We start from the raw sequence: 1,137,266 nt of genomic DNA, 5'->3' as shown, positions 1-1,137,266 counted from the left end.
GCTTTCTTTCACTGTAAAATTTGTCAGAGTGCCCTGTATTTTCTTACTTTCTAACTTTGAACTCCATGTTTAATGTTTTGAGAAACTTTTTAAAATCTAGAAAAGTACATAGAATAATAAAAAACATATTCCTGCCATCTAGTCATAATAACTATTAACTTGTGACACTTGTGTAGACTTTCATTTATATATGTATGTATGTTTGTATGTACTTTAAAATATAAAATCATACAAATACTGAAGTCTCCTTTAATCAGCCCCATTACTCTCATTTTCTTATTTCTTCTCCCAAAGGCATGCACTGTCGTAAGACTGGTCGGCCTTGCAGTCCCCTTTACACTTTCCTGTGTGCGGGCAACTGTCTGAATAGTCAACGTGTGCTGTTCTGCATTGTACCTTCTTTCACTCAACATCTTTTGAGATCTACTTATGTTGGCAGATAAAGATTTAATTTTTCCAACTGAAATGCTATATAATATCCTAGCACATGAATAGGTCATATTTCACTAATCCAATCTGTTTTCGGTAGACTTTGAGGTTGTTTCCAAATGTTAGTTCTTAGAAATAGTTCAGCTATGAATATCCCAGTAATGTTACAGTTATGTGTGAATGAGGATCTCCAGAAGTAAAACTCTTGAATCTCAGGGGAACTATGTCTCTATTCTTACATTATTGTTTTCTTGAAGATGATGTGAAAATGTGGGAAATACAGACAACATAACTATGTAGTAGTATTCACATTTATCAGCTATATGATTATATATGTATATATAACTTAAATAAGATATAATAAAAGTAAAATGGGATCATACTATATACACTATTATAATTTGCACTCATGATTATATCATAACCATATTTTCTTTCTGAACTATTTTAAAGTGTCTGCATATCTGGGTGTCCCATTATTGAATCAATATCTACCATTCAACATTTTTAGAGTTTTCCACATTTTCTCTAATATATAATATAGTGGTGAATACTGTAGTGATGAGTATTTGTATGTGTGTGTCTGTGTACATATTTTATTATTTTCTTAGGGACACTCATAAAATTGCTGACTTTAAAAGTATGAACTTTTTAAGAGATGTCTGGTATATCTAATACATGGCTATTTTTAAAATCACTATTTATATGAAGAGAGGTTTTACAAACAATGTAAAGTAAAGCCATCCAGGTTGGTAGCTTTGTGAAGATGTAACTTGAAACAAGACACTTCACGTGTCCCTTTGCTTCCTCTTCTGGAGTATCAACAATTTTTGTTGACCTCTTAATAAAAACTAGAGAATATATACATTGATATCAAGAAAACTGCTAAGTGGCTGCTAAGTGTTAGGTGAAAGTCACTAGGTGTTTAATGGTCAATGTTGATGGCTTTCTGTGAAAATAAAAATGCTCGACTAATACATGTACATAGTTGTGGGATTAATTCGCCTCAGGACGCAGGTGGTCTAAACAATAGCATGAGCAGGGTCAACATGGTTCATCAGGAAGCAGCTTTGCATTTGCTCAAAAATTCAATCAAGCAAATGACATATGCCCTCATCAATACTATACTATAAATTATGTAAGAGATGGATGACCTTGACCTAAAATATTAATTTTTAATTTAAAAAGTAATTCTCTGTATTACAAAAATGGATTCTTCAGAAGATTGTATCCCAGGTAAATGAAAGAGTCTCTAGAGGAATGGAAGACTTTATTACTGTCCATTAATATGCCAAGCATCTAAGACAATATGAACAGTTTGGTTTTGGTGTGTTTGATTTTTGAACTGTTTCTAACAATAACTGGTTGAAAGATTTAGCTATCTCTTGAGGCTAATTATTCTACCTAGATTTGGATGATATAATCAGTATACAGAAGAATTCATATCTTACTTCCATCATCAGAAAGGATACCATTCAATTAATAGCTGTACCAAATAATTTAATCATAATATTAAATAGGGGAAAGCAGAGCTGTACACCAAATATAATTTTAATTACTTATTATATAGGCCTTGGTTTCATCATCAATATGTAACTCATAGAGCTCTCTCAAGGATTTAGTAAAGTAATGCACACATGGCATTTAAAGTAAAGCCTGGAATGCATTACCAACTTAGTAAGTACTAGTTACTACTGCCATTACTATTAAAAATCTTCTCCTGTCTCCTCTACTGTGGTTACTTTGATAAAAACAGAGAAGAGTTTTGCATCTATTCTGGAACACAAAGTTTACTCAGGGCCATCTATTCTGCCCAAATCCAGGGAATAGCATATGAATCATACTACCTGGGGCAGTATGAATGGCGCCCTCTGGAGTTTGTAACGTACTAGCCCTGAATTTTGTCTAGATACAGTTCCCATTTAGAGAGAACAACAAGTTGATAAGAAAAAACCTTAAATATAATTATTTTTGTAAACTGAGATGGGCTGACTTAGTATAACTTGCATATGTAGTATGGATGGCATTACATTTCTAGGATTTATACTAATTTCACAAATAAAGTCTGTATCATAGCAATAAATAATAACTTTTACTTATTGCCTCTGTTATATGTCATTTACCTTATAAACATTATCCAATAAGTAAATGATAGCCAAGTGGGGATTCGGGCCAAGACAAAAAGTTGTGTGTGCTTTTCAGCTGCCACTCACTGAATGATTAAGATACAAGGGGAATACACGAAGTATTCCAGTTATGTCCCTTGTCTTAGGACTCAGGATGTTTCTTTTTACTACCTTGCTTATTACGAACCAGATATTGCAGATGAGTGAGAACTGTGCAATGAATAGATCTGCATTAGAAAACAGCAAAAGCTCTCAGACTTTTGTTAGCCCCATCACTCTCTGCCTTTAGCACTTTCATGCCGGCTAATGCTTCCGTCTAGAGGTTCCTCCTCTGGGTGAGTGTTCACATGCCTCATTCTCTTGCTTCGTTCAGGTCTCTTCTGAACCATCTCATCTACCATGAATCCTCCCATGACACACACTCAAAAACATCACATGGACATACACACGTGCACCTACCTTCCCTATTCCTACCCTTCCTCTCACCTTGGTGGTGTTCTTCCAGCAAAAACCATTATCACCATTGTACTGTTATGTTTATTCGTTTATGACCTAATTTTTCCCACTAGAATGTAAGCTCTAAAAATTGGGAAGGGACTCAGTTTGGTGAACTGGTATGTCTCCAGTGTGATGAACAGTTATGTTATTATACAGTAGATACTGGATAAATATATGCTCGATCAATAACTATCAAAATTAAAATATCAAAATTGAATATCAATTATTTAAAATATATTTTTGCTACAGGCCTTTAAGAAATCTTTTATAAATCATTTAAAAATGCTGACTTTCAGGAAACAAACACATAATAGTCTACATCTGAAAAGCACCCATGACAAATGTGTTGTTCAAAGGTAATTTACTCCAAGTTCTGAAAGGATACCTTCAATTTGAGGAGTTATGAAATACGCATTTGAAAGAAAATGGAACATAGTCATCAAAATATAAGGCACATGAGTAAGAAGTTCCAATTTGATTATAGGTTTCCCAATAAAGCCAAATTTAAATAAGTCAAATCTTTACTTCTAACATTAAAATATTAATGACATGAGCACATTATAAAAGTAAGACATAACTGCAATTCTCACAGGCTGTCTGCTGCCATATTATGCTAAGGAGCACTAAGGGAAAACACGGGAACAAATTCTTGGGAAATTGGAATCACATAAATCTCTATAAAACACAAGACTAAAGTTTTCTAACAATATGTCAAATACACTATTTATAAACCTACCCTTATTAATGAAGCACATGTTAAATTATAGTCACAATCAAAATAACTTTTAAATAGAAGCCTAAAAGCAGCATATACAGCTGTGAACCACCACCCATAATGAGTATACGCAGTGTTGATACAATTAGTGTATAAAAACACACTGTAAATATGACAGAGTACATTGAAAATGTCATATTCATTTCAATTATCCTATATCTATCTGCTTAAGATTTTCAAGTGTCAATTTGCAAAAACTTCCCAAATTCTGTCAGGTACAGTAGTCAGAGTTAAAACCCTTAATTCTGTTATGCTTGCCAGGGTAGGTCATTGTAATGTCTTCTATTTTAGTATTATATATATTTAAATATATTTAAAACATTTGGAAATATCTAGAATACCACACTTGCTTTTTATCCCTTAAAGGTGCCTTAGTGCTTTAAGAATATTTTTTATTTATTTTACATTATACTTTATTGATTATTCTATTACAGTTGTCCCAATTTTTCCTCCAAGAATGTCTTCTCTTTTAAAGGACTAGATGTCAAACCATCTCTGATTTTCTCTTTTATTTAATCTAGGCCTTTAATAAAATTCAAGCCCTGGCTGGCATAGCTCAGTGGATTGAGCGTGGGCTACAAACCAAAGTGTCGCAGGTTCGATTCCCAGTCAGGATACATGCCTGGGTTGCACGCCATGACCCCCAGCAACCGCACATTGATGTTTCTCTCTCTCTCTTTTTCTCCCTCCCATCCCTCTCTAAAAATAAATAAATAAAATCTTAAAAAAAATAAAAAAAAATAAAATAAAATAAAATTCAATATATATTTGTTCCATGAGTATGTATTTGTTCCATTAGTGTCCTTGCAAAAGGAAAAAAAGGCTTTTGATTTAAAAATAACTCTCGGCCAGCACCTCTTGATGTGACCCCTTTGGCTCCCACTAACGTGCACATGCCGACAGGAGGAACAGAAGGAAAAGACAAGAACTCCACACCAAAAAAGCAGGGCTGGCAGGTAATATCTGATCGGGAGGAATTTCTTTTGATACCACAGCAACTGGGAGGAGATACAAAGGAGGAAGAAAGAGTACAGGGAAGAAAAAAATGCAAAGGCAAGCAGAGCACTGTATGGAAAAACACCATGAAGGAATATGACTTGGTTCCTATTAAGCAATCATTTTAAAATTAAAAGGGACTTTTTCAGAACCTAATACTTATTTCCTTGTTCTTTCACGTAGAACTTCTGTATCTAACTCAATGAAAGATGCATCCACACTAATGAATGCTTACAAATGCTTTACAACATTCCCTAACCAAGTGATTTATGAGTAATTACATAAAATTGTTAACAAGGCTAAAACAATCAGATCAAGAAACTGAAAATCACAGACCTGGCCCGTGACTGATGCACAGTAGTTACTCAGTGGACAGTGGCTATGATTCTTACCTGTATCATTGATGCTGAGAGCCCAATACTCATTATCTGCATTTCGTCTTTCTACTGTTCCTAAAGATTAACACTTTTATGAAGTAAACCCTAGACAAAACTTTAAAGTAAAATAAAAATGTATTTAGAGTGTTGCTTCCTTCCCTTTTAATGTCTCTATCTCACTTCTTCAATTCTTGGTTTACTTTATCATGGCCATACTACGTTCAAAATTATTGTATTTTGCCATGAATAATGCACACTTTCTTGCCCAAATTTTTGAGGGTAAAATAAGGATGTGCATTATATGTGGGTGGTCCTACCAATTCCATATCTAAATAAATTTTTAAAATTCTTTTATTTATGCTTATGCTTTAAAAGTGTAACTCTAGAAATAACGATATCCCTATGTGAAATAATACCGAGGAATACGATAATTGGTTTTCCTTACTAGGAACTTGCAAGGAAAGCAGTTTCAGCCAACAATTCAAAGAAATGAAATGAAAAGCAACGTACTATTAGCCACAGAGTAAGAACAGATGATGCCAATTGTTATTCACTTGATAAGACAGGTGATGCTGACTTTATTTCCATATGGTGAAAAGCACGGCATTTCTCTTTGTACACTTTAAGTGGGAGAAATTATTGGAAAATCCTTTGGAAAATTTCAAAATGGTTATCATACACTTCAAGCTTTAGGCTAAAAGTTATTAAATATGCTAAAAAGCATGGCAGCAGAGCTGCCGAGAGACACTCTGGACCTCCTCCCACAGAGAGTGCCATCAGATTGCGGGGAAACAGGAAGAAACGCTTCTTCAGAGGCCAAGACAGAAGAAGGCAATGTGAGGGAAACCTCCAAAGTGGCCGGAGGTGAAGCAGGAGGTGAAGACCTGGATTCTGGAGCAGTGTCAAACTGGGATCTCTGTTTCGATCAAGATGATGCAAGAAGAAGGTAAAAGGACTGCACAAGGAAAAAAAATCAACAATTTCTCAGTGACACCAAATTGGTGCTTTAACTCTATGAAGAGAGAAAGTTTGAGCGTGAGCACACTAACAAAACTTGCCCCCAAACTTCCAGCAGCCTATGAGAATCAACTTTTGGAATTTCATTTTTATGTTATCAGTCTTCAGAAGACTTTTGACTTCATACTGTCCCAAATCACCAATGTGGATGAGGTCCCACTCACATGTGATGTGCCGTCCAACAGAACTGTGGACATCAAAGGAGCAAAGACCGTGACGGTTAAAACTAGTGAAGAAAACACATTTCACTTTGTGCAGATGGGGCAAAGCTACCACCTACGATCATCTTTAAAAGAAAAACATTTCCAAAAGAAAAAATTCCAAGTGGAGTTATTGTCCACGTGCACGAAAAAGGATGGATGAATGAAGAAGACCTAACAATCTGGTTTAACAAAATCTGGTCACTATGGCCTGCAGAATTACTTAAAAAAAAACAACAACAAAAAAAACCCAACAACAACAACCCAAAACAGCTTTGCTTGTTTTTGATCACTTCAAAACCCATGTTACACACAGTGCGAAAGCAATAGCAGTGGACCTAGAAATCCAACTTGCTGTGATACCTGGTGGGCTAACCAGCCAACTACAACCTCTTGTGTCAGTAAACAAGCCCTTTAAGGCCCTAATGAAGGAAGAGTGGACATTGTGGATGCAGTCTGCTGGTAATGATGTAACACCTACAGGCAGGATCAAGAGTGCATCCATCGCCCAGGTTTGTGATTGGATCCTAAGATCGTGGAACAGTGTCAAGAAGGAAGTGGTTGTGAAATAGTTTAAAAAATGCGGCATCAGCAATGCTATGGATGGATCTGAGGATGATGAAATTTACTGGAGTGAGGAATGTGATTCCTCAGAGACACCGCTAATGTAGAAATTGAAGGAGACTATGCTTCTGATATTGACAGTGCTAAAGAGGTCTTGGCCTTCCATGATGTGTAAATATTGTAAATTTGGTACCGCTACATAAAATTTCTTGTACCTTGTATTTGTCCTTGTGTTTTGTAATTATGTGTTACATAAAATTCCTTCTACCATGTGTTCAAAAATAAATGTTAAGATTCCTTTATAATACAAAAAACAAGTATCTAAATATAAATAAGTAAAAAATCAAATTAAAAATTAAAACAAAAGATTTTTCCCCTGAAAGTATGGGCCAAAAATGTGGGTGCACATTATACACGTGAGCACATTACATGTGGCAAAATATGGTATTATTTTCCTAAGTGATTTAATTCTAAACAATCTGTGCTAATGTGCCTGGCATGCCAGTAGCTTAATGCATTAACCTTTCCAAGTTAAAACTGAATTTTACCGCCATCTTTTTTGAGATGAATCTTAACTGAAGTCATGAACGTAAGAGCAGAATTTTAGGTACCAAGGTGCAGGCCAGGGAGGGTGGGACTTCGGAACTTGCAGACCTTAGATCACGTCTGCAATCTCCAGCTTGCTGCACCCAAGCACAGCAGCGTTAGGGAGACTACCAGATGCACTTCAACCCCAGCCCCTGGTTTGACCTGTAATGTAATGGGTTGGCGAGGAGCAAAGGGGCAAAAAGCACTTTTCCACAGATTTTGCTTACGACATTAAATAGCTGGGTCTAAGGGTAACTACATATTCAGGTGAAAGTGGTTGCTTTCTTTCTTAAATTCTAAAAAGTCCACTGTTTTTTACACAACAAACTTTATATTGAAGTGTTAAAATCTCACTTGAAGCATTTCTGACAAAATTTCTCAGCAATTAAATGTGAAATATTTTGTACCAGAACAGAAGTTTATATGGGCATTCAAATCTGCAAAATGCAGTGCTCCTGTGAGGTACTTCATGAACTGCTTATTTAGGAGACAATTAGAGTGATGCAGATTCTTAGTATCATGTGATAACTTTTTACATCAAAGCACCTTATGAATCAAACTTAGCATACTACAACAAGAAATCTTGGTCGAAATTAAAATGGAATGTATTTTATCAATAATAAACCAAAAATAAATAAAAACATAGTGTATTATTCATTATATTCTAGAAGTTCCTATTTTAAGAAGAAATAATTTACAGCCATACTAAGAGCTTTGTATCTACAACACCATCCTCATTCCTTTAGAGCAAATACTCAGGGATACTAATTTAAGATGTTGCTCATTCCAATTAAGAGAAATGGATGAAATGCAGAGAAAACACACAATATACCCTGAGAGTGATAGGCCTACTCTCTTTTTTACTGTCCACTTTTTTTCTCTATCAAAACCAAACCTGCTGGCCTGAAAACCTGCCTGACCATTTGATTTCATGAAAAAGAATGCTGAGCTGTCTTTGCATCAGCAAAAGGTGGAGGAAGACAAGCATGAACAACAACAACAAAAACCCCAAAAGAAAACAAATCTATTTACTGAAACTAGGCTTAAATAACTGGAGTGATATGAGAATACAAACATTTTTAAAGATTTTATAATATAACATGGGTAAGATCAATTGGAAATAAAATTGCAAGGATATAAAACAGTTTTTGCAAAAATTTTTGCCAATGAATGTGCAGGGAGAGGGAACGCAGCTTGTCAGCTGTTTATCTCTGACACTAGCTGGGAAGGCAAAGGCTTTGGTGGTTGATAGACATGTCTCTATGTTACAGAGGCATAACAAAAGAAGAAGGGAGAGATGTGAGGGAGGAAGGAAGAAAGGAAATAACAAAGGAAGGAAGGAAGGGAGGAAGGGGAGAGAGAAAAAAGAAAGAGAAGAGAAAGAAAAGAGAAAGAATCTGCATTTAATTATAATGCCAATAATAGTCAACTGCTATGAACTGAAGTCTTGTGGCATCTTCCTGATGCCTCATTACATGAATACAGCTCCCCATGGCATATACTCATTCCTCCCTCCTTCTTATTCTTCCTAGAAAGGGGTGGCATCATCTGAAACAGAATAACTTCTGCTTCTAAGCAAGTGAAAACCATCTACAGTCCAGGGGCCATGTCCCTCAGAGGACTCAACAGGAGATGTCTGAAGAAATTACAGGGGCTCCCGCAGCACAAGTAAATCTTCCCTCTGTCTTCATCCTTTCATCCTTTCACTTTCATCCAACTCACTTTCATCCTTTTAGTGAACTGGCTTGTAGGTGTGGATGAAAGGAGAAGAAAACTAGTTAAACCTCAGTCTTGATTTTCCTATCCTGTGCTTTTACCCAAGTTCCAGCAACAGACCCACTAATATGAGGGGAAAATGGTGCAAGGTCAAAGAACAAATACTCATACCTACATTTCTGACACCTCTGCTTGGAGAAGCCCACTCCAGCTACTACCTTGTTCCTTGTGAACTAGTTCTATGAAATTACATATGGTGTAAAAATACATGCAGTAAAGTATCATTTTCAAATACTAAATCAGGAAAATCATTTTAAATAACACTGCTAATGTGAGTGTGAAGAAACTAATATTCTCATGTATTTCTAGTGGCATAGTGAGTGAGTTATGAACCTTTTCTAAAAAGTTATTTGGTGATGTCAGTTCAAGATGATGAACTGAGCTGATGAGAAAAAAAAATCTCTTCATTGGGCACAAACACCTAAAATTACTGAACAAAATAAAACATTTTCACCACCTAGTTAAGCTGGAAACCAAGAGAATGAAATCTCCAGGATCCGGAAGGAAAAGGGATCTAGAAGTAGGGGCCAGAAGCCAGCAATTGCTGAGGGCAACTCAAGAAAGGGGAAGGATCTAGCCACAGATCACGCACTGCGCAGAGTGCACAGAGCCATCCACGGAGGGCTGCTCCATTTGCAGGACTAACCAATGCCTCACCAGGGGCAAGAACCTTCCCATCAGCCTTCACTGGTGGTAGAAAGAGAGACATTCCAAGAAGTAGGAAACTGAGGCCTGGGTAGTGCTCACGGCTGGTTGTCCAGACCTGTAGTACCCCTGTGACTCACGGACCCCAAACAGAAAGCTGGGTATATGACTGATCTGGGAGTAGTTACCGTAATGCTTAACGTCTTTGTAAGTATGGTGCTCTAAACTGGAGCACAAGGGATGTCTTTGGAAAACAACCCAGTAAAATGCCTGTAACCCCAAGAAAGTGCAAGGTTAAGAACACAGAAGCACATATGTGAGAATCATTAGTCATTGCACACTAGAGATTTCTGCACCCCAAGCACTGGAGACAGCAGAACACATGGAAAAAGACTTTACTCAGGTTTTAAATGTTCAAACTGATAAAAGGAAGAATACAAAACTATTAGGCAAGAGTAAGACTGCTGCATGAAAAAATAAAAAGAGGTGAACAAGAAATAGAAACTCTTGAAAAGCAGAGCCTTTGAAAGAATTCAGCTGACAATTTCATCATAATAGTGACTGTGCTAGGGAAGTGAGCTTACATGTGTTTGTCTTTTCTGTGGCCCTGTAGTTAGGGAATGAGTATTACTAATCACCTGCATTAGATAATGCCTGTCACTGAAATTTCTCCCAGTTATAATGCAAATTTTGGAATCTTGAGAAGAAGGTTCGGGTCTTTTTTCTCTTCGTTAAATACAAATTAAACATGTCCAACATAAAGGGGCACTGTACTTCTATGTTCCCCTCTTTACTCACACTTTAACTGACACCATGATGGGCAAAAGCCCTCTCTGAGGCAGCAGGAGTTCCCTGGGAAGTATTCTCAGGCCCCTGGCGATTCGCAGGAACTGCCGAAGATGGCACCGACTTCAACAGCACTTTCCTGGGCGCAACAGAATGCCTCGAAAAATACGTACTGAATTAATAGCCCATTACTGGGTTCTTATAAATGAGCACCCTTTCTTCCTCCTTCTCAAGTCTGTAGGACAAACACAGTATGAATCATGTTTACCTGCATTTGAAATACTATTCCTAGAAAGCGTAATATAGATCAAGCCTGAATTTCCCCCATAAATAATAATTCCCATAATTCCTAATTACACTTGAATAGCTTATGTTTTATAGAAAACCATTATTTAGTTAATTAGCAATCGATACTTGAAAGTTTTGTACTGCATATAATTCAATCAAAGAAAATAACATACACTCATTTAGAATTCATGGTATATGAATTTCTAGCACTACATCTTAAAAATTCAAGATTAAGTTTCTTCAAGGTTTCAAAGGTTTTGACTTAAGAAAGACATTCCTTCAAAAGATTTTCAAAGGAAGCTTTGCAGATCTTTTAGAGAAAGCTGAAAGGATGACCACTTGATGACTAAAAACCCAATTCAGAGATCTGCTCTTATTACAAATTCTTTTTTCCTGCAGAAACTAAGTTTCTCACTCTACTGCCTGCAAAGCAGAAACTCTTTCTGCTTTCTCATCACCATTAAGGAGTTTTGCCCTGTACCCTTATGTTAGGTTAAGATATATCTGTCTTTAAATTGCACAGTCAACATCTTTCCATGGAAGTTTCTTATCCTTTGATGTCTCAATATGCTGATAGTTCAATGTCAAGAAGCTTCAGACACTTCCCAGAGTGACCAAGGCACCTTGTTTGAGGTTCAGTTTACAAAATTTACAAAATCAGTACTTTCCGATGCAACCATAAATCCTATATATAGTCCTTTAGAAAATTCATTTTTCCCCTTTTGTCAACTATTAAAAAAACCCTGCATACAAGGTGGGGCAAAAATAGGTTTACAGCTGCTCATATGGAAGGTAATACAATAATTAATAAATAATATTACTAGATTAAGCCCTGCTTCCCATGCTCACAGCTGTATACTTACTTTTGCCACACTCTATATTTGTGTGATATAAAGCAGTGAGACTAACTTTCTAAGAAACAAATCAGAATTAATACTTCAACCTGAGCTGTGGCCCTTGTCCTCTGTGTATATATTTACGCATTCACAGCGCTACCTCTCTCTTTGCACAGAAAGCTTGTAATGACCATAAAGGAAGATCATTAGAAGCTTCAGATCCTCACAGAACCTAACTAATAGCCTTGTTCTCCTTCCAACGATGTTATCATGGCTCCGAACACTTCTGTACCTGCCTTTGGGTGCAATTTCTTAGCCAGGCAAGGTCATCATTTTCATCTTGAATTCAGCTGGCATTTATTCTCCTTTGGGCTACGGCCTTCACTGCTCTGCTGATTTCCCCTCCACTCCCCACCCCCATCCCTCTCACCATGTGATTTACCAGGAAAACTACCTCGGTGGTGTGGTTTGAGGGTGAGGGCAGAGGAAGAGACACGTGGAGTTGGAAGGTGCAAAAGAGAGAGGGCTGTAATGCCAGCCCTCCCTGCATAGCTCCCCTGCTGGACTGTACCTTAGTAACAGAGTGACAATTGCATACAGGCCCTAAGTTAAAGACAAATAACATCACTGAATGTCTTGTTTCTTTTAATAACTGGTTTTGCATCCATTATTCACACATTTATCTAAAATTGTCCCAGTGGATTTTTCCAAAACTACCTCTGAAAAAGGTCACCGTATTTGACTGCAAAATTTTCAAGGAAAAAAAACTACTTTAACTCACCATTAAAGAAAAAAGAACAGAAGCAAAAATCTAATTAAAGGACATATATTTCAAGTGCAGAGTTTTATAGAAACTGAAATCTTTTGGCTGCAGGACAAGAGACTAAAGATGGATGTTGGGATCAGTTAATTCTGAGTTCCTATCACAGGCCTTCCCTAAATTTTCTGAACCTCTATTTCTTCTCCAAAAGCACTGACCTCACAAGCAGATGATGAGGACTAAAGGATGGACTAAATAAAAGGGCACAGTATGAGATCTAACAATAGCTACTTGTAGATACTCAAATATTTGGCTTTTCCTTTTTCACAATCACCTTTTGACAAGGATGCTGTTGTCTACCACTGCTGAGTGTTTACTATGTACTAGTCACTCTGTCGTCATTACAACACGAGGAGCGTGAGACTTCAGGCCGTTAATAACTTTTCCAAGGTCACAAGCCAACAAGCATATTCATCTGACTCCAGAACCAGTGCTGTTTTCCACAAAGAAATGCATATTCCCTTCTCTTATCAGTTATTATGGAAACATGTAGACACTCCATTCTGTTTCTTACTGACCTGAACTTGAATAAACCTATCACGTGTAACAATGTATTTTTAGACTGATAGTATAAATGCCAGGTTGCCAATCACAGCTATGTATGTCACATAATGGTGACAGATACAGAAAAGTATTCAAATTAGAGGAAAAGATGAAAAACAAGAATTCTGTTTTACTTTAATCAATGCATTATAGACTAAAGGCTACTGAAAATCACTAAATCATAGTGGGGGAAATCAAGACTTTAAACCTCATGTACTATACCCACATATCTTATTCTTAGCCACCTTTACATGGCTGGGCATGAGTGTGCATATTTATGTATGTGTTTATGTATGTGTTTATGTATGTGTGTGTGTGTGTGTGTGTACAAAAACTTAAAACTTTCAAGTATAGATTGCTAACTAGCTAAAATGATTTTTATAGAACATAAGGCATTTCAGTACAATTGGGAATTACGGGAAATTATTACTATGTGGCAAATTCAGCTTATACTTGTATATGTATGAATGACAGCAAGCTCACCACTTAATAACATAGGCCACTTTGTCTTCGGCCACCACCATTACTAAATTAACCTTTCCAACATACAACCAAATTTTCTTCACTTTATCCTTATCCTACAATGAGGCTTCCAGACTCTATACCATCTTGGTAGCTCTTACCTATCTGATATGCCTGCTTCATGGGGTGGATCCAGAATTATCACTACACAACAGGCAGCCTCCTCTGACTAACAAAGTTGGCAAACCTCTCTCTTTCATTTACATATGAGGGGGACCCCAAAATGGAATTTATTTAAAATTGTGTATATATTCTTACATATTTAACCTTTGAAGTACTCTCCATTTGATGCAATACACCTATGGAGACATTTTTTCCTCTGCTCAAAACAGTTTTTGAACTTTTCTATTCTGATGCCTTGTAGTGCTTCTGCCATTTTTTTTGTTTCATCTCTTTCACATCAGCAAAACAGTTCTCTTTGAGGACTTTTTTTCATCCTGAGAGACAAAAAAAGTTGCTTGGGGTGAGATCAGGGGTACAGAGAGGGTGGGGCACAGGGATCATGCCGTTTTTGATCAAAAACTGCTGAAAACTCAGCATTGCATAGGGAGGTGTGCTGACAAACCACCCATCATGAAATGGGCAAATGCATTGGAAGAGTCTTCAAAAAATTTTCACTGAAGCCAAATGCAGCCTCTCACAACAATGCCAGTTGGTGCACTGATACGGATAGGTTCCTAGAACACTCACTCACGTAACAGGGGAAGCCTGCGCTATTAAGGGCCTGCCCTCAGAAGATAATTCCAGGTTTTGGGGGGGTCCCCATCTCATATAACATAATCAAAGAGATTCCACAAAATACTTTAAGTACTTAGTTACAAAAATAACATCATAGGGAAGATTCCACTCTAATGAGGGATATGCAGTGTTACAAGCCAGCACACAAGTCCTGTAGGCACTGGCAGAAAGTAGAGGAGAGAGAGAAGGAGGAAGGGCTTAGAGACACTTCTGACGATGGGACAGCCCAGGGCCAGAGTTCAGCTGACAATGGAAAGCAACAAAGGAAAATAGGGCGGAAGCAGTAGAAGTAAATAATAGGGTCAAAGGAAATAATAACTTCTGGGGTGAAAGTCAGGGAAGGTATGTAGGTTGGAAGTTTGAGGAAATGAAGCCAAAGCAAAACCCAGAGCATGGAGATACTTGATGGCAGCAAAAGTAGGACAGGAATTCAAAGCGACCTGAGCCAGGTAGAGACCTCGAAGCTTGTGATGAGCAGGAGTAGAGGACCTGCACGTGGTTCCACCGCCTGGAAAATGGCAGTTACATTCCTCAGCAGCCAAACAGGTGACCTCACACTTGATAGCAACATACCAGACAGATACTTGTTTTGAAAGCTAACAACAAGACAAAGACTAGGATAAGCAAAGTAGGCCACTTTGGGGCTATTATTCTTTTCAGTATTTTACACTCCAGCAATACCAAAGTAATTTTAATGCCCATTGTCTACTAGGTTTCCAAAATTTATAAAAATTTCTGTAAATAAAGATCCTACTTCATACTCAGAATATGACAGCACTTAAGATCTAACTGCAGAAATTATTTTAGTGCATACACCCCACCTCCATGGAAACACAATTATTCTGCAGGTCGGCCTCAGGGTACCCCCTCATCTGTCAGGGATCACCGATGGGGCAACATTTCCTCTCCAGCAGCTGTGCACTTTTTGACTTATCATTGCTTTGAATCACACTACTCAGCATTAAAGATGATCATTTTGTTTTCCTCTCTCAGCACAAATAACACAAAATCCATGCAGTGATGCATGGAGGATTCTATTACCCTGTATTCCTATCGCACAGGGGGAAATCCTATACCTTGCTCATAATTGTAAACTTAAAAGGGAAAAACAAACAAGTTTCTGAATTTTAGATCAGTAAGCAATCATCTCTAATTTTAATGACTGTGATTCAAATTTTAACTTTATATTTTAATACTTTAAAGTGAGAGTATATTTACGAGAATTATCAAGGATTAACTAAATTATTCCAATTGATTTCTGTCATATTTTAATTACTAGTTGATAAAAATATATCATTACATCTTTATCTGTCATATTATAAGACACTAATAGATGGCAATATTACTGTGGGATTCTAGGTGCCCAGTCCTCACTAAATCCTTCATTCTACAGTTCTCAAATTAAGTCCAACAAGCCTAAAAGCACAATTCCATTTACCACCACCCTCAAAGGCATGGCCTCTAAAACTAAATGGTAGCAGGAGTGGAGCATGGGGGGAGAATAACACAGAGAAGACCTATAACAAGAAAAAAACACATTAAGAATACAAGACAATTTATAAAGAACTTCACATAAATATCGAATTCAGCATTCCCTAATAGAACCCTAATCCTCAGAATACTTTCGCCTTTTTCTATTTCCCTGATGCAAAAAAATCTCAAAAATCAAAGGTAGGTGAATGTTAATCACTAAAGATATCAAAAGACAATTTAAAAATTAATATTCTGCAAAATGCTAGATCAATAAATAAAAGGTAATCTCTGAGTTATGATGGAAAATTTGTGACTGTTTATTCCAGGGCTGTTTCGGGATTTTTAGATTATGTGCGATAGAAACATCTCATACATGACACTTCTATACTTTTGAAACACCTTACAGAATTAAAAAGAAAAGGGAGAACAAAAATGTCTGATATAAATGTGTTATTCTCCAAACCTAAGATTTAAGCTGACTCTATGTTTTAAAAATCTTTTTACTACAATAATCCATTCAGGACTGTCTCTTCCCATTAATGAAGCATGCTGCTGGACTACAAAGCATGATTTAAATTAAAACATGGAAAACTTCCTCAAAATGTACTGGGTCATGAAATTATTTCCACTCCTTTGAAAACATGCAGATAGTCCATATTCCAGTCAATATATTTAGATAAAATATATTCTAATGTGTCTATTTCTCTAACTGCACACAATCAGAAATGTGCCATGTTTTCCTAGAATACTTGATTAATGTAAGGACCAACCAACATTGCCTCTGTAAAGAAGTTTTCTTTACAGCATTTATATTCACATTAGAATGACAGTGGACAAATTCTAACTCTTATCTGACATCTCTAATGCTTCCTCTTTCATTATATATTGTGTGCTATACATAACACAGCATATATTATAACATCATAGTGTTTCTTAAACTGGAATCCAGTATACAGCAACCACCACTGTACTCACAGACGTTTTTTAAACCAGTTTTATTTTTTCCATTTAATATTTTTTATTTTTATTGTTATTCTGTTACAACTGTCCCGATTTTTCCTTCTTTGGCCCCCTCCACCAACCTCCCCTTCAAGTGACTGTGCCTTAAGCCACTTAAATAGGATATGTCTTTAAATTCTTAAATAAATTAAAACACTGATTAAAGACCAAGATAATGACACAACATGGCAAATTTCGTACTACTAATCGCCAAGGGCTAAAAGGAAAGAACAGACGTGTAAATGCAGAAAGTAAATACCAAATGATGAGGTGCTGTGATATAAACCAGGGTTGATCAGCCGTCTGAACGGAGACAGGCTGGGCAGAACTGAGTCATCAAGGACCAGTGGCGGGGTAATCAGGACAGTATTCATCTGCGCTGATTTGGTTTCAGAGGAAGAAAAGCTCATCACTCTAAAGTGTTCCTGTTAATTTGTAGTTGAGTTACGGGCTGTGGAGCTGTGTTGGGACCTGTACTGAAACTGTAGAACTGCGTGAGAGAACAAGTATGAAGCACGTGAGAAGCATGACTGGGTGTCTGTGTACATGACGAAGTTAACCGTGCAGCAGGGAGTCCGTGACAATTGATTTTTCCTCTAAAGCTTATCTGAATATTTCTCAGATTGTAAGAAATCCTGCTCCATACTTTCCAAAGGAGTCTATCACTTCATCTGCCCTGCACAGCAGCCCTCCAGGGCTCACCTCCCCTCTGAAGACAAGGCCAGCGTGGCACAGTCAGGTTACCTGCTTGCAGCTGCATTTTAGGCTCTAGCCAGATGCAGTGCTTTCGTCTGTAACACCACACTAACCATACTTGCGAGCTGTAACTATAATTTTAAACCTTGGGAGAAAAAAAAGGCCATGTGCATTTCCTATTTTTCTGAGAGAAATGGGAGGGATGAGAGAAGAAACCCACTGCTGGGTGTTCACAAGGCAGAAAGCACCCAGGGAAACTGGAGAAGAGAGCTGCTGGGCACGTCAGCCGAGGAAGCAGCGGAGCCCTGCCCGCACCAGCGTCAGCTGCCCCACGCACCTGCGGTGAGCCACTGATGTCACAGGCAGGCTAAAAATGGAATGGTGTTCCTACAAGAGGAAACTGAAACTGAAATATCCCACAACGAGCCACGCTCAGGACTCGACCAGGAGATTTAGAACCAGAGCTAACAAGAGCCAGCAGGCCCTGCTTGTCCTCACCACAGTGCACAGTATGTTTTTCCTCCTACATTCATCAGAGGATCTAAGTCACCTTGAGACGTGAAGTTGTGTGTTTAATAATAAATTTTGCCATAAACCAACTCTAAGGTCTTGACTATATATAAGGTATAAACAGCCCTGGCTGGCGTAGCTCAGTGGATTAAGCATGGGCTGCGAACTAAAGCATCGCAGGTTCGACTCCCAGTCAGGGCACATGCCTGGGTTACAGACCATGGCCCCCAGCAACCGCACATTGATGTTTCTCTCTCTCTCTCTTTTTCCCTCCCTTCCCTCTCTAAAAATAAATAAATAAAATCTTTTAAAAAAAGGTATAAACAGATATGTTTATTCTTGAAAACAAAAAAGTGGCAAGAAAAAGTACTTCTGAAGGACTCCACTCAACAAGTATTTATTCAGTTCCTATTATACATACGGCATTGTTCTCAACCAAAACGGGCATATAGACAGACAGCTTGCCAACTACAAGTTTCAAATCTTATAGTTGCTTATAATCTTATGTTGACAAATAATTATTATAATTTGATAAGGGCTATGACTAATGCAAAAATAATGTGTATGGGAAAATGGCATTTAGAGAATTCTGAATTTTAGGATGTTAGGCAAAGATCTAGAAAAGCTTATGAATTTACGTTAACCTTTAAAAAAACTTCAGTTGAATTACACTTCACTCCCTCTTGTCCATAATCATTGGCAGTTTCTCTCTGTTAGAGAGTCAGAAACAGGGTGAAGGAGCAGAGAAAAAATGGGTGTCATTAATGGAGGAGCAAAGTGGGGGAAATGAACTGTAGGAAAATGAGGTGATGTTAGAGAGTGCCCAGGCTGGGGGCTAAGCTCCCCGGGGAATGGAGAGACAGTCATTGAGAAAGGAACACAGAAAATGAAGTGGTCTACAGTTGGAGGAAATATACAAACTTCCCTTCTGGGCAAATTTAATTTGAGGAGATGCCCCAATCTTACAATCAGAAAAGGGATTCTGGAGCTTGCAAAATAGATCAGGGTAAACCCAGAAATTCTGGAGTCATCCAGGGTGGGAAGAAAAGATGAAAGCAGGTCACAGAGAAACACAGTAATGAGAAGTTGGTGTCAGGAGAAACCACTGAGGGGGAGACGACAATGAAGAGAAAAGTGAAGAGAATGTAAAGTGAGCAAGCGAGCCCAGCAGCGTGCAGGGATGCAGAGAGGGTGAGCAGAGAGGAGACGAGCAACTCTTTGGAACTAATGTCAGGGCCTCTCCTTGCACAGGCCCCCTTCAATGACCTAGGGAAGTATTCGCATGGTCATATGCTCTTGCAGCAGTAAGATACTTCACCTGCAATTGGTTGACATCCCTGTTACTTTGTACTCTGGCTTCCCTCCATCATTGTGTCTGCTGTTATAAGTATAAGGGAGTGTTTTTCAGATTTGCCTAAGGAGAATCTGAGTTAGGGATATAGTAAGTCTGAGTTTGGGGGATATGGCCACATGATTTTTAGTCACTTTTGAAAATAGTTAACTAATTGGTAAAGCCGCAGGATAGAAATGACTTCCTAAAATACCTCACTTCCTTCTGTACAGACTCACCTGGGGACATGGTACTAGGACTGCAGCCCGACCTGGTCGTGCCCTGCAAAGCCCAGGGCGGGAAAGCTTGTGTCGCAGAGGAAAACCAAGGTTTGAAATATGAGACATAAATTTATCTGCTTGAAAGTCCCCCTAATTATCAAACACAAGACATTTTAAACAGATTTTGTTCTCTATGCCTAAGTCCAACAGAAGTTCTCTTCAATTAATTTAACAAAAACATACCAGAATTTTTCTTCTGTTTTGGTAGAAATGATATAAAACAGCATTTGTCAGCATGTCTGTGTTTATAGGACACAATTTATATGAATTCTACAGACAAGTCCACATGAGTTGGTACGTGTTTTATACATTCCAACTACCAATTCTAAAAATATATTACAATTAACTACTTGAGGCAGATATGTATCATCTTTATATTCTATTTTTCAAAATTGTATTACAATTTTTGGGTCATGCAAACAAAGGTAATCAGAGTATGCAGTGAAAAAATAGATAAAGACTTATATGAACATGAATAAGTCAGGTAATACAAATGTATTTTAAAATTATATGACTTACATTATAGTATTTGTGAGCTTCTTAAAATTCTAATTTGTGTTGATTTATATTTTATTCTAAGTGTTTTTTGCATCTAATTTTATATTTACAACTTAGTATTCTTTGTCTTATAAAAGTACAGCCACCTTGTATAAGCTTCAAATGCCAAAAAACCTGAACCTATCTCTGATTAAAGATTTTTAACTTCAAAAGAAAATGTTAGTGGAACAGTGGGGGCAGAACTTAGACTGTGATGAATTAATGAGTATTAAAACTCTTTGTAAAAAGATCATTGAAAAGTACAGGGAAAAAACTACAAACTGGGAAAAAATATTTGCGGCACACATATCAAACAGAGGATTAGTATTCTGAGTATAAAAATAGGACTCCTATGAACCTGTAAGTAAGATACAAATAACCCAAGGGACAAATGGAAAATGTGCTAAAGATGTGAAAAATCCCTTTAAAAAAACATGAATGAAGCATAATCATCCAAAACATGATACCTCCAACAACAAATGTTAAACCTTCTCATAACCCTGGCTGGCGTAGCTCAGTGGATTGAGCTCAAGCTGCGAACCAAAGTATCGCAGGTTCGATTCCCAGTCAGGGCACATACCTGGGTTGTAGGCCACGTCCCCAATTCGGGCCATGTGAGAGGCAACCACACATTGATGTTTCTCTCCTTCTCTTTCTCCCTCCCTTCCCTTCTCTAAAAATAAATAAATAAAATCTTAAAAAAAAAACAGAACAAAAAAAACATCTCATAAAATGATGTGAATGAATACATCAAATCATGAGATTTTTTTCATACCCACCAGTCTGGCAAAAGACAAAGTTTGACACTACAAACTACTGTGGAGGTTATAAAGCAATGGGAGCTTTCATCAGTTATGAGAGCAAGTAGAACTTGGCACAACTACTTTGGAAAGCAATTTGGCAATACCAAGTTAGGCTAAAGATGCATCATTTCACCTTTCCCAGGTATAAACCATGGATGAATTCCTATACATGTGCCTTATCTGGAATAGAAATAGGAAACAGCAACAACAGAAGCAATGTAAATGTTCATCAGTAGTATAATGTCTAAGTAAATTGGGGTGTATTCATACAGTGAAGTACAAAATAGCAATAAGAATGAGCAAAATGCTATCACACACTTCCATACGGATGAACTTCAGAAATTCATCTAAATACCAAATAATCTCAGTTATGAGAGGAATCTAATGAACAAAATAAACTAATGAGCAAAACAGAACCAGAGACATGGAAACATGGAATATCCTGACAGCTGCCAGAAGGGAAGAGGGAGGGGGAATGGCAGGGAAGAGGGAGAGGCAATGGTGGGAAGAGGGAGGGGCAATAGTGGGAAGAGGGAGGGGCAATGGCGGAATGAAGGGGAAGGGACTAGTCAAAGAACATATATATATGAATGACCCATGGTCATGGACAATGGTGTGGGTTGACTGTGGAAATGGGGGTTGGGCTGGGGAGGAGGGCAAAGAGGGAAAAATGAAGTCAACTATAATAGAATAAATAAGAACAATAAAAAATAAATAAAACCGTGGAGTAGAAGAATATACCATATACATTTTCATTTATAGAAAGGTAAAATCAGGTAAAAATAAACAATACTGTTTGGGGATACATATACCTGTGGTGAAACTGTATTATTAATGATTCGATAAATTTGGGAATACCAATGATCTCCCAAGCGAGGAGCCCAGAATGTGTTTGGACAGGGGCCATAGGAACTGAACAGAAGAACAGGGGTACTTTTATGATTCTAGTTCTTATGTATAGCAGCGAGTATGTAAATGTTTGTGTTATTATTGTTTTTTAAAGTCTAATCATATCTTATATACATTCTTTTGCATCTATAGTATTTCACAAAATAAAGTTTGTAAAAGAGATTAGAGAAAGGCAATAAAGGTAAACTAACTTGAAAAATTATGAATCAAGGAGGTGAAGGTACAAATAACAAGCTACAAATATTTCCATATTCAAGGATATAAATACAATTAAGAACTAGCAATAATCTTGTTTCATTCTTTCTTAATGGAAATGTAAGTTTTCCTGAGGTGATATCTGAGTATGTAACATCCTTCTTTTGCATAATACTAGCAGCATGAACTTACAGATGATAGATATTATATAGATCATCAAAAATTCTTGTACTATATCCCTGACTGTCTCAAAGCTCTCTCTTTCGGGAATTGAGCTCCAAATCCCTCAGGCTGCCAATGGTCAGCCACAGAGCTATGGATTTCAGAGTCAAGTAACAGGTGCAAATTTTCAAGTGCAATTCTTACCCCAAACGCTTTAGATAAAAGCATAATCTAAAACATAATGCCATATAACTGCCTACGGTAGCACTATTAGCATTGAAGAAAACAATGAGTAATTTGTTTCAGGATACATTTAAAAGTACGTTGTAGAAATTTTTGTTACCTACCCCAAATCATGCAAGTAACTTTTTTCTCAACACTGTAAGCAGCAAATGCAACTGAGTGAGCACTAAAGATGTGGAGTCAGAAGGGAGGACAGTGCTGGTCATTTCATGTATAGGTTTGTGAGCCATGGCACGCAGGAGGCACCTGGGGCTTGACCACTACTGACTAGGCATATATGATATTAAGAAATTACTGTTAATCGTTTTGATGTAATAACATGTTATGGTTATGTTAAAAGACCTTACTTTACAGATACATACTGAAATATATGCAGATGAAATTATGTCAGGAATTTATTGCAAAATAATAAACAAAGGTAAAGTACAAAATTGGTCATAAGTCACTGCTGTATTTGCATGATGGGCACATGGGGATTAAATTAATCTGTCCATTTTTTACATGTTTAAAGTTTTAAAGAATAAAGTTTTAAAGTTTTAAAGAATAAAGTTTACATGTTTATACACACATTCATAGCACACACACCTTATTTTTTTCCTGCTAGGCTAACATTTTAAATTTACCACTTCTTTCAGGCTGGCAATTCCCTCCACTTCCCATCATGAACTCTTCCCTTTTCCCAATCCCTCTTCCACACTCCAGGAACATGATTTGTGTTCTGAAATACAAAACATTATTGTTTCAGGGACTTTCAACGGTGTCTCACTGCCTGCAGGACGGAACCCCAAGTTCCTTGCCCTGGGTTACAGGGCTCTTGGTGGCTGATTCTTCGTCACCTCTCCAGAGTAGCTCCTGCTTCTTCTGAGCCGGTTCAATTCAATGGAAGAGCTGTGCTCTTTCCGCTGTGGCTCCCAGGCCTGAACGCTCTTTATTCAGTCCCTGTTACACCCAGCTAACTTTGACTACTCTCCAGTCTCACCAAGGCCCCCCCTGTTCTTTACAAAATCCTCCCTGACAAACACCTACCTATTCTTCTCCCTGCCACCCCTGCACCTACTCCTAATGTAGCGCTGCTCCACTGCAAGACGAGTGCTTTTACTTACACGCCTACCTGTCTAGCCTGCAATTCCTTGACTTAAAAACATGGCACGTTCATTCACCTTTATGTGCATCTGGAAAGTACTCAGTGAATATCTGTTCAATTAGAGAATAATCTTAGTCTCTCATGTTTCCTCAGCCTTTTCATCAAAAAAAGGAAGAACTAACCACATGCTGGTGAATAGGCAGGCTGATGACAATAATGTTAATAATAATAGTATGGAGGGAGAGCAGAGAAAGTTAATATTTGTTAGTGCTTACCACTTGCCAGTTATTATTCAAAATACTCTATATTAATTCATTTCTGGGCCCCATCCCAGAACTATTAAATCACCATGTCTTGGGGAAGGGCCCAGAAATGCATTCTGATGTTGTCACCTTTAGGAATAGCTGGCCTTACAGTACAGAGAAAAAGAAAGTTCCTATGATATCGTGCACAGTTTTTATTTTGGAGTTCATTCTTTCCTACTATTTATTATTCCATGATATACATATTTGACAATCCTAGTGTAGGCAAGGCAATGATATTGGTTTCTCAGCATGTAGAATGGACATTCTGTTAAACTGCAGAATTCAGAAGGTTTCACAGCAATTTCTTTTTCTGATATCTAAGTATGACAACATCAAAGAAACTGTTTTAGGTAACAGAGGCTACTCAGCTTTATTAACAAATCAGAATACGTTTATTAAACTTTCAGTTACTTTGAAGTTAGAATTCAACAACAAAGTATATTATAACAAAGAAAAAATATCCTGCTGACTAATTATTCTTTAAAAAAATGTAAAATAGAAACCACCAATGTAATTTTATAATTCAAAAGTTAATCTTATACTTTTCAAAACCAAATCCAAATTTTGCACAACAAAGCCAATTTCAACAGGAAAAGCCTCCTCTTCCCACCATTCTAAACTTAACTTACATAAACTAGAATGAATGAACATAATCCGCTATTTCACTCTAGCCGAGCAGTCATTACATTACTTTACCTCTACACACCATTAGAGATGCAAAGCATCACAAAGCATCCTATGTCACGTACAGTCTTAAAATGAATGTCCTACAGCCTCTCAGCTTCTTGCTTTCTCCTGCTTGACTGTGTTATTTATGAAGCTTTCATCTGAGTATGGGGAACATGTTTGAATCTATGTAGCTGAATGTGAGACCAGTATTAAACACACCAGCTAGTTTTATTTAGAAAATATCATTCCAATCACAAAAGCACACTTCCGTAATAACAATGAATAAATACCCTACTAAAATAATAAGTGAGTGTTCCTCTGCACTGGTTGAAGGCTCTGCAGCCTTACTGTCCAAAGTGTGATGCCCACACCGGCAGCACTGCCATTACCTTGGGGCTTCACAGAAACGCTGAACTTGGGCCCCCTCCCAGACCTACTGAAAAAGAATCTGCAACATCAGTAAGATCCCATAGGGCCTACTTAGGAGAAGCACTGCTTTACACCTTTCATAAACATGTGGGTCCTCTGGGGTCAATTCCAATTCTGGACTAATGACCTGTATAACCTGGAGGAATCCACCTATATGAGCAGGGTCTCAGAGCAGCCCAGTCTAATGAGCTTTCTGTGATGATGGGAAGTTCTATACCTGGGCTGTCCAGCACAGTAGCCACTGGTTACACGAGTGCTTGAAATGTTGCTCTCAAGACTGAGACTGAGAAACTGAATTTTTAATTTTAATTTCAATTACTTTGATTTATATTTAAATAGCACCATGTGACTCTATGGCAGGTCTAGAGATTACTGATGATATAAAATCCCTTCCTGCTTAAAAATCTTATAATTCTAGATACAGAAAAATGGCTTACAAAATAATATTCAGGACTATATTTAAAACAACTATCTGTTGGAAGGCCTATTATGTTTAGAATAGTGAGGCTTTGTCAATGAAAAAAACAGACCAAAATTCTTGTTCTCATGGCTTACAGTCTCACAGGGAGAGAAAGACAATAAAAGTAAATACTGCAAATAAACAAACAGTAACATTATCGGGAGATAATAGGCTACAAAAAAACAGAGCAGATTAAGGATGAAGAATGCTGGTGTGGGGTTAGGGTTAGTAGCATTTATACATGGGGTGCTGAGAGGAGACCAGCAGGAAAATATGACATTTGAGCAAGGGCTGGAAGCAGACAGGAGTTAGCCATGTAAATATTAGAAGGAAGGCTGCACCCACAGAGAATAAATAGTTTTTCTAAAAGTCATTATGTGAGTAAGGACCTAATGTGAATGAGGAACAGCAAAGAGCCCTGGGAAGCTGTATGTGAGTGAGCCATGCATGGCAGGAGAAATGTGAGACAGAGTCACAGGGACCAAAAAAGAGCAGAGGTTTATGGATCATGTAGGGCTTTCTGGACACTGTGAATCTCTGTCCTTTATTCTGAGGATCCATTGTAAAGGAGACACATGTCAGATCTTGTATTTTTAAATGGTTCCTCTGCCTTCACTTGAGATCATTCCACAAAAGCACCAGGGCAGAAGTAGGAAGGACGGTTAGGACCTTATTGCTGGATCCCTGGTTGGAAATGACAGCGGCTGGGTTCATAACAGTAGCAGTGGAAATGGTGAGAAGTAGCTATATTCTAGAGATCCTGTAAAGGTAGAGCTAACAATAACATAGTGCATGAACTATAGGAAGGCAGTGTGAAGAAAGAGAAGAGTCAAAGCTGATGCCAAGGTTTTCATCTCAGTATCTGGAAAAATAGAATGACCATCCACCGAGATGGAGGGTAGAGCAGGTATAGGGGGGACTACAGAGAGCTGATTTTTTTTGCCACGTTTGAGATGTCTATTACACAACCAAGTGAAGTTTTAGCACACAGAAGGAACGGTCTAAGCTGGAGATAGAAATTATAGAAACAATGGCATATAGAGAATATTTGCATAAATTGTAAAAGACAACAAGACCAGTGAGAATAATATACAAAGAAGAAAAGAGGAGCAAGACTGTAGGAAGTTGGAGCAAAAATTAACAAGTAATTCATGCCCTGGCTGGAGTGGCTCAGTGGATTGAGTTCAGGCTGCGAACCAAAGCATCGCAGGTTCGATTGCCAGTCAGGGCACATGCCTGGGATGCAGGCCATGTCCCCAGTGGGGGCCATGTGAGAGGCAACCACACATTGATGTTTCTCTCTCTCTCTTTCTCCCTCCCTTCCCCTCTCCAAAAATAAATAAATAAAATGTTAAAAAAAAGAAAAAAAGTAATTCATAAGGGGAGAAATTAACAAGGAATCATAAAGAAATATCCAGTGTGGAAGGAAGGAAATCAGGAGTCTATGGTGTTTTTAAGCAAAGTGAAGAAAAGGTTTCAATGTGTAAGGAGTATCCAGTACTGTTAAGAAATCAAGTCAATTTAACAGCAAAAAACATGACCATGAGATTAAATGATGTGAAGTCAACTGCTGACTTTGACAAGAGCAGTTACAGAGGAGAAGTGCAGGCAACGCTTAAATGAAGTGTGTTCAAACAACAATGAAAAGAAGAAAAATGCAATAGGGAGTACAGACAACTTTGGCCAAAAAAATAGATTGTCATGTGAGCACAGAAAAATAATATTAGCTGCAAGGGAAAATAGGGCCCCACAGGGTTTTTATTTGTCTTAGTTTTGTAGCTTTTTTTTTTTTAAGAAAAGAGCAATAGTAGCCAATTCATGTGCTGATGAGAATGATCCAATGAAGGGAAAAATCAATTAATACAGGACAGAGTTCAGCAAACTATTTGGCCTGTTAACTGTCTTGTGTAGCTCATAAGCTAAGAGTGATCTCTACTCTTTGAAATAGTTAGAAAGAATAATCAAAAGAAGAATAAAATTTCACGGCATATGGAAATGATATCGAATTCAAATTTCAGTGTCCACAAATAAAGCTTTATTGGAGCAGAGCCAGGCTCATCACTGATGCGCTGTCTGTGGCTGCTCTTGCTCAACAACAGCAGAGATGAGTTTCCATGATAAGAGATCACAGGTGACACTGTATTAATTCCCACGGCTGCACAGTGCACTATGAATCACAATGATCGAGTTATAACCTGACAGCGTTTCAAGTGTCATGCATATTGTTATGCAGTGACACTTCGCTTTTTCATTATCAATGCGTATGTCAGAAGGAGATAAAATAGACTTCAAATGCCCAGCTTTGAAGGCCCAGCGGAATGTAGATTATTTTATTATCGAATTAGATGGCACAGCATTTTGTTTGTTATGTAGTAACATCAAAACTACACTAAAAGAATATAATACATGTCAGCATCACCAGCCTAAGCGCTCATCAAAATATTCCAATTCACAGAAAAGCAATGGTCAGAAAAAGTTGAAAATTTAGAACAGAATACCTATTACCGCAGAATTTCTTCACAAAATGCAAAAGCTAGAATGAGGCTGCAACCAAAGTTCAGTTTTTAAATGTCATGGTTTTTACACAAGCACAACAAAAAGCTGTTTACCAAGTCTAAGCTAATTAAATCATTTTATATTGCATCTGTCAAAGATATGTTTCTAAGAAAATAAACTTGGTAAGAGGATTAGCCTTTTGGTGAGAACACTACTTATGAACACTTGAGGAAATTGGAAGCAATATCAGTAGTCAATTTAAAAACAAGGCACATGATTTCAAATCATTTTCCTTGGCTTTATTATGTCTTAATAGATGTACAGATACTGCTTAATTGTTGGGGTTTTTTTTTTTTTTGAGGAGTCAGGGCTGAGTCTAAAATGACAGAAAAAAATGGCCTTTATGAACAGGCTATGTGGAATAAGTATAGGCAAAGGTTATCTTTTAAGAAGTTGAGAAAACAAATTCAGTACAACCTGAAGTGGAATCTGTTAAGATGTGTTTTAACAGATTGTGGTAAAAATATCTGTAGAATAGAAAAAGGCTTAGTTTGACAAATTTGTCAGAGCTAACAAAAATTTAAGGTATTTAAAGGCTATGATTCCTCACTGCATTATGCATCAACAGGTACTTTAAAAAAAAACAAACAGTGAAATCTACCATGTAGCATCACCAGTGAAACTGACTCACTTTCATGGACTTAACTACAATTATCACTGTGGATTTTGTTAGGAATAGAAGCTGAATATTCTGATTTGCCCTGTTATTAAGGAATTAACCTAAAATTACAGGAACTACAGAACTTTTATACAAAAGTTATACAGTAATAAAATTATTCTGACAACTACCATTGGAATCACAAGTAATGTAGGGCTGGTTGATAAACTTCCCACACTGTGAAAAATTAAAATGAGAAGCAAGATCTCCATTCTCACGCAAATCTGCAGCAGACATGTTTTCTGAGCTCCAACTCCAACAGCATTTTGTAGGCCCTGATGTAGTTTCAATGGAAATTCCATATTTCAAAATCCATTGAAGAGTTACAAGACCACATATTACATGACTCTATGATGTGAAATGTCCAGAAGAAGCAAATCTTACAAACAGAAAGTAGGTTAGTGGTTGGTTTCTTAGGATTGGAGGGTGGGGTGAAGAGGAGGAGGCAGGGAGTGACTGCTAATGGGTATGGGGTTCCTTTAAGAGGGAACTAAAGTATTCTAAAATGATATAATGATAATCATATCACAACCCTGTGAATATAGTTAATAATATGTAATTATACAGTTTAAATAGGTGGACTGTATATGTAAAATACATTTCAATAAAAATGTTTTTGAAAATATATTTAATTGTGCAGTTGAGGAACTTCCACCTAACCTTCAATTGGCAGTAATTAATCTGCAGTGTAATAACATTCTAAAAGGCAAATACCAAGAGAAAAATCTAATAAATACTACAAAGGAATTCTGAAAGATAAATATAAGTGCATGAAAGTTAGTTTTTATCAGTATCTGGCAATACATATCTATGTGAAAAGACATTTTAAAGATGAAATATATAAAATCTCAAAACAGATCAGTATTGACTGATGAATATTTTCAATTAACATTGATAATAGAAAACACTAACAGTTAAGTAAAATGTTAACACAAAATGAATAATGGAAAACATGATAATAGAAAACACAAAAAGTTAAAGAAAATATTATCACAAAATAAATAATTCTATTTTGTTAATAGATCTATACTGGAAATAAAATATACCCTATTGTTATCTTACTTTCCAGCTTGTCAATAAATATGTAGAAATTTGTTTTTTCTCTTATAAGCCCCTATATAATACTTCCAATTTTGCCTCTTGTCCTGCAAAACCTAAGATATTTATTATGTAGCCCTTTACTGAAAATGTTTGCCAGCCATGATAGAGGAAAAAGAAGATAGAAATGTTGAAAAATTGGGTAAGCAAGAAAAGGAAGCTGATGTACCAATGAGGAGATTGGTTTAATTCAGACTTTGAAAAAAATCTATTTGAAGTGATTAGGCACAATGGCTAACATAGAAATAGCACATAAAATAATCAAAACATTACAGCAAGTGCTCAAGACAACTAGGGGCTTAAGAGATCAATGATGGGAGTCATGAATACAGTATTTTTGTGAAAATCCAGAGAGTACTGGAGATCAGTAGATGAAAATCATCATAAAGGAAGTCTGCTGGCTGATGGTTATCCTCTCCTTCCTCTAACCACAAAGCTGCATCTTTAACAACGTGAGGGGGAAAAAAAGACTAACATGACAACAACCAAAAACAAGGTCAAGAAAGAGGGTAAGGTGTTTACAGAAATAGTGAGCTTTGGCTCTGTAAATAGAAATACCAGTTTACGACTGAGAATAAAAATGTCTTAGCAGCGACGACAGATGCTCGCTTACACCTGGAAGGGAGATTGAGAATTATGCTTATTTCATGGAGATGATTGTTTCTACCTTTGTAACGGTCTAGATTTCCTTTTTAAAAGGCAATGAAAAGAACTGAAGACAGAGAGAAATGATCGGTACAGCCTTCATTTCATATCCTGGAGAATAATTATGGACTTTCATACATAATTCCCCTCAGAGAGCTCTGGCGAGTACACAGGGTTGCACAGGTAGGGCAGCAGACCTGAGAGAGTGAGTTTAAGTCCAATCACCTTGACTGTGGTATGCTACCATGTACTTCGTAGAATATGTTTTCTATTTTTTTTTAAGTAGAATATTACAGATAAATCAATTCCTTACCATCTTTCTCTCCCCACCTCTAAAGTTAAATAGACACTCTTACAAATCTGGTTTATGTTGGTTTGCTTTTTCATAGTACACTAAAAACATATCTGAAAAATATATCATGACTATTTGTCCTTTAACCTTTCATTGCTTTGAACCTGCTTAAATTTTAAAACTTGGCTGATTTTACTTCCTATGGTATTTTCAGTATAGGTATGTTAATAGCTATATATTTATTTAGGTGTAAGTACATTTGACTGCTAGACTTTATGAACATGCTAGAACTCACTCATCCATTTTCTAATGATGGAAATTTGTTTACAGTTTTCCAACTATTATAAACAATATTACAATACACAGTCTTGCGCATACCCCTCACAGACATGCAGTTTTCCTAGGAATGAGCAGGGTCTGAAAACCCCTTTGCTCCCACAACCTAACCAGCACTTGTTTGCATCAGACTCCTTGAACTGCCACTTTTAAATGTAAAATACTATTGCATTTTGTTGTAAGTTTATGTTTTCTTCATTAGCATAAATCATAATGTACAATTTAACTTTTTTGTGTATCTTTTTTGGCCATTTATATCATTAAACTGCATTTTCCTAATAAGTATTTTTTTCTAATTGACTTGTAGGAGTATTTATATACTATGGATAATGATCCTTAATGACTTATATATATTATAAAACCACTTTCCCAGGGTGTTACTTGTCCCTTACCCTCATTTATAGTTTCATTTTCCTTCCTCAGAGATTTCTGACTTAGGTGGAATCAAACAGTCATTTTCCTTTAGAGTTTTGTTTCTCAGGTGCTACCTGAGAAATCTTCTCCTACACCAAGGTTAAATAGACATCTGAAAATTAGTTCTAATGGATTTCAAATTTGATTTATACATACAGGCCTTTAATATATCTGGGCCTCATTTTTCCACACAGAATCTTATTTAATTTTTACATGAAAAGCCAACCATCCTTGCACATTTATTTACAGAAACGTTCCCTCTATCCTCATAGTTTTATGGGGCAGTCTCCATTACATCCCGTCTTCATGGTTATGGGGCAGTCTCCATTACATCCCGTCTTCATGGTTATGGGGCAGTCTCCATTACATCCCGTCTTCATGTATAGCTAGGTCTCTTTCTTAGCTTTCTTCTCTGTTCCCCTGACTTATTTGTCTGTATCTATGAAAGTTCTGTACTATTTTAATTAACTTATCTTTAAAACATATGTTGATATTTAGTAGGGGCAATTTTCTCTCCCTACTTATCCAAATTTTCTTTGTTAACCTTGGACCTTTATCCTTCAACCCAAAAAAAAATAAATCTGCTGATGTACATTAAATTTACACATTAATTCAGAAAAACATCTTTATGACATTGCAACTTCCTATTCAATGGGGGATATCTGCATTAATTCAGGCATTCTTTTTTGTTTCTCAATGATAAATCTCTTTTTTCCTGTAAAGACTATGTCTGTCTTTAGATTTACTCTTAAGAATCTATTTGAATTTAATTTATTTTTTTCATTGGTTCTTGATGGTCAGTGGTACTAGACTGCTCCTGTATCAAGAAAATCTAAATCTCCTGTTGGTTCTAATAGTTTGTCTCTGGATTCTCATTGATATTCTATGGAGGTAATATTGTCCCCCCAAAACAATGAGCATTTGTTCTCTTTCCTTCCAAACTATATGTCTGTCTGTCTTTCTCATGTTGCATTGGCTTGGACCTTTATAATAAAGCTAAACAGTAACAGTGACAGCAAGAATCATGGTCTTTATGTAACTTAGTACAATTGCCTCTAAGATATCATCACTAAGTTTGACATTTACTACAAGCTTTTGCTACATCCTTAAAAGTCTAAAGAACTTCTCGTTTTGATTTATTGAATGTTGCTTCTTCATCTATGGAAATTAATACATGATGTTTCTCCTTCAATTTATTAATGTAATAAATAATATAAAATAGATTTGTCAATGTTAGACAAAGCATTTTGCATCCTGGAGATAAATTCTCCTTGATTGTGCTGTAATAGTGTCTTTTTAAACACTGCATTTACTAGATTTTATTGTCTAGCATTTTATTTAGGTTTTATAAAATTAATATTAACGATCTCTACAATATAGTTTTTCTTGTTATTTTTGTATTCTTCAAGTCTGCCTTTACTTCCAGGTTCATACTAGCTTCATAATATAAACATTTTACAATGTGTATAGGTTTTGTGTACACCAACCCATTAAATGACTTTTCCAAGAGTCACATGATTATTACACGGCAAAGAGTGAAATGCAAATGTTCTAACTCCAAGCCTACTTTTACTGGTCCAATAAGGAAGCACTACATTTACTGGTCCACAAAGCATGGTAGGAAATTAATTAATTTTACTAGGGATTAAAGGTCACTATTATGTACCAATCCCCTTTCAAAAGTGAGGGTAACCGTAGACAATAAAATCTAATGACCCATATTTTTTACCGGCTATCTCTCTTCACATAAGTGTATGACCACAAACAAGGTAGCTTTGATGCAAAGATATCTACCTTGAAACAGATGATCTCTCAGGTCCGCTCCACCAGTTAAAGGTTAGGACGTAAATCCACTAAACTACCACTCAGGCTCTAAAATTACACTCAGCTTGGCCATATTTCATTCACTACCTTAATCCTCTGATTTTTGTTCTTCCTCTCAGCAGTAATTAGAATGAATATTCAGAGGTGTAGCCCACACCCTGGTTATACTGAAAACCAAATAATCACCAGAACTGGATTGTCCTTAGCTCCCAAGACATGAAAACCTTTTCAAGTTAATGGCTCTAAACCTTTTATGGGTAATGGCCTGAAAACTCAATAATTGTTACAGACCAACTCACAAGGGAAAAACATATTTTACTAAGATATCAAGGCATTTATAACCCTTCTTAAGACAATCCATGAATTGCTAAGACTATAAAGTAAGAATTACTGGGGTTGGGGGATGAGGGTTGAAGTAGTAGCAAACAAGAAATACACAGAAAACTTTTCCTTTAAAACAGGGTGCTCTGTAAAGTGGCCCTTTTCCTATGACAATTCCATCTGTTTCCTTCCTGTTGTCACCTGATAGCAAACCAAGGAAAGATGAATGACTCTCCTTCATAATTCTTCAGTTTTTAAACTCAGAGAAAACATGTGAGTAAGGCAAACCCATTTCTATTCTTCTCACCATAAATTGAGTAAATTGCTTTCACATACCATAAAGTCATCTACTTCTGACATACTTTTCTTTATAAATGTATCAGCGATGTCCCCAAAGTGACATGGGAAACAAGTGTTTGCATGTCACGTAAAAGACTTTTTTAAGTCTTTAGAGGTTAGGTATGTAGGTAAAATAATTGTTAAATTTCTTTTTAGGTAAAATCTACCATGACATCATAAGTAAGTATATTATTAATGATACTAGACAGCAATAGTTATAAATTATTACATAAAATGTGTTATTTATACAAAATGCAATGGAATGCAGGAATACTTTCTTAATAGATGAGGATAGACTTTAGAGTATGGAATTTTTATGAGACATCAACCACATTTTTGCTATAGAAAATGTCAAATTATTTATAAAGTAAGAAACATCAAAAAATATCTTGTATTACCCTATGAACTAGCTTTTAATTTTCAATAAAATATGTTACTTCTGAGTAAAAATGTTAGTGTTGAGATCCAAAAATTAAATCCATCCATGCTTGTAGAGAAAAAACAATGAATTCACTTTGAAATGAGTTGTTTTGACAGGAAGATTAAAATAAGGGGGGAAAAGTTAGATTCCTTACAAGGAACTGAAATGAGCTATTAGAAACTTAATGGATGTTCTAAACATAAAATATGAAGCATAATTTTTAAATGACTTTACTGTTTCTCAAATTGTTTTATAAACATGAAAATACTCCTAGATATTACCCAACCCATCCCTGTGACTGCTCACACTCTCCAATTTTAAAATATTTTAAATTTAGTAAACACTACTGTTCTTCAAATTACTTATATCCAGTAGTGTTTTATGGTGAGAGAGCTCACACATGGAACAACACTGTTTTAAGGATAAATACTTGAGATTTTCTCATAATTAAAAAACATTTTATTACCTCCAACACAAATATTACTCGTTTTATGATCAATAGTAGAATGTAACTGGGAGAAACACTTCAGGGCTCCGAAACAAACAAACGAAAGTATGCAGGGGCAGGGAATTCAGCCACTCAGCTTAAAAATCCACAAAGTAAATCTCTGATGATGGAGTTACTTATCAGTCTACTACTCAAAACAAAGCAAAGGACAACCACAGTCAACACGAAACAGCTATTGTGCAGTGAAACCCGTGACCCTGGGGCCTTTCCCATTAAAGGTAGAGGAAGTGTAACTGACACCAAAGAGAACACTGTTACAAAAACAGGAATTAGGAGTAGGAGATAAATATATGTAAATACATAGGAATTAACCTAGGAAACAAATGACAGTTATTAAAAACAGTTTTAGAAAGTAAGGACAAAAACTAGGTAGAATTACCAAAGATTTCTAGGAACTTCCTCTCCGAAGGGAAGGCTGACCAGTAAGACCTTGTTATCTGCAGGAATGGAAGGGTGGGAGATCTTATTTGTTTTAAGTAATGATGAAAGCAAGACTGTTGAGCAGAAATTGAAGAAAGAACTAAAAAGCAAATCCCCCCCCCCAAAATTAGGTAGCAGAGAATTGTTCAACTTCTTGAATAAATTAATTCTGACAATGAGGAAAATAACAACTATGGATACCTATTCAAAAGAAGTTTTCATATTTTTTTTGTCAGTGACTTGTTACAAGGTGTCTCTGGAACCAAACAATCAAAACCAAACAAACAATATCACCCTAGACAGGTAAAAGATGAGCCAGAATCAAGTTGAATAAAGATTAACCTCATACTGCTTGAACCATAAGACTGCAGTTGAGGTTTTATAACTTTGGGGCCTTTGAACAGAAAAGGCTGTGAGAACTGGCATGATATCCTGCTGTACCGAAGGCAATGCAGTCCCAAGACATTTTTAAAACCCAAATCCTAGTAAGTGGTAGAATGGGAGAAATAACCATCTCCACTGCTTGCAGACTAGTGCAAACCACTGTCGTCTCGGTCAGGTCTACATATTTACCCAGCTATCCAAAAGGAAAAAGTTCCTATGAAAACTTTCAGAAGTTGAAATGGTGTAAAGTGAGATGCGATCGGCTTAGGGCACATCTTGCTAACGAATGCACAAAGTAAATCAAGATAAAGCCAAAGATGCTCACAGACACAGTTCAAAGCTACAGCAGCCTGATGCTGAGATGCTGACTGCAGTTTCCCAGGAAGGAGCTTGGCGGGCCACTCTCACTGCATCCTGGTGCACTCTGCCTTTGTAACAGCTCTCCACCAAAGAAACGCTAAATGATGTTTTCACTTTTAGCCTTCTCTTTTCTTAAAAGTGAAAATCATCTTTGATTTCCTTCCGTTAGCAAAAACAATACTAACATAGTTCTTATGTAAAGAGAAAGTGGCATAAAGCGAACTTTCGAATACGGAGGGCACCTGTACTGTAACTGCAGCCCTACCCATTTTCTTGCTTCTATTCTTGCCGTCCACCCCTCAGACAGCAGCTCATTCTCCACACCAAAGCCAAAATCTTTTTAAAGTATCAATTATCATTTCACAACTCCACGCACCTTGCCAATGACTTCTCATCACAGTTGGAATAAAGTAATAATTCTCTAGAGGGTCAGCCCAGTTCTAGACATCTGACCAAAATGTACCTCTGTGAGCCCCTCCGACCAGGCGTACCTTTCACTCCCTGTTCTTGAAACACACCGTACCTGTGGCCCCAGCTTTGCAGAAGGGCTCTGTCCCTCTGCCGGTAGTGCTCTGCTCTGTGTCGAAGTCTTCATTCCACCGACCGTTTATAGCTGTCGCCTCTCCACCTGTATTCACCATACTGTCTGTCCACCTGAGCCCGTCTCTATTCATGGTCACTCTCTCTTTCTTTCTACAAGTGTGTTTTTGAGTGTGTATATGAACTTGCTCACTCCATCTCACTTGGAGATACCCGACCACCCAGTTCCCTTCTTTTGCCTTTGCATCAGCAACAATTTTTTTAGACAATAACCAGTTCAAATTTTTCTGTTCCCATGAATACAACTTTCTCTTCTTACAACCACTTAAATCAACAGTCAGCAGCACATAATTCAGTCATAAACACTTCCTAATCTTTGCCTAGAGCTTACTTTTCACCTACTAAATTTCTAAACTTGCTAAGAGTTTAGAAATTGTCTCTTCTTCTCCCAGTGATTAGCATAATGCTAAACAAGTGTTCTGTGCTCCGTAAATGTTTATAGTAGAATCAGAACACTCTAGCTCCTCACTCCTTTCTCTTAAACAAACTGAACAGAGCAAGTCCTCAAATAACATCATTTTGTTATAACCTTGGTGAGATGCCATAACTTAACTTTTGTTTGTATCAATTAGCCTATATCAAAATTGGTTGCATTGTAAGTTGTTTTTCTTAAAGTTATAGAACCTATTAATGACTTTAAGTGCAGACTTAGTACTGTACTAGGGACAAATATTCTATGGCTTGACCAAAGTGAAAGAAAAGAAAGTCTTGGCCAATGGAAAAGATTTCTTTGTAGAAATCTCTGCAACTCAACTAATTATATATTGTACTGTGTATTTTGTTTTTCCTGAAATGTTGATTAGATTAATAATAATTCTTCCATCTTGTCTCAGCTACAGTCTTATGATCAGAAGCAGACACTTTAGCATATGACTGTGTAGTGTTAAGGAACACATCAGAATGTCATTAAACAGACTGTAGGAAGACTGACTGCTGACCTTGACCTCATTAGCAACAAAGCAACAGGGTTCTGTCCATTTAAACTACAACAAACCAAAAAAATATAACAAAATAATCCAAAAGTTCCAATAAAATTTGAGCATCTTAATTTTATTATTGATATAAAACATCTTATTGCTAATTAATAATCATGAAAGCAATGTATTATAAGTGGCTTCTTTATTTTTTAAAAAATCTTCTTTCAGTATTTAGTGATACTGGACATCTAAGGTTTATGTTCAATTTATTTTGATACATTGTTTAAATAAAAAACAACTCACACAGACCAGTTGCAAAAAGGGACATTGTTGCCTGTGTTTGCTAAATCATTATGCTTACTTTTGTTTCATCTACAAATTATTTAAATATTGTTAATGAAATTCAGCCAGTAAATTTACACGGTTAATTGACACTTCCCAAATGTCAATCAACTGTTCTTGCAGCTAATCAGAAAGTGCTAAATTTTTAAACAAATGGGTTAAAAACTGAAGCAATTCATTGGGGTGACTTTTAAGCATAAACAAAAAATAAAACTGTTTCCAAGTTTTTTTAATTTGTAGTGGTTTTTAAAGACAAAAGCATATCTGAACAAACAGTATTTTTCAGAAATCCTTAAAACTAAAAGAGAAGCCAAGTATTGGGGAAAATTATCATCATTTTAAGTATTTTCTTTCCAAGCATGCCTTCTAAGCTCTTCCTTTATTTTGAGGTTTATGAAGACTCAGTGGTTCACAAAGTGACATATTAACAATTAACAACAAAAGAGGTAAACCCAAGGAATATCTATTTTTGGTTGATTCAAACCATATCTGAAATCCATAGATTTACCTAGAAATGACTATACTTAGATTTTCAAAAATTGAGACAAGCAAATAATTTTCTTGTGATAATCAAACAAAAAACCTTGAGACCTTGATACACACACAAACACACACAATTTTGATACAAAGTACCAACATATTGAGCATACAAAGAATTCATGGATTTTTAGGAGCTTATTATTTTCAAAATGTTTTTTTTCATAAACAATCTTGAAGAAAAAAGGGTAACATAAAAAAAATCTTGTAGAACAAAAAAAACCCTACTTACTACAGACTTATTTTTAAAAATTCATTTTCCGCACCAAGGTCCTACATTCATATAAAAAGGGTGCAGTAAGATCAGGCCATATCAAAGTCAATTATGATTTGACCCCACCATTCTACTTAGATGTAAACTAACAGTAAACTCAACTGTAAACATTAGAAAAATGGCATTACCAAAGGAAACAAAACTCTAGTGAAATATAATGAACAACTGTTTTATTTTAACCGCTGTTTGAAATTGTTTAAGCAACCAGAAGAAAAAGCTGCAGTGATTTAACTTGCACTGTACATCTCAGGGCAGATGAGCTTCAGGAACACTGAGCACGGCCAATGAGCACGCGAGGAAACAAGGCAAGAATCAATACCACAAAAAAGGAAGTAATTTGCTAGGTAGCCTATAATTAGCCTCTGAACTTACTGTAGAGAATATTACTGAGGCAAATAGCTTAAGAAGCTTTAAAAAGGGATTAGTCATTCACATGAATGAGTAAGCCCAGAATTTAGTTACCTGAGCTGAGGAAGGAGGGGAACACATCATAAAAGCAATATACACCCCTCTGTTTCAGGGTGCACAGTCCTCAGCCAAGAAATTTTGATGGTTATGCTTCTAGACACTTAAATGGTTATCTGTGTGAGAGAACACTAAACAAATGATAAAATCATTCAATTAAACTAGAAAGACATAAACAATAAAAATACAATGGTGGGACAGTTTAACAAAGATTAACTAGGGTAGGTAATTCTAAAGTATTAGTAAATATATTATTTCTGTATAGAATGGGACTGGACTACAAATATGTTATATCAACTCTTTTGATTCAGAAAGATAATCAACTTTTTCAAATAATGCTTTAACCACTGTCAAAGCTAAAATTTTGATAATAGGAAGAAAATTAAGTGGTGCTGAAATTGATCTTCAGATATTCCAGTTGCAATAAAATTATCTAAAATATTTCATTTTAAAGGAGAATGAATTTTATGTAAGTTTTGCTTAAAATTAAGTGATGCTTTATTATTAAATTATTCAAGGATAAAGCACAAAAACATCAATGTATATTAATCCAAATTATGAAATGAGTTGAAAATATTTGATTAAATGACTGATAAGACATGAAATATTATTTTAAAAAACACATTAAAATTGAGGCTCAAAAGCATTTACTGCCTAAATTCACACCATTCCTGATTTTTGCCTGAAATAGCATGACAGTTTAAAAATATGGCTCCCGATTCTTTGACACCTTCACATAAAATGTTGGGGTCTAAGTCCCTTCCTCTTGAGTTTAGGCAGCCTTGTGACTGCTTTGCTCAGGTGACACTGAGTAACTTCCAAAGTTAGCGTAGAGAAGATCATGCAGCTTCTACTTGGGTCCCTTGAGAAGCTGGCCCTGGAGGCAGCCAGCCTTCCTGTAAGAAGTCCCCTGCCCTGAGACTACCACGCTGGCAACGCCGCAGGCAGCCACTTCTGAGACAGTGGCAGCTGAACACCCTCACAACAAACCGTCAAGTGAGTGAGCTGACATCCGACCACAACCCCATGAGAAAGCCCCAGTGTGAACTGGCCAGCTGAGCCCTTCCCAAATTCCTGACCCACATGTCATGTTCAAAATAAAATGGTTGTCAGATGCCCCTAGGTTCTGGAGGAATTTGTTAAGCAGGAGATACAGGAACCAGAATGGGTTTATAACTAAAGAAGTACCTCAGTTACAGATGGAGTGCCAGGACACAGATTCAGGACCTAGCATTCTGGGGGATTAAAACTTTAAATACGGTGGAATAAAACATCAAAAATTCAGGTTTGGATATTTACCTTACTTTTTTTTAACCAACCTAAACATATAATTCACTTTCAATTATTCACTTAGTCTCTTAAGAAATATCTGTTGAGCAACCTACTCTATCCCAGACCTCCGTGCTAAGTGCTGGTTCAAAAGCTGCTCAGAGAATAGTTGGGGGGTGGGGAAGAGATAATTAATCAAACATAAAATCATCATGCAAACATATAATGACAATACAATGTCAGCAGAGTAAAAAAGGACTCTAAAAGCCTAAACAGCAGGGACTGAAGGGGAGGCCAAGGTCAAACCTCATCAGCAGTGTTATGAACTAGAATCTCTACGGAGAGCAATAGGGAGGCCTTACAGATTTTTAAGCAAGACAATGAAATGTTGAGACTTTCACTTACTTGATTTTATTTCTATTAAATGTATTGGGTGACATTAGTTAATAGAATCATATAGGTTTCAAGTGTACATTTCTATGACACATGATCTGTATTTGCATTGTGTGTCCACCACACAAAGTCAAATCCTCCTCTGTCACCACATATTTGGCTCCCTTCACTCCCCTAACCCCCACCCTTTTCCCTCTGGTAACCACCACACTGTTGCCTATGTCTATGAGTTTCAGTTTTACATCCCACATAAGTGAAATCATATGGTCCTTTGGCATTTCTGACTTATTTCCCTTAGCATAATATTCTCAAGGTCCACCCATGTAGTCACAAATGGCAGTATTTCATCTTTTCTTATGACTCAGTAGTATTCCATTGTATATAAGTACCACATCTTCTTTATCCAGTTCCAATTCCAGTAACAGAAGGACACTTTGGTTATTTCCATGTCTTGGCTACCGTGAATAATGCTGCAGTGAACATAGAGGTGCATATATCTATCTTTGCAAATAAATGTTTTTGAGTTTCTCAGGCAGATATCCAGGAGAGGGACTGCTGGGTCATACAGTAACTGCATTCTTAATTTTCTGAGGAACTGCCAGACTGTTTTCCAGTGGTTGTACCCGTCTACAGTCTCACCAACAGTGACTGAGGCTCAGCAGATGTACGAAAGATGTTCAGCTTCACGAGCTACCAAGGAACTGCAAATCAAAACTACACTGAGATACCACCTCACACTTGTTAGAAGGGCTATAATCAACAAGACAAGTAATAACTTGTGTTGGGGAGGTTGTGGGGATAAGGGAATTTCATTTCAAATATGATTTTGGCTGTGTTAATAATTTATACATTGACAACACCAGCCTCTGGCTTATGGTCTAAATGAGTAAGTTTGGTAAAGAAACATTCATTTTATACCTACAACACACCAAGAGCTAAGAAATTAATCAGCAAAAAAAAAAAAAAGGAAGCACAGAGCAGAAAACAGGCAATTTAAATACAGTGAAAGAAGAAGAATCTTATAGTGAGTATAAAGAGTTGTCAAAGAGTACAAGAAGGATGCTTAATGCAGATATGGGGGTCAAGAATTCTCAAAGGAAGCTGAGACTGGAGGAGTGGGTAAGTGTAACAGAGGCGAATGAGAACTGGACTGTAAAAGAAAAAAGTGGATCCCCCATGACAAAACCTCCAGTCACTCACTAAATCGAAAGCTCATAATTAAGAGAGTCATAGAGTACTTAAGGAACAAAGAGAAGTTTAATATGGCTAAAGGTTTGGGGGGCACTTGCTGAGAAAATTAGGTGTGGTAAAGGGGAGTCAGGCTGCTCAAACACATGTAAACCAGGTTTAGATTCTATTCTGAAAGCAAGAGGCGCACATCAGAAGCTTAAGAAGGGGAGTGCCAAGACTAGTCTTGCATCTTAGGAAGAACCCTCTGGCTGGAATGCAGAGAATATATTGGAAATAGTCAAGACAAAAGCAGTGGGACCATGTAGGAAGCTGTGGTTGAAATCCAGGCGAGAAATGGTAGTGGCCTGGGCAAGGGCAATGCCAGCAGAGATGGAGGAAAGTAGAGAAGATAGAAATATTTTTAGAATTGAAAGACCGTGGTGACTGACCAGAAGGGGGAGGTGAGAAAGAACTCAATGATGAGGGCCAAGTTTCTGACCTGGGTATAACTGAGGGAAACAGGGAACAGCAAAGGAAAAGCAAGGCATTAGTGGTATGGGAGGGAAGAGGAGGAAAGGGAGTTTTGTTCTGAGAAGTTAAAGGTGTCTTCAGGTGGGAAATATCCAGGAGAGCTAGCTATATGGTACTGAAAATGAGGAGTGATCTGGGATAGTGATGAAGATGTGGAAGTCAAGAGCATATAGGTGTTACTAGAAACCATGGGAGAGGATGAGATATGAGAAGAGACAGGATTTCGGACCATGCAGACACCAACAGTAACAGGTGGTAAAATAAGAAATCTCACATGGAAGCAAAAGGAATGGCCAGAGAGTTAAGAACACGGGATCATACACTGCCATTAAAACTTAACAACAAGTCAAATCATAGCTTTTCTAAACTCAATTCTTCTTGATTTCCTTACATGAATATGAGGCAGAGTTTGGTAGAAATCTTTCTGTGGTTCTAAATTTGGGCAAGAGCCTTCTACTTCTTCAAAACATGTAACTAAGCTCCTCCTCCTCCTTCTTCTTCAACTGGAAGACTTGTTATTTTGTACAATGCATATAAACGTAAAGGAAAAAATAAAATATATTTAACTTATAAATGCAGGATATGACAAAACTAGGTTTATTGTTGTGAATATGCAAGACAGAGTTTATTCTTGTATCACTACTTATTATTGTATTATTTTCCATGTGGACAAATGTAAACCTACTTTTGTATGACAACGGATTTGAAGTCTGTAGAAAGGTCATGGGTTGTAAAGCCACGTGGGCCTGAGATGAAATCTTGCCTTTGCCACTTTCTACCTACATGGTGTGGGGCACGTTAGTTATTCTCTAGAACCCTGACTGTCCTCATACAATATTTCTACTGACTACTACAGTACATCAGTGAAGCTGTTCTTGTTTTCTTGAACCCACTCTTATCAGAAAGCCAACCCCGTTGCTGCCAATGAAAACAGCATTGATCATGGCCACAAACAATCCCCCTGTTGGGAAATCCAATGGTAAATTTCAATCCTTATCCTGTTGAAACTCTCAGAAGCGTTAGACAAAAATAATTGCACCTTCTTTTTTATTTTTTTTAATTTCTTTTAAGATTTTATTTATTTAGTTTGAGAGAGAGGGGAAGGGTGGGAGAAAGAGAGGGAGAGAAAGATCAATATGTGAGAGGAATATCGACTGGTTGCTTTTCCCATGCCCCCAGCCAGGGACCTGGCCAGCAACCCAGGCATGTGCCCTGACTGGGAATTGAACCAGTGGCTTTTCAGTTGGCAGGCCAGCACTCAAGCTACTGAGCTACACCAGGCAGGGCTACATCTTCCCTTTTGAAACAACGTCTTTGTTTGGCTTCTGGGTAACCACTATACCGTGATTCTCTTCATGCCTAACTGGCCCACTCCCTCTCAGACTTCTCGCTCATTCTCCAGTACATCCCCAGCTCCATGCAAATACACACTGGTATGCTCCAACTCAATCCTCATTCCCCTCTATCTATGATCACATCCCAGATGACCTCATCTAGTCTCATAGCTTTAAATATCATCTACAGGTCCAAAAAGTTTAAATTCACATCTTCTTTTCAGCTCTGTCTTCTGAATGCCAGATACCAAATGCCTACTCGACATCCCTTCATAAATGTTTGAACAGTTTTTCAAACTTGGTACAATTCTTCCTAAACTTAGTTCTCTTACTTACAGTATTCCTCATCTTATTAAAGGGCAATAGCTCAAAACTTTCTTACAGTTTAGCTTCCCATCTCAGAGAAAATGCAAATTTTCTATGGCCTCTTAAAAACCCTACCCAACCAGCTTTCCCAATTCCTCCTATTGTTTTCTTCATGTTGCTCCTACTCTCCTTCCCAGTGCTCTGGCCACGTGGATCTCTGACATCCCTGGAGTACCCCCAAGCATGTTCCTGTCTCTGGAACTTTATACTTACTTTTCCCTTGGAAGTCCTCATGGTGTGCTCCCTCACTGTGGCCACAAAGACCTATGTTCAAAAGTCACCTTGTAAGACAAGCCCTCCCTGACAACTCCCCTCAATATATTAAATATATAAAGAATTCCCCCAAATGTCTTATCACCTTTCCCTCACTCCTTTCTCTCTATAGCCCCTATTATCTCCCAATATACTTAAATACTTGTTTACTTATTTTATTGTCTGTCTCCCCCTCCCCCAACCTAGTATATAAACTCCATGAAGGCAGGAGCTTTATCTGTTTTTGTTCTCTGTATCCATAATACCTACAACACTGCCTGTATGTAACATGTATGTAGTATGTAAGTGAATTAAAGTTAAATAATAAAATGTGTTAAAATGTTTAGATAACAGACATTTATCAAAGGCTTGTTCTTATTGTTTGTGGAAACTTCAAAACTCAAGTATTAATTACCTCAAAATTGATGGGGCAAACAGTACTGGTCAAGTTGAAAAAGAATGCTATATTCTAAGAGATATTTTCCTATAAACACTGAATTCTTACTTTAGGACAGAACTTGATCTGAAAAGTTCATTTAGTTTATTACATGCAACTCTTCTGACAAAGTAATTTTAAACAAAATAAACAATTTTTAAAAAATATACTCTAACTTATAAAGAAATGTCATATTGTCATGAACAGTTCAAAATAAACTTAGCAAAGTTTGTTTTTTTAAAGATTTTGTTTGTTTATTCTTAGAGAAAGGGGAAAGGAGGGAGAAAGAGGAGGAGAGAAATGAACAGTAGTGTGAGAGAGAAGCATCAATCAGTTGTCTCTTGTATGCCCAGCCCAGGCATGGGCCCTCACCAGAAGTCAAACCGGTTACCTTTTGCTTTGCAGACTGATGCCTCACCAACTAAGCCACACTGATCAGGGCAAAATTACGTCTTCTTTTGAGTGAAGGTAATAAATAGTTTGAAAGGAGCAAGATGTTTACTAATATTCATTTCCAAAAATTAGAAAGAGCTCTAAGAAATAAGTGTATGGATAATTAAGTAATGTATGACTTTATTACTTTTGATTAAACATAAGAAGCATTGCAATGTGCTTACTAAAAGGTCAGTGGGTAGCCCGGAATTGGTTTGATAAAATCTTCCTAGAAAGGAAGCAGAAGAGAAAAAGAGACCTACAGATGCCTGGGAACTTAAAGGAAAATTTATTTATGCCACCAGATAAAGCTGAGAAGACATACTACCAACAGGGTCATGAGATGGCTGCCTGAAGGCACTAAGTACATCTTTAAAGCATCACATGGTAGCTGGCAGACAGGCACCCAATATGTGTTTGTTAAGTGCACACATGAGACACTAACACAACAAAGTGAATTACAAGAAATCACCACTCAGGTATGTCCACATTGCCCATCGCAAACTCTTCATAAAAAGCCGGGAGCTCAAGTTCTAATTTGTCCTTTTTCTGTCTCTCACAAAGGAAGGAAGAGCCTTTAAGTATAAAATCTGAGCTCTGCTCTACAAGAAACAAAATCACCACATGCGTTGCCACCTTAGGAAAGTGGTACTGGTTTCGTTATTTGAGATCTCTGAGGCAGCAGAGTGCAAGGCAGGCTTCCTCTGTATCACCCGTCTCCAGACAGCTGGGAGAGACGAGTGACACCCAGGCAGCCCCAGACCAGGTCCTGCCGGCCCAGAGCTCAATGTCCACGCGGGATTCCTCCACAGAAATCAAATGCCAGTTACAATCAGATTTGAACAGTAACAGAAAGAAAAGAAAGTGTTGAAGTTAAATAAGGACATTGTTAAACAGATATTATTAAAGAGACAAAAGAGGAAAATAAGGACATGCATCAGTAAGGTAGGAAAGCAGTTTGTTGCCTCGCCCTCCAGATACACACACAAACACACAAACACACAAATTTGAAACACAAAAGAAAAAGCTTACATATGCCTTAATTTTCACTTTTCAAATCTGTGGAGTGACTTAACAGATTTCAGTCTCATATTATTCTTCATATTTTCAGGATTACCAGAATCACACCTGACATGACAGGATCTGTAAATTCACCTGTGAGAAGACAACTGCATTCAAACTCCATAACCAAGGTGACAGTTTCTAAAAATATACAGGTTGCTTTAAGGTTTAAGGGGAAAAATGTAGGTTACACTTTCACCCATAAAATGTCTGGGTGACTCGGAGTTTAATAATAGGATACATAAGCCTCGCCCCTGGGTCACTGATTCGGGATGACTACAGTAGACTCTCATTTTAGGCCATTACCATCCAGCAGCTGTTTTGTTCAAAATCTGTAGGAGAAATGTGCTGCGTGTCTCTATTAATACTCATTCGACAGGTGTGTGCATTCCAACTCCTATGCATCTGCCAACTGCGACACTTTGATGCGGAGTGATGAAAGCCGCAACAGCTGTTACCTTTAGAAAGCATGCCCAATTCTCTCCTGTCTTTGTCTAAAGTATGAAATATTAATACTTCATTTTATAACAGATTTTGCTGTCGAAAAACAAAATCGGAAAGAGATCTGTGGAGGATTTCTGAAATTAAATCATATCATTTCATTATTTCATTGCATTTCATGAAACAAAGAAAGCAACTACCATTCCTCCTAGGAAAATGTGGTAAAGCCAGCTGAGAAGGTGAACAGTTCTAAATGCTCAGTGGCCTGTAGGAGATATCCCAGGGACTGTGCACTTGAGCCAGTCATGCATGCACACAGAGGCCACTGGGAAATGCACTTCTAAATGTTAGGTACCAAAACATAATGCAGGAACCAATATAACCCCGCCACCTCTGTCATGGTGCTTTAGAGACTCTACGTCAACACCTATGCAGAGTGAAAGATTATAACTTATCAGTTCAACTCCTCACCATGGCAACAGGAAACTACTAAATGGTGCCTACTGCGCTGTAAAGCCATCCATTCAGGAGGGCTCCCCACAGCCACAGTAACAGCAACAAAGGGAGGATCATGTTTTGAAAAATAAAGCCATTATGTTTAAACCACAGTGTGGAAGTATTTATGTCATTGACTAATGTGCTATGTCTGTGAGGACACAATGACGACAGCTATCCACTGACATTTACCAGGCATTCAGTCTACGGCTCACGTGGAAGTGAGCCTCGTCCTCGAATCCGCATTCCTATCTTCTACATCCACCTTCGTAACTTCTTTCAAAGAACGAACCATCGCCTTTTAGGAGAAATTTAAACAGGCAATAGGCCAACTCACATTTAGGATGCATTGTTTTTATGTTTGTACATAGTACCTAAGAGGGACTCTGCTTTATTTCCTCAAATTATGTTACATAATGCATTATTTGGCACAGACTCAAAAAATGGTGAAAAGTCACTAACAACTTTGTATTTGAAATACATCATTTTATTTCAAAAGGTCTTAAGAACCCTGCCAAGTTCGGGCTTGACAGATTTGCTTCTGTCACACCCAAGAAACCCCATAAAATAAGAAAAAAAGTACTCACTCTGCCCCTTTGATCTTGTTCAGCAGGACAACAAAACGACTCTGCAGTTCAATTTTGTTTTAATTAGAACTAGTGTGTCATTACAGACCACGGCCTGCAATTCCACTGCACTGATGAGGAAATTCACACACAAACAGGTTAAGTGACACAGAAACACCCTTGAAGAGAAGGGACCTTAGAATTAACCCCAATCAGAAATATTACAATCACAAGCCCATACTGTTATCCAACTGAAAAACAAAACATGCCATTTTTTGTATAAGCTAAAAGTCTGTGAAAAAACTCTTTAGTTCCAAGTGTACTAAATTTAGTTTCCAAGTGTACTAGCAAACTCAGCACACCCATCAGTTCTACCTTTGTCTTCTGTATCAGAACTACCACATCTGTGTTTTGTCTTAAACATCAACAAGCTCAGGGAGAATTTAGTGCTCACATGGAACACCCCTTCCCTGCCGTGGTTTCTGGGGGTTACCTCATCCTTTCTTTGTCACTCACCTCTTCATAAATTCAATAACTATTAGTTTAGCATCTGTGTATATATCAGACAATGTTCTAGGTGCTAAACATACAGTAGTGAATAAATTATGTGGAAGCTCCTGTCTTCATAGGAATTAATTATAGAAGTAGAAGATAGAGTTTGTTAGCATTATAGAGAAAATAAAAAGCAGGAAAAGAGATCAGGAATGTGGGGTCAGGCTCATCTTTACGAAGAGTGATTAGTGAAGGCTATAAGGGTGACATATGCATATAGACCTGGACTGGGGAAGTGGGAGGAGTAAACCAGCAAAGAGAATGGCCTCAGGGATATTCCAGGCACAAGCAGCAAGTGCAAAAACCCTGAAGTGGCACAGCTTGGCCTGCATGACTCATCTTTCTGTTGTGTATTATTTTAAGTAAAACACATTTTTCATTATTGAAAATTCTGTCACATACTTGGGAAGAAGATCAGGAACCCACACATGATCATAAACGCTGCAGACAACCTTTAGATACTATGACACTGCGGAGGAGTTTTTAGAGGTTGTGTATTGCGGTAATACTTCACCTTGCCACCCTCCCACTCCCATTTCTTCTCCACTAACAGATCGAAACACTGACTTCATAAAACTAACTCACAAAAGTAAAACAAAAACAAAAACAAAACCTGCTTTAGGGAAAGGACCACCTTTAGGAAATCAAACTGCAAGGCCAAGTATCCAACCCACAGTGATTACCTCTCTTGAACTTGTAACCCAATGTATTTGTATCTCGTGTTTAACATTAAGCACTACCTGGTATTGTTACTCTGTTTACATCTCACTACATGCTACTTTGTATTGTTGTGTATACATCTGCTCTCACAGTGACTTCACTGGAGCAGGGCTCATAACATTGGAAATGTCTGAAGGCCACCGCATGTCTTTGCACGTGGACGGTACCAATATCTGTTTGATGGTGATGTCAGAGAAGCAACCACAATGAGCAGCCAACATCCTCCTGTTTTAAGTATCTGTTTATGAATAAAGCCTGAAAGAAACATCATCGTCTCTTACAGGCATTTGGATAATCTCAACCATCTTTGGCAAGTTACTGTTTGTGTAACATTCCATTCTGTCTAAATTTCCCTTTGCATTTTCAGTTGGGTACACTGCACACTTTCTGTCTAGACACAAGCATAGATTAGCCCCAAAGCACAAAGGAACCATACTGTGCTGTGTGGGATCCTATGTACTTCGCTTCAGTCAATGTTATTGAAGGAAAGGGGCTCAACGTGAAACTACCAGATACAGAGACTGTAAGACACTGTCCATACAGTCTAGAGAGGCAAACAGACACGAAAAGAACATCAGTGAATGTGAAACACACACAAGTATCTTGAAAGTATATAAACAGTGGCCTGGAGGGTGAGGGAAGGCTTCACAGAAAAGTTGGCACCTACACAGCCAGAGTGAAAGATGAATAGGCCTAGGACAATCAGACACAGGATCGAAGGGCATTCGGGCTTCTGCAAAACCCTGGCAGAAACATAACAGACTGAGCACTGCCGGGAGAACACATTCACCGTCAGTGAAGGAAAGCAGGTCTGTTGCACTCTTAATCTTTCCAAGAAATAATAAAAAAAAAAACAACTTTCAAATAAGGAGCTGGGGAAGAAAGTTTCACCTCCACTAGTTTCGCTAAACCTCTTAGCTTTGCTTTTGCTCTCTCTGTTTTGTTACCTCTTAAATCAATTAAGCACTGTGCTGGCATACAAGTTCCGTGAGGAAAAGTACTTTAACTTTACTTTGGAAAAAAAAATAAAACTGAAAAATGGGCAGGAGCCAAAGAATAAATAAATTACACTTCTGGAATATATAAATGGAGCAATTTTTTTTTAAACAATCAGGTATCACTGACCAGAAACATTAATTCCAACCTTTCCGTTCACTAAGTGAAAACATATTTATTTTATGCCCACAATTTGTTAGTTTCTGGGATACCAGGCCTATGAGGCACTCTCACTGTCCTCCTTTCTGAGCAAGCTCTGGCTTGCAATCTTGTAAAAGAAATAAGCAGAGGGCAATTCACGGTGCCTTGTTTTTCTCCGCGCTTGCTCAGAGCAGAGTTAAATTCCAGTCAAGTTAACGAGTGAGGACAAAACATACTTAAATAATTACAGCAACTGAGAAGTAAGAAACTGATAGGGGTCCTCATAAGGGTGTCTAAGCACCTCTTCCTGTGAGTAGGGAGCTGGCGAGCTGGACTTCCTGGCCAGTGATTTGGAATGCTGAACGGGCCGCAGAGGAGGGGGCATAGGGGTGAAGTTACCTGGGAGCTCAGGTAGACTTTGAGGCACTCCTCGCACACGGCCTTCTTGCAGCAGGGCAAGGGCTTGATAGGCTTGTCTTCCAGGCACACCCGGCACATCAGCACCATGAGGGGCGCATAGGGATCCCCCACCCCACCCAGGCCAGAGTAGGGTGGAGCTCCCAACAGGCTGGGCACTGAGAACGGCTCGGGCGCCAGGTAGAACTCCAGCTCGATGCTGCCGCCATCGGGGGACAGGGGGTCCGTTGGGAGGGACAGCCGGGGGCTCGGAAAGGAGGCGGGGGCGCTGGGAGGGTCCATCACCGGCGGAGCCCGAGGTGGCGAGGCGGGCGGCGAGAGCTGCTCCGCGGTGGGGTCCTGGGGCAGGTCGTTCTCCACGCAGAACACCGAGCAGAAGACTTGCCTCTTGGCGGGGGGCGGGCGCCGCTGACCCAGCACGTCCAGGACCAGCGCGTCCGAGGACCCAACGCGGGTCCTCGGCTTCGGCCCCTCTCCGGGGGGCACCTCGGGCTGCTCATCCCCTCCCTCTTTTCGGTCCCCAGCTTCTTCCTCCTCCTCCCCTCGCAGCTGCTGTTGCAAAGTCTGGGGGTTGAGGGGCACGGTGAGTGCCAGTCCCGCGGGCTGCCTGGGTGCCTGGATCTCCGTCCAGCCCGGGGCCCGCCGGCTCGGTGCGGGCTCCGGGGCGCTCGAGTCCGCGCAGTCCGAGTCGCTTCCGCAGCCACCGCCGCTCGGGTCCGCGGAGGCGGTGCACGGCCCGGGCGCCCCGCCGCTGTCCCCCCGCGGCCTCGGGGACTCGGGGTGGCCCGCGGCGGCCCCAGCGGGGTCTCCCGCCTCCTGGGGCCCTCCGCCGCTCACCGTGCTCTGCTCCTCGCCCATCGCCGCCCGCGGCCCGCGCCGCCGCTGCCCATCCAGCCGCCGGGACCCCCACCCGGCGCCGGCGGGCAGCGGGGGCAGCGGCTCGGCTCGCCTGGCGGCTGCGCTTCTGCTTCCGGGTCCCTCCTCCGAGTCCGGGACGCCCCGAGCTCCCTCCCGGGAGCCCTCGCTCCCGGGCCGCCGAGCGCCGGGAGCCGGGCCCGGCCCGCTGCTCCTCCTCCTCGTCCTCCCGCGCGGCCCGGCACAGCCTCGGGGGCGCCGCGGGCCGCTCTCTGCGGGCGCGAGCGCGCCCGTCCCACATGCAGACCGGGGCGGCGCCGGGGCCCGGAGAGCCCCGGGCGGGGCAGGGGGGTCCGGAGGGAGGCGGCGTCAGTCCCGCGCCAGCGCGTGTCCCAGCTGCGGGCGGGCCGCGCGGGACCGGCGGCCGGAGGGCGGTGGTCCTCGCGTCTGGGGGGGGGGGCTGTGGCGCCGCCGCGGCGCACGGCCGGAGGTGCAGCCGGAACGCCGGCGAGCCGCGGGGACCCCGAGGGAGCGGCCGAGCGGGCGACCTCCCTTTTCTCCGGCTTCACCGAGCGCCCTGCTCGCTGCCCCTGACCCCACCCCTCTGGCGCACACCTCCCCACACGTACACACGCTCGCTGGCACACGCGCGCTCACCCACACGCACCCCCGAGTGGGTGTGATCTGACGAGCCGCGAGGCGCTCCCGCGCCCGGAATTCACACTCGGCCTCAACAAAACCCTTGCGAGCAGGCAGGCTGCCCTTCGGGTGAGGCATCGAGCAGAACTTCCTACAAAACTGCTCAATGCCAGAGCTGGAAGGAGAGGACCCTGGCTGCAGAGAATTTGGTTTCCCTCGTTTCTCTTGGATCCATCCCACTTTAAATCCCCTGGGGAGAGCGTTCGGAGAAATACTCTAGGAATTATTCATTCAGAATGTGGTATTTAAAGCTGTTTTCTGCCTAATGGGGTAAGAAGGATTTGAAATCCACACACAAGCGAAAAAGCACTTTTAAGCTGGACCAGAGGACCGAATGGAATCTTGATGAGCACTGATAACTAACGAATTTAAGATTTATCACTCTTGCCTCCTCTTCAGTGTTCTTTCATGAACTGTTTTTAACCCTTTAAATATTACAAAATGAGCAGCACAAGATCGTGAAATGGCCTGGCCTCCTTATGAAACTGAATCATTGGTGAGAATCATGAGGAGTTTCATTAGCATAACCATATTTATCTTCAAAACTGTTTCCAAGACAACAATTACATTTGAGCCAGAACTTAATTATGTGTTGATCTATCTTTATTTTACAGGAAGTATTAGTCACCCAGACTGGTGTGTTTTAGTTCCCTAAAGCCAATGAAAACAGTTTTGGGAAGCCAGCCCTTGTGTTTTCCATCTTGACAGAGAATTTAATTTACACGTTCATGTGATAGGAAGGAGCTGCGAAGGGTGTACAGTTTTTTTCTTTCTCTTGAACTTGTTACTGGGTTGTTCTAAAATATTCTCCAAATCAGATACAGATGCTAGAAAGGTAACCAGAAAAGGCAGGGTGACACCACAGACAATGTCTGTCAGTGTGTCTGATGCTCAGCTGCACCCCAAGGGGGTGAATAAAAGCTGTCAGTCTAAGTGCCATCTCATTTGTCAGTCTGACCCAAGAACCAAGATTTCTTATTTGCAAGATTAAATGCTATTCAGAGATTTTTTTTTTTTGCAAGTTGGCTAATTAATTTCCTGGTAACTGCTGTTTTCTTCACATGATGCCTCTAGTGTTTACTGCTGTAAAGGCAGAACAAGAGGCCCACGTGTGTGCCTTTTGTGTATGCCACCTGAAAACTATTCTTCAAAAGGGTTACAAAAATATTGTTTTCCAGGTGACTGCAGGCTGAGAGTAAGACCAGAGTAACCGTAATGGGTACAAAACTGAAAAAAAAAAAAAAAAGCGTATCTCCAGTATCTGTAGGAATGAAACCCCTCCAAGTCCTCCCATAGTTTGGGTCTCCTACTGCTGCACACATTTGTCATAGGTATTCCAAGAATTTCTTCTTGCAAAGCCCACGATTTTTTCCCTCATACCTCATGTTTCAGTTCATTGGTAGGGCTTTCCTAGACACGGAACCAACTCGAAGTTCCTGCTGGGATTCCTGAGCACAGCCCATGGCTCTCAGCCCTTCTTATTGCCGTGACTTCCTCCCTGCAGAATTCATCTGCCCTCTGGGAAAAGAGAAGCATGCATACCATATCTCCCCCCGCCCCCAGACAGTCTCCCACTCGTCTGAGTCACTGGCCCAGCATCCCCTGGTGTTCAATCTGGGGTCCATGGGACGCTGGCAACATGGAAATAAGTTAAAAGGCAAAGTTAAAACACTGGTTCTACCATCGATTTCCCCTGAAAAGAAATGCCTGAAGTACCTATGATGATTGTACTGATAGGGTTCACTTTTAAAAAGGATTGTTTGAAAATATACTCTAGCGTAAATTTTACTTATCTACCACAACCTTAATATTCTTGAAACTTACACCATCTGCTCATGGCAGACTATTTACAGTTGTTAGTACAACGAAAGCACAATCCGCCACCACCAGTTCCAGCTCCCAGTATTTCTTCCCCTGCAATAAGCTATGCACCTTCCCTAAGCCTAAGACTTTGAGTTGGAGAAGTGACACAGTCAACTGCTTTTAGTCAGTATTGAACATTATTTTTGCTATTTCCACTTTTCTTATCCCAGTCTTTAAATATGACCTGTTTTGGTTTTCTTGAAAATTTTTATTTGGACGTTAATTAGAAAATTAAAAAGCCTAGATTTATTAACTTATTAGAAAAATGTTATGCAGTGTCAAAAAAGTTGTAAATTATTAAACTTTACATATTAAAGGTAAAACTAATCTTTTAACTGTGGTGGAGAAGAAAGACATAATGTTTAAATACCATGACATAATTATACAACAAATACCTGATTTGTTTTTCTACCAGTTCTTTAATTATCAAATCAGGTAAAAAGAAATACAAATCATTTGTTTTTTTAAAATCATTTTCTGAAGAGGACTGAACAGGGTAGGATGGTTTTCTAGGTTGTCTGACAGGCACAAGGGCGTGTGTCCTATTTTTCTCCCCTCCTCAGCCATGGAGGAAGAGGCCTTAGCATTATTAGGGGAAAGGGCATCAAATACTACAGAGAGGAATGCAATTCTTTCACTTTCTTTTTGCACCTAAATTCCGTAAAAAAAATCCAAATAGCAGACTTTTATAAGATAATGTTAAAAATAAAACAAAATAGTATATTTCTTCAAATTGTAAAAGGAATGACCCATGGCTTGGAAAACAGAGAAAACCAAGAGTAAAAAGGAAGAGTGTAAAAAAGATAAGAAGGAAGGATGGAAGGACCAATACAACCACTAAAACTACTTTAACTTCTTGGTATATTTTATTCTAGTGTTTGCATCTGTGTGTACTAAATGTATATTAAATGATATATGCTCTTTTTTGTTTTTCTTTAATTTAGTGATATATTCTTAACATTTTTCATATTATTAAAACATCTATACATCAGGATTGTGACCATAAAGAATTTTACTATATAGATGTGTCATAATTTATTTAACCAATTTCATATTTAAAAATTATTTATGATTTTAAATATATAACACTTAATGTGTTAACATGTATTATATTAACATAGAAAATAAACTTTGTATACATTCCTAACATACCACAGCATAATGTCCTAAAAATTAAGTTGCTGCAGAAAAGGGTAGATATAATTTTGAGGTTTATCACAGAAACTTAGCACCAATTTATAGTCCTGTCAATAGTGAGAGTATGAGAGACACTACTTTAATTGTTATAAGGAGATTTTTGAAAATTAAAAATGGTGTAACTAATATCTCACTTTTTAATTAATGAGCGCATTCCTTTCAATAAAAAGGGGAAAAGCAAATGTCAACTGCCAGTGACTCTTGGGATATGTGTGACGCAGCACTGTGTGTTACGGCCCTTTATTCCTGAGGTTAGAGTTGCAACAGCTTCCCCTTCCTTATCTTTTTTAATTTCCTCTTTACCTCTTCTGTTGACAATAGGGCTCCAAAAATGTTCAGAGCTTGGCTCAGTCATAGTTAATACTTCTAAATCCGAGATGCCAATCCCTTATTTATAAAATACGGGTGTATTCATTTGATTCCCCCAAACTCACTCCCTAAGGAATGCTGTGCCAAGGAAATCCCATCTCAGCCCACGCTGAAGAAGCTGCTTGGATTAAGACAAGAGCTTCACTTAACAGAGCACCATCAACCCTTCCTCCCCTGAGAGGACCAGTCACCTCTTCTTTAAAGGAGTGCCCAAAACCTCACAGTTTCAAGGCAACTCAAAGTTTCCACTACTGTGGTTTTTGTTTACTAGAAACTGTCAGCCCCAGCTCTGCCTCTAGAAATCCCCAGTCTCTTCGTCCCTGAGGCACAGGGCCACATGAGAGAAGCAAGTTCTCTCTGTTCCTCAGCTTCCCTTTCTGAAAGGGGTGTCAGGCCACAGCCGCCTCCTGACAGGCTTTGTTTACAGCAGGAGTCAGAAAAATTTACAGCCTGGCTCCTCACAGACCCTGAGACTGGAATGCCTTCTTTGTTGGGTAAACAAGTGCAAGATAAATCTCTTCTTGTCCAGCCCCCAGACCATCCTTGCTGGCTCTTTCACAGTGAAGGATATCATTTTGTTCAAACTAAAGATTAATCCAGCATCAAAGCAGCGGAGACAAAGATGCACTTGTGCACAACAATGCTTTTGGATTTGCTTAGCAAAAGGGAAAGTAGATCTCTTCTAAATTAGGGAAGAAGAAAAAGGTAACTCGAAGAAAATTTGTTAAAACAAAGGAGAAGACAACTGTGTTAAGTGAAAAAGGCAAGAAAATGTAATGTATAACATGATTACAACAGTGTAGCATGTGCATGATACAATAAAGACAAAAGTGATAGTGGTTATACTGCTCAGTGCCCCTTCCCCCCGCAGTGGACGGGAATCTGGCTGTCATAGACCTCCCCAGAGAAAGGCCTAAGAGACCAGTGTGGGGCAGGAGAAGCAGAGCCTTGGGCTTAGAGCCATCAGGGACCCTCGGGGTACTAACAAGCCAAAGGACTCCACAGAGGCTCCCAGGGGTGCCCTCCGGTTCAGAAGCTTTGGACAGGGGCCAGCCATCTGCACCCGGGAAATGAAAAAGACCAGCCCATCCTTGAACATTACTTTGTGAAGTATACTTTCTACTATAAAACTGTTGTTCCTCATTGGAAAACACCTCCACAACAACCCAGACAGGAAACCTGTGCAGCCCTTCTGTACCAAATTTCGAACTGAGCTCTCTGGTCTTCTGGCCTTGCCTGTGAGTGGGCCAGGCTCACTGACTCAACTGCCCCCAATCCCTAATGATGTCACTTCTTTCTGAGGAAAAAGAAGTTAATAGGGATTATTGTGTAAGGGTGGTAACATGGTAATGAATTTCTTCTCACTTCCTAAAATTTCTAAACTATGATGTTGCTTTTATAACAACATATAAAAAACAGAAAAAGAAGATTTTTTCAAAAGAGTGAAACAGTTTCAATCTAATGAACAGGAACATAGGCTTAGTGTTCATAGGAGTTATTTGCATGCACAGTTGTGACAGTTAAGGTAAGCAAGTCATTTGCTTGTGTTACAATTCAACTCAACTAACATTTCCCGATGGTCCTTTAGATCCTGTGTCAGCTCTGGAAAACTCAGTTTACTTATTTGTTCAATGGAGAAAATGCTCTTTCCCCCAAATTTCATTTCTTTAATATTAACTTTATATCATCTACGAAACACTTTAAACTGTCCAGAGAATATCTTTCCTGTAAGTGAACGCCCAGTTCCTAGCCTTCTATGCACATTTAATTTGCAACAAAATATTTTTAAACGAGAAATGAAAGAATGATCATCTACGGTTACTTAATCTTTAGGTAGAACTATGGTTCTCAAATTGGGTGCCAAGTTACCCTGAGGTGCAGCAGCAAACTTTAGGGTCATTGTGGGATATTTACTGGGTTGGCCAAGAAGTTCATTTGTTTCTTTTCTGTAAATAGGAAGCCGTTCGGTTAGATTGCACTATGACAGCTGTCATATCAGCATGCATTTACAAAAATTATCAAAACTGGTGAATCTTTGTGTAGTTATTTTAATATTTAAGAAAATAAGCCACACTTTGGCATATTATGCTTTATTATTTAGAGAAAGGTACAGATGTAACTGAAATGCTAAGAAGATTTGGGCAGTGTGTGGAGAAGTTGCTATGATTGATTGAATGTCTCAAAAATGGTTTGCTAGATTTCGTGCTGGAGATTTCTCTGGAGTATGCTCCACAATAGGGTGGACTAATTGAAGTTGATAGCAATCAAATTGAGACATTAATTGAAACCAATCAATGTTTTTTTCCTAAAAGATTTTATTTACTTACTTTTAGAGAGATGGGAAGGGAAGGAGAAACATCAGTGTGTGAGGGATCACATGCCCCCATCTGGGGACCTGACCTGCAACCCAGGCATGTGCCTAACTGGGAATCGAACCAAAGACCTTTTGATTTGTAGGCCAGCACTCAATCCACTGAGCCACACCAACTAGGGCAGAGAACAACCAATGTTATATCACATGGGAGATAGCCGGCATACTCAAAATATCCAAATCTTAAAGTCTGGCTGAAAATGAAAAGTGTGTCTTTTACAGAAAAAACCTAAATGGGCTCTTTGGCCAACCCAGTGAAATTCTTCAGGGAATCACAGCATCACCTGTTGGGCACAATGTAAACTACTACTGTTAAGCTATTAGGAATTTCTTTTGGCCTAAAGGACTCCATGAAAAATTAGTGAGACACAGTGCTCCATAAATCAAGAAAGTTTGGAACCTTGGGTTGGAAACCCAGTGTATAAGGCAGAAACCATAGGATAAAGGCCCTAATCTCCTAGAAATTCATCTTTAAAACTTGCAAAAGTCATTTGTGTGTTAAAGGATTAATCTTGACTAAAGAAAGTTTTGGTGCTTGCCCTCAGCCTCTGGGAAGTAACCTCTAGTCTCTGACTGAAGGAATAGCCTAACCAGTGAGTCTCATTGAGTACCTGGGATCCTTAGCCCACACACTTAGTCTGTGCTAACAATGTGATTTATGTTGGGGTCTTGGGTCATGAGGTATCAGCTTGTCCCATGGAGGGGCTGGAACTAAGATCAGCCATGTCTGTCTCACTGACTTCTAATGCAAACCCTGGACACCAATGCGTGGTGAGCATCCATGGTTGGCAATATCCCATGCATGTTATCACACATCATTACTAGGAGAAATAAATGCCGGCCAGACATTGCACTGGGAGAAGACAGCTGGCAGCTTCATGCCTGATCTCTTTCGGACCTTGCACTGTGTATCTTTGCCCATTGTGAATTTTCATCTGCCTTCTTTCACTGTAATAAACCATCATTATAAGCTAACAGTTTGGTTGAGTTCTGAAAGTCATTCTGGAGAGGTATTGAACCTGAGGGTATTCTTGGCAGCTTCTTAAATGACAACAATTCAAAAACAAGAGTTCATGAACATTTTTGTTTTCCATTTTCTTGTTTTCCCTAGCAAAAAGATGCCATTGAAAAGGCATGATATTCACTAATGTAAGATAAGACTAGTTTAATATAAAATAAAAATAAGTGAAAATGTATTATCTTGTTCTGGTCATACAAGAAAGTTGATTTCCTCTGATAATAGAGATAAGTAACTGATCTTTTTTAACATACAGTTTGCTTGGGATTGGTTTTAACATTTTTCTTGATGAAATCCAGAAAGAGGGTTAAACGGTTCGGAAATTTTCTAGACTGACAGCTTAAGCCATTCAGTTGTATTTATTTTACAACCATAGAAATAATATTATCTATCTCTTAACACACTGTTACCAAGTTGGAATGGGAAAACCCAGCTGCCTTTGGGGGCTGTTAAATATCACAAGCTGCTTCTCAAACATTGTGGAGTCAATAAAGCTGAAAATATTTTCCCAAATACGTAAACAAATTTCTCAGCATGTCAGTGTCTTAAAAGTCTTTTTATATAAATATTCGTAACTCAGAGCTCCTGCCAAGATGGAGGGGTAGGTAGATATGTCTTGCTTGTTCCCACAACCACAAGAAGGATAACAGCCAATGTTTTTGTTTGTTTAAAAATAAAAAACAACCAGAACTGCCAGAAAATCAAACTGTATGGAAGTCTGACAACCAAGGAGTTAAAAAAGAAGCATTCATCCAGACAGGTACACCGAGACAAAGAAATATGACTCAAATAAAAGAACTGATCAAAACTCTAGAAAAACAACTAAATAACGAGGAGATAGCCAACCTATGAGATGCAGAGTTCAAAACACTGGTAATCAGGATGTTCACAGAAATGATTGAGTACGGTCGCAAAATAAAGGGAGAATGAAGGCTATACAAAGTGAAATAAAGGAAAATATATAGGGGACCAACAGTGAAGGGAAGGAAACTGGGACTCAAATCAATGACTTGAAACAAAAGGAAGAAATAAACATCCAACCACAATAGAATGAAGAAACAAGAATTAAAAAAAAAATTAGGAGAGTCTAAGGAACTCTGGGACAACTTTAAATGTTCCAACATCTGAATTATAGGGGTGCCAGAAGAAGGAAAGGGAGAGCAAGAAATTATAAACTTAGTTGAACAAATAATGAAGGAAAACTTCCCCAATCTGGCAAAGGAACTGGATATGCAAGCCCAGGAAGCTCAGAGAGTCCCAAAGAAGTTGGATCCAAGAAGAAACACACCAAGGCACATCATAATTACATCAGCCACGATTAGACAAGGAGAAAGTCTTAAGCCGCAAGAGAAAAGGAGACAATTACCTACAAAGGAGTTCCCATGAGACTATCAGCTGATTTCTCAAAATAGACCTTGCAGACAAGAAGGGGCTGAAAAGAAGTATTCAAAGTCATGAAAAGCAAGGACCTACATTCAAGATTACTCTATCCAGCAAAACTATCATTTAGAATGGAAGGGCAGATAAAATGCTTCCTAGATAAGGCCAAGTGAAAGAAGTTCATCATCATAACACCCTTATTATATGAAATGTTAAAGGGACTTATCTAAGAAAAAGAAGAAGATTAAAAACTATGAACAGTAAAATGACAACAAACTCACAACTATCAATAACTGAATCTAAAAAAAAACTAAGCAAACAACTAGAACAGGGACACCATAACAGAAATGGAGATTGCATGGAGGGTTATCAGTGAGGTAGGGGAGGGGGAGAATGAGGGGAAAAGGTACAGGGAATAAGAAGCATAAATAGTAGGCACAAAATAGACAGGGGGAGGTTAAGAATAGCATGGGAAATAGAAAAGTCAAAAAACATATATGTACAAACCATGGACATGAACTAAGGCGGTGCAGAGTGCTGAAGGGAGGGAGATGCATGGAGGTGGGGGATAAAGGGGAGAAAATACGGGACAATTGTAATAGCATAATCAATAAAATATACTTAAAAAACAAATATTACTAACTAATTTAAATGTTACTTTTTGTTCTCTTTAGAAGACTTTGGAGCTGTTATTATAAACTTTGTGGGAATGATACTGTATTTCATTAATTGTAAAAAGGAAAAAGGACAAGACTGAGCAAATTAATACCTGTATTTTAGTCATATTTTGTCATTGATTATTTATTTGCCTGAACTTTTCTGGACCTCAGGTTTTACTTCTGCAAATTGGGAAGATTGGACTAGATGACTCAGGTTCATCTCAGTACTAAAATCATTTTCCATTTAACCAGTAGGTCTTAATCTGAACTCTGCGCACATTGTTGTGAAAAGCATAGAGCTGATAAATAGTGAATATAGCTCAATCCATGCCCTGAGGAATCTTGTAATTAAACAGAGAAGACAGATGTCAAACTATAATATCAGAGGTTTTGATAGGTGCTATCATAGAACTATAAACTTGGGACTTTGGAAGTTGCAATGCAGGGAAGATCTCTGCCTAAGGGGATCATAGGAAGTTTCATGGAGGACCTGAAGATGTATTGGTTTTCTACGGGTGAAGATGGAGGTAAGGATAATAAATATTTCAGTAGGGGAATTATATGAGCAAACGCATGATGGCAGAACATGCGTGGTGCCTTGAGTGGAGCTAGTGGTCCTGGGTGTCTGATCATATGCAACATGTACAGAAAGGACAGAAGATGAGGCAGGAGAGATAAGCTGATCCAAAATTGTTCAGGGACTTTTTGCTGAATAGTTTTGTTTTCCCTTCTGAATCCCCTTTGCGCTTTTGTCTACCCTCTGTGTCCCTGGAGGCTGAGCCACAGGGGCACGTGTCAGCAGCATCAATTGCCCTCTGCTTTCCAAAGCAGTTCACCCAGGGAAGGCACTGGCAGGTGACCAGAGTTTTGGTCTTTATTTTTCTGTCCTTCAGTTGGCTGGTCCCTGTGCGTCATCTGTGCCCCACTATCAAAGGTCATGAGTGCTATCATCTCTGGGTTCTGAGAGTCTCTCCTGGCCGAAGGTAGGTATATTATTTTCCTAGGGCTGCTGTAGCAAACTGGATTGTCTAAGAAAACAAAAATGTATTGTCTTATGTTTCCAGAGGCTAGAAACATGAAAACAAAGTTTCAGCAGGGCCACGTTCCCTCTGAAATCTGTAGGGGAAAACGCTTCCTCGTCTCTTCTGGGTTTCTGTGTTTGCTGGCAATCCTGGGCATTTCTGGGCTTGTAGAAGCACCACCAGTCCAACAGTTGCCACTGTCATCATTTGGCCACCTTCTCTCTATGTGTCTGTTTCCATGTCCCTTCTTATATGGGCATCAGTCATAATGGATTAAGGGCCCACAGTGCTCCAGTATGACCCTATTTTAGCTAATTACATCTGCAATGATCCTAGATCCAAACAAGATAACATTCTGAAGTACTGGGGGGTTAGGACTTCACATATCTTTTGAGGGGACACAATTCAACTTATAACAGGAGGTAAGGTTCCCCAGAGTTGCTAATCCCAGGGTACCACACTTTGCCTTATGTAAATCCTAAACCCTGTCTACATCTTTGTAATCAGCCCATTACTAAGCTTTGTTAAGCCACCCAACTTGCTTCTACCATCTGTTTTCTTCGGAGATTCTGATTATGTAGAATGATTGCCTTGACAATGATTTGACCAGGTGTTTTGATTTATTTTGTTTTGTTTTAGACAGTGGGATATATTTAGCAGGAGAGTAATAATTAGTTCTGGGTGTAAGAACAATAGATAGTGTGGAAAAGTAAAATATGCATTACAAAAAGGAGACACAAGAGGCAAGGTATGAGATAGTAGCCTAAGTTATGTTATGTTCTCATGTTGAGATATGACAGAGTCTCAAGTGGGAAGGAATGCCCATGACTTCCTGTATCCCAGAGTAAAATCCAATGTCTCCTTTAAGGTCTTTCATTAGGTTTCCCCTTTTCTCACACCCCTGTTCCCTGCTCACTGACTACACAGGCTCTCACTGGCCCTTTACCATTCCACAAATGTCCCTATCACACTCTTACTGCAGGGCCTGGATCCCTGTTCCCTCTGCCTGGTGAGTTCTTGCACCTGGGCTCTGCTCAATATGTTCCTTTGTCTTAGAGGCCTTCCTTACCAACCTCAGTAAAATATCACCACCCTCATGTATCTCATCCCCGGTCGTCTCTAGCCCTTTACTCTCTTTCCCCCAAATATACACCAAGTAACATAGTATAGGTTTGTTTATTTTTTATTTGTTAATTGAGCCCCTCCCCCCTTAGATTTTGAGCTCCATGAGTTCAAGGGTATTTTTCATTAGGTTTGTTATTTTTGCCCGCAGTGGATAGAAATGTGCCTTGCCATAGTAGGTGCTCAATAAACACTTATTAAATAGTAGTCACCTTTAGAGATAGAATCTATGGGATATTGTAATAGATGTAATGTAGTGAAAAGGATGACATACAAGGAATTAAATATAGCTCCAATAGTTCCCCCTACCCTACCACTTAGGTAAACCTGATTTCACACAAGTGATTTTTTATGCCTTTCTAAAATGAGATTTTTCTAACCCTGTTTAGTTAGTTCTGCATTTACATTTCAACAATTTTTAAAATTTCATGTGTCTTTTATTTATCATTTATTTTTTATTTTTAGACAGAAGGGAAGGGAGAAAGAGAGGGACGGAAACATCAGTGTGTGGTTGCCTCTTGAGCACCCCCTACTGGGACCTGGCCTGCAACGTAGGCTTGAGCCCTGACTGAGAACCAAACCAGCGACCTTTTGCTTCTCAGGCCCCACACTCAGTCCACTGCGCCACACCAGCCAGGGCTCAAATGCCTTTTCAAAAATCCTAATGTTTGAGATAGAAATCAGTAATTCTTTTGAGATATGTGAGCAGGTTGTGACTCAAATACAGTTTTAAGATGGTGCTTCAGGTTTGTATTCTGTTACTAGAGTATACTAGCTGATGCTACCGATACTGTTCTCTGCGGGGGTTGTGGCTGGGAATTCTACACTTTATTCCCCTTTCCCTTAACTTCATGATGTAACAGTCCTGATTGCCTGTGCCTCATTAATTGATGCAGTGCTTCCTTCTTTATATGAAATAGTTAACTTAGAGAATTAGTCGATGTATTTAGCGTGATCATCCATCTTGTTCTGTGATGCATGATATTTGTTATTTCATTGCTTGCTTCCAGTTTTATGGATGACTAAGAGTTATTGTGAAATTACAACTCAACAAGGCCCTATGGTAAAGGCTTTCCCTCACCTAAGAAACATTTTTTTCTGTTTTACAAATACATTTCTTATTGTTTATTCTATTACAGTTGTCCCCATTTCCTTTTTTCTCTTTTGCTGCCCTCCACTCAGCCCACCCTTCTCACACAATCAATCTCCTCCCCATCGTCCAGGTCCTTGAGTCATTCACACGTGTTCTTTGACTAATCCCTTCCTCTTCTTTCCACCATTATCCCCCTCACACCTCTTCTCTGAATGCTGTCAGTCTCTTCCATGTTTCCATTATTCTGGCTCTATTTTTCTTATTAATTTATTCTGTTCATTAGCTTCTTCTTATAAGTGAGAACGTATGGTATTTGTCATTTTGCTGACTGGTATATTTTACTTAGCAAAATAGTCTCCAGTTCCATCCATGTTGTAGCAAGAGGTAAGACTTCCTTTTATCTTTCTGCTTTGTAGTATTCCATTGTGTAAATGTACCACAGGTTTTTAATCACTCATTTACCGACTTGGGCTGTTTCCAACACAACCACTGTAAATAGCACTGCTATGCACATAGGGGTGCATATGCTCTTTTGAATTGGTGTATTAGGATTCTTAGGGTATATTTTCAGCAATGGAATCACTGGGTTATAAGGCACTCCACTTTTAATTTGTGAAGGAAATTCCATACTATTTTCCTCAGTGGCTGCACCAGGCTGCATTCCCACCAGCAATTCACTAGGGTTCCCTTTTCTCCACATCTTCACCAGCACTTGTTTGTTTACTTATTAATGATGGCCACTCTGACAGGTGTGAGGTGATATCTCATTGTACTTTTAATTTGCATCTCACTGATGGATAGTGATGTTGAGCATTTTTTCTTATGTCTATGGGTATCTGTATATCCTTGGAGAAGTGTCTATCCAGGTCCTTTGAGTTATTTGTCTTCGTGTTGAGTCACATGAGTTCTTTCTATATTTTGGAGAGGGTTTATATTATAAGGGTTTATATTTAAACCCTTATATATCCGATGTATCATTGGCAAATATGTTCTCCCCTACAGTCAGTTCCCTTTTCATTTTGATGATGGTTTCTTTAGCCATGCAGAAACTTTTTTTAATTTGCAATACTCATTTGAAAGACTATTAAGTAAAAGTTAAATAGAAGCTTAGAGAAAAATTCAATTGTTTATTAAGAATTATAATCAAATTATTTTAAAAAGTCATATTATGACAACTTCCTGGCTAGGGAGAACTATGTTTGTTGGTTTTATGCCATTTTCCTCTAAATTCAAAGCAGCCAGATTTTTTCTGCTGAAGTTAGCACTGCAAAAATATTGTGAAATAAGCAATGCGGGTGTTGGTGTTTCCTCTACCTTATTGTGCTCATGGTGTAAGTGCTAGAATCTTTTAAATATATTTTACTGATTATGCTATTATAGTTGTCCCATTACCCCCCTTACCCTGCACACCCTCCCCCACCCACATTCCCCCCACTTTAGTTCATGTCCATGTGTCATAAGTTCTTTAGCTTCTACACTTCCCATACTATTCTTGCCCTCCCCCTGTCTATTTTCTACCTACCATCTATGCTACTTATTCTCCATACCTTTTCCCCCTCTCTCCTCCTCCCACTCCCCTGTTGCTAACCCTCCATGTGATCTTCATTTCTGTGGTTCTGTTCCTATTCTAGTTGTTTGCTTAGTTTCTTTTGGTTTTGCTTTAGGTGCGGTTGTTAATAATTATGAGTTTGCTGTCATTTTACTATACATGTTTTTTATCTTCTTTTTCTTAGATAAGTTCCTTTAACATTTCATAAAATAAGGACTTGGTGATGATGAACTCCTTTAACTTGACCTTATCTGAGAAGCACTTTATCTGCCTTCCCATTCTAAATGAAAGCTTTGCTGGATAGAGCAATCTTGGATGTAGGTCCTTGCCTTTCATCACTTGGAATACTTCTTTCCAGCTTCTTCTTGCCTGCAAGGTCTCTTTTGAGTAATCAGCTGACAGTCTGATGGGAACTCCTTTGTAGGTTACTGTCTCCTTATCTCCTGCTGCTTCTAGGATTCTCTCCTTCATTTTTATCTTGGCTAATGTAATTATGATGTTCCTTGGTGTATTCCTTCTTGGGTCCAACTTCTTTGGGACTCTCTGAGCCACTGGATTTCCTGGAAGTCTATTTCCTTTGCCAGAATGGGGAAGTTCTCCTTTATTATTTCTTCAAATAAGTTTTCTACTTGTTGCTCTTCCTCTTCTCCTTCTGGTACCCCTATAATTCAGATGTTGGAACGTTTAAAGGTGTCCTGGAGGTTCCTAAGCCTCCCCTCATTTTTTTTGAATTCTTATTTCTTCATTCTTTTCTGATTATATATAAGTGCTAGAATCTTGTGTTGCTACTTGGAAAATAGTGTTACCCATCCTATTAATCTGTCAAGACCCAGAATTTCCCTTAATCATTCCCTCCATCAAAACCTACTTTCCCCATGTCTGGTTCTTTCAGGCCTGTGTGCTGCCCTCCAAATGACCAGGGGTAAATATTATCCTTATTATAGGATCACACATATTATTATCACACATATCTGTAGCATGATTCAAAATGTGTTGTCACATGCATTATCTCATGTCATTATTTAACATTATGCCCCAGGAATGTTTACTATATAGAAGTCAGCAAACTATAGCTCACCACCTCCTTTTGTATAGCCCTCAAACTAAGAATAGTTTTTCTATTTTTAAGGAGCAATTAACAAAAATAAAGGAAAAGAATATGAAACAGAATATCTTCTAAAAAAAACCAGAACGTATTTACTATATGCCTCTTGAAGTGAAGTTTCCATTACTGAATTCTCTTTCTCTTGCTCTCAATTTCTTTTTCATAGACTGGAATGAGAATAATTACTCCCTTCTCACTAACTGTAGCCTGAGACCCTGCTGACCTTACCATCCTGACTCATCTGTCTCTTTAAAGATGCAGTAGGGAGAAAGCAATGGAATGGTAGGGATAAATAAGACAAAGGGAGAGGAAAGGATGGGGTTTTAAAGAGTTGCATTATGTTAGAAAAATGTGAATAAAAGATTCCAAAATAGGAGCTACTTTCCCTTATTTTTCCTAAATGGAAATGTATCCTCAGAGTATGAACAATTAATAATAAGAAGGATGAGAAGTAGGAAGAAGATGAAAATTGAGTACTTTTGGACACTTTGTACCAAGAACTCTAGGATATACGTTCACATATATTATCTTACTTAGTTCTCTATATATACATAGTGTCCTATATAAATCAATTACTCAACAATGATCTGTGATTCTTAGCAGCTCATAAAATAATGTGGCCCCAAAGACATCTAATAGAAAGATAGAATAGATAGAGGTTAGCAATATGTATTAAACTACAGGAGTAAAATACCTAGGACATGGTCCAAATTGCCGTTATTGGATATGCAACACCAGAAAGCTTTGGCTATTTCCCATCTATGTTAAATTTTAAATCACATAATTATTTGGTCTTCAATTTTTTCATCTGCAAAATTAGAGGGATTACATGGATCACTTGAATATATTCCATCTCTAAGGGCTATTGGCCTAAATGCCATCATTAGTTAAACTGTGAGTAATCACATTCTTCCAGGTCCAAAGCATATCAACAGTTAAGACAATAAAATTATATCATGACTTTGACTGTCCTGAAGGCTATGAAAGGGGGCTGGGATCAAGTTCAATAAAAAATACAAATTTTCAAAATACATATCTACTTATCTTGATATGCTAGATACTATAATAGAACATATTCTCCTAGAGATCTAACAGTTCTGCATGTTTTTCAAACTTTAAAAACTGATAATCAGGTTCTGCTCCAATGGCCATGTAAGTTTCTATTGAACTGACCCTCCCTAACATAATACCTCTGATATCCCTGCTCTCACACCGTATAGAACAGTTAATTGGAGAAGGGTGCTAAGCCTACCTGTAAAAGCCTTAATCACTGGGCTTGGAAGGAAATCATAGGAGAATATTTTTGTGACTTGAGCATGGGCACAGTTTTCTTTGACAGATGAGGAAAAGAATAACTTTAAAAAACAAATTGTAAATTATCAATCTATTAAACTTTAAAACTTGTCCTCAAAAGAAATGCAAAACCACCAAATTGAAGTCTGGGAGCAAATATTTTTAAAACACCTATCTGATAACAAACACTGGTATTTAAGTTGTATTAATACTTCTATAGGTTGATAGCAAGAAGGTCAAGCAATCCAAAAAACGGGCAAAGAATTTGAAGAGAAATTTTTTAAAAAGAAGATATATATGAAAAATAAGCACAAGAAAAAGTGTATACATCATTCATTGTCAGGAAAATACAAATTAAAACCTCAAGGGGATACCGCTACACAACCATCAGGATGACTAGACTTAAAAAAGACTCATAATATTAAATGCTAGTAAAGAAGCTGAGCAAGTTAAATTCTCATACATACTTCTTGGTAATGTAAAAGTGTATAACTACTTCATAAAAAGAGTTCTACATTGCTGTAAAACTAAACATATACCTATCCTATAACCCACTAATTCTGCACAATTGATTGGAGTTTAACTCATAAATGTTCCTTTATGCAAAGAAGAGGAAAGTACTAACAAGGTGATGCAGATTGAATATTTTTGTTTTCTCAAAATCCATATGTTGAAACCTACTCCCCATTTGGAAGTGAGGCCTGTGAGAGTCCTTATGAGTGGGATTAGTACACATAGAAAAGAGGTCCCAGAGAGCTGCCTTGCCCCTTCCAACGTGTCAGGTTACCGTTAGCTGTCTATGAACTGGAAAGTGGCCCTCATCAGACATGGAAGCTGCTGGCACATAATCTTGGACTTTTCAGCCTCCCGAAATGTGTGAAATTAATTTCTATTGTCTAAGCCACCCCATCTGTGGTATTCTGTTATGTAGCCTGAACAAACTGAGACACTATGCCTAATTGTTTTACATAAAAATTCAGATTTAATCTAGAGCAAAAACTTGAGGAGATGAACTCTGGGAGAAATGTGGCCAGATTCTCATGTGAAGAGAAAGCTGAGAGCCTCTGGAAGGCACTGCCCAGTAACAAATGCCTTCTTGCTCTGTTTGGCTGTCTATAGGACTTTGGGAACGAAAGCATGAAATCTATTCAGTGTTTTTTAAAGATATTAATGTTCTAATGATTGCATCTCTGCAGCTCTTTTGACCATTTTGAAAAGGAATTTTTCAGTTGTCACTAAACCATCTTATGATTGGCCTTGAACTAGAAAACAATAAATGATCTACTAAACAGATGGCGTCAACCTACAACATTTCTCTGCCTGAGCAATCACAGGATGTATATGGCCTTTCTCATGGGACATTTGCAGTGAAATATTTCAGGTACCTCAAACTTTTGCCACAATGCTCCTGATTTTAGATATTTTTTCTCCAAATATACATTTTCAATAAACATTTTAATTGCATTATATTACACTTTATTATTTACCAATAGAAGCATGTGTCTTTAACTATGAAGGACACCCTCATTTTTTCTGTCCTCTGTCTTGTTTGGAGTTCCTCTGTTGTACCAAAGTTCCCATTCACCATCCACTGCTTCCTTCCAACACAGCAGTTATTTCACAATCTTCCAATTATTGTTTGCTCACCTCTCTTTGCCATCAGACCATAAACTCCTTGAAGGTAGGGTTATCACTTACATATCTGATACTCCCATCACTTATATATCAAACAGATAGTCAAAAACTCAGAAATATCTGTTGATGAATAAATGAATACAGTTTGAAGATCCAATCAGATTTAACTAGGTTCTACATAATGAAATAAAGCTAAGGAAATTCAGAGTAGAGCTTCAAAAAAGGAAAACAAAGTAAATCGATATGAAGATAACATTCCAGGAGATTCTATCTCATGCATCAGTTTGCTGAAGTCCCTCTCTAGGTCACCTCCCTCCCTGGTAGCATGCTGCCTGGAAAGCTGAAGCTTCAATCAAATGATGGCTTAGGTATATATCTAATCCAGCCTCCACTGAAGCATCCCTAATCTGCAAAGAATACATTTTTCTAGTGCCTGTCTTCATGTCCCTTAAACTCATTGTCTCTGAGCCTTAAACTGTACTGGTTAAATATTGATAGATGTGAGCTTCTGATTGTGTGGTTTTTGCTATTTATTCCCTTTGTAATGGTATATTTGGTAAATGTGTTTATATTGTGGAATGAAGTGCCATTAATATATTGTTGTCATGAAAAATTAGAATAAATATTCACATATCTTATTCTGGCATACAAAGACCCATGTGGTCTGGCTCTCGTCCATTTTTTAACTTCATTTCATAACATTCTCATTTTTTCCACACCATGCTCCACCCCTATGGGTCTTATATTCTTTCAATATCCAGGCTTATTCCTACCTTGGGGCTTCTGCACTTGCTATTCCTTTGCTTAGTATGTATCCCCCTTTCTCAATGTCCACCTATGCATGGCTATTCATTCCTTCTCCATATTCAAGTCTCAGCCCAAATGTAACCTCCTCAGTTATTCTTTTATTCTCTTATAAGTGCTATGAAGAATCATTTATTACCAGAGAAATGGTCTCTTTTATTTATTCATTGACTTTTCCATTTGAATGTAAGTTCCATAAAAGCTAAGACCTGTATAATTTCTTCATTGCTATAAAACCAGCCCTGGTGTTTAGAAGAGTACCTGAAAAAAGTAGGCCTTGGAAAAATGTGTTAGTGACTAAAGGTGAAAGACAGCCTGCTTTTCCCCATCAGTTGTCAGTAGCTCACTGATTTCTGGAGTGCCTGGAACCACAAGTTTTAACATCTACTAACTTTGTCAATTACTTCTCAGTTTCTCTGCTAATCTACTCATTGTGATCTCTGGGTAATTACAATTACTTTGAAGATAAGGCTCTTTTATTCTTCTTCTTTGTAATTCTGCACTTTTGTCTCCTTGGGAGAAAATGGATGCTGATTATCTGATGGTTGTCCATGGAAGGTGAGATGCCCTCTGCACAGCTGGAAATATGAATTCACTCTGAAGGAAGAAACAGCTTTGAGATGGGCATCATTGTAGGGATGAATCTATGGGGCAAAAACTCTTGTGGATAGCTGAATTCAGAGGGTAAAGAGCAGAGAATCCTAGCTAGAAACTTTATAAAAATTGGAGGAGAAACAGAAGCATACCTATTTAGTAGAGTGGAGAGGATGAGGATGGGGAAGGAGGGTATAAAGAAGTGATTAACAGCAGTGAAGGATCGTCTAGAAGAAATAGTTTCCTAAAGCTGTGGGATCAAAACATGATTACGAAGTGTTCTGGAAGAAGATGATTGATTAGCCATATATTTGGCATTAGAATTCCATCTTTACTTCCTTAGCAAGCAAAATATTGAATGCATTATTGTGATTTAATGGTCTAAATTGTCTGGCCTGATTTTCCAGAAGGAACATCCATACAAATGTATTTCTTTTGCTTTAGATTTATTGATTCCAAATGTAATTGCATCTGGATTTACTCCATTTATCTGAGCTTTATTCATTTCCTTTCTCGATAAACTCATACTTTTTATTGCCTTCCCTTCTGCTATAGTCCTGCCTCTATACCATTTCCAAAGTCATTTTAAAATGCCCCATGGGGTTCATAGTCCCTTGGGTGACACTGAAGACATAGTAAATAACATGGACCCATTCTCACCTTCAGAAAGGAAGAAAGATGTGTCACTGAGATGCCCTTGAGAAAGTGGTTGGGAGGGGAGCAAAGCATTCCAAAAACATTATATCTTTGGAAGAATTGTGGAAAACACACATAGAATTATACCTCTTGTCAAAGCAATTAACTTGTCAATCCAATCAAGTTGGGTTATAAAGACCAATCAGGTTAGTGGGAAAACCAAGCTGTCCTAGTGCCATATCTCGCCATGAACTGGTTACATGATTTATACAAGTTGTTTAGGTTTCATGTCTTCAGTTCTCACATTTGTGTGAAAATGGGACACAACCACCTGGGTTGGACCAGGTGATTTCTAAGGTCTCATTGAGATCTATCGTTTTATGGTTTTTTAGAGAAGAAGGTTTGAATATGGCAAAATAAGTAATAAAAATAAATAAAAGGAAATATTAGCCTGTTAGCTTTCTTGTGCAGGTATAGAGTCCACTGAATTATCTTTCCTTTTCACTTTCTATATTTTTAGATTGGTTAATTATTTTTGAAATTTCTCAATTAGTTTAATTGAGAAATTTTATATTTCTTCTCTTTAGTGCCAGAGAAATAAAACATATAACACATTGAGAAGAATCCTTTAACACTAAGTGAGAACATAAGTGTCAAATTAAAAGTTCCCAGTTCACTTTATTTTTAAGTTATATTTATTGTTAAAGAACAATTCTTCACAGTCAAAACAAAAAGAAGAATCAATACAATAATTTTGATTCCTGTAAGGCTAGGAGGAAAAAGACTTCCACGAATAATGTAGCATGGTAGAGAAAGGCACAGGTTCCTTCTGTTTAGGCCTACAAACCATGAGAAAAGTTTCTGCTTTTTAAATTTACTAAACATCTCCTCTCCATCCCCACTAGCTTGCAATTCTTTGATTATTAGTAACATTGAGTATCTTAGCATATGTTTTTTCACTATTTGTAGTTCTTTTATCATAGTGACTATTTTTCTTTTTTTTTAAGATTTTATTTTATTTTATTTTTAGAGAGGGAAGGGAGGGAGACAGAGAGAGAGAGAGAGAGAGAGAGAGAGAGAGAAACATCAATGTGCGGTTGCTGGGGGTTATGGCCTGCAACCCAGGCATGTACCCTTGCTGGGAATCGAACCTGGGACACTTTGGTTCCCAGCCCGCGCTCAATCCACTGAGCTATGCCAGCCAGGGTTATTTTTCTATTAATTGATTTATATACTCAATTTATTAACCTGTTTTCTCTTACAGATATATTAACTTTCTTTATGGATTAGCAATGTTATAACAGCTAATCACATTTTATTTATTCAACAATTGTTTCTTATTGATACCCATGCTTTTATTGGTGTAACAAATCAGACATCAGCTCATAGGTTAGTAGTCACAGGAAATATCCCTAAAGGTCTCATATGCACCTTCTGATAACCTATTGTCTGCAAAGTATCCCATTACTAACTTGGACCAATGGGATTACAGTATGGAGCTTCACTGCTAACCCAGTGAACTGGCCTCTACTTCCTCTGTATGCTTGCTTCATGGCCTATTCCCAAATCATAATTTTTGATGTGTTATACTTACTCCACATATGCTTTCCAGCATACAGGACTTTATCTTTCAAGAATTTAGAAGTATTAAAAGTGCCAGTATTTCAACGGAGACCTGAAAAAAGCAAAGAACCATTTTGGGGGACAATAAAGGCAAAAAAAATTAATAGCTTGTCTTGACTTCATTTCACAAGTGAAATAGTTCAATAAAATGAAAGCATAGTGTTAGAAGTAGAATTATGGAATTGGAATTAATACTTTGCCTAATTTTATGTTCTTGGCAAAATCATTTGGAGAAATCTACAATGATCATCTAATTTACTGAGAGTTGCAATCATATGAGAAGTATCCACGTACTAAGAACAATTGTTTTGTTTTGTAAAAAAGGAAACACTGGACAATAGTTTTTATGTTACATTAAAGTTAAGAATTAAATATTTCCATAGTTTTACATGATGAACAATAGGCAGACAAAAATTATAACCAAGAAGCAAGTAAATTATAATAGAAATTATTGAATTAATCAGTTGCTCATTCTAATTTATAAGTGAATATTGGAATAAATTAAGACTAAGTCACTGTATTATCCAAATTAGATCATGTATGATTCACAACAGAATGGTTCATCATTTTTATCTATTTCTTCTTTTTCTTACTTGAAGAGTTATTAAGCACTGCACATTTGTAAAAAATTCATTTAGAGTAGTAATATTACAAAACCCCATTCTATCATTCATAATATGAGTTTTACAATATTAATAATTTAAAAGAATTCTGGAAAATAGTCTAATTAAGTAATTAACTATGATTGATCTCTACATGGGATGGACAAAATTTGCCACTTAATTACATTTCTCTTCTCCTTCAGGATAAAATTTTAGAATTAGATTTAAAAAAAAACACCCTTACACATATATGAGTAGATGACATAAAACTTACTTGATCATATCTGACTTCATATAATCTATTTCCTAAAGAAATTTACTCTATTATACAAAGCTTCCCTGTTAATCATAGTATAACCCTCAAATGATGCAACTAAATTTTAATAAATTTAAAGTTAATGCCTCATATGATAAAACTAAATTCAAAAATTAAATTATCTTTGAATAATAAGGAAAACATATAGTTGATGAACTCACTCTTATTTCTTATGACTAGCTTAATGCCCAGGACATATAGTCTATAGTTTCTTTACATTTCATTTTTGATAATTCAATGGTGTCTTAAAAAATTAGCCAGGTATTCATAGGTTAATCACAATGTTAGAAGTAGTTTTCAGCTTAGATTTTTTCACAAACTTTTTTTCTTTCTTGCTCCAATAGGTGTAAAACATTCTGGGGAAGGTCTTGGTGACCTAGTCATGGAGTGAGCTTTCAGAACCTGGGGCTCAGTGATGCTTATCTCTCCCACCCCAAATTAAATCCCTTTTCTCAGTCATTGCTTCACAAACTTTTAGTACTGAGATAACTTTTGCATACAAAAATGTTGATGAAAATTTAAAACTTTTAAAGGGCTCAAAATAAATTAGCAAAATTTACAGTAAAAACACTCTGCACATAATAAGATCTCACAGATTTTAGAAAAGCATCTAGACAGAAACAACCTTATTTACTTGATGGTTTTCTGAACTATGCCTTTGAGAAAAACTCACTGCTCCAGCTCTGTCATATCCTGACAAAGTAAATGTCGTGGCTATCCCCGTAAATACATTGTTTTCAATGCCAGTTCGACTTTACAACATACTTTCTGATCTTTTCTTTAGAGCCAGCTTTATCTCTCTCTCACTCTCTCTCTCTCTTTTTTTTTTTTGGCAAGCCTACTCATTTAAATGTTCGCCTTGTAATATTATTCATCTTCATTTCCAACAGACATAATTTTTCCACATGTAAAAATGCCCACGAACACTGAATTTCTCAGTAACACCGTGAAACACTGTGTCATTGTCGAGAAACATTCTCTTAAATCTAATCTGCTTATATGTCTATTTCCGTTTCTCCTGATTCATGCTTTTATAATCTACCTAAATTTCCTATTACTCTACATCATTTAATATTTTCCAGACATGTAGTGACTTTTGCTTCATTTCCTCTCTTTTGTTGCTGTTCAGCTGTCAGCCTTTTTAATTCATTTTTTCTAAATCCACTACCAATGATTGCTTTTCTTTGGACTCACTCCAACTTTTATAGTTGGTTTGTAATAAAGGTAGAAGGAAATTAAGAAGTCCTTGAACCTTGGCTCCTAGGATAGGGACAGAGAAACACTCAGTGTTTGGGGGTATGCTTTCTTGACATGGTCTAGAAACTAGACCATCCACACAGCTCTGGATGGAGTGCCATTTTGGGGCTGGGAGACTTGGCAGAAGTCCCAAACCACAGTGTTTAGGAGCCTCTCGAGTCATGCTAATGACTCATCATGACAATGCAACTGTTCCCCTGTGCAAATAGAAGTTTTCAGCAATATCTGAGCTTGAACCATTTCACTCAAGCAAGGGTAATATTGTACCTTGTCTGCGTGGCCTGTCTGGAATCACAGAGTGAACAGCTTGAGGTCTGGTCAATGGCCAATCTTCAACCTTTCTAAAACTGCTGAAGAGCTTACTGTTGTAACAGAATTGTGTCTGTGGACCCACATTTCCATCAGGCTGGAGGACCTCCAGGTGTTTGCTTAAGGAAGTCATTGAAATTCAATGCAAATCAAGGCCAGATTTCCAGGAGAATAAAATCAGCGGTAAGAGTTTTCCAGGCCCAAGATTTCAAGACATGTTATTTAGATGTTCAGTATGTGCTTATAATACAAGTAGTTAAAATAAGTTTTAACTGTTTAAAATTCAAGTCCTTTTGGAATTTGAAATTAAGAACACTTGGTTAGGATATATAATACAGCATATAAATAAATTTTTAAATTCAGGAAAAATTTGTTTTTTTAATGCTGATATAATGCCATTATATCATTTCCCAGAGACTTGTTTAAAGCATACTTGTCTGCTGAGAATTTAAACAAAACTGGTCAGAAGTTTGCTTGCTGTCACATAGCTGACATTATGGAAATGGTTCCCTGGCTCCTGATCTAATACTAAGTAAACCAGATAATAAAAAATTTATACATTAAAAACAAGTTCTTTAACCAATAATGTTAATAAGTAGTAATAAGTTTGCAGTATTTTGATTAGAGAACATAGTTTTGCCTATATGATTGTAGTAATTAGTTCCCAATAACATTCTAATCAATACATTCATATGACAATTTGAGCAAACTTGTAAAATTTGATAATAATATGAAGAAAATACATAAAAACTTTATTGGCATAACTAAAATAATCACTTTTATTTTTAAATGTTAATGTTGTGTATTCAATTGCAACCATGCCATTTCACCCCCAGATAAAGCTCAGACTATTTTCTCATCAGATATATGATTTATTTTCTCTTGAGTGTTCTGAGACAGAAAAGGTATCTTTCTGGGAAGAAAATAGGTGCTTAGGAAAAGGACTATAAAGGCATAAGGAAGTTAGAAAGAAAGAAAACAAAAAAACATATAGTTATCCTTGGTGATAGAGTAGGTGATAGTGAAAGGAAGCCACTGGAGTGATTTTTAAAAAACAAATTAGATCAAACCCTGATTGTACTCAAAACTGGTCATTGGCTTATGAAGCCAAGTAAAACAAAACATCCTTATCAGGGCCTGTACAGTCAGCCTGTTTCCTCTGAGGTGACTTTTCTCTCTTACTCCACCATGGACACCTTGGCTCTTTCACCCCAAAGCCATTTCCTCCTCGGGACCTATGTGCCTCTCTTCCTGTTGCCTTTTGCGCGTTAACCCCAGATTATCAGTGTGGCTGATGCCTGCATGCCTGTTTGATCTCTCCACAGATGTTGCCCTCACTAAGCCAAAATCTGTATTGAGAACATCCTTTCTACGTAACTGTCACTCTGACGTCTTTATCCTGTTTTATTTTACTGCCTAGCACTTATCACTACCTGAAATCCAGTTATCTACTGCCTGTCTCTCCCCTGAGACTATAACCTCCATAAGGGCAGAAACTTATACTTTACGATCAACATATATACTTTTGTTTATATCAGAATAGTAAGATTTCTTTTGCATTTACTTCAATCCCCGCACTGTAAGTGTGTTACATTCATTTTCTCATTTTATCTTCATAATAACCTTATTATAAAAATATTATTATTATCATCACTTATAGGGAGGGAAATTAAAATTTTGCCTAAAGTCACATAGATAGTAAATAATTGGAACAGGGTTCGAATTTAGATCTTTTTGGCTTTAAACCCTGAGATGAAAACAATAAGTGAAATGGGGTTCAAGGAAGGTAGGTGACATAGTCACTCATATGTAAAGTGATATCACAAAAGGAGAATGTAGATATAGTGATTCTCAGGCAATAAAATCATCAAGAGAATTTTTACACAGACCACTAAAAATGTATTACATTGACTAAGATAAGCAGAACTAAACATTTAGTAAGTGCTCAAAAATATTTGCTTACATAATGCAAAAGAAAGTTCATGCTATTATCAAGTGTATTATACCATCATGTTTGAATATGGAATTGTGGATTGTTAGAAGTGGACAATGTTTTAAGACCTCATGCCCTGGCTTTCTGTTTCATTGAGGCTAATATCTAAAAATATCAGATAAGGACTCTCTTGATATATTAAATATTCCTGGGGTAGATTTTTCTTTTCTTCCCTTTCATAAAACAAATGATTTCCCCTTTTAACCTGTGCTTAATTTTTCTGAATAAAGTTTCTTTCCGTGGTGAGTGTTTTTGCGGAGTTGAGAAAACAATAGACCTGTTTCTTCTTGTAACTCATCTTTGTTATAGATGTCCTTCTACCTAGTATAGCATTTATCCTGTTCTACTGGAAGGAAAGAGACCCTCTGCTTGGTCAGTAACCAATTTCTCCCTTTACATAAACCGTGAAACTTTCTAGCTGGCTGAAGGTGTCAAAGAATTTCTCTTATATCTGAAGCAGCTGGGAAATTCCTGTTTTCTGGAGCGAGCACGTTGTCTCGGTTATCCCTTTGAGATTCTCATGTGTCCTGGTGTTCATCTTCAGAAGATTAAGTCCTGGAAATACAAAGACTGTTGTATCAACTACCAAAGCCACCAAATTACAAAACTGGGATAGAAGTTGAATCCATTTTGTTTAAATAAGTCTGGTCAAAGCTGATCAAAGCTGGCTTAAGCCTTCCATTTAAATGCACAGATTACAAGCTAATTTTTCTACATGAAACACAACTGGTTTATTTGCCTTTTGGTACTTAAATAGAAAACCAAGTGTAGACAGGCTCAAATGAAGTTCAGTGAATCAGACTTCCTATGGAATTAATCAAACAGTTATATCTTGTGCTGGCCCAGACACGTTCTCAGGGGTTTTTGGATAGATGATGTGGTGATTAAGAGTGGGACCGACAGAGCCAGATCTATGCTAACCACAGATACTTCTTTTTGTAAGGCATAGAGCAATTCTTGTCTTTACAGATCTGTAATGAAATCCCTAAAAGCATGGAATGTAATTAAATTCAGAGGTTTTCCGGTGATTGAGGTTGTCTGTGTGTATAAACATGTGGTCAATTGGACCGGCTTAAAGATTCCTTGGTTGGCTTGTCTGTGTTTGCTCTTGCTGTTCACGGTGCTCTGAAATGGCCCAGTTGAGTCGGAACCTCGAAATGGCGAGGTTCTCTATTTGATTTACTCCTGCCACACAAACCCACGCAGACTGTTATGAATGCCACATTTGAGAAAATCTCTCATTGGTGAACACATACTAGGTCACATCAAAAAGGAGATTAAATGAACCCCTTTTTCAAAAAGTTTTTGGTTGGTGGAAAGGAATGCTGAGGTGACGCCTGTGAAATGGTAGAGCTACAGATGTCCCTTTCTGGTGGAAATATGTTTCACAGGCTGTGTTTCATCCATCAAGGTGAGGAGAACTGTAAGAAACATACTTTAAATTACCCTGAAATGGAAGGCTGGCACATTCAATCCTGATCTTCTGCAGGGATTTTAGGGAGCAGAGCACAAAGCAGCCCACACATTTTCAAGAGGAGCCCTACTGTGAGCTTTACTGTACCTCAGTATTGCCAGAAATGCTCTGCTTCCCTGCTCCACTTTGTAGCATGCAGTCAGTTAAGTGTGTGACCCATTTCTTTTTCCACAGCATTTACTGCGGGCACACTTTGTTTTAAAGGTCTCAAATCTGTTGCTTTTAAATGAAATTATAAAGCTAGTACATTTAAATGTATATTGAAGCATATTATACAGTATGTCCCAAGTCAGATAAGATGGGGTTTTATGGAGCCTGGGGTGTCTTCAGGAGTGGAGTGTGTGACCACATTTAGCAAGGTGCATGTGTGTGAAAGTGTAAAATGACTAATGCCTATTCCTGGGGATAAAGAAAGGGATGGGATGGTCAAGATTGAACCATGCCCTTTGATTTAGTGACCCTTCATGTGGGACCAGAATGAGGCCTGTAAGGAATGATTCTCAACACTATTAACATTGTTGTAAAATAAAATGATAGTTATTGGGGAAATATGTTTATGTCCCTTGGAGTAATAGCTTGTAATTCTAAAACTAAAGGATTTTATGTAGAAAGGTAACAAACAGAAAGCATTGTTTTGTGAAGTAGGTATGATTTAACTGTTTTATTTCTTTGAAAGCAGAAGGGTGAGAAAAATTGCCATGTGTTTTGGTTATAATTTTACTGCTTCAAGACAAATTTCACAAGCAATTAAAAGCTTGTGGAAGTGTCCAACCCGCAGTCCATGGGATGCAGGCAGCCTAACATAGCTATGAATGTGGCCCAACACAAAATTGTAAATTTACCTAAAATCTTTTTTTTTTTGGTTAGTGTTTGTGTATTTGATGTGTGTCCCAAGACACCTCTTCTTCTTCTAGTGTGGCCCAGAGATGCCAAAAGTTTGGACACCCCTGCAAAGCATGTGCCATTTATTAAAGTCACTTATTTGTACCCTTTAACATACTTTGCTTATTAAGTGAGCCTTATTGGATTTATGTCACAACTGCAGTTCTGAACAATTACCATAATTAACTGCATTATTGGAGATTAGTGGGATAAGACATGTTTGTGTTACTCTTCAGGTGCTCTTAATTTTGCTTCTAAGCCTTTAATATTAGAAAATCAAGCTTTTTTCGATCTGGTCTAATGTGTCCTTTAAGGCCAAGGTTTCCTCATTGATTTTCTGTCTGGATGATCTAGCCATTGATGTAAGTGGGGTACTAGAGTCCCATACTATCATTGTAATGCTATCTATTTCTCCCTCTAGGTCTGTTAATATTTGCCTTATATACAAATTTGGGGACAAGTAGTTTTACAGTTGTTCATTTGTAAAGTAATATAATAATTAATAAATAATAATACAAGGATAAACATTGTGTTTCATGTATTCACAACTATAAACCTATTTTTGCCCCATCTTATATTTAGATGGTCCTATGTTGGATATATAAATGTTTAAAAGGGTTATATCTTCTTGTTGTATTGATACATTTATCATTATGTAATGTCCTTCTTTTTCTCTTATTATGGCTTTTGTTTTAAAGTCTATTTTGTCTTTTATGAATATAGCTAGTCATACTTTTTAATTTTTGGTTTCCATTTGCATGGAATATCCTTTTCCATCCCCTCACTTTCAGCTGTGTGTGTCCTTCTAGCTGAAGTGAGTCTCTCGTGGCCAGCACATAGATAGGTTTTGTGTTTTTCATACATGCAGCAGCTCTGTCTTTTGATGCAAGAATTGACTCCATTTACATTTGACATAATTATTGATAGGTACGTACTTATTATCATTTTGTTAATAATTTTCTGGCTGTTTTGTGCTCCTTCTGTTTCTTTCTTCTCCTCTTGCCTTTTTCCTTTGTGGTTCGATGATTTTCTTTAGTGTTATACTTGGATTAACTTTCTCATTATCTTTTGTGTATGTACTATAGGTTTTGCTTTGTGATTACCATGAGACTTACACTAATGATTTACATTTATAACAGTCTTTTTTAAGCTGTAAAAACTTATATTTGAACACATTCTAAAGCTCTGCATTTTTACTCTCCCCTCCATGTTTTATGTTTTTTGATGCCACATTTTACAACTTTTATCTCCTGTATCCTTTAGCTAATTATTATAGTTAACAGTTGTTTTTACTGTTTTTGTCTTAACCTTTATACTAACTTTATAAGTGATTATTCTCTACCTTAACTTTTAATGGTGAGATTTAGAGTTTCATATGTTTTCTTGTTACTAATTAGAACCTTTTCTATTCAGGTTAAATAAATCCCTTTAATATTTCTTATAAGTCTGGTTTAGTGGTGACTAACTCCTTTAGTTTTTGCTTGTCTGGAAAACTTTTTATCTATTTCTGAATAACTTTTCCCTGCTGAATATTCCTGGTTGGAATTTTTTTTTTCCTTTCAGTACTTTGAATACATATATCCCTCTGGCCTGCAATGTTTTTGCTGATAAATCTGCTAACAATCTTATGGAAGTTCCCTTGTATAACAACTCTTACTGCTTTTGAAATTCTCCACCTGTCTTTAACTTTTGACATTTTAATTATAATGTGTTTTTGTGTGGGTTTCTTTGAGTTCATTTTACTTAGGATTCTCTGGGTTTAAAGGATCTGTATATCTGGTTTGTTCCCCAGGTTAGGGCAGTTTTCAGTCACTATTTTTTTCAAATAAAATTTCTGCCCCTTTCTCTCTTTCTTATCTTTCTAGGACTTCTGTATAGCTCATATTACTCTGCTTATTGTTGTCCCATAAGTCCTTTAAGTTATTTTTACTTATTTTCATTCTTTTCTCTTTATTGTTCTCTATGAATTAGTTCCTGTGCCCCATCAATGAGTGTACTGGTCATCTCTTCTAGTGGAACTTACCTAGAGTAATTTTCAGTTCAGTTATTGTATTCTTTAGCTCTGTGACTTTTGTTTGGTACTTGTTCATATTTTCTGTCTCTCTGTTGAAGTTCTTACTTTGTTCACTCATTCTTCTCCTGAGTTTGGTGAACACTTTTATGACCACTAATTTAAACTGTTTATCAGGTAAATTACATACCTCTGTTTTACTAAGGTATTTTTCTCGAGGTTTTATCTTGTTCTTTTGTTTGGAATATATTCCTTTTATTGCTTGACTCTCTGTGTTGGTTTCCATGTATTAAATGAAACAATCACCTTTTCCAGCCTTGAAGAGTTGGCCTCATGTAAGAGGGTAAACTTATCATTTGACCCTGGCCTAGCTCTTGGGTTTCTCTCGAACTTTTTTGATTGTCCAAACAACTTATTTTATTTTTAGTAGCTCCCAGTAGTTGAGGGTATACCAAGACCGGTCAGTGTAACAAAGATTTAGGCTACTTGGAAGCGAGATCCTCAGGCAGCAGCTTTTAAAGAATGCAAATCTATGTGTAGATAGCCCTGTGGGACCACAAGCTTAAACCTCACTTGCCACCAGAGCCATGCAGTCTGGAGGTGTCTCCTGGGCAGCAGTTGCAAAAGTTGGGGCTCCAGGCAAGGGTATTAGCTCCTTTCTGGGAGATTTTGGTGAGCTATAGTAAAGGAGAGAAAGAGTGCAAAGATAGTGTCTCCCAGTCCATGTTCCCTGAAAGCAGTTCTGTAAGCACAAGTGGGTCAAACCTCAAGCCTTCCCCAAAGGCCAAAGCTGTGGGACAAGCAGGTAGGCCTCTTTCACAGACAGGCTGGAGCATGTTTCAGTCTACTGCCTGCGCAGTGAGTACCCTGGGGATGGTGGCCTGTCAAGAACTATCTCTGTGATTGTTTAGTCTCATGGGACCCAGGAAGGTAAGAGCCCTGGGTTACCAGAGCTGGGTGATCAAGGGGTACCCCCTGGAAAGCAGATGCTATAAACAGGCACCATACATGAGAACTGGGGCACCAGACACATGTAAGAGCCCCCCTTCCAGAGATGCTGATGCTCTGGAGTGCAGCAGAGGGAGAAGTCCATGAGAGGCCCTACCTTCCAAGGTCCCAGGAGAGGTTTACTGTTAGATGTGGGCTTACGTGGAAGCCTATCACTCAGGCTGCAGCTCTAATGATGAGCTAAGAGGCCTCTTTCACAGAAAGACTAAACCCTGAGTCTGTTCCCTTTGAGTCTGTTGACTGGGAGGTGGTAGCTGCTAAAGAATTCTTTCTCTGTTGGTTAGTTGTAGTCCTGTAAAACCCATGCATATGAACTCTGGCAGGCCACCAGAGCCAAGCAGTGCCGATGTGTCCCCTTACAGCAGCTGCGTCAGTTTGGTTTCCCTTCTCATTTACCAAACAAAATGAGGTGACTCTGCCCACTTTTCTCCTCAGAGAAAATTGTTCATATATAGCTGGAGATTCACTGTGTCCATGGGAGGAGATGAATTGGGGATTTTCCTTTGTTGCCATCCTCATCCAGAACCATCAAGTTGTTTTCAAACCTAAATTATTAATGTCTGAGGCACTAATTTCATAGAGTAAAAAAGACCTAAGTAAAAAGAACAAGCAAAGATTGTTTATTGCTACAATTTTTTTCCTCTCAGACAGGAAATGGGAGACTCTAGAACTAGAAAGAAAAATGTTCTCCCTGATCCATGTATAAATTCTTCACACTATTAACTTGCTTTAGAGCTCAGATAAGTGGGGAATCAAATATTTATAAAGGTGCATTTCATTTGTCAAGTTTCTGGGTCTATGTTTGTAGTATTCTAAACATGTAAAAGAATATATGTAGGAGAGAGTGGACATAGTACATTGAAGATGTGTGTGGAGGGTGCCCAAGCAGCACACACATGGCTGGCCAGGAGCTGCTTTAACATTAGGGGCTGCTAGCCAGGTAGATTCCCTTAGCAAGGCCATAAACATGGCCAACAAAGAGTCTGTCCTGCACTCAGCACTGTATTTTGAAGAGACGTTAGGACCTTGTGATAACACTTATTTCTACAGAATAGACTGCGGTTTCACTCTGATCAATATTGGGCCTTATCCAAGAAAGTACTATGTAGATGTATCAAAAAGATTAATTTGGGCTATTAAGTGATTTCTCCCAAAAGGCAGACACTTTGCAAGGATTGAAAAGTTAGCATAATTATGAGCATATTGTTTTATTTTATTATTTGAGAATGTATAATTTAGCGCTATAACCAGTGGCCATAACACAATTTATTTAACATATTTGAGAAGGTAAGAGCCTTTTTACCAAGGGAAGATTTTGGTGTGTTTTGGCTTGTGAGGGCAGAAAAAGATAATAATTATCTTATTTTCAAATTCCAAGATTCTAGCCAGATTATTTTTCTCCAAATAGAGGGGACCTAATACCGACAAAGAATATCTTGGCATGGGAACACATAACAGAGGCAGTATTGACTAAATTATACTTCCTCATGATAGAACAACAATGACTTAAATATACTGAAGAATAAGTTTAGTAGAACAAATTTAAAAGTACCATATCAATTATAAGGGACATCCAAAAAATAATGGGGCAAATACTTCCTTTAGAGTTTACAATCATGACTCAAATGTTTATTTAAAATATCAGGATTTACAAACAATTTGGTAAAAATCATTCATATAACAATCAATCTTCCATCTACAGATAGAAAATTTGAAGATGTGCATAAATTGTCTAAAAAGTGGCAATGTTTCTACAAATGGATTTACAATAGCTATTGTTCTGTATGGTAATTAAAAAAACAAAATTAGTGCTCACTTCATCAGCACACATACTAAAATTGGAACGATACAGAGAAGATTAGCATGGCCCCAGAGCAAGGATGACATGCTAATTTGTGAAGCATTCCATATTAAAAAAATAAATACATAAAAATAAAAAAAAATTAGTAACCACTGTTTGAATGCATGGGCAAGGCTTGATAATACCTGAAAGGTCGATAATCCAATTTTTTCTTTTTAAGGAACTAACAATCCTTAATGATATGCAATATATACTACAGGGGTCAAGTAAATGGCAGATGTGAGAAATATTGCAGGGGATCAGCAGAGGGGAGGACTTAGTTTTGGGATGGTCAAAAAAAAAACTTCTGAAAAGGAATGTGGCTCCAGCTCAGTCTTGAGAGGGCTGAGGAGCCCTCACCATGAAAGAATTTAAGTGAAAAACATGGACAAGAGAGGACTTTGTGTAGAAGCTGCAGAAAGAAACGAAAGAAACAGAATATCTGCCCTCCTGAAATATATGAATATGTATAAATGAAAGACTCATGAAATATTTTTAAAAACCATGTTTTATGGATAATGCAAATTAGTATAATGGGTTATTCCTAGAACGCCGAGAAAGCATTAGAATGGCAGTGTTAGTTTGGGGTAAATTAGAAGAGAGTTGTGGAGGAAATGGGTTTAGAGTTATAGTTTAAAGAGATTCTTTGGTGTGAATTTTTTAGACTTAATTTGACATTCTCACTAAAATATGTGATTGCCCAGTAAATATATCTTGACTGCTCATTCTGAAGCAGGTTTTCAAAGCCTAATAAACGGAATTTGAAAGTTTTTCCCCTTTATCGTTCATTATAAATGTAACCTGTAATTGCTACAATGAGCCATAATTACTTAAAGCCAGATTAGATGAAATCTAAGTGCCATTACTATCTCCTTTAATTAGCGAAGGTAAGCTCCAGGGAAGGGGAAATGGATCCAGTGACGCTGGCCTTTACTTAAACAGAGCAAGGATGCTCAGGGGAAGTTTGACTGCACTATTCTAACTCACTGGAACGTTTAACATTTAAGAACTACGATTTCTGTTATTTTGGACTCACATCCCAATTCTTTGAAACCTCTAGTTTAGATTTTTCTGTTAAAAAGCCTTTTTTTTTATGTGTAGTCAATAAAAATCCCACTTGTGACCACTAAACATAGAAAGAGAATGACGTTATGGTTGAAACTAGTGAATGGGCTTCCCAAATTTACTACTCATTCATTCCCTTTTCTCTTTAATTACCTGCTGATTGTTATCTATTTCACCTAGTATTTCTATTTATAAGGGAAGATAATTCTTACCTAGCTTAGCTGGAGGAGACGAAAGAAATCGCCTTCTGATTTTGTACAGAAAACATAATTTTACAATTGTAAAGACTTTCCATATTCGCTTTTACATTTCTAGGTCTTTTTTATTACTGAAGTGGTAGTAAATAATTCCCAGAGAGCCATAGAGATAAACTGCTTCTAATTGTCAAGAAAATAAAACCAAACCAAACAAACAGCAAAAGGATGATGCAGGCCTTCTGCTTGTGCACTCTCAGAGCTTAATTTCCCACTGCGTCTGCCACGAGGCAAGATCTTCCCTTGCAACCCAGGGCTCCAGGGACTGTGAGGGCACCCTTCTTGGAAGGCTCAGTAGGAGCATTTGACATGATTAAATGCAGCTAGGAAATTTACTTTTCTTTCAATAAACAGTGTTTTATTATGGTCAAAGAGTGGCTCAAGGACTTTTTCTGATGAATTAGTCAAAAGGAGATTGGGGTAAAGACTTCTACATATTTTATACTAAAGCTGGGATCCACAATAATACAATGCCTGAGGGTACAATATTTGCAGTAAGAACTCAGGGTTTGAATTACTCTTCTATGACCTTAGAGAGCTTTTCTTTTTTTTTGAAAAGCAAAACATTTTTGCTGCAAAATAATGCATAGCCATTGTAATGAAAATATGCAAACCACAAGCCACATCTAACAGACATAGAATAAAAATTTATAATTTCTTTTTCTCTTTCAGTCTTACTGCCCAGAGGGAATCATATTTGTAGTATATCAATAAGGACCATTTTCTATACATACTTTTTTCTGTCATGTTGGTTCTATTTTTTTTAACAAAAAATAATTTCCTTTATCTGAAAGAAATATTTTTATTGAAAGTTATGTAATTATGTGGATAAATTACTTAACCTCTATAAGCCTTAGCAGCCTCAGCTTTAAAATGGGAATGTTAATTCCTATTTCAAAGAACTGTGTTGAGGATTATTGATCTAAGAAAAGCCAAATGCTTGGCAGAGATACTGAAATTTGGAAAGGGCTCAATCAATGCTGAATGTTATCCCAGATCTTGCTCACCTTCTCTTCTCTGGTTGCACTTCACTCCATGGTCCAGGTTCCATGTCACACGAGTGCACGTTGCTCATCTATATGATCCTGTATCTGAGAACCAGTCACAGCTCATGGAAGGTGTTCAATCAGGAATTACTGGGTGAATAATGAGTACACCACAAGCCTAATACGTACTAAGCTGTGTTGCAGAGTTTATGTCAAGTTCCTTTTAGGCTGAAAGTTTCTTGAAGACTGTGGCTTCCTTTTGCTATCCATTTTTGGCCCTTCATTATGCAAAATGGGTCTTAACAGACACTTGGTAGACATATAGGAATTCTGATGTAGCCAAGCCCAGAGCTAATCTTTGCCTCAGTGGGAAGGAACCTGAAGGAGGATGTTCAGAAGGCCCACTCTGGGATAGAAAGAAAGGCTCACTGACTCATTTCTCTGAAGCAGGCTGTCATCATTTTAAAACATCAAATATTTCTTTATTATTTCTTCTTATGAAACAGTGGATCTAGAATGTTGGGACTACTAAGGAAGGGGGAGCTGATGCCCAGGCTCATGACTCATCTTTTAGAGAAGCCAAAAGACAGACAGGATTCCTTACAGCTGAGGAAAGAGTAAGGTCTCCGGGTTCTTCTGTCGGGTTGATCCCCAGGCTTGGAGTGACCACTCTCTTCCACGTCTCTGGAGGGAAAAATCTTGCCGAGACACCAGGTGCTACCTCTTATTGTCATGTAAAACATTGCTCCAAGATTTTGCAGCCTATGTTTTCTTCGAGGATTTTTATGGTTCTGGGCCTAACAGTTAAGTCTTTGATTCATTTTGAATTTATTCTTGTGTATGGTACAAAAAGTAGTCAAGTTTCATTTTTCTACATGTATCTGTCCAATTTTCCCAACACCATTTATTGAGTGAATTATCTTTAGCTCATTTTATGTGCTTACTTCCTCTCTTGAATATTAATCGACTATAAAGTTGTGGGTTTACTTCTGGGCTCTCTATTCTGTTTCATTGATCTATGTGTCTATTTTTATGCCAGTACCAAGCTGTTTTGATTACTATGGCCTTGTAGTGTAGTTTGATATTAGGCAGCATGATTCCTCCAACTTGGTTCTTCTTTCTCAGAATTGTTGTTACTATGTGGGGCCTTTTGTAGTTCCATATAAATTTCTGAAATATTTGTTCTAGTTCTGGGAAATATGTCATTGGAACCTTGATAGGAATTGAGTTGAGTCTATAAATTGCTTTGGGTAGTATGGATATTTTAATGATGCTAATTTTTCCTATCCATGAACATGGTATGTGCTTCCACTTATTTGTACCTTCTTCAGTTTCTTTAGATCTTTTATATCCTTGGTTAGGTTTATTCCTTAGTATTTTATTCTATTTGAAGGACTTGAGAATAGGATTATGTTCTTAATTTCCCTTTTTGTTACTTCATTATTGGCATATAAAATGGAACTGATTTCTGAATATTAATTTTGTATCCTGCTACTTTGTTGAATTCATTTATTAGTTTGAGTAGTTTCTTGGTGGAATCTCTGGTGTTCTCTATGTACAGTATCTTGTCATCTGCAAATACAGTTTCACTTATTTCTTTCTAATTTGGATGCCTTTTATTTCTTCTTCTTGTCTGATGGCTATAGCTAGGACTTCCAGTGCTGTGTTGAATAAGAGAGGTGAAATTGGACATCCCTGTCTTGTTCCCCTTCTTAAGGAGAACTCTTATAGTTTTTGCCTGTTGAGTATGATGCTGGCAGTGGATTTGTCATATATGGTCTTTATTATGTTTAAGTATGTTCCCTCTATTCCCACTTTGCTAAGAGTTTTTTTTTATCATAAGTGGGTGCTGGATTTTATCAGAGGCCTTTTCTGCATCTATTGATATGATTGCATGGTTTTTTATCCTTCATTTTGTTTATGTGCTAAATCACATTTATTGATTTCTGAGTGTTGTACCAACCTTGCATTCCCAGAATAAATCCCACTGGATCATGTTGCATGATCTTTTTGATGCATTGCTACATTCAGTTTGCTAGTATTTTGTTGAGGATTTTAGCATCGATGTTCATCAGGTATATTGGCCTATAATTTTTTTTCTTTGTAGTGTCTTTATCTGGTTTTGGAATTAGGATAACGTGGCTTGTAAAATGAGTTTGGGAGCCTTCCCTCCTCTTGAATTTTATGAAATAGTTTGAGAAGGAGAGGTGTTCTTCTTGGAATGTTTGGTGAAATTCACCTGTGGAGCCATCTGATCCAGGGCTTTTGTTTGTTGGGAGTTTTTTTATTACTGCTTCAATTTCACTAGGTATAATCTGTCTATTCTGATTTTCTGATTCTTACTGATTTATTTTTGGAAGATTGTATGTTTCTAGGAATTTATCCATTTCATCCAGGATGTCCAGGTTGTTGGCATGTAATTGTTCATGATATTTTTTACAATCATTTTTATTTCTTTGATGTCTGTTGTTATTTCTCCTCTTTCATTTCTGATTTTGTTTATTTGGGTACTTTCTTTTTTTTCTTGATGAGTCTGATTAAAGGTTTGTCAATATTGTTTACCTTTTCAAAGAACCAGCTCTGGGATTCATTGATCTTTTGTATCATTTTTTTTTTACTTTCTATTTCATTTATTGCTGCTCTGATCTTAATTATATCCTTCTTTCTCCTCATTTTGGGCTTTGTTAGTTGTTCCTTTAAGTGCAAAGTTAGATTGTTTATTTGAGCTTTTTCTTTTTCTTTCTTATTTTTTTTTTGAGATAGTCCTGTAATGCTATGGATTTCCCCCTTAAGATTGCTTTCCCAGTGTCCCACAGATTTTGGATTGTTGTGTTCTCATTTTCATTTATTTCAAGGTATCTTTTGATTTCATCCTTGATCTAGTTGTTGACCCATTCATTGTTTAATAACCTGCTATTTAGCTTCTAGTTCTTTGTGTGTTTTTCAGTGTGCTTCTTGTGATTGATTTCTAGTTCCATGGCATTATGGTCAGGACATGGGCAACAATGTGGTGATTGTTAGGGGGAGGGGGGCATAAGGGGACTAAATGGTAATGGAAAAAATATAATAAAGATTAAATTAAAAAATTGCTCCATTAACTTGACTTTCCAGTTCATGTTTATATCCTCTAGGATTTATCTTGAGGAATTAGATAATCATCTTCCCCTTTAATTGCTTTTAAATAGGATATTCAAGTTAGAATTTTCTGGTTGACCTTCCAGAATCTTTTGGAAGCCTTTTTGTTTTTTCATATTGCCATGTCTCAGTTTACCTACCCTGGAGCATAGATCTACTTGTATAAGAAGCAATGATCAATACTTCTGGAACTTCTATTATAGCCTCCATATTTCCCACAGCCCCTCACTTACATGAATATTTGTTTTATTCTCAACAACATCTGTAGAAATTTTCATTTAGTAAAATTTAATTATGTTTGAAGAAATATATGGGCCTTTAAAATATAGTAAAATATACACAACAAAATTTGCCATTTTAACAATATTAAGTGTACAGTTCAGTGGCATTAAGTGCATTCATAATATTGTATAATCATCAATTTCTATTTGCAGAACTTTTTCATGATCTCAAACAGAAACTCAAAATAAGCCTCTTCCTTAAAAAATCTTTTTTTAGGGCAGTTTTAGGTTTATAGCAAACCAAGTGGAAAGTACAGAGATTTCCCATACCCCTCTGCCCCACCACATGCCCAGCCTCTTCCATTATCAACACCCACCACCAGGAAGGTACATTTGTTACAGCTGATGAACCTACATTGATACATTATTATCACAAGTACATAGTTTACATTTAAATTCATTCTTGGTGCTATACATTTAATGAGTTTGGAGTATTTTCACTGCACTAACTCCCCCCTTCCCCCATGCTCTGTCTATTCATCCTTTCCTCCCCTCAGCTCCATTGGCAACCATTGACCTTTTTGCTGTCTTTACAGGACTGCTTTTCTAGACTGTCACGTAGTTGGAATTATACAGTGTGTAGCCTTTTCAGATGGGCTTCTTTTACCTAGTAATATACATTTAAGATTGTTTTATGTCTTTTCATGACTTGACTGTTCATTTCTTTTTAGTGCTGAATAATATTCCATTGTCCGGATGTACCACAGTTTATTTATCTATTTATTTATGTAAGGACATCCTGATCACTTCCAAATTTTGGTACTTATGAATAAGATTTCCATAAACATCCATGCGCAGGTGTTTGTGTGGATATAAGTCTTCAGCTACTTTGTGTAAATACCAAGGAGCATGATTGCTGAATCACATGGTAGGAGTATGTTTAGTTGTGTAAAAAGTTGACAAACTATCTTCCAGAGTGGTCATACTATTTTGCATTCCTGTTGGCAATGAATGAGAATTTCTGCTTCATGCCCTCACCAGCATTTGGTGTTGTCAGTCTTTGGGATTTCGGCCATTCTAATAGGTGTGTAATGGGATCTTGCTATTTAAATTTGCATTTTCTTGATGACATATGATGAAGGGCACCTTTTCATATGCTTATATGCCATCTGTATATCTTCTTTGATGATGTTTTAAAACAGAATATCTTATTTATTTATTAAATTTTTTTTCAGGTGTGATTGACATACAAAATTATATTAGTTTCAGGTGTATAAGATAGTGATTAGCCATTTGTATAACTTACAAAATGATCACCCCAATAGGTTTAATACCAATTTAACAACACATATAGTTATTACAATATTATTGACTATATTCCCTAGCTCTACTTTACATCTCCATATCTATTTTTATAACCGGCAATTTGTACATCTTAACCCTTTTTCATTTGTCACCCAGAGAACAAACTGATGGTTTCCAGATGGGTGAGGGGTTTGGGTTATGGGTGAGAAAACAGACTTTTTAAAATATGACTTTTTTAAAAGTCAAAAAATTCTGAAAGTATGCTGAAAAAATTTACGTAGTTGTTCCTCAGAGTTGGGAAAGTACATGTTCAGACAAAAATAATAGAATATTATCCAAGCAGTTATTTTTGAGTTTTCTTTTTTTAACCAGAGTTTTTGAAATAATGTAAGAGCAGGTTGGAAATATCCTATGTTGCATATAGAACCAAACTAGAAGCAGAAGGCAAAATAATCAATTAATCAACAAATATGCCCTTCTTCATCTTCATCTCTTATTTTTTTTAAACCTAGTTCAATGATACTTTCTCAAAGAAACTTTTTTTGTGTACCTTCACTTGAAATAATTTCTTATGTCTCTGAAATCTGCTTAGTTATTAGTTTTTTCCTTGCAATTTTACAGTGTCTAATTTAGAACACACCTCCCCCACCACTGAACTAGCTCCTTGAGAACAAGATCCTAGTCATTAATAGAGTTTTTATTGCATGTCTATGACAAAATGCTTAACATTACTTTAAGTGCATTTATTTCTGCATTAAAAATTTAGTTTTCATGAATAGCCAAAATAATCTTTTTTAAAAAGAGCAAAGTTAGAAGTCTCAGTTTTTCATTTCAAAATTTACTGCAAAGCTACAGTAATCAAAACAGTATGGCACTGGTATAAAGACAGACATAAGACCAATGGAATACAGTTGAGAGCCCAGAAATAAGCCCTTGTGAACATAGTCAAAAATTTTCTACCAATTATCAATTGATCTACCAGATCAATTAATAAGAAAAGGACAATATTCTCAACAAATGATGTTAAGAAAACTGGATATATATATGCAAAAAAATGAAGTTGCACTCTTACCTTACAGCATACATACAAATTTAATCAAAGTGGATCAAAGACCTAAATATCACAGCTAAAATTATAAAACTCTTAACAGAAACTGGAGAAAGCATCCTGACAATGGATTTGGCAATAATGTCTTGGCTATGACACTGAAAGCAGAGGAAACAATAGATAGTCCCTCATCAGCATTAAAAGCGTGGTTGTCAAAGGACACCAGTGGCAGAGTGAAAACACAGCCCACAGAATGAAAGAACAAATTTCCAAACCCTGTCACTCATAAAGGACTGGCATCCAGAACATACAATATAAAGAACGCCTGTGACTCAACAGTAACATAAAACAAAGAACTTGGTTAAAAAATTGGACAAAAACTTGAACAGATATTTTTCCAAAAATATATGCAAATACCCAATAAGCCCATGAAAACATGCTCAACGCCTTCAGTAATCAGTGACACTGCAAAGCAGAACCACTACGGTACCACTTCATACCTGTTAGGATAGCCATAGTGAAAAAACAAACAAACAGAAAATAACAAGTGTTGGGGAGGATGTGGAGAAATTAGAACCTTTGTTTACTGCTGGTGGGAATACAAAATGATGCAATTTTGTTTTGTGTTGTTTTGTTGAAAACAGAACAGCAGTTCTTCAACAAATCAAATAGAATCTGTATGAGATCTAGCTAATGAGATTTCTGGGCATATACCCCAAAAGTAAAAACATGGACCCCAAATGATATTTGTATACTCATATTCATAGCACTATTATTCCCAATAGCTAAAATGTGAAAGCAATCTAAATGTTCATCAACAGAGGGATGGGTTAACGAAATGTGGTATGCACCTGCAATGTGATAGTGTTCCGTCTCAAAATGGAAGGAAATTCTGACACATTCTACAACATGGACGGACTTTGAAAACATGATAAATGATAAAGCCAATCACAAGTTGACAAATAGTGTATGACTTATATGAAGGTTCCTGGGATAATCAAATTCAGAAACAGAAATCTGAATGATGGTTGCCAGGGGCCATGGGGAGGGGAAATGAGGACTTAATGCCCACGGGTAAAGAGTTTCAGCTGGAGGAAAAGACAGAAAGATGGATGGTGGTGATGGTTGCACAACAATGTGAATGCACTTAATACAACAGAGCCCTATACATTTAAAAATGGTCAAAACATAAAAATGTAATGTTTTTCTGGTCAGCCTTTTGATTTCCCTAGCTATGGAAAAGTAGCTTTGATGGGGAAGAAAGAAAATCTTTTTCCTGCTTGTTTCTATATTCACTAGCATCATTCTGGATCTTATTCTTGAACAAAAGTGATCTCGTGAGATTTAATCAAGCATACTCTGGAGGCATCTGTGACGTCTATAATTTTTCCGAGAATGGAAAATCAACAATGGAATCCTTCGGCTCAAAGGTAATCAACCTGACTTCTGAGTTTTGCAAAGAGGCTGAGGCTGGGAGGACGTCGTGACTTGAGGAGCTGCCATAGCTGTTCTCTGATGCTGCGGGGTCCACGGGTGGTACCGCGGTGACGGGAGTCCAGAGGTTTACTGGCTGGGTGCTGCTTGTGGTGTAAGTCCTATCAGCGAGGAAGACAAAGAGCCAACAAATTCAGCAAACATGACAGTTATTAAAACAACAAGATTAGGAAAGGGCTCCAAGAAGCCTCAGGCAGTACCTTTTAACATGTTAGAACCTTAGATCCCCAGTCACAACAAGCAGGAGTTGCAAGACCAGGGACACTGGTCTGCTCAGTTTCTTCTGTTGTGGACTGAGTTTAACTGAAGGGCATTCATCACAGAGCCACTATGAGATTAAGTGGAACAGTGCATTTAGTGCCTGGTGTTAACTGTTACTATGTAAAATCCAAAGTTATCTATTCCATAAAAAAAGAATGAGCTTGCTGTTTTTCTTTTGCATGCTTTTCATAAATTTATCACAACATAAGCATGCAAAATATTTTCCCCTGGAAGGCCAAGCTGCGACACATTTAAAGGGAAATGCTCAGGAACATAGGGATGGGAACATTGGGTAAAGCCCTAGGGTCCCCTTTAAACTGATTCCTTATCTTTCTTTTGTTCTAGAGACTTCAGGGCAACCTTAGGCATCAGCAGCTTCCTGACCTTCACTCAGCAATGTCAAGAGCACCCTATGGCTCCTCTCTCCCCTTGGCCAGCCATCCACGCAAGAAGGCGTCATCTCTTAGATGCTTTTTTCTACTCATCACTAAACGAGTATGCAGGGCCTCTTCATTTGAAGGGCTTTTTCGTATTCTCTAGAAAAACAAAATACTATGTTTAGGAGGAGTAAAATTTCAGGAAATCTCAAAAGGCTCTCATGGTCGGCATTCTTTGGCTTAAGCGAAACTGCAAAAGGAATTAGATTTGCTTTCCTCAGAGCCAGTTTCTGTAGAATGATTCTCTTATTGTTTCTGATTCCTTTATTGTAAAAAATACAGCAACCTAAATTCATAGAATAGCTATGATATCACAACCTGAAAACTATAAAATTATTGTGCTATAGTCTTCATTTTTTCCTTCTAATTTATAGATTTTGTTCACCAAATATTACTATATCAAAAATGCCTGGAAAATTGAGCTACGAGATATTATTTTTAGATATTCTTTATGGTATTTAATACTTAAAACTTAAGTATTAAATATCTCTTATAAAATATATCTCTTATAAAATATATCTCTTATTAAATATATCTCTTATAAAAAACTTAAGTATTTAAATACTTAAAACTTAAGTATTAAATAGCAAACATTCATTTATACTTATTAGAAACTTATTAACTAAGGTTCCTTGAGGTTTGCAGGTATAACCAGACAGTAAGCTATAAGATCTTTGAGGGAAAGAACAGTCTCATCTATGCTTCTCCAACAGTAGTTGCATGCACATAATAGATGACTGTGAATGGTCAAATAACTAAAAGAATGAATAGAAAAATAACAGATTGCCTGTTCATTGCTCATTAATATTGATTCAGCCTTGATTATTTTTTATCGTATATTTCCCATTCATTTTTATGTATTATTATTTTAAATTCTTTTATTTAAAAAAATCATTCAAGGTACTAAAGTCACAATACTGGGCATGTTGTAACTCCAGGCTCAATACCTCTCTGTTCTATGGGAATGATTAATCCCAGCCACAACTCTGTATCCTGTGTTGATTAAGAACATTCTGAGTCATCCCAGGGATTGAAGTTTAGACAGGAGCAGCCTGGGGACATGGCAGAGTGGAAACGATGCATTTACTAAGAAATGCTGGACTAAATCACAGGCTGAAGGTGACATAAGTGAGTGTCAGCCTGCTGTCAGGACTTGCCTGAAAATGCTGCCAATTCACTTTTTCTTTGTACTATGAATTTGCTTCTTTTTTTCTTTAGCCATGTTAATTGATACACTCTTGCATTAATTTACATTTGATTATTGACATATTTTTTGCTCCTCACTTTCAGTTTTTGGTCATTTCCTTTATCATAATAAGCTAAAAATTACTTCTAGCATTGTTTTCTGTCCCTAAAACCCTATGAGAATATTAACAAAGTATAATTACTTTGTGAAAAAAAATGCTGCAGAAATCTGATAGGATTCGTAATCATTTTGGAACTGGACTAGTACCAATAGATAGTCATGTTGGTCATAGAAAAAAAATTTTTGTAACTGTCTGGGAAACAGCTACTATGTCTACTCTTCTTTATGTTTTTCTTACTACTTCCCCCTAAAAGGAATTATAATTACCACATAAATTAAATTTATGGTTATATATTACTTTTAGGAAAAATTATTATAGTCATTTGACAGGAGGATTTTAAATGTTCAGACAATGTAGAAGTATACTTAAATAGAAAATTTCTAAAACCCTAGTTGGGCAAACAATTTAACATTTAAACTTTAAGTTACTTTTAATATAAGAAGAGCTTAAAGAATTTGATTGATGTGAAGGAGAACGTAGAGGCCGCTGTGTCACAGCCGCTCTGTGACCCTGGTGACAAGTCTGACTCTAACATCACTTGTCAATAGACTCATGGCCCTCTCTTAATTCAGACACAGGTTAACGTACTAAAATTATTTCCTTGAAATATCAGTTCACATTTCTGTTTTCTAACTTTCCTATTATCTATTTTAGAACTGGCCCATGTGAAGAAGTTTGCTTTATATTCCAAAAATATTATTTGAGTTATTACTGAATTTCACATTACCTCACTTAAGTGTCCTTTTTAGTATATGTTGACAACTGATTTATGGGCAATATCCAGAGGCAAGGGCTGCTAATTCCTCAGCTGCTTTTTTCTGCTAAACTTTCATGAGCATTTAGTTAAGGTGATTCAGTGAAAATCATGGGCATTATCGTTTACTCAGTACTTAGAAGGTGAGTGCAGTTGACAATGTAGGACTCCAGAGAAGAGTGGAAAAATTCATCTAACAATACCGGAATTGTGATGTAAGGAAGCAGGTGTCAAAAGGCAACCAGCGACAGGGCACTATTTGATTATCCCTGATACAAATGGAGAATTTATAATGATGACATCTAAGTCTTAGTGATAGGACTGCATGTTCTAGGAACAAGAAGGAGGCCAGAGTAGCAGGAGGGGAATGAGCAAAGGGGAAGTATAACAGGAATTGACATCAGAGACAGGAAACAAGATAATTCTGGAGTCTGTGCTCTGAATGGACTATAGGCAAAAAAGTTCAATCAAGAGATAACAGGTGGTGCTAAGTGGTCAGGTACTGAGAAGATTTTGAAGGCAATACCAACAAGTTTGTGGATATATAGTATGTGGAAATCGAGAGAAAGAGGATCCATTTTATACTTATTGAGTCAGTGTAGATGTCAGACATTGTGCTAAGTATCTTAGAAAGATAAGAAAGCACAGTCCTTCTCTTAAGAAGCAGATAACCTAGTGCAGTTTTTTCAAATTTTTTTACTGCAACAGTAAAAAATAAATTTTGTCTTGTGACCCAGTTTGCATGTACATATACCTGCATAACTAAAACAAAGCTTTCATGAATCTGTATTTACTCATATCATGTAAAACATAAAATTAATGTAAAATGTGATTTTGGTAATAAAATATATTGTTTTATATTCTATTTTATTTAAAAATTCTCATAAAATACTATTAAGTCAGTGGTTCTTAAACCTTTTGGTCCCAGGAACTCTTTATACTATCAGAAATTATTAAAGACCCTAAAAATCTTTTGTGTATTTATGATTTAATAAATTTAAAAGGGTAACTAAAATATTTATCTACAAATGACAATAATAAATCCATTATATGTTAACATAAACTTAGTTTTGATGAAAAATATTCTTAAGAACACTCATGCAAAAATTAGTGAAAAAGACACATTTTACATTTTTGCAAATCCCCTTGTTGTATAAGATAGTTAGATTCTCTTACATTCTTCTAAGTTCAGTCTGTTGAGGTATATTGTTTTAATTGAAGAATATGAAAAGCTCCAGCCTTACACAGATATGTAGTAGAAAGGGAGAAGTATTTTAAGAGCCTTTTGAAAATAATGGTGGATATTCTGTTACTATACCAAACTTCAATGAGTCGTAGTTTCTCAAAGGTTACTTGTATCATTAAATCTGCAACTATGTCAATGAACTTTTCTAAAAGAGTTTGGTTTTTCATTTTATTATCTTTTATCTAAGTATAGTTAGTATATAATATTATTTAATTATATTAGTAAGGTACAAAAGTGATTAGATTTTTTTAACACCTTATAATGTGATTACCCCATTAATTTCAGAAATCATCTGTCACCATGCTTTATCATAATATTATTGTCTATATTCCCCTGCACCTTTTTTACCCATTCCTCCAACCCTTCCAACTCTGGCAACCATTCCTTTGGTTTCTATTTTTATGAGTTTTTTTTGGTCTTGTTTTGTTTGTTCATTTGTTTTGTTTTCTTTAGATTCTACATTTAAGTGAACTGATATGCTATTTGTTTTTCTCTCTCTGACTTATTTCATGTATGTACTATTCTTTAGGTTATACATGTTGTTGAAATGACAAGATTTCATTTTTTATTGTTGTGTAATATTCCATGGTACACACATATATACACACATACATAATAAAAGTATACAAAAAGTTTATTGATCCAGATTATATGATGTGTCAATAAACTTTTAGTACATTTTTATTAAAATCCATTGGCTTGTCTTGTACTTTGAATAGTTCTTGTATCTATGCATGATTTTGGGATATTATGCATTGATCTTTTGGAAAATAGTAGTTTACTGAGTTATAAAGATTTTTCAGATGTTTATGTATTGCATTATGTAATATCAAAATTGCTTTTACTAATATCACTATTCATCTTATCAGAAAAAGCATTAAGTATTGGGAAGTTATCAAACTCACATCAGTGGATACAGTTTTCAAAAATTCCAATTTTTGCTAGAAATCCTGAATTTTATAATGGCAATGATGATATGTACTTACTTTTCTCATATTCAAGGAAGTGTTGGTCACATACGTTAGCCTGAATGACAATAGTGTCAGAGTTGTTCTTTAAGGTAAAATTGGTATGTCATCTAAAAGGTATGTAGTTCACCTTGTACCTCAATTGCACAAGAATTTTCCTTGAGAAAACTATTCCCATGTTGTCACAGAGAATATTGAAAAGATGTATACTTAAGGTTGAGACTTAATAAAGTGAATTATTTTACTGTTTGATTGAGGACATTCCTAACTGAAGTGAGCATTTTTTGAAACCGAGTGTGTTACGGTGCAGAGTGTAGTGCTGCTGATCTGGCTTTGTGCTCCTGCCTTGATTTTTGCTCAGGGCCTGCAGTTACATCTACAACACCTGACATTTTGCATGTGGTCTGAAATATTACTCACTGTGTTACCAATGTCAGCACAGTGGCACAAGCACATCGCCTCCTGGTATTATTACAAAAGTAACTTTGACCTCATGAATCCCCTGAAAATATCTTGATACCACCCAGGTTTCCATGAACCACACTTTGGGAACTTCAGTGCTGAATTGTTTGGTAACTCACGGGTGCCTAACCATAATTTGGAAAATTTTAAAGAAGACAAAAATTTGGAGAAAATGAAAGACATCTTATTGAATAGATTTCAGTCGTATCCCCACCAAACAATGTATGGTTAATAACTGGGAGATAAGGAATTCAATTTAAGTTAACCAACATTCTTTCCAATATAAATGTCACTCTTTCATATGAAATTTCTGTGAAAAAAATTGTTTTTTTCAGCAGATATTAATCCAGATGTTATGTTATCATCAGGATTCCTGTTATTCCAGGTATCATAAAAGGAACAGGCTTCTTTTAATACAGTGATAGCAATAGTAAAACAAAACAAAACTAGACAGAAAACAAACGTAAGGATATTTCAGAGACTGTCAAATTCTACAAAGGAGTACAGGCCTCATATGTTAAAGGACTGCACTCCGCCCTTTGGCTGTACCTCCGTCCTCAAAGCAAGGAGTCTCTGGGACCAAGGGTCATGGCTATCCCAAATTAACAATTACAGAATTTTCTCCTCTTAATGTTGTTTGCATTAAAAGGAAAGGATGAGCCACAGGTGTGTACCTTCCTGCATTGATTTCTGCATGCAAGGAGCCTGGACTGAGATGCTCATAGCAGGTATGTGGATGAGCACTTTCTTGGGTGAAGTGGAATGGAAAGTTAGGTGGGTATGGGAGAGAAGGCTCTGTTTATACCCACCATTGTCCTATAAATGCTCAAGATGTCCTGGTAAAGGGAAAGAGAGACTGGGTGTGCAGTTTGGAACTTACTTTTAGGTAGGTAGACTAGTAGGTTACATCTGAACATGGATTATACAATGTTACAGAGGCTGTATCTCGTGTTATATAAAACATATCAAAAATGTACATGTTAGCCCTGGCTGGTATAGCTCAGTGGATTCAGCATGGACCTATGAACCAAAGGGTCATTGGTTCAATTCCCAGTCAGGTCACGTTCCTGGGTTGCTGTCCAGGTTCCCAGTAGGGGGTGCAAGAGAGACAACCACATATTGATGTATCTCTGCCTCCCTTTCTCCCTCCCTTTCCCTCTCTCTAAAAATAAATAAATAAAATCTTTTAAAAATGTCCATGTTAAATGTTAATTTTTGCTATGAATTTTTAAGGGGTTTTATATAATTTTTGGAGAGAATTTAGCCATGAGAAACTCATTTTATTTACAACTGGCTGTGATTCAATTTCTTACACTTATATATATTTGGAATTCTTGTGAAGAGGAAAAGTATACACAAGTTATTTGGAAACAATGTCAATTTTTGAGCTCAGGTAATTTTTTAAAGCTGGTAAATTTAAACATTTATTAATTTTAATTTTGAAGCTTGTTATTATTTTGTATTAATATTTTTCAGGTCTCATCTATTTCTCCATGTTCTTGAAAAGTGTATTGAGTTTTAATGGGTTGAACTCTTACAGTATCATTTTATACCCTAGGGCCTAGATTTAGACTGAGTGTTCAATAAAGTAGTCATTAACCACATGTGCCTATTTAAATGAAAAATAACTAAAATTTACATTTCAGTTCCACAAATGGACTAGATGCATTTCAGGCATCCAGTAGTCACTGTTTAATGGCTACCATTCAATAATGCAGGTACGGAAAGTTTTCATCATCAGTAGGTTTTATTGGACAGTACCGATCTAGGCCAATCTCATTCCTGGAAGTTCAGACATTGATACTATTTTTAGACTACAAATTAGTAATGAAGTTTTACAAGGTCTTATAATTGGATTGTAAAGAACAGGAGTATGAGGAAAAGAGATGATGTTTGTAGACTGCTTTAGATGACGTTCTTCAAACAAGTGACACAGAACTGATGCAAAGTAAAAACAGTCCAAAGGAAAATGTGAAGAATTAAGTGGGTGGGAAAGGTAGTACTAACTGTTAATTTTTCTAAAATTCAAAAATTTGAAACTGAGAACTGTGCTCCATAAGGTAAGGAGAGACAATTTAGTCAAAGACGTGAAAATCTGACTCAGGTATCAGTCTGCTTCATTGAGAGGAAGCAGATTCCTGTGATAACACAGAGGAAAAAGCAACAGAACTGGCAACTGAGTGATAGAGGGAAAAAGCTCCTAAAAGACTGGAGAGAATGCGGTGAAGTTTCTACAGAGTGAGGGCAGCTGAGAAGGTCCTCTCTGTGAGAACGGACGAGTCTTGGGAGGAAAAGGAGACTTCAGTGCTTGTCCTTTCCAACAGAGATGGTGGTGAGACGGTGTCACCACTAGAAAACAGGAAGAAATGTGGGACTTGATGGGGTCAGGGGTCAGTGGATAAATCATTTGCACACACACAAAAATGATGGCTAAAGACCTGAGACAGATGGACTTTTCAAGGAAGGAAGAAAATAAGCATCAAGTCTTGTTTGGAGAGTGCTCTGCTCAGTGAGAGGACGGAAAAGCAAGGCCAAAGGACATGGTCTGTAAAGGTGAGGAGTCCCGACGTGGACAGTCGTGAAAGCCAGTAGGAAGATTTTAGGAGAAAGAAGTGATGTGGACAATCACAGGGAAATAAAACTGAGATTAGAATAGAAAATTAATAGACCTCTAATGACACCTACATCACTGAAAACCTCTATCATTCATAGTACTTGAATATGAAGGCAAGAAAATTACTTGGTTCCAGGGCATGATGGACCACATGGAAAATTCTAGAGTCAGGACTTGTCATTGCAAGGAAGACACATACCCTGCTTCATGGGGCAACAGCAGAGGGGGTGTGGCGCTGCAAGTCAGTGTTGAACAGAGCTGAGACTATGTTTACAGTTATTCAGCAGGAAGGACTAAAATGTGTAAGACACTGTGCCGCTCCTAGAGTGCTTCGTTTGAGCAATGACCTCTTCCGGCTCCAGTGTGCACCCCCTGAAGAAGGCACTGCTCTCACTGCCATTTCTTGCACGGACAGTGAAGGAACTGAGATGAGGACGTGGTTCTTTATTTGGGATAATCAGTTCCATCTTCTGTGTCCCCCACCCCCTGCTTCATCTGTCCACATTCCTAAGGCTGCACTTCATGGTTTTGTAACATGTTTCCTTTCCAATAATGGCCAGGTTCCACTTGTCTGTCCTTTTGAATCTGCCATCAAATCTGGCTGTTTTAAATCTAATTGATCTAAGACTATGTAATGCTTAAAAGTCCACTCCTGACCAGACTTTTCAAAGGTACTTTCCTGAGTGCATTTCTGTGTCACAAAATCGGTTTATATATTGGCTGAACTCTATTAGGAGTACCTATGCTCAGTGCAGGTTTTGTGGCTTTCTGATCTCAGTGAGGCTGTTTTGTCATAGAAGGAGGGGGCGAGTTCAGACACCTACTGATAGCTACAGGCTTTGGAATCAAAAGAAAACTTGTGGGAAGGCAAAGCTGTACCTTACTGGTAGTTTCCACATAAAAACTGTTGAGAGAAGTATATTTCTTAAGAGAAAATTAGGGCAATGATTCTTATTTGAGAGCTTTAATCAAAAGGAGTTCACTCTTATTGAAGATGTGGATCAGAGACTTGTACTTTTTATTTGTTTCTGCTGTGTGCCTAAGAGCATGTCAGAGTCAGAGGCAGTAAGTCTGACTTAAGCTTTTTTAAAGACAAAGGGAAAACCTTTAATTACCTTTCATGAACTGTTTAAAGAAGAAGAATAGCACCTCATCATGTCACTTCTCTGGGTAAAGCTTTCCTGAGCCTGTCTCTTTTTCAGGGAAGAGGCTAGACCTCTTAGCTTGGCAGAGGGGTGTTCTCATGTACACCCCCACCTACCTTTCTAGTCGAGTGTCCTGTCAGTTTTAACCTCTGCTCTGCATCTCAACCACACAGACAATCCCGAAGACAGACTCATCCTTTATGCCTCTGTCTTCAAGATCTGCCTCACACTTCACCTCCTCTGTGCATCTTTCAGAGCCACCTGAGGCTGAGTCACTCCCCACTGTGCTCACACACGGCTTCCTGCACACCCTTACTGCGGGCATACCTGGTTTCACCGAGCTTCCCTCTATTGCGCTTCACAGATGTTGTGTGTTTTACAAATTGAAGGCAAGACCCTCCACCAGCAAAAAGACCACAGCTAACCTTATTGCCGTACTTGCTTTTTTGTGGTTGTCTAGAACTGAACCAGCAATATCTCTGAAGTATGTCTGTATGATATTTATTATTCTCTTTAGTCATTATTTGTTTATGCATTCTCTTCATCTCCAGGTTTGAGTTCATTGAGGCAAAGGATCCTGTCTTAAAAAATCTTCGTGGTTAAGTAACAGCCACAAAATATTTTAATACCATACATTATTTATTTTATAAACTAAGTTTCCATGGAAGAGAGTTATGGCTGTACGATAGGAGCTGGGTGAATTGGAAAGGGGCTAAGGTGTGAGTTGGGTTAAAGAATACTAAGTGAAGTAGCCATCTTGATGTCTGAAAAATTTACTCTACTGTTTCCACTTTAAAATAGCTCATGGATAGTGGATTTAATAAATAGTTTAGATTGACTGGGATATTAATTTGCATCTCATTCTTTGATAAAGCATAGGCCTTGAGGTTTGGATCACTTGAAGCACACATCTATGGCAGTGGTAAAATCATTCAGTCCCTTTGTGGAAGAACGTGTATGGAAGAAGAATAAAGTCCTTTGGGTTGAACTTGAAGTCATAATGTAAAGTAGTGACAAGTGTTGTAGTAATCAGAACACTGCAGTCTAATGCAGTGGCTAGTTGGGGGAAAATATACATAGTTTTTTACTTTGATAATTAATGCCAAATTCTTATAATTCTATTATAAATTTTTTTCTAGTGCAGTTTATAATTGTTCTGAATTTGTGAATTTTAAAGGGTGTTTTAAAGAACACAGACTCTGTAGTATGTTAAGTTTTTTTAAGTTTCATTGTGAACTTTGAGAAACATTGGGTTAAAAGGAATGAAAGTAGTTTCTTTACTACTGTTTTTAATACTTGATGATGCATTATAAATCTTTGAGACATGTATGTGGTGCACAGTAGTTTTAAGTTTCCTTCACAACAGACCTCTTTCTCTCTTGCTTTCTTTATGACTTGAAATCTTAGTCTATTTGGCTATTATAACAAAATACCACAGACTGGATGCTTTATCCACCACAGAAATTTATTTCTCACAGTTCTGGCAGCTGGGAGTCTAAGGTCAAGGTGCCAGCATGGTCGCATTCTGGTGAGCGCTCTTTTTCTGGCTTCCTAGCTGCATCTTCTTGCTGTGTCCTTACCTGGTGGAAGGGCCAGCAATTTCTCAGGAGCCTCTTTTATATAGCACTCATCCCATTCACAAGGGTTCAGCTTTTAGGACCATGCACCACCCATGTTCCCACCTCGTAATACCATCATCTTTGGGGGTTAGGATTTCAACATATTGTGTAAGTTTTGTTGGGGGTGCAGACATTAGATTATAGCACTTGAGTATCTGCAAAGCTCTTAGTTATGTTAGCACTCATCTGAATATGAATATTAGAAGCATTTACTCTTCTGTCTTCTGCTGATTTAAAAGAAAAACCAAAAATGTAACCAAGCTGACATTACATGATCCTGTGAGATACTTATTCTTGCCTTGCTAGCAAAAGTAAGATGCTAGAGCCAGGATACTTAGCATTAATACACATATTTTGCTTATAACAAAATGTTATAAGTGGTATAATATGTGGTATAGTTAAAGGGAACTATAAAGCTCTTATAAAGCTCTTAATTTAGAATAGCATTTCCCAAAGACTGTTTTCATTAAACAGTAGTACCACTTGGATATATTGAGAGAGAGAGAGAGAGAGAGAGAGAGAGAGAGAGAGAGACCATTTGCTTAGACAAGCAGTGAGCAACTGAACAATTGTAAGGAATTTGGAGCTAGAAAAATTCCAAGAACATTTCAAGTAGGCAGAGATGGCTGAAACCTTTAGGCTACTGCCCAAAGGATTCAAATAGCACTGGCGTGAAAGTGTTCAATGTAAGTTAGATACAGAGAGTAAGAGAGACAGAGCAAGAGTAAGGGGGCGGGGCGAGAGAGTTTCATTTAGATTAGAAGGCAAATGATTCATCAAGTTCCATGAATTTATTTATTTTTTCTGTTCCGGTATGAAAATATTTTAGAACTTTTTTGTTTCTTAAACTATACTAAAGATTTTCTTCTTTCACAAAACAAACAAACAAAAAAGGTACCTTGGGCTTGATAGAAGACCTACATCTTTAAAGAAGCAAGTTTACTTTGAGCAACAATTACAAAATGGAAATACCAGTGTATTTCATTTAAGTGTGTACTTAATCCAAAGAAGAATACAAAACAAAACAACAGGAACGAAGCATTGAGTGAATTGTAGAATAACACTTGTCTCTCTTTTAAAGGTTTCCTGACTGAATTTCATAGGATAGTGTGCACCTTTCCATTTTTGCCTGTTTGGGGGGCTCTTTTTTATCTTCCTTGAAAAGACCAGACAGGAAATGATTCTTGCCACTAAGTCAAAGGGGGGAGATTTAGAGAGTCCTCATGATGTGACCAGGAAATCCTGTGCAGAAAAAAGCTGCAGAAAAGGGAGGGAAAAATGTAGTCTGCTTAGGTTTCCTCAAACTTCCCCTACCCTCCATGGGTGGAGCCATTTCAAGTAAGTGCGCTCTCTCCCTCTCTCTCTCTCTCTCTCTCTCTCTCTCTCTCTCTCTCTCTCTCTCTCTCTCTCTCTCTCTCTCTCTCTTTCTCTCTCGTTTTAAACCTTAGGTGTCAGTAGGTGTCAGCACCAAAGCTCCTGTTTCTGGGTTTGCTTGTCTCCTATAAATGAAAACCTAAGGGGGTGGGTATTTCAATGCATTTTTCTCTCATTCTTGGGCCTCCCTGTCCCAACAGGGATGCTTGAATTTCCACGTGCAGCAGAAGGCATTCCTGCTTTGCAGGTTTCTCATATCTTGTCTGATTGATATGCCATCAGGTAAGCTGTCTGTAAGCTGCTTCTCAAAGACAGAAAGGCCATGGGCTCTGTGTTCTCTTTCTTGAATGACAGTAACACTGCCAGCCAGGAGAGGGCTGTCACTTCAGACTCCACAGCAAAGTGAGCAGCTGCAGCTGCCGCCCTAGGGAAAAACCAGATGCACCAATACTTTGAATGTACTTTCGGGTTTGCTAGGAATGTACAGACTTGTTGCAGTTGTTTTGTAGGATTCTGGTGTTTGAAATCTGTCACAAAGCCAGTTCCAATTTGGGTAATAATGTGATAATTCTGAGCATGAGGTGTCATGTTCTAAATTTTACTTGAGGATTCACACATCTTTACTAACGAGTTCTGTGAACTCCATGTTATAAATAAGGACACGACGCAGTGTGTCTAAGGGTACATGGTGAGTCAGGTCTATAAATGGTGATCCAGAGGCAGAGCTATCCTGTGATAACTTTCAACCATTTGCGTTCTACCTGTGACACATTCTGTCCTTGGGGTGGATGGGGGCTATGTATTACCGCCTTGGAAGGAATAATTAGGAAGTTGTATCAATTGCTGTAGGAAATTGTTACTATATTTGAAAGAAAGCACTATTATTATAATTCAGAGATGAAAAACATGCCTTTTGTATTATATATGTTTGTCCCTGCTGGTTATCAGCTATTTAAACAGAACTCTGGGAATGCTTCCATTCTTTTTCTTTGTGAAGAAGGCAGACTTCGAATTCCCCTGATCAGATTCTTTCTTTGCATAGATGTGCCCCATGTTGGCTGTTTTCGTCAATTTAGAAAATGTGAGCATGGTATTGTGAGATTATATCACAGCATTCAAGGTTCTAAAAGGACTTCTTTTTGGTTATGTTAACCAAGTATCTTTTTTTTTAAGATTTTATTTATTTTTTAGAGAGGGAAGGGAGGGAGAAAGAGAGACAGAGAGAAACATTAATGTGCAGTTGCTGGGGGGTCATGGCCTGCAACCTAGGCATGTACCCTGGCTGGGAATCGAATCTGCAACACTTTGGTTCGCAGCCCACGCTCAATCCATTGAGCTACGCCAGCCAGGCTTAACCAAGTATCTTAACCTTCTACCTCCAAGAGGCATTTGATACCATTGGAACTCAGTTAAATTCTTTTATCAGCTAGTAAGGATTTTCATTAAGCAAAATCAAAAGCAGGATAAACAAAAACCTTAACGTGATGAGCTATTACAGGAGATTCTACCGCTAAGGAACAGGACACAGGCAAGTTACATAAGCAGGGCTATAGTTTGCCTTGCTCTCCCAGCACCTCAGGCACCTGGGGCAGGGCCTGGCTTGCAGTGTGAACTGCATAATATTTATCGAAGGAAAGTACAAATGAATGAATAAGCAAATGAATAAACTGCAGACTTTTAGGAGGAGCTACTGATGTTATTCCAGGAAGATGAAAGAAGAATCCTGAGACAACTCTCCTAGCCATTTCTGTTACCTTACCTGTAATAACAAAATGTGTGTTGCATGGATTAGAGGGGCCACGATATGGTCTCTGCCCTCAAATCGTTTTCATAATAGTTACTGATCCTGACGGCTGGCTCAAGTCCTCAGGGCTTGTTGTGACAGAGATGTACCAAAATGCCCTGGTAAGTGCTCTCTTATGCTGTTTCCAAGATTCAAAGAACTTGAACTTTGTGGTTTGTGTCACTGTTTTTTATTGGGGGGTTTCCTTCAACTTTAATTCCTTATATGTACTTGGTGCTCTATTAGTATTTTTGTCAAACTGAATAATACAAATTTTCAGACACTTATGATAATATTTACACTTAGTATAAAAGCTCTTTGATTACTTTCTGTAGAGAGGGATACTTAGAGCATTTGCAAAAGTTCCTTGTCACTGAACATCTTTTACATGGACATTTAAAATTTTTCCTGTGTGTGTATTTATTTTGTGTGTAGAGCCTAAGGGTTTTGTGTCTTTTTCTGACCTTCAGTTTTCTTATGAGTAAAATGGGGATGATATTTACCTTTAGAAGGGTTAGTAATACTTAAGGGAGCACATATAGAACACTGAGATTGCTGCACATTGTAAGCACTCTGCTCAAAGTTGCCAGTTATCAGCATTGTGTGAAATCATTGTGCAGGATAAGTACCAGTGACACTAAGGGGGAAAGACAGTGACTTTACTCTCAAGCAGCAACACTCCCAGCATTGAAATAAAGAAAACATGATACAACTGTGTGATGACAAATAAATAAATGCATACATAAATACATAAATAAATCAAGTGCTTAGGAGTGAAGTGATTAACTTCATCAGAGATACTCCAGGAAGACTTCCTAATGGGAATTTTGCCTCCAGACTTGAAGGATGGGAGCCAGGCAAAGGAAATTGAAGGGCCACTTTAGTGAGTGGAAATGGATTTGCACAGCCTTGATACATGCGGTATTTGTGAACTAGAAGATCAGAGATGCTGAAATCCTCAGTGAGGGTTCAGGTAAAGTGGAGGTTGGGGAGTGGTAGTTGAAGAAGTAGGGGCAATTTGTCAAAGACAGATTGTGAAGGAATTTGCATAGGAAGCCAAGACACTTGATTTAATTTTCTGTAATTGGATCTGCCTTTTAGGAAATCAGCTTGGGAGGTAGTGTGAAGGATAACATAGTGGTTCAAAGGATGACATCTGGAGCTAGACCTTTGGGCTAAAATCTTGCTTCTGCTGTTCATTAGTTAATTACTAGTTGGGGACAAGTTCATGTACTCCTGGCTCTGTTTTCCCAGCTATAAAATGGGGATAGTGAAAATACTCCCCTCCTGAAGTTACTGTGAGGTTTAAACGGGTTAGGGTCTGATTAGAACTGTGCCCGGCACACATGGTGTGTTGTAAGTGGGTGTGGTGTGATCATAACGTAAAGCTAAGGTGGAGAGCGTGATGAGCCAGGGAGAGCTTTCCAACAGGGCAGGTGAGGATCAGGTCTGAGCCCAGGCTTTTCACTTTAGTGGACTTCAGTGATGCAGAAGGACATCCCTGGTCCAACACACAGAGACATCCGCATAAAACAATGTTTGTTAAAACATTGGTAGGTTTGAAACCATCAGTGAGTTGATGAGAGTTGATTGCGGGGAAGCAATTACTGCTCAACATACTTTTCAGTACCGTTCAACAAAATGGGTTAATTTTGCAAAGAATATCTGCAGAATTTTAACCAGTAATGAATACAGAGACTGTTGTCCTTACTCATTTATGCATAAAATACCCTGGTCATGCCCATACTTTCTAGCTTTACTTTGAATTTACTTGTTTATTAGATTTTCTGTTTTCTAGTACAAACTTTTCATGATGGTACAGAAACCTTTATCTGAAAAATTAGGGCTGGCCATTGTGATGTTTAGATTAATCAAATTAGTAGAGTCGGTACATATATAAAATCAATTTGTTAAACTGTTTTGAGAGCTGAAAGTCTACTGCAAATAATGAACAAGCAAATTTTGTGTTTCTGAATATACTTGAACAATAAAGGGCAACAGCTAAGAATTCTGGGGTTTGTGGTCAAACTGTTGATCACTAGTTGTGTGGTTTTGAGTCAATCAAGCAGCCTCTCCTGCCTTCAGGGGTAAAAGGGTGACAGTAAGGTGACCTCACTCAAAAGATTTCTGACGTGTGAATTAACTCCCACTTATGGTGTACAATACCCGGGAAACTGCTCAGAACAGTGTCGGTTTTTATTAGAATTTGACAGTGCTTTGCTGCTATTGTTATGTCATTAACTATTCTGTATATGATAAAGCTTTGATATGGGAATCTGATTAGTAGAGTTTTCTGTTTGTGGTTGGTATAAAAACTTTAATAATGGAGGACTTGTAAAATTAGAACGGAAGAAAGTCGTTTCCACCGACCTTCTGTGTTATAGACACCGCATGAGGAACTTCCACGTATATTATCTTAGTCCGCACAACAGCCTTGCAGGACAGGAATTATTCCTTTTATTTCAGAATTGAGAGGGGGAAATCTCATTTTAAGAGCCACACAGATAGTGGCAGAACCATACTTAAGTCTCCCAATCCCTTATTTTTACTTTCTTGTGGAAAATGTGATTAGGTCATAATATTGCTTGAATGGAATTTAACTTTTCTTCCTTTAGATACTTCAGCTAGTTCAACTGGTTGAAGCAGTTCATAACCTGATCTGCTTCTGCTGCTGTGTATGCAACTATGCTGAAAACAACTTGTGAAATAATTATGGTTTTCATAATTTCTGGTTGATCTCTGACAAATTGCCAATGTATAGTTACAAAGTTTGACTGATGAAATTGTAGTTGGATACCTAGATGGATAGGTAAGTGTAACTACCAGGAAAAATAAAAGCCAGTTAGGTTTGACTATAAATGGATAAATAAACAATTTTTCTGAGATTCACAAAACTGGAGCATTTGTAAAACCTTAGGAATGTGCTCTTAAAGTTGAACAACCAAGAGAAACTAAGCTAGAGGAAGATGTAACAAAGGAAAACAACCCACACTCCCTAACATTTTTAAACATAAAAAAAGATCCATCCTATTATACCGAGAAGCCTTTAAAATACTTGTACATATTCTCATATATGAGTTGACATGCTGTTCTGTAACATGCATTCAAAGAAAGCATTTCATCTTAAGAAAATGAGTTTATATTATTTTTAGAAAAATGATAAATTATTACATATTTAAATCTCTGGATTCAGACTCAATTTTTGCTGTCTTTCTGGATTTATTATGTAATTTAGGTAATTTTGGTTCAGAGTTTGCTTATTGAAAATTTGATAATTTTAGCTTTAAGAAGGCTGGAGTTTTAGTTTAATCTTGGAGCTCCCTCTTCTGGTTACTGGTAGGTATAAGAAATTTGAAATTATGAACTGATTCCAAGATTTGTGCCCGAATTTCTTTCCATATTTTCATAATTAAATTTCAGAAATATGACTGTAAACCACTAGTTTGTATAGTTTGGGACTGGCCAGTTTACCTGAAATGCAGCATGTGATGACCAGGAAAGATACTCCCTGGAAACACACAGTTTTTGTACATACCAGGAGCTCCTAAGGAGCTTATATCTGGGACCAAGATACTTTGCATGTTAGTGGTCAAACAGGAACACCATAAGGGAAGAAGAAAGAAGGAAGAAAACTGATGTAACTCAGCACTTATTATCTGCCAGGTGAGGTACTGGGTATTTGCCAGTCATCCTCTCAAAGATCCCAGTGCTTGCTGGTTAGCAAAAAGGAAATTGAGGTACAAAGAGTTTAAGTGACTTTCCCAAGATCATATAACTGGTAGGACCAAGTATCGAGATCTTTTCAGTTACAGATACTGTCTTCTCTCCACTAACACATGGTAAAAGGTAGAGACACGCAGAAAAAGAGTGATGTATGACTCATTTACTCAAGTACTCCTCAATAAGCGTGATTAGGCTTCTGCATTGTAGAGGGCATTTTAGTGAGCAGACAGAGTATAAATACTGTTGGATGTGAGACAATCTCTTCATTTCCTAGTAACGAGTACTAACAAATTGTGTCCTTCTGATCCCTTTTTTTAAAAGCACACAAAAAACTGTCTTTTTCTAATCCTTCAGAGGAGGAGGAAGGACAGAGAAGGAAAGGCTAGAAAGACACTGGTTTTTACCTAGTGTTTATTATAAGCTAGCTTGTTTTATGTGTTTTGTTTTTATTAGTTGTGTTACCAACCCTGTGGTGTTAAGCATTGATTTTTAATTATCCTGACAGAATAACCATACTTCCTGGCTTCCAGACAGTCTTTGCTAACTCCTGTTGTCCAGGGGTAATTATTAAGAGTGCCCCCTTTCACTCTTCAAAATACCCCAATTTGAACAACATATGTTTTTCTATGATAATTATCCATGCTTTATATTTGGGGAAACAAAGTCCCAGGAAGTTCAGAACCTTGCCCAAGGTGACCAGCCTATACGTTGCCAAGCAGGGACTGTGAGACCACCCTGCCTGACTCTGGAGCCCACACTGCTCTTGCTGGGCCGTGGTCACATCTGCCGCTACGTCTTCAGCATTTCTTCAGAGCCTTCTTGACTCTCCCTTGCCTATCCAGGCACAGGATGTGTTGCTTATCTTACAGGCTTTAGAGCCTAAGTCTTAACTGTGATTAAACTTTATGCATAAAATATAATTCCATTTTGAAAATGAAACACAGATCTTGCAGATGCGACTGCTCATGAATGCTAACAGCTTTTACTCACTGCTGTGTTTTTGTTGCTTTGTAGAGTGATCACCATACAGTGTTTTACTCAGTCATATCCAAAAGCTCTTACAAGACTGAAAGGCTGTATTTTCTTCATTTAATAGTCTTCCCTTTCAATAGTCCTCTATCAGATCCAGGTGTTAACCTTGTTGAACAATAAATTCACTAATGAGCTCCTGGTAAACCTGTGTCATTGTCAGAGTGGAGAGAATTCTTTGCATTAATACTTCCCACACTGGGATTTCAGATGCGTAGGTGCTTGAAATTCCTCCTCAGGACAGCTGTTCACGGGGGAGACTGGCCCAGCGCAGAGTCTTCTGTGGAGGCTGGAGAGTGGGCTGCGGTCTAAACACAAAATGCACAGCGAGGGCGTCCTTGGGGGACAAACTGACAGGCAGGCCGTCTCAGGGCACATTGGAGTGCGCACCTAAAGGAGAGCAGGTTCTCACCCTGCTTCAGTTTCTTGTCAGAAAACAGAGGTAGACATCTCTATCCTTCTAATATGTAAGGATTAAACTAGGTTGTTTACATGAAAGCATCTGTAAAGTATCATAGAGTATTATCATAAAATGTGTTTGGTTGGTTAATTTTTCAATCTGTATATTGGTTATTGAATTCCAATCTAGTTTTTGTCTCATTTCAGTTAAACAATTGGAGTGAAATACAAGAACAAAATTGGTTTTACATGTTTCTAGCAATTCCCTGATTCCTGCATAGGAATTATTTATAATAATGATAACATTATTTGAGTTTTAAGTATGTATACATATTATCTAATCTTATAATAACCTCTAGGGATCATTAATCAGTGGACCTTTATTTATGTATTTTTGCCTGCCTAGAATATCACTCAGCCCTTTTTCTAGAAAGCATTTCTTCCTAAACTTGAACCTAATGGCTTGCACGGGGGCTCCCATCTTCTAGGTCTGGTCCCCAGGCTATCAGTGATTCCTGTTGTCGTTGTTTTTAGCTTGAGAGTAGAGAGCTGAACAATCAGCTGCTTTCCGACAGTGGAGTTGGGTAACGTGAGCTTGGCTGTGTTCAGGGGCAACGTGGAGGGAGCCAGTCTGAGAGTAAAGTTGGCATAAAAGCAGGTGGAGACTAAATAAGGGGACAGAGAGAGAGTGAGAGGGTCCGATAACTTGACGTTTGAGACTAGTCATCCTGAGGCCCTGCTTTTTCAATTACTCGGTACGTAAGCCAATAAATTTCCCATTTTTACCAAATCAAAGAGGTTTTGGCTACTTGAAACTGATAGAATATTGGCTAAGGTACATTAGTGCCATTTGACAGATAGGAAATTTAAAGCTCAGAGAGGTTGACTGACATGCCCATTTTCTCCTAGCTCGTGAGTGATGGAGGATTGGAATCCAGTTTATTTTATGGCTTCAGAGCTTGTCTTCTGAACCACTGCAGGTCTTTTCCCGATAGCTTGCCTTTCCCACTTGGCAAGGAGGATGGAACTGGGGATAGAGGAGTTGGCAACTTGCACTTGCATGGACCACCATGGACCCTCTTTCCCTTTAAAAGGAATTACTGAGCAGCAGGAAGGTATTCAGGTGGTGAAAAGGGTGATGATGTTTTTAGAAGGTAAAGATGGGCTAGATGAAATTTAATGTTTCAGGTGAGAAGCTAAAACTTTGATTATACTTTTCAATTGTACCTACACAAATTCTCTTTAATCAGAGGGCATCCTAATGTTTTTCTCTTTCTGGACCATTCACTCCTGGATTAGCAGTTACTCTTTAATAAATGATTAATGCTAATTATTAACTGCTAATAAATGATTTTCATTAAATAAATGGTATACCAGTCCTTAATCTTTCTTTCTTATTTATTTATTTATTTATTTATTTATTTATTTATTTTTAAGTTTGTGTGGTTGGCACAAGATTTCCTGGACTTTGTCAGTGAAGTTTGGAAATGCATAGATACCACAAAATATTTAACAAGTCAAAATGCAAAAGGCGAAGTAGAGTATTTCTTTATGCCAAGCTTGGGGCATATTCCTTGGGTCCTTCCTTTCCATATACCTACAAAACACATCCTTAATTGTAAAGAGTGGTGGCAGATCCAGATATTCAATACCCTCTTCACCTCTAGTTTAGAATTTAGGAGGCAAGATACTATGATATAGTGATTTTTCAAAAAGCTTTAGGACAAAAAATAGATTGGTCAGGCAAAACAAAACAGAAAACCACCAAATGTAAAAAATTTATGACCTGCTCATTTCATGTGGGTTTTATAAAGGCAGAATGATTTAGGAAATAGGAAATCTTTGAAGTACTTCAACAATAAAGCAATACTTCTTTCAACTGTCCAGTTAAAGTCTGCGGGAGAGACTCTCCCCTTTGTTCTTGCTATCCGTGGTTGGAACTGGACACACGCTCATTTGGAGCAGAGGACCCGAGGGGTCTGCAGCACCGGGGGGAGCAGTGTGTGTGAGGGCCTGGCTGGGCAGCGGTGGGAGCAGTGCCGTACCCTGCAGTGTGGCTTGGGGAGTTTCAAATGCTCATGGAGAATGCCACTTGATGTTTGCAAGTTAGTTCTAGTTTATCAATAAGTACATAAAATACAGGCATTTGAAGCAAAGTTCTTAATGGAAATAAATCTGCAACAGTTAGGATTTTTGAGTAGCTATACTGTATATCTGCCCTAATTTCTTTTTTCCACCACAATATTTAAATATTTCTGGTGACCTATAATTGTCAAGTAATGCATCTTATTTTCTAAATGTAGACACCCTTTGAAAAACTATAGGCAAATGGGAATTTTGGAAATTGAATTACAATTTCACAAGGAGTTGGCAAAGGAATCAGTGAAGAATCCTGTAAAGTGATGGTTTGTTGTTATAATTGTGTGCCTAAGTTATTTCTCTTTAAAATTTGGACATGGCTTGCTCTAATATGGGAATACAAGTCTTAAGCTAAGATATTCACCATCACACCAGAAATAAAGATTATAAGCCAATTCAAACTACTGTTTAAAAAGTTTATTTTTGTATAGCATAGCTAAGAGGGAAATTACTATGTTTTATCCCAGCAATTTGAACTACGATTTTAAGACTGCTTCAAAGGTGTGGACCAGAGCTTGGCCATCTAATGAAGGGAGATCCTGTTGTCCATATATGGCTATTTAAATTCAAATTCATTAAATTAAGTAAAATTAAAAATTTAGCCCCTCAGTCACACCATTTCACGTGCTCAATAGCATTTTGGGAAGGGCGCAGCAGAAACAGAACATTTCCACCATCACAGAAAGGGGTGCTGAACAGCACAGGACTAGATTTACCCACATCTAGAAGATCTTAGGAAGATGACTTGATTTCTACTTGGGGAGGTTCAAGTCTACTTCAGAGCTGTTGTTCTCCGTTGTTATGTATCAGATGCTGATCTTTAGAACTTTGGAACAGAATCCAAACCTCATGATGGTTTTAGAAGTTTCTAGAACTTACACTAGTAGTGTCCAATGAGACAGATTATTTCTGGTTCAGACCCATTCATTCTGAAACAAATCCAAAGGCAAGGTGTGCCATAAGCTTCGGAAGGAGGGTGTCAGGTAGCATATCTGCTACTCATTGTAAATTATTTCTGAAAATTGGAGTCTCTCGAGGCCTCTTGGTCCCTAACTCTGGATAATGTCACATAGACATCTTTATCTTTTTGCAGTTATATTTGTTATCTGTACTAACAGAATCTATGGTAGTCTAGACTTTATGCTTTGAATGTGTTTGGCCATTAATTTCTTTGTTCCTTATTTAGTGAATACCACAAATTCCAAATATCACCTGTCATCTTCTGTGTTGTGTTTGACTGCAGGCCAGATAAAAGTAGATTGATCTGGACTTATGTTCAAATGAAGTAACACCTTATACTGTGTTTGCTACCCCCCAAGTTTCCTCTCACTCCCCAGTAAGAAACCTAGAGTTTTGTCTGCTTTATTTTAAGATTAAATACTGACTGGTAAATTCCTTTATGCCCTGGAGAGTCTATGTTTAACTCTCTCCATTACGTGCAGATACACACGCCTTTTACTTAAGAGAATGGGAATTAAATAAGAACTGTAGTGCTGTGAGCAGCAATGTTATAAGGTGGTACCCACCCAGGGACATCTCAGGAGTTTTTACCCTCAGGTCCATGGTTTTCAGGGAGTTTGGTGAACCCTTCATGGTGTGCACAAACTTGTTTATGAATGTGCATTTATCATATCCTCAGAATGTCCTTGGTCCTGAAAAAAATGTCAAGAGCAACTGGCTGAGTTGAAACGAAAGGTGGGGTAGGGGAGGATGGAGATGTCCGTTTTCGTCTGCCAGTAAAGTAATTCAGCTGCATCCCCCAGAGCCAGCTCGGCTGGATCCCGGCCCTCTCCCGGCTTGGGGTGGCCGCATTCCTGCCACCCCCGTTGTACTTCTCCTTGCCATCAACACAGTTCACTTCTCATTCAGGGAGACTAAGCGCATCATTTTTAGCACTGTTAACATTTTAAAATGGATGCTTTCATTGTATATTTTTCTTTATTAAGTGAGAGTCTGAGATGACTGGGAGTCTAAGAAAATTAAGAGGTCTTCCGCGCCCCGGCCCTGTCAGCTGATCAGTGGCTCCAATTTGTCTGTAAAGATTTTAGCTTATAAATCGGTAAGTGGTCGGTGCAATTTTTTTTAAAGACATGTTACCTGGCAGGCAAATATGCTAATGTGAGGAACTGACAGTTCCTGCGTGGGCTCTTCAGTCCCTTAATTACTGCTTCTCTCACTGCCCTCCCTGTTTGTATCAGATCGGTCTTTTAGGAGAAGGCATGCAAGAGAGGAAGTTTTATAAATTGTCTCTGATGGAGTTCGGTTCCCTCCTCTTTCTCTCTCTCCATTGATAATTACTTGTTAATCACGAGTTCCAAGCCTCTCTCTCTCATTTTTTTTTAAAGGAAAGAAAATGTTATGCATTAAGTTGTGTCGTTATAGTATCATAGCAAACATATAGGATATGCACCAGAGTTAAGAAGTTGGAGTTTTGAAAACTCAGTCACACATAATTCCATTATTAATCATCTGGTAGTCACAGTATCTATGAAGTACCAACAAGTGTTCACTTGCTACTATGAAATTACCTTTTGTAATACGTGTATGTTTGTACAGAATAGCATACTTTCAGAAATGAGTTACTTTAGCTAATTATTTGTTAATTTCAGTTTGCTTATGTGTCTCTGATCTATACCTCTACATGACCCTCTTTGCCTTTTAATTTAAATGTTAACAATAAATATACAAAACATTTCAACATACAAAGTATACAAAAACATGTTTTTATATAGATTTATGTATTCAATTTTTTTTTTGTTTATTCAGGGACTTAAATCCAAAACACTCTCCAAATCCATGAAGAAGAAGCTGCTGCTGTTGCTGCTTCTGCTTCTTCCTCTTCTCTTCCTCCTCCTCCTCCTTCTCTTTCTCCTTTTTCTTTTCCTTCTCCTTCTGTTTCTCCTTCACTTTCACCTTCTTCTTTTATTATGTATTAGTTTCAGGTTTGAAACTAATTATGTATTATGTAATAGTTTATTACATATTATGTAATAATATGTAATATTTATTATGTATTAGTTTTAGCTTAGACAATCATAGACAATCATATACATCATACCATATACAATCATATTGTATATGATCATATACAATCATATACTTTACAATGTGTTCGCCTTGATATTTCCAGTACTCCACTTGGCACCATACAATATTATGGACTGTATTTCCTATGCTTTACTTACTACCCCATGACTATTTTGTAACTACCAATTTGTGCTTCTTAGCCCCTTCACCTCTTCGACTCTGTGCCCCAATGCTGCATACTTATGAGAGAAAGGTCAGAGATTTTACTGCCTGTGTTTTCTTCTAGGATTTTTATGGGTTTGTGTCTTACATTTAAGTCGTTAATGTTAATCTATTTTGAGTTTATTCATGTGTAATGTGTAAGGATGTAGTCTAGTTTCATTTTTCTTCATGTATCCGTAAAATTTTCCCACTGCCATTTGTTGAACAGACTGTCTTTACCCCATTAAATCTTCTTGCCTCCTTTGTCAAATATTAATTGACCATATAGACATGGGTTTATTTCTGGGCTCTCTATTCTGTTCTGCTGATCTATATGTCTAGTTTTTATGCCAGTGCCATGCTGTTTTGATTACCATGGCCTTACAGTATAGTTTGATATGGTGATTGGCCTTACAGTATAGCTTGGTAGTGTGATTTTTCTAACTTCATTTTTCTTTTTCAAGATTGCTGAGGCTATTCAGGTTTGGATTTTTGTGTGTGTTTGTGTGTGTGATTCAATATAAATATTTGGATTATTTGTTCTAGTTCTATGAAATATGCTGTTGGTATTTTTACAAGAATTGTGCTGAATCTATAGATTGCTTTGAGTAGTATGGATATTTTTATGATGTTAATTCTTCCTCTCCGTGAATACAGTATATGTATCTATTTATTTCTATTTTCTTTTATTTCTTTCTTTAGTGCCTTATAGTTTTCTGAGTATAGGTCTTTTGCCTACTTGGCTAAATTTATTTCTAGGGTTTGTTGTTGTGATTATACATGAGCTTGTTTTCTTATTTGCCCTTTCTGATATTTCATTATTATTGTATAAAAATACAACTCACTTTTACATATTAATTTTGTATTCTGCTACTTTACTTCTATCAGTTCTACTAGGGTTTTTTGGTGGAGTCCTTAGGGTTCTCTCATTATTACATCATCTGCAGATAGTGAGGATTTTACTTATTCCTTTTTAATTTGGATGCTTTTTATTTCTTTCTCATGTATAATACTTGTGGCTAAGCCTTTCAGTACTATATTGAATTAGAGTGGTGGAAGGAGACATCCTTGTCTTGTTCCTGATCTCAAGAGAAATGTTTTTAGTTTTATCCCATGTAGTAAAATATTAGCTGTGGGTTTGTCATATATGGCCTTTATTATGCTGGGGTTTTGCAGGTACTTCTTTCTTTATGGTTCCATACAGGCCTAGAGAAGTGTTCCTCAGAATGGAGAATGGTCTCCTTCCATTCTTCTTCCTTGTCATTTTTTCCTTTCAAATTTTCTTATTGATTTCTGACTACTGATAGACTTCTTTCCCTTTCTTTATTGGAAAATTGTGATAACAAGATATTTGGCCTTTTTTAGTGGATGGTCTGAGGTTTTTATATTGAAAGCGTTTGAATATATGCAAATATTAATATTTGCAAATATTAATATTTATCTGTGGATTACCCTGGGGGAAAGATGAAATGTAGAATGAATTGTGAAATAATCTAAAATTTTTACAAGACAAGAACAAATGAAACAGTTCAGCCAGTTTAATTATTCTGGATGTTTTCTGTAAAGTAGGGAGTATATTAGATTTTCACCCCTTTTTAATTAGAATACTGGCTTTCTCTGTATTTATTTATTCACTTATTTGAAATAAGATCCTGCAGGAGAAAGTTAGAGAGTCTTGGACAGTTGTGGATGCAAGAACCCTAAAAAAGGAAGATGCACAAAAAGAAACTACTTATTCCTTGAATGAAGATGATGAAACGGAAGTTCTGAACTGAAAAAGATACTATTCAAGGTATGTCGGTAAGAGTTTCCATTTTTGCCTAAAAGAGATGTTCTTCCAGGTGATGTGAGGCAGGCTGGGGTTGTGTTATTATCATTTGTTGAGAGATACTTCTTTGAGTTCTGGAGACACAGCTCTTCAAAGGAGTCAGGAGACACCAGGCCCTTTTGCTTATCGGTTGGGTGTGAGACAGGGCGGCTCCTCAGAGTGCACATGGGTGTTCCCTCTCTCTGGGTTTTCAGTGTCTCATGTGCAGGACGTGACACTTGGCTCTGTTTTGAAGTTTGAAACTTACTAACTAGGAAAATGCTTAGATCAATGTGACCAAGACAAGTTTTTTAATTTATTCTACTTTATTTTTTACTTCTATGGTGATTATTTTTCTGAGTGCCAATTTTAGAGTATTTTTAAATGCCAGATATGCTCCCTGAAAGTATTTTAGGGGATAAGAAAATTGATTTGTGCTTGTTATATTACTTTATGTTCACTGAGCCCTTTAAAGCTGTCCTTTTTGTATTACATCCATTTGATCTGTATAGTGTGTTTAGAAGGTATCTCTATCCAGGATGCTTAGAAACTAGCTGAGAGTGTCAGAAGGTTCAAGAGCTAAAATTAGAAGGTAACAAATGATGGTTAAGTTAGAAACCAGGGTCTTTGTATAGATTTATTTCCAGACTGTGTGCTACCCTGCATAGTTTTAGTTTGCAAGTCTTGAAAAAAATGCTTTTCATCTGTGGCTCTGTATTGCATTATTTGTGGATGTTCGTCTGTGTTGTAGGGGCAATGGGGAAAATGGCTAAATGTGGTGGTGGTGGTTATGGTTTCTTTCTTTCTTCTGATGGATTATGTATGGAATGTAGTCAATACCATATCATCTCTAGTAATTCTCTAATTCAATTCAGTATAGTGTAGTTAATTTAAGCACATGAATTTTAGAGTCAGACCTGGGTTATAATTATGGCTCCATCATTTGAGAATCATTTGATCTTAGTATAATGGCCCACCCATAGTAGGAAGAATAGCGTGATGAAAGGTGTGAGACCAGGAAAGTAGGGGACCTTCTCATGATTTCAGATAGTTGGGTTGGTGTACTGGTCATATACAGATTAGTGCTAGAGGGCTGTATTTAATAAATAATCTGTGTTTTCTCTTTTAATCTTCACAACAGCCCAATGAAACAGGGACTCTTTTTATTTTAATAATATAGATAAGGGAATTGTGGCTGAAAGACTTTCATTAGTGTATTCAAAGTCACACAGCAGCCCTGACTGGTGTGACTCGGTTGGTGTTATCCTGCAAAGTGAAAAGTTGCTGGTTCAATTCCCATTCAGGGCACATGCCTAAGTTGTGGGTTTGGTCCCTAGTTGGGACACGTATGGGAGGCAACTGATCAATGTTTCTCTCTCTCATTGATGTTTCTCTCTCTCTCTTTCTCCCTCCCCTTCTCTTTAAAGAATAAATGTAAAAAAATACAAAATAAAACAAAGTCACACAGTTAGCAACTAGCAGAATTCGAACCTAGGACTGTCTTACTTCAGAGTCTGTGACTTTACATGCTATTCTAAATTAGAAAAGGCTTTGAATGATAAACTGAAGTGTTTATCCTTCATTTTGGAAGCAACATGAAGTCATTTATAGAATCATATAGAGCAGAGTGTCATTGGGCTGTGTTTTAGGAAGATTAATGTGTCAGCTGGCTGTAGGATAGATTGAGAGAAGAAAAGATTAGAATTGAGGTTGCCAATTCCTTTGGTTCCAAGCAGAAAAAAAAGCAGCTCTGGTTATCTTAGGCAAAAAATAAATTTATTGATGGAGCAATGGAGAAGGAAGAGTTAAAAATGGTTTACATTCAAAGGGCATAGATGTGCATATTTTCTCTTTTGAACTTTTTGCAGTTACTCACCTACTCCCTTTGCCTGTCCTCTACTGTCCACCCCCAAACATGCAGAGTTCTCTTTCTTAGACAGAGGAACTAGTGTGTGTGGGCAAAGGAATGTTGTCATGTGTTGTAGCCCATCCTACACTTTTTGCCATGTATAAAAGTGAGGGTGATTGATTTACCCTTTTAATAGATGAACAAAAAAACTAGGATAATTTCCATTAGAATTTTCACATTATTATTAAATGATTCAAGTAAGAAGGGTCTGAAGACAGAAAACTTAGAAAAAACCTTTGGTTTCTATACCACTCTTAATCATGTACCATACATTTCTCTGTTAGTTTCTTGTTGGAATTAGAAAAAGACATATATAAAAGTAGAATATTTTTAAAATTAAATCCATGACATCAACAGATTGACAGGAACAAATAAATACTGGATCACAGACTCTGTCTCTCACACACAAGCTTCTTCGTTTCTTGGAGCAAAGATGCATGTGCTTTTCCTGTTACCCAAAGCCAGACTGAGAGCTTGAGGTATATTCAACTGAGATTCCTGCCAGCTGGTAGGCATGTATGTCTGGGTCTTAGGAGAGTTTTAAAGCTGAATGTGCAGACTTTTGATTCCTCAACTCATGAGGCTGGGTAAATAATCCCCAAGTAGACTTTTAAGTAAGAGGAGGAGGGAAAGGTCGAGAGGAGAATTTCAAGGTTAGTTGGAAGAAAAGAAGAACCAGGGCAGAAGTGACTCACAAAGTATAACAATCCACAAGAGTGTTGTTTCTGAAGCCAAAGAAGGAGAAAGTGTCGAGAAAGCGATGATCAGATGCTGCTGGGAGGTCAAATCGAACGGGAAGCAAGGGTTCAGTAATTGGGAGGCTTTGGGTGACTGCAGAGGATGATTTCAGTAGGACCGTTGAGTCAGTAGCTAGATTGGATTGAAGAATAATTGTGTTCTAAGCAGGGAGCAGTGAGACAATTGACAATTATTTCATGGAATTTAGAAGTGAAAGGGAAAAAAGATACAGATAGTCATTTGTGGAGGGAAAGGCATAAAAAGACTTTGTTTAGGAAGGCTGAAACTTGCGTTCATTTAGAAGGTGCAGGTATGAATTCAGAGGAAAAATAAGACTGAAGTGATAAGAGAGAGGATTTAGACAATGAAGTAGAGTTCCAGAAGAGGTCCTGTAAATTTGATCCTGTGATCAAATGCAAAGGGGCACACTGTGGGTTGAGGGGAAGTTTTTAAAAAGTCTGAAACAGGAAGGAAGTGAAACACAGTCTTAGGAGTAAGACTGGTTCTGTTGCAAAAATTTTCCTGTGCTGGGTATGTGTTAACGCAGGCATCTTTCTCACTAGGCAGCCACAGCAGCCCTTTCCTCCCTGGTTCATGCTTTCGATGAATTAGACCTGGTGGCCATAGTTTGATGTGCTTATGACAAAAGAGCTAATCCTCAAGTTGGCGTGGCTCTTCCTTGTATCAAGGACATCTATAAGGTAAAACCCACAGATCTTTTGTTTATTTTTTCCTTCAGATTCCTTATCCTAAACAGTGTTTCTCAGCTCTTAATATATGTAGGAATCACTTGGGGGAGATTGTTAAGATGAAGATTCTGATTCTGAAACTCTGCGGTGGGGCATGGGCACGGATGCTGCATTTTTCACAAACTCCCAAGTAATGGAAGTTGCAATGAAAGAACATAAATTAATACGAGTATGTAAAGGAGCTTTTTATCAAATCAGTAAAGGTTAACTGTGTCTTCCTGTTTGCCCAGTCCAGTGACTCTCTTGGTCCCCATCCTCTTTGATGTCTCGGAACCTAATGGGAATAGAGATTACCTCTATTTTTTCAACAACCTTTATGTACTATGGATAAAGGTTAAGAATGCGATTTTGTGTGATCCTTGTGAAATTCATTTCATTTAGGGCTCTCCTGTTTAAAATACTGGTCTATATTCCTTTCCATTTCCTGTTTCTCAGAGAACTTCCTGTGGCAGGACTGGAGAAGAGACCACACACACCTTGTCTTGCACAGCAGCCTTCGGGTCGCACTGCCTCTTCCCATTTGATGCGCAGGCCATGTGTTTTGCGGGTTTTCTTCGACAGTCTTTCTCTGATGCATGCCTTATACGTGTCATAGTCTCTGTATTGTTTTGTAGTTGTTTATAGCCGATAGTGGAAATCAAAACACCTCACTTTCCATGTACCAGTGTTAAGCTGTCTGATTTTCAAAATACTTTTGTTGTGTCACATTCAGAGCATTCAGGGCCAGTTTTACAGTTCTCCACTAATCTGGTTGTTCTTTCTTTTACTGCCTTTCTTTCTCACTAGTGTTTAGTATATATGTGGCTGCCTTTCATAGAAGACTGGAGGCAATGCATGTTTTCATCCTTGAACAATAATAAGAAATACACTCCCATGGGCGAGTTTATTTCCATTTTGTTCACTAATTGGCTCTAAACATCCAAGTCACATCATACACAATAATGCTGATGGTGGTTTGCTGTGTGTTTTTCCCAGTAGTAGGGACAGGTTTTCCCTAAACCCTCCAAGCACTTTGTGGGTTCCCCCTTCTGCCTTAGGGCTTGTGTCTGGGGAGAAGCTTGCTAGAGGTGGATGTACATTCTCTAGTTGTGAGCAGGTGTGCCCTCTCCTGATGTGAGTTGGCCTACAGTATCAAACCTGGGACTTTGGTGTCCTACATAAAATACATTGTAACTTTGACTTGAAAAGTAATAGTGCTGGAAATTACCTTTTCTCTTTGCCCTTTCTTTGTAGTTTTCAATGACAGTTCAAGTTCCATTGTTCCTTATTTCCAGGAGTCACTTTGAGCTTGATGAGAAAAAGCCTTTATTAAGTGCCTGGCTACAAATGTCAGCGTGCTACCTACCAAGAATGATTCTCACAGACACAGGTCCTGTCTTCCAGAGAGCTCTCAGTTGAAGGCAGTTGTAACAAAATATGATAGCAGACCAAATGTAGAGAACATAAAAAGAACACAAAACAATGAGTAGATGTTTTGGTTTACAAGTTTATATCTGTGTCAGTTTAGGATTAGGGAATTGCAAAGTAAGTCTCAAAACTGGCTTCTCTCTGTATGTTTCTTTAGTTAGATCACTTGGGAGAAGCATGCAAGAGAAAAGCCAAGAAATAAACAGACTTCTAAAGTTTGTATCTTTATTTTTTTCTAGAAATGGGTCCTTCTGCATCATGATGGAGCCAGGGATGAACTTTAATGTACAGAAGCTGTCAGTGTGCTAGAATATTTTATCTCTACCTCTCCAAACTTGAAATGAGTAGAACATTTAAAAAAGAGAAATTTGTTAAGAAATTATGGACATACACCATTCACTCAGGACCTAAAACATTAAATATCTCTCTATCTGTTGATTTATTTTCTGTGAGTTAACATATTTTTGTTTGCATTGTCTCCATTGGAAAAAAATGTATTATTAAACATGTTTGGCATATTTCCCAAGTCGATGTTTATGTGGGGGTGTGTCGTACTAGGGTGTTTGGCCTGATACTAGCTCGTAACGGCAAGTGGAGATCACTAAGTCTTCACACACAAGTACCACCTGCTACTGTTGCCAGGTGGACCCTGCAGTCATCAGCATCAGATGGTGAGGGCTGTGCCAGTGCCTGAAGCCTCCCCTAGAAAGTTCAAAGATGGGATGGAAAGGTTCCGCGATGAATACCTGTATGCTCTTTCATTTTGTAGTGGCTGTTCAAAAGAAAAATTTGAAAAGGTGATGTACAGGAGCGTAATGGGTGTGTTAGGAACTGCTTATTCTTTTCTACCTTTTGCCAAGTGGTTGTGAATGGCCCAGAAATAGCACCTCAGCTTTTAGCAGCTGAACTGCTGTATGAATCAGCAGAATGAAAGTTACACATGGCAGTTAAAGCAGAAGCATTTTGGGGAGAATTGCCTTTCATCCACATTGCTTTGGGTCATGTCATTTGTGTTGTCTAGGGTAGATTTTTATTGAGGGACCCTTGTTTTCTTTTAGGTATTAGGAGAGACATAAAGAAGAGGAAGTCATGTTTTTGCTCTGAAGGCTTTTCAGACCCTTGACTGGTGTGGCTCAGCTGGTTGGATGTCGTCCTGCAAAGCAAAAGGTTACCAGTTCGATTCCCTGTCAGGGCACAAACCTAGGTTGTGAGTTTGGTCCCCGGTTGAGGGGTGTGGGGTGTGTACAGAAGGCAACTGATGGATGTTTCTCTAACACATCTGTATTTCTCTCCCTCTCTTCCTTTGTCCCTTCCTCTCTCTCTAAAAATGAATAAATAAAATCTTTTGAAAAAAAGGATCTTTAGACTTTGAGTGGGATGGGGTAAGACGTGCACACAGGTGTGCATACACGCCGACTGTCTTTAGTGACGTGAGGTTTGTGAGAGGAAAGAGCTCATTCTGACTCAGGGAGATAGGGAAGGAATCTGCTCACCTGGGTCTGTGGTGAGCAGACCCTTTACGTTGTTCCCTTTAAGTTGTAATACTCTGATACAAGTTATATTTAATCTTTATAAAGTTAATTCTTCATTACTAAAAGGGTTTTCTTTTTTAAAAAATGTTTCCCCCTTTAACTAATTACTAATTTCTTTTAAATATTAATTCAGTGAATTCTGAAAGTTTTGAATTGTCATATGCAAGTTGGGTTTTGTGTGACTGTGGTACATTCCTCTGGAACAATGTCTTTTGCTTTTGATATGATATTCCATTGTCAAAAGTTCACTGAGCCCTTTTGCTACTTCCTGACTCAGTGAATTGGGCATCATCCTGCAAAGTGAAATGTCACTGATTCAATTCTTGGTCAGGGCATATGACTGGATCGTGGGCCTTGTCACAGTTTGGTGGCGTACGAGAGGCAACCAGGATTGATGAATCTCTCCCCCTCTTTCTCCCTCCCTTCCTCTCTCTCTAAAAGTAAATAAATAAAATCTTTTTAAAAAGTTCACTGAATGGAAGGACCTAGGAGACCAGCTACTCTATATAACTCTTTTACAAATAAGGAAAGGAAGAATCAAGTAAAATGCTTTGCATAACTAGAGACTATTTTTTGGCAGAGTGGAGCTATATAACCTGCCAACATTACTATGAATAGCTGTGAATGGAAAGCATTTGTTTTAGTGGAAAATAATGCAGGTAGACATTTTTTCTTTCTGCTCTTTGTGTATCCCTGTTTTAAAAGCACAGTCGAGTACTGTGAATGCTTTGATTGACTCCGTGTGCTTGGTTAAGAAAGATCAAGAGGAGGATGCCATTCAAGACTTATTTCCAACCACCAAAACCCTAAATCCCCAATTTCAGAGATTATTTCAGGTGAGAAAGGAAAGATGAGCAAATTGTATTTTTTTTTAAATGAAAGAGAACCAAGCGAAAAATTAGGGTGATTGACCAGTCACAAACAAATGTTTTTATCCTCTAAGGGTGAGGTCCTACCTATTTAATGGATGAATGTGACCTGCTTTCTACTAAAAGACAAAAATATTCTGAGCTGTTAGGAAGAAAAAGGTCAAGTTAGGGTGCTTTCTAAATTTTCCCTGGAGAAAGGCTGTTATTTTTTCAGGAGGGCTTAATAAAAAACAGATTATTCTTTTATATGTTTTCTAGGCTTTTCTCCTCTATTTTATGTGAATGAGACTTTGTTTGTTTGTTTTTAATATCTACATAGTAGAGTCTTCCTGAACTCTATAGTAATCACTGCTAGGGAAGAAGTCTTCCAGTGCCACGTTTATCAATGATGTCATAATTAAAGGTAGCATGGAGGTCAGATAAAGAGGTTATAGTATGAAATTATTACAGGAAAACATAAAATGCAATTTCTGAATCCTGGGCCAGAGGAACTGGAAGGTGGAACTTGGATCAAGGGGGACTGGGGAAGCTGATGGAGCACTGACTTGTGCTGAGGAAGGGGAGGAGTAGACAAGGGTCAGCAGGGAGGAGTGTTCCAGTCCTGGATTCTCTGGGTGGTGGTAGATCACAGGCTGAGAAAAATCACAGGCAGCGCTTTCAGGCAGGCTCTTCCCTGCAGAGCAGTGGAGGGTCTGTTTCTGAGGGGCCTGTGTGGTGGAGAGACCATTGCCTGTGGTCCTGACTCACTTCTCAAAGCATCTTTAAGTAGCTCAGGTTATATTATGGCTTGTTTAGATTTTGAGAGATCCTCTGCACATGAGAAATTGCCTGATTTTTAAAAAATGTTTGATGCTTATAATTTCTTTAAGTAGTGGGGAAGAAAGTAACTTTTGTTGTAAAATTAGAAATAGAAAGCTTAACATACTTTAGTATTCTATGTGTAATCGAATATAAATTACTTGCACAAAAGTCTTTGGTGTTTTTGTCAACTGGACTTCAAGATGGCTTTTGCCATTTGTAGGGAAAGGAGATCAGACCAGTTGGTGTGGAAAACTTACAAACAGGTTACTATGGTGAGGAGTAGAAACTTTCCATACTTGGCAGATTTACCTTGGGTGGTTTCTGTTTAACTTCAGTGCTTGTTGGATTAATGAATAGATATAAAGTCATGAACACAGGCATTGTTATCTTTCAGAGCTATTAAGAACTGGCAACTTTGGCTTTTATAATTTATCAACTTTGTTTTCTTTTGTAGGGGTGAGTTTTTAACAGGGCTTATCTGTGTAAAGAAGTGTCATTACGGGGGCACTTGCATGTACTAGGGAAATTAAATTCACTTTTTATAAAGCTAATATTTATTGAGTACTAACAACATGCCATGTGCTAAAGGTACTAAAAGTTCACTACTTGAAAGGACCCCTCAAAAGAAGTGAGAGGGGTAAAGAGATATAAAAGCAATAGTTATAACAGTGTTGGGATAAAATTGCTATAGGAATAAGAGGAAAGAGACATTCCTGCACTTGGGTGACTTTAGGAAGGCTTCCCTGAGGGAAAAGGGGAGTTGTGAAGTGACAAGGGCATGCCAGAAAAAAGGACTAGCACAAACGCAAGCATGAAAACACAAAGAAGAGGAGAGTAGTATATTTGGGGATCCACAAATAGTTCCATTAGGTTGGAGAATTTGCTGTATGAGAAAATTATGGGAAAAGTGGCAGGGAAGATAAATAGCATTTGGACTTTATCTGTAGGTAGTGGGCAATCACAGAAGAATTTTGTCAGTAGGTGGGTGACCCGCTTTTTAGAAAATAGGTCTGGTGATGGCCTAGGAGATGGACTGGAAAACAGTGTGGAAACTGCAGTGGTCCACACAAAGGCTTGAATTAGAGCAGGGACAGAGAGTGGAGAGGAGACATTTTAGAAGGTAAAGTAGATAGGATATTTAAAATCTTTTTTAAAATTATATTTTATTGATTATGCTATTGTAGTTGTCCTGATTTTTCCCCTTTGTCCTCCTCCACTTTGCACCCCCCACTCCCTCAGGTAATCCCTCCATCCTTGTTCATATCCATGGATCATGTGTATAAGTTCTTTGGCTGCTACATTTCCTACACTGTATTTTATATCCCCATGGTGCTCTGTAACTGCCTATTTATACTTCTTAATCCCCTTGAGTCTTCACCCATTCCCCCATACTCCCTCCCACCTGGCAACCATCCAAATGCTCTCTCTATCCATGATTCTGTCTCTGTTCTTCTTATTTGCTTGTTTGTTTTGTAGACTCAAATGTTGATAGATATGTATTTATTGCTATTTTATTGTTCATAGTTTTGATCTTCTTTTTCTTAAGTAAGTTCTTTTAATATTTCGCATGATAATTGTTTAGTGATGATGAACTCCTTTAGTTTTTTCTTGCCTGGCAAGCTCCTTATCTGCCCTTCGATTCTAAATGATATCTTTACTGGGTAGAGCAATTTTGGCTGTAGGTCCCTGCTTTTCATGACTTTGAGTATTTCTTGCCAATCTCTTTTAGCCTGTAAAGTTTCTTTTGAGAAATCAGCTGATGGTCTTATGGGACCTCCCCTGTAGGTAACTAACTGCTTTTCTCTTGCAGCTTTTAAGATTCTCTATTTATCTTTATCTGTTGACATTTTAATTACCCTGTGTCTTAAAGTGAGCCTCTTTGCATGCATCTTGTTTGGGACTCTCTGTGCTTCCTGGACTTGCATGTCTATTTCCTTCACCAAATTAGGGAAGTTTTCTTTTATTATTTTTTCAAACAGATTTCCAATTTCTTGCTCTTTCTCTTCTCCTTCTGGCACCCCTATGATGTGAATGTTGGAATGCTTGAAGTTGTCCCAGAGGCTGCTTATACTATCCTCATTTTTTTTGAAATCTTTTTTCTTCTTGTTGTTCTGATTTGTTGTTGTTGTTGTTGTTGTTGTTGTTGTTGTTGTTTTTTGCTTCTTTATATTCCAAATCATTGATTTGGTTCTCAGCTTCACTCACTCTACTGTTGTTTTCCTGGAAATTGTTCTTTATTTCAATTAGTGTAAAGGATTAAATGGCAGTTAATAAGAAGTAAACAGGAATTGAGGATAACAGAATCCTAGCTTGGATGAGTGGAAGGATGGTGTTAGTCACCTTTAATTGTGATAAGATAATGATTTTCAACCAGTATGCCGGAAGGATATTTAAAACATGCAATACCTGACTATTTAGTCAGGGGTGCTGACCTCTTTTTTCTTAAATTGTCAAGTAAAAAAAAATAACAACAGCCACCACAACAGTAGCCATCTGGTGTGAATGAATTCAAATGATTTCTATTTTATTTGCCACATAGGCAAAAATATATATATATATTTTGTGTGTGCTGCAGAATTTTACTAATTAGTTTGTGTGCTATGAGATTAAAAAGATTGAAAATCACTGTGATAAAGCATATACAATAGAATAAACAGAAAAGGTAATTCATTTTCTGTTGCAAGTGCTAAATTTGTGATATCTGTATAGACACTCAGTGGGAAGTTGGGAATTGGGATGCAGAGCCTAGGAGAATATTCAGGACTAAATAGATTTGAGAGTCCTTCTTCTTCAGGTAGAAAAAGAAGTGAAATCACCTGGGAGAGTATGTGAAGTGAGAAGAAAACAAAGTCCTAAACATCAACATGTTAATGAAGAACTGTTAAGAAAATGTTCCCACTTCCCCTCTCCCCTCACCACATCCACCAAAAGGTCAGAGAAGTAGAAAGCATTAGGAGAAATTGATTCCCTAGGAGGTACATGAAAAGAAGGGTGTCCAGGAGGAAAGAATCACCTTGGATGCTATGTACATTGGTGAGTCCAGGGAGCATGGCAAAGGGCCTTGGGGGTCTGTAGTTAAGTGTTTGATGATTTTGAAGACTCAGTGTCAGCAAATGCGGAGGGAGCCAGGTTTCAGTGCTGGAGGAGAGAGCTTTACTGGTGAAAGAGGAGAGAGAGAAAGAGAGAGAAAGATAGAGAGAGAGAGAGAGAGAATGAATCTAGGAAGCTATAGGAAGATATGGGTCTCAGGAAGACTTTTTTTTCCTTTTTAAATGAAATATTTATAACCAGGGTAAATGAGCTGTGAGTAGTGGTCAGAAGGAGGGAGAGATTAATAATCAATTTGTTGGCAAGAGGTTAATTGAATTCTAATTTTAGAAAGAAATGATGAAAATACATCTTTTGTCAAGCATACAGTTAGAATTGCCTCTTAAGATTTTATTTTTATTTATTTTCAGAGAGGAAGAGGGAAGAGAGGGAGAAAGAGAGGGAGAGAAACATTGATGTGCAGGCTCCCAGTGGAGGATATACCCATAGCCCAGGCATGTGCCCTGACTGGGAAGAGAACTGGCGACTTTCCAGTTTGTGGGAGGACGCCCAACCCACTGAGCCACAGCAGTCAGGGAAAAACTGCCTTTACATAATTGATACAGTGTTGCTAAAATCAACATATTAGTGACTTCAGAGCTAACCATGTGGTCTGCTGTTTTTTCTATAGTCTTTTTCAAACTGTAACACTCACATTGAGGGATCACAGTTGCTTAAAAGAGAAATAAGTAGACTGAGGACTCATCTAAGCTTCAGCTACTAAAAAGTATCACTTTCCCATAACCTCATTTAAATTTATTTATTTATTTATTTTTAGAGAGAGGGTAAGGGAGAGGGAAAGAGAGGGAGAGAAACATCCATGTTACCTCCTGTGCACCTCTCAAATGGGGACCTGACCAGCAATCCAGGCATGTACCCTGACAAGGAATCAAACCAGCGACCCTTTGGTTTGCATTACAACGCTTAACTCACTGAGCCATGTTGGTCAAGGCCTTATAACCTCCTTTAAAAAAATGAATTGGGATTGTTTGATTGACTGAATTTTATAAGTATCCATTTTAGGTTTATCTAGGATGTAACCTTGAAGAATATGAGAGGTTGATGCTTTAGAACATCTCCTGTGGCTCTTTTATTCTTGACCTATGGATGATGACATTACTTGAAAGGAATGCCTAGAGTTCCTAATGAAAATCTGGAATGCTTTTCATTAGGGAGCCCGGCTAGGGTATTTATCCATTGTTTCTTCTAATTCTTGTCCAAAGTGTGGACAGACCAATCGAACATGAGGGATAGAATCTTCCAGAGCATGGAGGGTAGTCAGCTATGCTGGGTGTTAAATTATTGCTTACATCTTTAAGGGCTTTCCACACTGTTGTAGGTGCTTGACTGACCTGAGGGAGAGCACTGTGAGTTAAGAATTACGCACCAGAAGGTTGGCGGTAGATTCACAGGGTCTGGGATCATTCTGGTTTCCACTTTTGCTTCACACTAAATAGGCCCAAGGTTATCAATGCTCAAGGGAAAATCAAGTAATTAGGAAAGAGGAAAACACTAGTCAGACTCTGAAACAAATGGACATACTATGGAGAAGGAAGACTTGTGGCTGGTGTTTTAAAATAAGGGAGCAACCCTTAAGCTTTCTAGAGGGATTTGGTACTTAATTCCTACCTCAGGGTTTTCTGACTTTGCAGGACACCGAATTCTTGGGTGATATTTACTATCCAAGCCAATGTGTCTTTTATTTCTTAGAATGGAGACCTCTAGCTTCCATTTCTGCAGGTAGGGAGATAGTTCATGGGGTGGTATAGATCATATGCCTTGTGGGATATAGTATTTTGAAATTGCAGGAGCTATTCAGTGCTCTAGTATTTTTTTAAAATTACTAATGTCCAAGTTGTTGAAAGGGAGAAGTAGTAGGAGCCTTAGTGGCCAGGCTAATCTTTGAATTGATTCTCTAGCAATGAAAGGAGAACATCAATGGATTGATAGTTTAATTTTTTTCTCTTTCTTAATGGTATCCCGTCCTTTAGCTTACCTTTTTTTTTTTCTCCTTTTAGAGTATTCACTTTTCTGGGTGGATACCACTACTGCCAAGGCCTCGCTTAGTAAACTGAAAGCAGTGCAGACGGTTGAGTGGAAGAGGCTTGCTGTCCAGATTTCCACTCGTGTGAGCAATGGAGAACCTCCCTGGCCTTGATCTTGGCCCCATTCCTGTTATTCCTCCAACCAATATCTGTTAGGTGTTTGTTATATATCAGGCACTTTTTTCAATACTCGGGATTTAGTAATAAATGAGACAAACAGGATCTCTACCTTCAAGGGGAAAGGTAAGGTGATAAGTAAACTAAAAAATTGATAATATGAAAAGTTAATGGTAAATTCTATCAGAAAGAGAAAACAAGGTTAATGACAGAGAATGACTGAGTGGTAGGGTAGTGTCAGGGAAAGCCTCTCTGAGGAGGTGGTAATTGAGTAAAAAACAGAATGATAAAAAAAAGAGGGCCAACTCTGTTGAGATCCAGAGGAAGGCAGAAGAGGCAGAGGGAGCTTTAAGCACAAGGCCCAAAGTCTGTAATAGGCTCGGCATAAGAATGACACAGGAACAGCACAGTCTAGTGGGGTTGCTCTAAGGAGGAGGGTGGCAGGTGATGCGAAAAGGGAGGGTGTAGGGATGATGTTGTGTGTGTCTTCAGAAAGGTGAAGTGCTTGCTTTGTGATAGCTTTAGGGCCCTGGCTGTTGTGGCTCAGTGGATTGAATGCCGGCCTGTGAAACAAAAGTTGCCAGTTTGATTCCCAGACAGGGCACATACCTGGGTTGCAGGCCAGGTCCCTTGTAGGGGGCGTGCGAGAGGCAACCACAGTAGTGGAGATGGACAGAAGTGAAAAGACTGGTACAGGATAGTCCAAACTCAGAACTCTGGTGGGGGAGGGGAGGGGTTGGGACAGACCAGCATTCTCTTCTCTGCTACAAACTCTTCCTGGGACTCACTGAGCATGCGCAACTCCCCTTCAGCCATCTGCTTCATCTAGCACACAGCATTTTCTAAGATTAAGCAAGGGAGATAGCAAAGTGTGTGAAGGGAGGTGAAAGGATTATAATAAAAATCATAATTTCACATTGTTAGAAGTCTTCAGAATTATGTGTTTTAGGAGACCTTATATCACCAAGTAGTTAAAGTTTCAGCCTCTTTTTACAAGATGAGGTTCTTTTCCAGGAGGCCTTAGGCTGACAGTACTGCTAGGCTTGGGTCTGTTTTCCAGCTGGTTTCAGACATTATCCAGGTCCTGCTAACCAGGGTGGTGCTGGGCCCACTTTTTGTTCTCTTCTTTATACGATAAGAATGGCACAGCCCTCCAGAACTAAAGGTGGGGACGATCCCTGTTCAAAAAGGATAATGAAGCCATATCTGAAGTCTACATCTGCGTTTTAAAATTCTCACACTTTCTGCACAGTGTCTGCTGCTCAGAGCTTTACACCCCCAGGAGCATCTGCCCCCAATCCAGCAGTGCGTTTTGAATATGCTGGATCCCCCGACTAGGTGACAGCTAAATGTCAGATTCCTCTCTCTGAAATAAAGACACTGCTCCCTCTGTGTGAAGCCATCCAGAGAAAGGATGAATCGACTCAGGACATTTTTCAAGACAAGTAAGTCCTCCATGTGGTTGTATTTGACCCTGGCCTACATAAGACTGGTGCTAATCAAAGGCTGGGGGTCTGTGGCTAAGGGCTGCATGTGGGTCTGCAGAATCACAATGGTGGGAAAAAGAAACCTTTTCAATTTTGAGCCTTGCATTGAAAATACTGGTTTCTCATATCTGTCCATTGTAGGTCTATTTTATTCTTGCTGTTCATCCGGAATGTAGAGCTACTTTCTGGGCTGTTGACTTTCTGATAAGCATCAAATTCTTGGTGCCATATATATTCTCCCTATATATATATATATATAGGGAAGCTAAAAAGTTTTCAACTATCTAAGGCTAAATTTTACCATTTTTAAAAATCGGGTGCTGGGGATGAGAAAAGAGGGGCAAAGGTTATGCAGTTACGTGGTTGGGAGGTTAGGTGTCAGGAGAATGTCAGTGAGATGTCTGGAGGGAAATTGGGAAGGGGAATGGAAAGCCTGGCCAGTGTCAGCAATGTACTTGGTTATGCTGTCAGTGAGGTGTTTGTACCTCTAGGATAGCAACATGCTGGTCGCATAATTCTCAGATAAAATCAAGTTTTCAGGTAGCTATTCAGTTTTTCCCTCTCATCAAATTCTTTTCAGTATCTGCAGCAATTTCCATTCAAAACAAAACAAAAACAAATCATAAGAAATTGTTTTTGATTATCCAGAATCATTTGGGTGTATAACATTGATTTTTACCAGATTTAGATTTGTTTTTTTGGGTGGCTTTTCCCCTCAAATCAAAACCATCTATTCATTTCTTTAGGCTATATTCTGAGATCTAGGTTTAGATCACATTTTTTTCTTTGATTTCCTTCCCACAGCTCTATCTTCATTGATAAAATAAAGCTTTTTATTTATAAATATCCCATTGGAAAAGAATTGAGTAATTTCCAGAAACCTTCATAGGGTTCCACAAATTGTGAATTTAATGAATTATCTTCCAAGTTGAATAGAAAGCTTTATGCTTTCTGTGGCTTCTTAGAGGTTTTTACCCCCACCTTTGCTAGAATTGAAAAAGAAAAAAACATCTTGGGATTGATAGATTCTATCATATGCATTCCTCGCACATTCTGGAGAGTTTTTGTTTCTCTGTAGTTGGCTGTGCTCCTTCTACACAGGAAGCCTGTCACTAGAAACCTGCTTTCCCTCTGCTATCCTCATCTACCTACATCTCTCTGGATTCGTATTTTAGAAGAGTTTAATAAAATTTTGAGTTCTTTTTTTCTTCCCATGACAGCCCTCCTGTAGCCTCACTGAAGTCATCTGCTGTTTTCTGTCTGTGCATTAAAGCCCCAGTTCATGGTCTGTTACCTTCTGTTGCTGTGGGAAAGAAAGGGGTTATTTTCCCCTTCTTGTGCTGATTAAAATGTAAATTAACTGGTGAAAACAACACAGATGCTGTTGTTCTGTGATTTGGTCCCTACTGTGACTACACCTTCAGCTCTAATCCCACCACTCACTCTTCCTGGAAGCTTGAGCGTGCTGGCAGCTTCTTGCTTGGCACTCCCATCCTGGTCTGACAAAATCAAGTTGTCTGCCTGGGGCCTGGGAGTTACCACACACGCCTACTCACACTCTCATTGTCTACCCTTTCTTTAGAAATCAGAGTTTTTAAAGATTGCAGAAACGATGCATTGAACAAATATTTGTGGAGTACTTCCTGTATTTAAGAGGGATTCAGTCTCTTCTACAAGGTTCTTAAAACCCTTACTTTTTATGGTAAGTCACCCAGCAGCTTTAGAGGTGGTCTCCCTAAAGAGAAAACAAAACAACAAAAAACCCTGCTAACAATTAGTTGTAGTTTTGTGTCTATTCAGCATGCCTGTATCCAGGGTATTTCCAGGGCAGGGGTGAGGGACACAGACTGGGGAGTGAGCAAATGTCTGTCCAGTAAGTGTCAGAGGCTATGACATAGATCCCTGAGCGGGGAATCACTAGTTTTCATTCCAGCTTTGAACTCTTTATTTGATTTTGGTTAAATAATTTTACTTTATGAGAGTTTATCCATCTAAAAACAGGCTTATCTCAAGAGATCTTATAACAATAAAGTCACAGATATTAAAGCACTTTGAACTATTTGGAGGAAAGGCAATAGTCAAAACCCCAAGCAACAATAGTATCATTATTAATAAAAAAGACTGAACATTTGAGAAGATCTATTTTTGCTGATGAACCTGTTGGAACCTTAGTGTTAGAAGTGATATCTTCATTTTAAGAGGGTAAGAGCACTGTATAATATTGTAGTTCAAAAATATTGTAATGCTAAATATTACCCTTGTCATATAAAAACATTATTTCCCTTAATGTAGTTGAAATGAAAATGTCATCTTTTGGACAGGGAATGTGTGTAAGAATTAGTGTATCTGAGGTATAATTCTACTTGTGTAACTAACTGATATGTGAACTTGATTTCTTTTTGTCTCTGTGCAGATAGTCTAAAATTTTCTACTTTTTCAAGTTCCCTAAGACTCCCTGTCGCTTCCATTTAGCAGCTAACCTCACCTGGTTATTGGTTAAAAAGTCAGACTGCAGAGTCAGATGGTGCAAGCTGGTCCCCTTGCTCCATAGGGTTACCTTTGGTGCAAGTTGCTTATCCTTGATAAGCCTCAATTTACTCAGGAGTAAATAGAGATGATAGGAATATCTGTCTCAAAGGGTTGCCATGGGTGTTGATTGAGTGATACATCTATTCACGGTTGTATTTCTAGAACCGTACAATGCCTCACACCTAGAATGCACACAGTGTTTGTGAGGAAATGATTTACACAGTCCTAATCACGTGCATAGCACATCTGTGATGATGATAGTGTTATAGAGAAAATAGAGGCTGGCGGGTGGGAACTCCTCGGTTTTTTTGGCCCATCTTATGCAAAAACATATCTACGTTGTTTCTACCTTTATTTCCTTCTTTCCTGTCTTAGTGGAAGATGGTACATCATCCTGCCCCAAACAAATCCTTTCACCTATGTCCTAAGATGCCATCTTCTGTCTCCTCTGGTACCTTAGTCTATTACTAATTACTTCCCTCTTTTTGTATTTTCAGTTTCTCCCTCTGTATCAGCCCTTTCTCTTTACACATTAACACATCACTTCTTTCCTCAACAACAAAATAAAGCAATCCTCTCACTTCCTCCGTCTATTACTACCTATCATCTTTCCTTCCTTAAGCCAGGCTAATTGGAAGTCTGATCTACCTGCTTCTTTACCCATCACTCACTGTCTTGGGCTCTATCCCCACTGCTTCCCTGACTGGTCTTCCAAATGACACTGCCTGCTTAAATTTATTTCACCTTGGTAGAGCCCTATTCTTTCTTGACTTCTTTGTAGCACCTGACATTGTCAATTATTCTATGTCTCTTGAAACATATATATTCCTTAAATTCAGTCTCCGCAGGTTCTGTCTAAACGTTTGACAGCTCCCGTTCAGATTCCTCTGGGGCTGCTTTTCTTTTCTACTAACCTTAAATGCTGATATTCTTTAAGACTCTTCTTAGACAAAGCTGACCTTTATTGGACTCAGGTATGTGCTGAGTGCTTTGCTTTACATGTATTAGCTTTTTGGACCCTTTTGACCATCCTGTGAAATAGGACACCAAAGCTTAAGGAAGATAAGAAATTTGGCCTAGATCACAGCTGGTTACATGTTGGAGTAGGCAGTCTGATGCCAGAGCTAGTCCTCTCAACCATCACGCCCCATTGTGTTAGCAATGGGTGTTCTAAGACCTTTGATTATTTCACATGCAAGTCTTCAAAACCTACTATCTACCCATCCTAACATATAAGGTCTGTCCAGAAGGTATCCACCATGTAATATGAAAAATAGAGAAATTGGCCTTGGCTGATATGGCTCAATTGATTGAGCACTGGCCAGTGAAGCAAAGAGTTGCCTGTTCAATTCCCAATCAGTTCGATCCCTGGGTTGCAGGCCAGGCCAGGTCCCTAGTAGGGGGTGCCCAATAGGTAACCATACATTGATGTTTCTCTCCTCTTTCACTGTCCCCTCCCCTCTATCTAAAATAAATAAATAAAATCTATGAAAAATAAAAAAGAAGAAAAACAGAGCCATTGAGTGAAGAAGATACAAGATACAAGAAACATCATACATAGGATAATGATGCCTCATTCCCCTTCAAAGTAGGCACCTTGGGACCTCACACAGTTCTCCCAATCACCATCCGTCACCCTGTCATATTTTCTTGAATTTCATTGAAGGTCTAAAATCTCTTCCCTTTCAAAGGTGATTTTAGTTTTGGGAAAAGCCAGAAGTTTCAAGGCATCAAATCTGGGCTATAGAGGGGCTGAGTCACCTGGGTGATCTGATGTTTTGCCAAAAAAACTCTGTTTAAGATGAGATGTGTGAGCGAGCATATTATCTGATGAAGCTGCCAATCACCAGGTGCCCGTAGCTGGGGCCTTCTGAATCATCCAAATAGTTTCCCTGGAGGAATGTTCAAGCTTAATGCAAAACTTGATGCAGATTAGTTACTCTACTAGCTCAGTCATTTTGAATGTGATGGCCACACAGTACACATGCTCACTCAAAGCCATCTACTACCCACACTGACTAGTACAGTGAGGTCATCATTGTTTACCCATGTGCGTTCCAGTCCACTCTCCTTGGCTGCCAGGTTCTATTGATATTGTGCAAATTGTCCTTGTTGTATTAACAATGTCTGGACTTTTTCTGGACAGACCTGGTTTCTTCATCTTATCCACTGGATATCTTAAGTGTCTATTGTGACTTCAAGTTTAATATGTCCAGAAGTGACTTTGTCATCTTCTCTCTCCTTCCACACTCCTTTTAAACCCCTCTTCATGCTGTTATTCTCTATTTTAGTGAATGGTGCCTACTTTCCAGGGAGTCATCATTTCCCTATTTTCCATATCTAGTTGGTTTACCAAGATGTATTAGATTTACCTCAAATCCACTCCTTTCACTTCAGATTAGTATAGTGGCTAATAACATTGATTTTGGAATCAGATAAATTTGGATCAAATCCAAGCATTTCCCTTTAATGGTTGGTTAAGGTTGGCAAGCTGCTCCGTCAAGTTGTCATATCAAACAGCTGCCTTTCAGGAGGCTGTGTAGGAGTGTGGTTAATTAATAAGAGCTCAGGATCAGCTGTGGACTCCTACTAACCATGTTTTAGACAAGGTCAGGCCCTTTTGAAGCTCATTTTGCTCATTTGTAAAAGAACAATAATAACTCCTAGGATCGCTCTGAAGTTTAACTGAGATATTTTAAATACGGTTAGCATAGTGGCTAGCATATGGTAAGCATTTGAAAAAGGCAAACTTTTGTTATCCACACCCACTGCCATGGCTTTTATCCAGGCCTCAGGTTAGCCTCTGCTTTACTGAGACCACTCCTTAGGGATTTCCCTCATTCTGCCTGTATCCCTTCCAGTTCATTCTGCATTCTGCTACCTGAATTGTTTTTTAAGAAACAAATCTGATTGCATTACTCCCTTGCTAAAATGTTTTAATGTAATGATTCTTAATCTCTTTCCCCTCTGTTTCTCTCTCTATCCATATAGGTGTGTGTGTGAGATGGACACTTTTAATAATCTGATTTAAAAAAGAAACTATGAACTCTCTCCCCAGGAAAATATGCTAACATGCTAAGCTTTGCATATATTTTCAAAGGGTTCATGCATTCCTCACTGCCATCCTTGGACCCTTGATTAAAAAGACCTTTATTTAATGGCTTTCCATTACCTTCAGCTTAACAGCAAAACAACGGAGTTTTCTCTGTTACACAAATGAGAAAACTCTGATTGGCAGAAAGGAAGGAAACACTTATCCATAATACAACTGCTTAGAAAACCCGCTTTTCCCCTCACAGTTTCCATGTCTGTAATTTAGATATTTTCTACCCTCATCTCTCACTACTTTCCAAATGCACCTCACGCCCCAGCCCAAGACAGCTGCTTGCTATCCGCTCACAGGGCTATGCTGCCAGCCACAAAGTTTCATTAATTGGCCGTTGATGTATTTATCTTTTTTCATTTCTCTGACCTTTTTAAAGTTGTAGATTGTACCTTGATTTTTGTATATTTAGAGACTAGAGCTCAGCCTGGTAGCTGACACATAGTATTAGGTAAATGGTTGGCTAAATAAGTGTATTACAAAGAGAAAGATAAGGAGAAAGAACAACAAATTACCTACAGTCCTGACATCGACATGCAGCAGCTCTCAACCACTGTATGTCCACTGTGATGTTGCGTAGACAATTTCCAGGGCTCAGCTCCTTCACAGATGACTGGTGTTGGGAACCACCCTGCCTGGTATCAGAAGCTGAAACCCCCGCCTAGGCTAAGGCTAAGGGAACGCCCTTGGAACCGTAAGCCAGCAAGGAGACAAAAGCTTATCTCCCTGGCAGGAATGCTGCTTCTGCTGCTTTATTCATAACTGAACACCAAAAAGCTTGGTCGGTTAGCCAAAGATGGATAAGATTCCCCAAGGGGGGAACGACCTAAGACAGGCACGATCACTTTGGGAGGCCCCCCAAAAGAAGGACTTGGGGGGCTGCAGCAAAAGGGGGTGATGGACTCTCGCTCCTCAGCTTTGACATAGCCTGAGTTCTCATAGTTTGGGAGAAAAACTCCTTATCTCTTGGTTGCCTTAGTTCCCTTGTTCCACCTAAGCCCGAAACAATGACAGGGTGGTGCAGCTCTGTGCTGAAAAGGGCGGATTCCCCGGGTGATCAGGCCTAAGAAAGAACATGTAAATTACTGTGAAACCTTCTTTGTTTAGAATGCTCTCAGTTGAATGAGAAGGGTCCTAGGAGGAAGTTAGTTTGTTTTGTTCCTCAAAGTCTTACAGCTCTTTTACCCCGACTCAAAATAGACCTGCAGAGTTCCTTGTTTTCTATGGTTCCTTACTTCCCCCTAATGAGTACTGTACTTTGCCTGAATTATTATGCAAAATGAGCCCAATAAAAGCAGGTTTGGACGGTAAATTGGCGCGCTCCTCAGTAGAAGGGGTGGCCATTTCGTCCCTACTTCTCCACAGAAACTAGTCTGTCTCTGTGCATGTTTTTTCTTGCGTGTTTTCGACGAGCCATCCACAGCATTCCATGATCACTGCTGGCCGGTGACCCACGCATCAGACTGGGGTATGAGAACCCTTGCCCTTTCCTACTTCAAATAGACAGTATGAGTTTAATATATGCAGGATTCCTAATAATGCTATTACATGAGTTAATCTTGAGGATATTAATCATATTAAATTTTCACTACTTTGAGAGCTTATTCCTCGGCTTTTACATGCTCAGTGTTAGAGAATTGGTATATATATTCTATATATATTGATGTATACATATATAGGTGTGTGTGTGTGTATATATATATTCTTATCTTTCTTTCCCTAGAATCTTGGAAAGTTTAAGAAAGTCTCTATGTCATTCAACCATCTCACAGAACTTAGCATAGTGCTTTGCATGTTTAATGGTTCTTAACACTACTATATATATTAATTTGTATTTTTGGAAGAGAATAGATAAGTTGTTGATATACTCATACTTTTGTTTTAAAGATTTCATTTATTTATTTTTAGGCAGGGGGGAAGGGAGGGTGAAAGAGAGAGAAAGAGGAACATCAATGTGCAAAAGAAGATACTTCGATCGGTTGCCTCTTGCACTCCCCCAACTGGGACCTGGCCTGCAACCCAGGCAATTGACCTAACTGGGAATCGAACCAGCAACCTTTTGGTTTGCAGACTGGCACCCAATCCACTGAGCCACACCAGCCAGGGCAATATCATACCTTTTATCATAGTGTTTTCCTGAGGAGCAAACTGAAGATCAGAGAAGATAGTAACTTACTAGACTCTAAACTTTAGGTAAAATACAATTAATACAGAATCAATATTTTTTTAGAAGGTATAGGATTCCAAGGCCGAAGACATGGCATGACTGAGACCAGAAGCCAGCTCTTTTGTCTCCAAATCACCATCAGCACAATGTTGTCTGTCTTGTGAGAATAACTGGCAAAGTTTAACTGAAATGGTTGCATTTTTTTAATGGACTCAGATTCTGGTGGAATTTCATGTTTCCTTGGGTTTATGCATTTTTCCTACATATTTGTAGGAAAATAGCCTGATGGAAAATTGTAGGAAAATTTGCTATCAGGCTTTTTGTGTTTATTTTTTATTCTGTTTATTTGAAGGAAGGAGCTCAGGATGATTCAGCCTTTTAATGTTTCCTGGTCCTCATCCTTCTGTCTTCTACTTTTCTTTGCCTCTCAGAGGAAGAAAGGCAAGTGGTGAATAAGAAAGATGTCGAGTAATAAAACTTTTAATTCACGTTTTTGTAAGGCTCTGTGGTTATTTTGGTTCTTTATCTAGCTGTAAAAGGAGATTCATTATTGAAATATCATTGAATAAACCTGCTTATGCCTTATCATTCTTTGCTTTATTTTTAGGATATCTTCTTCTTCAGGCCTCATTGTCTGAAGGTTGGGCTTTGGAACAAAAATGCGTCACATTTAGAAACACTAGTTCTTAGTAATTTTCCTTCTCATTCAGCCATTTTGTGACAGCTGCTTTTGTCCCAGACTGATTATTTTGCTGGGAGAAAAACTTCATCTCTCTGTGTTCAGTACCTTAAGGGAGATTATGGGCAGAGCCTTTGGATTTGATTTTCTTCTCCTTTTGCAATTAACTTGACCTTCTCTTGACTTCAAGACAGGCTGCTAAAGCCAGAATGTTACTGAGAGCAAGATGTTTGGTACGCTTCCTCGGAGGCATCTTTCCCCCGACCAGTCCAGATGCTACTGGACTCTGTTAGCATGTTGCCCCAAACAGAATTAAATTGATAAAAGAACAAATAAAAAGTTTTTTGAAAGTGGTTCTTCTTAAATTTTTTTTTAAATAGTTTGACTTCTCTAAGAGCACTCTGTTGTATATTTAATCAAGGATTACCTAGTAAGTGGAAGCTTCAAAGGTCTCACATATGTGATGGAGCAGATGGGCTATTAGACACAACCGTCTTCTGTGTACGTGGAAACCTAACAGCTATCACCTTAATTCTGAGACTGAAACCAGCAAATAATTCCGGAAGGGTCATGGGTTTCTTACTGAGATGTTGTTTCCATGACCTGTGCTTGCAGTGTGGTCCTTGGAGAGTGCTTTGTGAGGCGGCTGCCACTGTGACCTCTGTGCTGCCAGACAGCAGGGCTGCTGTCCTTAGGAGGGCAGGAGCTTGGAGGCTGGATGAGACAGGCAGGCTCCTGTAAAGGGGTCCAAGTGCAGCTCTTTATTTCTGACACTTAAAAAATAAAGTTGTACTTTTCATATCAGTAATTCTGGGTTTTGTATTGTTTGTTCTGTTTTATGGGGAAAACCCTATGTATTTCTTTTCTAGGCATGAAGAGGGGCCCAACTCTAAAATATTCAAGACTGAGGAAGGGGGAGCCCATTTTATTCTCTCTGGCCTGGCTGAAGTCAGCATCACCCAGGTGAGTGGAACCTGTCCAGCGTGCTTTGCCCCTTGCAGGCAGGTCATGGCTGGGGGAGACGGTATGGATGCTAGTCCTCTCAAGATATAAACCATGCAAGAGCATCCCACCCTTCCCTCTGTCGGTAGTTATTGTCAGTCAGTTACCTATGGAATTGTCTTTATGATATGCAGTACATAGAGCACTATACAACACAGAGAATGGAACATTTCAGTGTAGTACTTTTTGCAGTGATTTTTTTTTGTTGGCTTCATTTTGCAGTTTTCAGTTTAGTCAAAGTAATAGAATAAGTGTGGTTAATGATATGAGTCTTAATCTCCAAGTACATAAAATTTTGAGTGTAACTTTTTTTCTGATACAGAACTTCAGAACAGGTTTCACAAGTTTAGGATTTCCCCAAACCAAGTATCCTTTGACCCTGGAGATGTTCTTTATTTAATGGCAATGTTTTTGGAACTTGCACAAAATGCCTTGTTTTACAGGGCATCATTTAGAACCAGTGGATCCTAATGATTGTCCCTTACTAGCCAGATACACTAAGGACTCTTAGCACTAGGGCATGCCACTTCCCAACCTCAGAAAGAAATGCTCTCAGAAAAACTGAAAGTCTGAAAACTGATTTGGGTTTTATTTCAGTGTTTTGTAGTGAAGCAAAAAAATACAACTTTATTTGTTTTGAGAGCTTTTCTGACTACTATACCAGAGCAGATGGGAAACTTTAGTACATTTTCTGCCAAAGTTTATCAGCCATAATAGAACCCCACTGTTTTCTCCCCTGTGAGCTGAATGATACTTAGGCCCTGTTTAGGATGGGACTGGAAGGTGAAGGACAATAGTATGATCAGAAAGTGCCATACAGTGTGATAGAGATTTTCATCTTTGAAACTAGCCCTGCAGTAAACCTTGAAACATGGTCTGCTTTTACTGTTGGCAGACATCTTCAGTGTGGGCACGTTTATATATTCTACCAAGACTTCAGTGCCAAAGGGTCAGCAGCAGTCCCCTCAAAAAGGGCAGTTCAGTGAACCAGGCTGTTCAGGCTGTTATTTCTCATGTCTTCTTAGTCGGACAGATGTATTTGGAACTGACCCCATGACGCAGACACCAGCCCGCAGTATCTGAAGCATTATGTATGAGACGCCAGACAAATTCACATGGACTACTGAGTCCTGTGGAAGAAAAGGGACGGCCTGGCCACTCGCTCGAGAGGAGAGTGCTCTGACCCTTGCTTTGACAGGCTTTTATTGGGTTTGTTTTTCACAAGAATACAGGTAAAGCTCATTAATCATTATCAGGTAGTAAGAATCAAATATACAAAGAACTCTGAGGGTCTATTTTGAGTCAGGGTCAGATAGCTAAAGAGCCATAAAACTTTGAGGAACAAACTCACTTCTCATTTGAATCCTTATCATTTAATTGAGAGTGTTCTAAACAAAGCAGGTTTCACAGGATTTTACATATTCTTTCTTAGGCCTGATCACCCGGGGAACCCGCCCTTTCCAGCACAGGGCAGCACCCACCACCATCATTGTTTCAGGCTTACATCAGACAGGGGAAGTAAGGAAGTCAAGAGATTAGGAGACAGACAGAATGAGGACTCAGGCTATGTCAAAGCCGAGGGGCAAGGCACCCCTTTTTGCTATAGCCCCCCAAGTCCTTCCCTGGGGCCTCCACATGATCGTGCCTGTCTTAGGTCGTCCCTCCCTTGAGGAATCTTACTCCTCATTGGCTAACCAATCAAGCATTGGGGGCCAGGCAGGGTGAAGTAAAAGGGGCAGAAGCAGCACCCCTGCCAGGGAGATAAGCTTTGTCTCCTTAGTGGCTTATGGTCTGAAGGTTGTTCACTCAGCCTTAGCCTTGGTGGGGGTGGGGGGTAGGTTACAGCTTCTGAAACCAGGCAGGGCAGTTCCCAACAACCCCACACAGCAGCATCCTCCTCTTCCTAATGGGTTGGGTATCAGAATGCTCAAGCAATCTGCCACAGACAGCCTTCAAGCAGGGCTGGCTGGTGGCTCATCAGGAATACTGCTGACCCCTCTGGAAAGAAGTCATTTCACATCAAGGGATGTAAGTGAAGTACAGACAGCAGCTACATCTGCTAGCATTTAACCAAACAGGAAATGAACATGAATAGAAAGGGCCTTCACTTTGTCTTGGGTTTTATTTTATAAGAGGACAGTTGCTGCACGAAACCCTCTTGCCTTGCCTGGGGTGTGGCTGTAAAGAGAAGTGATCTGCAGGCCTGTTGTCCGTGGGCATGTTCTGGGTTGGCAGTGTGAGTCCTGCTGAAGATTTCTGTGTTCTAATGAGGCAGAAGAATGCCAGCTTTGAGGAAGGTGAGTGCTAAGCCACTGGCTCTGCATTTAAAGGAAGGCCTTTAATTAGGTTAATGGATTTAAAAATCTAGATTTAGAAGTGTGGCCTTGTGTTTTGATGCTATATATAGCAGTTTTCTTGTGGATCTTTGTGTTGTCCCTTATTGGGGAGCTCAGTGAGACATTACAAGGATAAGCTCAGCACAGGTCTGCCCACACAAAGAACTAATTTGTGGAGAAAACTGTGGGCCAGAACCTTGCAGCTTTTAGTTCCCCTTCACTGAGATTCTGTGGGTTACTGTGAGTGAGCTTGGAATAAAGCGTTTCTGTGTCTATCTTCCTGTTTTTTGAGACATATAATTCTTGTTCTAAGCTTAAGGTTTTGAGGCCTTTACAACCCAGAAATATCTTGCTGCTGCCCCTTGATTCGATCCTTCTGAGATTGACTACAATCCTCATGTTTTTCTTATCAGATGTAACTTAGAATTTCACTTGGGTTTGGACTAATATTAAAACAGCTTCCAGGAATGGAAAGAGGGTCTTGGGCTGGCATAAATAAACATAAATTTTTCGTGTAATGGAGTGAGTTCTGACCTAGCTAGTGGAAGCTTCCTTTAGACAGGGAACTTTGAGTGAGATCCCTTTCAGTTATCTACTGCTGGAAAACAAATTGGCTCAATTTGGTTGCATAAAACAACCACTTATTATGCTCATAAATTTTGTGGGTCATGCATTTGGTCACGACATAGCAGACATTTTTTGTCTCTGATCCTTTATGTCTGGAGCTTCAAATGGAAGATTGCTGTGTGTCTTGGGGAAGGGCAGCGGAGGAAGGTGGGGTGGAGTTCTAAAGCTGGGAACCGGAATCAGCTGAGTGCTTAGTCGGTCGGGGGCTGTGGGCTGGGACTTCAGTTGGGACTCTTTGCCAAAGCAGTCAAAGGTGTCCTCTTACAAATGCCTGGGCTTCCTCATAGCACAATGACTGGGCTCTAGGTCTAAGTGTCCTGAGAGAGAAAGAGCCAGACAGAAGCTATAGCAGTTAACGAAGGTCAGCCCAAATGTAAGGGAAGGGGATGTGGAGTCTACCTTTTAATGGGAGAAGGGCAAGGCTCTGGGAAAGCTCATGACAGGAAGCACTGTTGTGGCCCTTTTTGTAAAAGACAACCCACCATAGACCTGAAGGATGAATAGAAATTAACTGAGCTATGAAAAAAGAGGTGATGGGGGATGGTTAAAAAAGGTGAAAGGATTAAGAAGTACACATTGGTAGATATAAAATAGTCTCAGAGATGTAAAATACAACACAGGGAATACAGTCAATAATATTGTAATAACTATGTATGGTGCCAAGGGGGTACTAGAATTATTGGGGCATAACTTGGTAAACTGTATAATTGTCTAATCACTATGATTACACCTAAAACTATATAAATGAATATTCAATATCAACTATAATTGCGAAATAAAATAAACAAAAAATAAATAAAATAAAAAAAGAAAGAAGGGGCGAGATGGAGTGAGGTGGAAGGGCATTGTAATAGAAACACAAAGCACCCAGGCTCTGTGAGAGATGGGTGAGGGCTGTAACGTGCAAAGTAGGTGAACAGAGTGGGAGGCAGTTGCTCCTCCTCTTACAGTGGCACTTGTTTATTTAACATTTAAATATTTTCCTTGCCTTTGCCTTCCTTTGTGCTTCATTCTAAAAACTACCTTCTAAAATGGTAAAATGCCTCAAGCTTTTTTTTTTATAATCAAAAAGGGATTTCAATATTAAATGAATAAACAAGCAAATAAATATTTAAGTAGATAAACTACTTTGCCTTAGAGGGTTTTCAGTGAAGACCTAGAAAAAAGAGACAATTTGTTACTACCTAGAGGCAAACTTCATGAGGCATCTTTCTGGGTGTTTTTCATGTACATGAAAGAGAATGATGCACTAATATTGATTTTCTTTGAACATAGGACCTTAGAAAATTATCTTGGGTATTAATTATGTATATTCAAGAACAGCAGAGTTATTTGTTAAAAAGAATTTTGGTACAGAGAACACTGTGAAATATTGAAGTGGATTAATGAATGTAGCTGTGGGTGGGAGCTTATAGACAATTTCTTAAAATAACTTTTTATTTGCCAGCAACTACTTAATTACAGTCCTATGTGAAAAAGAAGATAGAATAGATGGGCTAAATAAAAACAGCATTTAAAAATAAAAGATATACACGGGACATTCCTAGAAATCAGTTTTGGAAAAATAAAAAGATATATAATATGTGATTTGAAAGTGTTGCAGTGATAAAAGTTTTGCTTATATCATACCATTATGTCACATTTGAAGCAATTTTTAATGGAATGTTTAAAGCAAAACACAATAGCAAGTCAATTTTATAATTATTTTTCTTGTTGTCTCTATATTCAGCTCACTGAAGACTAGTGTTCTAACTGACTCTAAGTAAGAATTGCCAGCCAGAATAAATTTTAAGGTTAAAAATGAATAATTCAAGGAACATTTTGGGGGAGCTTTTTTAACATGGCTACTCTAATTAGCAGGTGGAATTTAATAGAGCCTATATTAAGCAGAAACTAATGAGGTAAAAGTTGCTTTTCTATACGCAAAAAGTTTTCTCATTTGCACTAACTCTTTTAAAGGGAGAAATCACTCCAAGTGTACTTACTAAGTATCTAGAAGGAATAGAAAATTGGAGAGAGAGAAAATATATGTTATGGATCAGAGATAAATTCACAGCACAATGTACCGTACTGGGCTCTCAGTCAGAGAGGCCCATCTCCATCACTTGTGAATATACACAGATTCTCACAAATGACCCAGCATACCTACTGCTACCGCTGCCATCTGGGGTTCTGTTTTAATCAGGGGAATTTCCAGCCAGCCACTGTTCACTGGGCTTCCTCTTGTCTTTCCCTGAGGTCGACTAGGGTTTAGAAGGCCACACCACTGATCGATAACTTCCTGAAATAACTTACTTATCGTTCCACGCCTTCCTGGCAGACGATAACAGTTTCTTCCTATAATGCCTAGTGTGGTAGCTCCTGGACTGTGCAGGCCTGGACCAGACGGAGCAGTCAGGCAAAATGCGAGAGGGTGGCTATGGGGCTGAACCTACTGAGGACTGAAGAGTAAGCATCCACCTCCACTTAGAAGGACCTGTGTCCAGTGAGGGTCCCTGCTGTGTGGCATAATCACATCCTCACAAACAACTTTGTGAAACAAAGGGAATAAACTTTTCTACTTAGAGTTTTATAAAATTAGGCAAGATTAAAAACAGGTACAAATATTATGGTATTTTACAGATTTTGTGGTATTTGTAGTATGCATTGCTTTTTTAAAACCTGCCATTTGATTTGACTTCTTTCTCAATCTACATCATCTGAATACAAGAGCAATATGACTTTAATAATATGTAACCTCAGCTCTTTTACATAGTCCGTGAATTCAGTCAGAGGGGGACAAAGAATGGGTCTGCTGCCTAAACTTTGTTATTTCTCATGTTAACTTTGCAGAAATTTTTTTACTTTTAGTTTTATATTTCACACATAGCAATAATATAATTTAAGTATACTTTTGTTAATCTAGTATTATTTGCTATAGGATAAAAGTATAAAAACCAAGAAAGCTTTGTTATTTTTATAATACTAAAGAGCTTAAACATTTGTTTTTGGTGATTGTGAAAAAAATCTATTAATTTGCTAAGTAATTTTATTTTGCTTTTAATATAGCTGTACAGTCAATAATAAAATAAAAACATTTAAAAATTATTACATACAACTTAAATTTAACATGGTTTGAATCATATCCTTCTAGGCATAAAAGTCCATGAAAACATTCTGATTTTTCATTTCAATGAGAACTAGTCTCTTTGTTTTATGGTGGCTGAGGTCCTGCCAGACATCTCCTGTAAGAATAGTGAAGGGATAATGTAATTAATTTTATTGCATAAGAATTAATTTAATTTAATTTAATTTTTGTAAGCCAATTTGGCTTTATAATTATCCATTTTATTGTTACTATTTAATATAAAATCTTAGATGGAATCACTGAGATGTGGAACCAAAGAATATATGTTGACCATAAAATTAAATCTAAATTATTTATTTGTCTATGAAGTCTTTTAAACACTAGATGGCACTAAAAACATATCATGATAAACTGTTATTCATCAGGGAAGAACATTAATGATTTTATGACCTTATGAGATAGTACACATTTTTGTTTATATTTTTTAAACATTTAAAACAGTTTAAGTGCCACTAGTACAATTGATCACTGAAATAGGTAATAAGATTACCGAACTGTAGAAATATGTAATTCATAATTCATATCGTTCAAAGTGCTATTTCAGTGACCCACAGATATGGCCTTACGGAAGGCTTCTTCACCATCTAAGGTTGCTGCCCTCCAAGTTCACTCAGAGAAAGGATTAGCTGCAAAAGAAAACAAAGACTAGGTTCTTGAACTGCTGGACAATTTCATTAATGAGGAGACATGATTCGGATGAACACACTGATAAAAGATTTAAATTCTTAACACACAATGCTTCCTCGTACCAAGAAAATATGAAACTAATGATATGCCAGTATACAAGGATGTCAGTGATTCACGACTGATTTGTTGTCAGTCCAAAGAACATTTGTAATCAGTCACTGCACAGAATACTTTGGTATGCTCTGATATTTCCTAATTTAAAGGGTTCTAAATTTGATAGCAGTTCTAAAAATTGACTCGTTATCAATAATATTTTGTGAAACTGAAAGAAATTTTTACATAACTATAGATAATAAACAAATTTCGATCAGTTATGCTAGAGGAAAAGCTATGTTTTCTTCCTTATTATATGGAGATGTGATTGGAGAGCGTAGCCGGTCAACAGGGAGCAGTGAGGGAGACGGTCATGGAATCCGAGGGTTCCCACAGCTTCTGCACTTTGTGATGTTTGTATTATTTGTCTGCTTTCAAAGTTTCTTATTTGTTGTGACTTCTTTTCTCATTCCCAATACATATTAATTTTATACATAAAATTATTATTATTTTTTTAATCGGGCTCAAACAACTGTGAGTTTTAGACTGCTCTGCATCCACTTTGCTCTGACCCCTTTTAATTCCTCCTAATGTCTTGTGTCTTACTTCAGAGACATCGTGAAAAGGCAGGGTTGGTGGCATTTTTTTTGAAAAGACAATCATGCTGGGAAAAATATAAGGCAGCAGGAGAAGAGGAAGACCAAAGATGAAATATACTGGCTCCGTAAAAGAAGCCGCAGGCAGGAGTCTGTGGTGCTGCGCAGAGGACATGGTGGGCGTTGCCCATTCACAGGACGGTCAGGAGTCGAAGCCAGCTCAGCAGTGGGTTAGACACCCAGTGCCGTGCTCCTGTGGAACTCCCTGGCTTTGTCTATGTTTAGCCTTTCGTCTCATCCAATAAAAAGTAATTATTCATTTTTCTTCCACATTGTTTATGCTTTATAGAAAACTGTTGTACTTTTGTTTATGCCATTCTCTTTGTTTTTTATGCCTCTCCTCTTGGTAGTGCCTTTCTAATTTCTGCTTGCCTAGATCCACAAGACCTGGTGTATAAATCATTTCCTCCACAAAAGGGACTCTGAACTCTCTCCCAAACCTCAATATTTTCTTAAGCCAGCCAAAAGTAATTTCTTCCTCATCTAAAGAAATGTATCTTTATTTTTTCTGTGACACGTTTCCTTGTTTACTTTGTGTTGTACATGTTTATGAATGTTATTTTCCCTACTGGGCTCTTAACTTACTCATGAAAGAGTCAAAGTCTTATCCATGCTTGCATCCCTTACAATATCTAGCACAGTGACTTATGCACCATAGGTGACCTACAAATAGATGTGGGATAAATTAATGAAGGAATAAATACTGTTTCATCTGACTGCCACAGCATATTTTTTATCTGCCTGTTTATTTGAACTTTTAATATTTTGTTCTTTGGTGTATGTTTATATTTAGAATAAAATACGCAACAATCAGAGACTCTTGAAGAAAATAAAGGAAGATATTTTCTTCTATGTTTATAAAAAATTATGACTCTATTGGTATAGACAACATTACAAGGTTTAGTCTAATCAGGAGTCAGCAAACTACATACAGCCCATGGGCTAAATCCAGCCAGCTGCCTGTTTTTATAATAAAGCATTATTGAAGTATTCCAAGTCATGAAAGGCAAGGACCTACATCCAAGATTGCTCTATCCAGCAAAGCTTTCATTTAGAATGGAAGGGCAGATAAAATGCTTCTCAGATAAGGTCAAGTTAAAGGAGTTCATCATCACCAAGCCCTTATTATATGAAATGTTAAAGGGACTTACCTAAGAAAAAGAAGATAAAAAATATGAACAGTAAAAAGACAGCAAACTCACAGTTATTAACAACCACACCTAAAACAAAAGCAAACTAATCAAACAACTAGAACAGGAACAGAACCACAGAAATGGAGATCACATGGAGGGTTAGCAACAGGGGAGTTGGAGGAGGAGAGGGGGGAAAGGTACAGAGAATAAGTGGCATAGACGGTAGGTAGAAAACAGATGGGGAGGGCAAGAATAGTATGGGAAATGTAGAAATTAAAGAACTTATGACACATGGACATGAACTAAAGGGGGGGATATGGGTGGGAGGGGGTGTGCAGGGTGGAGGGGAGTGAAGGGGGGAAAATGGGACAACTGTAATAGCATAATCAATAAAATATATTTTAAAAAATAAAGCATTATTGAAACACAGCTATACCCATTTATTTTTACCATGTCTCTGGTGGATTTCAAGTTGCAATTGCAAAGTTGAGTAGTTGTAATGGAGATTGTATAGTAAGCAAGTTTAAAATCTTTATTGTCTCTAGTCTTTAAAAAATGTTGTGATGACCCTTTGCTTAAATCTTGGTGGTAGCTAGGTAGCCAGATGATTGGAAAGGAGAGTCCAAAATCTTTTTCTTTTATAAATGAGTAGGGAATGAGAGAACTACTAAAATTTCTGTTTTGGAGCTATTGCCTTTCAGAGTGTTTGAAAGGTTAGTGTTTTCTTGGAGCAATGAACCTCATTGGATAGCAGGAGCCATTCCCTAAAGCACAGGTGGCAAACACAAGGCCTGAGGGCCGAATCCGGCCCTCCACCTTGTTTTATCAGCCTGATACCTTGTTTCTACCTGGCAGCAGCGCCGAGCTCTCGCTTAACTGTTAAGGAGTAGTTACATTTATACAGTCCTAAAGTTACATTTGGCCCTTTGTGAGGCTGATGTGGCCCCCGGTGAAAATGAGTTTGATACCCCTGCCAGAGAGAAGGGAAGAAGGAAGGGTACTTAGCAGTTGTGTTTCTTTTTGGTCACATTTGACTTGGAATTGGGGTTAATTTCTCCTAATGAAATTGATGTAAAGTCTGAAATAATTCAATGGGTTTTACTTTCTAAAGGAATAAAGTTTCATTATCTCCCCTAAAATGGGTGATGTATTAACAGCCAAATCATTAGTACATTAACGTAAAATATACCTCTCCCTGTAGTGTTAATGAAGTTGTGTGTTATAAATTTATGTGTATTAGTAATGCAATAGAAAACTGACACCTGATTATAACATATCATCTATCTATCAAAAGAATCCAATTTCTTTTATATATCTTAATACTTTAAAATTGACTCCTGAGCATTAAGTTGAAGATCCAACCAGCTGTCCTTTTCCTTATTTTTGGGGATCTCCCTAAGTCGTTCATCACTGTGGACCAACTCCCCCTTCTCAAAGCACTCTTGTCTTCTTTGATATTGTAGTTTCGCCATTTCTGTCTACCTCTTGGATGCTCCTTCTATGTCCCATTCTCTTCTTCCTTCCTCACAAGTATGTAAATATATCAGAAGACCCATGGCTGGTCTTATGTATTTCTCTTTGCCCTGATTTTTAGAGACCTTTTTTTTTTCATGATTTCTGCTAGTATCCCTAAGTAAACAATCTTCAACTTCTCATTTCTACTATGTATGTTTTTTTTTTTTTAGTTTCAGCTCCACAACTTTAAATATCTGCTTGCAACTTAACTTCTTTGCCACTCAGGAACCTCTTAAGCTGGCCATTTTCTTAGTAACTAAAACTCAGAGTGTTGTCTCATTCTCGACTCTGCCCTCCTTCTTCTGTCCCATCTCATCGTCTCCCACAGTGAAACCAAGTTTTCCCCATCTGTTCTAATCTCTTTGCCAGCTATCTTGGTTCTAATCAAAATGACCTCACATTGGAGCAATACTGAGTATTTTAATTAGTTTTCTTCACTCGGTATTTATTCATCCTATTCTTCAAATTACTTAATTTAGTATTTAATAATTCAATATTAAATTTGCTTATTAGTATTTGAAGGGAAATAAAGATTTCAGAACATGCATTCTCTTCATTAATATTATTATTATTATTTAAAGATTTAATTTATTTATTTTTAGAGAGGGAAGGGAGGGACAAAGAGAGAGAGACATCAATATGCAGTTGCTGGGGGCCATGGCCTGCAACCCAGGCATGTGCCCTGACTGGGAATCAAACCTGCAATGCCTTGGTTCGCAGCCCGCGTTCAATCTACTGAGCTGTGCCAGCCAGGGCCATTAATATTATTCATAATTAAATCAAGAGTAATAATTTAACAATAAAGGATTTGTTTATTCACTTAACAAATATTTAATTTAATACCAGTGATATTCCAGGCCACTGTTCTAGGCTCATGAGATAAAGTAATAAATGAAACAGATAAAGATCTCTGACCTAAAGAAGTTTACTTTCTAGTTGGGAGAATAGATGAGAAACAAGATAAAAAGTAGAAGTATAGTATGTTAATTACATATGATAAAAAGTAAATGAAAGGGTGGGAGATATGAAACATTGAAGGAAGATTCCACTCTTGAATAAAGACATAGAGAAGCATGGAAGAGAAACATGTGGATATATGGAAGAATAATATTTCAGGCAGAAAATACAATGATAAACCAAGAAAAGAATCCTCACATATTTAAGGAATAACAAAAAGCCAGTGTGACTGCAGCAGAGTGTACAAAAGTGAGAGGACTGAGGGATGAGTTCATGGAAAAGGAAAACCCTGTTCTCCTTCAGCTCTCAGGACATGCATTCCTGCTGCAGCAGGAAAGGACCCTGCATCCAGGCACCGCGTAGAAGCCATTATTTGTTGGTGTTTCTGGAAGCCAAGTGGTGAAAGCCCAGAATTTGTAAAGGTTAAGAATTTTAGCCCTTGTTTCATATATCCATCTACAGGCCATCAAAAGATGGGTACAAGAAGTATCCTTAAAATCTATTTTTACCAAATCACATTTTTTTTTTTACAAAAACATACACATACACCCTGTTGTGCATGGTAGCCAGGTCTATCATGCTCAACAGGGTGGAAGATGGATCCGGTGTATAGAGTGAGTGTTGTGCCCTGGTGTAACCAAACTCAGGTTCAGCTGCCTGCCGCCATGCCACCAAACTCGTGGGACAGGTGCTGGTGAGAAGGAAAGAAGTTTATTCAAGTGCCGGTCACCTGAGTAGATGGGGAACTCTCATTCCAAAGCCAATCTTAACATCTCAGTGCAAGCAGAGATTCTTATAAGGAGGGAGAGGGAAAGCAGAACAAAGAGATCTAAGGGAGGGGATAGAAAAGTTCTCTATGTGCAGACCAGCACAGTCCATTCTGATAAGAACCTCAAAATGGGTCAGGAGATGGTTTGGTGCACATCATCCTGGCTTTACATCAACCTGCTTTATGGTGGAAGGTCAGCAAATCTCCCAGAGCTGGCATGACTGAAGGTCGAAGTCTGTATGTTTTGAAGTTAGTTCCTAGGATTCTTATACAAACATGCTGTTTATCTACAAAGCTACATATTAGTCAGAGTCAGCATTTGCAGAAACAATATCAAAAGAATGGTGGGGTGGGTTACAATTCCCCACTGTTACACTGTGATTGGAGGTCTGGAACAGGAAACCTTCATCACTTGTTAGGCAACCCTCACCTAGTCTTGGCTTCCTCTCCGTGCCTTCATGCAGCCCAGCCTCTCCTAACCTTTCCACACCATTTTTCCTGCTCAGACCAGTTTGCAATATTCCCATAGAAGGAGATCAAACTTGCAGCAACACAGGTAATATCTAGTCTCCCCTGAAACTTTGAAGGTGAAGGGGTTTCAAGAGGACACTGCAGCAGAAAATCCAGTTCTCACTGGTAAAAATGAGATAGTTCAATAGTTTATGCACTCTGAATAGCTGTCCTCTGTGGTAATAAAACAACAACAAAACGTTTTCCTGCTGGAAAAACCTGGAGCTGCTTCTCACGTATCCCAAAGACTGTTCATGCATGTGAGAACACAGAGCAGAAATGAGGACCTTAGATTAAAATATAAAACATTACAAAACCAGAATACTTATATTGAGAAAAAAGTGAAAATGTACAAGATAGGCCATTTGCACACAGCCAGGGCCGTTGACATCCCGAGAAAGTGGGACCCAAGGTGTGGTTATCCAAGGGAGCAAACAAAATCACATTGGCTCAGAATGCATTTGGGTGGGAGTGAGCTTAGGAGCAGTGGGTCTGGAGTCGTTCTGTCAACCACCCCTTTTGCCAAGCATCCTAACCCATTTTGGGGCAGTTCCTAGCACCCCATCTGAAGAGTGGATTATGAGGAGACATAATGTACAAAAACCCTGCTTTACTCTTAAGAAATTCTCTCTTACAGAATGTAGTGGCTTGTGGGTTTTTTTTAACTCTGCCTTGGGAAATATTATTGTATTATTACATTTTTTTAAAAAGGAAAACAACTTACTTATCTCCTTCCCAAATCTGGAGATTCTGGTGATAGAGACTGATACCGCACTCGGGTTCTGAGAGGGATTTCCCCCTTGCCCTCCTGTGCATTTGCACAGAGTGTGGTTAGAGCTCTTTTGCCTCAGCCTACGCTACCCAGAGAGTGCAGGGCATGCTGGTGTGAGCCTGGCCTGAGATACATGGCCATGCCAGCTGCCCTTACCCACCTGACCCCACTTTCTCCACTCTGCTGATTGGTGCCTGCCCCTTGAAACTTTCTGATGGCAAAATGGTAGCTCCCACACACTGTGGCTCAATTCTGGGCCTCTGGCAGCAGGCAGAACTATGGAATTCTTCTTCCTCCTCTGAAAGTAGGCTGATTTTTCTGTGACCTGGGGGCCTTTGGAAACTTCAGTGAACATGAGACCATGATGTGTCTGATGCTCTGGCAGAAATGCACTTCTGGGGTTTGCATTCCATGGCCAGATGGTTTAGACCTGCCTCCCTTTGATCTGTGCTTCTGCATGTTCCTCTATTTTGTCTGCCTCTCACACACACTATAGAGCACCCATCAGATCTGGCGACACGACAAGTCCAGCCCATAGGAACACTTCTTAAAGGTGAACTGCACTGTCTCACCCACCTTCATGCCTGGGATTCCCTCCATCTGTCGTTTACTCTGAGGCACAAAGATATCCAACTTAGGGTCCAGTGCGACCTGTAGGTCATGACCAGGAAGCTGACCCCAAAGGGGTTGCTGAAGACAAGGCTGCTGCAACTTTCTCCAGCAGTTCAGGTGATGCTTCTGACCCCAATATTTGAAAACTGCAATACAGAGCAGGAGACAGATGAGCACATTTGGAGAAGGGTTTAAGGATACAGCAGAGTTTGCTTGTGATAGAGCTGCAATTTCCAAAGTGTACATTGGATAGGTTTAGGAAAGTGGAAGGGGAATGGGATTTGAGATTGAATTGGGTGATCAGCAGGACATCAGATATTTAGCATCTATCTGAACTCCATCTGGGTCGGCTGTGGGAAGGCGGACTTGGGCCCAATGTCCACTGGAAGAATTGGTAGCCACCATTTGGGGTCACATGTCTGAAATAATTCAAATGAGAATAAAACAGCACTTAGCGGTGAAAATGCGCTTTATTCATGATTCAGACATAACTAGATCTACTAGCTCCCACCCAGGTCTAACTGTACTACGGTAGTCTCCACTTCATCCACAGTGTCCTTCCCCTGGTTTCAGTTACCCATGATCAACAGTGGTACGCTGGGTCTGGGAACACTCAATGGAAGTTTCAGAAGTAAAAAGTTAGTAAGTTTACTCATTCTTCGGAGCAGCATGATCACATCTCATGCTGTCCTGCCCAGAGTGTGAATCATACCCTTTGTCCAGCATGTCCACACCGACTAGCTTCAGCCAATTAGCCACTCAGCAGCACTCTGGGCTGTTGGATCAGCTGTCACGGTGTCCACTGAGGGTCTTGGAACATATTCTGTCCCCTGACCCATAAGGGGCGACTACTGTAGCACTGAATTGAAGTTACTGCTTTCACTACCTAAAGAAAAACATGCAATTTAGCTTCTCAGAGTTTCATTTTTCCTATGTGTCTAACATACGAACTTTTCCTGACACTTAACGTAGGGAACATTTCCTTTTTAGTTTTAAGTCTCCGTGTTCTAAGCCCTCTAAGAATAGTTAGATCACATGCACTTGGGTCAAAGCCTTTGGCACCATACAGCCAGACCAGGATGATGGTTTCTGATTCTTCAACAAGGTTGGAAGTACAATACAAAGATAGAAAACCTTTGCATAACTGCACATTATTTTGGTGTCTCATTCTTTCTCTCTGTGATAGGCTTAGAGGAGAGAGGTAAGCAAGATGGGATAGAAGAAAAATGAGAGGAAAATCGATTTTATATTTTCTGCAGTTGGCCACTCTGTCCTTAACTATACCAGGTAATAAACAATTTGTAAGTTTTCCACAATATAAGTGCCTGTCATTGTCAGAGGTATTTCATTTTTCCTCACTGAAATCAGTTAGCCTTACTTACTTAGTGAAATCTCAATACCATGCATAAAAAATAAATCATTGAAATCTAGACCATATTTTAACCATAAGTGGTTCCAATCAGCATGTATGTCTATCGTACTCACTGCATATTTAACATATATTATTACTCCTTTATGTTCACTGAAGCAGATATCTTAGTCTTAAAACTACTTATTATTCCATCAAAACTTATAGTACATAGTAGCTCAACTCATATGACTTGATTTATACAGCTGTGAAAGATAGGTTAGGTTCAAGTTCATTAACAATCCCAGTTGGAAAATTTGAGATCTCTTCAACTACACTTGGGTAAGTTAATGAACACTTAGAAGTGAAATGTCTGGTGCATATGTGAGAATACTCTAGCAAAAAAATATTTCTGAAAAGTGGGTAGTTACTTATGCAATGAGAAATTCAAAGAGAATAGTGATATATTTCAAAGCTTGTCTTTATAATAATTGACTGAAGCATTTTCTAAAGTCTGAGAAAAAATGTTATAAATCCCTTTTGGAACCAATCCTTATCACAATTTGAATACATATACAATCTCCAGAGACCCTCCATGATCAATTTCCTGTGATTGATGAGGACAGAGCAACTCGTGTGCCCTTCAGGGACCACAGCTTGTCCCGTCCTGCGTGTCAGTAACTGCTTCCCTCTTCTGCGTGCTCTGCCCTGGAAAGAACCCATACCTCGTCTTCTTTGCCTTTTTTTCCTGGATGTAAATGTTTCTCTTTACAAATGTTGTGAAATGATCTATCAAAGTTTGGGGTTATTTTGAAATGTGAAGAGACAAGTGAAAACTGACATGGCAGATTTTTATCACCATTTTTGGCATGAGAAGCAGCAACTCTGTCTTCACTGAAGACAGAGCAATTGTCAATATGCTGAAATTGCTGGAGAGTGCTCTTAGCATAAACACAGGAAAAGTTTCTCTGCTGTGAGTTGTTGGGCCCCAGAATGGTGATATAGGTGGTAGGTTGGCCTTAGAATAGATTTTTATTAATAAATCTTGCCTGTCTTAATAAAATCTGAATGATCATAAACAAGTGTACATTGTTTATATTTTGAAGATATAAACCTTCCCCAAATTTCCATCTAAATTTCTTCTTTAAAAGGCTTCAGTTCTTCCCAGAGCTAATGATTAATTAAGGGATGTGAAACAGATTTCACTGAAGACTGTGAGTACCACTACAGAAAGATCTTCACGGTATTTTGTTGAGTAAAACAAAGCAAGGTGTACCCACAAATTGTATAACTACTACTGCCTTTAAAATAGAAATCTGGTGTCAAAAGACAAGGGTGTGAGAGAGAAGTTTTTGAACTAAATGCATACATTAACTATTCTGAAACAAATGGTGCATATATTACCTATTCTGACATCAATAAAAATAATACAATTTAAAGAGTCCTTTGTGACTGAAAAAATGCACACACAAAACTGTTGCATCCATCTAATTTGGCCAGCAGAGGAGTAGCTGATAAATTATGGTGCTCCATGTAATGGAAATAATGGAATACACTCTGCATCTCATCAGAAGAGCAAGGTAGAGAGACACAGAGAAACTAGAGAACAAAAGTGAGGTGCAGTATGTGCAGATGTTCATTTCTGGACATCTTTAAAGCTCACACAAAGAACATTATGTACAGGTGTCATTCTATGTGCCAGCATTCTTTTCTGGAAGGACACATAAAGTAGGAGAGGAAATAGGGTGAGTCTGTGGGTGGATGACTTTTGCTTGTCATTTTACACATTTTTGAGTATTGATATTTTTAATGTGTGTATGTATTATTTTTAGTTAATGAATTAAAAGTCAATTTATATTATACCCCTGTGAAAATGTTCAATATCATATTTCATAATTTCTTAAGTTGATTTGAATCCAGATGGATGTTATATATTATAGAAAACTCCTGTAAAAATTTCACAAGTAGATAGACCGCAGCTAATCCATTCTAGAGGCTTTTTTCCTTTTGCCACACTCAGTCTCCAAAAACGAGCTGAGATGAGCTAAAGATGAGCTGAGTTTTACAAATTATTGGCAACAATTGATGCAGTGGAAAGAGCAATGGCCAGAGTCTCACTGTGGCTCTTCCACTTTTGGGCACCTTCAGCCTAACACAGCAATTTCCTGTGTTAACAGGAGCTGACTAACTCATCTTTAAGATTCTGTCCTGCCTTAGAATGCCTGGATTCTCTTATTGCTACAAAGTAGAGGATTTGCTGTTAATTGAAGTAGTTCTCTGAACTCTAAAGACTTTTAAATATCCTACGTGATATTATATATCATCAGCCATTAGGAATGCTGACCCCCAGGGGGACTATCTGAGACCAGGGTGTGTGGGGGTGTATCTAGGTAGAGACTTAGGTGTTATGGTCTGTAAATAATGGCCTGCCAGATATGCTGTATCATAATTTCTGAAACCTAGGTAGATGTTATCTTACATGACAAAGGGGTTTCTATAGTCCCTGTTGCAAGTGTAATTAATTTAAGAATTTAAAAATGGGAAGAGTATGTAGATTATCCCATGTAATCACAAAGGTCATTATAAGAGGGAGGCAAGAGGGTCAATGTCAGAGAGGGAGATGTCAGGATGATGCAGGCCGCAGAGTCAGGGAGAGATTTGAAGGTGCCACACTTCTGACTTGGAAGATGGACAAAGGGGTCTCTGGCTGAGGAATGCAGGCAGCCTCCAGAATCCAGAAAAGGCAAAGAAATGGATTCTTCTCTGGAGCCTCCAGAAAGAACAAAATCCTGCTGACACCTTGATTTTAGCCTAGTGAAACCCATTTTGGACTCCTGATTTCCATAAGATTATCTTAATAAGTTTTTGTGATTTTTTAATCACCAAGCTGTGGTAATCTGTTACGGCAGCAATAGGAAACTAATACAGTGATTTTATTCCAGTAACAAAATGGGGGTGAGCTTGAAGTTGGGGTAGGGACAGAAGAGTGTTTTACTCCTGGCTTGTGTAGCAAGCAGGGCTGGCTTCACAACCATATGACGTGTGTTATCACACAATGGTCCCCATGCTCAGAGGAGCCCAGTGTTTGGCTTAATGCTCTACTATCGTCTTCATGAAATTCTTAATATGTCATTTTTGAGCATGTGGGAAGCAGAGGAGATGCCCTGGAGGGACAGCCCTTGTGAGTGTTTGTGATCCAGCATCAATACCAGCTGACAGTGGCTCAGCCCCCAGGTGCAGCAAGTAGCTTGCTGAGCAATTGGCCTGGTTTGCCTCAGGGCAGTCAGGGGAGCCACTGAGCTGGCAGAAAGGCCTGGGATCAGATTGGCAGTGGTGACAGTGGCAACAGCAATGGGAGGCAGAACTGGCAGCTGTGCCCTGGGGGAAAGCAAGGGCCCTGGGCAGCCCTGGAAACTGTGGGAGGCCAGTCTGTCCATTCACTCCCCAGAGGGCCAGTCCCTGAAGCTTCCATCTACCGATTAACTGTGGGATGGGACAAGAGCCACTGGTGCTTATGCAGTAACTTTGCCAGGAAGTTGTTACAAGATAAAAGCATACATGTGGACATTGCCACAGAGCATATCAAAGTTATTAGAATTGTTATTAAAATTATTCAGAGTTTAGAGTCTCTGGTTTTGAAAACAAATATCCATAGACTTACACATAGAAATAAAACTTAAAGATTGTAGCATTAGCAGTAATGCTGAAAAGAACCATTTTCACATGATACTTCAGATGAACAAATTATTAACGAGAAAGGCAATTTTAAAAGTATTTTTCTTGTAATTGAAGATACAGCAATAGACTTGTGTATACAAGTATTTTCAATTATATAGAAATCATGAAGCCACTTTGGCTTCTCAAACAACTTCTACAAGTTGTAGGAAATGGCACAGAAAATGCTAAATTGCTACTATATAATTTTTATTTAATATTAAATTCAGACTTTTATGAAACTTTTATGGAGATTTAAATCTTTTTAGAAAAATTATTCTGTGAACCATTAACTCAAATGACAAAAATTTGTATTTCAAAATAATTTATCAGACATTTATCCTAGTTCTGGGATCATTTATAAAATAAAAATATTCTTTATAGCCCTAGTAACAGTTGCATTAACAGGAAGATTCTTCTCAAAATTAAAAATTATTAAAAAATCAGTTTTGATATATTTGCCAGGAATGTCTGATACCATAGTCATTTATATTGACTGAAGATAAAATAGTTTTAAAGGAAAACCTTTGTATGTAGTGCTGTTAACAAAGGTAATGTTTGAACAGGGGCCCCACGTTGTCATTTTGCAGGGGGCCCACACCCCATGTAGTCAACCCTGATGGCAAGACTGACCTCTGAGGTGAGACAGACATCTTCCTCCTAAATCTGTGCTCTCAGCAACTCGAACTGACAGATGATCATGCACTAGAAATGGAAATATTTCTTGTTTAAGAATATTTACCTTCCATCACTCAAAAGAACACAATCCCCGACTATGTTTCATTTTTCCATGAATCCAAGCGCAGGCCCCTGGCCTGGCGGTCCTCTGCCTCTTCCCCACCTACCTGCTGCTAGAGAAGGGAAGGCCTCTTCCACAGCATGTGGAGCACAAGCTGTTATCTCTTTACCAATGGAGGATTTTTCATAGTCTTCACTCAGTGTGATACTTTCCCAGTGACTTATCATTTGTAACTCGGTTTCCATTCGCCTGACTGCACCCTGAGAGAGCCTTGCTCAGCCTCAGATAACAATGACAAGAGGCACAGGTGTTCTGGTGGCCTCCAGTTTGAGGCTTGGAAGATTTATGTCTAGACAGCTGTGTGCCAAACCTCTCTGCACATAGAGATCGACATATCCCCAAAGGATATAACGGATAAAACCAGAAGAATAATGAAGAAAAATGACAGGCACACGGGAGAGGAATAAACAGGGTATGCCTCTGGTAAATAACTCCCTGAAGGACTCTTAGAAAAGACTTACTGATTAATTGAATCAATCCATCATCCTTGGGGTGACAGCATCAATTTGCAATCTTTTGGGGAGTTGTTTTATTCCATTGCAGTTATAGCTTAAATTCATCTGAGGGTAGAATGAGAGGTTAAAAAAATATACTTGTTTTATTACTAAGATGCCACAATTCTGTGCTCTCATTACAGAGAAGGCTTACATTAGTTTTAGTAATGATTTAGACTGAGTCAGAGCATCCACATGGAGCTCCTCTCTGAATTTATCTTACAGAAATCAACTTCCATTGCCCGTCAACATTTTAAGCTCATTTGTTCCTAAACTCCTTAATGTTTAAGGATTTAAAAGTCCAACCTTTTCTAAAATTCGAAAGAATGTAAACAGATAGGCTTTTATCTCTTTTAGGAGGAACTCACCTTTGTTTCCTTTATTGTCACTGGCAGTCACATCGCATGACACTTGGGCAGGTTTCAGTGGTACGTGAGACCCTTGAATGTACCATCTCGTTCATATGTTGTCAATTTAAAAGCCATAGAGCGCATAAATGTCTTAGAGATTTTGCTCTCAGAGTGATTGTTTCAGGATACTGTATGTTTGAAATTGGACACAATATATCAATCACAGATTTTGTTCTTTCCTTTCTTCCCAGTAGGTGGAAGGCAGATGTGGTACAGTGAAAAGAGAATTGAACATGAATCCGAAGCAAAGATTTGCATGTGAGGGGAATAACTGAGGCTTATTTTTTTTTATGATGTAAGGATCTTCATATCAAAGCTTCCTGAGTAGAAGTGCTGAGTGTTGAAGATTTACCTTAGACAGGCAAAACGTCTGAGGGAAGATTCTCTTCAGAATCACAGGAAGTATTCAAGATGCGGATGTTGCAGTAATCTTAATGTGTCTAATATTAACTATTCAGAAATGTGATATGAAAGAAATGCTAGAAAATTTCTACCCATGAAAGCAAACATAATTAGTTGCCTAATGTGGAACATATATATGAGTATATTTACATATGGATATGCTATTACTTTTTTAAAAAACTATAACATAACAACACATATTTAATGTTGAGACTATGCTGAACCTAGTACACAATAATTCAGAAGCATTTTATGATCTTATACTATCTCAGAGTCTTCTTTATCAGGGTTCATTCTATTTTACACAGTCCAGGGTCAGTGGACAGTGTCTGGGATTTGTTTTACTCTATTCTGACCAGAGTAAACATATTGTAGGATTGTTGTAGAATAGTGAGCTACTTGCATTTTCAAGAAACGTGGTAACCTTGAGTAATTTCATAACATCTATGGGCCTTAGTTTATTGTCTCTATAATAAATCGGTTGGCTCTCAAAAGTTTGTTTTACGATATGTCTTATATAAAATGGATTTCTATTTCTGAGTTTAAGTGCTTCAGTTATTATAGTAGAGTGGAAATTGTATATTTGCCTCACTGTATCAGGGATCATGTTTTCTAATAATCCCACCAAATAAAGGTCTTGGTAGTGTTTACTTACCAAGTGCAAACACTAACTGAGAACTCCAGAAGAAGGAATCTTTCCTTTAGGGTGTATGTATATGTGTGTGTGTGTGTGTGTGTGTGTGTGTGTGTGTGTGTATAGTTGTTCTAATAACTTTTGTCTCTTTTTAGTCCACTGAGATGTTGTGTGTATTTGACCTCACAGCGTGAAGCAACAACCTGACAGTCACTCCTACTTCTACAAACATGCATCAGCATGCTTTTCACACAGGGAGCAAAAGTACAAACAGGCTTGGTCTTTACAAGGCTCTCACCATGTGGCTGATAAGTTAGGTACTACATGCAAGTTGATCTTCAGCTTCTTGAAATGCTGTCTCAAAGCTTTCCTTGCTTTCAGTCAATGTGGGCACTTGTGTGTCTGGGGTGTCTGTACAGTGAGAGAAAGAACACCCCCCATCCCCACCAGCAGCCCGAATCAGCTGCCTCTGTCCCTGTAGCCTAGACAGTGAACCTCAGCAAAAATTACTGTTAGACGATCACAAATGCCAGGGGTTAACCTTTCATTTTTCTTTTTAAAAATGTATTGTTATCTATTACAGTTGTCCCAATTTTCCCCTCTTTGCCCTTCCCCATCCAGCCCACCCCTACTCCCACAAGGGGTTAACCTTTTCTACTGTTTATCCTACCCCAACATGCTTCAGTAGAAGAGCTAGCTATCAAAGTCTATGTCACCAAATTGGCAATAAATAAACATTTTAAGCTATTTGAAATTATTTGTGTACAAAAACGTACATAAATTAAAAAAACCCCTACCTATGTTAACCAAAGGTTTTTAATATAGTGCCCTAACACCTCTGGCAGGTAATAGCCTGATGCTAACTCTAAATTCTAGATAGAAGTGGGGGGGAAGCTTTCCGCATGATGACAAGTCTATTCCAGGCAGTATTTTAAAAAAAAGTTAGTGACAGGTGATAATGAAAACACATGTTACCTATATGACTGAGCTAAAATGGTCTGTGACCTGGCATTTTCTTTTACTTCAGACACATCCCTGCAGGGCACATGACAGGTATCAGCACTGCCTTTATATGAAGTTCAAAGGTTTTTCCTGCCAATGACACAGTCAAGTTCAATGTGAGAAGGAGCAGCGGCTTTCAGGGACGGCTCTGAAACTTAATTGTTTTTCCATTTATTTTTAAAATGCAAATTACACTAGTAAGTCAAAAAAATCACTCTGTTAAAAATACATTCAGAATTAACAAACGCAAAAAAAGAAAGGAAAAAGACACATCAGGATTGTAACTCTTGCCTTCTGAATATTAGGTTTGTAACAAAAGCTCAGCCTAGAAAAATAGCATTCTTCACCAGATTTTGAGGACGATACAGCTGTACAACTGAGATGTTTTTCCAGATAGAATCACACTACTGTGCTCACTGCTCCCAAAAATGACCTGTCCACTGATTACTTCTTAGTAGTCAACAACTGTTTTTGAAAATTTTGGTGGTGATGATAGTGGTGATTAGGTGGTATAATGGCTGTAACTTAAAGCTGGAGTATGAGGGCGTATGCTCTGTGCATCTCAATTCCAATCCATTTACATGTCCTAGAAGGTGGGCTCTGATCACAGTATGAACGTACAGTGAAACCTCATTTTAAAATACATTAATAGTATTTTACATTACATTAGAGTAAGTTCTGCCATGTATAGTATTTCTATTTTACGAATCAAAGGACAATACATTGGTAAATATTTTTCTCATATATTAAACATGCATGTCACTATAAAATCATTAGATGAGGTTTCACTGACATGTCTGTAATTGTGTGTTTTATATATGTATGTATGGACAAATATACACAAGCCACTGAGAAAATTCAAGCACAAGAGTTGGAATCTTTCTTTGTAGCTCATGTTCCAATAGTAACCTTTGTTCCTGTATCATTTTCAAATGTATATGTGTGTATTTCATAAATATCCATGCAACACAGTAATAGGACTGGTTTATGTAGTTCTGGATGGGATAAGGACCAAAGTAGGTTAACCCGGTAACTGAAACTTCATGGAAACCAAGAGAAAAAGTTGCTCCTTGACAATGTATGACTTTTCAAGTCTGAATTTCACTGCATTTAAAGATGGCATATTCATTTAAAAAACTGATTTTAATGTCTCAGGTGACTCCAAGAAAAAAACATGTCTCATCTGAGTTCCTGACAAGCCTGAGCTAATTATGTTTTCCACTAATGAAAACCAAATAATGCTTGAATATATAGAACAAAATTTCCTAGAATTTCAGAATATTCCATAAACACATTGACCTACTATTAAGTTTTCAAAGGCATCTTGTTGCCAACTACGTTAACAGCACAGTTTTTCTGCCACAATAATACAGGAGGAGTAAAATACACTCTAACACACAACGGACCCCCCGACCATCACAGAGAGATCTCAAAGATTTCACCAAGGTAACTATTGGTCCCCCCGCCCGCCCCAAAAATAATCTCATACGCTGAAGTTAGGAAAAAAAGGTCACCTACATAGGGTCTCCCATTGGAATTAGATATAAAAGAGTAAACATAGCTAATACATATTCAGTTGGCCTCAGTTGATAGAAATCCACAGCTGTTTCTGTGTTAGTAAAAGACATTTGTAGTTACTTATAAAAGCACCTAGAGTGCGATAAATAAAATCAGTGTTATGCCGTTTCTGCTTTCTGCTTCCAGTAGATTGACTTTAGTAGATTGTTAAGTTTTCCTTTGTCCCACCCAACCCCATCCGAAGACGATATTTAAGAACTATAAAGATGACGATTATTGTTGTTGCTATTATTGTTACTTGTCTCTTTTTGGCCACCGTGGAGGCTCAATGGTAAAGCACTTTGCTGACAGCTGGCAGTTTTCATACACAGACACACGGGAGTTGCTGGGCTATTCGGTGTTGTTTCTTGACATAAAACACATGAGACTCGAACTCATTCGGAATTAACAGCAGTGTGTTAGCCTAAAGGAAGTGACTTGGGGATGTCTGCACTGAGATTCTTGGGCGCACAACTTAGGTGGGTTAAGGCAAGTATATACGGTACAGCCTTTAGGGCAAACAACCTGCCATTTCAGACTTGGGTTACAAGGTCATCACAGCAGGTTGTGTGTGTTTGTTTTTGCAATTTCATTGCCTACATAGCAGTGGCGCTATCAAGACGTATGGGGTGCAGGAGGCAGGACTCTGAAGCTACCGGGCCCTGGATGAGTTCCCAGCTTGCAGAGGCCCAGGGGCTGAGTTGCAGAGGAGTTAGTTAGTGATGGCCAGCAGATGGCACCAGCACGTCTCCTTTTGAACTTTCCAAAGGCCTGGGTGAAAGAAGCCTGCTTTCAGGAAATCCAGGATGGGCATGTCCTGCATGTTTGTCTGTTTTGGTTAGAAAGAGGAGACCAGGTGGAATCGGTGTGTGCCTCAGTGCGTGTTTGTGCATTGTGTCCTAGTGGATGTGAGACTTTGTGTTTGGTCTGTTTATATGTGTATATATTTAAACTCATTGCTTCTTGCTCTTCATAAAATGCAGGAGGCCACTGCGAAACAAGTTTTTTGTAAGGTCCAGGAGCTGACATTATGAAGCCATCTGTATTATTTCGACCTGAGAGAGGGAGGTGGGGTGGGAGGAGAGAGAGAAAGAGAGAGAGAGAATGTTTTTAATCAAGGGAGAAAGCTCAGCACCTTTTCTCACTTTTCTAAGCATAAGAACAAAGCCTACCCCCACCCCCTCCAAAAAGTCCAAGCCCAATTGTGCTTTAAATAGACAATTTTCCTCTCCTTTTTTCTCAGTGTAACCTTCTAGATAGAGGTTACTTATGGTAATTTACTGGATAGAGAGCTACTAAAGTAATTTGAAATCCATTTCTGGGGACAAATAAAACGAATACGTATTGCTGTACAATTAGGCGGCCAGAAAGAATGCAATGTTTTCAAATGCCGTCTAACGAACGGCCCTATGTAGGACTTTCTCACAGGCAGTGCAGGAGCCCCAGCGGATCTCTGCTTGTTACTGCACAGAGTCCGTAGGACTTTCTCACAGGCAGTGCAGGAGCCCCAGCGGATCTCTGCTTGTTACTGCACAGAGTCCGTGGTGGTCTAGCAGCTACTCTGTAAGAAAATGAGCTCGTGGCCATGGGACTGTTTCTGTGCCGCGACTTCACAGCTATTGTTGGTGTCAAAGAGGTTTACCAAATTATAAGAAAAAATAATAACTTTCCTTTTTCGATGGATTATAGGTAATCTGAAGAATTACAGGCCAAGAATGTAATAAAAGAAAAAAAAGAGGACTGTCTATTCATTGATGACAATGCGGGGTCGGGAGAGGAGGGCACAGGGCTGTGAGGGGAAGTCAGGCAGGCAGTGTTTCGGGGCTCCGTCCAGGCTCCCCGCCACCACGGAAGATTTGTTGGGCACAATGGAAGCCCCTCAGCTAAAACTGCGCATTGCTTTTAAGCGTTTGCTCCCCTTCCAAGGAACAGCTTTTACTTGCAGTGCTATATAATATTGTTAGGGTGAGTGAACTGGCCCATGATGTTAAATTGCTCTTACTTTACGAGACTTATTTATGGCAGGTCGAAGAAGAAGGTACACCCAGAAGGCTAAGATATAGGAGACGCTCGGCTCTCTGCTGCTCAGCGGGGGGTGAGGTTTATGTGTGAATCAGTGCTGTTTTTTTTCTCATAGGATTTGAATAGACAGTGGCTCTGCAGTGATTGATTTTGAGGTCTACAAAGTTGAAAAAGCCCTCCTTCATCAACACTGCATAATGTGAAATCAAAAGGGAAGAAAAGAAACAGAAAAAGGGAGGGTACAGGCACAAATGGAAGTATGGCAGCTAAGTTAGTGTGAAGAGGTAGAAATAAGTTAAATTAAGAATCAGGGAAGGTAATGCCTCAGCAAACCCACGGTCTGTCTATGAATTTGGAAAGAACACTAAACTAAGGGGGCTGGATAATTGGAGCTGCACAACTGACAAGTTGTGGGACCTTGTGTTCCTTCCACTTGACTCAGTTTCCTCATCTGTAAAATAATGTTAGTGTTCTAGTGTTTGAGGTCTCTAGGGGATGTTCTGTGGCAGGGATAGGAGTCATATTTCGATTGGTGTGCTGTTGTATATTCTATTTCTAACTTCCTAAATTGGAATTTCATTAAACATTTAACTTATTTTATGAACAGTGAGACTTGAAAGCTCGTATAATTTTATTATTCCCTGGAAGTAAGGAAGAAAACAATATTTTTATTACTTTTGGTTTAGCACTTAAAGTATTCTACTTAATAAAATCACAGGCACTTTTGTCCTCAAGCAATTTAATGCTGGGTAAAAAATTTCCCAAATTCACCCTTGAAAGATATTAACATTTATAAATGCTTGATTTGAACTAATACACTTGATTATACATAATTAGTATTCTTATGTTATTAGTATAGCAGATCCTTACATAAGTGGTTACATCTAATTTATTGCAGCTTGACGATTTTTATTGATCATTCCTATTGACCAACACAATAAAATGCTGTGTGTTAAAAATGCCATGTGCTATTGTCAGAAGTGAGCAACTGCAAGTTTTCTGGATGTCCTGGTTTGCTCTCGAACACAAACATATTTTTCCATGCTACAGGGGCTGGTTTATGAGTTATATTGTTTACAGAGGAAATCCTTTAGGGATGAAATATAGTATATATTAATTTTTGACTTGACAAAGTCTTTTTAAGAGTAATATTAGTTAACATGAGCATTATTCTTACTACTAATAAATTATGTTTATTAAGCAATTACTATTGACATGTTCTATGCTTTATATGCTTTACATGAGTTATTTTATATAAATTCAGAGTAGTTATATGACATATTTATCATCTCTATTTTTCAGGTGAGGAAACTTAAGCTTGGTGAGAATAAATAAAGTGGTTCAAATAAAGTTACATGTCCAAGGTCCTAAGGGATTTTATCTCAGCCCATCTATCTTCAGTAGGTCATCTTAACCACTATTCTTATTAATTTGTCTTTATTTTTTAATAGAATACTTTACATAAGGCTACAATATAATATTGAGAAGAATGGAAAAGTATTTAGAGAATTTATCATTTCATGTTTTTTTTGTTGTTGTTGTTTAAGCTATTGAGTCTATCTGGAAAGATAGGAAAGGTATGGTATAAATAGTATACAACTGTAGTATAGTGGAAAAATGGAATTAAGGAGGAAAAGAGAGTAATAAATGTTTCACAAAAGAACTATATTTTAAGGTATAATTTAGAAGTTAGTGGGGTCTCAAAGAGTGGAATTTGGAAAAAAAGATGCTTGTGTCAAGAGTACAGCATGGATAATCACGAAAAATTGGAAAAATACATGTTATATTTGCAGAAAGCAAAAATTCTAGTTTGGCTGTCAAAAAATAGTTAAGGGGAGATATCAGACCATTGATGTCCTCAACAGATTACAAGCTTCTGGAGGACAGGGGTCAATTCCTAGTTATTATTACATTTTATGAGTGTGTCCCAACATCATCTGCTTATGGTTGGGACTTAAAAAAATACTAAGGGTTGAGGAGAAGAGATAACATTTCAAAAAAACCTTGGGGCCTGATCACAAGCAGGCTTCCAGGTTATGGTAAGGAGTGTGGACTTTGTTCAGCAAGTAGCAGGAGTCATGGGCAGTTTGGGGCTGGGGAGCAAAATGGTCTGCACACCACTTAAGGAAGATTGATTTGGAGGCCACAGAAAAGATGGGATAGGGGTTCATAGACAGGGAAACAGAAAACTTCCAGTCATGAAAGCCAGAGGCAGGGCAACAGTTGTGGGATGTACAGAGGGGGTGGGTGATGGACTGTTTACAGAGGGAATGCTGTATGTGACATATGGCACTGCCTGGTGTCTGAACTGATAGAAGCTCGTCTGGGAGTGGTGTTGCCACATGCTTCCAGGGAACCGCCAGGAGCATGATGAAAAGTGGAGGCATCAGGCACAGATCATTCCCTTTTTAAAAACAAGCTGACAACATATGCATAAAGATTAATCCCTCTGGAGGAATACTCCAAATATCCACTTCTCATCCTGCACACTAACAATATTCAAAGGTAAAATGGTTCAATGGTGGAGGACAACGACAACAAACACATATCTTCAAAGAGAGAAGCTCACATTGCAAAATGAATTGGAATCTTACTTTCTATTTTGATCTTCGCTTGCAATTCAGCATATCACTTGATGCTGATATATAGAATTTGTTATCAGTTGTTATCCAAGGGAATTTGCCTAAACACAGATATAAAAATCAGGCTCTGATTGTATATCTGCTCTCTTGCGTGCTAGTTTAAGGGTCTGAGGAGTTTCAGTGTTAATATGCTTCTTTCATTGTCACTTTTCACATCAGAAAAATGATAAAGTATTGCTCAGTTTTTGATCATTTAACACTTTGTATAACTAGAGTGATAACCTGTCATTCATCATCCAAATGAAAACACTGTTGAGAGTAGTGGAGGGTGCTGGTAATACTGATACCAGGACAAGCATGGAATCTGAGACTATCCTGAGAAAACCAAAACATGTGGTTTATACAGTTACATATAACTACTTACAATGTTATATCATTTTAAATATATACAACTTTTGGATAATTCAAAAAATTAATATATTATATAGGGTGTTTTTTTTAGCCATGTGGTTGATACTTATATAAGACTAAAGGTAACTTTAGATATAGCATTTGTGAAAAATTAGGTTTTTAAATAATTATGAACAAAATGTTATTAGAATTTACCCTAGTCAAAACAACATGAGAAAAGACCAAAGTATATAACTGAAGGAAATTTGCATGCCATCTACTTTGTGCCACGAGACTGTTTAACCACTTTCAGTATCCCAGAAGGACGCCTCCCAACCAAGGTACTTACATGTACATAGGCTGTAGTTGTAAATGAGATGTCTTCTGAGGCCCTTGATAGCCATAAGAATCAAAGCCACCTATGAAATCAACTGAAAAGGGACAATTGACTTCATTAATTCACTTTCCAGAAGAGATAAAAACATTCACGGTGAAGGTCTCACACAGATTCATCATCTAAACCTTTTAATAATCTTGTAAACCAAAAGTGACTAATCGAGGAGGAAAACAAAATAGTTCCCTCAAGGTATTGATTTCCCCACCCCCTTACCTGTGAGATTCAATTGTTGTTTTTACAGGAATCTATTCACTTGGAAGAAGAACTCAAGATCTCCTCTCAAGCAACCAAGACCTCATTGTTGTAACAAAATTCACTTGCATATTACAGATCCTATATGTCTTTTTGGCTAGTGTAGAGATCTTCTGCAACACATTACACATGTAAAAGTAATGATGGCTTAGGTGCATGTACCTATCAGCAATTGCAGCACTAGTGATACTACTATATACTGTGATTGCTAAGTCAAGGAACTATGCTATAGCTCATAAAACTGAACCTAATGTGGCTGTCCCTTCCATCATGTGGTTGATAGTCTGAAATAGACAACCACAAATAAAGATGTGGAGCAATATCCAACAACCAAACATTTAAATGCAATACATAGCTAGATATTTATGATACAATAAAATATAACAAAAGTTGTTGAGGCATATTTCCCAAAATATGAAAAACAATATCTCTTATTCCATATGTACTTACGATGTAATCCTGACATACCTACTATCCAGTGGTTTAGGTCTATGTTCCTTCTCTTGAACCTGAATAGACCTCTGCGGCCACTTTGAACAACAGAGTATGCTATGAGCGACACTATGTGAGTTCCAAGGCTAGATCATAGAAATGTCACATACACCCCTCTTGTTCTTTTGGGTTGCTCTCTTTTGGAACACAGTCACCACGCCCAGACTAGTCCATGTGGAGAGACCAGGGGAGGACCCGTGAATATGTATATCAGCTGGTAGGTTAGCTGAAGTCCCAGCTGATGGCCAGCATCACCATCCAGACTTGTAAGGAAAAATGCCTCCAAATGGCTCTAGCCCCCAGCGGTTGAGTCAGCCCAGTCTTGAAGTCTTGCCAGTTGAGGCCCCTTACATTACCAATTGGAGACAAGCCATCCTCAGTGTGCCCTGTCAGAATTTTTAACCTTTGGAATGCATTTGCATAATAAATGGTTGTTTTACACACTAGCTTTACAGCAATAGTAACTGGAAGAGTAAATACTAGGAGTCCTGTGAAAAATTTTCATTTTTGTTTTCTTTTTTCCATTCCTGGATGTACAGGTTGTGTGGTGGAAATAAAAGAACAACAGAGAACATGACAAAATTGGTGACAAGAAGGAGAAAGAAAGGGAAGTACAGGCTGAATTAGGATGCCCTAGGGTATCTTTACTTTTCTAGTATTTTGGTTTTAACTAATTTTGGTTCTCTTTATACTGTCTTAAGTGTTACAGGTAGAGGTTGGACGAAACTGTGATGTAACATAAAGTCTATGATGTCTGTTTCTCTGTTTAGTGGGGAAACCTATTTTTTAAAAATGTGTGTTTTGTTTTGTAGAGCAGTTTTACAGCAAAGTTTGTGGCAAAGTTGAGCGGAAAGCACAGAGTTCTGGTGCACCTCCTGTCCCACATGCGCACTACCAACGTCCCCACCAGAGCGGTACACGTGGTACAACTGATGAACCTGAGCTGACCCACCGTTTCCACCCAGAGTCTAGAGTCACATCACAGTTCACTCTCAGTGTTTTACATTCCATGGGTTTTCACAAATGCATAATGATATACGTCACACAGAATAGTTTCACTGCCCTAGAAACCCTCCATGCTCTGCCTTTTCCCTGATCTCTCGCAACCACTGATCTTTACCTGTCTCCACAGTTTAGCCTTTTGTAGAGTGCCATCTAGTTGGACAATACAGTATGGACTCTTATCTGATTGACTTCTTTCACTTAGCAATATACATTTAAGGTGATTTCATGTCATTTCCTAGTTTAATATCTCATTTTTTAAAAAGATTTTATTCATCCATTTTTTTTAGGGAGGGAAGGGGGACGGGAGGGGGGAGAGAGAGAGAAAGAGAGAGAAACATCAATGTGCGGTTGCTGGGGGTTATGGCCTGCAACCCAGGAATGTGCCCTGGCTGGGAATCGAACCTGGGACACTTTAGTTCCCAGCCTGCGCTCAATCCACTGAGCTACGCCAGCCAGGGCTAATATCTCATTTCTTTATACCGTGAAAACTCTTTTTTTCTGAGGCAGAATTTCCTTCTCATCAAATTGAAATAGTATAATGAAAAAAAGAGAGCTGACTTTAAAAGGATCAGGGTTCAAATACTGCTTTGACCACTTGCCAGCTGTGTGACACTAGACAAGTCACCTAACAGCTCTTAACACAGGAATTATAATTCTTATTTCATGCAATTAGCATGAGGATGAAGTAAGATAAGGAATGCAAAGCCCGGGGTGAGACATATGGTGTAGAAAAAGAAAATTAAACCCCCCTGAAAAAAACTAGGACTCATTCTAAGCCTATGCAGTGCAGAAGAAAGAAAGACAGAAAATGTTTAATTTGGGACAACTAAGGAACTATACCAAGTATTTTACAGAAGATAAATGAAAAGAGAATAAACCTCATTTGTTTTCTGAATGGCCCACATTTGTACATTAGCTAATATAAACAATACCAGAAGAGCTGAATAATAATTGAATGACACCTATATTTAAAGTTTATATTTTGAGAAACTGTTGTCCATGACTGCGGATTTGATGTAAATAGTGCCTAAATTCTTTTATTCGGGTTTACCTTGTGAAACTGAGACTTACTTGAGAAATAGTTTGCTGAGAGGTTTTCACAGCATTAAAGTTTCCCTCTGAGGTTCCCTTTCAGTAGGATGCCCCCACCAACCCCTTGCCTTGGTGCTGGACAATAGAGTGGATTAGAGTAGCTCAAGGTCAGGGCAGATGTAAACAGTAAGGTCTTCTCCACTGATACTGAGATCCAAGTTAAACTCAGGTTGATGAGTTGTTATTGTTAATTTTCTTTTGCTTTTAAATACTCCCACAGCTTCCCCCGCCACAGGAATTTCAAATGAATGGCAGAAAAAAGCAGATGGTATTAATAAGCCAAAGATCATGGAGCGAACCTGAAGAAACCAAGATGAATCTTCCAGTCCAGTGGATAGAGTCAGAACCAGAAATGGGAACCAAAGCTTGAGTCTGGAGCAATGTACCTTCCTAAGACATCAGCAAAGGTCAGAAGGGACATGAATTATATCTTCAGCATGTCTTACAAATGGCACTTGAGTTGTCTGGGTCTTTCTCTTATTAGCCGTGATCTGTCTGGTGTGTGTGTGGTGGTAGAGCTGGTTTACAGCTACCCAGCTGCAGGGAATGGTGCTGAAGCTCTGATGGAAGGGTTGCGAATGTTCTGATCATTCAGATCAGCCAGGACCATGGAAGAGGTTCTAGTAGCGGGTGATTCAGAACCAAGAAGAGACAATAAGAGGATCTGAATGTAACCAGGATGGATTTTTACCATTTCACTCATGGCCGGGGGTGGGGTGATGTCAAATTTAATCCAGCATTAAAAGGCATATTTTCTATGCTTTATGTACATGCCTATGTTCACAGCTAGTGAAATGATGTGAGGCCATTTTCCACATGCATCCATTCTGAGTAATTGTTTGGCTGTCTTCCTGAGTATCTGAGGGAGACAAATAGGAAGAAATGGGCCAGCTGACCACTGAAGTTAATACTATGGTGGTCAGTGTTGTGGGCTCAGTACCTTGTACCTTTTAGAGAATGATACTTCAGTCATGTCTGGAACTCTGGGGTGCATATGGGTAGAGAACAGAGGTAGAAGAAAGAGGTAGAAGAAGAGGTATTTTTTTCTCAAAATAATTATTGGGGCTAGACTACAATTTTAGACTACCATTAATGCCACTTTGGTCTGCTTTCAGTTTCTTGAATATAATCACACTTGTTCAGGCTCTAAAGAGACCACTGGAAACTGTGCACCTTTTCTGAGCAGCAGGAGTCATAACATATCCGACAGGGTCTTTCCCCAAGTAGTTGTGATGGCATCTAGATGTTTGCCTTATAGCACAACTCTGCATTATTTAGGAAAAAAGTACCTTTTGTTAATGAGGAATCTCCTTAATTCCTAAAAATAAAAACAAAATAAACTTCTGACAACTGCAAAACGCTTAATAATTTCTAAAGCCATTTCAGGTGATATCATTTATATTTACAATAGCACTGTGAAGTAGGTAAGAATAATTACTTTTATTTTACAGGTAAATACAGACTTATTTTGACTGCCTGGAGCCACCCACGAGCTGAAAATGGGCCTAGAAGCCAGGTAATCACTTCCCTTACTGAGCATATTGGAAAATGATTTCTGTTTTTTCCTCATGCCACTCCAGGAAATTCCTAGAAGGTTATCAAAGGTTTTGCATCACCTTTGGGGTTAAATCTAAAATCTTTAGGTTTTCCCTTACTTATTCATTTAACAAAAGTTTAAAGTTCTTTTGAGTCTTCTCTGGTTCTAGATTCCTCCCTTTGTTATGTATTCTCCAGCATCTTTTCTCTGTTCTTTCTAGAAAATTTATTCCTTCATATTGTTCCCAACTATAATATTCTGATTATTCTGATGTGAACAGTAATCAAAGCAAAAACCACCTGTGCTATATTTGCCAATGAGAGTTACAAATGTGTTTTGATTTTCTGTAATGTATCCTTAAGAAGAGACATGGCAAACATCTTTCAAGCTTTAGTTCATTTCCTTTGTGTCTGATAACTTGTACAGACATCATATAAACATTTAAGCAGTCCTTCCTTCTGGAAATGATCTATATTCTTAGCCCCATCTTGTGTCACTCTGATTACAGCAATGTTATTCAAAGTAAGGAGATGTTTTTCTTATAGCCACTTGGCACATTGTCTCTAATTATTGCAGTGCTTATCATAAAATATGCAAGACAGAGGAATTATGGAAGGCCTGAATTAGAATTAGGAGAATGGAGAGAAAATAGGACAATGAGTGTAAGGTAAATGGAGAAAGGGGTAGGAACCTAGGACATACCACATTTTTGAATATGAGAGAAGGAAAGGGAAAGGCAAGATTCAAAGGTGACTCTTAGAAATCAGTTGGCTAGAAGAATGTTGCTGCCTTTACCATAGCAGAAAAGAATGTCAGGAATAAGTCAGTGTTCGGTTTCATTTGGGAATGTAGTATTTAATTTATAAGTGGAACATATAAATTGCAAGGATCAGGAAACACTTGGAAAAAGGGAAATGTAACTGTGGTACAAGGCAAATTGGAGACCTGCTGGTATTTAAAAAAAATTATATTAAAGTTGATGTTCAATATTACATTTGTTTCAGGTGTACAGCATAGTGGTTAGACATTCATAGGAGTTATGAGGTAATCCCTATCCCCATAAGTCATGAATTTCTTTCTCCTCACTTGGCTTTATTTTGTTTCATTGCAACATATCTTCACAGGATGTGTTGTAAATCAACTTGTTCATTTGTTGATTCCTTCACTACAGTGTAAATGCATGGGACGGACAGTTGACTATTGTGGACTACAGACCCAGAATCTAGAACGTAGTCTGGCTCGTGAAAGACCCTGCATGTTGCATTCACTGCATGGACTGTAAAGAAAAATAAGGCAGTCAATTCGGGTATGAGAGAGGCTGACAAAATTCTAAGTGGAACTTGACTGAGTGCTTTTACCCTTCCTTCCATAAGGCCTTGAACAGTAATAAGGAGATGACCTTTTATTGAAGATCTAGAGCATGAATTGTTGCAGGGTCCTGTAAAACTAAATAAACTTTTTAGATACCGACAGGGAGAAGCCACCACTGGAGTCTGTTTGGCCTATAGGAGTGGAAGGAAAGAGACAGGACACCTTTAGCATCAAGATAACTAGGGTGAGAGGGTCATTCACTAATGAATGCTATCAAGTGATACAAATGTTGAGCATGGGTAGAAAAAACATTGTTCTATTCCTGTCCAGTTTATAACAATCTAAACAGAGGTACACAACGGGATAGATGGTGAGAAAATAAAACATGTGCTTGTTTAATCTTTAGCTCATTGGAGGAATTTGCCTTGTGTCCTATGAAGACAATGCAGAACTGTTATCATTTTCTTTGCAATTGCTACAGCGTTTTCTCTTTGCCTTAGTTTTCCTATCTGCAACACGGAGGCACAAGGAGGTCCAATTATTTTATATTAGTAAAGTGCCATATCAGTTTAATAACTGTGATTTAGTAGCATTAACAAAAGTAGAATTTAGAAATTACCAAGTCAGAGAAAATGTTTTTGAATAAATATTCTTTGCTAAAATATATTCCCTGTTGTGAGCTTCCTTTTTATTTAAACTTTTTAATCATAAGCACTGAATTCAGCGAACCTGAAACTGCATTTTTAAATACACATTGGCAGTAAGGTATTGTAATCCGAAATTCTACCTTAGCTATTGATGACAAAGCCGCGAGTCAACATTCGCTCTTTTGGACACAGAGCCGGAAAAGCCCACGAAGGGAAATTTTAAAAGGCAGTTCACAGAAAGTGAAACCTAAATATTTAGAAGAACACATTGCAAGACATTAAAGAATTTGTGTGTGGGCCTGTGAAAACAGAGTGTATGTCTATTATCTCTGCAGGTAAGGATTTCAAGGGACCATACAAAAGGAATTTAGAACATTACCAACCACAGGCTAAATTCAAAAGACCCGCCTCTCTCCCAGGCAGACTTACTCTGTGGCACTAATTCAGCTTACTATGTGAGCCTGAGGTGTTTGGTCTGGGCTAACACCCCTGAGTGGAATCTGTGGAATATGAGCTTTGTTTCTGATTAGGAAATCACAGCACTCTATGGGGGCACTTTATCCCATTGTTGCCTGAAAGGTCACTCAAGTGTTTGTTATGCTACTGGCAGGCGAAGCACACATTGAATGAAATGAGACTTATCAGCAACATCAGAGCAGATGCTTCACTTCCTAACCCTGTTCAGAAAATATATTTTCTTAGGGTCTTAGGGTCCTAGTTTCCATGTTTCTCTCTTCGTTGTAGCAAAAGCAGATCTTCAGTATCTTAAATGTGGTAACACATTTACATATGCTAAAAATGCAAGTGAAAAGCAATCACTATAGTCGTGTCATACTGAATGAAACATTTCTTTCATTAGAAATAGTTTGAGTAATCACTTTAAGTTTTTCATTCTAAAAGCTTAATACGAAATGAAACATAAGTCCCACTTGATAAATAAACTGTTTTATCTTCTTCTCCTGCCTATTTCTGCCAGTTCTCAGGGAGGGCAACACCTTAGGTGAGACACATGCTGGTTTTCTGCTGAGACCAGGATCTTGCTGTGGGATTGTCTAATAGTGTAGCCTCTGCTGGACACATCACAGGGAAGCTGTGAAGCAGCATAAAGACTGAGGGCTTTGGAGTCAGAAGACCTGGGCTTGGCTTGTGCCTTCACTTCTCACCAGCATCTTCCCCATGAGCAGGTCATACTGCTCTGAGCCTCACTTTCTTCCTCCGTAAGGTAGGGGTGATAAACCAATCCCAGTTCCATAGGGTTATTGAGAGAATCATGTGCATGTAATATTTCTAGGCATGCATATTACAGATACATTATGGATAGATATGGGATCTCATCTTTTTTTTTATAAGAGATTTACACAAAGAAGAGGAGTACTTTCTATTAGAATTTACCAGAGTTTTGCATGGAATGGCATAAATATAGAAGTCATCAGCAGAAGGTAAGGGAAGCTGATGTTGGTCTACAGAAATCCTTTAAAAGCCCACTTGGTTAACTGTGACCTGACAAGCAACTGGTGTAGCCTGTGTGAGATGACGTAGAAAAAGGGGATATATTTTATGTTGAAAGATACATAGATCTAAATTTCCATATGTGGAATATGTTTGAAAATCACCTTGGATATTATTTTAAAGGACCCAGAGAGGCTTGGACCAGCCTGGTTCCTGGTCTGTGAAGCTCAGGCAGGTATGCAGGGAAAGGAGCTGTCCGATGGAATGAGCAAGAATAAAGATGCCGAGAGCTCAAACTTCTGGATTATGGTGGGGAGATGACGCCAATCCTTGGAAGATTTACTTTGGAGAGAAAAAAAACTGAACTGTTCCTCTCAGATTTGGGAAGGGCTACAAGGAGACAAAAGGATAATTGCTGGTATAGAGTGTGGTTGAGTTTCTGGGGGGAAGATGAGTATTTTATGTGTTGTAGCATTGATTTTCTCAGGTTTGAGTCCTAGGCTTGAGGAGCTTGGAAAGGTTTGGAACATCCTGTGGTACGTCAATGGGAGGGAATGAGGCACCGCCAGCAGCAGAGGAGCGAAACAACGAACAGCAACCCAGCATCAGAAGTGGAGCCTCATCAGGCACAGATGTTGGAAGGAAGGAAACCAAGGGTGCTACTGAGAGCATTACTGTTATTACTAATCCTGGAGCTAGATGATGACTAGAAAGATCCAAAGTATGAGAAAAACAAAGGTTCCAGTGGATGGAATCCCCTAAATATTCTCTAGGTGGGAAGCAGGAGGACAAGGTAGGGGAAAATATAGGCAGAAAATGTGCAAATTGGTGATTTGGAAGAATCCCTCATTCTCCGTAATGAAGGTGATGCAGCCCTGGCTGGTGTGGCTCAGTGGATTGAGCGGTAGCCTGTGAATCAAAGGGTCGCTGGTCGATTCCCGGTCAGAGCACATGCCTGGGTTGTGGGCCTGGTCTTGGGTCAAGGGCATGTGAAAGGCAACCACACCTGATGTTTCTCTCCCCCTCTTTTTCCCTTCCTTCCCATCTCTCTAAAAATAAAAGAAAAAAGGAGTTGATCCAAATCAGTGTCCCTGATGAAGGAAATCAAAGAAGTAGATGAAATGAGTGAGGATGAGGGTGGTAAAAGGTGAGAAGGTCAATAATATTTGTAAAGGTGGAGTCAGATGTCTTTAATGCTTTCGATACATGTGGAGAAGTGTGCAAAATACAATGAAATAACTAAGCATCTTAAAGGTGCCTGGGCTGGCCTTGTGCCATGTGTTTGGGGTGGATTAGATTCACCAGTGTTTTGTTCTTGCCTGTTTGAATTGCTTTCGATAATATATGACATGCCTTTCAGTTGAAATTGAGAGCAGTTATCACAAGCTATAGGTGAGCTAGTTAGACATGATTGGGTATGTCTTCTCAGCTGACATTCAGAATATATTTAGAATGCACAGCCCATCTATATGCAGTGGTTTTAATCGGGTGTGGGCACATTAATGTATGTACATCAGGGAAATAAAAAATAAAGGATGCATGCTATAATAATCCAATAGAGAAATACTTCTTGCCTTGAATTTTTTTTTGCTAACATAATTTCTGCATCCTTCTGCAGCCTCCAGAAAAGAAAATCACAAAACTCCTGAGCCTAAATTAACCATATTTTTAGAACGACAGTTGCAGTTTCAAGAAAGAGAATGTCCAGCAGTTGCTCATTCTGACATTTTTATTGATATTTGGGAAAGCTGAAACTAGATTTGCGATTTCGAGCTCATTAAAAACATTTCGGATTACTCCTGTGTGAATTTTGGTGTACACTTGGTCAATGTAGATCAAAAACATAGTCTTCTTTTAAAAAGGCACTTTTATTTTTGCTAAATTCTGCACAGGCCTCTGACTTATCTTTCAGGTTTCGGTTGACATGTTACTTCCCCAGGGAGGAATTTCTCATCTCCTTAACCAGACCAGGCACCTCTGGGCTGCACTCCCACTGCACTCCCTGCTCTCCTTGCCCAATCTCTCCTTACGTCCCAGGGTAATTCCTCCTGGGAACTGTCTGCCGGACCGTAAGCACCATGAAGGCAAAGACTGTTCGTTTGGTTTCCTGCTTTACCCCCAGCGACTATCCTGCAGCCTACCAGGGGGCAGTTCTCCAGAACTAGGTGTTGAAGAATCTATTTCAAGTACCACATTGACGTGATGTGGAAAATATACTTAGAATCAAGAAACTGAAATTCTGCTCCCAGTTCTGCCTCCAAATGACTGTTCGATATGGAACAAGTCAATGTGAGGATTCTGTTCCTCCACAGTAAGAATTAGGGGATTAAAGTAGGTGACTGCTACTGTCCACCCCTCTGGGATTCTGCACAATTCCCTATTGCTGGGACTGGTGTACATACCAATAGTGTCAACACAATATTTAAAAAGAGCAAATCGGCAAAAGGCCTAGTGCATGTGGAAATTAGTTCAAAAGAATTAATTCCCTCTGGCCATGACTACTATTATGCATTGATTTTCCTAGTCAAGTTTCCAAGGAGATGGTCTGCTGAATAGGGTATATACATATGCATGGCCTTTGGACCTGAAATGTGACAATTCCCATTTGGAAAACAGAGTGAAGGCAAAGGTGGGGCCTGGGAGAGGAGAAGATGATTGACAGGTTTGGAACCAACAGAAATAGTGTCGCCCCATTCAATTCATTTCGGTGATGCAGGTGTATAGATGTGTGACTATGAGCCTCCTTTCGTCTTTCTGCTCTTGGGAATTCCTTTAACATCAACTTCATTAGTTACAAAGGCAGCAATCCATATCCAATTTTCTTTTTGTGTCAGGGTTGTTCATGTATAAACCAGCCTCTTTTGTTGGAAACATTTGCAATTAATCCTATAAACCAACAGACCAAAAATGCAAATTTTGCACTGCTGGCCCCAGCCAACCCTGCTGACTCTGAGCCCTGGCCACCATCTATTATTACAGAGAAATGAATTGAAATTCCCACTTTGGGCCTAACCTAATTTCAAGTGATAACAGGCATGGATTCCCAGAAGCACATGATGCCTCTTGATAGTAACATCCTAATTTCCTTTCCTGGTAAATGTTTTAAATAAGATTTTAGCACCAAAGGAAATTAACCTTAAATTAATTGTAATTATAAAATGCCATCGCTGATTTTTGTCTTCAGCCTAATTACTTTCTATTATTTAAACAAACCTCACCTCCTGTGAGCTTCGTTTGTTTCTCTTTCACTCCTTGCCACGCAGTGCCAACCATTCCTAGCCAAGGCCTCCCCAAGTCTCCGCTGCTAGAACAGCCTCATTTAAATGTCACCCAGGGTTGAGGATTTGCCCTAAGCTCGCTAATTTACAAGGCACTCTTTTAGCGCTGCAAGGCTGCTGCGCTCACGTTTGCGTTCCGCATACCTGCTGGCCATCCTTAGAGATGCAGTGTTTTTCAGTCCACCCGCTGTTAGAAAGGAAATAGCTAAACCCAGCCTTCTGTTTTCATTAGCTGCCACTTCCAGAACGAAAGCATAACTGAGCCTAATGAAGTGGGCACCCCCGCCAGCATCATTTATCACAAGACGAACTTGAAAAGTGCGGTCTTCTTTCTCATCGCGTCTCAGCTTCCGGGCGGGGGGCGGGGGCGAGGGTGGGGGCCCCAGAGTTCAGTTTCCTGTGCCAGCACTTTGTCTTGCTCTCATTTGTTCTTTGAGAAGGGACTAAGGGACACAGCGACTTTATTTTGAGAGCACGTATATCCACGTCTGGTGCTAAAAGCATCCCTTTTTTTCTGCCACTCAGCTGCTTTCTTTCTCAGGTCATTATCCACGCACATGTAGAGAGAGGGTGCGAAAACAAGCACAGAGCCCTCTTACAGGAGGGCTGGGTATCGCAAAACGAAGCAGCAGCAGAATAATTAGAATGGAAGACTTTTCTTGTAGTCATTTCTGTAAACATCACCACTTCTTCCATTCACATGCTCTGGCTTTCTTTTCTATTGAGGCTGATTTAAAAAAAACTTGGATATTACTCATTTACTGATAACTTTAGTGCTCGAATAAAATATCTCCTTTATTACACCCCAGTTAAAGGTCCTCCTTTGCTAGTCTGAATATTGTCACCTCGACATTGATTCTTTAGAAACAAGGGCATTGTGCTGGCTTCCACAGTACATATACTAAAGTTAGAAACAAGGTTCTGATTGTTTTGACTCAACAGAAGATACAGATTGAATCAATCTATTTCCCTCATATTCTTGAATCGGGAACGTAATATTTATTTAAAGATGATCATAGTGCAAAAGTCTGTGTGAGAATGTGCATGTGTGTGCATATAGAAAGCAGTATTGTATAATGGAGGAGACATTATGAGAAGAGAGAGAAAGAAAGTAAGAAGAAATTACTGAAGAATTAGACTCAACTTTGACCTGAATATCCAAATTGAAAAATACAGCTCATATATTTTTTTCTTCAATGACCACAAGGGGGTGCAATTTAACAGTAGGCTGAAAAAGAGACCCGTACTAAAGAGACTTACTGTAAAAATCGCTGAGTCTCGCTGTTAGGGAATGCTGTTGTCACAGACAGAAACTTGCCTGTGATTGACAGGAGGCATATGTATATGTAGGCATGTGTTTCATTTCAGGTGGTGATCATTTATTTAGTCTTTTACCTATGACAGCATGTTTTTGTGTTTCCTTTTATTTGTTTAGAAAATGACTACAGGTACTTTATTATAATTTGTTATTCATTTAACTACAATAAAGTGGGGTCTAAGGAAATGTCACATTTCCTTAGCAGTTTCCATGTATTCCAGGAAATGTTTGTGGAGAGCTAAATGATTCATTCATTTATTTCTCAGATACTCATTGAGTCCTGCACTAGGTTGGGGATATGTTAGACACTGAGGATATAGTGGTAGTCAAGACAGGTGTGGTCCCCAGTGGCATTCCTGAATACTCTCTTATCCCGTAGGAGTCAATATGTGCCATACTGCTGTCAAAAGTTCACAAATACACTCAGTGACCTTGGGCACATCATGTAATTTTTATGGGTTTATAAAACTAAGGTGTCAACATAGAGCCATAGGCAATAGTTTGCCATCATTTAAAACCCTGCAGTATTTGTAGTCTAAAATAAATCTTAAACAACAAAGAGATATGAAATTAAATAAATACAGAGCTCCTGCGCTTTGGGGAGCTGGAGGAGCAAGGTGACGGTCCTACCTTGTCTTACGACTGCCGTTCTGAAGAGTATGGCTAGAGATTACTAGTGTTCAGAGTTTGGGGTTCTGGTCTCTGATGATATGTGATTCTGTTCAGAGTTGGGGAAAGTAATGGCAAGTTCTGTTTTGGGAGGGAAGCTGGTGGATAAGGCCAATATCATTTCACTTAGTTACCTTTAGAATTACAAAACATATGTTATAAACAGATGATAAAACAATAATGTATTATTCTTTCATTTAGTTGTTTGAATATAATACTTGAAAAGTAAAATAAACCATTGTAACTCTACCTGTCAACCTGACACCCAAGAAGTTTCCATCATTTTAAAACTGCTAATTGCCTGTCTCTTAGGTTATGTTTGTAGAGTGATTTATAAATAACAAGAAAGGAAGCTCAGGTTACCAAACACAGGTATAGTGTGGCCCTAACAACCAGGTGGATAGATAGGCAGATGATAAATAGCTAGATGGATAGATAGATAGATAGATGGATAGATAGAAGGTAGGAAAAAAGAAGGAAGATCAGAGGACATGTAATATGTTAAAATGTTAACTGAGAGCCAGAATTCAGAATTGTAGGGTTATTCTATTTTTTACAACTGTGTTTTCTATATATACTTCAGTCAACATACATTCCTTTATAAACAGGAATAAACAAATAACTTTCATGGGGAAGTACTCTTCCCTGCTTCCTCCTTTCAACTCCCCCACGGTGGGTGGGAAAGTGTATGGCTGTGCTCAGAGAATTGCATCCAAACTCAGTGATCTTGACAAATGGGAAAAATGATCAAAACATACAGAATGGAGTTCAATACATACATACACACAGGCCAGCAGGCTTTAGAGGAAAAATCAAACAAAAATAACAGAAAATTATTAGCCTCAGAGAAGTGAATAATTTCCTGTGGTTTGCTTTTCAAATGAAAGATTCTCTATATTGATTGTGCCTTTTATCCCAAGGCCAGTTGAGTCTGAAGAATTCAGAACAGACTTCCAAGAACTTGTGCTTGGTTGGTGGGTTCCTGCACATGCGCATCTACATGATTAAACATCTAGAATCCAGTTGTCAATATTTCCCCAAAATAAATCCCCTAGAGTATGTCTTCAAATGACATTTATAGCTTTCTACAGATTATTTGAATATTTAATAATACTTGCAAATACAGCAAATCTCTTTTAGAAATGATACTGTCTACTTAGGAAAATGGACTCCCTTTTCTTTTTAGAGGACTGATGTTTAGCTTTAGATTAAATATTAAGCAAAAGGTTTGTAAGAAAAGATAATAAAAAATGAGAGACCAAATGAAGATTTTTTTCTATATGGATTAGTGAGATTTTGCATCTAACAATGCTAATGAGGCAGAGACATAATTAGTTCTGTCACTGCAAGTCAACATCTGACTGTGGTGCAGAAGAACTGAGGATGAAGTGCAAGAATAGCTACATACAGAGGGGTTAGAGTAGGTTTACAGCTGTGAGTACATCAAATACAGAATTTATTCTTGTGTTATTATTTAGTAATCACTGTATGATTTTCCACAGAAACAACTGCAAACTTTGTTTTGCCCTACCCTGTAGATAATCAAAGGCACATCAGACCAGGAATCTCAGAACATTTTATTTCTTTCACACACTATTGTAAAAGAGAACAAGTGGAGGAAACAGAAAAGACTGGAGGTCGTAAGGAAAACTCAGCATGGCTGGCAACAGATGGTATTGTACAGTGAAGAGCCAGCCACAAAGACAGCTCAGCAAGGGATGTCTGCTCTCCTGGAGAAAGCCTTTTCTCCGAAGACACATTGCTGCCTTTTCATGAACAAATAGATGAAAGTACATTGTGGCGGTTGCCCCACTCTAACAGTGTTCAAGTATCAAGGCCCACCCTCTGGAGCAGGGTCCCAGCTGTTTTCTGGTGAGGAGCTACCCATCTGAAGGCAAATCACTCTGACCCACAGCAGAAGATGCTGACAGTATGCTCCCGCCTGGAGGCAGAGAGCGTGGAGCCCAGGAGGCTGGTAGCATTGTAGCCTGGACCCTCCTACCCACAGGTGGTTGGTGGGCCAGTGAGCCAAGCTAGCTCCACTGTGTGCCCCACAGGTATTTTCAAATACCCAGGAGCCGTGTGTGTGTGCATGTATGTGTTCGGATATGGGATGTTATGACTGAATTGTGTTCCAAATGTGTTCCAATTGTGTTCCCTCCAAATGTATACATTGAAATCCTAACCTCCTGCATTATTGTGTTTGGAGATGAAGCCTTTAAAAAGGTAAATAAGATTAAATGAAGCCATAAGGGTCAGGCCCACGTTCAATAGGTCTGGTGTCCTTATAAGAAGAAAAAGAGACATTAAGGTCATGTACAAACAGAGAAGAAAGTCAATCTGAGGACAAATCAAGAAGTTAGTCTGTCAGCCAAGGAAAGAAGCTTCAGGAGAAACCAAATTTGCCAGCCCCCTTGATCTTGGACCTCTAGCCTTATAAACTACGCAAAAATAAATTTCTATTGTTTAAGCCACTCAGTTTTTATATTTTGCTTTTATACCCCAGGTAACTAATACGTGGGGGTAGGAGTGTCCCATCCTCCTGTTTGCCGCATATGCTCACAGGGTGGCTGTTACCTCCTGGGAAGCACAGCAGATGGCAGTGGTGTCCTGTGAGTTTGTACAGCCAGCCTGTCACGCTGTGGCTCTAGCTCAGATAATGAAAGAGTCAGAGATGTGAACTTCAAGGGCCAGGGTTTTTCGTAGGAAAAATCAACAACTTTGCATTAAAATGTCCATATAAATATTAATCGAACTGGGGTCTAGAAAGCAAATGAGATACTGTTTAAAAGGAGAAATAAGGAACACAATTTTCAAGCATTCGATGTGCCTGCTGTCTAAGGCCCTGTAGTTCGATGATGATTTGCTGCTATTTTATGGTGTTTAAGTGTGAGTCTTTGCTCCTGGAGCCTGAACCCTCTCTCCATAGCTCCCAGGGGTCTCCGCTTCTGAGGCTCCCTGGCTACACTCATTGCAGAGGTCTGCCGTGGCAAAACTGAGCACATGGCTGGTCAGCTTCGTATTTACACCAAGAATACTTTAATCTCCCAGTTGCCGTAATTGGGCTATTATCTCAGCACAGTTCTAGAGCCCAAACTGCCCTCTGTTCCTCAGGAGGCTCTTAGGGATAGAAACTTAACTAATTTGTCAGGCAGGTAGCTATCACCTCCTCCTTCACGACACTCCTATCCAGATATCTCATCACAAATCCACAACAGTTAAGAGCAGACAGAGATTCTTCCTTCTCTGTTTACATAGACATTAAACTTTGCCCATACATCCAGGCTTACTTTCTGAGAGCATGCGTGCATGCGCCCGAGACTTTCATCTAGCCAGAACACTTTTAAAGGATCAAAATAATTACCTTTGTGACCCAAATGCCAAAAATTAGACAAAACCTTCAAACCTTCTTTACCCCTGAGCATTGGAAATCACGTGCTCTAGGCAGTGCCTGGAGACGAAATACAGACAAATGGCCAAGACTCTGGTAATACACAGGGAATGTCAACAGCAAATATTGCATTCAACACTTAAAATTGTCTATGTGTGAATGACCACAAGTCAATGCACCTGAATGGACAGAGAACTGGCCCAAACAAGCATCTCCTGCTTAGTCCTGTGAAACTCTAAGGTAAGCCTCAATCTACTTGGATATAAACATAAAACAGTCGTTCATATCTTGCCCACTGGAAGAAATGATAAACTTGCCTATGAGAAGTTGGATTAATAAAGGCAGATAAGGTATTATGATCAAAATACATATAAAGACATAGACATTGCTTTAGACAGTGTTTTGGAAAATAATTTGTTAGATGCTTTAAAGATAAACCTGATTTTCCAAAAGATATTTGGCTTTGGCCAAAACTTGATAGGACAGAATTCCTTAACATGAGTTTTCTGGAATTCTATTCTCTGGAATATTAATATTTCTTATGAAAAAAGCATTTTGTATTCAGATGTTTGGGATAGTACTATACTTTTAATTTTTTAAAAATTGATGGCTTAACATCTACAAAATGACCAGCTGACCCTAAGTAAGCCCTAGCTCACCGAAAACCATCTGGCAACTTTAGATAGCCCCAAACTACATCCTCTGATAGTCACCGTGAATAAGAGTTCCACTTTCCAGCTTAGCTAGCTGATACTGAACCTGCTCAGCCAGCCTCACCCATTTCTTTAGATGCAAGGAAACAACAATAAAGGTGATTGCTTGCCTACTGGTTTCTGTGTTCTTTCTCTGCCTTGTGACCTGCCCCGGTGCTATTTGTGTGCCCAGGGCACTACGAGTATAATGAAATTGGGAAACTGTTGGTGCTTTTTGTTTTTTATCTGCATTTGGCCTCACTGCACCTCATCCACTATAACATGGTTAAAATAAAGCTGTGGATTAAGAAAAATCGAATATACTTCTTTATTGCAGTAGTCACAAAGACATTAATATGGAAATGTGCACTTTAAATTTTCAATGTCCAACTTATTTGGCTAAGGGATCTTTTCTGAGCAGCATATCTTATGGAACCAGCATTTTGGGATTCCCCTCTGGGAGGTACTATTCTAGATAGATACTGATGATCTGTGTAGGTGCCTTGGTATGTCAGTATTTTCTGAAGATGAAAATGCACCAGCATCATTGTGAAATACAATCAATCATTGTAGTCCAAGGAACTCAACTCTGACATGACATTTAACCTGTAAATTTTCCCTTCATCAAAGATGTGGCACAAAAACACTGAATAGTAACATCTGAATGCACCTCCGAAGTTCGTGGAGTCTGTACAAAGTTCATGGGGTCCATAAATCTATTCCTAATTTGAATACATCCTTTGTGCATAAGACGAGTGCTTACTAGATGTCTTCTCTTGTATATTCATCAGGCACTTTAACCTTAACCTGTTCAAGTTGAACCAATTTTCACATTCCCATTCTGTTTTCAACTAACATTTCCATATACCCATCCACTTATGCCAGAAACCCAGGAACCTATCAGTTACTTCATTGTCCCTTACACAGCACCATCCACTGACAATTAATCACTTTGTTTTAGCATGTCTCATGTGATATCTATCCTCTTCATCTACAATATAGATCCCAGTCCAGACCCTCATCATCCTGGATCTCAGCCATCCTTATAGAGTCTAGCAGCCTCCCTTTCCCTGACCTGCCCCATTGTTCTCATAGGCTTTCCTTCACACTGATACCACTGTGACTTTTCTAAAGCCCACTGTTATGATATTATTCTGTTCTTATAAACTACCTGCCAATTGATTCACCATCATGCTTTGTAAAATAAAGCCCTAATTCCTTACTCTGTCACACCATTTTTCTACCATCCCGTCTATGCCCTCTTTTCTAATTTTCTCTGAATGCCCATCTCCAGCACTGGATACAAGCCTGTTATATTAATCTGGCTTCTCTGCTCCCAACACGACCAGTGGCGCTATGTCTTGGCACTTCCCCACTTTTTACCAGCAACCACCTTACTCCCACATTGACACCCTAATCATCTGTCCTTCACTCATCTTTCAAGACCAAGCTCAAGAATACCCTTGTCTATGAAGTATTTCCTGGCCCCTTTCCTATCTTCGCCCCACAATACACTCTAGAGCGTTTTATTATACTTTATCCACATGTTTGCTTTTTCCTGAAAGATGGTGCCTTCCTAGAGGTAGAAGATTGTGTGTTACTAATCTTAAAATCTCCAAAGCCTGAGAGAGAACTTGATCCATTGAAAAGCATTTTACAAATGCTTTTTCAGTAAAAGGAGCATCATTTCCTTTCACACACAAAATAATACAAACTATGCACTGTGTGTTTCTGCTTTTATGTCACATATTAGTATGACTGAAAAGTGGCTCCTCTAAATTAGCCACCTGATACTGCTTCTTCCTGTCTAATATGATTGGAAAGCAAAGAAGAAACACACATTTCTCTCCAGTTTTTTCCTCAAAGCATCCTGTAACAGAGCAGTGAATTTCATCACTTTTTGCCTCTGTCTCAAAACCCCAGTCATTACTATTTTTGGAAACCAAAAAAGAATGATTCCCGTTTTTGATTTTTCCTCAGAGTAAATATAGCTGCCTGGGCAAATATCCATGATGGTACTCAGACAGGCTGGAAGTACTTTTTCCTATCCTCCTATTTTCAGGACCTGAGGAGGCAAAGAAAGAGTGAAACCTTTTACCTGCCATTTTTACATTTTCAGAAGAGCAGAGGATGGTGAAGCCACTCAGAGGCTTGTAGGAAGGGAACATTGTCTCAACTCTGGATCAAGCAAGAGAACTTAATACCGAGACTCAGGCAGAGAGTTCTTGCCATTTGTATCAAAGTATAGGGGCAAAGAGGAAATATAAAAATTTGATTTCCTGGAGACAAATTTCTTGAATTAATCTGAAGCCAGTTCTTGTGAGAGTTTTAAGAGCTATTGCAAATTGTTGATCGTTAAGGTTTGTAGTCGTGGGTCAACCTGATTAGTTATTAGTTATCAACACCTAATAAATGGTTCATACAAAAAGAATGGTCAAGTTAACCACATTTAAAAATAATTTCCTCTCTAGTTTCCTCTCTATATTCCCTATTTGAATTGTTATATGAGAAATAGATTTTAAAAGTACCTTCCAAGAAAAAAATGTGTTTTCAAAATAAATCCTTCCTCGATTTTTCAATGTCCTGCATATTTTTATGAAAACACTTTATCCCCATGGATACACAAAGCTTATTGCCCATTCTAATGATGTGCTGGGGTATACTGCCTGAGAACTGGTAAGGCTAGGGAGGAGGTAGTCAAGACGATGCTTTGAACTTGAAAAAGACAGAATAGAGCTTTAATACTTACAGCTGTCCTCTTCTTCAGTTATACATTTCACAACATAACAGGCGTAGATGAACCCTGCCAGCTGAAACAAAACAAAGATGCTTTAGACACGAGGCAAAGACAGCAGAGCTGGATCTGGCTGGGGAATGACTTTTCAAGGGCCGGCAGTTCACGATTAGATTTAGTGTTCCAAAATGGTTCGTCAGACTGGGTCTCATTCCAGCGTGGATTCTTGACTCAAGTGATGTTTGTCTGCCTTAAAAGTAAATATTGTCCTCTGACCTGCAATTATGCGTAAGATTTGTTAATTGCCAGGCAATCTAAAACAAGTTATTGTAAGTGCAGGAAGAGAAAAAAAGAATTATGGCCTTTCATTAATACATTACCATTTGCATTTGTGCCAATCAACTTCTAATTTACTTACTTTAGTCACTGACTATCATAAAAATAGTTTTCAGGGGGAAATATCAAGGAGATCCCATGGTGTGTTGCATGAACACTTTGTTAGTAAAATGTTATTTAGACCTGACACAGCAACCGGGCATACCAAGTGTAATTAGGATGATATGTTACAGAGAAACCATGAGGCGGATGGCTGGATGTAATGGATATCCCAGAGCATTGGATTCAGGATTACACACGTCATGTTGTCCTTTCTGAAACATACTACAAAGAGGTCCCTATGGTCAGGCAAGTCTTCACTTCCTGTTGCCCATAAAGGAGCACACCAAAGTCCTTTGACAACTATCATCTATTTCCTTAGATTAATTGGTTTTGTATCTACTCATATCAGCATAATATTTATTTAGTCAAATTATGAACACTGGCGGGCAAAAGCAAACTAATATAATTTCCTGATAAGTAGAAAAACTATTACTCAAAATAATCCAGTTTGGGGGAATCTTTAAAAGTACGTTCTTGGAAGAGTGATGGAGATTAATGACAAGGCATCGATCTGGCTGGGCACTGATCCTCTATGCAGCATCTGCTGTGGGGAAAAGACTGTGAGGAAAGGCTGCTGTCTTCCATCAGGAAGCTAAAAAACTGGGACATAGTGATAAGCCTAATGAAGTTTTTTTATTAGCTGACAGTGATCCTTCTGGAAGATATGAGTGGAACATTTTAAGTCAGAGGGGACACTGATAGCTATTGAACGAGCACAGACTTATTTGGAGACAAAGGGGGGCCCTGTTAAAAGAAACTTCAGAAAATGTCTAATAAGAAAGCATGTTCCCTTCCAAAGAGTGGGCAGGGGAAGAAGCAGCAGCTATCCTGGCCCAGAAACACTGACTGCACTCAGGGGAGGAGTGGGTGGGAGAGAAGTGGGTGGGTGAGGAATATACCACATATTCCTCAAGGGCTTTTGTTTCCAGACCCTGGATGAGAGGGAATGTGTACCCTGCCCTCCAACCCCCAAATGTGGTATCCAAACTAGCTACACACTATAGACCATTAAATAAGGGTACTTCTGATGTTACATTAGCAGAGTTAGTTTTCTTCATAAAAAAATCTTCAAAAATAATCAAATCATCATTTTTCTCTTTGAATTATATGTTGCTATTGGCAATCAAATAGTGATAGTAAGAACTATTTTCTTATATAATGGAATTATCAGAATCATTGTTTTATTGGACTTACTTTTCGAGTACAGGGTACTATTAAAAACCAGTGTCTCCCATTTGGTTTTAAGACAGATTTTGATTTGGCTAAACAAAATCACATGGTGATTTGAGCATTTTTTTATGGGTACTGAAAAAAAACAGGTTATATTAACTCTTCGTCCTTCATCCACCAGGACCCATAAACATGCTCTAATCCTTGAGTGACCCAGTCCCATGGACACTCTGTCACTGATACTTGGATATGACTGCAGCTAGGTAAAGAGGGAATGGGTCTCATTGCAAGCTCTGGACATATCTGTAGTTCTTCTCCTTCTTCCACAAGAAGTTCTTACTATCCACAGCTAAATGCTACAGATTTATCCATAATTTATCTCTTCTTTTCAGTTTTAAATACTTGTTACTTGAATTCTCCATAAGCAATATATTTTTAAATAAAATCACAAACTTTTCTTTTGATTGTTACTCATCATTTCATTATTTTGGGAATAAAAATGTAGGTAAACACCACTGATAAATTCTGAGATTCAGGGCCAATAAGTTTACATTGTTCATTAAGGTGCCACTAGATCCTAGATTATTAACTGTATTACTCTCCCAGAATGCAGAGAAGGCACTGTATTCTGCTTACCAGTGATCTTTTAATTGTGTTGGGTTGCGTTCTTTAACTACCAGGGGAGGTCCTTTGATATAAAAGTAAATCATGCTGCATTTCATTACAAAAGCATGCTGATTAAGAGAACTATAGCTCTTAAATACAAATGAAAATTTGTTTCCTCAAATTAATTGAGATTTATAAACTCTATTACTTCTAATTTTCTTATACCATATACATTTAATTTTATCCCTATGGATACTAGGGATTATTTTGATTTTTTCTAATTTAATTTTTAATCCTATAGCAATTTATAAAACTTGCTCACAGAAAAGGGGTTTAAAATAACTTCCGACAGCTCTGATTGTCACCTGTAATGTGCTACTCTGCTAATTGCTACCTGGGCTCCACAGATGAACTAAGCCAGGGTTTCCAACCTCAGCATCAAGGGCATCGTGGCTCGAGCAACCTTTTTTGTGAGGCCTGTTGTGCATTATAGGATAGTTGACTAGCAATATCCTACCATCAAGACAGTTGACATTTGGGACAATCAAAAATGTCAGCAGACACTGTCACATGTTCCTTAAGGGGAACAAATTGCCCCTGGTTAGATACAATCCTATCCTAAAGGAATTTGCAATCTTGTAGTGAGGATATAAATGTAATAGTAATTTGAAGTAAATTAAGATAAGTGTCAGAAGAAAGGAAGGAAATTGAATGTCTCCTAAGTGACAAACAAAAACAAACTGCATGTCTACTAAGTGATTACTGAAAAAAAATATTTTTCATGGAATACAAATCCTTCCTAATGTGATAATTAGCTCCCTTTCTAACCTCATTTTCTACCACTCCTAGTCTCAAAGTTAATGCCAGTTAGTAAGCTGTTGGTACTTTGCTGAAATATATCAGGTGGTTTTGCTCCTCTGTTTTTTTAACCCATTAACCCATTCTGCCAACCAAGCATGTGAATGCCCCACACCTCCTCCTTTCTCTCCATGGTCAGCCTTGCAATTTTACAGGGTTGTCTCCTCCAGGAGCTGACAATTCATTATCAGGGTATGTGTATGTTGGCATTTTGGAGACAGTCTTCTAGAGATGGAAGAGCTTTGAGTGGAATAAATGAGGGAAAAGGAGAAGACATCTTCCAAGCAGAACTTGGAAAAGCTCTTGGAAGATGTAAATTATATTCAGGGAGGAGCAAGTGACCCCATTTCAGAGGAGTTTGGGCCATGTGAAGGGGGTGGCAATGCCCAAAGCAGCAGACAGTGACCTGTGTGGTCATAGTAAATCTGAGTATGTGGAATTCAAATATAATTATATTATATTTTAAAATATGGCTAGAAGAATAATGACAGGTACCAGTGATATACTAGACAAACATACAATTATGTTACCCTCTTACAAAAGCCCAAAACATTCCAGTTGTTTTAGTCTTTGGCATTCAAAGCTGAGCTAAGCCTAAATCTGTTTATGTTCATTCATCTTTTCACCCTGATGCGTCTAATATGATTTGTTCACTTCTAATCCACCTTACAGAGAATTACATATTATCTTGATATCATTATTGGCTGAGAGAAAATATTTTCTCTCTATAAGTAAATCAGATTAAACATTTTTTTTACCTGCAAACCAAATTATGATGGTACATCCCAGAAATTCACTTAGAAGCTAATAGATAAGAGGAAATCAATGCTTTTTGGTATTTAAAAAAATTTAATTGTAGAAATTGAAAGTGTAACAACCTTAGTATTTAAAATACTATCATTTGGACTTCTTTTTCCAGGAAGTTGTGATATACTTTTCTGTAACTACCCTCCTACATGCAACTGAAATCTCTGGGTGTTGTGTATGAAATAAACATAGGACGAATCTCAAAGGTAGAAAGAAGGTAGGGTGGCTGGGAATCTTGGGATGCAAGGAAGGACATGGGAATGCCTACTCGATATTTTTCTTTTATTTCATATATACCAGGCTTGGAGTAAAGAAGCCCACAACCCAGAAATGCCAATGAACACAGACAAAAACTGCCTTCTTTCTCCAGCCACAGAACCAGGAAGGGGATAGCCTAATGAGACAAAAAAACCCAAAAAACCAAAAAAAACATTTAGGACAATAACAGGTCTCCTTCAGTGAATACCTTGGAAAAAAAAAGTGTAACCCCACTCGCCAGCCATATCAGCAAACAGCGGAAAGCCAACACCTTCCTCCTGGCCAGGCTGTGGTGTATGAGAAGTCAGGTAGGGAGCTTGGACTTTCTTTTCTGCCAGGAGGGAGAAGGCCCTCCTCCCTAGTGGCAGTAGAGACCACTTAGGGAATTGTGACATCTAGCCTCACTCAGTACTAAGGACGCACCCTTCCCTTCCCACCCGGGGAGGTGTCAGAGGAGATCTAGTGGAGAATGAGAACTTTCACCAATGCCCCCCAGTAATGACACCAATCCCCTGCCCTTGTCGTGTCTGTTGAAGCCACCTGAAAGCAGAAACAAGTCACTTCTACCCCTCGTAGCCATGGAGGTAACAGTGAAGGCTGAGTAAAGAGCAGGACCCTCTGCAGTTTCCCAGCCCTAATGCGAAGGCCGGGTCCCTTGGGTTCCAGTAGTCTGAGTGGGAACATCAGACTTCTAGGCAGTAGTGAGTCAGTGTCCCGCCTCCTCCCCCTGCCAAAGAGGTATCAGAGGAAATCAGCTAAAATAGAAGGCTTATGAAAGATCTAGATTTTTATAACATAACACCCAAATGTTCATGTGTCAATTTAAATTACTCATCATCCCAATAAGGATGAGGTTCTTAATTTGAATGGAAAAAGAAACAATGGGAACTGACAGAGAGCTAGATGACAGAGACGTTAGAATTGTCTGACAAATATTTTAAAGTAGGTATCATAAAACTGCTTCAACAAACAATTACAAACATGTTTGAAATAAATAAAAATAGTGAAATCAAAGAAATAGAAGACATAAAGAAGAACCATTTTGAAAATTTAAAACTTAAAAAATACAACAACAACAAAAAAACGCTGCATAATGGAGGAGGCACAGGAATCAGTGGACTTGAAAACAGAACAATAGAAGTAATCCAGTATGGATGAGGGAAAAAAGTAGATTGAAAGTACACTGAAAGTTGAACACAGATCGTGAGGGATCCATGGCACTATAATAAAACACCTAACGTTTGTGACATTGTAGTCCTGGAAACAAAGAAAGAGCAGGACTGAAAAAGTACTTGAAGAAATGAGAATTTGCTAAATTTGTCAAAAGACGTAAACTTACATATTTAAAAAGTTGGGTGAAGCCCAGTTGACTGAAACCCAAACAGAATAATCTAAAAGAAATTCATACCAAGATACATGAAAGTCAAATTGTGGAAAAAAGAGACAAAAATTGTGAAAGCAGGAAGAAGAGTATATATATATATATTTTTTTTTCTGAAAAACAGTTTCAAGTCTCTTTCAAAACTAAACACACAACTACAAGGAGACTCAGCCATTGCACCCCTGGTCATTTATCCCACAGCCATGAAGACATGTTCATATAAAAGCATGTACATTAATGTTTATAGCAGCTTTGGCCAAAGACTCGATACAAACCAATGTCCTTCAATGGGTGCATGATTAAACAAACAGTGGCATCCCCATATCATGAAATACCACTCAGCAATAAAAGGAAGGGACTATTTATACATGCAATGGCCTACATGAATTTCCCTAGAGTTATGCTGAGTGGAAAAGGCAACCCCAAATGTTATATGCTAAATGGTTCTATTTATATAATATTCTCTGTGACAAAATTCTCTATGTGACAAAATTATAGAAGTGAGGCACAGATTGATGGTTGCTATGATTGGTGGGGGATCACAGCAAAGTGAATATAGCCATAAAAAAGCAACCTGAGGGACTCTTGTGGTGAGGGAACCATTTGGCACCTTCGCTGCACCAATGTCAGTATGCTGACACTAACACTGTACTGTAGTTTTGCAAGATGTTTCCATTGCAGGAAACTGGGTGAAGGGTACATGGGACCTCACTGTATTATTTTATACAATTGCTTCTGGTCTACAATGATCTCAGATAAAAGTTTGAATTTAAAAATAATACATTTTAAGATGCTATTATTAATGTTAATTTTTTGTATTATAATTTTAAATAAGGTGGATATACTTATGTTCTTAAGTACAAAGATATTTTAATTCTGATCCATTACACCAAGTTGAAGTCCATAATAGTTTTTGATGTTGATCCAATATCTAATCAGTATTCAAAACTTTTTTTGGACTGGGAGTGAAGATTAAGGTTGGCAAAACCTATTTTTTAATGTACAATTATCTGATTCTCAGATATATTAGTTCTATAATTCATTGAAACTAAATCATCTATTTTTGTTCTAAATTCATCATTCAGATTCTATAAACCCATGCTTTTTGTATTATGAATTTGAATAGAAAGATATTACACCCTCACTGAATATTCTTTTAAGTTGTAAATATCTTACCTGCTCTTTTGCATCTTTTCCCATTTATACAATTTGAGATTGCTTCAGCAAAGGATTCCAATATGATTATATCAGTGCTATTAATGAAGGTCTTTTATATACACTTTTTAATGTGGGCTGCTGTATCCTCTTTGCTGTCTGCCAGGTGATTTCGTCTCCTGTGCCGCGCCACTGGCTGGACTATCGGGGTGCATGCTGCAAGTTTTCTTCGCTACGAATAATCCAGGTGCAGGTATCACCTTCAATAACTCACGGAGGATTGCCTTTAGGGCTATTGTGAACGTTCACAGCCTACTGAGTCAGAAAAGCTTTTGAGAGGATCAGAGACATATCTTAATACGAGCCTTTAGGCATTGTGCTGCAGCATCAAGCATGACTGCATTAAACACTTTTTAAAAGATGAAATAAAAGTAGACATACGTGCAAACTTGTATTATCTACTTAAGGCTGGGAAATGGACTAAACCAAATGGCAACACTGGCTTAACCAATCATTTCCCATTATAAATTGGCCTCTGGAAAATGGTAGGTTTTTTTTTCAGGGAAAACTTACCAAATAGTTACCCAGGTTCAAATGAGTCTAATGTTTTAGTAAAATTGGTAAAGCTGAGGATATTCAGGCAGAGTGAAAGATGACCAATAAAAGACAAACGTCATCATGGCTAACATTTCTCTCAGAGTTTAAATATCAGATTAACTTTAAAAACTGTATTGACAGTAGTAGTTCAACCATGCTATACAAATGACAGTTGGGAGGTGATAAAAGAAATGGCTTCTTTAGTTCAAAAGAACTATCACGAGATGCCTTCTGTTTCTGAGGTGGGAGTCAGAATGGGAGTTCTCAACTAAAACTCTTCACTGAAAGTAGCTGGCATTATGTTGTACACCCAAAGCTAATACACTATTATATGTCAATTATATCACAATTAAAAAATGGAAATGTATTGTATAAAGCAACCTATCAACAATACCCCACTATTTTAGTAGTAAAACTAGGTAAGATTGTATAAATGTCACGTATCACAAAGACGTATCATAATGAAGCCTTTGAGAAAGTGCAATTTTAAAATGTTCTGTTGAACGTAAACAATCAATACTGCTGGGCAGAACTTTTCAACAAATAAGTATATAATTCCTCTGTGAGCAAATGGTACAAATAGTTTTTTTCTCAGAGCTAATAGGGAAACTAAAGCAAAATTAATTTTACTAGTAACACATACGCAAAAGAAATTAGCACGTTTTAGGTATGTCGACATTTATAGACAAGGCTGCTGTATTGATATGTGTGTTAAAAAACCTACACAGAAACAGATATTGAAAAATGTGCAAAGTAAAACACTAATGTTAAAAAATTATTTTATCTTGTTTACTTGTGGTGTGCAAAAAGTTTGAGAGCAATGATATTGAATATTTGCAATTTTTAAATAAACTTTTTATTTTGGAAGAAAAAATAGATAAGCCTAAAAATTTCAGTTATTTCATTGGAGAGAGTGTGTTGGTCCAATTATGATGTTACTGTATGTAGTTAACATATTATTAATAAGGAAAGGGAGCAAACGGAGTTGGACATTGAGCTTAATTAACTGGGGAGTACAAGCATGTTTACTTCATCAGGAAGCTACTTCACACCCAAAGGATCATAGCGTTGCTCCAAGGATATTAACACTCCTTGCTCTGATACTAGACTGTTGAGGGGTGCAGGGGTAGGTGCTTGATCTTAGAGGTCTGTCAGTCTAACTAGTTGGTTGACCCATCAAAGCCTGTGAAAGCTTGCCAAGTTGACTGGTTCTTTGAAAAAGCACCTGGTCTGTACCAAACCCAAGCTAATATAATCCCAGGAAATCAAAAAAGCGCTTGATCTCTCTCACTCACTTGCTCACTCTCGCTCTTGCTCTCTCTCTCTCTCTCTCTCTCTCTCTGTCTCTCTCGCTTGTGACCCACACGAGCCCCATGCACTCATGCATCCTCTCTCCATAGCCATGTGGCCTTAACAGCTGTGTGGCTGATGGCCGCTTGGAGTTCACATGCAGGCTCCAGGCAGCAGCCTGAATACTTCGGCACAGCAATGGATTGCAGCTGGGAACATAAGCTAAACTAGCTGGATGCTCCAAAAGACTAAGCTTTAATATGAGGCAGAAACCCTAGCCCTTAGCCTTTGTTTTGGCCAGGCTGAGGACATGGCTGAATTTCTTCCATGGTGAGATGGAGGGAGATGGGACATTGGAAACTCAGGGGGCAGCTTCTATTTCCACCTGAATAAACCATCTTGCCACACCACAGTCTCCCATGTGTGGGTCCTTGGAATGCTTTTTCTCGTGATTCCTTGGAAAAGCCTAATTTCCACTGACAATAAAGACAATGGGAATAAAAAGCCAGATTCTTCTGAAGACACTAGGAGAATTGTACTGGAACACTAGTTGCAAAAAGAACCAATTTTAGAAGAAGATATTAAAAGTATATTAACATTTCTTTCTTTTCCAGAAGTGCTAGATTAGAAAATAAGGAAAATGTAGAGAATATTTCATTTGAGTCTGCAGCACACATTGCCACACTGAATTTCAAGAACCACACATAAGATAACATCACCAGAATGTGTATATGTACATGTGTATGTATGTGTATATGTATAAAACATGCAGGGAGACTATGCACTAGGTCTTTATCTGATTAACAACCTAGACCCTGAAAAAAGCAATGATGAAGAGATCAGATCAGCTTAGAATTGGAGGTAAGTTCCAAGGGGCATGCTTTGGCTATCTCACCTTAAGTCATCTTCTGTATGACATTTTAAGCTTTTTGAGGAAGAACAACAAGGTCTAGTAATCAAATTTTGTCTTGTAAGTTGAAATGCTGACAGTGTCCAGGGCACTGCAGATAAAAGAAGACATCTAAACATACTTGTAATTACACAGAAGAGAGATGGAGAAATGAGATATGATGAGCAAATTTCCAGCTCATAGAAGGTTCTCGATAAACATTTTTATGATGATGATGATGACAACTATGGCAATGATGATGAAGGAGAATTCCCTATACAAACTGATGGTTAACTGCTTCCTGGGAATATCACCGACAACAAGATGACCTAGATCACTTTACCTCAGACATTTTAAATATAAGAAATGAATAAATTACCATTGCTTAGAAATAAAAAAAATATTGCCTAAAAATAAAAAAAGTCCATTCAGATGTTTTCTGTGTAAATAATCAGTTAAATTAGCCTTTGTCAAAGGACACACTGAATTCCTCAACCCATGGCAGATTAGCAAGTGTTCTGTATTATACCATGCTCAAGTAACTGAAACACAACCAGCTGCTTACTATTTGGAGGATGGTGAATAAGACTTTATCTTTGGCCTCCAAGATTCTGTATTGTCCACATCTGTAGGGGAACCAGGAACCATCTAGGATTTCTGTTTGAGCGGCAGTCATTCTTTCCAATCTCATTTGAGGATATTAATTAGACTAGTACCCATTAGAGACTCTTCTGGGATTGACCAGTTGTCATCTTCTCAATTAAAAGTTGATTTCAGGTTGTTTCTTTACGGAAGGACAGCTGAGAATCACAAATGTCATTAGGCAAACTACTTGTTCACTTCCAATGCTCTGCTGGCTTATGGATGTTTTGGCATGGTCAGAGCTTGGAAACACAGGCTATCCTCGCATAGTCCAGAACCTTTGGCCCAGGGTAACTGGTTGTGATTGGATACAAGAAAGAGTTAATGCCGCCCAACTTTGATGAATCTTAATAAGGCACTTTTTCTTTTAGCAGATGAGTGACAGAAGAGGGGATAAATAACAAGTTCAGCATTATCAGAAATAATTTACTGATTAGCATTATGTAAAAATGATATCAAGAATAGTGCTCTATCTGTACCAAAAAATAAAAAAAAAAACTAAATGAAAAGAAGATATCAGGACATACCAGCTAGAGAGAAAAGTTGCTTCAAAATGTTATAGTAAACTTAGATGTATTACTAAGGTTTTGAAAATATAAGTAAATAGAAACCTTAGAACAACTGGTTTCTTTACCATGACATCCTTGGGGATATGCTTTATGCTCTATGAAAATATATTGTATGTAGCATTCAATAAAGCTTGCATCTGAAACAAAGTACTAGATGTAATATGCAGCAGCAGAAGATGAATGGGAGTGTAGGCAGTAACAGAAAGAAAAACCCCAAGGGGAGTAAGATATGGATTGGGAAAGACACAAATTTGAAGACCAGTTTTTTTCAAAACAATTTTAAAAGGCATAAAACTAAATCAAAGTGGCATTTAAAGGGCTTGTCAACTCTATCTGTGTGTAATAACTTTGGAGTCAGAACGTGGCTGTGATTGGTGTTCTTCACAGATTCTTTTTCCTTTCTATCTGAGTGTCCTTATTTTCAACATAAATCTTAGATTACCTTCTTCTCATATAATTCATAGGAATATGAGGGCGAAAGACACAGTGTCAACTACCTCATAATGAAAGGATTTCAGTGATTACTGATAACACAATCATTATCATTTAGGAATGCATAAACTAGGAAAAACTGTTATTATATTTGTGTTTAACTCTTTTTTCAATGTTTAAACCTCAAAACAACTAATCACCTGAATCACATTTCCCATACTGGTAATGACTGGGAGGTAGAATAGAAAAGGCTAGTGATTAATGATGAATATTCAAGCTAGTAGCTAGTATTGTTGGACTGCCCACTATATTCTGAGCATATCCTAACATCATTATAACTATTGCTCTATCTTTTCTTTCTAAAACTAAAAAGAGTGTTTCTATCATTACCTATTATTTATAAATGAGATAACTGAGGCTTAGTGAAATTAAGTGATGTCCCAAGATTAACAGATAGTAAGGAGAGGACTTGCATCCATGTCTACAAACCTGAAATCCTATGTTTTCCCCTCTTAACACAGTATTGTTAACTTATCCAACAGTTAAAACTTACTATACTCTCAAATGAAGAGAATAAAAGATCAGAGCAAATTCAAATAAAAAAAAATTCCTAAAATAAAGTTCAACTAGTTTTCCAAGATGGAAATTGACATGGAGGATAGTAGTGAGTTTTGGATTAGCAGAGCTTGGAAATCAACAAGAGACAAAACTGGCTGAGCTATCAGACAAACCACAGAGGAGTCTAATGCCACTCGTGGGAAACCTGGAGTATCTAGGAGAACTGGAGTGTTCCTCCCACTCATTTAATTACCATTTCAGTTCTCTTTCAGCAGTTCCAGCTCATAATGATTTTATAGTCCTCCTCTGATTTGTTTACATGTGCTTCTACACACCACAGTGGGCTTCTAACGTAAGAAATGTATCGGCTAACCACTAATTACCTTCCCCTTACTGCTGGTGAGCAAGGTAAGCCTCACATTTGGTGGTATGGTTCTAAGGGTAGGAAAATCTCATCAATGGTTCTCCTTGCTCATAAGATAAGGAACGGATAGCAAAGCATTTAACAACATACATGATTCGTCTCAAGCCTATGCTTCTAGCTCCAACTCTTAATGACTCCTCTTTTCCATACAGAATCTCTGGGCAGTTCCCCCAATATGCACGCTATACTGTTTGATACCTTTGTGCTTTTGATTATGTCATTTCGCTATCTAACAAACACAATGGGACATCATGTAGTGAGCATATACATGTAACATGGGCTACTTCAAGACTACTTTTCATGGAAGCATTTCCTAAAAGCCAAAATGCACAGGTCTGCACTGCTTACTCTGTGCTCATACAGCACTCTATTCAATATTTAATTACACAACTTAATTAATTTTATTGTGATTCATATGAGCATCTTCAATACTCCCCAAGAATATTTTCATTACTCTAGAAAGTTCTCTCTTTTTTTAAAAAAAGATTTTATTTATTTACTTTTAGGGAAGGAAGGGAGGGAGATAGAGATAGAGAAAGAAACATCAATGTGCGGTTGCTGGGGGTTATGGCCTGCAACCCAGGAATGTATCTTGGCTGGGAATCAAACCTGGGACACTTTGGTTCCCAGCCCGCGCTCAATCCACTGAGCTATGCCAGCCAGGGCTAGAAAGTTCTCTCTTGACCCTTTCTTGTTATTCTTCCTCCTATTCTGTCCGCACACCACCTACCAGGCAACTGTTCTGATTTTAATCACCATAGAATAATTTTGCTGGTTCTTGAAACTGATACAAATAGAATCATACTGTTTTGTGTCTAGCTTCTTTCATCAAACATACTATTTTTGAGATTAATCCAAAATAGTGCATGCACGCTCAGAAATTTATTCTATTTTACTTTCAACTGGCATTCCATTGTATGGATATTCATTATCAGTTAATTTTTGCTACCCAACAAACCACCCCCAAAATTTAGGGTTTGAAACAACAATCATTCATTGTTTGCTCATTATTCTGTGGGTTGGCAATTTGGGCTGAGTTCAGATGGGCATTTCTTTTGCTAGACACAGTCGACTTCTCTCATGCATCTGTGGTTGCCTGTCAGTCATATAGGCAGGTCTTTCCCTCAGGTTTGGCTGATTGTTAGTTGAGGTGATGAGAACAAATGACCACATATTTGTGGTCTTATCTATTTAATCATTTATGAGGGCCATCTTGCTTATTCACATTGATCTGGCAGGTTCCAAGAGCAGTAATAGTAGGCTTAACTTTTTAAGCCTCTTTTTGTGTTATTTTTGCTATCATCCCACTGTCAAAATGCTCGGGTGTTCATTACAGCAAAAATCTCCCATAATACAGCAATTTATTTATCTATTCACCTGTTGAAGGACATTAGCATTGCTTCCAGGTTTGGGCTACTATGAATAAGACTGCCCTACACATTTCTTACAAACCTTTTTGTGAGCATATATTTTTATTTCTCTTAATGAAGTACCTACTCGAGGAATTGCTGGGTCATTGCAGGGTAGGAACTTGGCCGGATGAAAGTAGTTTTGGCCTCTATAAAAAATTAGCAGTGGATACTTCAAGAAAAATTGCTATTATCCAGATTTTATTATTATTTTTAATTTTTGGTATATTTGTACAATGTAATCATTTTCCCAACATATCATTATGTCCTAGACTTCAAAAAAAATTTGCTGGGCATTCTTATGTGAGTAGTAGTCTCAGAAACTGAAGGCATCAAGATAATGTACAAGATGAGATGTAAAGAGACAATATAGAATTCAGCTGAAAGAGTGGACACAAGCTTAAGAAAGGTCCTCAGCTTGTGTGGCTCAGTAGATTGCGCACCGGCCTGCAAACCAAAGGGTCACAGGTTCAATACCCAGTCAGGGCACATGCCTGGGTTGTGGGCCAGAGCCCCAGTTTGGGATGCATGAGAGGCAACCACACATTGATGTTTCTCTCCCTCTCTTTCTCCCTCCATTCTCCCTCTAAAAAATAAATAAATGAAATATCTTTAAAAAAAGAGTTTTAAGAAAAGCCCCAATTATTTCCCAGTGGTAGTGCAGAATACATTGTACAAGTGATGGGAGCTTTGACTATTTTTTAATCCTGAAAAACATATTGATCCCCATAGATTGAAGGTTTTTTTCCACTGGCAAAGGAATGGGCATAATGTTAAGCACTTAGTAGGCTTTCAAGGATGTACTGGTTCCTATTTTCAACTACTCTCAATCTTGTCTCTTTGGCTAATTCATTTAAATAATTATACTTTAAGATTTCATGATTAAATAGTGACACAGAAGTTATGTTTCATATTGTTTACAGGTCAAAGTAAAGATCAGTGAAATGCTAACTATGAATGCACTTTGAGTTCCTCAGAGAAACATTATGTCTTGTAATGATTCTCCTTCTCTCTAAAAGCTAACCAGTCTCAGACTATTCAGCCATCCCTCTAAGACAGAAGGTAGTTTTTATTTTTTTTTTGTCCCCAACATTTAATGAGTGGCTTAAGTGTTTTTTCTTTCTTTGTATTTTTTTTTTCCTGAAAGGGTGTAGAAGTTGAGAACTGTCAGCTGATGTAGATATTTTTATGGAAATATCTTTTAAAATTAAAGTTTAAAAATGTCATATAGAATTGTTTCCCTTATTCAAAATTTTAAAAATACTTAAAAAATATTTATGTATTCTTTATTAGTACATATTATTCATAGATATGTGCTCTCTATATATGCCAAACTAATTATACCCAGATTATCTATTTTTATTTTCTCCTTCTAATTAGTATATCATTAAATTCTTTTCATTATGGACTTGTCAAAAATGATCAAGGAGAGTGTAACATTGATTACTCCATTAAATAAACAAGAGGAGAGGAAAAAACAAAAGGATTTGATAAGTTGTTAAAGGTATTTTAAAAAAGAGAGAGCCCTGATCAGTGTGGCTTAGTTGGCTGGGTGTCCTTCTGCAAAGCGAAAAGTTGCTGGTTTGATTCTTGGTCAGGACACATGCCTGGGTTGCAGGTTTGGTCTCCAATTGGGGTGTGTGCAAGAGGCAGCTGACTGGTGTTTCTCTCTCACATTTGATGTTTCTCTCTCTATTTTCCTCCTTCCTGTCCCCTCTCTCTTAGAATAAATAAATAAGAGAGAGAGAGAGAGAGAGAGAGAGAGAGAGAGAGAGAGAGAGAGAAAGAGAGTTAGCTGAGAATGGCCTATGCAGAGATTAAAATTTTTTTTCACTATTTTTAAAATTATGATCCAGATACTGTAAGAACCAAGTTTTTATTTCCTTAACTTGGCATATTAATATTGAGACTGACTTGTAGTTTTTCTCCCCTAATTCTGTGGCAATACATTCTCCATTCAGTTATATATTTTTTATTACATTTGAAAGATAACAAAGGAGCATTTTTTTATAACCAGAGCATCAGAACTCTCAGGGAGAGAAGGCCATCTGCTTTGTTCTTGTCTTTAGAGATGCTGTCATTATCAGTTGTTCCCCCAGAAAAGTAAGGCTTGATGACAATCTATCTCCTTATTTTACCTTAATGACTTCAAAATTGTTGAAATCTCATTACCGAATGTCATTGCTGAGTGCCTGTGAGCATGCGTGTGAATATGTGTGCGTGTGCACTCAAATGTGGATTTTAAGGGAGTAAGAAATAATAAGAGATGACATTCTGTGATTTTCATGGTCTTTTATGAAAGTTGAGTGAGCTCTAAAATTAGCCCCGGTTTGCTTCTGCACATCAATTCTCTAAAATTAAGACAGATTAAGAGATTTTTTTCTACACTTAACTGCCCCCTCCACTTCGAAAGTTCTCACGCAGAATGTGTTTGTGACTAAGTCAATTCCTTCTAAACCCGTTTCTTCTGATTTCCAACTCTTTGAAACTTCACTATCCCTGTCACATGCCATATTCAATCTACACAGCTTCCTGAAAAGTAGGTAGACTTTGCTGTTCCTCACCTCCGATAAGCACAGTCAATCTGAGAGGATTAGTGAACAATAATTTACATCAATATAGCATTCATTCTGCACCAGGTACTGTTTGTGTATAAATTCTTTTATTCCTCAAAATCACCTTATGAGGTTGGTTTAATAATTATACCCTCTTTATAGATGAAGAATTTGGAGCATAGAGAAGTTAAGCGACTTATTTGAACTCATCTGCTGGTAAATAATAGATCCAAACCCAGGCTGGCTGGCTCCAGAATGCATGCTCTTAACCACTCCACTGTGCCATCAACCCAGGTCTGAGTTTTCACTTCTCTCCCCTGGACTCCTGCATACCTTCCTAACTCACTCCCCACTTCCCGCCACTCCCCTCCACTGATAGTCTGCCTGCATTCTCCCTGGCACTGTGGCTTTTTACAATATTTAACTGATGAACTGAAATTTTTATCTTGAAATGCAGTTGTTTAGGAAAGTAAACATAAATACCAAAAAGTATAATTTTTCTTCTGGGCTTTAACATTGTACTATTTACTAAATATTTGAATTATAGAGAATAACTTTTCTTATATTTAAATCTTTAGGCAATTTAAAAAAATCTGACCACATGACAACATACTTCTTTGATTACATTTCATTTTCAGAAGTAGAAGTTTCAAGCTCACATCAATCAACTACTTCTATTTATTAGTGACAATTAATAAAATACTCAAGTCATTAACCTAACTTGTATATCTACAAGGAAGATGAAATATAGTCACCCAGCAGTAGGAAAAAAGGAACTTTTAATTTTCCTAAGGGCAAGAGAACTGAGAAAAAAATCACTTGGCCCAAAAACACATGAAAAATTGTTATCATAAAGTGACTATAATTTGAAGCTTGGTACTTGAGCTATTGTTGGAGAAATAAAAAAAATGTTCTCTCTTAAGATATATAGTATAGTAAGTAGACAGATGTCATAAAAATTAAAATGCATAGTAACATATTTTAGTCTATATTAAAGCGGAAAGGCAGAGGACTACAAGGCTATCATAGAAATAAAATGTACAGTACCGCCTTCAAGAGCTTACACTATTTGAGAGACAAAAAAAGACACACACACATGTCTCATCACACTACTTGAATCAGAGGGACTAAAGAACTGGAATGGCTGCACCTTTTCACTAACTTTTTGTGGCTATGATTCCTTTTCCCACTGTCAGGGGGAGTATTGAGTGATTGGACGGCAGATGAATATGAAAGTGAAATAATCCACTTTCTATTCTCAGTTCCTCTAGCCTAGTAATTCTGCTCTTTTTCAAACTCACTAATGTCAGTCTCCAGAATGATGCCTTTAGGTCAAATCAAGTGTATAGTATAGTGTACAGTGCTGGCATTATCACAGAAAATCCAGCGCTGTTCTAGTGAGTGTAAATAGAATGTCCATAGTTAGGCAAAAATATCTGTAGAGGCTTAACGAACAACCTAGGCAAATTGGGTTTAATCATTTCTCACAGGCTGAACAGAAATCCTGCATTTTGTTTCAGAACAAAAGTTCCCCTAAACCAAACTGCAAATCAGATAAGGAGAGTGACGGACTTCTCTCTGCTAGAGACACCAGCCTCAGCCAAGAGCAGCAGAGTGTTGAAGCTGGCGCAGGTGGGGCACTGTCACACTCCTTAGTCCTCCCTGGTGGGACTGCCTCCAATTTCTGTTCCGGTCCCTTGGCCCTGACTCTCTGCTCATTACTGGTACCTCAGCAGCTTGACCTCACTAAGAGAACAAAAATGTTCAAAGTAGTAAATGGAAAAAAATCTGTATTGCAATTAAACCAGTGTCAAGGGGGTTGGGAGTGGTGTAATGGTCCTGACTGGTACAGTGTGGTTCCTTGCAGAGTTGTCATCGCTAAAATGGTGGGTGGGTCACTGCTCACGTTGGATGCAAGATCAGAGCTATAGGCATCTTACTTCAGGGATAACATTCTCTGTACATTCACATGGAAACATTTTTTTTTCATGATAGATTGTCAAGTTCTACCTATATACAACTACAGTCTATTCAAAGAGCTGTTGGTGAGAAACGAAATGGAATTGAACAAACAGAAATAATGTCATGTTTTCTGGGTGGTCATAGTTTCTTTTTTTTAAAGATTTTATTTATTTATTTTTACAGAGGGAAGGGAGGGAGAAAGAGAAAGAGAGAAACATCAATGTGCGGTTGCTGGGGGCTATGGCCTGCAACCCAGGCGTGTGCCCTGACTGGGAATCGAACCTGCAACACTAGTTTCTTAAATAATTTAGAACTTGAATATACTTGGAGATGATTTCAATTTATAATATAGGGTATTTTTTAAAATGTCCTGTATCAACTTCTTAGGTAAAACCATTAAGCCAACAGGTGAAAATAGAAATTCCTCTAAGAAGGTTAAAAGCTTGCTTCATCCCAACAAACTACAAAAGAAGGTTCAGAATGACTCTGCCCAATGAGTCTTCTGGGAAACTGGCAGATGCAGAACTCACTTATGAGTTCCATTTTTGCCAGTCTCAAAAATTGTCTGAATACCTGTTCTTTCCTTTACCACTCAATCCACTGAGTACCTAATATTCCAAAATCCCATAGCTAGAAAAGATGAAGCATTTTTCCTTCATGGAAGATCGTGCTCACATTATCTGCTTATCAAATATTGACTGAAACCTTTCCACATGCTCTGCCCTAGTGTAGTGGGTCTATGAACGAGTGAGGGGTCAGGAGATAAAAGCTTTCTTTCTTGTTCCTTTTAGAATTGGTAAATGTACCCTTTAAAATAGTCATCAAATTCCTTGATGCTATCTTCGGTGTTCCCTACTTGCATTTCCAACTGCCCACCAGGCATCTTCCCTTGAATATCTTGGACATCCCAATCTTACCATGCCCAAAACCAAACTCTTGCTCTTCTCCCTCACTGTAGCATAGCTTTTCTCTTTCAGGCTATGACAACGCCATCCTTCCAGATGTTAAATCCCAAAGCTCGCAAACTCATTCTAGATGACTTCATCAGATCACAGAACCAATCTGTCAGGATATCCAAAATCTGACCACTTTTAACCATTGCTATCTCCCAGGTCTGAGTTTTCATTTCTCTCACCTGGATAGCTGCATACCCTCCTAACTCATCTTCCCTCTTCCAGTCATTCTCCTTTATCCACAATTCACTTGCAACATAGCAGCTAGAGTGATCATTTAAGAATACTGTATAAGTCAGATCATGTCACCCCTTTGTTCAAAACCTTCTGGCTTTCCTGTTTAGGCTCTCAGAATAAAGGCCAAAGTTATTACAATGGCCCCCCAAAGAGACATAATCTTGCTGACCTGACCCTTTCCTCTTTTCCCCTTTGCTCACTCTTTTCCAATCACTGAAGATTTTTTGCTATTACTTGAACAAACAGGCCAATGGCAGCCTTTAGGCATTGGATTTTCTCTCTGTATCTCTTTTAGGTTTTGTTCAAATGGCACCTTCTTAATGAGGCTCATCTGGGCAGCCCTATTTTAAATTACACTTCCTTGCCACTCTCAATACCTTGAATCCTGCTATTATTTTTCCACAATAATTTCATCTGATTCATGTACAAGTCCTTTAATTCCATTTTAAAGTTAATTGTGTGGTTAATCTGGGTTATTTTGGCATGGATAATTTGGGCAGAAATTGCTAGGTCTGGTCCCTTTAAGGGAAACTGAAAAAGGTTGTACCTTGGTCCTGTTATCCTACTTAGAGAAAACCCCCTCAAATTTCTTCCATGTTCAAACTTACCTTCATCTCTAGCCATCCTGAAGGCCTATGATTCTATTGCCAAGGGTGGTGTCATCATCCTCTGGGCCATAGTTGATCCTTTCATTATGATTTAGATGCTTGTATCTTTTTCCTTCATCCACTGCCTTTTCACCCACCTCTACCCTTAAATATCCCCACATTACTGTATTTTCCCCTTAGCACAAGAACACTGGAGTGTTTAAAGAAGCCCTCCATTGCCACCAGCCTCTCCCTCTCCCTCTCCCCTCGCGTGCGCGCACACACACACACACACCCCTCTTCTTCTCCCCACTACCCATTTGCAACCGGCCATTTTGAAGGATTATTTTATACTGCTCTTCATATATCTTTCATTCCACAATCCAGAACAATCAAGTTTCCACTCTCTCCTCTACATTAAAACTGTTCTCTCTAAGATAATATCCAGTGACTTTAAGGATGCTAAGTCCGTGGACAACAATCATACCTTATTTTACTTAACTAGGTTTCACTTCCAACATCGTTAAAAAAAAACAAAAAACAGCATCTTGAACTTCTTATATCCCTTAGTCTTAGTGACAATAATCTCTTCTGGTCCTTCTAGCTATTGATAAATTTCAGACTTTTTCCTGAATTCTTTTTCTTTTAATAGAACATTAAGTAATGTACTTTTAAAGTTGTCTTCATTTCTCACTTTACATGCTTTGTATTCATTCTCACAACTTGCACTGTGTGTGGAGTCAGCATCCTGAAGACCATTGGATATAATGTTAATAAGAACATTGTTATACAGAGACGAAGATGGAATCCTCATTGCTCTGGATGGTGGAATAAAAGTAATATAAAGAGCAAGTATACACTAATCCTTCAAAAACCTGGTTGCAAATGAGAAAGAACTCCCAAATTCACATCTGCTACCCAGATGTCCTTCCAGTGCTACAGACTTTAATGTGCAGCTGCCCGTGGGCATCATCATTTGGATGAGCTGGGGGTATCTCAAATTCATTCTGTTCAGCCCTGAGTCCTCATTGCCCTCAACTCTGGCCCTCCTGTCTTGCTCCCTGTCTCAGTGAATAGCACTGTTACCTATTCCATGCATTAGCCTGAATCCCAGAGGCTATCACTGACACCAGCACCCTTGCCTCCAGCCTACTAGGTCCCGAGTTTCTACTTACTAAGGGTCTATGAATTCGGTTTTCTTTTTTCTAAATGCATTGCCACTGCTTATGTCTGGGATCTTAGTATTTCTTGCAGAGGTTACTGTAATAGGTTGCCAATTTATTTTCCACAGAGCTGCCAGAGTGATCTTTCTAAAAATGCAATCCTATCGTGTCAGCCTTCTTTTTAAAAAATTCCTTTCATTTCTTTCAGAACAAAATTCAAACTCACCTGGCACATGTGGTATTTCAAGATTTGCTTCCTGCCTGTCACATTAACTTTATTTCCATTGTATTGTACATTCTAGCCACACTGAACTACCTGCAGTTGTTCATGAATGCCATTCTCTCTAACAAGTCCCCAACATCTAACCTCCTTTGCCCTCCTGTTCCTTCTACCTAAAAGGGAACTATTGCATTCACCTTAAGCCCTTCTCCAGTTTCTTCCAAACTTATTTTAGATGTCACCTCATTCTTTTTTAGGGTCCTTCCTCCATGAGGCAAATCTACTTTTTAAAATTGAATTTAAATTTTTAAGTTCAAAATTAAGCTATGCTCATTGATAAAACAACAGGAAAGAAAAACATAGAAATTACTCATAGTTCTGTCACTTAATCTCTATTAATATACTCTTGTCTATCCTATCACTTGTATACCTAGTAAAAGGTATCTATAAAATACACATAAACCACAATTTTGCAACAATGTTCAATACCATCATATTATATATTCTCTTTGAAATCACCCTCTTCCCTCAGCAAAATATCATAATAATCTTTTAATGATGATAAACAGAACTTTCATTCACTTTTTGGTAATGGTTATGTGTTCCATGGCAGAAGCAGTATATGTCACTCAATCCCCTATTATTTTCAGGCAGTTTCAATTTTTTTTCTATTAAAGACATCTTTTAGATCATACATGTTGGTTAAATTATCAAATTATTTCTTTAGGGCATATTCATAATTGAATTGTTGGCTTGGTCACTTTAATAAATTTTACACATTTGCAAAATTTTGTTTAACCTATAAACAATTTGAAACTATTTTAAACATAGCTTAAGCTAGATAAAACATATCATAACAGTTTTCTTAAAGGCCTTATGGAGAAGAAACTTGTAGACAACACTCACTTTGCTTTTAGTCTTTGATTAAATTCAGAGCCGGAGCTGTTGGACTGGCCAAGGTGCTCACGGAGTCAGGATCTTCGGAGAGCTATGGAGGTGGTTCTCAGAAGTTTTAACAAGAGAAATTTGGAATAACCAACAGTTGTTAACTTATGGTGAGATGAGTCAGTTCTAGGCTTCCTCTTGTTCTTTTTTCCTTTACAACTTGATCTCTCCTTTCAAGTATTTTTTTAAAGATTTTATTTATTTATTTTTTAGAGAGGGAAGTGAGGGGGAGAGAGAGAGAGAAACATCAATGTGCGGTTGCTGGAGGCCGTGACCTGCAACCCAGGCATGTGGCCTAACTGGAAATCGAACCTGCGACACTTTGGTTCGCAGCCCGCGCTCAATCCACTGAGCTACGCCAGCCAGGGCTTCGCCTTTCAAGTATTAATAGCTAAAGGAACATAAACTGTGGATGTTTTGGGTATTATTTTAATAATAGGTATAATACTGTATATGCTTGGAAAGACAGCCTTAATGAGGGTATCAGGGGAAATAAAGCAAGTGAGAATAACTGAACTAATTCAAGAGTACTAATCAGTCCTCTGGAGGTTTAATAGTCTTTTAAGTAGCTTCTCGTGGACTTAGTCAGATAATAAAAGGTAAAATATGAGTCAGAGTAGTTAGCAAGAGAAGGGAGACTTTACACAGTAAAGAAAAAAGGGGAAAAAGAAAAAAGAAGGAAGAAAATTTAAATGTGTAAATTATGTAATGAAATTTTGAAATACATTAACTGACTCTGACATGCAGAGTCAGTTAAAATAAAAGATAGTTTTAACCTGAAAAATGAAAACCAAACCCCTTAATACACAGGTAGCAAACACAAGGCCAGCGGGCCGGATCCTGCCTTGTTTTAACCAGCCCGGCACCTTGTTTCTACCTGGCGGCAGCGTTGAGCTCTCGCTTTACTGTTAAGTAACAGTTACATTTATACAGTCCTAAAATTACATTCAGCCCTTTGAAGGCAACTTCAAGGCTGATGTGGTCCCTGGTGAAAATGAGTTTGACACTCCTGCCTTAATACCTCACTCCAGGAGGTTCAATTCTGTAGGAAAATGGGATGGGATTGTAAGGTGTTTATCAACACACTGTTTATGCATACACAGCTAGAATTTTGCTAAGACGTTAGTGAAGTTTTATCACTTCCTTTTTCAAAAAGACTAAAATGAGTTTGATGGTGTGAATGGAGAGCAATAAGCAGGAAACAGGAAATTCCCAAGGGGAAGACTGTCTGGCAGAATGGAAGCCGACCCCCCTGGCAGAGGGGCTGGGGTTGTGCCTAGATAAGGGTGAAAACCAACATCATATTGCAAGATTTAGTGGGGCATTTTTAACTTCCATATATTTAAAATAGCATGTTTAGTTTGTTAATGTTTTCCTCTTCTGTTGAAACAAATATGCCCTCTATTTTCTTTAGCTGCTATTGAATGTGACTGTTCTAATTTCAGGGAGCTATTGAAGTGCTGACAGGATGTCTCTAGAGAGGGCTCCTACCTGCCTTCAGCCAACATGAAGATAATAAAGGAAAGGAGTTAACTCCTGAATTTCCAGAAGATGTGGTATGAAACTAAATACACCACTCCTCTTTCTTCCCCACTCTTCTACCTACATCAAGAGTGTCAATATAGAGCACATACCAGGGACCTAAGAATTGTCTGTCCAAATTATGGATCTTCATGTTAGATTTAGGATGGAAGGTTTTGCTTTTAAAGATCAGATAGGTCTTGAGGTTGCCAGGTAAACCCATCAATCTCTTGTAATTAATCTAGTAATCTCAACTGGCTGGAATATATTTCAGTTCCTTTACTGTTTAATATCTGAATTAGAATAATAAATAAGTAGGATCAATAAAATGCAGGTGTGTGTCTTTAAGGTCTGCTGCTTCAAAGTATGAAAATCTTCCTCATCACGATATGTAGAACATTCTAAGCTCTTTAATAATTTTTTCCAAGTTAATCTAGTTGGTATTTCCACAAAACAGCTGAAGAATTCCCAGTAAAAAGACATGTAAAAAATGATCATTCCTCCCCTGCTGAATTCTTTATTAATAGGAGAAACTATAGAGGCAGAGGGCAGGGTTTGAAGGGACAAAGACACATACAGCATGTTTGAGTTTTGTTCTGGAGACTTCTTTTTAGTGTTCGTCATTTTAATATTTTTTTCCTGCTTTTTCTTTGGGGAATGCTACAGAATTGTTTAATCATCTGGCTTTGGTATCTGACTGCCATGGGCTTCTCTAGCCTTTCTTATCATTATGTCTCCCTGGGTGTCACCTCCCCAGACAGCTATAGGATCAGGAAAAGAAGAATTGTTTCTTTACGCTATAGATCTAACAAAACCACAGGCTGCTCACAGCCTGCCAAATGAATGCCTAGCATTTAAAATCGACCTGAATTAAATGAAGCAGTTGATTATAAATGCTAGACACTCAATTTAGAAACTGTGGCTAAAAGAAAGAAACAACATATGACTATAGATTGTTCGTTTTGCGTGAGGGGAAAAATGTGATGTGAAGAACAGAATGAAATATTTTTTGAAGGGTGAGTGAATTCCAATGATTGTGGTGACCCAAAACATCTTTGTAAATGTGTTGGTATAAAATGAGAATTTAGATGGCATTTGCCTTAATATTTCTCCTCTGGAAACAAGCAAAACCTAGTAAAAGACAAGGTATAAACTTTTATTTCATATACCATGCCAATTATTAAAATACTGGGAATAAGGCAGAGAAATATCAAATAGAATGGTTTTTTCCCTCTAGGTAGAAAAAATTTGCAGTAAGAGTAGTTAGACAATTCCTATATGTAGAAAATGATTGATGCGTATTTGGTGATTGACATCTGTTTACAGTGCCCTCAAAAGCCTTGTATATGAAGGTTTTCACCCTTGTCGTTGCTTTTTCAGCTTAAGAAGCACTGATGGGTCAGGACAGTCCAATTTGTTGTTTTTTGATAGTGAAGGTTAGGGATCTGGGCTCTCAAATGGCTAAGATGGAGTTTTGTTTCACAGAACGGCCAGTGAGTGCTACTGAGATGACAGATTAGATTGATGTCTTGATGGAGAGAAAAGAACTTAGCTGAGACGGCTGCTTAGCACTCTCGGAGGGAAAATTTGTTTCTTCACACTGACAGAAATGTAGAGCTTGTACATGCTTTCCTTTGCAATCAGGTTGGATATAGATCTTTAATAAAAAGTTAATTCAGTCCTGGTTGTTATATTCAATATGTTCACATATTATAGTAATATACCATCTAAAATAATATAAATGTCCATATTTAGTTTTTAAAGATATTTGCTTAAATCTAAATTATTATCATTTATATTTTAAATGTTTTGGACTGTTTTTCTATAAGTAGTATTGTTAGGTAGGCTGGATAGCAAACCGAGGCAGGGAGAAGGAGGGAGACACATCTCTGCCCACTGACTCAGCAGTCCTGAGCCTGGCCGGGTAAAGTTGTCAGGTGTTTCAACATCACAGGAAGCACCGTACCAACATGGGAGGAGACTAGTCTTTGAAATTCTATGCATCGTCTGTGGGAAACAAAGCCTTTGAAACTCTGCTTTCATCCCAAGGTCCAGAAGGCCAGAAAGGGCCCATAGTGACCAAAGGAAGAAGCCCATTAACACCTTTGGATATTCATGCCACGCATCCTACGCATCCTACCGAAAGCTGGCACTGCCTTTACCTGTCAACCAATATGTAACTTCTTCACCCCCATCCAGCCAACTATATAGGTCCTCAGAACAAAGGACTCCCGACTTGGTGCTCTTGGCTCTCTTGGCTCTCTAGCTGCCAGGCCTCTGGCTGTGCATGTGCGCTTGCCACCCCGGCCTTTGGTCCCTCTTACTTTCCCCACCCTCATGCTGCTTTGCCCTGAACATTTGCTTTTCACCCTCCCAGCCCCGCTGTAACTAGGCCATTTCTCCTCCATGAGAACAGATCTCCAATAAGCCCTGCTTGCACTCTAATGAACTCATTGATCTGTAATTCTTTGTTGCATTGAAGAGAAGCACCAAGTTTCTGGGCGTTTCTCCTGTGACAGTACGGGGACGCAAATGTTGTGCTCATTTTACTTTTAATGGTATTTCGAAGATTAATGTGCTTATCATTTTAGCCAACAAAAAACATTGTCATATCATATAATGTAAAATGTCAGGTAATTATTTCTTGAAAAAAATATATATTATAGGATTCCATATATATCAAGGTGTTAACATTGACAACTTAAAGTATACTGACATAAATTAGAACTGTAGTTGCTTGTGGTGGCAGGCTAATGATTTTTGCCTTTGTTATTTACAATTTTGGTGTCATCCAAAAAATCTACTAAGAGCAATGTCAAGCAGTTCTTTCCTGTGTTTTCTTCTAGAAGTTTTATAGTAGTGGGTCTTGTGTTTAAGTCTTTGATACATTTCAAGTTAATTTTTGTGAGTGATTAAGGTAAGGATCTTATTCATTGCTCTGCATGTGTCAATCAGTTGTCTTTTAAAGGATAAAATGTTTAATATTTACAGTGCTCTTTCTTGAATGCATACCCCAGTAGTATTTCTCTTCAACTGAAAGAACTCTTGCTAATATTTTTAATGGTGCATATCTGCTGGTAGATATTTAACTCAGATTTTATCACCATTTTTATAAAAAAGTTTCTTTGGATATAGAATTATAGGTCAATGAATTATTTATTTTATGTAAATTATCCCTCAATTAAAAATACATTGACTTTTCACCAGAAACAATGGATACTAGCGGACAATCGAATATCATTTTTAAATGAAATCCTCTACTCATATAGTTGATCTTTACCAGATCCCTCCTTGTATGAATGAGAAGAATTAGATTTGGGTTAGGTGTTATTAAAGACTTTCCTGAGAAGGGAGCATTTGAACTGAGATCTAATAAGGAATAAGTCATGTAAAGATGTGGTGACAAAGCTTGCTAGGTATAGGGGCCTAGTAAATGCAAATACCTGAAGGCAGGGAGTGCCTGGCATTCTTCAGACACCAGGAAGAAAACTAGTGGAGTTATAACTTCTTGAGCCAGTGTAAGTGTGGTGGGAGCTGAGGTTAAAAAAGGTGAGCAGGGACCATGAGGAATTTGAAAAAAAAGTAGACTTGTAAAAAATAGGAATTTCAAATGCTGTTTCAAATCTATAGAAGAACATTAGTACTTGGTTTTATCAGTATTGGCAATTTATTTTGTAAGTATCTGAAACAGCTAAGGTTTTACCTAGTTTTTTTTTCATAGTATAGTTAAAATTAACAAATATACTTACAAAACTTATATAAAGAGGTATTTTGTAAAGTTATTTAGTTGGCTAAAATGGCCAAATATAGAGAAATGATGGAGTAGGCAAGAAAATGGAGCATATGGCAGAAATATGGGACTTGAGAAGACCTGGGTGGTAAGAAAAACATTGCAAAATCCTTTATAAGAGGGATACATGCTTGTGAGAAAGAGACTAAGACTGTGTGTATGTGTGTGGAGTGGCAAGGGAAATAAGGGAACATTTCTGAGCACCTGAGGAGACTCTCAAGTACTGGAGGAAGAGGGAGCATACTCACTCCTCCTCCAGTATTTAAAAGCAAAACAAATTGTCAGATGGAATTTGAATACAACTATGTCTTCAACCGTGAAAGCAAGAGCAGATTCCATTGTGCTCTTGCCATGAGTATTTCCTTGGTGGATAAGAACTTACAGAATCACAAAGCAAAACCTATCTTACATGGAGATGTGTTTTGGAACAGCATTGTCAAAACACAAGAAAGTGACCCCGCCAAAAAAAAGGCACAAAGGCATTCACCATCACCATAGCAGTATTATAAGAAAGGTTGAAGGGGCATCTTTAAGAAGAAGAAAGTAAAAAGATTAAAAATGTGAATAATAAAAAAGTGGTGATTGTTATATAATTGTCAATAATTCTCTAAATGTAAATGAATTTAATGCTCAAATCAAAAGACGTAGGGTAGCCAAGTGGATAAGAAAACAAGACCCATACATATGCTGCCTATGAGAGACCTACTTTGGGTGGAAAGACACACACAGACTGAAAGTAAAGGAATGGAAGAAGATATTTCATGCAAATAGAAATTTTAAAGAAGCTGGAACAGCAATACTTATATCAGACAAAATAGACTTTAAAACAAAGGTTATAACAGAAGACAAAGAAGGACCTAGCAATTCCACTTCTGGGTATTTATCTGAAGAAACCTGAAATACTAATTTGAAAAGACGCACGTATCCTTATGTTCATTGCAGCATTATTTACCATAGCAAAGGTATGGAAGCAGCCTAAGTGTCCATCTGTAGATGAATGGATAAAGAATAAGTGATGCATATATACAATGCAATATTACTCAGCCATAAAAAAGAATAAAATCTTGCCATCTGAAACAACCTGGATGGACCTAGTTGATAGCATGCTAAGTGAAGTATGTCAGACAGAGCAAGCAAAATACCATATGATTTCACTTACATTTGGAATCTCTAAAACAAAACAAAAAAACAAACAAACAATACAGCAACAAACTCATAGATGCTGAGAACATTTTGATGATTGCTAGATGGGAGGGAAGTTGGGGGAAGGGTGAAAAGAGGATGAGATTAAGTAGTACAAATTGTCAGTTATAAAAACAGTCACGGATGTAAAGTACAGTATAGGGAATATAGTCAATAATATTGTAATAACTATGTTTGGTGTCAGATAAATATTAGACTTACTGGGGTGATCACCTTATAAGTTACACAAATGTCAAAGCACTGAAACGAAGTATGCCAACTCTAATTGAAAAATCAAAATAGCCTTGGCTGGTGTGGCTCAGTGGTTGAGCACTGGCCTGCAAACCAAAGGGTTGCCAGTTCCATTCCCAGTCAGGGCACACGCCTGGGTTACAGGCCAGGTCCTCAGGATAGGGAGCATGCGAGACAACCACACATTGGTGTTTCTCTCCCTCTCTTTCTCCCTCCCTTCACCTCTGTCTAAAAATAAATAAAAAAATATTTTAAAAAATGAAAAAGAAAAAAATTATTTTAAAAAACAGGAAAGTGAACCACGTTGCTTCTCTTTCTTTTCCTTCTTGCTCATTAGTACCTGAAGTAAAACAGGAAGCTGGCATGTGGCACGGTCCGAGACACATGAAACACAAAGTGTGTCCTGTACTTCAGATAAAAAAGACATCACAAAGGACAAGACTCAAAGATGAGGAGGGCTCCTCAAATCATGTCCATTTTCAATTTCTTTGCCTAAAGATTTTCTTTTAAAATTTTATTAATATTTAAATTTTTTAAACTTTATTTTGAAATTACAATTGACATAGAATATTATATCCATTTCATGTGTACAGCCTAGTGATTAGACATTTGTATGCCTTGTGAAATGATCACTCTGATAAATCTAGTTGCCTAAAAATTGTCAACCCTTTATTCTGTTAAATCTATTAAAATAATTCTTTGGATTGAGAACACCTAATACAGAGAGCCGGTTCTGGAAAACTTATGTTGTCTAGAGTCTATCTGCTTCTCCTGTTAATATTCTACCACCCCAGCAGTTGTGTAAGCAAACATTTAAGCAAGGGCTGCATATGCTTTTCCAGTCTCTGCAATATGGGCCATGTGTTCTTGGTGAAGCCACATGCGGGCATGTGGGAACCCTGGCACTAAGCATCTGAAGGAATATCAGCAGAAACAGAAAGTAGGGTAGGCACTTGGACAATGCAGGACAATGATTTGTTAATAGGCAGAAGAAGGGATGCCTGGGAGGGGCAAGTGGCCAAGAATAATTAGGTTTCAGAAGTTGGTATATTAGTGAGAGGAACTGGACACCACACCCAAAGGGACTTCTTGTCCTTGTGCCCATTTTTACAAAACAACCTGAGGTCCTTTTTGTCTCATTTTGGGCAACAAAAGAAACTTACCTTGACCACCTCAACGGTCCTAAGAGGCACTTTAAACAAGTATTTTAGAAAAGGCTCTCCTGCAAGTCCAGAGTTTGAGGTTGCAGCTGGCTCTTTGTGGAAAGCTAGTACCTGGGTGATAACATGAAACCCACTGAAAGCTCAATTTTATACATATGCTTTCTTTAAAATAAATATCATTATCTTAGTTGTGTCTTACAAAACAGTCTGATGGGGAAAGAAAAAGTTAAAGGGAAGTGCAGGGTGCAAAACATGCAAAAAACCCAAATATCTAGATAGCTCATAAAATTAATTTATTTTAGATGTGGAGCAGGGTAGAGATAGTTTTATAAAAACACAAGAAAGAAAAGACAGAACCTTTGTTTGGTCCCCAGAACTCCTTAAGGAGACTGACTTGAGAACCCCTTTCATCTTCTATAAATGCCTGATCTGTAATTCAATTGGCACAGTGATAGTCAAATCCCACACATTTCCCACAAGTTTTTGGTAGTGCTATAATTTAATTTAATATGATTAAAGAGGACTCTTCAGTTTGTGGAGAGTCAGGTGGTGGTACACAACAGGAGAAACTTCTGCAAGGAAATTCAGTTATCTTCCACAGAGTGGAAGACTAGGCATTAATGCTTGTGCATGCTCATACTCTCCATGAGGCCTTCCACACTATTTCAAAGAGCAACTTAAGAGGAGTGTGACCTAATCTCTGCTTGAACCTCTTTGGCAGGAATAAAGGCTGGAGAAGATAATTTAATTGGCGAGACATAAGAGGATCCAGTGTGGCTCTATGAAATGGTATTTAAGTCACACAGATGTCTTTCAGGACAGAAGTGCTGTGCAGCAGCTTGATAAAACCTGGCACTAATGTGAGCCAAGAAACAGCAGAACACACATTTCCTTCTTGATTGTGGAGGCCTCTCTGTAAACACAGTGAAATCGCTAAGGGAGGTTTTAAATATTGTTGGACAAAACTGGCTGGGGTCTCATTTGATAAAGTCAATGGAATTTCAGCAAGCTATTCACTGAAAGTCTATTACTTTTCACAGAAAGGAGGAGGAGCAGGTGTTTCCAGCGCAACATGCTTTGATTGCATTTTCCTATGCACAAGTCATTTGAAAAGAATGTTAAATGTTTCAGTGAGATCTGAATGTCTAAATAATTTATTTATAAAAATAATAAGGATTGTAGTTTGTACTTATATAGCAGCTTCCATCTGAGGAGCTCAGACGTTACTTCATTACCTTTAAAAATCTTATCTGGCAGTTGGTTAAGTGGAAACTGTTTATTTACATTTTATCCCTAGTAGAACTTGGTGAAAGAATGGCCCAAAAGTTGCAAGCATTTAGGCAACCTTGCGGTAAGTTCATTCAATATGCTGAATTTCACCCTAAAGTAATAGAAATCAAGAGAATAAGGGATTTTTTTTGCATTAACACTTAATGGATAGAATTTTCCTTAGTATGCTTTACTTCTTTCAACCTGATTTCTTCCGCCTGTTCTGACTCCAGGGAAAACTAAATAAAAGAATGCATTTATAGTCAACTTCCCAGTGATAAGAAGATGTCTAGGAACACTCAGAGGTATTGACTCAAAGAAGTCTAATAAATACAGAAATAGATGGTTTAGTAGTCAAAGCAAAACCTAAATACAGATTTCTCACAGCAAGGGGGAGCAATATACAAGGTAGTTCTTTACATATTTGAGTGATTTATAGACTCTTTCTGAAGCACTGATTCTTAACCACTTTTATCCTATAGACTACTTTGGCAGTCTGGTGTAGCTTATTGATTTTTTTTCAGAGTATTGTTTTTAAATGCCTAAAAATTAAACACAAAGGCTTAGAGTAAAAATCAATTATACACAATTATAGCAGTCAAAATACTTAAAAATCATAATATCTAATGTAGTTTCATCTTTATTAACACAATAAATAATAAAACCTTGCCGTGGGCTTGATAACTTCTATAATTTTGAATTAGATGAGCTTAAAATATTTTTAAAGTATTTAATTTATTTATTTTTAGACAGAGGGGAAAGGAGCAAGAAAGAGAGGGAGAGAAACATCAATGTGTGGTTGCCTTTCACTCACCCCCTGCTGGGGACCTGGCCCATGACCCAGGCATGTGCTCTGACTGGGAATCGAATCAGTGACCCTTTGGTTCATATGCCAGCATTTAATCCACTAGCCACACCAGCCAGGGTGAGCTTAAAAATATTAAAGATTTTCATGATAATTTTAATTTTCTATAAAAACATCTGTCTGTTTTGTCACCAATAGTCATGCCCAGCATAGCAACATTTTGGTCAACGATGAGCTGCATCTATTATATTGAGATTATAATGGATGAAAAATTCCTCTCATCTAATGATGGTGTGGCCATCATACCATCCTAGTGCAATGCATTACTCATGTGTTTGTGGTGATGTTGGGGTAAATAAAACTGTGCTGCCAGTCACATAAAAGTATAGGATATACAATTAAGTACATTACACAGTACCTAATAGTGGTAATATTTGACTATGTTACAGGTTCTTGTATTTACTACACTATATTTTTGTTATTTCAGAGTGTACCTTTTCTACTTATAAAAAAATTGGTTGTGATACAGTAGGCTGGGTTATGTGGACAGCAGCCTCATACATCTAGTGATTATTGTGTCTCGATTGAATAATTTTCTCTTGTGCATGATTTAATCTCATGTTGTTTTATACATTTAGAACAGCCTACATGTGCAGTTTTGATAACATCTACAGTAATGTCCTAGGCCTTCCATTTACTCAATCTTCATTCACTGACTCACCCAGAACAGCTTCCAGTCTTGCAAGGATTACTCATGGTAATACATGGTAAATACCCTCTACAGGTGTGCCATTTTTATCTTTATATTGTTTTTTTTTTACTGTTGATTTTCTATGTTTGGTTTAGATACACAAATGCTTACCATTGTGTTACAATTGCCTACAGTATTTCGAGTGGTAACATGCTCTACATGTTTGTAGCCTATGAGCAATAGGCTCTACCATATAGCTTAGGTGTGTATTAGGCTACGCCAGCTAGGTTTGTGTAAGTGCAAATCTATGATGTATTTGCAATAGCAAAATTGCCTAATGATACATTTCTCAGAACATATGATTGTCATTAAATGACACATGACTGAATTCATTTTAGAAAGAAGTGCTGTATTTCATTTAGAAGTCGGTGGAAATAAGATATGTAATTATTTTCTCATCTGTCTTCAAGAACTCCACATAAAGAACCTATAAGTAAAAAGCAAACTATTTCCTTTTCAGCATGTAGTAGGAATCTGGCTCAGTGGAAGCCAACAATTTCTAACAAGGCAATTCTCTGACCAGGGAATTCTCACTGTTAACAGACTCAACTAAGTCTTCCTGTTCCTTCCAGTAAAATGGCTCAAGGGCATCCAGTCCAAGTTCACTTACCTCTTAGTGGGTTAATGATAGATCATGTGTATTCTGTCAATTTATCTGCTTGTGAAATCTCTTTAATAAGAAGCACTATTTTACATTTACTGTGGTGCAGTATTTGTATAAATATGCATATAATCTTTAAATAAAACTGCTCTCATGGAATTTACATCCTAATGTGGGAAATAGACAATAAAAACAAATGTAAGTAAAATATTTCTGTGTTAAATAGTGATGAGTGCTAAGGAGGAAAATAAAGTGGGAAAGGGACGTAGTACACTGTGTGTGTGTGTGTGTGCACGTTGTAATATTAGATGGGTTGGCCAGAGCAGAGCACACTGAGAAAGTGTCACTTGGACGAAGACCTAAAGGAAGTGAACAGAGAACCAAGGGGATTTCTGTGAGAAGGATGAACATCCCAGGCATAGATCTACTTAACTATAAATTCATATTTTATATGATATACTTATAGAGTATATTTTTAAGTGAATTTTTAAAAATTAAAATAATTTTATAAACCCTTGGTAGGAATGGTGATGTAGAAAAATTTTTGTCCAAAGAATGTTAGGAGATTAGAGAATTTTTGGACCTTACTTAAGGAATTCTCTTGTAACACTAGAAGCATTGCATTTCCACATATTGATTACTTGATAAGGCTTTGTTGAATATGTAAATAAGTACATGATCAGCCACTGTGTGCCTGGCAGTCTTCTGGCTGCTACAGGAGATGTCTTCTATGAGTTAGATGCCACGGCTGCTCTCACAGAGTAGAAGGGCTAACACCAGTGACATGGAAAATAAAGTCCATGATAAAGGTGTGATACAGGAAGAGAACAAATGACCAGTGTGTTAAGGAAGTGGGTTATAATACATGACTGAAAAATTAGAAAAGCTGTTTTTACAGTAGATAATGTTTAAAATCATATTATGGACACTCTCTTGACACAGGAAAATAAAAACAGTGCCCAGGAGGAGAAAAATGGTAGAAAATATGAGAAAATACAAGATGTTCAATTTTACTGAAACACAGGGTTTGAGTCAGAGTGTAGAAAGTGATGAACTGAGGAGATAAGTTGGAACCATATTATATAAGGCTTTGAAATCTGGGTTGAGGAATTTGTAGTTAATTTATCAGAAATGGGAGCCATTCAACATTTTTGAAAATAGAGGAAAATAAGCTAGCTGAGTTGTAATTTAAGCAGAATTCTTTGGCAGATTGGCTACTACAGGGGACAGAGATTAATCAGTGACAGCTACTTAATGACTATGGCCGATTCAGGCTAAGTATACCAATTCTAGCTACCTATAATACATGATGAAGACCCTTCAGTCTTGTGAATACCTTCTGAAAAATCAAGACTTAAGCATTACTCTAGAAGAGAATATTTTACTTCTCAATCACTTTCAAGAAGTAGTGGTTTATCAAATAATATTTTCAAAACAGGGAGAAGCCTTGAGACATGTTGAATATGAGGTGGGGCAGCAGGAGGAAGGGGAAGATAAAATCTGTTAAGTGGCCACAAAACAAAACAAAAGAATAAAAACTTCTCAACTACACACACACATACACACATGGAAGTGAGACTCTTCCGTGGGGGTGAAGCAGGTACTGGGGCCTAATTTAGGGATAGCTTCTGAAATGACTTGGTTGGTAACAAGAAAGTCAGAAGGGAGGCCAGTGTGCAATGGTGGGAAGGAGGCATTGTTATGTGCAGCTACTGATAGACATTTGGAAACTTAGCAGTTAGAACTGCAGTGTGAAGCTCAGTTTTTTCCCAAAATATTAAAAAAAATTGAGTCCTGTATTACACATAAGTAACAAAACAAACAGAATTTTAGGATATTACCCTCCTGTTCCTCTACCAATTTAATTTACTGAATTGGAATGCCTCCAATAATTAGGAATTCAGAAGCTGTAGAGAACACTTTTTCCCCTTTTATATTTTTCTATCTTTCTATTACAAAGAGAATTTTATAAAGCAATGACATCTTATTTGCTAAAAACAATAAATATGTTTTGACACTGATATTGAAGTATTTGTTATTTTATGCATAATCTCAAAAGTATTTAAGTTTGAGCCCATTTTTAAAAACTACTTGGGTCTATTTCATTTAGTGTGCTGACATATTTTATATTTCTAAAATAGCAGTCATTCCTCATTAGATGAGCTCATTCCTGGATAAACCTAGATAAACTTGTATGCCTCAGGATGCTCCACCTACACAGGAATGATCACCTTTTAATGACTACACCCTGTCATGCTTTATTGCTGTGGAAAATGTAACACGCATCCCAGGGAAGCCTGTTTTAATTCTACAGACATGCATCAATATATAGGTTGGTCTAAACTTAGATGAAACACCCCATCACTGTCATACTTATTCTTGTCAGATAAACTACAGTTTTATAAGTGGATGTACCTGATTTGATTTCTAGTCATGTTTAGTTGAATAAAATGTAAATGGTATCTTGTGAGTCCTTTTTATGGTGCTTGCATCTCTGACATATGGGGAAAAAATGACAACAAAGATCCTGGCAGATAACAATACGAATCAATATAGGATAGTGACAGGAATTTGAGGTGTGCAAAGTTAAATTATGGCAAGGCAAATTACATCTCTAAATGACCAAACAAATCCATACTCTGTTTAGCAAAATGAAATGCAGGAAAAACAAATGTGGAAAATGAGAGGAATATCACTTTGGAAGCCAGATAAATACATTATGTTTCAAATACATATTTTAAAGATAGTAAGAAAGGAAATGACCTCTAATACAAAGTCACAGTTTGTTAGTAGAGTGGTTCATAAAAGGGGGAGGGCAGCAGGAATAGAAAAAAAACATGCTCATATATAGTTCTAAAATGTCAGTAAACTTTTCTTCATACTGCTTGTATACAAAATATAGGTGCAAAGAAGGAAAAATTAAGCAAATTATTTAGATTTTCTATAGATTTTTGAATCTATAGAAAAAAGTTTGAAAAGTATAAGAGAGCCACATTAAATAGTAAATAGTAAAATAGTAAAACAAGTAAAAAAACAATTATTTAAAAGCACTTAAGCACATTTTGCAACCAAAAATCAAAGAAATGAAAATAAGTAAGGTAACATAAAGGAAGACCAATGATATGAAAGGAATCAAAGATAATGAAAGAAAAGGAAAGAAAGTCTTTCAACAATCTGAAAATCACCAGAGCTCATTGTTAAGCTCCATTGGTAACCGATGCTACCTCTCTCATCTACTACAAATTCCATGCTTTACTCTACTTTGCCTTTTCTCCATTTACTCACTGGTATAGAGGACTGGTACTCCTGGGTTTGGTCATTTGCAGAAGCTGGTCACAGTGGCAGAACAAGAAAAGCCTTATGTAGCAATCTTTCTCCCCTCTCCCAAAGAAAACACAAATGGGTTTACTCCAGTTTCTTTTTGGGGGATGGGGGAGTGGACAGTGGAGAGAAGGGTTTTCAGGAACTACTATAAAGGACACATGGACAGAACCAAGGGAGAGGGTAGAAGTAAGAGAAGGAGGTGGGTTTGGAGGTAGAGGGGAGAAAATACAGACAACTGGAATTGAACAGCAATACAGTAATTTAAATTTTAAAAAGTGCCAGTGTTAAAAATAGGAGAAGGAACCTTTCCTCAAAGTATTGCCTCAGTCTCACACTTAAGAATGAGGGAGTGACCTCAGGCAAGCAACCTTGGTTTTTAGTTATTTTCATTTTTTTTATCCATAGCCTTTGGAATACAAGTTCTTGGGTAATACGCCTAAACCATCACTTCTTTTGCTTGCTTCTTATCAGTCAATTAGTCAGTTTTATTTTATTTAAGAATATATATCTTTTGTAATAAATACATTGAAGGAAAGTCATAGAATGAGCTTATGGAAAGAGATAATCTACCAAATGTGTTTGTCTTGAGTGTGGCCATTCATCCATTCATTTGTTCAATAAATATGTGTCAGATCACACATTGGCAGAGGTATCAAAGCACACAAGAGCAGAAACGACACAATTTTTAGCCAGCATACACTTCAAAGAGGATATAAAATCAGAACTTATTTAATATTTTTACTTTTTATCCCTAGCATTTACTCAGTGACCAAGAAATAGGAAATCCTGAATAAATTTTAATTTAATGAATAAAGAATGTGATGAGAAATCAAATAAGACAAGAAATTCAATGCAGCAATTAGTTCAGTTTGCTGGTAGCATTCTTCAGAACTTAGTTTATTATGCTGAGTTTTATAGTACCTACATTCACAACCACAAACATTGACTGAGATCATCCCAAATGACTTCACGGCTCCAAGGTTTTCAGGCAAACCTCTCAGTAGTTACAGGGCACAACTGCAAACTCCATTAATTGGAACCTGCTACTGATGCAGGTGTATGGTAGAAACGATTGAACAAGCATTTTGAAAATTAAGCCTTTGAGAAAGGTACTGAAAGAGTCATGGAAATTAGAGCTGAGAAATATATGATTGTATTATGTAATTCATCCCTTGAGGACTGGTATGAGATTGTCTTTTTGCAGCCTATTTTTCCATGTATTTTCCTACTTGAAGTTTGAATGACTCAAACAAAAGGGTTTCTAATACTTCCACTGGGACAATATTATAAAAGATCTCGTTATTAAGATATGTTTCCTGATATGCATGCTGAATTTTTCTTTGCTTAATTTCACCCCAATAACCCCAATTACACCTCCCTGGGGCAACAATAAACAATTTCATTTTCTTCTCTGAAGTGGCATTCTTCAGAGACAGCTCATTCCTTCCTGGCATGATATATGTGGTCCAGCTGTGCACCTCAGTTCCTGTACTCTGTTCATGAGCCAATTGTGGCCTTCTAATCACCTTTATTTCCTTTCTTTGCATGCCCTCTAATCTCTAGGAATTTTGACTCTTGATAAAAATCCTCATATGCTGTATACCCATTGTGGTCTATGCATATGAAGTCTGTTCATATAATAGAGCATTTTTTTCCAGGCTGAATTGGTACCAGGAGTGTGAAAAAATTCTTAGTGTAAATGGCATGCATGAAGAGCCAAACTGACAGAAATCACCACATTCTTGTTAGGATTTTCATCTTTCTGAATACAATTCTGTGCTAAAGAGATTATCTTAGGAAGTTGTGTCTGCAGTACTGTTATTGTATTGGTTGATTTATAATCAGAGTGTGCAGTTTAGCAAAGCTGCATCCTTCATTCGGGAGATTTTGCTTTACAGACAAGGTGACATGAAACACTTGCCCTTTTAAAAGAGGATTATAGACTTTTACATTCTAGAGCCTATTTTAGTTCATTCACTAACATGAAGCCAGTTTCCAATTTCATATAAGATCTCTTAGGAGATATCCAGCCTAATTAAGTGAGAAATGACAAGTATGACAGAATTCTATACATATTGAAGGTGAATTACAGAAAGACTCCAACCTGACTTGACCTCTTCAGTAAAAACTGGCTAAAAAGTTGTTTAAAAATTATGCCTGAACATGAGCATTAAGAGCCAAGAAGACAAGGAGGAAAAGGAGAATAATCCAAAACTATATTTTCTTGTTTATTTTGATTATGCATGATATATGAGATACTTAAACTATTTTTAGTATTTGTATTAAAATTCATTCCAAAAGTTTAATTTGATAAGTATAATTTATTTAATAAATAGAATTCATTCATTTCATAAGTAGAATTCATTTCTACCTTCACAGTATATGTGCTTAGATATACATTGTTCATTTAACCTATTTACCAGTAGTCTAAGAATGTGTATATGAGCTCCACTGACCTAACCAGAACTCTAACCAAGCTCAGCCAGATAATTGAGGGATAAAATTGATTGGTTATTATAAACCTTCAAACTCTCCAAAAATAAAAGCATATATACACATATACATATGCACATGAGTATCAGTATATCATTCTGATAACCAGAAAGTTTTACCATCTTTAGGATGGAGAAGATAACAAAGAGTAGATGGGTGTAAGAATGAAGAGAAAAATAGTCCTGGCTGGTGTGGCTCAGTGGATTGATTGAGCACCGGCCTGCAAACCAAAGGGTCACTTGTTCAATTCCCAGTCAGGGCACATGCCTGAGTTGCAGGCCAGGTCCCATGTAGGGGGTGTGTAAGAGGCAGCCACACATTGATGTTTCTCTCCTTCTCCTTCTTGCTCCTTTCCCCTCTTTCTAAAAATAAATAAAATTAAAAATAAAAAAAAATGAGAGAAAAATAAAAGAGAACCTGAAGAAAATAAAAGAAGATATACTGGGAAGAAGAGAAGTAAATAACTCTTTTCCCATCACTTCTTTCTTTTTCCATAATATCTAGAGTACATTTAGGGAATTGCAGGATCAAGAGCTTTAGATAAATGTGCAGAGTAAAAGGGGAAATATACCAAAACTATTAGGTTTTGAAAATACCTCTGAAAGTTGCCTGAGGTTAATCGCAAGCTCTCCCAAGAACAATATCTGAGTTTCCCCTTCTGTACCATCCCCTTCTGTAATTAGAAGGCTAGGAATGAAAAGAGGATGTGGGTTCTGTAGTGGGGTTGAGACACCTTCCATCTTTTAATTTAAAAAAATGGTAGTTAAAAAGCAAAGCTAAACAACATTTTTAAAGCAATACTTTTTCTGAAATAGGAACATTTCTACATATGTGTTCATATGAAGCTGAATTTAAATCTCTACCTTTTAACCCAAGTATGTTTTTACATCTCAGGATTTGGGTATATACTTAACTCTATGCAGTCAAGGGTTTTCTAGGTTCAACTTGCATGTCAGTAGACCTGCTGAGGTGCAGCATGATTGATAGATTCCATTAGGGAATTTATTCTCTCATGTGTACCCTGTTTTTTAAGGGACATTTCTGACTCATCCCTCCTGAAATACACAGGTAGCTTCTGAATGACCAGGAGGGCTCTAAGGTTCTCCCAGGGCTTGACTAAACTTTGGACACACTTCTTCCAGATTCTTTGCCCTGACCTTCCTTTTCTTAGAGCACTTCCTTTAGAAAAAAGTTATTTGTAAATTCTTTCTCTGCCCCTTTGGGATATAAATCTTTTAAAAAGCTTCTTGTCAGTTTTACAACCAAGGAATATCTTTCTTAGAGTCCTGGGAGCCTTCCTTTTGAAATCTAATAATCAAGAAGAAAAGTGCTCCTCCCTACATGGTTCTGTGCGAAGAGAGGAGCTTACCTCCACCGGGCATGCTCCTCCAAGTTGTACAACTCCTGCCATGTCGATACTAGAAAGTTAGCTTTTTCTTTGGGTAAGTCCAATTAGCAAGCAGGTGGCTCTGGCTCTAGACACTGGGGAGTCTCTAAATACTTATTGTAGTTAGGTCAGCTGTTGAAAATTTTCTTGTGTACACATTTGACTTTCTAAGAATCAGCTCCTGTCCATGTAAAAGCCTAAAATATTCGTGTTTTTTATTATGTATGAGTAGTTTTTTTGAGTAGTATGTTTTTGAACATTCTGTAAAACTGAACTGAACATTCACTGTGTACAGAACACAGAACCTTGCTTGAATTAAGGTAACCAGAAAATGGGAGACAGACACAGCCTTATAGGAATTTACTGCGGTTGCGGGGATAAAAATTCAAACACAAAGACATTGCCATTTAGTAAGCAAGAATGCTAAAGATATAACAAGATAAAAATCACATACAGAATGGTATACTTACAAGATAAGTATATTTAGTTTCAATTCAGCATATATTTATTAAGTATGTACTATGTGTTACTTACTGTGCTAAGTTCTCCATGAATTCTTCCATCCACCCATTCATCAGTCTATCTCTCCATCCTGGTTCAATTTCAGATTCAATTGTGTTTTAGATTCTGGTATCCATCCAAACATTTTATAAATGACTAATTTGTGCCTTTTAAGTGGTATAAATAAAATGATAACTAAGAAGTTTTGTACTCAAAGAGTTCATAATGTACTAGAGGGCAGAGAGAGGTGTATGCATTACTCCTAAAATGTAACACTACTAATTACTGGGTTGGCCAAAAAGTTTGTTTAATTTTTTTCAATAAGATGGCTCTAATAGCACTTAGTTGTCTTTTTTTTAAATTATATTTTATTGGTTATGCTATTAGAGTTGTCCCAAATTTCCCCCTTTGCCTCCCTCCACTTAGCAATTCCCACTTCCTCAGGTAATGCCCCCACCATTGTTCATGTCCATGGGTCAAGCATGTAAGTTTTTGTGGCTACTCCATTTCCTATACTGTACTTTACATCCCATGGCTAATCTGTAACTACCAATTTGTACCCAATCTTGATCCACTCATCTCTTCACCCAGTCCTCCAAAACCACCTACCATTAGGCAACTATCAAAATGATCTCCATATCCATGATTCTGTCTCTGTTCTTGTTTGCTTAGTTTGTGTTTTAGATTCAATTGTTAATAGATAGATATGCATTTATTGCCATTTTATTGTTCATACTTTTAATCTTCTTTTTCTTAAATAAGTTCCTTTAGCATTTCATATAGTAATGATTTGGTGATGATGAACTCCTTTAGTTTTTTCTTGTTTGGGAAGCTCTTTATCTGCCTTTTTATTCTAAATGATAGCTTTGCTGGGGAGAGCCATCTTGGCTGTAGATCCCTGCTTTTCATGACTTTGAATATTTCTTGCCAATCCCACTCTAGCCTGCAAAGTTTCCTTCGAGAAATCAGCTGACAGTCTTATGGGAATTCCTGTGTAGGTAACTGACCACTTTTCCCTTGCTGCTTTTAAGATTTTCTCCTTGTCTTTAACCTTTGGCATTTTACTTATGATGTATCTTGAGTGGATCTCTTATATTCATGTTGTTTGGGATTCTCTGTGCTCCCTGGACCTTCATGTCTATTTTCTTCACCAAATTGGGGAAGTTTTCTTTCATTATTTTTTTCAAACAGATTTCCAATTTCATGTTCTTTCTCTTCCCCTTCTGGCATCCCTATGATGCCAATTTTGGAACACTTGAAGTTGTCCCAGAGGATCCTTATACTATACTTGTTCCTTTTTTTTAATTCTTTTTTCTTCTTGTTGTTCTGATTGGTTGTTTTTCCTTCCTTCTGTTCCAAATCATCAATTTGGCTCCATATACTATATTGTTGTTTCCCTGTAAATGGTCCATTATTTTAACTAGTGTATCCTTTGTTCCTGACTGGATCTTTTTTATGCTGTTGACATCCTCATTAAGTTGCTTAAGCATCTTTATGACCAGTGTTTTGAACTCTGCATCTGATAGATTGCTTACCTCCATTTTGTTGAATTCTTTTTTCTGGACTTTTGGTTTATCCTGTCACTTGGGTCATGTTTCTTTGTCTCCTATTTGGGCATTCTTCCTGTACTTGTTTCTATGTATTAGGTAGAACTGCTATGACTCCCTGTTATGGTAGCATGGCCCAATGTAGTAGGTGTCCTGTAGGGTCCAGTGGCAAAGCCTCCCCTATCACCCAAGCTGGGTTCTTGAGGTACACCCTTCATGTGAGCTGAGTACACCCTCCTCTTATAGTTGAGCTTTGATTGATATTGGCAGGGATTAAGCATTGGAAGGGATTTACCCAGGCCAGTCAGTAGCAAGGACTGGCTTTGTCCACTGACCATCAACCTCCACCCTCCATGGAGGATCAGCTGTGCAGGGGCAGGGTGGTGGTGTTCTGACATGGTCTTTAGCTGTCCACCAGTTTTTCAGGCTCTGGGGTTTCCTATGTGGTACAGGCCAAGCTCAGTGCCCACCTGTGTTCTGCGTGGGGCCACCTGCATGAGCTATAAAGCAATCAGCAGGTGGTTGCTACTTGTGCTGGGCTTGTAGTTTTTCAGGGAAAGCCAAGATGTAAACCTGGCTGGCTATTGCTAGTGCTGGACTTGGGCCACTTAGGAAAGAGGTATAGGGACTGGGGGCTCACTAAGATCAACTGTTGTTTATTTGAGAAGATTTGGGAAGTGGTAAAGCATGAGCCAAGATCAACCATTCATATGGAAAAATCTCTGCTAACAGTTTGGGTGGGCCCATAATTTGGGTGGGATGGAGTCTTAGGAAATCTTCTGGGCATGGCAAACAATGTTAGCCAGGTTGATGGAGTCTCATATATGGCACTTACTTGCTGGCTCTGTGGCTCTTTGTGGGGAGGGTTCAGAAAAGGGACAATGGCCTCTGCCACCCTTTCTTTTTTGGAAGAAAGATGTACCCCAGCTCTCACCTTTATGCCAGACACTTCAGTTCCTCCCCATATGCCATTTGTGCTTCTCAAGCTGCTACCCCAGTGCAGGAGCTCAGAGGGTAAATCTGAGAATCTGAGTAAACCTGTGTGTGGGTTCTTTAAAAAGAACTGTTTGGGTCCCCAAAATATTCAGCCACCAACTGAATCCCCACTGCTTTTTGCAGCCAGAAGTCATGGGGACTTATTTTCCTAGCACTGGGACCCTGGGCTGGGGGGCATGGTGTGGGGCTGAGATTTCTTGCTTCTGAGAAATCCTGCTCAAATTTTTATCCACCATACATGGATGTGGGACCAGCCTGTTCTGATCTCTACCCCTCCCACCTGTCTGAATAGATGTAGTTTCTTTAATTCCATAGTTGTCAGACTGCCATTCAACTTGATTTCTGACAGCTTTGAGTGATGTTTGTTCTATAGTTTAGTTGTAATTTTGATGTGGTTGTGTGAAGAGCTGAGTGGTGTTTGCCTACGCCTTCATCTTACCGGAAATGCTTAGTTATCTTTGACTTCATTCAAAACATTTTTGTTAGATTGAATTGTGACAGCTGTCATACTTGCATGCATTAAAAAAAACTTTACCAAAATTGGTGAATTTTCATGTTGCTCTTTTAATATTGAAGATGGAAGAAAATATGCAACATTTTAAGCATATTATTCTTCATTATTTCAAGAAAGGTAAAAAATGCAACTAAAATGCAAAAAACAGTTTGTGCAATGCATAGAGGAGGTGCTATGACTGATCAAACATGTCAAAAGTGGTTTGCAAAGATTCATGCTGGAGATTTCTCACTGGATGATGCTTCATGGACTGGTAGACCAGTTGAAGTTGATAGCAATCAAATGGAGACATTGAGAACAACCGACATTATACCATGTAGCCGGCATGCTCAAAATATCAAAATCAATAAGGTTATTGGTGAAAATGAAAATCGTGTGTTTTATTTTATGAAAAAAACATACAGACTATTTGGCCAGCCCAATACTATGTCTTGAGCTTAACTATACCTGACAGGCTAGAAACAACTTGAAAGGAGAGGTGGTAAGCTTAGGCCTGAAGGAAAAATTAGGTTCTCTAGGGCAAAATAATAACATTTAGCTTAGGTCTATTATATGACATTGTGTTACATGCTTTTATGTATGTTATTTTAAAGCCTCAAAACATCCTTGAAAAGTAGGTTTTAATAATCCCATTTTACTCTCCAGTCCAAAAAGGCATCTGGAAGCTCCAGGTTTAGTAAGTAGCAGAGTAACCAGTTCAAATTCAAATCAAAGTGGCTTCCAAGCTTATTCTCTTTCTATTACAACATATGTTTACAAAGAGAAGGCAGAGGAAGTTCCATCCAGGCAGAAAAAGCAGGTTGCAGAGAGTGGCACAAAATGTCACAGAGTTGTGCAAGTATTTTGGTATGCTATAAGCAATGGGTAGGAAATTGGGAGAGATGGGGCTGTACGGTAGGGTGGGCCCAAATTGTGAAGATTCAGATTTGCTAGACAAAATACATTGGATTTCATTGTGTGGAATCTGGATCTACAACAGAAAATTTTAGGCAGTGGACAAGGAAGTGAATTAACTATTACAGCTATCTGGAGGTTGCACTAGAACTGGGAGAGTATTTGGGGAATCATTCAATAGACCAGGTGAACAAAGATGAACACAACATAGATCCCACCTTAAAGACCCTTGGAATCTTATCGAGAGTCCTCACGTAATGAGGACCTTATCCAAAGATATAAAGTTAATGACATATTTTTAATTTTATTTATCCTTCATAAACTCATGGATTTCTTTTTGTGGTAGGCAGAATAAGGCTCCTACATGTGCCACCGTCTATTCCCTGGAACCTGTGAACAAGTTACACTCCATGCCCAAAGGATCTTTGCAGATTTGATTAAGGTTACAGATCTTGAGATGGGGAGAATAGCTGGTATTATCCAGGTGGGCCCAGTTTAATCACATAAGTCCTTTAAAGCAGAGAATATTTCTAAGTAAGGGTCAGAAAGATGCAGCATGAGAAGGATGCCCCCCGACCCCGCCATTGCTGGATTTGAATATGGAGGAAGGAAGCTACAAGTCAACAGAACTGGTGGGTTTTATAAGCTGGGAACAAGGAAATGGGGACCTCAGTCATGTAACCTTAAAGAACTGAATTCTTCCAACGACCTGCAGGAGAAGAGACATAAATTTTCTCCTTGATCCTCTAGAAGTGATTGCAGCCCTGAGAATACTATGATTTCAGCTCAGTGAGACTATATTGGACTTCTGTCCTACAGAAATTGTGAGATAATACATTTCCGTTTTTTAAACCACTAATTTTACAGCAATTCCTTACAGCAGTAAAGACAAAATGAACAAACAAACAAACAAAAAACTAATACGTGTATGTCAGAGCTGAGGGAAGAAGCAAATGGCTCCAAAGAAAGATTCAATAAATTTTTTCACAAAGGCACAGTAAACCAAATGGGAAAGATAGAGAAAGCCCAAAACTGAAGGTACAGGATCCCAGTGTTTTTCTTATCTCCCAACAGCAGGAACCGAGAGGCCAAGTCTATGCTTTATTCTAGAATCTTTTCAAAGAAGTGAGGGAAGCATGGGTGCTATGCTAGGTATTAGAAGGATACCTATATATGTTAGCAGAAATGATATGTCCCTTTGGGCTTCATTCCTTTATTCACTCATTCATTTAATAAGTATTTGCTGAGCATCTCTGAGTGTTAGGTGCTGGTGGTCCTCTTACAGAATTCCCAGTTAAGTGGGGGTGTATAGAACCATAACTAGCAGCAGTGTGGAAATGGCTGAGGTAAGTGCTTACAGGGCAATTGTTGACCACAGTACTTTCCAAAGTACCTTTCTGGGAGTTGTGCATTATTGGTCTCTGATGAGAATGTGTAGAGTTAAATGTTAAGAAACTGTATAGCAAATGGACAGTGATTTTTTAATCTGCTGAATCTAATAAGAAAATGGGCTTATTTTATGTTTTAAATGTATTGTTTGTAATAATTTATTTTTTCCTATACTTTATTAAAACATTCACTGGATGGATTGGGGAAAACAGTTTAAGAAGTCTTGGTCTACAACTTAAAAGAGGTGTCAAGACTAGACTGGATAAAAATGGAGGGAAGGTAGACAAGTCAGAGGTATCCTGTTTCACTCTTGCTTTGGTTTAAATCTTTTAAACATTTTCATCAGGCCACATTATGGAAAATACAAAGAATATTTCTGCAGAAGGAATGCCTTTCCTCTGTTTGTATATAAGTCCCCTCCTCCATTTCTCCTGTTAGCCCAGGTATTTGGAGAAACTTTCAGAAAGCAAAAATTTGCACAACTATTCATCCCAACAATTAAAGACTTTGAAATAATTTCCAACTGTTTACATAACACCCACACAAGCTGTGAGTGCCTTTTCCTCTTCACGCTCTGCATTAGGAGTGTGTGCTAATTTTCCTGGCACTTTTACAGCTCTGACTGCAGCATGACTTCTCTCCTTCACACTAAGCTGTTTTCTGATAAGGTGCAGCTGGTGAAATCCATCACTCTCTGGACCAGTCCGATTTTCACATCAGTTAAGTTAATTGACAGGAGGCTTAACATATTTCTTAATTATGGCTGCAAAGTCATTACTGGAAGAATCCCCCAAATCATAGAGAAACAGTGTTTTGTGATTAACTGGTTATGAAAATGGTTCAATGAAAATTCAGCACAACCTGATAGGATTCTAAGAAGTGGGAAAGCTCTGATGGAGGTCAGGGACCAGGGAACATGCATGCCTGCAGCTCTGGCTTTAGGCAGTATGCCCCTGCTGTGGCTGCCTTTATGCCACTAATCTTATGGGACTGTTAAAAGTATTAAATATTATCTTTGAAATTGTTTTAAAAATTTGATATTACTATACATAGATCTGAAGAATTATTCATAGAGAAAAATAAGCATAAGTTTTGCTTTCCTACAAATGCCTATTAGGGTTAATGCATATGTGATAACTTTTGTTGCTACTAGCCCTTCAAATATTCTTTGTTTTCTTTCGATAGCAGAGAATTAGTAATACATTATAGCTTCATAGAATTATAGAAGTGAAAGTGACCTTAGGAGGTGATCTAGTTCAATTTTTTCATTATAAGGTGAGGAAATCTTATGGACAAGAAAGCTGAGACTCAATGAGATTAAAGAGTTCCCCTGTGTCACTTAGCTTATTAAAGTTAGAACCAAGTCTATAAGTTTTTCTGTTTTTTGGCCATGAAAATTTTCTTGGTGTGCTAACAAAAGTAATAAATACTCATTGTAGAAAATTTGAGACATACAAATCTTATAAAAATAAATTAAAGTCCTGCATAATTCCATAATCCAGAGATAAGGATGTTTAATCACTTGTCACTGAGTATAGATGGACATTTTTCTTTCAACATTGGGATTTAATAGCATCACTTGGTATCCTCTTTCATTCAGCATTAATATGTCAAAAACCTTTTTGTTATCATTAATAAATTCTGTGGGCTATGTTTTTAATAACTGAATTTATCAGCATGGACCAGTAAGTGTAACTATCTTTGGCTATTAGTGAAGAAGAGACTTTTAGCTCCTTGTACTTCTTTTTAAACCAGTGTGCTTTTTTTTTCTTTTGTCAGTTTTTCTTATTTTTGATCATATCATACTTTCTTGGTGATTTATAAATGTTCATTATCTATTAAGGACACTAATTCTCTTATCTCCTTTATTCATAAATAGACTATTAAAACATTTTAATTTTTATTATGATTCAGGATCATTCTTTTGAATTTCAGTTCTTACTGTAATGGTAGGGAGTTGTAACCCACCCCACCATTCTTGTGAGATTGTTTCTGCTGACTCTGACTGATTTGTAGCTTTTAGATGAACAGATGTTTGAATAACAATCCTAGGAGCTAACTTCAAAAGATACAGATTCCGATCATTAGGCAACCCAGGTCCAGGAGATTTGCTGACCTTCAACCATAAAACCAGGATGCCACAAACGAAACCATCACTTGACCAGTTTCAAGGTCCTTATGAAAAGAGACTGTGCTGGTGTACATGTAGTCTCCTCAGTGGAGAACCTCTCAATACCTGCCATTGATCTCTTTGTTCTGTTTTCCCTCCTGCTCCTCATAAAAACCTCTGCCTGCACTGAGATTACTGAGATATTAAGATGGGCTTAGGGACAAGACTCCCCTAACTTCTCAGGTGACTGGCACTTGAATAAATGCCTTTCCTTCTCACCAGCACCTGTCTCATGAGTTTGGCTTTTACTGTGGCAGACAGCAGCACCTGGGTTTGGTTTCATTACCATGGGCTGAATTAGGCACAAATTGCTAGACAGCTAATGAAAATTTTATAACACAACTTGCAAATTATTCTGACAAGGAATAACTAGCAAGCAATATCCTATATGCTTTACTTTTCATTTTTATTTTTTCTGACACTAGAAACTGGGAACATCTCCATACTATTGAATCTTGAGATTGATGTTCAGTTAACAACTCTTTTTTTTTTAATTTATGCCATTGGCTGTCTCAAAATTAATGAACAACTTAATGGCATACTTATTATTATTACTATTATTTTAATACTGAGGCAATCTTATAGAAAGAGGGTATTTACATGAACTTGTGCATAATGATCTGTTTTATTTTTGGAATGCAATAGTGTCTAGATTAAGAATGTACAGACATACAATCAAGAAATAACAGTACCATTCCTATCCTTTGTGGAGACATGAAATTTTTCTTATTTCAGCATCTATGGTCCTAAATCTGATATTTAGTCACAGATCTCCATAATGTTTTAAAAATAATATCTAAAAAATGAGGGTGGGGGGGGTTGGCTGGACAGGGAAAAGTGGTGGCAGGAAAATGGAGGCAACTGTACTTGAACAACAATAAAAAAATAAAAATACATACATAAATAAAAAAGGATGTGTAAAGTAAATAAAAATTTTGTAATGTTATCATCTGGGTTTATTTCATAATATCTTTTGAAAAATAAAGACAATTTAAAATTTATTACAGATTCATATTTCAAATTATAGGGAGATTTTTTGAGAAAATTCTTTTTTTAATATATTATATTGATTATGCTATTACAGTTGTCCCATTTTCCCCCTTCACTCCCCTCCACCCTGTACACCCTCTCCCACCCATATCCCCCCCTTTAGTCATGTCCATGTGTCATACTTACGAGTTCTTTAGCTTCTATGTTTCCCATACTATTCTTACCCTCCCCCCATGTATTTTCAACCTACATTCTATGCTACTTATTCTCTGTACCTTTTCCCCCTCTCTCCTCTCCCCTCCCCTGTTACTAACCCTCCATGTGATCTCCATTTCTGTAGTTCTCTTCCTATTCTAGTTGTTTGCTTAGTTTCTTTTGGTTTTGCTTTAGGTGTGGTTGTTAATAATTGTGAGTTTGCTGTCATTTTACTGTACATGTTTTTTCTTTGTTTTCTCTTCTTAGATAAGTCCCTTTAACATTTCATAAAATAAGGGCTTGGTGATGATGAACTCCTTTAACTAGACCTTATCTGAGAAGCACTTTATCTGCCCTTCCATTCTAAATGAGAGCTTTGCTGGATAGAGCAATCTGGGATATAGGTCCTTGTCTTTCATGACTTGGAATATTTCTTTCCAGCCCCTTCTTGCCTGTAAGGTCTCTTTTGAGAAATCAGCTGACAGTCTGATGGGAACTCCTTTGTAGGTGACTGTCCCCTTATGTCTTGCTGCTTCTAGGATTCTCTCCTTCATTTTGACCTTGGCTAATGTAATTATGATGTGCCTTGGTGTGTTTCTTCTTGGGTACAACTTCTTTGGGGCTCTCTGAGCTTTGGATTTCTTGGAAGTCTATTTCCTTTGCCAGAGTGGGGAAGTTCTCCTTTATTATTTGTTCAAATACGTTTTCCATCTGTTGCTTTTCCTCTTCCCCTTCTGGTACCCCTATAAGTCGGATGTTGGAACGTTTAAAGGTGTCCTGGAGGTTCCTAAGCTTCTCCTCATTTTTTTGAATTCTTATTTCTTCCTTCTTTCCTGCTTGGTTGTTTTTTTGTTCCTTCTGGTCCACTCTATTGTTTTGAGCCCCAGTTTCCTTCCCTTCACTATTGGCTCTCCATGCATCTTCCTTCATCTCTTTTATGGTAACCTGCATCCTTTCATCTAACAATTCTGCCGCATTCTGGGCAGGTGTGGCCCTGTGGTGTGGAGCCAATTATCTCCAAGCTGTTCTGGACTCTATTGCAAATCCTTATTTGGGGCTCCCCTCTTGGCTGCACCCTGTTACATTCTCTCATATTCATTTCTAAAGCCTTGTTTGTAAAATCATCTGTAACTTTAAGTATGTGTGAATATTTACATATTCTGTCATTCACTCTCCTGTTTTGATCTAGTTTCAATTAAATTCCTCCTTTGGGAACTGGCTATATCTTTTGCAGTAACTGGACATTTTACAGTATCCTACATTAGACTAATTTATCTTCTCCACTTGGGTATTAAGTGTCTGAAGAAAATTAATTAGGGAAAAAGACCATAAAGGCATCCAAAGAACCCCCAGCACTATGAAAGTGGTTGGTATTCATGCCAGGCAATTTACGGGCTGATGGCATCTTTGTTAATTGTGTGAGACATTTGCCCTTTACTGGGAAATGGAGTTAACATGTAACCAAAACTGACATCTCCCTGTGTGAACTTTACCATCTTAAGGATGCTTCTTGGAAAACATTTTACTTTTATGCTTCTAAATGGACAGCCTCTCTTTAGTGCTGATAGGAAAGTGCCGATAAAACGATGTGTTGGAAAACATCTCTGCTAAAGTCAGTATACTCTACAACTAGGACCATTGACAACTTAGTAGAAAGGGTTTGCATCACCATTTAATCAATCAGTGGGGTTCCTTTGTGACCCCAAATGCACAAAATAGAATAGATGTAATGTTATTTGCTTTCAAACTGTTTGGAAACTAATTTCTAAGCTAGAAGCTTTCTGGAAATGTCTGATGGTTACTATGTGGGTATCAAATAAGGCTCCGCCCCTGAAATTTGGGAGAAAGAAAAAATAAATGGATACAGACTTACTAATTTTTTAAAACAAAGTAGCAGAGGAAATTTGGGAAGTCACGAGTTCAATCAAAGGCATTTGGATGAAATGTGAGTAACTGGACATTTTACACATAATAACGTCATAGATGACTTAGATGGTCTTCTTGCAACACAGACCCTCTCCTGCCCCCACCAAATAAGAATAAAAGTCAGAGGGTGAAGATTTGTTGATGATCCTCTGTACACAAACCAGGTGAATGCATGTGCACTGGAACTAAAAATATTGTCCTTGTTTATCCTTATAGCAAAAAGGGATGTATCAGGCTACCTTGTTTTAATTCCATAAGACATTAATCAAAGTAACCATTGTACTGTGTTTCCAATCTACTCTTCAAAAAAGAAAAAAATGAAAAAAAAGAAACAAACATTTTCCTTGCTATTGCTTGCTTTTTAATGTAGATTTTTCTAATAAAATTGACTGATCACTATCTTGTCTGCTGCATAGTTTTACTTTTCACTATAAATAAATATATTGTTCATTATTAACATTTTCACAAATTAATATATTACTGTTGGTTCTACAGCTAACTCTTTGGCTATGGTTTATGTCAATGAATTTAATGAGTCTCCTGACCCTAATTTTTTCAGGCAAACTTGAATGTCTGGAAAACCTGAAGCTTGAGCTCAATAGTAGACTGTGTTGATAACAGATAATATTCCTTCATTTGGGTTGGAGGGTAGTGAACTTACCAGCAAAACTTGTAACTTTCACAATTTCTACACTGTCTCTAAGGGTCATGTGCTTCACTGAATGGGAGAGACAGGAAAGGGTACAGAGCAGCTGCCTAAATCTTTGCAAACATGCTCCATTTTAAAGGATGGAGTAAATGCTGAGGCATGGATTTTAACTCATCACACACGCAACATTCTCAATTCTTAAATAATTCATCATCGATATCGAAAATACACTCAGGGCTTGTTAAGTTCTAAGTTATATTTGTGTAGTGGTTTATTGAACCTCACACAAATCTGGGCGGGTACATCTGTTTTCATAGACCAGGATGTAGATGTTTAGAAAGGTCAGGTAATTTGCCAAGTTCACATGGCTAAGAAGGGGTAGAGCTATGGTCTGCCCCAGTGCACCTGACACCATAGTCTCTATTGTATCTTTAGCCACAATGCCCTGCCTCTATGATGACATGTGTTCATTTATAGATGGCCTACAGTTGTGAAGTATGAAGCAGTGAACAGAACTGATAAGATCTCTACTCCTGAGGGCTCAGGCTAACACATTTGAATTCTGAAGGGATTAATTTTTGAATCAATTGTAATTTTAATGTTTTGATTGTGTTGTGTTATAAAATTCTCATTGTGTTTTTTGAGAGTAATAGCCTTGTAATTTTAAAATCTGACCACTTTTCAGGGAGCACAACCCCAGGCACACACAAGCCAGGGACTGGGATGGTTTCCCAGCAAAAGGGGTGTGATGATGTGGGTGAAAAGGCACTCACTGCAGATCTTCTGTGAGTGCTGGTGGGTGGGGGGGTGTTGGGAACCGCCCTGACTGGTATCAGAAACTGAAACCCCCGCCTGGCTAGGCTAAGGGAACGCCCTTGGAACCGTGAGCCGGCAAGGAGACAAAAGCTTATCTCCCTGGCAGCAATGCTGTTTCTGCTGCCGAACCCCAAAAAGCTTGGTCGGTTAGCCAAAGACGGGTAAGATTCCCCACGGGGGAACAACCCAAGCCAGGCACGATCACTTTTGGGAGGCCCCCCCAAAAGAAGGACTTGGGGGGCTGCAGCAAAAGGGGGGTGATGGACCCTCACTCCTCGGCTTTGACAAAGTCTGAGTTCTCAGCGTCCGGAAGAAAATCTCCTTATCTCTCGGTGGCCTTAGTTCCCGCGCTCCACCTAAGCCTGAAACAATGACGGGAAGTACAGCTCGGTACTGGGAAGTGCGGATTTCCCGGGGTGATCAGGCCTAAGAAAGAACATGTAAATTACTGTGAAACCTTCTTTGTTCAAGAATGCTCTCAGTTGAATGAGGAGGGTCTTAGGAGGAAGCTAGTTTGTTCCTCAGCCTTACAGCTCTTTGACCCCCAACTCAATAGACTGGCAGAGCTCTTTGTTTTCTATATTCCTTACTTCCCCTAATGAGTATTGTACGTTACCTGAGTTATTATGCAAAATGAGCCTAATAAAAGCAGGTATGGACGGTGGATCAGCGCGCTCCCCCACTAGCGGGGGTGGCCATTCTGTCCCTACTTCCCCACAGAAACTGGTTTGTCTCTGTGCATGTGTGTTTTTTCTCGCGTATTGTCGAGCCATCCACAGTGTGCCGTGGTCACTGCTAGCCGGTGACCCACGCGCAACAGGGGGGGCGTGTTTCCTGAAGACAGTGTGTTTGTGATAGAAGGAGTCAAGTAAGGAGTCAAGGAGGCAATCTACCTAAGTGATAAATCAGAGTGAGAGGCACTTGTGATCCAGAAAGAGTACAGTGGGCTGCATTTCACAGGGTAGAGATGGCTTGGGGTATGAAATCTGTGGAGGCAGTGAGGGCAACATCCCAACCTTGGCATTGACCCTGTTGGAATATGAGCTCTCAGTTCTTATTGTTGACTTGCTGGATGACACAGGGCAAGTCAATGAATATCCCCTTGCCTCTGCTCCTCATTGATGAAATTGAACTTGTGCCACTTACCTATTAACTGACTCAATTTTCTAATTATAAAACATTTGTTTTTATGATTTGTGTTCTAAGGAAGATAAAAGTGGCTTACATATTAAAACGATAAAAAAGAAGAACAGGCACATGAACAGTAGGCTGTGATGGAGAGTAAATCAATTATAAAGCAGTTTGCCTTCAAAATTGCAAAATGAGGGTACAATACAGAATCATAATCACTAAAAATAATAACAATAGCAGTCTTCAGCTGCTTTTGTCCTGACGTTCAGTGGACATTGAGCTCCTCATTTTCTATTCTCACCTGACTTAGTGTTTCTAGTCAGAGTGAAGCAGACATTGCATTTCTATCCGAGGGACCTTGCATTCTGAGAACAGATTAGTCAGAGCTTGCATAGTGCTGTATTTGTGATTCACACTGAAATTATTTTCAGCATTCATCTTCAATACTTAAAAATCATTAGTTATAATTCCTGTAAAATCAGAACAATTTCTTCCAGATTCTACTTTCAAATGAATTTTAATGAAAAAAATTGAGTCATTATTTAATATTAAATCCCCTGGATCTAACTAACATCTAAACACTGATAAATCCCAAATTCCTACTTCCATACTGACTTCTCCACTAAACTCCAACTACTAGATCCACTTGCTTGCTCAGCATCTCTGCTTGGTTGTATAGTACATTTCTAGCTTGATATTTTCAGTACAGAATTATTCTTTTCATTCTACTCCTTTATATCTTTTTTAACTCAGTAAGTAGCAACAGTATTCAGCTGTTGTCCATTTAGGAGTTATTTGTGATTTCACTCCTCATGTGCATATTTTTGACTGCTTGAAGTGCACGCCCTTTGATTTCATTATTGACCTAGTTGAAAATATCATAAGCCCAACATGTCTTCAAGACGTGTATGATGCCTCTTTATTTCTTTTCATGCTCTCAAGAGAGTCAACTGAGCCACATGCCTCCTACTCCCTCCTATCACCCTCATAAACATGCTGTGATGACAATGAAAAGCATAGTCCTGAGCTGGCCCCAACAATTACCAGTCATGTCTCTCAATGATCCCAGTATGGAAGAACCACGCTAGTACATAAGTGACTACCTTAAGTGACTACTTTCTTAATTATTTGTGAAGAATGATAGACAGACACATGCACATATGGATGGGCACACACACATGGAAGAACATACAGTCATGAAAATGCCTGTGATTAAATTTTGCCTTTGCTGATCTTGGCTGCCATTGCCTCAAGAATCAAAATCTGGAGAGGCGATGATAATTCTTTATAAATTTTTTCAATAATAGTTTTTTTGGTAGGTATGAGTATTATGTAAAAATATAAATTTAAGGGAATGTATTAAATCAGCTATATAAACAAATGAGTTAATAAACATACCTTTGAGTTAAAACTCATTGGGAAGCATTGGGGAAAATAATCCATTAAAAATAAACAAAGAAATATAATAATCACTAAGGTGCATGATACATTGTGAGGCAAACAATTTTCTTATACAATTTATCTTTTAGCTCTTACTGCTATAAGAGAGATATTGAGCTCTATTTTATGATGAAGAAAATGAGATCAAAAGAGATTGAATGGCTTTTCCAAAATTACTTTCAGAACTAGGGCCTCAACAAAGGTCTTTTGGTAACTGCTTTTCATAGATGCACGGTCTAGGGGAAGAGAAGTTGCATGTGTACAATGTGTAAGATGGACAATAAAGAAGAGTACAGAATATTGCTAAATGGTTTACCAACAATTTCCATTGGTTTTTTTCCATACAAATATAAAACATTATGTTTACAAGGTAATAGTATAACTTGGCTTTGTGGAATAAAAATAAGGAATACATTTTTAAAAAAGACCTATAGATAATTGCACCACTCCTTGAACACTTAAAAGTTATTTTATTTTTACAGTTATTTTTATTGTTTTCCTTGTTGTATTTTATTACCCAAGGGAAAGAACTATGTTTATACTATATTTGTTTATTGAATTAGATTGTTTTGAGGACTTTTTAAAAAAAATAATTTGAGAGAGAGAAACATTGATTTGTTGTTCAACTTACTAATGTATTCATTGGTTGCTTCTCGTATGTGTCCTGACTGGGGACTGACTCCACAACTCTGGTCTATTGGGATGATGCTCTAACCAACTGAGCTACCTGGCCAAGGCCATGTGACAACTTTTTAAATGGCAGGTATTTTGCCAAATATAGCAAAACTATAAAAAATTGGTTGAACTCTCTGCTTCTTATAGCCCATATTATCACTAATTTTTAATATTCAAAGTTTGATATTAACTGATCTAATATCAAGTAGGCTGCGGATAGAAATAAATACGGAGCAAGGATTATCCTTCTACAGGATCCAAGCTCAGGATCAGACCACATATTTTTAACATTCATTAGACCTCAGAGACCATTTGAGCCTTAAATTATATTTTATTTTACTGTTACTATTTTCTCTTGAAGGATTTATAACTTCATGTATTTCCATCACCCCATGCTTCTATGCTTGTGCATATTCTTTCTTATTATGTTATAATAATGGCGTTGGAATTTGATCTGTGGAATGGCTTCTTTAGCTCAGTTAAATATATCTGACAAACTGTATGAAGCTCCAAATTCCAAGGGTTTATTTTTAACTGTGACAAGATGAGACATTAAAGTCGCTTTCTAACTAATCTAGATTGGAAGATACTATCTGACAGAGAAACCAGCACTGGCTGATGTGTGTGGATAAGTGTAACTGAGAATGTGTCATGCTGTTAAGCACAAACAATTGGCTGGCTGCTGTTATAAATGTGGGTTTTAGGTGAAAATAAGAATTCTTTTCTCAGGAGGACTCTTCTTACCTCCTCTTCCTTAAACATTTTCACAGAGTTCTTACAATGCTTGAATTTTTTGAGAAAAGACATTTGTGAAAGTGCAGGTATACAGTTTTGGAGGCTTCTCACCAAGGTTAATGATGTGTTTTGTTAGCTTTCACCAAGACTGGCAGGTAGCAGTTCCTCTAGGACTCAAAAATTAGAAGCATATGCTATGGAGTCCTTTTAGTATTGAATTTTTATAATTCTGCTTTCTTCAGAAGATTTCAATTTATTTCAATGCTTTACTATCCTTGTTTGCAAAGTACATTTAAGCCTAATGGAAGAAAAATGCTAAACAGCTTTACTGTCAATGGAAAAAATCATGCTAAATCTGTCTCCAGGCTCCTGGTCATGTAACCAGCACTTTCCTCTCTCCCTTGACCTGTATTTCCCGGCTTTGCGGAACCCACAATGTCCTCCTCAGCCAATCTCACCTCATCTGTTCTTCCCATTAATGAACCCTTGTAATTTTCTCTAAAAAGCCTTTGGCATGCAATTATCACCTGCCTTCCAGGGTTACTTAGCTGCTTCATGTTTAGATTATTCTTCTGAGGATCATGAGCCCTTTTTATATTTTTCATGTAATTATGTCACCACTTACACAATGCTTAGTAATTGCTCAGTTACCGCTGTTAAGTAAATGAAATTATAGTTTGCTCCTTATGTTTAAAAGAGTTAAGTAACAATGGAAAAGACAATGAGCATCTCATACTTCCAAAGAGAATTGGTTTAGAATTTGGATAAGAAAAGTGCCAGCATAGCATTAAGCAGAACATAATTCCCAGAAGGTGGGCGTTTGGCAAAGGGAAAGAGAACTATGGGGGCTGTGCCAGGAACTCTTTGTGATCTTGAGCAACTTTATCTGTGATTCATCTCTGTTCTTCTGGAACATGACAAAGTTGGTTCAGGTCCCTTTAAATTCTGCCTATGAGTCTGTATTTTAATAAAAAACATCATACTGAGTAACTCTTCTACTCCAAGAACTGGTAGAAATATTCACAGATATTATCTCAAGGTCAAGAACAATCCGGACAAAGGTGATAGAGTTGAAAAGCACATAGAATTATTCTGGCCACCTCAGTTCAAGTCCCCATGAAGCTTATGTGGAAATGCACAGAAAACAGTTAAAGAGCAATACCCAGATGGCAGGGCAGCCAGCGGGGATGTGCAATAGGGTGAGACAGGAAGCATCATTCAGTCAATGACTTCTGCACAGTAGGCTGTCTTTAGCTTGGAAGCAGCTCTATTCCTGCCAAAAGCCATAAAAGCACTCAAATCCTACCATTCACCCTCGCAAGCAGGGCTGGCTTCATGGGTACGAAATCTGTGCAGTCACACAGGGCCGCATGCTCAGAAGGGCTCAGTACTTGGCTTAATGTGCTACTGTCCCTATCTTCAATTATTAATCATTTTTGGACAAGGGGATTCATGTTTGCATTGTGCCCAGGCTTCACAAATTAGGTAGCTGGACCCCTTTGCAGGTCAGAGCGAAACTGAATAGAGATGAAAGCACATAGGATGCAGACACACAAGGCTGTCCAGATCAGAACAGGTGCCAGACACTTGCAGAGTACACTCTGCATAATCTAGCATCTGCGCAAGCCCCGGCAGGAGTTAGTGGGAAGCGACGACCAGAATTAGTGAAATGTCGTTGGGGATGAACCTGGACCTCATGCCTTCAACTCTCAGCCATGGCAAAAAACAGGGCAGATTTGCTGGGCAATTAAAATGAAATCTAAGTTTCACGAAAGTAATTATTTTAATGCAGGAAGATGCTATATGTACACAAATAGAACACAAAAGAATAAGTGAGAGAGAAGTACAATGGTTAAAAGAGATGAGTATTTAGACATAAATATATATAGCGTCACTATATTTTTCTGAGTAAAGCTTATAAGTTGCATGATACAATTGTATATTAACTCTACTTTGTGTTATTTACATTCATTATCTCATATACTTGTTTGTTCACTCTCTATCCATATACATACTTAAAGTAAAGGTAATCCAGTTCTTTCTCTCTTGTCCTATCTCTACCTCTATCTCTACCTCTACCTCTCTCTCTCTCTACCTCTATCTCTATCATCTCTAACTCTCTCTATGATCTCTGTCTCTATCTCTCTTATCTTTATCTCTATCTCTATCATCTTTATCTCCATCTCTATCTCCATCTCTATCTCTATCTCTATCATCTCTATCTCTATCTATCATTTCTGTCTTTATCTCTCTCATTTCCCAGAGTATATTCAGTCATCATATCCTCTTAGCTATGTGACTAATAGCCCTGTGATTTTAAGCAAGTCATCTGACTTTTCTTGGCTTTGGTTTTCTCAGCTTTATGCTAAGTAAATTAAATTAGATGTGTCAGGTTCTTTACATATATATATATATATATATAGTTTTGTGGGGGGTCTTTTTGGTCTCAGGAAGAGAAGAAATTAGTACCTGAGTCCCTTTTAAAATACGGGCAACATTTAAAACAAGAATTTCACTATAGGGGGCACAGAAAACTGTGGTTAAGGCCACCTGTCTAATGTGTGCCTGGTAGTAAAGGAATGCGAATATGACCTTGGCCCCTGGGCTCGTGTTCCTCACAGTGCTGGCCTGCGTGCTCCTTGACTTCAATGTACAGAGCCAAGGGTGGCTGGAAGGTTGCATGCTGCAGATCTAATTTCCTGTTTTGACTTTGTTATACAAGGATTTTTCTTTAATACGATGCAGTATAAAACCTCCACATTTATACAGTTGTTAAGTTTCTGTAGCAATGTATATTTTATGACCTGTGAATACTTCCCACACAGTACATTTGCACTTCCATAATTTTTTGTTCGCTTGTAATAACCTCTCTGCAGTTCTATCCTGAATTATGTACTCTAAAATTTGTTACTATTGTGCTTAAAGAGTTTTTCTAGGCCTACTACAAGGGAATCATATACTTTACTTTCATTCCCTGTGAATTTAGACCATTTTCATCATAAATGGGGTATTTTTCTCTGAAGTACAATAAAATGTTTGTGTATTTTTCCTTAAGAGGGGAACAAATAAAATATGAATCTCATGAGTTTATTCTCTTATAAATTGCAATACTACTCAACAGTGCAGCTTCTGATTTGATTCTTTGTAAAATTTTATTTGCCTGTATTTCTAAGAGTGCTATACAGCATTTGCATTGATTATATAAAGGAGGGAAATATACCTATTCTTTTTCTTTGAAAACAACAATAAAATTTCTCTTTCTCTTTGTGTATGTTTATGTGTAATACCTATACATGCATATCATATATACATGTACGTATAAACACATAAACACACATGTACACACATATAAACACATACATATACATACACATATATTTTGTATATGCATATGTAAACTCCTCTCTAACTGAGAGAAAGATGCAAGCAATATTCCTGTTATTTAATATAGTACCAGGAATATAGCGGGAAAAAGAAAGGTTTAGGGAAGGAATGGTGAATGATTGGCTTTGATTAGCTACGGAATCTTGCCTTTACAAAATAATTTACATCATGGCACTTCAGCAATACTCAAACTTGTCATTTTAAGTGAGCTATGGTGTGCCATAAAGTCACTGAACTTTTTGATCTTACTGTCACCTCCCTAATCTCCCCCTAACATCGTCTTTGACAAAATCTTGATACCAGAATTCATAAACATCTATGAAATGTTTACCAAGAACAAGGAAATATGCCATGGTAAAGGAACAAAGTCCTCACTTTAAAGCCCCTATAGTTTTGTGTGGGGAAAAGGAGAGTAAACAATAAAGTAAGTGAAGTTGTTGTTAAGTTACACGAGCCAAGTGAATGGATAGAAAAACAAGAGAGAACACAGCCCCACTGACTTTGCGATTTCAGATTTCTGGTCTCTGAAACTGTGAGGGGATAAACTTTTTGCTGTTGTTTTAAGCCGTTTCAGTTTTTGCACTAGATTACAGTAGCCCTAAGAAACTAATAAAGTAATACTGAGCCTGAGATGATAGCAGGATGATTTATATGAAAGTATTTACCAGGCTATTGGCAGCAATAATGGAGTTAAGAAGTGCAGCACAGGGAATAAAGTAGCCAAAGAACACATGCAGGACCCATGGGCATGGACAGCAGTGTGGGGATGGCCTGAGGGAGTGGGGGTGTGGGGTAGAGGGGGACAGATGGGGAAAATTTTGGAAAACTGTAAGAACATAAACAATTAAGATAAAATTACTGTGGCTAAAACTTCTAGTACTATATTGAATAGGAGTGGTGAAAGTGGACAGCCTTGTCTTGTTCCTGGTCTTAGTGGAAAAGATTTTAATTTTTACCCACTGAGTATGATGTTGGCTGTAGGACTTTCATATATGGCCTTTATTATGTTGAGGAATGCTCCCTCTATTCCCACTTTGCTGAGTGTTTTTATCATAAATGGGTGCTGTACCTTATCAAATGTTTTTTCTGCATCTATTGATATGATCATGTAATTTTTGTCTTTTCTTTTGTTTATGTGATGTATTATATTTACTGACTTGCGAATATTGTACCATCCTTGCATCCCTGGAATGAATCCCACTTGGTCATGGTGTGTGATCTTTTTAATATATTGTTGGATGTAGTTTGCCAGTATTTTGTTGAGAATTTTAGTGTCTACGTCCATCAGCAATATTGGCCTGAAGTTTTCTTTCTTTGTTGTGTCTTTATCTGGTTTTGGGATTAGGATGATATTGGCCTCATAAGAAGAGTTTGGGAGTCTTCCATCTTTTTGGATTTTTTGGAATAGTCTGTGAAGGATAGGGGTTAGCTCTTCCTTAAATGCTTTGTAGAGTTCTCCAGTGAAACCATCTGGTTGAGGGCTTTTGTGTGTTGCGAGTTTTCTGATTACTGCTTCAATTTCTTTTGCTGTTATTGGTCTGCTCAGGCTTTTTGCTTCTTTTTCATTGGGTTTTGGAAGATTATATTTTTCTAGAAATTTGTCCATTTCACCTAGGTTTTCAAATTTCTTTGCATACAGTTCTTTGTAATATTTTCTTACAGTCTTTGTATTTCCATGGTATCAGTTGTAATCTCTCCTCTTTCATTTCTGATTGTGTTTATTTGGGTTTTCTCTCTTTTTTTCTTGATGAGCCTGCTTAAAGGCTTATCGATTTTGTTTATCTTTTCAAAGAACCAGCTCCTGGATTCATTGATCTTTAGAATTGTGCTTTTAGCAACGTAGATGCCCATCAATAAATGAATGAATCAAAAAACTATGGTACATTTACACAATGGAATTCTATGCAGCAGAAAGAAAGGAGCTTCTACCCTTTGCAACAGCATGGATGGAACTAGAGAGCATTATGCTAAGTGAAATAAGCCAGGCAGTGAAAGACAAGTACCATGTGGTCTCACCTTTAACAGGAACCTAAAAACAAAACAAAAAAACAAGCAAAATATAGTCAAAGACACTGGAATGGAGGACAGGCTGACAGTGACCAGAGGGGAGAGAAGAGGGGATTTCAGGGGAGAATGGGTAGGGTTTACAGGAACAAATATGAAGGACACATGGACAAAAACTAGGGGAGGGGTGTAATGGGAGGGAGGTGGGGAAGGATGGGTGGGTGGGCTGGAATGGGAGTAAAAGGCAGAAAACTGTACTTGAACAATGATTAAAATAAGAAAAGAAAAAATACAATTACAATTAATAAAAATACAATTAAGGATAAATAGTAAAAGAAGAAGTGTGTTTAAGTCTACATTTTTTCTTAAACCACTATAGGATTGACACATGCCATCAAGGCCATAAATGTATCCATCACTTCCCAAACTTTTCTCCCACTTCTATTTATTATTATTATTATTATTATTATTAATTTTTTTTGTGTGTGTGTATGTGGTAAGAATACTCAACATAGGTCTACCATGTTAGACAATTTTAAGTGTACAATATATGTGTGCAAGCTATAGGCACTAAATTGTATATTTATCTTGTATAATTGAAACTTTGTGACATTTCATCTTCATCTTACAATTTTCCCCTCCCCTCCAGTCTTTGGTAACTATCATTCTAGTCTGGGATTCTTAGAGTTTCACAATCTTAGATTCCATGTATAAATGAGATCATACAGCATTTGTTTTTCTACATTTGGCTTACTTTACTAACATAATATCCTCCAGATCTGAATATGTTGTTGCAAACATCAGACTTTCCTTTTTTAAAGGATAAACAATATTCATATGCATATAGCACATGTTTTTTATTTTTCCTTTGATGGACATTTAGGGTATTTCACACTGTAGCTATTGTGAATAATGTTGGAGTGGGCATGGAAGTGAAGTTATCTCTTTGATATCCTAATTTCAATTCCTAAAGGTATATACCCAGAAGTGGGTTCACTGGATCATATGGTAGTTCTATTTTTAATTTTTAAAGGGGCCTCCATACTGTTTCCATAATGGCTATACCACCTAATATTTCCTCCAACAGTGTGCAAGAGTTCCCTTTACTCCACATCCTTGCCTTTTTTTTAAAAAAAATAAAAGCCATTTTAATGTGGGGTAATATCTCAATGTGGCTTCAGCTAGATTTCCCTGATAGTTACTGATGTTGAGCATGTGTTTTTATATACCTTTTGGCCATTTGTATGTCTTCTCTGAAGAAATGTTTATTGTTTATTCAGGTGCTTTGCTCATTTCTAATTGAATTATTTGGAGGAATTTTGTTTTCTTATTGCTTTTGAGTTGTATGAGCTCCTTACATATTTTGGATATTAACCACTTGTTAGATATGTGACTTGAAATATTTTCTCGCATTTTGTGGGTTGCCTTTTGTGGTGTTGTCTGTTTCCTTTGATGACAAGAAGGCTTTTAGCTTGAAATGTGGGAGAGGTCTAAGTTTAAGTGAGAGAATGAGAATCTATGGGTTTCTGAAGAAAGAAACTTACGCAGAACCAGAAGCAAGATTTGGATCCGGTGTGCTGATAAATGCTTAACAACACTTTTCAAGAAAAAAATTTAAAAAGCTCTAACTTGCAACATTTTCTGGTTTCCACAGTGCAAATATTTTTATCATGGCTGATTTCAAGTTAGCTACATAAGGTCACTGGCTTGCAAAATTAATAAGAATTTAACAACTGGTTCTTTGTGAGCTATTATAACCTGGTACCAGTACAACACTGCAGTGATATATTCATTTCTAGGGCATATGTGGAGGAAGTAGTACCCTCACATTGGATGAGGCAGTACCTGTGCAAGTATTAGAAACACAATGGTAAATTTTCATGAAGGAAATAATAGGACTACTTTTTCTTCATGAGAAAGGAGGGTGATTTAGGCTTTCTGTTCTTTATTCTTAATTTACATCTAATATTAATAGGAAAACCATGCTCCCAAGAAAAACTAATCTACTATTGTTTTCTCCCAGCATCTCATTACTTTTACTTTTTATTTTGTACCTTTGTTCATACTAACAAAACTGAAGGACAATGGCATTATTTTTAAATAATTAAAATTTGTAGGGTGATTATTATGTACTAAAATGCTTTGCAGCAATTATTTCACTTATTCTTCACAATAATCCTATTGTTGGGAGAGTATAGTTATACCAACTTAACAGCTGAGGATATTGAGGGTACAAAATATTTATATAATAGGTTTAGGTCCACCTTTTTGGTAACTGCCAGAACCAACACTCATAAAAATCTGTCTGTCTCAAACTCCAGAGGTTGTTGGGAACCATCCTTCTTGGTATCAGAGGCTGTAACCTCCACCAAGGCTAAGGCTGAGGGAATGACCTTGGACCATAAGCCAGCAAGGAGACAAAAGTTTATCTCCTTGGCAGGAGCGCCACTTCTGCTCCTTTTACTTCACCCTGCCTGGCTCCAATGCTTGGTCGGTTAGCCAATGATAGGTAAGATTGCCCAAGGGGGGAATGACTTAAGACAGGCACGATCACGTGGGAGGCCCCCAAGGAAGGACTTTGGGGGCTACAGCAGAAGGGGGTGATGGACCCTCGCCCCTCGGCTTTGAAATAGCCTGAGTCCTCATTATCTGTGAGAAAATCTCCTTATCTCTTGGCTGCCTTACTTCCTTGCTCCACCTAAGCCTGAAACAATGACAGGGTGGTGCCACCCTGTGCTGGAAAGGGCGGGTTCCCTGGGCGATCAGGCTTAAGAAAGAATATGTAAAATCCTGTGAAACCTGCTTTGTTTAGAATGTTCTCAGTTGAATGATAAGGGTTCAAGGAAGAAGTAAGTTTGTTCCTCAAAGTTTTACTGCTCTTTGACCCTGACTCAAAATAGGCCCTCAGACTTTCTTGTTATCTATTGTTTGATCCTTACTTCCTAGCAATGAGTAATGAGCTTTACCTGAATTCTTATGCAAACAAAACCAATAAAAAGCCTCTCCAACGGGGGAACGGGACTCTCCCCACTAGAGAGAGTGACCATTCCGTCCCTACTTCCCCACAGGACCTGGTTGTCTTTGTATATGTTTTTCTCTCATTTTGATGAGCCATCTGCAGTGTTCCGAGGTCACTGCTGGTTGGTGGTTGCATCAAGAGGTCACAGGGGTAAATGCTTGAGTGGATTTGTCCATCTGCAAGTGGCACTCTGTTCTCAATAAACTTTGCTGCATAGAAATGAAACTCAATCAGAGCTCTTATCATTTTTCAAGAGTAGCTGGAAGTCCAAATTTAAAGGTAATTTCCCTATTTAAAAATGTTGCTAAAATTTTTATTTCTTAATCATTGTGATGGTCAAAAACATGAGTGTCAGCCATTGGATTAAACTCTGCACTATACTAGCTATGCCATTCATCTTTCCCAGGATAGTAGAGAAGGCAAGAGAAATGAGGATGGAGGAAACATCACAGATATACTAAACCTATCATATGAAGTATTTTCTATAGTCTGAAAGAGAATTTCAACGCAAAATATATAAAGCACATGCCATGTGTAAAATACATAATTATATCTTTTTTCATGAATGGTGACATAAGCAGTCGTGAATTTATATTTGTTATCTGCCTTTTTTTGGACTGATTTCAGTCCTGCTCCATAAATGTTTATGGTACATTGCCCATTTTCTCTGTGTCCTGAACTAGGTGGTGTCTCTCATTTGCCTGCAACTAATTTTCTTCATATTCTACCAACTTTCTTCATTTCCTTACATTACCTACTCAGAGTGTCAGGTTCTATTAGAAGGGCCTTTCTGGAAGTTTTCTTCAGATATAATCTATTTATTATATGCCTGGACTCTGTTAGGGATAGTGGAAAACACTGGTAAAATAATCTGAGGCCAGATTATAAAGGGCCACACTAAGGACTTTGGGTAGCGAGCAACCATTTAAAGATTTTAAACAAAGGAGAAGCATGGTGAGAGCTACACTTAAAGACTTTGTAAAGTTTAGGCAAAAGACAAGGGAATGAGATTTATAATCCAATACTACTGTTATGAAGTGAAAGTTTGAAAGTTTGTGTCCCACTGCTACCTAAGTATCGTGTCACACCTCTACTGTGTATTGAAGCTCTAACTCCCAAGTGATTTGGAGATGGGGCTAGGGGAAGTAGAGCATTAGATGAGGTGATGAGGGTGTTGAGGATGAGAACCTGCTCTGATGGGATTAGCATCCTTGTGAAAGAGACCCCAGAGAGCTTTCTCTTCCTCATTGTGCACGCATGCACGGAGGAAGAGCAATGGGATAACATGGCAATGAGATAACAACACAGCTGGCTATCTGGAAGCCAGGAAAAGAGCTGTCATCAGACTCTGGGCATGCTGGAACCCAGCAGCCCCAAGGACTGTGAAAAGTAAATTTCTGTTGTTTAAGCCACGTTTGTCTATGGTATTTTGTTATGGCAGCAAGAGAAGACTAAAACAAATATTCTATTTTATTACACACATAGTTCTAAGTTTGGCATTGGTAGTTGACTATTGGAGGTTTTGCGGTACCCCAACATTGTGGGTTTAAACATATATATCAGTAAATTTAATTTCATAGCACTTTAAATTACATCCAGTAGTTTTCAGGACTTTTGTAAACTCAATTTACAACTTCTTTTTGTGATAAAAAAAAATTACCAACAATGTTAAAAGTTTATATCCAAAGGTTAATTAAACATATTTATATAGGGGATCAGTAACATAAATAATTCAAAGGTGGGTAATCTAAATATGAATTGTTTGTCTTTTGAATGCATTGTATAATCTGTTTTGTAACAGCAAATTTACTATTGTAATTAAGAGTCATAGCTATGTATTGCCAACACAGCTAGATAGGTAGGGATTCAATTTTGTATTATGAGTTTTTTAATCTATCCTAATTGATACTAACTAATCTATACTTAATCTATTGTAACTAATCTATACTAAATTTGCATGAATAATTTAATTCACTACTTATATCTTTAACTTTCTGATCTGGCATTGGGTAGCTTCAAGTTCAGGCAAAATTAAAATAGTTTTTTACATTATTTCTGTATATCCACTAATAGGAGGATACAGAATGATGGCTGTAGAAACTACCTTGGATTAATAGCTTTCAAAAACACTACACTATGCAAGAAGCAGTAATTGGTTACATTAGATTTCTTATGAAAATAAACTACATGGTAAAAAATTTCCTTCTGGGAAAACATATTGGTGACTTGTAGGAACTATCTTTGTTTATAATAAAGTAATTTTATGTTGTTCTGCTTTAATCATAGTTGAAGTTAGAAGTATTTTGACCACAGAAATTCATCAGTAACCTTGTATTTTTAAAATTTAGGATAATGAAAAGGTAAAGTTCTATTAAATATGATATAAATACATATTTTTAAAATAAAATAGTATTATTCCTGAAGTAAAGTATTACAAATATTATTTCATTGAATTTAGCATTACTAATTTGGAAAAGCAAATTAGATATTAAAGTTAGAAGAGCCCAGAGGATCTATTAGAAATTGAAATTGATTTTAACTTATGCTGCTATTTATGGTGTTTTATTTCTACTTCAGCTTAGTCCCTTATCTTTACCTGCTTTTCTTTTGGAGAGAGGTATGATTTAAATAATGGCAATATGCTAATAATATGTGAATTGCCTGGACCTATTGTCATAAGTAAATATTGTTCCACACATCTGAAAGTGGTGGTAAATAATATGAAATCTGCAAAAGAATGCTTTATATAGAGCAGCAATATGTACTATTGGCAATGTGTTTCTACATAGAGATCAGTAATTAGAATGGGAAGTAGCTACAAAACACTGACTGCGCATCCCAGGTGAGCCAAATGTTTCCTGGGTGTGCACAGGCTCTAGACACTGTGGTCTGCTTTGCTGTGACCATTACATTCTTCATAATACTGAGCAAAGCACTGAAAACAGCCACAAACAGTATAATCCATACTTATAGCGTAAAAATTTCTCAATAGTTTTAAAAAGGAGCCACTTGATAAACTATTTTGTCTGCATTAGAAATTCATGTGAGTTTAAACCACCATTCTAACAGTTCTGATAAAAATCCCCTGAGTCTAGGGAAGTGACACTTTTACTTTTCATTGGAAGTTTGTTCCTGATTACATTCTTCTGTGGAAGTACCGCAGGAGCAATAATCAAATGCCATTAGTTATCTGGTAGTTATCATGCAGAGAAAAAATGTGCAGAGATCAATGTGCTAAGAAAGCCTTTCATGACTAATGAGTAAAAAATGTCATCTTGAAATCTCTTTGCAGTTTTCCTAAGGGACCAGAGTTGCTCTATAGTCTGAGAATGGGTTTAGGTATCTAAACATAAGAAGTGAAACCATACAGGTATTGGAAAAAAACATGGGTAAATTGCTTTTTAACATTCATATAAGGAAAGGTTTTCTATATCTCAAATTTCATAAGTAAAAATAAAAACAAGTTAATACCTTTAGCTACACAAAATCAATTTTTTTCTTTAAAACAAAATTATAAGAAAAGAAAAAGCAAGTGAAAAATTAGATGAAAACATTCACAAAATATATGACAGATAAAGGGCCAATACCTGTGATATAAAGAATTCCTAAAAACTGAGGGTGTACTTTTTACAGTTTCTCCCAATGGTAACATCTTACAAACTATAGTAAACTATCACATTCCAGGATATTGACATCAATACCATCTTCTGATCCTATTCAGATTTTGACAGTTTTACTGGCACTTATTTATACCAGTATTGTTTTTTTTATCATCACCTGAGGACATGCTTATTAATTTTAGAGAGAGGGGGAGGGAAGGAGAGCAACACTGATGTGAGAGAGAAACATTGGTCAGTTGCTTCTGGTACTAAGCCACTAGGTACATACCCTGCCCATTAATGGAACCTGTGACCTTTTGGTTTAAGGGACAATGTGCCACCAACTGAGCCACATCAGTCAGGGCTGTGTCATTATTTTTTAATGGGGAACTACAGAAAAATGAAAAATTTGAGTCTCAGTCTTATCTACAAAATGGGACATAACGTGCACAAAGTTTTCTAGGCTCTTGTAAAGATTAAGTGAGCTAATCATGCAGAATGCTTACCACAGGCGCTCTGCACATAGTAAACACTCAAATCTTCCATTTCCTTCCATCACCTTGGCCCAACCCTCTGTTTTTATTATCCTCCTGGCCTTAGCTTTATGCTTACATATCCTCCCATTTTTCATTTTATGAAATTCTGCCCTATTCCTCATGTCCTTGAAAAAGGGTAAATAAATCTCCACTTCTTACTCTTTTTCCATGGTACCTAATATATTCACTGGTCCCTTCCTGTGTAGAACAGTCAGAGACGAACTATAATTGAGGGAGGCTATTCCCACGAAAAAGGCAAAGGGAGGACTGGGGAAGATGGACCCATATTGTACTAAAGTTGTAGCAGAGAAAAATGTGTTCTTTTTCCTATTTTGAAGTTCTATACAATTTTCATGAGAAATGCTTTAATAAACAGAGGTTAGATCATATGATCCTGTCCAATTAGAATGATAATTCATCCACATGTGGGCTAAGGAGGTTCTTAAAGTGTTGCCTGAGGTACATTTTTTATACTCATCTTAACACAAAATATTAACCTAGTACTTTATTTTTATTTTACATGAACTTTAGAGACACTGTTATATAGACACTATTCATAGTTATGTAGACAGTGTCTGTTGTTATGTTGATACTGTTATATAGGCATAGAATAAACTGAGAGATTCAAGATAGCTTTTTAAAAGAAAGGCAGGCAGATGATTAGTGATAGCTCAAGTAACATCAGTAAAAATCTACCTGCCCTTGTGGAGTTCCCACCTTAGCTTTGATTTGGAATAGTGTTCTGGGGTTTACACAACTCATTAGGGTCAAGATGACAGAGTAGGTCAACACTGTGCTCCCTTTCTCCCATTACAACTAAATCATAGAACAATTGCCACTGAGAAGATCCTGAAGTCAAGTTGAACAGAAATCCTCTAAGAATACATAGTAGAAGCCACGTCAAGATTGGCAGGAGGGGTGGAGATAGCGAAGGAGCTGGTCCCAAACCAGTTAAAAATCAGAAGGAACATTTCAGCTGTGGAGGTTCCTCCTGAGGAGCCAGAGGTCCTAGCCCCACACTGGGCTCCCCAGTCCAGGGTTCCAGTGCCAGTGTCAAGAACTTCCGGCTGTGAAAACCAGCAGACATTGCATTTGAGTGAAGAGAGGGCTGCTGGAGTCCCAGAAGTCCTTCTTAAATGCCCACACATGGATATACCTGCTAATGGACTCACTCACTCAGAACTCCAACACTGGAGCAGCTTGACATGCACAAGGGACACAGGGAGAAGAATTGAATTGTCTGGTTCATGAATATGGCTGGAGGGGCAGCTTTCTCCCAAACAGAAGTGCTGGTAGAAGGCACTGTTTCTTTTTTGTTTGTTTGTTTATTTGTTTGTTTCTTTTATGGAGCACTCCTCCTGAAGGCTCAGGCAGGTGTCATATCTGAGTCTCCATCAACCTGGCTAACACTGTTCACCCCACCCTGGTGCCCCACCCTGGTGATTCTGAGATGCCATCCCACCCAAACAATTTCTAGTGGCTTTTCTATTCAAATGACCTGTCTTGGCTGTGTCTAGTACTTTCCTCAAATTCCTCAAAGGAATTTGAGGAAAGGTTTAAAAATTCCAAACAAGCAGCATCTGGCCTTGTCATGCCATTCACCTCTTGTCCCAGCCTGGCACTAGTGGCAGCCAGCCTTAATTCTCAGCTTAGGCTCTCTTGGGCACCTCCAAGCCCAGCACAAGTGGCAACTTCTGCAGATTGTTTTGTTGCTTCCACTAGGTGGCCCCAGGCAGAGCACAGGCAGTGGCTGAACTTGGCCTACACAAGTGTCCCTCCTAGGAGGGACCAACACACCTGGTGGCCAGCTTCAGACCACACTAGAATACCACACAACCACTTCCACAAAGCATATACCCAAAGAGCTAACTAGGCGGGCACCAGAGCCCCATTAAAGGGAACATACTCTGTGGGGTCAACCACTGTACTATAGCTCTTTCACTGTAGTCATGGCCAGTCCTCACAGCCAATCAGCATGAAGGTCAATTCCCTCCCACTGACATGCCAACAGCAATCAGTGCTCAACTACAACCCACACAAGGGACATACCTAGAGCATATAGATCAGGTGACTAGGAAGAGTGCACCACTGTGCTGTACAGGCTACCTACCACTTAAGGCCACTCCATCAGGACTAGGAGATGTAAGAATTCCACCTGATAAATAGAAACAAACACAGGGAGGCAGCCAAAATGAGGAGACAGAAACATGTCCCAAATAAAAGAACAAGACAAAATTCTAGACAAAAAACTGAAACAAAACAGAGACAAGAAATCTACCAAATTCAGACTTTGAAACACTGATTATAAGGATTCTCAATGAACTCAGTTATAACTTTGAAAAAGAAATAGAAAACGTAAAAACGAGCCAGCCAGAAATGAAGGATAGAATAATTAAAATGAAGAAGACATTAGAGTGAATTAACAGTAGATTAGATGAAGCAGAGGGCTGAATCAGTGATTTAGAAGACAAGGTAACAGAGAACACCCAGACCAAATGGCAAAAAGAAAAAGAATAAAAAATATGAGGGTAGTATAAGGGGCCTCTGGGACAACATCAAGTTTACCAACATTTGCATCATGGGTACCAGAAGAAAAAGGGAGAAGGCAAGAAATTGAAAACCCACTGAAAGAAATAATGACAACTTTCTTAACCTAGCAAAAAAAATTAGACATGAAAGTCCAAGAAGTACAGAGAGTCCCAAATAAGATGAACTCAAAGAGGCCCACATCAAGATATATTATAATTAAAATGCAAAAGGTTAATGACAAAGAGAAAATCTTAAAAAATGCTAAGAATATAGCAGTTAGTTATCCACATGGGAGCCCCCATAAGACCCTTGGCTGATTTCTCAACAGAAAGTCTTCAGGCCAGAAGGGACTGACATGAAATATTCAAAATAATGAAAAGCGAGAACCTATAACCAAGATTACTCTGCCCAGTAAGGCTATCTTTAGGAACAGAAGGATAGATAAAGAGCTTCTCACACAAGAAAAAGCTAAAGGAGTTTGTTACCTTCAACCCACTATTATAAGAAATGTTAAAGGGACTTATTAAATAAGAAGAAAAAGTACATAAAATTATGAATAGTAAAGTGGCAATAACTACATACCTACCAGTGATTACTTTAAATATAAATAGATTAAATGCTTTACTCAAAAAACATAAGGTGGTTGAATGGATAAGAAAATAAGACTCATTCACATGCTGCCTATAAGAAACCCACTTCAGATCAGAAGAAACACAGAGATTGAAAGTAAAGAAATGGAAAAAGATATTTATTGAAAATGGAGTTTTTTTTTTAAAGCTAGGGTAGGTACACCTAAACCAGACAAAATAGACAATAAAACAAAGGCTCTAACAAGAGACAATGAAGACCTAGCTGTTCCAATTCTGGACGTTTATCCAAAGAAATTCAAAACTCCAATTTGAAGAGACATATGTATTCTTATGTTCATTGTAGCAATAGTTACAATAGCCAATATATGGAAGTGGCTCATGTGTCCATCTATAGACAACTGGATAAAGGAGATGTGGGGCATATATACAATGGAATATTACTCAGCAATAAAAAATTAAAATCTTATCATCTGCAACAACATAGGTAGACCTCCTGGAGAATAGTATGCTAAGTGAAATAAGTCAGAGGGAGAAAGACAAGTATCATATGATTTCACTTATGTGTGGAATCTAAAAAAAAAAACAAAATAATTGAATAAACAAGACAAAAACAAACATAGATACAGAGAACATTCCAGTGGCTGTCAAAGAGGAGAGGGTTGGTGAGTGGGTGTAAAAGGAGAAGGGATTAAGATATGCAAACTATCAATTATAGAAAGAGTCATGGGATGTAAAATACAGCATAGGAAATATAGTCAATAATATTGTAATAACTGAGTATGGTGTCAAGTGACTTGTGGTGACAATTTCTTATGTCGTATAAATGTCTAATCACTATGTTGTACACTTGAAACTGATATAATATTGTATGCCAATTGTAATTGAACAATACAAATAAATTATTAAAAAGAACAAATGAACAACTGATTAAACTTTCAGAATACAACCAAATTTAAACCCTTCGGAATACTCTTGCTTTAAAGGAAATGTAATAGCCAGGTTTGGGTAATACAGGGAAAACAATGTGGCCATATGATATCCATGGAAATATAGAAAAACTAGAAGTCCTTTCTTCAAAAGGGAACTAGAAATAGAAAAGGGAACAGAAATATTCTAGGATGATGATGTCCACATACATGGCCTAACACCAAAGACAAAAGCCAGTGTGCCAGTATCCAAATTGTGGCCTAAGAGTAGAGAATGCATTGTAGTGGGGATGGGAGGACATGCTGCATAATATAATGGCTCATTTGGAGGACAAATGCATATACCAGAAAGTAGATCTAATCAAAAGCTATAAAAAAGAGGAAAGGGAGAAGACAATTCCTAGTAGACTGCAAGCAAATTATGGTAGAGTTGGTGAGCTAGGTTCACAGAAAAATCACTGCAGTTTTATAAGAGGTACCACCCCATGTTCTAAGGGAATAAAATAGTTACTGAAAGGGAGTAACTGAACCAACCTGGGACTGAAGGGATTTGGGGTAGATTATCCAGACGAACAAAAAAAGCTAAGGGAATGTCTGTGGAAGAATTTAAGGACCAAATGGGATTATTTATACCCACACAAAACTAACCCAGCAAACTCTACCTAATTAATTTATCCATTTAGAGTTTGATTCTTTATTGCAGGCAACAAATATAAACATACAGATATAAATAAATATATAATATATGGTATGCATATAAATAAACATAATTCCTATCCTTAATGTCATTAATATACTACTCCTTATCTTTGTAATGATGTTATAATTTTTATGTAAATAATACCTATCACCATTATTTATTCTAGAATACAAGGTTGGGCAAAAGTAGGTTTACAGTTGTGAGTATGCAAAACACAGTTTATTCTTGTATTATTATTTATCCATCATTGTATTATTTTCCATATGAACAACTTTAAACCTACTTTTGCCCCACCCTGTGTGTATTTATACACATATAGGTAAATTTCTTTACACTACAGTAAAAAAATAAGTGAGTACACTACCTGCATAAGCTATACTTTTAACACGGTGGACTGAACTAAAGGGAAGAAGCAATGAAGAAGGCAGGTACACACAGAGTAATCAGTAGAAGGAGAAATAACTTTGATTTTACCCTTGGGTGGAGGCACTAAATAGTGAATGTCAAATATATTCTAGTGAAAATATAACCACTTGCAATATCTGTTCTTTAAATACCTCGGAGAGCAGAATTTCCAGCACTGAATTGGCAACTGCAATTGCTAAGCCACGACAGACAAGCTAGGGTGCCATCCAATGCCATGTTTTGGTTGAGCTCAGTGGTTGCCTTGGTCAGAAAACTCTTCATTAATTTTTAAAAGCCACATAGGGGCTTGGCATTTAAAACCTCTTAAAACAGCAGACTATTTAGCCAGAATGATATAAACTGGTACAAAATGCAGCCACTCTTCCTGACTGCCTTGGTATTGGCTCATTGGATTCCACGGTTCAGCGACTCATATCTGAACAGTATGAAAATTTATCACAAAGAGTTTTATTCTGCTTTAAACCTGCAGATGAAAAGTAATTTAGTTCATATGCTGCAGTGATGCACATCAAAACCTGTAATATTGTTATTAATTGCTGAAAGCAGACAGGATTTCAGAAGCACAAAACCACAAGTACAGAACTACATACAGAAAACATAATAAATCTAAAAACTCTGGAAAAATGCCCAGGATTTGGGAAGTGAAGGGTCTGCTTATACATAATTTTATAAATGTAATTTTCCTGGTGCAAAATCAGTACAAGTGGTTTAAATTTTTAAAAATTCTTTGGCATACACTAAAGTTTCTTAGTTCAAATCTTGACATTAAGCACCTTTTAACTTACTCTTCACTCAGAGTGAAAACTAATTTTATTCCTCTTCAGCTAATGTTCCTACCTACTGTCATTTTGGACACAATTTCATTTCAGTCCCTAAGGTCTTCTTGCATAATAAATAAACACCTCTCTAAATAGCTAAGATCTAGGGCACTATATACCCTGTTTGTAGAAAATAAATAGTACCTAGCACAGTAGTCAGTGTGAAGGACTCAAATAATCATAAAAGAACTGAAATGTCAATCCTGACTTTTAGTGCTCAAAAGAAGGAAAGTGGATCAAAATACAAATCTTTGTCTGGGTAACAGTCAGTCAGAAACCATTATATAAGTCACCCGTACACAAATCAACATAATGAAAGTGCTGATAGCTTTCCATCGATTCAGGGATGGTAACAGTAACATCCAGCAACACACTGTAAAGTGTCACTATGTGGCTGAAGGACTTAGTTATATTTGCAAAATTACACATCAAGAAGTGACAATTTGTTAGTTGTTTCTACATGATCTCAACTTATTTACCCAGATTAAACAAATGAGAGTTTTTACAGCAAGAATTCTATTTGACACAGTATTTACAGGGTTGGCTGGGTGTTTTCTTTCTGACTTGGAGGAAGTGATTCACATCACTTCCATCCAAAATGGTTAAGTGTGTGTTGAAAGTCCTCACAAGAGTCATTTGAGCAACTTGTTAAATTATTAATTAGGTCCAGTGCTTGGAGGTTTGATTCGGGTGTCTGGATGTTCCCAATATGTTAACCAAATGATTCTAATATAGGTCATTTGTTGTCCACATTTGAAACAGTCTAGGATTTTAGGTTTACAAGTGAGCCGCCACTTCATACCATTAGGATGTAAAAACAAAGAAAACAAGTGTGGTGAGGATGTGGAAAAACTGAAACCCTTGTACATTGTTGGTGAGAATGTAAACTGGTACAGCTGGTATAAAAAACAGTATGACGGTTCCTTTAAAAATTTAAATAGAATTACCAAATGGTCTAGCATTTACAATTTTAGGTATGTATTCATAAGAATTGACAGCAGAGTCTTGAAGAGATGTCTGAACACATGTGTTCATAGCAGCATGAGTCACAAAAGCCAAATTGTGAAAGCAACCTAGTGTCCATCGATGATGGAATGGATGAATGTATAAGCAAATCTTAAGAATATTATCTAGCCTAAAAAGAAAGAAGATCCTGGCACATGCTAAAACTTGCATGAAATGTGGAGACATTATGCTAAGTGAAACAGCCACACAAATAGGCAAATACTATGTAATTCCACTTCAATTATATATGGTACCTAGAATAGTCAAATTGATAGACACAGAAAGTAGAATGGCAGTTGCCAGGGGATGGTGGTTGGGAGGGGAATGGGGAGTTGTTTTTTATTGGGTATAGAGTTTCAGTTTTATAGATCAAAAGAGTTTTGGAGTTTGGTTGCACAATGGCCTGAATATACTTAACAATAATGAGCTGTACACTTAAAAGTGGTTAAGACAGTGAATTTTATATTACATTGGCTGTGAAGGAAAAGCAAGATGGACAGCAGGTTGAAGGAGAACTGAGATAAAAAAGATTTATGTCTTTGAATGGAAGAGTCTCAAAAAAGACTGCAAACTAAAAGAAAGAACTCAATGAAGAGAGAACTGTTGATGATGCAAGGGAATTAAGTATATGTGAAATATATTTGTAATTCACAAGTGAAATTTGACACCTGGTAGGCTTTTGATATCCTGGATCCTTCCATGTATACTTTGCACAAGAAGGTGAATCAGGTGAAATGTCTGAGGGACTCTCAGTTTCCATATTTCCAAGATGTAAGTGAAAGTGGGTAGGGTATCATGGTCAAAAGCCTTTCCTACTTAACCTATGAGTATTAGTTACTATACTATGAGTATTAGTATAAGGAGCTATGTTAGTATTAAAATGTTGACTATTTTATTGCGAGTTTCGAAACTGCCCAATGTAGGAGGAGGTTCAATTCATTGTTCTTGCATTGCACACTCCTATTTATAAAATGAGTAAATGATATTAATTCTGTGAACAAAATGTGACTAGTATTTAAAAATCTAATAATCTTGGCAACTGCTGATGAGGATAAAGAATATGAATTTCAATAATGGGACATACATTTAATTATATCTCCTTCAGAGTTTAGAAATATTTGCATATTGAAACTTTCAGATCCTGCCACTCGCTTTTGCCAAATGGAACAATCTAGCTCTGAGGCTCGTCTGGGCTTTGTAGAAGCAAGCTCACTTGGTGCTGAGGTGCTGCTCTGCTCACACAATGCAGGACCACAAATCCCTTTAGGAATCTGAGTGTCCAGCCTTCTAGCTTTTTAGAGAAAAATCTAAAGAGGTCCCTGCGTCTAGAGCATCACTGGCACACTGACAGTAGATGCTATCTTAAATGTGGCACATACTTTCACTAAAAATTTCAAAACATGCTTGGCACAGGGCTGAGGAGGATTTGAAAGGTAGCAATTCAGATATATAAAGATTACAAATACACCTATTTTTGCATGTACTTAAATCATTTAATCCATGCATATATCTTTTCCCCATTATAATTCACTTCACTTAATTTGTCATAGTTTATGAGTAACTGATCTATCCTCTTATACTTAATGAAACAAAAACAAAAACAAACCAACTTGTCAGTTGTTGGTTGAAGTGACATATCCCAATGACTCCATTGAATCACAAAGAGGACTAAAATTTCCTGACAGCTTTGTTGGTCTTTGCAAAAAGTCTAAACTCCCTCCTATCTGTTACTAGAGAAGAATCTGACATACGGTCCTTGTGCTGCTTAATTACACATTTCTTTTCCACTTCAGTTAACATATTTCATTTATTTGTCATTTCCCATATTTTAGCTAAAATTATGCCATTTTCTTCCTTTCAGTTTGACTGATAGCATGAATCTTGATTGCTAGGGGGGAAAAAAAAACGGTTCAGTCCTCTGAAGAAAGAATGAGGATCTAATCAACAAAAATCCTGAAAGAACCTGACATTCTCTTCAGGGGATGATTGGCTGCCCACGAACAGGAGCATGTGTGGGAAACTTCCTTAAGTCTCTGTTATTTGATTAACTTGTAAAGGCTAAGATCAAGTGACAAATTCAATTATACACTCAAATTATATTTCTAAATTGGCTTAATTTTTTAAAGTGATGAATGAACCTTAGGGGAAACATTTCATTACAGTATGAACAAGCAGAAATCAATCCAACCATTAATATGGTGCCTGTGCACACAAACTTCCCTATATTTTTGGATTAGCTGGATAAGCTTAATGAAGAGGAATATCTGGTTTCAGGTCAACTGTGCCGTTTAGGTGTTTGCTTTCTAGGAAGAGAAAGCTGTTCAGGATATAAAAGAGAAAAAAATGATCATGTCCTTGGAAAAGTAATAAAAAAGTCCTCCTGGGCTGATTTTACCCTTGTAAAACAAACCATAAATAAAGAAAACTACTTGTCTACAGATTGTCTCTAAAGGTACAGAATTTGCTTGTGACCACCTGGTAGGTGAAGTTCAGGAAAAGAGTCATTGCTGATTGCAAAAGACATTTCTGAGTTAGATTCTAATACAGTCACATAGTGATAAGTAATATATTGCTAAACATTTGCCCCCTCTGGAGATTTAATGTACTATAGTCAGAAAAAAAAGAGAGAAATGCTCTCCATGTATTTTCCTATAAAAGTTTGAACCATTGTTAACACTTGAATACAGTAAATCCCAGTTCTATGGAATAGGTTGAGACCAAGATTGTTACATTAAAATTGATTTTTACAGAAAATGAAAATTAGCAATTTATACTAAGATTGTTATTGAATGAAAAAATAGTCTAATGATAGATGATTAAAGCATACTACTATTTCTCCATTTTCCTTTTATATTGTTAAACTGGCACACATGAAAAGTCAATAAGAGTACTTTAACTCATAAGTATTATTTAAATCTTTACTAGTCAGTCACTTTTATTTATCAAAGACAGTGTATTAAATTAAGCTTTCACTCTATTACCAAATGTTATAGATTGCAGATTATTTTTTATTCCTCAAATTTTACCTGCAAAATGTAGATGATTTAAATTGACTCAGGGAGGGAGAACTTCCTAACCAGCTATCTTGTAAGCTAGTTACAAAAACAGACACAGATCCCACCATTAATACTACACCTGTGCACACAAACTTCCCTATTTTTTGGACTAGCTGGATAAGCTTAATGAAGAGAAACATCTGGTTTCAGGTTATTTGTGGTGTTTAGACATGTTTGGACATTTTTTGAGTTTTCTACATAAAAGTCATTTTTGAGTACTTACTTTCTGCCAGGACATGTTGCAAATTAGGAAACAGTAGTTCAGAGAAGTGAAACATACATGCAAAATCACACAGCATTTGGGGGTTTGAGAGCTAGACTGTGGAGTCACAGCATTTGTGAATTTCCGTGGGTTGTGGAGGGGGCCTAATATATGGAGGATGGTTTGACTTTGGGTGGTGGGCACACAGTGCAATAAACATACAGGTCTTGTATCACAGAAATGTATACTTGAAACCTATATAATGCTGTTAATCTATGTCACTTCAATAAATTTAACAAAAAAGACAATAAGCAAAATGTTGTATACAAATGTTTTATAGCTGCATTATTCACAGTAGCCAGAAATGGGAACATCTAAATATCTATCAGCTGATAATTGGATAAATAAATGTGACACATTCATACAGTAACACTTACTTGACAATAAAAATGAATGAAATACTGATGCATCCTACAAGATGGATGGACCTTGAAAACGTTATTCTAAGTAAATGAAGTTAGTAACAAAAGATTACATATTGTTAACACTGCACTTACATACAATTTTTAGAATAAGCAAGTCTATGGAGACAGAAAGTAGACTTAGGTTGCTAGGGGTTGGGAAAGGCAGGAACGAAGAGTGGCTGCTCATGGGTGCGGGGCTTCTTTTGGAGGGAAAAAATGTTCTAAATTTAGATGATAATGGTTGCACAACTCTGATTATGCTAAAAATCATTGAATTGTCTTCCTTACATGGATAAAATATATGGTATGTGAGTTATACCTCAATATGATGTTAAAAAAGCCAATTCAGTTATAAAATGTCACCACGGTCCCATGCTTCTTCATTTTACAATATGAAGTAGGGGGACCCTTAGAGATGGAATCATGTAACTCAGAGATCACTTGCTAATCTGCCTAAGAATCACACCTCTACTCTGAACAGAATTCTGAAAGACCAGCATTCCCCCTCATTCCTCTTTATTCTGTTGATATATAGGAAAGAAATCCAAGACTGACCTTCCTCCAGGAGAGGACACAGAGTGCCCCACCAAAGGCCAGAACAGAAGTACATTCAAATCTCACACTTACGAATTCCCAGAACACACTATGAATACATAGAAGCAGGCCTTTAGCTGTAGACATCTTGGTGGAAGAAGTGCACTTTTTAATAAAATGTGGCTGAGTAATGCTGTTTCTTTCAAAGGAATTCCCAAGGAAGGGTTATACATACTCTAAATATATGTCTATTGATTTAAATGCTTATTATTACTACATTGATCATCAATGTCACTCTGAAATTTTTTTTAGAAAGTTTTGATTCTTTCTCTCAAATAGTGGAAATAACTAATTCTTTAGTGATGAATTTTATTTTTGATATATGCCAAAAGTTATTTGAAATCATAGCAAATGAATATGACCAGTAATCACATTAAATAATATCACTGGGGTTCTAAAATCAATATCTATCTGGCTTCTACAAAAGAAGAATTTTAAATTATTTTGAGTAATTGCTGTGTAATTCATTTGACATTTTACATATATTCAGTGGATATCAATGATTGCCTTAGGCACTAGGAAAATGTATTACTATGTAAGATGACATTAATGAAGAGAAGAGTAATGGATATTTACTTCCACTACACATTACTAAATTATTTTACATAATTTATCTCAAAAAATCCTTAGAAAAACTTTGCAAGATTTTAAAAAATCTCATTTTAATAGAATGTAGTAAAATTATAGTGATAGTTAAAAATAATGATACCATCATTCTGAACAATTCTTTTTAATCAAAGTGTCATCTTACACTATAATTTTAAGACAACACAAATTTAGGTTCACCTATACATATATGATGGTATTCATTCATTTGTCATATTACAAATATATATTACAGGCCTATTATGAGCCAGGCACTGTTCTAGGCACTGGGAATACAGTGGAAAACAAAAGCATACAAAAGTCACTGACCTCATGGAGTTTATTCCCTAGTGGGGAAAATGACTGCAAATAAGACAAATTAGCAAACCATATTGTATGTGATATAGTGTAATGCTATGGAGTAAAGGAAAGCAAGAGGTGAGGAGAAAGCCATGTGGGATAATCAGGGAAGAGAGTTCTAGGCAGACAACACAGTCAGTGCCAAACTCTAAGAGTGGAGTATTCCAGAAGTAGTCAGGAATAGCCTTCCAGTAGCCTTCTGGGCACATTCCAGAAGTAGTCAGAGAGATACCAGGGACCAGATGAAGAAGAAGGCCTAGACATTATACTGAATTTGGCTTTAACTAAGTGAAATGGGAAGCCACTGCAGGCTTTTAAAAAGAGGACAGATGTGATAAAACTGTATAATTTGAAAGGATCACAGTGTGGCTGGGTTCAGACCGAGGTGTGACAGGCACACAATCCCTATCAATTTATCTCATTCCTTTATGACCATACAGATATTCTCAGACATGGCACTGTTAGTGTTCCTTATGACATGTCTTGGACCCAGGTATCTCTCACTTTGCCCATTCATAAAGCTCTCCCAAGCTTCTTTGGGTGCTGCTGGAGAGAGTATATACATGGTTATCTAGAAATGTAAGGAGCCGAAGGTGGAAATTACCCTGTAACTCTTACATCTGATAGGTGCAGTAGATATGGGTGAAGTGAGAGGAGTGCCCACTACCTAAAAATTATGTCCCGAATCTTGAACCCTGACCACAAAACAAGATGAGATCTTAATTACATAGGTCTCCTAATTCTTTTAGTATATTCTGTTATCTCTGTATGTGTGTTTTAGTAACTTTTATTTGCCAACAGACTTCAAATTCCTGGTTTCAGAGCCTGTTATCATGAACAGAAGCACCAAACAAACAAACAAACTTTGTCAAGCTGGTAGCAAAACAAGCAATAGCCCCTGAAAGAGCCTTACTTGTAGACATCACTCTTATTCTAGGAGTAGATGTGTGCTGGAAGTACTTCAGGGCACAGCTCCTCCAACAACCACGCTCCTTAACCCTCATCTAATATGCGGCACTAGAACAAAACCATCAACCAGAATATCACAGTTATATTTTCCCTTTAGTTGGTTTATGTTAATGAGGGGAGGAAGTGTGAGGAAGACTGAAGAGAGAGAGGAAAGGTAACCAGGTGTCAGGTTTGTGATGTTTGGTGTCAGCAGTGACAAAGGGCAAGGGTTGATTGGGATAATCTGTAGTCAGGATAGGTTACTAGGAATATACATGGTCACCTGATTCTCTGAACAGGGGTCTCCCAGTGACTCCTACCTGGTCATGCTGCTGGCTGCCTTGGGTGGGGCTGCCAATGGTATACAAACAGCCTGCTTTCAGAGGGGGAACAGTCAAAGCCCTAGGCCCAGGCCTTTTCTGGATTCTTTTTAGATCTGCCTACAGAGTAATTGATGGTGGTAGTGTGGTGGGGTGGGAGTTGGGGGCTCCTGGCAATAGCCCTGCAGCTCCGGCAGGACAGGGAGGGTTGAGGGGATGGGAACATGAAGCCTACAGGGCAGAATGAGAGAGGGCAACCAGGGTGGTGGAGAAACCTTTTCAAATTTCATCTTCCACCCCACCCCCTTCCTCAAAGAGGCGGGCAAGCATCCATCTTTGGGGTGGCAGCCATGTGACCCCACCCCCAAACCTTGTCACACCTTGTTCTGTAGTGTGGAGGGAGACTCAACAGCCAATTCTCATTCTCAGCAGCTACACACTGGGGAAAGTTAAGTGTGATCTGGCTGGGAGAAGAGAAAATGGAAAATGTCCATCCTCTTGAGGGTTTCAGGATCAAAAGCCACGAAGTGTAATAAAACAAAATCTACTTTTCCACAGAATTTCCAGGAAGTGGATGGCATTAATAGTGTTGAACTGCCTAATGAATTCTGCAGCCCGGTGCTCAGCATTCTGAATCGTTCCGTCTTCTCATTGTTCCTGGGATGGCTGGCAACGCTTCTCTGACACGCATAAACTCTGTCTGCCACCACTGGGCTCTGACTCCCCTGGCTTTAGTGAGGAGGCTCCTGTTACTCACTCAGGCATACCTGCTTCCTGCTTCAGAGCCTCCGTTTCTCGGAAATAGCCTGTCAGGTCCCACCTGCTTCATGAAGCTGCCAGTCCCCTGAGAGTGGGCCCCCACTCTGATCTCCTGTCAGTTGCTGGAAACCCAGAAGGGAAAAGTCTTTCCAATCTGCCAGAAATTGCTTTTGTGATATCAAGGCCTGCCTCAGGGAACCACAATATACTATAGTCAGATGAAAATTAGATTTGTAAGTACACCACTTCTCTGGGTGGCTTGCAAAACTTCTCATTTGTAGAGAGGGTTGCAAGGGCTTTAAATTTATAGCCATTAATAAGAAGGATTCTGCCTAACATAAATATTGTTTTCCTGTATCAGGCAGGTGTGGAGAAAGCCCCAGAACAGACAAAAGGCTTTTTACCAGTAAAAAATGAAAGTCAAACTTCCACGTCAGCTGCAAGCATGAAGTGGATTATAGCAGATGCAATTAATTGCCATTACATTTATTGGAACCTTGAAAACAATTAGCCAGTGTCCTAGTTGATATGACAGATTCATTAATCATTTAATATATTCCTGCAAATTGATTTATCAATCAAAGAGCTACCTCTGGTTGAATAACTCATGACTGTGCTTATGGCTCTATTCAGAACTCTGGGCTGATCTTTAAAGGAAAGCAAGAGGCTTTAACCTAATATAGATCCCCCAGTTTCAGTAGATATATAGATTACATCTCAATCTCTTGAAGTTAGAGTCAGTACAGCAATAGAAAAGGCTCATAAAGCAGCCACTTAAAAGGGCTGGGCACAATTTGTTAGGGTCAGGTATGCATTCTTCAGGGGAATGCGTAGGGTCAGGGGAAGAAATTACCTTGACAGCAAGGACATATTTGGAGAAATGTCCTGAGGACACTACAGCTGGGACTCAGGAAGAGCTAGTCCTGTCCAAGACAGTTTTAAAGTTACTAAATAAGCAAATAGAAATATAAACTACTCAGGGTCACTGACTCATTCTCCCTGCACCTTGGACAGATAACCAGACAACATCTTGAATCCTTATACCATCATGAGCAGCAGCATAATGATGTTTTGGGTGAGGATAGGCCACCAGTACCACGGTAGCCCCATAAGATCAATGTGGAGATGAAAAATTCCTATCACTTAGTGATGCCACTGTCATCACAAAGTCCTAGGGCAATGCATTACTCGTGTGTTTGTGGTGATGTTGGTGTGAACAAATTTACTGTGCTGCCAGCCATATGAAAATATAGCACATACAATTATGAATAGTGCATGTAATAATCCTTGTAATAATAATAAACAACTGTGTTATTGGTTTATGTTTTTACTATGCTTTTATTGTTATGGTATAGTGTTCTTTCTGCTTATTAAATTTTTTTTCTGTAAAACATATGCCATGTTACACCAGCAGGAGCCTCATACATTTCATGTTTACTGCTCTCTTGTTGCACCATTTCCTCTTGTGCTCTATTTGGCCTCACGTTGTTTTGTACAGTAACATGCCATACAGGCTCATAGCCTAGGAGCAGTAGTCTAGGTGTGCAACAGACTGTAACATCAAAGTTTGTGTAAGTGCACTCTAAGATGTTCACACAATGACAAAATTACCTAGTGACACATTTCACAGAATGTCCCTTGTCGAAAGCACTGCATAACTGTATGATGGAGTCCTCACTTCCATTATATTTTGGAATGGTTTTGATTATTAGAATTATTTCTTTTACAAAACCTTTATTGAATTTATTGGGGTAACATTGGTTAACACAATTATATAGGTTTTGGGTGTATAGTATGTCATCTGTATATTATATTGTGTGTTCACCACCCCAAGTCAAGTCATCTTCCTTCATCGTTTATACTTTTACCTTCACCTACCTCCTCTCACCCTCCTTTCCCTCTCGTGATCACCACACTGTTTTCTGTGTCTATGAGCTTTCTTTTTCTCTGCTTAATTCTTTCAACTTTCTCACCCAGCTCCCTCAAGCCCCTTTCCCTCTGACAGCTATCAATCTGTTCTCTGTGTCTATTCATCTGTTTCTATTTTATTTATTAGATTCCACATATGAGGGAAATCATATGGTACTTGTCTTTCTCTAACTGGCTTATTTCACTTGGCATAATGCTCTCTAGGTCCTACCATGCTGTTGCAAAAGGTAAGCTTTCCTTTTTTAAAAACACCTGAGTAGTATTCCATTGTGTAAACGTACCACAAAGGTGTAATGTTTATTCTGTGTAGTTTGAGAGGGGGGAGGCAAAATTCTTATTTATTGTCAATTTTTGCCACCCAGCCCTTTACACAAAGGAAACCTCATGACCCTTCCAGGTGACAGTTTTTTGAATATTCAAAAATGGCCATCCTAATACCCTCTCAAGGATATTAAGTTTTTTCCATAAACTCTATTCTAGCTTTTACTAATTTTGAGCCTCCATAATCACCATCTCCATTAGGTATTCAAAATTCTGGATTTAATGGCTCATGTTAAGATTTTACTCTGACTCTGAAAAGCTTATTTGTCTTTTCTTTTACCCGTCCAGAAAATCTTCTCTTTTTTAGCTTTTGAAAATCAGTGCATAATTTGCCTATTTCTGGACTCCCAATGCCTACAGTTTTGTAATTCCCCAAATGCTGCTAATAGTATCTCAGTAATCTTATTCACAAAGTTTTCCAGTACCCCAGGATACAATTTTTAGCAAGAGATTTGAATCTGTGTAGAGTTGCTGGGTACTCCTCTTTTTACATTTAGGATTAAGTTCTCTCTTAACCAATGTTCTCTCTGCTCACATCAATCCATGACAAAAAAGTAAAATAAAATAAGACCAAGAAAACAGCTGGGAATTTCTGCATTCACCACGTCATCTGATACTATTGTCAACTATCTTAAGAGCAGATTCATTCTCTCATGTTAGTACCTTGTTCTGAACATATCACAAAAAAATGTTTAATTAGTCTATTTTTCAAAGGCTTCAACTTGCTCCACTGAATAGTAACCGAAGGACTTTCTTTCACATGTATTTCTTTTCATATGAGAGCTCACAGAAAACTCTCTGCATCTAGCTTCATTCATCTACTTAGTTAATGCTTCTCAGTATTTATTGTTTGTCTTTGTATTATCAGGTTTTATTCTGGGGATCACCTAGTTTCTTTCTGAGCAATATTCCTCTGAAGGGCTTTTGGCCATTGGCTTATATTTATCTTTTAGTAGAATCTTCTTTAAGAGCAGAGAATGTATTTGTGACTAAATCAAGCATGTCTTCCCATGGCTATTATAAATATTAAGATAATATTATCATACTCACAGAGCTTTCATGTCACTTTTAATTGGTTCTTCTTGGGTGGTCAGAATTAAGTGCAGATAATACCCCTGATCCCACTTCCTCTTCCTTCCGCCTTGAACATTCCTCTGTAGAAACTAATTGGATGATTCAGAAGGCCACAGCTATGGGCAACCGGTGACTGGCAGCTTCATCATGACAACACGCCTGCTCATGCCTGTTCTCTGTCTTGTGCAGAGAGATGAAACATTTTTGGTGAAACTGAAATCACCCAGGTGACTCTGCACTCAAATAGCCCTGATTTGGTACCCTGCAACTTCTGTTTTTTTCCTGAAACTAAAATCACATTTGAAAGGGGAGAGATTTCGGACTGTCAGTGAGATTCAGGCAAATACAATGGGGTAGCTGATGGCGACTGGGAGAACTGTGTGAGGTCCTACTTTGAAGGGGACTGAGGCATCACTGTCCTATGTACAATGTTTCTGGTATCTTGTATCTTCTTTAATAAATGTCTCTATTTTTCACATTACATTGCTGGATACCTTCTGGACAGACCTCATATTTTTATGACATGCACTCTTTCTTACCACTCTGTTATAATTTTGGGGAGGACAGTTAGCCTTTCATTGCCATAAATTATAAGTCATTCTGGTCAGTCTTGGGAATGCCTAATGCTACCATGGGTGTTTAGTTAATTATTAATAAAAGAAAAGGAAGCAAAGGGACTTAGACATTGAGCTTAATAAAATGGGGAGCATGAGCTTGACTGGTTAGCTGGGAAGTGACAGGGGATTACTGCACTGCTCCCCCATGGGGATTAATGCTATTCTATTCCCCACTCTGGTACCAATCGTTGGGGGGGCACAGGGGAGGTGCTTGACCAAATAGGCCTGTCAATCTAACTGGGGGACAAGCCTATCAAAAGCCCATGAAAATGTCGGAAGTTAATTTGTTCTTGTGATAAAGCACCTGGTCCATCCCACACCCAATATAATCCTAGGGGAACATAGAAACTCTCTCTTTCTCATTTTATGATCCATACTTGCCTGTTCTCTCCATGGCCATGTGGGCCTTGCATCCGCATGGGCCATGGCTATGGGGACTCCACACACCAGCTCCAGGAGGGAGCCTGAATGCCACAGCACAGCAATGGACTGAAGCTTAAAATATGAACTAAGCAAGTCAGATGCTGGACTGGACTGTGTTTTAATATGGAGCAGAAACTCTGGGCAGTTGCCTTCATTCTAGCCTTATTGAAGACAAAGTTGGCCCTTTTCCAAGGTGATATATACAGAGATAGGACTTTGGAAAGTCAGGAGGGAAACTCCCTCAATTTTACATCATCAATAAAGTTTACCACAGAGTCCATCCTCTGTGAGAGTCTCGGGAAATTCTTTTTTTCATGACACTGCAAGAACTCCACTTCCACCAATAACACTGAGAGATTATATTTGTAACCTTGTATTTACATGTCAGTTTACACTGTTTATTTAATTTCCATAAATTGGAATACAGATACTGCACTTATGGCATTTATGACCAATGTTCTTTATTTCTTCTTTCTACAATTTTTTTACTAGAATTTGCTAGGAAGTTCCTAATATGGTGTCTGCTATATAGAATTATCAAAGGATTATTTTTATCCTTCAATAAAAATAGGATTATTTTTATAATGTTAGAGTGAATATATTATTAATTTTTATGATTCAATTTCTGACACAATTCTCACTGGTTTTACTTCAGGGAGGGGCTGTATATTTCTCTCTCAAATTCTTTTCAATGCTTTAGTGAGTCTTGTCTCACAACATTCTATTTGCAATTATAAATGGCTTTTGGGCCATGCTCATGATCTACACCAATGTTTTCTAGGAACACCCATTTTGGTATCTGCAGTCATGGTCTAGGAAAACAAATACTGCTCTCTAGCATCATATACATAGCCAGTTCTTTATATTTCCTTGTTTGTATTTATTTATTTATTATTTATTTCCAGAGAAAACGCTTTCAAGGGGTAGAGATAAAAATCACATGTTCGTCAAAGCTTTCAATTTCCTACATGACATTGGATTTACTAGGCATGCATCTAGATCTCTTCTGGCCTACTCCACATTCACCCACAGACTATCACACATAAATATTTGGTAGTGAATTTTATGCTGCTTGGCCCATTCTCAGTTGTGTCTCACATTTGTATTCTGGCAAGATAGCGTTTCTCCTGGAGGACATGGCGGAGCTGTAGGCTCACTTCCTCAGTCCTTAGTTAGAGCACTAATCCTCAGGCTTAGTCTCGTGCTGCTGGGACTAGCAACTGTTTCCACACACTTCTCAGGGCTGCCAGTTTCTACATCGTACCATCATCTTGTAGTTGTTTTTCCTCTTGCTTACAGTATCACAATATAAAATACAATTGAATGCATACATAATATAGTTATTAGAGCACCACATGAAAATTTAAAAAAATGTGAGGCTAAAGTAACCCAACACAATAGCAGGATTTTCTGCTACACAAAGTCATTATTGGCAAACACCTTTCAAAGTTCCCTAAGAAAGAAAAGAATAGCTAAGAAGTCATCAGTGCTGGTGGTTCAATGATTATGCTGATTTTTTGAGATCTGATTTATTAAGGTCTGGAAGAAATCTTCTCATATAGTATGTTTTTCCTTTCTTTTTTTCAGTGACTTTTACTTTGAAGAGTGTGTGTGTCTACCTTGGATGACTCCCACAGTAAACCCATCAGAGGCAGTCTTCAGGGATCGCTGGTTTTTTCCAGATAGCAGTTTTTGTCATTTGGAGACAATACATTTGTGAAAGGTTTATACTTTCCTGAAAGACACAGAACTGGCTGAATCTGAATTTAAATACACCCAATCAAATGACGGAAACAAGCAGTAATGTCCTTTTCTTGCATGCAACATTTACTCTAATCGGAACATGAGCTCAAGATGACTTCTAAGCCCACAGAGCTTATTTTTAATATGTTTTTAAATAAAAACGTTATGATGTGAGTAAAGCAGTGAGCCAAATTTAACTTTATGAAACCATACATTTAAGGAGTGTATTTGATTTGGAAAATTACCCACATAGCATTGAAATAATCTCACAGTATTTTCAATGCCACGTGTGCATTTTTAATGACTGAAGGGACTGTCACAGTTTTGGAGGCACAGAGATATAATGCTCAATGGCAGGGCATTTGTGCTGTCAGGTTGCCTTTTAAAATTTTACATGCTGCTGACCCCAAAGAGCTAGTAAGTGCTGTCAACGGGACAGGAAGAGGACAGTGCCAGCATTAAGGCAGGCGGCCCTGGAGTGTCATAGACACCAAGTTGGAAAGAAGCGTCAAGAGTCTCTGTCTTTCCCCCTCCTCCATGATTTTTTTTGCCACAAATTGCCTTTTTTCTGACACTTTACTTAAACTCTGTCATAAAGAAGCCCCATTATGAAAAAAATTAAAATGTTGGCAAGAATTTGCTGGCTGTTCATATTAGCCAGATTTGAGGTTCCTGAAGGCTTACGAATAATTGTTCAAGTCAACACAAATAATCTTTTGCGTGTCTTCAGTCTTTGAAGTGCCATGATGACACTCTCTGAAAGTTACCCTTCCATATCTATGATTTATAATTGGAGTTTGCATAAAACTCAAAACATGGTATACAGAAGATAAATATTTGGAAAGTATTCTAAAGCAGTTTAGAATGTTTGTGCATCTGATTTTGATATTTTATGCCATTTTCATTATGTAATTTAGTATATAGGCAAACCTGTATCTATAGCAGTACTTGCACTTACATATATCTGTCAGATAAATACAACTCAATTTTAAACTACTCTCTGAAGAGGAATGTTTTAAAAATACATAGAGATCACATTGTATGTCCAAGGTCTCTGAACCACCACAGATGTCCTATGTGGGCTCACTGTAGGTCCAGAAGTCAGTTTGGGATGGAAGACGGAGCTAATCCCCTCCCAATATCCTAAACCTCTGTGACATCTTAATTAAGATAAGTTCTATTGGGTTATGCAATAATTCTGATAAATATATAAAACTAAATGATTGGTCCTCTTGGCAGAACTGGTGATGGCCAAAAGCAGTTCCAAAAGCTTCTGGATTCTTAATGTGAAAAATATAAAAACTCAAATTTGGTGATAACACAAAGAAAAGCAACCTGTGTACATGTATGTTACTGTTATTCAGAATGAGGATATCTTGTTTACATTTACTGTCATGGGGTTTTTCTTTGCCCTGAGAAACTGTTGTTATTCAGTGTTATATAGGTGAGGGGTCCTAGTTAACTGATTACACATACTTACTTCTCTACTTCCTTTAATACATCGTTTTACTGTTTCTTTTAAAAATTTTATTATGTTATATTGTCTATCTTATAAAGCTGTCTCAAATTTTTAGTAGACAGAGAAAAGTCATAAATAAATATATGCATAACTTATCTTCTGACTCTTTGCCAATAATATAAATGAAACTCATATGGACAAATGTTTGAGGTTAAACAGCTTAAAGACAGAAAGTCGTGGTCAATAAATTGTTCCTAGGAAATACTTTATAAGATCACATAGCTTAATGTCCTTCTCACAGTTATATGATTGTGACAGAAATAAGCAAAGAAAAAAAATGATAAAACCTTATATTAAAAAAAAACACAAAATTTCAAACTTGTGGCCCATTTTTTTCAATTTGCATATAGTCTGATTTATATGTCTTTAGTTTTGTCAAGCGAAGTTTTTTTCTATGCTAAAAATTCTAGATGACAGTTCTCTATGAGTAAATAAAATAATTTACAGTAAGATTAGTTTAGTTTAAGCTTTATAAAACTTAGTCTCCATAGTCTCAAAATTCTAAAGCATTATTTTAAAATGTTCTAATTTTAGTACAGTCGAAGCTTGGTTCTCAAACATTTCCCATCTCAAACAGTTCAGTTCTCAAATAGCTTTCTGGAACAAATTAAGTTTGAGAACTGAGGTTTTGCTGTACTGTATTTCTAAATGAAGAAAGGGAGATTTCTACGGGAAGAGCGTGATGTATATTCCTTTTTGGGGGACTACAAGGAAAGTGCTCTCATATTCTGCTGTCTGAGGATGAGCAATGAGCTTTGTGTTAGGCACCCAGTATTCTTAGGTGCATTTCTCTCTTTGTTTCTGCCAGGTATTTATGTGTTGCTTGGTCTCAATACTGTAAGCCAGTTTCTAGGTGAATGTCACTGAGCTGACTTATAATTATTTTGGGGGATAACCTTTAAATTTTTGGTCAGTGATGGCTGCTATCATTTAGTTTAATTATCAGGTCATCTTTGAAGAAGACTGGTAAATATAAAATTATGCCATTCATTTGCAAATGAAGGCCCAAGTCAGTTGTGGGAATTCACAAGGGGCCACACTGTGGCTTTGACAAAAGTCTTCTACCTTGTGATTATAATTTCATCTCTCAGTAATGGAAAATCTCTTGCTTTTAGCAGACAGTCATTAATGTAACTCAATACCTTGGGTTTTTTAAAAAAAAATTTATTTTTGTTCAAGTACAGTTTTCTGTCCTTTTCCCCCACCTCTCCTTACAACCCCAGCCCTCCCTGACTCCCTCCCCCATTTCCATGACCCCCTCGTTGTTGTTCGTATGTTCTTTATAATTGTTCCTGTAAACCCTTAATGCTTTTCCCCCATTATCCCCTCCCCTTTCCCTTCTGATCACTGTCAGCCTGTTCTCAATTTCAATGTCTTTGGCTATGCTCTACTTGCTTGTTCGTGTTGTTGATTAGCAATACCTTGGGTTTTATTAGTGAGATTCTGAGTAAACAAAAGTAATACTAATAGATTTAGAGGGAAGTATATTTTGAAATGTTCTTTTCCACATCTTGGTGAGATCCTATCAAGATATTTAATGCATGGGTTATTTTCACCTGTGACTTTCATGATTTTGCCTGATTTTTCATCTAAATCCCATAATATTCGTCCATAGAACAATGACTAGAGCACTCTAATCTAAAGAGAGAAAATAAGTTGTTGTGAATATTAGTAATGAGATGTATTAGAAGTCACCAAAATGTGGAATTAAGAATATATAAATAAATCATGTTTATAAACATATATTTCTTTGAGTATCTGCTTTGAGCAAAGAATTCTGTTAGATTCCACAGCCTACTTAACTTGCACAGTGCCAGGAAAAGAAAATAATTTTCATTCCATTTGGTTTTAGATATCATACCAATAAAACTATACTTTATCAACATTGTTGATCTTTATTAATTTTTTGCAGCATTTTTGGTTGTGAGAATAAGATTTTTGCATATTAAATTGAGTTCTTTTTCTATCAATGTAAAGTCCAAGATGTCTTGCCCTGAGAACTGTTTTAATTTTCAAAACATGACCATTTTTCCGTCTCTATGTAAGATTTTATTTTTTAATACCACTGGACCTGACCCATTACAGACTGGAGGTTCTACGTGCCATAACCAGTCCCCACAGGCGGAGGCAACAGAGGAGTGGAGCAGGGGCACAGAGGGAGTATACTGGGGCTCTGCAACACGGAAAGCTGCTCCTTCAGAGGAAACATTCCACCGCCTGTCAACTATGAAGAATATTAACAGAGTGAATAATTACATAGTCATCCAAGCCTGAAAAATCAGCAAACATTTCCTCTTCCCTCTTTGTAAAAGCAGATACAGGTTGAAATGTTAATTTTGATATACTGAAAAAAAATTGATCACAGTTACAAATAGAGAAGACAAAAAGATATGAATACAGTGCAGAATATTCCAGGTTTGGGAGGACAATATTAATACCCAACACTTACTGAGAATTCAAAATAAGCCAGATACTGTTCTAAATATTTGCTTAGTGATGCTGACTCATATTATTCTCCCCCAAACTTATGAGGTAATACTATAATGTTAGTCTAGGGTAGATGCTGTACCCCAAGTATGTTTGCAATGACATCTACCACACCATGTGCTCTCCTACAACGTGATCTTGCCACTCCTTTCATCAGGATGTGGAGACGAAGTCTTTGCCCCATGAATATGAGATTTCCAAATCTAGGTCACAAAAACTTTAAAGCCTCCTCTTGGGTATCTAAGAAGGATCCCTCCTGGAATACTCTCACCCTCCAAAGTGAGCTGCTGTGTTATGAGAAGTCCAAGGTACATGGGGAGGCTATAGGTGGGCACTCTCATTCACCACCCAGCTGAGCTCCCACAGGCAGCTAGCAACAACTGCCACCCACCAACTGCCACCCATGTGGATGAGGCACCTTGAATATCCCTTCCAAATGACTCCAGCCCAGGGCCAGCCATCATAAGATTGAGCTCCCCAAGCCAGAACCATCTAGCTGAGCTCAGTCAACCCATAAAACCCTGAGAGGTAAGTTATCACATTAAGCCACTAATCTGTGGGATCGATACACAACTATAACTAACCAGTAACTAACTAGATCACATTCCTGTTTTACAGATAGGGATGTGGAAGTACCATAAGGATAAAAAAATTGCCTAATATCATCCAGCTAATAAGTGAAGTTGCTGGGACTGGAACATAGGTAATTTAGCTCTCAACTTAACCCCTACACTTCCTTACATTTTTCTAAAAAACACGCTGTGTTGTTACTGGCAGTGACAGAAGTGCATACTGCATGGGTGACTCTGACGATTTTCTGTGGCTCTTCAGTTCTTCTGTTGCTAAATAATTTACCTTCCCTCTTTTTTTTTCTATTAATGACACCTTTTTTTTCTGCTGAAACAGTGGAGTTGGACAGGAAAATTAAAATGGCACATCTGATACAGCTTTGAAAAATACAGTACATAAATTACGATCACATTAAGATGATTAGACCATAGGAATGACAGTCAGAAATAATGAGAAAAGGACCTCTTTCTAGGGAACAAAGCAATTATCCTGCATGATTGTAAGTTGGCTGTAAATCTAAGATGCACTGCCTGCCTGCTTCTCTCACAGCTCTGGTGTTGCTATGTCATTGTTATGTTACTTAATGATAGCAATTATTTGAAAATTAAGCACAGGGTACTCCATGGCATGGTATTTATTATAACAAAATGGAGATGATTTCAACTTTCCTTCAGGGTAGCACAGCCTTTCATAACCCTGTCCCATGCCTTTCATATTTTCCCTGGAGCTATACCTTTCATGCTAATACTTTTACTGGAAATTTCCGACATAAAAAATTAAAAAGGTCAATTTTATGATGAAACACAGTAGTTTAGATATTCTAAATGGCACCCTAGACTCAAGGAGCTAATTGCTTTTTCATAGCACAAATCTCCAAAGTGCCCGCATTGCGAACCAGCCTAGACAAAAACCAGATGCATCTCTTTCTTCTGTTTCAAGGTCCATTGGGACATCCTCAGATGATTGCAGCTATAAAAAAGCAGAAGTCACCTGGAGTTTGTGGAAATTATAATTGAGTAAAACTACGATTATGGCAGCCTTAGTCCATTTGCCTTTATGTGTTTGCTTCATGTTTCTTTATCTATTTGGTCACAGGTAGACTTTCGATCAAGTCACAGATGGCACAATGCCACCAAAGTAAGACACACATATCATTTCTGGCTCATTGAGACTGACCAGCTGCAGAGATAGGTTACAAGTCGATGCACTGCCAGTGTGTGAGAAACAGGAATTTTCAGTGTAGGACTAAACAAAGGCCTGGGTTCTTCCTAGAGGAAGTGCTTTTGGAAATATTTGTTTATCAATCTCTGTTAGTATAGAACAGAAACAGTACTATCTGTATGCTTTATAAGAAAATAAAGGTTAGCAATGTGGGTAGAAACAATATAGGTAGGCAAGGTTAACTTAATTAATATAAATAACAAATGCCTCTCAATTTACATGTATTGTGTGGGCCTGAAACCCTGCCTTGGTTCTGTGGGAGTTCATAAAAGCATCGCTTATGTAGAATAAGAATTGCAGTCATGTTTACCATTTAGGAGAGCTCTCATGTAATGAAGACACATAAGTGTACTTATACATTGCAATATAAAAATAATAAATATTTCATATGATGGAACAAATTATGAGTTAAAAACTCAGGATCTATGTTAAGTATTAGGTATTTAATGAGCCACTAGATTAAAAATCTATTGAGTAAGCAAGGATTAAGCCACAAACACTACCATCTAACTTATTTAAGTATATCTATCCACACAAAACACAGATTCCTTATTCTTCATCTGATTCTCACACCTCATTCTACCATTATTTTCGTCATAACCTGTTTTGCTTTTAACCAGTTACCTTTGCATTCTGAAAATCTAGTTAATTTGTTTTGGCCACCATAAGCCCTAGGGATTCTGCAGAAACTCAGGACATGAGCTCTGACCATTAGTCTTTTTGTGATTTTACTGTACTGCACTTTAAAAAGTTTTTAAAGTCATAAATAACCCTGGGAGAAAACTGATTAATATCACGATTTCTAGTTTATAACAGAAGTGACAGAGGTGATGTGAAAATAACTCACTGAAGGTCGTGCAGTGAGTCAATAGAAAAGATCCCCTCCCCCTTTTTTTAGCTTTCTTTGCTTACTGAGGTACTTACTTAGTAAGTCCCAAGTGAGCCCATTTGGAGCCCACATTCATAAATGTGACAAAAAAATAACAATGGCCTAAATTAGTCCTGGTTGTGCCAGCTGCTGAACGAGTTCCCTAAATTGTTTTATTTCAATCTTCTTGACCTATACTGCTACTGCTAGTTATTTTTCCTGTATAAAATAGATCCTTTTACCTTTTTGTACATATATACAAATGAGCCTATGAGACATGTTAGTTTCTTTGATTCTCAAGAAAAGACTAAAAGCGGTTTAGATTTGGCAATTTAACTTATTGGGGTGACACAGAGAGTTAAGTGTTTATTTCTGTTACTGGGGATTTATTTGGCTTCATGTGCTAATGGCATAAAAAAAAAGCCTGCTATACAGCACTTGCAGGCAGGAGAGAGGAACTCCCACTATCTACCTGAGAAGACAGCATATGTGGGGGCGTATGTTCAATTCCCCAGGTTTCAGGGCACTGGGGGTAGTGTGTGGCTAGGACAAAGGGCATGGAGAAAACTCTGAGGTGAGACCACTTTGCAATTGGCCCTCACTCTTTTTTTAAAAAAAGATTTTTATTTATTTTTAGAGTGAGAGGAAGGGAGGAGGAAAGAAAGGGAGTGAAACATCAATGTGCAAGAGATACATCAATCAGTTGCCTCTCGCACCCCCTACTGGGGATCTGGTCAGCAGACCATTCATGTGCCCTGACTGGGAATGGAACCCGTGACCTTTTGGTTCTCAAGCCAGTGCTCAGTCCTTTGAGCCACACACCAGCCAGGGTGCCCCTATTCTAATATGGACCTGTAAGTTCTATCAGCTTTCCCACTTGGGCAGAATTTGCCTTTAATTTTATTTTTATTTTAATGTGATTCTAAAATGGAGTATTTTAACGTATCATAGTCTTCAGGAAATAAATTTCCTCTCAAGTCTCAAGGCAGAATCCTTTGGGCTCTTGGTTTAGGAAGTGCATGAACTGAGATTTTGTTATTTGAGCCTGTGTTACCAAGATGAGACCACTGTACTTTTTGAATGCCCAGAGCTACATTTAACCCTCTTAAAGTCTCAAAAATCAAATGAATAAGTGGGAATACTTCAAAAGTATTTACAATAGAGTGATGGAATATTTATGTTTATTTGATGTTATTCCATTGTCCAGATAAGATCAACTTGCCCCAGGAAACCCCTCAGTCAGTTTAGGGAGCTGCGATTCTGAGCTATTCCATCTTTCTGACATATGTATGTAGCTAAATCTTCTGCAGAATAAATTAATTTCAGAAACAGGGACAGAGAGGGCAAATTATTAATTCCTGATAGACCACCAGGCTTGTCCATATTGACAATCTGCTTTTCCTGGGTGGGCTGTAGTAGCAGTACCTCCTATTAACCTAGTCAAAGTCAAATGAACACATTAAGAGAAACAGAGAACAGTCCTCCCACGCACACTTGAAAAAACAGTGTCTGAAAATGGGGGAAGGGAGAGGAGGTTAAATTGCGTATATTGAATATTATAAAAGTATTACTAGATTTAAAGCAAAACAAACAAAGAAAAAACCAACTCCACACACAGAAAAAAAACCAAAACTTCTCTATTCACCTATTCATATATTTCAGGTAAGACAAAATTGAAATATTTTTAATAAATCTATTGGCACACTTAGCTCACTGGGCAAATATAGTCTTCACTTTTGTCAATAAATATCCATGTTAATTTTCTGGATAAAAATCAATGTCATGCCAGGAGGAATGCTGTGGAAAGTGGCTAGATTAAACTGTGGCTCTTGTCTACACATTTCTAGCACCAGAAATAACCATATGGTGTTAAATGTGTGCAGGTCACTCTGGAGATTTACTGTAATTATGTCATGATGTGCTTATTGTTATAGCTTCAGCAGCTTTTCTTGCCTCTCTACCTGCTTTGTTCAAGAGCAGCTGCTGGCTTCAAGCTGTTGTCTGTTTCCGGCACTGAGGCTGAATGAAGAAATGCTTTCTAGGGAAGTCATGTTCCAAAGCAGGAATAGCAACAATAAGTGCATTCAATGGGGGAACATAAAGTTCACTGAGCAAAAGTCTAGTAATCAGACGGTGCTAATTTAACGCTGCCAGGTCCAATTGGTAAATGCTGTCTCTGCAATTTATGCAGAGTAGAAAGGGATGGGGGAGATATTTAATGGATGCAATAGAATACTTCCTTGTAGAGTTTGCCTGACAGTGATGGTTTCATTAAAAAGATGGCATGAGTGAGCCTGGACTACTATTCCTGCTCACCATAAGTGCCAGGACAGCAGAACTGCAGATGCCAAGGTGCAGAGCATCCCATTACTTTTTGCTAAAGATAATGCTCAATAAAGATATATATATACACACACACACACATAGAATATAGATATATACACACATATACTTGTTTAACTACATACTATATATTAAATGTTCATATGCACAAGCAGAGGTGCTTTTAGGCAAATTCCTAAAACACTTATTGGAATGCTGTGTATGGGATGTAGATTTATGGTAATTGCTTTGGGTACTGATTTTATGGTAATGGTACCTGCTTTCTCTTTTTTAAAAATTGTTTTAGAACAGTTTTGGAAATGCTTTATTTTTCTTACAGTTTATGAGTAAGTAGGTAGGGCTAAAACAGTTGCACCTGAGGGACTTTATTTCTCATACAAGGTCCTCTTGGATTCTTAGGGTCCTTTCCCCCCAGGTTCCTGGACAGGGCTGTCCAAGAACCTGGGGGGAATAATTAATTAATGTAGTTTATAAGGAACAATGGGCTCATGTGTCCACATCCAGTGTCTCTGAACCTCTCTGGCTACCCTGGTCGCACAAATGCCTGCCTTTTCTCTCTTCCCCTTCCCTGGCTGCTCCTGGATAACTTCTCATCCTTCAAGATTGAGCCCAGGATACCTCTTCTCCACCCCTGCTTTCCTAATCTCCCCACATGCTTAAGTGTCCCTTCCCTGAGCTCCCCCATTATCTGGGTTTTTTCTTATGTAACAGTATGTCTCACCTCCCCTTGCCCTGTATATTTGTCTTCAACTTGGAATATACTCTTGAGAGCAGGAAATTCGGATATGAAATTATACTGTCCTGACTTCGGAGATATCCAATGGATCCTTTTCTAGAATGTGACTTGAGAGATGTGAAGTGTACACTAGTGTAGAGTGCAGGCTAGATCACAGGTCCCTGTCACCAGCACTGTGACCTGGGCCACCCACTGCAATGAGTTCAAATGACACTGGCTGCTCCAACAAATAGATCGGGTATCCAAGGCCATATAACACAGCTCCCATGTCAAATCTGTGGTTCACCTTGTGTGAACCCTGCAGCCTGCAACACATAACTGACTGTTTCATGGAAGTGATCGTGGCACATGGGATCCCAAGAGTCTCCACATAATTATCTTAGTTTCTATGAGAAAATAACCACCTTAGTCTTAAAAAGTTACTTCAGTACTCACTTACCTGCTTAGCTTTATGTTTATTTTAAAGACTACGATATGGGGGAGGGGCCAGTAGCACCATATGAGAATAGGAGTATTTTAACTCCGTAATTATTGTCATCTACAAACCCTGAGGTAATTTATACAAATCTCTGAGAAAAACAGCAAAGATATTTTTGTTTATTTCCTCCACTCTACTTTTACGTTTCATGAAAATATTGAAAGGAAAACTATCTGGAACATTACTTCTCCTCTGCATTGGTGAATGATAACTTACTCATTACAAAATGAGTTTAAGGCCCTATTTCAAAGAAAAGCAAACTGTATTAGCAAACATAGTAGTACAATTTAAAATAGAGATGATTTTAGGTACCTTTAATGAATGATAGCTAAATACTCCAATTAATACAAATATCACATTCCAAATTTTTGTCCTGTACCATTAAATATCAAAATAAAACTACCTGCATTTTGATCATCTGACAACTTCAAGGCAATCATAGTAAGCCAGAAACAGGGAAGAGGTTAGAAGCATGATCTGAGTCCTTTAGGACCTGTATTCAAAAGAGAAACTACAAAGAATTTGTTACCATGTGCTTTTCTCCAGTGTGTTTCCTAGCTGAACTTGTTCTGTGTTATATGATGAGGTGACCTGAGAGAGGCCTCATTTGTTACCAATGAGGTAAATATTTTGGAGTTGAAAAACCAAACAGGTCCATCTTTTCTCTGGACAGTGCTGGGTGTATGACTTTTCCCCATCCTTGTTTGGTCAGGGTGAACTTCCTGAAGTGGTAGCCATGAAAAGAGAGCGTGGATAATGCAGAAGAGAGGAATGTCAACTTGTACATTGACCCGGGAACCGGTGCCTACATACACAACCTGAAAATAAGGGACAAAGGAGGGAGCCACATAAGAGGCCAGGGCTTCAGTTTGCCCGAAATCCAAGCAAAGACATGCATCTGAAGGGCCAGAAAAGTCAGTTGTAAAGGATTTGAATTTTACAGATGAGCGACGGTGAGCAAACCCAGAGTTTAGGGAACTGGCAGGCAATCACGCAGGTTTTGGCAGCAGTGTTTTGTGCTAATTGGAAAGGAGATAGATTGAGAGCAGCGAGGTTAAGTGGAAATAAAGCTGAAGTCTCCGGGAGTGTACTGATGAGAGCAGAGGACACCGTCTGGTCAAGGGGGATGCAGAGCTGATTTCTAGAGACCTCTGGTAGAAGTGACCCAGGACTTTTAGACAATCCGGATGCAGCACAAGAAAATATGGAAGTAAAGATAGGCTTAATTCCATGCTTGGAATGAAAGTAATGTTTTCCATAGTGAAATTTGGCAAGAGGAGGGTTTAAAGAGAAATGTAAAAAGTTACAGCTTAACTTGCTGTTTTTCTTGCATCCCTTTCCTCTCTCCCTCCCTCTTTTCGTTCTTTCCTTCAAATCATGTTAAAAACCTACTCCATGCACAGTGAGAAGTTAGGAGAGCAGGATGAGGGAATGGACGGGGGTCTTAAATATTTGATGACAGGCCAAAGGAAGTCATGTGACAATATGAACACAGTACTTAGAAAGAAAAGTAAATGTATAGAACAACATAGCAGAAGAGGGAGAAGGTGGAGTCGGTATGTTCAAGAAGGCTATGACCACCACCTGTGAGAGGTGTGAGGAGACAGCAGTGGCTGGCACTAGGGAGGAAGAAGGCTCAACCTGAGATACACTGTGGAAAAACAGTAAGTAAGAGGAACCCAGCTGGATAAAAGGGAACAGGAAAAATGTTCTCTTAAGGGTAAAAAGGTCTGAGAAAACGGTATGGCTCAAGCACATACACTCTAACTTAGAGAAGGGTACGACTGTAAAATCATGCATTTCTTTATCTCCTACACCAGCTTCTAGGGTTTTTATAGTCTAGTTTATTTTTTTCAAGTTTTTTAAATAGCATCTTGGTTTGGGGTTTGCTCTCCCTATTTTGGAATTTTTTTAAAGCATTCTTTTTGAAACCACCTCACTTACACAGTGGGTTGACCAGAAAGATCTCTAAAATCGCTTCCAGTTTCTGTGTTCTAGGTTTATGTCATGACTGGGATGGTTTGCTTTGCACAACTTCTTGCCAGCAATCTCATACACAATGTGGCTGGCAATCCTTTTGTATTCAGTTTAGAACAATGACAACTGAATCAAACTTTGAAAAATCACTGCATTAAACAGTCATATTTTATATTTAATATATCTTTTACTACTAATTATAATGATTCTCTAATAGGCAGAACTTAAATGTTGCTCAGGTCTCCACAGTAGCCTCTCACATGTTTACCTCAAGTCACTTTGGTGGCACATGCAAAATGTCCCAAGTACTTCAGTATTTATTTAATTTGCCAGTTTCTCTTCTTCAGAAACCCCCAAACTAGTGGATTTTAGAACTATAAACCTTAATTTCAATATTATATGGTAACCACAAAAATAAAATAAAATACATTTCTATAAGAGCTTAGAACAAGAAGTAACCAGAGAATAACCTTGACTGAGGAAGTTAGAAAGACTTGACCTATTTGGGCTGGCTCTTAGAGGAGGGATGGCTAAGAACATACTTGATGGAGAAGAAAGAGGGGAAGTGAAATAATGTTTTAGAATAAGAAAGAGCTTGTTTAAGTGTAAGAATCGTCAAAGACCAGGCAGTGGGACCCACGGAGCTGGATCTGATGTCCTTTGGGGTTATGGCAGTTGGATATCATGATTTGTCTTCTTCTACCTACTTACTCACATCCAAATCTAACAGCAACTCAGTAAACATTGGTTAAGTGACTGGCTGACTAATGAACGAGATTGGAGACAAAGATGAGAAATACCATGGAGAACCTTGTGTATTAGACTAAGAAACACATTTTCATCTTCTTGGCTGAAAGAAACCTATTGCAACGACCATATATGTCAGATTTTCATTTTGGACTCTCTTCAATGGGTTCTTTTTTTGTTTTATGGAATTTCTCTTTATTCACCCTCTCCCTAAATGTTTTAAAATGATGTTTGATGGGGTCTGTGATCAAAATTTTACTTTTGCTGATGAAGGCAGTAGTTACTGAACTTCAGTGTGCATCAGAACCAGATTGCTGGGACCCACCACACAGTTTCGAATTCAGTAGTCTGGCTGGGGCCTGAGAACCTGCATTTGTAACCAGTTCCCAGGTGCTGCTGATGCTGCTGGTCCAGAATTCACACTGTGAGGAACCCAGTGCTAAGGAAGCTCCACTACTACAAGTACTTAGGCTGTGGCCTGCTGTTTTAGATTTTAAAAAATGTAAAATATTTTCAACAGATTCATGCAAACACAAAATTTCAAGCAGAGATAGAGTTATTTTCTCTCCCCCTCTGATGATATCAGATTGCAGGTACAACCAATTTTATGGAATTACATTCCTGAAAGTTGATTCATATGTTGCACCACTTTACATCACTAAGGAAACAAACTTTTAGTTAAATTCTCAAGAGAGGAAAATATTTTTGGTGTAAATGCTCACTCTTAATTGGTTAAGCTTTACGTTTTTATTATTTTGAAACTTAATGGTGTCTAACATGGAGGCATCTGTAAAGAACCCATCCTCCTTTGGAAATTTGGTGATATTTACTGGATTACAGGGAGCGAGGACTTTCCACAATACCCTCAGAATCCCACGTGCACTAGCCGGAACTATGTGGGCTTTGCCATTTACTGCCAAGTCCTGGATTGGATCTTTCTGCATAGTGACTTTTCCCCACTTGCTGTGAATAAGAACAGCTGCCCTTTTCATGTCTGCATCTGAAGCAAGTGTGTGTGCTTGAGGGATTCAGCAGAGTCTGGTGGTGACTCTTCACATGCTGGAAGCAGGAGGGGGATCAATCTGGCACTGCACACTGGTCAGCCACCCACCCGCAATGCCCATGACGGCGTGTGACGTGCTGCTGCTCAGTGCCCCCAGACTGTTCTCTCTAGGGGGTCCTAACCTCTTTGAGCCTTTCACGTGGAATCTTCTTGGTGGATGCACTACCAAACCCCCTTCTTCCAGTAAACTGTACAAGAGAAGTCGTTTCTTTGAGTGGAGGAGATATTGATGTGTGGGCAGCACAGAAATGACAAATGGATTCAAGTCTTAATAAAGGGATAATTTAGTTAAGCACAGCCAATAGAAAGCACACGGAGATGTAAAAAAGTCTCATTAAAAAGTCCCCACTGGGCCCACACTGAAATATCTAGGCCTCTTCAATCACCCACAGGAACAGAAGTTCCTGTTTTCCGTGGCTACATTAAAAGGAATGGAAATATGTGAACCTTTTTTTCTGTTAATGGGAAGTGACTGCAGTAGTGAATTAACACTTTCAACTTACGGTTCGTTCTCTTTCAATAAATGGCACAGGTTATATTTCACCTGTCAAGTATTTACTTATGTTTGTTCGAAAATGTGTTTGAAGAAGAGGGTGGGTGGGAAATCAAGCCTAATCCTGATCAGAGAACAGTGTGCATTCTCTTTACTTAGAGAGTTGAAAATTTATCATGACATATGCTGGCTGCACAGTCAAAACTTATCACCGCCCACAACTTTCGGAGCTCAACAGGATGGTTCTGCAGGAGCCACTTCCTCCACAGGTGCGGTTTGACGTGCCAGGCACGGGACCCCGGTAGAGCAGAGGTAATCCTTTCAGCTGGGCCTTCTGCGGATACAGTGATAGGGGGGGCTGCATTAATTTTGCCTCATAAAATTTTTTTAAAGCATTGTTTTTATTCAGTTTATGGTTTGGGTGGTCATGATTTTAAGCTGGAAAATATGTATATTATAGAACATTGATTTATACTGTCCTTAAAATGTATATTGAGAAGAAAAATTATACCCAAGTCAGCACATTTTGTTTATATTTTATCACAAGTATCTCTCTGGGCCACAGTGACTTTACTATTTTGCTTACACAATTCTTTTTGAGGCTTAATACTGAGTTGACATAATAATATCCTATGGTTATGAGTTCTTACAAAGATATTGGCCTTTATTGTAAGAACTTCACATCACATAATCTAAAAGTTAACATTTTAGCTAATAAAAGATTTTTAATGTTTATGCCCCTAGTCAAATACCATGACCGTTTTATAAATCATAAACAAATTACTACTGTGACCACTTTCAAACATATGGTGTCAGCATGCCTTTCTAATAGCCTCTTTGAAGTCTTCTAACTTATGACTATAATGTTTTCTTTTCATCCTGCACATGATACTGGTCACTAAGTATCTGGCCCTTTAATGTACTAGTCATCACAGTCTTCGGGCACCTTAATGATGAGCCCTTTCATAATAATTTGTTCTCTGAATCTGTTCACCACTTTATTTAGGTGAGTCACTGATTATATATATGTGTGTGTGTGTGTATACATATATATATATATAATTGTCACTGATTATGTATTTAGAATTTGAAGTAAATCTTAGATTCTTTGAGGGACATGCATGCTACATTTTTTTAGAGTTGCTCTTCTGTTTACATTTCTCTGACATTTCCCTTGCCTTTCCTATGTCATTATTCTCCTGCCTCTGTTCCTTTCTCTCACTAGTTTGTCTTTCTTGCAAGTTTGTCTGCTTCACTGGTGCTCACAATACAAAGTATGAATTTAAATGATCTCTCAGACTTTATTTCTGTTTCTGGATTCTCACCTGTTTAAGGGGGAACGTGCTTAGAAGGATAGAATTACAAGAAACACAAAAGATTTTTCCCATATGTAAAGAAAACTAGAAAGATCCTAAATTACATTCAATTACAGATTTTCCAAGCATTCATTTTCTCTCTCTCCATACAGCTCAATCTCCACTCCATTCCTATCAATTGTAACAGAGCACATACACTATGCATTTACTTTGGCCAGATACAAAGTAACCAGAATGGAACAACAACAACAAAATTACTCTCTTTGAAAACTATATCATTCTATAGCATCATAAGTCAAAGGCCACAGACAAATTTATCTGAAAAATGTCAATACAATATACCAAAAGAGATGTTTTTAATAACATTTTTCCCCGAAGTGAGGTAGAAGACAGTTATATTGTATGACCCATATCAAAGATGATGTTCTTAAGTGTTTAAGTAGGAAGGATAAAAAGATACTAAATTAAAATAAATTTCTACTTCTTTATAGTTAGCCTTGAAAATAAACAATATATAAATAGAGCCTTAGGTCATATTTCTTACCATGTTACCAAAATGATATGTAACTGGAATCAACACAAAGATTTGGAAAGAATATGGGGCTGTAGAATAGGAATGGGTTCTAGCTCATTTTAAGCACAATGTAATTGATAGGCCAAGAAAATGAGAGTTTTTATAGATATGCAATAGGGAAATAGGTACTGTGGGGGTTTATTCTATCCATAAACACCTGATTTACTCTTAAATTGCTTCTTAACCAAAGTCAGTTGGTCACAGGTCAGAAGATGTGCAAAAACACCTGAGCATCTCAAATATTTCACCAATTCTATGGGGGATGCCCTCAGTTTGTGACTCAGAATGAATTATTTCTATTATTTTTATAATTCTATTAACCTTAGTTTTCCTGTCTACAGAAGACTGAAAAGAGGAAATATAGAAGCTGGAGAAGAGGAAAAAGACAGTTTTGGTGAAATGAGGCAGATATAACTCAAACGTCAAAAAGTGATTTATGATCAATTTCTTATAAAAGAACAGATGGAGCAGAGTTTTAAAAGAACTAGACAATTACAAAAAATATACTAACTAAAAATTTTTAAGTCTATCACAAAGAGGCAAAAAAAAATAAGAAATAAAAATTAAGAAGAAGCTCCAACACACAATATTTCAGGAGGTAACAATAAATTGATACTTAAAAAGAAACTGGTGGATCATTTTCCTCAATTAAAGAAAAACATATAAAAGTAAGTTCTGAGTGAAAAGCATTAAATAATATTTAAAAATCCATATCTAATTATGTCCTTCATTGGCATTTCAGAATATCAAAGATAAAAACAGAGTTTTTAAAGCTTCTAAAGTCAATAGGCACTTTACCAAAATGCATGACAAGCAGACTCAGAGACAGCTTCTTTCAAGGAACAACTAAAGCCAGAGACAACAGAATCATTTCGAAGTACTTAGGAAAAGAGCTATCAAACTTAAATTCTATACCAAATAAATTTTTAACAGATGAGAATAAACTAAATATTGGTTTTGATATATGAAGACAAAACTTGCATACCTGGAGAAGTTTATTAAAATGATATACTAGCAACAAGAAAGTTGATAATAGGAGGAAAAAATGGAATACTAAGAAGTAATAGAAGACAAAAGGTTCTTTGAAACATGGGGGAAATATAAGGAATCCATATATCTGTTAAGGGGTTAATTTCTAAAATATATAGGAAGACTGACAACTCAATAGCAAAAAAAAAAAAAAAAGGCTAATAACCCAATTAAAAAAAATGAGTAAAAGATCTGAATAGACATTTCTTCAAAGAAGACATACAAATGACTAATAGGGATGTGGAAAAAATGTTCAATGTCATTAATCATCAAGAAAATGTAAATTAAAACCAAAATATGCTATTGCCTCCTAACTGCCAGTATGGTTATTAACAATAAATAAATAAATACATTTTTAAAGATCAAGTGTTGGTAAAGATGTGGGTAAACTGGAACCCTTTTGTTCAGTCATTGAAAGTGTAAAATGGTACAGCCATAATGAAAAACAGTATGGAAGTTTCTTAAAACACTAAAAACAGAACTACCACATAACCCAGAAATCCCACTTCTGGTTATCCACTCCAAAGAATTTAAAACCAGATATCTCAAATATTATCCACCATTCTGTGTTCACAACAGTCAAGAGGTAGAAACAACAAAAATGCCCATCGACAGATCTATGGATTAAGAAAATGGGGTATATACATAGTCTGCTTTAAAACGGAAGAAAGTCCTGTTATATGTAACAAAAATAAACCTTAAGGACAGCAAACTAAGTGATATAAATAAGCCATCACAAAAAGACAAATGCTGATAGATTTTCCTTATTTGAGGTGTCTAAGTCAGTCAAACTTACAGAAGGGAAAAGAAGGAAGGTATTGTCAAGTGCGTGGGGGAGGGAGAAACCTGAAGTCACTGTTCAGTATGTAGAGACTTTTAGTTAAGCAAGATGAAAGAGTTCCAGAAATCTCTTGTATGACCAAGTACATATAGTTAAAAATATTGTGTTTTTAACAGTTAAAAGATTGTTAGAAGGTAGATTTTGTGTTATTTGTTTTCACCATACACAAAAATGAGGTAGATGTTATTGTTATGATTATTAAAGGTGAGAAAATTGAGGCTTAGAGAGGATGCCTGTGTTTCTCTGTGCCCTTTACACACAGTTTCGATAGTTGGAAATGGCAAATCCTCTCCTTTGCCACCCACTTTTTTTAACCTTACTCACCCTGTGACATCTTCCTCACTCAGTCCTCTCCCTGTTCCACACTCACTATGACTCATGGTCAAAGACTTACTCTCTCTTGTCTATTAATATTTCCCAGAGGACTCTTCTGGAAAAATATAAAGTATGCTATAATTAATGATTAAAGATTGATCTAATAGATTCATTTTTTGAGGAACATGATGCTCTGATTAAAGGTCCTCCTTTGTTCTTTGGAACTAAAGATATTCCCCTCCCTTTTTCCAAAGTTTCAGTGACATACAGTTAAAAGGCACTATCCCATAGTCATGAAGTAGACACTTGACTGATTGACAAGGAATAAGAAACAGACATAACTTAGAAATACCAAGTCTGGAAGCTTTTTCCAGAAAATTTCTTTTAAAATGTTAGAAAGATGAAAGAGACGAAAGCAATTCTCACATTCAGTACTCCTGGAGACTACTTTAGCAAGAATTTATTTTGTGCCCCATATTCTTAGAAACCGTCATCTTAATGATGAAAATGAAAATAAAGGAGGAAATTTGGTTTCCTAGCTCAAAGGATTTGATTTCCTGTATTTGCTGGAGGCACACATCATTGCAGATTTGTAATTCCTTCATCTCACCTCTCTGAGTCTGAGAGCAAAAGGCCCACCAGAAAATGTTGATGAGGTACAAAAAGATGGTCAAGGAACTTTTCTCCTTCAGACTAAAGATCTAGTCAGTGGACTAGATCTTTACATTAAGATCTAGACATTAAAGATCTTAATGTTTAGACAGACATTAAGAATGACATTCTAGAATATCTCTTAAACATTTAAAGCAGTTTTCTCTCTTTTTAAAGTGTTCATTGTCAAGAAAAAGCAAAATATTGTATCATCCTTGGTGGCCAATTGAATATTAAAGGTAAACTGTCCCTTTCTGTACTTAAAATGACCCCAATTTGTAACTACTTGAATCACCTCCAGAGTCATGTATAATTTAATTATATATATCCCAGCTCACACAGAAGACCTCAAAATGAAATGGTGCCTTTGGTTTGTGAGGTCAGAATCGATAGTCATTAAGAGAATGAGATTTTTAAATCTACAGGAAAAAGCAAGTACTTAAAATATGCCTTGCACTGGCCTCACAATTCTAGGTCCTCAGACAATGCAGATATTGTGGTATTTTGTCATGATGTAGTACACATCTTTAGCATCTGGAAAGATTGGAGTTAATGCAAGAACGGATGGCCAATCAGAAAGAGAGCTAAAATTAGTTCAGTTTTCAGTGTTGGACTTGTGTGGCATGTTTAGAAAGGCAGACAGAACATGCAGCGGACTGGAATGGACGGGAGCTATAAGATAAGAAGAAACTTCTATGTAAGCCAAGTGTATGAGTTTCCCCATGTCGTTGGCATCATGTAAATGCCAGACACCATTTTATATGCAGCTTAGATATAGCAGATGTTGGCATTTAAGTATAGGTTGCTATGAGGGAAAATTGCCCTTGAATGGAAAAGGAAGTTTATTGCAAGAGAAAAATGATTCTCTCAGTTAACAGTTATAACCCCAATGATAGAATTGTTTTCAATCAGAGGTTGTGGAGTGGGAAAGGAGGAAAGATATAATGATACCTCACTTCTAAGCTAAAAAAGAAAGAAAATCAGCTTTAGTTTCAATTGCGGATGTGTGGGTTGTATACACACAACTTTCTCCTCCCTCTCTTCTCGAACCTCAGGGCTTCATGTTAAATGGAACAAATCACATCCTTCGTGGTTCTGCTCTGTTTGGTACAGCTGCTTGCTGCAGGTGGTGCCCTAAAAATATATTGTTTGTTTATTTTGCCAATATAGCAGTCTGCAGAGTGGCACCTAAAAGCACAACAGCTCCCTTCTCTGTCTGTCAGGGAACTAAATGATGGAAGACTAAGACCTCCGCCAAACCTAGCAGGAAATGGCCCAAATAAAAGGCACAGGCAGTGCTTGAGGCTCAGCTCCTGATAAGTTCCATTTTCTTTGGATTCATGAGGCAAAGCTGACAAGCAAACTATCTGTCATCAGAGGCTCTGACTGGGGTTCAGCCACAGCCAAGCCAAGCCGTGCACTGCCTTTGTGGGGAAAGTCATTGTGCTTCTCTGGAGACTCACATCTGTGGGCATATAGGGTTTTAAGGGAAAAAGAATCCAAAGTGAATCACAAAAAGAAAATGAAAGTGAAGATTAATCTCAGGTAAATGTTGATGCAGGCATATTTAAATAGAGCTTCAATGATTTTTTTTTACATGTATAACTTAAATGATGAAATAATTTTCCAGACAACTTGGCAGGGCCCTCCATTAACTCTGCTTTTCTCACCAGTTGCTCCACAGGAAACAGTAATCTATGTATGTGAGAAAATGTTTTAAGCACTCTAGTTACAATAATGACATATCAAATTGTATTTTCATTATCATTATTCTAGACTTTCTTGTTGAATGTCCTTTAAGAAAACACTACTCCAAATTTCAAGGTTTATATGAACTAATTGGCACCGAGGGGCATCACTGATGATAATGAGTAATGTCAATCAATCTTTAGCAAGGCATTGATTACTGTAAAAAGCTTCCTGAACTTTGCTGGGACTGTGATAAATAGATTTTATAATCTAATATATGAATAAATAAAATGTAACACTTGGAGGAATTTTCTAGAAAAATCTTGAAAAATATTGGCTTCTAGCCAGCAAGTAACTAGTGTTTCTCTAAAATTTAGGGTCGTAGATATGCACTTGGATTCTTAACATGGGAAGGAGGAAAGAGGCATCAGAAGAGTGAAGATGATGTCACAATTTCAACCTTCACAAATGGAAACTGTGTTGTTTAGCATGACAGTGACAGAGAGAAGGACAGACAGCCGAAGTCTTGAGAAGGGGAGTAGCAAGCACCATCTGCTGTGACAGGCAGAGAGAAACAGAAAATGGGGGAAGGCAAAGTCAATTGAAGACAATTTAAAAATAAATTTAAGACTGATTCAAATGTGGGAAATGAAGAGTGGGAAAATGACCAGATTCTGGAGAAAAGTGTTCAGTGTTTTAAAGAAAGAGGAGAATTTAAATGGACTGAAGCAGAGAGAGGAAAGAACAAGAATACAGGCAAGCTGACTTACTTTCAAGAATGGTGACCTGCATTTACTGACTGCAGGTTCGTGACCATGTTACACACGTTGAGAGCTGCAGATACGCTCTCATGAGTAGAGCTCTCTGCCCTTACTTATCCAATACCTAGAATGTTCTTTTTCCCAAATATTTGCATGGGCCAACTCTCATTATACTTAGAACTTGGCTCAAAAGCTTCCTATCAGAGTTGCCTTCCCAGACCACCTCAGGGAACTCTTTCACCTTGTTTTCTTTTATTCTGCAGGAGAGCAGTTGTGTGCGGCACCATATCTATATCTATCTATCTATATAAAGATATGTACATACACATATATGTATATATACACATAAAGGTATATATGCATATGTGTATATATATAAAGATGTGTGTGTGTATCTTATAAGAATTTAAATTGCATGGGAATAAGAAGAGGCATTTAGCAAGTATTTGTTTAGTGACTGAGTGAGTACAAAGCTGTTTTTAGCTCCATGCAGTTAAACAGTACAGAGGAATAAAAGTGCTTTAAATTTGAATCTTTAGATTGAATTGATACAATCTTAAACTACCATTTAAAAACTACAAACTTTCACCCACTGGTAAGTGATGGTGTCTAGCAGATTTAACTGCATCACTGATTGTATTTTTTAATTGAATGATTAGTTTGCTTTGTCTCATTCCAATTTGGCCTCTTTCCCAGGAGCAGTAGGTCTGAGGAAAGCTCCTTGGCCTGCAATACAGAACACAACAGGTAATGAATTGAAAGAAGAAAAGGAAATTAACATTCTCTATGGGCATTAGTCTACATGTAAATTCCATATAAATGAAATGTCTGTGCAGAGTTAATAATGGAAGGAACAGTATATTCTGCATACAGCTCAGTTTCCATCTGCAAGGGAAGAAGGAGAATTTCAAGAATATGTAGGATGACTAGTCATCTGGGTTTGCTCAGGACTATTAGTCATCCTAAATCCAGTTTCTAATGAAGCTCCTGAATGCATTAGAAGACAGCAATTATGACCCATTCCTTCACATGCTATTTGGGCACTAAGTTATGGGGATACTATCATATAATCATGACATTTTGGCAGGAGGCAAATCCATTCCACTTTTGTGATATGGTTTCTTCAACTTAATTCCAGATAAAATATCAAAGACACCCTGAAACTTTTAAGATCATAAGTTTGTACCAAAGAAAGGGTGGGTACTATATAACTATGTCATTGGAATTCAGATCTGAGACTTATGATCAAGGGACAATAATTAAGGAGTGGCCATGGTATGATACTTTTCCATATCTTAGAGTGTAATTTCTCTTAAAATTGATTTTCATTGTAACATACATAGTATATTAGGACAAAATCAACCTAAACATGGCCTGTGACTAATAGGATGGCCATGATGACATGAAATTACAGCAAATGTTATTTTCAAAATTTAGAAATTAAAAAGAGAGAAAATCTACCCATAATTTTATGATGTACAATAGCATTAATAAACTATGGAGAAAGGGTAGGAAAAGGGAAGATAAATGACTAGCAGAGACCAGATATTGAGAGGTAAAAGGAATAAAGTTACTGAGAAGAAACAGATCAAACTTAAGAGGTGGAGAGATTGAGAATCAATATAGAGAAAAGAGAAATGCAGATATTCAGAATAAAAGAAGAGATAATGAAACCCAAAATATTCTTGAACCTATAACACTCTTCTAACTCAGTCCTTGACTTTGGAGCTATTATTTGCAATTAGCATTAACCAAAATAATTAGCTGACAAATAGCTGACTCATTAAATACAATACAATATAATACTGTGTTCAGAGAAGATTATAAGTGATAAACATATAAGGGTAAAATAATGTGGCCTTGACTCTCAGGGTTACTGCTTGAGAGGAATTTAACTATGTGTGGGAGTCAAGACAAAGGTCAGAAGAATAAATGGCAGAGTCCAGACAAATGCAGCCGTGATGCCACAAGGACAGGAATAGCAAGAGAATAATGAAGATTAGGAATCATATACTGGTTGTGGAGGAGAATGTGTGGGTGTGGAACAGTAGTTTAAAATCCTATTTATAGGGTTGGTACAAGCAAAAGGTACAGAAGGAATATTACAGATGGCTCTTCTTCTACTGTGTAAACACTATTAAGCTTAAGTATGTTTGCCCATGTTGTAATTCTTTTTCACTCAAGTATAACATGCTAAACAATAAATAAGCCCTCATATTGTAGCTGTCATTATAAATCATCTTTACATCCTTCCTTTTAGAATGCATTGCTATTATTTGAAAACATGGACACGTTCTGCCATTATTACAACTACCACTGTGTTACAGACCGACAGTGGCCAGAGGAAAGGGGAAAGGGGCACAATGGTAGAAAGAAGGGGAAGGAATCAGTCAAAGAACATGTATGAATGACCCATGGACATGGACAATGGTGTGGGGATTGACTGTGGGAGCAGGGAGGAGGCTGGATGGAGGAGGGCAAAGAGAGAAAAATCAGGACAACTGTAATAGAATAACAAAAAATAAAATAAAATAAAAACATTTTTATAAAATAAAATTGCCAACAAAGACTTATTTCTTTAAAAAATTATATCAAAATAATTAATCATAACTGAAAAGATATCCCAAAAGAAGATAATATATATGTAAATGGAAGATGGTAACATTTTGTTCAAAGACAAGAGCTCATGTTTTTCAAAAAATACTCTATTTCAGTGTGTGTGTGTGTATGTGTGTATATATATATACAATTATTTCTTCATGAAATAACTTATGATTTAATATACTTTATTGTTTTATTCCAAATCAAATTCATAATTATAAAATTAAATATAAGAAATAGAATTGTACATCGCCCACTGAATAATACTCTGTGCAGAGAATTTCAGTTTACATCTCATATTATTGAAGAAAACCTAATTATTGATGATTTTTTGCCTCCTATAATCCTCACTACCATTTTAAATGTATTGGTGGTTTTATCCCATATTTCCAGGCATTCTCATAGATCAAGAGATATTAAGCTGTGGGAATAAGAAAGCACTTTAAACATCACATATTGTTGGGAACCGTCTTGCCTAGTTTCAGAAGCTGTAACCCCCAATGGCTAAGGCTGAGTAAATGACCTTAGGACCATAAGCCACTAAAGAGACAAAGTTTATCTTCCTGGCAGGGGTGCTGGCCTCTGCCACCTTTTACTTCACCCTGCTTGGTCCAAGGTGGATGACTGGTTAGCCAATGCAGATAAGATTCCTTAAGGGAGGGACAACCTAAGGCAGGCATGGTCTCAAAGTAGCCCTAAGGGAAGGACTTGGGGGGCTATGGAAAAAGAGGGTGCTGGACCCTTGCCCCTCAGCTTTGACATAGCCTGAGTCTTCATTTTGTCTGTGAGAAGTGCCCTAATCTCTTGGCTGCCTTACTTCCCCTCCCTGACTTAAGTCTGAAACAATGCCAGAGGGCAGTGCAGTCCTGGGCAGGAACAGGAGGATCCCTGGGGCAATCAGGCCTAAGAAAGAATGCATAAGATCCTGTGAAAACTGCTTTGCTTAAGAACCTCCTCAATTTTCTGATAAGGGTCCAAGCATAAAATGAGTTTGTTTCCCAAAGTTTTATAGCCCTTTAGCTAACTGACCCTGACTCAGACAGAATAAGCCCTCATAGTTCTTTGAATGTTATCTATTGTTTGATCCTTACTGCCTGACAATGATTGATGAGTTTACCTGTATTCCTGTGCAAAATGAACCCAATAAAAGCCCATTGAGGAAAAGGCTCCAGGCCCTTTTCCTTTGACAGATTGGCTTTCCCCCCAAACTGTCAACCTTTCCTCCCCAAGCAGATTGTGTCTTGGTAGACTTATTCTCATCCATGGCAGAACCCCTCCCCCCCCACAACATATACATAAGCAGACATTGTACACTGATGGGTAATAGTTGATATGAGATCAACTTGCCCCTGTGTAGGCTAGTGTGTTGGTACACTAAAGAGTAACACACTGACTCTAGGAATTACAGTTCTATCTGGGGAGTAAGTAAAGTTAGTAGGATTTAGTTTATTTTTACACATCACTGTGTGTTAGCCTGAAATAATAGTAGTATTCTCAATGAGCAGTGGAGGAAATTGAGTTGAGAAGAAAATAAATAATACCATCTTTACTGTTTTCAAGGCAATTTCTTAAACATTGCCTCATTTAGTTCATAATTACAAAATAGTTTATTATACAGCTGAGTATAAGATTTAAAGATTGTGACTCCATGACTGTGAATATTTTGCCTTATATTTTAGAATTTGCATGTAGGGAGCACCAGAGAACATTAAAGACAAAAAAAAATCTTCTACTTAATTTTTCTTTAGAGACTATGTAAGTTCTTGCATTCTGATTGCTTGTTCATAAATTTGCAGAACTACTCACCAATTTATAAGGGCACTTTTCAGAAATAAAGCAAAATAAAATAAAAATATGATAATTATTCAGGGTTTATTTTTTTACTAAAATTTGATTGATATTTATAGATACAACATCAAGGTATTATGTTCTGAAATGACTGTGTCATTGTCTAGACCAGTAGGGGTGTCCAGCCCCACAGCCTGTGGGCCACATGAGGCCCAGGATGACTGTAAATGCAGCCCAGTACAAAATTGTAATTTACTTGAAAACTTGCTCATCAGTTTTCGTTAGTGTCTGTGTATTTAACGTGTGACCCAGGACAACTCTTCTTCCTCCCGTGAAGCCCAGAGACACCAAAAGGTTGGACACCCCTGGGAGGAACTGGGAATGGTTATAAAGTTAAACATGTGCTCATTTTAGAAGTACCAATGGGTCTTGATTATTTTTGACTATTCAAGGGTAAATCCAGTGGGGGTGTAAAATTAGTTTGTGGAGTATTGTTTATATGTTTTGCAGTACCAAATCGTGCCAAGAAATATCCTTTCCTGTTTCTGTTTGCCACCTTCACCTCCTATTTCAACAACTTTGTCGCTGGAAAAATCCCCTGTTCACAACAGTGGTTTGGTTTTTCTTCCTATATTTTTGTGACTATTTATGTAAACTGTTCTGATGTTACAGAAAGACAAGTCACATATATTTCATTTACTGGGTTACTACCTTTTGACAACTATGTCCATGTATCTCAGTGCCCGGGAAAACTAGAGTTGGTGCAGTGTGTGCAATATCTGACACCAAGCAGTAATATTGAACCAGTACAAGAGCTGGGAAAGAAGCAGAGTTTTTGTCACTCTATCCATTTCCATCACAGGCAGCACGTAGTTTTGTCCTAGGAAGAAAATGGTTGTACGGCCTGGATAGTGAACTAGGAGTCAGAAGACTCAATTTTCAGTCCCAGCTCTAAACCACCTCACTCTTTAGTGTGGACATACAGTAGACACAGTACCGAAGCACAGACTCAGTGTTTGATGACAGGTAGTTATGTGATTGGCTAGACCCTGCAGTACCAGAAGGCAAAGGTTTAAAAATTTCTTCACCCATGGTATTCTTAGGCAAGTCTTAGCAAGCCAAATGGCAAATATTAATCATAAACTGGGAATAGTTGGAAAGATGTGACTCTATCCAACTAAAAGTATATATTTTATCTTCAAACATTTTTACCACAGTCTGTTAAACCATGATTTCCATTGTTGCATACGCTCTAAAAGGTACATATTTTTCTGAATCGGGAATAGATATAACTGAAGGATGAACTAGGTAGTGAGCCTGTGGACAGCATCAGGTATTAGTATTTATCCTAAAGTCTTCTGTGACTTCCTTGCTAATCTGTTTCTGGTTTCTAAGCCAATTTTAGTATCTGTGGGAAATAGTGAGAATATTTACATTTTTATCAATATCCTCTGCTGGTCTCCTAAAAATATTAATAATCAATCTGATTAAAACAACAAGAACTTAGAAGAGCATCAGCAGTAAAAGAAATCAAGGAAATAAAGGGGAATGCTCCCAACAATTTCAGTTGGACAAGTTTACATTAAATTTACAGATATTGGTCCTGAGGAAGTAGCTAGAGAAAAGAGGGATTAAATATTTGTGTTTTTTTCCAATTAATTATTTGGAATCTTAATATATATTTTAAAATATAAAGTAACCTCAGGCATTGCAATAGCGTTTTTCTTGAAAGCTTCATTTATTTACATTCATGTGTAAAACAACCTCCTTTGTCATTGTGTTGGTTACAAGGAGTGAGGAGTAATGCACGCATAACGAATATGAAGCCTAGATTCCTCCATTCCCCTTACCCACAGCAGACACAGCCAATCCATCATGGTGGTTTGGGATTTGTTTTTGTTGCCACTAAACAAGTAGGAATTTAGGGGCCTCCGGAATCCGTTACCCATTAGCTAGTGCTGGCATGCAGGTTGGAACCTATTTCCTATCATTGGTGCCAGAGAAAAACTTAAATCAGCATGCCCATCCTCCCTATTTACTAGCTAAGAAATCTTAAGAAAGGCTTTTAACCTGTGCTGCTGCCCTCACAGGACTGTTACACAATTTAAAGGATTTAATTCCCGTGAACACATTTTGTAAACCATGCAGTTCAATCACACATTTGAAGAAATTGGGTCAATTTTTCTAGGGTGAACCACACCATCTCTCTAGCTGATTCCCTCCCTGGCTCTCCCCATACATATTTATTTGATCCATTTTATAGATGTGGGTTATTTTTAATTTCTGATTTTATTAAAATTGTGCACCTGCAATCCTTTTGAATGTGATGTCTGATACTAACTAGAAGAAAATGCGGCTGGAGCAGGAGAGCTCAAATTCTCCCACCTGGCTCATCATTATGGTGTTCTGGCAGTGCTTTCTGCTCGGCTGGAAGCTGTGTGATTAATAGCCCCTCTTCCCAATTATATGGATAACTCCTCTTCCTTTGGCTGTAGACAAGAAATATCTTATGTACGCACAATGCAAATGAGGGCTTTGTGAATGCTAATTTCAAAATCAGCTAGGAGTTGATTGGCAGAAAACCGAACAATGGGGTGACAGGCATGCCAGGGGTCAGGAATCTGTGAAAGAAAGGCTCAGTGAAGGTGTAGAAAAAGAACTAGAGAGATTTGGAGTTAATCAAGAGCAGTAGCTGGAAGAGCAGCCATTTATGAAAGCAGATCTAAGCCAGGTATCCTGGAAGAGAAGGCAGCTTCAAAGACCAGTGAAAACAATGAGAAGCGTGAGAATTCAGCTGACTTTACAAAAAGCAGGATGGAACGAACGAGCCAAGATTATGCCACAAGCTGCACAAACTGTATTTTCTGTCTGTCACATCCCTGAAAAGTGCCTATTTGCACTTGTTTTGAATCTTTAGGAACCTCACCTCATTTTTGACCGTGGCATCCTCAAGGTCAGGGATCTGTCATTTGTTTCTCTAGATGCCGGCAGAGGCCAAGCGCTCAGGTAGTGTTCACTGGACTGGACTTAAGTAAACATTAGATGGTCTTCGATCTCTGCTCCTCCAAAATGGGAGGAGCAGAGATCAAAGACACTATTTCAACTCTTAATCATCATAGCACAGTGATCAGAATGAGCACAGGAAAATGTAGTTGGAAGGCTTCCATCTAGGTAAAGCCAAATGTTCAAGATACATAAGCCCCATTTTGATTTGCATTGTAAAACTAGTTAAGATTTGCTGAGTTTCTACACAACAGGTACTTTCAGCCTAAGACTGATGAGACAAAAGCAAGCCAAAATACAGAAAGAATATTGATCTCTAAGCGACAGGCCTGGGTGCACGGTTACTAACTAAACGACTAAGGTGATCCACAGTGAGCAGGCATTGGGAAAGAAGAATGCCCCCTGGACAGAAAGGAAGGTGGAAACTGGAGATGTAAAAATAGTGCATCCTGTGTTATCTCGTTCAAACAATTTCTCCACTCAATCCTGGCAATGCAGACAGAATTGAGAGCCAGAAGCTTAAAACATCACTTATATCTGGCCTTATGGACACTCCACCTGTCTTCTTTGTACTGTAGCCACTTAGCCTATTCAGATGGTTTTTACTTAAGTAAAAATACTTTCTCTTTGGGCAATATGTCAGCCTCAACATGTTTCCCTGTCCAAATGTATTTTTTAGAAAATTACATGTGTGCCAAAATTTTATGTGGAGTTTAATAAATCTATGAATTATATATATATATATATACACATATACATATATACATACATTATTTTGACTAACAATCTAAAATAGTCACATATAACTATCCAGACATATACTTTATCTTTATAGCATCCTTGATACATAGATGGAAGCTTCCCAAAACGCTGGAGTACAGTACAAAAGGAATTTCCAAATGAAGAAACATTTATGTACAACTGCTCTCTAATACATATATGAAGGTGTTTTATCTGTCCCCTAAAACTGGAAATATTTTACTTATCCCAGGAGAGAATGAATACTTCATCTAAATGGGTTTCAAGTAATGAAATGACTACTTCCATCCCATTGAATCTAATTAATCTTTATTTCAAGATAATGAAAATTATAATTTTTAGAGGTTAAGTATAGCATAGTTTGTTTATTAAGAAGTGTCTCAGAACATTTTGAGGGAAACCACCCAACACCTTAGCTAAGAACATAATTCAAATATTCTGGAAATGATCTATGCTGACTTATAAATATTTACAGTCCCCCCCTCCTTCTGGCCATTTTGTGATTGGCTGGGACTGTGTGACTAGTTCTGAACAATGAACTGTGAACAATGATTGTCTCCTCCCATGGAGAAGCATTTCTCGCCACAGATTTATTTCGCTCTCTGGCGTGGCAACAACCCTTGATGACTCGGATGGTGGCTGCTCCACTGCCTTGTTTTCTTCATAACAGTCATGGTGGAACTTCCTGCTGACTCAGGAGAATAAACTACTGCAGTTTGCAGTCACAGAGATTTGGAAAGTGCTTCCTAGAACAGCATTCTTATCCTATTGTAATGTATATGCATATATAATATCATTCTCATAGTAATTAACTGAAGAAAAAGGTAAAAAGCATATCATACTTGCAATATTTGTTAACAATTTTAAGACTGTGCACATAAATTGCAGATCTACATGGAGTCTGAGGAAAATATATGGGGATTGGCACATATAGACCTGTAATAAATAAATGAAGAAATGTATAGTAAAGTTGCCTTAATTTTATAAATCCCACAAAATTATTTCTTTAGCTTCAGTAAAAATTTTTTCTGAGAAATAAGTATTGCTCTTATCTTTGTCCTAGTAATACAATATAAAATAGTGTTTTATATAACATAGGCATGTATTGTACAAATATGTTCTACAAATACACAAATAAAAAGGAGTTAGGAGAGTTTTTTATTAGTATAATTCTGTGAAAAATAAGGGCATGATTGTCCTAGAACTGAAATTTATAGAAAAAGGAATTGTTTTGAAAGAGAGGGAGGGATAAAGGTGATGGGTGACACTTTGGGAGAAACCCAGGAACAAGCAGATAGGGCACATGGAGGAGTTTCAGGACTGAAAGTATACACAGAAAGAGGCACAGTGTGAGAGGGAGAATATCCATTGAATCCTTATAAATTTGGGTATTACAGCATGTTAGATGTGAAAACTCTCTGAACTTCCCTTCAGAGTCTTTGGAAAAGTCTACCAAAAGCCAAATAATCAAACTTTAACTGGTTGGATTTCTTATATAAAATGCTGAAATTGCACAAATTCTATTTAGTAATTGCTGGAAATAATCAATACACTCAGTCCAGGGCAAGATTTAAGTTCATAATCTCTATTAAAATAAAAGTTGCATTAATTAGGAAAAAGCAAATAGCCACATGTTCCCTGAATATTCCATTTGTGGGCACTGAGACTGCGCAGAAATAAAACAATTCCAGAAGCACTAAAAAGAGGGGTTGGCTGTGCACACTTACTGCGAGGACAATCTGGAGGGAACTATGCGCCACTTCTATGTACTGGTACTCCAGAAGACACCCTGAGACCGTGATGTAGCGATGGTCTTCTGGGGCCCAGTCTGGGGCAGGTGTCACTGATGTCACCGTGCATCCTGGTCCATTCTCCATCCACCAAGATCGGTGCATTGAAATATTAAAAGTCAGGATAAGGTCTGTCTCCTGCAAGAAGGCAATTTATAAGGATGAGAATTACTTTATAAATGTTAGTTAGCTTATTTGGACTGACTTGCTCTGAATTTCCTGTTTGGAAATATGATTCCCTCCCTCTTCTTATTATATTTTATAGGAAGAAAAAAATCATCTAAAGTGAAACTCAGTTCTACCTGAAAATTATGTATCCATTGATTCTACTTATGAAGGTTTACAGACTACAACAACATAAATATATTTAATTGTAAAATTATCAGTGAGTTATATCGATTGTAAAACTAAAGAGCTCTTACTTCTTAGGACTTGTATATATTATAAAGGGTATAATTTATTTCCAAGTGAAGTTCATCTTACTTTAAATCTATTTTTCTTTCCCTAAGAATATTCACCTTTTGTACATTTAAATATTAAAGTACTGCTTCAATTCAGCAAAATTGAACATAATGTTGTGGCTAATACTAAAATTTGTAAGATCTTTACTGATTAAAACATAATGCTATTTTTTCCTTTCCTCTTCCTATTATTTTAGCAATTTTTTCAGGGTCTTTGCAATCTTGTCTACTTGTACTATAAATTAGCCATAGCATTTCTTAAGAAATATCACCAGCAAACTATTGCAGGGTAGAGAAAATAAATCAACAATTCTTTAGCTGAAGTGCAGCATATTCATGTGCAGCTATAAATGCAATAAAAGGCATAGGTTTTGCACTTAACTTATAATCACATATACAAACATGAAGCTATCGAGAACACATGGACAAATGTTTTCCAAGAAAAAAAATGGTGAAAAGAAATGCATCAAATTCATTCTATTAGTCAGCAAGTCATAAGGGAAGATGAATTCTAACAAAGAGGGTCAGTGGTAAGAAAAAGGAATTACCTGAGTCTCAGTGACAGAGCCACAAGATAGGAGATGCCAACCACTCTCACTCCAAAATGAAGTACTGGATTGACAAGGTAGATCTCACATAGAAAATAAGTGGTGATGGAAAGAGGCTTGACTTGGGACAGTGATCACTCAGTACAGTGTAAAGATGAAGTGTTTTGGAATTGTGCACCTGAAACTGTAACAGGGTGCAGCCAAGAGGGGGCCCCAAATAGGGATTTGAAATGGGGTCCAGATCTCAAGGGGTCCAGATCTCAAGGTGTCCAGGAAATATTAGAAAGATATATAGGATGTTCAATTGGGTGTGGTGTGTAACTCTTTTTGTACATTGTTGGATTCATTTTCCTAATATTTTTTTGAGGATATTTGCATCTCCATTCATCTGAGGTATTTATCTGTAGTTTTCTTTTCCTGCAATATCTTTCTCCAGTTTTGCTATTAGGTTAATGTTTGCCTCATAGAATGGGTTGGAAGTTTTCTAATTCTATCCCCTGGAAGAGATTGCAGAAAATTAATATAATTTATTTCTTAAATGTTTGGTAGAATTAACCAGTGAACCCATCTGGGCCTGATGCTTTTTGTTTGGGAAAGTTATTAATTCAATTTCTTTAATGGATACAGCCCTATGCAAATTGTTTCTTCTTGTGTAAGTTTTGGCAGATTGTATCTTAAGGAATCTGTCTATTTCTTCTAGCTTATCAATTTGTGAGTGTAGAGTTATTAATAATATTCCTTCATTATCCTTTTAATGCCCAAGAGATCTATAGTAATGATCCCTTTTTCATTTCTGATACCAGTAATTTGTTTTTTCTAATTTTTTCTTAGCCTGGTTAAAGGCTTATCAGTTTTATTAATATTTTCAAAGAACTATCTTTGGATTTATTGATAATTGATAACTGATTTTCTATTTTCAATTTTGTATTTTCACCTTCATTTTTATTATTTATTTTCTTTTGCTTACTTTAGATTTAAAATGCTCTTTCTTTCCTAGTATCTTCAGGTAGAAGGTTGGGTTATTGATTTTAGATTTTTGTTCTTTTTAAGTATATGCACTAAATTCTATAAATGTCCTTCTAAACACTGCTTTCACTGTATCCTACAAAGAATAGTATATTGTATTTTCATGTTTAATTTAGTTCAAAATAATTTTTAGTTGCTATTGAGATTTCTATTTTAACCCATGTGTTATTTAGAAATGTGTTGTTTAAACTCCAAGTGTTTTGGGATTTTCCCTTTATCTGTCTGTTATTGATTTCTTCACATATTTTGTGGCATATTTTTCACTGTCTATAGCATACCTATCCTTAATTCTTTTTAAAGAACTGTGAGAAGTCATTCAATATTAATTTCTACATGTTCTAACACTTCAGAACCACTCAATTCTTCTGTTTGCTTGCTTGTTCTTTTACTGGGACCTCTGACCTACAGGCTTCTGCTTCCATCAGGCTCCATGCAACTGGTGCATAAAATTGGAAGTGGGACTTCACCTAACATCATCATTTCTCTCTTAGGTTGGATCCTCAGCTTTCTGATTTGACTAAGATGACTTAACATTCCTCTTAGCTTAACTAAACATGTTTCCCCCCCACACCCCTGAGTATAGGCCTCTGACTCTTTTCCTTAGAACACTTTCTTTAGAAAACTTGCAGTTGAAAATTCTTCCCATGCTCCTTAGAGATGTAAATTTCTAAAATGTAGGAATGTCTTTTTCAAGGTCCTGGAAGCCACCCCTTTGAAATGTAATTATGAATGGACAGAAGCCTGATTTTGAGAAGAGATAATTAACAAACACAAATGGCCTAATCATATTGACTAACACTCTCTCACCCCTCAAATGTCCTCTGGTACTTTTCCATTAGCTAACCCAGGTATTAAAAATCTTCCCAACTTTTGCTTCAGTGGAGGGAAGTTTAATTTCACTCTCCTATTGCAATCGTCTTGAATAAAGTCTTGGATTAAGTTCTTGCTTTTTTAACTTGGAGTTGAGTTCATTTCTACACTGAACTCTCTTTCTAGTAAAGAGATCTTACTGTAGTAGCAGTAGTTAAAACTAAACCTGTCTTGACAATTCTAACAAGTGTTCAGTATAATTTTTTTCTTAACAGCTCTCATATCTTTCTCTTACATAATTTGCTTGCTTGCTTCACAGAGTGAAGCATAATTCACTAGTTTCTTAAGACTAGGTGAATAATTTTAAATCTCAAGTGTTTTCATTCTATGTTTATATTAATTGGCTGATATTTTACCTGTATATGTGCTCCTTGGTTAAATATTATTTCCAATGTAACTGAGAGGACATTTTTCAATTATCTTCTAGTTTCCATTAATACAATTAAGAAATATGTTATTTTGTTTCCTGCAACTTTTTGTGTAATCTATTGTCTTTTGTTTTCTTGTATCATTTTGTTTTAAATAGTGATATATCTCAAAAACATCAAAAGTGTGGAGCCATTATAACAATATCATTATACCCACTACTCAGCCTCATTAAATCTTATGCTATATTTGCTTGAAGTCATTTTTAAATAGAACTTTGTACACATAAATGATATCTTCTCTGTATTCCTAAATAGCATTTCCCTCTTCATGGATAATTACTATCATTATTTTGGTATTATTATTCTCATGAAAGTTTTTTTGTAATTTTACTAAATATGTACATATACATCAATAATATAAATTTTCTAGATTTTAAAATGTATATATACTTCACAATTTATTTTGCTTCCATATTATAGTTTTGAGAATTACCTATGCAGAAAAATCTTAATTTTAGCTGCAGTTTCTAAAATTCTGTAAGTACCTTGATGATTTTCCTTTTCATTGTGTTTGTGGAGCAGCTAGAGAGCTTTTCCATCCAGGAGCCCTTCCTTCCCATTTTAGAAAATATCTTACATCATACCTGTAATCATTCCCTCCCTTCTACTGTTATTATAGGAGTTCCTGTAAGTCAGACATTTGACTTCCAGACTTAATCTTTCACTTTGCTATCTTTTCTTCCCTGTTGTTTGTATTTTATATTTTTCTTTACTCTTTTGGAGATTTCCTTTACCAAGTCTTCCCAATCTTACATTAAATTAAATCTTTATTTTTTAGTATTTTGAAACCTTGAGAGTTAATTATTCTTTTCTAATTGTTGCTTTTATTCAGCTAACATTTTTGAATTGCTTCTTGGCCATAACTTTTCTTAGTTCTCTGAATTATAATTATTTTTAAATTTCATTTCCTACATTGTTTTGGAGTTACCAAAGTTATTTATTTTTACTATATAAAAATTAGACAAATGAATAATATTTGAAAAATTATCAAGGGTCTACTATGTTCCAAAGGAAATACTTGCATCCTTATGGGTGGTCATTTTAAAGTGGGGGAAATTGATAACATATATATAAGAATATAAAAATATCTATGTAGTAATTTATATATAAAGAAAATAAATTTGAGTAAAGGAATAGAATGACAAAACATTGGGTAGTGGCACAAGTGTGATTTTTAGATGTAATGGTAAGAAAAGATATCTTTTATTAATTTGTATTTGAATGACTCCAGAATAACGTGGTAGAAGCGAAGAGAGCAAACAAGGGAAAGAGCAACCCCACCAGAGGGAATAGAGAGTGCAACGCCCTGAAGTTTTTCTTTTATGTTTGTTTTTGTCTCTGACCTTATTGTTGGAGCCTTTCCTTAAAAGTCTGGTGATCATTGTTTGTCATATCAAAAAAAAGAGAAACTAAAACTTGACTGGCAGGGATTTTTTTTTATGCATTAGTGGGCTGGCTAGCTGGTATCCTTCACATATGATGACTATATGTCATAAAGGAGGGCCTCCTTTATGCTAGACCTGTGGGACTCTGTAGAACTCTGTTCTGGGTCTTCCAATTTACTTATAGGATACCCGACTGCAGGATCCTTAGGCTAAACTGAGGAGTTGGCGGTCTTGCTACTTGGTATGCAGATTTTTTTTTAAGTTTGCATTATTTTTAACTTAATCCTCATGTGATCAGAAACTTAGCCATGCCTGCTTGTACCATAAGAGTCTCACCGGTCCAGAGGAGAAGCCTGGGTATGTAAACTAAAGAGTGAGCCTAAGATAGCCCAACTGGTCTTGAACAGGTATTCAATCCATTCCCCTTTTCAGACCTCTATCTCAGTCCACTAATTCTTCCACTCTTAAATACTGGCTTTGCAAGGGTTTTGTAGGTCAAATCTGTACATTGGAACCATCCTCCACATGTTTACAGCTTTTAAGCTTTTCCCATATTGCTAAGTTACTTACCAATCCTCCATCTACTTTTTATCTTTCAATAACTGTTGACATCTCTCTTGTCCATCCCCCCCCTTTTCTTGTCTCCCTTTACTGTGAGTTTATCTGTTTTTTCTTCTTCTTATTATTATAATTTGGAATAAATTCAGAATGAAATGTAAGTGCTTATCTTCAACCAGCAATCACTAACTCCGTGATTCCTTGCATAATCTTATGTTCTCACTTACAAAAGTCTCTGTGTGTATGTGCATCTTGTGAACTCTGAGGACTAAGGCGGGCTCCTGGTGGCTATGTGGGTTCAAATATAAACAAAAAGAAGATCTTAGCAGCCACTTCTGGGGCTCTCACTCTTTACAGAGAAACCCTGTGCTGCTCAATTGCCTGTCTGCGCTGTTTCTGCCATCTGAGCTAGCTTTTATGAAGAAGTTCCTGGAGAACTTTTTCAACCAATAAGACCAAGGCTTTCCCTATCCAATCAGAGCTGCACATCTTTAACCAATTGGAGTGGCTCTGTTCTAACCAATAAGAGTGGCCCTATTCTGACCAAACAGGGATCAGGAACAGGCATTTCTATCTGTATAAACCAGCTACCTGCTGGCTACAACGGAAGACTGTACATTGTGTTTCCCTGACAGACTTCTAGCTGGAGCAAAGCAGAACAAACCCAGACAGGGTGGTGTGAACCAAGGCTGAGCGGCTAGGCTGCCTGAGTGGCTGGGCTGTCTCTTGATCAGCTGTGCATGGTGCTGCCCACCTTGTAGCACTAGCGAGCTATTCCACAGCAGTGATGTCTCACAGCCATGCTGTATCACAGTTGGGCTGTTCGCATTGAATGAAGTTTCCTTCTTCCTTGTATGCCAAATTAGATTGACACCAATGACCATTGACTGACAATGGCTGTATTATTTTAAACACAAAATATAAATTCTCTGTTGTAAAACAAACAGTATAAAGGTCTCCTTGAAGCCCCTTTTTAAATTCAGCAGACATTCCTGAGCATGATATACACCATGCATAATCAGTAAGTTAATTTCCATAGATTTATAATTTTAATTTCAAAATAATAAGGACTTTTGAAACAAAGAACTAGTTACCATAATACAAAATAAAGCAGAAAACCATAAACCAATCTTATGTATTCTGGGTGATTTATTTTGAAAAACACACAAAATGGGCTCAGAATTCTAAATTTTAAAATCTATTATATCAAGAACATTTTCATAATTATTTGTTCAGATTAGTATAGGGACAAAAAAATCACATGTATATATTTATTCATCTCTCTTAGTAAGTCTTTAAAAAGTTCAGATTAAAGGGCCCTGTTCTTGATGATGCCATTTTTCAAAATAACAGGGTTTGATGTGTCACATAAAAGCTGTTATTAGTACTAAAATGTGGTTTCTGACAGGGGTTATATGCATTCAGGTCAGCACAAGAAGCCTAATTGCTCAATAAATAATAAGCATTTGACTAAAAAAAAATAGTTGACAAGTAAATGGCAAAGTGATACTAATAACATCTCAGAATTTTAATGGAAAGCTAAAATTTACTTTCACAGGTTGTAGCATTTGAGGAGGAGCATACACGCATGTATCTGTTCTGAGAGTGAGCATTGGACTCTGTAGTGGAGAGTTCAGAAGGTGGAGGCCGCAAGTGAGAAGTTTTGAGTTGCAGTTTTAAACATCTGAAATAGTTTCTTAGATTCCTGGAGTATATCGAAAATTGATACATTCCCATTTCTAGACTGCTTAGTTACTATCTGAAAAGGTAGAAAATGCACTTCTGTATAAATGGCAATTAGGTTATAATTATCAGCATAGTTATTAACAAATATTAATTTTTCCTATACTATCTGCAAAGCACTCTACCAAGCCATAATGAAGTAAACAGATATAAAATATTATCCTTAATATTATGGGGATATTATTGTCTCTTTTGGGGGACAAAAGATAAAGGTAACATGTGGCTGACTATACAAGGAAGCATTGGGTAAGTATATAAGAGCAAGTGTGGACAGCCTATGCACAGGTCCTTGGAGAGTGCGATGCCTGTGGACTCTGGTGAGTCAGCCTCCAGAGATGGGAGCTCTAGCTGGGGCCTGAAAGAAGGGCTAGGCTTGGACAGGCCAACAGTCTGGGGAACAAAACATTTTAAGTAAAATAGAACAACTAATCAAAATTATAGAACTAAGTATATATATATATATATGGATCTGTACATAGGTTTTATTTTATGAGATCTGAATTTGTAAGGAGTAATATAAAATAGCTTTGGGAAGATAAATTGGGGGCTAGATTGGTGAGAGACCTAAATGCCAAATCAAACATCCTGGCTTATTGAAAGATTTTTGATCAGCAACAGGACATTGGCACTGTTAAACATGAACCAAGGGTATTCACAATAAACATAATCAAGTCTCCTGTAGCACTGGAGTGGACGATGCAGGAAACATATGAGTCTGGTACAGGTGCTGTATTAAACAATAATCATTAGGGAGGTGATGACATAATGTTATAAAACCCAAGTGCTTGACCTTAGTCACCCCAGGCTATTCTGCTGAGTTCTATAATGGTCCAAGGGAATTAGGGCCAGGGCCACCACTTTCAACACTTGCAGAGTAAGAATGGGAGAGCATCAGCATTCTTCTCACCTTAAAACATGCTTCTTCCGGTGATAACTTTGGAGGGATGCCAAGCAAACACATTTAATGGAAAGAAGCAGTTTTTAACCACAGCAAAATACTCTGGGGAAATCAAAATATTTATATTAATAAAACATGTATACTTAGTTATTAGGAATGGGTGAAGGAGTTAGAAAACGCTGATTGAATGATATTCTATAATCAGCTGAAGAGGCAGGAATTGGGATAGTGGGGAAGGCTTTATTTGACACCAGCAATCATTATTTTCCAATAAACTTATTTATTTACAACCAATATACACTGAGTTAAAGTTTAATATTTTATCATAAAGCATTGTGTTATATCACATGGCTAATATCTACATGTGGATACCAATTCATAGGAAACCCTGAAAAATTCTTTAAAATCATCATCATTCATGGCTTGGAGAACTTAATATTAAGTTATTATTTAATATGTATTTATTATTGATTAGTTATTATTATTTATTAGTTAATATTAATATTAACTTAATATTAAGTTCTCCTGGATGGAGAACTTAATATTCTAACCCTAAATGTAACTGTTTTTTCCTATTAATACACTCATAGATCTATGCAAATCTGCTTATACATATAAAAACTCCAATGCTAAATTTATCCTGGTAACATATGAATCAGTGAAAGCAATAATATTGTTCAAGATGCCAGAAAGAATGAGCTGAGAAAATGTGGTTTTAAAAAGATAAGCAGAATTACAAATGCACTTTAACAGGTTGGATGAATGTTTCATATATAGGAATGTAGGCCAGAACATAGAGAAGTACATATCTACCAGCTCTAAAATTCAAAGATGTGATTCATCCTACTATATGACAAACTTACAAGAAGTAGATGCAGTCTAAAATGTACACTTGTGGCCCTATTTTCTTCTAGAATATCCAACTATGGGTAACTATGACATTTGGCTGATTATGGATTATAAATTCAATATGACTCCATTGCTAATGCTAGTTTCTGTTGTTAGTTATTCAAGAAAAGATTTAAGAAAATATTTCTCTGACCATGGAAAACATTACAACCATAGGTCTAAAAACAAATGAGAAAAGTCTGATGGTATATAGAGTTCTAGCAGCTAGATTCTTTAAAACAAAGTTTGTTTCTTCACATTAGGCAGAGAGATGCACTAAAAATTTAGTATAAAATATTTCAAATTCATTGATAATCTGTTTTCATTGTTTCTGTTTCTAGCCTGAAGGTAGGCTTTTCCTTGTCTGCGTTCCAAAGAAGGTCAGTATTTCATTCTTCTGTTGTAAGTCTTATCCTGACTGCCTTCTTAGTTGAAATCAGTGTTTTATACTATTGCACATTTGGTCTGCATTCTCTGCATCCTGAGCATTGTTGCTAAAGTCTCATTTTGATCAAATTCCCCTCAATACCTCCTATAAGCATCTTGTATATGTCTCTGCATTATAATTAGTACTTTGGGCTATTCCTTCTAAGAAGCTTTTCCTGATTAATCATCAAAATGTTATTTTATATATATATATATATACTATATATAGCCACATATATATAGTTGCCCTAACCCTAAATGTAACTGTTATATTATCTTGGTTCAGTATATTATCTTGGACCAGTATATTATCTTGGTCAATTGCTCTCTTATGGGTAAAGGAATATGTTAAGCCTCAATGTAGTCACTGTTTCTGCTCAAGAAATGAATAGTAACTCTCAGCTGGAGAAAAAAGTCTACATCTGGAATATAATAAATTTTGTTTTAAGATGATACTTGCAATGTTCTAAAAGAAAAAAGAGAAGAAAGGAGGGAGGGAGGATAAATGAAAAGAAGGAAAGAAAAAAAGGAATTTAATAAAGAAGCTTGCATGCAATGTTAAAGTTAATTGAACCTTCAGGCTCAGAAGTCTTTTTTTTTTTTTACTTCTAATGAAAGGACCCATCATCTAAGAGTGGGCTCTAAGTTTGGCAAAATGAGTCTTTTCTCCTTTCTTTCAAACCCTTAGAAGCAGATGCTAGAGGCAGAATTTTCTCAGCTGGTTACAATAATGAAAGATCAACTCCTCACTGACTTTATAGTTTTCGATGTACTGAAACCTCTTCAGGCAGCTTTTCCTGCTGTTTTCTCACCTTCCGTGTGTTCCCTCCCTGCAGGTATCTTTTTCATTTTGCAAGTGTTCCTTTCCTGCCTAAGAGCTTTCAAAAGTGATCTGCATTCACTCTGGGGGCTTAGGGAGGCATAGAACACATTAGCTCTTTCAAGAGATGTTGTTTCCATTTTAGCACTCCATGAAAGACCACCATTTTATTTGTTTTAAAGCAGATTAATGTGGAGTTTTAATTGGCATGGAGGCACAAAGGTATAGATGATATTGAAGGCTTGGAGACACTGAAGGAACAATGAAATGTCCTCCTCAGTAGTTCCCCACCATTACTACCCAGTCATTATCCCACCTACATATGCAGCCCACTGCTGGCATTTCCCCAGAGTCAGAAATTCTGCTTTGGATTGCATCTGTGCTTGTCTCCAAGGATTTTAACTTGTCAACAGAATTGAATTGGGAGCCCAATCTCATTTGGATCCATAATTCAGAATGTATATTGGTTTGTTACCAGAGAGACTAATAAAGTTTTATGTCATTTCTTCATTCATTCTTTGGAAGAGAACAGTTTACTAAAGAATGACCAAAAAAAAATGGTAGCAAGACAGAAATGAGTCAAGTGTTAATGTTATTGATGGACTGCGTGGTCATTTTTCAGTTACTGAGAATGGCCACAGCTGAAGACGAAATAAAATACTAATTAACAGAAAATTTCTCTGTAAAATCTCTATAAATCTTTAATTTTAAAGATAAGCATATCTCTTGGTGCATATGAGTTTTGCAACTTATTGAGAAATTTGCAGCAATGTGTACTTCAAAAAAGAAAGGAAATAAAATTTATGTATTCATTACCTAATAATTGCTACAACAACATTTAGAAGTAGGGATTACTATGCTTATTTAACAGAAGAAAAAAATGAGGCTCAGTGTGGATGTATATATGAAGCAAGCTGTCTTTATTGAGGATGAAACTAGGTTTCAATTTTTTTTTCTGATTTTGTGCTTTCCTACTGGACCTTGTTGCCTTTTAAGGAAATTATGTTGGCCACCTAATCAATCATTGCCAAAATGTCATATTCAGTTTGGAGAATGTATTAAAGTTTTAAAAAATGGTGGACACATAATTCATACAGTGTATTTCAAAAATTTCCAGATGCTGTTCAGAAACCTACTCAGCATTATATGACCTGATATGTCCTGTTAGATGGTTTGCCACATTGAATCCAAAACTTATTGTACCCTAAATTTACAGTGGAATTATACTGGCCATGCATTTGGATGAAGAAGCTTTCATAGACATTTTAGTTGTATTTTATTTATGTGAGAGATTTTTTTTAAGTGGTAAGATTTGTTTCTTGTCTTTTTTTTTAAGATTTTATTTATTTATTTTTAGAGAAGGAAGGGAGGGAGAAAAAGAGAGAGAGAGAAATATCAGTGTGTGGTTGCTGGGGGCCGTGGCCTGCAACCCAGGCATGTGCCCTGACTGGGAATCGAACCTGTGATGCTTTGGTTTGCAGCCTGCGCTCAATCCACTGAGCTACACCAGCCAGGGCTTGTTTCTTGTCTTATTATATCCTAGCAAGTACAAAGATCAATACTGCTTAGAATTTTTGGAGACAAATATAAATAAATCCCTCAGTGTAAATACATCACCTTTAAGTACATGTACCTATTTCATTTGGATCATATCCTATGAGCACTTTGTAGCTGTTGTAACATACAAGGCCAAGAGGCTATTGGTGGAAAAGTCACTGTCTAGATGAAAATATTAAGAAACATAAAAATAGTCATCATCATTTTTATATCGATAAACACCTAGTTCCTTAGTGTCCTTTAGGAAGAGAGAACATTCTCCCCAGAAGTGGAAGTGAAGGAAGAAGGATAAGTTGAGGACACAAACGTGGAAAAGAAATAATAATTTAATCATATTGTTGCAATGATAGAAAGACAGAGGTGGAGTGGAGTGGTGAGCAAGATAGCAGTTCATTCTAGAGATGACTCTGATGTTGTAGCAGTGTCAGCCATAACTTAGTACTTCTTATTTAAAAGACGTGTTTCCTTCCAGTTCTTTTTTTTCTTAGAAAGGCATCATTATCTATCAAAATATTCCTTTTTTCATTGATTACTTTCTTTTTAAGAGTATGAGACATGAGAAGCCTTGTGAAAAGGAATAGCTTAATAATTCCCCATCCAAAGTGGTTGTTCATATCCATAAGCCAAGGGGCCACTGAATTTATACCATAGATGTTGGCACATCCAATATGAAATTGGAAATCACATAGAGAAAAATATAGTGGTGTGATTTTAGGGTATAGGTAGATTTTGTTAAGCTATTTCAGTAAAGGAATAATAAAGTAACCAGCTATTTTCTTACAATGAACATAGGAATTCTGTGACATGCAATTTTCTCACACACCTATGGGAATCTTACAGTCTTCTCTCAGAATGTTTTAGTGCTTGATGGGCACTGTTCAAATTTCATCCTGACTCTGTGTCCACGGGAGTTGTGGAATATAAAATCCACGCCACAGGAGGAACCTTGAGAGAATTTGGGCTGACCTGTCTGAAAAAGAAAGGAATCAGAAGGCTCCTCATAATTGCCTTCAAATATTTAAAGAAATTCAAAAATTCAGAAGGATCAGACTAATTATTTATAGTGAACTCCAGAGAGGCAGGCAAAGATTCAAGCTCATGACTTTATCTGGAAATTATGGCAAACCGAACGATTACAAGTACTCTCAAAGGGAATGGGTGGTATTCTGAATGACGAATCCCTGTAGCTAGTCGTATTCAAGCAAAGGTTAGATGGTCATTTAGGAGTGAAGGCTGTATTCAAAACTTGTACAGTTACCTTCCTCAGAATGATTCTATGATTATAGGAATAGAGATTAAATATTATATGTTAGGATTTTCTGTTGCCTAGGTTTATTCAGTACCACTTAAATACATAGGGTAATGTAAACTTCTGAGGATATCACTCTCTCTAGTTCAGATAAAATAACTTAGAAAAATACACTATAATTTAAAGTCTACAGATGGCTAGTTTATGCCCAAATGTTAATAACCTGCTTCCATTGACAACTACTAATTTTAGCTATTAAATACTGCACTATGCTGTATTTGACAATGATTATATATAAATTCTCAGCATCAGAGCACTTATCAAATCTCTTTAGGAGTATCAAAATCACTTAAACACTCTCGTGTAAAGGGGCAATTTTAATACATTTTCACCAATCACTGACTATTCACAGCTAGAGTCAAGGGAACAACTTGAATTTACACAATGAATCTGAAAAGTTCCTACAAAAATTCAAGCATTTTAAGAATTTAATCTTGTTAGAATATTAAAAAGGTCACTTACTTTCATAGAGTATGGCTACATGATTTTGAGTAACTTTTACCAGTTATGCACTGATTAATGATGAAGAGACATTTGAAAAGTGAATTCTTAAGCAAATTTCATCCTTGTGGGAACATCACAGAATGCACTTACACAAACCTCGATGGCATAGCCTACTACACAGGTAGGCTATATGGTACAGCCTACTGCTCCTAGGCTACAAGCCTGTGCAGCATGTTAATGCACAAAACAACACGAGATGAAATCAAGCACAAGAGGCATGGTAAACATGAGATGTATGAGGATGCTGCCAGCATAGCACTCATTATGTTTTACAAGAAACGTTTTTGTGAATAGAAAAGTACACTCTAAAATAAGGATAAAAAGTATAGCATAGAAAAGATAGAAACCTATAACATAGTCATTTATTATCATCATGAGACATAATGTACTTAATTGTATGCGCTATACTTTTGTATGACTGGTAGTGCAGTAGGTTTGTTCACACCAGCAGCAACATAAACATATAATACATTTTGCTATGATATTACAACAGCTATGATGTCACTAGGTGATAGGAAATTCTCATCTGTATTATAATCTTAGGGGGCCACTGTTGTATATTTGGCTGGTTGTTAACCAAAATACAGGTATGTGGCACCCGACTGTACTTTAAAATATTCAGTCACAAAAGAACGGAAAGTCATCATATATCCTAAGGCTAACTGAATTCACATCTGACATGTCCAACTCCTTCCACTCTAAGATGCAGTAATTAATTTTCCCTGGTGCTACATCATCGCTTAGCATGGCATGGAGCTTTAGTTTTTATTAACTGTATAATTGGATTTCTCCCAAGTTGAGTCCGTGTTAATCCTTCTCCATAAAGAGAGATGTATGTGCCAGGGATCACTGAGAGTAAGAAAAGAGTAAAAATATTTCCTGTTTAGGAAAATTTTGAAAGAGCTCATGCAATTTATTGCAACCATTTTTTCTGGTCTAAACTATCCAGGTAAATTGTACAATATATATGCTCTGTTTACCTGTGGAAACTAAGACAGTTGGGATGGTGGGAAAAGTAAAACACTGTGAAAGAGAAGACTCCAGTTCATGACCAGGGGTATCATTCTCTATATTGCTTTTTCATTCTGTAATACAGAGAAGATAATGACCATCCCTTTCCAGGTAATTGAGTACCAGAGAAATATAGTGGGAATTGTTACCTTGAATGAGGATGAATTTGGTTTTAGTGGTAAAGCTCTATAGGATACTGACATAAAGAGATTTCTGACCATTTGTAATAATTAACCATTTTCATCTGAAGAATCCTCCCTTTAACTGGAGTTTAGCACCTGAGAACCTTTTCATATCACTAGCAAAGGGCAGTCTTGACATGCTTTCACAGTGTTCATGCCCAGACCCCAAGCCCTGGCTACCCCACTGTGCCACTTTGTCCACAGTACTTCCTCCCACCCCCTATCCTAAACTGTACCTAAGTGTAGAAAGTCTACATTTGCCTGTGTATATTTCTAAACACAATACTGGCTTATCTAGCCTGCTCTAAACCTTCTCTCCACTCTAACCTAACACTTCAGACTCTATGTCTAGCTATGTGACACCTTCTTATGCTAGTGGTTTACCTGCCTGTAACTTCTTGTCAGCATGCTTTGAATTCAGAGCCTGGGCCTTGCAGTCCTTCTGTACCTGACTGCTTTCCAAGGCAAAAGGCACATCAGCATAGAACCTAGAGTCTAAATATACTCGCTAACTAATCACTGGCATCTGTATCCTTGAGTATGACAAGTGTTTCACATAGCTTTTGAATGGACATTTATTGAGTCAATAGGTTCTATGTACTTATAATGAATGTTGTGGTCACATGATGTATATCTCTTTATTGCTTTGTTTAACTCCCTTTTTCACTAAAGCAGGTTCCTGGAAAGCACATAATTTTTTTCAATATCTTAATGTTAAAAAAGGTTTTGATGTTTATCAGATTTAAACCATAAACAAAAGAGGCTAAAGGAAATAAATAAGAAACTTGTGTTCATTAGATAAATGATCACAGTAGGTATTGCTTTGCTTCTCTTAAGCTCCAGGGACCTTATTTTCTCCACAAAGTAAACAGAAAACCATATATTTCCTGTGCATATGGGTAAATTATTCCTTCCCATAGGCCAAAATAAGTAAGAAAAAAATCATGATACACTGGCTTTTGGAGGGCATAATTTGAAATAGTCAGCAGGATTGAGTATGAATTTTGGGGCTAGTCTGAGAGAAATCATTTCAGAGCCTTCTAGGGGCAAAAGATAAACTGTCTATCAGTGTCTGAGGAAAACACCTGAAATTTCAACAGTTTTAGAGGCAAAAGTCCTTAAAAGTGGGAGGACTGTTCTAGTTGACTTCTGATCCTCTCCCCTCTGCATATTTCTGGGGCTTGCTTCCTAGTCTCAGTACATGAAGAGAAAAAAAAAAACTTCCCACTCTTTAGGTTTTCGGAGATGAAAAATAATTTGTATTTCATGTCTCCTCAGGGAACAGGATTGAAGAAATGTGTCTCCTATGTCTCTTTTCTTTCTCTCAGCCCCACCACCACCACTTATTTGATGGATAAGTTGGGCAAAGGGAGTGAGCATGCTCAGCTCAGTCAGACCTCTCTTATTTGGAGACAGCTTATCTGAAGAAAGCAAACAGTCTTCATAACTCCACGGGCTGAAATCAGAGGCACATGCTCTGTCTTCTTTGTAGTGATATCCATATGACTATTCTATAAAGATATGTTCATACAGATATTGTATAAAGATACATTCATATTTTTTTATGGTTACCCTTCATAAAAATATGCAGCTCAGTGGAATGTATGCCTGGAAGCAGAACGATGTGGAACCGGAGAATGGGGCATGGAAACAGGAAGCCCGAGGAGAGTACTGGAGAGAAGTCTGGGACACTCAGAGGACCCGCATCCCAGAGTCCACTTGTGAGGAACACTAAATCGTGACAAAAATCTCTGTACACAGCTAATTGGATAATGAGTGTAGACTTTATGTGGACAAAGATCAACAGAGCCAGTTAGATTCTGTCTGTTGCCTAGGGTGAATATAATACATTCAGATAAAATTAGCTGTGTATCATCAAAATATTCATTCCTTAGTAATTTCAGGTACTCTAAATATGTCTCAATTTAAAACCTGAAATGGGAACCTGAAAGGGCCTACTTGATGAAAATTAACTAAGATTATTTTTCTTTGAGATGATGAAGGCCATCATTGTGAAGGATATAATATAAATACACCATGATTTAGCCTCCAAAGACTGCACAATCTGATAACCTGTCAAACACATGTAATTACATCATAAGGTCATATGGTAAAACATGGCTATAAACTTAAGAAAGGTAAAGAAATGCTTTTGAAATAAAATTCACATCTGGTTGAGTTATCATGAAAGGTTTAATAGTAAAGTGGATATTTTAACTAGGCCTTAAAGAACAAAGAATATTTAAGTAGGAAAAGATCTAAGAGGGTAATGTTCACAAAGTGAACAAAAGAATTTAGAAAGGAAACACTGAAGAAATGGTGAGTTGGTCTACGGGGCTATAGTAGTTCTCATTTGTACATGGTATATATATGTGAATGGGCCAGAGCATGTGAGTTGTGTCAGCACCAGTGTATAAATGTGTGTGTGAGCAAGCATGACTTTGTAAAGATGTGTGAGTGAGGGTGTGTCTGTAGGCGTAAGTGTTGAGTAAGTGTGTGTGTGTGCACATATCCTCTGGGACGTCACTGTGGGGTGGCGAGGCAGCAAGGGGCACATACTACAAGCAAGATGAGAATCATGGAGCACTGAAGCAAACGGTTATGATGAGCACCTTGGAACTAATGGAGCATCTTTGGGAGTATGCTACCCATAACTATGCAAACTTTCAATTCATACAATTTAAAGCTCATGGTTCCCCCCCTCACACAACACTACTGAGTTCCAAATTTTAATTATTTGCATAATCTTTCTTGGTTTGCCTTATTACCACTATATTAATTTGTTAGTATTGTTCTTATAATTAACTTACATTTATAATTTAATTTATTTTGAAATGGAAATTCATGTTACTATTTGATGTGCTGGTTATGCTTTTTGAATACAAATTAAGAATTCTTATATAACATGGCATCCTCTAGCTAGCACATTAGGTGTCATTTGTAACAAAAAAGATTCCCTCCCCACCAGTCCTCAAACCCTTCTTCCCAAGGAGTCTGGCCCAGCCTAGTTCTGACTTAAAAACACAGGGTTTGGTGAGCAAAACTATGATTGTATTTCAGTCTCCACTTACCCATTCAGGGAGGTGCCTGGGGACAGGACACAAGCTGCACAAAGTTTTGTGGTGGCCCTGTGTATACCTGCTAAATTGAAAAACAAAAACAAAAACAAAAAATCTGCCTGACTATGGACCTCCTTATATAGTCTAGCATGCTTTTGGAAATAGTGCGTTTCACGGAACAAGAAGACTGTCAGTTGTCTTGATATCTGTGAATTTGTCTTTTAGCCTACTACTTATGGATAGAAGGCATTTAATGAGGCATGAGTCACTTCCCATAATGGATTTCCTGGATGTTTAATGCATCTTTAAGTGCGTGTTAAATAGATGGATTTACACACTTGAATATGCAAATTCTACTTCTTTGGTTCATGAATCTCCATGAAGTTGATGATAACAGCTCAGGTATTCCAGGACTGCCTCTTGATACAATTATACTGTGACTCCATGATTCATTTACTGTATGGTTTTCAGAAGTTTCAAAATTTCATCAATTCAGAGCTGATCTCATGCTCCCACAAACTCTGGAGAGAGCTTTTTGAATAGGACTTTTGGAACCTGGCCTTTCACCTCTGCTTTCAACTTTTAATACCCCATTCAGATCTTGGCAATTACTTCCTCTTTAGGTATTCATGCAAGAAGCAAAGAGTATTCTTTTTTCCATTTTCAAGTGATAACACAAATTAAGTAAATCTAGTTACATTTTTTAAAAGAAGACAACGTGTTACAGCAGAATGAGTAGAGTTTGATGAAAAAAGACACACTTTGAATCTGACATTTGATAGTTTCTAACTGTGTAACCTTAGCCAAGTTAATTAACCTTCTGTCTTCCTCTTTAAAATGTGGATAATACTTTTAAGTTATTCTGTGAGACCGGAAAACACAAAGCATCTGCAGCACAAAGTAAGTGCTCAATGAAAATAATTTATTTTCCCTTTTTATAATAACTTGAAGTTGTAAAAAGGAAATTGAGAAAAGCTATTCAAGATTTTTGAAAAGTATTTTTGATATATCACTGGTTCATATGCAGCTATTTGGTCTTATTAAACTAAACATGCATTTCCTGCTCGCTATCACTTCAAGAAATGACCCTTCCTCAGATAGCAAAATAAAGCAAAGGACTATGGTTTCACAACCTGAGTCATAAGATCTAGCACTCTCCTTCCTAGGTCACCAGGATCACAGCCCCATGGAAGAGCATGTCTGCTTTGGGCACCAAGCCTCCCTGCCATGCCAAGTGAGGGAAACGCTACTTAAGAAGCGGACATGCAGTCAAGTCTCCCTTCTAACAGCTGCCTGTGTAATTTAAAAATCAGATTTTTAAGAGGAGAAATGTCCCAGGGAAAGAAAGAAATTATACTCAACTATGGCCTTGCAATTTATGTTTAGACTCTCTGATCGCTTCATGCAGTGCGTAAGTGGAATGAGGAAACTCTAGTGTCAGGAAGACAGAGGAGGCAAACGCAAATCAATATCGTGGAGGATGCTCAAGGAAATGACTTTTCTTCCTACTTGGTATTTTTGATATATAAATGATGCATCTCAGCGATGAAATTTTCTTAGTTTAGAACAAAATAAATATAGAAAAGATGGGTTGAGAAAGCTGTAAGTTAAAATGGAAAATTTTAGGAAACTAAGCATTACAAATGGAGCCAGCCACTTTAGTCTATTTAAGAAACCAATGAGACTATACTATGATGGATTTGGTTTTTTATTTAAATAACATAACCATTTGCTTGAATGATATTTTCAGATTCAAGCCTCTAATTTTAACAGGTATAAGCTGATTCAAGGCAAACACATTCCACAAATAGTCTCAAACTTCCTGAGGATGACATATTGCCAGTATTAAAGGTCTTATCTTAAAAAGTACAGTTCTGTTCCCTGCTTTTGGGAAAGTACAGAAAATAAATACTATTCTGGACATAATTTGTAAGGCTTCCTCAGAATTGGGATTCTGAAAAAAATGAAGTTGTACCTGTGAGAGGATATTTTACTAAACTCATATTCATTCACCCCAAACAATCCTACCATCTCATGAAAGGATCAGAAAAAAATGGAATTTGGGCATTAGAATGGAGCTCACTTAATTTCCATCTTCTCCGATGTGTGTAATCTTTGCAGTCTTACAGCTACACAGGGCCTCAGAAATCATATTATCTCCCTTTAAGTTGTAGGACCGGATGGAAGTCCCAAATCTCCTAAATCTTTTCCCAATGTTCTTTTTTACACTTTTTATTCCTCTAGAGTGGACACATTATGCACCCTTATCCTATGGACTTTACAGCCATCATCATTTAAGCAAAATGTTCTCCACTTTCTCTTTCCTCCACACCTGGAATTTGCCGTCTGTAAGGTATACTCCTTAATTACTTCTGTTGATCCCTTAGACTGACGTCTTCACTTAACCTAAGAGTCCAGGAAGTTTTCTCTTCTTAAGAGCATGTAACAACCACGGGTCATTATCACCTCTCTGACACCCTTTTTTCCTTCTTGTGATAACAGGAGCACCACTTTATTTTGGGAACTGTCTTTCCACATGATTTTAAGCTGACCAATCATAGTATTTCTGCCTCTTAAGTACACTGATTCATAGAAGGGAAAAGCCCTGTTTCAAGTAAGGACACTCAGCGTCCATTTGAGGACTAAAATGGACCTCAGAAGAAACTGTCTCTTTCTGAGAATGAATATGCTAAAGACTGAGAAAGCCTGTTGAGGTGTAGTGCCATCTTGCCTGCCACATTAGAATGCACGTCTGGGAGTGAAGCAATAACACAGAAGAAAACAAATAATAACAGTGAAACAATGAAAAGACACGTTTCTGAAAAATTCATATCTCTTATACCCTTGGATTCTGTGATCCCCAGTCTTTTCTGTTCATGAACCAATACACTTACTATTTTTCTCTTAAACCAGCTTGAGTTGGGGTCCTGTCTCTTAGGTTTAAACAATTTTAATACAATATCATTCTTTATTTGTATCCTCAAACTTTCCACAGTGAATTGTACTTGTTATTACACAGTGTTTATTTTTTACAACGTTAAGATGTAAAAGAACTATGCCTCTTATTTTGTGCTTCATTTTCTACTTATATTTTAAAGCTCAGTAATGTGTGTTGTTCCCTTACGAGTTACTTTTAGACTTCCACTGGTAAGTTGTACGTGCTTAGGGGGCTTCTTATTCTCACAATGGAGGGTTCCCTTTCTCTACAAATGACATGTCCTTCCTACCCCTTCTTTTGCAGCCCATTCATGCAAGTGACTAGCCACAAAAAACGTTCTAAAGTGAAACCTAAAACATGTTTTACTTCCCAGATAAAAATGGCAGTGAGCATTGTAGCTGTGCCTCCTTCCCTACTCCCCAAATGTATCCACATCTGGACTCCCAGAACCTGTGAATGGGCCCCTATTTGGAAAAGAGGATCTTTGCAGAGGTAATTAAAGATCTCAAGATGAGATCATCCTGGATTACTGGGGTCTACTCTAAATCCAATGTCAAATGTCCTCATAAGAATCAGAAGAGGAGAAAATACAAACACAGAGGAGAAGACCATGTGAAGACAGAGAGAGAAATTGAAATTTTGCCTTAAAGCCGAGGAAAACCTGGAGCCACTGGGGCTGGAAGAGGCAAGGGAGGATTCTTGCCTAGATCCGAGGAGGGAGAGTGGCTGTGGCCATACCTGGATTTCAGACTTCTGACCTCCAGAACTTGAAAGAATAAATTTTTGCTGTTTGTGGGTTGTTTTTTCTATAGCAGCCACAGGAAACAAATACAGGCATTACAAAAAAAATAAATGTGAAAATCAATTATTTCAGAACCAGTGACAGTACACATTGTTACTATCCCTAGAGCAAGAACAAGTGGATGCAAAGTAGAGAGGAGAGAGAGGGCTTCCAGCCACAGAACTGGGAGAAGTTTTCATGTATAAGCTGTCTTATTTGGGGATCCCTTTATTTCACAACTTATTTGTCAGGAGAGAAACAATGTCTTCTAACCAAACTGGTCACATTTTTCTTGAGGCAGGATATATATATATATATATATATATATATATATATATATATGTATGTAGTAAAAGGTGCATGAAGGTGTGGTAAAACAGGTCTGAGTGCAGATTACACCTTCAGTCTCAGCTTTGGCGTCTTGAATAGTCTCTGATCCAATCAGAGCAAATGAGACTTCCAATCAAGGCCGAGAAAGAAGCTCTTGTTCTCTCCTCTGATGGATTCAAATGTGAGAAGAATGTAGTGGTGAGAGTTGCTGATTTATCTTCTGACTCTGAAAGGACATCTAGTCTTAGAACGGAGCCAACCAGAAAAATCAAAGCCCAGAGTGGGAGACAAATGAGGCCTTGGTTATATGATTTAAGACTTCAAATTCAGCTCTGCTGTTTTCCCTAGACTTTTTAGTTATAATACCCAATAAGTTACATTTTGTCCAAGACACTTATCCCAAGGAGTACTGATATACTAGGTAAAGCCATTTACTGAAATTCTTGAAGTGTAGAATATACATTATAAGTACTAGTATCCCCTTAGCCTGGAATTCCATGAATGTATTCCCAATGAAATTGCCTTAGAGTAGTGGTATTTTAACCTTGGCCGCCCGTTAGGACTGCGTGAACAGCTTTTAACCCCCACCCACCCGAATGCCCAGAAGATGTCCATGACGATTTTGTCAGAGTCACAGGGTAACACTCAGGCTTCACTGTGTTCTTAGAGCTCCCTGGTGATTTTGCTGTGCAGCCAAAGCTGAGAACCACTGGTTTCATGGCTAACTCACAAACAGGATTTGTAGAAAAAAGGGAAAGAAAAGAAGGCTTTTACTTTAGCAACCCTAAGTATTGCCTATTTATTGTGTCAAGATTTTGAAGTTCACTACCTCTGTGGAGACAGCTTCTAATGTAGTTTGAGCTCCCTCTGGCAAACTGTTGCTAGTTTTATTTAACAGGAGTTAAGAGAATATCTTTTTAGCTTCAGTAGGCTATGCTCATTTATTTTTATTCTGTGAAAACCTCCCAAGTTTCTGAGCTTGTTATTTTATTAGGGAGCAATAAATTTGACTGTACACATTGCTAAAAAGCTTAGTGTTCCATATCAGACAGGCCGATAGACTGTATTATCTTAAAACCCTTCAGCTTAGCTTATGAAAGGTATTAGTGTTATAATTAATATTAACATTAAATTGTGTGCAAATTATGGATTTTTTTAGTTTCCACCTTTATGAGAATATAACACTGAACATCACTTATGATAAACCTTGTACACTTCTAGAACAGTAGGACTTCAAAGCTAGCACATGGTAAAAGAAGAGTGCTGGATTTTTAAGCCAGAAAACAAATCTTTTTACCACTGAGTAGCTGTGTGTGCCATTCTGAGTTTCAGTTGCTCTGATTTTTAAAATGATGTGAATAATATCTTACCTCTAAATCATAAAAGATAAAAAACTTTAGTTAGTTGCATGGATAATGTTTGTAAATCAAAAATAAGAATAAAATATGAATTAGAGTTTTTGGAAATGTAGGATTACTGTACATGTGACTTTTGCTTGTACTAATTGAAGAATAAAGATGCTTCAATAAATACTAATGTGATACTTATTCAAAAAAGTTGTTCCTCGTGGATCAGAGAAGAATCAGAACCCTACAAGAATCATCTGGATGTGGAAAGCCACTCTGCGTGGTGTGGGCTCAGCTCCCACTTGGAGATGCACAGGACCCACGCCCACAGATACGTTCTCCTGTGGAGAATCAGGCCTGCAATGTACCTAGGCCGCTATGAGTCTTACTTTTTGCTAAAACTCCCTCACTCTGAACTGAGGACATTTACTGCAAAGCAACTTCCTAAAATTCATGCTAAACCTTCCAAGAATGAAGGTAACTGGTCCAACTACTTTTTCCTTTTCATTTGCAAATATCCCTCTTCTGTAATGTGATTAGCAGCATTGGCTCCTTTGTTTTCTGTAAAAGGTAACCACCTACAGTGAACTTGTGCATAGTAAATGAGGACCATCATGTAATGGGCAGAGAAACCCAATAAAAGCCTGTCATGGCAGAGGCCGAGGCTTTTGCTCCCCTTAAGAGAAAAGCCATTCAGTCCCTTTTCCTCCACCGGACTCAGTAGTCCATGTGAATGTCTCATTTCATCCATAATGACGCAGACACTGCAATGCTGGTGTCTGCATCACTGGGTCTCTGGTATTGTGTCATTTGTTTCTGTTCACTGTCATTTACATCACAGGAAAAAAGACTCCAATATTTGTAGGCATCTATTATGAGTCAGACAGTTTTAAAACATCATTTATTAGTTCAGCATTGTTTAGTTGAGTACTTAATATGTGCCATGCACTGTCACATATCCTGACGGATGTAAGGTCCTGGCCCAGTGCTCAGTTGGTTAAAGTGTCATCCCAATACACCAAGGTTGCGGGTTTGATCCTCAGTCAGGGCACATAAAAGAAGCTACCAGTGAATGCATAAATAAGTAAAACAACAAATTAATGTTTCTCTCTCTCTCCAAAAAAAGAAACGCAATCATCAATCAATCAATCAATTAATCAATAAGGCAGCTGAGGAACCCAGGGTCCAGGGATGTTAAGAAATGTAAGTTTATGTAGCAAATAAATGGCAGAGCCAATTGTGTGCAATGATGTCACACTGATTTCCAATTCTAGCACAAAGACAGTTTTACATCTAAAAAGGAATAAGAAACACTGACAATTATCACACCCATTTTTGCCACCAATTATTTTTTATACTGCAAGTTTGAAAGGTACAGTTTAATGCAGGAAGTAGGCTGGTGCAATTGCCCATTTCCCTAGCAAACCATCTGTCAGATTTTAGTTTGTTTTATTAGCATCTTTTTGATGTTCTCAGCACCAAAGTGGCAGTATTTTCAGAGACACTGGCCTCTGTAAAAGGACAAACTTTTACAAAAGGTATGTATTCCAGTTTTTTAATATAAATGTTTCTTTTAGGAATTTGGGGTATATTTTTCCTCAAGAGAAGTGGAATTACCAAGTCAAAGAACTCAATTCTTTCTTTCAAGATCTATTAAATTTGTGTTAGAGATCATACTGTGAAAATGAAATATTATCTCAGTTTCACAAAAAATGATATTTTAGGCTTAGAAATTTGCAGAAATGGAAGAAACATATCTCAAGCAATTTCTTCAAAATCACCAAGTAGTCCTATTGACTTCCAAGGAGTATAGAAAAGTACTTAATTTGGCAAAAAACCTCCTCTTCCATGTTGATGGGAATAGAATTAATTATATGCTAATATGGCACAGGCTGAGAATCTTTGCAAACCTAAGGAAATGCCCCTCTCTTGCACCTCCCCCTGGCTTAGGTTCCTATTATGCCTATTTAATCCTCAGGTAATGAATCAAAATTGAAAATAGGTTAATTTTCATGTTCTAAGTATGCTATATATTCTCTATCCTTAATGTGATGATTATTGTGGAAACATTAGGAACTTCTGGGAAGAGAGGAAGTTTTTTCTATTTCAAACAATTATAGAAATATTAGCTATAGCCTTCTTATTTTAAATTCATTCAAAGGAAACTAGTTTTTTATATAAGAAACTCATTTACAGAGAAACACCTGGCCACAAGGATGATTAACATATCAACAATGTCACAACAAACTATTCAGAAGAAACAGTTTATGCATGTAATATATAAACCACTTCCATCTCTGCTCCCTTCACATTGAATGGACCTACAATCTTGACACACCACAGTCTCAAAACCATCTTCTCATTAGCTGTTTTTTGTCTTCACTCATGACAGCATTAAAAAAGAAATCAATGAACTGCTTTTCACATCACCATGTTTCTCCTTCTTCTAAAAACCTTTGTCTTTGAAAATTAGCATACATTATTCCTTTCAGAATTTAGATTCTCTATTAAGAGGGTTTCAGATTTATTAGCTCTTGTCTGCACAATATTTTGAATAAAGTATTGGCTTTTTCATTCATTTGTCCAATTGCAAATAGCAAGTCTTACCTTCCGCACTCCAGTATTGTTTTAATGAACTTTTTTTTAAGTCCGAGGATTGTTCAGAATTTTTCCATTTGAATGTCTAGGTTCAGTTGGCTATTTGAATCATCCATAGATAGTTATAAATATGAAGAAACACTAATCTTTTATGGCCTTATTTGTTAATATGTCTCTTCAATACAATTCTTCTAATAAATGGCATTCAAATAATAAATAGCATAATTCCCGCTTGTGTGACAACAATATGGTTTTAGAATTCATAATCCTAGTCGCAATTTTTATAAGCAGTATGTATCCTCTTTGTTTACTTATCTGGAATAAATACTTCACATGAGTGAGTCCTTGCACTGAATGAGCTGATGATTCAGCAAATAAATCAGCTAACATATGCTTATGAACTACTACAGTATGAGCTAGAACCTGATAGGAACATAAGACATATAAAATTATGCTGAAGAGATTTACAAGAAAGAAAGATCACGTGCACTGAATGCTTTTGATTAAAATAACAGAGATAGATTTTGGTTTCTGATATAGCAAAGTAAGCTCCTTTCAGACCAACACTCCTGCAAATAACAACTATACATGATAAGCTAAATACAAAGAGCCCAAAGGCAATGGAGAGTGAAACATTGCAGTCAAAAGTGAAGAAGAGCTGACACTTGGAAGAAGGGAATGGCATATTGCATGAAGTATATAAAATTCTAATGAAAACTCATAGAGTTTCTGGCCAGAAGAACCAGAGGAGAGCGTTCTGGGCAACCACAGATGCTTAGAAATAAGAAGAGAATACGAAAAAGTAGATAGCAGGAGAGGAATAGTCCCAAAGTATGTGTCTAAATCTGCCCAGCTTTCTGGCTGTGTCAGGAACCACATAGGCACATGGCAGACTCCAAGCATTATTAAGTTGAAGAACTGAAGAACCAAATGGAGATGTGAGCTATCACTCAAGGGACAGAATTTAATTCACAGTTTAAATCCAACCAAGTCAATTGCCTACTAAAATTAATAAACAAATGAAAATTTAACACTCTTCAGAGTAAGAAAACAGAATCCTGAGCTTACACAATGTAAAAATGACAATAGCTAGGGTAACACATATAACAAATTCATATGTGTAGATTCAAGAAAATATTACTCATTGTAAAGAGAAAAATAATAAATGAAAATCACTTCTGAGTAACTCAGATATTGGAACTAGCAGACAGGATTTTAGAGCAGCTGTTATAACCATGATTAATGATGGGAATGAAAATAATTGCATAATGAATGAAAAATAGGAAATCTCAGCAGAGAAGTAGAAACTGTGTAAGTAAAGAAAAGAATTTCCTTTTTGGAATTTCTAGAACCAAAATATACAATATGTGCAGGAAAATACCCACTGGACAGGCTTACTATAGCAGATTGAAGATGGCAGATGAATGAATCAGTGACTATGAAGACAGAGCAACAAAATGTATCTAATCTGAAGAACATAAGTAGTTAAAGTAGAAAAATAATCAGAATCTTATAAATTTGTGTTATAAAATCAAAAGGTAACATCTATGTAAGTATAATCCCAAAAGAAAAAGGAAAAAAAGAGTGTGTCAGGAAAAAAAAAACATTTGAAGGAATTATAATCGACAATTTCCCAAATCTAGGGAAAGACATACAAATTCAAGCAGGAAAAAATACTAGGGAAACCATATATAGGGACTTTTAGATAAGCTGCTGAAAAAAGCAAAGATAAAGAGAAGATTTCTCATGACATACTTTGCATCAGAGACCCTACAATTGAAATTACTTGTTAAAATTAGTACATCAACAAAGTTAAAAAATAGTGGTAATAAGTGTGAATAAGCCCCATTTATTTATTCCATATGCCTTTTATGGCATCTTCTATGTTTCAGGCACTCTACTAAGAAGTCCTTACATATTCTGGGTCAATATAGCTTAAAAGATACTCAATGTGCCGTTATATTTGGGCATCTTACTAAAATTGACTGGGCACTGACCTATATACAACATGATTATTTAGATTCTCTTGGTGGAATTTCTCTGCATTTAGAAATAGGTTGATGAATGGAGTGTTACTTAAGAACTCACTGGGTAGTGCCTTGATTAATTGCCTTGTCTGATAATCCTGAACATCCAGGCATTTCTCGACACTCAAGGTTTTTTATGCCCTGCATGCCAATTTATGTTAATTATATATCATCTAAGATTAGAGTACTTATTTATTCATTTCTAATGAGAAATATACTTGTATAGAAGAGAATAGTCACATTGGCGTGATCTCCCTGTGATCAAGTTCATGGGAAGCCAAATCATCATCAGAAACCCATCTGAATTTTCCATAAAAAGTCACTGTGATAGGGACCAGAAACATTTGAAATGTGTATTCTCAGTGTACTTTCTCCCTGTAGGCAGACTTCCACGAAATGCTAGATTATAATCAGAAGGTAGCTTGGTGAGCAGAAAGTCAGAACAAGGGGAGCCAGATGAATGAAAGTCCTAATAGCATCACAGTAAGATAACCTGGTGTCGTCTGCTCACAATGGTCTGGTTATTAACATGGCAATCTTAAAGCACTCATTGTCACTTCCTGCTGGATTATGCTTGTGTGGGCCCTGTCACCATTTGTGCACTAACTCTCCTTTCTCTATTCTTCCACAGCTGATTAGTTCCACTACCGCACATTCATGCTTTGGACATATCGAAACATTCAAAAAGGTACATTCCAGCCTTGCTGCTAATGGCAACCACCTGAGGTCTTTTAGGTGACTTTGTATTTCTCACCTCTTGAACACATTGATTTGATAGTATGATTCCCAAAAGATTATCCTGTTTCCTTCATTTTTGTAGTTGGTTCTCCAAAAGTCAGATGTTCTTTCACACTCTCCCATGCAAATGATAGATAAAAACCAAATCAGTAATCATCATCGCAGACACACAGTTGAAAACAATTTGAAGCTATATGCTCTTTAAGATGTCTACTTATTTGGGGGGAGGGCATTATGATTATATCTTTCCTGGAATTTTTTTCTTCTGATCCATATTTTCACAGAACTTGAAAGTGACCTTAGAGATCATCTCACTCCATAGCTTGTCTTTATAGGAGAGGAGAGTGCGCTGCAGAGATTTTTCAGCTGTAGAATATGTAAGTTGTACACAGTGGAAACTGAAGTCAGGGTCCACTGACTTTCAGCCTCCCCTATCCTCTGTTGCCAAAGGGACATTACTCTTTAAGAATGGGATTTCCACAGAGATTTCCCCTGTGTTCTTTATGATGGTAACTCCATCTTTTGAATATTTTTGCTCTTTAATCCCTCTCATAGGGCAAGCCCAGAACTGAAGACTCAGGTCAGCATCTTCACTCATCCTCCTGTCTCCTCAGGACAAATGTCCCAGATGTCTTTTTAAATCTCCCATATATCATGACTTCTAAGGGGCCAACAACTGAATGAATTGTAGCAATATTCTATTAAACAATTTGTAATATTTGGAGATTTTAAGATTTCTCTTTATCTTAGAATCTTTCAAAGCACCCTTTAGAACCATACTAGGGTGAATGATGAAAGAATAAAGTAAAAGTGACTTTAGCCTCGAGCATGGTAATGATTACTTTGGCTGTCATTCCTTTCTTTTAAAAAGTACTTTCCAAATATGGCCATGAGAGGATCTTTGCTTTTTCTTGGAGCAGTGAGAAACAGTGTTTATTTTCTTCATCAAATCATTTAAATTAAGGGGAAATGTTGGCCAGGTAACTGGGAGCTTTGTCCTCATTCCAGACAACTGAAATCAGAGGTGACATTCCAGTTTTCTGTCTCCCCCATCAATCTCCTCCCTGAACAATGCCAATGTTCACTAATGCTGAGGTTTCCGAGATCTTAAACCACAAATATTCCCAAACCTGGAATTCTACCAGATGAACCACAACAAATAAGACAGCTGATTTTCAGTCATTATGAGAATATACCAGAGATTGACAAATCTGTATGGACGTAGGTGAGTTTTCTCACTCAAATGTTGTTAACACTACTACCCTGTAGACAGGTGACAGTGAGGTAAAGAATTACAGTCTATGGGCACTTGCCGGTGGCCAGCAGCACTGCCTAATGAACACGTTGACCCCCTCAGTCAGCGTTTCCATTTCCCTAAGTGAGGTTGAAAACTGTCAGCCCAGGGCTGAATGTGAGCCACAGAAATCTTTTGTTTGTCAAAGGCAGAGTTTGTAAAAATGTTGCAAATTGCCAACATTTAAAAAACTAGAGGTTTCCATATAACTATGAAATGACTATCTTCTTTTGAAAACTGAAAAATTTGTGAACATGGGGTTGGGCAGGAAATCAGTGGGAACTGAGAGGCGACTTCTAGTCACAATGGCATTGTAGGTAAACATACCTCACCTCCTCACAAAACCACATCAAAATTACAACTAAAATAAAGAACAAACATCACTTAGAACCACCAGAAATCAAGTGCACTGGAAATCTGACAACTACAGAAATAAAGAGACCACATCCATCCAGACTGGTAGGAGGGGTGGAGACGTAGAATGGACTGGCCCTATGTTGACATGCGGTGAATAAAAGTTTGGGAGGGATATCTTGGGATTGAGGAGTCCCAAGCCCAGGCCCCCCAGTGCAGGGCTCCAGTGCCAAGAAGATAAGTCCCCATAACTTCTGGCTTTAAAAACCAGTGGAGATTGAGTTGGTGGAAGAAACTTCTGGAGCTGCAAGAAGTTCCTCTTAAAAACCCACACATGTACTTAATCAGACTCACTCCCTCTGAGCTCCAGCACCAGGGTAGCAGCTTTAAAGGCACCAGTGGCCTACAGGGAGAAAATGAAGTGTCTGGCATCAAGATGAGAGCTGAGGGACAGCTTTATCCAAGACAAAAAGGTGTGCAGAGGCCCTTGTCCCTTCTCTGAACCCACCCGTCCCACAGGGCCACAGACTGGCAAGCTAGTGCCACATCTGAGATTCCATCAGTTTGGCTAACACTATTTTCCCTGCCCTAGAAATTCCCATAGATTCCATGCCACCCAGCTTAAGGGCCCATCCATGCTTCTTTTCCATATGAATGTCTGTTCTTGGTTCATGCTTTACAACTTTCTAAATTCTCTCAAACAAGCAATAACCAGCCTCACTGAGCCCTAGTCCCCATACCTCTTGCTAGGGGGCTCCAAGTCTGGCACCAATAGCAACCAGCCTAGACTCACATCTTGGCTTCACCACAAGGAGCAGCCACCTCAGACTGCTTTATAGCTCAGGCAGGGGTCCCTAGGCAAAATACAAATGGGGGCTGACCTAAGCCTGTGTCACCTGGGAAACTCCAGAGCCTGTGAAACCAGTGGACAGCTACAGACCACATTGAAGCACCACCACCCAGCCCCCACAGAGTTGATCCTCACCTGAGGAAAGAGGTTGTTAATACATTTTATGAAGCTATTCAATACTTTAGTAGAAAATTCCCTTAATAGTTGTATTTTTGCCATAGCCTTGTAATATAGTTTGATATCAGGTATTTTGATCCTTCCTACCTTGTTCTTCTTTCTTTAAAACCACAATGAGATACCACTTCACACTGGTCAGAATGGCCATCACAAACTAATCAACAAATAACAAATGCTGGCAAGGTTGTTGAGAAAAGGGAACCCTTGTTCACAATTGGTGAGAATGCAGACTGGTGCAGCCATTGTGGAAAACAGTATGGAATTTCCTCAGAAAACTAAAACTAAAACTGCCTTTTGACCCAATAATTCCATTTCCTGGATTATACCCTAAGATCACTGAAACACCAATTCAAAAGAACTTATGCACGCAATGTTCATAGCAGTGCTATTTACAATAGCCAAGTGCTGGAAAAAGCCTAAATGCCCATCAGTAAATGAGGGGATTAAAACACTATGGTACATTTACACAATGTAACATGACTCAGCAGAAAGAAAGAAGGAGCTCCTACCCTTCGAGACAGCATGGATGGAACTGGAGAGCATTATGTTAAGTGAAATAAGTCAGGCAGTGAAAGACAAATACCTTATGATCTCACATATAAGTGGAACCTAATCAACAAAACAAAAAAGCAAGCAAAATAGAACCAGAGACTTGGAAATAAAGAACAAACTGACAGTAACCGGGGGGAGGGGTGGGGGAGATAATGGGGTAAAGAAGGGGATGGTCAAATTAAGGAACTTTCATAAAGGACCCATGGACAAAGACAACAGTGGGAGTTCAGGGAAGGATTGAATTTGTAAGGTGGCAGGTGGTTAGGGCAAGGGAGAGTAATGGGGGGAAATGGGGACAACTGTAATTGAACAACAATAAAAAATAAAAAAATACTATTAAAATAGTTGTATTTTTAAAAAATCTATAGTATTGAAGACTATAGCACTGAAATATTACTAACTAAATGCAAAGGGCAAATAGAGGTGTGATTTTGAACTTATTCCATCTTTTGCTTCTACTCTTTCCCTCTGCAAAAATAACTCTACTCTGGACAGAAAAGAAAGTTAGCATGAAAATTAAAAATAATTAAAAAGCAAAAGTTTTCTGAGGAAGTCAATCCCGGATGCTAACCTTTTTTCTTTGCTTTGAGATCAAGATATTTCCAAGAAATAGAATATTTGTGAATACAGAGTTGTGGAAGGTTAGGAGCCATACTATTATTACCTTGGCAGAATTTAAAATTGAGAACAAAAGGAATTTTAAATCTGTATAAAACCTAAATGATGAAATAAGCTATGCCATTTTAAAATAGTACCATGCAAACAGCACTGGCTCAGTAAATGCTTGTTAATCATGTCTCTGAAATCTCCCTAACTTTACACCAATGTTCTCACAGACTCAGGGAATAAAAGTGACAACACCGAGTCCATAAGCTTCCTAGGAATATTTCAAATTATTTATTCCTACAAAATACCCTCTTTTATCAAAGCCATAACCACCTACAAGACTGAATGTAGTTGTTAAAATATTCTTACAAAATCACAGAGAGCAGAGGTTACTATTCTCATTTATACCACCAAAGGGTCTCTTTATGTATTTGAGTCACACATGAGCCCAGTGTGTGACAAGTTAAAAGGAAGGCAGGTTTTTCTTTTCTTCTGTTCATTTATTTGAAAAATATTAATGGGTGTCTTCCCTGTACAAGACATTCTGCTAGGAGCTATTCTGGATACAACAATGAATCAGCAGAGATCTTGCCCTAAAGTCTTAGGATGCTTTGTCGTAAGGAATACTACCAAAGCCATGTGGTAAGGCCACTGAGCCTAGAGCCCTGAAATCTGTAACAGACAGATTTCCTACAGCATTACATGCAAATGAATAAAGTAACTGAGTGAGAAGATTTCATTTTTCAACTCAGATAAAATGCTTAAGGAGTACCTTTTAGCTGGGAAAGGAGTATACAGTCTTATTTTTCTGTTGTATATTTTCATTAAAATTTAATTAAATATTAACATTCATTAAAATATATTTTATATTTTTTCAGTAAATATATTGAGGAAAAATTATCAGACATGAAGATAAAGATATAGTGATGATTCATTTATTTTTTTATGAGAGGAGGAAGAAGACAGAAAAATAAATAAAAGGAGGACAGAAAAAAAGAGGGAGAGCCACAGATACTGGGAAAGAAGTTTAGAAACCCTGAAAATTCAACCCATATTTATGGATAAAGTGCAAATTGGTAGAGGGTTTTAACAGTTGTTAAGACAGCAAACAAGCCAAGGAAAGGGCTAAGAAGAACGTGGCAGTTTGGAATTACATCATTATTTTACTGTTTCCATCAATATTTAATTTAAATCAGTGATTCTCAAAATTTAGTGTAAATGTAAATCACTCATGGATTTGGTTAAAATTTCTTGTTCTTGAGTCTTGTCCTGAAGTTTGTGATTCAGTGGATGGGGGTATGGGGTAGTGTCTGGAAATCATCTAAGGTGCTCAGCTATGAGAACTATTACAAGAAAAAAAAACGCTGGCTACTTTGCTCTGGTCTAGCACTTGGGGTGAAAGCTAAAGTTATCATCCTGCTCCTCAAAGAAAAATGTGTCCTTTACACTCTTTATACCTTAGACCTACAGGGGTGATATTGCCACCCTCCAATAGCATTGCAACCCAAATAGCTGAGACTGTTCGAAAAGGTCCCTGAGCCTCCATAAAGTTCCCGTTTTGTGACTTTTCATTTCCTGGGACCAATAGTGCTGAAGTCTTGGATTGGTCCTTCTGAGTTTAGGTAAAGGAAAATGATCATATTCATTTGGTGTATTATGATTTCTCCCTAGGGGGATACACATCTTGATTATACCAGGACCGTCTGTTTAGCCCTGTTGTCTCAGTTTTCAGTTTCTTTTACTGTTAGAGTTACCAGTGGGGGCAACAAATTATCTGCTCACTTTACATAAATATAATAGAAATGAATGGGAAACTGAAACTATGAAAACCCTAATTTGCAGAACAATTCAATGGGGAATACTAAGTTTTGATGCAGCTTAATCAAATATTCTATCATTTTATAACTTTCATAATTTTGAGCTGACCTACAAACACAAAATAAGAGTTCAACTGATGAAACAATTTGTTAATTTTATACACACAAAGCAGTTGAAACAATTATTTCTTGATTTATACTCTGAAGAGAACGGAACATTGTTAACTGAAAATTATGTAATGAAAATGGTGATACAGAAATTAAGGAAAATTAGTACCAAAGTTAATGATGAACAACACAATTTCAAATGACAGTAGTAATATTAGTGTGTGTGTATATATACAGTTTGATAAGAGCACTCTTTGCTTGGAAGACAGACATGACATGACACATTACCATGCAGAATTATTTTCAGAAGCAGAGAAGGGGAAATCTATCAGGATACATGGAGTTATTAGATCCGTGGAATGAAAGTATGTGGCTTTTGTGGGTTTATGTTCATTTAATCTCTGTGACTGCTCTTTTCTTCTACTGTATAATGGGGATCATATCTCCTAACAGGGTCATTGTGATGATTAAATTATAAGGGTGAGCTAAAGTAGCATGTATTGTAAATGATTTATAAATTCTGGTTACAACGCATGAACCTATCTCATTTTCATGCTCTATTATACACATTGTTCATAGTTTTTGTCATTAGATGAGACCTTTCAATGAGATATGACAGTACTTGAAGTTTCTCTCTAGGTGTATTGATTTTAAATCAAATATAATTAGCAGCAAACAATTATTACATAATGAGGACACTGGAGAGAGACGGGATGCAAAGAAGCTTTCTTACAGAGCTCGTGGACAATGGGAGTTCTACATAGCAGCATGTGGGTGATGCACACAAAGAAGTATTTTAAAAATATGTATATTAGGAACAGAAATGTGGATCGACAATACCTGAGTTCCAAAGTAGGGAGTTAAAAGCAGAACAAGGAACAGAAGTGTAATTCTGAAGAAAATAAAGCAACAACAACAAAAAAATCCTTCACTATGATATATTAGTTTCTGGCCTTTTCCTTGTTTTTGTTTTTCTTTCTCTATCTCATATACTGTATTCCTTTCTCTTTATTTTTAAATGCAGAGCACTTTATGCCTTTATTTTAATTCTCAAAATTTATCTAAAAGTGGCTTATGGTGTGGTATCAAAAAAGTTATTTCTAAGAGAACCCTGTTATTAGCTATTAAGTAATTATCATTTATACCTGTTAGGAATAGAAAACTGCATAAGTGAACCAGAATAAAAAAGATGTTAAATATAAAATACAAACATAATTTTCATGCAAAGGAAACTTAAGACTATTTAACCTTCACACTCTCAAATAGGAATCTTTTTCTCTAATGTGGTTAGTATGAAACATGTATTGATATAAGCTCAGTTTTAAAATTATAAATATCTGAGACCACACAAAGCCTTATTAGAGCCATTCTATTTATTCATTCATTCACTATCTATCTAGTGTAGATGTAGACTTATTGAGTGCGAATCATGTGCTAGAGAAAAAACCAGGAGACCCTAAATGGCAACTTATTGGTAGATTTAGCTTTCAGGCATGGTTCAGGTGTCTACACAATGGTCCTATTACTTCAAAATAGACATATTCACATCAATATCCAAATGTATATTTGTTTTTAAATTGGGAGGTTTGGTAGCACAGGTTCTTAACACTTAATGGGAGCAAACAGATAAATCTGAGTTGCTGCTGTCCTCATCAGCTGGGCGCTTCCATTTACTATTTAGCCCACCCACCCACATTATCTGACTGTTAATGGCACACGTTTCACTCTTGATTTGAACCCCATGACAATTCTCCAACTTAATTATCACTGGTATTTCTTCATTTTCCCTGCATCTCCATTGCCCATGCCCTACTTCAGGCTGTCAGTATCTGCGGGCTGGATATCCTCAGCACCCTTCTAACTGGCACCTCTGCTTTCTGCATTCTCTCTTGCCCTGTCACCCACATTTCCTAATTAAATAGCTACTCTGAAAACACCCTGCACTTCCCACAGTCAAAATCTGACCACGTCACAATGGCTCTCCTCTACCTGGGCTGGGTCTTCTGTTTACTCAAATCCATGGTTGGCACCTCTATAACTAGTAGAAATAAGCTTGATATGTGGCATTTCTAAGAGTATTAGGATAAAAACATTGGTCTCAGATAGACAAGCTGATTAATTTGAAAAAGGAGCTTACTTGCTAATCCTGCACTTCAGTAGCACAGAATTCTGTAAGAACTATGCAGGGTAGTTGTCAATGGACACAGGCCTCAGAGCTTCAGTTCAAAAGATCAAAATCAATAGCATTAGAGGGCATTCTTTCCAAAGCATGGCAATGGTATAACTCCCATTGGTTTTAATGGAAGTCATGAAGCTAACATGCCATGTAACCTTTTTAAAATGGAAGGATTAGCATTCAACTGGGGCTGCCTCATGGTGTGCCTATTGACAAAGCATTATGCACAGAGCTTGAATTGATCAGAGGGACTTAAATTTCTTCTGTTTCTTCTTGTGTAAACTGAGTACCATGTTATCCTCCCTACCTATATGATAATGGTTTGGACTTTCAAAGGGGAACTAACTGGGGACTCAAAAAATGCCACTTACAGTAGGAGGTCAAAAAATGCCACTTACAGTAGGAGGTCAATGTATGATTTATATACTATTTGGGGGATTGTATTTAGAGCATCATTTTGTCTGATGGTTCTTCCCCATAAATTAATTTAAGAAAAATATAGAAAAGACCTATTAAGTGTAGGGTATTGTTATTTATTGAAAACATATTTTTGATCAAAATGGAGAGAATACTTCCTACTCTTCCACCTATAGAAATGTTTGTTTTATAAAAAGTGTAACTGATTATTAGCTACAGGAGGCTTACCTAAAATATTTTTTTCTGTGACAAATTAAAATAAAGAACTAAATAAATCAAAATATTCTGCAATCGTAAAAAAGTCAAATATCAAATATATACTAGATAAATTGAGCTCTTTGAATTCTATTTGCTGCTATTCATGCATTCCTCAAATACTAAAATAACTTCAAAATATATAAATTATCTTATTTTAAAGGACTAAAGATAAACATAAATAGGAAAGAGAATGAATTGTAAAGATGTATTCCTGAAAATAAGTATTTTAGTGGGGTTCTGGGGCAGTTCATAGTCACAGAAAATGTTTAATATGACATAGATCATGATCCAAAAATAAATTTCCTTTGTTAAAATAAAATTTAGCTTCAATCAGATTGACTGCTTTTATATTATATGAGCACATAAATATGTCATTGGTTTCAGATACTTTTATGGTTTGCAGTGAAAAATAGTGCTTCCACTTGAAAAAGCTATGTATGCAGATGGCATTGGGAATTTAGCCAAATGCTAACCTCTAAGTGTTCAATATACATGTGGGTGTCCATAAGCAGTCACTTCTTACATCCTCTTATAAACAACACCCATAACTGCAGTGATGATGTGCAATTACATCACAGCTGCTTGCTTTGTTGAAACGAATATTAACACTCTCCTTTATTCATTCTAACATGGTTCTCATTCAAATAGTGGACCAACACTTGTCTTTTCACATATATTCCCCCAGATAATGAAACCCTTTTGGAAACCCTGAAAACCTCAACCAGCACAAATTCGTGAAGCCATATCGTCAGACCCCTTAGCAATGATTTTGTACCTCTGCACCACTTTTTATTTAGACAAAGCCTTTGCCACAAATAGAGTGAGCCTCAAATATTCCAGAGACTTGTGTTCTATTTCATCATACCCCAAGGATGTCACTTCTCATCACTCCTGGTCATGCAGAGCTGAAAGAATAGGACAGGTGGGTGTACTCTGCCATTCACAGCTAGGCTTCCTTTGGCTGCAAAAGAAAGCTCCTTGACACAATGTGGACCATTTTTTAGCCATTCAGTGATATTCAAAGAAGCAAAGGGCACCTTTTTACAAAAATGACATTTCAACTACTCTGTCTTTTCTTATTTCTAGCCCTCAGTCAAGAAGCATCTACCATCTTTAGAGAGATGCTCAGTTTTGAAGGGTACTCAGGATACCAGTTTGTGGCTGTCTCTGCCCTCATGTGTGGATTAAAAGTGATTTCTGACTACAGGGAGCTGCGGTGCCATGCTTTTTTATTCAGCAGGCGATTTCTGTAGAATTTCATAGTGAAGCTAAGAGAAAAGACCAAATGGAACTCTGATATCTTGCTCCAATTAAAAGTGTTTTGCTAAAATCCACACTAACTTCAAGCTATAAACATATTTTTTCTACAAAGAATCTCCATGTTTCAAAATCAGTTATCTTTCATGTACCAGTTTGCTTTTTCTTACTCTTTATCACCTTTTTTTCTCAAGTTATTATTTTCAATATTATCTGCTTTAAGATAAAAAATATGTAAGATGAAACTTCCAAACCCGTAGGGTTTTGATGGGAGGCAAACATAGGAAGTAATTACTGGGTTTTCCAAGAAGAGATTGCTGGTTGGCAAGAAACTGTTTGCACTCCTTCTGCTGAGATTTTCAGGTCTTGAAAGATTTACTTTGGAATATCAAGTTATGAGAGAGAAAACAGATTTGTATAGCCCATTTCCCTTATTGGTCTATGAATCTGAATATGAGTCCCCTTAAAGTGATTCTAGAAATATTTGATTCTCTTTGTGGACATGGAGGGGGTAAAATCTCTCAGAAATGTACTTAAAAAGCTATTGTATTTAGGAGCATGTGTACATACATCTGTAACTGGGGGACCAAATACAAATGACCAAAAAATCTATAAACAGTTAAATAGGAGGCTGTGTTCCAATCCTGGATGTATTAACAAACAACTTGTGAACCTGGTTATGTGACTTAGTCTCTGAACTGCTTTGGGCTTTAGTTTCCTATGTTAAACAGTACTTTTGTTCCAAAATATTCACTGCACTTCTCAGCATTACAGGGCCCTCCTTGGTGCCCCTCCTTGTGGAAGGAGTATACTCCCACTGGACTGATGTCAGGTCCACGTATGAACTTGCTGTGGGCAATGGGATGCGAGTAAAAGTGGCATACATCACATCTAGGCAGAAACTTTAAGAGCCTTCACATGGTTTTGCCATTACTCCCTTTTCCTCTGCATCAACAACTGTATATCCCAGAAAGGGGATGTTGGCTATGAAGAGAAAAGATGTCAATGAAACCCATTTGTTTCATGACTTTTAAGCCCACTGGTAGTTTGGGCATGTATTAATTCATGAAGTGATGTAGAGCTGACATTTTTACGGACCATGATAAAACCAAAGAAGTTTTATGCTCTCAATTCTTTATGAAAGAGAAACTTGATCATAATTTGAAACATTCAATTATTTAGGGAGATATAACTAATCAACACTGAGGCATTCCAATCAGCAAGATTCACGACTAGTTTTTCCTGAAAATGTAATAATTGAAATGTTCAATTGTAGTTTCTCAGAAGTACTTTTTTAACAAAGAATTCACTCCAGGTAATTTTTCACAAAATGATTGTATGCTTTGAATTTTCTCAGAAAAGGTTAGACAGCTTCAAAGTTAGATGTTTTAAGAAGTGAGAACTAATGACTGTTTGACAGGTTTAAAAAGTCATACTTGACAGCAGGGTTAGAGCTGTTTGATTGTAAGACTTAGATGTTCTGCTTTATTGAATGTCAGGCAGCTGAGCTGAAAGATCATCCGAATAACTTCTCTTCCTTAAAACCAGAAATTTTTCATTTAAAAGCACAGGAGCAGTTTTAATCAAATGATGATCCCTAATATCCCTTATAGCTCTAAAATGCTATGATTTTATGAGCTCAAACCATTTTTTTTCAGGGTTACAGAAGCCAGAATTTGTGTTATTCCATTATTAACTGAAGTCTGAGTATCAAAAGCCCATTAAAATTCTGGAGGTGGCTCTGAGGTGGAAAATTGAATAAGCTTATAACTTCCTTTTCAATGTTAACACATTAACAACATGAATTATTTGTTGCTATTCCTAATGCATTTCCACTACAACAAACAAAACAAGTACAATTTATTTTTTATATAGACAGTGTCAAATGAATAAAATGAGCATGCCTGTCTGGCTTCCTAACTCAGATTATTACTCATTAGGTATAAGGGATGCTAGTGGGGTTGCCAGATAAAAGAGAGGATGTCTATTTAAATTTGATATTTAGATAAATAATAAATAATATTTTAATGTTAACTATGTCCCAAACACTTCATTGTTCCCTTAATATCTTAATATGATTAATATATGATTCTTAATCTAAATAAAAAGACAAATTCTGTTCATTTTTAAACTTTTGATATTGGGATGATGTGATGGCTAATTTTATATGTCACATTAACTGGGTCACAAAGGGCCCAGATGTTTAGTTAAACATCACTTCTAGGTTTCTCTGTGACAACGTTTCTGGAAGAGATTACCATTTGGATCAGTACCCTGGGTGAAGCAGGTTGCCTCCCCAGTGAGGGGAGAAGAGGGGCCCTCATGCAATGTGTCGAAAGCCTGAACGGAACCGAAAGGCTGAGGTCAGGAGAATTTTCTCTCTATACCTGACTACCTTTAAGCTGGGTCATCAATCTTAGACTTGAGCTAGAAGCTTACACCGTTGTTTTTCCTCATTTTCAGGCCTGTGGACTCAGACTAAAACTATAACATTGGTGGTTTCTCCTGGATCTGAACGTATCAGTCGCTGTATTCATGTGAGTCAATTCCTTATTATCTGTCTATCTATCTATCTATCTATCTATCTATCTACCTACCTACCTATCTATACATTCTATTGGTTCTGATTCTCTGGAGAACCCTAACCAATATCAATGGGAAGAAGACAGAAGAAATACCCACTCTGTATATAATTGGTTATAGAAAAGTTGCTGTGCCATCTGTTGGTCTGTTCTGCTGATCTGGCTTATTGTGTATGTGTAGGAGGGTGCAGCCAGGGAGCCCCCAAAAGAAGGATTTGTAATGGGGTCCAGAACTCAAGGTGTCCAGGAAATATTCGAGAGATATATAGGATGTCCTCACCCTCCACCACAGGTGTGAGTTGGGGGAAGGGACACATGGAGCAGGGCCATTGAGAGCTGTTTTTCATAGCAACAGCTTTGCAGCTAACCTCTAGCGTGGTCATTTAACATATGTATAACCTTTAACTGGTTGCATAGATATGTTAAATAGCTGTGGCCATGCTCTGAGCCAGGGGGATGGAAGGAACTTCCCCCCAAGATGTAACTGGGAGGCAACTCCCCCTAGTTATAGCGCCTGCGTGAGATCTTGGAGATGATTGGCTCCACGACATGGGGCCAGGCCTGCCCAGACTCATGATGGCAGCCCAGTAAAGCTGGAAGGATATTTAAACCCAGACTCTGCAGCCATTGAAGGGGGAGCCACACGGCTGTGGCAGTGGAGAGAGAAGCACGCGCCTGTAGCCATGTAAGGAGAAGGACCATGTGGCTGTGTCAGTGAGGAGAACCATGTGCTTTGGCCAGAGTGGAGGGACCACCACCACCACCCCAGCCATGAGAAGAATCACTGTGTGGCTTTAGCATAGGTCCACCACCCAGCTTTAGCTGGAGATCCCAGCAACACAGCTGATGGTGCTGAGAACCGAGGGAGGCCTACCAGCCGAGACGGATTACTGGGAAGAACCGGGAGCTGCCTGAGCCATGGACTTCTATTTCTTTCCCTGAGATACGGTACCCCAGACTGGGCAAAGCAGGGAAGGAAGGACTGTGTGTGTTTATGGGTGTTTTAAGGGACTTTGGGATTTTGATGAAGACATTATTAAGTCATTGCTCTTAAGTTTGTATAACTTGAATAAATAGCTCCTTTCCTTTTCACCAATCTCTAACATGGAGAGCTATAATTCTTTGGCAAAGGGTAAGGTGAACCTAGTACAGGGGGATCCCAGGAGAAACGGAAGTCAATTTGGTAGCATTGTGGGACCTGGTGATCAATCAGGGAAAATCATGGGAGACCACATGCGCAGTAGCTTTAAAGTAATACAACTGCTAGCACATGCACAATGAAAGCCCACCAAAACTAGCCAGGAAGAATCCGCCCTATAAGAATAGAGTCCCTCCAGCCCATGAGGTCAATCTCTGCTTGGAGTTGGAGTGCTCCCATGTTCTCTGCTATAAACTCTGGGTGTTTGGTTCAATTCTTTGTACTGATTACCAAGAACCTGGTTACCTGTGCCCACTTGTGAAATACGGACTTGCTGTGGGTGGGTGGAGACCTCACAATTCTCTGCTGCTGAGAGGACTCAGTTTCAAGCAACTTTCTCAGGCATAGGTTGTTGTAGGATACCATTCTGCATGGTGTGGGCCCAGCTCCCATTCAGAGATGCACAGGACCCACACCCATGGATAGGTTCTCCCATGGGGAATCAGGCCTGCAATGTGCCTAGGTTGCTTTCAGTCTTGCTTTTGCTAAAAACTCCCTCACCCTGAATTGAGGACATTTACTGCAAAGTAACTTCCTAAAATCCATGCTAAAACTCCCCAGTATGGAGTGTAACTGGTTCAACTACTTTTCCCTTTTCATTTGCAAATATCTTTCTTCTGTGATGTGATTAGCAGCATTGGCTCCTTTGTTTTCTGTAAAAGGTAAACCTGGGCATAGTAAATGAGGACCATCAGTAATGTTCTGAGAAAAGAAATAAAGGCCTGTCATGGCAGAGGCGGCAGCTTTTTGCTCCCCTTGAAAGCGAAGCCGCTTGCCCTTTTCCTCCATAGGTAGTCTGTGTGATGTCTCTCCCCCAACCACAATGTCGTGGACCCCACAAGCTGGGGTCTGCATCAGGTTGTCTCTTCTGATCCACAGTCACACTAGCAGCTGACTGCTCCCTGAAGTTCTCACACAGCATTCCCCTGATGTGTAAACTTCTCTCCACACCCTGCAAGTCTGCAACTCTCAATCTCATCCACCCTGTAAGACCCAATTCTAGGAGAAACAGGGCAATATTTACCTCACATACACTTTAGGCACTGGAGACTCTAGGGCATAACATTGATGTCCTCCACTTACCCTACCCATGTTCCTCTTCATGTTCAGATATTACCTGGGCAAGTCATCAGGGCCCAGGCTAAGTCATTAAATGGCAGAAGAAGGCATTGATCTCTCTTTCTTGCAGACATTCCACATGCTCAATAATTATGTTGGAGAGCCATTTCACTTTTTTTGTTTCTCTCCAAGGAGAACAACTAGTCCCACCTCTGGGAGGTCATGTGACAGGAGAGCCACTATTCATGGATAGTGTCCTCTTCCAACTGGAGAACTCTTCACACTTCTTTCCTCCCTCCCCCTTATCCTGCCTTAAATCTGTGTGATGAAGGCTGCCAAATAAGGTCAGTCTCTCTAGTTGTTGGGAACCCTGGTAGTTGGACATTAAAAAATAGCCCCTTGTAAAACTGGCCCCAGAAAACTCAGTAGCATCATCCTTAAAGCTTTGCCATAATCTTTGTACTATTCATTACTTACTTAGGTGGAAAAGATGTTAATAAGTAGTACACAACATCCTATTACCAAAAAGAGGCTATATTTTATAGGAAGTTGAATTCCATGTTAATATTTAATTTTTTAAAAATTTCCCTTCCTATTTCCCAAAGTATGCGAGGTCTGTCTGGAAAACGTCCAGCCATTGTTGATATAATGAGAATGGTTTGCATGACATTGATGTAACTTGGCAACCAAGAAGGCTGGACTGGAATATGCACACATGAACAATGATGACTTCTCTGTACTAGAGAGTGAGGGCAGCAGACGGTACTGAGTGAGCACATACACTGTGTGGCTATTATTCAAAATGACTGAGCAAGTAGAGCAACAAATCTGTATCATATTTTGCATTGAGCTTGAATGTCCCTCCTTGGAAACTATTCAGATTATTCAGAAGGCCACAGCTACGGGCAACTGGTGATTTGCAGCTTCATCACTACAATGCACCCATTCATGCATCACATCTCATGCAGAATTTTTTGGCAAATCATCCAATCACCCAGGTGACTCAGTCCCTCTACACCCCAAATTAGGTGCCTTGTGACTGGCTTTCCCCAAAACTACAATTGCCTTTGAAAGGGAAGAGATTGCGGACCATTGATGAGATTCGGGAAAATATGACAGGGCAGCTGATGGTGATTGGGAGAAATGTGTGAGGTCCCAAGGTGCCTACTATGAAGGGGACTGAGGTGTCATTGTCCTATGTACAATGTTTCTTGTATCTTGTATCTTCTCCAATAAATGTCTTTATTTTTCACATTACATGGTTGGATACCTTCTGGATCGACCTTGTATATGCTGAAGTGCATTTAACATTGTGTTGAGAAAAAACTAATTTTAAGAAGTTCCCTGAGATATCCAGAGATACCCTGGGGTTTCACTGAACCAGAGCTGGTGATTGATTGTTCATAATCAATCAAACAATCAAACAATCAAAATTATTGTTTTTTGATCCTCAAGAAGGGTTAGACTAGGGGGACTGGGTATTTCACTTTACATAGATTATTCTGCTTTCATTTTACAGGTGAGAATGCTAAAGCTGAGGAACATGCCTAAAATTACACAGCCACAAAGTGGCAACTCCAGGTGTAAACTTAAACAATTCATCATGCTAAGAGAACTGCTTTGTGAGGTAAGCATCTTGCTAATGTGGTTTGGGCCCAAGTATTGGTGAATAAATGTTTTCATTACCTCTGATACTTAACTCTAGATGAAAAAAGAAGGTGAATTAGATCTCTTCAAAATTCTATAAATAGGAGTTTCCAAAGCTTTATAGCTCAGGCCAACTTCAGCTTTCCTCAGAGTCACTCTATGCCCTTTCAACAGTTAAGTGTTAGGAATCAAAATAATTATGCAAAAGATTGTGCAAAATTAGTTTTTTGTGGTTTAAACGGTCACTTGCATATTTCCAGGTTAAGAGGTTCCCTGATTCTAGCATTTTGTGGACTCTATCCATGTATTAATGTAAACCTTCACTGAAACATTTTCCTGATGCAACAGATACCAGTAAAGAGAACATTGTATATATTAGAACATGATCATACAAAACAACAATCTAAAATTCTGAAAATGCCAAAAGCATTTTTGTTGTTTGTTTTGTTTTGTTTTGTTTTGAGCTCTAGGCTATCAGACTCCAAAGTTAGCTCCGACTCTCTAGTCAAGGACATTTTCATTACAGTGGCCTTTCTCCATCCTCATCAGAGTTGAGCAAACATAAAGTGTGGACTCTTTTGTGTATACTTACTACAGAAGAAAACGTTGGTACAGTGACAATTGAATGGATTTTTTTACTCATCAAAACTTAACCTTATCCTTATTCTTTATTAACTATGTAACCTTAGGAAGCTTACTGAAATTTGAAGCTGTGATCTGTGAAGTGGTTAGAACTTGACGTGAGACCACATCTTTGCTCAGTTCTTGGCCCTTCCCTCTCCTGCTGCGTTCCCTTTGTGACAGGTTTCTCTTGAAGTGCACTCCCCCAATAAATCCTATACATCAAGTCCTTGTCCCAGCTCTACTTCTAAGGAACTTGACCTAAGACACTTGTCTCATTCCTACCCTTATTTTGTTGTTTGTGTTGCTGATGGTGATGGTGATGATTTCTGTTTGCTTGTTTTGTTTTGGTTTTCATCTGTGAATTTCTTCTTCTGTGAACACTTGGCTGATTTCCTGTCCTTGACTAGTGCTCTTTCTTAGAGATTTCTGATGTACTTGAAACACACTTAATATTGTAACAGCTATGCATTTTCACTGTGATTCTGTGCACGTCTCTCCTCCAGACTGTACTCTCCAAGAGGACATTGCAATTACTTTTCTTTTTTGTAGCCTCAGAGTTGGCAGAGTTCCTTAGTCACAGAAAATATGAAATAGCAGTGATATATACAATGGTGGAGGAAAGGTAAAGAACAAGAAATATTTATTACCTATCTGGTTCACTATTATTTTTATAGATATCTTTAACACAACAGTATCAAAAACTATAAGAACAATCATACCTTCTCACATTGTTTTGCTAACAGAAAGGGGAGAGAAAAATGTATGTGCAATGGGCAGTAGCAGGTACTGAATATTAACAGGGAGAGGAAACATATAAACCGGCCTCAGTGGAAGAAAAGACAGAGTCCAGGTAGAAATGGCTCAGGGCGATGAAACATCCTCATGAGAACCATAAGAACATACTGGCTTCAAGGCTTACCTCTCAAAGTTCTTCATCCTTCATCTTACCTGTCCTCCCCATCTCAGTTTCAAACTTTCCAGAGTTTTCTTTTGCACCCCGGCAACCTGTCAGATTAGCTCTTTTCCTGTCATGTGGTCATTTCTGTCCTTCTCTCAAGAGTTTCTTACCCCAGGCAGGAAGAGTCTGGTGTTGTAAAAAATTGACTTATGAATAGACTTTTGGCTAAATTTGGTTTCTCCTTATAATGATAATGCTTTCCAATTTGTGACACCAACTTTGAAAACAATCATGCACTTGTCGTTTCTTGACTTCTCTAGAATTTTCCAAGTTTCCACAAGGGAAGGACACAAGTTCTATGACCTTCAGGCTCAAACTCACCAGGTCTCTAACAGAAAGCAAAACAGGGATCCTACACCTTCTTTCCCCACTGGCTGAGGTTGCACTTAGTTGCTAACATACCTGGTTCTCCCTTATAGACAGGGGAAATCCAAATATCATATACTTTTTGAGTAATTGTATTTTCTACTCTTATAGACACAATTGGAAAATCTGTGTCTTTTCAGAGTTTCCTTTCAGACACCCCCATTATCAGCTGAAACCTTGTCATGTAAGTAGAACTCAGCCTGCTTCTCTGGAGCTCAAAGACCTTGGCCAACTTTGTTATTTACTTCCTTTGGACTGATGGAAGTTGTTCCTTCCTTCCTTCCTTCATTAATTTTAATTAAATTTATTGGTGTGACATTGGTTAAATAGGCTTAATTAATTAACTGATTATATAGGCTTAAGTGTAGATTTCTATGATACATGATCTGTATATTGCATTGTGTTCCCTCCTTTCCTAAGGCTTCTGTGAAGTCACTAGCTGAAGTTCGGTTATGAAAAATCCATGCTGATATTTTCTTCACAACTTTGAGAGTCACCCAAGACTTGAATTTCTCCTCTGACTTAGTTTCTAACTCTCTCCATTCCCTGGAAATACCACCATAATGCTTGCCGCAGATATGTGTCACTGTGCCAGCAGCCTCAAGGCCACTGATACCGATAGCAAGGTGAAGTAGCATCCCACCTGCTCCCAAGTTCTTGTTTCCCATGAGTCCAGTCCCTGAGATCCCAGTGTACCTCCTGACAGTCAATTCTGAAATGAAGATATATAGTATCAACATTTCATTTTTTTTTCAAGAAATGAGAGCACAGGATTATGCAGGCTTCTACATAAATGCTTTACAAAATTCCTGATGCAGTTAATATGTCCTCCATTCAAAGTGCAAGTTCCTGGCAATTTTATTTATCAAAACACAGTCCTGACACTGAATATGATGCAAAACCTCTGAACACAGAAGCAATTGTGGCAAAACTTTGGCACCCTTAGGGTTTCAGGGAGAAAATTGACTGGTACAATTTAGCACATAATTATTTATTACTTTGCTGTCTGAGTGTCACAGCCAACAGCTAGAGGAGTAGCAACATAGAAAAGAATGAATACGAGTTTCTACTAAGGTAATACAGGTGAGAAATGACAACTGAGAAACTGGTTGGTAGTGAAGGGAGGACCAAAAGCGATAATATTTTGCTGCATATTGGGAAACATTTTAAGAATTAATACACAGTTTCTGCAATCAAAGACATACTTTTCCTCCACATATTTTAATGTTTTGAAATTGACACACATGCATCTTGTCAATGAGTATATTTAATGTTTACTTTTTTTCCCCTGGAAGATTTTGGTTTTTTTTGCAGCAATGGGACTTCCTAATACTGTATAAAGAAATCATAATGGAGGAATGTGGTAATACAGTGACCCTCAAACATTCAGAAGGGTTTACATTGTATTCAAAGTGTTTTTACTTGGAAAGATCTTACGGTATTTAATAAATATTAGAATATCTACCACAGGGGGGAAAAGGTTAAAAAGTAGTATAGAAAATTGTTGAAACCATAGTTCAATTATCTGAAAAATTCATTTGTTGAATTCTCTAGCAGCAGCAGAAAAAACATAAGACTTTATGTTGAAAAATACCCAGTGCTTCAGCATTTGTCCTCCTATAACAAGGGAACAAGAAAACATTCTGTAAAATGACCTAAATTCTCTTAAAGCGTTTATGCACAGATGATTCTGTCCCTTTCATACTGATTTATAAAACATTAGCATGCTGTATTTAACTACATAAATATAAGTTTCTCTGATTCACAAGTTTATCTTTAGCCTTTTTTACATGATTATATACTAGAGAGATATATCTATTTTATATACAGAAAAATAAGGAACACAGTATCCTTACAAGAAGACACTAAGAAGTAGAATATATTATTTCCCACAATAAGAAAATGCCCAAAATAGGTCACTAAAGTAGATTCTCCCAATTGCTAACTGTATTGTTTTTTTTTTTTTTTTTGTCAAGATAGGAAATATTTTCCAGAGGTTGCACAAACAGACTGAACCGCAGAAATAACATTATTTCAGATAAATGATCAATCTCTCCATGGTCCCCGTGGCTTATTTTAAAGGAGATTTCAGCTGGGGGTACACTAGAAACTCTGTGATGCTTGTAATAGAATCAAGAGCTTCATTACAATCCCACACTGGTAGCACCTCTGACTATCTCTGGGCTTACTTTCTTGAGAAAAATATATGGGTCAAAAATCCCAAATAACTTACCAAAGCTCACCCAAGGATCAGTATACATACTAGAAAGTGAATTTTGTTTATTGAGTTGAACCATCCTATAGTTTTATTTTAGATATATCAGTAAAATGGTGGCAAAGATTAAAAAAATTGAATCTAAAGAAAATATATGTTCAGTGAATGAATGTACATCATTATTATAACCATTATTAATACAGGTCATAGATTTTCAAATTCTAATGACCGATATTTCCAAGTTGTAATTGGCCATGAATATTTTTAAAATAAAAGATTTCCCTAAATCATTAGAATCTTGGTAAAGAATCTTTTCAAATTCTTGGAAGCAGATGGATGTGATGGGTAAAGAAAACCAAATAACACAAAATTCATACTTACAGTTCTAGTACACATCATCATTTGACTAGAAGTGATTTTTAATCAATTATCTCTCCATGTTCCTGTGCTAGGCACTGTTCATCAGTAATTAAACAGACATGACTCTTGGCTGCTATGATATTTGTACCTATGAGGAACCACTGAGCCTTAAAAGCTATGTAGTCAAATAGATGTTGCAATGGAACCCACGTAAGTGACTTGGGTTATGTATAAACAGAGCATGCCTGTTTAGTGATTCCTGGCAAGAAAAGGAGATTCCCAGATAGTGCTATTAGGAGGATTGGACACTTGCTGTTAACATGCTCTCTTTAAACATCTTGCTAGTTATGGTTTGTTAGGTTCTAATGTGTTTAATTTTTTTTCATGAAAGAAAAGTTGATTGGCTATATAAGCAGAGTAGCTTTCTTTCCCATTCCTGTTTTCTACAAGGGGAGATTTTTTTGTAAAGCAGTCCAGCCTTTTTCTCTACACCCTGCTGTTCCCATGGAGGTAGAATCAGTTGCCTGATGGAGGTCTAGGAGAGGACCAAGGCACCTGAAGCTCAGCTTCCACCCCACTCTTCTCTTTGGGGTCAACCTGAAGAGAGCATGTGTCTCGGCAGTTCAGTGAGCTTAGGCGTGGTGGCCTGGCCCTGGGTGTGAAGCTTGCTCATGCTGGCCACAGGCTGTGACTTCCATAACTCGCCCACAGATGAACAGTGCATTTTCTGGTATCAGCTTGAGCAGTGATAAAGGAGGAAGAAGGGCTGGGATCTTCCCTCTACCTTACCCCCACCCTTTTAAAACATTCTGTTCTCTTTTATGGTGATGATGGTAATGGCAACAATTTGATACATACGTACATACATACATAAAGGTTTGCCTTTTCAAAAGTTTACAATTCTGTGAGTTTTGATAAGTGCGTGCAATAGTCAAATCAATAGAGAGAAGAGTTCCATCAGCCCTGTCCCCCAAGTTCCCCTGTGCCCTTTGTGGTCCAGTCCTCCCACCCTAGGCACTGGAAACCATGGGTCTGTTTTCTGCCTCTGCTGCAGTGCCATTTCCATAACGTCCTATGAATGTAATAACATCAGTAACATTGTGCCATTTTTAGCGTGGCTTCTTTTACTCAGTAAAATGTATTTGAGAGTCGCTTATATTGTTGCATGTATCAGTACTTTGTCCCATCCTATTGCTGAGGAGTGTGACCATATTGCAATTTACCCATTCACCAAGTAAAGGAAATTAGGGTTTTTCCAGTTTTTAATAATTATGAATAAAACTACTAAAAACATCTACATATAGATTTTTGTGTAACCATAGTTTTTATTTCATTGAGGTAAATATCTAGGAGTGGGATTGTTGGGTCTTAGGGTAACTGTACACTGAACTTTGTTAGAAACCGCCAAACTGTGTTCCGAAATGGCTGTACTAATTTGAATTCTGACCAGCAATATGTGAGAGCTCCGTTCAGTTTCCATACTTGTGAATACTTAATATTACTGGTTTTCTTCCTTGTTGTAAGCATTTTAGCTATCTTAATAACAATTCAGTGATAACTTACTGTGCTTTTAATTAGTGTTTTCCCCAAAATCTGTCATTTTGGATACCTTTCATATGTTAATTTATCACATGTATATCTTCTGCGATATCTTGAAGATGTGTATCTTCAAGCTTCTGATAAAATATTTTGCTCCTTTTTTCAACTTGGTATTTGTTTTCTTATTTCTCAATTTTGAGAATTCTTGACATAGCCTGGCTATAAGTTCTTTATCAGATATATGATTTGAAAATATTTTTTCTTTTTATTTACCCACATTTGAGGAAGAGCAGAAGTTTAAATTTTGTCAAAGCTCAATTTATCATATACATAGTTATCTTTTATGGATTGGCTTTGGTGTCTTATCTAAGAAATCTTTGCCTAACCAAAGATCATCAAGGTTTTCACTTATATTTTCTTCTAGCAGTTTTATAATTTTAAGTTTTACATTTAGGTCTATGCTCCATTTTTACTTAATTTTTTTATAGGTTTGAGGAGTGACTCTTCTTTCACTCAATACTAAACTCAATAAATATTAGTTTCTTAAAGGTTATTTGAAATGTGCAAGTATGGCAACCCCGTCAATGAACTTTTCATTGCTTCTCACAGTAAAATTTGTTGATATATCTTACACTTTGCATGAAGCTTTCACCCATGCATAATTTTATGAAATCTTATATTGCTCATTTGGAAAATATTTGCTCACTGAGCTATGTAGATTTTCTAAATGTTGACACAATTCATTACAAAATATCAAAAGAACTTATGTATTTTAATATTACCAAGAATCTCATCAAAAATATCTTTATATATTTGCTAGCTGTTGAGCTCACTGTGGTTGATATAAATTTCAAAAATTCTAGTTTTTGCTTGGAAGTTCAAAGGAGCATTTGTTCATTTTCATGAAAATGTCTGCCAAATATCTAAGTTAATCATATCTTATCTGTCAGTTATTCTTTAAAGTAAATATCATATTCTATAAAAAAAGTGGCTAGCTCAGTTTGCAACTCAATCGCACAGTTTTTCTCTCCAGGCAACTGTCATACTTCGGAATGCAATAGAAGTGTTTTATGCATGCTTCCCATTTCATCACACAGAATATTAAAAGATAGTCGCATCAGGGGTTAAAATTTAATTAAATTATATAATTTTTACTACTTGATCAAGGAAATTACTGTGTGAAACTGACCTCCTTTTTTTTTCTTTGCATGCACATTGGTAAAGGACATAATTTGTGCTGGTACAGTTTAATGCTACTGTCTGTTTGTGTTGAGGTGCCAGCAATTTGATGTACCATTGCTTTTGCACCATCAACACACCTGTCTACACTGTGGAAAAAGTAAATAAAAACTCAGTATTGTGAAGAAAATGGGCTTTTTTTACCTCATGGGCTCCCTGAAAAGGTCCCAGGGACTCCCAGGAATTCATGGACCATACTTTGAGAACCACTACCCTAGGATATTGAAAAGGTGAGCAGACTAAGAGAGAAGAAGCACCTGCTTTAGAAACATCAACTGAAACTTCATTTCAGGCTTCTACTAAAACACATAGAAATGAAGAAAGATCCTTCCTTAGGAGGCAACTTCCACAGGTATGAGCAATTCCCTAGCAGGGCAAGGGAAGCAGGTCTGGGGGCACAAGACTGAAGATGCCTACTTCTAAGAGATAGCACAGCTGTGTCACTAGGCAGCTGGTGCACGTAGTGCAGAAGGACAGTGTCAGGAACTCTTGGCTGGAAAGGAAAATGGAAAGTCTGGAGGTTTCACAAAGCAGGACAAACGCCTTAGAAATGACCTAAGAGCTAGGGCTCCCACTGTTCCTGGTTTCTAATCATTGCAACTAGGCACCATTTTGCAAATGCTCCTCTGATAAAGAAGACAGTTTGCATGGATGAGTTAATTTTTTTATCCTAGGTTAGTAAGTGTACCCATCTAAAATAACATATATTGAAAATGGGATGAAATTTTCAGAGCCTAAGAAAACATGCAATGAAAGGGTTGGGGTTTGACCCTCCCAGGACTGCAAAGGACTCCAGGTCATGGAGGCCAGTGCTGACACCTTCCCTAAGGTTTAGGAGTCCAGTTTTAAAAAACAAGCTTACAAAAATAAGTTGTATGCCTTCATTCTTTTAAGAAAAAGAACTTTGCTGTTTACTCCAGATGAGTTAAACATGCAAATATTTTGGCATTTATATCATGTATGTCTGATACAGACCTATGGCATATTTTTATATGCTGATATTGAGGTACTCTCATACTGTGATGTTCACAGAAGAAAACCTAATTCTTTTGCCCTTGGGAGACATTCAAAATAAATTTGTAACTCAGTGTGTCTTACAATGGTGATAGTTTTGAGAAGCAGTGAAAACTAGCATTAATCTGCCCTTCATTATGTAGTAGGTATTTTTTGAAGATTTTATTTATTTATTTTTAGAGAGGGGAAGGGAGCAAGAAAGAGAGGGAGAGAGACATCAGTGTGTGGTTGCCTCTCACATGCCCCCTACTGGGGACCTGACCTGTAACCCAGGCATGTGCCCTGACTGGGAATTGAACCAGCAACCTTTTGGTTCAAAGGCCAGTACTCAATCCACTGAGCCACACCAGGCAGGGCCATTCTTTGTATTTTTTTTTTTTAAATCAGTAACTTCCAGAATCCTGTGAGATAAATGTTGAATTTTATAGGTGAGGAAAATCAAGTTTAGGGAGCATATGTAGCACAAGATGGCAATGGCCATTGGAACATGGAATAAACCCAGGTCTCTCAGACTCTAAAGCCCAGAGACTTTCCATTTCACCAGTGTTTTTCAATGGTGTTTATTTGTTTTAGAAAAAAAATTTAAAAAAAAATTTAAAAAAATTTTAAGAACACTAATGTGTTAAAACTCCTCATATAGCATCAACATCCATGAAATTTTAAAGAGTTATTTGAAGAACCTCAGAACACTTCCAAAGGGCTCCCCAGGTAGAAACAGCAGCCCTGCAGCTCTGCCTACACTGTGCACTGTCTTGAGTTCAATATCTGCTACTTGCTTTTTGTGCATCTCTTCTCTCTTTCTCTTTTTTTTTTTCTTAAATTGCCCTCAATTCCTAAGATTGTTCATGCCAATGGGTACAGCTTTTCCCATTAATACCCACGCTGAAGGGACTGCTCCTGGTTATATGCATCCTTTTAGCTCTAACTGCACATGAGTGGAAAAGCCTCTGTTAGCAGCACAGAGGAGCTTCTACTCCTTTGTTATCCAAACTGGATACACAAGTGGCTCTTCCACCCCACTGGCTGTGAATAAAATTAGTTGCATTGTCAGAAGGATTTGAGTGGAGCAATGTACCTAAAAGGAGAATTGAACCTGAGTGCACCACCTTCTACATATCGAGTACTGTGCTGCACATCATCCATCCATTTACTATATGTTATAGAATGCTGTATGCTCTACATATTATGCTAGCACTCAGCTTCACATTTGAGAGGGGGGTTGCACTGCCTTAAAATAAATCTTCAAACTTTTTTTGTGTGGAGCTATAGAATAAACACAGTATGGTTTAAAAGATTTAGAAGAAGAAGAAAAAATGAGTAGGTTTGCATTGTAGAAGTATCGCTTTGTTGAGAATTTAAAACAATAATTAGATGGACATGAGTCTAGTGGCCAGAAGACCTTCCCTTCAAGAGACCAGAAAAAGAGGTAAGATAAGAGGAGTCAGTTTCAACTGGTCTACAAGGAGGCAGAAGGGGGAAATGAAGGGTGAGAAAGTGAAGAGAGAGGGAGGCAAAAAGTTTGGGCACATGAAATACGGAAGAAATAATTGAGCAAGGTGTCCTGGTCTTGCAGCACTTTGATGTACCAACCCAAGAGGAAGCACTGAAGGAAGGACATGAGCTGGGGCTGGAACATTCCAGACAACCTCAAGTTATGTCACATGCAATGTATTGTTTCATCTTTGTGTCTGTGGTGTGTCATCGACTGGCTTTAAACAGACATGCTTTCTATTCATAGTTTAAAAAGAGCTATTTGAAGAAATGGGTATTAAATCTTAAATACTTTTGTAGAATTGATATAATTATCTAACTGAAGCTCATATAATATCCTGATATTGATCTAACTTTACGTTCCTGAGGTAACCTTCAAAATCATAATAAATGAGGACTTCTTTTACTATAATTAGATTACAGTTGGTAGAGTTTTGTAGACATTTTCAATGCAATTCTTCATAAGTGAGGCAGTTTCTGTTTGTGTGTGTGCGCCATTTTTAGCATTTTGGGTATTTAAGCTCTCTTTCTGTAAAAAAAAAAAAGATTAGTTGCACTTTGCAAATAAGAAATAACTTACCAGTAAGATTATCTGGGACTCAACATTTTCTGAGAAGTACCCTTAAGTTATCTTCTAGATTTCTTGTTTAATTGTTGTTCATTCTACTTGTATTAATTTGGTAAATTTATACCTCATAAAATACATCTCTGAACTAAAAATACCTAGTTCTGTGCTGGCCAATGGGACTCAGTTGGTCGGGCATTGTCCCACGAAGTGAAAGGTCACCAGTTAGATCCCTGGTCAGGGCACATGCCTGAATTGTGGGCCTGGTCCCCAGCTGGGGTGCATGTGAGAGGCAACTGACTGATGTTTCCCTCTTGCATGATGTTTCTCTCCCTCTCTTTCTCCCTATCTTTCCCTCTCTCTAAATAAATAAAATGTAAACAAATCTTAAAAATATCCAGCTCTTTTTTAAGTCTTAAAGTTTTCTTTATTTGAGAAAACTATCACTAGCATTTTTCCCTTATTGTCCCTATTTTTATTGCAATGGAACTCCCTAGGATGTTTATAACATTTGAATGAACTTCTATTAATTATATCTTTTATAAAGAACAGATTGGATTAACTACAAAAGATTTCTCACTCCTTGATAAGAGAGTTTAAAGTGCTTGTATTTACTGTCAAAGTATGAACCTTGATCTAACTTCTCTGTGTCTGTTTTATGCTTTGAATAACATTAAATATGTAAATGTTTAAATTATGTTACTTCCCCTTTGTTCTGCAATGATTTGAGAATTAGAAATGTTTTGAAAAATTACTGTTAACTTGTAATGTTAATAAATCTCATTAAGTCAACATTTATTTAATTCTAAAATTTGAAAACAAAACAATAACTGAAGCATTTCATTTATGGAAAATGAACAGTCTAACTATTTTGCCTTCCATTACCTTATTCTGGTCTTTATTTATTTTGAGACCAGAAACCCCATTTAAAAATTAAATTTTACATTCTAGATATCATTGACTACTTTGTTTTCATGGCCCAAGCAATCATTTAGTATCTGTTAGATCAAGAGTTGATTCCCTTATGTGAAATCTGATTCTAACATATTTCACCCCGATGAGGAGGATGGAAGAGTATGGGAAAGGTGAAAGTCTTGTCTACTCAGTGCAATTCTAGACTGGTGGAAGTCAAGATTCCCATTACCAGCAGTCGGAATGCCCCCTGAATCTATGAACTTGTAGCAGGGTAGGAAGGCAATCCAGAAAATGGAAGCTGAGTGTGCTGCCAAACCTAAATGCACATCCTGAGAGTTGGAAAGTTCAGGCAACAAAGATAAATAAGGAGGAGAACTTTACTAGGTAAGTTCATCAGCTGGGAATGCCTCTCTCTGGCACATATTTCAGAGAAGAATGACTAATTACCTTTCAATACTCTGCAATGAGGCAGAAAAATATAGTTATGTTTTAGAATCCATTTCTTCTACACAGTCACATTATTGAGTCTTACCTTTGTCTCATTCCTTATCACCTCCTAGGAAACTTTCTCTGGACATTCTTTACTTCCAACTGCTACCTTCTTATCCCTGCTACTCCTATCCCCTACATATTTCTTTGCACTTCCTCCATATTTTGTGGGTTACATATTCTTTTACAGCAGTTATCAAGTGGAATTCAGTAATTGTTTGTGTTTTGGTTCTTCCTGCCAGATTGTGCATTTGCCAGGGTTGGGATAATCTGTTCACCATTGTATCACCATTGTAGCACAGAGTAGGTCCTCAACAGATGATGCCATATTGAAAATCACTATGCATTACTGAGAGAAAGTATACAGAGAGAAGATGGGAGAAAATGCTTGCACATTGCAGGGAAGAAGAATAGCCATAGAGACAGAGCAAAGAGTCCTGAAAGGTAACAGAAGAACTAGCACCATGCAAAAAACAAGAGATGAAAAGGGTGTGAGTTGAAAACTCACAGAGAGATAATGAGGGTTGTAGATGGATGAGGACTAGGAAAATGTCACTGGACTTGGTAATGGGGTGGTCACTGACCACTTTAGCAGATCAAATAGAGTTATAGAGACAGGCTCCAAGTTGCAGGGGCAGAGTGAGTGGGAGACAAGGAGGAATAAAGAGTTGATAACTCTTTGACACATAAACAGGCTAGAAGAGAAATTGAGTCAGTCTGTGGGAATTATGAGGTTGGAAATTGTTCTATTCTAGATTAAGAATATATGTATATGTTTATGGACAAAAGAAAAGGAGCTAAAGTAGAAAGAATAAAACATGAGCAAAATAGGTAGTAGATAGAAAGTGGTTGATTGGGAGAGGAGGAGAAAAGAGTATACATAGAAAGATGGAAGGAGGACATATATCCTGATAGGAAGGAGGGAAAAAGTTTTTAAAAAGTCAAAATAAAGATAAATAGGGAAGTAGAAACTTTCTTCTGATTTTTATGTAGAAAGAAATCTATGAGAGTTGGCGTCACATGGCAATTATCACAATGAATTAGGAGTAAAGCCATCTCCTAATGTGGAGTTGTTAGAGAGAAATTGGGGGCTGAGGAATACAGGGTCTGAATCAGCAGGAAGGGAGTTTATAAAGAATCAATGAGAAAAGAAGTACAAGATGAAAACCAACAATGAAGGTCAATGTAACTAGTTTCTGTGAATTAACTGTGGTCTCAGATATGATTAATTGACATTCCCAACACCTTTTGTCATTCTGGGTGTATAGTATGAACTGATGAGGATGATCGAGTGACTGTGAGAATCAAGGCTGCAAGTGAGGGCAGTATGGACAGGGTTAAGCCTGGATTCCAGGTGATAGAGATGGGAGTAAGGCCAAAGTGGAAAATTGCCTAAATGTTAGGAAATGGAAGAGACAAAAGATTAAAAACATATGATCAAAAACATTGAGTGGTGGGTGTATATTCATCCTTTTAAAAGTACTTAAATATTTATGGGTTTATTTTAATAAGGACTTTCCATGTTATCCTTCCTTTTTTTTTTGCCACAATACATTTTTGTAAATAATAATAGAAAACAAAAGCTAAATAAAGATGGATCTTTTTTCCATCTTTTTGTTGGCTTCTTCTTTAGTAGATAGCCTACAGAATCTCTCTTTCACCACTAGATGACCACCCTGCATTTGTAATGGACCATGCAGATTGATTTCATGATGGAACCACCATGTATTGACATTGATAAATGCAGTATACTAATTTACTAATTACACCCAGTCTACAACTAATCAAAATAATACTAATGCTCACAAAATATCCAAGGGTTCAACTCTTTTTGGAAATCTCCACAGAGTCTAGTGCAGAGATCTCACAGTGCAATCTTAGGACCTTTTCTGAAAAACTATTTTCATAAAAATACTCAGACGTCATTTGAATTTTATTGTTCTCTCCTGAGAGCATAGTAGAGTCTTCTAGAAACTACCTGATATGTGATATTACAACAGAGTAAATGCAGCAGATATTAAAATCAACAATCTTCTATTAAGCCAGATGGTAATGACATATTTGCAAAATGCCCCTTGTTTTACAATTTTAGATACAATCTTAAAACATTTTTAGTTTTAATTGTTAATATGGTAATTAATACCTTAATAAATTAAAGCTCTATGATGTCCTTAATAATTTTAAGAGAGTAAAGACATCTTTAGATCAAAACACAGGGTCCAGCAAAATAAAGCCCCTTTTTATTACAAAATCTTTTATTACAAAATCATAAGCATGTAATTCTGTAACATAACACTACCACACTCTAGCACACCATAGGACATTTAGGTGAAATGTTCAAATTAAAACTATAAATCATTACACCCACATTATTGCCCTACCAACCATACTCAGGCAGCGTTAACTTCTGCCAGACCCTGCAGTTTGAGAAGCTCCAGTCCTGTCAAATACAGCTTTCAATATTCGACACTACCCATTTATTTTCTTCTGAAATAAACTAAACCATGAAAAAATTACTTTCGTGCATGTGCCTTAGCTAATGTGGGCTGAGACTGTTGATCCTAAGAGGGTCTGGAGGTACTGGTGAATTTGCGCTACGTTTTTTATTTGAATGACAGACATGGTGTCTCAATGGCACCAGGATGGAGGAAAAAACTTTTTTAGTCTTTCTACAGTGGCATCTTTTTGATGACTTAGCATATCCAGCATCCATTCCACAGTATTATGTGAATTTCTAAGTGCTGAAATTTAAAAGAATTTATGTTGATTTGTTACACTCTCAGAAGTAACTTGAAAAGTCACTACACATTTACATGACTATGAACTAAGCTTTCAGAAAATTCACAAAGGCACCAGATCCCGGAGACTTAAACCTTAATGGTAAATTTCTCCACAATGACAGACACTAAAACAGCACAGTGATAAAATATGAGATCTGCCCAGTTTGAAGTCAGTTCACTTGAATGTAAGGCACTGTGTGCATGCTTTGACTTATTATATGAAGAATTCATGGCCTTGCATTTGTTGACTGCTATCCAGAGAGTTGAGAGCTGAGGATAGATCCTTGCTGCTAGCAGTCCAGAGTGCAAAGGAGGCACCCACTGTATGTTAAAAACATGGGCTATTTCAGCAGAAAACAGCATAAGCGTTTTCTCCTTTCAGGATATATTTACCATGAACATAATGCAATGGAATTACACGAACATGCAAAAACTGTCTCCCACCTGGCCCAGCTTGTAAGGTAAATGTTACTCTTCTTTTTCCAGTCAGAGATTTAAAAACAAAACAAAACACAAAACAATACATTTTAACCACTGCGACCTGCCTTTTTCTCATTGTCTTGTTATATAAAGAATGGTACTCAGAGAAAGGGGTGGAAGGGGAGGGGAGAGAGAGAGCGTGTGCTCGAGCGCTGAGCAACAAAAACAAATTGAATGATTTTAAATAATTTTTTCCACAGACCAGATTGCAATTTACAGCCTTGCCATTCCATCAAAGACAATGACACTTCACAATACTACCTAAATGCAAAATTTGCTAGGTTTAACATAATAGTTGGTTGCATATAACATGAGATTGCAAATGCCACAGCAAAGATGATGAATGGCTATAGGATATTTATATACACAATATAGCTATGTTGGCTAAATTGCTTGAAGTGTACGTTAAAACCAATTATTTCTGTTACAGATTTGGACAAAAACGGCTTTTTGTGTTGTAGGCATCTGGAATCCTGAGGTTTCCTCGGGTAGCACGGTTTCTCTCACTCCAGACTTTTCTCCAGTAATCACTCTGTTTGTATCCGTTGCTCTGTGCCCTGAAGCAAGACAGTGACTCATATTGAGGCTGATGAGGGCACTGCTGAGAACTGAGCCTCTGCTTCTAGCTGACCTGCTCAGAAATTCTCGCTTTCCCATTACCTTTCAATCTGGAAGGTTACTGGGCCTGGTTAAAATGCCTGATGCCTTAGTCATCTGTCTACTTCTGAAGTGTTTTCCAACGGGCAGTCACATTCAGGATGTGGAAGTGTTCACATGATCTTGGTATTGAATGGCCAAGTTTTACTGTTAGCACTCACTGTTTGTTGTTTTTCAGTTCTTGATTTAAACAAAAAACAATATTCAGAAAATATTCCATTTTTATTCTGAAATAAAATGTAAGCAACAAAAATCACTACTACATTTTCCACTTACTATTTTTACTGTGTCAAATTTAGTGTTGTGATAATAGCAAGTCCTTATGCAGTGATACTGTGAGTCAGGCACTGTTTTTATTTAGTCCTTATAATATACATATGGGGTAGCCTCATTATTGTATACATTTTAAACACAAGGAAACTAAGATACAAAGGTATTAAATAACTTTACCAAAGCTGCATGGCTAGTAAATATGAGTGAGATTCAGGATTCAAACCCAGGCTGGCTTTTAATTGCAATGCTATTCTGCCTTGCCAAAAGACACTACAATGCTCAGAAACATAATGTCACATTTGCAATACAGTATATAGTGACTAATCTATTTTTCTGACCAAAACCTCTTTGAATGGGTGCTAACATTGAGAACTTGAGACTCACACACTGACGTTGGGCATATGTACCCGTTCGCACAGACTGGGTTATGCAGTGGTAACACACAGCCCATTTATCTTGGTGGCTTAAGGAAACAAAGATGTTTTGTTTCTTACTTATGTTCCATGTCCATCACAGGCTACCTGGGGGCTCTTCTCCACATTGCCATTGTCCTCACACCAAAACTCGAATTGACACAGGGCTTGGAATTCATTCCTGTGTAACATTTTGGGGGGAAGAATGCGACAAACCATTTGCTAATCATTAAAGCTTCTGCCTAGAGGTGATTTATGTCATTTTCCTCTCACATTTCATTGGCCTAAGAGAATCACCCTACCCCACCTCACTCCCTTAACTCTGAGGGGGAAGTATAATCCCCTTACGTGCCCAGAAGAGATAAAGTTGGGATCTGTGAAAATAGCCCTAAAGACTGTCACAGCAGTCACCATGTTGAGGAGCAGTAGGATGGGGTAGCAAGAGTTTGTCTCTCAATGAGGGCTGGGGACATTGACCCATGACACAGAGAGTCACCTCAGTCTCAGTTTGTCACTTTTTGGGGATAACTTTTAAGACCACTCAAAACTAGGTCAGAAGACCTGCTGTAAAAGATTTGTATGGGTCAGAAGACCTACATAAGTTTTTCTATAAGCTCCACAAAGGCAGAGAATGGATTTGTATTGCTCACTGCTGTATTCGACCATTCTCCAACCTACCCTGGTACTTCAAGATAAGATTCAAATCATCCCAATAAGTATCTATTAAGCCAATAATGTGTTAAGGCAGGAAGAGGAAAGAAGAAAGCGAATCTTGACTGTCACACAGTGACCTTCTGAGCCAGTTTCGCCGAAGTGCCTTACGTGATCAAACAGACCCATCCTCTCAGTAGCACAACTCCTGAGGCAAAGAGAAGGTTGTCTGCTCCCTTCTCACCAACCCTTAGGGGTCCGGAGTAAGAAACCAGATTTTTATTCCACAAAGAGAGCTAAAAATGCAAATATGTGGGACACTTACCTTATCAACATGAATTACAATCAAAGCGATCCTTTTCCCCGTTTGATAGAGATGGAGACTTAGAAAGCCAGAAGTCTATCCTTTTTAAGGGGAAAGGGAGGCTGACGGAAAAAAATCACAGACTAGAAGGGAGAGTCTGGTGGTGTGATGACTAATTTGGAACTTAAAAACACTGTCACAAGCCTCGGCTTATATTCGCCTGTTCAACCGAGAAGCTTCCATTAAGCCTTGATCATGTATTTCACATCCATCTTGGTCTGATACCTTGTGAGGACCATGAACTACACATAAATCAGGAACGAGTATAAACCCAATGCAAAAACCCCCCAAACACAAGCAGCCCCCGCAAAACGCATTATGTCTGGCCTTCTTCAAATGGCACCATTACATGTTGCTTTTATACCATCCAGTAACCATCACCGTCATAAACTGAACAAAGAAAGGTTCCAATTTAGGCTATGTTCTCCTGAGAGAGAAAAGTTAATGGATTTCAAAGCATAAAGACTAACACAATGTCTTTTTTGTTTGATCTGAAAAGCAACGGATTTTATGTCATGTAAATACCTAGGTTATCAGGTTATGTGCAAATTTGGGGGTAACGACTACTATTTAAACTCATATTACTATGACAATTTAAAATCACAGCACCTTCATTTTTCATCAGAATGAGTCACTTTAAAAATCTAATAGTATTAAGTCAAAGTGTTACACTGTTGATAACAGGGGGGAAAGCCTTTCTTATTAGAAAGGCTTTTCTTTAAGCCACTCGTACATAACAGAACAACGGAGGAAGCTTCTAGTTTTCTTAAAGCAGTCAGGCATCATAAATTATGCTTCAGGTTTGACCTCAAGTAGAGCAGAATTATCTCAGAGGAGAAGCAGAATAAACATTAATAAGCTCAGATTACACTGAATCCTGCAGGAAGTCCCCAGGTGGGAAAAAGCCACTGGTAGTGCTACTTAATTCCTCTTTGTTTTCCTATCAGGGTTTCTGTTGTCTATAGGGATGGTGCTAATTTGTAAGAAACTCAGTTACAGAAGTTTGGAGCTTTTGTTTTGCTCTGTTTTGTTTTCCTTAATCAGCACAGTTACTTGAATCAAAAGGGAGCTTTAGTCCACAAAAACAATTGGAAAAGTAGGATTATCTTGAAAAAAGAAAGTTGTGCCTTTTTAGTATGAAACTATAGAGCAAAATGTAACCCAAAGAGGTTTTTTTCTAAGGGAAAGCAAGACATATTTAGAAAAATCTCTACTTCTTTGTACTCTGAATATTAAATTCTCAAATATTAAAATCTATGTCCACAATGTTCTGGTTTGATGAATCAAGGTGGAGAGGCTTTTCCCCATAATGAACTTTTCTCACCATGATGTATTGGAGCGAATGTATAGTAGCATGAGAAAAGTCATCATCCACATTCGCCCATGTTAATGTTAAGGGCGAATCTTCTGCATCTCACTGTGCAATAACAAGCATGCGGTATCAATGTCTGAAGCAATGGGGGCCACATCTTGGTTCTGGTGTTTTTCCCAGAGTGAATTGTTAATTACTACGTTGGTTTAGACAGTGTTGCATCGTGTAAGATGCTTTGAAATTAAGGGTAAAGAAAAAAAATACAATTTTACAATCATATGTAAGCATTTATTCAAAACAATTTCTCAATCACATATTTTTATATGACAAATTGAACAGCGAAGTTTTGGGTCATTAAATAGGGAATTATGTTTCTTTTAAAATTAAAACATTCTTGGTGGAGCTCAAGGAGCACTTGATGTAGAGTCTAAAAGCTAGATTCATGACCCTATCCTTACAAATTATCAACTGTAGGACCTTGACAAATTATACAATATTTTAAATTTTAGTTTCCTCATCTGTAAAAGATAGAGCACCTAACTCGTGGCAGTTTGTAGATGATAATTTTATATTAATTATAATTTACCTATATTTCAAGGGTTTGCAGTGGCTAAGGGGGACACAGATGGAATAATGGTAAAAAGTCTTCCTAAGAAAAACACATGGACATGATGAAGTATCCCATTGGTTTTTCCGCTTTCTTCATGTTGGGAAAAATGTGGAAATAGGAAGAAATGCACAGACAAACAGAGTAAGAAGGAAATAAGATAAAAGTAGGTTAATTTCTCCAAAGATACAGACTTTGCCCCATTGTTAGAGTCTATATTTTTACACAGAAAAGTCAATATAATGACAAATAATTGATATAAAGTTGAAATTTTTATATGACTTTCCTATTGATAAAAGCCAAGAGCGGGCACCATTTAAACAACACCCAGAAAATCAAAATGAGTCACTCAACTTGCTAGCAATGCACCTTCACACGCAGAATAAAGGGTAGACGCACAGTGACCAGCACCTTCACTACACTCTGATAAAGAGTTCCTTTCTCTGATCTGGTGTTGACAAGATCTAAATAGAAGATAATTGTTATTTATTTCCTTTTTTTTAAATGACAACAGATTGGTCTATACAATTCATATAATTTGGAAACCAGGTAAGATAGGGTGGCCTGGATTACCTAGTGTAATATTTTTTTAACATCTTAATATTTTTTTGTTTTTTTGACTCATTTGCCTTCTATTCAAATGGATCACTCATCTGCCTTTGGGAATATCAGTATACTAGAAGCAGAAGTGCAAAGTAAAACAGAGAGACAGAAATATGAGTTTGATACAGAAAAGAGTCAAATTCTCAAGTCACAGGAATACATCATTTGAAATCCTTGACTCAGGAAATGAGGATATAATGTTTTATTTTTTAAGAAATCATCTGTTTCTAGGCCTTGCCAAGTACATCATAGAATTTCACATGGCAGAAGTAGAGACTACATCATAGAATTTCACTGCCTGTCAAAGTTAAGAGAATTTTGGTAAGTCCTTGTCACACAGTATAGGGGAGCAAGTCTATTTCCTCTGTGCTGGGGATTGGGAAACAGATGTGAGAGACAGGCTGTCATCACATCCAAAGTCTCAGAGGCTATAGGTGTTTGACAGGCTTCATAGGAAGCTAAATTCAGGACTTTTGCCACATTCTTTGTTTAGCATCCAGGGACCAAGGCCAGTCTACCTGGGGTGGCCCCGCACCAACAGTGCGTGTGCAACTTGAAAGGGATCTAGAGGTGGGGAATGTGCTGGAGGCCCCTAATAGAAGTAGGACTGGATCTGAAGGTTTTACTGTGCACGGTCCAAGGGCCCTAATCAGAATCAGATCCAGGGGCATCTAAAGTCAGTTGCCTCTGAAAGTCCATGAAGGCAGAGACCAGCCTCTGAGTTACACCTGAGGGATCCAGCAGCCTATGCCGGCCGGAGTCACGAACACAGAAAAACCACACCTCCCATTCAGATGAGACCAGCACACAGACCAGTGCAAAACCAGGCTCCCCACATGCTGCCTGCATGCCTGAGAAGCTTGTGCTGTCCTTGTGTAGGGCTCAGAAGCCATCTCGGGAAGAAGAAAGAAGAAAGAGGAGACCACACTCATCCTGAGTTGAACTGTGAACTGACAAAAACTGTACCAAATCTAAACTATTTTTAACCAAAAAGAGACATGTTAAATTAAATTACTTTCCTTCCCATTGTGGTGGGCTCATGTGGAAAAACCAACATCAGTTTTGGAAAGAATAAATTTATATTTGCTATAACATCTGGGCTGGTGGATGAAACATTGACTCAGAGAACTCAAGACAAGGAAACAGTGGTTCTGGACTGTGGTGTTCCTGTGCACGCAGCGCACAACCAGGGTCCTTTGCCAGGAGGAAGCTTAGGTCATTTTGGGCTCAGAGTAAGCATTTGACTGAAACCCCATGCTCACACCAGAGAATGCAGCAGAAATGGTTTTTGGCTTAAAACCGCTTCGCAGTGGGAGAGCAGGCCCCCACATTGGCAGTGGAAACACTGGTGTGGAGCAATAATATTGATTCTCAGTGTGCCTGCCAGGAGCAGTTAGCTGTGAAATGGACCCCCAGGAGAGGGAGTGAGTTCACTTGCTTGATAGAGTTATTTGGAACTGACCAATTAAATTTTGAAGAAAATTTAGCAAAGACAATAATTGTAGTTTTGATGGAATTAAAGTTGAGCTATCATTTCTGTCTGTAGCTATATACCAAAATTAACTGCCTCTGGAGTGTGCTCCTGGTTTAGGATAGTCAAATTTTGTCATTGTCATAAGGAGAAAACATTATCTTCTTATATTTCTGTTGTAAAAGGGCATACTCCAGTCTCCTTAAAAGATACCCATTTATCTGTTAACCATGTGATAAAAAGGAGATGGGTTTCTGATGATTTAGTGCAGTAATGTTTTGGAAAATAACTATCAAGACATGACCGCTCTGCACCCCAGGAGAACAAGATTTGCTAACTCTAAATACTCACTACCAGAAGCAGTAAAACCTTTGGAGTTGGACAGACTAAGGATTGAATGAAATCCTGTTGTATGGCATCGGTCAAGTTACTTCTCTGACATAAATGCAGCTGAAGAATGGGCCTAATGCTCCAAAAATATATACTTTCTGTGAAGATCCAAGGAGGCAAGTAAATAAGATACCTAAGTGTGTGGCACATAGTAGATGTTCAATAAGTGTTAGTTTTTGCCCCCTTGTAACCTAGGGATCATAACATAATCCTGACCAAAATTCTGACAGCAAATCTGACACTGTGGGAGGTTTTGCTCAATAAGGACTCATTGCTGAATTTCCAAACATTTTGCCAAAGGAGATTTCATTTTGAAATTTTCCTCCACTTGCTATTAAATATTTCTGAGCCCAAAGAAAGGACTAGAAACTATACAGACATGTCCATTTCCTAAGTAATTCCAAAGAGAAGTTTTTGCTTTTGTCATTCAATCAAATAGAAGAAAAGAATTGAATTTGTGAAAAGTCCTTCTGTTTGCCTTCTAAATACTCTTTAGTTGGGTAGTTTGAAGTAAATGACAATGAAATACAAAATTATTCAAATAATGGCACCAGAGCAGCATTTCTTTTAAATTTTTATAAATTTCTAGTTACATAAATACATTTAGGGACCAAGTATTATACCTAAACTTAAACCATTGAGATGTATAGGCTCTGAGCTAGGAAATAAATGGGAAATCATTGAGGAATGAGTGACTTTTTTTCAATAAGTGAAAGGCTTGACCTTAGACCCTGACTGATATCCTCTTTCTTTCTGTTGACCAAGTGAGCATCAGGAAGATTGTTTTCCCCCTAAATATTTACTTCAGTGGCTTCATTGTCTTGCTATACTAGCTGTGTTGTATTGGAGAATGCATTTAACCCTTTTGGATAAATTTTCATTCTTTTACATAAAAGAATATGGCAGATTATATGGTCTTCAATGTCTCCTTCACATCTAAAATACTATAAATCTTTGTATACCTATCTGTGTGTATAAAGAAGTGGGTGAGTTGGTGAGCTAGATTAAAAAGGAAATGAGCTAAAAGACTGATCCAGCTTCTCTAACTTTGGATATCAGAAAATTGCTTGCCTGACTCATTCTGACTGCAGTGCCTGCTATGCCTCCAGTATTTGCCAGACTCTGGGAGTTCAAGGTCAGCGCCCATGGATTTTGAAGTTTAGTTGAGAGAGGTGGATATAAAGCTAATACATGCCCTAAAGTACATATATAATTTAGTTAGAGCACAGAGAGAGTGTCAGACTTTACCAGTAGTATCACTAGTACATAATAGAAATTGGGATTTCTGCATGTCAAGAAGTATTTCTATTAGAAAATGTTCTCTTTTTCAGAGCTATTAATAGTGTTTTCAGGTCAAAACCAAGTCCAGTGAGCACAGGGTGGATACTCTGAGACTTTGCTCAGCATTCTGTTGTGCAATGGGTCACGCTCAATTTCTAATGATCATCAACTGGAAACCAACTTCATTAACCACTGAGTAATTACTAACACTCTCATGAATAATGGTCAAGGTAATTTTAGAAGCAGCCATTTAGCTGACACATCAAAGGTGACCAAACATGTCTCACAAAGTAATGACTCTGACCAGTGAAAAATTAAACCACATCCTCTCATCAATTTGTTTTCAGATCAGTTAATGGAGTCTCCTACAGAACAGGTTTTATTTTTACTTTTTGCCCTCATTTATATGACCTTGATTGGGATAGAGGAAATGTTTTCAGATAGAATATTGGCAATGATGCTGTCAGTGACTCTCAAACTTGTTATTCTAGTGACCTTGTGGAAGCTCACCATAATCCCCCAAGTGAAATATCACCTTTCTCTGACAAAAGCTTGGGTGAGATGCCTGTGACTTTGAAAGCAGCAGCATTTCCTCTTTTTTTGCTTGCTTTGACTGCTTAGGAAATAATTGTGTTCTCACCTGATAAATGAAATACTGAGATTTGGTAGAAATTGGTGCTGAAAGAGAAGAGTGTCAGAGACTAAGACATATAAGAGAGAGCAGGTCAACTAATAACGTCAAGGAATGAAAACTTAGGGACGTTGGTAGCATTGCTGGTGTGAACTCCAGGGAAAAACCTGGTAGAAATTCTCTACACTGTCAATTTTAGTTGTATAGTCCTCAACTAAATTATGTAAATTACTTTATAGCTACAAACAAAACAAAATGTTTTTCCTGTGACAACAGACCATTTTATCACTTTAATTCTTTTATCAATTCCATGGCTCACCATTACAACACTGAAAAGTTGATTTACAAATACCTCTACTACCCTTGTTTACTTCCTTTTTAAATATAGTCACCCAGAAAAATCTCAATTTTAGGTTAATCAGTTTACCTGCCTACTCCAAACCTATATCAGACAACCATGCTGTGACATTTTGTATTTACGACCACAAATTCCAAAATTACAAGCCATGATACTGTATAATGCTATCTTTGTTCCTTAATTTTTAGGTTTCATGCTCTGCAACAGCTTCTCTCCCTTCAAAATTCCATCACTTTTCTCTTTCATAGTTAGCTAACAATTTTTCCTTATATATTAGTAATGCCAGGAAAACAAATAGGAACTTTGTGATTTTCTGCCAAAATAGAAATCTGTTTGAATCTGAACGCATGTCCTCTCTTTTATTCTCTTATAATAAATAGGGCCCAGTTTTTATCAAAGGCCAAGTCCTCCACTTATAGCTCATTACTGTTTTCTTCTCAAGGAATTTGTTCCTAAAATTAGTACTACTCCTGCATAATCAATTTATTTTTTTTGATCAAAAAAATACATACAGAAGCTCTTTTATTATTCATGTTAAAAGTCACCCTTAAGGCTAGAAGTAATGACACTATGGTAATGTTGAGCATACTTCGGGACAGATGGAAGTTTCTAAATACTGTTCTCAAGTAAAAAGAATAAGGCTGAGTTAGGGAAAATTTGTGATAAGCATTTAGTGGTGCCAGAAAGCAAGGAAGTATATACAGATGTAAGTATAGAAAAGTACACAGAGAAAGTAAAAGAAATTTAAAATAAAAAGAAAAACAAAAGGATTGGAGCATACAAATAGGTCATAGGAGGTAATCTGAAAAAGTTCCCAGTAGCTAGATTTTTAAAAATCTGAGCAACAGAATAGATAATGGTAGTACTGAATAATAAGTAAAACAATGCAATAAATATCCAAGAGTTTATACTGATATAAATAAATAACTGAATAACTGACAAGCTACCTAAAGAAATGGGGAAGAAGTAACATTTCTCACTTAGAGAAGAATTCCAAGTAATAAATGTAGGGTAAACATGGAAAATAGAAATTACCATTAAAGCACCATGGTAACATTTGCCACAGGCAAGATCGACTGATGGAGTTAAAATTTATGAAAATGTAAGGAAAAAAACAGGATTTTGGGCTTGATCTCAAAATATCTCTCCCAAAACATTTAGCAATTACAAAGGAAAAGGTAGTAACTTAACAAAGAAAATCATGGAAGACACCCCTTTGGCCAAGTGACCATGGTCAATAAGACTGAAAATGCAGTTAGACACTACACTGTCCGTTTTGAAGCACTGAGAAGGGCACATGTCTTGGTGATACCCTTTGCAATTCTGCATACTCTCATGAGAAAACAGCTCGATCATGAAAAAAATAGGAAGCTGAAACTGAAGTACGTTTTACAAAATAACCAATTTGTCCTCTTCAAAAGTGTCAAGGTCATGAAAGACAAAGACTGAGGAACTGTCTGTCACAGATTGGAAGAGACTAAGGAGGCATGACAACTCAGTGCAATGTGGGGTCCTGAATTTTATCCTGGAGGAGTAAAATAAGACTTTAGTGGAAACACTCAAGTTCTGCAGTTTAGTTAATAGTATTGTACCAAGGATAATTGTTAGGTACTTTTTTAGTTTTAATACATGCTCTATAGTCTTATCAGACATTAACAAAAAAAAGAAGATGGGTAAAGGGTAAATGGGAACTCTCTTCCTCTGTATGTCTCAAATTATCTCAAAATAAAAATGAAAAAAAAGAGACATTTTTGACCTAGTGAAACCTTCTAGCTATCATTACAGCAAAGCTTCTTCAAAGAGTGGTCTGTGGCTCCTGATTCTGTCTCCTTGCCTTCCATACTCCACACTGCTTCACTCAGGCTTTCCAGGGACCCACTGACTAAAGCTTCACCAATAGTTCCATCTTGGCAAAACTGACGGTGCCTTCTCTTCCCTAACTACCCCCATCTCTTAGCTGGAGCAGTTTACAAAGTTGGCAACATCTTCCTCCTTGAAACATGTTCTCTCGGCTTTAATGTCACCACACATTCCTAGTTTTCTATGTGAGTGACTTACTATGTGTATCTTCTCCATCTTCTCAGATTCATTCTCTGTCTTTGTAAATGCAGGAGTCTCCAAAATTTAGTCCTTGGCTGTCTTCTCTTCTCTGTGCTCTCCCCCTCTATTATTTATCCACTCCTATTGTTTGAATGGTTATAAAGATGCTTCAGCCCTGACCTCCCCTCTCCATGTATGAAGGTGACAATCTTTGATTGCCTGAAGAATCTTGGCTGTCTTCTTCAGCAAAGAAGGCTGGATAAGGACAGAGGGGCAACTGAGTTTTGAGGCCCTATCTGTGGAATATTTGACAGGTTTCCCTTTCAGCAAAGGGGAAGGGGAGATCTGATCCTTTCAGTATTTTCTACGGGGAGTATCATATGGCATTGGAACAACTTAATTACATTCACTGCCCAATCCATTCCCATAATTGCTTCCTATTGCTTCATTTGTAATTCAAAGAAACAATTTCCTTCTAACACATTTAAAAGGCCACACATACTAAAAGCACAAGTTAATACAAATGAATTTCTATTTCATAGATTAGATTATTTACATTTTGTCCCCCAAGTGATGATTTACAGACATAATAAAGAGTGGACTGAATCAATTCCTTGGCATGTTTTGCTTGGGAAATGTGTCAACATGTTAATATTCTCTGCTCCTACAGAAAAAGGAAATATCAGGCGGGTAACATTATAAACATTTGAGAGTTTATTTTTGAGATTTCACTGCAAATTTCATATAACAATAATGCTAAATCCAAGAAATATTAGGAGTGTATTTGTATCATTGTCATAAAGGAATCGGTGCTTTTTCACTGAGTTGAACATGACTCACAGTTTGCTCATGTTGATGTACGCAGAGAAAAGGGGGAAGTAGGGTGGAAAGGAAGCAGAGCAATTAGTCAGTGCTGTAGTCAGGCAATAGTGCTAGACTAGTAGCACTGCAAATAAAAAGAAAGAGACAGATGCCCTAGATGTATTAGACCCTACTCCTACCACCCAACTGTACCTAAACTATATAATTAAAGAAAATTTTTGGACCATATTTTCAGGCAACAAAAACATGTAACAGGATAGTTAATATTAAAAGTAGCATGTTATGGGGGTTCTTTTAAGTGCAATCTATAAACTACTGTCTCTGTATTAACAAATGTCAGTTTTAGGTTCTAGCTGTTCCAACTTGGTTTGTTCTAAAAGTAAAAGTACTGGCTTAACAAATGTAAAATTAATTGTAATATTCTAGACTTTAACCCAATTTCTGTATGTATTTACAACTGAATGGTCAAATCTTGTAAATGTTATTACATATATAAAATGTTATAATAAAACATAGAGACCCTGAGCATTCAATTAGTTCCATCAAAAAGCTAGAAAATGCTCTATTCTTACTTTACTTGAATGACTAATAAATCAAGGATTTTACCAAAGGAAAAAAACTGGTCATATTTTAACAATTTATGGTATCCTTGTCCAACTTATTTTAGGCATTTAGTTTTCTCTAATATCATTTACAAAAAATAATCATTTCTTACTTTGTTTCTTTTTAAAATGTAAAAAATATTCTATTCTTTCCATATTTAATTCTAAAAAGAACCACGTAATCTGTGTCCAAAAGAAAATGTGAAACAAAATCTTGATGTGCATACATAATAGTTGCCAGACATTTGTTGATATTCAGAAATTCTGTGTGTTGAGTTACCTGACTTGTCTTAACAAAGGTTACTGTGCAGTTTATGTTCAGAAGCCTCAGTGTTCCACATATCAGAACTGCAATGCCAAGGACACACCTTTAGATGTTTTCATTTACCTTCTCTTTGCTCAGTTTTCTACCTGGAATGTTCTTCTACTCCCTGTTGCCATCCCAGTCTTCAGCCCCACTTTCCTGATCAAAATCATTACTTCTTCTTTAAAGCCCACTTTAAACACATTCTACTCACTAGTAATTTACTTGAAATCTCAAGCCACAGTGGGTTCCAACCCTTTGATCTTGAAATTTTCATCTTCCATAACTATGAGATATGAATGTTTGTTTTTTAAACAACCCAGTCTATGGTATATTTACTGTAGCAGCCAGAACTAAGATAGGGTGGGCTCATATATACAATTCTATTGCACTTTTGTAGTCTCCCCACAGTTCAATAAATAAAGACATACTCAGGTTTTATTAGGAGATGAGATGAATATATCTGAATATATACATAACCCCAGAAACACCTGAGTATTAACTTTGTTTGAGGACATGGCCTTGCTGGTGATATACTAAAATTAGTTATTCAACAAGTTCACAGCAGTTTCTTAACTCTATGTGGACAATGTCTACATGAACAGTATCACCAGTAACTGCTTGCCATGTTTGGGAAGTAAAGAACCATGTTGAGGCACTAAGGAAATATACTAAGGGAACAAAAGCCACACTGATATGTTTCTCTGTTCCTGCTCTGTTAACCTGGCTTTTATTAAGCTCCGCATTTTTGTCTCAACAAATCAAAAGCTTGATGCATGTGTGAGTTTAACTGTATCACTTGCCCCTTGATCCATACATTGTTCTTTATCTATACTATTCTACTATTCTTTCATTTGTAAACACAGCACCAGGACTTTGATCAAAAACGAGGATTAAAAAGAAATAAGGAAGCAACATATTGGTGTTTTTCTACACCGTGATTTTTTCCCTGGGAGAGCTTGTTTAAAATAGAACATTGAAAATAGTTGAAGAGGAGATAGCCATCATCGAATGCTGCTGTTTACTTAGAATGCATCATTAGAGTGTATAGTATCTGTCACTAACACGGAATCAACTCATCACATTTCATGGCAGGATTCCTGAGACTAATGTTTGTGTCATTTCATTTTGTAGTTGCTTTGTGGGTAAGTGAAAGCCAATTTTATCAATTACATTGCCATCATTTAGTACATTGCACACAAACAGCTATGTCATTGTCATCAGCCAAAGTAGTTAGCATTTGATGGGTGCACACAATGTAGAAAATCAGCTCTAATAATAAAGATAATTTTACATATATGTGTATATGAGGTGTATATGTGTGTGTGTATATATATTCCTAGAGTTATAATTTTCTGTATTATTTATTGTAAGCTTTGAAATGGAGAAACCAAAAGTTAAACACGTTGATTTAAAATTATATTTGTCAAATATTAAATGCTTATAAAGAACAAAATAGCTTGCACTACAAATTGTCTCAGTCATTTAAAGAATCTCACGGTAAGATTTTCTGATACAAAGTAGCTGCATTGCTGAAATATATTTGATACTGCCCCACCAATGATCTTTTCTTTTTATGGATTTAACCCATTGCTTGTCTTTATTGGAAAGGGTTAGAATTTTATCAGGGAGAAGAGAAGAGCATTCTCACATTATTTTTCATTGTTTCCAATGAAAGGAAGCTAGTTTTCCTTTCTAAACCTTTTAGATTATTTTCAAGATTAACAGCTTCCAGCTTCCATTTAAAAAACAAGTGACTCAAAGTTAGGCTATTTTCAGGGCAGGCCTTCATACAATTCTGCATACACAAGATGTGCCTTGTTAAATAGAATGCAGTCCCAAACCTCTGGTACCAATACAGTTGATGTGAAATCGGAATACTTTTGCTCTCCTTTTTAAATGAAGTGAGAAGGCCTTACCCTATTCTGATAGAAGAGTTTTAAGTCACTGCCCAGAGAAGGAGAATTATTGATTTTTCCATGCTTTGCATGACTTATCAGTTACAGATTTAAAGGAATCTACCCATGCAACTCTTTGTCCTCAAATTCTTTTCATCTTTATTTAGAGATACAAAAAAGAACTTTTGGAGGGTATTGGATTTAAACACTTAGAAATGTTAGTTCTATTACCTTAGAGTCCTTAAAACTAAGGCTCTTGAGCTTCAGGAAGTTTTGCACTTATCAGTAACCTATTTTTAAGTTAAATATAACAATTGTGACTGGTAGGTTGAACAAGCAGTGCTCACTGAATTTAATCAGATACCATGTAGTTTTTTTTCCTACTTCTGTCACTTCAAATTTATCAAGGTGAAGTAAACTCTCTACCCCTGAATCAGAATGCAACTCACTCTGTGGCATTTCTACTTTTTGGTGAGTTACTAAAAAGTTCACTCTAAGTGTTACAACACAAATGAAATTCTGCTATTAGAAGGCCTAATTCCATATAATTTTCAAAGGCTTCATATTTACCCCAAAGTGCTGCTGCTTATGCTTTCTACAGCCTGTACTTGGTAAGGGAGAGAACCTGGGGCTGTTAAGGGGGTGGAGGGAGGGTTGGTCATTCTCTATTTAATGACCTATTTAAAGATACTGCATCCTTATGTGGTTGGTATCTTGCATCACAGATTTCTGACTCATCTGAGGTTGCGTATTTCGTTGGGAGGTGAAGGGTGGGAAGATAAGAAGTAGGAAAAGCCACAATGTTCTTACTTGATGGCAGTGCCACTGGCTGGTTTCTGGCTTTCTCTGCTTGATAGCTATTCGTGGTTGAATGAGTCCCTGGGACTTCTGCAAGGCCCCCAACCCATGGTGGTTCTCTTACAATGCGGTTCATAAGACCAGGGCAAATGCGACTCTATTGCACCCCAGATTCTACTAGCCTACCTGCAGTTCCTTCTCTACTAAGAACTGTTAACTTCTAGAGAACTCATTTGTTTGACAGAATCTAATGTGACCTTCTGCTGGCTCTCCCTCCAAGGGGTGGCCTGTGTCTACTCCTGGGAAAACAAGCATGCATTTTTACTTGAACAAACACTGGGAACAAACTGATCCCAACGACACAGCAACTCTTCTCACTCTTTGTTCAGCACAAGCGGACCTGCCTTTATCTTACAGATTTCTAGGCAGGGGTCTGGTCCTAGTTCAACATGCCCACTAACTGCAGCGCTCATAGCTCATAGTCGTATTCCATGAGGGCCCTTCCTGTCTTCAGGAGTACTACACCCCTCCCCTTGTGGGAGTGGGACCTTCCCCCGACCTGTACCTCTCTTCTTAAAATCTCCTTCATTGTTTCCTTTTAATTCCCATAATTTCAACCTCTATCCACTTAAAGTGGACTGGAGATTTTGTATTACTTTTGTGAATTCTACAGATAGTCTTGTGCCATTTCAGACTCAGCGTCTTCTGGTGCGTAAGTCAAAATTTCTAATTTGACACTCTACTACACAGTATTTATTTAAAATCATCTAACACTAATCAATGGCAAGACTTTCCCTGGAAGAATTTTTATTAAACATCAAATTGGGTCACAGATTGGTAAAGTATGTTTTGTTTTGAAGTTACATCTAATAAAAATTAACATCAGTTTTCTTATTACAATGAAGAACTCGTTAAACCTGTAGGCAATTAGTATTGAAATTAAGTGCATAATGAGTTATTTACTAATCTATATTTTATGGTGTGCTTATAAAGGTATTAATTATTTGGTTAGGTAGTAAAAGGATTAGTTGTATAACAGCATGTAGTCTCCCAAGGTACATAGAATTCAAATTTTGATTAGGATGACAAAACATCAATCGCATTTCTTAATTTTCAGAACAGTTGGTATGCATGGTGCATAACATTTAAATTCTATTAAAGTTGCAAACATGGGGGGAATATCTAGTAAAAAGAAATATTGCTTTGACTTCACAGTGGTGTTTTGATTATTTTTACTATTATTTAATATTTACTAAGCAGCCATGCTGAGCAAAGTTCTAATTTAATGTTTATCAAGTGCTGTGAAATACTTAGAAAAGGAGAAAATCTAGTATTATGATATTTAAAATTCAGACCACCTGCTCATCAAAATGTATGGTGAACACATGTTTTCCTTTTTTATTAGTTCTTATTTCATTCATCTTTTAAAAGTTTGAAAATTATGAACATTATGATTTTACAGCCTGCTCTTCTTTAGTTTATTGATTGGTCAAGAAAATAATTTAAGTAACCATTGCATTAAATTAATGACCATGAACTTATGATAAACAAAGTTGAAGTTAAGGGGCTGCTCTATTTGATCCTGGGACTACAGAGACCCCTTTGAGGTTATCCAATTTTCTTTTTGTCACGTCAGATAAGCAATGCTGTTTTGCAATAAGAATTTAAGGCTGATAAGTGACTTTATGTCATCTAAACTCACAGTATGTATTTTATTTTTCATTATTGTTAGGCAGTTATGAAGTTCTTCCAATGGAACTTGAAATCAGAAGACATGAGTTTGTGCCTCTGCTCTACATTCCATCAGTTGGCCAGAACACGTATCTGAGCTTCTGTTTCTTCATTTGCATGATGTTGAAAGTATGAAACTTTCAGAGACATAAAAAAATTTATACAAAAACTGCAAAATTATATACCATGTGAAGTATTTTTATTTTTTCCACAAATACCACCATACCTTCTCTTCCTTGGACCTAAGAGACAAAAGGAGTTCCTACAGTATTTTGACTTATAAATTTCAGGTTTATTTAACCCAAAATTAACAGTGTAGCTACAACATACTATATATTTAAATTATAAAAATAAGGCTGCTTCTTAAAAACAGATAACATTTTTAAAGCACCCCATTTTCCTTTTACTTTAAATTTATATCACCATATTAATGTTTTCCTTAAAATTTAATTTGTTAATGAATTTCTTACACCCAGAATATAAATTGCTAAATATATAGTGGTCTACTTTCTAGATAATCAAAGTGCCCAGACCTTATGGTTCTATCACTTTTAAAGATGGGCATACATCTCATGAAGCCATTATTTATTATAACAAGCATAAAAATAAAATGAAAAGCAAATGTTGTATTGTCTGTCAATGAAACGTAACAAGAGTTTGATCACATATTGGTCCTATCCAGATGCAACTTGAAAGATGTTAACACAAGTCTTGTGGATGTCTCCAGGGAGATGGATACAGTGTTAGGAAAACAACTGCTAACTGGGGTCACTTTAATTTGCGTCACAGATGAAATTGGCAGAATATATTGGTGGGTGTTTTAAAAACATGACCTAATCTTTCCCTAATTGAGGAGGCTTCTAATTGTATAATAATTGGTTTTCACAGTTGAATGTCTCAGTGTTAAAGACATTTGCCAATGTATTAGCTCTAACACGAAGGCAAGCACATATTTTCTCACAAAGGCATCTTTCTATGTACATTTTCCAAGGTACATTTTATAATAATGGTTATAATTATAGAAGGTTATGTTAACTGAGTACTTAATATGCTCCACACACTGGGCTACCCTTTGGCATTCAGCAACTTATATAGCTCCATTATCTTTTCCTTGTGAGAATGAGGAAATTGGGGCTAAGAGAAGTTGTTAGTTGCTTATGCTGCCTTACTACCTTTATTTGTCTGGCTGAAATAATCAGGATGTTAACCTTTATAATACACTGCCTGTCATGCTAAATATTGTGTAGTTCTTCTCTAGCAAGGATTTTAATGAGTCAGTAAGATAAAGTATTTAAAATTATCATTAGTAATAGTATACATATTTTAGAAATAGAGGTTAATATAAGATGTCTTTGTGTGTATGTCTAAAATGGGAACAAGACTAGGAAGAGGGAAGATTTAACAAGTACTAAATACTTTATAATGCATAATCTCATTTTCTCTTCATAAAAACATACCAATCTCACACACCTGTAAACTGAGGCTTAACGGAGCAGTGTGACTTCATGCTTCTGGATAGCTGGTGCACTGATAAGCTAAGCTAGGATTGAAATCTAGGTTTGCTGACAAATAGTGGTGTTCTCAACCCCTCTAGTGAACTATATTTCCTTAAAAGAAAAGAAACATGGACCATTACAGATGTGCAAAAATTTTTCAGTGATAACAGGGAGAGAAAAAGACAGCTTTATTAAGTACTGGCATATTTAATTGAAGAAAACTGCTTTCAAATAAAAAAGCAAATTATAAATCAACTGATTTAAACCAATGAGTCTTAATTTCTTAATTTGAATTTTTTAATTGCCCATTTGTACATCAGTATAATTGGGTCTCTGTATGCACTGTGAGGAAATAGCCTAGTCATAGGAAATTCATCTGTAATTTAATCCATAAAACTTTTAAATATTTGCACAAATTACTAACTTGGTTTCTTTTTAGCTCACTATATCCTGCTATGTTACATCATTAATTTGCTTAGAAATCAAATGTAAAATCCACATTCTTTTTGCTACAGAAGACACTGAGCATATTTAATACATAAATATTTAAAATTTTGGTTTTTGAATAACAATTTAAGTTTGACTAGAATATGGCATGAAAATCCATAATGAATCTTGCCATTTTCTTTATTTAATAACTGTTTAAAAAATTATTCAGACAACTGAATAAATCAATTAAAACACAATTAAAAGTTTCTTGCTAAATTTTAACAGAATATTTATTTTAAAGTAATAAACACATCATCTAGATTTAAATCAAGTTATAAAATATAATCTTGTGTGGAAAATTTATTCTAGATAATTAATTTAATTAATTAGCATACTTGCAAAAGGAAAACCGTAAAAATGAACGAAAGCATCCATGCATGCATGAGTAAATGAATGACTCAAGGTACAAAGAGCATTGTGAGGCAGAATAAAGAGAGGCATTTGGAGAGACGTGTGCTGCTCTGACTCAGATTGTTTGTTTAGCAGAAAAGTGATGAGATGATGTTAAGTTTCTGTTCCTGCATCATTGAACAAGAATAGTGGTGAATTATGTATTCTCTTAGCGCTAGATAAATAAATATCTCTGGTTATACAAAAACAGAACATTGATATATTTATTAATTAAACATTTTTTCTGAATCTCAACTAAGTATCTAACATGTGCTATATATCAAAAACATAGAGCTATAAGATATGACACTTGCTTTATCATTAATTCCAAATGAAATTAACTTCATGAACAAGTTTGACAGAAATTATGTAAAATATGTTTAAAAAGCTCCATGTGATAAATGAAGGAATAAGTTTTATTTAAAAAGAATAATATAAAACAAAAACAAGTAGGCATAAAACAAGAAAAATTGACTATGAAATTAGCAATTAAATATTCAAAAGTAAAAATATAGTAATTGAATAAAAAGGACCTAAACATAAATAAGTCTAGTTTAACTGGAAATCAATCTAGTTTAATGGAAAGAAAAAAATATATTAAAGTATACCACCGTGGAATTGCTATATTACCACAGGTGCAGAACACAGCACAAAAATTATAATAATTAAGATTATACTAAAAAACAGTTAATGAGCACAATTAACAATCTGAGAGTTTTTTCAAAGGCAAAAAATGAGTTCCCAATGAATAGAATGGAGGCAATGGCAAAGAAACTGTATCTGAAGAATTATAACTGAGAATTTTGCAAATGGTTATGTTCTCAAATTCAAGAGTTTTTTAAACATTAGGTGGATTCCACATCTAAATATGTCATAATGATCTTCAGTATAAAAAACAAGGAGAGGCCTGGCTGGTGTAGCTTAGTGGGTTGAGCATTGGCCTGTGAACCAAGGAGTTGGGGTTGCTGGTTTCATTCTTAGTCAGAGCACAAGCCTGGGTTGTGGGCCAAATCCTCTGTGGGAAACATGTGAGAGGCAACCACACATTGATGTTTCTCTCCCTCTCTTTCTCCTTCCCTTCCCCTCTCTCTGAAAAAAAAATAAATAAAATCTTAAAAAATATAAGGAAAAACACACGAAGCAATAAGATAGAAAAGAAAGATAATTTGAAAAGAGACAATAATCAGACCAAAGCTCATTTTTTCCACATGAAACAATGGATGGTAGAAGAAAAGAGCAATATCTTTATACTATCGGGTAATCCTAGACATTTTTACCCAGCTAAACTATTATTGAAATGAAGGTAAAATAAAGTCACTCCCAGAAAATAATTAAGGTCGTCATCCCTATAGACCCTTCCCTTGCAAATAAAATTAAATAAAATTAAAATTAAAAGATGAACTTATCAAGAAGAAAAGTAGATACAAAGACTGTAAAAAAAAGAGATTACAAAATTAAACTGATATAACCTGCTAAATCAAGTTAACTGTGGTCTGTAAATTGTAAAAGAATGGGAAAATATGACATTAAATAAACCACTTGAAATAGTGAAAATATAGCTACAATGACAATATAAGATTTGTTTCATATTTAAAGTCATAGATTATAACAATGAATAAGTAAGCAAAGTATTATCTATTATTTGTCTTTCACTTCTTAAAATATATATCTAAAAACAAAATTACATAAAACTTTAAAAATACAGGAATGTAAAAAATTTACTAGGTAAATACTAGTAACAAGAACAACAGCTATCACTATGATATAGCAGTGTTTTCCTCAACCAATTCAGAATTTAACCAAAAAAAAAGCATCAGTAGAAATAAAAAGGTGCATTGCATGTGAATAAAAGGGCTAATTTACAAGGCAGATATAATAAAGAACCCAGCGGGATTTGACAAAGCAGTCAACAAAACCAAAATTATAGCATTATAAACTGAAAAATTTAGAACACACAAAAACAGTAAATTTATAGATTTGAACAACAAACTCACTTCATACACACACATACTCATGTATATAAAACTATTGTACCTGATAAACTGGAATTGTGTTATTTTAAAAAGTATAAATAAAAGATTTACTAAACCAAGCAAGATAGCTCGTGGAAGAAACAAAACCTGTGAGGCTGGAACTGGGGGCACTGATGCCAGATTTGACCAAGGAGAGGTCAGTCATGAGCTGTAGATGTTTATTACCTAAATCAATTTTATTACAAGTAGAACAACATAAATCAAGGTCAACAGATTAACACTCACTCCATCTACTTGGATTTGAAAATATTGAATCTGCTCTCGTACCAGCTCTCTCAGTTTAGGAAAACTTTCCAATGTTTCTCCCGAGAGACCGTGTGTTTGCAGGGGCAGGGCCACAGTGGGCCTGCTGAGTCCACGAGTCGGACAGGACAGGCAGTGTACAAAGGTACAATTGGTGGACACCTATCGGCTTTTGCCCTCATTTTAAAGGAACTGCTTCCCTCCTTCCACATGTCACAGAGGTGGCGGCTGCTTTTACATGAGTTGGGGCCGGGGCAGCCATTATGATGAGAACTTGGCCAAAGGGCAGTCTTTCCTCATAAAGCTGAAGTCTGAAATGAGGGAATGCCTCCCCAACCCCTGTTGCTACCTATGTAAATCACACTTTGCTCTGAGTCATGTTTATTTCCTTTTGTTTTGCTCTTGTTTTGACTTTTTGTCTGTTTGTTCATTTGCCATGTGGATCCCATATAGGAAAATATTTCATAGACATAGGGAAAAAAAATAAAACCGGTGAGAAGCAGCAAAGGAACCTGATAATCTGAAATTCCAGTCTGTGAAGTCCAGCAGCTTCCCAACCCTTGAAGTGCATGCAACACCCCTGCATCTGTATGATAAATTTTGCTTTTGGGTGAGCAGGCTCATGCATTTTTCTGCTAGTAGCAGCTGGGAGAGTTCTCACCAATGCAAGCAAGGTTCAAAAGGAAAGGGGCTGACTTGCTGCTTGTCAGGGGTCGGGAGGCAGGAAAGGTTCAGAGCATTGAGACACTGGCACACTTCTGGCGCATTCCCTGGCAGGACTTGGACATTCAATGGGCAGCAGAGATCACCAGGGAGACTTAAGATGAGCCCAGCTAGAGGACCTGGGAGAGGCGGGGGACAGTGGAAATGATGACTTTTGCCCAGGGCTACCCTGCTAAAGGTGTAAACAAGTAAATAAATCATACACAATAAAGAAAGATGCAGTTGCAAAGAGCTCCAGGGCAGGAGATATTTCAGAAACCTGGCTAAAGAGAAACCATTTCATGTCTGCTCTTGTTCCTTATGCATTTCTTGTGTGTGACAGTTATTACCAGGAGTCTGAATTTTTCATTGAGTGATTTCTAGTTGAATAGTTCTCTTCCACTTGCAAATTCTGATGTTCCCCCCACACCCCCGTGTGCCCTCGCTCCATGGAAGGGTAGTCTCCCTAGCGCGGCTCTCTGACTTGCCCCGAACCCGCCGACCCACTGCCCATCAGTATCCTAGGCCTTATCATGAAAATAAAATAATGATTCATTTCTTCCTTAAGCCAGACTATTGCTTCATGCCTGAGGGAAGCAGCAAGGAGGAAGGGAGGGAATTCACAGGCCCTTGCTGTGGAACTGCTCTTGCTCCTTTACTGGGGCAGGAAAGGAGGAGCTTGCAGACGGCTGGCTGTCAGTGCAGCAATTTGAGCTCCAGGCACCTTTCAAGTAAAAATTGAACTTTCATCAGAAGCAAACTTACATGGCAATTATTTCAGGTCACTGGTGTTATCACTGGATTCTTCACTGTAAACAGGCACATGGGAGTGACAGGAAGTCTAATGAAGTATTGGTTTTGGAGCATTTAAAGAGAAAAAAATCCAGTGTTCCCTAAGGGCAACTGGTGATTCATGCACTATAATTTCAAAGGCTTTATTTTTAATTAAGGGAACTGTTAGGTTTGTTTATTTTTTCATTCCAGTAAATGATTCAGAGATTCTGCACCTCAACTGACATTCTATAGCATAGCTGTCACACTTTAAAGGCCAGTGGTACAGCATTGCAAAAGATAACTTCTGACTTGAGTACTGGATAGTATTAAGTAGTAAACTGAAGTACAAATTTAGAAATTCAATGTGACTTAATTAGTATACCTACCAGTCTTTTCTCAGAGCATCTTGTGAACTCAGCAGTATGCTAACTACTGTCCTGTCCTAGGTAAAGAATGGATTGGGTGTGATTCTTGCCCTGAAACAGCTTAAAATCTAATTGGAAAGAAACAGATAGTTATACAGGAAAACTCTTAGAGAAAAAGATAAGAGCCAAATGTTATGTAAGATTTTCAAATTCGATAAGAGTTGAGAAATACCTATGTGGGTTGGGGAAAGAGAAAACTCCATGAAGGAGGTAACCACTAAAGGGTTGGTGAAACTCGACAAGTGAAGGAGAGGAGGTAGGGGATGTTGGGCAGAAGGGATAGTGTGGATAATGTGCAAGCATCTTTCTTACATATTCCCATGTTTGCTTCATTGGACAAAACACTGGGCTATCCTGAAAACAACTGCCTGTCATTCTCAGTAATAGCTATCTTTTGGTAGCACATGCATTTAGTAATCAGCTATGGACCTCCATGAAACACAGGGCTAATATCAAATTAATTAATTGGAGAAAACAAAAACATAGTTTTACCACAGAAGTACTGATGACCATAATTTAAGGGAAATTCTGATAGTCCATAAATGCTGGGTGGAGCATCTCTGCGCCAAACACTGGGCTAAATACTTCAGGAGCATTGTTTGTTCCTCACACTCTGAGTTAGGTGCTCTTATCAGGTTCACTTGCAGATAAAGAACCTGAGGCACTGTTGGGTGGTGTGCGGAGACTCAGTGATGGAAGAAGATACAAATCTGAGCCAGTAGTCCCCTCTCCCCCATCCATGGAAGTAACATCAACTAATCTGCATCAATTTGCCATTATCTGCAAAACACTGACTGAGGTGCTCTAGCAAATACAAAAATATATTGTGCCATAACATGAGTCAGGTCACTAATAATAAACAGGAGTTAAAATGACCATGTGAGAAAGCTATGGATCAATATACATTAGTAATGAGAGCAAGCAAGAGATTTTAAAGGCACTCTGAGAAAAGCAATCTTGGCTCCAAAAGGTGAGAAAAAACTTCTATGACTTAAGCTTTGAGGGATGTGGACAATTCAGAGAGTTGATGGAGACAGGAATTCAAGTGGTAAGACCACTGGAAGCAGAGGAGGGTATCAGCATATGTTTGTATGGTATTTTGTTAGAATAATCATGATTACTGGTGGACTACAAGTAACCAGTAACTATCCAGACTACATGTAACTAAACAAAGTGTAGGGCATTTGTTCACTTGGGACAAGTCACATATTTCAAGACCAGGGTCAAATTGTAAGCGCAAGGGATTGGGTGTTAACTAAGCTAGGGGGAAACTATAAAAAGGTAAGCAGCAAGATGAGGCAATAGGGCCAGAGGCAAGCCAGTCACTAAAGAGCTAAGTGTCCAGGCGCAGGGACATGTTGAAGCATAGTAGGCAATCTGCACTAGATCTTCATGCAAGTAAGGGGGAGCTTTGGAAAAAATACAAAAACCAGACAAACACACAGGCAGCAAGGCAGGCATACCAAATAACCCTTGTCTCCTTGTCTCCTCCTTACATCCCCTTGGCCTCATTTCTGACTTCAGCCCTGGCAGCAATAAAGAGTTCCAATAAGGCTTCAATTTATGCTGACATCATTTTGCCTCAAATATGCACCACTGTCTTTTGCTTTCTGTCTTGGAGTCTTTTGGGTGAGAAGAAATATCTGTGCCCCAAAGGAAAGCACTCTACAATGTTGAGGGGACCCATAGGGACATGCTTCTCCCTGTCATTCTCAGTCATTCTACAGATCCTCAGAAGGCCCTAGTGAAACCTAGCCCTAGTTGCCCTGTGAACTCAATGATACACCCTCTTACTAGCTTTTCTCCTTCTTTATTTCACTTTCCTGGTCCCTCATTCCTGCTCCCTGGGATCACTTTCCAAACAACTACCTGCATATGTCTTTGTTTATTTTTTGCATTTGAGGGGACCAGGTTGAGCACCAAGCAAGAAGAGACCACAGAAGGGAAAGTGAAGTATGAGAGAAGGGGTCAAGCCGTGGGTAAGGGATACTAACACCAAGGAAAAAACCTAATGTTACTCCAACTCTTCCATTACAGAAGCATACCTATCTTCTCTGTAGGAATCATGAAGCAGCAGAGCTGGAAGAGATATGGTACCATCAGACTCATTATCGAAAAGAGGAAATGTGTGGTGGTGAATGCCAGAACTAGCGTTCTGGTGTCTGGAATTTGAATCAGTGTGCTGCCCATTACCTAGAGATGCCTCTACGCTGTTCCGTGCTCTCTCTAAGAATCTCCAAATGTGACTAGCCAAGGATACGGGGATTGAGTGTGGAACAAAACAGGAACACCTATTTGGATTAGAACAAGATGGCTGTTTCCTGAAAAAGAATACGTTTTGATTAGAAAAAGGACCTAACCAACAAAAGCTTATTTTAAGGCTTAGTTCGATAAGAGTTGGCAGGGAGGTAAGAAAAGATTGTGATATGAGTAGTAAAGGTAAGGAAGAAAGAGAAGCACGAAACTGCAGTGCAGAGATCATCTGAGGTTTTCACTTGACCATTACCCATTGCTCCTTTTTCAACCACTGTGCTCCCTCAGGGACCCACCTTTTCATCAGTCTCAGCACATGTGGTGCAAATGTGCTGACCTGGAGTATGCCTGTCATCCGGGCCTGGCCAATCAGAGCTGTCCTTCCTCTAGACACAGCATTATTATGCAGGGAGGGTTGAATGGAGGACTGAAGGAAAACTCAGTCTGACTCTACTGGTTCCAGGTAGTTCAAAGATACCAGATTCTGAGTGATGTCTGTCACTACTGGGCAAAAGAAGCTGGCTTTTTATTTATTTTTATATGAGCTATTGAGCTCATTGACTAAATGAAAACCTGCCTAAGAGTGAAGCCAATGCAGAAAGATAAAGAGAAAAGAGGTGGAACTTGGTGACATTATTTTAGCTCCTAGATCCAGTTGGACCCTGGACTTTTTGGTAACATAAGCTTTCCCTCCATCCTCCTACACATATTTTTAGTTTGTCTTCTATGGCATCTCTTAATTGCAATATATATATATATACACACATACTGTTGACTTTTATTGCTAGGCTCTGCATATTGAAGAATAACTTACCTTTTTATATGATTAAGTAGCAGGTATAGTTGAAAAGATATTCTTTCTAATTTACTGTTTCCCTTTGAGGATTTTTACATGCTTGGTTTCTTTAAAGGATACAGAAAGTTATTAGTCCTCCAAAAATTAGATAGTTTCATATTCCCCTAGGCCCTGATTTTGAAGAAAATTACTACACCAAGGCTTGATAACATTTCTCTATATGTGGTAATATCAGTTATTGAAACTATTACAGAGTAGCAGATTTCTTAGAACAATGGGTGAAAATGATCCGATGACAGTTACATTTAAGAAACTGCCTTATGTAAGCAATACTTAACACATTTGTGCAAGGTGTTGAACCCCTTGTGAACGTTTACTTTGACAAAATGTCACACGACAGTATTTGACCCATTGTTTAATAAAAACAGAAAATGTGTCCATCAGCATATATGAAAGCATCTCATGTAAACAGAGGGCAAAACAAAGTGCTGAGGTAAAAGGAAGAACTTAATGCTTTCTATAGCAGAAACATTTAGACTCCCTTTGTTCCTCATTTCTTCACAGCTGTTTAACACATCTTTATGTCTCCGTCCAGGTCCATCGGTACTGGCTTGGTTCAGCTATCACCAGCTTTCTATGAGCTGCTTTAACAGCCTCTTCATGGATCTCGCTCCTCCAGCCTTTATTCCTTCCAAACGAATCTCACATTGCTGTTGATCTTTCCCAGCATGAAGCTAATCATGTCAATATCATACTCCTCCTTACCAAGTCTCCTTCAGGTGACGTTTAAACTCCTTGGCACAGGATGCAATGTGGTTAATAATCTGATGGCTGCTGAACTCTCCAACTTCACTATGTGCCTGTAAAGGCTTTCCAACTCCTTTCACTGGTGCAACCTCTACTCCTCCTGCATGACCCAGTTCAGGGGTGTGTTAGGCCTTTCCGGCCATATCCCTACCAACACTGGTACAGTATGACTGGGGGATCTGCATCTCTCTTAGTGTCCCAACAGCTCTCTATTGATCCCAATTATAATATGAATCCTGCTCTATAATGTTTGCTTTCCCCAAATGACCACATGACTGTGTATAGTATTATTGTATGTGCTCAACAACCAGGAGCTAAATTTCTGAGTCAATGAATAGTTTTATGTTGATGAGGTTGTTCATAGAACAGATGAGCGCAAAATCCATCATTTTGTCCCCCACCATAAAAAAGTGTATAGCATACTTTGTTTCTTTCCTGAAACAAAACTCAGGGACAAGTTTAGTTTTAGTGATACACCTTCAGAGATGTTTTCCACTTGGAGACGTGCAGGAGAGGCACGTCGGGTTGCTGGGGGCAGAGCCACTGACACTCGGTCACTTCAGTTATTTCAGAGCAGTTGTTTTGAACAGGCTTCCGAGTAAGAACACATGGTAAGGAGCAAATCATATTTTTTATGGTATTCTTAAGTGTTATGTGATGTTTTGCCACAGCAATCACAAAAGAATAATAAGTCAAGTTTTAATTTAAAAAAATCCAACTACAAAGTCATTATGGCCTGTTCTTATTCCACACAAAACCATATTGACTGTGCATCTAGTGATTTTGTAAATACAAGACCTTGTATTGATTTGGCTATTTGTTCTAATTGCATTAAAGTAGTAGGTTATATAATAGCTCTGGGTAGGGTGCTTATTTCCAGTTTTCTAAAGGAAGGAATGCTGTAGTATTAGTTTCTAGATTTCTCTTAACATGGTTGTTATGCGGTAGTTAATTCACGATGCAACATAAAAAACCTGTTCCTACAATACCTGAAGTTAATAAGAAAAAAAAATCAGACCAGAAGACTGGTCCTGGAGATGTATCATTGTGGGTAATATACTGAGAGTTTAGAATTACACATTAACATATGAACTTATCATACGTACAACCCTTCATCTGACTAAATAGCCATGCAAGAAAATGGGACACACTCTTACCTTTCTTTGACTCATGCATAATGATTAGAACTGTGTCCCTACAAGCTGATACTTAATAAAACCTGATTAGTTGAGAGTTATTTTCAGTTGCAGCTTCTTCCTGGTTCCCTGAGCTCAGAAATCATGGATTCATTTTTTTAGCAGTTCTTTTTTCTCTGACTCTATCATAGATAACCCATTATTATGTTCTATTATTTTTTTTCTGGGAATGTCTCTGAGATACATCTCTATTTCTTTTGAGGCCTCTTTTACCCCAGCAGCAATTATTATATAAAAGGCCTGCAGGCATTCACCGCTTCCATTTGGCAAAAGAAATAAGCTCTTGGTCCTCAGTTTCTCCAGCATTTTTTATTTCAACCTGTAAAATATATTTAACCCATGTAATTGTCAGGTTCAAGGCTTTTCTAGGGCTCCCTTTTGCCTACCACATTAACTGTAACTGCCTTACCTTAGCTGCAATACTATCTGCTGCTTTTCTGCTCATCCCCTGTCCTTCTAAATGCATTTGCTCTATGGATGTTTAAGCCCTTTCTCAGAACCACCCTCCTATCCCAGCTTCTCTTGATCTCATTCACATTCCTTACAGCATCCTGCTTTTGCACTTTAATACATATTTGCAGCTTTATACATATCATCATCTTTCTATCTAGAAGGCACCCACTCACATTCTCTTACACATGCACCACCTATCTCAAAATTTGAATTGACATTTACCTCTTCAGTAAGTCCGATCCACTTTATCAATCTTTTTTTTTTTTAATTGCTGTGTCTCTGGGTGCCCCGAGCACCCTGGAATTCATTTTGTGCTACATTGTCTTGCACTCAATGACACAAAACTTGGTAAGTTTTCTTAAGCCATTTCCTGTTTACTTTCTCTTTCCAGTATAACTGTTGCAAAAGCTCCTCAGTTCTGGAGCCACAGATTCCAGATCCTCAACATCTGTCACCCTCAAAGCACCTCCAATAACACAGTGTTTGCTCAAGTCCCCACTCTAAACCCTGTTTTCTGCATATGTAAATTCATACCTTAAAGCAAAACAACGACTGAAAACTCCGAGTTATCTTCCTTCTCTACCTCCACATTACAGTAGAGAAATTAAAGTTAAATGCAGTTATTCAATTTTAGGACAAAAATAACATCCTAGCCCACATTTTAAAAACTGTATTATGTGAAGGAGAACTGCCTGAGCCATGTGTAAGTCTCGTTCCATTGACTGTTCTTTCTGCTTCTCACCAAATTGTTACAGCTCACATTAAGTTGCTAGAATCGCTCAATTAAAAGTTGTACAATGGCTAATTTTACTGCCGGCTAGATTCTAGAATTATTTTGTTTACTATATTATATAAAAAAAACAACTGAAAAATGTTTTCTACCATGAATAATAGATAATAATTTTATCAGAAAATACCTCATTTGAAATTATTTTACCTCATATAAGAAAAAAGAAGTTAACCTTCCACTGCTTATATGAGATAGACAATTGTAATGAATGGAAAATTAAGTCTGAGTCCAGAGAGCTACTCGTACAGAGGATAAGGTCCTGTGGGGACCTTTCAGATATTCTTGTCACACTGCGCTTCCCTGTCGCCCTTTAAGCTGTTGTCGTTTTCTGTCAGTGGTTCACCTGGCCACAAAAGATATCCACAGAGCTTCACAGCAGCTCAGCCTTTGTCTTTAGAAACCACTTGTGTCATTAAATACAGTTCTCATCTTGCACGTTTAGAAAGCTTGCAGATGCCACTCCGAGGAATGTTGGCTGGCCGTGCTGGTGTCTACTAGAGCAGTCTGGCCTCCATGGGGATCTCACCATGTGTGGAATATGTGTGGGTGGGGGTGGGCATCCTACCTTTTTCAGTTCCTCCGAGCCTCAGAGTCCAGTTTTTCCATCTTACACTACCGACCACCAGCGACAATGTTAAAATTGCCTATAGTTGTCACTGCTCTGTGAAACAAATATGCTCATTCAATTAAGCACAGAGAACCAACTTGGGAAAAAGGGATAAGTTAAAAGCTGGTGAACCTGACAGCACATGTGAATTGAAGAAACTGAGTCAGAAGTCTACTTCTGTTGTGAACTGGCTCTGTCAGTTTGAGAACTTCTCTTGAATTTGTGTCACCCAAATGTGACTCATCACGTAAGATAAGTAAACATGCCATATTTTTTTCTTGAAAATGTGCTGGGGCATGCATGTTAAAAAATATTAGAAAAACATGTCTCCGTAGATAAAGACATGAATGTAGAGAACTTTCCCTAAAAAGGTAGTATTAACATGTTAATATTTTAATTATCTTTGTTTAAATGACAGTGAACGCTGGTATGTTAAATAGTGTCAAGTTACAACAAATGAATTATATAAAGTTGTCTTACATAGAACAGTAAAATTTTGCCAAGAAAATATATGATTTTAGCATTTGATAAATAAAGTTTACAACATTAGGAAAGAGGTATTTGTATTTGTAAAGAAACAATAAGAATGCAATAATGTATACACAAATTTGAGCATTTCCTATAAAATTTTTGCTTGTTAGTAATATATTCTAAATTTATTTTCTAATAACCTAGTCCCTGAGTAACTATAATAGCTATTGATCTTGTTTCATCCAGATCAATAGCACAGTTTCAAGACTTTCAGTTCTTCTACACACATCTGAAAAATATGGTAACTTCTAAGTGGAAAAAAATATTATTAAGCTCTTTTAAATAAGTAGCAATTATGTAATGTTCCAGACAAAGCATGCCATTCCCAGACTTTCAGTACATACAATTCTATTTGTTCTTCTTATTCTAGACAGTTTATTATGGAGCTTAAAATTAAACCACTAATAACTTGACTATTGCTTGCTATAACTTATAATATTAGAGATACACTACATTAGAAGTTTATTAAACACAAGTAATGAATGAATATTTATGTCTTTCCTGAAGACCTTCTAATAAGACTAATACTTCCATAGTCCATGCTAAAACCTTAGGCACACTGGTCTCCTCCTTTTACTTTCCTGTCCTTTTCAGGCCAGGGTTTGATAGTTGGCCAGGTTTTGTGTAGAGAGAACAGAAGTATAGTTACTCTTCACCACATATATCCCCATGGCAGTCTCTCTTTCATGCATCAGGACAATGTTTTATTGAAATGTTCTTAATTCTACCAAGTTCCAAATTGCTATAAGTCACTTGCATTGATAAGGTGATTCATTTGCAATGTATTTATTTCATTTCTATCCCAACATTATATTATGACTCTCATTACCAGTTATTCCTTGGGGGAAAGTATAGGAATAATATCTTTCACAGAAAAATCCCTGATAAGTATAGTCACATTCAATGTGGCTTTTCCTAAAGACAATGGTATTGCCAAAAAATCGTGGTTTAAGACACAAAGAAATGTAATGATAATCATCTTCATGCACCAGAAAATATAAGGGAAACTGTACCATTATTCAATTCTATGAGACAGGATAAGTATATGAACATAATCCTGAACTTGCTTTATGATACAGAAGCTGGTTATTCTTAATGAAAGAGAAGTTATGAAAATAAAAAAAAATGTTCACTTAAAAATAATTTCTGTGCCCTGGCTGGTGTGGCTCAGTGGATTGAGCCTTTGGCCTTTGAACCAAAGGGTCACTGGTTCAATTCCCAGTTGGAGCACATGCTGGGTTGCAGGCCAGGTCCCCAGTAGGGGGTGTGCAAAAGGCAACCACTCATTGATGTTCCTTTCCCTCTCTTTTCCCTCCCTTCCTCTCTCTCTAAAAATAAATAAATAAATAAAATCTTTAAAATATAATTTTTGCTAACCTACATAAAAACCTCATAAAACTATGTTCTTTTCCCCTGAGATAGCAGCAGCAAAAGTTTTATCAATTTAGATATTCCATCTTGATTCAAACAAAAGCATGCATATTAAACTAACTGGACTGAGAGGGAACTTGGCACATGGATGAACAACAGAGCTGGAAATTCACATACAGGACAAAATCTGTGGATAGTGTGTTTTCTAGGTTTCTATTTGTAGTGGAAAATAAGAGGAAACCACAGGTCTTTTTTGTCACTTATGCAGGTGATACTATAAGCTGACGAGAATATTATAGTACCCAATAGGAGAAAAAAGTCAATGGCAATGCTCCATTCACCGAAGAGTTTTATATTTTTTCCCATGCACTGCTTCATCCAAGCCATATCATTAATATATGTACCTCGGAGGAAGCTCAGCATTTGAGTATATATTTCTTCAAATTCTCCTATAAAGCCCTCACAACAACATTAAATGCCATGCTGTATATAATGAAGAGCATATATGTGATTGATTAAAAACATTTTATATTCTACATTATATGGAAACAGTTTTGTATTACTTTAGCATCATTCTTATGAAAGAATGAAACATAACTTTATAAATGCTCCATTACATATCGTAGTGACTTTATGCACTGAACTTTGGGTCACAAAAGTATCATTTAATGGTTTTCAGCAATTCTACAAAATGATCCATTATTCTTAGTATTTAAAAGCCACCGTAAGCAAGTGAGTTGTATGGGAGAAGGGAAAACAGAGAGAGTAGAAGACCAAGAAGCAGCTGAAATGTCTAGTGGGGTTAGTATTGAGAAAGGATCACTAAGTAGGATATATTTTCAGTTTCTACTAATGATTAGGAAATTAAACATAAGATGGCTTACTGAGGAGGATAAAATGATTTTAAGGATAGGAAAATGTATATATGTACATTGAGACATACATATACACATACTTGTACATAATTAACTTGCTAAAAAGAACATTATATCTCTATGCTTCTGTAGTTTTTAGTATTGTGACATACAATATCCATAATTCATCTTTAATAACTGAACATTTTCAGGAGACAATTGGGCCCATGTACAAAAAATTTTGCCTAGAGTTGGTTTCCAGGTTATAAGGAGAAAACCACACCACCAATTACTCACAAGTATAACTATTTTGTTTTTAGTTATTTGTAATCTAAAATGTATTGCAGGAAAAAAAGAATTCTACTTACAAAGAAAAGAAGCAAAGCATATGATGTAGAAAGTTCTGAGCACCTAGAACAGTGACAGCATTTATGTATTAGACAGCATTTATGAATAGATTTATTCATTATCTACTATATTCCAGGTACAGCACTAAACACTAGGGTAAATGACAGAGGAGTATAAGAGAGACAAATGTAAACCAATAATGTGATGACTAAAGAATAAAAACTGCATGATCATCCCAATAAATGCATAAAAAGGCATTTGACAAAATTCACATCCTTCATTAAGAACAATTCACTGCAAACTACAAATAGAAGAAAACTTCCTTAACCTAATAAGCATATCTAGTAAAAACCTACAGCCAACATCATATCTAAAGATAAAATACAAAGATAAAACACTAAATGCTTTTCTCTTAAGATGAGGAACAAGAGAAGGATGGGATCAGCAACAAGGCAAGGATGTCTGCTTGCACTGCTCCTGCTTGACAATGTAATAGTGTTCCTAGGCAGTGCAATAAGGCAAGAAAAAGAAATAAAAGTTGTAGAGATTGGAATGAAGTAAAACTCCATTTGTGGATTCCATTATTTGTCTGTATAAAACCCCTCAAGAACTCTACAAAAAAGGCTACTACAAATAAACACTTAGTTGAGCAAGATCCTAGAATACAAATTTAATATTAAAAAATCAACGGTTTTTCAATATTCTAGCAATAAAAAATTGGAAATTGAATATTTAAGAGTCTGGGTTTAAAGAATCCATGTATCACCTCCTGAGAACTTGAAGGGATTTTCATAAAATTAAATCAATAAAAGTGTATCTTCATTAACCAGACTATGTAATTTCCAGCTTCCTTTTTGTAGAACTATGATAAGCCACAGGTATTGGGGCAAGAAAGGATTTCCATTTATGGAAATAATGAATAAAAATTTAGAGAGGTAAAGTGACTTAGCAAACCCAAAAAACTAGTGCCAGAACTTAGACTATAATTTTATCTTTTTTGAGTCTCTGTTATTTGAAATGTTTCCCCTTATTATGGACCTTGTTAATGTTAGCCAATATTCTGATGTTCAAGTCAAGTGTAAAATATTTTAAATCTTCTTCTCCACTGTAATATTTTAAAAGTAATTATGAAAGTGGTTATTAGCATGATAAAGGTCTTGCAATTTTAAAATAAAACCTTCAGTGGTACAGATGTTGAACAACTTTATAATTACTAGCTATTATTAATAGTCTACTTATAATTCTTAAGAAAATTCTCTGTGCAGTATTTTTGGGGGCCTCACAAAAGTCAATGTGAGCAAATTTTTCTTTCATTGAACACAAACAACATGAGAAGAAACATTTTCGTCAAGTATGACATTAACAAGATCACAAGCATCACTGAAGAAAAACATAGACAAAAATAAGAAAGGGCTCACTCTTTTTCCATTCTTTCCTAGAAACTAAATTGTACATTTTGAGAATACATAGGGAAGCTTCTTTTTCTTGTTTGCCTTTCTGTTTTTTCTGTCTGGTTAAACAGGTTAACTAGTAATTAAATCCTAAACCCTGAAGCCCAGGCAGGCTTGCATCTGTGTCCTGACATTCACCTATGACCTTGCTTAAAATTCTAGCCTCAGTTTTCTCATCCCTAAAATGTGTAGCAATAGTTACTTCAATAGAGTGGTTGTATGGGTTAAATGAATTCATTTCCTTAAAGAGCTTGGTCTGGTATTCAGTATATGAGGCCTGTCAGGAAAAAGTCCAGCCATTGTTAATATAATAAGAATGGTTTGCCCAACATCGATGTAACCTGGCAGCCAAGGAGGGTGGACTGGAATGCACATGTGTGAACAATGACAACTTCATTGTACCAGTCAGTGGGGGCCGTAGACACCGCTGAGTGAGACTGCGTACTGTGTGGCTGTCACATTCAAAATGACTGAGGGAGCAAAGCAATGTATATGTAAGCTTAAACATTCCTCCACATGGAAACTAATCAGATGACTCAAAAGGCTGCAGCTATGGGCACCTGGTGATTGGCAGCTTTATCACAACAATGTGCCTATTCCTGCATCACGTCTTATGCAGAGTTTTTTGGCAAAATATCAAATTACCCAGGTGACTCAGCCCTCTAAAGCCCAGATTTGGTAGCCTATTACTTCTGGATTTTTCCAAAACTAAAACAACCTTTGAAAGGGCAAAGATTTCAGACTTTTAATGATATTCCGGAAAATATGACAGGGAAGCTGATGGTGAATGGAAGAACCGTGTGAGATCTGTAGGTGCCTACTTTGAGGGAAACTAAGGCATCGTTGTCTTATATACAACATTTCTCGTATCTTGTATCTTCAATAAATGTCTCCATTTTTCATATTATATGGCTGGATATCTTCTGGGCAGACCTTGTGAATTAAAAGCTCAAAATATTTTATATATTATTTCTCCTCTTTTGACAATCTACATATAAGTATTAAGATATATAAATATCAAGTTATAAATGTAGATCTGTTTTTATGTTATTTGTGAACTTAATTTTTCACTTTCAAATCTGCTACTGAACTTTCTTTAACATTCCCAAACACTGTGTTTGTGGGTATGGAATTCATCTTGTGTATAGGCATTTATTAATTCTTCAGCTATTGTAGTCATTCTTAATTTAAATCAGACTCTGGAAATTTGCATTAAGCTTCAAACTCTGCAGGGATGATTGTCTTCCTTGTTCATCCACCAAAAATCTTACCATTACTCTAACATTTACTTTGGTTCTTTTCCATACCTATTTTTTGGGTCTGGTTCTGCTTCTTCTGTATTCCTGTTTTTGTTTGCTTTCCTTTCTTTGCAGCGTTTACTTTGTCTATTTTTGATTATTGGTTTTTGCCCCATTTCTGGCTTGTCAAGAAACTGTATTAGTTTTTTTATTTTGTTTCACTGACCTCACAAGCTGTACCCTGATGGTATTTCCCAGTTCAATTTCAGCTTGTCCACATTTGTCTTGGTGGCCTCATCCACTCACCCCACAATTCTACCCTGATTCTTATATCTATTCTGGGTAAGAAAAGAATTCACTTTCTTTTAGGGTTTCCTATGTTAAATCAATGGTGTTCTACAAAGGACGTGTTCTAAAGTAACTAAGATCATAAAGATGTACATTTCATTATACCTATTAAGTCAAATGCTAATCTCTCAATGTCCCCTTAATCTTTTTTTTTCCACCTTCAAAGGAATCAATATGGTCAAGATGATCAGTGGCAGAGAGAAGCATATTATATAATCCACTGGAGATAACCTCAGTTTTATTTACATTAAAATTTAAAGTACTGAGCTTCTTTCTATCCTTTTTATCTTTCTTTTACAAGAGTCTGTATTGATTACTATAGTAATGATCTAGGCTTTATGATTCTTATATTGCCAATTATATGAATATGGTCAGCTCAACAAAACATGCACAGACAATTTTTGCCTACTTTTGGAGAGTAATAAATGTAATATCATAGTAAAATAAATGTTTGCTGAAATAAAATCTTTCATGACATAATAAAATTTTGTGAAGAAAAAATCTAAACTGTGTATTTTAGATCATATTCATTGAATATCTAAAATAAATTTTGTCTGAATATATTTGTCTCTATAGTCCTTCCTTAATATATTTAACAACATAAAAATGTGGTTGATTAAACAAGGAGATTTAAATTATTTGAACTCAAGGGTCATTTGCATCTCCTGGAAAGTTTTATGTAAAATAAGAAAATTTTAAATAGAAGATAGCAAATATTAGAATTATCTCGTAAATATAACAGAAAATAGTAAAGCAGAATGACTTTAACACTTATTGTTAAAATCCAGAATCAAATTCAATATGATTTTTTTTCTTCTGAATATTTGCTTTATAGAACTTCAGAATTACATAATCTCTTTGGGTAAATAACTGCAAAATAAGTTAAGGCGGTCTAAGATGCAAAGAACAGGATGGCCCCGGGGACAGGAGCCGAGCCTACGCCTTGCTCCTCCCATGCACTCTGCCACCAGCAAGTCTCCTAAGCTTGAATGACACAAATGATTAGCTCTGTTAAAAGGAAGTCATTGCTTGAAGTATTTGGGGAATAAATCTGGGAAACAAAAAATAAGTCAGTTCTGGGAATAAAGATTAAAATTCTTTGTACATGGGTTTGGGAGCTCATCATTTACTATATCCAAATTTAAAAATACCTATAAATTAAATTATTCTTCTTCCTTAAAGATGATTTCATATTATTACTCCCTCTTTAGTCATGTAGTGACTCCCTAAAGGACCACTTCTAATTATCAAAGCTGTAATGAGACTTACTTTGAGTGTTGCACATACACTCATGACCAATAATCTGGCTGCATTACCTGTGACTTCTGTGAATTTCAGTTGAACTTAAAGGCTTTAATATAATTACTAGAAAAATTTAATGTGAAAATCTAATTACAACAAGCCTCCCAATGATGCATGTAAAACCAAGTGGGAGCTGTTCTTAGAGTACATGGAAAGTAACTCTAATGCAGATTGAATCATCTGTGCTGGCAAAATCTAGCAAAATGTCCCTCACAAACTACAATCAATAGCTGTCTGATGTCTGTGGGATTAATTAATTAAATTTTGCTTGAAGATGTTTTTATGTACCCAACATTTATAAAAATTGGTTTAAGCCAAAGAGTAAAGCCTCATGCCACTGTGAGATTCTACTCAAAACTGCATTGACTTGTCATAAAGTGATTTGGTTTGAACTCTGTAATGAGCAGAGGAAAAGAGCATTCGGGGGCACAGTGCAGTTGTACTACAGGTATCGAATTGGTGGTGATGCAGGTCTCATTAGGATGCACAGCAGTGTGTGTGACCAAAACACACACACAGACACAAACACACACAACCTTGGGATGCTGAAAAATATAAATGTGTTTGGTGAAAGGCAAAGGTAAATGGCTGCCAGGATACTGCCACTGACAACACAATAATAACCATGTGCGCTTTGTGAAATCTGGTGCTCCATGGAAAATGAACAAAAATGAATATCCAAAGGCAGGAATTAATCAATAGCTTAAACCGTCTATTAGCATGGAACAGGTTGATGTCCACAGTGATTAGGGAAGAATTAGTTTTTTTCATTACTGTAAAAACAAAATCAAATCCCTTAAAAATTTGTTGTCTAATATTTCATAAATATATATATATATTTATATATATATATATATAGGCTGATATGTTCTTTTCTCATATAATTGTGCTTTCTTCAAGTCTTTTTTTTTAACAAAGTATGGTCAATATAAAATAGTATTATATTAGGTTTACTTATGAGACCTTCCATAACCACCCTGTTTAAAATTATTATCCCTCATGCCCACATTATCAATTTCCCTTACTCTATGCTTTCTCTTTTGATATCACTTAACATACTCCATACTTTGTAGTACACTATAAACTGTCAAGTATATGGTTTATTGTTTGCTGCTTGACCCACTAGAATTAATGTCTCCCAAAGTAAGATTTTTGATGATGGGCTCAAAGTACCTAGAACAGTACCTAGAATGTAGTAGGCGCACAATGAAAATTTTTGAAGCAATCTGAACTAATCACTGCATAACTATGAAAACTACCATGACTCCCAAAAGATTTGCTAAGTAAATAATTAACAGTGTCATAATTGAATACTGAGGACTCAAAGAAATAATTTTGTGATGGTTGAAGGTGAAGTAGGAAACAATTGGGGACTGGGAAATAGGAACAGATAAATAAGGGGAAAATGGAGAGAAGGAAAAGTAGAAATGTCTTAAAGAAAAGAGGACACTTTAATTAGAGGCTTTAAAGTTTTGGTAGACTTGAATATGATATAAATAATGGTCCTACATTGTGACCCTTCCTCAGCCTGAAATATCTATGCTACTCGGTCATGGTAGAGTAAGATTTTTTTAAAGTGTCTTTTTTTTCCTAGATGGAAGTCCCCAAAATGCTATGCAATCCAAGAATAAAGCTTGGTATATTTTAAAAAAATATATTTCTCTTTGGGTTTCTCTCTCTCTCTCCCCGCCCCCCTCCCTCTCTCTGTTATCGAAATTGCTCCCTTAGACTCTTAGTGGGAAAGTTTGGGAACCACTTTCTGATGCAGTAGTTTCAAGCTTGACTTGAGCTTCTAAAAGTGCCCAACCAGTTAAATGAGAAATATGGTGGTGAGATGATCCAGGCATAGGTGTTTTTTATAAGCACCCCAGGGGATTCCAGTATATAGTCAAATTTGGCAGCTACTGAAATATCCCTGTCTACTGACTTACTGCATAAAGGTTTGTCAATCTTCGAAACTCCATTGACTTCAAAATCTTTTGAACCTGGAGGCTAATCTGCCATCTTCCCCAAACTAAGGCTATAGGAGCAAACACTAGCAGTGTGTCTCTAACTTGAAGAGACCTTATTAAAATCACCTGGAAAACTTACTAAAATGTGGATTCATGTGCTTCACCCTCTGGAGATTCTGAATAAGTCTTGGGTAGACCCTGAAAATTTTATTTGTAATGAGCTTCCAGGTGGTTCATCTGCAAATGGGATACTACTCAGCCATAAAAAAGAAGGAAATTTTACCATTTGAAACAGTATGGATAGACCTGGAGAACATTATGCTAAGTGAAATAAGCAAGTCAGAGAAATTAAAAAAAACATATGATTCCACTCATATGTGGAATCTAACAAGCTGAACTAACAAGGGAAATAGAAACAGACTCATAGATGGAGGGCAGGATGACAGCTAAAGGGAAGGTTGAGGGTGGAGGGAAAAAGGAAGAAGGGCTCATGGCCATGGACAAGAGTGTGGTAATTGTGGTGGGGGTTATAAGGGACTAAACAGTAATGGAAAAAAATACAATAAAAATAAAAAAAATAAAGTTTGAAAGCCATTGCCCTATAAAAAGAACTATTTAAGATAGAATTCATCAAGCCTTCTGGAGGTTAGTATAATATTCCCCTGCCAAACTTCTTATTCTGGATTTCCAGTAAACCTCAACAACTGGGATCTCAAAATCCTGGGTGACTCTTATCTTCAGGGATGGCCCAGGTCCAAGATGAATTAAGATCAATGCTTTGAAAGAACCATAGGCTAGAACAGTCTGCAATTCCCTATGGGTAACCAATAGAGGCATTCCCCCATGCCAGTAACATACACATGCATGATGTGTTTCAAACTTTTTATGATATATCTCTGATTGCTCATCTTCTCTCTGTTTTGATAACATTTGGTTCATTAGGCATTTCATAAATACAGTAGAGTTACTTTCTCTTACCCTTGTTAGATTTCACACTGCTTGGAGCAGGGTCTGCCGCATCCGTCTTCAAAAAGCCCACCTAACAGAATAGCAAGCATACATTGTCTACAGAATTCCTTATGGCAACATCCCTGATTCCTACATTTTGTGTTATGATTCCATGTGGAAGCTGATAAGGTAAAAAAAATAAAGAACTAGCAGTGGTTTAAAAGAGAACTATTTCTATAATAAGTTCAATAGCTTACCAAGTCAAAATTGTTCTCAGCTTTCTGCACAACTCTCAGATTGGCCATTTGTGACTCTATTTCTATTAAATATTTATTTCATTGCTTTACTTAACCCACATGAAATGTCTGAGGGGGCACAAAGTGGTTTGGCCAAACATAGCATTGTTAAGCATGGTTCTAGGTCCCGTGGCCTGTATGGGATGACAGCTCTCCTTAACACTGGAATTGTCTTGAATGAAACCATTACTTCAAACAGAAAAATATGAAGAAATCTCTATCTTGGGCTAAACAGGTCTCAGTGACATTGTTACTGCAGGTAGTTAACTAGTTATTAATAAAAGAAAAGGAAGCAAAGGGAATTAGACATTGAGCTTAATACACTGGGGGGCTTAAGCTTGCTTACTTTACCAGGAAGCTACAGCTTCACAGTCCAGGTGATCAGAGCATTTTTCTGCCAAGAGGATTAACATCCTTCCTTTCCCCATCCAGCACCAGTTTTTGGGGGGGATACAGGTGAGACGCTGCACCATAGAGGCCAATCAGTCCAACTAGGGTGTATAAACCTATCAAAAGCCCATGAAAACATCAGAAGTTTATTGGTGGTTTTGAAAAAAGCACCGGATCCACCCCCAAACCCAGGCTAATATATCCCAGGGGAACAAAGAATCTCTCTCCCTCTCTTGCCTATCCAGTAACACACTTGCCCCATTCATTTGTGCACTCTCTCGTCTGGGAGCACGTGAATCTGAAGGTGGCACAGCAACTGGGGCCTATGGCAGACTGTGTGGACTCCAAAAGACTAAGCTTTAATATGAAGCAGAAACTCTGAACACTGACTTTTGTTTTGGCCTTGCTGAGGACATGATTGGACATGATTGGTGGTGGGATGGAGGGAAATGTGAAATTGGGAACCTAGAGGCAGCCTTCCACACAAATGAACCATTGTGCCACACCATAATCTCCTGTGAGTGGGTCCTTGGAATGTTTTCCTCATGATCCCACGGAAGTCCCTAATTTCTACCAACAACATTATCAATAAAATAGATCTTGATATAATATTGCTACTAAATGGCAGTGTGTGCAAGGGTGAGGCTTAGTTACTTGCTATATATTTTTGCATTTGCCAAATTAGTCACTTTCTTACATAGGCATGTTGAGAAAAAAAAATTCAGGAGAGGATTTTTGTCTGGTAAAAATTCCAAATTTTTCCAATACTGGGAAGTGCAAGTAACATTAACATGAGATCAATAACACTGCATCTCTATAAAAGTGAACCAATGTACATTTAGCCATATATTAAAAACTATTCAAGTAATTGCAGTTTAATATTTTTGATAAAACTTTGGCTATTGACAGAAAGTTTATGTGGCCCTAATCCACAAGAAAGAATCTCAGTTCTGTTCCACTAATTTATATTGCTCTTGTACCCTGGAGGAAGTTTCTGCATCCTCAGGTGATGAACCATGGTTGAAGGAACACGACATTTTGCCAATTTTCATAATAGACTCAGGATGCCGTAAGTGTTTTCTTTCTTTTAGGATGGCTTGACTTGTTTTAAACATCTTGTAGATTTGTAAGTCTGGAACTGCTGTTTATCTTGCCCTTCTAACTAACTGTCCCTCCTACCGGGAACAACAACATACAAACTGCAGTAAAATTCTTGAATTTTAAAAATATATAGCAAGTGGCCTACCAACTTCCATCTCTTTGTTGACAGTCCTCCCACAGATTTTCACCGTTCTCCCACGAAAATGAGACATGAGCCACATTTTCTTTGAGAGGTCAGATGCAGGTGGCTACGCACTGTGCAGCAGGGCTGCCAATCAGACAGGCCATGTGGCAGCAGGCTGACTGCTCGGTGTTGAGTGCTGCACCTGTTACTTGCTGGAAGGATGCTCTTCTACTGTTTATGTTCTTAGAGCTATTTAAATTTTCTTTGTGGCTGCTTCTCTGTGGCTCACTATGGCTTTGTGTTCTTTCTGACCACTTTCTAAAAGTCAGATAATTTAAGCAACTGAGAATCATTCCATATACGTTTATGTGGGCCTCACCTCTCATCCATTTGCATTTATTTTTAGTCTTAGTGGAACAGAAAGGACATGCATTCTTGTCTAAATTCTTCTCTGATCTGCCAGCAACAGACAGAGACTTTTGAAAAACTCTTGAAAGGGCGTGGAGCCTCTCGGAGGGATGAAATGGGAAGATCGTCACCCCAGATGTGTCTGGGGGCAACTCTGCCTCCTGCATAGCTGCAATATGTGGTGTAACTCGAGGATGTCATCAAATCTACATCCTTTCCGTTATTCTCCAAAGGATGACTACAGTAATGGATCTGTGTACAAAATGCTTTCATGTAGCTGTGTCAGGCAAGGGAGCACCTGGGGCACATTTAAATTAAAGGGGAACTTGGCATACATCATCTGTAGAGCAAATTCAAGAATAAAATCAGTGGGGGGGGATTATTTTTTAACTTCATGCTTTTTCATACATCAGAATGATTTGATAAAATATATTCAAAGAATTATTTCAGTCAGTGAGCCTTTTGAGTGTCAGCAAAGGTACACGTGTTAATATACTGCATTTGTCAAATGAGGAAATTACTTTTCACCTCTCCTTTAATTGAACTTGGCTGTTGGGGTATGAGGGACAGAAGCTTGGACAAAGAGTATGGCAAAGTAAGTTCTGGTGACCCAATTCCTTGCTGGTTGCACTTTTTGACAAGTAAATTAACTTAGCGGCCTCTCGGGAGTACAGGGATAAATCACTATCAACCCAAATATTTCCTCGACTGGAATGCTAATGCCTGAAATCTCTCAGGATTTACTCATATTTTAAAGTACCATCTAGAAAGGTGGTGACTCATTTATATATTACGTTGAAGTGTTTAGTTGTTGGTGTTATGATAGTCTTGAATTATTTTTGTCAGATATTTTCTGAAAACAGCTTTTACAAAGATAGTAGCTAAAGAAAATATAAATTCAGGTTTGACTGGGAAAGGTTTAGATCTTTGCAAAAAGGGAAAATTGAGTAAAATGTGAACAAACTGGATGAAGGAAATTATTTTTTCTATTTTTAATTGCCTTAGGCTCTCATGTATGAACAGTCTCTGTAAGAAGGTACAAAGTGAGCTATGATTTTCTGTCCTATTTGAAGAAAAACATTCTGAACTCAAGGCGCAGTCAGCTCCCAGAACTGCTCTAAAGTAGAACTCATCATGTTTTTAATAGACTTAAGGTTAAAAAATGGCTTTAGCCTGTTTTTATTTGATCCAAAGCAGTGTTTATAATCTCTGACCTAAGATACTCAACATGGGTAATGAATATAAATTTGCAGGTTTCTGAAACCTATCTCTGGCCTGAAATTACCCATAAGTCAACTACACCTTTCTTGCTGAGGACTCAGGATATGTATGTAATTGGTGTCTATTTTTTCAATCTTATCACTGCTGGTGTACTCACGTGAAAATGGTACTGTCAGCTCTGTCCTTGGCAGCACAGAGTACTCACAATATATATAGTGGTTTGCTCACAGGTCTTCCAAAACACTTACTATGTATTTTGAAATGAAGTTATTGCTTTATCGCCAACCAAAAAATGTGTATTTCTGAAACATATCTGATATATGTTTACTAATAGGTAATGCTAAAAAAATGTAGCTGGAATTTTTTCTCAATATTTTATGGGAAGGAATTGCCTGAAATATTTTGTAGATATAGATAAACTTAAAAATATTGTTCAGTAAAGTATATTTTTTGAGTAGTCAGAAAAATCATTATAAGCAGGGCTATTCATTATCATGCATGGCCTCTACACCCACTATTTAAATTTACAATTAGTTCAAAACAAGCTGAAAGAATTGAGAAACTCAATGTCCATACTTTATAAAATGCCAAGTTTAACACCTAACTGTGAACCAGATTGCTTAGGACACAGGCCTTTCAACTGTAAATATCAAATGCATAAAGGACAGCATGAATCTTTTAACTTTATAAAGATAACAGCAGGCAGACTCTAACATTAGGGAAAATTAAGTCACTTGCTAACATTTATGAGGAAGCATGCATTTAAGCATTATACTGGACCCCTTGTGATCAATTATATGGATGTCAAAATGTCACACGTCAGATTCTACCAACATGTTAAAGGTTTTGGTTAAGGAAAAGACTCAAATGACTTCTCAAAGGAATTTAAAATAGCATGGAAAATAAGATCCTTCTCAAATCCTCCAAGAAAACAAGTGAAATTCTATTTTTAAGATAAATTGAAGGGATCTGGTCCCACAGTTTTAAAGTGTCAGTGTTAGACTTGGTCATTTCTAAAGTCTGTGATACCCAAAATTTCATACAAGTATAAATATTATAATTATAAATATCATAATTTTACCAAATTTCAAAAACCGTAGTAATTATTCTTGTGAGGACATTGTCTTTCATTAGGGAACAACTGGAAAATGACAGAGATTAAATAAATTGTTCATATGTTAAAGAGGCTTTGGTTTGAATATGCTAGAATAACTTTCTCTTATGTATGTCTCAGTACTTGGGTAATGTTTCCTTTGACATTACTTCTAAAGAGCAATTTCAAATCCCAAATCTCCATGTACTTGGATCTTCGTTTCACAATGAGCATAAAACTTATGTCTATATTTGACTATATCCTCTCAAAGACCACTTTTTTTTTATGATGTAGACTGTCTAATATGCTACCTTTTAGAATTGTGATCAATCGCATGATGAAAACCAACAAAATAAGTAAGGGTAGACTTAGAAGACATCAGCCAAAGCACCTGGCTCTGCATCTTGCTCATTTTAAGGCTAATGTAAAAAAATCCATTACTTTAATCAAACACCATGGCTTCTTGCTCACAAATTACTGAATGGATTTACCCATAAATGCAGTCATTTCCTGAGTGAGTGACAGATGGTTAGACTAGTCATGGGCTCAGAAAACACTTCTGTTCAGAAATACATGTGTTGTACTGAAACAAAATAGAGTGTTAACTATCGAAATAAATGAGAGGAAAAATAATTAACAATAGCTTAACAATGACCTATAATAAGGCAGTCTGTTAATTATATTGATAAGAAAACAAAACAAAACATATATTCAGCAAAGTCCTGAATGAGTTTATTACTCATCCATGTAGTTGGCATTCTTTTCTTCCAATTTTCTAGGGTCATAAACTTTGCAGTCATTCATAAACTCTTTCCTTCCCCACCATGTCTAATTTACATTGTTAATAGCATATTCTCCTGAATCTTAATCACCCAAGGAACTGTCGCCAAACTGATCACCAAGTGAAAGATACCCTGTCATTAAGTTGAATGTGCACTTATTTGCTGGGTGGGGAAGTGTGTGAGAATTCTTGCACAGTTTTCACTGTGTTATTCACCACTAGCAAGGGTGTGTGATTTTTCTGTCAAGACATCTGACAGTGATTACCAACTTCAATCCTGTCTGAGCCATCCCTTTGCTTTAAAGAGCTCTGTTATGGGTTGAATTGTATCTCACGAAAAAAGATATGCTGTGAGTACAAACACCAAGTACCTGAGAATGTGACCTTACTTAGAATTATAGCCATTGCAGATGTCATTAGTGAAAATGAGGTTATACTTGAGTAGGCTGGTCCCTTAATCCAACAAGACTAGTGTCCTCATAAAAAGAGAAAGGACACCACCTGAGGACACAGACACACAGAGAAGACAGTCATGTGATGATGAAGGAAGGGACTTGGAGTTGTATAAACTGCAAGCCAAAGAACAGCAAGGGTTGCCTGTAACACTCAGAAGCTGAGAGAGAAAACAGGACTTTCTCAACACCTTGATTTCAGACTTCTAATTTCTAGAACTGTGCAATAACAATTTTCTGTTGTTTAAGTTTCTGATTCTTTGTTACCAAAGCCCTAGAACATTAATTCAAGTTCATTTAATTTTTTTTCTAATTGGGTACTTTTATAAATATCTGAGTCTGTGCTTAAACCTAACACATTCTCAGGTATTGCAATCTCCCTAATAGTGATGCCCATGAATTCTATTTTCTTAATTTTTCCTCATTTTGAGTTCCTTTTTACCATGCCACTAGGCTTGGTACCATGTTGAATGCAGAGATTTGATACATTTTTTGTCTTAATAAATCTCATATTATAAATGTAATAAAATCAGCATATGACAGAATGACAGAAAAATGCTGATACTTGAGTGTCAAGATCAAGTCCACTTTTATTACTATATAACTATAAAATAAGCATTATGAAAAGCTGAATCTCTTTAACATCTATAGTTATAAAAATATACATAGAATGCTATAGGGATTTATTCTCAACTATAATTAGTTGAGAATGTGATAGAAATGCTTAGACACAGTTCAAGAGGGAGAAGATAACTACCAAAAGCATGTATTTAAACCTAGCTTAGAATCTGTATCAAAAGCTCTGTATTAAAAATATAAAATAAAGGTAGCATTTCAATTCATAATATAAAGAGAGATTTATTCATTTACTAATTCTGGGAAAACTTTGATTATTTGAGAATTATGAAAGCTAGATACTTATTTCATATGATATCATATGGAATAAATATGCAAATTTCACAATTTAAATAATAATAATAATGCCCAAGAATGATAAGGCTATATTTGAACAGACCCATTCAGACTCTGCTGGTGCAGGTGAAAATAGACAAGACCTTCTTGAGGTACAGTGTAGAAATGTGTGTAAAGAACTTTTGGAATTCTTACTCTTTCTTCTTCAGTTATATCTTTGGAGCTATTAACCTTAGTCAATATTCTAGTGACAAAAGAGCATCATCACTTCAGCCATAGTTTTTCAGATGCTAATGTGCACAAGTCACCTGGAGATCTTATTAAGATTGCAGATTCTAATTCAGGAGCCTTGGGGTAGGGCCAGAGATGCTGCATTTCTATCTAGCTCCCAGGTGATGCCTATGAATTTGACAAAAAGTGAGTAGCAATGCATTTTAAATCATTGCCAAAAATACCCTGCAAAGGCTCAAGTGACATATTTAGATACACACACACACACACACATACAAACACACACATGTATTCTGAATGGTCAGTGAAGTACATTTATGTCTTACCCTTTTCCCTCTTTCTTCCTCCTACATGAAACTCTGATATCAGTAGTTTACAGAGAAAATAGTTCCACTAAAACAATGTCTCTTGGGCTTTAGACCTCATTATTTCTTTGCCCTGGGAAAGTTTCCACTTGCAATTGCCCTAAAAACATTCTTAAACCCGGCTCCCATCATTGAGTTAAACTCTACTGTCTGAGAGAGGAGAAAGATATGAAAAGCTCAACTGGGGCCATTCTGGCAAATTTAATAGCTCTTCAATTCACTGACCCTTTTGGGATAAGCCAAATTCGCTACCGCTCCTGTGGAGAGGCCACACATTAAGTTGCACTTGATCAGCCCTTACTGCTCTGCACGCTGAACAGCAAAGCTTCACAGAACACTTCCTCCGGCCACCTCCAAATTTGAACTTGAAAAGGATATAGTTCAGATATAAGGCAACATAAAAAAAGCAAAAATAACCTTTGAATACAACACTCTCCATGCTACAGGAATGAAAGGTTTTGACTGTTTCATCCCTAAACATGTATGAGAGTAACACCTCCACAGTGGCTCACTAAGGCTTTCCTTAGAGATGTTGAGTGTCAGGACTGGACAATTAAAGGAAAGGCCTGCAAAAATTCTGGAGGAAGGCCAAAATAGTTTTAAAAATACCTCAGTAGATTTGGACATGTGATCCAGCCATTTGCACCCACAATGCTTCTCTGTGGGTTCAAAGTCATTATTACAGAGAGCGACATCCAAAAAAAAAACTATATTTTGTATTAAAAGAACATTCAAATTTATGCCTCTTTTTTTATTTAAAGATATTTGACAGATTCAATATGGTGATAGAACTTAGTCACATACACACACACAAAAAACAGGTCATTTACCAACCTAGGCCTTGTCCAGGCCTGGCCTGGCCTTAGAACACATTGTCTAGCTTAGTGGGAGTTCCCAATTAAAGAGTTATCTCGTCTCACCATAAAATCATTTCAGCAAAAACTTTTTCTTTCTACATAGAACTAAAATTTGGTGCCACAATTATGAATGGCAATTTGATCAAATAAATTTTGATATTAAAGCATGGTTGATGTCTTTCTTCTGGTTGACTTTATATTTTCATTTAAATACATTGAATTTGTTAGACCTTCTACACAGAGTTCTTCATACTGAAGAAGGGCAAATGCCTCTTGAACTTCAAGGATCCATTAGGAAAATGAATTATGGCCAAGTACCCCACACTACACTCACTGAATATACCATATAGATAAACACAAGCAATTTTTAATTCTCAAACAAGAAGGCGTACTTCTTTTAATTTATATTGCTCTAATGATTATTTCGGGTCCTTTTGGCATAGGTTTCATTTTCAGTTCAGATCTAATTGTTATGTTACATGTGTTATAGTCTGACACCTAATGATATTATTTAGAGATGGATTTATAAGGCTTTCCTTCCATTTCCATAATCAATGCATCATAACTACCAGAGTTGGAAAGCTGAGTTGGTGGGAAAGTTCATCAGCAACGTGTTCATCCTGTCTTGAAATATATTGACATAAAAGAATATAAGGAGGTAGGCAAACGTACAGTTGCCTCAGCTGCTATTTCAGGTATCCATTTCCTGTAAATACTACGCATGATCATTTAGTCAATACTTTCTGGAGTCAACTCACATGCTTAAAGTCAATGATCCTACAGAAGCCTGGAACACAGGATGTTTAAACCAACCTGTAGATTTTCAGGCTCTTTTGATTGTAACCCCAGTATGAAAGATCTAATGCATACTGTAGATGTATATCCTTATTCTTGCTGTGAGCAATGCCTGCTGATATTTTTAGTTCAATTCACTTCAATTCTCTTTTTTCTATTCTAATATAATAAGGCAGAGTTGATTATTTAAAAAATGACTAGCTTGTGTTAAAAAGTGTTAAATGTTCTTGTTTGGAAATTGAGAATTCAGCATTGAGAAACAATAATAATATAAGTATGCTGTTGATGAGATATTTTTCTACTATTTGTATTCACAGGCAGTGAAAAAAGATTAAAGCAATTTATAATCATTATAAAGCAATAGTTAAAGTCATTTTTTTCAAATAAAGTGTCATCATTCTCTCACAATGGCACTGGAAGTGAGCCCAAGTATGAAAAGAAAAAATATATGAGGCTTTATTGATACTGTCAAAGTATAATTTTAATAAAGTTAAAAATGTCATTCCTGTGCAAAAATATAGTGAAAGCACATCACAGGTTACTCAGTTTATTAATGAGGGAAATAGTAGAATGATAAAACTGGCTCAGAGGCACAGTGGAGAAACTGATACTGCTTCATATACTGGTATATATTGTGTATATGTACATGTGTATATATTTATAAGTGACTATATATGGAAATATATTAGGTTTACATATATAATTGTATATATTCAGTGGAAATAAAGAATGCTGGATCAATGAGTTAAATATAAAATAAGGTAATGTTCTACAGACCAATGGCACCACCGCCTCTATAATTCATTTAGAAATCACTTAGTATTTATTGATCATCTCAAATTAGTGTGTAATTTATAGAGTCTGTGTTCTGATTAATCAGTAGTAAACCATGAATCAAACAAAATTATCTTCCTATTTAGATGTCAAATTTTCCTTAGCCAGAACACTCAACTGTGATGTTGAAAGGGCATACAGAAATCATTTAGCCTAACTTCCAAGACATAGACTACTATTATTAATAATATGAAATGTTCAAGAGCAATAACTAAAACAGGTTTATTTTTGTCTTTAGCACCTAGGACAGTGACTGGCATATAATAGGTATTTGATGAATTCTTCATTAGGGAAGAACTACTAATTCAGACAGAGATGAAAGAGACTCTGTTTGGCATAAAACTCTACAGGAGGTATCTAAATATTAGTGTATTCCTTCCTATTTAATATTATTTTTTATCTCTATAGACTGCTTCACATATCTTCACCTTATTTTGTGCAAATTCTTGCATGACTCAATATTGTGTAAGTAGAAATTATTTGGGGGGTACTTTAAACTATTTTCACTTCAGCACAGGCAACCTTATCTCCCTCTTATTTACATTATTACAAAAAAAATAAGAGTGTAGCAAACAGAAATTGTAGCCAGGAAGGTCTCTATGAATATATCTGAAGGAAATTTTTCCGAGGTACTTTCTGAAAATGGCAGTGTTGAACTGAATCCCTGTAATTTTTCTTTGGACTTTGCTTGATTGGTTGCTTTTGGAGCAGCGTTAGAGAATTTAATGTAAAGTACAAACACTAGTTAAAAGTTGTAATTGATTAAATGTCCCATTAAAATCAATAACAAAACACAATACCTAGGAATGTACAACATCTATATATGGAAAACTTTAAATGAACACTGAAAAGAGAGGATGTCATACTATTTTTTTAGGAAGACTCAGCATCATACAGGTGCTGACTGTTCCCATATTAATCCATGCCATTCCAATCGTGCCATTGGATTGCTTTGAGCCTAGGCAAGAAGATTTTAAAATTTATATAGAAAGATGAGAAGCAAAAAGTACCAGGAATATTCTGGAAGAAAGGGTTGGCAATAAGGGGATATTAAAACACTTTATAATGAGTGAACCATAAAAATGATGCACATAAAGAAACAGACTAATATAACAGCAAATAAAATCTATATAAGATTAAAGTTTGATATTCAGAGAGCATTTCAAATCAGTAGCAAAATAATGGATTATTAAAGAAATAATAGCTTCTAAAAATTAGGTTAGACCAATGTCTCATATGTTACGTACCAACTATTAAAAATGTAAGTATAAAAAAGCCCATAAATGTACTAGTTGAAGTCAAACTTTTCCCCCCATAACCCAGGAGTAGGTAAAGTCCCAACATGAAACAATGGAAAAAACATTGACAAAGTTTTATAGTGTCACAGTGTCACACGTTTCCCATTTCTGTAAGTGGGGTTTCTCATATAGTTCTCTCAAAATGCACAAAATATATCTGGAAGAATTAATAATAAACTGATAGTGGCTGCAGGACACTCAGCAGGTGGTAGAGAGACTTTTCACCATATGTCCATTTAGTCTTTCAATATACATTGCTTATTATTTGAGAAGAATGTAACATAAGGGAAAAATGCACACAAAACCATGAAACTGTCTGTAACGATTGCATTTTTAATGTGCCATGTAACCAAGACAACACAGGTCTGAAAAAATAAATTCCTTCTTGGCATGCTGCTATGCACCACCCTCTTTCAAGCTGCCTCTCCTTGCCTTCACACATGACTACAAAGGTTTCCACATCTCTAAATTTGCATTACATCTCTTATGCTAATATAGATGCGACAAAGAAGAGAAGGAGGATGGCTATTCCCGCATATGAGGTGTCTCAGATGTGGGAGCTCTTGACACTCTGAAGAATGCAGATTTTGGGGAAGGGACTGGTGGGAGAAAAAGTTAAGAGGCATTTCAGGACAGGTAGGGCCCAGCAACCCATGTCAGAGAGTTGGACTTGATCCTGGGGGTTGTAGAGAGCAACGGAAAGGGGACTGCATTCATCTGATTTGCATTTTAGAAAGAACAGTGGCTGCAGTGGGGAAAACTGATTGTATGGATGGGGTGGGGCAGAGGTGTCAGTGTCAGAGGCAGTGAGGGGCTGCTGGATGGCAGCTGGATTACTTCCCACACTACAATAGGTTACAGAGTCTCTTTAATTAACACCTTGAAACATTTTTCCTTTCTTTCCCTTCTATCACAGCTAATTAGAGCTAATGTATTTACTGCATACTAATTATGTGGCACACACTGTTCTGCCAGTTTCATGCATTTTACTTATAACCTGAAAGTCTCATGGCATAAACAACATCCCTAACTCCATCTGATGGATGGAAGACTGTCACTGGAGCTTGAGGAACATGCCCAAGTTCACACAATATGTGAAGGAAGTGGAGTGCGAACCAGCAGTGGGGCCCAGACCACTCCACTCCACCACTAAGCTGCAGTGATTCTCTGTGGGCCAGGACTTCTGTGATGCCAACTTGAAGGTCTTCTCTGGCTGCCATGACTTCCAATTTCATTCCAAATAGCCCCACTCCTTCCCAAGTTATCTCCATAAAGCATGCCTTCACCAGCCTGCAGCTTCTGTGCTTTGTGTTGCAGAGTGGCTCTCTGCTGCCCATCACTGAAGTTTTCTTTAGTTATTTAACATCTTCCCTCTGTCCATATTTTTATTTGTACTGGGTCTCCCAGTCCTTTAGACATACTCAAAATCAACCCCTCAATCCAGTCCCCCTTTTTTCATGAAATCATGAAAGTTAGACATTGAGTCTAAAATTCTTTCTTCCGATTCCCATCAACTGCATTTACTATGAATCACTCCAGCATATGATTATATGTATCTTGACTTATTTTGTATGCATTCATCCTATTTCCCTATTTTACATTTAAAAAAATGAGCATCTCTGTCTCATTTCTTTGTATTCACTGAATTCCTTAGTGCAATATGGACTCTGGGTATGCATTAGGAGGTCAGTACATACACAGTTAACTGAAATGTCATTACTCATAAATGATGGTCAGAACGATATTTCCCAAATTTGATTCTCAACTCATTCCATGGAAGAAGGTCTGTTTACATTTGGGGAAAAAATTAGTTAAATTTATAAAGTTTTTCCAGAAACTTTTATACACTAACAGAGAAGTGAGGGATAGATTAAATTGTGTTTGGCTTCCCTTGCCTTCTTAAAAGCACAGTAGAAAAATAGCAATAAAAATGAGTAACATTCATTGCACATAGACTATATTCCTGATACCATATTACGCCTTTGCCATGCATCATCTTATTCAGTACTGCTTATACCTCTTGGAATACTGCTACTTTCAGAAAGATAGCTTAGAAAAGTTCTTCCAGATACATTTGCATCTGAAGATTGTGAAATCATAGAGTTTGAAGACTCTTTGATTGTGATTTCTATTTGTATACTCTTTTTTTTGTCCAAGTCCAAAGTAAGTGGAGAATCATTAATGCCCCCAAACTTGGAAACAGATTATATTGTTCAAGACACAAAGTATTGAACATTTTTTTTTAAGATTTTATTTTTTTAATTTATTTTTAGCGATGGAAGGGACGGAGAAAGAGAGAGAGAGAGAGAAACATCAATGTGCGGTTGCTGGGGGCCATGGCCTGCAACCCAGGCATGTGCTCTGACTGGGAATCAAACCTGCGATGCTTTGGTTTGCAGCCCGTGCTCAATCCACTGAGCTACGCCAACCAGGGCACATATTGAACATTTTTGGCTTAGAGAGTCTTACCTTCTTCCATATATGTAATGCTATATAAACCCTTTCCCAGGTTTTGGATGTGATTACAAACACTCTTAAGTCTAACTACTATTTTTAACCTTCTTTATCCTCTATGATCTCAAAGCCTTGTGAAGGGGCTCACGGTTTTTTTCAGGCTTTAGCTGAGTTGTCTGCCTCTCACTGACAGACAAAACTACAGCTTCTAACAAGTGTGAATTGGCCTATGTTTCTTAGATGAGTTGTTCAGAAGGTAATGTGGTCTTCAGCCAGAAACAAGAGAAATCATAGTTGGGATAATAATAAGGGAAATAAATTTCAACAACTTGGTAACTTAATAATTTGTCAACTTTTGACTTTTGTAAAGCCCAGAAAGGCACTTTAGAATATGGAACTCCCTAAACCTGTGAATTTTTAAATTTCTATTTTATCTTTACCTGGGTTACAAGATCTGCAGTGTCCAATAATTCCTGTCGACAAGCTTGAGGGGCATATATCCACCTGCATAAGTGGGAAGCCAAAAATTCTAAAGGGGTGGAGGACTTGAGTGTATATATCAATGACTAGGATTACAAAAATGGTACATCTAGAAGGACTTGTAGCAATCATCAATCCAGTCTCTTTTTATGTGAAGATTTTACTTGATGACATGGTATAAATCTTGTTTTCCATGCTGTTTATAAAACATCATTTTAATAACAATGTTTTGGCAGTACTTTAACTATTGAAGAAATAATTTTAAAATACATGTTAATTACCAAAAAGTTCCCAAGTCCTTATCCCCCACATGTAAAATACCCAGTTCTCTGTCCATGTGTACCAACAACATGCAGTGAAAAGAGAGGAATAAGAATTGATGATAGAAAAATACTTTCCTAAGAAGACATTCAAATTTTCTTCTTAATGAGAAATTCCTGTATTCAGTATCACAGCTCTAATATAACAGCGATCTATATTTCCCATTGTATACATATCTCGTTCAATGCACTTTTGAAGGCTCTATCATATTCCAGACAATGTAATTATTCCTTTTTCTGAGTCATTATGTTCAGATGTTTAAAAGTTCTATTATTTCAAGCACCCTACTCCTGCTCTCCTAGAAGAAATATGTTTTTAAGAATTTTTGTTGTGTGGCTCTTATGGATATAGTAGTAGACTTCCTACTTGCTTGCTTCTTTTAAAAGCTTTGCCTGTTTTTGTTTTAATCAATACAATTCAGTAGTTATTTAGTAACACTCATTTATAGTTGGTATTAATCACCATTGAATGTTGCACAAAGTATGCTTATCAGGGAATTCAAAAAGGTTTTATAAAAAGTTTGTAAAAAGCTTCAGAATGATTATTAGCCAATTATGAAGTTGAGAGTTGGGATGGTCAGTAAGGAGTGCCTACTGAATGCCAGATATCACATGCTTCCCTGGGAATGGGCAACAGGATATTAAGCAGACACAGCCTCTACCCTGTGAAACTCACCATCTTTCTACAGGTCAACAATTAGTATGCTATGCACTCACTGAGCCTTGTGCTTAAGTTTTGCTAGTTTTTCTGGCATGTCCAAGATCACATCTGCCCATCTTTTCCTACCAGGTCCTTTCCTTCACAAATAGTCATGGCATTTCTGTTCTCTGAATGTTCCAGGTTGAGGACACAGTTTAGATGGCTTGCTTGGCTACAAGACCCTTCATGCATGGCACCTACCAGTCTTTTCCTCTCATCCTCTTGCTAAGCATTATGTGATACACAGTATTGATGATTGTTACACAGTCCATCAATATTACAGGAAGGAATACATTACTCTTTTTGTAACTTTCCCCTACTTCAAACATTCTTGCTTTTCTTTCTTGTTTAGACTTTTTAAAAATGAAAAGGTACATTACTCATCCTGTCCTTCTCAACTATATATATTTTTTCTGATGAGTTGATAATGACCACTTTGTTGGGTTGGAAGAAAAGAATATGGAAATATATACATTGAGAATTTTTTATATGTAAATTTAAAGATGCTCAGGTTTCCCTTAGTGTGGGACAAACTGCTTTAGAACAAAACAGTTGAGACTTTAAATCTTTTTTCTATGTTTTCTCCTTTTCTAGAAACAAATACATGAAATTTGAAAAAGTAGAAATATATGCAGTGAAATTTGCCAGAGTCGACTCCTTTCTTTCTTTCTCTCTTTCCCTTTGTCTTTCCCTCCCACCAATCCTTCCTTCCTCCATCCTTCCTTTTCTTGCTAGTGATAAGAAAAGAACTTAGAAAATATGGTATATAATATGCAGTAAGTGTTGAGAGTTTACATATACTATATTCCTATCTCAACACAATTATTTTCCAGCTCGTTAGCACTACATTTCAAAACAAACTCCTTCCACCTTTTTGTTACTGAATTCTAGAAAAAAGTGCTAGATATTAATATCTCAGCTGGAACAACCAAGACCACATACTATTGAGGTTTCTTATTAAAAGTGGCATTTTCATTAAAATCCCCTTCTTCTCTGTGAAAAGCCACGATGATGTATTATCTATTTTGAACAAATGTGCTTCAGAACGTGCCTAGGAGGTAATAACACAGTTTAAGAAAAAAATTAAATATGATGGCTGGCCAAATGCAATTTACTCATTTTTGTTTTTTGGTGGTAAGTCATAGATCTTGTAAAAAGGGATGCACCTGAAGCATGAGCAGAGAAAACAAAAGTTTACAGTTTTGCAAAAATAAAAATACATCAAGGTTGCATAATATCCAACTATTTTAATAAAAAAAAATCCTAAAGCAAAAACAATGAGTGTTAAATTACACCTTTCATCTCTTTTTCAGATAAAACATCTTGCCATTCACATTCTTGTCCCTCGGGCAGGAAGTGGTTCTTCCTCCCTTCCTCTGAGCCCTGAATTGGGGCTAAGGGACTTCCAGCTGCAGTGAAGAGGTGGGGCTGGGACTATAACAGGTCACTAGCCTTGAGGGTAGAAATGGGAGCCCAGAAAGGAAGTTGAAAACACAGTACTGCCATTTCCTAGCTTTCTCACTCTACATCAGTCATGTCCTCATTCTGTACCTCATTTTATTCAGCTGTAAAAAAGACTTTTAGGGATGTGAGGACCAGTCTATCCAAAAGAAATCTTCCATATTCTATTGTCAATCTACTTTCTTCATACTTTAAGGACAATGGCCACAAGCCAAAGCAAAATGATGATACACTACCAATCCCAAGCAGCATCCCTAGTTTCCCAATTCTGTAATGTGTTGTTACAGCTCCTGCCCTCCTCCCCACCACAACATTCTACTCAGTTGTAAAGTCCAGCTACAAAGCTGTGGTGCCGTGGTGCCATCCGCAGCCCCCCCTCCCCCTGCTCTGGGCTGGAAATCATAGCATGCTTTGATAACTTCTCCTAGTATGTGATCTATAACTCACTGAAGCACTTATCCCTTTCTTCCTCACAATTCATGCTCATGTTTTTATGTCCCTGCTACATTATAAGTTCTCTGAGGGCAGTGTCATGACTCATTAATCTTTATATCTTCCTTGGTACCTACTTATCCTTGCCTGTAGCAGGAATTTAATTAATGTTTATTGTGTCAATGAACGTTGAAAAAAAAGTTTCCATACTATTTTATTCAGTAGGAAGATAAGATGATATAAGACCAGAGATGTGAAAGCTGCGGGAAACTGAAAGTTTTATTGAAATGCAAGGCCGGATGGTGGGAAACTGTGCAGGCACATTTGACAAGAGAATGAAAATCCTTGCGGGTTATTCACATCTGACAACTCTGAGGTGTGACTTGGCTACTAAAGAAATTCCCGGGCTATGAGTGTAGTTTTACAAGAAACCAAGATCATACTTGGAGAACGCTGAAGTAAAATGCCAAAGAGAACAGCTTTCTCAGAGCTGTCAGTGCATCCCAATTTGTTTCCTTGCAGAGAGACTTGTCAAACTGCCACTATCTGGCCTTCTGGTCATAGCAAAGTTTCTATATGTTGTGCCAACTCCACTTTCTTGGTAGCCAGAAAGTGTCAGCAAAGTTTGATAAAGCCCCTGCTGTGTGCCAATGTGTTAGAGTGTCACTGCTGAAGTTGTCTACGGTTTGAGCATCATCCCTGGTGGAAAGTGAAATGGCTCACAGATGAATTCTAAAATGCTGATGCTGACCATCTTGTACAAAGGCCCAAGCTAGCAACACTGCAGAAGCAACATCTCTGGGAATCATTCAGCATTTCCTTTATTTGGCAAGAATTAAAATAAAGACTAAGTCTGAGACTTGATCAGCAGCCTTGGGATTACCCTGGGCTACGTGGAAATGCAGCTCTCAGGCCGCCATTCACATTTACTCAATAAGAGTCTTAAATTCAACAAGATCCCAGGTGATTTCTATACCCACTAGGCTTCGAGGGGCATGGCTGTCAAGCAGGAGGTGGCCAAGAAAAAATCCAATAATTTTTGTATCTCATTGTGATTAGAAAAGTTTTAAAAATATAGAAGCAAAATTTCAAATTCAATTTATCTGATATTTTTAATTTAAAAATACCTTTTAAAACTAAGGAAATAAACCCCCTTCCCTAGGATACTGTTGGTGATAATGAATGTACTGTATTTCCTTTCCTCAAAAATTGTCATCTGGATTGAGAATTACTAAAAATATATAAGTGCTTGCTCAGAACACATGACATGCTGGTGCCTGCTCTTTTCTAACCAATCATTGTCAGGAGGCATTTTCATAACATTATCATAAAGCATAACTGACCAATAATTACAGATGATTAATTTCATTGCATTTTAAAGAAATATTTACAATCCTATATGTAGTGTCTTTCATAATATCAGTAAAAACAAAATGGCTTTGGAAAATATTCAGATGATAAGTTTCCTGAATTCTTATATTAGTAACACTAATGCATGTTTTTATTTTTTCTGATAAAAGTTTAAATATAGATTGAAAAATCAGGCTTTTCCTCTGTCAAGCAACACTTATAAAAATAAATATGCACCCACATAAAGTATTCAAAAGAGGCAATCAAATGACTTTCGAATACTAACATTGTGTTGTTTGGAGTTCAAATCAAAGTAAATATATTTTGGTTTATTTGTTATATTTGGACCTAGGTGGAATTCATAATTCATTTCCTTATGATTTATCTGACATTATTTTAGATATATTTACAGAGCTTTACATGTTGTAGTTTATCAAATTGTGTATGTGGTATTTCCCTCATTAGAAACCATACTAATTTCAGGCCCTGGCTGGCGTAGCTCAGTGGATTGAGCTCGGGCTGCGAACCAAAGCATCGCAGGTTCTATTCCCAGTCAGGGCACATGCCTTGGTTGCAGGCCATGGCCCCCAGCAACCGCACATTGATGTTTCTCTCTCTCTCTTTCTCCCTCCTCCCTTCCCTCTCTAAAAATAAATAAATAAAATCTTTAGAAAAAAACTTTTTAAAAAAAGAAAATTAAAATGTTATTATACTGAAAATAGTGGTGCTTTTATTAAAGAAACTTTTTTGGTGAATCTTGTGCATTTGAATGAGTCCATTAAAAATATTCAATCTTAACACTAATTTAAAGGAGCATATTCTGAGTTATTTATTCAATATATTTATTTAGCAACTTATACATAGCAGGCCCTATGCAAGGTTTTAAGAATCCAAAGACAGTAAGGCAATTATTTCTGCTCTCAAAACAGAACTTGTAGGGAAGAACGGCAGCTAAACTAAGGCAATACCATCATGCATCCCGGATCACAGTACAGGTAACAGAATAGGCACCTTCATGAGGGAAGCTGGTGTCTGATGACTGGTCTGGAGAAATCAAGAAAGTTGTCATGGTTTAGATTTTCTCAAAGCAGAGCATGAGGCAGAGATTCTTAAGAAAGTGGTTTCTAGAGAGAGTGTTCTCTAGGGGCATGCGGAAAGCAGAGTGGGAGGGTTAAAGCTCAGTGTGGATATAGTCTTAGATAAAGAAAAATTTCAGCCTGGTCTCAGAGAAGGCACTTGTGTTGGTTCCCCCCAAAGCAAGGGGCTGGTCAACCAAGCATTGTTTGCGGCCTAGTGGTTTGGGGGTGGAGGTAGCAAGGTTGTCTCCAGGAATATGCACAGGATTGGTAATGTTAGAGTTTGTGGGGGAGAAGAGGCATGAAGAAGACACGTCTAGCATCGGTGATCGTATAAGGTGGGGAGATGTAGAGATATGAAATGTTAATCACTATATGTAATGGTCAAGGGATTTCTAAGAATTATAAAGAAAAGATTGTTGCAGGTGATAATTAGCTATTAATTATAGAAACTAGTCCAGGTAATGTTAGCAGGCTAAACACAGAAGACATACTTCTTGATCATTATCAGTCAATTATATGATAGCATGTCTAATGTGGTTTGGGTGGTCATGACAAAATTTATTTCAATTTATATTACTTCAAATCCATAGCAGTATTTCCCTACTGAGATAGTACTCAGTGTATTTCTTCTTATTATATTTCTATAATGCAGATATAAGTCTATGACATTTCTATTGGCCAAAGTTGTCATATTCACTGACATATTTAATTCATCTGAAAGCTTAATATGTGTCAAGCATTATATTTAGGCTAAATAATTTTTATGTATTTCTGATTTAGCTCATTATGCTTTAACAAACCCCCACTGTAATGAAATGATATGTGATTGATTCAATTTTCCCAGGAATATTCTCAATAATAATACTTATTAACATGAGTATTCTCACTGTGTGCTAGGCAGAGTGCTAAATCCTTTGCATTTATTTTCTAATTTAATCATCATATAAGCCTACAAATAGGTACATACTTAAATCTATTTTGTGTAGAAGAAATAAACGTACAAAGGCTAGTATCTTGTCTGAACTATATACCTGGTGTGCAGGCCTGCCTTTGGCCACTAATGGTGTATTTTTTCTAATAAACCAAGGAAACTAAATTTCAGGAATTAACCAGAGGCAAAATTCTCAATGTTGGGTTTTATTCAAGTTATCTGTTTAAAAGTTTCAAGTTACATTTGATGTATGTATGTGTATCTTTCTGTGTTAAAATATTTCTTAAGTTATTTTGATCTAGCATCTGTGAAATAAGATTACATTAAATATCACATAGGTTATAAGGACAACCCATTGTAAGGATTAAAGGAATTATATACAATAAATTCATTTACAATATATAGCAAGACATATGAACTAACATATTATTTACTAATTAAATTTATCCAGTTCTTAAAAATCTGACTTCTCTCCCAATGGCTCTAATGAAACCATTCTCTTAGAGGTAATATGTACAGCACCACATTGTGTGAAAGTCATAAAAACATTTTGAAATATTCTGTACACTATAAATGTCAGTAACAGGTTAGCTATTGCAATCAAATTCTTCACCTTTATCCTTGTATCTTTTAATGATTTGAATCTAATCTGTTCTTAAATACATCTTTACTATTGGTTTCTATGGACCCCAGATACCATGACCCTGGGCTGTTACCTCTCTATTGTAAATTTAGTCTAATTTTCCAATATTTTCTCAGGCAAATGTGAGCATGTCCTTATACAGATGCTGCTTATTTCTTTTTGTTCTTTAAAGTAACATCTCATGTTTCCTGGATACAACCAATCAAAATGTTCAGTGCTTTTTGACTTTTATATGGTCACTAACCTCAATTACAGACTCTATTACTTTCATGTTTGGAGTTGAGAACAGTCTCTGTTATGTTAACTTATCTGGTAAGTTGCAAATTTTAAATTTATAAGTATTGTTCAACACTTTATTCAAAGATGGTTACAGGAGAGACATAAAGCACTATTTTCATCTCTGAGTATTCCTTTTGCATAAATTATTAGAAATGAAAATTCAAGGTAGAAAAGTGTACAAAAACTTTTAAGGCTCTTGATTCCTATTTCCAAACTGCTCCCTAGAAAGAAAGGGCACAGGGAATAAGAAACATGGATTGTAAGTGCAAAATAAACAGGGGGACGTTAAGAATAGTATAGGAAACGTAGAAGTCAAAGAACGTATATGTACGACATATGGACAGGAACTAAGGGCATGGGAGGCGGGTAGGAGGGGGGTGCAAGGTGGAGGGGAATAAAGGGATGAAAATGGGACAACTGTAATAGCATAAACAACAAAATATATTTTAAAAAGTTAAAAAAAAAGATTGTCCTCCTTTAGCATTCCAAATGCAGCAGTGCATCATAGTACTTTTTTCATAGTATTCTCAAGAATACTTAATAGCATTTATGTAGTGAAGTGGTAAGAGTCAAAATATGTATCTGTCTTATCAATCAGACAATTGAACATCATAAAGATTAAAAATTGCTCAGAGAACAAGTTGGAAGAATATTTGGTAACAAAACAAATACTCAGGAATAAATTACACTATAACAGAGCACAGCTCAAGTTCTTGAGTCATAGTAAGTTTTTCCCTTCCCTACCATTCACTGGCATGTGACTCAGATCTCATCTGTAAAATGGGCATAATGGGAACTACTTATATGTTATTTTAAAAAATGAAAAATTAATACATATATAGCATTTATCAAGTGCTTGACTCAATAACGAGGGTTCATCATTTTCTAAAAATTGATATTTATTTTCTCTAGAGATACTAATTTGAAAGAATTTTAATCTAAACATTGCTATCAGAAATTTCTAAATATAGAAAATTATGTTTAGAAAATTATAGAAAATTATGCCACTTGCCATATAACCAATGGATAACAATAGAAAAATAAGTAAATTGTTTCTGATGTGCATTCTTCCTAGAAAATATCTTCCAGCTTAGGGCTTCAGCTAAACACCATATATGATCTTCAGGACTTAGAAAACATTGATTTGGAATAATACAACAATTAGAAAAAATGAACTGTAGTTCTCTGCTCTTATTTATAGGGAGATAATGATAAGAACATATTTTTAAAAAATTGTTTGCAATTTTTGTCCCTTTTACTAAATAGTGGTTCCCAAACTCAGAGATTGTATAGCAGAAGATATTCTAAATGAGATTTTCAAACTAATCAGCCTCCTGCCTAACATACCCAGTGACAAGATAAACAAATAGTCCATCATGATTCATTTAAACTCATGTGACTGAAATTAATGGTATTACTACTTGATCTTTTACCACATTGGAGGATAATTAGTGCACAGAGCAACATAACTCCACTACTGCACACTTGGTTGTTTGTGTTTCAATGCACTGTTTCACATTTTAAACCATTAATTGTTAAAAACAAGGAAACAGTGAACCAATGACAAATTTGCCCCACCTAGTGTCTCTCAGACAGGAAGAGTGTCAGGAACACAGTGTGGTAAACACAGTTGTATTCTATGATAAACAAATGAAATATGTTATGATTATGTTTGGTGAGCCCTCCGTTCACATTTTAAAAAATATTTTGAGTCTATGAGTAAATTAGAGAAGGCAACAGTGATGAAGTCAGAAACCAGAGCTTGAAAGTGATCATTTTAAGTCCAAATTTCTTAACACTAAAAGGAACTGTGGAAACTGCAGATAATATAACATGTCTCATGACTGCTCAGTCCCCAGCCCCTAAAGCCTTTTAACCCGTACAAGGGAGTTTTCAGGGAACTTAAAAGTGAAAGAAAAGTTTAGATTTCGTAAACCATAATATGTGAACAAAACACATCTTATTCCTTTAACTAATTTTTTGTTCTTTCAATAAATATTTTTGAGCACTTAGTTTGTACCATTCATTATGCTAGGCACTTCATACAGCTTGAAATAAATCATAGTTCTTACTTCAGAGAATTTATTGTCTACTGGGAAGTTGGGCCTAAAAACAATATTGGTTAAAATATATCACAAGTTCTATCAAACATTACAAAAGATTGAAGGAAAGGAGAAGACCAAACAATTAACTCCCCTTCCCATTTTATTAACAAGCATCTCCTAATTTTAGCTACCATGCCCAGGGGAAATGAGTACATATCTAATAAAAGAATACACACAAAATAGTCCCAGAATGATACAAGTTTTTATGAAAAGTGTAATAGTATAATACCCCCCCCCCCAAGCTAATTTTATTATATTGCTTCCAGGATTCCTGGTTGTCTCTATTAGGATTTCTACCATCTTATGAAATCAAATTAGTAATCTCTGTCCATCTTCCTGTCATCTTAAAACAAAACTGGAAACAAACCTAAAGGCAGGTAGATATGCTTATTTGAGGCAAACTTTTCTTATTCTACACTGTACTTTGCTTTTAAATTTACCGACCAGTTAACAAAGATGTGTTAAATGGTCATTACTTAAATCAAGGGATTTGTGATAGGCATGCCTGGAAAATGGGTAGATAATCCCAAGTAGCCTTGTTTTCCATTTGCAAACTCACAAATGACGTGATTGATTGTGTTGTTTGATTTTTTTCCCACTGTGGTTTCTGTTCTGAGCAGATAATATGATTGCAGAAACAAAGTACAAATACCTCATATTGCCTGGATAAGGTTATGGCTTAATTTAATTATAGTAATTTACAGCCCCATTGCACAAGGTTGTTAAAAAAAATGTGCTGCTTACACTGGGCAGTAGGTTGACACAAGCTAACAATGTACATTTAAACTAAACTACCTCGTTAAATTTTAGGATGCCATTATTCCTTGTCTTGCTATTCTAAATACAGTATTGTGGCTTCAATGACTCACACAGAGTAGTTTGCAACAGAACAAATTGTGATGCATGCTGCATTAGTCATGCATATCTCTCAATTTAAGTGATGCATAATGTCACGTATATGGCTGCCATGTTACTAAAAGAAATTCCCAGTGTATTAGCTGACATTGTTATTAACACCAAGAATATAAACAAACATCATTCTGCGTAACTCTTGGGAAAGAGAAACACAAAACCACTTGGCTTTCCATTTTTATGCAATAAAACATGAAAGGTGTCATGTTTGTAAATGACAACTGGACATAGTGAGATGTCTTAATGCTGGCACAGGCTTCATTTCCTCTCTAACCTTGAGCAAGTACACTTTCTAGGATTTAATAGTCTTGAAACAGGTATTCTGAGAACTCTCTCTTAGTCTTATTACTGCAAACACTGTAAAGGCATCCCCTTATAGAAGGAATCTCTCACAAGCATAAAGGTGAGAAGAGTATGTTCTCTGATATATGAGTACTGCTATCTTTCTTTTATAAAGAGGTATATTATGCTAAGTGAAATAAGCCAGTGAAATAAGCTAAGTGAAATAAGTCAGAGAAAGACAAATACCATATGATCTCACTTATATGTGGAATCTAATGAACAACATAAACTGACAAATTAAAAACAGGCATGGATACATGGAACAGACCGACAGCTGTCAGAGGGGAGGGGAGAAGAGGAACTGGATGAAAGAAGGTGAAGGGATTAGCCAAAGAACATACATACATAACAAATAGACACAGACAACAGTGTGGTGATGGCCAGAGGGAAGGGGGATCTGGGGCTGGGTGGAGGTGGGTAAAAAGGCAAAATGGGAACATCTGTAATAATGTCAACAATAAAAATAAATTAATTTTTTCTAACAATTAATGCTGTGAGTGTTGGAAACTGAGCACCTATTCAAACAGATATCCCTTATGGATTTGGCACAGGGTCTTCAATTCTTGTATTAGTCACTCCTTTCAAATTCCTTGTTAAAAGGTCATGCTGTTTGCAAATATTTATATATTAATATACTTAGTAAATTAAACTGATGGAATTTTAAGTATGTCAATATTTGAATGGTCCATAAGTTTTTCTAGAGGAAAATTTTTCTTGGACAAATTGCTGGTCTTCATATCAAATAAAGACTATACTAATAAGGCTGGAATATCATCTTCTTGCACTATATCACAGTGTTCATGCATCAAAGGGACATTGGTAAACAAGAAGACTATCAGCAACTACAGTAGAGACCCTGAGTGAACAGAATCATTGGAATCAGAGCATCAATACATATCAAGAATTTAAATAAGGAATTTAGATACCTCTGGGTACATTGATCAATAATACTGCTTATTAATGGGAGGGAACATTATTTTTTTTCTTTGATGATTTATTTTATCAAATAATTTAGCATCATCAACTCCAACTTCCAAGTTGTAAGACAAGTAACTGCTTGGAAGTTACTTGGAGAAGCCTTGTAAACCTGTTTATGCTTATATTGACCCCAGTCTTGAGCTGATTTAACAATTAATCCACAAGAGACTTACCACCTTTGGAAAACTGATACATTTAAACCACTATCTTAGCTTAAATTATATTATCATAATAGTCACATAGGATACACACAGGATAAGCAAATGGTAGCTTTAGAGAATGGGTAAAGCAAGGGTTGGACTTGAAGACCATATCCAGTGAGTTAGCCCAACTGGTCCTCTGAGGATCCAAGGAAGAGCATGAGGGGATGGTACATAGGACAATAGTAAAGGTGATGAAAGAAACAATACAATTTGCTTTTTCACATTCTATAAGAACAGGTCTTTAAATACTTTCAAAGGGGAGTTTATTGAGTATAGCAATGAAAAGCATCAGAGATTTCTAGAATGTTAGACCATATTTAGAATGGACCATACTTAATGTATAGATTTGTAGCTCATATCATTGTATCACCTGGCTTTAAAAAATGCTATTTTTATGTAAAGCAGTAGAAAGAATTGGTAATGCCATGATTGATAGTCAAAGATATAGAAGAGGAGCTAATATATGTGAAAGAAATCTTACTAAGAACAAATAAAACAAAAAATAAATAAATAAATGAAAACAAATAAAACCAGGTACATTGCACACATTCAAAATACAAAGAAGTTTTTTTTTCATTATTTCCCTATTGGAGATATTTATCTACTTCTCATTTCTATTTCTATTTTATAAACTATCTCTTTTCTATTATACAGACTATTTCCTAAATGAGTTCTTATGAAATTCTATTGTTGTAACATTCGGATGTTGAGACAAGTTTTATATTTGTTTCAGCTGACTAGCAAAAGAGTTTTAGGAAATACTCAGCACACTCCATGTGTTTCAATCATTTCATTTTGCATTATTGAAGTCTACCCTCTTATTATTCTGTATTCCTTGTAAAGTATAAGGGATGAGTGAGAAGAATCCTGGGTTAAGCATTAACATCAAGAAAGAAAATGGAAATTCAGCAGTCTTTAGAGTTGGCTTGTTAAGGACAAAGGTGAGTCAGAGTCAAAAACTGAGGCAGCAACAGTTGTTTGACTTTTCCCTGAGTAAACTTGAACCTGTTTGTATTCCATAAATGTAATTAAGTGAAAAGATTCTGTTTGATTTCTGCTTCAAAATATAAGTTCAGACAACCCAAGGTCTTAGAATGAATTGGTTTAAAGATGCAGACCATAAACATAGATAAAACTAATCTTTAAAATGATCTCATTTCAAGGTTTCTGATCTCAGAGTTCATGAAATCAATGGGTCCTGAGAGTGCCTCAGAGTAGCTTCAAGGACATAAGGATCTTCCTGAAATGGAACTATTTTGGAACAACAGGATTATTCTGAGGAACTGTTCCATGGCTTTTATTTTTTTCTCAAAGTTGACCATGATCTAAAAATTTTGAAACAGGTGTTTTGCCCATTTTTTAATTGGGTTGTTTGTTTTTTTTTGTTGGTATTGAGTTTTGTAAGTTCTTTATAAATTTTGGATATTAAAGCCTTATCAGATGTATTAGCAAATATGTTCTTCCATTCTGTGGGTTGTCTTTTGGTTGATGGTTTCCTTTGCTGTGCAAAAACTTTTTAGATTGATATAGTTCCATCCATTTACTTTTTCCTTTGCATGGGGAGATATACATATGATAAATTTTGCCACAGTGTTAAAGATTTGCTGTCTATGTTTTCTTCTATGATTTTTATAGTTTCAGTTCAAACATTTAAGTCTTTAATCCATTTTGAATTTATTCTTGTGTGTGGTATAAGTAGGTGGTTTAGTTTCTTTTTTTTTGGCATATATCTGTCCAATTTTCCCAACACCATTTATTGAATACACTATCTTTAGTCCATTGTATGTGCTTGCTTCATCTGTCAAATAGTAATTAACTATAAAGGTGTGGGTTTATTTCAGGGATCTCTATTCTGTTCCATGGATCTGTGTGTCTGTTTTTATGCAAGTACCATGCTGTCTTGATTACTGTGACCTTATAATATAGTTTCACATTAGGTAGCATGATTCCTCCAACTTTGCTCTTATTTCTCAGGATTGCTGTTGCTATGTAAGGCCTTTTGTGGTTCCCTACAAATTTTTGAAATCTGTTTGAGTTCTGTGAAATATGTCATTGGAATCTTTATAGGAATTGTGTTAAACCTATAGATTATTTTGGGTATTATGGACATTTAAATGATGTTAATTCTTTCTATCCATGAACATAGTATATGCTTCCACTTATTTGTGTCTTCTTCAATTTTTCTTTTGGTGTCTTATAATTTTCCACATCTTTTACATAAGAAGACATACACCCTGGCTGGTATAGCTCAGTGGACTGAGCATGAGCTTGCAAACTACAGGGTTGCTGGTTTGATTCTCAGTCAGGGCATATTCCTGGGTTGTGGGCCAGGTGCCCAGTGGGGGGCACTCAAGAGGCAACCACACATTGATATTTCTCTCTCTCTCTTTCTCTTTCTCCTTCCCTTCCCCTCTAAGAGTTAATAAATACAATAGTTTTTTAAAAAAACAGGACATACAGATGGTCAATAGACATATGAAAAGATGCTCAACATCACTAATCATCAGAGAAATGCATATTAAAACCACAATAAGAAATCACCTCATACCTGTCAGAATGGCTATCATCAGTACATCAACAAACAACAAGTGCTAGTGAGGATGTGGAGAAAGGGGAACCTGTCTGAGCTCTTCATAGGAATGCAGATTGGTGTAGCCATTGTGGGAAGCAGTATGGAGATACATCAAAAAATTCAAAACAAATATGCTTTTTGACCTAATAATCCCACTTCTGGGAATATATATGAAGGAACACAAGATACTAATTTGAAAGAACATAAACACCTCTATGTTTGATGCAGTGTTATTTATAATTGCCAATGTAGGGGAGCAGCCCAAGAGCAATCACTCAATGAGTGTATGTAATAACGATGGGATATTTACACAATGGAATACTACTTGGCCATAAAAAAGAATAAAATTTACCCTTTGCAACAGTATGGGTGAACCTCAAAACATTATGCTAAGTGAAATAAGCCAGTCAGAGAAAGAAATACCGTATTATTTCACTCATATGTGGGATCTAATGAACAAACTGAACTAACATGCAAAATAGATACAGACTCATAGATAGAGAGCAGGATGACAGCTGAAGGGGTAGGGCAGTTAGGGTGATTTGCAGAGATTAAGCAAAAAGGAGAAAGGACTCATGGACATGGGCTGCAGTGTGGTGACTGCAGTGGGATGGGAGCATAAGGGGACAAAAAGGTAGTGGAAAAAATACAATAAAATTTTTTTAAAAATCAGAAACATGTACCTAGTTCACCTACCTCCTTAAAAACAAAACAAAACAAAATGTGCCCAGAGATATTACTGAGGTAGCTAACAAGTGCCCTTATCCCCAGCAACTCCCGTCTGGGACTCCTAACATGCCTCATGTTGACTTCTCACCTAAAATTGCTATTACTTATGATTAAGCTGTTGTGCTACTGAAGGTTTCATAGCAAATTGTTAGTGAATTAATGCAGTCTAGATCATTATTTTGGTTTTTAAATCATGGGTATTTGTTAAAATAGTAAAGAGCTACCCTATCTAATTTTAAATTATATAAAATGCTACTTATAATGCTTTATAAAATAATTTATTTGTAATATTGTTGTAATATTTTTTGCTACTGTGTACAATTGCTATTTCCTTGGAGGGTCTAAGGAATCAAGATTCTCATGTGGTTTCTAGCTCTGACCTTACATAGATTTAAAATCTAATTTTATAACCTGAGAAAATACAGTGTCTATATTCTCTTTTTTTCCTTTTAATGGCTGAGTATTTTTTTTAAATTTTCATTGTTTTTCAAGCATAGTTGCCTCTACTTTCCTTCCCTCAACTCCCTCCCACCCCATCCATCCTAGCCTCCTACCCTCTATCCTACCCCTTTTGGCTTTGTCCATGTGTCTCTTATACATGTCATTTGATGACCCTTCTCCTATTTTCCCCATTATCCCTCTTCCCCCACCCCTCTGTTACTGTCAGCCTGTTCTTTATTTCAATGTCTTTGTATATATTTTGCTTGCTTGTTTGTTTGTTTAGGTGAGATCATATGATATCTGTCTTTCACCACTTGGCTTATTTCGCTTAGCATAATGCTCTCCAAATCCATCCATGTTGACGTGAAGGGTAGGAGTTCCTTCTTTCTTTCTGCTGCATAGTATTCTGTTGTGTAAATGTACCATAGTTTTTTGATCCATTTGTTTACTGATGGGCACTTAGGTTGCTTCCAATGCTTAGCTATTGTAAATTGGGCTAAAAAAGGAAACTCAACCACCAACAATAGACAAAAATAAACTCAAGGTGGATAAAAAAGATTTAAATATAAGTCATGACACCATAAAAGTCCCAGAGGAGAACATAGGCAGGAAAATATCAGATATTCCACACAGCAATATTTTCACTGATATGTCCCCTAGAATAAGGGATATACAGGAAAGAATAAACAAATGAGACTTCATCAAAATAAAAAAAACTTCTGCATGGCTAAAGAAAATATCAGCAAAATGAAAAGGAATCCAACCATATGGAAAACTATACTTACAAATGATACCTCGGACAAGGGTTTGATGTCCAAAACATATGAAGAACTCACACGACTCCACTCCAGGAAGACAACTCAATTAAGAAATGGGCAAGGGACCTGAACAGACACTTCTCTAAGGAGGACATACAGAGGGCCTAAGGACATATGAAAGGATGATCAGCATCCCTAGCCATCAGAGAGATGCAAATTAAAACCACAATGAGATACCACTTCACACTGGCCAGAATGGCCATCATAACCAAATCACCAAACAAGTTCTGGTGAGATTGTGGAGAAAAGGGAACCTTAGTGCACTGTTGGTAGGAATGTAGATGAGTGCATTCACTCTGGAAAACAGTATGGAATTTCCTCAGAAAACTGAAAATAGTGTCTATATTCTTAACATAGTTTATCTAATTATTCACATTTATTTGTTTATTTTCCTACATGCCTTTTTTTTGTACTTATTATGAACACAGACTAAATAGGTTCCCCTTTTGTCAAGGTCTGAATTAAGAGGTCAAAAGATTAAATTATATTTACCTCTACTTAAATCAGTAATGTAAGAGTGTTAAAATATATTTTAATGCTTAGAGTTGAAAAGATAAACTGCAATACTATTTTCCCAATTTTTTGTTTTGATTTGCTCTGCTACCTTCACTTACTGTTTTGTGACTCTATTTCCATATTCCTTGGAAGTGATAATCTGTTACTGCAATGCATGACACATAGGTGCAAAACATATTTTTCTTTCCTTTTATACTTTCATGATTATGGCATAAGAAGTGAGGTTGGCAAAAAAATTACAGGAACAAAACTTGACAGATTTACTACAGTGAAATCATTTTACAATTATGCAGTTATAATTTATACTTTGTTAGTATGATGATATTATAATTTGCATTCTGCATTTCTTATGTATGGTGTGATTACCCTTGTTTTTAGCAAAATTTAAAATAACATAAAGGTAAACTGCTGACATCTGAAACTATTTGATCATACATCTCACACATGTATTTTCAACAAAATCAAATATTATAACAGAGGCATGCCTCTTCCTGGGTAATTGTGATTCTCAGAAGCCACTTTTTACTTATAGGAAATTCTTAATTTTCTTGAACAGACTTACAAAATGAAATCAGTTCTGAGGATGGCAAGTGGTACTTTCCTGTAGATTTTGCTTAAAAATATAGTTTCAAAGATTTGGCTTGTCAGAAAGAAAATCCCCCTAGACTTCTCTAGTCCACACCAGCAGCACAAAGTAAATGTGAAGAAGCAGGACTAGACTGTCCTGAAGTTTGATTTGGTTCATGCTTGTGTTTTAAAAGGCAGTTGGACATATTTTTAGAAAGTCAACATTTTAGATGCTACTGTCTTTATTAAATTATAAAGGAATTTCATTGTATATTTTAGAAACACATGGACCAAAAATGATTTTGGAGCCAAAATATCATTTAAATTGAAGTGTATTATGAGGTGCCAGCTATAATCAGTTTCAATTAGACTCATGAAGAATGTTGGTGTAGTTTAGTCCTTGAAGAAAATGCTGCAGTTAAAAATCTGTCGGCATGCTCATTGTAACTCTAATTTTTGAAAAGGTTATAACTCAGCCAGTTTAATTTGCTTTGGGAAGAGACTTGGTACTTTGCTTTCTAACCCAGATAAGTTTTGGGGAGTTTAAAAACATATGATTTAAACTGCTTTGACTTTCCAGTTATTTGATCTTTTCTTTATTTTTGCCCCTAAAGAAAACGGTTTCAGATATTTTTCCTAATCATTCTCCATAGAATTTTAATACCACTGATATTCTTATATGTACAAAGGCTCTTTAGAAGAAAACAAATCATTGTAATAGCTATTTTTTTAATCTTTGCTCCTGAGACAATTGTTTCTCCTTTGGGAGAAAATATCATTCCAATTGAACATGCATGATATAGTACATGTTCAGTAACCTGAACATTACAGGTTACTTTGAATCCACAGATTTCAAGATTCTCTTTTCACTAGTGAAGATGTAAAAACATTTCTTAAAGTGAGACTACATTATATAAAAATGCAAGTTCAGTTATGACTTGCTTTGATATAAAAATGGTAAGAGAACATTTAAAAATATTTCATTAAGTCTTTGGAGCAGAAAATACTTTGTACCTGATAAAAGTCTGTATAAAAGATTTTGAAAATAGAATTAAGAACAACTGATTAATTATCAGGCTGATTGTGGTAAAGAATTACCATAGATTGTCACAGATTAAGGAAATTACAATTTTCTATTTGATAAAGGCAAATGGTGATTGAACTACTCCTTGACAGATTTCTACAAAATGATATATAGTACTGGTTATTTTGTAGAGAATAAGACTATCTGTGCTTGTAGAATAATATAATTTTAGAGCTGGTAGAGATTTTGTAGCCCATTCTCGCCTCATTCTTTTAAAATGATGTAGAATCTGAGACCCAAGGGTATTACCAGAGTCATTTAATGCTAGCTCAAATCTGAGAATAGGATTTTCTCCATTGTGGCCTGGAGTATTTGTCACACATCTTAAAATAGTTTCTTTCTGTTGCAGATAGTTTCTTTTGTACAGTGGTCCACTGTACAAAAAAACAGTAACTCAAAACTGCCAGGAAATAAACCACTAGTAAGAGTTGCCCCTTACTTCTTGAAAAATGGTTTCCCAATATAACATGCAATAGAATGTAGCAGGTAATTCAGAAATCTTGATCCATGTTTTCAGGATGAAGACACCATCTTCTAAGCATCCAGTGTCAATTCTAAAGAGAGTTTGCAAGCATCTGTCAACCCTCTTTGGGTTGCTTAGTATCTTCTTTGACATGTATAACCCTTATTTCAATTGATGATTTATATGGGAACATAAAGTTTTATTCTTTGAAGTTACTGGGTTTCAGAAATTAGTTCATGATAACTATTTCACACACTACAAGGCAATTTCAGAAATTACTTTTCTATTAACATGGCAACAATGATAACTAAAAAAAATGCCAAATAAATCTTAAGAATAAAAATATTGCCCTGGCTGGTGTAGCTCAGTGGATTGAGCATGGGCTGCAAAACAGGCATCGCAGGTTCGATTCCCAGTCAGGGCATAAGCCTAGGTTGCAGGCCATGGCCCCCAGCAACTGCACATTGATGTTTCTCTCTCTCTCTCTTTCTCTTTCCCTTCCCTCTCTAAAAATAAATAAAATCTTTTAAAAAACTATGGTAATTTAACATTAAAATAATATCTCTGGAGTTCATTTTTCAAAGCATGTTCAAATGGAGGACATAAATGTCTTATTCCTACTAAGACTTATGATTAAAATATTAATAATAATAATACCTCAATATCTTGGAAGTAAAGCCAGTCTAGACTTGCTTTTGTAGTTAGAAAATAATGTAAATTTTAACAATAGTCAATAAAAGTAAATTTATAAGCATATATCTTTAAAATTTCTGCTCTTTGGTGTCTCACATGCTCTTTTGTTTTCACTAACTGTAGGCTTTCCCTAATGTACTTGCAAACCTACCAACCTTGACCTGAAGGGGATGGATAGTAACTGATGGTGAACTCTTTATAGTTTATTTTTTCTCTTTGTAGCTGATAAGTGGTAAATCGTAGCTGGCAGTCAGCAACCTGCTCACTAAATATTAAATCCCTGATGAAAAGCCTCTCAGTGTGCTGTGCAGACATGCAAAAAAGAAAAAAAAAGAACTTCATTACTTCACTTACACTCATACACCAAATCTGAATTTAACAAGGTATGAGCAACATCTACTCAGTGTAATGAAAGAAAATGCAAGTGACCCCAGAAACTGGGAGACGATGCCATAATCTGAATTGCCTCTAAAATAAGAATGTCTTTTCCTACGCAATCTGTTTCATGCAGAATGCATTAGTGTCTCAGTGTTGCACAGCTGTGATTCCATGTAAGGAGAGTAATTCTCTTAATTTTTCCTGTTTTTTTTTGTTGTTGTTGTTTTCAAATGTTCTTTGTAATTGGGTTTAGTACCTTTACCTAAATTTAATCTGCTATTGACTTTTTTTCTATTTGTTGTTTTTCCAAAATAACTACATACCAGTATCTCTTTACACATCTGAATTGAAAAAAAAACACATTAACTGTACTTAGAATTTCTCTATAAGCTCTCAAACTGTATTCTACTACAGACTCTCAATCCAAAACAAATTAAGAAGCAAAATTACAATTTAAGAAAATATGCTGCTTCCAGATTTTTTTTTAAATTTCTTCCTATACATTGTTTAGAGCACATAAATGATTCAATAAGAAACTTGAATGCTTGAAGTTTGCAACTCTTAACCCCCTCTTATGTCATGATTCTGGCTGTTGACGGAAGTCTTTTTGTCACTCTGCTGTGCAAAGGGGTCCTGCCTTTGCTGAGACAACATGGCAGAGACGCAATGAAAGGACTCATTCCATTCCTTGTATCGGTTACCATTTGAATTCTTCACATAAACTTGTTCTGTAAGAACTACTTTAGATTTACAGAAAGGTTATGAAGATAGTACAGAGTTTCTGTACACCCCACAACCAGTTCCCTTATTGTTGACACTTTACATTAGTATGGTGCATGACAATGACCAGAACAGTTAACGGCTTCATGGCAAATGGAACCACCCTTCTCCCAGAGAATATATATGTATGAGCTTCTTTTTGTTCTTAGAATAGTGAATGTCACAACAAATGAATGGATATTGACTGGAAATGAATGGAAATTGAATGGAAATGAATGGTAATATCTATACTGTATTCAGATATTCTTACCTTGTGCTCAATAGCCCTTTTCTGTTCCAGGACCCCCTCCAGGGGACCACATTATTTTTAGTCTAGACACTAAATTGTGACAGTTTCTCAGACTTCCCATGCCTTTGGTGGTTTTGGCAGTTTTGAGGGTTACTGGTCCAGCATTCTGCAGAATGTGTTTGTGCATTTCCCTTATGGTTATGCTGGAGTAATGTTTTTGACAGAAAGATCACAGAGGAAAAGTGCCATTTTCATCACATCATTTGAGGGGTACATGTTATCAACATGAGAGATCACTGTTGATATTAGTCATGATCACCAGACTGAGATGATGTTTGTCAGGTTTTTCCACTGTAAAGTTACCTTCCCTGTCATCTCCATACTGCATGCTCTGGTGGAAAGTACCTGTGGGCAGCCTACACCTACAGAACGGATCATTATGCTCCACCTCCCTTAGGACAGAGTACCCACAAATCATATTTTGAATTCTTCTGCATAGCTTTGTCCATTCTCTCCAATCTATTTAATCATTTATTTCTATCAGTATAAAATCATAGATATTTATTTACTTCATATGTTGGGTTATCAGTAACAAATAATATGTTATCTTGTTCAAATTGTTCCAGATTTTACCATTTGGAGCTTTTTCTGTTGAATCCTATGTCCGCTGACATGCCACCATTGTCGTGCGTGTTTTATTACTTTCTTACTTTCTGGTGCTATCAGGTGCACCAGGCTCATTTTGTATGTTGCCTACTATAGCCCTGGAATCAGTCAATTCTCCAAAAAATGCTGGTTTCTTTTATTTGGCAATGGCATTAAAAAAGGGTAGATCTGCATGATGAATGTACCAGGTAATTTTTACTTGAAAAATGCAGCTGTTTTTAAGAGTATTTTCTAATTTAACAGTACAACTAATATTAAGATAAATATTCTTCCTTTAAGAACCCTTTCCTTATACCTGTTAACACAGAATCCATTCAACTTAATGTCTGAAAGGGCAATCATTCTGAGCTGAGCTTTTTGTTCATGTGTCTGGGTTGGGATTTTCCTTTTTACCTGTCACCCATGCTAGCAGATAACTGGCTTTCTGTTCCTTGTCTAAGGGAGAAATGTGGCAGAGCAAACTCCCGAAATGACCTGCCAGTCTCCCTGGGTTTGTGTTGAAAGCACTGATGTTCACTGTACAAGCATATTTATTGGAATTTACTGGGAGTTTTGACCAAATCATGGTAGAGAACCCTGTGATTCTCTCCTAAACATCGAGAGAGAGAAAGAATTTTGGAGGATTAGAGAGGGATAGCATTATTGTAGAAGCTCTAGACTTGCAAAAGATCGTTGGCTCTCACAGAAAGCTGACAGGATCTGAAGAGGCCTTCAGGACTGGAAACACAGTCATCTCATTGGTAACCCATGTGTGCCACTGACTAGAGCAGATGGGCCATCCGTCCCCTCCTCTCCAATATCCTGACACTGCAGAAGATAGGGGTAGGGCAGAAACCTAGTGCAAAGCCATAAAGGGAAGTTCAGGGTTACAAACTAGGTTGGGTTATAGAGCACTAATGCATATTTCTAGCTTATTTGCATTTGTGGACTAAGACTCATATCCACCATGCCTTTTGTATTCTCCTTACTCTGGTGAACAATTAGAGCAAATTTACCACCTCCTGTAAGGGCATTATAGGAAATTTTTTTTAAGTACTTGGGATATCTGACAGACAAAAATTAAACCACAGTGGTATAGCTTTCTCTTTTCTTCTTCAAGATTATCTAATTATGGTTGGAAGTTCAAGACCAAGTACTTATAAAGTACTTTCAGTTCAAAGGGTGACACTCTGATCAAGGCTGTTGAGTATGCTCACTGAAGCACACAGATTCTAGCTCAGAGTATTGTTAAGGGGACCAAGTGAGTTCACATTTGCAAAGAGGTAGAACATAGTACGCATGATATTAGTGATTGTTAAGTAACAGTAAATTATTTGTGCTATAATGATTTGGTGCTCTCTTCAGATATACTTCCTTTGTTATCACAATGAGCACAGCAATGCTTTAGAGAAGGAAACTCTTGTCTAAACAATTTGAAGTCTCAACACTGACCACATTTAATTGGTTTTTAAACTTGCTATGTGAGAATTTTGTTTACATCTTTTGTTTGTGATCGCTTTACTAAATGAGACTATTTCTTAAATATGCCTGCCAAAAATCAGAATAATACATATTTTTTCTTATGTTCTCAACACACACACACCTCTAAATTCAGTAAAAGGAACAAGTTTGACTAATTTAAAACTTCAAGCCTTTTGATGAGATCCAAATGCATCAGAATTTAACCAAAAGGCAAATTCTAGTCAAAGTTAGCTTACTTAGGAAAAAAAAATTGCTTTTCAGATATGAACACCAAAGAGATATACGCATTTCCTTCTTGGTTGAAATGTTTTTCATATCTGCCAATTAGGAGGAGCTGTGTTTATCGTCCAAGGATGAGAAATGCTTTTTCTGTATATTCTTTATGCACAAACTTCAACATTGGGAAGCTCTGTGAACAGGCATCTTCATATTCAGGAATGAGAAAAAGCTATCAGCATCTAAATGTCTGAGAGGTCCTTTAAAGAAATCAGCGCTTTAAGTCTTTCAGAAATGTATGTATGTGTTTATTTATTTTCTGAAAAAAAAGCAGGCACTTCATCAGTTCTCTCAGAAAACATCTTCAAATGCTTTTAGGAAAGAAGTAAATTTTCAAGTGTGTTCAGTCATACTCTATTTGAGCAAAGCAGTGAAAAAAGTCTTTGAGTCAGAACTACAGCTTGCCATAATCTGGTTAAAATTATCTCCGGCACCACCTGTCATTATTAATATGCAAGGAAAGGAACACCACCTTCAGCCTAGCTGCAGCGGCGTGAATGTGGCCCATCAGCGCGTCAGTACTCTGTCTTATCGTAAAGGGAGCTAAATTTTCAGTCTCTCTCTTGAACCTTCACGTACTCACAGGAGGAGGCTCATGGTTTAATTTAAATGTGTTTTAAGGAACATTTTATTAACATTTACATGTATTCCTGGAAGAAAACCCACAGGTCTTTTACATGTTCTATCTTTAGGTTTTGTTAGATTTTCAAGCTAAATCATTTTGCTTGGCTGAAAAAAAAAGTTATGTTGTTGTAGAACGTGATAATATGCCATAGCACAAGTACCAGTGTTAACTATTAAACTGATGCTAGCAGAAACCGGAGATATGCTCTGAATGCCTAGGTCTGAAAACAACTCATCATTAAGACAGATAAAGTGAGGACACCTTGCTCAGGCCCACAAAGAGAAGTGCATATGTTAACTGAAATCCATCTTCCAATTTTGGTGATTTCTGGTCACATCAAAGTCAGCTGAGTTGCATGTTGAATACCTATTTATTAAGGCTTGAGATCACAGATTTTTTGAAAATTCATACCGGCATAGCTCTAGAATGGTCTGGACTAGACCGATATATAGCTGATGTCCATTTGGGTGAAAAGAGCCATGGAAGTAATATTCAGCAAAGTATGCATTTGTTCAGGGATAAGAAAATCTTCCAGAGAGGTATAGGAAACACATATTACACAGAGGTCCCAAACTAGTTCTAGTACCTGCAGGCATAGTACCATGTGCTATTCAGAGTATCCTTTTTGCCTTCCTCAACATATTTAGTTACTTTTTTCCTTTTTAACTAAAAGTATATATGTCTATTTAAAGAGTGTTTACATGCAGATACACTTACACATACTCACACACACTGTTAGAACATTCTGAGCACAATCATCAGAGGCTTTTTTGAAGAATTACTTTTTTAAAAAATGGGACAAGAGAAGCATTAACGAAGTGTGTGTGGCATGCTCATGGAGACCATGTCTAAATCCCAGCTGATGCAAGCTCAGAGGATATTTGTTTTAATATAGACTGTGCTGATTTTGCTCAATTTCTGTTTATTTGTTTTTCCTTCTGTGTGGTAAAAAACTTAAAATAGCTTACAAAGGGGAAAGGACACATTTAAAATAATGAATAGGTAGCATTTTTGAAATATAAATACAATTCTAAGAAAGTCTAAAACATGGATATTTGTTGATATTACAATTATACTGTGGCTCCCACTGATATGCAACAGTGATTTGTATTAAAAGATGATAATGCTGACTTTAATGTTTTCTCACATTTATGGAAATAGTTGAAAAGAACTATTATCGGTTAGTATCTGAAGATTGTCATTTTTACTTGTGGCTACAATGGCTGCTTTTAATGGCTCTATTTGCACACTGGGTCTTGAGGAGTGTTTGTTTTATTTTATTTTTCCCCAGGTTTTGACACCTGGCTTAGCCGAACTGACATGGAATCAGTATACCCAGTGAACTCCAGATGAGTGGTTAGTTGTGAGTGGTTAAGCAAGTCACACAGCCTGAGATATAAGGTCTGCCTATAGAGTCTTTTTCTTTTTTTTTAGAAGAGCCATTTAATTCTTCAGCAGTGGAGCAAAAGAAGATCACCAGACATTTCCAGTAGTCTTTCATGGGTTTTATTGAGTCTAGTGTATTTGTAGAGCTTTTACATAGGGGATGATCTTACACTAAATATGTTCCAACAAATATAAGAATTTACTCTTATAGGACTTTGCCTGCATAAATCTTAACAACAACCAAAAAAAGGGGAAAAAACCAACAACCTAAAACCTTGATTACTACAATGAATGATATGAATCCCAAAGCCATAAATGTTCTCAAATTTAAGACTGTAATCTGTATATCTTATTGGTGCTTTTCAAATTTAAAGTAAAGGACTACTTTATTTCAGAGTCAGCCTTACGAAGAAGCTTACTTGACTGTTCTACCTGGGGAAACTGCTCTAGAGCAGGGGTGTCAAACTCATTTTCACCAGGGGCCACATCAGCTCTGAGGTTGCCTTCAAAGGCACAAATTAAAGGGACAAATTAATTTTAGGACTGTATAACTGTACTACTTAACAATTAAGAGAGAGCTCAGTGCTGCCACCAGGAAGAAACAAGGTGCCAGCCTGGATAAAACAAGGTGGAGGGCAGGATTTGGCCCGCAGGCCTTGTGTTTGCCACTTGTGCTCTAGAGGGAACCTGGCCACCTCATCCTTTTCATCCTCCTGGTCCACTCTCATCACCTTATTAAACCCAAGAGTTCTAATGAGCACCACCAATACACAGTGTTAGTGTTCTAGAATGATAACCTGCAAAAATAAACCTGAACTGTCATTAATTCACCAGTAATCCCTGGCCCTTTATTACAAATTACTTTAGCACAAATCATCCTGTGCTAACAGAAATTAGTTATTTGAATAGCATAATTTTATAATTGGGTATTTCAATTGGTCGGTTCTCTAACAGAGGATTTCCACCTGTTTTTAGAACCTAAGTCTTATTGTTGGGTGGATAGAGAAGCATCACTGGTGGGTGTGGAATCCCAAGCCCAGCTCATTCAATTCACCACACAGCTTTACATTAAAAAGTCTTACTTGTGCATCCAGGTAAGATATTCATATTTATTCTTCCTCTCTCTCTCTCCCCCCTTATGTATGTGCATGTATGTGTGTGTATGTATGTATGTATATACATATATATGTATATATAATGTATATGTATTATTTATTAGACTCAATAGACCTAACAATTAAAATAATCTAAAAATATATATCCTTTAAAAATAGTAAAAGGTGTTTGATTATCTAGTATTTTTACTTACCCATCCTCTTCCCCTTCCTCTCCTACAATAACTGTAATAATTTAGATGCTATTTTCTAAGCCCTCTCATGTTTGCTCAGACCTGTATCATTGATTATGTTGCTCCCTGCTCTTGATCCCAACCAACCCTTACTTGCATGGAAATTTTCCTCTAACCCTCCAAGTCTCAGCTCCCCAAATGCTTGCCTGGTTTATGCTCCTTGTCTCTGCTTCCAAGGCAATGTGTCTACTGGAAGCAGATAATTTGTAGCATTCTTTATATTATAATGCAATTGTTTGAATTCACCCTACAATTATTTCTTAGGCCTAAGTTATTTGCTCAGTTATTATACTGTGTGTTCATTGAGGACAAGATTATATCTTCTATTTTAATATACTGGATACCATTACTATGCCTTATTCAAATTAGGTGCTACACAAATCATTTGTGGATAAATACATTTTTCAGATCCTTTTTTGACCTAGATTGGTTTAATGCAGCAGTTCCCAGGGACCAGTTTTGTGGAAGATGGTGGGGGGTCGGGGAGTGGGGTAGGGGACGAACGAAGTGGAGCGGGGGAGGCACACAGGAGGGTGGAGCTCAGGTGAGCTTTGCTTGTGGCCCAGTTCCAAACAGCCCATTGGCCTGGAGTTGGGGGCCCCTGGTTTAATGCATCTTCTCAGGAAAGCTTTTTTTTAGATCTTAAGCAAGTCTTGGTTATTTGTCATGGACATTTTGGCATGTTATTAGTAAATCATGTGTACTATAACTTAATAAAATATGGCAATGATAGGATATTGTCTTTGTAGAGGATTTATATAAGGAAATGCTCTTCTAATTTCCTACTCATTGGGTGCTTTAAATATATCAAAATGATGAAAAGAAGTAATCTTTGTTATTGACTATAAAGCATTCTACATAGTATAATTTACTCTATGAAGTATTTGGTCATTAGTAAAATTCTAGGTAAGGAGAAGAATTTAAAAATAACAACTAAACTTGTCAGGTAAAAATTCTAAAAAATGTAAAATGATAATTCATTTTGACTGCTTTCCCATAGTAAGTCACCACTGACTTATAAAAGTAATTGTGTGAAAAATATAACATACACACACAAAAAAACAAAATAGAAAACATACATATGACTTTACCTATATATAAATAATTATACTTAAATTATTAAGTAGAAGTTCTCATTGGGTTCCTTAAATCCATAGACTATCGGATTACTTTGTATAAGTTATAGGCTCTCAACAGTATGCTTTATCACCTTTGAGATGAAACCTTTCATATATTCCTCAGTGAAGCATTTAGACTCAGCACACATTTTGTGTATGAAATTTTCCAAATATTTTAATAAAGCAGTTGATGCATTGATATAGTATGTACACAATAAAATTTGAAAGTTATAATTGTCATGGGGCTATGACTGCCTTTGAATATACCAGAGATTGACTAATGAGGTATACAGTAGAAAAAGTGATAAAACAGAGAAAGTATAATTTAAGAATGATGGACTAGAATAATATTTATTCTAGGGCCCAAAAAATACATATAAAATTATTTTTGTTCTTAAGATATAAGAAATTCATATAAGTAGAAGATACAGGTTTTCTTTTTTTTATTTTATTTAAATCATTTTTCAAAAATGCTTTGCTATTTATATATTTAGAATTTAGTGTTTTGAGGTCCTCTGTAAAAGGTCAAATAATTTAGACTTTGTGGGTCTTCTAGTTTACTGTTTCATTCTGTTTCTGCTACTGTTCCATTCTACCTTCATAGCCTAGAAGAAGCTATAGACAAGAGGTAAATGAATGGGTGTGGCTGTGTTCCAATAAAATTTTATTTATAAAAACAGGTTGAGGATCAGATTTGACCTTTGGGCTATAATTCATCAACCTCTGTTTTAAATAAAAAATATAAATAAAGGATAAGACAAATATTAGTTTAGTAAAGGTAAATGAGTGAGCTTAAATTGAATTGAGGGATAGGGTTTTACAATGACAAAATTGCCTATTTCTCTCTTCAACTAACATCCTAAGCATTTAAAATGATCACAGTACTTGCTATGTAGTGTGGAAAATATCTTCACTTTCTTTAAACGTTGGGACTTCCCAAGCTCCTCATTACAAATGTAGTGCTCATCCAGATGACCATTTTCTAACCAGAGAAAAGACTTCCTCTTTCCCTGTGTGTATGTGTGCTCAATATATTGACCCAATTATCTCCCCTAATTGCAATTACAATAAAACCTGGAAGTTATTCTTGATACCTCCCTCTCCCTTTCGATGCAGTCCAGTCCTCTGGTTGATTTCCTTCCTAAAGACCTTGTACTTTTTTCACCTCCAGCATCTCTTGTCTGAACTCCCACCAAGTCCTCAGTTTGGAATCCAGCAGCATTTTTTCCTGGACACTGCAGGTCTAGTATTACTTTCAAAAGGCAGACCTACTCTGCTTATTTTTTTTTTACCTTAAATTAATATAGAAAGTAACATTCTTCATGAGGCTCCCACGGCTCTTCCTGGCCAAGTTCCTGCAATCTTTCTTGTCTGGTCTCTCACCTGTGCATTTTCACGCTCCAGACCCGAGTCACAGTTGCTTGCTCTTGGCTCTTCACACTAGTCATAGTCAGTGCCATCAAAGGACATTTGTTCATGCTATCCTACCTGGAACAACAGTCTTCTGTATTCCCTTTATCTAGTTCCTTTCTAATCATTCTTCAGTGCTTATCTAAGCTTCATTTTTCTAAATCCTTCCCTCACTTTACTGACTAGCTCAAACCTCTGATAATGGGATTTTCTTTGCATCATTAAGACTGGACTACAGTGAGGCACCCAAGGCACTAAAGATACACTCACTCTCAAAACCACGCAAGTATGGAACTATCTTCAGAGAGATGAGAAAAGGTGACAGAGAACAGGGCATCTAATCATGAAGTAATTCTAGGTAAGTTCAGAGTCCACAATAAGGAAATAAGAACTGGGGACCATTCCTGTTTCTCATTGTAAGCCCATACTTTATCTCCTATTGTGGGTCTCTAGGGTTCCTATTTATAGGGACAGAAACAAAACAAAACAAAAGAAAATCAGAGCATCATGGCAGGGTGGAAAACCTCTTAGTGTCTCCCCATGTGGTTATAAGTTGGACAAGTATAATTCAACAAAGCATTCCCTACCCCACACACAAACACATCAGAGAGATCCACATATTGAGACTTCTGAGGGTGGGCATATCAGAATGAGCCAAGAAGGCAAGAGGTGGAGAAAGCTGGAGACAGGAGACACAGATACAACGTGGCACTCTCTGCAGCCCCAGCAGGGTTGTGGCAGCAGTGGAGCTTCTCTCTGCAATCGCCACTCGGCAGTCTGGTGAGGTCTAGATATGTGGAGGCAGCATTCTGGCCTAAGTAACCTGTACCCATTAAGGCTGGCCCAGTAACAAGTGAAGACATGGTGCAAAGGGTAGTGGTTGCTGTCGAGCAGTCACCATCTCCAGCAAAAAGCAAAGCTGCAGATACCCAAACCCTTCCACTCCGACCTTCCATAGCCTTCCCAGTTCCAGCACATGCATAGTAGTAGAAGTGGCTAGTTACAACCCTCCCTGGGAAAGCAGTGAAGGGGCAGATGCAACATTCCAGCCTGAGTGGCCTGTACTCATTGTGGCTAAACCAAGTAGAAAAACAAATATGCAAAGGTATGAACTCACCTCCCCCCTGCCCTTCTCCTCATCACGGTGGAACCCAGTAAGGGTAATCTGGGACAACTCAGATAGTACAGCATGGCTGGCAACCTCTGGTTTCAGAGTAGCAGGACCAAAAACTTAGAGGCCCAGAGCCCAGCAAACGAGATTGCTAGATGATACTGTATACAAAAATTAACTCAAAATGAATTAAAAGCTTAAATATAAGAAATGAAACAATAAAATACATAGAAGAAAATAATGATACTAAACTTAGGACTTTGGTATTAGAGAGTATTTGTGAAGTGGACTCAAGAGAAAAGGGAAGTAAAAGCAAAAATAAATAAAAAGGACTATATTGAACTTAAAAAAGACTTCTGCACAAGAAAGGAAACCATCAACAAAACAAAAAGGCAACCATCAAAACGGGAGATTTTTGCAAATGATACCTCTGATAAGGGGTTAATATCCAAAATATACAAAGAAATCATATAACTCAACAACAACAAAAGTAAACAATCCAATTAAAAAATGGGCAGAGGACCTGCAGAGATTCTTTCTACAAGAAGACATACAGGGCCCTGGCTGGCGTAGCTCAGTGGATTGAGCGCGGGCTGCGAACCAAAGTGTCGCAGGTTCGATTCCCAGTCAGGGTACATGCCTGGGTTGCAGGCCATGACCCCCAGCAACCACACATTAATGTTTCTCTCTCTCTCTCTATCTCCCTCCCTTCCCTCTCTAAAAGTAAATAAATAAAATCTTTAAAAAAAAAAGAAGACATACAAATGGCCAACACATATATGAAAATGTGATCAATTTTACTAGTTATAAGGGAAACACATATCGAAACCACAATGAGATACCACCTTAGAATGGCTATTATCAATAAGAGGAGAAATTAGGGTTGGAAAAGACATGGAGGAAAAAAACCCTTGTACACTGCTATTGACAATGTAAATTGGTACAGCCACTATAACAAACAATATAGAGGTTCCTCAGAAAATTAAGAAACTACCATGTGATCCAGCATATCTACCCAAAATTTGGAAACATTCATTTGTATAGCTATATGCACCCCTGTGTTTGCTGCAGCACTAATTGTGGTAGCCAAAATGTAGAAACAACCTAAGTGTTCTTCAACAGATGACTAGAGAAAGATGTGGTACATGTACACAGTGGAACACAGTGTACTCAGTGAGTACACAGTGTACTCAGCCACAAGAAAGGATGAAGCACTGCCATTTGCGACAACATGGATGGACCTTGAGAGTATCATGCCAGGTAAAACAAGTCAGATGGGAAAAATGAGAACCACATGATTTCATTCACATGTGGGATATAAAACAGGAGGCAACAAAGAGAAAAGGCAAAACACACAAATTCATAGATGTAGACGACAGTGGTTACCAGAGGGGAATGGAGTTGGGGGAGAACAAAGAGAGTAAAAGGGTCCAATATATGGTAATGTAAGGAAACCAGACTTTGGGTGGAAAGTACACAATGCAGTACACAGATGATGTATAATAGAATTGTACACCTGAACCTTATATAATGTTATTTAGCAATGTTATGTTGATACATTTAATTATAGAAGCTGACTCAATAAAATCTGTATGGAAGTTTCTGTAGGAAAATTGAATTACGTGTGATTTTTTCTGTTTTTTTTTAAATAAAACATGTTCAATTTTAAACACACATATAAGTGGTATATAACATTATATTACCATTGTTTACATTAGCCAAAACATAAAAAGGAACAATAATAGGCCTTTGTTATGCACAGTGATTATCAAGATAACAATGGATAAAAGTGATATGAATTATAATCAAAGAGGTTATTTCTCATGGCCTGAATATTTACAGATTGGATATATGCACCCTTGCACACACACACACAAACACACATTCATCTTATATTTTGGCAGCAGTTGCAAAGTTCACCATCTGGTCTTTGAGTAAAGTGTCCAAACATGCAAGAAGAAAAATGTATGAATCAATTAAAATGAACGATTTGGAAGAGATAACTTGGTTTCTTTAATGAGTCTCATAATTATATCAACCATGGTCTATTAATATATCCATTCCATGAAGATCGATCCTGGATATCTACAAAAAGAAAACCTTGCTGAGAAGAATTATCTCTTATAGGTTAGTTGAGTTTTATGTTATTTTATCTTTTTGTCCTTAAAATTTATTGCCTAAATGTTACAACTTTGTAACACTATAACTGCACACTGTTCCAACCAAAAATAATAGAAAAATTCACCTAAGGGAATGCTTTGTAAGCAGTGGTCACTCTGAGAAATGACTAAGACCGCACTAGATGGAAGCGATGCAGTCAAGTACTGGGAGCACTGAGATGCCAACAGGACTGTCACACTGAGGAATTCCAGGGGCACTTTCTCAAGGTATAATCTGGGAATATTGGTCATGATGTGGGTGGCCCTAAAGGGCGGGCAGAATTATTATTTTTTTCATGCTTTTACTAAATTTCTCAGAGTGGCATTGGTCAATAGGGTGACATAGGTCTCAAGTGTGCATTTATGTGATGCATGATCTATATATTGCATGAGTGCCCATCACCCAATGAAATTTTTTTTTAAAATTTCATTTATTATTTTTAGACAGAGCAGAAGGGATGGAGAAAGAGAGGGAGAGAGACATCAATGTGTGGTTGCCTCTCACACGCCCCCTACTGGGAACTTGGTCTGCAACCCAGGCATGTGTCCTGACTGGGAATAGAACCGTTACACTTTGGTTTGCAGGCCAGTGCTCAATTCACTAACCACACCAGCCAGGGCCTGATGAATTTTTATTAATAGGTTAGATCAATGTTGTGAAATAAGACATAGCTTTCTCCTGAGCTTTTACATAATTACAAGGTACATATTAAATTACTGAAAAAAAATAAGCTACCTTTCACAGGAACTTCACTAAGAGTATTGCTCCTATGACATAGTACTTTCTGGTCTCATTTTTAGTTTGGTTCAAAAGGCAAGCATGCTTGTTTGCTACAGTGTAATTGCTCTGCCTCAAGATACAAGCTCCACTGTCCATCAACTTTGCCCACACGTGTTTCATTGACCAGTGTTTCTCACAGTTGTTTTTTTCCAGCATCTGATAGAAGTAAATACAGAATGTAAATAATTAATAGAACTATCATGTTTTTTTATTTCTTCCAACTTATGAAGTCAGTGAAGCAAAAGCCTAAATATAAGTGCATCTTTAAACATAATACAGATAAAGAAGGTTGAGTTATATGTGTGTATAATGGAAACTTTATGCAATAGAGCTAAAACTTTGAGTGAAAACATTGTTTTCCTATCATATTTCTTCATGGATGTAGAGAAGTAACCCTGTAGACAAAAAGGTCAGGAGACTTTAAATTGCAAACATTAGCTAAGGCAAACAATAATATTACAGACTTCATTATTGAGGGCTGGGCAGTTAGTGCCATGTGGATCAACACTGACATGAACTCGTTCTAACACCTAATGTCTGTGAGACACTAGGCTCTTGATAAATGCATGTTAAATTAATCAGCATGAGAATTCTCCTCAAATTGTTTCCATATCTTGGCTATTTTGAATAATGTTGCACTAACTATGGGGAAGCACATGTGTCTTTGATGTCCCATTTTCATTTCCTTTGGGTGTATACCTAAAGGTAAATCATATAGTAGATCTATTTGTAATTTTTTGAGGAACCTCCATGTTGTTTTGAAGTATGGTTGAACCAATTTACATCGCCATTAACAGGGTCCAAGGGCCCTGGCCCTTGGCCCTTTTCTCTACATCCTTGCCAACACTTGTGGTCTCTTATTTTCTTGATAATAGTTATTCTAACAGGTATGAGGTGATATCTCATTGTGATTTAGATTTTTATTTCCCTGGTGATGAGTGATGTTCAGCATCTTTTCAGCTACCTGTTTTTCATCTGGATACCTTCTTTGGAAAAATGTTTATATAGTTCCTTTGTCCATGTAAAATTATTGTATGAGTTCTTTATATATTTTAGATACTAATCCCTTATCTGATACATGATTTAAAAAATTTTCTCCCATGTTGTTGGCTGTCTTTTCCTTTTGTAAATTGTTTCTTTGGCTTTACAGAAGGTTTTATACAATGGAGTATTATTCAGCCATAAAGACATCCTGCCATTTTTAATAACATGGATGGACCTTGAACACACTATGCTCAGTGAGATAAGTCAGATAAAGACAAGCACTATATGATATCACTTATATGTGTAAACTTAAAAAGCCAAACTTATAAAAATGGAGGGTAAAATATTGGTTACCTAGTGATAGCAAGTAAAAGGATAAGACAGATGTTGAGTTTAAGGGTACAAACTTGCAATAAATAGTAAATGACCCTTAGGAATCTAATGCACAGTACTGAGATTATACACAATAAACCTACTAGGAGACTAAAATATAATTATTCCAATCACTAAAATAATATAACTATGTAAAGTGATAAAAATGCTAATCTTTACCACAATGGCACTTGTAGCACCTAATACAAATGTGTCAAATGAACATGCTGTGTACCTTAAGTTTATACAATATTATATGTCAAATATACTTCAATTAATACAAACAATTCCCCTGTAGAAGTACAATCTAAACACCTAAAGTTATTTTCTTCTGAAATATAAGCAGTATTATTGGAAGGATTAAATGAGACAATACGTGTAAGGCACTTAGCCCAATTAGTGAAGAATAGTATAACTGCTCAATAAATTTAGTTATTTAGATTTTTGTTGTCATTTCCTCTATTCTGGTTATAATATTTATCATTGCCCTACTGTGCCCCCTTTTCTTTCACTGTCATAATAATCTCAAGTAGTTGGAAGATGTTTTATTTATTTAATAAATTTTTGTTTTTCAATTACAGTTGACACACAATATTATATTAGTTTTAGGCATATAGCCCAGTGATTGGACATTATGTAACTTACTAAGTGATCACTCTGATACATCTAGTACCCATCTAACAACAGACTTAGTTATTACAATATTATTGACTATACTTCCTATGCTGTAGTTTACATCCCCATGATTACTCTGTATCTAACAATTTGTACTTCTTTAGGGTTGTGGGTTTGATCCCTGGTCAGGGCACATACAAGCATCAACTAACCAATGAATGCATAAATAAGTGAACAACAAATCAATCTCTTTCTCTCTCTCCTTTTCCTGTCTCTCTCAAAATCAGTAAACAATTTTTTTAAAAAGAAAAAAAAATTGTACTTCTTAATCCCTCCACCTTTTCACCCATTCTTCCAACTCCCCTCCCTTCTTTCACCCAAACTTCCAACACCCCATCCTTCTGGCAACCACTAGTTCTCTCTCTGTGTCTATGAGTGTGTTTCAATTTTCTTTGTTTATTTATTTTGTTGTTTAGATTCCACATATCAGTGAGATCACTGGTATTTGTCTTTCTCTGACTGACTTATTTCACTGAGCTTAATACTCTGTAGGTCCATGTATGCTGTCACAAATAGTAGATTTCACTCTTTTTATGGCCAAGTAATATTCCCTCGTATGTATGTGTCACAGCTTTTTATTTACTTACCCGCTGATGAGCACTTGGGTTCTTTCTATAGCTGGGCTATCATAAATAATTCTGCAAAAAACACAGGGGTGTATATATTCTTTTGAATGAGTGTGTTGAGTTTCTTCAGAAAAAAATCCACAGAAGTAAAATCACTGGATAATGAGGCAGATCCATTTTTAACTTTTTGGAGAAGCTCCACACTGTTTTCTATAGTGACTGTGCCAAGCTACATGCCCACCAACTAAGCAAAAGGGGTTCCTTTTCTTCACATCCTTGCCAACACTTGCCATTTGTGGATTAACTGATGATAGTCATTCTGACACTGGAAGATCTTTTGAATCAAGATTTCAAAATTTTGCTATCTTCACATTTCCTTGGGTCAACGTTTACAACATTTAATTGGCCAGTACAACTATATCATCCTGCTCAATTGTACTGAGGCTTTAAGTAATACAAAATAGGTGCTGTTTTCATCAATACTGAACAACATATGACCTGTATATTTAAGTTATAAGACATACTCATGCTAATCCATACAGGTGTCAAAATAAAATTGAACAATTTTATATTATATTTATTGAGCATTTATTATGTATTACCAGGAATAAACTGACCAAACCTGAGCTTTGATCACTAAATTTTCAATAACCTTTTCAAAGTAGACATTTTCTTTTAAAATGAATACAACATGAAATGTTACAAGTACTATTCTTTTAATGTTTTATTTGTATCAGATTTTAAAAGTATAGTTGTTTTTCACAGGCAATTTTATAGTTAGTAATAAGTTAGTGTGTATAACATTGGTGATCCTAATATTAATATAAAATTTTTTTTTGCAGTGGGTGACCATTAAATACCCCTGGACATTGAGTCATTATTAAACAACATTATCTGTTATTTTTTCTTCTTGAAAATGGAGCAACTTGTACATAGTCAACAGCACTGAATTTAGAGATCTGGGCACCCTGATGCATAGCTTTCATTATAGGAGATGTCGAAAACACATAGCAGTAGTGGACTCTTATTTATAGATAATGTTCTTGTATAAAGTTGGTATTAAATAAGACTACACTAATATAGAGAATGCTTTTGATTGAATTGGACTAAAATCTGTGCAGTCCTGAAGTATGTCATCGTGTACTCTAATACAGGTTACTTACTGTGAAGTGAAAAGGAAGCATTATACCAGATACTTTCATAAACTTCTAAGAGCGGTCTGGGGTCATGAGACTTCTCCTCCATACACTGAAAACAGTGAAGTAATATTGACTCGGATAATGAATATCGCTGCTGTAGCAGTGTTCATCATATACTCATCTTAATTTTGCATTTATCACAACAGAAGTCTACCCTATGTTTATTTAAAAATGTCTTGTCACTTTTTTAAATAAAAAGATTATTTTTATAATAATGGAAAATTACATTGTTGTCCACACCTTCTGCAATTATTACTGTTTTTCTTTTGGGGGATTCTTTCTAAAGATTCACACTTAAACATGACTCATATTTTGAAGTGTAGAGCTTTTCATTAGCACTGCATGGAAACAAATTATAAAATTGTTGACTCCCATTAAAAATTTTCACAGATGAATTTTAGAAAATTTAACATCTTTTACTAATTTCTTTTTTTACAATTCTGAGCTTAAGTGAATTCTCTTTTTGACTCCATATGTTACTTAGAGAACTATTACAGAATGCCTGCAGTGATAGGATCTTTTTTTACATGTCTTATTACATGTTGCTGTGGGTCTCCACTGAGAAGACCTATTTTAATTCTCATTTTCAGACTCTCTCCTGAGAAGGAGAGCTGCCGTCTCCTTTCAAGGTCGCAGGATTTGATGGATGAGGAGTTCTAATGGAGAAACCGGTTTCATTCCAAATTGAAAGGAAAACAGCAAAGAAGATTAACCTGTCCCAATTAAGTAAAAATGAGGCCAAGGGCAGGTGACCTTTTAATGACTGAACACTATGATCTTAAAGCTGAATTACTGAATTATTTTTCAAGTTCCCTGTGACTGCTTACTAAGAGTAGCTTACATTTTATATAAAACTCTGCAGCATCAACCCTTTGTCACACAGACCAGCTCATTCTCTCATTGAAAATGGTGCTATGAGTATTACAATCTCATGATTAGTTTATAAGCGGCCCTCTTCTATAAAACCTGAGAAGGTTTCATTTGCATTAGACCACAGATCAGGGTGTCCTGTTGCCATCCAAGAGTTTGTGCTTGAATTCGGATTCTTAATCCAGTTGCCACACACTGCCCACCAAGCATTGTGTAAAACATTACACTGATCCCATCACTAAAGATCCCAGAATTATTACAGAACTATGAGTTATGATTTAAAAATAAAAACAATGTATAAGAATAGTGCTGTGTCTTTATCTGTGAGTTTATTTTCATAGAAGTCTTTGTTGAACTAAAGGGCAGATGAAATATTTTTCAGCAAATCCTCACATTTTTAGAATTTCATTGGCTCATCTGTACAAAATTATAAAGACTATTTTTATGAAAATTTTTGTAAGTGTAAAATAATCTGTTAAAGCAATGCATTGTTCTTTTGGACATAACTCTTTCATAGTTAAGCAAATGTCCTCTTAATGCTACAGAGTTTATTGCATAATAGCATTATAGCAACTTGGAAAAATGGATGTAACTATGTAGTTTCTGTAGCACAATTTTGTATAACAAGGAAACTGAGAATCATTAATGTCAAATAAATTTCCTGAGGATAAGTGCTTTTTACAATATACAAACTGTTCTTATTAGGTAATAAATTAATAATCTAAAAGAGACGAAATATATACAATGGACATTAAACCAATTTGGGGATAATTATACCTTAGTGGGAAGAGAGAAGTAATAAATTAAGGGTCATTATTTGCACTTTCGCTAAGTAACAGTTGAGGTTTTTAAAAAGCTTATAGCTCATTGCTATTGTGCAATAAAAAATAAAGAATGGTGATACAAATTCTTAACATCGTTCTGGATATGTAATAAAGAATGTGAGACTGTTGTTAAGGTCTCTGAGATTGTCCAGTTAAAGGCCATTGAAAGTTTCCTTTGCCAACCTTACTATCTTTAGAGGTTACAAATGGCTAAATAGATATTTTATACATTTATAAATATTGCATTTTTAATTGAAACTTTTCAGGATTGAAGCACAATAAAAATAACTACAATGTTTAAATGACAGAGATGCCATAACATTTTGAGCAGTTACTGAATCACAAAGCAGCTCTTAAATAATGCATTTAATAATAGCTCTTAAACCAGGGTGGACAAATTAGGTTTACAATTATATTGTTTTCCATATGATCAACTGTAAACCTACTTTTGTCCCCACACTGTATGCATGTAGAATTTCATAGCTAATTGCTATGGGAATTTGTAAAAAGGGGTGTTAATTTGGGCAGAACAGGTTAAGGAAGGCATCACAGCAGACATTTAACACAAAGTTCTCTTCACAGAACTGAAAAGACTCAGATAAATGCTGAAGAAGGGGAATGGCTTTGCCAGAGGTAATAGGGGGATGGGTGCAGGGATACCTAAGCACATGGAGATAGAAGATGGTAGAACATGATGGTAGAAGACAATAGCGACAGAATGGGAAAAAATTGTGGCTGGCACAGGTTTTAGGTGGTAGGGAATAACTGGGAGACATGGTGGAAGCAACGGAATAGGACCCAAAGGAAAATAGGACCAATAGGACAAGGTTATTGTCAGGTTAGATGGTTGAGAACCTAGGAGCATTAGAGAAGCCAACATAAACAAACAAACAATCCCCCCAAAACAACAAACCAACCAACCCAGACCTTGCCTGTTACAACAAAATGTGTATATGTATTAGGCTATCAGGTAAGTCAATGGAACATATGTACAAACACACAAATATTTTTAATTTATTGATTTACATCTCAGCTTTATCCCAAAATTCCATCTTTTCGAATGGTAACTGATTCAGCTTCAATCCAGTCTACACACATGATTCAACTCTCTTTGTGGGGCATCTTCAGTCCACTGGCTGACTGTCTTTGTGAACAGGCCTCAGCCACTTATTTCCCACATTTCTGGCACAGAGGTTCGGTGAGAAACTGTTTTGCAGAGGTGTGGAATAAATGCTCCAGATTCTCTTCCTAAGGCTCACTTCTGTTAGGCAGATATAAAGCATTCTCAGTCATAAGTCAGAGTACTTTATGATCCATGAAAGTTATAATATTTGTATTGCATATTTTCCTTGGTGAACTACTCAGTAAAGACATCCATAGGTGTATATGTAAAGGTACATATTTAAATTTGACAAATATTTCTTAAGAAGTGGTGTGTAAATAAAGTCCTTTTCTCTGGAGTCCTAAATAAGCACACAGTATTACAAAGTCAAAAATATTTCAAAAATTTGGTATGAAAGGAAGATTATAATGTTAAACTGTCAAGTTGCTTATTCTAAATACTGGACCCAGTCACCTGAGTTATATAAAGCTGGTTTTTCCTGTTGTCTCTTTGTAACTGTTTTTAGTTTTGGAAGCACTACCACAAAGGTGTGAACAAGAAATGTGAATTACGGGCCTTATATGGGGAATGCAGTGCATTTTGTGACATGGAAAAGGTTGAGAGATTTATACCTTGAAGTAAATAGGTTGAGCCTGTGAAACATTTCTTTTTTTTCTAAGTACTAATATTTAAATTAGTAAATCTACTGGTTAAAAAAACTCAAATTCTCCACAGACTAAGACTATACTCCATAGTTAAGCTTACATGATTAAAAGACAGAGTGTATTGGAATTATGTGCTTTTAGTCTCTTTGAACACCATATTGTTTTCTCTTATCATAGACATGGGGTGGGGTAAATTTGTTTGTATGGAAATAATACAATAATTAATAAACAATAATACAAGAATAAACTGTTTCACGTGTTCACAACTGTAAGCCTACTTTTACCCCACTCTGTATTCGCTCTCTTTCCCTTTTCTCTTGCATCTTTCTTTCAATTTTTCAAGTTCCAAACTCTAAAAGTGAATTTTTTAGAAGTCAGAATGTTCTATCTTCTCAAGGAACTAAGATTATAAGGGACAGATTTTTCCTGAAGAGCATATTGAAAGACTTTAAAATTTACAATGTAGCTTGTTTGATATAATTTAATATTTGTGTAATATCAGCAGCTAGACAAAACAAAGTAGAAAACAATATCAAAAAGTCCTGGATTCAAACTACTGAAGGTAACGAGGGGTGAAGAAACAAGACTTTGTAAAACCAAAGGTGTCTTGAGAGCATTTTCTAAGTGAGTAAATGTTGATAATATCTATGTATTTTTTCTCTTATTTTCATTTCTTTTATTTTTAATGTTCTTTTCCTATTAGCTTGGAATTAGTTTGGAATTAGTTAGGAAATCCTAAATGTCAGGTAGCATTTCAAATTTTGTCTTTACTTCTCCCACAGCTCCTGATAAAATACTTTAGTGAAAATAGTCACTCTTTTAGTAAATGCATTGGCCAATTAGCTATTGTCAATATTCCAAATGGAATTTCAATGCATTCTCAGGGGTTTGGTAATAATAGCATTTTTATGATTCTAATTAAAAAGTGATAGTTTTAAAATGCATATATAATTTTAACTACAAAAAGCCATAATTTAGGAAAATTACTTTTTATAACTTGAATGAAAGGGGCAAAACAGGGAGTGAAGATATTCTCTAAAAATAATTCAGAAGAGATAAAACATAAAATAAATTAAAAAGAAGATTAACTGCTTAGAATCTAAAGTTAAGGGAAAGTAAAATGTGCATAAGTAGCAAGATAGAGCAGCATAATATGCATTTCCTCTACTGACTAGAATTTGGAAGGAAATGAAGCTTTCCAAACACATGCATGTTTCTGCACACACACATACATACATACGAATACAACTCAATTAAGCACACTAAAGAGAAAATTCTGTACGTGTCCAGTAATTTCATAGTGTCATCTTACACTTTCAGCATTTTTCTAAGTCAGGTTGATTTTGATGGACCAAGGAATCAGAAGTGTTCTTGCTGTTTCTCAGAATCTTTGGACATGGTCTCAGCATGACATGAGGTCATATTTTGTATGAATACTTAACATAGAAAATTCAACTAAATCTAGCATCATAGCAGACTGAGCTGATACAAATGGCCCTCTTCTCTTCAGTAACCGGTACCAAATGTAATTTACTTGGAAAGATTTAAAAGACACAGTGCTGAGAAAGAATGGAAAAGTTCCAAGCACTACAAACCGGAGGAGACCACCCAGAATGCATCAAGGGAAATTAAAGGGGGAGAAAATAAGTAAGCATGGTAAAGTGAAAAAGAAGTATAAAAACTGAACCAATATACATCTAGTAGGAATTTCAGACTGTGAGAACAGATAGAAAAAGAGGAGACAACAATTATACAGACAATGCAGTTATTATCCAAAGTGTAAGAGAGACATATGTCTCAAGCAGAATGCCAAGTTTCAAGCAATATAACAAAATAAATCACTTTTAGAGAGAATTATGGTGAAATTTTAGAACATAGAAAAAATCTTAAAGCAAAAGTATATTATCTATAAAGAACTAAACAACAATAAAAATAAATGAAGAACATATTAATAGCAGGTTTCTCATCAGCAATTACAGTGCAATGAAATAATGTCTTAATAGTGTCAAGCGAAAGAGTTTTTAATCTATCACTTCTGACTTCCATACCCTACACAATTAGCACTGGAAAGATGAAGGCTAACTAAAGACATTTTCAAAGACAAAAATATGTTGCCATAACCATATAGACACATGTTTAAGAAACTTCTAAAGATGTACTTTAGAAAGAAGAAAAGGTGTGGCTCAATGGATTGAGCATGGGCCTGCAAACCAAAGGGTCACTGGTTCGATTCCCAGGCAGAGCAAATGCCTGGGTTGCAGGCCAGGTCCCTATTTGGGGCACATGAGAGGCAACCACATACTGATGTTTCCCTCTCTTTCTCCTTCCCTCCCCCCCTCTCTAGAAATAAATAAATAAAATATTAAAATAAAATAAAATAAAACTCAGAATGAAAAGAGAGAATGCACAAAGCAAGTGTGAGCGATTACATCATTCAATTTACTTACTAAGGTCATTAAAATTCATTGCGAAACGAACACTGTCTAATATGAAAGAGGTTTTAAAAAGGAAGCTAGACAACTAAAGAATAACACAAGATAATATAATAACATGATAATAACATGAGAAAGTTAAGGTTAGAAAACTCCATGTTTCTCATATTATTTAGTAGGAACATAGTGATGCTTATCTACCACAGTTCTATTACATCAACACATTAGTAGTAAACCTGGAAGGACCAGATAGAATATATAGCTCCTAAACTTACCTCCTAAAAGATGGAGATTCTTTAAAATAATACAAAATTCAACTATATACTATTTATAGAAGATATACTTCAGCAAAATGACCTAGAGAATTTTACATTAAACAGATGAAAATGTTATACCAATTATGTAAAAGCTGATGAAGCAATATTAACATCGAGGTAAAAAAGTGTCAAGGAACATAAAGTTCAACTTGAATATCATTTCATAATAAAAACACGGATCATAAAAACACAGAACAATTCCTGTTTCAAGTAAAATTACTCAGAATATAGATAATGACATCATCACTTAAGTGTCAAGATATTTTTTTACTATCCTCTTTAATTTGTCATTTGCAATTACTACTCTACGTTTAACCATGACAGAACAAGACTTTTAACATGACACTTATCGTTTTTTTCTCAGATAGTATGCCAAAGATTTGCAATCTCATATCTTTTGATATCATGTCACATTTTAATGTAAATGTGCTAATGCAATTCCCTGACAATGCATCAGCAAGTTGCTTGTTCAAGGACATGTGTAAGCCACGCAACCAGGCGCTGGCTGTTTTGTGACTTTGTTCACACCACTGAAGTCACTCTATGAGCCAATCAGTCCACCAAGGTCTAGGCTGATCTATTCTTTACTTGTCTCTGAGAACTCCTTCTCCTGTCATTTCAGTGGCCTAGAAAGAAGTTCAGAATAACTTTTAAAACATATGTTAGCAAGAAAATATTAATTTTCCATAATATACTTGCTTTAGGTGATCAAAAACTAGAAAGTTAGTCAAAATTGACTGTGGATCATTAAATTGCAGAGACCTCAGAGGTCTGAGTCGGAAGTCACAGGGCCTCATAGAAAGAACTCGTTCAGTCCCTGCAGTGGTGAGAAACTCGGGGCAAGGAGGGAGGCTCTGCCTGGCCCTTTATCAGCATTTGATCACTTGGGACTGTGCTCAGAATTTCAAAATATGTTCCTGATAGGCCACTGTGAGGGTCAAGTTCACACATTTGTTTCTAGTCCTCAGTTTTGAGGTTGGAATGACCAAATCCCATTCAAATCTGCAGCTTTAAATACCTTATTGTGATTTCTAGATATTGTATTAAAAGAAGATCACTTTAAAACATTACAGTTCTACAGTTTTTTCTCATGCTACCTGGCATTATCAGCACTCTAAATTGCATGTATTTGTTTCTATTTATTTCTACGTTTCTTCCTGCAGAGTAGGTTACTTTCAATGTAAACACATTTAAATCCCCTTATTGATAATGGGTATGGTGCAGATATGTATGAATTCCCTCAATGGCTCATGTGGTTTGCAATGAATGATACACAGAGCCTACAGCAGATTAAGAGCTGAAGGCCTACAGCTACTCCTTCCATCTGAACCCCTGCTTCAGCTTCTCTGGAGCATGCACAAACTGTGAGTGGTACACTTTCCAACTCCTACAGCAGTTAAACAGCCTGCTAGAGTTTCAACAACAACAAAAATGGTATACTTGCTGCACCCATTTATTTAGATTTTCTTTGGTTACTTTATATTGCATCTTAAAATACTTTAGTCACAGAACAGCTCTGCAGAATGGTTCTTTGATCATATAGCTTACTTAATTTTTAAATGACTCTAATATTTCAATAAATTGCATGCTTTAGTTTTCCAATAAATTACCTTAGGAATGTATGCAATAGATCTACATAAGCCATAGCAAATACAGAGCTCTGAATATAGAATTATTTTAAGCAAATATGACACGGAAGCAACTTAATGTCACAATTTAAAGGCTATCAAAAGCATAAATACTTCTTATACTGCAAAAGGAGTGATTTTCTAAAAAGCAACAGAGGTGATATCTTTAACACCTTGCAATAACAAAAAATTATGCAACTTTCATGCACACACATTATTGAATAACTGATTCAACAAAGTAGATTTGGTTCTGAAATGAACGAATGAATTGTGCTTTTCATATATTGCAGGCTTTCTAGGGGCTTAAAAAAAGGCACAAGGTCTTATGTATGTACATGCTCATCACCTTGCTTGTCATTTGATAAGGGATGTAATTAACACTTCATTAATATATGAGTATGTAGGGACATATCAAGAAACAAGGTAATTGTTCAGACTGGGTGTTGATAGTGTATAACTTGAGAATTCAAGATTTCATGTCATAGCACAGCTTAGTCTCAGCATACCTGACATTTCTGGAACAAAGAGAAGGAAGGGGACTCGGGAATCTAACGGGGCATGCGGTGTCGATTCAGAACACACAACGTCATAATGGGTCTGGGGGGCCTCTGTTAAAACTCTCTTACACACAGCCACTTGTTTACCTGTCTTTAACCCAGCATTTCTTTAACTTATTTCACTTATTCTTAAAATAAATAAACCCCTCATATTACTGGCATTTGCAAAAAGACAATTTGAAAAATGACATGGAGATTGATTCTTGGTTTTTCAGGCAGGGCACTGAGAATAACCAGTTACTTTAGCAGGGTTACTAATTAAACAGCAAGGGGCTGAGAAAGATCTAGAATCTAGATGCTTATTTCCAGTCAATGTTCATTCTAATATACAGCCCTATGCCCAGTGGAGGCAATATACACAGAGTGGGTATTACAAGGAGTTCAAACTTAACCTAATCCAACAGGTAAATGAAATGGATGAAAATACCATGAGGGCTTCCAATATCCCAGGTAATTTCCTGAGTGCTTTATATGTATAGACCCAAAAAGCCCTATTTATTCCACAGACCACAATAAATAAAAGAGATTAAGGACCTAAGAACTAACTGATAAACCAATTAAGTACAACTAAGAACAGAGAAGAAACATTTCTATACATTTAAGCAGAGAGAACATGTCTAAATGTAAATATATAATGTATCATAAAATTGATGTGAAATATTGAGGTTAAAGTAAAACAACACAATTTAGAATCAAGCGTCTAATATGAACAATGTATAAAATAGTTCACAACTCAATGAAAGAGATGACCCATTTGTCTACAGGAAAAATGGGCAAAAATACCAGCAGGCAAATAAATGGTCATTTACCATATGCAAAGTTATTCATTAAGAATCCTGAAGTAACACTGGAATATCCATATATTCAAACAACCAAATTGATAAAATTCTGTGTTGACAAGTGCATACAGAAATGAAACTCTTCATATCTAAAAATATTTAAATTATGCATATTCCATGACAGCCAAATTCTACAGAGATAGAATAATGAATTGGTGAAGAGTTGTACTCAATAACAAAAACCCAAGAATAATGGAATGATCACCGAAAAGAAAAAAGAAAAATCAGTTTTGGTACCTTGAGGCAAATTGGACATTACAAATAGGTGAGAGAGAAAAAGCTTGACAAGTATTCACATTAAAATGATCCAAAATGCATCAAGGGCATTAACCAAAACACAGGAATAGAAAAGCAATATGTTTTTAAAACTATGTATATGTGTATGGGTACACTTGAAAAAACAGCAGCAAACCCTTGTCACTAAAATAACCCCTAAGGCTGCTTCTGTTACAGTGTCTCCACCCATTCACCACCCTCTGCTACATTACTATGTTTCACCTCACATAAAAAAATGTGGTTACGAGTCTGTCCAGACTTCACTATGGGAAATGGAACTTTCATTTTATTTTTAGAGTATTAAGGCAATCTCAGAAGGCTTTTGGCCAACAGGCCTGTTAGGCTGAAGGGATGTCTGTTATGCTATATGCTTGTTTATATGTTTGTGCATATATTTATACCAACAACCATCTGTCCAGGAAAAAGTCCAGTAATTGTTAGTGTAGTGAGAATGGCTGGTGTGACATCAATGTAACCTGTCAGCCAAGGACTGGAATGTGCATGCGTGAACAATGACAACTTCACTGTAGTAGTCAGTGTGGGTGGTGGATGCTGCTGAGTGAGCATGTGTACTGTGTGGCCATCGCATGACCGAGCAAGTAGAACAACTGCATCAAATTTTGCGTTAAGCTTGAACATTCCTCCACAGACACTATTTGGATGATTCAGAAGGCTGTAGCTATGGGCAACTGGCGATTGGCAGCTTCATCATGACAATGCGCCCACTCATGTATCACGTCTCGTGCAGAGTTTTTTGGCAAAACATCAAATCACGCAGGTGACTCAACTCCCTTACAACCCAGATTTAATACCCTGTGACTTCTGGATTTTCCCAAAGCTAAAATCACCTTTGAAAGGGAAGAGATTTCAAACCTTCAATGAGATTCAGGAAAATACGACAGGACAGATGATTGTGATTGGGAGAACTGTGTGAGGTCCCAAGGTACCTACTTTGAAGGGGACTGAGGTGTCATCATTGTCCTGTGTACAGTGTTTCTTGTATCTAGTATCTTCTTCAAAAAAGTCTCTATTTTGCATACTCCCTGGCTGCATACCTTCTGAACACACCTCATAGACATCTACAAATGTCTGCAAGAATACTAACCAACTTAACATGCTTAACATGATTAGTTCTGAAGATTGGGATCAGCAGTTACCTTATTTTTACTCTTTTTTTATAGACAGCTTTGCTTTTCTAAATAACAGAAATATTGCTAATTTCTAAAAGAATAAAACAAAAAATACTAAAAGGGAACTCTAGAACTTTAATGTTATCATAGTGCTGTTTTACTGATGTGCTTTTTTAAATGACCATTTTATAATTGTCAGGGCTTCTCTGAAGTGTAAATGAGGTTAGTATAAACTATTCATTTTCCACTTACTTATTTTCTCTAAGTATTCAACATCATTTTCAAATCTAGAACAACACTATTTGTATTGTGAACGTGTTTACATTTCAGCCAGTAGTACCTCTGTTTCAAGTGTTTCATCTAAAATTCTCTTTTTAACTGAAGAGAATACGGCAGCTCATATTGAAAAATCAACCCTATTTGCAGGCACTCAACGTGTTTATAGTGGTTATTTCTAGACAGCAAGGACATTCATGCTTATTAAAATTAAATATTCATTGTTTCTCAATGTGACCAACATGAATATCGGATGTACATGTTTCAGGATGTGACTGAGTCACCTGCACAGCTCAAGTTCAAAACTTTATAAACTTCCTTTCGAGACACATGATAGTGCTAGATGACTATGTATGTTTGGTTTGAAGATTAAAAACAATCTATCATGAATAGTTACAGGTTGGTAGACAGAGGTAGATGGATACATCCTGATAATTTGTGGGTTGTCAAGTGAGATGATTATATTTATAGATACTTAAGTGCCATAGCTGATAATTTCAGAGAATACCATTTGTTTCCATGTTATTAGGTAGTCCTGAAACACAATGATTTGCAAGAACTTCTGTCTCACTCATACATTCCAATTCATGACAAGACACACCCCCTCTCTCCACTCATGTACTCAGTAGTCCTTCTAGAAGAATAACACAGTAACAATAATTCAATAATTCTCTAAACATGTTTTCATAAAATAAGATCCTCACTACGTGGATTTTTACCTGATGGAAAAAAATGTACTACCATTCCCAAGACTTTTAGTTTTAAAAAGGAGACCATTCATTTTAACCTACATCAAGTAGATTTTCAGCTTTACAGCTCTAACAAAAAATCATGGTTTTTGTTTATCCACATAAAGTCATTCACCTTAAGTAATGTAAAAATTATCACATATATTAAATCAAGACTCTTACATGCTTATATTTTCTAGCACAGCCACAGGAAAACTTAGTATTTGCAATAATACTTTCTGTATATGACATTGCATTTGCCAATTCATTTCATGCTCTGTAATCTTATTTATATTATTGTCATTTTTATAGTCAGAGAACTGAAGTCTAAATTAAGACCACAAGTGAATAAAACTTATTTTCTGATAAAAACTAGATACAAATAGCCTTTGAATATAATCACCATCCTCACTCCACACAGATCTTAATGTAATCTAGTTCTTTGTCACAGTCTAGTCTACATGTACCCACAAAAGTCACACACAAACAAGTAAAAAGAAACATATTAAACAGCTTAGTATTTTAACATATTTCTTCTGGTTTAGCAAGAATTTCTGTCATAGCCACTGGATAACATTTATTCAATGGTGTTGATTCTGATTTTCTGGCTTTTAAGTTATTTTGCCATTTTTCCCCTCAGCTTATTTCCAATAAATTTACTTTTATATACTTAATGTTAGTATTTTGTTTCATGTAGCCTGAAGGAGAAAATAATTTTTTCATCCATGATGGTGGTAGATCTATTAATCAATGATGACTTTATAAAAATCACTTTTCCTGTGGATAAGGAAAATCCATTGCTCTCTGGCAATAATTTGTTTTTTTTGTTTACTCTTAAGTTTCTCTAGAACACTTGGTAATCATAAATACAATAAAAATTTCAGGATCATTGTCACTACAGATCACAGTACTTTTTCTTCCCCCCGCTGTTTTTCTCCCTCATCCTTCTCCAGTACCATTCTCTCCCTTGCCTCCTTCTTTTCCCCTCTGTCCCTTCTCCTCCCTCTCCTCTCTCTCTCTCCCTCTCTCTCTCTCTCACACACACAAACACAGACCCATAGTTTCGATGTCAGTAAGGAGACTCCAAACAAGCAATGCATATGCAAAATGGAACATGACTGTAGCAGTGTGATCCACAGTTTATGTAAATAAACATCACTCCTGGCTTTATATTGGATACTGAGTTTGTATATGATAAAGATAAAAAAGTAATGAACATTTTAGCTAATTATTTCCAAAATATCCTTTCTAATATTTAACATCTTCACCTAGAGACTATGAAAAGAGGAAGAAACTATTATTTTTATGTTTTAATATTGAGTGCTCTTGACACAGTTGTTAGAGATAGAAATACCTCTCAATAAGACAAAATAAAGTATGGCATTGTATGGTATGCATGCCCTTTGTATGAGTCCTGAGAATGAAACTAAATTGCACCCATCACAGAAAAAAACTGTCATTTTTGGGTATTGAGATGAGAATTGTTGTCCACGCTGTCTCTGTTCTTGGCATCTACTGAACAAAGACTAAGATAGCCAATTAAGTCTAATTGTGATAAATTATGTGCTTTGGAGAACTGGTGTCTAGCAGGTAACAAGCCCAAACCACTAAAATAATTGTGGTTAAAACCTTGGGTTAAATGTAGGATAAGCCGAGATGTGAGAGGGTAGTGCTTCATCTATGGTGCCATTATTGCTGTGTCCCCATTTACATACACAATTAATTTTGTCACCATATATGAACATTAATACGGCTAATGAGCTCTTTCTTTCCAGTATGCTCTCAGCTTTTAGTCTGAGTCTAGCCTTTTTTCGTATAAACTTGAATCCAAAGGTTGTCTTTAAACTGCACTTTACTTTTGTCATAGATACATGAAATTCCAGTGCACTTATTCTAAGCTAACTTTCCTCTACTCCATTCCTCATTTCCGTGGTCCCAAATGTTTTCTTTTATAACACAAATTTATCAATAAAAAATATTTTTATTTGATATTTACAAATCTCAAATATTTATTTATAAATCATAATCATGTTTAACTATGCTAATATTATATTGATTGTTAAAATATATAAAGGTATAAAAGTAGGTAAAACAATGCCAACTGGAGTTCTAATGCTTTCTTGCTTCATCTCAATGGGTTGTACTATATACCCCACGGGGTGGGCTCACTTCTCTTTATAGGGCAATGCTCTGGTCAACAAATTGAAGCTTGCAAAAGAAGCAATTCAGCACATACTTATGTTTTATATATCAATACAATTCTGATGTATAAATTAAAAGTTGGAAAAGGGTTCATCTAGGAAATATTCTTTATCCCACCCACGACAGATATTCTGTACAAAAAACTACTGTATCCTATACTTTAAATTTGCTAAGAGAGTAAATCTTACACACAATACACACAATAATGATAACTATGTGAGGTGACAGATATGTTCATCAACTTGGTGGTATAATCACTTCATAATGTATGCATATGTCAAAACTTTATATTGTACACAGGAGATACATACAATTTTTATTTGTCAATTTATAACAATAAAGTTGAAGGACAAGATGGAAACAAACAACAGAAGACAAATCCATCCCTTCCCCTGAACTACCCTTCTTCTTGGACACAACTGTTAGAATACTCATCGTTACACTGATCTATGTCCACTCAGGGATCCCCGGTTTGGTCATTGAAGAAGAAAGAAGTCCATTCACTCTGCGCCATGGTAGCTTTTCACATGTTTGAAGAAACTTACCTAAGTCTCCTCTTACTGATACTGTCTCCAAGGGGCACATATTCACTTGCTTTAAACATCCTTTATGAGCCATGTTTTCTAAGCCATGATTGCTCTCTCTCTCTCTTTTTGCTCTGAGCAGCCCTAGCCTGTGAATATCTATATGGAAATAGAAAACCAAAAGATACAAGCAACACTTCACACGGGGTCTGACCATTCTGGAATCAGAAAAGGAGTGTAACCTCCATTGATCAATAACCCATTTTATAAAGCTAAATTAGGTAAATCCTTTTATTTGGAAATATAATTATTTGTCTTCATGAGTTTTAAAGTCAAAGAGCAAATTCAGCACATTGTACTGCTGCATTTTAAATATCTGCCCTGTTCTGTTATTTTTAAAAAGACACACTTGCAAGGAACAAAAAAGATCAATAGGCCTAAAAATAAAATGGAAAAATAAATATGAATCCACTAGGGCCCTACAGATAATGCAGTTGGCTTTTCTTTCAATGAATATAGATAAGTTATTTCATGGGGAGGGACCAGGAATAATCATGTTAAAATTACTTTACAAAAAGTGTGCCTGAGCTAAAAGGTTACATTATTTTAACTGATTCTTTCCATTTCTGTTTCACTGATGTATGTTGGAGCCAATTTTTTTATATTCCTTTGTAGCTGGGTTAAGTGTTTTTTATGCCTCATTATTGAATTTTATGTTATCTTCCTAGGTAGCAAATGTATAAACCTTGAACAGTGTGAATTATATATATTTAAAGTTTTAAATTACATGGAAGTAAGCAACTGGAAAAATTCAAACAAAAAATCATTTCTTGATTGAAAATGTCGTTATTTTGGTCAAAGTTCACTTTAAATTAAAATAATGCTTTGTAAACAAACAAACAAACTAATAAATGCTCAATCATCTAACAATCTCAGGTTCAAGTGTAAGGAACAAATTAGGAGATTGATATTTTCACTGCATTTAAATGTTTGAACATCGAGATATGCAGTCTATTAAATAAAAGTGTCTATTCTTTTGCTTTTAGTTGTGAAGAATTTATTTTCATTATGAAAAGATAATCATCCTTAGAGAGTTAAAGTTATAAATGTAGGGTTACATTGTTAATAAAAATGCCTTGTTATACAGCAGTGTTGATGTGGATTATTAATATTCAAACAATTAATGATTACTATACATTTAATGATACAAAACTTGGACATCAAAAATTTATCATACTCACTATATGCAAATAAGAAAGAAGTTTACAGATTAAAATAAGCACAGTTTTAACAATTGCAAATGCACTACTTCTAAAGCTCAGAAAACACAAAATTATGTGTCCATACACATTCATTCTAAAGTTTTCCATGTGATATGTAGGATGATATGGAAAAGAAAATTAGGTCATAACTTTATTTTATTAATATTTGCAGTCTTCCAACTAGCTGGTTCAGTGGATCATAAAAACTAAATGTCATATTTTTAGAATGTGATAATGAGAAAAACACACGAAAAGAAGAAAACAATTACAAGTACACAGCTGACATAGGGAAATATCTTTGTTTCTTCCTACTTGAAGATGCTACTCTTCCCTGTGGTTGCAATAAAAACATCAAAATTAGCCTTGCAAGCTAAGGTTCATTCTGGAGGTTATTATTTGCTGATTGTACCTATTTAAAGTCAAATTTACTTAGTTTAATTTACTTCACTCTTTGTCTATACTGAATCAAAAAACAAAGCAAATAAAACAACTAACCAAAAAGTAACACCATATAATCAATCTTGCATTTATGGACACTTTACAGCCTGGATCCAAAGAGCAGTTCTTGACTTGTTCTATGGCTGCACACAGTTGGTCATAGAAGTATTCCATCATGAGTAGACCAGCAGCCATTTCAGTTACTACACACTGGATATCCTCAATTAAACTTCATGATGATTCACAACTTTTACATTTGATGTGTGAGTGTGCATGTAAATTTTTTTTGAAATTGAGGTATGCATTATTGACAAAATCTAAGAATAAAATTGTCCTTCTTATTCTCACAATGCTTAATCTTCCTCAGCACTAATTGGTGTGCATCCTTTACCTGGCTTGAAAGATGACCTGCTGACTTTTTGATATCCAGACGTGTCATCTATCTCTATTTTGGTCATGTGTTGAGATGGTGCATGTTCTCTGTTACTTTGTACATTTTCACAATATTGGCTAGTTACATCTGAAAGATGTCCTGGGCTCTGGCTGGCGCATATTGCTCAGCCCTGAAGACGCTTACTGATTGCTGCTTAGATATGGCTTTATGTCTCAAATAATTGTTCCTCAAAATAAAGCCATTATAAAAACAGAAAAATATTCAAGTTGGATTAAGTTACATCTTCTGAAAAACAGTATTGGAAAATATACCTTTGGTAAATAGTTACTTTTTTAAAACTACAAATTACCACTAAAAACACTCAGATATTTTGCATGTTAAAACTATGTCTCTTATTTTAATTCTTACAAGTTTTTAAGGAGTCTAACCTAAATATAATAATGTTCCTTAAAAGAGATTCTTAAATATTTATTTATGTGGCTTCCTTTGAATACATATTATGGAACATTCAGTAAGATATCCTTACGTGTCTATTTTTAATTAAGATGTTATATAGTGAATAATTCCATCTCCCTCAAAAGTGGCTATGTGTGTATATTTAAGTATGTATATATGGAAAACTTAACCAGGCATGAATTAAGGGATAAACCATCAATTAGTCTTTAAATTTAAGGAGGTCAAATGTCTTTTTATGCAAGTCAATACAGCAGGTAGGGACAAGGAGGGATGTTTTAAATTCTGATCATGAATTCTATACAATGGGGACAATTGACAGGCATTTGCTTTCATGAAAATTTAACCTCAAGTTAGAGTCTATGCTAAGGAGTTCCAGGTCTGCTCCCAGAGTTTATTGTTTCCTTAAGTCAGGACAGTCAGCAAAGAATAAAAGGTTAATGATGGATTACTAATGTCCTAATATAGGAAATGTATAGCTTCTTATGCATTGAGCTTAATATTTCTTAACCCTATGCTGTGGAAGTATAACCAAAGCCCAAAATAGGCTTATATGGAGGTTGTATTTATTAACTGTTCAGGCAAGAGTGGGCAGTGTCCCTTTGTCAATAAGCCAGTCTCCCTGAATGTGGATTGTAGGGACTAGATATAGGGTAAGTTTCTTCCAAGTAACTGAAGGTGTTTTTTTGATTGGTTATCAACTGACAGATGTCTTTTAGTGCATGTCACCAAAGGAATGCAAATTCATTTAAGGGCACGACGAGTCCCTCAAATAAAAAAAAAAGTTCTAACATTTTGTGAATTCACTTAACAACAAAAATTTATTAAAAGGAAATTAACCCTGTTTACAGAAAGTTCTGATAATGAGTTGTTTGAAGATCAAGGCTTAGGGTCGTGCTATGTTTAAACTCTTGTGTGCACATGCAAAATTTAAGCAGATTATTTCATTTATCAATACATAGAATTAAAGGAGGTCAGACCTTTGAGGAACCTTAGAGATTATTTATCCCAATGCCTCACTTTCTAGAGAATGAAAGCAAACACCAAGGTAGCAAACGATATGCAAAGAGCTATTCAGTTGACAAACAGCTAAGCCTGAAATCAGACAAGGGTTCTAACAAGTCCAATGTTTACAGTATTGCAATGGAAATTGAAGACAGATCCCTGAATTGGAGAAACTGGAAACTGTTGCACTACATCACTGCACATGTCATACAAGCGAATTTACTCTAGTGCAAAGGGCAACCGGATGGCTTGAAGAGGTGATGGCACTTTACAGAGCAACGTGGAAACTGAGGATCACAGTGTTGATGCATGATGGGGGACAAGGCATAAGGAATAGAGAGAATGAGTTATACCTCCACAAATTCATTGGAATTTAAAAACTTTCAGTCCTAGAGAGGCTCCCAGGGTTCCTGTGCCCTGCAGAGATGGGAAACAATTAAGCAGGAGTCTGGCTGCAGTGACTACAGGAGAGTCGAATGCTTGAAAGAGTTGAAGGCAATTAAGATTCTATGACTTGTTGTATCATCTCTGTGCTACTAAAGCACTATTCAATTGCTGTATTTTACATCTACTGCATAATGAAGACACCTGCAACTGCACAGTTCTGAATTAACTCACCAAGTACTTCTTTGTTGTGATTGAAATTTTATTTCCCCCCAAAATTCATAATAGTCAACTTTCTGCATCCATTACAAGTACAACTGGCTTAAGGCATTTTCATCCTTCTGTCATGAAAACATCAACTAAAATCCAAATATATTTTAACCTTTAAAAGTTCGTCTTTATTTGGCTAGCACTCAACTGCTAGTTATTCAGTGGCTACCCTCTACCAGACACGAGGGTTTTAGTAGCCCTGAAGGAGCTCCAAACAGGGTGGGCAAGATATATATGCTGGCAACTATTATAATCAAATATTACATTGGAGGCATTCACAGTAGACTTTTTGTACTCTACTGGTGAGGAGTCAGTAGAAAATAAATAAACACAACTGACCATATGGTCAAGGGGAAGGAGCATTGTAGAAGGAGGAAATTTTCATGGGAATGGCAAGTAGTTTTGTGTGGAAAGGGGGCTGAATGAGATGCGAAAAGCAGCAGGAGTTAAAAGTAGTCCAGGTCATCTCAACCCTGGTACTACTGACATTTCAGATCTGATGATTTGGTTGTTGGGGCTGTCCTGTGCATTCTTTGCAGGTGTTTAGCAGAGTCCCTGGTGTCCATCCACTAGACACCAGTAGCACACACTACCACCGTAACTGTGAGAATAAAGATGTTTCCAGACCTTTCTATATGTCTCCCAGAGGGCAGAATAAATCTTAGCTGGGAACTGCTGGGCAGTTGGGCAAAGTTAAATCTCCAAGGTCGCATATGCCATGCAAAAGAATTTATGTTCTCCCATATATAGTAACTGAAATGCCAAGATGTCACAGAGATCCCATTGCCTTTACAGTACTTACATATACCTGCTGACACCTTAGAAAACTTTACAAAATTTGCATATTCTGAATATATGCAGTTTTAAAGAGAGGCTTAAGCATTGTCCTTTTCAAATAGGTCCAAATTCCTAAACTATTAATAAAATAATATGAACCACTGGAAATAGTTCTAATTTAATTGAACATTCCTCATGCATGCAACACTCATATAGAGGCAACATGAAGAAACCAAAAACATGTACAAGAAAATAGTGACCTAGTGGTTGCTTTCAAGACAATGGGAGTAAAATACTAAATAAGATGTGCATCTTAGTGAGCAGCCTCCGGGGCAGAGGAAGACACCCAGCAAGACCACTACTGGGCAGTTACTATGCAATTAGGTAAACAAATGTATGCTGCCAAGTTTTATTTTCTACCTCATTTTAAATGCATATAAAATTTAGTAAAAATGGCACTCTTTGTTTTGATTTGATAAAATCTTACCTTGCAAATAACATGTGCTAATATGGATACTAAGACTCAGCCACTGGCAAGCATACCCGTTTATCACACAGGCAGTGAAGAGGGCACACAACACCCTTCCATGCATGCCAAGCCTGGGCAGCAGCTGCTGGGTTTTGATTTGACTTTTTTTAAGTCCCACCATTTGGCAATAATACTTGGTTTCCAGTCAAGCTTCCTCCAGCATGTGTTCTATTATCGTTGCTATGGGAAAAGATTGTAAGTGTTAATCACAAGCAGAATGTTGTTGCATGAGGTTCTGAAGCCTGACCAAACAGTGGTATGAGAATTGGGGAAATTTTGGATGCATGTTTAGTATTGAAAGAATGATGAAGTCTTATTGATTCTTTTGGAAAGTTGCTCTTCCAGAGGAGATCAAATATGAATGATCTGAGAAACAAAATATAAAATTACAAGTATTTGTAGATCACACTCTAGAATCTCTTCCCTTCATGTCTATAGGGATGCTTATATTAAAATGTTTATTTCTTGAGATAATGAAATAATAAAATAGTATTTTAAAAGTTAACTTTTACAGTAAAAAACAGTATGTACAAGATAAAACTTAAACAATAAAGAAGGTCAAAAAATAAAAAAAGTGAATGGCATGCTCTCCCTTCCAACTTCTAATTCCTTTCCCTAGGAAATATTAACAATTTTTTTGTATAAACTTCTAGAAAGTTTTATTCACAAGGAAGGACAATTCTACATCTTGTTGCTTTACATCTTGCTTTTTTACTTAAAAGAATGTGTTGTAGAGTTTTCCATACTGTAATTCACATATTTATTATATTCTTTATAATGAGCTTATAGTCTGCAAAATGCAACAAAATACAACCAAGTGTTGTATATATTCCCTTGCATGAATGTACTATTTATTTCTAAAAATTCCCTCTTGTGAAGAGTTGTAGATTTTCATTTTTTTTTGTGCACACATAATTCTTCACTGTAAATTTTGCATATACAGCCTTACAAAGTTCTATAAAATATTTATACAATTCATTCTTAGCATAAAATTTCTTCAAATTCACTTTTTTATTTTAATTAAAAAAGATAAAATATTATCATTTGTGGTGACATGAATGGATCTGGAGAGTATTATGCCAAGTGAATTAAGTCAGACAGAGAAGGACAAGAACTGTGCTTCACTCCCATGTGAGTTATAAAACAAAAAGCAACAAATGAACAAACCAAACAAACAAACTTATAGATGCAGACAACAGAATAGTGGTTATCAGAGGGAAAGTAGGGGAGGACGAAGAGGGTAAAGAGGCTCAAATATGTCTTCATGGAAAGAGACTAGACTTTGGGTGGTGAGCACACAATGGAATATACAGACGATGTACTATAAAGTTGTACACCTGAACTTAAATATAGTGTTATTAACTAATGTTTACTCTAATAAATTTGTTTAGAAAATATCTTTGAATTAGACATTTCTCTCAATGAGAAATTATTCTTTCTTGTCTAATTCTGTGTTTGAAATTTTATCGAGATACAAAAATGTTAGAAAATAGAAATTACATTTAAAATGTTCTAAAACATTATATACTATAAATATACCACCTACAGCTGGCCTTCTGCATCCATGAGTTCCATGTCCACTGATCCAACCAACCACAGACCAAACATATTAGATGGTATAAAACTTATGTTTTATAATAAAACTTATGTTGTTTTTGACTTGTACTATGTAGTTAGGCATGTGATATACTGAACATGCAGAAACTTTGTTCTTCATATTATTACCTAAACAATACAGTACAACAATTACTTACATAGCATTTATATCACATTAGGTATTATAAATAATCCAGCAATGATTTAAAGTACACAAGAGAATGTGCACAGGTGATATGCAAATATTATACCATTTCATAAGAGAGACTTTCAAAACCTTTGATTTTGGTGTCTGTGGGAGGTACTAGAACCAAACATCCTTGGATACTGAGAGACAACTGTGTAGAATGAAGGCCCAATTCAAGAATATAATGCTTAATATAGGAAAAAGTTTGGTAGTTTAGATTGAAATAGGTAGTACTAGACAAAAATGAATATACTGACCTAATGAATGATTTCACAGCATATATAACGTGGTTACTCTAATTTCCCTTAAATGTTCTTATATACATGTCTTAGGGCTGAATGCATGAAAGCCTCCATTATTATAGTACAGCCACTCTGGTTAGGCATGAAAAGTGGTCTTGAGATATTCAAGCTAATTAAACATGAAATGGGCAAAAAAATATGTGGAGTGTTTCAAATACAGACACCATTCATTCAGCCAAAATATGGCAGATAATTCAGTTAATTCATACTATATACCAGTTACTAATTCACTTTTTTTTTTTCATTTGAAGGGTCCATTGTAAGATGAAAGTGGTATTTCAGGAATTAGGCATCAGTGAGGCCACAGGTTACAAGTAAGATGCATGAGTGGGTATCCCAGACCCCAGAGCCACCTACCTCTCAGTTTATATGACTGAACTGGATCATGAATGGGTCAGTCCTGTATGTGAGTGCAAAACAAAACTGAGTATTGACTACATTAGAGCCCACTCAGGGCTGACCATCAAACACAGGGCTGAGGGGAATTTCTCCCATTCTTAACCCTTCTGCAGTATACCTTGTTCAGAAATAAAAGTGGTTTGAGGTAGGAATACATACTGACTTAGGAACAGAGGTAAATGTCTTGGCTGGTTAATTGGACATCTGAGAAGGGAACGATTGGATGGTGAGGGATGAGGAGGTTAAGGAAACAAGAATGTGAACAAGCATATGCGAAAAGGCACAATATGTAAAGATTCTGTATGAATAGCAACACCACCAGATAGCATCTGATGAGTATGCAGAATGACTCAGCATCAGCATCCCAAGTGGTGGTCTTATATGCATAGATGACGTGGCCTTGGAGGTAGGAGTAGAAGCTACACATGGGCCCAAGACTGTTTTACAGTCAGTCAGAGCACCAGAAGTCTCACACATTTGTCAAGATGGCAGTAGGGAGAGTTTCTTACACTGAGCACATGAACAACTAGGAAGATAGTTGGATGGAGGAAAAATGGCCTCCCTCCCTCTGGTACCAGATTGTGTGGGGGGCCATGCAAAGGCAGGTGCATGTGTCATAGAAGTCAAAATGGCACAGGGGGATGTGCTGACAAAAAACACCTGTCAGTCTATTCTGGGAAAAGGAGGGATTGTTTGGGAGCTGGACCCACCCAAAGCACAGGAAAGTTTGGGAAGTTAATTGGTCATTTTGAGAAAGCACCTGTTCCATCCTACACCCAAGCTAATATAAGCCCAGGAGAACACAGGGAACAAAGAAGCTTACTCCCTTGCTCATGATCTGCACTTGCACGGTGTACTCTCCTGCTGTTCCCACAGCCACATGGCCTTTGCAACCCCATGGCCTTAGTAACCACGTGGCCCATGCCTCCCGGAGGGAGCCTTTCCCTCTCACTCTCTCCCCCACCTGGTGATGCACTCACCAGTGAATTTGAGTGTTCCCTCCCAGCAGTATGTGACCATGTGGCTCTAGCAGCTGCACAGCCATGGCTGTGCAGGTTCCACAAGCAGGCTCCAGAAGAGAGCCTGAAATGGACAGCAGCTGGGAATCAGCTGAATGTGGGCTAAGCCCACTTAGCAGCTGCCTTTGGCCTCCAAATAACCATACTTTAAAATCCAGAAGGAACCCTGGATACTGGCTTTTGTCTAGGCCCTGCTGAGAACAGTTGGACTTTTTGCATGGCAGAGAGAAGAGATGGGCTTTGAGATGGGAGTCCACCATTCTCCCAGGTTGCAGCATCTGAATCATCCTCTTTCCTTTTGCCCCAGCATCTGCCTCATGAGACTGGCTTTTGGGGTGTCAGGCAGCAGGACCTCCAGTTTTTTCTTTGGTTATACAAGAACATAGGCTCTTATTCACAAAGCTCATACAGCTACTGCCACTGTCAAATATTTAATCTACTAGAAAATAAAAAAAACATTCAGTTTCCAAATTAGGGGAGAGCATAAGGAGGTAAAGTAATAAACATGATAGAGAGATGCAGCAGATCATGGAGAGGCTGACAGCCATTGCAGACTTTTACTTCGGGGACAGGGAAGCCATGGAGGGCGTTTGGAACAGTGGGATGATCCGGTTTATACTTTAAAAGGATCCCTCTGGCTGCTGCATTGAGAACAGAAGCAGGGGCCAGTGAGAGGCTAGGCAGGAGAGAGTGGGGGCCTGGACCAGGGTGACAGCAGTGGAGGGGGAGATGGGTGTGATTCTAGATATACTCTGCCAGTAGATTAAAGTGGGCTGTGGCGGAAAGAGGTACAAGAGAGATCGCACTCCTGCTGAATCCCCATACTGTGAATGTAAGTTTTATTGCGCAGTGTTTCTCAAAAGCAGTTATATGTTTATATAAATGAATGCAAATCTGAACCCTTTTTTATTCCCACCTATTGATTACTATGCATTAGTTCAGTACTAAATTTAATGAATAAAAATATACTGTATTGTGTGATAGTGTAATGGGAGAAAAGCATTTGTGAACTTGACATATATTCTTTACTTGGAAAATTCCTCCTTTCTGGTATTTCTTCATTGAGCTGTGGAAGAAAAGGCTGAGAGAGGCATCTGAACTAATCTGATGAGAAGGAATAACCAACACTGTTTCCTGCTGCAGAGTGAGCTTTAAAGAGAAAAACCACAGGCCCCAATAGCATCACTCAGGCTAAAAGCCCATGAAACCAAATCTAGATGCAATCTCCCCTAGAAATGCAGTCTTAATCAACCCGTCTGGAATTTTCTAGTCAAGGACAAGTAAGGTAACTTGTCACATGGGTCCTCCCCATAAGGAAGAGGCAATTGGAACAATAAAAACCCTTCCTTTTGTTTCAGCCTGAAATAACTTCTTTTCTTTTCTTTTGTTAATTCCTTTCTTTTGTTAACACTTCCCTGTCCTACCCTTCTTCCTATTAAAACTTTCCACTTTGTATAACCTCTTGGAGTGCTGCTGGTAGGGATGCTGCCTCATCCATGAATAGCTTAATAAAGCTATCTAGATCTCCAAATTTACTTAGTTGAAGTTTGTTTTTTAACAATAACAATAGTTAATAAAAATCTGACCTTATACAGCTGTTGCAAGGATTAAAATATTTACTATTTATAAAGCACTTAGAACCATATTTGATACACGATACTCATTTAGCATCAGCTATAATGGTTGTTAAAAATATTCCTTAACAGAATATTCCTTTCCCTCTTTTAAAAACACCTCATCATGTGTATTTGATTCCCTGAGGCCAGAAAGAGAATTTAAAAGCTTCCATTCTAGACCAACTTAATGGCTTACCAAGACCTGTGCCATCTGGCCTCCAGCTTTCTTCTAACTTCTCAAACATGCAAATCAGTTACTATTTTAAGGGCTATTGTACTAGCTATTTCCTCCCCTGAGATTGCTCCTCTTTGAGACCTCAGGATGCCACATTCATTCCAGCCATTTAGATTACAGTTTAAAACTCATCGCCTCGGGGAAATGTTCTGGACTCCCAAACCAAAATCAATCATCAGTCACTTTTTAAAAATCTCACTCTGATTAGTTCTCTCAAAAAATCTGTGACTCTCTGATAACTTGTTTTTATTTGTATCTCTCTTAATTAACTTGCAAGCTACAGAACTCAAAATGCTACTTAAGTAGCAAGAACACTTCCTATATATAATAGTTGCTGAATTAATGAACAGACAAGTTAAAACTCAAAATTTTTATCTCTTCAACTTGAAAATTTCTGCCCACCCTTTGCAACTTGACTCTACTTGCAGTCTCACGGGCTGGCACCACTGCCCCGGGGAAGTACCTGGCTCTCACAGCCTCAGACCCATGCTTCCAAGAGAATAATGGACTCTGTGGGTGAAAAAAAGGGGGGTGGATTCTTTGGAAAGTAACCTCACAGGATGATCTGAACATAAATTCCTAACTAGGCAGGTCACAGTGGATAGTCATGCTCCAGGCAAACAACTTGTTAGCAAAAGGTTTATGTTTGCTTTAAGGAAGTCCTGTCCACTGTTCCCGCGCATGAGTGAGCACACCTTTGATATAAACCAGGACCACCCCCCGAAGAGAGCACATATCTTGTTAAGGATCCTACAGTCCAGTCCCCAGTTTGTTTTCTCCCACCTCCAGGTAATCTTCCTTGTGTTCCCTCCTTAATCCCAAATACAGAAAAGAAGCTGGACAAATTATTCTCAGGAGCATCTGAGATCTTGCTCCCTGGCATATGACATCAGTTTAACTTAAAGAAACTCATACAAATTCTCTCCAGATTTGAATGTTTCTTATGTTGACAACTCACAGTGCAGAGATGACTGGTATTCGGCAACTGCCATCATGGGGATTTTCAACCTTTTTCATTCTGTGGCACACCAAAAAATATATTACATTTTTTGCCAATTTGACCAAAAAAAAATAGGTGAATTTTTGATTCACTCATACCAGCTGGCTTTTATTATAGTGGCTGTTGTCATTTTTTTTCATATGAAAAGAGGTCAGTGCCTCTGACTAAACAGTCAGGTGTTGCATGTTTTAAAAGTTCTCAAGGCACAACGGTTGAAATTGCTGATATAGAAGAACATATTTTATTTGACTGGATGTTAAAATAATTTCTTAAGAGAAGTTCAAGTTTCACGAAGGCAAGCAAAATATCCAGCAGCTCAAAAACTTCCTCCTTGTTGTAAGCCTCCAATTCTACACACATTCACAAAACACCTATTACTGCTTTGAAATAATGAACCAACGAACAAAAGATTACATTGGGAAATGATGCAGTAGATAAAGCTTATTTGAAATTATCTTGCATCGGGTTTGAATACAAAATAAACACTGAAACTTCCTTCTAGAGATTTTAGAAATGCATTTCCCTAGCACCGGAGAGCAAATGTTAAATGTGATTTCTTGTAAAACTAACCCAACTATATGAAATGTATTGAGGTAAGACCCCTTCCCACTGAAAACGAATGTTTCAAGGAAAAGAGGCCTGTAATAGTTTTATATTTACAAAGTTATATATTTCTACTTCAAAGAAATTCAACTGGAACTGTTTTTAGGGCTAATCTTAATCTACCCCCGCCTTTCTACCTTTTATTTGCCTGGAGAACACAGCAAATGCCATAGATCAAAGTCTGTTTTCTCTGAGCACATAGGGGGCTTGAGGCTGTCCGCTCTCTGCCACTGTCAGATGGATAATGATAGATGTGATGTATACAGCATCACGGTAGATGAGGGATTTTTCAGTTCTTCCTACGAGGACAGAGGAGAATGAATTAGGGTACTGCATGCACTGACTGCCAACAGGAACATGCCACCAGCTGGAGCAGCAAAAACAAACAATCCCAAATGCCTTTGTGGTTTACAAGTGGTCATTTTTCACAGAGAGGCACATGTGTGTGGAGAGAGGGGAGAGGCTCCCTAGAAATGGAAGAAAAGTAATGCTATGTTTCACAAGCATTTCTGGGAAGACGCTACCATCAAATATTCATGGTAACCTCTTGTCTATATGAGCCTGGTTGATAGAATAATAGCGCCGATTCACCTGGCACCAAACCTCAGCCCCCTTCCCATTCTCCAGCCAGTAAATCTTGGCTGTCAGTGATGGGAGCTGATGGGAAATGATAGCCTTATTGAGCTGCCTCATGAACTGTAACTCATTTGTTCTCAAGACTCCGACTGACAGCCCTTGCATTTCTCCCTTCCAGCAAAATTGAGCATAAATCACTTTATCATTTTTCCACATGACAGTTTATCAGAATTCTGGAATCCTATATGAAGTCATAGGGGCTAGGGATAGAAAATGAGACAAGTTCTATCCTGTGGCTGAGGAGGACTACCCCTCCAAAGCCATTAATATGACCATAAAAGTACAACTGGGACTCCAGCAGATACAAATTCTCACCCCTTTGATAGACAAACACTGCATCAGCTTTCTTTTTTCCAGAGTTTTCAGCATGACAAAGAGAGGGAGAGTGGAGTTAGAGAATGAAATTATGCTTTTGTTCTATCAAGCAAGAAAAAGTGGAACAATCCCACTTTCCTGCTTCTACTACTTAATTTCAGTGCTGGTATCTTCTGTGTGAGAATGCTCATTGTCAGGAGCTGATAGTGAGGCCTTACCAAGTTTGCTCTAAAGAAAGTCTGTTAAACTAATTTAGAATAATCAGTCAGTGTGCCTTCCTTTTTTCTCAATGTGTGTTGCAAATGCATCATTCTGCAGCAAACTAGGGATACGAAAACAACACAGATGCCCTGACAATTTAAGGGATCCCAGTTTCAGAAGTGCAGAGGGAGGTCAGAAAGGCACAGCTGTAAGGAAGACGGCTCCTGCAGTAACTGCGTGCACAGGACCTTGGCACATTTGAGCCACAGAGGAGGGAGTGGTTAGCTGTTGGAGTGAGGTAGGGCGGGGTCAAGAAAGACCACTCCCAGGGGACAGCTGTAAAGTCCAACCTACTCATAATTGTTTCCACCAAGTGCCCCAGTGACTGATCGTGATGGCCATGGAGTCTGGAAGTCTAGACAGTTTATTTCATCTTTATTTTGATCTAAGCATGTCTTCCTCTACTCAATGGGTCACCCAAACTACAAAATGAAATAAAGCTCCCCCCCCAATGTTCAGGAAACATAAGATTGAACATGCATATCTTTATAGATCAAGGATGGATGATATCACACATCTAAACACCATACTCATGGGACAGAAAACACTACACACACGCAGTTGTACAATCACGTGCCAGAACTCACATTTCTTGCATGAGAGGAAAAGTCTAGACAGACTAAGCTCTCCTTCTTTGCTAACAGCTCATAATGAACATTTGAACTTGGAAACTCTGACCTGGAATGCAACTTCACATGAGTACAGTGTGGTTAGATTGGAAGCATGGAAGTAACTACACAATTTTGATTTATAGTGGAGTGATAACAGCTTCAGTCCTTTTTCTTAAGAGAATCAAAAAGCAAGGCAAAAATACAAACTTTACAGTGGGAATGTAGCCAGAGATATCACAGTGAGTAAATAGAGAACAGGGACCAAGAACAATCAGTTATCTCATCAAACAAGCCCCTGGATGCAGAACAGTTGGCAGTTTCTGTTTCCCAAGCAAGCTTTGCTTGTGATGGAGTGTCAGAGTGAGTATCTCAATCTCGCTGCAGTCGCATGCACTTTATAAAATCTCTCTGGAAATTACTCATTGAAAGTAGGCAATGAAGAAGTTATTATCTCTTTCTAATCTATTGTCATTTCACTCAATAAAGTTTCATTTAAGTTTGTCTGCGGAGGTAATGCATATTAGTGAGGTATGAGCAGTTCTAAAAGCATATTGAAAATCCATGACACCCACGTCATTGAAAGCCTGTGAAGAATTGTGTGTGTGTATGCATGTGTGTGCATGGGATGGTGTTAATCCGTACTTGAAAATGCGAATGATGCCTCAAAATGTCTACTCACCAAGCTATGTCACTTCACCTTAACGCTGAGAATCTTTGTGATGGTCTTGATAAACAGATGTGGTGGAAGTGACACTGGATGCTTGCATTTTGGGATGTGCAACTTTGGAGTTCTGAACCACCGTGTAAGAATATGTAAGATTATCACCTGAAGCCACCATGATGGAGGTACTACGTAGAGATACTACAAAGAGCCAGAAAGAGATGCAGGACGGTGCAGGTCATTCCAGCCCTCAGCTGTCTGTGCCTTACCAGCCCGCGTGCCAGAGGTGATTGAGTGAGGTCCCTTAGAAGACTGCAGTCCCAGCCACACTGTGACTGCAACTGCAGGAAAGATCCCAGTGAGAACAGCCTTGCTGAGTCCAGTCAGCTTTCATAAGTGATCATGATCAAATAATGGTTGTTTTGTAAATCACTAAATCACTGAACCTCGGGATAGTTTGTTATACAGCAATAGATAATGGGAATATGTGGCTTCATGTACCAAGTCAGAATGAGTCCATCGTGTTCATATAATTTCAGATAAATTTATACTTTTCAAAAATAACTTGGGCTATTTCCTGGAAGGTAAAAAGGTTTTCCTTAACCTGAATAAATTAACTGCCTATATGGTAAATTTCATCAAAGAATTATTCTAATACTTTATTATCCTTAAAAATAATTGAACTCGGTAACTTACATTATATATTTTACCTCTTGGGTTTTCGAAAATGTGGAAATATTTTGTCTTTATTGCACAGCCTTTCCTTTTAGAATCTTTCTTACATTTTTTTGCCTTTGAATTTTCCATTGCTTTACTCCTTCTACTGATTTTAATATCTCTTTGACCATGCAAATCATCTTATTTCAGCTCAGTTCCTGTTACTGAGTCTTTACACCATCAAGTACTTTTCTTGGCATTTTCAAAGGCTTACCTAGCCAGACTCCCCAATAATTCAGGGTTGGCCAAGGGACACAAGGAGCCCTGGCAGCAAGGGTGGCAGTAGCTGCCAGGGACCAGGCCGCTAAACCCACATCTGCGGCACTAGTGCCACTGCCAGCTCATTAAAGGCCCCTAGAGCATTGTACTTGTCCTCTGCCTCTTGAAGTCTCAGGACTGTTCATTTATTTACTTAGCCACTCATTCCACAAACCTATAAAGAACACCAACTATGATGCCAAATACTGGCTTAGCACCAATGATACAAAGAAAAATAAAATGTGACCGGTGTCTTTAAAAGCTTTCTTCTGGAAAGAGCCAACCCTAGTGATTTTGGGGAACGCCTGGCCACACCAAAATTCTGCCTGAAGTGCTATGGGAATGCAGAGCAGGGAGTTCCCGTGTAAGCTTAGGAAGACTGGAGATGTCTCAGATAAGACAACACTGGAATTGATCATTAAATGAACACAATGAAAATTTAAAAAAAAAGAAGAAGAATGTGAGTTCACACACATGAGAACAAAAGATATGCCAAGGTTCATTCTCAGAAAGTAGAAAATAACTGATTCTGCTGAAACTGAAGGGCTTCTGAAGGGTACAGGATATGGGAAGATTGAGCCATGTTCTGGAACAAGAGTTCAGGGCTGAGTGGTAAAAGCGTCGTATGCAATGCATTTGCTCCACCATTATAATACACACAACCCTGCATGGGCACGTGAGTACACACGTGCACACTCAGAGAGGCACATCGTTTTAGGTGTGGAGTGCCATGTAGTGTTAACATTGATTAAGTAATAGCAAAGATTCAAGTTATAAAATCCTATGGCTAATCTTGGAAAAGATGTATCTCCTTGTTTCTACCTCTACCAAAGAAGAGATATGATTCTTGCCCTTAAATGTGTCCTCAGATTCCCTGAGAATATCCTCTGAAGGATTAACTCTACAATTGTGAAGGATTTCTGAGAATTTGCCTCCATTCTTCCCTGCTACAGCTTTCACTGAGGCTGCCCTCCCTGACAAATGAGAATCATCAACCCCTAACTTATTTATAACATCCTTTTATATATTTGCAGGAGAGCTCAGGGAGCAATTCAAACAGAAATGCAGCTGCTTTCAGTCTGAGTAAATAAAAAACCAAGCATACTGAATTCAGTCTCTCAGCTACAGCACCTCAGCCCCGTGATGTTGTTAATAAAGAGATGTGTATGGTATAGAAAAATCCTAGGTATTGCCAGCAATTGGGGGTTGGGGTTAAACATGCCTACAGCTCTCTGATGGTATTTTTTGTTTTGCAAGAAGAACTTACTCCAAAGAAATTTATGTTTACATTATAGTTTATGGTGCTTTGGAGATGGCAGAAGTGAAAGGAGTTTCAGAATGAGAGGTTTTTAAAATCAGTAAAATGGTTTAGTAAAAACCAGCAATGGAAAAACTGCTGGGTCTACTATTTGTAGGGATATAGAGGAGGCATTCTGTTGAGCTAAAAAGCACTATACTGGCACAGAATCTAGGTAGAAAGTGAGAAAATGTCTATAGAAAGATTAGAAAAAGTCCCTGCCTTTAGCATTCTATTTTCTCAAACGTAAAAGCTAAATAATATATACTTCTAAATAATTTCTTAAATTGCAAGCACAAGGCTATGCTGGATACAAATTCCAGTAGCCCAAGATGATCCCTTTTCTTTGTTTTGTGGGACTGGAGGAAGAAATAGGCTTCTGTTAAATCAGTCAAAATGTGGTCCATGAAATCAGTTGGAACCTATTGCCTTATCCAACATATGAAGCATAGCTAGTAACTAATTTATATTATGTTCTAGGCACCCTAAGGGATTTACAGAGATTAGCTCACTTAATAAATACTAAAACATACAAGAACAATAAGCCATGTAGTTGATACCATAATTATCCCAATTTACAGATAAGAAAACAGACATATTGAAATAAACTGCTGAAAAGTCAGAGTTAGTTAAGTGCAATATCAAAATGTGGCTCTCCACGAAGGTTTTGCTTTACTTTATAAAACAGATTTTCTAGGATGTAATTGACCCATGATAGTGATCATATATTTAAAGTGTACAAGTTGATAAGTTTTGGTGTATGTATACAAGTGTGAAATCACCACCGTAACCAAGATAAGGGACATGTCCACCATGTCCCCTCCCACTTGTGGCCTTCTGTAACCCTCTGGAATTCTTTTACATCCATGTCTCCAGGCAACCACTAGTCTGCTTTCTGTCATTACAGGTTGATTTAAATTTTCAGGAAAATTGTACAAATGAAATCAGGCAGTTCGTACTCTCTTTTGCCTGTTTTATTTCACTCAGGGTAATTATTTTGGGATTTATCCATGTTTTTCTGTGTATTAATCATTCATTCTTTTTATTGCTGAATAATGTTATACAGATATATGATGATTTGTTTGTCCATTCATATGTTGATGAGCTTCTTGATCATTTCCACATTTGCTTATTACAAATAAAATTCTAATAACACTCATTAAAACTTTTTGTATTGACGTAGGCTTTCATTTTTCTTGGGTAAACATCTAAGAGTAAAATAGCTGTGTTGAAACATAGGTGTATATTTAACTTTTACAAAAACCAATAGATAGTTTTCTAAAGTCATTGTAATGTTTTACAGTTTTGCCAGAAGTGTGTGATAATTCCAGTTCCCCTACATCCGTACCAACACTTGGTGTGGCCATTTTTTCTTTTTTTCATTTAAGCCATGTGCATTGGCATCTCAGTGTGAATTTTAATAGCATTTTTCTAATGATTAATCTGGATTATTCCCCATCTGTATATCTTCTCTGGCAGAGGGTCTGTTCAAATCTCTTGTTTTTTTTTTAATTCTTGAATTTTGGGAATTAAAAAAATTATTCTGGATACAAGCCACTTAGATATATGATTGGAAAATATATTCTCCCATTCTGTGGATTGTATTTTTATTCTATTTACAGTGTATTTTGAGGAATAGATGTTTAAAAATATTAGTAAGGCCAGACATCAATTCTTTTTGTGGATCATGCTTTCAGTGTCATTAAAAATTCCCCCTAATTTAACATCACAAGATGTTCTCTCATTAGACTAGTTTTCTAGAAGTTTTATAGTTTTCTTTTACATGTAGTTTAAGATCCATTTTAAAATAATTTCTACATGGCATATGAGGTATAGATTGAAGTGGGGTATTTTTGCATATGGATATTAATTATTCCAGATCCCACTCAACTTTATTCTTTGAAAATTGTTTTGTTTTTTGGGTCCTTTGCATTTCCATATATATTTTAGAAGCAGTTTCTCAATGTATTTTAAAAAAATAAAAGTTTGATTAAAATGGTGTTGTACCTAAAGCTAAATTTAGGAGAATGAACCTTTTAACATGTTGTAATATCTCAATCATGAACTTACATATTCCTGTGTTTACTATGGCCTCTTTAATTTCCTTCGGCAACAGCTTTTGTCTTTCAGGGTATAAATATTTAGCATATTTTGTGAGATTACCTTATTTCATATTTTTAGCTATTTTTAAAACTACTTGTTTCAAATGTTCACTTCCTGGTTATTTGTTGCTTACAAAATACTGTTGATTATGCGGATCACTTTTGTATCCTATAGCCTTGCTAAACACACTTATTAGTTTTAGTAGCTTTTTTGTAGACTCCATAGGACTTTCTACATAGAAGATTTGTCACGTGCAAATGTACATGGTTTTACTTGTTCTCTGCATATTTTTAAAAAAATCTCGCCTATTTTCCTTCTAGCACCATATTGATTAGACATGGTAAGTAAGACCAGCCATCTATGCCTTGTTCTTGATCTTAGTGAGAGAGCAATAGATATCATTTTTTAAATAATAAATATGCTGTTAGCTATAGTTTCTTTAATAGAGATCTTTATCTGTTCCCAAAATGTATTATATAGTTTTCAAATATTTGAGGTTTTTCCAAATATCTTTCTGATATTTATATCTAATTTAATTTCACTACTCCCAGAATCCTTGAGAATACTTTATATAAGTGTTTTTAAATTTATGAAGAATTTTTATAGTCCATAAATGGTCTGTCTTGATAAATATTCCATATGTAACTAAAAATAATTTGTATCTTGCTATTACTGGTTGGTATTTACATAAATATCAATTATGTGAAGTGTTTAATATGGTTTTCAAGTCTATATAATTTCAGATGTTCTTCATACTATTAAGAGATGAGCATTTAAATCTCAGAACTTATTTGGGGATTTTTATTTTTATCCTTTCAGTTTTAATGGTTTTTGCATTATGTATTTAAAAATTTTTCTATTAAATCTATAAATATTCTGTTTTTAGATTCCCTTGATGAATTGATTCCTGTATCATTATGTGATGACCCTCTTCATTCATGGTAATGTTATTTTTTGCTCTGAAATAAAATTTGGTAAATATTAATATAGCCTCTTCAGCTTGCTGTAGGTCTTATGACATGCACACACCTATCACATTCCATCTTCATGCCTTATTGGGCACTTCATACGTGCTACAGGAACTGTACATCATAGTGGTTTAGCTTCCAGCCTGTGTGTTAGGAGCTGTCATTTTACTTTAAATATGCCGTAAACTCCACAATATATTGTTATCTTTTATGCTTTCAACAATCAATTACCTTTTAAAGAGATGTGAAAAATAAGGAAAACATTATTTTATAATTAGCCATGTAGTTAAACATTTCCAGTTCTCTCCAGTCCTTTGTGTAAATCCAGATTTCCATGTGAAATAATTTTAGTTTGGCCTGAAGGGCTTCCTCTAACATTTCTTGCAGCACAGTCTGCTAAGTAATTAATTCTTTTAGTTTTCTAATTTCTTACTACTTAATTTGCCATCAGTTTTGAAAGACATTTTCACTGGGTTGAGAATCTAGGTTGACAGGTTTTTATCTCTTTGTGCTTTAAAAACGGGCTTTACCTCACATCTGCATTGCTTTCAATAAGGAATCTACTACCAAACTTATTTTAGTTTCTCTATGTCTAAAATATCTTTTGTCTGTGGCTACCTTTAAGATTTCCCTTTAATCACTGATTTTGCACAATGCAGTTATGATGTATTTTGGTTCAGTTTTATTCACGTGTCTTCACTTTATGTTTTATGTTATTGACCCTTGTGGATCCATGGGCTTACATTGTTCATCAAAGTTGAAAAAGCATCTGCTATGATTTATTTAAGTAATTTTTCTGACGGTTCTTTCTGTTCCTTTTGTGTTCCTCAATAAAATTAAGGTAATATTTGCAGTCATGACAGCAAACAAAAATTCTGCAGAACATGTAGAAAGCAGAGAAATGGCAGCTGTGAATAAAAACAAAATGGGTGTCAATAACATACTGGGCAGCAGGAGCAAATGGAGCTCGTGATGGCGATGAGGAAGGAGTGCTAGGGGCACAGAGAAACCAAGAGGTCCTATTGCAAATTGTCTGTTCTGGTTATGTGTGTGTGTGTGTATATATTTGTAAAAAAACATATCATTCCAAAGTTAGTGGCTTAAAGCAACAAAATTCTTTTACAACCTCTTACATAAGTGTCTGTGTTTCAAGAACTCAGGAGGGGATGAGCTGTGAGGTTGTGGTGTGGCATGTCTCCCGTGGCTGCAGTTGGACGGCTGGAGCTCGCACAGCTGGAAGCTGAAGTAGCTGGGGCTCTCTGAGTCTTTCTTTTCAACTAATTTCAGATTCTCTTCGCATAGTTTTTCCACATGGGCTAGTTGGAGCTTCTGCATAGCATGACAGTTTTAGGTGTGCCATGGCATAAATCTTGGCAGATAGCTTTCAGATCACTTATTCCATAGAGCAAGGTGGAAGCTATGTTGCCTTGAAAATCTCAGAGCATATACCGCTACACTCTACTGATCAACGCAATCACAGCAGCCTTCCCCATTCCAAAGTCAGGGGCATAGTCACCACCCCTCCATGGCACAAACATAAAGCCATAGCATAAAGAAGGCGTGAGAAATGGTTGCTATTGTTACAATGATTTTTGGAAAATACAATGTGCCACATAGTTCAAGGGAGGAGACAAGTTTAAAAAAAAGGAAAAAAGTCTTAAGTGCTGATTATTACAGAGAGTCTAGGTTAAATGAGCATTGAAAATTGATTATTGTATTTGGTCACTAGGTATGCATGGCATATTTGGTCTGGGCAATCCTGTCCTTGTTAGTTATAGGAGTATGTAAGTACAGAGCATTTTTGAATCCCTATTTTGTGCTAGACAGTTATATATATCTTTCTTTGAAAATTTTACAAGGTAGCCCTGGCTGGTGTGGCTCAGTGGATTGAGGGCCGGTCTGCAAACTGGAGGGTCACCAGTTTGATTCCAAGTCAGGGCACGTGCCTGGGTTGTGGGCCAGGTCCCTGCTAGGGGGGCGTGAGAGGAAACCACTCACTGATGTTTCTCTCCCTCTCTTTCTCCCTCCCTTCCACTCTCTAAAAATAAATAAATAAAACCTTTAAAAAACAGAAAATTTTACGAGGTAGGTATTAATATTTTCTACATTTTACATGTGGGATCCTGAGTCTCACAGAGGTCACATATATTGGCCAAATTCATACAGCCAATAACTGAGCTCATTTCAAGGTCTAGGTCTTTCTGACAACAAAGCCCCGCTTTCCCACTGTGCTTAACTGACTATAAGATCAATGCTTCCAAATTCTCTTTCTCTTTATTATTTATCAACTAAGAATCATATTAACAGTCCACCCATTTAATGATTTTAGTCACTAAAAAATGAAAATGGAGAAATGGTCCCCTTCCAGCACTGCCTCATCACTTTGCATGCTCACAGAAGAGAGCACAGGTGCTCAGCGGTACTTGACCATCCACATCAGCAACAGAGATGTGTCAACTCTTTAGATTTCCTTAAGAATGCATTTGCATCCAAGCACTTTTCTTGGCCTATTTACTAAAATGTGTGATTTATTATGTTTACTTTAAGGATTACTTATGATTTTGAAAATAATTTTCTTTTGTGTGTCATAAAGTTGAAGGTTTAGGGATTTACTCAACCATTTATAATGGGATCCTGAGGAACACATAGCAAACACTGAAACAGCCCTAAACAATACTATCTGCAGGAAAGGTCAGAACCTCATAGGATTTTCACTGAACCTTAAAAGACAAACAACTTCAACACGGCTGTGCTATGTCTTGGCTCAGTGCAATTCCAACCCTGCTGAGAATAGTAAAATAAAGAGGGTATTTGATCCAGGTTGCCAGGGAGCTACTTTATTGTTGCTGTCATTGTTTGTCATTGGTGTTATTTTGATTTTTTGGTTTTCTTTATAGGCAAAGGCCAAAGACAAAACCCAGCTTATTTATTAATTAAACATGAATAATCTATTAAGGCAAGCTTGACTGTGCTAATCTCACTTATAAAATCAAATAAAAACCCAAGGAAAAAAGTAGTATTTCTAAGGTAGCTCATAGCAATAATTTGAACAAGAAAATTAATTGCTAAATAAGCTAAACCTGGTTAGGCTATTCAAGCGATGATCCGTAGCTTTCTTTGTATATGCTATCATTAGAAATACATTCCAAGTTTTTGTAACCCTTCAGCTTTGGACCTTACAAGTATATTTATAGTTGTCTTTTTTTTTAAGATTTTATTTATTTATTTATTTTAGGGAGGGAAAGGAGGGGGGAGGGGGGAAAGAGAGAGAGAGAGAGAGAGAGAGAGAGAGAGAGAGAGAGAGAGAGAGAGAGAGAGAAACATCAATGTGCGGTTGCTGGGGGTTATGGCCTGCAACCCAGGAATGTATCATGGCTGGGAATTGAACCTGGGACACTTTGGTTCCCAGCCCACGCTCAATCCACTGAGCTACGCCAGCCAGGGCTTATAGTTGTCTTTTTGATTTGGTAAGATATATTTAAGACAGCTCATGAAGAAGCCAATTGTCAGTATGTCCTTTATTCAGCTGCCATTATATAAAAAGCTTGATTCCAATGAGTGTCTTGGATCAAACAATATAATCATGGGAAACTGAATTAATGATAAATCACAATATTATCTAAAATTTGACACAATGAACTATTTAATCCTACTACATCAAACCATACCTTTGCTTTTCCTGCAACTCTATAGGTTATATCATTTGTATCTTTCTTCAATTTCCCTAAATGAATCCATTCATTTATTTAAAAAAATGAACATGCCATTATGTTCACCATAATCTACAGTTCCCATTACACAGTAAACAACCCTGTTTAACTATTGCTAACGTATTATCTTTTGATCTACCAATTCCATCTCTGTGACCAGGGCAATGTCTTCTGAACTGCATGTGTTTACTCAGTTATGCACCGGCGAGAATATCTGATAAGGGATGATAGCCAAGACTTCACATTACAAAGCGAAAAACATCTGTGTGAAGGATGACAAACGATAGCCTATTAAAGTGAACTCATGTTGCATGTTCTCAGCACATCTTTAACCCTGCTATGCATTGCAACAAAGAATCGTAAGTGATCATCCCTGTTAGTACATAGCAATGAATGGAAGATAACAGCAACCTATTTCCTGCTGCATCTATTAATGCTATAGTTAAGTCCTTGTCAGAGTAAATGTGACAAATACAGCTAGACCCAACACAAATAATTTTTTCATTGTCAATGTAACTTTTATTATAGTTAATTTATAACTCCTATTTGCTATTATAGTCAGGCTTATACAGAGAAACAATACAAAATATAAGAGGAAGAATCAGATTGCTTTTATATGCCAGCATGCCAGGGCCCCAAGCTCTAAGGCAACAGAAGCTCTTTGTTCAACACCTCACCCTATGAATCTCTTCATCTGGCTGTTGCATTGCTATTAATAAGGAATTTGTACAGAAAAAAAAATAGCTAGAAATTCTGTTGATTCATTGCTAACCAAAGAGCATTATAGAGTCATTTGAAAGAAACAGGCAACATCTAAACCCACAACTGGTTTTTCCTGAATTAAGAAAAATGCTATGATTCTATCTACATGATGTCAGATTAGAATCACTGAACAAGGAATGAGCAAATCTGATCTTTCTGGAGCTTTAGGGAAGTTGCAAACAATACAAAACAGAAATATTGTCATAGCATTAGGACTTGAGGCTTTGTTCCCAGGGCCAATGCTGACCAGAACCTAATGGTTCTGAGGGCTTACTGAATAAGGGAGTGGATGTGCAAGGAAGGAGAGAGGCAAGTTCATATGTTCTTATGGCAACAGCTGAATGCAAGAGCAGCCAGATGGGAGAGATGCCTGGGGACGGTCTGGGGAGAGGGTGCGGAGCCTCCACGCCACTTCATGACGCACCCCTCTCCCACCTCCACGTGTTCACCAACCCAGAAGCTCTCTGAACTGAGTGAAATGTTCTATGTTAGATGTCATTTAAGAGTATATTTGACATCCATTTGGTCAGCATTTTTAAATGTTTTGTTGTTATTTCCAGTCAGAAAGGCATCATTGCCTTATTATACTACTCATGACTAATCATGAGTTTGTATTGTATTTGTACTTGTTTGTATTTCCTTCTGGGTGTTTCTCAACTTTTTGAATAGAGAATTGCTTTTTATTTTTAGTGAAATATGTTCCCTAAGATGACAGTGAATCAACATGTAAAATAAATATGGTGCCTTCTTTGTATAATTACCACCAGAACGGAGATGACTGGTACAGAGATGACTGGTTTTGTGATATGTAGTCCTGTGAAACAATTAATTCTGTTTGTAAAGTTACCCACTGATTCAGCTACTAAGGAAGGAAAAGAAAACTAAGAGACAATTTTGCTACCCATTTCAGCTTGCCCTATTCAACAAGTATTGAAATCGGTAGGTCCTAAGATACTTAGGAATTTCTAGCTGTAAGTCATTTTCCATTGTTACTTTTCTTCACAGAGCTGTATGATTCAACACAAATACTTTAAGAGGAATTAAAGTACTTCTGCTGTACATGGATGCCATACAAAGCAATGCATCACAGAAGCACTTTCACACAGGTAGACTTTAGATAAAACTCTCAGAAGTCATCTGCATGTTCCATCACTACTAATGCCCTACTTGGATCTCAATACACACTATTTGTTAGAAGTAAAAACGATCTTCCCTTCTGAAACTTTGGAGACAATTGCAAGGTTTAATGTTCTTTTGTTCACTACGGTTTTGATCATCAGCATAGGAAGGGCCCTTAAGAGTGACGCACGGGAGCAGCAGTCCAGCTGGAAGAAGTAGGCAAAGCCTTGTGGTCTGCAGAGAACACTGATGTCAACTGACCACTCACGGTAGTTTGCAAGAATCATGGGACAATTGAGAGAGACTATGTCTTTTTGGGTTTTGACAGTGGCAGCCATTGTCAGGTCCTCTGATTTTTTTTTTTTTAATGTTGTGTATTTCCTAAAACTCAGATGTGGGATGAATGCAAGAAGTACATATAATATTATGTTTTCACGTGTATGGTGAAATAGAAATAGTAGCTGTAGGCATCTGCTTATTTTTTATCTTGGAAATCTTAGGCAGCATCATTTATAGTCCTAATTTTATTTTCACAAGTGCTTTATTCTTTTTTTTAAATATTTTATTTATTTATTTATTAGAGAAGGAAGGGAGGGAGAAAGAGCGAGAAAGAGAGAAACATCAATGTGCGGTTGCTGGGGGTCATGGCCTGCAACCCAGGCATGTACCCTGACTGGGAATCAAACCTGTGACACTTTGGTTTGCAGCCTGCGCTCAATCCACTGAGCTACGCCAGCCAGGGCCACAGTGCTTTCTTTATTCTTAATTCCATATTATTGGAAAGGTAATACAACTATATTAAAGCCAAGTGCAGCAGAAATAATATAAAATAATACACATACAAACACAACCTCATCATTTGTCCAGACTATTTGGGTGTCTTTGTTGTGGCCCCACAAAGCATTTGGAATTAGCAATATGATTGGCCAATCTGAACTGATCAGGGGCAATGTTGGAACAGTTAAAGGGCAAGTGCTTGGCACACTGTCAATTGTTAATTGTTTTACTGTGTAGATAATGAGCTTCTACACATGGTTCTTTTTACAGCTTCAACTAGTGAGAAATCTATATTTTTTATTGTCTTAAAAATTACCCTATGGTTTTATTCTTCTTTTTGTAATTCTACTTGATTCTTCCGTATTTATACTGAGCTACTGTGAGTAATTTTAAACTCTATCCATAAACAAAAATCTCATTTTGTTTAACCTATCCTCACTCCATTTCTTTTTAATCATCTCCATCCGAAAACCAAATGTGTTACCTTAACTACACTTTGCTGGGCAAACACCTCTAAGAAACTGGGTTTCTAAGCAACAATGCTGAGACTAAGGCCAAAACAAAGGAAATGGGTCCCTACTTCAACTGTTGGAACAAAAGGGATTCCTTCATAATGCATTAGTGGCTGTACAACTAGTGATTTGATTTAATTTTTTATAAGCTGTCATCAAAAGCCCGTCTTTTCAAATAACTATTTCTCTGAAGTTATTATTTGATTTTTTCTTTTTCCTTTTTTATTAAACAGTGTACTACAAAGTTTAATGATCTTTAATTCAGCCTGGCTAAATTAATAGTGGCAGTTTTTCTACTTCTCTTTTTTCCAGTTCATCTTCCCTTTATAGGAACATTCTGTTCAAATAATAATATTCCAGACTAATCAGGACAAAGGGAGAAACCTTACTGAGAAGACTGTGTGCAACCTTTTCACACTATCAGCAGTGCTTCTGAATCTTGTATTTGCAATTAAAGATATTATAAATACAGGGAGATAACAATTAAGGTCATATTTTGTTCCTCTCCCTAGTGAGATGTTGGGGTTTTAAAAAATAACTTATCCCACAGAGAAGTTAAAGCTCTGCCAGATGTGGGAAGTAATTTGGGAAGGAGCAAATAGGGAATGCAGATCAGTATTTGCAAGAATCTATTATCTTATACCCTCTACTGTTCTGAATGAATGGGTCACTTTAGAACTATGGCATTGTTGCTTTCTGAGTAACAATTACGTTAATCTGGATCATAGAGACAGAAATCTATTCATTCAAACTGTATGTGCATTTTACTGGCATAACGTTTGGAGATAAGCTGCCTCACTCTTAGGAAACTTTGTGTTTGCAATGTTCAGTGTGTGTGTGACTGAACCAAACACAGCTCCCCGCCACCCCCGCCCCCGCCCCGCCCCATCTGCAGTCAGAGCACCTTGGTTCGAACCAAATGGAACAAAGTGCCTTAGGTACTGAGTCTCATTTCACCTTGGAATTTTAGGGAACTGGTCATGACTGATGAAGGGATCAGAATATGCTACCCCCAAACATGTCACTTTGGCATAAGGATTATTTTGAGAAGAACGGAAACTGAGAATTGACAGAAGCAGGAAGATTCTCTACTCTTCCATTATCTGCCTGAAAGCAGGGCATGAGTTTCCCTCTGAGGAAGGTGCTCCACTTTGTACCTAGGAGAGAAGAGTGACTTTTACTGAAGACAGGGGGTTGACACCAACATGATTTGCATAAACATTATTTGCTAAAATAGCCCTTAGTTTCCTTTAGTTCTCCTATATATTCCCTAGTGACTTCCCCACAATTGATCCTCCCTTGAAGCCCAACCCCTCTTTCCTTTCTAAATGGGTATAGGAACCCAAAGTCTAACTGTTCTTTTGAGTTTCATTTCTTTTCTGTGAACTCCTATGTATACAAATATTAAGAGAGATTATGTGCCCATTTTCCTGTTAATATCTTTTATTGGTTTAATCTGCATGCCCCTTCATTCAGAAGATAAGAGGGTAGAGGAAGAATTTTTTTTCTCCTGGCACTGACCTGGTATTAGAGGTGTAAAACACTACTGCAGGTGATCAAATGTGACTTTAAAGCCATTGCTTATGCACCAGCAGTTCTTCTAACACATGAAACTTGAAAAATAGTACAGAGCAATGAACACAGGGTTATGCAGAGAGGCAAAGGAGAGTATAGTAGATGCATAGAGAAAAGCTGTGGTGGGGAGACAGAGAGAAAGAGAGAGAGAGGAGGAGGAAGGAGAGGAGAGAGAGAAAGTGAGTGAAGACTGGTTGTACTCCTTCATGAGACACAGCTGCTTTCAAAGGGGAAGGGTTAAGTTTACTTTGCCCCAGTTTATCTGACAGAAACAGTGAAATGGGCAGAGTGAATGCTAATCACAGAATAGAAAGCAGGCACAGATAATACATTTCCATTTCAGAGAGGATCATTCTTTGGTTAAAACAAAAATACAGAGGAAGAATTTTGCCAAGCATATTAGAAGAACATAACACTTCTTCAGAAAAAAATTGATGTAGACTATGTATACTGTGAATCAATCACATATGCAAAAGACTGAGCACCAGTAAGAGAACCACATCAAATAATCCATCGTTCTAGCTTAGGACAAAATGGGATAAGAGTTCTAAGGACACATCGATGATCAGTACTGGGGTAACACATCATTAGGGGGAGCTCAAAGAAACAGATACCTCATCTTGGACACAGATAAGAAATCTGTTCAGTTTCTGAATGCAGAAAAAGCACAAGTTAATATTAGCATGAACTACATATTTCTAGTGTGTTATATATTACATGCCCAAGTTAACTGTACAGTAATCCATGCATTTCCCATTTGAAAGTTACTCTATGAAAATGGTAAACCTCCAGTGATAGGTTCAGTTATGCTAAAAAAATACTCTATTATCCTCAGAGTCCCATGTATTTGGGGGTATTAGAGGATCCTACCTGTTTTTTTTTAGATAATAAAGTATAATTTCACTTTGAAAGAAAGAAAAAACAATACAAATTTTGTTTTACCTTGGTTTCAAAATGGTTTTGCTACAAGTTTTTCTGACTCTTCCCATTCATAACATTTTCGTTTTTTTTTTTTTCATAAGGCAGAAAATGGAGCTGATGCTTATAAAATTACTAATATGTCTCTCTCTTTTTTAAACTGCTCTATATGGGGAAACTGGGTCTCAAGGAAGCAATTAAGGACCTTTTCCAATGTCACACAATTAGAGACTAGGATTGCTGGAAATCAAACCCTGCCTAATTCTGAATCTCATTCCCTTAACGACTGTTATGTATTTCCTCTGTAAATAACTGAGGGTAAGGAAGAGAAATCTGGCTGTTGCCCATATGAATGTCTTTTAATTCCTGGATACCTATCAGACAACCATATAGCAGCATATGTGGAGGAGGTAAAACAGAAAATGTGAAAAAGACTCACCACAACAAGTATGGCAGAAGAAAGGACGCAGAGTAAATTTAGTTCTTCTACACTGCCGTGGGAATGTAAAATGGCATAATTATTATCATAAAACTATTTAGCAGTTTCATCAAAAATTAAACACACAAGGATTCATATAATCCAGCTGTTTATTTCCTAGGAATTGACCCCAAAGAAACGAATCCATGTGCCCATACAAAATCTGCACACATATTTTTGCAACTTTGTGTTCAAAGCATTGTATGAACTCATGCTTTCCACATGGAAATCACTCAAACTTTTTTCAATAGATGAATAGATAAACAAATTGTCATTTACATGTACAGTGAAAAATGAGTGAGAAATGAAAAAGAAGTTAAATATTGGTATGTGCTTCAACACAGGTAAGTCTCAAAATAAATATGCTGAATCAATGAATCCAGAAAAAATAAAAGAGTGCATACCATATGATTTAATTTACATAACATTATGTAAAATGCAAACTGATTTGTAATGACAAGAAAAAGATTAATGATTACATTGGGATAGCTCAGGTGGTGTGGGAAGGAACAAGGGTGAGGGTTACAAAGGGGGATGTGGAAGCTTTTCAGCGGTGATGGATGTATTTATTATCTTGATTGTGGTGAAGGTTTCTAAGGTCTATACATATGTCAAAACTTATCAAATTGTACACTTTAAATATGGCAGCTTATTGCATGTTAATTATGCCTCAATCTTCAACAAAAATCCAATCTGTTTATACAGAAAGGCACACACAGACTCTGGTGGTAATGAGTGACACTGAGGCAGGGAGTGCAGGTGTATGATGAACCCAGCCAGCTTATGGTGGGCCTACTTCAAATTTGATATGAGAAAAATACTAATTTTCTACACTAGAATTTCATTCAAAGCCACAACAATTAAGTAACACTATATATTTTTTCTGTTGATGTCTTGCTTTATTTTGTATATTTAGAATTCTCAGTCTTGGCACTGCAAAATGTATTAATCTTTATATTGCTTGCATTTAAAATCACATTTTAAGAGGGATTCTATACTATTTCACTAGTGGGATGATTAACCTGGGTTTCTTAATGGTTTAGAATGAAAGCATTTGTATATTTATCTTGATAGTGTGAATTCACAATACTTTCAAAGTATCACCAACAAAAACAGCTTGTATAGGGAGCTTTAAAAATAAATATTCCTTCCTGCATATCTGGATGAAGAATATATTTGTTCTAAAGGTCTGATAGTTGTCCCACAAAACTGTATACATTCCTCTGGGTTCCTTAGATTCATGATAAGCATCCATCAATTTTATGGAAACATTTTTATTATTTTCTATTAATAATCTAAATATTATTCAAATTACCTGTCATTTTTACTGTATTTTGAAACACTTAGGCTAAAATTATATTTGCATAAATTTAGAAGTCAGTAAATTATGAAAAATGGCCTTATACTCAAGTATGCCTAGAACTTTATGTTAGAAAATCCTTCCAGGATAACCATCAACCATTTTTATTGGGTATGCAACCTGTAAAAAGCATTGCAGTGGACATGATTATGGAAACAGATAGTTTGAACACAGCATTCATTTATTCAACAAATATTCATTTGCATTTCCAGTGTGAACTAGGCATGCCACTAGGTACTGGGTATGGGGATCAATGGGAAGGATGTGATCCTGGGCTTCATGGCATTAACACTGCAATGGAAGGATAAAGGCTAAATAATAATTTTTCTGTACTAAGGATATTTCATTTGGAAATAAAATTAATGAAAAGACTCTCTTGATAAATTGAAGACACAAGATTTACATTTTATTTAAATAGTAAAGTAAACATATCTTAAATTCTAATTTAAATCAATGTAAATTTAACGAAGTTAAGTATGCCTGTGTAAATACTTTGTAGCTTTTTGGAAGTACACATAAAATATTTAGAAATTAAGCTTTCTGCAAAATTTTAATTCCATCACTCTTTAGTCTTTTACATAAACAAATAGTTCTTGAAGACTTCCCTTCTACGAGCAGAGAACTAATTCTGACCAACTCCTCTCCTGACTACATTCTGAAAAGTGGAACAGATTGGAAAAATATCTGCAGGAATTAGAGATCTGGAGAGGAAAAAAGACTCTGGGAGGTGGTGCCATGATTCCTTTGGGGAGATTTGCTCACTCTTGAGAGGGTTGCTAAGGAAAATTTTAGCAGCCTCTCTTGGCTGGGACCCTGTGAGTGACATTCAGGAGTCACCAAGAAGTGTTCCCTGGTGAGCCCTCTACTCTTTGCACTGGGACCTCAAAGGACCTCTGTCCAGAAATAATAGTTAACCAGAAGCAAAAAAATCCTCATGGGTATAGCAACTTACGTTCCCATTATCTCCATTCCTGAAAGGATAAAGGTGATGAAGGATTGCTAGGGCCCAGGCATTAACACAAGATAAATTCTCTATAGAGGATGATAAAAATCATTCAAGACCCTAACTTATTTCTACAAAATATTTCCAGATATAATGTCTGCTATATATTAAAAACAACCAGATGTGATATCACAATGATGGATACATATCATGATACATTTATCCAAACCTGTAGTATGTGGGCAAAGCATGAACCTTAATCTAAATTATGAACCTTGAGTGATTATACTGTGTCAATACAGTTCACCAATTGTAACAAATGTACCACTCTTATGGGGACTGCTAATAATGGGGGAAGGCCCTAGCTGGTGTAGCTCAGTGGATTGAGCTGGGGCCCATGAATCAAAGGTCACCAGTTTGATTCCCAGTCAGGGCACATGCCTGGGTTTTGGGCCAGATCCCCAGTGAGGGGTTCATGAGAGGCAACTACACATTAATATTTCTTCCCCTCTCTTTCTCTCTCCCTTCCCTTCTCTCTAAAAATAAATAATAGAATTTTAAAAAAATAAAAGGGGGGAGAGGGTACGCATGTTTGGGGAAGGGAGTATATGGGGAATTTCTGTGCTTCCTCCTTAATTTTTCTGTGAAACTAAAACTGCTCTAAAAATGTAAAGTCTAATTAAACAATTTTAAAAAACACATGCAAATATATAGGGAGGCAAACACAAATTAACAGAAACAATAGAAAATAAAATCACACCCACAGTTGCCCTAGATATTGAAATAAAGTTATGTACACTTTAAATTAATTCAAGAAGTAGAATATAGAATTAAAAATTTGGCAAAGAAATGCAAAGTATAACAGAAATGACAGATTGGATGGGAGAAGAACCACATTCAAATTATAAGACTGAAAATTATAGTTACCAAACTTAAAAACTCAAAGAATATGTTTAAGAGCAGATTATATACAATAAAAATAAAAATCAGCAAACTAAAATCAAAAACAAAAATGTAGAGAGAATGAAGCAATTTATTTCCCTATGTGTTTTTAGCTCGCCTCCCCCCCGCTGCAATGCCAGCTCTCCGGGCCCCAGGACCACAGCTTGCTCCCTGCCATTTTGCTGGTGCTACTAGAATTCTTAGAGAGTAGTGGGGACTCATTAAAAAATTGCGGATAAAAGAACTAGTTGTTCAGAAAATTCATTTCTATAACAATTGACACTGCAATACATTTGACAGTGTGTGCTAATAATATACTAAAAATTTTTCTAGAATAATTCAGCAAAGAAAAGAAGAAAGGAGAAATAAAAGGTATTAGAATTAGTGAGGGAGGGAGAGAGGGAGGGGGTAGGGGTAAGCAGAGGGAAGGAGGGAGGAGTAGGGAGGGAGAGATCGGTCAACTCACCACTGTGGTTATTCAGAGGTCATGTGATCGTTAGTGTATGATATACTAGTGGATCTACATGTACATTACTAGAGTAAGTGAATTTAGAAGGTTGCTTGGTTTAAGGTCAGTACACACAAACATCAAATTTATATACTTATACTAGAAATAATTAGGAAATATAATTTTGAAGGAGATAAAATAACATCAAAATGTAAAATATCTGTGAAAAATATGAAAAATAGATGTATAGATTAGTCAACAGAAAGATATAAAGATGGAAATATGTTAAAGAAATGCTTGAAAGGAAAGAATAGATTCAGAGTAAATGTCCTTCTTATATCAGGGCTTTATATAAAGCTGTGATATTTAAGGGAAGTTTTTAGATACAGGGACAGAAAAACAGACCAATGCAATAATCCGGCAAGCGCAGGGAACTTTGTATACATGGACACTTGGTTATCACGGAGCTGATACGATGAGAAAGAGGAGCCATTTTCGTAAGTGGTGCTGGGCAATTGGATACACATATGGAAAAAAGTAAAGCTTGAACCCTACTTCACATCATTCAGAACATCAACTGCCAATTAGATTATAGATCTTAATGTGAAAGGTAAATCAATACAACTTTTAGGAACAGATTTCACAATGGCAGCACTATTGTATTTGGGCCAAATAATTCTTTCTTTGCAGGGTGCTCTGCGCATGCGGTATAGTCAGCACGACCCCTGGCCTCGGCACATAGGGTGTCAGAAGGGCACCCTGAGCTGAGACAACCACAAGTTTCTTCAGACACTGACAAGTGTCCCCTAGTGCAAAACTGTCTTCAACTGAGAACTACAGTTGTAGGAGATAATGTAGAAGAGTCTTTATTATTTAAGATAAAAACATCTTCTTAAACAGGACTCAAAGTGCTCTAACCAAAAATAAAAACTGTTAAATTTAACTGTGAAATTCCGTTCATCAGAAGACATCCCAGGAGAGCAAACAGGCAAGCCACAGAGTGGGAGAGAATAACAGCAGTCCAAGCAGCAGGGGGCTCTTAACCAGATCTTATAAAGAACTCAACAAGAAAATGACAAACACTCCATAGAGAAATGATCAAGAAACTTCACAAAATGAAGATATCCAAGGGACCAAGAAAGATTTTTTAAAAGCTCAGAATCACTAGTAATCAGGAAAATGAAAATAAATTAAAAGAAATTCTACAACATTCACCAGAAATGGCAAAATGGGAACTCCTGACAGTAGCAGGTGTGACCGAGGCTGTGGACAGTGGTCAGCACGCTTGACCACAAAGGGATGGATAGTAAGCACTTCAGCCACTGCAGCCTCTGTGGTCACAGTCATGGAGGACCCAGCTCTGCTGCTGCACCACAAATGCAGCCACAGATGGGGATTTCGCTCTCAGGTCACATACCCATTAGAAATGTAATCAAACAAATTGAGAGATGGATATAAGAAGTTATTGCCCTATTTTTGGTAATGCAAAGAAATAGAAATATCTCACGCATCTATTGTTAACAAAAAGGATACATATACTGTAATGTATTAAAAATAAAATATTTCATTTCAACAAAGACAGAATGTACCATGAGTTAACTAAACAGGTATAATGATATTTGAAAGAAACCAGACAGAAAATAGTATATGTTTTATTCTTTGATTCAACTTTTCAGAGCTGCCATCAAAAATGCATCTTTTATACTTTATAATAGATATTATACCATAATAAAAGTATATAAAATGTGTTTAGAAAAACTATAGTGTTTAGCAATATTTAGTTTATATAAAAACATTAATACAAGGAATTATTAGCATAAAAGTCAGGGTATAATTGTAAGATTGAGAGAAGGCATCTAGAAGTGTTCTAAGATGCTATCTATATTCTTTTTTAATTTTTAATATGTTTATCAATTTTAGAGAGAGAAAAAGGGAGAAGAGAGAGAGAAACATTGATGTGAGAGAGAAACATCGATTAGTTGCCTCCCATACGAACCCAAACCGGAGACTGAACCCACAACCTGGGTGTGTGCTCTGACTGGATATTGAACCCACAACCTTTTGGTGTATGGGCTATATTCTTTTTATTGACCTAGATGGCGTTTACATAAGAATTTTCTTTGATTTTTGCACATATGCCCATTTTTGTTTCAGTGCTCTATTTTAAAACAAAATAGTTGAAAAACACAATTTACTGATATTTTAGGTTTTCTTTGCTGCATCCTGGCTCAAATTCACAACATGTCAATATTTTTCTTCTCATATGATTACATCAAACAAACTTAAGGAATTTTATGTGTAAAATATATATATACTGCAGTTCATTTCCCAATTTTTCCATTCTTGCTATGCATTTTGCTCCCTGAGAAGAGTCACTAGTTTTATGAAAAACATAGTTTTAAATCAGGTGAGCTTTGAAATGCTGACATATACCTCTTTCAATGGTTCTCATTTATAAATCAGCTAATTTAAGAAATAAAATAACCCACATGGCCTATATACAGCTCAGACTTAAAGCATTCTCTGGGTGTGGCCCAGGTGTTTTTAAAAGTTCCCCTAGCTTTAGGAGCAATTCAAGTCTTCCCTGTTCCAATAAAGCTAATCTAATTTAAAAATTAAAAAAAAAATAAAACAAGGGAAGTTTAAATTCTGACTCTGCCACTTGAAAACAGTTTTGACTTTGACAATTCAATGATCTTCCTGAGTCAAGTTTTCTGATTTGAAAAGGAGATAACACCTGTGTAGCCGACACCCTTATTATATTGATCAATAAAAAATTTATAAGAGAAAACAATCTGAAATGTATACAACTCCAGTTTTTCAATGTTTCCCCCCCTAATTTCAGTACATAGCTTGGCATTATGCAACATAGTGATTCAAATCCTTGGGTTCAAACCTGGTTCCAGAACAAACCTAGACACATGAAATAACCTGTCTATGCCGCAGTACTCAGCCCATATGACAGAGAAAATAACGGTGTCTGTTATGAAATGGGACGAGGAGGCACTTAGCCCGATGACAGTTATGTGGGGAATGCTCACCAGTTGTTAGCTATTATTAAGAGCCATTGGTTATCATTGTTGCTCTTGGAGTTTATTATTATTATTATAAAGCACCAAATAATGTTTCAATTGAATCATAGCATAAAGGACTTTAGAAAAAAAGGAAATAATTATTATTAGTTGCTGAAAATTACAGCTATAACTATTTATATGATTTAAATTATGATGTAATTTATCAAGATATTTCTAAGTTAATTCCCTTGAAGAAAATTCCAGAGGAGGAACACTATATTATAAATGATAAAAATCATCACAGTCACCTTTACTATGCTTATTTAGAATTACATTGAAAAAAAAGTTATATAATTACTCCAGAGAAATGAATAAAAAATAAACTACTTTTTTTACTAGACCTAATGAAGTATCAGCAAATACTATTAACATGGTCAACTGCTCTTCATCCAGATAAGGAATGAGATTATTATATAATGCATTTCAGTATTTTTACCACAACTTATAGAAAAAGTAAAGATCTAATGACAACTAGTACTTCTCCATAAAAACCCAAATGATACCTAACTGAATTAAACTTAAAAATAAATTTCAAAAAATTAAATTCCCTTTTTTTTCTATGTAACATTTCCATCATTGTGGGAGATGCAACCATCTAGCATATCCCTGGGGTGAGCGACTTGCTAGGTTTTCTTGGGTTCTCATACTCCTCCCCCACGTAATTCTAATTCGACAACATCTCTAATAGTTACTTCTTCCTTTCCATCTCTATAAATTCTTAATATGTCTGGCCTGAATCACTGAAACATATTCTTCATCAGCAGCTCTACTTCTAAATTTTCTCCCTTCTCCCTTTTAATTAAGCAAAAATGACATGACTGAAATCATGTTTCTGATTCACCACTATATATTATTAAAAGTATTCCCCTTAAATCCCTCTACTATTCAGCCAACACCCTTCCATCAAATTCAGATAATAAACCTTATCCAAACCTCAATGCATTTCATTGCATCATTTTTCTCCAGTTCCTTCCTCATTCCTCAGATACTCGCTGTGCTCCAAAAATATTCTTCCTACCTTAGTATTATCTTTCTCTTTCTCACATTCCCTTCTACTATTCACAGTTTGTTTTCAATGCTCCTCTAGCCCCTGCATGGTGCATATAGCACATCTTAAAAAGTATTATGAGATATACATTGTTTTCTTTAGAATGATACAGTACCTCTAACCTTTTTTGCTTAAGAGGATAAAGTTCTAGAAAGCAACAAAATATTAATAGCTTCTGCCTGGACTGGGAGCACTGGGAGATGTTTGTAAATACAAAGTATCATGAAAGTAGCCAGAACATAAGCTCCTGAGGGCAGAAGTTTTATCTGTTCTGTTCACTGCTGTGGCTGCAGAGCCTGGAGGCATAGCATATAGTAGTCATACAATAAATAACTGTTGAATACACTAAGTGAATAAATGAACAAGTATATACCCACAAGATTGATCCATATTTAATATACAGAGTCTCTGTGCAGAACATATAGCAATATTTATTCTCAGCTTGAAATATAACTATGTCTATTTTCCTATGGTGCAAGATCAGTAACTGTTGATCCAAATACTTCTACATTCTGTGTATCATTCTATACATGAGAGTAATTATGTTAGTCTGCTTGGGTGGATCCAACAGAATTTCATACCCTGGGTGGCTTATATGCAAAAATTTATTTCAAACAATTCTAGACTCTGGGAAGTCCAAGACCAAGGCTCTGGATTTGATGTCTGGGGGAGACCCACTTTCTGGTTCATAGATGGCTGATGTGCTGCTGTGTCCTCTTACAGTAAAATGGGACAAGAAAGTTTTCTGTGGTCTCCTTTACAAAAGCATTCATCTCCTTTCTGAGGACTCTGACCTCATGATTTAATCACCTCCCAAAGACCCCCACCACACTGGGGATTAGATTACAAAATATGAACTTTGGTGAGACCCAACATTAGCAGTAATCAAAATAATAATAATAATAATAATAATAATAATAATAATCAAATGAAAAAAATTACTTATGTCACTTTACCTAGAAATGGAATGAGGTTAATCACCTTAAAGGTTTGGGAGAGGATTTAATTCTACATTCCTGTAAGTCACATGCCAAGTATCCATTGTGGCCAATATATTTATCCTTCCGAGTCATACTGTATTAGAGGCATCTGTGAGTATCATGATTTTATTAACTCTTTTTTCCTTTTTTAGAAAATTAGAATGAAACATTACATGTTCATTTACTACATCAGGTGAAATTGTAGGTATAAATGTTGTTAGGAACGTATTGGAAATAAATAAATTGCAGATATAATAGTTTTCAACCCCCCAAAAGCATATACTATTTCTTAAAGAGAAAAATATTTTTCATAAAAATGAAAAATTCAATAAATGACAGATAAAAGCATTTCACAAAGATTCTTGTCTAAAATCACCCATCACTTGAATTGTAACTGTGGTCATTCTATGGGAGCAGAGGAAATTCTGGCTGCCAAATAGACAGACCAAGCATATTGGAACATCAGGAAAATGGGGCATCATCCCTGAAATAATAATCTTCATGAGAAGATCAGATTTCTTATATTTTCATTGGATTTATGTTATGCTTTAGCATTTTTTAATTTCTAATTACATAATGAAAAGGACCTTTAGCGTTAGTTCCTTTAAGAGTGTTATTCTGGATTTCTGGAGAGAAGTTGAAGAGGTGTTCCTGGACTGATGTTCAGGAAGTTCCAACCCATACTAACACTCTTCTTTCTGACGGCCTCAAGGCCATGGTGAGGGAGAGCTCCTCTGAACAGCTGAGCACTCGTTTCAGGGGTGTGATGGCTGATTTTATGTGTCAGATTGACTGGGCTCCAAGGTGCCTAGACATTTGGTCAAACATTATTCTGAGTATTTCTGTGAGGGCATTTCTGGAGTAACATTTGAAACAATAGACTGAGTAAAGCAGCTTGCCCTCCTTATCGTGGGTGGGTCTCATTCAGTCAATTGAAGACCTGAATTAAAAAAAATATAGCTCTTGAAAATTAAACAATGTAAGTGTTGTGCCCAGAACATAATGTCTAGGTCTTTGCAGGCTCACGTAAGTGCTGGGGCCCTGAATGTACCGGGTGACAGCACAGACTTCAGACTTAACAGTCTTGGGCTTTGTTTCTTTCTCTGCTGCCTAAAAATTTTCTGACTTTAGTTGACTGACTTTATCTCTTTTGGTCTTCATTTCTCATTTACAAGGTGGGGGAAAACATCTACTTTTGGGGTGTGTTTTGAGGATTAAATGAGAGAATACATAAAATTCTCACCGAGCGGCATATAACAGTACATAAAGTGGGCCCCTCTTGCTGTTATACGACTGTACTTACAGAGCCACTATGTATGTGTGCCTCACACTAGGCTGCAGATGGAACTTAGAGGAACTACTTGCTGGGAGTGGAGCGCTTGCAGTTGCGTGAGGTTTGGAGGCTTGTCTTCTCACCAGCCTCTGTGAGAATGTGACATTTCTCCATGATTCATTCTTTTAATTATTTATAGTAATAGAATTCTTTTCAACCGTTACTCAGTTGAATATTTGAAATTCAGCAATGCTCTGAGTATTATTTTGTCTTAATTTTATAAAAGAGTTTGTAAGGTCAGAGAGAAAAAATTACTGGTCCGTATCATGAACCTCGTAAATTGCATAGTTGAGATTAGAAACTAGGTCTTCTGATTTCTCTTCCCATTACTGACAGTCTTAATATATAGGCACCACTTAAGAGCGATCACATGAGATATGTCCATAAATAAATCAAAAGTACTCTATAAGTGACATAAAGAATTATTCTCATCAGTTCACAGCTTTATTTCATGTATTGGACCATTATATAAAAATGATGCAATAAATATCTGTGTAGTGCTTTAGAAGTACTAGGTAATTTAAAGGTGTAAGTTAATTTCACATGGCCTTATTTAAGTTTTTCCTTTCGCTCAACTGAGTCTAACTAAACCTGGGTTTCATTACTTTAAGCCCCAATTATGTTCTACTAGACTGCAGCTGTTTCCAACTTCTCAGTTTTATTTACTTATTGACACTCTGACAGGAAGCACTCCTAAAAGAAAAGAGACATAGATCAAATTTTGTAGAGAAGGAGGAAATAAGCAAAGATTAGAAGCCTAGTTCGTAATTAGGCAATTAACTACAGACCAGAGAATCTGTTTTGCATGGGCTAAGACCTCTGGGCTTTCACTGAATAATTTAAAAGTTCTGTTAAGTTTCTGACATTTCTCAAATGTAGCATCTTTTAGATTGGTCTACCCTTCAAACATCAACAGAAGGAAGAACTGTATTCTTCTCCATCATAAATAGACTTTTGCCACACGATCGGAATGAAGCCGTGGAATAGCCAGCTACAGTGAGCGTGCTTTGACAGGTTTTCTGGTGTGGGCTGCTGCAGTCAAGCACACCTCTAAAACACTTCAGCTCAGGGCAAAAGAAGTATTTCTCCCAATGTCCTTTGCTGGAAAAGTCCTTACCTGATCTTTCAAGGACTGAAAATCAATCTGCTTTGCCTATGATTTCAAAACTTTAAGGGTCATTTCTGGCCAATTTATTCTTCTGTGTCTATAGCTAAAAAGTAATCGAGGAAATGAAAAATGTCCTTAAGGGCATTAATTGGGTAATTTAGCAAATACTTGCTGAGTAACTACTGTGCAGAGGGCATTGTATTCCGTGAAAGTAAAAGAACAGGAGCCTCACAAAAGCTTACAGTCTGTGTGAACTACCATTCTAAGATTTCAGTTGCCCTGAAGTCTAATTTAAAAATAATTAGAAATTTAAAAGATGCCTAAGTATATTTTTCAGTTTTTAAAGTATTTTCAATTCAGGAAAAAAATGAATAGTAATATTAGAAAAGGAGACATAAATACCTTTCTTATAGTAGACACGCTGCCTGAATTCTGCTGATACAAAGCAGTACAGGTGTTCAACGGGCTGCATGTAGGAGTTGAATTTGTTGTTTAGCATCAAGGAACCAGGTAAATTACGTTTTACCTGGAGACTCTTGTTTCATAGAGTCTATTTACCAATCCAGCATGTGCTGGATTGGTAAATAGTGATGAGTATCCAACAGAATTCATTAAATGCACTCTCTGTCTTAAATAGGGAGCAGGATAGTGGGGTTGAGAACAGGGAGGTTGGAGAATTCATAAGATAAGAAGTTCCAGTTTTGACCAGTTCAGTATAGCACCAAAAGTAATTTATAAATAGATTCAATCTCTTCACATTTTTCCTTGTTCTTTCTACTTCCACTGAGTTGAAACAAAGACCTCTGAATCCTAGAAGACAACTTGAAATAATAATATTTAACCTTAGACTCTGTAGTCACTGGGAGGTTTTTACTTGATGGAGAGTCCTCTGTGTATTTTTACTCTTTTGAATATGAGGAGGCAGGAAAGCAGAAGAGGTTTCAGAATGGGTTTGGTCTGTTGCTCTGTACAGGTATATGCTCCGAACTGTTAAAGGACTCTTCATTCACTGAACAAATATTTATTGAGTAGCTACTCTGTGTCAGGCACTGGTGAACAAGACAGGCATGATCCGGAACTTTAAAAGGTCATGTCATGCCAAATTGCCATTGACAGGTTAAAAAAACAATAAGTCCAGAAGGACAGAATGATTACAGATACCTGCTAACCCCTTCTGCCCACACATATAAGCATCACATCATCAGCTGACAGGTATGTGCGTGACAAGAATAATTTTCAGAACACCAGCCCTCATGGCAACCTGTTTCTAACCTGGAGCTTTCACTGATACTATTCAGTAAGCATTCATGCTTGGGTTGTTTTAACCTGGAGAGCAACGCTTTAATCACTCAATGTGCAGTTATTGATCATCTACAGCTATGCAGAGCGCAATGCTGGCTTACTGCGATATAGTTCTTCATTGTATGGAAACCAGGATGAGAAAGATAAAATTTCCTTTAAATATATTGTATCAACTAAGAAGAATGCCCCATCAAAATACCCAAACCATTCCAAAAGTTTAGCCTTTCAACAAATTTTTCAGATGCTTGTTCACGGATGTCTAACCCTTGGACTGGAATAGAAAATATGAAGCAGGTTTCTGCCTGTATTAGAAAATTTTCATCTGCAGATGGTATTTCTCTCTGTGCGAAAGGCAGAAGCCAAATCCAGTGTTCAGATTGCTTCTTAAAAATTAAAAGTCACTTTTCTACTGGTTAGCACTTTTCAGACAGAATAATGTTCTGTTTGCTTCAGCCTGTCTAATTGCCAGAGTACTGAAATACTCCCAACAGTTCATAAGTAGCACTGCCCCAAGCTCCCTGGGGGCTCACCACTGTCCCGGCTCCTCTTGCAAGAAAGCCTCTACCTGTCCTGTGAACGACCCGACCCAACGACTACTGCTTCACACTTAGCAAACAAAGCATTTCTGGAACACTGCTCACCCTATGGCTGGTTTCAGTTCTGACTGGTTTGTGCTCAAGAAACAACCAGTTATGTGTTTTGAATATTAAACCTATTCTGAGCAAGGAACATTCATTAAAACCTTGTTTCAGCCTTAGATGAGGATAAGCTAATGAAAGATAATCCTCTACTTACTCACCTCTGAGTGTTTTATGGGAAAGACTTTAGGGGACAGGACTAGGAAAGAGAAAAATGACTTTGCACGTGTGGGAAAGATGAAGGAACATTAAAAATTCATAGAGCTTTGGGGTATCTTCCAGGTCTACTGCAGTTGGCCTTGTATCTACCCATTCTGGGGGATACTATTGTAACCTAAACCTTCAAATATCTTCAGGAGGTGAAAGATGGGACCAATGTGTAGTTTACCCATAGTCTGGGAATGTCCAGTACATGACTGCTTTTGTAAGCAATATCCACCTACCAGAGTGTTCTACTTTTGTGCCAAAAATGAGGCTCCAATAGAGTCCCTGATCTAGAAATGAATACCTTGTTTGGTAATTAGTGTCACGTCATTTTGTCACCTCTTATTCTGACATGCCAATAAACAAACAGGCTTATATTTTCCTTTTTAGGTTCACTGATTCAAAAAAAAATCGGTTGACACATGATAGTTCATTGAAAGCCATAGATATACTCACAAAGAGTGAAATAGGATGTAATGGATTTGATCTTTTCCCCTCTCCAAAAAGTTGTTCTGTAACTTATTTTTTCTTAACGTTGACTTGAAAGGTTGTCTCTTTATTAGGCTCCAGGAAATAAGCAAACTAATCCATTGCAATGTCCATCCACAGAGGTGACATATTTGCATTTGAATTAATTTATTTAGTACTATTTAGTAAATACATATTCAGTGCCCAGCAGTATGCTTAAAGAAAGAGAAATCAAAGAATATAAAATACAAACCCAGCCCAGCAGGGCAGTATAAAATCACAGCAGCATTGTGGTTACACAGTGTTTTATTCCTGAAAGTGTTTTCAGATGAGAGGAGCTACTTGAATGCAAAGAAAGGAAGTTCTGTATGTACAGTGCAGTTGGGAAAACCGGGCGGGGAAGGTGGTAACATTTATTCACAGTGGATTCTTGTTACTTGTGATAGTTATGTTCTATAAAGCCACGCAAACACTGAGTTAGTGAATACAGAATCATTACTTCTACAAGAAAAATAGCATTAGGTTCCTTTGAGCTTATGGTCAAAACATTTTCATCAACCCATTGATACATAATCTGTTTTATGTGTGTTTCTGTTTAAAGAACACCTTAGGCAATGTATATATTTTTATCCATTATCATTGAAATCACAGTGTACAGCACTGTAACTCATGTCTAAAAGAAGTTTACAGAACAAACACATTTTCTCCACAAGGAACATTACAGCTTTCTGGTGCTGAGGAACACTAGTCGGCATCTTAGCACCATGTTTGGGAACCACTTTAACCAGCAAAATCAGCAACAGAAAGCAGACAGATGCAGGAATATGGTAATAAATAGGCTGGGAAAGGACACTTGTTTACAGTGTAAGAGCTGAAACAAGAAGGCAGAGCATCGCCTTGTTCAGCCTCAGCTAAGAATGTGTGCTCTGGGTGGGTGAGTCAAGTACTTGGCTGCTTCGTGCATGTGCATGAATGATCATGAGAACACTGTGAGCATTCATTTGGAGTTATAAATAAATTTTAGCAAGTAGGAAGATTTGAAATTTATGGAACCCATTAATAATGACATAGATTGTATTTATAAAGAGAGCAGATGATCTTCATTAAAAATAATGTGGGAGAGGAAAGGAGCACAGTGATTTGGGGAGTCTGCACAGAAGTGGCTCATGTTGCTGTCGACCAGTGTTTTTCAGAGTGAGCTACCTAGACCACCAGCAGCAGCAAGACCAGGGAGCCTGTTAGAAAAGCAGATTCTTGGATCCCACCCCAAACTTGCTTAATCAAATCTCTGGGGAGGGACCCAACAGGACATCCAGGTGACTGTAGTACAGAGAACCACTGTTGTAGATGCTTCCAGCTGAAGAAGAAGAATTGGAAATAAGCATAGGCTGGTAGCTAGGTAGGTAGGTAGAATGTAATATAACTTGTCAGTATCCTGATGGCCAAGTCAATAAATTGGTCATCATCCAAAACTAATAGGTGAATTTTCGTTTTGTTTGACAGAAGGAAAACAGGTTCGTAAAATCAGTAAAGTTTAAAGGCCTAAAGCAGGATCTCTCAACCATGGCACTATTGACATCTTGGGCTGGAAATTTTTGTGTTGTTAGAGCTATTCTGTGCATTATGGGATATTTAGCAGCATCTCAGGACTCCACCCACTAGATGCTAGTCACACCTCCACTTACTGGTGACAAGGAAGCATGTCTCCAGATATTACAAAATATCCCCTGGGAGGCAAAATTGCCTACTGACCTGCCCACTGAGAGCTACTGATCTAAGGTAGTGCTGTTTTGATCTGTTTATTAGGGATAGTTTATTCAGCTTAATTTAACTAGTATTTATTAACCACCAATTAGGTTTCAGCCTGGGCTTGAGGTAGAAAGGCAGAAATAAACAAAATACAGTTTATGCTGACTTTTTTCCCGAGATTTTAACTTTTAGAAACCAACTGACCCATATTTAAAAGGTGGGAATGAGTGTTCATATTCTGATTTCATATAGATTTAAGCCATTGACCGAGATATTTAGTTGTTGACATTCTGGATGTGAGAAAAATCCAATTTTGAAACCACAGAACTGTCCACAAATGTTAGACTGGAACTTTGTTACTGATACACTGTGGCTTTCGTGTGGTCCGTTTGTCATTTCAAGCTTCAACTAACTCTTGTCATCGCTGAACACAAAGCAAAGGGCGAATAGAACTGGAGGTAATCAGGCAGACCCGGGCCAGCTGTCCCTTTGCCTCCGGGCCTGAGGCTTTAAATGGCTAGGGGCGGACGCTACGCATTCTGAAGCACTCTAATTCATACATTCAAGTTCATGCAAGCAGCGAGTAAGTCATTTTATATACTTTCAGAGAACTGCAGTGATTGAAGAAAACTTTAATTAGGCCAAAACTTTATTTTACAGAACAGAAGACTGAGGACCCGCTCTGGTCACTGATGGCTTATCTCTCCAGTGTGATATCTAAGTCTAAACAATATGTATGTGTATGTGTATATATGTACAGGGTGTGATGGAAGTAGATTTACAGCTAGTTGCATGGAAAATAATACAATAATTAATAAATAATACAAATATAAACTCTGCGTTCTGTATGCTCACAACCATAAACCTATTTATGCCACAACCTATATGTATGTAAGTGTACACTCACATATTGTGTGTGTGTATATAATATATACATGTGTATATATACATCAAAGGAAGCTTTATTGAGAGCTCTATATAGAGAACATAGACCTCTCAATAGAGCTCTATATAGAGAGCTCTCTCTATATATTAACTACTGTTTATATATAAGTATATATATATACTTAACTACTGTTTCTTATATTTATGTTCTTTATATAGAGCTCTCAATAAAGCTTCCTTTGATATATATTATATATCTATACGTGTATATATGTATACTATCTATGTATATATAGATATATACGTATATCTATATATATCAAAGGAAGCTTTATTGAGAGCTCTACATAGAGAACATAAATACAAGAAACAGTAGTTAAGTCGTGATCTTGGCCTGTCAAAAGAATTACCTATACAGAGGTTGAACACATAATTTATTGACCAAACTAGGATATTTTTAGAGTGAATTACAATAGAATAACAAAGGAATATAAAGACTGACCTGGACAAACAAGGGTTTATAATCACTTTAGCTATAGAGAACTAAAAATTCAAGTTCACAGTTTTAGGAAGTGATGACGAGTCTGGCCAGGGCGTGGGAATCTTTATGTTTAAAAAGATCCCAGAGTGGTTCTGTGCATGCATTGTTGAGACGGAGACTGGCTACCCCAGGACAGAGCGATGTTAGAGGGAGGAAGCCCCCCAGCAGGTCAATAAACAGCCTCAAGGAATTGTGAGGGCGCTGTCAGTACCTAAGGAACTCTTATTTTTCCTTTCACAGCTTCTCAAAGTACCTCGTCCATCTCCCTGACATTCCCAGTCCTGCTGATGGACTTGTCTACAACCGATTTAAAAATGTGCAACAGAAACTTTTACACTTCCTAGCTGGCTACAAGAAAACATGCTCAGGTGTTGAGCCTTTTCCATTTATGGCCCAAGTCTCACCTGACCAGATACTTGGCACCATAATGTTATGTTCTTTAGCAGGTGTCTCCTTTGGATGCTATCCTGACAATTTCAGGGAAGTTAGATTTTTAAATTGTCAGCAAAAGTTAATTTAATGAGCCTTGGCCATTTAATAACATCAGTGGCTTTATAGTTGTAAATCAAGTTAAGGTGAATTTAAAAAGCAAGTAAAAGAATCAAATCACTGTAAGCAATTATGTATCCCAAAGCAAATACTACCCTCATACATTAGTCCTTGTCCATCTCCATAATTTTAGTGATTAGTACAGACTCTCAATTGTAACTTGATAAAAAGGCACACAATTTAATCAAGTGATACAAATTATCAATATAATCTTATGTAGTCTCATAAAGCAGCATTTATTCTTGGTGAAGCTGATCTAGGCTAATTCTGTGCAATATTTGAATGTCATTAATTCTACTTAAATACTTCTCAATTTCCTGCTCATGTCAGCTTTTTAGGCTGCATCATATTGTACTTATTTTTTAAAATTTACTCAAATAATATATACTACCTGCTAATGGCATGCTGAGATAAGACTACAATAATGAACAAGCCTGCCAAGTTCACTGTTCTAATAAATGTTCATTTCTAGGTCTGAGGAGACAGATGCTTAACATATATAAACAAGAAAATTTCAAAGAATGATAAGTTCTATGAAGATAACTCATTGGGAAAAAAGTATTTCTATTATATTCCCAGATAATAGCTAATACTGATACTTTATGTTTATTGAATAATTTCACCATATGAGTTCAGAATTAAGAATGTTACTTCTATAAAAGCATCCCATATTTACACTAACTCTCTGATGTTAGTATAATTAATATTCCTGTTTTACTGATAGACTCAAAGTCAGAGAAATAGACTAACTTGCTTGAGGCCATCCAGGTAGTAAGGGGAAGGGAAGACTTAGAGGTAAGCTAGCTGATGGTCCAGGCTTGTCATGCAAGCTCAGTTATGGCAGATGGAGGGATGAACAAACATCACAACACCCGAGAGATGTGTGCACGACAAGTACTGCAAGTACAGAAGACGATAGGGGTAGAAACGTAAGAGAGAAGGATCAGAAAAGCCTGCCTGGAGACTGTCACTGAAGCCAGGGGTGTGAGTAAATACAGTGTAGCCAAGAGATGTAAAAGGACAGTGGCAGCAGGCAGAGAGCATGGCATGTGTGTGTGGTAGCAAGGGCACGCCCATCAGACCCAGGGAACAGGAGTGTAAATACTGGAGCTGCAAAAGATGGGGCAGGAGGATGAGGAGTAATGAAAGTAAAGATGGGCAGAGGTCAAATTGTGGAGGAGCCTGTATATCACACCAGAGGGTCTGATTTTATTCTGCAGCTAACAGGGAGCCACTGAAGTGTTTCAAGCAGGTATATGACCTTATACGATTTGCCCTTTTAGAAAGATCACCCTGTTGCCAGTGTTGGAAGTGGACTGGAGAGAGTCAGACAGGCAGCCAGGAAAACAACTGGGAACGTTTATTTGCAGGTCAGTCAAAAGTTGATAGTTTATTTCAGCCAGTCATGGAGGGATAGACATTATCTCTAGGAATGATTTAGGAGGGCAAAATTAATATGACTTGGGGACTGAAGGAAAAAAAAAACACTTGGGTGAGATATCAGTGAATTCTCTGGCTTGAGAGGCTGGCTGATTGGCAATACTGTTTGAGGCACAAGAGAATTGGGTGAAGGAGATTAGACTAAGGCGAGGCTTCAGTCTCCTCATCTGCCCAAGGAGGAGAAACACAATACCTACCTTGCTGACTCTGGTGAGGACCAATGAATTGTAATAAAGTACTAAGTCCTTTAGGACAACTCTGGACACATGCCAGAAAACCATTCACTATTTCAATGCCCTGAGCAACAGATTGTACATAGTTTTGTTTCTCATCTGTTTTCCTTCACCATGGTTAAGGATAACAAATAGGCATGATTAAGTTATCACCCAAATAAACTGAAATTGGCGATAAGAATTCAAACAGAGAAATCTGCAATGTGCAACAAGAAATAAATGCTATTGCCTTCCTTGGGACATTGCATTATATGGGATTTTTTAGTCCTTTTAATCATATTAGGACACTGTTTTCTTCTTCTTACTCTGTTACATGGGGTGTAATTGAGGACAGAGAAATCCCATAGTGCCACCAAATTTCTGTTTTACATGCACTGCCATTAGCTATGAGCTTCTAATAGAGACTCACATGACATGACATGCCTGAATATTGTGTACCTTGAGCAGACTTGAAAAGACCTATCAAAGAATATCTTCAGCATGCATCTTCTAAGCCGTGATCACATTATACCGAATCGTACTAGACTGGGCCTGGGCCCATCAGACGGGGCAGAGTTTTAATCCACATTTGTTTCCGTTTGGCTGGGTGACTGTCTCCTAATGATTTCATTTATAGTTGATAGAAAGAGAAAAGCTGGAAAATGAATAAAATATAGATTGCTCATAAATTAATTTTTTCCCTTCTTGGACAGGAAGTGTGCATCACGGATATCAACCATATAAACTGCACTTTCTTCTTTCCACAGGCGGTAGTCTTTTAAATAATGTATTGATTGAATGTAGGATTACAGTAAAGCGTTTGTCTTACACCTTTTCTATGAATGCAAAGAGAATTAGGTAACTGCAATACCCCAATCATAAATCTGACAAATAGGGAAAAAGAAATACTGTTCCTAAAAACTATCTGCACTCCAAGATTCCTCTAGCAACAAGCACACCATTTTGGTTGCACTGTTTGCTCTTGTAAATAAAGTGATCAATTAATTTGATGTGTCTGAAAACAAAGAGAAGACATTTTTTATAGCCTTACAGTTAGGTTGATAAACACAGAATGTGTATTTCCATAATAATCACGGAGAAGCTTAGAATCAAATAATGCAAATGTTAACCTATGCAAATAATACTCATCTGTGTCTTAAAAGTAACATTTACAGATGAAGATTCCTGACCAGTGTTAAGTAGAAATTTAATTATTTTTGCCCCTGAAGAATACAAGCAACTAGCATTTTTAAAAGATCTCAAAACCTTGTATGTTTGGCTGATCTTTATTATTTGGTAACCATGAAACTCCTCCCCTTAATGGTAGACATGAAGATATTCAGATCTGTACCAACTCAGCACTACAGGAAAGTTCAGTTAAGATATCTCACTCTTAGGTGTGGGTTAGGGATCTTGAGAGTGTGCATTAGTTAGATTATAGTTAAGTGATGAAACATGTAGGCCCCAAATACATAATGCCTCAAACTCAACAAAGTTTATTTCTTGCGACACAGCAGTTCCTGATCAGCAGGTAGCTTTCTCCCACAACAGTAGTTCTTGAAATGTTTTATCTCAAGATTGGTTTACCCTGTGAAATATTACTGAGGACCCTAAAAAGCTTCTGTTTATATGGGATACTTTGTATCTATCAATATTTACAGAAGTAAAAGCTAAACATTATTTCATTTTAAAGTAATAATAAACCCGTTACATATTACCATAAATAAGGCATTTTTTATGAAAACGAACATACGTTCCCCAAAATTTGGAGAGAAGAATGACATTGTTTTACATTTTTGTGACTCTCTGGAATGTCCGGCTTAATAGAACACAGCTGGACCCCAAATCTTCTTCCTCATTTAATCTCATGACATATTGTTGCTGTTGTAGTATATTTAAAAGTATATATAATCTAGCAATGAAATGTACTAAACAAAGGAAAGAGCAATTTCATAGCCCTTTCAGATATTTATAAGCATTTCAAATAATAGTGGATAGTCTTTTCTGATACTAGACCCAAACTCAACAAGTGGCAGTTTTTTACAGGTTAGTTGCAATGCGGAATCAGGACCACCGCACCAATAAACTTTCATGCCTCATATTAAAATCCAGTTGTGTGTCCTGCTCTTTGAATGGATTTTTTTACCCCTAGATGATTTGTAACATGTGTGGGTCATTTGGAAATTATTGGTTTGTGGAATTATGCAGATCTCCCAAATGTGAACTTCCTTTATTATATAATATCAGAAAGTCACATTTACTAATGTCACTGATATTTTGTTCAGTGTTGTTATGGAAATAATTTCAGACCTTCTGAAACTATAACCTTTCAGACACCACTGCTCCACATGGTGATTCATAAATCCTGGCTTCTTCTAATTTGTGGTTTCCCTACTTTCCTTGAGAACCCATCATTTTGTCTACATCCAGCCAGTAGAAGGAGGAAGAGGCTAGATATCATACTTGATTCTTAAAATTCATTTCCCTGAAATGACACATATTATTTGTGCTTGTATTCTGTTAGTGTAAACCACATATATGGTCACATCTAGATACAAGAGGGAAGCAAGAAAAGCAGCCCTTGGGGGATATCGCATCATCTTGTTGCTAAGATGCTCTCATATCATTGCTGTATATGTGTTGGGCTGCAGAAGGAATTCTTTCAACCTCAGCTGCTTGACAAGCCCATAGTTACCTCTGAAGGAAGTTCTAAATGGGTGAAAAAAGAGAAGGTAGGTCATCGCAAATGGGACACAGACATAGTTAGGCTGCATCACTGAATCACCAGGCCATAAGTAGCTATAGTAGCTGTACCTTGTCTCAGTTCATCCTTGCTTTAATTGTCCGATGGAAAGATTTCTCAGGGTCTCTTTCTTGCAACTTTATTAGAAGAGTAATAAGTGCATGTAGTAAAAATGTATAAAATAGTTTCAAGAGACATATAAATGGAAAATAAAATTCTCCCTCCCTTTCAGTACCTGATCCCCTGCTCTTCCCCTTGGTATACTCATTAAAATATTCCAGCATTGTAGTCCAGAATTTTTATTTATTTCTTTGAATAATAATAAAAAAGACTAATAGAGACTCTGGTAAGGGGCAGTGGAATTTTACAGGATAGAAAGACTATAATGATATTCCACAAAAATAAGCCAAGTGCCTTTCATAATGGTTTTATGATGTGCAGCTGACATTGTTGCTCTAAAACTGGACATCTTGTTAAATTTTTCAAGAGGTTATACATGACATACTCACTTCTGTTAGAGATATCTTCTCATTATGAAAAAAATAATCAACTATAGTATTGATTCCTCAATCAGAGAATGAAGCTTCTATATCCCTAGACTTTTTCCAAGCCTACTTTAATATCCTACCTTTTTCCTACACGGAACTGTTGTGCCAGTATATTTATGTATATAGGACCTGTATCAGTTTGGGTCTGATCACAGAAAGCACTTTAGGAATTGGAAACTGAATTGATAAGGCAGGGAATTAATTGCACACATAATGAAAGAACTGAGAAGGTGAACCGAGGATACTGAGTAAAAAAAAACCAAAACGAACAAACAGAGACGAGCAGCAGCAGAGAGCTAGTCCTAGGCTGCAGATGGGAGTGGAATCAGAGTTATTGGAGCCCACAGCTGGAGGCTGCTGTTAGAACCTGGAACCTCAGCAGGTCAGCCAGCAGGACACAAAGGAGATGTAGCCATTGTGGGATCTCTGGTGTAAAGGGAAAGGTAAATAAATAACTGGCTTATTTCTTTTTGCCAATTTTCTATCACTCTAGAGAGTACCTGTCATTGGCTAAATTTAGAGAGAATCCAGATGACACAGAACCTGAATGGGCCAGCCTTCTTGAGATTTAGAACAGAGCACTAACATCTCAGGGTCCTATTCCTAGTTCTAGAAACTGAATGACAGGGCCTCTGTGAGTAGACCAGCATGAGTCCAGTCAATGCCAAGTGGTCAGCAAAGAACACAGGGCCACTGACGAAAAATTCTATGAGGACAGAAAGAGAGAACAGGCAGTAATAAAAAAAAGAGGAAGTAAATCTGAGTAACAGAGGTGGTGAAATCTAAAATTTTGAGTCCAGCCTCCACTAGGAAAAAGATATATGGTGGATGCTATATTGCTTAGGTCTTGGATCTTTTACAGCATGAGGAATTTCCACCAGGCAAGGCTGAGATATTGCTTTCTCTGGAGAATCAGTGCAGCCAGGCCAGAGACCTCAGCCTTCCCCAGCACACTTCAGTATTGCCCTTCCAGGTAGCCCTGCCAGACTGGGTAACATATTCCTTCCTCGAACTTAGGCTAAATCAGAGTGACTGAGCTGCAGCTGGGTACATGAAGGGATTCGCACTTCCCAGGAAGGACCCGTAAGCCCTCTCACCTAATGAAACATGCCTTACTTCCCCACAGCCTTTACCCCTGGTTATATAGGCTCATTGCTACCTCAGTCTTCAACCAAATAGAATTCTAAAACCCCACAGCTTTTCAGCACCACCGTCAAAATTGCAACGGCCTTGCCATTTCTTGCCAATTCCAACTGCCTTGCCATTATCCTGGAGGGTGCATGGTGGTCCAAGAAGTTTGGTTATGAATTACAAAATTACCCTGAAGGTCCTGGCCAATGTGATTGGGTACCCTTTAGTAAGCATAACTGCTCCTGCAGTAAGGAGTCACACTGGCACTGGTAGTGCACAAAGGGACTTGAAATTTCACTCAGCTTCTGGGATTCAGATCAGATCTTACCAGCCAGCAGAGATGACATATGTTTAGGGTTCAAAGAAGTCTGACTCTTCTCTCTTGAGATTCTAGAAGGCACTGGAAACCCCAGATGTGTAAGAGAGAGGAGGCTGGAGTCTCATGAGAGAGAATCTTAGAATTCTTTCCTTAACTTCAGTGAGGTTCCTAAGCTCTGTCCATCTTGTACATGCTCTGTTACTATAATCATCCCACATCAATGCCTTTAGATTTTAATCATCTGTCTTCTTTGCTAGACTTTGGAAAATATAAGCAGTAGACCTGGGTCTGGCACGTTCAATGCCATGGTCCTTGGGTCCATGGGAATGTAACTGATGCTCAAACATATTTGTTGAAAGGAAGGGAAGAAGGAAGGAAGGAAGGAAGGAAGGAAGGAAGGAAGGAAGGAAGGACTGAAATGACAGAATATGGCTAAATGACAAGATCTGAAGATTTTTTGGAATATTATTTCCAAGTGTTCAATATCAAAGACTGTACTGACTTTGAATGATGCCTTTTTCTACTGATAACAATATTTCTTCCATCCAGAAGGCATGGTATCAAATTCCTTGCTACAGCAACATTTTGCTGGCTCCATAGATTAGGAAACCTTTTTTGTGACCTAAAATTCATATTTAATAGATGACACAATATAATGTTGTTTACTAAGCATTCATCAACAGTGCTGACAATACCCAAGTTCCTTCACTAAGACAAATTTGTTGATCAGAAAGTTAATTTGTAGGGAAGTATGGTCAAGTCTAACCAACAGATTCATTTTAAAAGCAACATGTCTTCTTTTATAAATTAGGATACCTCTAGATAAAAACAAACATCACTAACAGCACAGATTTTTATGTCATTTTCCTAAGAAGGACTGAAAATCAAAGTAAGATAAATTATAGTTACCTATACTGGTAAGATATTTTTTAAAAATGCATGGTTTTAAGAAGCATCACATCATTCTGTACAGTATCGTATTGAAAAGACTGGCTGGGTGTGCGGAGAGCACTGAAGTGTGGAGTGTGCAAAGGCACTGTTATGCAACAGTTTACTTCCATCAGATGTTCTCTGATTAATAGAGAAAACTTTTAAATTTTGAAACATGGGTCCAATAAAATTTGATTTGGGAAAATGTACTGTCAGAGCTAATTCTTCTTGTAGGAGATACTTAATATAATATTTTAATGTACTAATGTATTTTACACTATTGGTTTCTGTCTACTTAGCACTTACCCATTTTTTAAATAAAAGCATTTTGCATTATTCAAACTAAAAAAATAAACAGTAGATAAAAAACTTACATTTTTTCCTGCAAAAATCATTGATTCCAGTGCATTACAATAATTTCACCAAGCAGCCACTTTCCAAATCTCATTTACTCACACTCGGATAAAAAGAAATCATTTTGTTTGTCTTTGTGGCTAAAAGAAAGTGGATTTGGTAAGTGATTTAGCAAGGCCAGTCTTAGAGTTGTGAATATCTAAGTTTTTTTTTTAAGCATTATTATATGTCCGGTCAGGGGGCTCTGAAATCTCAGTTCCTCTGCAGCTTCCTCCCCACACAAACAGTTCAAATCTCAAAACTGTTCATCACTTCTATGGCCTTTACTGCTCCCTACAATGGGAACATTCCCTTACACTCAACATTCATACTCCAGTGTAAACTACGCACAGCAACCTTCAGATGTTATGTCTCTTGGCAGTTTACATTTGAACCAAGAGCAAAGGCTTAACCTGGAGATTAAGTGCTAAATACAACGGAAGGCATACTAGGTTCGAGTTTTTAAACTATAAGGTTCTTGATGGAAGGAAGTTTGGGAGGCATACTCTGCTGATAGAGGTGCGTATTCTGACTGAAAGTGTATCTGCTTCTTCATTGAGAGAATGTCCTCCTGGAAGCCTTCCTTTCTGAGTTCTGTATCACTTTCACTTCCTGGAGAAGACAATAGTATCAGTCATATCTTGTCACGAACTGATAATGAGATGCTAAACGAGAACGTATTTAATTAGTCTGGCTGAACGGAGAGCAACGTTTCTGATTTGCATCTGCTCTACCTGACTATTTTTTCTGGTTCGGTTTTTCATCTGCCGCAAGTCCTTTTTGGGTACCTGCTGATACCTAACTTGTGACACCCTTCTGGTTAAGCAATAGCTGACCTCAAAGCACAGCTATATCTTCATAGAGTTTATTAAGATATTGTTACTTCATTAATTCATTAAAATAAAATATTCATTTAATTAATTCATTAATTTGTTTATGAAACATGTAAGTGAACGCCTAATGGCACTGTTCTCAGTGCTTTGGATGGATAAGCCAAGCCCTGCCCTCACAGGAGCAACTGACATCACACTAGTGAACAAATACGTGTAAAAAGTGATGCCAGACCAGGATAAGTGCTATGGCTACGAGTGAAGATGGGTAACAGGAGTAAGAGCTGGAGCAGCTATTTAGGCATATTAGTAAGAAGATCTTTTTGAAGAGGTGGCCCTTGAATTGAGACCTATGTAAATAGAAGGAGTTGTGAGGTCTGAGGAGGTCTCAGAAACAAGGCTCCGGGCAGAGAAATAACAGGTCATAAGGAACTGAGACAAAAATGCACTCAGAGGAATGAGAAACAGCAGAAGGGAGCACGCTGGAACTGAGCCGGCAAGGTGAAGGTGTGGGAAGGCACTCGGGGGCCTGGCAGAAGTCTGGCGGTGCCTTGCATGCCACTGTTTTAAAAGTCTTCCTACATTATCTTTATTATGGAAGATAATAAAGGAATCACTTTTCTGATTTTGAAAGAACTGTAGAATAAGCTACATAAGGCTATGACACACAGTAATAGTAAGGCTATTACTTATCTAACCATTCTCTTCCTGTTGTATATATCAGTCATTACCAGGTATTTTCCTGAAATGTATAATGCTTTACATCTCTGCACATAACACTTAGTCCCAACTTCTAATTATGTCTATGACAGGACATTTTAAAGTTGCCTTTAATTACTAATATCCTGTTTAAAGACAAACAAAACCTAAAACCTGCATGTAAGGACTGAATACAGAAAATTGATATTAAATAAGCTTATTCACTAGTCTGTTCTTTGAATCTAATTTGCTTAATTGGTTCAAAATAAAATAATGCTAACACTGTAACAATTACAGGCAAATGGCTGTGCTGGCTTATGGTACTGCTGCCCAACCTAACTAGCAGGTATCCATGAGTTTCATAGTCCATAAGTAACACTTGTCGACCATGTTGATTACTCAGCATATGCTATCATTATTATTTGGAAAAATCAATGTTAAGTCCAATCTTGTGGGTCACTCCATTCATACACAATTTCCTGTTTTTCAAAATGCTGACTCTTTACTGCTTTATCACTCAAATTGATGAGTCTTGCCCCTGGTTTTATTGAAGCACAGTGAAGCAATTAAAAGAGAATTTATTTATTGTCTCACTACCAAATATACCAGGTGGCCTGCATCTACATTCATCGACTCTGCATTTTCTTTTTGTAATAGATGCTCCATCCCTGTTCCTTTCTAAGGTCAAACCCTCCATCCACTTCAGCACTAGATTCCATCTTTTTTCAGCTACTCAAGAACTTTGCTCCTATATCATCAGTTTCCTCTTTTTACTTCCATCAGCATAAAAACATGCTCCATGATCTCCATTCAACAAAACATGTGCAAACAAACTTCCCTAGACAACCTTAAGTCTCTCCTATTCCTCTGCATCTTAGAGCCACAGTCCTTGAAAAAACTGACTTTACTCACTGTCTTAATTTTTTAATCTCAGTTCATTTAATAAAGCTTCCTTTACTGTTTCTCTACTGAGATCACCTTTATTTTCAAAGTTGGTAATAATGTCCACTTTTCCATATTTGGCATTATTTTCCATCCTCATTCTTGTCATAATTTAGCATCCCTCCACCTTATGTGTTTTGTTTTAATTGAAGTTGAAGGACACTAGTCTCCTAGCTTTCTTCCTCCTTCCCAGTCCACTTCCTTCCATCTCCTTTCCTGGGTCCTCCTCTTCCAGACCAAGCTGTAGAGCACCAAAGTAATGGCCTTAACTCTCTTCCTTTCTCTATATGCTTTCCCTAAGAGAACTTATTATTTCATGTGCCTTTAACTTCCACTTTATACTGATGACTCAAATTTATGTTTCTCATTCAAAACCTCTTCTAAATGCAGGACTCATGAACCTTTGTGTTTGTCTGACAGTGCACTTTGGGATGCCTAGTGGACAGCATAGATATAATGAGGACAAAATAGAGCAACTGGTTCTACACACATACTCCCTCTCTTTTCCTGAATTTGCCCCTGTCTGCCTCCAGCTCAATAAATGGAAACACCTAATTCTCCTAATGGCACAAGTTATAAGCCTACATGTCAACTCTAATCTTTCTCTTCCTGTACCCTGCCTCCAGGACATTAGCGAATCCTGTTGCACTAACCTCATCCAATATTGAGAATATAACTGGATATAATTTTAAATGTCACTCACATGCATAATGTTTACTCTTTCCCTCACTGTCTCCTCAATCCAAGCTGAAAACATCTATAACTTGGATGTAAAAGTATCCCAACTATTTGTCCTCTTGCTACTCTTGTCTCCCCTATGGAGTATTTTCACAATAATATGGTGATATATTATAAATAGATCACATCATTCTTACCCTGTTCAAAATTCAAAGTCTCATCACTCTTAAAATAATGTCCAAACCGCATGCATTTTTCAAAAAGCTGAGGAACTTTAGGAGTTCTTTTAAGTTCATTCCAAGTTTAAAATTAAGCTATAATGTTCAAATATTTTTAACAAAGATCTATTCAGTTTTTTAGTAAATTATATTAATAAAATATAGAAATTTAAGAGCTGATAAAAAACTAGAATAATGATGGTGGATACTCTTTGCCAGTGATTAACATGTATTTAACTCTGACACATAAACAGAGGTTATACTATGAAAAGACAGAAAAATTCAATGTAAAGTCACGACATATGCTGGCTTTTAAAAACTCATGTGAACCTATTTTTTAGCATTCACCAAAATGTGTAAATATATTTTCCTAAAAAGAACATTTCAGCTTGAAGTAAACTGGAATTTCTCTCTTATAGGGCACTTTATCATTTATGGTAGACAAAAAAAAATCATTAAATGTCTGAGCACAGCAATTCTAGCAGGTTTGAAAGACTGGCTTTCCTCTCTCTGAGAAAGGCACCTTCTCAAGCGAGTGGACAGCTTCTGGAAAAATAAACAAAGATGGAACAGGCCCTGGAGGTCTGAGGGGTGAGAGATGGCACAGGCAGAATGCCTCCATGTGCCCCTTGAAGTGCTGTCTTTTCGTGTTGTTTTTGCTTTTAACACATCCTGGCAAAAATATAACTTGAACTTTGGCCCCAAACATGGGAAAATAATGACTTAGATTATAAAATATCCTTTGAGAATATGCAATTCTGAAGCCATATTTCTTCCATTAGTAATACTTTGCATGATTATTTACATTAATTTATTACAAGAGCTTCTTATTGCACCAATAAATTTATCATCCAAACCATACCCGTTTCTCCTTTTCTCTGAGTGTGCAATTATTTTATTTTCCTCCTTTTTCAATCATCATATGTCTTCAGATTTAGTAATTCCATAGTTGTCAAGGAAAATACTAGGATTTGTGTCTCATTTGCATCGTAGCTTGACTCCTTGACAACATTTTCCAAATGAGATCATGTCACTTCTTCCCCTTGGAGAGATTTTGCTCTGATGAAATACTCAAGAGAATCGAATAATTCAGAAAATAAAATGGTGATTGCAAAGAAGGTGATCTAAACATTTACATTGTAGCTTATTTGTTTTCACTTTTCTAAAAGAACATGTAAATCTGCTACAACTTGCATTCTTAATAAATGTTGGAATTAGTCACAGACTGAGGGCCCATCTTTCCTACATTAGAAGACTGAAGTAAAATACTCTTTTCTCATTATTTTAGAAGCAATTAATACTTTATGGTTTTTGCACTGCACATTCACATTTATTATTTCTATTAGATAATATTCTGCTATCTGTGCTTCTGGTTTTATATTTTCTGAGGAAAAACTTAAAAAGAAAAAGTATCCGGCAATACTAATTATTTGGCTATTTGGCAATGTTAAACTTAGCTATCTTGTTTTCTTTCTTTCTTTCAATTTTTTTCTATTGAGAAGAAAACAGGAAGCAAAAAGGCAAGAAGAATTAAACTCATTATGCCGCACACTATGATGCCACAGTTAACTTACTATATAAATGCGTTGAAAAGTAAGTAGTGGGGGGCCTGGCTATACAAAATGCTTAATGGATTAATTTCAATGCTCGTAAAATCGGAGTGCAAAAGCTGCAGTCCATCCCTTCTGCAGGCTGCCTGACGAAGCTAGTGTATGGGAAGTACCCCCAGGAGGGTCACAGCCCTTCCTAGTGTCTGGCGAGCCACAGATCTCTTCAGAAGCAATTGCAGAGTGTGCCAAATTGTGTGTATTAGTTCCTGTCTCGGGACTAATCGAGAGTACCAAACTCATTTTCACTTGTAATTCAAATAAGATTTAAGGACCTGTCACTAGAGATTTTTCTGTCAGAGTGGAAAAGGGACAGAATGCCCCTATGGTGTCAATGAAGCTACTTCACTACAAAAATGCATAGTTTTACACTATGAAAAAGATGACATTTCTTGAAATACCTCTTAATTACTTCAGTTTTATATATTATCCTGCCTAAGAGTGTGAAACCCCGGAGTCCTGCAATTTCCATTAGACTCATCCCTCTAGCAGGCTACATGCCCTAATGAAGGGAAAAAAAAACTAATTATAATTCTCTAAATGGTTGTTTATTAATGAGTCATCCTTTACTTTTTAACCTTGCAAGCTGCTTTTCTGTTTCCATCAGGCTGTGTACACATTTTGCTTATAAAATATAAAAAAAATACGTCTTTAAGCAGGAGAAGGGGAAGTAACACTTTAAATGCAGCATTAGTACAGAAAACACCTCAAATATTTCAAAATTTCTCCATAATTCTCAATCAGAAAAGGTATTTAAATAATCTTATTTTCTTTGTATTGCTTTACATTTAATTACAGTACTTACTGAACATTGCTCCCTGGTTACCTATATTAATCCAAATCATGGCTACTAATCCAAAGTACAATTGTATTTTCAATGTAAATTTTAAGTACAGGACAGAATTAGAGTAGGTTTGTTGCCATATAAAATGCATGAAAAATAGTCACTTATTTGCTCTTTCTGACTAAATAAAACTAGATGCTAGAAGCGCAAAAATTTTTTAATTTATTTCACTCTTTAATGTTCCTTGGGTTGTATTTTTGTGTTATCAACAGTTCATCAGAGCATCAGTTGTCCCTGAGTGAGTCCACAGACATAGAAATTGACATTTTGCCCCCCAAAGCTAATTTGGCAACTGTCAATTCCAGTCCAGTTTTAAAATAAATTCCAGGGGTCATGTTAGGATGATGGTTTTCAGTGAAGGGGGTGATTTTGATAAGGCTATCACAGCCTGAGAGCACACCAGGAGCTTGGGGCCATGCTGAGTTGGATATAATTCTCAAATAAGTTCTGCCTCTATTTCAGCATTTAAGGGCCACTTAATATAAGATCACTTAATGTGAATCAAATACTCCAAGATTTTTAAAAGAATTGTAGTAGTTTAAAAATTTCTTTTAAATATATATATTTTTAATTTAAAGCTATGGGGCTGTTAATTCAACCATATTCTAGTATTTTACATATCTCTGTAAATTATAAACTTATAAAATATAGCTGTTTTAATTTTTGACATAGAGTAACATTTCCTGTTCTGCAATGATCTCTATAAACTGGGCTTTGGATTATAAATGTGGATGTCAATTGCTTAGACCATGTTTGTCTTTTTATCTTCAGCAGGGTACTGTCTTAGACTATTGATCTCTATAGTTTTGTTTTTAATACTTACATTTTGAAAACTTTCCCTAGTAAGTCAGTGACATCTTCACTACCTCAAAGAGAATTACCAGTGATTCAACAGGAAGTCAAAAAAGGAGAAAGAAATGCTTAGTTCTTAATTTTTTGACTTCCAAAAGAGACTCTCAAAGTCTACCTCAGAAATACTAGCTTTGATTGAGTGCTCATCAGTGGATGAGTGCATAAAAAAAGCTGTGGTACATTTACACAATGGAATACTACTACGCCATAAAAAGAAGGAAAGCTCACCTTTTGAGACAGCATGGATGGACATGGAATTTATTGTGCTAAGTGAAATAAGCTAGTCAGAGAACAACAAGTACCACATGATATCACTTATATGTGGAATCTAATGAACAAAATAAACTAACATACAAAATAGAAACAGACTTATAGACACAGAGAACAGACTGACAGCTGTCAGAGTGGAGGGTAGTTATGTGGCTGAGTAAAAAGGGTGAAGGGATTAAGCACAAAGCAAAAAAAAAAAACAAAACAAAACTCATAGACACAAACAACAGTACAGTGATTGCCAGGAGAAAGGGGTGGGGGAGGTAGAAGAAGGTAAAGGGCGGAAAATGGTAATGGAAGGAAACTTGAATTGGGATGGTGAACACACAACACAATGTATAGATGACATATTATAGAATTGTACACCTGAAATCTATGTAATTCTTTTAACCAGTGTCATCCCAATAAATTTAATTTAAAATTTTTAGTAGTTTCTCTAAAGTTTGTAGATAACATTTACAAGAAATCCAATTACATTTTCAAATAATCCCATGCTACTTCATGTACAATGTGATTCCTATATTAACAAAATAATTCTAACTTCTCCCTTTCACCCATTTTATCACTGCATTCATGTATTTCACTTATATACAAGCACACACACATATATGTACACAAATGCGTGTACAAATGGGTCTGGCACAAATAACACTCCTCTTTTATTACAAAATTTTTATTACAAAAGTCATAAGCACATAACTCTATAACACAACAATATCACACTCAACATACCATATGACATTTTAGATGAAATGCTTAAATTAAAACTATAAATTATCATACCTACATTATTACCCTACCAACCACACTCAAGCAGGTGTTACTTCTGCCAGACCCTGTATATATATACATACATATATATATGTATGTATATCTTTATGTATATATGTATACATACACATACATGCAAAAGGTTGGTTAAGAAAAATTGTACATAGGATATTTCTTAACAACAGATTGGAAAGAGATCAGATAAGACCAGGAAGCTCACTCCTGGAGAGAAAGGAGTAGGCCTTGGATTAGTGGGATAAGGTGAGCCTTTGAACGAGGAGCAGTTGCTAGACAGTGTAGAGAGCTACCGAGTCAGCATTCGGAGGCTGTCATCCTGACCTTCACCAGCAGCACAGAGCCTCAGGGGAGCCAAAACCATACCTGGAGACCATTCTGCTATTTTAGGGAAATGCTCAGGTGGCCTGTTCCCATTTTTCTCTGAGCGGACCTTCTTCAAAAAAGTTTCACATATGTCATACTCATGAATTACCTATCAGAAATAATAATGTTCGCTCATACCCCAAGACTTTGTTAGTGCTCATGGGGAACCCTGGTATATGGAAGGTCCTCTTTCAAAACCCAAAACACTTTTAAGCCCACGAAAGAAAAGATCAGGTGTTTGATACTCACAAAGACATTTGGAGGCTCAATTAGCAAGATGGAAAGACATCAAAGTAAGAAAGTCAAATGAAAGCCATTAATTTACTAGAGTCATGGAAATTGTATATACTGTCTAGTTCTTGTGGAGAGAGAGAGCAACTCACCATGAGAGGAAACACTGGAATTGTGAAATGGTTTGCATTGTTTTAACCTTAATAAAAGGACTGGAATCTAAGTGGGAATTCTCAGCTATAGCTGTATTTCTTAACCAGAGCTGCACTTAGCATACAGTAGCTTTGTTACTCTTAGAATAGGGATCCTCAGCTTGCTATAAAAATACATTTATGCAAACAAGGTAAAGTTAAAGGAATGGCCATGTATGGTCTAGTCAGCTCCACCATGGAGAAAGGTATGGGGAAGATTCTGGAAAGAATTTTCCCTCATGAACAAAGGATACACATGACTTGGGTATTAAAGGATAAACTTAAGCATAAATTCTCCGTAGAGCTCTAGGTAATCTGTTGTTTTCCTTTGCTTGAGATCTTGGTTATAGCCAGTACTAAGTAATAAATCAGGTCATAAATTTGCATTTGCACAAATATCTGGGATCCTTGTTTCAAAGGACAGCCAAAAATAAAAAATACTTCCTTGAGCCTAGTTTAAAACTTCCAGGTAGTCCAATATTTACAAGTCAAAATATGTTTAATGTACAAATAAGAATGCTGGCATGTAGGAGTTGATTAGGGGCAAAGTAACTCAGGCCTCATTCCAAAAAAAAAAAAAAAATCAGTCTAAAGTTTAAAAAGATACGAGATGATTCGTGATTGTTAATTTTGAAAAACATTGATGTTGGTGGCCTGCTGCTCAGGGTTTTTCCCGTGCTTACCATCCCTGCAGAGCACTGGACTAGCCATGAGAGATGTTGATGCCATTATGCATGTGGCAGTGGAAGAGAGGGAATACCTCCAGCAGCTCTATTTGCTAGAGCTAGGCAGTTACTGAAATCCATTCTATTACCATTTAATTTCATTCCAACTAGCATTTTTCATGTGTCTGGCATTTCCTTTGATCCTGGGGATGAATACAAAATGATTCCTCTATTGAAGAAGAGACTGTTAAGTAAACAAATAATTAAAATATATTAATAGGAGCAACTTATATTTATTTTATGATATATCAGCTTGTTTATAAACATCTAAAATTCTATAATTCCTCACTGCTGTGTGGTACCTCAAAGGCAGGCATTCTCCTGAATAACAATGTTGATATACAGCATTTTAGAAAGCTGAAGTTTAGCAGGAGATATGGAAATGTAAGTAAATATAATACAGTGTGAAAAATAATATATATTTATGAAGTTATAGGAAGAGATTGAACATTTTTTCTTTATTCTTATTGATATTATTACATTTTAATTCAGTAATGTGTAGGTCATTGGAAAATCACCTCTGTATCTAATAAGCAATGTATGCTGGTCCTATAAGTTAAAATAGATGACATTGCCATTGTATTCCTTAAAAGAGTTTATGTACAATGGGTATTACAACAATCTTAAATGTTTTTAAGAATTCACTAGTGAATTGCAGACTTCGTGCAGATATGAAGTTTCTTTTCTCTGTCAAAAGTTTTAATTAATGATTCAGTTTCTTTAAAGTATAAAGGTTGTTCAAGTTTTTAATATTTTTCAAGTTGTATATTTTCCAACAAATTGGCCCATTTCATCCTGATCATCAAATATATTGGCTTAACCTTGTTCACAATGTCCTCTCTCTTTTTTTTTAAAGGATACTTTTTAAAAATATTTTATTTATTTATTTTTTAGAGAGGGAAGGGAGGGAGAAAGAGAGAGAGAGAGAGACATCAGTGTGCAGTTGCTGGGGGTCATGGCCTGCAACCCAGGCATGTACCCTGACTGGGAATCGAACCCGCAACACTTTGGTTTGCAGCCTGTGCTCAATCCACTGCGCTACGCCAGCCAGGGCCACAATATCCTCTCTTGCTAGACAGTCTGTAGTGTCCTTTGTAATATTACCAAAGTATGGTCTTACTTATTTTTCCCCTTGATCTTTCTTAATAGGTTTTTAAAACTTAACATTTTAAAACAATTTAATTTTATTGAATTTTTTCCTGTTGTAAGTTCATTGAGCTCTTCTATAATCTTCATTATTTTAATCTTTCTACTTCTGGTGGTTTCATTTGCTATTTTGTTACTAGCTTCTGGATATGGAAGTTTAGATGATTAATTATCAGTATTTCTTCTCTCTTAATATCTCTATGTAAAGTCAAACATTTTACTCTGAAACCCATTTAGATTCCTACTCCCAAGATTTTTTCAGTACAAAATATTTTCTTTCTTTTCTTTTATTTCTTTATTTATTTTTAGAGAGAGGGGGAAGGAGGGCGAAAGAGAGGGAGAGAAACATCAGTGTGTGTTGGCCTCTCATGTAGCTCCTACTCAAGACCTGGCCTGCCACTCAGGCATGCACCTTGCCTGGGAATCAAACCAGTGACCCTTTGGTTCACAGGTGGGCACTCAATCCACTGATCCACACCAGTCAGGGTACAAAGGGTTTTCTAATATCTAGTCCCACCTTTTGGGCCTATAGGTTATTTAGAAGTATTTTGCTTAATTTACAAGCAGTCACAGGCTTTTGCTTTTTTTAGCTTAATTTTAGTTGTCAGGAAATAGTAACTGAATAATTGCAAATCATTCTATATTTTGAGAATTCTATGTTTGGAATTGAATTTTCCAAATATATATAATTGAATTTTCCATATACCTTTGAAAATATCTGTACTTTTATTTTTTGGCATAGTGTCCTAATATTTCAATTAAGTTTGTTAATTGTGTTAAACTGATATTTTATATTCTTCTTGAATTTTGATCTGATATGTATTCAAAGAAGAGTATTAAAAATCTTTCACTGTGACTAGCTATTTCTCCCTTTAATTCTGTGTATTTATAATTTATATATTGTGTAGCTGAAATATTTTATTCAGTTAATACTAATTGCAATATCTTCATGTAGATTGACTTTTAAATCACTTATCTTTATTAATGCTTCTTACTTTAAACACTACATCATCTGATATTAGAATTATTATACCATTTTTTTGTATTTATATGGTATATCTTTTCTACTTTTTCCTCTTTTAAATGTAAATCTTATATTTAAGGTGAACCTCTTATAGACAATATATAAATGGGTACTACTATGTCTTTAGACTAAAAATATTAATTTTTAACTGAAGTATTTAGCTTATTTATATTTAATGTAATTATCAGTATATTTTGGATTATAGCATCCATCTTTTTTTCTTGTTATACTCCTGTTTTTTGTTAGTTTTCTCATTTCTTAGTTGTATTTGGATTAATCAATTATTTCTATGATTTAATTTTTTTATCTATAGTTGGGTTTTCGTAGATATGTTTTCCTTTAGTCACTACTCAAGAAATTATTAATCCTTGAAATACTATAGTCTATTATCTTTACTATTTCCATGATAATGCTAGAAACTTAGAATGCTGAGTTTCTGCCTTTTGTGTTATTATCACACATTTTAGTTCAAATTCCAGAAGATTTTACTATTATAGATTTTTTTTGCTCATATATCTATCTTTTTTTCTTTGAAATTTTATTTCTTCCAAGGACTGGTTTCCCTTCTGCCTGAAGGACTTTCTGTAGTATTTGTTTTAGTTCACGTTTGCTAGTAATACATCATCTTAGTTCTTGTTGACTTAAAATTCATTTACTTCACCTTTATTGTTGAAAAATATTTTTAAAGAGCACAGAATTCTAGGTTGCAACTTTTAGAGCACTTTAAAGGTGACATTCAATTGCCTTCTGGATTTATTGTTTCTGTTGAAAGGTCAATTGTCAGTCTTTTTTGCTGTTGCTTTAAACGCAATGGGTCTTTTACCTGTGATGGCTTTTAAAATTTTTCTTTTTGAGCCTTGGCTGGTGTGGCTCAGTGAATTGAGTTCTGGCCTGCAAACCAAAGAGTCACTGGTTCCATTCCCAGTCAGCTCACATGCCTGGGTTTTGGGCCAGGTTCCCAGTAGGGGGTGCATGAAAGGCAATCACACATTGATGTTTTTCTCCCTCTTTCCCTCTCCCTTCCCCTCAGTCTAAAAATACATGAATAAAATCTTAAAAAAAAGATTTTTTTTTATTTTGATTTTTGAAAATGCTACTAGTTTATATTTGGATGTGGTTTTCTTTGTACTTGTTCCACTTGAGATCTGAAAGTCTTCTTGAACCTGTGGGTTGATATATTTAATCAGTTTGGAAAAATTATCTGTCATTATCACTTCAGATATTGCTTCTGTACTATTCTATCTCTTTTTCCTTCTGGGAATTCAGTTCTTTGTGTATTGTACCTACGGCAAAACCCAATATGTTTCTGACATTCTTTTCTGTATTTTTATTCTTCCTTTTTTTTTGTTAACCTCTGTGGTTCAATTTGGATATTTTCTATTGACCTAATCTTCTCTTATCTTTAAAATCTACTATCAAACACCCTAATGGATTCTTAGTTTAAATATTATAATTTTCAGTTTTGAAATTTTCACTTATTGTTTCTATAGATCCCAACTTTAAGAGGGTAAATTCTTCATCTTTCAATATAGTGTCTCCAATTTCTCTCATTATTTTCTTCAACATATATTTTTTAAAATCCTTATTGTAATTAAAAGTGAATACCTGAATCGTATGTTGGTCTGCCTCAATCATCCATTCTTTTCTTCACTTTTAGTAACAAGTTTCTCTCTTTAGCATGTGTAGGAGTATTCCATTGCCTGATATTATGCACAAAAATCAACTGCGAAGATCTAAGCAATGCTATCTTTCTCCTAAGATGTTTTTCTTTTCTTTATTTTTTTTCCAACTGTACATATACAGTAATGTCTGATCAGCTTATTTCAAGCAAGGACTGTGCTGAGTTGAACCTGGATTTTAGCTCTGATAATGTGTACTGTGTGTTTGCCCCTGGTTCAATCTTCAGGTTTCTCAATTGTAAGTATAGCTTACTCTGTAGATCTTCTTTACTATCTACAAGACTTATTTTGCAACACTGCTGATTTTTTTTACTCTGTTTTTTAGTCTTCCCACTTCAGACTTACACAGAATTTGCCAAATGCTTTTATGAGAAAATTACCCATGTGTTTGAGGTCTTCTCCCTCAAAGCTATGCTAATTTATACACACCCTAGAAATAGCTTTCTATGTGTTCAAAGCCCGGATTATTAGCCTCCTGCCCCAAGAAGAATCTGCAAATGCCACCAGGATATAGCATCTTTAAAGGGTCAGCTCATCTGTTTGGGGTACTTACCTTCCCAGAGTGTAATTACTTCAGCAGATCTCTACTGTTTATGCCTTTTAGTCATGTGAAGTTTATTATACACACACAAACACTGTATCTTTAAAAATCTATTTGTTGCTTCACCTAGGTCAATCTATTAAGGTTTCTGCAGCCCTTCTCCCTGCTGTAACATGATTCTTTTTCCTCTTTATTCATTTTTCAAAATAAAGTTTGCCTTTTTCTCTGAGTGAGAACTGAATTAAGGAAGTTAGATTATTTGGGGATGATGACAAATTCATCCTGTACATGTTGAATTTAAGGTGACAATAAAGTGGACATGACACCAGCAGGAAGATGTTGGGCTTGAACTTAGCAGCAAGGTTAGGGCTGAAGATAGAAATCTGGTAGACATGGGTAGAAGTCACAGTTTAAATGATGACAGTGGATAGCATGTTCAAGTAAAATAATGTAGAAAAGAGAAGCAGAAAGCTTCAAAGGCCAAATTACTAACTTCAGGGGTATTAAAAGGAAGTAGGAAACGTAAGCAAAGAAAAAAGAGTTGAGGAAGAAAATAATTAGTTTAATTCAATGCACTATTAAAGAAAACAAGAGAAGATGGGCATTGGCTCTTTAAGTAAATTATAATAGGTTGGTTCATTTCTATTTTGAAAAAAAATTACATGGTTAATTCCTAATAACATGTAGAATGTTTTATTCTATATCCTAAAACAAAACCTACTCTGATTGTTAGGAAATGAAAATTTGCTTCCTTGTTTAGTAAGAGCAAATTAAATTTTCTTCAATTACATACATTTTACAGTTAAAAAAATAAATATATGAATTCAAAAAATTGTCCTCTAATATTTGTTTATTTAGCCTTAAATCTATTATCAGAAGAATTCTTTATTTGCATAGAGTTTTTCAATCTTAATGTACAGCACTAATTCCATTTTTTTAAAAAATTAATAGGTTTCTCTCCATACTAGCTTTTTCATATGAAATCATAAAAACAAAATTTTATACCAATATTGATTTGATTGAGCAGAAAATATCCAAAACTGAGATACCCCTTTAAATGAGTAATGTTTTTAAATAGAGTGAACAAGCAGGGACTGCTGCAACAGGACATCATCCCACACAGCACTCACACCTGGTTTTCAGGATGTTTTCCCCGTCACTACAGTGAAGGACAGGTTTTATATTCCTCCTGACTTCTATTTGCAAGACAGAAATTTTAGTCCCCATGACTGAAATAAGCCACACTCTTACATGACTGTGTTATATATCAATTTTTAAATAAATATTTATATCTAGACCACAGAAATAATTATTCATATTATTCAAAAATGGCAGTTTTGTAGAAGTAGCTGTTAAATGCGCTTATTATAAAACAAACTAATCAATAGGTATAATTAGTTGCTTAGGTTGTGTTTAACTAGATAAATTTCCAACAATATAATCAAGCCTGAAGAATACATACTTGCATCTTAGTTTCAAGGGGTTAAAAACTAATTAGCTGTTTTAAATGTAAATAATCCCTTGGTTTTTTCTTCATGGTCTGTAAAGTTATTGTTTCTTTTCTAAAGATAGGTGCACCATTCACTAATGGTGCCCCATAAAGTACAAAAGTAGAATATGAGTTCTCAAAATCATCACATAGTGTTAAAATATAATTTCAGCATAAGAGTAATTTCCAGTTCTGTCAGATCCAATACAATACATGTTTTTACAGATACCAAAGACCACTGCATTTTTCCTGTGTACTGCTACTCAAAAATTATTTCATAAATTTCATGTCCCAGGTGACGGGCCTAATAGGTGAATTACCATACCACCTCACATGTATTTTCCTTCTAACTACTATGCACTTTGAAGCTAAAATTTACTATAGAACTAGTAACAGATCTTTCTGCAAAGTAACTCAGTTCAGTTGATACCTGGAATTAGTTCCCATTTCTTTCTATTTGACAAGTGAGCAACAGAATCAATCACGGGTGTCCAAAACAACACAACAGAACAATAAAACTATTTACATGAGGAATTCTCAAAACTATTAATTCAATAAACATTGAATGCTCAGAGGCAACTGCCTACAAAGTTAGCAGATACTTTGAGTTACAAACTAGTGTCAACTGTTTCCTTAACAGGAGATCGATTAAAAGAGCAACCAAAAAGGTAACACATTATATGATGCAGTAGGATATTTACTTGTAACACCAATATCTAAGCTATTAATGTGAACAACATGGAAAAATTGTCATATAATTATATGTTTATTTGTTGCTATCATCTGTTCTATCACTGTTTTATACTACATTTCCATTAATTTAACTGAGAAAAAAAATTTAAAGCAGTTTCTCTGGTGAGTTAGTTTTATTTTTCCTTAAATATTATGAGGATAATAATTAAAGTATGGTCACTGATATTTTAATAATGTTTGATTTACACAGATTTTTCAGTGAAGAAAATATGTTAACTACATAGCTATGGGTACAAAGAAAACTGAAGATCAAGCAGGTCACTCCTGTGTATCATATTACTATAATTAAGCTATTTCATTATTGAATGTACACAGTGTGTTGGTTAATGACTCCAATCTCTGTTTTGCTCATTAGTCCAAGGTAAATAGTTTGGAAAAGCAAAGCAAAGCAAAGTCAGAAAAGACACTGTGGAAAACAACCACACAACATTCTAAACTCTAAGGAGGGGTGTCCAACCCACAGTCCGTGGACCACATGCAGCCCAGGATGGCCATGAATGCAGCCCAACACAAAATCGTACATTTACTTAAAACATTGCAGTTTTTTGGTTTTCATTAGCGTTTGTGTATTCAATGTGTGGCCCAAGACAGCTCATCTCCTTTCAGTGTATTCCAGAGATGCCAAAAGGTTGGATGCCTGTGCAACAGGTAAATCAAGATTGCCTTCATAGTCTTGCCAATATTCATTATGAAGGAATCATGGTTCACAAAATACTTTATGAAAATAGACATTTCTTTCACATATATATGACCATAGATTTTCCTACCTGATTCAATTTCCTCTATTTGTCCCTCAGCCTCAAACAAACTGACCCATTCATATGGTCAAACCATGTTATTTTTTAGTGTGTTGAGAAAAAAATTATATTCTGTAATCTAAGTGTTATCAGCAGTTTCAGGAGTCCAATTTTGAGTTTTCATATACCTGTCCACTTTTCAATCACCAATGCGCCCTCCTGTCACCGTGTTACTTGAAGAGTGTGATGCAGTTGCAGAACCTGAAGAATTAAACGGTATAAATATGCCTTTCTCAAACCCTTTGAGTAGAAAAGGAAGGAAAAACCTGGTACAGATAAGTATTATAACTTTGCCCTTTATGGGTTTTTTTAGATTATTTGTTAAAAATATTAAATTTTCATGTGCTCTGCAGAGCCTAGTATTGGTTTATGAGACGAAAAGAAAGAGGAATATTATTAACTGCTGCCTTGCCAAGGGATAGTCATTACCTGCCTGTGTGCGTTAGAAGAATTTTTAGTCATTTGGGTTGTAACTGTCTTAAACTGTAATGTTTTAGGATGTACCCACGCTGTGGTTTCAGTGCCCATGTCCAAGGTCATGAGATCATAAGCTTTGTTTGTGCCTGCAGCTATCACGTGGAGCCAGGAACACAATTACTGAACATTTGTGCAGGCTGCTTAGCTCAAATCTCTCTCTCTTTACTTCTCTCTCCTTTTATATTAAACAAACTGATCTCCTAGATCATTTTACTCAGCCAATATGCCTGAATAAAAGCCTTCCAATTTTTAAGGTGACTATTTAAAATTAAAAATATCATTAAAAGTCATTCTAGTATAGAATTCCTTTGAATAAAGTAGATTATAGAGCAGTGGGGATCTATAAATTGGGTAAGGAATTCAAGTCCTTGGAAAGTGTGTTTTGCTTTTCTGGCATGGACACAGCAGCAGTCCTGTCTCTGTCCTTCCTAGAGCACCTGAAAAATTCATTTTCATTGGTCACAGCACCTTGGGAAAGCACTGCCTGCTGTCCCGAGTGTGGAGGCCAACGCACTACAAGAATCACAGAAATGCCTCTTCTGGGTTCGATAAGCATCCTTGAAAATGCTCAGAGTGCTTTGTAACACTCCTCAATGCTAGATTATCGATGTGTATTACTACTAGTTCCATCACCCGCCCCCTAAAGTATACAGCCCTGCAAAGACAATTCCTAGTGACTTTACAGCTCACTTTTGTCTCCTTTTTACAGCAGGCTACAGCTGGGTTTTAAAAAAAATGTCAACATCTTTGCAGGGTCTTCCTGCTCTAATAAAAGATAGGTGAAAGAACATTTTACAATATTTTAAAGTTAATATGAGGAAGGACATGACTGCAACTTTCTCAAGTGTCTCAAGCAAGATGCACTACTTCTTTGAATGGATTATCTCATTTGACTTACCTGGTGTTAATTGCATTCCAAAGACATTGAAATTGAGAACAGGCTGACAGTGACCTGAGGGGCTTGGGGAGGGGATGATGGGGGGAAAAGGGTGAAGGGTTTACAAGAACAATTATAGAGGACACATGGACAATAACAAGGGGGGTGGAAACAGGGGAGGGAGGTGGAGACGGTTGGGGCGGGGGGGAGGGCAAAGGCAGAAAACTGTATTTGAACAACAATAAAAAAAGAAACATTTATTTGCTGTGAAGCTAAAAAAAAGAATGCTGGTTTTAGAGATCTAAAGACCACATTATTTCAATAGTAAAGTCATTCGTGGAGGAAATATAACAGCAACACATGCTCAGAAACAATCACACATACTCTCATATGAGAAACCTAATGAAAAAGGAAGTATGATAAGTCTGTTATTTTACAATAAACTGTTTCTTCACTTAAATAATAACATATAACTTTGGTAACAATTTTACCCAATCAAAACCCATTAATTGTTCAAATCACTGCATTGCTATTTGGACCCAATCAAGAAAATCTTTAGAAGAGTAATAAGCAAAGTAAGTAACTTAAACTTCAAAATTTTATCTCTAAACATTTTCTATTTTGCTTTAGAAATCTCTCATTAGTCAATGTTTTAGAAGTTCATGGTGAGGTCACTATAATAATCAATATTTCACATTTGTTTTGCTTAAAAATGAAAATACATTTTTGTGATGCACCAAAGCATTTTTTTGATGATAGAAGTGCAGAGATATAGACCAGGACACCTTTCAATTTACCTTCCTTCAAAGTGCATTTAAGTAACAAGAACAGGATGAGACTCTGCCTTACTTAGGTAAAGGCTTATTAACACACTACTGAGGACTCAGGCAAATCAGAGAGTAAATTACCTTTGAGAGATCCCCAGCCTCCAAATAGAAGCAGATAACAAACACATTCCAGGTAACCCAGAGGACTAGCCAAACAGCATACTGCAGAAAAGCAAGAGAGAGAAAAAAAACACAATTAATTTTGAATCAACTAAGTAAGATTTAAAAAGAACTTGAATATTTGAACACTCCAATCATAAGATTAGTGGAAATATTAGATATTGCTTCTTTCTAAGGAACAGGATGAGATTCATATTCATCTGTTGATATTCTTATCACTGTTATGGACTCATAGTATTATAGCTCAACCTTGCTTAAGAATAATTTTTAGATTTTTAGATAAAAGGAACAGTAGCCCACATTCTGTTTTAAGGACAATAACTAAGCCTTCTAGATATTTAAAAAATCGGATGCTCCAAGAGAAGAATCAAATACAACCCATCAAAGAGAACTCCTATCTTTCCTTGGCAAAATCAAACCATGTGTAACATACAACTTCTCTCCAAATTATTTGGAGTTATCCTCAAACAGTTCTTCTATTTCTGCTCCATCTAATCAGCTTTCTCTTCTTTTCACTTCCCTCTTCACCTTTTTATTTCATCCTCACACAGTCTCCCATGACAGTGAGCATCTAGCTATTACCTTAATTTTATTCTGTTTTCTATTTATTGTGCCTTTTTCACGGAGGATGAATTTTTCTTACCAAGACATAGCTCTGATCAGTAAGTCAACTAACACTGTTTAAGCAACTAGAAAGCAACATTCTAGAAAGATATTGAAGATAGAAAGACCAATGATAAATTCCCCCTGAAATCAAGTCAAGTGGTGAAGGTAGAGAAAAAGATGATTATTATTCAAAAATCATAAAACATAGCCTGGGCATTCTGAGAACAATTAGTCCTGCAAAGCTTAACAGAAGAGGTGAAACACCTTCCTTAAGAGGGGAATCAAATGAACATATGAACTTAAATAAAATTAGTGGTGGGGGCGAGGTTGGAAGGACTCTGGTGGGAGGGTGCTGTAAACAAAGAAAACAGTTGATGTGCATTTGAAAAAGTGAGACAAGAGGGTATCATGCCATTTCTCTGATAAATGAAAATCAATGGCTCCCATTCTTTAGATAATGAGTTCTGAAACCTTTATTTTATATTTCAAGGGCCTCTATGATCTTGTACCATGTTATCTTTTTTAGACACATTTCATTTAACCTCTCAAGTCATCATGGATTTCAGACATTGGACTACTTGCTGCTCCATGTACACAGAAGGCTACTTGCCACCTCTATGCCTTTTTATTTGTAATTCCTTCAAGCTTTACTATTTTTATCCCCCAGGTACTTCTTTTATCACCTATCAATATTTTTTTTTCTCCAAAGGTCAATTTAAATATCACCTCCTGAATGATATCAATTGGAATTGACTTAGTCCCGCTTAGTGGTCCAGTAAGATCTTACTTGATCTAATTTCATTCTAAATGCCTTATACCTATTTGTTTAAGTTCACTGAAAAATGGACCATTTAAAAACTTATGTTTATGTCTTTAATTTGTCAACTTACTACTTTGTACAAAATAGGTACTAAGAAAATATTTTGTAAATCGATGCTTGAATGAGGAGCAATATGGAAAAAAATCTTTCTATTTTCAGATTCAGAATCTCTTCTCCCCTCTCAGGCTTTTATGCATATACTATGGTTTTTATGAGTATACAGTGATTACTTCTGTAGCTTGAGGACTGAGAAGCCCACATGATGAATTGATGTAATGAATAATAACGATCCAGCTGATTTCCAGGTGATGGGTTCATCTAACTGCTGGACAAGTGCGATTTCAGCGAGAACAAAGTAAGGACAAAAGTAAATGGTCCAAGGCAACAGGAGGGGTTTGAGGGGCTGTTTGACTTGAGAGCTGGGACTGAAAGTAAAGGAAGGAAGCTGCTGGCTCCAGCAAAGCCCTCAGTTCTAGTGCAGAGATCTCGTGAGACATCCAAGTTTGCTCAGTATCATGAAGTGTAAATTCATCTTAGACATCTTTAAAAAAAAAAACCTAAAATATACACTTATTCAACTGTCTTGAAGATTTGGATTTTAGTTTTAGAAATATAGTGAAATGCTGGGTCTTACTTTAAGGAGGAGAAGGTAAAAAAAAAGTGCCTAGAGGTTCCTGTGACTTGGTTCAAGTGTGTAAGAAAAAAATAAAATAATGATTGAACAAGGTGTTCTATCATGCCTTTGTTCATGGTGACATATTTTTCCCACCTAACTAACAGTAGAGAACTAAATAAACACTGTTCAGTAAAAGTCAAAAAACAGGATAAGTACAATATTGGTAAGAGCTGATGAAACACACTATATTACATATACTGAATTTTTCTGAAACTTTGTCAATGGTAAGGATGCTTCCTGATGAAGCAAAAGAATGTCTATACTGGAACTTTTCTATTTTACAATACAAATTATATTTTAAATTTATTAAATGTTGAAAATATAAAGAATCTGGAAACTTCATTCAGGTTAATTTAGACATTACTTATACATAGTTACTTCATTATTCTATGTAAATATAAATCATACTTAGGAAATCAAGATAAAAAATATGTCTTTGTCACCAAAATTAATATTTTATGGATAGGTAAGATAATGGGTCACATGTAAATAAATAACATATAGAGATTAAGAACTTGGAACCTGAAGTTTAGCTTTGTTGTTTAAGAGCTCTTTGGCTATTTCAAGTCATACAATTTCCCTACACTTCAGTTTCCTCAAATGTGAAACAGTCTTAGCAACAGAAGTAAACTCACATGGGTTTATATGAGTATAGAATGATAGGATGTTTAAAATAGTCAATATTAGAGTTCTCACTATAGGTTGCCATTTTATTATGACTACATCATCACATCTCCTTGTGTAAATAATACAGCAATGCTTCCCAAATATTTATCTACTTAGGATATTAAAAAATATACATTCTACATAAACTTATATAAAACATTTTTCCATTAATTGTACTTGCAGTCTAGACTTGTTTCCTTTGTATCCCTATTGCAATATATTCTTCCCTAGAATAACTTTTCTTTTTTGACATATTAATGCCAATACTGACAAAGAGTATTTTATTAAAAAATCTTTTTTCCTTTGGTTTTATGAAATGGACATTTATTATTTCTGATTTACCATGCTACAAAGTTATAAAGCATCTTCTATGTCATATTAGCAGTGGTTTTGTTCACCCTTTTGATCCCTTGTGTCTCACAGTAACCCAGAAGGATATTTTCATTTCACTGGAGACTGCATGACAAGCTAGTCAGCTCACATGCTCTCTTTGTCATTACAGATTTATAGACAACTGTCACTGTTAGGGTGTGGCGACATTAGGTTTCATAATAAAGAGAGAAACCTGCACATTGCTACAGAGGGCAGTCCTTCACTTGCATCATTACACAAAGGCAGGGCTTTATCTAATTTCACTATGTCGCATTTGACTTTACTCATTAACTTTCTCTCATTTAACTTCTTTTACTGTCTTTCTTCATTATTATTATTATTATTATTATTATTATTATTCTCTCTCACTCTTGATTTTCACATTTCAGTAACTCCCATTTATCTAAATCAAATTTCCTCTAACTAGATTTTACCTAAATATTGCCTCAATATTGAAGATTTTGCATTCCCTTGCAATTTAGCCTATGAATGATTTTTTTCAATAAACACTGTTGTTCACACTGTTCAAGAAATTACTCATCAAAATTACTTAAGAATGTAAAGTTGTGTACTAACTTCTTCCAAGTTGCTACAGCTAGTTGATGAGATGTAATTGACTACTGCTGAGTTTGACTGTAATTGAAAATGATGTAGTGCCCAGGAGAGATGACCTAACAGGATAACAAAATCTCAAGCTTTCCACATAGCACCTAACTTACAGTTTCTGCTTTAAAACAATTTTTTCTTCAGCTTCATCTTTTCTTATGAAAAATAAAACCTTTATGTTTCAGGTAAAAATGATGAGGTATCTGTAATGATAGGCAAATCCCATTGTATGATAAAATTCACGCTTTAAGGGTTGATTGCTGCAGGTCTTGGTGGACCCTTTAAGGAGTTGATTTAACTTGCATCTCCAGCTAAACAGTTAACATTATCAACGGAAAGAGGTAATTGAATCATCATGGGTTCCATATTGTATTTGTGGCTGTAATGATGAAATCTAATTAGCTGTGTAAGATAAAAATTAGTTAAGGCTGTCAGTCATGATAGGCCAACACACTGGCCAGATGCAGCACCACAGTGATATTACACATCATGGCTCCGCAGTAACTAAGACGGTAACGCCTCTGACCAAAAGGCTGATAAACATCTGCTGGGAAAATAGTGTTACACCTTAACACTGCCAATGCTTTTCTGCTTCTTTCTGTTACAGTAAAGCTGCCTAAAATGAAAGCCTGTATTTTTTTGTTATACAGTACAGTTAACATACACAAAGCATATAAATCTGAACATCAGTTTTCGGGTTCTCATATATCCATATACACAGATACAAATTTTTTCATTTTATTCAAATTACTTTCAATTCATAAATTAATTTGGGGGGGAAATGCCAATCTTTATGGCATTAGCAAAATAATTTCTTCTAGAATAATTCTGGGGGTAAAGAATATCATTAAAGACAAATAAATTTTCCTACCTTTATTGCTAATTCACAATGATTCTAGATTCAATTTCATAAAAAACATATATATGTTTTATATGTACATATATAAAAACATATATATAATATGTCCATATATATTATGTACATATAGCAAGAGAGAGAATACATAGATACTCATATATAGAAATGATCAAAATTATATCAGTGATTTCCTCTTAAACACCACTACTATAAAAAAAAGCTATTTTTCGATAATATTACCATAATGATTGGAAGATGGAAGAGGGTAGTCCAATTCAAGCACTGGCCACATGAGTCCATAAGTGCTTAATTGGAAAAGGAGTTGGGTCAGTGAGCCATTTCACACTTATTAAGCACCAGCAGAATGCAAGTGACTGTAACAGATGCTGCAGAAAAACATTACAAGATATAACCAAGTCACTTATTCCCCCCCAAAGTTTATCTTTATCACTGATATGCATTCAGTGCTATCTATAGAAATCTCCTCAGGTATGATTTTTTAACTAGGGAGCAACAGTAGTATCAGGTCACTAATATCACTGATATACTCTTAATATAAAAATAATGTAATCAGTTCTAATAACTCTGATAGAAGCATTCCTAAGAAGCATTGGGTTAGCAAGTCATGTCTTAAAACAACCTTGTTTAGCAACAGTTTAGAATTATTAACAACTAGGTGTTTTAATATTAACAATGGAGGTCTTTTAATAGATGTAAATGCAGATCTATAAAACAAATATCCCTGGTCAAAATGATGGGACTATATTCATATCTTGCTAAAAGTTCATTATATTTTAGCTCAATTTTCTAACTACAACAATGGTATCATTTAATCTGCTTAGGCATTCTCATCAGATTTGTCATCCATTGTTATGATAAAAAAAGAAAAAAAGAGAAAAGTAGCCCAAATAAAGCAGCTTATTTCCTAATTCTTGATCATTTTATGACAGTCTGCCTTATGATTTGAATCTTATCTTTGAATTCATAAATCATTACATCTACTTCATGCTATAAAAACTTGTCCCTTAAAAGAAACGCCTATAAAAATACACTATAACAACTTCTAGTTTGACTAGGGATGATCTGATTAGGTAATCAGCCAGAATATGATAGAAATCTGATTCTAAATATAGATCTTGCTACAGATCTAGAAGAAGGCAGAATTCTACCTTCCCATGTTTACCAATGCTACTATCATATGCTCAAGCTTCCTTGTGATTTTATATTTAATTAGACATTGTAAAGATTGCATAACTTTTCATTCATTTAAAAATAATTTTTATGTTTTCCTCTCAATGACAGAAATATTTTATTATAGAAAATATGTAAAATTTTGAACATCAGAAAAGAAAAATTGGGAAAATATGATACTTAAATATATTCACCTGTATTATTTTATTGTATATATTTCCATTCTTTTTTATAAATATGTTTCAATCATGTTGTGTTTAAATTAAATATGAATCCTGCTCTTATTTTGTTACCCATTTTTTTTTCACTTGATTAAAAAGTCTCCTTGGCTGAGGAGTAAGTAAAAACTACACTAACCTCCTTCTGGAATTACACCAGTCTGGACCAATCTGGAATCACAGCTAAATTATAGAGAAATCATGCTGAATGACCAAGTGAACACTAACTGGAAAGAAGCCTTACAACCATGGAAAGACAGAAAAAATGACTGTACCACAATGACACTGCTCGGGAGTGCAGAGGAGGCTTAGGAGGGTTGGCTGGGCTCCCATGGGTGGCAGATGAAGTTCCAGAGGAATATTTCAGTGGCTGGGAGTTTGGCCCTGAGAAGTGTGGGGCCTAAACACCAAGCAGGGTTCCCCAGCCTATAGCACCAGAGTTGGAAAGGACCCCAGATAACATCCAGCTGTGAAAAGCAGCAGCGTTTCTGTCTGCCAGGTAGAGATGGCTGGAGACTCAGACTCTTACGGAGCCAACACACAAAATTTCTTTTACAGCCACTTACCCTGGCCTCCTACAGAGGGAGGGCAGAGTGGACTAGAGGTGCTTGAGGAGACTCTGGGGTTGGTGGCTCTGGGGAGAGTACTGAAGGAAGAGCCGCTGGGATTCCTGTGCTGAGTTATTGCAGAAGCCATCTTCCTCAGGCAAAGTACTCCTCTCTGTTTAGCAGCCTGAGAGAAAGCAATAGCTCCACTCACAGGAACGTCTGCCCCACCCCATGGAGCTTAAGCAGGGCTGCTGATTACACCTTGAGGCTATATCATTGATTAGTTTAACAACTAAAGAAAGGATCTTTGGGACCTCTGTGAGACTTCAGCTGACACTCCTCAGGCCCTGGTGCTGATAAAAGCTGGCCTTGGTGTGCAGCCTGGCTCTTTCTGCACACAGACAGGCCCAGCAGCACCATGCTGTGGATCACTGATGGCTCCAAACAGGCTGACCAGGGCCATTCACAAGCAGCACCTGACAGAAGCCTACAACACAGTCTTTGAGGAGCTACCTAATACATAGAAACAAATACAAAGAAGCAGCCAAAATGGGAAGAAAAAGAAACAAACCCCCAAAGAAAGTACAAGAGAATTCTCCATGTGAAGAACTAGATGAAAAAGAGACAAGCAATTTATAAGACAGAGAATTTAGAGTAATGATTACAAAGCCACTCAACACCATGGAAAATGCATAGAAACCATAAAAAAGAACCAGTCAGAAATAAAGAATGCAATATCTGAAATAGGTAATACACTGGAAGGAGTAAACAGTAGGTTAAATGAAGAAGACTGAATCAATGATTTGGAAGACAAGGTAGAAAAAACACCCAGGCAGAACAGCAAAAAGAAAAAAAGAATTACAAAAATGAGAAAAGCTTAAGAAACATTTTGGACAACATGAAGTATAACAACACATGCATCATGGGAATACCAGGAGGAGAAGAGAATGAGCAAGGGATCAAGAACTTATTTGAAGAATTAATGACTAAAAACTTCCCTAAACTGGTGAAAGAAAAAAAAAACACACACACACACAAGTCCAGGAAGCTCAGAGAATCCCAAGCATGTTGGACCCAAAAAGGCATGCACTGAGACACATCATAATTAAAACAATAGGCTTAAAGGCAAGGAGAGAATCCTAAAAGCCATAAGGGAAAAGCAGGTAGTTACATACAAGGTAGTATCTATTAGACTATCACCTGATTTCTCAACAGAAATATTACATGCCAGAAGGGAGTGGTGTGAAATATTCAAGGTGATGTAAAGCAAGGACCTACAACCAAGGCTACTTTACCCAGCAAGACTAACATTTAAAATTGAAGGAGAAATAAGAAGCTTCTCAACAAAGAAAAAGCTAAAGGGGTTTGTTAGCACCAAAGAAGTACTGTGACAAATGTTAAAGGATGTGCTTAAAGAAGAAAGAGGAGAAGAAGAAAGAAGAAGAAGAAAAGAAGAAGGAGGAGGAGGAAGAGGAGGGGGAGGAAGCAGAAGAAAATAGTCTAACAATAAAATGGCACTAAATATGTATCTATCAATATTCACCTTAAATGTAAATGGCTTAAATGTTCCATGCACACTTGAAAAGTATGTATATTCTGCTCCATTTAGCTGAATGGATAACAAAACAAAACCCATACATATGCTACCTCCAAGAGGCACATTTCAGATTGAAAGATACACACAGACTATAAGCAAAGGAATGGAGAAAGATATTTCATGCAAGTGGAATGGAGAAAAAAGACTGAGTAACAGTACTTATTTCTGAAAAAATATACTTTAAAACCAAGGTTATAGTGTGAGATAAAGGAGAACACTACATAATGATAAAAGGAATAAAGGGAACAGTATAACAAGAGGATATAACCATAGTAAACATTTATGTACCCAACATAGGAGCACCTAAGTATGTGAAGCAAATCGTGATGGCCAAAAAGGAAGTGATTGACAGAAATACAGTCATAGTCAGGGATTTTAACACCCCATTGGCTTCAATGGATAGATGTTCGAGACAGAAAATCAACAATGAGACAGTAGCCTTAAATGACACACTAGATCAAATGGATTTAATTGATATTTTCAGAGCATTTCACACCAAAGCAGCAGAATATACATACTTTTCAAGTGCACACGGAATGTATTCTAGGAAACCACATGTTAGGACACAAAACAAGTCTCAATGATTTTAAGAAGAGTGAAATCATATTAAGCATCTTCTCTTACCACCATGCTATGAAACCAGAAATCAATCATAAGAGCCCTAAAAAACATGCAAAGACATGGAAGCTAAATAACATCTTATTAAAAAAATGAATGGGTCAACAGAAGATCAAAGAAGAAATCAAAAGATATCTTGAAGCAAATAAAAATGAGGACACAACAATCTGAAATCTGTGGGACACTGGGAAAGCAATCCTAAGAGGGAAATACATAGCATTACAGGTTTATCGCAAAAGAAAAACAAAACAAAACAAAACAAGAAAAAGCTCAAATAAACAATCTAACTTTACACTTGAAGGAACTTGAAAAGGAACAACAAAGTTCAAAGTCAGTAGAAGGAATGAAATAATAAAGATCAGAGCAGCAATAAATGAAAGAGTCTAAAACGGTGATAGAGAAGATCAATGAATACAAGAGCTGCTTTTTGGAAAAGATCAACAAGATTGGCATACCTTTAACCAGGACACAAAACAAATAAACAAAATCAGAAATGAAAGAGGAGAAAAATAACAACTGATGCCAAAATAATACAAATAATTATAAGAAGATATTATGAACAACTATATGCCAATGAAGTGGACAACCTGGATGAAATGGGTAAATTCCTAGAAATATGCAATCTTCCAAAACTAAATCAGGAAGAATCAGAGAATCTGAATAGACAGATTACAACAGGTGAAATTGAAGCAGTAACCCCAAAATTCCCAACAAACAAAAGTCCGGGACTGGATACTTTTACAAGTGAATTTTGCCAAACATTCCAAGAAATAACCCCTCTCCTTCTGAAACTATTTAACAAAATTCAAGAGGAGGAAAGGATCCCAAACTAATGTTACGAGGTCAGCAGTATCCTAATTCTAAAACCAGACAAAGACACTACAAAAAAAGACAATTATAGGCCCATATCCCTGATGAACATAAATGCTAAAATCCTCACCAAAATATCAGCAAACTGAATACAGCAATGCATCAAAAAGATCATACACCATGACCAAGTGGGATTTATTCCAGGAATGCAATAAGGTTCATACAACATCAGCAAATTACTAAATGAAATTCACCACATAAAAATGAAGGATAAAAACCACATGATTATATCAATAGATGCAGAAAAGGCTTTTGATAAAATCCAGCACCCATTATGATCAAAACACTCAGCAAAGTGGAAATAGAGGGAACATACCTAAATACAATAAAGGCCATATAAGACAAACCCACTGCCAGCATCATACTCAACAGGCAATAATTACAAGTGTTCCCCTTAAAATCAGGAACAAGACAGGAATGTCTGCTTTCACCTCTCTTATTCAATGTAGTACTGGATGTCCTTGCCACAGCAATCAGACAAGAAGAAATAAAAGGCATCCAAACTGGAAGGGAAGAAATAATACTTGTCTTCATTTGCAGATGACATGATACTATACATAAAGAACCCAAAAGATTCCACCAAGAAACTGTTAGAACTGATACGTGATTTCTGCAAAGTAGGAGGATACAAATTCAATATCCAGAAATCATTTGCATTTTTATATACCAATAATAAAATTACAGAAAGGGAAATTAAGAAAAGAGCCCCATTCACAACTGCTTCAAAAAGAATAAAAAAACCCAGAAATAAATCTAACCAAGGATGTCCAAGACCTGTACACAGAAAATAAGACACTGAAAAAAGAAATAGAAAACACAAATAAGTGGAAGCACATACTGTGTTCATGGGTGGGAAGAACTGACATCATTAAAATGTTCATGCCACCCAAAGCAATCTATAGATTCAATGCAATTCCTACCAAGGTTCCAATAATGTATTTCACAGAACTAGAACAAGGATTCAAAAAATTTATATGGAACCATGAAAGGCTCTGTATAGCAACAGTGATCCTGAGAAAGAAGTACAAAGTTGGAGGAATCACACTACCTAATATCAAACTATAGTACAAGGCCATAGTAATAAAAACAGCTGGGTACTGGCATAAAAACAGACACATAGATCAATGAAACAGAGAGCCCAGATATAAACCCACATCTTTATAGTCAATTAATATTCTACAGAGGAAGCAATCATATGCAATGGACTAACAATAGTTTATTCAATAAATGATGTTAGGAAAATTGGACAGATATGTGCAGAACAATGAAACTAGACCACCTTCTTACACTGCCCACAAGAAAAAATTGAAATGGATCAAATAATTAAATGTTTGACCTGAAACCATAAACATACTAGAACAAGGCACAGGCAGCAAAATCTCAGACATTGCTTTTAACAATTTTTTACAGGATATACCTCCCCATGTGAGGGAAACAAAATAAACAAAATAAACAAGTGGGGCTACATCAAACTAAGAATTTCCACACAGCAAAAGAAAACATGAAGAAAATAAAAAGACAAACCACAGAATGGAAGAACATATTCACTAACACATCTGATAAGGGGTTAATATCTAAACTTTATAAAGAAACACAAAACTCAACGTGAAAAAAAGAAACGACTCTATTTAAAAAATGGGCAAATGACCTGAATAGACACTCTCCAAAGAAGAAATACAGATAAGCAATAGACATGTAAAAATACACTCAACATCATTAATCATCAGTGAAATGCAAGTTAAAACTTCAATGAGATATCATCTCACATCTGTCAGAATAGTTATCATCAATAAATCAACAAACAATGAGTGCTGGCGAGGATGTGCAGAAAGGGCAACCCTTTTGCACCGTTGGTGGGAATGCAGATTGGTACAGCCACTCTGGAAAGCAGTCTAAAGATACCAAAAAATGAATCTGCCTTTCAACCCAGCTATCCCACTTCTGGGAATATTTACAAAGGAACCCAAAACACTAATTTAAAAGAATATAAGCACATTTGTGTTCAGTGCCATGTTATTTACAATCACCAAGATATGGAAACAACCCAAGTGTCCATCAGTAGATGAGTGGATAAAACAAGTACATATTTACACAATGGAATCCTACTAACCCGTAAAAAAGAAATGTTACCCTTTGTGACAGTGTGAACGGACCTGGAGAATATTACATTAAGTGAAATAAGCCAGTCAGAGAAAGAGAAATACCATACGATTTCACTCATATGTGGACTCTAATGGTCAAACTGAACAAACAAAGAAAATGGGGACACAGTTAGAGATGAAGAGCAGATGACACCTGGAGGGGGGCAGGTGAGGGAGTGGAGGGATTGAGCAAAATGGAAAAAGGACTCACGGACATGGACAACAGTACGGTGATTGCCAGGAGGAAGGGGTACAAAGGGACTACATGATAATGGAAAATATACAATAAAGCTTAAATTAAAAAAATCTCCTTGAGTATTTGCAACATATATGTCGGTTTAATGATGCATTATGAGTTATTCAACTGATTCTCTATAATTTAACTTTTTTTGTGCTTTCTTTACTGTTCTATTTTGATCAATTCCTAGATACAGTATTTGAATTATGTTTAGAAATGTTTAGTTTAGTTCAACATAGTAAATCATGCCTTAATATCATTTGCCTAAATAGAGTATTTCTAAGACAGACTATAAATGTTACAATATTCATGGGGCATGATTTTAATGAACATATAAACATAGCTATTAAATTTTATGCAACTCCAAATAAAAACCCTATTCCCAAAGGCATTTTTTCCTCTTGCTGCAAAATGTGGAAAATAATTTTCTTTAAAAAAACAATGATACTCATTCAGCATGAAGATACTTATATATGACTAATTTTTTTTCTTTTTAACTAATGCAAAATATTTTATGTGAAGATAGTTATAGTCCTATAGCCCTAGGGCTAGAGCAATCCCACTGAAAAGAGCAGTTTAACTAATATGGACAAATCTATGAGGCAACATTCAACTCAGTGGCCACATGTAAGCATAAATATATATTTTTTCCTACAGTATTCTAAATAGGTACTTCAGTACTTTATAGATTGCAAATATTCATTTGGAGATGCTAATACATCTGTACATGTTTAGTAATTAATTTAGTAAAACTACATCATTTTTTACCCACCTTAGACACACTTTTTTTCCCACTTCAATTTACTGAACAGCTTTTCATTTACTATCTAAAAAGCATGGCTCAGATCTACTAACCTCAGGATTACTTTTGGTAAATTGGATAAAAGTGAAAGCAAAACAAAAAGCAACTGATTCAGTTAGAAGTGCTTTGGCTGCAAGTAACATAATATTGAACTACAATAGTTTATACACAGGGTTTTAAAAATCTTTTCTCACACATTAAGTCTGGAGGTGGTCAACAAATCCCAGAAGCACTCAGCAGATTTCCTTACATCTCATTAGGTAAAACTGTGTCTCCAGCATCTTTCCTGAACTCAATCACTGGCAAAGACAATTAGGATTATTGTGGTTGTTGTAAAGCAATTGTAATTCATCCCCTGGACCTGAGATAAGATCAGACCTCCCTGAGGGCTTTGCTGACCATTCAACTATCAGAACAAAACTGGGATTCTGTTGCTAGAGGCTGTGTGTAGGGGGTGTTGGGAGCTTGAGGGGAGGGTTGTCTGCCACTGCAACCTAGGCAAATCCTAGTACGTTGTTTTCTTTAATATGTACATGTAAATAATTGATGATCTTTCTTTATGAGTCTCCTTTTTTCCTAGATGAATACCAAAACCTTTCCCATACTCAAGTAATGAGTATGACAAGTAACTTAGACAAGTAACTTAGTATTACATGGAAAGGAAGTTGAAGATTTCAGATGGTCCATGGAGGAAGAGCCTGAATTGGATGGTGTGCCTTACAAGCTGCAAGATTCAACTTAAGGATCATACAATGAAGAAAAATATACATTCTGTTAGACATCACATTGGAAATGTAAAACACCTATGTCTGGGTAAGAAGGAAAAAATATTATGGAAATATTAAGAATATTAAAAGAAGAAAAATGTGGACTTTTGAAAGGTCAAAAGTAGAAAGTTAACAATGACATTTTCAAAATTTATGTAAATATGCTTCACTAATATATGGTAGATGTTTGCTGGTTGAGAATTTTGATTCAGTAAGCATAATCTATTTTTTTCCCTTTGGAATTAGAAAAATAACTGGTTTTCATTCCAGAGAGGTTTTAATCTCTTCTTAGCTTTTCTACATCCCTAGCTTTCAACCTAGATTAAAGCAATTCTACCAGGTAAATAGCCTTCTCTATACATAAATTATCCTAATTGGGAGATACAGTAAATCTATCAATATGACCTTTAAAAATATCTACGTGTTTGGTTTAAAAACACCCAAATACAGATGCAGGTCAAAATACATTTTGGGAGGCTCTTGCCTCAGACTGACCTTTTAAGTAAACTTCATTCCTCTTGGATCCTCTGTATGGCATTAGTTTGTAAGTGTGGGCTGAGTGTAAAGTTCTCCCAAATATTTAAACCTGTTACAACAATATAATTTCCTAATTTACTTGTTTATAAGAAGATTTCCATCAAAATTTTTACTGGGTGATTTTTTTCTCCCTACATTAGTAACAGTATAGACATTTACAAGTATTTCATGTGATATCTCTCTTCTGAATACCTGTCTTCTTGGTTGGATGCTGTCAATAGGAAAAGCTTAGTCCTATTATATCTGGTAAATACTGCTTCTTAGACTGGTATTTTGGGCTCAAATGTTCTGATGTGCTAAGAAGCCCAGAAAAATGAAACCTCTTGAAAGATGACCATTATTCAAAACTAAATGTTAACAACTCAATATTAGAAACCTAAAATTATCAGACTTTTAATTAATTAAATATTTGTCTATAAAGGCTTCTCTATTACTGCATAATACAGAATCACTGAACATAGAAAGTTTACTCTCAAAAGAGCTAAAATAAATCATCATGGAACATAGGTATTATTTTATTTTATTTTATTTCTTGTTTTCTTTTTAGTTTTTAAAATATTTCATTTTGGGGGGAGAGAAGAGGGGAAAAGCAGGAAAAAGAGGGCGAGGAACATCAATGTGTGGTTGCCTTTCATGTGCCCTCTACTGAGAACCTGGACCACAACCCAGGCATGTGCCCTGACTGTGAATCGGACCAGCAACCCTTTGGTTTGCAGGCCGGAGCTCAATCCACTGAGTCACGCCAGCCAGGGCTGTATTATTTTATTTTTAAATCAGTTTAAAAGGGAAAAATCTCTTATAAGTACCTGGTCCAATACAGAGCATAATTCAGTTTTAAAGTATGCATCTTTTGGCTATGCAAAAGATATTCTAAAAATAGTAATATTGACCTATAAAAATGTCCTTTTGATTTCATTTATAGTTTTTGAGGAAAAAAAATGTAAAGTTACAGGCTTTCCTCATTAATTAAGGCCTTTGGTTTTAAGCATAAACTTTGATTCATAAATGAAATACTAATCAACCAGTGTTTTTAATAATCACTTTAGCAGTTTTCTTAAATTCATTTAATTTCTTATCATAACTGTGGTAGGCAGAATGATTGCCTCCTGAATGTGTCCCACACTAATCCCTAGAGCCTGTGAATACAGTGAGAAACCGATCACTTTTGTGACTGTGTTATGTTATAGACATAAAATGGGGACATTGCTCAGGTTGACCTAAAACAGGGAGATAATCCAGGTGGGCCTAATCTAATCAGATAAGTCTTAGAGTCCTAAAGCAGGTAATTTTTTCTGGCTGGTGGCAGAAGGGGAAGTCAGAGATATAAAAAGCACGTGAGGCTGAAAACCATCCCAGGCCCACAGACAGCAAGGAAATGAGGACCTCAGTCCTATAATCAAATGGAACTGAGTTCGGCCCACAGGCCAACAACCCGAATGAGCTGAAAGTCAATGCTCCCCTTCTCTCTACCCCCACCTCCTGGGCCCCAGACAAGCGCACAGGACAGTCACTATCTTGATTTTTGTCTTATTAGGGCCCTAATTAAGTGTAGTACTCAGCCAAGCCCATCTGGACTTCTGTCATAAAGAACTATGAAAGAATAAATGGTCATTATTTTAAGCCTCTAAGTTTGTAGTAATTTGTTATGCAACAATATGAAACTAATATATTAGTATGGAGGTTTTGTACAAAAAACTGTGCGGTGATGGCCAGAGGGAAGGGGGTGGGGGTTTGATGGAGGTGGGAAAAGGTGGCGGGGGAGTGGGGACATCTGTAGTAGTGTAAAATAGAAATAAAGTTAAAAATATATTAAAAGGAAAAATAAAAAGAACAGTCAAGAAATTTCTCAGAAGAGGCAAGTGTTATAAATACATCGTATATTGAGTAGACTGGGTTTAATAGAATCTTTCAGGCTGACTTTTGTTATCTGTATTTCCTTTTGAATTCTAAGACCTTTTGATATATTACCTTGTTTTGCCTATATAGATTTCTATAAATGTATTTATTAACATCATTTATTTGAATTTATTATTTAACAAAGTCATATCAAGAAGTTTGGAGACCTGGGTTTAAATCCTAACTGTAATCTGGAAAATATTGGTATTTTCTATCTACTTTTGAAATTAACATTCCTGGATGAACACAAGGTGATTTTATTGTTATTAATATTTTTGGAGAGGTATATGCTTTTCCACAGAACAAGCCTGAGCTGCAGTGCCTATGGCAGTGCCAACAAGGGTGACGGCAATAAACAGAATATTTTAGTCCTCATGTCAGCCACTTGGTCAATCATTTTTATTGGAAATAATGATTGCAGAGTGATGTCCACCACAAGTATTAGCACTGGCAAACGCTTTTTGTATTATTATACAAGAACTCTCCTATAAACGATGTATTCATTGTTCCTTAAGGAATATACCTTGAGAAAATTCATCAGGCCTCTAATAGCCATCAAGTAGTCATATTATTTGTAAGGCTGATACTATTTGATCAAACATGGTGTTGTCAGTAAGCAGAGCCTTGGATAATATGTTAAAATTATGACAAAATTGATAAATTGTAATGAACATTTAGTACTAAAATGACCTTTGAATGAGAGCTTAATATGTATTAATTTTCCAAAAGATAAAGAAAAGGTCAAGGAATGATGACTTGACTTGGAAGCATCAGTTACAGCTATGTTTCATCACACATACTAGTTTCTTCCAATTTTTAAAATCACTTTATGGCTAAAATGACTAATCCTTAGCTTAAACATAGGATTCAAGTATTAAAAAGTTTAAAAATTATCTTCTTCTTAAAAATGTTTTCTCTTAAGAGTATAATTTCATTTAGCCCAAATCAGCATAATAAATCAAGTTTTACATTATTTCATAAGGCTTGTATATTACATCTTCATCAAACAGTTATTGTATCTTCATTAATTACTGTGCAAGTCTGTGACTATTTAGTTCAGGTATTGAGAGTATTAACGAGGCCATGTTCTTAAAACGGACACCCATGTGGTCTCCTTAGGTTCTTCCTGGTCAATGATGATAAAACATTAAGTCTTAGCACAGACATGCCTTGCAAATAGAAGGCTACAGGTTATTATAAGGTAAGCAAATGTGATGAATGGTAAAAATCTATCCCAACAACTTATAAAATTGTGTGTCTTATTTACTGTTGGTGCATGAATAGTGTCATATTCATGTAGGAATTATATTTTTAATAGATCCTATATATAAATGGAAAACAATTATTGATTTATTTCAGCACAAACTTATTTCTGTACACAATTTTAGGGTGACAAATACGTATTTGGAATAAATAGAATTTGACTAAAGCATTCTAGAAGGCAGGCTGCAGTGAGTGCTGTGGGCACTGGCAAGGTGCCCCTTCAGGACTGAGGTGCTGATCATTATCCAGCTGCCGGAAGTGCTGCCTGTCGACAGCTCACAGCCCAGTGCCTCGCTGGGGTTGCCCTCAGTCCAGGTGAGCTGCCTTGCTTATGACTATGCTGACCAGGGTCCACCCTCGTCTCACCACCGGTTGATACTAAAGTACAAAGCCTCCAGACCCTTTTTTCAATTCAGGATACGTGTGAAAGTCAAGCCCAGCTTCTGAACTCTACATAGGATGGGCTGAGGCTTCTGGTGCTGCTGTATTACAGTCCAACTCCTGACCAGTGTTCCTGACCTCAACCTCACTCCATTACAGATGTTATTCCTGAGAACACTTTCCTATTAATGACCTGCATGTGCATCTCAGAGTTTACTACCAGAGGAATTTAATAATCATTAAAAATAGGAGTGGTCCTGAAAAGCAGATGTTAAAGGGCCTCATCACTGGAGTGGATGTTGTAATGATAGCTCTTGGCATGCAGTAGCCTTGAAATCCTTAACATTTTTACTACTGGTGAACCAGAATGGCTTTTTCAGCCACAGTCAATGAACCAACCTGCAAGCAACAAAGCAACACTGATTCCCCAATATGAAACCATGCCTTAAGTAGACCAATGTCCAATCTGTAACAGATAGTTATATTGGAACCCCTTTACCATAAAAGATGGAAGTGATCCATCTGAGCAGAAACTGAAACATTCTGAATATGGATTGCCTTTCCTTTTAGGCTTTGGAAGAACCATTAACTGAGGGCTTCAAGTATGTTTGTTTCACCAACACAAGATCCCCTAATGCACTGCAATGGTATAAAGGACTTACTTTATAGTTAAGGAAGGAGAATCAACAAATACCTAGGGGCCCTGTCAGTCCCAAGGCACCTAGAAGCTGTCAGACAGACTCTTCTGGCTTTCAAATATACAGATGAGGTTCTAACTTGGAGATGATACTGGGCAAAGCTACGTTTCTTCCTCCATGATACAGTAAATGCCCTATATGGGTATCTATTATATGGTCTTAGGTCTCTCACAGGTAGAATAAACAGGCCTGGGAGTAGAGCAGTGGAAACAGGAGTAGCTCTGCTCCCCATCACTCCATGTGAAGTATTTGTGGAATTTGTTCTTCCTGTTCCTACAAATTAGGCTCTGTGTATCCAGAATTCTTAGGCTCCAGAGGAAAAAAGCTTCTACGAGGGGATAAAGCAAGAGTTTGACTAATTTTTAGCTATTCTGCCACCCAGTGACTTTAGACATTTTGGTGCAAGAGACCAATAGTGAGGAAAAGGAGTCACGCTCCTACTGGCTAGAGTAATAAACCCTGATAGTCAGTGGACCAGGGAAGAATATGTTTGTCATCCAGGTGAAATGTGGGGAATCTTTTGTTAATTCTCTACCCAGTTTTGATGGCAATGCATTGGAGAAGTAGCCTCACTTTACAAACAAGGTGAATAGTGACTTAGACCCCTCAAATACAAGGGTCTGAATTACCCCAGTAAGTAAGCCACCCAGACAGATGACTAAGGGTCCAAAGAATATAAATAGAATGAATAATACAGGATGAAGTCAAAGTATTGGGTTGGCCAAAAATAATTTGGCTTTTTCTCATAAAATGAAAGACATATTTTTATTTTCACCAATAACTTTACTGGTTTGGATATTTTTGAGTATGTTGTCTATCTCCTGTATGGTAGAACATTGATTCTTCTCAACTAAAGTTTCAATTTGATCACTATCAACTTCAACTGGTCTGCCTGACCATGGAACATCATCTACTGAGAAATCTCCAGCATGAAACTTCGCAAACCACTTTTGACATGTTTAATCCATCACAGCACCTTCTCCATACACTGTACAAATCTTGGTTTTGCACTTCAGTTACTTTTTTGAAATAATAGAAGCATAATATGCCAAAAATGTCACACATTTTCTTTCATCTTCAAAACTAAAATGGCTACAAAAAATTCACCAATTTTGATGAGTTTTTTTCAATGAATGCTGACATGACAGAAATCACAACACAATCAAACAAAATTGTTTTGAATGGTGTTAAAGACAATTAAGCACTACTAGAGCTGTCAAAAGAACTTTTTGGTCAACCCAATACATCAATTGTTGTCCCAAGACCAACTGCAAAAGTAGGGCTGTGGTTTGTTCCGCTAATCCTGTAAATTCACCTTAGAAAACAACCCAAATACTAGCCTGTAGGGGCTGTTTCCAGGTGGGATGACAGTATTATCTGAAGCAAGTGGATTGTGGAATGGAAGGTATGGAATTTAGAGGACCCACTGGTGTGCCACCCAGATATTCCTTTTAACATTAAAAAGTCATTCTTCCACTGTGGCCTGTTAATTTCTCACAGTTGAGTCCTTCTCAAGGAATTGCCCCCTGGTCAAAGGGAGTTGCATCACTCAAGGTCATGCCCTACTTCTGTAGGCAGCCTACACCCAATGATAGGTCCATGGAGGAATACAAAGCCTGGCTTATCACACCCCTACTTTGGACATATATGAAAGATTATCATAGCGTTAGAGAGCCTCAAAACACCAAGTGGTGCCCATGTTGCAAATGTTGTGAAGTTTTAATTTTTCATCTACTCAATCCTGTTTTCTTCTTAAGAGCATACACCAATCAACTTGATGTGCGTAAATCTGTCTCTGAGTTTGTATCCCAGAAAGCTGACTATGTATGGAAATCCATATAGAATATAGAAATGGAAAAGCCCCCTGAATTTATTCAGCAAAAACATAAAATTTCATAATCACTTTGATAAAAATACCATAAGCATAAATGAAATAACACCAAAAGAAATAAGCAAGAACAGGGCTCAATTACATGTAAAAATTTATAAACCATGATCAATATATAAAACACTCTATTATTTTATAAATACATTAGATTTTTTAAAAGTCATACAGGTTGTGGCTATTTTAAAGAGCATATAGTCCAAATGCCCGGCAACAGACCAATAATGTCTGTGCTATAATCTCAACAAAGCTGGCCCCAGAGTGTACTACACAAAGACTGTTCTTATGTAATATATTCTTGCTCTCACTTCTGGCTTCTTCAGCTGAGTCTTCTTTTCTGCTTAGACTGCTTTCCCCTTTCCTGTTCTTTCACTCCCTATACTCACCTACAAGATCCAATGCTTTCTCCACTATGCTATGTTCTACAATTAGCTATTATTTTAAATATTTAAATGTGGATAGCTTTTTTATTTTTGAATAGAATGATATAGGAAAACATATCCATTAAAGAAATCACTATATATCTGTATTTTTATTCCAAACAGTGCAAATGTGCTCAAATAATATAGTTACTTGTGAACATGTCCCTATTCATATTCTAATTATTTTTCCTATGCTCCTTAATTTATTTCTACTACTTTATACTTCAACGACTATAACGTGGATGGTTTTATCAACAATTTAAAAATAATAGCTATCACATTACCAATTTAATGTGCATTAAATATTGCTAAAATAATGTTATATGACTGTTATTTTATCCTCAAACAATCCTATCAGATAGCTATTATTATTCCCGTTATAAAATTGTATGGATAGACACAAGACTAGAATGCTCCTGTCATCTTTTCTATTCAACATTATACTCTATATACTAGACAGCAGAAGAGAAGGCAAAAAATAAAAGTTCAGAAGGAAGACATTAAACTTTCATTATTCATGGATGATATGATTATTTACAAGAGAATTGGCAGATAAGTTATTAGAATTAATTAAGACTTTGAAAATGAGGAATGTTCAATATATAAAATCAATTATATTCTTATACACAAAGAAAAATAACAAGAAAATAACATTTTAAAAATTATTGGTTTGGAGTCTCTGGCTCACCTTTGAGATGTAGCCATCCATGCAAGTTTTAATCCGCCCCCCCTTTTTAGAAAACCAAACATAGCAACCAAGGTAGGAAAAGAAAATACCAAAGTATCTTCAGTAATACTTGTTGATAAGGAATCAATATATAAACCATAGACTATGAGGTAGATCTGGCAAAAGCACTAACAGGGCTCTGCAATGGAAGTTACAGGGAACGAAAAGAAATTTCAGGTGAGTCCTCTGAGGCACATAACCTCTACAGAAGAAATAAATCACCCCTGGAAGGCAAGATCCTTCCAGTTAACAGAATCCTGGGCTTCAGGCTTTTAGACAAGACAATAAATGGGAACATGTTTGTCATGTGAGTAAGCAAAAACCAAGTGGTTTGGGTCGCTAAGTAGGAGGAAGGGAGCAGATGGAGAACATGGGCACAGCTGTGGTTCCCCCCATAGGATTGCCCAATTCAGCAAATAAAAATATTCCATGCGATGAATTCACACTAAAATATATATTTGTTGTTTATTGAAAAATAATATTATACCAGGCCTCTCTATTTTGTGAACTCTACAGGATCGCAAAAATATATGGAAGTATAGTGCTTCTCCCTGAAGGAACACTACTTGAAATCAAACAAAAATGAACGGAACAGGAACATTGTGGGAAAGGAAAAGATAAGTACTATAGGGAATGTGTCCAGAGACAAAAGATCCCTGAAAGTCCTGTCACTGCAAAATATATCCTTTAAATATGAGAGCACCATCTTGAAACATCAGACTGAAAGAGGTAAGCTTACTGAATTAGGTTTAACTCTCAGTCAGAGAGACTTGGCTACACAGAAAGTTCTTCAGCTGAGTCCTTCATGGTAACAGGAGGGGAGGCACCCTGGGAGTGGTGATGTGGTTAAAGTTACTTTGATAGATTTCTGCTTTCTCCAAAAAAAAAAACCCTGTTCTTAGAAGTTCTGAGAATTCTATTTTATTCAAAGTAAGAACAAAAAAAGAGATGAAAACAAAACACCACAAAAAATGTGGTCACAAAAGATGAAAACTAAACTCTAATGTTTCAAAATAAGCTAAAAGAAATTAAGAAAGCAGACCACTGAAAGAACAAAAAAATTAGAAAAAGAGAAGCTCAGAAATTAGGTGGCTAGATGACAATGCAAAGATAAGAAAAACAACTGACAGTTCTCAAGAAAGATTTAGAAAAACAAACCATCAGAAATTATAATGATATTAGAGGGTGTTATAACCAAAGACATTAAACTGTAGGTGAATACGTGGTATATAAAAACTATAAAGGATATTAGAGGAATAATAAAAGATGTAAAATGGATTCAAGGAAATATGACATATATGAATGTACAGGGTCCCGCAGAGGTAACACCTGTTTGAGTGTGGTTGGTAGAATAATAATATGGGTGGAATAATTTCTAGTTTTAATTTGAACATTTCACCTAAAATGTCATATGGTGTGCTTGACTATAATATTGTTATTTTATAGAACTACATGCTTATGGTTTTGTAATAAAAGATTTTGTAATAAAAAAGGGGCATTATTTGTGCCAGACCCTGTATTTTGTATATACACAGAGAACAGGAGTTGCCAAGGAATTAAATAAACATTAAATAAAAATATTTAAACCCCTAATTCAAAAATTCTTTGAAGTGTAAGAAAGTTTAATTCTACATATTAAAAAATAAAATCACTTAAAACATAAAGGAAATACATGAGGTCTGTGTGGAAAAACTTCCCATCGTTGTTAATATAATGATAATGGTTTGTGTGACATCAATGTAACCTGGCAGCCAAGGAGAGTGGACTGGAATGTGCATGCATGAACAATGACAACTTCATGGGGGTGGTAGATGCCATTCAGTGAGCAAGTTATGTGTGGCCACCACATTCAAAATGACTAAGCGAGTAGAGCAATGGATCTGCATCAAATTTTGTGTTAAGCTTGAGCATTCTTCTGAGGAAACTATTCAGATGATTCAGAAGGCTGCAGCTACGGGCAACCAGCGACTGGAAGCGTCATCATTACATCGTGCCCACTCATGCATCATACCTCCCTTGTGCAGAGATTTTGGTGAAACATCCAATCATCCAGATGACTCAGCTGCCCTACAGCCCAGATTTGGTGCCCTGAAACTTCCGGCTTTCCCAAAACTAAAATCACCTTTGAAAGGGAAGAGATTTCCGACCCTTGATGAGATTCAGGAAACTACAACAGGGCAGCTGAAGGCGATTGGGAGAACTATGTGAGGTCCCAAGGTGCCTACTTTGAAGGGGACTGAGGTGTCATTGTCCTATGTACAAGTCTTTCTTGTATCTTCTTCAATAAATGTCTTTATTTTTCATATTACATGGATGGATACTTTCTGGAAAGACCTTGCATGCCAGTAAAAGTATTAACTTTTTAAAAAAATTACAGTAAAATTTATATATGATAACACACTTCCATTTTAAGTCTTTAGTTGTAATAGTTTTTATTGTATAAACCTATGTAAGCAGCATCCCAATAAAAATAGAGGACATTTCTTGCACCTCAGTGATCACCCCCAACATAAGATGCCTACTGTTTTGATTTTATCAATATATCATAGTTCTTCTTTTTCTAGAGCTTACTGTAAATGGATTCATAAAGTGTGCAGTGTCTGGCTTCCTTCACTTCACAGTGTTTCTGGGATTCATTAATGTTATTGCATGTGTCAGTAGCTTGTTCTCTTTTATTGAATTTCATTTTATGAATACACAATGAGTTTACCCATTCATCTACTGGTGGATATTTGTTTTTTTCTTACCTTTTAGCTATTTTAAATAAAACCATTCTTAACATTCATGTATATGTTTTTTGTGGACCTACATTTTCAATTTCTGTTGGTAGAATTGCTGGATCCTAGACTATGTCATTAAAAATAGGCTTAAAATAATCAGATCATTTTATTCACGTAACGAATCACTGGAGAACATTCAACACTAACTTGTGATTTCAAAAATCTTGGAAGAATAAGAATAGCAGTGAACTTCCTGAATGTGATCAGGAACATATAAAAGTACTTACAACTGAAATCATACTTAACAGTGAAAGACTACATGCTTTTCCCCTAAGACTGGGAACATGGTAAGAATGTTTGTTTTCACCATCTCTATTAAACATAATACTGGGAGTTCCAGGCAGCACAGTAATACCAGACACATAAAAGGCACACAGATAAAGGAATGAAGACAACTGTCCCTATTTGTAGATGACCTAATTATATATGCAAAACTCACAAAGAATCTACAAAAGTCCTTCTGTAACTAATGAGTAAGTTAGATTATAATCTATAAAATCAACAAATTGTATTTGTATATATTAGCAATAAACACAGAAATCAAAAATATAATACCATGTATAATCACTCAAGAACCCAAATACTAGGTGTAAATCTAGAAAAACATGTACATACTTTTTATGGTGAAAACTACATAATGCTGATGAAAAAGATAAAAAAATGATCTAAATAAACTGACAGACATACCATGTTCATGGCAAACTCAATCTAGTAAAGATGCCAATTACTCCCAAATTGAAATTCAAGTTTAAAGCCTTTACTGTCCTAATCTCAGTAAGATTTTCTGTGGATATAGACAAAATTATTCTAAAAATGATATGAAAATATAAAGTAATCAAAATGGCAAAATTAATCTTTAAGAAATAAAGTGAGAGAAGTGACTGCCAATATTATAGTTACAGTAATCAAGATAGTGTAGTGTTGGCAGAGACATAGACACGTAACAGTGGATCATAATAATGAACTCAAAATTAGCTCAACACAAATACATCCAACTGATTTTTGACTAAAGTAAAAAGCAATTGAATGGGATGAGAAAGACCCTTTTCAACAAATGTTATGAGATAAATTGAATATTCATAGGCAAAAAACAAACTATGACCTAAACTTAATACACTATACACAAATGAATCAGAGTCATTTCCATAAAACTTATAGAAGCTATTGTAGAAAAAAAATTTGTGAAGAAGGACTTGGCAGAGTTCTTAGATGACATTGAAAGCATGATCTATAAAACAATGAAAAAACAGACTTCATCAGAATTAGATATTTTTTCTGTGAAAGACCCTGCCAAAAGAATGAAAAGACATTTTTCAGAGAAAAATAAGAGAAATTTTGCAAAAATTTGAGATAAATTTTCTCTCAAAAATTTTGAGAGAAATTATTTGCAAACCACATATCTGACTAAGAACTTATTTTTAGGACATGCAGACAACCCTCAAAACACTACATTTAAAAAACTAACAATACAATGAGGAAAAGGGGAAAAGACATGAAGTACCAGTTCATCAAAAAAGAATATATAGAGAGCAAGTAAACATTGGAAATAATTCCTGACAACACCAGACATTAAAAAAATATGAATTAATAACATTAAGAAATATCACAGCCCTGGCTGGCACTGCTCAGTGGATTGAGCATGGGCTGCGAACCAAAGTGTCACAGGTTGGATTCCCAGTCAGGGTACATGGCTGGGTTGCAGGCCATGACCCCCAGCAACTGCACACTGATGTTTCTCTCTCTCTCTCTTTCTCCCTCCCTTCCCTCTCTAAAAATAAATAAATAAAATCTTAAAAAAAAAAGAAATATCACTACATACCTACTAGATGAGCTAAAATTAAAAAAAAAACAAAACAAAAACAAAAACCATGGCCACACTAAATGCTGATAAGAATGTGAAAAAACTCATCTCTCATACACTGCTATAGGGGATGTAAAATTGTACAGCCACCATGAAAAGCAGTTTGGCAGTTTCTTTAAAACACAAAAACAAACGAAAAAAAACACTGCTTACCATATTATACAACAATGATACTCCTGGGTCTTCAGTCCAAAGAAATAATAACTATTGCCATGCGAAAACATGTACATGATTATTCAGAGCAACTTTATTTATAACAGCCTGAAACTGTAACCAACCTAATATCCTTTGGTGGTTAAACAAAGTGTGGCACATACATACCATAGAATATTACTTAGTAATAGAAAAGAACAAATTACTGATACACACAACTACTTGAATAGGTCTCAAAGGCATTATGCTGAGTGAAAAAGCTCAATATCAAAAGGTGATACATTACATAATTCTAATAATACAATACTCTAGAAATAATGCAATTATAGTGATGAAGATCTAATCAGTGATTGGTAGGGGCTAAGGGAGGACGGGGACAAGCCAGTGGGTATGCCTATAAGTGTTAGCTGTGTTAGTTTAGCACTGGGGGTGTTTTTATGGTGGTGGAATGGTTCTGCATCTGGATCACTGCGGTGGCTGCATAAAACTGCACATGTAGTAAAATAGCATAAACCTACACACATCGTGCCAATGCCCATTTCTTGATTCTGATGTTGTACTACAGTTTCACAGGCTATAACCACTGGTGGGAACTTGGTGAAGGGTGGCAGCAATCCCCGGACTATTTTAGCAACTTGCTGGAATCTATGACTATTCAAAATATAGTGTTAAATCTATTTTATTATCTTTTCAGAAAGCTATTGATGCTTATTCATTATAACTAGAATTATTTTTTAAAATGAGCACTCTTGATTTTGTTTTTAATAAAACATTTTTATCTTACTAAGCAAAGAGACAAGTGTATTCTAATAAACCAGATTTACAAAGTTTTTAAGTACCACATGTCTTTGTTCATATATAAAGTGCTTACCTGTTGGTTGGAATTGTTAGTATGTGGCTCTATATGAAATAACTATTTTATTATGAGACAGTTAGTTTAGATGATTGTAGACCTTCATGTGATAAAAGTTATAGCATTCCCATAATGTACAAGAAAATATTAAAGTCAGCATTTAAAAGCAAACTGTATTGTATTCCTACACATTTTCTATTTGTTTCCATTTCAAGTAGTAGTTGTTAAAATGTTAAGTGCATAGTGATAACATCAGATAAACTTATTTGCTGGTAACACTTTGTCCCTGCAATTTCTGAGCAGCCCTGTCAACATTGTCATCTGTTCTGAGTGTCTGAACCACAGAATGTGCAGGGAGTGGGCCTGCAGTCCAGTCATGAGCTGCATGCCTGTAAGTGAATCACTTAGCAACCGAAGCTCGGGTTCTTCTTTTACTGGGTGAAGGCGATATGACACCCTCTATCCTGGCTTTTCAGTGACGTTTGTTGTAAACATAAAAAAATACCTGTCGAAGTCCTGGGAGCTCGCAGAAATGCATCCCCATGTAAAATTAAGATATTAAACGTATCAAAAAGTATACTCTCATTAACCCTTTACCTTGTAAGTAAAATGCTTTATTTATGATTTTAACAAAATTCTTTTAAGCACGACATTTATCCAAATGTTTAGGGGAGTAGCACGGCAGCCTTTTGGGTTTCTGAGGAAAAGGATAAAAGGGTCAAAGAAAATTTAAAGTAAGCAGTAAAAAGAGAGATGAAAAAGCGATAAAAGGAAGGCAAGATTGGCATGGTTTGGACGATTCCAGTGAAAACATCTGTTCCAGCCACTGTCTACTTCACGAAGTGCCCAAGAAAGCCGGGCTCACTGAACACTGAGTTGCAGCAGGCACTCTGGTAGGCATGGACTTCGAGACGAAAGCCAATGCGCTGCCTCATTGGCTCAGTCAACACAAGGCATGGAAATGATGGCCGGTTACTGATCATTTAGTAATAACGTGATTATTGAATTAGTGCTATGAAAATTTTCTCAGGGGCACTGGGAGCACTCATCAGGGCCCTAACTTTGCCTTGCTGTGCGAGGAAAGACTCAGGTCGCCTCTAAAATCAGCAAGCTAAGCAATTTCTCTGTATTTCCCAGCTAACGCTGCCTGTAATGCCCTCGTTTGTCATCCTCTGTAGGAAAGCATTTAAGCTTTATAGAAGAAACTATTAGCTGTCTGAGAACCCACAAGCACCCTAAAAGTCTCGACTGCTCCATCAAGCTCACCACTTCAGACAAAGGACAAGTCAGTCACTGTGCCTCCGGGTGTTCATTGACTCTCACGGATGAAATGTTTTAAATCAAAATGGTCAACTACTTTTGCTACATTCTCACCACTCTGGCTAAATATTTATTCTCATAACAAACATTTATTGAGTCCATAAACTAGGCTGGGAGCTTCAGATATAGCAATAAATAATACATAGTTTGCCTTTACAGATCTCAGTCTACTGGGGGAGATGAGCAGGGGGATGAATGATTTTCATACGTGAAAACATGTTATGGGGAATTAAAGGGAGTAAGTCTTAGTTTAGGATGAATCTTATTCTTGGGAATTCTCAGGGGATGGCAACATATCATTACTCAACTGCTTTTAATTTCTTTGTATTTTAAAGATCTTCTGAAAAGGAAACACATTTTTAAAAATTTTCTTTTGAGCTGGGCTCTTGGTTTTGTGGAACTAGACTGCAGTTACAAGAATGCATTTCTTGTAACATTAGAGATGAATACCATTTTTGGATTAAAGTTTAAATAAAAAACTTGATGGAGCAAAAGGCAACTACATATATGAGCTTTTAATGGTGATGAAAGAAGACTTGACTTGGGGTGGTGAACACAATACAATACACAGATGATGAATTATAGAACTGTATACCTGAAACCTATATACTTTTATTAACCAGTGTCACCCTAATATATTCAATTAAAAATGACAGCTATGACTGTTAAATACAATGTGACAGAAACCCCAATCACATGTACTTACTTGAGAAAACAAAAGGCATCAACTTCATACAAATTACTAAATTATTTTTTGAATATTTACTGGTCCATTAAATTCAAAAGCCTGGGAACTACTTGGGATTCTCAGAATGACCCAGAATAAAGTTCCTTTATGTCGGCCAGATCTGATTACTTCAGATTCTGGGCATCTGGGTGGAAACTAGGCCCCTGGACGCTGTAAGACTACTCTGGCTTCATGGTATACCGTCTGTGGATGGCTCTGGAGGGTCATTAGCCTTTTAAGGGGATATTTTGTCAAGGTATTTTGTGGAGATTCTAGAGCCAAGCGTGTCCAGCCTTGTGTGAAGAGCTTGGCTGTCGCAGAAGCTGGGCATGCCCTTTTGTTCACAGGGACAGAAGTGTGATGACACACAGAAACTCCCTTGACAAAACAGAGCTGCTCGCTAGTGAAGAGGCAAGTGGGCCAAAGCATTTCCATTGATATTCCTTTCTTCCTGAAGATAATTCACTGCTTCTACAGAGCCCACATTTTTGCCTCTTACACCGGACTCCACCCCACCGACACTGTTCACACCCTGAATTCAGTCTTTCCCTTGTCCTGTAAGGAGTGGCCATTTGAAGCTTTTGGATGGTGGCTCGGCCTGGCAGCTATTTCTGTTCAGGAGCTGCGGGGCGGGAAGGCTGGACTTCCACACATCCCTGGGTTTTTGACAAGAAGGTGTTTGTGGTGACCTCTCTCAAGGGGATGCACGAGTCTCAGTGGGCAGAATACATGCTGAGAGGCTGGCCCAAGGCTCTGTTTAGCTCACACTGCCACTGCAGGATAAACACAGGCCTCAGGCCCCTGTCCTTTGGCTCAATATTTAGGGCTGCTTTAGGGAGTAGTTTAAAGAATGGAGGCTGCCCTGGCAGAAGGGAAGGGGAACATAAGTGGGCATATATAAAGGATGCCGGGAGCTGAATTTGCCCAGCCTCCAGAGCAACCAGGAATGGGAAAAGCACAACATGCTAATAGTAGCTTCCCATGATACCCATATGAGAAGCTCATCTGCCCAGCTGGTTCCCTAGGCCAGAGGGAAACTCTACCATAACCTTTACTGGGCATTTACAAATACTATCTCTTAGCTCATTGGAAACAAAATTGTCCTTCCAGTGTGTAACCTTATTCAAATTTCAGATATTTGACTGTCAAACATTTCTCAGAATCCATTAAGTGGTAACGTATTGGACTGCCTGTTCATTTTTCGTGTCCTTTTACTTTGATCGTGAGATATTGCTGTGATCAGTTCATAGACCCTGATTAAACATAGCATTTTAGTAGCTGATTCCCCGCTCTCCGTCCATTTACTCCCATGCTCTGTACAGACCATTAATTTGCATATGCTGAAAAATATACAATAGTGCAAGAGGCAACTAAATGATGAGTTAACAGCTAATACTTGATATAAAATGGGAATATATCCAAATGTCAAAAGAGTACTGATGATTTTAGCAATTAAAAGAGTAGTCCTCTTCTGCACATTTCGCAAAAGAGCAAGTTCAGCTTTGCCTCAATTAACCCAGGTTTCAATTCAAGGGCAGAAGGGTCACGGGCCAAATGGATCCTCCACAAAGTCCACTGTGAAAGTGTAACATATTCTATCCAGTCACCTTTCCACATATCTTTAAAGTCCATTTTTTAAACTATGGTTTAATTTATGGCTGCTAATTTCCATGACTGATTGAAAACTTAAAGTTAAATGTGAAAAATATAGAATTGTCAATCAAAAAACAGAAAATAAAAGTGTTGACTTTGATTTTTTTCAAAATAACAAAGGGCAGAATGAAAATGAATTTGTTCTGCCCTTGCACCCTATTGCATAATAAGAGACTGAGGGGACAAACTCAATGAAATTAAAGGGCAAGATACTTAAATGAATGGACATATTTATTTGCTCAGCATCCATAATAACATTTTAGTATCTTCAGTTCCGAGAGGTCATGGAAAAGAAATAAAAATACCTGGGATTGAAAAAGAACAGAATAATTTTCTAAGTAATGAAAATATTTATAGTGAATATAATGGAACAATGATATTTCCGTACTTCAAGGAGCATCAAATAAATTCTCACAAAAATCATCTTATCACCAATAAAATGTGGTAAGGGTTCTCTACATGTCTTTGAAGTCTTTAGAAATTTCTACTGTTGAGTAAAGGGGTAACTAGACCTCTCTTATTAGTTAGCTGATAAAGTATTTCTCTATATCTTGGGGAACAAAGTGAGTATGGAATCATCATTTGAATACAAAAACGGAATGTGCTGAAATATTAGCTATGACTGTAAATAGAGGTAAGGCTTGAAGTTAGATTTGGATTTCAATATGTTCTTTTCTATATGCTATTTTCATAATTTTTGGTGAGTCACAAATTCTCCAGGCCATAGTTTTCCTATGTGTAAAATGGTTTATTGAGGCTTATGCTTCTTTCTGGGGATTGGGAAGGAAGGTCATGGCTTCATACTCATCTGTTAATTCAATCAGACACAAAGGACTAAGACTCGTAGCCCAAAACTGGTCTGGATGACCCGCCACTGCTCAAAGTAAACAAGCAAAGCACCTGTAACTGCAACATTGTGTTAAACATGTCTAATTGTACTAAATAAGAATCAACTCTAAGGAGGAAAATGTTCATGAATGCCTTGCAGTTCTGGGTAAGTTCCAGAGCTGTTTACTCAGTGAGCTTTAGAGTCTCTTTCCCTTGGGGTCTGAGAACTGAAGTCAATAATTTCTCTTGTGGTCCAGGTCACACATGTGATAGCAGCGGGATCTGGAGTTTCTGAGCTGCCAGGCTGGCCTGGCCACAGCTGTCTTGGCCTACGCTTAATGGCACCCATGGTGAGGAGGGCTCAGCTGGCGTGTAGAAGGCCCTCATCTACTTCGGCGCACTCTCTGAGGTGGGAATGAGCATGCTACTCATCGTCCTGAAGTGGCACCACAGACAGCATGAGAGACGCAGGTTCATCACCTACCCCGATCTCCCCATCAGACCCAAGTCCTTCCCCTGGGGGATGGTAACCACACTCTATTTCCTAATGCTCCTGGGCATCTGCTTCCAACCAGCTATGAAGGTGAATAAAGAGAACCTGGCCCACTACCCAGGTTCTTCCCATCCTTTTACTTACAGAAGGAGATGGCTTAAAGAAAAAGTTAGATTAGTTATGAGAAAAAAAAATGCCTACTTATTTTAGGGTCAGACTTTGATTATATAGAGCTAAACTACTTGCTATCTGATGGGGCTACACCCTATGTTTTTACATTTAGTATTATGATTCTGTTATTTTACTCAGCATAACTGCCTTATCTGACCCAGAAATACACATTTCTTTTTATTGGGATTCAGATTCACAGTTAAGCTAAAAAGTTGTAAGTCGAAGAAAAGTAACAAAGTAAAGAAAGAAAATAAATGTGAAATGGACAGGGAAAATTTTTAAAAAAAATCAATGATACAGAGGGATGAGTAATAATGTGAAGATATTATCAGAATTTAAGAAACCCAAAAGTCTATCAGGAGGTCATTTTTATCTTAAGAATTATCAATAATAATTTATTGGTAGATAAGGAAAGTGCTGCTAAAATGAAAATACATAGTTTGCTTCACTCTCTCCAAAGATGATTTGAAGTGAATGTCAGAAACAGACGTATAGCTTCAAAAACAAGATAAAGAATTATTTGCATTGCTCGGGGAAAGTATGGCAAATCTAACAAAATTTCAAACTTGGGGGGTGTGGATCTTATAATAAGAATAAAACATAAAAATATGGGCACTAATTTATACTACATTTGTAATCTGTTTATGCTGGCCCTGTAAAATGTTTTTATAAGAAGTAAAGTAGCATTGCTCACATTTACTATGCAGCCTATGAAAAACTCTATAAATGCCAAAACTATTTCATGAGGCTTTAACAGTGGAGATGGTATTGAAATTCTGAATAGAAATGATTTGTACTTAGCATTTCTCTGGCATTAGAGAAATGATTGGAATTTTTTCTTTTTAATTAAAACTGTCAGCATGGAAGGATTTAAGGATGATCAGAACAAATCCAACCAGAAAAATTCATTAGCCAAGAAAGTTACAGGAAAAGGAAAAGACACTATTTACTAGTGTTATAAAAAATAGGTCTACATATTAGGAATATTTGGTGGAGTTATAAACATCCTGAAGGAAATATATTTTAGAGATCTGTAACAAGAAAATTAATCACGGTTCTGGTGAAGATGGTAGCATCGGTAAACACAGTACTTGGAACATCCCACAGCCACATCAAAACTGCAACTAAACTAGAGAACAACATCATAGCTGCCTGAACTCTAGCTGAACAGAAGTCCTATAACTAAGGATATAAAGAGGAAACCTGATAGTAGGGGAAGAGACACTGAATGGGCTGGTGCTATATCCACATGTGATAGCTGAAAATCAGAAGGGAAATCTCAGCTAGAGAGGTCCCCTCTAAGGAGCGAGGGGTCCTGACCCCACATCATAACCTCCAGCCCAGCGTTCTGTTACCAGGAAGAGTAGTCCCCATAACTTCTGGCAGTAAAAACCACTGGGAATTCTGGCACAGCAAGACAGAGGGCTCTGGAGTCCCAGGTGGTCCTCATACAGGGCTCAAGCATGGACTTACTCTGACTCGCTCTGAATGAGCTCAAGCACTTGGGCAGTACCTCAAAAGGCACCAGTGACCTAAGGGAAAGAACTGAATTATTTGGCTTCAGGGTGAGGAATAGAGTGGCAGGTTTCTCCTAGACAGAAGTGCTGCCAGAGGTCATTGTTCCTTTGCTGAGCTCCCCCACCCCACCCCCCACAGAACTGGTAGGCAGGCAACATATCTGAGACTCCATCAATCTGGCTCACAATGTTTGCCCCACTGAGACCCTGCCCCACCCAACTTGTGGGCGTACCCAAGCAGTTTCCAGTGGCTTTTCCATATAAATGGCCTCTCTTACCTCATGCTTCAGGCTTTCCTAAAATCTCTCAAACAAGCAGCATCTGGCCTCTGTGTACCCTGTACCTCTTGCTAAGAAGCCCCAGGCCCAACACTAATGGCAGCTGGCCTTGGTTCATATCATAGTCTTTCCTGAACATCTCAAAGCCCAGCACTATTAGCAGCCATCTGCAGATCACTCTGTAGTTTGTGCCAGGGGGGCCCAGGTTGGGTTTTGGCTGAACTTGCACCTCTCAGCAGGCCCCAGTGTCAGTGCACCCAGTGGACAGCTTCAGACTATGCTGAGTTATAACCCTACCACATCCTATGAGTGACACACTCAAGGGGTGGACTTGGTGAGCACCAAAGCCTCACTGAAGCATGTCCTGTTCCATATGGTCACTTCCTACACAGCAGCCCCTCTGCTATAGTCCCAGTTGGTCCTCACAGCAAAGTGACCTACAGGTTAGTCTCTCCCAGTGACACCAATAGTGATCAAAACTCAACTACAACAGGACAGTGCACACAGCCCACCCATGGGTGCACCTGGGGTGACCACCACAGGTGACTGGGGAGGCTGTGCCACTGGGCCATATAGAACACTGACACTACATGAGACTACTCTTCCAAGTCTGGGACACAGAGCAGCTCTACCTAATACATAGAAATAAACACTGGGAAGTAGCCAAACTGGGAACACAAAGAAACAAGTTACAAACAAAAGAACAAGAGAAATCTCCAGAAAAAGTACTAAATGAAACAGAGGCAAGCAAACTATCATATATAGAGTTCAAAAGAATGGTTATAAGGATGCTCAAGGAGCTTAGTGGGAATTCAACAACATAAAAAAGGACATGGAAACCACAAAAGAGGGTCAGAAATGAAAAACACGTAAGTGAAATGAAGACTATATTACAGGGAATCAACAGTAGAGCCAATGAAGCAGAGAATCAAATCAGTGATTTAGAATCTAAGGACACAGAAAACACACAATCAAAACAGCAAAAAGGAAAGAGAATTAGAAAAATGAGCATAGTGTAAGGAGCTTCTGGGACAACTTCAAGTGTATCAACATCGCAATGTAGAAGTGCTGGAAGAAACAAAAAATTGAAAACCTACTTGAAAACAAGTTTAATATGAAATTCATACTTTTTTTCTTACATTTCTCTTATAATTTAAATAAAATCATTAATATCCTTTTTTCTATTTTCATTTCCTTTTATAATTTTCATCACTATTATATCATAAAATTACTTTCCTATCCTTATGACTTTCAGAGATTGAGTATATAAAATGTAACTATGCAAATTATTGTATATGTTAATGAGACAGATGGTATACATCATAGTCTGCCTTCTTTACACTGATTACACTGAGTCTATCCATCCATCAGTCATCTCTTTCTATATGTTGATGTTCATTTCTGTCTCACATGGATATGCATAGTTATGAAAGTGAATGTACAATTTAGTGACTATTTGATTATAATTCATTCTGTTGATATTTCTTTCATGATTCTGAGCCTCTAAGATGCAAAGTTCTAAGGAAAAAATTCACCCATCTTTTAACAAAAATATTACACAAATAGAAGTATTCTCTGAGTTTCTAATAGTTGTTTTTATTTTAACAGGAAAATAAGATGTTTTAAATTGGAAGAAATGTAAGCAAACATGAATTAAGGACAATCCATCCGCACATCTTTCCGTTTCTCACTGGAATGCAAGAAGGACTGGACATAGCTCTCGATGTGCATTTTGGGAGCAAAAACAAGGACATGGAGCAGGACAGTGTCTTTCCTCCTCTGCATTCAGTGAACAAAGAGCCTGCACAGTATAATTTATATTTGGAGATTCAACACTTTGGAAAATTAATCCTCTGCCAATTCTATTCATATGCTAAGTCTTTACAATTAAAGTCAAGCCTTCAATATGTTGATTCTCTAGAAACTAGAAAAGATTTTAGGCTCTTAGCAACTTTTGAACCATGAATAATGTTACACATGTCAATTGCTTCCAAAACTGTAAGTTTCTTCAGTTTTATGAGGTTTTCTTTTTGTGCTGCTATCCTGAGAGAAATCATTTTTAGTGCTTTCATTACCTTCCCTGACACTGTAAATATTTCTTTCTATAAATGATATCTGCTCATTTGCTTTTTGTAATATCCTACTGGAAAAAATCCATAGCTTTATCTCTGAATCCCTGTCCCTTTGTAGCCATGTGTCCGGGAAGCTTGGGTGGCTTTGTTGATTAGTTCACAACCACAAGATGCCAGACAGGTTGATTCTGGATGTGCTAAAGTTGTTATAAATGGTGGTACATCTACCTCATCATCTGAAAGAGAAATGCAGCTATTCCTCAAATGTAAGTTCTAGGGATTTTCATTAAGGATGATATAAGGACCATAATATATATATTAACAATCCAGCCCTATTTAATCATATGCTACATAAAGAACTTACATGATTATTATTAGTAAATATTCTACATTAGAATTTTCATTTCACACTTAGAGAAACTGAGGCAAGTCCTCTACGTAAATTGAAATGTTCATACTTCATGCCAGGCACTGATGAGATAGCATATCTGATTAACGTATGTCCAAATAGAAGCAACTTATTGCAATGGATGATCAGAAAGTATTCACATGGTTTCAGCCAGGGATACCGTGGTAGTGCTCTTCCATATCCTTTCTTTAGTTGGAGGCACCCACCCTCCGCTGCTGTGAAGACAGGGCTCACAGCTGAGTTTCTCACTGGGCATTGTTCCTGGCTTCAGGGAACTGCCTTGCCCACGGCTGCATCTCTTTCCAGAAGACATAATTCAGCTAGTGACTGGCTGAAGTGAGGAGAGAATCACCCTGAATATAGCACTGCCTGGAACAACTCTGAAGCGCTAAGGGTGCTCCAGAAATCTTTGGAGGCTGAGCTGAGGCTTCATTTGCAATTATATTGCAGTTTCGTTCTCTCCAGCCTTCCTCACTTCCTTGTGGCTGTGTCCCCCAGAGCATTTCCCAATTTGTCATCTCACAGTGCATCTCATGTTGTGTTTCCATACAGCCCGACAGAAGGAAACTTCTAAACCTTTCATTTGCAACACTTTATAGGAATGCTATTTAGGAAACTCGTTCAAAGACAGCACCAAACACAAAGTGCCAAACAAAAAGTCCTGAATGTTTTGTTCATTTTCCATTACTTTATTCTATGTAAGAACAAGGCAAATCCTTCTGTGATTTTCTTTAATTTTTGCTAATGGATACTGAGGAAGACCTTTCCAATAGTTGCAATTGTCTGACACTGCTGGGAAACAGACACAAAGAAGGTACTTCACATTCTAAACAGGGTAAAAGCCATGGGCTTCTGCACCCCTGGCAGCCAACACACCTCAGCTCCTTCAACCTTACCTCTGCCCTTCTTTTCTAGCCTATTTAAACAGAAACTGAAAGGTATGAATAGCAAGCCTTGGTCTAGTGAGAGACTGCCCTAGCTTCCCACAAACTTCCACCTCCCCTGGGAGTTCCAAGATAATCCCTTGTAATGATCTGAGATACTACAAAAAGGAGAGGTTGGATTCTCTTTCAATAGAACACTTTGGTGACAGACACTGCTAGGCCCTCAGTGCCTTGAAACTGGGGGATGCGGGATGGGAGAAGTTAAAAGAGTTTGAGCTAGAGTAGATTTTCTGCATCGAAGATTGATATTGTCACATTAAGGCTACTGAAGGGATCCTCAAGTGGACTGAAGGGACATTCAAGAAAACGTCACATACTCTATTAAAAAGCCAGTGTGAGGGTACCAACCACACAGAGTCTAACTGGAAAAATTTCAGTAATCAGCATGAGAAAACTCGAATACCACCAAGAGATAGATACCTATGCCTTCTCCCTCCATTCCCCTCTGATCACTAACATAATGGAGAAGAAAGAACCCCAAAGTAGAGGGGACAAAGCAAGCTGTGGCCTTTTTCTAGCACAGGTACTTGAATCAGAAAAAGAGGCTAATGAGGAGAATAAGTGATAAATTTGATGAGTGATTGACATTTTATATTGGAAGTCGAGCTAGAGTATTATTATCTTAAAGAGTTTGAGAATCTATGAGATCTGCCTGAAAGGTTTTTGAGTAATGAGAAATAGGAATCAGATGTGGCACAGTCAAAGGCGATGATTGGGGGAAACTAGGTGTCCAGTCACTGCATAAATTCTAGTTTAGGAACTAGTCATATTTCATTGTTGTAAATATGAGAGAAATATTAGCCAACTTTATTGGAGATTATTGATTTAATTTAAAAGTCTACTATTCTGCTTAACAAAATATACTAACTAAAGGATAAATTTTCTGTTTACTAAATAAATTTTTAGGTATGCATCTTTATTTTTATTTCAAAATTTTCTTATACTGACATGGTTATGTATGCACTTAGCCTTGGTGTATGCAAATAAAAAGTGCATGCTTGTGAATGATCTCTGTGTTTAGATATCTCTTCTCTCTGAAGTTTAAAACTAGAGGTTGTCATTAATTGAAATTGGTTACTAGGATTACTTAGGGGGAGGGTGAGAATAAATTTTTGCTTTTTTTGTATTGTTTGCATTTTTTGTAACACATACATTTAACTTTTAAAAGTAAAAAGTATGTACATATTTTTTAAAAACAGAAGAATAAAGTCAAAGGGCTAGATTTTTTAGTCAGGCAATGGTGTATTTTCTGCATGCAGGTGTCTTCAGATATTAGTGAACATTTTATGACTTTATAATTGCTGGACATACCAGTTAAGAATGGGCTCTATTGAGCATACAAGTGAAAATCCAATAAGAAACCAGGCCAGACACTTTATTAACTCCATAGTGGTCCATGTTCCTTCCTATTTACTTCTTGCTTCCTGTTTATATTTGGCTTTACGTAAGTTAATGTGGTAGATGTGTTTGGAAACAGACTAATTTCTGAGTCCTCATCTTTAAAACATGAAAAAACAATCCATGATCTTCCCTTGTAGCAGTGGTTATGGAAACATTCCCAGGTCACACCAGAAGTGTATCCTCATTGGGAGTATGTGGGCACAAAGTGACAGCAGAATGGTTGTACGAGTGGGAAATCCTTTTGCTGGGCCTTTAATCTTATTTCAATGGATTTCTATGGGGAGTTTGTATCATTTTCTCTTTATTTTTCAAGCAGGCTACAGTTTTATCTGGGCCCTTGTCCAATATGAGGGCTTCCCTGTATTCTGGGAGTCTGCAGAGGTGCCGTAGTATGCCATTGGTGTGGACTGACTGGGTGGGGTGCGGGTCAGACACAACAGTACAGTGAGTGGGCTCTTGTCCCTTCCTTCAGCTGCCACTTGAGTATTCCCACTTTTCTTGGCTCTCTATCTACTAAAACCATTTCCCATAAGTTGATGAAAAAGGGAATCAGCTATTCAAATTTTTACGGAAAGAAATTTGTAAGTGTCTTTGCCATACAACTTTATTTTAGGAATCAGAAAACACATTTAGCTTTTGTTTCATTATGAATGAGTGCTTTATTCAAAGAATTCTGTTCCAAACATTGTAACAGAACCAACACCAGAGCCAAGTCATTTCGATCATTGCAGATCAGTGTGCTTCAACCTTCCACACTGCCTCCCTCGTGCTCTGACTCCCTGTTAACACCACTCACTAACTTCTAAGGCCTGGAGTTCTGGGTGTTTCTGGGTAAAACAATGAGAAAGGTATGCCTGTAAAATCTAGGAGACAAGATCATCATTGCTAAATAACATCACCTCTGATTTCAGTGGAGATTTTGGTTATATTTGGTAAAATAGCTACTTTGAGTTTTTAGTCAGTTTCCTAATGAATCTACTCATCCTGTGAAAATTATACGGCTATGTAAGTTTACAGTGTCTTCTAAAAGACAATATTTGTAGTCAATCTTAACAAATTATAACTCAGGGAGATATAGTTGGTGATTTGTGAGTTGCAGATATAACAAACAAAATCTATAGCCCACATTCTGCTTGTTAAAACATCAAATGTATTTCAAATATTAACTTTCTAATCACAATTTTAGAAAGAGTAGAAAATATTTGTTTTACGAAATTCAAGTCTTATCACTAGTGATGGATCAGCAATAGGACCATTATAGGCAGAGATGGCAATTCAAAGCACTTCCAATGCAGCTGCACAAATAATGAAATTAAAATCACAATGGAAATTATCTACATAAATGAAAGCACTAAGTTAACTATGTAAATCACCTTCTAATCCCATGTTAACCTTACTGAAACAGATTTGTGTCTTTCAATGCATTTTTCTTCATTTGGCTTAGTTGTTTGAACTCATTTTCGTATTTAATCAGTTGCATGCTTCTGTAATGAACACACTGGGAATACCTCCTTCCATTAAGCCCTATTTATCTGAAAGAACTAAGGTTTCTATGAAGCACATGTATTTTAAGTCTGACACGTGTATCCAAATAAGCTTAACTAAGTATACTGACCTCTTTTACTACTGTTTAAGATTGTAAATCCCAAGAGTGAGCATGAAGGAGAGAAGAGGGACCAAAATATAGTCAAGAAGAGAAGAAAGAAAAAGAAGAAACAAAAACAAACTCAGAAAAAACCAGGATGTTCTTTGATAACATTTTGGGGTAAAACGTATATGGATCAAGGATGAGAGCACATCATTAAAAGGGTCCCATAATGGAATACTACGCAGCAGAAAGAGAGAAGGAGCTCCTACTCTTCCTGACAGCATGGATGGAACTGGAGAGCATTACGTTGAGTGAAATAAGTCAGGAAGTGAAAGACAAATACCACATGATTGCACCTCAAAGTGGAACCTAATCAACGAAACAAACAAATGAGCAAAATAGAACCAGAGACTTGGAAATAAAGAACAAACTGACAGTGACCAGAGGGGAGGCAAGAGGGAGGGATGGGGAAAAAAGGGGGAAGGGGCAAACAAAGGAACACAAATAGAGGACTCGTGGGCATCAACAATGAGGGGATTGACTGTGGGAGCTGGGAGGATGTGGTAGGGGAGAGCAATGGGGAAAAAGGTGGGACTACTATAACTGAACAACAATAAAAAATGGGAAAATAAAACAGGATCTCATAAAAATACCAAAAACTGATAAACTATTGTGTAGGATATTGTGGCTGAAGTGAATCTATAGAATCACACTGTCCAATTCAATCTATCCAAAACTGAGAGAACAAAGTCCCTCAGAAGAGCTGTCTGGCCCAAGGTCATACAGCCACGAACTAGCAGAGCTGGAAAGTCAAGTAACCTCTCGGTGTCTAGTCTAGGCTTCTTGACTGAAAAATCAAGAAATACAAAGAGAGGAGCTGCAAGTAAAAGTAAATTATTTAAATAAATACACAAAAGTAAGCTGTCAGAATGATAGTTGAAAGTCTTAATAAAATAAAAGATTAGCAGGTATAGACTATTTAAAATCTCAATAGGAAAAGTTTCTACAACATAGTCATAATTTCATCACTTGCTAGAATGCCATCTTGATTACAGAGATGAACATCCTATTACTTCAAATTAGTAAATTAGTTAAAACAGACTTTTTAATTTAGAAATGCTCTTGGTATGACTTATAACTTCAAATAGCATAGTGTGATTGACAAACTACCAGAGACCTAATTCAAGGATTGAGTCTTTTACAAGACCTGTGTGGCTTTTAGCAAATGATTAACCCTTGCTCAACTTCCCGTGATTCATTAAAAATTAGCAGTCCAATTTGAGGACACCTAAATTCCCTGTCCACTCTAACTTACCATAAATTCCTATGTAAGTAAGCTTTAGATTCTTCCAAATGTAATACATTTGTTATTTCCAGTAAGAAAAGTCAAATTTCAAAGCTAAAATATAATATGAAGTGTTCCTTTTCTCAGTTTCCTTAATGTCATCCATTTTTTCAAGTCAAAAGCTATTATTATTCTGTAATAGTCTTTCTGTTCAACTCTTCAAACAAAAAGATTTGTTGATATTTTGGGTTCAGTTGTACCATATGTTAAATCCCTTTTCCATTTGAATGGAAAACTCAAGTGTGGTCTTTTCGTTGTTAGAAGATTTTGGCTCTGAATTTATTTTTCTACCATCTCAACTATGTATTAATTTGAATGTGCAAATTGAATATGTGCCAAATTATGTTAATGCCCAGCCATGACCATAAAATGGGAGAAAATATTTAAAAAGAGAATGTAGATATATTTTGCAAAGTAGACAAGGGAATGCTGAGATTAAATAATTAAATCTGTATCTCTTTCTGAAGGAGAACAATACTGCATTTTTTATTCCAGTGTTTCCTGTTTGGGGAGGAAAACTCAGCTCATTAATTATTTAGGAAATATTTCAGTTTTAAACTTTTATATATGTTTACTAAATATTAATTTTGATTGTATTTATATCTCATGTAAACTTGATGTATCCTTAGCAGATAAAGTAAATGTCATTCCTTTGACATATACAAATTGTGTTTATGAGGTTTGTTCAATCCTCCATTAAGTAGTATACAATGGTGTAAAACTAATATTATGGTGAACAGTTTGCTTATTGTTTTCATTTACAGTTATAAACACATTTTTCTACCATGCCTCACATCTTGTATGCTTAAATGACAAATACTGGCAATTTATCATTATATTTAAAAATTGTCTATATTTCGTTCCAATAGACTTGTTAAATCTGTTAAAGACTAATACAACATATGTGAGAAATGTTTATTTTGAATAATTTATCTGATGCATTTATTTTTTAAAATATAACAAAACTAGCATAGTTTAATAAATAATTCCAAGATATAGTAATTTACATTGCTTTAAGAGGATATTTTCCTATGGATCTTGGTAATAAAGAGCAAGAATTCAATTGTAATTGTCAACACTTATGTATATTAAAAGCTTTCCACTTCCATCAGAGAAGACCACAGGATACACATAGCTATTGATTGTTAGCTATTTGTACAGAGTAGATTAATGGTTTCTTCTCCGGTAAATATAAATATTTCAACCTGAGCTCATCAAACCTTCAAACTGTTAAACAACCATTAACAACATCCACTCCCATTCACAGACCTACCACTCTTCCCAAGAGGTTTCTTGAAAGAGTTCCTTGGGGAATAAGAAATAAACTGAACAAAAACTAAAACATATATTAATTACATTACATATCCTGATACAACTAGGCTGTTTAAGAAATTATATTGTTCTTTACCTTTATTTATCAAGAACATTTTATAGCTTACTTTTATTAGAGAATTGCTAACATATCTGCTGGCTGCTTTACAATAAGCATGGGCAGACCTTACTTACTTGCCTTTTCTCCTGTTCATTATGTATTATTGTTATCAGAGGAACATTCTTATTCATATTAACTAATACATTTTTATATATTTTTCTGAATTTATATCAGAAAAACAACTTTCATGTAGAAGCCACCTGTTAGACCTTTTGAAACAAATCATAAATTATTGATTTTTGTTTTCTATTTAATGACAAAGATTAGATTCAATTAAATTTTGCCATAAAAGCTTAACATGTATGCACATATGTATACTATGTGTGTACATACACTAATGTTAATATATATAATTTATTCACTCACATATGTTTTAAATATAGATTGATTCCCAAAGATGAATAAGACAAGAATGAAAAGTGCTCTCATAAAAGTTCAAATACATCATGGCATGGACTTAACTTGGACTGAGATCAGAATTCCCTCCTTGCCACTAGAGAATTCAAAATAATCTCATGTGGCCATCAAGTACCCTGACACTAGACAAACTTTAAACAATGTCATGGGCCTCTCATTTCCACAAATATCTTGAGAAAACAATGATTTGTTATAGTATTTATCCTGACACTTGTTAGAGCTGGAATAGGTGAAAATTATGATGCTAATGAAGAATACATATGTCATGACTGGGCATCACAGTAATTTGGTACCTAGTTAATTTTCACATTTAAACCTTCAGCCTACAAGTTTCAAAGGAAGATTAATATTCTGATGAATAAAAGTTCTGAGTCATGGGAGATTTTTTTTTTAAATTTTCAGTTGTTTGGATTGAAATAACACATGTTCATATTAACATTCCTGAAACATCTAGGTTAAACATGAGGAGTTAAGGTCCATACTTTTGTTTTCTTAGATGGTAAAGAGACATCCCTCATTTTCACAATGCTTCTCCTATATAGATCAAATATACATCTTTGAGATGAATTATTAAGCCTCTGTAATTTATAGTTATAAAGTCTATCGAAATGTTACATATTCACCTGTATTTCCTGAGTCAGTGAAAAGTGAATCTTGGAAGCCACTACAGAGCAGACACTTATTTTACAAAATCCCCCTCCCTATATTTATTGTCAATCCAGTCTATATTTATAAGGAATACTTTACCATATTAGAAGACTAAAGAGACCTCCTTCCTAAAAAAATAATCTAGTTCAAAAATGCTTCTGCTCAATAAATTCTTGTGGGTTTTGATTGTGAAAATCAAGTAAACAAATCTGGATGTGCTGGTGATGGTGCTGGTGGTGAGGGTAGTGATGGCAGATGTCATCTGTCCCTACCCTGAAGAGCAAGGGCCAGAAGGCCAAGGATTACTAAGGGATGTTAACAAGAAAGGAAGGGGAGGAGGAAGAGAGAGAGGGAAAGAAAGGAGAGTGGATAGAGTTCTTACTGGTTTAATTCCTGAGTCCTGGATAGTTACCTTTTTAATCTTGTGAATGTGATAAGCTCTTTCATGCCTCTTTGCCTCTGTGTTTTCTGATCCCTAGCTTAGATTATTTTCTGCCTGGAAAAACACTATGTGTTCTCCTACTTTCAGCCAAAATTTTACCTTTATTAACTCCTTCACACAGATATGAATATTTCCTCTTTGCATATTTCTCTAATATCATGTGAGCCCCTTGAAAATAATATTTTTGATATTGTATAAGATGTTTATACTAAAGTATATGTCTAGAATATGGTAGATAACATTTTTTGTTTTGCTTTAATGAATTTTCACCTGATGATAACAGTAGGGAATACGCAAAAAAAAAAAAAAAATCAAAGATAGAATTTCTTAGTTTGAATGCAATGGCTATCATACATATAAGGCAACTTTTTAAAACATTAACCCTATTGACATGTCAGCATATTAAAAAATTACAAAAACAATATTAGCAGTGAGAAATGATTAACAGGCAAGTCTTTATTAAAATATTTACAATCAACTCTTTCTGTATGGAAGGAAACATTCAATACTTGTAAAGAGCCACCTTAAAGACTAGATATCTAGGAATCAAAATATTTGGAGCTTGGAAGGAATGTTAAATATCGTCTCTTTCAGCCATCCCACCAGTTTGTAATTCTGCCCTGCATTTCTGTCAAGGGAGCATGCAGACCACGCTAGGTCCCCTGCACTGAGAAATGCCACAGCGGTGTATGGAGCAATAGCAGAACAGGTTTCGAATTCTCTCTCTCATGTGAAATAATGACAAACATCACACATGCTGTGAAAGAGATGTGAAACAGATCATGTAACAAAGTGCGGCACTCTTAATTGTTGAGTTACGCTTTTATATTATACATTATAGAAGTTAATAGACACCTTTAAGAAACTTTTTAGCCAATAGTTACATTTAACCCAATTACCTTCAGTTCCTTGTTAAGAACAAACAAACAGGGAATCATGGAAAAGAGACTTAGAACTAGAAAATAAGTGGTAATGTATACTTGTGGAAAAAGTTTAAGAAGGGGCATGGGATTTTTAACATGTTCACACTGATATCAAATACAATCTCATTTCTGTAATATAAAAATAATGTTTCTCTGTATTTTACTTGCGTTCACTATTGTAAAAATACTATATACATCATGAGCTATCCTTGGAAATGCTACATATAATAATCTACTCTTTGAAAAAATGTCTTTTTTCTTTGCAGAATAATAATCTTATTTGAAGAAAATACAGGAAAAATATCTATCTATAGAGAAAATACTCTAGAATCTATTAACTTTTTATAAGGACTGAGTTTTATTAATTTCAATACCCAAATTAAAGGTGATTGGCAATTCATAGAAATCTATGTGATTCCTAAAGGGAATTTTAGAAATGGAATATATTATGATTTTCTTTCCCTAATTTCCACATCCATGTCTTCTAGGGATAGATAATCAGAGCTCTCTTATTATTTATTATTATGATTACTATAATCAAAACAGTTCACAGAAATGCCTTCCTTCCCCAAATGGTAGTGGATTCTCTGTAGGTTTTTTCCAAATGTCAAAAAGTGCCTTTGTCTTTCTGTGCCTGGTAGGGCAGCAGATTCCCACACCTTCAGAGTCAATTAAATCTAAAGCATTTACATGGATTAAGATGCCTTATTCCTTGAATTTAGCAACTGGGAAGATTATTTCTTTACTGATCACAAGGCCCATTCATAAGCTACCACGCACAATCAGAGAATGATCCATTCACTCTGGAGAGAATGATCTCCATTGACACAGCATTAGCCTTGGGCACGCTAAAACCACATTACTCTTTGAGGACTTCACAGAGCTCCTATGACTGCCCTGACTACATCATTACAGGAAGCCATTTGCTGGGCCATTCTTAAATGGTTTAGCGACAGCATCTCTACTGATAACAGGTGTGTGGTTGCATGACCCTGGATACTACCAAGCATTACCAACTCATTCATTATCCTCTGAGTTCACAAAAAAAAATGAGAACCTGCTTTTCTAAGATCTTTATCATTTTACATTTAAAATTATATATAATTTATAGTTCTGTTTATCCTAGATAAATGTATGTGGCCTTATCATCTATGCCTATATATAGACAATAACCCATAAAAACAACCCCCAAATAAATGGAGCTCTTGACAGGTGAAGTATAGAAGTAGTGAGCAATGGGGATTTTGGAATATCTTCAGTGCAACAGCTTACAACCATATGTGTTATTTATCTTGCTTTTTAGTGTTAGACTGAAAATGTTTCATTCCTGGTAATGGTTCTCATGACAATGAGCAAGGTTTGGAAAAGTAGTGGCTCTTTTTCTGCTGAGCCTTGAAAGTTGAAAATCTTAATGGAAACATTAAAAATGGAAAGAGAAGAAAAGCAGGTCTATTGTTACTCAAAAGGTTATTACAGACTTGTGACAAAGAGATACATAAAGATATTTAAATCAAATTCTGGTAGAAGAGTATTGGAACCCTGTTCAGAAGAAAACTTCAGTAATTTTGATTATCTCTTAGTTCAGAAACTTTTTGACTCTTAGATGATATTTTTGCTACTAAGTCTCAATAAATCATGACAAAAGATGATACTGAAATAGACAATGAAGTAAAATTTAATGTAACAGATGATCATGTGAGAGCCTCTTATGTCAGGTCTATGCTCAATATTTTATATTAATCTTCCATTCTGTAATTGCAACAACTCATAACTGGTGTGAAGATAAAACCAAAGCATAAAGAGTTTGACTTGATGAAAAGTGGACAGGCCAACACATTTCAAAAATAATTAGTGCCAGATTCTTATCTTTAGATTCCAGAACCTTAATTATTAACAAACTTTATCCTTTTTAGAGAAAAAAATTATATTGTTATGAGCAACTGGGGATTTCCAGCCAAGTGTTCAATGTTGTCCCATATAGTAGTGGGGATAGTCATGGCTTTAAAAAATTACTGATCCATAAACTCTTTTCAGTGGGTACATTGTTAGAATTCTCATATTCTGCTGCATGTTGTCACCATGTTGTATACCTCCCAGGGGAGGCAAGGCGTTAGAGATGATGAAGAGTGAAAGTTGCTGTTTTCATGGGGGGGGGGGTCTTTGTTCACACCACTGGTATAGATACTCCCTTACTTCTGTTAACATGTTTTTAGTTACATAATGTGAGCACACATTGAAGCTCACTGAAGGCCAGTGGAGAAAGCACAACTATAGCAAGATTAGTTTGGTCAGGCAAAGGCAAGTACTTACATATTGTTATCTGGCAAGCAAATTATTCAATACCCCTACCCTAGGAATCTATAAGAATCTTTCCATTGGCATAGACAAAAGCGATTCCTGTGATAATGGAAATTGAAGTGGTCCACAATCCATTTCCTTTCCATTTGCGGATCAATGTTGTTTGACTATGTCTGATTCCTGGAATAGCTGCAAATGATTCTAAAAAAACAGGGGTCCCATAAGGAATCTCAACATAAGCACAGTGTAGACTAGTGACCCTAGGGTAATCCTGGGACTTAAGAAGTCAGAAGGAAGTGCTGGGTGTAAGAAAAAGGTGTAATTGATGGTCTAACCTACTGAAACATGCAGTCTAGAGGGGCTTGAGTAAGCACAGTGAGTGGCAATTGTTGTGACACTGGGGGAAGGCATGTGATCAGTCCAGCACACACTGGGTGGGGCAGAGCTGGAAGGGGTTCTCTGAGGGTGTGTTGCCATCGAAGTCTGAATCAGTCAGCAGAGACTGGTGTCTTCGAAAATTGGGAGTAATGCTGTGGCAGAAGGCATTGGGGATGTTAATCTTTGACCCACAGTAGATATTGCAGCAGTAAAATGGAAAAGGGTGAATAAACCAGACTGTCCATTTGCAGTCATTATACTGCACCAGGTGGTGGTGTTTTATGAAGTGCCAGCATTTTTTGGTAGGAACTGTATGGCCCCTTCAACTATGTGAAAGTATATTTGAGTACTGACTTCCTCAGTAGGGGAAAATAATCCAGACTAACTTCTTGGACATGAATAAGCAGCCCTGGGTATGCTGAGACATAGCATGCAGGAGGGTGATGAAGTAGAAGAAATTGTAGTTTCTGCTAACTTGGGGAGATGTAAACTTGGAGTCTTTAATTTGGATATTAAAGGACCTATAATTTTATTTTGTTGCCATCTGATGAGATCTAGGGACTTGTATGTTCCAACCTCCACAAGTGTATGTGAAGCCATGACAATTCTGTTCATTGGCAGGTGGCAGAGGCACCAGGGGCTTTCCATCTTTAGAAGATTGTGACAACCCGACAAGCTGTGTTGTTATAATAAGACTTAGTTCAGCATGATTAGTTTTGAATGCAAGGAAGTAAGTAACAGGAACTGACTTTCAAGCCAAGTTGAAAATAATATCATTAGAGGTGTACCTCTAACATTCATCACCAACATTTAAGAAGTGAGATCACTAGAGAGAATCAAGACAGATATCCACCTTCCTATTTAATTATAGTCCCACAGCCTGGATCAAGCTTAGAGACATAACCAAAAGCAATGGATATTTTTATATAAGCTTTCACATAGATGAAATTTTCTGATGTGTTAATGTGTCAAGAAATTATTCCTCTGATTCACCAGTTCGTTCCCATTCCACATGGAAAGAGGAAAGACATGGAGACTCGCCTTTCAACATGACAGTGACCTAGTGAACTGTCTGTTTTTCAGAATATTCACTTCATTATTTGAATTACAAATCCTAGAGACAAAAGAGCAAATCAAACTACCAAAAACAATGCTGGATTTGGAAGAAATTAGAAGTCTAAAAAAATTCTGAAAAAAAAATGAACCTACGAGATGGGAAAAGAAGGTTTACTATTAAAATTACTTTACTCAGAGAAGAACTTAAATTTTTCCTAAATAAAAAAATATTATTCATTTATTTGCATTCCTTTTCCACACCACAAATTTAAGATCATCTTTTTTTTTTACCAAGAAATTAAGAAAGACACAGACCTATATCTTCCAAAGACAAAGAAAAATACAAGTACAAGAGCCCTGAAAACAATAGGAGCATTGCTGCCTAGTAATTTAACTACTCTGAAATTAAACTTGGTATTGTGGTTATAATGGATCCACTAGAAGATGAAGATGAGGATGAGATTAATTAAAAGGCTTCACAGGTATCTTTAGGGAAGAAAGGGACTAAAATTAGAAAGAAGTAAAGCTTTAGTGATTGTATGGTGATAAATTGGTAGACTATCTCTTCCAAGAAAATGTGTATTTTGACTTGGCTGTTTCCTGAAATATGAGATTGAATTAAAATTAAAAGGTCATAGTCACACTATGTCACAATCATAAATGAATGAAAGAGAGGCGAGCTAGATGAAAATCAAAGTATACTAACAGAAAATGAAGGATTTTCTTGGCTGCTCATTATAAAAAAGACAAAATAAAAGCAATAGGAACCATGCATGCTTTCATATTCATCTAAATATTAAAGTAGTTTATATAAAACATTCTAAATATTGAAACTTTATTATATGAAATAACAAGTTGCATGGCATACTTTATATTTTTTACTTCCAAAATAATTTTAAAAATAACTACAGCTCAGCAATCATAACCTGATTTCACTTTTAATGGAAGTTACTACCCTATCTTTTTTACTCCACAACCCACTATCAAAACAAACTTTGGCAAATGCATCCATTGAATTCTTTTTGAGAAAATGCATTGATGAAAGAAGAAAAATATCTTATATATAATGTATTAAAGCACACTCATCTATCCTGGTTCCTCCACAAAGAATCTCCATTTCTTCCTTCTTTTTTATTATGGCTTTCTTTGTACAGATATCATACCTATAAGTATACTGATATGTGAATCTGTAGCCAATTTAGTATCAATGTAATTATTTCCCAAATTCTTGATGAATGTGATCCTTTTATTTCTACATACTCGTATAAAAGAACTTGTAAGATGTGCTTTATAAAATCATTCTTCTCAAAGTAAGGATATAATTACAAAATCTTATAGCTTTCCAATTATTAACAATAGGCTGCAGGAGCACTAAAAATAAATTGTAATAACATCAAATACATTAGTGTGATATAAATGAAGACAAACATTAAAGGAAAAAGCTATTCACAGAATAGAAGTATAAAGGGTAAATTGTATATGAGGGTTATAACATAATCGACATTTAAGTCTTTCATGTTTTAATCAACCTTGCAGCCTTTCAACTTTAATAGAAGTGGAAAATGTGCAGTCAGTACGACAAAGTGGTTCAAGTGCAGGAAACAATTCTTGCTATGTGGGAATGAATACACTGAAGAAAATAATGTCTGAAGAAGTTCTTCATTGCATTTTGAATATCAAATCAAAACAATGCCTGGAGTTTAAAATAATTCTTTGGCTAGTCATTTAGCTATATTTTTAAGCTCTCATCCCAGGAAATTGTTGGTTGATTCACCTGAAATTTGATTATGCAGGTAAAAGTATTTTTTACTTTTATGATCACCATTTTACCCCTCTAGGCATGACATTTACAAACTGATGGGATTCATGGGAGGCTGCACCAAAATGTGCCATTTTGGCATACTAATTATTTTGAATTAAAGTTACTTAAGAAACAGCCAGTGCAAGTATGCTGTACTGAAAGTTAAAGAGTCAGCCTCATCACCAGATGTACGGAGTTCAAGACCAAGAGGCTCTGTAAACAAACTTCATTACTTTACTAATTAATACCTCAATTCCAAACTTTGCTGTGTTTTCAGTTTCACACACACACACACACACACACACATTACTAGTTTTGGTTACTTCTTTGAGACTTATATTTCTATGAGCTCCTGTAATATGACATTAAAGTCTGTCTTTCTCCTGTTAATTTGTGTTATGTTAATTTAATTATTAGGCAAGCCAAAGAACATAGAAGGAAGAAGGTAAAAGTTTTCCTTGCCTACAAAATCACATTACCATAGCCTCCAGATGATATCATTGCAAATATTTGTGCTTTATATTTTATAAATCTTATTTCTGCCCACTTATGGTAGATAGAATAAGCATTTGCATCTCCATTTTATGGATTAGAAACTCAAAGAAATTAAAGTGCTAGCCCAAGTATAATCTACCCATAATTATTTATGGGTGAGTAAAATTCTAAAAGGAAGAAGACAGAATATTTTAACCACTGCTCTGACATCATCTAGCAATGGGGCATGGACAGTAAAAGGTTTCTGAGCAGTGGGGCAGCCCTCCATAGTGTGTTGTTCCATTCCTTTCCCCGTGTTTTTGCTGTGAGCCTCTCGGTCATCAATATCTTTGCTGATCAACTATAATGGGCTTTAAGGCAATTTTACCATAAAAGATTAAATAACAAAAAGAGAAACAGTTAAAAGAACACAATAAAACTTTGCTATGACTTTAATTTTAAATTATGCAATTATTTTGTACCCTTTTCACCAAGTATTAAGTAATCTGCTTTTAACACAAGTTTTAGTTATATAATTTTGTCATCACTCACTTTACGGTATCCATAGCTATTTCATGAGGCTATATGAGCCCCTAAACATTCCTATAAACCAAGTTATAATTAAATAATTTCTTCTTGGGCATAACATACCTTTAGCTGTGTAAAATGGTAAAAAGAAGAAGCAATAATATAAAATATTTCCAAGAACTATCAAATAAAATAAGATAATCAAATATGTTTTTAAAAAGATACCTAAAGAGTTTTGGTCTAGTAACTCTATTTATGTTATTGTTTCTTGCTCTATAAATTTCAGATGTATACTTCTATTCTGTTCACACCTTATTATGACTGGAAAACAACTAGCCCTAAAAACATTTAGCTCATGGTCCACTGATACACAAGAAATGAAAACTGAGTGGCAGCTTACCCATGAATAAATTTGAATTCAAGTAATCAGTGTGAAAGAAAAAGCAATCTGAGGGGAATGCTTCATTTCCTAAGTGATAACTGAAAAGCACAACGTTGTTCATTTTAAAATTGGTTAAAGACAAATTATGTTTTTTGCACATTAACGGCAATGTTGTACAATGAAAATAAGGTGGGGCTGCACGGTGATGAGCAGTCTTTATGCTGTAATAGAGGGGGTGGTGATGTACAGGGAGGAGATATCACTATACAAGTGACAAATTTTCCCTGAGTTCTAGTTTATTTTTTACTAATTTATGAAGAACAGTTCAAGTGAGTTAAAACTGGAAAATTGCCTTTGATGAAGAATGGATACAATTTTTGAAAACTTTTACATGTTCATTATGTGTTTATTTTTTTAGTTCAGAAAAGTCGTAATTACAGTGTGCCTCAGGAAAAAGGTGTTAGTACCAGATATCTAAAGGCAGCTGTTCCATCTGACTTATTGAAAGTCATTCATGTTCAATTCAAATTAATAAATAGTAGTGGGGCATAAAAACATTAGAAATGACACTAATTTCTCCTTGAATAAAGTTGTATTAAGCTTGTTAAAATTGACTAATAATTTTAATCTCTCCTTTATCAATGAGTCTCATTCTCACTCACTCTATATCAGTGCACACAACATGCATGAAAAATGGGTTCCAGGTCATTGTTCTAGGCTGGCCTACAGCCCTGGGGCTAAGTTCATCTTCGTTTTCTAAGTTGTCAACTTAACATCACTGAAACCTCTCCCAAGGTCCGCATGTTTTGGCATGTTTTTGCTTAAATGCCTTGTATTAAAGTAATAACAATAAATAGTAATTAGAAGAAGAATAAAAGAATGAGTAGAAGGAAAATACAAGTTTTTAGAAGATAGAATAAAAACTGTGCTAATGTATAAATTTTTAGACACAAGCTACTTTGTAAGTGTCACTTTCAATGTAAATGTAAGCATTTAAGCCCTCCATCAAAAACTAATGGCAAGTTAATTAAAATAAGACATCTCCCAGAAGCAACTTTACTGTACTGTGAATAAAATTATGTAGGAAAGCAGTCTTATTCCCAAGGGGCATCCTTTGCACACACGTACTAATTTTACAATCCATGACACCCTGATAAAAATAAATTCTAGACTAAATGTTTCAATACCTACAGTAAAATATTTATTTTACAAAATTCCTTAAACATAGCTGGTACCTCCAAAAGATGGGGGTTAAACAGAAAAAAGTTGATCCCACTGTGTTCCAGAAAGCGGCAGGTCTAGGCGGACTGAGGTTTAACTGCGGAGGTTAGATAGATAACATGTTCTCGTGCTTGGCGTTCCCAAACGACTCAACATTTCCAAAAACACTGACAAGATGTCCACAAGTAAACACAGAAATGACCAGAGAAAATGACAACTATTCCAGGGAGGGGACAGCTGGGCAATCAAAAGGCATGCTGCAACAAAAACTGTTTACCCGTCATCTGAAGGGTCAAATGCACAGTATTTTGTGATGCTGTTATAAAGAAAGATTTATTTTGAAATAAATGGTACAGAGAATATTATACCAAAGTGGTTTTGTAGTAATTACTACTCACTCCCAAAGACCATTCTTCATGTAGTGTCAATTTGGCTGGAATTGTAAAAGAAAATTATTTATAAATATTGGAATTAAATAACTTGAGGGTGAAATCTTTTGTCAAGTCAAAACATTTTTTCTTGTTAAACAATTGCTTATAACTGCTATTTGACACACAGATTTTTTTAGGCTAAAAAATCTAAATCAAGAAAAGTCATAAATCTACGCCATTAATTTGCCCCATCCATTGCCATAACAATTAGCAAGTGCACTGGAGGGGATACCAATGCTGTATCAACATCCTGCCTCTTCCTGTTATTGCAGAATGCGGGAGGAGGGCAAAAGCAGAAATGAGATGCTTTTGAGCTTATCATTTTTTACTTTTCTCTTTGTTAGACATAAGTTTACAGACATAGAATGAGGGGGAAAAAAGGAAATGAATGAGAGAGAGACTGAACTTGGAATCAAGAAGAGATTTTTAAAAAGAAAATAATTCTGGAGCTTTATGACAAAAATATAAAACAAAAGCTCCAAAAAAATAGATGCTCTCTTTCAACATTTATATTGCCAAGACATTGAAGAAGTAGAAAACCTGAAAAGACCAATTACTGTAGATTTAGAAAGATGATTAAACAGCTGCCATTTGTCAAAGTACTAGGACTAGATGATTTCAAAGACAACTTCTAGAAAATATTAATAGCTCTGGCCCTACTTAAACTACATTAGAGCACAGAAGGAAATCTCCCCAAGTTATTTTATGAAGCTTACATAATTTGCAAATATAGAGTGAGAAAATGTAGGTTTGTAGTTGTTCATATTCAAAATAATACAATAATTAATAATACTATAAGAACACTCTGGGTTTAAAATACTCACAACTGTAAACGTACTTCCATCCCACCATGTATTATAAGTAAAAATCTATAAATGAATCTCATATTCAAATAAAGATGTAAAATGGAAATATACTAATGGAAGTAGAATACAGTAATTCCAAAATTTATAAATTATGAACAAGTTATAGTCTAGTAAAGGAAGATTGGGTTATTATCAAAACATTTATCAATCTAATTAAGTATATCAAACATTTTAAAAGGAAGTCATATTAACATAAAGGTTAAAATATTTAATACAATACACTGCCATTCCTAAAAAGTGAAGGAAACTACTTAAATATAGTAAAGACTATTTGCTGAATACTAATAGCAATTACTCAATAATTTACAAATACTAAAATCTTTACATTTAAATTCAGAAACTAGATTGAGAGTTTTGCTATTACCATATATATTTAACACTTTCTTAGAGAGTCTTGTGAAATAATAAGATTATAAAAGAAATAACATTGATATGATACATAAGTGACAAATATTTTGTCTAAAGATAGCACCTATAAACACCAAAGAGCTGCTGGAAAAACTTTATAACAAGGAAATTCTGATATGAAGAATGTACCAGAACAACATATTTTCTCCATTTTAATGATAAGTTCCTACTAAGAGAAAAATTTTCCATTCACAATCATTATAAAAGTTGCAAAATATATAAGAACAAATATAATAAGAAAAGTGCAAATTCTTATGAATAAAGTCCATATAGTCTTAATAAAGATAAAAACAAAACAAGAGAGATTAGAATGGAATGACCAAATGTTTGAATGGGACACCTAAACATCATAAAGTATCCTTTTCTTCAAATGAATTGTTTTAAAATAGCAGCTTCAATTATAATCATAATGTTTCATTGTTTTTAAAATAATGACTTTATATTTAACATTAACAAATAATGTCAGAGAATAGCCAAGGAAAGTATGAGCAAGTGAAATACTGAACATATTTGTCTTACCATCTGTTAGAACATACTATAAACCCATTGTAATCACCAATTAGGTAGTGACATAGGATACAAATGAATCAGGGGAACAGAATAGATAATTGAGGGGAAAAACAGTATATATGATAGTTTTAATACAAGCAAATAAGATATCTCAATTCTTTGAGAAAATAGATTGTGGCCCAAATGATTACCCATGAGAAAGAAAATAGTATATCAGTGTCCTATTAAGTACTAACATACATTCCAGAGTAGTTAAAATTTTACTATAAAAAGATTAAACAATAATTATTTTAGAAGAAAATGTAGGAGATTATAATACATACACAAAAACTCAGAAATTATAAATATTTTATTGGATAAAAATTAAAATTAAAAATTATTCTGGTCAAAGTGACCAAAATAAAAACATGTAATATAAGAGATTTGGATATATTTTCATTACATACTGAAGGATATCAAAGTAATTTCTATAATATTAAAATAGGTTAATTAGCTATAAATATGAACTAATCAGAAAAAAATAGAAAAATGGGCAAAGATATAGACATTTTATGAATTGTAAATTAATTTAATATCTTCAAAGAATAATTCATTAATATACAATTAAATGTAAGAAGTTCATGATAAGTGTAAAACAAGAAGCAAAATGGCATGTATAGCATGATACATATTTTTTTTAAAGTGTGTGGATATTAAAAGAGTAGAAAATATTTTTTAAAAGGTTTTATTTATTTATTTTCAGAGAGGGAAGGGAAGGAGAAAGAGAGAGAGAGAAATATCAATGTGCAGTTGCTGAGGGCCGTGGCCTGCAACCCAGGCATGTACCCTGACTGAGAATCGAACCTGTGATGCTTTGGTTTGCAGCCCATGCTCCATCTACTGAGCTACACCAGCCAGGGTGAAGATATATTTTTAAAAATAATAACAATGGGCTATTATCTCCAGCTACTAGGGATTTTAATGTTTAATTTTCATTTTTATACCTTTCTCAATTTTTTTCTGGATCCAAATGCCCTTATCTTTCTTCGGTCTTCTCCAGGTTAGTAACTGATAATTATATTATATCAACTGTTATTATTCAAATGTCAAGGTAGGCTAATTGTGAGCTCAGTAAAGAGAGTATACTATGTACATAAAGTATCAGAGCGTGTGTGTGTACACATGGACATGCAGACACACACATAAAACTTTTACAGTGTACCACCATCCTGTGACTTATTGCCTATGTGTCGTCTGCATTCCTCATAGCAGCTTAGACTCTGGTTTTTACAATGCTGAAATAAAAACCAGAAGTCACAGTGCCTAGGAGACTATTTTGTACACAGCAAGTACAAAATAAATATGGTACGGTAAAATAATTTAGTATCACTTTTATAAGAACACAAATCTATAAAGTTTTTTTTAATAAATTAAGTGGGTCCATAAGATAAAACATAAGGAAAGTATTATTATTCCTAGGATTAAGACAAAAGAGATTTTTCTTGTGTTTAAAGCAACGTTTTCAACAAAATTTTAAGTAGATAAATGTCATACATTCCTTATAAAATAATTTAATGTAGGTTAATTGACATATTGCTAAAATAAAGCTCAGGAGTAAAAATAACCTGAAAGAACTAAACTGATACAGTGCAGGTATGAAGCACTGTTTGTATAGAATAGGTTACAGAGGCTGTGAGAGAATCCATGGCCCACTTACCCTTTGGCCAATTTTCCATAAATACCATGTTTTTTAACTGAACTTTGGCTTGTATTGAGAAGCAGTGATTTCGAGGTCTTGCTAAAAAGTACTAGGAATGCAGATAGTCTCTAATACTGGTTAACTGGAGGTCCAAGAGCTTTAACAGGCAGTCACCTGGCAGTTGGAAGGGTACCAGAAAGCTGAGGAGTCTGATAAGACTTGTACCTGACAATGAAAACCACTCACCTTGGCACACGGGCAGATTTAGGAAGCACGGCAGCAGGATCACAGTTTTTTTCTAGAGAAAATGTAGAGTGTGCCCTCACTGACAGAGGGACAGCTCAGGGAGTGGTTAAGAGCATGGGTATGGCAGTTAGAACGACCTGGGTCTACATCCTACCTTTACTATTTCCTAGTTATATGAGTTTAGGCAAAAGTTTTGTGACGTTCAGGTGAGGTTTAAAGGATTTGTAAAAAAATATCTAGGTGAAGAGTAACAGAAATATGACTCTTACAAATATTACTATGATTTTGGTATGCTCTCCTCTTCTCTGTTTTTATGAACTTTGAGTAATGCATTTTTAGGTATTTTGAATTTATTTCTAGTTTGGGGACTGGGTTTCTTCCATTAAGCCAGTGAGTCCAAACTCTCTAAGATATTCTTCATTCTTTCAAAATAACTTAAAATAACTTTGTTAAATAGAAAGAAGCAAAGAAGATGAAAAAGAAAGAGAGGGAAAAAGGAAAAGGAAGGAAGGAAGGAAGGAAAGAAGGGAGGGAGGGAGGGAAGAAAAAGGAAAAATGGAAATATTATTGAGCATTATGGCAACATGTCCTTGGGCAATGTCACCAAGAAAATGGCAATTCCCTTAGCAATTAGAAACCTACACACTCCTCATATTATTTTAGAAAATTTAAAGGAGCACATTCATGAACATTTTCTTGTCATTAACTAATAAACATTGAATACCCCAAATCATATTTTGCTTGCCTTAGGCCCAAATGAAGAAGCATTGGACAATTCCATTTACGACATAAGGTAATGCTTTTGTGGTAACCACTGCATGTATTTACTTAGGAGTATTCCACTGGAGTTAATCAGGACATATTTTTTGACTGATACTGTTGGAAATTATACATAAAGATGCTTTCCATAAATTCTGGCTTCAAAATCCCTTTGCTTGGAATTAAAAAATTTACTTTTACTTTCCCTCAACATATTATACTCCTTGAAAACCAGAAGCCCCCTCAAAGGGTACTACTGAGTTCTTTTTCCAATTAATTGTTTTGAATTTAATTTTTTTTCTTCTTTATTATTTAACTTACCAGTACTCTCAGAATTTCATTTGTTGCTACTGTGCTCAGTGCTTCAGACAATGTCCACATGCTTTGGGGGACATTTTTCCAATTAAATGGAATAAAATATCCTATCAATAAATGAAACTCTTTATAAACAGCAAATGTGGAAAGGGACATATTTCCTTAGACTCTACTTCAGGGCATCTGCCTTCTTGTTTTTGCAGATTTTGACCTAAAGATATTGAAGACTTAACATTATACTTTTCAAATATATATAAATTTTACAATGTTTAAAGCAATAGAAGATATCACAAAAGGAAAGGAAGTCAATTTTAGTAAAAGAAAAATAGTAAACAAAAAATGAAAATTTATAATATTTAAAGAGTTAATATCTTTACTATGTATATGTATATCTAGAGTGTGTATACATATATGTATATATGTATATGTATAAAAGTTTACGTATATGTGTGTGTTTGTGTGTGTATATATATAAATACATTTTTATATAACTAGAACAGGAATTGGTACTAAAACTTGAGTGCTACAGTAACACAAACTCGAAACACACAGCATGAGTTTTGCGACAATATGGCAGATAGAGGACTGAGGACAGCGAGGAGACTATTGGGAGAGACAGACACAGGAGTCAAGACGTTGTTTTAGAGGGCTGGAGACAAGAGGACTCGTGGTAATTATTGTCAGGACAATTAGCCTGACTACAGCCTGCAAAAACTGGGAAGATAGAAAGTGCACCTGTAAATATGTGGATCTGGCTAAGGGGGTTTCCCAGCAAACAACTGACAGTGTCACTTGTGACCTTTTAACCACACATAACATTATGTTGAACAGAAAGTTGAGCTAAAGAAAAAAAAACTTCATTTTTCAAGTATAATTTAGAGGATATATGTCCAACTCAGGATGTCCTGATTTAGAAAATAAAAGTTTCACATTTACAATATTGTCAGCGGGCAATAGATTTCCCTAGTTAAGACACTGTCTCTAGGAAAAGATTAAATTCAGAAAGCTGTCTGCAAGTCAAGATCAAATGAGCGATGTAGCTCTAAGACACATTGTTAAGACCTCAGAAAGATTTCAGAGACTTTTTGAGCTATATAAAAGTTCTAACAATCTTAAAGATGTCCCATGGTATCCATTTTTACCTTTCATGCTACAGAGAACAGCGTGTCTTGAAAAGATTTGTGGGTATGTATTTTATTCTTTAGATAGGGATGGAATTATAATTTGATACACAGAAATCAAGCAAAAAATTTTAAGAGTTGTAGCAGCTTGGAATAAAAGGGTAGAAATCGTTCAACTAACAGCTTGGAACACCTTATTCTATTTTAAATTGCCTGCCAGGCTATTGCTAGTCTACAGAGTTTAGTATTATTTTCAAATAATAACAGCAATAAGAGAAAACATAGCTAGTATTTACTGGCCAATCTTAAACACCAAGCATTGTGCTAAGGTTATTTTATAGAATATTTCATTTATTCCTCAAAAAAAACCTCTGTGTTTTCAAACTGTACAAACATTTTGATCCACATCTAGATTTTTATCCCAAGGGCCTCATCAGAAATGGAAATGATATATCTATCTGTACGATGACTAGAATGGCATCATTTATGAGAATAAAATCATGGAGAAGCCTCAAAGTCTAATAAAAAGAAAGTTAAATTAAGAATCTTTCACATAATGGCTTATAATGCATCCATTAATTAAAGCATATGAGTTAAAGTAATTATTGCTTTCATTTTAAAGATAGAAACACTAAGAATCAGTGAGATTATGCTGTCTAAAGTCACACGAGTTTGGCAGATGCAAGATTTCAAACTAGGTATTATGACTTCAGAAGACCCACTCTCAAACCCTGTAATATTGTGCATATATTGTATCAAATTACAATTTATATAAGAAAATGAACCATACTACAAATATCTGTGCATTGAAAAACTTCACTCTGCAACAGAACACATCTGTCTTTTACAAGATTTACATGGCTACACCCCCTTGGAGGTGACATGCCCTTATTTCTGGGTGTGCACTTTAGAGGAGGAGACTATAAACTTTTCACTCATCCTTAGCCAGAGAGGGAACCCCTGGGTCCCACCCGCCATCATAGTGCCTATTTCTGAACCAAGGAGCATTATCTTGATTCCAGATGACAAAGAGAAAAGGTCATAGGGGAAATTTTTATGTGAGGGAGGCCTTCGTGCAACCGGAGACAACCTGCCGGTTTCTGTTGAATAAGGCAGAGCTTCACCTGTGCTATCTTCTATGTATGCCTTTACCACAAACTCACTTTATATTTTAAACAAATGCCTATAGACTTTTCCTTTTGTTAAAAAAAAGAAACAGAAAAATGATGAGACTGAAAAAAATCTACATTAATGAAGAGCTATAGCTGAGATCTGAGGCACATACAAAAGTAAAAAATCCTAAATCATGGTTCCCATAGCAACTGCAACACAGTTGGATTTCACTTTCATGTTAAGTAAGTTTAACTTGAGTGGGAATGCAAAATAATTCCTCTAAGCCAAAAAGGAAATCATGGAGAACACAGAGATATTGGTCCAGATTCTTCTGGCCTTTCAAGTATGACAAATATCAACCCTAATAAGTGTTAATATTTTCACACTGAAACTATAAGTTCCTTTGTATTAATGTTAAACTATTCTGATTCAACTTAAAAATATGATGATTTAAAAAGGGAAAAATTCCCATTAAATCTATTAAATCAGAGACCAAGACTTTATAATGTGGAAATACTGGGTATAGTTCTACTTTTAATTACAAAAGAAAATGTAAATAAAGCACATTTGCTGAGAACAATCCGATTACATTCACTGTCAAGTGCTTTAAACATGACATTTTAAGTTATTGTGGATGTGACCTGAAACTATGAAAACAAACACATAGTATGTCAAGGAGAGGGTATACATATACATTATCAAGACATTTCATATCTTTTTCTATTTCGATAACATTTTTAAAAGACAAATAGAGTACTTACTCCTTTTATGTAACGAGGTCTATATTGAATAGTTCCAAATAAACCAAGAATGACGATAATAATATGTACAAAATTTGCCAGGATAGGTGCCCACTGATATCCAAGGAAGTCAAATATTTGTCTCTCCAGCACACAAACCTAGAATAGCAAAATGGGATACATATATATGAGCACACTGATGAGAGGGAATAAAGAACACATTGATACTATTATTAGCAATTATAACTCTGTTACCATATCTGGCATTTGTCTTTAACAGTGAGAATGACCTTTCCAGGTGTATTTCAAATGAAGACACCAACAGCCCTCTCAAGGATGAGTATGTGGAGACTTCAAGCAATATTCACAGGACATCATCTGCAAGTCACTGGATAAATTAGATTGTCATACTCACTGTCTACAACTTGAACTCATCCACCAGAAAGTTTGGAAGTCCACGTGACAGGTTTGTTGTTAGTATCTGCTGAACGTCATTATACAAAGGAAGAGAACAAAGGGGATGTTGTAGAAAGAGAACCGCTCAAGTCAAGAGACCCAGATTCTGCATGCATATCTGCCACTAAGCAGCTGCAATGCCCTAGGTGAGCCATTTCCTTTCTCTAGGGGTCTGATTCCTCATTTGTAAAATGCAGGAGCCACTGATTTCTAGGGTTCTTATAACCTACTAAGACTATTGGGTTATAAATCAAACATGCCTTTTATCACACTGTTACGTATAGTAACCAGGAGGTCTCTGAAAGGGAATTAAAAATAGCATTAAATTTCCATTCCAATGGAAAAAAATAAAGCATTTCAAATTCTCCCACATTCATCTATGCTTACAACTTTACAATTAAGGTACATGTAAAAATCTAAACAGTGAGAAGAGAAAAACAAAGCAACAAACCAAGTAACCAAAACATAAAAAACAAAATTAAGATTGGTTTATACTGCTGCAGTTCCATTTTATATTGAAAAGTGAAACCCGAACAGCTGGTAAGTCTCTCTTAGACCTCACAAGGCAAGGAGGGCTGGTGGGAGTGAAACCCAGCTTTATTCTTCTGGCCTGCAGTAGTAGAATGTCTGCTCAGAGCAACACATTGTGAAAGGACCTGATGTTCCAAACAAAGATCCGACAATCTTTTCTCACACAAGTTTTACAGGAAAATTATTTTAAAACCCGTAATTTACTAACATCACTATGCTTTAAAGTTATTTCTTGTCAGAGGGGCATACTAACTCTTGAAACAGAGAGTGGCCTTTTAAATTAAATACATGTAGCTCAGTTTGAAGACTTCTTGAATAATCATCATTCCTACTGCCTGCCTTTCTTCCTTTCTCCTTCCTTCCTTCCTTCCTTCCTTCCTTCCTTCCTTCCTCCCTTCTCTCTCTTTCTCTCTCTCTCTCTCTCTCTCTCTTTTCCCACTGCCTGTCTTTAGTTGAACAGCACATTTTTCCATCAGGCACTGAAAGAGAAAATAAGCTCATGACAGCTATTTGCATAACACTTGTATTTCCTAAGGCACACTGGGCACCATCTTAATGGTTGGGTTGTAACAGTAACAGTCCTGCCCAGTCAAGTTCCATTTTCAGTGCATGGGTTTGGATTTATGGCAGGACCATCCCCCTGAGTCTCTCATAGTGCCCCAAGCCCAAGCAAACTGTGGACTTGAACCATTGCTGGGCTTCTGCCCGTAGGCTGCAGGCAACAAGTGGGTTAGGACAGTGGAAAAAAATCTTTGTATTTTCACTTAGTTATGGTAGTGGTTACTAAAAGAGAACCCAGGTCTGTTCTATCCTGCATAATCTAAACCCACAATCCCAACAGAGTCTCAACAGTGGAATGTAATATTCTGATTGATTAATAAACACACTGTCAAGGAACTTGCACTTATGCCCCAGACTCCTAAGCCTTGAACTTCCTTCTGATGAAACATCCCTTTAACTGTTACCGAGCAGTCAATACTTCATATAAAGGAGGCCCACTGTGATGTAAGGCAGTGGTGCATGTGCCTTGTTGGAATGCATCAGTGGCATCAAAAATAGGTGGTTATTCTCAGAGTACCATTGCTAATCACCTAGGTAAAAGCTCACTCTTACAGAGATTTCTCTTACCCTTATTCTATGACTAAGTGGTAGGTAGGAATGCAAAACATCAGCAAGACGAATGTAAACTCTATAAATTATGAGGATCGTAACTGCAGGGACACCATAGGAAAAAAGTATAGAGGATGAAGTACATCAGTCAAACAGTGGGTAATCTCCCAATAAATGTTCAATTATGGAAGAAAATAGCAGTACCATCATTAATTATAAAAATATAGAGAGGATGATATACGTGCTATAATTGCAAAGCTAAAATGAAGTTACATCAACATGTATCAGCCTTTTTATGACAGAACTAATAGTTTCATCAAACATTACTTACAAGTTTATGCAGACTGAGTAAGTTAATGTGCAATTCTTCACTTATAATAGTTCTACATTTCTCCTCTTTTTGATTGGCCCTATTAGCCACCATAAGTAGCTTTATCACAGATTGTGTAATTTAGAGACAGGACTGAAGAGTGGAAGATTTTCTGAAAAATTCAGTGAGTATCAAGGGAGTGATAACTTACAGAAGCAGCTATAGTTTTTTCTAGAAATCCCCTCCAACAGGGTGTGTGCATCCACAGTGAAATTACTGGTGGGGGAGGGGTTGGTATAGGATTGGAGGAAAGACAGAACAAATATTTGTTAAAACACATTATGTGCTGGGCATTTATGGTATTCACAGTTCATATATTATCTCACTGACTTTGCACAAAACCCAGGGAAGTAAATATTACTGTCCTGTGTTTCAGATTAAGAACCTAAGAGGTGGTGTGGTAAGTGATTCCACTGAGGTCTGAGAAGTGGTAGGTGGTAGAACAGAAATGTAGGTCCCTGTGCATGACCCCTGTGCTCTGTCCTTACTTTTTGGACTCCAGCTCCAAAAACACAACACAACAAAACAAAACAAAACAAAACAATCAAAGAACACTTTCACAATTTATTTTGCAGTCCTCTGCTCATTAGAGGGTATATGCTACATTCTTGTCTCATGTGTTTAGTGTAGAGAATCTCTCTGATCACACTGGTCAGATCATGACATTATATCACCATCAGTCAAGGCAAAGCTCTTTTTTTTGTCTGTCCTGTTCATTTTATTTTCTTACTTGCCTCTTTCAACCCATGTTCTCAGAGTTATTCCCCCTTCTCTCATTGTACCCTCTGTAACATGCAGACTTTATGTCCTTTCAGTCACCTGACTTACAAATATATGTATAGGGTCTTGAAAAACATGCACTGCTATTTTGTGTGTCAATTTTATATAAAATATTTTATAGAATAAGTCTCTTTCATGCTTGTCTATTTTATTCTATATAAATTTGTGTGTGTGTGTGTGTGTGTGTGTGTGTGTGTGTGTGTGTGTTTGGCTTCTGCACATTAGCCCATTATAAACACTTAACTTGTTGCTTTCCACAAAGAATTCTGTTCCTTTCCATTATCATCACTTATGAGATTTTTACTTTTTTAAATAAAAATGTTTAACAATGTTTATTTTTGCATCTACTAACATAATTACTCCATTCTCTTCTTTTAGGTCATTAATGTAATTGATTACATTGCTAGTTTTTGTCATGTTCAACTCTCACTTTCTCTCTAAGAAAATCTCTACTTGAAATATTTTCATCACAGTTTCAGTTTGGGTTAAATAAAATTTTATTTGGCAGCTTTATATCAATAAACTAACCTATAATTCAATTTTTTCTGACTCTGTTATAAAGATTGCTCCAGCCTTAAAACATAAATAAGACACAACATTTATTTAAATACTTAAACTTTAGATGAGCCATCCAATCTTACTCTCTTTCCCCAAAAGCACCTTTCTCAGTGTGAGGAAGCACTGTTCAGTGCATAACTTTTCAAAAAAATACTGTGAGGAGATACCAGTATACAGACAGATATACAGGGTGGGGCAAAAATAGGCATGCAGTTGTTCACATGAAAAATAACACAATAATTAATAAGCAGCAGTGCAAGAATAACCGCTGTGCTTCGTGTGCTCACAACTGTAAACCTACTTTTGCCACACCCCCAATGTGTATGTAAATTATTTTCACAGCATTTTATTTACACAAACAGGACCATATGCAGATACGGCTTTTCATCTTGCACTTTTCACTGAGCCATGTGTAATGGAGGTTTCCCTGCATTAGCGCATCCCTCACTTACACAGATCTATCTCATTATGCCCTTACTTAAACAGTCCATTTTAACATATATTTAATTTTCCCCCAATTTTTGGCTATAACACACATGAGTGCATTAAACAATCTTGTACATGTATGTTGACATAACCACAGGCTAAGTCCCACAAAACAGAAATACTGGGTCAAATTCTGATTGCAAAATATTAAATATTATAACAACTCTTATTAATTCTTCCTTGATATATATGTATATACTGGTAAAACATGAAATTAACTTTTTTCATCATAGTAAATGTGAATTGTAATTCACTTTTGCATTATAGTAAATGTGAATTCTAATAGTTATTGTTCACCTAGCAGAATATAGGCTTAGACTAAAAAGGGTTTCAAAAATCTAGTAAGTACCATTACATAAAGTTTATCTTACCATAAATGGCAACAAAATTCATAACAAGTTCCTATGATTTGTCAAGATAAAATAAGTGTATTAACTTTTCAAACTAGAAGAGACTCCATATTCCTCAATTTATACCTGAGAAAACTGGGCCAAATAAAATAACTCTTTAAAAATATTTTTAAGATTTTATTTATTTACTTTTAGAGAGAGGGGAAAGGAGGTAGAAAGAGAGGGAGAGAAACATTGATGTGTGAGAGAAATGTAGATTGGTTGCTTCTTGTGTACTGGCCCGCAGCCCAGGCATATGCCCTAACTGGGAATCAAACCGGCAACCTTTTGGTTCACAGACTGGTACTCAATCCATTGAGCCACACTGGTCAGGGCAAAAATAATCATTTTTAAAACTAAGTTTGATGCCTTAATAGAAGAGAATTCAGTCACCAACAAGTTTGCTTCAGATGTTGGCACTGCAATGGGAACTTTAGCATTCCTAGTTAGCTGTTGCCATTTAAATTTATTAACAAAAAAATTCACATGTACATGAACACATTAAGGATTTTAAGCCAAAATGGTATATTTACAGCTGGTTGTTTTCAACTGGTGGGAGAAAAATGAGTTTTCTTGAGACACTGCATTTTGCTAAGAATAACTAAGACGTATTAATAACTTTCCTCTTAATATTAGTATAATTTTCTTAAATCTTTAAAATTTAATTTGTGACTTATTACAAATAATGCAAAATAAATCTATATGTAGCCTTTGAGAGAAAAACTTGTCTTTAATTCTATAATAGTGGAACATGAATTCTTGATTTTAAAAACATGAGAGTGTTATTAAAGTGTAGGAAACAAATTAAATTTTAATGCCAAATTATAAAACAAAATGATCTATGGGCCCCCTTGTTATTGTCTATACTCTCCCCTTTTCAGTGTCTTCACCCTCCTTTTGGAACCTGAGCTTCTACATCATCTCAGCACTCAAGTCTCTCTGGAGAGATGTAAAACAGACTCAAGTTCAGGTGCCAGAAACTACAAAACAAACAACAAAAACACCACCAAAAAGGGATCTGGCCCTAATGACTCTGTTTATAGTAGAAATCAACATGTCATAGTGGTTCAGAACCCAAGTTTTAGAAATCGAAAATCACGTTGGAATTGTAACTAACTATGTGACCACAGGAGATTACCTAATCTCTCTAAGCCTCAGTTTCTTCATCTATATAATGGGGAAATTGTAGTACATGACTCATGATTTTTGTAAAGATTAAAGTAATAATGTATGTAGAGTACTTATTTAAATGCCTAGGTTGTATCTTAACATGGCTGCTAATATTGATTCATATTTCAACAACACAGCAATTTCAGGCACTGGCATTTTAGCACAAATAGCATTCTAGATTGATATTTCTGCCAGGATATTTCAGTTAGAGAGAGTCAAATATTTCTTATTCGATTGGTCAGCAATGTAAATAATAACATGGCAGACATGGGTAACTTGTTTACTGAAAAGGGGATTTTTCTTAATGAATATTTTCTTTCCTGATTCAATACCCCATGTATCTAGTCTACTGTGATACTATGGTAAAAAAAAAATAGGTTTAAAACATCATCATTTTCTGTGTAATTTTCCTTTACTCTCCTCACCTTTCAAATGTGATAAATAACAATATTTACTTTAAAAACTTTTTGTCCATCTAGGTTAGCACTGTAAAGATTTTCAAGAAAATATTGGGGAAGGTTTGGCATAAGCTCATCAGAACTAAATAAAATTGTTTATATTTCTTACATTTTTTATAAGCTGCATTACTGACATACAGTGTGTGGCATTTCTTAACAGATCTTTATTAAAATACAAAATCAATCACATATTTCTGAGGTTGAATGAATAGGGTTATTTAATTGTCCCACATATGAGTCAAATAGTGTATTTTAGGAATTTTCCTACTATTTTATCTAGTAATGCCAATTCTATAAAATTCTAAATATGCCAGCTAATATTCTAGTTGTTTTGATACCAGAATCACTTATTATTTCTCACAGCTGTTGATTCCGCATAGCAATTTATAATCATTTCATAGCTAACACTCAAGCTCTCAAAAGACAACTTGATGACTAGCATATTACACTAGATTAAAAATGAAAAAATAGGATTCTAAAAAGTAGCATGTTAACACTAGAGTACAAATAAAATACTGTTTGACTGCTGTTGACCTGAAGTAGCAAAGTCATATGATTGTTTGATCTGTGTGTTCATATGCCAGATTTTGTATCTGTGTGTATGACGCTAAATATTATTTGATTTTTGGTAGGAGGGATTTAAATGTTTTTAACTTAATACCTCCTTATCATAAGACAAATCTCTGCCCTCTGACTGAATAGAAAGTCTAGATTTTAATATAATAATTATTAAAAAATCAACTATTTACTATATCCCAGGCACTATGTTAAGCACTTGAAAATGTTAGTTGGATGCATTCCACAAGGATTATCTACCCGTGCCTTAATTGTAAAGATAAGGAAATTAAGATAAGATAATGCCACAATGGAGATCATGATGATAGAGCTGGGACCAAACCCTAGTCATTCTAACTTCAATGTCCACGTTTTTAACCACAAACCATTTACAGCTCATTTACTAGTGGGACCTTAAGTGCTTCTTTCAAAATTTTTAAGGGCACCAATTAGGCTTTATTACCAAATACTTTCTTAATTCAATAAGTAAGTAAACATAAGAGATCCTTTGTTCTCAGTACAAGATAAAAGATCAAATAGATAGACTAATTACTGTTTTTATATATAGCTTTATGGTTTTGAAACCTTACATAATTATTGTGATAACCCCATAAAATAATATTTACTATTATTATAACTCTGTTACTATGAATTGTGCAATTCACTCTACAGACAGATTTACAGTTAAGACATAACCCTTTTGGAAAAAAATAAACTAAAAGTTTGTACTATCAACACACTTAATAGACTAATAATCCCACTAAGTCTGAACAACATGACATTTATCAGGAGTTGTGCCATAAAATGGTTTTGTACCTTAGAAGCCAAACTCTTCTTTATTAAGCTTTAAGTTTCCCTGTACTTACATGAAATGAGCTAAAAAAATCACAGCCCTCTTGGTAGATGGATTATTGTTTTTTCACTTTTCCACAGGTTCTATAATTTTACTCAGTGGAAATCTAACTTCCCAGAAGAACCAGAACGCAGCAAAATGACAGGTGTGTTAGGTAGTTTTCAGAGTTCACACAAAGCACATGACACGCAGGAGTTACAACGGTTGTTGTGTCCATTTGACCTTGAATTTCTAGGCTCTCCACAACAAAGTCTTAACTGCTATGAGACCAAGCTAACACCCAAATAGGTTAAATATTTGTAACACAGGAAGAAATGTCTAATGTTCAGAAGACCGTGGCCATGGACTTTTAAACCTTGGATTATACAAGCAGTGATGATGTATTGTAAGTATTGAGCAACACAAAGCATACCTGAGACACTAGTGAGTATGTGGGGCTGGGAATAGGGGACGAGATGAATCGTGCAATTTTTATGTTACCTGGCAGAATTAGTTCTATATTATGAGATATGCTAATATCTGAAATGGTTCATAGGGAAGAAACTCTCAAAACTCTCGAGAGGGCCCAGGTGTAGCTGTTGAAATGACACCCTCACTATAGGTTTATGTAATTGGTTCTCACCTGTTTCCAAATCTCTTTCTATTCGCATAGTAAGTACAAATAGATAAAAACATCATGATGTGGCTAATATTACCGATACACAGAAAAGCAGATGAGGAATGGGTTGGTTTTGTTTAATAAAGGACTTCAGGAATTTTGTAGAATAAGTTGCTAAGATCATCATTTGCATCATCTATTTGTTCAGTACTGACTTTTTATTCATCAAGAGCTCAGTTAAAGCTGAATAACAAAAGTAGCTTGCAATGTTCTTATTTTCATGTATCATATGTTATTGCTTTCTCATAGCAAATGGCTTTCTCTAGAGATAACTTTATTGCTATTTTTTTAACAGCACAATTATATTAAACATATTAAAGCTGCCATCTGGAGAATTTGAAATTTGTCAACTAGGTAAAATTGCAGATGTATTTTTTTTTCTGAAAAGCTGATAAAGAGTCCAAAAACATGCCACATATGTCATTATCAGAGAAGCAATGTCTAGGTTGTTTTCAGTTTTGGTCTTAATAAATGCTCGTGTATCTTCGTGTGGATTTTTATTTTGTGAATTCAAAAAGAGGTAAAATGCCACTCCCATACTCCTGTCCTCTCCCACTTGAGGCAATGAGTAAATAATGTAATTACCACCATCAGTGTTCCCTGTTTAGCAAATGCTATATATTTAACAGGATTGGAGTGGGAAGCATGCACAGTGCCGAAAGGAACAGAAGTGGCTGACAGGTTATAATGTCCTGAACCCTGGTATCATCCCGACTTCTTTCCCTCCCATCTGCTCCTCCCCTTCTTACATGAAGGCCCAGCAGTTTTAGGGCACTGTTGTCTGTGTCTAAAGCAAGGCAGCTGTGTAGAAGATGTCAATCAAACCTCTCAAACTCTAGGTTCCGTCTCTTTCATAAAATTCAATTTCATAAGGATGGAAGATGGAATGACAGCCTCACTTACTCTGACTGCTAAAGGCCAATCACGAGTTGAAATGAAAGCCCGAATGTTATCAAGATCACCACCGTGTACTGGCAGTCCCTGTGGCAGTGGGTAATATCAGAAATTGCAACGAGGAATACAGGAGAATGCCATTTTAGATAGCTACAGAAAATATTTTAGAATTTGTTGTGAGGTGTACTATTTTTGGCATTGTAAATACCATGTCTGCTGTGCCCTTTAAAGTAACCATATTATTGAATTTAACACAGATATGGAGATTCTGTTTTGAAAAGAGGCAGTCATAATAGTCATTTTCTTGTTGACAAAAGGTGTCTGTGGCTGTCCAGGGGTGAATGTAATAAGAGATGATGTTCTCTATCAGCTTTAGGTGTTCTACCATAGACTCCATTAATGGAGCATAGATAACTGGAACAGGCTCCAAATGATAAATTCTGTCAAGCTATGAAATTTATTTCATACCTTATGCTTGAAAAGTCAAAGCATTACAAGTACTCCCAGTACTCATCATACACATGGTTTCTGTCTGCATGCGCACACATCTTATAAACACCATTACCGTTTACAGCATTATTCCAAGCATTTTACAGATAGGAGCTTATTTAACAAGATAGGAAATACTAGTTCCACAGTAAAGATGAAAAAAAACAAGGCATAGAAGTTAATTGCTCCAGGTTATATGGCTGTTAATTGGTAAAGATGATTCAGTCTGAGCTTTGAACCACAATCACATCACTTCCCAAGTGATATAAAAAAATGCGCATATATAATATATACACATATATGTATACATAAACATATACATATAATATGTACATTCTACATATGTATATATTATATGTATGTTATAGTAAGAAATGTATATATACGTATTTTGTTATACTTTGTTTCAAGAATGATTTTTTTCTTTTTAGTTCCATGAACTCACCATACCCTTTTTTTTCAGTGGGTCCAATAATAACTTGAGGAAACCACACAAAACATCATCTGAAAATGTTTTTTAAAGGAACATAGTTTTTTCTACTGTATATAGCCCTTAGCATGGCACCACATTGCAGCCACATTTTGTCTTGTATCTCCTAATAATATGTGGGTAAATTCCACTGGAAATAGGATATATCTTAGACAATATCTCAGAAGTTATGCTATTATATGGGAGAGATTTAGGATGCTAATAATCTGTAAGGGTCCAAATTACTTATGAGGTGTTCAGAGTGTAGCGGGGTGCAGCCGAGACGGGAGCCCCAGATGGGGATTTGTAATGGGATCCAGAAGAGCTTGGAGATAACTGGCTCCACACCACAGGGCACACCTGCCCAGAATGCTGGCAGCTGTACCCAATTGTGGGAGGAGCCAGAAATGAGGCTGCAGAAGATTGACATTGGGATTTAAACCCAGTGAGGCAGCCATTTGGCGTCTCTTTTTGGGACCGGGCATCTCTTCTTGGGACCGGGTCTCTCCTTTTGGGACCATGTCTCTCTTTTGGGACCACATCTCTCTTTTGGGACCACGTGTCTGTTTAGGACCACACGGCTTTGGTGTCTTGGTTGGGACCATGCAGCTTGGGTGAGAGTCAGGACCATGAGGCTTTGGAAATGCTCCCTTTTGCCACGTGGAGGGTGCTGGGAGGACTGTGTGCATTTGTGGGGAACTTTAGTTTGCATTATTTTGAATGAATAATAAATTCCTTTCCTTTTCACTGAATCTCTGGCATTGAGAGAAGTCTTTCCTCTGGTGGGGGACATAACAAACGTAGGGGGGTTACTTTTGGTAATAGTATATTCTCCTGAGGCCCCCCTTGTTGCTCTGTAACAAGAGTGCTGAACTACTGTGTCCTGTCCCTTCAAATGTGAAGTTTATACAGTGCTGGTAGAATACACAAACTCATATCTTATTATGTCAGCTGTATTCATAGCACGGATCACTACATGATTTAATTGTTGCATATACATTTAACTTATGAGTGTAAAAATACAATTTAAAAATGTAATTTAACATACTGGAAAGACTACATAAAGGCATAAAAATAAGTTTCTAAAGAATAGTTGGAAAAATGATGATAAAAATCTCAAAAGTATCTTTTTTCCAAGTCTGTAAGCTCTTATTCCATTGTAAAAGAAATAAATACATAAAAATTCATGGACAATAAATTATGGATTTTTAATGTAAAAAATAAAATGTCAAATTCCAGCCATGATCCACACACAAAGAAGAGTCTTAAGCACTACATCAACAGAAGGGTCTTTTATAGTTTGCGTTAAAATAAAATGTGTCAAGTATATATGTATGACTTTTATAACTCACTACCTTAAAAAAGGGGTTTTGGATTAACTGACCCAATGTCAAAAGACATTGGTCGTATTGTATCATTATCTTGGTACACAGCATATATTTTTTTGTAATTCTATGTACGAAATGTGTAACCTATCTACTATACTACACCACAGTCTAAGACATTCAAATAGTTCTATACATTCTAATTCATGATATTGTTTAGGGAAAATAAATTCTGACCAATATCTCATACCTTGGAGCAAACAGAACCCAGAACAGTGGTAACAACATGCTTGACTTCCTTCATGAAAGTGGTTTTAACATTTTGAAAGTTACCATTTTTCTTGCATTCATAGATAAACATTTAATCAGGACTCTACTTCCATTTGCTCTGTGATCAACAATCTCAGTGGAAAGAATTATCAGGTTTAGAGCTATATTGTTTTTCAAAGTCCTGACAATAACTCTGACCTTTTCTAAATAGATCATTAAGACTCATTTGTTGGCAAGGTTTCCTAAAATTTAACATCTGTTTTAGAGTTGAGAGTTTCAAATAAGGCTGAAATATCCATGCTATCTTTAGGTAATTCCCTTACCATTAGGATGAAGTTTCTTAATTCTTCAAGTAGACTAATCATAGACAAGAAAGAAAGGCTTGAAAAAAGAGTGCCCAAGTTGTCTTTCCCTTGTATCTTACAGATATAGTAATTAGGGCCAAGAATTGTGTCTATGTTTATACATACATATGCACATCTTCCATCATATATTATTAGTTGCTACCTCATCTAATTGCCCAAATATGCAAGGTAGCTATTATAGTCTCCATTTGATGGATGAGTAACCAATTAATCTGAGGACTGAATAACTTGCTTAAGGACAGTAAGTAGCACAAGTAGCTTTTGAAGCTACGTCTGAAGATGGAAGCCCATTCCCTCTCCCTATGACATATTCCCTCACTATGCTAAACAATGTTTAAGTAACTTGGGTCTGTATAAACATCTTTGATACCTGTAAGATGCCATCTGCCTCTGTTTCAAACAAGTTACATGTGCTGGGGAGAGGTTAAAAGAAGTAAAATCGAGTGGAGTCCTGTGAGTTCTTTATATCTTTTGGAGACCAACCCTTTGTCTGAGGGGGACAAGGCAGACAACTGTACTTCAACAAAAACAAAATTTAAAAAATGGGGGAAAATAAGTAAAATATCATTGGCAAAATATCCAAATATATTTGTTGTATGTTTTAAAGCCTTGAAAAACAGCCAAATGTAACACAGTTGGAGAATATCAGGGTAAATAAAGACAAAGCGTGTGTGTGCACAAACATAGAGAGATATGGATACGGGTATGAGTGTGGATGGGGATATAGAATCAGGCATATGCGTCTCGGACATGAATGAAGTGAGAAGCCAGCCACGTCTCAGACATGTAAGTAGTTTTACCTAACAGATCACTCGAAATGTTAGAGATAATTTATAAGGAATAGTTTGCCAATGAAAATCTTTAAACTGTTTTTTTTATATAAAGTGGCATTATGAGTATTGTACTGTGGGTCACAGATTCAAAAAAGAAATTACATTAAATTATGCAGAATATATTTTGCTTCACATGTGAATGATCAACAAAATACAAATTGCAGTAAAAATGTTTATAAAATCTCAAAATAGTGGTGCTTCCTGTTTTGCCTTTTTAATCTCAGGGTTTGAGGTTGCTGTTGTTTGTTTTTCTCTGTCTCTTTATTTCTCTCTGACAGGCTTTATGTACTTCACTGACAATCACATTCACATTTCACTGTGAAGGAAACGATGTCAGTCTCAGGCCCGAGTCCCTGGGCTCCTGTCGAGCTCTGCCAAGTCCACCATTAGTCAGGCAGCTCGTCCAGGCTTGACATCACCAAGTGCTGCGCTCACTCTCCTGCCACTTTCCCATTCCCAGTTGTTCTGAGAGGGCGGATTGCCTTACTGACCAAGCAGAGTCTAAACCCTTGTATGCAATTACAGTCCTATAAATGCACAGAGAGTCAAGCAGCAGCATGGTGGGAATTAGAAATCAGTCTCGTCAATACAGCGCAATCTACTAATTACTTGCACTGATAGTTTTTCTGGAAGAAAATAATCATGGGTCTTTTGATAAGAACCAAATAAAATTGCCTCAACACCCTCATGTTATCTAATTTCAAAATAAGTTAGCAATTTTAGGTTGTTTCAATGTATTCATTCTCAAAGTTCTAAGTATGAATTATACTTTAAAATTGGGTAATTTTACAATAATGAAAAGTGCTAGAACTCATTTTAATTAATTTTGTATAGAACAGTATTGAAAATAAACCATAAGAGATCAACATATTTATATTTTAATATGTTTAGGACTATAATAATAAATTATAAAATGATCCAACATTTGTTGTATTTTTGGAAGTAAACATTGTTCGAATTGTTTATTAAAAATTCCCAAATCTGAACCTATAACAGACATAATTTAAAGTTTAACTAACAATGAAAATTAAATAGGATATTTTTCTATTAATTTTAGCATAATTGAGTGAAGGTACTAGAAAGGAACCAAACATCATATGTTTCTATAAATTATGAAAATATATGTATACATATTTCTATTATCTATATTTCAATATTTATGTCTATGTTTATATCTACCTATGTATATAATATGCATGCAATTTATGTGCACTAATATTTTGGATGTCTATATAAAATTGTGCCCTTTATGCAGTGACTTTTATCAACAGAAAGATCATACATATTATAAAGTATACATTATGGCCTGATTTGTTCCTAGACTCCAAATATATTAAGGGTTGAAATAGTGTTTTATTCACCAATTTAAATATCTGGCACACAAAACTCCAAACATTATTACATTAAATATTGAACAACACTATAGAAGATATACATTTTAAATATAAACTGAAAATTGAACACTATACTTTGATGCTGAACTTATAAGAATTTACCAAATAGTAAGTATGTGAGACAATGGATATGGTAATTAGCTTGACAGTGGTAAGCATTGCACAGGGCATACTCATATAAAATGTCACATTGTTCATTTCAAAGATATGTATATTTTTTCAATCATACCTCCATACATCTGGAATACAATTAAAAATAAAAAGAATTTGCCAATACTCAATAGGTACAAAAATAAGAAGTTATTCCAATTGACTATTGATGTTTGTTCTTACTGGAGGTTCAGTCTTATTCTAAGGTTTCTGAGTTATGTTAGTCTTCACATTTCACAGTTGTGGACAGCAGGACCAATAAAATGGCATTAGTCTGGTCAAGATAGGGTAAGTATGAAGTCTGTTCAAAAACTACCCAACCATGTAATATAAAAAAATAGAGCTATTTATGGAAGAAGATGCAAGATACAAGAAACATTGTACAAAGGACAATGACACCTTAGTCCCTTTCAAAGTAGGCACCTTGGGACCTCACACAGTTCCCCCAATTGCCCTCAGCTGTCCCATTTTATTTTCCTGAATCTCATCAACAGTCTGAAATCTCTTCCCCTTCAAGGGTGATTTTAGTTTTGGTAAAAGTCAGAAGTTGCAAGGCACCAAATCTGGGCTGTAGTGTGGGACTGAGACACCTGGATGACTTAATGTTTCATCACAAAAACCTGCAGATGTGATGCATGAGTGGGCACATTGTCATGATGAAGCTGCCAATCACCAGTTGCCCATAGCTGGGGCTCTCTGAATCATCTGAATAGTTTCCGTGGAGGAATATTCAAGCTTAATGCAAAATCTGATGCAAATCTGTTGCTCTACTTGCTCAGTCATTTTGAATGTGATGGAGACACAGTACACATGCTCACTCAACAGCAACTACTGCCCCCACTGACTGGTGCAGTGAAGTCATCATTGTTCACACATACACATTCCAGTCCATTCTGCTTGGCTACCAAGTTACATAGATGTCATGAAAATCGTTCTTGTTATATTAACAATGACTGGACTTTTTCTGGACAGACCTCGTATATAAAACAAAACGAGTCACTCATATCAACCAAGATGGCTGCCAGTTAGTCAAAATACTTTGGCTGAAGAAGGATACAACCTAATTCTCTCTAGACACATCTGGCAAGGAGACATGCCTAATATATCTACATACCAGAACAGCCATGTCTGCAGAGTGGGACTACCCATTGATAGGTTCCTGGGGAAATTCCCCACTTTTTATCAGGGGTGTCAAGCCACTTATCAAGACACCCATAAGGATGAAGTACACCACTTTCAAGGTATAAATGAGGCAGGCTCCAGGCCACTGCTGAGATAGCTGAGCTCCACACACCAGTGTGCTGTTCCACACCACACTGATCTTCCTTGGCATTGGCCACTGGAGGCTCTGCCCTATTGGACTGAGGAATTTGTCTGTCCTGCTGCCTAGTTGATTCTGGAAATCCTTGCTTGCAAGATACCAATGACACCCTTGCTTACCATGCAGTCTCCCAGACCTGCAGATGGAGACTCTAAGACTTGGGTTCATTATTCCCATTGTTTGCTGTGTGTGTTATATTTCTCTTAGATTGTTAGAGTGTGAGTAGGATATTAATGTATGTTGATGTTCTACTTTGAGTGAACCTACATTCAATAAAAGCTGAGTGAATAGCATAGTTATCTTGCATGACTCTTGTCTGTTCCTTGGTGCTGAGTTGCTCAGTAGGCAGCTAGCCAAGCAGTTGTTCTGCTGACTTACAGGAAAGTCTCTATAGCGAACATATGCTTGTGACAACAGTGTAATTGAGATTTAGTGACCAAGTTGGTGTTATATCTATTTTACAGAGCAATTTTATCAGGAGTAACTGGTTAGTTGGAATAACTAAGCATAAATTTTGTCTATATTAGACTCAATTAGAAGAGTAACTTATGATTGGCCTTGCAAATCAAACTAAAATTTGGAACTGTGTAAGAAAAAGTTAATAATCTCTAATCAATATTAAAAGTTTGATGTTTATTTTTCCACCATGTTTTACTGTTCTACACACTGGCAGGTAATGTTTTAGAGCCTATATGGTTTAAGAGATCTTCCAAATGGACATTGACAGAGGCTAGTATGGGTGATATAGAAGTGGTTGCTGAGATGAGGTGTCTGCATACTAGAAGCTATGAAATTTATGATATGAAAGAACAGTTTCAACAAGTTGCTATTAAATAAAATTTGAATGTGCAATTTTTAATATAATTCTCCAGTTCTGAATAGCTTCTCGGTATACTTCCCCTGCTATAAACATAAATTGATTTCAGAAAATTAATAGAAATTTTTACTCTGTGAAAATGTTCTGCCTTGAACCCATATGAGCTGAGGAAATGCAGTGTGTTGAACTTAGAACTTCAAAGGCTAGGAGAAATGTTAAGAAGTAGTTAGGTCTTATCCATAGGGTGATGTATTTCCTTCGCCCTCTACAAGGAAGACAGATTTTTACCAGCTCCTTTTTAACATTCCTGAAAAATGCATCTAATAGTTGCTTCAAAATTGCCATTTCTCTTTGCACGCACACTGGAAATGATAAACCTCACCCAGCATGAACCACTTGGTAAGGCATAGATGCTTCTTAAATTTGAATTTGTTATTGGTCACATGATATTGTGCACCTCTGAGGAGAAGTAGGACAAAGAGCTACATGTCTTAAAGAACCATGGGGCACAGACAACATTTGTTAAGCTGGCAGATGGTGTTGTCACCTGTTCTTATAAACAGATGAAAAAACAAACAGGCATTGCAGGATAGGTGATATGATTTATAAACCAGTTGTAATGTTGACCTTATCTGTGCTGTTAGTTTGACAGAAGGCTAGGAATTAACTACGTGATGAATTTTATTTTCTTCTTGACAAGAAACACAACTTTGTAAAATATATAAACATGGCCATATTGTGAAACTAAGAGTCTACAGAGTGTCTCTTTGTTTGACAGATGAAATATAGGTATGGGGTCAGGCAGATGAGGGTTGCCACTGCAGAGCAAGGCCAGTGTAAAACGCTATCATTTATAGCCTCTACTTTTCACCTTTATAGTGCCAGATGTCATATTCTGGATATGCCATTTGGTTGCTTCAGTTCCTTCCCAATCTGAATTCATAGGAAAACCAAAGAAAATGGGAGCCTCATAATTGTATGATCTTAATACATCTAGCATGTTCAAGATCCATTAATAGATAGCAAGCTCTTATTCTACCCATTGTCTCATGATCAGTTGTATGTATATTATATAGGCAAACATATGAAATGCAGTGATTAATCATCATAGTTATTTAAAGCTTAGATGCCTTAGTATTCATATCTATAAAATGACTATAAATAATGCATCTCCCTCATTGTTTTTATGCTGCTTGAATGAGATATTAAGGATAAACACTTATTATGTGATTACTATGTGTCATGAATTTTATTGCTTAATTTAATACCTATAACACCCCTATATGTAGGTTTCATTATTATGTCCATTTTACAGATGAAATGAAAGCACTGGGTAGTTAATTAAGCTAGACTAGGTCATGGAGGCCAGAAGGCAAACCCAGCCAGTCTGGATTGAGAGTCCACATTTCCAAATGAAACATGGCACGGTGTGATATCCCACCACAGTTTATTATCAACTTAACTGGTCTCTCAGTCTTTGGTCTTTTCCTTTTCTAATGCATCCTCCTTATGCTATCAAAATTACCTTTTAAAAATATAAACCTAACCCATTATTTCTTTATAACTTTCAATTCATTTTCACTGAGTGCATACATTCAAATTCATTCTCATATCTGAAAATACCCTCATTACATTCACTCCATAAGTTCTCAGACACAGCCTAAACTTGACCTTAAAATCGACAGCATGCTTTCTCTCAGGCTTCTATACCTTTCTATATCCAGTGCACACTTCCTGGAATGAACTTGCTACTCTTTACCAAACAATATTCACTTTTCAAGATCTCTATCAAACTTCTCTCATGAATCCTGTGAGTTTCCACAGCGAGAGTGGAGCAGCGTCCTCTGGGCTGCCTACCTCTCATATTAACTTGTTACAGTCACAACCTACTGTGTCCCAGTTATGAGTTATCAGCTCTCTCTCTCCCTCACTGCACTGTGAGATCCTCTGGATGAGAATGGAGTTTGACATAGCCTTGGGTGATAAGTACCCGATATCTGGTAAATATTTGGTCCTTGAAAGCATTTAGTCAATGTCTACTTGGTTTTCATGTGAAAATCATTTAAGTACCATATCAGCAGCAAGTTCAGCAGTTTAATTCAATAAACATTTATGGAACAGTAACATGTGTAAGGCACTGCTGTGGGTATAAACAGGTGTTAACCACACGTGGCCCTGTCCTCAAAGAGACAGCGGAGTGGAACCAGCATACTCCCAGTTAATTCTGATACATTCCACTAATATGGGTTATGCATGGGGTGTTAGGTGAGCACAGAGGAGAGACAGTTAGCCCAGCCTGAGGACAGAAGGAAGGAGAGTGGATATTAAGGCTGTACCCCCCAGAATTGACATTTAACCTCTATTACTAACAAAATAGATGCTTTCCATTTGGCAGCTGCATCCACCCACATTTTGACAACTGACAGTCAGCTAGGTTGTTACTTAGATAGTTCCATTATGATTAGAGGAATCCAAAGAGGTAAAGCAGTTTAACTAGTCCTGCTGAAGTATTCATTCCCTGCTAATCCAAAATGGAAAATGGCTGGTTGTTTGTAAACCTAGTGATTTGGCAAACTCATCAATTAATACTGTCAACATGCTTAGTTTCTCCCATAACAAAAGGAGACCAAGAGGGACAAGGTGAGGGAGAGGAAGGGGGGAAGAGAAAGACAGAGAGAGAGAGGGGGAAAGAGAGAGAGAGAAGAAGAAGGAGAAGAAGGAGGAGAAGGAGGAGAAGGGTGGGAGGAGGGGGAGAAGGAGAAGAAAAGAAAGAAAGAAAAAAGAGATAAATAAAAGAAGACCCTATTGTGCTACAGATTGGCTCAGTTATTTCTTATACCTGATACATTTATAGATGACACTTTTGTCTTAAAAGTTTTGGGCAGAGCCCTGAACAAACACAGCCCTGCAGCCCATCCTTTATATTTTCCTTCTCTGTTAATGTTTTAAAAGTCTGAATATTTACAGGTTCTATAGTGGCTTCTAAAACATGAATTTCTTGAAAGTAATTTTCTCTGGTCCCCCAGGGTATTGCTTTCAGTGCCCAGAGCTGTATCTTACACACATTGCCCTCAGCACAATTATTGAGTATTGAGTGGAAATAATTACAAATGCAAAAGTTAGAATTTCACTTTGCAATTCTTAGATTGTATTAAATAAAAAGAGAATTTATAGAATTAGAATTCAATGGGTCTTGACTAGATTAAAATATTTTCTATAATAGCTCATAAATTAGAGAACTTCTACGTGTCCTTGTTCCCTTGCAGTCTATTTTCAAGACAAAAGCCAGTGTGATCTTCTCAAAATATCCTCAGATCTTGTCACCGCTCTGCTCAAAATTATCCGATGGCTTTGCATCTCAGAATAAATGGAATGGCCTGAATCCTCCCATTATCCGTCTCACCACCTGCTTCTCACCTCTCTGACTTGATCTTCTGTGACTCTCCGTGAACTCACTCCACTACAGGCACACTGGGCCCCTTGCTGGTTTTTTTTAAACACATCTGTCCTTTCTTGCTTTAATTACTGCTTTTTACAGGTTCTGTCTTGTCTGCCTGGAAAACTTATTCCCAGATGCCTGTGTGGCTCATTCCTTATTTCCTTTCGTTATTTACTCAAAATCTATCATTTCTTTGAGACCTTTCTAATCACCTTATTTAAATTTACAATCCCACCACCATCACGAGTTCCAGACCCCCCACTTTGGCTTTATAATTTCTTCTTAGCACTTACCACTTTCTAACATATTATGTACGTTAACTTCTTATCTTACTTATTTCCTGTCTTCTCTACTGGAATGCGAGCTCCATGAGGTCAAGGGGCTTTCTCTTTGGCTTACTATACCTGGCATAGTCAGTGCCTAGAATAGTGCTTGACATACTGCAGGTGCTCAGTAAATATTGCTGAAGGACTGAATAAATCTCAATAACGATAATATATTTTTAAAAATAACAAGTGTTAAAAATTAGGAAGGGCATTAGCTTGCTACTGTAGTGACTTACTTACAGTTGCTATTCTAAATTTAAGTAGTTGTGTAATCATTACTACAGCTGGCCCACTATCTTTAACAAGACCATTGCCAATGAAAATCAATAAACAATGTTAATCATTAATCCTACCTATCTTATATGTCGCTAGAAGGCACAAATCCCTTAGGATGTCTTATTCTTGAAACAGCCCCACAAACTTATTTTTGTGTATAAGCTTCAGGAATTATGAAAGGGAAGAAGACAAAGGTGTCCACAGAGAACACCCCATCTCAGGCATGCATGGTCTTTAACCTGGGCTTGCAAAGTACTTTATAAATGACTGAGAAACTGTAAATTATCCAATTATCCTAATTGCACAGCATCATTGGAAGAACTTCTGCTGCTGTCACAATGGCTTAGAGCTGCACACTTTGCTGTTATGTTGACCAGAGTGCATGCAGGGGAGAGCTCCCCAAATGAGTAAAGTTAAGTTTTCCACCAGTAAAGAAGGCTGAGATTTTAAAACAAAATTCAGGATCTTTTCTGGTAAAGAGTAATGAGTGTATCTCTTATCCAGGTGACATTCATATCTGCTATACATATACTATTTTCTCTTGGAAACAATTCTATGTGGGAGCAATTATTCCCCCTCATTTCCAGCTGAAAAAAAATGGTGCCTAGAGAGGTTAGTTGATAACATTCTTGAAGATCTGACTCTTTCTAATGTTCTTAATCACTGCATCAGACATTTTCAAGTCTTGCCAATATTATACCACTACATATTACAAAGCTTTGATTTACTATATTGCTTTCCATTATTTCCTGGATGTACTGAAACAAGAAGCTAAGAAAATAAAGCCTTTTGCAAAATTATGACTTTATTCATTGGATTATTTTTACATTAACCTAATGCTTGCACAAAGAAAGAATACATTAAGATATACTTCATGATACAACTTCTGATTCATCATTTCCATTTGAAGTAGGCCATGGTGAAACAACTAAACAATGAAAAGATACAGATGTACAGATGTAACAGGGAGGAGCCAAGAGGGGGCCCCAAATAGGGATTTGGAATGGGGACCAGAACTCAGGATGTCCAGGAAATATTAAGATGCCCTCCCCCCTCCCCCCCCCCACAGGTGTGGGTTGGGGGAAGGGACACATGGAGCAGGGCCATTCAGAGCTGTTTTGCATAGCAACAGCTTTGTACCTAACCTCTGGTGTGGTCATTTAACATATCTATAACCTTTCACTGGTTTCATAGATATGTTAAATAGCTGTGGTTTTACTCTAAGCCAAGGGGATGGAAGTAACTTCCCCCCAAAATGTAACTGTGAGTCAAATCCCCCTAGTTACAGCACCTGCATGGGAGCTTAGAGAAGATTGGCTCTATGACATGGGGCCATGCCTACCCAGACTCATGATGGCAGCCCAGTACAGTTGGAAGGATATGAGAGTGCTGGCAAGTGCAGCCAATTGTGGGTGGGGTCAGAAATGGGGCTGCAGAGGAAGATTGGCACAGGGATTTAAACCCAGACACGGCAGCCATTGTGGGGGAACCACATGGCTTTGCCAGAGTGAGGACTCCCTTGGCCATTGTGCAGAGAGGACCATGTGGCTGTGCACATAAGAGAGAACCACTCAGTCTTTAGCAGAGTGGGGACTCCTGCAGCCCTGTGAGAGGGAATCACCATGTGGCTTTAGCAGAGAATCACCACTCGGCTTTGGCAGATTGGCGACCCTACTCTCCTTGCAGCCATTGGAGGGGGAACCATGTGGCTTTGCCAGAGTGGGGACCCCCGCGGCTTTAGAAGGGGGAACCCCCCCGCCGGCTTTAGCAGAGATCCCAGCGACATAGCTGATGGTGCTGGAAACTGAGGGAGGCCTATCAGCCCATACGGACTACTGGGAAGAACTGGGGGCTGCCTGAGCCACAGACTTCTATTTCTTTTCCTAAGATACAGTACCCCAGACTGGGCAAAGGGGGAAGTAAGAACTGTTTGTGTTTGTGGGTGTTTTAAGGGACTTTGGGATTTTGATGAAGACATTTTGTCACTACTTTAAGTCTGTACAGCATTCAATAAACATTTCCTTCCCTTTTCACGAATCTCTGGCATTGAGAGATGTCTTTCCTATAAGGTGGCAGACACAACGAACCTGGGGGGTTCCTTTTGGTAATAGTACATTGCCCTGGCCACCCCCCCCCTTGTTTTTCTGTAACACAGAGTGTGTGAGGGCAGACTCTGTAGTTATGTTTTCTCAATTCCAAACTCACTCAATTTTATTTCTCTCTCTATGCTTCATTTCTTTTAATCATTCAATAAAAGTATCCCAGTATCACATGACAGTTTGAGAACTGAATGAGTTAACAAACGGCAGGTGTGCAGAGGAGTGCTGGCACCTAGTGAGGGCTTCAAAGAATGTCTAGGTTTTACAGTAGACACTGTCTCAAATTTGTATTTTCTCTCATATCTGGGAAATAATGATAGAACTTTGTAGGTCTTAAGTAAATGACATTTTGTCATGTACTGTTTCAAATAGACTTCCATAAATGGTTAAGGAAAAAGAATGAGTTTGTATGGACTCTAATAATTTCTAAGTTTATAATCATGAACACTCCAATTAAATATGATAAACTCCAAGAGAAAATTCACTCTTCTGAAAGTAGTGAGGGAATAAATTACTTCTAGCCGATGGGCAAGGGAAAGTCCATACTCTGAGCCCAGAAGAGCTGTGAAAAGCTTGGGCAGCCTGATCTCTGAAGCAACTCTTAAATTGCACACCTGGAACCTGGGTCCATCAGCTACGGGTCTCTGCCAAGGGAGCATTTTCAAAAAGAGTATGTGAGAGCAGCTACAGCTTCAACATAGAGACTAGCAGAGAATATTTTACCCTCTGGTTAGTTGACTAGAATTATGGAGCTTAAAAATTAGTTCAATCTTCATTGGTCACCTGCTTTCCTCAATCTTGACAATGGAATAGTTTTGGGATGACCAATCTGATGAGGGATATGAAAATTGGTCCTCTAGAAAAGAATTCATTCAGTGACATAGCCTAGGACAAAGGTATGACAGAGGATTTTATTTATTTATCACTTCTAACAGAATCTGTTGCTTTTGAAAGTTGTGTATTGTTTCTCATGTAACTTTTTATCAAGAAAGTGACATTGTTTATCCCAGGAGGGAAGATACTCTAGAAAAAACAGTGCAGATGAATTATATCCTTTTGAAACATGTAAATATTCTGTTTGCTAATGTTTATTAGTGCTTATAACATATGTTATAATAGGAACCTGGAATATCCTACTTCCTTAAGAATCCTAAGATGTAGATTATTGTGTTCATGTACAGGTGAAGAAACTGAGACAGATATTTTAAGTATATTGAATTAAGACCAAATATTAGAGGTGAGTTTTGAAACTAAGATTTCTGAATTCAAAGAATATATACTCTTTTTTTTAAAGATTTTATTTATTTATTTATTTTTAGAGAGGGAAGGGAGGGAGATAGAGGGAGAGAGAGAGAGAGAGAGAGAGAGAGAGAGAGAGAGAGGAACACCAATGTGCGGTTGCTGGGAGTTATGGCCTGCAACCCAGGCATGTACGCTGGCTGGGAATTGAACCTGGGACACTTTGGTTCCCAGCCCGCGCTCAATCCACTGAGGTACGCCAGCCAGGGCTAAAGAATATATACTCTTAATAGTCATACTAAACTACTAGAGGAAAATGTTTGTGGTACGGGACTGTTAAATTTACAATTATAAGTTTCCTCTCTTTATTTTTATATTTTCTGGTAGTGGTCTTGAAGTTACAAATAAGTTTAGTGAGTGTCAGTTTCCATCTAGTTTGTGAGTTACCTTTCTAAAGGCTCTGAAATGGCAAAGGTCGGTTACATTTAAGATTAATCAGACTGCCACACATTTTTTTAACAAGGCCATGAATTATACATAGGCTTGTAAGGGCTCTCTGTACTATCTCATTTTTCACAGAAATATGTGAAAGAAAATCACCCTGCATGAGAAACCAATGCAATTTGCCTACAATAAGCCTGTGACCTGTATCTGTGGGTGAAGACCTTTTGGATTTTTGCTGCAGCAACATTTTCCTACCATCAAACTATTTTGCCCAGATGATGATCTTAGAGGCCAAGGATTAAAGTTTCCTTTTTGCCAAATAGCTGGCTCAGACTAAGATAGCACGCCGACTCTACAAGGTATAATTAGCCTTGTAACAGGTGACTTAATGAGATGTCTAAAATGAAATGCTTATTCCATATCCATTTGTCCCATGGAGAGGAGCTTCCAAAAACAGTGATGCTGCTCCTTTACAATTATTAACGTTTGGAAGAGCAGCTGACTGAGCAAGGAAATGATGGCCAGGAGAACCCAGCACCACCAAGTATCTATGACTGGTGTAGATAAAGGGAGAACAGAGCAGAGGCTGGGATTTCTAAACAAAAGAATAAGTACAAGTAAATTTTAATATAAGCATCCTATCAGTGACTATGGATGGTTTCAATCATGATTTGAGCAAATAGAGCTCCATGTTATTTGTTTGGGTATCAGTGAGCAATACTGACTGTGATGGGTTTTATCTCATTTATTATTCACAGGACTCCCTGTTTCTGATTTTCTGCTTGTAACAACTTTACAAAATGGAAGTTTTCTTATATTGCTCCATGACCTGCTGCATGAAAAGACAGCACCCTCTGAGGGATACAATGATCACATGGTTATCCAGAAGCTGCACCTCATTCAAAATATCATCATGAGTTAACATGCATATTTTCTTTATAGAGTGAGATGGTAGACAGGTAGACAGCCACTTTGCCTCTTCCTCCCAGGTTGACACTGTTCAAACAAATGTTTGAAATTAGGCAAGTGTTCTTTATTCTTAGCAGATTATGAGAAATTCACAAATCCTGGTAGAGGAGCACATAAACATTTTACCATTTCCCAAATATACTAGTGTGAAATGGCTGTCATAAATATGAATGTTCATGGCCGTACACGTGATGGTGCCAGCCACATTGCAGCTGCATGCTTCTTGCATTTTATCACAGCACTAAAATATGCAGTTCCTTCCCTTGAAAAAGCATTGTTATAGGCATTATAAAGAAATAAGCCACAATGTGGTCTGGGCAATTATCACTCTGGAGGGAAACACAATGATGCAATTGAACAGGAATAGCTATTTAGCCAACCGGACTCTATCAGTTCACTATCTGAGCCAAGGGACCTAATTCATCACCTGGCTTCAATTTTAGGAGAATTCCATTCAGTGTGAGGACTAAAACAGTTGGGGACTTAACAAGAAAGCCTATTAAGGACAATAAAAAGCTGCCTATAAATAGAAGTGACTACATTAGAGTAATAATTAGAGATGCTCATGAAGAGATGAGGCATATGTTAGGTTGTACTTCTGTTTGTAATACTTTTTTCATTGAAGCATTTCACTATCTACTTTTAATCTTCTTTAATATCAATGTTTAAGGTTAAGAATGGAGAAGCAGTGCTTAGCCAAAAAGTGTATCAAATTGTAGTGTCCTTTTAATGATGAAATAATGTCGTGAGACTTGAGTCCTTCATGTATGACTTCTTTGTATTCAAAATCATTATCTTGGGTTGAAGCATAGCTATAGTTATCATAGCCTCTCATTTTTTGCAAACTCCCATTATTTTGGCTTTTACAATGAAACAAATAAACCCACCACACAAGAAAGGGAAGAAGTACAAATCAATATATACAGCATTGCTACACTCTCTAGATCCTTACAAAAAATGCAATTCACCATTTCCTAAAAGCAGTTTCTTTATAAAACAAACTATAATATTTGGCATATGTTTGTCTCATAGGACTGGCCTCAAATATTCAGCTCCATAAAACAGAACAAGAGTGCGATTTTGCTAGATTGGGAAAATTACCTCAATTGAAAGTAGAGCACTTAATAAAATAACAGCTGCACATAAGAAAGATATTAAAGAAAAGATGACCCCACATTTTCAGAGTCACAGAATGAGTTACACACACTAGAAGAAAACACGTATGCTATTGCACTTTTTCAAATAGCATCTATGGCTCATCATACAAATTTCATAAATGCTATTAGAAAGTAAAAAGAGCTCACTTCTGACTCTCAGAGTAAGTAATAGTAATAATTTGAACACACATACACACACCACTTAACACAGGAAGGGTACAATTGGATTAAGGAGGAGTGAAAGCCTCCTCCAACCTAACAAACTACCCTGGATGTGCTGATATTGAATCTTTACTTGGCAAGGAACACTCTAAAGGTATAACTCTTTCCCCATCTTATTTTTGAGTCTTTTATTTGGAGAAAAATAGCATTATCACTATTTGCAGAAGACACATTTTCCTATGCAGCAAATACTGAGTAAAAAGGAATCTACAGGTAATTACTGGAAATAGAATGTGAAGGTAGCATATTTGCCGTATACAAAAGCAAATGGTGTTTATATTCAGCAACAACAAACACTTAAACTGACATTTTGATAAGAAGTATATTCTTTATAGCAATGACTTTATGAAATTAATTAGAAATAAATTTAGTGATAAATATGTAAGACCTCTACACTGAAATTCAGAGACATGGCTGAGAGAAATGATCAGTCTAACCAAACACAGGAACAGACCATGTCCATGAACTGCAAACCACAATTCTTCCCAAACTGATTATAAATTCAATGCAAAACCAATCTAAATATCTTTATTTCCCTATCTTTGTTATCCCACAGATACTGAGAAGTAAATATATAACCACAGAAGGAAGACAAAGGGGTTTACTTTCATAAATCATTTTTACTTATTCTACAGGCATTGTTCTGAGTGCTTTACAAACATGAATTTATGTAGTTATCATAACAGCCTCATGAACTGGGTACTATTATCCCTAATTTAAAGATAAGAATCCTGAAACACAGAGAAACTAAGTAACTTGCTGTGTAAAGCTGAACCTGTATAAAGTAAACTGTATGATTTAGTTTTGACTGGGAAAATAATAAACCAAGGGTAACTTTAAATTACACTATCTCCTGAGATTCAGCCCCCTTCAAATAGGTAATGTTATCTGAATTAAAAGCAACATAAAGCTTTGCGTGATTATAAATTCTTGGCCACACAAAATGTGGTTGTTTCTCAAAGTTTTCCTTGTCTTGCACCAAGGCTGAGATAGGCCAGTTTTTTTCTGCTACCTCCTTCTATGTGACACATTTGGCCCTCATTCACTTTTGTACAAGGAGACAGTCTTTTGGGCTTCCAGCTTTTTGTTGAGTTCTAGGTTTTAACTTCTGTCCTCTATGTCTCAGGCAGCATCTAAAGTAGAAACTCCAGGTCATGAGAGTTCAGCATAAATCTTCAGGATGAAAGCAATCTCAGTTTTCACTCAGCTCCCATAGTTTCAAGTCCCATTTTATTTCAGTGCTCTTGGATCCTTTCTTGTGTGTGTGTGTGTTATCCCTGCAGTGCCTTTGAACAGATTGTTAGAACTATTTTTATCTAGCATTTTATTGATTCAATATGAAGAGCTGCTTGGGATACCTAATCCATTATACTGGTGGGAAGTGGAAGCCTCATCTTATCTTAGTGAGAGAATCTGCAACATGAGCAAACAGACATAAAACACTTCATGTGATGAGACCCCCACACCTTTCCCTAAAATGGATCTTGAGCCACCAGCAGTCTATGTAGGTAAAGCTGACGTGAGTCAGACTGAGCGACAATAAATGTCATAGTGAACACATATACTATGGTCAGCAGGCAACAGTGATGCATCAATGGCTTCTGAACAAGAATGTGGCTTATCAAACAAGGGCATTACAAGGATCAACCCAGTGGCACTGTGGAGAAAGAATTACAGTAGGTATAGAGCATAAAGAAGAAACCCTGAACCATTACTTTATTAGCTTCAATGAACTGTAAAGTAAACTGAAACTATTGCTAAGGTAGAGAAAATAGCAGTCTTGAAATACCAAAGAAAATCAAACCCAAATTCAAAAAACTGGCTTGAGGAGGAGTGTTGAATGCAAGGTGCAAGGTGTTGAATGCAAGGGGGAAGATAATTCATAATCTGAGACTTCTGCCAATAATCATTTTGTGAGCATTCACCAGGCATTCTTTGCTCAGCTTACATAGATTTACGAGTACTTAAGCACTGTATTCAGGGGCTCTGCTTTAAGTAAATGTATTATCTTATATTCTTTTCTCAATGAATTTATGGAATAAGTACTCTTAACATGCTTTTTTCCCATATCTTGCTACTGAAGTGCAGAAATGACACAAAGCAGGTTAATGATCATCATATTAGTATATAGTACGACTGGACTCAAACTCAGAGATATCTGAATGGAAAGTTCTGACCATTATAATGTAGACATGTAGTTCCTGATGCAATGTTGTATTACATTTGGTGAAGCTTTGAATTTCAGACGAAGTTAATTTTATTTTTCTTAACATTAGTTACTGAAGCATCGAAGATAGTGTATTCCAGTTAATCTAGCAATTGAGGGTAAAACAAATTCAACATGCAAAATAATAAGAATCTCAAAATTCTTAGGAACAAATATAGCCTAGAAACTTGTAATAGCTAAACTATAAAGTCTGAAGCTAATGAAACTATAAATACATATATACCACGTGTATGAATTCTCAACTCTGTGCTAAATTGAGTCAAAATGCTAAAATTATGGAATTGGCATAAATTGCCAAGTTTTATGTCTCATAGATTCTTTAAAAACTCACTTTGCTGCTTAGTATTTTTGGATCAAAGAACTTTTATAATACACTAAAGTGATAAAATGGAAAGTGTAAGAGCTAAAGTAATAAACCATATGGACCTGGAGAACATTATGTTAAGTGAAATAAGCCAGTCAGAGAAAGACAAATACCATATGATTTCACTCATAGTGGAATCTAATGAATAAACAACTAACAAACAAAACAGAGACAGACTCATAGATAAAGAGCAGGCTGACAGCTCTAGGGGGTGTGGGGGATGAAGGGATACAGCAAAAAAGAAACATGACTCCTGGACTTGGACAACAATGTGGTGATTGTTGTCCAAGTCCAGGAGTCAGGAGGGGAGGGGTGGGTGGAGGTGGAAGAGGGGATAAGGGGGATAAGTGGTAATGGAAAAAACACAACAAAGTTGAGGATGCCATGACATAAAACTTAAGAGTGGGCACGAGCTTTCAAACTTCATGTCTATTGATGCTGTTACTCACTTGGTATGTATCTACATAGCCATATGCATATTAAAACATACAAATAATTTGTGATAAGTAAACTGTACAGATTAAATGTCTCTCAAAATACTACCAGGTTTTAACTCTGAGAGGAAAACACTTTAAAGGAAAAAATAAACATAAGAAAATGTCACTACATTGACCAAGAGCAAACTTTTGAGAAATAACTTGAAATGTGTTCAGAACTAAAAATGTGCTAGCTTATCTCTAATTAATGCCGCAAAATAGATTTCAATTAAAACACACTTTGAGGATGGGGCAAATATGCAACAGAAATGGATCTAGAGTAGCCGAGTTGTGGATTAAAAAATACTGAGTTCAATTTTTAAATTTTGAGAAACCTCCATATTGTTTTCCAAAATGGTTGTACCAATTATTCTTCTCACCAAGAGTGCACAAGGGTTTCCTTTATGCCACATCTTGCCTGAAACTTTTTTTTTTCTAATAGCCATTCTAACAGGTGTCTGAGGTGGTATCTCTATTATTTTGATTTGCATCTGCCTGATAATTGGTGATGTTGAGTACGTTTCCATAAACTTGTAAGTCACTTTTATGTCTTTTTTGAGAAATGTCTGTTCAAGTCATTTGTCCATTTTAAATTAGGTTTTGTTTTTTTGTTGTTGTTTTGTTTTGTTTTACTATTGAATTTTAGGAATTACCTATACATTTGGATATTAATCCTTTATCAGACATATGGTTTACAGTGATTTTGTTCCTTTCCAGAGGTTATCTTTTCATGTTGTTGATATTTTCCTTTGTTGTGCAGAAGCTTTTTAATTTGTTACAGTCCCACTTGTCCTTTTTTACTTTCCTGCCTTTGCTTTTGCTTTCATATCCAAGAAATCATTGTCAAGACTAAGGTCAGGTAGATTTCCCCCTATGTTTTCTTCTAGGGGTTTTATAATTTCAGGAGTTGATTTTTGTGTATGGTGTATGATGAAAGACCAATTTCATTTTTCGAATGCTGACTATTGGGGAGACCATCCTTTCTCCATTGTGTTGTTGGCACCATGTAGAAGATTAGTTGACCACTAATGTATGGATTTATTTCTGGGCTTCTAAAGGAATTGAAATCAGGATCTCAAAGAGTGATCTGCACTACCATGTTCATTGTAGTATTACTTACAATAGCCAAAAACATTGAAACAAACTGAATGCCTATCAAAGGATACAGATAAAGGATATGTAAATATACATCCAAGGGATTATTATCTATCCTTGAAAAGAAGAAAATCCCATCATTTGCAACAACATGTATGAGGCTGGAGGACACTATGCTGAGTGAAATAAGCCAAAAAAAGAAAGACCACTTATATGAGGAATCTAAAATTTTCAAATAAAACCAGAGGGAATAATGGTGGTTGCTACAGTGTGAAGAGGAAGAGAAAAATAAGGAGGTATTAGTCAAATGTTAAAGAAGTTTCAGTTATATAAGATAAGTCCTAGAGATCTAGAGCACTGCATAAAGCCTATAGTTAACAATACTGTACTAGACATTTAGAAATTTGCTAAGAGAGCATATCTATTAAATAATATTATTACACATACAAATAATAAATAGTGTGGGAGGAAACTTTTGGGGGTGACTGATATGCTTGTGGCATACTAAAACTATTTTTATATTATCAGCATTATAAATAACAAGATATGTTGATTCTCACAAAAAAACTCTTAATAATATTTTGAGAAATGATTAACAGTTGGGGACCAAAATGTGGCATGTGATTGTAAAGTTTCTTGTATATAACTTGGTTACACAAAGTTTACTATAGATAAGAGGAGCAATCAGCCAAGCAAAACTTGCTGAAAGCTTCAACCTTATCCAATAATCTAGGATTCTGCTCTATGGCTGAATAATTGTAGGAACAGTGAAACCAACAAATGTTGAGCATTTAATTGGAGAACTCATGTAGTTCTTCACACACAAACAATTAATAAAACAAGAGCGGCATGTATGAAAGACAATGGTACCAATATCTTGGCAATTTCAGGATCCACGTGGATGACATTCCCAATATCCTAGCTGACAGATTCCTCTTATCTGTCAATCCCAACATCTTCCCCTCCATCTTCTCCTCTCCTCTTTACCTCTTGCTTCAGAATAGGTCCTAATCGTGAGTAAGTCTGCTTCTCCCACTTCTGTCCTGTACCTCCCTCATTGAATTTCTTCTTGGTACTTTGTCTCTTTCCTTACTTTTCCATTTTATTGTCAGTTTTTCCTTCCATGTTTCCTATACATGAGAAAAGCTTTCCATGTGAGAAATTACTGTCAATTTCTCATTGTAAGATACCTTCCCTTGTAAGATCTATTTAATACCATCTTTTTAAAAACACTACCAAATAAGTGAAGCTGTACATGGCACATGAAAGGAAATGTAACATTTAATAGTGATGGGGGATGCAATTGCAATGGCAAAGTTTTGGAGATTGTTCTCTATATTTTAAAGTTCATTTTAACTTAGTTATTATATTTCAAAACCTTCCCTTTTATGCTACTTTCTATTTTTGTGAAGTGAAAAGTTAAAAAAATAGTACAAATTTATTAGTACCTACACTCACTATTTGCCTGACACTCACCCTTTGATCTACTTTAGTCTGATTTCCTTTTTTTCCTACTTAATTAAAATAGTTTTCATGAAGGCATCCAATGACATTAAAAACCATGAGATTATATAATTTAAAATTTTCCTGTATTTTTAATGTGTCAGCTATGTTTGTTATAATTAAAAACTGTCATCTCCTTGAAATCTCTTCTCTCTCAGTTGTCTTGTATATCTCCAGGATTTCCTCCACCCTCTGAGCTGAGTTTCTTCTCTGACTAACCTTCATCCATTTATTCTTCAGATGTTAGAAAAAGAAGAGGAGCTACTGAAATTCCCTGCCCACCTTTTCCCTACTCGTTTATTTATTTTGCTTTATCTTATTTCACAGCTTCAATTCTCACTCCTTTGCAAATAAATTTTAAATAAGTCTCTGCAAGGATGTTGGTTCCCTTGAGCTACACATGTAATTGTCTGTTGGAGATACCTTATAGAAGACTTAATGGCACTTAAAAAACCACACCACCCAAGGCACTCACCATCATCTTTCTCCTCAGTTCAATTCCTTTTTTATGTTCTTTATCCTCACAATATCATCACCTGTCAGTTAGTTATCGAGCTCGAGCTATTGGGGTTACCTAAAAATCCTCTTCTTGCCAGGCACATTCAGGTCATTGCTGTACTGTCAGCCAAGCCTCATACTATTTAATGCATTTGAGCCACGTTATGTATTATTTTCATTTCCTTTGTTCACTCACTGCTGTTTCTGTGGAAGAAGTATGCCTCCTACTTTCCAAACACTGTATTCCACTGGAAAGCTGTCCTTAAATACACACACACCATCATATACATCTTGCCGTGTTGCATATAGTTCTCAGCTGTTTTCCCTCATGGGAATTTTACTAATTTCTTTTTCTACGCCTGCCTTCCACGACAAAATAAAACAAAAGATAAACACTTCCTACACCACTGTCACCACTTGCTAACTCATTCCTTAACTAACTGTGATTTGCTTGGTTCCAGATATGAGATTAAAAAATACCCTAGTTATTACCAATTTCCAGCATAAACTGTCTAACTTTTTCTCAGTCTTACCTTCCTCAAGTGTTCTGCAGTGTTTCACGTTGCCACTTATACCCAGTTTCCTAAATGCCATCACTTACCTCCCCCATGGGATTTCCCTGCTGGTTCTATATTACACTATACCATACCATACCATACCATACCATACCATCTATCCTACCGTATCCTACCCTACCCTACCCTATCCTACACTACACTACACTATACTATATGTCTATTTTCTTAAATTAATCTCTTCTGCTTTATAATGCAGATAGTGTAAGAGTTGTTAATCTGATTTTTTCTTTCTGTAGTTTCCCTCAGAGATCATCCATTTCTATGTTTTAGACTAGACTACTTAAGTGGATCATCCAAATCTTTCTTTTTGAGTGTCAAAGCTGTGACCACAGTACATAATAGACATCTCTGCCCAGATGGATCCTTGAGCATTCAGAACCTCTCAAAACCTTTTGTATGGCCCTCTGTTCAGCATCATCTATGCCACCTTTAAAACTAACCCCATCCAATCCCAACTTTCAGAATTAAAGTTGCCTCTGCTTAAACCAGGATGTCTGTGTGTTTAACATGCTCTCCCAGATGATTATTCTAGGCACACAGGTTTGGGAACCTTATATTCATGATTTCATTATTCACTCCTACATTCTAGAAATTCTGCAAGCAGCTCAGAGACCTATTTAGCTTTTCACATTATATGACACATGGCATAGTGCCTTGTATATATTAAGCATTTAATAATTGTTAAAAATGTAATTACTAGATTTAACCCATTTACTCAGGTAAAGTCACTTACAATTAAACATATTAAAATATACTCTTTACAGTTTGCCATTCGGAAATACTTCTCAAATACTCAGTGAAAAGAGGGCAATTACCCTACATAACTACATATTTTCTGCCTCTTTTATGGTTCTTAATTATAATTGCACAGAACAGGCCATATGAAAATGACTCATAAAAAGTAAGTAGAAAAAATGAAGTTTTAATTAAAAACTTAACATTTCCATACAAAGCATACAATATTTTTCCTTGCATGCAAAATTTAAAACTGTCAGTCCTCCAAGTATTGTGAGTTGTTTTCTTTATTGATATTATAAACTTGCTTCCATAATGAGTACTGTCAATGTCTAAACCTTGCAAAACCTTAATAACAAGAAGAGGCTGTTTTTAATGTATCTACTAATTCAAGGAGAATGAAATATACCAGTCATTTATACATTTATATTACTGTTTATGGATCCATACCTTCTGCTTTTTTAAAGCTGCTAGGTATTTTTTTTTAAGCTGTGAGATATTTTGTATAGAATAAGTGTAAAAGCCCAAGCCAGAATCTGCTGTTCAAAAAGAATAAACCAGTGTGCTATCTCAACAAAGGTGAGGGGAGATGAGCACATGGTTTCAACCTTTAAGATTTCTAAGCCTCCTATAAGCTAAAGTACAAATTTATTTTTAAAATGGTGTTTAGATGGAAAAAAGTGTTTAAAGTGTATAACAAAATGCACTCTGCCCTTTACGCCTTGGATAGAAAGTATAGAACAGATGGAAAATTCCATTGTGTGTTTTCTCTACCACCTGTCACCATCTGAATGGTAGCTAGTATTACAGCTCTACCTTATTAAGTTGCATGATGGAAAAATGGCACTGCTGGGGAACTACTATTCTTGAAGTTAATGATACTTAAAGCTTACAATAAGTATAAAAATATGGACTGCACTTGTAATAAAGACTTGGCAATCCAACATTCTTAATTTATTCAACAATATAAAACCTTTGCAATTGTTTGCTAGTTATAGAATATAGTTTATAATTTGTAGCAGCCAGTGAGCTATTTGCACAGTTAGAAAAACTTACAAAGCCTGATACCCTAGGAGTTTATTACCTTAGGCAGACAATATTGATGGAAGGTAAAGGAAGATGTTTAACAAAATTGAACATGAAGTATGTGAATGGTTAACATTTTATCAGTACATTCACAAACAAGCTTTATGTCCATATTGCATAGTGGCTACAAGACTAGAGTCATCATGGGCAATCGATTAAAGAGGAAGAGATAAAGTACAGTGCTAATTTTTCTAAAGAATATATAATATTCATAGTAGAATTTAGTACTTGATAATATGCCTCTAATTAAGCTAATTGTTTTATTAGGAATTATTCTTTTTTACACATCAGAGCTCCTGATTATTATTGATGATCTTAAGGACATAGTAGCATTACGCTGAATCAAAATAGATGATTAATAAATTTATGTTGAAATAAATTATTTAACTGAAAAAGGAATAGAGTTTCAGAAAATATTTGCATACAGGGAAGAAAAACTAATATTTGGCTAACTGTATCATAGAAGTGTCATGTTCAGTTTCAATGATGCTTTAAAGACAGAAATAGTTAGATAAATATGATTCTGAGAAGTCAGTCTTCAAAGAATTCTGAGAGAAAAAAAACAGACAAGAGAAAGAGCTGGAGAAAGTGAGGAAGTTAGGTTGGCTGGATGACCTTGGGGGCGCTTACAGACATGATTTAATTTCCAGGATAACTTTGAAGAAGGCAATGATCTGTAAAGCCTAAGGTATCCAAGAAGGTGAATAATATTAAGAGCTGACTATTCAAAGCAGAGCTTGTGTTGATTAATAATTTAGAGAAGTAATTTTTTAAAAGATTTTATTTATTTATTTTTAGAGAGGGAAGGGAGGGAGAAAGAGAGAGAGAGAGAAACATCAATGTGCGGTTGCTGGGGGCTGTGGCCTGCAACCCAGGTATGTGGCCTGACTGGGAATCGAACCTGTGGCACCTTGGTTCACAGCCTGCGCTCAATCCACTGAGCTACGTCAGCCAGGACTTTCTAGAGAAGTAATTTTAAACCATACGTTGATGATACCTAAAAGATTTGGAGATGTTCATATAATACAGTGAGAAAGCATAATTTAACATACAAGTAGGTCAATTTTATATCTCATTTAGGTTATTTCAGAATTCTTGAAGATCCCTATACTTTCTCTAAGCATTTAGATTACACATTGCATAAAAATAACAAGGTAATCATTTACAAAGGTCATAGGAATATGGAGAATAAAATCTATACAGGGTCCAGGGATGCTATGTATTAAAATTTGAAGACAGTAAAGATGGCTTGTTTGGACTTGTTTTCACTGTGCTTTCTTATCTGTAAGTGTGAACTCTGAGGAAGAGTGACAAAGAAAAGCAAACAAGTGTATTCCTGGCTTAGTTCCAAAGTGCTGGAAAGGGAAGATGGGTAATAGGCAAGATCTTAGTCATTTTGCCTTGGCAGCATCACAGTCACCATCAGAACTTGCTGTAGGGAACAGAGCAGCAGAGCTGGGGCACCTAGATATTCAGGTAGGAGAGAGTAATGTCAACGAGGCAATAGATCCATCCAGCCAATTGTGCTTCAGTGCTAGGGCAGAAACTGCAATGATGGGACATAACAGTGGTTTGTGTAGAATTTTCAAAATTATAAATATGAAGAGAATGTCTTGTGTTTTCTCTTAAGAGGGCACATTTGTCCCCTAAGCTTAGCTCTAGAAGGCTCATTTACAGGACCAGGTTCGTATTACAGCAATGAACAATAAATATTTTGATATGAGAGCACATGTGTTGACACTATGGGAGTTCATAAGCTTCCAACCCTTAGGACCAAATAGCTCTTTCTCAGGCCCAGGCTGGCTCCCCAAGCGCCCTCACCACCCTGACTTCTTCCCTTCCCTATTTAAAGCTACCACCCAGATTATTTTTTGTGTTTTCCCTCTCTAAAGGATCAGTATGGAAGGAGTGCAATCTCCCCATCCCTACCAAGTAACACCAACTATCATAAATTAGTTACAATGTTGGGGACCAAAATGGCTTCTTAATTTGTACAGTAAGCAGACTGAGAGAAGTCCTATGAGCAACAGAACATACTGAAACATAGTGGTTCCAGTCTCCTTCAAACAGACTTTTCCCTTAAAAATCATGCCATTCATGTAATTATAAGCTCTGATAATTAGAGAGTATTTTAAGTAAGTAAGTTACAAAGAAAAATACACAGATTTAGTCAGGAAAAGGGGAAATACAGACTTGGAAATATTTAGATTTAGAGAGCCATCTATGTAAGGCTAAACACAGGCTTGGTTTGAGGATTGGTGTCTCTTCTCTTACAAGTGAACAGTTTGTATTGTGCCTCAGCTTCTCTTAAGGATCTGCTCATTTCTCATTTCCAGTTGGCTTATTCTTTCCACTGAATTTATATATTTTTTCTTTACTTCAAATACCATTACTGCTTATTTGTAGTTTTGTTTTCCTTAGCACTTAGGTTTATCATGATTTTTCATGGCTTGTGGTCTATTATATCTCTTCTCTCTTTACTTCCTTTCAAATCTAAGTTTCCATTAACCGCTATGTCATCACCCTTGGCATTTTTTTAGTTCATTCAACAAATCTTTTTGGATAGGCCATTTTATAGTTCACTGAGCGATCTATGGATTAAACACCCTTGTGCTTTTGCCCACTGAAGTCTAGTTCTTCCTACTCAGAGGAAGGGTTAGGTTCCTAGCCTGCTTGGAAGAGACTGGAATATTGGAAGTCCCCATGGTTAGCATGTCCAATACTAAGCTGAGAAATTAGTCAGGGAAGGGAAGCAAATATTTGAATGCTGACAGATTTAAAGATATTTAGAAGCTCTGGTCTAAATCATATTCACTTACAAAAGTGAAGTTGAGGAGCTTTGATATTAAAATGTAATATTGTAATTAGTTATGGAGGTTAAAAGAGAGAAAACAGAAATGTTAGTGCCTGAGAAGTGAAAAAGCATCTTTAATTATGTATTTTTGAATATTCTTTCCAGATATATGCTTTTTTATATGTACATATCTTTGAAAAATGCTTGGAGATAGTGTGAACATAATACATTATTATGAGATAACTTCTTCATCATGTATTTCTTTTAAGGTCCAGACCCAGAACTGCTGTATGGATGGACCCTGTACTATGAAAATGAGGTAAAGTGGATCTTCAGTTTATTCAGACTTCCTGGATAGTGAATAGCTGTCTGCCACACTCACATAAACCCGTCTTTATTCATGAGTTATTAACTTGTGTCATGTTTGCATTCCCCTGTTTCTTTTACCTTTTGCTACTTTCCTTCCATCTTCTCTGCCAACTAGAATATTTCCATTTTTTAGAACTCTCAGCTGAGCAAAGCTAGTGTCAAAAGTAGTTTGAAATGTTCTGGGCACTGCCTTATCAGTAATATCTTTTCTCAACTTTCTATACAACATGACTCAAGAAACACACTTTTAATTCTCTGCTGTTTATATGATTTCTCCACTTGTAATATAAGGGTTTGTTTATTAGAATGTCTTTTTCTTTGCTTCTGTGGAAAAGCTGACTGTTAGATTGCATGATACTGAACAATAGACACTATGCATATTTTTCCACTGTATATTACTTGCATTAGTGAATAGTTTAAAAATACCTTTTAATATTAAAACTAATTTGCTACATATTAAATATCAATTTCAGCAAAGCAGAGTAAGAACTGAAAATAGACCTATGGTAAACACACAGATAAGTGGGTGGGAGACTTGCTTTCTAAGCTGCAGGTGCTCACCCTAAATAGTACAGCTGCGAATATAGTAGGTTTATAAAGGGTCAGAGTGCAAGTTGAAGGAAATGGGCCCAGGTAAATGTTCACTACCTTATTTAGTCTTGTATATTTCTTAGGTCTATTTATTTGCTTCCCACCACAATGGGATTTCTTGCGTGTCCCATGTGGGCCCAGCAGGCCCACCTTCCTTCAGCTCTGAGGCATTCTTTTCCATGATCTAAGAAGTCATAACTGAGTCTGAGTTGATCACTAGAGGGATGGACTAATAAAGGTGCATGGGAAAGGTAGTCCACCCAAAACAGAAGTCATTAAGGAAAAGCAGATACAAGTAAAATTTGTAGCATCTTTGGAAAACTGGGTGGTTTATGACTATTTAAGAATGGTCTCTAAGTCTAAAATCATAATATTAATATTAATACCACTCCTTTAATTTAAGGGTATTCAGATCTGCAAATATTCTAAATGTTATATAATAAAAAGCAGATTAAAAGATTAAATAGTCACAAAGCTTACAGAAACCACACAGACACTGAAATCCTTAGAGAAATGCATGTAAATGTAAATGCCAGCTTTAATATTAGATTGATTATTTTGCAAAAAAGCAAAGTTGTAACTTTACATTAAAAAAACTCAAACATATGAACCGTCTCATAGAAAAAGCTACACAAGATCTAAAATATAGGGAAATTCAGCCCATAATCAACATGAAAAGGATCCAAATAGAAATGTGTAATCAAGTCTCTCTAAGTGCCATAAATACACTCAATAAGAAGGTCTGACTTCAAACCATCAGCCTCAGAGTATTATTAGACTCTGCTTTTTGGCCTTTGGGAGATTAGCAGTAGTGAATCTTCCAAACTTGAAGAGACATTTCTCTCAAAGAGCTAAACATATAAGAATAAAAATGTGAGGTTTCAGCAGCTTCACCTGTGAAATAGAAGTTATAAATACTCTATTTCTATTTCTTACAGGGTTATTGGGAGAATTCAAAGATATTTATAAAGTGCTTCTCACAAAAAAGACACTTGTGTTTAAGTGCTAAATTCATCGTAAGTAATAACACAATAAATAAAATTGAAATGCCTCCCCAAATGCCTTCTAAAATCTTACCTGGAAGATTTAGTAGCATTACTGAAAACAATTCTTATTTGTTAAAAGCAGACACCACACATTTCCGTCGTCTACAAACTAAAGGCACGGCCTTGTGCCTTCCCAAAGTCCAGGTGCTCATACTACTGTTCGTCAGGCAAGGAGATGCAGGACAACTTCAAGTCAAAAATAATAAAATAAAAATATTGAGGAATACTTTTGCAGAAAAGAAACTTATTTTAAGGAAAGTGTACCTCTTGGAAATTTGTATATTATATAAATTGTTATGAACAATAAAAAATATTTTGATATAAAGGATATCAAATTCCACTGACTTACTTAACTCAAAGAGAGTTGTGGTTCTTTTGCAAACGTTCAGTGCATTTAACAGTCAGGTCCCAGATGAATCAGCTCCTGTCAACTCATAGAAAATATGTTTTTTTTAAATTCACAAAATTTCCACTGACCTAATAGTTTGCATTAAAAAAATAAAGGGTATTCTGAAGCTTTTAGTAATAAAAAATGTTTCTACTGGAATTGATGGTATCCATCCTCATCTATCATACCCGGCTTATTCTTTGATACCTCCATTTTTTTAGTTCTACTTTCCAAGTCTCCCACTATTTTATAGTAAAGAGAAGTACAGAATATAACTGATATTTCCTCATCTGTTTTCTTAAATAATGGGCCCTGCTAGAGTAAGGAGTGAACAAACAGGGGAACAGAACCACTCGTCATACCATATACCTCATGCCACCAGACAACAGAGCTTTGTTTAGATAAGGATTTTCTAGATGCCGTGACAAAACTCTTTCTGTGTCTCAGAGGCATTCACACATCTGGAGAAGAAATTCTTCAACCAAAATGGGAAAAAAATCTGTATAATACACAGATGCTTATATTTTTATAGGAATATAATATACATTTCAAAATAACCAATAAAATATTATCTTAACTTTCATCTATTATGTGTATATTTTACATAATCAGTTTTATTTCAAAAGCATAGTGTTATGCTTGACATAGCAACTGCTTTGTGATGTCATAAAGGTTCCAAATTATAATTTATAAAGTGTAGTAATTTACTTTCTGATCCTTAACCCAGGATGAAATGGAAAAATAGTTCCAAACTACTTTCTCTGAATGGCAGGGATATCTTAGAGATAAAATTAAAGTTTAAAGTACATTATTTTAGGAAGTGGAGGCAGATGGTAATAATTAAGTAGGACAGAAACTTCCACACGATTTCAGAAAATCAGGAAGAATAGCTTAATATGAAACTGTTGTATTTGAATGGTATCAGCTAGGCAAGAAAAATAGATAAATAGAGATATAGTATTAAATTTTTGCTGACATTTTATACCATCCTTAAAAATATAAGTACCATTTAGGTAAATTTATCAATTCTTTGTTGAGAAAGTCTGGTTTCCCCAAAATAAATTAAAAGTATTCAAAGTTATAAATTTTAATTAAGATAACACTGATCAAAGCACAGATTTGGAAATATTTTAGTTGAATACTTTATAATTTCATCTTCATTTTTTAAGAACAGACTCTCTTAACTCAACGCAATCTGTATTGAATGTCCAATAAACATACACAGAGTGAAAGAGTGAATGGATGGTTAGAGAGCTGTAGCTACAGGATATGCATATTAACATAGAGGGTAAGCTTTCACTTTCTGAGTTACCTCCAAGGCCCACTGTAGTATTTGACTGAGTATGATGAGAAAAATAGCATATACTACCAAGTCAAACTTTGTTCCTGTCCAAGGAACAACAACATTCTAAACGCTATATCCACTAGTCACAAACACTAAAAAAGCAGGTGATGTGACACAATACATAGAGAACTCTAATGATTCCACCAAGAAACCACTGGAAATGATACATTAATTCAGTAAAGTAGCAGGATACAAAATTAATATTTAAGAATCAGTTGCATTTTTATATACCAGTGATGAACTATCAGAAAGGGAAGCTAAGAAAATAATTCCATTCACAACTGATTCAAAAAGAATAACACACCTAGGAATAAATTTAAGGATGTATAATTTCCCTGTACTCTGAAAATTATAAGACACTAAAGAGAGAAATTGAAGAGGATACTAATAAGTGGAAGCATATATGGTGTTCATGGATAGGAAGAATCAACATCATTAAAATGTCCGTACTACACAAAGCAATGTATAGATTCAACACAATTCTTATCAAGAGACCAATGACATATTTCACAGAATTAGAACAAGTATCCAAAAATTTATATGGAACCATGAAAGACTGAAGACCAGCAATGATCTCAAGAAAGAAGAACGAAGCTGGATGAATTACATGACCTAATATCAAACTATACTATAAGGCCATAGTAATCAAAACAGCATGGCGCTGGCATAAAAACAGACACATAGATCAATGGAACGGAACAGAGAGCCCAGAAGTTAAACTGTACCTTTATAGTCAATTAACATTTGACAGAGGAAGCAAGAACATATGATGGGCTAAAGATAGTTTATTCAATAAGTGGTTTTGAGAAAATTGGACAGATATGAGCAGAAAAATAAAACTAGGCCATTTCTTATGCTGCACACAGAAGATTCAAAATAGATTAAAGACTTAAATGTTAGACAGGAGACCACAAAAATCCTAGAAGAAAACGTAGGTAGTAAAATCTCAGACATTGCTTGTATCAGTATGTTTTCTGATGTATCTCCCCAAGTAAAGGAAACAAAATAAAAAAATAAACAAATGGGGCTACATCAAATGAAAGTTTTTGCACAGCAAAGGAAACCATCAACATAATAGAAATATGACACATTGAATGGGAGAACATGTTTGCCAATATATTTGATAAGGGGTTAATATCTAAAATTTATAAAGAACCTAATAAAACTCAGCACCAGAAAAGCAAATAATCCAATTAAAAAATGGGTGAAGGACCTGAACAGACATTTCTCCAAAGAGGACATACAGATGGCCAATGTACATCTGGAAAGATAATCAGTCACTAATCAGCAGAGAAATGCAAGTTAAAATCACAGTGAGATATCACCTCATTCTGGTTAGAATGAATACCATCAATAAATCAATAAACAACAAGTGCTGGTGAGGATGTGGTGAAAAGGGAACCCTTTTGTACTGTTGGTGAGAATGCAGATTGGTGCAGCCACTGTGAAAAGTAGTATGAAGTTAAAAATGGAACTGTCTCATAACCCAGTGATTCCACTTCTGGGAATTTATCCAAAGAAATACTAATTTGAAAGAGTATAAGCACCCTTATGTTCATTGCAGCATTATTTACAATACCCAAGGTATGGAAGTGGCCCAAGTGTCCATTAGTAGATGAGTGGGTAAAACAACTATGGTGCATTTATACAATGAAATACTACATGGACATAAAAAAAGAGAAAAGTTTAGCCTTTGCAACAGCATGATAGACCTGGAGAACATTCTGTTAAGTGAAATAAGCCAGTCAGAGAAAGACAAATAACCTATGAATTCACTCATATGTGGAATCTAATGAGCAAACTGAAGTAATAAGCAAAATGTAGACAGACTCATAGAGAGCAGGCTGACACCTCTGGGGTGAGAGGGTTAGAGGATGGAGGGATCGAGTAAAAGGGAAAAAGGACTCAGAGACAGGGACAACAGTGTGGTGATTCCAGGGGGAAGGGGAGTAAGTGGAGGTGGAAGAGGGTAATAGGAGGATAAATGGTAATGGAAAAGATGCAATAAAAATAAGCAATGAAAAAAGAAATTGTTTAAACTTAAATATCTAGAAAAGTTTCAAGGTTTACAGAGATTTCAGAAAGGTGTGAAAGATACCACTTCTATTAATGCCAATGATCCATTTCTTAGGGAGATTTTTTAAAAAAGATTTAATTAATTTATTTTTAGAGAGAGGGGAATGGAGGGAAAAAGAGAGAAACTTCAATGTGTAATTGCTTCTTCTGTGCTCCCTACTGGGGGCCTGGCCCACAACCCAGGCATGTGCCCTGACTGGGAATCGAACCAGTGACCCTTTGGTTTGCAGGCAGGCACTCAATCCACTGAGCCACACCAGCCAGGGCAGATATAATTTTTATATAATGTGAAAAGAACTGCATTCCTAAAATTTTTGTACAGGAAAGGAATTAAAAATAATTTTTTAGATATGTGTACTCTGGGCTAGAACAGAAATATCTGAAAGATGGCTTGCTATGCTGGCCATCAATCAGAATTGCAATGGCTTTTTTCCCTAGAATGATATTTTCCAAGTAGATGTATCTAGGCTATTTCTGGGAGTTGCAGATTGCTTATGAGCACTTAGAAACAACAACACAAGAATAATAAAATATATAGTCCTCAGACAGAGGATTTTATTACCTTAGGCTACCTATACTAATGTTTCAAAAGAACACAAAAGCAGGCTTCACTAATCAATATATATTTAAATGAGTTGTCTCTCATACATGTTATCTGAACCATTCTTATAGCAACTTTGCGTCAAATAATTCATTTATTTATGATTATGCTTTGGTGTAACTGACATGTCCAATATATTACCAGCTTCACTTATGGACCTGAGAAGTATGGTGAATTAGTTCCACTAAAAACAACAGTCAGGAGTCGCTTGCTCAAAATATAAATACAAATATGTATACATGTATGTGAACACATATGAATTTATGCATTTATGTATTTCAGTGTATGTAGGTGTGTACATGTCCGTACTCACCTACACAAAAAACAAACCACATAGAAGTATAGGCCCTCTGACAGTCTCTTATTCCTTTTTTTTTTATTTTAATTGTTGTTCAAGTACAGTTTTCTGTCTTATTCTTGATTGTAACAGATTGGAGCATCAATTAAAAATAAACTCCAAATCCCATACTCCTAAAAGTACAGATTTATACCCAAATTAGACTAACAAAACTATATCCTCCACATGTGCCATCTCATTTTAAACATTCGCTCTCTGCATTCTTTTTGGACATAAATACACACAGGCAGTAAATACTCTCATTTGGTATTACTGTACAGATCTCAATCAGTGCATTTTCTTTGTCATATAGTGATAGGTGTTAATTATCCCAAGTCAGCAGATGATTCACTGGATGCAAATAGTCTAAGTAAGTCTCAGCAGGGAAAAATGTCTAAATGGAACACAGAAAAATAAGACAATATAGACTTCAATTTGTACAAGCAAGTTGCTAAAACAAACAAAACAATAACAGAAGTTAACTTTATATTTCGTATAGAACCTTCCAAGTAGTCCAAATAGAAAACTATTTTAAGTCCCTTTATCTATTAATATCAAGCCCTAGGTAGAATTAAATTATAGAAAAATACTTAATGAAAGAAGGGGAAGGATCATCAAGAAACATGTAATAAAGAACCCATGGTCAAAGCCAAGAGGGTAGGACTGGGGGTGGGTGGGGCAGGGGAAAGTGGTGGTGAGAAAATGGAGACAACTGTACTGGAACAACAATAAAAAAAGTAAAAAATAAATAAAAGTACATAAGGTATAAAAAATTCTTGCACATTCCTTTATAACCATAATATCTTGTGTAAGTAACAGTACAAAAAAGAAGTGTCTATCTAGGGTGGGGAAAGGATATTCAACTGGTAGAAAAATTTGCCCCTGGAGTCTTCCCTTTTGTTTAATCTGAGACTTTGCTTTAGCGTTTCCTTCTGTTTCTCCTGCATCATTGATCATTCTTCTTTTTACTGGATATTTCCCATCAGCATACAATCATGCCTTATTTTCTGCCCCCAAAAGGAAGAACAACAACAACAACAAATCTCACTCTTGTTTCTATTTCCCCTTCAAATGACAAATTCATTATCATTCTCTTTCCTACAGAGCAAAACTCATAATAATCTATGTTCACCACCCCCAATTCTTTTCTTTCTGTTCTCTTTTTGGCATATTACCAGTCTGGCTTATACTCCTATGGTGGAATAAAAAGTATTTTTGTGATCAACAATGATTACCATGCAGACAACAGGTCAACTGCAGTCCATATTTTACGTGGCTTAGCAGTAAGTGACATAGTGACTGTCTGCCTTTGAGACACTTTCTTCACTTGGCTGTCGGTACACACCACTCATCTGGGACTCTTCCCACCTCCCTGGTTTGTCCTCATCATCTTGACCTTCTAGTGGGAGTGACCAGAGCTCCTGACTTGCCCTATAGTCTTACAATTTTCTTTGCCTGTAATACATTTCTTCTAGGTGTTCACTTGTGTTACTCCTTCCACTCCTTCAGGTCTTTATCTGAATGTCCCCATCTGCATCAGACATTTAAATTGAGTATCACTCAATTTAAATTTGCATCCAATCTCACCAATACTCCCAACTTTTTCCCCTGTTTTACCTTTCTCCATAGCACTAATTACCATCTGAAATACTCTTTCATATTATGTAGATATGTAAATATTTACTTAATGAATTACCTAGTTTTTAGTTAATTCTCTGTTTTCCCCTAACTGAAGTGTAAACTCCATGATGACAATACGTTGTGTATTTTGTTTTATTGCCTGATGCAACTAATAATGGATGAAAGGAGATAGTAACCTAGTATGTCATGATTGAATACTCACGTCATCCTGGGCACTAGATAAGATTTATCTCTGTGCCTTTCAACATAAAACAATATTAAATTTAACAAAAGAAGAAAGTAAAACAAAAATACCAATGACATACCATAAGAGTATATTTGTCCTTTCCTTACAAGAAAAGAAGATCCTTGATAACCAAGAAGAACCATTCTGCCCTGGCATAGCTCAGTGGATTGAGCACGGGCTGGGAACCAAAGCATCACAGGTTCGATTCCCAGTCAGGGCATGCCTGGGTTGCAGCCCATGGCCCCCAGCAACCTCACATTGATGTTTCTCTCTCTCTCTCTTTCTTCTTCCCTTCCCTCTCTAAAAATAAATAAATAAAATCTTTTTTTCTTTAAAAAGAAGAACCATTCTTTTGTACTTAGAATGTTTTCCATGTATCATGAAAGTAGAACTTCTTTATTTGTCTCCAAGATATAACAGCTATTCGATTTTGGTAGAATGGCAAGTTGCTATCTTGAGTGAACTTGGATTGGCTTCTGCACAAGGAATTCACCCTTTAATAACCATAAGCCTTTCCTTGTTGCTTCTTGCATCATAACACAACAGAGGGATCTGGCCAGATAGCTAGGCACAGGGAGAGGGATCCCCAGGAGAAGCAGGCAAGTACCAAAGGTGTCAGGACTGAAATCACAACTGAAACTGTGTGACTTACTTCCTTACTCTTGGAGAAGGGTAAACAATTAATGCAGCTTTGCACAGTTTCCATAGAGCATGCAAGAGCTGAGAAGTTCATGAAATACATGCAAAGTGGAGGTAAGTATGGTAACATCCTACCCCCTGCCAGAGATGCTGTGCGGACTGATTAGTGCAACGGACGACGGGAAAAACCCTCCTTAGAGGTTGCGGGGAGGTGCAGACCAGCCGGTCTAGGACGGAATTGGCTGACAAGTTGGATGTTTCCACAGCATGCAGGATTTTGGGGTGGAACATTTAAATGGAGGGTGCACAGAGGCTCACCCCTTCTTCTGGTTTCCTTTAGCTTGCTCTACTGGGGGCCTGAGTGTTCCTGGCCAGCGGGCCATGGAAGTATTGTGGCCAGGCGACAAGCCCTGGATCCCCTCCCAAAGTGAGACACGGTGGCAGTGCTGGTGACTGGCACTGTGCTACCAGGTCCTGCTCAGCCAGTTTCAAGGACACATTAGTGAATGAGCAGCTGGAGGGATGAAGTGCAGGAGTTGGGCTGGCAGGCAGGGAAGGGCAGCACACAAGTAAGACTCTGATGAGGGCACAGACTCGGAAAGATGCGTGGAGCTGAACTGTGACCAGGAACCAGCTAAATTGCCTGCACCATCATGCTACAGCCACCTGTGTATACCAAAGGATGAAATTTTAAATGGGAGAGGGAATTTCAAGTACAGCCCCTAACTAATCTGGTAAAGTGTGGGGAGATTATTAATTCTTTGGCTAATTTAAAGGGAATGGGTTTTGAGGCAGAAGCCCATTATTCTTACAAAATTGTATAACTATTGAATAAATAAGCCCTTTCATTTTTAACCAAACCTCTGCCTCCAGAATTTATGGGCAGCAGGCAACAGAACCCCACATTATTGTTTGGTAACAATAACACACACTTTCTAACAGTTTCATCATGGACTTGTATTATCCGTCACTAGCTGACTATCCATATACTTCTTTACGGAACAGGTAGAAGTTAGTCATTCTGATGAAAATATATAATGCTAAAAAAGGATCTGAGATTGTCTCCATTCCAGACTTATCAGAGAGAGAGAGAGAGAGAGAGAGAGAGAGAGAGAGAGAAATAGAACAAATGTTGCTCAAGGAAACATTAATTTCTTAATAAAAATATAAAATACTGATTAATTTCTGTCTCTAAGTTTATTTTTCATAGAGAACAATTTTGTGATATAAAAAGCATACTGAGAAGATAAAGTAACCTTTGACTAGTACAAGCTAGAGTTACTATTTACTCTTTCTATGAAAATCTATTTAATTTTAACCAGGTATAAAGGCATTTTTTATAACAGGCATCTCCAATGAAATGAATTCTTCCTATGAGTACCTTAACAAAAGAGAAAGCAAAAAGATAAAGATGGCAACATAATTTCAGATAATTACAGCCTTCTCATGCATGCACTTGCGGTTCAAAGAATTCCGTGATACAATTTCTAGCACTATTTCTGGTCCTTTACACACAACAGACTTTTTTCTCATGTGAATATAGAGAACTCCATACTATTCAGTTTTCTGGTTAGCAAAAAACTCTTAGTCGCAACTTTCTATCTTAATTACTTAACTTTTTGTTTTAAAGCTAATTTTCTTCCTAGGATCAGTTTCTAGTCCTAGCACTTGGCTGGAGCCATGAACCCAGATATGTTTCTTTAAATAAGTTTGTGTTAATTATTTTGGTTTCTCACTAAGAAAGATGATTTTTTTTATATAGATCAACCAGATTTTGAATCTAAATAGGTGAGTAGTTTGGATTAAAATTACTTCCTTTGAAAATTTATTCATTTAATCAAATATATATTTATGAACCTCCTGCTATATTCCAGGAATTATTCTAGGCCTGTTTGAATTAAATCTTACCATCATTATGAGGTTGGCATTCTATTGGGAGACACAGACAATCAGAAAATCAACACACACATATATTGGTAAAATTACTTTGTATATAATTTGCAACAAAATTACTAGAAGCAAATCTTCAATATACATATAAAAAGGCTTAAATGTGACCATATTTTCATGATGTTAGTAAAAGTCTATGAATTTATTTTAGGAAAAACTCAAGAATGCATGTGAATATATGTATTATATATATGCATACATATACATATGTTAATCACCACAACAAACTATATTAGTACAGTTTTGTAGATAAAGATAACTTACACGGCCAACAAAAAAAGACATTAAAATAAAAGAGGGTGCATACAAATTAAGACAGTGCTGATGATGGAGCACAGGGAGCCATGCCCACCAGTGTGTCCACAGATAAATTCGGAAGGCTCAGCTTGGTCATGTCAAAATGAGTTAGGACTGTGGAAAAAAAGGTGTCCTCTGCTTAGTTCTGTCCAGTTAATCAGAAGTTGACACGGAAGTTCACACAAGACTCATCATAACAGGATGGAGGAGATAGTTTTCCAGACAAGCAAAAGTTAAAGGAGTTCATCATTACTCAGCCTGCCTTACAAGAAAAGCTAAAGTGGTTTATTTAAGTTAAAAAGAAAGATCAGTAATCTGTAAAAAGAAAACATATGAAAGTATAAATCTCATTGGTAAAGGTAAATACATATGTTACATAGTGGATTAATCATTTAAAAAGCTAATATGAAGGTTGAAAGATGAAACTAATTAAAAAACACTATGTATTTAGCCATAGTAATAACTATGGCTAAAATAATTAAAGAATATATAAAACAAAAAGATTAAAATGTGACATCAAAAATATATCATGGGGAAAGGTAAAAATATAGTTTAGAATGCATCCAAATTTTAATTGCTATCAACTTAAAATAAACTGCAATATGTGTTAAGAAATTATATGCAAGCCTCTTGGTAACCACACAGAAAATCCTGTAGCAGAAATGCAAATGATAATAAAAAAAGATATCTAAAAATAATACTAAAGAAAGTGAGGAGAGCAAGAGTAAAAAGAAACAGAGAGGAGCTACAAAATTGCCAGAAAACAATGAACAAAATGGCAATAAGCACATGCCAGTCAATATTTACCTTAAATGAAAGTTGATTAAATTATCTTATTGAAAGATATAGATTGGCTAAGGGCAGTAAAAAACCTATCTATACGCTACCCACAAAAGACTCACTTCATATAAACACACAGATAGTAAAGGGATGAAAAAAGATGTTCTATGCAAATGGAAAGCAAAAGAAAGTTGGAGTAGCTATGCTTATATCACAAAAAGTAGACTTCAAAAAAAAAAAGACTGTAGGAAAAGACAAAGAAAGCCACAGCATAATGATAAAAGGGTCAACACAACAAGAGAATGTAGCATTGCAAATATTTATACACCCAACATAGAAGCATCTAAAATATTAAGGAAATATTGACAGACATAAAGAGAGAAATTCACAGTATTACAATAATAGTAGGGGTCTTAAACACCACCCTTACTTCAAAGAATAGATCGTCCAGACAGAAAATCAATAAGAAAACACTGGCCTTAAACCATTCAGTAGACCAGATGCACTTAACAGACACATGCAGATCATTCCGTCCCACAAAGCAGCAGGATACATATTCTCTTCAACTGCACAAGGAACATTCTTTAGGACAGATCACATTAAACTTCAGAATAATTAGTTTATTCTTCATTACACTTAAGATTGAAAGCATATCAAAGATCTTTTCTGATCATAAGGCTATGAACCTAGAAATCAATTATAAGAAGAAAACAGGAGAACATCATGTAGGGATTAAACACCACACTGGAAAATAACCAATGGGTCAACAAAGAAATCAAAGGTGATGTAAAAAATACCTTGAGACAAGTGAAAGTAGGTATGCCACATACAAAATTTATGGAATATAGCAGAAGGAGCTCTAAGAAGGAATGTAATAGTGCTAAGAGCCTACCTCAAGAAACTAAGGAAAAGCTCAAATAAACAATCAAACTTTACAACTGAAGGAGCTAGAAAAAGAAGAACAAATGAAGCCCTGGCTGGCATAGCTCAGTGGATTGAGTGAGGGCTGGGAACCAAAGTGTCGCAGGTTTGATTCCCAGTCAGGGCATGGGCAGGTTTGATTCCCAGCCTAGGTTGCAGGCCATGGCCCCCAGCAACCTCACATTGATGTTTCTCTCTCTCTCTCTCTCTCCCCCTCTCTCTCCCCACCTTCCCTCTCTGAAAATAAATAAATAAAAAAATCTTTTAAAAAAAGTTCTTAAAAAAAAAGAACAAAGGAAGCCAAAAATGGTAGAAGGGTGGAAATAACAAAGATCAGAGTGGAAATAAATGAAAATAAAAAGACTAAATAAAGAATAAATAAGATAAATAAAACAAAGAGATGGTTCTTTCAAAAGATGAACAAAATTGACCAACCTTTAGCTAAACTCACCAACACAGATGGAACCTCAGGGAACTGTGCTAAGTGAAATATGTAAGACAAAGAGAAGCAATACAGTATGATTTTACTTGTATGTGAAATCTAATAAATAAACAAAAAAAAACAAAAAACAAACAACCACAGAACAGTGGTTGCTAGAGGAGAGGAGCGTGGGGAGCAGGTGAAATGAGTAAATGGTTCAAAGGATGCAAAATACTAACTTTAAAATAAATAAGTCATGGGGATGTATGTACAGTAGAGTGACCATAGTCAATAATATTGTAGTGTACACTTGAAAGTTACCAAGATAGTAACTCCTAAAAGTTCTCATCACAAGACAAAAAAAAATGTAATTTTGTGTAGTGACCAATGGTGACAAGTTATTGTGGTGATGAGTTTGCGGTGTATACAAATATTGAATCGATATGTTGTACATCTGAAGCTAATATAAAGTTATATGTCATTTATACTCCAATTTTTTTAAAAAATAAGGTTACACTAGAAGCCATTAAAACTGGTGCTGTACATGCTTAAAATCATGGAAGATGCTTATGAGGTAATGCTAAGTGAAATAAAGGATACCATTCTACTTTGTTATTTCTTAATCTTTCACATCTACAATTAATTCTAAAGTCAACTACCTATAAAAGTCTGTAAATCCACTCAAAATAATATATCAACTAAAGTGTTCTTTTTAATATTATTATTTGGCTATTAGAGCCAAATAATAGACTAAATGTCCTTTTATTTAATGTTATTTTATTGTTGTATAGATGCTGATCTGGACATTGCAAGAAAATTAATGTACATGAAAAAACCTACCTGTTTCATCATTTTTATCAACCATGAAACTACAAACTCATACTAAATTGAAAATAGAGCAAGGATTTTTATTTATAGATTATTTTTCTTTCTATTTTTTACTTTAAAAAAATACTCCACAAACAGGAACACAAGTCCCATGTTCAACACCATTTATTTTTAAGCCCTAATTATATTTAAATTACTCTTAGACTCTTACTACATTAACATAATTGTGTGTCAACTAGCAAGATGTGCTTATTAAATGAGGTATATTTAGAATGTTCTGCAAGTCAATAATGCCTTTTCCATTTTTATATACCATTCTGCCAATTATATTTTGCTAGAAGAAATTCTCTTTTTTCCTTTTGTTTCTCTGAAAATGTCACTTTCTGAAGTTTCAACCAAGCTATTAGCCTGTTCTTATCCCATAAAAATAGTTAATATTAATATAATGATATTATATGAAGCTCAGCTGATCTAGGTTTATGTATATCTTAGAAACTATTGGCAAGAAGAGTACCTTAGTGCAAATTGGAGCTTTATATAGGTATCCATCAGCAGAATTTTTGCAAAGATGCAACACTGCCCTGTAGTACATGACACAAAGGAAGACTAAATTCAGTAGAATTATTCGTGCTGTTGAAAATGTGCTGTAAATTGAAATTCTAAGATGAGAAAGTGATCTAGCTAGTTATGCTTTCATAGCAGCAAATATATCTAAATACTTTTGGATAAATACACAAAACAAATACAAGAAATTCTGAAATATGTATTTTTATCAGTGTTTAATCTCCAATAAAATAAAAATGAAATCATGTAACATCTTACAGATGTTACATGATTTCATCTTACAGATGTTACATTGTTACCAAAAATAAAAAAAGTTAAAAAGCTCTAAACAATATTTTTTCTGCTACAGATTAAAAAACAAATGACAAAACACCAATAAAAACAAAACCAAAAAACTATTACTTTGAAATCTAGTGTTTTAACCATGTAGCTATGCTTTGTTTTAGTTACACGTTATTTAAACTGTTTTCACTTTGAATTTCTTAAATATTCATTGATTTCTCCCAAGTAGATACTTAATCACGATTTAAAAACCATATTGTAATATCAAAATTTATACTATAAACAACACTTTCCTACTTCATCCCTTCCCAGTTCCTAGGGTCTTTCTATAAACAACTATTTCAAGTCTTTGTTTCTCCTGATGTAACAAGATAATTATAAGAACCTGCTTATACCACTATTTCCTGATATTAATGTTAGATAATACCAATTTAGTTCCTATTTTGCCTCCCCTCCCATTATTTTCTCAGAATAATGAATTTTAGTCATATCAATATTAAATTAATAAATCTTTAAAAATGACCATCTACCAAGCCAAATGAAGTCTAATATACAGTCAGTTCTTACCACTGACTATAGTCCTGTTCCACAAAGCAGCTGCACGCTCTGCATTAGTGAGTGCTGGACCATTGCTCCGTGGAAAACACAGGGCGAGGCTCCTGCAGGCCTCCTGTCACAACACAGCCATCAGATAATCTGTACACAAACTTTTTCATTGTGTTTCTGTTCAAAGATACTTTATTCAGTACTGTTGTTGAATCGGTACATTAAAGCCGTGTCCGACAGCACTGCTGCTTATGTTTGAAGGCAACTTCCCTAACACCTGCCTTTCCCCTGATGCCCAGTTCATTCTTTCCCCACAGAGGGACACAAGACAGCACTTCAGCTCTATAATTGGTGATATCATAGTAAGAAGTACACAAATTCAAAAAATATGGCATTAAATAGATAGCAAAAACAACACATATGGAGTATGAGAAGAGAGCAGAAACAAGAGAGTGCCATCTTGTTTGACCTCAGTAGGAAAGGTGCATGTCAGGAGACAAGTCTGCTGCTCTGCACATGCCTGTGCACAACTACACATGTAGCATGAGCGTTGATTTTGGCATTACAAATACATTTTAGTAGTTGGCAAGTTTGCAAATATAGAAGTCGTGAATAATGAGTATATACTGTGCTTGTATTTTCTCCGGGAGAGTTTTTCTTCCCCCATGGAGTTAACTGCTCTTTACCCTAATTCTTTAACTCTTTCACACACATCCCTGAAGGGTTGTGTGTGCAGGAGCAATTATAAAGGACACATGGACGATAACAAGGAGGGGTAGAACAGTGGAGAGAAGTTGGGAGGGCTGAGGTGATGGGGAGGTGTGGGGGAAAGGCAGAAAACTGTACTTGAACAATAATAAAAATGTTTAAAAAATTAATTAAAATTTTAAAATAGCTAATATTGAATGTTTAAGAAAAAAACCCTTTTACACACATCCCCAAACATCCATCCTTTCAATCATGCTCATATCTAGTCTGGGCACCCCCAGTGTTGTCTGGGGACTGCCTTTAACCTCCTACTGTGGGTGTTTCTCTAGGTCCTTAATATTGTCTTTTTACCTGGTTTGTTGAGGAGTGCTTCAGTACCTTCCTAAGAAAGAATACGCTATAGGTAAAATTTTTCAGACAGACCTTAAATATGTGAAAAGATCTTTATTAGATTCTCCTGGTGGTTAAGTTGGGTATAAAATTCTGTAATGAAAACAATTTTTCCTTAGACATGTAAAAATGTTTTGTTCATATCCAGCACTCAGAAAAAAAAGACAAATAAAATGGTATTCTTATTTTCAATCTTATCTGCATTTGTTTTTATTGTTGCTATTTCCATATGGACATTTTTCAGATTTGGTGGCTCTGAAGTTACAAGATGATGTACTGTGTGTAAAACTTTCTAAATTTATATACACAGCACATGGAGGTTGAGCTGTTCATATTGGAGACTCTTATTTTTCAAATTTGTATTTCTTTTATGTATCATTTAGATGAAAATTGCTTTTCTTTGTTCTATTTGATTTGTACAAAGTTCCTATAAATTTGATGTTGGTTCTCCATGATCTTTGAATTTTTTAAATCTTTAATCTCCTAATTTTTATCTGATTTGATTATATTTTCCAGAGATTTATTCAGGGTTATTTTTCAACTGATCTACTGATCTTTAAAAAATAATTGGCCTCAATGTTTGAATTCCAAAATGCTTTTTCTATGTTCTTAGTAATTAAACCTGTTCCTTGATTGTTTGTGTTCTCTGGTTATTATTTTTTCAAAAACATCATTCTCTTCTATCATGCAAACATTTCCTATATTTTGTTTCTCAGTCCTCGCACTTCTTTATCCTACCTGTGAGGGGTTTTCTGGTTTCTTTGTTTTGTATATTTTTTTCTGTTCACACATAGGAGGATTTCCTTAAAAGCTGACTAAAACTGACTGGACTCCCCACGCACAGGCAACAGCCTGAGCCTGCAGGAAGGGGAGGGGAGAACCTTGGGTGCAGGGGCAGAAAACTTAGCCAACACTTTAAAACCATTTATCTGCCTGTGTCTTGCCTACCCTCATGCCCACTTTCTATGAGAATAAATGTATTCAAATTTTGATCTTTATTGAGATCTGATTTTTAAGTATTCAAGAATTTTGTGAGTTTGTCATTTGTTAAACATGGTAATTATTTTGAAAGTTATATAATTTGCCATTAAATAAATTATATCAAAACACAAATACATGTATTAAAGATAAATATATATTATAAACTCATGATTTCTTATATTATTAACATTTTACTACTATTATTTACATCTATGTATCTGTGTGGTAGAAAATGCTATATAATGGTGAGCTACTTGACATTTTCCATCTGCTGTCAAATTCACTTCCAGGGGCATCACATGAACAGCCTCAAACTGTCCCTGGTAGTTGCATGTACAATATGGACATGGCTAAATTCTACAAACCAGGGCTTAATTTATTATTTTGTTGATTGTCCAGATTTAAGAATGTAATGTAGAAAATATAATAATTCCAATTAAAATTAAAATGTTAGCATCTTTGTGGCATCACATTGTGAATAGTACAACAGAGGAAACATTCTTCCAGTATTTAAAAACTATCAGTGATATACTACTGATCCTGTATCATAGAAATGTACAATTGAAACCTATATAATTTTATGAACCAATGTCACCCCCATACATTTAATTAAAAAAAAAACTATTGTCCAATTTAACAAATTTCCTCACATCATTGTTCAAGCATTGAAGTTCCCACATATGTAATTGCTATTTAACTTTCATCCTACTTATTTGTGTAAACATAAATGTCAACCCCATCATGTAAGAAATAGACCAGTGCATTGTTTGTTAGCAACATTTGACTGCTATAGATGCCTGAATTTGCAAAACTCAACAAAAACATATGTAAGAATCAAGTAACTATATGGATTTATACAATAGTAATATATGTTTAATTATTTATTATTATTTGTAAATCCTACTGATAAAAACTTAAGTACACATATACATGTATAAATTTTTAGATAGCTAGCTGTTAAATATTTTATAATAATATAGGAACTTACTTTAAATCATTTTCTCTTTGATAATGTTACAGCTTTTATAAACTCCATGTTCAAAAGTGTTTTATCTGTCTTATCTGCTTTTATTTATTAGCTATTCTCTTTGTCCTGGTGGGTGTGATGTTAACATTAGAGTTCTTACATATTTCCTCTAATTTTCATGGAGAATTGTGATGGATAATAAAAATAAAAATATTTGTATAGAGCTAGATTTCACTAAGATTCCTATAACCAATTTAACTTTAACATAGCTCATCCACTCATTTATTCAGTTGCCTGACAGATATTTATGAGTACCCCAAGTAGATCTGTAACACAAAGAATCTGCCCTCAAGAAATCCAAACTAGACAAAGGATGGAGGTGTGTAAATTACTATAATGAAAGGTAAAAAGTGATACATGTCATAAGAAGTACAGATACTGGGCTGTGAGAAACTCAGAGAAGGTGGTTATTGACAGCTGGGGAGATCATTAAACATCTCATTAAGGATGATGTGATGTAGGATTTGAATTTGAAAAGATAAGTCCGACTTGGATATGGCAGGAGAAGACTCACAGGCAGAAGGCATTATTGCTTGAAGGGGTCTGAAGGATTCTGAATAAAGGCACAGGAATAGGCAAGGTTATCTAGTGAATTGAATGTTGAGCAGTTCACTGTCCTTCATGAATGTGCCTAAAGAGGAGCTGCTAATAAATTGATTTTCGTTCTCTCCTTTTCTTGATGATTCAGAAATGCTTGTCCTGAAGTCTTTACTAGTCTAATGAAAAGCTGAATTTAAGTTTCATGATTTCCAGTCTTATAACTAAAATGAAAACTCAGTAAAAGGAAGCACCTGAAAATTTAATATAACTTTAAACACTGAAAGGGCAACTTTAATTCATGGTCTAATGCCTATCACCATATAAGAAAGGTGTGGCAGAAAAACTAATATTAAAATTTGACTCAATATTCACACTGATACCAGTAACCTTGCCAGTGCCAGGAATTCGAGCAGAACAGAGGAGAGGAGCCACAGGGGCAGCAACCCCACATTGCCCCACTAACCAAGCTAGCATGGTGCCTGAGAACATATTCTCCCTCCCCCCAACACCCCGGGCAAGACAGAGGAGCAGGGAGGCCTTGCACTGAGCATGTGCAAGGAAAGTGAGGGTGAATGGCAAAGTGAAAAGCTCTCCTACTCCCTTCTGGTCCCTGGGTGGGGTGGGACCAGAGGATGCAGCTGCATGTACCTAAGAGGTTAAGATGGCAGCAGAGGGAGGTGCTGTGTCAGAGAAAGACATGTCAGTCTAGCCTGTGAAAAAGATGGGATTCCTTGCAGGTGCTGGACCTCCGAGAGTGCTGGGAAGTTTGGGCTGGGAGATGTGAACCAAGGGAAAGGAGGAGAGGAGTGCTCTCTCACAGACCTGAAGGTCAGTGGTTGTGGGACCAGCTGGCTCTAGAAGCCACGTGGCTGATGGCAGTGCCAGCAATACACTCAGCTCCAGGAGGAAACTTAAAGATGGACATCCATCCGCTTAGCTGCCTTCTGGCTCCACAGACAAAATAAGAATGGACAGGAAATTTGGGTCACTGTTTTGGGCTTTTTCCTGGGATGGAGGGGTTTCCTTTGTGTTTTGTGTAAAAGATGAGCCTGGAGACAGGGAGTCACCCCTCCTGCCAGATTATGCAGCTTTTTAATAATGACCTCTTTCTTTTCTCACCAACTACTGCTTCTGGAATTTGGGGCAGCTGAACCCCAACTTTCATTTAGTAATACTAGATCTTTTGAAGAGTATATTTGAATTCTAAATTTTAATAATAGCAAGGCGAGTTTTTTGATTTAGAATTGCAGCTATCTGAATTGTTGTGCATGAAAGTGCACAAAGGTCTTGTGACACAAGCAACTGTGTTTTCTTGACCAAACAGACTTTCCCAGGGCATCACTGTGATGCTGTCCTCCCAGGAGCTGCCAGAGGGTCAGGCCCTAGGTCAGAATGCCTTAAGCAAGACTTTAGTGCTCCATTAACTAACATTACTGATATGTTTCAAGACTGACCAAATTAAACTAAGTACTACCTATAATGATGATGTTTACACAGGCTTCAGCATTACTGCACTTTAGGACATCTCTTTTTTCCCATTTATATTAAGATTTCATTTGAAAGCATTAAAATATTTCAAAAGAGAATAGCATTACTTTTTAAATAAAAACAGTGAGCAGAATTAGTTTGAAAAAAGTATGCTTAAAATTAACTGCAAATAATGGCAAAGTGATTAGTATGAATGGTTGAGGTAAATTATTGCAAATGCCACTAGAGAATTTCAATAGTCTAAAAGGTTTTTGATTTTACATTTATTTTAAAAAGCAATACATTTCCATGTTTATTTTCACACCTTATTAAAAGTAGTCATATTCTTTTACTAATATGTTTGATATGATCTTTATCGTATTTTTTTCATTACCATTTAGTCCCCTTTACCTCCTTTCCCCCAGCAATCACCAAACTGTTGTCCACATCCATGAGTCCTTTTTCCTTATTGCTCAATCTCTCCACCCTCTAACCTCCTCCCACAGGCTGTCATCCTGCTCTCCATCTATGAGTCTGTCCCAACACTTCTTCAAAAAGAATAAAATACCAAGGAATAAACCTAATCAAGGATGCAAAGGACCTATTCTTGGAAAATTATAAGACACTGAAGAAAGAAATTGAAGAAGATACAAATAAGTGGAAGTACATACCGTGTTCATGGATAGGAAGAATCGGCATCATTAAATGTCCACACTACCCAAAGCAATCTGTGAGTTCAACATTATTCCTATTAAGATTCCAATGACATATTTCACAGAACTAGAACAAATATCCAAAAATTTATATGGAACCACAAATGACCCTGCATAGTAACAGCAATTCTGAGAAAGAAGAACAGTAGGAGGAAATCACACTACCTAATATCAAGTTGTACTATAAGTCCATTGCAATAAAAACAGCATGCTACTGGCATAATAACAGACACACAGATCAATGGAAAGGAATAGAGAGCTCAGAAATAAACCCACACCTTCATAGTCTATTAATATTTGACAGAGAAAGCAAGCACATACAGTGCACTAAAGATAGTTTATTCGATAAATGGTGTTGGGAAAATTTGACAGATATGTGCAGAAAAAGAAGATGTTCATATTCTATGCTTATTCTTAAACTCTAATTCTTACAAAACCAGATTAAACTAACACAAAATATTCCATAATTTAAAAAGCCCAGTGTGTCATCAGCTTGAAGCATGACTGACATGGTAGTTGAACCATACTATTCATAAAAAAGTGAATATATCAAATTGATATTTGGAATCAGTGTACTGGGCATTATTGAAGCAAAACACCCAACTTACTGATTTTTGTGTATTTTCCATTAAAATATTTTGTCACTGTACAGACAAAAATCCAAAGTTGAGTTAGAAAATATTTTGTCACTGTACAGACAAAAATCCAAAGTTGAGTTAGATTTTCTATCTAAATTCAAATTTTGAATGCCTTGCTGGTGAATCATCCTTTGGCAGCAGGTTATTGTATAAACCAAGACCCCTAAGGAGCCTTCAGTCATGTGCAGAAGGCGAAGAAATCTTAGACATTTCCAAGATCACGGAGTATCATTCCACTAAAACTTTTAAAAGATTCATTTAAAATAAACTTTTCTTACTCACTACCAAACTCAGTGTGTAATAATGTTAGAAAATATTAAGTGCTCTGAATTGTCAGTCATTTCCATTATCCTAGAACAGAACTAGGAGGGTCAAGAAAACAGGAATTTGTTTGAAGAAATTGTAATAACTTCAAAGATGAAGTCTGTTTCAGTTCTGTAACATTTTTTGAATACTTACTATGCTCAAAGGTCTTTAAAATCTGTTTCCTATATATGAGGATATTATATCCTGTGAAAAACCAGGTAATTTTATTGGCAGTTGTTTAATGGGAAGAGTCAAGGAAAATACCATCAATATTAATCAGCCTCTAAAATTTCTATTGCTCCACAAATATTCACCAAGGTGTCACTGGTAAGCATATTCTAAATTATTTACCCAATGTAGTACAGGGAATAACATATGTTGGAGTTTCCATTTAAATACAATTCTTCAGAAAGTCATAAAATATATGATAGAAATAAAGATATTTAATGAAATTTGTATAGGATAAAAATATAGTATAGTATGACACAGACATGTATCTGGGGTTGTTGCAATTTAATTACCTATTAACTAGAATATATAAACTCTTTCCATATATAACATTAATACATAGATCAATAAGTCATTGGAAAATAATTGTTGAAATCTCAGAAAAAAATCACGGGCAAACCTATCAATATACGGTGGGGCAAAAGTAGGTCTATAATTTTTCATATGGAAAATAATACAATATTAATAAATAATAACATAAGGAAAAATTCTGTTTTGCATACTCACTACTGGAAGCCTACTTTTGCCCCACCCTTTATATAAAGACTATTTAAGTTCTCAACAATTCATTCTTTTGGCACATAAATAAAAACTTATATTCCATTGTTTAGATTTTACCATATCAGTAGGCATCATACAGATAACCTAAATTTTTATTAAAGAGCCCTGGCCAGTAGCTCACACAGGAAACAACCAATGAATGCAGGAATAAGTGGAACAATAGGTCAATCTCTCTCTCTCTCTCTCTCTCTCTCTCTCTTCCCTACCCACTCTCTCCCTCTTCTTTCCTCCCCCCTTGCTCTCTGTCTAAAATCAATTAAAAATAAATTTCTATTGGAGAATGTGGGGTATTTGTTTGATAATACAGTCGAATTCATTAACAACAAATACTGAACTACTAGCTGAGGTACATTAGGTGCTTAATACAAGCCAGGACCCACACAACTACTTTATAAAGTATGTACTATTAGTATTATAGTTTGATAGACCAAGAAATTGAGTCTAAGATGCTAAGTAAGCCACACAGTTTCACACAGCAAGCAGGCTAGTAACAGAGCAGGGATTTGAACCAAGTCCGTTTTAGTGTACAACTTGAGCTCCTCCTGTTCGTCATGGTATACTCCACAGTTAACACAGGAGCAGCTATCACAACAATAATTTTACAAAGATTCTTGTGGTATTTTAACTGTGAATTAATTACCATATTTTTTGGACTATAAGACACACTTCCCCCCTCAAATTTGGGAGGAACAATAGTTGTTAATGCTGATGTTGAGTTCTGTTTACATTTACATTGGTGAAATATTATATTTTTTATGTTATTACATATTTTACCACATTTTTTGCTTCAATTTTTTTTCCTATGTTCCACCTCTAAAACCTAGGTGCGTCTTATGGTCAGAAAAATACAAGTAAAATATCCCAAAGCAGGCATCCACAGCAAGTCTGCTGCCCATTTTCCAGTAAGTATGGAATTCTAATGCATTAACACAATTGTTGTATTTAATGTAATTAATATTTCATTATCTATAGCCAAAATTGGGCAAGTAACGTAGATTATTTGTACTGTCTTCTGTATTATGTTGCTTACACTGTTGTCCTAGTAACAAAGAAATATTTATAGACTTTACTCTGATCAAAAAAAAATAGAATTTCTTCTATTTAGTGTAAAAGAGAATCTCCTTTGATCGTTGTCTTTCAAATAATGGCAAATTATGCAATTAAGAAAAATAAGTTTTTAAGTTTATTTACTCATTTATTCCTAAAATATTTGCTGAGTACAGTTATGTATCAAGCACTGTACAAGGCATGAAAAAGAAAACATAATAAATAAAACCCCCGACAAGGAAAGTACTCTTAAGAAAATAAATGGCCCAATGAAATGAGGGCTACAGTAAATATATAAAAATTATTTGACAACACTGAGAAGGATGTAACTAACTGCATAGTGTAACTGCATGAAATTGTTTAGAAACATATATTTTATTTACTCGCTGAAGAGGTTACCAGTTTCCAAGGAACAAATCAAGTGTAGATTTTTTAAACCAAGTTTATCCTTAAAATTAAGAAGACATTGAGATAAAAAGGCCTTAATAGATTGCCTTAATAGGTTTATAATAAACTTCTTTATTCTTTCAAAGTGATATTTGCTTATTCATTTACTCAGAGAACATTTGTTGGACACTGGTGCGAAGCTGCACAAATTCACAGGTTCTGGGTTATGTGTATAATTTAATGTATTTGGTTTAACAAGAAATGTGTTCCCTGACCACATATATTTCACCAATTTAATAAGCAATAGTTTCAAATACTCACATTTTTCTTTATGGACAGAGAAGATGTGAGATGTTGATCCCATATTTTGTGACTAAAGGAAATATTATCATCAAATCATGTAGACAAAGATCAAATTTACTATTTTTGAGGCCAGAAACCAACCCGGCCAATTGACTGTTTTTGGTCACTGGTCTCATCTTATTTTTATGGATCATATCTATTTCCTATCTTAACTTTTTCCCATTTTAAACTCTGCTCCTTTGAGATTATCTTTAAAATGGTATCTTAGAAAAAAGAAGTCATGAAAATTAGAAAAATATGAATTACGAGCAGAATAGAAATATAACCCTGGATTTTAAAATATAGGGGATATGGAACCATGTAAACAATATTTTTTTCCTATGTGAATGATGATTCAAGTTCAGAAAAAGAGTGATAATAATAAAACTAAAATGAGAGCCAGTATGATGCTCAACAGTGTTTATCTTTTTTCCATATATATTAGAAGCCAACAATACAACAATCCTATACCTAGGCAGATCCTATTATATTGAATAATCTCTTACATTTGGCATTCTCAAGACTTGTTTTTTTCCAGTCTTGAAAGCTTTCTGATTAAAAAAAAAAATCTCTGTGTTCCTTAAGTAAGAAACTAAGCTTGTTTCATACTCTCAATCTTTATTTTATATATTTTGTTCTTTACCACAGTAAGATGAAAATTGACTGTATTACAAAATAAAAAGAAAGAAACAAATATATAAAGAAACTACTAGCACAGCATATGGTTATCTCCTTGGGCATAGCCTTATGCTTAACGACGAGGGGGCAATAAACAAAACTGCTCTTAATGACTACACTTAACACTCAGAGAGAGGAGTGCTTTCGCCAATTGTTGAAGTTGGGAAAGAACTGTGGGTTTTTCTGCACACGTATGTGTGTGTGTGCACGTGTGTGTGTGTGTTTCTAGAAAGGATTCTAGACTATGACCAGTTATGACAGTGTACCCCAGGAAGATCAGAGTGAGGGAAGCAGTACGTGTTTTGTTTCAGTGCAAACATTTGTGTTCTTTATAGAATGCTTTTACATGCCTACTAAAGTATGTTATAGATAGCACTAAATTTGTTCTTTAAAAAAAAGTATAGGGTATTGAAGGCACTTTTCATTAATCAGAGCAGATATTTAGATGGCTTAGACAAATCTGCAGAGCAAACATAAACTCATTCAAGAAGGAGGACTGTTCTGAAGAGACTCTCAGAGACTTCACCCCTGTTATCTTCTGAATGACTTTTCCTCCTTACTTTCTATTATGAGATTTGTGCACCTGAGTTAAGATATGTCATAAAGAATCCTCTTTAAATGTAAATATCTTAGGAAGACTCACAAGCGAAGCCAGTGGCCACTCAGTGTAAAAAAAGAATATCGGCAACTTGGTTTGTAGGTTTATATATAGACTCTAAAATTGAAAGGCAGAGTTAATTTTGATGACTGGGTTAAAGGAAATGGAATGATTACCAAAAAAATCAAACTCTTGAGATAATTTTTAGAGAGAGAAACATGAAGTGAGTAGCTTGGGGTCTAAGCAGAATAAGGATTCTGAAATGCATGAGGTTGAGACAGAGGGTATCTCACATAGGGGTGAGAGAGAGAATTGTCAAAGCATTATATTAGAATGATGTAAGATTTTGGCAATGAGATGCCAATTAAAGGACTTTCCTTCTTAGCAATAGAACAGTGCAGAACAATCCAGAGTATCCTATAATTGATTTCCCACATTTTTATCACTTTTTAAAAGAGATTTTATTTATTTATTTTTAGACAGAGGGGAAAGGAAGGAGAAAGAGAGGGAAAGAAACATTAATGTGTGGTTGCCTCTTGCAAGACCCCTACTGGGGACCTGACCTGCAACCCAGGCTTGTGTCCTGGCTGGGAATCAAAGTGGCAACCCTTGTCTTCTCAGGCCCACTGAGCCCACTGAGCTCAATCCACTGAGCTACACCAGCCAGGGCTGCTTTCCAACATTTTAAAAGCAGCTACAATCATTGAACATATCCAGACAAACTATGACTTCCTTCATAATATTGCCCATATCTTCTTTAACTTCATAATTACCTTCATTTAGCATGGTATCTAGCCTCTGGTCTGTACTCAGTATATCCTTTGAGAAATATTCAAATACTCTGACTAATAAAATGCAGTGTGTAATTATAAAATGGTTACCTAGAATGTTTCTTTTTGTTTTGCTTTTGTTGATAATAAATCACTGCCATAAAATAATAATTTAATTAAAGTCCTACAATTTGATGTAGGTATATTTTTAGGAATGGAGGATAAATGCTGGATGTGCTTGATATGAATAAAACATTTCTTTCATATTATTTTGGATAGTTGTTTAGTGGGCTGTGTGTATTCTTGTACTGTTAGGCTAAGGAACTGCACTTTCCAAATAAAAACTCCACATCAGTTGCAATTGGTAAACATAGGGTGTAACTTGGACTTAAATGTAATGATTTCCAGAACATCCTTGTCCAAGAGAAATTTCATTTTTATACCTGGAACATGCTGGCAATCTAATCATAAACTATTTTAAAGTAACATTGAACAGGATATATATATATATATATCTCCTGATTAATAAATGCACCTCAACAGTTTTATCAGATCTCATTATTATTATACTTGTCCAGTTTTGCATAGGCCACTTACAAGTCAAAATAAATAATCAGGTCTGCTTTTAGGAACATGTATGTGTAACTAACATTGGTCATTATTGTCCACCTATAATAGTAATTATACTTAATGTGCTATAAAAAGAAACAAAAATCTGTTGGGTCCTATGGTCTCAAGTAGAAAATGCTACCCCCCACCCCATATTTCTTGCCAGTTGTGCCTTTAAAGTGAGTCATTAAAAGTATCCACCTGATTTAAAATCTAAAGTTTAAATCAGGGAAACATCCCTGGTCCGCATACATAAGTGGTTTGTCTCTAGATGTTACTGACTACCATTCATTCATTTGTTGCCCTGTGTGCCGACGCCACTCTCTTACCTTTGGAGTAAGGGAAAAGAAAGAGATTAAGAAGGAAATTTTAGATGTATCCATTATCCCTTATTTTTTTTAAATAAAGCTACCTGAAGCAAATATGTCAAAATATTACCATAAATCTGAGTGGTGAGTTTCTGATAAGGTTATGTTATTTGGGGGGGAATTTTCTGTGTTCTAAAAATATTTCACACTAAAAAATTGAAGTATCCAATTTGGATTGAGTTAGATTGCATTAGGTTAACCCATAAAAGAATGGTAATAATTGACCATTCTTGACATACAAAAATGTGTAACATAAAATCAGAGATTTTGCTATATTTCAACAAATTTTGAAGATAAATATGATTTAATAAAGTGGTATTTTACTTTTAAATTATTAGATGTAATTTATTTTAAATCCATTTTTTAAATTTTTATTTTATTATTTTTAAATATTTTTTAAAGATTTTATTTATTTATTTTCAGAGAGAGGGGAAAGGAGGGAGAAAGAGAAGGACAGAAACATCAATGTGTGGCTGCTTCTCACGTGCCCTCCACTGGGGACCCAGCCTGCAACCCAGGCGTGTGCCTTGACTGGTAATTGAACTGGTGACCCTTTGATTCACAGGCTGGCACTCAATCACTGAGCCACACCAGCCAGGGCTAAGATATCATTTTTAAAGTACAAAGTTTAGCATATATTTATAAAATCAATTTTCTTAACTATATATTTTAAATTATTTAGGGATTTGTTTATTTCATTTTTATTTGTCAACTTGATCTTTCAAAATCTGAGCATGGACCATTTAACTCTGCCTACCATTATGTTTCTGAAATTTTCTATCCAAGTTTTAAAATATATATTGCAATTTATATTATTCAGCATATAAAAATTCATTATGTTTCTCCAGTGTAGACAGTTACTTTGTTAATACAAAATACCCTGTTAGTTACATTTAACACTATTGTTCTTGAATTCTGTTATCTGATATTAATATGCCCACTGTTTATTTTGTGTTTGTTCTTTCCTACTATACATATGCCATCACAAAAGTTCAACATTTATTTGTCACTTTGTGTCATAATAAATAACATATATTTTTGACCCATCCTATAAATATTTGACTTTAACTAGTCATCAGAGAAATGCAAATTAAAACCACAATGAGATACTATCTCACATCTGTCTGAATGGCTATCATCAATAAATCAACACACAAGTACTGGTGAGGATGTGGAGAAAGGGGAACCTTTCTGCACAATTGCTGGGAATGCAGATTGGTGCAGCCACTGTAGAAAGCAGTATGAAAAATGAAAAATGGATATGCCTTTGACTCAGCGATCCCACTTCTGGGAATATATCTGAAGGAACCCAAAACACTAATTGTAAAGAACATAAGCACCCTTATGTTCAACACAGTGTTATTTACAATCATCAAGGAAGAAGCCCAAGTGTCCATTAGTAGATGAGTGGACAGAGCAACTATGCGACATTTACACAACGGAATGCTACTTGACTGCAAAAAAGAAGAAAGTTTTACCCTTTGCAGTATGGATGGAACTGGAGAACATTATGCTAAGTGAAATAAGCCAGGCAGAGAAAGACAAATACCATATGGTTTCATTCATATGTGAACAAATCCAATGAACAAATTGAACTAACAAGCAAAATAGAGAGACTCATTGATAGCAGGATAACAGCTAAATAGGGGTGGGTAGGGTGTGGAGGGATTGATCCAAAAGGAAAAGGGACTCATGGACATAGACAGCCATGTGGTGATTGCTGGGGGGTAGGGGTGTATAAGGGTACCAAGTGGTAAATAAAAAATTTAATAAAATATTAAATATTTAAAAATTTAACCAGATATGTCTATTCAACTTACCTTGTTTTCTTCTTGTTCTTTTTTGTTTCTTAATAGTAGCTGTGTAATTGGGCAATTATAAATATTAAATAAGCTGATATTTACTGTAAATAGGGTTTACTTAATGAATGATAATAATTTATTCTTCTTTCCTGTCCTTTCCTATCTATTTTCTATTTTGTTCTTTGATAAGCTTAGAAGAACAATTTTATGAATTCTATTAAAACTAACTTTTATTTTAAAGATCTATTTGCTTTTATGTCAGGACAAATTATCAATATGGAAAAACTAAGGGTAATTAAAACTTAATAGTATCTGTTCATGTGCTCTACCAAAATAATTTCTCCAATGTACCATGCTATAATATGAAGGTATTTCCATGTATCTGTCTTTTTCCCTAATTTTTGCCTATATTAATTTTCTATGATTTGCTACAGTGAACTTTTACAACATTCGGAATGTGTCTTACTTTAGAACTTGTGTTTTAGTCTAATGCTTTCATTTGTCTTGAGACAAATATAAATAATGTGTGCATCAGCAACTGATTTTTCTTTAATCAGACACAAGATTGTTGAAGTCTGTATTTCCAGTGTAATAACAGCAGCGGGATAAGGATGCCAGGCCAAAAAGTGAAATGCGTGGTTTGCACTGAATTTATCTTTGTACTGGAATGAATGTTGTAATCTTATGCACACCACAAACCAGTATTGATCCCTTGTTGAATGCTTGCTTGTGAGTTTATGATTAACTCAGAAGTGAGGCAATCGTTCTGCAAAATCATTTAGCAGTTTTACGCATCTATTAAATGTTCTTATTACTGTCTTAAAAATGGGCTCAATTTATTACTTTCTGGATATCTCATTCTTCATGGCACTCAAAGCTACTAAACTGGTACTTCAAAAAATGTTTAATGTTGTGAACAGTTATAATTTGCCAAGATTCTAAACTCTCTCCTCTCTCTACGACCTTTCCAGAAGACACTTGCCCAGCTGCTGTTAGCAGGCATAATTTAGCTGTGTTCTGTGATAGGAAATTCCCAGGTGTATTGGTAGAACCAAACCACACCTTCAACCCCTCCACATTACCCCTGCATTCTAATGTCCTTTCTATGTGTGCATAGGTATTTACATTTATCTACCAGGGTTGAGATGCACAGGGTTTGCTTTAAAATTTTCTGAAGTAAAATGAGAAAATGAGAATTCCTTGATTCAAATAATTCACTTGGGAGTTAGTCCCTAAAGAACACAACCACAGGGGGACATTTTGGAGCCCCTGGTAGTTTTTTCAATTTGCCCCATGAAATTGTACAAAAACAGTTTTAACATGGGTCTCCCAATTAGACAAGCTTACTATGGCAATGCATGTTTTTTTCCTCCTTTGATATCCCCTACTGTGAAATCAGACATTGGATATCTTTGATAGTCTCATAGATACAAGGACCAGGATAACAAATATTGCTCCAGTTGCATCTGACCCCCTCAACAGAGCAGAGTACCAATCTATATAATACTCATGATAATATAAATACCCATATTCTGTAGGGGAAATGTTTTAATGACTCTTAAGGTACCAAACAGACAAGTGGGACTGGAAGGGAACTTTTAAATCAAACCTAAAATGTTTCTCATATGTTGTTTTTAACATTTACAGAGACATGACCCATCACATGACAGAGCTATAATACAAGACAAGGCTCATGCAGAACTTAAACCAACAAATATATCACATGCCTACAATGATGTTTTAAATTAGAGATTACGCAGTAGTATTATCACTTCAGGCCTCTTGCAGATGCTTAAATCACCACTGTTATTACTTTCCATGTCTTTATCTAAAAAAATATTCAAAAAGACTACAAGAATACTATGTGTAACCAGTTCGTAAGTTTCTAATTGAGCTCTCCTGATTCTTGCTAGGCCTGAAAATATTTTTCAATCATTAAAAAAGTGCTATTATCTGCTGAGCACCTATTGTGTACAAGAAGACTTTGGCAGGCCTTTTAGGAATAAGGTGTGAAACTCTACAATTTTTTGCAAGGTACCATATTTAGTACCATTCCTTAGAATGACAACATGATTAAGAGATGTTAAATGCTTAAGTTTTCACTGACAATAAATGGAAGAACCAGGATTCTAATTGAGGCCTCTCCAAGCCAGTACAAGATTTTTCACCCAAAGTTTGCTTTAAGTCCATTTTCCACAAGGGTGTGTTCTATGTTAGGTTGACAGTTTAACAGGCTAATGGATGTGTGTTCCTTTATTCATTCATCCAACAATATTGCACACACTCAAGATGCTGGTCTGTCTACTAGGTCCAGTACATCCAAAAGAGAATTGGACCTGGTCCCTGACCTCTAAGGATGTAGTCCAGATGCTGTGGGAACTTACAACTTAGCAGGTCTTATAAAGAAGGAAAGTTTTGCAGAGGAGTTGATAGGTCAAGAAGCTCATGGAATAAAGTAATACATTGATGGGTGAAATTGGTTTAAAGGACTAATATGTATTTTGGTAAATACCACAGTCTTCTTTTTAGGGACATTCCAGAGTCTCTTATGTCAAAATGATTACACTTAAGTAAAAGTTCATGTTTTCTTCAGTCATACCACTGCCATTCTGTCAGGAGTAAAAATAGCCTTGACTATTTTTTGCAGATAGTATAAGAATTATAGCTAACCTATTTGTTGATAAAATACAACCAAATGTTTTCATGCTTTGAAAATCTTAAATGTTAATGAAAATTTGTTCCAGAAAAAGTATCAGAGGAAATCGGTATAAGAAAATAAATAACACATTATTCTGTAGAAGGAAGTGATTCTTCTTTTACTTTTATAAGGATAAGGCGATACTTTTAGTTCCACATTGAGAATATTTTCATGAAAAGAAATCATTTAGGAATATAGGCAGACCACTTAGCTTCCATTAAATGATTATTCCTTTATCTTTCCCACTTTTTTTATCACATGCTTAAAAGAAAGTGAGAATAATATTATATCTCTATGTATGACCATAGGAGTAAAGTGGTATCCTTCCAACTTTTTCAAAATTTTAATTATGAGGCTAATTATGTTGGTGTAATGTGCAAAATATTGTGATGTTTCATTTTTAATTATTTAGTCATATTGGCAGAGTAGGACACAAGTTACAGGCATGCATACACTCTCATTCACTAGCAATCTGTTGTCAAACATTACTGAATTTTAAAATTATATTTAATGACAATAGGTAATTAATTTTCCTTACTTCTCCTTCTGCTAAAATTCCTAGAGGTTAGAATCACTGGAGCTGACTTGAATTTTAAAACTAATCTATGTCTTCAATTTTTTAACAACAATTTGTTGTTCTTCATTTTACCAAAGAGGTAACTAATGGTTCACTATATTTAAAATGAAAAAAATACCTAGTTTTTTAAGGTAAAGTCGATTTGATTGATCATTTGGTTCAGATATTTTTCAGTGTTGAAAATTAACAGAATGATTAATGCAGATTTATTTTAATTATGTTTCCATGTATGTTGAAAGCAATAATTTATCCACTCCCCCAAGTAATTAAGCCTTAGAGTAAATAAGATACCAAAAGAAAAAGATCCAGTTACAAATGTTTTAGTATGTATAGGAAAATACTGTTTTATTTTGTTTCATGCTTATAGTTTTATTGTGTAGGTGTACAAATTAGATATGGAAGTATAGTTTAGTCTATGTTTTATTAAAAAATTCCTTTAACTTTACGAAGTACAAACTGAAGCAAGAGCCATTGCTGACAGCCAACTTTGACCCTGTGCTGTGATCTTCTTGGCAACATAATTTGCACCCTGTAGAAATGAAGATGACTTTTTCCTATGACAAGACAGTGTTCAACACTGGTTAATTAGCACACAGATGGCAGGGAGGCTGCCCATTTTACCCCCTACTATACAAACTGCACATTTATATGCAGCACATATTGCAAAGAGGAATATTTGCACAAGTCAGATGGCAATAATCAGGTTCTCACTTTTGAAAGTTAGAATACAAAAGAAGGTAATGATTATGAACTTGAAAGTACAGTGCACTCAAATAATTGGACAAGCTTCATTGAGAAAACATGAGGCACAATTTATTGTGCTGTTCTAAATTAATCCTTAATTCTGGGAAAAGGAAATATAGATGTGAAATGTATCTAATCTACTTATGAATTGGCTGTCGATGTACATATAGCATGGTTTAAAGGACAAGCTGAAAACTACCATATACTCTTGTTTTAGAAATGCATGATGAGGGTTTGGTTTGAACAGAAATACCTGATGATAATGAACTCACAGACTTCAAACCAGGAGGTTGCACTGTGGAGGACACCGAACGAAACAGAGCTGGCATCCCTAGCCTAGAGTACTGCATTCCCTGTCCCTTACTCCACACCCGAGGTATACAGGTTTTAAATACTTATGTTCTTATAAAATATATTCCTAAGCTTAAGGAAATGACTGTAGGTATGGGTTCAGAAGCTTTAGCTATAGGTTGCCTGAGGCAAGTTAAAGTAAATAAGGAGGGAAAGTATTCGTGAACAATTATTTTTTAACCCATCTGACTGAACTGTCATTGGAATTGGATAATCAAAACCTAGCAGATATTACACAAAATATGCAACATTTAAATCCTGGTTATTTGTGAATGGGGTCTTTTCTTTATTTTTTTAATTGACTTTCCTCCTATCTTCTATTTCTATTTAAATTTTAAAAATCACTTAAAAGAGAATATCAGAGTGTTAAAATAATATTTACATGCTACAAAAATCAGTATTTCAAGACTATATTTCTCCTTGAAGACATATTTGTTTCATTTATCCAAGTTTAGATTGAATTGTCACTAGTTTTACTGTATATGTTTTTGAGTACTATGCTAAAATACGTCTCAGCAATTAAACTTAAAAGAACTATTACTTTACTATATTCAAAACACCACATCAATTTTCAGATTGTTTATTTTCTAGTTGCCTCATTTAAAATGCTACAGCGGCATTCCATATTATAAAACTTTATAAAATATGATCTTTAAAAAATTAAGAAAATTAGTTTCTTCAGTAGTAATGCATATGAATACCTTTTCCATTACAGTTATTTTTTCACTCTGATAATACCAGGCCAACCTTCCTGTAGGTTTTCCAGGACTGCTGTTGGGACTGACTATATTTTCACGCTTCCCTGGCACTGACACTTTTCACTTTGAAGATGTCAAATGAGAAAAGGAAACATCACATAATTTAAAAGTGAGAATGAATGCGAGCCCTGAGCACTGGCCATCCTTGAAGCAGAAAACTCAGTGTGCATTCCCGGCAAGAAATCTACTGCAGGGGCAAGGACGTGGGGCCACAGCAGCTCTTACAGTTACCTTTCATAATTCTTTAAAAGATCACACCATACCAGTGAATGGTGTGATCTTTTAGTACTAATGGGATGGATATTTCCTTCCTTCCTTCCTTTCTTATTCTTTTTCTTTTCTTCAGTTCACAATGATTATATTCAGCCACTTTTTAAGAGCAGTATTATCATTGCTACTATTTGTGCAAAATATAATCCTGTCACCTAACTAAAATTTTAGTAGTCAGCTTTGAAAAGTAAATCCAACAGCAGCATGTTGATGAAACAAACTGCAGGGCACCCCACTTTGTTATTGTAAGAGAATGTTGCTTAGAATGTATTTGTAAGATTTAAAACCCATTCGCATGCTCCCTTCAGTGGTGTTTCCCTGGGCAGGCAAGTGCCGGAAGAGAGACACCTAGGTGGGCAGGAGTCCGGAGGAACTGGGCAGCTGTGGGTGCAGGGCAACCTGCCTCGCCATTCTCTAGACTTTTCTCTCATGCAAAGCAAAAAGCCTTAGGCGTAGGGGAGACAGCAAACATGCACTGCAGCTGAGGAAAGGGTAGGAAAAAAATCTGAGTTCATGGGAAGGGCAGAAAATCATCTTGGATCTACAGTCTTATACTGACTCAAATCTCAATCCTCTATCATTAGGGGAGAAACAGAAACTTCCATGCAAGGTCGACAACAACAAATAGAAGGCAGAGAGTCTGACTGCCAATCAGAGGAGAGCAAGCATGCTTTGAGTTCCCCACCCAGAGGCCAGGATGCAAGGCTTACCCCAAAATGTGGCTGGGCCAGGACAATACAGAACCTCCTATTTCCCCAACATGGGCCTGTCATGTGATACCAAGCAACAGCAGGCTACTATTGGAGAAGTGCAAGAATATTAACAGATTCTCTCCAGCCCCTGGTGGCACAGACCTGCAGGGATGGTAACAAGTTGAAGGTGGAGGATTAGTACTGAGAAAAACCCTCTATAATCTCAGCTTAATCACAACCTAAAGGTAATCCATCTCCAGAGGAACTTCCAACCTGTAGTGTACTACTAGAAAAGAGCAGTGTCAAAACCAAAACCTCATCAACTCCTGACCAGAGTGACTGAATTCCCTACACCAGTGGCTTGATAGATATTGAAACCTGCCCATTCGCAGATGTAAATACTATACACATACTCACTGTTGAGTTTCTACATACATACAATGGACTGTGAGCAAGAATAACAAGGAAGTACAGATAAATGTTGTGATATGGTAGTGTAGTATATCTCAAAAGCACTGCACTAAGTGAAAAAGCCAGGCACGACAGGCTACATATGTCACTCTGGAAAAGGATAACCCACTAATCAGTGGTTTCCTGGTTTGGTAAAGAGGGAGGGTAGTGATTTACGAAGGGGTATGAAGGAACTTTTTAGGGTGATGGTAATATTATTTGACTGTGGTGGTATTTACATGGATGTATGCATTGTCCAATTTCATAGAATAGTACACTGTTAAGGGTGAATTTTATTTCTGAAAATAACTTCAATAAATTTGACTGTAAAATGAGCATTAAGATGTGGTACACACAAAGCTATATAAAGAGGTAATAAAGAGAAAGGGCAGCAAAAGAACTAAGAGAAAAGGAAAGAAGATAAAGAGGAGCTATACCAGTTTTAGACAAAACATATTTAGTAAAAAATAAATACAATATTTTAAAATAAATGCTGGTAGTAGCATGTGAGTATGAAAAGGCAACTAATTTTCAAATATTTTCTGTTTTTAACAAACACATTGCTAAAGACTGTCTTAAAGAATATTGACTAGGATACTACAGTCACTAAATATTTTTCTTTCTCACATTTTAGATAGCACCCTTTTTAATGCTTTCATTTGCTTAAATAGAAAATTATCAAATATTTTTCTTGGTCATGCTTATGTCTCATGGCAATCAGTTCAGGACAAGGGAAGGAAGGTCTACAAGTTTTAGCCCAGTTATTTAGTGTAAGGATCAAAACTTACTGATAAATAAAGCTTTTAAAAATAAACAAAAAATCACCATGATAGTATATCTTTTTTTATAGACTCAGTTCAATCATCAAAACTATAGAGACATCAATCAAGTTTGCAAAAATAATTAACATTAAAATGCATGCCTTTGAATGCTTTGTGAAGTTGCATAGCAAAAACATAGTAAAGCGTTTATGTAAAATTGAATGTGTGATAACGTTATTGCAAAGCAAATAATAAAAGTACGTTTGTCTGGGATGCAAAGGTTGGGTACATAAACACAAAAGGTGGATCCTGTTTCAGAACTAATAGGAAGTAAAACAGGAAAGCTGAAGGCTGAAGTTCAGACTCAGGAATAAAACCAAGTCTACTTAAATGATGACTATATCATGTGTTACATGAGTTACACTGGCAAGTTTTAAAATCTCTTAAAGCATCAGTTTCCACATCTAAAAAATGGGCAATAGAACAGTACTTTTCTTGTGTAGAGAGTTGTTCTGATGTGTGTGCCACCTGGAAAACATCCGGTGTATGCTAATTGTTGCTATTGCTTTGTTATTTATGACAACATTTTCTAACATATAGATGACAGACACTCAAATGTTGTATTTCAAGTTACACTTACTTAGATAACTATTGATTTGTTTTTTGCTTGTCTCAAAGAGTAACTGATAAATGAGAAAGAGCTAGTATTTCAAAAATATATTTGAAAGTAACAAGATTGGAATCTTAAATTGGGGATGAAGTTTAATAACCAGTGTGTTAGAAGGCAGCAGCATTTCTTAAATTCATAATCATTTTTAGTGACAGATATGTATATATTTTTATTAAAGACTGACCAAATTATGATATAAATTTAAAGGGAAACTACATATTGGTGAAAATTGGGTTAATATTTATGTTTCTCAAGCAAATTAGAAGACAAGAGAGTAAGAATAGAGGCAGCATTTTGATAGGATCAAGAAATGAGGCTGAGAGGGAAAGAAAGGGCGATAGATACAAAACAAGCACACACCGACATTAACAGTGCAAAGTTACTAATTTACTCAACTCAAGAGCTCATACATCCATCACCATTATTTTTTTGATATCATGAAAAAAATAATCTTTCCATTGAGAAATTATGATGAAAATAAAATAGAAGCTGCAAAGTGTAAAGACCTTACTTGGCCCAAGTCTCACCCAATTCGTAATTCTGCTGTCTTTGAAAAATCACTCAAGTCTTTGGGACTGGGTTTGCTCACATGCAAATCAGAGGTCTTCAGGATTCCTTTGAAAAATATGTATTACACATGGAAGTCCTTAATCAAATGCTCAGCATGTAAGTGCTGGCATATATATTTGCTGAGAGACAGAATAGGAGGGGTCAACACTGATTTCTTTTCTCATTGTAAAGAGATTCAAATTTGTATCCATTTCATTGGATTAACAATTTACATTAACTCCTTGAAACTAGTTATGTTTAAATGTGACAAAGTAATGCTTAGAATGCATATATTCTAAAGAAGATGATCTACTTTTAATGAGGTCTTGCGAAACTGAACACAGTTTAAATGGTCAGTATAGAAAAGGGACATTTTATTTGCAGAGGCTGATTTACCTTTAAAAATATTTTTAAACTTTTTTTTATTATTGTTCAAGTACAGTTGTCCTCATTTTCCTCCCACCTCTCCCCGTAACTCCAGCCATTCGCATAGGAATGTTTTTAAATAAAGTAAAAAGACTATTCAAGGAATTACAAAAATACAGCAAGGATTTATTGCTTAGCATTAATTATAAAGTAATTTATAAATATTTAACAATATTTGATAATAGAACATAAATAATAAAAATTTATCACATCTTTTTGTATTATACTTAGAGGTTTAAAATGAAAATGTACAATAATATTAACAGATAAATAACTTGGAACTTTTACTTCTAATTTCTATAGGCTTGTGTGTAGTGTAGCCTTTAACATATTTTTTAGATGTTTTACCGACATCTCAAACTGCATATGTATAATATGAAATCCAAATATTCCTGCTTCTTATTCTCCAGTGTGCCCTATTCTAGTAAATGGCATGAGATCTTACTGAAATTTGAAAGTCATTATTTTTCAAATATATAACCTTTATTATATTTTTCCACTACCATTTACTCCCCTTATACCCTGTCTTCCCCCAGCAATCACCACCCTGTTATCCATGTCTATGAGTCCTTTTCTTTTTTTCCTTTAACTCCTCTTTTTCCCTCCATTGGATGTGGTAAAATGAAAGCCTATTAGCTATAGCCTTTACATAGGTCTCAACAGTGTGCAGAAATATAAAGACATCAGAAAACATGATGTTATGGAAGTCTCAATCAATGCTTAAGTTATTCTGATGTCAAATACAGAAAACATAAAAGGAAATATGAATAAATAGTGATTAACCCCAAAGAAGGCAGGAGGGGAACACAGAATAAAAAAACAGAGGACATGTATGAAAATCAAATAGTAAGAAGATTTATATAGTAAGATTTAAATCCAAACATAACAGTTAAATGCTCACTCTAACTGAAAGCAACACTCTAACTAAAAGCAAATATTGTGAGATTAGACAAAAGATCAGATAAAAAGAACATAAAACTATATGCTGTCAATAAGAAATGCCCATTAAATACTAAGAAATGGATACATTGAAAGGAAAATAAAGAAAAAATATATGTAGTATACAAAATAGTAAGCATAACAAAATGGTATGAATACCTTACTATTGAAGTAAAATCAAGATAAGAAGTATTATGAAAATTTAAGGAATAATGTGGAAGTGTCAATTAAACAAGAAGGCATAAATAATCCTAAATGTGTATATACTTAATAATAGAACTTCAAAATTCATTAAGCAAAAACTGGTTAATGAAAGAAATAGAGAAAATCACAGTTACTGTTGGAGATAACAAAATTCCTCTCTCAGCATTTGACAAATCACATAGACAAAAAATCAGAAAGCAGCCCTGGCTGGTGTAGCTCAGTGGACTGAGGGCTGGCATGTAAACCAAAGGGTCCCTGGTTCAAACCCCAGCCAGGGCACATGCCTAGGTTGCAGGCCAGGTATCCAGTGCGGGGCATGGGTGATGCAACAACACACTGAGGGAGATGATCTCTCCCTCTCTTTCTCCCTTCTTTCCCCTCTGTCTAAAAATAAATAAATAAATCTTTTAAAAAAGTCAGTAAGGACATATAACACCTAAACAATAATATTGATCATGCAGACCTAATTAACTTTCATAGAACATTTTATAGAACATTATAGAATATTTTCATCTGGGGAAACAAAAAAAAGTCACTCAGGGCAAAATTAAGTGAATAGGGAAGGTGGGACATGGGGTTCATGCCATTTTTGGTGAAAAACTGCTGAACACTCAGCACCATGTGTGCAGGTGCACTTGTAAATCACACATCATGAAATGGGCAAACACATTTAAAAAGTCTTCAAAAAAAGTTCCCTGGAGTGGAATGCAGCCTCTCACAACAATGCCAGCTGGTAAACTGATACAGATGGGTTCCTAGAACACTCACCTAGCAGGGGAAGCCTGTATTGCAAGGGGTAATACAGAAAACAATTCCCTTCCTTTGAGGTTCCCCCTCATACGTTGTAATGATGAAAGAGGGAGTAAATGGGATCAGCACAAGAATGTCTGCTCTCAAGTTGTCTGTGCAATATTGTACTGCAGGTGCTGACCAGAGTGGTATACAGCAAAGGGTCAAACCATAAATACTGGAGAGTAAGACACAAAACTCTATTCTCTGATGATATAACCATCCCTCTAAAGGAGCCTAAGCAATAAAATATATACCAGAAATTAGTAAGTAAGTTTACAAGATTACAGAATCCAAGACTAACATGAAAAAAACTATTGCCTTTCTATTAAAAGAGCAATACAACCATCATTCCATAAAAGAGCAATATAAAAGTTTTAAATTAAATTAATAAAATGCAATTCATAATCACAAAACCCCACATATAATAAATGTAACAAAAGTTGTGCAAAACCTGTATGAAGACAACTACAAATCATTGCTGACAGAAATTTTTACAGATCTAAATGAGTGAAGATGCATGCCACACTCATTGAAGAGCAGACTATATATTCCATGCAATTCCAACCATAATCACGGTAAACTTCTGTCTAAATGAACAAGCTTATTCTAAAACTCATATTAAAATCCAAGGGATCTTAAATAGACAAAACAATTTTGATAAATAAAAACATTAGAGGACTTAGCCTTTTTGACTTCAAGACTTATTGTTATGTTAGTATATGATAAGGGTAAATAGAAGATCAGTAGAGAATAAATAGTCCATAAATAAGCCTACAGACATACAGTCAACTGAGATTCAATACAAATCTCAGGGTACTTCAATACGGGAGGGAGAACTTCAACCTCTAATCTAGATGTTCCATGTATGAAATATAGTATAGACAAAATAGAATCTTTCAGTCCTTGAGGTAAAGATTTTTAGAAGTGACACAAACACACAAAACATAAAAGAGGAAATTACTTAGACTAGTTGAAATCACCTAGGTGAAAAACATCAAATAAATATAGCATAATAATCATCCACAGACTCGTATAAATACACACATATACACACACTCAGACTGAGATTAAAAAGCTCATTTTATACATTTAACAGAATGTTCAAGGAAAGGCATAACATTATGCATTCTCCAGATTTTGTTAAATAAATGATTTATCTAAGGTTAATTACACTGAAGATTAAATGTTTTTTAAGTCTTTTTGAATTAGATAAAATTTTATTTGGGGGAATGTTTATATATACTTTAAAAACAAACACAACTACAACATGTATGTGAGAAAAGCTATGAAATCTTGTGAAAGAAATCAAAGAACTAAACAGACAGATATTTCATGTTCGTGGATAGGAAGGCTCAATATTGTCAAGATTTCAGTTCTTCCCAACTTGATCTATAGTAATAGATCATAGATATCAATAGATATCTTGATCTTAAATGTAATCCCAATCAAAACCCCAGGAGGTTGCTCTGTGGGCATAGTCAAAATGATTCTAAAGTTTATATGGTATCTCAGATCTTTTGGGCTGATATAAAAAATACCATAAACTAAATAGCTTACAAGCAACATACTATTCCCCATAATTCCGGAGGCTGGTCATCCAAGTTCAGTGTAGCCAGGTGAGGGCTCTCTTCTGGGTGGCAGGCTATTCTCATCCTCACATGGTGGAGCTGGTAAGAGAGAGCCCTATGACTTCTTTTATAAGGGTACTAACCCCATTCATGAAGGGTCTATCTTCATGATTTAATTGCCTCTCCAAGTTCCCACCTAGTATTATCACTTTGGCTGTTAAGTTTCAACACATGCACTGAGGGATCGTAAACATTCAGATCATAACATATAGAGAGGGAAAAGGCCCAGACCAGCCAATGCAATATTGAAGGGGAAGAACAAAGTGGACTGGCATTATGCAACTTTAAGACTCACTTTATAAGTACAGAAACCAGGACTGTGTGGTATTGGTGAAAGATTAGACAAATAGATCAATGGAACAGAACAGAGAGCCCAGAAATAGACCCCCATAAATAGAGTCAACTGATCTTAGACAAAGCAGAAGAGGGAATGTGATGCAGAGAAATTGTCTTTACAACAAACAGTGCTGGAACAAAAAGTACTGAAAACTGTCTGAAAACCTAAATGTAAATGCAAAACTAGAGAAATCCTAGGATACGATATTGGAGAAAATCTATATGATCCTGTGTCTGCTGACAACTTTTAGCTATAACACTCAAGGCATGATCCATTATAAAAAGAATTAACAACATTAAAAATTTCTGCTCTGTTAAAGACGATGTCCTGAGGATCAAAAGACAAGCCACAAGACTGGAAGAAAATATTTGCAAAAGGCATATCTGGTAAAGTTCTGTTATTCAAAATATAAAAATAACACTTAGAACTCTATAATAAGAAAACAAAAAATCCAATTTTAAAATGGGCTAAAGATCTAAATAGATGCCTCATGAAAAAATACATATAGATGGTCAAAAAAGGCATACAGAAGGATGCTCTGCAAAATATGTCATCAGCAGAATGCAAATTAAAAGAAGGAGTTAACGCTGCATACTTGTCAGAATGGCCCAAATCCAGAACACTGACAACCCCAAATGCTAACAAGAACAAGAACTCACGTGCATTGATGGTGGAGATGCAGAAGAGTATGGCCACTTTGGAAAAGAGTGTGGTGGTTTCTTAAAAAAATTAAACATACTCTTACCATATGATACAGCAAATGCACTCTTTAGTTTTAAACAAAAGGCCTTCAAAACTTATTTTCACACAAAACTCTGCAGGTAGATGTTTATAGTAGCTTCACTTGTAATTGCCAAAACTTGGAAGCAACGAACATGTCCTTCAGTAGGTGAGTGGATAAACTGTGGTACCAACCGACAGTACAATATTATTCAGTTCTAAAAATAATTGAGCTGCCAAACTTTGAAAAGGCACGGAAGAAACTTAGCTGAGCATTATTAAGTGAAAGAAGCCAGTCTCAACAGTATGTGATTCCAAAAGCTAGTATCATTCCAACTAAATGGCATTGTAGAAAAGGCACAGCTGTGGGGACAGTAAAAAGATCCGTGGTTGCCAGGAGCTTCGAGGGGCAGGAATAAATAGGTAGAGCACAGGGTTTTTAGGGCAGTGAGGCTATTCTGTATTATTCACAGTGCAGAGATGTTATCATACATTTATCCAACCTCAGAGAATGTATAACAACAAGAGTAAAACCTAGTGTTAACTGTGGACGGTGGATAATGATGTATCAGGGTTGGTTCATCAATTATAACAAAATAGACTACTCTGGTATGGGGTGTTGATGGTGGAGGAAACTGTTTGTGTGGAGGGGAAAGAGGGGTATATGGGACCTCTTTCTATTCTCTATTCAGTTTTGCTATGAAATTAAAACTGCTCTAAAAAAGTATATTGAAAAAGAATTTTAAAATTGACCATATGAAGAACAATAAAAAAATCGACCACATATCTACCAAACAGTGGTGTGAAGTTGGCAGGGTAGGGGGTATCAGAAATGGCCTGTTTTAATGTCTTAATCTTACATGTAATTTTTCTGCCTGATGCCCTGTCATTTGAGAAGATGGATATTTTCTGATTGAATTTCACACTGTATCACTCACCACTGTATGTGCTCATTAACAATCTGGGTGTATGCTTATTAACAATTTGCAGCTCCAAAAACATTGCCATACTAAAAATATTTATTGCAAGAGGAAATTAAAAAATGTCAATTATAGAGCCACTATGAAAATAACTTATTCTTGCAACAAATGTCTTCACCAAACAACCTGCCAGACTAGTTACTATTTTTAAAAAAAAGTTCAAGAATATTCAAAACAGTTATGTGATGTGAAGTTTTGAAAGACATATGAGAAATTTAATCATCCAATTGTTTTTTCTACATGAGGCCAAACATCTACATGCAAGAATGAATGACTCACTTTTCATTTGAATGACTAAAATCATCCAACATAATTACTAACATTTGTGCTTTGCTTTATGATTCACGCAATGATTTATACACCACATCTCATTTGAGTCTCAGGAGAACCCCCTGATATTTAACAATTAGGCCTAATTCCTAAGTAAAGAAACTGGAGTTTAGAATGAATAGTTTGCTGCCACGTCCACATGACATCACAAAATGGAGATGGTCTCCTTGAAGAAAAAGCTACGGAGGAAGAGCCCACATTAGGTTACAGGCAGAAGTCTAATTGTTTAGGACTTCCAACAAAGACACGCTTTCACGGGTCCATGTGCATGCAAAGGAGTGTTGGAACAAGGAGACAATAGTTAATAAATTTAGCATAGTGAGCACTTTTAGGAAACCTGCCCTCTGATCCACATTGTTTTTTAGTAAAATGAATAATCTCCAAAGCAATATAGACATCAAAGTAGCAAGTGTCCATAACATGAAAGCTTATTGTGTCCCCAATGTTCTGTTTTACTACGCTGAGTTGGGAGCACAGTGATGAAAAGCTTCCCTTCTTCGCTGCCACACCCAAAAGGGCAGTAATTAGCAGAGAAGAGGAAAGACAGACTTGTTTGTGGCACTTTGCTATATTATTAATTTGTCCCAGGACAGTTTTGTATCAAATGTTTTGTATTCTTTTTTAACATGTATAACCAAATTTGCACAGCTAACAATGGTTTTTGCAGTATTGACAAGCAAAGAAAGTCTTGATCCAATATAGAGATTCATTTCTATGTGTTTCTATTTATTTAAATTGTCCAAGGACGTGACTGGTTCAGAGCATGGCACTTCAAAACCCATTCCTATCATCACACCAAAGTTATGTTATATATACATATAACACAATATACATATTATGTAACATATGCGATATACATATATAATATGCATATACACACAAACATATATATATGGTTCATTATATTCTTCTCAGTAAGCTCATTTTTGGGGGTGATTTCTAATAGCATAAAACGTATTCCCCCCTTTTAAGATAAGCACCTTAGTGCAAAAGAATTCCTAGGGGTGTATGTTTTTAGTTGATAACAAAAATGATGTGGCTGTCCTGTAAATTAGTGAAATACTAAGAAATGTGATGTTGAATTAAAATGTGTTTCCAAATTATTATAAATATTTCAGAAATAATACTTTTTAAAAAGTTGTCTGGAGCTCTTTGTAAGTAGTTGTTTCCCCTAATCAAGCTGTCATGGGAGGAATCGAGACCAAACTTAAGAGATTTTCTAAAACTGCTAAATATTTAATTATATTGAACATAGCATTTAAGTATAGATTTTGATGACTTTGAGAGAGGCATTAAAAGGCTAGAAACACAGCTATAAATTCTATCACACTGCTGATCAATAAGCTTAGCAGCATGTCACAGAGTTACAGCATTCCCTGTGGGTGTGTTTTCCAGAAAGGGGATAAACTTAAGCAGGTATCTCAAATGCATAAAAACTTCTATTTAGGAAATAATTTACTACAAATGTCAACATGGAAAGCACTAGGTCAAATAAATAAAAATTCACGCATTTCTTGTGATGGTCTTTTTAATGTTGTAACTTGGCTAAACTACAATCCCCAGTTAATTAAATACTACTCTAGGGGTTTCCAGGAATGTATTGCGTAGACGTAATTAAAGTCCATAAACCGTTGATTTAGAGCAGGGAGATTATTTTAAGTAACCTGGGTTAACCTGATACAACCAATTGAAAGGCGGAGTTGAGGATTCTCTGAGAAAAGAAATTTCCCCTCTGGACAGAAGCTTCAGCCAGTGCCTGAAAGTTTAGTCTGTCCTTCCTGACAGAATGTCCTACAGATTTCAGACTTACCTAACAACATGAAATAATTGAGTGAGCTGATTCTTTACAATAGATCTCTTAATACATTTATCTTACTGGGTTTGTTCTCTGGTTGAATACTAATATAAGGCTCTAGGGCTAAAATTCAGGCAAAATGTAAGCTCAGCTCTAAAATTATGGGGCATTATTATTTTCCACATGTTATTTGAAGAATATGATTTCCTAATCTATGGTGAAGAGACAAAGAAAGCCATGAATATCTGTTGGTTGCAGACACAGGGACAGGTAAGAATATGCAACTCCAGTTTGAATGTGTTTCAGAGCAAATGGGGTCATTGTTGTAAATAATGCAATTGTAAGGAAAGGACATAGCTAAAACAAGTAGGTATGATAGGGCACTCAGGAGTTGGAAAATTTCAGTTTAAGGTAAATAGTTATAAGCCTAGCAGGTAATGCATATGTTAAAGCTATTGTTTCAGAAGCTACAGATAAGGCCCATCCTGGCTCTTAGGAAAGACAGCCAACCTCCTGGGGTACTGCTGAAGATTACTGCCTCAGGACAAGTGGAGGCATCCAGGCCATTGTGTTCCAGGGAGAGACAGATAACTACTCCACCCTGGGAATAGCCAACTGCCCAGGGTGAGAATGCTGCAGTCTTCTTTCACCTAATTTTTCCTGAATTTCAAAACCCTTCACCACACCTTGTTTATCCCCTGTTACAAAACCATTGGCTTGGAAAGAAAATATAAGACAGTTTTGCTAGGGTGCAAACCTGCAGTCTTCTCAGATTGCCACCCATCTGAATAAAGTGCCCATAAAGATTCAATTCCTGTTTCTGCTTATTGGGTTTGACACATGGCAGGCAGCATGCATGCCTGTGTCTTTCCCAGTTTCAGGTATAGTTAAGAATATATGGCTATTCCTTGGCAGACCAAGAATTCAAACTGTTGTAGTAGAAATTCTTAGGAATGTCCAGAGAAGAAGATGGTTTGGCCTTCGGATATTCTGATTCAGTATGCCTCCAGTGGGGCCCAGGAATTCTATTTTTAAGCGAATGCCACTGATTATTCTGATGCAAATTGTGCAATGATTATACTTGAAGAAGCACAACACTATAGTCTCTGGTTTTATATGTGGTTTACAAGAAAAAGCCTGCAGATTGCACTTACTTTTTTTTACTTTTTTTGTACTTTTATTTATTTATTACTTTTAGTCATTATTTTTAAATTCTCTTGTTTTCCTAGAAATACACTTCTTGGTCTCATCATAAACTGCACTGTTTACCCATCTAGGTTATGGCAGTTGTAGGGAACAAAGGAGCTACAGAGTGGAGTAAACATCAATGAAATGCCAAAATGGTTTTACCTATCCATAAATTAAAAACGGCACAATATTTGGGGATCCAGAATAAAAAGAGCACATTTGAAGATCATGTTGTTGTTAATTTGTTTGCTTTTGAATCATCTATGAATAACGAGCAATTAAAAAATTAAATAAAATGCCAAGGCAAGTCACGAAGTCATCTCTAATCCCCCTTATGTTAGGCTATTGTGAATTATAAGTAAAGCAAAGGCTACATTAAGGATGAGATTAAAGAAGGACTTAAGTTAACAAGAAATAACTAAAACAAGTAAAAAATTCTTAATGTTTTTCTAGTCATCTATGTCGCAGTAAATCTACATGGAAAGATACAGAATGGATGAATCCCACAAACAGCTCCCAGAAAGAATTGAATCATCAGTAACTGCATGAGGGCAGTTTAAGTAACAACAATAAAACAAAACAATTGAAAAAAACTATACCCAGTACTTTTCTTATCAGCCAAAATGTTTTTCTTTATTTTTCAAATCATATCCCAGGAGGATTAAAAATTCAGCTTCAATAACATTTAACAGATGGTTCAGAAATGCATAGCTCCTGACTCAGTGGCTCTGACTTTCACGTCTTTTCATACTGTTTACTCAGAGAATCAAATATTTCTTATTATAAAGTCTCCTTGAAACTTCTACCTACCTAATTAAAACCAGATACATGGATTATTCACAGAAGGCATATTAATTGAGCACTAAATACATTTTCAAGCATAGTAAATTCAATAAAGTAATATAATGGGTTAGTAGATTTTAAATGCTTAATTTGACAAGCACTGTCAAAAACCTTAATAATTATATCTTAATTGTTTTCAAGTCTGTGTGAATTTAACCATAGACATACAAGCTACAAACATGAAAATACTATTGTACTCCTCTCCACTCTTCTCCGTACATCCAGCGTCAGGTCCCTCATATGCTGCCTGCCTGTTTTCTCAGCCTCCGCCACTGTCTCCGCTGAAAGACCCTCACATTCATTATGGAGACATGCATTTCCAACCTTCTTTTCTGGGGCTTATACGGTACCTATTTTAGGCAACAAATGCTTTAAATAATAGCATACTGTATGTTTTACTTGTCTCTGAACATAAATTATAATCTAAGGGGAAATTTTTCCATTTGCATTTTCATATTATTTTCTTACATTATTTGATGTTGGTACTGTTTCTATAAAATATCTAACACTGTCATGCAAGCAACTCTCAAAATTTAATTCAAACAAGAGGAGCTCCTATTGACAACAGCTACATTTGGCTATAGAAAGCAGAAGCTGGACAACTTTGGACTCTTGTTAGGAGCTTTCATATATACATATGATACATTTCATTTGATACACATACATTCATATGATACATATACATATTATTATTTATATATATATAAATAACAAGTATATTTGCACATTTAATATGCCTATTTTTTCAAATACATGAATAGAGTAGAAGGGCTACATTCCAGAATTTCACAAATAACTTCCTAACTAAATGTGCTTATTGGAATAATAAGTCATACAGATTAGACTTTCCACATTTGTTATAGTGACAATTAGTGTAGAAAAATAGAACAGCCATTAGATACAATTTTTATTGTTCATTATGTAAATTTCATCTTTCTTTGAATTTAAAGAATATTCTTTGTATCAGCATTTACTTTCATGATTCAATGGGAGATTTTTTTTTCCTGTTAAAATCCCTAGGCCTTTATAGCTGACACATAGTACTCCTGTAACATTTCTTTAAAGATTTTATTTATTTATTTTTAGAGAGAGGGGAAGGGAAGAAGAAAGAAAGGGAGACAAACATCAGTGTAAGAGAGAAACATCCATCACTTGCCTCTCATAGGCACCCTCGCCAGGGTTCAAACTCTCAACCCAGGCATATGCCCTGACACGGAATCGAACTGGCAACATTCCACTTTGCAGACAGTGTCCAACTAACTGAGCCACACCGGCCAGGGCAGTGACTTCTATCATTTGAAGAATTGCCCCAAAGAAGTAGAGCTCATCATTTTAAACTGCATCATGTAAAAATGAAAATATTTTGTTTTAGATACAGTACTAATAAAATGAGTAATTTACTGACACCAAACTATTGTAAGATAATGATATATTGATAAATTCCATAATGTGAAGAGGTTCAATTCAAGTTGAAGATATTAATATAAGTAGCATTTTGCCATGGATTTCATTTCCAAAGTCAAAATGGCCCTTGAATGCCCAAATATAAATATGTTTTACATTTAAATTGTTATATTGGAAGCTAATGAACACAGAGTAAATGATGTATTTCAAGATATGGGAATTAACATGTCAAAATTTAATATGAAGAGAATGATTTCATTTGTTCGTCCAACCAATGAGAGGAATAGATGTACATTGTATAATAATTAATTCAAATTTTTACTAATTTATTCCCTTGTCCCCAGTCCACTGCTCTGTCTATTAAAATACATGGTAGGCAGTGGTTGAAGAAATATAATTTGTAAATCTGTATTTAACAAGGATTTACTTTAATTCCTTCCAATTCCTTTACTTTTAGTACTAAACAAAAATGTTATGTTTGAGCTTAGATTTCCCCCCAAATTAAAAGTATATCTCTTTAGGCTTCACTGTTAAAAATATAAACCTGTACAAGTTGTTTATCTTTCCAAGATTAAATCAGGCGATTATGAAAATGGGTGGTTTTTATGGTAAATCCATTAATACCGTGTTCTGATTTCTCTCAACACTCTAGGGGGCAACCTCTGTCCAGGAGACAGAATACGGACAGTGGAGGAAAGTCAGAGTTCTCTGTGAAGATACTAGAGGTAGAAGACCAAGGGATCAAGGGAGTATTTGGGTGCTGAACAAAGCTAACTGGCTGATCATAAGGTGTGGGATGAGGTAAAAGTGACATGATGCTAGGAGTTTGATAGATCTAGAAAATACAGGAAGATCTAGAAAATACAGATTTATGGAAGAGATTTGTAAGCATGGGTGTAAAATAATATGTAGGGAAATGGCTACAAAAAGTTTGGGAGCCCTTGAGATCCTTAAGCTTCCAGGATAGAGATACCTTCTGATCTGTTGAAAGACTGATATTAAAGAGGAAAGGATGAACATGCAAGCTCAAGAGAAGTGAAGATTTTGAGATCAGGATGCTTGGCATATCCCTAAAGTAGCAGTTTAGTTAGATAAGTTAGATTCATTTAAAAATCTATAATAAAACAGATTCTTCTTTGCATAATTTGAACATTGTCTCCCAAGAGACAATGACTTTTCATCATTCTGTGAGCATCTGGCCATTTCTTACTGTCTGATGAGATCTTCCTTTTCTCGTTTTGATGATCTGACAGAATATGCATTAGGCCAAAGTGCAAATAAAGTCATTATCAATCTGTATGTGTGGTGGCAGATGTCTTTATTCATCACTATTGCTGCAGTTTTAAATGGCAATCAAACATGCATTTTTTAAAAAAACATTTTCTGTACTGAAGGTGACAGTGTGAAATTTCAGTCTCTAAAAAATAACAGGGTTTTCTAATGAGATATATGCACCTGCAAATGAAATAATCTATCACATTCTGATATTATATAGTTATGTGAAAAAGTTGTAGGACATGAATTTCCTAGGTGAAACCTAGCATCTCAGTTAATTAGGAAGGATATAAAATATAAACTCTTGAAAACCACCAAAAGAAACTACATTGTAATTAACAGTTTTGAAGGAAAAAGAGGCAGTGTTTAAGAGAAAAACTTTAGGGAAAATATTTAATAAACATTAATATGAGTTAATGATTATTATTTACTAACCATAAATTTATATTTTTGGAGACTAATGAAACTTTTTTGGAGAAACTAACCATTAATTCTACCATGCCAGAAACATATATTGAGGGATTACATTTTCAACTATAATATGCTCCATACAAAACCAATATGTACTTTACTTCTTTTATTGTTGTTCAATTACAGTTGTCTCTATTTTCCCCCATTACTATCCCCTGCCGTACCCAACCCCCACCTACCACATTAAATCCCCCTACCCCTGTTGTCTTTGATAATGGGTCCTTTATATATGTTCCTTGGATTTGACCCTTCCCCTTCTTTCCCCACTTAATCCCCTACCCCTTCCCCTCTGGTTGCTGTCAGTGTGTTCTTTATTTCCATGTCTCTGGTTCTATTTTGCTCACTTGTTTGTTTTGTTGATTGGGTTCCACTTATAAGTGAGATCATACGGTATTTGTCTTTTACTGCCTGGCTGATTTCACTTAGCATAATGCTCTTCAGTTCCATCCATGTTGTCGAGGAGTGTAGGAATTCCTTCTTTCTTTCTTCTGTGTAGTATTCCATTGTGTAAATGTACCACAGTTTTATGATCCTCATTTACTGATGGGCATTTAGTCTGTTTCCAGCTCCTGGCTGTTGTAAATAACGCTGCTATGAATACTGGGATGAATAGATCCTTTTGATTTGGTGTTTCAGTGTTCTTAGGGTATAATCCAGGCAGTGGAATTGTCTAGTCAAAAGGCCTGTCCATTTTTAGTTTTCTGAGGAAATCCCATACTGCTTTCTACAGTAGCTGCACCAGTCTGCATTCCCACTAACAGTGTACTAGAGTTCCCTTTCCTCCACAACCTCACTATTCAAGCACTTGTTATTTGTTTATTTGTTTATGATGGCCATTCTGACCAGTGTGAAGTTCTATCTCATTGTGGTTTTAATTTGCATCTCTCTGATGGCTAGTGATGCCTAGCATCCTTTCATATGTCTCTGGGCCCTCTGTATGTCCACTTTGAAGAAGTGTCTGTTCATGTCCTTTGCCCATTTTTTAATCAGGGTGTTTGTTTTCCTGGAGTGGAGTTGTGTAGGTTTTCTATATATTTTGTGTTTTGTAAGATCAAACTCTTGTCTGAGGTATCACTAGCAAATATATTACTCTTATGTCTGAAGCTTGTTAACTTAATTTTATATTGACTTGTTACTATACTTTTACTAGTAAAAAAGGCAGTATAGAATAAACAAAATATACAAGCACTAAATTAGTAATAAATATAAACAAACATTTACACTTGTGTGTATATTTAAGCAAAACTATGGCCATATAATTACCATTTTACTCATAACTCAGAATTTGCTTATAATTGCAAGTTATAATGTCTATTTTCTCCTTATATTGTCATATACCTCTTCCTATTTTGTGGCAAGACCTGCAAAAACCAGATGTCTAATTGCTTAATGTCAACAGGAAAAGCTACTCAGGAGTTTTCTGCCTTGGCACCTGCCATAGGGTAGACAGTCATAACTCTCAATTTATATTTTCCAAAGGCATAGAAAGGTCATGAATAAGTGGATTGGTATTAAAGTAATAATGATTAATTCCTCATCTTGAAATATCTCTTTCACATGTTTAACATTTTGATTCCAGTTATGTCTAGGCATCATATTTGTAATAATAACACAGAATCTGCTAATAGGTTTATTTTATAAACACTAAGATAACAGGGTAGATTTTCAGACTTCTCATAAACAGAATGTTTTCCTAAATGCATTTGCATGTTCTATATTTTCCATGTAACTTTTAAAGTACTGTATTTTGTCATGTGTGTCTTTTTGCCCAAATTTTTGAGGGAAAAATATGGAAGTACATTATACATGGATAGTACCTGAGATACCTGTATCTTTTCTTGTGTCTCGTAATTATTTGTTACATAACATTTCTTGTACCATAATATGCTAAAAAATAAATGCTAAAATTCCTTTATAATACAAAAATAAGTATCTGAAAATAAATAAAATAAATAAATGAATGAATGAATGAATAATTGAATTAAAAATTAAAATAAAAGATTTTTCCCCTGAAAGTTTGAACCAAAAACATGGGTGCACATTACCCATGCCAAATACAGTACTTAAAATAGATGCCCATTATAAAAGTTTGTTAAAAAATATAATAACCATCTGCCATGTGATACTTTCTTAAACAGTCCTATTATTTTCAAGTTCAAAATACTAAAATGTGTATGTAGACAAATCTCCTCTCCCATCTTACAGGGAACAAATTTGGAGTTAATTCATTGGCTTTTTAGCAAGCAAAACCACATGGAATTGAAATGTTCCAAATACAATACATAAGTAAATTGAATTTCAGAAAAACCACATGCATAATAACATTAAAAATATCAATTCAATTCAGCAAATATTTACCAAAGACCTGCTATGTTCAAAATATTTTATTGGTAGCTTCAAATAATACATAGCTGAACTGATCAACTCCCTTTCTATGGTATAGTACAGTAACAATTATAGGTTTTGTCTTAATTCATAATGAAGTAGTATTTTTTAAAATACTTGAACTTATGCTGATTCATTACTATAAACAAAATTGGATATTCACATTTTACTTAAATTGATCTATATTAAATCAATCTATTTATCTACCAACATATGTATAAAAGAGAAAAATCCACATGAAAAAGGTATCAGACAGGGCTGTTGGAAGTTCATTCAGAATTTGTGGCTCTAAGCTTTGTACAACATTAAAATCCCTTGCTCCTCTAACTCAAATAGTGTGTCAATCTCTCACAGAAAATAAAAGTGCAATTACTGCCAAAATTAGACATAGTTAATTATTTAAAACAACAACTGACATCTTCAAGTGCCATCTATTATTTAAGAAGGTTTCCAACTGAGGAGTACTTCAATTCTAGTAAGAAATGTATTTAATGTTTGCATATTGCTTCACAGGAGAAGAAACCAATATTACAGTCACAGTAACAATCACCCTCAGAAAGTCATAGTGTGCATAAAAGACCCAATATCCAGGCTACCTGTGGGTAATTGGTGAAATACAGAAAATATACCTTCAGTACTACATCACTCTCCCTGTGGTTCTTGTGTTTTCTCATCACTGCGTTTCTATTTTCTCCCTCTCTCCCCTCAACAGTACTCTCTCTTATAAGTTCCCTGTAAGTTCTTGTAGTTTCTTGTAAGTTCTTGATTTACACTTTAAATAAACATAAAGCATGGAGCTTTATGTTTCTGTCAGTTGTTTTCTCATGCCTTTCTTTTATTTGATGCAACATAAGAGGGGTGCCATAACACTTGAAGACCTTAGCTAATTTATAGTTATTACACTGGAGTTCATCACTTTTTAATTCCAAATCTCTTACTGTTTGCACATGATATAGATGAACAAAATGTTCAGTTTTAACTCAGAGAAAAAGTCTACGTAGCCTGTATAATGAAGCTTCCCCACCCACCTTCTGAGATACCCAAGTCTGAAATCCACTGGTCTTGACTTTACTAAGCTGTGCTTAGGTCTGATCATAGTCAGGCACAACTATTATACATAGCCTGATAGCTTAGTACCTTAATTACTCATCTTGGTTTTGAATTTCTGAACAAGAAACTTTTTATTTTATTATATTTTTATTAGCAAGTCAACACTTTAATGGCCTTGTCACATTGTAGGACCTAAATGGTATACCAACTGTGTTAGGTCAATGAACATCTGAAGTGAATGGACATTCTCTCACCAAACATGGTACTGCACCTGGTACAGGCTACTTAAGAATCTTGGCTCTATACCATATTTAGAATTGTGAATTCACTCTTTATTTTTAGAATTGAATCTTTTCTTTTCAAGGACATTGTATTCAAAATATTTCCTGAATTATTCTTCTAACCCAAATTAGCCAGTCATGTAAAGAGCATAAAGTCTTGAGCCATACTGGTTGGGTATGAACACTGGCTCTCTAATGGACCAGCTCTGTGACCTTGAGAAAGTTTCTCAACCACACTCTGCCTTGGTTTCCTCATTCATAACATGGGGGCTATTTAATAGTATCTGTGTTATAAGGATGATGTGACAATTAAAAAGTTAATATCTGCAAAAAACACAAAATCATATCTGGTATCAAAAAATCTCTAAACGAGAATTAGTCTTTATTATATATCCCATTTTCTCAGGATATTTTTTTTCTAAAAATCAATATCTGAGGCACAAAGAAAGATGCCAAGAGTAGTTATTTCCAGGACTGCGGCAAGATTACACCAAAAATGCCATTCTTAAGAAAATCACATTGAGTCAGGAAAAGCCATAATCTAAACTCATGTTGTCCAGTTCACACTCAAATGTTTATACTTTCTCTTATAAGGAAGTGCCCAAAACTAATATGTGAGAAAAATTGTGTTGTTCTGTCTAGCATTCTTCAATTTACTTGCTTCCAATGATCATTAAAATTGCTCTCATTTTTCATAATATTACTGCCAATCTATGACTTGAATTAGTCTAAAATTCTCTTTTACTGGGATTTTCAAGAGTTTGTAAAATTTTCAAAAATATTCTGGAGAGCAACTCAATGTTAGTTACTTTTTATTTTACCTAGATAGAACTTTTAAACAGGGTGTGAAACTGAAACAATAAAATAAATGATAAGTTATATGCCATGGAGTTTAAAAACAACATAGAAAAGCATTACATAAAAAAAAATATCAGCGATACTAGAAAACACTTTTATAAGATACAAGACAAAGGTAACAGCCTCAATGTTAAAAATATGAAAATAAAAAATATACAAAAATATGAATGAAAAAGTTACCATATAATACATAACGAGATTAAGAGATAAAAATTGGCAGTTACAGAATAGTTATAAAGTTGTAAATTACAGCATAGGGAATATAGTCCATAATATTGTAGTAAATATGTATGGGGCCAGGTGGGTGACTGAAGTATTTGGAGGGTCACTCTGTAAAATACATAATTTTCTAGCCCTTATGTTGTGTATCTGAAACTTATATAGAATAGTATTCTATTCAATGTACACTGTGCTAAAAAATATAAAATAAAAATAAACATATGACATGTATTCAATCTCACTAATAAATTTCTAGTTAAATTATAATGCAATATCATTTTATTCTATCATTCATAGTGATGCACATACTATTTTGTTTTTAAATTATGTATTAGCATGCCCAGAATCTTCAATGTTTATCTTGTCTTCTATGAAACTGCCATTATTTATTTATTCTAAATCTATAACAAGGGAGGAGAAATACTTCATTTGACAGCACTATTTAAAAGCATCATTTGTTTTCCCCTAAGACGAGAAACAAGAAAAGTCCGTTCTTACCACCATATTTAACATTGTACTGGAATGTGTAGCAGCCAAAACAATGAAGCAAGAAACAAAAACGTATCTGAATTAGAAAAGAAGAGGTAAAAACAAATCTTTCTTTTTTGAAGACAAAATCCTACACATACTAAATTCCAAAGAATCCAAAAACAACAAACAAACAAAAGAACATAAAAACACCATTTGATCCAGTTGCTAATGATTGGTTTGTCCTGAAACTCAAACTATGGACTGCAGAATTTCTGGTGAGAGAGAAGCATGAAGAGTAGTCTCAATACTTAAAGAAATTGTAGAAAGCAGATTATGATAATGAGAGAGAAAAAGAGAGAGAGACAGACAGATGCTGGGGAGTGATAATTGTTTTTGCAGAGTATAAAGTTTAGTTTGCTTAGCAGATTGGAAAATGTTACAAACCCAGTGAGGCCATGTTGAAAAACATCTAGAATGGCAAACTAGAGTTTGGAGTTCATTCTGTAAACAGAAGTAAAACAAGGAAAGATTGGAGACAGGGGATACTACTATTAATGTTACATAAAGGTAAACAATACATGTAACAACTAAATGGGTGGTTATTGAAATGTGTAAACCTATCAGATCCAAATGTATGTAATTCTCATTTTTCCATTAGGTAGAGGCAGACGGTATTACGTAGAAATCCTGTCATATTTTACTCACTTGTTTTAACTTTTGAATATCTTTGGGGGGGTTCAAATATTTGAGTTTACACCAAATGAATTAAGCAAATCTTTTTTGTAATATTATCACAATGATCTTAATATTGACTTTGGCTATTACAACATTTCTTTTGTGAAGTATAATATTGTTATTTTTCTACAAATAATAACGCCTCTTTACAGACAAGCCATCAATTATGTATGAGTGTGTAGCTGTCACCCAGGGGGAACTAAAGCTTTGTACAAGCACCTCCCAGTTGTTTATTAGATGAGAACCAAACAATAACTGCCTCTGAACAGAATTCAAAGTGTAAAGAAAATCAATTGTGTTATGCCATTTAGAACCCACATTTTAGTAACCTAAGTTACAATGACACACACACAAGATTTTCTATTTACTACTTCAGCTGAAAATGGACCATTTTAATAAATCAGATACAGGTACTCACAAAGAGAAGAATCATTCTACTAATTGAAATTCTTATTAAAATCCTCCAGTTTAATTGCAAATTTACACATACATGGCTTTTCACTCTTCAGTGATGACATGTAAGTGGTCAAAAAGAAGCCAGAGGGATAATGTTTCAGTGATACTAATAATCTGCAAAGGTGTTGTAGAAGAGACTAATTAGTCATTTTTTCTCCTTCCTGGGCACAAAGCTTGACTACCTTTATCTGCTTTCATTGTTAGTTGGTATGCTCATATGATGATAATCAAATGTGAGCAGGAGTGGTACTAACTTTTAGCCCTGACCCATAAACATCTCCTAATGCAATTCTCCCATCATCCTCTTTGTCCCTTTCCCTAGCTGAAAGGACAGGGCTTACAAGAATTAGAGAAGAGTACTGTGGATAGGAAAAATATGGTGGATCCCAGAACAACTCTGCAGACAGAGTACTGTACTCACTCCAGCACAACAAGAAATAAACATTGATTGTATTGCCACAAAATCATGGGGTTGCCTTTCATAGCAGTTAGTGTGTCCTGACCAATACACTACTGCAAGGTACAGAGTGTCTTTTTTATTTTGTTTCCCTGAATCTAGAAATGTGCTTTGCATTTAAGAAAGCACTGGATGAAGTTTGATTTAAAATGATGACTAATCCTTTGAGCTGAAATCTGCTTTTAGTGTGAAGTTAGGATAGACAGCCTCTGGGTTTCCTTCCAAAGCCAAGATTCTGTAACATTCCATGAGCTGAGGATCCTAATTTCCTTTTTTTTTTTATGTGTCAGAGCTTTCTAAGGCAGCTTTTATAAACATACTTTATTTATTTCATACAGATGTCATTTTGCACATATAAAGTATTTCCTTATGTCTTATAAACACCCATTCTAAATTTCCCTGTTTAATACAGAATAGACTGAATTAATACTAAAATGTAGAAATAAGAAATATATATTTTAACATAATATCCCTTCTTGCCTTAAAATGGCCAGCTAAATAATTTGCCTATAGCATGCTAGAAATAAATACAAACAAAATCAAAACCTTCAGCCAGAATGTCTTAATCCCTTATTTTCAAAATGATAGCCATCACCTTAGAAACCAATAATCGATTATCAAGAAATCACTCTCAGGTGACATTTAAAGAAATGAGGAATGGGATCCATCTATTAATTATGATGTTAATATTGCTTGCTCTACTCTATTGTAGTAAGCATGAAATACTAAAATAAGAATAATTATTATATCATAAGGAAAAAAATTCAATTCATTTCACTTTCCCCATACTTTCAGAGGGAACAAAATGATACTTGTTAGGAATATTTACTTAAAGTCAACTTTAAGTATATTTTTAGAAAGAATTGGTTTTGTAGCAGTGTTAGCATGATGTATCTCCCTCCTCTTTTTGCCACTTGGCAGTATTCTATTTGAAATTTCTCAAAAGGGCCTATAAATATTTGGCTAATAATTAACTTGGTATTTCTTTACATAACGTTTTTTGTTGCTTTTTTAAGGCTCGATTTTTTTTTATGACACAAGCTTTGTGAGCCTCAGTGATTGAGGTAGCGATAAGTTAGCTCATTTTATAATTACAATTAGAATATTAGCTTACTATTGCTTGGCAATGGAAGACAGAAGCATTTCCAGTAAAATCTCCAGCCATATATTAAAATTAATATGTAATGTATGTTATATACTGAGATCTGCCTGAAAAAAGTCCAGCCATTATTAATATAATGAGAATGGTTTGCATGACATGGATATAACTTGGCACTCAAGGAAAGTGGAGTGGAATGCACGTGCATGAACAATGATGACTTCACTGTACCAATCAGTGGGAGTAGTAGACGTTGTTGAGTGAGTATGTGCACTGTGTGGTAATCCTATTCAAAATGACTAGGCAAGCAGGGCAACGATTCTGCACTGAATTTTGTTTTAAGCTTGAACATTCTTTGGCAGAAACTATTCAGATGATTCATAAGGTTGCAGCTATGGGCACCCGGTGATTGGCAGCTTCATCACAGCAATGCAACTGCTTATGCATCATGTCTCATGCAGAGTTTTTTTTGAGAAACATCAAATCACCCCAGATTTGGTGCCCTGTGACTTCCGGCTTTTCCCAAAACTAAAATCACCTTTGAAAGGGAAGAGATTTCAGACTGTTGATAAGATTCAGGAAAATACAAAGGGGCAGCTGATGGTGATTGGAAGAAATGTGTGGGGTCCCAAGGTGCCTACTTTGAAGGGGACTGTGGCATCATTGTCCCATATACAATGTTTCTTGTATCTTGTATCTTGTATCTTCTTTCTTGTATCTTCAATAAATGTCTCACCTTTTCATAATACATGAATGGAAACTTTCTAGATAAACCTTGTATGCTAATACATAGATATTGCATGTCAATGTATATTAATTGAATGTTATTCAGGTTATGTTAATGTATATTAAAATGAATGCACAAAAGTGCTGATGTTAATGTATATTAAGAATAAACCCAATCACTTTTGATCTGTATTTAAAGTTAGTCATGTTTTTATGAAATAAGAGCAATTCCTAATAAATGAGTAATTGTATATGCGTTTTCATCCATGCAATTAGATAATAGGAAATATGCCATTATTTGGGATTAGATTGTATCAAATTTAAACTGAGAGAATTTTAGAAGAGATATTAGATAAGTCCCAATCATATTCCACTTTAGTTATAAAGTTAGCTAATGGTTTGACTTAATACAATTGTCACTTAGCCATTTAAATGAAAACTTTTGAGAGTACATGGATGTAATTTCAAAAGTATATTTAGAAGAAGCAATCTTGCCCATGTGGTATAACATAAGGAATCAAGGGTTCAGCCAACGTTTGTTGCATCTGAAAATTGTCCCTATACTATGTATTTAATTATAGAAACTGACTTTTGAATGTTGAAGAGATTGTTATAATTGGCTTATCCTCTAACAAATAAGTAAAAACAGATTGATGTGCACAAATATATTTCAAATCTCAAAGCACAAACTTGGACTGAATTCAAGGCAAATCAAATGCACCCAAAGGAAACTAAGCAATGATTTCCCAAGCTTATGTAGATTCTCATAGGCTTTTGACCTTTTGAAATATAGTTTAGATTGCAACCAGGATATTCTATTCTTTTTTTGCTATCCCAGTGCTCTCCTCTGTTCCTTCCTACCCTATTCCATTTCACTGCGTGTAGAAAAATACAAATTTTGATACATTCAATTTATTTCAAAATCCAGTAATGGATTTTATAGAAGTTTTTAAAAACATAGCATAGATCATTTAAAGCATTCTGAAACTAAAATATTAAAATAATATTAAAGTCTGCATTCTACAATAAAAAAGACTTTAATTTCTCTACCAAAATTGGTCCTATGTTAGGAAAAAGTAACATGGTTTTATTTATATCAGTACTATGGCAAATATCTTAGTTTTCTAATTGCCTAAAAAATCCATCATATTAGGGGAAAAAATCTCTAGTTCTAAAATTTTAAAATAATAATATGGTGAACAGCAGAACCTAGGGGGAAAAATCTCAGTGGGTTTCTGACAACAGAATTAACTCTCAGCACAAAAAGTACCTAGTGACGGAGCATCTTCTTTTATTTTATTCACTCAACAAACATTTTCAGACTACCTCCTATATGCCAGGTATTATTCTAGGTGTGCTGAAAAAGACAAAGTTCCTGTCCCCATGGAGATTAAGGATAACCACACAGTAGAAAAATAAGCAAAGAAATATTTAAACACTTACAAATAGTGTTGTAAGGAAAAAAAAGTAAGATGATGGAGGATGAAGAGGGGAATAGAAACCACTAGACAAAAAGACAAGGGAAGGTCCTATTTGGGCTAAGGCATGAATTAACTAAGCAAGCAAACCAGGTGGGGATTTAGAGAAAGGGAGATTCTGCAAATGGAAAGTGAGAAACCTGAACTTAGAAATTTTATTGAGTCAGTCCTTGCTTCAATCCTTAAAGGACATGCCTGTGAAAGGAAACAGAATCTGCCACCCCAATATATGTCTTTTGGGATATTTATTTTAAGCTGATTATTAAGGAACAAAAGACTCAGGAAAAACTTTTGGCCTTCCCCCTAACTGCCTAAAAACATTGGATAGAGGATCTGCTCTGAAAAGGGAGATATTATCACAGATAACTATCCTTTAATAAAAGTAGCGTGACAGAGAGGAACCCAGCAAGATCCCTTTGGTCAAAGTCCTCTCTGTGTTCTATTGTTAAAGATTTCCCAACAAATAAATGTTTACCAAACATCTGCTTTTCCATGATGATGACAATTGCCTTCCTGCCCTTTGAAGTCCCACACCTCAACCCTGTCCCCCATTTTTCCTTAGCTCTGGAATGGTATATAAACCTCAACTGCCCAGGGCCTCCTAGAGTCTCATTCTTATGGCACTCCAGGATGTACACCATAATAAATTGTACACATTTTATCCTGTTCATCTGTCTCATTGGATTATTAGCCCAGCCAGAAGAATTTAGAAGGTGGGAGGAAAGCTGGTTTTTTTTAGCACTCTCACAGCTACTAAGAAAATTATTTTGAATACATTTGATAACATTTACAAGAAGCTGTTTCTACTCATTATAACAATTCAGCTTGCTTCTCCTTCCAAGATAAAGTGTTGGTATCAGGGCTGATTTCACAATACCTTAAATACATATAACTAATTGGTCAACAACTAATTTATCAAAGAATGGTTTATGATAGACATATAATTCCCAGTTAACAGCCAAAAATGAAAAAAAAAAGAATAAAAACAAACATAACAGACTTTAACTCCTGTTATATATTGGATTGGCCAAAAAGTGTTGGCATTTTTTCTGTAAAATAAGAGATACATTTTCCATTTTCACCAATCACTTCATTGATTTGGATACTTTAAGTATGTTGGCTATCTCCCGCATGGTAGAACACCGACTGTTTTCAGTTAATGTCTCTATTTGAACTATCAACTTCAACTAGTCTGCCCAATTGTGGAGCATCATTCCTCAAGAAATCTCCAGCATGAAACCTCACAAACCACTTTTGACACTTTCGATCAGTCACAGCACCTTCTCCATACACTGCACAAATCTTTTTTTTTTTTGCATTTAGTTGCCTTTTTACCTTTCTTGAAATAATAAAGCATAATATGCCAAAAATGTTGTGCTTTTTCTTCCGTCTTCAACATTAAAATGGCTACATAAAAATCCACCAATTTTGATAAGTTTTTTGAAATGCACACTGATATAACAGCAATTAAAATACAATCGAACAAAATTGTTTTGAATGAAGGCAAAGACAACTAAAGCCAAATTACACACACACACAAAAACAAACAAACCAACTTTGTGGCCAACCTAATACACTATTTATCATTTATTTTCTTACATAGGGGAAATTATCTGTAGCTCATAGATGATTTAACAGCTTTTAATATTTAATGTATAGCCAAAAAAGTTCTCTTTAAAATTCAATATACCTACACAGTATTCTTGCTACACTGTCATATAATTTTGAAACATAATTTAAGCTATAATAAATAAGAGTTAAAATAATTCTATTGCTGTCACAAATGCCAAACCATTCTGAGAAATTTAAAGTATGATTACTCTGCCAGCATCTTTACTGGTCCGCTGCATGTGACCTATTTTGGTCATTAGTCACCCCAGTTACTGGAGCAGGTCCTACAGAGTTATGGCCAGCATACATGGCAATAATAACTCAAGTTGACAATGATGTAATATGCTCTTACGCATTACTATTTAAAATATTAAATGTTCAATTTTCAAAAATATTATAAGGGAGGGAAGACACTAATTACATTTAGCTTCAAACTCTTCACCTCTGATTCAAATGCAATGACAAGTAATTTGCCACTGAGGCAGAATAAATGCTTGAATTTTCTGTGAGCACCAGAAGGAACTGGGATTCTGAAAAGAGGAGGAAATGGTGGGGAGTACATCTTGATGGTCACATGTACTTTGCTAAACATGACACTGCAAGGTTTCCCGACTGAAGTTAAAAAGGCCAACTGATTAAATAAAAATAAACGAATCTGCAACACGTCATTGAAGTCAAACACAGGAACTGAATTCCAGAGTTGGAGGCTGAGTTTCCTACTAACATAGCATTTTCAAATGCCCAGCATACTGGGAATATGTAACAATGGAGAAAATTGAATAAACTTCAGAATTATATCCTTTCATAGTTTCTCACTACAGAAGTTTTAGTTCAGAGTTGAATATTCCTGCCTATTAGCAAAATTTTATTAAGCCTACAATTAGTGATATTAATTTTTCCTCAGGGGATGTTCATTTCATTTCTAATTTGAAAGAAATTGTTATTAAAGCTTCTCAATACATCTAAAATCCTATTTTTATTTCAAATGTTTAAATTTCTCTATAAGATCATGGTAAGTGCTTTTTGCTAATACAAGAAAAATGTAAATCATGGACCATCATTAATGTATTCTGTTTTCACTTATGACATTCTTGGCCTTAAATACTTGTCCTTATAAAAAAGCTAGCTTTTGCAAGATTAATGAAAATTAATAAGAAATATCTCCAAATCTCCACACAATTGGCTGAAAAGTGCACCTTCTGACCACGATGGACACTATTTCTGTAAAACAAAACAAATTAAAAAATAATAGATACTCTTAATTTTCTAGTTTCACAGTGATGTTTGTGACTTACATTTTTTTTCTCAGCACCTCTTAAATAAAACAAATGTAACAGTATAGTTTAATAAATAGTTAAGTCCAAACAATTTAACATTACAAATAAATATGGTCTACTACTTAGTAGCTATTTAAAAAATTAAAAATTAAAAATAAGTTTTACTTTGAGTTTGAATAACCACAGTTACTCATTAATAGCACATGTGTGCCTGTTGGTTTTCTGAGGAAATTACACACTGCTTTCCACAGTGGCTGCACCAGTCTGCATTCCAGCAACAGTGCACAAGAGTGCCCTTTTCTTCACTTCCCCACCAGCACCTGTTTGTTGCTTTGTTTATGATGGCCATTCTGACCAGTGTCAAGTGGTATGTCATGTGGTTTTAAATTGCATCTCTCTGATGGCTAGTGATGCTGAGCATCTTTTCATATGTTTCTGGGTCCTCTGTATGTCCTCCTTGGAGAAGTGTCTGTTTAGGTCCTTTGCTCATTTTTTTTTAACTGGGGTGTTTGTCTGGAGTGGAGTTGTGTGAGTTCTTTACATATTTTAGAGATCAAACCCCTGTCTGAGATATCATTGGCAAACATGTCTTACCATACGGTTGGTTCCCTTTTCATTTTGCCGATGTTTTCTCTTTTTATGGCATTTCTTTTTTTGTCTCTCTTTTTTCTTTTTTTCCCCACATTTTTTATTGTTGTTCAAGTATGTTGTCTCCATTTTCCTGTCACTAGTTCCCCCCCACCCCAGCCATCCCCACTTCCCCTCCTTGATCCTAATCCCCTTTGGTTTTGTCTATGTGTCCTTTATACATGTTTCTGACACACAGAAGCTTTTTATTTTGATGAAGTCCCATTTGTTTATTCTTTCCTTTATGTCCCTTGCTCTAGGGCACATATTGGTGAAAATATTGCTGTGTGGAATATCTGAGATTTTCCTGCCTATGTTCTCCTTTAGGACTTTTATGGTGCTGCAACTTATACTTTAGCCTTTTATCCATCTTGAGTTTATTTTTGTGTATGATGTAAGCTGGTGGTTGAGTTTCATTTTTTTGCATGTAGCTGTCCAGATCTCCCAACACCATTCATTGGAGATGCTATTTTTGCTCTATTTTATGCTTCTGCTCCCTATGTCACATATTAACTGACCATAAAGCCTTGGGTTTATTTCTAGGCTCTCTATTCTGTTCCATTGATCTATATGTCTGTTCTTATGCCAGGAGTCTATGTACCCCAATGTTCATAGCAGCACAATTTACAATAGTCAAGTGTTGGAAGCAACCAAAGTACCCATCAGTGAATGAATGGATTAAAAAACTATGGTACATTTACACAGTGGAATACTACTCAGCAGAAAGAAAGAAGGAACTACTACCCTTCACGACAGCATGGATAGGACAGGAGAATATTATGCTAAGTGAAGTAAGCCAGGTGATGAAAAACAAATACCATATGATCTCACCTATAAGTGGAACCTAATCAACAAGGCTAACAAGTAACCAAAATATAATCAGAGACATTGAAATAAAGAACAAACTGACAGTAACCAGAGGGGAAGGGAGACAGAGGTAATGGGGGAAAGGGGAAGGGTTAAGGAATATGTATAAAGGATCCATCGATAGAGACAATGGGGGAGAGTTGAGGATTAAGTGTGGGAGGTTAGGGTGGTTAGGGGAGTAATGGGGGGGTGGGGAAAACTATAATTGAACAACAATAAAAAAATAAAACATAAAAATAGCACATGTGTGCCTGTTGGGAACTAAGCCATTTTCAGACACCATCACCCTTACACTGTATTCCTCATAGATTTCCCATGTTTCCTGCAATTTACCATAGGAAGGACTGAAAACACAACTTCTCAAAATTATGACATCATCAAAAGAAATTATTGTGCTGTAATGTTAAATCTGTAAACTACTTGGTGGTGGTAGACTGGTATCTAAGAGATGTCGAGCACCAACTATTTTCCTTGAAAATTTAAAAGTGATATCATGGTGCCCTGTGAGTTTCCTTCATTGTCCTGGGTACCTCAACACACAGTTGGGAAACCATGGTACATGCTGTTTTACTCCAGGGTTTCTAATTTCCATTTACTTGATATGAGTTTACTTGAAAAGTTCACTTGAAGCACTGACATAAGCACACAAAAATATCTACTAAAATCGTGTCTACAATTGTTTCTATTGAGGGTTTTCACAAAACTCCTTCACATTTTACAGAACTTTTTTACATACACTACTTTGTATAGACCGATAGGAATATAAAAGAAATCCACATACCTCTCCATGAAGACTGAGCCAGCGAAGTAGGACTAAGTACTACAGTTCATTCTAAATGCCTTCAAAGTTGTTTGCAATAGTCTGCTCATTCCATTTGTCTTCCTTCCATTTCTAGTTCATTTCATTTTAAATCCATCATTTGTACAAATGGAGACTAACTGTCTTTTCCCTACAATATTAACACTGTCTTATTACTGAAGGTCCTTTTTCCTCTTTCTAAACTAAATGACCCTATTTCCCTTTGATCTTCACTCAAAGGTTCCACTTTTTCTTCTTTTACTTACTCATCTGTGTTTCACCTCTTTAGATTACCTTTAACATCACTAAATTTCTTCAATGCAATGGATCCTCAAAGACAATTTATTAAATATAATAGGAAAATTATAGAACAAATGAGATTTAGAACACTCTTTTTGAGATTTGGTGAGAATGTGGCTATGAAAGAATTTTATAGGCCAATAAAATGTCTGATAATTTACACAGGTTATAAAGATGAAACATTCTAATGTCAGAATATTTTTCTATTTAGAAACAATTATATGGAAAAACCTTGGAGGACCCCAGATTAAGAAAATAGTTGTAAAAATTCTTGCATTTTTAAATATTTGTGATACAAATTTAGTAAATAAAAGGAATGCCAATAAGACATTCTTGCTGGCCTTTATCAAAACTGTCCATAATTGTTTAATTCATATCGTATGGACACATTGTAGATTCACAAACAAATATCACGTGGTACTGTTCCTCATACACTTCAAGCATGTTTACAAGGAACTCTGATACTTGTTTGTTTCCCAACTACCACATTTTTCTTTAATCAGGGGGAAAATCACCTGCTTGTTTTTTAAATAAATATATTTAGGTGTCAAATTTTAAATGTATTCCAATTCACATAGATTAGTGAGCATTTTGTAGCAATGAGTATGTGATTTTGAAGCATCAGCTAGTGTTGATGCATCATCAGTATTAAAAGTGCAAAGATCAAAGACAGCCTACTTTGCTTGATGTATAAATGTGATCAACATTTTAGAAAACAACGGTATAACAAGGGTAAAATATATATAAAAAAACAGGACGATGCAAGCTAGACAGTGTGCAACTGCAACGCAGACTTGGGTAGCAAGATTTGTTTCTACTAGATTAAGAATATTACTATTTAAATAGTAAGTACATATGCATTAAGAACTTTATGTAAAAGGACTTTATTATATCTGAGAAGGTATTACCATATTAACCATTTAAAGACAAGGAATTCTTAAAGGGTAGTGCATTACTAACATCCCTAAATGCTACAACCAGGGTTATATTTTGTCTGTCCCTCAGTGTTTGATTGTCATTTGGTATGGTTTCTTTCACTAGGATTCCTTCTCTTAATTTTGAGTTTGTGATCAACATCCATTGCCTACCCTCCTTTGGAATGCAGCCTACATTTCCTAGGATCCTAAACATTCTGAAACTGGAATGGCTGAGCATTCTGGAAAGGTGAGATGTTATCTGCAGTTGGCATCCTTCCTCTGCTATAGACATACATAGTTCAATTTCTCTGTATTGTACTACATCTGTACCAATTTTTCTCTTCAATGGGATAAAAATAACAAACATCATTTCAAATTTAACACTATCTCATTCAAAGGGTATTTATTTACCTGATATCACTAAAACATCTGGAGAAAATCAGATAAGTATAAATCAGATAGAAAAGAGTAGTTCTCCATCACAGTTCCAACTGTTCTCATTCCTATGGAATGTGTACTGTGTGTGTCAGTGCTAACAAAAATTTGGCTCTGACTAATCCCCACATAACCTTATGAGGCATACACTGATGTCACTAGTTTCCCAAGGGCACTGATGCTTAAAGAATTATTCGACCTGATTGAAATCAAGTAAAGGTACAACTAGGATCTGATGTCAGATATCTCTGACCTTCCATAAAAAAAAAGAAATTTAAAATAGATTTAATTTTTATTTCTTAAGGTTATCCCAACAAACTTGGAATCCCTATTAAACTTCAAAGAATTTTAAAATACAAAACACAGAGAAATGTCATGAAATTTGATGTTGCCAGATAACATGTCTGGTGTATGCTTGCTTTAAACATTTCAATTTTAAACTTTAGATTCCAATTCAAAGAGGGGAAACCTTGGTGTCACTGCTATTTTCAATGCCATAGATATATCGGTAAAAAGCATTGTAGAAAGTTGAAAAGATAAAGTGAGCTTTCTTTTGGATTTATTTTTATGAATGTGACAATTTGTACTTAATAAGGTCAACTTTCAGAAGTCCTTTCAAAGACAATACCACTTAGTGTAAGTTAAAACTGCACATAAAAATAGTTCGATTAACAATCAATATCAAGAAATTCTATAATTAAGAAAGCCCTTACTGAGTGAGTTTTAACACAGAATAATTGGATCTTGAAATGCAAAAAAAAATAAGAATTTCTAACAGTTCATGAGAAACTGCTATAGAAAAGCAGAAATCTTATACATAAAACTAAAACTTCACTGAAATTTGGTCACAAATTTGGGCTTTCACATGTTCCAAAAATTCTTAAAAAACATTCATAGCCCTGGCTGGTGTAGCTCAGTGGATTGAGCTCGGGCTGTGAACCAAAGTGTCGCAGGTTCAATTCCCAGTCAGGGTACATGCCTGGGTTGCAGGCCATGACCCCCAGCAACTGCACATTGATGTTTCTCTCTCTCTCTTTCTCCTTCCCTTCCCTCTCTAAAAATAAATAAATAAAATCTTTAAAAAAACACTCATAATACTTGCATAGATATACTTACATATATCACCCTTCTAAAGTTTAGGATGTAACAAAATTGCTAATGTTTTGTTTTAACTAATCAAATCTAGTCATTCTAGTAACTGAGCTATATGCAAAACCATTGATTTTAAATGAACATTTAACTTGTACATAAATCAGAATTGTATTTGGTGTTAAAGTTTAATATATATACATATATGCAATATGTAACATATAATGGTACATATATTTAATGTGGGAAATAGAGTTGTTCCCAAATATAGCTGTGCCAAAAGAAAATCTGAATATATTTTACTGATAGAATTACTCTTGTACCCTCTTGATAGCGTGCAATACTCAAGTGCACTTGGGAGTGATTGGGTCTTGGCTTGAGTGTGAGAGTGTCATTGAGAATAGATTGCTGCTGTTAGCACTTAATGTGAAAGGGAAGAGACTGCTGTGTAGATAAGTGAGGGGCTATTTTTCCTACCTTCCAGTTCTGTCCCCTTTTCGTTACAGATCACCTCACCCAACTGAGTAGATTTCCCACTCGGTATATTATCTTGAAGGAAGATTCTTTTCCTGATGGTACCCATGGGATATGCAAGCAAGTGTTTATGGCCTATCCCCTTCCTCTGCCAAATGAGCCTCATTGCTTAGTCAGAATAAGCATCCCTGCCAAGTTCCAACTCCCAGGATGGCTTCAAAAAGAAGTAGTAAGAGAAAAAAAGGGAGAGGGCACAATCAGGTGGCTGTGGATCACTGAACACTCCCTGCCGAATGCCAGGGACCCTGGTTTAGTTAGTGTTTGTGGCTTCAGTTCTAGTCAGCTGTATTGCACGATATGACTTATTAGTATTTTTCTTCCACAGGCTTAATTTGGTATTGGCCATGTCTAAATGACTAAAATTTGACAGGTAAAACTATTTCTTGTTCTTGGACTTCTGAGGTCACTTCAAAGCCTGTTTTTCTTAGTTCCTCAGTTTTGATGAGTCCACTATTCTGAGACCAACAGGTGAATTTACTATTCAAACTGGATATGACCCAGTTTCTTCCACCCTTTTTCCTGGCCAATTATGTGCACCTCTCTGAGGGAAGGCATTGCTGAAAATGGGTAAAAGCAATGCACAATATAAGCCACTACTATGAATATTAGTTGATTTGCATTTGTGTGTCCCTGAGTGGTTTTACCAAACCCTGATACAGTTAAGAAAATTTTCCATTGGGTGGTGCAATAAATGATTAATACATTAGGATGTTAATTCACCAGTCTGTATACAGTGGAATTAGCACAAATGTAAAAGATCAAGTTCTAAAGGCCTCTCTTACACTGAACCCTATTTTATCTTCTAACAAAGGCATGGGGTACTTTTCATATTACTGTAAGTTTAATGTATAAACAAATACGGAAATATATACAGGAGAAACTAGATTAGAAGTAAGTGATTGAGTAAACTAAAGTAGTATACCATAACCTTGCATTGTAATTGCCCTAACATATATCAAACATACACATGTGTGTCAGGGTTGACATCTAGGTCATTTAACTAATCCCACCAAAACTCGATGAGATGCTTACTAATAACCCTAACTTCACAGATGAGCAAACTGATACTAAAGATCATGTACAGCTGGGATATTAACTCAGATCTCTCCAACTCCAAAAACATACACTTCTTTCAAAAACAGGCCAAAGTGTTGGGCACTTACTATAATAGCTATTAAAGCTGTACCTGATTGGTTAGTTCTATGAGAATTGGCAGGTAGGAAAGGATTTTGGACCAAAATGCAGAATTCAATTAAGTTTTGTTATGTCCAACTGGATAGTGCACAATCTTCATTAGTCAATAGGATTTAAATGTCAAATGGGCCAGTCTTAGGGTGAAATCCCAAGGTGCTCTGTGTGTCTGCATAGGGAAAGAATAAAATAGGGAATCTTATTAGTAAAATCTGACTGCTTATCTTCACCATACTCATCACAGAACTTTTGAGATTTTAATTATATGGGTAAAAAAATTTGCATTCTGGGATTGGGCCATCTATTTTGATTTAACAGAATTTTCTTGCACACTCACAATTTTAACTTGTTTTATTCTAGTTTTTAGTGGGATTACAGAATAGCTGTGCCCCTCACACTGTAAATATGTTAAAGCTCTAATACACACATATTAGACTATGACTCTGGTCAGTGACAGGGCATTTAAAGAGGTGATTGAGTTAAAACAAGGATGTTAGGGAGGAGCCTGATCCAATCTGACAGGTGTCTTTATAAAACGAGATTGGGACACACAGAGAGACACCAGGGATAACTGAGTACAGAGAAAAGAACAGGTGAAAGGCAACAAAACAGTAGGTATCTGCGTGTCAAGGAGAGAAGCTTCAGAGGAAATCAACTCTGCACCTTGATCTTAAGGTTATAACCTCTAGAACTGTTAGAAATTATGAATTAAATGTCTGTGTTAAGGCTACTGAGTCTGTGGTATATTGTTATGAAACCCCAATCAAACTAATACAGGTAGAAAAACATAGCTATATAGAAATTTCATATTGAATTATGTATAGGAATTTTGATATGCAAGCTTTTGCAAAAAAGTATAAATGTAGGCAGGTTGAGTAAACATGGACATAAATGGATCACTTTCATCTCTAATTAAATTTGTTCTTAGTACATATCCCACTTTAAAATGGTAATCAGGTTGTATGCATTAACATAAAAAAGTAACTACCAGAAGGAAATCACAGTTTAAAAAGAAATGAAACAATCTCCCACACCCCCATTAGTTTAATTTGCATTTATATTATTGAGCTCAACATAAACAGGATCAGAGAGAACTGTAATCTTCTTAGCTAGATTGTCAAAAATAAAAAAATAAACCAACTCAAGAGGCTGTGTTAGAGCCACTAACGGGAAAAGTATGAAAAGCATATATACAAGATCAAGAATAGAGTAAAAATGACACTGAAAAGAAAATACTTAATAAACTCATTCAACCACATGTCAGTGACACTTGGCCCTTCACCGAGAAGTCAGTTATGAGGGAATGAGGTTTTTAATCTTAACAATGGCTCTCTCTAGCTCAATGTAAAAACAAGTTCAACAATCTTTCCAAGAGAAAAGAATAATTCTACTTGTTAGAGGATTACTTCTTTTATTTATGAACAATGTCAGATGAAAATTTTATTATAAACATGCATAAAAATGAAAAGGCAAAGTAAAACCAGTTGGTTAACTTTCTTAAATAAGCTGTAAAAACTTTTAATATATAATGAAACTGTCAAAATGCAGTAGATAAAAACATGCACATAATGTAATTAGTGAGGAAGTAACATGCTGGGCTTAGGGATATATATTTATATGAAAAAATATATTAATATATATTTATGTATTTTATATATTCATATATATTTATATAATATACAAACATATATTATATAAAATATATGTTTGTGTGTACATATATATATATATTTTTTTTTTTTAATGGGACGCACCTCCCACCCTACACCTTAGACAATTCAATGCCTGGTCACTGTTTCTCAAACGTAGGTCCCAGAAATATCTGCATGTTTTCTATGACTGCTGTAGTTAGTGCATCATTTCTCATGTGCACTGCTGTGACTACCTGTCTTCCTTAACTCCACTTCTGCTTTCTCTGCAAGGTAGTCTGATGATCTTTAAAGTTATATTGACTGTTTTTCATTTTCTTGCTTAGTGCCTTCCAATAATTTTCTCTTTGATTAAAGGGAGAATTCAACTCTTTTCATTGGTCCATAATGTCCTAGTGGATGTGATTGTACCTTGCAAACTCATGCTGTGCTGATTCTCCCACTCCATGCTTTACTGGATTTCTCTTGGTGCCTAAGCAATGTCTTAATGCTCTTGAACTTGTTTTTATTTATGTATTTAATTTATTTTAATTATGCCTGGCACATTCTTCCCCAGATGATTATATGTCTGACTGCTCATGTTTTATCATAAAGGTCACATCTTCAGAAAAGATTCCCTAGAGTATCCAAACTAAAGTAGTCCTTAACTGTCAAACTCTGTGGCATCACCCTAGTAATTTTGCTCATGGCATTTTTCACTCTCAGACACTATCTTGTTCATGTGTTGGGTTAAAAGGTTTTGTTTTCTCTTCTCTCTGCAGAATGAGAGACGTTCCTCACTGTTGGCATCCTAATATCTAGAACAGTTCCTATCACAGAGAAGGTATCCAATTAAAATATATGCATTTATGAATTGTGGATTCCAACCCTAAACCCTATCATTTTTGCTCTGGAAAAAGCTACATACATTGGAAAGAAACATGAAGTCCATTCCTTTTATTGCTCTCCCTTACATCTTACTCATCCATCAGTATCCGGTGATCTACTTCCTCTCTTCTGATCCCTATCCTAGTCCCTTTAAAATTCTAAAATTACATATTGTTCCCAAATAGAAAGTATCCTTAGCTCATACAGAACTTCTTGTCAAAAATAGACTTCTATTCCTATTTAAAAGCAACCCAACCTCCCTTCACCCCACTTACTCATCAGATTTGATGTGAAGTTAAGGAAAAATAGTGCCTAGTATCCTTTGTTCTTCCCCTTCTTATCCTCCAGATATTTGTATCTCTGGGCTTTTCATTATTACTGGGGCCTTGTTCAAAGGACCTTAAGGGGCAATTAAAACCAAAAGCACATAGGGGAATATAAAATGAGCTCATGCCACTTTATCTTTTCGTTTATGCCGATTTCTTTGTACACTTAAAAATATCAATTTTTGTAATCTTCCATTCATGAGACATCAGTTACCTGTTTCTCCATTATCATTATATGTCAGTTCCCCAAATTCAGAAGCTGGGAGCATAATCTGTTTTTTATTTTCATTCAGTGCAATTGTAAAATCATATCAAAATTGCCTCTCTGACAATACATAGCAAAACATAAAAACCAAAAGCCCACCATGTGTTATATGTATATATACTTTCATAATTAATCTAGAATAATATTCTCATCATTGCCCTTTCCTGATTTCCCCAATTATTAATTCTGAGCTCCTCCTGCATCCATCTTTTATTTTGTCTTTCTTTCCACATTTCTTTAGTAATCTTCTGGACACAATGCTACATGTTGAGAGAGCCAAAACAATAAAACAAACAAAAATCTCTATTTTTGAAAATATTCACATCTAAGTTGCATAAGTTAAGATGGCTTCTAATCTAGAACAAAGAGCAACTTTTAAATACCAGAGTTCACAACTCATCATGCAATTTTCACTTTTTTTAATGTCTGAAACAATCCCTTGCCTCCCAAATGACCAGGTACTGTGTATAAATTATTTACAATTCTGATAAAAAATCACATCTATATGAATCTTCCCAATTAATTCTTTTATGACCACTCTTACAAATCATTTGAAATATCACTTTATGTGAATTTATAACAGAATATTTCCACTTTGATATATTATCTGACAGATATTATTATTTTTTATACATTATTATCTATCAGACAGTCTTTTCCATTACAATGTGGTTTACAAGCAGGCCCTAGGATTTGTCATTAAATCAGTCTAAAGTATGCAATCCCATGCTGCCCTGTGTACTTAAGGAACATTTGTCAGTTTTGATCACTCACTTTAACCCTTAAAAATGAGCAGAAGAATCAACTTGCTTATTAGAAGTAAGCATGGGCATGTATAGAATTGAGTAAGATAATTTTTGCATTTTCATAATTTAAGAGACATTTACTTAATGAATGTCAAATGATTTAATTAAAATGAAATTAATATTTAATATTGAAGTAAATATTTGATATTTCAAAGAACTTAGAAAATGGATAACACATTATAACCCAGAGGCCCTTACTCCTCAACTGTAAAATTTATTTAACATTTGAAAACCCATCAACATAATTTACCACATCCATACAGTAAAAGGGAAAAGTCATATGAATATTTTGACAGGTGCAGAAAAATTATTTGATAAAATGCAACACCCAATTAGGCTAAAAACTATTAAAAGATTAGAAATACAAAAAGACTTCTTCAATATGATACAAGATATCTACAAAAACATGTATGGGTAATGTCATATTTAATGGTGAAATAATACATGCTTTCCCCTTGAGGCTAGAAACAAGGCAAGAAAGAATACACATTCTCATCATATATACTTTATGTTATTGTTACAGGTCCAATAATGAAACTAATTGTGGAGTGAAAAATGATAACGGTGCTTGTAAAAGTAAAAGTTGACATACATATTACTATGGAATTCAGACCTTTACTGAATTCTTAGATTCTGAGTAGATTTCCTCAGTGATAGCAGCAAATGCAGGTCTACACTCAGGTTCCTCATTTTTAATAGGATGAGGATAATATTTACTTGACAGCATTGTTGTGAGGAGAAAATTAGTAATTATTATTTTTCCTGAGTAAAAGACACAACTAAGGGTGAATTTCAATAATATACAAAAAGAGTTTCAATTCAATAACACCATTAATTCAATAGAAATATAGACACAGAACAAAAACAGGTATTTCACACAAGAAATATTTACAAATGACACAAACACATTTAAAGGTCCCTGTCTCATACACTATTACATCTGTATATGGAAAATGATGAAATATTTCTTTTTAGCTAGTGATTTATAATTATTGACAAACTTAACAATATAAAGAATAAATAAAGATATAAAAAATGGTAGATTTTTGAAACCTATATGAATTTAATTTGTCTCTATCTCTGCCAATGATAAAATGACCATATATTTCAATGTCTAGGAACAGATGCTATAAATATGCAGATGCATGCACAAAACATGTTTATTACAGCATTGATTGTAATAGCAGAAACAAAACCTAATCAATCTAAATATCAATCATTAGACAACTGGTTAAATAAAGTATAATTCATCATTATAATGTAATTATATGCAATCATTTAAATAGATTGATGATTAGGATGTGACATGAGCCCTGGGTTATATTGTTAACTCATAAAGCAAACTGCAGAAAATTTTGTACATTGAAACATTTATAAAATAATACATGCATTTATAATATATGTGATGATACACTATTTATTAGTGGTTTCCAGTGAACAGGCATGTCTGAGCTTTTAGAATAAGGAATCTTTCTCTTTTTAATACATTACACCTTGTAGCACTAGATTGTTTTTTAAACCATGGACTTTCCCCCCTAAAATGTAATGGAAACTGATAAAAAATACTTCTCTGCCAGTAACCCAGAATAGTCAAATTACTTTTGAAAAAGAATAAAATTGAAATACTTGTATATCCCGGTTTCCGAAGTTACCACAAAAGTACAGTAATCGAGGTGGTGTGGTATTGGCATGGGGACGGTCATACAGATCAATGGAACAGACTTGGAATAAACACTGAAATAAATCCTTTCGTTTTTGGCAAGAATACTTGATAGCAAAAGAATAGTCTTTTTCATAAAAGGTTTTAGAACAACTGGACTTCCACATGAAAAAAATGAAGTTGGACCCCTAACTCAAAACATACATACAAAAATAACTCAAAATAGAACATAGACCTAAAAATAAGAGCTAAAATTATAATCTCTTAGAATAAAGCATAGCAGCAAACCTATGCGACCTTAAGTTAGGCAATGATTTTTTAGGTATAATGCCAAAAATACAGTGACACACAAAAAAAGGATAAAACTTTGTGCTGCAAATAATACCATCCAGCAAGCGAACAAACACAGAATGGGAGGAAATGTTTGCAAATTGCATATTGGAAAAAAGACTGTATCTGGGATATATGAAGAACCATTACAACTCAAACATGAAAAGACAACTCACCATTTTTTTTAAATGTGGAAAAGATTGAAATGGTTCTCCAAAGAAGCCATATGAGTGGCCAATAAGAACATGAAAGGAATGTTAACATCAATGGCCAGGGAAATGCAAATCAAAGTAACACTGAAATAACACTTCTCACCCACTGGCATGGTTGCCATCAAAGTGGCAGTAATGAGTGCTGGTGAGGATGTAGCAAAATAACAATCCTCAGTCGGAATGTTGCTGGTGGGAATGTAATAAGGTGCAGTTACTTTGGCAAGCAATTTAGCAATTCTTCAAATAATCAGACCCATAGTTATCATAGCAATCCCTCCCTATTTACATAGCCAAAGAAATGAACACACACCCATATACAGCTTATTGGTGAACACTCATAGCAGTATTGTTCATAATGGTCCAAAAGTGGAAACAACCAAAATGGATATCAACTGATGAAGGGATAAACAAAATGTGGCACACTCATGCAATGGAACATCATTCCACAATACAATTAACTGAAGTACTGAGGCATGCTATAATAATATGTATGAAACTTTGAAAACATTGTGGTAAATGAAAACAGCCCAAAAGAGCAGATATATGTTCACACTTATTATGAAATGTCCCAAATGGACAAGCCTGTAGAGACAGAAACACAGATGAGTCATTGCAGGGGGTGGGAGAGGGAAATGGGAACGAATGTTAATGGATATGCACTTTGTTTTAGGTATGACAAAAATGTTCTAAATGTAGATTATGGTGGTGGGTGCACAACTCTGTCAAAATACCAAAACCACTGAAATGTAGGAATTGCAAGAATGAATTTTATAGTATGTGAATTATATCTCAATAATCTACTTAAAATGAAGAAAATCACAAAAATGTGATTTCTCAAATGTTACACATCATAAGTCCTTGCAGAAAGTAGGTGCTTAATAGAGGTTTCCTGAATGTTTAAAGGGCTTAAATGAATGAACAATAAAGGCCTTTACCCAAATATATGAATATACAGATAGAGCAGAAATACAATTTTTAAAAAATTGAAGGTGAATGATTACAGAATATCTATATCAAATATTGGGACCTTAGCTAGTACGAGGTGAGCAGTGATAGAAACCAGAGGGAGAAAAGCTATGTCCACAGTACAAACAGGGCTATGTGCTTTTATTGTGAGGTAGAAGGACATTTTTTTAATAAATGTAAATATTCATGGCTCTTTACATGAAAAAGAAACACAACTGAAATTTAAGTATTACATTACTTCAAAATTATCTTCCTACTGATAGCTTTACTAGTGCAAGTAATGGCCAATTAAACTGAAGGCTTAAAAGAACTAGCTTATGGAGGCAAAATGAACAAGTTTCAACAGCAAACATCTATCAGCTAGAGATGTTTCAAAATTACCAGAGTTAATAAAAAAGTCACTTTGATAGCATCTTTCCTTGAGGAGCTCAGCTTTCTTTTTTCTTCTTCCTCGACAGACATTACCTAATTAATTCTCAAAATATATGGGGTATGTAATCAACTCTCAAGATCCTTTTAAGGATCTTATTTGGAAAAGTAAGCCTTTCATCTGGACATTTATTTTGGCCTTTTAATCTCCTTGTTCTAGGAAGGAGTTAGATCTTATCACTATTCTGTCCAGATTTTTTTGCTTCCACTTCTATATTTGCAGCTTGCTCATGTACAATGAAGCTTGTCTCTAGAAGTGACCCTTCACCTCCACGGGTCGAAAGTGAAACTACAGCCACCCACAGATGCAATCACTGTTGTTGTTTACAGCTCTCAGGTTAGTGAGGACGACCTGAGCACTTGTAATGATGGATCCCCATGCCACGCTTTCCAGTGCATTTGGAGGGAATGCACAGTGTGCTGGAAAAGGCTGGAGACAGTGTTTTCTAAAAATCCCCAGTGTGTTCCATCCTGGGCTGACAAATAACTATCATGGAATAAAAGGGGTGAAATAAATACAGCACAAATATACTGAAATCAGTGAGAATACAAGTTGTATCAGGAAAGGCAAGACTTTAAAGCAATGGTTCCTTTTTTTTAATTTTTAAATTTTTTTTATTTTTATTTTTTTATTGTTGTTCAATTACATTTGTCCCCATTTCCCCCATTACTCTCCCGTGCCCTACCCAGCCCCACCTGACATTCAATCCTTCCCCACCGTGTTGTCTAAAGCAGTGGTTCTACATCAGGAGTAATTTTGTGTCCCCAGTTTACTTCTTCCACCAAGACTTATTTGGCAATGTCTGAAGATATTTTTGGAAGGGAGATGCTAGTAATAACTAGTGGGTAAAAGGTGCTGCTAATCATACTGCCATGCAAAGGATATCCTCTCACAGCAAAAAAATATCCAGCCCAAAATACCAATAGTGCTGAGGCTGAGAAACCACAATTGAAAATAGCCAAAGAGCATTGTTGCCAGTGCGATGACCACATGACAAGTGTAGTGACCACTCCACAAAATCTTGAAAGGTTATTTCTAGTAAACATGAAATTTTGTGGCCATGTTACTTTATATTGTGAGATACATCATTTATACAAAAGAACATATGCAATAGATACTTGGCATAAAGAATGAAAATAAATTTAATACCACTGTAACCACCATCCAACTGAAGGAAAGGAACACTAAGAAAACCTTAGAACCCTCCTTACTTCCTCCCCAATCACATTTTTCCTTTTTCCAGAGCATATTCCTAATATTTATACTTAACTGTGTCCTTTCCTCAGTAATTTTCTTCTCCCTTATGTATGAATTCCTGAATATCATATGTTCCATTTTCCCATTTTGAACTTTTTGAAGTAGAATCATAGTTTAATTTTTCATCTGTATTTTTGCTCAATGTTCTTTTTTTGTGAGATTCATCTATGTAGATGTGAACATATTTATATTAATGGAATAATTTATTTTTATTGCAAATGGTTATTGATACTTTTAATTAAAAGTACCACATACAGGAACCACTCACAGTATATTGGTATTCCTTATATGCTTAGGACTTTGATAAGTTCTTTGGAGATTTTAAAGTTGTAAAATATCATTCGTATTCCTGAGATTCATGGAAAGTTTGTAATGAGATCAAATTATAAGATTAAGTCATTTTTTCAACATAAAGAATAATTATTAAGTGCATGGATTTTGGAATCATTTGCAATCATTTTGGATTTGAATTCTTGCTTTCACATTATCTGCTGATTCATTTTGTCTAACTCCATCAGTCACCCCCCATTTTTCATTATGTGATTAAAAATAAACTTTATCTACTTTATATATTACTGCAATAATTCATATAAAATGTAAAAATAGTAGCTAAGGAAAAAATGAACATTCTGTGATAAAATTTGCTATAATTAGAATATAGGCATTCTTTAATTTATGACCTAATTATTTTTCTTTCTTCCATTAGGCACAACATAATAAATTATGTTTCTTTTCTTGAAAATAAGAATCATAAAATCTAGGCTCTTTATGAAATTTTTTAAAAAATTAAAATGCAAAGATGCTATTTCAAATGTTTATTGAATATGTAAATTTACCTACAGCGGCGAAGTGTTTTGATACTCAACTATGGTTTTTCCAGTTCATGTTTATCTTCCCTCATCCTCTCCCAATAAATATATTTCATTCAGGAAGAGCTGATAAAGTGAGAGCAATCATCATACCCTGGGCTTTTCTACTCTTTATAGGACTTGGGAAAGTATCTAGTAGAAGTAACAAATATTCCTGAATTCCATGGCTTTCAATTATAAGAAAATAACTTGAGAGAAAAAAATGTTTTATTTTTGTTTCATTTCTGATCCCTGTAAGACTTAAAATACTGTAAAGAATTCATGACTAAGAGATGTTTTCTCATAAAAATGTGATAAGAATTTCATGGCTGAGCAGGAAAAAAAGAACACTGATGTTCACAGGACATAGATGACTTCTGGTGGTGGGTCCCTGGGCCCATCCCACTGCAGAATCCCAGTGTGGAGGTGAGGCTGGACGACTGAAATCCCAGTATATATTTCGGGAAGTTTTGGGGAAATTTCAGAGCAGAAGAGTTGTCTGGGATAATGTGTGAGATAATAGAAGACTTAGAGAAAATTTGCAACTAATGTGACACCTACATGGTGAAAACTCACTGTCTGAGGAAAGTTCCTAGATGGGGCCTGAACAGGGCCTTACGACATCCTCTACAAGGCGATTTACTATAGAGAGATAACCTGAAAATGTTGAAATGTCAGGAGACTTGCAAACTGGTCGAGATACTAAAATTATCTTAAGAGACATTGAGATTGAGGCCAAGAAGGCAATGTGCATATAGACCTGAGAAGTAAATGTCATGGTGGGAATAAGTAGATGCATGAGGAACAGAGGGAGCCATTTCTGCAATGAGAGAAGATTACCAAGTCCCAATTGCAAACCCAGTTTCCACACCCACACTGTTTCATAAAACTCTGCTGAACCCAGAAGCTCCCAGGGGTGGGGGAGAGAATAGACAACAAAGGAGAATACAAACTGGCCATGTTACTCCAAATTGAATTTAAAAGCAAAAGCAACTAGGTTACTATCAGTGGCAAGATTAAGCTCTCCTCCATAGAGTAGAAAAGCAGACTCAAGCTAAATTGAGCTTCCAACTGTTAATAATATTATTTTTTATACTTGATTATGTTATATCTGTAGAAAATTCAAATCCACCACAAAATAAAATAAACTTTTATGAAGATTATTTACTGTTTTGCTTGCGCTAGAGACTGGATGAAACATTTTAAGCAGTCTAAGAAATTTAGAGCAGAAAATACTTTATTCTCTTTGTAAATCCCCCTGAAATAAGCATGGCAATCTTCACTATTCCCAGGAAACTAAGGTCATACATCTTGATTTTTTCCCATTTCTGATTAAATAAATATAAATGGCTCCTGATATTTTTGAATGATAAATGCTAGGGACGTTTTCCCTAGTGGTTTAATTTCCAGTGATCTCTAGCTCAGTCAGCTCTGTGTAATGTTAGCAGCAGTCTCATATAGCAGTGGTCACTGAAAATTTTGTCCTGACTAAAGAACTGTTTTCTCTGTAGGAAAGATTAAGAAGAATGAGGGTCTCAGGTTGAACTGCCATTATCTTAAAAAATATATTATTAATGACTAGAGATGCGTCTCTGGTTTGCAGAAACAATTTCATTACAGGAATGCTTGATGTTTGGGTCAAGCTAGAAGAATAGTGATAGAATCAAAACACTTTACACTATAAAAAGGAACTATAGATATCCCTCCCTTTTAAAACACTTTTTTGTGATTGAAAACAATCTCCACAATAAAATGTGTGTTCATATTAACATAATAGAGAAATAAACACATTTTGTTAGAGCTGGACAGGAATTTAATAATCAGCTGGTTCAAATGCCTCATTTTAGAGGTCAGTCAATTCAGGTCCAGAGAGTGTCCTATCCTGGCCTAAGGTCACACTGCTAGTCAGTGAAAAAGAGGGCAGTCATTCTCAAATGTTCTTTCCATTAATCCACTCTAGGTAGGAACTGGTGGAGTGAAAAAAGCAGAACACTGTTTGGATCATTCTTGAAAAGAAAGGCAACACCAATAAATGAGCTCATAAAACCCACTGCATAGATCATGCCTCTTTAATGTTTTAACCTGCATCTGGTAATGGATAGCAAATTGTCTCACATCAATAGAATTGTCAACAACTTCTCAAATGATGAATAAATATGGGGTGTATCATGAATTCATGCTTTTCAGTCATTCAGAAACTCTCGTTAACTTTATAACCTACATACTGTGTATTTTGCATTTTTCTTGGTGCCAAAATAAAGACAGCATATTTGTAACCATAGCAACATTTTAGATTATGCAAAAGAAAGATCTTGAGGGTAAAGATTGATGTCTAATAGTAACATGTGATGCTTTTTTTGTGTTTCATCATTCTAATATTCTATTACAACTAGTTTCAGTTAAAAAAATTTCCATATTGTCAGGTTCCTTCTGAAGTTTCTACTCCTTATTTCAATGAATCATGATACCAACTAGAAGTGTTGGCTTCAGCTTATGGCCCATATTCTGCAATATCTGTTATCCAGGGAATAAAATGAAAATTATTGGAATCTTAACTTTTGATATTATATCATCTTGTGAGACACATATCTTAAAATTAAGCCACATGTTCTGGTTGAAGTTTTTGAATTTAATAAACTTTACTTGAGGTCTCAACTTGTATTTTTCATGAGGAAGGTAAGGGAATGGAAATACTCTGTTTCTCCTAAGCACTACAGTTCTCCACTCCTCTCCCTCATTCTTATTTAAGAAACAATGTGATTAAAATGATTCAAGGTAATTTTCAGAAAAAATTCTAATAAGACCTTTAAATGGTTGATAAAAAACATGAGATTTGATACTTAAATCTCCTAATAATTTACTAATTTTATTTATGCTTTAAATTTAATTTTGAACTTGTAGCAGTAGCAATGGGAATATTTCTCAAATTAAAGATCTATACCCATTTATTCAGAATTCTTTTTTCTAGACCTATTAATATCCAAAAGTGACTTATCATGTGCATCCTTACATAAAGGATACTGAGTAACATAAACTAGATTTTACTCACCATTACCTAGAACATGTAAAGTGTTTTCTGTTCTCCAGACAATTATTTTATACATTTTTACATAAATGTAATCACAATCTCTTTTTTAAAAATCATTCTGAAAAATAGGTGATTATTGCTCCCAAGTACTAATTCAAGGAAAGTACAAATGTATAAGAGCAGTGATCTTAGGTGCTAGACTAACATGCTAGGTATCAATATTCTGCAAAAAAGAGTGGAAAATGGAATGAAATATTTAATTCATTTATCATACCTATAGCATGAGTAATGCATTAAAACTATTACTATTTACCAATGCCTAGAAATATAGTACACGAAAGAGCAAATATATAAAGTTATTTTTATATCTGCTACACAAGAGGTATTTTAGTAGGATATCCCAGTAGCTAAATAAGTAAGAAAATATTTCAGACAGGGGTGGTAATAGTTTTATGAGTAAGGCTTTTGAGATAGACCATGAATGGCATACCCCATACCAATGAGATAAGTATATGATCACTGTATTTTAGGTGAAAAGAGTAACTTCTTAAAGTTACAGTTCAAAACATGGTTTTGGTTCACATCCAATGGAGTGGACACCTGGTACATTTGTCCAGAGTCTGATCCCGGTTGCATGCAGGGGTCAGGATTCTACTTTGGGCAGTCAGCTTTCCCACAATCCCCCTCAAGGGTCTACTCCTTTCCTTCAGTCCCCGCCCTGCTGGTAACAAATGAACATCTGATTAAAGCAGGGCCAATCAGAACTAATCACAGAACTTTGCTAGATCTATTGGGAAAAAGTGATACTTTTTTCACTGAGATTGCAGGGGATGAAATTTCTATACACCTGAAGCTGAAAAGGGCCATCATCATGACCATATCAATATGGCCTAAGTGAAAATAAAACAGATTTTGAAGATAGAAAAACCATAATCTGGGGTGTGATAAAATCTTGATGCCCTTTTTTGTTGTGCTAAATCTGGGGGAACAAATGCAAATGCTTTAACTGGAATGGAGGTGATATTAATGTGTAAAGCAATACCAGTAAAACAAAATGGATTGGTGGAACTGTGGGAAAATGAAGACATACTTCAATCATAAACATTTAACTTGATTTTTTTTCAAATATTATTCTGATCACAATGGCTTTGTGGGCAGATGTGTCCTGGTGGGTCCCAAATGGCAACCCCTCCATGAATCCTAGAGGGTTTGAGACTTATCTACCTCTGGCCTTTCAGTTACATAAATGATTTTTGCTTGCTGTTTTCCCATTCTTCTTTCTACTCCCCTCCATCATTTCTTCCTTTCCTCTTTTTCTTCCTTGCTTTATTATTTTTCATTGGAGTTTTACCTCTTGGAAATAGAAGAATACATCTATTACTTGTGCAACATACAAGACAAAAAATAATGATAAAAGACTATGTGTTTTGACACATATTAACAATTCTATTTTAAAATCAACTAGCCTGGTGGCAGGCTTGCAATGCAATTTAAGGTAATGGGTTGGAAGTGTGGGCAACAGATCAAAAAGTGGTATTAACACCACCGGGAGACCTAGACATGTTTATTCTCAGGTCCCATCCAGGACCTCCTACATCAGAAACAACCAGCTGTATTCCAGGTGATTCTGTTACACACTCAAGTTTCATAAGCATTACTTTAAATGAGTGGTGTAACTGTCAGGATGTTATTCAGTGATTCATAAGTTTATGCTGTTTAGAAGTAGTGGTGAGGGAGAAGAATATAAACTCTCAAGAGGAATGACTCACATATATTATGGATAAACAAGCATGTTAGTAACATACACAAATACATGAGTGAATGTAAGTGATAAAGGAAAAGAAACAAGATTAATATGGGGTTTAAAGAAGAGAAGACATAGCTGCCTAAACTCTGTGAATACACTGACTAGACTTAATCCCAACTTTGTCATTTCTTCCCCATGCTAAACCTTTCTGTACCCCAATCCTCTCATTTCTAGATCGTGGAAAGTAAGAATACCTACTCCTTATGATTTTTATTGGGATTATATAAACTAATACATGTAAAGTTTTAAGATTAGACCAGGCACATGAGATTGTACATGCTTGTTAAATGTTAGCTAGAGCTTAGTTCTATAGTTTCCTTAACATATTCTAACCAATAGTTACATGTGACAGTTTGAATTTAAATATAAATAAATTAAAATTTTTATTAACTACATTTCAAGTGCTCAATATCCACCTAGATTTGGAGACATTTTCATTATCAGTGCTTTAGACTGTAAGAATTATATGCAAATGATAGGGTCACAGAAAGTGAGGTAAAAGCTGGTTTATGTAAAATAGCTACCATCAACATCTTCAGTTTAAAGACCTAGTTCCACCCAGAGGGGCATGGATCAGTTGGTTGAGCTTTGTCCCGCAAAGCGAAAGGTCTCTAGTTGGATTTCTGGTCAGGGCACATGACTAGGTTGCTGGCCAGTCCTGGGTTGAGACACATGTGAGAGGCAACAGATCAATGTTTCTCTCACACAAAGATGTTTCTCTTTTTTCTCCCTCTCTTTCCCTTTCTCTGAAAATAAATACAATATTAAAAAAAAGACCTATTCCTTTCTCATGGGGCTTACTGTCTCCTCCTGGGACCCTGAAGCCCAGGCAGGCAGAAATATAAACTGAACTTGAACTCTGGGCCTGCTCACTGGGAAAGCCTCCTATGGTGCCCAGGTCTGACCCTCGAGTATCTCGGTCAATGAGTAGAACTTTGATGGGTCCAGGTTTCTCCCCACTGTTAACTATACCACCTGCCTCAATGGTGCCAACTGCCTTTTCCCTTAATCCTGAGATGTGTTACATAAACTCAGTTTGGAAGGTATTAAATAGAAAACAAAATGAGACATAGACCTAAGTGCACCTTGTTATCCAATCCCAGTACAAAAATCAACAATTTCATTCTACTATCTAACTATCTATCTTATATTTAATTCATCCAGAAATTCAAGGCCATCATTGAGCAGTATCCAAGCTTCCATTAATATTATCTCTTTTTGAGCTCTTTCATGAAGCCTCCATTATAATTAGTCAGGTTTCCTTTCTGAGCCCTGAGTATACCATGCTCGTTTGCTCGTCTGCACATTTGTTTATGCTGTGTCTCTGCCTGGAATGGCTGCTTTAGTTCTCTCTGCATACCTCCACATCGCACAGTCCACAAATAATCAGCTAACTCTTAGCTTCTTGAAGTCATGTATGAATAGTTCTCACATCACTGATGCTGGAAAATGTCTACAATGCATGATTTAGAATTACTTTATATAGTATTGATTATATACATTCTCCATTCCATTTATAGCATGCACATTCTGCTAACTTAAAAACATATCACATATACTTTTTCAAAGTAGGAAAGCTGATAGTGATTTTTTAAAAAATAATCTGTGTTCTATTTGCCTACTGTAATGGAGGACTGGGAAATAAATTAATTGCTAGAGCAATGCACTTGAGTAGGCAAGGTGGGTTCTAGTAGACATTCAGAGAGAGTGGCCTTCCATGAGATCATGAACCATTCATCAATAGCAGGTGTGCTTCAATCACAGACAGGTGTTTAAATTTGATGATGGAAGCTTGTGAAAGTTCATGATGGCCTCATTTTCTCAAGGCAAGAACCAAGGTAGCCAGTGAGAGGGTAGACAAAGGAAGAGATGGTTGAGGTTTGCATAAATCCAGGAAAAAATGTAAGTCTTTTAGATAAACAGTAAGTGGGATGGTATAAGAATAAGGAAAAATAAGAGAAGATAAAAGTTGGGAGGGTCAGGTTCCTGGTGTAATTTATATATTCTAGAGGAAGCAAGATGGAAAAATAGTATTGTGGCTGGAAATTAGAAAGTTTGGGATAGAGAATTTGAAGGGGTTGCAGGATATAATCACTGAGTGAGTGCCCAAGTTGGGATAAAGTTAAGATTCTTGGAGGAGATGGGGTCAATGGGGCCTATCTGTAAAGCTTGATAATTGGGTAAATGATGTACCTGAATGTCAAAATCAATAATTAGGATAAGCGTAGTTTTGGAGAGTGACAGTGAGCCAACAGCTAAACTCTGCATGGTCTCTTGGGGATTACATCCTGGGGAGTGAGAAAAGAAGTATAAAGGGTCATTTCAAATAACAGTATGTAACCTACAGCTGTGTGCTTTCATGGAAGAGGGAGGGAGAAGTGTCTGGTGGAGGCAATGGCAATAAAGGACAAGGAGTGTGCCACCCCCACCTGATGCCCAGCAGTCTGAGGGGGCTCACAGAAAAGAGCCACCACTTATGACTGCTCCTGAGAATGCTGTCTTGTCAGAGAACAGGAGGAAGGTAAAGGAATGTTTCCAGAAAAGGATGAAGACATACAGTTTTGCTAATCATTATCAGGGTTTTTATTTTTTTTTGGTAAAATACTGTGTCTAGCCCTTTACCGCATATGAAATAAGACTTCTACATTTCTGTAAAATGTTCTGGAACTCAAATGTTGCCCCAAATTGTTAATGCCTGTGAAGCATATTATAGATAACATGTGACTTAGAAAGCAGAAAGATGAAAAATCTTTATTACAAAATTTAATTAAAGGAAATGTTTAATAATGCTGTTTGTACTCAAAATAACCAGCTATTTTAAAAGAATGGCTCTGAAGGGGAGTCATTTGTTCCCTATTTAATTTTGATTAGCCCATACTTCTCCCCACCATCCCATTAGTCATCTTGACTTAACTGTGTTTCCCTCCTTAAAATATGGAGGGAATAAAAATTGATAGATCATTAATTGATAGATATTAAAGAGTAATTTGAGATTTACAGAAGAGGATAAAGAGGAACAGAGAAGGAGCCACTGTAGGAAATGCTATTGTGAGGCAAAGTGAAATACTCCGTACACATGGTGTACAATTGGATATACGATAATATGTGTCCATGTGTGTGAACACACACACACACACACAGAAAACTGAGGAGTGACTCAATCACAGAAAGCTGTTATAAACCTCTCATAAAATAATCAAATGTACTTTTATACATAATTTGTCACTTTAAGGAAAGGACCTTTTTCTATCTCTTATACAGCCACTGATGGTTTAAAACATTTAGAATAGACAATATAGCAGGTAGAACATTGTTACAACTAAAAGATGAACTAACTTAATTATAGGTGATATTCAAACACGTACAGAATCCTACTCTCAAAGATCAATCAGAATGAAAAAGAATGTTTTAGCAACATAACAGAGTAAATAGACGGTGCCTAACATCCATTGTGTGACTAGCGCAGTTGACTCTGTGATATTAGCTCTACGTAGAACAGAGGCACAGACAGCAAAAGGTGATAGTGATGCCAACAACAGAGCAAACTGTAGACAACAATTAAAAAGAAAAAACTCAGGCTCATCTACCTCAATAATATTTCGAAAGCAAATATCATCAGCATGCCTTGACTCAGAAGAACACTATTTACTGAACCATGCAGTGAGGCATAAGGAAGTTGAAGAAGAAAAAAACTGATGAACGACAGAAACCAAAGTAAAAATTATTTCAATTCCTTATTTCATTATGGCTCACAAGTTGAGAAATGAGTCTATGTGTAGAACTGAGTAGAACGTATCTTTGAAAAGTCACATTCTTATCTCAGTTAACATTTATCTCCTCTTCCACTGTGCAAAGAATCAGGCTGAATGATTACATTTTATTAAAAAATTATAGCTATATTTAATTGTAGGATTATTTTTCATAATAAATAATAGATTTGTCATTTTGAAATTCTGGATATTATAGATGATTCAAGTTTCCATTAACAATTTGCCATTAGTTCTGCTTCATAATTGGAAATGTGGTAACTTATATAGTCTTTATAAATGATATTAAAATCAATGACTTATCGATGTAATTACTGAAATAAAAAAAGACTATGAAGCTGCATATATTGATAGACAAATACAGATATTGCACAATCTTTCCTTTCTCAACTATAAACAAAAATAAAGCACATTTTCAGTGCAATATTTAATTAAATACATTTTTTACAATTAGAAATAATAAACATATGTAACAGATTCCCTTATTTTATAAACCAATAAATCATGAAGCTTTTCGTGCCCAGCAGGAACAGCACCATCATAGCTGCAGCCTGCAAATGTGAAAGGCACTAATAAAGTAGCACCCGCAGAGACCTGTGACAGGTCATCCTAAGGGGCCAGTGATATTGATGAAGCAGTCTCCTGCATTGTGAGAGCAACTAGGCAATCCAATTAACCAAAGCCAAGACTCAGATTTCTCTCTCTCACCATCGTTTAACATTGATTAGGCAATCAATTTTGTCTTAAAATGCAATGGCATCTCCTTTCAGTTTTGAGTGGTTTTGATTCATCAACTATCTACAGGAAAAGACAACACGAGCTGAAGAGCCCAGGCCCTGCTATTAGGCAGGACACAAAGCAAGAGATCAACTTTCACTTATAACATGACAAGGGCCACAGAGTCATTATCGCAACCAAAATGAAAAGATATTCTCTTTAATATGTCACCATCCAATCACAAAAGTAGATCCTAGATAGTTTCTCTCATCAGCTGCTTGATGACTGATACATAATCTCCAAAATGACAGTCTTAGGTTTTGTAATAAATGTGCAACACATATCTACTCAGGTAACAATATCCTCTTCCCTATAGTATGTCTAGGACATAATATCAGGAAATGAAAATCGCAGGAAAAGAGTATTTAAAAAGTATTTTCTTCAGAAAAAAAAGGAATTCATTTTTACATGTCAGACTTTATTTCTGGCTCCTTTGTAAGGCTCCCTAGTTCTCAGTCAGCTGCTTTTTCTTCCACCGACATAACTAGCTGCCCTAAGAGCCCTCTGTGTTTCCACTCTCCCACACCCTGCATGTCCCCTCCTCCGCAGAGTTTGTCATTGCAGCTTTCCAGCAGGTGGCCTGTCACACATTCACCAGATACCTGCAATTTGCCCAGCACCACAAATTTTAAGATGACCTTTAATATGTTAATCCAATGGTGAAAGTCAGCAGATTTCAAGGCATCCTGGCAAGCCAGTGTCCAAGAGTTCACATTTATACTAGGTATAACGCTAAATGACCAAGCTCAAAAAGAAAAGGTAGCTTATTTTGAAACATGTTGCCTTATATTTATCAAAATGGACTTTAAAGTTGCGGGCCCAAAGATAACTACTATAAATCACTTTAGTTAAATTCTTTTCTAAAAGTTCTGTGCAATTATTTTGTTTTCTTTAACATCAATGTGGATATCAGATACTTTTGGGAAAAGAGTAATAAATTATGATGCTATCAAAACTTCTTCAATCAAGGACAAAGATTTATGATTTGAAGAGTTCTATCAATTTGGAATATTCTTATTGATGATTAAAATCAGAGATAGACTAGAAACATAAGTTTAAAAAAATTTCTAAATTATAAGGAATTCACTAGTTTTTTTTTTCAGAAATACTATGGATTTTTGAAGTTTTAATCTTACAATTATAAATTGTAAGATTTAATTTGTTCAAATTTACAAATATCTAGAGCCCCCTGAGCTCATGGTATTATCATATTAAAAATACAGTGGAAGGTTAGATGTATACTAATTAGGTCCACTTTCCTCTTGCTGAGTTCTATACAGCAATATGTTTTTTTTTCCTATAGTTTATACAACTGCCCTCTCTGAAGTCATTTTTTTAAAAAGATTTTATTTAGTTAGTTTTAGAGGGGGGAAAGAGAGGGAGAGAGAGAGGGAGAGAAACATCAATGTGTGGTTGCCTCTCGAGCACCCCTTACTGGGGCACATGCCACAACCCAGGCATGTGCCCTGAGTAGGGATTGAACCAGTGACCCTTTTGTTCAGAGGCCAGCACTCAACCCACTGAGTCACAACAGCCAGGGCTGAAATTATTTCAATATTATAGATGAACATAAGTAGCAATTGTGTGAAATAATAATTATTTTATTTATTCAAACTATTGAATATGCTCTTTCTTATCTATCCAGACCATTTTAAAGTAAAGGAATTAAAACTATATATACCACATGATCTTAATTTTATATGAAAAAATTATGAAGAAAAACAGACTAGACACTATACACTAAGTAATTATAGGTAAGTGTGTAATTTTAGATGACTTTGTCACTTATTTTATACCAACATTTTCCAAATGTCTTCAATTACCATGAATCATTTTCAAAACAAAAGATATGTTATTAAAAAAAAGAACATCCCCCACAAAAGAAAATAATGTTTTGATTTAAAGTAATAATAATATCAATGGAACAGGAGCATTTAAGCATGGTCATGAATTCTTCAAATAGATATCACCCTGTAAACATGAATGGAAAATATTACTCTGAAAAACTCACGGTTAAGATATTTGTGGGACAATATATTAAGAGAAACCTAATGATGCCCATCCATCTTCAGTACCTGTAAATATACCAGAGGGACAAATAAGGCATGATTAGAGGGTGACCCACTTATAGGCAACCCCAACTATTTCAACAAGGCTTTGAATCTGATACTTTTAAAGAACTTTATCAATTTCACAGCATGCCACAATCTGAATTTGCTTCCCAGATCCACCAATCCCTGCACCTTACCCAGCCTCGCAGAACCAACCTCAGCTTCTCCTTTCCTCTCATGTTAGTAGCAAACACCACATCTGATCGCTGAACAATCCATTACCTCCCACCAGACACCATCATAAAATATACTTAATTCTTATAGTTCCTATAATATGAATGTATCTTGCAAAAATTGCTATGTTTGATACAGTATGTATCTTCTATATTAAAAGATTTGATTGCATCAGTGGTGTATATTATAGTTAATATGATCATTGAATCAATGACATGTAGCATGTATACATGTATGTATTTATGCTGGTCTATTTATCGATATACTTAGAATTAATAATTATTTGTGAGAGTTAATACTTCATTATAAACATTTATTGTACTTGTTCTTCACCCATCTAATGAATGACAAACATCTAATTTGTTGACCATTGTTGGACCTCAATGAACATGTTCCCAACACTCTGTCCCATTTCTCTTTTAAATTATTGGATGTGTGTACCTCTTGGGAAGAAACTGTACACAAGACTTCAGAAAAAGATGAGTACTGATGACATGGAGAAAAATGGATTTCGGGCGTATATATTTCTTTATTAAGCACTGCTGAATTTCTCCCACCTTACAGAGATTTTAGGAATATTAAATAATGTGTAGCATTGATTGATCTTTCTTGGCTTTTATTGCTTCAAAACAGGGAGTCTTTGTGGCTCACTAGTACCTTCAGGGACTGATATAAGAAATCTGTGCCTTAATAATTTCATGGGTATTGGTGTACTTTGAAACTATCTCATCAGATGATGTAACATTTTGAAACTGTAGAGCAGTGATGTGTCATGACCTCTTCTTTATAAATTTCACTGCAATGCTCTGTATCTACTGAGTCAGCCAGACACTGACTCAGTGTCATAGAAAAAGGGGAATGGAAGATAACATATTTTTCTATTCCTGTTAAAGTTTTATTCTTAAAAGGTAGAGTCTTTCTCAACAGGAAATTTGTATGTAATCATTGAGTGAAAGAAACACGGTCCAAGATCACACTCATGTAGACATAATAGATATCTTCTGCATCTACATTTATCCAAGACAGTGGAGTCCAGAAGCAAGAGTGAGGAGTTGCCTTAGTTAGAAGCTCTGTGACTTTCATCAAGTTACTTGGCCTCTCTGTGTCTCATTTTCATCTCTTTTGAAACAGGGATAAGGCAAACCACTTCACCAGGATTCTGTAAGAATTAAAGGAGAAAGCCCAGCAAAGTGCTTGCCCATTGCCTATATTTTTTTATTAATCTTAGCTATATTACACTTGATATTATTATTCAGCAATGTTATGAAGTATGTTCAATAATCAAGTAGTCACTGAATACTATTACCTGAAATAGTATCAGTGAATACTTTGCAACAAATATATTGAGAGTGTTGGTCTTAAAATTGCAAGATCTGCCCTGGCTGGTGTGGCTCAGTGGATTGAGTACTGATCTGTGAACCAAAACGTTGCCAATTTAATTCCCAGTCAGGGCACATGCCTGGGTTGCGGGCCAGGTGCTGGGATGAGAGACAATTACTCTCTGATATTTCTCCTCCTCTTTTTCTCCCTCCTTTTCCCTCTTTCTAAAAATAAATAAATAAAATCTTGTAAAAAAAACGTTTAAAAAGTTACAAGATATATGGCATTTTTGGTACAGGCAGTGTTTCCCACATCATGTTCTATGGGGAAAGTGTGGCTGCTGGCTAAGTGGCCACAACTGCATGGAGCATTAAAAGTAAAGAATGGTTGTTTGAATTGTTTTTCTTTGTTAAAATTGAGAACGCTATAGAGTGCACCCTAATCTTGGAGACGGGAACTACACATTAATATATTAAAGAAAAATGGGAGGCCTACAGCAAAGACATCTGGCTTCTTTGAGCAGCTCAAGCATGTTTAGCCATAGAATTCTTTTATCACAGAATTCCTATCAACTTCTTGATTTACATACTCTCCATGCAGGTAACATAACTATGAAGCAGACCAGGTACAGAAAAGAAAGGTAGAAGGTATGAAGAAGGATTTCTGTTCCGTCTGGGAACTACAAAAACAAAGCAGCAGGACAAACAGGGTGATGCATGGCTGCAGAGCCCGGCCGAGCACCAGGCGGACAAGGTGTGCTGGTGGCGGCCGAGCAAACTCGAGGCCAGGACTCCTGCTAACACGGACAGCTGATGGTTCCATCCAGTGATGCAGGTCTAAGGAGTCAAAACTTCTAATTCTTTTTCTTTTCCCTAAAATCCATATATAGTCACTATATCTTTTTTTTTTTTCATATGTGGATCCCAGATGCTTCTATAACCCATTTTAGGCAGGGATATTAAACATTTCTATATGTTGGATATAGTCCCCTGGCTGACAATTTGAGCCTTTTGGAGTAGATTTTGGGGTCCAAACTCATAGCAACCCCGTGGGGGAGGAATTACTGTGCTCAGTTTCCTGATAAGGAGGTCAAGTTACAGATAGGTGAATAACCTGGTCAAGTTCACAGATCTGGCAGGTGAAAGAGTCAAGACCCACAGCTGGTCATTCCAGGGTGCACATTATTTATTAGAGCACCATTCATGCCCCACACATGCGCATACATTCATTAGTTCTCCGGTAGGATGGGGGATTCTGGAGGCCCGGGTGGGGTACTGACACTGCTTGCACTCTTTCACTTCCCCTTATTCAGAGAGGGTGTGGCTCTTGTTAAAGAATTTGCCATTCACATCATTTAACTTCCTGTTGGAGAACTACATCATACAGTACCTTAAGTGATAATAGTATTTTTGTCAGGCCTTCTAAACCTTGTTTTCTAATGCTTATTGAAATTTTGTTCTGAGGAATTACAGATACATAGGAAACTCTAGTGTGAATAAAGTCTTTATTTCTCCAAATTAGGAGGTGGCAAAGTGGCCCATAAACCAAATCTCCTTCACTGACTCATTTTGTAAATCAAACTTTACGGGTACATAGCTGCACTTGCTGTTTACATTTGATCTGTGGCTGCTTTATGTTATCACAGCAGTGTTGAATGGTTGTTGAGTGAAAACTATACGATCTGCAAGAACAAAAATATTTACTCAGGCCTGTATAGGACAAGTTTGCCAACTTCTGCTCTACATACTCTATTTTTTTTAAATCCTGGGAACAAAATCAGATAATCACAACCCTTTGTCCTTAGAGACTCCTCAGATACTTTTTTTACTGAATTCCCTATTTCTCTCACCCAAAAGCTCATATTAACTGTGGATAACATGAAGACAATAAGAAAAATGCCTACAATAACTTTTACTGTATTTGTTGAAGATATTAACCTTATCATGGTGTTCCTTATGAGAAAAATTCAAAAGTACAAGAAACAGTGCTTTTTTTGTCCTTGTGAGGAATCGTCATTAATAGCATGACCACTCCAAATCTTGTAAATAACTTGTTTTCTACAATAAAAAATTTTCTACAATAAAAAATTTTCTACAAAATTTGTTTTCCTTTAGAAGCTGCAACATTTAAAGCTAAAACTGCAATATTCTTATATTGCTGAGCACACCTTTCAACTCACTAAATTTACCCTCAGTTTCATTTTAGCTTCCTTGCCTTGTTTCCTTTCTTCCTGATTTCTACATTCACTTTGTGTTATTGCATTGTGTGTGTCAGTTTATCCACACCTCATTTCTTTAAATCAAGACTGCACGTAAATAATGAATGCATAAGCTATGTAGAAAAAGACCCGAAAGAAAAGATGCTTGTACCTTCTGTCTCTGTCACAGGATCTACTCCAATGATTGCATCATGCTCTATCCCAAGAGGTCAGTTTAAAGCTCTAGAAAATGAGAAGGAAAGAAAATACTCTGACCCTACAAAGACCTCAGGTAAAAAAAAAAAAGCTGCAGCTGTGCAGGTCTGTATCTTGAAGAAAAAGAGACCTGCATTCCCTTAGCTACTCAGAACACCTCCTAAGTTATGGTCGTTTCATCCTCATAGTTTTAAGGACTTTTACAGAGATCCAAAGAGATTTAGGAGAAGTACACGCTGTAATGGCAGCTTTATATGGCAATGCAACATAAAGTTGAAGGGGGGTGATGCCAACATAGAATTATACTGATGCTACTAAAATCAGAATAGAGTAGAATACAGTCAGATGTTCAGGTCAACTCTGTTTTGCTGTCAAATGCATAGGATGGTGCTGACCATTCTGCCCTGCTGCTTGCTTCCTGGACACTCCGAAGTGCTGAGAGAGTTGCTATCAAATGCCTCAGAGAGATCACCTGGGAGAATATGCCTTGACTTTTGCTTAGAAATAAGTAATCAGTATGGCTGAACTTCAGTCTGTAAGTCTCACTTTGGTATGCACACACATTGATACTACTTTTCCCAGTGTAGCTACCTGAAGAATTGGTCTATGAAATGTTTATCTACCTTAACCAAAACTGAATTCATTTGTAATTCAGTATTGGAAAAAAATCAACTGACCCACCACCTCACCCCGTCTCCCACCATCTATCATAATGGAAAAGTAAAGAATTAAAAAGGTAAATAGTTCAAACTAAGAAATCATTTTATACCCAGTCACTATAAGATATAAACAAAACTCCGTGTCGCTCTTACCTTCTCCTGGATATACTTCCAAATCCTTCCAGATAGAAGATTGTTTTTAAGTCCCACTTAATGTTTTTTTAGAAAAAATATTTGTCTATTTTATCCATAAAAAACAATAGCTAAATAGTAACTAATAAGGTTAAATAATGCCTGATTTTTACCATTTTCCTTTAGTTTGATCTTTATACATGGATGTATATACCTGCTGTGACTACATAGATAGCTGGCATTCAATAACTGGGTAATCATCAAGCTTACAAGTTACCACATGCTTTGGTAATAGAAACATCTGCCTTATAGCTACTTCTTAAAGTGCCACTTTCTTATTCTTCAATAAAATTACTTAATGCTGAAACCCAGCTTTCTGCTAGATATTCACACAAAACACTGTTACTTCAACTATATATATTTATAGCAAGTTTTTTTGATTCTTTAGAGCCTGAATTAAAACATCCTTAATTCAGCTATTTTTCAATGATAATGAACTATTACCACGTAAGTTACAACACCATGTCAAATTAATCAACATTACACACACATCGCAGAAGCCTGCTGTTCCCATGATGGTCTAACATGACCTCAAGGAAGATCTCTTGGTAAGAAAGATGGAATGTGCTGACAAAATCCTTCTATAAAGCAGAAGGCACAAAAAGTGCATGAACTGCTTTATGATGCAGCTAAAGGGACTTCTCGGTGCAAACCTGCTGCAGGCACTGCAGACGGAGCAGCAAGGATGCCCGGCATTGTCTCACACATGCCTTATATAATCTCCATTTTCTTACGAATTGTCAAAGGAAGTGGCTTCGGTGTAACAAGTGAAGACTAACATTTTGCCTGGGTAACTGATATTCCAATAAGGACTTTGATTTCAAAATTATTTAGGGAAAACATACACCCATCCTTCTGAGTGTATTAAAAATATAATTTCTGTATAAAAATAGATATTCCATAGAGAATTCTATGCTTTCAACATATATTTCTATGCCAGTTTGGGATATTGAAAAGGTAAATAGCACACAGACTAAAACATTACTAAAACATTACTAAAAACAAGAACTTTATTTTTAATTACTATCTGTCATCAATATATAAACTACCCTTTTTCCATAGTTTAATATTTCTGAAATCAGGAGGGGTTTTGAAAGCAAAGTCATATTGTAGTTTTAGTGGCAGTGTGCTATATCAGATAATGATATATATATTACAATTGAGGGTACTTAGAAGTCATAACATGAAAGCTTTCACTATAAAGTTAACTCCAGTTTCTTCATTTATTTTCAAAACATTTCAAGAGTTATACTGCTGATGAAGCAGTGCTATGAATCATTAAAATTGAAATCTCTTTACCACTGTCAAGAAGGGGTGGCTCCATAATTACTCATCACTACTGTTCAGGGAGGAATATTAAATTCCACTCTTTTGATTTTCCCTAATTTCTTTCCTTTTCCTTAAGGGACATACAGGACATTGTCTGTTTGGCAACACTGAGATGATGTGACGTGGTTTAACTTCTCTCATAATCCTGGTCACTCTTCCTGTAATGGTTGTATGTTAAAGAACTGGGTATTTAAATGTTCCTTACCTATGCTAAAGTGGATCAGTCTTTCTTATTTGGTTGATACTATTTAATGCTGGTTAAAGTTAATTATGTTTTTATAAAATTGTTTCTGGGGAACTGTATTGATAAATATTATTGATAACCTAATTGGCAAACCCTTACTAAGCATGCAGTCAACTAAATCCATTAAGTTCTATATATCTGGTTTAATGTTAACTGGAGATTTCCCTGGTGCATTTTATATGTTTATATTTAACTTTTACAAACAGTGTCTTTGTTCCAACATGCTTCCAAACACACTGGTCATTTTGTCCCTTAAAACTCCTTTCTTCCTGTGACCCGATCCTTCATCCTAACGAGGCATTGCCTGAGTGGTCATTCCGCAGATTACTAATAACTGGAAACCTATACCCAATCAGTTTTAAGTATCTCACTCATGGAACCACCATACCCTGTCCCCTTAATATCTTAGCTGCAACAATAATTCCTCTAAGCCACAGTGAACATAAAGTGTAGCCACTCCGTCTTTCTGCTTTAGAGAGCCACATCCCCACTGGTTTCTTCCTTCCTCTCTGGCTGCTTCATCTCAGGCTTTCCTAGTTTCTTTTAATAGACCCAATTTTGGAAGCATTTCCAAACCTAGTACTTAGAATTAATCTCTTTTCCACTAACCCTTACTAACTCTTTTAGTGATGCCATCAAATCCCATGGTTTCAAGTACCACCTGCATGCTGATGACCTCCAAATAAACATCTCTCCTGAGCTTACACTCTTAAATCCAACTTCCTACCTGACGTCTCCACTTTGACTTATCTATTAGAAAAATTAATTTAACATAGTCCACACTGTATTTTTCATTTTTCCCTTCTCCCCTCTTCTCCTGTTTCAGTCTTTCCCATCTCAGTTAATGCATATTTAACTTTCAGTTAATTGGGCCAAAACTCCTTAGAGTCATTTTTTTACACCATACCTTCCTTATAACTCTGTATAAACAATCAAGAAATCCTATTCACTCTTCCATATAAAGTATATTCAGGGAATACTAATTAAAACCCAAGAGAAAGAAAAACATATGCCCACACAAGTAGATATATAAGAATGTTTATATCACTTTATTCATAGTAAACACAAACTATTATCCTAAATGTCCACCAGCAGAGAATGAATAAAAAAATTATAGTATATTCACACAATGGAATACTACTCAGCAATAAAAGCACAGAACCATTAATATCCACAATAATATAGCTAAACCTCAAACACACAAAGCTGAAAGAAGCAGCCAGACATAAGAAAGTAGAAAGTGTATGATCACGTACACGAGTGCACACATGTGCACACACATGAGCGAACTTAATCTACGGGGAAAGAAGTCATAGTAGCAGTTGTTTGTGGATGTGTGAGGATTGGCAGAAAGGGGGAATTAGAGGACCTTAAAGGCATGGCAATAATAATCTTTAACTCCATCGAGTAGATGCTGGCACACGTGAATACATTTGCCAAAACTCACCTAATTCGCAAGTGATATTTGTGCAGTACATTGTATGTAAATTTTACCTCTATAACATGGCAACAAATATCTAGAAATTGAGCATAATTACTCCCACTATTAACTTTTTCTTGAATTATTGCAACAGGTCTCTGTGCTTCTACTTCTTTTCCTACACCATTTTTTTTTCCTACCAACTAGGATTATACACTGAAAAAAAAAAATGAACAAAACATTAAACTTAGGTAAGACATCCAATAACTTCTCTCTGGTCTCACATCTTGTTCAGTTCCAGCAACACTTGATTGCTTGCTGCAGGCCTTGGCACTTGCTGTTCCTTGCTCTTCCCCCACATATGTGAATAATATACCCCCTCACCTGTTAAGTCACACATTACTGCTCTTCAAGGCCTTCCCTGACAACTACATATAAAATTGTAAACCCTCAGCATTCTCTATCTCACGTCCTTTCTTTGTTATTTTCGTGGTACCTATCATTAATGTACAATATAGTTTGTTTATGCTTTTTTTGGTATCTCTGTTCTCACACTTTGATGTAAAAATTTATGTAGGTAATGGCATTTTTGTTTTGTGGTCACTGCTATGTCCCATGGCCTACAACAGTCCCTGGCATATAAGAAGTACTCGGTAAATATGAATTACTGTGAATCACAAGTGAATGAAACTAAAAATATGATCACACTGTCTCCAATATCCTCACTCTGTTATGTATTAAAATATTGAGGTCAACAGAGCAAAGGACAATCATAAAGTACAACACCAGACAAATTCCTGAGCTTCAACTAAATGGAATAATCAGCATTTGTTTTGGAGTTATTTGCAAGCTTAAATCATTCTGTCTTTCTTAGTATGACAAAATTGACCATATAAGGCTTTTTTTTAATAAAGTAGGAATTTCAAATTAAGACAAAGACAAAGGCCTTTATCAATTGACGTATTGATACCATTAAGTGAATGTTTCTTAGTATATTCTGGATGCAAACTGTAAGTGGTCTAATTCAGTCTTTAACTAAAGCGTACAGTCACGGTAAACATAGGTATCACCCCAACAATTATGACAAGATCAATGACAGCAACAGGACTATCAATGAAATTAGAAAAATGGTTTTACCAAACAGACTTCCCAGCTCTTCCACTCATTTCAGCTTGTCATATGATCAACCCACTACTAACAGAAACCACCAACTACTCAATCTTGTTAACCACGGTCACTGTGACTTTGCACCAGAACTACATACCAGGGAAATTCGGGTGAAATCTTGCTTTAAGTATATCACTTTAACACATTCAAGGACTAACTATATGTGTTACTAGAGCTGAAAGTGATGTGCCACTTGATAGTCACTCAACAAGACGTAGTGTCGCAGATTTCCCCCCGTCATGACCTTGATGTGGTGATCAACTATGTATGACCTGAGTGCAAATACCTTGTCTACCATTTGCTAACTGTGGGAACCTGGGCAAGTTAACTACCTTAACTTCCCTCTACCTTACTTTCCCATTTATAGAGATAAAAATAATGCCTTCCTCATAGGTTCTGGAGATCATATAATGTGGAAGAATGAATCTAGTGTTATGTAGTGTTTGCTATTATGACTTATATGTGAGTATAAAGGGAGCAGCACAATTATGTTTTCTGTCCTGATGAATCCCCCCTTGCAATAGTGACAAGTTCTGTGGTTATGTAAGTTAAATAACTCTCAATATGATTAAGTATATGATTGAATCAAATCTTTGGTTACTAATTTTGACACTGGGGAGATTTGGCTGTGAGTACCTAGAATCTCTCTTTTCAATAAGCATCAGTCTGCCTTGTAATATAGCATCCTGCCTTATGACCCAGGGATAACACTTCTGGATGTATACCTGAAGAAACCCAAAACGCTGATTTGAAAGAATTTATTCACTCCTATGTTCACTGCAGCATTACTTGTAAGAGCTAAGCTACTGAAGCAACCCAAGCATACATCAAAAGAGGAGAGCATAAAGAAGCTCTGGAATATTCCATTACCCTGCCATAAAAAGAATGAAATTTAGCCCCTGCTGGTGTAGCTCAGTGGATTGATCATGGGCCTGTGAATCAAAGGGTCACTGGTTCAATTCCCAATTGGGGTACATGTCTAGGTTGTTGGCCAGGTCCCTGGTAGGGGGCGCTTGGGGGGCAACTACACATTGATGCTTCTCTCCCTCTCTTTCTCCCTCCTTTCTTCTCTCTCTAAAGATAAAATAAATAAAATCTTTTAAAAAAAGAAAAGAAAAAAAGAATGAAAATTTACCATTCGAAACAGCATGAATGGACCAAGAGCATATTATGCTAAGTAAAATACGTCAGATAAAAAGACAAATACTGTATGATTTCACTTATATGTGGAAACTAAAGAACAGTTTACACAAACAAATAGAAACAGACTCATAGATACAGAGGACAGACTGATGGTTGCAAGAGGGGAGGGTGGTTGCGGGAATGGGTAAAATGATACAAGGTTTGAGAACTACAGATTGGTAGTTACAAAGCAGTCACAGGGGTGTGAAGTACAGCATAGGGAATATAGTCAATAATACTATAATAACTATGTCTGGTGCCAGTTGGGTATTGAAAATATCAGGGGGGACACTTTGTAAAGTACATGATTATCTAACACTATCCTGCACACCAGAAACTAATATAAAATAATATTAAATGTAAACTTTACTTGATTTGTTTAATTTAGAACAAGAAGTCCTCATGCCTCTCCAGAGATCAGAGATCCAAATCCCTTCTATGTGTCTCTATGCCCAAATATGTTGTTGATCATTCTCTGCCAGCTCCAGTGACAGAGAAACACTGATGCATTGGCCCTTGTTCCCACTGGGCTTCCATCACCATTAATGCAAATACACTTAATGCTGCCTTTATCCCATTCTAACCAAACCAGACACCCTCACTGGCCCAAGTGGCTCAGCAGATCTCTACCGATTAGACCCAACACTGCTGTGGACCAGTCCTCTACCGCAAGTTCTCCTCTGAAAGGCAAACACTTTCTACCACTGTGCTATGATTAAGCAAGCTTGCTTGGACTCATGCCCAGAAAGTGTGGGATTTTTTTTCTTGCTTATACACTTATACCTGTCTGAGCTACTTCACCTGTGGCTACACAACAGCTACTCCATCCTGCTCACTGGGTCAGAATTCATTCTTTACAGGGAAGCTTTCTCTGTCTGCAACCTTGGTTCTTTCATGGTACCTCACAACCACAGTTCATGGAGTGTGTTTGTACATATTTAAACTTCCATGGCGGACAAAAGCCACATCTCCTCCAGTGCCAGAGACGTCTCAGTCTCCACATGCATCAGTGCATCTAAGTTGATTTTGAAAAGGAAGTATTGCTTATTCCTACTCTCTAGCTGCGGGTCAGAACTCAGAATCAGGGGGATACCGTGTTACAACAGAAAAAATGCCAGCAGTATCTCTTGCCTATTGTAGATTAATGCTGTGCAATAATTATAAAACTTAGTAGAGATATGAAATAATCTCATTTAGAACAAAATTAATATCTCAGGCTGATCATTAGTGTAAGCTTTATTTATTCACAAATCCTTAAAGCTATATTTTCTTCTCTTTATTTTAGAGGCTTTTAAAATATGGAAGTAAATTATATTTTTCTTAATATTAATGAAATATATCTCTATTGCATACAGGTACACATATATTGTGAATTGTGGAAATTTACAAACTATATAAATAATAACAAAATATAAAATACTCATAATTTTCCATTCCATATACAATTATTAGAAAAGATACCTTGTTTTTAACCTGAGATGAAAAATTATAGAAACATAAATAATTGTCATTCTTGATGAGAAAAATTCAAATGAGCATTTAATTTTCACTGTTATACAACCAAAAAATCATTATCATCATCAAAAACAACCTAAGCAACACAAAGAGCATTCCTCAAGACCTCAGGCCATAGGAAATGACCATATCAAAGTTTTTGATATGGTCAAAACTTAATTCAAAGTTATTACCATGAAGACAGTAAAGCAAATATTAGGGAGGTGTGAACACACACCTGAGGAGGAGAGGAGACTGAGAGATTGAACAGGTAAGTTATAGAGTTTAGATTTTTTAAAAAATCATGATATGACTAAAAAAGGAAAAAGTGGCTTAGGTCACTTCTACTTTGTTTTATCATTCAACTTGAACAATACGAAAAAATATTTTTAAGCCTCATAGTAAAGGAATACTTATTTTAAAATATAATGTAGTGATTTCTATAATTCTACAATTATTCCATTTAATAGCTGCCATTCAAATAAATTTGAAGTCATTATTAGAAAAATAATTCCATGAATTACAGGGTCAAACATTTATTAGCTCTATGATAACACTTCCCAGATAGTTCTAATGAGCTTATATTGTTGAATACTAAAGATGCTGATAGTGAAATGCTGCGAAATATTACATTAATAGACCCCAGAAGATAATGCAGCTCTACTCATGCATACAACACAAGATGGCTACATAGTTCACTCTTTCACTGTTCTTTTTTTTCTGGAAAAATGAATGTGAACATCCATACACTCTTCAATTTAAATCCCATATATTGGTAATGCTTTGGGAAATCCCTTTATTTAGATTCACAATATGTTTTGCATGTACTCACACTGCTGTTTAGATTATATTATGTTACATATACTAAAAGTAGGACCAGGTAGCAAATTCTAGTTTCCTTCCATTTCAGTCTAACTCCATACCTGAATAAGTTCTCCTCCACATGTAAGGGGAGAAACCCTTTCCCTTCTTCTCTTTTAGGTTCTTTGCCTAGGCAAATAATTTCATTGACATAAAAAAAGATTAACAAGAGAAAAACAATTTTAATTTTGTGTGTATGGGAGCCTTAAAGATATGAGACTCAAAGCTGTAACCAAAGCAGACAGCTTTTGCAAATTTTTTAAAGATTGTATTTATTTATTTTAGAGAGAGGAAGGGAGGGAGAAAGAGGCAGAGAAATATCAATGCATGGTTGCCTCTCGCTTGGCCCCTACTCCTCAGTAAGTGCCCTGGGAATCCAACCGGCAACCCTTTGGCTCACAGGCCAGCACTCAATCCACTGAGCCACACCAGGCAGGGCAACTTTGATATATTTTTGAGAAAGAAACAATGACTTGTGAAGTTTTGACAAAATGAAGGGGTTTGGGCTTGGGGTAGCAAACTAATTCATTAGTAACCAAGCTTTATACAGCCTTCTCAGCTTTGAATTCCCTCTCTCTGGCAATAAGGATGGTGAACAGAGGAAACTTCCCTTGGGATATTTGTTTTCTCTTTTCAGGGGGACAGAGAAGGGCCCCTGAATGTCCGTCTTGCAGGGCCGTGGAAACTGGGGATCTGTGTGGACTGTACTGCTGGAGGGCTGCACTCCCACACCCTGCAGTGTGGTTCTGGTTCTGTGCCTGAGCAGCAGGTCCATTTCCTAGGTTCTAAAGCAATTTCAATTCAAAATAACCAGTATGCAAAGGTGGCATATTTTAGATGACACATTCCACTCCTGTTCACATAGATAAATGATTTTGATCAACATCACTTTATAGCTTTTTGATTTCACAGATAAGTAACCTAATAATCATCATTTGTTCAAGTCACAAACAAATTTACAGTTTCAGGATTAGAACTTAAGTCTACATATTTACAAACTACTATTTTCATAGTATAATGTCACTCAGTAAGTTTCCAGGCAATGTGCAGAATTCAGCAAATACTGATTAACAACAAAACACACACACACACACACACACACGGATGTTTTGAACATGTTTAGACTAGCGCTGCATTTTATTAGAAAAACAAGAGCAATAGGACAGCCCTCACTAACAATGTTCTAGGAAACTTAAGAGTTACATACTTGAAACAATTAGAGACAATTAAGCAAGGGCTGTTTAAATGCTCCATTCCATTTTTCCAGCTGCATTACAGGATGTTTTAAAAGGAGAAATCAATGTTACGTGGAGGAGTTATAAAAGGCTCTTTGAAGAAGCATAATGCATTCACAAAAGAGGACATGCTTCAGGGAATTGCCCTGTGTGAGAAGTCGCATGCTTCATTTGAGTATCACCACAGATCAACACAGAAGAACCTAAAACAGAAACATAAGCCCACCAACTCACTTAAGAAGGTGCCTTGTGTTGTAATCACAGTCTTCCCTCTTGCGACATGTGGCCACCACTCACCCTGGGTCACCCACCCCCAGGCTCTATCTTCCTTAGCACCTCACGTTAATTCCCCTTTTGGATCACACCACTCCCAGAAAGGCTAACACTTTCTGAAACCCTCTATATCCAAACAACTGACCCTTGATTTCTTATGGGAGCCAGAGCTTGGAATGAAGTTAGATTTTCAGACCCAGACACAAGGTGCTCAGTCATGACAACTGGCAAAAAGCACAGGCTCAGGCTTCTCCACAGCCAGCAGGGGTCTGCGTGGATTGCAGTGCTGGCGGGTAGCCCTCCCACACACCCTGCTGTTTTTCTGAGTCTGTGCCTGAGCAGCTCCATTCCCTAGGTTCTGAGAGCTCAGCTCCCTCTCCACTCTACCTGGTAGCTCCTCCCAGGTGAGTGTCAGCCTGGCACACACCAGTTTTCTTCCTTGAAGTTGGATGCTATCCTAACATTGTCAAGGCTCTTGTGCCAGTTTGGCCACCTGCCCCTACCCTGAGTGCTGAGCTATTCTTTGAATACTCTCTAATATCTTGGTAGTGACAGTGTCTGGAGTTGGGACTCGGGGAGTTTTGCCCTACAGAAGCCATTGAAAGTCGGTCTGGTGGCTGTTTATGTGGCCAACTCACCATTCTTTAGTCTTTGTCTGCCTTGGTGAGTAGGTTTCTGCCCAGCTTACTCGCCCACATTCGGGACCTGAGCTTGAGGGCTCACCACACCATATACCCAGGCCAGCTTGACTCACCCCAAGTGGGTCACTTACTTTTGATGCATGCACCCACATGCAGTGCTAAGGAAGTTATGCCCCAGAATACTCAGTTACATCTTTGATTACCTCCCATACCAAGTGCTCTCATCTCAGGCCACTTAAACACACTTTAGTTACATCATAACAGACTGAAAGGCAGGTTGGTCTATGAGTCCCAACAATGTAATGGAAATGACTTCTGATATTCTGTACCCAGCAATAATCTAGCTGGTTGTCTATTTGTGATTTTCAGGAAGATTTACTCTCAGAGCCACTCTCTGTAAATGATTTTCCTCCGGCCAGTTCGCTGCCTAAAATGGAACGGTGACCAATGCATCCTGGCTGGGCCTAAGCTCGAGGCAGACTCCCCCAGGCCTCTTCCTCTGGCCTCTGGAAGGTCCTTAGAGATCCCAGACTTTCAGAGATAACCACCATTCTCTTTCAGACTTCCAGATGCCAGCACCAGTCCCATGTACTTGAAAGTCTAGGTGGCCACCTTGAGAACCTAAAATGCCAACCTTAAAGTCTACTAGGTCAGTTCTCCTTCAGCTTGGCATTGTCTGCTCATTGTTTTTTTAAATACATCCATATGGCTTCCCTATCCATTTTGTGGTATTACACAATAATCAAATGATAACAAGAGACAATATCATTGGGGATAACAACCAAGGGATAGATGTTGTTATATAAATGGGGGGAAACTGATGTACAAGTTGAGCAATTCTTCCATACTGGTAAATACATGACCTATGGCAGGATAATTGTCTCAGATATAAACCTGTCATTTTCTTCTTGTATTTTGTCCCCACCCCAAATACCAGATGGCAGCCAGCTTCTCTGTGCTCCCTTACCTCAGGGAAGAATGGTGAAACTGCAGAAAGCAAAAGTTTCAATCAATACACCAGAGAAGAGTGTGCTTGTTTATGTGTGTATGTGCGCATGTGTGCTGGAGGGATGGTGTTCATGAGGGCAGTTAGAGAGAAAAGATTCTACAAGACAAGGAACAGGCCAGATGTCCAGGGCTCCACAACCAGCAGAAGTGCGCACCTTACTTGACTGGTTCATTCTAGAGAAATAAAACTGTCTGATTTAAATTGTTATGTCACAATATCAACGTCCACATAGCAGAAGGAGATTTTTGTTTTCATTTTTTTAGAAACAGCATGTGAGGTAAATACAAGACAGAAAACCTCTTTTTTGTCCTTACAGTGACACAATCATATCTTAAAAAGAGTTGTATCTATATTTACGGATTTATATTGACATTAACATAAACTATTGTATTTGCTGCTGAATATTTTGCCATTTGAAGACGCTGAGAAATGTGTGTCTGTTGGCTCTTTGTAAACACTTGGCACTAAATAAGTGTTAAAGCAAATACATGTGTATTCAATATAAGTGATAGGAATTATACATGTATATTTGAAAGGTGAGAGGTAAATTTTATATACCTGTATCTACTTTTTAAACATGATAAAACTATTTTTTCCTGAAGAATAGTATCTTCATGCTATTCTTCATTTTCCTTCTACATAAACTTCACTGATAGCATTCTTTTTACATTTAAATGACTTTCTAACTTCATTACTGGCCCTGCATACACTCTCAAAAATCTGCTAATTCAAAGGAAGCACTCAAGCGTCCCTCCATGTCTCAAGGATCAGGAAATCTTATGAGAAACAATGAGTGGCTTTGTCAGGTAGTAAATGAGGAAGAAACCTCTTGAAGTAACGAATAAACCACATTCAATTTCAACATGCAAAAGAACATAAATTCTTTAACTTGCACTTGATTTAAAATCCAATCACTAGAATAACAGTCTTTAAAAATGAAGATGTTTCTTCTAGAAGACGATCACTATCCTAGAAAGCAGCAATACTCGTAAGTAATTATACTTGTAACCCAACTGAAATTCAAATAAAAACAAATGAGAATTTGCTTCTGGAAAAGTAATCCAGGATTGTGTAGGGCCCGTACAAAGGCTTTAGCTCAGTTTTCAGTGTCAGGGCTACTGACATTGTCAGTTGGGTAATTCTTATTTGTTGTGGCCTATCTTGTGCATTGTAGGGTGCACAACAGCACCCCTGGGCTCTACCCACTAGATGCCAGTAGGACCTTCCCTCCTCCTCTTCCTTCCCCCTTTTCCTTCCCTTCACACATACTGTGGCAGTCAGTAATGTTTCCAATCTTCTTCCATGTCCTCTGAAAGCAAAATTTATCCCCATCCAGCCCACACACACCCCTGGAATCACGTTCAAATCTCATTAATCTCCCTTCTAGCTAGCTTCTCAATGGCATGTCCTTCATATAACTGCCATTGAGCAAGAAAGATCTGGCTTTTAATGTTTATAAAAATAAAACAGATGCAAAGGCAGAACAATATCTTTATTCTGGTATCTACAACTACGCAACTGTCAAGTTTAATGACGTGGATGTTATTTGGGTTTCTTCTGACCCAGACAGAGTGCAATTGGGTGCTTACAGGAATGTCTGTGCTGTGGGGTCAAGAAACCCAAATTCAAATTTCAGTTTTAACATTTAGAAGCTATGTAATTGTGATTAAGTTATTTGAATTCCTGAGGCCTCTAGTCTTCATATTAAAAACGCAGGTAACAATAATATCTCTGTCTGTCACTATTGTAGGAATCAAATGGGATGGCATCCCTAAAGGGCACACCACGTATTACATCATCCATTATCTTATGCTTCCAGCCATAAAGTATAAAATTTACATTTATAGCATATGTTCTGTTTCTTCTTCAAAATAGCATGTTTTAGCTTTTTAATAATTAAAGTAGGATTATATCATTTGGAGTATCCTCTGGTTCTCTAAAAAGTGAGTTTTGTGTTTATTTAGTTTGCTTTTTTGATGAAACAAGGCAACAGGGTAAGCATAAGTTTTGTTAACATTTCATCCTTTTCTCTAAGAATCTGGCTGTATTCTTTACAAACATAACAATAGAGTGGAAATTACATTTTATTTCTTTTTATGTTGAAACAACATTTTAAATCTCCCTAAGAAACTAATTGGACTGCCATTTCTTACAAAACCATCCTGAAACCCATTTCCCCTAAGCAGTTGTTTGAAACCAGTGAAATGCATATTATTGAGATTAACTAGACATAGAGTGGAATATATTATGTAGTATTACACTTCAATAGGAATTCCACTGGACACGCTCTTGCATCAGCTGAGGCATTCATCACATATGAGACATTCAAATAAGGCTTGATACCTGTCCTCAAGGATAGTACACTTACTGCACATTAAGTAATATGGACAATTATACTTTGTAATTCTTACTTTGCATCACAAAAATGAAACTTTAATAAATGCATATTGTCAGAACCCCCACCCCAATAAAGATCCCCCTCTTCTTTCACTAGGCTAACATGCTTCAGAATCCCTTGGTCTCATTCTACCCAGTGACTCATGGACTCATTTGAATCATTTGTCACTTCCAGGTGACTAATCCAGGGGGAAAATGATAATTCAGTCCATCTTTCAGCCACAATGAGACATTGCCAAGTACTATCCAAGATACCAGTTCTCAGGCTAAATGTTAGTTCTGTTAGATGCTCTTCCCTGTCCTTGCAAACTAGACTAGTTAGTTCCTTCTATAGTAAGGTCTCAGTCAGTCTATAGTTTTCCTGTATACATTTTGCACAAATGTATGTTAATGGTTAGAAAAATTAACACCTAAAGCACATGGCTATGGCTTATTTATGGGTCAGCATATCTAGGTATAGAATTATTAACTTCTCCTTTGTTCCAAGGTTTAGTCAGGCTATTCACCTCACCTAGCATCACTGTCCAGGATTCCAATTTAAGGAGGTACGCATGCCAATAGTACAGAGCTAAGAAATAACTGAAAAATCAGGTCACTTATGAATGAACTTAAACTCCAGCAGAAGCAAAAATGACAGATTAATTTGGAGAACTCTTTAGTTGGTAATCTAAAAATAACATTTACACTTCAGTTTATGTTTAAGTTATTACTTACAGTCTAGAAGAAAACAAAAGATAACCCTACTGAAATATCTTGTGCTGTCCTTGATCTTGAAGGCTTCCATAATATCAAGTATAATTATCAATAAAATAAAATATGTTTTCTTATTTAGTTGTGAAGATTTCATCTGTTTTCCTAAATCATATTCAGTTCAACAAACATTTCTTGGAAGTCTAAATATGAATAAGAAACTGCTCTAGGTGATGGACTTAGAAGTCTAGTGAAGAAAGCAAACAGATAATATTAGATCATTTTAATAATATAAGAGAAATGTAAAGAAAAAAAAACTTGTCTGCATCCAGTGGAGTTCAGTGGAGGACTCCTGGGGAAGATGAACATGGTGTAAGGCTTAAAAGATGAGTAAGAATTTTTCACAAGAAGAAAGATTTTCAGAAATAATATGATCAAAGCTGTAGAATGGCATGGTATAACTAAAAACAACTGAGAATTAGGAGAGCGTGAGTTTAAGGAGTGAAGATCCCAGAACAGCTAGGTCTGTAGAACAATTCCTTATAATATCAAAGTAGCATGATTTCAGATGTCTGTCACGTTGAGAGAGAACTTGGCCAATTAGGCCTCACAATGGCCAGACAGATTCCAGCAAGCTAAAGGAAGAAAAGGAAATGGTTATTCTTTGAAAATTCCACTTCATTGATAATGTTAGGAAGTCCTGTACAGCTTTGGAGAAAATCACATTATAAAAATGCAATGAAAATCCTGTAGTTGTAACATTTCACCTCAGTTCTTGCAATCAAACTGTGGTGAGTAGATGCTGTGATTACTTATTCATGTGAAAACTATTACTCACTTCATTAGATCAATGTTTTCTTTATCCAAGGTCTCCCTATGGTTCTGCTTTCTGCTCTCTGCTCCCTGCTCACAGAGGAATAATTTGCTTGATCTTCCTAGGTTAATAAGATATTCTCCCAAATCAGTCACAGCAAAGAGATCCCTGTGCCCAGGGAGATACTACATATGCACTATCACATACATGCATGGATTCAAAGACTATGCGACTTTGGATTTTGATTTTCAACCACTGGCCCAGCTGTCATAACAGTATGGTTAACAATACCCAGGGGAGTGAGTGAACTTGATGTTTAATGCAAACCAGATCGTTGAAAAGTAGGATCACTTCATATTATATTACAAAGCAATAAAATAAAAAAGGAGGCCCTAGGGAGATATTTAGTGTATTAAGTTTATTTCATAGAAAGTTGTATACTTACTAAGGTAAGTGGAATACAGTATTAGAAAAATTCTAGGCCCAGTATTTCCATCAAAATTATGCAGAATGTAAAATACATTCGAGTATAACTGGAATACATAACATATTAAAAGCTGAAAAGACTGCAAAATCCACATTCCACTAAAAATGATTATATACATGTATACTTCTGAAAAGAGATACAGACTTTTTAAACAACATAATTAGTCTAAGATTTAATCAAATGTAAACACAGTTAAGTAATACACAACATTTTAGATTAGACCTTTCAGTCGTATGTGGATTCAGAATGCATAACAAGATTATATATCAGCCCCTGTTCAACTGTGATCTGTATAGGGCTTAGTCATAAGGGAAACACCCAATATTCACAGAATTAGACTAAATAAATTGATATGTCTGAACATTTTCTAAACAGGTTAAGAAGTCCAAAATCATATAGTCATTATGTTTTTGTTTACTATACGATGACTAACTTTCTGGTACCTGCTGGGCTGGCATGACATCAGATGGGTCAGTAGTTTTTCCAGCACACCGACCACCTGAGACTGCTGCTGAAGGAGAATGTCTGAATTTCTCACCATTCCTGTTATAATATAGCTACTCCTATGGGCTGAGTGTGTGTCCCCCTAAAATCCTGTGTTAAATCCTAAAGCCTTAAACCACAGTAGGGTGAAATCTGAATTGGGAAGTAATTATGTTTGAATGGTCATGAAGGTGGAATCCCCACAATGGGACTGGTGTCCACATAAAGGGATGAAGGGACCAGAGAGAAAGACAGATCTCTCTCTCTCTCTCTCTCTCTCTCTCTCTCGCTCTCGCTCTCGCTCTCACTCTCTGTTTTTCTCTCTCTCTCTCTCCCTCTCACTCTCCCCCTACTGTTTGATAGAGCAAGAAAACAGCTCTCTATAAACCAGAAATAAGGCTCCTGCTAAGAACTTATCTGGCACCTTGATCTTGGTGGTCCAGCCTCCTTCTCTAAAAATATAAGCATTTGTTGTTTAAGCCACCCAATCTATGGCATTCAGTTATGGCAGCCTGAATGGAATAAGACAGCTATTAAGTAGGTATTTAATATCCCAATTTTACATAGTAGCAAATTAAAATTTAAGACAGCCAAGTACCCTGTTCATGGTCGCACAGACAGTAAATGGATACAACAGTCTAAAACTCAGTAATTCTAACTTTATGTAACAAAAAGTATACATAAAATTTATTATAAAATAGATAAGGATCATAATTGTATAATAAGTAAAGAACAATCACTATATAATAGAAGAATGAGCTACTTCATCTACTGAAGAGTATTACAAGGTATAAAATTTTGAACTGGGTCTATTTGGTTGCAGAAGTTGAGCTCCTAACTGTGTCACAATGTAAATGAGGTTGCTATATTCCAGGTGGGTGGACACAGCAACACGAAGTTCTTTTGAGTTACGGTGCCCAAAGGACTTAAGCCAAAACTAGGAAAAACATGAGACATGTAACTATGTGATTGGAAACCAGCCCCAGTGGTTCCAGCCCAATTAAAGCTCAAATTCTAAGAAAGTTCTCCAATCTGATCTGTGATCTTTTTAACCCTTTTAATCTAATTTTCAGTCTTCATAAAAAGGAACAAAATAAAAACACCCAACATATAGAGTTCTGCATATTTTTAATTCCATGATTTTCCTAAGAACTAATTTAAAGACAATTTATAGAGAGTCAGAAGCATTAAAATCACAATTACTGGACTGATGTTTTATATCAAATAGTAACTGAAAAGTATTCCAGAACTGGGATAAGAAATGATAGGCTTAAAGGAGATGTACAATAAGGCTCTGACCCTCAAACACTTTTTAATCTATGTGAGAAAGGGAACCTTAAGTATCTGAAACAACTAGAAAATAAATCTCTAGTTCTCTGCTAGAGTTTTAAGTGGTAGAGCACTGACAGAAGTGAAAAGTACTGTAAATATTCACAGGAGGAGAAGCTAAATATTTCTTAAGGCTGGTTGGCAGGGGTGCCACAGACAGACGAGCATCATGGCTTTCCTGGGATGGGCTGGGATCACCTACTGCTCTGCCCAGACAGAGCAAAGCACGAGAGCGATAAAAACCCAGTTCCATTTATCAAGCGACTTCCTTGTCAGTTCAAGTCATGTCCTTAAAATCATGTAAGCATTGATTTTGGTATTTCAAATCCTTTCTCTTAGACAAGAAAACAGATGATACTAAAAACAATCCTTTTTCTTGGCGTTTTTTCCTCTATTCAATGAAGCAGAAACGAGGCTGCAGGAGTTTTCATCCTAACAGCTGCATCAGCCTTCTTCTACAGTCCTGCACACCCCTCTTCTTTAGGGTGCTTAGAGACTAAGAGAAAGAATGTCATCAATATTCCCACCTTATAAATTTTTTAGAACCATGGTTTTTATAGGAAACTTCATTTACTTCAACTCACATATTAAACAGTATACCAAAATATATATAGTTTTGAATCTTGGGAAAGTAAGAATACTACCTCCTCCTTCCCCCAGTTGTCTACTTAAAGGATTATACTAAAGATATCTTTGAATATATTAATACTACTCACATTTCTTGCAGGCTGTGAACTAGGTGCTACTTTACTTGCACCACCACCACTTTATTTAACCCTCATAACAATCCCATGAGGTAGAGGTTAGGCATCTTGTTCAAGGCCACACAGCTAGTAAGTGGTGGATCTTGAACATGGACCTTGGTGGTGTGGCTTTAGAGTTCATACATTTACACTATCGTATTTACCCCAATTATCTTGCCATCGTCATTACAGTAAGTTGTTCATCCAAAACTGAATAGGGATCAATTTCCTCTTGACCTAAGAGTGTACATGTATATTCCTACTCTTACATCTATCCATATTTCCATAGACATACATAACAAATCAAACTTGAGTTTGTAGATTTGAAAAGGGAATTCAATGGTTTTAAGTAAGTTTTATTAAAAAAATGCCCAGAGGGAATCATGCAGCTAAGATCTGCACAATATAACATTCAAGCAGATGAGAATTGGGAACTCTTAAGACTTTAAAATTCATACTGGCAGGAAGCCGCAGGCAATGATGAGAAAACAAAATGATGCAAATTTAAGTGGATTAAATAGAGAGAAAAATCAGTGGGGGAGAGGGAAATCTTTAATCAAGCCAAAGTACTGAAGACAATGATGATTGAGATTGAGACAATGATTGAGATTAATGATGTGGAAATGGTTAATAGTTTGTATTTACTGAGATCAGCCCTATTCAGGTAAATTTTTCAGTCATTCTAGCTCTAATAACTTACTCTGGTAAGCCAGGAATAGGTAGACTAGTAGGACTGAGATGAACTCTAAATGCAAAATTGTATTTAAATTGGGCTCAAAATTTGAGAGCTAGAAATAAATTTAGCTATCATTCAACCCCATCAGGAAAAATTGAGACCACAAGAGGTTAATTAAGCTTACTTGGGGTCACTCTAAAGTTGATTAATGTAAGCTTGAGTAAGAGAGTTATGTAGTGGCAGAGTTTATAGCAATATAATAATTAAAAAAAAATCTAACATGTAGTGTCCCATTATGGAAAGGACCACACACAAAAATCTCTTTAATGTTGTCCTTAAATCCTTTTGAAAATCAGCATCAAAAAGAATATAAAAGATGGTAAATTAAAATGATCATTAATATACTTTTACAGAAAATTGTTCCTCATATATTTTCTAAATTCTGATGATTTCTGCATGTTCATATTATATGTGGAACTGGAACCAACTACAAGCTACTCGTCTCAATATCTCATACTGGGGGTGAGACACATGGGCAATCAGAATTTTAAGATTGTAAATTCTGACTCCTTCAAAAAATACTTAGGGGTGAGACGGCTATGGCATTCAGACAAAGGATGTTAACTATTCAAAAAGCAGAAGGTAATGGAACTCAGGACTAACAAAGCACACAGTGCTAGGAAAATTGAAATGCAAAGATTGAACAGTGTGAGGTGGAAGGGAATTAAATGCTGAGAATGAGTTTGTATGTGAAATTGTTGATCGAAGCAGAATGTACAAGGTGAAAAGGAATGAAAAAGTTGGCTGTGATCTGGAAAAGAAAGACTAAGAGGATAAGAGTAGAAAATGCAAAATGTAGAAAAGATGGACTTCAATGCACATGAAAAATGGAACCACTGAAAACAAACATAGTGGTGAAAACATTATTTGTGAGAGGTAGCAACCTTGATATTATGTAGATTACAGACATGAGGCTAAAGTGTGGGGGACTACTTAGCAGGTGAATGTGATGCTTCAGCCAGGTGCTCCTCTGTAAGGTGGCAAGGTTACTGGCTTGCAGTAAATGATTCAGAATTTAATAATAATATTCTATTCTAAACATTCAACCATCTGTAAGAAAAATATTTTCCGGTTCCCCTCTGTCTGCTGGAAAACCAATGTTTAAAGACTGTATCTATCTGGAACTGTTTTCCCATTATCTATACAAGCAGTGATAGCAATAACTATATTTTATTTCTCTCAAATTTTACCTCTTAAACATTCACATTCTTTGACATAAACTTACAGTCAGAAACATGTTGATAAAGTAAAATATATCATTAAAGGAAGATTCTTGCCATCAGATATTACGTTTTTCAGGCAGGACATCAAGTGTTTATGCATCTGCTTTAATAATCTTCCTAATTCATAGCCTTCAGTTACTCCTTTGCAGTGGTGGACTATAGTGCGGCCTCAATACCATATAGCTTCCTTAGACCTCACAATGTGTTGCATAGGTTTCACCTAAAGTCAATCTAATGTTGATTTCACATTCAACTTGTTAGCCTTTTCATCTTTACTTCAAGTTTTGGTCACATGCAACATAGCAACGACCATAGTAATGCACTATATTAATATCCAACTTAAAAGTGTATTTAAAATACAGTAGGCTATTAAATTGTTATGACTTATGGTTGAAAGGAGGGTGCAATTGGAAGAAGTTATGGATGTTTATTGGGTAATATAATGGTTTATAGTTACCATTTATTTGTGGTTTACTACATGCCAGACATAGTGTTAATATGTCTTTTGTACAATATCTCATTTAATTCTTCAAATAACTCTATAGGGCATACACTATTATTATTTATTTTGTATAGGTAAATATATGAATAATTATTATAGTTCACCAAGTAATATATGCAGGCAATATGCTGAGCACTTTATGAATGTTCTGTGACTTAACCTTAACAATAAATACTAAGATAGGTTATATCTTTATTGTGGTTTCACTGAGATGAAGAGAGTTACATAATTTGCATAGTTAATAAGTAACAGATCCTGTCTTAGAAAAGTTAAGTGGCATTCTGAATATGAAATAGAGATTAGATTTAAGAAGGCTTATGTTGACTTGGGAGTTCTGGACTCAAATACTGTAACTATTGTCACTTAATCTGATTTGTGCCTACAGATGGATAATTTTCTGACCACCCCAAAGAGGGCAAAAGCTCTGCTATTAATTTATATGAGATGTTTTATAAATTCCTGAAACTATTATACCATTATATCAAAATGATTGCATTCAAAATGTTTATACCCTACCACACACATATGCTAATATTTTGCTGTTACGATTTAATATCCTAAAGCCATTTTCTATCATATTGGAAATCCTCTGATCTCTTTCTCTGTTTTCATACAAAAACTTTGACATCAGCTTAATGTTCTAAAATGAGTTATGTGTGGAAGAACTGAAGCCAAAATAAACAATTTTATGAATGTTTCAAAATGAGATTACTAAAGCATTCTTGTAAGACATGGCACACTTGTAACTTGTCCGTTGTACAACCATTGTGCAAGTATTGACAAAGCATCCATTATATACTGGTTAGTATTTTGAATACAAGGAATACAAATATAATCACTGAACTTAAAAAAATCAATATTGAGATGAAGGAAAAAGTGTAATGTTGCATACTTATATAGCTACCTATAACACAGCATGCAGATGTACAACAGCAACCTGGTTAGAGAGAAGACTGAAAATTGTTGGGTTTGAATGATGATCCAGCCACTTCACTTGCTGGATAAGACTGGGAAACTTAGACTCGTGTACTTCAGATTTCCTGTCCATAAAGTGGGGGAAGGATATTTCTGCATAAGGTGATATTGAGAATTAGCCAAGATAATGCCAGTGCCTCACAATTACAGCTGGCTAATCAATTTTATTGTCATGGAATGGGCTAAATATGTATAAATGAAGTCCTATGGGAACCCAGATAACTGGCTGGTCTATTTCTTCTAGGGGAGAGAGGCAGGCAGCTAGTGCTCTTGTTAGAAAGCTTTTCTCAGAGTACTACCTTGATTCACCCTGTGTCTTGATTTGGTTGTATGGAGAAAGCAGTAGAAATATATTTTGCAGGGAGAAAACCAACTACACAGGGCAGAGAGAAATGGAAATGTATGGCCCACTGGAGAACTGTTGTTGCTCATTATGGAAGAGCATAGGGATTTGGATTAAAATAGTAGGGTTAAAAAGGTAAATGAGAGAAGTGGTAAGAGGCAGATTATAAGTACAAACTAAAGGAAAGAACAGAACAAGGTCTGCCAGCGGGGATCCTCAAATGTTAACTAAGTTTCTAGATGCTGAATGACTCAAGGGAATGATCATGACCCTTGGGCCCACTCACAGTACAAACACTAATTTGCTAGGAAAAAATTGTAGCTTGTTCAAATTAAGTGCTCAGTAAATGCCTATTGAATACAATTGGTAAGGCAAACTAAGTCAGCTACCACAAGTTCTAACTTACACATATCCTGCTGAATATATTCTGTAAGCACCGGCCCAGAGATAAGGGTATGTGTTAATTCTATGGTAAGTACATAATTAACACTTCTACTAGATTAACATAGAATATGTCATGGGCATTTATTTCAAATACTCTCCATTTGAAGTGGTATAGAATTCACACATTTCTTATGAGTGCCTGAAGGTTTCTTTCATTTCAACTTTTCCACCCAGATAGTTAAGCAACCTATATTTCTGCTAAAATTCAAAATAAAAAGCACACTATTTATTTCAAAATTATATGCTGTCTTAAATCAACTCTGTCCCTCTGCATTGGCATGGGCAACAATGATGACTTCAGGTAATTCATATCATTATATACAGCCCATTTAGAAGAGTGGGCTACAACTACTCACTGCAGCTGGTTTAATCAAGCATAGTGAATATTACCAATCAACTAGAGAGTAGTAACCTGAGTATCCAATTTCAAAAGAGATTAGTTCTGGAATAGATGATATATATCAATTAAGTCAAGGTAAATGATTGACTTTGTTTTATGCTCAATCAAAATTATCATGTCCTATTTAACTTGTGCCATTTTATTTTCACCATGCTTTTACACAGCTGTTGAGAAAGTAGGAAATAATTTGTTAATGTTTAAAGGATATGCAAAGGTCCTATGGGTAATATCTATAGCAACATTTTCCAGTACTATATGATGATGAAACTATATAAAAATGAAGTTACTTTAGCTGAAGTGAAAGTGTTTTTAATGGTAATGTACAAAAAAACCAGATACAATAATAAACTCAATTATATATGTGGGTTCAGACGATTTAGCACATAAACCCTACTATGTCCTTTGGTAAACACAAACCAATCATAACAAATAATGTATCATATATAAATCACCCACCATCCTATGTAGTCAATTAATATACCAATATTTTCTTCCTTTGATCTCTGCTTAAATTATTAAGTCCAGTGAGTATTTTCTGGATTTCTGTTTTGATTAAGTTTCATTACTTACTACAGAACACAAAGGTACTAGAGATAACTGTATTAAGCAGGTTAAAGTTGAATCATGTTTTAGGAACAACGAAAAACTTCTTAGTAACCAAATTCATAAGTGGAAACTAAATTTAGTTCTAAGATCAATGTCAGTTTTCCATTTTCTTAAGTTGAGCAACTTGTCAATGTTTTGAATTGCTACCTCTGTAGCAGAGGCATCTGAAAAACTGTTTTCTGTGAATAACTGAATTTATTTTTCTGCAAAACACATTTTTGTACCTACAGACCTTTGGAGACTTGGTTACTTTCCTGCTTTACTACAGCTACTTTTTAAAAAGTGTGGCTCGAATATACACTGCTTATTCTGAAAGAAATCTCATAAGAGAAAATGAGAATGCATGTAATATAAACACTCTCTAATAATTGTGGTAAATATTTAAGTTACAGAGTTTTGGATTCCACTGGGATATGAAAATTAAGTGGATTCTACTGTAATAAAACCTTCAAGAGAGTTAACTAGCATTCTCAGCTGCATATACTCTTGGAGTATAGCTGAAACATTTTTCCCCCAAAGGCACTTATATTCCAACTCTCCATATCTACCACTGTAAATAAGATATGCTATTTGGTTAAATATTCATTGTCAATACAGTATACAGAATTTTTATGTGAAACTCTTCCACTATTATTACATAAGCAATGTGTTTTCTTTATTTCTTGCTTTTTTAACAGATCATTTTCAGAGCACTTTTAGGTTCACAGCCAAACTAAACTGGAATAGTTCCATATCCCTGCTACCCCTGACACTTTTCCCACTATTTGTGCCTTCCACCAGAGTGGCACATTTGTAACAATCACTGAAGCTACACTGACATCATTGTCACCTAAAGCCCATGGTTTACATTAGTGTTCACCCTTAGGGCTGCACATTCCATGGGTCTGAATAAATGTATAATTGAATGCACGCACCATACACAATAGTCTCATTGCCCTAAAAATCCTTTGTGTTCCATCCACCCATTCCTCACTTCACCCAATTCCAGGCAACCAGCGATCTTTTTACTTTTCACTTTGTCTTTTCCAGGATGTCTTGGATGGAATTACACAATATGTAGCCTCTTTAGGTGGGTTTTTTTTCTCGTACTAGTATGCATTGAAGGTTTCCACATGTATTTCATGACTGGATAGCTAATTTCTTTTTTAACACTGAAAAGTGTCCCATTGTCTGGATGCACCTCATTTATCTGTTCACCTATTGAAGGATATCTTGCTTACTGCCAAATTTTGGCAATTATAAATAAAGCCACTGCAAACTTTCATGTGCAAGTCTTTGTGTGGACGTATGTTTTTAACTCATTTGGATAAATACCAAGGAGTGTGACTGCTGGGTCATATGGTAAGAGTACATTTAGTTTTATAAGAAACTGTAATATTTTCTTCCAGATTTGTTGTACCAATTTTCATTCTCACTAGCAACAAATGAGAGTCCTATTGATTCACATCCTCACTAGGATTTGGTGTTGTCAGTGTTCCAGACACTGTTCATTTTAATAGACATGCAGTAATGTCTTATTGTTGTTTTAACTTGCATTTCCCTGATGACATGTCATGGGGAACACATTTTGTATATCTTCTTTGGTGAGGTGTCTGTTAAGGCCTTTGGCCTATTTTCTAATAAGGTTTTTCATTTTCTTATCTTTGAGTTTTCAGAGTTCTTTCATATTTTGGGTAACAGGTCTTTATCAGACATGTCTTTTGCAAATACATTCCCCCATTCTGTGACCTATCTTCTTGTTTTCTTCACAGTATCTTTTGCACAGAAAATTTTTTTAACTTGAATGAAATCCAACCTACCAATAATTACTAATGGATGTTATCTTTGGTGTTGTTTCTAAAAAGTTATCATTCTCCCAAGGTTATATAGACCAGTCTTATGCTTTCTTACAGGAGTTTTATAGTTATGTGTTTTTACATTTAACCCTTTGATCCCATTTGAGTTACTTTGTGTGAATAGAGTAAGGTCTGTGTTAAGAGTCTTTTTTTTGCATGTAAATGTCCTGTTGTTCTAGCATCATTTTTTGAAAAAACTTTTTTTCTCCATTAAATTTCTTTTACTCCTTTATCAAAGATCAGTTATTATATTTATATGGCTCTATTTCTTATCTCTCTCTTCTATTCCACTGACTTATTTCTATATTCTTTCACCAGTTTCACAGTCTTGATTATTATAGCTTTATAGTAACTCTTAAAGTAAGCATCAGTCCTTAAACTTTGTTCTTTTTCAATTTTATGTTGGCTATTCTGGGTCTTTAGTCTCTCCATATAAACTTTTTTTTAATTGGTTGATTTTTGTTTAGAGAGGGAAAGGAAGGGGAAAAGAGAGAGACAGATAGCCAGAGAGAAACATCAATTTGTTGTTCCAATTAGTTATGCATTCATTGATTGCTTCTTCATGTGCTCTGAGTGGGGATTGAACCTACAACCTTGACAACCTTGGATAATGCTCTAACTAACTGAGCTATCTGGCCAGGGCCCATATAAACTTTAAAATCGGTTGTTGAGATCCAAACAATCAAGTTGCTGGGATTTTTATTGAGATTGCATCAAATCTTCAGATTTAATTGGGAAGAGCCAAAACCTTGAAAAGTATTCAGTTCCTATCCATGAACATTAAGTACTCTCCATTTATTTGTGTTTTTTCAAATTTCCATAACCACTTTGTTACATTTATATCTAAGCATTTCATTTTTGAGGGTACTAATGTAAATAGCATTTTTTAAAATTTCAAATTTTAATTGTTCATTTCTGATATATAGAAAAGTGACTGGCTTTCACATATTAATCTTATATCCTGTAAACTTGCTATAACTGCTCATTAGTTACAGGGTTTTCTTTTTTCCTGTCCACTCTTTTGGAGTTTTATATATAAAATTGTGACCTTTGCAAACAAAAACAGTTTTATTTCTTCCTTCTCAGTCATTATATATTTCCTATCTTACCACATGAGGAAGGATTTCCAACATTTCCAATGTTGAGAAGAAGTGGTGAGAGAAAACATTCTTCTACTTTAGCCTGTTAGTGTAATTGTGTAATTGATTCCATTAATTAGTTTTCAACTTTGAACCTTTTTACATAACTGGGAAAAATTCCACTTGGTCATCACATGATTCTATTTATACACTGTTGTATTTAATTTGCCAATATTTTGTTTAGGATTTCTGCACCTATGGTTAGAAGAGATATTGGTCTGCAGTTTTCTTATAATATCTTTGGTTTTGGTTATAGAGTAATGCTGGTCTCATAGAAGGAGTTAGGAAGTATTCCCTATGCTTCTGTATTCTGAATGAGAATTTGGAACACTAATATAATTTCTTATTCAACTATTTGGTAGAAACTCACCAATGAACCCATTTAAGACTAATGCTTTCTGTTCTGAAAAGTTATTGATTATTCTTATTTCCTGTATACATATAAGCCTATTTAGGTGGTCTATTTCTTTTTCTGTGAGTTTTGACAAATTGTATCAATCAAGATATTGGTTTGTAACATTGCATCTAGGTTACCACATTCATGGGCATAGAGCTGTTTTTAGTATCTTTTTATTAATTTTTTAATATTCATAGGGTCTATACTCATGTCCAGCAATATATTTTAACTAAATTTCTTGGAATTACTTTGAAGAGCTTAAATTGTGCTTCACACAACAAGTATTAGTTACTGTTCTCCAAAAACAAACAAGGAAAATAGCTACGATATTCATATGAAACAAAACAAGAAGAGAACACAAGTATCAATACCAAAAAGCATATTGCTTGCAATATGTTGGAATACCACCTTCGTGTTTAATACGAGTGGTTTTTCCAAAAAATCAGAGAGCCAGCCTATGGCTATAGATCCAGAAAACATCATCTGAAACTTACACAGTTCATACAGTGAAATGACTCTGTAGTGCAATATTCTAGTCACAAAATTTTAATCATTATCATCATGAAGTTTTTATATGAGTCGGGTGCTAGAGAGGAGTATAAAAACACTTGGACCATCTGTGAAAACACCTATGCTAATGAATAATTAAAACCTATTGAAACTTCTAAGAATAGAATAATTCTTTAAATCTGAAGTGGTTATTTGACTGATATGACACTGCTGACCTACAATAATGAAAGCCCTTATCCTATTTGAAAAAATATTAAGAAATATATTATATTACCTTTAATATGCAAGGACAATGAGTGTTTACTTTGAAATCAGGTTACACCAGAGGAGACAAATGATGCCTTTAGTTTTGTTCTTGTCTCAAAAAAAATATACTTAATTGACAGATATAGGAAATGGATCAGATTTTTTAAATAACTGTTTCCCTCCATATAAGTAAACATATATTGACTAAATCTTCATAACCTCTTATTCACAACTAAAGTTTATTAAGTATTCATGCCAGACACCCTGTGAAGCTCTTGATATGTACAATTTCCTATGGGGGAGGGTAGGAGCATCAAAAGCATCTAAAGCAGTGCCTGATGCATGGTTATCCATCAATATATATTTGCAGCATGCATAAATAATGTATTGTATTTATTTAGTCCTCTTCAAATAATATAAAGTAAGTATTACCATCCCATTGAAGAAATGGCAGCCAACAAATGTGAACCCCATGCCAAGGGTACCAAGCCAAACCTCATCATATCTAGGATTTTAGCCTAAGTCTGCATCTGCCAGATGTAAAAGGCCACCTGCTGCCTATTCTGCAAACTCACCTACTGCCTCACCCAGTTCTATGTGTGGATAGATAGGTAGATAGATAGATATAGATAGATGGATAGATATAGATACTCTGCAAGTATGTATTATCATTTCATACAATGATTTTAAACTTGTTATTCAATACATTTTTCTTAAACACCAAACCGGGGTTACTTCATTTTTCTTTAGCATAAATTACAATTCTTAAAGTTCTTTCAAAGATAAGCCACTGGGAAATTTATTAACTTTTAATTCAGTAGTTTCATTAAGAAAACAAACAAGCAAGCAAAATATAACCAGAGATACTGAAATTAAGAACAAACTGACAATAACCAGAGGGGAGAGGGGAGGGAAATAATAGGGAAAGAAGGGAAAGGGTCATAAATGAACATGTATAAAGGACCCATGGACAAAATCAAAGGTGGGTAGATTGAGGGTGGGAGGTATGGGTGGGTGGGGCAGGGAAAGTGGTGATGGGAAAATGGAGACAACTGTATTTGAACATTAATTAAAAATGAAAAAAAATAAAATAGCAATGAAAAATATCCTCAGAGGAGGATTAAAATAATTTAAAAAATAAAAATAAAAGATACTAAAAAGACCATTGCTACATAAATATGAATTCAAACTGATGAGCATACAATAATTACTGAAATGCTTTCATAATCAATTACAGAATGCCACTTTTCCTGACTTTGCTTTCACAGTCATTGAGAATGACACTGTCAGTTTCTCACCATAAAATACACTATTCACAGCACATGTAATTTATTTATAAAATGCATGGGGAAAATTGACATGCGAGATCCTGGTGTGAGCCTTCTTTTAACAAATTTTTAAACTGAGCAATTATCATATCATTTACCTGCTGTGCACTGCTTTTGGTGAAAAATGCTCTTTGGGTTTCTCAGCAAGATTACCAAAAATTTAAGCATAAAGGTATTTTTTCTTTTTTTATAAAGACAGGGGATGATCCTTGTAAATACTGCTACATTCTCTTCAGGTAAGCGTTCTTGACTCAAAAGGGTTCTCATGTCATTACAGTGTAATGACTTCGGCTTCAGTTCTAGACATGTTGATTTGTGTGTGCTTGATCTCTGAGCCTTGATTGCCATAAGCCAATGCAAGGCATTATCTCCTTTCTCATAGTACCTCATGGGTGAGATGAGGTAGCAAAACCTCAGGCTCTGTAGAAATAGAAGATTAATACTATCCACACAAGCTGTAAAGGAGAATTTACAGTTTGGGTCTGAGATATTGAGAGATGTAATATCCAAAACTGAGGGCATTCACATCTTCCATCCACTCCAATTTTCTCATATCAGTTTCCTCTCTCAGTGTAGGGCATACCCACCATGATCCTTGGGCCAGAAACCAGAAATCATCTAAACTCACTATATCTACAGCACTCCAGATATAACTTCCTGACCAGCTAGCATGTCTTTATCTTCATGGTTGCCACTTCCACCCTCACTTTCATCCTTTCTCATTAGATGACTGCAATAATCTACCTACTGGGTTCCTTGCCCCTTTGTTTCAGTATCCAGTGGCAGCCAAAATGACTTTCCCAAGTGTAAAACCTAATTTTGTCAGTTCTTCCTTAAAACCTTCAGATGGTCCCTGTTGCTCTCAGGATTAGGGTCAAAACCCATGTTATGTTTTCTGAGGCTGTGTTGCATCTGACTCCTCTTTTCACTCCAGGGTACAGCCATACTGCCATTTGCAATTCTATGACAACATCATGTTTTATGACATCGGGTCTTTAATAAAAATGTCATTACACTCATGTCAGCCGCAGATACCTGATTGTTGTCACAGCCTCGCAGTGATAACAACTCTTAGCACATTTAAAAAAGGATATGTGCCTGTTTTGTAATATTCTAATTGTGGTGAACCCATCCATTGCCACAGATAACTGAGAACTGGTCCTAACTTTAAATTGGCATGGAACAGGAAAAAATGAGTCAAAGATTTTGATGCATATTTAACAGAAAAGAGTCTATGCATGTAAATATCAATTAAAAATTCTTGTGAACATATAAGGAAGGTATGTACTGATGAAAGAGCAGTTGCCAAATATAAATTTGATACCATCAAATTCAGGAATATTTGGAATACAGAGAAAATAAAGCAGTCATTATCATCTTCTACTGAGAGAAAAATATTTACATAACTATTATTTACTATTATGTTTTGATATAAAATGTAATGATGACAATAACAATGTCAAAAAGACTAGTTAACATTATATTGGGCATAATTGTGTGTCAAGAACTCCATCAGATATTTGGCCTAGAAATATATATATTTTTAATTATTGAAACAGCCCCATTTTATATAAATATTTTATAAATATTACATTTATGAATGAATACAGTAATGTTCAGAGATGTTAAGTAGTCAGCCCAAAGTCACTGTTAGTAATAAAAAAATCAGAATTTATTGCATATGTAATATATATGATATATATGTAGACTATATATAAATAACTGCATTTTTTAATATAAGGTCTCATAAAAATTATGTATTCCAGTATGAGTTTATTATGAATCAAAATAAAAAGCAGTCTAATTTTCTTCAAAATATTTTTTTTCACATTTGGAAGACTTTTTCTTTGAGATAAATGGTTGCTATATTTAAAAGGCATAATGATTATTTATTGCTATAATACATGCTAAATACTAATTTTATGTAATTTCACATCATAAATATCAACTATGTGTTAATAAGAGAGTATAAGTTGCATACTGAATATGTCTATGTGAATTTTTCAATTCCCAACAAAATTATATTGATTTCTATATTTAAGATCCTACTTAGAAAAAATATCATATAGAAAATCTAATAGAGAGTTGGTTTATAAGAATTAATTAAAAATTTGTGACACTAGTTCCGTAAACTTGGAAGAATTTTAGTGAATATCTTAAATTTTTATATTGGGTATTTGTTAAGAGAAAACATTTGGAGCAGGTATATAACTTACTTTCTTTTTCTAAATGTTTTCAATTAAAATAGCTTTTAATTCAAGTTTCCATTATCCATTTTCTCAATGAATGGATAATAAAAGGAATCCATAAGAGAAAACAAACAAAACCCCAGGAATTCATTCATTTAAACTGTATACAAGTATGCATTAGGAACCAATTATCACATCTTTTATATAAATATCTCACATACAATAGAACCTGTCTATATTTAAATGATTCTGAAATTAAAGAAAGTTGTAGCTAGCAATGTTAGTAACTGTGGGGAAAAGAATCTAGTAAACGTCTTATAAAATAATAACAGTTTGATTTTCATTGATGTTTGGCATTGGAGTGGAAAGGTCACTAGGGTCAGAGTTAGAGGATGAAAAGGTAAATCAGATCCAGTCCTTGCCACTAATTCAGAATCCAAAGTCCTGCTCCAGTTTCCCTTTTTCTCACTCACCACTCCCAGCCATGGATTCTGCCCTACAGCCCCGTGTCTAATGATGGTTATTTGCCTCTATCTTTGTGTTCTTAAAACACCTAGCCCAAACTCTCACCCTTGGCATTGGCTTTATTTCCCTCTCTCAGGATGTAGGAGCTGGATCGTATGTAGCTCTGTGCTCTCTGTGCCTACCTGCCATCTTCATGGCTGATCAAGGGGCTGGAGAGGTGAGAGCATTAATTTAGCAATGATTGTTCATTATATGTAACATAAATAAAATTATGTTTTCTCCAACAAGCGCTGTCATCCAACAAAAGCATCATTTAACTTTTATGAACCTTATTTTCCTCAAGTTGTAGCAGAACATCATAGCTGGATTTTTGCAAGTAAATTCTGGTCCTGGAAGTCTATAGTTTTACATTTCAAATTAGCTTTTCTCAGGATTTTCAAGAACCATTATAGTGTTTACTAATAATATATTTCTGTACATATTATGGGCCTGCTAGAAGATTCAACTCAAGTTTACTAAATTATAGCATATTTTACTAAAAGTAATACGTGAGGAATTCTCTCCTTCCTTTAAGTTTCCTTTACAAAATGTATCTGTAAGAGAAAACAGAATTTATGAGTAATTACCAAGTTCTATACATAAGGACTACACTTACACACTTTAAAAATAATGCCATTCAATTTGAGTAAAGAGCAAAAACAGAATGCTGTTTTAAAGCAAATGTAAATCTTGCATAAGACTTAAGTAAATAAAATATGATCATTTCATTAAACTAGTAATGTATCCTTATTTGAAAAAGTCTTGTCTGATTCCACGAATCATATCTAAAATTGATTGTATTACCATAGAGAGAAACACCATGCCTTGTATTTTTTCAGTTATGTTGGTAAATAAAATGAGTTCCTCAGTCATCAAGGAGTCCTTGGCAGATCAAAATCTTTGAGATAGAGGTATCTGGTAAAAACTGCATACAGGAATGTTAACATACAATGCAAATATTTTAATATAAGTGTTTTTTTATAGACTAGGAAATTTATTTTTATTTTACCTATACCATCATATGCTAATGAATAAATAAACCCTTGAAATTAACTTCGCTGCATTCTAGTTTTATTACTATGGCATTATTTACACTGAAATAGGTAAGTTAATTATGGTGAAAAATTTAGTCTACAAGGCCTCCCTATTTCTCTGAAGTTTCTGGCACTAAGGTGTGGCAATATGATATATCTGGAAATAAAGTAGTAGAAAAATGTTAAAGATTCATATACCCAGAATGATTATTACAAAAATATTTTTCTCATGTAGAGAAATAAAGAAAAGTATACAAAAGGTCTCCTATAATGAGCAGGGAAAATAATTTGTCAGTAGTTGTGTGTGAGCTTGTGGGCAGACCTACATCCAATCGAGGAAGACAGTTAAGATACACTAATTATCCTCAGTGTGTTCCTTCCTTTTTCTTTCTTTTTTTTTTAAAATAGAGGAATTGGTTCTATTAATGATTTTTGGTACAATATTAACTCAAGTGAAGTAATATAGTTATTGGAATATTATTACAAACATCACCAATAATCTATCACACATTAAATATAAATTGGAAAGTGATAAAACAAATATTTAAGATGTACAGAAGCATTTAGTAAAATGTAAAAATTGAGGTTCAAATCCAAAAATATTACTGACCATCAGAAGTATTTAAGTAAAAAATAGTGAAGAGTATCACTTGAGTGTATTTAGAGTGGTTGATCTGGAAGAAACTGCAATAGGCCAACTAATCCAGTTCTAACCTTCTAGGAACATGACGGCTTTTCAAGTAAGATCTTGAATTTAGCAAATATCTGTGGCAAATTGTATATTACCCTCAATGTACAGGTATAGAACCCCAAGGGAAGGTGGGAAACAACATCAGCCAAGGCTGTCTCAGATCAGACGCCCAGTGTAAGGAACTCTGGGTCTCCAGGAAACCCCCTGGAGGCCTGACTCTCAGGAGACTGCTGAACAAACCTCCAGGACCAGCTTTTCTGTGAGATTCCCTATGGCTATTAGTCTATATTTCACACTTTCTAAATTCTTTGATGCCAAAGCTTCTTTTCCCTTTTTGGTCAGCAATCCCGTTCCTTTCACCAATCCTGTCTGAGGACAACACTTTTTTCTTTTTTTCATCTGAATATCAATTATTTTTTCTCTGTCCACTGTCTTTAACTTTGCCATGAGTATTTTCTTTTCCTCTTATTGACAACACAAAGGCAGGCTTCCTGCATCTCAGGAGGCTGTCACTTTAGGGTGAATTATGCCTTGATTAATACTCCCCAGTGCTATAGGTTTAGCAAAATAAATGGCATGCCTGGAACAGGAAGTTTTGCCCTGACATATCCTGTTATCTATTTATATGCCAACTTAGCGGAATTGCTAAGCAGAAGGAGGTAAAAAATGAACACTGTTATAAATCAGTAAACCATATCTTGCTTCAGTTATATGAAAATTAGAATATTATTAACTTTTTTCAAGTGATCACATTATTATTTAAGGTTTTAAGCACTTAAAAATAAATGTCTCCCTTTCACACATAAACACAGAGGGGAAAACTCTAATTTATGCTTTCACATAGGAGATTATTCATATATAATCTCCATATAGGCATATGAATATACATTATCATATACATAATATGATTATACAACTAAAGAATTCTACCTCATACTGAAGAATCATTCCCCAATTCCACTAAGTTTTGTCCAAATGGACTAATATGAAGTTTGACCACTTTCTTTGCTCCTACTGCTGTGCCTGGCAAAGACATACCAGCAATGAGGAAATAACACCACAGAGAGGAAGAGAAAGAAGAAAAATAGTCCAGGATACATTTTCATTAAAATTGCTAACACAAATAATGTCAACATTTTCATTAATCTAGAAGTGATGAAAGAATTGTGTTATGAACACAAAATGTAAATGTGTAAATACAGCTCGGTACACTATTTGCTGAGCCGTGGCCAGGTATAGGACGCTAGCGGAGGGTGTGTTGTGCTGCACCAGCCGCTCTTCAAGACTAAAACACTCCTTCCCCCAGCTGGTACTAGGGCTGTTGGCTGCTGACAGCTAAAGGCTGAGTCCCTCTTAGGAAATCCCTGGTCAAAAGGGAGCTGCTTTCTCCAAGGTTACACCTCTTTCCAGGATGCCCGTTGCACAACAAATGTCCAAGATCAGGGTAGAAAAGTCCAGCCTCCAAGAGTGGATTTGGGGATAGGAAGTATCATACAAGCTCTAGACCTCCTTGTGGGATCAGCTGAGCCTTTGTTGCAACTTCACCACTGTTCGCCTTCTCTCTCAGGTCAATTCTGCTTTCCTTGTTCTCTCACACGTGTTCTTTCCAAGAGGACTAGTCAATAATCTACCTGCAAGCAAATCTCTACTTCAGGGTATATTTCCTGGGCAAAATGGACTAACTGTAAATATCACTGAACTAAAAATGATGTAGATATTGTCCCAGTCTTTAAATAACCTACAATGTAATTGAGAATCAAGGTAGGGCTAGAACATCTGTTCTATGAATCCTGGGATCAATAAGAAAAATGAACAAACAACCTACAAAGTACACTATGGAGAGCATAACAGGAGTACACAGTTCCAAGGAGGAAGAAATAGAACTTGGTTTGGTAAATAAAAAGATGTTTCATATACAAGGTATTTTTTGCAAATTATCCTTTGAAAATCTAGAAATTACTGACATTTTCATAGAGTGAGACTTTCCCAGTCAGGCAGGAAGAACCTTGGGAACAAAGTGACAGACCTAGAGGGGAAGATGGAGGAAAGAAATGGTATAAATGTTTGGGAAGGAAGAATGGCCAAATTGTGGAGGCTTCTGAATGCTATAGGAAGATGAATTTTTAATAGGGTATGGGAGTCGCTCACAGGTGTTTGAACACAGGGGTGATGTATTCATATTGGGCTTAGAAGAGTGGACAAGGTTGGAAGCCCAAACTTAGGAATATGGCTCAAGAGCCCCTTCCAGTTGTAATTTACTCCAGAATTGTTGCTTGAGACAGGAAGCCATGAGATAAATGCCAAGGGGTCTTAGGATGGCTAACAGCAGAGTAGGGTGAGGAATGGGAGGCCAATACTCACTGGTTAGCAATGTTTTATCAGAGTACACTCAGAGCCAGAAGGAAAAAACACATCTAAGTTTGAGGAATAAAAAGCAGGAGTAAAAACAAGTTAAGGAGTTCAGGCTAGGTTAGAAGTCAGTGCATTGTATAAAGGATTATATACAGCCTCTGGTGCACGCTCAAAGGCTGAGCATAGCCAGGACAGAGGTGACAAGCTGGGAGAATTAGAAAGGGATGAAGGCCTGGAAGTCATGCTCTGGACAAAAACAAGTTCATTAGGTACATAAAATGTGTATACAATCGATAGGACAAAAGCTCCCAAGGGGCACAGCTGAAGACAAGCAGTGAGCATTGTAGCTACTATACGGGAGAAGATATAAACGAGATACAGGCTCTTAGCCTCAAAGGAAAGATGTGCTGACAGTGGAGTGACTTGAAGGTAAAATGTAAGTAGATACTTATTTGTTAGGTTAAAATAACAAATCAATGATCGCTCTCCTGTCACCTAATCTAGGACTTAATGCCATTTTTTTTCTTTCTATTGAATTTATTAGGGTGATACTGGTTAACAAAATACCAGAAATTTACAAGTAGGTAGAAAATGCATAAATGACCAACACCACAGTGACTGGTCACAGCTTACCCTGGCATGGAAGCAGAGGTCAGCTTCACAGAGACCATCTGGAATTTCCTATGAGTGCCAGAAGGGGACAGTTACCTCCTGGCTGGTTGCTGAGCGAGCACAGCCGTCAGTGATGCTCTTGGTTGAGGCAGGTGGCGCCTGCTAGCAGAACTCAGAGAATAAAAATAGCAACATCACCTCTATGTATGGCTCTCATCCATTCACCAACACCTGAGCCATATCTCCACGGGAGAGCTGGGTCTGAGCAAGCCACACTCCCAATCTGGACATGCTGATGGTCACCTAATTAGATACCCAAGAACTGCTTCTGTGCTGCAGCACCTTCCTCTGGGCTCCTGTGGACCTCACAGTTGAAAATTCACACCCAGTTATAAAGACGGAAGGGGGCCACTCTCCTGAATGATTTGACTGCAGATTCATTGTGGAGTGACTGCAGCAGCCGGACTCTCTGGCCGACTGCCCCAGGCAGACGACTCCGGGAACTGAGGCAGCCGGGATCACAGCTTCTCTCTCAAAATTCTCCTGAAGCTCAGGGATTTGTAGCCAACAATTCTAATGAAGACAGTTTCCTATGTGAAAATCTTGCTAGGTCACTGTTCTGTGGAATTGAGCTGTGAACAATTTCTAAGAGAAAATGTTGAAAAGAGGCAATAAAATTCAATAAAGCCTGAGTGACAAAGATGAAATTTTATATGCGATGAAGCAGACCGATGATGTGGTGGCCCACTGTGTTTGCAGAATGGCTACTCAAAATGACTGAGATGTAAGAAACAGAGAGGAATGTTTTCCAAATGTAGTGTGCTCCCTAAATACAACTTTAGGGAAGCCAACCACCCACTCAGTCAAAAAACCACGTACAACTTCAGTTGGCCCTCCATAAAGGCAGATTTCCAACCAGGAAATCAAAACAGCTATATAACCAAAGTTTAAAAGAAAACAGAAGAAAAAGCTGTGGTCCCTGTTGACCAGAGGTAAAACAGTTTTGAGGAGTCACTGCAAAGCAAAGCACGACTAACTTACTAGTGATTCTGCTTCTGTCAATGGTATTCCAAGTTGTGTCACTTCACCCAGGCCCACAGGACCAGACAACATGGGTTAGAGCACCTACCCTCCACTGTCCATCTCTTAGAAGGTCCTTTTTCATGAAGTGCTTCCTCCTTTCTCCCCCATGGATGGCCAGCTGTGTTGGCCCTCAGAAAACAAAACTAAATGCCTCGGTTATGTTGGTCCATTTCCCAAAAATTTATAATTAAGTTTCCTTCAAAGTAAGTTCAACAGTTTGATGGGCAACAAAAATTTTTTCTTCAGTCTGAAAAAAATATTTAATGCTGCCACATGCACCAACTAATGGTCCTGCTAGCCACAAGTAAGTTCTCCCACATTTCCCCTCCAAAAAAATGGAATGTGAACATGCCTGGAAATGTGTAATGCAACTGAGAGTATGATGAAAAGACTGAAAGACAACTTTATTGAATAGTCTTTTACAATCATTGGCTGAGACAGAGTTGGCAAAATTATTTTAAGACTAAATTTCATTGACGTAACAAATGTTGCATGCAATTTCAAGCTAAAGGTACCAAAAATCAGGAGAAGAGAGTAATGTTTATTGAACACATACTATGTATCTTGTAAATTATATCATCTTCTCTTGCTTAAGTGCTACTATAAGAGCTTGCTTTTCTCTGTCTTTCTCATTCAGTTTTTTTTTAGTATAATTACTATTACAAGTGTTTAAGAGTTTGGGTAGGGGAGGCAGAGTACTTAGTTCTGTATCCTTAATCTTCCGTGTATTAACTACAAAAATTTGAATAAGTCACTCAGATTCCTCAGTTTTCCCATATATAAATTGAGAATAAAAATAATACCCATTTCATAAAGTTGTATTATAGAATGCATAACCTAGTACATGTAAAGATATTAGAACAGTGTGTCACACACACTGCCACATACACATTTCCTCAACTAGATTTTGTTCTGTTACTGATTGTTATATCTAGCTGTTAAATGCACAGAATAGGTGCCAATAGGTATCAGGATAAAAGGATGGATTTAATTTAATCCACACACTAGCTCTGTAACATAGATTTCATTATCATTGTTTTTTAATTACAGCTGAGGAATTTACATCTTTAAGAAGAAAGTTGAATGGAAAATAGTACAGAGATTCCTCAACAAATTAAATATGTAATTACCATATGACCCAGTAATTCCACTTCTGACTTGATGTTTGAAGAAAATGGCATCGCTATCTCAAAGAGATCTGTACCTATATCCATTGCATCATTATTACAATAGTCAAGACATGGAAACTAATGTAACTGCCCACTGATGAATGAATGGATAAAGAAAGTGTGATACAATGAAATATGATTCAGCCATAAAAAAGGAAATCCTGCCATTTGTCACAACATGAATGGACCTTGAGGGTATTATGCTAAGGGAAATAAGCCAGACACAGAAGACAAATACTGTATTAACTCACTTGTATGGGGGAACCTAAAAAAAACAAAAAAACAGAAAAAACAAGCAAACTCAGAAACAACAAAAGCAAACTCAGAAACAACAAATTGGTAGTTGCCAGAGTCAGGGGTGGGAGGTGGAAATAGGTGAAGGTGGTCAGAAAGTACAAACTTCCCAATAAAAGTTTGTTCTGGGGATGTATTGTACAGCATGGTGACTATAGTTAATGATACAGTACTGTATAGGTGAAAGTTGCTAAGAGAGTAGAACTTGAAAGTTCTTACAAGAAAAAAATTCTGTAACTTTGTAAGGTGATGGAGGTTAGCAAAACTTTTGTGGTGATCATTTCACAGTATATACATACATCAAAGCATTATGTTGTATGCCTTAAGTTAATACAAAGTTACACGTCAAAAAGTAAACAAGAAGAAATGCAGCTACTAGTTACTAGCAGAATGGACATTTGAAATCAATAGTCCGTGCTTACCCACTGTACTGCACAGAGAAACTGGGTATAACAATGTAGAGCTGTGCTGTTGAGAAAAACTGCACGGAAGCCTCACTTGGAAAAATGGCAAACAAATACCGTTCAGTACAAAGTGTTTTTTATGTTCTGTTTCATTTTAGAGATTCTCATTGTAACCTGATAATTAGGTATCTCATCCTCAGAGTTCTATTTCCAGCATTTGTTCTGTTGCTATAATGAGCACATCCGAGTCAAGTACAGTGAGAAGAATCAGGGTTTCTCACCATGGACTGTGGTTGAAAAAGAAAGACCATGGGGTGAAAAGGAAGGGCAGGGACCAAAGAAGACGTAAATATAGACAGAGTTAGGAGAGCGGACTTCACAAAATGGTGAGACATCATGCTACCCACACCAAAGTGTTCCTTAGAGAGGGTGCAGTGTGAGAGAGATGTGATTCAGAAATAGTAGTGCCCATGCTGGCTCTGTTCTAGGAAGAATGCCCAGCTGTCACGCTGAAGTCCAACCTGCTCTATCGGTCTGCCTCAGACTCCAGGGAAAAGAACTTGGATGAGGTTGAAAGGAGAGGAGTAGCTGACAAGAAAACTGATCAAAAATATTGGGAGAAAGCTGCCATGTGCTGCTCCTGGAAAATGCCCGTTACAAGATGCCTCTGTCACATTTCACAGATCAGCCAAAGGGAGGATATGCGCATCTGGCCTAAGGAAGCTGACTTAGATTGACAAATCAAGGGCATATTGCATTTAAGATATTCTCAAGCTGGGAGTTTTTGAGTATTTGCTGCTTTTAACACAAACAATAATGCAGTACAGTAGAAATACACTTTGAAGTTTCATCAGTGTGTTTGGGAAAAGAAATAGGATACTTACAATATGCTCTGCACTCAACGGATTATATGCTTTTCTACTTATTTGTAGTGGTTACAGAAGCAAGAGGAAACCCATTCTAAATAACAAGCTTTTTAAAAATTTATTTTTATTTTTATTTTTATTGTTGTTTAAGTACAGTTGTCTCCATTTCCCCCACCACTCTACCTGGTCCCATCCACCTCTACCTCACCCCCTCAATCCTACCCTCCTTTGGCTTTGTCCAGGGGTCCTTTATACATGTTCCCTGACAACCCTTCCTCTTCTTTCCCCTGTTGCCCCCCTCCCCATCCCCTCTGGCTACTAAATAACAAGCTTTTTACATACAACATATGAGTAAATCATATGTTATAATTTTATTTTAAAAATTAAGCTCTGCTATTTCTATTTCTCATATTTATAATGGCCTTAGACCTGTTATTGCTGAGAGATCATTAACACACTATTTATAAAGGCTCAACTCCAACGTGCATATGCGTATGTGAGCTATGAATCAAGACCCATGATTTTTTCTAATAAATCTATAGCACCTGCTAGAAGTGCACTCAAGGTAAGCACACTTTACTGCTCTGCTGAATCAATTAATTAGCTAAAACTATGAGTATTCCTGCCAGTGCATTCAGGAGCTCCAGCCAAACAAGGAGGGGGCTGTAGCACATGGTAGAGGAGAGTAAAAGGGTGCCACATTGATAATGTGGCCCAGAATACAGAGAGATAAAAATAACTCTCTGTGGGCTCCAAATACTAATTCAGGGAATAACATTCTAATAAAGTGACAAGGACAAAGTAAGAGGTCACACCCTTCTGCAGAGTTCTCAATAAGGCAAATATGTCATATTCTTGGGTACTGAGACCTGGAGGAGGAGTTAGAAAGTTGAGATGGTACAAACCATATGAAACTTCAGTTATATTATGTACCTCCTCACTTCCTATACTGTGTTCCTCCCATCTAGAGATTCAGTCATACTTTCACTCATGCTAAAAGTTACACATGTGCAGTTACATATGTACAAAGGTGTATTCATTTATATCACACACACACACACGTACAATCATGATATTAACAGGAACTATGAAAGCACTGTAAATTTATTCCCTTGATTTTTAAGAACTAAAATGCAGGTGGAATAAAAGATTAGAAAGTTAAAGAAAATACTGTGAAGATCCTTACTTTTGTAAAAATAATGGCTGTATGTTATGTAACATTCTGAGTAAAAGTGTTTAAGGGAAGAAAGAAAATAAGAACACATAAAAGTCAGCCTGTAGAATTTTCATGGTTCACTTTGGAAAACTGTGTCTCTTCTGGTCATTGAAAAGAATGTCCTGAGTTCAGGACAAGGGACTGCTAAGCATGAAGATATGGACAAGCCTCCATATTAAAGCTCAGAGATAGCTAATTGGTCAAAAGCAGGAAGATGATTGATTATCAACAACTAAACTTCCAGGCGTAAGATCATGAATAGCATCCTATGACACAGGGATGGGATAGGGGGAGAAGAAGAGGGAGAAGAAAATAGGATAAACCAGACAATAGAGAGCATGTTTCTTACTACACTACTAGCACTGGAAGCTGTTTCAAGAACCTAGTGCTACTATCAAAAACAATAATAATACTAATGGCAAACATTTAGTGTTTTCTAGGTGAATGGCAGGCACTTCTGAGCACTCCTAACTCTAATAACTAACTGAATTTTACCCTCATAACAACCTGTGAGGTAGGTATCCTTTTTGTTGCCATTTTACTAGTGAGGAAAATGAAGCATAAAGCAGTTATGAGCTGTGCTCAAGGTTCACAAATATTATTTGTGAAGTGGGGATGAATCCAAATGGCCTGGCTCCACGCTATGCTGGTAACAGCAACAGCAATGGTTGAGCACTTAACCATGCACTAGAATCTAGTCTAAACAATCTACCTACATAACTTAATGTTTTCTTGGAGCCCCATGAACAAATGCCTCCATTTTTGCATAGATAAAAACTGAAGCTTAAAACCCCTAAGGTAATACACTCTTTAAACAGTAGGAATTAGACTGAAACCTAGGTCTGTGAAATGCCCAAGGACCACAGGGCAACATCAGACCTCCGTCATTCCATAGCTGCATCACCATCGCTCCCCTACAGTTTGTCAAGGACTAATGACTTCATAACCTGATTCGAAGCATGTGTCCCCATCCTAAGCTCCCACACTATTCAAAGGATCCTGCTACCAAACAACAGAAAAATATTAATTTTCATGTGTTCAGACTCATGAAAAAAGATATACATATACTTTATTAAGCTACATGCATTTAAACACTACACATTTCTCCCATGCTCTTCCATGGTAACATTTAATTATATTTGTTTTTGTCTAAATTATTTCAACTAAATTGTAACTCTTGTTTGGTTCAAATGTCAAATGTCACTTCCTAAGAGGCATCTTGAGAATAAATTTCTTAAAGTCTAGAAAATTTTTGACACCTTTCTGTATATTGTATTGATACAGCGTCAACACAGTATATTGATGCTGAGAGAAGTGGAAATGGAGATGTCATTATCTAGTTTTGACTAACCTCACTCTCAAAAAAGGCCTAAAAGATTTCTACAAAAAAAGATAAATGGTTAATATAACTAAAACAAGTGAAAGGAAAAAAGAAAGAGCACTGATAGGACTTTCTTGACTGTCAGGACACAAGGTAAAAATTCTTATAGCTAATCATATCTGATATGGCTTTTATGAAATATATCTATATTTTTAGCAAAAACAAAATTTTATAACATTTGTAAATAAGATAAAATGATTATTTAAAACACTTCCCATATGAAATTCTATGTATTTTACACATAATCTGTTTATAAGTCAATTCTTTGTTTTAGAAGTATATAATATGTGGGAACAGTAAATAGCTATGCATATATTTGTAGTGTATGCTAAAATATATTTTATTGCCAGGGATGAGATATCAAATTTATATATCAAGATGAGGGATGAGATATCCCCCATATCAGGGATGAGATATCAAGTTTATAATACTTGATTCCATTCCAGAAATTACATTTAGCTATATGTTGGTTTCTCACTTTCAGGAGAAATTATATATAAAATAAATATATGAACCAAGAGTGATATCCTCTTAACAATAAAAACAGTACATTAACAGAAGAACCAGTGAATTTGATATAATTCTTACAAGAGCTTGCTTAAAATAACACTAAGACCACCACCCACCAAACAGCTATGCCCACACACCACACTGGCTTCCCTTCACATATGTTAGCTTTGTTCCCTGCAAAAATCTAATGAGTAGGTAACAACTCAATAGTAAAACAGAAATGGGGAAAAGGAAAAGGAAAAAAAATAGTTGTCACTAATCAAATAAATGATAGTTAAATAAGGGACTTCTGGCCAAGATGGAGGCATAGGTAGACACACTGTGCTTCCTCTCACAACCAAAAGGACAACAATAATTTAGAAACAAAATAACAACCAGAACTGATAGAAAATTGAAGTATATGGAAGTGGGACAACCAAGGAGTTAAAATAGACACATTCATCCACACTGGTAGGTGGGGCAGAGTTGGGCGTCAGAGAGGAGAGGGGTCGAGGCAAAAAAAGTGGTGGCAATGGGAGAGAAAGGTAGCAGCTGACAGGGCGGCAGCGGGTGGACTCTGGGCATTGGGTAGCAACAGGCAGACCCAGGAAGGCAGCGATTGTGAAGCAGGGCATGGCATGCAAGGTGGCTGTCTGACCAGGTGGTCCCACATTCGTGTGCACAGATAAACCAGGCAAAACTAGGGAGCAAGACAGACTGCCCAGCCCAAGGCCCCAGCACCGGGAAATAAAGCCTCAAAAGACCGATTGAAAACACCTGTGGGGGTTTAGGTGTTGGTAGAGACTTCCAGCCTCACAGGAGAGTTCATTGGAGAGACCCTCAGGGTCCGAGGACATACACAAGCCCACCCACATGGGAATCAGCACCAGAAGGGCCCAGTTTGCTTGGGGGAAGCAGTGGAAGGGACTGAAATCTGACAGAGAGAGGAGCAAGCACCATTGTTCCCTCTCAGACCGCACCCCTACATACAGCATCACAACCCAGCAACTGGGTTGCCCCACCCTGGTGACCACCTAAGGTTCCACCCCTTACTACATAACAGGTGCATCAAGACAAAAAAAAAGGCTCAAAGAGAAAAACAGATCAAAGCTCCAGAGAAAATACAGCTAAGCAACCAAGAGATAGCCAACCTATCAGATACACAGTTCGAAGCACTGGTGATTAGGATGCTCACAGAATTGGTTGAATTTGATTGCAAATTAGATGAAAAAATGAAGGTTATGCTAAGTGAAATGAAGAAAAATGCACAGGGAACCAATAGTGATGGGAAGATAAATGGGACTCAAATCAATGGAGTGGACCAGAAGGAGAAAGAAACAATCAAACAGAAAAGAATGGAGAAATAAGGATTTAAAAAAATGAGGAAAGACTTAGGAACCTCCAGGATATCTTTAAATGTTCCAACATCTGAGTTATAGATGTACCAGAAGGGGGAGGAAGAGCAACAGGTGGAAAACTTATTTGAACAAATAATAAGGGAGAACTTCCCTAATCTGGCAAAGGAAATACTCTTCTAGGAAGTCCAGGAAACTCAGAGAGTCCCAAAGAAGTTGGACCCAAGAAGGAACACACCAGGGTACATCATAATTACATTAGCCAAGATTAAAATGAAGGAGAGAATCTTAGAAACAGCAAGAGATAAGGGGACAGTAACCTACAAAGGTGTTCCAATCCGACTGTCAGCTGATTCCTCAAAAGAGACCTTGCAGGCAAGAAGGGGCTGGAAAGAAGTATTCCAAGTCATGAAAGGCAAGGACCGACATCCCAGATTGCTCTATCCAGCAAAGCATTTCATTTAAAATGAAAGGTCAGATAAAGTGCTTCTCAGATAAGATCAAGTTCAAGGAGTTCATCATGACCAAGCCCTTATTTTATGAAATGTTAAAGGGACTTATCTGAGAAAAAGAAGATAAAAAAACATGGATAGTAAAATGACAGCAAACTCATAATTATTAACAACCACACCTAAAACAAAAAACAAACAAACCAACTAAGCAAACAACTAGAACATGAACAGAACCACAGAAATGGAGATCACATGGAGGGTTATCAACAGGGGAGTGGGAGGAGGAGAGAGGGGGAAACGGTACAGAGAATGAGTAGCATAGATGGTAGGTAGAAAATAGACAGGGGGAGGGCAAGAATAGTATGGGAAATGTAGAAGCAAAAGAACTTATGACACATGGACATGAACTAAAGAGGGGAATGTGGGTGGGAGAGGGTGTGCAGGGTGGAGTGAAATGAAGAGGGGGTAATGGGACAACTGTAATAGCATAATCAATAAAATATATTTAAAATGATAGTTAAATAACATAAAGCTATTATTTTCCTCATTATCTTAGCAAAAATAAATTTTAATATATTACATCTAATATTAAAAAACCTATGAAACTAGTACACTTAGTACCACTTACTAATTGTGCATCCTCTGGTAAATTAATGAATGTCTCTGGGGTGCAATTTCTTCACATTCAATTTTTCAATTTCTTTTCGTAGAATGAGAACAATGATACCATATATCTTAAGGACTGTTGTGAGAATTAAATATACTAATTAATGTGAAAGTTTATTCATAAGAGTACCTGAAACATAAGAGCCCATTAAGTGTTATACACCCCACAATGCTAATGACAAAAAATATTTTGAAATATACATAGAGATTATATTTCATGACACATAAAAATGCCTCAATCTATCCTAAGGGAAATATACATTTTTGAGAAATATACACATACCCAAATATAAACCTATTAATTTTCACAATGTCTATCACAGCAATGAAATGTGAGGAAAAACAAATGCCCTACACTAGAAAAATTACGTAAGGATATATATAGTATTTTCCTCATTAGAAAGACATGCTAAAACTAACAGTGATCTTAATTTTGATCTTAAAATTTTTATTTTAAAGACTATGTAAAATATGAAAAATAATTTAGGCTACAATCTTAAATTAAAAAAATAAGGTTAGCAGATTTCACAGGTATGTGTATGTTTATATTTGTATTTGTGTTTCCATATCACCAGGATGGACAAAGATATTTTGGGTAACAGATTGGAAGGAACTGTTTTAAAATTCTAATGGTGGTTTTATTTGGTAGATAAAATGATAAGTATAACTGCTTCCATTGCCAAAGGTGTTCCAGTTTCAGCACCGCTTATGTTGAAACACAGATATTGTGATATTTTCTATTTTCTCTGCTCTCTTGACTCTAGCTCCACTTCGCTCCTCTTAATCCTGATAAAAGAATGAAGATTTTTTTGAAAAGACTGAGGTGAACTACAGATGTAATTTCTGATTTTTAACTGCTTGAACATTATATGTAAAAGGTCTGAAAAATAATTTTTGATATTGTGCATTTGTGAACTGACTTCCGAGAATTTTGTAATAAATCTTTTATTTGGCAATAGCTCTTTTTGTCTAAGGTTGCTGAATAGTTTGTAGATAGTGTTTAGGAATAATATATCTCCCAATATTTAAATCACCGTAAAAAAAACTAGTAAAACATGAAGGGATCCAAAGAGTAGGAAGGAAAGGAATATTTGAACAACTCTCCATTTCCTTTCTTTGAATACCAAGCTTGCTTGCTTTTTAATAAAAGACACTAATAATATAAGGTTTTCATCATTTAAATTACATTTCAGTTAATGGGCTACCCACTATAGAATCACAAGCATTTACCTAAGTTTTGACAAAAGGAGCAAAGAGAGATTAAAGACTTTTTGATAAAGTTTTGAAAGAATATCTGGCTTCTATCTTCTCCATAAAATAGTATGAAGGTTAATGAAAAACATTATAAACACCTATGAGAATGTCTTTGCTATGGAGAATATTTCTCCCCATTACTTAGCATAAAAATGGTGTTGGATTCCTACTTGTCATCAAGATGAATGTGTTATTCAGACTTATTTTTCAATTCCTAAAATGTGCAGCAATTTGTGAGCAATCTTAGCCAATCAGAGAAATAAATATTTAAAGCAATTTCCTCAATACTGTATTATTTACTATCTTTCAAAGGTTGGAGTTTTTTGATCAAATCACATGAACTTTTATCTTCAACACGTTATGTATATATGCAGAAAACTGTTTCCTAAATTGCAGGTACTTACAATAAGAAGCCACAATTTTATTAATCATTATAGCAACGCTCTTTTCTTAATCTTCTTTTTTTTGTATTGTGGTATTTTCCCTTTGCTGGATGATATTTTGTTTGCAGAAGATGAATAATTTTATGCCAAAGCATTTGACAACATCCCAGAGAGAACCTTATGTTGCATATTTTCTAATTCTTCTATTGTTAAGTTTCATATCTTTAAAGCTCTGCTTATAAGATATTTATATTATATAAATGATATATAACTTACATAATTTTACCTACACAGTCTGCTAAACATTATTAAATGATTAAGTAAGCAAGAAAGTAAAAGCAAAGGTCATTCTTTCATGCAAAAAAATTGTTTATTGCCTACAGTTTTAGGCACTAGATTCATAACAAATGATATGTGAAATAAGACAAACATACTTTCTCTCATGCACCTTACATTCTGGTGAACAGCGTATGGTTCTCTTTTGAAAACTCTAAAATCTGGTATGTTTTCTAAATGCATAGAATCTATGCAATTATCTATGCTGTAGATAACTGACCACAAGATTTCTTCTTGCGAATCAATACTTGGAGAAGACTTCACTGTTCCAACATGCATGTCTTTCTACTTTTTCTCCTTCCTAGGTAGCTTCAATCTGGAGGGTAGGCGGTTAGATTAGTGTTTGGAGGAAGTCATGTAGAGGAGTTGGACCCAACCAATCAGAGGCTCCCCCCTCCCTCCCTAGTCCTTGGCATACAAACTCCACCCCCTCAACCCCCCACCCTGTTCCCACACTAGGAGCTGTTCTAAGTAGGTATTTTTTGAGAGAGTAAGGTGCTTCTGAGACCATCAGGAAGGCATATGTGACTAAACCCAGGTAAAGTCTCTATATAAATTTTTAAGATTCTGACGGGCAGCTGTGGAGATCTACTTGTCTTGACATCACCCAAAACAAGCTTGGTAAGTAAGTTTCCTTGCTTGTTAAAACTGCCATCTATCAGTCTGAAGTGATCTGCCTCCCTCTGTATTTTTCCTCCCCTCCATGTATGGGGGCCAGTTTGTGAGCCAACACACAGAAGAAACTTTTTATTTTCCTCTCTTGACTCAAGCTCAACAGTCAATTCTTAAGAACTGCATAGAGGCTCCTGTGATGTAAGGCTGGCTTCTGTGAGCTCTGAGAGGACAAATCCATCACCAACCTAATAAAAAACGCAAATAAAAGAAACCTGTTACTGGCACACGGGCTAGGGTGACAAAGTCAAGGGATGCCTCTAAAAGTCAAATGAGTTTAATATTATCAGCTATTATGATTGTTTTTTTTTTTGTGATGCTTATTCCATTAGCCCAGGCAGTAATGGAGAGTGAACTAAACTCTTCATTTATGACTGTTCCCTGAACATGGTCCCTGCCTGCTCCAGTATTGTGCTGGAGAAATATATGGTGTCTGCCTACAAGCAGTTTATTCTTAACCTTGGAATCTCTTTACAAAGTGTCTGGCAGAAGTAAGGCCTGCTTGAGTGTGGTTAGTAGGGTAACAATATGGGTGTAATAATTTATAGTTTTAATTTGAACATTTCACCTAAAAAATCATGCATATGATTTTGTAATAAAAGATTTTGTAATAAAAAGGGGCATTATTTGTGCCAGAACCCTGTAGACTAAAAAAGTGAAAATAAGCCCTGACCAGAGTGGCTCAGTTGGTTGGAAGCAAACCAACATCACATCATTTGCAAAGCAAAAGGTCACTGGCCTGATTCTCGGTCTTTTAATCGATATTTCTTTCCCTCTCCCTTCCTTCCTCTAACTCTAAAAATAAATAAATAACATCTTTTTTAAAAAGTGCAAATAATGTAGCACAAGCTCAAAGGAAGCTTTTGTTTGCTTTGCAAAATACTGTTCTTCTCTTTGTGAGGAATGTAAGTGATGAGTAAGCAAGACCAGGCTCTGGAAGCATCATGATAGAAAAGGGCTGCTAGGTCTATAAACAGTCAAGCTCAGATCACACAACCAAAAAATTAAAATGGAAGAACAAAGCAATCAGAGAGATTTTATATGCCAAGAGTCCGTCTATACCAGAGATCTAGACTAAAACCTGTGTGGATGCCAAGCTACCCATCTAGAGCCAAACCTGTTTCAAGGGCAGGATGAGAAGAGCAGAGGGTGGATCCACTTACTTGCTCAGCACAGAAAGAGTGGTGACAAAGGAACACTCAGGGGGATGTGGTCACAAGGACTGAGTGCCCACTACTGTAAGGAACTCTGGGGGGCCCTGGAGCTAGGTACAAAGACCAGACAATAGAAAAAAAATCCTGCTTTCATGGATTGATTTCTTTGAGTGGCACTTCTGAGGAGCTAATAAAATCAAATAATAGAATGAAGGATGATGCCATGTTAGATGGGGTTAAAGAGGGCAAAGCACTTGATTTGCACAAGTCTGGGAAAGAGAATTCCTTCCAGCCAGAGATATATTATATCCAGAGATATAATGATAATCAAAATATTCTTTCGATTTTTTACTTGCATAAGCCATAAGATAGCAATATGTCCCCGGAACAGAAACATGAATATAATTAGAGAGCACAGTAAAAACAAAAGGAAAGTTATCAGAGAAGGTGTCCAAGAAGTAGGTAGAGGCAGGACTCCATAAGGCCTTGTGGAAACTGAGTTGGATAATACTCTATAAGCACTTGGAATGGCTGGTGGATTTGATGCAAGGGCAGCAACAGTAAGATTTATGCTTTAATAAATGAACCTAGTTGCAATTATTTGCATAAAATACTATTTCTTTCATCACTTTTCACTATCCATAATTCTGTTTATTTCATTTTGTGCATAATAAATATATTGAAGGTGACAGGGCCCACTGGCTTATTCAAGATTTCCTCAGTGAGTGCCCTTTCATTACCCCATGCATTTATCAATACCACCTGGTCTACATTAGACCAGGGTGGTGAAGCTTTTTCCATCAAGGGCCAAAAGGCACATATTTTAGGCTTTGCAGGCTGGACAATAACTAAATTCTGCCTGCAGAGCACAAAAGCAGCCACAGACAATTTGTAAACTAATGAGTGTGGCTGTGTTCCAATAAAACTTTATAGATACAAAAATTGAAGTTCATATAATTTTAATGTCACAAAATACTACTCTTTTGATTTTTTCCCAATCATTTAAAAACATCAAAATCATTCTTAACTCATGGGCCATACAAAACTAGGTAGCTGGACTTGGACATGGGTTGTAGTTTGCTGATCTCCAATATAGGTGATAAATTAGATAGTGATCCTTATAGTATCTATCTAACATTTACTGAGGTGTTACTACATGCCAGGCCATCTTTGTAAGAAGCCTATGAGCTGAAAGCTGGCATTATACGTGTTTTACAATGAAGAAGCACAGGCATAAACAAAGGCAAGTCTAAGGAACTCACCCAAGGTCTCCACACTAATCTATTTCCATTCTGCCCCTCCTGATGGGCATTCTTCTTTCTCATTTTCTTCATCATTATTGCATGTTTTTAGCCTCTCTTTCTTTCTTCACTATTCCCCTTGCTTTCTTTTTCATACTCTCTGTTCTCATCCTCCATCAAAATTATAATTATAACCAAGTTACATGCCTAGAACTAACAACCAAAAATTAGAGTGCACAGGATAAAGAACCAGTGGCCTTAACCTGTATAATAACTAAATATTTGTAAGTTCTTTAAAATTTCTAAACATAATTATTCTCTTCATATTCCTCAAATGAAACCTGTTTTCTCCTTAAGTACTAGTTTTCTAGGTACAAATGTACCTATTACCTACTTGCATTATATTTCTTTTTTAACAACCAGGATAATAATGGTTGTTTTCCTTGGAATTGCATTGTGAACAAATCCTGAATTCTCTCTCTCACTTTCCTCATACCTGTAATGAAATGGTGTCAAGTTAAACAAGAGACAAATAAGTTACTGCACATTCTTAAATATACGACACTTGATAGTCTTAGTACATTAAACTGGGAATTTTACCCCTATGTTGAGGATTATAGGTTTTATATTTCAAACAACTCTCTTTTAACAACGAATTCTTAGAGCAGAGTTTGCTTTTAAAAATTGGGGGGTTTCAGTATCCTCTTTATGGTTTTAAAGCATTTGACAAGTGTTCACTTAATGGTGGCTGTCTATTTTGATAGTACAGATGGATAAAAAAGAGGAGGGTACTCAATTCCAGAACCACTTTCACTGTTGAAGCACCTTGCCAGCAAAACAGCGGCAGTGAAGCTCAAGTAGTGTCAGAGAAGCCCTAGGAACAAATTACTGCCTAAGCCATTTTTTAGTGTCTTTCATTTGAAGAAACATATACTTTTTAAGGGAGAACAAAAAAGATTCCATTTGAATGTTGATATATGGTACCATTTTCCACTAAATTGTTGTTAACAAATAAAAAAAATTATCAAGTTGAAGCTGCTGATTTAAGTTGCTCATTCCATACCAATTTCTGAAAATGTTAGGGTGGCATTAAAATCAAAGATGCATTTAAGGAGAAACATGCATGTAATTTGGAAGGATGAATGAGAACAACCCGTTTAGTTTATATTAAGCTTGCAGATTTATCAACACAGGGCATGCAAGGGAAAGAAAACGAGTGTTTATGAGCTCTGTGAAAGAATTGATTTTTACAAGTCCCTGATTTAGCTGGAAGGGGTACCTATATATTTAGTTAGAAAAAGGGTTAATGGATTCAACCTTTTGAAAAATGCACTTCTTTACATGCATATACCATGATGGATAGTTAACTGAATGCACACAGGTAATCATAGGTGAAAACAAATTACTTGAAAGGTATAGGGTTTATTGTTTATTTTTTTCTTGATAGATGGATCTCATTATTTTTCTTGGGAAGACAAAGCCATAACAGTTTCCAGAGAAAGGTGAAGTGACAGCTCCAGGAAACTGCTTACAGATGGGCAGCCAGCAGGCTAAAAAATATTACCGTGTCCACCTCATCAATAAGCTGGCTCCATGACGAGTGGCAATTATTCTTTTCCTGCTCAGGCTGCCCTTTGGGAGGCATGAAGATGATTATTGATAACTAGGTATGTAGAACAAAATGTATACAGTAACACAAACTCATTTACTACAGCAAATCCATACTGGAGAGCATCACTGCCTTTCATGTCATTATTTAAAGTGGCAACGTGTAACCATCAACGTCTTAGAGGATTATGCTGATACTGTGTTTTGTTACAATCCTATTAATTATAAGTGATGCACACTTATTATTCCCCTGTATTTACAGAGTGTTTATTACACCCTGAAAGCAGAAAAGAAACAGTTGAAGAAGGTGAGTTCTCCATCTTGTATGCATACAAATTTCCCAAGAATTGACCTTTATATCTACTTTGGCTGTACCAAAGGCTACCTTTAAGTTTTCTGTGCTAATAATACCATAATAAATGGATCAAAATAAAGTTTATGTAAGTTGAACTATCAAAGTTTAAGAATCAAGAAAGAAGATATGCAGCTTTATTGTTTTTTTAATATGAGAAAAAGAATTGCAGTACCAATTACTGTGTGGAATTAAAAAAAAACAACTTCTCAATTAAAGGCACTACAAAATAAATGCCAGTTTCCAGGCATCAGCACAAAGCTAAAAGGATTTCAATGACCTTATTACTTTTATTATCCTGAATGGCTCAGCCAAATCTACTGCAAGGTTGTGTTTAGGCATAGGATCTGTGGCATGCTTGGAGAAATGTAGCAATGGATCAGCTCACCTAAAAGCAATAGGGCATACATGCAAAAATCAGAGCATATTAAATGTTAAATTTATCCATTTATTCTTCTCCATGCAGAGAGGAGAAAAACTATCAACCAGGAGATGAGTTTACAGGAAAATAAAAGATAATTTCAATCATAATAGTCAATTCTTAGGTCATCTAATTTAAGGTATTTGAAGCTGTTTCCATTGCCTTTCCTTCCTGAATACCATATTTCCTGCCAGTTACATTCTAAAATAGATAAAAATGATGCAGATTTTTTGTTAATTTCAACAAATGAAAGAACAGCAAAATGAGTCTTTAAAAGTCAGGCTAAATGAAAGAATCTAAAATTTTCAGATTCTTCCTGGGCCTGAAGGTCATAGTGATTAGCTGTGCAGTGTTATTCTTGAGTTGCACAATTATCCAGTAATCAGGTATTCCACCCAGAGCTGCCACAGCTTGATTAAGGGGACCCTCGTTCCTAGTTTTCCTAAATGTCTAGTCTCTGAGGACAAAAGAGGGGAGTTCATTCAAAGGTAAACTGTCTTGCTGAGTTTTAAAAAGCAGTGGATAATTGGAAAAAACAAGCCACCACTAAATATCCATCTAATTTCAAATTGCCCATTTTTACCTTCAATCTTGTAAAACTAATAAATTTCTCAGTCTATGACACAGTTATTGTTTTTTTCCTATTTAAAAGATTCCCATGGCACTAGTACATGAAAAGAAAATATTATTCATTCAGTAGTGCCATAGTGTTATTATATTATAAATTATGCATTCTCTTTATGCTTCCTTTTGTTATTCCATGAAAAAGGAATTAAATGCAGTGATAATTTAGAAGAAAAGGATACTTAAAACTTTGTGGAATTTAGAATACAAGTTGTTTCTTTCACCTCCCTACAATGAAAGAAAACTATAATTCTGTTCCAGTGGCAGGGTTTTTAAATGAGCGCTATATAAAACAAGCGAGGTGAAAAAGTATTTGAAATACCTCTCAAATGAATTTAAGCCAAATCTGTAAGTTATTTGTTCTAGCTGAAAACTAATATCTAATGGAAAATTAATCAAGATTGTTTACCTTGGAATTATATTGGCAGATTCCATCAAGAAAATCCTGTGGTCATTATCTCAGGCACTTTAAATTACAAGTGATAGAAATCCAACAAAACATCCTCTGATCAAACCACAGGAACGGAGTCAGCCTACTAAAACCAAGGACCCTGGACCTGGAATGTATTCAGGATCCCTTCCCTCATCTCCCATCCTGCTTCTCACAGGCTGAAAGTAAAGCAGGTGTGTGTGTGTGTGCGCGTGCGTATGTGTTTCTAGGAGGTGCTGACTGTAGATAAAAAGCCTATTCCTTCCTTAATCACTATCGATAGCAACCTGGGTTATAGGAAATCTGGTTTGTTAAGAGACAAAATCTCTCATTCTGACTCTTTGGTTAGGGTCAGAGGAAGGGAAAAAGTTGTTCAAAACCTGGAATGTACTATTCTCAGAAGTCCTGGGCAGAGAGAGAAAAGCACTACCTGATATGTTTGCTAAAATGTTATCAGTAGAGTAAAGGCAATCAATGTTGATATTTAAGGTTTCATCTATATCTATGTTAACTATTCTAGCTTGGTCATCTCTCCCAATAACACCATGAAGAAGATCATAACTCGGCAAATATATTCACCCATTTTTCATAGGTTACTGAGTAAAACTCGTAACTCCTCATCTCTGACAAAGCCTGATTTGTCTCTTTTTCAGTGCACTTTTCCAATGTCCTCTGTGGTCATAATCTCAGACACAAACCCTACTACCACCAAACACTTATGTGGATCTAGCTCTAGCCTATCCTACACCCCAGGACACCTCCACCAGTCCACCACTTTGGTGAAAGAGCAGAAATTCCTAACTTGATCTCCTATTTGTATTCTTTTTTTCCTGAAAATAATAACACTTTTATTTCTTCCACGTTACTATTTTTATGATTTATCTTTTTTATTGTTGTTCAAGTACAGTTTTCTCCATTTGTATTCTTCTAGTCACTTTTTCTTAAGAGGTGATATGAAGTTACAGGAAAAACAAGGCTTTGATGCAGAATACTGGTGTCTTGAAACCTATCTCCTCACCAGGTCTGACGTGATTTTATTCAAATATTGATACTTTTCTTAGGTTAACTTCTCTTTGGAGTGAAGACAACATAGATAACATATCTAAAATGCTTACTGGCTATAAATATTAATTATTTCTATTTATGCTATCAATTTATTACACTACTTTCTTTCCTTCCTTAAAAAAGAACTGTACTGTCTTTCCATACCCTTACATCTGTAAGCATCAATCTTACTCCTATTTTCTTCATCCTTAAGGACTTTGAAATCTGGAAGAATAACAATTCTAACACACTAAACTCATCGTTCTATAATCTTCTAACTGCCCAACAAATGCAAATTTAAATTTTTATGATTCTTGGACATGTTTTTCTTTTCAAACCATTTAGATACACCCATAAGCTCATCCCTGAACCCATTTCAAACCTTCCCACAGAGAGGAGAATAAAAGATGATCTAGCGATTCAGTGCATCCAATGCACTCCTTAGACACTGGTCTCCACTGTGTACTAGAGGCACACAAGGATAAAGCAGTAAGTATTGTTTAAATAAGGAAACAACACTGCCTCTCCTTGGGAAATTGCCAGGATCATAAATTCGTTATCAAGAACTTCAGGAACTTAACAATGTAACGATTCTGCCTACACCTATCCAGGTGTAGCAAACAGCCCATTGCCAAGAATTCTGGTGTAGGGCAGGAAGTGTTTAATGACAATGATGCCAGAAAAAAAGAAAAGGGGTTATGACTAAAATATTCCATATCTTGCTTTTAACCATCATTCCACCTCACATTTTGAGCTGCAAGCTTTCTCCTCCAGTTTGGTATTTTTTTTACCTGCTTATTATGTATCATTTTTTGCTCATTTCCCCATCTCATTCATTCAAATTCCCCCTCTGTGTCTCAGTTCTATCCTCTTCCCCTCTCCTGCTCCCTTCCTTCCTTCTCCCCTTCTCTCCATCCCTTCCTCTACCCCCCTTTCTTTTCATTTTCCCTCCATTCTAATTTCTGGGTCTTCGCTTGCTTACCCTTTTTATTTCTGCATGCAGGTCACTGGAGTCAGAGATGAATCAACAGGCTGAAGCCCTGTGCATAAAGGCTTATCTTACACAAGCCCTCTATTAAAGGGCTTTTTTTTTCTTGATATTCCTCATCTTCCCAGTAACTGAAAATGCTCTTTACCATTCTTAAATATCTCTAAATACTTTTCAGTAGATAATTTGGGGCACTTATCATTTTCTGCCATCTGTTATACTCCTGCATACAAATTGCTTATCATTTTTTGTACACCTCAACTTGTAAAGCTTATATTGTTGCATTTGGAGCAAAAGTATTTTATTAATTTGTATGTCTTATTAATTTTTGCAACTTGTGCATTAGGCTGTCCTTTATCAATAACTGTAATTTCTTTTGGTTATTCATTTAATATTAATCCTATATAAGTTTAATTGCTACTCTCCAGGAATTTTAGCTAACAGAAAACTTAAAAAAATTTTCAAGCAAAATGCTTAGAAATACACACATATACATGTATATATACACACAAATCTACGCTTCTTGACATTGTTTTCTCAATAGGGTATGCTTTTCCATATTTGTACAATATTTGCAGAAAAGCCTGGATTTATCTAATCTGACTGCAGCTATCACAAATAAGGTACCCTTTAGCGGGTTAGGAAAAATGTATTAGCATGTAATTCTATTCCTTTCTTCTGAGATCAATACACCCATGGTTCCTGACATTCTGGTTAAGCCCTGCTATTTTAAAAGAGGATGGAAATAGTTGTCCAAACTGTTATTAATATGGTTACATAGATACAGCCTTACTGCATAAAACAAATAACTATTTTTAGATTTTCAGTGTTGCTTGCAAGTTATATACACAGGAGTGTATTGGTCGAATCAAGTATCAGCCTCACTTAGCAACACAATAGTATATCATATGTTAAAATACCGACTTCGTGTGGGTCCCTTTATCTGTCCATCCTCAATTCCACACTCACGAACAGTTACTTTATATACTCCCCAAACCACCTTTTTTCTGTACTTATATCTACAAAATAAATATGTATGTGTATGTATATGTATTTTCAGAAAATACATATATTATCGCTTTGTATATGTGGTTGTTTTGTGTTTATATATTTGTTTTATATATACCTTTAAAACTAAAAAATTAGCAGTTTATATATTCTTCTAAAATTACTATTTTTACTAAAATTTATATAACACCCATTCATGTTGATAAAATATGGATGCCATCAATCCCTTTTTACTCTTGTATCTTATTTTATGCAACTTTGCCATGTTTTACCCATTCCCTTAGCAATCGATGGATGTGGAAGGGAAGATTTCACTGTTACAGACAATACTGATGTGGACATTCATGGCATAGGTTTCTTTTGGTACATTGTTTTCTTCATGAAAGTGTATTCAGTTTTCCCTTTTTGAACATTCTTTTATTTGTAAGGGTCTTTCTTCTTATGACACTTGATGCTATAGCAGGGGTGTCCAACCCATGGTTGTGGGCCGCATGCAGCTCCGGATGGCTGTGAACACAGCCTGACACAAAATCGTAAATTTACTTAAAACCCTTTTTTTGCTCATCAGTTTTCATTAGTGTTTGTGTATTTAATGCGTAGCCCAACACAACTCTTTCTCTTCCAGTGTGGCCCAGAGACACCAAAAGATTGGACACTCCTGCAAGGGCAAAATAGCTAAATAAATTAAGCTGTGCAAATTAGAATATACCACTTTATTTTATATATTATTAATATACACTTGATGTTTAAAGAATTTAGCACCTGAGAAATACATGAGGGGTGAAACTGTAGTTTTTAAATTGAAAAGTGATTGTAAACTTGGTAGTCACCGCACAGAGAACTGTATCTTCTACTTAGAGACGATGTGCAAATTACTGGGGACATGTGATAAACGGGATTAAACAATTCCCACAACAGTATCTTAAAGATAAAATAATAACACAATAAATTTATGATTTTTTCTATGAATGAGTTGCAGAATAAAACAATGAAGTCAATATGAGTCATTATGTCTCAAAGGGAGTTGAATTATATTTGGAAAGTAAAGATGTCTTGTAAACTCAAGGTTTGGGGACTGATACCAGGAAGACATTAGTGAAGACAAACTGATTAATTGACATGGATATGTCACTAAATCAACCATATACTTGTGCTAGTTATACAAGAGTATGAGCTACTATCCTATACCTGTATGTTGGAGTTAGCACTCAACTGGTATTAGAAAAACTGGGTTCCAATCCTACCTGTGTGTCTTACAGATTGCATAGCTCTAGAAAGATTACTAAATTATATGAGTCATGAGTCACAGATCCTTCATGATTAAAATGGGCATAATAATACTCACCTCACAGAATTATTCTGAGTATCAAATAATATGTCTAAAAGTTCTGTAAAATGCAATGTGCTACAAAAGTTATTGCTGAAATTGTGATTATTGCCACATTTTAATTATACCTAGAGAGATATGGACTACAATCTACCACCTATTTGGTACTTAGCCTCCTCTTACTCCGCCAGTTAGTTGGGAGTGAGGAATGACTCCTTGTGATGTGCCACTTTTAGCTGCTTTGAGCTTCCTTCTTTAGTGACACCCTATACCTTGTAAGAAGCTAAATTCTGTAAGCTTCATCTGCTCGTGGCTTTTTATTGGGTAGTGCTAAACCAGTGCTTCCAGGGAGACCAAGGCTAAAATAATTCCATTCCCATAAATGAACTTAACCAATGTGATCATCTCATTTTGGGCCCCTTTCCTGTATCCCATCCTGTATCTCGGTACTGCAACTCTGAGTTTCTTCCCAAAGATATTTAATAGAGAAAAAAAAGAAGGTGACTGACCTCTTAACAGAATAACTGACCATTTGTAACATCTTACAATGCTATCTCTCAGTGGCATTTATGAGTCACTATTAATAAAAATTGCACTTTCTGTATTCCCATATACCTGTCTTTGAAATCAGTAATAATCATTTTAACACAATGCTTTATTCCCTTTCTCCAAAAAGCTCTAAGCACCTGGGAGACATTATCTAATTAATCCTAATGCATGCACAGAGGCTCTGACGGGGTGTTTAGGAAGACAAAAATGTCTATAAAGTTCACATGATTATCATTAAAATATTATCTGTTCAAATGCATGAACAAAACACAAGCCTTTAGCCACAGGAATTCACTTAAAATTATTGAAATAGCTTGTAAAATAAAGTCAATTTCTATTCACAACTATTATATTACATAAATGTACCTTGTTAAAACAGCCTACTTCAAAGGTGTATGCTTGATACTGAAGTTATTTTGACTCACATGTATTTCCCTTCCCCCATACAAAGGACAAAGGAATAAGTGTTTAAAGATCTTAATCATCTACAAAATTCCTAAAACTTCTTCCCAATTCAATAGGTACAACTTCTTTTTACACAGCCTGGTCCTCACTTTAGATTTTTATATCGTTTGAAATACTCAAGTTTTAAAAATACAGAAAAAACTAAAATGCTTTTGAGTAAATTATATTTGAGAATTATCAGATTTAATTAGATGAATAGCCCTACATAAATAAGGAACAAAGTTAATGATTACAAATAAGTAAATTTAGTTTGCCTTCCCTGTGCTGATGGCAGGGACACAAACTGACCATAATTTAACTTAGTGAACTGCACTGACTGGGAAAGTCAGCATAGGAACACAAAACAAACTTTATTTGCCAATTTCTCTGTAGTGTAGTTTTCTAAGGAAGCCTTCTGAGCCAATCTTTCTCACTAACGTAACAAGTATGAGGTCTGTCAGAACCTATCCAGCCATGTAAAATGAAAAATTGAGACATTTATTGAAGAAGATACAAGATATGGGAAACATCGTACATTGGACAATGACATCGCAGTACCCTTCAAAGTAGGCTCCTTGGGACCTCACACAGTTCTCCCAGTCACTATCAGCTGCCCCATCATATTTTCCTGAATCTTATCAAAGGATGAAATCTCTTCCCTTTCGAAGGTGATTTTAGTTTTAGAAAAAGCCAGAAGTAGTAGGGCACCAAATCTGGGCTGTAGTGCAGCTGAGTCCCCTGGGTGATTTGATGTTTTGCCAGAAAACTCTGCATGAGATGTGATACATGAACAGACATATTGTTGTGATAGAGCTGCCAATTACCAGTTGTACATAGCTGTGGCCTTCTGAATCATCCAAACAGTTTCTGCCAAGGACTGTTCAAGTCTAATGTAAAATTTGATGCAGATTTGTTGCTCTACTGGCCCAGTCATTTTGAATGTGATGGCCACACAGTACACATGCTCACTCAACAGCGTTTATGGCCTCCACTGACTACAGTGAAGTTGTCATTGTTCACCCATGCACTTTTCAGCCCATCCTCTTTGGCTGCTGGGTTGCATCAATGTTGTGAAAACCATTCTCATTATATTAACAATGGCTGGACTTTTCCTGGATAGAACTCATGCATTAAGACTTGAGAAGAGTGATGCAGATATTGACCCTGCTTGTTATACAACTGGAGATGGGACCCAGGGTCTTTTCATTAACTTCACTAAATGCAAGATATGTAGTTTACTTCTTCTATAGACACCACATCCCATGATCTGATCACTCAGACTAACTGAAATCCCCTTGTCACATGTTCCATTAGGAAACTATCACCAATAATCTCTTTTTGGCAGGACTCGTCATCTTACTGCTTCAATGTACTGAATGCTCCTCAAAACTATGAACTTCATAGTTTCTCTTCAGTCCCCAACTAGCACACTGTTTGACCTAGTATTTAATACATTCTGAATGAATAGATGGAGGGTAGATAATGATGCTACTGCATTTAATAACCTTGCCTCCAGGTATTTTTCAGAGCCTGAATGGAGCTCTGAAATGGCTGGAAGAGATCTGGAAGAATCAGAGAGAAGGGGTGCCAGGAACTTACAGAGCTTACAGAGGTATATAATATTTCCATACAATGTTTTCTATTGAAAGTGCATAAGGCCCTACTTTTCATAATCATTTAGTATTCATTTTTTAGCACTTGTTATATGTAAAAAACAATGCTAGCCCATGTGCAAACAGGCATGAAACTTAAATACCACTATCTATAAAAGTCCTTCCTTCTAATTTTAATATTGGGATTTTTATAATTACAAAATGAAAATACAGAGACTTAACTCAAAAATCACCAAGGCCATGGCAACTTAGAAATCAATGCTGACTATAACAAAGTATGTTTTAAAAATGATATGTTCTTAAAAATGGAACTAGAGCCTGAGCAATACCACAATAAAAATGCTTCAAACAGATTCTACAATCTCTTTTCAAGAACATTTCATAAATTCATATTATCAGTCATATTCAATTCATTAAGTGTTCCAGCTTTTAATGATCAATGAGTCCATGATACAAAACTAATGTAATTGAGAGATACACTCAGAAAACATTACCATAACAGCATTAAGTAGTTTGCTATGTGTTTAAAAAAAATGCCTTTTCTTTGTTTGCTTTTCTTTTCTTTATTTTCTTTGTCCTATTGACAGTGGAATTTTCCAATAATTCTTTACATCAAAAATAAAAATCATTTTTAATTAATTAATAAACACCTCAGAGACTCAAACATATCCCCAAGAATTCAGAACCCAGAAGGCATTTTTTTCTCTTGCACATTCTCAAAATAACCATCAGTGTTATACAGATGCTGGCCTATTTTCCATTACTTGAAGGAAAGGTTGATCAGTCAGAGAGCAATGTTTACTGATACTGTCTTAACAGTAGTCAGTTCAGAAAATACTTCCTGAATTTTTTTTATCTTCCTCATTCTTCCTCATTCTTTTTTATATCAGCCATATATTAGGTAGAAGCCTGTTTAATTGCGTACACACAACATAAGTAGTCTCCAGGCTTCTGTCTTGTCTCTTCTAATTTAGTACCTTCATGGAGCCCTCTCAGCCAATGAACTAGACAACGATTATGCCCAATGCTGTAAGTCTAGCCCAGATATCTTTCCCCTCCCTGTATTACTCTATCAGAGTAATGTTTCTCAAATATAAATCTGATCATCTGTATTCCCTATTCAAAATCTTATACTAGATCCTCATTAAATATTGGAAAATTCAAACTCAGTATTATATTATACAAAGCCTTTATAATCTAAGCTCATGGTATTTGATGTCATAGCCACCGTGCCAACTTTATATTGCCCATGGTAGATATCCCAGCTGCTTCAATTTCTGTAAATCACAGGTTGCTCATGTCTTTCTGCTTTACTCCTGCACTGTCCCCTCCTGGAATGTCTTCTGCCAACCCATATAACCGGCAACCACACACTCTTGTTTAAGAGTCACTTCCTTTTCTAAGAAGGTCTTTTCTCCATCATATCATGATGAAACTGGTAACTCGAATAAGCAATTTTTTCTTTTATATTTCTTCATCAAGATACTACAAGCATGTTCATTAATCATACACCCCAATTCAGGGCTCCCTTTTACCTGTCAGTTTCACCGTCCTTTATCTGAGAAGATACATGCTGAACTATACTATTTTCTCTCTTCCCTCTTATATATTTTTCACAAACTTTCAACATTCCTCAGTGAATTTTAAAGTACCATAAAGTAAAAGGGCTTGAAGACAAAGTTAAAAGGAAATTGGGCCCATTATTTTTAAAAAATGTATAAGGAGTAAGGAGAGGGACAACCCAATCTTTTATCAAAAACTCAAATTCTCAATCAAATTAAGTTATTTTATCTCTACACAACATTTTGAGTGGCCACTCTGATATATTTTCCTGGATTTAGATATCTCATTTTTGCACAAATAGATTAGAAAACTCACAGATATATGTATTCAGCTACAGAAGGACACATTAGTCGAATCTGAATATTGCTCATGTCTTTTCTGCCCCTTCTTCTGATACCTTCTTAACTTTTAGACACCTAATAGTTTTGTGTACCTTCTACTACCTAAATATATTCTCCAATTGATTCTTGTCCTTATAACCTAATGAAAATTCATTATTTTTGTTGAAGGTTTAACTAATTAGTAGACATCTATATTTAATTGTATATACTTATTTGCTTCTGTTTTTTCCTGCAAAGTAACAATAAATTAAGTACCACAGTTCTAGACTACCCTTTTTTTCTTGTCTATATCATCAGTGTTAAAACTAGCTCTGTAAAGTGTGCTTGAAATATTTCTAATCAATCTTAGATATTTTTCTCTGTGAAAGTCACTTTATCTTATCAAATTACAAAATTTCAGAACTGTGCTTAATGTTATTTTAAGTAAATAACTTTATTATATTTACCTTTGAAACAGAGTCGGGTCAGTCGTCAAACCTGCACAAATCCACATTGTGTCTGGAGCACTGATAGAATCCAATGATTCTGCAAAGTCTCTAGGTATACACAGCCGTGCTGTTTAGTTATAAAATATGCTCTTTAGTATATTTAGCATGGCTTACATTCTATGTATGAATTGGTAATTTAAAAAGAAATGACTAATAAACACAAATATTGCTGAATCTATTCTAATCTTTCTTTGATGCCTCACCAGGTTCTTTAGGATCACTCAGCATTTCAGAGACATCATTGGGAACAGCAATTAACAGTGAAATGCATCCATATGGTGGAGATGACAGGGACATTAAAAGTCTATTCATCAAGATTTTTAATATAGGAAGAAACACAAAATGCATGATATTAAGCAAAATGAGTACAATACCAATCTGAATATGAAATATGTAAAGTATATGTATGTGTGTGCATGGACACACAAAAAATGAAAGTAATATAGACCAAAGAGTAGTAATTTCTGTACTATGGAAGTAGAGTCAAAAAATAAATTTTCTTCAAGTCTACAAAAAAGTAACCCAAGCAACAGGTTTGTTTATAAAAATAAAAGAGACAAAACTAAGAACTTAGTATAGGCCAAAAAATAGTTTGATTCCTACAATTAGTGTGTGACAATATTCTTTTGAGCATCTTGGGAAATGTCCCCCTTTAAAAGCAAGAGGAAAGCATCTACAGATGGATGGTGCGGACGTGTTCTGATGGAGGCGGGAGGATTAGAAGGAGGCACTGGAAGCTACTGAAATGAGTGTGTCAGAATGTCCAGTGGTCAACCCCACAAAGATATCAGGGATGCTCAAGATGAAAGCAGTATACATGATAACAATATTATCGGCTATATGATTCTGAAAGTGTTCAAATACATTCAGAGCACAAAGTTAAGCCCAGCTGGACTCGTTAGCATTGACTCAAGTGCCTGGATCCTGAGAACTGGGGGAGATGGTATCTACCCACATAAGAAATAACTCCCCTTCTTAGCCAAGCCACTGCTTTGATTGTTTATACAGAAATAAGGTAAATATTGCTGCATGCCAAGAGACAGACTGATCAAAGTTCATCACTGTCTCTTTATCCTTGTTAAAACCAGTGCCAAGATGGAGCTGGGTGTTACACAAATTACTCCTGCTCTCTGCTTCAAGAAGGAAATGATTACTATCAAAAATATCTTGGTCTCCAGAGCTGATATCACTCACTGAGTCTCTAAGGGTAGATGACAAATGGGTTGCATGGATTTACAGGAGAGCCTGTTAAAAGGCAGTTTAGAAGCCAGAGGAGAAGCTTCATTTCCTATACCGTTTTACTCAGTATGATACTGGGTGGTCCACGATAACATTCTTTCCTCATTAGGATCACACAGCTTGTACTTTAATTACACACTTATAAGACTAAATTTCCCCACTTCTTTATTCTACTCTATATTATACTCCACATTATCATAGATACATGAAATTCAAGTACAGATATACTATCAATGAACCATTCAATACTTGGGATGTGTAGAATATTTATATCAGGGGTGTCAAACTCATTTTCACCAGAGGCCACATCAGCCTTGCAGTTGCCTTCCAAGGGCCGGATATAATTTTAGGACTGTATACATGTAACTACTCCTTAACAGGTAAGCAAGATCTCGGTATTGTCACCGGGTAGTAACAAGGTGCTGGACCGGATAAAACAAGGTAGAGGGCCGGATTCAGCCCACAGGCCTTGTGATTGCCACCTGTGATTTACATAGTCAGTGGCTGCAAATACAACCTGTTTTTAGGAAAGGACAGAGATCTGAGATGTTCTGCATTGAGCATTGTGTTCACAGTCCTGCCAGAGGAAAATACATTACAAGGCAAATGCAAAGACCTCAAACCCCACACACTGGATGTATCTGAAGGTCTTCGATGGTAGCAGTAAACGGTTAACCAGAAAGCATCTTCTGAACAAATAACGGAAGTACAGGTATTGGCCTTTGCTCCAAAGCTAAAATTGCTCACATGAGCTCTGTCTTGTCTGACATATAGAATGAGTTTGTATGAAGCATAAATGGCATTTTGAATAGCTTGATATAGGCTCTGGCATCATAACAGATACTACAGGACCACCCTACTCGACTCTTTGACAGCCCTTCAGCAAACACTTCAGAGACAGGGTGTAGAGTCCACTCATCAGACAGACAGACTTGAGAGCTCAACGCCTGCATTTCCACACTCAGGCAGCAGAATCTTCTCTCAAAGCATTGTACTTGTAGGACAGTGGCCTCCAACAGTTAGCATCCATTGGGATAACCTGGACAACTAATTAAAACACAGCTTGCAGGTCACCACCTCCAGAGTTTCTGAGTCAGCAGGTCTTGGATGTTGCATTTTTAACAAGATCTCTGGTGATTTTCATGCTGCTACACTAGGCATCACTTCATGAGAAGCATTGCTATAGACAGTTTAGTAACTGCCTGGCCCATGTATTAACTTTACTTCCATTTCTTCATTTTTTTTCCTCTCCTTTTCCATAGAATATTTTTGATTTGGAAACTGTGTTCATGGCACAGAGTTGAATAAAAATGCCCCTCTCAGGTCATAGAATATATTCAGTATGCCATAATAATGGATACATGGCCTTATGCATATGTCCAAACCCAAAGAATGCACAACACCAAGAGTGAACCCTAATGTAAACTATGGACTTTGGTTGATCTGGATATGTCAATGCAGGCTCATCAGTTATAAAAAAAATGTACACACTGGTGAGGAATGTTGGTAATGGTGGAAGCTATGAATGTGGGGAGGGGAAGGGAATATACAGGAAATCTGTACACCTTCCTCTCAATTTTGTGGTAAACCTAAAACTGCTCTAAAAACAGTCCTTAAAACGAAAACATCCTCTTTATATTTGAAGGGAACTTTTTCTCTGCAAAACGTGTAAGAAAGAATGAACTAGCAAGTATAAAAGATGAGCTCTTTATCATTTCATTCAAACTCTCATCCTCTGAAATCTAATGCAAAAGGAGTGTCAGAGGGCTTACACAGAATCAAGAAGGGTCAAGTGCTCAAAAGAGTTAGAGAAGCTCTGTGTAAAGCAAAGTTAAATAAGTTTCTTTATTGGAGAAAGCCTCAGTGTGTTAAGTGAGCTAATGTGCACTGACTGCCCGACTACTAGCAGTAACAGTATTTCTCCCAAAGCTTGTTTTATTATTGAATAATTCGGTGGTGGAACAGTAGTGTTCTGGGAATACAATTGCGATATAGTATAATTTCCCCAAGGAGTCAGATAACTGACTGGCTGAAACTAGGTAGGATAATTTTTCTTTTAAATTACTTCAAAAAAGAAAGGTGTTATTTGTATATTAGGATGTTGCATATGTCTATAAAAGGATTGATTGTTTTTTAGGATTACTCACTCCAATATATTTAAGCCCAAAACTGAAATCAAGTTTTATTAGAACTATTATTGACCCCAAACCCAAATTCAAAACCTGCAAAAAATCATCGTAAAGTACATTTTTCTTTTCCCTCTCTTGAACCAAGTAGTTATTAAAACAATGCCTGCCAATTATTAATTTATTTTATACTTGATGGCTAAACCAAAGGTTTGCAAGTTTTCATTTTCAGACAGTTTCAATTCTTAAGTCAAATTTGTGGATTTTACAATTATTTCAATTTAAACTTCTACATGTCTCTAGTACTATATCAAAAGATCATTAAGCTGTTAGGTTAAGCATTGGTTATTTACTAAAAGGGTCAGAGATTGATAGGAATTACTGTTAGTAACCTTTTAAAACCATAAATGTATCAATTTCAAATTATAGAACATGGCTTAAATGTCATTTATAAGTTGAAATAAGCTGAAACACATAATCATCATCTTCATGAATCACCACTTAGCCTCATTTCTAATTCTCCCATGCAGACAAAGGTTACTAGGTTGGCGTCCTTGTTTTCTATTTGATGAGCATTAAGTACTTAATTTCGAGGAGTTGACAAATCTCTTATTCAAGGGCAGGCACAAATTGTTTTCTAAACAAAGAAGTAAAAATAGTATTTATAACTGCATATGTAAACATTTCCTCTCTTTATGAATGTGTTTTTATTAATTGTAAGTATAAAACCAAGAAGTTCTTATCTTTTTATATGGCATTACATAAATTCTGCAAAATCTTTTTTATTTTTTTATGGCAGGGGGCCATGCATGCTTTCATTCATTTACTCATCCATTCAAACGGTATTTATTCAGCTCCAATCACAAGTGAGATGACACCAGACAAGATAGCAACAACAAAAAATGAATCAGAAACATATTCTTTTAAATGGTTTTGACTTACAAAGAAATAACTATATATGAAGTTGAATGGTGTCATACAATAGAATTTCATTAATAAAGACACAGCTTTTTGACAAGCCCACAAAATTAACTAGCTTGGATAATTCCAAGCATGAAGGAAAAGCTTCCAACTTTCTAGAAAAACAGCAAGCCCAGTTAAAGCTGCTGGAGGGTATGGAGCTGGGGTGAAGAGTAAAAGACTTACTTCTTTTCTTTACAGTGATTATGTGTACTCAACATCAGCTCTCCCCATCAAAAGGAAGTTTTCTTCTGATTCCACATCTCTTTGCTAATAAGAAAATTCCACCCTTAACATCTGTCAATGATAATTTGAGGATGTTACAGAAAATACAGATAACTGATCAGCACTCAGGAGAAAGGTTAGTATACTGTCAGAACAATTGACCTGCAAAGTAGGAGGTCAAAAAATACCATTTAAATCCTATCTAGACGAATGACCTTGTTAAATGCAGAGATTGAGGAAAGGGCACTAAGAGTCTCCTTGGGGCTCCTGTAGTGTGTGCAGAACCATCAGATATACATACAACACAGACGTGAGATGAATGGGTCCAGCACTCAGGGAACTTACCCACCAAAGAAAGGTCCATACCCAACTGTCAATGCTTACTCAGAAGAGAGCTACTTTAAAAGACAGTTCCCAAGATCCTAAGGTAAACTGGACATTTTCTGAGATGGGAGCACCATGAAAAATTAGTTCAGAGCAGTCCTGACCCCATGCATGTGGAGACTGCTTCTACAGTTTTTATATTTGGGGAGTTTTACTCTACACTGTGTCAGAAGCCTGAGAACTTGCCTGCAATTGAAAATGACTACTTTTGCTTTGGTTCTAAAACTAATTTCATCATAAATGGTGATTCCTTAAAATGCCTGGACCATCTCATAAACTCCTGTTTAATAATGAGTTGCAACCATGCTGGTTAATGCAGGTATAAAGTAAAACAAAACAAAACAAAACAAAACAAAGAACAACAACAAACCAAGAATCTGTGTGTTTTACAAGGAGCCCTGGAGGTATTAACCTGTTCCATTGTGATGTAAGATACTATGGCTTTAAAATATATTAAGTAATTTGCTAAAGATCACGAGAGGCAGATAAAGGATTAAAAGTGAGGTCCTGACTATAAATCTAAATTTCTCCCCGCCTTGCCATGGCAACTCACTTCAGTTCTATGTGGAGAATACTTGTCCAGATAATAAGCAGAAACTAGTCATACTTCCTGCATCTTGCATTAACTATAGGCTGTCTTGTTTTCCATTCACCAGGGAAGTTGGTATTTAATGATGTTTATGATACACAGTTGCACAACACCCCAAATGCACTGTCTTCAAGCAAAGAGCACCCTATTCCCACATATATCAACAGTGCCCAATACAATGTCCTATGTACCCCAGCTACTCCAAATACATTCGTCTTAGGGTTAAACATTCAAGGGATATAAGACAATTTGCTGAACATCTTCCTCAAACTCTGTAACATTTAAAAGCTATAATCTAAAGACATATGATCTCAGCTACCATCTGGTTGTTTAGTCTGACAGGTGTTTTAGTAAGTTCTGTTTTAACACTCATGTTCTGTTTAAAGAGGTATTATTTTAAATATTCTCAAATTGGATATTGACTGCCAAATGAATAAAGAACATTTTGTTTATTGTGAGTTTAAAAGTAAAATTAGATTTTGTACCCCTTTTAAAACAGCAAACTCACAATTATTAACAACCACACCTAAAACAAAACCAAAAACAAACTAAGCAAACAACTAGAGCAGGAACAGAACCACAGAAATGGAGAGAGATCACAGGGAGGGTTAGCAACAGGGGAGTGGGAGGAGGAGAGAGGGGGAAAAGGTACAGAGAATAAGTAGCATAGATGGTAGGTAGAAAATAGACAGGAGGAGGGTAGGAATAGTACACGGATTATAGAAGCTAAAGAACTTGTAAGTATGAACCATGGACATGAACTAAAAGGGGGGAATGTGGGTGGGAGAGGGTGTGCAGGGTGGAGGGGAGTGAAGGGGAGTAATGGGACAACTGTAATGACATAATCAATAAAATATATTTAAACAAATAAAAAATAAAAGAGCTTTGATCAAAAAAGGAAAAAAACGCTCATGAAAATGAACAACAGTGTGGTGATAGCCAGGGTGGGGGAGGGGATATAAGGGAACTAAATGATAATGGGAAAATACACAATAAAAATCATTAAAAATAAAAATAAAAGAGTTTCATATCTCTATAAAGTCAAACTTTTAGATTAGTTATTGTCATAAAGGATAGAACTTAGTGGACAGTTGGGAAGATTTCTAAATCAGCAATTTTTCAAATAAATATCCTTTAGTTATTTGCTTAATAACTTAGTGGGGATGGGGTGAAACAGATTTTTATATTAAAAATGTTTAATTCTCCATCAAGGTAAAATAATTATTATATGTGGTAAATACAGGGTCCAGCACAAATAACCCCCCTTTTTATTATAAAATCTTTTATTACAAAATCATAAACATAATTCTGTAACATAACAATATCACACTCAACACACCTCATGACATTTTAGATGAAATACTTAAATTAAAAGTATGAATTATTATACCCATATGATTACCCTACCAACCACACTCAAGCAGGCATTACTTCTGCCAGGCCTCGTATGTTAAAGTAAGCTATTCTATTTGGAGGTAACTTCATTTCATTTTCCATTTACCCAGAGTATAATAAATTTTCTCAAAAGAAAGGCTAATGAATACAATTGCAAAATCTTTTTTCCAAAATACTGTTTCTCTAGATCCCATTTGGACACTCTAGGTATTTCAGTTCATTTTTTTAAAATTATTCTGATTCTCAATAGTCTCTTAAATGTTTAACATTTTAGAAAATTAAACATACAATTTATCTGTTAACTAGCTGTACAACATGACAAGATTTCCGTGGACTAAAACCGCCAACTTCTACTGCCTGTGGGTTTTCTTGCCTCAGAATTAGTGTAAGGCCTATAGTGGTACCACAAAATTTGCAGGGATGGACAAGTAATAAATGTATTCTTCAGAGATATCTCTGTGGATATATTTTTAAATTCCAACAATATTTTCCAGCTACTTTATTCTTTTCTCTACTATTTTAAGTACAATTTTTGGCATGTTCTAAGTTCCAATATATGAGGTCTGTCCAGACATTATCCAGCCATGCAATATGAAAAATAGGGACATTTATTTAAGAAGATACAAGAAATATTGTACATAGGACAATGATGCTTCAGTCTCCCTCAAAGCAGGCACCTTGAGACCTCACACAGTTCTCCCAATTGCCATCACCTATGCTGTCATATTTTCCTGAATCTCAATAAGGTCTGAAATTTCTTCTTTTCAGACAAGATCGGGTGCATTCAGGGTGGTATGGCCATAAACAAATGTCTTCCTTTCAAAGGTGATTTTGGTTTTGGAAAAAGCCAGAAGTAGCAGGGTGACAAATTTGGGCTGCAGAGGAGCCGAGTCACCTGGGTAAGGTGATGTTTCACAAAAAAAGCTCTGCACAAGATAGGATGCATGAGTAGGTGTTTAGTCATGATGAAGCTGCCAATCACCAATTGCCCATGGCTGTGGCCTTTTGAGTTATCTTAATAGTTTCCTTTTGGAGGAATGTTCAAGCTTTATGGAAAATTTGATGCAGATTTGTTGCTCTGCTCACTCAGTCATTATGAATGGGAGAACCGCATCATATGCTCACTCAATGGCATTTACTGTCCCCACTGACTAGTACAGTGAAGTCATCATTGTTCATGGATACATATTCCAGTCCACTCTCCTTGGTTGCCAGGTTACATCCATGTCATGCAAACCATTCTCGTTATTTTAACAATTGGCTCAACTTTTTCCATACAGACCTTGTATATGTTGATACATTCTTGGTTTTCCATCTCTTTTCATTCATCCGTTTTTCAGCCCCTGTAGCAATACTAAACAATTTTAAATACTATACCTCAACAATAACATAGCTTAATATTAGCAGATTAACTTTCCTTTTTTATTATATTATCTGAGTTAATTTTGCCATTTTCTTGGATTGGGCTTTTCTTCTCCATAAACCTTTTTTCCCCAGTTTTATTAAGAAATAATTGAAATGCATCACTGTATAAGTTTAAGGCCTACAGTATGATGGCTGATTTATGTATATTGTGAAATGTTTACCACAACAGGTTTTGTTAACACCCACTTTCTCATAGAGCTATAATAAACAGAAAAAGAAGGGAAAAATTTCCCCTTATGATGAGATCTCTGAGATTTACTCTCTTAACAGCTTTCCTATATATCTTCTATCAGTGTTAGCTATAGTCATCATGTTGTATATCACACCCCTAGGACTTATTTATCTTGTAACTGGAGCTTTGTGTCTTTTCATCAACTTCCTCCAGTTCCCCCTCCCCCAAGCTCTGTGTCTGGTCAGAAATCTGATCTCTTTTCTATGTGTTTGTTTTATTTTGTTTAGATTCTACTTATAAGGAAGATCATAAATTATTCATCTTTGTTTGTCTTACTAACATTATATCTTCAAAGTCCATCCATATTGTCTCTAATGGTAAGATTTTGCTTTCTTTGGCTGAATAATATTCCATTATGTATACCACAACTTCTTTATCCATTCAATAATTGATGGGCACTTAGGCTTTTTCATGCCCTGGTTATTATAAATAATGCTGCTACAATTATAGGGGTGCAAATACCTTATCAAGTTGGTTTTCATTTCCTTTGGATATATTCCATAAGTAGAATTGCTGAATCGTATGGTAGTTCTATGTTTAATTTTTGAGGATCCACCATACTGTTTTCCATAGTAGCTACACCAGTTTACAGTCCCACCAATGGTGCATAAGAGTTCCTTTCTCTCCACATCCATGCAAACATTTGTTCCTTTCTGTCTTTTTGGTGATGGCCATTTTAACAGGCACAAGGTATTGTAATCTCATTGCAGTGTTAATTTGTATTTCCCTAATGACTAGTGATATTGATCATGTTTCCTGTATCTTTTGGCATTTTGTATATCTTCTTTAGGGAAATGTCTATTCAGGTCTTTTAGCCATTTTTTAAAAATTGAGTTATTTGGTTTTTTGCTCTTGGGTTATATGAGTTGTTTATATATTTTGGATATTAACTTTGTATCAGATATAAGATTTGCAAGTATTTTTTTCCTATTGCATGAATTGTCTCTTCACTTGCTTGATGCTTTCTTTTGGTGGGTAGAAAATTTTTTATTTGATATAGTCACACTTGTCTACTTGACTGTGCTGCCTGTGCTTTAGGGTTATATCCAAAACTTGATGGCCAAGACCCATGTCAAGGAGCTTTACTCCTGTTTCCCTCCAGGAGTTTCATGGTTCCAGGTGATACATGTTAAGTCTTTAATTAATTTTGAGTTCATTTTTATGAGTGGTATAATATATGGGTCCCATGTCTTTCTTTTACATGAAAATATTCAACTATTCCTACACCATTTATTGAAGAAACTACTTTTTCTCTACTGGATTATTCTTGGCTGCTTCATCAAATATATATGCTTGGGTTTATTTCTGGGTTCTTGATGTTGATTCATTGTTTTCTATCTGTTTTTGTACAGGCAATGTACTGTCTGGATAACAACAGAATTGTAGTATAACAAATTCAGGAATTGTGATGCCTCCTGCTTCAATCTTTCTCAGGATTTCTATGGCTATTTGGAGTCTTTCATAGTTCCATATACATTTTAGGAGTGTTTTTCTACTTCTGTAAAAAATGTCTTGGAATCTTACTAGGAATATCATTGAATCTGTAAATGGCTTTGAGTAAAATGGACATTTGAACAAAATTAATTCTTCAATTCCATAAACACAGGGTGCCTTTCCATTTATTCTTTTTTAAAAATTTCTTTTAATATCTTGTCATTTTCTATTTATTTATTTATGTAATTATATTTTTCCATTACCTTTTTAAAATCTAATCTTTATTGTATATTTCCATTACCATTTAGTCCTCAAAGTAAAGATTTTTCACCTGCTTAGTTAAATGTATTCCTAAGTATTTAATTGTTTTGACACTATTATAAAAGGAATCAATTTATTTTACAAAAAGAAAACTGTTAGTGTGCCCAAACACTACTGATTTTTATATGTTTATAATTTTTCCCCACCACAAGTGAAGTAAATATTAAAACCAATTTTGGAGTACGATGACAAAATATGAGTAAAGTGGGTTGATATTTTTGAATTAATGCAGTGATGTCGGGGAGCCCAGCTCAGGTACTAACAGGCCACCCATTAATGTGGTTCTGTTGTCATATGCTCTAGAGCCTTAGGAACCATGTGCCCAGTCAGGAGAGGTACTAATACTTCTGCTACATAACATCCTTATGAGTTTCTCTGAGCTTGCTTCTTACTATTCCAGCTTCAAACACTGTGGCTAACAACCAGATGAGCAGTGACCCCCGTGCTACTGAGTACATAATAAGAATAAATTGGGGCACCAGTGAAGGGCCCTTCTGTTTCATTTAGCAAACACACTGGCCCTCTATCATTCAGCTATGATTTAAATCCAGCCTTCCTTTCTAGATGTCATCGATGCCAGTTCCTTCCATTATCACCGTGGGATTCCCAAATATTCAGATGTTGGAAACAAATCCATTTATGGATTATTTCCAGTTAATTTAAAATTGAGAAGTAGCAATAATACATTTTTCAGTTTGTCTAAGTGAGGAGAAGTGTGGACACCTAATTTATTCTTGCGAATAATTAACCAACTAAAAAGGACCCAATATTCAGAAAAGAAATTAGTCATTAGGGGTATCATCCCAATGAATACATATTGATTAAATTAAGAATTGGCATGGTTTTATTTAAAAATTTTGAAAGCATTATGCTACCATAACTTCATCTTTATCCCAATTTAAATGCTTTGAAAATTAACATATTTATAAATTATTTTCTTTCCCTTTTCATTCATGCTGTTCATAGATATGAGAACCAACATTTCAATCTATTAATAGCAACAGTAATATTATTTTTATTGTTCAGTATAAATATTTTATAATGAACACTAAATGAACAAACTCAAGTCATAAATATAGGGATTTTCAAATAAAATCTTACTTCATTTTCATTGGTATAAGACTAATCTATTTGAAATGATGCTTATATTTCAAAGCAAAAAAGAAATGACAAAATGTTGAATAAAAATCCAAAAAAATTTCAATAAGATAAAATTAACAAAATGCAAGTATTTGTAATTACTTCAAACAAACTCAATTTGGCCTAAAGTTTTCAGGATTTCTGTTTATACTACAAAGTAAAAAAAGGCAGAAGTCTCCCTTATTATTTCAGTTTATATAACCATTAAGACAGAAAAGGCTTCACAATAGTATGAGGTAATATGTATAAAATTGTTCAAAGCATAAGCCATTCAGTTGATAATATTGACAGGGTTGTACTTACTCCTGTGAAAGCTAAATAAGACACAATAGATATTGCAATAGCAATAAAGTAGGAAATGTCCTTATAACAATAGTTCAATCAAAAGTATGTTCACATGATTTTCTAAAATGTGAACTTGGCTGCAAGATTACTCTATCCAGCAAAGCTATCATGTAGAATGGAAGGGCAGATCAAGTGCTTCCCAGATAAGGTCAAGTTAAATGAGTTCATTACCACCAAGCCCTTATTTTATGAAATGTTAAAGGGACTTATCTAAGAAAAAGCAAAAGATCAAAACTATGAACAGTAAAATGACCACAAACTCACAACTATCAACAATGGAATCTAAAAAAAAAAATTAAAAACCTAACAATCTAAGCAAACAACTAGAACAGGAACAGATTCACAGGAATAGAGATCACATGGAGGGTTATCAGCAATGGGGGGAGGAGGAAGAATGGGGGAAAAGGTACAGGGAATAAGAAGCATAAATGATTGGTATAGAATAGACAGGGGGAGGTTAAGAATAGTATATGAAATGGAGAAGCCAAAGAACTTATATGTATGACCCATGGATGTGAACTAAAGTGGGGGAAGATGGTGGGAGGCAGGTACAGGGTGGAAGGACATAAAGGGGAGAATAAAATGGGATAACTGTAACAGCACAATCAATAAAATATATTTTTAAAAATAAAACATAATAAAACTTAAACTTTCTTATCCATAATTGCAAATTCCCCTCCCAATTTATGAACCATACAAATGAATAAAAGGACACAAAATCAGCAACTAGGAGTGATGAGCAGCAGAAGTACTATAATATAGAGTGTACATGCATAATAATAATAATAATAATGGCAAAGAGTTACTACAGTAATTACTTAGTTGCAATATATCATTTAACTTTCATCTCATTAAAATAAGCACTACTCTCATCCTCTTTTTAGTGGTGACTACAGGAAGATAAAAAATGTTAAGTAATTTGTTGCTGGTAACATGGCTTTAAAGATTTAAACTCAGGAAACTTAGGCCAAAGAGACACATGCTTAACTGCAAACGCCATATGGGTAGTCCCAGGGTCTCCATCTGAAAACACCTACATCATAGCTGTCTAGAGGCATTCAACAATATCATCAAGGAAAAGCTTAGCACAGAATATGGTACTCAGTAAATCTGTAAATTTATGCTAATATAATAATAAAATATTGGAGAGGAAGGGCAAGGAAGGGAATCAGGAACCAACAAAAGCAACAACAACAAAAAACAAAATGTCTTCAAAATAGAAATTATGTCTGCAGATAGTTCTGGCAAAGAGGAAATCTAGAAAATACTACAGTACAAATATCTATGGGATACAAGTAAAGAAGTATACTAAAGAAAATTCACAGCCTTAAACGCATTTAATAAACAAATAGGAATTAAAATAACTACGTGTTCAACTTTGAAATTTTAAATTATAAAATATATCACACAAATATAATCACACAATATATTAAAACAGTAAAATGTGATGAAGTGAAGCTTATTATTAAAATCTAAAGATGATTCCTCATTATGAAATTGTTAATGAATGACATTTATTAGCAGGTTAGGCCTCAGCAAGGTCCTGCTAAATGGGGAGGAACAGAACTCGTACAATGCAGGAACCGAGGGATGCTTGATCCAGGTCATGAGCACACATTGTGCTGTGTGGGTATGTGTTGGAGGTGGGGTAAAGATGCAGATATCTACATGCTTATCTCAAACAAAAGCCAAGTCTTTAAAGTAAGGACATCCACTAATATTATAGCTGTTTGGGTAGTACCAGTCATTGAAATTAAGGAATAGAAAGAAAATATAAAGATAATAAAAAAATTATCAGTTTTCAGGAAGTATATGTAAATACGGTGTCCAGCCTTTTGGCATCTCTGAGCCACACTGAAAGAAGAAGAGTTGTCTTGGGCCACACATTCAATACGTCCTGGCACGTAATCACAAAAAAATCTCATAATGTGTTAAGTAAATTTATGACTATGTGTTGTGTTTCATTCATAGCCATCCTGGGCTGCATGTTGCTGGCACACAGCAGGTTGGACACCCTTGAATTATAAAGCCTAAAATAAACAACCAAAAATCTGTATTTAGAAAGATGTAATTCCAACACAGGGCAAGTTTTACAATTAACATATGAAAAGCAATCACTTCCCTTAACTAAAGAGGAGAATCTCCTCTTCTCTATACTTAAGATCTCAATTTCTGAAAGGACCGGAACAGAGAGTAATTGAATAAATTTACAGGCGAGTGACTAAAAATTGGCAAAAAATACAATATTCAATTGATGATAGCCATCCAAAACATAATATATACAGAATTAACAAAAAATTATCTAGTCCATATGAAGATGTAAAAAGAACAATTGAATAAATGAATAAGTTCAATATTATAAATATATAATATAAATATATATACACACATACATAAGTGAATACATAATGCATCCCTGTATAATGTATTCCCAGTAACCAAAGACCAATTGTTTATTTTGTAATTGCTAAAACATTTTAAATCAACCTTGATATTTGAAATAGAAGACTGGTAAGGGCTACTTGCCCTGTCATATATTAAGTAATATAAAGCACAATAATTAAAACAATATGATCCTGGGTTGCAATAGGACCTATTTATTGACTTATATACTAGTATTTCAAATTATTTTTAAACTTTTTATTGGTAATATTGAGCAACATTTTGTATTTTAAAAATAAGCATGCATCAATTAATACTTTAAAACTTTTTTTAACGGGTGTCAAAAAACTTATAAAAGAGTATTCTTTTTGTATGAGAAATGCAGGATATAATGAGGATATTAAGGCTACCAGCTTTTGTCCATGACCACAAAAATTTGTCTAAAAGGAGGCTTTGATTTAAAATTATCAGAGTTGTCAGAGATATCCTAAAAGAGGAAAACACTGCTGAATAAATACCCTTGAGTCTGAGCACAACAACTTATAAAATATTGAATTATTCTGTTAATTTGCTTTTGATGAAACTAGAAATTGTCAGTGTGTACATACACTGTCCTAAATAAAGATCTCAAGATCTCATGTGCCTACCCATTAAAATAAAACTGCTTGGGTATATTTCCTCAAAGTTATAAATCACAGAAATCTCCTTTGAATTTATTCTTGTCTAAGCCAGTTCTGGAATGGGAACTATAAACTAAATTTATAGGAGGTAACATGTATGTTTGAGAAGAAGAAGAGGAAGACTGGGTGGGGAGGATGATGGAGGTGGAAGAGTAGAAAATTCTTATCAATATATGCTGATAAAATTCAGAATGCTGTGTCCACCAGTGATTTCTCATACTGTCCTCAAATCTTATAGTATAAAATGTAATGTTATTCAATATGCCAAAACTTAAGTACAATCCTTTTTGGGACTCATATTTCCTGTTGAAAGTACAAAGTTCAATGTCCTAGTGAGTTCCAGGTGAAAGCTAGAGTCTGTAATGATCAACAACCAAGTAAAAATGAAACTTCTAAAATCTATTGAATTATGGGCCACCTCAGTAAGTTGCCCACCATATTTCAGCCTCACCTAAATTAGCATGAAATTTGTGGCCAGCCTGGTTGATTTCAAGATCATAAAGAGACGGGGTCTCTTAAACCCCATTTTCACTGTCCTCTGTTCAAGCAAGCATACCAAGGTGACATACTCCTTCATGACTCAGGCTTCACCAGAGAACTCAGGGAAGTCACATGACCCCAACTTTTACAACATTGCTCTGTTTTAAAATCCATTTGCTCTTGCTGTCCATTCTAACATCTATCTGCTTAATCATTGACGTTTCCTTCATTCCCAAGCTCCCTGAACACAGGGTTGGTGCTAGGTGCTTTTCTTGTTTATATCACCATTCTGTTTTCAGACCTAAAAAGATGGTTTTTGCTCTCATCACACTACAGAAATTTACCCACTTTATAATCCCAGATAATAACAGATTCCAAAGCCTAGATTTTGAATAATATTACTATAACATAACACCTGGGGGTCAACAAAGTCACAAAGTAAGACTATGCAGTGTCCAAATCTGCCTCAAGACGTTATTTGGTGCACACAGGAAGTAATACTAATTTAATCTGATTTATATGATTAAATTTGATGTGTTTGAGTTTTTTAGAAGGAGACAAATGCTAGGAAGTCTCAAATTACCCAGGTTTTCAATTGCTGATAATTATGGGGACTCAAAACAATGAGATCGTGGAAATACTATGAAAGCAAATTTCACTAGTGTTATTTTATGAAATTTAAGAAGAGAAACACAATTGATATAAAATCGTCACTGGAATGTCCAAATTGTTCATGTTAGAAATCATTAAACGAGGTGAAATATTAGGACTTCTTCCTTAGGTAATAATCCAATGCCACAAAAGTTTCTAAATTTCCTAAGTTTTATGAATAATCTACTTATATTTTGTGTGACTCTCTTTGTATTAATGCAGCAATTTTCAACCTTTTTCATCTCATGGTACACACAAACTAATTACTAATATTCTATGCACACCAAAAAAAATATTTTTTGCCAATCCAACAAAACCGGGTATATTTTTTTATGCTTAAAGTGTATTTATTTTTAATACCTTTTAATTATATTTTTCCATTACCATTTAATGTCCTTATATGACCCTGGTCCTGCAATCACCACACTGTTGTCCATCTCCATGAGTCTTGTTTCCTTTTTGCTCAGTCCTCCCAACCCCTTAACCTCCCCCTGAATAGCTGTCATCTGCTATCTATGAGTCTGTCTCTATTTTGCTTGTTAGTTCACTTTTTTCCCATTAGATTTTATGTATGAGTGAAATTATATGGTATTTGTCTTCCTCTGATTGGCTTATTTCACTTAGCATGTGTTTCAGGTCTATCCATACTGTCACAAAGGGTAACATTTTCTTTTTTATGGCCAAGTAATGTTCCTTTTTGTAAATGTCCCACACTTGTGTTAACCGCTCATGTACTCATTCACATAAGATGACTATTGTTGTGTTGGCTGTTGTCCTTTTTTATGTGACAATCTAAGGGAAAAGAGGTCAGTATCCCAGACTAAATAGTCAGGTATTACATACTTTCAAAATTCTTCCAGCATACTAGTTGCAAGTCACTGTATGAAGGGACAAAGCTGCTCTTTTGTCTATTGAAGGTGAACACTGCCCCCTTTATCAGCACAGCGTGGGAGCCCATTCCTCCTGAATGGCAACAGGAGGAAGAGTTAAACAATGCCCACAGCAGGGGTGGGAGAGTATTCTTGTTTGAAAGTACCAGATAGGGGCTTGTCAATTCTAACCTGACTAGTGTTCTCTCAGAGTACTGAGCTGCAAGATAAGAATGAAGCTTTATATAATCCAAATGCACTTTGATAGAACATCAACTGAATTTAGTAACGAAGAGCAACATTTTTAAGGTTCTAAATTTTAGCTGGAGGCAGAGGGAATACCAGAAGGAAAATAAATGAAAGCTGCTCACCACTTCAAAAGCTAATCTTTGTAATGCTTTCATTAGCAGTTTAAACAACCACATACACACTTTTGAAGTAGAAAAGAAATGATTCTGATGCCCGATTGCAGTGGGGTGTAGTTTAACTTCCCAGTCTTTAAAAAAATAGGCAAGGTCAGGATTTTCTTTAACTGCTATTCGGCTTGTAAAATATTTTGTTTGTAAAGGAACCCAAATAGATATGTAAGAAAGAGATTAGCTGATGAACTGTTCATTTAGTTCCCTCAATAAAAGATAAGTATCTGTTATAGTCAGAGTGAAAAGGGAGATAAAAAGTTCTTTCTAAAGAAACTATCCCCTTAGGCTTGGTATAAAGATATCATTTTCACTTTTAAACTAACACACTATAAAAATATTTAGACTAGACTATAGAGAAGTTGCAACAAGAATGGCAAGCAGGTGAATCTAAAGTCTCAGTCTTCAGCAAGGAAGCAGGGAGAGGGAAGAAAATAAGCAAAAATATCGTAAGCCGAGTCTCACAGAAAAATATGTGTGTATCAAGCCAAAATGCATAATTCAAAGGCCATTCAAGTTTGTAGGAAGATAAATAGGTAAAGTCAAGATCATGCCCCCAACATGACTATAGTAAAAGATTTCCTACTGGAAGTATGGCTTTGAGAAAACTCCCGTCTGCCAGATAACAATGTGGGTTTGTAGCTATCAAGTCAATGGTGTCATGGATATAACAGGCGGGCTGCGATATAATACAGAATTCCTAATTATATAATCTCCACATGATATCAATTTTAAGGGAGAGACAATGGGCATTATTTATTATTTTAATATATGGTAATTCTAAGTTGTTTATACTTTATCACTCTGCAAGCTTTTCAAAACACTCTGGCATCCTGGTTATTTTCCCCCTGGTGTTGTCAGCAAGTACTCCTGACTGACGAGTTCCTCTTGGATGGATGGCCCGCCCTTTCTGCTATCCCAAGGAAAACCCATACATATTATGTCCAACTTACAAGCAGTACAGACCTACAGTGACGTCTTAATATTTTTTTGCACAATATTAAGTAAAAGTGTCCTACTATTACTTAAAAGCATGGGAGTGTTTGAATGGTGGTGAAAGGGATGTGAAGCACTTTTGACAGATGCAGCATGATGGAAACACATAATTGGGGACAATAATAAAAACACTGGTTTGTAGTCATTAAGGACCTTTGTGTATCAGCCATTATTATTTAGACCAAATCATAGACAAAATAAGGACATACTGATGAAATAACTTGCACAGAATAACATAACAGGTGAGAAGCTGTGAAAGACCAGCACATAGCTGAAGGAATAAGGCACCACCAGAAAACCCAGAGCAGAATGACTGGGGATAGTTTCAAGGGGAGCAGATGTAAGGTCCTAATGCCACGGTAAAATGAAGGTAATACTTTTATTCTACAAGTTTGGGCTGGCCAAAAAGTGAGTTTGTTTTTTTTTTCCCATAAATGGCTCTAATAGTGCTTAGTTGTCTTTAACTCATTCAAAACAATTTTCTTAGAATGTATTGTGATAGCTGTCATATCAGTGTGCATTTAAGAAAAACATCAAAATTGGTGAATTTTTGTGTAGCCATTTTAGTATTGAAGATGTAAGAAAATACACATTTTCAGCATATTATGCTTTATTATTTCAAGAAAGGTAAAAATGCAACTGAAATGAAAAAAATTGTGTGGTGTATGGAAAAGGTGGTGGGACTGATTAAACATGTCAAAAGTGGTTCACAAAGTTTCATGCTGGAGATTTCTCGCTGGGCGATGGTGCTCCATGGTCAGGTGTACAATTGAAAACAATCAACGTTATACCACGTGGGAAAGCTGGCATACTCAAAACATCCAAATCAATGAAGGTATTGGTGAAAACGAAATGTGTCTGTTATTTTATAGAAGAAACTAAGTGGAGTTTTTGGCCAACCCAATATTTAAGAGATACTAAAGGTGGTTTGCTTACGCAAGCTAAGGAAAAAGGTATTCCTCTAGATAAACTTGCTACATCTATAAAATACACTCTAATTTAACATCAAGGCTTTCTAAGCTCATGTGTAAAGATCTTAGACCTATAATATAAATATTTAACTAAGTATGGTCCACCTATTCGTTTTGGTTTGGAAAAATAAAACCCTAATTTATGAACAACTGACAGCTCTTTCCCACTTCAGGCTTTATTAGTCCCTTGGAGGAGTGGTCCAATTTCTTTATTTTCTTGCATTTCTGAAGATTTGAATCATTATGAGTATTTGTGATAAGTCATTATTAGATGCTCATCTTCATGTGTTTATGGTTCAGTTGGCATTCCAATCAAACTATAGGGAATCTGCTTTTCTAGGAGAACATACATTGGATACAGCCCTCCAAGGCCTCTTTCTAAACAGCAGTGATTAGAGAAAGGGCCAGGAGAATGTGAACGTGGCTGAATTTAACACAAACCCTCACATCACGACTAAAAAAACTTAATCATGATACAATTTCAAACTTTAGTTGTAAGAAAATATTTTCCTTTTGGATTATAATATCCTATACCTAGAGAAATATTTTATTACTATTATATCAACAGAGAGGTCTATGCAATTAAACTAGGAAATATGTTTTCTCCATTAATGTTACTTTTAGAAATTCCAGATCAGCCATTAGATAATGGAAAGTAGCAATGCTAAAACCTTTTTGCAAGAAGACTATGCATTCAGTTGCATTATTCCTGTTTCCCTGACAACCTGCCAGCATCGATGACCCAACCAAGTCCCCAACAGTGTTACAGAACAGGCTTTAAATAATGCAAAGGGCTTTCTTAATTTTGATGGGATGCTCTCTTACTGAGAATGGAATTGCCCATCAACAATCTGTTCATCAATTTTCTTTCAATGCCCCAAATGTGATTTAACCTTTGTTAACCAATTCTCAGGTTATTTTACACAGGGTGCTAGTTAGAAAGTACACTTACAACCATAACACAATTGATATCCAAGGGCTCTGCACAAGCAGCTGCATACAACACAATGGTTGGCTTTCTTCCACCTACCTGTATATCACTAATTTATTTAAAATAATTTTTTAAAAATGTCCAACTTATCCCAGAAGGACAAAACAATATTTGCTGAGATATGTTCTAACAGGTATTTAAAAACTTAACAGGCTTTTGCATAATCTTCCAAGTTATTTTAAGGCATTAATATAACACATTTACCTTTTCATAATAGAACACTACTCTTTGTCCCTTTTCAGTCTGGAGAACCAGACAATATGCTACCCCTGCATAGCTGTAAATGGCTACTGAAAAATCATCAAGTGATTTTTCTAAAACTTTTTATATTGTAAATCACTTGTCTCTATGTTCTCTACAGTTTGCTGAAAGAAAGAGAAATATGCTTGCTCTCTTTTGGTTCAGCATTTTACATTACAGAGTGTCTATCATCCCAGCAATAGGCAAAGTGGTTCAGTTTACTAAAACATATAGACTGGATGTTGTTAATCAATGGCATTTTATTGATTTTTTTTCCTAGAAACAAACCAACACAAAGTGTTATAGACAAAAATAGGGCACTAGGCAAAAAGACATTACCCAAAAGGAAATAATGTTATACCATTGCTATTTAACCTTCATTTGCTTGCAGCCTTGCCAATACAATAAAGGAATAGCTAAACCAATATATCTTTCAGGAAAAAAAAAAAACAAAATAAAGAAAGCCAAACAAACAAACAAAATCTCTTGCCTCTGAATGTTCTGTTTTTATAATTTTTATTATCTTTTAATTAGGGAAATGTTGAATGATTTTCAAAATGTTATAATTTCACTATTAAACTAACATGGCAATCCTGGTTGTTTTTTACATTGCTTTGTAGTCCCTGTCTTGAATTTAAAAGAGCCTTCCCCCTGGGCTTTTAATAAATGTTCCCATGTGAATCTACCTATCTACCTACCTAGCTATCTCCTTACTTTTCTCAGATAATAAAAGTAACAACAACAAGAAATGGAAAGGTATATAAAGAAATGTTACTTTCATTAGATGAAGTCCTAAAACTCCACAGGCAGATAATCATCAATTTCTTCCTAAAGACTTTTAAAAAGGTGGGCTCAACATTCTAGAGACAGATTAGTGAAGATGGCAGTGGCCATCTCTTGTGCCGAAACATACACATCAGTATAGTAATACTGGCCATCTGGTATCCTAAATTGGCATTATATTTGTGTTTCATTGGTCTTTGATACCTTCTTTAAACCTACTTACCCCCATCCCACCCATGTTTCAGCTTCATCTCTTCTTTTTGCTGTCTTCAAGCAAATGATTTAATAACTGCTATTCCTTTTTTTTTCTGGCCCTCTGCCAGCACTGCCCCTAAACATACCAGAGAGCCTGGTTGGTGCTTCTTGAGAAGTAAGAGCCACCCAAGTAGAAACAGCATAACAATCATTTTGTAGTTAATGATCAGTTGTAGTTAGGGAGCAGGTGGCATTCCTCCATTTCAGGTCCTACTAGTACTGATTTCCAGTTCCGTTCGTTTGAACAGATATATTGAGCACTTAATTCATTCCCGGCACCAAGCTGGCTGCCAAGGATACAGAAATACATAAGAATAAGTTAAAGCATTCCAGAAGCATCCTTGTAATGCGTATGAAGATGTATGTTCCCAAAGGAAATAGTTCTGACAGCTAACAGAGTTATGTCACAGTTGACATCTCATCTTAAGTGAGATTAGTTTCTAAAGAAAGCACATTTGGTACAGAGACAAAATTATCCTTTAAACTCCTTAAATCATCCATGAAATCCAGTATACACCATTTTATACACCATCAATGTTCTCATGATTTTGCATTCAACATTGTCAAAACTGCTGAGAAAAACTCAAGGAAAAATCAAAAACAAGTTTTGTGGAAATGACTGGAGAGTCAACATTATCTGCTTCTAATTATTAAATTGTCAAGTGAATGGGGAGATGGTGGATGATTTTAAAGCATCCCTGCTTACCTACACATTCACTCAATTATCTTTTATTATGGAACTTCACTTCTTTAAACAAAGGTTGACTTTGTTTTTTTATGAGATTTAAAACATGATAATATATTTAAAATAATCTAATTTAAGTAGCACACAGTTGGTATTTAGTTGCTGTTTGCTGGATTTGATAGAAACCTTTATCAGATCTGCATTTGAAAAACAGAGAAAACCTGGTCATGTGCTTGTGTCTTTCCAAACTGGTGCCATTGTGGCTTCAATTAACCATCCCTCCTCAGACTCTTGAACACTGACCATTACATGCCAAATGCTAAGTCATTCCTTATCAGGAACAAGATTCTAAAACTGACACCTTAACTTATGTGAGTATTATGCAAGACACTGCATGTTAAAAAATGCTATGGAGGTTCAGAGAAGAGGATACTAGGCTAGATTGAGCCCTCAGTGAAGGTTATATAGAGTGAATGGAGCATATATAGGATCTTAAAGGATGCGTAATTTAGACCAGCCAGGAAAGGAGAGGGTACTCTAGGTAGTGCAAAGGACCAACATACAATGTCATGAAACACCAACACTTTCCAGGGCCACTACAGTCTAAGACCCAAAGGGAGAATTAGATGAGAACTGGATCATGAAGGGCTGGATGTGCTTTGGTAAGAAGGTTGGCCTTTTCTATGGGTATTAGGGAGGCACTTGAAGATTTTCCTTAGGTGAATGTCAGGACTGGATTTTCATTTAGGATATATTCATCTTTCTCTACCTGCAGTATGAGTATAAGGGCAACAGAATGAGAAGTTAAAAGACTGATTAGGAGGTGATAAACCTTGAATTAGGGGAGTGATGGCAAGAAATGGAGAAGGAGACCAAAATTAAGAACTATTTGGAGTTCCTGAAACTCGGCAGTTGATTCAGTCAAGGTGACCTTGCTCTGTGAGTGGTGTCCGATGTCTGTGTCTTACAAAGCGGTCTTGACTGGGTGAAGATGGTGTCCTCTGAAAGGAGACTCCAGCAGGTGTAAATGTCACATTTGAGTTTCCTGCGGGTTACTGGAGGAGATGTGGTCACTGGGAATTTTGATATATACAAGACTAAATAAATATCAGAGAAGAGGCTACGGTAGAACATATAGATTCAAGAGTCTTCAAACTGTGAGTAAAATAATTAAAATCCTGAGAGGACATGCAGAGAATGAGGTCCACAGTGGGTCAAGGCCATCCCAGGGCAAACAAGTGTTAAGGAGTGGGCAGCTTATGAGTTATGATAAGACAGGCAGGAAGCGAAACAAAAAGACAGTAGGAAGGAGGTGAGGAAGAGAGAGGTGGGGGGATAGAGGCAGCAGCAGGAAGGTAAGAGCTGAATGGCAGTGCAGTCTCCCGATTACCTGAGGCTCATCATCAGTCCCAGAGGACGGGACAGAGAAGGTAGGGGGCACCATGGGCCAAGCAGTGGCTGTGAAGGGAGGAAACTGGGACAGCTAGTGTAGACCATGGTTCAGAAGTTTAGCTATAGAAAGGAGAGATGAAGAGACAGTAACTGAAGCACAAGGTGGAGTCAGAGTTTGGTTTTGTTTTAGGCTGGAAATTTTAACATGTTTACAGAAAAGAGACATAAAATGAGTTTTGTCATTTTTATGGATATTTTTCCTGCTAATATCAGTCAGTACTGGCTGATGGAACACAGGTCAAGAACGGCTGTGACACCTGTACAATTCTGTGAGGTTAAAAAAAAGCAGTGATGGATGATGAGTGTCTGCTATAAACGGCAGAGGGAAATGGTGGCACGATGTCCTAGATTTGCCTTTTCTTCACAGGCTCCCTCCAAATGTCCAGTTACTTCTAGCTGAGGTGCATTTTGGTTGTGCTGGTAAACACTACAGCTTCCTGATATATTATAGAAAGAAAGAAACACTGAAGGACAAGGTACTCAAGGAGATACTGTGAACAATCTCCTGAGCTACTATAGAAATACGCTTCCCTGAGATCCACTAAACTGGCTACTGGAATATCAGAGAAATACATGTATGCACATCAGGGCATTATTGTCCTAATTAACAATGTGTTCGAAGGACTTTTTAAAAACCCAAGAAAGAAAGAGAACACTGTCACTCATTTAGGACATTTGTTCTTTTTGTTGCTGTTTTTTAAATTAATTTATCACTTTTCTTTTTTTAAATTTTATTTTAATTGTTGTTCAAGTACAATTTTCTATCTTTTACTCCCATCCCAACCCACCCACCCAATCCTCCCCATCTCCCTCCTGTTTCCACCCACCCCTAGCTTTTGTTCATGTGTCCTTTATACTTGTTTCTGTAAACCCTTTCCCCTGAAATTCCCTCCTCTTTCCCCTCTGGACACTGTCAGCCTGTTCTCTATTTCAGTGTCTTTGGTTATATTTTGTTTGTTTCTTTGTTTTGTTGTTTAGGTTCCTGTTAAAGGTGAGAGCATATGGTATTTGTCTTTCACCGCCTGGCTTATTTCGCTTAGCATAATGCTTTCCAGCTCCATCCACGCTGCCACAAAGGGTAGGAGCTCCTTCTTTCTTTTTGCTGCATAGAATTCCACTGTGTAAATCTACCATAGTTTTTTGATCCATTCATTTACTGATGGGCACCTAGGTTGCTTCCAAGTCTACTTTACCCAGCAAGGCTCTCAATCAAGATAGAAGGCCAAGTAAGGAGCTTCCCAGACAAAAGAAGTCTAAAAGAATATACCTCCACCAAACCAGCTCTGCAAGAGATGCCAAAGGGACTGCTTTAAGGAAAAGAAGGAAAAGAGAGAGGAACACAGGTACAAAAATGGCCATGAATAAGTACCTATCAATAATAACCTTAAATGTAAATGGATTAAATGTTCCAATCAAAAGACATAGAATAGCTGAATGGATACGAAAGCACAAACCATATATATGCTACCTACAAGGGACCCACCTCAGAACAAAAGACCTACACAGACTGAAAGTGAAGGGCTGGAAACAAATATTCTAAGCAAATGGACCGGAAAAAAAAGCCAGGGTAGCAATACTCACATCAGACAAAATAGACTTCCAAAAAAGGGCCATAAAGAGAGACCCAGAAGTTCACTTCATAACACTCCAGGGAAGAATCCACCAAGAAGACATAATTTATCACTTTGCTTAACTTAGCTACAAAGAAACTGCAAGGGTTCTTTCTATGCTGTTGCGGCATCACTGTGTCTTTAGAAGTGTGAGCACATCGGCTGGGGCATGAACAGATCCTCACATGTCACAGATGTGAATCTCCTGTTACATATTGCAGCCAGTGAATACATAAGATGACTTGTGAGTTGGGTACTAGCAAAAGTAACACCTATCTCAATATCCTCAACCTCAGTAACAAGAGAAAAGACAAACAAAAAAATAATAGTTATGTACTAGTGAGTTGGGATTAAAGCCCCACCAAGAAATCGGCCTTGCATTAATTAATGAAAAATGCATTTCCCTGTATTTGTATTTACAATACACACAGTAGTGAGACAGCTTATCCTTGACACAGACCATTTAGAAAATGAATGCATACTAGTAATGAATGACCATTAAATATACCTGAATGATTTAATCACAAAAAGCACTCTGCTGAAGTGGCAGAGTTGTGAATTTTCTTTTTTAAAATTTTCATAATTAGTGTGCAACAATCATGTGCAATATCACAAACAACTTGATCGTGTTACAGTCTGTTTTATCTAAAGTCAATAATTTAAATATAAAAATAAGTCAGTGAGGGTATATTAAACAAACCCATATGTTATTTCACATATCTCCTTGCATTAATTTGTTAAATATTCATTTTAATTTTTCCCCTTTCCTTATTTTTGAAATAAGAATTCTCCAGTGTGAGCAGACTTGTTTGGATTGTGCCACATAACAGTGGGTGATGCCCACGTGCAGCTGGTGAGTGTTTGGCACTTCATTTCCTGTGCATTCTAATGAACTACATATCATTTTACAAAAGGCACTGAGCAATGTTAAAATATAACTGATCTAGATGTATAGGATATTATACCTAGTAAACTTTTTGAGGGCTAATCTGACAGATTTGATTTGATATACACACTAAATAATACATTTAACACTTCCCAAATTGGGAGAATGTTACCTACTAATAGAAACAAATGGTATATCATGCTGAAAACAATCAGAAAACTTGAAACTATCTTCCTGTACCAAAAATTACCTGGACACTGTTCAAGTGCAAGACGTAGTTTTTCTCATTGAAAAATCATCATCGTCACATTTTCAAAACCTAATTGTATGCCATAACCCTGATTTTAAATTTTTAAATATGAAACACATTTTTAAATATGCCTTAACATATCTTAAGGATATTATAGTTGGTTCTATTGCATCCCTAAACATTGATTTCAGTTGGCTCTTCAGTATCAGTCCTTTCTTTTCCTTACCTGGGCAGGTACTCTACAAACAGAGGTAGCTTTGAAAGTCTAAACACCACGTTTGTCAGTTTTCTTTGAGTGGAAAGCCTTCAACTGTTTGGCTTTACATGCTGTAACTTCAGTTTCAAAAATGTTAATGCAAACATATAAGTATCTTTTCTGAGCAACACAGCACTTGCTGAGATTGTATTTTAGCAGAGGTAATGAGAAAAGCAATATAAAGTTAATCTATCCTTCAATAATGAGATATTCTCTAGAATCTCACAAATTCTTTTAAATATATTATTACTGATAACACCAGCATTTCTTAAATAACAATGATGTTACATCAATCAGCTAATGTTTCAGAGGAATATATTGTGATGTAAAAATGAACAAAAGTACACTTTAAAAAATTCAGGCACAGAGCAAGAACAGTGAGTATTTGAAAGGTGAAATGGGATTACTAAAGATGACTAAATTAAATGATAAAAGGGAAAAGATTTGAAAAATAATGGTGAATAATGGTGAATGTCAACAAGCTGGGAAAAGTGTGAAGTGAAGGAGTAGTTAGGAAAAAGTGAACCCGAGAGGTGATGAAGGAAGATAAGCAATCAGAGTATTATTTGGAGCATGGACATATATGTGAGCATGGACATGGACATATATTTGGAGCATGGATATATATATATATATATATATATATATATATATATATACACACACACACACACACACACACACACATGCACACTGTATAATGCATATATAAGGTGGGGCAAAAGGAGGTTTATAGTTGTTCATATAAAATAATAGAATAATAAATAATAATACGAGAATAAACTGGTTCGTGTACTCACAAATGTAAAGCTATTTTTGCCCCACCCTGTACATAAAGTCATGTATACCCACATAAATACATACACCTTATACAACACAGAGATGTACATATATACACGTGTGTATGTGTACACATGCATATATTTAATTAAAATAAACATATACACATGGGCAGCAGAGCCTATAGAGCCAGCAGCAGGTGTAATAACTGTGACTGTGCTCGTTTTCCTTACAGACTATCCTGTCCTACAAACATCCCCAGTAATTCATGCAAAGCACTCACACTCTGAAGCCTGTGGGGGGGCAAAGGCAAAAAAAAAGATGGGCAAATTAGCTTTAATTGGATCTTATTAACTTAGTCATTTAAATTGCTAATCTGTTTCCAAGTAGGGTCATTTGTAGATAACTCATCTTTAGCTGACTGAACTTGGCTTTTCTAACCCTTGCTTGTAATTGGAAAAGAATGGGAAAAATTGTCATTTACCCTCCTTATATTTCATTTGAAAAATAAATAATGCTCAAAAATGTTTAGACACACTAAAATTGGAACTCGATTTTTTATGTCCATCTAGTTAGAGTATGGTCATCAAGTGACTAGATTCTATACGTATCTAATTATGGTAAGTTTCAAAGGAATCTCATGAAGACCTAGATGATGTAATTAAACATGAGAGGAAGAGAATTCCTGAATACATTTCCCAGCAAAGGCACACAAAATATATGCCTATACAGCAAACCCATAAAGTGAAAATTTTTTAAATTGCTTTTCTTTTTAAAATAAACCTTTATGTGATTCAAAATTCCATAAAAAACATAAGATAAAAGTGTATGAAACTTGGCTTTCTCTCACTTTTAGAAGAGAAAATTTCTAAAGATTTTAGAAAATAGTATTCACAGCATATAATATTAAACTATTTAGAGATGTAATATGGGAAATATATGCTATACTAAAGTGAAATGACATAATATAGGCAATAATTCTGACTAGACTGTAAGCTTATAAGAAGGCCTTTATTTTTTTAATCCTCAAGTCTCTTCATAGTTTACAACTGTATCTAGAATATAGTGTTGCTCAACAAGTATTGGCTGAATGCTTACCCTTGGTTCATTATTTCACTTAATGGCAGTACAAGATAAATTCCCTTATGTTGTTTTTTTTCCTCCTCCTTCAAACAATTAAGTACTGTGCTTATATAACAACAATATAATACATATCAAGTCTTTTCCTGAACTATAGAGAAGTTGGGGCAAGAAACTCTTATTTTATATTACTTATATTTCAGCCTATTCAGAAGATATAAACACTAATGTTAGAACACTTGGAAGTGTTATCCCTGATCACCAATTTTGCATAACTTACATAGAAATAAATAATGCTAAGAGAATGAATTCAATTAAAAAGTGTTAAAACTCTGTTTAATATTAATATGTAAAGGACACTGATCAATGACATATCCACTATTTTTTTGCAGAAAGAGTATGACTCGCCAAGAAAGAATGAACCATTTTCACACTAGCTCTTGGAAATATGGAGAACAAGCATGGACAGCACACGGACACCTATGCACTTCACAGAATCTCAGGGAAAAGTCATATCTGCTTCCCGCTACCCTCTCTGTTTAGACATTGTGAAGCAGAATAGAGAGATCACACAAAGTAATACTATTCCAAGTTGAAGTAAACAACAGTATTAATATGCATAAATGAATAGGTGATAAGATGCCTATTTTCTATAGCACCTGAATGATTCAAATTTACTAAAAAATAAATAAAATATATTTTAATAGCTTCCATTGAGTATGGGTTTTCATCAGAATATGTTTCTATGTGTATGACTTTAATATTAAAAAATAATAAAGTCTGCTTAGTTATAATGGGAAAAAGTGGTTATGTCCAACTGGGGCAAGGAGATAATTGATTTTGAATTGTGATCATGCCAAAAATTTTTTACAGTTTTGGATAATAATAATGTATTTGGTTCATCTAACTAGAAGCAACAAAACAACTAGATTTCCATGCCTGGGATGCACATTTCCTTCCAGATATTAAAACTGATATAAAATCTTCATCTTTTTTATAAGGTGATCCATGATATTTACTGTTTTTACTAAGCTACCCTTTAATTCCCTACAAAAATTATACCATTAGGTACAGGTGACCAAGAAGAGTTTATTACTATAGAAAATACTCATAAAAATTTAGGGAAAAGAATCTTATGTTTCAAACCTGACAATTTATATTAAACTAAGATCGAAGACCCTAAAACAAGAAAATTTCTAAGGACTTCATGATTCAAATGACAAAAAAATACCTCGATTGATTTCAATATGCTTTCTTTCCTAGTGGGGTAGCAAGAATCATGCTATGAAAAATGAAGGCAATCTCACTTTAAATTAATATAACTTCAGAACTGCACATTAAGGGGGGATGTTAAGAAAACAACACATGTAACTACCTGGTGACACTTCATGGTGAGGAACTGTAGCAGAGTGGTTAGGTGTGACATTCTCATAGGCATGTGGACAGTCTGAGGTGTGACCCAACTCTCACACCAGTGTCGCATTCGCAGCTGCACGGACCTCGATGCAAACACTGGCTCCAATGCATTCTTTATGCAGGCATAGTAACTCAAGCTGTGGGTCTTTACTTATTTTTCTTAATTTGCAAGACAGAAATAATGAGAGCTGTCAGCACTATAAGAGAAAAGGTATGTGAGGGATTTAAAACTGTGCATGAAGGAAAATAGATGCTCATCAGCCGCCTCTAAGGTTGAGGGGTGGGTCACGCTGTTGCTGGGTAGCTAATGCACGTGTAGACATAGAAGAGGCTGTGGTCTCGGGAAGCAGCCTCAGAGAAAGAGAAATTTTTTGAGGGAAGAAAGCTGACCAAAGGAATTTTATTTCAAATCCAACTTAAAACATAATTTCTGCTTCTTCAAAACTGATGAGCATTGTGGACTATGGCATGAATTCACACAGCAGTTCAATCTATTTAATCTGAGCAAAAACTGACCACTGCTCTTAGGGAAAACATGCACTAAACTGCCGAGTTCATCACAATACATCACGCAGGGCATATGAGTGCAAATGCATTTTTTATATCCAGCAATTCAGATTATTTCATTTATGACTAACTAGTTCTCGACAGTACATTTTCTTGAGGCTTTAACAAATCCCCTCAGTAGTTAAATTTGGAAGTTTTACAACAAAACCTGACCATGATTCCTTGGCCTTCATTAATAACTATAAAATAATACTTGGTTTCTTTGGCACACATGACTTATACTGGCAGTTTTTAACTCCATGTCTTAATTGCTAGGTAATACTGTTGCCTTGAATTTTTTGTCATAAAATTTAAAATGTAAAAATTGGAAAAGATCTAAATAGTTTTCATGCAATTTTTTAAAAATGTGAAACTTGTTCTATAATTTGATCACTGAATCCACAGATCAAAATTGAAAATATTTGGTTGAAGGAAAAAATTCTTAGATTAATTGTATAATCAACTACAAATATACAAAATGTGGATGACAGGAACTTCAGCCATGCAAGCTGATTAATTGCACATGGAAAGGGAGAGGGAGAGATGCTTGTGTGATGTGAGGTGTATTACAGGAGATAAGGCCAGTAATCATGCCAGTCCATCATTCCTGCCATTATAGATGGTGGAATTTTCCCCAGTGTGTTTAAAAGCAAAACTAGAATAATATTTTGTCAAGAAAAGAACTTATAAATGCTGACTATATAAGATGCACAAAGTAAAATGAAAAGAACTTCTTTGGACTGATGTAACTAAAAGGAGATGTTGTTATTACTAATGACCCAGTCACAGCTAATGATTTTATGGCTAACCAGAGGCCTGAGTAGTTATGCTAAACATACAGAACAGCTTTGCAGCACCTCATGGTGGTTTTTATTCTCAGCTGAACCATTTAAAATGTGGTTCTTTTAATGAACTATGAAATGATCCAGTAAGATCCTCTCAAGCATGAGGCACACTGTGTGACTCACTTCCTGGCGATGGGATTTAAGAAGCCATGACTCAATTTGGAATTTAAATAAATGAGGAATTAAAACTAAAGATCCTATAAAAACTATCAGAAATACTGATAAATATAATTTAGGGAGGGAAAGAGAAGCAAAGAAATCTTTTCTTTTTAAGATTTTATTTATTTATTTTTAGAGAGAGGGGAAGGGAGAGAGAAAGAGAGAGAGAGAAACGTCAATGTGTGGTTGCCTCTTGCACACCCCCAACTGGAGATCTGGCCCACACCCCAGGCATGTGCCCTGACTGGGAATCAAACTGGCAACCTTTTGGTTCACAGGCCGGTGCTCAATCCAGTGAACCATACCAGCCAGGGCAAAGAAACCTTTTTAAAGAAAGATTTTGGCCAAAATTAAAATATAATCCTATTGCTAAAAAATTCACAGACTGGGCAAAGAGAATTAACCATGGTTGGCTTATACCAATGAGATTTTTACCCTTAATAAGAGGAAAACATGCTTTGCCTGAGCTGTCAAAACCCAGGCACAATATGTGTTCTGTCGGCAAAGAAAATGGGAGAAATGCCTCTGCTCAGGCAGGCAGCCTGTGCCCTTCATCCTCTGCCATTCGTGAGCTGCCTTAAAGTGTCCTTCAAGAAAGTCTGGTCCCATGAATTTCAGTCCTTCATATTTCACATTCCATTGGAATAGGAAATGTACCTCTAAAAATTTTATTATAATGATCAGAAAAAATGTAAAAAATAACATATGAGACTACTGATTTCAAGAATATTTAAACAATCAAAAATAATGAATCAAGGTATCCATGAGTAGGAGGTATGTTAAACAATGAAATGTTTATATGGTTTGATAATATGTGTGCAGCCTTTCAAAATAATGGCATAAAATATTGATGATAGGTTGCTCAACTGTCATACTCAAACTTTTTTTATGTAAGTATATACTCTAAAACAAAAACTTAAGATATTTGATACCAAAATGTTAACACAAATACTCACAGAAGCTTATATTTTGAAATCCCCAAACTGGCAACAATCCAAATGTCCATCAACACGTGGGAGGACAGACCAGTGGCGGTATGTCCATAAATGGCACATTATTCCACAGTGAAAAGCAATGAACCATTCATATGAACAACAGTATAAGGATGGTTCTCAAGGGGGTGGAAATGGGAGGGAAGTGGGGAGGGATGGGTGGGTGGGCTGGGATGGGAGTAAAGGATGGAAAACTATACTTGAATAATGATTAAAATCTAAAAAGAGAATGGTTCTCAAATCATTTTGCTGAGTGAAAAAGACAAAGAACAAGTAAAACTACATGATTCCAATTACATGAAATTCTAGAAAAAGAAAGCTATTCTATAGTAGTACAAAAGATATCAATTGTTATACAAGATTAGGTTTGAAGAGATGAGAAGATAGGAAAACAATGGGACAGAAAGGAACACTTTAAAATGATGGATATATTCCTTATCTTGCTTGTAGTCATGAATCCATGATGTATACATATGCCCAAACTTAGCATAGAGTATACTTCAATTATGTGCATTTTATTTTATGTCAATTATAGCTCAACAATTTTTTAAAAATACAGAAAAAAAAGATAACTTGCCTGTGTGAATAGAAGGAAGAGTAGCTGATAAAGCTGAACAGATAAATAAAGATGCAGACTGTCATACAAACTGTGGCAAGTCCGAACTCTCTCCTGTGTGTACAATGGGGAGCCAACTAAGACTGCTAAAATGGGAGTGACCTCATCAGACCACTAAGAAATAGACTGTGACGCAAATGGTATGGATTTTGAACTTGAATGACAAGAGTATGGTGCCAGGAACATATTAGTTATTATATTGTTCTTTAATTAAAGTTTGATAAAGGCCTAAGCTAAACAGGGCTAATGGAAGAAGAGGGTGAGACTGATACACACCTATACACACCTATAAAGTTTAAGAATTCAGTCCATAAGAATCAGTCATTAAATGTGAGGGTACTTGAAGAGTGTTGGCTAAAAGATGAGCCAAGAAAGGGAAGCTCGGTATGATGATGTCACTGAGACTGAGATATAAAACCAGTTTGAGGAAGGAAGATGATGATTTAGGTTTAGGCATGTTGACCATGAGGTAAATGGAAGATATTCAGCTGGAGACTAGCAGTCAGTTGGAAATATGAATCTAGAGCTCAAAGGGATTAGCCAAAGAACATATATGCATAATCTACAGACACAGACAACAGTGTGGTGATGGCCAGAGGGAAGGGGGGCGAATGGGACTAGGCAGAGGTGGGCAAAATGAGGGAAAATGAGGGCATCTGTAATAGAGTGAACAATAAAAATAAAGTAAAAAAAAATTGGGACAGGAAATGTGGATTGGACAGTAAACACTTATGACAATAGTTCAAAATAAAAAGATGCACAGTATCACTCAGGCAGAGTGTATAAAACAGAAATCAAAGATGGCTTCAGTTGGGCCTCTAGAAACTCCCATCAAGGCTGGGTGAATGTGTGTGGAAAAGGACTCTATCCAATGCTAAGAAGCACCAGAGAGAGGAGAACCAAAGGTAGAAAATTCTTAACAATGGTGGGATCAATTGGGAAGCCAAAAGATTGTGAATCAAAATGAAGGTAGTGTTCAGATTCTGCAAATAAATGGACATTACAGAACTTGGTGAGAGAAGCTGCTACACAGCCCTGTGAGTGAATCTGGTCAAAAAGGGTTTAATCAATCAGATGGAGTTAAGAAAAAAAAAGTAGAGACAGTGACTAGGGATTACCACTTAAAAATTTATCAGTGGGTAGATCAATAAACAAATAACATAGATCATTCTGAAGATTAAAAACAGTGTGAAAGTAAACAGAAAAAAATGGTCCCAGACAATTTCCATCTTGTCATTTTTTTAAACACAAACTCTAAGAACAGAAAGTATCATCATAAATGTTCCACTGTAGGAATAACTATAATAGCATATTTGACTGATCACTTAGTGTGTCAATTCAGTAATCTAAGCACACACACACACACACACACACACTATAACCTTCACAGAGCTATTTTTATATACAAACTATGGCCATCCCTATTTCCCAGATGAGGCTGACAAGCAACTCATCCTCATGAATAAGTGATAGAACTAATATTTGAGCCTAGGTTCCACTCTTAGCAATGACACTACAGGAGAAATATGCCTCTAAAGGCATCTAGTGTGACATCCCCAACTTTCTCAAGATGTCCCAGGAATCATCTTTTAAATTTGCAATGAAAGCATACAAAATAATCATGTTACTTACAACATTAAACTATAGAGGAAAAAATGTAAAAATTCACCCACACATAGCTGTGAATTACTCAGTGATGATCATGTAGTTACTATTACACACTTTACTTGAACTGACCACCAGTATGAGAGCAGGTTAGACCCCAGTCAGTAAAAAAATGCCCAGGGTCTACTTTGATCTGTACTCCGGGAGAGTAATGTCATCTTACAAGGTCACTTTGATTGCTTCAGTTCTTCAGACAGCAATCTCTCTGTTAGAAGTAAGAGTGGTCCATCCTGTTCAAAGGGAAATGTCTCTGTCTCACCAAAGAAACTGAACTTCCTTAAATTTTAAAAGGAATGGATTTTATAGTTTGGGCCCTGTTATTAAAAGGATAAATCAAAATTTGGAATAACCATTTAAAAGACCCCGGTATCCTTCAGATGCCAATTGTGTCTGACGTACTCTGACTTCAGTATGAAAGGAAGAATTAGCATTGAGAGGCCAAGGCTGTACCTTGGATGGTGACAGAATTTTTTGAGAGATTTCACATAGACTATGGCAAGATACTACTTCCTATACAAGGTTACCTGACTTTTTATATTCTGTTAAATCAATTTAATTTCTTTGCTAATTAAGTAACCTCCATTACAATCCTTTACAATTCTGCATATTATTATAAAAATCAATTACTTCAATATGGAGGGATTAGACCAGTTATTGTCAAAATTATTTGGCCTCAGAACCCATTTGTAGTGTTAAAACAATACTGACTTACAACATCAGAATTTAGAAAATTTTAAATATGTATTTATTTTAAAATAACAAAATAAACCTGTTTTAATTTATATATATTTATGAAAAAGAACTAATTTACAAAATTTTAAAAAGTAACACAAATGTTATTTTTACATTTTTATGTATCTTAAAATGGCAGGCTTTAATGAAAGTCTGATTGTGATATTGGTTGTCTATTGCATATTTCATTTTGGTTGAAGAATAGGTAGAAAATCTAGTCTCATACAGATACGGAATTGGAAAGATGGAAGTAATATAATAGCTTTTCAACATTCTTTGATACTACACCTAAAGTTGAAAGTTATAGTCTTTTAAAAGTTAAGTTGCTATGCGGATCTGAAACTATGTCAATAATATTTTCTTATTTTCTCTTATTAAAATCAACTGGTGTATCTTGCTCTTTGAATGAATTTTTGCCCATGAATAGTTTTGTAATATCCTGCACTGGTAATTTGAAAATAATGGTTTGCTTATTCAGATTTTCCAAAAGTTAATTATTTGCATTAAATAATATTTAAAAGTCATTCATTAATATCAACCATCCATAGCATAAGAAAAGTCTCCAAGCACTGGGAAGCTGACAGACTCACCCTACTAGAGACAAGTTTTCCAAAACTTTTCAAAAAAATGAAAACTCAGATATAGCATTGACAAAAAATACTGTCAGTTGTTTTCCTTGAAGTGACGATCTCATTTTGTCCATTTTCAAGAAAATGTCTGAAAATACCTAAGACTAAGTAATCACAGCTTTTCCTGTCAATTGTTTTTCAAGTAAAAATGGTGTTAAACTTGGAAAAAGGCATGTGGTCCAGCTCACGACTCAAGTGCACGTGCTCCCCTCCAGACGGCAATCACATTTCAGCGTGTAGCAAGGGTGCTGTGTGCACTCAAAGGTGGAGAATTAACAAAATTCATAGATTTTACTGCTTCCTCATAGATTTGAGGGTGTTGTGTGTTTGCCTGTTTTATACTGGGAGTGCATGGGAGTGAGGAACACAATGGCCATAATGTTTAGTGCCACCGCATTAAAGCGGTGTGACTAATGCAACGACTGTAACATCATTAATTTTTGCACCATCAGCACAAATGTCAACAAGGTGAAGGAGGTAAATGAATGTCCCAGTATTATTAGAAAAACAGTTTGACCTTCCTGACTCCTTGAGAGGTTCACAAATCATAGTATGACTGATGCCCTTAGATAATAATAAAATCTAAATGAGTATACTTTTATAGAGTACTACTAAAACTCTAATCTTCAAGTCTTGAATATTGGGGAGAAAAATAAAAGACACACAGTCCCCTACAAATTACATATGCCTATTTGTTAGGACCATTTTTACCAAAAACAGAGTTTAAGATTTATGACAAACACTCCTTGTGTGAGTGAGGGAGAGCGGGAGAGGGGACAGGGAGCAGGGGAAAGGAGGGAGACAGACCACAATGAAACAGACACTTTCCAAAAACCAGTGGGAAGTTTTTAAAAACTACTCAGTACCATCCATTGCCGCGATTCTTTCACAATGTTCCTATTGCTTGTTTTATAAAATTCTAAATATTTTACTTCAGAGTTACAAAAACTCTGCATATAAAGTGACTATACCTAACCAGAAGTTAATTTCTGTTTTCAGAGGTATGAAGGCAAGTGTGGAAATACAAGCAGTAAAAGTCAGAATTACCCATTTTGTAAAAGAACAATCTGCAGGGCTCAACGTTGAGCAAGAGGGACAGGGCACTGCAGCGTGGGGAGTGACAGCAGAAGCTGGTCCTCTTAGGCTGCCACCCAGCATTATCTCTGTGCATGTAATGGGAGTGCTCTCTTCTTGGTAAGGTAAGCTATAAAGCAGACTGCTCAAGACTTAGAACTTCCTGAGAATGCAATAATCAGCTCTGATTACTACTTACCATTGTGTTTACAAAACATACATTCTCAGTACCAGTTAAAAATATGAGACAGCTAGATAGCTTGACAAATATGGAGATTGGACAGCCTTCTTCAGAGGAAGAGAGGCAGACAGAGAGGAAACAGAGGCAGAGGCAGAGAGAAAAAGAGAGAGGCATAGACAAGAAAAAGAAACAGAGACAAGATAAGAGACATATTGATAAAAAGGAGATAGAGACAGACAGATGGAGAGAGACAGACAGAGAGAAGAGAGAAAGCAAGAGGGACAGAGAAAGAAGAGAGGGAAAGCATGACTATGAGGAACAGACACCTTGAATTACCAACTAGAGAAGGGACAGACCAAAGTTTGGATTTCAGGATTACAACTGTTCAGTGTACATTTGTGAAGATCAGTATTACTTTTGACATATCCAACAGATCCCAGTAATCTACTTTATGTGTTTTTAACTTTAATGGAAATTTTCTTTCATATGTGGAAATGTGGAGAAGTGTCTTTAAAAGTACATGCCCAAACCTCATGGGAGGTCTGTCACCATTTGTCGGAGAATGACCACAGAGGTGAGCAACAAGCAGATTTCTTCAGTCACACATATCGGCCCTCGGAGGTTTTACCTGTGCATCAACAGTGCTACAGTTCACCTGCGCTGCACTAGGGAGTTTACCTGATCTGACTGGTCAAGTGTCAGTCTGAACATGTCATCAGTTGCCAAAAGCCATTAATTTATTGGGGTCATGTTTTAGGCTGACAAACATGCTATTTAAAAGCTTGATCCAATTTCTAGTTATCGAATGTCTCCTTTGGAATCTAAGGGATCAGCACAAGTTTTTATGAACACCTATCCAAGCAATCATGCTTTGCCACAGTCCCTGCTACTTCAAAATTGCTAATTTCAAGTTGGTCTTCTCAAAGACCGCATAATGGGGTTTGTTCTCAGTCTCTCAGAACCGCCTCACACATGCCACTTCCTCTTCTACCCAAGGGGCTCCCTGGGCAAACTGACTCTTTAGGGAATAAAAGACACAACAATGCATTTCATGTTTACACATTTACTGAACTAATAATTCTCAAATATTTTACAAAGAGATGTAATAATATACAGTTCTGTTTTTTCTTTTTATAAAAGAAGTCCTGACCTAAGATTATCTGTTTCTCTTTGAACAAAAGTGTTTGCATTTGGTTTGGATTGTACAACAGTTCTACTCTTTGGTTGTTAAGAAAATATGAATATACCCTGACTGGCAGGGTGGGGATGCAAAGTAAAAGAAAGATAGAAACAGGTGAGATGAGCGAGCACATTCTACCTTTGACACCACTGAAAACATCTGACCAAAGCAGAGCAATTGGGTGCTCAAATTTAAAAAACAAAAGCAAACAAAAAACACCAAAACCTGATATTCTGTCTCCTGACTGGACTTGATGGGTCATTGCAGAGTGAGCAAGGCAGACAAGAGGCTGTGGGCCTTAAAGAGGACATGGTCTTATATGCCATTGTCTACTTGTTCTTTCATTTCTTTGTCTTTGCACCTGTAATCCCAAAACTCAAATACAGCCCCAGAAACACGAGGCCATGGATCTGGCAGAGTATAGTATAGCTAAGTGAATGGAGACACTCCAGTGCTTCCCTTTCCTATGTCCCCTGTGTTTAGGGCAAACAGATACAAAAAGCACTGATACAGTGATCCAACTTGGTCTTTTGAATGTAAAAAAAATTTTCAATGAAAATAACAGGCCCTGGAGTCAAACTGCCTGGCTCATATACTAGCTGGTGACCTTGGGAATGGTACTATTTAATCTCTCAGTCCTAGTGATCCCTCCTGCATAATGTGGACAATATTAAATGCCTCAGGGGGAGAGCATTGAATGAAATAATATTTAGAAAGTGCTTAGCATTCAATAATTATTAGTAAGGAAAAAGGAGAGGGAAGGGAAGGAAGAACAGGAGCAATAAGTGACAGAGAAAAAGAGAACAGGTGCATTCTAGCAGAAGTGCTTTTAAATATAATTTTGTTAAGCAAATTCAATTTTCCACTTATTCTATGACAAAATCGGAGATGCTTTTTGTGTAAAAACTTACAGATATAATATAAACACACACTCATCTAACTTATAAAAATATGTAAAATAACTCTGATAAAATATGAGTATTTACTAAGCTCCCACCAGCAGTGGTGCCAATAACAAAGAGAATAAAATACCCACTTTTTAAAAAATTAGCAGCTTTCACAGCATTTTTAACAGTAGCCCACCAAAAATATATTTTATCACAAATAAGATTTTTAGAACTTGAAACTAAAGTTTCACAAAACAGTCCCTATGCTTCTTAAATATTTTATTCCAAAAAATCCTATTTTGTTGTATTTTGATCTTTACTTTCCATTTTTAAAAGGTGGTCATGACCCAGTAACTTGATACCCTGATCAACTAATCACAAATTGAAAAAAAATAGATTTAAACTCAGATTTGTATACTTTAATTAACTCTAATATAAATTCTCATGGTGGTTAACATTTGATGTGACCCAAGGGCAATAAAACTACAGACTTCAGATATCAAAGTCTACAACAGAGAGTATAATGGATGTAAAAAGTCATATTTCATTGGTGTATCAAGAGGTGTTCAATGTAAGCGGTTGGCTAAAATGATCTGCCCTTTCAGCAGTCTGGCAAACTTCCTTACAATAAACATCACTGCAGGTGGAGGTCTAGATCCCCATTCGCCCTGTGTCATTCTACTTCAGAGACTTTGTAATTTGATCCAACAAGATGGTTTAACCAATCCTGCCTTAAAAAATATCACCACATCTGTCTTCGCAAATGTCAATCAATGCAGGGTGCTAGCCAGGTGCCTGCGGGCAGAGAGTGCAGCTACCCCTGAGCTACGAGAAGGAACTGTGGGACAGTTTTGTGATGGTCTGACAATAAATATTTGTCTGTTTAACAGAATTTAATCTGGGTGTGGCTTTCATTGTGCAGGCCCCTCTGGATGCACTGCTAAGGTTGTGTAGGTGGTCGACGTAGAGTCCAGTTATCAATAATAACAGTGACTGACTACAGAAATTTACCAGGAGGCTTTATTACTATGTATGGCCCAATTTGCTTAGGCCAGCTAATCACAGTTATTTCACTGACAATATCCTCTTAACAAATGCAGAGAATGGCTTATTTTATGAGGGGGACTCCCACAAAACCAGAATTATCTTCTGGAGGGCAGGCCCCTTGCAGTACAGGCTTCCCTCACAAGGTGAGTGTTCTAGGAACCCATCTGCATCAGTGCACCAGCTACATTGTTCTGAGAGGCTGCGTTCAGCTTCAATGAATTTTTTTAAGACTCTTCCAATGCATTTGCCCATTTCATGATGGGTGATTTATGAGTGCTCCTCCCCATACAGCACTAAGTGTTCAGCAGTTTTTTACCAAAAAAAAACAAAAAACAACAACAAAAAAAAACAACCCCACATGACCTCCATGCCCCATTCTCCCTATTTATCCAATCTAGCCCTGAGCAAATTTTTTTGTTTCCTCAGATGAAAAAAGTCCTCAAAGGGAAACATGTTGCCAATGTGGAAGAGGTGAAACAAAAGAACGGCAGAACTACTCAAAGGTATCAAAACCAACGAGTTCAAAAACTGTTTTGAGCAGTGGAAAAAAACGTCTCAATAGGTGTATTGTATCAAATGGAGAGTACTTTGAAGGTGATTGAAGTTTAAACATGTAAAAATAAATACACTTTTATAAATAAAATCTGGGTATTTTTGCACCCTCACCCTTGTAAAATGAAATTCTGATTGGGCATGACAGCTGCCCCTTCTGTGGGCGGTCTGGATTAGAGCCACTCAACAAGTTTATCTCCCCCGGATGCTGGGAGCTCCACCTCATTTCACTCGCCATTGTTTGAACAAGCCAGGAGTGCTGAAATCTTGCTCATGACATTGATTATCCCTGGAATATGTTCCTGTGTAAATTCTACTTATTCTTAAAGACTGTGCAGAAAGCACAGCACTCTTTAAAATCTTCTTGGCCATCCCTCCTGTCAGGAGCACCTCGGAGTTTCCTCCTTAAACACTGAGTTTTTTATGGTATACAGACAGAAGGATTATTTAAAGTAAATTCTACACAGACAATATACAGATGTTGGTAAATGTAGGTTTATAGTTGTATGAGAAACAGAGTTTATTCTTGCATCATTATTTATGGTAACCTGTATGTCTCTTTTCATACAAACAACTGTAAAACTCCTTTTACCTGCTCCTGTATAACAGCAGTGTTTTTGAGCAGATTAAGCTTGATAGATTATAAGGATGATGAGCAGGGGAAAAGAAAAAGATACAGAGGAACTGGAAGGCATCTAGCACATGAATTCCGTGGTGAGAGGACAAAGGCGCATCTCAAAGAGGACGGACAGTAAGGAATAAAAAGATGAAAGAGTTCTAAACTTTGGGGAAGATTGATGGGATTGGTGACCGGCTGCCCAGTGGTTGAAGTGGCTTAATAAAGATACAGTAACAAAAACCTACTCTTCTGAATCATGTTCCATTATCACCCTGGTATAATCATACCAGACTATCAGAACTAAAATTATTTCAGGAAACAAATGGATGGAGTTGGCAATAGAAATACACAGGACTGTGATTTTATTGTTGATATTTAAATGACTGTGCTATCTCCAAATAAAGTAGGCACTTTGCCAGAAGTGGTGCAAAAACAATAGGTAAAAGGGGCAATGATATTTGAAACATGAACACAGATACTAAGTATATCAAATCTAGGGGACATACTCCATTAAATGACTATCACATAGTACATGACACATATAAAAATGCATATAATTATAACACTCTATGATGTACATACACACACTTAAATAGAGTTTAAATGTGTGTTAAATTGGTTTCCAAGAAGAATGCATTTATAGTAGTATGTTTTAGATGTTTGCAAATACTTGTAGTCATAGCTTTTTGTTTGTATTGATAAAAAGGTATTTAGGGAAGAATTTGTATTTCTGAAATAGATAATAAGTGGAAATACATTATTCTGTTTTCCTGAATATTCTTTCAATCTTTAAGTTCACTTTTCAAACAAAGCAGCTGATACATTTTAGTTCTCTCATTTCCTCTTTTCTGCCTGCCTTTCCTTATCTTTTTTCTTCATTTATTTATTTTTCTTTTGAATTACCCTCTTTCTGGGAATTTTATTGCTGGCAAGTGGCTACTAGTAAGTTCTTTTATTTCTCACAGATGTATATCTGAGTGCTCTCGGGCTTCATTTCTCTTCACTTAAGATCCATCATATAAGCAGGTATGTTAGAATGAAAGAATGTGATTGTGATTGGTTCTTTGTCCAACTAAACAGTACTACAACTCCACTATCCAGGGGCTACAAGCCCCCCCACCCCTCAGAAGAGACTGGAGATGAGTGTAGCATCCAAATAATTTTTCCAATGTATTAAAAGTTGCTCATGTTCCCAGTTTGGAAAATCATTTATCTGGAAAAGTCAGTCACTAAGAAAACAATTAGCAGATGATATGACCTGCTTTGAAATTAGCTTAATATTTTAGTCCACACAAATTATAGATACACACATAAAAATTCACTTCCTCCATGCACTTTCACTTCTAGTGTTAGCATTTCCTGTCTCAATTTTTCATCTAGGATCCCCATGCTGTCTTTGAAGACTAGAGCTCTAGCCAAAGCTTCATGGTGATCACCTGCCTCATTGATACCTATTGCTGAGCTCCATTCACCTGTGGGGATTCTGGCTGCTGCATTTGGAGCTGCTGCAGCTGCGCTGCTGCTCTGCTGCTCTGAGAAGCTAGTGCCCTCTGCACGCTGTTTTAGTCACTACTCTGTACCTGTGCAATCAGTCAGCAGGCAGGGGCTGCACAGCAGGCGGTTACCTCCCCCCAACACCAAATCTGCTTAGCTCTTCAGGGTGTAGTTTGGGTCATTCCCACTCACTTGGCCACACCTGCCCTGTCTTGCTGTGTACAGAATCCTGTGTCTTAGCAATGTTCCTAGTGATAAGACACCCAGTTAGTAAAACAGTAACAAACATATTAAATACTTCATGCAAAAATGGTTGGTGAACAACTGCATTCTATCAGAAAGTTCTGAACAAATCCTGGCTGGTGTTTCTCAGTGGATTGAGCACCGGCCTGCAAACCAAGGGGTTGCCAGTTCGATTCCCAGTCAGGGCATGTGCCTGGGTTGCAGGCCAGGTCCCCAGTAGTGGGTGCATGTGGGACAACCACACATTGATGTTTTTCTCCTTCTCTTTCTCTCTCCCTTACCCTCTCCCTAAAAATACGTAAATAAAATCTTTAGAAAAAGAAAGTTCTGAACAAGTCTGGCTGTAACAAAGAAAACATCAAGTGGTAGGAAATGGTGGTACTGCCCAAAGTGGTAGCTGGGTTCTTAAATGTTGAGTACATATTAACATGATCTTTATGCATATACCATCATGGCAAGAACATAATATTTACATAGACTATACAGGATCATCACACATTAACATTATTTTTCAGAAAAATGTAAGACATGTAAGCATCTTTCAATTAGCAAGTCTATGGAAATGTAATTATGGAACTCTATACCTCTGATGATACTGCTTTTTAATAGATGAATGACAATGAAATGAATCTTGGTGCCTTACCTTGTTATTTTAAATAATACAACATTATTTTCACAAAGAATACTGGAATTTATCTGCTTTGGGTCAAGAAGGGATATCATAATGATCCTATGAGGAATGAAAGGGACGTGGAAAGGAAGTCCAATCATGAATTCAATTTACATATCTGGCTAGCATAATGCTCCAAATGGAGCCACTCATCCTTGTGTCTTTATAACTCACATCAGAGCTAAAGTTGGTTCAGCATGCCAGCAGAGCTTTGCTCAAAGCTTAGAACACAGTGTGGGCAGTTCAAAGCTTGCCAACATCTATTTATAATCCATACTAAGCCATTTCTCATTCTCAGTGGATTTGAAAATTCAAATACAATATAATACTGCAAGGGTTCTCAGTTCTCCCTCACTAAATTGTTTTCATGATTATTCTTCAAATTCTTTTTTATGCAATTAGCAGAAAAGAGATTTAGTGCTTTCTTCTGGATAGAGCCAAGGTAAACGAAATGAGCACCATAGCCAGGCCAAGTTTTGAACTACCTAATGCCAAAGTAAAGCAGGTAGAGCATATACTGTAGAGCCAAAGCTGATTTATCAAAGAGTAATTTGGTGATGACATGTAGGGGGGATTATGGGTTAGGATAATAATTTTAAAAAACAATTCAGAAAAAAAGAGTAGTCTGAATTAGGTGAGTGCTAAGGAGAAGTAAAAGGAAGGATCAGACAGGAAAATTCAAAGCCATACGACAGCATGGGGGTTACCAGAGGGAAGAGTGTCGGTGGGCGTAGTCAAGGGTAAAGGGAGTCAAACATGCTGACGGATGAAGATTTTACCTTGGGTGGGGGCCACACATACATTATATAGATCACATACCATAGAATTATGATTTTATAACTTGAAACCTATATAATTTTATTAAACAACATCACCCCAATAAATTTAATTTTAAAAATAAATTTAAAAACAAACAGGAACACTTCATTCTCCATAATTAACTCAGTGACCCAGCACCAGCACAAAGTTCTTTTATTTCTTCACAGACTCCTTATTTGACTCAAATTATGTTACCTTGGACAATATTCTCCCCTTATCCATGGGGGATATACCCCAAGGTGTCCCAGCCGTACCCAGTGGATGCCTAAAGCCTCAGACAGTATCTAACCCTATATGTACTTTTTATTCCTATATACACATACCCATGATAAAGTTTAATTTATAAATTAGGCACAGTAAGAGATTAACAATGATAATAATAAAATAGAACAATTATAACATATATTATGATAAAAGTGATATGAATATGTTCTCTCTCTCTCTCAATCCAGTATAATCCAATATCTTATTGTACTGGACTGACCCTCCTTATGATGCCAGTGATGATGTGAGGTGATGCAATGCCTATGTGATGAGATGAAGCAAGGTGAATGACATAGGCATTGTGATGTAGCTTCAAGCAACTACAAGTGTTACTTTAACACGAGCACTGCTATGCTAGCACAGCTGATCTGACAATGAAGGTAGGTGCTACATGACTAACAGACAGATGGCATGTGCTCAACAAAGGACGATGTGTTCCAGGCAGGACGGGGTGGCACACTGCAAGATTTTACCATGCTGGTCAAAATGGCATGTGATTTAAAACTTACAAACTGCATATTTCTAGAATTTTCTATTTAATATCTTCAGATTGAGGTTGACCGTGAGTAACCAAACCCATGAAACAGGAACCTGAGCAGAAGGGGAGACTACTATATCATTAATTACATTTTATAGTGTTTGCCCTCTACCCCAATCATATTGCAGTCTTGGAATGTCCACAATATTCAAGCCTCAGATATACCTGGAGCATGTTACTCAGAGGGCACCCCAAAACTGTGTTTATTTACCTCTGGAAGCAAAGGTACAAGTTATGATAAATAAATTTGGTTATTATTGTTATATATTAACATTTTTATTGGAAGTCATATATGAAGTATCTTTACGTAGAATCAATCTTTCAGGAATGAATTTTTCTCTATCACTGTGGTATAGCACTCTGATGCAGTCCTGGAGTTCAATAAATATTGAATGAGTAAATTGCAAAAATTGTATTCAAACTAACAGTGATTATGATTCAGTGTAGAAATGCCAACATGATCATAATGAAAGGCAAATGATATTTTTCCTTTGGGTAACCTTTATTTGCAGTGCATTTATGCTTGTATATGTAATCAGAACCAAAGAGAACACCTAATACATTCTATTTAGAAAGTGGTATAAATACTGATTTTTACCATTCCTTCCTTATAGAATTCACTTGATTTTTATGTGCATGACTCATTGTTCACCTTTATAAGCAATGACTCCTTAAAATCTGTCAATTTAGCACCAACCAATTATCATTCCTTTCTAAAGAGTTGACACTCCATATTTCCATAATATATGAGGTCTGTCCGGAAAAAAAGTGCAGCCATTGTTAGTATATAGAGAATGGCTTGTGTTACATTAATGTAACCTAGCACCAAGGAGAATGGACTGGAATGTGCAAATGTGAACAATGATAACTTCATTGTACTAGTCAGTGGGGTTGGTAGATGCCATTGAATGAGCTGTCTACTGTGTGGCTGTTGCATTCAAAATGAGCAGGTACAGCAAAAAATCTGCACCAAATTCTGCATTGAGCTTGAACATTCCTCTGTGGAAACAATTCAGGTGATTCAGAAGGCTGTAGCTATGGGCAACTGGTGATTGGCAGCTTCATCATGACATGGGCCGTGCATCACGTCTCCTGCAGAGTTTTTTGGTGAGACATCAAATCACCCAGATGACTCAGCTTCCCTATGGTCCAGACTTGGTGCCTTGAAACTTCTAGATTTTCCCAAAACTAAAATCACCTTTGAACAGAAAGAGATTTCAGACTACCAATGAGATTTAGAAAAATATGATGGAGTAGCTGATAGCAACTGGGAGAAGTGTGTGAGGTCCCAAGGTGCCAACTTTGAAGAGGACTGAGGCATTGTTGTCTTATGTACAGTGCTTCTTGTATCTTCTTCAATAAATGTCTCTGTTTTTTATATTACATGGCTGCATACCTTCTGGACAGACACTCTGTCTCTGTCTCTGTCTGACTCTATACACACACACACACACACACACACACATATACACATATAGTTGAAACATCAATGGATTATTTTTAGAAAATGAATCCATTAGCCATTTTCATTTTTTTTTACAAAAAAACATGATGTTTGTAAAGGGAAAGCAGTGTGTGGAACTCTGGTGAGCAGGCAGATGTCAATTTAAGAAAACTGTTACTCTGTCCTATTTGCTATTGTTGAAAGTATTTATATGAAAATGAGGAGTTAACTCAATAATCGTAATAGTTCTGGATAAATGCACCTTTCATACTATTGATCTCACTAGCTCAGATCTACTACAAAATTGCTGTTCTCTTTTCTCTCTATGTAGATACAGCTTCAGTCAGTCACAGTTTTCAGACTTGAATAGTTCTTTAAATAATCTAATTTATAATCTGACACTCAAAGCCATTCCCTTCAGTGAGTGGACATGAAGAAGAAATAAAATTTCCACAACAAAGCTACTCCAAAGGCAACAACAACAAAAGAGAGATTATATGGGAGTTTCTGGGTGTCACTCGACAGCATCTTCAGTTTGGCCTGGTCCAGACAGTCGGGAAAAGACCAACGATCACATGTCAATACTGTTGAAGCCAGGTCATATGATGTTTCATTACTTTTATCACCTTTGTGCCAGTCTTTGTGCTAAGTGGTAGAGATTTAGTATTTAACTCAATGATGAACGAGTTTATGTCTATAAATTGTGCAGTTTACTGGAGCAGAGAGACAATTAACCAAGGAATCACACTAAGATGAGAGATGGGACACTTCACAGTACAGCCACTAACAATAATCATGCTGTCTTTGGGGGTGATTTTGAACTCCTTTCCTAATGAACAACAAAAACAGCAAACAGAAGGATTTAGCCTGCCGATATGTAAGAGATCTATTGGTACTTCAGGTATGTTGGGTTAATAGATGTAACCCGTCACCTGGTGAGAACAACAGGTTTACCTTCTATCTTTATATTAACGCTATAAATCCTGCAGAGTATTTTTAAGAGATAATATAAGAACCTAGATTCCTAAGCACATGGTGGGGGAGGGCTTAAAATAAAATGGAAAAAAAGATGACAAAAGTGTCTTCTTTTGTCAAAAAGAAGATGACAAAAGTACTTCATGGAAAGTACTCTGTTTTCCCACACTAAAATCCTATGTACTTATGGCCTCCATTCCTTAGTTGCCAAACTCCTGGAATAATTTTATACTTTTTATCCTCACTCCTCAGGCTTCTGAGTAAAAGCTGTTGAATACCAAGGTAAATACGAATATTCTATCCTGGACCTTCAGCTGCTTATTCTCACTTTTGGCTCATTTGCATTTATTAAAATTCAATTGCTTGGCACTACATTTTGTCTGTGGGTTCCTGGCTTTAATTAATAAAGTAGATGTACTTGTGGTAGAATTAAAATTCTGAGTCTCTTAAAAATAGAAGTTACCCCTTGTTCCTATGTCTCTACCAAGCTATCAGTTGTCACTCTGATGATGCTAAGAAAGTGGCTCTTTGGAGTAGCATGAGATGTTAAGAAGATCAGGAGTTTGGCTTCTTTTATTAACCAAGTTACTAGCAATACTTCTTATTATGGCATTCTAAGAATGTCTGCATTCCTTCTTTTCAGAAAATTTAGAAATAAAAAATAGTTTTCATAGAGCATTAGTATGTGAACTTGCTAAAGTGTTCATATGCCTATTATGTCATAGTAAAACTCACTGGCAGAGATTAAATATAAGAAAATATAGATAAAGAGGCCAAGATCACAGGAACTCTATCAGATAAAACCCTCCATTTCCACATTTCTCTCTCTAATGTGCTAATGGAGAGATGCAGCCTCTGACCTCTCATTCCCTGCAGGTAATACCTATGTCTAACACAGACAGCCCTCTGGAAGTTATGTTTAAGCTTCATCCCCAACTAGCAACCTCATGTGGCAAAATAAATGCAGTAATGTACTTCAACAACACTAAAGTGACTTTTTATTCTTCACATGTTCACAGTGTTAAGATTGGGATGAATCTTCAGTTAATCAAAAGTCATACTTTAATTGGAAGTACTCTTCCTTTCTTGGTGGTAAATTGAACATAATATATCTTTGAATTGATGACACTCTAGAATGGATGAAATATAATTGCTCTGAAGCTGTAGGGATTCCAGATGTGGTAGCAACAACCATTAGAAATATAGTAGGTCAAATGAAAACCCTGTGGGTTTCTTGTTAATAAAGATGCAGCAGAGTGGATTCCCTGCTCATGTGTCCCAGTGACCTCCGCAGTGCACCTGCACAAAGAGCTAGCTCCATCTCCTATTAACAGCACGTTAGAATACAAGTGCCAGAATCTCATTTTCATAAATAATGCAAGCTATAGAGCTATTTTACCTTGATTGCCTATTCTCTATTCTCCAAAGCTTATAGCTTATACCCAAATGATGTAACCTTACCATTTGCATTAATTCATGAATTTGAAACCGACCCTTTACAAGTTCCCCAGGGTAGTTTAGTTTCATTTGTATGCATGTAAATAGCACCAAGGCTGACATAAAAATTAATGAACTATTTATTTAGGAGACTAAGCCTGGCTCCTAAAAATCAAGCAAATAGTTAAGTTTATTAAAATAAAATTAAAGCTATAAAGTCTTAAATAATGACAATATAAAAAATTGGCAGTATTCAATTTGGAAAATGTAAGGTAAAATCAAACTTAAGAAATAATTGAGGGACATTAACTTCACTTTTTTGATGTTATCACCATACCCACACCAAAATATAGTTCTGGTTCTTGTATCACCATGTTCAGGAGGCAGGAGGCCTCACATCAACCAGGAGCATTGGTAGTTCAAAGGATCCAGGGTTTAGACCAATATAACTGAGTGTTTTAAAACTGTATTTAACTAGTGACAATACCTGTTTGCATTTCTATAATCTTGATTATAAATGCCTTGTAGTACAAATATTTTTATATTTTTTATCTATAAATCCATCAGACAATAACTGTCTAACTTGATCATATCTCTTTACAATATCTGCCAATAGATGCCACTGCCAACACCCCAGAAGAACCTTTGGTTTCAGGTTCCAGATTTGCCTTTAATTTTGAAGTCATTGAAGTCTCCACATTTTTTTCAGGTTTTTCATTTTCAAACATGCAATATAGCATAGCTTTCTCCAATCCTCACTGCTTCAGAGACCCAAATTGAAAAGAGCCAAACAGCACTACAAAAGGAAAACATATTTTTCATTGTTTAATTTGACATAGCCTATTGGCTGGTGTGGCTCAGTGGATTAAGTGCCAGCCTGTGGACCAAAGGGGCCGATTGGTTCGATTACCAGTCAGGGCACATGCCTGGGTTGTAGGTCAGGCCTCCAGTTAGGGGCCTATGAGAGGCAACCACACACTGATGTTTCTCTCCCTCTCTTTCTCTCACTCTTCTCTTCTTTCTAAAAATAAGTAAATGAAATCTAATTTGAGATCACCTAAATATGCTTATTAATCTTTGTTATTTAATATAGTATATAATGTATCTCAATAAGAATACACAGATACTTATTTTTTCCCTTGAGGGATTTCTTCTAAGTAAAAGGAGAATGTATAAATGAATGAAAAGATGTCTATACCAATGAATTATATTTTTGGTAGGTTACCTTTTTTCCCTCTGTCTGTCTTTGTTATGTCAAAGAACCAAAGCCAAACCAATGTAAGTTATTGAAGGAGTGAAACCCACAATTCTCATGAGCATAAAATGCACTTGATCAAAAAATAAACAGCAAACGAGAAAAACATTTAACTGGTGTGGAAGGCAGAGGGAGCTGGGATAAAGGACTAGGAGATGTACACGCAACTATTTTCGGCATTCCACCTGAAACAGCCTAGAGAGGCCAGAAAGCAAATTGTTTCAACAGAGAACAACAGACTCCAGCTAGTGACACATCCTGGTTCACAGATAGAAAAACTTAAAAATATCCACTTTGCAGAATCCTTTCTTGTTCTATATAAATCATTCAGGGCCTCAAAGTAATTTGCTAGGTGGCGCTGGTTGGTAGAACCATCATGAACTGGTACTGGGCCAAGACAGTCGGCAAAGCCTATCACGGGGAGACCCCTGGAATGTTACAGAAATGGCAGACCTGATGTTTCTAGATTCCTACCACATGGTGCAGCCATAAAGGGTAGCACTGAATGAGATGAAACACGTTTTATAGGCCGGTTCCATGTAGCTATGTTTATAGACAACAGACACAAAAATATTACATAACAAAGTGCTTGAAATAGATTGTATTTACTGCAGGATATCTATGAAAACTAGAGTTTGTTATTAAAACACATTAGCCTAACATAAATAGAAGTGTATTTAAATGCCTCACTATAATACTTCTATCTTCTGATGACACATTATGTTAGATTTGCTGTCAGCTGACAAATGGTTGCTGTGTGCTGCAAGTTGCTCCCCTTCACACAGAAGCAGCACAACTACATCTAATCCCTAATATCTTTCTGAGAAAAAAGATATGCAATCTGGAACGAAATGCAGGTCTGTATTTATAAACAACTATTTTCAATCACAGTATCAAAAGAAAGGCATTTGCTATTATTAATAAATGCTATGTTTCCAATCATAACAGATTCAATTATATTTTACCATTTTAGTAAGGTAAAATTATCTGTCACTAAGGAGGCATATGCTGAAACAAACCTCAAAGGGTCCCTTAATCAGAATAAACATCTTTGAAGAAACAAAATTTCCAAGATTTGACAGGATACACATAGTAAAAAATTTCTCACTCATGCTACTCTCAAATAACCAAGGAGTTTATGATTAGAGAGAAAAGCGTATTCAGATCCTATAATCAATAAGAATAAAGCATATTAAGATGCCACAGATGTAAATAAGACAAGGCATCTGTCACTTAAATATGGTAAAAATTATATTTAAAACTTTGTTTACTAGTTAATAATTTAACATCCTGTAAGGAAATAATTTTGAACTTTAAGCATTCAAATTAAAGTATGAAGTTTGTTATCATGTGCTCTTCTTTGCACATTCACTAACTTCCAATTTCCAACTACCAAGGAAACTACTTTCTTAGTTGGAAAATAACCTATTATTTAAGAGTACAAGGGCATAATATTTACTTGAAATTTTTTGAGAATAGTAAGCTACCATCAATATTAATAAGCAAGTCCTGTGAGCCTTTCTAGGGGAAAAATTAGTGTTTATTGTTTATTATTAGACTGAAATGTATTCCATCTTTCAGAAGAGAAGAACACAAGTTAATGCAGGTAAAGGAAGAGAGAAGGAAGAAACGAGGAAGGAAAAATGGCTTAACAGTAACAACATTTAAGGCAAGATATCATCTATATGTTTGATTGTTTTCCCTTCTCACACATCCTTCTATAGCTTTGAATACTGTCAAGATGTAAGCTTTTAGACTTTATACTTAGATGACACTGATCCAGGAAAATTGTAATTGAAAGTGAAACCTTCCCATTTATCAAGATTATATGCTAATTTGTTGAAAAATCAAAATAAATTCATTTGAGTATGTTTGGTACTTGATTCTAGCCATAAATTTTGTTAATGCTTTGTTAAAGTAACAATGAAAATAATAACAATAAATGACAGATACATAATGTGTACTCAGACAACTGCTCCTGTTGGAGACTTTCGATTTTTTAAATAATCAATCTGTGGACTATTGAGTAAATATTTAAGCATCTACCAAGAAGATCCTCAAGAGAGACTTATAAATAAAATCTTTATGTAAATTTAAAAGAGTTAGCAATGTTTTAATGCCTTAACTTTATAACAAAGATGGCTAATTTGGACTTCTATCTGATGGAGTTGACTGCATCAAAACAGTGCCAATTCATATGTTTATTTGTTCATTTTTTAATCACACTTAAATTTATCATCTTTAAAATAGTGAGGTTACTAGTAAGAAGCTAGTAGAAGGGAGTAAAAGGGAAATTGTCTCTTTTTGAGCAACTCCGGGTACCTGGCTTGGTGCCTTACATAAATTATTTTATTTATCCCTCAGGAAATCCTTTAGTATGCAAGAATTGTTGACTCTACTTTTAATTTTCAGAAAACAAGCTCAGAGTGCAGTTATGGGGAGGGATTATTTCTGAAGGCCAGGTTCTTTCTGTTACCTTCTCCCATTTCCAAATATTTTGCCTATAACTGCCTTGTCATTTTTTTATCACCTGGCCAGGTATAACGTTTCTTGAGACCTTTTTATAAGAAAGCAGACTAATGTTGTTCACCAGTTTTAAATAATTTCTTCAACTATAACACTGGTACACAAAGGTGTGTGGATCTTCAATATACAGAAAGATCACATTTAACAGTAAATCAAATGGTAATGCTTTAAGAAAACACTCATTGTGCTATTTTTAATTAGGGCAACTATCAAGATGAGGAAGGAGAAAGACACGTGGAGATTACTTAGGTGCAGCCTATTGGACGTGGGGTAGGGAAGGCAGGAGGAGAGCAGTTGTAACTGGATTATGCTTTCCTTCCTAGCGTAAGTGGAGAGCTTACTGACCTCCGGGGAAAATGTTGAAGGAGCCTATTTTCTTACATATCAGCTGAGCAGGACCTACAGTAAAGTGGTAAATTATGTCTAGTTCAGACACTCGAATCATACTCTCCCTTTTGGGCTAAACTGAGCACAGGAATGTTTTCTCCCCAGGGCAAAATTGAGAGGAAAAAAAAATCCCTTCCTTCCACCCACACCAGTAAATATTTGAAGACATTTAGAAGCAGATTGATTTTTAAAACAAACAAAAACAAAACAGCCTTTCTATGCACACTATTCAGGGGTCCCCAGAGGTACCCTGAGCAGGTTGGTGGATGCTATTGCAGAATCTGAAAAAAAAATTTGCTTTAGATTATTTGTCCTCTTCCTTCTCCAAAAGCCCTGTGGGCAAAACAACCAAATTCAGAGCCATTTCTGTCCAAGAACTAACACATTCTAGTCTCAATAGAAAATTTCCCAACGATCTGAACACTGCCTGGGATGACAGCACAGATGACTGTGGGCAATCTGGCACTACACTGGAAATCCACACTTAGCCAAGAGTAAGAGAGTTTTATTAGCCATTCCAGTATCATGGAAGGTCACCCCAATTATTATTTTGATCTATAATTAGCTTACTGCACATCTAAAATATATTTCACCTGCAGCACAGTCCTAATGGAAAAGGAATAAAATTCCTTCATACTTCACAAATACCATAAAAACTACTTTTTAGGAGATCCTTAATAGAAAATGAACAGTTACCAATATAGTGGAAGGCAGGCACATGGACTTAAAGGATGTCCTTTGGAAAAATATGGGAACATAAGCTTTGTGTGAATCATCAAATTTATAATAACGTAACTCTAGGCAGAATGCACACTCAATGTGGCTCACTCTAGACAGTCAGAATAACTCTCTGCTTAGCTTTCATTTAACATGTGGCATGGTCAATAGCAACAGTCAACTTTTAAATGTTTTATTTAAGAGTAATAAGTCAGCAAACTGGATGCCCGTGAAAGATATTTTATGTCTTATACCCATATGTATCTTAAAACATGAAACGTGTCCTTTCAATGTGTTAAAAAACAAAGGATTTAATATATGATCTAATACTGGTCAGACTGCTAAACTGAATAGCTGTTACCATATTGTTTCCCTTATAATTATCCAAATGAGTTTTTCATACCCCAGTTGTATTATCACTTATTAATTATAATGAAATGAATTAGATTAATTAGCACAGTGCAATGACAGAAAGTGCTATGAACAGAGATAGGTGAATACCCTTGTGCCTTCAGAGCCCTATTAAGAAAGTTAATAATGATAACTATCGAATATGCTTCCTTATGCTATAGAGTATGGAAAGCTTGTTGTGTGAGTTATCCTATTTAATCCTCATGACACACCTATGAGGTAGATGTATCATTATCCTGGTTTTACTAGTTAGGGAAAAAAAAAGGCTTAGAGTTCATGTAATTTGTCTGGGTTCTCAGAACTGGTAAGTAGTAGAGCTGGCCTTCAAACCTTTGTAGTGTGACTAAGATTATGAGCTCATAAAGTTTTCATTATATCGTTTACTTTAGAGGCAGACAAAGCAAGAGACTTTTATTTAGGTATCACAGGGAACAACGAATCCAAGAGACAGTGAATAAATCTGGAAGTGATTCTACTTAATTCCCACTATTAAAGATCACCTTTGTCATTTGACTTATTTTAAGATCATCCCAGCTTTGGTCCTTCCAGTCCCACATTAGCCTGCCATTAAGTATTTTACTAATAATCTGCTTTAAGTGATCTCTATTTGTAAAGGAAATCCCTGTGTTTTCTGTTCTGTACCTTTTCATAGGTTTGTATCTCATCCCTCTGAATCATTACATTCAATGTATATTAAACTCAAATACCTGTTGTACAGATTTGATTGAATAGTAGTATAGACCTTTGTGTTAATTTCATTTCTCCTGAAGGAAGACTCAAGGTTTTGGTTGATGTTTTTAATATTTTTATCCATTAAGTCTAGCAATCCTGGTCTACTTCCAGACCAAGTCATTCTCCCACTCTGCACATGTTCTCCCAAATGTTCCACCATCTTCAACCTCTGACAGTGTCTGGGACTCTCCCCCTCACCCCACACCTCCATTGTCAGCAGAAGTTCACATTTCATAAGAAAACAGAACGATCCATTTTCACGAGCAGATAAAGAAAACTTCTCTCTTCTAGTCACACACTATTGCCTACATGTCATCCATTCCTTCTTCCTTCCTGTTAGGATATGTAATTTTCATCCCTGTGCCTGTGGCTGGTCTGTGTTCCCTTCTCTCTCATGTATGCCATTCTCTCTCTTGGAAGGAGAGAGAAGAAAACAGAAGGATGTAGAAGCAAGGTCAGTGGAGATCTCAATCCCTTCCCTACACCCATCCATTCCACGCCCTCTCTGCCTCTGCCTCCACCACTCCTTCAGCTCCCAACCCAGAAACACTGCTCAGACCAGAGACCACTAAAAACACCATCTTTTGCTTCCTTCTCACTAGAAATATAACATAAAAGGACCAAACTGACCACAAAAGACCACCTCAATTTTTTTTCTAAATCTCTCTACCTACAGTAAATGAGCCTTTCCCTTCACCCTTTGAATTGTTATGTCCTTGTAAATATTTTAAGTTAAAAAATCCAGTGGACATATTCATCCCTCATTCCTCATGTTAACCGGTAAGCATTCCATAGCACTACTTCTTCCTGCTGTTCAGGAACCCCCGCATGATCCACGTTTGTTCTCGGACTATACTTCTCGAGATACTTCTACACTTCACTTCTGCCCACAGTTATTTAATATCAGAGGACTGCACTTCTATTCTCACAGTATGCTCTCTGCCTACTCCCTGTCATTTCTGCCAGTAACTTCAAATGCCATATCTATGGCATTGACTTCCAATGGAAGGACTGATGGGAGTCATTCTAAAAGACAGCACCCTTCAGGGAACACAGGATCAGGTATTTAAGTACTCATTAAGAATCTGTCCATCAAAATTATAATTGTAGACTTTTAAGCTGCATTAAATAAAACAAATGGACATTCCTCAAATAAACACAGGCTCAAATTAATCTCATGTCTTTAGAAAAGTGAAGAACTTTGCTTTCTTTCTTTACTACTATTACTTGTACTATCTATTTTCACTTTTATTAAAACATAAAACATGCATATACATAAAATTATTCTGGGTATACATTATCATTACCTTAGTTTTATGACTTAGAAGACAGTAATTACATTTTATGAAGTGTACTTTACTATTTAAAAAACAACTGGTTAATTATTCCATTGAAACCAAGTGTGACATTATTTTGATTGTGCATTAAGAGCTTGACCAAAATGTGGCCATTATTCATTCCAACATATGACCAAAAGATTGAGACAACAACATCAGCAACCTAATAAGGATCAAATGTTTGAGGTGATTTGTGAGGGCTACGGGTGCTCAGAGAAAAAAGAGTCATTGTCAATGTTAGCTATCTGGGGCATTCGCCCTTCCCAGGGGTGTCCAACTCAAGGTCTCAGACCACATGAGGCCCAGGGCAGCTATGAATGCAGCCCAAGACAAAATCATAAATTTACTTATAACCTTTTTTTTTTGCTCATCAGTTTTCATTAGTGTTTGTGTATTTAATGTGTGGCCCAAGACAACTCTTTCTCTTCCAGTGTGGCCCAGAGACACCAAAAGGTCCAACACCCCTGGCTGATGCAACACTGAGAAAGCCAACAGTGGCATGGATGGTCCTTTCCACAACAGCACTAGTCTTACACCTGCTCTTCTAAATTACCCCCACACAATTTGAAAGTAACATTTAATTTTTTTGTAAGTTTAAATGGCAAGGGATATAGGCTTTAGCATACCAAAATATTGATGTTTTGGAATAAGGCACATACTTTTTAATGAAATGAGTAACTTAATACTCAAGACAATTACACGAACAAGATCTTTTTAGTTGGAAATCTCAGCTGGAAATCTCACCTTATTCCTTTTTTTTGAGCTCACATTTCCATGACCACTGAATTTTATCCTAATGTAGTAAGCTTTATGTTTCAAAGTCTTTTTATTGATATTTCTCTGCAATAAAAATATGCATTTAAAAATGGCTTATAAAACATTTCCTGTGACTATATGACCCTAAGGGTAAAACAAAAATTTCTTCTGGGCTGACTTATAATTAAAATTATTTGAAGAGTACAGTTAGCAAAACAATTATTATATTATGATAAATAATTATTAAACAAAGGGCACAATTACTGGAAATGAATCTCTTACTGACATAGATGTATTTGGCTTTTTCCCCATTTGTTTCATGTATTCCATACTACTACTGTTACTAAAAAAAGACAGGGCCCAGAATCAATTTCCTTCTCTTTTTCTAGTTTATGTTTTTATTATCATAACTGTGAAGATTCTTCGTTGAAATAAATAGATGGGAATGGAAAAACTCCTTTCATTATAGCAATGTCACTCAATTCCTTGAACTCCATCTCAGTTATATGCCAAAAGTCAGTGATCTTTCATCAAAAATTATTCTAATCATATATTAGCTGACAACTCAATTAGGCCCTTCTGCAACTTTGCTTCAAGTAGAGAACTGTAGACCACCAGAATTGCAAATAGATTGTTACCCGGCCATCAGAGCCACTTCACCTATCAATATTACAACAAAATCTCTCTCTCTCTCTCTCTCTCTCTCTCTCTCTCTCTCTCTCTCTCTCTCTCTCAGCCCTTCCTTCCCTCCACACTCTCTGAGTCTATGAAAAATCCTCATATACCAGCAGGGATATGCATACTCCAGTTTGAAGTCTACTACACAAGAGCATGATGGCAATTTGTATTACACTTGGATATGCTTAGTCCCTCTAAGAGCGTAACAGTAAGTAAAAATAGAGCACAGAGTAGATCTGAATGAAATACTTTTAAAGGAAAGATCTCCAAGGATCTTCCTATCATCATTAGCAAATACACACACCCTCTAGATTACCCAAGTACAGATATCATTAATGGTTCAAATATTTATGGCAATGTATTGTTTTCATACAAATTATGTAGAAATCTTCTCTGAAATGCCAGGATTTGTTTTATTTTCTTCAGCAAGATTGTATTAGCCAAATAAGACATTGCATAATTAGCAATACCCATTCATTTTATGAGAAAACAACTAGAAGATGTATTTCCTTAGTTAGGTTCTGAGAAATAGAAAATTGACTCAAACCTAAACAATGTTTCCTATGAACACCATAACTCCTTAAAGAATTGCAGAGAATTATTAAGAAAGCAGCTAAGTACACAGTGCAAGTGCTGAGTAAAACTACAGTTTAGGAGGCTTCCCCTGTTCTGCAGTAAATGTATGAGACTCACACAACCACATACACACAACGTGTCTCAGGGTACAACAAGCTATTGTTGGCTTCTTATATCAAACATTACAACCTCCAAAAAACAACAAGTATGTGTCAGTCTTTTTCTGTGGAATTTAACTCCTTTAAGAAGTTTTTCTTGTTTGTTTGTATTTTCTGCATATATTAGCCAGGGGATTTAGTTGTATAAGAAATTTTACTTATTAAGAATGAAAAGGAAGAAAATAAGAAGTAAGCAAGTATACACCTTTGCTAAGCATTAAAACCATAAAACAAAAAAAGCTTATATTTTTAATGTATGAATCAATATCTTTCTATGATTTCTCCTCCCTATTTTCCCTTTAGGAACTAAATTAAGGCTGATCTCCCCTCTCCAACAATACCATGATAATCATACCATATGAAATGGGTACTCATTGATAAAAGGAAGTAGTGATATTCTTCTCATTCTTTGCTTAAAATCACCTTACCAGGTGACACTAATCACACACCCTTTTCATATGCAGGAGTAGGAGCCATGTCAGTTGATCCTCAATGGCCCACACCCTTACAGAACCATTTCCACCTTTGGTGTGAGAGGTACTCGTGAATATGATGGGCCATCACTCCTCTGATTAGGTTATTTGGTACAACGGGCTTGGAGAAAGTATGTCTCTCCAGTAAGCCTTATCTAATCACAAGAGCATTTTAAATCTACATGTAGACATCAGAGAGAGAGATAGAGAGAGGAAGTTAGAGATTTGAAGCATGAGAGGGGAATTCTGTGTCAATGGCTTTGAAAATGGAGGAGGGCACCTGACAGGGAATACAGGTTGCCTATAAAGGCTGAGAGCAGCCCTGGCTAATAACCAGAAAGGACACAAACATCCCAGGTGTGTAATTTCCAGAAACTGAACTCTGGCCATAAGCACATGAGCCTGCAAGAAGATTCTGAGTTGTAGATGATAACGCAGCCCAACTGACATCGTAACGTTAGCCTCTGAGTTCCTAAGCAAAGAATCCAGCTCATCAGTCTTCTTTCCTACATAACTGTGGGCTAAGAAATAGTTGTTTTAAGGCACTGTTGGTTTTCAAACTGGTGCCTGTACAAGGAAGCAAGGAGAAACCAAAGAAAGAGGGCAGATCACTACAGATTGACAGGTGGAAGTTTTAACAAGCAAGATAACTTACATAGGAAGCTTGTTTTGGGCACCTCAAGAGGAGTCAATATCTGTACCTGTCCACCAGAATCTTAAAAGTTTACACAGAAGTCTTAACTCTGCTTAGTCATGTGTACAATCTGGATAGACTCAATAACATCTTATGCTTTCAGCACAATCATCTTTGAACAGCTCCTGCTATGGGAAGGTGGACAGTACATTCTAAGGACAGGTGAGGAGCTGAGCAGCCTCTGTCACCTGCAGCTTATGGGTCAACCAGGATTCACATTCTCCACATGACCTCCTCTAACATACTTGCTATACAGCAACAGAAAGCTAATATATGTGCATTCCACAAATGGATCATTAGGGAAATTCAAGTAGCTTTGAAATGTGTAAAAAGTGCACTATCCCTCTACCTTTCCAAAATGCTACATAGAATGTTTGTTTATCTACTGTTTGGGTCTGTATACTTTGAACAAAAGCCCACTGGTGTCCACTAAAAGGAAAATAAACTTTCTTTATGGTAACCAAGAATAGAAGCTATAACATTTGACAGATAGGATATGAAAGAGATGTTTCCCTACATTTTTGTTGTTATATTTATTGAGCCTCTGAACTATGAGTGAGCTACAACGTATACTTAGTTTACATAAGTATACTCATTTAACTGCCACAACTTCCTGATGAAGTAGTTACCTTCTCACTTTACAGACAAGAAAATGCAGAGTCCTAGCTATTTAAGCTTATTTTTAATATATTTAATGTTCCTCGGTCTCATCTCTCACCTGTATTTTATAGCTAAAGTGTTTCTCCACTGAAGACCCCATCTTCATTCAGCATACAAATCCTTTCAAAGGTGACATCCCAGACCATCTCACCACTGAAGAGAAAATGGATTCCATGTCCTCTTACTCTTACTTCTTGACTCAGTTCTTTGGAGTTGCCCGTTTGAGTAATGTCACCCCTGACTGTGCTGCTAGGCAATTTTGTGTATGCACTGAGGCAGTTGATAGGATACATCTTACTAGAGCAGTGATTTTTTCAGTTTCAGTTGCACATGAGAATTCCCTGGGAGCATTACATTTTTTGATGCCTGGGATGTCAGAAATAATGATTTAATTGACCCTAATTGGGGCCAGAGTATCTGCAATTTTTAAATCTCTCCAGGTGATTCTTACATAGAACCCCTTTGGAGCACTGATCTGAGTCAAATCATATCCTTGGAAGTGAACACAGGTAATATTAACTGGACTAAAAGCAATGGGGAGAGAAAAGCACAGGTAGATTATGGGGTTCTGCTTTTGCCCCTGAGAACTCCACCTAGGCAACTGAGGCCTTAGAAGACTGGCTGAAAGTTAGGTCAGCTGAATGTTTCACTGCTGTGAAGATACAAATTTTTTCTGTGGGCTTTTTTATTGGGTTGGCCAAAAAGTCCATATGGATTTTTTCCAAAAAATAAGACACATTTTTCACCATTACTTTATGGGTTTGGATATTTTGAGTATGTTGGCTCTCTCTGCATGGGAAAATGTTGATTTTTCTCAATTAATGTCTCGATTTGGTCACTATCTACTTTAGTTGGTCTACCCAACATGGAACACTGTCCAGTGAGAAATTCCCAGCACAAAACTTTGCAAACTACTTTTTGACAAGTTCAGTCAGTCACAGCACCATCTCCATAAACTGCACAAATCTTTTTTGTGTGTGTTTCAGTTGTATTTTTTACCTTTCTTGAAATAATAAAACATAATATGCCAAAATGTTGTGTATTTTCTTGCATCTTAAATATTAAAATGGCTACACAAAAATTCACCAATTTTGATATTTTTTTTCAAATGCATGCTGATATGGCAGCTATCACAATACAATCTGACAAAATTGTTTCAAATCTAGTTAAAAACAACTAAGTGCTCTTAGAGCCATCTTAATGGGGGGAGAGGGGGCTTTTTGAACAACCCAATACAATAGGGGTCTAAATTTAGAAAGATTTACATTATTGTTTTATGTAATGTTTCTATTTAAGACCACTTAGAAGAAGTATATTTGTCTTCTAAAATCACTGTTGGTATTCCTGTCCTTCAGTTCAGCTTAATAGATAATGTTATCCTTTTGTTTTAGGCTTCAACTTAACTCTTCCCATCTTCTTTTGTCTTATTATTTTTCTGTATCCTATTAAAGTATTACATTACTTTTCCTTGTGATAATTTTAGCTAGTTTCTTAATTATTTATACTGTAATGGAAATATCTTTATTAACAAAAATAAAAATTTATAAAATAGAAAGTACCCAATAAATTTGCATGTATATTACAAACCCCCAAGGTAAACCTCTCTTATACTCTACAATCCATTTATGCCCACATTTTTCAGGTCCTTGAATACATTACATCTTGTTGGCCTGTAGGCTTCTTTAGAGGTTATTCCCACTGCCTTAAATATATTTCTCTAGTTAATTCTTCCTTCCCTTTCTGTTTTCAGTTAAACATCAGTTTTTCAGGAGTGTCTTCCCAGGGTCTAAACTAGGAATTTCCTTCCCATAGGCAACCTCTGCAGCCTCAATGAAAGGACCTAGAGAGCATTATGCTAAGTGAAATAAGCCAGCCAGAGAACGACAAATACCAAATGATATCACTCATATGTGGAATCTAATGAACACAATAAAGTAACAAACAAAATATAAATGAACTCATAGAAAACAGACTGATAGCTCTCAGAGGGGAGAGAGTAGGGGGGCCGAGTGAAAATGGTGAGAGGGTTAAGAAACCTCATAGACAGACAACATTATGCTGATTATCATGATTGCCAGAGGGAAAGGGGGTGGGTGTCAGTACAAGAAGGTATAGGGGGCATAAACAGTGATGGGAGGAGGCCCAACCATTTATTGCTTCATAGGGTTATAGATAAGGAAAAGATGGCAAAGTCTCTCTCTCTGTGTGTTTTTGTCTTTCTTTCTGTCTGTCTCTCTCTCTCTCTTTCTCTCTCTCTCTCATACACACACACACACATACACACACACACACACACACACACACACACACTGCTTCTACAGACTTACAGACTTGTATCATTAGAAAGACATTGTATCAAGTATGCTGATAATCTTACATCAGACTTCCATGTAATAAGTCTGACTTAAGACCACCTGATCAAGGCATGCCCTTTCCTAGTGATAGGAGTTCAAGGCTCACCAGTAGACTATGTATTCCACATAGTACTGTCAGGGACCTGTTTCAACTCTTTGCTGGGTATCTCAGTGAGAAATTCCCACAGGCTTTCCCAAATCAATCTGTCCAAATTCAAAGTCATTTTATTCCCTGCTGTGAAACTGTTTCTTTTGCTAAATGTTCCCTGTCATAGTTAACAGCCCTCTTACTTTGCCAAGCTAGACCTTCTGGCATTAGCTTTGATCCACTGGCTTCCCCATGCCCACAGCCTGGCACAGAGCAGGCAGTGAATAATAGTATGTAAATGAAAAAAGGAAAAAGGAAAGAATGGAGGAAGGGAAGAAGAGAAAGGATAGGGGAGGTAGAGAAAAGAGGAGAATGGAAAGTAGGGAGTTTCTTTTAATTTGGGCTTTAAATTGAAATTGAAATTGAAATTTAATTTCAAATTTAATTTAAAATTCTGAGGCCCACAGGAAGCATTTCTATCGTATTTCCACACTGGTGACCCTTGGACAGGCACTTCTATTTTTTTATTGGATTATCGCAACAGCCTTCCATCTCATCTCCTCCCACCTGTCCACCATTCTCTCATCTCTCAAAACTGTGGTCCTACCACCAAATTTATCATTCTTGTACAGTATCTGTTACAGTAATGGACACCTCTGGTTTAAAGACATATTTAATGAACCCTGCTATTTATAAATCATGTTCAAATTCCTTAGGTTAATTTAAGACCTTAGAATCCTATCCTTAATTTACTTTTATAGTCTCCATCTCCGGCAGCCCCAACACAATCCTTTTTCCGCACCCATCTACGCCAAAGGAAGGTGGAGGCACATGTGACATAGACTCGGCACTCCTGCCACCGCTCTTCATCCTGTGTCCACGAATTGAAATCTTGTAACTCGATTCCTTCTTATATAAACCCTGTATGGCTGACCTCTGCTTAACAAGTCAAGCTAAAAGTCACTTCTATAAATGCTTCTTTGACACCTTGTCAGAATTAAGAAACTCCACCTTCCTTGTGTATCCACAAAATTGGAAGTCTACTACCGTATTCATTTTAATCTGAACATAACAAATACTGGCACACAATTTTATATTGCAGGATTCCCTAGGGTGTCAGCTCTTCTACAGGTTGACCAGGATCTGCTGCTCATGCATCTTTATATTCCAGCATCCATATCAGAGCTAACAACAGCTCTGCAAATGTCAGGCTACCTGGACATTTTTTTCTAGAAAAAATTTAAGTTGCACGACATTGACACTTTAATAGACCTAAAGAAAATGTTTTAAGCTTTTCAAAACATGACATATTTTTAACTTGATTCTTCACACAATATTGCAGTGCTCCAGTGACCCTCAAATTTGATCGGCAGTCCCCTCCCCCCAGATCATTCTGATGCTGACCAACTTCAATAAATACTATCTTAGTAAGACATACTGATCTGGACCCCCCAAAAATCTCCTATTTTCCACTTCTCTGCCTGCTTAATCTCAATATTTCTCTCTCTCTCTGCCACCTTCCTTCTCTCTCTCTTTCTCTCTCCCTCGTTGATCCTGCCTCCACACTCACCCTCACACACATACACATCTCAAGAAAATTATAGTGTTTTGGACTTTACCCTCTGCCTTGCACTCTCAGTACATTCAGTACTCTCTCAACACCCAGTGGTCTTTTATCAGTAAGGCAATTTGGACACTATTTCACCCTTCTGGGACTTTAGTTCTTCTGCCATTAGAAAGAGTACCAGTCCAGTCGTATAAGAGAAATAAAAGTCCAGAGGCTGTACAGCAGATTACACTTGTTCTCTCTCTCCTGAGGGCATCAAGTTTGATTTCTGTAATTCTTGGAGCCAAAGTAACCGACCAGAGAGTGGCCAACAAGATGGACTGCCTTTACAGAGGACTTATGCTAAGCAGAAGTCAGCGTGTGGGGCATGCAGAAGTACGTGAGCCGACGAAAGGAAGGTCTCATTTTTCCTGGTCAGAAAGTCTCTAAATGATCAGGGCTACTCTGGGCTAGATATAAAGCTTAGATGACACCATTCCTTTAGCAGTGGTTAATCTGTCCATGTAAATTAAAAGATCTACACACATATTATTGGACTCATGTGACAAAGAGATCTTCATCATTAAAGCTGGTACTCTGTTCACCCAGCAAGGAAGGATTAGCAAACAAAAAAGATAATTTAAAGTGGGAGAAAACACCCCCACTTAATCCCAGGATCTTTTTTTTTATCCCATTCTTTTTGGATCCCAGTTTGGCACTACAAAAGTCCACTAAGGGATCAGAAGTTGTACAGGGAGTAAGTACCCTCTGAGCCTCACTTAAATAATTACACAGAACTGGCTGATTCAAAAGCCTGTCCTTCTCAAAGATGTCACTCATTTTAGTATTCAGATCTTGTTTTGGAAGTTAACTCTGCTGCCTGACTGCAGAATGCCTTCTGCTTTGTAATTCTAACATGGCATTACTCTTGGGCATTAGTGACATGGTATAGAGTGCTGGCATTTACAGAGTACTTAGCAGTGATACCAGTAAATCAAGACGACGTTTCGGCAATGCTTAGCTTTTAAACCTCTACCTCACTCACCCTCTGTCCTAGCCATTAGTGATGTATAATTGAAATCTTAATTCTCACTGACTTAGGCAAACTCAAGCCACTTTAAAAAACAATAATGGTACCTGACATGCATGACCTTTTTGATTAAAATAACTTGTCACTTTTACAAATGCCCCTTCCATATCTCATTAGCAGCTTCACAGACACATATCTTCAAAAGGCATTCATTTCAGGAGATGCTTAGAAAATCTGCTTTATTCTTGGAAGTACGACTTGAATAATATGTATCTATATGTTATTATTAACAGGAAGTATTCTGGTTTCTGTAATAAAACATATCAAAAACTTAACAGCAACCATCAGTGTCCCCAAGGATACAAAAAGTCTCTATGAACATCAAATTAAAAAATATTTCCAATTCATTAAGAGCTCTCTGAAAATGCAAATGCTCACAAAATTGCTAAAACACATGACTGACACCTGCATCATAATGTTGACTAGCTAACATCCTACAGATAGCTGCAAGAGATGATTGGATGGCATTTACGTTACAAAGAGAAAAACAAAGACAAACAAGAGCTACATATTTTGCTCAGGTTTCACTGCCATGTCGTTATTACTTAGTCAAAGCAGGGGGGCTCAGAAAGGTGTTGAGGAGATACTGAAACTAAAACCTCATTCAATAAAGCATCTCTGAGTTGTGTGAATCTCCCAAAAGGCATGAGGCAATGAGGACCATAGTCCAGTCCGAGTACAGATGAAGAACAAAGCAACGCAGTGCAGTGCAATGGGGTTTTATTTTTTAATAACATTTGTATTTTGTCTTAGTCAAGTAAGTGGGCCTTCTTAAATGTAAACCAAATAAATAGCTGGAGAGAGAATTCTCTGGAATGTTGGATGGTATAAACTACTGCACTAAGAGGACTTGGGCTCTGACATTATTTTGTGTCTAACAGATCTAAAGATTTTCAAACACCTCAGAACACTGGTGAAGTGCAAGAAGCCTTGGCTACAGTCCAGAAGTATGGTAGATAATTTAGGCCAGAAATGTACGGTTTGTGCACACACATGTACACCCACACCCTACGTACATATTGTCCTGAAAGAGGAGCTCCATCATTGATAATGAATGTCATCACCTTGCCAGCAAGTAGAAAACATATTTTAAATTTATGATTTTTTAATGACAAGGTATTAAAATAATAATTTTTAAAAGTGCATAACCTTGCTGTGGCCAGCATGGCTAAGTTGATTGGAGCATTGTTGTATAACCTAAAGGTTGCAGGTTTGATTCCCAGTCTGGGTGTGTAAGATCCTGGTCCAGGAACTTTCAAGAAGCAACCAATCAATGTTTTATCTCACACACTCTCTCTCTCTCCTATTCTCTCTCCCATTCTCCCTCTCTCTCTTTCTCTCTCTCTCTCTCTTCCAACCCCCTCCTTCCCTTCTTCCTTCCTCTCTCTCTACAAAGCAATGAAAAAATTGTATCCTCAGATGAGGATAAAAAATACATAAGCTTGCCTTAGAGTTAGACCCAGCTCAAGTCAGAATTCATATCTGCTCCTTCTTTAAAACAGAGAAAGGAGAGAGAGAGTAATGAAGACTATAAAAGGAATGTTTATGCAGTGATACTAGGTAAGAGTAACAAGCATAATTGCTCAGAATTTATGCTTCTAAGTGATACATAACTATACAGTATCTATTTTATCTTAGTATATCTCCTAAGGAGTGTGGGGTCCATCCATATTCAAACTTGCTTAAATGAAATGATTTTCCATATCTATAGGATAAAGTCCCAATCAGTTACATACATAAGCTTTGTGATGAAATTTAAAAAATAAAAGTGTCATCTTTGATTGAGTAGGCAGTCAGTCCATAGCTATTTAATCACGAAGCTAATTGGCTTAATAAATATTGAATTCTTGAATTTATTGACAATATATTCTGCTCCGCAGAAGCAAGGCAATCAATTGAGTACAAGCCTTAATAATATATGTGTATGCATAATATGCCTATGCTTAATTACTCATACACAAACACATACATACTTGAGCTTTAGAAATTAAGAAACAAAGAGAAAAAAACCCTAGCGTTACTGTTGTTTTTTATGAAGTTGTTCAATAACACCCTCATTTTCTGGGTGACTCTGACAGAGACAAGTTGCACATTCGACACTACATATCAACACAGGTGGTTGGGGTGAACAGCCACTGCTTGATCCTTAAATCTGCACTGTACCATATCAATAATTGTTAACAGGCTACACTCTATTTACATTTTATCTGAAAGTGCGGAGTTAAATTGACACCTCTCAAATAATTTAAAGTTACAAATTTCAATGCCTTTTACACACTCATACTTCAAGAGGGAATATGGTATGCATATTAGTATCTTCACAGACTCAAATCTTGAAAAGAGATATATTTCAGGAGATGCTTAGGAAATCTGCTTTATTCTTGGATGTATGACTAGAATGCTCTTTATTTATGTTTAATATTTATCTATATGAATAGTATTTACCTATTTGTTTAATTTATATTTTAACCACCACATTGTTGGCTTCCTGCAGGCCTCTGAGACTCTTCACTTTGTTGACCTAAATATAATGTGAGAAAACTAGTGCAGCTCAACTGCAATTCAACAAGTGTCTTCATGATCTTATTTAATATGCTCCTAATATAAACAAACAAAAATAATTCCTGCATGTTCTTTAAATTAATGTATACTGGAAATTTAAGTAAAGGGAGGGACTATTTAATGATAATCCAGAAAAACTGATAAATATTCGAAGTGAAAAGCAGCATTTTCATTATTTAAATAGATGCACACAGTTTTGTATTGCTTACCATCCTCATCTAGTATCATGTAGTGGCCCTCAAAATGTAGTGAGCTATATTCTTTAAAACATTCCCTATAACATGTGGTCTATCTGGAAAATTTGAGGGTTTGTTCAAATAAATTCAAATCTGAACACTAGTACATACTTTCATCCAATGGGAGTTCAGATAAAAGGAAGAAAAATGAATCAACTGCTTAACAGAAAAATATGCATAATGCAATTTTTCCCCATGCCAGGAATGTACATTCTGAATTTAGAAAATATATCCACATAGCCCATTGTTATTCCTGCTCCGATTACCCGAGACTGTCTGAAGTGCAAACACGACCAACATTACAGAAGAATGATGCTCTGCATTCATGAACTATGGGAGAGAGGGCTTTGATAAGATTTAAGTAGTTAGCAAGAGATTTGTCTTACATGTCAGTTAGCATATTTTTCCTAAATAAGATAGATCCCATAACCCCACTACTGAGGTACAGCCTTTCACTCAAAAGAGAATCATTATACGTGATAATGTATAGTCCTTATAAGCCTGAACAAGTTTTCTCTTTTCAATTTTTAAATCAGTAATACAAAGCCTACTTCCTGACTTTATCAATGTTCATGTTAATATTCATTTATGAATGGAATATTAACATCCCACATCTCATTTTTGATTGTTCTGAACTGGAGAAAGACCAAAATAGTCAGGTGGATAGAAGAGAGTGCACATCGCCATGGTCCTTGCCCCTATCTTATCTGTTCTTCTAAATCCTTACAAATTGAATGTATTGATAATGACACTGAAATAATGGAAGGGGAAATTTTTAACAGAAATATATACCTTGTATGCTTTGATTTTTAACTCATTCTTCTTGTAAGAAAATTTGCTTCCAATGCAGTTATCAAGGTACTACATCCTAAATCTTGGCCATTTGTGAATATATGGTGTGTGATGGTTAATTTTAGGTGTCACCTTGGAGAGCTGACATATGCAAATGCCTCATCCAGTTAGTTGAAAGCCTAACTAGAACAAAAAGTTTGGCTCCCCTGAGTAAGAGGAAATTCTGTAGCAAACTGTCTGTGGGCTATTAGTGCACCATGGGCTGGCTCAGGTCTCTGGTCTGCCAGCCCGCACTGCAGATTTTGGACTCACTGGCCTCCATAATCACCTGAGCCTATTCCTTACAGTGAATCCTTTTCTATACATTGATATATTTATACACATGGCCTATTGCCTCTTTTGCTCTGGACAAGCTTGACAAATGATATATAAACCAGTAACATCTCAATTTTTTTCCATAAGGGAATAGTTTTAAACATAATTGAGTTATAGTACTTCAGAAGCTCTCGTACATGAGAATATCTTGGCCGTGATGTGATTCATTTATGCAGTTTCTTAGCCACATGGAAATAAGAAATTCTGTACTTTTTTCATATGCAGGTGAAAAAAGAGGAACATAAATTGTGTATGGGTTCCCTGAGCATTTCCTTTCCCTTTACAAATGTATCATACTATTTCTTCAAACCCAGTTTAGCTGCCACTTGTTACTTCTTAGAACCATATTATGTTATTTTATCTGTTTAACCTTATAGAAAGAATACCTAACAAGTAGTTCAATATTTTCTCTATTACTTGTAATGGCCTGTTGGCAAGACAGGTTAATGACTTTATATTTTGCTTCCATTTTTAAAGTTTCCTTCTTTGTTCCTCATAGTAACTAAATATAAGCTAAAATGAGGAAATAAATGGTTTCAGCTCCAGAAAATTAATTCTTTAATGATGGGTAGCTGCAGAGGTCAAGCACACTAACATTTCATTATTATAAGCATGACAAGTGCTTTATCTTCTCTTACCTTCTGCAAGACACACTCTCTCAAGAACAAGACAAATGCTAATAAGAGGTGTGCAGGCATTAACATTAGACTTCTGTAAGTTCTATTAAATTTTCTGTTAGAACTGAAATGGAAGATACTGTCTACCACAATATCAGTCTCCTTCCAACGGTCACCACGGAGATGCTCCACCTCAGTTGCATAATCTAAACCTCTAAAATCAACTGACCTTTCCTTGGCAAAAACAGATTATATGGAAACATACATTCCTCCATTCAATGGCCAGCTTTTTGCTTACACAAAATCAAGATGCTAAAACCAAAATGCCAGTGAGGTAGGCTTTTATTTTGACATTGGGTTTTTCTCTAGTTATTTACAGAATCTGATACTTATGTGCACAGTCTCTGATGCCCATTGGAAACTTCAGAGCCTCTATCAAAGTCACAAAAAGAAGATGCTTGCAAGAGCCATGTTAATTTTTATTTTAACTGATACAGACATTTCCTCTTAAACATACATAAATTTAATCTAGAGGAAAAAGAAACACAGCAGGAACCGATCAGGCCTAATGCTATCCTTACTTCAAAGTTTCATCTAAAAAAAAAAAACCTTATTTCTTGACTTTTTCTCATCTTTCAGAGAAAATATTCTTTACAGAAGAATTCCAGTTTCACTGATTTTGGGAGTTATAATGGCACTCGCCTCAGGAAGCTGTAGAAGATCCAAACCATTTCTGTGCATCCTGTGATGCCTCATAACGTACCTCTTCAATTTCCTTTCTTTATTAGGATGTTCTCATTCTGATCTAATAACACTCTCTGTAGATGAATGGATAGGTATTACAGATTCATTTTCATCATTTACATGAAAGCACTTCTACTTTCACTCCTCTTTCTTTTTTCTTACAGTGAAAAAGTTTCATGACTTTAAACATGTTATCAAAAATTTCCCTGAACATTTTTTCTAACTAAATTTTTAAGCCTTTAAAAAGTCTAGGGACTTCCATTTAAAAATAATTTCACTTTATTTTTAGGGCTGTGAATCTATCACAACACTGAGCTAAATAAGAAGAGTTCTATTCTCTAATAATTCTTCAAACACAGTGCCCAAGAATGTAACAGAATAGCAGGATTTGTAACTATGGTAAAACGGCTCATAGTATTTCATGAATAAAACCTGTGAATCTGGAATAATGGCTAGACAGGAACCCCGGAAGCAAACTGTAGTCCTGCTGTGATGATTCTTACCCTTGAATGTGAAGTCTAGGTTCTTCAACTGGAATCATTTATTGGTAACCAGAGACCCTCTTCTCTTCTATACAGACAGTTCAGAGGCTGCTCTGGACACAAGGAAGATGTAGGCTACATCTGGCTGGATTCTTCCCCTGCCCCTTAGGCATCTCTCCCCTCTCTCCCCGTGTCTTCCCCCATTTCGTCCACTCTCCAGATTCTCTTCATACCTCAAATTCTAGCTTGTCTCTTATTCTTCAGGAATATTTTCTTTAACTTGCTGTCTTTAACCATAAACACTAAGCTGTTAGCTTTGAGGAGTATGTATGACTCAAGCCTGCAGAGACAGAAAACAGTAAGTTCTGATGGTGAGAATAGACTTCATGGTTTCTAGCAGGAATAATGTATTTGGAAGATAGCAGCCCTCCCCCCAGTTGACACTAAAGCACAGAGGAGACTGCCTAGAGTTGAAGCCAGAACTCTCCTGGATCAATGTTTAAAATGCTAGATTGTTCAAACACAAATTGGCTTTGGTATCTGAAGAACAAAGAAAATCTGGTGGCAAATATGAAAGTTACCTAATACATGGATCTCTGATTTTGATGGTATGAAGTCCCTGGTTTATTTGATTAATGATATTAAATTTACAAATGCTGTGTGCTTGCCATGAGCCAGGCAATATTCTAAGCACAGTATGTGTGTTCTGTCATCTCTGTAGACCACACAACAGCCACATACCTATCTGTGACAGGTACGAATCTACAGCCCTATGACCTCCACAGAAGGGATAGCCACCTCTAGCTGGAAGTCAAAAAGTAAATGATGTAGGGCAAAAATGCAGAAAAGATGCTGCAGGCTTATGAAAATGTTTGTGGGTTTTAACGATGGGGGTATTTTCTGAGTAGGAACAAGGGCATCCCAATATTAATGGGTCAAGAGGGACTTACTCCAACCTAACATGGTAGTCTTCTATCTTATAAAACATTCCACAACATCCCCAAATCCCACAGTTTAATTATGTATTTTCAGCCTTCAATCATTCAATAATATCCATGTTTCAGATACTGAGCCACATGGCAGAATTCTCAGCTACCAAGAAGGCAAAAACTTAGTCCTATTGTCAATTTTCACAGTATATTAAGACCTTTGCAATTTTTCAATTAACCTTCCATTATGCTATTTGTTACAAGAACCCCTGGAGTTCTTTGATGACCTAAAATCAAAGATATCCTAAAAATTCACATTGATCAAATCTTAATAATAGCATATATATGTTGTCCAGACCATTCCAGAATACAATTAACTTCTAAAGCCCCATTTTCACCTTTTTAAAGGCTTTTTTAGGAATATATCAACTTTTACCATATTAATCTTCATACATAAGAGCTTAACTTTCAAGTGGAAAATGGACATATAACCTGTCTGGATCTTATTACATTTCTCTTCTCCAGGAAGCAGGAGAAAACTGATAAGGAAATCCTTTGAACCCTCCCCACACCAGCCAACACGGTGTCTAATGACTGCTTCACACAGATGTGGTGAGGGCAACAAGTGTGCCTAAAGGGGAAACTGTTACCATAGCACTTCAGGGATACCAGTCCAGAATGTTCAGCGTACAGGGAATACACCACAGGTTTCCATCCACACTAACACAAAGAGATGGATGAAAAGGCAGGGCACATGCCCATCTCGACAGGACAGGAGCATTTCCAGGAGAAGATCTGTGTGCGCAATAAGAATGTGCAGACTCCAGGGAAGCATATACAACCCCATAGTTAAATACAGTGCATTTAAATATTTATAATTAATGTGTATTAGATGTAGCACACATACAATAAATCACTCAACACAGATATTTTACTTTTATATCCTTTCCATGCTACATGTGTCCTTGTCAGAAAAAAACTAAAGTAATAGTGGCTCTACTGTCACTGCACTAAGCACTCTCTGACAGTGCTGCTCTTTGCTTTATGCATTTGTCACCACTTATTTACTATGTATACACAGTACTGATTATGAATCTGCCCCAATTAACATATCATCTTCATGGAAAAAAGGACTTTTTTAGACTATATTTCCAATGATAAAACAGCTTCTGGCCTATAGTAGGTGTTTAGTAAATATAAATTAAATAAATAATTTTGATACTTTATAGAAAATGTGATCACTATGGCTTGTTATTCAAACAGTAAAGATTTTTATAACCATATCTTGTTATAAAATGACTCATACTGTTAAATCATGGAGGGAAAAATAAATCTAACATGAAATCCTCATCTCTCAAATGAGAAAACTAAGGTCCAAAAAGAGTCAGTTCAGAAAGTAAATTAAGAGCTGGTTCTGAGTAAGAGGGAGGGAGGGAGGAGACTCACAGAAGAGGAGAAACGGGATTCTCCTCATGGAGGTCGCGGTCCAGGGGAGAGGGGGAGGCAGCCCCTGCCCCCAGCGAGGAGCCAGACACTTCTCAGATGCACATGCAGGTCCTAGGACTTCAGGGAGGATGGAGGGCGTGGGTCCACCTGGGACAATCACCGAAATCTTCGCCAAAGATTTAACACTTGAGTTGACATTTAATGACGAGCAGAAATTTGAGAGGCAGGTGAAGGCAATCCAGAAAGAAAGAATGGCATGAGCAAAGCCAAGAAACAGCCAGGTGGTTTCAGACAGTGCTCAGAATTTATTGTGAAGGAACCTCAGTGTGAGCTGTAGTGAAGCAGGAGACACAGGTCATGCTGGCTGACAAAGGCACAGCCGAGGGAAAAGGAGGGTCCAATTCAATAGGCACAAATGAATGAAGACTCTTAAACATTAAAAAAAATCAAATAGAAGAAAGTATTTTTAAATGTGTTCAGATGACCCAAAGTGAAAAATGTGTATATTTACTCTCTTCATATACAGAGGAAGATGTGTAATTTCTGAAGAACTAAATGCATACTCAAGCTTTAAACATCCAGTTTCTACACTGTCCTGCTAAGCTCCAAGATGGAATCACCCACTGGATCACTACAAGTAATCACGTGCCTGACTTCTCTTTTTGCACATGTGGTTAATTGGAGGACAAAAGCCAGAAAAGCCCTCACCTACCCTCTCTTTACTTGTTCTTACAGCACAAGTGCTCCATTTTCTGTTTACAATTCTCAGCTTCTTTCCTTTGCCCCCCTCCTCCCAGTGATTACATGGAGACCACATCTGAAAACAAAAGGTTGGGCCAGAATTTCAACAGGTGTAATTAATGTCAAGTGCTCCTGCAAGTAGCATTGCTTTCCCGCTGCCTCCACCACCTGCTGCCTTCTGTGGCTGCCTCCTTAATGCCATGTCCATCTGTTGGAAATGTGCATTTAGAATTCATCACTTTACATCCTGAGAGGCACCCGAACCCTCTTCTCCTCTTGATAAGGAGCCCTCAGAGTGTTACTTTATAGACACAATTAGTTGTGTTGTGCCGCCATGGGGATCAAGCACACCAGCTCCTCAGAGCACTTTCAGCATCTCAAGGTGGTTTGCTCATATTGAGAGAGTTAGCTCGATAAAAGAGAGAAGAATGTCAATCCTGAATTTTGCTATTTTGCTTCTAAGTAGAAAGCATGTTGCTAAGAACTAATATGCATGTGTATATAAACATTTATATCAAAATGCACAAATATGTCACACATATATATGTATATACATGTATAAACTCATATACATGAATATTTTTGGCCAAGGCATTTAACACCAAGTGGTGAAACACTGGCCATGTTAAACTGCTATGCTCCACAGACACCTCCTCCCATAGGTGGAGGTGAAAAGCCACAGGCAAGATTTTCCCAGCACCATTTTTGACCCAGTGTACTTCAAACATTAAATAGGACATGAAAAGCTGAAATGACGGATAGGTAACACAAAATAAAATAGAGTAGTAGAGCACAAAGGGGATACCTCTTAAGTTTCTTAAGTACAGAAATGGTGCTTGCTTAGTGCACTGCATCCCAGTGATCTTGGGCAGGTGCCATGAAGAGAAGAATCAAAGAAACTAATTACATTTATAACTGATAAATGTTTTTTTTTATTTCCTGCAGAGCATTTTCTATTTCAAAGGAAACTCTCAGAGCTGACATGGTTTAAAATACAGACCCATACATGTGCACATACACAGTTTATTCCTGCAAGTGGGCTTTGAAAATGTAGATAAGGCTGTTTTTGAAGGGAATTACCAGGAAGTGACCCCAGTGCTTCTCAAAACATAATAAAAGTGCGGCCTATTCCAGTTATGCGTAATAGCAGTACCTGGAATAGTTATCTTGTGTTACTTTGTGTTTCCTTCCCGCTGGACAAATACTTTTGGAGCTGGCTGAAAGGGAATACAAATATAGATACCTCTCCATAAAAGTCAGAGGATTTTTTAATTCAATAGGCCTAAAGGGATTTTTATGATATTTATGTAAATCCTAGGTTTAATATTATGATAGTTAAAACATTAAATAGTCCTATTTTAGATTGCGGAATGTCATGAGATCTAGAACTGTGCCTGTGGTTTTGCTTAAGCATTCCTAATATTTGGCACATGGTAATGGGCTAATAAATATGTGTTACATGAAAAATGGCCTTCCATGGGAGGCATTAATGTTAGTATTTTAAAGATGATGATCCTGAGGCTCCAAGTTATGTGACTTGCTCAACTATATTGAGTGTTCTTGCTACACAAACAAATGAACTGTGGTGTCTTGCTTCTACGGACATTGGGGACTTTTCCGAAGAAAATCCACCATTTACAAACTGTCTTCCTGGAGGAGCTCGGCCTCAGCCTCAATTCAACTAACAAACTATTGAGCACAAAGTGCATCAATACACCCTGCCCCCTGATGATGGATTACAAAGATAACCTAACCGCTGCCCTGGTGAAGCATAGGATGCACAGGTAGTAAATTTCTATGAAAAGGTACCTTGGCAGTAAAGCAAGTTGGGATGCTAAATAATTGACAGTTGGCTTCTACACACCACCCTGGGCTTCTTCCTCAAAATAGCGGGGTCAAGACGCCGTTAGAATTAAAGTTCTCTTCTGGGAGGTGACTTGAGTTCATGCAGAGGGGAGGAAGAACACCAGGCAGAACTGGAACTACACAAACCACTAAGCTTCAGAAAACAAGAAAGCATAGAAGTGACTCTGCAGCATTCTTCCCGTCAGAATTTCCCAGGCAAGACTGATGAGAGGAGCATTAACCAAGGAGAAGATTCCCGAAAATGCCGCCATTGTTCTAGAAGTTTCAGCCCACTACCGGGCCCAGAACCATCCCCACTGATATTCAAGCCTTTATGGACCCTGACCAGCAGGTGGCGTCAAACCACAGCCAAGATCAGGAAGGAGTGGTTTTAGTTCTCAGCCCTACCTTAAGAAACATGCCAGCTACTCAGGCTTGCCTATACTTACTGTATTAATCTCTCAATAATGTGTGCTAACATTTTAAGTGTTTTAGCATTTAAGAATGTTGAGCCCCCTCCAATTAATTAGACTGTTTTATTGTGAGTGGCATTTGAAATCTGCCTTCAAAAGCTAGACAGTATTCTGATAGATGGAAATGAGATGTTTCCAAGTACAGGCAACAAAATGAACAAAAGCACCAAGGTTCCTTTTGTGAAAAATTTTGGGAATAAAGTAGTTTGGTTTATTAGCTCGCAGGATATGAGTAGGGGAATGCAGTGTGTGCAGATTTAAAGGAATGAATACTGATTAGAATCTTGAATAATATGGTAAGAACTGAGCAAAATGTTGGCAGCGCTGGGAGACATTTGAACCTGCAGTAAGAGGGCTTAACATGATACAGTAAGTGTGATCATTCCCAAACCTGAATGTCCAGGTCTAATCTCTCAGTAAAACTAACCTCCAAATACTGTAAGAACATTTCTAATCTTGCCTTTCACCGTAAACTAAAACTCACCTATCACCGACAAGCTTGTTGTCTCTACTTCTTGATAGCCGATCCCAAATCATCGGAGCCCAGCTTTTCATCTGAGCCCACTTTTATTTTGGCCTCTCTGGCCATCTGAGTTTCTGGATTTGATAACTACATAGGTGACTGGGGAGGATCTCACTTCAGGGATTTCCAGTGGCAATGGGGTGGGAATTACCTCTCAAAAAAATAAAAGATCACATGTGCTATCAGACACAAATGCTGAGTGACATGAAAGGTAAACACACAGATAGTCTGCATAAAAGGAAGACTGGCCCGGAATACAGGGACTCATTAACAACGAATAATAAAATTCACGAGAAAATGGTTACCTGGTCAACAAATTTAAGCAAGGGCTCAAATTTAGACAGAAAGATAGGAGGTTGGTGACAAATACAAGGTGAGAACATGAGCAAAGGAATAAAACACGAAGAGCCCAGACAACAGGACTGGGAAACATGTTTAGCTTGAATCTGCCAGGTGAGGAGAGGATATAGGGCTCATTTGGTTTTCAGTGTGGGCTGGCCTGGGGCCAGGAACAGGAGTGAGTGGAGCTTCCAGATGGGGTAGGGAAAACTAGATGGATACTGGATGGATGTGAGTTGTGGAGACTGGCTGGGCAACTCTCCAAAATCCATTTGACATTTAGCTTAAGAATTATTTTTCAAATCTTTAATCATTTTGGGGACTCTTATATATGTCCTTCCTACAGCCCCAGGTCCTTTTTTGTAATGAAATGAAGAAACTGAGATAGGATGTAAAGATGAGAGAGAAATTACGTAGTAGAGCTGAGACCACTATTATACAGTTTTTCTCTATCTGAGCTGCAATGACTAGGATTTACATTAAAACCATCAAAGGTGATTCATACAGCCTTATGGAGCAATCCAATGTTGCTGACACAGAAAATTGATACTAATTAAATCTAGTGAAAGGAGAGAAGGTTCAAGAAAAGGCAACGGAAGGATCAAGGGATGACTAGACACTTATACTGGAATAATGGAAGGCTGACTTAGTAAATTCTAGGTCACTAGAACAAAGAAGGTAAAATTAAAAGCAGAGATAGTTTTCAAATAAATTTAAAAAATCGATGCTACTTTACCTCACAATGCCTTCTTGGAAATCACACCATAAAACAGCTTATATTTTCCTCTAGGAATAATTTTATAATTGCATATTTTGTTCCTGAACAAGGATTCATTTTCAAATTGTTGATGTGATCAACAATATGTTATAAAGACAAAGAGAGTATGATGTCAGTCTTATATAATAATTTAAAATATATAATTAAATTCCTAGTCTTTATAAAATGGGCATGAATGAACAGTACATGATGTTTATATAACAGATTCAAATACACTACAAAACTGTACATACCCCATGTACTATTACAACTCAACTGCCTTGTAAATCTTACCTATCTACAAATGAATAGATAAGCTATAATAAATGTAATTCAAATATTTAATCAACAATATGGAGTGCCTCCTTGGAATTCAGATGGAGACTTTTGGAAGGTTAATTTGGGGACTTGAAACAGATATGACAGAAATTTGCTTGAATATCTGCTTCCTTATTTTCACTTTCTAGTCATATCTATCTATGTGCTTTTCTATCTACGTTTGCTATGTTGCACATTCTTTTATGTATTTTATAGGTACTAATTTATTTAGTCCTCCTAACAACATTGTAACACTGGTGCAACTATTATGCTGGATAACTGAGAGAGGGGAGGCACTTTTTCAGTCACACAGCGATAAGGGATTGAGCCAGGTTTTGAGGCCAGGATGCAAACCCCTCCACTGTACTGCCTTTAGGGCGGGACAAGTGCTTTTTCTGTCAAGACTGCCCTGTGACAAACAGAAGCATCCCAAGGGCATCTGACCTGTGTTCAAAGGGAAGAGTTTCACCTATGGCTCTCTAGTTCACCTCTTTTCCTTTTATTTCCTCACTCCAAAAACATTAACTATAACCTAAAATGTAAAACTAGACAACCAAAAGGCAACTTAAACATTTGTCTAGCCCTGGCCTGTGTGGCTCAGTGGTTGGGCGTGAGCTGGAAAAGCAAGATTTCACCCATTAGATCCCTGGTCAGCGTGCAGGCCTGGGATGCAATTGGGTAGTGGGTCCGGCATGTATGATAGGTAGCTGATCGAGGTTTTCTCACACGTCAATGTTTCTCTCTCATTTTTCTCCCTCCTCTCCCCTCTCTCTCTAAGAATAAACAAAGAAAATATTTTTTAAAAGTTTGTCTAGTAAGCAGTTGCTTATGCTGCACAAGGTCTCAGCCTTGATGAGGTTGGTGCTGTGGGTAGCGTGAGCTTCATGGCTTCAACAACATCAGTCAAATCATTATTTCCCTCCCCTGTACAATGTCTTCCCTCTTACACTAATGCTCTTCCTGAATGGAGCAATGTCTTCACCCACCGCTGTACGCTTCCACCACCAGGCTTATGCCAACACTGAGCCAATAGGCGTGCATACATAATTCTCACTGGATGCATCTGAAAAGGATGTAAGAAAAGGTGGCCTACATTGAGACCTGAACAACTTACTAAGCCTTCTTTACCTCTGCAAGGTTTGGGGCCCAGGACTATTTTAAATTTTTATTTTTCTATTTGATTGACGTTTAGTATTACAGGGTGGGGCCAAAGTAGGTTTACAGTTGTTCATATAGAAAACAATATAATCATTTATAAATAATAACACAAGAATAAACATTTCATGTATTCATAACTAAATTGACTTTTGCCTCACCCTATATAATAGTCACATATATGTATATGTAACATATAATGATGAATGTTGGGCAGTTATATTAGCATTGATACAATTTAAATATCAGTATTAACTAATTTCTGAAAAGCATGTCAAATTTCTAATTAGCAAGAAAAAGAGGTATATTGGGTCTGACTACCTATAACACATACACACATATAAACACATGCACAATCAATATGCATAAGCATTTCTTACTTTACTATAAAAATAACTAAACTCCTTGTTTTAATGCAACACTAATAGTTTTTAATATACAGTGGTGGGCAAAAGTAGGTTTACAGTTACAATATTGATGCAAATAAGCAATACAATAATTAATAAATAATAATACATGAATAAAATCTGCCCTGGCTGGTGTGGCTTAGTGGATTGAGCATGGGCCTGCGAACCAAAGGGTCACTGGTTAGATTCCCAGTCAGGGCACATACCTGAGTTGCTGGCCAGGTCCCCAGTAGGGGGCGCATGAGAGGCAACCACACATTGATGTTTCTCTCCCTCTTTCTCCTACCCTCCCCTCTTTCTAAAAAATAAATAAAGTATTTTTAAAAAGAATAAAATCTGTGTTTTGTGTACTTGCAACTGTAAACCTACTTTTGCCAACCCCTGTAGATAATCACAAAGCCTTATTATACCTAACATGTATGTGTATGTATGTGAAACATATGTTGTACATGTGTATATATGTAACTTAGCAAAGCATAGTTTAAAGATTTTATTATTTGACTAGCCATTACTTCAAAACTATTGGTGATTAGAGAGTCAGTTATTTTAAGGATATCTAAGTAGAGTTTTATATATAATTTTATAACAGGGGAATTATACCAGTAGAAGTTTTATTGAAACTAGTATTTTAATGAGACAGGAAAAAATAATAAAAGGTAAACTATTTAAATTTATACATCAAACATCTTAGATGTTCACATTGTTACTTTATCCCCTAATGAAAGCAAAAAGAAAAAATTATTTTTATACACAATCTAACCATTTTATAATTAATCAGAAGACAACTGGTAAATAAACATTTTATTTCCTTTATCTGAATGAAAACTTCTAATATAGCAATTTTCATTCTTTTCCATCTCATGGCACACATAAACTACTAAAATTCTATGGCACACCAAAAATATATATTTTTTGCTCATGTGACAAAAAATAGGTATAATTTGGATTCATTCACACCAGACCAGTATTGTGTTGACTGTTATCATTTTTGTATTTGAGAATTTAAGGGAAAAGAGGTCCATGCCTCTGACTAAATAGTCAGGCATTACCTATTGTAAAATTTCTTGCATCACACAGTTGAAAACTTCTGTTCTAACAGCAGCACACCAACCAAACACTTAGCATTTCCTTGCAAGTCTTATTTACTCTGAAAGAGCATGTGTTTTTTTATTTGGTCATTTTAGGACATATGTTGGTATAATAATATAATCTATATGATGTCCCACCACTCACTACTCTAGTCTAGAATGATTGTGTGGAGAAAAGTCCCTGATAGAGGGGAATTAATGAATTTTGGGAGAGGTCATTTGACCTTCATGATTTCAAAGTCAGATACTTTTCTCATTTCCTTAGCTCCCCTTACAGAGGTGTTCAGAATCAGTGACTTTTGTTCTGAGTCCTTTATAACCTTACTTATTTCTACTGTCCCTCGGACTTACCAGTGTTCTAAGTCTATAATCATTTGTGCAAAATGTTGGTGAGCATATATTTTTACCTTTTCAATCTCCCTCTCTATTGCTAGCTAAAGAATATTGAATTTTACTTATCATCATATACCAGGTGAGGCAAAAGTAGGTTTACAGTTGTATGTGAAACAGAGTGTTTACCCTTATATTATTAATCATTGCATTATTTTCCACACAAACACCTGTAAACCTACTTTGGTCTCACCCTCTAAATACTGATGGGGTCCTTGGTTTAAAGTAATGGTTGAAGAGCCAGTTTCTTCTTGAACAATCCATCTTGTAGCCATTTTATTTCATGATTATGCAAATAGCATTTTCCAGGGTTCACCCTCTTGTGCGCTCATACATGTGCATGTGTGTGTGCATAGGGGACACAAGGGGAGGGGACAAGATGGGATACCGTGTTATAAGAGTGGATAAGAGAATGGGTTGGTGCAGAGGCAAAGCTTGTACAGTATTATGTCAACTTTTAACTACTGAAGTTCAACACTAATGCTCATCAACATTAACACTCTAATTTAAGAAGTTGCAAAAAGAGGAAAAGCTTTATTACCAGATGTTAAAAATGTGTGTTTATCTATTATCTATCATTCCAGAAATGGCAAGTAGCAGTGGTCATTCTTGGTTTACACCATCATCTCTCCAATACATTCTCAGCTATTAAATAAAAAGGTTTCCACAAGACACCTAATATTATGAATATTCTGGCAAGTAAATACAGCTCTTGTGCTTACACAATAAGAATTCTATTAGGGATTTGCATTTGCATAAGCCTACAGACATAAATGTTCAGAAAGGGGAGTAGACTAGAACAGAAACTGCATGATGCTGAAAAAATATCAATAATGATATGCTGGCAATTGTGCTATGATTGTTCACATTTGTTCTAAAGTATTTTTCTAGCCCAGGAGCATTTGAGCTTTAAACAAGTTTGATTACAGCCACAAAAGTATTTACCAAATCAAGAATAACAGTAGTATACAACGAGAAAGGCTTATGCACAACTTTAAGACTTATTTCGTTGTTGTTGTTGCTGTGGAAAATGGGACACAGGAGGAAACTCACTGCATTTATGACACTACGCTTTTCTCTTCCTCTGCTTTGTCTCCTTTACTAGAATGTCACTTCCAGGTTTAAAGTTGCCAGCATGCATTTCCGATCTCTGAACACAACAGCTCCAACTGCAGACTGCAGAGAGGGTCGGGAATGACACGCATGTGTGCCGTGCATCGGCCTCTAGTACCACCAGGCAGAGTGTGGAAAAGGTAGGCAAGCTGGCAAATGCCACTCACAACTTTTTAAAAAATATGAATTAGAGTTGGAGACATTTCTTTCTGCCTTGAGTCCAAAAGAACCTTGACATTATTGCGTAGGTTGGTAATCCCTGAAAAGAGAAAACAAAGGCTACTTCCCACCACATGTCAGAGGGGTCCATCATTAGGGTTCGTATTCTAGAAGGAGTCTCAGGAATGTTCATGCAGTAAGGGGTCTAGAGCCCAATGTGGGCCTCTCACCATCTGTGAATTTTCACCTTGAAAGGCTGAGGTCATGCTTCCACCTAATCAAACCTATGGCAAATGCCTGTGGCCCAGGCACAGGAGCAAGGGAGAATACATGAAGGGGTTAGACTGGGAAGGAGAACTATTCATAAGGCACCCCACAGGAGGGCCTTAGAGTTGAAATTATGTGCAGATCTCATTTCATGAATTGTCAGGGAGGTATCTACCTGAGGCAGGACCTCCATCTCTGCTCACCAGATCCAGCTGAGCACTCTGAAGAAGGAACTCTCTGCAGAGAAAGTCAGAGCTTCATAGAAAAGTCTGCCTACTGACACAGACCTTGCTGAGTGCTTCAGGGAGAAACAACATACAAAACCTGGGGGGAGGAGTAGTCCCTGCACAAAGTGAATGAAAACAGCAAGGCCCTGTCGAGCACCTGTGCAGTGGTGGGGATGTGGATGGGACCAATCAATGAGAAGGATGCCATTAGATTTCAATGAGAGGCAGCAAAATGATGGCCATATGCCAAAACGCAGCTCATCAGAGTCTTCGTTGTGGGGTATGCTGCCTAGAGTTGAGCTGCAAATGTTTTCTTAAAAAAAGTAAATTACATGCCAATATTAATATGTAGAATGTTTGTGTAATATTTCTATTTATTTTAAAAGTTATATACTCTTGCATTACAGCAAAACCACAGGAAAATATTGATCTGGGACTCATAGTGTTTATCTCATTAGAAAAGCGCAAGTTCTCATTTCCTAGATTTCCACAACCACTGACTATGAATTATGTTTTCTTCATGTCTATCATATAAAAGGGAAAAGAGAAAAGATAGATCAGTCAAGAGAGATATGTGCTAAATATTTGTGTTCCTCCCCTCCTCTTCTTGTTGAAAGCCTAATCTACAATGGGATAGTATTAGGAGATAGAGTCTTTGGGGAATAAGTAGGTCATGTGTCCTTATGAGGGAGACCGCTTGGCCTTTCCATGATGTAAGGACACAGCAAGGAGACAGCCATCTGTGAACAAATCAGCCGGCACCTTGACCTTGGACTTCCCAGGCTCCAGAACTGTAAGAGATAAATTCTGTTCATTATAGCCCACCCAGTTTATGATATTCATTATAGTTGCCTGAACTGACTAAGACACTATGTCCTCTGGGGTAAAAAAATTTTCTCCAGCCACTCCTGTCACCTGGAATCAGATTTATACAAAAAGTCAGCAAACATTTTCATAGTTCAGTTAATATATTTCTGCCCTATGCACGATGTGAACAGTTTTAAGAAACACAAAATCCAGTTTGAGCTGGACAATCTGTTCATTTAGAAGGGACTCTGAATATATCCTTTTGGCAATCACAATAGAAACTGAAGGAATACTATGTTCGAGGATGTATAAAAAGTGTTTTTACAATGACCATGTTCTCAAAATAAGCATTGTGAATTGAGTATAGTGGTTGCCAGTATTAAATCTATGTTTCTCATTTGTCTTCCTTTCTCCCCAGTCACCTGAAAGGCTCCTGACAGTGCAGGCCCGCCACATGCAGAATGGCATGGGCCTCTGACTCAGTGCCTTCTGACTCCACTCGGTACTGCAGGGCAAACAACTCCATGAGGCCCCGATAATCATAAAGGAGGCATTTATAGAGACAGGTTCATTCCCTGTGCTACAGCAAACTCAGGACCTTGCCACATCAATGTATTAAATGGTCTCAAAGGGAGAATGCCACTCTCTTTCTAATTCTACTGCCATATAGACCTGGCAAAACATAGCTCATTTTCTAGACCTATTGACCCACTCTCTATATAAACTCCCTCTCATAAACTCTTTTGTTCCTGCACCATCTCCTTCCCCCAGTCCCAAACCCCTACATACACACACTGATAACTCGAATAAACCTTCCAGCTAACTAGGAGTAAAACCTTCACCGGGGTTGGTCTCAAAGAAAATCCCTTGTTAATGTAAGTTACATATTCAAGAATAAGGACCAACAATTGGTAAGGAAATTACTGGCCATTTGGGATTTCTGTTTTCATCTGTACACATTTCTTCCAGTTTATGAAGAATACACATTCATTCACTCCACAAGTATTTACTGAGAAGTTAATTACATGGCCAGCTCTCTTTGTAAACTTTGAGTGTGAGGTAACTGATTCAGCCAACCTCTGCTTTCCCAAAGCTTATATTTAAGACAATTACAGTGATAAAATATATATAGTCAGTCAGAGGTAAGTGCTTTAAAGGAAAGTGAAATAGCATAGGCGATACAGGGTGCTGTTTTAGGTGAGGTGGTTTGGGAAGTCTTTCACAGAAAATATTTGAATAGAGAATAGATTCAAAGTAAAGGTCTAGAGTAAGAATATTCTAGTTGAAAGGAATATTGGAAAGTTCTCCTGGCAAGAATAGCCAAGACCACCTGGCTGAATGGGGTGAGTGACGGGAAGTGTTATTAAGTAAGATCAGGAGACAGAAGCAAGTCTTTTAAGATTTCATAGGCCACAGAGAAGAGTTACATGTAATTATAAGCCACCAAGAGAGTCTCATGCAATACATGGCCTGAGCGGACTATGTTCCTGAAAGACCCCTAGCTCTGCATGGTGGGAGACAGACAGCAGAAAGAGAGCATGGAAGGAGTGGCTACCACAGAAGTCTAGCAGAGAGACTCCGAGAGAGGCTGGGACTAAGAGTAGAGCCATGCACATGGAAAGCAGCAGTGCAGTCTGGAAAATATTTTGAATATAGAGTCAATAGGTTACGTTAGTGAATAGCTGAAAGGCGTTTAGAATTATCATCACATAAATTTGCACAATGCAGTATAATAGTTGGTTTTCTATTTGTATTCAATGACTTCCTGCTGGGGAATTATAAAGAATTGGAGGTGGCATTAGGGAAGAAGCTGTGGGCAAGGTCAGGCCAAGGAAAGTCTCACAAACCAGAGCAAAAAATGCAAATTTAATCTAATTTCAGGTGGGCCAGTATTTAAATCTGGCATATCCAGCATCAGCTGGTGTGAAGAGAAAGATAACTGAACAAAGGGAGCTACTGTGAAAAATCTTTAAATCCACTTTGAGGAACTTTAATCTAAAATTCAGGAAAACTCAGATATTAACTACTCTTCCTGGCACTGATGGCCAGGGTGTGACAGATGGCTCCATGAGGAGACAGATGAACAGAGAAAACACGGCTGTCTTTGGGCTGTCTTGCCTCATTGGAGTTGCCCACAGCTTTCATAGGGATGTGGACAATAGATGGGGCAGCATAAGGTTTCAGATTCAGTAGTCCTATTTCCTCTTCTCATGACTTCTGATGAGTTGCAAATTACTTTTATCCTGCCAAAGCTCTCGTTCAACTTCCCAGGTCACAGGTACAGCAGCACTCAAAGAGCCAAAGGGTATCCGCTTACATTGTCCAGTTCCCAAGCTACTGAGAAGCTGAGACCCTAAAACCTCTCCTCTTTCTGCCTTTTCAGGGTCGCAAGTTTAGAAAGACACTAACTATGATTAAGGGAAGACATATGAGCAGCTAATATCCTTTCCACTACTAAAAATATTATCAGTATCATGATACACTGTACTTTGCACATATTACGCACATATTTTCCTTTTATAAAACACAGTAGTCCAACCTAACCATGTCAGCATCATGCCCATATTGAATATTTTAATTGACTAGAGTTTCAGTAACAAGAAAAAAATGTAATAAAAACACTAAAGTTTAATGTAAAGAAATTTAATTTTTTAAAATTTCATTTTAACCTTTTATCTTCTCAATTATATTGAGGTGTTGTCTTTTTCAACAGTATACTAACTTAAATAATTGTAAACATAATGATTCCTCTAAATTATATCACAAAGTAGATAAATCCATTGTTGTAATTCAAGTTCATACTACATGAATATACCAGTACATAGCTACACTAAAAACAAAAAAATATATCAGGAAAATAAGAACTGATGGTAGAATTGAGAACTTTGATAATAATTAGATATATAACATTACTTGCAATTAAAGAGTTTTTCAAAACAAATCAACTTGATCTAGATCTGTTAAACATAAAATTAATTGAAAATACCCTATATATTGAAAAACATAGATATATATATGCATACACACACACACACACACACACACACACACACACCATGTTATAGCATTGTACTTTTCTTGAGTTTTCATAATGTAACCAGCCCTGTGCCAGGTACTGATGATACAAAAAGTAAGGCTCAGACATGGCCTGAATAAAAAGCTTTAGTGTGACACACTTTGAAAAGATCTTAATGGGAGTAAGTGGGAGAAAACTGTACTTGAACAATGATTAAAATAAAATAAAATAAAAAATAAAAATAAATAAATAAATAAATAAAAGATATCTTATTAACCAATGGCATCCCAAAATTTCATAAAAAAATAAAGTTTTAAAAAATACAAAAAAGAGATAAAGCTAATGAGTCAATATAGTGATAGTTACTTACCTATTTTTAAGTTGAGTACTGGTATAATATTTAAAGTTACATTATTTTTCCATTGGCTAAAATATTTTTGTATAGAAGGATATGCTTCTGCAGCCAATTTCGACCCCAAGTTTTATGTGTTAAAAAATAATTGATTTTAAACAGAGACCTGACAATAGAATCATAGACACATTTAGCAAAATTTATTTTTATTCTTTTGACATTGGTTGACTTACAGAGAAGGCAGTGTTAGCTCTTGAGTAAAACACTAATAAATGGCATATCAGGGAGTGTAGCATTTTCTTTCTCCTGATGCAACTTCTGACTTGGATGGAAGAGTTAAGAACATGTCTACTCCCAGAAAATTCTGAGAATCTGATGCATCTGAATTAGAATGAAGAGGCAGCACAGGAGTGAATATTTCCATATTGAGACTCACCAATCTTCCAGAACAGATGTCGTTCATGAAATAAAGACCAAGAACTGGTTTTCCTTCTTTCCTTCCAATCCAAGCATCTAAGTATATTTGAGGAAATGCATACACCATTTTATATTTAATTACAATTGAGTTTAAAAATAAAATAACACCTTTAAAAATATATATATATGTTTAGCCCCACAGTGATTCTAAGAGAATACCATGACTGCATAGTTGATTTTTTTAAGCTTCCTTATTTATTTCAGTAATGAAGAATTTTAAGAATGAACAGTGCTCATGCAAAATGCCCTACATGTTTGTGTTTTGAGTGATCAAGCATTAAAGTTGAAGTAAATTAAATGTATCAACAGTTTAGTAAAACAGCCAAATAAGTGCATTTATGACATCCATAATCATTAGTCTGTTTATAACAATTAGCACCAAATAACAAACAATTCTCATTAATTAATATAATCAGTTCTAAATTTACATAGCCAATGAAGTTTGGGCTTTTCCTTTTCCCAGTTCTTCAGTATTTCCTTGAGAGTTAGCTACAGACCATTCTACTCTATAACCACGAATGTGTCATACAATAATTTTTCCTTTAAAATGCTGAATGGTGTGTTTAATCAGCTCTATCTGTATATGTCCTCCCCTCTCTTCTTCCCTCTTCCCCTCTCTCCCTTACTCCCCACTCTCATTACCTTTTCCCCTTGGTACATTTCCACAGATCGCAGATCACAGATCACAGATCCTAGATAAGGCTTCCCCCAAATCACTGTTCTCTGCCTCCAGCCTTTTTTTCACTGTTAATGTTCTTATCACATCTCCTGCTCCCCATCCCCTGGTCAGAAAGTTCAGTTATTGGGTACCAAAATATTCAAATGCTGAGATGACATATCAGAAAAGGACAAGGCAGTGTGATACCCAACAAAGAATGCAAGGCAGAGAGAGGGCCTGAAGACCATGGGTTCGACTGCTGTAATGCACTGGGGCTGAGGCAGCTGTGGGGGGTGGGGAAAAGGAATGAGTAGCAGTGTTCAAAGAGCTCTCAAATCCTTAGCAACCCACACCCCTGGTTCTCTGGACAAAAGAAGTATATAATGCCAGGCACATGCTCTTAAATCCTTAACTGTGTCTTAAATTAAAGCTTTCTGCACCATAGGATCTAGGTAATAGTCAAGTGGTATACAAAGAGAGGGAAAAAATTATCATGAAAAAGTATTTGAGAGAAATGAACATGCATCAATTTTCACAAATATAATATTTGAAATGCCATTACCTCATTCTCCATACCCAAAATCCTTGATTTTCTTGGAAAAACAGAGACACACATGTTCAGTTTAGGCTGGACAGTTTCATAGACCAAGAAGTAGAAATGTATAAATCTTGATAAACATTAGCTATAACATGCTTCCTTGACCAGAGTTCTGACAAAGACAAAGGGCTAGAATGACTGAATTATGGAGCCATATCACTTTTTCACATCACACTGACCCTTAGGGATCATTTAGGGGGCAATGACCCCTAAAGGCACTGTGGTCCAGGTGAAGTTGACTCTCATGTCTGAGACTCCATCCTGCTGGTCAGTGTAGGAAGACAGGCTGGGAGGGTCCAGATATGCAACAGATTAGTAAATACTCCAGCAAGAAAGGTTTGCTTTTCAGGGTATAATAAATATCTAGAACACTCAAGGATGGCACTTGAATCATAGAATCATAGGTTCCCAACAGAGACAGAATGTTAGTCAATACCTTTGATCAGAACACAGGTTCAGCTGGCCTTTAATTTTACACTTTACCAAGCAGCAAGGAAAGGGTGTAGGGAGAAAATCAACACAGAGATTTCTTAGGAACCTAAACAAATTGGCTTACAGAATTTACAGGTTTTACTATACCAGCGTTAGCTTGTTCTTTAGAGCTAACAGCAGTTCAGCAGGTTGCCCGCAATTCCAATTGTTTTTCCTTTGTGCAACACAATCAGTGACTTAATCATCAGACATAATGTAACATGGTTAATTTTTATAAGGCAAATCATCTGAAAATGATGAAAAGACTTCAGGTTCCTTAAGGGAAACATAAAATTTCCATGACAATAATTTTATTAACACAGTGAGAGCTTTGAAGTTCCATGTAAATTAGATTTAAAAATTAAGTTGTAAATTCTATTTAAGGCACATCCACCTTAATGTGAATATCAGAGCAAATGTATTTCAAAGAAACATATCTTAATGATATATTTGTTTTAGATTTTATTTATTTATTTTTGGAAAGAGGGGAAGGCAGGGAGAAGTGGAGGGAGAGAAACATCAATGTGTAATTGTCTCTCCCGTTTCCCCTATTGGGGACCCAGACCACCACCCAGGCATGTGCCCTGACTGGGAATTGACCTGGTGACCCATTGGTTCACAAGCTGACATTCAATCCACTAAGTCACACCAGCCAGTGCTATTTTAATAATATTTTATACAATCAGCATTAAAGAAGAAAAATATATATATTTGATTTAATTTCTCTGAGTCTTTTATTTAATTAATGCTTCATTTATATAACATATTAGCTCCACTTTTTCATGTTTATTTTTGTTTCTAACTTATTCTGAGTATTTTTTAATTTTAGTTTTTATTTTGTTTATTCTATTAGAGTTGTCCCAATTTATAGACAATAAATACAATTTCAGGGAAATTAGTGACTTGTGACACTGAAATTATAGGTGTTAATTCTTAAAATCATTATTTAAATGTAAGGTTCCTTTTAATTCCAGGAGACTTTACTTTTCTCTACTCAAAAACTAAATTCCCCACTAACCTACCAGAGTACAAAAATGTTGTTGTGCTGCTGATTACCCTACCTTTTTATTATGCAAATAAGACTATACAGGTGGTTACAGATTTTGAAATAACTGTTACTAATTATACATTATTCTCCAAAGCCATAATAAAAATTGAATGAACCTGATTCTGACATAAGGAAAATATGCAATTTAAGGAAATGATATGGTATCAGAAACAGATGTTACCATAAATTACAGTCTAATAATTTAAGAGTGAAATTGTGCTGAAGGCTCAGTCATCCATAGTGGATTTCTCTTTGACTTACCCAACAGGAAGCCAGACTCAACATTCTAAATATGGTCTAATCTCATTTGAATTATATGTGATTAATTTGACACCATTGATTAATTAGCTCAGAAATTCAACTGTTGTTTAGAAATACTTCCCTTGCCAGGATAATTCATGGCAATACCAGTTGCAAAGGTTTTCTTGCTGACACAAGGAGGCGGGGGAAGGGGGAGTGAGTCTAACACAATAAAACAGGATGCATCAGGCAGTGGTGACAGGTGCACAGCTGCCAATCAGATGACAGAGCTACAAGATGTGGGGAACAGTGACAGAGTCTGAAAGGTACATATTCACAGCCACATAATCACTGTGGAAGAAGCTTAGGTCTAACACTGAGGGGGCTACCAGGGACATTTAGTCTGGACCTCACCTTCTCACAGGACCCTAGATTTAGACTTTGAACTTATGTCTATCTGAGATAAACTGAAATCACTGAATGAAAAGGGTGTTCACTCAATTAAACTTCTCAATATACCAAAATTTTAATGATAATACCAGACATTTGTTTATGTTCTAACGTACCAGGAGCCTTAACAATGAACATAGCTGGACCAATTTTGACCTCAGAGTTGCTCTAGTAAACCCAGAAAAAAAGAATTGCAGATATTGAAGATAAAGTTCTGAACCATGTTAGGTTTAGGATATTGCCATAAAGACCATTATTAGTAACTTTAATGGTACTAACCATCAGAGCAAAGGATTTTGGCATAGTAATTGCTTTTTCACATATAAGCAGTGATATTGGCCCAGGACTAAAAAATAAGGAAGTAAAAAATAAACAAAACTAGGGTTCAATGTAAGTGCTTTATCTTTTAAGCATTAACATCTATAATTTCTGAAACACCTCTATTTTACCCTTCGTTTGTAACTTTGTACATATATCTAAACTATGATTCATCAATCTTATGTTTCCCCGTGTGTGTGTGTGTGTGTGTGTGTGTGTGTGTGTGTGTGACTTGACAGTCCCTAAAACACAATTGGCATTGCTCTTATTCCTTAAATAACAGGGTGGAAAAAATATAACCAGAGTAAAGCAAATTTCTACCCACATCTTAAAATATGACCTTAAGTTAGGGAGTTCAGTGAGAGAGTTCTGAAGATACCCAGGTAGGGTAAACCATCCTGAGGAGTTGCTACTTCCTGCACTGTATCTGCATAACCAGTTCACATGATTGCTTCACAGTTTCACTTGATCCACAAGTAAGATATCCTATTAAACAAGAGACTAATTTTTCAAGTTTTATGTGTTTTTTTATCAAAGTGTTTGCACCTGAGGTTGAGTAGAAGCAGGGTACACATATGTTTCTTATCAGGCTTGAATAAGAGTAGAGTAGGACATGGAATAAAGCTACAATAATGGGAGTGATATTAACCCCAAGGAGGGCTGGTCAGTAAGGCTTTGTGACCATGAAGACATAATTCTAAGTAACTTCCTCAACTACCAGAGGAATAAGAAACCAAAGCATAAAGCTACAAGGAGGCAGGTAGGGGTCAAAATCACAGAGCTGAGACTCAAGGAGAAAACTGATTTGGGGGTTATCTTTTGAGGTGGAGGAGGGTCAAGGTCTAATATCTGATTCAGGACTAAAGTGGGAATCTCATAATCTTCACAGTGTAAGCCAGGGGATCCACCATCTGGAAAAATGATGTAATTCTAAATGCTACTGGCGTGGGGGTGAGCTGGAAATAGGGCTGGTGATGAGGCTAATAATCCACTGCTTGCATCAGAAACTGGGAAAAAGGCACCCTACAGGTGAAAAACAAGAGAAAGTCACAAGTATGGAGGAAAAGAGGGACTGACACTTGCCTTATTTTTTCTCCTTCCTTCCTTCCTTCCTTCCTTCCTTCCTTCCTTCCTTCCTTCCTTCCTTCCTCCCTCCCTTCCTTCCTTCCCTCTCCCCTCCTTCCCTCCCTCCCTCCCTCCCTCTCTCTTTCTCTCTCTCTCTTTCTCTCTTTCTTTCTCTCTTTCTTTCTTTGTTTCTTTCTTTCTGCTTTTGAAAGAACCTGGAATTATCCCATACAACTATGGAGCAAATTTTATAGAATCCCTCTGGAATCAATTACTGCCTATAAATATTTATCTAAGAAGTCACTCAAAGATATTTGACAGGTAAACACTTCAGTTCAGTGAGGTACAATAACACAGTCCTGTAAACAAAGCGTGTGTTTGTTTTCATTTTTTGTTTGTTTTTGAAGCTATTACTATACCACTACACATTTGATAAGTGAATGAAAATGGCATCATCGAGCTCAAATGTCTGACTGGCATAAAGCATGTCTAAATTGCTCTTCCATCTGTTCAGTTCAGCTCAGTATCTAGAACAAAAGAATAACCAATGGTCCAAGTTACATTAAAGTCTAATATTTAATGAAGTGGAGATAACAAAGCCATACTGACTCTTTTCATGGGGAAGACTAATAATTATAGCATACCTACTGTGAGTCAGACATGTCATGTATTTTTTCCTAAAATCTTCCCAGTGAGGTGGACATTATGTCCATTTTACAAACTGGAATACTGAGGCTGAGTTTAGAAGGAGAGTCAATAATTTAACTGAACATATACCCAAAGCAATTGAAATCAGGACCTCATGGAGATACCTGAGCCTCCATGTTCACTGCAGCACTATTCACAACACCTAAGGTATTGAAACAACCTAAGTGTTCATCAAAGATGAAAGGATAAAGAAAATGTGTTATGCATACACAGTGGAATGTTACTCAGTCAAGAGAAAAGAAATCCTGCAATTTGGGACAATCTGAATGAACCTTGAGGACATTATGCTAACTAAAATAATTCAGGAAGAAAATGAGCCAAACTCAGAGAAACAGAGAGCACAGTAGTGGTTACCAGGGGCTAGTCAGTGGGACATACTGCTTAAAGGGTGCAAACTTCCACTTACAACATTAACAAGTTCGGGGCCTATAATAGCATAGTGACTTTAGCTAATAGCCCCATAACAGGGTAGGTCTTAAATGTCCTCGCCATCAAAAAGAAATGGTAAGTATGTGACAGGATGCAAGTATTCACTCACATATGGTGGTAATCATTTTGTAATACAGAAATGCATCAATTTAAAACCTTAAACTTACACTATGTCGTATGTCCATTACATCTAAATAGAGCTGGAGGATACAAAGATTGAGCCCAAGATTGCTGGCTCCAAAGCATGGCCCTGTTCCACAAGGGGGCAAAATAAAAATCAGCCCCAGAGGAGTACTAGAATTCTTAAAGATGGTTTCATCATATGTTTGCATCAATATTGTTCCTGAAAGAGTCAAATAATAAATTCAAGTCAAATAAAATGCCTTTTTAGGCACTGGTTTAGCATTTAGCATGAAAGCAAGCTCTGCATATCTGCACTGATTTACAAGAATTTAAGGAAAAATAATAGTCATATTTAATGGGCGATAAGCACCTCTGAAAGCTCTAGATGTGCTGTACACACTTAATAATTACAGCTTAGAGATTACTAATAGATTCTTTTATAAGCCCAGTATATGTCAACCTATTATAATATTTTGTCAACTGCATTCTTTCCCAAGAATTCCTGATGGAAATGGAAACTATTAAAACTACCAGAGTAAATGCAACCGAGTTAAAGCACACCACATTGTAATATTTATGGCCATATGTTTTGTAACGCACATGGGATTGAATAACATGTAAACCTTGGCTGCTTTAAGAAAGAAAAAATAGCTTCTAACATAGCAGCTCAAACCTAACAATGGTTTACTAGAGTACTTGACTCAATTATTAGATAAATAAGCACTCCTACAGGAACAAACTCAATTGTTGTTACAATGAAGTCTTAAATCAAAAGTGGGGCCTTTGAAACAGACACCGACTGTTCTGAAGCTATTGAGAAAATGTATTAATTTAAATAGTGGCTCAAAGGATAATATTTAAGAAACCAATCTTCTTTCACGATGACAAATCACACCTCAAAATTGTCTCCAGAGGCATAAAACCCTAGAGCTGTGCAAGACCCTGAGCTGTCCTTCAGCCCGGGCCAACAAAAATATTGTCAATAAGTACTGCTTGCGTTCCACCTGCAGCATAATCTAAACGAAGGTAAATAAGGCATTCATGCAAGAAATTAACACATGGCAGAAAATAATACTGAGCTCCAGGGTAAAACCCAGTCTTGTGTCACAGTAAAACTCAAAGAATATAACCTAGAATATGAAATCCCTAAATGGTATCTCATTAGTATAATTTAGAACTTTACTCCAGGGACAAATAGTTTTATAATATTTATTTTAATCTTATTTTATCATGCTCTTAAAGGAATTTTTCACTCTCTAGAACTACTGTATATAAAGAACAACTCTATCAGTGGTTTCCATTTAGTTATTCAACCTCATTAATATTATGTCTTTTTCTATTAATGTTAGTTATTATTTTGGTTATTCCTATTGCATAGATTAAAAGGTAAATAAACATTGTGTTCCAATATGCTCAGTTATATTTCACTTCATAATCAAAAATATAATTTCATGCACTAATTGGTAATGAATTCCATGAAACCATAAGGGAAAATATTCCAAGAAATCATCAGTAACATGTAAAAAATAAAGTGATCTAATTTTATAGATACCCACTAAATGACGATGCTAGCAAAAGTCAACTAGCTGTCTTATGGTGAACATCTTGCTCTGATATTCAGAACCACAGAGTAAAGTGAGGTCAAACTGAGCTGAAGCCCAAAGATAGAGTCTGCAAAGAAGGGCTTGGGAACAGAAGAGGTGGTCCATGGCAACAGAGCATGGATGCATGCCCACAATGTGACAGAAAGGAGAAAGTCACAAGGGAACTTCTCATAGTATTTCCCTATCCACACTCCTTTCTGAACTCTGAAGGAGAGTAAGAAATGCCTGGAGACGATGCTCCCAGAGGTTGGGTAGCAGCAGAGCAGATCAAATAAGCATTCTGTTTAATGCTGCCATGCTAATTTTAATAATGTTTGTCTCTGAAATACCTTCCTAAAAACCTATCATTTAGAACTAGAGGGCAGATAAAGTGCTTCCCAGACAAAGTAAAACTACAGGAGTTCATCATCACCAAGCCATTATTATATGAAATGTAAAAGGGAATTATATAAGAAAGAGGAGATAAAAATAATGAATATTAAAATGCCAATAAATTCACAGCTATCAATAATTGAATGCGAATAACAAACTAAGCAAACAAGTAGAACAGGAACAGAATCATGGATATGAAAATCATTTGGAGGAGTATCAGTTGGAAGGGGGAAGGAGGAAAATGTGGGAAAGATGCAGGGATTAAGAAGCATACATTGGTAGGTACAAAATAGACAGGGTGAGGTTAAAGACAGTGTAGGAAATGGAGTAGCCAAAGAACTTTTATGCATGACCCATGGACATAAACTAAGGGAGGATTACTGGAGGGAATGGGGATACTGGGTGGAAGGAGGCAAAGAGGATAAAATTGGGACAACTATAATAGTATAATCAATAAAATATAGGTAATCCATGGAGCTCACAGCTTATGTGGATGTTTCTTGAGCTTTAGCGGTCTGCATGATTTCAGCCAATGGTGGTGAACCTGACTGAACTTCACTTTTGGTCCATGGGCACCAGACAGCTACCTCTCTCAGCCAGTAGCTCCCTCCAGCTTGATCCTGGATGTGATATTTTCATCAGTGCATGTTTCTCTCACCATTGTGTCTCTTTCTGCTATTTAATTTAAGTTCTGTTCAGCAGTTCTGGCCCATCATCACTGACAAATATAGGCTAGATTTTCTAGCAGAAAACAAAGGAAATGCATAGTACAGGCTGTCAATATGACTGCAGGTTCTTCCAGAAAAATTGCAAGGGAAACATTAGGTAAATATGTATCTTCAGGACATTCACGATGGGTGAGTGTCTCCGGCATTGCGAAAGGCACCGCTGACCCCACTGGAGTCCACAAGGCTGCAGCAACACTTACATCAGCAGTACCTGGAATTCACTGCTGCTGGAGGTCCTGACTGAGGAGCTGGAGAACATAAAAATCGGGTAGTAAACATGAATCTTCCTAGGAACTAAGCCAGACTTTCCAAACTATAGGACCTGACCCATCATTGGGTCATGAAAGTAGTTTGCAAATCAAGATTTTTTTCTGAGTCATAATAGGATACATTTGAATAAAATGAAAATATCACAGTGTGCCATTCACAAAGTTACCTATTGGCCATACAATTTTTGTTTCATTTCTAATGTCTATCTGGCTATGCCATATAATGTGTAACCATGGGTCACACTTTAAAATGTGTAAAAGCCAATAGCCTAAGCATAAACTACCACAAAGCAGTGCTCAAGCTAGCATCTTCATTTCATGAAATGTAATCCCCACAGAAAAAGAGCTATCAGAACACAGAAATGACCTCTCTGTTAGGAATCTCAGCCTGTGAAGTGTGCATGGTAAGGAATGTATTTGCCTCTAGGTACTATATCATCTATGCCTCCTTGAGCACTGGGTAGATGCTCAAGGAGGATCTATGTCTTTGGGCTCTGGTTCATTTTCCTGATTGGTACTCCATGACTTCATCAAGATTGGAGACTTACCAAGATCCCAAACTCTCTTGCTTCAAGCTTTTACATTCTACCTAGATTTTTCCAGACTCTTTCTCCCATCACACAGAACCTTTCGTTTAAACTTTCAAAGTCTGCCCAGTGATCTAATCTGAAAATGAACAGCTCTGATGCCCACCTGGTGTTCTAGAACCACTGCCTGCTTTCAGATACTCCTTCTGCCTTATCCTAGACAACAAATTTTTATTTCCTGGAAGACAAGCCTGGACATTACTATGTTTTTTGGATATTCCTGGCACCTCAACAACTGCTCCTTCAGTAACTAACCCTCTATATGGGTCAGTTCCGTATAGCCCAAGTTCACTCTTTCTTCACTAACTTTGCTAACTGGAGAAACCCTGAATATATTCAACAGAGCCACAGTTGAAACAACTTCCACCCTGTCTTTCAATGATTCCATGTGGACTCTTCCTCCCAGATTCCTGGTATCAGGTAGGCCTGCAATAATCAGTAAACACAGGCCATCCTCTGAATCTGCCTAAGGATATGAATTATATTTTTTAAGAACTGCCCTTGCAAATGAGTTCTGGTTTTATGGCAATTACAAACTGTTCCATCTCTGGGCACTTGACTGAAGAATTGTAAAGGTAATCACAGTGAAGCACAACATGCTTGAATGAACTTCTAAGAAATCAAGACAATTTTGGAGTGTGCTTTCCTGGTCTTTATCCTTTCCCTTTTATCTCTTCCTCTATTGTTAGAAATGGATTTATTTAATTCTAAGCCATGTGATTTTAGTTAGGAATGCTTTTGGCCATAAGCAACAGAAAACTCAGCTAACAGTAGCTTAAACAAAGATATATTTTTCTCACAAAAGAAGACTGGTGGAGGTAGATGGCTGCTGTTACTAGTTCAACAACTCAGAAACATGAGGGCTAATATTTCTGGTATGCTCTTGACCTTTCACTGTGTTTGTTTCCTTATGAAGCTCTGTGCATCAGACCCAAGCTCAAGGCACAAGGTGGGGGAGCAGAAAGGACACTGCCGGCTACATCTGACCCCTTTCATCAAGAAAACAGCACTTCCTGGGAAACCATAAAATGACCAGGCTGGATCACAAGGACACCAGCAGTTGCAAATAATGTTGCACAAATTAGGGGGAAAATCTTCAAAATTATCTAAAACAGATAATAATCCATTGCTTGTACTATCACCATCCAGAACAAACTGGGTTCTGTTAGGAATGATGACAGTGGAAATGAGTACCAAGGTAGCAATAACAGAGTTTACTGCCTAATGCCACCTTCAGCTGCAAAGTCAATGGTTCAAGAAATGTAGATATTTTCTGTCTATATTCATGAATAGTGAAGTCTTTATAATGTGAATTATAAGTATTACTGAACATTTCTTAGCTCTTAGGTGGTGGCTAAGCCATTTTTAGAAAATGCCATCTTAGTTTTCATATATAATGGTATACTCTCAATGTTTTTATTATATAAACTTGAACAACTAACTCCCCAAGAGAGGTCGGCATCACTTTCTAAAAATAGTGTGTAAATAACTAGAAGAGTAAATATGAGGTTGGCATTGGAATATCTAGACTAGAGATTAAATTGTCAACAGAGGAATTCTGAACAAATCAAAACATTTTCTGGAATTCAAAATCTTTTATGGAAACAAAACAGTTCCAATGAGAGCTAAATTAGATTTAAGGATAAACTTGCTCTAGTTCAAAGAATGATTTTAATTTTCTAAAAGAGTTTAGGGGGTGATTCTTAAGGAATAGGGCAAGGATGAGAATTGTGGTTTCATGTAGCCATTATATTAAAACATCCTTATTGAAAAATCAATATAACAGGCATCTCCACGAACCTCGCATCAGAATAGCAAAGCCTTTTGTGGTAGTGATGACAGTGATGGTGGTGGTGGTTTATTGCTTCTTGACATATAGAACTGGCCTCTTATAGGGGCAGTGTATAGTGGCAACTTAGTTAGTTGTGATTTCTCTAGAACTTAACTGGAAACTCATCTCCAGATTCTAGCTACAACAGAAGAATGCCTATTTTTAACAAAGAGATTTTAACTTCAGAAAAAAATGGTGGATCAAGGAATTATTTCCCCTAGAATAAAATTAAAGACCGAGTTCTATAACATCAATTCACTCTGTATTCATTAATTCATTGTTTACTGACTCATAGCTCCTTCAATTTCAGGCACAGTTTACTGAGGTAAAGCACAAAATTTACTGGCACACGAGTAACAATACTTCAGCATAATTAGCCCTAACACCACAGAAGTCTTGCTTAATTCCTGCCAATTAACCAAATTATTTCACTGTGTTATGGTCCAGTTGCATGTGCCTCCCCACAGCCCGTACCACTGAAATTCATGTGTTGGAATATTAAAGCCCAATGTGGTGTTTAGTGTTAGAGAGTGAGGCTATTGGCGGTATTCGTTAGGTCATGATGGTGGAACACTCCTGAATGGGATCAGGACTCTTATAAAGAGATCCCACTGACCTCCCGAGCTCCCTCCACCATGTGGGGACATATGGCGCCATCTATGAAGAATGAAGCAGGTCCTCACCAGAAGGCAATCATACTGGCAATCTGATCTTGGACTTCCCAGCTTCTACAAGTGGGAGAAATTTATTTCTGTTGTTTATAAGCTTCCAAGTTTGTGTTATTTTTTTATAGCAGCTCAAACAGACTAAGATACACTGTAAATGTTTTATTTTAATCATTTAACATATTGCCTTTGTATTATTACCTCCTCTCATCTTGTAACTTAAGTGATAACATTTTGTAGATGTATAACTTTTATTTTATTCCTGTCAGCATTTTATTTTAGGACTCATTTCTTCCTGTGACATCTTTTCATTACCATTGCAGATATTTCAATGGGGAAATTTTATTTTCCTTCAGATTTCTCTACTTAAAATGTTTTGTGCAGTTATTTTGTCCCATATCTCAATATCTAAAAGCAATAATAGGAGTAATCAATGTTCTGTTATTTTACTTCTAGTTTATGCAGAGAAGTCATTTGATTATCAACTCCATCCAGGATCTGCAATTAGCATGGGTTCTGCAGCTGCTCTCTTCTCTTCTATAATGCATGTTCCTTCCTTTGGAACTGTTGTTTTCCAATGTGCGTGATGTACAATGCTCAGAATGCATCTTCAAAATAAATGTGGCTTCTCTTTCTGTCTTCAAGGCCAAAATGGGGAGACTCTGTATTGAGCTTTTCAGAACTAAAGTGGTGCTTTTAGTGCCTATATATCTTTTTGTGTGTGATATGGGATGCAGTCAGCAGCTTTGTCAATTTGGTTGTCACTTTCACTCTAGGTTTTCCAGATGTTCAAATGTAGAAAAGTCATGAAATGCCACAGCAAAGATGAATTTCTTTCTATTCTGCTTCTTGTCTATTTCCCCTCCTAAAGAGAGGAAGAACAAAAGCATAGCCATGGAAAGTATGGCTATCCACCAGTCTCCCCCTACATGGCCTAAGAGAAAAGCACAAACAAACCTCCAGGATGCTTTTGATGATCATAAATGTAGCACAACTTACACAGGTAGATGATTAAATTTAATATTTGAATTAGAAGAGGATCCTCTACTTAACTATGCTATAACTCAGATATTTTAATTATATGATTAAATGACAAGAGATAAGTGATATATAAATACATAACTTATTTTTTAAAATTTGATATAGTATTGGAATATAGTTATCTTTAAAAATACCTTTCTTCTTCTGATATGTAATAACATTTTCATTAGGACTAAGCTTTAAAAAACTCATATACCTACACAATCATAGAATCATAAAGTATCTAGAAATTATCTAGATATACTGGTAATTTATCAAAAATGTGATAATTTTAGTGAATTTATCTAAGAATTTCATATGCATGTCTGTGTGTGATTATTTGTGGGAAACATACCTCACTATTCAAATTCACTTTATAAAAATGGCCTTGATGATAATCACAGAAATTGTAAGCCAACCACTTGTACACAGGCTCATAATTTCACATTTCTTCCCCAGGAAAGGCATCACTGCATAACATTCCTCTATAGTGCCAATTATTTTCAGGGGGGAAAAAACAGATAAAAGAAAACTATTCCAATTATATCTCTTTCTTTCTGGCTTCAAATCAAGTTTCCAGAAACAAGCCTGATAAAGTTACCTTTTTAATTCATTGAAAAATATTTTTGGAAAACTGCTCACGCATCATTTGGAGGGAGAAATTGTAGAAAACAGATTTAACAACTCTTGTGGAGGCATGTGACAGCATAGCTAAGGTAGCACATTTCAGAAGAATTTCAAAGATTTTTTATTTAACTTACAAACAATAATTAATTTAAAAGTGCTATCATGGTGACTGACAAAAATAGACTCTGAATAGAAATTCCTATCTGAATGTACTATGGTCCAATCAAATTTAGAAACAGGAACCAGCTTATATATTAGAGTTATTTATTCTTTAAAATTTTCTAGCACACTCATAATTCTTAGACCTTAACATGGCCATTTTAAACCACAGGAGAAGACCAGGTTCTCAGGAAACATGGAATCTCATGAGGAAAAAAAGAACGTGTCCATAAAAGGGTAAGAAATGGCATGCTGTGGAATATTGCACATTAAATAAATGGCCTAGAACATAAGGTCTATAAAAACTAGGAAAAACGAGGGTTACTGTGGGCAGAAGTGGAAGAGAAAGATTTTATAGAGAAGTTAGGCTTTGATATGAGTTTAAGAAAAAGGAATTGGGGCTAATAATTTGAGCAACACAGGCTAAGCCAAAACAGGAAATGTAACCAGAAACATCAAATAGTCCTATTGGGTCATAGACAAGAGCTCAAAGTAAGTAGTACTACAAAACTAAGTAAGTAGTTAACAAACTGAATATAAAGATTTTTCAGTGCTAGCGCCTAAAAAATATGAACTTACATAAACTCACAGAATCCCTTGTGCAGTTGTCGCTTTTGTTGTTGTGGTTGTTAGTTTCAAATACATGTGTCTAGAACCCACTCTAGAGACTCTGATTCCCAGAGGCTGTCATTTGTGACTATTTTGAAAAGGATCCTCTGATCCAGGGCAGGCATTATCAGCATGCAACCTATGGAGGCCCTGTGGTAATAAGGGCCCAAACTGAGCTGAATATTCTGCTATAGCCATCATAAAATTCTTAATAATTTTATCATTAGTCTTTTATCTGCTGTCATTCCTCGTCACACCATTCAGACATAGTGTTCACAAAGGCCTATGAGCACAGAATAGCAGTGATCCAACATGTGTGTGGGGAGCGGAGCAGAGCTCAGACTGGAAGTGAATACAAGGTAGGCTTACTACACCTACTGCCAAGTAAAGGCGGAGTGCTGACAGCCCCAAAGAGACAATGCTTTCTGCTCAAACCAAAGTTTGCATTGAAGGCAGAAAGAAAACAATCACTTTGTAACCATCAGAAATGACCAAGGTGCCCCATCATATCTTTTCTTGTCTGTATGCTTCTCTATATTAGCCAACCGTTTGCAATGCAAACGATGACACAAAGGGAATAAAAGAGAGCACAACCACTGTAGGATATTGTACTTTCAGTTCTTCCTTCTTCATTTGTAACATAAATGAGAATGCTACTGAAATGTAAATGTGTCATGAAGTTAAATAAAAGCATTTCAGTTCATTTTGTGCCGCATTTCCATTGTTCTGGTAAGAAAGAAATATATATCCATGTACAAACTACGAAATACAAATTGGGTAACATCAGTGTTTCTCCATATAAGTGAAATGGTTTGATATTTGCATTTAAAACAGTCACTGTGCAACATAAACAGTAAAACCCAGGCTAGTAGTTTAAATATTCGATTTTCCTTTACCAAGCACATTAAATAGAAATTAATAAATACAATAAAGATTAAATGTTAAAAATAATTTTAAGAAAATGACAAGTTGAGTGACTTTGAAAAAGCAGAAAAATGTAGTCTATATCCCTTTAAGAGCATTTTTTTTTTTTGCACAAAGGGTACCACATCTTCATTTTGCATGGGGTCCTGCAGATTATGAATTATCCCTGCACAAATGGTTGTGAAAAACCAAGGCTGCTGGTTCAGGTAATAGAGAGACAGGGTTTTGGAGAGGGAGCTATTTCACAAGATTTAATCTGTAGATTCCTCATTGAAGAAAGAGAAATGTAGGGAAACCCACCGGAGATGTTTAGAATAAAATGGTGAGGAATAAAGTCCTACATGAAAGTGAGTGCAAAAGAGAGAGAAGAAAGAAACCAATGAAAGAAAACGGGAAGCAAAAGAAACCACTGGCAACTCAAAATGGCCTGGGGGAAAGGGAGAAATAAAAAAATTATCTCCAGATGTTGACACTTCAGTGATGGACTAACAACAGTGCTATCAAAAAAAATAAAGAATCAAAGTCTCCACTCATACACATTAATTTTTAGATAAAAACAAGGCAGTGGAGAGTAATTGTCCATTGCCCTGTTGGACAGTACACTTGAACTGGAGGGAAATCCAGCCTCCATTATGGGCATACAGGTTCTCTATGGAATTACATAAAACCACTGAAGGAAAGGTTGTAGAGGGAGAAGGCAAGCCACAGATGCCAAAGCCTTACATGATGCCACTGCCTGCGAGGCAAGAGGAAGAAAGCAGCCTGTAGGAGAGACAGAGGCAGAGTGCCACAGGCGTCAGGAGTGCTAAGAGAGCAACTCTTAGGGAAACCAAGCTAGAAGATGAAGTATTTATGAAGAAAAGAGTAGAATAGCACTGTATGCCATTAAACAGAGTGAGATGTGATCAAAAGCGTTTAGAATTTTTAAGTACATATTCATAACTGACCTTGGAGGAAGTGCTTTCAGGAGAGTCACTTTTCAAAACCTGTCAGACTAGGAAGTTTAAAGACTGAGTGGGCAGTGATAAAATTCAGGTTGCAGTTGGTACTGCTCATTTTTTAACTTTAAAGTATACTTGTGTGCAACATTATATTAGTGTAGGTATACCCCACAGTTATTCTATATATATCGTAGGATACGGTCACCATGGTAAGTCTGGTAACCATCTCTCATCATACAGAATTAGTACAATATTATTGATGATATGACCTTATTGTACATTATATCCCCACAACTATTCATAACTCAAAGTTTGCACCTCTTACGCCCTTTCACCTTTTTCATCCATGCTGCCCTCCATCACCGTTCTGTTTCTGTTTGTTTCCTTGCTTTATGTTTTTTTAGATTCCACACATTATTTGTCTTTGTCTGACTTAATTCAGTGCATTCAGCATAATAGCTCCGTGCACGTTTTTGCAAATGGCAAGATTTCATTCTTCTTCTTTATTGCTAACTAACATTTTATTGTCTACATATACAACATCTTTCTTTCTTCTATCAATAGATACCTTGGTTGCCACACTCTCTTAGCTATTTTAAATGAATGAACATAAGGGTGCATATATCTTTTTGAATTAGAGTTTTCATTTCCTTTGGATAAATGCCCAGACATGGAACTGTTGGGTTGTATGGTAGTCCTGTTTTTAATTTTTTGAGAAAACATACCATTTACCATAGTAAGAACTTACAATACCACTAACAGTGCATGAGGGTTCCCATTTCTCCACGTTATCACCAACACTTATTTGTTGACCGAGTTTTTATTAAAAATGGATGTTGAATTTTGTCAAATTGCTTTTCTGTATCTACTGAGATGACCATTTATCCGTGTTTTTGTTAATGTGGTATATCCATATTGATTCGTTTGTGAACGTTGACTCATCCTTGCATCACTGAAATAGATCCCCCTTGCTCATGGCATGTGACTCTTAATGTATTGTGGAATTCAGTTTGTTTGTACCGATGTTCACCTGTATTGGACTGTAATTTTTTTACTTTATTTTTTTAGTGTCTTAGTCCGGTTTTTGTATCAGGATAATGCTGGCTTCTTTGATTCAAATGATTTAGGAAGCATTCCTTCCCCTTAAATATTTCATAATAATTTGAGAAGGATAGATATTAAATCTTCTTTAAATGTTTGGTAGAATTCACTTGTGAATACATTTGGTCCTTGAACTTTTGTTAATTGGAACGTTTTTGATTACTAATTCCACTTTGTTACTAGTATTAAGGTTGGTTCAGATTTTCTCTTTCTTCCCGGTTCATTCTTGGAACAATGTATGTTTCAGAAATGTATCCATTTCTTCTAGGTTGTCCAATTTATCAGTGTATAATTTTTCTTAGTGTTCTTTTTTATTGCTGTTCAAGTACAGTTGTCTCCATTTTTCCCCCACCAGTCTCCCCTGCCCCACCCACCCCCACCTCCCACCCTTGATCCTACCCTTCTTTGGCTTTGCCCATGTGTCCTTTATACATGTTTCTGACAACCCTTCCCCCTTTTCATACTCCTATTTCTATGGTGTTGGCTGCAACTTCTTGTTTTATTTCCAACTTTATATATCTGGGCCCTTTTTCTTCTTTTCTTAATGAGTCTGGCTAAAAGTTTATCAATTTTATCTTTTCAAACAACCAGATCTTAGTTTCATTGATCTTCTCTATGGCTTTTTTTATCCCTACACAAGGACATGATTATTGATTTTAGAGATGGAGAAATGGAGGGAGGAGGTTAGAAGAGAGAGAGAAAGACAGGGAGAGAGATGTAAGAGAACCATCAATGGTTGCCTCTCGTAGGTGCCCTGACCAAGATGCACCCTAACCAGGGATTGAATCCACAACCAAACAACCTGCTCTGATCAGGTATCAAATCCATGATGGTTTGGTGTCCAGGATGATATTCTAACTACCTCTGCCACACTGGCCAGGGCTCTACTGCTTTTTCAAAGTTTCTGTTTCATTTATTTACACTCTGATTTTTATTTCTTTCCTTCTACTAGCATTCAATTTTCAGTTCTTATTTCTCCTTTAGGTAAAAAGTTACATGGATTATTTGGGATTTTTCTTGTTTCTTGAGGAAGGTCTGAATATCTATGAACTTCTCTCAGAGTTGTTTTGGCTCCATCCCATAGATTTTGGATAGCTGTGTTTCCATTATCATTTGTTTCAAGATATTTTTTGATTTTCTCTAATATCTTTTAACCCTATAATTTTACTACCCCCTCCACATTTTATGTTGCTGACATCGTATATCAGTTTTGCTACTTTTGTCTTTTAATCTTCATGTTAGCTTTTTAAGTGGCTGATCCACTTCCTTTACTATATGTATATACTCATAAATTTTTTTTCATATATTTTTAAATTTCTGTTTAGGGCATTTTTTTTTCATTTTTTTCCACTCTAAGAAGACCCTTTAACATTTCTTGTAAAGCCAGTTTAGTGGTGATGAACATTTTTGGTTTTTGCTTGTCTGGAAAGTTCTTTATCTCTGCTTCAACTCTGAATGATAACATTTCCATATAGATTATTCCAGTTGTATGTTCCTTCCTTTTAACATTTTGAATATATACTGCCACTTCCTTCTCACCTACAAAGTTTCTGCTGAGATAACAGCTAATAGCCTTATGAGGTCTCCTATGCATATGACTAGATGTTTTCCTCATGCCACCTTCAAGATTCTTTAACTTTTCCCATTTTAATTACAATATATCTTGGTTATGGTCTCTTTGGGTTCATTTTGTTTGTAAATCTCTGTGCTTCCTGGATCTGGATTTTTGTTTTCTTCCCTAGCCTAGGAAAGTTTTCAGCTATTATTTCTTTAAAAAATTTTCAGCCCCTTTCTGTTCTTCTTCTCTTCCTGTGGTCCTTATAATGAAAATGTCAAGTGTTCTTGATGGTGTTCCCAAGGTCCCTTATAGTATACTTGATTTTTGTTTTTAATACTCACCCAAGGACATGCTTATTGACTTTAGAGAGAGGGGAAGGGAGGGGAAGATAGAAACAACTATGTTAGAAACATCAATTGGTTTCCTCACACACATGGCCTGACCCATTACCAAACATGCAACCCAGGCATGTGCCCTGACTAGGAATCAAACCAACAACCTTCAGTTTATGGGACACTGCTCCAACTAACTGAGTCACACTTGCCAGGGATATACTTCCTTTAAAAAAAATACTGTTTTTCCTTTTGCTGTTCTGATTGGGTGATTTCTCCTATTCTGTCCTCCAAGTCACTAATCAAGTCTTATCTACTATTGATCCCATCTAGTATATTTTTCATTTCAGTTATTGTATTCTTCACCTCTGATTGGTTCTTCATTACATTTTCTTACTCTTTGTTGAAGTTTTATCACTGAGTTCCACTGTTCTTCTCACAATTTTGTGGATCATACTCATGGCCCTTTTTTTGAAATCTTTATCAGGCAAATTCTTCATCTCCCTTTCATTGGAGCTTTCTTGTTTTTTCTTTTTTTCTTGTTCTCCCATTTGGACATGTTCTTCAAACTTTCACTCTCTGTTTCTGTGAATTCAACAAAAATAGCTCTCTCTCTTGATCTTAAATAAGTGAACCTCTAGAAGAACAAACTCTGTAGAGACTGTGTATGCCAGGTGATTTTGGAGCTACTGAAGCCGAAGCAGGTGCATATTGTGCCTAGAGTACCCTGGTGGTCCAGTTGGCTGAGGCTGTAATCGGCAGGAGCAAGGCAGCCTGAGGCATGAGACTCTAGAAATAACCAGGAGATTTGCTGGCCAGAGCTGCAGCAGGTGCTAGCTGAGATGGCCTAGGGATAAAATTCTGGTGATGGCCTGGGGTATCAGTTTACCAGGGTTGCAACAGACTCTACCTAAGGTGACCCAGGACACATTGTGGAGATATTTTAGGGCAGGAAGAGTGCTTGGACAGAGCTCCCACACATGCTATCTAGGCAGAGGGGTAATGTAAACAATTCTTGCCAACCAGCACGTCTGACCCTAGAGAATTCCTACAGATCCCAGAGGTTTCCCACAGTTCCTCATCCATTTGGCAGATGGCTTAGGGTTAGTGAATGGATTTTTTAGGTGTTGTCTAGGTGTCTTTTAAATCATTGTTTTATCACTATGCCCCCGAGCAAGCAAGTTTGCCGCAGGTGCCCTCAATGATATCAGATGATACCCCTACTGCAGGGGTCCCACTGCTACCATGTCTCCAAATCTCCTACCCTTTTCTGTGTGGTCCACCTCTCATTTATTGTGCAAGAGATGTTTAATCAACTCTCAGGTGTTCTTCAGGAGGAACTGCTCTACATGTACATGTATCTTTGTTGTGTCAATGGCAGAAGTGAGTTCAGGGTCTTTCTACACTGCCTTTGACTCTTCCCTATACTGTTTGTTTTTAAGATGTGTTTTATAAACATAAAATTTAATTTAAAAGAGGTTATTTGGGTTAATAGAATCAAATGTAAATTTTTCAAGGTAATTTAACAATCATTTTGAATATATATCTATTAATGGTAATGTTTCTACCATTAACTTAATGTTTTTATTATTTTTATATACCACTTACAGTCCTTTGATAATCAAAATAAAGATGGATGAATAGAAGAAAATAAAATATGATGAAGCAGGAAGAAATATGTAATCCCTTATTTATCCAACAATATGTATCTCCTAGATGCAAGGCACCATGAGGAAAAGCAAGAATTAAACAATATGGGCTGCCCTCAGAAACTTATAGTAGGGGATACATTTACAGTTTCATTGTTAGCTAAATATCAAAGCAGAATCTAGTAAAGGTCATAATAAAATAAAGAAATAAATAAGTCAAATAATTTTTTAATCCCATAGTGTCATGTAACTATTTAAGTGAAGAGTGAAAAATGAAAGAATCTGAAAAAGTTATTCAAGGATTCTGTTAGAATTGGAGAAAAGAAACCAAGAATTAAAATATTAACATCTCTTTCTTAAAGATCAGCATAAAAAAAAACATGTGAAACTACAGAGCTATGCAAATGAGTAGATGCTATATTGAACTGCCTCACATGAGAGAACTATATTGAACTGTTTCATATGAGAGAACTGGGGCCAGAAAGTGTTATGGACCCGGTGAATTAAGAGGTAACCTCACCTGCTGATAGAGAAGGTAAAAACATCTGTGAGAGCCTCTGTAAAGAAAAGATCAATAGGACTTCTAACTGACTCTGTGTATTCACACAGTCTGGAACACCAGCCCCTTACCTCAGGAAAAATAGACCTAGTTATTTTTTAAGCTTGTTTTCCTCTTGAAATCACCTAAGATTGCAACTTTATACAACAATCATCCACCTTCCCGAATTACTATTATCCTTATAGCTTGTTCCACATGTCACTATACATTCTTCTATACCAAGGTCTCTTGTGTTTTATTTTTTTTATTCTGAGTCTTATATGTGCCTGATTAGAGGTTAAGAAAGACAGAGAGACATACCCTATTCTTAATCTGTGTGCAGAGTAGTCTTACAAAAATTATTTCCTAATTGACTAAAAGAGGAGGGACAAGTATTATGAACACATAGAAAGGAAAGATTCCCCTCTCCTCTATTATTCTAAGGGATTTAATATACTAAATTGTGTGTCTAATACATGAGTTGCAGAAAACAAGATACCATAGAAGTAATGTTTGTAGAATTCAAAATACAGATTTCATTGTTAAAAGTAACTTTTTACCTCCCTAGCTTTCAAGAATTTATAGAACATTATTCTTTAAGACACAATATATTTTAGATTATAGGACCAGAGATAGGCCAAAAATCTGATTATACAATATAATAAAACAGCTGAATTATTACATACCCTATACCCAATTCGGCCATGAGGACTAAGGATGAAGAAAAAGTTGAAGAAAGTAGATTAAATAACTCTGTAATTGAGATAAATCTATACTTCAAAATGTTATGAATAAAATAACTATACAAATAATTTTGGCCAAAAATTATTTTTCTAAAGTATTCAATAACTGATCATTTCTTTCCTAATTAGTAAAATTATTTCAGTTGTCATTTTAAAGCATTATACTTGGAAATGATTTAATTATGTTGACTGTCATTATTACCCAAATCACATGAAGATTCTTTCACTTTCTTTGACTTTTGGATAGTTTCTCTACATCAGTCATGGTTTTAAATGTTAGATGGACTGAAACTATTGAGGCTGATGACTCCTATTCATGGTAGATTTTAACCATCCAAACCCCCACAATCACATGTGAATCAGAAGTGATAAAGGCCTACACATCGTGTGCTCTGCACACTGCAGCAAAGGATGTACACTTTTCCCAGGTCAAATGAGAAATTCGTCCCATCTGCAATGTAATTAAAGCATCAATAGCAGTATAAATACTTTATAATGTATTTATTTCTTAGGCTGCCTGTAATTAAGTGGTCTCAGAACTCTGACTTAAGAATGAATGCATAGCAAAAAGTTTGAATTTTTTTTCTTTTAATTTAACCTGAAATAATGCATAAGGCAGTCTCAGAAAAGATAAGGAACAGAGAGCTTTTCTCTCTAATTTTGTCATAACGTGCCAGAGCTGGAATGAACATTGAGGACCATCGATCAGTCTTCTTTATCCTCCACAAGAGAAGGTAAAACTCAGAGGGACTCACCAGCACACCCATGCAAAAAGCCATGTCAACAAATTATATCAGATCCACTCTGGGTCCTTTTTCACTCTAGAATATCAATCATTCAATTATTCATCCTTCAGCAGCTTTTGCTGAAGTATAAAACACAATCCTATGAATTACCACAAAGTTAACAGGCAACCGACTTCCAGGTCAGGAAATATAACATTGCAGTAAACCAGAACCTCACCTTCATGTTCCTTCCTTATCAGTGCCCTCTCCTCCATCTCCAGAAGAAAAGACCATCCTGATTCTATTTCATCCTGAAACTACTGTAGTTTCTATTTTATAATTTTATACCAGTATGATCATATAGTTTAGGCTTTTTTGGTTGTTTCCTGTTTTATTGTTTGGGAAAGTCATCCAAATTATTGCATGTATCTGTAGTTTATTCATTTCCTTTGCTGTATAAAATTCTGTTGTAGGAATATATCACAACATCCTTATTATACTATTGATAAAAGTCTGGACTTTATTCTCTACTTTTCAGCTATTAGAAAAAACATTGTTATGGACACATTTTGTTCATGTCTCTTGGCATACCAGTTAAAGCATTTATATTGGATATGTGACTAAAAGATGAAATTACTGGGTCATACAGTAGAATATGTTTTACTTTTTTTTAAAGATTTTATTTATTTATTTTTAGAGAGAGAGAGAGAGAGAGAGAGAGAGAAACATCAATGTGCAGTTCCTGGGGGTCATGGCCTGCAACCCAGGCATGTGCCCTGACTGGGAATCGAACCTGCGACACTTTGGTTTGCAGCCCGCGCTCAATCCACTGAGCTACGCCCGCCAGTGCGAATATGTTTTACTTTAATAAACACTGACAGTCTGCTTTACAAATTGTACCAATTCACTTTTCCACTATCAGTATTTAAGAGTATATTCTTTGATCTCTAAAGAACCATTTATTGTTACCTACAATGTTCCAGAAACCATGCTAATTTCTAAGCCTGCAAATATGGCTAAGGGATAGAATCTTCTCTGGGGACTTTTCAGTCAAATAAAGGTAACAGATATATTTTAAAAATTATCAATCTAAATGTATTATAATATACATATCTGCACAATCTTGATCTTTTTTCTGCTTCCATAGCAAGCATGTGATCGACTTCATCTTCATGGAGAATGACCACATAGGAGAAAGCATAGATGTTAAGGGGAGAATTGCTAAACCTAGATGGACATAGGGTCAAGAAATTCTTCATAAAAGTAACAACATTCAGACTGCCCTTTAAAAGATGTTTTTGTTTTTTTTTTCTGCCAGGGATACCAAGGAGAAAAGAATTGTCCCAGGAGAGGAAAATTTGTGACTACAGTCATCAAAGATTTTGTCAGCATGCCATTTAGAAAACTGGGATGGGGGACTCTGGTGGGAGATCAAGTGTAGATGATAAACAATAAGGATGAAAATAATCCAAAATAAAAGATAAAGCCATGAGTGTATTAAGTGTTCTGCTAAGGATTTGTGATTTCACTTCACGGACAATGAGAAAACATCAAGAGCTTTTAGCAGAGGAGTAAAATGATCATACTTGAATATTGGAAAGATCATTATGGTTTTGAAGGACGAATTAGAGGGACACAATATTAAAAGCCCAACACTATTTGCAGATAGACTATAATAGACAAAGAGCAAGATGATTATGATGGCTTACACTGCAATCTTTGCAGAAAAGTGGAAAGGAAAAGAGTAAACATGATGTCAACATGAGACAGAAGTAGCAGGATGTGCCACGGGTTAAATACGGATGTGGAAATAAGGAAGTACTCAGGGCTTTGTATTGTGTCAACTAGGTATGATGCCGTTTGCCGAGATCAAGTAGACTACTGGAAAGGAATATTATAAGAAAAGAATATTTCCATTTAGGAATGCTCTAGCAGGTAATGTTACAGCTTTTATATATTCATTCAGTGTGTCAGATATCCCTAGTTGTTTCCAATACCCATCATCACATTTTTTTTTTAGTTATAAAATGAACAAAGTTTTAACTGGTCATGTGGCCTTGGAATTAAAGATTATCTTTCCCAGCCTCCCTTGTGGGTAGGTGAGGCCATGTGATTAAGTTCTGAACAATGGGATTTGGACAGAAGTTATTCTATAAGTTACAGGTCATGATCTTAGTAACAATGGTTGGTTCGCTACTTTCTCTTCCCATTCATTAACTGAAAAGAGAATTGTTTATTGTATACTGTATATTTACTTATATTTAGACTTCTACTCTAGAAATAAGCACCTTTCTTGCTTAAACCATGTTCTCTTCTGGTTTGTTAAAATAATTTAATTAATACCCTAATGTGCTTGCTTCAGCATACAAACTAAATGATATCCTAACACATGAAAGCTGGAAATGGAGATGCCTAAAATAGTTCGGGGTCCTAGGGGCCAGGTTATATTTTCTATTCTCATGGAAAGAGAGGTAATTCCTTACACTGGCATATAAGATAAGCATATCTACAAAGTATATTTGCTATTCTTGAAGACAGTTTCATTGACAAACATGAGGCTTTTTGATTATCTCTAAGCTGCAGATTTGGAATTCCCAGGGACAAAACTGAATATTTATGTGAACGATGATGAAATACTGTGTAGAGGCCTCAGACTAAAAAGAACATAGTGGTTAAAAGAAAAAAGAGCTTATTTTCACTTTCATATAATAATTCCAAGGTAGAGAGTAGGGTTTGGAGGAGGCAGCTAAATTCCAAAAAAATCATTAAGGTAATGAGGTTCTTTCCATTGTCATCTCCCTGATGAAAATGGTGGCCTCGGAATCTAGTCAGCAGGAAGACAATGGGGAAAAGAAAATGTATCCAATGTCTTCAAGTATAAACCTAGAGGTGTTACATACCTGCTTTTGTTCTCATTTCATTATTGGGAACTTGATCATATTGTCACATCTTAACTGCAAAAATGCTGCAAGTCTTGCCTTGTGTCCAGGAAAAACAGATTGGAATTGGGTAGACCCCCAGCAGCATCTTCCACATTAGGGTAAATGACAAATCAAAAAGAAGAGGGAAAATGAACATCAAAGATGTCTTGGGGTCATGGGGGATTTTAAAGATAAAGATTATGAAGTATCTGAAAGACTAAGTGACAAAACAAACACTTGAAGAAACAAGGTAATAACCGATCTGAATGCATGCCCAAAGGTTGCCTGGAGATGAACTGGTGCTAAGGAAAGCTTTTGGGAAGCCACTATTTTAGGTCAGAAAAGCATTCACATGCCCTGGAGCAAAGCAGTGTCCTTGAAGATAGAGAAGAGGGCCAAAATGTGGGCAAATTCTCTAAAGAAAATGTGAAAAGAGTGTTGGTGAAGGGCAGGAAGAAAGGGAAGTGATGAAGCTCACTCAAGGTTTGGGCTTAAGAAACCAAGACAGAAAACACTGCGGCAGGCATTTGGGGGAAGTGAATTGAGAGTTAGGTTTAAGACAGGCTGTATAAAGATAATTGTGGATCATTTAAATAAAAATGTTCCAAAGAGAGTTGTAATGTGTTTCTGCATATCCATCAAGGAGCTAGTATTTCTTTCGTACAGCTGTGGCTACAACCGTGAGCAGAACAGAGCAGGAAGCAAAGAGAATGAAGGATAAGTAGTATGTGAAATGCCACTGCTTGGAGGAGAAAAAAAAAGAATCAGTGAATAAAATTATGAAATCAGTTGTATAGTTTGGAGGAGAACATAGAAGTGCTATGAGCAGAGAGATGTTCACCGAAAAATGTCCCCTAAATCCTCACTAACACAGAATAGTGACTTCAGAGCTATTTCATATGCAAATCTAATCAAAGCAACAAACACCGGTTTGCATTTTACAATAGCTTTATGACTTTTTAATATATGTACAGAAAAAACAACTTGTGGTATAATATATAACGAAACAGGGAAGTAGTGGGGCTTCTACAAGAATGTTTACACTGCTCTGAAACAAGATCCAAACCCCCTTCACAGGTCAGTCAGAGGCTATTCATAAGCAGGTCTGAACAGATACCCAGGAGGCAAGTGCAAATTGAAAACAGTTCTAGTCAAGTCCACTTTGTTGTATGGCTCTTGGATGTTCCCAAAATTTTGCTGCTGTTTCTGGATCAGTGCCTTGTATTTGGGTCTTGACCCTGATCTCCTTTTCTTGAATACAAATTGTTTATAACACAATGTTTCATGTTCAAAATTTGTGTTAAGCACAAAAACATGAGACAACTGACTTATTTCTTCTGCGGCTCAAATAATTTACTGTTTAAAAATATACATCAACTTATAAGGAAAGTTAGTACCTTAAATAAACACACCAGTTGTAGCACCTATAATAAGAAATTATGGTCACTTGGATAATTAGAAAATCAGAAAACTTCACACTGAATAAAACATACTTTAAAATTTTATACTCTTCATAAATGTATCTTCTTTTATTATAGTGTTTTTATTATAAAATAATAATTATAATATTTTGCTTATCAATCAAACCTAATTAATTACAAGGCTTATGCATATACATATAAAAGACATTTATATTAGTTTTACACACGTACATATAAACACATTATCTCCTAGTTTCATTCTCATTTGAAGTATGTACAAAGAGCAAAAGCTTCCCTTTCATTATGTGATTTTATGAAAGAAACAATCCCTGGGGAAAATTAAGATGATACTGTAAAATTATATTATAGCTAAAATTTAGAGAAAGATGGAACTTTTAGTCACCATCAAGTCCAATTCATTCATTCAAAAGATGAAGAAATAAAGACACAAAGCTTACCTAATTGCTACAGGCCTATTTAATCCCACCTCTATCCTCTTTCTACTGTATGTTAAATCCTCAATACAGGGAAAAAAATCATCGGGCAATAAATGAATTCTGAATTGTGAAGATCACAAGTTTCACAGAATAACATCATTTTATAAACCTATCACTCCTTATAAATTACAAAGTTCTGGTTTCTTCTATGAAAATCTATAAGGTGTGATAATAGAAAGATTATTTCTTTTTCATAGATCAGAAAACAGACTCAGAATGGTTAAGTGATTTGCTCAAGGCCCCACAGGTAGTGAAGTTAGCATTCTTCCTGATAGTCTACATATGTGGAAGATTAAATACAAAATGACTCTTTACACCACCAAACTATGAAAGCAATGTCAGGGCAGAAAGCAAAGACTTCACAATCCGGCCTCCTTTGTGGAATTTTACATGGTGAGTTTGGCACACCGTCAAACTGCCCTCACAGGTGGTGCCTCTGCCAACACAAGAGCCTAAATCATTGTCAACTACACTCTTCATTTCGATTGTAAACAAGTAGAAAGGCGCTTGACAAGAAAATGTGGAATTGTAAAAACTACAATTAATCTTAAGCACTTATATACTTAAAACTATTAAAACAAAGTTCACATTTGAAAGGATCTTTGATATTGAAAATTGATGTGTTATCTGCTTTAACAAATTATTTTTTTCAGGTACAGTCAAGTTTACATGGATATGTCTATGCCATGAATGGACCTTAAAAATCTGGTCGATCTGTTAAATATGCCAAGGCTTTCTTTAGAGACAAGCCATATGATGGATAGCAAAAACAAAAACAAAACTTTAGTTGCTACAAAGCAAGCAGGCAGCATCTTCAGAACCATTTAGGAAAAAAAAAATTAAGCTTATAGTGGAAAGTTATACTTGTCAAGTGTAATACAAACCAAAACATACACAATCTTTATTTGTCATAATTAACTACTTTGCTTATTTTTCCCTAGAACCAAAATTAAGTGGGTAAACTTACTAAGTTGTTTCCTCAAAGTAATAATGGCTGCTAGCCTTAACATGGCTATTTGTATGTATGATATCAGTTAGCCCCGTCAATAACTCTGTGACCCCATAAATTACTCTTATAGACCCCATTAATAGGAGAGGAAAATGAAATACAAAGGCATTAACCTTGACTGGCTCACCCATGACAGAAGACAATCAAGGAGTTTGACTCTGGAGCCCATGTATTTAGTCAGAACACTACACTTTCTTACCAGTGAGACAACACCTACAGAAAGAAGCTGAGCATGACCTAAGAAAACACCCCATGCACTAAAAAAAATTAATTATATAATATTTAATCAGAAGTGAACAGTAAATGAGCTGAGTTGTAACACAGTAAGTTTATTCGATATTAAAAAATAAAATACTAGAAGCAAATTATGGTTTATATTTCAATAAAGTAAAAAGAGACTGATTCAGTAAAATATTAGTTTTCTAATCATCACCTAACACTTCTATTAATACATACTTTCAGAATAAAAGCATAATCAAAAACTATTACTACACAAAAATAAATTGGATTCCTATGCACTAGAATCCATGTACACTGAGAAAAGTGAGCCCCATCAATCCTATAGCCTGACACTGTATATTATGACTGTAGCATATTATTCTAAACCTGAGTGCTCTTCTCCCACCCTCAAACTGACCAAAAGCTGTATATAGGGAAATGCTACAACTAGACACACAGTAAAGGCTGAAGGAATTATAAAAAATTTACACTATTAATCTAATAGTTTACTACCTGTAGGCCTTCAGGTCTGGACAGAGCTCGACAAAAATCAATGTGCACCAAAAGTTAGCGAAGCCAAACAGAACTGTTGTGGACACCGGGGTGATTACCCAACAACTCACAACACGTACAGATGGTACCTAATCCAGTGTGGGTTTAATGTCATAGCCTGACTCTAAGCTCCCCACTTCTCATTTCCATAGTTATTTTTCTTAGAATCTACATAGCATGAATTTAAAATAAAGTAGTACTCAGTGGTAATGGAAAAAATATAATAAAGATTATATACTTAAAATATTTTTAAAATCATAAAGTAATAATAGCTGAGAAATCTGGAAACTCTTTTAACTGTTTTACGTTGCCTATCAACTAAGAATATTTAAATTTTTCAAATATGCAACCTCTTGAGAAATGAAAGAGAATTAAGCTGCTGGACAGTTCATTCGGATTTTTTTAAAGGGGAAACATTTGGACAAATGTCTCTTTAATGAAGATTGAAGGTCAGAAACCCTAAGAAGAGTAATGGCACTGCATAATAGCAGTCACACACCTTAAAATAAAAGCACTCAATAATTTATAAAGTACTAAAATTCACCAAATGATGCAATTTTAGAACAAGCCAGTGGAATAATGGCCACACAGCGACCATACCAGAGTTTGGGTTCTCATATGTGATACACACTCTGTGGTCTCCAAGTGATCATCTTCCCATTTTCATCTGACAAACTGGATGCAAGCAGAAGAGAGAGACCAGAACCATGAAAAACATAGAATTATGCCATCTGATAAATAAAATAAATATTTTCAGGGCTATAGGAGTTTAAATGTTTGAAGGATTTTCCTACAGAAAGGCTAAAAGCATTCAGCACCTGGCATAATGACTTATGTGTTAGAGGTACTCATTAAATATTGACTCTATGACTGAAGGGATGAATCAATTAATATACAAATCATTTGATCATTTCCAGAGCAGGAAACTTATTCTGGAAGCACAGAATTAAGTACAAGGTGTAGGATGGCAAAAATCTGCTTCAATGTATGAAAAAATTATAGCTGTCCAGCAGTGGAACAGGCTTGCTCTAAAGGTAGGGTGTGCCCAAAGCTGTGCCCATTTCCCCGGGCTCCACAGAAGGGTGTTCAGTCCAATTGGTTTTTAAAAATCCCTACGATTCTGTGATTTCCTCTCCTCTTTGAGTTTCTTAGTTGTGCGCTCTCATTTCTCACTGAAGCTACTAATTTCTGATGTTTTCCCCCTCTCCTGAAAGTCCATTCTTATTTCCATCCTCACGTATGAGCAAGTACTGTTACAACAGAACAAATCTCCAGCTGCTCATTCATTTATTCTTACTGCTCCACCCCACAGTCACAGTCCAGGTCTGGGAGAGCCGGAGCGGAAAGGACCAAAGCACTCTTACACCATTCATTCTTATATTGCAAACACCACTCAGATGTACATGCATTTTTTTCTTTTCCACTCTGTTTTACAATGATACTGGCACATTGGCACATTTATTTTTACAACTTCAAAGATGATGATTCAGGGAATGATACAGATGTGGCTAATTTTCTGCTTTTGTTCATTAAAGTCATCTTGATAGACAGTGGGGGTTAACAAAGCTAAATAATATGGTCCTGTCTGAATCTGTCACAATTGAAAAGATGTAGCCAAAATGTGAATGTGGGTATTATATGAAGATTTAAGGAACTCAAATTGTTTTCCTTACTCTTGGTTGGGATATAGTGGAGCAAACAATAACAATGTAGACAGGATGGTTAGGGTAAGACAAGAATGAAAAAACAAAAACCTTCACATCAGACCTGAAATTCCATCCCTGTCTGCCAGATTCTCACACAGAAAGTAGGGGATGGTGGCAGCAATGTCACCATTGCTGCATCTTAGGTTTTTGTGTACAAATAACAAGTAGCATGACTCCAAGTATGAGGTTAAAGTCCATGAATAGTTAAAGGGGTATGTGCCCCAAATCAGCCCAATTCAAAACCTGTCAATGCTATAAAGTAGTAATTACAAAGCAGGATTCTATCACCACCATTCCTGAAATAAGGCACTTATTCTGTCACATTGTGTTGCCATGGACTTTGTGTACTTCTTTTTTCAGCTGCTTTGCAAAGACAAACCTACATACTCTGGAAATGTATAAAGCTTGTATCTTACAAAAAACAGCCCCTATGTAAATTTTATTTCACATTGATTTTGCCTTTCCATCATATTCATTGCAAAGTCAAGTCATGCAAAGGAAATCAATAACTGAAAATTAAGAAAGCACTGTTCATACAAAGGGCTTACTACTTTTTGCATATCCATCCTTTTTATTTTATGTTCCACATTATGTAATGCTACAGGTTGGAAAAAATGTGTAACTGAATAAATAAAAGTGAATATTCTCCTGCCATCTAAAGGAGCAAAACCATATTCAATCCAGGCTGGATCTGTCCTTCCTCCCTCCACCCCCCGCCAACCATGCTCTGCAGGTTCTTTATCAATATCAATGGCTTGAGACCATATTACGCTGTGGCATAATGAATGGTACTGCAGCATCCCGTTATGAAAGGGCATTTGAAGATTTGGCAGGTGAGAGATTATTAAATCTTGAATGTGAAATGCTGGGGCATTATGAATCTACATACTTCAAACAACTGTGGAATCCACTCAAACTATGCATCTCTGCAGGAGATAAAATGCCATGTAGGTTTTGATGTTTAAGTGTTTTCGGAGGCTTTGGAAACAGAACACCTGCAGTTATTCACACATGAACTTTGCCTTTGCAAAAGTATCCCACCCCAACAGCATTTTCTGTTAAAATATACTTAGCAAACCATAGTTAATTTCTTTTGGAGTTTTGCATTAACAGAGACAATATGGTTAATATTAGCTGTCCCACATCTAGAAAATACCAATTTCACATCTGTCTTTCAATTAATATATAACAGTGGATAAGAATGATTTTTCTTACCTTACATTAAATATGTTTGATAAAAATGGTGGGAAACACAAAAATTAAGGAACGCTAATATTTTAGTAAATCTCACATACACAGATAATCTGATTAAGAGAACTAACGTATACTCTCATCATTGGTTTACTACAGAATATTTAGCACCTTAATCCCTGTACTCCATTCCAGAGAAATGGATCCAATGGATGTATGTAAATGTGTGTCTGTGTGTGTGTGAAAAATATATGATATATAAATGAATTATATGAGGAGAGAGAGAGAGAGATGTTAAATGGTTTAAGGGATTGGCTCACACAATGATGCTGGCCGGCAAATCCAAAGTCTGCAAGGTAGGCCAGCAGGCTGGAGACCCAGGGAAAAACTGAGGTTGTAATCTGAACTCAGTCAGCTGGCAGTATTCCCTCTTCTTTCCAATAGTCAATCTTTTTCTAGTAAGACCCTCTGGATGAGCTCCCCTCACATTATGGAAGGCAATCTGTTTTAGTAAAAAAACACTGATTTAAATGTTAATTTAATCTAAATAATAACTACACATAAAACACCTAGAATAATATTTGACCAAACATCTGAGTACCATGGCTCAATCTATTTAATAAACGAAATTTTTATTATTATTTTGTTTATTTTATTGTTGTTCAAGTACAGTTGTCTGCATTTACCCCTCACCACTCTCCCTCACCTCAGCCATCCCCCCTCCCTCCCCTGATTCCACCCCGCCTTGGGTTTGTCCATGTGTCCTTTATAGGTGTTCCTGAAATCCCTTCCCCCTTTCCCTTCTAATCCCCTCCCACCTCCCCTCTGGTTACTGTCAGATTGTTCTGAATTTCAATGTCTCTGGTTATATTTTGCTTGCATGTTTGTTTTGTTGATTAAGTTCCACTTAAAGGTGAGATCATAACTGGAGAGTGTTGTGCTAAGTGAAATAAGCCAGGCAGTGAAAGACAAATACCATAGGATAAATGAAATTAACTATGACAGTATCCAACCTATGGTTGCAATAGACAAACATGGCATTTTCATTATGAATATTGGGTCATATTTTCTCTTACTTTAATGAATGCTATGAAAGTGAAATGAAGAAAATTTGTTTCAGAATGACAAAAGCTATTTCTTTGCTCTATTGGATAATAGTTTACGAATATAAAAATAATATTTTCTTAATTCCTGTTCCATTAAATAATGTAAAGCCTATAATATAGCACACTTTTAAGTTTAGTCTGCATCATTTATATTTTATCCAGGACTTTCTTAAGACTAGATAATTAGCAAAACAATAAGCCAAATTCTGGTTTGTAGTGTTTGCTAATTTCTATAATGTAAATACACCTACCCTGGCAATTTCAAGCTACCAGTATAATGTCACTGGTGCAAAGTTGGGAAAAAGATGTGCAGTTATACAACCCACTGATCTAATAAAGGAACTATTCCCAAGAGAATAGACAGTATTAAAAGGTAGTAGTATATTAGCACATAAAAAGCTTTGAGTAGAATCTCTGTTTTAATAAGATCCCTCTTCTAGGTATCTACCCTAAAGTTTTGAAAACATTTATTTGCAAAGACATATACACCCCTATGTTCACTGCAGCATTATTCACGGTGGCCAAGACACAGAAACAACTGAAATGTCCTTTGACAGATGAGTGGGTAAAGAAAACATGGCACATATATACTATGGAACATGACTCAGTCATAAGAAGAAATGAAATACTGCCATTTGGAACAACATGGATGGACTTTCAGAATATCATGCTAGTAAGTCAGAAAGAAAAATTAAGAGTCATATTATTGCACTATATGGGATATAAAACTGAAAGCAACAAATAAACAATAACAACACACAGCTCACAAACACAGACAACAATATGGTGGTTAGCAGAAGAAAAGGTCTGGGAAGGTAGTAAAGGGTGATGAGGGTCATACGTGGTGACAGAAGATTTGACTTTGGGTGGTGGGCACACAATGCAACACAAAGAACCTGTACCACAGAAATGTACACTTGACACCTACATGATTTTACTAACCGATGTCACCCCAATAAATTTAATGAAAAAAAAGAAAAATAAGATTTACTTACTTGTTAGATTATATAATTTAATTTTTATAATATCGGTATTGACAACCAGCTCACAACAATTTCTACAGATTTAATAAGCCTGTTGTTGTGAGCTGGTGTAACCAGCCCAGCAAGTCACTATGGCTTTATCTTTCCCAATGATTGCCAGTGGATGAAATTTTACAAAAAGAACTTAATTCACTTGGAATCAAGGATTCACATTAATAAAATATAATGAACTCCCCTGTAATGTGCTCAGCCGTATCCATTATTAACACTCATAATGAACTCGCCTATCAGATCCTGCCCTGAGGGCGGGCTTTGATGAACAGTGATAGTAAGGAGACACGTGAAGGGATGTGGGGAAAAAATGCAAGTGGAGAGGAAATGGACCCATGAGGAGTCTCTCTCAGATGTGGAATGTGCCAAACTGAAATTTTAGGTTGAGAATGGCCTTTCATGGGTGGTTACACATTGCTACCACATGAATGCTAAGAATGAAATGTTTCAATTTTTCAGTGTTACTATGAACCTTTGCACAAATTCAGAGTTTTTGCCTAAAAATACACATTCTATGAAAGGTCTGTGATTTCAAGCTCAAATTTGACCAAAATGTTCTTAGGATTTGTACTTTATATCTACTTCAAAAAAACAACAACAAACAAACAAACAAACAAAAACATATTAGCCAGCAGAGGATCCAAGCATTACAGTCACAACCTAAAGCACACACGAAGTTTGCTAGTGTGCTATATTTTGCTAATGGAAAATCAAAAGGGATGACATCCAAGCTCACTTGCTTTCATTGAATTTATTAACAGAATTTGTCTCTTAAACAACTTCACAGTAAAGGCAGCTGCCTTTGTTTCCCCCGGGGGAGGGGGGAACTCCACAGAAAGTTTCAAAATCTGTTTTTAGAGAAAGAGGTTCTAATAACACTAATAAAAATAAAAGTCCCATATGTTCTAATTTATGCTAGTGCTCTTATCTTCACTCACCTCAGGGTTTTAGAACTTCCGGTGTTCAGCAACTTCACAATTTAAAAAAGCTATAGAGAACACTGACGATGGCATCAGTATCACATCTTAAGTCTAGATCTCTGAGATGATCCATTTCAATAAAGTCAGATAGATTGATCAATGGAAGGAAGGAAGGAAGGAAGGAAGGAAGGAAGGAAGGAAAGAAGAAGGGAAGGAAGGAAGGAAGGAAGGAAGGAAGGAAGGAAGGAAGGAGAGATGAAAGTGAGCATTCTAGATTCGTCTCACAAGTCCTATTACTTTATTTATTTTTTAAAAAGGACCCTTAACTGCTTTGTCTTTTTTTTTAAGATTTTATTTATTTATTTTTAAAGAGGGAAGGGAGGGAGGGAGAGAGAGAGAGAGTGAGAGAAACATCAATGTGCAGTTGCTGGGGGCCATGGGCTGCAACCCAGGTGTGTGCCCTGACTGGGAATCGAACCTGTGATACCAGGTTTGCAGGCCGCGCTCAATCCACTGAGCCACGCCAGCCAGGGCACAAGTCCTATTACTTTAAGTAGGACATGTGAATGAATCTTAAAGTCCCCTTTCTCATCTCTTATTTCTATCACAAAAATGTCTTCTCCATTTACCTTTTCTATGTGATCTCTGGCTACACAGAAATAGAGTTACAGTTAAGGGTATGAGGCTCAAGTGAGAATACCTGGGTTTGAATACTAGCTCTTACACACCCACCTGTGTGGCACTTGGCAAATCATCAAACTCTCTGTGTCTCAATTGCTTCTAGAAGCTGTAAACTGAGGATGATTATAACAGAACCTGCTTTGGAGAGTGTTCTGGAATGAATGTTTTTGTCCCTCCAAAATTCACGTATTGATACCCTAGCCACGGTGTGGCTGTATTTAAAGATAGGATTTCTAAGAGAGTAACTAAGGGTAATAGCGTCATAGGTGTGGGCCCCTGACCTGGTAAGATTAGAGTCTTTTTAAGAAGTGCCACTACGGAACTTTCCCTCTCCAGGTGTGCACAAAGAAGAGGCCCTGTGAAGACACAACGAGAAGACAGCTGTCTGCAAGCCAGGGGGAGAGCCCTCTCCCGAGACCAATCTTGCCGGAACTCTGGTCCCAAACTTCCAGCCTCCAGTACTGTGAGAAAACCAATTTCTGTTAAGTCACCCACTATTTTGTTATGGAAGCCAGAGCAGCAAATACACAATGCAGTGTTATTGTAAAGATAAAATAAAATAACATACAAGGTTAGGCAACAGTAGGTTTACAGTTGTGAGTATGTGAAACACAGAGTTTATTCTTGCATTATTATTTATTGATTATTGTATTATTTTCCATATAAACAACTGTATACCTACTTTTGCCCCACACTGTACACAAAAACATTTAGATGAGTCTCAGGCATATAGGAAATATTAAGTATTCACTAAAAATATATACATATGTATCTTACAAAAGTATCATTTTAGAGATGGAAAAATTGAGATATTAATATTTCATGGATATTAATCTCTAATCACATAAAAACTCAATATTATAAATGAAGTAAGTGTACTATCTCTTTTAGTAATTCCAACCACCTATAAAAGAACAAAGTGTTCCCTCACTTATTTACAGTATGGCCAATAAAAATATGGCTCTCTGATTATTTCTGAATTAAATGGTTGATTTTCAACACTATTCATTTTCCTGTTTCATTATGTTTCATTGGCTTTAACCAATTCCTATAACGCACCCATTTTCATCACCCCCACCCCTGGCATGTTAGGAAATCACGTTGGATGACTTAGGAAGCAATTTAACCTGGGTGAACACGTGCGGCTCCCCCAAACCCTAGCTTCTGTGACAATATTTTCACAAATATTTTCACGAAATTAGCCATCATGATAGAGAATGGACTACACACACTGACCTGCACCAGCAGGTGTCATAATTTTGGACTCAGTAGTTTCAGAAGGCTTGACTGGGATGTCTAAGAAACCTACTGGCTTCAGCTTAGGGATAATTCAAATAAATACACGTATAACCTCTTTGACAAGTAGCCTTAGCTAAAGCATAGTAGATAATAGTTTCTTTAATAGATATTTATAAGAAAAATTGTGCAAAAGTCAATATAATATTAGTTAAATGAGACAAATTTGAACTCAACACCTTAAAGAAAACAAAAATGCATCCAATTTGGAGTAAAGCAAATACATTTCAAACACAATTTAGGCTGAAACCTTCCTGGTAACTCAACTCAAACTGAAATGGATTCAGGATTAAATGTTATGATTTACTGAAGTGTGTCATGAATTACATTATTACTTATATACAATTTTCAAACTACATAAACTATTATGTGTTATAAAATATATCTGAATTCAAACCATGAGTCCTATTATGCCACATCTATAAAGGACACGTGGACAAAACAAAAGGCAGGTAGGACCAAGGGTGGGAAGTGAGAATGGCCGGGGTGGGGGGAGCAGTGGGGAGAGAATGGAGACAACGGTACTTGAACAACAATAAAGAAAAAATTAAAAAATAATATTTTCAACCAAAGAAAAATATTTTTAACTTCAGAAATACAAAGCCCTTTAATCAATTTAATTCACATAACTACTTTACTGCGATACAGAAGATGACTGTGCTTATTGCTGTAAACCAATACAGTAAAACACCAAAGATAAAGATTAATCCATCAGATAGTACTTCTCCAAATGTGTGCCTAAGATAGTGGCATGAGCAGAGTCAAAAGGAAATTTTCAAAATTGTTTAAGGTTTGAAAAGTATACATACACCCTCTGCACTGAAATCTCTATTTTTTAAAAAATATGTGCATAATATGGAACATATGTATACAATATGCAAACGAGATAATCTAGATAACAGCTTAACCAACATTTGGGCTGAATGCACATACATCATTATAACAGTCACTGGACTAAGTTTAATGATGTCCTCTATAATTTACACAACTACCAAGCCCATTAGCTTCAAAAAAAAGCTGAAAGTTTAATAAGGATTTTATATGACAGCAGAAAAAAAGCTTAAATGTGAAGTTATTTTATATTTATTATGAGCTCTGCTTTGGGTGAAGTGAAGCATCTAGATTTAAAAGCATGTATTTAATGTATTGTCTTTAAAGTGAATGGAAGATAATGAAACAGATATATGTGATATCCTAAAGTATGTAAGAATTTAGACTAAAGAAAGCCTATGTTAATTAGTGCAAAGTAGGAAGTGCATAATATTAAAGGCATTTTAGAAATTATTTTGAAGGACATCGCAAAAATCAAGTCAATGGCTGTCAGCGAATATGTTAAATTGTTAAACTTTATTATAAACAGCGCATTATCATTCACACCCCAACCCCAGCTGCTTTCTCTTTACAATGAGCCAAAGACATATTTAGAGCTGATAGAGCAGGAAGCAAATTCGGAAAGTTAATTAATTGTTCATTTTCACACAGCCAGGAAGTATCATTGTCCAACCAAATATATAAGGTCTGTAACTCACAAATAAGATATATTGTTTTAATTAAGAGCATTTCCAAATGTATTGTTAAACTCCTCAAATGCCATTTAAAAAGACCACCTTATTGGTCAAAGTGTTTGTTTCTCATGGCAAACTTTTCTTTAAAAGAGTTAACTTCACTTTAGTCCAGATTTAATAATAATCCATTCCACGGTAATAAAGTTATTACTTATTTAAGAAGCAACTATTGCACACATATTATCTACAAATTCCTATACCAATGACTGGGAGTACTGTGGTAAATAGACAGAATCCCTAACCTCGTGAAGCTTGCTGTAGTACTATTAAGGTGTAGTCCTACATATACCCTATTAAAATAAACACAAAAAGACATGTTCTCACACTGGGATGATAAAGATGTAGGATGAGTTCGCCTCTATTGAAACACATAAAGAAGACCTGATCTACTCTGGGTGGTCAGAGAAGGCAATGTTTGAAGTGACCAGATGTGTGAGCTGGCCTGAAAAAGTGAGTGAGGTAGGATGGAAAGGGTGGGAGAAACAAATGCATGAGCAACGGCCTTGCGGAGTAGGAGCATGGTGCCCACTCTCAAGGTGAACGCAGGTTAACGTGGCTAGTGGGAATATGGGGGCACAGGGGAGACACAGAAACGGTATTGGGGTCGATTATACACAGCCTTGTAACCTCTCTTAAGGCTGTTAGTCTTTTCCTATGGACGAGGCCCCCAAATCATTTCAAGCAAGTAGGTCTGAAAAGGTATGACTACCTTTTATAAATATTCCTTTCTTTGCAAGGTAGAGAATGGATTGGAGGGGGGATGAGTGGGTGCTGTAGACACCGGGTTATAAGCAGAACCCAGATGAGAACTAATGTTTGGATATATGAGGGTAATGATGATGGAAATAAAAGAGGACAGGCCCAAAACATATCTAGGAAAAAAATCAGGAAGATTTAGTGACGGCTTAGAAGCTAGGGGTGAGAAGAGAGAGTCAGGATTAGTGAGATTTTACTTGAACTTATAAAGGAAAAAAGAAAAAACAGCTAGACTGTATTCATAGGACATCTGTATTCACAAAAGCTAATTGATGATTCAGGTTAATTACTGTTCTCCACATGTTGAATTTCTGACATAGTTTCTGTAAGCATAATTCGGCAACACAACAATGGCAGAGACTGTCATGCCAAAATGAATTGCTAACATATGCAATTAAAATAAATGTCTATGAGACATAACTGTCAAAATAGTAATTATGACTTGGTGAGCTAGAAGCAGTCTGAAAACTTACTTGAAATTAAATTCCTATCATCTATACAGACTCAGTATATTCCAAATCGAGGTATTTTTTTAAAAAATAAACTAACCAAAGTCTTTATTACTGAATACTCAATAACAGGAACAGATAAACAGGATATAACCAGGAAATGCTTTGAGTGTTTTAATGGTTTTGAAATCATGTTCACTTGAAATATATTTCAATTTTGAAGAATAATAAAGAATAAACCACTCTCAGTTTAAAAAACCCACAGCCATTAATGGCATTCATTACATGTAAATAAGTTTTCTAAAATCAAGGCACCCTACTGCACAAAAGTTAGAACTTTGGACATGCATATTAGGAGCAATTACTAAGCAACCTATTAGATTTGGTAAAATATAAAAATATAATGGGATATACATAAAATGGAAAGTCCTAGATGTTTGGATGTGCTAACAAGATAAAAAGCCTTTATAGATAAATAATCATAGGATCCTACAAAAATACCATTCAAGAAGAAATATTCAGAAGCATACATTAGCAAATCTTCAGGAAGAATCATATTTCACCAATTGTGAGACTCTGACTTTATTATTACTATTATTTCACATGTTAACATCTCTGAAATCAAGATGCCTCTTACAATTGATAATGTCTTTCAATGCTGGCAAGACAAATGCAAGAGAGTGTCATGTAGTTACTATTACCTGCTCTTGACCATAGCAAAGCAAACTGTCTTTTCCTGACTGAGCCATATGCATTGTTGGTACAATAAATGTTTAATTGGACTGCTGTTTAAAATATCTTCAAAATGTTTACATTGTGACTCACCATGAAACAGATTCATTATTTACCCTGAAACGCAGAGCAACAAATGACAGGACATAAATTTGGTCTTAGTAAAATATTCTTTACTGGAGGGAGGAACACAATTTCTGATTTTCTGCAAAGCAGTAAACACATGCTCTATGAAACATGAGAAACATATCCACAATTACGTGAAGTTATTATATTTTGTTACTGACATTTGTGAAAAAAATGGTCTCTCGTGCCATTTAGTGCAGTTGAAAAAATACAAATCTGCCCAATCCGTCAGAATTGATGAAAAAATGTTTCAAAGCAATGAGGATCAGATATGATAGATTCATGAGCTGGGTGGGACTATTATTAATGAAAATGTCATAATTTTATTGGAAGCACTTTTTTCTTTCTTAGTGATATGTGAAATGATGTTACATCTTACAATTAAGTCACATTAGATTCAGTATAATAAGGTTATGAGAGCAATGAACTGACAGATGGAAGAGATTTAGTCTCAGCTCTTTAAATAATAATCTGGGAAACCAGTAGTCAGTCTATTCATTTATCTAGCCCACAATTTGGTCACTTGTAAAATAAAGATGTCGGGCTAGACCACTGTTTAATTCTATAACATATTTTCATTAATTTTAAATATTTACAGTAGATTTATCTTAAAATATATACAGGAAAACTTGGTTCACTAAAATTCCTATACATTTGAAATGCTAATAAACATAAAACAGAGGTAACCAGTATTTTTTCTATGATTTTTTATTCAGGATTTTAAAAGTAAAGCATGATGTTAATTACATTAATAAGAGAAAGGAACAAATAGTAAAAGAAATGTGGGGTTAAATGAAGACCTGGTCAAATATTTTAATTCTTCAAAACTATTTAGAAATCATGATTATTCATAATAAGAGAACAGATGAAATGTGAGAGAAATATCAAATCACAACCTTAGTTTAAAACATACTTAGCTTTGATCCTTTAAAAATGGTTATGATAATATATATGTTGTGCTATATACATGTCAATAATTTTCAGTCAACTACAATGCTTTTATAACCTGAGTACAATATTATCCAATAATTTTAAGTAAATGAGAATTATTATAAAGTACGCTGATGCAAAATCTTATTATCAGATAAAAATTTCCATAATAACCCACCAAAGGACATATATCAAATTTGACTATTAAACTTCATCTAACACACAGTTACTCTGGGAGGTGATAAAAATCTGAAGAGGTTAAAAGAATATGGTAATGGAGATGTTTTCAGTGAAAGTAAGCTTTTTAACTTATGCTTAGAAATTGGAGATAATTAAGGTGGGTAATTTCACTAAGATATAATTTACCAAAGCGATTGAAGGATTATATAACACTATAGAAGATAAACCAGTTTTTAAACTAATCTAAAAAAAGTGAGATCAAGGAAAATTTTACACAGATATATTTATTACTATGTAATTGAAGAAATGGTTTAAACTGATTCTCATAATGGCTTGCAAATTTCAGACTAAGTTTTAACATGGGCTGTTAAAGGAAAATCAAAACCTTGTGTAACTGGTATTTTTTTAAATTATATTATTTTAGATGGCAGGACCCAATTCCAAAACCAATCTTAATTTGTTATATATGAGACATGTATGTTAAAATAGCCATATGACATAAATATATATTTAAATACATAATTAAAGATCAATAGCACTCGATTTGATGTATGACAGTGCATATTAACTAAACTTGGAGTTGATGATATTATTGTTTTAGGCATACTATTTAGAAAATTCTATTGTTAAAACTAGCTCACAATCATTTACATGTTTCCTTTATTTTATGAGCAGACATATACACCACTTACAAGCTCACCATTTTACCATAAGCTTGCACCATGTCTAGTGCAGAGGAGCCAGATGCCCACGGTCTCTCATATTTCTGTCCATATTGAGAGCAGAGGACCCTAACTGTCCTAGAGTTACCTGCTCTGGAAGATGGTGTTTCCCAATTGGGGGCAGATTTGTGTACTGTCCAGTAAAATTAAAATAATGGCTCTTTCAGAAAAAAGTTCAGGCAGATGTGCCTAGTGTCCATTATAAAAGATTCAAATTTCCTAAATACAGGGTTCCTTAGCTGTGACAATAACCCACTGTGTAAACAGTGTCCTCCTGGTCCCATCCATGACATGCCCACAGCACTTGGAGGGATAATAAAGTTTGTGCTGCTTGCTGTGCTTCAAGTAATAGATACAGTATTTGTATCTGATCCAGGAGCATCATGTCACCTGCCAGAATCTGCCATGAAACTTGCAGACTAAATCACTGGTCTGAAAGTAGAATAAATTCTCAGACTTTTCACATTCTTAATAGGAACCAAACATTTCTCATAAAAAGAATTAGTGTCCTAGCATTTTCTCATATTCTAGTTTTTTGAAGATTATTAAATAGAAATTGGCCCATTCAGTAATTATTTGTAAGTATAAAAATAATCTCATTAATTTCTGGACTATTGATTTCTGAAACAAATATAATTACTGGATATTCCTCACATGGATTAAGATTTACAGGAAAGAAGCCCTGGCTGGCGTAGCTCAGTGGATTGAGTGCGGGCTGGGAACCAAAGTGTCCCAGGTTCAATTCCCAGCCAGGGTACATGCCTGGGTTGTGGGCCATAACCCCCAGCAACCGCACATTGATGTCTCTCTCTCTCTCTCTTTCTCTCTCCCTCCCTTCCCTCTCTGAAAATAAATTAAAAAATAAAATCTTTAAAAAGATTTACAGGAAACACCCCCAAAATAGGTCAAACCAGGTTGCCCCAACCAACCCATTCTCTCCTTATCATCTCCATCCAGTTCAGCTAGTTAAATTCACATCCAAGAGAGGGGGAGACAAATTTGACTGAAAATTTTAGATGGAGTCTTGCTAATGAAGAACCAAAAGAGGTCATTTAGCATATGATTTCTGAGATATCAAAATAAATGCATATCAGATTTATAGACATGTTCAATAAATGAAAAGCCTATTGATTACTCAGTTACAGGACTCCTCCCCCTCACATTCCCATATGTAACCCTTCTGCAGGACACCCAGTGTCATACTGCAGGTGCACTTGTGCGTTACGAGAATTGTTAAAGCAAAGCTGAATTTCACTAGGCTGTGAGGAGGATGACCTGAAGGACCAGCTGGACCCATTAGCAAAGCCTACTGTAACATGCTTATGACATTGGCCAAGTTCTGTGCACAAAACAAGCAGAATATGAACATTTGATCAATTTGAAGATGGCAGGAACACAAAGGTAACCTGCCATTGCATCCTCATAACTATTTGATGTTTGGATAAGCTTTCATTATGAACCAAATCTGTTAGAAAACAAAAGTTGTCAACATTCAGTTCCTAAATCAGATACACATAATTGGTTCTTCTTGTTACCTTTATAGGAAATTCCATATAATAAATTAGAATAGCTTTGTACAATTTTATGATAAAAATCATCAGTCAGCAATTTTCAAGCAACATTTTTAATCACATAAATACAATGTTACTAGTGTTTACTAACCATGTTTAAAATTAAACAGATAAATGACATTACTACACTTTATGTCCTCTGCATATTGCCAATATCTAATATATCAAGATAATTGGATCTATCCTACAAATCCTATCCAGAAACCTTATGTATTCCCAACAGCTCACAGTAAGCAGTACAAAATTCAAGAGAAATCCAGCCAACCCTAATGTGAGAGAGAGGGCTAAGTTTGAAAGAGAATCAAGTAAACGGCAATAATAACTGCCAGAGTCAACTTTCTCCCTTTTTACATGGCAAACAGCAATACCATGGGCCACTCTCAAGTTGCAGAAGAGTCTGCGCTAACCTTGATGTTGAATATTACAAAGCACATCATGAGACTGAGGAACCCTTATAGTCTTCATTATTTAAGATTTACTATTTCTTCATGTAACTAAATAAAATCTGTTCTCTATTATTTTGACAGACATTAAAAACTGAAATGTACTTTTCCATCAGCAAAAAAACAAGTATAGAGTCATGACTCTTCTATCTAATTTCCATTTTCAGCTGCAAGGAATAAAAGCAACAATTAGGAAAGAGCTAATATGGCAGGGGGTTCGTGACTGACATCAGTTGCATTGTTTCACATTAGCTGTTCCAACAGCCATCAGAAGATAATGACTTTGAGTCACTATCAATCAATAGTTTTTTCAGTTGCAATTTCCCATAAGTCATTGCTATTACTAACAGTAATCAAGTCTCCTCCTTTGTTTCTTGAGATTGAACTGGAACAAAGCAGCATGACTAATTAGCAGCTGATCTCCAGAAGCTCCTACCAATAATTTGCCATTTTGGACATTATATAGTGTTAGTAATAGAGGAAGACTCTGTATTTTTAAGTTGTGGTGAATTGCTAAGTAATTGCACACATATCATTCACCCTACTATCAGTGAAGAACATTATGCTGCCTAGATGAAGCTAGATTAAAATCAATTAAAAAGATAAGTTGGTTTTGTTTATCATGTATTTATGTAATTTATCTGACAGCTGTTTCCTGAATACCACTGAAGAATGCATATGAAGCAGATATAACCCCTTTGAATAGACTGGTGCTTCTTTATGTCTCTTTTTGGAATGCATTATCCCCAAGCAGGGTTGTTAAATCAATTCTGCAATCATAAGATTCAAGATGGCACTAAAAACTTCCTAATCACCAAGATTTTGCAGTAATGTTTAATTAGGATTAATTGCATGACTGGAAATAGTGCTGTTTCAACATCAATATTAGGGAGGTCATATTTTTAGAGGGCCATTTAATATAAAAATGGTAATGCAACTTATTAATATCGACACTGTACATACTAAAGTATTTGAACCTCCTATGTCACACTAGATGCAGGAAATCCTGTTCTAAAGAGAAATAAAATGAAATGTTTTCAGTGGCCCTTTTCATTTCGATTTTGGGGAGGGTGGGTAAGACTATCTTCTGAGGCACAGAGGCAGTATAAACACAAAAACTTCTATTCCTAAGGGCCACTCATGTCCACTATCAAATTCATTCTAGCCCCATGCAAGGTTGTTTTATGTACTTATTTCTGTTTCCACCTGTGTATATCTTTACTAAATGGCTTACTTCCTTCTTAATAGAATCATCTTTTTACAAGGCCATTTTGCACCTGACTTACCATTTGATAAATTGTGTCCATTGGTATTTAAATTAACTGCCACCCTTTTAAATGTAAATCTAGGCTTCTGCAGAGACAAAGATTATTATATGCAGCTTTATTTTCCTAAAATTTGTCTAACAGTCAACTAAAATAAAATAAAATAAAACTATACAAGAAAACTAGTATGCACTTCCTTATTTAAAGTTCTTCAAGTTCTTCAAGTCTCAGGGTAAAGAAAGGATTGTACCCAATATAGATTTATCCCCTTTTTCTCAATTCTCTAAAATTATTAATTAATTGTATCTTGGTAACTCTTGCTTTAGACCAATTATAACAACAGTTCACTGTTCATAAAATGAGAATGAACAAAAGCCTCCATTCAAAGACTTGAAATATGCCCACAACACAAAAAAGAGAATTGTGTGATATTTCAAAGTTTCCCATTCAATAAATTTTCACTTTCTTTGCAGAAAAATGACTGATATGTAGAGGCAGCAAAAAGTAAAATGCCTACTCTAAATTTACTTCTGATCCATAAGGAAATATTATTTATGGCAATGACAAAAATCTCAGAATAATAACAACATTGCCTACTGAAATTAGTTTGTATATGAATCTCTGAGGCAGGTGAGAAGAGACAGAGGCAAAGGAGACCGGGCGAGCGAGCTCTTTAGGGACACAAGAGAGCACCAGGAGAGAACTTGCACCATTCCAACCATGACAAAGGAGCTTAATCTAAATTAAAAATCACTCCAAAATGTAGGCCTGGGGTCCAGCTAACAATTAAGACTGGGTTTTACATATGTACATTTATTTCAAAAGATAGATGATGATGATACATTTCCAATAAGGGCATATAATTGATAGATTAAGTAAACTTTCACACTCGGTGTTCATTAATGTAAGTAAAACATTTATAATGATTTCTCTAGTTATATCATGGATCAGGTAGAGAATAAGGTGGGGGAAAATGAAGATCACCCCAAGAACAGTAATCTATACCCAAACATTTTGCACCCAATGTTGACTTTTAAATCTCACTGAAGTTGGAGAAAAAATGATGCAACCTAGATCTTTGTGGTTTACTTTGCTTGTTTATGTATTTCCATCAGTGGTTTGCAAGAAAGATACAGAAAACACACTTGCCACTCTGCAGATAACACCAAACCAGGATGGAGAGCACAGGGGTCTGTATGCAGGATGGCAGGGACACAATTAAAGCCTTGCATTCAGATTTTTACAATCAGTTGTACAAGTATACGAGTAGAATAGTCTGACTTGATAACACCTCACATGGAAAAAATAAAATAAAACCCTGGGCTTTGAGTGATCATAAGTTCAACGTGATATGGTTGTGAAGGGAGCCAGTGTCATCCAGTCTGCATCAATATCAACCAGTGCCCTTCCAACCAATGGGGACCAACCATCATCCTTCATTCTGCAATGACTGGATATTCTTAGTTCTCATGTCCATACTGTAAGTAGAAATTTGGATGGTTAGACCACAATCTATAGTCTGAGGCCTTAAAACTATTTGACAAATAACTGAGGGAAGTGAGTGCAGTAGTTTAAGAATGAGGCCTCAATGAGACATGTAAACTTTTTTCAAATAATTGAAAACCTCTCATAAAATACAGTATGTCAGAGGAACCCATCTTGCTCAGTGCGGTACAGCCAGAGGCACTGAGAGAAAGAGGGTGAGATGTGGCTCAGGAGCCAGCCAGAACTCAAGCATTCAATCATTCATAGTTCAAGAATCAACAGATATTTTGATTGCCCTCTCTATGCCACAAACAGCTTAATAGTAAGCTGGAGTTGATATTCAAAATATTTAACAACTGTCTTACATGAGCACTGACTTATCAGGACAAATGTCTGATCAATTTTAAAGGACGCCTACCACAAACAACACTATGACCACCCCGGTACATGCTGCATCTCGGTTCAGTGTTATCAGTCGAGGGAGCAAAGGTTTATGTGTAATTATAGCATGCCAAGCCACTCTCTATACTGGAAGTATAATAAAGAGAAGCATCAGTCCTGAAACAAAATGGAATGGCTTAGGAGTCAAATACCATTTGAAATAAAGCTTGACAAATAGGTGAACCAGCAAGTGAAGGGAACGTCAGAAGTCAGAAAACTGCACATTTGGTATGTCTGGGGAACCACAGGTATCTTTAAATTACTCTGTCATCATGAGGGTTGGAGTGGATGGCAGGTGGTAAGATTAGGAAGGCAAACAGGTTGTGAAGGGTTATGTGGACTATGCAAAGAGGTAGGGATGCTATCCTTTGGGCTTTGGGGAGCCTAAAGAACTGTGAACAAGAAAGTGATAGGATCAACATTTTTTTCAACAGAACAATCACTCTAATGGTATTGAGAAAGACAGATAATAGGGCTACTGCAACAATATGGGACTGCCCTAAACTAGAGAAATGGCATGGGGATAGAAAGGAGATTAATATCAAAGATACCAGAAGGTAATTGATCAGCATTTATTGACACAAGCAAGATATTGCATAGCTTTTTACTCAGTAAACTGGGGCTATTCATTGAGACAAGGGATGTAGAGTGCAAGGCACATTTGGAAACTAAAATGATAAATTTCTTATTTTGAGTATGATCATCCCAGAAAAAGATATAAAGAAGAAAGTATCTAACTTAGGTAGGAAACTTGAGAGAGTGGTGAGGTGTAATGTTGTAAATTTCAGACTCTGCATCAGAAACTACCTTTAAAAAAGTATGTTGGAAGAGAAGAATAGAGCTGAAATCAGAACTCACTTAAAGAAACTAACACTTAAGTAGTGGATTGAGAAACAGAAGCCTTCAAAGGTGACTAAAGCCACAGCTTTCTAAGTGTGGCCTTGGGCAAGTCACTTTGCCTCAATGAACTTCGATTTCCTCAACTCATAACTTGGGAGCTAATAACACATAGCTCACAGGATAGTAAACCATCATGCCTGGTCCTGTATCCAAATGTTAGTTCTCTCCTTTCTTGTGTTTATTTCAGGCCTGGGGAATTGATTAGCTGACATTGACTAGCTAAGAGTAACTCATGTAAATTCTGACTTGAAAATTTCTCATTAAAAATATCTAAACAACCTCATGGTATAAGGGGGAGAGCACAAGTTCTGGAGTAACATGGATTTGGATTCCTGACCTGACTTTGGACAATTTACTTAAACTTATCTGTATATGTTCTGTCACTTGTAAAATGAGTGTAAGAGTACCTTCATCACAGGATTCTGTTGCTTCAGAGAAACAAACATAAACATCTCATCTTCTTATGTCTGCAATTCAGCAGGTATTCATTAGGTCTTAGGTCTTTCTCCAGTGTATCTCTTTACCTCTCAAGTGCACTGTACCAGATATAATACAACATTTCCTTAATGACTCAGGGATATCATTATGAACATCAGTTAATGTTACATGTCTGATATGCAGATGCAGCTGCAAATGTAATAGAATATCAGGCAAAATGAGCCACTCATGTAACACACAGTTGACTTGCTTCATTTTGTCATATGTATGATGTTGAATTCATAGTAGCTTAAAATGATTTACCAGGCATCCAAAAAAATGTGAACAGCTGCCTTTCTAAGATTTGATAGCACAGAAAGAAGATGAACAAATGTTATAGTGACTCATCGATGTCTCAAGTCCAACGTTTGTTTGTTCTTTTACAGCTAACAACTTTCTTCTGCGTCTGGCTTTGTCTTTCGTAAATGAGGTCTGGAATCTGTGCTGTACTGCACTGCATTCTACATCAGTAGGACACAGCTCTGTTTACTGCATTTTCATCCTTCATCTTGCAACACTTCAGAGCTTAAGCCTGCACTAGGGATGTCAAAAGATCTCTACTGGCTAACTCCATGAACCAATCCCAGTGTCCTTTGCCTGAGCATCAACATTTCATAGGACTGTGACCCTATGCTGGCCTTGTCCCTAGGTGAGTGGCTCAAGAATTCAGCACCAGAGGCATAACAGCTGATTTATACTCTAGCAAGTGACACAGCCTACGGGAAGATCTGAAAGGGCGAGCTAAGTCATTTAGAGTCTTCGTTTTCAAAATGTATAAAGAGAAACACCAGGAAACTATGCCAGCCAGCAGTGAGCTAATAGGTGAAATAATGTCACATATAATTCAAAGTGTGAAGGGACCAGAAAAGATACACAGAGGAGGAGGAAGTAAACAGAGAACCAAAGGAGAAACTCTGAGTTCTAAAGATACCCTGAATCCCAAGGGGTTTTAAAGCTCCACATCCCATCCACTGTGCTTTTTTCTTTAAAATATACTGCCTTTTTTTCTTGAGGTAGTTTAAGGGAATACTATTTCTTCCAATAAGTTTAGCCTGAATGATACATTACAGTGGTATTAAAATGCAACTTAAAACACCTCAGTCGAGTTCATCTTCTATAATGTGTTGACTTGTGATGGTCGCCATGCTTTGATTGACCCTAGATATACAATTTAGGTGTATCTCTTCCTTTGTTCCCTGCTCCCTTCCCACATCCACATATCAGATTGTAGAGACATAATATTCCTTTAGGAACCCTGGGTATAGTGATTCATTTTCTGGAGTTCTGAGTTTTCTCTGCTCAGAAAGCCCACTTTTGGCTGCTCCTCTTACGGATTCTTTCCTCACTGCTGCTCCTCCTTGGGGACTCTCTTCCTTTTTTCTTCTCTGCTTTTCTTCTCTTGGTAGCTTCTGCCTCATCCCCTCCCTTGAATACTTCTCAGGTTTCACAAGTCTTTAAAAACAGTGTGCACCATACAGAAAGCCTTCCCTTACGTTCACAGCCCATGATGTTCTCTACCATTTAGTTTCTTCTCTTTCACTGCCAAGGTAATGCTGTCTAGATTTTCTTCAGTTATTCTAGAATTCTGAAAAACCCGGAAAGCCTGTTAGGATTCAGGGGCCAGGGTCTGAACAGCTGGGGATTCTGACAGTGAGAAGTATCAAACCACTGAACTTGTCCCCCACGGCAAGCAACACACTCCTGGCCACACGGGCAATGTGGCCCACAGACAAGGACAGGGCTGTTCAAGGCTCCAGAGAGACTCTAGCAATGCCCATTTTTGAGATGTCTGGGGCATCAAAAACTGAAGAAAATGTCCAAACATATTTTAGTAAAATGTATTTTGTATGTTTAACATATTAACACTTTTAACCTAAAAACATCAGGCAATATCCTTGTGCTATTCACAGAACATTAAGGTGAAACATTTAAATATAAGATGGTAGGCCTTCTCTGAATTGAGAAGGTAAGTGAGCATCCTTCTTCCGGGGTAATCCCTACCAAAAGTCTTATAGTGAAGATACACTGGTATGAGACCCAAGGGTTAGACATAATTGTATGCTGATTTGCAACTTCTTCAGGAGAGTCCTGGGAATAATTCAAAACCAGTCCCATACCCTGGGGGCAGGGAAAGATCTAAGAAAGAGGCATATCAGTCCGGATAGGTAGGTGACAGTTTTAACAAGAATGGTAACTAACTTACCAGGCTTGTTTTATGTGGCTTCAAAACAAGTAGATGTTCACACCTTCCTGCCAGGTCTTAAAAGTTTATACAGAGGCATCATTGACTTCAGTCACATATACTATTAATATAGTCTCAATGCCAGATTTCTATCTCAAGGCTGTGTCTCTAGGGTAGCTTCTGGGAATGGGGAAGGCAAGCAGAACACATATTTCAAGCACAGGGAAGGGGCTGAGGAGCCTCTATCACCTGGGTCCAGCTAACAGGACAGCTGGTGGTCACATCTCTTTGATGTCCTCTGCAACATCTTAATACATTATAGTTCTCTCTTTCTAAGGGTTTCAGTGTAGACTTTTGTTTGAATAATTCGATAAATCTAACTACAAGGGACAAATATGTTGACAGAAATTGCATAGAATCTATAGAAGAACTAGAACAAATATTCCACAAATGTATATGGAATCATAAAAGACCCCAAATAGCAATAGCAATCTTGAGAAAGAACAAGTTGGAGGAATCATGCTACCTAATATCAAACTATACTATAAGGCCACAGTAATCAAAACAGCCTGGTACTGGCATAAAAACAGATATACTGATAAGTGGAACAGAATAAGAGGCCAGAAATAAACCTATGTGTTTATAATCAATTAATATTTGACAGAGGAAGTAAGCACATGCAATGAGCTAAAGATAGTTTAGTCAATAAATGGTGTTGGGAAAATTAGAGAGATACGTGCAGGAAAATGAAACTAGACCACCTTTTCATGCCAAACACAAAAATAACTTCAAAATGGACTAAAGACTTAAATTTTAGACTTGAAACCATAAAAATCCTAGAAGAAAACAGGCAGTAAAATCTTGGCATTGCTTGTAGCAATATTTTTTCTGATATATCTCCTCAAACAAGGGAAACAAAAAATAAATAAATGAATGGGACTATATCAAACTAAAGTTTTTTTGCACAAGAAAGGAAACCATCAACAAAATAAAAAGACAACCCATTAAATGGGAGAACACATTTGCCAATATATCTGATAAGGCGTTAATACCCAAAATTTATAAAGAACATATAAATCGCCACACCCCCCAAAAAAACCCAACAACAAAAACGGTCCAATTAAAAAGGAGCAGCCCTGGTTGGTGTGGTTCAGTGCATTGAGTATTTGTCTGTGAACCAAAGGGTCGCCAGTTCAATTCCCAGTCAGGGCACATGCCTAGGTTGTAGGCCAGGTCCCCATTTGGAGTTGTGTGAGAGACAACCACACATGGAAGTTTCTGTCCCTCTCTTTCTTCCTCCCTTTTCTTCTCTCTAGGAATAAAGAAAATCTCTTAAAAAAAGGAGCAAAGGACCTAAATAGACACTCCTCCAAAGGGGACATACAGATGGCCAATAGACATACGAAAAGATGTACATAGATATCACTAATCATCTCAACATCACTAATAATCAGATAAACACAAATTAAAACCACAATGAAATAGTGCCTTACATCCATTAGAATGGCTATCATGAATAAATTAACAAACAAGTGCTGATGAGGATGTGGAGAAAGGGGAACGCTTTTGCACTGGTTGTGGGGATGCAGACTGGTGCAGCCCTTGTGGAAGATAGTATGGAGATGCCTCAAAAAATTAAAAATGGAACTGCTCTATGAACCAGTGATGCCACTTCTGGAAATTTATCTGAAGAAACCCCAAACAGTACTTCAAAAGAATATATGAACCCCTATGTCTATTGCAGCATTATTTACAATCACCAAGATTTGGAAGCTGCCCAGCTATGGGACCTTTACAATGGAATACTACTTGGCCTTAAAAGAGAAGAAAATTTATCATTTACAACAGGGTGGATCAACATTGAAAACATTTGTTAAGTGAAATAAGCCAATCAGAGAAAGACAAATACCATTTGATTTCATTCATATATGGAATGTAATGAATAAACTGAACTAACTCAAATAAGAATAATAACTGAGAGAACTTTTTAGAAGTTATTGATCTGTATCGATAAGCTTCCATGTAATGGAAGATCAGTGTGGATACTTTTGGCCTCAGACACCAGAAACCCTAACACACAATGGCTTAAAAAATAGAGCAGTTTATTAACTTACATAAAAAGACATTCACAGGTAGAATGCATTCTTTGGTTCACTGATTTTGGCTTGAGTATATTAAGGATTTATATTTTTTTCTTTCTGCTCTGTCATCTTTGGAGTTTCAATCTCCTCCTCAGACTGGTTCATCTTGTAGTTATAAGACAACTCCAGGAAAAACTAGGACAGAATGTTTTCTATTTATAGTGTTGGGGGGTATATGGTAAGGTATAAAGAGAAATAGATTGTGGAGCATCTTTTAAGCCCTTTTAAATCTTTTTTTATGTCTGAATGCATCCATCTTGAACCAAAATCACTAATGGGGAATTCCATGACCAAGTGGCTGGACTAATCAGCATCACTATCTAGGGCTCGCAATGCAGTTGATCCTTTAGTATAATGGACTTCTTTAGAAGGGGGGAGAAGAGACAGATGTTGAGTAAGTATTTATCAGCATCTATCTTAATCACATCTTATTTAAGGGAAAACATAACAACTTTATATGCATTAGAATGGCTATTACAAAATAAAAGAAAAATAACAAGTGTTGACAAGGATTTGAAGATACTGAAACCCTCATGCATTACTAATGGGAATGTAGTATAGCCACTGTGGAACAGTTTGGCAGTTTCTCAGAAAAGTTAACATAAAATTACCATGAAATTCCACTCCTATGTACATACCTAAAAGAACTAAAGGCAGGGACTTAAACAGATACTTATAAAGCCATGTTCATAGCAGTATTATTCACAAGAGCTAAAAGAAAGAAATGACATAAGATTCCATTAACATAGGTGAATGGATAAACAAAGTGTCATATGTAACACCATGGGTTATTATTCAGCCTTAAAAAAGAATGAAATTCTGGTATGTTATAACATGTGTAAAACTTGAAAAAATATTCTAAATGAAATACATCACACACAAAAGCACAAATACATGATTCTACTTACATAAGGAAGCTAGAATATAGGCAAATTTATTGATCACAAAGTAGAAAAGTTTTCAGAATATGGGGAAGGGAAAATGGAGAGTTGTTTAATGGGTAGAGTTTCTGTTGGGGATGATGAAAAATTCTGGAAATAGTGGTGATGATTATAAAACATTATGGATGTGCTTAATGCTAATGAATTAATTATACATGTATAAATGGTTAAAATGGTAAATTTTATGTTATATATTTGACATAAAAAAGCTATACAGAACCAACTTAAGATCATGTATTGCTCAGTTTAAGAGACTCTTAATAAGTTTCAAGAATCAAGAAATTGGTTTCTTCACTGTTTTTCTTATCCTGGCACACCAAGATTTAGAGGAAAAAAATTAGAATATTGATCTAATGTCATCCACCAAGAGTTAGATGTAATTCATAATCAGATCTCAAGCATTGTGGTTTTTTTCCCTGTTAAGAAGCTTGATTTCTTTAGCCATGTAAAGTTCTGATAAACTAACTTTACCCATTCTTATACAACAAATAAAACCACAATGACAATCTTCAGTAATAAAAATAGGGCAAATTAAGCTGCTTTTTTTCCATGAAATCTTAGTCTTAGCATTTATTTTCAAATTTATTAGCCATCATACTGATAAATTAGAAGTGGAGGTATAGAAGAAAATGCCCAATCTCACTTTCTTGCCCTATTTACTCATGAAATAAAGAATGGATTCAAAAATAAAGTGAAAATGAAAGTAGCAGCTTTCTTATTGGTTGTCACAGACCCACTTTTTCTCATAAAGTAGGACTCTGGTTATTTGTGTGATATAGTGAGGCTTCTACCCACAACCCAGGCGGCCTTACTCTGGGAAAAATCTGTGCACAAGGCCAGCTTTTCAGGCTGGGCTTAACCTAGCTCACGCAACCAACCTCAGAAAATGTGAAAGCCTGAGAGAATGGTGTCCTTTCTCTTCTCACAATGGGTACGTCCTGCCCAGATGTGCCTAAAAGTTGAAAAATAATGACAGGCTTGATACTTTTGAACACAGGCAGGTAAGACTACATTATATACTACTTGACCCTAGGTACCTGTCAGCAATGGCCTTTAACATGGGAAGCCCATCCACTAACCGAATATAATTCAATCATTGCCAGGCTTTCCCCATTCAGACTAGCTGCTCCTCCTTCCTTGGGGTGACACATGCTCCTTTTTATACTCATGGAAACAAGTCTAGATTTCATCTAACAGATAAAACCTGCTCTTTGGTGGGGTCACACAGACTAGTATTGCAGACCTTCCAAGTGCATCTGGCTAGTGGGTTCTCCGCACCAATCTTAATTCTTACACAGTACTCTGCTAGGAGTGAGGGCTACAAACGTCCCTAAAGTAAAGTTAGGTAACAAATGGAAGGCACAACAAACTTAAATTCTGTGATTCTAAAACAAGAAAAATAGCAAGAATCAACTCTCAAATTAAAAGGAAACTAAAATGCCTAGAACATTAATTCTATGTCCTGGGTTTATTTAAAAATTCAAAGATGAAACAGAATTATTTTTAAAACAGGTAAAAACATACAGGTTAGCAGTGTGAATCATAAGCCTCCTAACCTCTAATACATTCCCAGCATTCTTGAGTTGGTTGAATTTTATTTTAAACTTAATGACTCAATCAGTGTTTTATTTAATCATGTTCTCCTTTGTGCAAACTAGTATTTCAAAGAGAAGCCTGACATAAGCCCGTTCTTCAAGCCCTTTTTACTTGACGTATATAGAACATTCATTTAAAATGCAGGATAAGAGTATTCCCCCACCATCCCCAAATTCTTTTTTTCCTCTTCTTCTTCTCTGCATTCTTTCAATCTTTTGTTCACAGAGACAACCTGCTCCTGTCACCATTATTAAATGAACTATACAGTTGATTCTTCTATCTTCTCTTCTGGTACTTGGAATAAATGCCAATGAACCTAAATTTGGGCAGAGCAAGAAGTCACTCTCAGCAGAGTGAACCCAGTTGTGTTCCATTTTAGATCATCCTGAGGTAGAAAAGGGCCAACAATAATGGTCACCCTGAAACCATTCTTAGTCACTTAAGTGGTGCACCTCATTTAGAATATGCCATTCAGATCAACAAGCTCCGCATATGTCAACTCACGGTGCCCCTAAGAAGCACTTAGTCTAACTAATAATGTGATGATATGCACTGTCAGGGGATGCAAAGGAAGCATGAAAAGCTAGATATAAATGACTCTTCGAAAATGCTCTGGCTTGGATTTATGATATACAGGTCAAGTATCACTTTCAAGGCACTCAGAAAGCATTAAAATAGAGAAAATAATATCTCTTCTGGGTCTTATCCTTTTAATACCATTCAGCAGATTGTTCTTGAAGGCCAGGTCCAGACTTGAAAGTGCACGATCCAGCTCGCCCTTTTGTAGCTGCTGTTTCACTCTCCACTCTGTTTTAAAAGCAGCCACAGCTGAAAATAGCTCAAGAATGTGAAGCCTGCATGATGGTGCAGTTATCATTTCAAACATGCACAGGAAATCTTAAGTCTGAGGCTATTGTGCTCCAGTTTGGGCAGTCCCTAAGAGAAATGATTAAAGCATCCTTCTAAAATATTCTCTGCAAATAGAGGTCATTAAAAAAGAGTTAATATAGAGGGATCATTTGGCCACTAATTAGGTAGAAAGACAGTACTCAAGCCAAAGAAAACAAAGACCAATATATTTTTTTTAACTTGAACAAACAAATATTCTTAGGTACATTCAAGGTATTGTATAAGAACTTTAATATTGATTGCATATTGTTACTAGAACATGTCAGCAATATCTCTTGGGGATTATTAAATGGAAATACGAAAGATTAAAAATACAATATTGTCAAATGCTGATTTACAAAGGAAAAAAACTTAAGCATTATCAAGTGTTAGACATAGCTCAGCATTTTCTTCCACTATGGTCCCTCAGATCATTTTCTGGTAAGGCTTAACATTTTATCTTTGTTTTCAAAAAGTGCATATTAAAAACTATCAATCCAAAAGAGGCCTAGTTGAACAGTGTTTCTAAGCAATACCCAAATAGACGGCATGTTTGAAAAGTACGTGGGCTGAAGATACTGAGTAAAGATAACATACATGACCTCCAGTAATCTCTACAACTCATGTTATATAGTGACAACATTTACTTTATATTAAATTATTATTATTAAACATTAGCTACAATATAAAAGTGACATATGTGTGCATGGTATAATGTGTCTTCTTATCTGGATTTCTTTTCCTCTTGGTATTTATTTTAAGAAAATTTTACAGAGCACTTAATTTATCCCAGGCACTATTTTATACACCTTAGAAATATTAGCTCATCTATCACAATAAGCCCCATGAAATGGGTAGTACTCATATTTTGATTGTACAAAGGAGGAAACTGATGGACAGGAAGGTTAATTGGTTCTCCCGAAGTCACCAAGCTAGTAAGGAATACGGCCAAAATCTAAATCAGGAATGTCTGGCTCCAGAGTCCGTGGTCTTAATTGCCATGCTATTGAGAGGAGTCATTTGCAGCCTCTCAAAGAAGAAGGAAATGATGGGTAATTGACAACAGAACAAAGGTATAATTCTGATTTTGTCACTAACTACATCAGAGCTTAGGCAATTTCCATAAATTCTCTGAACCTCTTATTCTTCATTAAGGAAATGGAAGGTCTTTATTAAGATCTCTTCTTCCTCTAAAATTCTGTAATTCAGGGAACCACTGCCCTTCAATATATTTAAAATTGTTAAGATCATCATCAGCAACAGAGTTCCCAAAACCGGGGAGTGTAAAGGCTGAAGACACCAAGTGCTGAAGATACACGGACAAGGATACAGCGTGACCTGCTTCAGAACTGATGTCTTTTGTCATAGCTTTCCACTAATTATTCCTGATTTTCCATCTGCTTTTAATGTTCAAAATGGCTGCTCAGTGTAAAGATAAGTAAAAACTGGTTACTGTAAAGGAACAATGTGAATAAACCAAACAGTTAAGCTAGAGCAGACAAGAGTTAGGTTCTTTTTAACCATGGCAAACCACGGCATGTCATATCTGAGTGTAGACTTTGTGAATGGATAACATATTTCCACTAAATGTCACAAATACATCTTTTCAAGTAGCTTAGAGGAGAAGTACTGAACTGCCCTTCTTCTAAGTGCCCACTAGGGATAGAAAACAGAGAATATAATTAGTTAATAAATCCCTGCGTAATGCTAGAAAGAAATCTAAAGAAGATCCAAAAACAACATGATAGTCTAGCCTGGTTGTTCAGTAAAACAATATCAACCAAAGTTGCATTCTGACTTTTATAATCTACAGATTTAATATATAGGCTCATGTCAAGGTAACACCGATTTTATACAGATATTTTCAGTAAATCAATAGAATCTGCATTACAATATATCGCCTCAATGAAGCAAGAGGATTCATTTTAATGATCTCCCACTGTGTCCTGTTATTAAGTTTCACTGACCACGTGTTTTTCAGCAATATTTTTTTCTCCAAAAACATGTCTACACAACTGCAAAGCAGCTAGTCAATACAGTCAATTAAGAAATAATTTCATTGGAGCAAGTGAGAAAATATCTTATTGTTCTGAAGAACTGACCGACTGATTGATTTTCCTTTTTAAAAAATTGGCTATTTCTGGGCAAGTCCATCAAATATTAACTTTATGTACTTCCACTTCTCTATTCAACTTGCTCTAGGTGGAAAAAATGTTATTTATTTGCTTGAATTTAGTTTTTCATTTTCCTTTTATATGCAGTTTCCATTATTACACTAGAATTAACACATTTCCTATATCACACAATGTAGGCCTGACAGTATCCTCTATTTTCCTTTTCACACTTTTTTCCCAATATAACTATATTTTTGCAGGCTTTAGATACTAATTTATGTATATTTGGTGTCTTCGTTTCTTATTTATCATAAGATACAAAGCATATTCCAGTTCTTTACTATTCTTCCAAAATACAGGGTCTGGCAGAAGTAACACCTGCTTGAGTGTGGTTGATAGGGTAATAATATGGGTGTAATAATTCATAGTTTTAATTCGAATGGTTTCACCTAAAATGTCATATGGTGTGCTTGAGTGTAATATTGTTATGTTACAGAATTACATGCTTATGATTTTGTAATAAAATATTTTTTAATAAAAAGGGTGTTATTTGTGTCAGACTTTATAGTTTAATAACTGCAAAAAACTGTCATGTGGAAGCAATATAATACTCTATTAGGATATATTTATAAATTATCATCTGTAGTTTTCTTTTACAAGTTTCAAAAAATAAAATACCTTATCAAAGGTACATTTTTTTAAAGACTTCATTAATTTCTGCCAAACTGTAGACATGAAGGTTGTATGGACGTTTCCTTTCACCAGCTGATATGTGAAGAGTATGCTTTTGTGCTGGCTAACTTTGTAGGTAAAATGATTTAATCTGCTTGGCTTACTATGAGTGAATTTAAACATTTTCATCTTCTTTGAACTGCCCACATATTTGCCATTTTGGTTTTTTACTGAGAGTCTTATTTTTTTTCTTTTAGTCATTGCTCCACCTCAGCTGGATTTTTCACTCTTTACTGGCTAATGTGAAAAGAGCACTATAAAAGTGTAGGAAAGCACTCTGTGCTAGACAAACTTAAAAAAAAAAAGGTACCACTTTTTGGTTGCTTTTCTTGCCTTTGTGTACCAAACGAAACATCTGTACAAAAGAAAAGGCAATAATGAACTAAAAGAACCTCCAATTGGCAGGCAAACATAGTCTGTAAAACTAATGCAAAACAATATTATAGAGCTCAGCAATCCAAAGATCTCTTTCTTGAACTTCCTTAGAACAGTAGCTGTTCGTGAATCACAAGAAATACACTTGCCTCTAATTTAGAATTTAGAGATGCATTGTTAATTGCTCTTAAACCGCTGTGGCCACTGTTGTTTTCCTACTGTGAATTATTTATACTTGAGTATTTTCAAGCTAAATATCAACTATTTCCAATAAAAAATTAAAGCATACAAAATGTGATCAAGACAAATTTTAATCTAACCCCCCATTTTTCCCCTTTTCAATACCAATGTGTAAGAAATGATTAAAGTATAAATATTGTACAGGGACTATCAGAATAAATGATAAGAGATAAACACAAAAGCTGTAGGAGGCCAAGTTGTGTAGCTGCTAATCAGAAGCAAATTTGATACAAAGCCATCCTGTAATCCTATCAGAGGCCAACCGTCCCTGCAGCCTGATTAAAAAGTGAAATCACACCGGAACCTCTTGACATTGTTCAGGAAGAAAGGTATCCAGAAGGCAGGGCTTGGGGGTAAATATGCATATGAAAAATGCTAACATATTTCATTGTGAATAAATCTATTAAAAGGCACAAAATCAAATAAGGTACTTAAAAATATGATTTATAAATACATCAATCACTTTCTTCTGCCACTTAAAACAGAACCAAACCTTGTGAATTGTTAAAATTGCTATTTGCAGCTGGCATAATGAGAAATCTAATGGGCAGATAAAATAGGGATGGATAATGAACAGAATGAGCTGTAAATTTCATACAATACATTATATAGAAATACAGACACTGTTAAAACAACTGAAATAGGGTAAAATCAAGACAGTGCCTGTTTCTTGGCTTTAATGGTAATCTTGAGATACAACACTGTACCATGTTCATTTTGTCACAGGCTCGTCACTGGTCTCTACACTGAGGTGAATGAATCCTTTACCTACTATTATGACCAATAGGCATGAATTGTTTGTAATGAATTACTTCTACTGTCTGTGAGTTGTTAACCTAGAAAGTATTTGGACAGATTATCAGAAGTACAGAAATGTAGAAATAGCAACCAACCCATTTTACAATTACTAAACTTCTCTTACTCAAATAATTACAGTATTCATTAAGCTATAAGCAAAAGTGAGAGGGATTCCTTCAGAAAAGTTGTTTGCCCATAGCATACAGAACATACACACAACTGGTCTGAAAAACCAGTTACTTCATCCCTGTCTTTGCTTCTTTGAAAGGAACGGAATACATACTGTGTGTTTATATATACGTACAAGAGTGCAATACAGACAAAACCAAAAGCCACAAAGTTTTAACAGCTTAGTTTCTGACAAATTTTGGTGTCTTTTAAATTTACTCACCCTGGCTTGCGTAGCTCAGTGGATTGAGCGCGGGCTGCAAACCAAAGTGTCGCAGGTTCGATTCCCAGTCAGGGTACATGCCTGGGTTGCAGGCCATGACCCCCAGCAACCGCACATCGATGTTTTTTTTTCTCTCTCTCTTTCTCCCTCCCTCCCCTCTCTAAAAATAAATAAATAAAATCTTTTTTTAAAGTGTGTCTTAAAAAATAAATAAATAAATAAATTTACTTAGCATCATAAAATGCAAGTATATAGAGTGCAACTACATCAATATGATGTTTCAATTTTCTTAGTCTTTAAACAGTGGCTCTGTTTATTTTAACTTTTACGAGACTTTAGAGTGCTCTTTTTAACTCATTCAACAGTCACTTTGATTAATGAACAACAACTGTGTGCTATGAGATTCCAGTCATCAAACCGTTAATTGCACGATTAATTCAATAACATGATAGGAAATGGACTCTTTCGTCGGAGGAAAGACTTTTGCACTTTTGTTAACATAAAAGATGTTCCCCAAACACACACACACACACACACACATCCTGATCTTAATATTGAGTAAAAGGTAACTTCCATTTAAATACTATTAGTTCACAAAAATATACAAAATATTTTGCATTCAATTTCATTGATGGCACTGTAAACTACTTACTTCTATTTATATACTCACAGATGATTCTTGAAAACTAGAATAAAATTATTTCCTCTATTTTCAAGTAGTTTGAGAGAATTTTATTTCAGAATAGAAAGAACACTTTGTCATCTCTTTCAAGATTATATCCAAAGTTTTGTAGTTATTTTTTTTCCATAATTAATGGTCTAAGTCCTAGAATGACTTGTACCTGGAGTTTACCAAAATAATGACAGTATATACATGTAAACTTATTTTTATATATATGATTGATATACTTTACTATGTAAAAACTAAACAGTGTTAATATTAATATGAAGGTATTAACTCTTATAGATGATGAAAATTACCAATTATGTATTTTAGCAATATGAAAAAAATTAACAATCTTTTAATGATTTCTTTGTTACAAAAAATTTCAGACATTTAGTCTATTCATTCTTTATGTGAATTTAAATATACTATCAAAAAACTAATGTAAAATTTAAAATATGGTATCTATTATTTCAGTAATATGGTCTATTGAATTTTAACAATCATATCATGAATAATAAAAGTAATAGTTATTTTAATTTAAGGGCAAAACCTTACTAAAGATTTACAGCACACATCTGAAAGTATACTTCTCATTCCAGCTTTCTTGTGTAGGATAGGTCAATATATAACCTGTCTGTGTTTTTCTTTCGCATATATATGATGTATATAAAAGAAATATATATATCATATATGTCCATATCATGATAGTGATTTACAGAAAAAAAATCAGTCTCATGTTTCTGTCATAAGGTAACTATCTTAATATAATTTCATGCTTTGAACTGTGATTTATTTTTATTACCACAAGTAAAGCATTTTATACAAAATGCACAATTTTTAAATGGGCATACACACAAAATAGACTCTGAAAACAGTTCCTTAAGAGAGATAAGGCATTTTCTATGCAATCAGTTGGCTAACATCTCTTCCTACAGTTAAAGCCACGCTAGTTCCCTACTGAGCAATCCAAAGTATGACACTAGATATACTATATCAGGTTTCTTTGTAAATGGTCTCATTTCATTTCACATGCTGCATTCTTTTCCTTCTGCCCTCCTTGGGCTCCCATTCAGTGGTCAGAAGTGATGTTACCATTCTTCACATACACAGACTTGTTTCTGTTTTCCTGACTCATTCTTTGGAATGAGACCCCTCCCTGGCCACGGCCTACTCAGCACAGGACCAGCAGTCCCTCTCGGGCTTTTTTCTTGACCTTGGCCCTGTTATCTTTCAACATGGCTTTGATGGAGATCTTGGAATCATATCCAGCAATTTTTGTCACTCACACTAAAGCTGACTAAAGAACCACTTCAAATTTGAGGTTTTTCAGTAAATATTTACCATTCTGTCAAAGATAACATTTTACATTAAAATAGGGACTGAAGATGTAAAGTGACATAAAAAATAATATCTTCATTATCCGAGGTTATACTTTCTGAAAAAACCAGCACTTTAACTTTTCATTGTACCCCTGTGATTTAACAAAAGCATACCAAAATATATTATATGAGCATTATTTTTATTACTACAAGTTCTATATAACCACTATTTCTAGAATAAAGGCAGTGGTAAACCTTTTAGGTTTATTTTTAATATATTGAGGCCCAAATTGTCCTTGTCAAATATGCAGGCTTTGAGTACAGATGTGTGAGGGGGTGAGAGGCCAGAGGACCATTAAATCCTAGTCTCTCCTCCACCAGTAAGGGTGCCACGGCTTCCCCAGGTCTACTGTCACGTCTCCCTTGCAGGCATCCATTCCCGTGGTACTGAGAGCTTCTCAAGTTAATGTAAGCAGAAGTGATGTGGGCCCTGAATATTTTCCCTTTTCTGTCTCTCCTACGCCCCCTGGAATATTAAAGTGCTCATGCCCCAGTTGGGACTCTGCTGTCAGGTGATGGTGGAAAGATAAAGCAGAAGGAAGTCGAGTTCCTGCATGACCACAAGGAGCAGAGCTGTGCCAACAACCTAAACCACTCCTTCCAAAAATATTACATGAGCAACATGAGTTTATATGTCAGTAAAGCACTGTATTTCAGGGTCTCCTTTTTATGGCAACTATCCTTTACTCTAATATGAGATGGGGTGGGAAAGAGAATGAAGGATAAAATATAAAATTCTACATTTTGGATTCACTAAGTCCATTGTTTTTACATATTTGTTAGAAGATAATCATGCTTCATAAGTAGACAATACATCTATCTGAGCAACAGACACGAAACACATTCAGAAAAAAAAAGTTTGAATTAGCTACAAGGTCCAGGACAAATAACACCCCTTTTTATTATACAATCTTTTATTACAAAATCATAAGCATGTAATTCTGTAACATAACAATATCACACTCAAGCATACCATATGATATTTTAGGTGAAATGTTCCAATTAAAAGTATAAATTGTTACATCCCTAGTCCTACCCCACTATCCACACTCAAGAAGGCATTACTTCTGCCAGACCCTGTATACTGAGTTCCATTTGATCTTGAAGTGATGACTTTGATGGCTGTACAGCACCCACAGTCTAACTCAGTTTCCCAGAAGCAAGCCAATGCCTAGAAAAGGAACAAATTTAATATGAATTTTCAATAAAATTACATGCATATACTATTACACTTTTTAAGCTTTTGAGTTTAAAAGATGAAAAGAACACAACCTTCTAGGGGAAAAATAAGCCATTCAAACTATTTCAGCAATGAAACAGAAAAAAAGGGATGGTGGCACAATACCAGAAGGTGAAAGAAGCATCATCCCTACTAACAAAGTCAGGAAAATCTTCCGTGGAGAAGTTGTTTTGGAATGAAGCCTGGAGTAATGGTTTCCCAGGTAGGCCACGATATGTATGTGTGCTTGGGGGGTGGGGGGCATGAGGAGGAGGATTACCCTCCCTGGCTATGAGGAGGGAGAATGAAATAGAGGATTTCAGGTCCACCAAAATGAAGAGAAAGAAGGAGAGAAAAAAGAAGGAGGAGGGTAAGACATGAAGGAGAAAAAGGAGGAAAATAGAGTCTTCAGTCTACAGAGTATGCTGCAACAATCTAACACCATTCCATCACTATCTTCAGAGCACATGGAATTGAACCTGAAACCACACATTTCTCAGCATAGTAATATTCGTGTCACTAAAAATAAATTGTTACTGTCCTGGAATCTATTTCTCATTAACTCTATATGCATACCTAAATTCTGATTAGAGTTGAATATGTGTCTTACAAAATGCAAGCATCCAAATTCAATAATATAGCAAAATCAGCAGCTACCCTGTCCTGGTAAGGAATATTCCAGTAACACAAGAATGATTTAACATTAAGAAACCTACCAATCAAATATAACATAGAAATAGATTAAAGGAAAAGTGATAAATTCAATAGGGTCCAAAAACATTTAACAAATCTTAATACACATTCTTTATTTGAAACACACTTTCTAGGAAAAGAGAAAAAACAAAATAATTTATTGTACATGCATACCTCAGAGATATTGTGGATTTGTTTCCTGACCACCACAACAAAGCCAAATCACACAAAGCGAGTCACACAATTTTATTAGTTCCTCAGTGCATATGAAAGTTATGTTTACATTACACTATAGTCCATTAGGTATGCAAATTTTGCTAAAAGTGCAAACCATCCTGTGAGCCTTCAGTGAGTCATGCTTTTTGCTGGTGAAGAGTCTTGCCCTGATGTCAATGGCTGCTGACTGATCAGGGTAGTGGCTGCTGAAGGCTGGGGTGGCTGTGGCAGTTTCCTAAAATAAGACAACCACAAAGTTTGCCTCATCGACTGGCTCTTCTTTTCACTGACTATTTCCCTGTGGTGTGCCATTCTATATGATAGCATTGTACCCACAGATGAACTTCTTTAAAAATTGGAGTCGGTCCTTTCTCAAACCCTTCCACTGCTTTATCAACTAAGTTTATGTAATATTCTAAATCCTTTGTCATCATTTCAACAATCTTCACAGCATCTTCATCAAGGGTAGATTCCATCTCAAGAAAACACTTTGTTCATCTTTAAGAAGCACCTCCTCATCCATTAAAGTTTTATCATAAGATTGCAGCAATTCAATCACAACTTCAGGCTCCACTTTTAAGTCATGTTACCCTGCTGTTTCCATCATACCTGCAGCTGTTTCCTCTACTGAACTCCTGAATGCCTCCAAGTTACCTGTGATGGTTGGAATAATGTTATTCTAAACTCCTGTTAGTATTAATATTTTGATGTCTTCCATGAATCATGTGTGTTCTTAATGTTATTTAGAATACTGAATACTTTCTAGAAGGTTTTCAGTTTATTTGGTCCAGATCCATTAGCGGAATCACTACCGACAGCAGCAATAGTCTTACAGAAGGTATATCTTAACAAGACTTGAAAGTTGAAATTACTCCTTGATACATGGGCTGCAGAATGAATGTTGTGTGAGCAGGCATGAAAAAAAAAAATCTAAAGTACATTTCCATTAGAGCTCTTGGGTGACCAGGTGCATTGTTCCTCAGCAGTAGTATTTTAGAAAGAATCTTTTTTTTTTTTGAGCAGTGGGTCTCAACATGGGCTTGAAATATTCAGTAAACCATTTTGTAAACAAATGTGCTGTCATCAGCCTTTGTTGCTTTGTTTACAGAGCACAGGCAAAGTAGATTTGCCATAATCAGTAAGGACCTTCAGATTCTGGAATAGTAAATGCCCATTAGCTTCAACTTAAAGTCTCCAGCTTCATTAGCAGGTAACAAGAGTGTCTCTGTCGCTAGTCAGTGATTTCTCCTCTCTGGCTATGAAAGTCCGAGATCACTGTTTTGTCTACATTGAAAATCAGTTGTCTCCTGTAGCTACCTTCACTAAGTCTCTTAGCTACACCTCTGGATAACTTTCTGCAGCTTCCACATGAGCACCTGCTGCTTCACTTGTGCTTTTATGTAACAGAGATCACTTCTTTCCTTACACCTCTGCCAGCTTCAAACTTTTCTTCTGCAGTATCCCCATCTCTCTCTGCCTTAAAAGAATTGTTAGGGCCTTAGTCTGGATTGGGTTTTTTTTTTTTTAATCATTGTTCAAATACAGTTTTCTCCTTTTTACTCCCAATCCAGTCCCCCCTCCCACCCTCCCCACTTCCCTCCCATTACCACCCTCCCCTTAGTCTATGACCATGTGTCCTTTAAGTTTGTTCCTGTGAACCCTTCCCACTGACCCCCTTAAATTCCCTCTTCTCTCCCCTCCGGTCACCATCAGCCTGTCCTCTATTTCAGTGTCTTTGGTTATATTTCGCTTGTTTCTTTGTTTTGTTATTTAGGTTCCTGTTAAAGGTGAGATCATATGGTATTTGTCTTTCACTGCCTGGCTTGTTTCACTTAGCATAATGTTTTCCAGCTCCATCCATGCTGTTGCAAAGGGTAGGAGCTCCTTCTTTCTTTCTGCTGCATAGAATTCCATTGTGTAAATGTACCATAGTTTTTTGGATCCATTCATTTACTGATGGGCATCTTGGTTGCTTCCAGCATCTAGCTATTGTAAATTGTGCTGCTATGAACATCGGGATGCATAGGTTCTTTTGAATTGGTGTTTTAGTATTCTTAGGATAGAGTCCCAGCAGTGGAACTGCAGGGTCAAAAAGGCAGATCCATTTTTAGTTTTCTGAGGAAGTTCCATACTGCTTTCCATAGTGGTTGTACCAGTCTGCAGTCCCACCAGCAGTGCACTAGGGTCCCCTTTTCTCCACAACCTCTCCAACACTTGTTGTTTGTTGCTTTGTTTATGATGGCCATTCTGTCTGGTGTGAAGTGGTATCTCATTGTGGTTTTAATTTGCATCTCTCTGATAGCTAGCGATATTGAACATCGTTTCATGTGTCTTTGGATTTTCTGTATGTCCTCCTTGGAGAAGTGTCTGTTCAAATCCTTTGCCCACTTTTTTAATTGGATTCCTTGTCTTCTTAGAGTGCAGTCGTGTAAGTTCTCTATATATTTTGGAGATTAGACCCTTGTCTGAGGTGTCATTGGCAAATATGTTTTCCCATACAGTTGGTTCTCTTTTAATTTTGGTACTGTTTTCTTTAGCTGTGCAGAAGCTTTTAATTTTGATGAGGTCCCATTTGTTTATTCTTTCCTTTATGTCCCTTGCTCTAGGGGACACGTCAGTAAAAAAGTTTCTTCGTGAAATATCTGAGATTTTCCTACCTACGTTCTCCTCTAGGACTTTAATGGTGTCACATTTTATATTTAAGTCTTTTATCCACCTTGAATTTATTTTTGTATGTGGTGTAAGTTGGTGCTCAAGTTTCATTTTTTTGCACGTGGCTGTCCAGTTCTCCCAACACCATTTGTTGAAGAGGCTATTTTTACTCCATTTTAGGTTGCTGCCTCCTTTGTCAAATATTAATTGACCATAGAGACTTGGGCTTATTTCTGGGCTCTCTGTTCTGTTCCATTGGTCTATGTGCCTGTTTTTATGCCAGTACCAGGCTGTTTTGATTACAGTAGCCTTGTAGTATAGTTTAGTGTCGGGTATTGTGATCCCTCCTACTTTACTCTTCTTTCTTAAAAATTGCAGCAGCTATTCGGGGTCGTTTATAATTCCATATAAATTTTTGGAGTGTTTGTTCTATGTCTGTGAAATATGCCATTGGTACTTTAATAGGAATTGCATTGAATGTGTAAATTGCTTTGACTTAAGGGCATGTTGTGGCTGGTATGATCTTCTATCCAGAGCACTAAATCTTTCTCTACCATATCAGCAATAAGCATGTTTTTCTTTCTTATCATTTGAGTGTTCACTGGAGTGTTACATTTAATTTCTCTCAAGAACTTTTCCTTTGCATTCACAACTTGGTTGTTTGGAAAAAGAGACCTGGCTTTCAGCCTATCTTGGATTTCAACATGCCTTCCTCACTACGCTTAATCTTATCTAGTTTTTTATTTAAAGTGAGAGATGTGACACTCTTCCTGTCACTTTGAACACTCTAAGGCCATTGTTATTAACTTGCTTAATTTCAGTATGTTGTGTCTCCAGGTTTAAGAGGACTGAGGAGAGTGAGAAAGATGGGGAAATGGTCCGTGGAACAGTCAGAACACATATTTATCGATGATGTTTGCCACCTTTTATGGGCAGTTTGTGATGCCCTAAAATAATTATAATTGTAATGTCAAAAGTCACTGATCACAGATCACCATAAAAATATAATAACAAGAAAGTTTGAAATATTGCAAGAATTACCAAAATGTAATAAACACAAAGTGAGCAAATACAATTGGAAAAATTACACAGACAGACTTGCTTGACACAAGGTTGCCACCTACCATACCTTTGCAAAAAACACAATATCTCCAAAGCATAAGAAAGCAAAGCACAATAAAATGAGGTATTCCTGTATTTTAAATAATATTAGATTCATGACATACTAAAAAAGAAACCAAAATATGCATTTTTTATAAAATCAGAAACAGAACAAAATATTTTTCTTATAGCTATTGATAACTTTATAGAAATTTTAGCCAGTGCTATCAGACATGAAACACAAATAAGAAGATAACATTACTGCTATTTTCAGATAATTTTTATGCCTGGAAATACATGAGAAAACTTCAACTACTAAAGTCAGTAAGAAAATACAATAAGTTAAAATTACAAAAACTGTGCCCTGGCTGGTGTGGCTCAGTGGACTGAGTGCTGGTCTGTGAACCAAAGAAAGGGTCACTGGTTCAATCCCAAGTCAGGGCACATGCCTGGGTAGTGGGCTGGGTTCCTGGATGGGGGCATGTGAGAGGCAACCAATCGATGTATCTCTTTTACACTGACATTTCTCTCCCTCTCTTTTTCCCTTCCTTCCCCTCACTCTGGAAATAAATAAATAAAAATATTTTTTTAAAAATCACAAAATTAATGTTCATCCTTCATTCATACAAATAAAGAAATCAAATTTCTCCTAATACAGATAACCATAAAAAACATTAAGTGATTTAAAATTTTCTTGCAAAAACCAATAGCCTACATATATAAACATAGCATGATTGTATAGAAGACACTAAAAAATTTCTGAAAATGGAAAAATATCCCATATTTTGTGATGGAAAATATATATGAGCAGGCAGACTTCTGGGAATATAACAATAATTTTCAGTGGAATCTAATGAAATTCCAGTGAGAAAAATAATTAGGAACCTCAGCATTATTCATCTGTTAGATTAAATGAATAGCTAAACATATAAAGAATGACTAAAGGATATATATATATATATACACACACACTGAAACAATTAAAACAACATGACCTCACATAAGGATTAACAGAAGAGCAGAAATAAAGAAATTGCCCTGAAGCTTCCTGGGGACAATATATGATGAACTTGATATGCAATAACAATGCATATACATATTATTATTATACACATAAAACAACAGCAACAATAAAAACAATTTAGCTAAGGAAATTTCACAATGGGTTAGATTGTTCAACTAATGATTCTGGGGAAGTTTACTAATCAAAGTAATAAAATCATGTTTTTGCATCTCTAAAGTTGTGAGTCATAAATTCTAGATAGATTAAACTTTTAAATAAAGCTACACAAGACAAATAAATACTTCTAATACCCTAAAGTCTCCTAAGCATAAACATATGAAATAAAATTACAAAGAAAAAAGCAAATAGGTTTAATTATATATACCTTAAAAGGTATATATATCAATAATGTTTTGGACAAAATTTAAGGCAAAGTTTAATTAGAAAAAACAATTTAAACAAATATGAAAAAGGTGTGCTTACCTGACAAATCAATAAATAAAGTATTATTGTTGCAATAAAACACCACCCAATAAGATATAGGGATAAAAACATGGATGTGAAAGTCACAGAAAAAAAAATGAATGTATTTATATGATAAAATGTTCAGCTTCACCAGTAATTAAAGGCATGTTGAAATAAGCAAATTACATTTAAAAATACATCAAATTGTCAAAACATAACAAAATATATTATGTTTGTAAGCACAAAGTTATTTGATAATTTATAAAAAGAACTTTTAACATGTTCACACATTTTAACCTAAGTCTTATTTTAGGAATTTATACTGTTGAAAAACCAGAAATACTGTTAAATATGTATTTATACAATTATTTCATTTCAGCATAATTTATTTTTGAACAATCACAATGTCTAAGCATAATGAAACAGCCCCAAAGCCCTCCAAATAGGGGAATAGGTAAAGTATATGTTGTCATTTGGAATATAATGCAATGATCAAATTTCCCAGTGTGCCTGTCATTATATAGAAAAGTAGGATACAAAGTAAACACTGTGTACTCAAATTTTTAAACTCTATACATATTTATCACATTCTTCATATATTTTACACAGAGGTGTGTGTGTATACACACATGTACGTGTATATGTATAGAGAGAAAAGGTCAAAGAATTAACCAGTAACAGCAACAGTAGTTGTTCTCTGGCAGTGGGTTTACAAGTCGTTTTTATTTTCTTCTTCAAAACTTTATGTATTTTTTTCAATTTGCTGTAGTAGACATATTTTTATACTCAAAAGAAACAATATAAATATTTTTATAGACACACTCAATTTTAACAGCCCCTTTTCAGTGTAAAGTATCTCATTGTAATGAGAACCAATAAATTTGAAAAAAAATGCATTTCTAAAGCAAATAGTTAGCTTTTTAAAATTCCATTGATATTTCCATTTCTAAGAAATTATCCCATGCAGTGCCAAAACAAAGCACCTTTAGGCTCTGCATAAGGAATCGCGCTAATTCACATAACTGCTGAGATACATTCAGTAATGATGGTGTATGATCTCTGCTTTCCCTTAACCTTGCTTTTCCCCATTCAGAACTGGGACCAGGTGAATGTGCTTCTGAAGTTAGGGTGCAGCACTCAAAGACAAGAGATTCCTTAGGTAAACCAAGCAATCTAGAAAATTTGTAATGTGATTTTTAAATCAGAAATACTTTACAAATCTACTGAGATAAAGATAGTGTATGATTGTATCACAAACCAAGACTTGGGAATTCAGCCCAACCTATAGCCTTAACTGAGGAGGGCAGGAAAGCATCTTTCTCAGGGTCCAGCATGATGCACAGCTGGATATTTCCCACAGTTGAAAGGAAATACCCAGTAAGCCAGTACTCATGGCCACACAGACAGTATTGACACCTGGGATGTAATGGCCTCTCTGACAACAAAACTGGCATCAAAAAGACAATGCATTTCCTTGGAGAATTTTCTCAAAAGGAATTAAAAAGAAGCAGATGGCATGATATGAGCAAAACTTTTCTTGCTCTTCCTGTATGTCAAAATATTATTTTAACTAAATAAGATTTAAAACTGGGAAAAGGGGGAAAAATCATCTGTTGTGAAGAACAAAGAGGATTTGGATAAATAGTGTACATTTACCTACAGTTAAACTCTGTGCCTGATGAAGAGTAAAGAAACATTATTATAGACACTTGAACTTGGTAAGTACAGAAATAAGAAAAAGTCAGAAAATAATCTTACCATTTACTCAGTCTCCTGCCAAACACCTAGAAGTCATCATTTATTTGACCCTTCCTCAGCCCTGTATCTGTCCCCCACTGGTAATCAACTCTGCTCCAACACAATTTTCAGAAGCTGCCCATTTCTATCCAATTCCATCATCACCTTTTAGGCTAGACTAAAGAGGGGCCCCCAACACATTCTCCCCCTGTCTCTTATCCCTATTGTCCAGAAGACTGTCAGTGGAAATCTCAAAAATATAAAGCAGATGATGTCACTGCCCTGCTTAAAACTCTCCAATGGCTTCTGTGACTTTTAAAATAAAGTGATAAAATGCAAAATCCATGCATGATTTGGTCTTGCATAACTTTAAACCTTGTCTCTTTTGTTTGCTCTGCCACTCCAAACACATCGTCTTCTCTCAGACCCTCTAACACACCACACTCCCTCCTCCCTGTGCACCTGAGTTCCTTTGTCCTGGAGTAAATTTTCCCGAGTTTCCATGCTTGCCTCTTCTCATCATTCATGCCCTAGCTTGTGTATTACCGCATCAGAAGGGTCTTTCTTGAACATCCAATTATTTTTCTGGTACCCTAGTTTCACCTCACTCCATTTTATTTCCTTCACAGTTGTTATCTGTATCTGATATCTCCCTTATACTCATTATTTATTCATTGTGTCTCCTTACCTGAATGTATGCACCCTGGGACTTGAGGCCTTATCCATCTTGTTCAAACTATTAACTCCAGCACCAAAATTAGTGCCTAGCATACTGTAAGTCATAAGCAAATATTTGAGAGTATAAAATGTTTTTGAAAACATGTATGATAGAAGAATACCTGGCTGTCCAACAATAATCTCACGCAGTATAATAAGGATTCACTTCCTAGAGAGCTAAAAATATAATAGAATCCCATAACTAATTACACTTACCTTTTGGACAATTTTGATTATGTAGCAGCACTGATAAACATCTTTTAGTTTGTTTTATTCCTCCATAATTGAATGTAAGAGTCAAGTGATTTAAGGGCAATGAATGTCTGATTGAACCTGACATAACTTCTCTTTCAGCATGCTTAATGAGTGTCAGCTTAGTGTCAGGGTATTAGAGTCATAAGACCAGCGCTTTTCATCAGCTATTTTTATAAAATAATGCAGCAGACACAGTCAGAGGCCTGTCCATGTTCCCTCAGACCCCTATATCATTTTTGTGAATAGCAGTTCCCAGCGTGCATTCAGTCCCAACATCACCACTTCGTCTTTTTCACAGGAGAGCTACCTGGATCTCTCCTTGCCCCAGCCCACAGAGAGCCTGGGAATGTATGCCCTCCTTGGGCTGCCCCAGCACTGACTAAGGTATAAGCCATCCGGCTCCCTGGGTACTGATGAGATTGACTCTCAGGTGGGTGATACACTTTCTCTAAAGCTCCCTCAGTAGAACTCAACCTTGCACCCTTGTTTGGTTCCTTTCCCTTTCTAGGCTCACCCCTCCACTTTTCTACCAATTATTCCTGAGAATACTTTCTCATAAATTGCTTTTAGATGAAATTTTTAAAATCTGAATAGTATCACACATTTAAACAGCAATATTAAAAGTTAAATGGCAGAAAATAAATATCTTCAAAATCCCAAGAGATTATTTCCATAATATAATTCTATCCTCAGGCAACTGTTAATTGTGAGTGAAAAGTGTCAAAAAATGTTTGTCATGCACTTTTTCCCAGGAAGCTCTTAGATGTGCACTCCATTAAAACCAGAGAATAAAGCAAGAGGAAGGAATAGATGATATTCTAGAAACAGGATTCAACCAAAGAAAGAGGCAAAGAGGGCCTCTGGAAGTCGACGGTGACAAAAAGTGGCTGGTGAACCAAGTTAGAGAGCAGCCAGGCCAGACCATGACTCGTCGGAACCTGCCAGCAAAGTATCTCTAAGACGAATAAACTGAGAAGATACCCAAAGTATTAGAACACATTGCAAGGAAATTTATAGTTCTGAGTGAGTACTTGGGGGCGAAGTGGTAAACAAATGAGAAAAATCAATACCAAAAAAGACAATTATTAACTGAAGGAAACAAAAAGCATACAAAAAAGTTAAAATATTCATTGGGCAGCTATGAATAGCACTTCATAGTCACCATGCTTCAACCACTGAATACTTATCTACCCAAAGTGTAATGCAACTATACTGGTAGGATGGGAGGACCAAAAGTGTACACAGAGTATAGTATAAATGAGCCAAGTCCTCATTAATTAACATGGGAAATTAATAGATGATACCTGAAATTGAAGAAGCAGGAACATAAGCATGTTCTTTCAATATACAGAAGCACACATCAACAGAAATAGCTAAAAGAGTTGAAAGTAGCTGTAAAGATTGGAAAATGGACTATAGAGTTGAGAACAAAAGACTTCTGTTTATGTACAAATGCAACTAGTAAAATGAAATATGTAAAAGAAGAACAAGACTTTGAACAATTTCCCTCCTAACATTTGAGCAATTAATATTATTTATATCCACTGAGAGAACAGAATATTTTCTATTATAGCTGATTAAATAAGGAGTCCTACAGTGCACTAATCAATATGTAAAGCTTGAATAAAGTGATTTGAAAGAGAAACTCTTGATCTCCAAATAGCAATATAATAACACCTAACATTTATTAGAGTGTTTATTATGCATCTGTAATACATTATTAATCCTCACAGCTTCCCCTTGAGGCAGGTACTACAATTGTCCCCATATTATGGAGAAGGGAACTGCATTTTACAAAATGTCAATCTTAGCTCAAAATCTCACACCCAGAAAGCAACAGTGGTGAGATTTCTGTTCTCTCTACCGGGAATGCTTCTTCCCCAGGAATCCAAAGGACACAACATCTCACCTCCTACAGGTCTGTGTACAAATATCACCAGTTAGGAGGATTTCCCTGACCAACCTATTTGAAATTGAACCCATCTTCTCCTCCCAACACGCACGCGCGCGCACACACACACACACACACACACACACCAGTATTCTCTAACCCCTGGGTGCTTTCTTTTTTCCATGTACTCTCCATCTGACACCCAACATAATTTATTTATTTATATTGTATATTATCTGTCTCATCAATTAAATGTAAGCACCATAAGAATGAAGATTGTGCCTCTTATCTGTGTTTTCATCAGTGCTTATAATAGAGTAAAAAATTGAGTTTGCCTCAAAATTCATGAATCTAGAATCTGAGCTCTTTACTATGACCATATAATATTGCCAATTCTAGCAGTTCATTGTAAAATTTCAGATTATCAAGTTTTGTCAGAAGACTCTCAATGTATGATATAAAAGACAATATGGGTAAAAACACTTTCATGGAAAGCCAGCCCCTATAACTAGTCCATAAAGGCTGTGTGAACGAATGGCTTATAGAACTGTCTTAAAAGTTAACTTACTTTTCCTCTCACTAGGGTTATCCTTCAAAGTATTGCTTTTTCATGATAACCAACCATTAGCAAATGCTTTGTTGTGGAAAGCCATAAGTAGAGAAAAATTCCATTGTTGGAGGGAAGTTTTTGGAAGTCAACTGAATAGAAAAGCATGTGCTCCCCCAAGTCTTTCCAGGAGCAGGGATCTGAGCTCCTGCAGTTATTCAAGAGACGGATATGAATTGAACTGAGTGACTTCAAATGAGTCCCTGTGGATGCTGAAGTATGCATTTGTTTAGCTCCCACTTAATGACAGGAGAATCGTTATGTTATTTCTCTTCTTTCTATGTACAAACTGTAACTCAGGATTGATGCAAGTTTAACGAGGTAATAATTCAGCTTTCAAATCAATTCATAATTGCATGAACTTAGCATTCTGGAAAGGAACGTGAGTATTAAAGGAAGAAACCCACTCATTCTGTTGTTGGTTAGACAGAAAGATGAAAAAGCTGTAAATAGCTAATGGTCAATGCAATACCCTCAGTAGATTGCCTTTTCATACTTGAGCACTTTCTGATAAGAGTCAATTAAGGGCTAGGAATGTACAAGTCTGGGTCTCATCCAGTATTTACTATTATCTAATGGATACAGTTACTGAGTTTAATGACAAAGCCACTGAAAGCAAACTTCATTTTTCCAAGGTGTTTTGTTTCCATTTTGTTGAAAGTATATATTCCTGGGTATTTTTTTTATTAGTCTTTAAAGTTCTTTGAATTTAGGATAACATGAACTAACTCTTCAGGGTCTTCTGGTTCTTCGGACATTTAGGATTTAAAACAACAATATACAGAGAACAGGCTGATGGTGGTCTGAGGGGAGGGTGGATGTAGGTTTGGGTGAAAAGGGTGAGGAACTACAAATTGGTCATGGGAATATAAAGCACAGCACAGGAAATATATAGTCAATATATATATTAATGTAATAACTATGTATGGTGCAAGGTGGGTACTTTAAAAATCAGAGGGACCAATTTGTAAAGTATATGATTGTCTAACCACTATACTGTACACCTGAAACTAACACAAAATAATTTTGAATGTAAATTATAGTTGGAAAATTAAATTTTAAAAAATCAATAACAGACTATTTCGAACAGGAAAATTTCTCCTGGTAAAGTGTTATGTTAATAGGTAGTTTTCATTTCTTACCTTTTTATCCTTTGTTGTTTTTCAACTATTCTCTGTCTTGAAAATACAAACTAGAACCGACCAGATGTTTTCTCTCACTACCCTATTATTACCACTATTATTTTATAATATTACTCAGAGTTCTGAGTACAAGACAGAGTGGGTCACATGGGTAGTAACTATGTCTACATAAAATGCGAAAGGCCTTAAATGAACAAACCAATGGGGTGATTTCGTTTGTATCAACTTTTCTTTATTTACTTACACCCTTGTAATACAAAGTAAAGGCAGAGATTTATAAATTTTGGAACTGATTAATTTCTAAACCATTCCATTTGTCTGCTCACATTATGCAAACTATGCATATTTTACTGGAAAATATCAACCTAGGACTACATCTTCTTTGTAATTAAGAAGAATAGATTTGCTTTCATTTAAAGCATTCATAAAAGTATCACAAGCAGTTGGGTTAAAAAATTGATTATAAGTAATAAAAACACTGAGAATGGCAAACTAACAAGGAAAAAATGTTCCTACTAAATTAATTTGTGTACATATATAATTTATTTTTATTTTTTATTTTATCAAATGATAAATTTATTAGGTTCCTATAAGTAGAAAACACTGAAAGCTGCTGCCGGGGACTATGCAGACGTGCAGAAGGTGCTGCCCTCAAAGAGCTCACAGTCCAGGCCAGCCACGTCAGCCGCTGCGCCACAGCACCCCGGGGCATGGTAAGGATGTTAACGACGCGCAGCACCTGACTGTTTAGTCAGGGCACTGACCTCTCCTCCCTTAGATTTCAAATTTTAAAAAAATGATGTCAGCCAACACAAAAAATAGCCACACAGTATGAATGAATCAAAATGATACCTAATTTATTAGATCAGCAAAAAACACATTATTTGGTGTGCCACAGAATCCTAGTAATTAGTTTATGTGTGCTGTGGGATGAAAAAGGTTGACAACTGCTGATCTAGGCCATAGTCACACTTGTTAAGTTGTGACAACAACACTGTAGATGATGGAATCAGAGTTCTTTCAAATGCTCTCATCCTCCCAAATCTCAGACCTTTGTCAAATAGAGAAAAAAGCCAAACAGTGGGAAAAAGACATTTTATGGAATGAAATCGTGAACTTGGCTTTGCTTATAAGCAACTTTCTGTAGCTGTTGCCTACTCTTGTAACTTTCTCAGCTTCATTTCCTAACATCATCTACCAGACTTTCATTAACTTATTCCATCAGGAAGTCATTCTTTCTTCAAATCCTTATTGAGAACCTACTCATTATCAGCAGACTTTGAGCAATGCTGGAGATTAAGAGATACACATGAAATAACCGCACCCCCAAGGAGTTTACAACCTCAAAAAGCAGACTGGAGTGAACCAACAGTTAGAACCCAGCACACAGGGTGGGGAAGTAGTAGGTGTACAGTTGTTCATATGGAAAGTACTACAATAACTAATAAATAATACAAAAATAAACTCTGTGTTTCACATACTTATAATGGTAAACCTACTTTTGCCCACTGCGTATGATGAATAACCAAAAATGCTCATATACCAGCAAAGCTCATATTTGAACTAGGGCAGAGGAATGGGGCTAGGATCCAGTTAGCTTAAGGAAAACTGGATAGGAGAGGAAATGCTTGAGCTAGAGTTTGAATATAGCAAAGGTAAGAAAGTGCATTCTTGAATGTGGAATGGTTTATGCAAAGGCATACATATTTGAAATAGTATAAAACAACCTGGAAACCACAAATAATTAGCAGTAGCTAACACTTTTGAGTACCTACTTATGTACCAAGTATACCAATAAACATTCATTTAACAACAATATAGTGAAATAAATGCTTGTATTCTCATATTTTTATAAGAAAACAAAGGTTCGAAATGGATAAATAACTTATACAATTCACATAAAATTTAGACATGAACTCCAGAAATCTGATTTCATGACTTTTGCTCTTAACTGATCAACCAATACAATGGATTTTCTTATGATTAATAAAAATGAAGTGACTAAAGAAAAGAATATAGACACAATGAAATAATGGTATAATATTCTGCTGAAGAGCATGGACTTGTTCCTAACACACAAGTAGCCATTAACAGATTTTAAGATGGGGAATTACACATGTTGAAGAAAAAATACTCTACTATTCCAAGTGAGAGCAAATAAGACCCAAGAGTAGCAGTGGAGATGAAAAATGACAAATACCTAATAGCAAGACATCTTCAAAAGATGAGATTAAAAAGACTTCATGGTTGATTAGGTGTGAATGGTGAGAGAGACGACTGAAAAGCCTCCCTGGACTCTGGTCTGGGCAATAGGTTGATGGTGCTCTAGAGCTCAGAAGAAAAGTCGAGACAGAAATGTCTATAGAGCATTAAGAAAGGTATAGCTATGAAAAAAATCACCATGTAAAAGCATGACAGTTTTATAAACAGGGAAGGTGGGATGATAGAAGTAAAACCTGAAGGAATACCACATTTATGGGGCTGACAAAGAATTAATTCTTTAAGCTAGAAGGAAGCAACCCAGCAAGGCCAGAGCAAATAAGAAAAAGAAAGTAATGATATAATGACGGGAGAGGAGAAACGTTTACCATGAGAAGTTCATTGTCAAATGTTGCCCAGGCAAGAAGAGAGGCAAGTACCACAAATGCACATACTGCAGGCACCACATTTGCTAAATAAGATCCTCATTGTTTACTTAGAACCTTCCTTGTAGAGTCAGGGAGGAAAGAGATTATAGCAGGTAGCAGATAGAAAAGGAATTAAAGAAGTGAAAGAAACAATGTAAATTATTCTTTTAAGAAGCTTGACTGCCAGGGGTAGGAGACAGACAAGGTAAAAGTAAGGTGAGGACAGAGGTTGAGGGGAGAGAGAAAAATGTCAGTATGCAGGGGAGGAATTGAGGGTACAGGAGAGAAGAGAATGTGAATAAGCAAAAACTCTGAGTGAAATGATAAAGGGAAATTTACCTGTAGCTGTTTGTATCAGCCAAAGCAAAAATCAGCTTTACTCAAGTAATAAATCATATTGCTGGTTTATTTCTAAGGAGAAAAACTCCAAAACCACTAGAGAGCCCTTCTTAGGTATCCACAGAAGCAATTCATTTTATACCATTTTGCAAAGAGCTAGATTATCTAATAAAACATAAATAAAAGATGAAACATTTTGATACATTGTACAATTAAATTTTTTGAAAAATTTTCTTGCATATTAATTATGTTTTTACAAGATCTGAACACTTTAAATTTTCCCTCACTGTAACTTATTCATATGTTTTGCTTGTTTTCTCAATATTCAAAATAGCCAGCCTTCTCTGTGTCTTTGTCACAAGCACTGTGGACCATGGCAATATAGTATGTTAATGGCATGACATGGAATCATGGAACTACACAGTCCCGGGGAGGACCCGGGGAAGTTAAGCTATTTGAATTCTGAAGTTTAAGGGCATTAGTATTATTACTGTTTTTAAATGCAAACTATGGAATTATTACATTCAAGTTAAGATTTGTAAATACTTTACTCTCTATATAAAATACAATATATAGTAAGTGAAATACAATGCATCTATCTCCAGTTTAACTTTTATTTTGAATTAACCATAAAAATTAAAGCATGGTTATAAGAAAGAGTTAAGAGCCAAGTTAGAGATTCCCATACAATTTAATGGACAGTGCATAATAAAAATGTTTCTTGCTGAAATACATGCCGTTCTGGAGTTGTCTTTCCACCAGGACACTTTTCGAATAACTGAAATTAAAGACATCTTATCCTAATATGGTATCAGATATAGCTTTTTATTGACATTTAATGACTTTCTACAATCTTTTGTAATATTGCTTTGAAAAAATTCAAGTATCAGGGTTAAATTACCAAAATTTTCAAGAGACTGATTTCATAAATGATACAACAGACATGCTATATATTAATTTGTCAATATGCAAGCATTGCTCCCCTGAAAAGAAGCTGTGTTGACCTACTGACAATTTTAATATTTTTTTCTTTTTCTGATTAAGGGTCCTAGGACTATTTGGTCTTTTCTAAGACAGCTCATTTAACTTAATTAAAAGGAACAGACAAAAATGTGAACATATTCATGGAGCACAGATGACCATAAAAATGCAATGAAGTCTCAACAAAAGCAAAGATAATTAAGCAGTATGTTGCTGTATAAAAGTTTAATTATTAAAGACTGATATAATGCTTTTACTAATTGTTCCATATAACTAATTAATTTTTAGGACATTAACCAGGATTCAGCTAGCACAGTTTTTAAATTTCAGGAGCAAACATTGTCCCTTCCCCAAGTAAGAAAACAGCAAAAAGATGGGTACTAGGAAGGAGGCCCTAACCAGATACCTAATCTGCTGGAGCCTTGCACTTGGACTTCCCAACACCTAGAACAGTAAGAAATAAATTTCTGTTGTTTACAAGCACGCAGTGTATGGTATTTTATCAGAGCAGCCCAAACAGACTAAGCTCCATAAGAACAGAGACTTAGTTTTGTTTACCACTCTATCTCTGGCTCCTACAATAGTACTTGGTATGTGAAAGACAATCAATAAACATCTGTGAATGAATGAATTTAAGAATCTAGAGATGAAAAGATGGTTTATTTGATTTTGAAACAGAAGAATGAGGATCAGTGAGATCCACTCTTTAAGGTATCCATGTTGTCCTGACTACTTATTTATGGTATAAAGCTCATAACACTGGAACCAACCATAATCTCCCTAGTTCTTATAAGATTGAAAACATAATATTTAAATATTTATAATAGGTAGCAATTTGAGAGACCTTACCTGACAGATCCCAAAACTTTATTTTATGGCTTCCTCATGCTTTCCACAAGAGGAACAAAAGATAAATAAAAGAAGCAAACCAGGAAGGGAAAGAACAGACACACAAGGCACCCAAACTCAGGCTAGAGAAGGCAGTATCTGCCTTTACAAGAGTATCGTATGTGCCATGATATTTTGATCTTTATAGCTGAAAGAGGGAAAACGTATATACAAATGCAATCATAAACTGTCTCTTTTCATCCAAGTATACTTTCATGACAATTAATATGATTTGACATATGACATAGCTTTACTGGTATGGCAGAAATAATTGGGCTTTCATGAATTAGCATCGTTTTCTTAGCTGAAATTTTAGAAGTCAAGGTGAACAGGAGAGGAAGATGAGGCATGCATTTATTAGATGGGAAGAGAGTTCTGACCTTCCTCACACCACCCTGGAGCTCTTAGCAAAGCGCATGAGCATAGGCCCTGGAGGTCTTCTCGGCCCAGGAGGAACATTGGGCAGGGAAGGCTCCAAGAGATGTACCAGCTCTTCTCTAAGAACTGCCTGTAGGGCAAGAGGGCCTGAGCATAGATCAGCTTGTCTGTCATTAATGCTGTAGCTATGAACAGGCTTCTCAGGAGTGAGGTTATTTGATCACAAATTAACTAATGATACACTGGGGAGTCCAAGAGGTCAGGAGACTTTTTCACCACTCTACACCTTAATTTTCCAATTTTCTAGCACAAGTGGAGTATTTATAGATGTTGCCTATATAAATAAGGTGGTATAAAACAAAATTTGATGAAAAACAAAAAGCAAGGGGTCTAAGTAAGTAAATTTGAAGTTCAGACTATGGTATTAATTGGTACAGTTACCCGTACACCTAACTAGGACAAACATTAATCACTGCAGACAGTCTGCAAACTATAATAATTTGGTTATAAAATAAAAATACTTAATTTTTAATATATATTTCCACCCTAGAAGCTCTTTCAACATGACTATTTCCTGCTCCATCTCCAAAGAACTCTGACCTTATGTCTTTGCACCTGATGATTCCTGTAGAGGCCAGCTGGCATTAGAGAAGGACTATTTTTAAAGCTTTCTATTAAGATGATGATTTGTATACCTACAGAAACTGACATGACTAGTAGCTGGAAAAGAAAGAGGTAGAGAGCTGTTCCATTAAGCAATGAGTCATTGGCCATCTGCTATGTATACTGCCCTGAATAATCCAGGGACTCAATGGTAAGTAAGACTAAGTCTTTCCCCAACAAGAGTTTACAATAGAGTAGAAGGAAAAAGACCAATAAAGTTTGATTATAACACATGCTAGGAAAAGATATGTACCATAACAAGAAACTGAAGGATCTGAGGGTTCAAAGAAGATGATATTGCACGTATTTGTAGAATCCAGTATGAAACTAGTTTATGAGAAATGGATTGTAGTCAGAAAGAACTACAGAAGTGAAAGTAAGGAATAAGGAAGAATAAGAAGGAACAGAAAGAAGGTCAGTTTTAAGACTTCGGACTACATGCAGTGGAACAGCCAATAGAGCAGGAGGCCAAATTATAGAAGGCTATGGATGTTAAGAGGCTACATTTAAACTCAGGCAAAAGTCAGGATTAGAAAAACCCTAAACAAGGTAAAGGTATTGCTGTGTTTGTTATTTACAAATGGTAGTGTAACAGCAATGAGGATGAACTGAGTTGGGGGAGTGAGGAGACACGATGGCTCATTAGAATGCAATCACTTCAGTCCAATCAGTCTGTGATAAGGTTCTGAATAAAGTGATGATAATCAAAATGGGCAAGAGCAATAAACCTGGATTTGGCTACAGGGACACCAGAGAAGGACTCATCAAGATAGTTCTGAGACAGTGCCCTTCAGTGAGACAAGGGAGTACTGCACACTGTCCTACGCACTTTATATATGTCATTCACTCCTCAACACAACAAATGAAAAACAAGCCTTTACATGCAAGGAAATTGAGGCTTAGAGAAGATGGACAACCTGCACTTTAGTAAGCATTGAAGCTGGGATCTGGACTGAGAACTGCTCGATTACATTGTAACTTCTAGTATGACATGCATGGTTATACTACTACTAAAAACAGAAACATAATTTTTTGTTATGAGGTTATTCCCAGATATACAGATTTATAATTGACATCAAATTATCAAATGCATGCATTTTTAATCTATTAACCTTATCTATTTAATTTTACTCACTTCTGTAATACACAGTTAATTGGCAATATTATAGTATAAATAAAATTTTAATGCAAACCAAGAATCAAAACAAATTTTAAAAATAAAAACAGGGGAATTTAATCAGAAATATGTTTAATCAGAATTTACACAGTTAATACACAGTTAATTGGCAATATTATAGTATAAATAAAATTTTAATGCAAACCAAGAATCAAAACAAATTTTAAAAATAAAAACAGGGGAATTTAATCAGAAATTTAATCAGTGATATGACAACACTCAAAATCAGGATAGGACAGTCTAGGAAAAATACAGAAGTTATGTTTAATACACTGGTGTTTTCTATATAAATTAAAACAATGACATGAATTACCTATTAGGTTACTTGACATATTTTCTAGATTTCCCCCCTAAGATGACAGACTTTAAGATAGAAAAAAAGCTTATTTTAATGCTACCTAGGGATAGAATCTCAATGAAATTGTGTGACTTTCAGGCTATTTCCATAAGGAAATGATGAAATCTGCCTTTATTTTCAGACTATTTCATCACTTCCTAATGTCTTCCAACAGTGTATCATAAGGGCTATAAACTAATGAGAAATCATATTATGACATATCAAAAGTTTTAACCTGAACCTTATTTTACATGATGGCCCTTTGTAGTTTGATTTCATTTTGACACACATACAGTAGAATATCAGACCCTAAACAGATACTCAGAACACTGCCCTGACCTCTAAGAAATGCTACTGACATAAGCTGGATTTCCCCCTACTTTTTTTTGGCTTCAGTTTACATTTACTGTCTTTCTACTGGTTGTGATTTATTAGAAGTGTTTATTAAAAGAAGACAAAAATTTAGAGGCTTTGACGGTGACTGTGAACTGAGCACTTACATGAAAATCATCATCTGTCCCAAGATCTGTCCCAGGTTCTTTAACAGGCACAGGAGGTGACATAATGTGGAAAGAACACAGATTTGGGAGCTGGTCAGGGCACATCCACCAAGCCTCTCTCACCCTCCATTCCCCACCAGGTATCTGTGAAGAACACTGGCTTGGCAGTGCTGGGTGAGGAATAGAGGCTTTGGGGAGACACCTGGCAATGCACCTGGAACACTGCCAATCACTCCCAAATGCCAGCTCTTGTTTCCATGAGCTTCCTCAAGGAGGAAGACACCAAGTTGGACTTAATTAGAGACAAAGACATATTACATTAAGAAGAGAAGTGCAAAGAAGAGAGTGTAAGAGAGAAAGAAGAGAAAGATCATTTTTTATATATAGAAAACTCTGGGATTATTACTAGAAATTATTAGGTACAACACTATTTAACAATTTTGAAACTCACTAGTGTAGTTTTTTCTGAAGCAAATCCCACTATTAGCCCTATGTTTACCTTTTTTAGAGGATGTGTGTGTGTGTGTGTGTGTGTGTGTGTGTGTGGGATACCTCTGAGCATATTTTTCTTTTTTGAGGAACATTTTCAGAGGAAGATGTGTGTATTGCTTTATCCACATGGATCTTTCTCTAGCTACTGCATGAGGGCATGGAAATGTTCTGCTGATGTTTGGGAGATCCTCAGGACTAGACACCATGTCCTCCTAGGGTGTTCAGTGCAGCACTAAATATAAATCAGTTCACTAACTAAATAGAAGGGGTTATTTTGGCCAGTACACTCTTCTCCAAAGCAGGCAGGCGAAGATATGTCTGATCACTGTTCTCGGAGCGTGATGAATGTGAGAGTGTTGCAGATGATACAGAGAGCAGACAGCAAAGCCAATGCTAAAATATTTCTTATCAACATGCTCTCAAAAATGTTTCTAGACAGGATTTGGGGAAAACTGTCAAGTCTCAGACTGGGTTGTCTCTTGAAAATGAAATCTTGCAACTTAGGAGTCCAGGGAAATTTTTGCTGTTGTGTCTTTGAACCCAGTGGGTCCACTGGAGTATTTCTGTCATGACCAGCCCCATTGATTCATCCAACACATCACATACCTTTTTAATTACAACTTTCTTTCCCAGTAGGTCTATCTATACAGAAAGAATTTACTGATCACATGGAATGTGTATTTCTGTTCACAGTGGATTCTTACAGAGATTCAAAAGAATAGCTTCTATCTGCAATTTACTTTCTTACGTCACTCAACTATAATGAGCTCTTACTAAGCTGTGCAATCGTATCCTGTGATGTGATGCTTCATTCAAAACAGTAAATTAGCATTCTAGTAACTTAAATAATTATAATTTATATGTACATATACACATACACACATATAAACATACAACATATGTGTGTTTATGCTTATAAAGAAATGCCAGTAAAATCTTATCTTTTGGGTAAGAATATCTTTTAAAAAATGAGTTTGCCTATCTGAGCTTTTGGGATCCTCAGAGCCCTGATCTCAATTAAAGCTCCTTGTATATCACCCACTGTTTTCCCGAATTTCCTGATACTGACCTCAGCTGCCTCCAGAACCTTCTGTCTTCAATAGTGTGTAGAACTAATTTCCTGCTCATTATTTTCTGATACTGGCCCAATATGGCCTGATTTTGACCTACCCAGTCTGACCAGAAGCCCATTAGCCTAGGTTCTGGAGCTCTAATGCCAAGGAGAGAAGGATCTGCGTGGCTCTAAATGCAAGACTATATGCTTTAATGAGATTTAGCCTGCACTCCTCTGTAACTCCACGTTTTCCTCTCCCTGAAATGTACCCATGTACTTGGGCAAATTATGTTTCCCCTTAACTATGCCTGGCCTTAATTTCCTCATCTGTAAAACAGTTTAGAACTTAAAAAGATAATGCTAGAAAGGACATTTTAGTGCGTAATATGTGCAAACACATTTAAATCCCTTTCTTCCCATGAGCAGATGCTTTTCCCTGACCGGTTTCATATCTCTGTAATACACTCTTGACAGAAGAAACAACACATTCACACTGACATTCTAAATCATCAGGTAAATCTGACGTGTCTTTGTTTAGCAGGTTAGCCTTGTCAGGCCAATAATCTGTGTCATTCTCACTCTTCAGCTATGATTGTACTAACACATGGAACAGCTGGTTATATTTTAAAGGCATTAAATGAAGTTATGAAAGGAGAAGCTTTGATCTTCTGGCCTGCAGTGTATCTGATGAACACAAATGATAGCTCTGTGTTTCAATATGCTTGGACATTTTCCCTAAAAAGCAGTTAAATAACTCTTTATTAAGCATGTTGAAACTTCAGAGGAGTTATACTAAATAAGTGTGTTTTGTCTGTGTTAAACCTCTGAATATAAAAAAAAATCATTTCTTCACAGATGAATTCCACTGTAACCATTAAAAAGTCAGATAATTCCAAAATTATTTAAAGTGCCTTGACCAGAGAAAAATATTTCTTAAATCCTCAAATCATATTTAAGGTAAACATAAATATAATATTAAAACCTGATCATTATAATACAAATATTAATATGTACCAATCTCATATGTAGAATCACAGAATATAGAAGAATTTTTTAATATAGCAAAGAAAATACAATAATGCACCAAAAGACACTTCCAGACTCTCCCAGAGAATGTGGAATCCTGCTCACTGTTGGAGGGAATGTGAAGTGGTATAGCCACTGTGGTAGACAGCATGGAAATTTCTCAAGAAACTAAAATAGAATGACCATAGGATCCAGCAACACCACGTCTGGGTGTATATCCAAAAGAACTGAAGAAATGTCATCTAATGTAAAAATGTATCATAGGGCCTTATAAGGTATATCCATATCGATTTCACAATAGGCTCTACTTAAAGTGATATTTTCTCTGGGTTGTCCTTCTGCAAACTGGAAAAAGAAATTTTTGAAATGTCCATGGCCTACTGAATAAATGTAAACTTAACAAAATAATTGCATGTTTATACAGTGCTACTACTTATGAACTATCTGAAGGACTGCATAATTTTTTTAAATTCCATAATTATAGCTTTACATGCTTATAGCTCCTTAGGACCTCTGATAGACTATAAGTAAATGATATAGACATCGAAAAGCCCTTGGTTACACTGCCCAAAAATTATCACATACAAAACAAGTAAATAAATCTCTAAATTACAGGCCTGTTGTATATTAAGTATAGGGCTGCAAGGTCCTACTGCTATGGGGATTCTTTTAAAAAAAATTTATTGTATTTTCTCTATCACCATTTAGCCCACTTATAGCTTGCTCCCTTGCAATTACCACACTGTGGTCCACATCCCCAAGTCTTTTTTCCCTTTTGTTCCATCCCTCCACCCGCTAGCCTCTCGCACCATAGCTGCTCTCAGAGAGGATGTCAATCTGCTCTCTGTCTATGAGTCTGTCTCTATTTTGCTTGTTAGTTCAATTTGTTCACTAGATTCCACATGAGTGAAATCATATGGCATTTGTCTTTCTCTGGCTGGCTTATTTCACTTAGATAATGCTCAGAAGGTCCGTCAGAAATCAAGGTGAGCTCTAAATATTCCATAAAGCCCTGGTATTGTATTAAAAAAAATGGGATAGGCATTTTGGTGGACAGTGCTTCCACAGCTTTCCTAGACTGCTAAGGCACCATCATACTGTCCCATCAAAACATAAATAAAAGATTAAGAGTATCATACTGCAACTGAAAAATAATATTAGTAAGAAGATAAAGAATTAAATCTAAATCTAATTAATACGGTAAAAAAGGCAAAATAGGTATCTCAATATGTCTATCTGTCTCTCCATCTCTCCATATTTTTTTTTCAGAAATCACAGTTATTTATATTGCTAATGTGACAAACTTATTCCAATAGTGGAGGAGGGTGCTGAAAAACACCAGCTATTCTCAAACTTGAGTGTGTTCAATCATCTGGAGCCTATTACAGTTAGGAGGTTCTGCAGAACTGTGGCAGAGCCAGGAATCTGCCTGCTTATTAACAAGCACAAGGGTTGATACAGATATAAGTAGTCAGCAGAATACCTGGTAAGAAACACTGCATTCCTTCCAATCCATTAACAATTTCTCCTTAAATGGTTTGGGCTATGGTGTAATTTGTAAACCAGGCACCTTGAGGCAGGATTCTGTTTATTTGTATTTTTTCCAAAAAACTTTCCAAAACAAAGTTTTTAGAGATGTTATAATATACAGTAATAGGTTTTTAAATCTATTTAAAAATACTTATATGACAACTAAAAATGGAATTGCCTTTTGACCCAGCAATTCCACTGTTGGGTTTATACCCTAAGAATCCTGAAACACTAATTCAGAAGAACCTATGCACCCTGGTGTTCACAGCAGCACAATTTACAATAGTCAAGTGCTGGAAGCAGCCTAGGTGCCCATCAATAAATGAATGAATCAACAAACTATGGTACATTTAAACAAAGGAATACTACACAGCAGAAAGAAAGAAGGAGCTCCTACCCCTCGTGACAACATGGATGGAACTGGAAAGTATTATGCTAAGTGAAGTAAGACAAGCGGTGAAAGACAAATACAATATGATCTCACCTATAAGTGAAACCTAATTAACAATCAAACTGGCAAGCAAAATATAGACAGATACATCAAAACTGACAACAAATTGACAGTAACCAGAAGGGAAGGGAAGGGCAATAACGTGGGGAAAAGGGAAAGGGACCTAAATGAACATGTATGAAGGACCTATGGATGGAGACAAGCCAGGGTGGGATTGAGGGTGGGAGGTTGGCGTGGGTAGCGTGAGGGAAAGTGGTGGTGGGAAAGTGGAGACAACTCCATTTATTGGTATTTGAACACCAATAAAAAAATACCAAAAAAAATACATGCCAATGCTACTTTCAATAATTTTCATGATATCAAATGATAATCTAAAGGTCATCTTATTAGCTATCAATCACTAAAACAAGAATAAATGAAAACCAGACAATCTGAAGTTTAGATTACAGATACTGTAAGAATAAAGGTGAAAATATAAATAAAATTTATTTTATAGTCCAGATTGTGCCTCAGTTTAACAAGAACATACTTTGCATCCCTATAATGTTAGGGTTACAGGAACACTAAGTTTTCAGAAAAATCATGAGATTTCTAGTTAATTATCAAACATTCAGTTAGCTTTACATGTGTAGGAAAAAAAGGAGAGGTTTTATTGCAAGGCCTGAAATAAGCAGGCTGTATGAATTTGACAGGTCATTGTGATCAGTGAGAGAGTAAGAGATCAAGTGAATAGGTAACGTTTTAACCATTGTTTCCAGTTTGATGTCTAAATAACAGGTCATTTGAAACCATAGTATCTTAAAATATATTGTGAAAAGATAAAATGTGCTTAATTGTAAAACTTCAAAATGATGTAATGCTGAGAATTGCTAAAAATGCATTTACACACTGCAGGATACAACTAATAGAGCCAAACTAAAATTCCTCTAAATATAGCCATCATTTTCATTATTTCACCATAAGTCTAAGCAATACAATTAATTCTTTGGCATGAACACAAGTTTTCTACAGTGAATTCATGTGAACTCAGACATCAACAGGCAATATTTACAAACTTGGTACACAAATAGCCTTGTCACTCAGAAACTGCCTCCTTAATTTAAAACAAAAATAGCATATCTGTCTTATTTCCATCCCGTTCCGTCACAGCATGTGAAGCCCAGTGAGGGTGGCTGACTGGCACCTGGAGTGACCCTGGCAGGTCTACGGCAGTCTGACAACAATGGGTGGCATTTAGGGTGACCCAAGAAGTATGGAGACTCCTAATCAGAGAAAAATGAGGTTAGACAATATTGTTTTTCACACACCAATCCTGGGTCAATTTCCAGGATTCAAAGACCTTTTAAATAACATGCATGGAGAAATACAAATTTAAATATTTGCTGTTTGAATTGGTTTCCAGAATCAGTAGAAAATAGGATGTTACCTTGGCGGTACGTTGTGTGTGCCACCCAGTTTCTAAATGTCAGACTTGAAACATCCAAGAATATTTTCCACCAAGTCACCTCAGCCACACGTAATGTGATAGAAGAGCAATAATATTTGTTTACAATATTTTAATTCATCGAAGTTAGAATGAGATGCTATTAGGAAAAGCATAAACGCAGTAAGTTGAAAACCTGCGGCGGTGGAGTGATTAATAAGGATTTCAGACAATGCAAATGTTGTATAAGACAGTAAATTTCTTTATATAAAGGGATACATTTATATTATTTCCTACTATAATGTTCCATTTTATCACTTCTCAAACTCATCTCTACCTAACTGACTTTGATTTTAGACTAGGGACATTCTGGGCAAAGCAGAGGTATGAATGCTGCTCCAAAGACATTAAAGAGAACGTTTCTGTTTCAGTGACTAGTCTAGGTCAGATGAAAACAGGGAGAGTCACTGAGGTCCTGTATCAGCCCAGGGAAGGTCCAGGAGACCAAAGCTACTTTAGATCTGCCTCAGTGTTCACCATCCTTCTCAGAAAGGCCTGGAGATCTAAGTAAGTTAATGACCCTATGATTCTATTCCAGAAAAGTTCAGGGAAGGCACACACCCTCTCATGACGATGGAGCTCCCCCCCAGGTGCTCCGACCTTCAGCTTCCTTCTATTAAGACCATGGGCCTCCCACAGGTGACTTGTGCATGCCGAGTCTCACCTTCCTGGTGTGTAAAATGTGGACATTGATGGCTACTTTGTAAGGTTGCTCTGAACATAAAATGTGACAAAGTGTATAAAGCATGTGACCCAGTGCCTAGCATATACAAAGTACTTAATTGTAGCAATAACTGTTAACTAGAAATGATAATTCTTAGTATTTTAATATCTGCAATAAGTATAATCCACAGAATAATCTCCATATCCAGCAAACAGTCAAGCATTGCTATGGTGACATTTTTCCTCTATAGAGAGCATAAAGCCAGACAATTTGGCATGGAGCATATGTTCTAAAATTGTATAAGCTACCAGAGGCTATAGAAAAAGCAGATGAGAGCATTTTAAAAATTAAAATGCCTTCTGATTGCTCTGTGTTGCAGACAGGCACTGCCAGAATCAGTAGCTTTATAAATGATGGATTCTGTACAGTATCAAAAGGCAAGAAAGGTATATTATAAATTTTGGTTTCAAAGCATCGATCATATACATCTTTGAAATTAAATTTCATGGTTCACCTTTAAACCCCCTACCCTGCTCTAAAAGAAAAATAACAAAAGAAAATTTGTTCTGTATAATTCCATCCAAACATAAACTGCAGATAAACATTAGAAATCACATAAATGAATTATTTTACAAGTCTGATATTTCTATACTGAATATTCTCCCTTATCTGCCATTACTACAAGTACCTGAGTGTCATCTGTATATTTTCCTTATATTTTCATAAATATAATAGAAAGTCTACTGTTTCTAACACAGCACTTTGTTTCTGCTTATCTGATAATGCAATAACCAAAATCTCATTATAGCATAATAAATGTTTGTGGAGTGAATGAATGGAATGTCAGATCTAATTCTCTGCTTTCCTTTTGATTAATATCAAATTTCCTATTGGTTTCCTCATCTTTGTGACCACTTCCCTTGAGAAATACTAAGCAAATTCTTCCTCAGAAATATTTTTTATAACGTTCTCTGCCTGTAGGCTGCAGACACCATTGAGTTGTTTAATTGTAGATTTGTGAGTTATATATAAAAAGGACAGTCAGTTTTACTAAACTTTGGCATATGTTCATTCAAGTTGAATAAGTTTAAGGTAAAATGTTTTCTCAGAGGGGTCACTACTAAATTCCCAGTCATAATAAAAATCATTTTTTAAAGTAAAACTAACCAGTTGTAGAAAACTGATCAAAAAAATTGCCATCACATTAAAATGTGTCATTGTATTTATTGTACTGTGTGGTGCACAGTACAGAGAAATATGGGCTATAAATTAGTCATGGTGCCAACATACAGATGCCTGGTGTTATCATCTCAGTTTCTAAAAGATGGTGCAACTGTCTTTTAAATGTATCTAATGTCGTATCATAGCACGCATCTGACTCGCTCCTTGATCCCAGTTGTTGTTTGGAGTGCCACTTCTACTCCACACATCGAAAATTCCTTAAGGGATTTCCCATGGCAACATCTATGAAAGAGACAAGAAGCATTTGAAGCGAAATCTTGGAAAGGGGAGCTTCTCTACTTAAAGATAATGGGAGTATTTCATGCAAAGAAGAGTTACAGCAACCAAGCAGTTAAAAAGTTGTTCCCATAATGAGCATGGGTGCAGTCCTTTGATTACTTACTAGCTCAATTCAAAGTGCCTGTCTCTGTTGGTGGCATTAACTTGTAGACCCATCATTGGCTCTTAGATATATATCATTTTGAGTGCTACTATCTGCATTTTTCTTCTGGTCCTCCCCTGTTATGTAGTGGAACGTGATTTTGTCTTCTTTACTTTGAGGCATTTTAAATCAGCTCCCTAAATAACAGCTAATCTGGATTTCTGCCATCCTTGCTGTTTGACTGAGCCCAGGGGGGTTCTGTAATGAGAACCATGAGGGAATTCTGATCACATCCAACAGCATTCCCAGTGCACATGTTCTGCAGCTTGATGTTCAGGACCGGCACACATACAAAGAAGTGTTTGAAGAAAAGGGAAAAAACTAAACCCTGACTCATCCATTCAGTCACTGAATACATATTTATGATGGCACTTCTGTTTTAGTATTTGGACAAGGTGTTGTAATGGTTAGTGACAGCAATGAAATGACATAACAGATCTGCTTCCAAAGAACTCCCAAACCAAGTATCCCCTCAGATGCCTTTACCAGCTTCCGGCACACCAGCTCCAAATGCACTCTCAGCCCCAACACCAGCATCTCCAGCTCCTCCCTGGAAGGCTTCCCACAGACTGTCAGAACTTCTTTGCCTACACCCACTGAGTGGTAAGCACAGGGAGTTCACATCACCTTTCCAACCTGAGTCCTTAGCCAATGTCTAAAGGATGAAGACATGAAGATACTCAAGTCCCCTCACCTGCTAATTGGAACGGTTCTGTGTTGCGCCTCACATTGCCTCCAGAGCTACCCTGCAAGGCTGAGTCGTGCTACCCCCACCTCCTGTGAGGCTTTCCTGTCTGTCTTACCCTCACTTCTCCTCCTCCCATTCCAAGTCTACTTCCCCAGCCTGCTACCAGATTTTTCTAGGAACATGTGATAAGAAATCTCTTACATAAATCAGCTCCCTAAATAACAGTCTCAGAGAGAGCTTCTGGAGAGAGGTAACTATTAATTGGAGTATGTGTATCTTTACTAAGAGTGGTTGAAAATAATAAAGATAAATTAAATAGTTTTCCTAAAAGTTACACATAATGATAGGAATCATTGAGCAAGTCCTCACTTAATATAATCAACAATTCTTAGAACTGTGGCAATATGAAATATAATAAAACCAATTTTACCATAGGCTAAAAGATATAAACAAATGTTAAGTTCCGATAGCATCTTATCAATATTCTAACAAAATGACACTGAATATAACTACATTACTCAAGGACTTGCTGTATAGCAAGTAAAGGGAAATAAAGTAGCCAAATTGTCAAAGGCCTTGAGTGTCAAGAAAATGGGCTTGTACCTTATTTGATAAGAAATGGTTTCCCATTTGAAAGTTTTTAATTAGGAGAAGCATGTCTTATGTTAAAAGTTTAGTGTGAACAATTCAGTAAAAACATCACTAAAGTGCTACAATTTTTCTCTTCTTTTTATGGATGTAATGTAAGTGGGACCTCTTCAAAATTAGTCGAGATACTGTGCTTTGTAGTCTTCTTCTCTCCAAATATTTGTGCTGGTATGAAATACATGAAGAAATATTGCCAACTACCGAGAATTCTGTCTATTCTGAAATGGAGGTGCACTCCAACAGTGAGCACACACCCTGGTCTGTCATATTATCACCAGCTCTGAAATGGACTGTGGCAGTGTGCAAACACTCACACTTTCAAGTCATATGGAAGCTGGCATTAGTCTGGAGAAGCCTTGTATCTTCTTCCTTAGTATCCCATTGTTAGGTGTGGCTATTTAATCAATGGAAGCTATATGCTCTAGTACAGGTTTCTAACACATCTTTCATTTTTAGGTCACGAGATAATAGTAAAATATTTCCAGACATTGAGGTACATAGTTTCACAACCACAGTGTCATTCATACTCTCTGAGGAGCTATTTCTACTTTCATCTAACAGCACCCACCATTATGACAGCTTTCTGATCAAGAATGTTTGCTGTTTATTTCTTGGCTAAAGATGGAGCTCACTGCTCTAGTGGCTGGAATGTTGTTGCTTGACCAATTAAGTAGGTCTCATGTTTGAAGGACTTGACATTTAAACAAACAATTCTCATGCTGCCTGCAGTACAATCATGTGGGAGTTTAAAAAAGAAAGTAAGACTCTCACACTCTATCCCATCCTATGACCTGGGCAATGGCTTGGTTTAAAAAGTTCTTTAGGTGGTTCTGAACACAGCCAATACTTCAGACTGATAAGTCTGATTCTGAGGTACAACTATTTTAACATTAAAACTGAGAGTGTGGGGTGACAGTTGGTCCAACAGTTAAAAATTGTGACACATTTGCATACTTCCTATCAGCTTATAAAGAATCCTCACAAATTTCATCCCTATGAGACACAATTAGTATTTATTTTAATCATTTTAAAGAAGAGGAAACAAATCCTAAGAAAATGTATGGGCTGTATGCAAGGTTGTAGAATACTCAATAGAACCAGGACACAACTGCAGCTTGCAGGCACAGGGTCCATCTATCAAAGAATACACCACTTGGTTTGATGCTTCAAAACATAATATCTGAAGGGAGAGGAAAAGATGAATAGGTGGAGGGCAGAGGATGTGTACAGCAATGAAGTTGTTCTGTGTGATACTATATATGGCACTATAATTTTGTCATAATACATGTCATTATAATTTTTTCCAAACTCATAGAATGCATAACACCAAGTAAACCTAAGGTAAACTATGCACTTTGGGTTTTATGATGTGTCAATGCAGTGTGATCTGTTATAACAAACATACCACTCATGGGGGATGTTAATAATAGGCATGATGTATATGGGAAATTTCTGTACCTTCCTCTCAATGTTGCTGTGAACCTAAAACTGCTTTAAATAATTAAGTCCATCAAAAAACATTAACACCTTTCAGACCCCTTTGCTTAATAGTGCAACTCTCTGTGTACATTAATTTCTTTTTTCTGCTTGGCTGAAATATTTTAATGCAAGCTAAAGAGAATGTCATTATTACTGTAATATTTAACCCCTTTCCACTATCCTTCAGCAAATTGGTGTCCATATATTGAGAAGTCAGCTTGTGGGAAAATACATCCAAAAACTATAGATTATGTTTCCCCTTGTACATGTTCATTATGTGGTATACTTGTTCACTATGGTGGACACAAATACATTAATAATTGAAACCCAGGTTGATTTAGAAAGAGATGCAAGCACATTTGGGGATTATTAGACTTTTAACCAAGATATAAAACTCCAAGGTAAAGAATATGTGCCTCGTCAACAATGTCTCTCAGTTTTTAACCATCCTTACAGTCTAGACTGAAGAACCCATAAGAGCATATTCAACCTTGTATTCCTTCCTACCTCTAGTACAGTGCCTGGCACAGAGTAGGCACTCACTATGTATTTGTGAATGAAAGAATAATCAAGAGATGTGTGTGAGTGTAATAGAATGGAATGCCTCACAGAAGAGACTTCCAACTGTATTTTCCATTAACATCCTCAGGAATATTGACATCCAGGGTTTACAGAATATTGACATCATGAGTCCATGGGCAAATACTGCTTACTACCTTTTCCTCTGAAAAATGTGCTGGTCTCACATCCTGTATCAACCAAATTTTCTTTGATGCAATGTTGCTATAAAAATCAATTTATTCATATTAACATCTCACTTATTTCTCACCATTGATAAAATATCACCTCTAAAAGGAAAAATATAGAACACAAAGGACTAGAAGTCTCTGTGACAGATGTCTATGAGTTAGATGAGATGTTTTCAAGAAGAGCCCCTGGGTAGAGACTTCAAATAAGAATAGGACACAGCTACATACATCTCTCCATTACTTGGCCCTGTGGTCTGATATGCTTAGAAGCACGCACTGGGCTCACTTATTAAGCAGGGAGGTAAAAGCATGGCCCTAGTTGGGATGGGAGGAGGAATTAAGTAAGCAAGAAAAACCACTTGTTCAAGCCAGTTTCCCAGCCTTTTCTACCACCTCTAAGTTTATGTACAGCTAGAAATGACTGGGTTGAAAGCCTGCTTCCAACTCAGCATATACACACCGTGTTCTGCTCCAAGTTTAGCACAGTAATAGGGGAAAAAATAGTTTCTACTTAGGGAAATATAAGGTGCATGTAAAACATTCAAGTAAAACTATAATCTTCTAAAAGAACAGTTATAAAATTAGAGTGGAAGAATTCAAAAAAGAGAGAGACTAGCATGAGTCAGAGAGATTTGGTGGAGCTTGTATGGAAGAAGAATGGATACTATTTGAAGAAGCTGAAGGAAAAAGAAAGAAGGCTGGTTTGTATAAGCTGAACATAGAAACCAAAATTTTATGTAATTTTGTCAGATATTCTTTTTATTTAGGACCTTTTATCATCACTGATATGGCCTCTTATTTATAACTATCAAAAGTATATAATATACCAAGTATTTTAAAAGTATATAATAAAAACAAGAAAATGAAGAGCAATACAAAATGTACAATTCACTTGAGATAAATAATACAGCATTTGGCATGAGTATAAAAGGAAAATATATCACTTAAGACAAAAATCGTTAAATTTCTACTTCTCATGTTGTCTTGTATCATTCCTTTTGATGACTGCATGTCTACTTATGAAATGTTTAAAAATTATTGCATTTAACTTCTGTCAAAAAATTGTTAAGCTGTTTGAGTTCCATGCCTTTTCTTAAACTATCACAGATGACTGGGATCCTTATATTATTGAACTGTTGTATGTTATAGAAGATATCACATTTGATAATATTTGGATTCAGACCTAATTCATAAATATAGCACACTATCAACAAAAAAGTACATACTGATTTTAATTTAAGTATATAAACCTATATATAGTTGACCCTTGAACATTATGGGTTTGAATTGCTCAAATCCATGCATATGCATATTTTATTCAATAAATACTACAAAATATTTTCTACCTTATGATTTTCTTAACAACATATTCTTTTCTCTGGATTACTTTATTATATTTACTATATGTTATATAATACATACATAAAATATTTGTAAAGTGTTTTTATTATCAGTAAGGCTCCAAGTCAACAGTGTGTTGTTGGTAGTTAAGTTTGGGGGGCAGTGAAAGTTATATATGGGTTTTTCAACTGTGCAATGTTGGCATTCCCCATCCCCATGTCATTCAACGGTCAAATGCAATCAAAATATTCCACTTCAACACCTGTTTAGTTTCAAAAGGCTAAAAATTGCAGGGGTGGGGGAGGTAGAAGAGGGTGAAGGAGGGATAAATGGTGATGAAAGGAGACTTGACTCTGGGTGGTGAACACACAATGCGATATAAAGAATTGTAGACTTGAAAACTATGTAATTTTATTAACAGATGTCACCCTAATGTATTCAATAATTGTTTTAAAAATCAAAAGAATTTAAGAAGTCTAAAATGACCCTTGAAAAATCAAAAGTCATCTGTTCGATTGGAAAATAAAGCTGTTTTCTAATTAACCTCTTAATGCATGTTTCTTCTTGAAAAACATTGGGTATTTTTTTATATTCCTTCTGTCATTCAAACTAAGTAATCTAGTTCAGCTTCACTTGTTGAGATTTATCCACAGGTCTGCCTATCATGGCCAATATCTCCTCAAAAAACTGCTCAACATACTGGAAATAATTATTGAGGAAGAGGATACCTCTAACACTGTGTAACTATGGAAGCCACATAGAAAGAATACAAAACTGTACCTCAGAAGTTATCGTGTCTGTTAGTCTTGCACAACAAAGTCGGGACTAGGTCATCTCTTAGCTCCTTTCCAGTCACTAATTCTATGCCACCTGTGTACTGTAGATAAATGTGTAAACTTTGCCATCAAATCTAGATTGGTAATTTTCTTCAGACAATGACATTCATGATCAAACACATATACATCCATGAGGTATGACTGGATCCTGTTCCCTCTCCCCCATACATCTGTCCTGGTGCTAATTTTCACATCCATGGCCTGAAAATTATTTCATCTATTATAGAACACATATACAAGGTCTGTCTGGAAAAAGTCCAACCACTATTAATATAATCAAAATAGTTTGCAGACATCAATGTAACCTGGCAGCCAAGGAGAGTGGCCTGGAATTCGCATGCATGAACAAAGACGACTTCACTATACCAGTCAGTGGAGGGTGGTAGACACCATTGAGTGAGCATGTGTACTGTGTAGCCGTCACATTCAAAATGACACGGAGTAGAACAACAAATCTGCAACAAATTTTGTGTTAAGCTTGAACAGTCTTCTGCAGATGTTACAGAACACAACAAGGGGGGCCTGGGACGATATACCATTATTGAAAGAAGGCCCCGGGTCCATTATGTCTGCCGCCCTAGGAAAGACGTCTCTCAATGCCAGAGATTCATGAAAAGGAAAGGAAATGTTTATTTAATGCTATACTAACTTAAAGTAGTGACCTAATGTCTTTATCAAAAATCCTAAAGTCCCTAAAAACACCCACAAACACACAGTCTTTCCTTCCTTCCCCCTTTGCCCAGTCCAGAGTACCGTATCTCAGGAAAGGAAATAGAAGTCCATGGCTCAGGCAGTCCTCTGGTTCTTAGTTAGTCCTCCATCTCAACTGGGAGACCTCCCTGGGTTCTCGGCACCCTCCGCTGAGTTGCCAGGATCTCTGCTAAAACCAGGTGGTGGTTCCCCCTTCTAAAGCTGTGGGGGTCCCCACTCTGGCACAGGCACGTGGTCCTCTCTCCCAGGGCCACGGGAGTCTCCACTCTGTCAAGGCCACGTGGTTCCCCTCCTCAGGGCTGCGGGAAGAGAGAGTCCCCACTCTGTCCAAAGCTGTGTGGTTCCCCCCCAATGGCTGCCGTGTCTAGGTTTAAATCCCCCACGCCAATCTTCTTCTGCAGCCCCATTTCTGACTCCTCCTCCACTTGGGCACACTTGCCCTCAATATGCTGTCTTCTCCAGCTTTTCTGGTCACCATTGTGGGTCTGGGCAGGTGTCACCCCATGTCATGGAGCCAATCTTCTCCCAGCTCCCACGCAGGCGCTGTAACTCAGGGGACCTGCCCCCCAGTCACATCTTGGGGGGGAGATCCCTTTCCATCCCCCCTGGCCTTGAGCATGGCCATAGCTATTTAGCATATCTAAGTGACCAGCCAAAGGCTATAGGTATGCTAAATGACCATGCCATGGATTAGCTGCAAAGCTGCCCTGCATGTTCTTGCTCTGTGTGCCCCTTCCCCCAACTCACACCTGTGGGGGAAGGGGTGAAGACACCTTAAAATCTCCTGGACACCTTGAGTTCTGGACCTCATTTCAAATGCCTATTTGGGGTCCCCCCTCTTGGCTGCACCCTGTAACACAGAAACTATTCAGATGATTCAAAAGGCCGCAGCTATGGGCAACTGGTGATTGGCAGCTTCATCATGACAACATTCCTACTCACGTATCATGCCTCGCTTCTGCAGAGTTTTTGGATAAACATCAAACCACCCAGGTGACTCAGCCCCACTACAGACCAGATTTGGTACCCTGTGACTTCTGTTTTTCTCAAAGCTAAAACTACCTTTGAAAGGGAAGAGATTTCAGACCCCCAATGAGATTCAGGAAAATACAAAAGGCCAGTTGAAGGTGATTGGAAAACTGTGTGAGGCCCCAAGGTGCCTACTTTGAAGGGGGCTGAGGCATCATTATCCTATGTACAATGTTTCTTGCACCTTGTCTCTTCTTTAATAAATGCTTCTACTTTTCATATTTATATGCATGGATACTTTCTGGACAGACCTCATACTCCTAAACTTACAACAGGCTAATTAACATTTCCATTTCATCTGCTATGGAATTTACCCACTATCAGCTAACAGTTTCCAACAGTTTAGTGGCCCATAATAAAACTGAGCTCTCACTGAGGCTTTCTGAGCCCATCACGCATCTGTCATTCTGTAAAAGTCATGCTACAGCTGCTTCCAAAAATGTGTGACTGACAGACAGAATTGCACAACAACTGATCCAAAAAAGCTCAAGCCAAGGTCCTAATGATGATAGAGGACCCCTTGCCTCTTGCCACTGTTAGCTCTGCTGTTTTCCCTTTTGCTGATGAAAATGGCTGAAGTGTTCTAAAAATCTTCAGCAGCCTGGGCATTGAGGGTTTTCTAGGATTGCCTTAGCAGTTGTTAAAGTGAAGCGGCTCCCCTGGCTCTTGGCTGCATCGCTGTCTTCAGGAGATGGGAGCCCTGCTCAGAATGTTGCATCTGGGAAACCTCTTCAGACTGTATACAGCCTTGTGGTTAATGACGGATGGATGCCATAAAAGAAAGTTATTGAGGTGTGAATTACCATCAAAACTGAATATTTCTTCCCTGCAGTTTTAAGGGCAGAGGCCTGGCTAGTTTCCAAAGGAGCAGCATCATATAGCAATATAAAGCAGGTCACTCCCTTCAGCCTTATTTCTCCATAGTTAATAGTTGTCTTAAAAATCATACACTATACTCTGACATTTCACTATCACTACATTCACTATAGGGTAGAGTTCAGTATTAGGCCAGTATATTTTGGACTCCATCCAAGAGAATTTAATTAAGTACATCTAAAGTACCTTGTTATAAGATTATCTTACCTGTAAATTGGTCCCAATGAGAGTGCTATGTTAAAGTTTCCAAAGGTACGGCCCAAAAAAGAAAAAAAGGAAATTTAAGCTTCTTCTTTTATTTGTGTACATTTACTGCTCTGCTCACGCATCTCAAACTAGGCAACTTTCTTAATGCAAGTGCAAAAGAACAGTTGTGCTAAAGTCCAAAGTACCTGCATCTCAGGATTTTTATTGGATTTGCTGTTGCACTTAAAACACAGACAGGGAAGTCCTACTAGTTTGCAACCTCAGCCAATAGTGAAATGGAAAGAACAGTAATAATTCTAAAAAAGTAATTCATTTTTGTTTTGCACAAAGCTATAAAATCCTATCTAGAATATATCCTGAATATTTTTCTAACAGCCATATAGGAAACACTCAAAAGAGGTATATAAGTCATTAAAGCACCAAATAAAAGTAATGAAGGGGTCCTTTCTACCACAGCCAAATACCAGGATGCTAAAATTAAGTCTTAATGCATGCTTTTTTTCCCTCTTTTGGACTCTTAACCAGGGTACACTTTTAATAGTCAAAAATATCTGTAAAATGCATTGATGTTTTTCTAAGTCCTATAAAAGTTTAATAATGTGTATTTCAAAACTGGAAAAAGTAACTCATATAGTTTAGATCTTTGACATAACTCTTTTGTTCTTTATTTTGAGACTGAAAATCATTATATAAACAATTACTTGGAATTATAAAAATATAATCAGGTTAAAACAATTATAAGTGCCTTCAATCTAACATAAATTTTGACGTAACTATGTGAGTTTTTTTTTTTTTTGCTTACAGTTTTGCAAGCTTGAACATCCATCTGTAAGTGAAAAGAAAAACTTTCTTTCATTTTTTTTTGTGTTGAATAATCTCTTGGCACAAGAGATATAATCTATATGCAAATTTTATGAGTACAACTTTCATAGTTTAAAAAAGTAAATATTTTTAGAAACATCATATAATCATATAAAGAATACAGCATTTGCCTAAGTACTCTTTGGATAATAGCAGCAATTAAACATACAAAAATCATACATACTTAGACATACACAAAGTATTTGTCGATTATAGTTCTTGTAATATTTCCTGAATTCTACAGGTTATAGAGAAACTAAGGAAGAAAAAAGTTTTAGAGGTTATTATGTTATCTGCAATATTGTGTCAAAAATAACACATACTTAATTAAAACCATGGAAAACAAAAACAGCCAAATATAACAAACCAATTTGTTTTAAATCATGTCCAGTTATAGGGGCAGTTTTGAATGTCTAATTTATTTTTACGGGGGTTATGCTTAGTATTTTTCTCTTGATACCTGAAACATTTTTCCAAGTAAATTTGCTTCTGTCCTTTAAGAGGTGATACTTTGAGAGGGGGAACATCTTCATTCGTAGTCATTCCTATGTTCATTATAGCAATGACTCATTATATCTCTCTGTTATTAAGCATTCGATGAACACCTTGCAAATAAAAAAGGAAGCTGCCAATACTTTTTTAATCCTAACCTGAGAATATGCTTTTCACTGATGTTAGAAAGAGTACAAGGGAGAATGTGAATGAGAGAGAGAGGGAGTGGGAGAAAGAGAAAGACAGACATTGATGTGAGAGAAACATCCATTGGTTGCCTCCTATATGTGCCCTGACCAGGGTACAAAGGAATTGAACCTGCAAACTTTTGGTATACAGGATGACACTCCACCCAACTGAGCCACCCAGCCATGGTGAGAGAGCAACTACTTTTAACCCTTCAGTTATTAAAACTAGAATTATTAGCTAATAACAGTGATAACGAAGAAAAAGCAGGACAGAGGGAAGACTTAACAGCATTTGAAAATATATCTTGAAAATGAGGAAAACAATGGTAACAATAAATTGTATAAACTTAAAATATGAAACAAAACAAAGAAATATAAGCTCATTTTTTATGGTTTAGTTGTATTCTTATATAAAGGATAGGATCGGAGTGCAATCTCTCTAGACACACCTAAGCATCTAAGAGTTGTCTGCTCTCAACATTTTCATAAATAGAGACATTCTTTAAATCAAGTCTATATGAAAGTAGAACTTTTACATATGAGCAGTCTACAAAGCATTTAAAATAACTTCATTGTGTTTGTGTTAAATTACTAAAAAAATATTAATTGGAAATATTACAACTTGGAAAAATTACTTTGAAATGGCCTCTTTGATTTTTTGTTTCTTTGAGTATTTGGGTTTTGATGTGTTAAGACCTTTCATGACCCTTTGCCTTCTCCAAGTTTAAGATGTGAGGGTGTGCTCAGTCCTGCTAGCCTCTTGAGCTGAGCAAATAGGACAGAACCTGAGCAGGACAGGATGGATTCTGCCCTCAGTTCCTGATCTGCTCTGTTCTCTGGACTTGAAGCAAGACAAGACCGGCTATAATGCAGATGGGACTGAAAGCCATGTATGAGTAGCAAGCCTGCAGGATAAATTGTGAGAGAGGATCTTCATCTGTATCCAAGAAAGCACACTGCTACATCTTTATGCATATAAAGAAGGAAAGAATGAATTCTCTAATCTAACCTTGGGAGGTAAATTGCCTTTTTCTAGCACGTAGGGTGAAAATCTCACACTCTCTGGAAAACACTTGATTTCAAATGTACGTCTAAAAGAAAATCACCCCTTTAAAAAAGATTCCAGGCTCTCCGGCTCCCTTCAATGGAACTGTAATAAAACAGACTGCTTTAACATAATGATCCCTCCACGTGCTCGGTTTGTTTACTGGGTCTCTGTTGATAGACTGTTTTGCCTAAGGCACATTTATTTTTGCTCTCTATAAAAAATGAAATAACTATATTAGTTATTTCTTATCAAATGGCATTTTACAGTGTGTTTTTCTCAAATATGAATTCAAACACCTTCCTTAGAAATTTGACATGACTCAAATAAAAAATGACTACCTTCATTCAGATGGCAGCAGATATGAATAAGAAAACTTTCATATCAAAGATTGGCTTAGTGCTCTCTTGATCAAAAATGAAAGGACAAGGACATGGTTAAATTATATAAATCATCCCTCAGAATTTATGAGGTAATAAAAGCTGAAAAATGTAGATTCATAAAGGGGAGTTCATGAAGTAGGATTCAAACCCATGTCAGTTAATTTCTCATCTATATTAGAAACAAAAAGCTTGGCTTCAAGTCTTTAGCGCCTACTTATCATTTATTAGAATATCGTATATATCTTAACCAGTTCCATTTATCACAGAGATAAGGGAAAATTAAAACTCAATCACTTCTGCATTTGAAACAAACTTCTGACATGAGATTTCTAATCTTTGCTGGATAAATATTTAGGGTATACCTTTCCTCCTATCATCTGCCATTGCTTCAAAGTCTTGTTTCTTTCTTAACATCCTATTGACCAGGAACAGTTGCAAAGCCTTTTGTATAAACTTATCTTCTTTCTCATAATCAAAGACAAGTTCCATCTACAAAACTGCCCACAATCAGTGCCATTATTTCCATGCACCGGAACGTAAGGAAAGAATATCCTAAAGGCAGTTTTCACATCACTTTCCACAGAGCAGAATGTTCCAGACGGACAGTAATGAAAGCTACCTCAAATTTCCTCTAAGCAAGAAATAATCCTAGCCCTGGCTGGCGTAGCTCAGTGGATTGAGCGCGGGCTGGGAACCAAAGTGTCCCAGGTTCGATTCCCAGCCAGGGTACATTCCTGGGTTGCAGGCCAGAACCCCCAGCAACCGCACACTGGTGTTTCTCTCTCTCTCTCTCTCTCTCTCTCTCTCTCTCTCTCTCTCTCTCTCTCCTCTCTCTCTCTCTCTCTCTCTCTCTCTCTCTCTCACTCTCTCTCCCCCCCTCTCCCCCCCTCCCTTCCTTCTCTGAAGATAAAGAAATAAAATAAAATCTTAAAAAAAAAGAAATAATCCAGTGTTAAAATGAACAGTAAAATGGGAGAAAACTTCAGAAAGAAAAATGGCAGAGTGTAGTAAGATCTTTGTTGTTATTCTGAATAATGAGAGGCCGATGAAGGATTTTTTTTATCTTATTTTTTATGGTACTTCAATTATAGTTGTCCCCATTGCTCTCCCCTGCCCTGCTCATCCCCTCACCTCCCACATTCAATCCTCCCCACCCCATTGTCCTTGTCCATGGGTCCTTTGTATGTGTTCCTTGACTTGATCCTTCCCCTTCTTTTCCCTGTCATCCCCCTCCCACCTCCCCTTCTGGTCACTGTCAGTGTGTTCTTTATTTCCATGTTTCTGGTTCTATTTTACTCACTCGTTTGTTTTGTTGATTAGGTTCCACTTATAGGTGAGATCATATGATACTTGTCTTTGAATGGAGAAAAGACATGAATTTTGATTTAAAATATCACTCAAACCATTGTGTTGAGAACAGAAAGTCACATGGTAGAAATCAAGTAAACATGTAGTACATACTTACCTTTCACTCATCCCAAAATATTATAGCTATCTTAATATAAACTATCAGTTGCCATAAAACTCTCCCACAGTTCATGTGATACCTTTCATGAAGGAAACAGGTTTGGGCCAAGTCTACTAAGAATACAGCAGGCAGGAGGCTAACACTCCAGAGGTACTGGACAGCATCAGGTCACGGAGACCTGCAAGCAACACAAATTCTCCATGCTCATAGTTCAGAATACAGGGAGCCGGATGCAAAAGGGAGTGCTGTAACTGCATTTATACAGAGCATAGAATTCCCCTTGAGAAAAGACTTTCACATTCTAAAACCAACACGTAGAGTTAACAAGTGTTATTGTTCATTCAGAATCCCTAAACTCTGCTGAAAAGGTTTTTTTTATTTTAATTAAAAAAGCCTATCCTTGCCTTCATGTACAATACCAATTTCTTCAGAGTCAAATAATGAAAGAATAAAGTCCATTCTGGGGACAGGCAAAAGGTAAGTGGTCACCTTCCACAACCTTTATTTCCTTTGTGTATCTAGAGAAAAATGGACAATGAAAAAGAGTCTATAGATGTCAGATATGTTATTATAAAAAATCTGTACTTTCTAAACTCCACATTGATTACACAGATTTAAAGCAGAATTTGTTTTATTATGGGGTCCAAGAGACAGCATAGATATGTAGTCTAAAGCCTAAGAGTCTAAAAATATGCTTTATAAAGACCTCAGATCCAAACACTAATCAGAGGACTTGAGATGAAAATCTAACACTGTAATATAATCATCACAGTTAAAAAACATTGTGTCTATCTTGCCAAAAAGAACAGGAAAAAAACAGGAGAAGGAGGAAGTTAAATCTAAGTATTTAGATACTGGGGTAACTTTTCCCAGCAATTAAAAATAAATGTTATTGCCAAGGAAACTTCGGGAAATCATAACTACAAAAGATTTAAATTGCACAATATGCATATGATACTATTTTCAAATATCATAAATATGCATATATACATAAAGCTAGATATAAATATTTAGTAAATGCAATTACACAGTATATTATTTCAGGATAGATAAATACAATAACCCAGAAGGACACTAACGATATCACTATCTTTAGAAGGTCCCACAACAATGGTGACATATGTTGCTAGAAAACCCAGTGGAAAAAAAGAAAACAAGTAATGTAAAGATTTGATATAAATCTCTAAGCAGAACAAATTCATGTCTGGTCTTATGCTCTAACCTTTACTGTACTGTTTCATAAAGAACCTTGAATATGCAAGTATAAAACCATGTAGCTACAAAAAATTAGGGATCATTTACGTTCTAAAATCAATATATCAATACACCTGTGAGGATAATAACCATTCATCCATCAGTTGACAACAACTGATACAAAAATTTATTCATTCATTTGCCATTCACTGATTCACTCACACAAAAAATAGTATGAAATGTTGATCATTTTTCAGGCACTGTGATACAGACACCAGAGAGAGAAAATTGAGCAAAGCACATTCCCTGCCCACTGAGGAAATAAAACCAGTGGCAGATGCAGATATTAATCCAATAATCACACAAATAAATGTGAGACTTTCATTGTCGTAAGTGCAACAGAATAGAAATACAAGTTGCTTTAAATGGGAGAAGTTGACCTGATTAGAGTGATCAGGAGAAGCTTTCCTGAGGAAGTGACACTTCACAGTGACATCAAGGAATATACATTGGTGCTAACTAGGTGAGAAAAAGAGAAAAGGGTTCTGAAGGTGAGGCTCTGTGGCAGAAGGCTGCATGACGGACACCAGAAGACAGCGTGGCTAGAAAAGATAGGAAACAGTGAAAGAGGGATCTGGGTAGGAGGCAGGCTATGCGTGTGCTGTAAATCATGTGAAGAAATTTTGCCTTTACGCCAAGAGCAACAGGATCGCTTTGAAGTGTTAACAGCAGGGGGATAATGCGATTAGATCTGCATTTTAAATGTCCACTTTGGCTGCTGTGTAAAGAAGACAAGAGGGAAGCCTGAGGAGAGCAACAGGCTATTTCACAGTGCAGCAGAGGAAGGTGGCCGCAGGAGAGACATGCACCCAGTCAACGATTCCCTTCAGGGGGAAAATCAATAGGACCACATAATGACAGCACATGGGAAGAGTCAGGGATGCCTCTTCTGGGGCCTTTGACTCCCATTTCCCTAACCTTTAATTTTTTTTCCCTGAATTTATGGTCATTAATTCAAGCAGCAGACAAATTATAGACCTCTTTGACAGAAGAGCCGTGGAAAAGAGGATGTCAAAAGCAGCATCTATATCTCTGGCTCATGTAGAAATGAGGTGTTATTTGAAATAGGGAACATGGGAAAAAGTCAAGGATTCATCTGTCTGCTTGGTTGGTTGGCTACTTTGATTACTTTGAAAAATTAGTTGAATTTTGGTCATGTTGAATGTGTCAAAGATGGCTAGCTGGTTAGCCAAAGACTTTCACTTGACAGTTCATAGTGGGGAATTACTGTGGAAATCTGCTGATCTACCAAGTGCTATATTCCCCAAGCCTCACTGCTCCTTTGCAGCTAGCTGGGGCCACGTGGTCTGGTTCTCACTAATGGAGTATAGACAATAAATAGTAGTGGGCCACGGAGCTTACGAAGTGGGTAGTGTTTTCTTTTCTTTTCTTTTTGCCATTTCCTTATTCCCCATCCACTGGACTCATGCAAAATTCTACAAGCCTTAAAAGACTAAAGCTGTAAGAAGGATGGAGTCATCTTCCCTGAATGACCATGTATAAGGCTGTTGCCAACCAAGAACCCTGAATGGAGCTCTTACATGAGGAAGAAATCTAGTTTTATTAGGCTATACCAATGGAATCTTGGACTATGTTTGTTACAACAGCTAGCAATATCCTAACTCATGCGCAGAGGTGGCTGTGTCTTTGAGACATCCACAGGAAACTGTCAGGCAGATTAAATAAACAGATCTAGAGCTTAAGGGAAAACTCTGAAGATTTTAATTTTACAGTCAACTAGGTAACGATGATAATTAAAGCTGTTGACATGGATGAGATTGCTTAAGAAGAAAATATAGTTAGAAGGGGAGAGAGACTCTTAGATAGCTCAAAGGTAAAGATTTCACTTATGGAAGAACAGAAGTATAAAGTTATTTTCTTATAGACATAGAGGTGTAGCAGATGACTACTGGGGAGGTTGAAAAGGGGGCACATACTAAACCTGACGAGCTCAGGCTTAGTGTGGCAGACTTACAAACGCAGAGACCTAAAGTAACCACACAGGATGGTCTGAACATAAGGATTCCTAATGAAAAGCGGGTCTTGGCAGGAAGTCAAGTTCCATGTCTGTAGATTCTTCAACAAATGTCAATCTTTACTTTAGATGAGCCTGTCTGCTGTCTTTTTGCATCTAAGATAACATACCTTTAAAATATAAGTCACCTTTTCTAGACCCCTGCCGGGCACCACAGCAGCAGACCGCAGAACCCCTTCTCATTATTTTGTCCCCCATCACACCATTTTGTATGCTGTAAATGTTACTTATCGTGTACCACCAATGTAAAAGGAGTATGTGTTTCTCTATTTGCCTTTTTATCCAATTACAGAGGTTTCCTCACTTTGTTTTCTCCTGCCACCAATATTTAAGCTACCAGCCATGATTTTATGTAACCCTCCTTACCTCTCCTCCTTTTTCTCTAATGTATATAATAAACTGAAAACTGCTGTTTTCCAGAGCATTTTCTCAATCCTGTGAGATTTTGCTTCTGGCAATTGTTATCATTCTAGCTCAAATAAACTCATAAAAATTCTCTATATGTTTGGAAATTTCTTAAATCGACACTGCTATCCAGAAGTATCGTCTACTCCAGAATAATGAAGCAGCCTTCCTACCTTCCTGTTTTTACTCCGTGAATATTTATTGAGCACCTACTGTATGCCAGGCACTGTTGGAGCACACAAATGCAATGTGCATCAAGTTCTCAGATGGACTGCTATGATAGCTTATAACAGTGGACCCTACTAGGCCCGGAAGTCAGGGAAAGTTTTGTGGAGAATCCTTTCAGCTGAAGCCTAAATGTTAGTAGAAACTTGGTCAACCGGGGTGAGGAAGACAGGTGGACCATTCCTGGCCTGGGGACAGCATGAAACTCTTGAAATGTAGAAAAGCATGAGACACTTTAGGAAGTGAAAGAGTAACAATGTGGTAACTTAGAAAGAAGGACCAAAAGTTAAGTAGGAATCAGATCATTCAGGAACACTTCGGTTGTGTACTAAAAGTTTGCACTTTATCAGAAGTGATGAGACACAGTTTGATGCCTTTAAGCAGAGGAAAGGCACAGAATAGTAACACCAGAATTTTGCTTCATGTTTGTGATTTTAAGTGGGCATTTGCATGAGCTGTTCAACAATCTAAGCACCCTATTTTATTTCTGGGGAAAACTCCTCCATGTGTCAAACACTTTCTTAAAAGTTATTAACTCAAACTTTTTTTTGTGGAGTATCACTGCTGTGATGCTGTGATTTACAAGATATTTGGTCTTCACCCACAGTTCTAAGCTCACAGTTCCCAAAACCCTTGGAATTTCCTAAATATTCAGTGATGAAGGTATATTTTGTTCTGTTAATGAGGTGACTTTCAAACATTACCCAAGAGTGGGGGCCAGCTGCCATGTGATTGGAGGTTTCGAACTTCTGATTTCATGATTCCACAAGTGTCTGAGTGTGAACACATTTTTGAACTTCTGCAAACTGAATTAAAAGTATATAGTCCTAAGCAACTTTATTACACAAGGATTACTTTTAATTTTTTTTCATTTTATTACTCAGGAGAATAGTGGCCTTTCTCAGTGAAGGAGGAATAGCGCTGCTCAAAAACAATGAATGAAGGGAAACAATTCACCTCTTTTTCTGGAAGACAGGAAAAATGAGGAACTAGGAAGGTAGAAAAGAACCTATATAAAAACATCAAGGATTACTTCCAAGAATGGGAAACTAACAGGGTATCCAATCTACTGGCATCTCTGGGCTGTTGTCTTGGGCTACACATTAAATATACAAACAGTAATGAAAACAAAAAATTCTCATGTTTTAAGTAAATTTACAGTTTTGTTTTGATCCAAGTTCATAGCCATCCTGGGCTGCACGCAGCACATGGGCCATGGATTGGATACCCCTACAAAAGATTGAAGTAATTCAAGCATATTATTTTAGCATATGCTAAAACACTCAATTAAAGTAGATTGGAGGGTGACCTGTGAAGTAAATTGCATTATTTTAAATAGTAAAGACTACTGCAGGGGTAATTTTTTTTTTTTTTTTACAAATCCCTGACTTAGAGTTCCATAGCAAAGTTCAGAAAGAAAGGTAAAAGAAAAAAGAAAATGACACTGGTTCTGTTCAAATATATCTTAATTTTAAATTGTTTTAAAAGCTTAAAGGTTTTACCAATATTGTTCTCAACTTCAGAAGGCAGTTAAAACAGGATATTTATGAGCCATTAGATACATTTGCCTTTCAGATTCCTTTCAGTTTCAGGAGTGCAAAAGAAATCTTCCCATAGTTACTCAAAACAGGAGGGTAGCTGCCTTGGGATTACCTGAGCCGAATTTTTTACAAAAGGAAGCAGGCCGTTCTAAATAAAAATAAATAAATAAGGAAAAGAGGGGCTGTAAGGTTTTAGTCTGTACTATTATAAATCATAGCAGCATATCACAATTACCTCCTCACCTTTCCTTACCCTGGCGCCCCATCTGGCCTGTCACATGTATTGTTCAAGATGAAACTTTGCAAAGGATAAGATAAAGTCTTTCCTTTAAGGCAACAAAAGAAGAGACAGAGCATATTTCATTTAGCAAAGTGTGGAGCTTCTTCTATTGCTGGTTTAAAAATTAGCTGAGAACCCCCATGCCATTGCTTAGCCTTCCGTCCATTAAAAGAACTTTTTTACTTAACAGTCTAAAGAGTCAGGCTCACACACAATCTTAAGACATTTCTACAGAAACATCCTGAGTGACATCTCCATTGCAACACAGGATGCATGTACACCACACACCAGCTAAACAGGTCTATGCTGTGACATCATTATCTAACATGTTTGAATGCAATTAATTTTGAAATAAAGGGTGAAATGACTTACGTTCCGACAAAGGACTTCACAATTTTACTTTTCCTTGTAATTTTAGCTTCTCAATGCAAACAGCCATTTGTAAAATTATACTCTAAAGGGTTCTCACAAACTGCTGAGGAAAAAGTAAAACCCATAAATGATAATTCAATAATATTTGTAGCTTAACATAAAGATAACTTTTTAACTTCTTCTTAATTCAAATCTCTAACCTAGGAATGAAAGGCTGGGCCATCAAGCATCTAGATGAAGAGGAAACATCCCTCTTTCTGTCAGCTTTTCCCTAGGGAGCATTGGGACAATATGGTGCCCTGTGCCTCGTGGTGGCTGGATCAAGATGCCCATAAGAGGCTATGGAAAAATGCTTCTTCTCAGTGCTTTAGTCCTTCACTAAATTAACCTCCATCACTGTAATCAGTTTCAGTAGATATATTTGGTTTATTAATAAGATTATAAGAAACAAAAGGAACAATATTTTCTTGGGGAAGTCTAACCACTAACATCACTAAAAACAAAATCTGTCAAGGAGTTGAATTTTATCTTTTTTTTTTATGTAAGCTGTACAGACAGGAGCAATACATGTTCCACAAAAAGGCTAGATTAAGCAAATGAATAAAAGTGGCAAAGTCATTCCAGGGTTTCTGGAGCAAAGCAGACATTGGGACATAAAATCCATTTGTTCAATTTGCCTGATCCTGTGCCAAGATTATTAGCACTCCTCGAGACCAAGCATCTAACCAGTTCTGTTCAAATAGCATTTTAGGAATGCTCAATTATTTTTCACATTTTTATGCTTCAAATCTCCCCCTTCCTTGCAGTCCTCGCCATGGATCCCTTCACGCTGCGAGAACAGCCTTGCTGGGATGTCTCCTGTCGGGCTGTTCTCTTCAGGCCAAAGGTGCCATGTAATGGGATCACCCACCAAATCCATGCATTTCAGAGGATGCAAATAAAAGTTCTCCTAAAGCACTGAGAGCAGTCATCTATTTTTAAATGAGGAAATTAACGTAATACAAAATAATGTCTATTGGCAAACCACAGAAGTTCTTAATCACTTTTAATCTAAATCTTCCAGAAAAGTGCTTTGACTGATTTGAGTTACCATTTTAATGATACTTATTCCATCTCTTGAAATGAGCTGGGCTGCTGTTTGAAAACACATATCATTCTGAATGCCAGATAAGGGTTTTTATCATTGTTTGTAAAGCAAAGGAAATCTTTAAACAGACTCAGTGGGAGATTTTAAAAGATGGCAAAATAAGGTGGTCTGATAGTACTGAATTATACAGTTTAAGTGATTTTCAAAACAAAACTCAACATGAGATTTTGCTTTAGGGAAGCTGACTCTGCCCATTTTTACCCATCCTGAATATATGAAAGATCACCTGAATGGTATCTGAGAAAAATAGAAAAAAAATTACCCATTGTCAACAATGAGAATGGTAAGCAATAATTGGCAGATTTGGGGCTGAGGGACATAGTATCTCTTCAGGATTACGATATTACACTGGTACCTAGTTCTGTGTCAAAATAGGTGCCAATCAGTATACTTTAACCAGAATTTTAGACAATTCTTATCAAATAGCTAGTATCAATAATCTATTCTAAGCTAAAAACACCCTTTGAATACAGCTGCTATTTCCCAGAAAATAAAAGATTATCTCTTAAAAATCCATTTTGTTTGGATTTAATGACTGGAAATCTTTCAAAAAGCTCATCAGGCACTTTCTTGACTTCGGAAACCAACTTTTCCTTCAGGGAGAAAAGCAGAAAGGCAGCCAGCCTGCTGTCCTGGTTCCATATCTGATCTTGTCCTGAAAAGTAAACCCTTCACTTGCTAACTGGGTTATGTAACAGTGAGTTTTAAATTGTAAACTACTTTAAGCTTCTACAATAATGCCTTTCAAAGGAAAGTCAGGTGAACAGGAGCTGATTGTACCCTCCCCTAAATGCCCCCATCCTGCTACACTTTTTATTTTGCTAGATTTATCTTTTGCCCCTTAGGATTTTACTAGGCAATGTAATTTGTACTGCCCTCAGTGCACCTGCCACAAAGCTCTTTCTTTACCTTGCCCCTAAAAATGGTCTGCTGCAGTTTACACCACCAGATAATCATGTTCACGCACCTCAGTTTCAACCTGTGCATACCCAATTCCATGCAGGCCTGAGGTTCTCGCTTATTTGCAGGCTGCGTGGGCTTTAATGCATGGACTCTGTGACATCAGTCAGCCTGGATGCTAAGGGGCCTTGTTCACTTCTTGTCAGGGTCCTACGTGTTATAGCATTGCACACATTAAGGCTAGCAGAAAGGGCAAAAGTGCTTCCTAAATGTGAACATAAGTACTTTTAGTTATGTGCCGATAAATTCTATTAGTTACAGACAAATTGTCAAAGGTCATGCAGTTAATGGCAAATCCAGAGCTAAATTCCAAGAATCCTGCCTCACAGTTCAGTATTTTTCAACTTATTAAGGAAATATTGTATATATTTTGCCTTCTTTTCCTAACTAGTTATTTCTTCCTAAATCCCTCAAGTTGGTTTCCCCCATTCTAATAAAACTATTTTATGAAAAGTTTCCTGACTTTGAGTCCAAATGCTAACCCATCCCTCCTCCTCAGCTTTCTCTTTGGAGTTCTCCTCTCTGGGGGCACCTTCTCCCTGCTCTGCGTCATCCTACCTGAAACTTGTCTACCCACTCCGAGTAATGAACTTCTTTGCTTCTGTCTTCAATGGTTCCTTTTCCTCTTCAAAACCCATGCGTGGCATTTCTAAAAACACAGTCCCCAGCCCCCTCCTTGTTTCCCAGAAGTCAGAACAGACCCAAGTCTGAGTTACCCTTAGCACTCTCCATAATTTCCACCACTGCCTAGGGACAGCTCCATCATTTTACCACTGCCTCTACCTGCAGGAGAGTTAAAAATAAAAGAGCTCCAGTTCACTTTCACTTAAGCAGTTCCCTCTCCCAACATGATCACCTCCCCAGAGTGTCACTCCTCCCAAGAGCTTTGACCTAGCATCCTCTTCACTGCTCTCTCCAACTGGCCTGTGTCCTTCCATATCAATGATCACTTCTCTAAAGGGCCTCTGATGCCAGCTTCTTACCCTCCCTGCACCACCAGAGGGGGGCCAGCACCACGTTTCCTTTTCTTCATGCTTGAACTGCAGGTATTCCTGTATCCACGGGGGTAACATTACGTCAAATTATTTTGTAAAGAAAACATAGTTTTTTTTTTGGGTTTTGGTTTTGCTGCCATCATATTTGTTGTAGCTATAATCCTAAACTCCCATTATCTTGTAACCGGAAATTATCTACCACAGCTTAATAGGTGGTCTGCCTGCTGGCACCTTCCTCTGTGTGAATCCGTCTGGTATTTTTTACCTATTTTTCCTTAAATGTCACTTTGAACATGGCACTAGATAATAAACTCTCTTGCCTGTACATTACTTATCCCATAAAATTTATGCTCTTTGGTTAAATGTCAAAACTCTTCATTATGACAAAAGTTGCATTTACTAAGTGCTTAACAGGTGCCAGTGACTGTTATAACCATTGTACATGTATTTTAATTTTTCCAACAGCTGAATGAGGTAAATACTATTGCCATAATCACTGTACAGAAAAAGAACAGTGGCACAGAGTACTTTGGTAATTTGTACAAGGTAACATGTAGAGTCAGCATTTGAGACTCTGATACCAATAGCTAAGGTCTTAAAAAGTACATTATACTCCAACATCCATGATCTTAACTAACTCTATACATTCATAACCCCCCCCCATACTTGTATAAATATTTTGTTCTAAATGAGGGAGTCATGTCACCGATTAATCCAACCTTATGCTTCCCTTTTTCACTCTGATGTTAAATCATGTAATATTTTTTTCTTTTTTTATTAAATTTATTTGGGTGACACTGACAAATAAGATTATATAGGTTTCAAGTGTTCATTTCTGTGGTACATGACCTGTACGTTGCACTGTGTGCCCACCACCCACAGTCAAATCATATTTTAATCACCATATAACTATATAACTGCCCCCCTTTACTAACCACTCCCACCCCCTGCCCTCTGGTAACCCCCATACTGTGGTCTGGGTCTACAAGTTTCACTTTTATATCTCACATATGAGTGAAATCATATGGTTCTTAGTTTTTTCTGATTGATTTATTTCACTTAGCATAATACTCTCAAGGTCCATCCATGTTGTTGTAAATGACAGTATTTCATTTTTCTTATTGCTGAGTAGTATTCCATCATATATATATTTACATCTTATTGCTGAGTAGTATTCCATCATATATATATGTATATATAAAAATATATATATTTATATATACATATATATACATATATATATATATATATATATATATACACACATATATATATAAAATCTTACATCTTCTTTATCCAATCTTCTATCAATGGGCACTTTTGTTGTCTCCATATCTTGACCACCATGAAAAATGCTGTGAACATAAGGGTGTATATATCTTTGTCAATAAATGTTTTCAAGTTTTTCTGGTAGATCCCCAGAGGAAGGGTCACTGGGTTGTATGGTAACTCCATTGTTAATTTTCTAAGAAACCTCTGTATTGTTTTCCATAGTGGCTGTACCAGTTTACATTTCCATCAGCATATGAATGAGAGTTTCTCTACAACTTCTCCAACACTTGTTAGTACCTGTCTTGTTGATGACAGCCATTCTAACAGGTGTGAGGTGGTACCTCATTGTAGTTTTGATCTGCATCTCCTTAATAGCTAGTGAAGTTGAATATCTTTTCATATATCTGTTGGCCATGTGTATGCCTTCTTGGGAGAAGTGTCTGTTCAGGTCATCTGCACATTTTTAATTGGATTTTTTTATGTTCAGTTGTATGAGTTCTTCATATATTTTGGATATGAACCCCTCATCAGAGATGTTATTTGCAAATATCATCTCTCTTCCCATTCAAAGCCAGAGGTATCACATTACTTGACTTCAAATTATACTACAGAGCTACGATAATCAATGACATGGTATTGGCAAAAATACAGACACACAGACCAATGGAACAGTATTGAGAGCCCAGAAAGAAAAAAAAAACATGCATAAGGGCACATAATTTTTTAAAAAGGAGCCAAAACTACATAAAAACGAAAGCCTCTTCAATAAGTGGTGCTGGGAAAATTGGAAAGCCACATGCAAAAGAATAAAAATAGATTGCTGTTTGTCTCCATGTACAAAAATTAATTCAAATGGATCAAAGACCTAAATATGAGACCTGAAACAATAATATATACACAATGTGTATACATATGTGTATGTGTGTGTATAATCATTCTGCTGCTACACAGCTTTGTCATTTCCAAGTCTGAGTATAATGCTAAGTCTAATGCCAGATCAAAAAATAAATTTTACAGCCAGCATGATCAAACCAAGGGACAACGATTCCCTTTGCACTGTTCCTCTGAGCAGCATCTTCTGTCAACATCAGTACTATCAGCACCTGGCCTGATCCAGCTGCTCTCATCTTCCAAACTACAAATAAGACACCGAATCTAAAACACTGAGGGAAAGTATGAAGGGACTGTGTTTCATTAAAAAGATTTTTTAATTTCTCAATTGAAAATTGATTTATTTATATATATGAATATATGTTTGTGTTTAATATATATATATGTGTGTGTGTGTGTATATCTCCATTAGCTACACAAATACCTCATTTCTGTGCTTTCAGATAGTGTTCATTATTGTCTTCTAAATGGTCAAATTACATAAAGATCTAGTAATATGTGATTGGCTAGCAGGTAATATTATTCATCAAAAACACAGTAGCAAGAGCCCAAATGAGTCCTGAGCAGTGTTTTTGGTATAAACCATTAGCTGTTTTGTTTTTAAGGCTGAATCACTGTGAAACAACTGAGACATTTTATCTTGCATGATCTGTGATATAGTCCTCTAGCTGCTTTTTGAGAGAGGGCTAAAGCTGCAATTTTAATTTAACATGCATTATTTTAGAATACCTTATATAATAATGAGTATAAGTTATATCTTAACTTTTAAATATTAAGTGGAATCTTTCTCTAGGCTTTAAAAAAATAAAAGTTGTTGGGAGGGTATGGCTAAATAGCAAAGGGTTGGCACCAATACCCCAATTAACTGCAAAGCAAGTATCAAAATTTCAATACTTGCTTTATATTAAATTCAGTTGGGCTACAAGACACATAAATATTTTGCCTCTGGTCAACCCACACTCTTCACTCATAATCTACAAAATGGCTGGCATGGAAAGATTATGGTCTGGCTCGGCTGCCTGGATGTGACATGATTTGTTCAGCTGTGAAGCATCTGGATGGTTAATGTTAGAGAGAGGGAGCATTCACGTCCCACAAAGCTACACCCTCCTGCTGCCACACAAGTGAGAAATGGACTTATAAATGTGTCCAGAGAGCTGGTCAAGATTACCTAGAAAACAGGCAACTTATTTTGAAATTTCCAACACAGAAGTTTCTTTCCATCCTTTTTGCTCAATTATGAAGAAATAAGTTTTTTTTATTTTTTTAAGATTTTATTTATTTATTTTTAGAGAGAGGAGGAGGGAGGTAGAAAGAGAGGGAGAGAAACATCAATGTGTGATTGCTTCTCACCTGGCCCCCTTTAGGGACCCAGCCTGCAACCCAGGCATGTGCCCTGACTAGGAATCAAAAGAGCAACCCTTTGGTTCACAGTCCATGCTCAATCCACTGAGCCACACCAGCCAGGGCAGAAATAAGTTATTTTTAAAAAATATTGTTTGTATCAATACTTTATGTTCCAGTGCCTATAGAGAAATAGTGAGTGGATTTTGGGGGTACTTCAGCAGGAGAGTGAGAAACTCTGATTACTCAGTTGCCAGACATCCACTGGCCCATGTATCTGTTTCATTGGTCACATCCTTTTTGTCCTTCTTTTAATACTTTCAGTTTAGTCCAGTAGGTGGCACATGCAGATGTTTCATAAAATGTTTTGAAACCTCTCTCTCTTTTGATACAGCACCTCTCTTAGTAGGCTGTGAGTATAAAGAAACTGATGACAATAAAAGTCCATGTTATTAAGGACTTAAACATGACATCTCACTTACAGGACCTTTCATTTAGAAAACACACAGAATATTTTTACCCACTTTTTTCTGAGAAGTGATATGTTTAAGTATCAGGTGATCATCTAAAATCATATCAGACTTTTCCTTCTCTTTCTGCTACTTTGACAAAGTACTATTTGAGCTGAAAAAATAAGGCATAATGTCAATGATTAAATGGCTTGGTTCAAATCAGTAGTGTTGGGCATGCCTTCCAGCTCTCCAGTGTGCACTCATATTCTAGTCCAAGAGTTAATTTGGGGTCTGGCACAGATTTCTACATTTAAAAGCTAACTCACTGGTGTCCCTTTAATGTCGCTACTGAAAGTGCATCCTAAATAATTACCCCAGGGGTATGGGACATCTCTGAAGGCATGTCCAGAATCTAGCTTTCTACTGCATTACTTTTATTTAAATTAGCAAGTAAGCCTGGGAAGTCTCCAGGTTCAGTTCATACTGTATTTTCTAATTAGATGATCAGAAAACTTTAATTAATAAGATGACCCCAGCATAAAAATCAGATCATAATGTTAAGCACTTACAACTTACAAATCTTAGCAAGCACCGACTTTTGCAAGTCAGCCAACTTTGTTAGCTCTCAACAATCCTTTAATTAGGCTAGACAGAAAGTGGCATGCACTAATGTGCATCTTGGCTAAATTCCAGTGGGGGATCTCAGCAATCTGGCCTATGTAAACTTCCACTGGTTTCATCTGAATACAGTAGACTTCTCTATTCTCTGTCTCTATTTCAGTCTCCATTGATGCTTTATGAGGGCTCCTGTTTTTCACCTGAGCACTACAGATATCGAGTTAACAAGACCTGCTGAAAACCTACCACATACAGAAAACAATGTACTAAGAAGTGCAGTGTATTCAAAGAAAACCCACCTCCCTCTTCTCCCATATGTACAGAACACCTCAGTCAATTCCTATGAAAGGCATCATTTTATTTTCTCCCTACCTCCCATCCTACACCACTATTCCTACTACACACACGCACGCCACTTTCACACCCCTAAAGTTTCACAGGACCCATGTATATCTTTAGGAGGATTGTGTATAACTGCAAATTTTAAAAGCTTCATATACATCTTTTTGTAAGTTTATTTTTTTTCTTTTAGCCTCTGTTACTGCTATTTTGCTCTGTACTGTGTTTAAAAAATGCATTAGGTGATATATTAATTGACCTCTATACAAATATGGAGCTGGAAAAGTACCTTCTAGCCTGGATCCCCCAGAAAAAGCCATTGTTAAATGCAAGATTTAATAATAAAATCAAACCAAAAGACCTTCAAGAAGTCATGTAACGTACACCCCTCACTCCAGGCATGCAAATTAAAGTCTTCCAAAAGACTGAGTTACCAAAAGAGGTTAAGTTGGACCAAGAGAAATTTCATAGTCTAAAACAGAATAATTTAAAAGATTAATCTCTGCTGTTTTACTATACTCCTTTAGCAATAGCATGGCTCTCTGGTGAATCAGAATATCAAATATTAAAATGCTGTTGAATATTCTTAGGTTTGGAGGATCAACTCAGAAAATGAATTGCTTAAATATTTTTTAACTGTAAGTTCCTGGAAGGCAATGTTATAATTTGTGTGTGTGTGTGTGTGTGTGTGTGTGTGTGTGTTTCCATCAGAGTGGAGAAAGGTCTCTAACTGCTTTAGAGCATTAAAAAAAGTTCACTTTTTATTTTATTGTCATTAACTCTTATCCAAATATTTTACCAAATTAAAAACTTGTAATCTGACCCAAAACCTCTCATACCTTATTCTTTATGTAAATCAATACATGTCTACCTCATAATTAATATGCATTCCTTATCTGAAATCTTAAGACATTGCATGAAGATACACACACGCTGCACATATTAGCAGACTATCAGATTTGGGAGAGGACAAATCAAAGGTGTCAAGCATTCATTGAGTCTTTACTGGCACAAAGGAAAGACGACATCCACCAAGTCTTAGATAACAGCCACCAGGTTCAAACTAAAATGAGCAGAACAGCCAAGAATACAAAGGCTTGGCTGAGCTCATAACTGACCATAAAAAGTAGCTTTCAGGTAAATCTAGATTCAGTGCTGCCTCTCCCAGCTGGTATTCCCACAAATGGCTCGCTCAGCATTCCCCCTCCCTGATGTACGTCAACCTACCTCCCAATCTCCTTATTTCCTCCTGCTTTTCCCTATGCCTCATAAGCACTAATCCACTAGCCTGCATTTACTACCTTCTTGAAAACACAGTAAAATCATCTTGAGAGTTTTCAAAATGTTTAGATGGCTAGATTGACTCCCCGAAGATTTTATTTCCACAGGTGAAGGGGCTGGAGGAAGAGGTGCTCGTGTCGACTTTTTAGAAAGCTCTGCATGATACTGCCCTATGCGGAGCTGGGCAGTACTCTCACAGGTTCACAACGATCCAGCTAAAGGCTAGATTTCCCTTCATGACCACCTTCCTGTCCTCTGCTGCTATTTCTAAGTGCTCTTTCTGGCACCTTGCTTTAGCTCAATAGATTGCAGCAAGGGGCTATTTTGCAATTTGGCAATGTCTAGAGACATTTTGGTTTGCCAAAACTGGAAGTATGCTACTGGCATCTACAGTGGAGAAGTGAGGGATGCCACTAAACATCCTGCAATGCCCAGAGCAGCTTCTCACAACAAAGAATTTTCCAATCCAAAATGGCAATATTTCTGAAGTTGAGAAAGTGCTTTGCCTGCACTTAATCTTTCCTCTTCCTTAATCACTCCACTCACCAACTCATTCAACAAGTATTTCTATTCCTCCCAATTCAATCTCCCAGCCCCAGCTGCCTCCCTAACCATCTGTTATTCCAGTTCCAATCACCTGCTTAAACCAAACTCTCCCCAAGTTCTCATTCTCTCCTGGGCATGTTCCTCTTCAGCCCCTTCTTTCTGATCATCTTTTGTAAAGCTAAAATACACAATGACAGCTCTAATAGCTGGGCCTCACTGCCTCTCTTCCTTCTCTATCACTAAACCCCCCACCCAATTCTGTGGCCAATCACGGGGCTCTGCATCACACAGGCAGTGTGTCTCTCCAAAATCTAAACTGTACTTGTCATCTCTCACCAATCCTGCCTCCCACCTTTTCTATTACCTCCCTTCTGCTGCACCCACCTGCTTCTCCTTAGATGTTTGCAAAGGCATTCCAGTAACCTAACTGGCACCACTTTTTCCCGTCCGGCCCTGTGTGTGACCAGACATTTTATTCTCAAAGACACCATAATGCTTTCACAAACCCTCAGTGTCATTCAATCTAAGAACAAGGGAAATTCCATTTTCTGCTTTTCCAAACCAGTTGTGAGAAAGTTGGGGAAGCATGGGGAAGTAAACGGCTCCTTTACAAATATATGCCATCCGGTTCACGAGGCCTCTGGTGCAATTCAACAACCCTTTAATTTATTGCTACTCTGCCTTCACATTCCCCACAGGGCTTGCTCCAAACCTCACCTCTGACTTTCACATCATGATGTTCCTTAGTCTGCTACAGGGAACTGGGCCATTCACCTTGAGAATTAACTACTACAGACATGCATATCCAGTCTGATAAAGTTTAAACTCCCTCTGTAAGGCGTGCTCAAGTCCATCCACAAGCTGCACCCCTACCATTCCCTGCTTCATCTCCCTGTTCTCCCCCACTGGCCGGTCCACCTGACACTTCATTGTCCCTCACAGACACCCTTCCATTCTCGCCACTGTGCCAGGACCATTTCTTCCTCCTGGAATTCCCTTTCCTCTGGTCTCCCGTTGTAGAAGTCTTACCTACCACACACTAGCCCTTAATAGCTTGTGCATTCAGCCTATGAAGACGTAACTCATAGCTTCTGCCAAATCTTATCCCTACTTCTCTTAAAGTTATCATTCTACATCATGCTTTATCTAACACATATCATTTATTCTCCTTGATAGAGGTCGTTTGTTTACACTATTCAACTCTGCTTCTTATACCTTGCATTACACACATGTAGATATATACATACATGTATGTATATATACATCTTTACAATATATTGTATCATATATCAAATATACATAATCTCTTCAAATGTTCTGCAAATTCAAAGTAACTGAATTAAAATTATTGATCGGTAATAGACAAAAAAAAAGGAAAAAATCATAAGGACTTTCATCCAAGTGCCAGGGATAGGGTAAGAAATTTGTGAATCTCAAGTTATATGAGTATTTTTCTGGTGAGAAAGTTGTAGCTTTTATTAATAGATTCTCAAAAGCACCCACAACACACACAAAAGATAGAGATGACTGCTTTGGACATACAAGATATAAAGACAAAAATCACTTCATTATTAATATTCACAGCTAACAGATCCTTGGGAATATGTAAATGATGTTGTATCAGCTGTATTAAGTAAAGCTACATAATACAACTTTAAAATATATAAATTCTCACTTTTTAAAAATGGACCATCATGGCCCAGATTACATCAACATTTATTTTTCACCAACACAGCTGATTTTATTTATATTAAGCTTAAATGTGATCTCATAGCACATAATGAACAGAGAACAATAAAACATTTCAGGTTACTATCACATTGAATAGTATGGCTAGTAAACAAATAAATAATAAAGATCAGGTTGTGATTTAAACCAACTTTCACTTATTACAACCACTAGACATAAGATCAGCGTATGATGGAAACACAGCCTGCATTCCTTTCAGTTAACTCACAACTAGTTGACCAAAGGGAAGATACATACACTTTATTCAGCATGAGTGATTACGCTATTCATGGACAGACATTGCACAAATCCTACTTGATGAAGCTGACTTAGTAATTACTTAATTTCTTCTCATTGTTCATTCATTCATTCATTCATTCACTCATTCATCCATTCATTTTAGAACAATCATAGCAGCACTACAGGTTAGAAATCAACTCCTGGTTGATTCCTGGAGCTGTTCTGGGCCTTCTCCATCTCCCAACACCCCAAGGCTGGGCCCTGGGCACACAGCACATGACTGGTAATGGGCCCATAGACTGCAGACTTCAAACTACATCAGAAAGACATTCAGAGAGACGTGCTTTGTAAATAAGACATTTTAATCTCACAGAATTACTTTTCAAATAAGAAGTTGACATTCCTCCTCTAAATTGAGATCACTGCCTCTGTCAATAAATTTGCTAACATCTCTCAACCATGTTTTTCTATTAAAGTTCAATATGTAACACTTTTATTCATGTTATGAAAGATTAAATTAAAAGATGGGCCTATCAGGAGCCAACATGCCACAGAATTCTTTTGTGTGTGAAGTCTACATCAAACTGCCATCTAAATCTTAAAAAAAAAATAACCCAAACCTCATCAGTATATTTCTCTCAATTATAGTGACTCGCTATGATTTTAGGCCAACTTGATAGTTAACAAAACCCTAGCATCAAAGCAGATGCAGTGACAGGCATCATTGCTACTTCATTCTGGTGAAAACCAACAGGCTTCCCTTCAGGATGAAAGTGAGAGAGAGAAGCACATGAGGTCACCGTGTCACCAAGCACTGTTGTTACAAGATTTATAGATACTAAATGTAAACTGAACTTGCACCATTTGCCTGACATTGAGGGCACCTTTCTGGAACAAACACAAGCCTAACCTGAGACACTACAAAATGGTGAACTGGGAAAGCACTGCCCCACACATCTAAGAACCTGTGGAACCTCCCAGGAATGTTTTATAGAAGAGCAGAAATACGCTCCTAAGAAAACTCTTAATGAATTCACAGTCAACTTCACAGACTTCACTAGAATGTCCTTTAAAAAATACCCATCATTTTAAGTCGAGTAGTATTACTTGCTTTTGAATTGTTAGACATTCAGGGGCCAGCCAACCCCACTGGACCTCCAGTCCTGTAGAGGAAGAGGGAAACTTTAATATCAGAAGTACCAAAAAAAAGCAAAACTTAGGCTCATAAATGCTACTGAACAGGCAGAATTTAACTACCATCCTTTGATCGAATGAAATAGAAATATATGAAAGATGGATAAAAATGAAACCTCTGTTTAAAAAATAATTCTTGTTGCCCTGGCCAGTGTGGCTCAGTGGATTGAGTGCCAGCCTGGAAACTGAAAGGTCGCCGGTTTGATTCCCAGTCAGGGCAAATGCGTGGGTTGCAGATCAGGTGCCCAGCTGGGGGTGTGTGAGAGACAACTGATTGATGTGTCTCTCACACATCAATGTTTTTCTCCCTTTCTTTCTCCATCCCTCCCCCTCTCCCTAAAAATAAATAAATAAATGAACTTTTTAAAAATCCTGTTGAGAGAAGTACAAAATAATCCAACACATAGCTCCAACGTTTTAGAAAATCATAAGTTACAGCTTCACTACCATCAAATTTGTGAGCAAGCTTTACTTAAAAGGAAAGAAGGAACAAAGGGGCCCAGGACTCTTCATGTACCACCTGTGTAATATCAAATTCACAACAGCTTCTAAAGCTTTCAAATATTTAGCTCGCTCACTGCTCCCAATACCTGTAGTTAAACACATTCACTGACCCAATCTGGTGGCTGCACCTCAGAGTAATCAAGCGGAACAAACAGGTAGCGCCTGGATACACCATATCCACTAGGATACGTGATCCTTATCTCACAACGAGAAGGAAGTCAGAACCCCGTGTCTACAGGAGTGAATTATGGCCTCCAGGAGCACGCTGCCTCCCACCACCCCAGGTGCCCTACAAAAGGAGGTGTTCCATGCCCAGGCAAATCAGCAGACCCCTTCTCCAGAGGCCAAGACCACAGCAGGCAGCATACCGCCCAGCCAGCATGTTCTCTTCTCCCTGGAGCCTGTAGAAGCCCTCCCTCTTTTTTGTTTCCCAGTGCCATCAGAGGCTGTCTTTTATAAAAGTAATACTCTGAGACATCAGCCTTGTATATCTCCAATGGCTAGAAGCCCACATAGATAATGTTCACGTGAGTCCCCTACCACTGGACATTTCAGACATAACATCGACTCTCTGTCATTTGACACACAGCTGTCAGTTAAGGGATTTGAAACACCTCCTTATTCTGTTGTGTGATTAGCATCACACAGATGCATACAAAGGCTTCTGTTAACAGGAGAGATTTGATCCCTCCATTCCAAACTAAGACCCATTTGTTTTCAAAGAATGAAACTTTGTTGGGGGTTTTAAATGTGCTACTGTTTTAGAGTGTACCCATTGATTAGAAAACAAAAGTCAGTATGAGGACTCACTCCTCACCACCCAGCCTGCAAAGGCACACACTTAGGGTATGATGCCAGAAGAGTGAGTTTGGTTTTGGATGTAGGATACAGACATTGCTCCGCACCCACTGCTTTTAAAAGAAAGTGCTTCTGCAGATGCCCTCTGCCAAGTGTTCTGCAGTTCCAAATATCCTTGGAAACATTACAGCACATCATCTTCTTTGCAATATCAGCAACTGGACTTCCCTTAATTTCCATGTTAAGGTTTGTGATTTTTGTGGCTGAAACATAATTCCAAGAAACTCAAGTACACCTAAAGAATAACAGCCAAGTATCTGAAAACTTGGCTCCCTTCAAAACAAGGCTCCCTTCATTAACTATGTGTTAATAATACTCTTAAACATCTTTATGCATTACTATTTGTTAGATACCTGTTTAATGGATTGAGTCTCCATACTGAGTCTTAGCCTTTAAATATCATTTAGATAATAACATTGTTGACTTTGAGACTATATCATTAGCCTAGAGAAAAACTTCACTGAAAGGTGTTTCTGAAGATACTAGTTCCATGGAAGAACTAGTCTATATTAATATATTCTATATTAATAAGGGAATTAATATATTAATATTTTCTATATAGAAAAAAAGAAATTCCTTGGCTCCCTGTAAGCACTATATGCACAGACAAATGAAATTAAGCAAGGTTTCCTGTAGTTTAGGACTTCCAGAAGCTGCTAATAGGTACTGTGACCCTTTGGGGGTAAGGTAGGAGAGGGGATAAAACCTGGGTCTCGCACAACTTATTTAATTCCTAGCTTTTATTTAGTAGGACATTTTACAGAACTGGCTTCCATGAAACAGAGTTTTAGAATTTCCAGCTCGAAGATAAAGCATGTTGACTGGTTTATCTATTTAAACTATTTGTCCCTAGTATTAAAATCCTTATTTGTTTAGCCTGCCAAAAATGCTGGTGGGGGAAGAAAAGAAGTTTCTACAGGAAACTAGTTGTTGCAACTAGGGCCACTAGTCAAATGATAGAAAAACACTCCTATAACTTCTCCTTCTCTTTGCTAGATGAACAGATCTGGAAAGGTAAACTATTAACAATTACAAAGGTTTTCCAGGTATTGGAAGTAATACAACAATAAAAGCTTACATTTGTGAAGCTCTTTCATGTAAACTGTAAGTTATATTTTTCTCCCCAGATGCTCCTAAGTGTTCCGTGGGGTAAACAGGCCACGAATTATCTGCCCCATTTTTCAAATGAGGAAATGACACTCAGGAATATAAATGGCCTAAGCAAAGTCACAGTTCTTCACTTGTCCAGTGTAAAAGCACCGGACTGGGCATAGAAAAATATGCCTTCTCACTTAGTTCAGTTCTTATTCAGCATATTCCCTCTTTTTTCCCTCTCTCTCCCCCAGGCACAGCAAGAAGCTGTTCCAGAGATTTAGACTGAGGGGCTAGGCTGGCAAACAGAGGCCGCTGAAAAAAATAATTCTGCTCCAGCATCCCCAGGCACAGAGGGTATAGAGGACTGAATCACTTTCAGGTTTTTCTGTATCACTATTTATTAGAAAGACACAAATGCTGTGAAAAGACCATCCATTTCCCTTATCTAAACTTCTAAATAGGGACTTAGCTAGAAATCAGAAATAGGTGTACTTGGTCCTGAAAAAAAAGTTTTCTTTCACAATAAGCAGAAGGCCCAATGAAGAAGTGAACTAATTATAGAGTTGAGTTGAAAAGTTTGTATACCATTAAACAAAGACCTGTGTTCTGGCCCAGGAGTTCTCCAAGTCTGGTCTCTGACAAGCATCATTGGTGTCCCTGGGGGAACTCATTAGAAATGCAAATTCTAGGTCTAGGCCCTACCCTTCAACTACTGAGACAAAATTCTGGTGTGTACCCAATGATCTGGGTAGAAAAAGGCCTGATGGTGACTCTCATGCACACCCAAGTTCCAAAAGTGTTCTAGTATATTCAGTGCATACCCATTTCTCAAGGTCTTTTCCAACAATAATAATTTTAGGTAGTAATTTCACCAATAGTGGTCTTGATGGACTTCAGATTTGGGACATGTTATGGGCAAATGACATTACTTTGCATTAGCCATTCATCAGAGATTTACTTCAAAAAGAACAGGTATTGAAAAAAAGTGAATACATTTCTTCTTCCCATGCAATCTTTCTTAAGTATACCTATGACAGTGTCCAAGCCATTACTGAGTGGTTATTTCTCAATAATTGGCCAGAAATGCAATGGAGCTGTCTCTTTTTTCCCCACCCTTAAACAGAAACACGAGCTTTCACCAGCGATTACTTCTGTAGAGAACTGCAGGACTGCTCTGCAGTGTTAGAGCACACTTCCGCAGCAAGGGGATTTTGCAAGGGGGAGTTTCTCCCTTTGGTCTCCAGTCCACACACCAGCAGCTCATAGCTGTGAAACCCAAGCCCACCTGGGCCAGTCAGATTTGGACAGGAGCCTGGTATCAACCTACCCCTCTCTGCCCCCCTGCCAGTGTGTTTAGTCTTGTGTTGATTACTGCATCAACCAGGACTTAGTAGGTATATACTACCTATGTAAGTAAAACAAATGTAAGCTACTTGTCATTGCTGTATGTTACTAATACATTGAAAGGATGCAGTGTAGCTCACTGGCACAAACTTAATCTGCCTTAAAGCTGGACACACCTGGGTTTAAATACAAACTCTCCCACTTACTAAGAGGGTGACTTAAGAAAGTTCCTTAAACTTCCAAAGCCTCCATTTCATCCTCAATAAAATGGGAATATTAATATCTATTACCCATCTCATAGAATTATTAGAAAGGAAACAGTGAAAACAACATGTTTAGCATCTAGCCCAGAAGAATAAATTGCAACAGTTTTCATAAAGTATTTTACAAAGCTGTATTTTTAAAGTATGACAAATTTTAAAAACATTAGATAAAAAAAGCTTTTTTCAAAATGCATATAAAAGTCAGTTTATGTGTAACTTTTCAAAAAGTGTTTTTAGATGGATCACAGTTAGCATGTGATCCACAAGTCATTTAAAAGGTAAATTTATTAGTATTTAAAGTCAGACTATTCCTACTCCAGGCTCCAGGTTGGAAAGAAAAAGTCTACAGCTTGCATGAGATGAAAAGGTACAACTATTTCTGTCAGTTAGACCCATTGCCTGTTTTAGAGTTTAATTACACAAAAACGGGGGGATAACACTGCTGTCAAGAAGATGGACCAAGTAATGCCTTTAAATAGTAAGAACTTTCGAATCTAAACACACCTGAAATATTAAAAGAAGAGAAAACACTTTATAAATTTCATTTTGCACCCTACCTGGACAGAGAAAACAAGATAATTGCCTTCATGGTTTTTAAATGTCTTTCAATATCTTGGGGGTTGGTAAGAATAAATGTTTCACACATGGTCATTTCCACGGTGAAATGAAGTAGGTGTAAATAGAGTCTTGTTTCTATTGTTGTTATGAGGGGAGGTGGAGATAAACATCTTATAAACATCTAGATAAACATCTTATCTTGATGGTTTATGTATTTTATTATGTTGAAAATAAACAATTACCAAGTTTCTATGGGAAAGAAAGTACACCAAAATTGGAAGAGATCATTATCTAGATGAGAGAGCAGACTAGACTAGAAATATTTCTCCTGCACATGTGTTTGATTTCTTAAATTTGCATGTCTGTATAAAGCATGGAAATAGAATAATATCCATTATTAGTGATATTAGTTTCAAAGCTACATTTGGAAAAATTACAATGAGCTACTTGAAATTCTACTAAATAACAGAAATATGCCCTTTAAAAATTTAGCCATTTGTAGTATATACAAATATTTAATGCAATGGATGCCATAATTTTAATATTTTTATATCCAGTATAAGTGTAGAAATGTTAAAAAATGTGCTTCTGTCTCAGATTTTATTTTTGGCAAGCACTCACATGCACAAATAAGACACAGACCAAGAAATAAAAACATCCTCTTTTAAGGAGTCCCTGGCTGCTATTCTGAAATTGTTGACTGGGCAAGGGGAGAATCTGACCCCAAAGTAAAGCAGTATCAGAGGGAAACGGAGGTGGCAGTGCCTGTTCACATTTCTGGGCCATTGCCCACATGTGGGCCCCGTGCCAGAGATGGCGCTGGCATTCCACACAGGGGATGCTGCCCATTCGAGCCTTTATTTTATTTGAGAAAGACGAACAGCTCTACACAGATTAGTTCTTTGAAACTTCGGGTGTATGAGAATAAAATGGCCAGTTGGTGGTTTGTGAACCAAGAAAGAGAGCTAGCTGGATGTTGGGAGAAGTTTCTACATCTTTCTTGCTAAACATTAGAGGAGAGTAGTGCTGAATTACAATAAAAGAGTAAATTTATACATACACACACATATACATATAGACGTCAAAATATTGGGGTGCAAATGTAGAAAATGTCTAAAAAGAAGTTATTTTACATATTGGCAAACTCTTAGCATATTTTATATCAGAAGTTTCTAAAATATTACATGGAAATTTTTAGTCTTCTCCAGGAATCAGACTAGTTAAGGACCTCAAGATTTTATTATCAATGATATTTGAATATAAAATATTTAATTCTCTGAGCAGGAGTATTTCTGACAGGTAAAGTTCCACACTTTTGTAGAACTCTCAAACTTGTGAAAAGTATCCTAGGAAAAGCATAACATTGTACCTGCACCTTTCAAGGCTTTGCATGGAATGCTTTATTTTCTAAGAATTAATCAAAAAGCATTTAAGTATGAACACTGCATAAAATTGTGACTGACCACCATGAAGATACTCCATAATTATAATAAATTTCTTTTTATTTAGTCCATCTATGTATTCATGGCATCCTCTAATAAATGTGTACCCCTGAAAATGCTCAGTAACTGTACAGTGGGAAGCAACTGATCATTCTTAATTAAGCATCAAATGTGCTTCTTCACACAGCTGCACACACGTGTTCTAACCTAATTGTTAGCTGCACCTGCTCCAAGGTAGCAATATTTCATAGAACACATGGCAAGAATGACATTTTCAAGTGTTCATCTGTTGAATGTAAATCTGTACTTTCTTTCAAGAGTTTAGAAATCTTATGCTTTTTGCCAAATAGGAGCCTAGTATACAAAAATGTGGGCAATTTTGAATTTCTTTACTTGAAAACAAAGCTGCTTATGCCATCTAAAATAAGTCATATTCTTCCATATTATAACTGAGTGGTTTTTCACTGAGAAATATCTCAGTGATATTTTTCAACATTTATATAAAGAACTTTTTTATTCAACCAAACATTTTTAAAAGCTGAAAATCTTTCAGACTGCTGCAAGTTGTAAATAAGAAGTTAAAATGTTCTTATTCTGTACCTACTCTGTCCACCACCTCCAACGCCATGATGATTTTTGTTATTATCTTAAATCTTCCATGCCTGAGCATTAAGAATAGCAATGATAAAAAGAAAATTACCTTCTTGAGATTACAAGCTTAAACTCTTGATTCTGCACATGCAGCAAATTGGTTCCCAGAGATCACACCCCTTTTGGTAGGAATCACCCCAAAATCTTAAGTTGAAGTAACCATATAGTTCAAATACTTTGATTTATGATATACAGAAATACTTTTTCATGAGATGGAAGTTTTGTATTAAATCTGTATGGTGTGAAATCCTAATTTCTTGTCTTGTAAAATGATGTCCTGTTATTTAAGAGAACAAATGTCTATCTACACCTGTAGTCTGCCAAACATGAAATGGAAAGCACATTGAATATAATTAAAAGCAAATATATAGAACTGTGACAGGTAACTTTTTCTAGAGGTTTCGTTGGTTCTTCACTTATTAAAGGGTCAAAACACTGTCTGCTCTGATAATAAGTGAAGAATGAGGTTCCCATTTCCACACACTAAAGCTTCCTCATCTCCAGTGAAGATTTAGTTGCACATTTATGTTAATGTAAATATGCCTTTAAGTCAAATGAAAATATACTCTACTTACAGAATTGGAGGTAAATGTTTTCAGAAACTTAATCAAGTTACTTAGGAAAAACATTAATAAAATTTCTATCTTAGACTATCATTGTCTTCACTTAATTTTAATAAACTAAGATTTTTCTGTACAACTACCAAAAGACTACCCTCAAATATAACAAGAACCCACACTACACACTTCAGAAGAAAACACAACTAAGGGAACTTTTGTGTCAATCATTGGTACATGAGTCAAACTTATTTTGGAAACCTGGCTACTTATAAAACAATTTTTAGTCATAATAGTTCAAAGATACAAAAAGTTTTTAAAGATCTATCAAGAGCAAAGGAAATATACACACCCACCTGATTTTTATTCAGTGCTGTGCAACTATTAATTTGCAAAAAACATATATTTTTATTTAAAATAAAACACTGTGTTTCTAAGAAGCAATAATTACCGGGAATCTCTCATGTCCTTTAAATGTGATCATTCCACCCTATCAAATCAATGTGGTATTCTGCATCCTGTTTTTTGTTTTGCATCTCAGTGAACATGGCTGCTAATTATATTATCCTGGTGACACATAAGTGCGAATGGGAAAAATCTCATGATTCTTAAAGAGCATAGAACATTCCCTGTGATTCAAATGTATATACTTGCTAAGATTGAGCACTCATATATTGCAGTGAATTCTATTTTGTTAGAGAACCTAGCTTAATTCAGAATTTCCGTTTCATGAATGATGTAGCACCTCTCCCAAACACCAGTGCATGTATGTGTGCACATGAACACATACACGAGTACACATCATACACAGAAAGCTTCAGACTTATCCCACTACTTTCATATTTAGTTTCCCTATTTGTATAGTTATGCTTTTCTAAAATAGTTTAAGTTCTTGAGGAGTTTGTGTTCACACAAAACACCATATAGAACTAATGCCTACATTTGTCATAATAAAGTCCTACTATGCTATGTGATTAAAGTTAAATCAAGTTTTTAAAACTGAAAATTAAAGAGAGCATAAGAATGACTTTACCCATGCACTCATTCTCATAGTTATATGTTTTAACACAATGAATAAGCAAATGTATTCTTTTCTGAATCGTATGTGAATTTAAAATTGTTTTGAAAATGTTTATGCAATTTGGCATACTTGACCCAATGTAGTTTAACAAAGTAAGCTCTCTTATTATCCTGATTAGTTTTATCATTAAGAGTAAAAATCCTTCACTTCAAAGTTTAAATTAATATGTGGTAGGAAAAGATAAAGTGATTTGCACATCATCAAGAAAATACTACATTCTTAAAATTATATTTGTATGCCTACTTTTTCTTAAACCAAGTAATTCACTGTTAAAATATACACATTATCAGATAACTTTCCAGAGAAAGAAAAATATCCTGAGATAATATACAAGAAAAAGAACTACTTCAGCTGAACACTAAATAAAACAACAACAGCAACCACCACTGATGACAACTGATAAACAAAAAACACTTAAGGAATTCTATCAGTTTCAATGGCAAATCCCTGCTCCTTTGAACACTTTACTGATTGGGCTCTCAGAAATTTGCTTCAGTCTTGTAGTCCTTTTAGCCTTTATGAAACAGTTGCTGGAAACTTAAGTGGCTATTCAGATTAATATATACTTTCCAGGAAAAGCTATTTGATAACTGGGGTGAGCAAGCATCTTCTACCTCAAATTAACCATTTACAGTGGTATATCTTTAGGCTCTAAAGTATGTTCAGCCCCTTTCCTTGCCCTTAGGGAATTTAAATTCAGATACATGACATTGTTCCAATATTAGCTCCTTACCTCTTTACAACTGAACAACATTCCTCAAAAAGTACATGTAATTCTCCATCCTATAGGATCAGTATCTATTTTTGGAGCAATTACATACATAATGTAACACAGAATATTTTCTCCTTAGAATTGTTTGTAATAATTGTGATTTGAAGGGCACTGGTTCAGTCTGTGGCAACAGTGTTGCTGAGTTCAGCTAAGGATTTCTCTTCAATCTACATACTTTTAAAACTCAATGTGGCTTCCAGGTGAGACCGCTGTAAGGGTACCATCTGCCCTACATAGTAGTTTGTTAGTGTTATACTTGTAAGACAATATATTCCATGAATAATAACACATGTCAATGAAGAAACAAAGATACTGCAAAGATTAGTATATGGAAGAAAAGTAAAAAATCCCACATTTTTTAACACCTGTATAGTAAATTATATGTGACAATCACGTTGTTACATTGATAGGAATGCAAAATATAGAAGAACAAGAGCTAAATCTTGCATTGCTTAAACAAATTAAAGACAAGTTTAACCCGCACCTGCCAAACTGTCTTCAGAGAGATAGAAATAGGTGGGGGTAGAAAGGCTCACCTCCCGTACTCCACAGTGCCTCTCCCTTAAATCATTTTAAAAATAGGCAATATATCTGTCACCTTTTCTCTTTTACTTTTTCTTCCATTCTAATCAATGGCAAACCCCTTAATGAATCCCCCTGCCCACTATCTCAAAGGCACATTACAGAATAAGAGGACCCAAGTGTCACTTACCAGTTGCATGCCACAGATAAAGATAAGCGTGCACCTGCCATTGCAATAACCCATGGTTTCCGAGACCCCTGCCACAGCCACACTGTCCCACGTCGGCCACCGTCGAGCCCCCACTTTATCCAATCAGATCGCCGGGAAGGACAGGAAAACCTGCCGAGGGCTCGGGGGCTCCGGGCTGCTGCTGCCAGCGTCCTGGGAAGTGACAGGCATTAGGACCTGCTGGCGCCGCGGCGGCAGCAGCTCCAGCCGCGCCCGCCACACATACCTTCACTTGCTGGCTGCACGCGCCGCGCCGCGGGCAACGCCGCCCGTAGAGACGCGCCCGGGGCCCAGAGGGGCAGCAGCGGTAGCCTCGCAGCGCCGCCGCGCCCACGGGCATCTGGCCGCGAAGTTTCGCCCCCGCTGCTCCTCGCGCCGGCTCGCCCCACACCGCCCAACGCGCTCTAGCCACGAGCTCTCCGCCCGCCGGCTATGGGGGCAGCTGCCCGCCTCCCTGCGCCGCTCGCCGCTCCTGTGCGCCGGGATCTACGGGGCCAGGCGGGCGGGGGCGCGGCGCGGGCCGGGAGGGGGCGTCCGGGATCCGCGGTCCCGCGCGACGGCGGCGGCTGCTGAGCGCAGTGATGCGGGATCCGCCGCGTCCTGCAGCCGCGCGTCTCGCAGCGGCGCTGCCCCTCCCCTCGCCCAGATGTGTTAATCCTCATACAACAAATCCTTCAACCTGCTCACCGCCGCCCCCTCCCAAGACGTCAACTTCTTCTAGCCTGGCCCGGCCTGCCACCGAGGGGGCTGTTGGCTGCAGCGTGTAGGCGAGGAGAGGCTCAGAAGCGGCGGTTGCGGCGGTGGTGGTGCTGGGGTCCGAGCGAGAAGAGTTCGAGCGGCATGTCCGTGACTTGCTGGGCTTGTGAAGGTCCTGCGCCCACGATCGAGCCTGGAGCACTATAAACAAGCGAACCGTGTGTGTGTGTTCGGGGCAGAAGGGACGAAAAGAAGGGTTAGCGAAGGGGGATGGGTGATGAAACAGGGGTGCAGCCGAAGCATCTCGACCGTCCGGAAAAACCCGCGTGGGGGAGAGTCGGAGCCCAGGAGGAGAAGGGGCCCGGTGGCGTCCGACGCACTGCAGCCGCGGAGCACCCAGCTCCCGAGAAACTGCAGGGGCCGGAGCCTAGAGTCACGAAGCAGACGCTGCTCAAAAAAGAGCAGGTTGCTGCGGTAGTTGGTAGGGAAATTGGGAACCGGAGGGAGTGGGGATGCAATGAGTTACCGTTGCTGCTTCAAACTGTTGGTTTTACCCATGAAAGGAAAAGAACAGAAACAAGTTTAGCACTCTAAATACTTCGGCCTTATGGACCGTCCTGGGTGGGTGAAGATTTCTGGAGGTCGATGCTGCAAACCCGGTTAATGAGCGCCAGCCAGAGCGGTGCAATGGGTTCCGGTAACCTGCAGAGACACGCTTCAGAGCCCGCTGCTGCCATCTGCGGGCCGAAATCTGAAAAGCGCAGCAGTTTATCCCAGGTGGCGGCCTCTGGGGCCTAAGTATTCAGGATCAAAGAGTCTAGTTTTCTTTATAGCCACGGAAGGCTAGCGTTCCTAACTGTCCCAGGAAGCGAAGGCCTAGTATCTGCTAGAGTCGAGTCATTGGAATAAGGTGTGAGAGTGATAAGAGAAAGGTTTAGGAAACTCCCACACCCCTTCAAGAGATTAAACAGATGAAAACACTTCAAGCAAAGAGCTTCGCTTAGCAAATGAGATTTGATCCAACTGAGAAAATGTCACTTGTGTAGGACATCAGGCTAGGAATCACAAATAAGGACCCCAAGTGATTACTTCCTTTGAATAAATATTATGGCGCATCAGAATAACCAAACACAAAGAAATTGAATAGGGCTTAGGGACCCCAGTCTCTAGGAACCCAGTACTGAATTTTCAAAAAATACTGTGTCAAGCACAGAGTTGAAAAGGAATTTGATTTGTTAAATTTATAGAATGCGAATATTTTAGTACTATACTGAGAATGCCTACTTTCAATTGTCCCATTTGTAAACGAGCTTTTGTCTGAAAAATCCCTTTCAATGTTAAATGAAATTACAAAAGCCCAATACATGGGTTTTATCCACTGTGGGCCTGGCATGTAGTTGTTGCCCCACAACCCTTGATGAAACCAAAGGCAGAGGTATCTAGTGTCAAATATTTCTGTTAGTTATTCCGCCCTTACACATGTTAGCTGCCCAGGAGCTGTGGGAGGATGCAAGTATTTTATATTGCCAAACAAAAAGAAAGCTCTAAATGGTTGCTGAACATTGAAGCAACTGCTGCCATATTGTGAAAAGCCTTCTCTTATTACCTTTGTAAATTCATAACTGCAACAATGCATTCATGTAGATCCATCAATAATCCTGCAGTCATTCCCTGCTCCCAGCGAGAGCCTGAAGGGTCTCTAGGCTACACAGGTTAAAGGGAAGCATAATGCTCTCTATAGCTGACTCTCAGTGCCCTGCCCCTAGTCCCTGGATACTACTTGCTTTTCAGTACATGCCCATATTTTTTCTGCAATGCCTTTGGACTGTCTATGAGCTTTTGCTAGCCACAAGAGCTACTTGATTCAAGAGTCAAGTTACAGCCCTAAGAACAACTCTCACCCCACAGTGGATGGGAGTTAGTGGACAAATAGTCCAGCTTCTCAACCCAGAGATGGGAACACCTGAGACTTACTCTAATCTAAACCATCAACTTCTCCACCAGAGGTGATCTCATCAAATCCACAGTTTCCCATAGTGGTAACCTGTTCATTCATGCACTCTTAACTAGTTTCCTTCCTTTCCTGCCTCATTTCCCTTCTCTGCCAGTGCTTCCTGGGATCACCTCCAAAATAAACCACTTGACTCAAATGTTTGTGGCAGTGCTGCCTCTTGAGAAACCAATGTAAGGCAATCTGCAATGGCTTTTATTCCTGATTTGGCATCACTGGCGTCATTAGCATAGTAATCTGCTCAGAAGAGTGAATGCCTGATTTATATAAAGGTGCCCTAGTTAGGAATTCAATGTTGTTCCTTAAGGTGGCTGTGCCCTACTTGTTCCATGTTGTATTAAACCTGGAGCCTTAGTAAGAAAGATGGTAAAGAAAATATCAACTGTTCCATAGAAGTGTATGAAGAAGAGAGTTATCTCAAGTTGGTACGTTGATTGCACTTTTCATGTACAAGTCATATACTATTCAGTTATATAAGACTTTACTAGGCTATTGACAACTATTGTTAATTTTCTTGTTTCTGAGGGGAGACTGTGATACATAATACACATCTCCATCTGGCTGACCTTAGCAACCTGCTTTAAAGTACTTTTCAAGTCTATTTCACATCTATTATATAATTTATATCTCAGAACAACTCATGGAATACAATAGGTACACAGCCACAAAGTGAATCGCTGTCCACGGAACACTGTCATTTCAGCAAACGCAAAAGCTCCAAGTCTGGCTTTGTAACAACATTGATCATTTCACCCTGAGTTTTACATCATTCATTCTAGTTTAAAAACGTTGAAGGCAGCAATTGTCTTACAGTTATAAAACCAATAAATTTTATCTGAATATTTTATACAAACTTGGAATTTTTTGTTTGGGAAATAATAGTATTTTCAAATATATATTTTTTAAATTTTTAATTTTATTTATTTATTTTTAGAAAGGGAAGAAAGGGAGAAAGAGAGAGAGAAAAACATCAATGTGTGCTTGCTGGGGGCCGTAGCCTGCAACCCAGGTATGTGCCCTGACTGGGAATCAAACCTGTGATGCTTTGGTTCGCAGCCCGTGCTCAATCCACTGAGCTATGCCAGCCAGGGCTTCAAATATATTTTTAAAAGAAAATAATCACCCATAATCTTTCCAACCTGGAATAATCTCATTTTTGCACAAGCCATTTTTTTTATAAAAATGGAATTATATCATACACAGTAGATTTTAGTCTCCTTTTTTTCACTTAAATCAATAACAAATTCATTAACTTTTATGCTCATGGCCTCTGCAGCTTTATATCCCAAGCTCTGCTTTATTTGTAACCATGTAACCCTGAGCAAATCCCTTAGTTCTCTGTACCTTAGTTTCCTTACCTACAAAGGAGGGTGTTGGGGATCATAATGCACAGATGTATATTAAGGTTGTTGGGAGGATTAAGGAAATGTCAATATATGTAAAGGTTTTGGAACAGTGCCTAGTACACAGTTAACAATTTAAGATTCTTAATTACCATTATTCTACACACAATATAGATTTAATATAGATTCCAGTGTAAGAGTATATCACAATTATTTAATTACATTCTTTTCTTAGACATGCAGTTTGTGTGATGAGCAGAATAATGGTTCTTCAATCATGGCTATATCATAATCCCAGGACACTGCAAATATGGTAATGGCCCCTGAATCATGGCTATTTCATAATCCCAGGACACTGTCAATATTATGACAAAAGAGACTTTGGATGTGTGATTAAGAACCCTGAGATGGGGAGAATAGCCTGATTATCAAGGCAAGCCCAATCTGATCACTTGAGCCCATAAGAAGAGAACATTTCCCAGCTTGGGACTGTGGGGGAGGGGACAATGGAAGAAGTGAAAGAAGGCTCAGGGAGATGCAAGGTGAGAAGAGAGTCAGCTGCCTTTGCTGGATTTGTAGATGGAGGAAGGAGGCCCTGTAGATGCTAGAAAGGGTAAGGAAACAGAGTGTCTCCTATAGCCACCAGAAAGAAGGTGTTTGTGCCCACAGCTTGGTTTTAACCCCCTGAGACCCATGCCAGACGTCTGAACTATAGAGCTGTAACATCATGAATGTGTGGCATTTTTGAGTCACTGAATTGTTGGCAATTTGTTATAGCAGCAATAGCAAACCAATATAGTTTGTTTCCAGTGTTTTGATATTTAAGTTTGTACTTATGTTTTTGCCTGTGTTTTGATATTTTCTTATGATAAACTTCTAAAAGTGCACTTGTGAGTCAAAGAATGTGCAAAATTATGATGCTTTTGATAAATGATAGCAATTTCCCTCCAAGGGGTTATATCAGTTTATACTTAGAAGGACTATGGTTGCCATTTTCCCTCTGTCAGCATCAGGATTGGATACTATCAACTTTTAAAAAAAGTTTTCAATCTTGAATTTTAAGTTGCATTTTTATACAATAATTATTTATTAAATACAATGTAAATGTGCTAAGATGGACTGAGGCCTCTAAATATATCACACTGTGCCTTGGCTTGTGTGACTCAGTGGATTGAGTGCCAGCCTGTGAACCACAGGGTCTTCGGTTCTATTGCCAGTTAGGGCACATGCCTGGGTTGCAGGCCAGGTCCCCAGTAGGGGTGTGTGAGAATTTTTGTATATATATATATATATACAAAATGTGATTATATATATATATATATATATATATATATATATATATATATATATATAATCACATTGTCTCTCACCTTTCTGTGATGATTGCTTTTGAAAGTTCAAATCCATTTCCAATAATACCATCTCATGAGAGATATTATCAATAGAACCTTAGTACTATAAGTCCACTTATCTATTTGACCAAAATGCTAGCCTTCAGAGGAAACCTTGAAGATATACTGACAAGCCAAGAAGACAAATTGTGCCATGATGATGACCAGAGCTGTAATTATAAGCAGTGCCTAACCAATTGTGATTTCATATTAAATATCTTTGGGGTTATATCCTTGTAGATTAAATTATTTCCATTTGTACTTTATGGAAAATTTATAGAATATCAAGTTAAGCACCCTGAATATGCTGGGCTCGCAGTACTTACTTGGTGATCAGCTGCATAAATCAACTTGAATATTTGTTTTTGTTTTTTTAAAAGATTTTATTTATTTATTTTTAGAAAGGGAAGGGAAAGGAGAAAGAGAGAGAGAAACATCAATGTGCGGTTGCTGGGGGTCATGGCCTGCAACCCAGGCATGTACCCTGACTGGGAATCGAACCTGCAACACTTTGGTTCACAGCCCATGCTCAATCCACTGAGCTATGCCAGCCAGGGCTCAACTTGAATATTTGTAATATTTCAATCATATTTTATATGAGATATTTGAAGGCATATTGATACAATTATTTTATAAATGTAAGAATATAAATATTTTAGTAAATTATTTCATATAGTACATGTAATTTGCAGGTTAACATTTATCTGAGATTAGAAAAGCCATATTTTCATCTTCTTTATTTTCCTCTAATTTGTGCAGTTCTTTTGAAAAGAACATGAGAAATTGGTAAATAAATATAAGGATAAGCCTAGTGTTCTAGGTGCTATTGTTGTGTAAGAATCCGCTCCAAACATTAAGGCTTTAAACAATGATTTTATGTTGTTCCCAGTTTCCATGGGTCAGGAATTCAAAAATGGCACAGTGGGCAATGTCTTTGTTCCACACTCTCTGGGGCTTCAGCTGGGAAGACTCCAAGGCTGGAGGCAGCTTCGTGGCAGGGGGCAGTGATTACCTAAAGATACATCTACTCACGCGTCTGGACATGGGCTGGAAGAACTTGAAGATGTGATCGTGTGATTGACTCTCCTTTGTGGCTTGTCTTTCTCACAACATGGCTGCCTCGGGGTGGTCTGACTTCTTACCTTGGCAGCTGAGGCTTCCAAGGACAAGTTTCCAGCAACCCAAGCAGATACTGCACTGCCTTTTATCACCCAGCCTCAAAAGTCACCCAGTTCCACTTTAACCATATTCTGTTAGTTACAAGGTAATCACAAGCCCACCCAGCTTGAAAGGTGGAAAACCTAGATGCCCATCTGTTAATGGAGGAATGCCAAAGAAGTGGAGGACCATGTTTCCAAACCTCTCTTCTAACTATTGAATCATAATTAAAGAAAATTTACCATTTCCTGGAAATTAAAATAAGTGAAAATTAAAATTAGGCATTACTGCTATTGTATCACAATAAAAAAGTTACCTTTATAATAACATCTCAGAGGAACCAACTGACTGAAAATAAAAGAAAGTGTTGCTCTGCATTAACCACAATGTGAATTGATTAATAACCACTTGACTTTGGGTCTCATACACTGTGGACAAGGCAAATAGAGGGTATATGTACTCTCCATTCAAATGACTTCACATTTGTGGGAGCAAGGTAAAGTTGGAATTCATTTTCTACAGTTATAAGATGAGGAATAGAGTATTTAAACCATGCAATAGAATGTGGCTAAACAAATGATTAGTCTTTAGTGAGGCAAATGTAATATGTACTCCACATTTTTTCGATGTAATTAAGATTTATTACACAGTTTCAAAGTATCTTTCCAGATAATGTAGTTACTTTAAAATTTCTCTATTTGCTGTGCTTTCCCCAGTTTATCCTTCTACAACCCTAATAAATACCAATTTAATAGAATATTAGAAAGTGACAAAGAGAAATGTTAAGATAGTAGATGTAGTGCACTTACTTATAATAGGATTAATTTAAAATCCTTATACAGTGGTATGTTTTAAGCTTCTGGAGCAAAGAAAAATAAATCCCTAAACACATTGTATCTTTTTTATAGTTAAGACATTCAGTAATATAAATATAGCATTCTAATCAAATGTTTGTTTTCCCATTTAGAAAGAGAAGGAGTGAATTCTTTAGTGGGATGCTGAATTTAAATTGTTCTTTTTAAATATGGAGGTAGGTGAAGGAGAAAGGCATTTCAGGTTTACCTTCTTTTGCTCTGAGCTGGAATACAAACTGTCACCCTCTTGTGGGTTCAGGCTCCATTGCCCCTCCCGCAACACCCAGTGAAGGACCGATTCTGAGATCCTTCCAGGAAGCTTTCCCAGGAACTTTGTGGTAAATATGGGTGTTTCTTTGATACCTTCTGAAAATGGTCTTGGGAATGGGACATGGCCAAGAGTCCCACCTTTCACATAGTATTTTTGTCTTCACTTGTGTCTTTTTGGCAAAACCATATAGGCACTAACTGAATCACAATAAAATTCTCATTAGTCATAATGCTGTTCAGCCTAGTAACCAACTCCCTGGGCTGTACACCATTGTCATTGTGAGTCTCCAGCCAAACCTGCCAGCCTGACTCAGGAACCCTCTCTGGGGTCATAGACAAGTTCTGGATACAGTGCTCATCATTTAGGAGTCTGAGTGACACTGAAAAACTCTACCCAGGCCTTCACTCTGTCCAACCATATCACCCTGACAATTTTACTCTGATGTTTCCGCCCTATGTTGGTTTTGCAGTGGAAAATACAGCAACAGTTTTCTTTTAGACTTTGCACTCCATCGATACCTGCCACACGAGAAGTGCTCCCTCAACTAGAGCAGGTGGGGAGGAGATGATGGAACACCTTCGCCTTTGTCAGTTCCTCCTGCTTCAGCCACTGTCCACCATCCCTCCAGTGGCTGAAGATGGTGAGTTTTCCTCTCTTCTCTCTGTTGAGTCAGCACCCTCTTCTGATTGATAGCTTTTTCCCCCAAGAGGGGACAAAAAAAGAGGATGGGGTACAGGAAGAGAGCAGCCAAGCCCACAGAAAGGGGGCATCATTGCTACACCTGTCAACAGCTGCAAAGTGAGTGAGACACAGACATTTGGAAGGTGGGGAGAAATTCTAATAATTGTCATAGCAAAAAGGAATGTTATTAAGAGCCATGTATTCATGGAGATGAAGACTATGAGCTACGGCATTTCTGATGAGAGGAGGTTTCTCTACCTGGGTAAATCAGGAACTGAGTGTTTAAGATGGCTCAAGTCTTAGAGGTAGAAAAATCACAGATCCAGACTCAGCCACTAGGTCAGTTTAGCTGCAACATAGGGAGCCTAGAGGAGGGTAGGGGGCAGTGCTGTCGGAATGTCAGTCAGAAGAATTTGGACTCCACTGAGTAGGCAGTAAGGAACACATTATGGTTCTTGAGCAGAGAAATTACAAGCACGATACCTCAGGAAGGTTCACCTAGAAGCTGTGTATAAAACGAACTGAAAAGGAGGGAGTGTCGAAGTAGGAAGCCGCCAGCACGAGAGCCATTATTACCCCATGTTGTGTACTAAGGCCAAAAATCTAGAACTGTACTTTTAATTGACTATATTAGATCAAAGTAGTTTACTTTTTTTTTCAACTTTTTGCCAATATAAATGTATATGATGGATTTGATTCTAACACCCTTTGGCAAGTATTTTTATATTTGAATTCTAAAAGTAAGAAGTACACTTTTCTCATTAGTTGTTACAGTCGCATGTGTATCTCCATACTCAGATAGAAATATATCATGAGCTTCATTTCTAAATAAAACACACAGCATTTTTTGTCTCTCCAGTTTATTATGTCTGAAGTTTAAATGAATTCAGATGTGAACATACTTACACATGTAACTTACTGTGTTTTTAATATATTCCCATTGAAATGTGACTATTTGGATGACAGTATAGGAATTAAATGTGTTTGTTGGGATGAAAATATATGATTAGCTATCAATGTTGGACTAAAGGGTGCCGTAAAAAAGCATCCTAGAGGATGTGTTTATGTTGTGTGGAATGCAAAGTAAGGCCAGGGATGTTTCTGTATAATTAAGATACAGTAAAAATTGTTGGGAGTTTATAGTTCTTAGAATTGTTTGTATTCATTCTAGCAGGATTATAGTAATACCAAATTATGATAGACTCATGGTTCCTATGAAGATGGAACACTAAATACCTCTTTTTCTTTCTCCTACAGGACTTCAAGATTCAGTTGCCCAAGTGACATTTATACTGTCATATACTTTTGTGAAATGCCTTATGTTAATTACAGTTTTCACATTTTGCTTGGTGACCAAATTGTCGTGTTTTCTTATGCTTGAAATTCTTTTAACTAAACAGCTATTTTAGTGAATAGCTTTTAAAAGAAAAACTTTATTTTAACAAAGTTAAAATAAATTTTGGAGTTTTTTTTTCTTTGCTAATGGGGAAAGTTTCATAAGGTGTAAAGTACCTTGACTGTTCAAGTACAAGAAAAAATCACACTATATTTACATTTTTACAGATGAAATCCTAATGAAAAGTGGTATATGATGGTAGTGATTGACACACACACACACACACACATATATATTTCTCAACAAGTTACTGTTTTCAAGATTACCTATGCCAAAATATTCACTATTTCAAATATTTCATATATACTTTACAACAAAATTCATACACTAAAAACACATTTTGACATACTTTTATTATGACATACCTTTTGATTGTGAACATCAAAATCTTATCTTTTCCCTGCTCATATAGAATTCAGAGTACACTGTTTTTTTCTATCACCATCTCTCAGTCCATCTTTCACTGCTTAACATTCTTGTAAATAAATATTCTTATAAATATTTATTTATAAGAATATCTTGTAAATATTCTTGTAAAATAAAATAGAGTGTATTACCAGTGACCATCAGAATCAGAAGAACTCAGCATCACAGAGCATACAGTGTCTTCTAGTTTCCTGCATGTTCTGAGCCCAAATAATACAATATCACATTAGGTAAATCAACATGAAAAATTAGTTTAAAAACAAACAAAAAATTAAAATGTGAAAGTCTCATCTTTAAATCAAAGTAGTAATAATAGTTTTAGAAACAAATATCGCTGCAGAGTTCCTCTAAATGATGAACTCCTAGCATCAAATCATTTGATTTACACCCAATATTTTATTTCCACTTCTTTTTCTCTTCCTTCATTCCTTTGTTCCTCCCTTTTCAGCTTTATTAAGACATAATTGGATGTAACATTGTATAAGTTTCAATTGTACACAGTGTTGATGTGATACACTTATATATTCTTAAATGAGGACCACTATAGCATTAGCTAACACCTTTATTACCACATAATTACTGTTTATTTTTGGATGAGAACACTTAAAATGTACTATTTTAACAACCTTTTAAGTATATAACACAGTATTGTTAACTATAATCACCATGTTATATATTAGGTCCCCAAAATGTATTTCTCATGTAACTAAAAATTTGTATACTTTTACTAACATCTCCCCATTTCCCCCACCCCTCAGTTTCTGGTAATCACCATTCGACTCTGTGTTGTTATGAATTTGACTTTTTTTTTTTTTTAGATTCTACATGTAAGTTATCTCATACAGTATTGTCTCTCTGTCTGCCTTTTATCATCTAGTATACTATCCTTAAAGTCCATGCATGTTGTCACAAATGGCAGGATTTCCTGCCTTCTCATGGCTGAATAATATGCCATTGTAGATATGCCACATCTTCTTCATCCACTGACAGACATGTAGGTTGTTTGCATATCGGCTTTTGTAAATAATGCTGTAATGAACGTGAGAGTACAAGTATCCCTTCAAGATCCTGATTGTATTTTTATATTTTTTAAGATTTTATTCATTCATTCATTCATTCATTTTAGAGAGGGGAAGGGAGGGAGAAAGAGAAGGAAACATCAATGTGTGGATTCTTCTCACGTGTCCCCTACTGGGGACCTGGCCTGTAACCCAGGAATGTGCCCTAGACTTAGAATTGAACCAGTGGCCCTTTGGTTCCCAGTCTGGTACTCAGTCCAGAGCCACATCAGCCAGGGCCTGATTTCATTTTTAAAAAAGATTCCCAGGAGACAAATTGCTGGATCATATGGTAATTTTATTTTTAAATTTTTGAGAAACCTCCATACTGTTTTCTAGAGTGGATGTATCAATTTACATTCCTACAGATAGTGCACAAAGTTTTCCTTCTCTGCACATCCTACCTAACATGTACCTCTCTTACTTTCTTGATGATAGCCATATGAACAGGTGTGAAGTAATGTCTCATTTTGATTTGCATTTGCGTTTTTCTGATGATTAATGCTGCTGTCGCCTTTTCATGTACTTATTGACCATTGTATGTCCTCTTTGAAAAAGAAAGCTTTTTCAGTTCCTCTGCCCTTTTCTGTTTTTGTTTGTTTTACTTTGGATTATGAGTTCTCTCTATATTTTCCATATTAACCGCATATTGGATATATGATTTGCAAATATTTCTCCCATTCAGCGGGTTGCCTTTTCATTTTGTTGATGGTTCCTGTGCTGTCCAGAAGCTTTTTAGTTGATTTTTCTCTTCTGCTGTTTGTTCTTTTATGTCACATCCAAAAAAATCATCACCAAGGCTATGTCAAGGAGCATTTCCCTTATGTTTTCTTCTAGAAAGTTTATGGTTTCAGGTTTTGTGTTAACGTTTTTAATGAGGGATCCAGTTTCATTCTTCAGCATATGATTTTCTTGTTTTCCCACACCTTTTGTTGAAGAGACTATCCTTCCCTCATTGAGTATTCTTGGCTCCCTTGTCAAATATTAGTTGACCATATTTGTGGGGATTTATTTCTGGCTTCTTGAGTCTGTTCCATTGGTCTGTGTCTCTGCTTCAATTTCAGTTCCATACTGTTTCGATTGCAATAGCTTTGTAGTATAACTTGAAATCAAGAAGTATGACACCTTCAACTTTGTTCTTTCTCAGGATTGCTTTGACTATTTGTAGTCTTTGCAGTTCCATACAAATTTTAGTATTGTTTTTTTCTACGCCTGTTAAAAATGCCATTGGAATTTTGACAGGAATTACATTGAATCTATAGATGGCTTTGAGAAGTGCGGACATTTTAACAGAATTCATTCTTATAATTCACACTATAGAACATACTATATCTTTGAATTTAATTATGTCATCAATTTCATCAAAATGTTACAGTTTTTTAATGTCCTTCCTTTTTTACTTTCTACTACTCTTTATTGAGTGCTTATCAGATTTCAAGCATTGTACTAATTACTTCATATGCATTCATATTTGAATCTGAAATATATATTATTTTCCCCATTCTACAGGACCGGAAACTGAAGCTCAAAAAGATTATGCAATTTGAAGAAGATTAAGAAGTTCGAAGAGTCAGAGTAGGGTTCCAAGTTCAATTCTCTGGTTCTAGCACAGAACTTCTAGGAAACAGTGCAAATGCCAAGCTGGGCCAATATATGGAATGGAGTCACTCTGGAGTCACTCACACTGCATTCAATTTGTCCTTTTGAGGTAGACATCTCATTTAACTTTTCTAACCCATGTTACCTTATTAAAATATAGGGACAATGACATAGTCATCCCATCACATAATTTCCTGAAAAATTATATTAAATAATGTAAAAATTTCCAAGACCTGGGGACAGTAATTGTTTGCATATTGCTACTGGGCAGTATAAAATTAACTACAGAAAAACACATTGTCCTTTAAAGTCTTTGAATTTCCGTTTTCTCTCTTACCCTCTTATACCCTTGACTTCTAATTCCAAACCTATTACTATCACACTATGACCACACTTGATGGTAGATTCAGTTCACTTGAACATCACATGCAATGTTACATCTAAGATGTCTGAGGCCAGAGAATCAATTTTTAAACTGATGAAACCTGGAGTAACTGCCTCACCTAAGAGCCCATATGGTGACACTTACCTACCTACTTGCAAGCATGCTAACTATACCACACCATGATAAACAAATAAACATAGCCTCATATCCTACAAAGAATGTTCATGGTATTACTCACAGTATGTGGAGAAGGTCAGATTTAAACAGATACCTACCACACACAGTGGACTGAACACACACTAGTGATGATTTTCCAAACCCACATAACCACCCAGGATCCCTTCTGGTGGAACTTGCATTGCCAACAGGTGCCGGTGTTGTCCATGGTTCTGAGTCTCCACATAGGCCACTGCATGATTTATTCTTCTGCTGCTTCAGTGCCCAAACCCAGATCCAGAAAAAAAATGGACAGCCTGCCTTAGAGAAACCATCATATACACCACTTACTATTTATATTGCAACACCTGGAATTTTTCCTGTAATAGTTGGTAGTTTATACTTAAGTAACCATATTAACCCACTCAACTTTAAATAGTGTGGTCATCCCAAGGGCCTAGAACACCAAGCACTGGATTCATTGTGCTCTCAAAAGAGACATTATTCTCTAAAAATCCTTTCATGATCTGATGAGAGTCTCCTTATTCAAATAGAGTAATCAGCGCCTTGGGAGAGTTCAGAAGAAATTCCAGGGTTTTCAAGTTAGTATTTAGCTGACAGGGTTGGCAGGTAATCCTTTGTTTCATGCTTCCCTCACATTAGACGTTGGGTTAAGATGAGCTAACAGTGGGTATCATGTATGCCTGAAGTAAAATAATTAGCCATCCTACAATAATTTGATGAGTAGAGACAAGTTCAGAGAGAACTTGCCAGAGAACTTGCCTCTTGTAAAAAACAAACAAACAAACAAACAAAACAAAAAAACTGTTAAGAGCCCCTGATCTAGCAAATAGGGATCACATTAAGTAATTTATGTAATTACAAAAGATTCATTCATTAAAAGCCATATGATGGAGACATAAATTTGAGGCAATATTGAGGAAGAACTGTAAGATGCAGAAAATGACCAGAAAGGGCAGGGCTGACAGGATGGTACTGATCCTTCCCTAGAGATGACGTTGAAGGAACATGTCACAGCCTCTTCTCAGCAAATTCCCCAGTTACTCCTAAAGCTTACTCTGTCCTGATTTCTCCATTAATCATCCGTTGTGATGCTTTGCATAGGTAATAACCTTCATTTATAGATGCTAAACATCTCTGAAAACTAAAATGACATAAAATTCCAAAAACATTTTGGAAACATTTGGCTTTAAATTTGAAAAATAGTACCATTAACATAGTTTGCACTAAGCTCAAAATGCTTCTACTTGTTCAACACATTCTGTGATGTTTAGAGAAGAGAAAATTGAAGCCAAGACCTTCTTGTAGTAATGACCATTTTAATGTCTGCTATCACACTGGGTAAATAATGCAGAGCTTCCAAATTTAGTCATAATAAGCAATCAGTTTTTCAATAAAAAATTGATATTTTCTCCATTTCAGCTTCCACATAGTGCCTATAGAATTAAAATGTTGACTTAAAATACATTTCAAATGTTAGTCTTATTATGATAATTCCTAAGGATTATAGCTTCAAAACTTACTCTCAAAAATCACTAATTTTCCTTAATGTTATGGTCATTTCATCTTGGTCTAGAATAGTAAATACTATGGTCTACTTCTTTTACTCTCATTTTTATTGACAGATTTTTTAAAAAGTTAAGAATGAGGAAAGAATATATGAGCATTAATCTAATAAAAATACGTGCATCTGTAAGAGTGCAGTATTCATCATAGACTTTGGCATACTTCTTCACTGCTCCTTATGTCCACTGGTGAGAGCTCTGTGTTTCTGCCACTGCTGCCTAGTTCTACCCTTTCATTCACCTCTCTGCAGGGGAGAAGGAGGGACATTATCTAAGTGGTAAATTAAAAAAGAGAACTAAGCTTATGCATCCTAGCCATTCCTCATTCTAAGGGGCCAACATGCCCACCTGTACTATGCCCTACATTTACAACCTTCTCTTGGGGGAGGCTTTGATTATTCAGCCACACATGTTTAATTCAGTATTAGGAGCCTCACCTTCCTGCAGACATATTCTCCAATATCAGCTTTATCAGTAATAATGGTGTTATGTTAGCTTTAAATTGCCTTATTGATTGTATCATTTCTCAATTGACACTGTATGTTAAGTCTGCATCAATACCAAGTAACATAGACTCAGTTGTTCTTCTTTCAGGATTGTGACTTAGTCTGTAAAGTGAAAAGTGAGGGTTTGTATTTTATTTTCCCCACTGTTATCCAAGCCTTGGTGATGGTATGTGTATGAAGGAAACCAGCAAGGCCTAGGAAACAGAGCAGAGAACAAAGACCATATACTGAGTAACTGCGTTTTGAGCATCCTCTACATGCCAGAAACATTCTGAATCTGGAAATATGATCATGAAAAAGACAAAGTCTCTACTGGGGACCAAACAATAAAGTAAATGTACATATGTATGTAACACACACGCAGAGGCTAGTAGCTGGCAGAGATAAGGAAGTACACAATAATACTAAGTCACTAAAGGGTGGGGTAGCCCTACTTTAACTAGGATGGCTAGGAAATAAAAGTTGACCTAAGAACTAAAAATGTGAAGGTGATAGAGACAGCATAACAGTGCTAGGCAGAAAAAGTAGAGACTTTAATGGTCCTGAGTAGAAAAACACTTATCAAACCCAAAGGGCAGAACGGCAACCAGAGTGACTGGAATGCAACAGACAAGAACCTAGAGACAATGGGCCTAGAGAGGAAGGCAGGTCCTGGACCATGAAGAGGAGAATTTGTAGGCCATGATTTAGAATATCATAAGATTTTATTCAAAATGAAATAAGAACATATTGGAGTGTTTACAGTTAGGAATAAATGTAATCTGAATTGAGTTTTTAAGTATTCACTTTGGCTGTTTCTTTGCAAGGACTGAGGAGAGAGCAGGTAAGACTCAGTTGATGAGGGTAGATAATAATCAAGGGTTTCTAACCTAGTGTCCAGAGTTTTTATCAGGTTGGCCATACATCTCAGTGTGTGCAAAGCAAACGTAATTTAAACATGTTATCCCTGGGTGATTATTAACAATGCCTCCCCTTTAATTCTCAAAAGTACCCAACTTTTGACAAATTATATGTTCACTCAATACAGGCCTTTCACCCAAAGGTTATGAATATCTGATAGAATACAAAACCCCACATGTCCCACCCTTATCCTCTTTTAAATCAAGGCCCCTGAAGTGACATAGCGTATTTGCCACACAGGACCCCTCCACTTACCCTTCTTATTCATTTATAGAAGTTCAACCCTTCCTCAAAGCTCAATTTTAAATTCATCCATTAATTTTTCCCTCAGCCCTGTATTTATGTAACCAACATGATACTCATTACAGATTACTTTCTCTTGAAGCATAAATATATTTTTTCTCATACAAATTTCAGCTCTGTATATCTTTAACTTTCTCAGTAATTTTTATTGTTATAGGTGTTTAATAACTGTTAGATCAATGTTGATGACTGAAGTACGTATGCAGGGATCATGGGAGAGATGTTGTTAGTTATTGTTTTTTAACAACATTGATTGGAGTTGTGTGTAAGATCTACAATACTTCCTTGAGCTTTTGTAGTATAAATGAGCACATGTGAAATAAAACCTTTTTCAATCATTTCAAGATGTACACAACTGGCATCACATAGTTAAACTGGTAAAGGATGATGGAGATATCCTGCCACAAATTCCAGAAGCCAAATTATAATTTAGAAAGATAATTTCATAAAATGTGTAATCTGCCAGAGTGCTTCAATTAGAGAATGTAATACTGGATTTTAACCAACTTGGGCTTTCTGAGAACTAAAAATCTCTTAAATAATGCTTGATATAAGAGTTGCCTCATACAAACTCAAGCCTACTACAACAATACAACAGAAGAAATGTTAGTCATATCACTGTAATACAATGAGATTACAACATTGTTATAAATTGGATAATAAGCCACTCAAAGAATAACGCACTACTTTTGTATATATACCTTTAAAAGTAGGTCTAATTCTCAATGTCATTGGAGAACAACTGAGCAAGGCTAATTAAGGAACAAAAGGAAAGTATATATTCAAATATTTGAACATTCAAGCCTTTAAAAAAATAATTATTCTCAGTGAAATGAATAGGGTGGAGGTGGGATCCAAAGAACTGTAAAACATTCCTGCTTGTCACCCTGGCTGGTGTGGCTCAGTGGACTGAGCGCTGGACTGGGAAGCAAAGCATCGCTTGTTCAATTCCCAGTCAGGGCACATGCCTGGGTTGCAAGTCAGGTCCCTGGTGGGGGACACGTGAAAGGCAACCATACACTGATGTTTCTCTCCCTCTCTTTCTCCTTCCCTTCCCCTTTCTCTAGAAATAAATAAATAAAATCTTTAAAAAAAAACATTCCTGCTTGCCTACCAGGTTCACTGCATTCTGTTTTGATAATAAAGTTTTGAAATCATAACATATATTAATGCTTATGTTTATTTTCATGGAAATTACCAGAAATCATAAAATAGCACTTATATGGGCCATGACTTCTTATACTGAAGTTATATGTTAATGTACTAATCGGCATTCACTAAGTGATTATGTGATAACAAATGACCTCAAACTCTCAGTGGCCTGCAACAATAAAGGTTCTTTTTTACTTAGTTATGTCTCAGCTGCAGGTCAGCTACAGCCTTCCTTCACATGTTTGCTACCTGGGAACCAGGCTGAAGGACCAGGCCCCTACAGGCTGAGTAGACTGTATTACTATTATAATTCCAATAATATTTCATTGAAATGAAGCTCACTAATGTTAAATACTCTTTGTGTGCTTATAGAAAAAAAAGATCAATAGCAAAACCACACGATGGCTTTTAGAGCTTTTGCTAGGATGTGGCAACTTCATTTCCAAAGCAAGTCATGTGGCCAAACCAATGTCAATAGAGCAGGAAAGTATAACCTCTTACAGAGAGGGCAACGAAAAATTGGGGATAATAGAATTTACCGCAGCACGTACAATACATCTCACAGCAACCACAGCGTATGAATTTTGATTATGCACTAAAATAGAAATCAGGCAACTCTGATCTAGAAATCACAGGGAAAAAAATAACTCCGTTGGAACAGCATCTGCTTATTTCTTCTATGTGCAATGAACAGACATTGGTGTCTATTAAAACACCCTGGCAAACACACACACACACACTGGTGTTAATAATCAACAGTCTCTGAAGACTGTATGTTTTGTGGCCTCCCAATGTCTTTAATTAGATATCAGTTAGGTTAGCATTAATTTCTGAGACTATTGGAAAAAAAATTTCATGAAGGGCAGCTGTAACCTGTGATTCCAGGTTCTATGTTCTGTGTCTAATTGATAGCACTGGTTTGAAAAGTGAAAAAATGTTCCTCCTTGTAACAGAGTATATTTATTACCAAACAGGAAAAAAATAGGTTATTTGCCAAATTGAAAAAGAATAGTATATGTTATTGTTCATTCTATATCCAGGAATATTATAGGTATTAGAAAGACCACAAAATAGCAGACAATGATGATGTTCTTGTAATATTTAGCCCTAAGAAGTGTCAATCAATATTCCAAGTATAATGTTTACACAAAACAGACAAGTGTCCTGACATATGACTTCAACATATGCTGCATCAGATGAAAATTTAGTGCTTAAAACTTAGAAATAGAAACTGGCATAAGTTGAACCTATGGAACAGTAGCAAGACATAAGGAGCCCAGTGTTTCATAATTTACAGTAACAGGAAGTGGAAAAGTTAGTGACTGAAATTAGTCTTTGAATTAACCAGCCAGAATGAACTCATTAGGTAAAAACTTTAACAAAATCTGAAATTAGTATATTTTTCTCATTAGTCACCTTTGGTCCTGTAAAAGAGACAACGAAGACTACATAATCCTACTTTAATAAAGGCTTGCCAAATATAGCTCTTCAAAATTAATTAGCCTACTAATCTTACGAAGAGAATGAATAGGTAGGTAGACTCTAACACTGAAAAACCCTGAAGAAGCACCAGACCCATTTTATTTTATTTAACATGTCTATTAGTTATATCTTACTTGATACTAATATTAAAAGGCTGAATGATACCCTTATCAATAAATAATTTTCTTTTTTCTTATCCAGTCTTCATGAAAATTTTTATCAATCCTGTCTCCAAAGAATCAAGTTGGTGAATCTGATTTTTAAAAGTATCCTAAAAATAAATAATCAGATGCCAAATATCAATGGAAATACTTATGAGAATGTGAACATCTTAATAAGGCTATCACAATATTTATCCTTTTTCTCATTAATGTTTAAGATGGAGTATACGAAATACAGGACCCTATTTCATGGTGGAGCTTTAGAAGGCAGTTGAGAAAACAGAGTTGGTAAAGGATGGCAGAAAATTTGGACAGCCATGTGAAAAAGTGAGCAACTGTGGAAAGAAATGCAATTCCCAGTCCCTATTACTCTCAATATTTTATGTGATAAGGTAGCATATTTTTATGTGGTTTAGCAATGATATTCAAAGATATATTGACAAAGAGAAGAGCATTAGGAACTTATTCCATGTATTCAATAATTTCAGTTTCTATGGGTCTCCTTGTAGCCATGCAAGTGAACTAAGAAAACCCCAACACACATGACTCATACAGGTGCTAGTGCACACATGATACACACATGCACTGACACACTGATTCATTCAGGAAATATCCATTATGCTGCCACCGTGTGCCAGGAATGCACTGGGTCCTTAGGGGCAATGTCTGTGTGACACATCCAGGTAGCTATTAACGAGGCAATTTGGGTATGCTGGTCTGGGGCTGAAAAGAAAAAACTGAGCTGAAGATATAAGTCAGGTAGTCATTAGAATGTGCATGTAATTTTAAACATGGGGATGAGTAAGATCACTTAGTTAGCAGAGAGAGATGAGGAGAGGGTTCCATGGAGACCTAAAGAATAACAATATTTAAAGGTTGGGTATTATAAACAGAAAGCAGCTATTGAGGTTGGAGAAAAAATAGAAGAGGGTAGTATTATAGACAGCAAACAAAACTCAATTTCAAGAACAAGGGAGTAGTCAATTCTGTCTAGTGTTCCTGGGAGATCCAGTAAAAAGAGGACTAAGCAAGATCCATTTGACTTTGTATCTAGGAGGTTGTCATTAACCTTGACAAGATCAGGTTTGGTGGCATCATGTGAGACCCAACACACACACACACACACACACACACACACACACACACACACAAATAAATATGGTGCCCTCTGGCACATCTTATCTAGGATGTTTCATTATCTTTAAAGCCTGGTATTTGTGTGAGCGTTGCTTAACTCAATAACTCTGCAGTGACTTAATATAAAATGCACCTATTAGAAAGTAACAGCCCCAATGTTGTGCCCCATGGATGTAAAATAAGCCATCTAAATAACAAATAATTTATTTTTTATATTTCTAAAGATATTTCAAGATAATTGACTGCATATAAGACTATAAAATTTAACATACTCTTTAAAAACCACCTGTTAAGATTAAATGACCAAGAATCTCATATGCAGATAATTACAGAATTATTCTAAGGACAAAGTTAGATTTTGGACACATTATTAAATCTTTCTTTTTTCTTAAACTACCCTAAAATGTTTTAATTCTGGATTTATTGAATATAATTACTGAGTTATCCATAAAATAAATTTTTAAATTTTAAAGAAGTACAACTAAGTTAAATGTGTTCCTAAATCATTTTGCCCAATAGTCTATCCACCCCCTCACCACACACATGTTGTCCATTCAAGTCATAGATCCCAAGACCACTCACCCAGGAGAATCAAGATTTATACAGTGGTTACAATTCATGTGTGAACAACAGTGACCTCATGTGGATAATGTTTTATGTCTGAAACTACCAGACTAAGAGCAACAAAAGAATAGACTGTGCTATACATCAAGACTTCTGTCATTATGAGGAATGATTAGAGCTGCCCATGGCATGCAATGTAATTTCTTTTTTAAAGTTTTTAACCACAAAACAATCCCTTCTAAGAACCTGTGTGGGTTCACTCTTGTGAATATATGTTAATGAGGCCAGATTGTTCAAAGACTAATATTTTGGAATAAGGCTTCTTGAGAGCCAAGGACAAATCGTACTTCTGTGTGTCACCCAAAGCCCTCAGTGCTGGTCTTTGCACATAGGAGCAACTTTCCAAAGGCCCTTTGAATTCCACCTCAATGAACACTCCTTGTTTTGGGTTAAAATGCTAAAAATAAGTGCTTAAATAACAATTTAGGAAATTTAAATGTCTAAGTGGAACAGATACCATCAGAGCTTCATTTCACAACCATTTACAACTTTAGGGGGGTTTCTGTATTTCTCTTCTGTCTGAGCAGCTCCCTTAACCAGAGTGAACCATGGTAAAAATCGGGGTTTCCACTCAGTGATTGGCTCAAAAATGTTTTACTACATCATCAGCTAGAAGACCAAGGGTTTCAAACTATGGCATAGTATTAAAAATAAAGTAGCTTGCAGCTCTCTTCTCTTCATAATCAAGGGTAATAACCTTTTTAATCAGTTTCAAAGAACTGCTATAGTTAGACCATAGGTAAGTATCCAACTGCCCCCAATAAGATCTTAGGTAGGAAATTCCCAATTAAGTATCAATCCCTAAGTAACATAATACGCAGTAGATAACAGAGGGCTGCTCCCAAACTCTGCTTAAAATTTATGTACCATATGATAAAGAATAAGACTCTGGCATAAGAAAACCTGGCCAGTAATTCTTATTTGGCTTGGCCCATGCACTTTCTTCTTTAAAATTCAGATTACTCATTCCTGAAATGGGAGAGGGTATTAGCATCTACCTCATGGAGTGATCGTGAGTCTTAAATTAGAAAACATATGTATACCATTTGGTATGGTCTGAATGTCTTCTCAAAATTCATCTGTTGGAAATCTCAGTTAGATGGGTTAGGAGGTAGGGCCTTTGGGAGGTACATCGTTCATGAGGGTAGAGCCTTCATGAAGGTGATTGGTGTCTTTATAAGAGAGGCCTGAGGGAGCTCCCTAGCCCCTTCCACCCTGTGAGGATACAGAGAGGTCTGCAGCCTGGAAGAAGGCCCTCTCCTGCCCGGCTGGCACTTTGATCAGACTTCCAGCTTCCAGAACAGTGAGAATTGAACATCTGTTGTTTATAAGCCACCCAGTACATGGTATGTTGTTATAGCAGCCTGAACAAACCAAAATAACATTTCATAGATTTTTGGCACATAATAAGTGCTCAATATTATTTTTTAAAGATTTTTAATTTTTTTTAATATATATTTTTTATTTTTAGAGATAGGGGAGAAAAGGGAGAAAGATGAAGAGAAATATCAATGTGTGGCTGCCTCTTGTGTGCCCCCTGCTGGGAACCTGGCTTGCTACCCAGGCATGTGCCCTGACTGGGAATGGAACCAGTGACCTCTGGGTTCACAGGATGACGCTCAATCCATTGAGTGACACCAGCCAGGGCAGTGCTCAATATTTTGAACAATAATTTTAATGAAACTTTTCTCTTCTTTATTATTTTTATTTCTTATCCATATTTCTATATTCTTGACTAGACTTGAGATATAATATATAGTTCATTATTTTCCTCATCTTTTATAGCATTTTTTAACCTAATGCTCTATCTTTCTATACTTTTTTTCTTCTTTCTCTTCCTAGCTCAAATAAGCACCAGTTAAGCAGTATAGGTAATTCTTGCTCATATATCACTCTTACCTAATTGTCTCTTGGGAAACTACAGTATATTTTGATAATATCAATACACATCAAATTTTAGTCTGAAATTCTGGTTACCTAGAATGACTTATTATTATTAGATAATAGGACAATAATATGATAATATTTAAGACAATAAGACAATAGACAATAAGACAATAATAATAAGACAATATTTAACCCTTTGTCCAGTTATTATCTTGATGCTTAAAAATATAAAAACTAACAAAATCAAAAATACAAACTACTCTGAAATAAAAATATATATCATAACATAATAAAATACATCTATGTACAATTTTGCATATTTAATTTCAATGCATGAAAAGTTTATGTTTAGTTCACTGTTTTAATAATCATAGAAATACTTTTATTCATTCAGTAAATATGTATCAATATCCCATTATATGCCAAACATTGTTTTTGACACAATCATTCCATAGTAAACAGAACAAAGATTATCAGTTTCATTTGCTCATTTTTACAATAAATAACAGATTTTAAAAAGGAAAGTAAATAAACCTTGTGGAAGTAGTCACAAGGAAGAGAAATAAGTTAGGTTGAGGGGGATAGAGAGGGATATGTATTATTTTATATAAGGTGGTTAGGAAATGTAAGTCTTCTAAAGGAACACTTGAAAAGATTTCAGAGGTTTCGAGAACATTTCAGGCAGAGAGAGCAGCAAAAGTAAGTAGAAGCAGACTTGGAGTGTGCAACAAATTCTGTGGCTCCGGGGAAGGCAGTTTGGAGGTGAGTTCAGAGAAATAGTGGAGCACCAAATCCTGAAAGGCTCTGTAGTCTCTAGTGATACATCTAAATTTCATTCCGATTCGAGTATAAAAGAGATGAAATAATTTGATCTGAGAAGGAGCATAATCTAGCTTATATTGTAAAAGTCTCAGTCTGGATTTTTGGGTGCATCATGTATTGTGGGAGTGAAGAGAAAGGAAGATGAAAAATAAATTAGGAAGTTTTGCAATGCAGGCGAGGGATGATGGTGGTTTGGGACAGGATGTTTGTGGTGGTGGTTGGAGAAAATACTCATATAGCAGATATGATTCAAATCAGGATTTTAAAGAAACTTCTAATGAATTGGATGTAGAATATAAGAGAAAGGAGGATTCAAGCATAGCCCAAAGATCTTTGCCTTCAACAACTGGATGAATGAAGATGCCTTTTGTGGAGATGGGATATAAACTGGATAAGCAGATTTTCTCTGCGTGTGGGTGAAAGGAAGCACAGATGAAGAGAATAAAGACTTTAGTTTTAAGCATTTTGAAATCGAGATGTCTTTCAGATATTCAAGAGGACATGTTGAATAGGCCATTGGGTATTTCAGGCTGGGTTTAGGAGAGAATTTCCCAAAATTTGAGTTACCAAATTATGGATGCTGTTTAAATCCACACAATTAGAGGAGATCATCTGGGAATTGAGTATAAATAGAAAAGTATTTTCGAGGAGAGCCCTGGGGCTTTCCAATGTTTGGAGGTCAGGATGATGAAAAGGAGTACCCTAAGGAAACTGATGAGGAATGAACTGTAAACTGGGAGGTGACTGAATGCCTGGAGGCCGAGTTAGGAACAATTTTCAGGAAAAAGAGAAGTGATTAAGTGTGTTAGGCTGATGGTGGTGAGGCCCACAAGGGAAAGTACACAGAGAGAAATGGATTCAGGAGGGGAAACTTATGAAGAATCAGAGGACTTCCACATGAGAGATGTCAGGGACATTCTGAGGCCTCACTTTCAATGTAACGAACGAAGTATGGGATTTTGCAATTTCCACCAGTAAGAAGGAGGCACAATGTCTGGTGGAACTCTTTGAATGCATAGGTGGCATATTCCTCATTTCGGAATTCTCTTGCCCTATTTCCAAGCGACATAAAAGGCCACCAGCTTTGAGTGGGGCCCAGACCAGGAAAATTTTCTATAGTAGATTCAGGCAAGGGCATGAGCAAACCTGGCATTTGAGCAATACAATATAGCATTATCCTTTCAGAGACATGTTTTGGGAAAAGATGCCATGTGGAGATTATATGAAATCCTGGTAAAAGAATGGTAATGTAAATACATGTAGTTCTGAAGCAAAGTCATGTTATCTAAAGAAAAGAATTATATATCATTCGAAAAGAGGCCCTGGCTTGCTCTTGGGCCCTGAAACAAAGCACCTGATCATGGAACATCAAGTGACTGCGCTGCCAGAACTGCCCACCTTGAGCTGGATAGGGTCAGATGCATCGAGGAATCAGTTAGTTCAGGCCAGCAGCAATCCACTGTAAAGTAGAAAAGATACATCTTGTATCTTGGATTGAGCACAAGCAGAGCCAAAAGACTAAGCAAGTGGCAAAATAGGTGACCCAGATCCTCTCCCTTGACTAACATCCATAGGCTCCTTGGAGAGGGTGAGGAGGAGGACACCTCATAAGATCAAATAATAGGAGGAAAATGACTGAGCTCTTTTAAAGGCAGTTGGCTTGCTACACGTCTGAAAGCTGAAAATGAACAATATCTGCAGTCTCACTCTGCTCAGGAGAGGGTTGGGAAGACAGCAGTGAAGGAAAATCTTCACAATAGGTAGGTCACTGAATGGTGTGCTTGGGCATCCATCCCCTTTGCAAAAAAAAAGAGAAGTGGTCCTAAGTTAGAATATACACAACAATGGCCATGTGAAGATAGCTTGTCAGGAAGGAGAAAAAAATTGGAGATTCAGGACAGGGAGGTCTGGGGAAGGGGCAGGTGGATGAGCTTACGGGAGTGGACCTGAAGCATTTTGTATCATGTAATTAAACTTGCCAGAGAGTACCCACACTGGAAAAGATGTTAAATAACCAATGTGGAAAAATTATTCAGCCAGTTGACATCAATCAGCCCTTGTCATTGACCATCACAGCGTCGACTCAATGGACATGTGAAAGATGTAGCCATGGTAGTAGGAATGAAAATCTGAATGGACCTTCCAGCATGGCTCCCTCTTACCAAAGATGATCTAGTTGTAGCTGCTGCCAAATGTCCAATTGGCCAGCAATAGAAATTAATGCCAAACCCCCAGTATGGCACCATTCTTTCAGCAGATCTACTACTAGACACGGGTTAAGTTGATTACTTGGAACCCTTTTCTGTTGGTAGGACCTCAGCCAGTACCACTATTCCAGACTTAGAGAGTAACTGATTCCCTTAAATAAAATTCTATATCAAATTGCATCAACCAAAGAACACACATCAGTGTGAATTAGCAGAGGTTGTGGACATGTGACTACGGCATCCACTGGCCCTACTACATACTGCACCTCCCAGAAGCTGTCAGCCTGGCAGAGTGATGGAAAAGCCCCTGAAAGTACAGCTTGGAGATTATATCCTGCAAGCACTGGGCCTCATTCTCTAAGATGTAGTGTATCCACTAAATCAGCAACCCTTGTATGGTTCGGTGTCCCCAGTAGATAGAATATTTATGTCTGGGTCTGGGACCCAAGGGGAGAGAGTAAGGGTAGCCCTTCTTACTGTCACTTAGTGATGCCCTTAGTGAATGTGTGCTTCTGTCACCTGAAAGCCTAGGCTTTGTGGGTCTAGATATGCTGGTTCCACCAGGGAACATAGCAAATCTCCCAGTAAACACTTACCTGTGGCTGTAGTTTAGTCACTTCAGGCTCTCTGTTCAGACACTAACAAGGAGGAAGGAACTGAGTCACCACTTTCATAGGTGGAATTAACCCTGTCCCTCAGGAGGGGATAGGGTTCCTGTTATGTTAATGAGACAGAGAAGAAAATGATTAGCATTTAAATGATCCATTGGCATATTCTTAGAACTTCTCTGCCCAAATGTAAGAGAAAATGGACAAGTGAAGCAGCCACGACATGATAAAGATATGGTGACCAGGAGAAACAACACCTCAAGAAGATCAGGGTTAACTCACTCACCAGGTAAGCTATCTAGACTAGGTGAGGTTTAGAGAAAATACAGAATGTGTGGTAGAGAGAAAAAATGAGTATTATTTGTGACCTCAAAACCAGCCATAGCTGTAGCATCTATAGTATATCCTGCTTATATTCTTCTTGTAAATCTCCTTGGGGAAAGAGACCAACCTGTTCCTAGACAGTGGAATTTATACAAAGCAAGTGGACCCAAGCAGACCAGGGTTGCTGCATTGTGCCACTCAGATGCTCCCTGAGGACCAAGACCACCACCCGCTGGCTGATCCATTGTCAACTGACAGCTCAGAGCTGAGTTCCATCCCCACCATCAGCTAGCTCTCATTTAATGACTGGACCGTGTTGGGGACACAAAGATCAGGCTCTTGCCTCAATCTGAGGTAACCTGACACAATTCTGAAGGTATGCTGAGGAGCCAGAGGGTTTGGATGAGGCCCCTGTTGTGCCTGCATCTCAGTCAATTTCTTCCTCTGTCCAATAGTACTGTCCTGACTCCTCTATGGTGTTTCTGTGGTGTATCCTTCCCATTATCCTCCTGCACACAAATCTCAATGTCAACGTCTGTTTTCTGAGGAGATAGAGTGAAACAGTAATTTTTGTGGTATTGTGGGGTCCAGAACCAGCCACCCCAAGAGGAGCCTCAGTGGTAAGCAGATTACTTTGTGCTAAAGGCAAATTTAGCTTCAGGCTGAAGAGAAAACTCTGTCCTGCCCCATCATAGAGGAATTTGAATTATAGGCATTGCCTTTAAGAGATTATCGGAGGTAGCTTCTTTTGACCTATCTATAGGGCAGGACAAGCTGCTAATTATTGAACAGCCTGCCCTTATCATCCTGCAGTAAACTTTTGAAGCCCCCAAGACACTTTACCTCATCCTGTTACTGTAGGTATTCAGCTACTTAGTGACAAGAAAAGGGAGCAAAAGGACTCAGACATTGAGCTTAACCCTGTGGAGGAGGCCCTGGCTGATCTGAGAGACATAAACTCGTTTGTTAATAAAATGGGAAACATAAGCCTGTTTGCTGCATCAGGAAGCTGCAACTGCACACTTCAGGGGATCATAGCATAGCTGGGCCAAGGAGATTAACACTCTTTCCTTCCCCTTCCTGTACAGGATTGTTAGGGGGCACAGGGGAGGTGCTGAACCATACAGACCTGTCAGATCTAGACCCTAACTAAGGGATAAACACATACAAAGCCTGGAAAAACTTGGGAAGTTCATTGACTAATTTGAGAAAGCTTCTGGTCTTTTCCAAGCACAAGCTAACATAATCCCAGGGGAACAAAGAAGCGCTCTCTCTCTCTCTCTCTCTCTCTCTCTCTCTCTCTCTCTCTCTCTCATTCTCTCACTGTCTCTCTTTCTCTCTGTCCCTCTCTGTGTCTCTCTGACTCTCTATGTATCTCTCTCTCAATTGTAACCTGCAATTGTGGGCCCTCTCTCCATAGCCATCTGGCCTTAGCAACCTCATGGCCCTTGTCCATGTGGACTCCACACTCGGGCTCCAGAAGGGAGCCTGAATACTGCAGCACAGCCATAGACTGCAGCTGGAAACACATGCTAAGCTAGCTGGATGCTGGACTGGACTTATAGTGGTACAGCGGTACTGGTCTCTAATTTGTTCTGGAAGTCGTGACAAGTGCCAAAACTGAAGACCACCGAACAATGAAACATGTTCTCTTGTGGGGCAGCATAGTGGCATACAAGTTCTAACAAGTGCAATGAGTCCCAAGTGAGGGTTGAATGCTGAAACATTTTTTTCTGGTCAAAATGTGACTAGTACAGGGTTTGGTGAGTTTGAAGCAGACGAGGACCAAGGTATGACCGTACCTTGACATGGAGCAGAAACTCTGGGCAGTGGCCTTTAGACTGGCCCTACTGAAGATAACATTGGCCCTTTTCCATGATGAGAGGGACTGAGAATGGACTTTGAGAAGTCAGGAGGGGAACCCTTTAATTTTCCATCATCAGTAAAGTTTGCCACAGAGTCCCGATCCTCCCTTGTAGGTCTCAGGAAATTCTTTTCCTGGCAACAATGTAAGAACTCATTTTCCACTGACAACAATCCCAACTCAGGATGTCTTATATACTTCTATCTCCTCTACATCTCTGAAGCTCTCATGTATTTGTGGTCTAAATCTCTCATGTATGTGGGTTTCCCATGAGCACAAAATTAAATTTGATTTTCTCTGGTCAATTTGCCTCCTGTTGATTTGAGCACTCAGGCAGCCTAAAAGAATCAGGAAGGAAAGGGAACGTTTTTTCTTGCCCATCAGTATATTCTCAATCACTTGATTTTTCATTGTAAAATAAATTGGTAGTAGTTTTAAAGAAGGACATTTAAATGAAAAAATGGGGACATAATTGGCTAAATTGATTCCCAAACAATGCAAACACTCATAGCAAAGCACAGATTTTACTGTGTTACTTTTGGTTTTGTTTTCTTTTCTGATGCTTCAAGGATCTCTGATTCTAACCAATTTCCTTCCTTCCCAAGTAAAGTTCCTTATGAGACTTATTTCTGCTTTTTTTTTTGTCCTAATTGAGATTTCACTCCAAAATGCTAGCTATATATAAAGAAGCAAGGAGGAAAAAAACTAACACAATTTTTGTTTATTTCTAAATACCCTATAGGAAGTTGTAATAAGATTCATGCATAACAATTGAATGTAAATTTAGGTAATGATTTGGATCTTTTCCAATTGAGCCTCAGCTTTGAAAACAACAGATTTCCTTAGAAATTCATTGAAGTTCAAACATAAAATTCTTGTTACACCATGGCTAATTGACGTTGCCCAGGCATATGTAATGAGTTTTTCAATAAAGAAATAAATATCTTTTGTGTAGAGGGAGAAAGAGGCCAATATGGGAGAATATTTTAGTAAATTAGTCAAGACAGGAATTTGGATGTTTCCAGTCTTTTCACTTGTATTTGCATTTATATCACCGATCTGTAAAATTTCCATATGAAAAAGTTGTAGCACTCTGTGAGAGACATCCTGGAGTAATTATGGGGAAAAACCCAGGAAACCCTGAGGTCCCCAGTTTAATTAGTATAAAAGCATTAGCCTTGCAAATTTACAGTTTTCATTTCTTTCTTTGTTTTCTAACCCAGAAAAAGGGGGGAAATAATAACTAACATTTAATGTAGATATGGAATGAGTTCAAAAGCACTGCTCTCTTAGCCCTGTGATTTACTCAGCGTACCATTTTTTGAATAATTTCTGGAAAACCTACTAGTTTCTAGAAAGATTTGAGATGGCTTAAAAAAACTAAAGCAAGAAAAAATCAGAGGGTAGGTAAGACAGCAAATGAATATTAATAGAGAACAAAATGAGAGTGAAGAAGCTAAACCAAAGCTAGAAATTAGAGGAACATAAAAATTTTTTTCTTATGCTGACATTATATTTAATAGAGGACTGCTAATTTGGCCCAAATTTTCTAGCTGCTAGCCAAAGCTTGATCATTCTAAAATGTAGGGAAAAGATAGTGGATTAAAGTAAGCACAACGTTCCTTATGGCTATGACCTGAGAAGTATTTCTCCTGAGTTTTCACAAAAACACCACTCTATTGTAATTTAAAAAAAACCTCAATTACCTTTTATATTAAAATTGTTAAAGTTTTCTAGCAAAAAACTTTGTATCTTAAGCATCTTGTTTCCACAAAGTCTCTCCATTTAAGCCAATGTCACAATACTGAAGAGCAAGGTCAGCAAATAAAATTGAAAGTTCTCATCAGTAAATCAACAAACAACAAGTGCTGGAAAGGGTGTGGAAAAAGGGGGACTTTTTTGCACTGTTGGTGGGAATGCAGACTGGTGCAAGCCCCTGTGGAAAGCAGTGTGAAGATACCTCAAAAAATTAAAAATGGATCTTTCTTTTGACCCAGTGATCCCACTTCTGGGAATATATCTGTAGGAACCCAAAACACTAATTTGAAAGAACATAAGCACCCCTATATTCATTGCAGCATTTACAATCACCAAGATATGGAAGCAACCTAAGTGCCCATAATTAGATGAGTGGATAAAATAACTATGGTACATTCACACAATGGAATATTATTTGGCCTTAAAAAATTTTTACCCTTTTTGACAGCATGGATGGACCTGGGGAACATTATGCTATGTGAATTAAGCCAGAGAAAGTCAGAGAAAGACAAATATGATTTCACTCATATGTGGAATCTAATGAACAAACTGAATGCACAAGCAAAATAGAGACGGACCCACAGAAAGAGAGCAGGCTGGTGGGGGAGTATCATTGTAAAGGGATTGAGCAAAATAGAAAAAGGACTCCTGGATATGGACAACAGTGCGGGGGTTGTTGGGGGTGGGGGGGAGTGGATGGAGGTGGAGGAGGGTATAAGGGGGATAAAAGGTAATGGAAAAATACAATTTAAAAAATCTAAGAAAAAGAAAGTTTACCTCACATATTGTTAAGGAAAAATATTCTAACCTTTGTTAAAATGATAAGGAAGAATTTATTCAGGACTATTACAATGAGATTCTAGGGAGAGAGATCAGTCTCGAGGCCAAATACAACAAGGAGTAGCAGGGATTTATAGATATGGAGTAGGACATGGGACTCAGTAATAAAAAATTACTAGGGAGTATCAAGGACAGAGATTCTTGCTAACCTGGCTTTATAGAGTTCTTGCTAAAGGCAGTTCAAGGACTTACACAACAAAGGCAGCTGATGAGAAGCATGATCAAATATCAAGGATGGGAGTATCTTAATAAACTGACTTAGCAGAATTCTTATTAAGACTGGGCAGTGCAGGTCCAGCAAAGACAGATGGGACACAGAAGTTCGCATTTGAGGCCTAGTCAAGAGGAGGGCTCAGAGAAGACTTGAGTTTATTCAGGGAAAGACTTAGTCATTATCTACCATGAGCTAACATTGAAGACTACCAAGATCTGTTCAAAAATAAGTTTGGTGAATACTTGTACTTTTTGTTAGTATACTCACACTTCAAAAAATTGTCTGCAATGAAACAATTATCCCTAATACCTTACATTGAGAATTAGAGGAACAGAGAATAGTTATTTTTCACTCCTCATGTTAGCAAATGAATCTTTTATTAAAACAATAGTTCTCAAACTTTTTATCTCAGGACACCTGTACACTTTTAAACAATGCTGAGGTCACTGAAGTTTTGTTTATTATGGGTTGTATCTGCTATATAAGGAACTAAGAAATTTTAAAGACATTTAGTTACTAATTCATTTAAAAGAGCAATAATAAATTTTTTACATGTGACATAATTAACAATTTTATAAAATAACCACAGTTTTCAACCCAAAACATTAGTGAGATGAGGTTTATCATTTTACTTTTGTTGTTGTTGTTAAATATCTTTAATATCTGAGCTTAATAGAAGACAGCTGCGTCTTCTGATATTCTTCTCATTCACTCAGATGCAATATACTGTTTTGGTTGAAGTATATGAAGAGGATGTAGTCTCACACAGATGCCTGGTTGGAAAGGAGGAGCTTGCATACCCTTAAAAGGAGGCCTCAGGGATCTTCTCACTACTTGGGGACCCACTCTTTTAAAGAAAGCCCCCTAGTCTCTGTGTCCGCCCTCATTTCCCTCCAGGGACAAGTCATGAATTTCCTGATAGATGACCTACAAAAGGAGATGACCTGCTCTCCAGGTCAGGACTGCCCCGCTAGCCCAGGAGTGGTTTAGGATTGCCTTGTGCAAATTCTGATTGGTTGATTATGGCAAATTCTGGGGTACCACTGTCCACTTTGTGTAGAGCTAAAGATACATTTTTTATGATAAGCATTTATAAGGTAAATTAAATTTGAAAACATTTATCTTTATCTATCTGACTACTGTGCCAATCTCTCAACCAGTTTTCAACACAAGAGGATAAGATATGAGTATTGTTTGTCGACCCCTTCAAATGCCAGCAGGTGGAGGGACAGATGCTGGGCTGTGCAGAGTCTCATTGCCCTGGCAGTACATCAGCTACAGCAAGGGAGTGAATTTAAAAGTTTCACATTTGAGATATTAAAATTGTTTTAATTTTAGATAATATACATAATTTTATATATCAATAATCTAGAATGTATATAAATATTAAAAGAAACTGAAAAGAATACACAGGCCCAAGCAAACAACTTTGAATAGTTTGGATTCATAAGCTAATGGAATAGTCCAAAGAACACCAGTTTCTTAAGTACATAACTTTCTCTACACAGATTATGTGCCTAGGAGCTCAGAATGAGAACCTTGAAGTAGCAAACCCACTGATACAAGTTTGACTTGTAATATACTTGTTAAACAGCAAATGTTATTCTAGTGAAATACTTAATACAGATAAAAGAAATGAAGATAAGCCATTCAAAATACTGTGAAAAGGACCTCAACAAAAATATTTGATATTTTCAGGCTTTGTGATATACAAAACAAGGCTCTAAGAAAAAAACGTGCCTGTGTACAATGACCGAGTGTTTGTGCACCAAAAGAAAAGCAACAACAACAACAAAAAAACCCAAACAACTGTCTCATAAGATGAAATTTTATTGACATGGTTCAAACTTAATAATTGAGTATCTAAATGCTAACTAACATTAAAAGTCTGCCCCCTTTTCACTTGAGAATATGTTTTGAGCTAAGATGTGCTAAATTATCCAACAGCATGTTTTCAGCACTTCTTGCAGTTTAGTACTAAAGTATGTGAAAGTTTGCCCTCTTAAAATCTCTTCTCCAATCCCACATCTTCCCTCTGTTTAGGGTTATCCATCAGTTTATTTCTAAGTCAAGTGTTTCTTCTTAATAGCTGTTGAATTTTCTCTCACTTCTGTATCCCAACAGCAATATCTTAATTCAGTTACTCATTATTTTCCAAGTACACATGGTTTATTTCCTTCAAGTTATTTTCTACATTGCTATTAAATATATGTATTATTAATTCCACTATTAGAGATCTTTTAATGTTTACACATAGCCACTGGCATTTTAAAATTTTGTAATAAGATATATAAAATCTTCTATGATGTCATTCCCTCTAACTTTCCTGCTCTTCCCCCTAAGAAATCTCCATTTCCCCAGTGCTTTCTTTCTCCGGTTTATTTCTTTGGAATAGATATTTTCTTTCCCTGCTTAAAAATACCTTTCCCATCCAATACTTTTATAGTGAACTACATTTGGTGTCAAATCTCAATTTCTATTCGACTTTCCTCTTCAGGAAACATTTCTGACAAGTCTCTCTCTCAACTAGCAACACCTTCTGAAAAAGCCTCTATAGCGTTCTATGAATATATTTTTCATAAAGTATTACAACTTTTCATTTGACTGTCTTCTCCATTAATTTGAGCATTTGAGATTAGAAACTAATACTACATAATGAGGAGATGTAGCCTGGTGATAAAGAGAATGGATTCTATATTCAGATAATCTGCATTTAAATTCCTACTCAACCATTTTTTAACTGTTCATTAGTTTCATCATCTAAAAAAGTGAATAATAGTAATACGTACCTGAAAAAGCATTTTATAAAGAGTAAATTAAATTAAGAATATAATCAGAGTGTTTAGTGTGTGTGTGTGTGTGTGTGTGTGTGTGTGTATATACATATATACATATATGTATTTTTCAATAAATATTGATGGAATAAACATATATCTTTCTTTACTCCTTATATAGGCAAGCTATATTATACCTTTATAAACACTATAAAAATTTACAGAAAATTTTATTTTAAGTAAATACAGAAGTGCATGATATAATTATTTTCGTGGTGTACTTTTTATATCTTTGTCAGATATTTGCTGGATATTAAACCTCAAATAAGAATGCTCCTTGATGAAAAGCTGACCCACTGTCAGATGCTGTTTCCAAGAATATGTTAGGAAAGAGTGTTACTGTTCCTATCATGATACACAGAATTTTAAATATGGCTGTTCACAATAATTTTGATTTTTTCTCTTATTTCCATATCAATCTCTTCAGATCTTCAATTTATTCTATTTGTCTATGAAGACAAGAATTTTTTCCTTTATTTTTTTAACAGATTTTCCTGACCCCTTGCTTATTTTTACCCAAGTGGTATGGTCCTGTTAAAAACCACTTGAAATTCATTTATCTCTCAAAAAAATGCGGTTACAAGATATGTGAAGGTTAATTTCAGCAGGTCTGAAATGTGTCACTACTGGCTTGTCGTAGTCAGGTAAACAAACCAACACGATGCCCGAGGAAAGGGAGATGTATGGATAAATAATGTTGCTTATTACCATGGGTCTGAGACAAATTGCACTCCAGCCCCACTGGCCTTAAACTCAGCAAGTTCAAACCCACTTCAGGCCTTGGCTTTGCCAAGATCCTTCTATAAGTCTCTGAATCAGCTACTCACACCCCCTTTAACTGTCTACACCATTGTAAATTTTTTCCTTATAACACTATACCCAAAATTGTATTTTTGTGTGTTTTTTCTGTATTACATACTAAAAATATAAACTCTCCATTTCTGAATCTTAAAATTCACATAAATTTGCCCTTCCCTGCTTTAGCCGCTCAGTTCTAGGCATCTACACGGAGGCAAACGGTGGCTGGTCGATTAGGCCTACCACAGCTGAGTTCTCTGTGGGTGGGAAGGTGGGGCAAGTGGGAAAGGGAGCAGGACGCACTAAGATTCTTCCCTACATATTTTGGCAGAAAAATAGAATAAAATGAAGAAAGATATGAAAAACAAGTGAAAAATGAAAGGATTGAAAATGAGAAAATAGATATTTCCAAGGGAAACATCCTTCTATCTGATTGAAATTGGGGCTCATAGTCCTATAATCTTGGGGCACTGTAAGCTGATCCTCTCCTCCAAGAGGCAAGAAACTGTTTATATACCATACCGTAGTGGACTAGAGATGGACTAGGTGGACTAGTCCACCTAGTGGACTAGTGGACTCCCTCACCCACCAAAACACAGTGGACTGCTCAGCCTAAGGAAATCCTGTCCTCCCCACAAAACTAAACTGAAATGTTAAGCCTTTGTCATTATAACCACAACCCATAAAAGTAGACCATTACCTGCATACTAAACCTAAAAACACTCTCTATGACTCAGAATTTCTTCATGTTATAAATCTCCTAACATAAAAGACAAAATACCTAGTATGCAGTTAAAAAAATCAACGAAAGGACAGCAAAAATTACAACTTGAATTAGAAAAAATAATCAGTTGACACAAACATTGAGATGAACCAGGTGTTGGAACTAATAGATAAGGATTTTAAATCAACCATCAAAATATGTTTCAAAAATTAATTACAATATTATCCTGAAGTAAATAACAGAGAACCTAGAAATTGACCAGTATAAGTGTGCACAATTGATTTTCTGCAAAGGTACAAAATTAATTCAGCAGAGAAAGTACATCCTTTTCAACAAATAGCACTGGAACAATTGAATGTCCATAAACAAAGCAAAACAAAAACACCAAAAATGCCCAAACAAACAAAAAAATAATTGAACTAAAACCTCATTCCTTATAAAAAATTGATTCAAATTCAAAGTTGTTCATGGACTTAAATGTAAAATATAAACTGTAAAACTTTTAGAAGAGTAAAAGAAGAGAAAATAATTGTCAGGATCTAGAGCTGGACAATGAGTTCTTGAAATTGACACCAAATGCAAGATCCATAAAAGAACAATTGAGAAACTCAGCCTCATCAAAATTGAAACTTTTTTTCTCTGTTAGACTAGGTGAAGAGTATGAAAAGATATGCTACTGGTTAGGAAAAGATATTTCCAAAATATATATCTAACAAAGGACTAATATCTAGAAAGTGTTTAGAATATGAAAATAATTTTCAAAACTCAACATTAAAAAATCCAATTAGAAAATAAGCAAGTGAGATGAATTTTTTTTCACCAAAAAGATATATAAATGACAAGTGCTATAGTTTGAATATTGCATCTCCCCCACCCCCCAATTTATATATTGAACCGTATTTCTCCAATGTGATGGAACTTGGAGGTGGGAACTTTGGGAGGTGATTGGGTCATAAGGGTGGAACTTTCGTGAATAGAACTCTTTCCCTGGTAAAGACACCCCAGGTTGATCCCTGCTTCTTCCATCATTTGAGGACAAAACAAGCAAAAAAAGAAAAAAAAATCTGTCTACAAACAGAAAGTGGGCCCTCACCAGACATTGAATTGGTTGTGCCTTGGTCTTAGAATTTGCATCCTTCTGGCTGTGAAAAATAAATGTCTGCTGTTTAAACCACCCAGTGTATTATATTTGTGTTAGAGCAGCCTGGGTGGACTAAGACAACAAATACGCATATGAAAAGATGTTCTTCTTTGTTAGCCATGAGGGAAATGCAAATTAAAACCACAGTGAGATATCACTAGACCTATATTGGACTGGCTAAAGTTAAAAAATAGTAATGACAGCAAATGCTTGAGAGGATACGAAGAGACTGGATCACTCATGCATTGTTGGAAATGTAAAGTGGTACAGCCATTCTGAAAAACAATTTGGAAGTTTCATAAAAAAATAAACATGCAATTAGTGTATGACAGAGTCATATTCTTGAGCACTTGCTCCAGACAAATGAATAGTTACAGTTATAAAAAAAATCCTTATGCAAATGTTCATAGCATCTTTACTTATAATAGCTAAAAATGGAAAACATGTCAGATGTTTTCCCAGGGATGAATGGTTAAACATGTTGTGGTACATCCTTACCACTCAGCAACAAAATAGAATAAAACCTTGATAAAATCCCACAATGCAAATGAGTCTCCAGGGAGTTATGCTGAGCAAAATATTGAATCAGAAAAGGTTTTATATTATATGATTTCATTTATATAACTTTTTAAAAAGTTTTTATTTTTCATTGTATTTTTCCATGACCATTTATCCTATCTATGCCGTCTTCCACCTCCACCTACCCTGCTTCCCCACAGTCATCACACTGTTGTCTGTGTCCATGATATATAACATTTTTGAACTGACAAAAGTTTAGCAATGCTCTGATTACTGGTTGACAAAGGTAGAGATCGTTATAAAAGATAACATGAGGGATCCTTGTGATGGACCTACTCTTGTCTTGTTTCTGATGGTGTGTACATGAACTTACACCTCATAAAACTATGTAGAACTAAGTGTATACACAAAGAGACACCAACAGTACACCAAAGAAAACATGGCAAATCTGAACAAGCCTTGTGGATAATATCAATGTGAATACACTAACTCCCCCTCATCTGCAGAGAACATGTTCCAAGACCCCTAATGAATACCTGAAACTACGGACAGTATCAAACCCTGCTTTATGTATTATATATTTTTTCTATATGTATTATTTTTTTCTATATGTTCACACCAATGATAAAGTTCAATTTATAATTTAGGCATAGTAAGAGATAAACAGTAATAACTAATAATAAAATAGAGTAATTATACTACTCTAAAAGTTATGTGAATATGATCTCTCAAACTATACAAACCCTTTTTCCTCTTGGGATGATGGTGATGTGAAATGATAAATGACAAACCTATTCCTGAATCTGTGTAGCCATCCCTTAGTTGCAGTAAATGGCTTGATGCCACTCACTTCAGGGAATCTCTTGGTGAAGTCTCTGTACAAACTCAATCCTTTGTAGCACAATATGTTGCCATCAATGGGAACACATTTTCTGTCATACTTTCTATCCACAAATTTAATGCCTTTTCGGTATTAACTCAGCACTTACCACATAATATAGCTGTACCTTTTACAGTGTGAGGTGTGAAAGTAAAACTAGAACAAATTTATTTTTTTTTAATTTCATAGGTAGATTTGTTTTTAGCATAGATCTTAACAACCTCAGTATATGATTTTTTTCTTTCCTTATTAAGTTGAGAACTTTTACCTTTTTTAATTAAAGAAAGTACTTTATGGCTTTTCTTTGGCATATCTGAATTGCCAGCATCACTACTCTTGTGCTTTGGGGTCATGATGTAAAATAAAGGTTACTTAGACACAAGCATTGTGATACTGTGACAGTCTGTCTGATAACCCAGAGAAAGGCTGCTACGTGACTAATGGGCAGGGAGCGTCTGCAGCACAGGACGCTGGACAAAGGCACGATTCATGGCTGGGTTGCCAGGGACCTGATGGCTCAAGATTTCACCAAGCTGTTCAGAACAGCACACAATTTAAATTTAAAACTTATGAATGGTTTATTTCTGGAGTTTTCCATTTAATATTTCCAGTTTGCTCCTGACCTCCAGTAACTGAAACTGCAGAAAGTGAACCGTGGATAATGAGGAACTACTGTATCTTAGCTGTGATATTATGCTGGTCTTATAAGATGTTATCACTGGGAGAAAAAGCAAAAGGTATAGTATGTCTCTGTATTATTTCTACAAATACATGTGACTACATTTACCTTAATAAAAACTTAAATTAAAAATAAAAATGAAATGCTCCCCATGAAGGAACCCTTGGATACCTTCTAACTTGAATGTGCACGGAAGGCTCTAAAGCAAACATTGCCGAGGCAGACAACGGAAAAACAAGAAGACTGTTTTCCACCTGGGTCTTTTTCACTCTCAGTGGCCTTCAGCTCGGAGGCCCTGTGACTGGGCTGTCCTCTGGTCTCTCATCTCCCTGATCAACCCCTTTCCTCAGGCTCTTGAGTGAGATCTTTTTTTCTCTTCTTCTAAGTGCAGGTAGTCCCTATGGCTTCATCCTCAGACTTTTTCTCATCCACATTCATTTGTTGGAATGATTCCATGGCTTTAAATGTCACCGATTCCCTAAATGTAAACCTCCAGGTCTGACCATTCCCCAGGACTCCAGATGTAGCTGCTGTCTTGACATGACCGTTTAGGTATCATCTTTATCTCACAACAGTCAACCTCCCCCACCAAACATGCTGCCCCCAGGAGATGGCATCATTGATTTCAGCTGAAAAACATGCATTTCTCTCTCTGATTTTTCTCTTTTATATTTATCTCATTTGTGTTTAAGCAGCAAATATTACTGATTCCACCTTCAGAATGTATTCTACACAGGACACATTTTTCTACTACCCTAGTCTAAATAATTTTTATCCTTGCCTGGTCTAACCACAAAACAGTATCCTAACTTGTTCCTTAATGTCCACTGTTGCTCTTCTAGAGCTTACTCTTGCTTATTGGCCATCTGAAAACACTTTTGCCATCAGAACTTTGGATATTCAAAAGACAAATACATATGAAATCTGTCCAGAAAAAATCTAGCCATTATTAATATAATGAGAATGGTTTACATGACATTGAAGTAACCTGGCAGCCAAGGAGAATGGACCAGAATTCACATGTGTGAATTTGGACAACTTCACTGTACTAGTCAATGGGGGTGATGGGTGCCGTTGAGTAAGTATGTGTGGCTGTCACATTCAAAATGACTGAGAAAGTAGAGCAATGAGTCTGCATTAAATTTTTCATTAAGCTTGAACATTCCTCTGTGGATGGATACCGGCCAGCAGTATCCATCTCGGCTGTGGATGTTCATCAACATGCGAGAAAAACATACACAGAGACAACCAGGTCCTGTGGGGGAATAGGAACAGCAGGGCCACTCCTCACGTGGCCACAGTCTCTCCTGGAGGGCGCCACTTGGCCACCCTCCCTGGTGGGGAGAGCACGCCATTCCCCCTCTGGAGAAGCTTTTTATTGGTTTCATTTGAATAAGAATTCAGGTAAAAGCTCACTACTCATTGCTAGGAAGTAAGGATCAAACAATAGGTAACAAGGAACTCTGAAGGCCTATTTTGAGTCGGGGTCAAGAGCTGTAAGACTTTAAAGAACAAACTAACTTCCTCGTAGGACCCTTCTCATTCAACTGAGAGCATTCTAAACAAAGCAGGTTTCACAGGAATTTACATATTCTTTCTTAGGCTTGATCACCCGGGGAATCCGCCCTTTTTAGCACAGAGCTGCACCACCCTGTCATTGTTTCAGGCTTAGGTGGAGCAAGGGAACTAAGACAACCAAGAGATAAGGAGATTTTCCCCTGGACGATGAGAACTCAGGCTATGTCAAAGCCGAGGAGCGAGGGTCTATCACCCCCTTTTGCTGTAGCCCCCAAAGTCCTTTCATGGGGGCCTCCCACGTGATTGTGCCTGTCTTAGATCATTCCCCCCTTGGGGAATCTTACCCATCATTGGGTAACCAACCAAGCTTTGGGGTTCAGTTATGAATGAAGCAGCAGAAGCAGCGCTCCTGCCAGGGAGATAAACTTTTGTCTCCTTGCTGGCTTATGATCCAAGGCCACTCCCTCAGCCTTAGCCTTGGTGGGGGTTACAGCTTCTGATACCAGGCAGGGCAGTTCCCAACATTCCTCCATACAAACTATTCGGATGATTCAGAAGGCCACAGCTATGGACAACTGGTGATTGGCAGCTCCATCACTACAACACACCCACTCATGCATTACGTCTCATGCAGAGTTTTTTAGTGAAGCATCAAATCACCCAGATGATTCAGCCCTCCTACAGCCCAGATTTGGTGCCCTGAGACTTCTGCCTTTTCCCCAAACTAAAATCACCTTTGAAAGTGACAAGATTCAGGAAAATATTATGGGGCAGCTGATGGCAACTGGGAAAACTGTGAGAGGTCCCCAGGTGCCTACCTTGAAGGGGACTGAGGCATCATTATCCTGTGTACAATATTTCTTGTATCATATCTTCAGCAAATATATTTTTCATAATATATGAAAGGCTGGATACCTTCTGAAAAGACTTCGAATATCTGAAACTTCTTTACTTCCTGAAGTACATTTAAATGGTAAAATCAGCAATAATTGGCAAAACACTTACAAGGTGACATATAAAAGTACATATGTATTTTAAATTTTACAGTGCTATGAACTTAATTTTTCAATGCAAATATCCCCCATACAGATTATGTTGTTACTCCATATATTTCTTTCATTCTTTTCGTTTCTTTTTCTTTTTTTAACTACCCATCTTGAAGAAAATGAAGTCTTTAAGAAAGTGTTTCTGAAAATATCCCAAAACAGAGGGAATACATTTCCACACTTCCGGAACCCAAAAGTGTTCATGAGTGTTTATTTCATAGCCAAGAAAAGTGTAAGTTGAAGATAGTCTTTTTTTAAAGAAATGACAGATAATAATGGTCTTTGAGGGTTTACAAGAAGAGCAGCTAAATTCTTTTTGTTTATATCACATTATATCAATATTTGGTGAAATTTAATGTGACACAAATTCAGATCTTCATGTTTTCTGTTTCTGAAAAGCTTCTCTATATTATCTAAGTATCATGTCGAATTAGACTGTACAACTCTAAATTAGCTAAGTGGTTCCACAATAGTCCCACTAAATCTAGGCTGCCGAGCAAGTGCTAACTCAGCATGGTTTCTGAATAGCTGGCAAATGAAGCATCACAATTTGGAGTTTTTAAATTAAAACACTTTCTTAACAAAAACTCTGGAATTACATGTCTGCTATATTAATAGTTTTAGGCAAAATACTTTGATATTTGAAAAAGGAAGGGCAGATATTTCATTAACTAATTGATCAGAAGGTAATTATTATATATTTTTGGTAAGTGTAATGCTATGCTACCTCCCATGGTAACTATAAAAGAAGAATATACTGTCTCAGCTACTAACATATCATTGGCCTTTTCCAGTTTAACACTAGGAGCTTCTATTCCTGTGAATAGTAGGCCTGTGATATATACTCACTTGTGATTTTGAGGAGGCACAAATTTGAATCACAGCTTTGTGAGACAAGCGTGTGGGAATGACTAATGCAGTAGACAGGTGAGGCTGGTAACCACCCACTATCCACAGTCTCACATGGAGCTGTTGTACTTTATCATCTGCAATGTCAGCAATGATGCTTGTGCTGTGAAAAAAGAATTGCAACTTTAGATATACTAATAATAGAATGAGGTATATAATAAGGCCTACTTTTTTTTTTAGTGGGGAAATTAACCTTAGTAACCTTAATGTAAGTTCTGTCCTGTATTTGTAGAATCAGTTAAGTAATTTCTTAACATATTTAGTTGGATTTTAACGTGTTTTTTAAGGTTATACAATTTTATTTTGTTTTTAAACTTCTTGTTTTTTAATTTTAAACTTTTTATTTTAGTAATAGCATACCAAATATGGGCCTTTTTATTCCTTTTTTTTTTACTTTTTTAAATTGATGTTCGAATACAGTTGTCTACATTTTCCTACCATCACTTTCTCCCACCTTACCTACCCCCACCTCCCACCCTCAATCCTACCCCCCTTTAGCTTTGTCCATGAGTCTTTTACACATGTTCACTTATGACTCTTTCCCTTCTTTCCCATGTTATTTCCCTCTCTCTTCCCCTCTGGTTACTGTTAATTTGTTGTTAATTTCAATGTCTCTGGTTCTATTTTGCTTGCTTGTTTGTTTGTTAATTAATTTCTACTTACAGGTGAGATCATATGGCATTTGTCTTTCACTGCCTAGCTTACTTCACTTATCATAAATTTCTCCAGTTCCATTCATGTTGTTGCCAAGGGTAGGAGCTCCTTTTTTCTTTCTGCTGCATGGTATCCCACTGTGTAAATGTACCACAGTTTTTTGATCCATTCATTTACTAATGGGTGCCTAGGTTGCTTCCAGCACTTGGCTATTGTAAATTGTGCTCCTATGAACATTGGGGTGCATTGGTTCTTTTGAATTGGTATTTCAGGATTCTTGAGGTATAATCCCAGCAGCTGGATCACTGCATTGAAAGGCAGTTCTAACTTTAGGTTTTTGAGGAAATTCCATAATGTTTTCTAGAGCAGCTACACCAGTCTGCATTCCCACCAACAGTGTATTAGGTTTCCCTTTTCTCTGCAATCTTACCAGCACTTGTTTGTTGATTCATTAATGATGGCCATTCTGACGAGTAAGAAGTGATTATTCATTGTGGTTTTAATTTGAATCTATCTAATGGCTAGTGATGTTGAGCATTTTTTCACGTACCTATGTGTTCTCTGTATGTCCTCCTTGGAGAAGTGTCTATTCAGTTTCTTTGCCCATTGTTTAATTGGATTGTTTGCCTGGTGTGGAGTCATGTGAGTTCTTTATATATTTTGGAGATCAATTCTTGTCCAAGGTATCACTGATAAATATGTTTTCCTAGATAGTTGATTCCCTGAACATTTTGTTGATGTTTTCTTTAGCCATGCAGAAGCTTTTTAGTTTGATGTAGTCCCATTTTTTTATTCTTTCTTTTATATTCCTTGTCCCCTAGAGGGTATTACTACTCCATTTTATGTTCCTGCCCTCTTTGTCAGATATTAATTGGCCACATTGACATGGGTTTATTTCTGGTCTCTCTATTCTGTTCCATTGGTCTATGTGTCTGTTCTTGTGCCAGCACCAGACTGTTTTGATTACAGTGGCCTTGTAATATAGTTTTATATCAGGTATTGTGATCCCTCCTACTTTGTTCTTTTTTTTTCCAAAATCACTGTGTCTCTTCAAGCTCATTTATTATGGTTCCATATAAATGTTTAAAATATTTGTTCTATATCTGTGAAATATGTTATTGGTATTTTGATAGGGATTGAATTGAATCTATAGATTATTTTGAGTACTATGGACATTTTAATGATGTTAATTCTTCCAATCCATGAACATAGTATATGCTTCCATTTATTTGTGTCTTCCTTAATTTCTTTTTTCTGTGTACTGTAGTTTTTTTGAGTACAGGTCTTTTACCTCCTTGGTTAGGTTTATTCCTAAATGTTTTAATTTTTATTGTATATTTTCCCATTACTATTTAGTCTCCTTATGTCCTCCCCACAATCATCACACTATTGTCCATGTTCATGAGTCCTCTTTTCATTTTTGCTCAGTCCACCCCCCCAACTTCCCCGCACCTTAGCTGTTGTCCTGTTCTCTATGAGTTTGTATCTATTTTGCTGGTCAGTTCAGTTTGTTCACTAGATTCCACATATGAGTGAGATTATATGGTATTTTTCTTTCTCTGACTGGCTTATTGCTCTTATTTTACACACACACACACACACACACACACACACAATGCCAGACTTTTGCCCCATTTTATTGGTAGGGTTACTTCTCTGGTGCTTGTTAAAGATGAAATTTAAGTATTCTAATATTCTTTCTTCCTCTGTCTACTGCTAACCATGGAAAGCTAATCTCTCAGCCCTGCAAAACTATGCAATGCTATGTTTCCCTTTTTTCCTCTTAATTTTAGAAGGACTATTGTGATCTGACCAAAATTTTCTTATAACATGTAAAGGCTGAATCCATAGGTTTCTTTTTTTTATTTTTTAAAAGATTTTATTTATTTATTTTTAGAGAGGGAAGGGAGGGAGAAAGAGAGAGAGAGAGAAACATCAATGTGTGGTTGCTGGGGGCTGTGGCCTGCAACGCAGGCATGTGCCCTGACTGGGAATCGAACCTGTGATGCTTTGGTTCTCAGCCTGCACTCAATCCACTGAGCTATGCCAGCCAGAGGTGAATCCATAGGTTTCTTAATAGTGAAAAGTCTTTGTTTTTCTTTCAACTAAAATATTCAGAAAAAGAAATGCTAATTGGTGAACTAGCTGTTAATAATGACGAACTGATCATCTGGAATTTTAAACCTTTTGTATCAGTGATATATGGAAAGGGCAGATATAATATACATAAATTATGAAGGAGTTCAGTCTGTGGGCTTTAACTGTAACAAATGGTTTCAACTTTGTTTCATTCCTAACTGACCAGGTAGAAAGAACACTAGGTTACATTCAAGTCAAAGGAGACGAGGTGCTGTAATGGAGTGCCTCCTAGACTTACTATCAGAAAACAAACTTCTGTTCCATTTATGCCATTGGGTAACTGTGTGACATTGGCAGTGGTTGGCTTCTTTGTGCCTTCAATTGTGGTTCTATTAATTGAGAATAAAAATACTTCAGATCAACAGTGTAGTGTTACCGGGTCAACAGTGTGGACATTAGAGACAACCCTCTGAATTTAAGTCCTTGCTCTGCCCTGCACTGTCTGTGGCATCAGACACATTGCTTCGTTTTTCTATGCCTTGTCTCATCATCCATAAAAGGAAGATAGTAATAATAATAATAACCTTAGTATTATTTCTTAGCATTACTATAAGTATTAAGTGAGTTAGTATATGTAGTATTATGTCTGTGATGTAACAAGTCTTCAATCGATGTTACTATTTTTATTTTTAATATTATTTTTACTCAAAGGTCTATAAGAATTAAGAAAAACATAGGTGATATTCTAAAATCAAATCATTACACAAACTTGAAGTATCATTGTACAATAAAGTAAATTTGGCATAGCCATTCTGTATTTAATGTTAAGAGTCTTTGATTGGGTTTATTCATATAATTCTAATATCACATATTAATCCCTTAGAAATTGGTTATATTTTATTTTAATTTTCACCTAGCCTCAAGGAGTTAAAACAGCTTTTTAAAGCACCAACTTTCTGAATTTAGCACCATTTTTCAAAACGTATTTTTAATTCACAAAAGCTGGCATTAGACCATGAATTTCTTCAGAAATAATTACACAGCAAGAGCATTCAGCTGCCATAAAAATAAATTCAACTTTCTTCTTAAAGGGGGTGGGGGGCGCAAAGTAAAATTATTTTCTTTCATCTTTAAATTCATTTGTGGACATTATAAATTCTGTGTTTTAAGAATTAATCAAATGCACTCTCAATTAACTATATACAGAGATGCCAATAAATAGGAATAAGCTTTTAAAAATTACCATGTTGGTCACCTCAAAAAAAGAACTTCCACACAATTAGATATGTCCCTGCACAATATTACAGGTTTAAATATACAACTCAGATTCCAGAACTATTATTATGGTCTCAAATCTGAGAGTGAAACTGAAAGATGCACTTCAGCTGCAAATATGTAGCAATTATCATGAAATGAACTTCATTCCACATTTTTGCTAATCACCATGGTAACCTGCATTCAATGGATTCTTTCTGGGAAATATTCCAGACTCTATCAGACATTTTTAGTTTAGAAGGTTAGAATATTTGTACTTGGTTGCTTATGTTGTTTTTAGCAATATATAGTGGCGTAATACAAAGAATGTTCTAGAATATTGCAACTATTTGGTTCAAATTCCAACCAAGGAAGATATATTAATAAGGTTCTTAAGTTATAAAGCCAGAAGAATATTGACTAAAAATATTTACTAATAGTAGTTCATACATATGTTAATGAATCCAAGAATTTAATTCATACAGTGTCTGAAGTGATTTAAATTAAACGTATAGTTTAACTCTTAGTGAAACATACAGCTTCACTTAAACACAATTTTAAATATATTGAATACAACCTTGAGTCCTAGCAATGAAACCATATCACTAATTTTCCATTCAGCCATGGGAAAAAATGTCCATTTGGCAATTTAGTGTTTTGAGAAATGCATATTTGTAAGACACATACTAATAGACTGACGGGTATCGGCTCTGGAACAGAATCGCCATTCTCACATCTGTGTGTCTGGCTTGGGAGACAGCCTATGTCGGAATCTGAAAACAAGGACACAGAGAGAGGAGTGGACAGAGAATTCACATTTCATAATTTCCAGAATGTAGGTAGCAGGGAATACATGCCTGGATCTAGAGTTGAGTTGTGCTACTTTGAGTGGCACAGTGACAGAAAAGTGACTGTGAGCAGCCTGGGATGGGACAGAGGGCTTATCAAGAAAGTGCAACACTAGCAAATAATGTAGAGGAGATAAACACACTACACAAATTTTAAGCCTTTGACCTTTATAGCTACAGCTAACTTTAAGCAAATCCCACCTTCTACCAAGAATAACATAAACCTTCAGACTATAGGACTACTCACCTCATTGTATATTATTAATACATACAAATTGTTTGCCTTCTAACGTACAATTATAAGGCATGACAAAAGGCAAAAACAAAAAGTAAACAGAAAGAAACTCAACACCAAACTAAAACAAATTTGCCAAAAAAAAAAAAACTTAGCCAAAGAAAACACCAGAACCTGATTTACATATGATACAAATAGTAGGATTATCAGTCAGAGAAATTTTTTTAAATTGTGAAAAGAACACTTAACATGAGCTCTACCTCTTAACAAAAAGTTAATTGCATGATACTGTGTTTTTAAGTGTAGATGAAGTGCTATACAGCAGACCTCTAGAACATAATTAAAATTTTATACTCATTCAACATTAACTCTCTATTTTCTCCTCCTTTATCCTCTGGCAACGACTGTTCTAGCGTCTGCTTCTGTGAGCTTAAGTACCTCATGTAAGTGCACTCATGCAGCATGTGCCCTTCTGTTACTGGCTTATTTCACTCAGCACAATGTGCTCCAAGTTCACTCATGTAAATGGAAGGATTTTCTGCCTCTTAAAGGCTAAAATTTCACTATATGGATATATTACGTTTTCTTTATTTGTGTATCCATTGATGAACACATAGGTTTTTTTCCAAATTTGGGAGAGGCAAAAGTATGTTTGCAGTTGTTTGTATGGAAAGTAATACCATAATTAATAAATAATATAAAAATAAACTGTTTTGCACACTTATAACTGTAAACCTTCTTTTGCCCCACCATGTATGTTGGGTATTTTGAATATGACTGTAATGAACATGAGAGTGCAGCTATTTCTTTAAGGTCTTGATTACAATTTTTTTGGATATTTAGCCAGAAGTAAGAGTGGTGAGTTAGGGTAGTTCCATATTTAATTTTTTGAAGATCCTCCATATTGTTTTCTATAGCTACTGCAGTACTTTACATTTCTATCAATAGTGTATCAGATGTGAACTTTAAAATAATTATAATTAACATATTAAGAACTATATAGAAGATGTATATAATATACAAGAGTATATGGGTGGTATAACCAGAAAGAAATAAATCATAACAAATCAAAAGAAAATTCTAGAAATCAAAAACTCTGTAATGGAAATGAAGAAGGGCTTGGGATGGGCTCAGAAATAGATTTACATGACTGACAAATCAGTGAGCTTAAAGGTGGGTAAAGAGAAACTTATAAAACTGAAAATCTAAAAAGAAAAACGAATTAGGAAAACATTATATAACATCCAAACCAGTGAACCAATTTCAAAAGATGCAATGAATGTATAGTTGAAATATCAGAAGACCGAGAGAACTGAGCTGAAAAAACAGTTGAAATAAAAACGGCCAAGAAGTTTTCAAAATTATTGACAGACATCAAACCACAGAATGAGAAATTTGAAAAATTTCCCATCATCATCATCATCATCATCATCAGCCTATGGGTATTATATTACAACTTCAGAATATTAAAGACAAAGACAAATTCTTAAAGGAAGTCAGAGAAAAACACCTTACCCATAAAGAAATAAGGATAATGGATTCAAGTTGGGGATATCAGTATGAACCCATGTTTAGCTTAATATAGATGAAGATGGTTACTTACATAAGTATATATATATATATATATATATAGATATATATATATATATACCGTATATACACAGGTTGTGTACATACATATAACTCATCTGTATAAACAGTGATGCCCCAATAACAATGAGCCAAACTAATGTCCAGATTTTAGTTTTTATTACCATGTTTTCTGTAAAAATACTAAAAGTTTGCAAAGGATATGCATTAAATCTTTTAAAAATATTTGCTGAAATTCACAAGTGAACCCATCTGGTCCTGGACTTTTGTTAGTGAGGAGATTTTCGATGATTGATTCAATCATCTCCTTGCTAGTAATTGGTCTATTCAGATTTTTCTGTTTCTTTATGATTCAGTCTTAGAAGATTGTATGGTCCCAGAAATTTAATTATTCCTCTGGGTTATCCAATTTGTTAGTGTATAATTGTTCATTGTAATTTCTTATGATGCCAGCCAGCTTAGGCTGTGAAAGAGCATAGGGTAGATGGCACGTGCCTGTAAGGTAGGGAGAGAGTACAAAAATCATGTCCGTCCACTAAGGCCTCGGTCCCCATGGAGAGTCCCAACAGTCCCTGTGGCAGAGTATTAGCAAATAATTGTTCTCATACAGTCATGAGCTGCATAAAGACATTTGGGTCAACAGTGGATCAAATACACAGCAGCAGTCATGTGATATTATAAAGGAGATGGAAAATTCCTTTTACCTAGTGATGCCATGGCCATCCTATCATCAGAGTGAAACACATTACTCACGCATTTGTGGCAATGCTGTTGTTAACAATCTACTGTGCTGCTAGTTATACAAAAGTGCTCACTACAGTTATGTACATTAGATAATACTTGACAGTGATAATAAACAACTATGATATTGATTTATGTATTTATTATACTTTTATTATTATTTTAGCATGTATACTTTCTACTTACTAAACAAGTTTTCTATAGGGTAGTCTGCAGCGTTATGCTGACAGCAGCCTCGTACATCTTGTATTTACTGTCTCTTGTGTCATCTTCTCTTGTGCTTGTTTTAATTTCATGTTGTTATGCACAGCAACATGCTCTACAGGTTGGCACAAGTGCACTCTATGATGTTTGCATAGTAACAAGATCACTTAAAGACTCATTTCTCCTTTCAGTGGCACATGACTGTATAGTTTAGGTGCTTCTCACACTTCCCCTTTTGCACTAGTCCCTGGAACCAGTGCGTCTGTGCACAAACCCTTTAAGAAAAGTACTTCAATCCCTTACAGCTCTTTGGGTCTTTTGGATGTGAATGCCATTGGTTTAAAAAGCAGTCATTTGGGGGCTTGTCACTTCAGTACAGGTCTGAGGGGTTGGAGTGCAGGATGTGGGACACAATCCCTCAGTGCTGGAGGAGAAGCTCCAGATTTGTGGGTTTGCCCTCATTTGCGGGTTACTATACTGGGGGTGGGACATTTGGTTTCACCACGTGTCTGCCTCAGCTACATGTCACAATATGGCCCTTTGACTGTTTGTTGTGATGGCCATTCACCAAGTTTTCAGGACTTCTTAAGGTGAATTGTTCCATGTACAGCTATAGATTTGGTGTGGCTGTGGGAGGAGGTGAGCTTAGGATTTTCCTATGCTGCCATCTTGGACTGCATCTTGTTCATTTATTAATTAATCAGAAAACTATGTGGACATATATTTATGGCTGACTAAAATTTCTTTTCTGTTTAGTTATACTTGTTTTGAGACTTTTAAAAGTGATATTGTGTTCTCTGCTGTCATCTGCAACATGTTTTCCTAGTCAATATTATTTCTAAGACACATTACCCATATAATACAACAGTCACACTCCATTGTACAAGTTAAAAATTCTGAAATAATACCAACACTGTGACTCTATTTTAAATGAACAACCTTGTCTCTTTTTAGGTGTAGACAAGGCTGTCCTTGTTTACTGTGTCTCATCAGGTTTTCAAAATGTATATATTTGAAGTTTTTCATATGCATATTTTGTTTACTGTATAACTCCTCCTTTTTCCAAGTGGATACTCTAATCACTTTTAAAATTAAGTTTATTTGTGAATATATAAAACTATGTGCATTTCAAAACAAGCTCTAAAAATATGTATTTGTGAAAGGTGTTAGAGGCTGGGAGTTTGGGTTATACCAACATATAAAAAGGAATAAGTAAAACTGCTTTGTTAAGTCTGAGGTCAAAGAGGTGTTCAGCGTTTGGCAAGTAGATGCTGCTTTTATTTCTTCCTTTGTAAATGCTTTATTTCCCCGTAAATGTCAAAAGTAATACTTCATCTAAATATTTTAGTTTTCACTGATGAATAATATTCTACTGTGGAACTATACCTAATTTTATTTAAACAAATATCACATGTGGATATTTCCATTATGTCCGGTGTGTGGCTATTGTAGTTATGCTTCAATGAACATGAAGCCTGATGGGAAATTTCTAGTCACCAATGAATAAATGTCAACCTTACAAATTAATACTAATTTGTTTCCCAGTGTGATCATGTCAATTCCCACTGCTACCAGAACTGTTTCTATTGATTAACATCTACTATAATAATTGATACTGTCAAAGTTCCAGTTTATGGCCTATTTATTATGTTAAAAAGTTATCTCAATATATTAGCTTGCATTTGCCTGATTGCTAAGGAAGTTGAGCCTCCCTCCATCTTTATTTGTCAAACATGTTTCATTGATCTAAAATGCCTTTTATAGCTTTTGCCCATATTTCTTTTAGATTATTTGTCTTTTTCTTATTTAATTATAGCTGTTTCTTATGTACCATTGGTAATAAACCTTGACTGGGTTGTATATGTTCCAAAAGTTTTTGTCAATTTATGGCTTAGATTAACAATTTTAATGTTTTTTTGATTTAAGTATTAAAAGAAAAAGATTCTCAACTTTAATGCATTTCAACTTACCAGCCTTTAACTATGGTTATCAATTTCTCAATGATGTCAGGGTCAGACAAATATTCTCCTACATTTTGTTTGTTGATAGTTTACAGATATACAATTGTTCTTTTGTACAAAAGTCAGAAAGTCTCTTCTTTTTTATTGCTTCAATCAAAAGGTATTAAACATTTTCAATTGCAATACTGGTATAGTGCTGGAGGCTTTAAAGGATACCAAGGTAAGACACATGAACTGACAGGAAGTTTACAACATATTTAGAAATAGTCTTAAATGGATTTGATTTTTTGCTTTTCCATAATTTCCTATTTTACCAAGTTATTACTGAAAGATTATAATTCTTCACACATTATTTTATCTTATTACTACATAATTTAATCTATTAGTCTGGTTTATGAACTTTCCTGAATAAAATGACCTTATTTTTTGCTAATCTAGACTTTATTAGAAGAATAATTGGATGTGAACACTTGTTAAGCTGTTAAGTACCTATTATTAGATCAAGAAAGGCCATTCTTCCAAGAAAAGAGGAGAGCTGCATGAGCTACTTGTACAGTTATGGGCATGAATTTTGGCTGAACCATCCACACCCCTGCAAAGCCCCTTTTAAACCACTTATACATTTGTATCTGCAATGGGGCTGACTGGGCTGGAGTCTCAGAGTCAGAGCCAATGGCTAGAGGCCAAATGTGAGCCTGTGATGAGGCCCCATAAATTATTTCCACATATTTAAAGAACTTTGGCTTTCATTTTGCTCACTACAGTATGTTAGTTAAGTACACAGAATTTGAATTAGAGTTCTGTTCTGATTTTACCTTTATAATTTGCTACTGGTTGTAAAACCTGTATTCTTACATGTTTTCAAGTAGCCAATGGTGTTTATGTTTGAGATCAACTGGACAAGACATAAAATATTTGATCCGCATTTTCCTTTCTTTAAGTATTGTAATTTTGGTGCATCATCTTATTTTGATATTAAATGTTGCTGTAAGGATATGTAATGTTAATCTGTTGTTTTCCTTATACATATGACTTAGTCTTCTTATTGCTATTCCCAAATAAATCTTTATCTCTAAAATAAAAATACCTTATTAGTTGACTTTTCCAAGATGGCTTTACTAGGCACAATTAGAATTAAGTCTTTATGATCTTACATGAAACAATATATTAGTGGAGAAAATGTTTTATTTGAGGACATTGAAAGACATCTATATAAATAAAGAGGTATAATATGAAATTAAGTAGCAATACTCAATGTTGTAAATTCAAAAGTAGACTACAAAGTCAATGCAATCACCAAGTACAAATACATTATTATTCAGAAATTAAATTCATAGCAGTCAAGAAAATTTTTGTAAGAAATGTAAAAGAGGTAATTTTCCTTTGCAGATACCCAAATACATTATAAATATATAGTACGTAAAGTGGATCAGTGACACAAAAATTCAATGCAGCACTATAAATAAAGATTAAAGGAACACTCTTTACACATGGAAATTTAATGATAAAATTGATATATGAAGTCAGTAGGTAATAGTGGATTATTTGATAAATCAATTTACCATAATTTACTATCCATTTACAAGTAAGGTCAAATCATTATCTCTTACCTTTCACAAAAACAAATTCTAGATGTATTAAGGATAATGTTTTATTTTTTAAAATATCAGTAAGTTTATTAGAAGACAATATTAGGAAATTCTTATCTCTAATACAAAATACATAAACACAAAATACATAAAGAAGATCAATATGTTTGAAATAAGATATAACTGATGCCAACACAGAATAAGTAAAAAGACAAATGATAGATAAATGGGGATAACGTATTCTAACATACGTGACAGAAAGGGATTAGTACTCAATATAGATCTTTTATTTCTAATAACATGAAGCAAAATAGTAAAAAATGAAAAAAATAAGTCTCAGAGCAAGAATTAGGTAAAATTTATTATAAACTAACAATGTTACTATTTTTCATCTTTTTTATTGACAAAGATAAGAAAGTTTCATAATAGAAAGTATTAGGAAGGGTGTATAGAAAGAGGAACTCAAACACTGTGGGTGCATATGTGTTGGTTTAACCAGTGTCTAATTAAAATTATGCATTTCCCAAGAGCCAACAGTTTTACTTCCTGTAATGTACCCTGAGAAACAGAGCATACGTGTATACCATGTACATGGGTTGTTTATTTAATTATTTTGACAGGGAAAAAGTGAAAACAAGTTATATATGTTAATCATGGAAGATCAAGTAAATTGGAATAGCTATAGAATTTTAGAAGAGATATACAATAACTAACAATTTTCAGTGCTTGCCACAGATTTGCCTTCACCCAAAGCTCTTTAAATGAATTAATTTATATAATTCTTACAACATTCCTATAAGGTTGAAATTATTGCCACTTCATAGCTGTGGAAACTGAGGTAAAGAAAGTTTAAATAACAACCAAAATTATATAATGGTCACAGGAACCAAGATTTTTCCTAAGACCATCTCATTCTTATAGTGTTTGCTAATCATAACTGCTAGGGTATTTGTTTTCTTGGGTTCCCTAAAGAAACACCACAGACTGAGTGGCTCAAAATAGTAAAATAATAAAACTGTATTCTTTAACAATTCTGGAGTCTGGAAGCCCAAAATCCAGAAGTCAGCAGGGCCAGGCTTCCTCTGAAGGTTCTAGAGAATTCTTCCTCACTTCTTTCCAGCTTCTGGTTGTTGCTGGCAACCCTCAGCATCCTTGGCGTGTAGCTGTGTCACTCTACCTTCTGCTTCTGTCTTTGCACGTGTGTCTTCCTCTGTGTGTATCTTCTGCATCCAAATTTTCCTGTTCTCATAAGAACACTAGTTATTGGATTTCAGGCCCATGATAATACTGTATTACCTCATTTTAAGCTCGTTACACATATTCGAAGAACATTTTTCTGAATAAGGTCACACTCACAGGTTTCCTGTTAACATGAATTCTCGGGAAACACTGTTCTGTCCAATACACTATGCTACAAAATTCTTCTAGCACACGTTTTAGAGTGACACAAAGGGAATTACCATGTGAAGTGTGCAGTGTGATATTACTGATACTACTGTCATCTTTGAAATGCCCCCATTGAAAAATAATATATATTGTTCTATTAACATACACAAATATTAAACACACAGGAAAAATACTGAAAAGAAGCCAATAACCTAATTTTAGAGAATGAATATTGGTTCATTTAAAGACCCTTCCAGAATTTCAAAATATCCACATGAAAAATGTTTCAGCGCCATATACATATTAAAGCCCTTAGACTGAAATTAGAACAGAGTTATCTTAAGCCAATGGCCACAAGCCTTTGAGAGGATTGGTGGAAAGCATTGGACAGCTTTAGAAACATTCATGTCTAAAATAACATTGATATTGAGACAATACTTGGAAATAATTTAAATGGCCTTGGTAATATGTGGATAACTATGGAGCTGGAAACTGTGTTTCTAGAACACACTGTTTCTGGCAGAAGCAAAGGCTGCTGGTGAAGACGTTTATGTGACATGTCAGAGCATTTCTGTCCATCTCCCCAAGACTGGGTAGAGACTTCATAAACTGGGGAGAGAAAAAGAGCAACCAAATGTTTCTGTGCAGAAGGACTGCCTAAGAACCAACCGCCATGAGAAGTTTTGTGTTCAATCCTGATGATATAGAAACATTATGCACAGACAATAACAAAAGAATGTTTTAGTGAATATTAGTGTGAGCCAATGGACAGAAAGCAGATGACAAGTACGATTTCCCAGAAGAAAGCTTCCCAGAAGAAAGGTAACTATTAAGAACCAGGTGCATCCTAGCTGTTCCTTTGCATTAGGCAAACTCCTTGTATCTCCTAATATGACCCCCAGGAAAAGGGGATTCAGAGACAAATGACTGTAAATGGACTGATTCTAATGATCTCACCCATTGGAGAAAAAATACTAAGTCTACTGAGATTAAGTTTCTGACAATAAGAGTTTTTATTATAGACAGGCAAAGATGTTTCATATAACAATACCAAAGAAAAGAGTTCTTTTTTTAAAGGTTTTTAGGCAATGACCACATCCATCTATTCATGTTTTAAAAATAGTTTCTTCCATTTGGCAGAATAGAAGCTCAAAATATAAATTAAATGATAAAACAAAATGAGATTTCTTCTAGACTCAAGTGTGTGGCTTGGGATGTTTACCTGTAATTTCATAACAAGGTTACCACAAGGCCTCAGGGATTGAGAGGAAGTGGCAAGAGAAACACAAATCTTTATTGAAATGTTTTAATTTTTATAAGAAAAATGTATTAATACAGTATTTGTTTAGATAGAATTATTTTATGGTTCTTAATATATGGGTTTTCCTGGTTTTTTTTGTTCTCTAGCTTAATGTAGTAATTTAAATATACATGATCATCTTTTAGTTAAACAGTAACTTCATTACTTTGTAAACTCTGCCTTTTTGACTTTCATATAACATTGGTGACACGTGTGTATTATAAATCCTATGCCATCAGTTCTAGATGACATGGGTAAAGACCTTCTTATTCTCTCCCTCTTCCTTGTATCCTGTTCTGGGAGAACCTGAAAAGAAATGAAATTACTTAACCACATTTCTTTGACAATTAGCTCTTGGGCACCAACTATGTGTCAGTCATCATTCCAGGCACTGAGGATGGACAAAGCAATGAAAAGACTGAATTCTCTGCACTGGTGGAGAGAATGCACTTTGTGTTTTAGTACGGAGATTCAGACAATAAACAGACATAGTTGAGAAGAGGTATAAAGGAAAATGAAAGACCGAAAGTGAAGGGTGTTTGGAAATTTGCCATTTTAAACAACTTAATGAGCTGTTTCTCATCAGGAGACATTTGAGCAGAACCCTGAAAGAAATGAGTCAAACTGTAGTCAGGCTCCAAAGATAATCTGTGGATGATGCTTGTCTCCTGGTATTCACACACATGTTTAATGACCTACGCTGATTGAAAACTGGCCTAGGTCATTAGCAGAGTGTGGCAGAGGTGATCATGTGGGACTTCTGAAATGGAGTCAAACAGCAATGTGAACCCCACTTCATCCTCTTGGATCCCTCACTCTGGGGAAACCAGCTTCTAGGTTGTGAATATAATCAGGGAGTCCTGCAGACAGACTCATGTCAGAAGTCTCTGAGGCCTGCCTCCCAATCACCTTGTCAGCCATGTGATCAGCCCTAGACATAACTCCAATTCCCTTAAAGCTTCAGAGAACTGCAATCCTGGCCAGCATCTTAAATCATGACCACAGGAAAGGCTTGAACCAGAACCACCTAATGAAGCTACTTCTGAATCCCAATCCAAGGAGGCATGAAGCAATAAGCACTTGTTTCTTTATATCATTATGTCATCGGACAATATGTTGCCAAGCAAAAGGTAACGAATATAACAAGCACTCCAGCAAAAGGGAGCAGTTCCTGTAAAGGTCTTGATGTAAGAGTGTGAACAATTGTTCTAGAAATAGCAAGGGTAGACGCATGATGTTGAGTGGGGGGTGAAATCAGAGAAGTGACCATGTAGGTCTTATGGGCTATAGTAAGGACTGTAGCCTTTACTTAAATGAGGTAATGAGTCTCAGGAAGATTTGGAGGAAAGTAGGGACATGGTGTTTGTTGCAACATTTCATTTATGACACTGGCTTCTGTGTGGACTGTAGATGACAGAACAGACCAGCAATTTTCAATTGCTGTACTGTGGCAGGCACACTGGAGTGCTGCAAGAATTTTTAAAACATGCACTTCCTAACTATTTAGTCAGGGACACTGGCCTCTTTTTCTTCAGGTTGTCAAACAAACAGATGACAACAGCCGTCATAACAAGAGCCATTGATGTGAATGAATTAAAATTATACCTGATTTTTTTTTGTCAGCTGGCAAAAAATGTATTTTTTGGAGTGCCACAGAATTTTAGTAGTTTGTGTGTGCCACGAGATTGTGAAAAGGCTGAAAATCACCAGAATAGACTGTGGGGGGAGAGAGGAAGGGGGAAGACAGCAGCCTTGTTTCTCGGCGTTCTGCTCCTTTATTGCTGTCTGGCGAGTTTTCGCGCCATCACTGTCTCTGGCCTTCCACGCAGTGACCGACCCTAACCGATTTACTTCTTACGTTAGTTTGATGTAATTACGTTACGTTATTTTAGGTTTGCAATCCGACATCAAACAAACAACAATACAGGTGTAATTAAATTCTATTTCTTTAAATAAGTTATTGTATGAATAAAACTTAATCTGGGTAAGAGACTAAGTGGCCATCTCTTGAAAGAAGTATCATAGATGCTAAAGTCCTTACATACAAGAAACATTTTTTTTAGGTTGGAAATGAATCAACAATTACATATTTCTCTTGTGAATTTAGGCCTAGGCATTTAAAAATGTGGTTTTTTATTCTGAGATTATTATTTTATGTGTAGATATCAATTCTCCTAGCTGATGTTTTACATGGTTTGACTTCCCTTTTATTTGACTTGAAATTAAATTGTATATAAGTAATTCTTAATTTTTGGTTGATCAAACTGCTTAAATAGTATTTTCATAAGTCAAACTTTATGTATAGTACTATTCTCTATAAATTACTAATTGAGAACTAATCACCCTGGGTGGTGTGGCTCAGTGAGTTGAGCCCTGGGCTGTGGGCTGAACAACTGCCAGTACAATTCCCACTCAGGGCAAGTGCCTGGGTTGTGGGCCATGTCCCCAGGTGGGGGCCTGTGAGAGGCAACTGATAGCTGTTTCTCTCCTACATCATGTTTCTCTTTCTCCCTCTTCCCCTTCTCTCTAAAAATAAATAAACAAAATCTTAAAAATAATAATCAATGAGGTGTTGAGGATTAAAATCTATTGTTTCTTTGAATATTAACATAAAAATTGAAGAAAAAATATATTCTCTGAATAAAAACCTTGATTTGTTGGTCAATATATGTACTTAACTTGGTTATTAATTTTTCTCTGAGCTTTCTATGTTCCTTATGTGCATAACAATCTTTGACTTTTAGGAGTATTATTAATGTAAGGGGTGTTTAAACTACCCTCTTGTATCCTGCTGGCATTTACTTTATGTGCAGCTGCATTTACTAATGCTAAAATATTTCAGCAGACAATTCAGCAATAAATCTTCAAAGGCCTGAGAAAGTCTGAAGAGGTTTTCAGTGGGACTGAAGCCTGGCATATCATAGGGTAGATTTTTGAACTATAAAACTGTTTGCATAAGTTCAATGTCTTTAGGATTATTATATTTATGCCACAGGAGATTGTGTTTACTCTAGCTCTCATCTATCTAAAATTAAAGGCTGAAAATGTGCCTCAAGTAGACATTTTAATATGAAACTGATAGGAACAGATATTACACTTGATCTTAGCCAAAAGGTGGAAAAGTGGTCAAGTAGACATTTTAATAAAGAGAAAACCTTTACCCATTAAGAGGGAGAGAATCATTTTTTAAAAAGTGTTTTTGTTTTGTTTTGTCTTACATTTTTTTAAAAGATATTATTCACTCATTTTTAGAGAGAGAAGGGAGGGAGAAAGAGAGAGAGAGCGAGAGAAACATCAATGTGCGGTTGCTGGGGGTCATGGCCTGCAACCCAGGCATGTACCCTGACTGGGAATCGAACCTGCGACACTTTGGTTCGCAGCCCGCGTTTTGTCTTACATTTTTTGTTATGATGTATTTTGGGTAAAGTAGCTAAAGAAAAAACTCAGGGTTTAATGTTAGAAACAGAAAACTTTCTAGATATTCAAACAAGAAAAGATTTAATGTAAGGTTTAATGTAATGCTTTGCAAAATTGTTGTATGAGGTAAACCAGCAGTTTCTAGTTTGGGGCTCTTGTAATGACTCCAAGAAAACTATAGAACTGACCAACCGGGAGCCACTGCATCGAGCGTCACCACAGTTGTCCCAATCTAGGTCCTCAAACACAAGAACATTGTAGAATGGATGCCTGAAGCTGGCAGCCAGGGACTGGAGGGGCAGGTCAAGTTGTGGCTGCTGCTACTATTCCTTGAAAGTGAACAGTGGTGCAGGAGCCATGCTAACTTACTCTGTATTGTTCCAATTTTAGTATATGTGCTGCCAGAGTCATTGAAATGAAGAATAATCTGACAGTAACCAGAGGGGACATGGAAGGTGATAATTGGAGGGGAGGGTAAAGGTTTTCAGGAACAACTACAAGGGACTCATGGACAAAGCCAAGAGAGGGTGGAATCAGGGGAGGGAGGTGGGGATGGCTAGAGTGGGCGTGGTGGGGAGTAAATGCAGACAACTATACTTGAACAACAATAAAACAATTATAAAAAAGAAAAGAAAATGAACAGTGGCAACTACTACAGGGAATCCATGATCTTGCTAGCCGGCTGTGAGAGGCAGAATTGACAGGATCACCTCCGCCTCAGGTACACTTTCTGTTTTGTGAAAATGCGTCTAACTGGTAGAATTTGAGCTACCTGAAAATCTGGAAAATGTAACTTTTGGCTTTTCAGCCTCTTCAAATAGAAGATGGGTGGAATAAAGGCTGAGAAAATTTCCAAGTATCCACTATTGCAGCTTAAAAACATATTTTAGAACAAATTACAAAGAATACTGTGATACATTATCGAAGTTATTTTAAATTAATGACAAGCAAAGATAGAGAATTCAGTTCTGATGTGCAGCAACTGGCATATAATTAGAGGTCAATACACATTTCTGTAATAATTTAGTTTATAAATTGTTAGAAAATAAAGGAGCTAAGTGTCATGAATAAAAATAGCTCATTTTACACTCAATTATAATTTTAATGATTTCAGAAAACTCATGCTTCTTGAAGCATAGAAGAGGTATTTAAAAACATTTAAGTGACTAGAATGCTGAAACCATAATTTCAAGTGAATATACATAACGTGTTAAAATTTCATCACAAAGGTAAAGCAAAATATTTTATTACAATGCACATGTTGATGATTTTTTCTTAAGATGTTAAGCAAATGGAGAATGCTTGAAAAAATGAAATTAAAATAAACCTAAAGATGTATAAAATGAAAATCTATGATAATTTCAGTGCTATTTTAGGATGTTTTCCTCACAGTTATTCTTTTAAGTATTTTTTAAAATTATGGGATAACCTACATTAGAATTTGTGTCCTGCATTTTTTACATAGCAACATAGGTAAGCATTTTTATAACATTAAAATGATACAAAATCAACAAAGAGCTATATAGTAATTCTTCATATGCATAAAACATGATTCATTTGTACTTGTCACCTATTTGAGCTTATTGTAATTTTTCACATTATAAAAAATGTTCTCTCATGAGCATTTATTTTATCTAGATCTTTTAATAGAATTGCTAAACATTTCTCACAAATTCATTTCTAGTGATTATTTCTTCTAACACATGTGAAAACTATGCTTTCTTTAAATTTTAAAATTTCATGTATGCTGATTAAATTGTCTATCACCCATATTACTAAAATTTATTCAACTAAATTAGTTTGAGATAGAGAAAAGATAGAATTTAAAGAAATATGCTGGTTTAAGGTCTGAAGCGAAAGAAGTCAAGGATTTGATATTTGGGAACCTGAATGGAAAAGATAATTGTTTGAAAATTGTTGAAGTTTTTCACAGAACTGAGATATGTAGAATTGTTTTTGGATTATTGGGAGATTAAAGCATTAGCTCTGTAGACAAATACTAAATTCTGTCTGATTTTGATTGTGTCAGGCAACAACTTTCTTAACTCAGGTAAAAAATCTCAAACTTTCAAATGACAAATTTACTCTAATTTTCATCTTTGTACTGGCATACAGAAAGCATTGCCTTTTGTAATATTATGTCTTTCAAATATATCTTGGAAATATGCAAATAAATGGCCAGAGTGTATGTGTATTTATGTGTTACATAAGCAGTTCTACCTGCCCAGTTATTTCAAGATTAAATATAATTTTATGTTGTTTACTTAAATAGTAACTAAATAATTGTAACCCTTGCATAATAATTTATGATTGAGGATTTACAAACAGCTTTACAACAGTTACTTTCTTAATCTTCGCAACTTGATCAGAGGACTTAACTAAGTAACCCTGAGCATTTTTTGATTTATAATGGAGAAAATGAAATAGGCAAGTGAGATTATTTATTTGTGATAGATATTGACTGAGCTGGGAATGAAGCCAGGACTCTGGGGTGCTATCCATTCTCCAGTGTTACATCTTGGTTATAGAATCTAATGATTAATTATTTTAGTTGAGTTACAATAAAAGCAAATTACCTGACATTCTAGCCAAGGAACTACACACCTACAATCCTATAACCAATGAGGTTAACAGTGGCACCTCCAATATATTTTATATTGAGGGCTTTCTGAATCTAAACTAACTCTATTAAGTTAAAACACTAAATGCCAATTGATAAAAGACTTGTCCTCAGAATCTTCTACAAGGCGTTTACCACTTCTTACCAGGGATGTGTAAGAAGCTATGTAGGGCTAAATTCCTCACCAAGTTTTTCTACCCTCTTCGTTTTCTTGACAAAAACCTTCCTATCATTTATGAGCTTGAGAGATAATCTTGTGGCTGCTGTCAATCTGTGCCATAAAATGTTGAATTGTCAATGCAGAGTTAAATGAATACAAAATCTTACCCAACACCAAACTTTTCTAATATTTAGCCAATCATATAGGCAAGAAACAAACTCCATGTGGAGAGAGTCCGCTGCACACTCCTTGTTCTTTCCTTCTCCCAGGCTATTGTTCTGTCCCTCCCAGTCTGGCACCCTTGGGCAGCGCTCCGATCCAGACCTATGACGAAGTTCTGCCTTTCCCAAAGGACCTATTCTTGCAGTTGCCCTGTGACACTCCTCATTGTGTTCAGAGGATTCTGATTACTTTTTATTCAAATTGGCTACTTTCCTGTGGAGGGGCACATATAAATTCCCTGGTAGAAGCAACTCTTTCATTTCTACAGGTCCTTTGCACCCATTTTCCTTCTTTCTTTGTTGGTTCTTTAGTATTCCTAATTCCCGAATCTTTGGACCTTGTCAGTATTCATGCCACAGAATAAAAATTACTCAATGCCTTTAAGCAGAAAGGAATTCAATACCAGAATTAAGGTGCTTATAGATCGTGCTGGAGAAGTTAGAGCTCAAGAAACACTACTGCCATCCAGTGGTCAGGAAAGTGCCAAACCCCTACCCACTTCACAGCTGCCCCTCACCCACATGTGTCCCACTGGCATGAACAGACATGCCACTCTAACATACAGAAGGTCTGCTGCGTGCTGCTTATCAGCCTGCTCCACTAAATGACAAAAAATGCTCTCTTTCCATTGTCTAAACTCGAATGTGTACCTCCTGATGGTAGAAGCTAATCTCATGAAGAAAAAGTAGTTGATAGGATGATTGGGAAATATTAGTCACATAGCGCCTGGGATACAGGGGGGTGAGATAAAATAAGAAGAAAGTGACACATTTCCTTGAGTGCCAGATGACAATACCTAACACATTTATTTATCACACTTTCCCAGTTTGAGAACTCATCTTCTAACTTCAGTGCCCTGAGCCTACCCCTGACCTGACGACATTCTTCCTGCCTCCTCTCATCATAGTTCTGTCATGTCTCCTCAGTAATTCACACGCTTTAAGAAGTGGCCATTAGCCATTCATAATTTTTAAAATGAATAATAATAGATTAATAGTTTGACTGCTGGGGAAACATTTGTGGGAGGCCTTCTGGACTCATGAACAATTCTCTTGGTGAATTTCAGGCCCCATGGCCAGTCAACCTGGGAAATGCATCCATTAGTAAGATTTTGGAGCCTCTCACTTTAGGTTGGCCGTAAAACCTGCCCTCTTCACCCCTGTCCCAAGAGCTAGCCTCAAGCCATTATAGTGTAATATAAATCAATTTCTTATTCATGTGATCATGACATTAGAGCTGTATTTTTTACCCTAAAACTAATAATACACAAAATAAAAGGAATTTATTCTTCCAATATTTCTGGAATACCAGAATGTGTTATTTTTATAACAATGATAAAATAAAACTATCAATTTCCAAAGTGACCACAAAAGATTAAAAATAGTTTGGAGTCAATGTCCAAAAACTATTTTTCCTGGCCCTTTATATGTTTTAGTTGGTAGGAACAGTTTCAGAATTGCATCCCTTCAAAACCCCAAAATGAATAACTGAGAAAGTAGTTTAAAGTTTCATACTTACATAATAAGATTTGATACTTATATAATAATATAGAACTATCACATGGAATAAAAATATTTGAAAATACCCCAAACATTGCATATCTCATGACAATTATACTCTCAGACTTCTCACCATTTGTGCCCTTGCCCATCCTTCGGTCTTTCTTCTCTGACTCTCTGGTCTCACTTTTTCCACCGCAAAGATTTAAAATATTCACTATTTTTCTTCAACTGGGATTTTATTATTTAAAGAGCATTTTTCATTGCTCAAATAGTGTATTTTTCCAGTGAATTAAACACCACTATGAAGCTGATGTTTTTGATAAGTGTAGGGTTTTCACTGTAATTGTACAGAACACCAGGACAGGGACATTATTAAAAGCTGAATGTTCAACATATTATGACAGGACAAGTGAAGAGACCAAGAAGAAATATGAGGGTTTTTTGGGTTTTTTTTTTTGCCTCTGGGCAATGAAAATTCAGTGCTACTAAGGATACTGATTTTTTACTGAGATACAGGACTGACTATTTCTTAACAAATTCTCCTGGCTACTACTATCAAACAGTGTAAACTCCAGAGGATATAGAGTAAAAAGTTTTAATCGGTCACCAAAAACAAAATAAAAAGTCCCACATTTTTTCCAGAAAGTATCAGAAAGATGAATGCCTGTTTGCTTTACTAAATATCCAAAATATGAGAAATATCTACATGCAAATTTAAACTACATTCATCTGTTATGAACAAGTTAAAAACTGTGCTACTCATTAAACTACAAATTACACATTAAATGACTGGGATAATGCAATTTTTTGTTTTTCCTGAAAACAATAAATGAGATCACTTCAATAATAGCATGTTTAAATGTTCGAGGATATTTTCATACTTTGTGAAGTGGTATGGTCTAAGTTATTTGTGTAAGAGTGAGCGCCTGTGGCATTCTTATACTAACTAAGTATAAGAATGGCCCTGGAGAGCATCGGGCTGAATTTCAAATGTCTTAAAGGCAATTCCATCTTCACCATGTCCAGGTCTAGTGTTGTGCATAAAACAAATTGTCACTTGCTTAGTGTGTGTTAAATAAAAAACAGATGCTACAATAGCAATACAAAATAAAATGTTTGTTATTAGTATATTATAGCTTATCATTGGGAAAGATTTGGATAAAGATTCAATATTTATTTACTCTTACTTTGTGACAAGCCCTGCATTAATCTCCTTTACATGCATTATTTTATTTACTTTTTCAATAATCTGAGCATGCATTGGAAGGAGGTACTAGATATAGTTCATTCCAAAGTGATATTATGGCATTAAGGCAAAAATTAAAAACAGAAAATCAGAAACATACCACATAAGTGATACCCATCAAGAAGTAATGGATTCTGACTGAGGAATTGCCATGCCTTTAGAAGCTGCCACCATGGCACGTATACACGAAGGGTACCATTGATTTACAAGCTGTGTCTTTTCCCAGGGCGCTTGGAAATCCTTGTTGCAAGGGACCAGCAGGCAAGAATAGGTGTCACTGTAATGGTAGGAAAACTGAGGCTGATCCTCAGGAGGAGGTAAGGTTGCTCTTATAATTGGGGTCAGGATAGAGGAATCCACTTGGACACCTGTTGGTGCTCTACCATCCCATCGTAACCATCAATGGCCCAATGCCAAAACCTCAGACTAAGAAGGCTGTGTCACTGCCTTCAGACATGAAGGTTTGGATCATACCACAGTGGAACACCATGACCCAGACCACAGTGGAACACCATGACCCAGACAGGTGATAGTCAAGGATGAGGGGAATCCGAAACAAATAGTCGAGGAGGGAGAAAGAGAAAAAATGGCAACTCCCAGATCAACTGTAGAGATTGGGGCAAACTATAGTTCTCACAAACCTCCCTATTCAACATTCAAATTACTGATATTATTTAAATTGGCCCTCAGGAAGAGAGGCCCATTGGGACAATGGAAGTTTTCCTTTGTAATTTGTGTGTAGTGGGCTCCAGGGTGGACTGAAGTGGCCATGAGGATGCCCCTCTCAGGGCAAGGATGGCAGAGAGCAGAGATCACTAAAAGCTCCAACTACTTCTGCTGACATCCATGATCACATTTTTCATGGAGGTCACACTTCCCAGAGGCTGCTCTTGCCAATGAATGAGGATGGCAGGGACTCAAAGGTGGGCCTGTTCATGGGTCAGACTTCTCTGACAGTAATTTTGGCTCCCAAGAACCTTGCCAAACTTTCCTTTGAACTTCAGTCAATGAAGTTTCCACCCAACGCTGCGTCCTTTCTTTCCCTCTCTCCTTCACTTGGCATTAGATTTGCAGCATGATTGATGGCCTTCCCAGCCTCCCTTGGGTGCCTCCCCCTTTTCTCTCCTAGCTTGCTTCTCACAGGGCCCAGGTTAACTTATGCACATGCTTGCTGGGTGAAACCTGCCCACTTTTTCATGGAGCAACTTTTGCTTGGGCTTCCTGGTGAGCTGACAGCACAACAATCTTATCTTAGAAGGCTGACAAGCCTCCTATCTCCCAGAAATTAATCAAATTTTTAGGCCTGTAGAAGAGACCTCTCCAGGTTTTGCTGTTCCTGCAGATAATTATCTTAAATTTTTGCTCATTTCTTTGTTCAGTTCAATGTGATGTTGGGAGGAAGAACTGTGTAACAGCATTTGGGTAGAGAGAAAAGGTAGCAGCGTGGTGAAATTGAAACACACCTCTTTTAAATTTTTAACATTAGTTCCAGAAAACTTAAACTTTGCTCAGTTTTAAGTCTCTCTTTTTTGCCTTACTATAGATATTTTTTACACATATTTCCCACATTCTTTCTTTTACTCCTCTTACCAAATATATGTTTATTAATCTTAGCACTATGCCTCCCTTAATTTGGATTCTTCCCCTTTCAAATGCATTCATTTTCTGTTTACTACTTATATCAATCACTCATTTAATCACATTTCTGAAAATCAACTGCATACTAGGAGAGGAATGGAGATAAAGAAAAGAATATAATGTGGATTTATAGTTGGGAAACCAACATTGTGCTGAATCTCATACATTCTAGAGCTTTTTACTAACTGGGAGCCACTTAGGGAGAGTAATTCTGCCCCTTTTCCAGCATGACTCCTGTTTCTGCGTTTGTTTACCTGTGTGGTGAGGTATCCAGGTCCTGTGACCCTTCAGGAAAGAACATGCAGCGACATAGACAGCTAACAATTTGGTATATTATTGGATACATAAATGAAGGGAAATTTATGTAACTGCTACAGAGAGGTTGCTATAGTAAGCATCTTTTTCCAATCAGAACTTTTTTGGGTAATCATGGAAAACTGCTTATTGTTAGCACTTATTATCCAAATGAAGTAATTCTTTTTAAGGAAAGAGGGTGATTTTGAATTTTATCCAATTGAAAGCTTATCATAAAGCATGATTGCCTGCCTTAATGCATTATATACAATCATAAAATATATGTTAATTAGGTAAATTCTGTTCAAATATGTTTATGAGATGCTAGGTTTACAAGATCTTCCAGTCAAAATTGACAAAGTCATAGTCTCAGGGACAAAGTCTAAGAAAACAAAACAAAACAAAACAACCCCAGCAACAGTAACATCTGTCCAGGAGTGTTCCAAGTTAACTTCTCCTGTCTTTGCCTTCTGGCTGAATTTTAGTAGCTTCAAACTCTGATTTTATCTTGGAATCTGATTTTCATCTTATAGATACAACAACTCTTCTTTCCCTGTGTGGTACCTGACTTCAGTTTATTGGTATAATTTATTGAGCTATATATTATTAGAGTTCTTAGCTTTCAATCTTGAGCAAGCCAGTCCTTTTATATTCTATAAAATTTTATAAAATATTTCAAACACATAATAACATTCTACCACTGAGATTGTACAATGAATATTTAACCATACTGAATTCACCACATGCATGTCCTGTTATGCATCAAAATCCATCTAATTTTTTTATACATTTCAAAGCTAGTTGCAGACATGGCACTTCACTATACATATCAGTAACTAAAGTTTAGTGATTCTTTATTGCTCTACTTGATTTTTTTGAGGCAAAAATTATATAGGAGGAAATGCTCAGATCATAGTTATTCTATTCTAATTAGAAAAATGCTTTGTTCTGTGTAACTCAAACTCCTAGGCACATATTTCTTTTATTGTTAAACTTCTAGTAGCTGACAGCTTATAACAAATTGACATGTGACTGAATTTGGATGAAGCAAGAAGAAGAAAAAACTTACTGAGGAATAAACTTGTTTTAAAATCACAGTCATTCTATAACTAGGCCTAACTAAATTGTACTGTGTCGTATCATCATTTACCCTCCTACATGGTAGTCAGCCCCGATTACCTAGACTATATTCTCAACACTGACAGAAAAAAATCTCTCCAAACTTTAAAAAGAAAAAATTAATAATTTGTACACTTTACCAAATAAATAAAAGTTGCATCTCAATCTACACCAGAAATTTGTCCAAACTGATAATGTATACGAGTGTCCTTTGCTCTCTAGGTAGATTTAGTTCCTGAGATGGGATAAAAAGATTCTGGACTTCAACTGTGTGTGTATGCATGTGTGTATTTAAAAAAATCTGTGTGCTCCTTAATTTCTAAATCCATATTCTACCTGTCCAAACACTTAATTTTTGACCTATTTGACCTCTAGCAGAGATCAGAGAATCAAAGTCTCATCCAGATGAGGATGTCTGTAAAATGCTGGCTCAGCATGGTTTGCCAGCTTAATAACTACAAGTGAGAGAACCTTATAATGAGGGATTGACTCTCCATTCTCCATTGCAAGAAAGCAGAGCTGCTGCAGGTAAAAAGAAATGCAATTCCAAATTTCTGTAGGCTTCAGTTTATTTGACAGAAAAGAATCAAATGATGATAGAAAGAACCAGAATCTTGGTCTGCTTAGGAGTTCCCATGAGAGTTGCTTCCTTCATCCCAGCAAAGGCTTTCCTTAGTATATGTCCTTAGCAGATGTACAGTATCACTGGGAATAACACTCTCTGAGTGTCACTTCTAGATTTTATCAATTGCTGAGAGCGTGTAAATGAATATTCACTATGTCATGTATTCAGAATCATTTATGTTGCCAATACTCAACTCAAAAGGTGATCTGTCTCTTCATGACATCACATTCTCACTATTGCACAGCTTTCTTTACACTTGAATCATAACTTTGTGCCATGTCCTGAGGTGACCCATCACTGATGATTCTACTGGCAGTAACCTTCCTCGGGCTCTCAAGTGTACAGAAACATAAAAGAAGGTCACCTCAAGAGAATCAAACAAAGATGAAAGCAGATCTGTGCACTATACAGATTAATGGTAAGAAATAAGCATAAATTTCCAAAAAGAGGCATATCAGGCTGTCTTGTATTAAGGTGACCAGATCCAACTTAGGTCAAGTTAATGCTAGTAAGGCTGGGAGCCTACCTTCTCAGCAGGCCTGTGGAAACAGACTCTCACAAAGCCTTATTGCAAGCCGACTCTAATACACTAGATTCCGTCTAGTTGCCCACAATAGTCTGTTTTGGGTCTTTCTTTCCATCTGTTCTGATACTTACATTATCATTAGTCCATCATTTATCTTCCTCAACCCCAAGCCTCTTCCATGTTCAGACTTCTGAAAAAACATGTGCTATCATGTTGATTAACTTTACATGATCTGGTATTTCAGATAACTTCATGCTATTATGCTCCTTTAGTCTTGGCATTTTAAGAGTTACCAGCTAAGAGCATTTTGAAGTGTTATCAGGTAACCAGGATTGAAGTGAACCATAATATATTTCTTTCTTCATTCATTTATTCAAATATTTATTGGGAATCTATCATATGTCATGCCACGAAATAAGGTCTGAGACAGAAAATTAAATACAAACTGGCTTCTATTCAAAGCCATGATATGAGAGAACAAAAAATATTCAAGAAATAATTACAACACTGTGTGACTGCCACAGAAGTACTGTATGTATTAGGTGCATAGGCATAAATCTCCTTTACTTGGATAGGAGTGGAAAATGGTAGAACAATCCTACAGAGGAGACATATAAAGTTCTTTAAGGATGAGAAGTTTGCTATTGCTGAGGATTGTGGGTAAGGTGCAAAAGGGCATTCCATGCAGAAAGAGTGGCAAGCACGAAGACATATGGTATAACACAGTAGAGTGAGTTAGAAGAATGTGAAATAGTTAAGATTGACTTGAGGAATGCTACTACGTGGCATTAGTGAAAGATCAGGTTGGAAACTTTATAATAATAGCAAAATTAATATGGTCACTTGTTCTATAACTATTACACATTTGAACTCTTTACAACAACTCTGGTAAGTAGGTACATCATCTTTATAATTGCCCTATTTTCCAGATGTTAGAATGCAGGCATAGAAGGCTATGTAAGTTGATCAAGTTTGTACAGCTAATAAATTATAGAACCAGGATTCAAATGCAGGTAGTCTACATTTTTCCTTGATTTTAATTTCAAATTTGTTTTTTCAAAGTAAAGTGTACATATTGCAAAATTTACACTTGGTATGTTACAGTCTGGGAATTTTTCAAAGTGCATTTGATATTTACCCACATGATGCAATGTAACAGAAATGTCATCCATTTTTTGCTGAATAGCTTCCTTTATGTGAGTCTCACAATCAGTTTTTCTATTCATCAGTTGGTGGATATTTATGTTGTTTTGTTTTTTGATGATTCTAAATAGTATTATGTTTAAGTCCTGTGTGATAGTTCCAAAATCTGGGTCATCTCTGATTCTGGTTCTTTTGACTGCTGTATCTCTTGACAATGGTAGTATTTTTTTCCTTGCATTTTCTTTCTGCTCCATAATTATTTATTACATCCTGGGAATCCAGTGTAAAGCAGTTTTGCCATGTACAATGCACACCCATGTTTTTTGTGTGCATTGTACATAGGATTATTATACTCATGGCATGTAATCATTATACTCATGTGTAATGTGCATCCTTATTTTTCCCACAAAAATTTGGACAGAAAGATGCACATTATACATGGCAAAATATGGTACACCTGTAGATGGACAGTCTTCTTTCAGTCCATGTTGTGGGGTATTGAGTCAATCTAGTCATAAATTGAGCCAAATTTACATTTTGTTTTGGCTTTGATTATTGTCAATGTATGACAGGCTTCAATTTCCCTTGCATTGCCTCATGCTTGGGGTGAGGGCTAGAGTACCATGGGGGTTTTTATTCTTCCATTTCTAAATGCCTGTACCACAAAGGGAGCCTCTCTCTCTCTCTTTCTCTCTGTCTCTCTCTTATTTTTCTATCCCCCATGCTCTTCAATACTCAAGAGATAGTATTCTGTAGTTTGCTATTTCATATTTTTAGGTTTCTGTTAGGGGTATAAAAATTCTCTGTAGTTATGGTGCAGCCTCCATCTTAAGCAAGTCCTATGTACCTGGACCTCAGGGGAGAGTGTTTCTTGGGATTTATGCCCCTTATCCCCATGGTGGTCAAATTCCATCTTGTATCTGCAGCAGAATTTATGTGGGAGAGCATATTCTAGTGACATTTCTAGTGGCATTTGGATGTACTTGTTTTTGAATTCCTTTCTGCTGCTGTCTCTGGGGTAGAGGTGTTTCTCCCCTGTCTTTCATAGAGTATCAATGTGTCTTTACTTCTGCCCTGAAGATGACAAGGTTTGCTGCCTCTCCCCCAGTGTCTTTAGGCTTTTGCTCCATATGTGTGGATAAGGGCAAGAATGTAGATTTCCATATCTTTCCCTCAGTGGTGGCTGATCTCCTCCTTCGTGTTGACACCACCCCTGGGGGCTCTTTCTACTCTCCCATATTATCCCCTGGTCTCCCTCATGAGCAAAGAGAGCAGGTCCATGGAAAAGACACTATGAGTATGTACAAATTTCACTAGAGTCTAGGGCTCCCAGAGATCATATATTGTTATACTAGTCCATATTTAACATTAAGGATTTACTTATTTTTACTTGATTCATTATCCAATTTGTGGTAGATAATGTTTCTTCCTCCTATTCTCCTCTGCAGGTGAGAAAATCCCTGTGCTCCATCCCTCCTTGGAGAGGTCTGTTTCTCCTGGGAATTCAGGCTACTTTAAGTCCTTGCAATTCCAACAATCTGATGGATTCAGTAAAAGATCTAACTTTGTAGTTAATCCAGATTTCCCTCATGTGAGGGGAAAAGCAATGTTCATTCCAGCTTTCCAATTCCTAGGCAGAAACCAGACTCTTCTTTTCATTATGATGCAAACTTATTCTTTCAAAGTATCTGAGAATTAGTTGCTCTAGGGCTTACATGCATATAAAAGGTTCAATTTTATCCTGAAAGGAAGATAGATAACAATAAGATTTTAAACAAAGGAATAACAAAATCAGATTTGAGATTTGGAAACATAACTACAAAGCAGTGTTAAAGGCACCTGTTAGACAAGTTAGGTCTGACATATTCTAGGAATAAATGATAAGTACCTAAATAAGTAAAAAAAAAAAAAAGGCCTGAAAAAATGTCAGTAAGTTTCCTACACAATGATTAGTTGAAATTTTTTAAAAAAGATAATTCTAGTGTGGCTTTATATTCTAATAGAGCAGTATACTGAATGTCCCTTTCATTATCACATATATTCCAGTTTGATTTAAAAATTAAACTGTATTGTCAGCTTCAGCATAGGGTGGCTGGAATGTTTTCACCTTGGGAAACGGGATTATAGACATTGACATGGTTGCAATGTGCTTTAAATGGAGCCAGTTTTAAAGGAAAGAGGATATGCTCAAGGAAACATTACTGTATTCCCTGTCAGGTGCTGATGTTCAACAAAGGGCTGGATATTTGGGTCTGGAGATCTGAAGAGAGGCCTGGGGTGGAGATACAGATTTGATGATCATTAGTAGCATTGGAATATATTGATATAAATGGGATTACTCACAGGAGGTAAAGTTAGAAGAGTCAGAAAAGGGGCCTGATAGAGAATGCCCAGAGAAGGGTGAGTGTCAATGTAGGGAATTGCCATTAAAGACAAGAAAGTAGAATTTAAGCATGAAGTGGTCAATCATGTCAGATAGTCATTTAGTGAAGTAAAAGGTAAACTGAAATTTAACCAATGGATTTTTCAAACCCAGACAACACAGGAAATAGAGAACAAAGCCCCAGAAGGCATATTATACGGACTGAGAGATTCAAAACAAGCACTCTTCCTTGTACATTTACACTTCCCGTCCCATAATACATCTCAAGCAAAAACATTCTTTTTGGAAGAATGAAATTAAATGTGGCAAGGGTATGTTTCTTCAGAATATGGCACTCATTTTTCTTTCTTTTATTCTTATATTTGTAGTTTGATGAAATTTTTTTACAAAGTCACAATATAAATAGAACTATAAGTTATATGTCACAATTTATTCAGCTGATTTGATGTACTATCAAATTTCATGATTTATTACATTTCATACTGTTATAAACACTCTCTCCAGGAAAAAAGAAGGTTTTACCCCAGGACTAAAGGGTATGTGTGTGTGTGTGTGTGTGTGTGTGTGTGCATGCACTACTCTCTCATTACATTAAAGAGTTGGATTAATTTGGAGTTAAAAATTCTATTCTGGGAGAGTCATTTCAGATTGACCTGTTAAGAAGAGTTGATTTTTCAGTATTGAACAGTCAGTGCTTGTTCTCAGTATCTTCTCTTATAAATGAATTTAAAATTAGTCATCTCGCCTTCCTGCATAAGGCAAAATAATTTATCTGGATTTATGGCTTCTTCTGATGGCATCTTTCCCCAATAATGAAGGTTTTTTTTTTTTGCTTTAGATATTTTTGCAATTTTTAAACAATATTTGTCCTTTTTCTATCATTTTATATTTTATAACTTTAACCAATTTAGACATACCCTTATTGTTGAAACAAAATGTATTTTTGAAATGTCCTTTCTGCAAGTCCTTCCAAAGCAATAATCTCTACTCTCCCATTAAAGGTACTCCCCACTTTTCAAAAATTTGTTACATTACTTCACTTTAATGAAAGACCTACATTAGTACTCATTTTGCTAAGTGAAAGAAAGCTGAAGAGGATTTTCACAATTACCAAAAAGGGGGGCGGTGTGAAAAGCTAAAATAGCATTCAGCATGTGTTTGGCAGCAAGCTGTTATGGAGGAACCGGCACCCGGGCAGTGAGAGCAGCCCCACCAGCCTCCTTCCCCCGGAACCACACTCAGCACTTCAGCATCAAGCCCCGTAGCTTTAACTGTGTCCGTGAGCATCTGTGCTTCATCTTGATTTATTTTGTGCTTTTGTTAGCAAGATGTGTCCTAAGGTATTAGAAAAATCTCAGAGAGCTTGTAAGGGCATTAGGTTTATGGTAATTCTGGACATAATTAAGCGTTTCAGTCCTAATAAACAAAACAAAGACATTGCACATGCTTTAAACTTGTTTGTGTCCACCAGTCATACTATTTACATGCAGAAAGAAAAAATCTTTGAAAGCTGCCCGAGTTACCACTGGTTCTGCTAATAACCAAGGGGTCTTTTTAGTCAGTATCCAGTAATGGATTAAATGGAAAGCCTATTGCTTGAGTGGATTGATGGATGTACAATGTGGTGTTCCATTTTCTTATACTTAAGGAAAAATAGGTATTATTAATAAATTAAACTACATTGTACATATGTTATTTCTACTATATATAGTGCATTTATGGTATTATTTATGGTTTTTCTATATGTTTGTATTATTTTAGGTTTAATGTGTTTTTAGTACATTTTGGACGTCTGGGAACACTCAAAAAATTTCCATATAAATTAATGATAAGTGTTTCTTTGCTTTATGCCATTTCAGCAGCTTATGACAGTTTTCATGGGAACGCTCTACTTTCCAATGGGGGTGGGGGAATCTGTGCTCTGGCAATGCAAACCTTTTTATTCATTTCTCCTTTTGTTTTTGTTTCTGATTATGTTTAATGTAAATCTTCCATGACCTGTCTAGAGACCCCTCAGTTTTAATAGTGTTGGCAGTGATTTTACTTACCCTTAATTGTGCTCTTGACTTTGGTTTAGTTTGTCCTTTTCAGTTCTGAGCTTCAAGGTTTATCATTTCAAAGTAATCATCCATCTGTCAGTCACTCTCCCCTCATTCACATAGGCATTCATAAAACTCTCTTGCTGTGCTCTGACTTTTGCTCTTTCTCTCTCTGGGACTTAGTCTGGAAAGAGAAATGGACTGTAATCCCTTTGTTATCTTTGGAGTGGGAAGCATTGAGTGCTGCATCTGTTTGCAATCCATCTAAAACACTTTACCTTCAATTACACTTGCAGTCTTCCTAGTTTTGGGCAGGTATTGAGGAAGGACTGTTCCTTTTCATTGATTTCTTCTCTTTGCCCCTACAATGCTTCTTTCTCTCTATTTTCTCCTTCATCAGTTATATATAATTATCTATTTTTCTTCCTGCATTTTATTAAAGTATCTTTCTCCCTCCATTGTTTTTATGCCTCAGAGGTATGTCTTTTCTTGTTGTGACCTTTGTATAGGCTTACACTGATTCTACTTTGGGAGTTGTTGACTCCTCCTGCCCATTGAAATTACCTGAGAACTTAAATGAACAAACCAATTTCTGGTGCCAACCCTGTATAATAATTCTGACTCTCTGAAGGTGGATTTAAAAGATTCTCAAGTGATTTCAGTGCGCAGCCAGGAATGAGAACCATAGATCTACTCACTCTTAGTCAATTTGTTTTCACGTACCTTCCTGGTTCATGTAAGGGAACTCATGGGTGATATCCTTGTAGTGCTTCTTCTGGTGGTAAAATCACACAGCATTCGCAAACAGTACCAATAATCTCCACCCAGACAGATATGACACATATGAATTAATCATATTCACTGTCACTGGATGAAAGCAAGGTAAGGTAGGGAAATCAGAAAAGAAAATAAGGCAAAAAAGATAAAAAGTTGTGGATGAGTTGGCTGAGAGACACAGAGAGAGAAGTAAGGAGATAGGATGCAAGTGTTCCTGAAAGTGTTAACATCAACTAGGGATTCTTGTTAAAAAATAAAAGGTACAGAAGCCCCAAGAAGTTCAGTTGAGCCATGTCAAGGTCTTGGTTTCAATACCCAGATGGCGGAGAAAGGTGAGCAGCACAGTGGCAGTGATGGGGTCCCCCAGGTAAACACATCTGTATCTGAGTCATAGTAGGCCAGGTAAAGAAAAAAGCAAACCAGGCTCTGGAAGGCAGTGTCAGCCACATTTGATCAGAAGACACAGGTCCAATATTTGATTTCCTGCCCATTCCTGTTAATCGGGAGCAGAGACACTCCAGTGGGCTAGGCATCTCTGTTTTAATCATTTTTGAGATGATCTTTTTGCCTATTAAAGTTTGATAGCAATGATATTGGTTAACAAAAAATGGACAAATCCCTTTAAAAGTTACCACTCCTTTTCAATATCATATAACTAATAAGTGGTGAACATAAAAATATTCATTGAAAGGTGGTCTCTAAAGAGCAGCATTGTTGTATGTGTAAGGATGTAGAGGGCAAATGAATGGTGTGTGTGCTTGTATATAGTACCATATTGTTCGGTATTCACCAAATTTGGAAGATCACAGGATTACCTGGCTTACTTGTTTAAAATTTAGATTTCTGAGCCCCTCAATGGGGGCAAAATGAATATTTTGATTCCGTAGGTCTGTGGACTTCAGAAGTGTGATGTGTGTGTGCGTGCGTGCACATGTGTGTGTTTGCACTAGTTCCATAGGTGATTACTCATTAAAGGATTATTGGCTAAAGGGCATTGTTAGATAGGGAAATCTAGAAAACACTGAACTGTCTTTGACCTGGCAATTCCACTGCTGGGATTATACCCTAAGAATCCTGAAACACCAGTTCAAAAGAACCCGTGCACCTCAATGTTCATAGCAGCACAATGTATAGTAGCCAATTGCTGGAAGCAACCTAGGTGCCCATTAGTAAATCAAAAAAGAATGGCACATTTACACAATGGAATGCTATGCAGCAGGAAGAAAGAAGCTCCTACCTTTCTGGACAGCATGGATGGAACTGGAGAGCATTATGTTAAGTGAAATAAGTCAGGAGGTGAAAGATAAATACCATATGATCTCACCTATAAGTGAAACCTAAACTACAAAGCAAACAAGCAAGCAAAATATAACCAAAGACATTGAAATTGACAACAAACTGACAGTGACCAAAGGGGAGGGGAAAGAGAGATAACAGGGAATAGAAGGGAAAAGGTCATCAAGGAACATGTATAAAGGGCCCATGGACAAAGCCAAAGAAGGGTAGGATTGAGGGTGGGAAGTGAGGATGGGTGCAGGGGGAGAGTGATGGGAGAAAAATGGAGTCAACTATCCTTGAACAACAATTAAAAAACAAAACAAAAAACACTGACCATGGGCAATTTCAGAGGAACTGAGATGATTCCCCTGAACATTAAATAGTCTGCTTTATAATGTCATAAATTAATTTATAAAGGGTCACTCATTTGGTAGATATAAAATGTAGATAACTGGTATCAGATTAGTTTTGAATGAGTTAATTCAAAGCAAGTGATAGAGTTAAGGACAGACAGACAATACAAACACAGGTTTTACTATCTTTGGACTTGTATTCTGGTTAAATGGATTACTGTAAGTAGCCTGATTGGTGTTCTGGGTGAGGTGAAGAACTGAATGTAGGCTCTGTATCCCTGGATGGGGAAGGTTCCCAGTCCAGCTTCACTTTCAGTCAACTGTGTGGAGAAAGTGGGAAAGCTGACTCCCTCCTTTGTCTTCAACTTCAGTCTTCACTGTACTTTCCTCCCTGGGGTTCCCAAAATGCTGCTGAGGTCTACTCTGCTCCTCTCCCAGATCCCCTACATTGCCTAAGAAACCTTCCCTAGATGGGGGTTCACTTTCTTTAGGGTGTAGGTCTGATTGTTTAGCCTAGGGAAGTATGCAACTTCCCCAATAGCATCCTGCTTGGGCTGCCAGTTTTGCTATGGGTAATGCAGTTCATTAATTGCTTAGATGATTATGCTCAAACACCTGTTCTCTTTTCAGTTGCACATTTTACTATGAACATCATTGGATCTGCTCTTATCATGAATCTTTCTAACAGTTTCCTCCTGAGCTTGTTCTAAGCTAAATGGATCCTTCTATTCCTATTAAACCAATGCCATCTATTTCCTATCTTCTTAGAGTTTCTCCCAATTGTATTGATGCTGATTGTGTCCTTTATTGGTTTTAAATTTTTTCTGTAATTTTGAGGAATTAGGATAAAGGGGAGGGAAGAACAAAATGAAACCAAAATTGATTAAAAATATTGTATTAGTCAATTAGAAAAAAGAAACAAAACCATAAACCTCTGATTAATTTGAGCTGAAGTAAAATCTATTGAGGGTATATTAGGAAGCTTGTAGAATTGCCCTAAATCCAATGCACCTGTATTCTAGAATTAGAAGAGGCTCAGAAAATGAAAATTTGACATTTTGAGCTTTGATGATAGGAAAGAGGCAGTCAGGTATTTTTCAACCTCTTAGTCTATTAGTCACTTCCTGGCTTCACTTTCCTCTCTGCAAACACTGCTCAACTTTCCAGGGATGTACTTGTTACCACCTTAAAAAATCCTTGTATATTTAACCTCGCACTGTATCAACTTGCCAATCTTCAAAAGTGAATCACTCCACCATCTGTTTGTCAGAATTTATTCCCAGGTTGACGGACTTTGCTGGATAAATTCTCAAAATTATGCTGACTGAAAATTAATGGTAACTTAATTCTGAGTCATGACTTTGTCCATGTTTTTCCCTTGACCTTTCTTTCCTTTTCATTCATCGTGTGTCCACGACCGGTTGTAGCATAAATGAAGCAGCAGAAAACTGGCATGAGAAAACTTGATTTTATCTCTAGGTTCTGTTCCTTGTTAGTTGTGTGATTTAGGGAAGGGTTCTTCATTTCCCTCTGTCTCAGTTCTGCCTGTGACATAAGTAAATATTTAAATTGTAGGATGCTTGCCATGACTGAAAGAATTAGGTGGAATTAGCTTCAGATCTGCACTATGCCTACATAGGGTATCTATGTTATGCTTCATATGCAAAACAATCCAAAAACCTTTATTAAACATGTTTACTTGATAATTCTTCTACGTATGTTCATTTCCAAATTTCCAACTCTTTCTGGACAGTTTGAAATCTCTACTGACACATGAACTAAAAATATCTGCAACAAGCTACCTCATTTTCTGCTAGAATCTCTTCTTTCTGACTTAAGGCAATTTTGGTTAGTTAAGATTCTTCCATATTCTATCACCTTAATGTTTTACTCCCATCACACTTTTAGCTTCACATTTTTAAACATCTCTGTTTCCACTTCACTCTGAGCAAGGGCATAATATTTTGTCCAGTCACGTTGGTGCCATTGACAAAAAGCTGGACCTCATTTCATGTACTATTTCACCACTCAAGATATGATGCAATCCCAAGTAGAAGAAAACTCTTAAGTAATCCAAGCTACCTAATCACTTTACTTACTTTTAATTCCAATAAATTCTACAGTGCAAGTCACAAGCCCACTAGATATTTGTATAACAAACACTACATTTATCTTTCAAAGTAGATTTTATGCCATTTTATCTGTGTTTCCTTCATATAGTATTGGAATAACCACCTTACATTGCTCCATTCTATAACTGCGTCTAACACTCTGGGATTGTCACTACTATTGACGGGCCCTGGGATCTCCAGGGCTGACATCAACGTGTACGTGAGGAAGACCGCCCCCCGCCCCGCCCCTTGAGGTCCTTGCTTCCATGTGCTAAATTGTGTGAAATGCCGCCCCTTCCTTCCTAAAACCCTCTCATTAAAATCAGGAAGAATGATTCCTATAAACCAACTACAGAAGCAGGATTTGCTTTTCTTGCGTTCACAACTGAAAGGTAAAAAATTCTGCTGTGGTGCACCCTTTAGCGTCTTCTCTCGCGAGCCTGCAGGTGGAAGATACAGCTGCTTCCCTCCCAGCCCGCCCCCTCCCATTGTCCTCTGTTATCCGTTTTTCCAGAGAAAGTCCTTGTTTTCTAACAGTGTCTCTCTCTGAAAAATCCACATTGTTTTTATACAGTCAATTCTTTAGTTTTACTTTTAACACAGATAACATCAAACTTGTCTTACTTTCGCCAGAAATAATTGACTACATTTTTAAATCTCTAAGCAGTAGGTCTGGGATTTTCTGGCTGTATGATGGAGTGATTTTTAGTAATGAGAATCTGAAGTATATTATTAATTTATACAGTTAATAGGTTTTGCTGTCAGAGATTCAGATACTTAAATTCTAAATAAGGGACATGAATAATTAGTACACCTTAATGGGTTGAAAAGACTAATTTGAAAAATTAAGTAAATACAAATATTTTTATGAAGCCGTACTGACCCATTTTCTTTGAATAGGGTTTGCTTAAGAAGAGTGGTTCAGTAATATATTCATTCACTAGTTATGTACCAGTGTGTGATGTAATTAAGTAAAACTAATGTAGTCTGTTTGAATAATTTAAATGTTCAGATATATTTTTCTCTTAAAATTGCCAAATATCTGTATATATTATATGCAATATATAATATATAATACATGTATATTTTGTCAATTTTATGTGATTTTCTAAGAAAGGTTTCCTGTATCTGTCTATGTATCTAATGATCTATCTATATTAACTAGACAAATATTTCCATTTTCTACTTAGCTTTGCCTAGATGGACATAATCTATGACATTTTTTAATGAGATGATACAAATATTTTGGGGAAAATGTAATATCATTTGAGTATTTTTTGTTGTAATCCCTGAAAATCTGTTAAATCTATATATATATTTTTTTCTATGGTGTATTTCAAACCTCTGAAATAAACCCTTTTTAGCCAAGAACAGAGGTAACTAGTTAGGTCAGGGACATGGAATCATTGAGATCAGCTTTATGCTACAGACTTTCGTATAAAATTTAAGGGAATGTATAATATTTTAACTTTTTATTACAATTGGCACACCATATATAATTAAAGTAATTGTCTGGTTAAAAAATTATGTGTAGCGTCAGGAGAGGTGGTATAAACGCTGGAAGGAGCCTGGGCATCGAGGATGTCAGAGCAGCATTTGAGAGCTGCTTTCAGTCCTGGGCCCCCGGAACGTGGGCACGGGTCGGTCAGGCTACAAGCACGTGCTGTCTCTAGATGCTGGGGATACAGAAATTAAACAGACTGGGATGTCTTTCCAAGCAGCTTAACTAATGGAGGGGGGTGGACAGTGAACCTGAAAATAAGTAAGATGATTTCTGGTACCAAAGAGTGTTATGAAGAAGACAATAGTAGGGAATGATGGTCTATCTACAATGGTTTGGAAAAAATCTCTCAGACTAAGTACATTTCAACTAAGATTTGAATGATAAAAAATGCAGGAGCCATGTGAAGACTTGAGGGAAAGAGTTCAAAGTAAGAAGTTCAGCAAGTGCAAAAGCCCTGGTTCAGGTAACAGTGTATGTTCCAAAGATAAAGGCCAGCAGCTGGAGAGAAGTGGATAAGAGTATAAGGATGTGAGGCCAGAAAAACAGCAACGGGAAGATCACAGAAGACCTTATGGGGCATGACAGAGAACTGAGATTTTTATTTAACAATAACTTGTAGACACTGCAGTTTTTAAAAGGGTAGTGAAATTATATGGTTTACAATTTAGGAGGATCATTCAGGCTTCTGTGTAGGTGGATGTATGCTGGGGACAAGAATAAGCAGGCAGATCAGTTAAGTGGTGCTACCAAAAGTCCAGGGAGAAATAATGAAGGTTTCAACCACAAAAATATTAACTAAGATAGTGAGAAGCTGCATACTTGGAATATACTTAGAGGAAGGGCTGACAAGACATACTGATGGGTAGAAAATAGAATGTATGAGAAAAGAATTCACTATTCACCTCACTCTTTCCTTATTTTTTCAAAAATAATGTTTTTGTTATAAATATGGAGGAGCAGCGTGTCTTTCTCTCCTCCCCATTTTCAGGTCCTCTCTAACTGGTTCCATGGCCTTTAAAAAAAACCTTTATTTTGGGGCATCATAATACAGAGTTCAAAACTAAGATAACAGCAAATAAAAATATTTTTATGCTATCAAGGCAAAGAAAATAATTTGTGTTCATCAACATGTTTTATGTGTAACAGCCTGTTTTGCCTCTCCTCTTCTACACAAATGCATTACGAAGCTGGAGGACAGAACAGATGCACGCTTAGCATCTCCCATCCATATCGACATTTCTAATACCAAGAATCGAAATCGGATATTACATTCCTTTTTCAAGTGGAAGCTAATTGTCGGCTGGAGGCTAAGAAAAGCACAAGAGAAATAATAATGGCAATTATATTTTGAGTGCTTGCTTTGTGCCTGGCATGGTTCTTCATGCCTCATGTATGTTAACTAATTTAGCTCCAAACAGTCCTATGATGTATTTTAAAACTGAGAAACTGAGGCACTGAGGTGGACAGACTTATCTGAGGTCATAGAATTAATACAGGATAGAGCTGGTGCTCAGTTCCAAGCAGCAAGTCCTGAGGTTGTTTACTTTCCCAGCATGTTGATATTCCTCCTCATCGTGGTGCGGTCTGAGACACAGGGGAAGAATGGCTGCTGTTTCTAGCATTGTCTCTCATGATGAAGACACAAACAGCCTAGCCTCTTCACCTCTGAGGCAAGAGAGAGTAACCCGAATGCTCATTGACCTCTGATGACGGATAATAGAGGCAACCATAAAAATAAATTTATTCTAGTTCTCTGGCATGAAATTTCCTCAGCAACTACTTGAAAAACAGAAGTCTGAACTCTGAGTGTGAGAGTAGGCACCGGTGTACTTTTTGTATGTTATGACCTTGAAACCTCATAATGTAAGTATTATTACATTGGTGTTACAAATTGGATTAAAAAAATTATGAACTTGCCCTGGGTCATACAGAGAATGAACTCCAGGGTTAAAATGAGCACTTTTGTATACACCCAAAGAAAGCCCCATGCACTTTTAAAAACAATGTCTTATATAATTAGTACATTATAAAAGCCAAAAGCACTTTTGCCCAATTTCAGGTATTATTCTGAAATGATACTGTATTTAACTGATGTAAAATAATACTTCAGTAATGCTTTGAAGTAAGTAGAACTTTGATATAAAAATATACATGAGAACAGAGCTATCCCTTTGTTTTGTTTTTCTATTAATATTAACATTAGTGATAAGAAAACTTGAATGATTCTTTTAAAACAAAAGCACAGTAGCATAAAATAATATGAAAGTATATCATTGTTCTGAAGAGGGGAAACCACAGAGGCTGTGCATATTCTACTTTTTTTCAAGATTCATTATTCAGGAGTTCTGTTTTTTTTTAATTTCTACCTTTTCATCCACTCTGATATGTGTGCTTCTTTCCAATGACTGATTTTCTATATCTCACACCATCATTTTCTTCTACAGCTTTTCTCCTGTGCATGCGTGTGTTTATATGTTTTACTGCAAAGGCAGAACCCTACAGTGGTGGTAAACCGATAAACCTAGATTAATTTTACTGAAAATGGAACCTTGCAAAGATATCAACATTCACTTTGACCCAAAAGATGAGTGCTCTCTAGATGAAGAGGTAATTGCTCAGCGGCAAAATGTGAAGCTGCACCAGAACTGGACAAGAATGAATCTACTTTGGGCAGAAATCTGCAAGATGTACAGATTATTATTTGGTATTATCTGGCTGACCACTTGGACAACCAGATTCTTGATTTCACTAGGCCAGTTGGGTAAGTTCATCTGATCCAGACATCTACCTGAAGCAGTATTTTATAAAATAAAACACTGGCAATTAGAAATAGCCAAAGTAACACTATAGATTGAAAATCATATGTAGTTTACGTATAACTTGTTTTAATTAAGGATTCTATATATGAATCTTCTGTTTCAAGTTTAAATGCTTTAGCTTGTTCTGGTTTCTTCCTAATACATAAGTTTTCGAACTTTCTCTGCCACCTCCCTGATGTGTGTCTACTGATTCTGAAAACATTTGTAGGCAGCCTGGGATGTGCTTGGAAGATGACGTCTGGAGGCAGCTCAGTGATTTGACGTCTTCGACCTTGAATTCAGTTAGGAGCTGATCTACACGTACAATATCTGAGTGAAGGTTTGGGACTTAGGTAGTGGTGATAATTCTACCTATGTGATGGGCAAACTGGTAAGAGCAGTTGTTCCTGTGTTTTAGAGCTTAAGTGGGTTATCTGGGTGCACACTGCTTCTGGGCACTGAAATATTGACTCTCCCCAGATTCCCTCTCCTAGTCTATGAGCTCTGGCATTTTGGGGGACACAGACTGAATGTAAAACGACTTTTGGATGGGGGCCAAATTACCAAAGTTCTATACTTATTTCTGTCCTATTTAACAAAAAGAAATAGGATTTCTGTGTTTTTCTTTTCTAGGTCTTCCCACAATAAATTTGTCTTAGCCTTCTCTGCAGAAATGAAATTTAAATGGCTTCTACAGATCTGACTTAAGTTACATTACTCTCTTAATTCTGCTCCACTCCTCCAGCCCCTAACCAGCCTCTTCAAATACCCCTTTTTATGTCTTGAAGAAAAAAAGGAAAAACCTCTGTCAGGATTTCTGCTTAATATATATGAACTGAAAATTCTAGTCATTTTAGACTTTACTTCTAGTTCATTATCAGAAAAAAATAAAACATAAGCCAAGTGTTTCTAAAGATATTTTTATTTTTTTAATCAGGTAGGTATTGTAGAATTGTCAAATAATTATCATATACTATAAATTATATGATAAATTATCACATAATAAGCCATACATATGTAAAGTGTGTAATTTGATGAATTTTGACAAATATATGCATGCGTTCATGGATTCATTATCAAAATCAACAAATAAGCATTTCTGTCACCACCCCCAACTTTCCTCCATCCTGAGACCCAGACAACCACCATGTCATTTTACATTCTGACTTGCAGTGCGTGCGTCTTCCGTTTGCTTCGTGTTCTTGCCCACACTCGGTACGATACAGTTTTTTTGACCATTCTTATATTAGTGTAGTGGTCCAGCTTGAATTTTTGTGACTAATAAACTTGAAAATGTTTTTAAGTGTTTATTGTATATCTGTTGTAAATTCTATTTTCAAATCTTTTGTCCATGATTTAATTTTTATATTTTATAATTGAGTTATAAGAGTTCCTTATATATTTTGCACATGAATAATTTGACATATTTGTGTTGTGAATTTTTTGCAGTATGTATTATTGTTTTCTTAATGGTATCTTTTGAAAAGCAAAATTTTTAAATTTTGATAAAATAATATATATATGATATATATATGTGTGATATATATATATATGATATATATATATATATATATCTAACTGGCCCTATCCCAAGGTCACAATGATTTTCTCCTAGAATTTTTTTCAGTTCTAAGTATTATTTGATGTTTAGTTGAAGCTTTATTTTTTTTCTATACAGACATCTAGTTCATCAAATACCATTTGTTGAAGAAGCATTCCTTCCTCCCATCCAGTGAATTTCTTTGACATGTTTACCATAATCAAATTGACCACATATTCATGTGTCTATTTATGCACTCTTTGTTTTGTTCAACTGGTCAATACACATATCATTTTTGCAATAGAAACTAACCTTAATTACGGTAGCTCAATACTAAGTCTTGAAACCAGTTTTTTTCTTTTCTTTTGGGCATATTTTTGTACTAGTTCCTTATGCATTTCAGGTTTGTGTTCCATGTTCTCCTTGCTAGAAGTTAATATGCTCTAGAGTGGCCATTATGCATAATTGCAGAGCTCAAAGTATTTTGAACTACATAGCTAAGATTTTCCTCTCTTCTAATATGATCTGTTTGTGGGGAAGGAACATTTTTTTCTTTTCCTCAGATACCCTTAAATGGAACTTTTGGAATAAGATGCTTTGTAGTTTTTGAATTCCTTTTCTTAAAAATAGAAAATATGCTAAGGTTTTTCTTCTGGTTAGGCATGATGCACAATTGATGTACACTTCTTAAGAGTTAGCACACCTTGGACATGACTTTGTGATGTGTGCTGTCAGAATTTCTTAAGAACCTTGGGAAAAAGCAGAACTAAGTAACAGTGTACCACAAGAGTTTTCAGAAGCCAAGAGCAGGACTAAATGTGCTGCAAAGAGGGTAGAAGTGGGATATAGCCCTTGTGAACCAAGAAGCAAGATTACTAATGAGTCACAGAGAATATACAGGCAGAGAACCATACCTGGAATATTACTCATGTAATTCCTTTCCACTTGTTTATTTTAATGTAGAGCATAGAGGGGGAAAATGTATTTGAAGTAGCAAGATTGACACGATTAAATTATAGTTATTGAGTGCTCACCTCACAAGCCAGTTATAGCTCAGCTGGAAGACCTTTGCATGAATTAACTGATTTAACCTTCAGAACAACCCAATGAGGTAGATTTATTATTCAGTCCATTTTGGAAAACCAAGTACAGAGAGACAGCAAATAACTTCATTAATTCAAATAACTAGTAGGGGGAGAAAAGGTATTGAGGTCGCGGCCTAGATTGGTTGTCTGCCTTCCATAGTGACCTCTTTGGGTCAGATGGGAAGAGGCCTCATGCAGTGTTATCTTCAGATTTACTGGTGGTTATTTTATTGAGCAATATTCCAGTAATTTCATATTGGCAGTCTACATTTCCAAAAACATTATCTCATCCCAGAAGTAATGTTAGTTAGAGAAATAAGTCATAGAAAACGTGTGGGTCTGAGCAGATTAAAAGATAAATTTCAGGCTGCCTGTTCCAAGTATCACAAGCTTTTTGAAACCTTTCAAATTTTATGAATCTGTTCTCTTTCCATCCTAAGAGTCCTCTTAAGTGTTACAAGCACATGTTGTACTTACCTTTGCTTATTTGACAATAGTGAAGCTTAGGAATGCAACATTTTATGTTGGATTTGGCCTAGGTAAGGTGTTTTTCTTCATACACAGCCATATACATTCTTATGCTTATTTTGTCTCACTACTAAGATGGAGAGACCTTAGAGTTTTACTCTTTTTACAATTAAAAAAGATTTTATGCCAATTTTAAAAATGAGCTTATTTAGGACAGTGATCTTCCCTATTGGAAAAATGTTGAAATAAACTACCCTAGACCTCAAGGAAATGAATGAATACACATTGGATTCAAGAAAATCTCAGTAGCAGTGCACTATCTCAGTTTTCTCTAATCATCTCTACAGACATTTTTTATTTTTTGGTACTTGAAACTTGTCTCAGTTAATGAATTGGGAATGCAAATTGGTAATACCTACTCCAGGGTTTATTTCTTCCTTTACACTATTTATATATTAACAAAGGAGAGGGCTAAAATAACCATACACTTTTTATTCCTCTTCAAAATTTTAGATATTTTCATTCTGTGTTCTGAAGAGTGTCATTAGGGACGTGGACTTCAAAGTCAAATTGGGGACAGCGTGTACTTTCACTTATTCCCTCTTATTATCCTCACAGCAGCATGGTTGGTTACCTGAGCATCACTGTGAAGTGAGAAAATTGGGCTTAAAGAAGAAAAGAAAAGAAAAGAAAAGAAAAGAAAAGAAAAGAAAAGAAAAGAAAAGAAAAGAAAAGAAAAGGAAAGAAAAGAAAAGAAAGCATAGATTGTTATAACTTGTGGAGGAGAGCCAGGATAGCAACTGGTCTGAGTAGTTACCATTTGCTATAGCATCTTCTTTGTTGACTTAGGATAGGTCTGGACATACAGTAAGCACAACGAGTGGATTTTCCGAGAAGCTCATGAGGCTTCAAGACCCCAGAATTGCATAGACACTTTTTAAAGCTTTGCAACTAAACTTGTATTTCTACTTTTGTATTTTTTTTTTCTTATGCACGGCCCCAAGAAGCATATAAGATTTTGACCTCACTAAACCTGGGTCTGCCTAAGCTAGGCATTCAGTTAAGGTTAGATCTTATTATTTTAAACACCCACTCACTATTGCCACCTATTATCATAATATTCACAGAGTCTGCTTGTTCTGATGTTGCAATTTTTTAGCTACTCCATCTCTTTCCTGCTTCTTATTTGCCAGCAACATGTATCTCCTGTTGATTATTTGTTTATCTAGCATTCTCTCTATGGATTGACTATCTATGTGCTAACTTAAAGAGAGAAAAGTGTATAAAAGGCTTTGTCAGATGCAAAGCACAAAACATAATGAATTTTCATTACTGCTCTCAGTAAATACATGTTTTAAGAAGTGAGACGAGATTCTGGGGAAAATAATCCCTGTAGTTCCTTTTCCTCACCCCTCATTCCTTCTGCAGTCTACCATTCTTGAGACTGAATAAAATACTGTGTTCTATGAATTTAGTGTGACCTTGAAATCTATATAATGGCAATGATAAAAACAGTGGAAGTCACTATCATTATTAGCATAAGTAGCCAGATAGTAATAAAAGAGAAGGCTGCAAAAGTGGTTAAACTGAATTAGGTCAGAAGCTATAGCTTCAGGCACTCCAGGAAATAGCCGCATTACCCTGCTGAGAGGATTAATATCCCTCCAGGACCGACTTCCCAGGGCACAACCAGTCATTAGCTGGGATTACCAAGGGAGAGATAAAACAGTAAAGGAGATATTTCTCTGCGGGACACATGCCCAGTAAAAGCCAAATGACACAGGGAGAGGTAACCACATGCGCAATAGAAGCCAAGATGTTGCAAGGGGAGGTCCTTCCACTGAGTCATGTGCAGTAAGAGCTAAGATGGCAACCATACGGAGGAGGAATCTAGCCTAGGAAAGGATTGGATTGGGCAAGAGGAGAGCCCAGCACTAGTTTGTAAAGAGCAGGAAGGAGATTGGTTAGTTTAAAAGAAAGTTGCCTCTTTCTCAAGCCCGGGATAATATAACCAAACTGAACAAAGGCCTTTCTTGTAGGGCAGTTCCCCAGTTCGCCCAGGATATATCTCTACAGTTGTACAGCTCCAAGTGTGAGCCTGGGTGTGGCAGTGCCCCTGGAATCAGAGACTACGCTAGCTGGCCTCGGACTTGGCATGGCCTGAACTGACTGCACGGAATGTCTGCACCTTGGCGCTTCTTCTGGGCTTGGTGAAGACACAGCTGGGCTTCTTCACAGCAGGACAGTGTTGAACCACCTGATCGTGAAGGAGACACCAGATACCTGGAACAGTCCTTTATTTCTCCTCCAACAAATCTTTCCACTACACCTCATCTCCCCATGTGTGGGTCCCCAAAATGTTTTTCTTGAAACTCCTTGGAAGAACCCCATTTCCACCAGCAACATTATGACAATAATTATACGAGAAACTAATTATTGATGAAGTCACAGGCTAAATGTGTAACCTACATTATGTCATCTGATTATTATAAGACTTTGTGAAACTGAAACTAATTTATTCCCAATTTCAAGATTAGAAAACAAAGTTTTGGTGAGATTAAATGGCTTGTCAAAGTCACTTAGTAGGTGGTAGAGTCAGCATGGTTAACTCAGCTCTGTGACCCAAAACTCTGATCATACCCCACATTCTGGGCTTCCTCTACCCAACATCACTCATATCTTGATTCAGCTACATTAAGTATGGGTATAAATAGCAAATTGATTCAGAGGGTAGAAAACCTTGAAAAACTAAACTCTTTATGTCTAAAGTGTTCAGACAAATCACAGAGTTAATTATATATTCTAAAATTATGCAAATAATCTTTTTAGTTGTGAATTAATCAATGCTAATCACTTGAAAAATAGCTTTTAAGTTATTTTTTTTCTTAGAGATGTGTCAGAGTAGTTGAAATTCACTTAGTAAGCTTCCTTTTTAAACATTCCATTTTTTTCTGGCAGATGAAGACTACTTGAATTATTTTGGTGTTGAACAACAGTCACAGTGGGTGATGAAATTAGAAGCAGGTGTAAAACCCCTCAGAGTCACCACGGCTGTTTTCTAATCACTGGGGCTGTGGGTTAGCAGTAATTTCTCACACTAAAATGCCTTTCTTTTGTTTAAGAGAAAGAGAAAGGAATGCGACCTGCTACTTAGACAGAGGAGTCAGTAAAAGAATAGAATGAATATTAGATGAGGAAGATATGGCTCATCTGTTTATTTAAATTCAAAAGCAACACATTGTCAGCTGTGGGTATTACAAGTGCACATTAAGAAAAATGCAAACAGAGAAAATGAAATGGCAAACCTCTCTTCTTATCAGCAAACAGTGACCTAGTAATTCTCCATTCATTTGGAAAAGACCTTAATCTAGTGGTGTTAAGTCAACTTTCTGAAGGTCCTTCGGTAATACAGCGTATACCAGCTTGCTATTGACCTTTCTCACTTTCTGAAAACAACAGAACTGTGGGAATACCATTATAAATGGGAAAATGATCCAAAGCCAGCATAAAGAGATTTGACTCCTGACCTTCTGGGCATATCTAGTTGTAACTATTTATTTATTTTTCAGATATGATTGTTACTGACAGTGTTTAGCTAAATATTGAGTAGGGAAGCAAAAGGGATTAGGCATTGAGCTTAATAGACTGGGAAGAAGGAACTTGTTCACTTTACCAGGAAGCTGTAGCTTTTCACACTCCAGGGGATCAGAGCTTTGCTCCATCAAGGGAACTAACACACCTCTCTTCCCTCTTCCAGTACCAGATTGTAGGGGGTGCAGGAAGAGGTGCTGGACCATCGAGGCCTGCCAGTCTAACTGGGGGATGGACCCTACCTGAAGCCCACAAAAACTTGGGATGCTGATTGGTCATTTTGAGAAAGCATCTGGTCTATCCCAAACCCAAGCTCCTGGTTATAACCCCAGGGAAACAAAGAAGTGCTCTCTCTTGCCTGTGACACACACTTGCACAGTGTACATACCTGCTCTCTCCATGGCCACATTGTCTTAACAGCCACCTGACCCACAAGCCTGAGTACCAAAGCACAGCAGTGGACTACAGCAGGAAACACATATTAAGCTAGCTGGTCGCTGAACTGGACTCTACTCTAATGTGAAGCATAAGCACTGAGAGCTGGCCTTCATCCTGGCCCTACTGAAGCCAAGATTGGACTTTTTCCGTGGATGGAGATGGGACATTGGGAAGTCGAGAGAGGAAGCCCCTTCATTACACAACATCAATAAACTATACCATAGAGCCACATCTTTCCATGTGGGTCTCAGGAAATTCTTTCCTCTGATAACGTGCTTAGAGATGTATTTTGGATCTTCACTTTGCATAGTGGATATGTATTTTTTACTGCTAAATTTTATGTCCAAGTATTTGAAATATTTGGTTGGCAGGTGAAATGTTCTATGATGTCCTAAATTAGATTACAATGAGTGGAGAGTGAGACAAAGAGACAGAGTACTTTACTCGTTCATACCCACGGGCCAACTGACTGTAGCCTGCTCACATTTCAGAATGGTGCAGCTTTGAATCAGCTGTGTAGGGCCACCCTGGGTTCTGCATGTGCATGAACTTTCGGGACTGTTGCCCACGACCAATCAAAGTAGTAAACATTTCTTCCTCATAGACTGAGCGCCTGTCCTAAAACTGCCCTGCTTCAGCTTTTCCCATACCCTTTCAATGTCACCAAAGTAAATTCTTTCAAAACAATTTATTTTCTTCTTCCCCAAGACATAATATATAAAAGAATTCATCAGCTCCAGGACAACAGACACGCTTGCTGTTCCATCTGCCTCTGCTGCTGGGGATTTCAGTTTGGTCCTTTTCTGGCCAGTATTTGGCTCAATAAACCCTCTATTTCCAGAAATCTTTGTACTATAAAAGCTTTTATTAACATGGGTATCACAAACTTTTTTTCAACATGAAAATTCCTAAAATTTATTGCTCATAGGCATCTGATGTATTTTGGCAAGTCTATGATTTTCCTCTTCATTTCCAAATAAGGCATTATTTTTTCTTTTTTGTGAAAAAAAGTTTTTAAATGTAAATCTTTGTTTCCTTTGATAGTTCTTACAGTCTATAATTTTTAAATTTAGCAGTTTTATATGGCTTGAAAGGCTGAGTAATTATAATAAAATATGGTTGGATTTCTCCACTGGGTACTTATACTAGGTCTGTCCAGAAAGTACCCATCCATATACTATGAGAAATAGAGGGATTTATTGAATAAAATACAATATACAAGAAACATTGTACATAGGACAATGACACCTCAGTCTCCTTCAAAGGAAGCACCTTGGGGCCATGCTCAGTTCTCCCAGTGTGTCTTCCACTGTTCAAAACACTGCAAAATCATTTGTTGGATCGCTATTAGCTGCTTCATTGTATCTTCCTGAATCTTATTGATGGTCTGAAATCTTTTACTTTTCAAAGGTGATTTTAGTTTTGGGAAAAGACAGAAGTCCCAGGGCTCCAAGTTTGAGCTGTAGAGCATCTGAGTCACGTGGATGATTTAAGGTTTCACCCAAAAACTATGCATGAGATGTGATATATGAGTGGGCACATTGTAATGACAAAGCTGCCAATCACCAGTTGCCCATAGCTGTGGCCATTTTTGTCATACTGTATCACTCAACTGACGAAGATCATTGAGGTAGTATGTCTTATTAATTGTTTGGCATGGAGGGGCCTACTCATGATGGACAACACCTTCCTTATCAGAAAACACAGTTAACATGGTCTTGATCTTGCTGCAATTTTGCTATGCCATCTTCAGGTGTGGAGAATGAGAGATTTCCATTGGGACAACTGGGCCTTCATTTCTGGATCATATGAGTTGCTAGAGACCCATGATTCATCTCCAGTTACGACCTTCTTGAGGAAACCTGGTTCATTGGTAGCGGTTTGAATCAAGTCATTACCAACTGCAGCACGGTGTTCCTTCTGCTCTGGTAGCAGAAGCTATGGAAAGCATTTTGCCATTACTTGTTTCATGCTAAGATCCTGCATCAAAATCTCAAACATGGTAGTTTTTGAAATCTCTAGATCAGCTTCTAGTTCTCCCACTGTCAGTCATTGACCTTTGTTGATTGCAGCCTATACACATTCAATATTCTCGGGTGTTCTGCTTATTTCAGGCCTTCCACAATGTGGATCACTTTCAACAGATTCTAGAACATCCTTTGGCACCTTTGTGTTACACTTTTATTTGTGCTGCACTCATTACATCGGCCCTGAAAGCCTTCTGAATCATCTGACAAGTTTCCATGGAGGAATGTTCCAGCATAATGCAAAATTTAATGCAGATTTGTTGCTCTACTCCCTCAGTCCTTTTGAATACAATGGCCATACAGTACAAATGCTCACTCAGTGGCATCTACTGCTTCCACAGAGTAGTACAGTTAAGTTGTCATTGTTTACGCATGCATATTCCAGTCCATCTTCCTTGGCTGCCAGGTTACATTGATATTGCAATACTGTTCTCCTTACTTTGACAATGGCTGGACTTTTTCTGGTCAGGCCTTGTACATTGGCTTTACATAGTATATGATTCTTCCTGGGTCAGTGTGACTCTGCTGATGGGCCTGCAGATTAACTTTGGGTAGATTAACTTTGGGTATCTAAAACCCAATAAAATATTTGGAATCCTCTTTTCCCAAAAGGGCTAAAGACAGAAAATTTTTTAGCTATTGAACCTTAACTGCC

General features: G+C 36.6%; 2 protein-coding genes, 2 non-coding genes and 1 pseudogene across 7 annotated transcripts in view; 3 read left to right on the top strand and 2 right to left on the bottom strand.

The window, feature by feature from the left end:
* The window catches only part of RNF217 (ring finger protein 217), a 115,510-nt gene extending 63,622 nt beyond the window's left edge, over positions 1-51,888 (bottom strand). For all 3 annotated transcript variants that reach the window (XM_045842666.1, XM_045842667.1, XM_045842668.1), the window contains exon 1: positions 50,876-51,888. In XM_045842666.1, the coding sequence (XP_045698622.1) occupies positions 50,876-51,751 (876 nt within the window). In that variant the 5' untranslated portion in view covers positions 51,752-51,888. The remainder of the gene's footprint in view (positions 1-50,875) is intronic.
* A 33,552-nt stretch (positions 51,889-85,440) lies between these two features.
* On the top strand, positions 85,441-85,547 carry LOC123822371. The gene has a single exon (XR_006786323.1). It is a non-coding gene; the product is annotated as a U6 spliceosomal RNA (small nuclear RNA).
* Positions 85,548-109,054: 23,507 nt separating this feature from the next.
* On the top strand, positions 109,055-150,203 carry LOC123821850 (annotated as a pseudogene).
* Positions 150,204-168,232: 18,029 nt separating this feature from the next.
* On the bottom strand, positions 168,233-1,043,352 carry NKAIN2 (sodium/potassium transporting ATPase interacting 2). Of its 2 annotated transcripts, XM_045843378.1 has the most exons (8): positions 1,043,245-1,043,352; positions 1,042,980-1,043,171; positions 619,444-619,581; positions 557,400-557,480; positions 316,547-316,747; positions 194,864-194,924; positions 174,934-175,015; positions 168,233-170,645 (listed from the first exon to the last, which is right to left on the bottom strand). In XM_045843378.1, the coding sequence occupies exons 2-8, from the start codon at positions 1,043,031-1,043,033 to the stop codon at positions 170,636-170,638; spliced, it is 627 nt and encodes a 208-aa protein (XP_045699334.1). In that variant the 5' UTR covers positions 1,043,034-1,043,171; positions 1,043,245-1,043,352; the 3' UTR covers positions 168,233-170,635. The 2 variants fall into 2 exon arrangements, with proteins under 2 accessions (XP_045699334.1, XP_045699333.1); XM_045843377.1 differs by having other exon boundaries at positions 1,042,980-1,043,317.
* On the top strand, positions 621,017-621,150 carry LOC123822308. Its single transcript, XR_006786278.1, has one exon. It is a non-coding gene; the product is annotated as a small nucleolar RNA SNORA42/SNORA80 family (small nucleolar RNA).
* Positions 1,043,353-1,137,266: the final 93,914 nt, after the last annotated feature.

Source organism: Phyllostomus hastatus, unplaced genomic scaffold, assembly GCF_019186645.2.
Source record: "Phyllostomus hastatus isolate PE091 unplaced genomic scaffold, TTU_PhHast_1.1 phas_contig_40, whole genome shotgun sequence".
In the NCBI taxonomy this organism is placed as follows: domain Eukaryota; kingdom Metazoa; phylum Chordata; class Mammalia; order Chiroptera; family Phyllostomidae; genus Phyllostomus; species Phyllostomus hastatus.
This window is presented reverse-complemented; position numbering and strand designations above follow the sequence as displayed.

Bases quoted from the DNA above. Each gene is read 5' to 3' on its own strand.
- NKAIN2 (XM_045843378.1), bottom strand. From the start codon at position 1,043,033: ATGGGTTATTGCAATGGCAGGTGCACGCTTATCTTTATCTGTGGCATG. The intron at 619,582-1,042,979 runs GTAAGTGACACT...TTGCTATTCTAG, and splicing joins TTATCTGTGGCATGCAACTG to GTTTGTGTGCTGGAGAGACA. The intron at 557,481-619,443 runs GTAAGTACTCTA...GCTTTTCTGCAG, and splicing joins GACCTCGTTACATAAAAGGA to TATGCTGTTTGGCTAGTCCT.